Raw genomic sequence first — 1047096 nt, 5'->3', positions numbered from 1 at the left:
CATTTCAAGACGGTACGGATCAGACGGTATTCATCTGGACAACGAGCGTGCGGAATCCGCGGGAGGAGGAGAGTCGTTTCAATCTCATGCAGACCCATCCCTGTCTTGGGCAGTCAGCTGAGTGCAGATGCTTGTCCTCTCCGCAGTGCTCATAACCTGCTTTTCCGCTGCAAAGTTCCGAGATCCGGCCGGCTCCCAGCGCTTCCCTCAAGACCCCTGGAGGCCGTCAAACTTTGCGTCTCAGACAGTTGCCACAAAAATAAGAGGGTTGCGTCACCGATGCCTCAGGTGTCGGTGTGCCTGAAGTCTGAACCGTAGACGATCCGTCATCGGCCCGTTGAAGCGGCATCGCCCTTGACCCGATCCTTGGCCGAAGGAAATCTACAGCAACAGTACGTGCACCATGGCGCGCCTGACCTAGCATTGTCGTCGAACAGTACTTACGATCAGTAGCTTCATGTACGGAGTACAAGTACCGTGCTCCGTAGGCGTACATGTACAAGTACAAATCAGTGTACTCCGTAGGTGTATGTATGTACGTAGAAATAGAATACCCTGACGGGATATAACCCTGACGGCCCTGTTTTCATTTCGAGCTTGCTCTACCCCAACATCCGCGTCGGCACACCAAAGCGCCAAGTACCTACAGTATTGATGCTTAATAGTACAGTTCTTGTTCTTGTACTTGCTTGTGCTTGTACTTGTGCTTGTACTTGTAGTTGGTGATCTCGCGGGCCGTTATCAAAACTACGTGCATAATAAGTAGTTGTAGGTTCACTCAATACAACTACACTTTATACGCTTTAGACACTTGCTATCCATGCAAGTAGCATACATGTACATCGTACTTACACCCAGCTGCACGGCACGGTACGTGTGCATCATTGCCAACGGCGGCAGCAAAGAAAAAAAGCGTTCCTCGCCGTGGATTTTTTTTTTTCCATCCACGAGGTTGGTTTCATGAGCCCCGCCTCGGCCACAGTCAGCTGCCGGCCTGCCCCCGCTTCTCCTCGGCTCAACTCGACCCCTCCCCTTCGTGAGAAGGAGCTTCGTACCTCCTCCCTCCTTTCCTCCATAGCCGACCCTCACCTCTGCTCTGTCAAGACGAGACGACGACGCTCTTGAAAAGAGCCCATCCCTCGCCAAAGCCCAGAGCAACGGCACACCTCCTGCTAGTTACCCCCGGCCCGGCTTGCCGACATGACGTCCGATACCTTTGCCGCCGTCGACGAGCAGCGACGCAACCGCATCATCTCGCACATGAACCAGTCCCACGCCCGTGAGCTCGCCCACTACCTGCGTCACTACGCCGCCGTCCCCCGTCGCCATGCCGTCGCGAGCCCGTCCCTGCAGGACGTGACCCTCCAGGGCATGCGCATCCATGCCGACGGAAACGACTACGTCGTGCCCTTTGAGCCCCCCCTGGTCTCCTGGGCCGACGTGAAGGCGCGAATCATCGACATGGACACGACCGCCCGCGAGCACCTCGGCATCAGCGACATCTTCATCACGCAATTCGCACCGCCCGAGGGCTTCGACTGCGCCATCTTCGCCGCCGTCGTCTTCTACTTTGCTTGCGTCGCCAGCCTGCCCTGGGTCGTCCCCGGCAGCATGCTCTACCGGGCCGTCGCCGCCGTCTTCCCCGGCGGACCCGACTGGTACAAGTGGCTCACGCGCCTTGTTTTCTTCCCCGTCATCGGAATTCACCTCACCGAAACCTACTTTCTCAACCGAAAACTGCAGCGGCACGGCGTCGAGCCCTGGTCCGGCCTATGGTGGCGCTGGGTATCGAGCGGCTTCATCGAGGGCTATCCCGCCTCCATGAGGGTCGATCGCGTCGTTGCTCGGAAGCGAGCAGAAAAGGAAGGCAGGAGCCATTAAGTGGAAGAGTGCCCTTGACTTGTTGATTGTTTTCACCCCTCTCCATGCCCAGCAAGCAGCAGTCTGCCCGTTTGTCGAGTTCAAATTTCCACGACGATTCTTGGTTTTGTCTTGCTTCCACGTAGCATGTAGCGACGTGTCTAATCGATATTCTAGATAGCCGTGGTCGTGGCCTGTCATGGCGAATTTTCCTTCCCTCCGAGTCGCCCTGAAACATGGGCTGCGCCGTTACCCTCATGGTCTGGTGCGTAACCGAGTTGGTATCGCGAGCCCACGATGCCTCCAGCTGTGGGCAACCGGTCGCGAGCATACTCTTACGTTGCCTGGCCTGGCCTGGAGGCAGCTCAGGAGTCGTCGTAACCGTCGTATGTCCCACGCAAGGCTTGCGTGCTCACCCAATCCTCGCTTGCGAGGCCCTGCAGGAATCTCAGCTCCAAGTCTCGGGCATCCTTGTGCCAGTCGCATGCAAAGTCGCACGTCGGCACCGTCGGCTCGCCAAAGTACTTGCAAATCTCGGCGTGTCGGCATGAATCGGTATTCTCGCAATACAACGCAAGCGCCTGAAGGCTGCGCAGTCGAGCCTCAAAGTTGGAACCGTCCTTGCAGTCGGCCCGGATCATGCGCGTCACCCGCTCGAGGTCTTCGCGGCTGTAGTAGAGGAAGCAGTAGCTCGCGTTGCCGTCTCGTCCGGCGCGGCCGGCCTCCTGGTAGTAGCCCTCAAAGGACTTTGGGATACGCCAGTGGACGACGAAGCGGACGTTATCCTTGTCGATGCCCATGCCAAACGCCGTCGTCGCGACGATGATGTCGTATCCCGCCTCGTTCCCTATCCATCGGGCGAGCGTCTCCTCCTTGACATCCTTGGCCAGCTTGGCGTGAAATGGCCGGGCGCCGACGCCTTCCTCCCGGAGCGCGGCCGACAAGGATTCGCATTCGTCACGCGTTATCGTGTATATGATGCCCGGCACGTTCTCCGCCCTCTCGCCTGCCTGCCGTAGCTCGGCCTGTCGCTCGTGGCTGCGCCTCCGGTCATAGACGCCGCGAATCCAGCAAAGAAAATCCGACAGCCGGCCATCGTCCTCGTCCCGAGTGTACCTGACTTCAAGATGAAGATTGCTGCGCTGCGGGCTCATGACGAACATCTTCGTCTTCTCTCCGTCCAGTCGCAACGTGCTCAGGACATGTTGCCGAACCTGCGGGTTCGCCGTCGCCGTGACGCACATGATGGGCACGTCGGGGAATGTGTCTCGGAACCATGAAAGCCGGCCAAAGTCCTTGCGAAAGTCGTGACCCCATTCCGATATGCAGTGGGCTTCGTCGATGGCGATCCTGGCAAGTTCCCTTTGCTTGTGGACCACCTTTAGCCGCTCGCGGAACCGAGGACCCGAGCACAGCTCCGGCGTTACGTAGAGAAGTCTCGTCTTCGGATGTCCCGTCTCGAGATCGCGGTGGATTCGCTCCCTGTCGGCGTAGGGTGTGTTGCTGTTCAGCGAGCTGGCGTTGATGCCGGCCGCCCGCATCGCCTCGACTTGGTTCATCTACGAGGCGAGCGACACCAGTCGAGCGTTAGCCGGAGGAGATTCAGCAGGCGCTCAGGCTTTCTCCACCCACCATGAGGCTCAGCAGAGGAGAGACGACAATGGTGACTTGTCCTGCGTCAGCTGCCGGTTCCGGACGGGTGTCGCTTCCATGCTCGCAGCGACGTACTGCCATGATCAACCACTGCGGGGAGCTGGAAACACAAGCTCTTGCCAAACGAGGTCGCTGCCTGCACGAACACGTCACTTCCGCCGAGGGCGGCCTCTATGATCTCGCGCTGATGAGGCCTAGGACACGGTATCAGCCTCCGAGGGCAGTCGGGCGGTGGGGTGGGCCATGGCATGGGCTGCGAGTTCACCTAAACTCCTCTTTGTGAAACTGCTTCCTGAGGGTGAAGCCAATGTCTGTGCACGAGTGTGCTCGCTGCAGGCTCGGCGACATCGTGCAATGTCTCGCAGTGCGTCTACATTCGCATCTCCCTTTTTTTTTTTCAATGCTTGTTCGGGAACGGGAGGCGGGGGTTGGCTATGGCACTCTATCGAGATGCTTGAACCATCACCGCTCCGGGCTCCATGACAGCGTAGCGTTATATCTCGACAAACGGCATGCAGTCCGGTACTGTGTACGGCCCAAGGAAATGTACAGCTCGTGATGTGGTAGGACGCCTTTTGACGACGAATCTTGAATTGCACTTTCCTGCCGGCTCGGCGGCGTGCCTAGTATTTGGTACCTGTAGGCGCCTCGAGTCCATCGACGACAGTTTGCAAACGCAGAGAGATTCAGTAGCAGGTGCCCGATTCGTCCGAGGGCGATGGTCGAGGCTTGCCGAGCGTCGTGTCGCACGACAGACGGGAGGAGGGGGAATGACGGATGGTTGGTGTCGAAGAGATGCGTGCACGTTATGCGTGTCGTGTGCAGCTGGCAATCCAATCAGTGACACTTGGTGCCGGTGCCAGTGCCAATGCCGTGCCAGATCCGAGGCAGACGGCGATTCTGCCCTCTATCGCTTGTGCTCTTGGTGGAAATGCATCGGTTCCGCTTGCTGCCATCGAACGGCAAGTTGCTGCTGCTGGAAGTTGACGGACGCGTTCACTGCCTCGTGCTGCATCCCAAACTCCTGTGGCAGGGGTTCCTGTTGATTTTTAGCGGCTTCGCCGGCCTCGCCAGGGAAGCGGAAGGTGGGTCCGTTACGTACTCGTACTGCTTGGCATCTCATCTGGTGCTGAGGCGGGCGCCATTTGCATCAGCAGACAACGGGTAGTGGTACCCACGCAAGTTCACACTGTGCCGCCTGTCGCCATCCCACCAGCAATCTCACAGCGACCGCCCCAGGGTGACAGTGCCGCGGCGGCGTTGGGCCTTGGTGGCTTCGTGATACGAACAGGCTTCGCACTGTGCTGCTAGTACCCCCCATTGTTGAAGCAAGGCGCTAACCGACCCCTTTTTTCCCTCCAGCCATGCCGATGCAGCAAGGATTGCAAGGGTTGTGCACGTAGGGGCAGCGAGCAGAGAGATTTCGGAGGAGGCAGGCCCCGCCCTGGGCTTGCGGCGAAGTTGCCTCGATCCAGTTCCACTACCGCTCACGATCCGTCCGACGTCCACGCGGCCGATTGTTTCGACCTCATCTACCGACATCGCCAGCATCAACCAATTCCACAACCGCAATCGAGGTCATCCGCCCCTCGTCCCCATCCCCATCCCCATCCCCGTCCCCGTCCCCGTCCCCGCCGGGCAGCCTCGGCGCTCCAAAACGCTTGGCCCTGACGGCGACGGCCGAAGCCGCGATCGGCGGCAGCTCTGGCTTGCTGCCATCACCACGATGCCCTTGCGTGCGTCGTCGAGCAATCCGTCGCCGCCTTTGTCGACTTGAGAACGTCCGCCAGCTCTTCTTCCTATTTTCCCTCTTCTTCTCCGTCGTGACTTGAGGGCTCGACTCGATCGAAACCAGAGAGGGGGGGCCTCTGAAACATTCCCCGACCCTGCCATCCGTCTCGGCCAAACTCGGAGAGGCCCTCTGTTCCTCTTCTCGAACGTCCTCGTCGTCACGCGTGCGACGAGGTGTCGCCAACCGCCATCGTCGTCGTCGCCATGGACCGCTTCGACCGAATGCCCGGGTCGTCGGTGCAGTCGTCTGCCCTTCGCAGTCTTCCCGAGAACGCGGCCCTCGGACGACGGCCGGTACCCAACTCGGCCGCGACGTCCAACGGGCCTTCTCCCATCCTCAGCCACCGCGATGCTCAGTCGAACGCGTCGCTGTCGGCCTCTTCGGCCTCGCATTCCATAGCCCCTTCGCAGGTCATTGCCCTCGCCCGCGAGGCGATGCAGCATGCCATCGAGAACGAGAAGGGTCAGGCTGCCGAGGTGGGCGCCGTGGGAACGCCTGGCCTTCGCTCAGGTGTCACCATTGACCTGAGTCGCAAAAATATCCAAAGGCTACCGGAGGAGGTGGTGGATATCGTCAAGGAGGAGCTGGAACGGTTCGTCGGTCCCCTCCTCGTCACTCCCGACACTCCCCAACACTCCCTCAGTGTTCGCTGACGCGTCCCTTCCTCTGCAGCCTTGCCCTGTCCCATAATCAACTTTCGACCTTGCCTGCGAGGTTTGCAGAATGCACCTCGCTTCGCTATCTCAACATCAGGGGCAATCAGATCAAAGAGTTTCCCCTGCCGGTACGTCCCTGTCCCCCCACTCACGGCGCCTCGCCGAGGGGGCGCTTGGATCCTTGTCGCTGACGGGTACGTCAGCTGTGCGAGCTGAAATCGCTCGAGATACTCGACCTCGGCCGCAACCAGCTCCGCGTTCTTCCCAACGAGATCTCCAACCTTGTCTCGTTAAAGGTTCTATCCGTCCCCAAGAACCAAATCGGCGAGCTCCCCTTGTGCATCGCCGAGATGGCCTCCCTCCAGGTGTTGAAGTTTGAAGGCAATCCCATCAGCTTTCCACCCAAGGACGTCATTCAACCACAAGCCGGGAGCCCCTCCTTCGACGGCTTCGCCAGAGATACCGAGCTCACCGAGGTGGCCGTGACGGCGCACATCAGAAAATTCCTCAAGCAGTACGCCGCCCTTGGCCGCAGCGACCTGGACGGCACGGGGGACGAGTTGAGCGAGGGCGCCGACACGCCGCGCTTTCCTCTCAAGCGGGTCGCCAGCGGTCGCTTTCCCATCAGGATCAACGGCGCCGACGTGGCCGACATGCGGCCGGCGAACGGCGTGCTGCGACAGCCCGCCATGACGTCGAGGTCGCACAGTCGGGGTCTGTCTCAGCAGAGCTTGGCGTCACGTCGACCCGGCGTCATGCCTTTGACCATCGGTTCCGTCAGCGAGAGGCTTCGTAGCAACTCCGAGTCCTTGCTGCGTGCCGATCGCCATGACGGGCGAAGTCGTCGCATGGGCATGGTGACCAAGAAGACGTCGGACCTCGGTACCTTGGAGGAATCCGACGTCAACGTGCGCTTCAGCCACTACCGCGGCCTCAGCCATGGGTCCGCCATGCAAGGGGCCACGCCGGCGGCCAAGAGCCCGGCGACGCCGACGGATGTGTACCTGCAACGCCCCGTCTACATCCGCCGCCTGTCGGTGCTGCCCGAGCGTCGGCGCGAATCCAAGGTGTTCGACCCCATCGCCGAGGCGGCCAAGGGAATCCTCTATTCCGTCTTCCAGATCCACCCCATGATTCAGGCGCTCATGACCTTGTCCAACGACGAGCCTGCCAAGAGATCGAGTCTGGAGATTGTCTTCTACAACACCAACTCGCACGTGCAGGAGCTCGAGCAGGCGATCCAGAAGCACGACGCCGCCACGGCCTACGGTGCCGACCACGAGGAGCACTCGCCCCGCGACGGCGGAAATGTTCACAGCGCCTGCCAGACGCTCGTCAGCGCCTACAGGCACGTCTGCTCGCTGCTGACGGACAACATCGATACCTTTGTCGACAACGGAGACGCGCGATATATTCGGACGCTCCTGATGTTGCTTTACAACAGTATCATGGAACTTCGCGTCACCCTCGCCGCCGTCACGCGCTACGCGGCCAAGGCCGGTCGGACAGATGCCGACGCCGAGAGCACCAACAACACCATCCGGCCGTACCATCGAGAACCAAGCGCGGCGACGCTGTCGGTGGCTGACGAGAGGTCGGGGCTCGCGCGGCACCGCAACGGCTCCTCGGCCGTTCCGAGCCCCGTGCCGCTTCAGGTGGTCACGGACGGCACCGTCCCCTACACCAACGGCACCGGCCGAACCGCCACGGGCACGGTCAAGCTGGCGACGCCGCGGTCGGGCGATTCGTTCACGTCGGTGCACGCGCACGATATGGTGGCCGACTACTCGGCCGAGGACGACGCGCTCTTCGACCGCATCTATCTTTCCCTGCAACGGTCGGCCGACGTCGTCCTCCGCAGCCTCCCCAGCTTCCAGGTTCAGCTGGCGGGCGGGCTGAGGAACGCGGTGACGACGGGCGCGCACCCGAACGCGATTCAGCACTGGCGGAGCCTCGCGAGCACATGCAGCGCCATGGTGCAGCAGACGGAGGCTCTGAGGAACAGGCTGTCGCTGATCAAGCTGAAGGACCCCGCGGTGCGGCTGCAGGCGAGCTTCTGGAATCAAATTAGCAGCTTCGTCGGGTCGTGGACGAACCTGGGGTCCCAGGTCAAGGCGGCCATCAACTCGCTTCCGCTCCCGCAGGACACGAAATACCGGCTCCGGCCGATCCAGCAGAGCATGAAGGAGACGACGGACGCGATCCTGCAGTCGCCCTGGCACCAGCTCTTCCAACCCCCTCGAGGGCACGGCAGCATCTCATCGGACGGCTTCTCGCCCACGTGCACGTCGCCGACGCAGGGACAGGTTCCCATCACGCCTCTGAGCGCTGCGCTCGGCCCGGCCATGCAGGCGACGGTGTCGGCGGCGCCGACGGCGACGCCGCACAGCACGTCCTTTGCCGCGGCCTTCCACGGGAACGTATTCGACAGGGCCGACGCCCTGATTGCGAACCCGGGCATCTCCATGTCGCGCACCGGGGCCACGACGCGCGGCCATTCGGGTTTCAACTCGCTGTCGTCCATCTCATCCATGTCGTCGGATGGCAACACGACGCCGGGACCGCCGACGGCCTTCAACCCGAACAATGGCCTCGGGTTGTTGCCGCCGCGCATGAACGGGGGACGAGTGGCCATCTAGGCGGCTCTCGCCCGGCCGCTTGGTTGATGAGCGCGAGAGAGAGGTCGCTTCTTGCATCAGCGGTCGGCCCGCCTGGTCGAATGTGCGTCCGCCTGGGCCATCCGATGGGGAGGGCCGTCGCTCTTGTTGATCAGAAAGCTGTTGATGAAGGCTCATTTGTACGCTCAATATCCCCTTGCGAGGCATCGCCGGAGTTTTGGAGTCCATCTTTTTCGTTCTTTTTCGCCACCGGACAATGGAAGGCGCGATACTTTACTGGCATGACTAGCATGAACCGTTTGATGTGGCGGTCGATGTGGTTGTCGACGTGGTAGCGAGTTGGGCAGGCGAGCAAAGGCTTTCACGCAAAACACACGAACTCGCACGCTTGGCGCTCATGGCTGATTTTTTTATGGCAATCTCGACAGTGGGTCTTGGACGAGACTTCGAGGGCACGTATGTACGGCGAGAGGGACGACAGAGGGAGAGTTCGTTGGCATGTCAAAGAGTCGAACTGAATTTGGGGCGAGAATTGTTTCGCGGCCATGTCGTGTGTAGGTCTGCCTCATCAAGCTGCGAAGAATGATCAGCAAGCGATCAAGAGGCAATCTAAGAAGCCGCCAATACGAGAATTATGATTATACGTACCACACAAGCATCCAGGCAAGGTTCGATATCGCAGGGTAAATGGTGTCATGTTCTTCGAAAGGTGCTCGGTATCAATGCACGACAACGACTAGCAGACAGCAATGATGGTGAATGCAAGTGCCGGCCAAATAATCATCATGCCACGTTCGTGTGCGTATAAGCATATCAGTACTTATGCAAAGGTGGTTGCAACCCCGCTGACGGAATCGGGACCGTCACGCGCCCACCTCTTTTCTTGATCAGCTGTCATGTTCCAACATCTTCCATTATGGGCGAGGCGAGAGGGTTCAACGACCGACCTTCCCTCGGCCGCGCTACTTTCGTCTTGACGACTGTTGACAGATGTTGGTAAAGGACAAGCGAAGCGATCCGTGAAAGGAACAGGCGAGATATCTGGTCGACATGTCTGCAGCAGCTTCATCCAGGCCATCGCAGGCACCCCCATCGCCGGAGCAGTCGTCGGCTTTGCCGCATCAAGCATCCGCGGCGACGACGGTGACGACGACGACAGCATCCTCGTCGCCGACCGAAAGCTCGTCTTCCATGCCAGCCATCTCCGAACCGACGACGACGTCGACGGTGTCCTCGTCACGCCCAGCACTCGTACCAACCCTGCCGTCGAGCACAACGCCAGAACATGTAGCAGAAGCACGGGCGGCCGTGATAGCATCCATGAGCAACATCCTAGACGCATCATTACAACCGCGAGCGGCAGGGCTGCATGAAAACGCCGCGGCGCTTGATCGACAGGAGCGAGACGTCGCTCAGGCAACGGATGATTTGCGTCGTGCGAGCGACCTTCTTCAACGTGAGGCAGATCGGGCAGCCTCCAAGGTCAAGGAGATTGGACACGTTCAGAATTGGGCTGAGCTTCTGGAGCGCGAATTCCTCGTTCTGGAGGAGACGGTGCGTCTTGCGAAGGCTACAAACAACGACGACGACGACGACGATGATGATGATGATGATGATGATGATGATGATGATGATGATGACGGTGTTGATGACGGGATCGACGGCGGAACTGGCACTGGTAGCTGTGACGCCAGCTGCTGTGCCGAGTGCGACCGGGACGGAGGGGCCATGGTTCTGGACGAGGTGGCCTCTCCGTCCACCGAGCCATCCATCGAGCCTGTCAGTCGCCAGGTCGATGGGTCGTCGCTAGGCGGGGACAGGAACAGGAGCGCATAAGCAACGCATGTGCAAGCCTAGGGTGGTGAGGTGACCATGACGACACAAAAACGGCGAGGTATTGTTTTCACTCTATGCATGCTTTTCGTACACCCTCGCTGGCTTCCATTCTCGATGTCCCATCGCTCCCTGTGCCCCCTTTTTGCTCGCCAGCACCGGGTGGTACTTGAACTCCTCGAGGCCCTCCAGCCCGAGACATCTCGTCCGCGAGGCAGCATTTTCACAGGTTCGCACATACGCCGTCGCCTTCTCCCTCGTCCTGTGTTTTTCACCTACAAAAGTCCGGGCAACATGACATATCGCTTCTTCTTGTACTTGTCGCCAAACTCCTTGCGATAGGCTGCCTCCTTGCCCTTGGCCCAGACGTACATCTGGGCGGCGCCGATGGCGATGAAGAGGGTTACGGCCCAGTCGCGGCTCACGAGAATGACGCCGACCCAGGAGAGCACCTCGAACATGTAGTTCGGGCACGTGACGAGGCTGAAGCCGTAGCCGGAGGGGATCCGACGCTCGGTGCCGCCAGTCGAGCGCAGCGACGAGAGGTAGAGGTGGACGAGGGCGTTGCCCATCTCGCCGAACAAGTAGATGACGGTGCCGGCGGCGTCGAGGATGCGCAGGTCGGCCCGTGCCGCGAGCGAGCGAGGGCTGTAGATGGAGACGGCGGCGAGGAGGCCGGAGAAGGCCCAGTAGAAGAAGCTGTTCTTGAAGATGTTGAAGGCGGGCATAGTGTTGGCCGAGAACTTGTGGACGAAGAGCGTCTCGAGCTCGCGCTTGACGAAGTGGCCAATGATCATGCCGAAGCTGAGCCACTGGGAAAAGGACATGGGGCCATCGCCGGCGGCGTAGAGGTACGGCCGGGCGGCGACGACGAGGGCGTGCACCAGGATCGGCCCCAGGTACTCGACGAGGAAGACAGTCCTCCAAGCGATCTGGGGACCGAGGTCTTTGACGAGCACGTGCGTCGTCTCGCCGACGCGGGCCTTGCGGTCCTTGATCGTCTTGCTCGTCACCGGGTCGAAGAGGCCAACGCGGTTATGGTCGCCCAAGCGGGCTTCGCGGGCAATCGCCTTCTTGAGGTCCTCGATGGTCGCATCCGATGGCAGCTCGACCGAGGACGGCAGCCGCTTGATGGGCTGCTTGGGGGCTATAGTTTGAAAGCGTTTACGCATTAGCAGAGAAGGCATGGCATGCAGGATCATGGGCGTTGGCTCGCTAGCCTTCCAGCATGCCGGCAGCATCCAGCGACAAAGGGGGACACCTACAGCGGTTGGTGAGCTGGATGGACATTGTCGACGCCATTTTCACCAAGGGGGTGTCGCAGGACGGGCGACGTGCGACGCAAAGCTAGTTGCTGTTGTTGTAAGAGAGAAGTGCAGCACTCCTGTGGCTATGGGACCGTTGAGCTTCGTTGAGCTTCGGATGCATAAAATTTAGTGCAACAGGTATTATTGCTGCACAAACAAAACCTGAGTGCCTGCCGGTACGGAGTACAGGTACAATGATACAAGAGTACTTGAGCACTCCGTACTTACGAGTATATGCCAGTACTCGGCACTGTACACCATGCACTGTATTTACAGTACTTAAGTACACGTAGTTGAGTACTCCATAGGTACAGTACTTACGAGCAAAAGTATTACTTAAAGCAGGAGGTAAATGAATACATCAGAGTACTCCGTACACTTGAGCATTGTCTATTCCGTACATGTGCTTACAAGTTACAACTACATGTGTACGTACTGTGATTAAATACAGCATTTATTACTCCGTACTCCGTGTATTATTACTCCGTGCTCCTACTTGTATTCTCCCATACAGTGGGGGGCAAAAGGTATTTGCCCCCCCCCCCCCCCCTTAGGTACCACATGCCTAGTCCAATCTAATATAATAGAGAATGGTACCTGAAGGAGGGCAAATACTTTTGCCACAAACTCTACTTGTGTCTGTACTGTACTGTACGGGGCACTGCAGTGACCATGCAAGCACGTGTTATATAGGTGTACTTCCAAGTGCTCCGTACACCACAAATATGTGCAGGCCGCACGGAATACTGCCCGCACTGTACGGAGTACTGTACAACTACCTAAGTACAGTATTAATGTGCTGTACTTAGTAGGTACTTCGGCATACAAGGAACGACTTATGGGTGGGTTCGTTGCCACCCATCGGCAGCTAGGCCCAACTAATGCCCGATGAGGGGGCCAGCAAGTATGGACAAGGCAAGACAACAAAGACATCGATCGACATCGACAGTCGGAGAGGTTGCAGCAGATCCAAAAAGGGAAGTGGAAACTTCAGCACATTTGCTTGCATTTACTTCCCGCACCCCGACATGTACGGATAAAACATGCCATTCAAAACAATTCCTTCATGTCAAGGCGTTGATGTGGATGGCCGTCATCATGCGGCGTTCCACCTTCAAATGGAGGACAAAGTCATCGTCACCCCAGGTCGGTCTCACGCTCAGTATCTGACCTCTTCTCGCCTGTAGTCGTGGACATACTCCATGTGTAACTTCACATGCCACACATAATGGCCAAATCGGCTCCCAGATGAGCAGCCCGTATCATGCCAAAGCGCCCAATTGCGTCTTGCGCTCGCCAGTCTGGCTCGAAACCTTGCCGTCCTACGAAAGGCCGAAGCATTCGACAAGGAGATGGGAACAAGTCGCTTCTGAGGACATGTCCGTCTCGTTCAGCAGCTAGTAAAATGCAGCTGGCCATTGTCGTCCCATCTTCTGGCGAGAGGAGACGGCACATAATCGGCCAGAGCCTGCTTCGGCACCTGGTGTTGCCGCCCAGCAACCGCCAACCAGCAACCAGAATATCCTCTCGCGGCCTTCTTTTCTTTCGTCGCCAATATCCCTCGTGCAACTACCCACGTCTCGCACACCTCTCTTCTCCTCAACTTCCTCCTCTTTTCTTCCATTGCTGCTACTTCTCTACGTCTCCTCCTCATCGTCCTCCCCCCCCCCCCCTCCTCCTCCTACTCCTCCTCCTCCTCCTACTCATCTTCCTCAACTTCTTCTCCGCCTCCTCCGCCTACTTTACTTCTTCTTCTCCTTCTCTCCCCTCTCTCACATCCTTCTTTCAACCTTTCTACCCTGTTCTCGCCATATCTGGCTTGCGGCCTTGCCAACCAAGCTCCGCAATCGCCGCAGACTGTCAGCCACCTCTCCCCGGCAGGCTCCCTCTCCCTGTTTTCATTGTTCAATCAGGCTTGGCTTGTTTCCCGCCGCATCCTCATGCCAAGAGAACTTGTTCCCTCCGGCCCTGGTTTATCCCCATCGACTGTGACACGAGGCAAACCGGTTGGTTCGGCCCTTGTGCCGTGCCCTCTTGTGTCCTGCTTCCTCCACGGCAACCAACGAGTCAACCATTTAACCCTCTCATCCAACACTCCATGCCCACTCCATCACTTCTTCGCCTTTCTAGTGGTTGTGGGTTATGAATCCTGAAGCGAGCAACTTTACGCCGTCAGAGAGCCCTGCGCTCGAGGGGCTCCAGCTCGCGAGGACCGATCTTGAGTCGGCGCGAGGGGACAAACATGTTGTCAGGTACCCAAGCCTGTATCATTTCGCATCTCAAATCACCGCTGCAGCTCCGAAAGACGCCGAGTCCCTGCCCGACACGAACTATCATCACTCCATACCCCAGCTAACTTCAAACTGGCCGTGCCGTGACGCTGGGCTGGGCTACGGCGAGGATGCAGTATCCTGGAGGCACAGCCTCGCCTTTACCTCGTATTATACTCCTCATCCACCGGCCACAGACGTGAATGAGTCGCTTTCGATGCCTCTCATGTGTGCTCGCGTACCTCAAGGTGCTCATGAACCCGTCATCCCCGAGGTCTGATCACGAGCGACCTTGTGCTGACAGCACGTAGCAGGACTCATCTCTCCATCCCAACCGGACTTCGAACTTCTCCAGCCTCGTTCCGGATCGAATCACCATGCACTGCCTCGATCGCACATCACCGAGACCGGCAGTCCTGCATCCAAGTTTTCAGTGGTAAACCTGTCTGCCCAACAGGATCACAAGTCGGCTACCGAGGACGAGCCCCAAAGCGCCCAAGCTCCATCTCAGACAGCGCTCAGGCAACGGTTGGCCAGCTTAGGTGTGCCGCAAGCGCAACTCTCTCTTTGTTCGGAGAGAAAGGTTTCTATCGGGGCTGAATGGCCGCCTTTGCCTCCGGCTCCCCGACAGGAAGCCCAGAATCTCTTCGCTTCCCTTGCCGACTTCTCAGCCAAAGGGCCCGCCACGAGAGCTCGGCGACGTCGGGGGGGGCAATCTCACAGAGGCCCACGCTTGCGGGAGGTGAAGAAAAAAGCCATTCGTCAGGCTCTAGGTCCTGCTCCGCCGGATGAACACACCTCGAAAGGTGTTTTTGAGGAGAGAAACACGAACAGAACCCCCAGTCGCATGGTCAACCCGTACGGCGCCTCTGAATACCACGCACTATTGCATCAGCTCCAAGGCGACGTCATGACCGCCTTTCCGTCCTCAACCCAGCCGTCCGTCGGCCCGCGGGGAGCCTCTCCACCATTACATTTATCGTATGCAACCGTCGCGTTGTCTCAAGAGGACATCGACTTCGCACACCAGGCGCAAACCATGATTTCGTTGCCCGTTGTGGCTGAAGTCGCACCAACACCAACTCATCCCATCCCATCGAAACTTCATCCAGGCCCGCCTGAGCGTGAAAGTACGAGTATTTGGCGACATTATCATACTGACCAGACTATGACAGGGGAAGAGGCGAAGGACATAATCACAACAGGCGACAGCCCCAGTGTTGTTGTCACAGGTTTCGAAGCCAATGTTTCAGGAAATGCATCTCAGCAGAATGCCTCAGCGGAGCATGGCCATCGTGCGACACCATTTCGAGCACAATCTAGGCTCAGCCACGAGGCAGGAATCAGTATGCAGCCGATGACCAACGCGCATGAGCTAAGCCGGGTCCCCTTTATTCCTCGCTGCCCGCTCAAGCCTTCGGGGGGCGACGGTTCCAATAACAAGCTCGTCGACAGGTCCGCCTTGTCGCTGTCGTCATCCCGAGACCAGCTCCTCCGCGAGTCTGGATCGTGGTCGCATTCGAAGAGGTGGGTAAGTGAGGGCACCAGGGAGCGTGCAGCCTTCGCGAGGACCATGAGTAACATGCACCACATCGGAGCCGATAAATCACCTTTTATTCCCCATAGCTTGTCCGAGCTGGCAGCATTGAAGATTCAGATTGCCGATGCCAACAGGCATGAGCTGGCACAAAATGTCGGGCGAAAACTAGAAGAGCTGGAGCGAAGAAGGATCCTCGCCGAGCAAGGGGAGAAACATGTCGACATCAAGGTCGAGAAACTGTTTTGGGGGAGACTGCTTGATTCCAAGCTTTCTCCGGTTTTCGCTTCGGATAATTGCTTCAATGCTTGTGAGCCGGGCGCACACCACCGTGTCAACTGGCCATCTTTGGCAGAGCTCAAGGACGAAGGCGAAAGGCGAGGGGTTCGCTTTCGTCGCTATCTTCCCCTACCGCGATTGAACTTGGTCGATCCACGAATTCTGGCGACTGAGCAGGAAGTCTTCAATCCCGACGGCACCTTGCGTTGGCAAGTGAAGACACAAAAGCCTGTCTGGCCATATCTTGTTCCGGTTTCTCCTCCGGAAGACGAGACGCTCGCATTTGCCTTTGGGCCATCCTCCGAACCGCAGCTCCACGAGTTGCCAGCCCGCTTGCAGGACGTGATCCGGCAGTGTCTTGACTGATACAAAAGCAGAAAAAGAAAAAGAAATAATAGACCGTGGGGAAGCGTGTACGAATATGGCACCGGCGGAATCAACTACAACCGCACCATCATGGTCGAGTAAAGCGTCCCCAGGTTAGACGCCAAAGCACCAATTCAGATGCCAGAGCCTGTTATTCGCAAATGCCGATGTGGCATGAAGGGTCTGGTAGATAATCCTGGATGGTTGAACATGAATGGGAACAAAAGGGAGTTCGAACAGAGCAGGCACGAGCAGAAAGACCGTCATATAACTGAGACTTTTTGCACTATTGCATGCGTAAAGACGACTTGAAGTCAGTTTAGGATCCAGGCCATGCCACTACAGTACTGTACTTGCACCACTCCTAATAATCAGTACTACAAGTAATAGGTAATAACCTGTAGGATATTACTTTTACAGTAATACTCCGTACTCCGTACTTGCAAGCAATACATGCAAGTCCGGGTTCTGAAGTACGGAGTACAAGTAAGTACAAGTATCGGATCGGAGTATTGTGCTCCGTACTTCGTGCTCTGTACAGTAATTGCGCATGTAAGTAGAGTACTGTACTTAAGTACATGTAATTTGTGTGTAAGTACTGTACTCCGTACGGAATATTTCTGTACGGAGTAAGTGCGCCGTACTTACTTGCACAAGTACTGTGTACTCAAGTACTTGTACTGTAAGTACTTACTGTAAGTACTTACTGTAAGTACTGTACTGTACTCCTACTCTACTGGCACAATCAAGGACGACGGTCACGTGGCCATCGCCGGATTATTGCAAGTCCGCGAAGCCCTGAGTGCAGGTACGTACCGGACGCTAGCGAAGTCCCGTGCCCACAACCACAATTTTCGCTGCAATTCAGTCCTCCAACGTCAACTCGAGTCGAAAAGTTCACTCCTCCCACATCCGACAATTCGATTGCACTGGTGAGCATCGTATTCATCAGGTAAGAACGACCGGAATTGCGGCAATTCGAGACGAGTGGTGCCGGCATCAATGGCTCCGATATATCCGCCCAGTTTCGATCCTGACGATATATCAAATTCGAGCCAGAATTTGCCGTGCAACCGCTTCGCAGCAAACCGCGTTCCACATTCGCAGTCTTCAGGACATCGATGCTGATCATTTTTCTTCCTCTTTCAGAACTCGCAATCATGGGTATCTCTCGTGACTCCCGCCACAAGCGGTCCGCCTCCGGTGCCAAGCGCGCCTTCTACAGTGCGTAGCACCTCGAAAGCCCGTATGATTCTGAATAGGACATACGTTCTGACCTTCTGTCAACAGGGAAGAAGCGCGCTTTCGAAGCCGGTCGCCAGGGTGCCAACACCCGTATCGGTGCTAAGCGCATCCACACCGTCCGCACCCGCGGCGGCAACCACAAGTACCGTGCCCTGCGTCTCGACTCCGGTAACTTCTCCTGGGCCTCCGAGGGCTGCACCCGCAAGACCCGTGTCATCGTCGTCGCCTACCACCCCTCCAACAACGAACTGGTCCGCACCAACACCCTGACCCGAAGCGCCGTCGTTCAGATTGATGCCGCTCCCTTCCGACAATGGTACGAGGCTCACTACGGCCAGCCCATTGGCCGCAGACGCCAGAAGGCTCAGGCTGCCAAGGAGGGCAAGACCGAGGAGGAGGTGAAGAAGAGCAACGCCGTTGAGAAGAAGCAGGCCGCCCGCTACGCCTCCCAGGGCAAGGTCGAGGCCGCTGTCGAGAAGCAGTTCGAGGCCGGTCGCCTGTACGCCATCATCTCCAGCCGCCCCGGCCAGTCTGGCCGCTGCGACGGTTACATCCTTGAGGGTGAGGAGCTCGCTTTCTACCAGCGCAAGCTGCACCACAAGTAAGCGTTGTTGGGACGTGGAGTGGTTGTGGTGACGGGACTTTGGCCCTTCGGCATGGTGTCATGGGATTTCTAGTGGTCTCATCGTTTCAGGGCATAAAGAGCTTCACAGAAAAGCATCGGGATGGGTCCGTAGGGAATCAAGATTACAAATTTGCAACGAAGACAATGTTAATGAGGCACGGTTCCCCGTCAGCCTCTTCTGTCGCGTGACGCCATTCAAAGGGTGCATCTCGTGCATGCAAGGAAAGCTACTTTTAAGAGTGATTTGTATTCACTCCTCGACCGATCGGGTTCGTCGGAAAATCAACGTCTGCCTGCCAGCTTGACCCAGAGCCACAGCCATCCTTTTGGGGATCCTGCTCCGAATGTCCTCAAAAGACGCCGAACAATGGCCACTGCCGACAAATTCGTACTGTATACAGCCAGCTCGTACCTCCGCTAGGGCAAGGAAACGACGGAAAGGACCAACAGCAAACTGTCGCTGGCGCAAAACGACTATTTTTGTACATGAATGCCGTGATGAAGGGGAAAGAAAGTGGCCAACGAAGTTTTCTCTATGCGAATTGTCGCTTGACGTCGGTCCACCTGCGCGTGAGGTCCTCGTGCTGAGCGTTGATCTGTCAAGGAACCCGGCGTTAGCTAAGAGACGGACAGACGGGATGTTGACGGAGGAGGGGGGGGAGGGCTCACCTCGGCATATCGCATCTTCGTTTGCACTAGTTCCTCCTCCAGTTCAGTCATCTCCTTCTCTAGCCTGAGGTTGTCCTCGTGCACCTTTTCGTTCCGCTTCATCAGGTCTTCTCGCTCGAGCTTCCATTTCTCTTCCAGCTCGGCTGGCATCTGCTCAATGACCACCTTAAGCTCTCTAACCTGCCCCTTGGTGCTCTCGTTTTCATCACGAATCTCCTCGTTCTCGACCTTGGTGTGAACGAGTTCGGTGGCCAGAGATGCTTGTTCGCTGTCACAGACCTGGACTCGCTCCTCGAGCTTTCGGACCTGAACAGCATAATTTTGGTTTGCCGCACGGAGCTCCATCAATTCCGTTTCGCGGCTCTTCTCCAACCTGGCCTGTTCCTCCCATTCGGCGGTGTACATTTTCAGCGTCTCGGGTCTTATCTTGACTTCGCAAGCGTCGGTAACGAGCTGGTCCGCTCTGTACACCTCCTTGTCTAGGTTCGAGCTCGAGCTTCCGAAGAAGCCGTTCTCGAGAATGCTTCCCTGGCTTGGGTCCTTGTCGATGTACACGTCAAAGAGCTTGTCTTTCAGATACGTCGTGAGCTGTTGCATGTCCGATATGCTCAATAGAGTCGTCGCGTTCTTTTGCATGAGGACGAGACCGAATCGAAGAATCGCGGAGAGGCCTTCGGAGAAGATCAGATCGTAAATCCGGAGCACCAGTTGAAGTGGGAATCGATAAGCAAACAGCGTCAAGAACCACTGCGTGGCGTAGAGATGGGGCGAGATGCCTCGTCGATGCAGGTGACAGTACAGCGCAGGTTCGGTGTCTTCTAGCAGACGTTCGAACTGGTACAGGTGCAAGTGCAAGCCTGGCATGTCTTGAACGAAAAGGTCCCGGAGGTGATAGTGGTTCATCAACCGAACGAGCAAGCAAAAGGCCTCCTCTTCCGACATCTATGGTTTGTCAGCTTCGCCAAATCGCTAACCCAACTACCGAGCGTGGCACTCACATTGAACAGCAAGGGCATGATCAGAAAATTCATGCCCTGTGCATACCCGACCCCTTCGTCGTAGAGTGCATAGGCCTTGCACACACCGAACAGGCCCTCCTGCAGCCCGGCGGCGGCAGCGTACTTTGAATAGCTCGTACGGGCACCGAGATCCCGGCGAATTGTCTTCTCAAGCTTCTGCAAGTTCATGGCATCGTCCTTTTTCCGCTTCCTCCGCTCGGCAGTGACGGCGGCCTGAGCCTTTGTTGTCGCTTTCACGCTCTTGTCGCCTTTTGGAGACGAACTGCCATTCCCAGCTGACTGTTCCGAGTGCACGGAGGATGCTGACGATGTCACCGTATCACCGCTCGGTGCGCTCAGATTTTTGTTGCTGGCAATGCTTGTCGTCGTGCTGTTGCTGTGTCGGCTCTTGTCCATCTCGGTGCCCTCTGCCACGAGCACACGGTAGACAGCCTCGAGGTCATCATTCTTGCTCTGCGCTAGGACTTGCCAGATGACGCCACGAATGGCGTGCGGGATCCCCGTGGCTATGGCTATGTTCAGCTCCTCTGCGCTGGTTCGGGCTACCGCCGCCGGACCTTCGTAGACAACAGACTGCCAAAGATCCCAGTCGACCTGAGTATCCGGCATGGTGGACGGCCCGGCGTTCATACCGGACACGGTTCCAGGTGCCAGATCATTGGTTGGTGAAAGGACAGGCGGGGGCTGGCTCTTGTCGCTCGAGGAATCGTCGGTTGCGGGTACCAAGCCAAGCGCATTGCTGGCCTTGTCATTGTCCCCGACCGCCAGTACAATGACGGATTCCTCTCGCATCCTGAGTGCCTTGAACCTGTCCTTGAGGCTCTCACGATTTGACAACTGTACCCAGCTGGATCTCCTTTCGCTATCCTCGTCCAGTCGACTAAGCATCATCTCAGGGTTACTCGTGAGGGTCGCAATGGAGCTGGCCGTGTTCCGCCTCGGCGAGACTTGTGTCGGGGGCACCATGGCGCCGTCCTTGTCTTTGTCCTTGTTGGATGAACTTCGCGACAGCCAAGAAAAGGGACTTGTCAGCTTCCGAGTTGGGTGTGGACTGTTGGTATGTGATGACGGCGGCGACGCGAGCGCCGACAAGGACGGGCCAGGGCTCTTCGAAAGCGGATCCACCGTGGGAGACCAAGGCATGGAAGGAAGGGCGCTGGTGATGCTGTTTAGCGATAATGTCTGATGAGATTTATCTTTGTCTTTGCCGACGGGCTTTTGAAGCTCTAAGCATGCAATGTTAGTCCTGGCGAGAGAAAAGGAGACGCAGCAGGGGTGCAGAATCTACCTTGACTTTTCGAGGGCGTTTCGTCATCGAGCTCAACATTGTCAAGGTTCAAGTCGTTTGATATGCGGTTGGAGATGGGTGATGATTCGCGTCCAGATTGAGGATTGGACGCGGCCTCGTCCGAGGTTGGAGACTCAACCTCGCGGCTTCGAGTCTCGCCCTCCTTGTCTGCTTCTGGTTCGTCCTTGGGCAGCGGAGGCTTGGTGACGGAGACGGACCTCTTCGTCAAGGACCGTACAGATGCGGCATCGACAGCATCTTCGAAAGAATCGTTCTCGGCTCCCTGTGCGAGGTCGTTAGCGTTTTGTGCGCCGCTCGACGACGCCATGGAGGTTACGCGACGGCATCGTCCAGTGCGAGTGCCGGAAGCGAACTGGATGTGAGCCGGTGAGAAGTCCAGGACATACCGTGTCCGGGTCCGAATCAGACAGCGACGAGGGTCTCGTGTCGTCCTGGTCGTGGCTCTGATCCGTGTGCTGCGGAGACGATGCCACATCGTCGCCGTGCTGCGACATGGCTTCACGACGTTTTCCTGAAGTCGCTCTGTGATTTCGGTGATGATGCAGGTGAAGTCTACTTCAGGTCATCCAAAGGCCATCAACGAGAAAGGCTCGATGGGATGGCGCCAAGAGGCCGGCTGGTAGAGGATTTTGTTGGTACGGTGCCAACAGGGTCCCTCTGGTCTTGATGTCGGGTGTGAAAGATGAGGGGGCTGGCAACAGGGGTGGGTGGTGGAATGGATATTGAGAATCGCGACTTTGGATACGTCGATACGGCAGAGAATCGTGGGAAGAGGGCCGGTGGGTGTCGGAGTGTGGGATCTGCCCGCCCTTGAGAAAAGCAGATGCTTTAAGCAGGTGGCCTACAGGCTCATTCCCTGGACCTCTATCCAGCATGAAAGATCCATTTGGGAGTGTTCCGGAGGCCGACAAGTAAACGTGGTTTATTGTTCGCGTGGGACGTGGACTCTGCCGACGCGGCCTCCACTTCTCCTGCTGGTACCTGATACTTGGGTACTACTTGTGCTTGTACCAGTGATGATCTGCCACCAGTCCAAATTTGGGCAGCGGCAGCGTATTTTTCCTGGTACGTAGGAACATCGACGCAGGCACGACATATTCTCGGCAGAATCAGGGCCCTTCCTTTGCCATTCAGTGCATATATGTAGACAAGGTGAGGATATCGGACGGGAATTATCCGAGGCCAGTGCGTATGGGTGCCTATTCGTCGCCAACTTCGTCGCAACGACCTATCTATACCAACCATTAAAACGACATCGAGTCTGGGCATTGGGCTTGGGGGTGAGAAGGTGGTGGGGGTACCTCCGAAGTACAGAGTACAAGATTCTATAGACATGTGCCTCGCCAGGGGCTGGAACTGATATAGTACTAGGTAATACCTGCTACGTGCTAGAAGAGGTAGGCAGGTACTGTAGGTACCTGTGTGGCAGGTAGACGGTTCATCATATAGCATGTACCTAACTAATACTAGCACTCCTTTGTATACTCCGTACACCGAACTAATTAACTAGTACCACGTAATAATGAGCAAGCACAAACTTTACCTAATACTGTACCACCTGGGCGGAACCAGCAGTACAGTAAGATCGGGCGCTCTTCCTGGCAATGGTAATAATATAGGGAACTAATTACAACATGGTACCTACCTACAGGAAAACACGTCCACTGTACTCCGTACTTCCGTACAGTACACCTACGTCAACTGGAACACGTTCGCTGGATGGATCCTCAGTACCTAACGTACTGCGCTCCGTACAGTACTCCGTCAGGACAAATGTGCATAATTCATTTAGCAACAAGGACGTGTTCGTGCGGTTGAACTCGTGTGGCTGGAGGAGGACCCTTCCCGCGGTGTTGGCGCGTATCCCCTAGCCTCGCGATGGAATGCGCAAACGCGGGCGTCGACAAAATGACGCAGTACAGTAGCCGTACAGAGTAATACCAGTACTTCATGTTCCGCTGAAGGCTTCATCCAAGCCATCACGACGCACGGAAAAGTACTGGCAGCAGCAACGCGTTAGATTGATGCTATGCACAGCATCAATTTAACGCGATAATGCATTCCACGGGCGGCACAATGAAACAATGCATCGTCAACGCCCCATGACAAAGCCTCAGCAATACCCCTGTCTTCCTCGTACATGAGGGTTGAGAGATTGAAACCCGATCGTACAATCGCCCGCCGTTTCATCACATTTCATATTGGAGAAATGGATGTGGTTGGGGTATAATTATACGTGACGGTTGTGCGTACCAAGCTCACCCCAGGTAATAAATAATAGTGTGCAGATACTTCGGACTTTGGCTTCCATTTCTGCACAGTAGGTGTAATTGTAATTGATACGTGGGCACCCTGCACTAGGCGGAGGTGGGAGTAATAAATGTGCCGTAACTCCACGCATGTACTGTACTATAGACGTACTACACTACCTTGCATATTCGGCGTTGTACGGAGAAGTCGGTAGCATGCAACATGGACGGGTACCAAATACGCCATGCTATGTCAGCATATGTCTCTTGGGTACTTGACACAGATGGCAGGTCGGAAAAATATAGGGAGTCGCCTTGGCAATGCCAGGCACATACTGGTATTGATCGTCACGAAGAGTTTTATTTTTGGGTGAGAAGACATTGCCAAACATTGATGATGAAAGCAAGGTTGATATATCTGGCATCTCGATGGATTCTACTGTTAGCGTGTGGTAGCCGTCACGTGTATCTCGCTCTCGCCACGACCCGAAAATAATAAGAGCGATAACATCAACCAGAGAGTCGGCCATGACCCATCCACGTATGTATTTAGCATAAGAGGACACAGTCTGGCGCAAGTATACATGCTTGAGGTGGGCGAGGCCGGAAAAGCATCAATTTGAGAGAGTAGCTGTGACGCGGGATAGTCGCATTGTAGGGTAGGTCGCCGTCACCATCAATGGTACGCTGTCGAAGGAAGCCAAATGACGATGTATCTGCCACCACCTTCAGCTGCAATTTCATTTCAAGGCATCTGTACGAGTGCCACTAGGCTGCGGCAATAGTTTTACACACTATATTTTTAGAGATGTACGTCTAAGAGTGTTCGCGGAAGTTCGCAATGCAGGAGCCTCCAAACGCTCAGATTGGCCATCTGTCTTAATGAATACCTTCAGCACGTACTGGCCATCCTGAGAACCGGCTGATTGACAACAACAGTGACGTCACGCTTTTGACGTTGCCATCGGAGCATTACTCACTCGAAGTGGTATGTAGATCCGGTACTACCAATATGTTGGTAGCAGTATCCTGTAGTTGATTCCGTATAGACCAGTCAACGAAGAGATGCGAGCAAATATTTCCAACTCCACCTTTACGTACTCCGTACAGATTCTTGCACTGGTAGCAATGCCTAGTCATGGATTGTGGCACTACAGTGTATGTTATTGGCCGTGGTAGAATTGGGCGATTTGTCGCTGAAGAAAGTGGCTACGAGGCTTCGTATGCTTACGCCTCGGTTATTCCTCGACGAGGTTCTGAACTTCTCCGTGAGGCTGCTCGAGTCGAAGCGGCAAGAGGGGCGCTAGAACGCCGGGACGAGTAAATGTGATACTTCCCGCGCTGCTCGGTATTAGTGTATGAGCAATTACAGATACATGTACGGAGTACTTACGGAGAGTACTGACGGAGACGGAGAGTACTTATTAATTACTTACAGTACCAGTACACCGGCACGGTTACTTGAACGCCTACCCATCAGAACAAGTACATGTGCAGGTACTCCGTACTCCGTACTTACTCCGTACATAACGATATTATGAGCCAACCTGCTTTGGCTCCAGTCAGAGAGGTTACATCGACCGCTGACTAAGGAACCCCACCACCCGCTGTTGAGGTGGTTGTCCTGGCACAAGCTCTGATCGGCTGAGCTTTCCCGTCTTCCGGCTACTACCACTGCTGGCTGACCACTCGCTTTGCCGCTCCACCGCCACGCCCGCCTTGACGCTTCCACGCCTATTACGCAAAGGCCCACTCTGTTGCCTGCACTTTGTCAACCTGACGTTTCGACATTCAGAAACCGCACCTCTTTTCTTCCTTCCGACATACATCTCCTCCTCCACGCCTTCGCACCTTCTGTGTACACAACTTGCGACCCCGAGCCGAACGGTCTGTGTAGGCCGTGTCGACTGCTTCCATCACTTCTGCGTCGCTGCCTGCACCCGATTTGTCGCCTTCGGAAAGCTGTTTTTGACGGCCTGCACCCGTCTCGAACCTCGTTTCCCCATCAAAGCGGCAACTTTTTTTTTGGGCCGCAGAATCGATCGACCTTGTTACCTTTCCTTTCTTCCACTTCAGTTGAACCCCTGCTCTTGAACTTCGTACGACTGGAACGACGGATCTCAGTGTGCCACGGTGCTCCCTCTCGGCTCTGAACCGAGAACCTGGCCGCCCTCGATACTCTGTCGGAACCCCATCAGCCACAGCTGTGAAATCCGAGGCGAGCGGCTGTTCGACCAGGCACCGCGGTTCCGCGAGAAACGCTGTCACCCCGGCGGGCCAGCCTGCTGTAGCGGAGGGGTGAGGTTTCTTTCGTTCCGGCGGCACTGCTGCTCCCGTGTTCACCATGGGCAAAATCACCAAGTCCATGCAGCCCAAGCACAAGGAGACGCTGGTAAGCCAACGCGCCGTTTGCCCATAGCCCGGGTGTTTGGCATCCTCTACTGACTGATGGACGGTGAAATAGTCCCCTTGGCTTCGAAGCTATGTCAATACCACAGCGAGCCTTCCGTTGCCCTCGTTACCAAGTCACCTCGCCACCTTCCCGTCACGGTGGCCGTTCGGACGCGGCGATCTTTACCACTGGATACCCCTTCTCAACAGGTTCGACAGTATACTACATCACTTCTGCAGGACCTATGGTCTCCACGAAGGCCCGCAACCTCGCGAGTTCGCCTCCGACCTGCTCCTCAACCAAGCCAAAGACACGGCGTTCAGCAGCGAGAAACAGTGGGATCCCAAGGAGCTGGAAGACCTAGGCTTTCCGCCAGATGGCGATAGGCTGTTGGTGGAAGCCATCCTTCGATTCACGCGCATGTTGCTTGAGCACTGTGGCAACCGGAGCATCTACGCGAGCAGCGCTCATCTGAACGATCTTCTTAACAGCACGTCATTGTCCGTCATCATTGCCACGTTGGAGGTTGGATCCGAATTAGCGCAGCGATATCAGGCTTCCGTGAAGCGCATCGGGAGCACGTCGAGGCAAATAAGCGCCGCCCTCTTGGCCAATCACTACAACATCGATCTTGATCGCATTCAACAACTGGCCTCGCCCTTCGTCAAGACGCACATCCTCACCTTATCCGATTCCACGCCGACAACAACACCGGCCACCACCAAAGGCAAAGAGAAGGCACACACTGGTAGCGGAAGGAGCTCCGCCTCCATGTACGCCAGTGACCTTGTCTCCGTCGCCACATCGGATGACAAGCGATGGAAAGACTGGACCGATATTCGGGTCTTCTACTACCCTCAAGACCCCGAAACCAATGTCGAGACGGCGGCCGACAATGCCTGTTCGTCAATGCCTTCGACTCCTACGCCCCTGCGCCGGAGCTCTACGATGACGACGCAACAGCTTACTCCGAGGTCGCGGAACGTCGTCGGCGACGATTCGTCGCCGCTTGGACCACGAACTCCTGCCGTCGTTGAGGAGCATGTCGCGCCAGGCCAGAGGTCGTTCGACATACCCAAGTCGGCCGTTGTCTCGACCCCGATTCACGACCTTGTCAGTCGATGCCGCGAAGACATGCCGGCCGCGGCCAAGTACGAGGTCTTTCACAGGCTTCGTGTTGCCAAAGCGCTCACGGGAACCGTCGAGCATCGGCAGCAGATTCTGGCCACTCGACTTTTGGCCATCACCAACCTGGCGTATATTTACAACGAGTCGAGCTTTGTCGATAAAGTGCTTCGCCAAGATATTGACGAGATCAGGCGATATCAGCTGGTGTACCAACTCGCCGAGCTCATCCATCCATCCGCCGACGGCCGAGTCGAGGTTCCCTTGTGGTTGCAATCCATCGCCCTGGCTCTCTTGGAAGCCGTGTCAAACTTCCACGCCAGGTGTCAAGACGTTTTGTCAGCCCTCAACGCCAACGTGAACCACGGCATCCTTCTCTACGTCATTCGAAAGGCAGTAGCCGGCATGGCGAGCGAGAAGAGCGAGGACACCCCCGAACAGGCTACCGATGCCGACGAGTGGCGGAACAACCTTTTTTCCTTGACTTTGCACTTGTCCATGGCCACCCGCGTTGGGGACAAGATGGTTTCTGCTGGCCTGATGGATATCCTTGTCGAAATTCTCAACACTCGATCCGATATTGCTCAGCGCCACCACCCCATGGTATTAGCTTTCCTGGACGGCCTCATATGGACGTACCATAATGCATTCAGCGCCTTCTTCAACGCCAATGGCCTTGATGCGGTGGCCAAGCTGGTCGTCGATTCGGTCAACGATTCTCAAGCTTCCCTTAAGTCATGCCAAGGCATCAAGTCCGACCACCAGTCCAGCGCGGTCGATTACGAGATTCCATTCTACCAGCAACAGACTCTGAAGTGGCTGTTGAAGTTTATTCACCACGTCATGTCCAGCTCCTACACGTACGGCGGGAACACGGATCGGCTGTTACGGAACCTTGCCGAGAAGTCTGATTTGTTGCAGAGCCTTCGGAGCATCATGGAGGATAAAAAGTCGTTTGGTTCTGTGGTCTGGACGCAGTCTGTCACCATTCTGAGCGACTTCATTAACAACGACCCGACAAGCTTCGCAGCCATTTCCGAGTCAGGCATGATCAAGACCTACCTCGAGGCCATCACTGGCCGGCCCTTGCCAGAGTTGCAAACCGTCGACCAGAAACAGAGAGAGCAGGATGGAAACCGGGAAGACGATTCTCCTGACAGCTCCGCCATCGACACGATTGTCGAGCAAGATGGGCGCCCGCACCCTCCTCCAGAGGCAACGCTGCAAGAGGAGCAACGTGGGCCATTGGGCGCCGGCATCCTGGTCTCGGTGGAGGCCATCAATGTCGTCCCTCAGGTGCTGAACTCGATATCCTTGAACAACACCGGAATGAAGCTCATAGTGTCCTCCCGAGCATTCGACAGCTACTTTGAAATCTTCGAGAGTCCTGCGCATATTCGATGTATGGAGACGGACAGGGACCTCGCGCAAAACGTCGGTGCCAGTTTCGACGAGCTTGCTCGCCATCACCCACCCCTTCGGACCGCCATCTCCAACGCCGTCATCGACATGGTTGCCCGAGTCCGCTTCCTTGGTCTTCAAAAGGCTCGCACCGCGGGTTGGGGCGCCAGGCTGTTCGTGACGGGGTCATGCGGCAAGCTTCTGTCTGTTTCCGAGACCGGGGCTCTCGAGGATGCCAGCGAACTATTGGCTGAAGCCAGAGAGCTGGCTATTTCCGGTGATGTCGATGTCGACATGGATGACGCCGTCGCCACAAATGAAGCGGACATCGAGAATCGCGATGACGCACAAGGAAAGGCGCACGAGGAGTCAATCGTGCCATACATTTTGGCACTGGCTAACTTCCTTTCCTCCTATCTCTCCAATGGGCTACTGAAGTCCTTCTTCGTGAAGAAGGGGGGCTTCGAGCTGCTTCTTGACATTTGCCAATCGCCAAGTCTACCAGCTACTTTCGGAGACTCGGCTGCGTCGAGAATGCTGAACTCGGTAGTGTCGCAGCTGGTGGAACAGTCGCCGGTCCGAACCCTTCCCTCACTGTTGCTCCGCGCCACGACGGCGATCGATGTTCTCAAGCCCCTAGGCGCTCAAACGGAAGCGTTCCCGCCATTCTTCGCCCCTTTCCTCGCCGCTGACCTTGAAATTCCGCATGACGTTGAGGGGGTGCCCGAGACAATGTTGATTGGAACAAAACTCGTCAAGGCGCTTTTGAACGCGCAGACGTTCATCAAGATCGTTTCCGATTGTTTCTGTACTATGAGGAACAGTACCTTAACCTTCTACCCTGTCAACGTCCACGACTACTATCTCGCCCTGGTGAAATCCATTGGACCACTGCTGCGAGGCGTTTTGGCGGAGGAAGCTGGGCAATTGTCCATCGTCCCCCAGCACTGGTCGTTGAGACCGCAGCCGTCTGCGGTCGACAGCGACGCTCGAGACGTCGTCACCGACCCCGAGGGTGCATCTTTACCCGATGCCATCGGCGCTGCGGAAAGTTGGACTTCAGCCTTCGTCGCTGGCGCTTCGGCGTCCAGTCTTACGGATCAAGAAAAATCCAGTATCCGCTTTAAGAACTACGATACTCTACGAGTCTTACTGCATCCCATGATTCCGACTTCATTTCCCCTGTTTCAATCCATAGGCAGGTCGCTTCTGCCGCGTCGCAGTGAGCCGAGCCACCCCGAACCGTTCACACGGTGTCGTCACCTCGACCTCGGGAAAGCCCTCGCAGACTCTGTCTTGCAGCATCTAGCCCCTTCCGTGGCGATGCCGGAGAATTCCTCCAAGGACTTTCACTATTGGATCATCATGCTCCATACCATCCACGAAATGCTCATCGACACCAGTTCTTCTCTCAGACAGAGCGATCGTTCGAGTATTCACATCATTATGCCCGTGCTTCTCGCCTTCAAAGAGCAAGGTGGCCTGGAAGTCATCAACTCGATGCTCAAGGCTTTCGCAGCTGCCGTTCGGCAGGGCTCCGAGAAGGCCGCCGAGGACTCTTCGAAAGCCAAGGTGGCTGCCTTCGGCCTCAAGAAGGTTCTGGACCTACTGTACGTGCTTGTTAATGGAAAGAACATTTCGGACGCGGGTAATTTCTTCAACATTCAGCCTCGGCAAGTCGACAGAGCGCACTCTGCTATCGCCTTCCAGCAGATCGTTGTCGAGTTCCGCTCCGCCGTGCTTCCGGGCATCATGGAGCTTTGGGACTCGAACTTCATCGACAACGTCCCGGATGCAACGGTGAAGCGATTGCTGGATATTCTGAAGCTCATTTCCGCTAGCGACCATGAGCTCCAGCAAATTTCCACGACGACTGCCCCATTTGACCTTTTCAAGTATACGGATGCCCGTTTTGACTGGAAACCGCTGCGCGATGTGGTAACCGACAACCTGCACGCTGGATACGCCGAGGATCTGGTGCATGAGGCTGCGTATAGGGCGAATGGCAACGTTGTGTCTACGACGGAATACTGCCGTGCCCACAAAGACGGCCTGGCCGGCCCCCGAAATCCAATTCCGGCCGAAGACGCCGACACATCCGCGCTCACTGTTCCAGAAACGTCGACCAACGAGGGTGATTCAGCGGCCAACGAAGGGGAGCCATCGGCTGGTGCGCCGGGGCTTTCTGACGGGGACCAAATGTCGTTGGATGCTCTCCCTGCCGAACTGTCTGCCGAAGGATTGCTGGATCTAATGGATCGCCCTGAAAATGTGGATGAAGAGCAAGACTCTCAGCATGAGCCACCAGTTCCCCCGCCATCCGAACCTGGCACGGATGCCGATCAACAGAAAGCAATTGCCCAGCTTGTATCCGCCAAGGAAAGCATGGATGCCCTGCGGACAAAGTTGAGAGATAATTTGATCGACCAATGCCTGGACGTTATTCGGGCGCATCCAGACACCGCCATTGACGTGGCGGACCTCATTACGTCCATGGTACTCAGAAGGCAGAACCATGACGTCCAAGAGGAGGTCGGATCGACGCTGTCCTTTGCGCTTTCGTCACTGGCGTTTGATGAAGAGGAAAAGAAGAAGAATGGCAAATGCATCGCCGCGTACTCGCACCTTTTGGCTCTACTTCTCCAGGACGAGAAGTTCTTTGAGCGCAACCTGGAGACCCTCCGAGAGAAAGTTGACGAATATGTGAACTTCGTCAAAGTCCCGTTCTCTTCGTCGACCGATGACCTACCCCCATGGATCCCATACATTCTGCTGATACTGGAGGTACTGTTGTGCCACGACGAGAGGCCCGTCGCAGCGCAGTGGAAGAACCCGAAGTCATTGGAGGACCCCGTGGGCGAGGCAATTCTTCAATTGCCAACTCCTCTGGTCGATGACCAGCAGCGAACGATTGTACTAGAGTCGTTGCTTGAGCTACTACCGCGAATCGGCAAGGAAGAGGTGCTCGCAACTGCGGTTCTGAGGATACTTGTCATTTTGACACGCAGGCGCAGTGCGGCGAAGCTTGTCGGCGAGAAGAAGAACCTCCAGAGGCTGTTTGTTATGGCCAAGCAGCTCTCTGGCTCTGGCTCGGAGCGGCTTAGGCAAACAAGGTTGACCACATACATCATCACAATCCTGCGCCATATCATCGAAGACGAGGAGACGCTCAAGCAAATCATGCGTGCTGAGATTCGGGCCGACTTTCCCAGCATACAGCGAATTCAGCGAGCATCACCTGACGTCGCGACGTACTTGCGAACCATGGCTCCAGTTGCGCTTCGAGCTCCTGACTTGTTCGTTGACATGACGAATGAGCTGCTTGAGTTTTCGAGATGGCATCCTTCATCTGCTGATGGGATGCGCACTCAGCAATTGAGCATGAAGGAAGCACGAAACGACGGCGATGGTGATGCGAAGCCTGCTGTCAATGAAGCGGCTTTTGATCAAGAAGTAAAGCGGTCCACCGAAGCAGCCGATAAGGAGATGACGGACGCCCCGAAAGCGCACCATGATAGCAAACGCCCTGTGGTGGAGAACCCCGATGGTGTTATTCACTTCCTTCTGTGTGAACTTGTCAATTACCGCGAAGTCGACGATAAAGAGCCGCCAACTGTCGGAAAAGATTCTCAATCCGACACGGAAGCGGGGAAAGGTGCCCAAGATGACTCCTCCGACGATAAGCAGACATCGGATGGCAAAGACAAGAAACAGTCGAAACCGCTTTTCAAGTCCGAAGAGCACCCCATTTTCGTTTATCGCTGCTTCCTTTTAAGCTGTCTAGCCGAACTTCTTCAGAGCTATACTAGGACGAAGGTTGAATTCATCAACTTCAAGCGGAGTGCACCTCCGTTGACCATAAACACGCCCATCAAACCCAGGTCTAGCATCCTCAACTACCTGATTTACGACTTGCTCTGTCAGGGAAATCTTAGTGGGACAACTGACAGCATCGCCTCGAAGAAAAAGGCCGCAACATCGTCTTTGACACAGAAAGTGTTGGTGGCACTGGTTGCCAAGACGAACGAGAGACCAGTGGAGCGAGGCCGTGACAAGTTTGCCTATGACGACGAGCATGATCTTCTCTTCGTTCGAAAATTCGTCCTCGACACCATTCTCAAGGCATACGAAAAGACGCCGTTCACGGATGAGCCTTTAGAAACGCGATACTCGCGCATGCAATGCCTTGCGGAACTCATGAATCATATGATTGGTGAAAAAGACAAGGATCAGAGCTCTGGCATTGATTCGACACAGTCTCGATCTCTGGCACAGCTGCGACGATTGATGTACGAAAAAGGCTTTGTGGACAAGCTGACTTCCTCAATTGCCGAGATCAGCCTCAATTTCCCGGGGGTCAAGCGTGCCATTAAGTACATCCTGCGTGTTCTTCGGGTGCTCACTGCCACAGCCAAGGAGCTCAGCCTCTCATCTCTGCCTGGCGTACTACCATCCGATCCATCGGCGGATGACAACAGCGATGAAGAGTTCGCTTCGACGTCATCTCTCTCTGATCTCGATGATGATCGGGAGGAAACACCTGACTTGTATCGCAACTCTACACTGGGGATGCTGGAGGCTCAGGCTGAAGACGACGAATCTGGCGAAGAAAACGAGGATGACGAGGATGACATATATGGCGACGAATACGACGATGATGAGATGGACTACGGAGACGACGATATTTCCGACGGTCAAGACAATATCAGCGATGAGGATGAGGAGCTCAGCGGCATGGGTGAGATCGAAGGTCTTCATGGCAACCCTAGCGTCGTCGAAGTCATTATGGATGACGATGAGGATGACGACGACACCAGTGATGACGAAGACGACGAAGGGATGGACTCTGCCGACATGGAGGATGTAGATCGCGTGGAAATTGTTGATGAAGAAGGAAATCCTCTTGACGACGATGGCGATTCCGGCTGGGAGAGCGAGAGTGACGTCGACGAGGATGACCCGGATGCCGACGATCTCGACTATGAAGCGGAGGTACAAGACGACGACGAAGCACATTTGCATGGCATTGATCCCCACGATCTGCTCGATGATATGGCTAGGGCCATGATGGGACAGGATGACGGATATGAGGCCGAACTCACTTTAGACGACACTTTCATGGATGAAAACCATGATGAGGGTGGTAAGTTTGTCATTGCCATGTTCGCTCGTGCGCATTGCTTTGGCTGATAAGAGTAGAAGATGATGACGGTGAAGACATTGATGAAGAAGATATCGATGATGAAGAGTATATCTACGACGATGACTACCCAGGTACGTACAATGTTGGATTTTTGATCGTTGGTTTCTCGCTTGATAAGTTGCTGAACAATCTACAGACGAGCAACTTCCACCGATGCCAAACCCTGGCTGGAATAGCATGAGCATGAGCCCGGAACAAGAGTCTCTTTTCCGCCAGCGCCAGCTCATTCTGCTCGAGCAGCAAAATAGGCGCCCAGTGCTTACTAGGATGGACAATCGGAGCCCGTTCCCGCCTCGCCTCATTGCCGGGTCACACCGTGACCAGTTGGGTATGATTACCCTTCCAAGCTGTCGCGACTCTGCTGACCGGGACTTAAGACTTCCGCAACTATTTTTCTCGCAGCCATCGCCCTGCGGGTGGCGCTCAAGTAAATCCCGAAGATGGCGTGAACCCCCTTCTCCGGTCGGGCCACTCAACGTCGCAATCTTCTCCGCGAACTGGCCATGTCCGTACGACAGTCGGGGTGAGGCTTCCCGAAGGCGTATTCAGCGCTGGTCGTCATGCAATCGATGGGCCAATGGGACTCCTGAGCGAGCTCATGGAATTTCTTCCGATTATGGGCCGCAATGAGGGCGGGCAAACTTTCCACTTCCACCTAGGAAGTGCTGGGGGGGCCCGCGATGCACGAGATTTTGTGCATGGTAGATGGTCTCGGGGCGATCAACGGCGTGAAGGCTCAGCGCAAGAGCCACACCAGGCAGTTTCATTCGTGCCGGAGCCAACTCTGATTCGATACCAAGAAGAAGCCAGGATGATCTTTGGCGCTGCGCATACTGCGGAAGCTTCAAAGCTCGTTAACATAATTGTTGCCAATCTCACACCCGCCGCGATGGAACGAGAGAAGAAGATAAAGGCCGAAGAAGCTGAAATGCAACTGAGGCGCGAAGAGGACCGCAAGAAGCGCGAGGAGGAGAACCGCAAGGTTCGAGAAGCCAAGGAGGCCGAGGAAAAGGCGGCCAGGGAGAAGAGAGAAATGGAGGAACGCGAAGCTGCCGAGCGATTTGCAGCAGAAACCGCCGCGAGCAACGTTCGCAACAGCCAGCTTGGTGATGTTGAAGCTGACGGTGGCGCAATGGAGGGCATCGAGAGCACTGAACCGGCCACTTCGGGAGGCGCAGAAGCTCAGAACACCTCTGAGACAGACCATCCTCAACGCCGAGTGATGACTACGCTGAGGGGCGAAGAGGTTGACGTTACCGAGCTCGGCATTGACCCCGACTACTTGGCTGCATTGCCGGAGGAGTTTCGAGAGGAGGTCGTCGCCCAGACCATCAGCGAGCGGCGCTCACAAGCTCGCGAGGAAGCTGCATCAGGCGAATCGACAGAAGTGTTCCAGGAGTTCTTGGATGCCCTTCCGGAGGAATTACGCCTGGAAATTGCTCAGCAGGAGCGACAAGACGAGCGTCGAAGGCAGCATCGTCGCCATGCAGCCCATTCCGGAAGCCAAACTGCAGCTGCCACAGAAATGGATCCTGCTAGTATTCTGCTAACATTTCCACCAGAGTTGCGGGAACAAGCGCTGATTGATCAAGGGGAGGATCTTATGGACCAGCTGCCTCCTGATCTGGCAGCCCAAGCTAGGGCGCTGGTTCAACAGCGTGCGCCTGTGCCGCAGCACCAGAGCATACGCACTGTTACCGCCCCTGGGAGAACACCGCCTGCTGGCGATAGAGCGGCTGGCCATGACACAGACATCCAAGGTGAGAGCAGGATTGCGCGCCGAACGGTAGTTCAAATGCTCGACAAGTCTGGCATTGCAACACTACTGCGGCTCATGTTCATCGCACAGCACGGATCCATCCGCAACTACCTGTTCAGCGTCTTCGCTGATGTGTGCGAGAACCGACAAAACCGCCTCGAGGTCGTTAGCAGCATCCTGCAAATTCTTCAAGACGGTAGTACCGACATGGGCGCCGTGGAACGCAGTTTTGGACAGCTTTCCCTGAAAGCCAGGAAACACAGGGAGAAGGAGCCCGAGCAGAAGACTCCCCAGAGCCTGAAGAGAACTCTTACCACCATTATCGACACCAGCACCAATCAGACGAACTCAGAGACGTCGCCATTACTGATCGTTCAGCAATGCTTGGATCTCCTGGTTGATTTATGCACCAAAAGCCATCATATCCCTTGGTTTTTCCTGACTGAACATGAGATTGTTGGGTCAGCATTGAAGAGGGCACTAAGTCGCAAAGGGAAAGCCAAAGATACTAAAGCTCACAAATACGCCATCAACTCGTTGTTAACATTGCTGGATCGTGAGCTCGTCACCGAGAGCTCACTTGTGATGACACATCTCGCAGACTTGCTGAATCGAGTTACTCTGCCTCTTCAGAATCTAGATCGCCGCCGAAAAGAGACAGCTGACGAGGGCAAGTCGGGCGTTGCTGCTGAAGACGAAATTGTTACTACCGGCGAAGCATTGGGACCTGATGGAGCAATGAACACCTTCACGGTTGCAGAACCTAGCCATCCAGACGGAAATGCTACCGATGTGGACAGTGCCTCTAAAGACAAAGAGCACAAAAGCAGCGCGCCCTCAAAGCGGCCTCGACAATTACAACCACCAGTAATCCCTCCGCAGAACTTGATGCTTGTGGTGAGAATCTTCGTTGCCAGAGAGTGCAACTCGAAAACCTTTCAGAACACCATTTCGACAATCAAGAATCTCTCTGCGATACCTGGAGCAAAAGAAGCGTTTGGCCAAGAGCTCGTTCGTCAAGCGCAACTGTTAAGCAAGAATATCGTATCAGATCTGGATGACCTGCTCCCGCACATTGACCAGGCTTCCACTGGAACCGAAATTCAAGGGGTAGCTCTCGCCAAGTTCTCGCCCGGGGCGTCTGAGCAGAACAAGCTGCTCCGAGTGCTCACCGCGTTGGATCATTTGTTTGACAGCAAGAAGAAGACTCGTGGTGGGGAAGACGAACACTCTAAGGACGAAGAGAGACAATATCTTGTCAACTCTCTATACAACAATCCCACATTCTGGAACATGTGGAAGAAGCTGAGCACCTGCCTTGGTGCCATCCGCCAGAGAGAGAACATGCTAAATGTGGCCACGATCCTGCTACCTCTCATCGAGTCTCTCATGGTGGTGTGCAAGAATACAACTGCAAGCAGTGAGCCACTGACAGGCCATGTTAAGGATACGGTCCCGCAGAGTCCACCCCCTGCGTCGCCGATAGCCAACCTGTTCTTTAGCTTCACGGAAGAACATCGACGCATCCTCAACGAACTTGTCCGAAACAACCCGAAGCTCATGTCAGGCACCTTCGCCCTCCTGGTCCAAAACCCGAAGGTCCTCGAGTTTGACAACAAGCGAAACTACTTCAACCGAAGCGTTCATTCGAGGTCACCACAGAGGCGCCCATCGCATCCAGCACTGCAGTTGTCCGTTCGCCGCGACCAAGTTTTCCGCGACTCGTTCAAAGCGCTGTACTTCAAGTCTGGCGACGAGATGAAGTTTGGAAAACTCAACATTCGCTTCCATGGAGAGGAAGGTGTTGATGCCGGAGGTGTCACCCGTGAATGGTTCCAGGTTCTCGCCCGGCAAATGTTCGACCCGAACTACGCTTTGTTCATCCCTGTGTCATCTGACCGCACCACATTCCATCCGAACAAGCTCAGCGGGGTCAACGAAGCTCATTTGATGTTCTTCAAATTCATTGGACGTATCATCGGTAAGGCTCTGTACGAAGGAAGGTTGCTTGACTGTTTCTTCAGCCGCGCTGTGTACAAACGTATTCTGGGCAAGCCTGTGTCGGTCAAGGACATGGAGTCGTTTGACCCAGACTACTACAAGTCCCTCTGCTGGATGCTGGACAACGACATTACCGACATCATCACAGAAACCTTCTCAGTCGAAGATGATGAGTTCGGCGTTACCAATGTTGTGGATCTAGTTCCTCATGGCAGGGAAGTTTCGGTGACGGAGGAAAACAAGCACGAGTATGTACGGCTCGTCGTTGACCATAAGCTGCTATCTTCGGTTAAGGAGCAAATGGAGAACTTCTTGCTGGGTAAGCACACTTCCCTTGCCGCCTCATTCATATCCACGTCAGCTACTAAACAAATTGACAGGCTTCCACGAAATCATTCCGGCCAATTTAATCTCCATCTTCAATGAACAGGAGCTGGAACTGTTGATATCTGGTCTTCCTGATATCGATGTTGATGACTGGAAGAGCAACACGGAATACCAAAATTACACCCCGTCCTCGCAACAGATCCAATGGTTCTGGCGAGCTGTCAGATCATTCGACAAAGAGGAACGAGCCAAGCTTCTGCAGTTTGTCACCGGCACGAGCAAGGTCCCACTAAATGGGTTCAAAGAGCTGGAGGGTATGAATGGCATCAACAGATTCAACATTCATCGTGACTATGGCAACATGGATAGACTACCGTCGTCACATACGTGTTTCAACCGTAAGTGTTTCCCAATCTGGTCAGGGGCGCGAACCGAATCTAATGCACTAGCAGAGCTTGATCTACCAGAGTATGAAAGCTACGATATGTTGCGCTCTCAGGTTCTGAAAGCTATCACGCAAGGAAGCGAGTACTTTGGTTTCGCTTAACCTCATGCATAATAGAACAGGGCGCGGTTAATACGATACCAGCCGTCGCCCCTGAAAACCGAATGAAGCCCAGTGCGGGTGGGCCCAGCAGACTCCTTGACATTTTTTTCTTCATTTTAATTGCCTCAGCGATGGCTCAGTTTGAGTGGTGGTCTCCTATGCAAAGATGGTTGTTACCAGAAGCATCACGCTCGGGAGAAGTGTAGGTCTCCTGGGCTGCGTTGCATTTTTGGGAATAGAATCCATGGCAGGCAGACGCAAAATGGAATTGGTTTTGTTTGTAGAATAGGGCACGGTCGTCTGCATTAGAAAAGGATTACCTGCTTGAGCCCACTAATGGAGAGATGCGACATACCGACTCCTCTGAACGTGACGGACTCCCCAACGTGGGCATATCGTTGATTGCGCATGAATACCTTTCAGCCAGCAAGAGGGAGGGGCCAACCCAAGTATGTTTGGTGTTTTGCATTTTAGCAGTGAACCACAGTGGGCGACATGGGGTCACGTCACATGCGAACCGTTGACAGGTGTAGTACATGGCATCAAGAATGCATTTCTACTGTCAGGAAATGTTTCTAATACATCATGATTGCGGGCTTAACCAAGCCCGAGAGATCCTCATTCCCTATGCATGCAAACCACAGGGCCAAGGTATGATTGATTTCCACTTTTCTTTCATTAAAACGCCGCAAACACTCACTTGCGCATAGAGCTGGCTCGTCGCTTGCGGGCATCAGCCTTGTGAGCCTTGGCCTCAGCGACACGCTTAGCCAGAACCTGGGCGTACTCGTTCTATTGGTGTCCCGAGTTAGCAACGCCTTTAGCGTTACTTCAGCGAATAGTATAGAAAATTGTTACTTACGGCCTCGTCCTTAACCTTCTCGGCCTGGCGCCTCTTGAGAGCGGCGCGGTGGCGCTTGTGCTGCAGACGCTGAGGAGTAACCAGTCTCTGGATCTTGGCGGCCTTGGTATAAGCCTTCTTGCCCTCACCCTTGGGCTGGACCTCTCGTCGAATGACATATTTGCGAACCTATTCTCTCAAGATTAGTTTCGAAGCTCGTTGGATACGATATTTACTCATTGTCCCACTGGCCACGGGGACCAGCGGTCATCTCACACTCTACCCAGACTGCATCAACCCCCTCCGCAGCTCTGGGCAGGCGATGATCGAGTATGGGTACAGGGTGAAACATACATCGTCATCCTTGGTGAGGCCGAAAAACTTGCGGATCTTGGTGGCGCGCTTGGGACCGAGGCGCTTGGGGTGGACGACGTCGGTGAGACCGGGGATATCGTTGTCGCCCTGCTTCACGATGCTCAAGGCCAGAACGGACAGGTCCATGCCGACGATGCAGCCGCGAACGGACTTGCGCTTGCGCTCGCCAGTGCGGCGAGGGCGGTAGCAGGAGTGGCCATCGGAGAGCAGGAGGCGGACACGGCTAGGGTGCAGGACACCCTGCTTCATGGGGAAACCCTGCTTGTCGTTGCCACCGGTGATGCGGAAAATGTAACCCTTGAACTCATCGCCGACGGAGTCACCTGGGACCTCAGCACCCATCTATCGAAACCAACGTTAGTCGCCCGAAGTATTCGTTGCCATGGAATCGCTGCTCGGCAGGTTCGACGTCGCGGGATCGGCCATGGCTCGCTCGAGAGGTGTCAATTCACGTACGCGCTTCTCCATGAAGATAGCGAGCTTGCGCTCATCTTCGATATCGATGAGCTTCTGGCTGCCATTGGCAGGGTAGGAGATGTTCAGCTGCAAATGGAGTTAGCAAAACGATGGATCAACAAGTCAAAACCGCCTCCGTCGTGAGTTGCAGAGCCGGGCAGCGGTGCATCAAGCACGTCGCATGGCTCGGGATTCGCGCTCCGACCGCGTGAGCTGGGCTGTCATACCTTCATCGTGCCAGTCTGTGGTGGTGCAAGTTGACTTGACCTGGCTGATGGTGATCGTTGGGTGTTGAGTGGAGGTAGTAAAATTTGGGCGAATTCGAGAAATTGTGTGCCGCTAGGGTTCCTCTGCAGTACGGGATTGCACTAGCCAATCATCACCCCACATTTTGCTCGTTGACGTACCCGGCTGAAAGATAAACCGAGAATAGTAAATACACCAGCCTCATGTGGCGGATTTCCACCAAAAGGTACCTAGGTACTTCAGAAACCGCCACACCTCATTGAAACTACTGTAAGTACATGTCAAATCTACCAACTGGTTGGTGGTTCAGCCTTGTGATCATCATCCCCACTGCTGGCTGACACATTACGACGACTTTCCTCGGCGTCAGATTGCATTCTCCGGTTTTTCGTTCGGCTTTGATTTCGCTGTTATTTATGAATCGATTTTTTTCTGCATGGCCAACAATATGTCATCCGTCAAGCTCTATCCTCAGTCCAAACCGGAACAAACTGCCTCCAACCCTCTTCCAAAGCTGCTCCAAACTCCAGGGGGTCTGGCACTTCTAGAGATGCAGGGAACCCTCAACCTTCCTACAGACTCGGAAGGCGAGGCACTCAAGGATGTCGAGATAGGTCGGCTTGAATTTCCAGATTACGATTCAGTTGTTGATGGCTCTGCCTGGATGAAGCGCGTGCAGCTGTACATTGGACAGCACCAACGTCTCACCGGAGAGGTCAAGAAACTTCCTAGATCTATTGCTGTGGTTCGTAAGCGAGAGAATAGATGGCTGGAGAATTCGGCTGGACGATATCAAGAACAGGGTGATAACGTTGAAGTGGTTGAAATTGTCAAGTACAAGTTGACGTTTTCGAATCGGCCAGAACCCGTCAACACGGCTGTTTCTGGCTAGATTCCATTAGGATGCGAACACATGTATTGCAGCAATAAGCGACGTCACTCATGAAGGTTGCATCTTTTCTCATACATCTGAACAGTTCAACGGGGTCTTTCACCGTCTCTGTGGATCCGGACTTCCGATGCAAGACTTGGCACTCAGGCTTGTTCCAACGGAGACGCTGTTCCTTGTTCAGCGATACCTTGAAATGTACATGCATTATCGCACCCGCATAGGCCCGGAAGCTCGAAGTCACAACAATCTTTATTGGATGAAGACGGATATTGATGCCTGGGATATCTACGTAACGAAGTATCAAGAGGTAGGCGGGCCGACTACTTACATGAGCAGTAAAGACATAAACCACCCTGGGTTTTCCGCACCCAGGCCTCCCTTCCTTCTGGTATTTCGGAGTGCTCAATAGATGAAGCGGCGGAAGACTTCGTGGCAAGTAGATGGCGGCGCAATGCAACATGAAAGCAGGTGAATTGTGCGAATTGAGCTTTCATGGCGGTCAGACTTCTTTGGCGGAGCATGATATCGATGGGCTAGGGCTAGCTAGCGCCGCCGGATGGTCATTCCAGGCTGCCCCCAACTCGATCAATCCAAGCACCGGGTCGCCGGACAATATTTGAGTGTAATCCAACTCCTGAGTCTTGCAGATATTTGCGCTGCTAGTGTAGCTTTGGCGCGTCTGGAGTAATTAGCTGGTGATATGGGGCGCCTGCAATACAACCCAAGACCCATTCCATCGAACTGCGTTGGTAGATGAGGGATTTGACCTTGTGACCAAGGACCTTGTTGCGATGAAAATGGCATCTTCGGTCTTATAGTGGCTATTTCCGAAAGGAGTAGCTGTCCGCTAATAAAGTCTGCTGACCCTACTCGCGGTTTATTCGTACTGGTGACTTGGCCTCGCTAGGCCAATTCTTGTTGTTGCACGTGTGCTGAAGCGTGGTGAGTATGCCAAACAACCGAATAAACCCATCAAGTTGACAAGCGAACCTCTCCTCGCTGTCGCCATCCGAAAAAGGCGACCCTGCACTTGAGTCATTTCCGACTTTGAATCGGCAGCGGATGGCGGTATGAGTTGAGCACACGGCGTACAGGCGGACCAGTTCCTGATATAGGGGCGAGACGCGACGCAGGCGGTCTCGAAGGTGGCGATGGCTTTCAATTCATTCGGCCGCACCTACGTGGCGCCGACAATAGCAACTGGAGAGGTATCCTCCACGGGCGGTCGTGTCCTCCCTAGCCCTTCCTTTCCGTAATAGTCCATGGGATACACGCCCTCCCCATTGGGATGATCATTCCATGCCTCCTTCACGCCAAGAGCAACGAGGGCCTCGTAAGGGGTCAGCAGCGGGCGGGGGAAGGCATAACCCCAGTCGATGCTGAGGCGCGGACAAGCGACCTGAACCCAGCACTCGACGTCGCTCATCATGGCCAGCTTTCCGGGGAAGATTTCGCTCAGCAGCAGATTAACAAAGGGGATGCCACGTTCGGTCAGACGTCGCTCGATGAGGGCCATCGTATGCGGGTTGCCCTGGCGGCCGAGGGAACCGAGAATGAGGCCCCAACGGCGGGCGGTGCGGGCGGTGCGAATGGCAGCAGAGCGGACGGACTGCATCTCGTCGTGGGCGTACGTCTCGCGCGTGAGCTTTCGGGAGTAAGGGTCGTAGCGGTAGGCTGGGATGGTGGGGTTGTGGATCATAATGCTCTCGAGGTGAAAGCGGCCGTCGCCGAGATAGAGAATGAGATCAACGGCGTCTTCGTCACGAAGGCGGGGGGAGGTGCAGCCGAGGATCTCGCCCTTGCTGAGGGGCGCAATCTGGGGAACGAGGATGCGGAATCCAGCGGCCTCGAGGGCGGCGCGGACGCCGTGGATGGTGGCGTTGAACTGGATGGTGCCGACGAGGGCGATGGTCTTGCCGCTGGCAAAGTTGCGTTCCAGAGAGGCGAGCAGGTGGGCGGTGTCGATGCTGATGTCGACAAAGACGTAGAGCGTCTTGATCTTGGTGACGTCGACGGGGATGAGGCAACTGTGGGCGTAGTGGACGAGCAGATCGCAGCCCATGGCGCGGGCTGTGTAGTCGTCGATGCAGCAGGCGCCGTAGGTGACGTCGCCCATGATGAGCGTCTCGATGCCTGGGCAAAACTGGGTGAGGATGTCGGAGATGGAGGTGGCGAAGAGGAGGAGGCCCTCGGGCATCTGGAGGGCAACCTTTTTGGCGGCAGAAGAACGAATGCGGTGGATGGTCTTGGGGATCTCGAAGCTGTAGTTGGCGGGGAGGAGGGCGATGGCCTCCTTGAGGTTTGGGTCGTCGAGAATTTCCTTGGGAACTCGGTTGAGAAGCCTCGGCGGTCTTCGCGCTTTGGCGGCTGTGATGTATATATCAGTTCCGGGCTCGGTTCGTTGGCCGTCGTGATGGATAGTGAGTCAAGAATGTTCAGAAAAACATACGTTGAACGGCACCACTCTCGCCGCTCGCTGTGTTTGCTTCGCCCGAGGAAGCGTTCTTGGCTGCCGCCTCTGCCGCCGCCCTGCGTCCTACGAAACGTTTCTTAGGCTGCCGGCATGCTGTGTTTTCTTCGCTTGGTGTTTGTGTGGGCTCCGGATCACTATGAGCTGTTGCCAGCTGCGTCTCCTCGATGTCGGCAGCGAGACCCAAGTCGACTTGGGCCCTGTCCTCATCCATGCTGGCTCCAGATGTTCTGTAATATCAATGGCGTGCACGGCTTTTGTTGGTTTTGATCGTGTGAAGGGCTAAGGTTCAATCTCGGTTTGTTCGTCTTTGACTTGGCGAGTTGATGTTGTCCACTCCGTACATGTGGGTTGAAGTTTTCAGGGTCTGGCACCTGTGCTTATGGAGCGGGTACCTGATTCACAGGGCCGACGATTGGTTCCAGTCGGCCGCGAACCAACCACCACTAGTCCAGTACGACCTTACGGAGGGAGTAACACTGTATTAATTACATGTCCAGTCTGTACTTGTACAGCAGGAACAACAGAACAGTACGGAGTTTTACTGGTAATAATATGGCAGTAATTCTCCGCACTTAAGCACAGTACTTGCCACCAGCTCTACCCCGCCATGGGCCAAAACCCTCATGACCACTAGTATCAACAGTACAGTACTCCGTACATGTGCTTACAGTACTCGCAGTATTACAGTAGGTCCTAATCTGCTCTGGAACATCGCAAACCGTTATTCCTGACTGGCTGCTTCAGGAGCGCAACTACCCCGTACTCGAACATCAAGTCCCTCCATTGTCTCCCTACTGTCACCCCTTCATGGGGATTCAATGTGTACGGCATTTTATTTTGTTCCTGATAAACATATTCGCTCCATGCTTCCTAACCGTCTTCGCAGCTTCACCTTCAAACCCATCAGCGCACGCCATGATGGTCCCCGACGCTGTGCTCGGATAGCAAGCTGAACCTGTACCTGGCCTGCAGCACGTACGGCTCGTCGGCTGGGCCGTAGATTTGCTTGCGCATCCACTCTGGGTGGTTGATACCGTCAATGTAGTCCTGGACCTCGAGCACGACACAGCCGTACTTGGGGATCGTTCTTGGGAAGGACCTCGCGTTGCCGACGTCGGCAACACCTTGCGTCTTCTTGAGCGCCATGGTGCCATTCTGACCACTGCACGTATACAGCTGGAAGGCATCCTGGTCGGTGAAGACGTCGAGCCGGATGCCGGACCATGCGGACGACAAGGTTGCGACGGGGCCGTCCTTGCGCCAGTCGTAGTGGCCCAGCCTGTTGACGGTGAAGCAGTTGTCTTCGAATGCGGCGCCGACGGGCCATGTCAGTCTTGTGACGTCACAGGAGACCATCGGTGATGGCGCGAAGCAGGAATGTACAAGAATAGTTAGGGTGGAACGGGTTGAAACAAGAAATGCTCTGCTCACCGTAGCCAGTGCAGTTGAAACCGCAGTTTCCGTCGAGCTCTTTGTCGCCAAAGGAGGCACCGATCTGCTTCGGCTTGCTCCAGAAGTCATTCACCGACCCCTCCGCGTTGGCCAGAATCTCGCCGGTCGGAATGAGGATGTTGTCGACGGCGATGCGCTGGCCGCTATAAGGCAGATGCAAGGTATGATTGAGGGCGGTGCTGGTCTTGTTGTTGGCGAAGCCATCGAGGTTCCAGTACGTGTGGCTGCTCAGCATGATGGGCGTCCTCTTTGTCGTCGCGACGGCCACCATCTTGATGTCCCAGTCGCGACCAGTCAGCGTGTAGGTGATGACGGAGACGACCTCGCCGGGGAAGCCCTCCTTGCCGTCCGGATCGACGAAGGAGAAGGTGACGCTGGACTTGGTGTGGGACACCACGGTGAAGTTTCGCCAGTCCCATCCGTCGGGCCCGCCGTGCAGCGTGTTGAGCCCGTTTGGGTGCTCCTTGGTTGGATTTTCGTTGGCCTTGACCTTGTACCTGCGACCGTCGAAGGAGAATGTGCTGTTTTTGATGCGGTTGGCGTACCGGCCGGGGACCGAACCAAAGTGCGGATGCTGCTTGTCGACGCCGTAGTACGAGGCGTTGTCGAAGCCCCCCACGAGGTCACGCTGGATGCCGAACTGGTCTCTGAACACGAGGTTGGCAATGGACGCGCCGTACGGCACAAAGGCGGCCGAAATGCCATCGCCGTGGATCCAGAATTTGCCGTCCTTGTCTGGCGTCGGTGCCTTGTTGGCGCCGACATCAGCGCAGACGCATACGATGCAGACCATCAACCTCAAGGCCGCAAGTTTCATTGCCCCCTTCATCATGCCGACTTGCTTCTCAACCTCGGGGACGGATGGAAGTGGCAGCAGGATGAGAGGTGCGATGACGGTCCAACGATGCTGCAACGAGAATACAGCAAGCTCAATAGGCGGTCGGGTCGGTTGCACGGCGGGAGCAGAGGAAGGTAGGTATATTTGAACCAGGCACATCGGCCAGCATCAACCCAGTGCAAGAAAGAACCATGTAGGACGTTTTGTGGGATCATTCATTATGTGGAATCTCGAGTGATGCCATGCGCAGTTGCATACGATCGATTCGATCACGCGCCTACAAGGCTTCTCCTGCTCCGCATCCCGCCGCGGGGATGCCTGCGCAGATTGCATGCATGCAATAGAACCTATGACGCGGCACAGGGAATGCAGCCACAGAAAAAAAAATGTTCTGGTGCTGCCGTGATCATCTCGAGCAATTTTGGTGTGGGAGGGAACCGGATCGAGGTGGCTCGTTATATTAATTATTACCTACACTTCCGAAGCAGTGGTCGTTCACTGCCACAGTAACGGAGGTACGGAGTACTTGCAAGTAAAATATGAAGAACCAATATACTTACAGCGTTCAGCACTCCGTACAAGTACCTACTTGTACACCAACATGTCCTCTAACTGCACGCAGTACAAGTAAGTACTTATCTCGATACATTGAGTCCAGGTGCACGTACCACTCAACTCACTGCTGGCCCCATGGGGAAGGAACTAACAGGTGGGGCACAGTCCCATGATGTCACTGCTTCAGCGCGTCCACTGTATCTCGACGTATTGATACCTGCCCGCACTTGCCATACTCTCACCAGGGGCGTATCTTGGAACCAACCTCCCAACATTGGACGCCAAAAAAAAAGCCCATGAGGAACGTTAACCATGAGAAACTCCGCGCACGTAACCTTTACTATTAACTCTGCAATCTCCACTCCAAGTGTCTGATACATCAAGACCATGGCCTGGCCGCAGGCCTGGTGAGCTGGTCGCTGACGGATCACGACGTCACCTTCCGCAACCCAGCCGTCTCCTGCCGGTTGCCGGCTGTCCTCGGCTGTTCTAGACAGCGGCACCCCCAACGGTTCTCATGTGCCGGCTGCTGTACAAGACATTTGCCCCTCGATTTCAGGCTGCAGTTTGCATCGTCGTAGCGTGCAGGTAGTCGCGGCAACTCCATACATCAACCATGCCTTGATGTATCGAGCAACCAACATGCCAGCCTCGCATCAGGCCGAGTTCAAATCTACGAATTCTGCCTTCGGAATAAAGGGGGCGCATGGAGAGGCCGATGAGGGACACATGCCTGGTATCATAGTACCTGCACGGCTTCGGCTGCTCGCCACAATAGGCCCGAAAGCCTTGTCTCGTCTCTGCTGGTGGATTGGTTGTGATCTTCGCGCAGACATGCATGCGCAAGTGTTGTGCTGCCGCCGCCTCCGCCGCCGCCTCCGCCCCCATGTTTTCCCTTTGTTTCGCCGCCACCGACCATCTTCGTCGTCTCAATATCCTCTCTTTCGGATTGTGCGATGCTGAAGCGCAAACGCCGGTTCTGACGGTTCATCGCACGCACCGGTACCGTGCCAGACGTGTGGCAGGCACGTCGAAGCGTCTGGAGCACCCGCCCAACCATCCCATCTCAACAGATCTTATAACGATGCCGTCTGTATTCTTAGAGTACAAAAAAAGGGGTGGGGGAGGGGGGGGACGGCGAGGCCGGCTTGCCGCACATATACACACTTGCACAAAGCCAGTGCTCAACCCTGCACTTGGTAACCCGACCAACCAACCCCCTCCGTCGTACTAATCCTGCCTCGTGCTCGCGCAACTTCTATTACGCCGCTCACCACACGCTCGCACGCCTATGCCCACCCATCCACACCTGTCCGCACCTGTCCGCGCCGCACCACGGTCCTTCTCCTCCTCGCCCTCATGCGTCAATCAGATTTCCCTCGCTCTGCTTCTGGTTGTTTGCAGCAACCTGCGCGCGAGCCTTGCCCTTGGATTTGGCATCCTTCTGCGCCCTCTGATAGAACTCGTTGATGACCTTGGCCGGGATGCGGTTGAGGAGATCCTTGGGGTAGATCCGCAGCAGGCTCCACGCGAGGTCGAGGGACTCGAAGATCGTTCGCCCCTCGTACTGGCCCTGGCTGATAAAGGTCCGCTCAAACTTGTCCAAGAACTCCAGCGACAGCTTGTCCTCGGCCGTCAGAGCCTCCTCGCCGACGACGGCCTTCATGGCCGCCGCGTCGCGGCCGATGGCGTACTTGGCGTAAAGCTGGTTCGACACGTCGCCGTGGTCCCGACGGGTCATGCCCTCGCCGATGGCCGACTTCATCAGACGAGACAGCGACGGCAGCACGTTGATGGGCGGGTAGATGCCGCGGTTGTACAAGGGTCGGTCGATGAAGATCTGCCCCTCCGTAATGTAGCCTGTCAAATCGGGAATCGGGTGCGTGATGTCATCGTTGGGCATCGTCAGGATCGGAATCTGTGTGATGGAGCCGTTGCGGCCCTCAACTCGGCCAGCACGCTCGTAGATGGTGGACAAATCCGTGTACATGTAACCGGGGTAACCGCGTCGGCCGGGCACCTCCTCTCGGGCCGCCGAAACCTCGCGGAGGGCGTCGCAGTACGCCGACAGATCCGTCAGGATAACCAACACGTGCTTCTCGAGCTGGTAAGCGTAGTATTCGGCCGTCGTGAGCGCAAGACGGGGCGTGATGATTCGCTCGATGCTGCGGAAGCCAATCGTCAGCGGGCCATGTTCTTCGCACTCTGCATGCCGTGTGACTCATGTGCGCTGGGGAAGGGCGGGGAACTTACGTCGGGTCGTTGGCGAGGTTGAGGAACAGAGTCGTGCGCTCCAAGCTGCCGTTTTCCTCGAAATCGCGCGTGAAGAAGCGGGCAGTTTCCAAGTTGACACCCATGGCACCGAACACGATGGAGAAGTTCTCCTCATGCCCGTCGTGGGTGCCCTTGTTCGTAATGCCCTCTTTCTGCACAAGACTGGCCTGGCGGCAAATCTGGGCCGCAATTTCGTTGTGCGGCAGACCGGAGGCGGAGAAGATGGGGATCTTTTGCCCTCGAGCGATTGAGTTCATCGTATCGATGGCAGAGATGCCAGTCGATATCATCTCCTCGGGATATTCCTGCTCTGGTCAGCCGACGGACAGCCGACATGGGACCGGTTCGACATACGCGCGAGAAAGGATTGATGGGACTGCCGTTAATATCAAGGTACTCCTCGGGGAGCACTTTGGGACCTTTATCAATGGCGCGTCCGGAACCGTCAAAGATGCGACCCAGCATGTCCTCCGACACACCGAGCTTCAAGCTCTGGCCGGTGAACTCGACCTTGGTCTGATCACCGGGTCAGCGATCCCCCCGCACCGGGTTGTATCAAGTCGTCGTACCTTCTTCACGTCAATGCCGGAAGTGCCTTCGAAAACCTGCTCGGATTGCGTCAGCATTCGTTCGCCGATGTCGTACGCAGTGCATGCCCGGGCAGCGAGGCAGCGAGAGCGCCAGAGCAAGGGAATGGTACCTGCACGACGGCTCTGTCACCTGCTCGGGGATGTACGTCAGCGGGCAAACTTCATGGAGAAGCCGGAACTGTCCAAACCAACCTCGAGCTTCCAGGACTTGTCCAGATCTCTCGGTACCGTCGGGAAGCGTCAACGTCACAATCTCGTTGTATCTGGGGAATTTGACCTGCAGCCAGCACAGTCAGTCACCGAACATCCATGTCCACCGGGCCGATCGGCGAGGGCTGTCGCACATTTTCGAGGATGACCAGCGGGCCGTTGATGCCGCCGACAGTGTTGTACCGGATCCTCGGCACAATCGAGTACGACGATGGGTCGCGAGGGTCTGCCATTGTGATGGACCGGGCGTACGGAGCGTCTTGGGGTGGTTGCAGGCTCGAGCAAGGGGCCGGGAGGAGGAGGAGGAGGAGGGGACAATATCCGATGACAGGACTGGTAGCGCTTCTATGCTAGCAGTTGAAATGGCGGCGGCCGTAAGGAGTAGGACGACGTCGGGAAGTGGGATGGCGAAGGTAGGCTCCAAGCTGTGGTTCGAAACGAGGTTGGAGGAGTTGAGTGAGGTCAAGCTCGCTTCAGCCGGCCGGCACATGTGGAGCACTGGAGCACTCCACCACTGGCTACAGTGGCTACTACAACTAGCTTGCCCCCCATGTCAGGACGGGCCACCTCGACCTCGACCGCGACCGCGCAAGCTAAGCCACCTTGAAGGAAGCGCATCACGTTATTACGAGTACGAGATAGCAAGGATTCACCAGCACACTGGTACCATATCATGGTACTCGAGCATCACTTAGGCCCGAAAGGGAAGTCAGGCAGGAACTTCCATCACATGCATCCACACGTGACGAATAGGTTGCGTTCGAAAATGCTGCAACACCGAAACATCGGCACCAGGGCACGGCGTACTGATATGATTAGACCGCATTGTATGCATATTAATTTCTCCAGTAGACCAAAACTCCGTTGAGGTAATTGACCAACCTGACATATCACTGACCAAACGAGAAGGCAAGAAAACAACACTGAATGACGCTCCAGCCCACATATTCTTCCTAAAGAGGCCTAGATGATACGCAGGCAAAATAGTCTGATACCCATGTTGTACGGAGTACCTACTTATATCCTTAAATACTAGTACACATACAACTACAGTACTTAAGTATTACTTTAGGTATGGATACGTAAAAGGCTTCTACTGTGCTGTAGATTCGGAACCCCCGCTACTGGATGTTACCCCAGAGCCATAGACGCACCAACGGCCGCCGTCTAGGCAGACACCAAAACATGCCCTTGAACACCAGGTCAATGTGAGCCCGACGCTTCCTGCCATGCAGATCCGTCCTTCAACTTGGTATACCGCCACGATTCGTTTCATTGTGCCTCGTGGATTGATGATCGGCTTGAATACGTTTGTTCTCATTCGTTTCAACGGCTCAGCACCCCCAACGCCAGCCAGCGGGACTGAGCGATACGTTCGTCGTTGTGTCCGCGTACTCGACTAAATCCAACATGTGTGCCCACCACGCAGTTGCTTCACCCCGTAACGTCATGAAGGCGGCTGACCGCGATATCCTCCAGTGATTGTTATTCCGTACATGTATCTCACCTCGTGCCACCAACAGAAAAAAAAACCGAAATTCAGCTCCAGTTTTATTTCGTAATTTATGTCTTCTCCAACTCGTCCAGCTCATCGCTTGATTGATTCGGCATTCATCCTCGCCCTGGCGCCTAGAACAGCCTTGCCCACCGTGCTATCGTTCCCCTTGCCTAGCTCCTCTGTGATCCACGCACCAATATCCGAGACGGCGTCCAGGTCGACGCCCGTCTCCATGCCGAGCGTCTCCAGGAAGTAGACCATGTTTTCCGTCGCCACGTTGCCCGTCGCCCCCGGGCTGTAGGGGCACCCACCCAAACCGCCAACACTGCTATCAAACGTCCGGATGCCGTGCTCGAGCGAGACGGCTGTGTTCACCAGTGCCTGCCCGTACGTGTCGTGAAAGTGCATCGCGATATCCTCGTTCCGTATACCCGCCGCCGACATGCACTTGAGCAGCGCGCTCGTCCGCGGAGCCGTGCCCATGCCCGTCGTGTCGCCCAGGGAGATCTCGTCTGCTCCGGACTCGAGAAGGTCCGTCGCTATCTCGGCCACCTTGTGTGGATCGACATCGAAGCCCTCAAAAGGGCAGCCCAGAACGACGGAGATGTAGGCGCGCACGCGCAGCCCCAGCGCTTTGGAGTCTTGTATCACGGCCTTGAAGCGCTCGAGAGACGTCTGGATGTCACAGTTGAGGTTCCTTTGCGAGAAGCTCTCTGTAGCAGCCGCAAAGACGGCAACTTCGACGGCCGGCTTGTCGCCGCTCGCGCTCGGTGCCAGTTGGGTCGAAAAGGTATCCGGGTGCTGCTTGAGGATGTTTGCCGCATTCTGCAGACCTTTCGTGTTGGGGGCGAGAAACGAGTACGTTACTGGGACAGGTGCGGCTATTTTCTGTTGCAGGAGATGCTCCAGAATCTCGCTTGAGTTGGCCATCTAGCGCAGAGATTCGGTCAGCAAGGCCTCGGCGCCTCAACCGTTGCGTATTCTGCCTGCCCGTCGACGCCTACCTGAGGGACCCATTTGGGAGCCACAAATGATCCAGCCTCGATCGTAGAGAGACCCGTCCGCGCGAGCCTTTCGATCAGCTCAATCTTTGTTGCCAGCGGAATCGTTTTCTTTTCATTCTGCAACCCATCGCGAGGGCCGACCTCGACCAGCTTCACGAAGCTGCCCGCTCCGCCGTTCTGACCGCTGGCGGTGGCGAGACCCCGCCGTAGCAATGCTTGGGATCGGCGGCTGCCCCTGCAAATGGCATATCGAAAGGGAGACATTACGGGCGTTCTCGATCGCCTTGGGGCGGGCGCCTTGATGAGGACGAATTGGGTTGGCTGTCGAGAGCAGGACGGTAGGTGCGCGCAAGTGCGAGCGAGCTATCCGCGTAGCATCGGCTTCCATCCCGGCCCGGCAATCAGCCGACCCACTGGTCCTTCCCGCCGCCGTTAGCCATCCCTCCACAGCCGCTAGTGGCCTGCTGGTCGACGACTTCTACGGCGAGTGCTTCACAATTGCTTGAGCTGCTATTGGCATTCTTTTACAGATTGTCTGACTCTGAACATTAAAAGATGGGGGTTTTGGCTGGCGTTCCCGTAAAGAAAAAAGAAAAAAAACTCATTCTACCCCTAGAGTATGAGAACAGGACTGCATAGGTGCTGATTCGATATGCCTGTGCTCGGCGGCAAGGTAGGGACAGGTGGTCTAGTACTCGGCCTCGAGTTCCTCCTCACCCATAGAGTCGGCGGCAACCTCCTCGTAGTCACGCTCGAGGGCAGCCAAGTCCTCACGAGCCTCGGAGAACTCGCCCTCCTCCATTCCCTCGCCGACGTACCAGTGCACAAAGGCACGCTTCGAGTGCATCAGGTCGAACTTCATGGAAAGGGAGCTCCAGGCTTCGGCAATGGCGGTGGTGTTGGAGAGCATGCAGCTACGACCGGTCAGCATGGAAATACCGGCAGCACGCCGAGGGGACTTACACAGCACGGTTGACCTTGGCCAGATCACCGTTCGGCACGTTCTCGGGAGCCTGGTAGCAGATACCAAGCTTGAAGCCAGTCGGGCACCAGTCGACAAACTGGATGGTGCGCTTCGTCTTGAGCGTGGCAACGGCGGCGTGGGCGTCGTTGGGAACGACGTCACCGCGGTACAGAAGGCAGGTCGCCATGTACTTGCCGTGACGCGGGTCGCATTTGACCATCTGGTTGTTGGGCTCGAAGCAGGACATGGTCATCTCCTGAACAGAGTTGGCCTCGTGGGCAGCCTTGGCGGCCGAGATGACAGGCGCGTAGGCGACGAGAGGGAAGTGGATACGAGGGTAGGGCACCAGGTTGGTCTGGAACTCGTTCAGATCGACGTTGAGGGAGCCGTCAAAACGGAGCGAGGCAGTGATAGACGAGACAACTGCGAAACAAATTTGTCAGCAAATGATCCCCCCCCCTCCCCCGAGAAACTATAGAGCAACGAGGGGGTGTTGGTGGTCTCGCATGGCCAGCAGTCTGCTTACCCTGAGCAATCAGACGGTTCAGGTTCTCGTAGTTGGGGCGCTCGAGACCCAAGTTGCGACGGCAAATATCATAAATAGCCTCGTTGTCTACCATGAAGGAGCAGTCGGAGTGCTCAAGGGTGGTGTGGGTGGTAAGGATGGAGTTGTACGGCTCGACCACGGACGTGGCCGTCTGGGGAGCAGGGTAGACGCAGAACTCGAGCTTGCTCTTCTTGCCGTAATCGACCGACAGACGCTCCATGAGCAGGGCGCCAAAACCGGAGCCGGTACCACCACCGAAAGAGTGGAAGACGAGGAAGCCTTGGAGACCAACGCAGTTGTCGGCAACACGGCGGATCTTGTCAAGAACACCCTCGATGAGCTCCTTGCCGACCGTGTAGTGGCCACGAGCGTAGTTGTTGGAAGCATCCTCCTTGCCGGTAATCATCATCTCGGGGTGGAAGAGGTTGCGATAGGGACCGGTGCGAACTTCGTCGACGACGTTGGGTTCGAGATCGCAGTAGATGGCGCGAGGGACATACTTGCCCTGGCCTGCAGGTACGCGTTAGATGAGCAGGGCCGAGGGCATGAGGATGGCTGGGCGACGGTACCGGTCTCGGAGAAGAAGGTGCTGAAGCCTTGGTCAGGCTCCTGAGCCTTGCGTTCCTCCGTAAGGTAACCATCGGGCTACATGGTGGAAGTCGTTAGCCAGGACGGATGGGGGCGCCGGTGCATGTCGACGGAGCAAATAAATACGAACCTGAATGCCGTGCTCGAGGCAGTAAAGCTGTCGAGGGAGTTAGCCAGCTGCATAGAAGAGCGGGAGGGGGGGATGCGTCTTACCTCCCAGCAGGAGTTGGCGATCTGGCAACCAGCCTGGCCGACTGTGGTTGGCGACGTTAGCAGCTGGCAGTCATGGTAGCGGAGGATGAGGCGGGTGCGGTGTTGAGCGGCAAGCCAAGCTGCTGACGACGCGCGGGAGGGGCAACGTGTTGCATCTTACCGTTGATGCTGATGACCTCACGCATATCGACGGCGGGATCTCAAGGTGCGGTTAAAGGATAAATGAAGAAGCAAAGATGGACGGGCCAGAAGTGCAGGGCTTGTCCTGGTTATTTTTTCTCGTCAACGAGTTGGGTACGTGTGAGGATTGATTTGGGGAGGAAGTGCTTGGGTGGTGCGCGGATGGGGTGAGGAAGAAAATAGGTGGGGGGGGAGGAAATGGGTGACAGGGGTAGGAGGGGGCGAGCGATGCGCTGGTCCTGTCGTTGCTGTGGTCCAGGCAGTTGAGTGAGTGATTGGATTTGTTGATTTCCGGCAAAGCGTGACTTGAAGGGGCAAGCGCGTTCTCCCGCTCTGTTCACCGCCCTCGCACCAATTTTGCAGCCAGTCAAGGACGTACCTCGGTGTACAAGTAGCACCTCGTACTTGTAAGTACAGTATACGCTAATAACGGCCTTAGCAGTAGTACCAGGTACCTGCTAGCTCGCAAAGGCGCTCCGGGTAATACGGAGTAATACTATTAGCTGTGCACACGTTGCAGCAGCAGGGAATCAGCAATCCAGCCAGCACACCTGCGAGCAGAACTGAGGTAATACCTCAAGCTCGGTGCCTGATTTGGTGTCTCTGCGCCATTTGGACAGTTACTGCTCTCGCTCAGCCCCCCCCCCCTATTTCAAGGTCCCCATGGTTGCTGCGCGATTCTGTCAGGCATCAGTAGGTAGGTATATGCTTAGTCTCCGCAGCAGTTACCAGGTACTAGTAGACAGACCCGACACAGCTCTGCATTGTGTTGTTCGAATAGGTCGGCACATACAAGTAACTACATGTAAGTAGGTCCGGAGGAAGCTTTGCAGCTTGAAGGGAGTACGGAGTAACTAATACTGGATTACTACCTAGGTTGGAGGTAATACCCACGTCGCGTCATTTGGCTGTCCCCGACACAAGTACCGAAGCAATATCTCGCAGTGCTAGTGTGATGACTACTACAGTCTTAAACGGAAGCATCCAGTTGGACGTATCGGTGCTGCAACGTGCACTTGTACCAGGCACTTTCAAGTTGCCCAATTTATCAAGCCCAGGCAGGCAGTACTTTGCACTGTCTGTCTACTAGTTACTTAAGTACTAGGTATGTATTACTTACTCCGTACATGAACGAGCGTTAGCAACCTCAGCAATACCTGGTGGCCTGTAGCTGCTCGATGAGGGCCCAAGCTCCAGCACATGCGTGCAAAAAGCCCCCCTTGTCGAATCCACCAACGACAGTTGATGGACCTCGTCCACCCCAATCAGGGCAATGTCTCCCATTAGTACCTCCGCACACACAAACATCGGCTTGACCTCCACCTCCTACTGTAGTCCAGTACCCTACAACTACATGCAACTACATGTACTTACCTACCCAAGTACATAACAACTGGCGCACTTGGGTCCTCACACGTTGGGCAAAGCGACGGCACCGGGACGAACCCATTGGTATTTGTCATTGACATGTTGGTATGACGATGCTGCTACTTTCCCTACTTCTGCCGCTCCTGAGCGCGACCCCGGCGTTCGCCAACGTGGAGAAAATCATCTTCACTGCTCCAGCATCCGTCAATATTCCCCTTGCCCCGCCGTCCCTGTCTGACCTGAACCTCCACACGCTCTCACCCGAGAAGCTATCGATCCGCACAAGCTTGGACCGCGTCTTTCCCGTTGACAAAGGCAATTCGTCTCAGGGGGAAGCAGGCTGGGTGCTCCTCGACAACCTAGTAGAGGGTCAGCGATATGAATTTCACGTAAGCTGGGCCGCCAATGTAAGTCAAGTCTTCGTCGAGGCAATCATGCGTTGGCTCATCACCTTATAGGAACCAACTCTGTTCGATTTGGACTACTATGAGCTTGATACAGTCTGGGACACACCGGCGCTCATACAATCCGTGGCGGAGTATGCAAGTTCCCGATGGTCCGGCGCCGACGCTGCGACGCCATCCAAGTTGGAACGTCGCTCGACCGAAGGTGGCGGTGAGCGCACCGCCTCCGTTCTGCTCGTCCGCATCCGAGCTGCGGCAGATTATTTTGTCGACGACGTGGAGCTCATGAAGAATCCTCCGCCCGTGCTGGTCGACCTCGTCCTAGACCCCTTCTTGTACAACGTCATCAACCAGTCTCTGGTGCCGACCGTGGGATACCTCATTATCGTTGGCGTCGTCACTTGGTTCGCAGCTCGATGGCTTGCTTCCCGTCTGCAGGCTGTTGCCGGCACCCCCGGGGACCAACAGCGCAAGCAATGGAAGAAGAACTGAGACTCGAATGGATTCCGCGCCGCTCCTCCTCGGCTTCACTCGTCTCGTCATGCCAGAAATTGCTCCTTATATACGGCACGTGGGAGCTCACGCCACGCCTCGGAAGTCAATTATACATGAAGCTCCGATAACTGCGTCGTCATGGAGCATGTGCACAAATAAGCACGTATGGTATCAGCAGAAGAAACAGCCGCGGCCAACATTGCCATAAGCCAACCGAATCCCACATCAGGTCCAGGACTGACAGCATTTTCCAACTTTGGGTGGCCAACGCTCCTGTTTCCAAACCTTTGCCGTCAGCTCGTTCGTCATGGCGGTTCATAAGTAGACTTGTCTGCCGGACTGAGCAGCCGGCCTACTCAGTACGAGGGGCCATGGTACGGTGCCTGGCCATGGCCGCCATGTTGCTGCTGCCCGCCATGTCCTTCCGAATACGAGCTGTTGTAGCCACCAGGAGGGCCCTGGCCATAACCGCCATGTGACCCTTGGTTATAGCTTCCAGCTGCGCCATGGTTATAACCACCTTGGTGGGACTGCGGCTGGTTGTATGACGGCTGGCCGTGGCCGCCGGGCGACGGACCTCCATAGTTGGGCTGCTGCTGTGAATAGCCCTGGGCGGCGCCATGCTGGCCTTCATGCGGCCCTCCATAGGACGGTCCCTGGTTCTGGGGCGAAATGTGACCCAAAGGAGGTCCGCCAGGCGGTGGAGGGGGGTATGATTGATGGCTCGGGCTCTGGCCGTGGTGCTGGCCCTGATGTTGGCCCTGATGTTGGCCCTGATGTTGGCCTTGGTGTTGTCCCTGGTGCTGGCCCTGGTTCTGGTTCGTCTGCGAGCTTGGCGGCTGTTGTGTCGACGAGGAAGATTGGTTCGACCCGGGGGGGTGGTAGGTGGGTGCTTCGCCGCCGGAGTAGGTGCCGCCAGTGCCGGAACCCGAGTACCCGAAATTTTGACCCTGAATGCCTAATCATCAGCTCCGGTTCCGAGACAGGTGAACAGGTGACGGCAACGTCTGGGTGGGTGATGGGTAGCCTACGCTGCTGCTGGATGACTTTCCGCCGAACATGTTCGCAACACCACCGAAGACGGCGCCGGCGAGGCCGCCCTGAGGCGCGTGGCCCGTGTTTTGGCCGCCGTGATAGTTTTGCGGCTTGTCGGGTTTGTTGGAGGGCGAAAGGAGGCTCGAAGCGAGTTGTCCGACCAGCTTGCCGGCCGAGTTCTTGCCTCCTCCTCCGCCGCCGCTGCTGTGCCCGCCACCGAGGAACGAGCTGGCGAGGCCGCCGAGGCCTCCGCCGCCGCCGCCTCCGCTACTGTGACCGGAGTTTTTGCCGCCGAGAAGGGCGTTCATGGCCATGCTCTGTGGTGTGGGAAATCATCGGATTGTCAGCGGCCGTACCGTATCCTCTCCGCCCGCGCCACGGCGTCGTGGGGGACTGTGCATCAACTTACGCCCAAGCCTCTATCGCCAGCGGGGCCATCGGGCCCTCCGACGCCGCGCGACCCGTCGGCCATGATGGGCTCCAAGGTGCCGTCGGCGTGCTTCACCGTCTGGGTGCCGTCCGGGTGGGTGATGACCTGAGGCGGTGGCGGTTGGCCGTAGGGGTGATCGGAGTGGTCCTGGATGGGGGTGTTGCCCGTCTGGTGGACGGCTTGCGTCGGTACCTCCCACTGGGAGACGCCGGTGGCGAGCTGGACGTAGTAGTACTTCTTGCTGGCACCGTCCCACTGGGCGATCCAGCCGGCGGGCAGGCTTGGGGGCGCGAACGTGGGACCGTCGGCGCTCGGCGAGGTTGGGCCAGTCATGTCAATGATCCTTGCTTTCCTTCGATGGCTGGGGGCGAGGGCAGACGGCGCTCTGGAGCATCGAGGGACGATGGAGCGTTCGGTGCGGTGCCGAGTGGCGTGACGAGGACGAAGACGAAGGAGACCAGGAAGTGAGGTGGGTGTTGATGTTATTATAACCACCGACGTGGTCGGCAGGGGCAGGGCACACTTACTTACGAGCACTAAGACGGCGCGGCAGAGGGGGGGTCCCAGTGGCTGGCTGTGGCAGTGACGGGCGGGGTCAGGTACTACCTGGTGGGCAAGATCCAGCGAGTACTTGTGCAGTAAGATGGCGCAGAGGAGGCCTCACTCCACTGCCCACCTCGATCCAGTAGTCGCGTCTTGGTAGCTTTGGCTGGCCCGAACGGCCAAATGGACTAGGCGATTTTCGGCTCAAGTCAGAGATCGGTCATCACCGCCAGCCAGTCGCGGCCGTTGCTTCAGGGAATCTTGGCCATTTCACTTCGTTCGTGCGAACGATGCTGAAATGAAACCCCTGCCAGTGCTTGTTTCGCTTGGCTTGCAGCAGTCGAGAGCCTGCTGGATTGATTTATCTATTGGCATCATGCTAGTACAGACGTCAAGTACCTACTAATTACATTCTTTTTGGATCACACCCAAGTGGTGGTGCACGTGGTTGCCAGAGATGCCGTTGACAATTCGGCATCTGCTAGTGGTGTGTGTGTGTGCCAGCATGCTAATTACCACTTGCGCTGCACCACTTGTACATATTAGATGGAACATTGAGTTCCGCTGGTAGGGGCGGTGTCTCTACTAGCGTAGCTACCTTCTTCTCGACTCCTACTTGCTCACACAAAAAATACGCCTGCCCCTCTTGGTACGTAAAGTGGTTGAACAACGTATGTACACTTGAGGGTAAATCAGCAAGTACAGGATATATACGTGCTGGGGAGAAAAAGATGCAGGGCACATTCCGACGATATCTTTCTTCGAAGATTTGACCAGGAGGCCGCAAGCACAGGTAATAATAGTACGTCGAAATCTTTTTTCGCTCCGCATCCGATGTTTGGCGGAATCCATCGAATCGTCTGGCAGGGTTCTTTCGTTTTGGACACTTAGATTGTTGTATGGTATGCGTGGAATCGCGAGATGGATGATACCTCCGTGGTAGTTTTGTCGCTTGGCCACGTCCTGCTATGAATCAACCTGGTGAGATGGATCTGTCTGTGCCTTTACGTGCACCCATATGCTAGCTATACGGAGCGAAGAAAAGCTGGCCTTGCCTGGATCGAATGTGCAGTTTTTAGTTGTTCCTTGAGTGGAGTCTCACGGCTCGTGCGTAAAGGCCTAGCTTAGTGAACATTGACGTACTGCAGTCCGATGCCTACGCCGCTGTTCCAAGCCCCTCTATTGACCAGCTTTTCCTTAATTGAGCATCTACCTGATATCCCCAGGAACTGGGCCGCCGCTTCCATGTGCCAAATTTGCCGCTCCCAGAAACACAGAGTCGCTATTCTTGACTTTGATCCTCTCTTTGGAAAACCAAATCGCGAGAGACTGGTGGTGGATCGTGTTTAATTTGCGAACCTCTTGCCTAGACCAAGCGGTTTCTTCCCAGAATTGTCCGACGTCGAAGTTTCTCCCGAGGAGCCTGGTAAGAATCCGACAATTGCTTTCGGTGGACCAAGTTGGGCCATTCGGATTCTTTGGTCTGTCGTCTGGGCACCGGCCCACTGCGCCCAGAATAGAAAGTCTTGGCATTGACGATAGTAAAACGATTGCTCTTCGAGACCCGCTGGAAAGATGTGCGAGACTCGGCCTTGCGGATGAGTTGGGTTGAACAAAGCCAGTGGCAGCATTCCGCCTTCATGTCCCCTGTCGCCGGATCTCAGGTTCTCCTCGGGTCGGATTGGCCTTAGAAAGATCAGGTGCCGCTGTAATTACTTGCTGCAGAAGCTTCTGATACGAATGGAAATGTGTGAAATGGGCAGAAGGCTGTCCAGATGATAGATAGAAACATCTTGCGAGCCTTGGGATGCATCGCGGCGGTTGGGTCGCCCATTCTACAAGTAGACAGTCAACGACTGGTGGGCGAGATACTGACGACATGAACCCCTATCTGGGGGGTTCGTAGGTGCTAATGGATGTTACTCGCATGTGCATGTACTATGCAATACATAGACTGTAGACGGTCAATCACTTACATGATAAACGTCAAGTAGTTCTACTGTACGGATACACATGTAAGTACGGAGTACTCCGTACAAGGAGCTGTACAGTAATTGCAAGTCCGGACCCACCTTCTCCATCGACCAACCGTCGTTGCTGCGTCAACAAACAGCACAAGGATCCGTGCACTTGGAAGAGGCAGGTCGAACGATTATGACGAGCACATCTCGCCTATTGAGACTGTGGCGTGCAGCTGCTCTCTACCAGGCAGTCACGATGCAGGCGTCGCCGAAGCGGTCCGAGAGCGGGCAATCCAGTGAATTTGGTTCAAACCTGCTAGTGAGGCGTCCAGGGAAACTGAAGGCGGGAATGGACCAGCTGCAGATCTGTTCCCTAGCTGAGAAGGGTTATAAATGATGCAAAAGACTTTCCGTCACGCAGTCGACTGCCGCAGAAATCTGACGAGCTTTTCCCTCGTTACCATCGTTTGTCGGCATTTGCCATCGTTTGCCATGATTATGGGTGGCCACGGTTTGCCATTGTTTACTATGCTTTGCCATGCGTTTTCACGCCTCGCCATCCTCTGCCGTCGTTTGCCCAAGCTTGCCTCACTTGGCGCCTCTCCCCGCCAGCGATGCGGCTCTAGCCATCTGCGCGTTACGTGCTAGGTCTCTCGACTGGTCCCACGCTCGTCCAGATCCACCTGCCCGCGCTTCTCGCTCCGCTCGTTTGTCTTCCTTGAGCGTCCGTGCCTTTTCTCGAGGGTCAATCACAACGAGTTCCTCCTCTGCTTTCTTGCGGTTGCTCAGGTCTTTCCCTAGCCGGTCAGCGGCAAAAGAGAGAGCGTGTGACATCCAACCCTTGTCGTCCGTCTCCTCTTCACCCTGCTTGTCCCACGCTGTGCAGCTTTGGCAGTCGGCGATGAAGTGTAGATCGCAGAGCTCTGCTTCCTTATCCGCCGCCGCTTCCGTCTTGTCCGACTCGTCCCAAGCACCCAAGTCTTGTACCGTCTCCTTTTCTGGCGGTGCACTCTCAAGCTTCAACCGAAAAGCCTTGAGCATTGTCAGCGTCGCCGTGTCCTCGTCATTGGCTGCCGCCTGAGTGCCTGGCCGTCTCCTGCGACCGCGGATCGATGTCTCTGGGATCAAGGACTCCAATGCCGTTCTCTCTCTCTTCTTCTCGATTGGACCAGATTGCGTTGTGCGCCGCATGGAGGCTTTCAACGCAGCCAGCTCCTCGTTGGCCTTTTCGAGCGCGCTCTTTTCTGGCCGCTCCGGTGATGGCGACCTCTCGGGGGAAGGCTCCTCGCGTTTTTGTCGCCGTTCCGCCTTTGCCATCTCTTCGGCCTTGGCTGTCGCATCTCGGCCGTCCCTCGCGCCAGCCGCTGCCATCAAGCTCGGTTTCTCCGTAACCTTGTCTTTCTTCTTGGCCGGTTTCGCGTCTTGAGCAACGTCGGCCTCCTCTTCCTCGACGATGATTCGTGTATCGAACTTGGGCTTCTTGAATACCGGCTCCTCAGCCTCACCCTCGTCGTCGCCAAAGCTGAGTAGCTGCTTGCCACCCTTCCTCTTCTTTTTCTTGTCCTTTGGCGCCGCCGCCGCCGGGCGCGTCTGTGTCGCCACCCGCGCTCGCTTTTGCATGTCCTCGAACGGATTCACCAGAATCTCGATTCGCTCAATCTTGACAGCGTACATTGGCCGTTCGGATCCTTCTTCCACCTCTGATTCCCCAATCTTGGCCAAGTTGTATATGGTGTCACCGGCGACTCTGCCAAACAAGGTGTTCTTGTTCGTCAGCTCCTCGGTCTTTCCCAACGTAAAAAAGAATTGGCTCCCGTTGGTATCTGATCGGCTCTCGTTGGCCATGCCCAGGAGACCGCGCCGGTTGAATTTTAACCGCGAGTGGAATTCGTCCTTGAAGTTGACACCCGTGGGCCCCGCGTTCTTGCCGCGGCGTTGATCCATCGGCCACGGGTCGAGGTCGCCGCTGAAGGCGCCTCCATCATATATTGACTCGCCGCCATTGCCAGTACCTGTGGGGTCACCTCCCTGAAGGATGAAGCCGGGAATGAGTCGATGGAAGATGGTGCCGTCGAAGTACCCGTCGAGGCTCAGCTGTAGAAAGTTTCGGCATGTCAAAGGCGTCTGCTTCGCGAAAAGCTCCACAAGAATTTCTCCCAGGGTCGTGTGAATAATGGCCGACGCCGTCGGTTGGGGTTCTAGGTTGTAGATGGAGGACATCGCAACGATGCCTCTCAGCGGCTTCGAAGGCTTCCAGTCGTGGCAGTCAACTCGTTTGGGCTGCGGCGACCAAGCTATGACGCCCGCCAATCGGTGAGAAGTTAGGTCGAATCATGTTCGAGGACGTTGGCAATGGCAACGCCGCCTATCGATAAGGGACAATTACGCTAGCTCCATCGACGGCATTCTATGATATATAAGTGCTCCGCTCTCCGTGCTCGTGCTACTATTATTACCTATTAATACACCTACAGTAAGTAAGTACTTGTAGTTCTCGCCTGCTTCGTACTGTACCTGGCCGTGAATACGTAACTATCGCCCCATGTCACATTTTCACGTAGTGTACGGTACAGTCCGTCCACGAGACTGTCTGCTCCCATCACAGCACCGAATTGATAGACTACTATTACAGCAAGCCCGCGGATTCGCACGTGCTTGCGAAGTGCGGGTATGTGGTCATCCAGCTTTACAAAGAATCGACTGCAACAGTCATGATTTTCCTGCCAACCTTTGACTTCAAACACACAACGAGCCATCAAGAAATTGCCAAACGATAGAACAAGCATCGGCCCTCAACCAAAGAGGGCGCCTCCAAGCCTGATGGCGACACTCTTGTTTTGCGTATAATTATGGAGAGCAGCTTCACCCAATTCTCTCCCGACGCCACTGGCCTTGAATCCACCAAAGGGGAGCTGTGTCGGTGTTAGCAAGGTGAAGGAAGCCACATCGAACCGGGGGGGCGGGTTGAGATACCTGATGCGAAAGGAGGTTGTAGCCTGCAGGTGGCATGTTAGCAACGAAGCCTGTGGGCGGACATTGGCCATTGACGACTTACAGTTGACCCAGACGGTACCGGCCTTGAGCGAGTTGCTGACGCGGATGGCAGTGTTGAGGTCCGTGGTGTGAACTGCGGCAGCGAGACCGTAGTCGGTCTCGTGGCTCAGCTTGAGGACCTCCTCCTCATCCTTGAACTTGGAGATGGCACAGACAGGGCCGAAGATCTCCTCCTGCATAATCTTCATGTCGGAGCGAACATTGGAGAAGATGGTAGGCTGGATGAAGTAACCCTTGTCGCCGTGTCGTTCGCCACCAATCTCGACCTTGGCGCCCTCCTCCTTGCCAGACTTGATGTATCCCATGATGCGGTCGAACTGCAGCTGGCTGACCTGAGGGCCTTGGAAGGTGTCCTTGTGGAAGGGGTCGCCAACCTTGTTCTGCTGCGCTCGCTTCTTGAAGGCGGCGAGGAACTTGTCGTAAATGCCCTCCTGGACATAGATGCGAGTGCCGGCGCAGCAGCACTGGCCGTGGTTGAAGTAGATGCCAAAGTTGACCCACGAGATGGTCTGCTCAATATCGGCATCGTTGAAGACGATGTTGGGCGACTTGCCGCCGAGCTCGAGCGTGATGTTCTTGAGGTTCGAGGCTGCAGCGGCCTTCATGATGGTGCGGCCCACAATGGTGGAGCCGGTGAAGGCCACCTTGTCAATGTCCATGTGGGAGGAGATGGCGGCACCGGCCGTCTTGCCGAAACCGGAGATGAGGTTGAAGACACCAGGAGGGAAGCCGGCTTCCTTGACGTAGTTGGCAAAGACCAAAGCCGAGAGAGGCGTCTGCTCAGCGGACTTGAGAATGATCGTGTTGCCGGTGGCCAGGGCAGGACCAATCTTCCAGGCCATCATGAGCAAGGGAAAGTTCCACGGGATAATCTGACCGCAGACGCCGATCTAGAGCCAAGTTAGCGACCGCCGTTCGCCCTAGATTTGCCACGCCTTCGTCGGAATACGCACGGGCTCCGGGCGAGTGTAGTGGAACATATCAGGAGCGATGTCGATGGTCTTGCCCTCAATCTTGTCGGCCCAGCCACCGTAGTACCGCAAACAGGCAACGACAGCACCGACATCACCCTTGGCCATGGTGATGGACTTGCCATTGTCGAGAGACTCGACGGCAGCGAGGAGGTCCAGGTTCTTCTCGGCAATGTCGGCGAGCTTGAGAATCATGCCGGATCGGTTCTGGGGAGAGACTTGCTTCCAGGTTGTCTCGAAGGCCAGGCGGGCCGCCTTCACGGCCAAGTCGACATCCTTCTCGGTACCCTCGCAGACGGAGGTGATGACCTCCTCGGTGGCAGGATTGATAACTTCAAACTTCTTCTTCTCGACACCCTCAACCCATTCGTTGTTGATGAAGCTGGAACGACCGGTTAGCTTCCGATACCGAGACCAGCAGATAGACCTTTGCACGGTGGCGACTTACAGGCCGATGGGCTGTTTGTAGGTGCCCGTCACGGGGGTCTTGAGATCGACGGTCAAAGGCATGGTGGTCACTTTCGTCATGGTATTTCCGTGCTTTTACCAAGCCGAATCAAGTCCTGGCAGATGTTTTACGCCGTGATTGTAGAAGAGGTGTGTTGGGGAGAGAAGTGGTGGGCATGAGGACGAGCTCGAGCAGTGAGCACTTATTTAAAGGCGGGGAAGGGAACGATGAAACGGGGTCTACCGGCACCAAACTGACGACCACACTGCAAAGCCGTGGCGAGTACCTACTACTCCGTACCTAGGCAGATGGGTACTCAGTAGTAGTTGGCAGCAGGCAGCAGGTACCCAATACGTAGTACCTGCCGTTCATGCTACGGATGAAAAGTCAGTTCGGCGAGTAGGTACGATGGTGGGTGTCGGCGGGTATCGGTGGGTGTAGATGTAGTTCAGTAATGCGGAACCCCGCATGAAAGGAGAGCTGTTCCTGTTACCATCTACGGCGAACTTGAGAAGTGAAGCTAGCAACAGCTCCGCGAATAACGAGGTCCCTGACGTCGATGGGGCGCATGCGGGATACCCTCACTCGCTGCGCTGCTGGCATGCACCACCTAAAGTCGGGTACATCACTTGCGCCATGGCATGGAGTACTCCGTGCAACCAAGCGTATTGGGCGCCTACTTGTAGACATCGACCATGCTCCCATGTTGTTAGGCCCCTACCGCACATGTACACGTACGCCTCGCTGCTAATAACGCACGACGACATATCCTGTCGCCCGGATGAGCTTCCCCGCAGCCCGCTGGCCAATGATGGAGGATGGAGGGGCTATCGTCTTCGTTCTCGATGGTGGCGGCTCACGAGGGAGGGCACCCGCCCAAACTCCGCATCAGCAAACGAGTCGCGACATTCTTCGTCAGAGTGTCCTTTTTGACGCACTGCAACCTGCCGTCGGCCCAGGAGGCTGGGGTCAACGTGCCACGCAAGCACCGATTTTTTTCGGTTGACGGCAAAGCGGCCTTGTTGGGACCGTCAAGAGTGATGAGACAGTTTACGATATCTGTTCCAAGCTCCGTGCTCTTCATTGCACTCTGTTCCCATGTTGTTTCCGTACCTTGTTACTCGTCGGCTGCACCGCAGCCAATGGGATTATTGTTGCGAGACTAGTCGCGCTTCTTGGAGACTCCGATATTCCCCAAGACGTCCTGCGGGGACTTCCGAATTTGCCTCCGAGCTGTCTATCGGCTGATCTTCACAGAGTACAGGTAATGCAACCAGGATAAAGGCGGTATTCGGTTCCGTACCGATGCTCTGGCAACATTTTGGGCGCCCATGCACCTGGTGAGCTGTTTCGCCACCCACACCCTCGGCACAGCGGGTGGCGGGGTTGCAAGGGTTCATCCACACATCCATCAGAAAATCTAAACTCCACCAACCCCGCCTTCCCCTTGCCCATGTTGCCAACGCATTATTAATTGCTCCTGCATGCTGTTGAGGTGGGGAGGCTCGCGCTAGCTTCCCTGTTGGAGCCTAATACCTGTGCACTTACTTACGCCCATCCTCTACCCCGTATGGAGCCATTTCTCAACTTCCGTCCCGCCGGCAGCCGGCGCTCGTCTGCCACACCCTCGTTTGGTCCTCGACGTGCTTGAACGGAGCGGTGTGCCGATACTCTTTCGACCCGCATGCCAGAGTTCCTACACAAACCAGCCCGCTCTGGGGTGACAGTCAGCGTTGAGGGAGCTGTCGTCGAGGTGCCATGGAACGGGGGTGTAAGGAAGCAGGCAGCATTGCCATTTGTGTTGCACAATCCGGCTATGGCGATATCATTGAGATATTCCCGTCGACCGTTTCCAAGAGCCACATGGCAGTATACACAAAGCCAACAACTCGGAGCAATCATGGAGCCGGACAAGATCCTGTTATGCTTTCCATCTACGACTTCGACCCATAAGACCTACAGATCCGAAGCACGCCTTTAACCTCACCCGCTGTAACCATACCGATCCAGCCAGGCAGTAGACATATCGCTGCTACAGGTGGCGATTTCTTCTCTATCCTACTAACGTCCCAAATCCTTTGTGACGCGCATGTCCTTTCTGCATGATGAAGAATAGTCGGCAGAAGGCAAAACTCGGGGCTCCATGATTCGTGGCAAAGGTCTCCATACTGCACCACATTGCACTTGTATTGAGAGCTTATTGCCAGCCATCATGCAATGCCGATAGTATCTCGGCCGGCCATGCAACCATCGCGGGCAATGCTGCAGGCCGATGTTGTAGCAGGTCAAATTATGTGCTTAAAGCCATGGCTGGAATTGAGACTGGTTCATGATTGGTCCCAATCCGCGTTTCGTTTGCTGTCCACCTCGCAGGTCCTTGGTCGCGAACGAAATAAGGCAACCTCGGAGTGAATACCCCCGGGCTGCAGGGTTTGACCAGGATTAGCCGAGTTCTGCATCCAGCACCCCTCCGAATGCGAGTGACCTTTCGCATGGCGCGATCGTGCAGCTGTGTAACGTGACAAGAGTCATTTCAAAATGTGATTCTTCCTCTCCCTTGCCCAGCCATAGTGCTTAATGGCGGACGACGATCTCTGATGACTTGGGGACACGAAGACTCAGAAACTATTTCAAGTAGCTTCATTACTTGCGTCATGTGAAAAATGTGCCACGGAAGTCTAGTTGGCACTGGGAATTGTACTCCAAGGGTTGCCATATCCACGAAGCGATGAGCGTTGAATGGGATCATGAAAAGACCAGTAGACTGGAAAGCAGCTGGCACATCCACCAACGTGACAGGACTACCCCTTGGGACGTACGTCTCGGCCGTGTTTCCAGTGAATTCCAATGAAGCTGTAGTGAATTACCAATGAACAATGAATGCCATTCGAGTGAGTTGAATGGATTCGGAAATCACAGACCTCTCCCAAGGACAAACGTGGGTCGCGACTGCCTGCTCCGTTCAACTCATCAGGCATACGAGGCAACCAAAGTCGAGAAGAAATCGGCAGCATCCGGCCGCCCGCATCCTCCATTACTCCCATTCATGCCTGCATGCTTCGATCTCTTCAGTGTCTTTGACCTTGATCAGCCTTCGAGAATCGGCGTCTCGCACTACGAACACAACTCCACCATCGTCAGTCGTCATGGTTGTCATTCACACAATTCCTGAATTGCAGGTCGACGTGGTCATGGATGGACAAGCCGCGGCCGAATACGCAACGCCAGACGAGAGTGTAAAGAAAGCTGAGGGTGGAGCTACGATCCCAATCGCTCATCGCTACACGGAATCGGTCACCGATCGTCTTCACTTTGAGGCTCACCGTCACCCCAGAGTTTCGGTTTCCTTCGACGGGTTGTGACCACATCGTACTACGAGTTTCAATTGACGGAAAAGTACGTCAAGAGAGTCTATTTGTCCATACTTTACGTCTTGTCGGCGCACCAAAAGGCTATGTCATACAGTCGACAGCAGAATTGTATGGTGCGGCAGGAGAAAGGGCCGTCACGGTTGGCAAACATTTCTATTTGCCCTCGTTTCACACGTACGTTCCTCACACCAAGCCTAAATCCAAGCCGGCTAGAATATGGCATCGTCCTGCTGACGTTTTAATTTGCGTAGTCGAGGAGGCTACCCCTACAAAGGTTGCCGGCGATGCCAAAATGGCCAAGACATTGGGTACAATCTGTGTTTCCATCGCAGTCGGAGCAGGGCTAGCACTCAAGGACTATGCCGAGAAGACGCGATTACCAAGGAGCTCGACATTTGAGCTGGTTGAAAAGTCCATCAAAGGGAAGGAACTGTCGCATGGAGCGGCGTAGTTTACATAACCTTGACTGTTTCCCCTGCAGACTCGAACATGCTGCAGCTGTATGAAAGACGGCCATGCCCTGCCTAAGAGGCTGGGAAACTGCGTCATGAGCGAAAGCTACGCGAATTCGTCTTTAGATATCGCACACAAGGTGAGTGCTCTGGTCCAACATCCTGGAGAGAATCAGGTGCGCTGCGGAAGGAGCTTGGCATCCCTACGACACCGTTTCCAACAGCAACACTACCCCTTGACAGCATGGACGATTGCCTGAGCAAGAGAATTTTCGCTTGGCGAGCGAGATGCTGCGGATGAAAATGGTGCGAGACTCGCAGGCCAACCACAACCACGGCCTCGGTTCCCTCCTAAAGCATGTTGCTGAAGTTTCCTCGGGAGCTCCAGGGTTCTGAGGAAACGTCAGCGTCAAGAGAGAGTCGACGGGCGAGCCTTTGGAAGGGCGGGGGGGGGTTCAAATTGATCATATTGGCCGACGGTACTGACGCGGTTAACCTAACGGGTTGATTGATCATGGCAGGCATCGTGCATTCCCGAATGCTCGTCATCAACGTCCATCATGCTTACCGAGTTTTGATCGGGAAGCACAGTGGCTAGTTCAATGTTTATCGCTCCATCGGACGAAGATGAAGCGAAAGTGACTGCGCTCGCAAATAAAGTCATTTCCAACCGTTCGTTCCCGCTCTGGATGGTGTGCCAGTTGCTATCTTGGGACTTACGAAGTCTGACGTAGCAGAATCTGCCCTGTTATTCTCGGTACCCAAAAATCAAGCACAAGACTCCGACGGTCAAAGAGAGAAATATCTCGGCAGAGTTGGATGTTGTTTCGCCGGAGATGCGAACTGACGAATGATCGTTGACAAGATTCGCGACGTTGCAGGGTTGGTCAAAACGTCTGACTTTGGAATAATTGGACCTAAGTAAGTACTAATCAGACAATAATGCAATAGGCGGCTCTGGATTAACTGGTGCGAAGGATGCTCCATACAGTAGGAGCAGACGGACTGCTAGTAGGTACCTGTGCCGTCCTTAGTTTCGGTGTAAACTTGTCCCATGACCGCTGTGCCGGCTGTCGCTAACATGTAATTAATGGCAGTGTTCACTTACCGTGCATGCAGGTACAAGGTTTAGGCGTCACTTGCGATGGCAGGTTTGCGTGTAAGTACAAGTACTTACTGTGTTGGTTGTCTTATCCGACATGAAATCCGTTCAATGTATTTATTGCCTTGAGCGAGGAGGAGCATTTTCATACACATTACTGTTGTACAGTCACGAGCGATTCTGAATCAAGTCGACGAACTTGCACGTATTATTCGTAGATGCAAGCACACTCGTAGCAGGGAAGAAGTAAATACAGGCCAGTGTACTTCGTACGAGTACTGTACAGTAGTTGTACAGTATTATGCAAGTACATGTTCTGGACGGGCATTCTCGTATCTACTTGTAAGTACTTTACTCCGAAGATGTGACTGGATTCGTGGATCCAACAGAGGCTCCACCAAGCCATTCGGAGCCTAGCAAGGGCGCCGCTCGTGTCATCTGCCCAGCTGTACGCCGAACATTGGTGGTGGCCCATTCAACTCCAAGCTTCATCCCAGACAGTCGCACACGCACCCACCACTCCCTCGGCGCGACCTTCGATTTGTTTGCTCGCAGCCTGCTTACATGCTCTCATCCAGCGGGCCTCGGGATGGAAATGACATGTTTATATTCCACCCAACGCCCGTACGCTCTTCTTCCTCGCTGAGGGGCCCCCTTGCCGCCGCCACGGACGCAGTCGACCATGGCACCAGACCCCACCAGCGGCAGTAACATTCGGGTCTTCGTCCACTGGAACGACGACACCGTCTTTGCCGGCGAGGATGTTGGCTGCACAATCATCTTCAAGAACGTGGCCCCGGAGCCGAACCAGGTGCCGAATGGGCGGCGAACGGCGTACGGTCGAGCAAAGGCCGCAGCCGACCTGTCGTCGACGTCGCCAGGGACGGTGAGAGGGCATCGTCGCTCGGCTCTGTCGCTGAGCATGCCCTCGTCCAACGCCCGTAGCCTATCGGGATCGGTGCAGTGGCCGCATCCGGCGAACAGCGAGGATGACTGGAAGGACGGTCACGCCCGCAGACGATCCGTCTCCATCGTCTCCATCGGTTCCGCCGGCACGAGCACCACCGACGACGACCATTCGCATCCCCAGCGTGGCCACGAAACCAGCACACGACCGCAGCGACAACCGCGGGGCCACAGTAGAGCCGTCAGCTTGCAGGTAGTCTCCAAGATGCATGCCCTCTCGACCTCGGGGAATCATTCATCAGGTATGTCCTTGGCCCGTAGCTCGCGCACACAAGACGCCGGCATGAGCTGACGAAACGTAAGCGACCGCTGCGAGAAACATCACCTCACCCCTGTTTCACACGTCGTATCCTGCCGACCTACAGGGACGCTCCCAAAGTGTGTCGGAAACGTCCAAATCGCCGAATCTGACGGTCGCCCGGAACTTCTCGAGGACCTCTCCAGTCTCCATGCCAGATTTCCGTTTCCCCGCTGCCCCGGCGCCGTCAAATGAGTCGCAGCCGACCGCCAGAAAGTCGACTTCCGTTGGTAGCCTGCTCAGCGCGAGGCCAGCGTCTCAAGATCACAACCACCTTTCCATACGGACAAAAGACCTTGTCCATAGCCCCAAGGACCGACCAGCCGCCCGCATCCTGTCCAGCACGAGCGCTTCGGGAGGGACGCCACGGAGCAGCGGCGAGTTCTACTCCGTGAGCAACAACTCGTCGGAGACGTTGGCGTCCGAGCACGTCTCCCACCCTCTGATACGGAGCCAAGGGCGGGCACCGCAACTACGGCGGAGCTTGGGCGTGCCTCCGCAGCAGCCAAAGATGCCCGAGTCGCTGATGATGGGTTACGCCCAGATTCAGGGCTCCTTCACCCTTGACAGCTCCCTCGTTGGCCTCGGCGCCTTCGAGCAAGTGAAGAAGAAAGCGACGGTCGGCGGCCGTGGCGGCGGCGTCGTTGGCCTTGAGCCGACCCGTAGGGACAGCGGACTCTTCCGCAGCTTCGGCTGGGGGAACATAAGCAACTCGCTCGGCGGCCTCTTGGGTGGCGGAGAGTTGAGCACGATACAGGAGATGCGAGGAGCGGCCAACTCCAAAAACGTGCCACTGCTGAGCACGCCGCAATCCATCCTGTTTGTGGACCTGCAGCTCGCGCCGGGGGAAAGCCGAGTGTTCGAGTACACCTTCAAGCTGCCGAAGGGCCTGCCGCCGTCACACAAGGGCAAGGCAGTCAAGATTTCCTACGGCCTCGTCATCGGCACCCAGCGAGCGGGAGGGGCCAAGGAGCAGCAGCTTCACTCGGTCGAGATCCCGTTCCGCGTTCTCGGAAGCATCAACAGTCGCGGCGAGATCCTCGGCCACGACTTGATGAGCCCTTACATCTTGATGCGGGACGAGGCCAGGGTTGTCTGTCTCGGAAAGAACAAGACAGCGGCTCATGGGCACGAGGACGGCTGCGACACGCCCACGACGGTGAACGAGTTCCTCACGTATGTTGACGAGCTTGCGATGCGGCCGAGGGATGACGGCGGCGCCTTGATGTCGCCAACTGACGGGAGGCGGCCAACGATGCTCAGGGAGGCCATGACCGCCAACGAGGCCATTCATCTCGCCATCATGCGGAGCAACCTGGCGGGCGAGGGCCAGCAGAGCCCAAACCGATTCGAGATCGCGCGCAACGGACGGCGAGTCGGCACCGTCATGCTAACGCGACCGGCCTATCGTCTGGGCGAGGTGGTGACGATGGTGATGGATTTCACCGATGCCGACATACCATGCTACTCCGTGCACGCCACGCTGGAGACGTCGGAGAAGATTGACCCGTCGCTGGCGATACGGACGGATTCAAGCATTCACCGAGTGACGAGAAGAATCTACTCGACCTCGTCCGAGTCTGCCCTCTACTCCCGACGCATTGTCTTCACGCCTACGATTCCCATAGCGGCCACGCCCGAGTTTGTGACGAGCGGCGTGAGCCTGGAGTGGAAGATCCGGGTCGAGTTTGTCGTTCCCTTCCAGGGCGACAGGGCGGGAAGCCCGGGAGGAAGCCGGTTGGCGCACCCTTTGCTGGAGCAGATGTCACAAGACGAGAAGGGCGGCTTGGTGCTCGTGGGGGTGGAAAATCTGGCGTGCGAGAGCTTTGACGTGTCGGTGCCGCTGCGGGTGTACGGCGCGGTCGGCCGTGGTCTGGAGCGTTTGGAGCTCGATGAGGCTTCCGAGGAAGGACTCGCCGTGTGATCACAGAATGCGAGGAGTTGGGGGGGATATGCGCGCGTCTTTCTTTTATTGGATATATGAATGAAACACGTTTGTGTGCCATGGTGCCGCGATCCTGGCTGGACCGAAAAGCTGACCAGAGGCATTTGGTTGGAGGTGGGATATGCTGCCATATGGCAACAAGAAAACTTCTCGTTCTCGACGCCTGCAGGTTGTCCGTAGTTGTAGGAACTGACAGGGATACGTCAGGACCTAATAAAACGCCGGCGTTGTTGACCGGCCTGTTGCCAGGCGTCGTTGACAGCCGCCGACAGCGGTGAGGCTTGCCAGCTTCAGCAGGAACTGCAGCGTGATATTGACATGTTGAAATGTACATGAAGTATTATTACTGCACTGTACGGAGAATGCGAGAACCGATTGGGGCGATGGAGCTGTGCTATTTACTTACGACGTCAAGGTACCAACCAAATAAGGTACCTGGTAATAAGTACTACTAAATGTACGGAGTACGGAGTACTTACATGTAATTACTGTACTCCGTATCCCATCCACGGGGGGTTACGTAGGTACTAGGTAGTAAGTAGGGTACAGAGACCGTACGTGCCTTAAGTAGTGGCGAATCAATTGCAGTACTTACGGAGTACTTATAATACTCCATATCTCCGTACTCCCCAGTACAGTACATGTTAGTACAGAAACAAGCAATTATGACGTGTAGTCCGTCCTCCGTACTGAATAATCACATGTGCACTTCGTACTACAAGCAGAAGTACCTACTCCGTACACCTACAGCCGCCGCAAAGTCCGCCCTGACTGATCGGATAGCCACTGTGGTAGTATGAATACAGGTAATTACAAGTATCACATTAGTTGTGTGATCCAGCAAGCTGAGCGACCGGAGTGCGGCGCCAGCAACCAGGGGATCATCGATGTGCGTCACTAGAGGCTTACTGCCGAGATTTGCTGAAGCTCGGTTTCCATGTTGGGTGCTGCCGCTAGAGGAAATGCCCCTGTTCGAGGAATGATTGCGGCATGTCGGCTTCTGACATCGCGTCCGCGCGTCGCTGCATGACGCTCAAGGAATTTGGGAGCCCCTTTATCTCGTTTGCGGGATCGGCATTGCCATGGCCTAGGTGAGGACGCCAGCACGGTTTGAAAAATTGCCTGTACCTACAGGCGCCGGGGAAACGGCAGCGTGGATTGTCGGCGGACAAGAGGCATCGTCTGTTCCCGGTTTCCTCGGTTGACTATAATTATCTAGGTGCACAGGTGCCGGGGCACACTTGGTGAATGGGGAGAAATGACGACGGCTACAAGTTAGGTACATGTAAGTTAGGCTTGTCATGTCTTATGGACCTCTCTGCTGCAAATGTACGGAGTATTAATTACAAGCACTCGCGATTGGGGCCTATAGTGTTTGTGGAGAATGAGCAAGATGCTTGCCTTGCAATGATACGCAACCCATGCGTGAGCACGGAGTACAGTGTATTTACCTCAGTACTCTGTATTTAGGTAAACGTTTATGTTCCATGGTGTTTGTTTTTGCTTTTTTGTTTTCCGCTTCCTGCGTGTACAAAGTACGAAAGGAGTCCGAATTGTGACCACTCGAAAGTCCAACCATTTTTCCAATGCAATACCACTACTTTAGTACTTACACGTACAACTAGGTTCGCTGTAAATTATTACCCTGTCCAGTGTGCACCTGATATTACGTGCCTACCTTAAAATAGTACCTAGTAGGTACCTAGGTAGGATTGAATCGGATATTATCACTTGACGTCCGTATTCTGTACAAGCACAAGTTGAACTCCCAAGCACACGACTACTGTAGGGTAGGTGTACAGTAACAAATACTTGTACTGTACGGAGTAGGGGGTGTAAGTACTGTACTTAAGTACCTAAGTAATAGTTGTAAGTGTATGGTCAAGTACTTGTAAGTACGGAGTATTTAAGTAACGAATGTACATGTACATGTAGGCACAGTTACTGTTGTATTGCAGGTACAAGTACGTTTGCTCCCTACATTGGTGTGCAAAATAATGCGCGGGATCACCAACCACTCCGTACATGAGTAATATTGCACGGAATATTATGTGCATTTTCTTACGAGCATAAGTTCAAGTATTTGCACAGTTTGGAAGAGGGCTATCCCATGCCGTGAACGACGTCCCAACCGATGTGACCTCTTTGGCGGAGTTCTGAAAATGTGATCCAATTGGAGTGAGATGTGATGGCCCCCCACCCCTGCGTCCCCGCTTCCATCATCACCTACTGGTGGCCCAGCAACAGGGCGGAGCTGCTCTACAGTGGTTCTCTACAGCGGCCCCAGTGCGGCAGGACGCAGCAGCGGTCGGGTCGATGGGTCGTCGGTCACCCGGCCAGCACCCAGCTCCCAGCACCATAACAAGCCTGGAGCAGGCCAACATTTTCTGCTACTGGCGGCAACTTGTGCTGCCAGGTCTCGCTCGCGACCTTTGCCACACCCGCCAACCCCCGCCGCCACTGTAACCGTATTTGTACAAACTCCTGCCCTCGTACCTGAACTTGGCCGCTTACCACTTACAAGCACAATTGCAGGTCTTCGTCGGGGGAAGCTTAGCAGCTAACCGACCCAGCAACAAACAATCGTCCCGAGGAAGAAAGAACCCATGCTGGAGAGTCGAAAAGCTTTCGTCCCTTCGACGCCGACACCCCCCTGCATGCGCATGCGAGCTCGCCATCTGCAAGACGATCTGTTGGGGCTGCACCTAGCTAGCCAAATGGTTCATCCAATTTGATCTTCAACTATTATACTAACCATCCGCTTTGCGTGTGAGTCGTCGATGCCGTATCTGGACGCTTTTCGTACGACTCCCCGCTAACATGGAAGGACGATTCTTGCCATCGCAGAGGGTCTTCGTCAGAAGTGGACAAGTTAACTTGCATCTTGCCGCTCTTCCTCCCTCCGCATTCCATCTCCCCGCTGCCGAGGCCGAAAGTGCTCATCCCGTATGCGCGGGTCGGCCTTCAAACCTCATACCGTCTAGGTGCCACCGTCTGGGTGCATCGATGATACCCCGCCCTCGCCGAACACGAATATCTGTACTGCTGCAATCTCGTCCCGGCTCTTCACTCTCCTCCTCTTCCCTCTCTGCTGCTGTGAGCGTGTCGATGGAGGTACGATGGCTTCGACGCCTACCAACAACAGGCTCAATTTGACGCCCTCCAACTCGCCCTACTTGTCTCGTCCGATCAGGACGCCCACACGTGGCCGGCACACGCAAGAATCACGTCTCGCCCTTAAGAGAGTCGTCGGCACCACCTGCCGCTCACCGACCGCGTTCGATACCGTCCACTCCCTGTTCGCCTACACCGCAGGCGCTGCTGCGGTCGTCGTCGACGTCGGCGGCCAACGGTACTCCCAGCGTTTCTACCGAGCCCGTCCCACCGCCATTCCCGTATACTCGGTCAACTCTCAGCATGCACCTTCGACGCCAACGGCCACGACGCCCAAGGCAAACGACAGCCGGAACCGCGCAGCCCCAAACTATCGGGATTCCCAACACAGCCCTTCCGATTGGGCCGACTCTCCAGCATCAAGGACGTGGACGAGCCGCGAGAGGATAAAAGCGGCAACATGCCTCGCCCTCAGCCGCGACGGCAAGTTCCTCGCTGTCGGCGAGACTGGCTACTCGCCCCGGGTCCTCATCTTCAGCCTCCAGGATGCATCCTCCGACATCCCGCTCGTCGCCATCAACGAGCACGCCTTTGGCGTCAACGCCGTCGCCTGGTCGCCAGACTCGAGATACCTAGCCTCCCTTGGTGCCGCCAACGATGGCTTCCTCTGCGTCTGGAGGATCGACCCCCGAACGGGTTCGGCAAAGCTCTTTCAGCAAAACAGATGCACCTCCCTCATCAAGGACATGGTCTGGCTGGGAAGCAGCCTCATCACCCTAGGGCTGCGGCATGTCAAGATTTGGAAGATTGATGATAGCCCTTCTACGTCGCCGTCTAAGCAGCGTTTCTCGAACGAATCGACGCCCACCTCATCCGCGAATCAGAAAACCTTACCCGGCCGCAACATTCTCCTCGGCGACTTGCTCGACGCCACATTCTGCTGCGCCGCCGTCGACCGCAAGCGGTTCATTGCTTGCACCGACGCCGGTGATGTTTGCATCCTCAACGACGATGGTAAGCAGTTGCGCCTCGTCAAGGTGCAAAACCTTGCATTTTCCATCACCACCATTACCCTCCGAGGGAACGTCGCCTACGTCGGAGGCAAGGACGGCCACTTCGCCACCCTCGACCTCGACGGACTGATGAATGGTTGCGCCGACAATGTCTTGACGACGACGGAAGCATCTTCAGGCATTGCCGCTATCGGATTTCTGACGGACAATCTCGTCACCATCGATTCGAAGCGGTCCATCGACATCTGGAACCCCGACTACGTCCCGGGCCAGCAGGGAGAGGCCGTCGCCCATATTCCGATACCAGGCCATGGAGAGGCCATCGCCGGAATCCATGCTCTGCGCAGACCGAACAAGGCAAATGCTGCCTTTGTCACGTGGTCCGGTACGGGCAACGTCACCTTTTGGGACATGGACGGTCAGGTCAAGGCCTACATCGACGTTCCCATAGACGTGGCCGAGCCGGACAACGAGGCCGAGCTGGTGAATCAGATCACTTGCGCGCGGACAACGAGGAATGGAAAACTACTTGTGACCGCCGATCGCTTTGGCCTTCTTAAGGTCATCGATGTCGACACGAAGGAATGCCTGCTTGATACGAAAGCGCACGCTTCTGACGGCGTGTGTGTGAGCATCTTTGAGGAGGACTCCAAGCTCATCATGGCCTGCTGCGGCAGAGACCGCACAGCCCAGCTCTTCCACCGCCTGTCGAGCGGCAGGATCGACCATTTTCAGACGCTCGAGTTTAACGCCAGGGTCGTGCAGGTCCTCATCCCGTCCCAAGACAAGGTCATCACCTGTGCCCTCGACCGAACGTTGCAGGTTCACGAGCTGGTTTCCAAGGAAGGAGATCCGGACGCCCTCGCCGCTATTCTCTCCAAAGTCATCTCTCTGAAAGCCTCGCCCACGTCCATGGCGATGGGACTGGACGGCCGGGCCATATTTGTCTCCCTCGTCGACCGATCCGTCTGCCAGTTCGACCTCTCAACTGGCAGGCAAATTTGTTACTTCAAGTGTATCGACGAAGGAGGCATCGAGTCCGCCGTTCTGGAATCCATATCCGTTGGTCAGTGGGCGCCCAAGGACCTTGAGTATCTGCTCGGCTCCTCCAACACGGACAAGTCGATACGAATTTATGACGTACATTCCGGTGCATTTTTGGATCGGGAATGGGGACACACCGAGGCCATCAACGGCGTTTCCCTCATCGACGACGGCGACGGCACCAAGCAGATTGTGAGTGTCGGCTCGGACGGGACCATCATGATATGGTCCCTCGATCTGAATGATCCGTCACTCAGGCCGATGAGTAGGGACCCATCGCCAGTGAAGGAGACCACTTCTGGTAGACCGACTCTGAGGAGGATTCTCTCGAAGGCCGAGCTCGCCGAGTTTCAGCGGCCGTCTCATTCCGGGAGTCGTCGATCTCCGCCCCGGACGATGCAGCGGCGAGCGTCGCGACTAAACCTCTTTGCTAGCGCAACGAGTGCGAGGACGCCGACTGGGACGTCACAGACAAGCCCCAGTAACAGCACAATCTTGGAGGACACGCTATCGCGAAGACGCCCGTCGGATGGGACCCCAGCAGAAAGTCCACCGTCAAGCCCAAAATCACGGCCACGAGGCAACTCGACTCAAGGCACCATTGCGCGGAAGAAAGCTTCTTCGTCCAACCTCCGTAGCACCTTTGGCTCTCTGAACCTGGCAACGGAGCAGGCGTGCCGAACGCTGCGAGCCTACAGGAAGAAGCTTTCGTCTTCGGAACCCCTAGCGGCGGATATGCTCACAGAGTTGGATCACGAGCTACGTCTGACGGCGGCGGCGCTCGGTGAGCGAGCGATACGATGCAAAGCAATGAACGAGACGGTGCTGAGCGGTCTTTTGGATCAATATTCCGAGAGGCTCGTGACACTGCTCGATGAGAAGCTGAGGCTGAAGAACCAACCCAAGGAACAAGACAAAGAACACGAGCAGGAACAGGAACAGGATGGAGAAAACTCGAGCGAGGACCGCCGACGCAGCTTGACAACGACCTCGAGCTCGTCGTCGCTGTAATAGACCCTACCGATCTCACGTGTATCATAATCAACACCACGAAGCATCAGCTGTCCAACAGCGCTAAGGAAGGCATGGAGTTTTGGGGTCCTTCATCCCGGACAGCAACGTGAAGCATACTTACAGGGAAGGGGATGCTCGCTGAGCTCTTCATTTGATATGATACCACTGGGCTAGGAGTTATGAACCAACCACGTACACACTTTGGAATATAATGTAATATGCTTCGAAATGAGCCAGTGTCGTGCAACGTACCCGAGTCAGCGTCTTCAAGGTGCGAGTGAGTGTGGTGTGGGTAGCTTCGTAGTCTTTTTGCCTTACGACGCACATGTGACCTGCTGTCCTCGTGTTCGAACATTCACCAGTTCTACAGGGATATCACTGGGGTGCAAGGATGTTTATTTCCTTTTCCTTGCATTGAAACGGCCAAACTACCAAAGCTCATCCCTCATCATCAGCATTGAGGGATCACGTGGTTGTTGACAAGAACATCACGTGATTTCAGGCCAGCCGAGCGCAGCTCTCAAAAACCGGTCAACGAACGAACGGGTCAAGCAAGACGCCTCAATACGCACGACAAATCGATGAATCCGCTCAAAACTGCACACTAGCACTCGAAGCCTTTTATAATCCCGGCGGACGCGTCTTGAGAGCTCGGAATGACGGAGGGAGCGGCCCGACCTGACGCAAGAAGCCACGACGACGACGAGTAGGACGCGATATCTTCACACTGGCGCAACAGCACCTCACTGCGACAACGCGCAAAGGCCCCCTCGGTCATGGGCGAGGCGGCGCGTGGGGAATGAATTACCTGACGGCGTATACGCCCCTCGAGTCGCTGTTCCTATTTCAATCGTTGCTGGCACAAGGGGTCGACACGGGAGCGTTCGTGCACATCTCGGATGTGCTGAAAAACAATGCTCTCGTACAAGGCGGAGAGACCTACGATCCAGCCCGACTGACCCCGGAAGCACTGCAGCGGTTGTTCTTGCTGCTTCTGCGTGACGAGGTCAAGGAGGAGGTCAAGGATGAGGAGGAGAGGCCGGAGGGCACCAGCGGCGGCGGTCGTGGCAGTCTGGATGGGGTCGGTTCACCTGGCTCGCGCAAGAGAAAGCTGACGAGCCCGCCTCTTCCGTCGCTGCAGGATGCGTACGAGCGAATCGAAAATGTGCCAGTGCTGGTCAATCGACTCTACGTCCGATATCGAGAGTACATGGTCAAGCTGATTCAAGAAGACGAGCGAAAATTCGCCAACGTGCAGCGAGACATTCAGCTCCTGGAGAAGTCAGAAAAGGAGCGGCTTGCTAAGGCGGCAGTGAGCCAAACCGGTCCACCAGCACTCGCTCCTCGAGAACCAAAGTCTGGGGTCAGCCTTCCACTTAGTTCAACCAGGACCCCTGACCCGACAGCGAACGTCCAACGCGGGCCGAAGCCGAATGCGTTCGCGTACCCTCCACAGCCTGCAACGGGGGCTGCGCCCCCGACTCGCTCAAATGCTCCGGGAACGCCGCCTGTACAGCTGTCAACTTCGAGCGGATCTGCGAACGGACCTGCCTCGGTTCTACAGCCTCCTGTTGGCGTGTCCCAAGCTCCAACGCGTGTCTTGCAACCTGCTGGGCTGCCACCAAAGGCAGTTATAAAATCGCCATCAGAGACTGTGAACAAGCAGCAAGAAGTGACTGGAATGTCACAGCCCTCGACGACTGCTGCTGGTGGTCTGAAGTGGGAGAAGCCATATCAGCCTCCTCAAGCCGACCAGACTCTGCCGGTTGGGCAGCATCAGCAGATAGTCCAGCCATCTGCGGCAGGTCATCCGAAGCTACCGCAGAATGTATCGCAGAATATGCCGCAGAATATGCCGCAGAATGCACCGCAGAATGCACCGCAGAAGCAGCCTCAGAATGCACCGCAGAAGCCGCCACAGAAGCCACTTCAGAAGTTACCGCCGGGACAGTCGCAACCCCAACAACGGCAACAGCAGCAGCAACAGGTACAGGCGCAGCTACAGAAACAACTATTGCAACAGCAGCAAAGGCAAGCGCCGAAGGATCAAACCACTGCACAGTCAGTAGGTTCTACACCCCAGCCATCTCGAAAGTCCGTGTTGGTCCCTCCGCAGACAGCTGGACAGCTGGCAGCACCACTCCAGCCTGCTCCCCGACCGACACCGGGAGGCGCTGGAACGCCGCTGGCTCGACCATCGACGACGGGTGTGGTTCCTCCCACGGGTCGACAGATCCCAGCGCAGCAAGCGCATACACCACGACCGATCGCTGCCGCATCTCCAACGCCACAGAAAGCTACAACAGTGCCAGCCGTTCCGCCTCAGCGATGGCCGCTGGCTCCTGTGGCTGCTCAGCGCTCGTCTACATCCTCCACACCCGCCCCTCTGGCTCCCCAGAAGGACACTCCGTACAACTCGCCGTACGCAACTCAGCCTCCGCGACCAGCCATTCCCGAGCACATTATTCGGCAAGCCGCTGGGACGCCACTTATTCGGCGACATAGTCCCATCGCGGCGCCCCAGACACCTGGAACGACCACACCCATTGGCATGACGAAGGGATTTGGCACAAAATGGGCGTCTCGGTCGACGCCGTCAACGCCAGGTCACGTCGTGACAGAGCCTGAGAGCCCCGCATATGAAGCCGTCAGCCCGCTTCCACGGGCAACCTCCATCATTTCAGAGACGCCGAAATCTGGCGTTAGGAAGGACATGCCCAGACCGGCGCCCCCCAGCGAAGTTCCAGTATCTCGAGGCCGTGGTCGGCCCCCGCGTAGCGCGCAAGTAAGTGCAACGCCCTCCCGGAAGAGAAGCCAGTCGGCGGTGTCGCAGACGGACGAGTTGTCGATGGACCCTTCCTCCCTTTCGACCAAGATCAAGAAGGAGACGGCGACTCCACGGCCGCTCGAAGAGACGGGAGATACGACAGCGGATGAGAGCGTCCATGGACGGCCGCACATGTCGACTCCCGGCAGCGTATCCTCCCGGCTCACCAAGAGGAAGCGACAGGATCCGTCACCGGAACCATCGGGTCGCGCTAGCAAAGTCTTGTGGACTCGTGGCTTCACGAAGGTGTCGTCGTCGGCTCTCGATCAGATTTCGAGCCACCGCGACGCCAACATGTTTGCGACGGGCGTTCGCGAAAAGGACGCGCCCAACTACCGACAGATTGTGCTGCAGCCGCAGGACATCACCTCGATCCGCGCTGCTATAAAGCAGGGCAACAAGGCGGCGGTGCAGGCTGCCAACAGTCTCCCCGGAGGCGACCCTGGCACAGCGAGCGTCTTGCTCCCCTTCTCCGAGGACTTGGTGCCTCCCAGGGGCATCGTTAACAGCGCACAGCTGGAGCGAGAGCTCGTGCACATGTTCTGCAACGCCATCATGTACAATCCTGACCCGGACCGCGGCCCGGGCCCCGCCTTCATGAGGCGGTCCCAGGAGGAGGAGGAGGAGATAGTGGGCTACCACCTCGACGAGAACGGCGTGGTGAAGAACACGCGATGCATGTTTGTCGAGGTGGAGAAGCTCCTCGGCGAACTGCGAAGTGCCGAAAAGGGGAGGGGCGTACCGTCAACAGCGGCGGCGGCGGCGGCGGCGGCGGCGGCGGCGGCGGCGGGGGCCAAGCGAGCGCGCCGAGCCCGGCCGACGACACGGCCGAGGACGAAGACGAGCTGGCCGGGGATGGCAACACCCCGACGACCATGGTGAAGAGGCGACGTGTCAGCACGAGGGTTTAGAGATGCACTTCTGGCGACGAGCTCTCCTAGTGGAGGCCTACAGACTGCTTCTGGGGCCGGTCGTGCCATGCTGGGTGTGTGGACACAGTGTAGGAGAGCAATACATTATCCGTCACTTGGTCGGTGCTCATGCCTCACGCCCGATCTGGCGTACGGGTATCGGCTTTCATATCGTGCAAGTCGTAGTAGTACACAACCTTGTCCTACAAGGCCACCCATCCCCATAGACCCTCCCCTGCCGTGTGGCCGATGGACGCGTGCCATTGCTAACCAGGCCTGCCTCACCCACCGTCCCGCATTGCGACCAGGTGCGCAGGCTGTTCACGAAAGGAACAGCAACAAGGCCAAGGGCGGTCTGCTACTCGATCTTTGTCGCCCCATGCGAGACACTCGACCGGTCAATCCGGCCCTCCTTTTTGTCGTCGTCCCCCTCCAGCGACTTGCGGGGCCAGTCAGGGCAGAGGTCGATACTCTCACGAGGAAACCACCACTCGAGGAGGAGGAAGAAGAGGTAGTCGATGACGACGCAAAGGCAGAAGAGCTTACCAGCCCATATGCCGCAGCCGTAGTAGCGCTTGAGACGGTCGATGAGGGCAAAGTTGCGGACACGGCTGCCATTGTAGCCGCCCGTATCGAAACCGTAGAAGTCCTGCTCGGGGATGGTACCGGTGATGCCATCGTAAACGCGCTCGGTGCGGAGGGCGACGTTGGCCCACGAGTACATCTTCTTGACCTGGTCATGGAACTTCTCGGTGCGGACCTTGCCGGCACGGACGGCGGTGATGGCCTTGCCGGCGGCGAGCACGAGGTCGTCCTCCTCAGGCTTCGCAAAGGTCGTCATGTGTGAGGGGAGGACCTCGGGTATGCCGCCGACCTGGGTGCAGACGACATAGAGGCCGCAGCTGGCAGCCTCGACGATGACGGTGCCAAAGGCTTCGGTCAGGGAGGGGTGGAGGTAGATGTGGCCGCGGACCATGACGTCGCGGACATCCTCGTGACGGATAGGGCCGAGCATCTCAACGCGGTCCTGGAGGACATTGGTCTCGATCATCTGCTCGAGATCGATGGCTTTGGGACCGGAGCCGGCGATGATGAATCTGGTGTTGGGGTGTTCCTCAAGAATGCGGGGGATGGCGGCGGTGAGCAGGTCGGTGCCCTTGTTGTAGAAAAGGCGGGAGATGACGACGATGGTGATCATGTCGCTGGGACGAAGGCGCGTGGGAGATGGCTCAGGGACGAAGCTGCCAGTGTGGACGGTAGCTGTGTCGTCCCGGGGCCGGAAATTCTCGGCAACGACGGCGTTGGGGATGACGGAGACCATGAGGGGGTCCAGAGAGGCTCGCAGAACGGTGTTTTCCTTGCTAGACATGCGGTCAGACCAGACGTCCGTCAAGTCGCCACCGTCTCGGCTTGGGCTCGCGAGGAATAGGAGGAGGAGGCGTGGCAGGGCCAAGAACGCACCAGGTGTGGCTCACGCATATGCTGTGGTCCACGTCACTGAGGGTAAACTTGAGCAGCTTGTTGGTCAGGATGCTCGCGGCGTCGGCAAATCCGAAGAGCGAGTGATCGGTGAAGACGGTCCTGAGCCCCATGGTTCTCGCATGGAGGATGCCTTCGTGGCAGAGACTGCTGAGGCTGCCATGACCGTGGACGATCTCGATGCGCTCCCGGATGCAGATGTTACGAAGGACGGGGAAGAAAGAGAAGACGGTCGGGAAGGTGGTGTGGCGGTAGATGACGAAGAAGGGTACGTGGTAGACCTTGAGGCCGTTGGTGAGGTAGCGGATGCCCTTGCGATCGTCGTGGGCGTGGGTGATGATAATAACCTTGTGGCCGCGGTCGATGAGCTTGCTGGAGAGCTGGTAGATATGGGACTCGACACCGCCGGGCTGCGGGAAGAAGAAGTCGCTGACCATGGCGATATTGTAGGTACGGCGCGTCATGGTGGCGGTGAAGGAAACGATATCGATGGCGACGTATGCGGAGGCGAAGGCGAAGGCGAAGGCGAGGGTATACAGACGTCTTCTCGAGCACGTGCGATGACGGGACGGCGGTTGCTGCTGCTGCTGCCGCCGCCGCCGCCGCCACAGTTCGAGCTCACCGTCGTCTGCCACTGGCCCTTTTCATCTCTTGCACTTCGACATCTGCGAAGGAGACGAAATCATTGCAAGGAGGTGGGTGATGATGGGGGGAGAGGTAGTAGGTAGCACGGCGGACGAACAGTGTAGCGCAGGTCCAAGATTTAAGTAGGTGTAGTTGTAGTCAAGAAGGAGGTCAAAAGGGAAGGAACAGGATTGCAGGGGTCGGATCTGCCGGTCCATACAGTACAGGTAAGTAAGTACTTACTTACTTAAGTGTGTGTGTGGTGCTGTACTCCGCAAGTACAGAGTACAGTAAAAGTACTAATAGTACTTATTGTCCGCGTACCTGAACAGAGTACAGTAATACTTACTGTACTTACAGTACCTACAGTAGCTGTACTCCGTACTGTAGTAATAATACTTGTGCTAAATTGTGGCAACTAATACTCCGTATGTACTCCGTACTCCCTCAGTATGTTCAGCCTATCCACTTAAAAGTTGGCTGGTTGATACAGATAAGTCAGCGGTGGGGTCTGGTCTTGCCTGACAGGACGCGATAAGCCAAAATTTTGGACGGGTTTGTCCCGATGGCGGATACTCCAATACAGAAGAATTCCCTTTCTCTCCAGCTCCCTTGCAACCTCCGCGTTGCCGAGCAATTGGCCCGAAAACATGTATGCGAGGTACATACCTCCGCCGAAGCCTGCCCAAGGTAGCAAAGTCGAGGCCTCTCATGCACCGCCAGCCTCGTCATCCCGACCAGCAGCACCTGCAGCAGCAGCGGCAGCACCAGCACCCGCCGATGGCTTCAGCTATGCCCGCTACGTACCAGGTGTGAAAGCTGCGACGAAGGCCGAGCCGGTGCCAAAAGTTCATTACTTTGATGACGAGCCGAGTCTGCCTCAGGCCAAGCGTAAGAGGGAGACGGCGCCGGAGGCGAGCGATCATGGTCGACATGGAAGCAAAATGGCCAAGCTGGGCGTGACCCAAGAAGCACTTGAGGATGCAGGTCCAAAAAAGAAGAAGAACAGGAGGAAGCGCAAGCAGAGGACGAGGGCCGATGAGAGTGATTCGACCGAGTCCGACGAAGAGCCGTCCGTTCCCGAGCCTGCGCCTGTCCGAAGCCTACAATCCAAACCGGCAGAATTCCCGGAGCCTTCTGAGACGCGGGGGGAGGAGACAATGCGAGAAAAGGAGCGGCCAAAAGAGAAGTCCAAGCGGAAGCAGTCTCCATCAGAGGAGCCGCATGATAACGATGTGTCTATGGCTGATGCGAAGCCGACGGTGGATGAGACGGTGCTTTCCCCACAACCCGAAACAGTGCCAGTCAAGGACAAGAAACGGATAAAAGAGAAGAAGAAAGCACGGAAAGTGGGAGATATACCGGAGGGCGAACAAGAGGAAGATTTGCGCCACAAATCCGTTCTGGAGCGAAAGACAAAGTCGCTCAAGATAGCCACGGCAATTACGTCGGAGGGCACTGGCGATGAGGTCGAGGAGGAAGCAGAACTACACGGACTTGAACCTCTCCCGCAGCCGGAAGTGGTGGTGGATGAAGAAGGACCGAAGCCGACATATGATACACTGCCGTCCTGGCTGGCAAACCCCATTCGCGTCAGCCAGGACAGCCGGGCACCATTTACAGATATTGGAATCCCGCCCAAGACGTCTCGTGTCCTGGAGCAAAAGGGATTCCCTGAAGCGTTTGTCGTCCAGACGGCGGTAATACCGCTGCTGCTGCCGACAAGCAAGCGGCGACCGGGCGATGTCCTTGTGTCGGCTGCCACCGGCTCCGGCAAGACATTGTCGTACGCGCTACCCATCGTCCGGGACATCAGCCAAGGCGTAGTCACGAGGCTGCGGGCACTGGTTGTTTTGCCGACTCGAGAACTTGTCAGGCAGGCGCAGGAGGTGTTTGAGATGTGCTCCAAAGCCTACGAGGGCGACGGCCGCAAGAAAGTCCGGGTTGGCGTGGCCATCGGCAGCCAGATGATCAAAATGGAACAGGAGACGTTACTGCAGAGCGAGTCCCGGTACGACCCAGTTGCGTACAAGGAGATACAGGAGGACGGAAGACGGCAACAAGTACGGAATGCCGCCTCGGCCGACGTGGACGACATGGGGACAGACAGCATAAACGGCCAGTTAGGTCCTTGGGAAGGCCAGGTGCTGGAGTATTGCTCGACAGTGGATGTCTTGATCTGCACCCCAGGCCGACTGGTCGAGCATATTGAGCAGACGACCGGCTTCAGCCTCGACTACGTGCGCTGGCTCGTTGTCGACGAGGCCGACAAGCTTCTGGCCCAGAGCTTCCAGGGTTGGCTGCCCGTCGTCCTCGACAAGTTCCAGCTCAACCGATTCAGCGCTCGAGACTTTCCCGACATGGCCTATTCCGGCGTGCGCAAGGTCATTCTCAGCGCGACGCTGACGCGGGATCTGAGCCTGCTGAGCCAACTTGCCTTGCGGCGACCGCAGCTGATTGTGCTCGAAAACGAGGGCGCGGCCCAGGTGGCCGAGCACACGCTTCCGACGTCGCTCAGGGAGTTTGCTGTTCGCGTGCACGAGACCAATCTTAAACCTCTATACTTGCTCGAGCTGTTGCGAGGCGGGCATATGACGGTGGCCGACCCTGCGAGTGCCGGCAGGGTCGTCTCTCTCCTGACGAAGGAGGCGGCGCCAGCGCTCGTGCCGGATGCCAACAGCAGCTCGGACGACAGCTCGGACACGTCGTCGGACTCTGCCTCGGACGGCGGCTCGGATCCATCATCCGACTCTACCTCGGATACCAGCTCTGACGAAGATGACAGCTCGGACGCGGACAGCGCTCCGGCTCCGCAGGCCGAGGAAGCGGCGGCGACGCCGGCTTCGGCAGCGCCTCCACCGCCACACTCGCTCATCTTCACGAACTCGAACGAGTCTGCCCTTCGGCTGTCGCGACTGCTCACCCTCCTCGACGGCTCGTTGGCAACGCACATCAGCACCATCACGTCAACAACGGCGACGCACCTTCGCCGAAAGACGCTGCGCGCCTTCACCTCACCCTCGTCTCCCGTGCGGCTCATCATCGCGTCGGACCTCGTCGCCCGGGGCATCGACATTCCCAAGCTCGGCCACGTCATCAACTACGACCTGCCGCCGAGTGTGGCTGGCTATGTGCATCGTGTCGGCCGCACAGCGCGCGCAGGCAGGTCAGGCTGCGCCTGGACACTCGTGGGCGACCAGGAAAGCGGCTGGTTCTGGGGCAAGATCGCCAAGGGACAGGGCATGCGGCGGATGCAAAAGGTGGAGAGGACTAGGATCGAGGAGATGGGCGAGGAGCAGGTCAAGGAGTACGAGGATGCGCTGACTCGGCTCGGCAAAGAGGCGCTCGAGCTGCGTCGAAGGTGACGGACGACGGCTTCGAGCCGAGAGCAGGGCAGCTTGCGAGGCCGTGAGGTGTTCTTTTTGCAGCAGCGCCAAACGTGCGAGCGGAAATGACCAAAGATTGCATTGCATGCTAGAGTTTCCGTACGTGCGTGCCTCGACTCGCGGCAGCATTGTCACAATCTGCTCGCGCTGTTTCGTTCCATCATGTTCGGCGTCGGCAAGGGCTCGCGCACGGCGCCGTACCCTCGGCCCCTCTCCTCGTCTTCGTCTCCCTGGCCTACCAGAGACTGACCGGCTATGGCATCGTAATCGGCCTGGGTCCAGCCCTTGGTCCGCAACTCGGTCCACCACTTGGTGCGCTCGCGCATGATGAGCAAGCCCACAATCTAGTACCATGCCACGGTTAGCACGTCAAGGTACCGGGGCGGCTGGAGGGGGGTGACGGACCTGCATCAGGGCCACGACGACGACGACAGCAAAGTCCACGGTCGAGGTGGCCTGCATGGCGGACCTCCACGGGGCCTCGCATGAGACGGTACGTCCGTAGAGCACGGTGCAAGAGGTGCCCTCGAAGGGGTAGGCACGATCATGGATGGTCCGCAGGCCGCAGCAGCGATAGGTATCCTGAACAAGCCGGAGGCGGTCGGCGTCGCGGGCGTCATACATGGCACGCCACTCACGCTCGAGCACGCGGTCGAGGGCGGGCGACGGCAGCAGGGCCTCGAGAAGCAGCGCGGCGAGGATGGCGGTGGCGACGGCCTGCAGGGCCTGCAAGACGATGGGCGCTAGACGGCCGACCGAGAGGCAGCGAGCCTTGGTTGTGCAGGCGTGCGCATGATGTAGCAAGTTCGGGTATATGTATGCGTTGACGAAGGCGCCGATGGGGAGTACGACGACAGGTATGGTGACGAGCGGCGGGAGCGGTAGCGAGAGGTGCTCTGCGTGGAAGTGGACGACACTGCTATCGCTGTCAGCAGGCCATCCTGCGTCGGATGCCCACGGTCAAGGGTCTACTTGCAGTGCAATGGCGAAGAGCACAAGGCTGGCCTATGGCAAGGCGGGCAGGTCGTTTGTCAGCTTTTCCCCGGAAGAGTTTGACGAAGCTCGCTCATCTCAACTCGAATCAGCTTCAGCTCCAGCCCACTCACCAGCATGTAGACGATGCCCGGGTTGATCATGATGCAACTCTTGCTATGCGGTGCAGCACTCGGGAACAACCGATCCGGGACACTCAATGGAATCAATTAGTTTGAATGTGAAATGGAAAGAAAGAAATCCATGTCGGCGGTCAGGATGGGATGATAAAGGCGGGGGGAGGTTGTGGAAAAGGGGGAAGACCTACCTCGTCACTCGTCACCCCATGTCTCATGTCTCAGTGCAACAGGCGGTGGACGGTGAAGCTGTGGACATTTGTCCCCGGCCCTCAGCCACCGAACCATGTGTGGTATGACCGTAGTACCCCGCCTCGATCGCTGGGGAAACCCTTTGTTGGCCGTCTGTTTACCTCAACCTCCTCCCTTGATATTCCATCTTCGAATCGCCATGCTGCTGTTGGATGAATCCTTCACATACAAGGGCCTGCCTCAGTACCTGAAGTAACCTGCATGTTGACCCAGACCCATTCCTTCCTTGCCTCTACACCGACAGGGGATTCGGCAAGGGAAACCGGCTAGCTTGCTGGCAACTGCACACGCAGCAAGGCAGGTACGGCCTGATGTTGCGCGTTCATGATCGGGATGCTCGGTAACATCCGTACCATACGGATTACAGTGCTCCGTACTGTATCAGTACTAGCAGCCAACGTACAAGTACCTACCCTGCGATGGCAAGAAGGGAGGCGGATAGGGCAGACAGCAAAGAAGTCGGGACTGCAATTGGGAGCGGGAGCATTGTTCTTCCCTACAGGAATGAACCCGGAGACCCGTTGATGCTTCCATGAATCGAAACACTGCCAGCGCTGAATCCCCCGTCGCTTCATTTCCGCTCGGCACGACCGCATATACACATACGTCATATGCATATTACCTTGCGTACTGTATGCGAAGGTGTCAATGTAGGTGATGCAGTAGCATCATATGACAAACCTGCGGAGTAGATACTCCGTATACTCCGTACAGTTATGCAGGTATTGTAGTTAAGTGCATGCATTAATAATTGCTTACTGTAATTGACATGGATGAATCAGCCGCGCCGATGATGTGTCCGCCAAGACAGTGCAAGTGGGGCGACCGGAGGCCGGCCCGAACCGGGTACTCATCTCAGTAGTAGAGCTTGTTCGTGCTGCAAGTATTGACCGCAAAGTAGTTACTGTACATGTACTTACACCTACTGTACGGTGTACTTACTCCATCTACACTTGCTTGTATGTACTTAAGAGTATGTACTCTGTAATACTCCGTACTCCATCGTGATAGACGGTGATCCAATGATCCGACAGTCTCGGCTGCCTTGGCGTCAAGGCATAAACAGACGTGACATGACATGGATCCAGAATGTAATCCTGGTGGTTTCTTCAACTTGGATAATAGGACGTATGCTTACATCTATTAGAGGCCCTTTTCCACCAAAGTCTGATTGGCCTTTCTGGCGTTGACATTGGTGCCACGCACTCTCATTACCTCGCAGACGGCCAAATAGATACGCCGTTTCGCCAACGTGCCATTCGGATCTCTGCGCAAGTCAGGCGAAATGAATACAGGCTGCCGAGTGCATGGAAGCGTACTCTGATTCGTCGGAATTGACGATACGCTTGGGTTTTGCGAGGGAAGCACAGCACCACGTTGTCTCCGAAGTAGGGGCACTAGCACGGATGAAGCGCATATGGAAGCGCATATGACGGAGCGCCATCCGCCCATCCTACCGACAAGTGGCCAAACCCAAAGGACAAGGCCGAGACAAATGAAGGATCGATCCGATACTTGGATATGACACAACAACCGGATGCAGCAGAATGGGCACACCCTTATTCAGAAAGTAAGCTGCGGGTATGGGTATGTATGAAGTGTTGGCCTCGCGAACAACAACCTGTGACTTGTTGCCATGTTATCTAATTCGTAGAACGAGTGAAAAGATGCCTCAAAACTCCGATATTCCTTCGCTGTATGGTATCATGATTGCCAAAAATGACTCAACGGACAGGCCAGATACTTCCAGCTTCATACAGTATGATAGAACAAAACCGCACACCAACATCACCTCTAGCTGCCCCGGTAGCCCCGAAATGCAGTACGCCTATTCCCGGGAGCTGGGTCATTCATAAAGTCGTACGAAACGGTCGAAACAAAAAGCTGGGGTACCCAACATCTAGCACATGGACGGCGGCTTGGAGCTCATGATAAACTCTGCGCCACGGCAGCTTGGAGGCCCTCGAGCAAGGCAGCCTCGGCAGCATTATCGTTGTGCTGCATCTCGTCTTTTGATTTGCACCCTTCCGCCGCTGGAACACCGGAGAGAGGCATTTGAGTCGGCAACGACACGGAGGCGGTATGCTGAGCCTGCGGAGATTGCTGTGCATTGGACGCGGAGGCTTGCGGGTTTTGAGCCTGCGGATGCGCGTGCGCGTGCGAGTGGGCCGCGGCCACTGGTGTTGCCGAGTTGCTCTGTGCGACCTGTTTTTGGTCTGTCGTCTGCAGGCTCCGACCTTGGTTGGTAGGCCCACCCTGCTGCCCTGCATTCTGGCCTTGTTGTGGTTGCGATGGTGCTTGCTGTGACGGAAGGGATGGTCCTTGTTCCTGTCTCTGGCTGGCCTGCGCCTGGTTTTGCGTCTTGGCCTGAGCTGGTTGCGATTGCGACAAAGGTTGGGCCTGAGCTTGACCATGGCCCTGGCTCTGGACAGGGGTTGTCTGGACCTCGATCGGGGCGCGAGCTTGTGTTTGGGCTGGAACGGCAGCTGGGACTTGGCCTACCATGTGCGACTGTGTCTGTGCCTGCGCTGGCGTCTCGATTTGCAACTGCGTTCCATTCTGAGCTTGAATGCGAGACCCTGGAGACGCGTGAGGGACAGAAGGTGACGGACTAGGCTGGGCAACAGGTTGACGTTGCTGCTGCTGCTGCTGCTGCTGCTGCTGCGTCAGGTAGTGATGAGTTGCTTGGTGGTGAAGCGGCTGGTTCCCGTATCCTTGCGGCTGTGGTGGTCTATGGCTCTGGGTGTGTGGTCGCAGAGGAGCCAAGGGCATCGACTGCAGGACCTGCTGCGTCGTCGCCTGAACCCCGAGCCTCGCTGCCTGAGCTGGGGATGCGTTCGGCGCAGCGGTGGCCTGCGCCGGTGCGTGCTGGTTACGTTGCGCAACCGAGGCTGTCTGTTGGCCAGCAGCTGCCTGACCAGGCGTTGGCACGGCGTTGGAGCCTGTGCCGATCGCAGGGCTGCCCGACGACCTGTCCTGCGGTGGATGTTGCAGGCCACCGGCGAGGGCCATGATGCCTTGCAGCTTGGCTTGGTCCTCCTCCGAGGTCAGCCGGGCCCGCTCCTCGGCCTCTTTTCTCGCAGCTTGCGTCGGCGCTCTGGTTTTAAGCTCGCCCGTGACGGCCTGCAGGTAGTAGGGCATCTCCGAATTTGTCTTGAGAAAGAAGAGCTTCAGGTTTCGGGCCTTGTCCTTCAGCTGCACCTGCGTACGGTCCTTGAGTATGTCGGACATGGTGCCGCTCGGTCCGAACAGTGTCAATATCTGGCTCCAATGCGGACCCTTGACCATGTCTAGCCCCGCCATGAGAGCCTTCTCTTCCTCCTGGGTCCATGGTCGACGAGTCGAATGGAGTCCTTCCCTCCTCGTGTGTGCCGATGACTTGGACAGCGCCGCCTGCCGGGCCTTGTCATACAAGATGGCGCTGGGAAACGACTGATGCGGCGGCAAATTTTCTCCGGGCGCGCGCGGTTGAGCCTGCGGTTCGGGTGCCGGCTGCGCGTACGTGGCATAGTAGGGGTTCTGCGCTTGATGCTGCTGCAGCTGGTGCAGGTACGGCAGCTGACTGGCCATAGACTCGGCTATGCAGGCGTCAGCATCGCATCAGGGAACCATCGCGACCGACAACACTCACTTGTGCTCTGAGGAACGGTTGGCTGGTACGGAACAGGCGAAAGACCGTGAAGGGTCGTCTTGACGTAGTTGGACGTGCTCTCGGCGACCAGCGCCTCCAGTTCCTTGTAGTCGGTCATCAGGTCGACCTTGCCATTGGTCTGACCAGAGGAACCCTCCATCTTCGTTTCTCCATTCGTCTGCTCGGCCGAGTGTGGAGCGCCATCGGTCGCCGGTGCTGCTGCGCTGCCCTCCTCCGATGTTGCGAGCCCAGCTAGTGCATCTTGCACGAGGCCGGATGTCGTCTTCTCAAAAAATGACGAAAGGTCGTCCAAATCGACATCGACATCGACGCCAGCAACGTGATCGACATGCTCAACCGACGACGGCTCGGGTTCTTCGATGGTGGGGTCGTCCTCGACTTGCAGCAAAATGCCAAACTTGGTGGCCAGCTCCGATACGGACCGAAGTCTCTTCTTGACATATTGGGCGTATGTTCGCAACAACCCCTCCAAGGGATGTTTTTCCCTCAACGCAGCTAGAATGTGGCTCTGTCAGCATTGCTTCCCTTCTCAGTCGCATACGCCAGGTCGAGAGGTTGACAAACTCGGCTCCGGCTGCTCTTCAGCCTCCCCCTGCAGAGTCTCTTTTCGAGACTGAACCGTCGACACAAATTGCTGATCGGCTGATGTGAGCTCATCACCCCCGTGCTGGCCTCGTAGCTTGTCCTCGAGCCCCGACATCAGAATCTCTCCGAGAACCTCTTCCGACGGTTTTTCCGGCTGCTTCCCGACGAGCGATTCGACGGCTCTTTGAGTCATGATTCCAAGGTAGAGCTCTTCCATGCCGGCCGGTAGGTCCGACACTTGGCAGCCGAACATGGCCAAGAAGTTTTCGTCGGCTTCGTCGAGCGAGGACTGGCAACCTTCGACAAGCCAGGATCCAAGTTGGGCCAGATTGGCAAGCTCGAGCAAGACGGCGGAGTTGGCGTCGTGCATATCGAGCTCGTTGGCCGAAACAACAGGCTTCGGCGAGTAGAGTCTTCTGGTCTGCTCAAAAGACTGCTTGAGTTGACGATAGGAGCGGCCGTGGCAGGATTCGGCATTTCGTATGCTCTTTATTGTCTCGTCGAGCGGCGGCTGCACCATGACGAGCAGGAGAGAGAGGGCCTGCGGTGTCGGGTAAGTGGTCAGCCAGAGACAGAGACGCCAAGATTCCGCGGCGGAGACGTACAAGGTTGCCGAGGGCATGCAAATTCACTTCTTGAATATACCTTTGCGGGTCTGAGGAGAAGAGGGCTCGAGGCTTCACAATGTCCAAGGCGGGCACGTCCGTATTCGTCGGCATGGCTGGGGTCTCTGGCACGTCGGGCATGCGGCTGAACTGGTCGACGAGATCGCCAACGTTGGAGAGCGCATTCTGGACGAGCAGTGCCAAGCCGTCCTCGAGGGAATCTTCGTCGGCATGCACTTCTACCTTGGTTCGTTTCGCTTCCGGGCTTTCGGTTGCGCCCACGCCAACCTCATCGAACGATCGCTTCAAGGCGATATCGGGCGAGAGGCTAAAGTCGAGCCCGTCGGGGAAAGGAGCGTAGTGCTCTTGCTTGATGTCTAGGCAGCAAGATGTCGACGTCAGCATGTTGCCGAGGGACAGGGAGGGTGAAGGGGGATGGCGGTGACCTACCCGATGCCGAGTCGGGAGCGCAAGCCTCCGCGTGCGCCGGCTCGGCCATGATGCCAATTGCCCTTTTTACCGCGGCGGTGAGGACATGTGTGTGTGAGCAGAATGACGAGTCGGTTGCGCGATGAACATGAACTGTTGGCACTTAAACTGATCTTAGGTCCGTAGATAGAGCGGGCCTCCGATGAACTTCCTACCGCGGGCGGTCGGAGAAATTTTGCTGAGTCAGAACCGCCACGGCTGCCCTTATATCTTGCCCCAAAATTCTGCCGTCGTTGATACACAATGCTCACAGCATGAGAAATTGCCTGCTGAAAATAATATTGTCAATGCCGAATTAAAAAATGGCCACACTTTGTCATCGTCGCCGAGGCGTCAGCTGGAAATAGCTCTATCTCGATCTCGACCGATAGCAGGAAAATTGGCAGTCCAAAGTCGCACTTCAAATTGGATTAGATTCGCTCTGCATGCGATTTGCCATAGGACTGATTGAAAAGCCTGCTGTTCCGACAAACGCTCTAATAGCCGTCACAGCATCAGCGGAGGAAAGTTTTCCGCCGTGGCAGAATTAGGACTAGCGGTATTAGTCAGCGTGACATTCTGATGCTATGCCATAGGATCCGTCTGCAACTAATACTTAGTACTTATTAGTAGTTCGTGATGTCTGAAGCCTAGTGTATATGCACGTACAAGTAGTTGGCTGTCTGCTTCCCCCTCAACCTCGGATCTCGAACTGGGGAGCGAGAAAAGAGTTGAAAATAAGGGCCACAGTTAGCCTATCATACTGATACTTCTTTCCACTCACTCGAAATTCCCAAGACGTTGTTCCCAATCTGCCCTGGACTGCTGCTCGCCAGGTCTCAAAGTTTGTCATGTTCATTCCCTAGCGACTTCTCAATGTGCTCATTTTAAGGCGGGCATGCCTTCTGCTGTGCGTCACATGCTCTTGTGCCCTGAAATTGCACTCGTTGCTCCTTGGAAATTCCTTCATTTTTGACCATGTTACGTCTCGAGATCCTTGCCATCCTCACGGTAATTGCGAATGAGGTACATGAGCCTCATCGGCCAGCGTGCAGGAACCACCTAAACCCAGGTCCTACTCATCCAAGAACGCGGAGATTGGCACGCACCTGCCTGCCGCAAAATATTGGAGAAGCATCCAGCGCCATGGATTCCGCATTGCCTTTATCTCGAAGTCTTGCGATAATTAAAGCACTGCTCGTGACCCGTCGCCGGCACCTAAAGACTGCCATCATGCTCCAACATTCAGCCTTCGATTTACTCCTGTTCTGTTCCAGTAATTCATTCATATTCCTGGCGGACAAGTGCTTGACCTCAGCTCGAACTCCGACGATAATAGGCAACGACAAGTCGACGATGTTGAGGGACAAGTCGCAATGTCCAACCCACACACGCATCCCATGGGGCGCTCGAGACCACCAATACAACTATCGGCTGCGATATTTCATCATCGGTCTTCTCCTGATCACTTTCACCTCCGTGATAATAGTTGGCGTCGTCTTCATGTTCATCCAGCGAGACGGCACAAGGGACAAATTCAAGTCAGAGCTTGCCCTTGGGTACGACGAAGCGATCGGGACTACGATGATGATGTGTCCAACCAATGGACCGCGTGGCGTGGAGGACGAGAACACCTGCCATCGACCATTTCTGGGCGGTTATGTCAGGTTTTGAGGGGGAAGCCAAGCGTACTGCTCCAGACAACAGATCTCGACTGATTCGACCCAACCAACTGCATGCACCGGCCTTTCCCAATTTGATTATGCTGTATTCGCATTTTTTTCGTGGGACAGAAATGCCTGAAATATAATTACATGACATGCCTGCCGTCCAAGTCAACGCACATGGTTACGCAACGGGAACCAAGGTAGCATTGAATTAATGGTTCTCAGGCCCGTCCATCCACCCATCCTTGTCCTCATCGCCATTATGCGTACCGTCGCCTCTCTCATTCCGAATGCCAATCTTGAATTTGAACAGAACAAAACAGGTGATACATGAACCCGCATGAGAAGGTGCTGAGAGAAGGATATCAAATGTCAAGGCCATGGTGGACTCTAGGGGAACAAAGCCAACAACAAGGAGCGAGTAATTTGCATCTCTACAGAAAGATGGCAAGGGCAAGCACAGGTGCAACCACGCAGGCGCCAATTGTTGCCAATTTCCTGTCGGCCGCGGCCGCGTTTCGATCCCTCGCCTTGGCCGTCTCCGTTGGGTTTTGGATTTCGGTGAAGGAGCCCGAGGCCAGGCTGGGCTCCGGGTTGCCACTTGGCACAGCCGTAACGGTGGTGCCGGCTCTGAAGCCGCCCATGGTGGGAAGCTTGACGTTTCCATCCACCTCCCACCAACCACCGGACGTGGACGACGGGCAGGGGCGTGTCGAAACTCCCCGGGGGTCGTAGTCGGCGCGGCGAACGCCTTGTGGGTGAATGCCGGCCCATTTGCTCTTCAGATTGTCGAAATCAGGGTTCCTTGGCGTCGGGGTTCCTTTGCGAAAGTAACCATCGGCTACGGCGCCATCGTACTGCGTCACTTCACTCACGGGGGGGCCGCCGTACGTGATGATGCCGTAGTTGTTCTGTTCCTGGATCCACTCATAGACAATGGCACCACTCCAGTCGTCCACCATGGGCTTGCTGAAGATGGCGTCTTGGTCGTTCCACTGGCGTGGTCCGGGTATGATGCATCCCGTCTCGGTGAAGAAGATGGGCACGGGAAACTTTTGTGCGTACTGCTGAAGCTGGTCGTAAGTGGAATCTCGATAGGTGCTGGGATCGCACCACGAGTACGAATTGATGCCGAAGAAGTCCACCGACTCGGATGCGTTGCCACCGCAGGTGAGATAGTCCTGTAGCATGGGACGAAGCTCCTTGATGTCAGCAGCCGAGTAGCCGATGGGAATATTCCGATAGCCCTTTGAGTCTCTGTACGCCTTCATGTCTCGCGCAGCTGCCTTGAGAAAGGGGGCGACAGGGGAGTCTTTCTTCTGGGCGATATTTTCATTGCCCACGAAGAGACCCAAGGTGTTGTCATACTTCTGGAACGCGTCCATGACTTGGGCATATTTATCGAACTGCGTGACGTTCCAGCAAAGCTCCACCTACGATTCCATCGTCGTGTCAGTGTTTGGAAGTTGCGGGCAGACTTGGGGGATACTAACTGGCTCGATGTAAGTGTCGAAGGTGTCCATATCGACAAGAACGTAAATGCCGGCGTCTGCAAAGGCCTTCATGCAGCCATCGTGATTCGCGCTGGCGTTGACATGATAGACTCGAATCGTGTTGGCGCCGAGGTCCTTCATGAGGCCAGCGTCCAAGGTGCACTGATCGGCGTCCATGAGAGGATCCGTTGGCAGGAGTTGGTAGGCAACGCCTAGCTCGATCAGCATCGACATCAAGACGAAGATGTGCCGCGGATAGTAGCAGACCTTTGATGAAGAACTGCGATCCGTCTTTGGTGAAGAGCTTGTTGCCGCAAGCTTCCACGGGATCGAGGGCGGCAGCCGAAGCGATCAAGCCGAGGACGGCCAAGAGCGAGATTCTGGCCATTTCGTTCTTGATTTCTTGACAGACTCGGACCGGTCCTCTCTGCAAAATTTCTTCCGAGAATGGAAGTGAGAAGCCAGGAAGTTGAGAAAGTCTCTCACGAGGTGAAGGGTGAGCAGGCCACGGTGAGCAGGTCGAGCGACTGCGGTTCTGATGTCCAGCTGGGAGGCAGACGAAGCAACATCAATTGTCACGAATTGATCCCAAACAGAGAACGAGCCAAAGCGAATAGGACGATGGTGGAAGAGGTCTGGAAATGAGGACAGAAGAGGGCGGCGAGGTGGTGTCGGCAGTGTTCGGGTGGAATTGGGAACCAGGCAGGTACGAAGCAACATACAGAGCAACACGGGCAGCGACGTTCAGGGCCCCAGCTATAATATGCTTCCCGATTAACTGCTTGGCCACTGTTGTGGCAGGCCAGATCAGATTCAAAAAGGAGCGGGAGGGGGTACCGTTGTGCGGATTCACCGCTTCCCAGCAACCAGGTCAGTTCCACCATCGCAAGAGGCAAGGTCTTCGTACCTCGCAGTTGTCAATTGTCAGTCATCTAGCCACCACGCTCCGGCAGGGAATGGGAAGGTTCCCGGTTGCACCCGTAAGCTGGTTGCAGGAGCTCATCAACCTACCTTGACGCTGTGACATCGTCGAGGGAAACAGCTGCAGCGTTCCACGTTCCATTACCCAGGTAATGTCGAGATCAACCATCAGGCGGCAGGCGATTGGTTCATGAACATGCTGTGCATCAGTCATTCATTCACGACCTGTGCCTGCGGCGCATCCCTCATCAGCATGGCGTGCAGCAGCGGTTTGTTCCATGGCGTACGAGGCATGCAACTTCGTGCGACGAGGATCTCGAGGCTGGGCAGGCCAAATCGGTAGCCACGGTTTGCATGTGATCACCATGGCATCACTCTATGGCATCACTCTTTGCATGGCCTCGAGGGCAATGACGACACCGAGAGTCGCAAGGAGGGAAGGACCTTTCGGGACAATATGCTCCATCTACCGCGTCCATGGACCGGTGTTACAAACCGCCAGTCACTGGAGAGACACATGCAGAAATGGTGAGACTTCGAGAGAGATCAAGAGATGCCGAGAAAGGACGGTGTATGGATGCTGCTGACGTGTCTATCAGTGCCGAGAGTCATGAAGCAACGCTCATCGCAACGCCAGCGTTGCTTCAAAGGTCCTTTCGGTTGGCGCCGCCTTCCCTCCCGCTCCTCCCGACGAACGTGCTCATGCCGCAGTCGATGCCCGAGATGTGCCGTGCGAGACGCTGGATGCCCGCTGGAAGCACGTTGTACCAGTCCACCCAGCGGGCGTAGAATGGCATGGCCGTCGTCGCGCCCGCACCGGTGTCGATGGCAGCTATGATCTCCTTGGCCACCTCGATAGGCTCAACGACAGGGGCGAAGAAGCTGCTGGGCGTTTGGACGCCGTAGAAGAGCGGGGTGCTCAGCTGGCCTGGCGTGACGAGAACGGTGCGTATCTCGGGGTGGGATTCGCGCAGCTCGGCCGACAGCGAGCGGTGCAGGGCCGTGATGCCGGCCTTGGCGGCAGCATAGTCGGTTAGCCGTGCGGCGCCGAGGTGGCCGATGACGGATGAGATGTTGACGACTGTTCCGCCGCGGCCAGAGCGAATCATGGCCGGCAGAAAGGCCTTGAGGCAATAGAAGGGGCCAAGGAGGTTCGTGCCGAGGCTGGCGTCGATGTCGTCGAGGGTGAGGTGGAGGAAGGACTTGCCGACGACGATGGCTGCGTTGTTGACGAGGACGGTCGGCGTGCCGAGCTGAAGTTGTGCCGTTAGCCAGCCGATCCATTTCCAACCCATGCCATGGCCTGTCAAGGATCCTTGGCGGATGACGCTCTCACCTCGCGCTCGATCTTGGCGGCGACGTTTGCGACCTGCTCCCTGTCGCCCACGTCGCAGCGAAAGAAGGTCACGCCCCGCGCCTCGCCATTCTCCATATCATTGACGTCCAGCACCGCCACCGTTGCGCCGCGGATGCCGTACACCTCGGCAACGAGCAGACCGAGCCCACTGGCTCCGCCGGTGACGACGATGACCTCCTCGCTCAGGTCCACCTCACGAGGCCGACCGTGAGCGACACATTCATTCACCGCCTGCCCCAACCAGCAGAGGGAGACGAAGGCGGCCCAGGCAAAGGCGGCGACCATCGGCGGCGCATCCCACTTCACCGTCCGCGCCCGCAGGCAGAGTGGGATCAGGCAGCATACGAATGGGTGCAGCAGCGTGACCTTGAGAACCTTGACGATGAGGTCAATGGACAGCGGCGCGAACCAGGAGTCGCGCTGCGGCGGATGAGGATAGCTGGCCGAGGTGGGTCGTGCGGCCACCATCTTGGGATGACGGGGCGATGCTCTCGTAAGTGACGTGAGCAAGTGATGCTGAGCAAGCCAAGGGGCAAACTACGAAGATGTTCCAAGGCCGAGCTGAGCCCAAGGTTTGATGGTGAGAACGACGGGCCCGGCTTGCAATCCTGGTGTCCGCCTCGGCTTTCAACACCGCGTCAATCCAACTCTCCGAGGTGCCGAGTGTTCAAGGAGTGACGTGTGGGAGAGGTGAGGGAACGGTAGAAGTGGTGAAGCTCGAAAAGAAGGTGTTCATGTTGTTTATGAGGGTTGGTTGGTGGTGCGGAACCCCACCATGCAACGGCGTGACCCTGGCACATACAAGCTGGAGCAAGCTCCTGTTTTGGACCCCTGTTCGATGGCATGGCTACGTCGGTGCAAATCCATGGAATACATGTATCATAAGTACGAGTGCATACTTACGAGTACTATTAATATTCCTTACTGGACTCCGTACGGAGTGCAGTAAGGAAGCACTTGTGTGTACGGAGTATGTTTGTACATTTTAGTACTTTGTACGGACGGACTATCACTAGGTACCAAGTATTATGAGGTGTACGAAGGGAGCTCCGAGAACTTGTAAGTAAGAGGCATGTAAGTAAGTAGGTAATATTCCAAGTAGCACTCTACTTATGTACATGTTGTTTGTGCATGTACATGTACTTACAGTGTGTGTCCCTTGGCGGAACAAACATTGAACCAGGTTTGATTCCTGTCAAACCTCACAGGTTGCAAATGTGACATTGCCGCACCGCGACCGTGCGAGAGGATTCCAACTCCCGAGGAGTGTGTGGTCATGCAAGTACAGACAATGAGCAATGACTAGAATCGTCAAGGAATCCGTGGTAATGAGAATATTGGCCAGCGGGCGAAGACCCGTTTGCACCCAGCTCGACCGCCATCAAGAATACATGCAATCCGTCCGGTTCATGTCCGGCCTTGCTACGTTCCATCATGGACCGCCGGCCCTCCGCGTTCTCGCCCTGTGCTCGCTGTACTTCTTGTTCTCCTTGTCTTCCCACAGACGTTCCCTCTCGGACGCCTTTCTGGTCTTCTCATGGTATTCCGGGTCGCGCACGATGCCCTCCCTCCGCCACTTCCTTGGCGGCTTGATACCCAGGGCGGCCTGGCGCTCCCAGACTTGGATGCCACGCTTGAACCACCTCTCCTGCCGGTCCGTCTCCTCCTCGACTGACGGCTGCCACTTGCTCTTGAGTATTCGGCGGATGGCCTCGGCCGAGACTTGAAACTTGTCGGCGAGAGCCTCTGTTGTGTAGACGTCGGGAAACTGCGCGTTGAGGGCCCGGATGCCTGCGAGCGCGTCTGGGGAGAGCCGCTTGCGCGGCTTCCATCCTTCGGGGAACTTTTCTTTCAGCGCCGCCTTCTGTGTTTGCCATTTCTCTCGCTCCGTCTTGATCGGTTCGCTCTTGCCCATCTCAACAAGGGGAGGCACGTTTGCCTGAGCCTTTCGACGCTGCTTGATATTCGGCTGGCTGTCCGACGCTGCCATTTCCAACGCGGGCCCACCTTCGACCGTTACATCTTTCCTCCTCGGGGCTCGCAATTGTCTCCTGACTTGCGGCTGATGCTGCGACTGTGGTTGCGGCTTCTTTTCACCCATGTCCCGTTGTGAGGAGCTCAGCACGTCGTGCGAGGTTGCCGTCGGAACTTCGTCCCCTGCCACTCTTTGCACCGCGGCCGCTGTATTTTCCAGACCCTGCATATGTCCTTTGACTGTGTGAAATCGACGTCCCTGCGGCGGCGCAGCAATCGACGTAGCTTGCACAGCCGCGTGCTGGCGAAGCGTCGACGCAAAGGGGATGGAACGGGTCAGAGGCGCAGCGTCAACCCTATGCACCTGCGACAGTCCCTGGACAAAGATCCTCCATGGCGTGGCCCGACAGGAGCAGCTCATGGCTAGCACGTTTGTCGGCGTGGGGGCGTGCAGTGGTGATGGTCCAAGATATTGTTTGTTGTCGGGTGAAAAGTCGAGTCAACTCCGTTGCTGCGACGCTTCGAAATGAATTTCGGCCTTGGATTGCCTTGCTCGAGGGTAAGTGAAAGTACATTCGTACAGTATGGAGTATGTACTGTACAGTAGAGCAGGGGTCTTGTGGTGGGGCTCAGACGGCTGTGGCGGAGAAAACCTGACCCGTTTGCCCGACCGAATCGTCCAATCGTCCGTCCTTTGGCAGTAATAACACCTCAGCAGGTGACTCTGGTGAGCATGGCAGTTTCATTTTCCGGTTTCCAAAACGCAAATTACCAAGTCATAGAGAGAAGCCGGCGGGCCTTCATGAACAGGCGCTGGAAGCATTGTACTGCAAACCGTGAGGCAACTAGACGGTGGTGTTGACAACTATGTACTGGTACTCATTTCTCTGCACGGCTGTCATGAACGGCAGCAGACAGGGCGAGGGAGAGCGACGAAGTCTCCCATAATAGACCGTGTACAAGCAGGCACAATCCCAGGCCGGAGCGCACTCTCTACCCCCAAAAAGGGAATCCAAATCAAAGCATCCAATGCCGTCTCCGTCTCCATCGAGTGCGGTCTTGGAAAACAGAAACAGACAATAAAACATCAACATCGCTTCCGAAGAACTCCAGCAAACGCCAACGTATTTACAAGCGCCGGCCAGGGTGTTTCCCTGCGTCTCGATGGCGCCAAGACCGGGCAGTCGATCGAACAAAGGCTGCGTCACGCGCCACGCATCAACTCGATCGGCGGCCGTGCAGTGTGGGCCATGATTGGTCGACAACTATCCATCGGGCTCATCTCACCGCAATCGTCTGTCATGTCCTCGACCATGACGGCCGGCAAATCCGGACTGTTCCCGTTCTCCTCCGGGTGGTAGATGAGCGTCGGGCTGCGACTCCTTCCCTGGCCGCCGGGGGAGATGCCGTCGAGGGAACCCAGCGGCGAGTCGGGCGCACCGTTTTGGTGGCGGAGGTTGGCCAGGGCGTCGGCGAGATCGTTGGCATGCACCATCTTGTTGGGCGCATCCTCGAGACGCATCTCCCAGCCGTGCGGAGGGCTCGGAGGGGGCGAGATGAAAAAGAGCTTGCCGGCGTCGGGAAGGGCGAGATGCTCGTCCTTGGCTTCCAAAGACGTGTTCTGACCAAAGTAGATCTTGAGCCGCTCGCCGAGAACGGCCTCGCCATCCCACAGCTGCCTCACGGCGACGGCGGCATCGATGTGGAAGAAGGAGACGACGATGCGGCGGAAAGATTTGAGCGGGGCAAAGGCGTGGATGGGCGCCGTCAGGGAGATGAGATCTCGGATCGTTTGCAGGTTGTCGGGTCGGAATGTGTCGACGTTGTTGAGATTTGTGAAGAGGAGCGTGTTGGACGGGGCCGTAGGCAGCGTCGGCGGAGGGAGGTTGGTGAGGTCGAGCGTAAGGTTGAATTTCCGCGAAGCGGACGAGGATGATCGCGACGAACGAGGCGTCGGCTCCATTGTGTCGGTGCGGGTCTGACGGTATGATGGGAGAGAAATGGAAGAGATGCTCGAGCTGTTGCGGGAGGAGCAACGAGGACGGTCCGAGGGGATTTCAACCTGGCGTTGGGTTGTTTATCTGCAGGATGGATGTCGTTGGGTTGCGACAGGTCACGACCAGCTTATCGGGTGTGCTATCGTAGCGTGGCGGTGCAGTGCCGTCTCATGCGCCCGACGTCAGAAGGAATATGCTGGGTATCGAGATGCTCGACAAGGATGCTGGCGCGGTGCGAGTGAGTGGGTGTGTGTGTGTGTATGTGTGTCGGTCTGTCTGTGTGAGAGAGGAAGAGAGGGAGGGAGATGGGGATGCGAAAGAAAGCTGTAAGCAGGACCGATGAGGGAGTTTATGAGGAAGAAGCGAAGGTGGCGGCGGCGACGCTGAGGTGGGGGGGGTTGCTGATGGAAAGTTCTGTGTCCGTGCTTCCATGCCGCAATAATACAGTACAGCACTGTGCAGTGCCCTGTGCTCCGTGCTGTGAGTAAGTGTACAAGTACTGTAGTACTTCGGTACCTTGTACCCGGAGGGGCTTGCTTGCGGCCAGATGCTAAGCATTACCATGGCCAAGTACTTGTACACTAGCAAAATCCTGGTGGCCAGGCCCTGAACGAATTCCACAACGCAACCGACCGACTGACTGGTTGACGGACGAGGGACCACAGAAGCGAGGGAGGGAGGGGCAGGCCGCAGGCGGCCTCGGAGTGGAGCGCCTCCCCACAGCCCCAAAGTGGCAGTTGACAATAGACATGCCATAAAGGTAGGTAGACAATGACCACTTGGCCCGTTCGTTGTCCTACCGCAGCAGCAGACTACTCGAGCTGCCCATCGTGGCTGTGTTTTGTTTTCCTATCCACAATTCTGCTGCGTTTGGCGGGCAAGCATCACCTCCAACACCGCTCATCGCTTGCCAAGACGGTCGCGGACGGCTCAAGTCGAAGGAATCGGGCTCAACTCGGTTCGGGCTCGATGAAGCGCCTGAGATGGGGGGTGTCGCCACCGCCGCCTTTGCCGCCGGGGTCGTTCACTGTAGTGCTGCGGCTGAAGCCTGACGCCGCCTTACCAGCATGATTGGGCCGCCTCGTCTGACAGAGAGACGAACAGTTGACCGTCAGACAGACAGGTCGCCTGCGGTGTGCGCTTTCGGGATGCCATGACGTGCTTTGGTGATGAATAAGGAGCAGCTGTCTTGGATAGGAATTGATGCGTGTTCCAGAGAAGTCACTGGCTGCCGCTTTCACCACCGCACCAGCCGCCAACAGCCACTACGCCCGCACTCAGCCAGGTCTCGCCATCTCGCCATTGCACCATGAATGATGCGCAAGTAGTTCCACGAACGGGACTTCGCCCAACAAGTGCCCGTCCGTCCTCCTCACTGTCAATCATGTACTTGCAGGAGAAAAGGACGACGACTCGCGCGGGAATAGTATGAATAAGTGTAACGAGACAAGTGGTTGGATGCCTCATCCTATGTGAGACCCCATCGCCTAACCCTACCTCGGACTAGTTTCTACCAGTAGCGTAGTGGTTGTCGAAGGAGTAATGCTTGTAATTCATACGGAGTATTGTGCTTTATTACAGTGCAAGTGCAAAGTGCACAAGCACATAGTAATTATTGTTACATGTTACACACATAATCCTCCTATCGAGCAGCACGGAGTACCTGCACATGTACAAGTAGGTAATTGCAAGTACGGAGTACAGTTAGGCGTGTCAGTACAGCTAAGTACTAGGTAAGTACAGAGTACGGAGTGGTGAAAAGCATCCGAAATTGTACTTCTGTACGTACCTCCAAGCAAGGCTGTGCCTGTCCCAGTACTTTTCCTAGTGCTTTCTCCGTGCCCGTGCCGCTTTGCAGCGTCCCAAGGTCAGGTACGCATGACCTTTTCCCCTGCAACACAGCCGCCTGCGGCAAATCAGTCTAGGCGGCGTTACAGCACGAGCATCAGTGCCGCCTGCAAGCATCGCAATCATCGTCCCCCAGAAACATCAATCACTCCGGCCCAATGGCAAACCACGCCTCCTCCACTGCCCTCCTGCCTGCCCCCCTTCCAGTCCCGGCCAATGCAATCAATGGTGGCCATGCCCATGCAATCGAATCTAACGATGCACCCATCGGCAGGCCTCTTGGCATATCTGCTCCGCCTCCGCCACCAACATCGCTGACCTGCGTCCGTCACGGCAGACCAAGCGGGGCGAGGAGTAAGAAAATCCGGCACCACGCAGCACCTCTGCCCGCAAACTCGTTCGCGGCGGCTTGGCGAACGGCTCGGCATCTCTCCCACCAGCTCGCGGCATTCACCCGGGCTGGAACCTGTAGCTATCCACCCTTGTCTCAAACCTTATCATGGCATATCGTCAGGACATGGAAACGTTACACATGCCGATCGAGCCTCGATTGTACTTGCATGCATCGATAGAGCCCGTGCGGTGTTCTCTGTTCCTGAGGCATACTATTTCCTCACCAGGCAAGAACAGCTAGTCTTCATTTCTCTACCGAGTAGTACACCCCACGGACCATCTTCGTGGTATCATCTCATCCAGCGGCCAATCGCCGACTTGTCGACGTCGACTCGACTCAGCCACCCACGAACCTTCCTCGTCTGCCACGAGCAACTGAGACGATACGGGCGAGGCGAAAGAATCTGCAAAAGGATGCGAGACGCATCCCAGGATATGTCTCGGAAATGGAATCCCCCAGTGTACGCGGCGGCAGCCATCGTAGTCTACCGTCTGCGACTACCTTCTACGGAGTCGTCGGCATGAACACGCGGCACATGGGCGGAGCATACATGCAATGCATGCTCAGCACGGAACGTGATGCAGCCATAATTGGAATACACGGTGCAAGGTACATGCAACAAGCTTCACCGTAGCTCCACGCCAAGCTCCTTCACCAGCGCCGCCCTCACCCGCTCGTGGAAGCCAATCGCCTCATCATTCGTCAACGTCCGCTCCAGGCTGCGGTACACGATTCTGTACGCCACACTCCTCCGACCCGACTTTGGGTGTGTGAACTCGTCAATCATTGTCACGTCCTCCACCGTGTCGCCCGCCACGTTGCGCACGATTTCCATCACGTCATTCTCGTGAAAGCCACCCGGACCGTTATCCTCCGCTGCCGGCGGCAGCCAAAAGGACACGTCCTTGGGACAAGGCGGATACTTGGAGAAGGGCACGAAGCGCTTCAGGGCACCGAGATTGGAGGACACGCCCGCAAACTGGGACAGGAAGCGCTTGTCGCGGGACCAGAAGAGCCGGATGTCAGGGATCTTGAAGAGGAGCATGGCGATGCGGTCGATGCCGATGCCAAACGCCCATCCGAGTTGCGACGGTACTCCAGCGTTGATATAGAGGTCCTGCTGGACCACGCCGCAGCCCAGCACCTCTAGCCAGTCACCGTCGTAGTATACTTCCAGCTCCCACGAAGGGCTCGTGAAGGGAAAGTATGCCTCGACCCAACGCATCTTCAGGGGCTCGTCCACAACGTTGGGGTTGTCCTTTGACGCCGCCGCCTTGGCTCGGGAGAAGACGTCGACGACCATGCCTTCCAGCGAGCGTTTCAAGTGCTCCGCAATCGCTTCGACCTCGGCCGCGGAGTGGTGATCTTCCTGGAGAGGGTTTCTCTCCCTGTCAAATGAGGGGTTGGGATCCTCCACCTTGACGCCGTGTCTAGGTAGCGCCTCGATTTCCCGGCGGACCGCTGCCACCACATCGCCGGCGGGGACCTTTTCTCGATCCCATGACCTTGCGCCTTCCATCTGATGAAAGATGGGATAGTGACTGCGGTCAATCTCATCTCTCCGGTAAACGTCGGCCGAAATGAGGTATCCATCGCTTTCGTTGGCCCGAAACGTGTCGGCTTGATGCGCACTCGTATGCGTCCGCAAGAGAGTAGTCTTGTTTATGTAATACGTGTCCGTGAGAGCCCTTCCTGGATGGTTGTCTGGGAATCCGAGAGACTCAAAGTTTTGCGTTGTCGACACAACGGGGCTGTGGTCGTTGTAGCGCTTGTACGTCGAGCGGCAGAAGTTGGACTCGATTATCTGACGAGTGATGCACACCGGATGGTCACTCTGGAGGTGAAGTCGCCGTGATGTTGCGTCGAGAACGTTCGGGGGCGTGTTGAACCACTCAGGATCTGTTGCGAGTGTCTCCCCGCAGACCGTGACCGACGACGGTTTTATCCGACCCCGTGGTTTTGTCCGCGATGGAAGTTCTATACTCCGAAAAGTGCTTGTCAGGATACATGCTTTTCAGTGTTGTCGGCAAGGCCCATCTACGAACCTGAGTAGCAGCGGGTGGTGGATGCTCGACTGAAGGTCTCTGAGCTGAAGGAGGTGCGAGCTTTGCAGCCCAGGCTCCAGAGGCCGCGCAAGCTGATAACTCGCAAGGACATGTTGGAGAAGCGGGTGCAAAACAGTCACATGTTTCGAATAGCCGATATGATGCGCTTCGATGCCGATTGACCTACTAATCGATGTTGGCCAACTTTGAAGTTCTGTCTGTCAAAGTTGACCCGGGCGTTGTTCAATCATAAATTATCCGCTCAGGCGCGTGCACATGTAACACAAGTACTTTGGTGTACAGTACTGTACTGTAAGTATACTGTACTAAGTACGGGGAGCATGCACACCTACTAGGTACCTTTGCACTAGTAAGTACCTACGCGAGCAGAGGTGTATTGGGCCCCACTATCAGAAAGTCCTAGCCTACTAAGGGGAGTCGATATGAACTTGTGCCGTACTTACCTAGTACTTAGAAGTACGTGCCTAGAACTTCCTCTCCTTACAAGTACTTACTTGTAAGTACTTGTATTGCTCGCCCACCCCTATATCAGGTATTACTTGCATAGACTACAAGTACTAAGGTATTACTCCGTATTTGTATCATGGTACTGTATGTACCCAGGCCTGTAAGTACTTGCAAGTACGTAAATATCCGTTGATACGGTAGGTGTGCACAGACAGAGCACATACGGGGCAAATGTGCACTATAATCGGCCTGTGAGTGGTACAATTGCACGTAATATTGCACTAATGATCGTAGATGCTAATGCTAGCATTATTACCTTGGTACCACTACTGTACCTAATACAAGTTCTCCGTACAATTACTGTACATGTACGGAGTACGGAGGTCTGTACAGTAGGTATTAGGTACGTACTACCGACTAAGGTGCTTAGATACTGTACTGTAGGCATCTTACGGAGTACAGTAAGTACTAGTTCGTACTGTAAATGCCGTGCTCACAAGTAAAGTCCCTAAATTGCCTCGTCGCTGGCGATCGCCTTCCCGACATTTACTGACGACGCATGGTTTATGGCTTGTCATACTGGGGTTTCGACCGGTTGATGAGTATTCGTGGCGAAAGTGGATTGGATTTTCACTTCTTGAAGTCTGCGCAGACTTGCATTCTGTTTGTATTCATCTCCGACATGAAACGCGAGCCGTCTACCTACGTAGTTGAAACGAATGTTCCATGTATGAACAACTCTGCCAATGTCCATTTTGCGTATACTTGACCTTTAACAATATAGATTGCGGTCGAAATAGGTAACTGTGGCTGATGCCCTGGTAGACAGCGACGTCATAACTTGATTGGTAGGTACAAAGTACCTTCTGAAGGGTACATGGCGGTTTCAGCTGGAGTACAGCAGTCGGCCAGCCCGAACCCTCACCGCCTTCTTCGCCACCTAATGCCATTTTTCTGCCGTTCAAACGACGTCAAGGTCGCCGATTCGGCAAACAAACGATTGACCAAATAGTCTTCGAGGCCTTTCCCTCAACTTGCCAGTTTCCAATCATCATATATAGCATCGTACATCTACCAACCGATATTCCAAAGGCGACAACCTGCGCCTCGTCCCTCCGTTGCTGTACCATGTTGCTATAGTTTCGGCCGGACTAGGCTGCGCTTGAGAGGACTACAGTACAACAATAGAGGAGGCGATACGAGAAGATCTCAACCTCATCGATCATGGAAGCCTCAACTCGAGAATTGGCGCAAATTTCGGCTACCGCCGCAGCAACGGTCGTCCCTTCAAACAAGGCCCGGGAGTGCAGGAAGAAGAACTCGCCCTCGATACGATATCCCTTCTGGTTTGGTGGCAGCGCGAGCAGCATGGCGGCTTGCGTCACGCATCCGCTTGATCTGGGTACGTCCAACGCCAAGGAATCCACACATCTGTACGAGCTTTGCTAACGCGCCAACGCAGTCAAGGTACGGAGTGATCCATTGATCCGTACGAGACACGGTTCCGGATACAGCCGGCTGTTCAAGAAATCACGTATATTGACAACGTTTCTAGGTCAGGCTTCAGATGCGCAAGGGCGATGCCCCCAAGAACATGAGCAGCACGTTCGTCCACATCGTCAGGAACGATGGAGTGCGTGCCCTCTACTGCGGCATCTCAGCGTCGCTGCTGCGCCAAATCACTTACTCGACAGTGCGCTTCGGCATCTACGAGGAGCTCAAGGCGCGTTACACGGCCAGGATCGGCCGCGATCGCAACCCATCCTTCCCGGCCCTGGTCGCCTTGGCCATGGGCTCCGGCTTCATTGGCGGTATCGCTGGCAACTTTGCCGATGTCCTCAATGTCCGCATGCAGCACGACGCCGCCCTCCCCCCGGCTGAGCGAAGGAACTACAAGAACGCGGTCGACGGCCTGGTCCGCATGGTGCGGGAGGAGGGCCCCAAGAGCTGCTTTAGAGGCTGGCTGCCCAACAGCAGTCGCGCGGCCGTCATGACTGCCGGTCAACTCGCTACATACGACATCTTCAAGCGCATCCTCATGGACTACACCCCGATGCGTGACAATCTCACCACCCACTTTACCGCCTCCTTCCTCGCCGGCCTCGCTGCTGCCACGGCCACAAGCCCTATCGACGTGATCAAGACCCGTGTCATGTCGTCGACGCAACAACATGGCATCCTGCGCATCGTAGGCGACATCTACAAGACGGATGGCATCAGGTGGATGTTCAAGGGCTGGGTCCCCAGTTTCCTCCGGCTAGGACCGTACGTTTGGACCTTATTCATCGCCCCAGCCGCTCCGGCATATCACAAGCACTGGTGTCAATATGGGAATACGGCTAACTTTCGTCCAGGCACACTATTTGTACATTTGTCTTTCTTGAAATGCACCGCAAAGCGTATAGACGGGTGAAAGGCACGGATGAAAAAATGTTGTAATTGAGAAACATTGGGCATTTAGAACTGGGCATTGGTGGTGGCGTTATATTTTAGAAGGGCATTGCATATTGAGGCCTACAACCCATTTCGTAAGGATTCAAAGGCGGGTAGGAAGTGGCATGGATGCAAATCATGCAAAACACGTCAAGCTCGGCCCATCCTCACACCCACGGGAATCTGTGACCTGGCGGCAATGCCCACCCGCGATAGCCTCGCCTGCCTCAGCATGACTGACCAAGCAACAGAAGAAAGTAACGGACCGCATGGTACCCCCGGATGAGGATCGCGTACGTGCCCCACGTCAAGGATAATAGTATTGCTCCGTGGGTTAACTGTAGGGCGTCGTACTTCCGTACGAACCTGCGCCTGCCCCGTACGAGTTGCCCCCAGCTCCGTAAGCCGTCGTTCCGCCGCCGCCGTAGGCCGTATTGCCGCCCGACCCGTAAGCCGTATTTCCACCTCCGTAAGCAGTGTTCCCACCTCCGTAAGACGTCATGTTCCCACCGTAGGGGGTGGTGTACCCCTGATCCTGCCAAGGGGTCGTGCCTCCGTCCATGTTCAAGGCTGGACTTTGAGGACCGTCGGCGTCAACCTCTTCGCCGCCGTATTTCCTCGGATCAAGGCCCTTGAGAAGGGCACCGATCTTCTGCTGGAGGGCTCGTATTCCTCCCTGGACAATCTGATCGGGCTCCATAGTTCCTGACGCCTCGACTTCAAAATAGAACCGCTCGGGTTGGGCATCGTAGTCAAACTTCTCGCCCTCTTGAAGTGGCTCTTCCCACTCTGCATACTTGCTCTTCGGCCTTTTCGCATCATTAGAATCGAGTTGTATCGTCATCAAGGGTCAACTTGCCATTCTTTTTCCGGGTCTGTATTGTTCTCGAACCACATGTCGAGGTGGTGCAGCTTGTTGTGAGGATCGTACTCGAACCCCACGGCGGATGTCGGCATCCACTTGGCATGCTCCTTGGCGATCCCCTTTTTGGCAATACATGTGAGCTTCAGTTCTTGATCCTTGCGCAACTTCGCGATCAGACACCCAAGACCCTCAGGATCCAGGATGACAGGGCTTCCCACGGAGCTCGCATGGCGCCCGTCCACTACCAGGTCCCGGGCGTAGACTTTCATTATCTGGTCGCTTGTGCATTTCGCATGCAGCGTTAGCGTGACGCTGCACTGCTCGCAGTACTGGTCGCAATCGCAATCGCGAGAGTAGTTGAGCTCGTTGACGCCTTTGGAGTTCAGGGGGATCAGCCCTAGCCGGTGGGCGATGAACTCGTCGGCGAGCACGGACTTGTTGATCTCGATCTCGACCAGGTCGACGGCAATGGTGGGAACTTCCGCCTGGATGATTCGTCGAATCGAGTTTGCGAATGAGAGGTTCGTTTTGGACAGCTCAAAGTCGACCCGCGTACCATCGGCCTGAAAAAGGCTCTTGTTAGTCGACACTGAAAAGCCACGCCACCTGGATGGTTGATTGCATACGTACTGCAGAAATCTTCACCTGAGGCACCTCGCTCTCCCCGTCCATCACCATCGGGTCGTAGTCCATGCCGTCCATCGTGGTCGTTGAACTGGACGCTGGCCGCAGAGATGCGACCAAGCGAGGGTACAAATCGCAGAGCTCTCGCGGATTTTACGCCGTCTACGTGTCGGTGCGCTTTCTTCCGAGGATATTCGTCAAGCAGGTCCGCAAGAGTGTATCGGTAGAAGGATGAGAAATGGTTTAAAGCTGGATTTGGTTCGAAAGGAACGGTCCTGGTGTTCTTGCGCCAGCAGCAGGTTCAATGCTTAGTCACCCTAACTTCTTATCGACCAGGACTGCGTTGGAGCCTGCTTCAAGCCCAGACCCCATCGGGCGATAAGAGAAAAAAATCCCCGCCATGGCATCAGCAAGCCCAGCGACATCAAATTCGACCTTGATCTGATCGACTTGCTCCTGTCGACAGCGACAACGCCAACATGAAGATCAAAGCACTCAGCCGCTCGGTGTCGTCGCACCAAGCGCCGGGCTCCGACGTTGCCAAAAAGCCGCGGAACCTCGACTCCGCACTGCATCCATTCGAGCGAGCTCGAGAGTATCAGCGTGCAGTCAATGCGGTAAAGCTCGAGCGGATGCACGCTGCGCCCTTCATCGGCCAGCTTGGGAGGGGCCATGTTGATGGCGTATACTCAATCGCCAAGGATCCAAACTCTCTGCAACGGTTCGCCAGTGGGAGTGGCGATGGCGTCGTCAAGGTCTGGGACTTGACGGACCGTGACGAGACTTGGCACACGACGGCGCACCAAAACATCGTCAAGGGGCTCGAGTGGACGAGAGACCAGAAACTTTTGACCTGTGGTGCCGACCGCACAATCAAGCTGTTTGATCCGTATAATACGCCCAGCGAAGCGGCGCCGATATCATCTTGGTTGGGCGCAGGCGCCTTCACCAGCCTCTCACACCACCGATCAAAAAATGCGTTCGCGGCGGCTTCGAGCGTCATATCAATCTATGATCTCGAAAAGCACACAGCGGCTCCCGAGGTACTCCAGTGGCCCACGTCAACCGATACCATCACCAACGTCTCCTTCAACTACGTCGAGACGTCCATCCTTGCTTCCTGCTCCACCGATCGCTCAATTGTCATCTACGACCTTCGGACCTCGACGCCTGTCTGCAAGACGATTCTGAATTTCGCCACGAACCATATAGCCTGGTCACCCATGGAGGCCTTTAACATGGCGACGGCTTCCGAGGACCACAACATCTATCTCTTTGACATGCGCCGCTTCGATCGCGCCCTCAACGTCCTCAAGGACCACGTCGCCGCCGTCATGGACGTCGAGTTCTCCCCCACGGGCGAAGAGCTCGTCTCGGCCTCCTGGGATCGCACCGTTCGCCTCTGGGAGCGCAACCGCGGCCATTCTCGCGATATTTACCACACCAAGCGCATGCAGCGCGTCATGACCGCCAAGTGGACGCCCGATGCCAAGTACATCCTCTCGGGCTCGGACGATGGTAACATTCGACTCTGGCGTGCCAACGCCTCCGAGCGCCAGGGCGTCAAATCCGCCAGACACCGGCAGGCGCTCGAGTACAACGAAGCTCTTGTGAACCGCTTCGCCCACATGCCCGAGGTCCGCCGCATCAAGCGCCACCGCCACGTGCCCAAAGTGCTCAAGAAGGCTGGTGAGATAAAAGCAGAAGAGCTCAAGAGCATCAAGCGCAAGGATGAGAACGAGCGGCGGCACACCAAGAAGCAGTTTGAGAGGCGCAAGAGCGAAAGAGAAAAGATGGTGCTGGCCAAGGAAAAGTAAAAATGTGCAGTGTATCCTCTCATATGGCCATGTCGTATTTTGCATTGCATTGCAAGGTGTTTCGGACAATGGTTCCTTGGAACGGTAGCGGATGGCAACATGTTATTTGGTGGCGATACGCAATGATCAATTGACAACTAAATCAAGCACACTGTTCCAAGGTTTTGACAGATTATTCGACGATAGCTCGTCTACATCTAGTATACGCATGATTCAAGCCTGGCTGAATATGTGCGTGCGAAGAACAAATCCCATGCGAAGAACAAATCTCATGCGAAGAACAAATCCCATGCGAAGAACAAATCCCATGGCTCAATCTCGCGCAGAGCAATGGTGCTCTATACAAATGAGCGGCCTCCCCCTCCTGGGAACTAGGTAATGATACCGATTGAACGCCGATAGCCGCCCGAGAAAATTGAGTAAAAAAAAGAGGGTGGAAAAGGCACGCATCGTATGTTTCAACGATGCAACGCCGCTGGCGGGCAGCGTATCGCCAGTTCTGGGTATTTTTGAAACAGTGTTAACAGAGCCGCCGCCTCGTACCGGTTTCCGCGGCCGTCGTCTAATGCGTAGCGGTCACCGAAGCCAAACGCCATCGTCCCTCCCCTACCATCTCCGAAACCGTGATCAAAATAAAAGTACAACCCTCGATCGGGGGCTCGCTGTTTGCTCATCACGGTGCATGTGTCCAATTCGTCGCCTAGACGGTGCCTCTGGCAGCCTTCTGCGGCTTGTAGTTGGGCATCTCCTCGAACCAGCCACGGGGTTCGTCGTACCTGTAGGCGTGAAAGGCAATACCGTACGGTTTCGGCTCGATCGAGTAGAGCATGCCGAGGGGCACATCCATGTCCGTAATGTCCTCCCGTGTGAGGTCCATGAAGTAGGCCATCAGGACTCGGCAGACGGAGCGATGGCCGATGATGAGGAGATGCTCCGTGATGCGTTCAATCTCTCGGACCATGTCGCGAAGACGGCTGATGATTTGGAGGTAACCCTCACCACCGACGCCGGGATAGATGTAATTGAGCTTGTCGTTGGCACGCTTCTGAAACTCGTCCGGGTACTTTTTCGCAATCTCGTCGTATGTCATGCCCTCGAATTGACCGGTGTTGAGCTCGTTGAGCATTTCCCAGTTCTTCACATCGTAGTCGTCGTCCACGTCAAAGTATTCGGCCGTCTCAACGCTTCGCTGCAGCATCGAGGTCCAGACACAGAAGTTCTTCTCGTCCAGGTCTTGGTTCATGTCTGGGTACGGAGGAGTGTTATCGCCGGGAAGCGGCGGGAAGGACGCTTGGGCCATCTTGCTCTTCTGCTCCATCAGCCACTCCTTTCGCTTTTGGGTGATGAACTTGTGCAGGGCGAGGCCGTAGCAATGGCCGCGTTCGGTGATGGGGGAGTTGCCACCCAGCTTTCCCAGCTCGTTGTCGACGCTCTGACCATGGCGAGTAATCCAAATCTGGCGCGGGGCGAGGTTGAAGCTGGAGAGGTAGTTGCTGATGCCGCCGCTTAGGAAGCCCTTCAGCCGGTGCTGCACAAGCTTTCGGCCGACATCTATCATCTGCCGGGGTGTTAACGCCACCTCGCAGGTGCGGGTGTGGGATGATCAAACCTGGATGTACTGGAGGTCATTCGCCTCCTCGTAGGCGCCGAGGGGAACGTAGGCGCTCGCGTAGGCGGCCACTCGGTTTTTGAAGTCCTCGAGGGACTTGTAGGGGTCCTTGTCGCGGTAGTCTGGACCAGAGAGCTTGAGGCGCATGTTGGCTTCGAGGAGATTCTGGTCCTCACAGATGCTCTCGATGAAGAGGATGCCAAGCTTGGGCTCGCGGTCCTTAATATGGCGGACAACCTGCTGCCTCCGCTTCACCGTGCTGTTTGTCGCATCGAGGATGCCAACGGCGCCGCCCTTGTTGAGCAGGTAGTCGAGCAGCTCATCGAGCGTGTCCATGGCGACCTGATCTCTCATGGCGGCAGCCTTCTCGTTCTTGGGATCGAAGAATTGAGCGGACTGGTCGAGGCCTTCTTGCTCCTCCCCGGCCGCGCCGTCCAAGGTGAGGGCTGTCGGTTCCGGGGGCTCGAGAGTCGCGATGGAGTCGGGGGCCGGCACGCCGTTGAGCAGGATGGTGGCGGCCCGTACAGGAGGGTCGAGACGGTCGTGCTCAGGTGCGAGGGTGGGCTTGGCAGAGACCTTGATGCCCGCCGCCGTTCGTCTCCGGTTTCCGACGTTGAAGATATGGGAGTCGTGCTGCTGCCACGACAGATAACGCTGCAGCTTCTTGGTGATGTAGGACTTGCCACGAGCCGGGAGGCCGACCATGACGATGACGAGCTTGGCAGCGACGTCGCGCTGAGGGATTCGGCCATCGGGAGAGACGCGCGAGCGAGTCATGCCGGGAATGTTGAGAGTTGTCGCATGGGCTCGAACTCGGGGTGTCTGGCTGCCCGAATTCTGGCGACGCGGGGGGCTTGAAGCGGGCAGGACAAAGTCAGCATGACGGGGCAAAGGAGGAGCGGATGGCGGCGAAGGGGGGTTGCGCTCGAGCAGGAGAGCATGCGGAGCTCGAACGGGCCAGAGAGGTATAGTATAGTTCAGCAAGCGACTTACAGGCGCGGAGAATTAGGAGCAGTCGAGTTGACACTCTGCGTGAGCGGCGTCTCGGTCATGTCCATCATTCGTAGGGCCTGTGCCATGGACGAAACATGCACTGGCGCCGTCGGGACGGCGTGTGAAAAGGAGGTCGGAATTCCATTTCGATAAGCCGGCGGGGGAAGATGAAGGTGCTGGTCTGGTTCGGAAATGGTAGGAGAGGCGGACGGCTGTGACGATGAAGGAAGCGAGTTGTTCATGACAAACTTGGCCAAGGCGGATTGAGTGGCTTGCCTGAGGCCCAGATCTACGTCGACGGAGGGGTAAGGATTAGGCAAGAAAAGTAGAATGAAAAAAATGTGCAACAAGGTGGAAGAATGAACATGAGCAAGTCGTGCCGTTCAGGGCAGCAATGGTGAATGGTACGCAATGAGTAGGAGGAGATGACAAGTTGTCAAGACGCACCTTGTCTGGAAACTGCGGCCTTCATCTGGATCCGGCCGTGGTTGTGGAAGAGAGAATGGAATTTCAAGGTTGGACGAGACGACTGGGTTAATTTGGACCCTGCAATTGACTGCGAGCTAGGGTGGCCAAGGCCTGCAAGCGTGGAAGCGTGGAGGGCGCCTCCGGCCAGTTCTCAACAAGTCGAGACCAACCAGAGGGTGGGATCGAGGGGACTGAGGACCCTTGCCAATGACGATGTAGGAACTCCGTACTCCGTAATAGACCGTACTCGTACTCGCAAAGTCTGCTGGGCTATGACTGATGGTAAGTACAAGCAAGTACAAGTACATTAGTCGGTACTGTTCGGGCAGATCTTGCCAGGGTGAAGCGAGACCGGCCCGTGGTAGAATACTTACTATTAGGTACTAGTGGCGGGCGCCTGGCGTTGTGGCGTAACCGTGGCGCATATATGCACGTATGGCACGGAGCACACAAGTACCGTACAGTACAGATGTACTTACGGAGTAATACCGTGCGGCGGTACGACGGGGTGATGTGTGTTGCTACAACAAGTTTGGAGTACTCCGTACCTTGGTAGGCGAAAGGTCCTAGGTGCCTCCCTAAGTGCTTGGTTAGTACTGTACTTACTACCATTGTACTGTACCTAAGCAGGTACTAAGCCAAGAGGCCTGTAATACAGCACAGGGTTGGCCGTCCTTTTTCACTCACCTCCAATTCGTATCCTTTCTCGGCAACCAACACTGACCTCCCGTCCGACCCGGATGTGACCTTGGCTGTACCACTCCGGCTTGACGACCAGCACGGTTCGGTGTAAAGAAACGCGGGTCGGTGAAATAAAAACTTCAAGAGTTTGACCAATCGTCGTTGTCTCGAGGCAGGCGCAGCGGACTGCACAGAAGCGGATGATGATTAATGATTTTGACTGACAGCCGGCGATGAAGCGGATTGACGGGACAAGTACTTGGTCGTGTTTTGCAATTGCAAGTTCGCACCGGCACATGGACTCGTCGAACGAGCACGTATTCTTGGTGGTCGGAATCCCGTAGTATCGTCGTAGTCGGTTCGGATTATCGCCCGCAGTGCAGGATGTGCAAGAAGGGAAGGCAAGTCTTTTAAATTGCTCGAGGGCAGAATGGTACCTGTGCAGCCGGGCCTGCCTGAAGAAAAAGATTTAGTAGCACAGGACACCAAGAGGCCCTGAGAGGAAACGTACGTGGCGGGAAGTTGATGGATGGACGAGAAATGACGGCAAAGTGGAGGAGGAGAGTCGAAGAATATAACTTCCTGCACACGTTCTGGCTTTGCCGGCGTTGGTTCGTGCATATGCAGCAGCCACCTAGTTCCGTCAGCCAGACCGAACTAATGTGCGACCTGGCACTCAGGTGTCATGATGGGTGCTTACATGGTTATTTGCCGGACGCAACGTGCACCAGGCAGGCGAACAATGACAGGTCCTGCCGGGAGCACCCTTCGCCTCATCCACACTCGCTACGTCTCAGATTGCCGGTAAGTGCTTTTACTACATGTACCTACTGCCGCGCAAGGCCTGCCTGCTTCTGCCTGGCTGTAACTTGTAAGCATTCGGGTGAAACCAACCTACGCCGAGGTCGTCAAAAGACGCAACGAAAGAGCGCGTACGATGTAGGACCCATCTTCACCCATCACGCAGTACATGTTCCAGCTCATTACCTTGAACACTTCTGTCAAGGTGACCCCCCCACCAGAAGGAGGACAGCCGCAAGGTCTGTGCCATGTGGAGGATGGCGTTTCCGAGCAGCACCTCGTTGACAAGACGGACCTTGTCATCCTGGTGGGCCTGCCGCTGAATGCGTCATGAATGGGTGTCGAGGCGGCGAGAGGAGCACCCGGGGAGGGGATCCGCGGGGAGAACCAATTGCTCGCATGGCTCGGCGCGCGTTAGGCCCTCGGATATCACGGCCGCCTGCATTGCATCCTTGCGAGAAAAACACACGTATTCGCTGCACCTACGCAAGTACGAGTAAGGATGCGAGTGCATCCCCGTCGAATGGACTGCTCTAACTTGGCCAAGGTGTTTCTTGTCGTAAAACTGGTCACGTACTATTTTCGGTCACGGAGTGGCTCCGCGGGGTGTGCGACTACTGATGGTTTTAAACTTGCTCACCGTAAGTCTTCTTCAATGCGCATCTCGGCATCCCAATCCCTCGCAGCTTCGTTTGCCCGTTCCTCTGGGTTTGCTGGTGCTGTGTAGTTGAACTTTGCTCTGTTTTAGTTATTGCAAGCATACTTGCAGTACAACTAAGTAGATGGATTGGCAGGCATGAAATACTGCTAATGGTACATAAACTTGTACAAGGAGGTACAAGTAAGTAAGTACCCCGGCCTGCACATTTGTGGCACATGTGTGGAGAAAGTACGGAGTACTGGTAAGTAGGTACGGAGTACTTACTTACTTCTACTGTACTTAAGCAGTTGTAGGGAGTACATGTACATGTACGGAGAAGTGCTGCGAACTCGTCGTACCCGCCGCTAGTACTAGCTCTTCCTGGTAAGTATCTTCAAGCCACTAGAACCTCCGATGTCGCCCCAATCGAGTGACTCGACCCACGTGTGAGGATCCTTGTCGCTGATGGGGGACAAAGATTACGGGCTAGTGGATGCAAGTTTTCCGGTACCAGTTCGGGCCATGATACCCTGCACATGTATGAGCACGCATGCATGCATACTTATTAGCATAGAACTAGAACTGCTGTACTCCGTACTGTAAGTACATGTACACCTACTTTCCTACAAGCATGCACTGTACTCATAATTAAAGAATTATAACTACTAGCGTTGTAGTAATACAAGTACTCCGCACGGAGTAGGTGTACATCTAAGTATTGTACAAATACGGAGTACTTATTACAGTACTTACTTACTGTACTAACGCCTACTTGCTGTACGGAGTAAGTATACTGACTTAGTACGCCGTGTAGGTACTTACAAGGTAGTATCACCCCCATGTGCTCCGTACAGTAGCTGTGCTTGTTCGAGTTCCCGTAGAACTTACTTACGCCTACAGTACATGTATTTGCACAAGTACAGTACAATACATGTACAACTAAGTGAGTGTTAGGTGCACGGTTGCGCATTTTCAACCACTCAACCACTGAGTGAGTACTAGTACTTCCCTGAGTTGTTCCCTCCCTCTCGGCAGATCGAGACTGTTACTGCATTGGGATACATGCACATTCAACTGAAGGTGATGCGAACTACTTACCTACTTAGGCGTCCGTGTACTTGCACTGGCATTATTCAGTAGATCCAGCAATTTGATACCTGGAGTCGCTGTATTGGCACTGAGAAACTCCATACATGTATAACTCACAAGTACTTTGACTTGTTCGCTTAAGTAATCTTGCATGTACGGTAGTGCCAAGCAGACGTCTCTTTAAGTCCTGGTATTCCATGTTCATGTGAAGTGTATACAATACTGTATATTGAATTTACAAGTGCAACTACTTGAGTGCTGAGTACCCGGTCTAACTCTGTTAGTACTTTTGTCTATTACCTACTACTCCGTACAAGTACTGTACAGCAAGTATGATGGTGAGCGTGAGCAGTCAGTACCAAGAATAACCAGCCACGGCCATTTTCCGTAAGATTCCGATTAAGAATTCCTCAGAGCAACCAAAATTTGCAGTAGTACCTGCGGATTACATTCATGATAGACCAATCCAACACAAAGCGTCAAAAGAAGAACACAGAAATTCCACATCGAACCGGAAGTGAGTGAAGTATATGCTTTCTATGGCCAGTTTATCTAGAGCTCCTGATTTTTTCGCCATTGTCGAAATGCACGTGCAACGTGTTTTCAGGTGTTCCACCGTTGGCCTGGGAGGAGTAACCGCACAAGCTGAACGGTTGATCGCGGTTTTTTTTCCGGGTCAAGTAAGTTAATACTCAACACCTAAGTGCTAACTTAATCCGTACTGTACTTGCATGCAAATGTACAGTGAGTACTGTACTTAGTGTACTTCGTAAACACCTGCAACATGTACTTACGGAGTACTCCGTAGATATGATATTTCTCCTCGTTGCGGCCGATCTTCGTCAAGAGTACATTACGTCAGCGCAATGTCTGTTGCTCATGGCTTCTCAGTTGGGGAACTTTACGGAGTACTGCGCACAGTGATAATAATACTATTAAGGACTCCGTACGGAGTAGTACATTACATTACGCCTTATGGCTCTGGTACAATAAGTTTGCCCCATTGATACTCACTACTATACAAGTAAGTACACCTGCGTTTGACGCACCAAAGTACGTTTGGGTCATGGAGCCCCTACCCCGTCCTTCCATCGTATCCACCCATGGCATTATCAGTGCCGTTATCGCGAAAATAATCTCGACGCTGGCAAGCCGGCATTGAGTTTCGTTGGTTGAACGACGGGTCATCCTCATCCTCCATTCAGCTGGGAGCCACCTCCGATTTTCCGACCGTGCGACGAGACGAGACCAACATCAGATTGCGAGGCAAAATTCAATCAATCGGACTTTCCGCATTCCTTGCTGGTACCTGCCGATCCCACAACCGCCCGTCCTAGAACTAGCCGGGCAGGACGGTGATGGGATCCAGCTTCCGTCGCATCCAGCTCGAACCCTACCGCTCCCAGGTGCCAGAGCGAGTCGATCGAATCTGACGCTGTCTCTTGTCCCGAGTTGCTTCCCCCATCGCCCCGACTCTCCACCCGTTTCGTCCCGTCCAGCTTCACTTTGGTCCAAACCACGACACGCGTCGTCGTGCTGCCTGTCATCGAAGATTTTTGGAGTCTCACTAGCCATCATCATCATCTGCAGATCCACTGATAGGCATCCTGTGCCCTTGACCGGGCACCGTCCCTATTTCTTGCTGCCGCGGTAGCCGTCTGCCCGCGGCACCTCGCACCTCACACCCCGCACCTCGCATCACGACCGATCGACACGCCGCACGCTCCGACAAGATGGAAGACAACTGCTGCGCGAGTGTTGGCAGGCTGGCCGTCGATTCGACTTCGGGAGAGGCACGGCCCTATCAATTTGTAGGGATCGCACCCAACCCCTTGACCGATGACCTCAAGGAAGTCCACCGCCGACGAGGCGTCTTGATTCCCCTAAAGACCACACAGGAGGTCCGGCAGGATCACACGATATCTGCAGCCTACATCACAAGGGCCCCGACAAAGTCGGCCAACGATGTAATCTCGTACGTCAGACCCCTTCCTTGACTGACCATGGCGCGCGCACCGTCGCTCGATTGCTGATCGGACGACGATGTAGAGTCTTGCGCGCACTGAGACCTGAAGGCAGCGCTAACCCCCTGCCTCATCTTCGTACCTGCGCAAAGCCGTCGGATCTGCCGGCGCACATCAAGACGCAGCTCATGAACGACACCGCTGCCGGACGCCAGATCCATACGGCCAAGTCTGCCTGGATCTACATCATCGTTGGCGAGGTCAAGGGATTCGACAAGGAAGAAATCGTCCAGAGCCTGTCCCGGGTGGAAGGGCTCGAGGATGGTGTCTTCGTTGCCACGATCCCCATCCCTCTGCTGGCGCCGACGTCACAGATACAGGCAGCCATGTGGTCGTCCCAGTTTTGGCCGACCGTGTACCGTAAGAACAACCCGTTGGGCCCTCATCCTAGCATGGTCGGACGCGGCACAGACGAGATCAAGGACGACGGATCCATCTTCATGGCTCTCGCCCATCGCGTGGCCTTGCAGGCGAAGCGGGCCGGCATCGGCGAAGCCATGGGCGCCGTCATCGTCCAGCGAGGCGAAGATGGTGCCGAGGTGATTGGCCTCGCCGGGGATGCCCGCTGGCATCAGGAGTTCGGTCTGGGGATCCCCAACAACACCATGACTCACTGCGTCCTGCGGGCCATCAGCATGGTCGCCCAGAAGCTCGTCCGGCACGAACGTCGGGCCGCCGGTCTCGAGTTTGCGTACCCCAACCTCGAGTACAACGCGTTCCAGGACCGACCCCTGCTGGAACTAGAGACGGAGTGCTTCCACCAAGAGCATCCGAACAAGGAAGGCTACCTCTGCCATGGGCTTGAGCTGTACGTCACGCACGAGCCCTGCGTGGCCTGCTCCATGGGCATACTGCACTCAAGAATGGGCAAGGTCGTGTTTTGCAACCACATGCCCCGTACGGGCGGGTTAAGCTCCGATGACCGCCCCGACGGAGGTGGACGAGGCTTGGGGCTCTTTTGGCGCCGGGAGCTCAACTGGAGCTTGCTGGCGTGGGAGTGGGAGCGTGAGGGCGTAGCCGAATTGCCTCTCGTCGACCCGACCACTCATGTTTAGGATTACCACCTGCGAGGCCCAAGCGAGACTCACCCATTCTTTTTACGCCACCCCAACGGACAGAAGCGGCCGGAAGAGAGCGTCGCCGGCCGCACAACGGTGGGAAGTGATGGTATACGGTAACGAGATACGACGCCGACGAATGACGCATCGCTATGTTCAGATGCTCCAGGACTTGTACAAGTTAGATCTGCTGAATAGTCTACGGTTGGTTGGGGGGTTCGCAGAGGGGGTTTAGATAGTCCTCTGTGCACTCATGGCAGGGCTTGCAGTCGCTTTTCACATGTACGACAAAGACGGCATGGCATGGCAAATGGACAGACAGGCTTGGAGAAGATATGCGGGAGAGCGTTGCATTCTTGCCTCACGACAGGCTTTTACCCGCTGCAATAGATCTGCCAGAGCGCGCTATGATCAGCGCTGGATGATGAAAACAATACACGATTGCCACCATGCATTGTACACCAGTTCTATCACCTTTGCACCTGTCGTCCTCATGGAGCCGCCGACGGCATGCTTGACACTCAACACGGTCAGCATAGTCGGCGTGGGTGATGCGTCAACCTGCAATTGCCTACGCGGGATGGGAGGCTGGGGGGGGGGGGGGGGGGGTGCGATGTCACTAATAAGCATTTCTGCTGGATCAACTGCGAAGAGGGTGGTGGGGAGGAGAGGAGGAGAAAGGGGGAGAGGGGAGGGGGGGGGGGGGGGGGGCGGGGCCAAAAAAACCTTGGACAAAAGAGGCATGTTGCATTACCCTTGTTGCACCTCCGTCGCCAGGTTCAGTGATGGGAATTGTAACTAATTGATTTATATGACTGTTGGTTGCTGGATTTACTCCATAGAACATAGCCGGTTTTGTTGCTTGTATTTTCAGCAGCAGCACTCAATTTGGTCGATGCGTTAGAGTAAGTATGTCTTCTGTATGCTAATATGCGGATCCTCTTTTTCTGTCACCCACTTTGGGCCTGATTGCATGCCCCCCCCCCCCCCTCCTCTAGCCGGTTTGCTGCCATCACGAGGTGGCCTGGGGGAGCTGCATTTCCTTCTATTACCCCCCCCCCCCCCCCCCCCCCCTTCCCCGTTCTCCCCTTTTCCTTAATTCTTTCTCTTTCTCTTTCTCTCCATTCTTTCGCTGCAGTCCTCAGCTCACATCCTTTCCCGACAACTCATTCCCACCCTTCACCGCATAATCGTCTCGTGGTGGTGCAGATCACCCATAGTCTATAATGCCCGGTGTCTGACTCTTGCGTCGCCGTTAACCTCGTGCAACCTCAGCGACCAACGACTGGACTCCAAACAACCACCAGCCAAACAACCATCACGACAGGCCGGTACCCGAGCTGCAGCTTACAGCACAGTGGCAGCAGCAGGATTGCGAGCGCGACTCCCCCTCCGCAGAGCGCCTGGATTGGTGCGAGCGTGTGCACGTGGCTGCGCTTCGTTTGACCTGTCGATCTTCGCTTTCCTCGCCGTCTCCACCACACAAGGAGGAGAAGCTATGATGAACAAAAAGAGGTCTGCGCCGGGGTTGGGGCTCGTCACGGAGTCGGCCGCGTTGAAGAAGCGGAAGACGGATGGGATGCAAAAGTTTTACGCAGTCCAGGCAGGGCACAAACCCGGCGTTTATCTCAACTACGCAGAATGTTCCAGCCAAACAGCTGGGTTCAAGGGCGCCGTCTGTAAGTGTGGCCCAATGCATGCTCCTCCTGCCGCCGATAGGATTCCGATACGGTACCAATGCCTAGCGAGCACTGCTAATCGGCCTTTGTCACATAGTCAAGTCTTTTACGTCGAGAGATGATGCCGAGGCGTTTGTGGCCGGCAAGAAAGTTTCGGCGCCCGCCAACGAGCCGGATCGGTTCTATGCCGTCGCCGTCGGCTCGCCAACAGGCATCTACAAGACCTGGGATGAGGCCGCCATGGCGATCAAGGGAGTGAAAGGCCCCAAGTACAAGCGATTCGGCAAGCGAGGCGAAGCGGTCGCCTACATCAAGCAGTTCGGAAGCAGGGAAGCCATCGAGGCGTTGGGGGAGAGCGTTCCGGAGAAGATTGAGGCACCGGTGGTGGTGCCGGCTGCGAAACAAACGAGGAGGGCAGTAGTGGCGCCGGCACCGCCAGTCGACGATGCCGTGGAGATTTACACGGACGGAAGCAGCCTGGCAAACGGCAAGCTCGGGGCGAGGGCCGGCATCGGCGTCTTCTTCGGCGACGGCGATCCTCGAAACTTGTCGGAGCGTCTCGAGGGCGAGCCGCAGACGAACCAGCGAGCCGAGCTGATGGCTCTGCTGCGAGCGCTCGAGATTGCCCCGACGAACCAGACGGTTCGCATCATCACCGACAGCCAGTACTCCATCAACGCCGTTACGCAGTGGGCCGTGGGATGGAAGCAAAAGGGATGGATGACGGCCAACGGAGGCCAGGTCAAGAACCAGGACATCATCCGCGCCGTTCTGGATAGGATGGATGAGCGGACGGCGGCCGGAGCCAACACGTACTACCGCTGGGTGAAGGGTCACGCGACGAGTAGGGGCAACATGGCGGCGGACAGCCTCGCCGTCCGGGGGGCCAAATCGGCGCTGCGGCCCAGTTGACAGTGACGGCTCGTCATTCTTGCCCGACCGGCGAGAAACAAGGGGGCATTGAGCGGCAAAAAGGCGGCGAGGCTCACGAGCGTGCGGTAAGGGGAGGCGTGCGTGCGCGGGCGCATGTGGCAATGGGACCGTTCATCTCGCCTGCTGAGCTCCTCCATTATTGCCTCTTCATCGTGCGGCGAGAGCAGGAGCTGTCAATGGTCAAATGCATGTTGGGACGACCAAGCATCGCACGAGGCTCTGTAGGAGCCAGCCAGGTTGGACTCGTCTGCCACCTGTCACGGGAGGCGAAGGCCGTCTGTTCATGGCCAGCATGTGAAGCAGACTTCGAACGCCACCGCCCCCTTTCCCCTTGTGCGGTAGATGATTGCGAAAGGAGCGAATTGTTCGGAGACGAATCTGTTCAAACCTACTCGGAAACGACGGATGGACCGATAGATTGATGGATTTTGGTGGATGTCATGAACAGGGTAGTCGGCATGGACACACCATGGCCAGGAGATATGAGAGCCACCTGCCATCAGACGGCGGACACGTTTGCCTGCAATCTCGACGTTGTAGCTTGGGCGTACCGTACCTGTACATGTGCTGTGATAGCGTGTTGGCGGCATATTCATGCATGAGAGTGCAGGTTCTCTAGGTTCCCCGGCGTGGGTTCTCAGCTCACCTTCCACAGCGGTCCAGAACAGTGGATGGGTCCCTGTGGACCTGACCAGGCAGCACCATTTCAGCCATCGCCAGCACTATGCGCCATCACTGTTCACTGTGTGCCTGGCCTAAAACATTGCAATAGGCATGGCCTGTTTTCCTCCCAAGGTTGTTCGTGCACGTGTAGGCAACCCACACCCTCCTTCCAACTGCAACAACAAACTCGTCTTCGCCGTTTCGTTCGTCACCGCTACCGTTGCGAATGATCGGTGCAATTTTCTCTTCCATAAAACCGCTCCAGAAAACCGGAGCCATGATCTTCTCTGAAATCGCAACCGCCGTCGTCGTCCTTGTCGCTGCTGCCGCCTCTCCCCTTCCCGCCTGCTGCTAACATCGTTTGCGGCCGGAATGGCACGGAACCTGTGGGCGGTTCCCCTTCAACTGTCCAACTTCAACATCATCGTGGCCTTCCTGGGCGGCTTCATATCGCTCTTCGGCCTCGTCTCTTTCCTCCTCAAAGAGAATTATTATCTCTCCGAGGCTCGTGAGTGCCACCTTGCCCCCACGCCCACGGCGGCGGCCGGTGACATGGCCGGCCGAGGTTCAGCAAGCCGTCGCACGCTGCGCTGCGAATCTCGAGGCTGACTCGGCAGGGGGGGAATAGTCATATCTCTCCTCGTAGGCGTCGCCTTTGGACCCGATGGAGCCGACTTCATACGACCGAGGGATTACGCCGAGTGCGGCCAGGAAGGTGTTTCCGAACTGGCCTGCGAGGACAAGTTGGGTGCCATGACACTCAACTTCTCGCGCCTCGTCCTGGGCGTCCAGCTCGTCTTGGCTGGCGTCCAGTTGCCCAGCAAGTATCTCAAGACCGAATGGAAGTCGATCCTGCTGCTCGTCGGCCCGGGCATGGCGTGCATGTGGTTGGCGACTAGCCTGCTCGTCTGGGCTCTCGCCGGCACGCCAAGCTTCCTGCACGCCCTCGCCGTGGGAGCGTGCGTCACGCCGACGGATCCCGTCCTCTCGGCGGTCATAGTCAAGGGCAAATTTGCCGACCAAAACATCCCCAAGGACCTCCAGAACCTCATCATCGCCGAGTCGGGCGCCAACGACGGCCTGGGCTACCCCTTTCTCTTCTTCGCCCTCTACCTCATCAAGTATGTCGGCCCGGCCGCCACGCACGGCGGCGCCGCCGATGCCATGGGTCTCTGGTTTGCCTACACGTGGGGGTACACCATCGCCCTCAGCATTCTGTACGGCGCCGTGGTCGGCTGGATCGGCAAGGAGCTTCTTCACTGGGCCGAGGAGCGCAACTACGTCGACCGCGAAAGCTTCCTCGTCTTCGCCCTCGCCCTCGCCCTCTTCGTCCTCGGTACCTGCGGCCTCGTCGGAAGCGACGACGTCCTCGCCTGCTTCATCGCGGGAAACGTCTTCACCTGGGATGACTGGTTCCGACTGCAGACGAAGGATGACTCCTTGCAGCCGACCATCGACATGCTCCTCAACGTGACCATATTCCTGTGGTACGGCGCCGTTCTACCGTGGAGCCTCTTCGGCGACAATGCCGTCATCTCGACGGCCCGACTCGTCATCCTCGGCATCCTCGTCCTCCTTCTGAGGCGGCTACCCTGGGTCTTTGGTATGCACAAGTGGATTCATCAGATCGAGCGAGGCAGGCAGGCCATCTTCGTCGGCTTCTTCGGCCCCATCGGCGTCTCTGCCGTCTTCTATCTGTTCATCAGCTTGGAGTTCATCCAGGAGCACCTGACGAACGAGGATGGCGTCCCGCGGAGTGACGTGATCAATCTCGCGGAAACGATTCGGGTCGTCGTTTGGTTCTTGACCCTCAGCAGCGTGGTGAGTCATGTATGTCTCCTCCTCGTTGGAGCTGCCGCCAATCTGAATCTACACCAGGTCGTTCACGGGCTTAGCATTCCCATTGGGAAAATTGGACATTTGGCACCGAGGGGTGCGAGGACGTTTGGTCGCGTCTTGAGCGAAAGCTTGCGAGATGAGCCGCTTTCTGCCACGGCGGGACGCAGGATCCCCGTCGTCGGCAGATTTCTAGCCAGATTCAAGAACGATGTCGAGACTGGCAGTTCGTCCGTCTCCGTCGCATCAGGCTCTCAGCCGTCATCCTGACGCACACGGGGTGCCTCGATTTGTAGCGAGATCCGGCAAGGGTGCGTCAACGAAAGCAAGGGAATGAACGTTGTCGGGAAGAGAAGCTAGTCTCATCAACGGAGGGGTTTTTACAAGCCAGCCGCAACTGTCGTTGAGTCGTAATCGACCTGGAATGCCGGCATCGGAGACACGAACGTATGCACGCACCTCCCCCCGGCTCTCATCCAGGACGCGTGCATGCGCCGCAACGTTGGCTGGTGGCCATCATTGGATGGATGAACGTCATGCCCAGATACATGTCAAACGAGTCGGGTGCGGGTTGCGCTGAGGCACAAGGGCCGGAGCATTGGTAATGAACACCGTTGAACATGAATGGCAAGGGCCAAATACGATTCAAGCACACTTGTACCCCGTACCGATCATCCGCTTCCAAGGTGGCTGGGGTCAAGTGAATGCATCACCCACACAGGGCATGCGTCAATGTCTTGGCCAGTTCTGCTACCTGTATGGTCAGTGGTCAGTATTCGGGTCTTCCTATCCATACTACGTGCTCCTACCGCGGACTGACGGCGAACGCGAAAGATGGGCCCAGGGATAGGTAAACTGGTTGTAGATTGGAACATGCATTGAGAAAATGCCTCTCATGCATCTCGAAGGAAGGGAGGGCCTGATTGGGCCACGGCGGCGATGGCGGCAAAGCATCGCTGGCGTTTCGTACAATGACATCACGTTTGCGATTCGGGACAAGTCCGAACGCGCACTCCAGCGCCGCTTGAGGAAGGCAATGATCGATTGAGACGGCCCACGGATTGGCCATAACCAAGATGCCCGAATCCTCCTGGTGACAGGTCGGCCCGCGCCGAGTGAGTGGCGCGATCTCGTCGTATCCTGGGCCGGGGTCCATTCTGGAGAAGGATCACAGTGAATCGTTTGTGCAAGTACGTTCATTTGCGAGTACGACACACACGGCAAGTACTTGCAGGTGTACTAGTGTGTGTACAGTACTGTACATGTACGGAGTAGTGGTGCATATCATTTCAGGAGGTTTGCTTGCGCATGTAAGTACATGTTATTATCCAGCCGGTTTGATGGCAAAAACGAGAGAGAATCTACAGGTAAATCGTGCTTCGTACGCGTATGAGGTTGCAAGCAGCACAGACAGTACGCATATTTTGGAGTTTATTGTGTGCAGAAGTAGGGACTTTTTGTACGGCGTACAGTAGATTCGAACGGGTATCAACTGGCGGAATGATGTTCCAGCGTACCATTGGAAGCGGATACGGCGACGGAAGGATCAAAACGGACGAGATCGGCGAATGTTCAGGGTACTCGGTGCATGTACTGTAATGTACAAGTACGGAGAAATACTGTGCATGCACAATGTACGGTAAGTAAGTACTTAATCCGTGTAAAATTATGAAGTACTCCGTTGATTGACATGTCTCGTTCTCCGTGTAACTAGTTGTACTTTGAATACAGCATTCCGAAACACGGAGGACAAAGTAATACAAGTAAGTATTCATGGCAATAGGTGGACAGAAATTCAGCAAGTGCAAGTACGGAGTACTGTGTACTTAACTCTTCGCCTTCCGTACTGTACCTACAGTATTCTGCAGTAATTATATCGAAGTACGAGAACTGCACCTACCTACGGCCAACTGTGCATAAGTATACACTCACTGTACACCGAGACTCGTACGCAAACATGTCCGCTCATGCAGGTGGACTGACGCTACGCAACATCATACATGCGAGAAAGTACTTGCATACTTACACGATGGAATGAGTATACATGTACGCCGCCTGGCTTCAAATACGGAGAACGAGGGAACGGGCTATCGTTGAGTTGCACTCACCCCATACGACTGGCGCCGACACATACTTACTTGTAGGCGGCTCGGTAGGTGTATGAATATCGCGCCTTGGTTACGGGGCGGCAGTCCGTTGACGAAGCAGGTATTAGTTGCACGTACGTACCTGTAATAGGCCTTTAGTGTGTACAAGTACCTTTACGTGCATGGTACTTTGGTGTGTACTTAAGTGTAAGTACAGTACTTATGTGTGTGTGTGGTACTCCGTACACGAATTGCCATTTATTACCATTTATTACTGCAAGTACTAGGTAGGTATGAGCATTGCCCTGACTGCTCGGACAGTGCGTTCGTGACCAAGTGCTCAGCCTCACCCTTGCTTGACGAGGAGTCATACCTCGCAGACTGCACGCTGGACTCTGGACTCTGGGCTGGACTGAACTCTGGAGCGCCAAGAGGGGTTATGGCCCCATGGCATGGACCATGGTCAACCACTGAGCTGCTATTGGACGAGCCGGCATATCCTTGAGCAGGGGTCTATCGTCCAGGGGCATCTACTTTCAGTACGGCACTGAACAAGCAGTAGTACTGTTACGTGTACATAAGTACAGGGATACACCTACTCCGTACGGAGTACAGTACAGTACTCCGTACTAACTGCAGTTGTACTTGTCTGCAAATACCATCTGGTACTAGTGCGCAGTATTGAAGAACAGGTCAGAAGTATGTACCTTGCCTTCGCGGAGAGCGATGCAGCAAATGTGGGTACTACGCACAAAGAACTATCCAAGTACTTGCAAGTACAGGTACAAGTGTGTGCTTAACGAAGCAATCGTGCTTACCTAGGAGGTGTAGGTGGGCTTATGTACAACTACCTACAAGTACTCTCTGTCTAGAATCTTCTCTGCTAGTACGGAGTACTCCGTCCGTACAAGTATATTATTACGTGCACTGTATCCGTACTCCGTCATAGTAAGAGGTACCGACATGTTACATTCAGGGTATCCTACTCCGTACTGACTGCAACGACTACTTACATGTACTTACTGGAAGTACCCGTACGGAGTACTCGTACTTGGACAAGTACTTGTACTTGTGATACGGGCCTACAAGGACGTGCACGTAAGTAGATGTACATGTGCTTACGTGGTTGTACTGTGGGCAAGTGTGGTTCTCATGGCCAAGAAATCAGTCCCATCGAGATGGACCATGTGGCAGGCAAGACCAACCTCATCGCAGGAATCCGTCCACCGGTTGATCAGTCAGCGACTCGGTCAGTTGTTCGATTGCCGGTCGAGCACGGAATTAGAGTAGGTAGTGTGCACTGCTGAACCTGCTCTTCAAGTGCAGTAAGCACATCAGTAGTTAATGCTGGCTCGCCACCACCTGCCTGCCTGCGTGCCTTGCCAGGTGCCTGACCCGCGCTCAAACGCCCAGGGTCACGGGTACATGTGCTCTTTGCAAGTACTTACTTACGTGTACAAGTACTTACAGCGCAAGTGAAAGTTAGTCATCATCGCCACAAACTTTAGTACTTGTGCGGAGTACGGAGTACAGAATACTCCGTACTGAGTACCTACAGTATTACAGGGTGCCGAGTACTGTAAGTAAGTACTTACTTACTCACAGTACATGTACAATGTAAGTATACCCAATATTTACCCCCCAACCAAAGCACTCGCCATCCCTTCCGTCCGCGGTACTTGCTGCACTTGCGTGTGCACATGTGCATACATGTACTCCGTACATGTGTGCCTCTGTCCTTACATATTTGTTGTCCGTGTGCGTGCTCTTACCACTCACTATTGCGTACAAGTACTTACACTCACTTACTCGTGCTAAGCCTCTCTCCCCGTACCTGGTAGGTACTAGTAGTAGTCCGTAATATTGGCAGGTACGCATGTACATGTACTTTACCAGCGTACTCCCTCGTACTCGTTCTCTCGCGTACTTACCGTACTCTACTCTACAAGTACCGTACTCGTTCTCCTACTCCCGCTCCTCGTTGGCTCTCTGCCTGCTCGCCCAGCATTGCGCAGATTCTTTCCCCCTTCTCTCAACGACATACAATCATCGGGCCATCGGCGACAACGAAATCAGTCTCCCGAGGACGCGAGTGCGACGCAACGAACGACTTCGGCCTTCATCGACGACGAATCACAATTACATCATCTGCTGCAGCCGGCCACTACCCATTCTTTTTCGCCCCAACCGAATTGACGCCGCCTCCGCCTCCGCCTCCGCCCACCCGCGCGCAGGCTGGTAGGAAACAGCACCGATTTTCGACGCAAGACACATGCCGGTGACGCCGTGACGACGCGCCATCACTTCTGTCCACGATAATAGCCCCGTGTTGTTCGTGCGGGCTTCAGCCGTATTTCGGAGCCAAGCCGTCTCGCCGGAGCCTCTACTCTTCCCGCTGCCCCCCGTCGTGCTCACCGACATTCTACTCCTCATCAGCATCGGCATACAACCTTTCGTCTGCCCCGTCGTTTCCTATCCGGAACCGCCTGAGGCGGACGCGCACAGCCTCGCCAGCTGGTTATGACATCGGCGTCAGGCTTCGGCGCTGGCAGCCCACTGATCGCCGTAGCGGGTGCGGGAATGTCGAGCGGCGAATTCCACGACCACGACTGTGATGATGACTTCGGCTCTTCCAACTTCTTCGACTTTTCCAACAGCCCAGACACTCTACAGAGTCTGGATACAACCGGCAACGGCGACCTCCAGAAGGGGGGGGTTCTGAACCCGCAGGAGCTGATGGCCGCCGACCTTCTGCCCGACTCCCCCAACGAATGCTACCACGACTCCTCCTCCGACTCGGCCTCCTCCACCAAACGGACCGGCAGCTCCACGTCGGCCAAAACCCCGGCCATGTCCGGCGGCTACTCCATCATGGAAGATGGCAGCAGCATCAAGCTGGAATGGCCCAACGTCGCCGACGGCCAAAACACCTTCGACGATGACGACAACACCTTTGCCTTCGGACGCGAAGCCCATCCTTCGACCGCCATGGACGCCATGGATGCCATCTATGGCTTTGGCGGGACCGACGACAGTTTCATGGACCGCTCTTTCGACTTCGAGGGCGCCTCCAGCAGCCCCGAGGCCCAAGCGGCACATACGCATATGCCTTCCCCGGAGATGCCCACCATCAAGACGCACTTTCCGAGCAAGTCTCTCCAGGCAAACCGGGTCAAGAACTCGAATCACAAGAAGAGGATATCCGTGAGTACCTCCTCCTTCTCCTCGCTTTGATGCTACAGCGCACGAACTAACTTGCCCCCGCGGCGCCAGTCCGTGACCTCTTCCGTCAACGGGGCAAGAGCCGGCTCGAGGGACATATCTCCCATGTCAGCCATGGTGACCAGTCACGACTCCTCCCCGACGGCCACGTTTCTCAACTCTCCGTCACCTGCTCCCGCCCACGACCTTGTTCAATTCATAAAGGGAAGCAATGCCATGTGGCCGAACGGTGCCCGCCTGCCTCCGCACCCGAAACTAAACGGCTCTCCCCTCCCGGCTATCCCAGGAGGTCTGGTGGATCAGCAGTCTTTGCCTGCGATGCCCCTGCATCAGACACCCGTCGGTGCCCCGAGCCCGTTCAACTTCTCCGGCGTTGGCTATGAATTGAGGATCATGCCGACGCCTCTCAAGTCCCGCGTCGAGACACAGATCCCCATCAAGATGACCCTGTCGCCCCTCCCCCCTGGCGTTACGAAACTGCACCTCCCCGCCCACACGATATCCAAGCCCAAGCTTTTGGCGAGGCCGCCGCCGCCGCGGTCGCCTGACACCCTGGAGCTGCATGTGGCTCTGGTTTGCACCAGTGCCATGGAGCCGGCCGGGAGGAGGCAAAAGGCACTCGAAAGGGCTGCCACCCTCCCACAGGGTCATCTGCCCGATCTCGACGACGAGAATTCGCCACAGAATGGTGGCGATGTCCGCATATGCCAAGGCTGCATCACGCGAGAGCGAAAGAGGGCTGCGCGGAAGAAGATCAAGAAGCCGGAGGAGGAGAAGCTCTGGAGCATGGACGAGGAGCGTCGTGTCGTCGTGTTCAACACGCAGGAGGTGAAGGAGTGGCAACCTCTGAGCGGCGTCATGGATCCCAGCGGCCGGCCCGAGATTGTCGTGTCGTCGCGTGCCATGCAGATTGACGCCCCGATGCGCATCGCCTGCTACTGTCGACACCACAACGAGAAGATGGGCTTCAATGTCGTCTTCACCATCAAGGACTTCCAGGACCGCGTCATCGCCCAGGCCATGTCCAACCCGATAATGATAACAGACGACCACAAGACTCATCCCATGGCCCAGCCTGCCCCCGCCTCGCAGCCGGCAATGGCCATGTCGGAAGCCGCGACGACGTCGACGCTGCCCAAGTCTGCCGACGGGTCCATGCTTGCGCAGAACGGGAACGGAAGCAGCAACGGCCACATGTCGCCGTCCAGCGTCGACTTTTCGGCTGCTCCAAGGAACGGACGGCAGGCCTCGTACCCGGCGTCGACGTCGGCGTCTGGAAAGTCCACGCCAACCATGGGCATGTCCACCGTTTCCACCGCTCGAGGCATATCTCGGCCGCCATCCCCGAGCCAGGGCCAGGGGGGGCCTATGACGAAGAAGAGAAAGTCCAGCGGGACCGGGTCTCGAGTGCCCAATGGTTTGACGATGACGAGACTCGAGACGTCGCCTGCGCCGGGATCCCACGCGGCGAGCGCACAAATTCCGGCCGCCACGTCCCCTTTCTCCCCCAACCATGCCGTTGCCTTCCCCCAGATGGAGCAACTGTTCGGGCCGCCCGTCCAGCAACCGTTTTCGAACGGGCCGCCGACGCCCGGCAGCAGCGACCAGGCGCCCTTCTTCGGCAACAACCGATCGGCAAGTATGGATAACCTGGCCCTGTCGCAGCTATGCTCGGCGCCCGCCTCGAGCCATCCAAGCCGTGCGCCAAGCCCCAACGGTCTCCGAAGCGGCGTCGCCATGCCTCAGAACCAATTCTCGCAACCTATCCCCAACGGTCTTTACTCCCTCCCCGTGGCCGTCAACCAGGCGCGGCCGGCGCCCATGATTCATAAGATCATTCCCAACGAGGGTCCCAAAATGGGCGGCATCGAGGTCACGGTCCTCGGACAGGCCTTCTTCCAAGGGTTGGAGGTCTGGTTTGGCGATCAAAAGGCGACGACCACGACGTACTGGGGCGATTCATCCCTCGTCTGCCTTCTGCCCCCCTCTCCCGTCGCTGGAGCAGTTGCCGTGACGTTTAAGCTCCAGGGCGCTCTCGGCGCTCAAAGCTTGGCCATGGGCAAGGAGCCCCCCATCTTCAAGTACATCGACGACAACGAAGACAAGCTGATCCGCACCGCGCTCTCCGTCCTGGGCCACAAGATGTCTGGTCAGATGGTTGACGTCAGTGACCTCGCCCGGCGGATCCTCAGTGATGGGAGCTCGACATGGTCTGGTGGCGGTGGTTCGTCAACCGGACCGACGGCTGCCGGTGGTCTGTCTTTCAATCAGGCATCTCACGAGCATCTCGAATCGCAACTTCTCAAGGTCCTCGACTTGGTTGATCTTGACGACAGTGCGCACAAGACGCGTCTCGACTTGAAACAACCCACGGGTCACACGATGCTCCATCTCGCCTGCTCGCTCGGCTACCACCGCTTCGTCGCTGCCCTTCTTGCTCGAGGGGCGAATCCGGATGCCAGGGACAGGGGTGGTTTCACTCCATTGCACATGGCTGCCATCCATAACCACCCCGAGATTGTGAGGCGGCTGATGCTCGTCGGGGCGGACCCTACCGTACGAAGTTTGTCTAGCCTCACGGCGGCCGATGTCGCTCAGTCGCGGTTCGTGCTGCGCGCCATCCGTCAGTCCGAGCGCCACACTCGATCCTTCAGCGGCGCCTCTCTGCACAGCCGAACGAGCAGTGCGACGTCGCTGAGGTCGCTATGGGGACCATTGACGCGGGTTCGCACCCACGATCATGCGGTTTCGCCCGACCCGGGTGAGGAGAGCCCTGAGTACACCTCGGGCGACTTTGAGGACGAGGATCCCGACGAGACTTGCCATGTCCGTATGCGGCGCCAGAGCCAATTGAGAGCAGTCGACGACATGGACAGCCTATCCGACGATTCCGACGGGGACGCTCGAGCCCCTGGCTCGCCGACGACGCAGTTCGCGACCATCAAGGACCAGCTCCAGCAGCAATTCCAGCAACTCCAGCAGGCCATGGCCTTGCATCTCCAGAGCCTCCCCCAGATACCCGCGCTGCCCGGTATGCCTCTGCTGCCCGACTACCAGGCATACCTGCAGCACGCGCCCTTCATGCGCCGCATGCAGCAGCTCATTCCCGGCTCCGGAGCCCGTCCGGATTCCCAGCCAGTTGACAATCCTAAGATGGATCATCGATGGTGGGACATATCGTCGTACATGCAGAACAGCTCGGCCGAGCCGCCTTCATACGAAGACATCTTTGGACGACAGGCCGAGACGAAACAAGAGTCGGCAATGCGAGCTGCGGCTGACGCCGAAGCCGACTTGAAATGCGCCGCTATTTACGATCAGCCATCCGCATCCGCAGTGATGGCGACTGGGTCAGAAACCAGGCCCAAGTCGCCGAGCGTCCTGAAAATTGGTCGCAAAAATGCCATTACCAAGGAGCAGCGGGAACAGCTCCTGCGGGCACACGAGAGGAAGCTGAAGAACTTGAGCAGCGACAGGAATCTATTTGTCATTTGGGTACGTTTGGTCAGGGCGTTTTGTCCACAATGGTCACTGCTAACAATCTCTTTCCAGATTCCCCTTCTTTTGGCCATGGTGTGCGCCCTCCTCTACAGCTACTTTCCCTCCCTATTTCCCTTCCTCTGGACGTCGACCCGCGCGCTGGTGCAGGTCGGGCAGACCCAAGTATTGCGTCTCATGCCGAACAACGTTCCAGGGCACGTTGCCGAGGTCTAAGACGTGACGATGATGCCTCGTTGATTTTTCTTTCGTTTGATCCGTGCGCTTTGATGCATGGGGGCTGGCCAGCTTCATCAACAGTTTTATTCACAGGGTGCCTTGTTGGTTTTGGATTTTATCAAACCCCTCGTCACTATCGTTTTACATGCAAGGGCTGCTTGGTGGGACACGGAATGATGCTTGTTTGGAGCACTACGAGTAATAGGGGATTTGCAACAGAGCTGGTCGACGGGCGTCCGCGCCTTGAGCACACTTTAGTTTCAGCGTTTTTGTTTTGTTTTGTGAACATGGCTACGAGGCGGATAGCAAGCACACGTGATTGGGAGGAGGAACTGTGCCTAACCCGAGTCGACGGAATGTTGTCGGCCTGAACAGCCTGGAACATGGCAGGGCCAGGCATGTGCGAACATATTCCTGGAATTGTCGATGCACAAGCCGAGGCCGCATACCAAATGTCCATTGAGCGCTATGACTGGTATATTTTCCGACATGTGGCAGCTGTGGTGTCCTCATTGCATGTGTATGTGCTTATTTAGATATATGTATGTGTGTATATATGTCTAGCTTTTGGTCCTACTGTACGACCAACTGAGACGACGTATGAAGATCAGATGCAATCTCCTTCCATGACTGTCTTCGGAAGGTGGCTTGGATGTCCGTCCAGCGACAATGGCCAAGCACTTGTCTGAGATGCACAGCATCGGATGCGCAAGTCGGCCGCTTGGTGAGCAAGCAGGCAACCGCCCCAGCCTCCCTCGCATGTTCGCCGCATGCCAAGTCTCCATTCATCGCTCAAAGTGTCTCTTTTCCTTGTATCGATTTGTGCTTCCACGGGGTAAGACCTGCGTCGCCTCTTGGAGTATTGCGATGTCATATGCTTCGAGGGTAACGAGCATATGATTGTCCGCATGTGACGAGTTATGCTGCAGTCAAGGCAGTCCAGGCCGAGAATGGGGAAGGGCGTTTCATCGGCGCAGCCCCCTCCAAGGCCCGTCGTTCTCCCGGTCATGGCCGTAAGTGAACTTGACCGGTATGGAGGGCACGGTGGGGATGCCACGCTGGGCATCGGGAACGACGCTCAAGGGTTGGTGACGGTCTCGAAGGCGGCGTGCCGCACCACGTCGAAGCGGCGGGGGCGGCGAACGGCAACCTACAAATGGGCCGTCAACCGTTCCCTGAGCGAGGAGGAAGGATGGAGCGGCGGCAGGAAGTCTTGGCGAGGGCCCGTCGAAAGATTCGGGCGGCGAGGGTGCGGCAGTGAGGAAGCCAACATTGGGAAAGGAGCCTCCGGGTATGCGTTTGGTGGCGTTGGCAGGCTCCCGGCCCGAGGCGTCGGCGAGCATGGGGGCGGCCATGGGAATGCTGCGCCGCATGCTGGCGATGGCACGACCGGGGGGGGGCATGGCGCGGAGCCTTGGGAGGGAAATGTCACGGCTGTTGGACCTGCGGAGGCGCTTGGGGAGGAAGCGGTGGGCGAGTGTGGAAGGGTCTTCGTTTGCAGGCAGGATTTTTGAGGCGTCGTCATCGTAGCCACGGTAGTCGTAGTCGTCGTCGTCGTCATCAGCTGCACGCTTGGTGCCACGGGAGGATGCGACGCTGACCGGAGAGCAGATGGGCTCGGGGTACGGAAGTGACATGGACGGCGTCGATGGTGTGGGGGCGAGCGGCCATTGAGGAGGTTCCAGACGACGTTCGCGGCGTAGAGTTTGTTGCCCCGGCTGGGAGTGGTGATTGTCGTCGTGGGAGTGAGAATGATGAGGATGGTGAGGAGATTGCGGACGATGCGGGGTGTGAGATGTCCCAGGTCGAGTGCCGGGGTGGCGCGTCGAGTATATCGTATGGCTGGAGAAGAAGCCGCTCGCGACGAGCTGGTGATAGTTTGCCAGGACCTCCTCCCTCGACATGCGCTCGTCGGCCGCCGGCTTCACCTCCCCGCCCAACTCCTTCGTCTCGTTCTCCCCACCGTCGGCGGCGTTCACGGCAGGGCCTCCTCTCCTCAGCCTCAAACGGCCACGCACGCCCTCCCACATCTGGCCCAGGAGCGCCATTCGTCGACCCGCGGGCGGCGGCGGCGGCATTGGCTGTTCACTCCGCTCCGCGACGCCGTTTTGGCCGGATGCAAACGCATCTGGAGCAGCATCTTGGGCGTCGGCAAACACGGGCCGCTCAAGCGCCGCACGTTCGGTAGGATCGAGAAAGGCAACTGGTGGAGCGGCCGAGGTGCGGTCGTTCATGGAACCCTCTTGAAAGCGACTGCGAGCTTGCTGCGCCGCGATATGCCGTGCCCGGGTTTGCGGAGGGGGCATGGTGATCGCTTGCGTCGTGGCAGCCGTGCTGCTCAAGTAGCCGCGTAGTCGAGGGATGTATCGTGCCGTGTGTTGAGAGAAGAAGCTGTCACAACCGCTGCGTGAGTTGCCGGCTGGGTACACAGATACATAAGTACGGGGAGAGGAAAGAAGTGAGGAGGGAAGAAATGGACAAGGAAGGAGAGAAGGAAGGGGAGATAGGGAAGGAGGGGGGGGGTCCGAGAGGGAAGGAGGGAGGCACGAGGCAGGATTGACGGGAAGGTGAGAAGGTGAAGAAGCAGGAAGGAAGAAATTAAAAATGGCAGGCGTGCGTTTGACGGGAAAGAAGGAGTGATGCCAGTACGTACGGATAGGACAGGCTGAGAACGACGGGAATGTATCGTCATGTCAATTCCCAAGGGACGTCGGATGACCGAGGCAAGACGAGAGACGACAGGCAGTGTAAGTGCGCGCAAGTATTGTACTTGGCGCAGGTGCATGTAGCGAAGTAGTTGCGGTGCGCTCCGAGACCCTGACGCACAATGAGAAGCCGAGCGAGTGGACGATGGTCACAACTGCTGCTGCGCTGGGTATTCACGTCGAACTGGCAGGAATCAGTGAGCTGGCAAACGTTCTGTCGAGCCACCGTTGTTGTTGTTTTGTGGGAGTCGTCCCGGCCTCACAATGCTGCTGCATGGACAGTGGCAGCCGACTAGCACAGTCAACTCGACAGAAACATGTACATGTACTCGGTGCTCTGCGCTCGTACCGTACTTGTACGAGCGCAACTAGCAAGCGTCGTGCTGACTTGAAGTACATGTACATGTTTGTCGCACCGCCCGTAGTACTTGTTCGTTTCCCCGCCGCCATATTGCCATCATCGCCCCCTTGCTTCGCCCATGGCCCACACGTGATCTCACCACAGCAACCGGCCAAAGGCACCAAAGTGGCCTGGCTCCCCAGACCGTCCGTCCACCCTCTCCTTGTGTTGCTGGCCCGATGAAAATGTACAGTACTTATGCTGCAAGTATTATCACATATCATCATGCCTTGAGCCCCGATTTCACAGTTCAAGTCCCACACGTCCCCGGGAAGCCTCCACTGTACCTGTTGTGCATGCAAGTACATGTACTGTATATACAGTACTTGAGCAAGTGCAGTACTCCAGCAGCGTGTACAGCAAGCACACTGCGGACTACTCCGTGGTAATACAGTACTTGCATCACAGTTCGTCGAGGCAGGAGTAGTTGGTGCGTGTGTTTGTGGACAAAGAAAGGACGAAGTGCCCTGCACGTGCACATGTAGGTGTAAATGCACGACACGGCCAACGAACAAGGTCAATAATACGACTGCTCCCCATTGCCGGTACACACTTTGGCGTGTGCGTGGGTAGCTTGACATTATCACCACAGTTGCGGGCTTCCCTACCATGTGCATGCCATCCATCCATGTCCAGGGCGTTTCCATCAAGAAACCTGGCCATGTCTCTCCTGTCGGGACGCGGTCCCAACGTCTGCCGTACTGGCCTTGGACGTACCGCACGCAAGGGAGACAGCGGCATTGCGAATGTTTCAAACTGTATACCAGCTAGCTAGCCTACATGTACTTTTCGCAACGGGCTGGGCCAACACCAACGGACTGCCCCGCGAAACCAAGGCATCGTCGACCGGATCGTCGTCCTATCATCATCGACCTAGGATGGTGTGCCCACCAAGCAAAGAAAAGCAAGTCATTTCGAGCGTGCCCGGCGTCCATACTCTTTCACTCTGTCGCGTCGGCTTCATTTGCAGCCGGGGACGCAAGAAAAACGAAAAGGGCAAGGAAAATAAAACCGTGTCCGAAATTCAGCCCGAGGATTTCTGATCCGTCGTGTACTGGAGTGCAGATAGATGTAGATAGATATGCAAAGAGAACGAGGAGGAACACAGGGCCCAGTCCGCGCCCAACCCCTCCGACATTCCGTGCTGTACTGTACTGGATCCAACAAGTAAACGCTTACGCGCGTACTCTCAATAAACGATGGATGGGTATGAACAACAACAACAACAACAACAACAACAAGACAGTAGAGTAAGAAGGTGATGAAATCAAGTCGAGGATGACGTGGTGGTGTGCGCGAGGAGATGGCCATGAAATAAATATTCGACAGATTCGGTCGTCGGTCGGGTCGGGGTAGGGGTGTAGGAGCACCAGACGGTGCTCATGTTCCTCCTCCGCCAGCCAGCCAGCCACCAGCCGCCCGCGCATCAACCTCTGCTCTCCCTCTCTCCTATGTACAGCAAATAGTCTTGTCGACAAACAAAGCGACGCCCGCCAACCATCGCACGGTAGTCGGACGCTCGCCCCCGTCGCCCCCGTCGCCCCCTTGTCGTTGCGCCGCAGCGCCGAGGACGTGCCCGGCGACGGCCAGAAGTTGAGCCGCAGCACCTGTCCCGATACCCAAGAGGAGAAAAAAAAACAATGCCAGAGAAAAAAAAACCGAGACGCCAGTGGGATGGATGCACCGGCCTCACGCGGGCACGGCATTCGACGGCCGATTCCAATCGCCGCCTTTTCACCGGTCGTGACGTGACCGACATGCTCACTGTTGCCAGTCGCTGAACTGGAGGACGCCGACCTTGCCGTCGGCGCGCGAGTACATGGCCTGGCCAAGGTCGGACATGCCTCGGTAGCCGGCGTAGTGAAAGTCCTGCTGCCTCCGTCCGTCGTGGAGGGGTTCGGCGCACTGCTGGAAGACCAGCTCGTGCTTCCGCTTGCCGCCGGTGGGCACGACGGGCGGCAGCGTGAGGGGCGCCGTCTGCGCCTCGATGCGCGGCAGGGGCGACACGAGCGAGGCAATCTTCAGGGGCGCGAGGGACGGATGATGGTAACCGCGCGGCAGCATGGGCGTCGCCGGGTACGACGGTTGCGAATCCCGGCGGGAATGGCCGTCGACCGAGGAATGGGCCGAAGGAGAGGGGGGGACGCAGGCGGCTCCGGATCGGTCGAGCAGCTCGTTCTTGACCGACGTCGACGGCGACGAGCAGACCGACGTGGCGGCCGTCGAGCTCAGGGCGCGGCTGTGGTGGAGGGAGAAGTGCGACGGCGTGCTCGCGTAGGGCCCGCAGGGCGACGGCGTCGGGGCGGCGAGGCCAGGCTGGTGCGGGCACTGCCGCGAGGCGGCGTAGACGGAAGCCTGCGCCTCCCCGAACGTCAGGTGGCCACGGGCCGGCTGGGAAGGCTGGTCGTAGGCCGACGGCGGCGCGGGGGGAGCGTAGGGGTCGACGCCCGACGTCCGCCTCGACGAGTCACCGGCGTACGAGGGGCGCGGGACGCCGGCGTTGCTGAGAGAGCGGGCGTGGGGGTCGTCGGCGGCGGGCGTCACCGTTCTCCGGGGCGCGTAGTCGTCGTCTCGCCTGTCGTAGCCGCCCGTCTTGCCGTCACGCTTCCGCATGCGCACGTCGCGGCGGATGCGCACCCGGCAGCCCTGGTCGGCGACCGTCTTGCTCAGCTGGGTGCTCTCCATGAGGCCGGGGAACTTTTTGGCGCTGAAGACGTTGAAGGGCTGCGTCTTGATCTCCATCCGCCAGTCGACGCCGGGTGGGAGGTCGCTCTCCGAGGGCTCGAGATCAAAGTCCTTTTCCTCCTTGGTCGTCTCGAAGAGGCTGAAGGAGAGACGGAAGTAGCCTTCGTGGCGGACGGAGAGATCGGGGAAGATGAAGTAGCCAGCCTCGGCCGGCCGGTCGAGGTAGGCCATGCCGGCGGCGGGGACTCCCGTGAGGATGGGCGGGTTGCTGCTGGCCGAGGGAACTTGGATGCGTCCGTGGGCGATGGTGCGGGCCTGCTCGAGGCTGGCGTAGAGGAAGAAGTTGGCGTTGTAGTCGAAGGTGATGTCCTTGCCCTCCTCGACCGAGGGGCCTTCGACGATGCGCATCTCCACGACGGGCGGAGGATCGACCGGTCGTCGATCGCTGTTGGCTGCGGAAACGGGTCAGCCATTGATGCTGCCAAGGGACGGCGGCGGGCTGCACGGCCAACCGAGCGAGTGCACGGGGCAACGCAACGGTCAAGGCAACGCCGCCGCGTTGGTCAACGGAGCGAAAGGGGCCCGTCGGGCGGGCGTGACGGCCGACGGAACAAAGGACGGGGACGCGGGAGGGGGGAGAGGGACGCGGGAGGGGAGGAGGGACGCGGAGCGGAGGGGTGGAGGCTCTCTGGCTCACCTTTCATGCCCGAACCGCAGGCTCGAGCTCGTTCGGGCTGCTGGAGGACGGTCAATTGATACCACAGGCTGCGGTTCTCTCTGGTGATGCGGTGGATGCGTTGCACGCAATCCCGCGCGGGATTCGTGGGGATCAGGGCCGACGTCGCCATTTTTTCGCGTCGGATCCGAGGGACGGCAAGGGTGTTCAGCGGTTCGGTTCGGCCGGCGAGCGGAAGCCGATGAGGCGAGGAAGCGGATTTCGCCCGACTCTGCAGAGATCTCGTACGAGTGAGCGACGGAGCAAGAAGCGACCGACCGACGGTTCGACGACACGGGCAACGGACGGTCCGGCCGCCCGGGGAGCGGGGGAGGAGGCGAGAGGGGGGGAAGGGGAGCGAGCGACGAAGCGAGCGGGCGGGCGAGGACGAGGGGAGGCTCACCTGCGATGCGGGAGGAACGAGTACGTATCGAGGCCCGTTCACACAGCCAGGGCAGGCGGCGAGGGGCTCGTCTGTTCAGCAGGCGTGCGATTCCAGGTCGAGCGTCGGCGACAGGCAGGGCTACCGCGTGCGAGAGGATTGTCCCATCCAGGCTCTCCGGTAGGATGCGTGCGTGCGTACGGATGGACGGTGGACGGAAATCGTTGGATGGTTGGTTGGATTCGGGCGAGGCAAGCAAGGATCGCGAGGCAGGAGGAGGAGTTGAGATGATGCAGAGGTGCGAGAGGGAAGTCGAGGTGGAAAAGAGTACAAGTAAGTACTACTGCGAGCGTGCGAAGAGCGGCGAGAGAGGCGTCGGTCTTGTCGTTTGAAGGAAAACCGCCTGACGGGACCCCAGTCCCAATGCAAGCAAGCTACGGATACTTGCAGTTTAGCACATGTAGGTAGGTACTAGTCGGCAGGGTCGTTGGCTGCTAGGTACCAGGTAGGTAAGTGCAGGTACCTATTCCGTACTTGGAGGGACGTCGCCAAAGGTACCGTACCGTGCAGCAGCACGCCGCAGGCAAGGAGAGGAGGGTTCCACCGGAAGAGAGCCCCAGAACACACGGCTGGGACGTTCGGGTCGCCGCAGAGGGAACTGCTGCAACGGTGCTACGTACCACGCCAGGCGTCAACGGCTGCATCGGTACCAACCGGCATGCGTCGGGAGGAGCAGAGATCGCCTGGCAGGCGCATGGGATGGGTGATGGGACGGACGACTCCACCAGCTGTGCCGCCTCGGTGGGGTTCTTGGCCGCTGGTTGGAGGACCCGAGGGTGTTGGGGGGGGGGGGAGAGGGGAAGGGGGGGGGCTTCTTGCGGGCTCGTGCTAAGTCGTACACGGGTTTTCGAGGTAGAAGTACTTGCAAGCGCGAGCGCCGGCGGAGGGTTTGGCCGTCGAGGGATGGAGGCTTCGAGGGCTTGCGGGCTTGTCCGTACGGAGCATGACGGAGCACACGTACGCATACGGAGCGCTGGCGGTACAGTTGGCTTAGCTCGCGAAGGGCCTATTCCGTGGCTGCTCAGGCAAGTAAGTACGCACGTACGTGGACGGTGTGCGAGTAAGTAAGTACCCCCAAGTACCTCGCCGGTGACTCGTCCCACTTACTTGGTTGCGCAGTACGTATCCCGTAGGGGGGGGGTGGTTAGGGATGGAGGGCGGAGGGGGTGGGAGCGAGCCAGACTAGAACACAGAGCGAGCATGGCCCCGAGAGTCTGGGTAGCGGGTACACCTTGAGGCCGGGCACGCCAATGAAAGTACCTGCGGTAGCGACTGAGGACAGGTACAAGGGGTGTGCGAAGTGGGTGTCGTGGCTCGGCGGTGGCCCCTCTGCTGCTCCGTACCAACCCATCCATTGGGATGGGATGGGGTGGGATCACGGCCGCCAGTGTCGGGGGGACACCAAGGAACCGAGCTAGCTCGTTGGGGCGAGGGTGGGGGGGAGCAGAGGCAGCACAACCAACGCACGGGAGGTACCCACGAGCTACGAGCACCTAGCGCAGGACAGCTGGTTGGGTGCCGTCCAGTACTTGGGTGCACTCGTATCAGCACTCTGTACGACGAACATGTACAGTAGTGTACTTGCAGTAGTGTACTTGCAGTAGTGTACTTGCAGTAGTGTACTTGCAGTAGTGTACTTGCAGTAGTGTACTTGCAGTAGTGTACTTGCAGTAGTGTACTTGCAGTAGTATACTTACCGTAGTGTACTGTAGTCGCGGTACAGTACGGTAGTCGTCGTACAAGCAGGTACAGTACTGTAGTCGTTGTACAAGTACTGTACTTGCTTGCTGTCCCAGACGGTACAAGCACTCGTCATTCACCCACTCGCAGCACGACGGTGAGAGCGCGAGCATCGACATGGTCATGGCCATGATTGTCGAGGCGAGCGCGTGCAAGAGATGACACGACATGTACTTTGCGCGTGGGAAGAACTTGTTGACCGACCAATTCACCACCGACGCCGACGAGGCACAAACGAGGACTCGCGAGAACGGATGCATGCGTACCTGCACTGCACGCGCACGTATACGTGTACAGTTCTGCGGCGGCGTTGCACGAGTGCGAGGGCGCCAGCACAAAGTACTGTACTCCGTCACGTAGGCACGGTAGCAGCAGCACGGCACGTGGAGGACCTTGCACACCTGTTGCGCCGACAGTCGAAGGGACGGACACTTCGGCGACGCCGTGGGTAGGCGGCGTACGTAGCTGGCGCTCCGTTCGGAGAAGGCGCCTCGTGTTACCAGCCGCTCGCACGGCGGCGCAAGGCAACCGTGACGGACTTGGGGCGCGCCAACCCGGGCGCTGGGAGGGAAGGGGGCTGCGTGGCGGCAGGGTGAGACAACGAATGGAGGAATGAATGGAGCGTGGCTGCTTGCCTGTCGCCTGCTGTTTCTCGCGATCGCGGGCACTAAGGGGCGGGGGGGGGATGCCAAGGTACTGGAGGTGCCAGCAAGTAGTGCAGCACTTTGTGTTACGGAGCACTGGCTCGTACCGCGGGCCCTTCTCATACAGTACTAGGTACCTAGTACGTGGGAGCATCGCACATCACGGCCTGGCATGTACCGCGAGCGCGAGGACGGGTACAGGTATGTACGTGTACCTGCGAGGTTGTACCGTACCGTACGGCGCACATGAATGTACAGGCACGCAGTGCAGGACGAGCGCTGCGGGGCGTGCAAGCAAGTACAAGTACTTCTTGTACATGTACTCCGTACACCGGCTTGTGCTTGGGCGTGCAGAGTGCAAGTACTTTGGTTAGGTGTGCCGTACATTGTAGTTGTACATGTACTCCGTACAGTACGCACGCACTCGCCGCACTTGCAAAGTGGCCACTAGCACGGAGTAGCTGCGGAGTACGCCCGCTGACCCGGCTCCTAGCAGTCCCACCTCGGACCACCATTGTACCAACTGCCACGGAGTATTAATACCTATCAAGAGCGCACTTGCGGTCGTAGCGGTGCGGGTGGACGTGTGTGTGCGCCTCTTAGTGCGTTCTGGCATTACGGAGCCGCTGTGGTCTGCAGAGAAGGCTTATCTGGAAGTATTACCTACTAGCACAGCGCTGCGTCGGTGGATAAGCTGATGGTCCCGGAGGAGACATCATCTAACCCGTACGGGTAATTGAAAGTACCGGTACGGAGAAGTCGAGCGGCATCCAACCGCCGCTGCCTTGACGGTGCGTGCGCTTGCTGCAGCAACACCAGGGAGGCAGGCATCCGTCACGCTCCACCGTCCACTGTCCTCCGCCGTCCACTGTCCTCCACCATCTACTGTTCTCCGCCATCCACTGTCCTCCACCGTCCACTGTCCTCCACCGTCCACTGTCCTCCACCGTTCACTGTCCTCCACCGTCCACTGTCCTCTACCGCCCACTGTCCTCCACCGCTCACTGCCCTCCACCCTCCACCGCCCACTGCCCTCCACCGCCCACTGCCCTCCACCGCCCACTGCCCTCCACCGCCCACGGTCCATCGGACCACACAAGTGCATGGACAGTTCCACGCATCCATAGGCACGAGTACGAGTACGAAACTCAGATGCTCCGTCGGCGAGGACCAGGCAGGCGCGGCGTGCGAGAGCGGCGATGCAGTCTTTGCTCGATTTCCGCCTCTGCTCTTGCGTGTGCGCTGCGGTGCTGCACGGCACGAGCGCACAAGCTGGTCAACCCCGCCCCCACCCACAGCAGCGGCGAGGAGGAGCCAATACCGTCGTCGTGCTCGTTCCCGGCCTCGTGGTTCGGCGCACCGCTCCTCCCACCAGCCTGCCGGGCGAGGGCGGTAGGGAGGACGGCACCAGGCCCATGGCAGGCTCACACCCATCCAGACGACGGTCCAGCCGGCTCCCGCGTCGTCGTCCTGCCTCTCGCAATGGACTCGTCGAGCGTTCCTGGGCCAAGCCAAGCTAGCCGGACTCGCCGCGAGGGTGGAGGAGGGAGGAGGAGGAGGAGAAGGGGAGGCAGGCGGGGAGGGGACGAAGCTCGGCGGCTATTAGCTGGCTGCCACGGCACGACAACGTGGAGGGTCCGACGCAGCGGCACCCTGCGTGCTTGGCTCGCTCGCCCAATCGAACTCGAGCCGGCTAGCATGGGGGCCAAGAGCGTGGGCGGCGCCACGGCGACCGCAGCCGTCGGGGAACGCAATCGGCGATACCAGCGGCTGACGGCGACCGGTGAGTGGACGAGGGCCGAGGGCACGCGCGAGAGCTGGGACCGGCTGGCACGAGCTACCGGTTACCAGCTACCAGCTACCAGGGCCCCGCGACGGCGGGTCACGAACGAGGTGGTGCTGGGGGGGGGGGGGGGGGGGGGCACACCGCGACCACGGAGACGGTGACGGCGCGGGCTGGGCGCCTGATATTTGGCCGGCATTTCGCGCGGCGTGGCAGCTCCTGTGCGTTCATCGTCGGCCCCCACCGACGTTTGCCGTGTCTCGTCCTCTGACGGGGCGGACGTCGGAGCGAGAGAGTCGCCGCGATGCCTCGGGGGGAGCAGAGAACGGCGTACTTATGTGCACGGTTTCTCGGACGAGAACGTGGAGTGCATGCAGCGCGATGCTGCGACACTAGCCAGGTGCAGGTACGGGCACGGAGTAATACTCCGTGCCTGCTGCATGGTGCGCTTACCAAGCCGAGCACAAGTCAAAAAGAGCATGAGTATTACTAATCATGGTACCTGTACACTTGAGTGCTTGGGTGCAGCCCGCCTGCAAGCACTCGGTAGCGGGTATTAATTACTGCGTGGCTGTTCAGTGCGTGACGGTGCCAGCCAGCAGCAGGCTGCTCGTACGGTACTAGGTACTCGGCGCCCGGCGCTACCAGGAGCAGCTGGTGCGCAAAGGCCAGGGAAACGTACAGCAAGTACGGGATGATGCTCGTATTTGTACGGAGTACGGAGTACTGTAATTACTTGTACCCCAAACACGTACAGCGAATCGCGGCCAAATACCGCAAACAGGGACGACGCTGTCATCCGACCCAAACACAACGAGCCAGAACGCCGTACGCACGGCAGCGCGCTGGCGACTCGCCGACGACAGGGACAGGCACGCAGCCTCCGGCCCAGCTCAATCAAGGTGCTCATCGGCGACTCGCAGCATCCGGAATCGCTGGGCGGCCACCGAAAGTGGCAGGCCAAGGGGTCTCCATCCTGCGCCGCGGGCGCACCGAATGAACTTGCAGGTGTACGTAGGGTTGGTGTGCTTGCACATGCACGTCGGTGACGGTCGAATCCTGCCGTCGACGCATTGCGGAGTGGTGCTTCGTACCTTTTCGCACGAGCGAGCACGCATACACCTACCAGTACGGGCAAGACATGGGCATCTTGCTCGCACGGAACCAGGTGTGGGTGTAGGTCGGAATGAGCATGTGCCGACGCCGCGTCTGCCTGGCTCGACAAACGCCATGGGTGAGGAGATTGATGGCATACAACGAATCGCATGCCCGGCACCGTGCTCTCCTGAACATGGGCGCGGCACCGCCACCCTGGCACGGTGCGTGTGAGGTCCCGCCACGGGAAACGCATGAGTGCATGCATTCGATGAATGTGCCAGTATTTCTCGCTCCGTACTAGGCACTCGGCACTCTGCACAGGCACATACGTGTACTGTACTGGCAGGCATGTGCGGGAGTAGTTGTGTGGTGCAGTGTACCGTACAACTACTGCGTGCTCCGTAGCAGGAACGCAACGGGCCATGTCGCAACGCACTCCTGCCGTCGGCGCACCAGCCCAATTACAGTACATGTACGGAGCACGGAGCACGGAGCAACATAGGGGCGGACGCAGCGTACCAAGCTCAGTACGGAGTACCAGTACGGAGTGCCAGTACAGAGTACCAGTAAGTACGGAGTGCCAGTACAGAGTACCAGTAAGTACGGAGTGCCAGTACAGAGTACCAGTAAGTACGGAGTGCCGGTACAGAGTACCAGTAAGTACGGAGTGCCGGTACAGAGTACAAGTACGGCACAAGTTCGCAGTAGGTAGGACACGGTGTATTAATTCATATAGCGTGCGAGTCCGATGGGCAAGCAAGTACATGCACACGCCAGCGCTAGTTTGTGACGAGTGCATGTGCAGTCCTGCTGGCACCGTTAGCGCGATGCATGCATGCACGTCGCACGCCGAGCCTGGAAGCCTTCCTGGCATCCCTGGTTCGTGGTTCGGCCCCCTCTACGAACCGTCCGGCTGGGAGCATTGGGGCGGGGAATGGGGTTCCATCGCGTGACAGCTCATTCCAACGGGCACAGACGCAGCGGGAGGCAGAAAATCGAAAGCTTGACACGCACGGGGCCGTGCGAGCCGATAGCCAGTGGCATGACGCCGAGGATTGCGCAAAGCGAGCCATTTCCCACGCACCGGCACGGCGTGCTTTCGCTCCATGGCTGCGCAGTGCCCGCGCTCGTGTGTCGAGTATTACTCGGTGCACGTGGTTCTACAAGTATCGACGTAAGTACGTGCATAATGCAAGGACGTACTTATCCTGCGCTCCTGTGCCCGGTCCGCTCCCCTGCCTGCCGAAAAGTACCAAGATACCTAGGTAGGTGGTTGTAGATGTGCGGCGTAAGTACAGGACCCGAGGTACGGCACGGTGCTGGTCGCCAGACGAGGGTGCGCATGCTCATGCGCATGTACTCTAAGTACTGTACAGAGGTGGTTGTACCTGTGCGGAGTACAACGTACTACAGTACAGTAAACACTTGCATGCACGGAGCAAGAACCTCGAGTCCGGAGCGCAGGTACTTTGGTCGCGGGCAAGTACCGTTGCAGGCAATTACAGCCCGGAGCGCAGGCAGTACGTGTATTATTAGCAGGACGCTCGTGCTAATTCCAATCCGCCCGGCTTGCCGTCGCATCCCTCGCGCCCTCTGCTCGGGTCCCCCTGGATCCGATCAGTCAGCTTCTCCAAAGTGAGACAAGGCGAGCAAAGGAAGGATCGACGAGCTATGTGTTGACGGGGGTGAGCGAGCGTCACGGATGGTTGCCCAAAATACCGGTTCGTGCGGCATGCTTGGCCCGCCTCGTCGGGCTCGAGGACTCCAAGTTGACAGACGTACTCTGTACGCTGGTGCGAATACCAAGACCGGCAACATGCCAGCAGCGTCCAGCACTCCTCCGCATGACCAGCGAAACCCCCCTCAGGACCGGCTCTCAGGCAGTGCTTGTGCACGGCTACGACTGCAAAAATACGCCCGCAGCGCTGACGGCGTGCTGCCCGCCTTGGCCTCTGCGCACGTACTGTATGTACATGTACAGTACTGTAGAGGTATTCCTTGGGCATCGATGGCACCGCTGCATGGCCTGCCTTGGCTAGGTAGTACGTACTTGGCCCAGGCGTGCGGTGCTGGCCATGGTGCCGGTACTAGGAACCTAGTACGGAGTGCTCGGTACGGAGTGTCGGTACAAGTTCAGCACATGTACTGTACATGCGCTCTGTACTTGGGGAGGCTCGTGCATGTACTCCGCACTCCGGTCCATTAGTAAGTACTTGTGCGTGATAAGAACTGTACGTGCTAAGTACTTGTACGAGATAAGTACTTTGTGCGTGGTAAATACTTGTACGCGGTAAGTTGTCAGTCATGGCAAGTACTTGTGGGTGTTAAGTAATACTTGTGCCGCCTTTCCAGGTGCGTGCCCGACACCCACAAGCCTGGAGCAGCTCGCATGGCCAAATCGAAAGGTGTCTAGCACCAAAGTACTAAAGTACTCGGCAATACACCTACAGTGCAGTACTGTGCAGTAGGTACCTAGTAATTAGATGTACCAGTGCTCCTGGCGGGTGGCTGACCCCTCGATGAGCCCAATCCGGTGGATGCGTCATCCCCTGCACGCCCCCAGCAGCGTCGACGCCCTTCTCGAAATTACTAGGCGTACTCCGTGGGAATCATCGCCACCAGAGCATGCTGGTGCAGGTGCAAGTACCAGCGCTCCGTACCTTTTCGTCGTCGCCTCGAGCCTACAGTACTAGGTACCTTGACACCCATGTGCGGCAAGGGGCGACGGCGTCGAGTGCCACCAACATCGTGCTCTTTGCCTCGCAGCAGAGCACCCCGACCAGGTGCGATGCTTGGAGAAAGGCTCCGCAGCAGGTGCCTGCCAGGCTCTGGTGGTTGGTGCATCGTCCATCATCCCGTCCCGCGACCCTTGCACCGCACCACTCGCTGTTCCGCTCGACTCTGCGGCGCGTGCCCAGGTGGGGAGTGCTCGGGACAAAAGTACGGAGCGCAGGTACCGTGGCATTCGCGCGGGTGCTCGGGCTGCTTCCGAGAGCCAGCAGACGGTACGTACGCGTCGTCGTGGCCGTCGGTCGGTGATGGTGACGATGCGGAGCGCCGACTCCCTCGCCCGGCGCTGCTCGCCTTGGCCGCCGCCTGGACGATGCCTGCCCGCCGCCTGGACGATGCCTGCCCGCCGCCTGGACGATGCCTGCCCGCCGCCTGGACGATGCCTGCCTGCCCGCCCGCCGGCGTGGTGCGCCACGACCTCTCCTCGCCGCCTGCTTTCTTCTTCCTCCTCTTCCACGTCTCCTTCTGCTGCTGCCGCTGCCGCTGCCGCTGCCGTCGCGGCGACGGCTCGCCCACATGGCATCCATGCCATGGCCTTGCCCAATCCAGGACGGCGCCGCATGGCGACACAAGGGGACGACAAAACGTACGATTGTGGGCACGGCCCATTCCTCGTCGGCCGGCGCTCGATGCTACGCGATTCTCGACATTCTAGATTCAGGAAGCCGGAACTAGCAAGCGTGCGGGGGGGGGGGCGTGGGCAGGTACCTGCAAGCGGAGAGGTACCAAGCACGCCGTGCTCGCTGCGGTGCGCGCCAGGTATTACAGTAGGTGACCCCCCCCCCCCCTCCCCATACGCCTACACCCAGCCACAGGCACGCCTGCGCCTGCGAGACCGAGGGCGGGCGCCGGGTGCGTGTGCACATGCGCAGCACAACAGAGTTCCCGTTGCGAACGAGGGAGCCGACGAGGCGGCGGCTGCATCGGGGCTGCTCGTCGAAGCCGCCGGCGTCTGTCGTTTCCTCCTTTTTCCTTTTCGGCGCGTTGGTGACGTCGACGGCGACGGGTGCTCGCGGGCAGGAGACGAAATCGGACGGCAGGTGGTCCGCCGAGGCCGCGCCCTGGGCCTTGGCCCTTGCGCCGTGGCCGCCGGGACGTGGCCTGCGAGCCGTCGGCCGTCGCCTCCTCCTCGGCGGGCACGGCCAGCCAGCCATGGTGGCGCGTCGACGGCCTCGCTCATTCCTGCGAATGCGGCCAGCGGGTGCCATGGCTCTCGGCGGCCGGGGCAACGCAGCGTCAGCCAACGCAAACGTTGGCTCGGCGCCGTCGACCTCGAGGCGGGAGCGTCGGCCGCATGGCTGGCTGGCTGGCCGGCCGTGGGTGCCGCATGTCCGTGGCGGTGCCTGGTAGGGGCATATGCCAGAAGTGCGCATCTTGCGTTGCACGCACCCATGTGTCGACTGCTCCGGCGCCGGGTACGGTACCAGTTGCTGCGCGTACCGAGCACTTGCGTGCGGGTGCGGAGCAATACCGTGCTGTAATTCCACCAACCCACCCACTCACTTGCACTGTATTCACTCCTTACCTGTTGGCACGTGTGCGGGCGCCTGTGCGCTGCAACGCAAACCTTTGGCGGGGGAAGGGGGGGGGGGCATAGGTGGAGGCTAGCAGTCGCCCATGGCTCCGACGCCTCTTCTTTCGTTCTCATCGTTATCGTTCCTGGTTCATGGTTTGCCATGCCTGCTTTGACTTTTTCCTGCATACCACCTGGAAGCCTTCCCCTCCTTTCGACCATCTGCGCTAGGAAGCCGAGGAATCTTACAGTGCGCACTCTGGCGCCGCGGGAACTGTGCGGCAAATATCTGGGCCCTCGTCCTACCCATGTGGTCCGGTCAGGGCATCCAAGGTGCTGCAGGCACGCGCCCGGAGTTTGCTCGTTCACGCAGAACCGACGGCGAGTGCCTGGCCTGCCTATGGCTGCCGGTGCGTGCGTTTCCTGCGCAGCACGCAAGTGTGCTTGCCCAGTGTCACGACCTGTCTAGGTGCACGCTGCCCGTGGTCGCGCATCGACTCGGCAGGCACCAAAGGCAGGCAAGCAATGGCCCTGCATCGCCGTGCTCCTCGCATGATGTGGGAAACCCGCCCGCCCAAAGTGCCTCGGTCGACGACGTGAACGACGGGCTTCCCGCCGTCGTAGGATGTGCGAGGATTCGTCATCGGCCTCGTGCGCCACGTCACTCCTCTCCCTCTCCCTCTCTATCGCCCTTCCGGCCTTCCGGGTCCAGTTCGTCAACAAGGTAGTCATCTCCGTACCGCCCCGCGCTCGTGCGCATCCCGGCGCTGCCTACCTGCATCTGCCAGCACGGTGCGGTGCAGTGCGGTGCGGTGCGGTGCGGTGCGGTGCCGATATTGGTGCACGGGGTGATGACCGTCCAAGACGCCGTTGCACGTACTTGCATGCATGCGATGCGCATTGCATGCACGCTTGCCTTTGTGTGCTATTCTTCCCGATTCACGGCCGACGATGACAACAAAGGGCCCTGCAGAGGCAGAAACCAGAACCTCCGCCCTCAGGCAGCAGCGGGCCGCTCGCAGCCTCGGAGCTGCGCTGGAGCGCTGGCGGAGACGATGCTGCACCTGCATGCTAGCGGTTACCACGCCATCGCCTGACCCGTATCGGCTGTGCCTGCTCGCTGGCCGCTCCGTTCGCCAGCACTAGCGGCGCACACTGTACCCTTGAAAGCCTCCTGATGGTACTGGAGGAGCACGCTCTCGTGCGTGCGCGTGCCGTAATAATCACTGGCTCGTCGTTGCAGAGCATCCAGGTACGTACAGGTACAGGTGCCGTAGTCTACATGTAATTAATACCTAGTACTTGCACTCTGATTTCCGCACAGTACGGTCAGCGTGTGCATGTACATGCATATAATATACCGTACTGTACGCCGCTATGCAGGCCAGTGTTCGAGTGCTGTAGGGCACAACACGCGAGCTAGCACTACCTAGTACCTAGATCGGCTCGCTGTCGGTGCCGGCCACTGGCCTCCAGGCTTCCCCTTAGGCTCCCTCCGTCGCGCGACGTCTCAAGGTACCTACGGACAGATTATTCATACGTACAAGGTACCTACTAAGGTAATAGGTACCGCCCTGTCCTGTACAGCATGTGCGCTGCGCTACTTTGCAGTCCAGTGCTCGAGTGCTGTAGGGCGCAGCACGCGAGCTAGCACTGCTACTAAGGTTGGCACGCCGTCGATGCCGGCCACTGGCCTCGAGGCCTCTCCCCTTAGGCTCCCTCTGTCGCGCGCCGGCTCAAGGTACGGACAGACTATTCATACTAGACGTACCCAAGGTAACTAGTAGGGACCGCCGCGTCCCGAGCCGCCAGGGTGAGACAGGCGAAGCAGGAGAAGAGTTCGTGCTGCGCTGCGATGCGCGGCGTGCTTGGCGCGCTTCTTGTTTCCTTCGAATGGCAGCGCGTCTCCCGCTCGGCTTCACTGCCCAAAGATGGGACGGACTTGGAGCACATGCACCGCAGCTGCCTTGGTTTGTTGTCGTCGAGCGCCGGCCATGCGCTTGCGAGCACACCAAACTGTGCGAGGACACGGCTTGGTTTGCAGGTACCTGTAGGTGACAGGTGCTTGGCCCGCATGACGACGAAGCCACCAGGCATGCCGCAAATACTCCGCACTCCTCGCACGTCCAGTGCAGTTAGTTAGTTAGTCATGCACTCTTGCCAAGTGCCCACAGTACGTGCGCGTGAACACCGAATATTACTACGTAGCGCGAGTGCTTGCGGTACATGCGAGCAGGTACTGTCGGGGTGGCGACAGTAACCCCAACCGTAAGCATTTGCGTTTTCCCTCGGCACCAGCGCTGGCTGCAATCGTCGGCTGTCGGACAGCCATGTGCGTCGGTCGAGACGCCATCTACGATGCGATGAGCGAATGGATGCCCGTGGCCCGCCTCGTCCGCGAGGTCGCCTCCCTCGTCCGCCTCTTCCTTTCGACTTCTCCGCCTTCGCCGCCCCCCCTTGACCACCTTCGGGGCCCGTCGTCGGCCGAGAGCGTCCGTTTTGCTTCTTTGACGCGGGCGGCAAGGCACCAACTCAAACGACGGTAGCGTGCTGGTCCCGTTCCGTACCGCGCTCTCGAAGCCGCCTGCGTCCAAGGTTTTCCATCCTTTCCGCGCCTTCATTCCATTCCAGATGCGACAGCCTTGGTGGCCAGCCCGCCGTCGTGTGGGGCCCGCCGCCGGCCGTGCGAAGCTTCCGGCGCCCCCGAGGCGAGCGGCGCGGCGAGCGCGGCGGGCGGGGTACCGTGTACCTGCACTTGCTCCGTACGGCTGGCCGGGCCAAGCTGGGCCAAGCTGGGCCAAGCACGGTCGCCGTGACGAGCAGCGGCACCTAGGCAGGCACGCAGGCAGAAAGGTGCCTGCTGCACACGTGCTCGTGCCTGGTCCGGCGAGGGCCATGGCCGGCCGGGTGGTGGAGCCTGTCCGTCCCCTTTGGCGCTCTGCTTTTGTCCCTCGGAGCGATGACGATTCATCCTGGGCTGCTCCTTTCGCTCGCCGCCAATCCCCACACGCGCCACCGCCAGCCTGCATGCAGGAGACGCAGGACCCTGCCGTGGCTCGCTGCTGCTGCTCATCGTCCGAGCTTGCGTGCGGATTCGTAGCGACGGCGGAGTGCATGCACACCAAAGTGGAAAGTAGGCGTAATTCCCAAGCAACATCATCTACCTAGTACCAACGTGCGTCCCAACCCAACCTACTAACCTGTCTTCAGTACAAAGTTACCAACACCTAGTGCTCCGTAGTGCTCCGCGCGGCACTGCCAACTACCCGTACCCCTACACCAAAGTACACGTACCCCTACATCTACTGTACACCACCTACACCTACTGTACACCACCTACGCCTCCACCTACACCTCCGCCCAAGTACACCTCCGCCTACACCTCCGCCTACACCTCCACCTACACCTCCACCTACACTTGCTGGTGCACCCGCAAAACAACTACCCCTACGCCTCCGTGCAACCTACACCTACCCGCTGCCACGCCTCGCCTACCACCACCAACTCTAGTACCATTTTCGTCTCTACGACGACACCTACGACCTCTGCGAGCACTCCGTCGGCGGGCGTGAACTTGCGCACGTCGCACGCCTGCTCGCACATGGCCAACTCGCCGTACGCGCACGGCGCGAGGGCGGTGGCGAGACGCTTCGAGCAGGCATCCGTCCAATCATCATCATCATCATATATCATCATCATATCATATATCATCATCATCATCACGAGGTCCATCACGGCCGTCTACGCATCCCCAGTATCGGCGTCGCACGGAGAGTGGCGGAACGCCGTGGGTCGAGGAAGACAGAGGACGGGACAATCCGTCACGAGCGTGCGGTGCGTGCATGTACCTACGACGGCGGCGGCAGCATGTTTGGTTGTCAGGCGTGCTGCGCCTTGCGCCTGCCTGTGTTCGATACCGAGCACCGACTTCTTGGTTCTCGCCCATATGCCAGCGCGCCAGTCGTTCCTCCTCCCGCTCGAGCCCCTCGTTTGACGATGCGGATCCGCCACGTGTTGCATCTAACCGAAGCCTCTCTCGCCTCCTTCCTTGATACGAATGGGTACGTGTTACGTAGGCAGGCACAAAGGAAGCGACCGTCAGCGGAGGGAGGAAGGAGGGGGCCGGGACTCGTCGTGGGCCGGCAACGACGACTCTTCTCTCGACGCCAGGCGGGAGGGAGCGTGGATGGATGCAGCCCCCGAGGCCAAGAGAAGAAGAACATGGCCAGCAAAGAGGTAGTCTGCATGCCTGGTGATGCTGGCACGCCCATCAGCAACCCCACGGCGCCTGGGCGGATTCCCGCCCGGGAAGCGTCGGGAGGTTGGACGGCCATGTTGCGCCCGAGAACGAGCGCCGAACGATCAAGCATCGATGCGGAACGCCGAGTGCACAGCCTTCCATCTTGCGTCATGGCGAGGAGGTGTGATGTGCCGGACAGGACGACGGGCCTGCTTGGCCACCGCATGCATGCGGACAATGACAAATGGCCGAGGCTTTGCGTGGCAGAAATGGCGTCGCTCGCAGGAACGAGAGAACAAACCTGACGTGAATCCAGCACGCCACCGTCATCCATCGTCCCGAGGTGCCGCACATGTGCCGGCACGCATTGCACACATTCTCTGGTTGCTTTGGTACTGACCGGGTGCTGTGCCGTCACGGCCATTGCACCAAGCTGGCCCCCGAACGGTTGGTGGGCTCGTCATTCCTAGTACTCCCTACGCGTGTACATGTACAAGTTCATGTCGGTACGAAGTGGGCAGAGTGGTAGGTTGGCAGCGGCAGTTGCCCATTCCCACAGCACGACGATCCCGCCATGTACTTTACTGTAGGTGTACGAGCAGGAGAGAGGGTACCTGGGAGCCACGAGGCACAAGGTACCGCTCTGACCTGCGCCGCAGGTACCTACAAGTGCTGCCGCGTCCTGCTCCGTGCCCGCAGAGGTTGGTGGCGAGATTGGTTGGTTCATCCGTCGGCCGGTCGGCTGGTTGGTCGGCTGGTTGGTCGGCTGGTTGGTCGGCTGGTTGGTCGGCTGATTGGTCGGCTGATTGGTCGGCTGATTGGTCGGCTGGTTGATCGGTTGGCCGGCTCGTTCGTTCTTGCCTCGTCGTTGGCTGACCGGCACGAACCAAGGTTGAACGCTGGTTGCTCGGTCGGCGCCTAGGAGCATGCATCGCGCCTCCGAACGCATTTACGCGAGGGCCGAGAACCGATGACGAAGCACGAGTGCCGGACACAAAGTACCGGTACACGCCCTCCGCCCAAGTACCAGCCAGTACCGAGCCCGGCGCGCAGGCCCGCCCACATCCGCCTACACCCTGGGGGCACGGCAGGTACTCGCAAGTACTCGCGCGCGCCTGGGCTGGTCGGTACGTACCGTGCTGCTAGCAGCGCAGCGCAGCGCATGGTACAAGCAAGTACTTACTTGCTGTACGGAGTACTTACTATACTTACTATGCTTAGTGTACTTACTATACTCACTGCACTTAAGTACTATACTTATTGTACTTGCTATACTGTACTTACTCTGCTTACTATACTTACTTTACATACTATACTTACCAAGTATACTCCGTACTTACTCTACTTACTCTACTTATTATACTTACTCTACTTACTATACTTACTCTACTTACTATACTTACTCTACTTACTATACTTACTCTACATACTATACTTACTCTACATACTATACTTACTCTACATACTATACTTACTCTACATACTATACTTACTATACTCCGTACTTACTCCTACTTACTCTACTTACTCTACTTGCTGCACTTTACCTGGCGCCCCGTCTACTGATTGCATGTATTCCTCCGTACTTGGACTCGGACCCGTTCGTTCCGTACCGGTACCGCATTGCCACCGTCCACCATGACCATGGACCGCCGTCACAAGCATTACTAGTGCTCGTCCTTACTGCTTGTAGATGGCCGGATGGATGGACCCGGATGGATGGACCGCCCGCAGCTGACTGATTGCCGAACGCGCATATCGGCAAACTGTCATGATGGACAATCGCCAGTTTCAGCCGCACCAGCTGCAGTAACGGTCCGATTGGTCCCGGCCGCCCGGTCGCCGTTGAATCAGTCGAAGCCGAGTGACGATCCACAGCCACGGAACGAACAAGGCGCCCCGATGACGGACGAGTCAAGCGTCGTTCAATCTCCCCTCCTCGTCCTAGAACTAGTCGCAGCCTTGTACTTGTACTTCCATTTTCTCCTTTGGGACTGGCGCAGAATCCCTAGCGTCCCACACCTTGTTGCAGCCATGTTGGCTCTATTTCGTCCCTCCGACCACTGGCTGGCTGGTCACGCCCGACACGCTGTGCACCTCCTTCACCATCTCATCCGCCGGTCTCGCCACCCACGCTGGCTTGCCGCCGCCATGCTTTGTGCCCGTCGCCACACCTGCAGCACGAAGGTGTAGGTCGGCACGAGACGGTACGAGAGAGGACCAAGCCTGCCACGCCCGCCGGGCCTCGCTAGCGGCCGCCCTTGGTGGCGAGCGAGAGTCGGTGGGCAGCCCGTCGAGGCCGGCGTGACGTCGACGTCCCCTCCTCCACGCCCCCCCAACAGTCGCCTCGCCGAGCCTCGCCTCGTCTCGCCGAGCCTCGCGACGAGCCGTCAGGAGCTTTCGGGACCCCTCGGCAGCCATCAGCAGAGAATGGGATGATCGAGATCCCTTCTCGACTCGTCGACTCGGACCCAACAGCATGGACTGGGACCGACGGCCCTCCCTTCCTCCCACCTCAGCCCACCCACCCACCCATGCGGACGGGTCCCGGCACGCTGGAACCGTCAGTCTTGATGTATTGCGTGCTGCCCCCGTCGCCGTTCCTTCGTCTCGCCGGCGCATCCTTGCCTGTCGTGGAAATCGGGCTGGCCGCACCGAGTGCCCTGCCCGGCTTGTCCCATGTCGAGTCTGCCGTCGAACGAGCCCCGGCAGATACGGACACTGCGTAGGCGAGCGAGTAATTAGCCATGCCGGAAAGCCGGTAGGCAGGTACTACGCGTACAGCATGCATGAGCCCAACCCTGTCCCTCCCCCCCTCCCTCCCAGACGGGCACTGCGTACGTGCTTTGTTTCGAGAAGCGACCCTGCATGTGATGCCGAGAAAGCATCCGACCGAGAGCCCCCCCCCTCTCCCTCTGTTTCGCGACGCCCCTCCCTCGCACCCCCTGTCCCAAACCATCACCGCGGCACCGAGCACCGAGCCTGCCTCCTGCGGGAGGAGACGGACCTCGTCTCGCCCAGCAGACGGGACCTTGGGCCGCGGACCCGTTGTTTCCTGACGCTGACCCATCCGTCAAGCCCGTCCGTCCCATGCCCCTTTCCTCGACGTGGATTCGAGCACGGAAACCGCAGCCCAGGTGGGAAAAGGAGGTCGGTCGGTTCGGTCGACATCTTGTTGGCAGCATCGTCGTCGTCCGTCGGCGGCGCCTCGTTCGTTCAGACTCGCACGCTTTCGTCCTGCGGATGCCGTGTTGCCCGAGACGGGTGACTGACCGTATTCTTGGCAGTCTGGATGGAAAGGGGGGGAGGGGGGAGGGAGGTTTCGTGAGCGCGAAACAAAGACGACGAGAGAACAGGGTACGTGGCCGTGGCCATGGAGTGTGGACGGTGCGTGCTCGGTACTATCTGTAGGCTGCGTGCTGCTCTTGATCGCCAGAGTCGTCTGCGTCGTCCTGACCTGTCGGCTGTCGGCGCCTGCTCCTCCTGCCCTGCTGCGTCGACGACGGAGAGGGGTCCGTCCGTCCCATCGTCGCGGCCCGCCCTGCCCTGCTCCGTGTGCATGCGGGCTCGGTTCGCGCCGGCCGGCCTGCTCGACCACCTCGCCGTCGCCTCTCGCCGCCCGTGTCTTCCGTCCCCTCAAAGGCACCGCTCGCGTCGCTCGTGTCCGGCTCGCCCAGGTCCATCCCGCCGCCGGCCGCGACGCGACGTGCTAGTACGTCATCTGCTCCATCTGGAACGCCGCCGTCTTGGCCCTCTCCCTGACGTCGAGGTCTCTGTCCTGGTGCGTGAGCGTCTCCATCTTGGAGTGGAAGCCGAGCCTCTTGAGCTCGTGCGCCCGCGCCGTGCACTGCTGGCCCTCGCCGTCGTCGTCGCGCCACGTGAGGTTGATGACGAGGTGGCACAGCGCGATGCGCACCTCCCTGTCCTTGCTGCTCGCCTGCTGCGCCAGCAGCTTCAGGAGATCCGTCTGCGCGATGACGAGCTGGCGGTGCCGCGGGATGCTCGCCGCCATGTGCACGAGGATGTAGAGCACGGCGACGATAATCTTCGCCTGCGGGTGCAGGACGCGCTGGTCCCGGCCCGACGTCGACGTCCGCCGCGAGAAGGGGTGCAGCATCCTCGACCGGAGCTTCGACGCGAGCATCTCGAACAGCCGATCCTGCCCGAGCTCGCGGAAGAGGTGGTCGATCATCTCCGTCGTCTCGCTCGGCGTCTCCGACAGCGTCCCCGTCTCGGGCCGTCCGATGAGGTTGCGGATAAAGTCGAGGCCCTGCTCCTGGATCGCAATGTCGTCGCTCCGCGCCCGCCGCACCGGGTTGAGCTCGGCCTCGCGGATCGCCGAGAGCCTGTCCTCGGCCTGGCGCATGCGCGTCGAGCGCGACGCGTCGAGCTCGCGCATCGAACCGTTGCTCCCAAACTGCCAGCGGAACGTCTCGGCCGACGCCTGCACGCCCATGTCCTCGTCGAGGTCGTCGTCGCCCGTCGTCTCCTTGAACCTCGCGCTGTGCAGCGCCGCATCCTGCGTGTCGTCGCATATCAGCTGCGCGAGCCACCCCGGCTCGAGCTGCTCGAGGCTGGCTTTCTTGAGGTCCGGTCCGACGGCGTCGACAAAGTGCTTGAGCGCCCACAGAGCGTGGAGACGCAGCGCCGGGTTGTCCGAGTGGGCGTGCTCGCAGAGGACCTTCATGACGCCGTGCTCCGTCAAAAGCTGCCACCCCGTCAGCAGACTGTCGCCGTCTCGGCCGCCGTCGCGTCCGCGTCGCTCGCGTGCCTGTCGCGTCCGACGAAAAAGGGGAAAGAAATGGGGGCCGGGCCGGGCCAAACGTACCTCGCGAACCGGACTGACCTCGACGACGAGGTTGATGACCGTCGCCGTCGCCGCGATCCGGACGCTCACGTCGTCGTGCGTCATGAAGCGGAATATCGGCAGCGCGACGCCGTAGTCGACGAGGGCGGTGCGCAGGACGCTGACCGAACGGGCCAGCACCCTGACAACGTGGCAGGCGGCGACGAGGACGGAGACGGGGTTCGTGCCGTACGCGGCCGACGGTCCCTTCCTCGCCGCCTCGCCGCCGCCGCCGCCGCCGCCGCCGCTGCCGGCCTTCTCCTTCGGCCTCTCCTTGGCCGGCCGTGGCTTCCTCGGGAACTCGCAGAGGGACTCGACGACGTAGGGGACGACGTCTTCGGCGACGAGCGCTTTCCGGTAATCCTCCTTGCCCGCCGACAGGGAGCCGATGGCCTTTAGCGAGCCTTCCCGCAGCTTGACGCGGTGGCTGAGCAGGGGATCCTGACCGGACTCGCCCAGTCGATTCGCGCTCGACGCTTCCTCGACGTCCATGCCCGTGTCGCCGTCGGCGGACCAGTGCTTGGGCAGGTTGCTCTCCGGCACCGGCCTGTACGCTCGCTTCAGGAGCCTGCCGAGCACCTTGACGGCGTCGCAATCGTACGCCGCCTTCTGAAGGAATTCGCTGTCGGCCACGAGCCGGGCGAGGATGGCCGGCGCCGTCTCGAGCACGAGGCGCTGGGCGGCGGTGGCGGGGACGTCGGCGTCGTCGCCCTCCTTGTCGCTCTTGGCGATCATGCTGACGAGGATGGGAACGACGAGGAGGCCGATGCTCGTCTCCCTCACCCCTTTCCTTCCCAGGCCGGCCTTGAAGAGGGCGGCGAGGACGGCGGCGGCCATGAGCCGGTCGTGCTCGCTCAGCGTCCGCACCAGATGAATCAGCCAGGGGAGGAGCGGGCACTCGACGTCCTCGGCGGCGGCGGTGGTGGTGGTGGTGGTGGTGGTGGTGGTGGTGGTGGTGGCGTCGCCGTTGCTGGCGTGCGCTTGGGTGCGCGGTGAGTCCCCTGCGGCGGAAAAAGAAGAAAGGTTTCGGCGGGAAGACGTACGACTGGGCGTTCGGGAATCGGACCGATCCGGCTTCGACGAGGATGGGTGCGTCCCCGACGCGTTTCGCGCCGTCGCGACGGGCATGGCCGGCAGGATGCACTCCATGGCCGTCACGGGCGCCTGCCGCGGGCCTCGACCGTCATTCTTCGTCTCCTCCAGCTTGACGGCGGGGAAGCCGGCCAGGATGGCGGGCGAGTTGACCAGCCTGTTGGCGCGGTACCTCGACTCCCCGACGACGGCGGCGACGGCCTCGAGGATGGGGCCCATCTTGGCGCCCGCGCAGGCGGGCTCGGGAAAGACCTCGTACAGGCCGTCCTGGTAGGCCAGCTCCTCGGCGCCGGGCACCACCAGTCCGTCGCGGACGGCGAAGCTGGTCAGCTGGGTGGCCAGGGAGTCGAGGATGCCGGCGGCGGCGAGCGCGTGCTGGTGCCGCTCGTGGCGGCAGAGGCGAGACACGAGGCCCGAGACGAGGGCGACCTGCGACTGCAGCAGGTGCCTCGACGAGGAGATGGACAGTATCAGGTTCAGCGACTCGACGTGCTGGGGGGAGAAGACGTGGTCGGCGAGGCCGTGGATGTGAAGCGGCGACGACTTGGGGGCCAAGGCGGCGGCGTCGGCAATGTCGGTGAGGACCTTCAAGACGGCCGCGACGATCTGCGGAGGGTTCGCGTGCGGCGAGAGGTTGGCGAGGACGGCGGGCACCACGCGGGCGGCGTGGAGAGGAGCGAGGAAGGGGGGTCCTCCTGGAGCGTCGAGGATGGCCTGGTTAGAAAAAGGGGGGCTCCTCGCGGCCGCGGCAGCGCGTGCGTAGGGTGGGAGGCGGGCGAGGGGGGAGGGCGTACCGTTGGCGAAGCTCGCGACGAGCTGCAAGGCCTGCAGCTTGACGCCGTCCTCCTCGGACAGGGGTCGGGAGAGGAGCTGCAGGCAGGCATCCTTGCCGTTGGGCTTGCACGAGGGCCGGCTCGGGCACAAGGCCGAGACGATGGGCTCGAGGACGCCGACGGCAATCCAGGCCTCCTTCTTCTGGATGTGGCCGACAATCTCATTCTTGAGCGCTTGAAGGGCGGCCGTCTGCTCGGCCTGCGTCTTCGCGCTTCGCAGCTGGGCTAGGATCGGGGAGCTCTGGGGGGGCGCCATGAAGACGGGCCCGTCCCAGCGGCGAGCGGACCGGGGGCAGCTCTGGTTTCGTGTCGGGAGGGCGACGTTGAGGGTGCAAAGGGGGGCCTGGGATGAACGTTGGGCGTCGTCATCTGGCGGCCAGGATCATGGAACGGATGGCCAGCTCGCAGGCCGAGGCGTGCTTTCCATGCGCCGCGTATGCGCCGTCGGGGAGGTCGTCGAGCCTTTTGGTTCGGCGACGGCAAATGGGAGAGATGTCGACGGTGACGGAGCTTGGGCTGTTGTTGACGGCTACGTCCACGTCACGTCAAGTGGCAGTGGTGGTGGTGTCGGATGGCAGAAGGTCGGTAGCGTGCACGTGCTTCCCGGAGGATGGATAATGGATTAGCTCCGAGCCTGATTGGGAAAGCGGCCCATGCGATGGACGGCGACGGCGACAGCCACGACGACGGCTACAGCTGGTCATGTCAAAAATGGGCGTAGGTGTCCCGAGGCTCTGATAGGATAGGGTAAGCAACGGTCGACTTGCTTTGCCAGCTGATGATGGACGGTTGGCGGACTCCATGCTGGAAAGGATATGCAAGTTGGGAGTCGGCGACGCTGCGCGGAGGTGGATGGATGTACAGTATTGCAGGCCTAGAGCCAAGTGCTGCCTCATGCAGTATAGTGCCGCACTTGTTATGCCTGCTTGGGTACTAGTGCAAGCAATTTGTGCTACTTGCAGGCACGTCGTCGCGCGAGGAACCACCGACGGGTGTGCCGCGAAGCAATAATACTTTGAGCAGCACCGAGTCAATGAAACGGAGGGATGGCGAGCACAAGCAGACACTTGCTCGTAGACTAATATGTATTTGTTCTCGAACTCAGATCCTGTGGATCGACATGATCGATCATGACCGAGATTTACGTTACCTGGCACCAGGTGGGGGCACTGCTGGATTGTGCATGGACTTGTGAGTATTGGCAATAAATATTACTTGCATCATTGACAAAATAAAATGCTGTCCCGGGGAGGTTCAATGCTTCTCTGGGGCGGTAGAACTTGTACACCTGCGTGTAGTTTATGTCATGGACACTACAGTACGTTCTAGCACGACGACTCTGCACGGGATGTGACTGCTAGGAACTTCTTGTAACTAACCCGAGTACATTCAGCACAGCACGTACCTGACCTCGTTGCAGGGGAGGTGAGTACTAGCTTTGTAGGTACTGTACTTACTTGGGTTAGTACTGAGTACCTACCTTCCTAATGTACAATATGTCGTTGACGGGTTTTGGTTACACCTGCAGAGTGCAGTGCGCGCGACCACAGGCGTGCCAACCGCTGGAAGCGTTATGCCACCGCTGAGAGGCGGCATTCACGCTTGTGGGTTTGTTGATCTATCTGTCGACAGCGCAAAGAACAACATCACAATCCAGAACATCATCCTGTCACCTACTGCCGTGCCTACTCCCCTACTGTACGGATAGGCGCTGGCGCATACGATGCTCACCAGGTCGGTGCCGGAGGGAGCTGCAGGTACGAATCATCTGGCACCTCGACAGCACGTGGTAGCGGGATGCCCCCCCCGCCAGCCCCCAAATGATGGCGCGTACGATGCATGCGCAGTATTAATACTCTGCATGTTTGGGGTGCGGTGTACAGAGTACTCCGTACTACAAGTAAGTACACTTTTGATACCTGGTTCAGAGTCCATCACCCGCATTGGGTACCACAGTACGGAGCAGAGCAAGCAAAGCAAGTACGTGCTCCATCCATATTACAGGCGTTCACTACTCCGTGGTACAACTACTTTTCACCACCAGCACCTTGAATTCATAATCCATGTACACGTAATACATCATCATCATCATCATCATCATCATACGCCATGCTCGACAAAAATGGCTGTTGCGAATCCTGGCACATCTTTCCGAGTGCATCGTGATCGGCCCCGAGCATCCACAAAACCGTACAGTAGGTATTAGGGGCCGCCGGCTGGGGAGCTTTACTGAACATGAGCGAGGTGCTCCGACGACCATCGCATGAGCACCTAGTACTTGGTACCTAGCACACTGACAATCCTCGAACTTGTGTACTCGTACGCCAACACCGCGGTTGCGCTAGGTCCAACAGTGGCCTGAAGCTAGGAGCCAGGCGCCGTCACGAGCCATCACCCCCCGCATTTCTCCTCACCCTCTACCGTGTCCCTGGACCAGCCGGTATGAGAGTGCATACCACCTTGTACGCCTAGAGATGCGATACGATTTTCTGCCTACCTTTCTTGCTGACTCTGGCACCAAGCTTCTCCATTGCGACAGCTGGAACGGCGGTCTGGTTCGGCACTTGCCTCGTCTTTGCAGGCCATGCTGCCAGTACTTGTGTATAGTCCTAGATTTGTGCGTGAGGCGGTACAGCACCGTCAACCTTGTCCTGTGCTGGCTCTGGACTGGACAGTCCATCTAGTACGCCGCCTGTATTAGCAGTCGTACTCGTCAATCATCCGTGAATTGCCATTGTACTCCATGCAAGTACTGTACTGCATGCGTACCACGCGTACCACGAGTTGCAGTGAACGTACCTTCTAGGTACTTACACATGCTGGTAAGTACGTACTGTACTTACTTGCCAAGGTTTAGTGCCGACAGCCCAGTACAAGTACTGTACATGTACTCCGTATGGTACAGAGTGCATGCACTGGTGTATACAGTAATATCTCGTTGCATCAGAGTTACCAGCACTAGGTACATGTACGTACTTACTTAAGTACGTACTTGGGCTTGTACCAGCACTGCAAGTGCTCAGTACTCATGCTATCAAAACCTACTTGGTGGTACCTACACTGTACTTGTGCTCTACATGCCGTACTTGTACTGCTCCGTGTCTTGTCAATGTGTCGTGTCCATGCTCGCACTAATGTCGTCCCGTCCGCTCCACATTGGGCATCGTCGTCTTTCGGTCACCCGTCTGTGTCTGTCTCACAATCGTAAAACGCAGCCTCTCGGCGACTGGTCGTGACCAAAACTACGGTCCGCCCTCCGCCGTCCCGTCTTCCGATCTCGCATCCGCTCATCACCTCCCCTTCCCCTGCCCGTCTCGCTTTCCTCCGTTGCTTGCCATCCCCCGAGTCGTTGGCTCTGCTTTGCTCCCCGCCCTTCCTCCTCCCCGGATGCGTCGGTCCCCGGTGGCAGACATACGTCCAGGGCATTGCTATTCATCCGTTGCCGTGCTGGCACCCTGTCCCCCGTCCGGGTCCTTTGGCAAGACGCCGGCCGAACAAAGTCGCCGAAGCAAGCGAGGCAGAGGCGGCAACCGCAGCGGTCAGCGACGCCGAGAACCCGACCGTCGTTGGCACCGTCTCGTCGCTACATGTCCCGTCGGCCCCTGCGACTCGGCGCCTCGAACCCGTCGAGCAAACTCGCCGATCGAGGCAGCGCTCACCGCCCGTCACATCGTCGTCCGTCCCGCGAGCACGAGGCATCCTCGACGCCAACGCCGGCCCCGGCTGCGAGGAGCGCGCTCAAGGTCAAGCCCAACAACCTCATGCTATAACCTGCTGCGCCCGATCCTCCTCCGCGCGACGACTTCGCTGCCGCTCCCCGCGATCCTGCGACTCCTAACGATGCGCCGCACGTCATGTTGACGACATCTCCCATCCTCGCGGGCTCCGCCAACACCTCGTCCGCCCGCTTCCACCCCGGTCGCACGGAGTCGCCTTCGCCCAAGCCTCGGCGGCCCTCGCCGCTGGCGGTTCCGGCGCCCAACCCCAGCGCCAGCGCCAGCGCTCGGCCCCTATCGCCTTCCCGGCGGCGCACCAAGCCGTCCTCTGCCGTCGTCGGCCCGACGGCTTCCCCCGACGGCCCCGAGGCCCACGAGCCCCCCGGTGCCCCGACGGAGCCGGAGGTGGCGCGGCAAACGGTTCCCGGCCGTCGGGCCACGGGGCCGGCCTCCTCGGGCGACATCCCGGCCGTCGCTGCACCGGCTGGCTCGGCGGATCCTGGCTCGGCGGATCCTGGCCCGGCGGATCCCTCCCTCTCGCCGAGCAAACGAAGGGGCTCCGTCTGCCAGAACGTCGGCGCTTCCGACGAGGCCGCTCCGTCGACGTCGAAGCGGACGAAACCGGATGAGCAGCCGGCCAAGTTGCTCCCCCTGCGGTACGAACTGTGCGCCGTCGAAGACATTGTCGAGCTCATCGCCCACATGCTCGGCGAGCTCATCGCGACGAACGATTCCATTCGGATTTCGAGCGGCGGCCTCACTCGCTTCCATTCACGGTAGGTCGCAGCCGGAGGCGGTTGGGCAGGCAAACGATGGCGTTCATCATCGCTAACCGTCGCGGCAGAACCCCGCCCGGAATATCCGTCCGCGACTACCTCCACCGATTGGCGAAGCATGCCACCTTGGCGCCGCCTCTGCTGCTCGCCATGGTCTACTACATCGATCGGCTGTGCGCCCTCTATCCGGAATTCACCATCAACACGCTGACGGTCCACCGGTTCCTCATCACGGCCGGCACCGTGGCGGCAAAGGGGCTGTCCGACTCCTTCTGGAACAACACGACGTACGCTCGGGTGGGCGGCGTGAGGGTCGCCGAGCTCAAGCTGCTCGAGCTCGAATTTCTCTACCGCGTAGACTGGAAAATCGTCCCCAACCCCGAGGTGCTCGTGGCCTATTATCGAGGCCTCGTCGAGCGGGCTCCAGGGTACGAGCTGGAGCCGGACTCTTCGTCGGAGGATGGCTTGGATGACGATGACGAGTAGTGGTAGTGGACGCTCGCCTCCAACTAGCGGAGGGGCGCCCTCCCTGGAGCGAGGCGCGAGTGCGGGGAGGATGGCATCGCGGGGAGAGAACAGATCAAGGCCAAGTTGGCTTGCTTCTAGGCGGCAATGAGACGGCACCAGGCCCTCTGACGTACGCTGCCGTGGCTCGCCGGGGCTGACGTGGCTCGCCGGGGCTGCCGTGGCTCGCGGGGGGGCGCGGCCCAGGTGCGTTTCCGTCTCGCGCGTGCTTCGTGCGGGCACCGCGGTACAATTTGCAGTCTCGGCTTCCCCATTGTTTGTTCGTGCTCTCCGCGGCACAGGCCACCAAGGCGTTGTGGTTTGGTCATGTTCTGGTCATGAGGGCTGCCGTGAGAGTTGCGAGCTTACGCTGGATCGTAGAGCATCATGGGCGGGGTTTCCATTGGCGAGTTCGACTCTAGCAACAGATTACGTACGCTCACAGGGGATGTGCCTTTCGACTTTCGAGAACCTTCTTCCGCTCGCCCTTGCCCTGGCAAATTGTTCAAAGCAGCGACGTAACTGGTTCCGGGGCACGCCTGGAGTCTCCGATGCAAGCACATTGTTCGTTTCTGTACTGTACTGTCTTGTAAACCGTGAATGGCAGCCGCCGGCACAGGAGTGCTCTACGTCACTAAAGTACGTCACTGAATTCCCCAGACTGTAGCAATTGAACGTACAGTTTGACTTTGAATTTCCGTGCTGTTGTCCTCCGATTTACTTGTACGAGAATAGTGCACAGTGGAGTGGCAAAAATGTCGATTCAATTTGTAGGAGTAGCGCTACCAAAACTGAATCGTCGCTTTTGTCAAGTGACTGTACTGGTGATGCCATAGGCAAGAATGTGTTGAACTGTATTGTTCTTGTGCTCTGCACTTGGCTGTTGGCAATTCCTTGATATACATGTACTTCATGATGTTCGGATGCCTCGTACTGGAGTACTTGCTGTAATTTTAGTACAAGTACGAAGGTAAGAGTACTGTAACTGCAAATGCAAGTACTTACTCCGTACTCCGTAGGTGTAGTTGTAATTAATACAGTAATTAATAATATTTACTTGTACGGAGTACGGAGTAATTACAGAGTAAGCATTGACAATGTGTTTCCCGCTTGGTGGTACCTTGGCCTGTACAAGTACCAAGTACAAGAAAGAGTACGGAGCACATTTGCCCACTCGCAAGCAATACGGCAATACTTGTCATGTCTGTTGGCGGAACCAGGTACACCCGCGCCGACCGACAGCTGCACACCACCGCCTCGGCAGTCCTCCTGCTCCGTCATCAGCGCCGACGGTGAGCTATTCGCTGAGCCATCGCAACATCAGGCCTCCTCCGCCGGCGTAGTTGCCGTGCCCAACCCGTCAGCATGCGCCTCAACCCCCTCGCTTTGGCCCTCGCCGCTGCGGCCTGTGTCCACGCGGGCCCTCGTACGGCCGACGTCTACATCCAACCCATCACTCCGTCCTCGCCACCGCCGCCGCCTAGCCAGCTCGCCGAAATTTCCTACGACCTTGACGCCCTCTCCCTCGCCTCCGTCCTCGCCTACGAAGCCCCCGACATACCCGATTCGGCATCCCTCGTCCGCATCGGCGTCTACGATGCCAACGCCAAGCAATGGACCTCTGGTACGACGGCCGCGTCCGTGGACAACTTCAGCAAGGGCTACTCGCCCAACATCCTGCTATCCGTCGACAGTACCGGCGACGTCCTGAGCGTCTCGTGCAAGGGCGTGCAGATTGACGCCGGCCAGACGAGGGATTTCGGGCCCAAGGCCATCGTCTTGACCCAGGAACGGGGCGCCCAGCCGACGCTGAATAAGCCGGTTGTACTGTCGCCCGAGGGGAAGAAGATGGAGCCGGAGCAGGAGAAGACCTTTCTGCAAAAGTATGATTCGTACCGCCCTCGCCCCCGCCGCCGTACATCGAGCGCTACGTTTTGGGGAGCTGCTGAAGCTAACTCGTGACAGGTACTGGTGGATGATCGCCATCGCCGTCTTCATAGCACTAAGCGGTGGTGGCTCTGAGAAGTAGCGTACCGTTGCCTTGACTTGTCCATAGAAGAAACCTTGCTACGAAGCTGGTAGATCATGTTCCTGTCCCTTTCGTCCGTTTCTGACTTGCCGTAGCCCACCTGGCCCATTGTTTTCTTCGACGTTGGGCTTCCCACGCTGTAACGCAATACTTCTGTTTTGGACGTTTACCTTAACCTGCTTCAACTACTTGATGCCTTGACCTCGGCACAGGAAATGACTCACGTCGACTCTACGGGGCTCTTAGATCAACTTTGTATTCTCGGGAAGCAATTCATCATAGAGGAACCACAACTCCTGCTCTTCATCTACTTACCCTGAAGCTGGAGGAAACATGCCCGTCACGTGACACGAAAGGGTGCCCATATTTTCAACCCACTAGCGCATAACGGGCTAGAATGGTTGCTAGGCGGAGGGAGGGGGTGGGAAGGCGGAAGTGCTTTTGGCCTCTCAATGCTGCTGGCGTCTCTTAAAAGCCCGTTGAATCGCGCAACCTCCGAGATTGTTGGAAAGTCATACACACCTCACCACCATTTCACCCACAATCCTGCCCCTGCTTCTTGTCCGGGCCATCATTCCATCCCAAATTTCAACGTAGAAACAATTTCCAAAAGTCTCGAAGCGACCATGGCCGAGAACGGCACCGCTCTTCCGTCCAGCTCGTCCGCTCGCGAGTCTTCCGCCGAGGGCAAGGCCAAGGGGAAAGCCATCGCCGAGGATGTTCCCCGCCATGACGCCGTAGAGGAGGACGACGAAGACGACGACGAAGACGACGACGACGAAGACGACGAGGCATGTTCATCCCTTCTGTCCGCGCTTGCTGTGCTATGCTAACACCCGTACCAGAACGCCGAGGGTGGTAAAAAAGCCAAGCCCCGCAGGAAGCGCACCTGCTCCGGACTTTTTTATCGATGCTGACGTGCTGCCGCAGGCGAAGAGGAAGAGGATGGCATGGAGGAGATTGATCTCAACAACATCGTCGAGGGTGGTCGCCGCACCCGTGGCGCCAACATCGACTTCGCCAAGGCTGCCGAGCAACTCCCGGCCGAGGACGAGGATGAGGAGGATGATGATGACTTTCAACCCCCTGCCGACGACACCGAGATGTCGGGCTAGGTGCTTCGCCCGCGCGAGCGACGGGCTTCCGGAGAACGGCACGACCGCAGGAGGCGTCATGGCGTGCAAAAACCGGCGATGGAAATGGACCTGCGGCCACCATGCTCCCTAGATTGGATCCATGGATAGCACGGGTAAAGGGACACACACGCCTCCTGTTTGTTGTTACATACTTTCTTTCTCTTCGCCTCCTATCTAGTCATGACGCCGAGGCGAGGAAAAAAAATCAAGGCGCTGGAAGGCACCGCTGTTTTCACGGCAGGCCGCAACGGGAATGAGTCGTCGTGAGTGTCGGTGCTGTCGTGTCCCTGATTCCGCTGGCGTCCGGTTCGTGCAGCTGCCGATGAGCAGGAGGGCGATGCCATGTTCAAGTCCAGAGAGTGCTTGCAAGCACTAGCTAGTGCATGTAGAAGAAGATGACACTCCAGCATGGCCCAGGATGGCCGACGTTTGATGTCTCGGCTATCCTGTTTGGCGCTTCGAGAGACGCAGCGTCGAACTTTGGTGCCGTAAAGGCTCATCATTGGACGCTGCCGGTACGTACTCTGTCAAATCCTGCCCATTCAGGCGGACGAGTTACATGGAATACTAGGATACCGGCGGTAGGCACCTACCAAGCCCATGTACACCTATACGTACCCTCCGGAGAATAGGTACCGGTACATCGCTTCCATTCCATCTCGATCCAGACCAGCCAACGGAAAACTAGTGCTCCATATTAATCACTGCAACTAATAATTCTTACTTACTGAGCATTATTACCCATTACCAACGAAAACCCCCTGACATCCAGCACTCATACGGTACACAGCAACACGACTGTGGCCCTTTTCCTCGGTGTAGGACAAGCACATTCGCCTTTCCCCCCCGACTCCGTCACGCTTTTCCTTGTTTCCTTCCGACGGTCCGGCTCGACTGCTTCGACGACGAAACCATGGCGCAGAGGTGCGTGAGCGCTTGCTTGGCTCGCTCGTCCCGACCGGCTTCGACCGACCGTCGTCATCGGCCGACACGACGGCGAAGCTAACGACGGTGGCAGATTCGGAGCTTCCTCCCTCCACCAGCGTGACTCTCGCAGCGCGCTGTTCGAGGGCTACACGGGCGACCCGACGACGATGCGACGGACGATGACGGCAAGCCCCAGCAGCGGCTACGGCTTCCCCGCAGCCAGATATTCGCCCGCCGTCACCAGCAACGGTGGCGGCCACCTGACCGTCGACAGGCAGTCCGCCTCGTACCGGTCGGCGACGCCCAACCGCAAGGGCCAGTACAGCGATGCGGTCCTGAACGAGCTCGAGAGCCAGAACGACTCCCAGGTCGAAGGTATCCTGGGCAAGGTCAAGACGCTCAAGGATGTACGTGCAACCCCCGTCGCCTCCCGGCTCACCCTCTTTCTTTCCATCTGGACAAGAGTCACCGGCATTCTCCTCTGCTGGCCGCGGATGACGGACCGGACGTGTGCTCATTGGCGTGTGCAGATGACCATGGCCATCGGTCACGAGATCCGCGAGTCGTCGGCGCTCGCCGACAAGATGAACGATTCGTTCGACACGACGCGCCTGCGCCTCCGCGGCACCATGAACCGCATGCTCATCATGGCGGAACGCACAGGCGTCGGCTGGAGAGTGTGGCTCACCTTTTTCGCCGCCGTGGCCATGCTATTCACCTACGTCTGGCTGTTTTAAATCGGCGCCCCCCCCCTCCCCCCCCCCGAGACGACTGTACGCTCCCACGCCGATGCTCTCCGAGCAAAACTTGTAACCTGCAGCCGCGCCGGCTCGCACGACCGTCGCATACCATTCCGTGGCCCTTTGACGACGACGACGCAGTAGGGACGGTCGGTCCGTCACGAGGGGGATGTATATGCACGCGCGAAGCCGGCTGCTCAACCACCAGCGCTGGGCCTGCGGTAGTCGGCGGATGCTGTGCACGGTGTGAGCTTCGAGAGGGTGCTAGAAAATGGCATTTCGGCGGCGTTTTGGGTCAGTTTACGCGAATTATCTCTCAACATTCTTTCTTTGGAAGGGATCAGCATGCTAGGCATGGCATGGGAATTATATGACATGTTGCACAGCAAACCGTCTGCGCGCAGGCACGTGCAAGATGACCCATGTTCGATAGGCATATATTATCAATACAGCAGCAATGTTACCGCCCGAGGATGGCGAAAGCCGCACGCCGCACTCCGTAGTCTGCTCCCTTCGTCCGCTCTCGCCTACCACGGGCGTCAGGTGTGGAGGATGGATAGAAAATCATGATGCTCGTCAATTCTCGCCTACCACGGGTGTCAAGTGTGGATGATGGATAGAAAATCATGATGCTCGTCAATTCGTTGGTGATGGAATCAGCCGTGGCGCGACCGCCCACCCGGCGCAGGACTGCTCTCCATGAAACTGCTCCCGTCCTGGGATAGGATGTTGCTCAGGTCCAGGCTCATGCGCGGCGCCGAGGAGCTCATCCTCCTGTGCCTGCCCTGCAGAGTCGGAGACTGCGGCGGCCCGAGGGGGGCCGTCCTCGGCGCGAAGCCGATGTGGTCGTCGTCCACGGCCTCGTCGTCCCGCTCCTCCTCGTCGCCGACACTCGCGACCTCGGCGCTGCTGCTGCTAAAGTCGGCCTCGGAGTCGGTGTGCTCATAACCTCCGCTCTCGGCCTCGGGGATGTCGTCGTCGAGGTCGGCGTCCATGCCGGGACCCATGGCGGCGAAGTCGTCCTCGTCGAGCATGTGGCCCTGGGATTCCTCCTCGAGCTCCTCCTCGCCGCCGTACATGTCGTCACCGTCAGGGTCGCCGCGGACGAGGGCTTCGCGAAAGGCGTCGTCGGCCATTCGCATCCGCGCAGCCATGAGGTCGTGCCGTCTCTCTTCCCGCAGCGTCTCGTCGTCCATGTCCTCGTGCTGCCCCCCGTCCTCGCTCCCCTCTGCGCCGTCGTCGTCATCATCATCATCATCATCGTCGTCGTCATCGTCATCATCGCTGCCCATGGCAAAGTGATGCTCGTCAGCATCCGGAATCTCGTCGTCCAGGTCCTGGGCGGCATCCAGCTGCACGTCGTCCATCATACTCTCCTCGGGCATTCCGGCGGCTTCGGCATCGGCCAGCTCTTGCGCCAGCTGTTCGCGGCGGAGGGCCTCTTGGTGCTCCTCTTGCTCACGCTTCTCCTCGCGCATCTGGTGCAGGGTCTTGGGTATGCCAGGCGGCTTCAGCCACCCGCTGCCAAAGTTCTGGATGTTCAACCTGCGGCGATGCATGTGCTGCTCATCGGCGGCCAGGCGGGCCAGCGTCGTCCGCTCAAGAACGTTACCGTGACCATGATGATGACCGTGACCGTGTGCACGCGAGGCCGGGCGATTCTGGGCTTGGTGATTGTTCGCGTGGTCGGTGTGGTGCGCATCGTGCAGCCATTGGGTCGGGGCAGGCGTTCTCGAGGATGTGTACCACAGCGCGTGCGACTGCGACGGATGGACGGTCATCCGTCAGCATCGAGGACGGGCAAAGGACGAGGACGGCGGGTAGGAGTGGGAGGGCCAGCTTACATTTCGCGGGGTGAAGTCTGGGAGAGTGGCAAACATGACAACAGCCGCTTTCGATGCAGCACGTCGCCGCTGCGCTGTCGAGGACAGGACGCGCAAGATATCTAGGAGTGCAGGTACGGTCACGGCCGAGATGGAGGTGGTGCGATCGTGAGGGCGTACATGTCGTGCGTGCGAGCACCAACTGCATAAAGGTAGGAGGTTTAGGTGTGGTGTGCTGCCATCTAGTAGTATTACCGGACTATGCAGTAAGTACTCCCTTCTGCAGTTCGGGACAACAATGCACCGGAAAGTACATGTACAGCACGCCGCGCAGTATCTGCAACACCTGCCTGTACAGGGGCTTCAGCACGCCAGGGTGTGCAAGGCACTAGCACCTATCAGCGGCTAGTTGTACTTATCGGCGAGACGACAGCAGGCAAGTAATTGCTTGTTATACTTGTTCAGCGCCTACTTACACCCCGTCCTACAGGGCCATGACGCTTAGCGCGCTTACCAACTGCAACCCAACTGCGCTTCAGACCAAAGGATATGGTAGGACAGAAAAGCATTCAGATTCGGATGCCGATTCAGATACCCCATTACGGTACAACTACTCGGTCCCTATTCAATACATACACATGCATGCAGGAAATGAACCGGAATACTCATTCGCGCTCAAACCTATACGAGGAGCGGACAGTTGCAGGTATACAACTGCAGACCATTCAATTCCTATTTCATGTTAAGCTGTAATACTTGGGTACTTAGTTGTAAGTAAGCAATTGCAACTAATACTTGCAAGTACGTAATACTTGGCAGCTGCACACGCGAATTGGTGCTCCGCTCCGAACCCGGGCGTAAGCACGTTGTAAACGTGCTGTACAGTAATAGTTGTACTGTACTGTAAATTTGTACGAGCATTACTCCGTAGCATTATTATTATTCCGTATTACGGAGTACTTACGCCGTACTCCGTACATGTGCACCTAATTATTTATATGTGTCGGCCCACAATCGCAATCTCGCCCGCAAAGGACAATCGTGTCATCGGAAAATATCGGAACACATGCAGTCAAACAGTACACCGTACTCCGTACAGAGACGCGCAATGATCTTTGACCACAGCAACCGGGTACGCTGACGCGCCATATCATTCGGCATTGGATGAGAACGTTTCCGTCGCATCAACACCCGTCGGGTGGTATGTCTACACGATTGGGTGCCAGCCAAGGACGCAGGATTGGGCGAGCTTCTCTGGCAATTGGCAGCGGTTTTCTGGACCAATCGTCTGCTAGCTCGAGAATGGACGTCCTCGCCGAGCGTTACTTTGCACGAGTAAGTAATAATGCTTCGTATTACGCATACTTGTACGGAGTACTGTACGGAGTACGGAGTACTGTAGACAGGTATCCACGCAGATGGACTCTTGTTGAGGGTGTGCCTCGACCAGCCAAGTACTAGGTAGGTAGCTGGCTGGCTGGCTGGCTGCTGTCCTTGCTCTCCTGGATGGTGTGCAAGACGTGCCATCCATGGTTGGCCTCGGCCCCCACGTATTTCTCGTCGGTCGTTTCTTGCACCACATCTTCCTCCCTCCTTCCGACCGACACTTGGGCCGAACCTAGTATCGTTGACGGTGCTGAGTACCAATTAATATTAGTGTCTACTGTACGGAGCACTTGCACTGATGAAAGAGCGTGTGCGTTCACACCACCACATCACCTAGTAGGTACCAACTGTACTTAGGTACTAGGTACTAGTATCTATCCGAAGCGGAGTACTTGGACGATACTCCGCCGACGGTGCCCTCGTCACCGCCTCCGACACTGCCATAAAGTATGTCGTCCGCAACTGGGTACTTCCGTCACCTACCTGGGCTCTCGCTACCACTGACCCCCCGGCACGTGCTGGCTTGTTCCCAACTCACCCACACATGCATCCTTATGACAGCGTCGTCTAATGGTGCACATGTACATGTCATGCCGTGGCTGCACCGCATGCGCATGTCGCACCAGCGCCTTGCACACGCAGCCAGTACATCCGTGAGGCCGAGGACATGTACACATCTGCCTGGCCTGTGTGCCTGTCCATGGTGGCAAGGGGAAGCAGACATGGCCGCCGACGCCTCCCCGCGCTCCGTGACGAGCCGGCACGCCTGCATGTGCGAATGCAAAAGTAAAGGTAGCTTTCGCTGTGTGGTAGGGGTTGTGGGCGACATCGGCCTCGCTGGTTGGCAGATACGCCCTACTGATTGGTGTAGCGGCCGACACCGTCCCCGTACCACGACCCTAATGACCAATGATTTCCGCCTTTTCTGCGCACTGCGACTCGCAAGTTCGACGCTCGGCATCGACAGTTGGATGCAGGTACATGTGATGATGCGAATGCGTGAGCGGCCAAAGATGAGCCTCGCCAGCTCCGTCCCCTCCCCCATGGGGGGTGTTCATTGTCTTGGCGCTAACGTGTTTGGGCAGGACTGCAAGTGTTGGCATGTTAGTTGCTGGACATATTATTACAACTACTGTACTTACATGGAGGTATTTCTTACTTACAGTACTCCGTACTCCGTACTTAGGTGTAAGTACATTAGGTGTACATGTACCGTAGGCGTGCTGGACTGTATTACAGTATTCCGTAGTGGTAGACGCAAGTTGCAGTCGCTGAACTATGCAGCAAGTGGGTGTGGAGCTCTGGTCCCGGATTCGGCCGTCGTGCCCCAGGTTTCCCTCCAGAGAGGCCTTGCAGCAACCCATTGGCGGCGGCAGGGCGGCGGCGATCATGACCGTATTGGTCAAACGGCATATCGAAGCAAGAAGACGGCTGCTCAACCTGGCACCGGATGGCGCTCATTTGCGTGCGAAAACGTTATGCGACGTGCGCTGTGGCCGACGCATATTTTTGACGCCTGCACGAGAATACTTGTGCACCGGCGTACTTGCACGAGTATACTGTAAGCTCCTAGGTATTATTAGTGAATGCATGCATGTATGCTTGCTCCGTCGGCTACTGGCATCTGCCTGGTCGGTTTCGCTTGGGACCTTGATCAATCTGCGCTCTTGCAGTTGCTGTGCTCTCGTCCGAATGTTGGCCGAGGGACCTTGACGGTGCCATCAGATCTGCTGGCCTCAGGAAAGTTGTTGGAGCCGATGCCGTGGCACGCGCTTCTCTTGCACTCACTTGCTTGCAGGAATCGTAAACGAAGTAAGCCTGCCCGTTCCTGTCGAGTGGTATTATTTAGGCACTAACACTTATCTTGCACCTAGGACGAATAGTGCCTAGTTACGGCGTTCGCCTGGTACAGCTAGGACGAGGCAAGTGTCCGTAAATGTACTCGTACGTAATACGGCTTGCCGCGAACACCGTAAGCAGTGCATGTACAGGTACCGACCAGCCGAGCCACTGGGAGCGACGCTTCCGGATTCTGGCGAGATTGGCCGGAGAACGAGCAGAGGTGGTGCATGGTGCATGGTGCATGGGCGAGGCACCATTTCCAAGGTGCTAGCCCGCAAGTGCCATCGATTCGGAAGCACGCCCGTCCGCCGCTGAAGGACACATCGGTGCATCCGCACAGCCAAGCGCATGCGTTGCATGCAGGGGCACAACTTGGCCATTTCCTAGCACCGACCCCCGATAAGGAATCGTAGAGGCACGCACCCACCTGCTGGTGCAGGTCTGTTGGATCTCTGCACCCCTGAGCAAGGATGGGCAAGAATGGTTCAAGCGTCATGTAGGCGTTCCGGCACGTGGGTCCCGAGCAGCATGCGGAGGGAGGGATCGAGGGTTGCTGCGTCGCCGAAACGAGAAGAGGCGGTTGCGTCGCTGCGGCATCGGCAGGCTGAGACAATTGGCTGCTCGCCGCTCAACCTTACCACCGCCGGCAGGGCAGGCCGTCCAGAATTCGCTCCGCGCGCCGTCGTCGTTCTCGTTCGACCTTTTTTTTTTTTTTTGGTCCGGCATGACGCTGCGATCCCGCATCGAGACGACGCCTGGCCCGTCGCCCAGAGGGGGGGGGGAGGAGAGCGTCGACGCAGACAGGACCGGACGGCCAGAAAGCGCCATCATGGCCGCGAAGGTGTCGTGTCCTCCGCCCAAGCTCTTTACCCCACCTTTGCTCGCCAAGTTGCCCAGCTTAGCACCAAGGTATTAGGCCCCTGCCGGCACCCAGAGCCGCCAGTGGGGGGGAGGGATTACCCTCTTCTGAACCGTTCTTCCTCCTCTGCCGTATGGGTCGTAGCTTGACGGCAAGCTGGCGCCGCAGTCACTTTCGGAGGGGGAGGGCGGGGAGGACGCACATGTGGGCTCGAGCAGCGATACGCTGCTCTGCTTAGCTTGGCTGCCCACCACCCAACCCAATGCCGCTGTTCAGTACGGAGTACCTTGGTATCTGTACAAGTACCTGCCAAATTTCGGGGTGCTAGTGGTAATGGTACTTGGAATCGAGTACGAGTGCAGCTAGGTTGCCTACTAAGTACGGAGCGTTTGCACTCGTACTCGGATACGCTCCATGTACACTGCTCGTACTCGTACTGCTCCTGCTGGGGTCGTCCCATCCCAAACGAAATAAAAAGTCAGTCTGCTCGCCTCCCACCCCCTCTTCCTTGGCTGGCCTTTCTCTCCTTTGGAACTACGACCATTGCTCTCTTGCACCATCATCCTGCAGTGAGCCCCCTTGAGACCCGTTGCTTCTCGAACCGAAATCAGCGGAACATTCTACTGGTACGTTGCCGGAGGCGCCTGAACGTCGCACTTCCTCCCCGTTCGTTGCACCTTTGCCCCGTCATCTTCCCTCTGCCGCGGTGCACTTGCCTCGCACATGCTTCTTCGAGAATGGTCATCCATCGCATACCGTTGCTGCTCCGCGGGCCTCGAGATGGCCGACGCAAGCAAGGGTCGCCCTGCCGCCACGTTCGGCAGTACCTTGCTCTCTCGGCGGCAAAGGCGTCGGCGAGAACGGTCGGATGAATCGGACGGCGCGATTGATGCAGTCCGGCGTCGTCACGAGGCAGGACCATGGAAGGCAGCAAAACAAGACGAAAACGAGAGCAGCAACGTCAGAGGCGAGCGGAAAAAGCATGTGCTCGATGCTCAGCGCCCCCCCGATGTCGCATCTCCGTTGCCGCAGGATTGCCATCCGAAGCCCAGCCATTGGCTGGGCGGCAGATGCAACCTGGCCTGCACCCTGCAACCTCGCATCGGCCGATGTGATAGACGCCGGCGGCGCTCTGTTCGCGAGCCGATCCGGAACATCGACCCCTCGGCCTTCTGGTGATTGATGTCGACGGCACGCATCCGCATCGACTCGGAAGAAAAAGGAGGCGCGACAAACCCAGCTGTGCTGTGGAGGCTGTCCCGAAATGACAGCTACAGTACGAAAGCCTGCGATGGAGGGGCATCGCTGGCGGCTGGCGCCGACAATCCAAATCCCAGCGTCATCAGGATTCCTTGGACGCTCACTGGAGGACAGACTTTCCCTAAACGGCCCCCACCCCCCCACTGCCTTATCTACAGGTGCAAGTGCCCACCTATAGTACCTTGTCGCAGGTACATGTACAGACAGATACTTACACCACCTATACTATACTATACGTACGGCAACCAGACAAGACCAGTGTACTTGCTGGCCAGCAGGCAGCAGCAGCAGCAGTAGCAGCAGCAGCAGCAGCAGCGGCGGAGGCGGCGGCGGCGGCGGCGGCAGCTACCCTGATTGCCAGCAATGCTCACTCCTTCCCTCCATGCTTTCACCACCGCTCTCTTATCTTCTACCTTGCCAACCAAACTTTCCGACGCCGACTGACTCGAAGCTGATATTTTCCCTATTTCTAGACAGACCAGTTACAGAGCAGCCCTTGGCGCTGCTCTCACCCCCGTCTCAATTCACTCACGCTCACGCCGCCGTCAGGCCGCCAACGGGGCCAATCACACCCGTCGTCGCCTCCCTCACCGGTACCGTCCATCGAATCCTCGCCTAGCATGGGCTTTCTCGAGGATTTCGACGACCGGCAAATCTCTTTCGAAGCTGAACAGCAAGAATATAACCCCTACGACTACCAGACCGAGAACAATGATTCTTGGGCAGGTGCCCTCCCGGTGAAGCAGGGTCTATATGACCCGGCCTACGAGAAGGATGCCTGCGGCGTCGGCTTTGCTTGGTACGTGACTGACGTCGCGCGTCGCCCCTGTCCGAAACCGAGACTTGCTCGAGACGGATTCTTCCAACTAACCGAGTCGACTCAGCCACATCAAGGGCAAGGCGAGCCACAAGATCGTGAGCGATGCTCGCAACCTCTTGTGTAACATGACCCATCGGGGAGCCGTCGGCTCCGATGCGAGAGACGGCGACGGTGCCGGCGTCATGACCTCGATCCCCCACCGGTTCTTCATCAAGAACTTTGAAAAGGAAGAGGGCATCAAGTTGCCCCCCCTCGGCCAGTACGCCGTCGGAAACTTGTTCTTCAAGCCCGACGAGGAGACGGTCGCCGAGTCCCAGAGACAGCTGGAAGATGTCGCCGAGTCCCTGGGCTTGCGAGTCTTGGGATGGCGGCGACCTCCCGTAGACTCGACCCTGCTCGGCCCTGCGGCCAAGTCCCGCGAGCCCACCATCGCTCAGCCCTTTGTCGTCCTCGCCTCGGCCTATGGCCACGGCAACGCGCCCGAGGTGACGGACCCTGCCAAGTTCGACGACAGGCTCTTCGAACGCCAGCTGTACGTCCTCCGCAAGCGTGCCACCCACACCATCGGCCTCAAGAACTGGTTCTATCTTTGCTCCCTGTCGAACAAGAACATCGTCTACAAGGGCCAGCTCGCCCCGGTCCAGGTGTACTCCTACTACCATGACCTCGTCAACGCCGACTACGAGGCTCACTTTGCCCTCGTCCACTCTCGCTTCTCCACCAACACATTCCCTTCGTGGGACCGAGCCCAACCACTCCGCTGGGCCGCCCACAACGGTGAGATCAACACGTTGCGCGGCAACAAGAACTGGATGCGCGCTCGCGAGGGCGTCATGCACTCGGACATCTTCAAGGACGAGCTCGAGCTGATGTACCCCGTCGTCGAGGATGGCGGTTCCGACTCGGCCGCCTTCGACAACGTCCTGGAGCTGCTCACCATGAACGGCGTCCTCTCGCTACCCGAGGCCGTCATGCTCATGGTGCCCGAGGCGTGGCAAGGGAACGAGGATATGGACCCCAAAAAGGCCGCCTTCTACGAGTGGGCTGCTTGCCAGATGGAGCCTTGGGATGGTCCCGCCCTCTTCACCTTCGCCGACGGCCGCTTCTGCGGTGCCAACCTGGACCGGAATGGCCTGCGGCCCTGTCGCTTCTACGTCATGGACGACGATCGCATCATCTGCGCCTCCGAGGTCGGCACCATCCCCGTCGAGCCCGAGACCGTCGTCCAGAAGGGTCGACTGCAGCCCGGTCGAATGCTGTTGGTCGACACCCAAGCCGGCCGTATCATCGATGACAAGGAGCTCAAGGAAGCCGTCTCGAGCCGTCACGATTTCCGTTCTTGGCTCGACCGCGAGCTCATCGCCCTGCCAAAAGTTCTCGATACCCTCGAGGCGTCCGCCGACCTCTCGGCGAAGCCTGACGGCACGCTCCTCCAGGAAGATCCTCTGCTGCTCTCCTTCGGCTATACCTACGAGCAGATCAGCTTGCTTCTTGCGCCCATGGCGGCCGACGAGAAGGAAGCCCTGGGCTCCATGGGCAACGATGCGCCTCTGGCGTGTCTGACGCAGTCGCCGCGCCTGCTCTACGATTACTTCCGCCAGCTCTTCGCCCAGGTCACGAACCCGCCGATTGACCCCATCCGAGAGTCCATCGTCATGTCCCTCGAGTGTTACGTCGGCCCCCAGGGCAACCTCCTGGAGATGGATTCCTCCCAGTGCGGCCGCCTCATGCTCCCCAGCCCCATCCTGTCCATCCCCGAGTTCAACGCCGTCAACAGCATGTCCTCCATCCACCCTCAGTGGAAGGTCAAAACCATCGACTTGACCTTCCCCAAGTCCAGGGGAGTCCAAGGATACTTGGACCACCTCGATGAGATTTGCAAGCAAGCCACCGCCGCCATTGAGGCGCGAGACCGCATCATTGTTCTGTCGGACCGCAAGACGTCCGCCGACCGCGTCCCCGTCTCGGCCGCGCTGGCCTCGGGCATGGTGCACCACCACCTCGTGAGCAACAAGTGGCGATCGATGGCCGCCATCGTCGTCGAGACGGCCGAAGCCCGGGAGGTCCACCACATGTGTGTGCTTCTCGGCTATGGTGCCGATGCCGTCAACCCCTACCTCGCCATGGAGTGCGTCCTCAAGCTGAACCGAGAGCGCTTGATCAAGAAGAAGCTCACCGACGACGCCTTGATTGCCAACTACAAGCACTCGTGCGACGGCGGCATCCTCAAAGTCATGAGCAAGATGGGCATCTCGACCCTTGCTTCCTACAAGGGAGCCCAGATTTTCGAGGCCCTTGGCATCGACGAGGCGGTTGTTGAGCGCTGCTTCCGGGGCACGGCCTCGCGCATTCAAGGCCTCACCTTTGACCTGATCGCCGAGGACGCTTTCCGCTTCCACGAGCGCGGCTTTCCCTCGAGATACACGGTCGGCATCAAGGGCCTTCCCGAGTCGGGCGAGTACCACTGGCGGGACGGCGGCGAGCCCCACGTGAACGACCCAACTGCCATCGCCAACATCCAGGATGCCGTCCGCACCAAGAACGACAAGTCGTACGAGGCCTACTCCAAGTCCGAGTACGAACAGATCAAGAATTGCACCCTGCGTGGCCTGTTGGACTTTCAGTTTGAGGACTGCACGCCCGTGCCAATTGATCAGGTGGAGCCTTGGACGGAGATTGTGCGACGCTTCTGCACCGGTGCCATGTCGTACGGATCCATCTCCATGGAGTCTCACTCGACGCTCGCCGTGGCCATGAACCGGCTGGGCGGCAAATCCAACACCGGCGAGGGAGGTGAGGATCCGGAGCGATCCCAGCGCTTGCCCAACGGCGACACCATGCGCTCCGCCATCAAGCAGGTCGCCTCCGGCCGTTTCGGCGTCACCTCGGCCTACCTGGCCGACTCGGATGAGCTGCAAATCAAGATGGCCCAAGGCGCCAAGCCGGGAGAGGGTGGTGAGCTCCCGGGACACAAGGTGTCCAAGTCCATCGCCCGCACGCGTCACTCCACTCCGGGCGTCGGCCTCATCTCACCCCCTCCCCATCATGACATTTACTCCATCGAAGATCTGAAGCAGCTCATCTACGATTTGAAGTGCTCCAGCCCCCGATCACGCGTCTCGGTGAAGCTTGTCTCCGAAGTCGGCGTCGGCATCGTCGCCTCCGGTGTCGCCAAGGCCAAGGCCGACCACATCCTCATATCCGGTCACGACGGTGGCACCGGCGCCTCGCGTTGGACTGGTATCAAGTATGCCGGCCTTCCTTGGGAGCTTGGTCTTGCGGAGACGCACCAGACGCTGGTTTTGAACGACCTTCGTGGCCGTGTCGTCGTCCAGACGGACGGCCAGCTCAGGACTGGCAGGGATGTCGCCATCGCTTGCCTGCTGGGAGCCGAGGAGTGGGGATTTGCCACGGCTCCTCTCATCGCCATGGGCTGCGTCTTCATGCGGAAATGCCACCTGAACACCTGCCCCGTCGGCATTGCGACGCAGGATCCCGCCCTGCGAGCCAAGTTCCAGGGTACCCCCGAGCACGTCATCAACTTCTTCTACTATGTGGCCAACGAGCTCCGTGCCATCATGGCCCAGCTCGGCTTCCGCACCATCAACGAGATGGTTGGCCATGTCGAGGTGCTCCGGGTGAGGGACGACCTGAGGACCAAGAAGACGGCCAACATCGACCTGTCGCTGCTGCTCACGCCCGCCCACAAGCTGCGTCCCGGCGTGGCCACGTTCAACGTGCGGAAGCAGGACCACAAGCTCTATGTCCGTCTCGACAACAAGCTGATTTCCGAGGCCGAATTGACGCTGGACAAGGGCCTCCCGTCAAGAATCGAGTGCGATGTGATCAATACCGATCGAGCCATGGGGACGTCACTCTCGTACCAGATTTCCAAACGATACGGCGAGGCCGGCCTCCCGCTGGACACGGTTCACGTCAACATCAAGGGCTCCGCCGGCCAGTCCTTTGGCGCTTTCTTGGCCCCGGGTGTCACCCTGGAGCTGGAGGGTGATTGCAACGACTACGTCGGCAAAGGCCTGTCCGGTGGCCGCCTCATCGTCTACCCCCCTCGCTCCGCCGTGTTCAAGGCCGAGGAGAACATTCTGGTGGGCAACGTGTGCTTGTACGGCGCCACGACGGGAACTTGCTTCTTCCGTGGCGTGGCCGCCGAGCGATTCGCCGTCCGAAACTCGGGTGCCACGGCCGTCGTCGAGGGCGTCGGCGACCACGGCTGCGAGTACATGACGGGCGGTCGCATCGTCATTCTTGGGAATACTGGCCGCAACTTTGCGGCCGGCATGTCGGGCGGTATCGCCTACGTCCTCGACAAAAATCGCGACTTCCACGGCAAGCTCAACACCGAGATGGTGGAGGCCGGCCCCGTCGAGGACCCGGCGGAGATTGCCTACCTTCGAGGACTCATTGAGGACCACCATCACTACACCGGGTCCGAGCTGGCGGCCCGCATCCTGGTCGACTTCAACCGTGCGCTGCCTCGTTTCGTCAAGGTCCTCCCCGTCGACTACAAGCGCGTTCTGGAGGAGGAGGCCTCCAAGGCCGCGGCCGCCAAGCGCGCCGAGTACAACCTGCCTGCGGTGTCCGGTGTGAAGCACGGCAAGGACGACAAGGCAAAGGCCCCGAAGCTGCAGGATATCGAGGAAGCTGTTGGCGACAATGCCGCGGAGAAGAAGCGCGCCCTCGTCCTTGACAAGACCAAGGGCTTCATGAAGTACTCGCGGCGCTCCGAAAAGTACCGCTCGGCGTCGAGTCGAACCAAGGACTGGGCGGAGCTCAGCTCTCGCCTGGACGAGGATGAGCTCAAGTACCAGTCGGCTCGTTGCATGGACTGCGGCGTTCCTTTCTGTCAGTCGGAGACGGGCTGCCCAATCTCCAACATTATCCCTAAATGGAACGAGTTGGTATTTGCGGGCCAGTGGAAGGACGCGCTCAACCGACTCCTCATGACGAACAACTTTCCTGAGTTCACCGGCCGTGTCTGTCCCGCCCCGTGCGAGGGTGCCTGTGTGCTGGGGATCAACGAGGAGCCCGTTGGCATCAAGTCGATTGAGTGCGCAATCATCGACCGTGGCTTCGAGATGGGCTGGATGATTCCCCGGCCACCCGAGGTCCGCACGGGCAAAAAGGTCGCCATCATCGGCTCCGGGCCTGCCGGTCTGGCCTGCGCCGACCAGCTCAACCGAGCCGGCCACAGCGTGACTCTCTACGAGCGTGCCGATCGTCTTGGCGGCCTGCTGATGTACGGAATCCCCAACATGAAGCTGGACAAGCGGGTCGTCAAGCGTCGTACAGACTTCATGGCGGCGGAAGGCATCCGCTTCCACACCGGGGTGGCGATTGGGGAGGACGGTCAGCCGACGCTGAACGATCTGAGGAGCAGCAACGACGCCGTCGTCATCGCCACCGGCGCCACCGTCGCTCGTGACCTGCCCATCAAGGGCCGCGAGCTGGCTGGCATCCACTTCGCCATGGAGTTCCTGCACAAGAACACCAAGTCCTTGCTCGACTCCGAGTTGGCCGACGAGACGTACATTTCCGCCAAGGGCAAGCACGTCGTCGTCATTGGCGGTGGCGATACCGGCAACGACTGCATCGGCACCTCGGTCCGCCATGGTGCCAAGTCCGTGACCAACTTTGAGCTTCTGCCTCAGCCTCCGCCGGAGCGTGCCAACGACAACCCCTGGCCTCAGTGGCCTCGCATTTACCGGGTCGACTACGGGCATACGGAGGTTCGCCAGCACACGGGCAAGGACCCTCGCGAGTACTGCATCATGTCGGAGGAGTTTGCCGACGACGGCAGCGGCAACGTCAAGGGCATCAACACCATCCGCGTGGAGTGGACGAAGTCGCCCAGCGGAGGTTGGGACATGAAGAAGCTGGACGGCTCGCAGCAGTTCTTCCCCGCCGATCTCGTCCTCCTCGCCATGGGCTTCCTCGGCCCCGAGGCGCGCGTCCTCGGTGACGAGGTTGAAAAGGACGCTCGCAAGAACGTCAAGACGCCGCCGGGAAAGTACTGCACCAACCTGGACGGCGTCTTTGCCGCGGGCGATGCTCGTCGCGGACAGTCTCTGATTGTCTGGTAAGTCTACCTGTCACACACCTTCTCGCCGGGGTCAAAGGCCGCTAACTAACCATCCACCCAGGGGTATCAACGAAGGCCGCATGGCTGCCCGGGAGGTCGATTTGTACCTCGAGAACGGCACCAACCTGCCCGTGACGGGCGGTATCGTCAAACGCACCGGGCAAGAGATTTTGGGCCGCATCGCCGAGTCTCAGTAGGATGGCGTTGCTTGATTTGCTCTTTTTGTTCTTGATGTACTGATGGCATGCGACGGGTGCGAGAGTCGAATTATGATACCAGCAAGGCTTTGGCGGAGCTTTGGGATCGGTCGGTCTGCAAATTTCCATACCACGTTTGCTTGCTGCATGTGCGTTTTTGTTGATGGGGGATTTGACACTTGACGCGATGTTGTTCTAACGAGCATGAATGCTACGCGCAGTTTGATGGCTGATAGTCCAATACATGTGTATACTTTTGTATGATATTTCCCTACTGTACCTACGTAGCAATTCGGATCGGAGCGAGTTTGAAGGAACTCGTTGCCATCCGTTGCCGAATGGGTTGTGATTGCTCAGAGATTGATCTTCTACCTGGATGCACTCGATTGAGCCATGATGGCTACGTAGTAATATTACCAAATACCTAGCCGTTCTTATTACTTGGAAATATTACAGGTGCAGTAATTAATATTATTAGTTTCTGGCTCATGGAGTGACCTGACAATTGGCGCTCTGGGGCGTTTGTCCAGTAACGCGCTGCGCTCACTGTAACGCAGGTGGCTCGCCCCGCCCCAGGCCGCTGTAGATACGGCGGCACGTGTCAGCGTCCGCTTGTTGATAGGGTCACCGTGGACTGCTCAAGGTGGGGGCGATGTCCAGGATCGGATCTGCAGGTACTTACTTTGTACGTTCGTCATGTATCATTGCCTACTAGTTCGGACAAAATGTACTTCGTCCCGGCCGACGAAAGTACAGTGCTGTATCGGCAACTTCACCTCGCATGTTCGACCATCGAAACCGCGCGAGGTCCTGCAGCGGAGGCGGGTTCGGATTTCATCCCTGTCCTTGCATTGCCAGCCATCCCCTCTTCTCCCTCGTCACTGCATCCTGAATCTAGCGCGAGAGGTTGCAGAATCCGTTCCCCTTTCCACGTTCGACATTTCCCCTCCGAAGGCTCCGAGAGGCGGTCACGATAAGGACCTGCGCACACCGACGACGAGATGCGCTTCGGCCGAACGCTCCGGGCGGCCGTCTACGAACCATGGAAAGACAATTACATCGACTACGCCAAGCTCAAGGGCCTGCTGCACGAGGACAATGTCGACGACGAGGGTGTCGTGCCGTGGACGGAGGAGGACGAGAACCGGTTTTGCGACGAAATCTTCAACGTGCAGCTCGAGAAGGTCGCCCAATTCCAGCAGGAGCGTGTTGACGCCCTCAAGGTGCGCGCCGACGCGGCGTTCGAAAAGCTCAGGGAGCTCACGCCAGCCGTCGGCGAGGGCCACGGCGTTGGTCCCGACGCGTCGACGGCAAACGAGATTCAGGCGCCGGGCCTCCGGGAATTGGAACGATCGCTCGACGAAATCACCAACGAGGTGAAGGAGCTGAAGAAGTACAGCAACATCAACTACACGGGGTTCCTCAAGATGGTCAAGAAACACGATCGAAAGAGGGGCGATCGCTACAAGATCAGGCCCATGATGCAGCTGAGCCTAGCGCAGCGACCGTTCAACTCGGAGCAGGGATACTCGCCGCTGCTCAACAAGCTATCCATCATGTACTTTGCCATCAGGCAGCAGCTCGAGGGCGGGGAGCAACCGGCGCTCGACCTCGAGAGCCAGGGAGAGATGCACAACGGCGAGAAGTACACAGCTCACAAGTGTAAGCGCGACCCGTCTGCCGACTGCGTCGGCACCATTCATTCATTCAACTCGCTCACTGACAATGTCCGCCAGACTGGGTGCACCTCGACAACCTGCTCGAAGTCAAGACGCTCATCCTCCGCCGGCTCCCGACGCTCGTGTACAGCGAAAAGACGGCAAAGGAACTGGACGGCAACGACTCACCGGCCATCACGTCCCTCTACTTCGACAACGCCAAGTTCGATCTCTACTCGGAAAAGCTTGACCGGCAGTCCGAGGCCTCGTCGCTGCGACTGCGCTGGTATGGCCAGCTGAGCGGCCGGCCGGAAATATTCGTCGAGCAGAAGACGACGGACGCCAAGGGAAACAGCCAAGAGCACAGGTTCACCATCAAGGACAAGTGGGTTGGGCCGTTCTTGGAAGGCGAGTACGCGATGGAAAAGAGTGTGCAGAAGATGGAGAGGCAGGGCGTGCCGGCTGTGCAGGTCGAGAACTACAAGGCGACGGTGGCCAAGATTAAGACTTTCCTGCGGCAAAGGAAGCTGTCGCCGGTGCTGCGGGCAAACTACCGGCGGACGGCGTTTCAGAAGCCGGCGGATGACCGGGTCCGAATCTCCATCGACACGGACCTCGCGCTCATCCGCGAAGACACCATCGACGACGAGCGGCCGTGCCGCGATCCAGGCGACTGGCACCGGGCCGAGATTGACGGCTCCAACATGACGTATCCTTTCAAGAACATCAACCAGAGCGAGGTGTCCAAGTTTCCGTACGCCGTGCTCGAGATCAAGCTCAAGGAGGAGGTCGACCGCAAGCGCCCGTCGTGGGTGGAGGACCTGATGGCCTCGCACCTCGTGCACCCGACACCTAGGTTCTCCAAGTTCGTGCACGGCGTGGCCTCTCTGTTCGAGGACCACGTGAACAACCTGCCGTTCTGGCTGAGCGATCTCGAGATGGACATTCGCAAGGACCCGCTGAAGGCGTTTGAGGAGGAGGAGCAGCGTCGGGCGCAGCGGGCCGACGACGCCATGGCCGTCGGCAGTCTCATGGGCACGTTGCCGAGCTCGTACAAGATGGCGAAAAGCTCACCCGTCGACATGTCGACGCTGGCGGAGCGGATGGCGGCGGAGCCCAGGTCACCGACGTTGCCGTCTGCCGACAGGAGGGGCACGCTCGCCAACGGCGAGGAGCTGGGCGAGCCGAGCGGGACGCAGGAGCAGGAGCAGGAGCAGGAGCAGGGGTCGCAGCTTAGCAGGGGATACGGCGCGCTGTCGTCCATGCTGCCCGGCTTGTCTCTCTCCAAGTATGCGTCCGCCAGCCGGGCCCGGGCAAAGACCAAGCGGTCGCAGAGCGCTTCGCTCCCGGCCGGTGTCGTGGAGCCGACGCAGTGGATCAAGAACATGGGCGAGCTCAAGGTCGAGCCCAAGGTGTGGCTGGCGAACGAGCGGACGTTTCTCAAGTGGCAGCACATCTGCATCCTCCAGGGGGGGCTGGCCGTCGGCCTGTACTCGGCAGCGGGCGAGAACGGGTTGGCCGAGGTCATGGGGGTCACGTACGTCGCCATCGCCGCCTTCGCCGGCCTGTGGGGATACTGGATGCTCCGGGCCCGGAGAAGCATGATACTGGAGCGCAGCGGCAAGGATTTCGACAACATGTTTGGGCCCATCGTCATCAGCGTCGCTCTGATGGCCGCTCTCGTCGTCAACTTTGTATTCTCGGTGAGCAGGACAGATCCCTTACCACCTCCCCCGCTGATCGATCGCTCACCTTGCTTCCTCACAGTACCGCAAGCACACGGCCGTTGCGGACATGGGTAGCGCGGGCGAGGAGGATGTGGCATCAGCGGAGCTATGAGGCGGCCGGTTGTGTATGATGATGGCGAAGTCGCGGTGCAGTGTCGCGATGAGAGCGTTGCGAGATGGAACAGCAAGCATCATGGAGCGTGGAGTTGGGGCACGGCATTGGCCTCGGGAGGTTTGGATTGGATCGCCGATGGGGTCGCAGGAGGGGGAGATTCTCATCATGGCATGCCGCTGCGAACATGAGCCAATGAACATTATGGCAGATCTTGGGGGGGAGGGGGTCCGTCCTTGTTGGCCGCACTTGTGCGTTTGCTGTTGCCCGTGCGGCTTCTTTTCCATCTTGGTCTTGCGGAACAAAGACTGAAATAGCTGAATAGTGCTGCTGAACTGCCGTCGAGCTGGTATCAACTGCCATCAAGCTGCCACGGAAAGGCTGTCGAGCTGCTATCGAACCGCTGTCGCACAGGCGGCTTGTTGGGGGAGGGGGAGGGGGAGGGGAGGGGGGGCGAGGGCAGTGGAGATCCATTCCAGTTTGAAGCCGAGTGCTCGAGGCGATTCAACAGTTCGGTTGGAGCATTGAACAGGGAAGGAGTGCTGGCACGGCGGTTGATACGACGGTTGTACGACGGTTGAAAGGACGTAGAGGTTGGGTGCTGAAAGCGAACGGATGTTGTGAAACGGATTTGTTCAACAATTGCACAGCATCGGGCGAGCCGGGCGTGTGACGGTAAAGATAAAAACAATGTCTAGACCACCGATGACTGCCAGCACTTGAGCAATCGCCTCGTCGTAGCCGCAGACGGTTTAGATCGGTCACGTCGTCCGTACTGAATACGTATACCGGTGTGGCACCAAGTGACAGACGCCTACTGGTATTACTGAATTAAACTGTCGACAGGTACGAATCGGAGCGTTGCAACCGCGTCAACATTCTACTGTTTTGTTAGGTACTAATCGTGCCACGCCCCACTTTTCTGGCCCTCGGATTCCTCGCACCACCAAAGGTGGTGCTCACCACCGTAGCGCATACATCACCGTAACGCACACTTTTTTATTCAATTATCTTCAATTACGAATATCTTTACAACTACAATAGCTATAAATTCCAAATCTATTGAATCACGTACCCAAGCAGCTATAGATTATATAGCTAAGTTTCCTGATGCTAAAGTTACCTCAGTTGCCCGAGAATTCAATATCTCTCGCTATCGCCTCCAACGACGGATTTCAGGTATTGGTCCTAAGACCAGTAAACAAGGCCACAATACCAAGTTATCTCGGCCAGAAGAAAAGGCATTATGTCGATATATCGATAGGCTTAACTCTACCAACTTTGCAGTACGACCAGAGTTTATTACGGATGCTGCAAATTACATACTTTAAGAGAGGTTATCCTCAACTTCATTAGCCCCTGCCCTAACTGTCGGAAAGAACTGGACTACTCGGTTTATTTAACGGCATGCATATATAAAGCAACGCCAGAAGAAGCTTAATTCGAATCGCTAAGCCTCTAAGGATGTAGAGAGAGTTATAGCCTACTTTCAACAGCTACAAAAGGTAATTAAAGAAGAAGGTATCCCTCCTGCTGATATCTGGAATATAGATAAAACAGGCTTCCGAATTGGGGTTAGCAAAGACCAGTTTATTGTAACGAAAAGAAAGAGGGCTTATTTCTTTAGTATGCCTGAAAATAGGGAGTTAGCAATAGCAATTGAGGCTATCTCTGCTAATGGACGATATATACCTGCCTTCCTTATACTAACTGGCCAGCTTTATATGTTACAGTGGTATAGCGTACGAGAGCTTTATGATAATACAGCTATTGCTTTATCAGCTAGCGGCTATTCAAATGACCAATTAAGCCTCCAGTGGATTCAACACTTCGATCGTTATGCATCTGCAACTAGTAGCAAACGCCTACTAATCTTAGACGGCCACGGATCGCATCATACAATTGAATTTATTTCCTTTTGCGAAGAAAGGAACATTATCCCTTTTGCAATACCACTACATCTTACGCATATTTTGCAACCGCTTAATGTAGCTGTTTTCCAGCCATTAAAGCACTACTACGCAAAGGCTCTTGACTTTGCAGTCCGTGATGGCCTTACTAATATTACAAAGCTGGATTTCCTCTCAATAATCCAAGGGGTTCGAAAACAAGCCTTTAAACGCACTACAATACTATCAGCATTCAAAAGGACTGGTATCTCTCCATTGAACCCTCAATTGGTTATTCAGGCAATCCAATTAAGGGTACCAAAGACTCCTTCCCCTGACCCTGTTATACCTAGTTCCTCGAACTTTTCAACACCAGTAACGCTACGGTAAGTTATTAAGGTTACTGACCGGATTGAGGAGGCAATGAATAATAAAAATAAGGTCCTTGATGATACCTTTAACTATAACCTTGGTCGTTTAATTCGAGGATCCTTGACTATAGCTATAGAGCTAATCCAACTAAAGAGGGACCTCTCACGAACAAAGAAGGCAGAAAGAGCTCAACAATTACGTCGGGCCTTAAAGAATAAGGTCCTTAAGTCTGGCGGTATCCTTATAGTTAAAGATGGTCGTCAAATGGTAGAGTTAAAGGCATCTAACGATCTTGCTCGAGCGCGCAAGCTAATTGAGGTCGCGGAACGAAAAGCACATAATACAGCAAAAAGGGTATTTTTTGAAGCTGCAAAGAAGGTACGAAAATGGCGGAATGAAGGAGTATTAGATTATCTTCAGATCTGCGATAAAAGTGGCGGTCTTTGTAGTGTAAAACGCGGTTGAATTTGAATCTATCATCAAAGTGTGCGTTACGGTGATGTATGCGCTACGGTGGTGAGCACCACCTTTGGTGGTGCGAGGAATCCGAGGGCCAGAAAAGTGGGGCGTGGCACGATTAGTACCTGCTTGGGACCGCGCCAATACCGGCCAATACCAGTGCCAACATCGGTACCGTATTCCTCCGTACGTACCTACCAAGTCGTTGCTACTTACTGTTGGGAGTACGGAGTACCACCCTACATAATTACTACCTAGGTATCGACCTGAATTACCTCGGAATTTACCTACCTTGCCGCTCAGTAGGTACCTAACCTGCCTATTTATCGATTTTCCTTCTTCGCTGCTACTCCGTTCGTGGTAGTACTTTCCATTATACCCAATACGCTTGGGAAGGTGTGCCCCTTGCCTGTCTGCGCTGCCTGCCCCTTGGTTGCTCACACACCGCTACGCTGGGTGGTGGTGGTGGTGGTGGTGGTGGGCGGCGCCTATTCATCCGACGCCGTTGATTGATCATTATTCACACCTTTGTTCGTTGGTTCATTCAACTCATTTTCTTCATTCGGTTCGCTCGCTCGTTCATTCAGTGGTTCAATCAACCGCCCTTCCTGACGGAAGCAACAGTGCCCTGGAGCACGGCAAGGCGTCAAGACACAGAAGCGCCAGTCGCGTTAGGGTTCAGTCGCTGGACGAGCCAGCGGCCTGTTCCCGTGAACTGACGACGGCGGAGGATGGAAACTTGCCCCTTCGAGGTTTGTTAGCTGCCACCGAAACTAGGCATGGATGAGGACGACGGGAAGAGGAAGAAGGTGAGCTTCTTGGGAAGCTTGCTGCGGAGTGGCACTCTGGCGATTCAAGGAACAAAGGTGGGATATATTCCTCCCCTGTGGACGTCAAGGGTGGTGTGGCTTCTTGATTGGTGATGCGGATTTCTTTTCATCATCAAATCTCTAGTAGTCCATTGCTCATGCCATCCGCATTTTCTCCGTGCTGACGCCTCACAGGGTAAACAGATTGGGGGCAAGTCTGATGGCCGCGAGCGCCATGGCAGGCCGACGCGCAGGACGCGTGCCGAGCTTGCGCAGGCCCAGGAGCAACGACGGGCACGGCAGCGGTCGAGGCGCTTGAAGACGGAGAAGGGATCGGAGCTCGTGCCGGACCCGTTCTTGCGAGAGGCAATGAGCCGGAGCCGGAGCCGGAGCCGCAAGGACAAGAGCAGGGACCAGGACGAGGACGGCGACAGGGGTAGGGAAGCGGCAAACGGCCCTCGCGCTGGCGGCAGCGACAGCAGCCGGCGACTTGAGTCTTACCATCCTCACCCCACGCAGTGGCCGCCCAGGGGCTTCGGCAGCGATGATCAGCTTTCGCGAGAGCAGGCCATCATGTTTGTCGGTCAAGGGGCACCGGTTCACCTGGGACACAAGAGGGCGATCCCTCACGCGTCGGATGAGCATTACGCCCTGTACGCGACGACGTCGACCTTGAGCGCCCCTACTAACGGGAGCTCGAACTGGAACGGGAACGGGAACGGGCGTGACGGCGGCAACGACAGCCGTACCATGGCCCCCATGACGCTGCGAATCCTAGGCCACAATGGGGGCGAACTCTTCCCCTGGCAGACGCTCGAACAACCGAGCTGCGCGTTCCTTTATGGCCAACGACCAGGAACCATCACCCTCAACCAGTGGGTGACGATGGCGAGCGCGATGCCCTTGAGCCTTGCTCTGCGGGACTCGGCCGTAGAGCCGCGGCCGATGGAACTCGGCCAGATCTTTGCGAGGCTGCGAGAGCTGCAGGTCAACGGTCTCGAGGACGACGATGTCGACCTCCTCTACCGCAACCTCTACCGACGCATGCTCCGCGACCCCGACCGCCGACTCCGTCCGCACAGGACCCTCGACCGGCAGATCACCGACCTCATCCTCGTGCTTTCGCGGCCCGACTGGATCGACTTTACGCAGCCGAGGAACCAGGTGGCGACCCGCTTCATCCTCGACCGGCGCGAGTCCAACGCTGATCGCTTCCGCCTCTTCTTTCATCAACTACTGCTGAGCATGGAGTTGCAGCTGCGCATCCACTCACCCCAGCACGGAGACGAGGCCAAGGAGAAGCTGCTGCGCCAGTTGCCGCCCACCATTCTCTGGAGCATGGCCCTCGCGAGCCGCTGGAGGGAGAACGTGCGAATTGACGAATACGGCGACGAGCCGGACAAAGGTGAGTAAGGAATGAGCCCGCCCCCTCGACCTCAAGTCCATCGTTTCATTACCCTGCTCCGAGCTGGCTGAATTGTCGACTGACTGATGTTGACCTTTGCGTGCAGTGAAGCTGCGGTACAAAGCCAGGAAGCGTCAGGTCAAGGCTATCAAGCGCTTCGCCAGGGTCATGAAGTGGCCCAATCTGGCCGAGACGCTGGAGAAGGTTGACGAGAAGGACGGAAACGGCTGTTTGGACGCCATCAGCTCGGATACCTTTGCATTTTTCAGCGGGTTTGTGCTGCCGGGCGTACGTGGGAACCCCCCCCCCCGCGCCTCCCTTCCTTTCGTTCTTGCTGCTGCTCTCGCGCTCCGATGACGATGGTTCCATCTCTAGTTGACTTTTGCTAATGTCGCAGCCATCGTTTCCTTTCCTCGTCATGAATGCTCTCATCGACCTGGACCCGGATCCGGCGACGGATAACCTCGCCTTGCTCTCCCACACCAACCCCCACTGCGGCTTTCAGTATCGTAATAGCCATACGTACTGGTCGGCAAGCTGCATCGTCGGCAAGGTGCTCGCGCCGACCTGCCGCAGCGTCGCCGGCTGGATCGGGCCCGGTCGTCCCACGACCGACCTTGGCCGCTCCGAGATGGCCCGTATCCGGAGCCGGCCGGTACGGCAGCAGCCGCGGCTGCGACCAGAAGACGTGGAGAACATGGAGGAGAGGTCCGACCCCCTAGGTCCCGCCGCGGAGTCGCAACTCTACCCCGTTGCCGACTACGAGCTCGTGCGACCGCAGACGGACTCGGGCTTCGTCATTGACACGCTGCGGATCGAGCGCCTCATCTTTGCGCCCGTACTGCCGGCACCGGCACCAATGCCGACCGAGGCCGATGCTCGTCGTGGGCCCGGCTTGTTCGACGCGTCGGTCCAGTTCGCCATCGACGGGCTCTCGTGGCCGCTGCGGCTCATGTACGACGTCTCTTTCATCTCCTCCCGGTCGTGCTCGGGCGGACCCCATCCATTGTTCTTCGACTATGTGTTCGAAACGGTCAGCGTCAACGATGTGGTGCACGTACGCGACTGGGGAAGGCGCCGACACGGCACCTCGTCGCAGACGACCTGCACGACGCCTCGGCCCTGTCCCACCTCGCCGAGTGCCGAGGGACACCGATGCGGTGGGGGCGAAGACGAATATGACGACGACGACGATGAGAAAGTGCTCGTCATCGAAGCCTTTGGCGTGCGTGACAACGAAGTGCTCGCTAGAGCGTGGTGCTCGCATTGGGGGCTAAGTGCCGTGGTGGCCGACATTGGGCAGACATGGTATGTCGTCCCCTCGCTACCATTCCCTTGCCCTGCCTTGCCTGTCCTTACCTTCCCTTGCCTTACCTTCCCTTCCTTTGTTGTTTATGACTTTTGTCGCCGTGTTGAAATTGGAGCTGACGCTGCTGGATAGCATGGCATGCGCCATACGAGAGGCGTACGCTGCGACACTGACAGTAATTATCCTTGTCGACGACAGGCTCGTCGAGAAGGACGAGGCCGACGATTGACGAATATTACCAGTGGGACTGTTATAAACAGGCGTTGGGTGGGTGCTCGGGCATCTATATTTTTTTTGGTGGTTGTTTCTAATGTGTCGATGGGTTACAGGGTAGGGCCCCAGAAGTGAGGGGGCGAGGGTTCGTCGAATTGGATGCAATGCAAATAGTACATTACAAGTCTCTCTCTAATGGTTCTTGTGCCAGCTGGTGCCCTTAACGTGGATGGAATTGGCCGTAATTATTTTCCTCAACGTGTTATTTATGTTGTTTCTTGCTATCAGAGGTGCGGGAGGTCGCTGTCGTTGGGTGACAGTAGATAATCAGCCGGCTGATGTCAGCGCACGCCCACCACAGGCACACGCGACCCGTGGTGTTCGGAGTGCTGGTACGGTCGCTGTCGGTACAGGAGGAATTACGTCGAGTTCGACTCGAAAGATTAATACCAAGTACCAGCCTCATCTCCGGCTCGGCCGGCGAGGGTGTAATAAAGTCTACCTTGCACCGACGGTTACAGACACGCAGCCACAGTGACCGTGTGCTGACCTGGTTAGTACTCGGCAGGAGGAAGCACTTGAAGAGCACCAACCCAATGTACGCACAAGTCATCAGTCTATTAATAATTAACCCTGCGCTGTGATGAATTTAAAACAAGGTATTGCAGTGGACTGATTACATCAGGCTCGAAGGCATATCGAGATCGAGACAATTTGAAGTTTAGCGATTCGCATGTCACCTCACTAAATGGATGGTTGCCAAGCAATGGACGGACAGCACAAGTAGCTTGTACGAGATGATAGCGAAAATTGCCTCAACCAACAAAATGGCGCATGTCCATCATCTGTAGACAGGAGAATCCCAAGATATATATCATGTACTTGTAATGGTAGGGACGGAGTTGATGCCATTTGCAATGTATGTAATTATGGTTGCATGCACATGTAGGGGTACTCTGTAATAGTTAAATGGTACTTTAGGGAGCACGGAGTAATACCTGTGTTAAGGCATGGGAATAGGGTCTCGTCTCGCCCACAAATACCCCCATGATGACAGCACCAGCGGACCGGGCGGTGCCCAATGACCCAATCCGTCCCTCCTCCTATGTTGTGCCGCCGCCACCCCGCTACCGCCCCGGCAGAGGGCCCATAACGCGAACCTAAGTAAGTCTGTTCTAACTGTTGATACAGAGTACCAGAAGTATCTACGGATAGGTACTGTTACCTAGCCATGGAACTATGGAACTAGTAGAACAGCTTGCTTCTAAGTAGGTACTATACTAACTAATTATAGTGAGCTGCGCCAAGGACGGCGCACTTGACCGCCTGGACGTCTTGCGTCATCGAGTCGAGCCAAAAATCACCAAGCCCAACCAGGTCATAGAGCGAATAGAGTTATCCCATCTGCCTCACCTCCTCCCCCGTTCCCTCATTCTACCTCTCTCGTCTCTACCTCTCTCGTCTCTACCTCTCTCGTCTCTACCTCTCTCGTCTCTGCTTCTCTCGTCTCTTCCTCTCTCGTCTCTTCCTCTCGCCACAATACCTGCCGTCTCTCAATTCGTCCCGTTCCGTCCCCTCCCCTCCCCTCCCCTCTCAACCCACACCGCGCTGTCCGTGTCGGCTGGGTGGTGGACGATTTGCGACTTCGCTGCTGCTTCCATCCCGCTGCTGCTCTGCTCCATGGCGAGTCTCCACTCAAGGACCGCCTCCGATGGGCTCCCGCCCGTGAGAGGGCCGACCAATACGTTGGTACGTAACGAAACACAATTCCGTTTCCGCCTGCCGGCCTCCGCCTGTCGGCCTCCGCATGCTCGTGACTCTTTTCGACGAGCGGCAATTGTACGAGTCCAGCTCACGCATGTGCACTTTTGGACGTGCAGGAAGGCAGTGTCGGTCTGTATGCAGTAGTGCTGGCAGCAGACCAACGTTCCGCAACCGTTGCTGCGGCCAAACACAACGCCGGCAGCACACCCACGCCTTCAGCTGATGAACTGCCTGCCTAACGTGTGCCATGCCTGATCGTAGGACTACTACATTGGCGTCGACGTCGGCACAGGCTCTGCCCGAGCCTGCATCATCGACCAGACGGGCGACATCAAGGCGCTGGCGGCCGAGGATATCAAGCTCTGGCAGCCGCAAACTGGCTACTATGTACGTTGTCGAGCAGCACCCGCTCCCCCCCCCCCCACTCCCCCTCCCCAATCTCGCTGAGACATATCTCATCGAGGCCACGTGCAGGAGCAATCGACAACGGACATCTGGCAGCGCATCTGCGAGTGTGTCCGCCGCGTCGTCGGCGAGTCCAACATTGACCCCTCCCGCATCAAGGGCATCGGCTTCGACGCGACCTGCTCCCTGGCCGTCTTTGCCGACGACGCCGACGAACCCGTTTCCGTCACCGGACCCGATTTCGTCAACGATGGCAACGACCGCAACGTCATCCTCTGGCTCGATCACCGTCCCGTTGCCGAGACGGACAAGATCAACAGCACCAACCACAAGCTCCTCCGCTACGTCGGCGGCAAGATGAGCATCGAGATGGAGATTCCCAAGATCCTCTGGCTCAAAAACAACATGCCGCCCGCCCTCTTCAACCGCTGCAAGTTTTACGATCTCGCCGACGCCCTCACCCACCTAGCGACGGGCAACGAAGCGCGGAGCTGCTGCAGCACCATCTGCAAGCAGGGCTACGTCCCCGTCGGCGTCGATGGCAGCCAGAAGGGGTGGCAGCCCGACTTCTTCGACGCCATCGGCCTCGGTGACTTGGCCGACGATGATTTTAAAAAGATGGGCGGCATCCACGGCCTCGTACGTCGCTCCCCTCCCCTTCCTGTCTCCCTCGTGCCGCCTCATCGACCCGACCGACGCGGCAAAGGTCGATCCGCCCGCACGACCGCCCCGCTGACCGAGCGGCAGAACGGTTCGTACTATAGCGCCGGCGAGTGCGTCGGCACCCTCAGCCGACAGGCCGCCTACCAGCTCGGCCTCCCCGTCGGCGTCGCCGTCGGGAGCGGTGTCATCGACGCCTACGCCGGCTGGATCGGCACCGTCGGTGCCAAGGTCGACCTCGGTTCCGACGAGCTCAACGCCAACGTCCCCCACAACGACCTGTCCCAGGCATTCACTCGACTCGCCGCCGTCGCGGGCACGTCGACCTGCCATCTGGCCATGTCCAAGCACCCCGTCTTCGTCCCCGGCGTATGGGGCCCCTACCGCGACGTCCTGCTGCCGGATTACTGGCTCGCCGAGGGCGGACAATCCGCCACCGGCGAGCTGCTTCGCCACGTCCTCGACATCCATCCGGCCTACCATGAGACCTGCGCCCTCGCCAAGGCCGAGGACAAGCACATGTACGACTTCCTCAACGCCCACCTCGCATCCATGGTCGAGAAGCAGAACGCGCCCGCCATTCCCTACCTTGCCCGTCACCTCTTCTTCTACGGCGACCTCTGGGGCAACCGGTCGCCCGTGGCCGACGCGAACATGAAGGGATCCATGGTCGGCATCGACAGCGACAAGAGCACCGACAACATGGCGCTGTGGTACTACGCCACCATGGAGTTTATCGCCATGCAGACGCGTCAGATCGTCGAGTCGATGAACAAGGCCGGCCACGAGATCTCCTCCATTTTCATGTCCGGCTCCCAGTGCCAGAACCCCGTGCTCATGAGCCTCATCGCCACCACCTGCCGCATGCCCGTCCTGATCCCGCGCTATGTCCACGCTGCCGTCGTCCACGGCGCCGCCATGCTGGGCGCCAAGGCCGCCTCGAGCCAGCGTCGAGACGACGGCGCCTTCGACGAGGCCGAGACGCTGTGGAGCATCATGGATCGCATGAGCAAGCGCGGCAGGCTCGTCGAGCCCAATGCCGACGCCGGCGAGAAGGCTCTGCTTGACGCCAAGTACGAAATCTTCCTCGACATGTGCCAGTCACAGCAGAGGTACCGCAGGAGGGTTGATGAGGCCGTCGAGAAGTGGGCGGCCGAGTTTGGCGGTGATAAATAATGAACGAAAGGAAATCAAGCAAAACCATGAATGATTAGAGGAACGAATTCATGCATCCGTTCAACACCATCCTCCCTCCCTGTACACGATGTATATCCTGCTCGGACCAATGGAAACTCTGCATGACGAGGAGAGCACTATTGGTTGATGAGTGAAAGTTGCTCCATGCCACGGCCACGCCTTCGTCTTGCGCATGGAGTGGTACCCTGTGCACCTTTTGAGCAGTTTGAGTGTTGACTACGGCCTTTGCGTGTACACGAGATGAGGTGACATTTTATGGACAGTGTATTGTTGAGATTTCCCGATGGAGGAGAAAGAGCCCACTATAATGCGGCCGATTCTATTTTATGTACGAATTCTATTACCCCTGTGCCTTTCCGGAAACGCATTCATCGTTGGCCAAGTTCGAGGCTCGAGACGGTTCGTGGATGGAGATGGTCCCGAGCTTGCCAGCTAGACCAAGCACACGCTGAACATCCACGCACCTACACTTTTTGTTTCTGCCTCTTTCATCATTCTCCCATCATCCATGCCCCCCCTCCAAAAAAAAAAATCTAGCCAAGGGTTGTGTGCATTCTTGAAAATGCTCCATGTTTTGACATCAAGGACGCTTGATTATGGCCGTGTTGTGATGTGACGTTGGGAGGCTTTGTTTGTCTGCGCAGCCTCGCGGACCGCTCATTGGCCAGAGCTCCAAGCCTGCACCAGCCTTGTCGCTCTAAAATTCTTGGGCAAGACGCGTGATGTCGTTAACTATTCGACCTGCGCTTCCATTTCACCTACCCTTCTCTCCCAATTCCTCGCCTTTGTACCACGCACAACAACCTTGAAGCGCGCGCGAGCATTCGCTCCTTTCCCTCGTTCGCTCGCCAGCCTTGTCCCCACGCCTCGACCGAAGCTTTCTGTCGTGCCATCGACCCTGGGAACTCGGAACGCTCGCCATGTCGCTCTTTGGGTCGACGGCTACCGGCGGCGGCGGTCTGTTTGGACAGTCGCAGAACCAACCGCAGGCCCAGCAGAGCACAGGAGGAGGCTTGTTTGGACAGCCGCAGCAGAGCAGGCCTGCGGCTGGCGGACTGTTTGGTGGATTGTCGACGACAACGCAGCAACCGCAAACTCAACAGCAGACGTCCAGCGGTGGACTGTTTGGCCAGCCACAAATTCAGCAGCAGCAGACGATGACGGCTTCATCTGGCGGAGGTCTGTTTGGGCAGTCGACGGCACAGAATCAGCAGCAGCCAGCCGCCGCTGCCGGAGGCAGCCTCTTTGGCCAGGCGACGACCCAGAACCAACAGCAGCCCTCGCTCTTCGGCGCCTCGACGGCGAAGCCTTCCATTTTTGGCGCGACGACGACGAGCATGAATGCTCAACCGCAGCAGGGTGGCACTGCGTTCGGGGGCAGCATGCTGGGTGGGAGTCTGCTCGCCAACCCAGCCCAAAATGCTCCCCCCCCGCAACAACAGCCGCAGCAACAGCAGACCCAACAACCGGCCGGTGCCTATTTCGACAGCCTTTTCGCCAAGTCGCAAAAGGACACTGGCGGCAAGGCGGCGATGGAAGACCTCCCCAGCCTCGAGCTCGGCCTCGGCGATCTTCGTCACCGGCTGAGAAAGCTTCAGTCGAAACCGAGCGAGAAGCTCATGGATGGCAAGGCCCACTACCTCCTGGCCGCTTCGGGCGTCGATCCCAGTGCGGCCGCCAAGGATCTCGGCTTGCTGGAGGTGCAAGGAGGACGGGCCGAGCGAGCTCACGGATCTGCGCCAACCGAGATCGACGTCGAGACCTATCTTTCGAACCTGCAAACCAAGACGACATTGAGCATGATCGCCGACGGCCTCGAGCGCTCGGTGCGAGACTTTGACAACTTTCTCGACGACAACGTGGCCATGGAATGGGACGCCCAACGGAAGCGCATCTATCAACACTTTGGCATCAAGCCCCGGGAAGACCTCGCGACGACGAGCAAGGAGTCGCACCCGGGCTTCGGCCGATCGCGCCGGAGCAAGGTCCAGGCGGGTGCGGCCTCGCGCGCCGGCCGCAACAGCATCTTGGGCAACTCGATGATGCAGCGCTCCGTCATCGGCAACCCGAGCCGCATCGGCGCCCACCAACCAGGCTTTTCCGACGTCGACCTCTCCTCCGACACCCTTGGCGCCCTCAAGACCCGTGGCGGGACCGAGGATCGTGCCGTCCGCGAGAGGCAGGCGAAGCTGGCGGAGAAGGTTCGCAACCTCAACGCTGCACGCCTCATGAAGCGACCCTATCCCCTCTTCGCCGAGCTCGGAGAGGTCGAGCAAAAATCGAACGAGCCCCACGCGCCCCACGTCCTCGAGGCGTACCGAGCCATGATCGAAATCGTCGGCGAGGACGCCGAGGCCGAGACGTCGCTCAACGAGGCGACGGCCCGGGAGCGTCAGTTCGCGCACATGTACCTGGACGAGAACCCCAACTCGGCTCAGTCGGTCTCGATGAGGAAGCGCATCCTCCAAGGCTCCAACCGCTTCCTCGAAAGGCAGTTCCTGCGCGAGGTCGAGTCCCTCATAGCCAAGCACCCGCACGAAGCCAAGCTCGGCGGCCTGCCCGACATCACGAGCAAGGTCAAGGCCTACATCCGCCTGCGGTCGGCCCGGAAGGACCTCGTGCCCGACAACACGGACCTCCAGCAGATCCAGGGCGAGTACGTCTGGGCCGTCGTCTTTTACCTCCTGCGCTCGGGCCACGTCAACGAGGCGGCCCAGTACGTCAACGACAACAGCAACCAGTTCAGGGGCATCGACCGCACCTTTGCCACCTACCTCAACAACTACGCCGCGAGCGAGGACCGGCGGATCACGAACCGCAAGCTGCTCGATCGCTGCACGAACGAGTACGTCCAGCGATCGCGCAACGCGCCCGACAACTCCATCGACCCCTTCCGCATGGCCTGCTACAAGGTCATCGGACGCATCGAGCTGAGCAACCGCAACCTCGACGGCCTGAACACCGACATCAACGACTGGGTCTGGCTCCAGTTCAACCTCGCCCGGGAGGGGGACAAGACGGTCGAGATGGCCGGCGAGTCGTACGGCCTCGCCGAGCTGCAGTCCAGCATCCGCGAGATCGGACTCAAGCACTTCCCCAAGGCGAGCGCCGAGGACACGACCAACGGCAGCTTCGGCATGTTCTTCTACCTCCAGATCCTCTCGGGCATGTTCGAGGACGCCGTCGCCTACCTGTACCCCTTCTCCTACGTCGACGCCGTCCACTTCGGTCTCGCGCTCGGCTACTACGGCCTCCTGCGGCCGAGCGATCCCGTCTCGGCCTCGAACGACCTCCGCAGCCACAGCGTCAAGAACCTGCCTCAGATCAACTTTGGCCGCATGCTCGGCTACTACACGAGGGACTTCCGGGCCGCCGACGTCGTCTCCGCCGTCGACTACCTCGCGCTCGTGTGCCTGAACCGGGATCTCGGCGGCGAGGCGGGGCAGCGGCACGGCAGCCTCTGCCACGAGGCCCTGCGCGATCTCGTGCTCGAGACGCGCGAGTTCAGCAAGCTCATCGGCGACATCCGGCCGGACGGCCGCCGGATCCGCGGCATTATCGAGGAGCGCGGGCCGCTGATCGGGCTCGACGACGAGGACGACTTTGTCAACACGGTGACGCTGCAGGCGGCGAGCTTCGCCGACGAGAACGGGCGGACGACGGACTCGGTGCTGCTCTACCACCTCGCCGGCGAGTACGACAGCGTGGTGGCCATCGTCAGCCGTGCGCTGAGCGAGGCCATCTCCCTCGAGATCGGCGAGGACCCGATGCGGCTGATGCCGGTGAAGCCGAGGGCGGCGGGCGAGGAGGCGCAGGGGCAGCAGGGCAGCAGCCTCAGCCTCGCGTCGATCGACGACCCCGTCGAGCTGGCCCGGACCATGATGGCCATGTACGAACGGGACGCCATGTTCTACCGGAAGATTCAGGACCAGAACAAGGTCGCCTGCCGGGTGCTGCTGGAGATGAGCATCATCAAGAAGCTCGTCGAGGCGGGCCAATGGGCTCAGGGCTTGGACGTGAGTCACCCACGAACGAAGCGAACCCCCTCCCCCCCCTTCCCAACTCCGACCCCAACTCCCAAAGAAATAAGAGGGACCGAAGGAGAGGGAACGGAAACGCGGCGAAGAGCGTGAGCTGACGAGGGATGCAGAAAATTCGAGGCCTCGAGATCCTGCCTCTGGAAGCGGCGGGCGACGCGAGCACGGTTCGGGCGTACGCGTCCAAGTTCTCGGGCCTGTCGCAGCCGGTATCGATCAACGTGCCGAACCTGCTCATGTGGACCATCATCTGCTGCACGCGGCAGCGGGAGCAGCTCTCCAACGGACAGTTCAGCGGCAACGAGGGGACGAGACTGATGATGGCGGAACAGCTGAAGCAGATGACGCTGGACCTGACGACGTACACGAGCCAGCTTCGGTACCGGTTCCCGCCGCACCTGCACGAGGCTCTGGCAAGGGCGTCGGCCGAGTGAGCCCGCCCTCACGTTCCTGTTGCTTTTTCGGTGCATGGGCGGGCAACGAACGCCACCAGTGTGCAGATAGCGTGCCACCACGGAGTCCGCTGGGCTCCCAAAGTAAACACTGTCCATGGCTATTCCTTTCTTTCACGGCATCGAGACGAAGCGACAATGCATATTCCTTGGTCAGCCGTGCATGACGGCTATGCCGTTCCGAAGGCGGGTGGAGCCGCAGGTAATATCATTTTTACCATTAAGTAAGTACTGTATACCGCCGGCATCATCGTATAGCTGTGCCACGTGGATCGATCGAAGTACTATAATAGCACGGTGATTTATTATCTCGTATCGTAGCGTCGCACACGATACGAACCGGCGGTATTCAAACCAACCTTCAGCACCACGAATTGCATGGACACTTACTGACTACATCACGTCTGCGGACAACAATCCATGCCCGCGTGCATGTACTCTACTCGAGCACACTTGCGGAGAATAAGCATAGTACCAGCACGGACCTGTATCCGTACCGCGTTGCTGGTTGTACCGTCAACAACGTATCACCTCACGTTTGAGTGTTTGGCTCGTGTTTCGAGCTCGGTGTTGATACTCCCATCTTGCCCTCCTGGCGCACAGCACACCTATCATTGCAGGATGGTAAACAAGTGCCACGGCCCTCGTCGCTTGATTCTTCCATATGATGAATAAGCTGTGCATGTGCCGACGGGAACGAGGCAGGATAACGAGCGGGAGGAGAAAATCAACCGATGTTCTCTGCCGAAGGCGAAACGGGACATGAAGGGTATGGGACGGCGGCGTGGCGTATGGCCTATAGCCATCTCATCTCAAGCAAGCGGTCCGACTTGCCACGACCACGGCTCGGCGTGAGGGCTAGTAGGTGTGCATGCGTAGGCGTGGTGCGGACCATGACGAGTCCCTGCACCCCATTTTCCAGCACCAGTGCAGTTCGTGTCCACTCGTAAGGGTACAGGCACGGAGCACGAGGACGCTAGATGTACGATTCTCCTCTTGCTAACCCAAGGTGGACAGTGGCAGATCCTCCTTGCTCCATGGACTGCAGCCGCCTTGCTGCCGCCCATGTCCAAGTGAGGCTTGGCAACACGGGCACCTTGAGCGGTGGGCGACGCTCGTACGAGTACTGTACCACGTAGGATGCAGTGCGACTTTGTACCGTGCCCGTGGCAGTTGTGGATGCGCAAAATTACGTCAAAAATATGAGCGAGCAAGCGCGCACTGCATATCCGTGCTTGCTGTAATAATACTCCCTACTCCGTACTTGTGCGTGAACTCGAAATCAAAACCAGAACCGAGCCTGGACGGCAAACACGTCGGATCCGTCGGAACGGAGTGGCCTGGGCCGAAGGGTTGCCCGTACCAAGGGACTGACGGTACCGTGCACTGACAGTACCGTGCAGAGAACGGCAAGACACTGCCGCAGCACATGTACACTGGTATGTAGGTGTACGGGCTCGAGCAGGCGGACTGTAGGCGTACATGTGCATGCAGTGAGTCGGTGTTCCGCACGTACTCGCGACAACCCCGTAATTACTTGTGCTCAGTACTGTAAACGCATGTGTTGTTGGCGAAAACGTAATAATCGGAGGCTATGTTGGCCACGTAAGTACTCCGTACTGTACTTGTACTCTACAATAAGTACTTACATGTACTTAAGTACTCTATACAACCAAGTACGTTCAGTAAGTACAGTACAGTACGGGGTGCTGTACAGTGACTACTTACGGAGTTCCTGTTCGTGTACTCCGTCCTACTACCTACCTCGTATAGGGGTTGGCGTACAGTGTACAAAACACTGTACGAGCATGTATCGACTGCGAGTAGGCGTACGCCTGCTCCGTGCTCCTGCATCCTCCGCTGCTCCGCAGGGTCCGTGGCAACGAGCAGTGCGGACGCGGTAGCCTCGCGCACTGTGCACTAGTTCCCTCGCATCTTGCGACTGTCATATTGAGCGGTGCAAGTAGCGGCCCGTCCTGGCGAATCAGCAAACGGCGTATGACTCACCGGAATTATCCGCGCCCTCGCTTGTGAGTCAGCCCATCCTTTCGATGGGTCCAACCACCCTGTTCTCGCATGACCATCCCCACTCTCCTCCCTCCCCGTCTGGTCCGTGGACTGTGGACACAGATGCTCTCAGCGGCTATCCGAGTCGAGGAAGCCGAAGCCGACGCCGAAGCCGAAGCGACCAGCTACCGTGGCCGGCACCGCGCACCTCGAATCTCGTCCGGATTCCGGCCCGGGCCTACTGGGGCCACCCCCTGCCCACCGTCCGCGGCACTGCTCGCTCGCCTCTGCCCTTCCCGGCTCGGCCCCTTCTCCTCCCCCCCCCTCCCCCCTCCCCTCCTTTACGCTTTGCCTCCCGAAGCTGCCGCCGGTGTGGGTTGGCCCGGCCAGCCGGCAGGAATGGGTTCGGGCGCCCCCAGGAACGGCCTGGAGGATGGTGACGGCAGCCCTGTCGAGGGTCGGAGCCCCGGCTTGAAGCGTGAAGCCGACAGCCTGTCCAAGGACGGCGAGGGCGACACGTCGGCGGCGCCGGGCGACGAGGACGTGCCCGACTCGAAGAAGCGGAAGAAGACGACGGGCCGCAGCTCGAGCAGCCGAGGCGTCGCCAACCTCACGCCCGAGCAGCTGGCCAAGAAGAGGGCGACCGGTAGGCTCCTCCCTTCCCCTCGGCCCGGTCCCGTCATGGCTCGAGATGACGTCCCCCCTCTCCGGTTCGGCCGGAAGGTCACGGCAACACCCTCGCTTGGCAAGCGCCGACGATGGCCGTGATGCGATGCTTCGTCCGTACGCGTCCGTACCTCGGCCACGTCCATCCGCTGACTCGACCGACGCAGACCGCGAGGCCCAGCGCGCCGTGCGCGAACGCACGAGGAACCAGATTGAAACGCTCGAGAGGCGCATCCAAGAGCTCACCAGCCTCGATCCCTACCAGGAGCTGCAGGCCGTCGTCCGCTCCAAGGAGGCCGTCGAGAAGGAGAACGCGGCGATCAAGCGGCAGCTGGCGTCCGTCGTGGGCATACTGAACCCCATCATCGGTGCCGGCAAGTCATCCATCCCCATCCCCCCTCCCCCGTCGCCCGTGTCGTGACGTGCACCCGCTCACCCGTCCTCTCGCGCAGGAAGCCGAGGCACCGATGCGGCGTCCGTCCCGTCGCCGGCCGTCGCCGCCGCCAACAAGCCGGCCCAGTACCAGAATCATGCCTCGACGCCGCCGAGCCTGCCGTCCCCGGCAGGCACGTCGGACAACCTGCCGCCCTACCAGAGCTGGCACCAGGGCGGTCGGCCCGGCCACCCGGACCCCAACGCCATGCAGCTGCTGCAGCAGAAGCAATCCATCCGGCACGGTCTCGATCTTGGCACCGAGCGTCTCGAGCTGAGCTTCCTGCTGCGCCAAGGCCAATACCCAAACAGGATCCGGGGCGGCATCCACGGTGCGCAGGACACGCCGAACTACCAGCACGTGCCCATGAAGCACGACTGGACGGCCGGGACCATGAACCACGCCTTGAGCCAGCCCGTGGCGCCGCACAAGGGTTCCATGAGCCCACCGGCCGCGCACGCCTCCGACCTGCGCACGCCCGCCCCCGCCGGTGTCGGTGCCGGCGCGAGCGAGCCCGCCGGGGCCAACGCCGACGTCGAGAATCTGCCGCAGTACGCCAGGCCGCTCAAGAACTGCGGCCCGACCTGTCCGCTCGACACCCTGCTCCTCGGCTTCCTCGACGAGCGTCGCCAACGGTCCGCCGAGGGCCTGCAGATGCACGAGGTCATCGGACCTCCCTATCCCTCCGTCTCGTCCCTCCTGAACCCGGCCATCGGCCCGTACAGCCACCCGCTGTCCAAGTTCTTCACCGACATCCTCGCCACCTTTCCCGACATATCGATGCTGCCGGAACGCGTCGCCGTCCTGTACATCATGTTCCTCGTCACCCGTTGGCAGATCTCGCCGACGCGCGAAAACTACAACCGCATGCCCGAGTGGATGCACCCGACGCCTTCGCAGCTGATGCAACCCCACGCCGCCTGGATCGACTACGTCCCCTTCCCCGTCATGCGCGATCGGATCACGCGCAATCGCAACCCGCAAGAGTACCTCTTCGAGAACTTCTTCGTCCCCTTCACCACGACGCTGCGCCTGAGCTGGCCGTACGAGGAGTCGGACACGCTGCTCGTCCTGCCCGACTCGGACGAGGTCGTCATCAACCCCGTCTTCGAGCGCCACCTGCGCAACCTGGACAACTGGAAGCTTGGCAACCGGTTTCTGCGAACATTTCCCACCCTCGTCGACTCGTTCAACCTGGACCCTACCTTTGGCACCGGCGTGGCTTCGTCGTCGACTTCGTCGGTGAGCAGGTGACGGCCGATGGAAACCAGTCTTGGACAGGTGTTGAAAGCAATCAAGGTGGAAGAGCAGGACGTTCTCGGTGCTGTATTATATGCCGTGGCATCGTCGGGTCTGTCATGTCACCAGGCGAATTATCGAATCATGAAAGTCTTAGCTGTCAGTCAATCAATTTACTTGCCTCTCTTTTGCACTCTGCTGTGTCGAGATTCCTGTCGCGTCCATCCGTCCCCGCTCCTCGGACGCGCACCGACAGGATGATTCATTTCAATGTTGCCTGGCCCCATGCGTGCACTTGCAACGTACTAACCTACACTTTGACGGTATGGAGTGCGTGAGAGAACACATGCATGGCAGCGTGAGTTCACTTGCCCACATACAACACCGACCGGTGCATGTCGTAATGGTGAGATGACGATCCGTCTTCATTTTGCATACACTCATTAAACAATCTGTTCATCTACATCATTAATCGTCGTTCATCCCATCAGCAGTTGTATCGCAGAAGCGTGATTGGTTTAGTGGTAAAATTCTCCGTTGCCATCCGAGCAACGTCGGGGAGCCCTGGGTTCGATTCCCAGATCACGCATCGGACAGTTCTTTTGCCACTCGTTTGTTTGAAATCTTTTTGAGCTCGGTTGAGGCACTCCTGATTATTGCATTTAGCTCCGTCGGTCTCCGTCAGCAGACTCCACGACTCGCTACGATGGCCTCGAAAAGGTCACTCACATCTTCCGTAGTATAGTGGTCAGTATGCAAGCTTGTCACGCTTGAGACCCGGGTTCAATTCCCGGCGGGAGAGTCTCGTTTGCTTTTTTTTGCCGCTCGTTTTGTCGCTTGTGGTTAATTTCGTAGTCGACATGCTCCATGAGCAACAGCACATTGATGATGGTCCCTTCAAGCTCAACTGCCTCTGGTCGCCTGACGGTTTCCAGTCAACCATACAGCAGTATCAAGCTTTCGTACTCCCATGCTACCTGTAAGCATACCGTGAGATCCGGCTGATGGGCCGACAGAACTCCAACATCTAACTAAGTACTTGTATTTTTATTGTCGGACCGTCCATCTCTGGGTCATTGGATCGCACAGTATGAAAGTCCAAATAAACGACCATACACATACATATATACACATACATACATACATACATGCATACATACATACATACATAATAAGTACATACGTATATACCCACTCACTATTGCTTTTATTTGTTCTACTCCGTACGGAGTACACTTTGGGTTGCTTCCACTATTTCACTGGCAGTAGTCTTTGTCGGAGCCACAATTGACAAGGACGTTGTGTGGACTGGATGGAGAGGCAAGTTGAATCCCTGATTCCCTGTAGCAGAGAATGAGGTACGCGAGGTACATTGTTGAGATGAGATGCAACAAAGGTGGAATTCAAGGCTCTGCCAATTTTCAATACCAATCACGGTCAAACACCACGGTTATCAATGTGTGCCAATGCTTCAACTCTTGCAATCGTCCCGGTTCTCTCCCGTCCTCAAATTTGTACAAGTGTATATTTGGCTCATGGCAAACATTCTCATGAGACTATTGCGCCAATAGGCGTTGATATCGTTCGAGAGATAACTCTGATATAAGGCGAGTCAACCCCTAGCTTCCGACGCTCCGCCAAAGTACCTTCATCTGACATTGCCATGACGCAACACCAGATCCAGCCATCGTCAGGTGCAACCAAGAGATAGCTCTCTTCTAGCCACCTAGCGTCCTTCCTTTGGCTAAAAGCCGACCCAGTGGTTCCATTCGTTCGTCCCTTCTGGTCACGAGTACTTAATCTCGAACGGAGACGTTTCACGCACATCCCAGTCGGCCCTATTCGAAGCGTTGCCAAAGATGCCCAGTGCGCCGACGACGAACTTATACTTGCACTCCGGCGCGTACAATCCAGAATCGAGCCGTCCGTTCCAGACGTGTGCTGTTTCCCCACTTCCGCGGAGCTTGCCCTTGAACCGGTACGGCTGGCCCAACGACTCGAGGCCCCAACGGTCTGCCGTTAGGTTCATCCCAACACAGCGCCTCAGGGGCACAATGTGTGCTGTTAGGAGGGGCGAGCCGACGGCTAGTTCGGCGATGAGCGCGGGCAGCTTGACTTCTGTACCGTTCTTGATCTCCGGTCTTGGAAGGGTAAAGGTTACGTTTGTCACGTTGGCCGCTATGATATCATAGTTCAACTGGTTCGTAGCGAGCGCCATCTTGACACTGCCGGGCGGTAAAACAGTCGCTTTACGAAGCGACCCGGTCAGACCCTGATACGGTATGGAGTGAGAGCTATCATCAGTTCCGTTGATGACAATCCAGCCAGACCATAGAGCTAGGCGTGTTGCGTTCAGACCGGCCGGTGGCGTCGGCTCTATCTGGATGCTGGCTGAGTGGCCGGCTTCGAGCGTGACGGAATGCTGGCTAAAATTCATCGATGCCGCCGCCCGGGCGATTTCGTTGGGGAATACGAAAGTATTGACGCCTTCCTCGCTCAGGGTGTACATTGTGATGGCCGGTAAGTTGGAGAGTGTATACGTAACCGCCGTTTCGCCGACGTTGCTGATAGTCATGTTCAGCGACTTGACGAAATGATCGGTATCGTTGAACGACAAGGAAGATGGTTCAAGAAGAGTGGTGGTGAAGGCTGCGTCGTATGCCTGGACGAGACCACCTCCCTGCTGGGCCACTGGCGCGTAGTCGTCATAGTACCTTGTCCCGTCGTTGAAGTGCTGTGGTTTGGCCGTGGATGACAGCAGGTTGTTGATGAGTACAGGGTTGAATGTACGGCGAACCTGTCCGATAAGAGCAACAATGCCAGCGACCAACGGGCAGGCCAAGGACGTTCCGGTACCAACACCGTAGCTACCAAGGGCTCTAGGATAGGTGGTGAGAATCTTCCCGCCAGGGGCCGCCACTTGGGGTTTCAGATCCATCTCCCAAGTAGGGCCCCAAGAGCTCATCCTATTCAGAGCACCGGGGGTGGCAAAATTCAATGCCTCAAGCAAGCGGCCTTCCGATTTATCAAGCATCGGTATCTTTACAGCAACCCTTTTGCCGCTTTTGATAGCCTTGATCCACGTTTCGCCTAGGCCTCTCGCCAACGTGCCGACAGAGGCTTTGTCGGAGGAATATGCAATCAGCTCCCCATAATAACTGTTGTAAATAATCACATGCTTCGCCCCTTTGGCCACCGCATTCGTGATCTTGTCCGTGACGATACAATGACCGTATCGGATCAGAACAATTTTGTTGCTTAGGTCCGGCGTGCTATTCGGTAGTGGATCGCAAGCATCGTCTTCAACAGTTATATTCGTACTTGTGGCGTAGACCTCGAGCGTTTCGTTCTTCCACTCGCTCTTTTTCCAATGGGCGATGGCGTGGACGACAATATCCTTGCCACCATCAATAGAATAGATGACCGGAAATCTGATTGTTGGCGTCCAGATATTATCAATCAGGGCAACAGAAGTCACCCCCTTTCCGCTGGCGGCACTGTCAGAATGGAAAGGGCCTGCTTCGCCACTGTTTCCCGCCGGTGAAATGCAGGGGACGCCTTGTTCAACGATGCGCTGGACTACAACGGCCCAAGGTTCTTGGGCCCAACCGGAGGAAGAATCACCGATAGAGGCGGTAATGATATTCGCGCCATCATTGTAGGCTTCATTATAGGCGGCCATTAAAATATCGGATTCGCCAGATCCATGGCAGTCAACAACGCGGTATGCTTTTAGGGTAGCGTCCGGAACAACACCCGAAAAGCGCAACCTGTTCGGCCGAGCAGCGAGAACGCCAGCAACTTGAGTACCATGACCATCGCATTGTTTCATCGGGTCACTATCTGAGGAAGCTGGAGAAGTCTCGTTGTGCTTCTTATAGGCATTGCCGACAAGATCGGCACTGGATGAGACCAGGCAGCCGTCGCCGATGCAGCCGCCGAGGGCCGGGTGCATATAGTCAATCTATCGCCATCGTTAGCCTTCGGGTCGCGCCGGTGGGTGGAAAACTGGACATACACCAGAATCAATGACGGCGATTATAATCCCCTTTCCCGTAAATCCTTGTTCGTGCAGCTTATTTATTTGCGTCATGACGTGAGGGGGGAAGCCACCAACACCCCCGTCCGCCAGTCCACGCTTCCTCACATCATTATTCGAGCCCGGCGATGGGGCCTTTGGAACAAGCGACCTATACCGGCAGACTTGCGAATAGGTCTTGATGGTGGTGAAGAGATTTGCAATATTCTCTGCGATTTTATCCGATTGTTTCGTATCAAATATCTGAACGGAGCAGGCATTCATGATCCCAGATGTGATGTTCAACCGTACTCTCCCGACCTCAAGGACAGCCTTGTGGAAAGCATCGAATCTCTGGGGGAGTTTTCTCAGCACCTGGGCACCCCGGACGGTTTGAAGGCTGAGCGTGACTTACATGGCCGTCTTCGAATTCAAAGATGTAAGAGCCGGGTACGGCCTCGGCACAACTGTTGCTTGCCACAGCCATCGACGCGGCCGCAGCAAGCGACGCGAGGAGTGATGGCCGAACCATGGCTACGGTGCTACTTTGCTATGCTCTCTTGCCGCTGCTAGATGCGGACAGAGGCGACGGGATAAAATGCAAGAACATTGCTGCTCGTCAGGTGATGGCGGAGGAGCGCACAAGGTTCGCCGGGCCAGTACAAGTATATTTGCCAACTTCTGCTTGTTTTATATAACTACATGCATTTTTACGGAGTACTTTTACGGTCGAATAAGTCGCGCCGACTGCGCCGTGTCGACTCGCATGTGATTACAGCTACATCCCTGTCCTTGGTGCCTTTTCTAGTCTGGGTGGGCCTATCGTACCATGGTGAAGCATTGACATCAACTCCATTTTCACAAAATCCAAGAACACCGCTTGTACGGTACGCAGAGAAGTGGAGTTTTTACCTCTTAGGCCACAAATCTACAGTACAAGTGCTTAAGTGGAATGATGTACACGAAGTGTAATGCCGTGCAGTGTACGGAGTACTCCGTATTCCGTTCCAGACTGTACTCCGACTTGCACCCGCTTACAAGTACTACTATCAATGCAAGTACTTACTTGGGTATGCTTGTACTCGTAAATGCACAAGCAACACAGTTTGTGACTGCAGCCGAAGATTCCAAGTACTTGCAGTACATGTACGGAGTACGGAGTACAGGCATTGTTGGTAGACGCACGCGTATCCTATTATACAGACGAGCAACGATATGCGGTGCACTCACGCTTCGGATCTTTCCACCCCCGGTTCGATCGGGCAGGATGCACATGCACTCATACATTCATAGTTCACACCGAACGTGTTGAAAAGTGCTGTGCAAGGATGAGGGCGCTGTATTTACCAAAAAAAAAACACATGTCCTTGAAAACATGTCCATGCAAGGAAGTAGAAGTAGGTGTACGGAGTATATGCACTGCAATTCAGTAAAGTTCTACACCTAAGCACAAGCAAGTACTGTATATTATTGTTATGCCGTACGATGCCCCGTCAACCTAGCCGATCCCCAGCCACTCCGGCAGCCCCTGCCCCCGTACGAGTTTGGAACAATTATTATCACTCGTTTTTATTCTGTACAGAGTACGATTATACAAGCAAGTACAAAGCACGTTCTCAAACAGGCGTGATACTCCGTCAGCTAGCTGTGTAGCAATTATTATCTCCATACCGTACTTTGTGTAGTAGCGGCGCAGCTCGACTGGCCGAACGCCATCTCTGATAATGTCATGTTCAGCGGTCATCTGTTATCTCGCTCCCGCCCCCGTCCATAGCGCTAGCCTTGATCGTTGTAACGGTTGGTGAATTGTGCGAACCTGCCCGATGTCATGCCCGTGCTGTTTATCCCGTTGAAGTCAGCCACTTGCCTTATTTGTACATATTATAAGCCAACATTGCTACTGCAATTCTCTGCCCACCTAAGGACATGCTTACGGATCTCGGCCTGATGTTGCAACCTCCACATCCTGTTTCATATTTCATTAGAAGGAACGCTGCACATGTACTTGGGTGTACTTGAACACGTACTTGGATGCGCGGAAGCACATGTACTCACAAGTGCTTGTACTGTAGGTCTAGGGCTACAGGTGCAGGTACTTGTACTGTAGCTGTACAATATGTTCGGTTGGTGTACGGAGTACAAGAAAGTAAGGCACATACTTATGCACCTACTTGCGTGGCGATGGAGTATTATTATCAAAGATTCACGAACAGTAAACATGGAAGTACGGAGTACGTAAGTAAACATACAAGTATGTGTAAGGATTAATAAGTGTTACTTGCGGAGTTTTGCAAGTACTCCGACTCCGCAAGTACTTGTAACAGTTCGGTCGGTTATTTCCGTGGTGGGTAACGTTGAGCAAGTACTTGTACTTGTTGGCAGTCAGGTCTACAGTACGGAGTACTTACTCCGTACTTGAATATATTACTCAATAATTGGTATGAGCAAGTACAAGTACAACTAGGTGTCCGTCCGTGTAGTTGTAGGAGTGTTACAAGTACTCCGAGATACGCATACAACCAAGTACGGAGTACTCCGTACTCTGTACAAATACAACTACAGAGTAAGTACAGAGTAATACATGTGCTTCTAAGTGTACATACATGTACAGCTTCGTACATGCACACAGCACTGATTGCTGGTATGGCAGCGTCAAGACTCAAACGCGCCAGGCATCCCTTGAAGGGAAATAACAAATAGCGATAGCAGCGAGTCGTAGATTCCAAAGGCGCATCCGAAAGACCGGGTTTGGAGTACATGTGGTTTGAGAGAAAGTTTGAGCTTTCATGCAGTATTATTAATTTTCATCTAAGTAAGTACAATACTGGCGACGATGGCGCTTGTCGAGTAACAATGCGCGGCGGGTACGGAGTACAGTATAAGGTAATATTACATACAGGTACAGTACGGACCAGAGAAATTGGGCATAAAATCGCTGCACATTTAGGCCGATCCTCGGAATGATTCTCGTAATACACAGGGCTGGTCAGAGGGGGGGGGGGGGGGGGGGGGAACGGATTTGCAGGTTTGTTGCGTCATCCTGGTTGCCGTTGAGCTCGCTGGCATGCGCGCAATCCAGTGCGCGCAAATGCGCAGCGAATGGTGTGGACTGACTTTATACTACATACCTGTAGCCCCCCCTGTTTTTGCACAGTCGCGGGACATGATGTGTAGTACATTTCACAGCTATTCGGTGCTGTCACACCTAAATTCGCGTACTAAAATACTGTTATAGGTTGGGTTGTGCTGTAGCTTGCGACATATTGTAGCAATGGAACCGAGAAATAACTCTGCCAGTCTGTACTTTGCAAACTATTGTATCGTAGACTTACCAGCTGGTTGTAAAAAAAACCCGACTGTTAAAGATTAACAACATTTTTTTGGGTTTTTATTAATTTTAACTAAACATTATTTTTACTAATTAAACAGCCTACTATCAATACCAATAGCCATTTTATTACATAACAGTCTTATATACGGTTAATAGTCATTTGTACAACCAATAGCTGTTATTTCTCAATATATTGTCGTACCTAATGATCGCTCTGTAAATAATACCAATTCTCGTTGCACCTCTATCCACCTTAATTACTGCCTCAATCGCTGCCTCAATCGTGCCTCAATCACTGCCTCAATCATTGCCTCAATCGTGCCTCAATCATTGCCTCAATCGCTGCCTTAATCACTGCCTCAATCGCTGCCTCAATCGCTGCCTTGAAGTATGTTAAGCGACAATATATATTAAGTAGCAATGTATGATGAGTAGCAATATATGTTACGTAGCAATATATGTTGAGTAGCAATGTATGTTAAGCGACAATATATGTTAGCGTAATAGTACCTTACTGTCTAGTATGCCTTTTGTACTCTACACATACTATTGTATGTACTAGCTTTTTGTACTTCTACAGGCTCTTATATTAAACACTACACAATACCTTATGTTATGTTTGTATAGCCACTGTGCTTGCATTACATATTACTGACCAGAACGAAGGTGCTTCACATGATCGCTACCCTAACAGTCTGTCGGCACCTTGACATCCGGTTACGAGGCTGTCACGGAATAGGGTACGTACGCGTAGGTACTATGTTGTACAGCAATAATAGCACATCGACCTACTCCGTACTGTAAGTACTTAAGTTCGGCGTGCTTGTACACCTATTGGTGTGCTCCGTACGGAGTATAGTCCAGTGTTTACATGTCACGTACTGTCCTTTTATATAGGTGTACCTGGCGGTATAAGTACATGTGGACTGGGCGAATAATAGTGGGGTGGCAAACGTGTCGATTCGCTTTGTAGTGGTAGTACAACTACAGTACACATAATACTGTACTGTAAGCACGCTCGTTTACAGAACATGCATGTGCGCTAAATCGTTACATTTGTCTTGCGACTATGCTGTAATTACTCCATACTTGTACCTCCAAGTACATCCTCAAGTATACCTAAGTACATGCTCGTTCTACTGTAATACTTATACTTACAATATCGCCCATTCAACACCTTTTAACTTATCTTTAATTCTTTACGACATGTGTTAGTAATTAACTCTCGGAAAGACGAATATTAAATTCTTTAAAAAGTCAATGAACTTTTTTTTTTTTTTTTTTTTTTTTGCAAGAGAGGATTCTATGCAATAATAACGAAACACGGTGAGGAATCACCAGAAATTCTCCAGTGGAAATGCTGCCACTATTTACTCCGTACTCCTTACTATACACGACATGGACGTCGGCCGAAATAAGCCCAAGGTCATGCGTGCACTTGTAGGGAAATAGTGTAGCTAATAGTAGTGTTGTATACGGTGACTGCTAATAGCAGCACGGGATTGTTCCCACTCAATAGTACGATTGACTCCTTGGTCAAAATAGTATGTTGGTGGTTGACGTTGGGTCGATCGTCGACGTTGGGTCGTTGGTCGACAAAGATTGAGTCAACTTGGTACTGCTTGCGCCGGCTGTGCAATAGTAATGTTCTGGCTGGCAGTAGTAGTAGCCGCAGGCCTTAGGGAAGCATAGCTCTGACCCTAAGCGGCGTATAAGTACAGTAGGATAGTATCCTGTTGGGTAGTCTTACTAGTATAAATACTAGTATTTATAATATAAATATATAGAGTAATTAATGCAAAGTTACTCCGTACTCCGTACTTGTACGACTTAAGTATACTGTATGTACAAATGCATGTGCATTCGCAGAGCAATGTTTGAGATGAATGCTGACCAAAACATACGGGGCAGAGAATAGTCCTTCTGTAATGAATCTCTTTGCAAAATCGACATGTAATAATATTTAAATATACTTAATACACTCGTGCTTAGTATTGCTTGTTTTCCGAACAAGTTAATAATATAAACAATATCCGACTTAAACCTACAACAAGCCAATAAAGGCTAGCGCAGCCTCGCCTCCGGCAGATTAGTTAATCCGGTTTAATATACGTTCCGGCCTGAGTTATTGCGGAGAAGTCTTAGCCTTGGATTCTCTCTCCGCCGCGGAAGTGCGCGTGGAAGACAATGTGGTAAGCTTTTCCTGATTGTAACACGCGTCCCTCTATTTCCTATACTGGGCCTCCCCCAAGGCCAAGCTGTGCATTGCGTTGGGCTCGAACTTCTCGGCACAGTCTTGATGAGTTGGACGCTTACAGCGACCGTTCCTAGGGCCGTTGTCGACCTCCAACCCAACGTGGCGCCTCTCCAGCCTCCTTCGCAAACTTTCCAGCCGGCTGGCCAAAACCAACAGACGACCGAACGTCTTGCCGACCACGAGAAGCCGGCGGCGAAGAAGCGACGCGTTGAAGATGGGCCCGTCGATAAGGAGGGCTTGGTAAAGGCCAGCGTCCAGCTGGTCAGTCGCGCCGTCGAGGATCTGGCCACCGATGTGTATCGTGTCGACGAAATCGCCGTCCAGGTACGAGCTCGTCCAGGACATATAGAGTTCTACCTTGCTTGACCTCCCAAGTGTGGTGCTGATGAAACCAGGCCGTGGCGATGCTTGTGAAGAACTCGCCATTCCTGCATTCGGCAAACTTTGCCCAAGGCACACCGGCGCTCCAGTCCCCGAAAGAGGCATCTACTCTCGCATTCGACGTCGTCAACAGACTGGCAACACTGCCCGTAGGCTGAAAGTGCCCTTGGTATGACGAATACACGCTGATTCATCCGTCTGCAGCAATATCAGATCCAGCATCGACAACCGCTGTCCGACCCGACATCCGCAGACGTGTCCCGGCCGTATTCTGCGCGCCTCGCTGAACTTCCCGCCCTTGTTGACCATTCCCCACTTTCCACCTTTCATGACGTTGCTTACGACCTGCCGCCAAAGAACAACCCAGGATTTCTAGCCCGGTATACCCAGCGACTCAGGAGGAAACATTCGCAAGGGACGGCGTCAGCACCACCCAGCAGCTGGCAGCAACTGAAGCGTCGTCCGTACCTTGCGGCGGATGAACGTGCTCTAGTCGCTGCTGGGGTGAAGAAACTGCGTGCCCCAGCCGCAACGGAACTGCCAATCATCTGTCATGTCGATTTCACCATCGACGAAGTACACCAAGTGTTCGACCGCTTACAACGTTTAGCCCCCGTCGATGTGCCAAGGACGGCCGAATCCCTCAAGTTGATTTCGACTTCGTACGATGTCGCATCCATCGTGGGTGATGCAGTCCCTGGCAGAACCGCCGCGGATGTGCGTAATTACTTCAAGGATCTCGTGGCTGGCCATGCCAGTCATCCCGACGAGCTGCAAGCCCTGTCCTTGAACCAAGACACACATGTCGGGCGAAGAGGACGCCATGGCGCTCGCGTTTCGGCCTTGCTGTTTGCCCGAGAGCTCGATGGCAATGTTGGCTTTGGTCGAACCCGACAGTTGGAGAATTTTCAGAACGAGTTCAAAAAGTCGCACGAAGATGGCCTCACCATGATTGCCGAATTCACAAACTGTGCCGGCGACATCTCGGCCATGTCTTGGGTTCCCGACGCCAACGTCCTGTGCGGCACAACGGCTCATTCGGACATCCACAACCAGCAATACAACAAGCCAGGGAACCTGCTCCTCTGCTCCACCTCGGAGGGTACTCTCCGCGCGTTTGATCATCATCGAATCCCGAGGCCGCGAGTGGAAAAGGGGGAGAATGCGAACGAGGCGATGCGGCTGAGTCAAGACCCGTGGCTGTACGCTTCGGTCGTCTCGTCAGACTTCGACGACGTTCACCGCCGCGCCTTCACCTCGAGCTTTGACCGGACCGTCAAGGTCTGGAAGGTCGCCGAGACTGGCGCGGAGATGGAATGCGTAGCGAGCTGGCAGCATGGAGGGAACGTCAATTTTGTCGCCGCCGCCAAGGATGGCTCCGGCCGCGTGGCATCGGCCGCGGATGTTCCGACCGAGGCCGTACGAATATACACCATCAACGCCGACGACGTGGCCCAGAGTCCTTATCAAGCCATCTCCTGCTCACGTACGGATGCCGATGGTTCCGACAAGTGGGCGTACTTTCCGGCAACAATGGAATGGGGACGAGCACCTGGCACGACGCACCTTCTCCTCGTCGGTTACTCTCCGCGAGCTCTCACAAGCGACGACCGTGATATTCCAGAAGACAAGGTCAACTCGGGAGAGATCATGCTGTGGGATTCTGTGTCGTCTTGTCGCGTTGCCGTTCTGACTGCGACCACTGCCAACGTCTTCGAGGTGGCATGGCATCCCGAGCTGCCCCGCTTCATCGCCGCCACGTCGCCCAGCGGCCTCACCGTCGAGCAAGGAGTGCGGACGCAGATTCACCTTTTCCAACTCGACCGAGACCGGGAGGATGTTGCCTACTCCGAATTTCAGAAACTGGATTGCCCAGCCGTCGACATCAACGAGCTCACTTTCGTGCCCAACTCGCTCCTGCACGCGTACGTCACGGCGGGATGTACGGATGGAAACGTTTACGTCTGGGACACGGCTCAGGGAGACCGGCCGATACACCAGCTGAAACACGGCTACCCTTTGGACGACTTCTCCGACGACAGGGAAAGGGAAGATACCGGCGTCAAATTCACGGCCTGGGGCACCTCGCTGGATAGGTTCTATTCGGGATCGAGCGACGGCGTCGTCAAGGTGTGGAACGTCCGCAACCGCAGCGGACCGTTTGTGCGGAATCTGCTCGAGGCGCCGGGTCCCATATCGTGTGGAAAATTTGCGCCGGATCATGCGAAGCTAGCCATTGGCGACGCAAGCGGGCGCGTCTTTTTGTTCTCGGTCGACCAACGCGATGAGCACGAGGCACATTTCATGACGCTTCCCGGCACTACCCGCAGGATCCGCCGGCCGACGCCTTACATACCTCACGCAGAGCCGCCTCCGCCGCCGCTGCGGCAGATTACCGAGCAGGACCCGGTTCCCATGGAGCTCGACACGGCAGAGCTTTCAACGAGCGCGGATGCGCGGCGAACATACTTGTCAACGGGACGGCTCGTCCTAAACCCCAATCCTGTCATTGGCGCTGTCAAAGGCCCCGAGTATGCATCTACAGGCCTTTACCGGCGCAGCGCCTACGTTGATGGAGACATCTCGTGTCCTCTCCTATCAAAATACGCACGCAACCAGCGGGAAAACCTGGCTTCCGTCCTTGGCACGTCCCGCCGTTCAGAGCGCCGGCTGAAATGCCCCTTTGCCAATGAACCACCCGAGGCTAGGGAAACGCGAGAGAAGCAGCATTCGGAGAACAAGGGATTGGATTTGGACGGGTTTCGTTGGGAATCTAGCGAGATGTTCGATCTTCTCGTACGAGATGGGGCCGTCTTATCGGATGCGGAGGAAGATTGGGGCTTCGAGTACGACGATATGTCTGTTGGCCTAGCTGGGGATGATGAAGAAGAAGTGACCTAGTTTTGGTCTTCTTGCCTCCCGGCCTTACTTTTTTTTCGCACTTCAGCAAGCGGGCATTGCTAATTATAATGTTGAATTCACGACGAGGCGTAATAGCGCATCCGTTTCAATATCAAGACTACGAACTTGCAAGAAGACACCTGTGCTACACGGGATATCGTGTCACGAGTAGGAGGAATGCAGTAATATGCAGTATGCATTGGGGGTTGGGGATCGCATAAAAGCTTTCACGGTACGCAGAAATTCAAGTCGCCCTGCGTCCCTAGCCGCGTTGTCCGTCGCCTGGTCCTTGGGTAATACATGGTCAACATTGAATCAGTGAATCGAGGCATCTGATCCGAGTGATCAGTGTATGAGTTGACGTTGCTGTCTATCTTGCACCAGATTGCACAATTATTGATGCATCTAGCGTGCATGACAACCTGTGTAAACACCGGCCGTTTGATCTAATCCAACAGCGACTTGCCAAGTACTTCATCATGGTGGAAGGGGTCAGAATGGCACTTGATCGTACTCCCCGCCGCTTCGACCTTCAAGCAGCAAAGGTAGCAATAGTGTGCTCTGGCAGGAGTCTTGTAAGGCGCCAAAAACAGGCCCACATCATGCACGATAGGAAAATGACGAGGCAAGGGTGCTGGCCCTATTCAACGTATGACGCATGCCATGACGCAAACTAATGCTTCGCCGAAACTTGATCGCCTGTCAACTTTTCCACATACGTCTTCGCCCTTTTGGACCGGTTAGCATAGTAACCAGGCAAGGGGTAGTCAGATGGCTGGCGGCTGGCAGGTGTTCAACTCACATGTCGCCAAAGGCCACCATGCAGATCGTCTGCCAGACACCGAGGCCGATTCGCGGCGCAACTCCGCGGTACAGGCCTCGCATGCCGTTGTTGGAGTAGATGTACTTGAACGTGTTGCCGACGGTCATCTTCTTGGGTCGGTTGGGATCCTCCTTCTTGCTCTGCATCTCGACACGGATGACTTCGATGGGCTGGTTCCAGGCGCTGAGACCACCACCAAGACCGGAGGCTAGGATCTTCTCCCACGGCGAGAGCTTCTCGCCTTCCTTCTTGCCGGTGGCGGTGCGGATCCAGCCTTCGGCAAGACGGCTGAGACCGAAGCGGCTACCCCAGTTGGTCATCTGGCGGATGGCGACGGCGTTGACGCCCTTGTTGATGCCGCGGATGCCCTCCTTGCGGTAGATGTCCATGAAGGTGGCAAAGGTAGACTGCGGCTTGACGCCGGAGGCAGCCATCTTATGCTTGGTGATCTCGACCGTCTTCATGCATGTGCAGAATCCCATGGTGGCATAGGCCTGGGCCACTCCGCCAGTGACGCCGCCGAGGATGCCACCGCCGAACTCCGAGGCGCCGGCCGATCGAGCGTAATACTCCGCCTCGGAAGCGACGAAGAGGAGGACGGCGCCCTTGGTCGAGGCTTCGATCCAAGCCCAGGGGATGAGGCCCTGGTAGACTGCAAGTAGCAGGCGCGGGCACGTCAGCGGACGATTGGCGACAGGAAATGCCGGGCCCTCGGCACGGGGGATGGAGCGAGGACGCGGAAGATGCACGTACAGCCTAGAACACCGCCTCGAGACCAAATACGTCCCAAGGCGGAAGTGAAGCCATCGCTGCGGTGGGCGGCCATGGTGGTCTTGACAACCTCGAGAGGCTGGCCGAGGGTGGTGACCTCGAACATGTTCAAGCCGGCACCGAGAAGAAGGTTGGAAAATTTGATCGGCTTCTTCTCGAGCTTCTGAGGCTCCCCGACGGGAATCGGGACGGTGGCTGTCGTGACCATGGCGGAAGGATTGCGGTGAAAGGGGGCCCTGACCAAGGGAAGAGGGTGCGTCTTGGCGATGAGACAGAGGGTTGATTGAAGAGAATGATGGCCTCATGCATAATCTCGGCCGGTCGGAGAGGATGGGACACATGTTCAGGCTAACCGTTGGGCGCTAGTACCAACGGGGAAGCGGGAATATGTCAGCACGTCAGCACCCCTTGGACTAACAACCCCCCACCGACCAACCGTCAGCAGCTTGCGGTGTTCTTGCTGTGAGGTACGAGCATCTACTCTACGTATCATTACTCCGTGCAGTATTACTTGTACAGTTAATGTTCAAGTAAAAGTAGGTGTGCATGTACCTGCTGTACTGTAAGTATAATTACTTACTCCGTACGGAGTACTTGTTGGTGATATACATGTACTTGTAATTACTTGTGTAAGTAAGTCTGGAGTAGCGCGCAGGGGATACTTACTTACGTAACATGCTTGAACACAATAAGTACTTAAGTACTTAAGTACGGAGTACTTACTTCGTACTTACGGAGTACTGCACTGCAAGTAATGCCGTACTGTACAAGTAATTACGGAGTAATAATACTCCGTACAAAGTACAACCATTAATACTGTCCACATAATTACTCCGTACATGCACTCGTACGTGCAAGTGACAATACATCCCATTGCAGGCAATTGCGCGAACCTACAACTATTTAGGAACACTGCTGTCAGGCGTGAAAGCGTGGTACTAGAACGCGTATTACACTTGGCACATTGGATATGTCGCTTTCTGTACCCCGTTCTAACGGCAAGAAATGCGATTGCCCACGTGTTGCCCTTCGAGTCATTACTCCCAAAGAACATCCTAACTGGACAAGCGCACTCCAACCATTCTTCAATCGAACCATGCTGATTCCAGCAGTGCCTGAGCGTCAAGCCTTTCAGTTGGGTCCAGCCGTACCATGGATCCAATGAAGCGTAAGAACCCGGCCTTTTCCGACTCCGAGAGGCGCTCGTTTTGGGAAATGCCTTGTAGTGAAGTGGATGGAAATGGTGATTGGTGTCGAAGTCTGCCTGCCATATGGGTTAGCAATGAACCGAGAATGAAGGAGGAACGGAGGAATCGGCCTACCATCCGAGTCAAAGTACATGTCTCTGTTCTTGGATGTGTCTCTGTTCTTGGATGGAGATAACAGTGACTTTGGTATGTGCTCAAAGACTGAGATCATCTGCGCCAGATGAGCCTCGGCAGTATATGCGGATTTGGCCGTCCACATGCCATCGAAGAAAAGTTTTCCCTCGGCAAGCTCCCAAATCTATGAGCACACAATATTAATGTCAATAGTCTACATAGGAGTAAGTAGACATGATATGGAGCTCTACTGACGATGAGCCCAAGGTTCCAAATGCCCACCTTGCGGTCCCACTCGGCTCCGAGTATCACCTCGGGTACTCGCAATGTCTGTGGCTGGATCCAGTCCGTCAAATAGTTGTGAACCCAGCTCGCTGTTATATTTTGATCAGCAAGTTTAGTAGTTGAAACGTTTCAAAACTCATATATGTTCCAAAGTCTGTCAATTTGAACTAATATCGGCAGCCTTGGCTATGTCTTCTTCAGCAGACGAGACTTGGGTTGACTCAATGTAAAATCCATTGGGAACGTTTCCTCGTCCATCACGGGGTTAAAACGCTCTTGAAGGTGCCTTTTGGAACATCTGGTTAATTCCGGACGTTTCAATCAGGATATTTTGGGGCTTTATATCTTGAGTGATGCATCAGACGTCGATGTTCTGGACTACGATTGGGAAGTAACGTAATGCTGTACCGACCGCTGTGGATGACTCGACAAGTTTGGTGGAGAAATGACAGAGCGAGCAGCAGCTGTCGTGTCATCTCTTTGACATCAGGAAGCGGAAGTCTGAGATTGGGGAAAAGTCTTCTATACTTTGAAACATCCGGGTCCATGGCTTTGAGGGACAAGGCATAGATGATTGCCGTGAGGGCCGTGGTGTTGGACTTTATCGAGCAACTCAAGGACGTGGCCTGTGCCGGGATGATGAATGCTGATTTATTTAATATGTTCTAGAATCTCCAACTCAAATGTATCATGTTCGGTGCCGTAGAAGTCCGCAGTGAGCACTTTGAGGGCGACATGTCGCTTCAACCTTCATGTGAACAGCCAGCCGTTACTGATGAGAGGAAGTTCACGATAGGTAGCACTGAATGAAATTCTCACTTTGGTTCAAAAGCAAGCCAGACGGTGGAGTAGACACCATAGCCAAGCTTGTTAACGATTTTTTACCTGCCGTTGTGGAAGACATCTCCAATCTGGACTGGGTGGTAGCCGCCTGGGCAATAGCGTTGAAGGCTTTCTTCCGTCACTGGCTTGGACGAGCGATTAGAAATTGACCTTGCGAGGTACGACCAAAGTCTCGACCGCATCATTTCTTTCTCATGATCATGAATGTGCACCCCATATATGAAGGGGGAAGGAGAAAGGGGGAAGGGAGACATTGAAACCCTTGCTTGACCAATTGGGGGTAAAGTGTCAAAACCATGAGTGCATCACGTGATGCAGGGAGTAACTTGCATCGATGCTGGAAGATATATGGTTCATGAACTGGCCATATCATCTACAGCATCGTGCAGGATTATACTAGATGATCATTGTGAGGTTTAGAGTGTATTTGTTGCGTGCAACATGCGACAAAATATCACTGAAGGAGCTGTGTCATGATGCAATGTGACTATGGCCACCATACAAATACGCTGCAAAATAATATATGCCAGAGTATACACTGTTCGCGCCAATACCGAAATTGAACTTTGTGTTTTATACAACAGATAATTTTAATTCTTTTCTACTCCTTAGCCGATGACCCAAAGTCAGTGTAGTGCTTTCGACCAGAACAATGCGTCTCTCCTCGCAGCAAAGGACACTGCTATTTGGAGGATATTCCTTCTAGTGAGGCCGTTATATCTGCAATCATACTCATCGCTGCTTCGGTAGACATGATTTCCCCTGCTCCAAAGACACCAACTGTCAGGGAATGGGCTTGCTCTGACACCTCGACATCCAGGAATGGCTAGCCACCTGTGATTAGCACATCATTTGATCGATCGATGACCGAGTAGGAAAGGGAAGAACCATCGCCGAGAACATACCGGATAGGCATTTCTAATCGCATTATTCTGCAGCCATCGCTCTTCAAGAAGTGTGGCAGAATCGAACGAGGCAGGTCGCAAGCCGGCTTCTTTCATCATCGTCATCGTTATCTTTTGGCCAGCCGCACTTGGCTCGTCGGGAAGGCTGAGGAAGTTGACGAATGAGTCCACCTTCACGCCAGTCCATTGAAAGATCTCCCATAGCCCGACATCGGCTCTTCCATGACTACTGATCGCGTTAATGTGCCTCTGAATCTCACGAGCAATTGTCAACAAGCTCTCTTGTTCCCTCAGCTGAATTTTTATTGGAACCAAGTTGAGAGTCGGGAGGGTGGGGGGCAAAGGAAACTCTAGGCGAGTTCGATTAGCAAGATATAAGCCAAATACCGCAGATGATGGCCGATCCCTGGCCTTCGACTTCGCATATGCCGCGAGGAACAGTGACTGCAAGCTCGTGCCGTGGCGTGCCGCAATCGTGCGCACCCGAGTAATGTCGCCAATTGCAGATTCTACGAGACAGGAAGTCGTCTCTGTTGAGTTTGATATACAACTTTCCGACGAGTCTGAAGGAGTCCGTTTCAAGTAATCGATCCAGAACTTTCGCCTCTTATCCTGCTCAACGCTAATCGTTGGCCTGATGCAACTGTCAATCCATGCTGGCAAGTTAATGTTGACAACACATTGATCGTTAAGCAGGCCGACGAAACACGACATCATCGCCGGGAGGCTGACACCATCGTACAAGGCGTGATGTATTCTCACCCTCAGAACTGGATTTTTGTCATACAAAACATGGAGTTTTATCAGTGGCTGCGAGACGCGACCTGAGCTGAAGGAGTCTGCGTTGAAAATGCACTGCAGCCAGGGCAGCTCTTGATTTCCTGTCGAGATGAAACGAGTTCGCAGAATGGGCATCAGGACCAATAGTTTATTCCATGCGTTGTAGATGACCTTGTCATCCAACACACCGTCTATACGGTAGCGGAATTCGGGGAAAAACACCGATCCGTGTGTATTTTGCCAGTGCGTTAGCATGAATGCTTGCATAGGCATGGCAGGCAATATCTCTTCGACATCGTCCATAGGCAGGCCGCAAGCACTCATCAAGGTGTCAAGATTCGTCTCCTGTGGTGGTTTCCACGGAACCGCTTTTATGGGACCTGCATCTGCAGAATCCGCTGTCAATCCGGCAATACGTGCAAGCTCAGAGATGCTTGAAGTATTCACAAGCTCCCTTGGCTTGATATCAATGCCCCTTGAACGCAGCAGCATCGAGACTTTTATGGCGCTGATAGAGTCAAGTCCAAGGTGGTACAGTGAGAATGACGGCTTGATGTCCTGTACCGGGGTGACTGAAACTTGGCCGAGGACTTCAATGATGACCTTGGCAGTTTCACTCAATTCCTGCTCTTGTCCGTCTTGCAAAAAGTCCTCCTCTGTGGCATTCGGTTTCTGCGCGGCTGTATCCTTGATTGCAATCGGAGGCATGCCGCAAATCGACAAATTGTCTTCATGAAACGACAAAATATCTTCAGATCCAGCCTGGAGAATATAGCTCAATATCCCATTGACGTTCCTTATCAACTGGAGTGTGTCTTCGTCAGAAAAGAAGTGCGACTGGCAAGCGATCCGCCATCGCAGTCGATCGGCTACTGGCTCTGCTTCGATGCAAACTGGATAGTTCACGGCAGACGTCCCGTTGACAGACTTCAGTAGCTTACTCGATGGGTGTTCAACTTTTACCGACTTCTGTACAAGGAAAAGTGAGTTGAATATGTCTGACATCGCGACCTTGGTCACCGCCTGAGCTTTCCGCAGAGGAAACGCCTGAAAATTCCGTATATCCGCCATTGAATCTTCCAGATACCGCAAGAATTCTCTCACAGATCCATGCAGTATGCATCGCATCGTGATGGTGTTTATTGTTGGAAACATCAACTCTCCTGCTCCTTCAAAGTCTCGTCCAGATAAGACGACTCCGAACACTACGTCCAGCGAGTGTGTCCATTCGGCAACCGCCACTGCCCAGCAGGCCAAACAAAGAACCTGTAAGCTGACAGAGATATTTTTGCAGTGATTCATCATGCTCGAAAGAGTTTCGTTTGAGTCCATCTCTTTTCTGAACACTTGGTCGGCATCATGCACCGGAGGCGATTTTTGCCCCTGCAAAAGTGTTGGCGAGAGACCGTCGAGATAGCTAGCCCAGAAACATTGTGCCTCATCCGTCCTTGAAGCAAGCATTTGAGAAATAAAAATCTCTGCGGATACCCTCGCACATGATTCTCCGTCGTACGCCGCTTGGAGGTCTTGGTACATGAGTTCCAACGACCATCCATCATACAAGGCATGGGCGACTGAAAGCACAACAAAGTGGCGACTTTGTATTGTGGCAAATGTAACTTGAAAAAGATTCTTCATACCCTTGCCATATATAGCAAGTTTTATGGCGCTCTCTGTTATCGTTTGTATCTCGGATTGATTTGATAGTTTGACAGAAGCCATGTGCGTATGGTTTCGAAAGACCACTTGACAGTACGTCATGTCCAACCCAGGGTCACCTACCTCGACGAAACCGGTCCGCAAAATGGGAGATTTCTCAACAACCTGCGCCCAAGCATTGTATAGTTTTTGTATGTCAACCCCTTCGGCGACCTCGAGGATGTCGTGATTGAAATATCGGCCGAAATTTGACTGCAACATGTCCGCAACCATGGCCTCTTGTAGTGGCGTAGGTGGCAGCACTGCTTCAACAGTGCGCATATCCAGGCCGGTGCTATCAACATACGAATGAAGCTTCTGCTTGATCTGTTGGAGAAAAGTGTCGTTGAGGGTACTCGCTGTATCTGGGGCATTCAAATTTTGTTCCTGCATAAAACGCGGTATTTTCTGAAATCGCATGATCTTAGACGCTGGGATGTCAATACCCCTTTTTTTCAGATTCATTGAAAGTTTCATAATATCGATGCTGTCGAGTCCAAGCTCGAGCAATGTGGTGTTTTCTGTGATATTTTGGACCGGGATTTCTGCAAGAAACGCGATTTCGTCTCTCACAAGACTCATTGATCCGCTCCAATCCAATGGGATATTTATAGCTGTGAAATTATCTCCAGAAACATTGCTGCATAATGTCGTGGATACCAAGTCAACGTAATCAACTGCGGATGGATCGACCATATCATTCGGGTGAGCCGTATCGATAGCCATCTCCAGCTTGTTGAGTAGTTCTTCAAGCATCTTTGAATCAGTGAAATTATTTTGTGAGACCAGATTTAGCTTGAGCAACCCTGTACGAGTCTTGATAACTTCCAGTGACAGAGGGTAATCGAGCTGCCCGTGGCTATCCAAAATCGTCCAAGGGAGGTCATCAGATGCTTGGGGTAGCTCCACCTGGAATGTGAATAGGTTGTCAAACAATGGTCGACCTATCGAGCACCATTTCTGAATGCTCTGAAGCGGAACATGCTGGAATGGCAGGATGGAAGTGCTGAATTTGTGTACCGCTCTGATCAGGGACCCCCAAGTGTGTCCAGCCAAGGTTTTGATAAAATATGGAATCGTGTTGAACATTGGCCCAATCGTATTCTCAACATCCGGGAGATTAATGGAACGACCAGAAACGAGGATACCTATAGTCAAGCTGCTGCCAAGATGCTTTCGGAGAATAGAAGCCCAGACTGCCAAGACGACGGATTGCAAGGTGACGGTTTGCTGTCTTCGCATGTCTTCAAACCTTTCTAGTGAGATAAATCTTGTCGCAGATACAGTCCTAAGTTCGAATGGAACATCTAAACTGGTCAGTACTGGAGAGAAAACCCAGCCTTTCAGGTATTGAGTCCAGAAATCTCGGCAATGATCGTAATTCCATAATGGTCCGTATGCCAATGCCTCGACGAATCGCGGGCCGAGCTTTTCCTCATTGTTGCGGTACACTAACATTGCATATTGATTCATGAGTTCAAGGCTGTTTCCATCATACAAGGAATGAAACATGTGCACCACGATTCTCCGAAATCCTGGCCCCTGGACTTGAATGAGCTGAAGTGGAGTTCGGATATGATGCGAATTGTCTGCTATCCAACCATGCCTTCTTGATTTCAGAATCTCATCAGCTTCTCCCTCAGAACTTACCCAGTGATCACTCCAAACAGAAGGAGGGTGCTTAAGCGCCACTTGAATATAGCCATCTGAAGTGTTGACGAATGCTGACCTCAGGATCGCATGAGACTCAACGAGGCGGGTCCAAGCCTGGTACACCATCTCAATTGATATGTCGTCTCCTTTCAACTTCAGTAAAAATGAATTGAAATACATGCCTCTACGTTCACAGGTCATGGCCTTGGAGATAATGCCATGCTGCAACGGCGAGCAGGGTGCGATGTATTCAATCTCGCTTGAAGTGACTCCCAGCTCTCTGCACACCAGGGGCCGGTATCTGTGGCTGCAGGCTTTTATGTACTGCTGCGCTTCCAGAACCAGGTCAAGCTGTCCCTCTGAGTTGGACTTCTCCGACAAAACTCTAACCAAATCAGCGACAATGTGATGTCGCAACAGGACGACAGGGGAGGCAGCATCGAAACCTTGTGATTTAAACATTGCCGAAAGCTGAAGAACGGCGACAGAATCAACCCCGATGTCAAAAATGCTGGATGATGACGAAATGCTGTCGTGTTTCAAAGATCCAAAGTCAGTCAGGATGTTTATGACTTTCTGAAATGTCTGTTGATCAAACTGGGACATATCCAACGGTGTGGCTGCTGATACCAGTTTGCTAAGCTGGTCATGAGAAAGTGATTCAAAGAGATCCTTTAGCTCCTTGAAATTGACCTTTTCATTTGATGACAATGGAATATATGGTAGTCGAAGAAAGTAACTGGGAACCATGTATGCAGGAAGCTGCTTGAGACAGGCTAGTCGAGCCTTTGCACCAAGCCCATCCGTGTCAAACAAGGTGCACAGTTTCTGTGATCGATCAAGCTGTCCGACCAAGAATGATACCAAGATATCCCTGCCGCTAGAAATTGGTCTCACGACAATAGTCGCCGCATCTTGCACTTCTTGTGCACCGTGACGAATGACATGATTAATCTCCCCGATTTCGAGCCGCTGTCCGCGCAACTTCACTTGATCATCGTTGCGACCCAAGAAATCGAAGCACCCGTCGTGAAGAATACGAACTAGATCGCCAGTACGATATATCCGCTCACCAAATTCGACAACTGTTGGAAACCTTTGTTCTGTGAGCTCTGGCCGGTTTAAATATCCTTTGCCAACCAGTTTTCCAGATATGCATAACTCTCCAACTCCGCCACGAAGAACAGGAATGTCGGTACCAGGCCGAAATACGTAGGAACCGACGTTGGGAAACTGCTTGCCAATATTGCTAGGTCGACCATTGATGGGTACACGTGGATACATTGTGACACCGATGGTTGCCTCGGTCGGGCCATATGCATTATATATGACAGCTTTAGAGCCCCAAGTATCGAGAATTTCCTGGTTTAATGACTCCCCACCTGTTATGAATACACCTTTGCAAAGTGTTGGGGTGTCATCGGGGTGCGTCAATCGTGCCAGGCTCGGGGTCAGGTCAATGTGTGTGATCTCCAGCATAGAGATGGAGCCTGACAAATCATCTAGGATCAGATCCTTTGGAGCGGCCACAACTGTGATACCAACAGACCAGCTCCAATATTGCTCAAGAACCGAAACGTCAAAGTGCAGGGCTGCGAATTGCAACCAACGTGCCTCGTCGTCCCAGTGCCCCTTGAAGAGTTCCTGGAAAGCCATCATGGCTTGTACCGCATTCTCATGGGTAATCTCGCAGCCTTTTGGCTCCCCAGTCGTTCCTGATGTGTAAAGGCAGTAGCAGGTGTTGTTGGTGGAAAATTCTGCACCAAGATCAAGGCACCGATCAGGGTACTGTTCCAGTGATATCGTATCAAACTTCAACAACGCCCCCGCAATAGGAATGTTAAAATCGATGGTGCTATACGTATTTGTCATTAGACAAACCGCATTCGAGTCTCTTAGAATGAAATCTTTACGCGCTTTCGGTGCGTTCGGATCCAATGCCACAAAGGAACAGCCGGCTTTGAGGATGCCAAGGATGGCAAAGTACGCCTCCGGACATTTTTCGAAGTGGATGGCTACAATTGATCCAGGAGCTGCCCTATAATTCACGAGATGGGCAGCTTGGTTTCCAATGCGGTCAATCTCCCTGTATGTCCATGTTTGCTTAATTGCGCGCCCTGCCTTGAATGCACTTGCAAACTCGAGAGCAATACGCGTAGGGTGGGCTAACGATCCTTGTTCAACAAACTCGTGAAGAAATCGAACTGGGGAAGGCAAAGCTAAGATCCTTGGAGGCGTTATTGAGAATTCAAGGATATTGGCTCTGTAGAGATCTTGCTCTTTTCCGTCTGGTTCCCGACATAAATATTCCAACAAGATATCGAATTGGCGGGTAAGGAGACGAGCCTGCGCTTCTGGCAGGACGTCCGGAGCATAGTTGAGGAAAAGGCGAATTGTATTTTCGTTTGCAGGCTCAACCTCCAGTGATACCGCATATTCGGCTTGAAAATCAACATAGGAAAGAGACCACGGTTGCTGTTCCGTTCCCCCTGCCCCTCTCTTTTGATAGACAACGAGCGTATCGAAGACCGGGTGCCCAGGGTGCCCCAGCCATTTTTGAATAACACTCAATGGAGCAAATTGATGTTTGCGGAGCTCCGAATTGTAATCCATCATGGCCCTGATAATTTCTCTGTTAGATTCGACGTTTTGAGCTATGACAGGCACTGTTGTGATGCACGGGAATGGGGCAACGCGAGTAGCTTCAGATGTCCGGCCAGACAGGGTCACCCCGAACACCACAGAACTCTCTCCGAGATAGGACGATAGAACACGAGCCCAAGCAGCTTGGATAATCGCCTGCACCGAACTGCCAAGATATTTGGCACTCTCTTCAAGGAGCTTAAGCGAAATTGCAGAGTCAGTTTCATGTGTCTGAAGGACCGATTTCTGTTCCCTCAGCGGCGTCATAACAGGAAACGTGTTAACAACAGTGTTCTCGGACTTTGCCTCCCAAAAATTGCGCGTATTAATTTGTTGCTGGTTCAAGCTTTGGGATAGCATCTCAGCCAGGGCTGGCTCAACCTCTGCAAAGCGGCGAACCTGTCCATGTATTGCGTCGGCTACTCCGCCAAGTATTCCGTCCAAAGAGTTTGCATCGTAGAGAGCATGGTGCATGAGTACATACATGTTGACTCCATTGCCGCTCTCAACCAAAGCAACTCTCCAAGGTGGCAAGTGCAGTTTCTGCATGATGATTCTTCTCATTTTCTCTTTCCAACTTGTCGGTTCAAAAGTCGATGACTTGATGGCATGAAAGCATTCAACTGCTTCCTCGGTCTGCCCAATCGAGTTTCTTACCATGGCAAATGTACAGGCCTGGTGCCTGACTGGAACAAAGCCGGTTCGTAGCATTTGGTGGTTTCGCTGAACAAGTTTCCAAGCATGCAACAAGGCTAACGTATTGATGCCACTTTGGACTTTGTAACAGAGCATACTGCAATAATTCTGTCCACCAGACTGCATAAACGATGCCAACATAGCACACTGAACAGATGTGCATGGAAGGACAGCCTCAACGCCACCTTGATTCATCAGGCCGTTGATCTCAACAGACACATCGGTATAGAACTGTTCGAAAGAAAACTCCAAAGCTGGTAAATTGCCGGCCCTTCCACAGGAGAGTGCTATTCTTTTGGCTAGTTTTGCTGGGCTGGGACACTCGATGACATCTGTAGCAGATATGTTGAACCCCTGTCGCCGAAGCATTGAGGAAATTTGAACGGCATTGATGCTGTCAAGGCCAAGGTGAAAGATACTGGTGTTGGGAAAGATTCTTGCCTCCGGAACTTGGGAAAGTTCTGATAGTGCCCCACGAATCTTCTCCTCAACACCAGTCCACTTGTCATGTTCCGACTCCTTTTGGTCCGAGAGTTCGAAATTTCTTCCATTCCTAATAAGGCCTTCTAAACCTGATGTGATTCGGGTTGGTGCTGAATTCTGGTCAATAGGAGAAGAGTATGGTGACGCAAACAAATGAAGGAATGAGTGTTTAAATAAGTCAGCCAAGTTTGCTGCATGATCCCCCGTCACCACACCAAGATCATGGTGAATATTGACAACAACAGAGTTCAGATTGGGGCAAGGGACTATCTCGCAGACCAAGGCCATGTCCATGTTTCCAGAATCTTCCTCTAATGTCCAGACTCTCTCGTCCATGTCTTTCAGCGGTTGTTGAAGCAAAAGTAGCGTGTCGAAAAGGCTCCGACCATGACAGTTGGCGAGAAATTGAATTCGTCGTAAAGATGAAAATTGATACCGAAGCATCTTTTCATTCAGATGGTGAAATGATCTCAAAAGATCGATATTCTGAGAGCTTCGAGATATGTCCATTCGAATTGGGATGGTATTAAAGCAAGGCGCGACCAGTCGATCCAGGCCACCCATGTCAAGGGTGCGGCCGCTGACGACATTGCCAAAGGCGATGTCGGCATGGTTGCACAAAACAGACAAAACAGTTGCCCATGAAGCCTGACAGGCAGCTAGAAGAGATGTTCCGAGCAAAGTCAATCGTGCTTGAACCTCATGCAGTGACATGGAGAGTGAGGTCCTGTGGGTGGACTGATTGATTTCTCCACTAGCTGAGCGAGGAAAGAGTATTGAATGGCGGAAGCTGCGAAATTGTTCAGTCCAGAATGAATCCGTATCATCTGGAAAAATGAGTGACTGTTGCAAAAACGGCTTGTATGGAACAGGTGGTAAAAGTGTGCGGCCATTTGCCAGAGCTTCCACCTCCCTCCACAAGCATTCCATTGCCACTCCATCATAGAGCGCATGATGACATATAAAGGACAGAAATTCTGAATCGTTATAGCGAAAGAAAGCCAATGATAGGGGCGGATGTCCCGAGTCCAGAGGCTCGGGAATAGTTGCGAGATGTTCATGAATAGCACCAGCCAATGACGGCGCTTGAACCTCGTGTGTCTGAATGGTAATTTCGAATCTTTGCAAAACCACCTGGACAATCGGATGTGTAACGTTTTTTGTCGTGACAAAGCAAGTTCGCAGTATTACATGTCTGCGCAACATTTCGTCCCAGTAACGTGCCATGTCAGCGGCTGGTATCCGCACGCGAAGTAGTATCTTGGTGCAATAGCTTCCCTGTCCACGAGACAGCATAGCTTCTTGAAGAGGTGTACAGGGAAGTATGTCTTCAATATTGTTCCTGTCATAGCTAAATGAGTTGCGGACTTGGTCGGATAACTCAGTCGCCAAGTCGTAAGCCGGCGCCAGCTGCTCCTGCCAAGTTGAAACAAGGCCTGGCTTGTTGTCTTCCACCGCCTTCCCTAGCTGCGCAATACTAGGGTTAAGTAGAATGGTTGATATCGATATTTGAACTTGTAATTGTGAGCTCAATTCCTTAGCAGTATCAATGGCTGAAATAGAATCAATGCCAACGGCGGCGAACGGTGTCCACCGTCCAAGATCTGACCGACATATCCCTTTGGTGCGTGATATGACGTCTGCAATGGATATTTCGATATCACTCCACTCGGAATCGTTATCAACGACCTGTGTGGTAAAGGAACCGGTCTCCAGATAGTGGCTGGGTAGCTTCTTGAACCCTTCTTGAATGACGGCTGTGTCAATCTTTCCGCTGGGTGTATGCGGAATATAAGATACGGGAAGCAAGTATGAAGGAACCATGTACGAAGGTACCCGTGATTGAATATTGGAGAACAAGAGCCGGTTGGTTTCCTGATCAACTTGCATAAATTCGAACAATGTGCTTGAATTCGGTGATACGTACAAGCTGGCAAGCTGATCTGGCGTTCCCGTTTCTCTCCTCACTAGCATTGTTATGGCAGCTCTCGTCACTGAATTGCTCGTTATGATGCCATTTATCTCGTTCAGTTCTATTCGCTGTCCACGTAGTTTGATCTGGTCATCGAGTCTGCCAAGGATGCTCAAGGAGCCATCTGGCAGCATTCGCCCAATGTCTCCAGAGCGGTATATCCGGCCAAACTGAGGGTGGAGAAGAAAAGATTTGGACGATAAGCTGAAATTTTTATGATAGCCCTGAGCGACCTGATCGCCTCCGAAGCAAAACTCTCCAACCCAACCTATAGGAATAGCATCTAGGGTGTCGGGTGCGAGGACGACCACAGATGTGTTTGGGAGCACCCAGCCGAGATGCTCAATATTTTCGCCTTTCATCATCCTCTTGACGCTGCAGATGTTTGTTGTCTCTGAAGGTCCATAGCCTTGCCATAACCTGTCTCCCCATTGTTTTGATACTGCTAGGGTCATTGGTTCGCCAGCTGTGACGAGGAACTCAACTTTTGGGACATTTACCGGGTCTATCAAGCACGCAACCGTGGGTGTCAGGCTCAGGTGGGTGATTCCCATCCGGCGAATGGACTCTTCAATGTCTTCAAACAGAACGTCGTTAGTAGTGGCACAAAGACACATTCCGGCAAACCAAGCATAAAATATCTCAAACACCGATACATCAAACGCGTGTGAACAAGCTTGAAGAAGCCGTGGCCAACTTGCAGAGACTGAGTAGATCTTCTGTAGGTGAGAAATGTTGCTGAGGATATTCATCTGTGTGATGGCGATACCCTTGGGATCACCAGTCGTCCCAGATGTGTATATGATGTATGCAAGTCGTGACGGATCGGCGTATACTCCCATGTTATCTTTCGAGCAATGTTGTGTATCAATAGCATCAATGTTGAGAAACTCGACACCCTCAATGAAATGAAAAACTTTCAGGGATGAGCTGTCAACCACGCAACGTTTGATGCCAGCTTGACCAAAAATATTTCGAACTCGCGCGAGGGGCGTGGTTGGCAAAATCGGAAGATAGGCGCTTCCAGTCTTGACAATTGCAAGTATTGAGGTATATAGAAGATTAGATTTGTTCATTATGATGGCAACAACTTCTCCAATAGAAGACTGGGTGTTGATGGAGTGTGCAATTTGATTCGCAGTCTCATTCAGGTCTCGATACGACATCGGTATCGCTTTGGACAAGTCGTCGTCCAAGGAAGCAAAAAATTGAAGGGCAGGACGCTCAGGCATTCTCATGGCAATTTCTTCGAATGTAAATGCAAGGTCAGGCGTTCCACGAAACATCTGGGGGTGAGTGTTGTATTCTGAGTTTCTTGACTTCAGGGATCTCATTGAATATTGGATAGAGTCTTTGGGGTTCGTCAGAAGATTTCTGAGCACACTCTGGATCTGACTCGCAAACTCGTCGACGAAGTCCGCCGAAACAGAGGATTGGTGGGTGATTTGTAGATCGTACTCCAGTTCTTGCGGCTCAATCTCCAGCAAGAGCGTCGTCTCCAGGCGATCCCAATGCGCTATCTCCAGCAGCCCATGTCCTCCCTTTGCCGTTTCCGGAGACTCTTGATACACAAATAGGAGATCGTACAAATTCTCAGCTGGTTGGAGTCCTGCAATCTGCTTTATTTCGGATAGAGGCAGTCCACAATGCTCCATGGCAGCTCTGTTGGACGCCTGGATGTTCCTCAAGAGGTCCAGGCTGGTACACATTGTGCTGATATCAACTCTCAGAGGCAAAGAGGCCATACAAGGACCCATTATTCTTTCTATACCCTTCACGGGTATCGTTCTTCCCGAAGAAACCGAGCCGATGACGATATCTTGTTCGTTCATGATTCGACTCCAGACCAAGACTAGAGCTGCTTGGAAGAACACTTGAGCTGTGACGTTGTGAATTTTGGCAGTTTCTCGTACGAAGTCTGGCGTTAAGTCGACTTTGTACCATATCTTATTGCTTGTCCGTGATGCCGCTGGTCTCGCTGCCAGCTTCGGAAAAGGAGTTCTGTTCCAACGTAAGAGACGTTCGCTCCAAAATGCCCTGGCTGCATCGTGAAATCCGTCCTTGTCTGAGTTTCTGGCGTGGTATTCAACGAGTTTTTGATGCTGCGGTCGTGACGGAACTTCGATGCGTCTTAAGAGCGCAGAAACATCGGCACGCAGCATGTCCATCGACCATCCGTCGTACAGGGCATGATGGATCTGCAGAAGCAATCTGGGGCCAGAATCGACTGCTGGTCGCTGAATCTGGATTCCGAACGGTGACAAAAGATCTTTCGGGCTCGAGATGGCAAATTTCCGCCGAAACTTATCAACGAGGCAGATTTTCTCGAGAGCAAAGTTCTTGAATATAATGGAAAGATGTTGGCCTCTATGCATTACAAACCCTGTGCGATAAATCATGTTGGCATTGGCTACCTGCATCAGCGCAGCAACTAGAGCATCCAACGACACTCCCCTACATGTTTGCATCTCAACCTCGTTACTATAGGTTTCTGGATTTTTAGCCGTCTCGGCCAGCATAGCCGACTGCAGAGGAGTGCACGGCAGAATATCCTCGACAGGCGTCTCCATGGTTTGCAGGTCTGGATTTTCCGCCAGAATTTGGTCCAATTCTGGCAAGAGACTCACATCCAGCGTCTCGGCGCCTTCAGGGGTCGTCGGGGACTGACCCTCCAGCGTCGAGCAGAGATCAGACAGCATTCTCATCTTGAGCAATTCGGGAGCACTTGTTTCGAATCCCGCTGCTCGCAACGAGGATGCCAGCTTTATTGCCATCAGAGAATCCACACCGGCCGAGGCCAGTGTCGTTTCCTTGTTCATCTGCATACCAATCGTTTCGGACACCAGCTGCAAAACGAATTGATCATGAACAGAGACCACGTGTCCCGTATCTGTGTCGTTCAAACTAAGATTTCGAACGTTGAAATCAGATTTGAGCTTCGGGATATCAACCTTTCCGCTGGGTAGTCGAGGAAACTCTCTCTGGATCATCAGTTGACTAGGCACCATGTATCGAGGGAGCCACTTGGTGCAAATTTCGAGAGCAATGTCCTCGGTGACACCTTCGTCAGCTGCGCAGAAAACGACAAGGGTGGAGTTGATGACGACTGCCACCGCACCATAGCAACCAGGGGTCTTGAGAACTACTTGCTCAATCTCGCCGAGTTCGATGCGCTGGCCTCGGAGCTTAACCTGCCCGGCCTCTAGGCGGCCGAGACACTCGAGCATGCCGGAAGCAGTCACGCGAGCCCTATCACCGGTACGGTACACTCGGCCGTACGGGGTTGGTATGAATGCTGAGGCTGTCTGGTCAGGCCTGTTGAGATATCCCCTAGCAAGCTGGTGGCCGCCGAGCGCGAGCTCACCAGCTTCGCCTCGCGGCAAAATTATGAACTTGGCACGCTCCTCTGCCGTGTGAGCGGGTTGAATGATGAAACAGGAAACTGTATCTAGCGGCATGCCGATGCTTGCCGTCGAGGACTCGGAATGCAGATAGCCTTGCAAAGTGCTGTTCACGTTAGAAGCTTCCCATTACCGTAGGGGATCAGGCATCATACCAGTGGATGGTGGCCTCGGTGGGCCCGTACATGGCCCAGAGAACACTTTCCTTGCCCGGGCACCCTCCAAACTCGTTCACGACGAGGGAATTCAGCATCTCGCCAATCGTTAGCAAAAGTTTCAGCTTGGGGGCATGCTCTCTTTTCCTGAGCAAACTTCCAGCAACGGTGGGCGTCAGTTCACAGGCGTCAATATGCATATTTCGCAGAACCATGGGCAGATCATCCAGCATTTCCTCTCTCGGCACAGAAATGAGCGTGCTGCCTCGGAATAGTGGAAAGAATATTTCGAAAACGGAGACGTCAAAGGTCGGAGCAGCGAACTGGAGAAATCGAGAGAAGGATGGGATGTGGCGATGGTGGGCTAGCAATGCTTGCGTCGCAGCAGAGTGGGAGATGCCGACGCCTTTAGGTGTTCCTGTTGAGCCGGAGGTGTACATAACGTAGGCGAGGTCCTCTGGCGTGGGTTTCCGGTGGTCAGGAGCTCCCGCGCAGGCATATGCGTCCATCCGATCAACTCGGATGAGTTCGACATCGACATCTGATGGTATCCGCGGCACGAGATCATCTGACACGAGGACCATTTCCGCCGAGACGTCATTGAGAATGAACCTAATTCGTTCCGGGGGAGCATCGATATACAGTGGACAAAAGGCACCACCAGCTTTGAGGATTGCAAGTAGGGAGACGTATAGCAATGGAGACTGATGGATGAGTACTGGAACCACCAGGTCCGGCCGAGGGCGGCCAGTGAACGCACAATGGTTGGATATGCGATTCGCGATGGCATCGGCAGCATCGTGAAGTTGACGGTACGAATACAACGTCGTCTGGCCGCGGGATAGGTGATCAATGGCTGGCAGCTCGCATGAAGGGGTGATGAGGTGATGCAACAGGTTTGGTCCCGGAATTCTGGTTGGATTTGCGTTGAGGACCGACAGCTCGGTGTCCATGATGTCGTAGGTGGTCGCCGACGAATGTAAACAGCCGCCTGGTTAAGGTGCAAAAAATATCAAAAAATCTTCTGTTTCGGGCTTGCCCAGAGATATGACTCCGCACCGACATCCACAGGCGGCGACAAGCTTGCAGCAGTCAGGAGATGCTCAGTTCGTCTTCAGTTCGTCGCAGACAGTGTCCTCACGAGGGCCCGCCTGGAGGGTTGAGAATGGCAGCCGGGAAGCGGCTGGTTCCCGGCGGGAAGAGATGGCAAGATGGATCGAAGCCGAAGGAAAACAGCCGGGGCCACCAATAGGCAGTTTGGATACACCAGGAGGGAGGGGCTGCGGAGACGCTCAGAGTTGGCCTGCGGAGGCATATATGGAAGGGAACGGGCCTCTCATGAGCAACGGATTGATCAGCCAGCCAGACGCACAGCAGTGGTGCAAGTCGATGCCGCAAGTGCGTGGTGAAAGGGGCAACCAGATCGATGGACCGATGGTCGACGTTGCAGCGGTTCAGCCGCTGCCACCCGACAGACAGACAGCCCTTGATGAAGAGGGTGAAACTGCAGTGGGGGTGATGCGATGTGACGGTGCGGAGAAGAGTCAAAGACGGCAGAAAGGCTCGATTACAAGATATTGCGACTAGCAACGTGATGGGCTCGGGAGAGGACGTGAAGGATGCGACGAAGGCTCGAGTGAATATTGTGGCGATGGTGGACAGCGTGGGAGATGAGGGAGCCAGGCCTTGTGGAGTCGTGGGATGCAGCTTCCACAACAATGCGAGACGAAGGGCTTTTGGGGCGCTGAACCTCGTGCTCGTGGACACATGGCAAGCGCGGCGTAGGCAGGAAGCACAAGCACGAGCAGGGACAAGCAAGAACAAGCACAAGCACAAGCACAGGGAAAAGGACCCTCACAGGGACGAGCCCAAGGACGAGCACAAGGACGAGCACGAGCACGAGCAGCAGCATGAGCAATGGAAGCAAACAATTTCCAAGTACTCCGTATGGTCTGGCCTACTTCCTTACCCGGTAAGTATGTTGGTGCTCCATACAGCAAGTCATATCCGTGGGCTGGGAGTTTTTTTTTGTGCGTCATTGTGTGGGCGCGATGGGCAGGTAAGTTTATCGCGACGAACGCAGTATTGGTATTACCGACTATTACTGTACTTGCAGTGTCAGGTATTATGTACTGCACAAGTACCTAGTGTTAGTCAGTACGACGGCAGAAGTACTTCCCGCGTGCACCATTCCACCACGCACAAGCTGGTGCACATGTATTCCGTATTACATGTACATGTGCTCCGTACACTACGGAGTTCTCCGTGCATGGACAAGTAACTTGTATATTTTACGTGTCGATGTCATGTCTGCGCCAACGGCGGCTTTGATGGACGATGGATCCTTCCGTCCTGTCCTGTCTGTGCTTGCACTAATAACTAGTCTCATGCAGCCGACGAGCACAGTCCCTTCCACGCCTTCCCAAAGCAAGTCAAAGTACTAGCGCCGAAGTCGGGTTCTTGACCCAGCTTCTCCGTACAAAAGCGCAGCACTCGTCGGAGCCGAGGACGTTGCGGCGGCCAACCCCCGCCCAGATATTGCCCTGTGCCGTTGAACATGTCGACAAAGTACTCCGTCCTCGGATTGGCCGTCTCGATGCCGCAGCATACTCCATGTACTCGCAGCTTCCATGTACGAGGGAAGCGAACATGTAGGTGTACTGTAATACGCCTCGAAAATTCTCATTCCCTGCACGGAGTACGGAGTAGATGAGCTCGTGATTGCCTGCGTCTCCGCACAATGCAGCTCGTTCCCACAATCCTTTAACCGAGGTGGGTAACGCCGCATGCTACAACGAAGTCAACTCAAAAAGGCCTCTGCTCCGGTGGCACATGTCGAAAGGTGCCTTCTGATTGATGGGCATACTCTACGGTGCGGTACTTGCATGCACGGGTACATAGGTTCGCCGTACGGTACAGCATTGCACAGCAGCGATGGTGGCATGGACGTGTTCGAGCCCAACTGTTCTGCTCGTATGCCGAGCGTCGACAAGCAGAGCCGTGCGACATCAAGCGAGCCACTCGGACGATTTGACTTCATTCCTGGACGCTTCGGCAATATATACCAGTATTGGCAGCTCTTGTCATCGGATTGCGCCACCCCTCGACTAAGCGGCACGAGCAGGGCTAGGCAGGCTCCATGTCCGCGGCTAAGCGACAGCTGCCCCGATCAAGCCCGAGCCCCCACCCCCTCTCAAATTGTCGAGTTCTCATCATAATTGACGTGCGTCTGCCATACATGCTTGCAGTCCGGCACTCCGTACTGTGCTGGTATGCCGTTTTGGCGCGAGCGGATGCATGGCCACATTTGCTTGTCCAGCCTGGTAATTACATGGAAACAGGTCGATTCGGACCGGCCGCACAAGCCGCGCACGTTCGTCCATGTGCAAAAGGCAAAGGGACTATTCATCCTTGTACCGGTGCCCGTGAACCGATCAACCGTCGTGTCACGGTGCTGCCGGCCTATGGATGGAAGCCCCGCTGGGGGCTGACAGCGGCAATCGACGCACGCAATGAAGAACGATGCTTGGGCCGCAGGTGACATGTTTGCTGCCGAGGCCTGCTGAACGTCCCGATTCCGAAGCTTCGCTTACCGTCGCGCGAGGGTGAGTGGAAAAGCATGCCTGCCAGAAGTGCGAGCGAGGGCTTCAGGATGAGCGCGAGTACACAAGCTCGTCTGCTGCACGCGTCCACGTCCGGACGACGGATGATCGTGCCTTGGTCGCGTCCTCGGTCACTGCTGGAAAGGCGAGTTCCCTAGGCGTTTGTCTCCACAGAAATTGACGTGGGCAATCGCATGCAACAGTGCGATGGCGCTTGCGAACGTCCGCGGCTGAACGAGGTCGGCGATTCCTTCGGTCGCCGAGTTCCAGACCTCGAAGATGTGCTCCAAACAAGAATTTTGGCGGCGCAACGGGGTCAGAAACAAGCAATGGAAATCTCGTCGTCCTCGTCACCAGTCTCGATGCAGATCCAGAAAAGGCATGGCATGGCATGCATGCCTGGACACGGCTGGTCGGGTGAAGTCGGTCAGCGTGGCTCGAAATTCTTATCAGATCAGATCAGGTTTTTATCTGATCATCGGATTATCCCTCAGCTCCACTGCAGGGGCAGCGCAGGGGAGGCTAGGGCGCCAACGTGCTTGTGCGACGGCCGATGGTCCAATGGTATGCCCTTTCTCATCCTCGCCGGTTCCAAACAAAATTGACACCTGGGCGTGTGCAGGTAATATTACGGGCGTACATGTACTCCGTACTGCTCGTATACATGTAAGTACTTACGGTACAATTTGAACCATGATCCTGGAACGAGTGAAATGCAGGGCACACATAACCGAGGGTCCGTCATCGGCCGATGATACTTTCTTGGCAGGACCGAGGTGAGCGTCAAGGTTTGCTCAAAAGTGCACAATCGAACCGGCGACGCGGATGGAGCTCCAATTCAACGACGCAGGCGGTAGCGTACATGCAAGTAAGTACTGTACACGCAAGAGCCCGAGACGGCGTCTCATCTACCTAATACTCGTACCATTTGCGGAGTGGAATAATTCACCCTGCCAGCCTCTTCGATGTGTACTCCGTACTTAGGGAGGACATGTGCAGGAAAGTGTACAGGCTAAGTATGTACTTGCTGCAGGGGTAGGAGCAGGAACACGTACAGGCATTACAGAATTGTAGGTAACCACTCGCATCTGCGCATTGTGCTTTTTGCACGCAGGGATTCGGGGACACATGGGCGAAAGGCGGAGCGCCCCGTCTCAGTCTGTATCAATATCGGGGACTTGTAATTGCTTGTACAGGTAAATAGGCGGTATCAAATGCCCATGTACTTACCTGTACTGTACGGAGTACGGAGTACTTAAACGGCGGAGTACACGGTGCTTTGATCTCGTATACTGTACATATGTACATACATGTACGGAGTACGGAGCACTTGCAGTAATATCCATTCGTGCGTGCTGGACTCCTCCGGTGCACGCACAACTAGGTACCTAGTAGGCAGGCCAGACCGATTCGTCGACTTATCAGATCAAGATGATCCCTCCCGGAACCCGGCGCGTCACACCAACAGTGCGCACAGTAATACGGGGTGGAGCGTTTGGCGTTGGGCCCACAAAGCTCGTCAAATCCGGATCAGCGACTACCAGCACATTGCAGTACATGCAAGCGCACATGTGCACGGAGTATGGATTCATGCCGGGCCACTCGATGCTCGAATACGAGCACTGCAGGCTTACGAAGGCTCGTGCCCTGTGAGACGATGCGATTCCGTCGTCGGCTATGTCGTCTTGAGCATCATCATGAGAGCGCTGTGGGTTGCAAATTTGCGAGTGTCGGTCAACCGATGCGTTCAATGCAAGTGGGAGCGCAGCAATTGTTGTACACCGTTCGCAAAGACGGTGACCCATGGGTGGACTTGACATGGTGGTGGTCCTATACCGTAATTGCTCGGGGTACACTGTTGGTGCGCCGGTAGGTGTTGGTGCTTGCCGGCATGGGGGTCGGCGGGTGGGTGGATTCCCTCTGAAAATTGACAGGCTGACCTCGGGTCGGATGCAACCAACATTTTGCGATGCTTGGATTGCAGAGATGATGCATGTGCTGTCAGCCCATAGATGTGTTCGGGGCGTTGCCATCGTTGGTAAAGCAGATGCAAGAAAGCAAGTGCATATCGCCAGTGCACTTAGTTGTATGTTTACGCACGCATAGAGTACAGATCATGGACATGTAGATTAGTGCGGAGTATATGCTGTAAAAATGTGCATGTACTGTACTTTGTAGCACGGAGACGAGTCGTGCATGTGCCGACGGTATACCGAGCACTCCATACTCCGTACCTAGTAGTCAATACGGCATTAAGTAGACATGCTGTAAAAGTGCTTGCACTTGTCCGTGTACAAATGGGCCAGTAATATACTTGGGTGCCAACACTGTCCGTGTATTAAAAAAAAGTACTTACTTGCTGGTGCCGAATGCCTCAGAGTGCTGGGTAGGTTAGGTACTGGGTATTAATTCACTCAGCGTCGTGGCGGATCCTTCCCATTCCACTACAACTACACCTACGGAGTACTTACTTGGGTACCGGAAACCAGGACTACCTGTAGATGTGGGCAATTGGCACCCGAGTACATCCATGCACATGTACGGAGTACTCTACGTACCTTTGCAAGTAGGTTGGGATACGAGTACGGGTACTTGTACGGGAGCTCGTGCAAGTCCGAGTACAATTCCGAGTACATATTTGCGACGCCGCGTCCTTCCCGCCACACATGTCGTCCTTTCCTTACCGGCCTCACAAGTGCCAACTCTAGCCAACACTACAGAACACTGCGGGCACTGAGTTCAAGCCATTGGCCCTTCAGATCCAGCTCGAGGTCCAGAGCGTCGCCTTCACGAACTAAGACGCTGCTGCTGTGCTCTCCAGGTATCGAGCGACGACGGGCGAAAGACTAGCCGGCTACTTGATGGGACAGGAGAGCGGCAGCCATCCACAGCGGTACGCGGCCATAGTATTTACAACCCTGACGTGGCAAGGCCGGAACCTCGAGCTCGACGTCAACGAGCCTACGACGCCGTTTTTGTTTTCATCGATACCGCCTACGGCACGCCGCCTGGACGTCGTGTGTGCCATCTCTGGCCTGTCGTCTGAGCGTGTCTGAGTTGAAGCGCTCGTTTCATTCGACTTACAACTTCCCCACTGCACCCTCACCCGCAATGTCTCCCCACAGCGAAGTTGTCTTTCGTGACGGCGACGCCACCGTCGACGCCACGAACGGCACCTCCTCGTCGACAGTCTCGCCTGCCAATTTGTCTGCACCTTCCACGTTGGCCAATGGCCACGATGGCCACAACGGCTTGCATAATGATGGGCAGAACGGCCAGCAGAACGGCCAGCAGAACGGTCTACACAACGGTCTACACAACGGTCTGCAGAACGGCCTGCAGGACGGCCAGCACCCTTCCACCACGCCGGGCTCTCAGTATCTGCGGCCGGCGGCCCCCGGCTCCGAGTACGACCTCGTCTGCGTCGGCTTCGGCCCCGCCAGTCTCGCCATCGCCATCGCCATGCACGACGCCCTCGCTGCCGGCAAGAAGCTTCACCCCGATGGCTCCATGCCCAAGGTGCTCTTCGTCGAGAAGCAGGCTCAGTTTGGTTGGCACGCCGGCATGCTGCTGCCCGGATCCAAGATGCAAATCTCCTTCATCAAGGACCTCGCCACCTTGAGGGACCCAAGGTCCGAATTTACCTTTCTCAACTACCTGCATCGTCAGCATCGCCTCGTCGACTTCACCAACCTCGGCACCTTTCTGCCGGCCCGGGTCGAGTACGAGGACTACCTGCGCTGGTGCTCGTCGCACTTCGACAAGCTTGTCCAGTTCGGCCAGGAGGTCGTCTCCGTCACGCCCGACGCCGAGCTCGAGGCCCTCAACGCCGTGCGAACCTTTACCGTCAAGTCCGTCGACGTATCCTCCGGCAAGCCGCACGAGTACAGGGCCCGCAACGTGCTCGTCGCCACGGGGGGGCAGCCGTCGCTCCCCAAGAACTTTCCGCTCAGGAACGCGCGCGTCATTCACTCGTCCCAGTACGCCCATCGAATCCGCCAGATCCTGCCCGAGGCGAGTAACCCGTACCGCATCGCCGTCGTCGGTGCCGGCCAGAGCGCCGCCGAGATCTTCAACAACCTGCAGTGGATGTACCCCAATTCCAAGACGTACCTCGTCATGCGGCCCGAGTTCCTGCGGCCCAGCGACGACTCGCCATTGTAGGTCTTCTTCCCCCGCCGCCCTCTCGGCTTCGGCCACGGCTGCGAGTCGCTTCGTGTGCTCACCCGGCCGATAGCGTCAATTCCGTCTTCAACCCCGAGTACATTGACAACTTGTTCCCGCGATCGGCCAAGTCCCGCAGCAACCTGTTGACGGAGGCCCGTGCCACCAACTACGGCGTCGTCCGCCTCGAGCTCATCGAGGCCATGTACGAGCTCATGTACGAGCAGAAGCGAGCCCTCGGCCCCGATGAGACGAAGTGGCCGCACCGCATCATGGGCGGTCGGCAGATCACGAGCATCGAATCCATGGCCGGTCCCGACGAGGCCATGGAGCTCACCTTGCGCCACGTGCAGGACGCGGGCGACGCGGACGGCTTCGTCGACGTGGCCGGCGAGGAAACGCTCGGCGTCGACCTCGTCATAGCCGCCACCGGCTACCAACGCAACGGACACGTCGAGATGCTCAGGGGCACGTGGGATATGCTACCGAAGAGCAAGGGCCACGGCCTCGAATTCGGCAAGGGCATCTCTGGCTGGAACGTCGAGACGGAGCAGGGCGAACGCAAGATGGCCGTCGGCCGTGACTACAAGGTCAAGTTTTCGCCCGGCACCGTCGCCGACCGGTCCGGCATCTGGCTGCAGGGTTGCTGCGAGGGGACGCACGGGGTACGTCATGGTCCGACTCACGAGTGCATGTTAAACAAGGCTGACCCGCTGCTGTAGCTGAGCGATACTCTGCTATCCGTGCTGGCCACGCGATCGGGCGAAATTGTCGAGTCCATGTTTTATCGCGCCGGCACCGGCACGGTGAAGCAGCAGACGTAGCGGTGACGAGATGGGAGGCTGATTCGAGGAACCATCACTCAGCATGTGCGGCGTTTCGTTGCTTGACCTTGCCTGCATGCGTGCGAGCTTTGCTTATAGAATTTGGGTTACGATACAAAACGACGATTGGCGTAGAGAAAAGGAGGAAAAATGAACGACGCAGATTCAACTCGATAACGGCCGCATGACAGCGCCAAGTCTGTTTCGGCCCGGTGTACGCGCGAGCATGCAGGTTTGAACCTACTGGGCACCGCATCCTGTCCTTGCCCTCACTCCTCACTCTCGCTCCCTCCGTCCCTCGCCCCTCGGCGGGAGGGTTGGACGAAACTCGGAACTTCCACGAAGCCGACTACGTGTACACGATGCCGATTACGTGCATGGCTTTGTATATGCTGCCGCCTGGTCTGTGTTTCCCGTCAGTGACGAAACGTATCTATGAAATTCATCATTGGCTTCCTTGCTCGCAGTGCCGATTCCATGGCCAGGTACGAGATGGTGACGGCGATAGGTCCTGCAAGCTCTAGGAGAATCACTACTCAAACTGACCTCACCGGCTCTCTCAACATTTCCCATCTTCCACAATACATTCGCATGAGGCATTTAATCCCCGTCGTTCTTCGCAAGGAATGGGTCTTTGACCGCATGCCTTGGGGCATGTGCTCGTCATCACACCTCCTTCTCAGCCACCCCCGCAAATCTAGACCCAGCAGCCGTTGGAGGGAGACCGTCCTGACTCGCCATCATTTCGCAATGCTATTATGGCTACGGTACAGAAGCCTGTCCATTGGACTGGTCCATGCTATTGAAACAGCGATATCACTCTGGCATATATATCCCTTTCGATTATTCTTCATCCGTTGTTCGAAAGTCCACAACGGATTCAGATACTGGTTGGCAGGTTGTTACCCTGCAGGTACTAGCACCAGCAACGATTCCTTTCCATCCAACTACGTATGACAAATAATTAATACTGGTTGGGAGGGGTGTCGCGCGGGATCATGGTCAGCGGGTATTACCTGAAAGCGAGTTCCCCTCACTTGTCACCTCTCTGTATTTCTACCGTTGCAGGGGCTACTCCCTTATCCCCAGCTTGAAACGGATTCCAACAGTATCAACAGTTCCACAGAGCAACGCGCTACAGAAGTACCATCATTCGAACTGATTCCTTCCATTTTCAAGAAAATGAAGATGACAGCGCAGGATTATCAGACCTATGACCTAGGCGACATCAAACTCGAATCAGGCGAGACACTTGAAAAGGCGTCCATTGCGTACAAGACGTTTGGCGATGCTTCCAACCCAGCCATCATCTACCCGACATGGTTCAGCGGCCGCATTTCAGACAATGAGTGGCTCATCGGCGACGACAAGGCGCTGAGTCCGAAGCGTTACTATATCATTGTCCCTGCTCTGTTTGGCAACGGCCAGTCAACTAGTCCCTCCAACAGGAGCCGCCCGTCAGGGTGCCCGTTCCCCAAGATCACCCTCCGAGATAACGTCACGGCCCAACACCGGCTCGTAACCGAGCAGTTGAAGATTCAACATGCTCGCTGCATCCTCGGGTGGAGCGTCGGAGCTTCTCAGACGTACCAGTGGCTGACCCAGTTCCCCGACTTCACCGACATCGCCGTGCCCTTTTGCGGCAGTGCCCGTACATCGCTGCACAACCAAGTCTTTCTCGAGGGTGTGAAGAGTGCCTTGCTGGCGGCAAAGGGAGCAACATCGGCGGGGAGCGCTTCTGGTGAGGATCACCGTTCGCAGAAATATCGGACCTGGACCAAGGACGAGAGCGTAGCAGGACTCAAAGCACTAGGCCGTGTGTACGCCGGGTGGGGTTTCAGCCAGGCCTTTTACCGAGAGCGTCTGTACGAGACGGCACTTGGATATAAAAACCTCGAAGACTTCATGGTCAACTATTGGGAGTCATGGGCCCTGTCCAAAGGTTCGTACTGAGACGATCTTCCACCGGCTGCTGCGAAGCGTGCAAGAGGCCTGCTGATGATGGCATTTCATAACGTCAAAGATCCCGAAAATATGCTCACGATGCTGCACACCTGGCAAGCCGCCGACTGCTCCAACCAGGCGCCGTACGATGGCAATTTCAAGCTGGCAATGCAGAGCATCAAGGCCAAGACCTTTGTCCTTCCTGGCAAGACAGACTTGTACTTTCCGCCAGAAGATTCCGAGGACGAAGTCAAGTTCATGTCGAACGGAATTGGCAAATGCATTCCATTCCCATCCATTTGGGGTCATTGGTGGGCATTCATTCCCCTGTCTCCTTTTGAGCGCATGAAAAATCCCAAGAGGAGGAACGACTGACAGTCATTCTAGGGCCGGAGGCCCCGGGCTGAGCAAAACGGACTTGGAATGGTTGGACAGCAAGCTCAAGTCGTTTCTGGACGATGAATCAGCCATCAACTTGCCTCTAAGAGGACACTAGGCGTGATCCAGGCTGTCTCCAAGAACAAAAGGATATCGTTGATAATGGTGGAAATGCATTTTGGCATCATTATTGCGATTTCTGGGAGGCATGTCATGCGCACTCTCGCTGGCCGATCGTGCGCTATAACAAGTCTTCTTAGCATCAAATACTTGCATTGATGATATCTCTGGTGAAAATGCCATCACAGACAGCACTTGCAGTCGATACGATGAGAATTCATTCCGCGGTCATATATCAATTCGGTGACAACACGTGGATCACCGTAGTCGTTCGGATCGTCGTTCATTGCCACGTGTTGATGAGCTGCTTCCGTTCGGTGCCGTTTCGATTCGAGTATTGCCCGCTTTCTGCACATGCCACACGGCATGGTGGAGTTATATACTCACTCTGGGAACAGGATAGAATTGGCAAGCCCGGCGACTTCGTCCTTTACATCGTCCGTGTTCCACCTTGCCAACCCCATGGCCCTCAGCCCATCGATCCCTCCAACGAACTCCATCTCACTTTCTCCCGGCCTCGTTGAGGGATCCTCGGCGACGAAGCCCGTACCGGCCGAGTCAAAATCGGGTCCCGGGTATCCTCGCTGAAAGGCCTTGCGTTGACGGGCGAGGTACAGCGCATTTGTCTGTGTCAGCGGCGCGGCGGGAATGTAGACGAGCATGCTGATCTCGTCGGCGCCAGCTGCGTTGCCGCTTGGTGTTTGCATTCCATGGCCGGCGCCGTTGGAGATGTGGTAGGGCAAATCAGGGTGCCAAAAGATGTAATCGCCAGGCTGGAGGGTAGGGAGCGTGACGAGGCTGCTCCTGAGGCAGAGATGCGGGTGCCAGTGTTCCGTCACCCGTTGAGCATGACCAGGGACGGCGCCGTGAATGATGGTGTCCGGTTCCCGTTGCAGCCTCCAATTGCTCGCCGCGAGGTAAGCGTCCCATTCTGGGCCGGTGCGCGAGGCTGGGGCAGGTGTGCGAGGAGTGAAGAAGGGCCGCAGGAGATAATAGGCCGTGACGAGCTTTGGCGAGGGAAACAAACGCAGCATGCCGGGTTCTATCGTAGAGAGCGCAAGAAGTCCTTGGAACATGCGAAAAATAGTGCAGGCACCGTACCCGTTGTACAAGTCCATGGTCGAGTTCACTCGACTGGAACATTCCCAGGGATCGTAGTCCTCCCAGCGGCCATGGAAGATGCGGTCGTATGTGCCGCTCCGGCCGTATCCGTCGGGCTCCCACCTCTCAAGCGAACCGTTGTCGACCTGGGCGATGATGCCAGCCGAGGACTGCAGCGCATTGATCCAGTCGTCGGCGGACTGGTTGGCAAAGAATGATTGCGGATTCTGCTGCGGCGGCGAGAATGCCATGTTGGCAGGCGGAGGTGAAGCATTGGAAGCGGCCGCGTTGGTGTCGTTGGCGTTGAATCCACCGGTAGATTCTGGTCCAAACCCTCCGCCATGAATCCGTATCCTGTCCACGTAGGCGATGGGGAGATGCGTGGCAAAGCGCTTGTCGGCGACGGGTCCCCAGAGGCTCATCATGAACCGCTGGGCGTATAGGACATTCGGATGGGCCCGGGCACGAACTTGAGCCGGGGTCCAGAAGCAGTCTAGGCATGTCGGGTCCTGTCTTGGGGCGCGAAAATGAGAATGCGAATGAGACCGAGCATGAGGTCGAGCGTTCGCCTGACGAGGCGCTGCGACGCCTGCTTCCGAGGGTCCGGTCGCAACGCCTCCGCCTCGTGGCCGCCGGCTGTCGAGGTACCGAATCGTGTCAAGGGCAGAAGCTTCTGCGTCACGGCGGGGGAAAACCTTGCGAACGACGCCGACGCCATAGCGACGTAGGTCGCGGCCGAAGCGGGATGTCTGGGCCGGATCGGCGAGGTCGGCGAATTCGATGGAGGGGACGAGGTGGGCGCCGAGAAGCTCGACATGCTCGACCTCGACCCTCAGGGCGTCGATGAGTCTAGCCCAGCAAGTCTCCAGCTCGGTCTCGTGGCCGGCGATAAGGCTGCGCTTGATGGCCGCGAATCGCTGCTGCAGGGGGACGGGATCCGGACCCCAGAAGGTCGCGGGCGGCGGCGACTGCACGCTGTCAAAGGTTGCCATGGCTGATGACGGCGCAGGGCCAACCGGAAGGTTCGGAAGAACACCAGGAACCAGATTTTCGTAGGTGACGGCGGCCCTCGAAGGACTTGTCTACCGCCTCGGCCGGCCAGGGAAGTCTACCGATCCTGCCGTGCGAGCCTTGGGGGAGGAGCCTTGCGTCTTGACGCTACGGCAATGCCTGCGGTGGCGATGGAGACAAGGCTGAGGGTGCCCACGGCGGTGAGCCCGAGGATCTGCCAGTCGTGATCCTGCATTTTCAGATGTGGGTGCATGCAGGCTGGGGTTTGCTGACATTCAACCGAGCCGCGCTGGGCCTACCGACAAAACCTGTTGCCTCTTTCATCGATGGTGCTGCCTGATCACTAGCGAGCTAATTGTACGGTTGCAGTCTGTAGAACTCGGCAGGCAGCTGCGCTCTCCACCGTGTGCGCTGTGGATGCAAGGCAAGCCGGATTTCTGGCGATACGGACCACGGACGGCAGCCCGTTGCTTGAGAAGCTATATGTCGTCATCGTGTCATCGTGTCATATCACCACCGTACCTACTTTGGGGGGTGCTGATGTTTCGCCGTAGACAGCAGCCCTCGCAAGCCGAGGGCTGCTGGAGCCACTGCTGGTGGTCCAGGGGGAATTCGCCGCAGGCAATGGCAACGACGGAATGCGATGAATCCCCTTCGTGGTGCTCTCGCGTTCTGGGATCTTGCACATTATTCATCCTTGGACGTGATACGTGTCCAGAATTGCCGAGGAGCCGAGGAAAGCATGGCTGATGACGCACCTTCCTCGTCGGCCACGAAGTGAGCGCGAGGGAAGGTTCAACACGGCGGAACCTCTTGCCATTCACGATACGCGGTACGGACTAGTTCTAAACACCGGAGAAAAGAGCATCGCTGGCTCGTACGGATTCCCAGGTGGCCGAGATATCCTATAGCCACCGCTGGCAACCGGCCGACAAGATGATTGATCGCTCACTGCCGACGCTACCTTGCTCCGAATGCGTGTTTCATCATGATGTTATCGATTTTCGCTCAAGCTTGGTGCCTGCATTCTCGGCGGCGCCGGCCAAGACCGAGTTTGCAAGTGGGCTCGAGGGCACGCATTTCAGTTCAGGCAGCATCTTCATCTCGTCATGATCATCCAATAGTGTTCAATACGTCCTATCCATAAACGCCACTCCAGCAAGCCCTCCTGAGCAGCAGCATCACAGCACACGCTGACGATGGTCCAACCTACGGCCAACAGGCGATATCCAAAATGGTGCATCTGACAAGGCGCTGCAGCATCACAACCTCGCCACCTTGGAGTCGAGCTTCCATCCGTCGTCCATGGCGATCAGCTCCGCCGCCCGCTCACCGATGGCCAAGACGGTGAGCATGGGATTGATGGAAGGCATCTCGGGGAAGACACCGGCGTCGGCGATGCGCAGGTACTTGATGCCGCGCACCTTGAGCTCGGGGTCGACGACGGCGTACATGTCCCTCGTGACGTCGCCCATCTTGGTGGTGCCGGCCGGGTGATAGACGGTGTGCGCCACGCGACGGGCGTACTCGCTAATCTCCTCGTCGGTCTGGACCTTTGGTCCCGGCGCGACCTCCCGCTTCAGCCAGTCCTTGAAGGGGCGCTTCTCGGCGACCTTGCGGGCGAGCTTGATGCCGGCGACGAGGGTGGCGGCGTCGTAGCCCTCGGGATCGGTAAAGTAGCGAAAGTCGAGGGCCGGCTTGACGGCCGGGTCCTTGGAGGTCAGGTAGATGCGGCCGCGAGAACGGGCGCGCGGGATGTTGGGCGTCATGCAAAAGGCATAGCCGTCCCGGACGACGGGGTAGCCGAGGCGCTCGGTGTTGAGGCAGAAGGGGATCTGGTAGCAGTGCATCATGACATCGGCGGCATCGCCGTCGTTGCCAGCCGCGTTGGTGGGCTCGTGGCGGTAGAAGATGCCGGCGTCCGAGTCCATGGTCGTCTGGTTGGCCGGCACCGGCTTCTCGAGCTCCCACATGATGATGGTCTCGGGGTGGTCGATGAGATTCTCGCCGACGCCGGGGATGTCCTTGACCACGTCGATGCCGAGCGTCTCGAGCTGGGCACGGGGTCCGAGGCCGGAGTGGAGCATCAGGCGGGGCGTGTCGACGGCGCCGGCGCACAGGATCGTCTCCCGGCGGGCGTGGAGGACGAGCTCGTCGCCTCCGGCGAGGCGCAGGCTGATGCCGGTGGCCACATCGTTCTCGACGTGGATCCTCGACACGTGCGCCTCGGTGAGCACCGTCAGGTTCGGCCGCCTCTCCTCGCCGCGGAGGATGGGGTGGATGTAGGCGACCGAGGCGCTGCTCCGGCGGCCGTCGTCGGGGTTGTACGAGATGGAGAAGAAGCCGGCGCCGGCCGTCAGCTGGCCCTTTTCGCGGATCTCGGCGTTGAAGTCCTTGATGACGGGGATGTCGAGGGCCGTCGAGCAGGACTCGACCCAATCCTTGCACAGCTGATTGCGGTGGCGGGCGTGGACGGGCTGGAAGGTGTTGCGCAGGTTGTCGACGAGGCGGACGACGGTGTCAAAGTCCCAGCCCTTGCAGCCCTGCTGGACCCAGCGATCCATGTCGTGGCGGAAGGGACGGAAGGAGATGAGGGTGTTGTGGGAGGAGCAGCCGCCGAGGACCTTGGCGCGCGAGTGGCGGATGTGGGAGTTGCCCATGGGCTGCTCGGTGGTGCCGTAGTCGTAGTCGAGCTCGCCGCCGAGCAGGGTGAGCCACTGGCGAAGGTCGAGGACGTTGTCGAGCTTGAAGTCGGACGGGCCGGCCTCGATGAGGAGGATCTTGCGCTCGGGCAGGTAGGTGGCGAGGCGGGCGGCGAGGACGCAGCCGGCCGTGCCACCGCCTACGATGACGTAGTCGTAGGCGTGGCCGGCATTGGGCGGGAGCGAGCGAGTCGTCATGTCGAAGAGAAGCCGCGGTCCGATCGTACGTGCTTTGGGTCGTGCTGCGCTGCGTCGCACCGTAAGCGTACCGTACCACTGCGAGCGGCGGCGGTGAGGGACGGCCGACGAGACGAAGGCCGGAGCAGGGCCAGGAGCACCATCGGCCGCCGCGGCATTGCACCTACATGAGGGAATACCTAACAAGTATCCAAGGCTACCGAAGCAAGACCAACGGAATGTAAGAAGTCGTCGCTTGGTCGGGAGCTAGCAGCAAATGGGCGAGAGATGGCAATGAACCCTTCCTGGAGATGGGGGAAGTGGGCGGGCGAGGGGAGACGTCGAATAAGTAAGTCACGATTACATCATACGCAGCCAACGGAAGCAACGACAATTTTGCCCGTAGCATGATGCTTGCAGAGCATAATGCCAGCCTGATTCGATCCAACGGCCAGTCGGTCAGCCGGCACGCCCACACGGACGAGGCGTTTTGTGCTGCAAGTACGTATGAGTATGTAGGTACGTACGTACTGCTGTGCTCCGTACGTGCACTGACCTGGCGAGGTACTTGGCGCCGTACTATACATGCAGGGTACCTGCATGAAACATTGTGGATGGACGGGGCAACGGCTGGGATACTAACGACGTAGGTGCAGATACAAGTTCCTCTGGTGGCTGGCTGGCTACTTGTACTCCGTACCTTGTGCCGGTACGACATTGGGAGCGGCCGCTGCACCGCAAGACGGCCGCTGGAGCGAGGGAAAGGCTCGACGTAGGGGACCGATGCAGGCGCCGGATTACGGAGCGCATCCTCCTGCTCGATCGCTGCGCATTGCACGCGGGCACTCGAACGAGGCGGATGAAACTCCTGCGCGCTTCATGGGCGGTGCAACGACGTGGAAGAACCACCATGGTGTTGGGATGTCCCCAGGAGCAGTGCGCGTGCGGTACAAGTACGAGGTAGGTAGTGCCTCAGTGCTGAGCTGATACGGAGTACAAGTACCGCGCAAGTACTGTACAAGTAGGGAGTACATGATGTACTACAAGCTGGTGGTATGTGGTATGAACGAAGCCCACTCGAAATGTCATTCGAGACACCTCACCCGCACTCGGTTACCTACCGAGTCGTCCCTGCACAACCACCTTTGGCCGACAGGCGCACACATACTGTACTGTACAGGCTGCTGCACAAATAAATGCACGTTCAACTACTACCCTGCTGGCCCTTCGAGAACCTGCGACTCGGCGTACGATGGTTTTTTGGAAGCGCACGGATGCGACACATCATGCGCATGTAACATGGCATGCATCGAAATGGAGCCAAGGCGGTTTGGTGGCGATGCCGTCTGAACGAATAGGCATCCGGTCGACTGCTGCTAGCCTCTTTCCGGGCATCCCAGAGCCAGAAGGATCCCAGAGGGGCCGAGGCCATCGTCGACCTCGGTGCCCTCATCGAGGATTGGCCAAACGACGGTTGGAGCCGTCGGTAGACCTCGTGCTAGAGGTCGGCGTACCACAAGCAAGTAATATTACTGCAAGTACGGAGTACTGCAAGTAAGTAAGTGAGCCCAACTACTACTAGGTACCTAGTACTTACTACTTAGATACTGCAGGCGTAAGTGTACTCTGTAAGTACCTGTACTGTAATACGGAGCAATATCGTACCGGTAGGTGTACTTACTTGGCCACCCCGTACAGTACGCCCTTCAGCGGCTGTGGGTCGTTTGCGGGGCTCCGGTAGGGGACGGCGATGCTCTCAGGATCAGGATAAAAGTCGCATGGGGGGCCAGCAAGGATCGGAAGCAGGATTCGCCATCGTCCCTTTGTCGTATGTTTTCAAAGCTCGTGCCTGTGCGCATAATAAAAAGGTCGAACGATGGCGAAGGGAAAGATGGCCAATTCGCGCGCTGTCCACAACTGTCACTTGTGCCAGATGGCGGGAGAGAAGCACGGCACGGAACGGAGGACGGATTCCATTCAATCGACTCGGATGATGGACTTGCGATCGTGCACACTCGAGCGTACGGAGTACACATGCGGTAGGTTCTCCGTTCAGGGGCACGATCCACCTGCACCATCGTCCGTACTCCGTAATTACCTACTTACAGTACTCCGTACCGTAGGTGCATAAGTGTGCTTGTATTAATTATGGTGCCAAGGTATGGCAGCGACTGTACCGTGGCTGTGCTCCGTACCACGAGGTACCAAGGGATGTAACGTATTACTTGCCGTATTACTTGCCTTAAGTACTAGGTATGGATTGACTTGCTCCAAGCAAGAGTACTACTATTATCACCTTTTTACTTGCAGTGAGGAGAACGTGCAGGTAATTACTTATATCTATCCACACTTATCCTACTAATAAGAATTCTACTATAATAATACTATTGCACCAGTACTCGGTGGCTAAGTAATGTACAGTGCAAGTACTCGTTCATATAGCGTCTGCAATGCGTCGTATATATAAGAATATGTGTATGTTCAAGGCTTTGGAGTGGGATGGTTTGCTCGCTTCTTCCATTTACCCTCGAGCCACCCACAACGCTGTGAAGGTACTCCAAGTAATCATGTCAATCCTGGCGACAAGGAGCTTGCGTAGCTTCCAGATCATGTCAGAAGAAGAAACCCCCAGGAAAATTGTGCACATACAAGCACTTATTCTTTGAGTGTCCAGACATGCAGACATGTACAGGTAATACAAGTAATAAGTGGTAATAATTCCGGAGTACTTACGGAGCACAGTATGCAGTTTGCCAAGCTCAGCAGCGCCGAACACCGGATCCTGTCCGGGCATGCTCCGTACCTGCGCAGCACAAGAGTACTGTACATGTACATGTATAGTACTTAAGTATACAGTACAGTACTTACTTACTTACTTGCTGTACTTGGCTCATAACATCAGCCAAGTACAGTACGCCATACCTCGGTTGTTGTACTGTACTACAGTGAACTCCGTACTCACTCGTCGTGCACGCACTTCAAGTATTACTTACCTCTTACTCCTGCATACTCCGTACCGTACATGTACTTACACAAGTCTTCTCCGTACCGTGTGCTCGTTACGTCATCCCCATGGCAGCACGATTGATGTCCATGCTTGCTGTAGGCACTGTACTTATTGCAGGTGTACATGTAGCCAGTACATGAGTGCGTGCATTGTAATAGCGCGTTCCCTGCAGCAACTCCATGTACATGTACTCCGTGGCCAACAGCAAGCCTGCTGAACGAACCCATCGTCGGCTCTCGACTCCCTCCCACTCCTCCTCATTTCGTCACGCCTCATCGCAGCATCCGCCTCACACTCAGGATGACGTTTCCGTCCCAGATACACACCTTCCACTCGGGCAGGCCGCAGCCTCAGTCGTCGGGCGCCTCGTCCTTTGCTTCCATCGACCCGACGACGGCCAAGCCTCTCGCCACCATCTACTCGACGACGCCGGCACAGCTCGAGGAGGCCATCTCGTCCGCGCAGGCCGCCTTCCCGGCATGGTCGCGGACTCCGGCCCCCCAGCGGGCCAAGATCCTGCTCAAGGCTGCGGCCCTTCTGCGGGAGCGCAACGATGAGCTCGCCCTGACGGAGACGCTCGACACGGGCAAGGCCTGGTCGGAGACGTCGACGGTCGACATCGCCACGGGCGCCGACGTGCTCGAGTACTACGCTCACTTGGTCGCCGGCGGCCTGCCCGGCCAGAACACGCGCCTGCGGGCCGACGCCTTCGTGCTCACGAGCCAGGAGCCGCTGGGGGTCTGCGCCGGCATCGGCGCCTGGAACTATCCCATCCAGATCGCCCTCTGGAAGTCGGCACCCTGCCTCGCCGCCGGCAACTGCATGGTCTACAAGCCGAGCGAGGTGACGCCGCTGCACGCCAACGCGCTCGCCGCCATCTACGTCGAGGCCGGCGTGCCGCCGGGCGTCTTCAACGTCGTCTACGGCGACGGCCCGAGCGTCGGCGCGCCGCTGGTGGCCCACCCGTCCGTCGCCAAGGTCAGCTTCACGGGCCAGGTCAGCACCGGCAGCCTCGTCGCCGGCGTCGCGTCGAGGGGCATGAAGAGCGTCACCATGGAGCTCGGCGGCAAGAGCCCCGTCGTCGTCCTGCCCGACGCCGACGTCGACGAGGCCGCCGACGTCGCCATGGCCGCCAACTTCTTCTCGACGGGCCAGGTCTGCACCAACGGCACGCGCGTCTTCGTGCCCGACACGCTGCTGGCGCGCGTCGAGGACGCTCTCGTCCGCCGCTGCCGCGAGGGCATCCGCATGGGCCTGCCGAGGGACGACAAGACCAACTTCGGGCCCGTCGTCAGCGCCGCCCAGCGCGACAAGGTCAACATGTACATCCGGCACGGCCGCGACGTCGACGGCGCCAGGGTCCTCTACGACGGCTCCAAGGACGCGCAGAGGACGAAGCCGACGGCCGACGGCTTCTGGGTGGCTCCCGTCATCTTCAGCAGCTGCATCGACGACATGCGCGTGGCCCGCGAGGAGATTTTCGGGCCCGTGATGTGCATCCTGCCGTACGAGACGCGCGGTCGGACCCAGGCCGAGTGGATGCCGGAGCTGATCCGGAGGGCCAACGACACGGCCATGGGTCTCGCCGCCGGCGTCGTCTCGTCCGACGTCGGTCTCGCCCAGGAGGTGATCCGCGAGCTCGACGCCGGCATCACGTGGATCAACACCTGGGGCGAGTCCCCGGCCGAGATGCCCGTGGGCGGCTGGAAGCTGAGCGGCATCGGCTTGGAAAACGGACACGAGGGCATCCGGCCCTACACGCGAACGAAGAGCACGCTGGTGCAGCTGGGCAAGGGGGCCTGCAAGGGCCTGTTTGCGAAGCTGTAGGGGGGGGGCGGCGGCGGCGGCATGGGAACGCGTGCTGGCTGTCGGGACCAGGCATGAAAGGACTCGGTAGGATGAAGGGATTGCGTGGCATCGACGAGCTGGGCGACAGGGAAGGACGGGCGAGGGAAGGGCTCGAACTGGTGCGAGATTTATCACGTGTCAAGCGGAGCGACTGTCATCGACAGTGTACAGTACAGTTACTTGGTTATTACTCGCAGGTGCTGATGCGGACCGAGGCAGGGACAACGAGGCGTGTTGGCTCACAGGCCCCGTATTTGGTTGGCGGTGACGCTTTCGTGAAGGTTGCTTTCCGGCCGTCGGGGCGGCTGTTCCATCACTGCCCCCCCGCTCGCTCGGCATGGATGCCACGAGCAACGATGGCCAGACGCTCCACGCCCATGGAGGACGCGGCACATTTGCCTTGCTCGAAGCGTACGGCTGCTCACTTTCTCTGCTCGAAAACGGTAGGCAGCAGCACGTGAGCGGCTGGCAGTGGTGCCATAAATATTGGAATATGATGACCGTGGTGGTACTGATTGGTCGAGCAGATGAGATATTTGTGCCACGGGGTGTCGATGGGGCAAATCGTGATGTCACAGCACAGCACGACAGCACAGCACTACAGCACACTGCAGCGCAGTAGCACCGCATGACAGCACCGCACGACAGACGGAATGCACCGAACGACAGTGCTGCGCGACAGCACTGCACGACAGCACTGCACGAGAGCACCGCGCGCCCCCAGCACGCCCGCCGCCGCCGCCGTGGGAGGGCATCGAGCGGAACGACGGATCCTCGACGCCGAGAATATCCGCATGGGCCGAATGATGGGATCTATCAAACGGTGACATGCCAAAAGGAAGCAACAGTCCCTTTGCGGAAGGAAAAAAAGGCGACCGATAGCAGGAACCTAGTCGCCTTTTGGCGTTGCAGGAAGATGAGACATAGCGAGTCTTTCATGTGAACCGAAACGCCGGGAAGTACCTGGTAGGAATGAAGACATGCTACCTGCTAATAGCATCAGGTACGCACGGCCATGTACTGCGGGCTGACGCTTCGTACCGGCACCCTGGGTTTGTCACGGCCACTGCAGCACACAGCCAGCGCCCGGGGTGCCGAGAGGGGCTCAGCCAAGAAGTCTATCCGACCCGACTCTGCGCGAGAACCTGTCGGCAGGCGTCCTCCAAGCCGGCGAGGAAACGGAGGCGCCAGCATGGTCCGAAGGGGAGCTGCTGCATGGCCGGTTCGAGTCCAACCAGCACGGAAGCTTATTTTCCCTGCCCTCTGCGCCGCTGCACCAGCAGACAGGCGTGCAGGGAAGAGGAGTATTACTGCATATCGGTGCCGGCGCCGCAAGTACCGCGACGAGCCAGTGCGCCGTGATTGACAAGTCAGCGTGCTGCCCGAGGCGCAAAACGTGGCTGCCCAGGGCCATGGTCGGCGGCGGTCCGGAAGGGTGGTGTCGGTGCTGCCTGGAGCGCCAGCAGAGCCCTGCCCGCGGTGCTCGGTAGCGAGGGTGAAACCCCCTTGGCCCCCACGGACAAGGGACGCTTCAGCGGGTGCCCCTGAGGGGGGGGCGGCCGCGTCCCACAATTGGTAGGCATTTCCGGGCAAACGGAGCCGTCCAGCTCCACCGAGGGAGCCCTGGTTCGTCCCGTCGAGCTGGTGCAGCGACCGACGGGGAGATCCACCTGTAGTGATACCAGTGGCTCGGAGAGCGGATGGCACGGAGTGGGAGGTGGTGGAGGTGATGGTGGAGGAGGAGGCGGCGGCGGCGGTGGTGGTGGTAGTGGTGGTGGTGGTTGAAGTGGTGGTGTACTTGGTGGTGGTGGAAGTGGTACTGGTGGTGGAAGTGGTAATGGTGGTGGAAGTGGTCATGTTATGGTGGTGGAAGTACTCCGTAGTAATGGTGGTGGAAGCGGTAGTCGTGCTGACGGCGGTACCTGCCAGCAGCGCGCGCCTGCCAAACGACCTAGTCAGCACCCGTGCCCAGGCACTAGCAGGAACCCTCCCACTCGCTCCTGCTCCGTATCGCTCGTACTCGTAATCGTCATCGTACTTAGATCGTTGCATGCCGCCGCAGCCAAAGTCTAGCCAAGGTCAAGCTTCATCGTCATGCTAGCGACGACCAAAGGGACGGAGGGCGCCTCTCGTGCCCTCTCTCCTTCAACCTCGTCAGCCAATCGACGCTAGCTCAACCGGCCGGAACCATCGACCTCGCCAGCTGTGGCGTCCCCACGTCCACCATCGGACGACGACAAGTATAACACGCACCTATGCACCGACGGCGCTCGCTCGGCTCCGTTGACTCATCAGCGTCGGTTCCGTCGGTCCCAGATCTCAGTTCCCAGCTTCCCACTCCCGGCGGCTTGGTGGGGATGCGTCCGAGAGACAGGATAATCCATTTCATACCGGGCTCGCGCCTCCTCCCGAGTGCCCCCTCCGCGCGCTTCCCGCTCACCGTGACTTGCCCTACGTCCCCCTCGTCGTTCCGGTCACGGAGCATCACGACTCGACATCCCGCCGTCCGCTCCCACGACACGACGCCGATCCCGATCCCGATCCCAATTCCGGTCCCGGTCCCTGTCCCGGTCCGTAGCCGCACCTCCGATCGACGCGCACCTACCTCGGGCGACCTGCCGAGACGACGATGCCCTCCTCCATCGCGCTGAGCCCGGCCCAGCCGTCCAGCGGGCCGGTCGCGGCCCCCCTGGCGAAAAAGGACCGACCGCCGCCGTGCTGGGAGTGCCTGCGCCGCCGATGGGTCTGTGACAGCTCTCGACCGGTCTGCCACCGCTGCCGCGACGCCGGCATCGTCTGCCCCGGCTACGGCGACCAGAAGCCCCTGACCTGGCTCGCTCCCGGCAAGGTGTCCGCGCGGCCCAGACGACCGCGGACCGACAACAAGGCGCCGCCGCCCAAGTCGGCACCTGCCATCCGCCTCAAATCGGAGTCGAAGAGCCCGACGCCGATGAGAGCGTCCTTCCCGAGTGCCGGTCATCGAGGGAACGGCCGGATCGTGCCGATCATGGCGCCGGCCGATGCCGACGTCGACGAGGTCGAGTGCAACACGCTCGCCGTAGTCGTCCGGCGGGAACACCACGACAACGTCGCTCGCCGCCGATGCCAGGCCGGCGGCGGCGTTCCTCGATTCCTGCGAGACGACCTCTCCGACATCGCCGAAGCCGCCGTGTACTGTAGGTCCCCGACGACGCCGGGCGCCCGTCCGTCGTGTCAAAGGGTAGTGCTGAAGATGCATCAGACAACGCCCAGGTGTACCCCTCCCTGCTTGCCAACCAACTCGCGCCGAGCCCCTTCATCGGCCCCATCTGCGGCATCGACCTCGCGCCGCCTTCGATGCGCCACGCCCTCATCTCCATGGCCCTCGGCCACCGCATACTCCAGCTCCCGCCCGAGCACCGCATCGACGGACGGCCCGCCGGCATGCTCCCGGCCACCGGTGCCATCTCCGACCCCCTGCCGGGCCCCATCACGGGGCCCGCCGGCAAGCTCTGGTGGCGGCTCCATAACCATCTCGGCACCGCCATACAGATGCTCAACGACGAGCTCGCCCGCGAGGGCTCGCAGACGACGGCCCTCACCATCGTCAGCGTCTTCGTCCTTCTCGCCGCCGACGTAGGTGCTTGGCCGTGAACCCTGTCCGACCCGTGTGCTTCGCCGACGCCGACGCCGACGCTGACGCATGCCAGCTTTTTCAATCCTCCTCGCCGCAGTGGCGTTCGCACAGCATCGGCTTCTCCACCCTCGTGAGACTCCGTGGCGGCATGGACAGGCTCATCAACGATCCCGAGGAAGGCGACATGCTGCGACCGAGCATGCTCACCTTTGTCATGTAGGCCGCGCCCCCTCCTGCCCCCCCTGAATGAATCAGGGGCCATCCCCGCGTTCCCTCCCCGGCTGACGGCCGCAGCATGAGCGTCATGGCCAACACGACGAGCCCTTCGTACGACCAACCGACGGCGTCGAGCCACATGGAAACGATGGACTCGATCGCGAACCTCTACTACACCGCCATGTATCCGCACCTCCCGTGCCCGTCGGAACTCTTTCTCGAAATCATTCGCGTCAACGGCCTGAGGCAGGAACTGTCGGTGAGCCTGCTCGATCCGACGACCGGCGGCGCGACCTCTGCCATTCGCGAACGGCTGCGAAGCATCCTCAGCTTCTCGCCCGATTGCTGGGCCGACTTTCAAAGCGAAACGGCGCCCCTGTCGACCTGGCTGCTCATCGCCCGCGCCTTCCACTCGGCCACCATCCTCTTCGCCGACAGCGCCTTGAACAACCCGCTGCCGCTCTCGGCCTGCGTCGAGGACGACGCGACGCCGTCGCCGCCCGGCAGCCCGGCCAAGGCGGGCGATTCCATCCGATCCCATCACCGCGCTCGCCTCTTCGACCTCGTCGAGAAGGGTTTCGCCGCCGACAACACCAAGTACTGCGTCGTCTGGCCGGCCATCGTCGCCGGCTTCGAAGCCGCCAAGGGCACCGAGGCCGAGCGGGACATGGTGCGCGCCGGCCTCACCGACCTGTGCCGCGAGGCCGGCGCGACGACCATGCTCGCGAGGGAAGTGCTCTCTCGCTTTTGGAAGTCGGGCCGAAGCACGTGGGATGAGTGCTTCGACAAGGGGTACGCCTTTATCATCTAGAACCCCCCGGTGAAGGGGAGGGAGCGAACGACGTACGAAGGGAGGGGGTGGGCCATGCACGCTGCGGAACATGTGCGACATGCGTCCCGGGAAGAGGAGAAAAGCTCGACGCTTGCTGTTACAATGATACCCATGCTGCGAATCGAAATTTTGTTGCTTGTTCATTCTTGTCCCTTTCCCTCGCCTTTTCATGCTTTCCTTCATCGTCTGTACATGTAACTTCCGTGCCATGGACGGCCCACGGCTCGAGAGACATTCCCTCCCCTTTTGCTGGTCTAATATGCCAACGAATTACGGAAGGACAAGGTCGGTTCGAATGGAACGGAACAGATGGTCCGCTTGAATGCCTCGCCACACGCAACCACCGCTTTGGCGGACCAACGTCTGGCCGAACCCGGCCATGGCTGGCGCTGGTCTGGCTCGCCCTGGTCTGGCTCGCCAGCACGTGCCCGTGCTAGACCGACAGCGTCTAGCTGGTAAATAAACAACAGGGCATTACAACAGGGCATTCAGGTGATGCCCAGCGGGCTCCAGCAGTGGCTCTCGCGCCATCCAAGCACCGCTGCACTGCGTCAAACACCTGGTGATTTTCACTTTACATGTGCTGACGTCACACCGACACCCTTCCTCCCTGCACCACCTTGCACCACCTTGCATCACCTTGCACCACTTTGCACCACCACAAACCCACCACCTTCGCCCTCTTCCACCTCATTCGTGCCGACGTGCGTACCCGTTGCATCGGTCGTTGCATCATTCTTGCCGTTGCCCCCGATGGCTGCCAAACTCATCCTCCCGCTCCTCAGCGCTTTCGTCTTCTATGCCATCTACTACCAGGCCGCCGTCAATGGCCTCCAGGACCTCGCCGACGAGTCCATCGCATCCGGCACCCTCCCAGGCACCCGCGATCCCCTTCGCACCGTCTACACCACCGTTGCCCCCGTCGACCAGCTTCTCACGCTCCTGACCACCTTTTTCTGGCCCGTCACCGACGGGAGCCGACCGGGGCTGCTGCTTCATTGCCTTGCTTTCTCCGGCACCTACTGCTCCGCCTGGATCCTCGTCACCTTGGAGTCATGGAGACGTGGCAACGCAGCCTCTCTTGCTGCCTTGTGAGCGAATCCCCTTCTTCCTCCCATCCTTGCCCGAACCCTCGGACGAGTGCCTGTTCCATTCCATCTGTAGTCATCGGTGACGCGATTTTGGGTTAACGTCATGGCATCGCAGCGCCTCCATCTTCGGCATCGCCGCCCAACTCTTCACCTTTGCCTTTGCGACGCCGCTGTACTGCGTGATCCAGCTCTACGTGTCCGTCACTGCCCGCAAGCCCACGGCCGAGAACCTCGCCATTCCGCACTCTGTCCTGCGGGCAATGCCTCTTGCCTTTGCCGCCGGTATGCTCCTCCCTTCCGGTCTGATGCTTGCCCCCGAATCGGAAATCTTCACGTCGGACCTGAAGCAAATCTTCATCGCCCTCTGGCAGCCATGGCCCGTCTACGTCGCCAGCATTCTCTTCGTCGTCCACGTCGCTTCTCCTTCGGCACCCGTCAACGATCAGTCTCCCGCCGACGCACGCGCCAGCCGTAGCTCTCTCCGGTTCGTCTACGCCTTTGCCTTTGCCATCGCCGCCGTTCCCCACCTCGTCAGCATCGTCATATCCGCCGCGACGGTGGTGGCGCCCACCATGTTTGACCTGCAATTCCTCGAACCCCTCCACCCTCTCAACGTCTTTGCCGCCGCCCCCTGGCCCTGGTCCAACCCCGTCGTCCAGGTCGAGACAGTGGGAGAGGGTGTGCAAGCCTTCCTGGCTTGGGATTATTTGATTGGATCCACCGCCGTCTTGGTTTGGACCGTCAGTCTCTTCAAGTCGGCCCATCGTGCCGTGTACGGACCCGCCGAGAAAACCTGCCTCGCCCTGAAAGTCATGTCGCTCGTACTTTTGGCCGGTCCCGTAGGAGCTGCCGTCGAGCTGATGTGGGAGAGGGAGGAGCTTGTGCTGCAGGCCGATGACGCCAAAACCGCGCCGCGAAAGGCGTAAGAACGGACCGTGCCAGGTTCGAGACAGTCAGGAAACTCTTTTGGACACAGGTAGGGGAGCACAATGAGTGCGGCACTGAGAGGTGTCTCTATAGTTGGAACGGTCGTAGCTATTGATCGAACACAGCCTTGTTTACTTATTCTGCTAGAACAACATGCTAGGCCAACAACCAACATGGCAGGCACAAGTGTGGCAGAGAGACATGGACCGGCAGTCATGCGGATGCTGTATTCTTATTGTATTATATTTGTCTTTCCTACCAGCAGAAGTGAAATTATAAACATGGGCTTCAGGTTTATGAGTCCGTCCGTCCCTCCGCCTTATTCTCCGCGGCGTCAGCCTGCTCTTCGGCGGCGACAGCCTTCTTCGCCTTCTTCTTCTTGGACCAAGGCATGGTGAGCCAAGAGAAACGCGACTTCTTCGGCTGCCGAACCCTGAAAAAGTAATAAAGGAAAACGGCGGCGCAAACGTCAAAGACGATGTACACCCAAAAGATTCCAAAGTTTCTGAATCTTTCCGACCAGTAGATGCCCGACGGCGCCAGAAGCTCGTCGGCCGTCGTGACGGGGCAGAAGGCGCACGCCTCGGTCGCGTTGGGGTTTTGAAGCACGCCCGGCCCCGTTCCCGCCAACGGCGCGAGGTACTCTGCGCAGCTCATGCCCGGCGGAGGGTTGAAAACCGACGTTTCCGTGGAGGAGCAGGTGATGGGTCGCCCGTGCAGTTCCGTCGCGACGATGCCGCCGATCCAGTAGGTGAAGGGGCTGACGCGATACATGAATATCCAGAATCCTGGCAGCGCCTCGGCCGTCTGGAGAACGCCGCTGAAGATGATGGACATGAGCGTCAGCACGGTCACAACGCTGGCCGCCGTACGTGCGTCCGGCATGACGACGATAGTGAAATGGGCAAACACGGAGCTGTAGAGGAGCAGTTGGATGACGAAGGCGAGGACGAGCCCCTGCCGATCCGAAGACTGGACCCCGACGACGGGGTAGTAAAAACAGGCGAAGATGAGAACGGCGGTGACGATCTGGAACGGGATCTCGACGATGATGTTGGCGCAGAGGAATGCCTTCCAGGAATATGCCTTGCTGGGCTTCTCGCGAACCTCGTACAGTGACCGCTGCGTGATGAACTGGGGTTGAATCTGTCCATCCATCCATCCGTCAGCTGCATTCTCGCAACGGGGCGTGGGGGTAGGCAGGGTCTCTTTCGCTCCCACAACCATCTTCGAATGCTTACCTGCTGTACGAGGGTGGAGAAAATGGTGGTGAGCATGAAGACGGAGAAGACGACGTTCTGCGTGCCGGCTTCGGTATCATCGGCGTCGAAAAAGGTGAAACCGACGAAAAGACCGGCAAAGGTGCCGAGAAAGAACTTGGCGAATATGTAGCTGGGCATTCGCCAGTATTGCTGAAACACTCGCTGGGTGACGATACCCAGCTGAGTCCACAGAGGCATGGCAAACTCGGACTGCTCTCGAGCGTCCTTGGTCTGGCCACTGTCGTCGATGGCTTGCTGCTTTTCGCCGTGAATCCTGTCCAGCTCGGTTTGTACGGACTGCGCCTCCGCAGTGCCGTCCCAGACCTTGTTCCACGCCACGCCGTGGCTGTTCGTTCCGTTGTTGACAACTTCGAGCATGTACTCGGCGGGGTTCTCCTCGTCACCGCAACGGCGGGCGCCGTTGGAGGCAAAGTAGTCCAGCAGCGTCCGCGAGTTCTCGCCAATTTCGCCAAAGTACACCGTCTTGCCGCCCCTGGCGAGGAAGAGCAAGCGGTCGAACTCCTGAAAGAGGATGGCGCTGGGCTGATGCACTGTGCAGAGTATGGCCTGGCCGGCGTCGGCCAGCTTGCGCAGGAACGCGCAGATGGCCCAGGAGCTCTGGGAATCGAGTCCGCTCGTCGGCTCGTCGAGGAAGAGAAGGAGCTTCGGCTTCGCGGCGAGCTCCACACCGATGGTCAGAAGTTTGCGCTGCTCGACATTGAGACCCTCGCCCGGGACGCCGACGACGGCGTTGGCGAAGTCCTCCATGTTGAGCATCTTGATGACTTCCTCGACGAATGCGTACTTTTCCTTCTTGGTCACCGACTTGGGTTGGCGGAGCATAGCGCTGAATCGTAGGCTCTCTCGGACGGTGGCCGTCTGCAGGTGAAGATCTGCCCGTCGGTCAGCGATGCCCTCGTCGCCAGTGCGGCGGCATGGACAAGGGCGCGGGCGCAATACATACCTTGCTGCTGAACGTAGCCCGTCTTTCGCTGGAACGATGCGTCGCGAGGCTTGCCGTTGACGAGCATGTCGCCGGTGATGACCCCCATCGTCGTCCTCTGCGCGAGTACGTCGAGAAGAGTCGTCTTGCCAGCACCGCTGACACCCATGAGGGCAGTGAGCGTCCCGGGCTTGACCCAGCCGGAGACGTGGTCGAGGAGCCTGCGAGGCTCGCCCTTGATCTCGATGTCGTACACGACATTGCGCCATGTGAAGATATCCTTCTGAGGCTCGAGGGCCTTGACGTCGGCGCCGCCGCCGTCGGGCTTCGTGGCCGCATCCGCCTTCGCGGCGACTCCGGCTTCCTGGCCGGCGTTGCCGTTCCCCTTGAGGAGATACTGCGGGACGGAGCCACGCTGGAAGACGAGGGCCTCGGCCGTGCTCGTGGTCGAGGAGTTGAGTTCGGCGACGAGAAAGTACAAGGCCATGAAGCCGATGAGGAATGCCCAGAGGATGCCAAGGTTTCGCCAGACGTTGGACCAGTAATACTCGTAGTTTTCGGCGATGAAGGCGTCCCCGCTGACCGTGTACTCACCGGCAACGGCGCCGATGGCGTTGCAGATCCAATAGTCGCCCTGCGGCGGCGAGTACGGCGGGATGATGGCGGAACAGGTGAAGTTGCGGTTGTGGAACTCGTTGGCGACGAGGATCTCGAAGGCGTAGAAGATGGGGTTTACCCATCGGATCCACGAGAACCAAGGGTGCATTTCGGGCACGCGGATGGCGAAGCCCGTGTATATGACGAGAGCGAGGACGAGGACGCCGGCCAGGGCCATGGCTTGGGAGATGGTCCGGGTGGCGGCCGCGAGGGTTCGGAAGATGGCGCTCATGACGAAGATTGACATGTACGTTATGAGGAAGTAGAGGAAGAAGGCGCCGGCTTCCTCGCGCAGGCCGGCCATGAAGTAGAGGACAATGTTGAAGACGGTGGCGGTGACGAACTTGATGGGTATGTCGGCGAGGATGCCGGCGGCCGCCTCCCAGGCCGGGTGGTAGAAGGCGTACGAGGCGTGCTTCTCGACGATGGGTCGCTGTTCGTAGAGGCCGCTGATCTCGGCGATGGCGGTGAGGGCGTTGAGGAGAATGGCCATGAAGAGGGTGGAGCCCTTGGCGTAGAAGCCGACGGTGGCATCGGGCGTGCCGTAAAAGATGGAACCGATGATAAGAGCCATGACGAGCTGGGAGACGGCCTGGGTCATGGAAGCCGAGATGTTGTTCCAGATGCGCTGGTAGGCACGCTTCGTGAGCAGCTTCAGCTGCATCCAGGTGTTGATGATGTAGGGCGACTTGGGCCGCACACGCTTGGACTGGCGGAAGTTCTTCTGCTCCCTGAACTTGACGATGCTCTCGTGCTGCTGCTCGGCCGAGAACTCCTGCTCGTAGGCGGCGATGTCGTTCCGCAGGGCGAGGCACTCGGGAGAGGCGCGCCAGCATCGCTCAAAGTCCTCGGGCGTGCGCGGGACCTGGCTTTCCATGCCCTCGCGGGCTTGCCGCTCCTGAGGGTTCGTGACCGAGGTGAGGAAGTCGCCGGTGGTCTGCCGAGGAGGGCAGAGCCATCCCTGCCTCTCGAAGTAGCCTCGCGCCTGGTCGGCGGGGCCAAAGTAGATCTGACGGCCCTCGTAGAGGACGATGGCCTTGTCGAAGAGGTCGTAGATGGACTGGCTGGCCTGGTAGATGGCGACGATGTTGGTGTGGGAGCCAAGGTCGCTCGACATGCGCAGGGCCCGGACAAACTTGAAGGCCGTGGCGGAGTCGAGGCCACGCGTCGAGTTGTCCCAGCAGGAGAAGGGGCTACCGGCGAGCACCATCTCGGCAATGCTGACCCGCTTCCTCTCACCGCCAGAGACGCCGCGGATGAAGTCGTTTCCGACCTTGGTGTTGTAGGTGTGACTGAGGCCAAAGACGGCCATGACGACCTTGGCGACGTACCGGCAGAACTCGGCACGCGACATGCCCTGGATTCGATGCGAGGGCGTGCGGACGGAAGCGGCAAACTCGAGCGTCTGGCCGGTCGTCAGGTGCGGGAAGTGCTTCTCGACCTAGAGAGGGCGAATTTCGACTCCGGTTAGCCTCCGCTGCCGACCAGCCGTGGAGGACGATGAATCGGTGGATGAATGGGAGCATGGCAAGCAAGGGGAGGGGAGAATCAAGGTTCGTTCGCGCTCCCACGTACCTCCTGGTTGTAGACCATCTCTCCCTTGAACTCCTTCTGCATCTTCTTCTGCGGGACACCGCTGTAGTTGACGTACGACTTCTCGCCGAGGTTGAGGCCGTGCGTCTCGCCGCAGAGGGTCTTGAGGAGGGTGCTGCAGCCGGAGCCGGGTCGGCCGAGAACGACGAGGAGCTCGCCGCTCAAGACGAGGCCCTCGAAGGCGTGCAAGATCTGCTTCGGCTCCTTCTTGCCGAAGCTGAAGAACTCGCCGAGCCGCACGGGGGCCATGAGGACGGAGCTGACGGTCTGCTGCAGCTGGAGGGCCGAGCCGGAGCCGAAGACGTCGAGGTCCTTGAAGGTGACGCCGGTGCGTCTCGCGACGAACCCCTCCTCCTGCAGCTGCTCGACGAAGTTGCGCAACCACTTGGAGAGGTCGAACTCGGTGCTCTCAGGGTTGAGGGCCGGGTCCTCCGCGATGCCTGGCAGAGGGCTCGGACCGACCTGCGGGACGGCCACGCTGGATCGTCTTCTGGAGAGGGCCGTGGCGATGCGCACAATCTCGGACCTTTCGTTCTGCTCAATCATGGCCGAGGTGTCGTGGCGGCGCAGAAGCCCTCCGGCCTCGCCGTCTTCGTCGTCGTCCGAGGTCGAGCCATCGTCGGAGCTCCTGCTCGACCGGGCCGGCTCCTGCTCGACCTGGTCGGCTCCCGCGTCCACCTTGTTCTTCTCCTTCGCCGGCTTCTGCTCGTCTGGGGACCCGAGCGCCCCACGGGCTTCCGCTTCGGCCGGAGGCTGGTTCGCAGAGCTCGCCATGGTCGCGGATCAAATCAGCAAGGAGAGAATGGATGGCGAACAAGGTAATGTGATGGAAACAATCACCAGTCGGTCATTGACCCATGTCACCGCTCCGTTCATTCATTCAATCCGGTTGGACATTGGACTGGGAGGGCTAGCCGTCGGTGTTTCTCGGGGCACCAGGCGTTTAATAGCTGCTCCCTCGATGCTCCTCGCGCTGGACGGTGGGCAGGCCATTCCTGGCCGCCATGCTGCTGCTGGCCGTTTTCAACAACGCGACCAGCCGGCCGGGCCTGTCCAATGTCAAGCCGTACGAGGGCGCCTACTTACTACTCTACTTTAGTACGAGCAGTCATTTTTACCCAAGTACGCCTTCGCGGTGCCGACGTGGTGGAGCCCGTGGACCGGCGCAACGCCAGCCGGGTGGGTTCCGGAAGCGTCCATTCACGACCCAAGCACAGCAAATCACACAATCACACCATGCAGCTCGACTCCGTCCCGTCTGCGTGCCACCGTCCCGGGATGTCTACGTCTTGTTTCCGCGCAAGGCGATGATGAATGGATAGGATGAATGATGGATGATGGATTATGGTTGATGGTTGATGGATGATGGATGGCGTACGGGATCCTAGCGTAGCCTTGCAAATAATTGCAATTCCCTACTGCAGTCTTTTGGCTTGTGACGTCAACTACTCACTCATCCGCGTCCTTGTACGAAAGGACCAAGTACCGACTCCGTACTGTGCCGTTTCTACGGCACATTACCTACACACCTCCAACCAGCTGCTCGTAATGCAAGCACTGCAGCGGAACATGTGCAGGTACAGGAGGCGTACGGAGTACCGGGTGTGCTGGAGTAGTACTTACATGAACATGGCTCGTGATGCAGAGCAAAATTCCCGAGGTGGGGTTCGCGCAGGGGGTTCCTGGCGGCACATTCCAGCGTCCCCAGCTCGCCGTGAGAGGCCGAACTAGCGATCTCGTTTTCGGTAGGGTCCATGGTGGCGCCCGTGGCGTGGCGTGGTCTGACCTGTGCCAATACGTGCATGCAGTAATATTTTCTTGTGCTCACCACCTTCGCAGAACCGTGAACGGAGAGTGTCGCATTCCCCACGTTACACGTCGTACAAACAAAGCATGGCTCGAACTACTTACTCCGTAATACCACACATTCATTTGCGTACCAACTTGGATGAACTCGTTCATGCACGTGTGCATGTGCATACCTACTGAATATATAGGCCTCTGCAAATGCTCGGCCAAAATCTCCAGGTTCGAGGCCCGCGGTCCGATGTTGACGGATACAGAAGCAGGTGACAGCTCATCGTCCTTCCCGGAGGATTTGCAGAGAGCGAGCCCCCGGATCCAACAACGGCGTACGGCACGGCACCTAGGACGGAACTGGATTTTTTCTCTTTTTTTTTTTTCAAATAACGTTGACTGCAGAATGGAGCACACCCAACGGAAGCCCGGTTTCCCTTCTGCCAGACACACGCCCTCCAGTGAGCAGGGGTTTATGGCACTGGAGACTGGAGTGTATCGCTCGTGTCGGTCAGCAAGGGTGGTGGGCGAGAGCTCCGGCCTAGTTCCCGGGCCGTCCGGGTCTTTTCCGGGCAGCCAACGTGCTGCTGGCCGATCCCCTGGGAGGCCTTGCCGTATGCTGCAACTCCAGGTAGGCTCGAGGTACGATGCACTCGTATGACGCGTGCAGTTTCCTTGGGTAGCACATATGTATGTGTGGACTTGTACGATAAGTGCAAGTATCTCTTTATCGTCGGTCAAGTATTACCCGCGCGTGAGCCCAAAAGAAATTTACTTTTTGGCTGGATAGCTGTTACTATTTTGCCCCCAAATGTACTTGCTTACATGAGGCATCACTCCCACCTCGCTCGATGATCTACCCCTGGACAGAACAGATGAATGCCTTGATCCATCGGCACTCGGATGTGACTATGGATTTGCAAATGTCCGACGAGGTATCGCTGTATGCTTGACCTCTGGTTTCAACACTGCCAATGCAGCTCTACTTCAGGCGCTCCGTATGAGGCAGTCCATTCGACGCCTGTCGCACGATTCCGCGGCTCCACTTTGTCTCCGTCGTCGAGAAACAGGCTGGCAAATACCTGAGTACTTATAAGTACGGAGTACTCGGTCAGGGTATACGCTGTATAGCACTAACATGTTCAGTACGTTATGATACTTGTTATTGTATTTGTAAGTAGGTACTGCTCCATGCTTGCATTTATGTAGAGGGTTGGCAAAAGTGTCGATTCGCTTTGTAGTGGTAGCGCGACCAAAATTGAATCGTCACTTTTGCTCAGAGACTGCAGCGCACACAACGTACATACCTCCGCTCCGGAGCACTTACTTAAGTAAGTACAGTAAGTAATAAGTACCTATTACAGTACGGAGTACTCCGTAGAGCTGTAAATAGTTACATGTGTTACACCTACAGTACTGTAGTAGTACTTGTACATGTACTGTAATCAAGTATTCCGTACTTGCACTACATATAAGTACGCAGTTACATTATATGCATTATCACATGTACATTTACTCCGTACTGCTAGACTCTACGGAGTACACGGTACTCCGTACTCCGTACATACTGTACAACTACATGATATCGATAACAGAATATGAGAACAACAGCTCGACACTGTTCCTCCTTCACGACTACGCCATCGCCCACACATCAACCACGCCGCAGCCCACAGGACGGCGAAAGAGTGTGAGCCCGACATGGTGCCGAGGCTGAGGCTGCTGTCCAGTTCGTGCCGCACCCACTACAAGCATACATCTTCGTCCATATACCCATCGACTGGACCTCGTCGACCTTCCCGCCATTGCTCCTTCTCCACCACCATGGCCGCGCTCAAGAAGAGGGAGGTGGCGGGCAGCTTCATCTTCAAGTTCCCCGACGGTGACGCCAGCCGCCGGCCAAAGGTGGCCTTGTTCAAGCGCAGCGGTGCCGTCAGCACCTACCAGTACGTCCTCTCGTCCCGCTTCGCTCGTCAACGCTGCGTCCACACTCCGTCCCGAGCGGCAGCGGATAGATGCCAACCTCGCGCCCGCGTCTCCTTTCTGTAGACACAAATACGCTCCCATCGCCGGCGGCGTCGAGGCCAGTGATGCGTCCCCCCTCGCCACCGCCTGGCGTGAGATTGGCGAGGAAACCGGCTTGACGCCCTCGTCCTTGCGCCTCTTCCGCCAGGGAAAGCCCTACTCCTTCGGCGACCCCTCGGTCGAGCGCGAGTGGACCATCAACCCCTTCGCCTTCATCCTCGATGCCGAGCCCGCCGCCGAGGCACGCATTACCCTCGACTGGGAGCATGAGGGCTTTGCCTGGTTCGATCCAGCGGACGTCGAGGACGACACCTTCCCGGGCGTGCCCCGTCTGCGCGAGAGTCTGCGCCGCGTGTGGTTTGAGCTCGACCTCGGTCACGACGCCGGTACCCTTCTCGGCCGCGGCCTAAGGGCCCTGCAGCAAGATCACGAGAGCGGTGCGAGGCTGCTGGCCGACAAGGCGCTCGGTCTCTTCGTCGACGTCCTGCCCCGCCTGGAGGCGACGCCTACCAAGGACGCCTGGTGGCGCACCGTCCGCACCGTCGCCTGGCATATCTGGAAGAATGGCCGCGAGAGCATGGGCGCCCCGATCTTGAACGCCCTCCTCGCCGCTCTCGCCGTCATAGAGCGGAAACTACCTGCCGGTCAGGTGCTCCCCGGCGGCTTCGTCGACACCCTTCTCCCCTCCGTCAAGGACCTCGTCCAACAAGGGCGAGAAGCCAGCACCTGCATCGCCACCTCTTTCGCCACCTTTCTCCGGACGCAGGTGTCGGCAGGCGCCGATCGGCCGATCCGGATGCTCACCCTCTCATCCAGCGGAACCGTCACGGCCTCCCTCGGTCACGCTCTCGCCTCGGCCGAGTCGCCTCTGCACATCCGCATCCTCGAGTCACGCCCACTCTTTGAAGGCACCCAGACAGCCCGCCATCTCGCCCCCGCCCTCTCGCCTTCGTCGAGCAAGATATCGCTCTACGCCGATGCCGCTGCCGGAGTGGCCGCTAGGAACGCGCATGTAGTCCTCCTCGGCGCCGACTTGATTGACGGCGCCGGCAACGTCAGCAACAAGGTCGGCTCGCTGCCCGCCGTCCTCGCCGCTCGCCATGTATCCCCCGCCGTCAAAGTTGCCGTCCTCGCCGAGAAGGCCAAGATACTTCCGGTGGAGAGGCCGGTCCACGAGGAGGAGAATGACGCGGCCGAACTGACAAGGAGCTGGGATGGAACCGTCGCGGCAGACGTTCATGGGGAAGCCGTCGACGTCAGGAATGTGTACTTTGAGTGGGTGCCTGCCGCATTGATAGACTGCTACATCACCGAAGATGGCATCATGACAAGGCAACACATGGAGGCGGCGGCGGCAGACGCCAAGCGGAGAGCGGACCGGTTCTTTGCCGACCTTTGATGGCTTGCAATGCATACATCCAAAGAGACAAATGGGACGGCCTACAATGCATCGTGGCATGGCATCATGAGACCCTCAGCCATCGCCCAATTGGCTCTGCAGCCCCCGCTTGCCGACGCGCATGGCCTCTTCAATCTCGCGCTCCCCCTCGCGTAGGCGTGCCTTGCTCGCCGCCACCTCCCTCTCCCTTCGCCTTTTCTGCTCTTCGACGGCACGGTTGCGCTCCTCCAGCGCCTGCTCGCGCCGGTGGCGCGCCTCGCGGTCCTTGCGCCTCTCCTCGTCCTCCTCGGCCGCCGCGGCATCCTCGGGTGGCGGTGGGAGGGCCTGCACGTAGGCCTCGACCAACGGGTCGCGCACCGACGGCTCGAGCGAGATGTACCGGATGTCGGAAAGCATCTGGGTCGGCAGCCCCGTCGACATCGACTTGCTGTGCAGCAGGTGCGCCGGTTGAGACTTGAGCAGGGCCGCGAGGTCCGACTTGCGTGCCGGCTGCGACATCTTGAGCCGGCTGATGTGCTCGCGGTACAACTTTTCGCGCTCCTTGTCCGACAGCTTGGCCTCCTTCATCGGCTCCTCCTTCTTGTACTTGCGCTTGAACTCGGGCCAGTACAGCTTCGGGCTTGCCTTGTCTTGCAGGAAGGCGAGGTAGGCAACCTTGGGATCCTTCCTCTCCTCCTTCGCCCGCCGCTCCTTCATCTCGATGATCTTCTCGCGCGACCATTCATCCCAACATTCGCGACGGGCTTTGGTCGTCGTCAGGGCCGTGTAGCGCGCGTCGTCGACGATCTTGCCGTCGTCGAGGAGCTGGTCCCACGGGCTGTAGGGGTTGATGCCGAAGTCGTTGAGGAGGTCCTTGAACAGGAACCTGGCGTCGTCTTCCGAAAACTCGACGCCCTCTGTGCCTTCGGGCCAATCCTCCATGTTTCCGTCGTCGTAGTCGCCCGGCTCGAGGCCGTACTCGGCACCCATCATCTGCAACTGGGCAGCGATGTCGGCCTCGGTAAACTCCACCGGCCCCTGGTCGGCCTCGTCTTCGTCGGTTCCATCCGTCCGTTGCCTCTTCGATGGGTGTCGGCCGCCAAGCTCGTCCTCGTCGTCGGCCCCCTGTCCCTCGTCGTCCGTGACCTCGACCTCGACCTCTTCATACTCGGAGCCGTCTCCGTCGGCTTCGGCGGCTGTCTCGCGTATTCTTTCCGGCCTCGGCGCCGGTTGCGGTCCTGCGAGAGGCTTTTCCCCCCCCTCATCCTCGGTTGCCGCCTTGCTGCTGATTCGTGCCTTGTCGAGCTCGAGAATGGCGGGCATCAGCTTCTCGGGAAAGCGCCAGTAGCTCGCCTTCTTGACCGGGTTGTAGACGAATCGCCGCGAGTACTTGGTGTAAACAAGGAGCCACGGCTCGTGCCCCGGGATCGCCTCCTTTCTCCGCGGCTTGTCCACTGGCTGCGGCCGCGGACGACCGTCGTGGCCGCCTCGTCCGCGGCGCCCGTCGTGTCCGTCGCGTGCGCCCGACGGCGGCTGTGCGTTGCCCAACTGAGCAAGGTAGGCATTGGCAACTCGGGGGTCCGAGAGATTCGGGATGCCGGAGTATGGGTTGGGAGTGAACACTGGCTCAGCCTGGGGTTGTGACGCACCAGGGCGCTTGTAGGTCGACTCTTTCGTGTCGGCGTTGTAGTAGTAGCTGTGTCCCGACGGCGCCTTGTGCTCCGTCCAGCCGGGAGGCAGCACGGCAGCAGAGGGTACGTACGTTGACTTGAGCTTGGACATGTTGCCGGACCAGTGCCGTGGCGGGCGATGGTGAAGCCGAACCTGTCAATGTGCTGTTTGTTTGCGAAGCCGGACGTAATCTATAGTGCAATAATCGACCATGTTAATTATTGTACTCCGTACTCCGTTGTACCTAAGTACAAGTTATGCCTCGAAGGCTTCAGCCAATGGTGCTGGGTGGCGGGGCACCACTAACTACCTAGTATTACTCGGTGTTCCCTACTTGGTAGGTACCTGTACTACTACTTACAGTACACCTGTATTAGTACTAAGGTAAGTACAGTACAAGTACGGAGAACTTACAGGTAGGTACCTGCACTTGTTGCAGTTTGCATGCTGGACAGGACAAGTACCTACAGCACCTAGTGCCGCCTAGTATACAGTACCGTATGTGCACATGGAGTACAGTACGTACTACTGTATGTACTGTAAGTACTGCAGGTGTTCAACGTACGGTGCATGCACGGGTACAATTGATACCGTACTGCTTGGCTGGTTCCAGCCTAGCACTTCCAGCCAAAACGGGGTACAGTAGGAATTACTGAGTGACCTGTCTTGCGGTACGAACTTGCACTGTGCTGTAATAATACTGCACTCCTCCTTACCGCCGTTGCCACCCTGTAGGGCGAACCGTCAGCTTCTGTGATTATCATGTATTTCGTACAAGCTGACTGTGAGGTGTACGAGAAACCCTCATGGGAAAATTTATATGTAGATCCATCCTCCAATTTTCTGCCATCAGTTTCTCCCTCTCGGGACCTGGTTTGTCTACGTGAACGAGGCTCGTTTCGGTTACGAGTGGGACTGGCACCGGCTCGTGCATGCTCAAACTCTTTTTGCCCTGGCAGCTGCCCCCGACAGCCAACAGAGTTGTGGCTTACACATGGGGGAACCGCCTTGCCACTTATAGTCTCAGAGCATCGATCCAGCATTCTTCAACGACCTTGCTATTGTTAAATCGTACTTGGTCCTCTTTCCCACTGCTCGCGACAGCTCGTCGTCTTGCCCTCAACCCTCACCACCACGATCCGGCCGTCCATTGTGCACATGGCCGGGAGGTGACGGTAGCCACACACGATCACGATGGCCTCAGCGGGAGCCAACAGCTCGTCGTCGATGGGGCCCCCGAGGTCGGCCTTGGGCAGGCTATGGAAGGTCGGTGAACTCGATACCCCCCCTCCCCCCCTTCTCCTCGCCCCCCTCCCCTACACCCTCTCACCGTTCCGTTTCCGTGGCCTCTTGTGTGACGACCAAGTGTGACAAACGACTAACATGGACAGACCACGCACGCTCCGGACTACTTTGGCTTCCTCGTCCTCCTCTTTGGCTATTTCCTGGTGCGCCGAGAGCCATGTCTACCCCGTCGATACCGGGAGCATGAGAATGGTGACTCACTGTTCTGTCGCCTTTGTAGATTGTCCAATTTGTCACGCCCTTTCACCGCATGTTCTTCATCAACGACCTCAACATTGCCTACCCCTACGCCGTGAATGAGCGCGTCACCGTTCGTAAGTCCTCGTCACCTGCCCAGCGTCCATGGCTCGCCAGAGACGGAAGCTCACGGCCGACGGGCACGAAGCGTTGAACATCATCTACGCCATCCTCCTCCCCCTCGGCGTCCTCGTCGCCTACAACGTCGTCACCAGATCGGCGGCCGCCAAGCACGAGGTGACGTATCTCGCCTTCGCCATCGCCGTCGTCCTCACCTCCTTCCTCACCGACATCATCAAAAACGCCGTCGGCCGTCCACGACCCGACCTCCTCGACCGCTGTCACCCGTCGGCCGATACGAAGCCGAATGTCCTGGTGACGATAACCGTCTGCACCAGCACCGACGACCGCAAGCTTCACGATGGCTGGCGCTCCTTCCCCTCGGGGCACTCGTCCTTTTCCTTTGCCGGCCTCGGCTTCCTCAGCCTCTTCCTCGCCGGCCAGCTGCACGTCTTTCACTATGCCGTCGGCGGACGAGACCTGAGCCGTGCGCTGCTCTGCCTGATGCCGCTGATCGGCGCCGCCTTGATTTCCATCTCCCGCTGCGAGGACTACCGCCACGACGTGTACGATGTCTGTGTCGGTGCCGCCCTCGGCATGAGCGTCGCCTACTGGAGCTACAGGAGGCATTGGCCCAAGCTGTCCAGCCCCAGGTGCCACGAGCCTCATCCGCCGCCGAGCGCGAAGGCGGACCCCCTGGGGTGGCACCGCGTCAGGGACGAAGAGGAGGGTGCGGCCGGTGTATGCTATGAGCGTTCTTCCATGGGCAAAGTACGTGAGCTGAGCTGATGTGGAACAGGCACCGCGGTCGCATGGCAGGATGACTTCACCGACGTGATGAATTTTGGATAGCCCGGCACGTGAATTGGAAGGTGCACGTCGGCCATGCCGCCCACCACCGTCGCGAGGGGCGTCACGAGAGGGCCCTGGCCGGTGGCGAAAGGGAGTTGATGACGTTCAGGTTGCGTATTGTTACAGGACCGTTGTTGGCAGCTCATTTCTACACCTTCCAATGGAAAATTTCCACTGCGCTACTTGTCCTCGGCATCATCCGTCTTGGCCAGGTCGTGCTCCTTCAGCAAGGCCGTAATCTCGTCGGCGCTCCATAGTCGGTGGTAGATCTTGCCGTCGTCGGTTTGGCCGACCGTGGCGAATTCGACTGGAGCGAGTTACGTCAGTAAAGATGGGGCGGGGAGGAGGCTTGGAGGCAGCCGAGGAGGCGGACGACGACGCACTTTTCTCGCTGCTCAGCTTGGTCGAGTCCATCGTCTTGCTCAGCACCTTGACGGCCATGACGCAGGCCTCGTCCAGGGTGCAATCCTCCTTGTAGTCTTGCTTGAGCAAGCTCTGGGCGCTTGCGTTGTTGGCACCGGCGCTCGTCGCCTTCCATCCGCCGTAGTTGCCCGATGGGTTGCTGAGGTAGAGTTGGAACTGCCTCCGCGGGTCCCAGCCGGCGTAGATGAAGGAGACTCCAAAGGGTCGCAAGCCGCCGTGTTGCGTGTATCCTTGTTTCAGGTCGCAGAGCCGACGTACGAGCTGCTCGCAGGGGATATCTTCGTTGTAGGTGAGTAGGTAGCGCTGGGCGGCTTGGCGGGCGAAGTTGATGAGGATGTTCGCGTCGGCCGTCATGCCGGCGACGGCGCAGATCATGTTGCTGCTCGCGTCAGCCCGGGTCCCTGCCGGCGGCGGCGGCGGCGGATGACATACTCGTTCAGAACGTAGAGCTTCTCCGCCGAAGTGTCTTGTTCCAGCAGCTTGGAGGTGACCTTGCGTTCGGCGGCGAGGACGATGCCATCCTTGGCGAGGATGCCGATGGCGGTGCCGGCGTGGGAGATGGCCTCGAGAGCGTACTCGACTTGATACAGCCGACCTTCCGGTGAGAAGATGGTTGTCTGCCTGGTCAGCTAGATGGGCCACGGAAGCTTCATCAATCGACGTACTCTAGAATCGTAGCGGCGAGACATGGTGACGGAGAGAAGCTGGTTGTAGTCGTCCGATCGTGTACCGGACAGGCAGGCTTTGATGGATCGGCCAGAAGGGTATCAAAGGCAAGCACGGCGAGAGGAATTTGCTGGCCAAGCACGGTGGAACGATGCCGTTGTTGGTGCTTGGAGATGGAGATTGGTTGGCGTCACTAGTAGAAGCTCCTCCAGGCACAGCTGCCGCGTAGGCTGTACACCTGAGCGGTAGCTCGGCCTCGTCTGCCAATCGTTTGCTTGGGTCCAGGCTGGTGCTGGACTTGACACCTCAGGCTGTCAGATGAGCCGAAGATACTCCGACAGGTTTCACCAACTTGGATTGGATGGTGACAACGTACAGTACAGTACAGGTGTATGTACATGTACATGTACGTACTTGCAAGTACTGTAGTTAGTACTTATTAAGTAGTTGGTTATATTTGGCCTTGGTCGTAGCACGCACGTGAGTACGACCAGGCATGTACAGGTACTACTGGCCCGTGGTAAGTGTCTGCGCCATCAAACAGTAAGTACTGTACGGAGTACGGAGTACTTATGTTCTGGTACGGAGTACTACTCCGTATCCCGTACTCGGTACATACTTCTTAAGTACAGTAATAATTACTAATGGTAGTCCTTCCCTCCCTCCCATACCTTCCACCAGAGTCTAGAGCCTGGATGCAAGGCAGAAAGGCCTGCCCGCGGGGACAGCAACCTATTACGAGGTGAGCAGAAGTGGAGGCCAATCAGTGGTTGAGGCACGTTATCAATTACCTACCCACCACACCAGACCACGACTGCCATTCGCCACTGCCAGCATATTTTGTCTCGAGCACCTGGCGGAAATCTCGACCTGACATGCATCTTGCCAACATCTTACCACTTCATCTCCCATCTTCCTTCGCAACGCACCACAAGCCGGGGCTCGCCGCACGACCTTGACGCTCCTGACCGCGTTCGCCAACATCCCCGCGTTGGACACGGTATTCCCTCGCGTCGAATCCTCGGCTCGCACCAGCCGAGCGGAGCTGGACCTGGACATCGCGACGTGCCATTACGTGGTGAGGCGACGCAAGAAAGGGCTCACCAGACTTGCAACCTCAGCGGTGTGAAGATTTTGCTGGAGGGCAGTTGAGGGGGCCGGTCGCTATAGTCGTGATCCTAGTGCTGTCCGTTCCGTAAACTTCCATGCCTGGTTGCCGCCATTTGCATTTTCCACAACAGTAGAGCAAACAACTGCACGCTACACACGTCCGTTCCGCCCAAGGCATAGACATCGCCATGTCTGGTAAGCGTTCCATTTCCGAGGCGAGAGTCGACGCCCCCCCCCCCCCCCCCCCCCGACGACATGCCACGAAGCCGTCCGAGCGCGGCGGAGGCGAACGGTGGCTTTTCGAGACGAACAATGAACTGACGACGGCTGGGTCGACAGGTGAAGCGGAGCCTCGACGCTCTGTCCGGGCCACCAAAGGCCAGCACACAAAGTCGTTCGAGGACCTCGAGCTGGCGGCCCCGAAGCGCCGACAGACGAAGAAGTCGAAAAAGGCACAGGAGCAAGAGCTCGAGCAGTCCCAGGAGCAGGAGCTCGAGCAGTCCCAGGAGCCGGAGGAGGTGATTCGCTGCGTCTGCGGCGCGACGGAGCAAGATGAAGACTCTGGCGAGGCTTGGATCTCGTGCGAGACGTGCTTCGCTTGGCAGCACAACGTCTGCGTCGGCGTGAGCTCGTTCGAGGACGAGATTCCCGACAACTACTGGTGCGAGCGATGCCGACCGCAAGATCACGTCGAGCTTCTCGAGGCCATATCCAAGGGAGAGAGGCCGTGGGAGGGGCGGCGAAAGGCGCACGCGGAGGAGTCGGAACGCAAGAAGAGGAAGGGCGGGCGAAGGGCCAAGGGCAAGCGCATGAGCGATTCCAAGGAGGAGCTGGACGGCGAGACGACGACGGGGGGAAGCAAGGTCAAGGCGTCGCCAACGCCCGAAGCGGCACCGGCTTCGACGCCCAAGGACAAGAAGGAGCCGGCCCCGAAGCAGGTGAAGCGAAAATCGCGCGACGACTCTCAGGATGTCGATGGCAAGGTAAGGAACACCCCTACGGAGCAGCTCGGGAGAACCCGCTGACTGACTTGGAGCATAGTCGACGAAGCTGCGGCGCGTATCCGAACACGATGCCGTACCCGTTCCCGTTCCCGTTCCCGCTCCCGCTCCCGCTCCGACTCCCGTCCCTGCTCCAGTCAAGGCGCCGGTGCAAGTGCCGGCCGCCGCCCGATTCCCTGCGAAGCACATCCCCCCCGCGGACCTCGCGGCGACGATCGCGGAGCTGCCCGGAGCGCGGGTCGGACCGGCCAAGGCGTTGAAAAAGTCGCTCTTGTTTGTCATCGGAACGATGGTCAAGAAGCAGGAGTTTGACATTCCCGAGGACGCATCCGAGGACAGCACGGCAGAATCGTACGCGTTGCAGGTCGAACGCGCCGTCTTCGACACGCACCCGGTCGGCAGGGGTCTCAAGGAGTATACGCAGCAGATAAAGTCGCTCGCCTTCAACCTCAAGAACAACGCCGAGCTGTGCCACGGGCTGCTGGGGGGCATCCACACGCCGGCGACGCTGGCCGTCATGACGTCGGAGCAGATGGCCTCGGCCGAGCTGCAGCGCCAGACGGCCGAGATGAGGGCTCGAGCGGAGAAGCAGTCGATCCTCTACACGCAAGATTCGGGACCTAGGGTCCGTCGGACGCACAAGGGAGAGGAAGTCGTCGAGGACGAGAGCGCCGTCAACGACACGCCGATGCCGACGGCGGCGGGACCTCGACGAAAGCCGTCCGACGGCGGCGCGAGCGAAGGACTCAACGCCGCGAAGCGTGCGTCGTTCGCCGTCGGTACGCCGGACCATCCCCAGTCGCCAGGAGACCATCGGCAATCCCCGACCCAGTCCAACTTTGATATCAACAAAGTCTTCTCGACGGTGAAGACGCCGACGACGGCCCAGATCCGGCGACCTTCTGGGCCGGCGCTGAAGACGAGCGGCCCCGGCATTGACGCCGACGTCGACAGGATGCTCGAGGACGAGAACGAATCGCCGCCCTACTCGCCGACGGAGGAGGCGCACGACCCGGATGTCGTCTGGCGGGGGTCCCTGGCCATGAGCTCCGTCGCCGACTTCCAGGCGACGGCCAAGCACGTGGGTGGCGCCAACTTCGCCTCGGTCGGTCCCTGGACGAAGCTGATCCCCAAGAGGATGACGGTCGCCGGCCGGATCCAGCAGCAGAGCGCCATCGAGTACCTCTGCAGTCTGCGGTACAGCAACCTCACCGACATCGTCGTCGTGAGCATCACGCCCTCGTCGTCGGATTCCCAGCCCGAGTTCGAGCGTCTCGTCGACTACTTCTCGAGCAAGAGCCGCTACGGCGTCGTCGGCGACAAGGTGGCCGGCAACGTCCGAGACACGTACCTCGTCCCCGTGCCGGCCGGCGAGGATGGTCACCCCGAGTTCATGTACAACCTCGTGGACAACTACATCCCGAAGTCGCGGACGGAGCCGATGCTGCTCGCCGTCTTCGTCTACCGCAACGACCCGGAGCAGCTCAAGCGACAGCAAGCGTCGGCGACGGCGCAGGCGTTGCATGGCGCCGGCTCCTCGCCGGCGGGACAGGCGTCCGGACCGGCAGCGGCCCAGCGGACCAGCTCCATGTCGGGTCCGGCCTTCTCGCCGGCGACGCCGCAGACGCCGGTGCCCATCCCGCAGCCGCCTCACGCACGGCCGCAGCCGACACCGACAAGCCAACCGCCGGCTGCGGCGCCACCGATGACGGAAGTTCAGAACTACCAGGCGCAGCAGGCAGGCCAGTCGGTTGCGCGCGAGGTGCTCGGTGCCTTCATCAGCGCGCCTACAGTGCAATTCCTCCTGCCGCAAGCATTCCAGATGTCTCGCACCGAGTGGGAGGTGATCCGACGCATCTACGAGAAAGATCACCGGGCGCGCGAAGACTTGACCTACCTCGGTACTTTGCTGGAGAAGGAGGGCGCCGAGGGGATGACGGACAGCAAGGCTGCTGCCGCCGGTGCTCCCAACGCATGAGCGTCATGGTGAGGGAGGCGAGGTGAACCGAAGCATCCGCGACATCTGCGTTATCGATTGGTGCATCGGGCCCCGAACACGCGATGACCATTTCCGTTTATTCTTCTCTGTTCTTCTCTGTCCTCTCCTGTCCTCTTTTTTTAATATCCCGGTTCGATGTTTGCCGCCTTTTCAGCGAGGGGTGTGCGGCCTCCCCTTTTCTCGGCGAGAAGCAACGCTTCTGTGTTGTTGGCTGGCGGGTGAATATGGATTTGTCGATGATGCACGGCCGCCGATGTTTGATTACAAAAGGCAATTCGTTGGCACCCGACCAAGGCGATGATCCAAAGGTGATACATCGATCCCTGAGCAGGATCCTGCATAGAGCGGTGTAGCGACTGGAGATGACTTGTCCGGTGACGCGGCTTTCCGAGATGATACCTAGGTAGTTTGTTTCATATAATTCCATGTTTACCTACCTAGCAGGTACTCTGTACGTCGCCCTACTCTGTCAGCCAGAGTCTTGTGAATTGGATATCCCTGCGACCAGTCCATCACGGAACCTGTGAACCGTGGAGGTCGAGCAAACCGGGGTGCGCAACCTTGATAATTTTGGGTACCGACACCCGTAGACCGAAACCATAGTTCTGATGGCAGTTCAAGGGCGGCAAGTCTGAGTGCTTACCTGCTACTTTGTCTATACTGCCATGCCATTCGAGTATCAACACATCAGATGATGCACCTAATAACGCCTTTCTGCGCTGGCACTTGCGAGCAAAGAGGTGTGCATATCCATGTGGACGATACAGCGCATGCGCATGTATAAGTACACGTGTGAATGAGTACTCCGTATGGTATTGCGCCGTAGCATTAGCTGACCCCACATCATGACGGGCGGTGCCTGTACAGCCACGCTGTGACGTCTCCTCACGTACGGAGTATTGATACGAGATACGGATATACGAAGTAGACGAGGACGGAGTACAATGTACTTATACAGGACTGCTCCCTCCTCTTTTGCAAGGCGTTCCTTCCCATAACCACACAAGTACGTCATCCTCCGAGCTTCCATCTATCCGAATGGCAGGCACGCACTGAGCAGCTACCTTCGCAGACCAGCAGCCCAACACCTTCCGCAAGACCCCTCCTAGCTGCTGGACGTGCACATTCGCACAGCCATAGCCATATCGAATTGCCATACTGGTACTCGTCCTCATTCATACCCACGAGGCACCCGAAAAGATGGCAGCCACCACCACCGGCCAGCTCGTACATCGCAATGGACCAGGGGGCGCCGCCTCGTCCATCGCCGAGAGCATCGTCAAGCCGGGTGGCGAGGTCGGAAAGACACGCTGCATCGACTGTGGCGATTTCGAGTGTTGCTGTCTGCCGATTCCGTGCACGATCCTCTGAAGTCGGGACACAACGAGATGAGAGCCTCGAGGTACGAACGGCAAGCCACGACGGCCGACCGGGTCCTGCGATCGGGTACGGGTACTGAGACTGTCGGACTGGAAAGAATCCGACGAAGAGCAGAAAGAGGCGACAGAGAGCTTGGTCAGGGTCCCTTGCCAAAGACGTTACGTGCGACAAACAGGGCCGTTTGCCGCTCGTCGTCATTCTTTGAGACAGTTTTGTGTGCCTAAATGAAACGAAATACTGCGGCAGCCAGCGCCATGCTCGGACGCATGCTCGTCCGTGGCGAGAGCCCACCCTCCAAAGTAGCCGTTCAGTGGCCATGAAACCCCCTCGGCGTTCGTATTCATGTCATATCATATAATGTCAGGTCTTCGTCATTCATGAGGCACAGGCCGCGTCCGTGGCAGCCCAAAGGTCCGCGTCCCTCTGCCTCGCCAGCCCATCCCAGTCGACGGGCTCTTCGCCAGCAAACGCAACCGGCTTCTCGTCGGCCGTGTCCAAGCTCCCGAGACCTTCGAGCACGCTCCGGGCCTTGTCCACCTGCGTGCGGATGGCGGCCGTCTCGGCGCGGGTGCGGTCGAGGTGATCCTGCATCATCTCGATGGCCGACTCGCGGGCCTGGTGCGGCCGGTACTCGTTGAGGATGTGATGCAGGTTGATGAAGAGCGTCCGCAAGTCTTTCACCTTGGCCTCGCCGTCGGCTGGGTTGTGCGACATGACGCCGACGAGCTCGAGGAAGTTGAGGAGCAGAGACTTGGACAGCTTCTTGAGCTCGAGTGCGCGGTCGTAATGCTTGCCGTCCTTGTCCTGCAGCTGCTGTTGCTGAGACTCATTCGCCGCCGCGTGGAGGTTGGTGATGCCCTGGTCCTCGAGTGTCGGGAGCTTGTCGTCGAGCTACGTCACCGCCGTCAGTCAAGGGACGTCCCGCGAGCTTGGGATCCGTTGCGGCCTACCATGTACTGGTCACCAAACACCCTCCACCGTCCATCCGCAGGCTCTGGAGGTGCCTGCAAGTTCGTCAGATCGTCCGGTAGGTTCGGCACCCGCAACGGTGTCGCCTCCTCGGCTGCTTCCTCGTCGACAAGCTCGCTCCGTAGTTTCTCGATCCGGCCAAGCTTGTCAGGCGTGAAGTCGTGCCAGAACGGCGGCGGGTTCGGAAACGTCGACGCAAGCGAGTGCGGTTCCTGGTCAGCCATCGTGACCCGCGCACCCTGGTTATATCATGGACTGGACCAGGCACAATTGAGCAAGTGAGTCGGTCGTGCTGATAATGGCTCGTTCGTGATGCAATGCCAAGTTGCGGGCATGTTAGGGACTAGCTGCCACTTTGGCGGGGTTGTTGCGGTTACCATGACAGCCGCGGCTAATCACCGGCCTAGGCGTGCCCGCCGCCGACAACTTTCAGCATTCACACTGCAGTAAGTTGAAGCCTGCCATCGGAAGGTACTACTGGCACTGCAGCCTGGCAACCGAAGGTTTTTGCTGCGCCGCACAAAGGTGCATGTCGAAAACTTCACTCTCCCGGCCCAGCTGGTGATAGAGGCTACAACCTGGCCTGGTCAATTCTCTTCGTCAATCGTTCTCACGAGCCGACTTCTCCATGGCGCAGTGACGCCCAACCCGAATTCTAAACGACGACAGTCCACACACGGCTTCCACCTCGACAGCCTCGACGACCTCGAACTTCGACCTCCAGATCAGTCCCCCTCATCATGGCTGATGTACGCTCTCTCCTCCGCCAGCAGCGCGCCGCCAGACGCATAGAGCATCCGCACGCAGCCTACACGGATGCCGGCAAGCTGCTCTGCACATTATGCCGCGAGCTCGTCAAGGCCGAGAGTCTCTGGGACGGTCACCTTCAGGGCGATAGTCATCAGCGTCGCGCCGCTTCTGCTGCCACCTTGAAAAGCCAGAATGTCACACGGGACGGCGAGGAGGGGAGGAGCGTCACCGTTGGAAGCAACCAGACCTTGCCGAAACAGCAGAAGCGCAAGCTGGACGCTGACGAGGCAGACGAAGACTCCGATACAGTCGACGGTACGCGAGGCAAGCGCAGCAGGCCAGACACAGTGACGGATTCCAGCGGCAACGCCGACCGGGACCCGAATTCACTGCTAACGCCGCCGCCGCCGGCCTCTCTCCCCCGTAAAATGTCGGCAATGCTCTCTCAAGGAGTCGAAGTCAAGATTCCGTCGAGACCTGCCACACCCGCTGCTCCGCGGGACGTCACCCCGTCCTCCTCGATATCGGGCACCGCGCCTTCGGCCATGTCCCCACAGCGGCAGCAACAAGCGGCAGGACTGACGGGGTCTCGGCCTCGGAAGGCGAGCACGCTCAGCACCTCTGCCGTGGACGAATCCGAATGGGCCGCGTTCGAAGCCGACGTTGCGGCCGATGCGGCGCCCTATGCCGAGGATGCCGTCATCTCGGCGCCGGCCATGACTGCGGAGGAATCTGCGGCGGCCGCCGCCGCCGCTTCCACCGTGGATGAAAATGGCGAAAGCCGCAAGGCCAAAGCGGATAAAGACATCGAGGATGAACGGGAGGAGGCGGCGCGGGCGCTGGAGGAGGAGTTTGAGGAGATGCGGGAGCTCGAGGAACGGGTGAAGCGGCTCAAGGAGAAGCGCGAGGCGTTGCGGAAGCGAGCCGAGAGCCGCGGCGAGGAGTCGGGTCCCGAAAGGCCGCTTGTGGCATCGACGGGAAACGGGAAGGATGGGGACTCAGCTGCAGTCTCCGTCAATGCTGGGACCGAGTTGGCCGATGAAGGCGGTCAAGCCGAGGCGGATGGCGAGGACGATGACGACACCGAGGATGACGAGGATGCCGACTGGAACGGCTTTCTCTTCCGACCCTCGTAGCGAGAATACTTGGCTGTAGATAGAGCTGCATGTATATACATATACTATTGTACATTAACTGACGTTGGAGAGCAAGCAGACATATCAGGGTTAGGCTTTGTTGGTGTCTGTCCTGTTACCAGGCTTTATGGCATGCAGCCGTGTTTGGTTGCGAATGGACAAGGAGATGGTATATATCGACTCTGCATCAAGACCACCAGGGCCAGTCCAGCTTATTGCCATCTCATCTTCTCCATCGTGCAGTGGACAAGGGTGGACGACGGAGACGGAGACAAAGTCATGCTGTCTGCCTGTGGAGGCATATCAACTCTACACCAAGACCGCCAGGGTCCGTACAGCTTGTTGCCATCGCATCTTGTCCGTCGTACAGAGTCTCCGTCGTACGGAGGAAATGGTGGACGACGGGGATGGCGACAAAGTCATGCGTCTGCCTTGGAGGCATCAATCTACTGTACAACAAGACCGCCAGGGTCAAGAAAACTTGTTGCCATGACAGCTTCTCCGTCGTGCAGAGGAAACTGTGGACGACGGAGATGGTGACCAAGTCATGCCGTCTGTGCTTGAGCGAGAGCGACACCCTTGCTCACACGCTCCCAAAACCTCCTCAGGCGCCATACGCGGCCGACGCCCCGGCTCTCCTCCAGTCGCCTCACGCCCTCCTCCCGCTCGTGAACCTCGCGCGTCCACGTGGCGGCGACCCAACGGCGAAGGCCGTCCTTGACGCGCTCCATCTCGACCGCCTTGCGCTTGGCGAGCAAGGCAGGCGATACGTGAACGGCGGTCAGGCCGGGTACACACTCCTTGGGCAGGAGGGAGCGGTCGACGAGGGCGGCTGGATCGGGCCTTGCGGCGAGGCGGCGTCCCAGACGTATGGAGACGAGCGAGCGAGAGAGGCGACGTGAGACGACGGAGGTGTGGGTCAGAAAGATGTGTTGGGCCATGAGATCCGCGACCGAGGGGCGCGAGGGTGACGACAGCAGCGGGGGGAGCAGGTGGCGGGTGCGGCGGAGGCGGTACTGGTGGAGGATGGGCGCGAGGGAGAGGGAGCGGAATAGATGGCTGGTCTGCGGAATCCATCATGTCAGCCGGCGCATGTCCATGGCGACAACGTGTGAGGGGGCGAGCAACAGGCGGTCGGGCGGGCGGGGAGTAGTATGAGAGGAGTGTGAGATGGTAGGAGTGTGAAATGGGAGGAGTGTGAAATGGTAGGAGTGTGAAATGGTAGGAGTGTGAGATGGTAGGAGTGTGAGATGGTAGGAGTGTGAGATGGTAGGAGTGTGAAATGGTAGGAGTGTGAGATGGTAGGAGTGTGAGATGGTAGGAGTGTGAGATGGTAGGAGTGTGAGATGGTAGGAGTGTGAGATGGTACGAGAGTGAGATGGGTATGTACCCTGGACGTCGACAGCAGATCGTTGACATCGAGAAAGCCGAGGATCTGGAGAAGCACTTCGTTGGGAAGTTTGTCGAGACGAGGACAGGATGGCAGACGAGAGCGAAGAACGAGACGGCTACCGGCGGCGCGTTGCTGATGCGGTCGACGGTCGCTGACTGTTCGACGACAAGGTTGGGCGTCACCGGACGAGCATGCATTCGGCGGCTCCACCAAACGGCGGCCCTGAAGGAGGCCCTCACTTGGGACGAGACGGCTGGAGGTCGAGGAGGTCGGGGAGATGGAGGAGGCGGCGAGTGGAAGGCGGCGGGTGATGGTGGGTGGATCCTGGGCCATGTTGAACGACATAGCAAGCTGCGGAGGACAGCAATGGGACAACGGAGGAGCGCAGTAGAGGCTTGCAGCGTGCACCCGCAGCTTCGATCGCGTCGACGTGGTCGGACCTGGTGGAGGACAGGTACGGGTGAGCGTCTGCGAGTTGGTTGATGGGCCAGCCGGCCAGCGAGTCGAGTCTCCCTCTCGCTTCCGAAGTACCAGGGGCGTGCGCGTGCGTGCGTGCGTGCCCGTGTCAATATTGGCCTTTGGGCGGGTCAGAAAAGCGTCCGGGACAAACGATCGGGACAGTTCAGAGGGACAGACGATCAGGACAGACAGACCGGTGTGGAGTGCGATGCGGCCGAGCTCAGGCCGTCACGTCATGGCCACGACGGACACGACCCAGGACACATCCGACGCGCGCGGTTGCTCTTCGTGCCGGACGAGAAGACGAGCTAGAGGGCCTGCACCGCAGAGAAGAGGCAACGAGGCGAGATGGAGCCAGATGACCGGCTCGTGACGGGCCTCCGTTTCTGGTCGTCCTTGGGGGGCGTGCTTCGAGCCCTGGGCGGGCTGGCGGCTGGCTGCTGGCCGTCCGGGGGGTCACGGGTCCCGCGCGAACGATGATATGTCTCAGGCAGAACGGTGCGACGGGTCGTCGCGCTGTGCTGCTGTCGGTGAATGGGCAAATGGGGGGATGAGGGATGGAGGGACGGCTGAAGAGGCATCGAGGTGAGGGTGAGGCGGAGGAAGGAAGTGACATGACGTTGGCGGAAGCGACGACCCGGCGTGTGCTCCTGCCATGTCACTGGCCATGTCACTGTGACAAACTGGTCCGGAAGGGGCAACCCAGCGCTGCTTGATGCATGTCACTTCCCTCGGTGTGGGGCGGCGGCGCGGAGGCGGACGGCGGTCAGTTGGGCCTTTCAGCCGCTTCCCGGCTCCTGCCACAGCCATCGTTTTCAGGGGTGGCGTTCAAACAGTGTCCATGGCCCTGTGGCGGACGCAAAACAACGACGTAAGTACCTGTACTTGGGTGTACTGAGCTGCACCGTGCTGCAATGCACTGTACTGTACTCTTTGGCACTGCACACGTGCGCGTACTAGTAGTGCTGCGTATCGTACAAGTGCCTGTGCTTCGAATGGTATACTTGCAAACGATGAGATGCATGTACCGACGACGACCAGTGCGGTACCTGTACTCCGTACGGGCAGGTCAATACGACGCTGTAGTACCGAGTAGCTACAGCACCTCTACCAGTGCTTCTTTCTTGTACTCGGTACTAACCGCTCCACTCGACCGCCCCCAGCGCTTATTCCAGTCCTCAACGACATGTCCGACTCCATGCCCTGTACCTGCACCCATACCACTAATCATGCCATACATCTTGTGCATAAAATCATTATGGAGCATGTACTACCCTGTACTCATCCCAGTATATCTCGGCTCGCCCTTGATCGTGGAAGTGTGCGAGGACTGTTGCTGTACATGGCACGCCGGCTGCTGTGTAGACGTCCCTTGCATCCTCCTTCGGCTCGAACAGCGATGACGGACGGGACTTTGTACGTCCCATGCTCTTTGCTCGTCAGCCGACGTGCTTGACCTCACGCTGCTGGCTGTCCCGACATAGTGTTCGCCTTAAGTGCATTGCTCGTGGCCGCCATGCCATGCGGTAGCGTCTAGCCATGGCCTCCAATACGGGGTATGAAGACCGTCTACGCCATTTCGTGTGGGATTCACCGTACCACGCCTTACTTCTCTGTCTCTCGGGGATGTTCGCACTACTTACCTTGTCTTACCGCCGTAGCGCACATATTGCCGTATCGCATGCATTCTTATTCAATGATCTTGAATTCCAAACACTTATACGACTATAGAGATGCATGCCCAAGACGCTGAAGGGTGTCATACTACGTTTCCCAACGACAAAGTCGCCAAAGTTGCTTGAAAAAGCTCAACATCTCTCACTACTACTTACAACGAAAATTATCGGGCATCTGTTTAAATAGCCGTAAAAAAAGTCACAATACCAAGCTAGCCAGCCAAAAGAGAAGGCATTCCATCGACACATTAACGCTACGAGCTAGGCGTTACAACCAGGGTATATTCCGTAGGCTGCATATAATATACTTCAAAGGCAGTTGTCTCCAACTTCGTTAGCCCTAGCAGTTACCGTTAGAAAGAACCGGACCCTACGGTTCATTCAACGATATGTCTAGAAATCAACGGCAGAAGAAGCTTGATTCGAACCGCTGGGCCTCCGAGGATGTGGATAGAGTTATATCCTACTCTGTACGGCTGCTGAAGGAGTAAGCATCCCTCCTGCCAGTATCTGAAATATGGATGAAAGAGCCTTCCACGGGTTGGTAAAGTCCAATTTACCGCAACGCAGAGAAAGCGGGCACATCTCTTCGTACGCCTCGCCTGAGTATCCAGAGGTAAAGCGTGGCACGATTACTCCCTCATCATCGTACGCTCTCGACATCGAACACCCTCGGCATCTTACGCCCTCATAACCGTGCTCCCTCATCACACTACTCCCTCGTCACCCTACTCCCTCGTCAACTTGCCGCCTTCCTCCTGCAGTATCGTGCGTCACCAACACAGCCATGCGCCGTCCAAAGTTCAACACACAGTCTCTTCGTCGCATCCTGCCAATCACATCTCGTGCGTATTGCTGTCGAGCCGACGGCCAAAACGCCCTGTCCCGTCACTTCTCGTGCTGCTTTCTTCTGCTTTGTACTCGTCCCCGGCGAAGCTCAGGGCACGAGTGCCTCCGTGTAGCCATGGATGCATTTCGAGTGCGGATCATGTACGTAGCAGCAACACTGGTTGGTGTGTGTACGCCTTGCATCTGTCGGTGCACACACGCCTTGTTCTGATTCACTCCTGGCTCGCGGCCTGCCATGGGGTCGCATCAAGCTTCGAGTCCCGACTGCAGGATGGCTGCCACAAGTGCTCAGCTCGACCCGATTGTTGCACACAAACACCCAGCCACCCCCCCATTCTGCGAGACGAAGCAGTCGTAGGTGCTGGAACGGTCAACGGCGAACAACCGCGCTTCACGGGGATAGTACGGAGCCGCAAAATCCCCATGAGCCCCTCCGGCGATGCTGGCAATGACCAGCTCTCACCTCGAAAGCGGTCATTTCCCATCGTCTGCCGTGCGTGTCGGTCGAAAGGAGCTCGGTGCAAAGACGACCTGAGGGACGAATGTTCCGCATCGTGATTCATGACGGCCCGGGAAACTGGTTCGACCACTTGCTGTGCCTTTCGGGCCAGCCCAGGGCTCCGACGAGCACATGGATTCTTCAGCTCATACATGCACACGTACGCCTGTCTGTCTCACCCAAGACCGGAAGCAGGAGGAGGCTGTCCGTCAGCCACGACTCGATGTGGCGGTCCCGCGACCGTCAACGAGGGTATCATCACCGCCCTCCCCCCCCAACCCCCTTTCCCCGATGAGAGCACAAGCGTACGTGCACCGTGCAACCTCCACGTGCATGCACGCAGTCGTAGTCATGCTCCGTTCTAACAATGCACAAGGGCAAGGAGCGTAGTAATAACTGCCAAGCACTATGCTGGGTACTGGTATCCGCCGCTGCGGCCCCCAATGCGACGTCGGTTGACCCTTCAGTGACCCTGCTCCAGCTCAACTTCCGGCTCCAGGGGTATTTCGACGACCCCACGCTCACTCCGTAAACAATGCCTCCATAAACACGTTGGAAGCACGCCATCCGCTATCGACGCGAAGCGCATAATTCGGCCCCTATTGCTCACGCGTCCCGACCGATGTCCGACGAACGGTGCGTAACGAAACCGGCGGCAAATAAACGGAGGCAATCATCTGCATACAGACTATACATGCACGCGGCACAAATGCGTTGCACGCCTATCTGTACTCGGCATCCTTGCCAAGACCCATCGTCCAGTACGAAGGGCTGCGAGCCTATGCCCTGCAGTCCATCGTCGATTGGTCTCGGGAGTCCTCGCCTGATCTCATTTCCGGCTTCGGGCACACAAACGTCACTATACGTACACCTTTGCACAGATACGTACGTCTACGCGTAGCGTGTCAGCAATGTACACATCATGATTCAGGACGGCCCTCGCCGCCGCCACCCACCCTGATCCTGGCCTTGACCCTGACCCTGACCACGGGGACCCTGACCTGGTCGTTGATCTGACTACCTCGTCACCGTCATCCAACCCAACCCAACCCCGCCTCTGGTTCATTGGTGATCGACTGACGTACCGAGCGTAGCATATGGACATGTACGATTTACATGATGTGCATTCACATTTGCGTACACGTATAGATTTCCAGACAAGCACCCCAATGAAACCGGCGTACTTCATCCCCCGAGTCCAAGGACAAAGACTAGGTAGATGCACTTGCAGATGAGGCTTCGAAGCAGCATCCACATGCATCCGTGCATGCGCCTATATTACTCCAAATACCACGGCCAAATCATCGGCCGGCGTCTTCGTTCGTTGCTCCCCCTTACGCACGTGTTTCTTTCGTCGCCATTCGCCCCCCTCGTCTGTAGGCCCTCTACCGCACGCCCCAGAGGCGAGAAAGGGAGGCGAGCCCGGCCATGCCAGTGTGTGTCAATGCCAGTGAAGAGGTGCGTCGGAGCCTACTCGCACATCACTGTCTGCTTTTGCCTGTAAGTTTGCACATGCACACACGTGCCCGCCGTGTTGATGTGCCATCAGCCACTGGCCATGACTTACCGGCCTCCTGGCACGTTCCATCTCCACACAGAGCCTCGCTTCGTTGCCACGGACCATGCCCTTTCCCCTGTCACTGCTGTCCCTGTTCAGCCGACCGGCTTTGGAGCTTGGGAAGGGTCAAGCATGGACGTCAGAATGTTGTCATCGACATCCGCCGCAGTGTTGCAGACCCCGAGCAGCCGGAACTGCATCGCAAATTGGTCATGCCAACTCTCAACTCGACGAACTGCCGAGGGAGGGGCGAAGGGGTAAGGGGGGGGAGGGGAATGGGGGGAGGGGGGCGAGAGGACTCTAAAGCGCCAGCATGTGCGCGCACGCATGTGGGTGTGTGTGTAGTTCAGATGTAAGCATATCCCAACCAGCTACAGGCCGGTTCATGGCAGCATCGTCCACCTCGGCTGCATGTGCAGGCCGCAGACTGTTGATGCATGCTGCTTCCGGCCCCGGTTTCCAAGTGCCCTACACTGGCCGCCTCAACCGGCGTCCGTGGCGCCGTTCGAGATGCCCCCCCCCCCTTCCACCCCCTTTGCGTGTCATAGTCCGTCAGTGACTGCACAGTGGACATTAACAGAACGAGATCAACGAGTTCAAGGAAAGAGCACGAGACAGAGGCGTAGTCGAGAGCGGCCAGATAAAGCAGTTGGCGAAAGCGCATAACGTCAAACGGATCCAGGCCAGGACAAGGCCAACCCCTCAACTTTGGGTTGCCTTTCGGTCGACAGACAGACAATACAGCCCATAGCTCGGTCGTAACACAGCCAAAAAGAGGTCACATCCTGGGGCCCAGAAAGCCTGCCACGTTGTGAGCCAACCCCAGCTGGCCCCCTCCCCACTTCATGCTGTCCTACACGAGAATAAAAGAAATCTGCTGACGGTGGAGGAGAACGGACAGCCGGCGGCTTGAACGTGTGACAAGCCGCCCCCTTTCATTGGAATAATTAGTAGGCAGCATCATTCATGTGAGCTGAGCGGCATGTACGGGGAAGTAATATGCATCCACTCCATCGAGGCACGGAGCCATTCCGCCGCTCTTATTTTTTTGCCGGCGATGCAGCAACACCTGAGAGAGGGTGTACTCGTGTGCAGCCTGCATGATCCTTTCATTCGCGCCTTTCACAGACTGCTGTTGCTGCTGCTGCTGCTTCTGCGCTCCTTTTTGTAAATATTGTGTACGCACGGAACGAGTATGGGGGTGGCACAACATTCGAGCCAAAAAGAAGACGGGAGGTCTGCAGCGATGGCATATGTCGTGACCACTGCCAGCTGCGGATCAAGCGGAGGCGTTGCAGTGCTTGCTCATCGAAAACATCTGCCATCCGGATGCCTTCCTGGATGATGGGTTGGCGACTTGGCGTCTGCTTCTAACCGCTCATGCGTTCGGGGTCGGCCCAGAGACATCGATCCTGATGGCTGTGAAACGGTTGCTGTGTAGAACACGGCCAGGGGCCGGCCGCCAAGTGTGATGATGTTGTAGAGCTCAAACTCGTCGTAAGAAAAATAGATGGCAACGGCGGTCAGGAAAAGGAGAAGAGAATGGCGTCAAGCGTCTGCAGAAGACCAACTATTCCACCCATCGGCGGCGCTCCACAAGAGCAAGGCCCAGCTCTGCTCAGAAGGGACCCGTTTACTGGTCGCAAACCAAACCCCTGCATTACACCGAAATCAACGGCCAAGCGCAAGCGACGGCTCTGCTGTCAGGATTCGCTCGAATCTCGACAATCATGCGTCGACAGCTGGTTCCGTTCACCATGGGGACGAACCATGACGCCCCACACGGCCGCAGATCCGACCACCACTAGTTGTCTTGAGAGAGCGAGCGGGTTGGAAGGCAAACCGGTCCAGGGAACGGAGGCCCGCAGCTGGAGACTCGCAAGGAGCCCTGGTGATGAGATGGCCGTCTGTGGGCCAGACCATCGTCCATGCCTCCCCTGCACCGTTGCCGGCTTCGTTCCCAAGGCAGCAACGCAAGCGGCACGGCACATGCCGAATCACGAAGTCGTCTTCTACAGAATGTTGCCCGGCGGCCGTCTGGCAGCTGGGTCCCTCCGAGGACCCGGGTCTCCGTTGGCCGTTTATGCCTGCATCTGCCCTGGATTCCGCTCGACGGAGAACCCCCCTGACGAATATGCATCACCTCCCCCCTCCTCCGGAAGTCCGTGGACACGTTCTTGCCGTTGGCCACTGGAGGCTCCGAAGTCTTTCATTCGTCGTCCTGTTGGCGACTCTCGAGGGACGCAGCACCCGTCGAGGCGCGGCCAACGTGGCAAACATCCAGCGGCCCCCATCAGGCAAGGCCGGCCCACCTCGTTCGTATGGGACAAGGAATGGAACCGGGGACCCAAGTTGGACCAAGGCAGGTCCAGGCAGGTAGCAGGATGCCCCTCGGCCAGCGCCTGGAGGTGGTGCAACATGGACTAACCCGGGCAGGAGAGGAAGGGTTGCCATCATGATCAGCGGGACCCCTCCCCCCCCCTCGGCGCCCTTGACGTCGACGTACACCGACTCGTCTGACCACGGACCAGGAACGGTCCACACCGGGGGGTATCGCCGGTCCTTGGGGAGGCGTGCATATACATGCACATGTGCAATCGTGCGGGCCGCATGGCGAGAGAGGATGGGAAAGTATGGGGCAGAGGAGGTGCCGGATACACAACCGACCTATCGAGGCCGCTTTATCCCGCAGGGAACAACCCGTCAACGACGACCTTGTTGGCTCGTTGGAGGCGAAGTCGAGGTGATCGTCGGTCCCGGGCTACGGCCCCGTTGCGCATGGCCCGTACTTGCATGCGTCCGTGTTGCGTCTGGGTGTCGATGTCCCCGTCTGCACCGTGCCGGTGCCTACATGCAGGAAGGTCTAGGTAGAGCGAGGCATGTCGAGGAAGGAGAGGGTGAGGTTCGAGAGCAGGAATGGGCCGTCGTCTGACGAGTATAAGTTAGCTTGTGTATCCCCAACCGAAGGCCATGAACGAGTGCAGGGAGGGAAACCTGCAGACTCGGCTCACCTCCTTGGCGACCGGCGGAGCACGACCGACTCGGCAGACGGAATCTTGTCGTGCGAAGATCAGACCGGGAAAGCTGCCGCTGCGCGAACCACCCCACCGCCGGTCCGAGCTGGCGTTTTGGGCATCCTGATTCAGTTGGTGGTGAGTCGGCGTCCCCAGTTGCTAAGTGCAATTTGGCCGCGGCCCCTGGCAGGACGCTCTAGAGTCCAAGTGCCCCAGCCGGAGGGGTCTGTTGGCAACGGTTCAGTGGATTGGGCTGACCGAAAGCGACACTCTTGGTCGCCGTGCAGCAAGCATCTCCCCTCTTCCTCACTCCCTCACTCGCTCCGCCATTTCCTCGGCCCGCGCTGAGAGGTCGTCGAAGATGTGCTACTTCAACATGGACCGATGGAGTTGTGGATACTGGCGCTGGAGTCATTTCCGCCAGCAGTGCAACAAAGAGTACCGCATGGGCGAGACGTGCGGCCTCAAGCTCATCTATAAAACCAAGTCCATTCCGGATGTCTGTAAGCTCTGCGGCGACATGGCCAAGAAGCAACGTCGGTACGATAAGATGTACTGGAACGTGAAGCGCTGGGAGGGCGAGGGCAACCGGCGTGCAACCATCGAGCGAACGAATGGTGAGATGTTGGAGTTGCAGAGGCAAATCAAGGGCATGAGCGACGAACACGCTTACAAGCTACGAAACCTTGGCCAGGTACGAAGAACCCCAACTCATAGGAAGCGGCAGCGGCAGCGGCAGAAAAGTGGAAGCTGGGAGGAGAGGGAGCGAGGGAGCGTGAGGGAGAAAGGGGGAGAGAACGAGTGCGAGAATGAGGGAAAGGGGGGGGGGGGGGGGCTGGGGCAAAATAGAGTCGTTGCTAACCGTCCTTTGCATTTTAGGGATGAGGTGGCCGACGACACAACGACGAAAAGATCATGACGGGAAAACGGGACGGCGTTGCATTGTCCCGGCTGCGTATTCATCGAGAGAAAAAAAGATTGTTGCGGGTGGGCTCATTGCGAAACCGAGGCCATTCCCCTCCATCGCCGGGTCGTCATTTTCCACCATTGAGTGGCTTTATCTTCAGAATGGCAAAAAGTGCAAAGGGCGAGGGAAAGGAGGAAGCGAAGGGGGGGGGGGTGTGCGTCGGCCCCCCAAGGCCTCAGGCGTCAGTTTGTCTTTTCGTTTTGTTGCTTTAAGCTTCCGTCGTGGGATTCGAGAGTCCCACGTTTACACCTTGACACTCCTTGCTATTTGATCATTTTCTTGGCCGACAAGGGCTTCTCCGGCACCTGCTCCGTACTTTGCTTCGTGACGACCACGTGGAAAGCCAGCTGGAAAGACGACTAGGTGTAGTTACCTCCGACCTTCCCCAGCTCGTCGTGACAGGCTCGAAAGCGCATGATTACCTGTAATAGCACTGTGTAGTACGTGTGCATATGAGTACAGTGCAGCAGGCGTACTGTGTGCCATTGTGGGTCGACTTGTGAGCAAACCAAGGGTTTTCCTCGAACTGGACGGACCGGGGGATGCTCTACTGATGTCCAAGCAAGTGCAGCAGGGTGTGTCGCCGGCGGGTGCTCTGGAACTGGACATGCTGTAGCCGAACCAGCAGGACAAGGGCCTGTGAGAGGCGGGTACATATGCTGCCCCGACCCATCCCCAACAGCTCGTCAAGGTACTTGGACGCTTTGCTGTGCAGTGTGATGTGCGGTGCACGCTGTGCCATGTTGTACTACGCTGTGTCGTGCCATGCCATGCTCTGCCGTGCACTGCCGTGCTCTGCTGTGCTCTGCTGTGCTCTGCTGTACCGTTCCATTCCGTTCTCCGTTCCCTGCGGCGCCGTGCTGTACGGCGCCGGTAGATGGACCATGGCGCTGGCTTCGTAGGAGTGGGAAAGATATGAAGCCGGGCTGGTTGGCTGGTTGACGGCATGCCTCCATTGCGAGGCAAAGTCTGCTCGTCGAGGGATAGTAAATTGCTTCCCCGAAGAAAGCAATCCAGGTGTCATGAAGATCGACGATCGACGAATGACGGGCACCAAACGACCGACGGCGGACGCGAGGCAGCGGGACCTTCTGCGGGAGGCCGGCCAGCTGCGAGAGGGTGGGGACAAAGGGCTGTTGACGGAGGCGACATGGAATCCCAAGTGATGGCCCAGAATAATTCGAAAATGGCGTGGGCAGAGGCAAAAAGTCACGACGCACCGAGGGCAAGCATCGTGTTGGCAGTGCGTCTTCGGAGCACGGCCTCACACCTTCGCAGCATGGCTTCTCTCGCGCTCTCTTTCTTCCTCTTTGTTTAACTTTTTTTTTTTTTTTTTTAAAAAAAAAAGGCCGGGAAAACTCCTGCTCGCGATATCTCAACATCGGCCTGGATCTACTCGTGCTTCCTCGTATTGATATTTGTACTGTACTGTAAGTAAGCGAGCCAACGAGAAAGGATCATGCAGTCCCGACGAGTTGGTGAGAGTGCGGCAACACCCTGGTCAGGCCGCCCCTCACTGGGGCAGGGAGCTAGGCCAGCGGAGCGAGCCGAAGCCGGACAAGCTGGAGGCTGCTCCCGAACGAAGCGAGTCCGACGCTGAGCTCGAGGCGAGGCTGGGCAGCCAACGGCTCCACAGGCAAAATCTGTGCACGGCCTTGACGGTCCATCACCATTCATTGTGCAGTATGCGCCGTGGCTGGAAAACCAAGAGAGGGAGAAAAAGGCTTTTTTGGTCTCCGCTTCGCGTTTACTCGTAGTCCACATCGGTTGATGGGGCCTGCCGGGACCACGACTCAGGCGATACCTTTTTGATTTTTTTTTTGTACAGGTTCCTGGCCATGCGCACATTCTCCGACGAAACCCTTCGCTGAAAATTCGACCGAGAAAAGGTGGGGGGCAGAAGGAGGTGAAGAGGAAGAAAACGGTGAACGGTCTCGGCCGTTATGGTTCGTGCTATTTCCCACGATTGCAGGCAAGCTTTCTTTGGCGCGTCAGGTTATTGGTTTTTTTCCTGGATAGAGATGCTTTTTCCGGCCTTCTCGTGCGTATGGAGAAGGAGGACGGCGATGTGAGTGCCCGCCTATTCCGTCGCATGCTGACGAAGTCGGAGTGCTCCGTCCCGTTGCCTCGGCAAACCGCGTTGGGCGACTCCATATTTCGGTCACCATGGGCCTCCATTGCCATCAGAGTTCATTGCATGGCAGCGGCTGCGTCTGCAAATGTACCGACGAAGGGACCGCCTTCCCTATCGTCCTCGAGCGTTTTGATGCTCAAAGGCCGACCACTTTGGGACTCGACCATGTCGTCCTCTGCCAGCCAGTCCACCTTGACCGCCGATGGATCGCTGAACTCATCGGTGCTTAATTTCGACACGAGATGTTGATATCGAGCCACCCTTGCCCCTTGGCCAGCATAGGCAAAGTTGCCGCCGTAGCCGGATACATCGTTGTGGGCGATCTCGAAAACGTCCACCATGTTGCTGCGGCCGTTAGCAATCAATGTGAGATTTGCGCAGAGCCGAGGGTCTACCGACTTGGATGTCATGGCAACCACCCTCTGGAGAGCCTCGTTCTCTCGCTGGGCTTCGACCGAATCGTCACCGTTGAGGGCCGGGTCGCCAAAGCTGCCATACTGCATCCCGTTGCCGTCCTCGTACAAGAGCCGCGTATCCTCATTCTGCATCACCATTAGCCTCCTGCCCATTCGCCACTGTCTCTTGACGCATGACAACGCACCTCGTCGTAGATGTCCCTGTCGCGTCGTCCCAGACACGATTGACAGACCCCCATGGTGGAGAATGTGATGGAAGAGGGAGGAGCTTCACCCACGGTGCGAGATTGGCGCCTCTAGGACATGCTCGAGAAGAAGGACAGGCTCAAGTTGGACTTGCTCTAACGGCGGCGGTAGTCGAGGCGAGTCGCTGGACGACTCTGTCGCTTGACCTTCTGGATACTATTCCGTGCTGTTGGGTGTCGGTGGGTCTAGTCCGCACCAGTTGCTATGGTTTGATACCGGATAAACTCCGGACCTCACTTGTTGTTTTCTTCCCGAAGCGGGCGCGAAGCCTTTATCAGCACATTAATAATAATACCTGTACGAATAAATACTCTGTAAGTACTTCGTACGACGTACCGTGATTAGAAGCCGCTATCCAGACATACAAGGTAGTCTTGGACTTGTTCCTCGCTGTCAAAGACGACGAGTGATTTCTTACAAAATAAAACCCCCAAAAAAGCCCTGCCGGGTCCTAATCGCCTGATTCTTCACATGCATCATGTCGTTTCAATACATAGGTGTATGGCATTCGGATTCTAATTCTCCTCATGCAATTTCTGATACCGCATTCCGACGAGGCCGTACCCTTTGAACGAGGGTGAGGGAATCCGCCCTCCAATTGTCCCCCTTTGAGAATCCGTCCTCCCTACTTGTCAATTCTTCAGCAGGGACTTGCATGGGCCAACGACTCCCTGCCCGTGTGCATCATGTGGCGTTCCGCGTTTTTTATAGCTTTCATGATGAAACCTGTACGGAGTACGCGGGACGATGATGTCTCCTCTCCGCAAGTGCATGCGTCACTTAAGGGACTCTAAGACCTCATTGCCAGGTATTGTCGTTGCATTCTTGGGCCGCCCTCCTAGACGAGGCCGTGATGAGTTGTTCTTGCATTCGAGATTGTTGGATATAAGGTCGTAGTTCTCCTGCTCGGAGCTTGTGTTCTGATTGCTCTTGCTACTCGCTTCAGTGATTCCCCGTCTCATCTCATTTTAACCTGTACTTGCATCTTACCGAAATCCCTACATCATCCCATCATATAAGGTTCTACCCCCTCTCATGATGAACCCAATCCTTTCTCTTGCCATGCTGGCCATGGTCCAGTCAACGGAGGCCCGAATTGGTCGACTCTCCATCCCCACAAGCGGCCAGGAGTGCTGTCCTTGCCCCGTATCCGCCCCCTCTGGTGCAGCAGTGACGACTGTGACGGTGACGCAGCTGGGAACTGCCACCGAGACGGTGACTGTCACTGTTGCGGTCGCGGCCGCGCAAATGGCCGCGGCTAACAACCTGGGCCTGCAAGTGGAAAACACGTCCTTGAGTGGAACGGACATGTTCACTATTCAGCTGGAGGAAATAACACAAACGGTGACTGTCACCAAAGGCATGACGGGGGAAACGCCTCGTTATTCCGACCCGGGCGTTGCCATCAACACTGCCGATCTCGAGAGTGAGGGCCCGACGACGGTGACGGTCCAAGCCAGGCCGCTTCACAAAATCGTCACCATCACAGTACGGGGGTCACCTTCCGACTATCCGGTCCCAGCATCTCCCACCGCCTTTTACACCGCACCGGAAATAGCCAAAGCGTACATCCCCTTCAATCAGTCTCAGACGGATGATGGCGAGATGGTGGTTACCAGAACCATCACCACCGACACCGCTGACATGTCGGACGAAGCCTACCTTCAGGATGCCACGGCAGCCCCTGAGGCACAAGATTACGTCCAAAACGCTGGTGGCTACCGGACAGTTTCAACGACGACTGGCGGCAGTGACGGCTCGGCGCCCATGTACGTGCCGCCTTTGTACACTGCGCCCTGCCCCTACAGGATGAACTCGACGAGCATCGCGACCGTCTACAATACCGTCAGGGTCACGCTTGATCGCGGGAGGACTGGAAATGCCACATCGGCCACACTGGCCTCATCGGCCTCATCGGCCACATCGGCCACATCGGGCACGGCGGGCTCGGCGGTCATGACCATCACGTCGGACGCGTCGACCACGTCGGCCACCACAGACCCCACGGGCATTGGGAGTTCCGGAATGAGGAAGCGAACGCCAAGGGCACCCCTGGCACTGAGGAGAAGTTGGTGACCGTGATCGGCGCCAGATCGACTTGAAAACATGGGAGGGCGCACTTGTTTATTTTTCTCCCACAAGCAGCACGCTGTATTGTATTGTATCGAACGTAGCCACCAACGACCACTTTCACATTGTCCCACAATCCACTGGTCAGTCGCCAGGCACAAGGCATGAGAGTTGAGCATGCTGATGATTATTTCATGGCTTTCCAAACCAGCTGACCGCACAGCATACGACTTGTGTCTCTGTACCTACTCGGTCGTCCAGTTCTTCCGAATAACTTCAGAAATCACGCCGTGATCCTCGTTCTGCTTCAGCCCGCTCACGACGACGACGGCGACGACGCCTTCGACGCCGGCGACGCGGATCGGCACGCCGCCGCCGTGGATGGCGTACTCGGATGCCTGGTCGGGCGAAAGGCCGTACTTGGCCGCAAAGGCGCCCTCGTCACCGCCAAATTTCCGGCCGACGAGCCAGCTGCTCACGCCGAATCGCAGGACCGTCTTCCGCTTCCGCGCCACCCACACGCCGTTGTCAGGCGTGAGGCCCGAACCTGTCGCGCTCTGGAAAAGGACGAGACCGCTGGCGAGGCTGATGGAGATGAGGGCCGGGCGTGAAGACCCCCACGACGACAGCCGGGCGTGCAGTAGGTGACCCAGCTCCCAGGCATCCGAGGCCGTCCAGGAGGCAAGGGTAAAGCCGTTGCCACCGACGTCCGCGTCGAGCAGATCGGACACCTGAATTTATTTTTCATTTTCTCGTCAGAATGCGTGAGCCCAGAGCAACAGCATGCGAATGCACCTGTCTACGCCCACGAGCCTCGGCTCCGGCAGCACCGGCTCCGGCCTCGGCCGCTACCACTCCCCTCCTCCGGGGCATCCGCGCTTACCTCGCTGGGCGGGCTCTCAATCGGCTCTGGCTGTCCCGAGGATCGCGTCGCGGCAAGGGCCTTCTCGAGGCCGTAGCCCGATGGAAATTTGCGCTTCCAGACAGATTGGGGCATGCTATTGATTTGAGCCTTGACTTCGTAAGTCTGTGTCGGAGGAGAGTTGGAGGTGGCGCCTCGTGGCGATGTCTCGACACTAAACACAGCCTCGTGCTGACCTGTAGGCTGTACTTTCGAGAATGTACCTACTTATAAGCATACATACCAGGTTCGCGGCCGCTAATGCGAAAGGATCAGTTCGGCACAAGGGTCGGCTCGAAAGGCTTCTCTCCGAACCAGTCAACCGCAAAGCGTTCAATCTAACTGTCGTCTCGTAAAGACATTTAAAATGCTGGAATTTGCAACGCTCCCATACGCCACGATTCATACTTTCCCAAGACACACGTCTCACAGCGTAACCGTGCTGCCCAGCGACTCGTCGTTCAATTTCCTTGGCCCGACGGCATCCATTGTCCTCAAGCGGCCTTGATGGCCGATGTTTCACTCTCGTCACCCATGGCCGTCGCTCGAGCATCCTTTGTGACACGCTCAAAATCGATGCGCGGCACGGCGTCGTCGCCGTCAAAGATGCACGCAATTTCCTCCAGCGTCGGCCCCTTGGTCTCCACGTAAAGGAAATAGACCAGGAGAAGCTCGCCAAAATCCCAGAGGGTGTAGAAGAGCATGAAGTTCCAGTGTTTCGGTAGGCCATCCCATGCGAGCTTGTTGGTTTGACTACGTGCTCAGCGTCAGCAACATCGTCACGGGGCGAGGGCAGGCACGAGGCTACACACTTCCCGACGGCCAGTACGGCCTGTACCGTAATGTTCAGTATGACCATGCCTGCTCCCGTCAGAATTCTATCCACCCTTGGCGAGACGACAAGGCGTTGGGGATTGCTCGCTACCTTTGGCTCGCAGGTGAAAAGGAAGGATCTCAAGGGCGTAGGCAACAAGCAGGCCCGAGAAACCAATGTCGTAGAAGATGCCGAAAAGCCATACAAAGGCAATCTGGGCGTGGCCTGCGCCGGTGTTTCTGTACTGCGTCGCGCCAGATGGGCTGGTGAAGGCCGAACTTTCATACACGGCCCCCGTGACGGTCCAAGAGACAAAGGACAGGACCATGCCCGAAATGGCCGTCAGGAACAACGGTCGACGACCGATCTTGTCGACACTCAAGGCAGCTCCGACCGATATCAAGAGATCGACGATGGTCTTGCCGGCGCTCAGCTAGAGGAACATCAGCCGATGGTCCCAGCGACGGCACGTGCATCTCTTCGTCATACAGCTAGCTTCCTGTTTTGCTCCTTGATGCCGGCTCCTTCGTAGATGATGTCAATGTAGTTGGAGAAGAGTGCGTTTCCGGAATATTGCGAGATGACGGCGAGCGAAAGTATGATGGCCAGTCTCCAGCGATTGCCCCGCGTCTTGAGTAAGTCGAGATAGCTCGTCGCTTTCTTCGACTTGCGATCGGCCTCTATCGTCTCCTTGATCTCGCGATACTCGAACAAGACGGTCGCGTTGTTGACGTCGCCGCCGCCGTGGTGCTTGGCGAGGATGGCGAGGGCCTCGTCGCCTCGATCCCTGTTGACCAAGAATCGAGGCGACTCGGGCACCCACCAGATGCCGACGAGCTGGAGAATCGAAGGCACCGCTTGGATCAACGTGATGGACCGCCACGACCAGTTGTTCGGGATCGAGCCGGTGCCCCAGCCGATGACGGAGACGACTGCGCAAAGGTCAGCGCGAGAGGCGACGGGGGCATGCGAGGGCCGGAACGGTGGCGGGGCCATTACGTAGCGAGCCAAGGTTCCAGAGACAGTTGTAGACCGTCGTCAGCGGCCCGCGGTGCTGAGGGTGGCAGATTTCCGTGAGGAGCATCGGCGAGCATATATGGGACAGTGCGTTGCCGAAGCCGATGACGAAGCGGCCGCCCAGGTACACTGCTCTCCGTTAGCGGTGCCGTGGCCTCCCCCGGCGCATGAACTTGTCGATGCAGACGTACTCGCGTAGCCGTTGCTGAAGGTGGTGATGCAGGCACCGACCAGCATGACGATGCATCCCGTCATGATGGTCGGCTTGCGTCCCAGCACGTCAGCCATGTAGGGCGAGAGGAAGAAGGAGACGATGGATCCAATGTTGTACATGTTGATGAGGATACCGAGCTTGTTGGCGTCGGCGTACTCGGGGAAGAAAGATTTCCAGCCGTCCATCTGCTGGGACGTGTTCTGCAACATGCCATCGAAGCCGGTCGTCGCCGAACCAATGAGGAGGAAGCTCGTCAGAAAGTAGAGCTTGCGCAGATGAGGCTCCTTGTACCAAACGACGTTCTCGAACGACCGTGTCTCGGCCTTTGTGTCGACAGGTTCCTCGACATTGCAACGGACAACGCCATGGTTGGCAAGTGACAAGGCGGGTACGATCATGGCGATGGTGACGATGGTGACGATGGATTTTCGTATGCCCCAAGCGCAGAAAACGTTTTGTACTTCACCGTCCGTTTCGCGTCAAACGGGGAGCAAAGAGATGGAGGAAGCGAGACAGAATGGTTGGTTGATCTATGGCAACAGTGCCGAGATGCCGGCTCGAAATGCCTCCGGCTCCTGGTGCTGTAAGTTCTTGCGAGACGCAGCGACGAGCTGACCCATTCGCCAGAGCTTGCGGCTGCCTCGCATGAGAGTGAGAGGGATTGTGGACGGGGCAGTTCGACAAACGAACTGCCGACTCGATGAAGGCGGATAATAGGCCCTCGCTGCGATGATGATAAAGAATGCGACGAGAGCAAATGGCGGGAAGAGGGCAGGGTCCTACGGGTGATGGATCGAAGCGGGCCTGACCTCCCCAAGAGGGTCTTGGGCACGGCGGCCAGGAGACGGGACGGCCGATTCCATCGCCTCTCGAGGCCGCAACAACTGCCGTGTTGAAAAACTCTTTGCCCGTCAGCAGCCGGATGTCGGTGGAAGCTTGGGCGAGGCGGGCCTGTCAGGCCTGTCTGGCCTGTTCTGAATAGAGTGTTACTGCGCGACCCTGTCGTAGCCTTGCCGCTCAGCGTCAGCGCGGGCCTAGAATGGAACAGGAACGAATGTCGAGACCGCTCCAGCCACAATTGCCGACGTATTGACCTACCCTTTTCGCCAGCCGAAACGTCTAGAGGGGAATTCCGGGGTGGTGACGTTCGGAGGGGCCGAAGGGGCCTTCGGGTGAGGTGCGAGATGTTGGCAAAAAAGGCATCCTGCCACGGAAAGCGAACATTTGTAGGCATTTACCTCGTGATCGTAATTACAGTACAGTAAGTATACTGGCGGTGAGCACTATGGACGAGAAAGCTGAAGCGGAGTACCTATAGTAGACTAGTACCCAAGGATTCGGTGTGCAGTTAGAATACTTAGTTGTACTGTACGGAGTACGGTATTCGTATCTGTAGGTACTTAATCCGTATTCCTCATACATGCCTTAGGTACTGTAGTAGCAAGTACGGGGCATCAACGGTTCTACGGAGTTTTTGTCAAGTACTTGGTGCTAATAGGGTCTGCACATGCATGAAGTGTACTTGCACCAGCATCATATGCGTCCAGGTACAATACACATGCACATTCAGAGTATTAACTGTACGCCGTAGAAGCCGTATCCATCAAGTACTCCGTACTTGCGATATACTTATATCCACATAGGAGCCGCCTGGTGAGTACCAATCATGTACCAGACACTTCACCTACTAACCCAGTACTTTCTTTGAAGATGCTGATGTCCTGTCAAGTATAAGTTGAGTACCTCGGTGCATTGGGTTCCTGCCGGCGTCAATTGGGTACCGGAGAGGCAAACGGGGCCGTGGATGGCAAACCTGCCCATCGACCGACGACGCCGACGACGCACACAACATGTACGTATTTGGATAAAAGCGCCTGTTCAACTACAAGGTGCGTTGAGTCCTCCGAATGGCTCACTAGTTCGAGCCCGACATTTTCATGCCAATCCAGCGTCCAGAGTACACTACGGAGCACTCGACAAATGAAACCCAATGCGCGGAGTACTACTCCGTAGATTCAGCGAATCTGGGAGAACTCCGTACTAATGCTGTGAATGCAGGTGTAAGTAAGTACGTACGGAGTATTACTAGGTAGTAATACGGAGCAGCTCCGAAATAGCGCCCCCCCCCCCCCCCCTTCCCCCCTTCTTCTAGGCCGAGAACGCCACGCGCTTGTCCCTGCCGAACAGCTTTTCTGGAATCTGGATCGGCAGCAAGCGTGCTAGACTGCGAAGGGAATTTGTTTGCCGCTTCAAATTCTAGACCGAGCCTTCGGCGGCTCCGGGCCGTCTCGCTGCCTAGTACGGAGTAGTGAACGCTAAGAATTGCCATTAATTTGTCTGCTCCTCTCCCCTCAGCATTTCCTCGCCATCATCTCGCCACTTCTCTACCCCGCCCGATGAACTGTCGTCCTCGTGAATGCAGACGAGGCCCAACAGCGCGCGCCTCTCCCTCACTTGTCCACAGGCCGTCCGAAGGGTTTGTTGCCTCGGCCATCGCGGGCCATGGCATACCATCACGAGACCTCTTAAGCAACGGATGAATGCCACGCATCTACAGAGCACACAGCTTCCATGTCGACTCTGGCTTTCGCACGCAACCATGGCAATGGGCCTTTGCAATCCGAGATGCCAACTATCGAAATGCAATAATTAGGCAACGGTACAGATCCGGCCCCAGTCTCCTCGCCGCTTCGTTCTACAAATCTCAACGTCGCCTGGACGTTGCCAACTTCTCCCTCGTCGACTCGACGATGCCACAGCATAGATACCGTACGATACCACAGCGTTGCCATACGACGCCAGGTCGATGGCCGGTCACGCTACCGACAGCAGACGCCGGTGATGGGCGGCGCACGTCAAGTCTCGCCCAAGTCGTCATCCTGGTGGTCAGCGTCCATGATCCGTGACAGAGGCTGCGTGCTCTCGTCCAGCATCTCCACATCACCCGACCCTGCTCCCGTCTCGAGCAGCTCGATGCTTGCCAGCGCCTTGGTGAACTTGTTCCTCTCACGCTTCAGCATCTCACGCTTCTTGGCCGTCTTCTCGTCCTCGGCCATAAGCCTCTCGTAAACGGCTTGCGTGTCGGGGCCGCGCAGGCCAAGGCTCTCCTCGAGATAGTCCGGCAGCTTCATCCGGATCGCGGGTATCATCCGGCACAGTATTCGTTGCGACACGGCATCCGCGAAGCGCAGCGCGGCGAGGCGGTAATATGCCCTAACATACGAGATCACCTCTATTTCGCGCGCGAACTGATCCGGTCCAATCTTCGACACCTCCGCTTCGCGTCGCTTCACGTCCTGTGATCTCTTCTCGTCGGTAAAGTCGGACCACTCGCCCAACGGTCGGCTGGGGAGTCCCGCCGACTCCAGTCGCATCTTGTGCCGAAACCGAGTGAGGATTACCTGTTCGGAATCGCAGTATTCCTTGAACGCCTCATCGTTGAAGGTGAGCAGCCGCTCGCGTTCGTCCTCGTACAGCTGCATGAGCGCCGCCTCCGTCTCCTTGCAGTGTTCCTCGAGGCACTTGCGAACGTACTTTTTCGCCTCCTGGTAGATCGACCGCTTCTTGAGACCGGCGAGCGCCGTGCCGAGCGTCGTCTCTAGCAGCGACTGCAACTCGCGCATTGCTTGCGTCATCAGCGCCATCGTTGGCCGGTCCCACGGCGTGATGGCTTCCTTGACCATGTCGAAGTAGACCTCATCCGACACGCGATCAGGCATGCCAGCCTTCGTCTTGGCCTGCATTTCCTGGCGCACCTGCCGCAGGGTACGGAAGCCGTGCCCGATTTTGCGGAACTCGGTAAAAGGCTCCTGGAGGATCGATCCTCTGGCCGATGAAGGCGGAGGAAGACTGGCCGAGGCTCGCGCGCCGTTGGCGCCCTCCGTGTTGATTCCGTTGGAATGGGGTGCGCCGCCGCCTGTCGAGCCCCCCGTAGACATTCCCGTCGATGTCTCCATTCTCATCCGTTTGGAAGGGGTCGCGCCAAAGGTTGCGTGGCGCTTCGCCGTCGGAGTGGTGTTGTTGGTCATGACCGACACGGCGTCCGACTCGTCGTCGGAAATTTCGAGCACCGGGATATCAGTCCGATCCCTCAACGTAAACTTGGGTTTGATCTCCAACAGGCAATTGCGAAAGCTGCGCGGTAACTTGTTGAAATGTCGAATAAACTTGTCCAATTGGAAACGCGCACTGTCAGCAAAGCTCATGAGCCCCGTCCTCACTTTGAGCTCGACGTTGTCGGGCAGCTCCGGCAGGATCGAGAGCTCCTTGTTGATCTTTTCCAAATGGTTTTCAAGCTTCTGTTTGATCTTAGGAAGACTGTTGTCCCATGTTAGCGAATGGAAAAAGGCCGGATCAAGAAGACCCTTCGGTTGGCCTACCTCTTTGCAAATTCCTCCCCAAGACGGACCGACAGGAAATCCTTGAGCCTCTCAACACCGCACCGTTCCGTGAACTGGTGGAACGATGACGGCCAGTGCTGCGTCGTTCTGGCCTCAAAAATGCACTCCTCCCACGCCTTCAACGCGTCCAAGTCCAAGCCCTGTGGACGTGAAGTTATAAAGTAGCCGAGGCCCGCCGTGTGAGCCTCACCTTTCATGATCGCCAGCCACTGGTCGTGGTTGCCACCCTCTGGCAGAAGGTCCGCTTTGGTAAGGACGCCAATGGTCCGGCTCGAGGCTTTGAGCCGTCGGGTGAGCCGGAATGTACTGGAGTTTTCCGCGTCGCTGTTCATGGGCATTGAACAGATGACGATGGCGGACGGGTGGGACATGTAGTCGCTTGATAAGTTTCGGACAACATGGACGAGGTAGTCATCTCTATCGTCGGCCGGATTTTGGAAGATTCCCGGCATGTCATAAAAGGACAAATCGGGAAGATCAGGGCCCTTGATCTCAAGGGCCACCACGTTAGGTGAGAATTTTGCAAGGGTTTCTTCCGCCGCCGTCGCAATTGGCGTGTTCAACGCAATTGGGCCGGATCCTGGGACGAAGAGAGTGTGGTTCTTGTTGTCGTTCAAGATGGCGATCTGCGCCCAGCGCAAGACATCCTCAATTTCGCTCTTGTCCTGCATCGACTTGAACTCGACCACGGTCGAGGCTGGCAGCTGTCGCCACGGAAAGAATGGGTCTTGCGGTGTCACATCCTTTTCGCAGATTGGTCTGTCAGGAGGAGGCTGATATACGTATGCCTTTCTCAGCCATACGCGGCACGACCATGTGTTGTTCCTTGACACCCTGATGTGCAACGGGCAGCGCGTGCAGGTGCCTTCGCTGCGCGGGAGGTCCAGATTGGCCAGTCCCGACATCAGGCTGGACTTGCCAGCGGACTGGTCGCCGACGAGGACGAGCTCGGGGAGCAGCTGAACATCGTGAGACACGCCCAATTGCTGAAGCTCGCCGAGAGTGTCGTTGAAATCCTTCAGCTTTTTTCCAATGTCCTGGAAGGACGTGTGGAAAAAGTTCCCTTCCGAGTTCGATGCGCCCGTGGCCACAAGGCTGGGATGAACTCTAACTTCCCTAAGCAAGGGTTCCGTCCCTGTCGTATGCTCACTGAGAGCTGCTGGGAAGAGTTAGGTACTCTGGTACTCTGGAAATGAGAGGTGGAAGCGAAGAACGTACGGGCATCCGATCGTGCATTTCGGTGGGTTTGGTTGGATGATGAGGTGTCAGAGTCGTCGGACAGAGGGCCGTCCGGGTCATCGTTCCTATCTGATTCGTCCTTGATTGGCTGCCTCATGTGAGGAATAGCGACACGGCCAGGCATTGCGAGCGATGGTGAGAATGGCCACCTTATGGTGGCTCTCGAACGACAAATGTGATATCAAAATGGTGACAGTATTTAACTGGCTCACGACGCTGCTCGTTGGGAGATGGCACAGGTACGGGTTCTGCAAGCCACAGGTGACAGAGACTTGTAGTGAACCAATGAAGTTGGACAAGGTTGACGAGGAGGGAGATGGGGAAGCCTGGCTTGGGTGCGCGGATATGAGGTGTTGTTGAAAGGAGATGAAAGCGGGCAAGTGAAAGAGTGATGGTGTGTGGGTGAAGAGAGAGGTGAAAAGACAGAGGCTGCAGCGGCACACGAGTCCGTCTCGAGAGCAACACAGCAGACAGATAAATGCTGGTAGAGAGTGGACAGCTGACGGGCTAGTGGCGCAAGAAACCGGCTTCTAAAACGCGCAAAAAAAAGGAAAACAGCAAAAACGACAACTGCAGAGTGGTTTGGAAGCGTTTGCGGCTCGTTTCTGGTCGTGTCCGTCCAGGCAGAAGCTTTCAAGAAGGCTCTGTCTTAACGAAAATTAATGGTGCCTGGAGATGGTTGAGTGCTTCTCGGTCGCTGAGGGCGAAAAATGCGGTGGCTGGTAAGAGCGCAAGCATGCTGAGTACCTCCACACGAACGCAAGCAATACTCAGTATCACGCACATAAGTAAGTGTACATAAACAATGTACTCCGTACAGTGTACAGTACAATGGTACAATTACTCCGTATTTATCCAAGTTATAGCAGACAGGTTATATATGGTTGTGAGCTGTTGAATTCTTTCAGCGAGGATCACAGCTAAGCACCTGCAGTAGGTGTACGCCAAAAATACACGACTCCGTTCCTGTTCTACAAACGACACGATACTTGATATTGCCTGTGGTATGCGATACTGGCAGTCCTCATCACAAAGTGCTTTTGCATTGTACATTGCTGTGCGGCGCATTCGTCTCAGTTCTGTCGTATAATATTTTACGACACAGGAGCACATCACGAACGCCTTTCGCTAGCGCGCGGCTATGCCCGCATCCCCTTAATCGCATAATTTCTCCTTGCGCATTTCTCTGTGCATACTCGATACGGAGAGTATAGTGTGTTTCTGTGCCGTGTACTTAGTTATAAGTACTTACTCCGTACAAGTAGTTGTAGGCGTACGGAGTACTGTAATACTTAATTCATCCGGCTAGGTGCACTGTAACTCGTGGTACTTAGCAAGTAACCAGGTGCTACTGTACACCTACTAGGCACTTACTTATGTACCTAGTACTTACTTGTATGCCTGTACTTGTATACTTGTGGGGAGCGCTAAGCCAAAATGTGTACGTGTACTTGTACATGTGGGGAGTACGGACTACTCATACAATATTGTGTACCCCTACCTCACTGTACTGAGTACAACTAGGTGCACGGTGGGGGCAACATGTCCATGGGTACGGAGTAACTTGATCCTCCCTGCCGTTGCCTTGCGACCACAGGGTCCGAACTCAACAACAGACAGCTTGGCCCCACGACTGTCTTCCGAATTCCAACCTCTACTGTAGATTCCCATCACTGCAGCGCGAGTCGCCAATACTTGGCATTGAATCTTGCTTACAGAAGAGCTTCCCATTGTGTCACCAATTGATTCCTGGAGTCGAGCTATTGAAGTCAACCCGATCGGTCCCTCTCACCACCATTCTTCCTTCTACCCCTCGTTCGTCGTCACCACCATGTCGCACCACGTCTCCGCAGCGAGCCGGGCCAAGGGCCAGGGAACAACCAAAGCCGTCATCCTGGTGAGTTTCAGACGATTCTGTTCTAATCTGTCCAGTGCTTTTCAGTCCTGCCTTTCCTCTGATGCCCTTGGTTTATCCTTGCCACGACCGAGCCGCAAGCATGCACCGACCGTTCCCAAATTTGCCACCATTCCCTCGATCATCCAGCATCCGGCTCGGCGTCCATTACATGAGATATGATCTGCTAACCGTTTACAAAAATAGGTTGGCGGTCCTTCTCGCGGCACTCGCTTTCGCCCCCTCTCCCTCGACGTCCCCAAGCCCCTCTTCGAGGTGGCTGGCCATCCCATCATCTGGCACTGCCTCTCGGCCATCGCGCGGGTCCCGATCAACATCAAGGACGTCTACATCATAGGCTACTACGATGAGTCTGTCTTTAGCGATTTCATCAAGGACTCGGCCAAGGAGTTCCCTTCCATCACCATCCGCTACCTGCGCGAGTATCAGGCCCTCGGCACTGCCGGCGGCCTCTACCACTTCCGCGACGCCATCCTCAAGGGCCGCCCCGAACGCCTCTTTGTCCTCAACGCCGACGTCTGCTGCTCTTTCCCCCTCGCCGAGATGCTGAAGCTCTTTGTCGATCGAGACGCCGAAGCCGTCATCCTCGGCACCCGCGTGAGTGACGACGCTGCCACCAACTTCGGATGCATCGTCTCCGACGCCCACACCCGCCGAGTCCTGCACTACGTCGAGAAACCAGAGTCGCACATCAGCAATCTAATCAACTGCGGTGTCTACCTCTTCTCCACCGACAGCATTTTCCCCTCCATCAAGTCGGCCATCAAGCGCCGGCTCGATCGCCCAAGCCGCCTGGTGTCGTACCCGTCCTCGGAGAACCTTGAGAGCTACGACATGCCCTCGTCAAGTCCCGAAGTCGAAGAGGATGACGAGAGCAGTCAGAACGAGGTCATTCGTCTGGAACAGGACATTCTTGGCGACATGGCCGACTGCAAGCAGTTTTACGTCTACGAGACCAAGGACTTCTGGCGCCAGATCAAGACGGCCGGCTCGGCCGTGCCCGCCAACGCCCTGTACCTGCAAAAGGCCTGGCAGTCCGAAAACCCTGAGCTCGCTCAGCCGAGCGCCAACATCGTCGTCCCGGTCTTCATCCACCCGACAGCTCAGGTGCACCCGACGGCCAAACTCGGTCCGAACGTGAGCATTGGTCCCCGCGTCGTCGTCGGCGCCGGCGCCCGTATCAAGGACAGCATCGTGCTCGAGGACTCGGAGATCAAGCACGACGCATGCGTGCTCTACTCCATCATCGGCTGGGGCAGTCGCGTCGGCGCCTGGGCCCGCGTCGAGGGCACCCCCACACCCGTTTCCAGCCACTCCACGAGCATCGTAAAGAATGGCGTCAAGGTCCAAAGCGTCACCATTCTCGGCAAGGACTGCGGCGTCGGCGACGAGGTGCGCGTGCAAAACTGCGTCTGTCTCCCGTTCAAGGAGCTAAAGAGGGTACGTCGTCATCGCTCAGAAACTTTTCAGCCCCCTTAAACACCCCCCCCTCCCCCTTTGCATCCCTCCCCTGTCCCCTATTTGGCCGTACAGTCTGTTTTCATTGCGGCAGATATTGATTCTAGATTCAGGATGTTTCGAATGAGGTCATCATGTGAAGATGACCGAAAGCGTATGTTATCAAGTGGAGTGAACTGTACCCTTGACGGTTGTATGTGGGAAGTCTTTGAGATGTTAGTTCGCGATTCAAAGTAGCGAAGGCAGTATTTGTCTTCGGCACCTTAGTCCCCAACCACACAATGCTATCAAACCATGAATTGTACTTCCGCAGTGGATGTGAGTGAAGAATGAAGAAAGATTCGGGTGATTTAAAATACACGAGAAGGATGTGGTGCCGATCCCTCATCCCCCCTAGTTTGATTTATACATCTAATACGACCAATTCTTGGTCTTGAAGCAACGCGTGCCGAAGCTATCTCTACCAGTAACAAATGCGAATCATCGCTTCAGAGCTATTTCATCTGATCCCATGCGTCACATCGGCTCGTACACGGATGGCATCAATGAAGCCATGCCCGTGGTTCCCCAGGAAGTGCGTCAGGTATCCCCATCCAATCTTGTGCCCAAATAATCGTCTTATGCCTGCTATCTGCTCATCCCATCCCGTTACACTATCATATCACTCTCGCTCATGTGGCTGCCCACAGCGCTGCGTGCGGCTCACCTGGCTCGTAGTTTCGGACTGCTTGGCCGGCTGGTCGAAAGGGCGACGGCCTTGGAATCGAAAGGGTCTGATTGGAGGAGTTCTGGATTATTGGTCCGAGCCATGATCCCGGGTGTCAGGCTCCGTTCGATAGCGGGCTTCTCGAAGTTGGCGATGAGCAGCGGCGGCGCATGGAGGCTATGTTCGGGCACGCTGTAGAGGTATGTGGCGAAAAGGACGAGCGAGGTGCCAATGAGAAACTGCGGCAGCGAGGGTCAGTGATTTTCTCTCTCGCGCAACCCCTACTTCTGCGGGATAAAAACAACTTGGGGGTGGGGTTTATACCGGCAGGGTCACTTTCAGTTCAAAGACCAACACGCTGACGACAAAGCTAAGGACAATGCTAATACTCGTGGCAAAATTTTTAGCGATGCTGTCCGCGTCGCGGATCACTAGGCTGGAGATCAAGCCGCCAGCAGCCTGCGATAGGACGGCTGCCCAGACGATCCAATTATAGCCCTCGAAGAAGCCGTGCTGACGAATCCCACTCCCGTCCTGCCAAATGACGCCGCCAAAGAGGGCAGCAATGAGAGAGTAGAAGCTCAGTTGGATGTTGCGAATCCAGAGACTCGCTTGGGTCGGGCTGTCCTTGAGGATCCTCTCGAAGTAAACGGCAGCAAGGCCGGAGACGACGGCGGAGACGACGGCAGCCGTCACACCAACGGAGTAGTTCATCAGGGGTTCAGGGGACGGCAGGTCGTTGGCGATTCCCTCGTACGTGGCCGATCGTTTGGTCAAATGGACATCGGGTGATCCTGCATCGACAGCCTGGCCGAGTTCGTGTTTGGATCGGGGGAAATAGTGATTGGGAATGCCGTGCAAAAGTAAGTCGTCCAGGGCTGAGTTTCGCGACGGAAAGGAGACGACCGAGACGCCGAAGGTGAGGATAATGAGAGACAGCCAGCTCTTGCACCCAAGATGTCGGCGGAGAAGACAGACGCTAAAGATGGCCGTAGTCAGGATCTGCCGAGCGCCCGTAGTTAGCACCGATGCATGCATCCATGATTCATGTACTTGGCATCAGCTGGGATAGGCGAGAGTCTACCTTGATCTGGTAAAGCACTTGAAAATGTACAGGGTCCAGGTTGCCAACCGCCGCGTACTGCAGCAAGTTCTGGACAGTGTACAATGCTGCTGGGAAGGTGAGCTTCCAACCGTCGCCGGAGAAGACGGCGTTGTAGATCTGCTCAAACATGGTCGTCACGGGCGTGTTCGGGGCGAGTGTTTTGGATGCTTCGAGTATGGCGAGGGTCAGGGAGATGACGAGCTTGACGAGCTCGTTGAGGAAGACGGCGGTCGAGGTAAAATAACGATGGTCGCCGGAAGGAGGCATTACGCGCGAGTAGTGCATGACCTGTGAACGTCGTCAGACACGGCGAGCGCTTAGTTTGATGGGACATGGAGACAGGCGCACGAGTATCAGCGCCGAGTTTTGAAAGGTCAGCTACGCGAGCCGTATAGTTAGCATCCTGTCGCATCAGAAGAAACGTCAGGGCATACCATGACCAAGGACAGGTTTTTCTTGGCGCCATGTCGTCCGACGGAACGGCTACCACTGCTCTTGCGGCCGGTTTGGAGGATCGACATGATGGTCGATTCGCGCGCTGGATGCGAAATCTTCTGCGATAGACTCGATGCGGCACTGTGTGACTCCAGATTTCGGACGACGCCGTCGGTAAGGTATGGCGAGTGCGCCCCGGGGGTGGGGTTTGAACGGAACGATTCAACGTCGTGCGAGCGGGAAGCAAAGCCCGCGACGTATCCCCTTGGGGAGGCGTGACGGTGCCTTTGCAATATCTCTCAGCAATTGGAAACGGAGACGGAGACGTCTTGATGGCAGAATCGAAACGGCAGATGTCCTTGGACGACGTAGGAAGAAGCAAGGAACAAGGAATGGTGTCGCAATGGGCGCAGATAGCCGGCCGCAATTCCGCTCGAACTTGGGCCCATTACAGCACAAAGGAGAGACGGGGAAAATGCAAAACGGGAGCGCAAGAGAAAATATCCAAAGGCCCAACTCCCATCGAGATGCCTACATACCAAGTCCAAGCAGGCACTTTTGGTAGGTGGCTCTGGGATGACGTTGGGATGCAGTGCGACCTGTCCCTTTGAGTAAAAGGCACTAAGCAAGTACCTAGGTACTTAACCTGCTACTGTTGAGTTAAGGCGAGAGTACTCCGTACTCCCGTTCTTACCAATACATGTAGGTACTTGCACCTGCACTACAGTACAGTACTTACTCCGTAATAGTATCCAGTACCAAGTAATTACCGCTGGCGCACCTACAGTACATGCTGGTGCGTCCACATGTAAGTACAGTAAGTAAGTACTATACTTATAGTCCATGTTCTCCGTACTCCGCGAACTCCGCCATGCGTCCATGCACATACAATACTAGTAGGTATTAGGTAATTACTATTAGCACGCACCTCTGTCTGTTTGTCCAAGTGCAAGTACTTAAGCACTTACAACTACTCCGTACTCCGTAAGTACATGTACGGAGTACCTATGTACTTATTAATTAACCCTGTTGAAGGGCACCTGTCAGGAAGCGAAGCAAGGGGCTAGTGGAGCGTGGGTCCATGCAGACAAGGTCACTACCCGCGTCATCCGGCTGGTCTTCCAGGCTCCGTACTGTACATGTACTTCTCCTAACTTGTACTTAAGATACACTTATGCATGTACGGAGTACTACTACCGTACTTACTTACTATTACTAGTACTTACACATACGGAGTACAGTAATACTTGGTTGAAAGGACTACTTAGGTACGGAGTACCCCGTCCTATATTAGCCTGTACTCCGTAACTAAGTATTATACTCCGTACGGAGTAGTACTATCGGATTCCACTGTCTCTCCACCACTAAAGAGGTCACCCCTCTATTAATACATACGTCCACTTGTAAAACATCCCGTGTGGTAAGTAATTGCAACGTCACCGCCAGCCCCGGCTTCCTTCGCCGGCTCCCTTCTCATGAGCCATGAATATGCCGAATGTGGTATTAGTACTCAGTGAGTATATGGGCTCAGGTCAATGGGTCAGAGCTACGATGATAATTTGGCTCCCAGTCACGTCCATGAAGTGACGGATGGACGCGACAGCAGCATCGCCTTCATAATACTGCTGCCGCCTATTTCCTTGGATCAGGACAACATGTATTCCGCATTCCTCATCGACCCTGAAGCTCGCATCATTGCCAGGCTTCGAACCCCAAAGCCTACATCTCTGTTGCGATGCACATCAAATCCCCCGTATGGCATTACCCAGTTTCCTCGGTTTTGTCGTGTTGCCATCGGCTCTGGTTGGCCGAGCGAGGTGGCTCCATCTCCATGGTTGCCGACGATGTTGCTCACTCACAACCCATGTCACGCGAACCGCACAAGCGCGGTATCGACGCAGCTGAGCAATTTCATGCAAAACTTACTCTATTTACTGATCCTATTTATCCCCGTGTACCGGGTTGCACCGTAAATCTAGGTCGGCAACCCCGAGATTTCGGATCTGTTTAGTCATGTACCATCCTGTCCAGTATCCACCACGCCGTAGCAGCATTGTCTCCGTCTGCCACCTTGTAAGCTTAATGTCACTCACTTCCACATCCCACATATAAAATTCCGTTCGTCAATCACCGTGCTTCCTGACAGCAGGCTTGGGGAACCAAGTCGTCGTTGAAAGTCCTCTGCCACAAGGTTCCAGTGCGCAAACGCCTTCGCCATGGCATCGGAGTCGCCGGAAGGCTGGTGTCCTACATCGGTCGTGGACTTGGCCATCCCGCTTGCATCAGGTGCCTCGGCTTGTGGTATGAATTCGAACGCTTGCTGGGCCAAGTTCCAGTTGTCGCCGTGATTGTCTTCGTATATGCAGGTGGCGCTGGTGACGTTCGACGTTAAGCGGCGAAATCTGTCGCTGGGGGGTTCGGTGCAAAAGAATTCCCGGTCATATCTGTACCTGTCGTTGAAGGTATCCTCGAGCTGCCGGGCCGACGATAGGATGGGGAGTGCCTCGTGTTCATGCACGAACATCACAAACACGGCACGGGGCTTCTGATCAGCAGCAGTCGTCGAGTCTCTAACGCTTCTGGCATAAGATAGCAGCAGATGCAGCCAAAGCCAAAGGTTGGCCCAAGTAATGGGCCAAAGTTTGAACGGTGAAGCTCGACAGCTTTGGTGTGTCATGCTGGGCCAGCTGCGCGGAAGGGTAGGTTTGCAGCCTTGGTTGGCGACGAAGGCGATGAGGGCCACGTAGATATGTAGGGACCAAGGTCAACGGGGGATGAGAAAGAGGGGGCGAAATTCACAAGAAATTCGACGGAATAAACAAGGATGGGGAAGGAGAGAAGGAGTGGGCGGTGGGTTTGTCAAGGAAGGAAAGCAATGCTCTCTGAATACCGCCGCTGAAGGGTAATGAAGGGTCGAGCAAAAGGTTAGGAAGTGCAGATTACGGGACGGGGTGAACGCGTGTTGCCTGAGCAGCAAGGCAAGAACGTCCTGCAAGAGCACTCCGTGCGCACATGAATTCGCAGTAACTTAACTGCTGCATAATTCCCCTGACCCTAAAAGACTCTCTCCCACGCTGCCACCACGGATGAAATCAGCGTCCTCGTCTCAGGGTGACCTCCAGGTTGCCTTCAGGTTCCCGTTGTAGATCTGACGGTATCCAGCTCATGCAGACAATCCTGTGCGATGTTGAAGGATCCCATGCAACGCAACCTCCATGCAGTCGTCGACAGAGTTTTCCCATGACGACTCTTCGTTGCGAGGATCAAGACCAATATCGCAGGCTGTCGCCGGGGAAATGGAACCCCGCGATTGGCATAGCGTACACACCTGGTCCTGATCCGTTGGGTCAAGGACGCCTTCACTTGTATTCTGGCTTGGCCGAGCAGCCAAGAAAGTATTTAATTTTTCGTGGTTGGGCGTGAGGGCGTGTGATCCAAAATAGCATCGCTTACACCTCATAAAGCAGTTCCCGGCCCTGTTGCCCACGTTGCCATGCTCAGGATGTTCCGAACGCCAGACCACCGCATCTACTCTCTCCCATGAAATCTTGATATCGCGGTAAAAACGTGAAGCCGCGGCATACCGTTTGTTATGAACGTGGCCGAGTCGACATAAGCGGAAAGTTCAGGTATCATGTTTCGTCCATTGATTCAACATCGAGAGATCCATCCTCCAGATTCATATCGAGCACTCTGGCATACTGCGAGGTCAGTCGATGCAGTTCGCGGTATTTTCCTAACCGTCGGCCACATTAGTCGGTTGTCCAGCACACAGGCAGGGGAGGGGGAGGGGGGCAAACCAAGGATCAACACGACACCCATGAGCAGCTCCTTGCGATCCCACCCGCAAATATCATCTCCTTTTCCGAACCAGCCTCGGCCCTCCGTAGAGTCGCTCTCTTTGCCCTGCAGAATTCCTCCTACCAGACTGCTCAGCAACTCCTCCACCTTGGGCTGGGCACCCTCGGCGCCGAGACGCTTCGTGTACATGAAGAGGTACAAGCGGAACTCTTCTCTGGCCCCAAGCTGCAGGGCGCCCGCAATTCGGTTCTCCAGATGAGCGATGCTGATGGTGCTCTCGAGATCCTCCGCCTCCTTTCGCTGCATCACCGTTTTGATAATGCGCTGCAGGGCATAGGCACGACCCTTGAGCAGAAATTCGTTCGTCGTGTGCCGCTCGAGGAATGGTATGATACCAGACGAGACGGTCACGCCCGACGTCTTGCCCTTGGCTTCTGCAGGGCCGACTGCCGTGGATTGTAGGGCCGAGATGGAGGAGTCGTTGGAGTTCCAGTATTGCGAGCCAACGGCCCACCACGCTTCGCTCAGCCGTTGCCAGGTGTACATGTCACGAGCGTAGTAGAAGCCGTCGCCGTTGGAGAGAGTCACGACGACGTGCCCGTTTGAGTTGAGATGCGCGGACGTGACGCTGGGTCCTTGCGTCGCCGTATGCTGGTTCAACGAGGTCATGGCAATGTCCAGGATCGGTGCCAGAGAGACGGGTGGATGGGGCGCGGATTGGGTTCTTAAATCCCAGACGTGAACCAATCCGACGGCGGTGATGCAGAGCAGCCAATGATTGCGACATTCGAGGATGACCGGCTGCGACTCAAGGATGAGAGGGTTCAGAAGACGCCTGCCGGCGGGAGTCCAGACGTGTATCGATCCATCCTCGCAGGCCACTGCCCAAAAGTTCCTGTTCGCTGTCAACAATATTATCGCTCGCGGAAGCCATTCCTGCCACACGAGGGCGCCTCGCTTCGTCACCAAGACGTGCGATGGATCGCGCGGGTTGGCATCATTCTTCGCCTCCATAATGATGTTCTCGGGCGTCCTGGACGCGTCGTCCGGTACCCCTTCTGGCAGCAGGATGCCACGTTCCAGCGGTCGAAGGATATATGACCTGATCTTCGGGACGGCAAGCCTGACTTCAGAGAAGGATATGGCCGGATTGAGAACGGCCGGGCGAAGGAACTCCGGGGTGGGAATGACTCCATTTTGGGTAGGTGTGAGCGAGGCCGGCTCAACGCCATCGGAAGAATTCGTCACGAGGGGTGTTGGTCCGGTCGCTCCGCGTTTGGAAACTAGGTCCTCATCATCGCCGTCGTCGCTCACGGCAGCCTTTCGCTTGCTTCCCAGCAGCATGGAGGCGATGCCTCCTTTCGGCAGCCCATCAAAAGGCTTGGTGAGGTCGAGAACGGTTGATGGGCCGTCGTTGTGCGCCGCCTTAGTCGCGGTCGAGCCTACGAGCTGTGTCTGTGGTAGTGATGATTGGCCTGTGCCCGAAGAGGATACGAGCAAAGGCGCCACTCGTTTCTTGCCATCTTTGCCGATCGTCACTCTGGACTTGAGCTCCGTTATCCGTTCGGCAGCCTTGTCTGGATGTTCCTCGACAGTCTTCTCCGGCTCGCCATCGCCGTTGGTCGTCGCCCCCGGTTTCGTCAAGGGTGTGCTTGGCTTGGTGCCACTTGACGCCGCCGTCGTCTCCTTCGTGTCTGACTGAAAATCGCCCATCAAGGCGCCCATCCTCGACTCGACCGCCCGCGACTCGCCAGCTTTGCTGTGGGTCTCCAACATGAGTCCGTCAACATCTTCGGCGATGCCCATTCCCTTCCTTGATGCGCCGTATTTCTGGAGCGCCTTGACGTTTTCCTCCGGTTGGGCGACCCAGCCCAGCTCGCCCTCCTCAAACGTAGCCATGACGATGCCGCCGTCGAGACTGCATGCGAAAAGCGTCTGGCCGTCGGGTGTCCACGCGAGATCGGATATCGACTTCCCGGTGAGATCTTGCAGGATGATGACTGGGCGAGAGGTGTTGGTGTTCCAGATACTCAACGTTTTGTCCTGACCAGCCGAAGCAATCACGGTGACCAACTGGCCGCCGGCGCCGTTGGCGTGCCCTGCACCATCCGGCTTGACGGTGTGGAACAGGCGTGGAGAAAACATGCAAACCTCGGTCGGAGCCTCGTGGCCGATGAGGTTGATCTCGCTGTCCCAGCGAGTGCGCTCAATGATGGCAACAGAGCTGACGGGCCCATTGACGGCGTTGGCGGCGGCGATGTGGTTGCCGTCCGGCGACCACGAACAGCGTCTGAAGTAGGTGGTGAGGGGGGAGCTTTTGAAGGGTGAGCTGATGGTGGCCTCGAGAACGAAATTGTTGACCATGTCGTGCTGGGTGGAATTGGGTGCCGGTGGCGTGAATCGGAAAATCTTGATGGTGCGGTCGTCGCTAGCGGTGGCGAAGAACTTGTTGGCCGGGTCAAAGGTGATGCCCTTGACGTGGCTCTGATGGGCCGGGAGGGACTTGAGTTTCTCAAAGGTATAGCCGGACCAGACGACGACCTTGGAGTCGAGACCAACGGAGACGAGGAGGGACGAGTCGGCGGACCAGGCGAGGTCTTGAACATCGTTGTCGTGGCCAATGAGCCGCTTGTACGTCTTCCAGTTCTCGGCCGGGGGCGGCTCATCCGTGGCAAAGGTGGCCGTGGGAGGTGAAGACTTGTCGAGGTGATAGACGCAGATGATCTTGTCGTCAGCGCCGCTGGCGAGGTATCGCCCGTTGGGCGAGAAGCGGACGGAGTGGATCGTGCCGAGATGATGGCTCATGTGGCAGAGCTGCCGAGGTTTGCTGTAGGAGGCATCATCTGACTTGTAGATGGACTCGGTCGACCAAATTCGCACATGGCCATCGCCGCCAGCGGTGGCGAGACGCTTCCCGTCGGGCGAGACGTGGCAGCTGTAAACCTCAAAGTCCTTCTGCTCGACGCTGTGGCTCAGCCACGAGGGCTTGATGATGTGCATTTCGACGGCGAGGCTGGCAACTGATTCATGGGCAGTGTATGAAGACGGCGCTCCGTTCGCGTGCGTGCTGGTGGATCAAGTTGGCGAGAGCGTCATGGGCGGGCATAGAAAATTAAGAATGTCGCCAGTTAGTGTTGACGTTCGACGTTCGTCGGAGAACACAGCTACGACGCGATGGCGCGCCAGGATCTGCCAGCCAGCAGAGCAATGGGCCAGCGTTGACGTACTAGGTACATAAGTAGTAATAATAATATACTGCAAGTACAGTTACTGTATCCTGTACTTACAGCACAGTACTTACATACTTACCTAGTAGTACTACGGAGTACTCCGTACCTACAGTACTGCGTGATAATGCGGAGTCTCAGATAGGTATGCTTTACGTAGCACTCGTTCGCTGGAAATACTTAAGTACAGTACAGTACAGTCGGGTGAGCACTCCGTACGGAGTAATACTTGTACTCCCTATTGCAAAGAATTATTACTTCCCAACTGAGGCAAGCTCCCAGGCCAAAATTATAAGAATCACATAATGTTAATGTTACCTAGAAATACTTGTACTGTACGGAGTACATGCCTGGTACCTAGTTTGCAGTATTTTGAGGCCTGGCTGCGGTAATTAGCGGCTACCGCCCTGATTGGTCATGGTTCAGTTGGCTCTAACATCGCTACGTACTAATACTAATACTCCGTACTCCGTACAGTTGGCACATTCATGACTCCGTATTCCTGAATAGGAGACCTTCTTCTTTCAAATGTCGAGTCGAGGATGCTTCATCATCGTCATATTGTTTAATGCAATTTCGAGCTCTCAGAGGCAGCTTGTTTTCCGATCATCTACTTGTTTGGCTGTCTTGGGTCATTTCTGGCCGACTCCCCATTTACGATAGAAAATGCCATCACGTATGCCGAAATTCGTAGTTTGGAAGAGAATTACTGTCATAGTGGACAGTGGTGAATAACTGCAGTATTGACTGCACACCTTCTGTTACGAATCGTTGAACCATTGTGGTGGTGTTCAAGTACGAGCCACGTCAAATCTTTTGATCTGCGTACTCGTAGCCGAGTCACCAATGTAGGAGATGTCGATATTCCTCGGTCGTGGAACTGAATCTGTCAAAATATACTGTCGATTCAGCGAGCATCGGAATCCTTCATCGGCTGCTCTCTGAAGCCGGCCGTTTCGATACCCTTGCTTGCAGTGACGTTCAGTCAGAGATCCCGCCTGTTCAGCCTTTTCACGCATCGTTCGAACGTTCGCCTTGGCCATCATGTTTTCGTCCATCCATTGTTCAGTTACACGGTTTCCACGCCGATGAATCTTCACATACATCTCTGTCCGCAACATTTCACAGAGGCAATCATGTTCGGTCAAGACATATAAGTCATCGTCCTGCGCCCTGTTGCAGGTAAGTTCCCCATCTCCTCATCTTGGCCAGCCCACTTCAGCAGTCGCGCTTATACTTCATTCTACTCCCCAACAACCGTCCTCCCTTGCAACATTTTCTCATCATGGATGGTTGTCGGTTCGGGATCGAGTTGGAGTTTATGGTCCCTGTTGTGGACAAGGCAGGCTCGTCCAAACATGCGAAGCCTCGGGATGATCGGTGGCCGGACGGTGCGAATGGATACGAAACCGACAACGATGTATTTGGCAACAAAGCCAGCCAGAAATCAGTTTGTGCCGCTCTGTCTGACTGCAACCTTCCTTCGGCCCGTATGGTAGTTACGGATGCCCTTAGAAATGACCCGGACTACGAGGAGAGTTCTGGCAAGGAAATACCAATCGATCAGGATGTATCATTACGCGTGTGGAACACGCCGACGGTCAAAATCAGCAGCACCGAGCGATTCAAGTACTGGTATGTGACGGACGAGGCCAGCATTGTGCTGGGTATGGAGAAGAAGAAGATCAAGATTCCTTCCGGCTGTTATCGCTGGTACGGCGTGGAGCTGAATAGTCCAATACTTTCCAGCGTGGAAGAATTAGATCACGGTCTTCCAGCTCTCAGAAAGGGACTCGCCTCCATTCGGAACAATATCAAGGTCTGGCTCAACTCGGAGTGCGGGCTCCACATTCACGTCAGCCCCGCGGACCGAGATGTGGATGAGATTGTGGCGAAGAGACTGGCAGCATTGGTATTTCTGCTTGAACGGCCGCTTCTAGTGAAGCTTTGCCATCCAATCAGACAAAACTCAACGTATTCTCGCCCTTTCTTCACCCAGCCCTGGATCGCCGAGTCTTTTACCACATGCGCGAGTTTCCCAATCGAAGTCAACGAAATTCTTGCCTATCGCGAACGGACCATGGGCAAGCGCCACGAGGAGCATTCAATGTTCAGATCGCTCTGCGCTATTCTCTCGCAGGATAATATCAACGAGCTGATTAAACTGCTACAGATACACACTGGCAAGTGTGCACTCGTTATTTCCGACTTTGGTACAGTCGAGTTTCGGTATCCTGAAGCATCCTTTGACCCAGATTTTATCTCTGCTTGGATCCACCTCGTCCGACGGTTACTCGCGCTCGCTTCATCCTCGGACGAAGCGTTTGCAAGCACTCTCTGTAGGTTTTACGAGTTGGCGACAACGGATACAAGTGTGTCTTGGGCACAATGGCTGCATGAACTGCAGCTCCCTGCCGTACGCGACTTTTTCGAGAATCGTGTCAAACGGTATCAAACCGATTTGAAGAACTTGGATCAACCAGTCATCCTATCACGGAGCGTCGCTTAGGGTTGAAAAGCAGAGACCAAGCTTGTTCTTCCCCTGAGCGCCTAGGTTAGGGGTTGGAGGTGCGTGCCCGCACCTATCGCGATGCATGTGCCCAAACTGCAAGTAGTGCTAGACTAGACCCTGAAAAATTACAATATCGCAGCATTTGCAACATATTTCGCTTCTTGAATGGTTGGTTGAGGTATCTATTTGCTTCCATCGTTTCTAGGTCATTTGGTGGAAGTTTGCCGCGTACAATACATAGTCATCAAACGAATGTGCAATGCAATTCACGATTCTATCTCGGGGGTCAGGTAATGGGCAAGTGCTATCGACGAGATTGCATTTTCGATTTAGTCGTCCGAGTAATGGAAACTATATCCAAAGCCCTTCGGTTAGCTCTCCTTGTTCCAGTCCGTACAACAAGGCCTAATGCTCTTCCATATCGTGTGAAATAACTCGACCTTGAGCTTCCTAGCTGCGATATAGGGTAGTTGTTTTGGGCGGTATTCGTAAAGCGTGGTCGAACTTGAGTAACACTGTAAGTAAGTATTACATAAGTACAGTACTCCGTACAAGTACATGAATGCCCGGAGAACGGGAGTAATTACCTACCGCAAGTTCAAGTACTGTACTCAGTACGAAGTACTCCGTCCATAGTTGTACAAGTAACAATTACTTACTCTTACTCCATACGGAGTATTACTACGTAGTTGTACTTGCTGTACATTTATTCCGTCCGTGCTCCGTACGGAGTAGTGCGAAAAACGATTACGTAACATATCACCCTCAGCACTTGGCACTGACTGCACTTTACGCCATCGATATTGTGGAGCTCCTGCCAACGCGCTAATCCTACACCAATCAAAGCCTTGAAAGGCCATTCATAATCATCATTCAACCTCATCGTGAAAAGGCAGCAAAACCGACCATCAAACCACATGCAACTTCTTCTGCCCTAGCCTTCCCTTGCGTCGTGATTTCCCCGGAGCCGTCCCTGAGAACGCAGGCCGTAACTTGGCATCCGGATTGCGAGTTTATGCTGCCATATCCATGACAGCACACTAGCTGCTGCAAGGCACATGGAGTTCCAGTTCCGCTGCATCAGCAGCTGTGAACGCACGCATATCCCCGCCCACAAGACACATCCTTGACTCCAACGAGACGATGGAAATATCGGCCCAGTCGGTGCCTGATTTCTAACAGAGTCCTTCGAAACGTTTCTTGTTTTTGATGTGATACCATGGACACTGAACGAGAGCAGAATGGAAGCGTCCCCGTGGACGATCAGTTTTCCCTGGTAGAGAGAACGGTCCCGGTCGCTCACGAGGCTTCTGAAGGCGCTCCAGCCACCGAGAAACAAGATACTACAGGAATGAGCGAGGAAGACGCTTTGAGAAATCTGACCGGCACCGTCCGGGACCAAGATGAACTGGAACGAGACATCACACTGCAAGCCAACGCAGCTCTGATGGAAGCAGAGGACAAAAAGGACCAAAATAGAATCGAAAAGCTCGATGGCACGAAAAGGCGACTGCAGATGCAGCTTGATAAGGAGAAGAATAAGCTCCAGAAGGTTCTTGGCAACCCGTACCAGTCTCGCAATGTGCAGAAAGAAATTGCGAGGATAGACGAAGAGATTCGCCAGGTGACGAACGACATTGCTGACTTCCAGTCTCGCATCGACAAGCGCCATCAGATAGATCAATTGGAAGCCTCCAGCATTCCCAAATCCGGCAAGTTGCCCGGGGAGAGCCATCGCGAGTATCTGATCCGAACTGGAAAAATCACACCCTTTGCCAAAATTGGCGGTCCGAGACCGCAGGGCCTAGAAGGGCAGCTAGCAAATGCGATCTTGGACGCCGAGGAAGAGGCTGCTGCCGAGCAGTTCAACAAGGATGTCGACGGCCCGACGTCGCATCAGTTGTTGCGACGCCCAGGCTTTGTCGAGGACACAGCGGTTGCTGGACAGCAGCAGGTCTCGCCCCTTGCAGCCGGAAACGAGTCTTCTCCTCCTAGACCTCGGAAGAAGCAGCGTGTCGAGACGGTGCGCAGTCCTTCGTCGGATTTTGAGCCGGAAAGCTCGTCCGGATCGGAGTCCCCTGACGTCGCCATCTGGCAGCAGGGCACGGAGGATGACCTGGCTCGAGACGCGCGTCGGAAGGAGAAGGCCAAGGAAAAGGGCCAGCAGCAGGAGGTTATTGATCTTAGCAAAATCGATGACGGCAGCGAGGTCCACTACAGGAGGCGATTGGAGGACTGGGTCACTCGGCGAAGTCGTGCCAGACGTGCTCGTCGACAACAAGAGGCATCCGGTGATGCTGTTGCGGATAGCGATGGAGAAGATGAATGGCTCCAACCCGCACCCGACAATGCGGACCATCACTTCGATGACGATTTGAAACTTCCGGGCGACATACACCCCTCTTTGTTTGGATACCAAAAGACTGGCGTCCAATGGCTCGCTGAGCTATACAAGCAGGGCGTTGGCGGAATCATTGGCGACGAGATGGGGCTGGGGAAGACTGTGCAGTTGATCGCCTTCATCGCCGCCCTTCATTATAGCAAGAAGCTGAACCGACCCGTCATTGTTGTCGCTCCCGCCACCTTGCTGCGCCAATGGGTGAGCGAGTTTCATCGTTGGTGGCCTCCGCTTCGCGTCTCGATCTTGCACTCGTCGGGAAGCGGCATGATGAACCCCAGGCTGGAAGATGACTACGATGTGGAGCACTATCGTCCCATTGCGAACAAGTCACAGAGTGCTGCGAGGCGGATTGTCAAAAAGGTGGTCGAAAAAGGCCATGTCCTTGTGACGACCTACACAGGCTTGCAGACCTATGCGAATGAGCTGCTCCCGGTGGAATGGGAGTACGCCGTGCTTGACGAGGGGCACAAGATTCGGAATCCCAACGCTGAGATCACTGTGACCTGCAAGGAGCTCAACACGCCCAACCGCGTCATTCTGTCCGGGACCCCTGTGCAGAACAATCTGACGGAGCTTTGGTCGCTCTTCGACTTCATCTACCCGATGCGTCTCGGGACGTTGGTGAATTTCCGAACCCAGTTCGAGATCCCAATCCGTCAAGGTGGCTACGCCAACGCATCCAACCTCCAAGTCATGACGGCCGAGAAATGCGCCGAAGCGTTGAAGGAAACCATCGGCGAGTACCTGCTTCAGCGTTTAAAGGTCGATGTTGCTGCGGATCTTCCCGAGAAGACGGAGCAGGTGCTGTTTTGCAAGTTGACCGATGGCCAACGCGAGGCATACGAGGCTTTTCTCCACTCGGACGAAGTTTCTGCCATCTTGAACCGCAAACGCCAATCCCTGTACGGCATTGATGTTCTGCGTAAGATTTGCAACCACCCAGATCTTCTGGACAAGAACCTGAAGAACAAACCTGGCTACGACTATGGTCGCCCGAAGCTCTCTGCCAAGATGCAGCTGACCAAGGACCTGCTGCGAAAAGTCATGATCCCGAATGGTCATAAGACACTTCTATTTTCCCAGGGCAAGCTTATGCTTAACATTATCGAGAAATGCATGAGGGAATGCGGCATCTCGTATGTGCGAATGGACGGAGAAACTCCGGTGGACCAGCGTCAGCCCATGATTGACAGGTTTAACACCGACCCCCAGATCCATGTATTTCTCATGACGACGCGAACGGGTGGATTGGGTACCAATCTCACCGGTGCCGATCGTATAATCATATTTGACCCGGATTGGAACCCATCTACCGACCTGCAGGCCCGAGAACGCGCCTGGAGATTAGGGCAGAACAAACCTGTCAAGATCTACCGTCTCATGACGGAAGGGACCATTGAGGAGAAGATTTATCATCGGCAGATTTTCAAGCAGTTCATGACGAATAAAGTCTTGAAGGACCCAAAACAGCGGAGCTCATATGACCTGTCGGATCTATATGACCTGTTCAGTTACAACCCAGGGGATGACCCAGCTCTACAGCGAAGTGAAGTGTTCAAGGGCGCCGAGGTTGACTTGGCCAGCACAAGAAATATGAAGAAAGCCGCGGTGGCTGCTAGAAAAAGACGTCATGATGACGTTGAACAAGGCGAGCTGCAGGGCATGAATATGCTTGCTGGTATGGAAGAGTTCACGGAGGAAAAGTCGGTTCATGACGAGAAGCGCATGCTGGAGGGAATATTCGCGCGTTCAGTCAACAGCGCATACGACCACGAGCAGATTGTGAATGGTCCACAAAAGGCGAAGGCGGATATTGGCGTTCTGCGCCAGGAGGCAAACCAAGTGGCTCGCCAAGCAGCTGCTCATCTTCGCCTTGCAGCTCAGGAGGCTCGTCGTGTTCCCATCGGAACCGTGACATGGACTGGGGAAGTCGGCACTGGAGGCCGCCCGGGTGCCAACCGTCGCCGGGCTGGACCAAGCTCTGCCGGCATCATGAGAAACCTGGCTGATAGACAGGGCCTCAACGGTGATGCCAGCGAGAGCAGCTCGCGATCTAGGACTCCAGGCACGGACAGGAACCTCAAGGCCAAGGACTTCATGATCATGATCAAAACGTTCATCAACCGACATAACGGACGCGTTCCCAGTAAGATGCTCGTCGACCATTTCAATACGTACTGTCCAGGGAAGAAGCAGAGCGACGAGTTCAAGCTGGCACTAGACAGAGTTGCCATCTTGAACAAGGCTGGTGGTGCGGGCAGGGGTATGTGGAGATTAAAGTAATGACTTAGACAAAGATGACAACACGATAACACTCATCATTGAGCGCGGAGTTGGGTACATACTGGTAACATACAGGTAGTTGACAATTGAAACCTTCACTTTCACATCGAACACCTCGTGACACCACCTCACACCGGGTACCGTTTGCTGAACAAGGAGTACTGTTTATAGGCCTTCTTTGGGCGAATTTAACATCTATCTAGTGCAACGTGGACCTAGGTCAGGCCCAACAGAGCATCGTAGAATGGAGACCAGGCGTAAATGCCGTTCCCCTCGTATTTCTCAACGCCACAGAGCAACCAAGTAACCGAAACTCCTCGTCCAAATGCATGCCAGCAACCGATGCCACTTCGATTGCCAACAATTTAGAGACGGCGACCACGGCGACCACCCTTTCTGCGGGTAGAGTCGGAGGGAGTGGGGGTGACGTCCTCGATGCGGCCAATCTTCATGCCAGCACGAGCCAGAGCGCGGAGGGCGGACTGAGCACCGGGGCCGGGGGTCTTGGTGCCGTTGCCTGCAGGTTCATGTGAGTATGAGAATATCATTCGTTGGCAGGGCGGGCGAACGTACCACCAGTGGCACGGATCTTGATGTGGAGGGCGTTGATGCCCAGCTCCTTGCATCGAACGGCAACGTCCTGGGCAGCCAACATGGCGGCGTAAGGGGAGGACTCGTCACGATCGGCCTTGACCTTCATGCCACCAGTGACACGGGTGATGGTCTCACGTCCGCTGTGGACCGTTAGCAGCTGGTCCAGTCTCCTTTTAAAAGCGAAAGCCGGAGAGGACGAACCTGAGATCGGTGATGTGAACGAAGGTGTCGTTGAACGAAGCGAAGATACGGGCAACGCCGAAAACGAGCTCTCCTGCAACGAGAGTTAGTCCGCAATTTGCCATAAACTGAAATTTTGAGAAACTGTACCATCACGGACAGAGGGGCCCAAGGAGATGTTCTCCTTGGGGGCGGCGACCTTCTTGACAGGGGGCATGTTGGCGTTTTGGCGACGTCTGGTTTCTTGACTGTTGGCGTTGGAAAGGCCTATCTCTCACGAGAAATTACTATCGTGGTGTTTAGTGCGGACGAACGGCTAACAAAGGCGGTGGGTCGTGGCAGAAAAATCAGAGAATTACATAGTGTGGGCAAGTTTTCCAGCCCTACCCTACCAGTAACGGCCAGTGACCCCACTTTTTGAGAGAGCGAAAAAAAGGTTCTCGCCAGTTGAGCGTTTCCCACAGCTTCCTTCTTCTCCAGTACTAACCGACATCAACGAGCCGACGTCGACAAAATGGGTGCCCTGTATGTCTTCCCTTCCTGAGAATGCGCCACCATAGGCATTGAGCCCGACCTCGAGTTCATTGCAGATTGTTCGCGGTCCTCTCGCTGGGCAAGCGACTCGGAATAGTCGCACTGCCAGCTCGATCCTCTCCCGAACGCCTCCCTCCGTCGACCAGACTACACATGCCGTTTGGCGACGGGGTGACGGTGTTCGGGGTGTTGGGGATGAAGACTTACATCTTCTCCCTCAAATTGATTGTTGAGAACGGAAGTCGCAGCTGCTGAAATACGCACCGACCATCGTCTTACCACCATGCTTCTTGAACCTTTGTTCGGGATTGTTGTCGGATGAACGAATGAGAGACGTGTCGCAAGAAATTGTGATGCCGAACACTCTGTTCACCGATCAAATTCATTTCGAGTCAGCCAAAGCAGAGAATGCTGCGCTTCAGCTGCAATTCTCGCGCCGGCGCTCTCTTCCATACCATGCGCGGTATGCTGGACCCGTACTAATCTTGATTGCAATGTAGTACTGTCCCTACCCACGACCAGATCCTGGTCCCTGAGACTCTTCTCAAGAAGCGCAAGAGCCAGGAGAAGGCTCGCGCTGAGCGACTTGCCACCGTCCAGAAGAAGAAGGCTGTAAGTGTACCTTTTCGTTCTTTTCTGGCATGATGATGCACAACATATTTTGTCAACTAGACATTAAAGTCGATGTTGTTGAACAATTAACCTTCTTTCGGGTCTGATATGCCGATACATCCAAAATTTTCTGTTCAACTCTTGGGGATCAAGTGTTAACGAATTATTCAACAGGCCAACAAGGAGAAGCGTGGTGTCATCTTCAAGCGTGCCGAGAAGTACGTCAAGGAGTACCGCGATGGCGAGCGCGAGAAGATTCGCCTGGCCCGCGTCGCCAAGGAGAACGACTCCGCCTATATCGCCGCCGAGTCCAAGCTGATCTTCGTCGTCCGCATCAAGGGGTAGGTCATTCACCGCTGATTTGGCCTCGGCAGTGCTGACTTCCCTACCAGTATCAACAAGATGCCTCCTAAGCCTCGCAAGATCCTCCAGCTGCTCCGTCTTCTTCAGATCAACAACGGCGTCTTCATCCGTGTCACCAAGGCCACCACTGAGATGTTGAAGATTGTTGAGCCCTGGATCGCCTACGGCTACCCCAACCTTAAGTCCATCAAGGAGCTCGTGTACAAGCGCGGCTACGGAAAGGTTGACAAGCAGCGCATTGCCCTTACCGACAACTCCATCATCGAGGAGAACCTCGGAAAGTACGGCATCGTCTGCATGGAGGATCTCATCCACGAGATCTACACGGTTGGCCCCAACTTCAAGCAGGCCGCCAACTTCCTGTGGCCCTTCAAGCTGAGCAACCCCACGGGCGGATTCCGCCCTCGCAAGTTCAAGCACTTCATTGAGGGTGGTGATCTTGGCAACCGTGAGGAGCACATCAACGCTCTCATCCGCCAGATGAACTAGATTTGATTGTGGCTTGGCTGGAAAAGTGCATGGTTGCTTGGCGTTGGTATCATGAAAGGGTTTTATGGTAAATTGATTCCTTTAATGACACTAGAGCTTCCAACCGTGAGATCGTTGCTATGAAGTTCATTCCTCCAGTTGATGATGAATCTGCCTATGACCATGCTGTATGAACAAATTTATAGACTGCCAGACACCATCGTCACAAGCGAAGCTATGGATTTAACTTCTTAAGCAATCTCCGTTGAATGGAGATGTGTAAGGGCTACATCTTGATGTCGAAGCTCGTACCGCATCCGCAGCTGCTGGTGGCGTGAGGATTGTCGGTGATCTTGAATTGTGACCCAATCAACTCCATGGTAAAGTCTACTTTGCTTCCCTTGAGGAGGTCCAGAGACGGCTCATCCAGTATTATCCTCGCACAAGCATGAGATGGTAAATTTGGATCAACGTCGTCATGCGAGTATTGGAAGATAGTGTCATCCTCGTTGACGACAGTCGACCACTCAGCCGAGTCCTTGGGGGGGATAGTGATGAGGCTCATGAGGTATTGGAATCCGTGGCAGCCGCCGCTCTCGACTTGAATGCGGAGAGCCAGGTTCGGGTTCTTGTCTTTGCTCATAATTTCTGACAGTCGCTGTGATGCGATTATGTACTTAACATATGTAAAAATGCATGCACAAGCGGAGTCAACATACCTTTGCAGCACGGGGGGTAATGTCGAGCATCATCTCCTTGCCATCCTCATCCTGTTGCGGGTTCAGGACGCAAGAGGTCGTTTTTCTACAAGACGAGACTGAAAAGGGCCTGCTGAGTAAACGGTGATTCGAGAGACGGGAAAAACGTGTATTCGAGGGCCGTATCGAATGGTGAGACCGTCGATATGAGCTCTCACCTACTCGCGAACATGAAGCTGCAACACGCGGCATCAGAAAATCTAGAGGAGCAGCTGACGGCGCAGCTATTGCCAAGTAGCGGCGAATCGCAACTTGAACAAATAATCGGGCAGCAGAGGCGTTGCATACGCAGCGAAGAGACTTCATCATGTAGTCACTGGGAGCGCCATGCGTTGTGATTCAGTGTCGGCTGATGATGGGGAAAAAAGTTGGCGCCGAGGAAGCAGCTCCATCTGGGACTAACCAGCAATAGCGGCATTCCAGTGGCCAGAATACCTGCTGACATAAGCAAGACGGTTTAAGGTAACGTGCAACGAAAAATGAGAACTTGAGAAGTGAAGTACCAGTACCTTTCGCTAAGCCCCAAATCGCACGCCCCACCTCCCACCAAAAATCATCAATTTTTGACCCTCCCTACTCTGACCCCGCGCATTCTCGCGAACGAATTCCCTTCGAGAATTAGGACCAGAGGAACACACGACGCCCATCATGTCTCGATTCTTTCGCGGTGGCGACGACAGCTCGAGCGACTCCTCCAGCGATGAGGAGGAGCTCTACTCCGAAGAGGAGGAGGAGAAGGTCATCGACCAGAACGATTCAGATGAGGACTCGGACGAAGACGCCTCTGAGGAGGACAGCGACGACTCCAGCGATGAAGAAGGCGGTGGCGGCAAAGGTGCCAGCAAATTCTTGAGGGATGCCGACTCCGAGAGCGAAGACAGCGATGACGAAGTACGCGCCAAGGTCAGGAGTGCCAAGGACAAACGTCTGGACGAGCTCGAGGCGTCGATTAAGCAGATCGAGAACGGCCAGAAGAATGGCGACTGGACGCTCATCTCTGCCGGTACGTTCTACGATGAGTTTTATACTCTGATGATTTAAACGTTGTTCACCATCAATGCCGTTGGATTCTAATGATGGGCCACAGAGTTCGACAAGCTGAGCCGACAAGTCACAAAGCTCCAGGATGGCGGCAAGACGCCCAAGCCGTACGTCCGCGTCATCGCCGAACTGGAAGATTTTATGAACGAGGCTCTCGCCAAGCAAAAAGTCACGCCCAAGAAGATGAACGCCATCCAGGCCAGAGCCTTGAACGCTGTGAAACAGAAAATTAAGAAGTCCAGCAAGGAGCACCAGGCCCAGGTCGATGCCTATCGGGAAGACAAGGAAGGCTTCATGGAGTCTGACGACGAAGAGGAGATCACCGTCGTCGTCTCCAAGCCCAAGAAACTGCCCAAGCTCGAGGCCGAACCTACTGTCGAGGACTTGGGCGATGAGGGTTTTGCCACGGTCGGCAAGGGTGGACGGACTCTGCAATACACGCCCGAGAGCATCTTCAAGCACCTGCGAACAATTTTCGAGTCCCGTGGCAAGAAGAACACGGACCGGTTGGAGCAGATCAAGGTTATGGAGAAGCTGAACGAGATTGCCAACACGCCATACCAGCAGATTCGAGTTCTCCTCACCATCATTTCCGCTCGATTTGACCTGGGATCCGGCACGGCCAACGTGATGCCGCTGGAGCACTGGAAGGCTGCCGAGAAGGAGCTGTCCACCCTCCTGTCGATTCTCGAGAAGAACCACGACTACGTGGTGGTCGAGAACACGGAGGAGTGGGAAGATGACGAGAAGCCACCCACGCTGCAGCCTGGCGAGAAGTACATCAAGGTCGCCGGCAGCATCGTGTCGTACGTCGAGAGGCTCGACGACGAGCTCGTCCGCTCGCTTCAGAGCATCGACCCCCACACATCCGAGTACATCGAGCGACTTCAGGACGAGGGCGCGTTGTACAACATCATCTTCCGCGGGCTGCTGTACTACGAGTACCTGCGCAAGGACGAGGCCCTCGACATTCCCCAGGACAGCGTCAATCGCATTGTCATGCGACGACTGGAACACGTTTATTTCAAGGTAACGCCGCCCCCGTGCGCGGTGAAAACGTTTGCTGACCGAACGGTAGCCTTCCCAAGTCGTGAAGACGTTCGAGGAGAACTGCTGGAAGGAGGTCGGCGACAAGGTTCAGTCCGTCATCACACCCCGCACCGAGGCACAGGACGCGGGCAACCTCGTCAACGTTCTCTGCAACTATCTGTTCAGCAACAGCGACGGCATCATTCGCGCGCGCGCCATGATGTGCCAAGTGTACTTCCTCGCCCTCCACGGCGAGTACTACAAGTCTCGTGACATGATGCTCATGTCCCATCTGCAAGAGTCGATTCCCAACTTTGACGTCCAGAGCCAGATTCTGTACAACCGTACGCTGGTGCAGGTCGGCTTGTGCGCCTTCCGCAAGGGCCTCGTCTACGAGGCGCAGAACACGCTGCAGGAGATCTGCGGCAGCGGTCGGCAGAAGGAGCTGCTCGCCCAGGGCGTCATGATGCAGCGATACAACCAGGTGTCGCCCGAGCAGGAGCGGCTGGAGAAGCAGCGACAGCTGCCCTTCCACATGCACATCAACCTGGAGCTGCTCGAGTGCGTGTACCTGACGTGCAGCATGCTGCTGGAAATTCCTCTGCTGGCCCAGACCGGATCGTCTCCGGATGTCAAGAAGCGTGTGATCAGCAAGACGTACAGGCGCATGCTCGAGTATCATGAGAGGCAGATCTTCACGGGCCCCCCGGAGAACACGCGTGACCACGTGATGCAGGCGTCCAAGGCGCTCGCCGCCGGCGAGTGGAAGAAGTCGACGACGTTCATCCACAGCATCAAGATCTGGGAGCTGATGCCGAACTCGGAGGAGATCAAGGAGATGCTCTCGAAGCAGATTCAGGAGGAGGGCCTGCGGACCTACCTATTCACCTACGCTCCCTTCTACGACACGCTCGCGCTCGAGACGCTCGGCGGCATGTTCGAGCTGGACGCCACCAAGGTGGCGGCCGTCGTCAGCAAGATGATCAGCCACGAGGAACTCGCGGCTTCCCTGGACCAGGTGACGTCGACGGTCATCTTCCGCAAGGGTGTCGAGCTCAGCCGGCTGCAGTCCCTCGCCCTCACACTCTCGGACAAGGCGAGCGCGCTCATCGAGACCAACGAGCGGACGCTGGAGCAGCGGACGCAGGGAACGTCGAACGCATTCGAGCGACAGGGAGGCCGAGGACGCGGCGGCCGCGGCGGACGGGGCGGCGGCCGAGGCGGCCCTCGCATTGGCGGCAACACGCAGAGACAGGCCGGCGGCACGCAGTTCACCGGCGGCGCTCTCGGCGCGGCCGTGCGGGGTTGAAGGGTGCAATCGGCGGTGGCAGGCGTCCTCATCAGCCTTTTGGACGAGGGGACGGACGGAAATTTTCTAACGTTTGTGACTTGCATGGATGGGAAAGGGCTTGCGTTTCTCGTATGCAAAATTCGGGGCGAGCGTACATGGGTAGTAGGAATAAAGCACGAGATATGGATCCCGTCGTCGCCTCTCCTGCGATGTCGTTGCGTGTTACACGTTTCGGCTTGTAGATAGCATCGTACGAGGATCCGAAGTAGGACAGGCCCGATATGCTGGCAGTTCCGAACCGGTGATGGTGATGGGTTGATGCTACATGATTGGTCGGTTTGGCCACACCATGATGAGCCTGACGTCCGCGACACCCCCTTTTACTGTAGCGATCATGAAAGGTTGCCGACAAGACACAGGTTGGTTGAACTGTCGGGGCGCTGCCGCAGTGGTACGCAGGCGCGTCGGCCATCTGGCATTCATTCACGTTCACAGCTTCGGGCAACGCTTGGTCGCAGTGGCATGCGAGCATGTATAGGTGCGTCACGGTCTGATGATGGGCCGATGGTAGGCAAGCATTCGTATCTTCTCCACGCAACCGATGCGTCGTCGGTGCTTCGTAGCAGAAGCACGCATCATCAGCCAAATATATACACCTATGACACCTTTTCTCATCTCGTGGATGGATGTATTCGTTGGGTATCCGGTTGTTAAGCGTCGGCCCGAGCATGCAGGGTACAGCGGGGGGTGCAGCAAGGAACTCTCATGATGGTGGCAGGATACGTTCGACGGTCGGTTTCCTCATGAAGAACTGTGCCAATGCTGTCACAACCATTACACGAACATCATATGACCATCAGTTGCGGTCAGCGGACAGTATTTGGTTGTTGGTAGCACTGCGGTGTTGACGAACGAGCAACGGATGACGTATTCATGTTGTCGACATGGAGTGGCACTTGACGGACGGATCCCAAGACGGCAGGCAGGCCTGTAGAGTATGGTACAAGGGCCAAACAAGTTTCGTCCCCCCTCCTCGTCTCAGACATAACCACGCCGCTTGCTTAATGCTCGGGCCAAGCAAGATGATGCACGTGCTCGGCTCAACGCAGGCACGTGCTCATCGGTGTGGAACAATTTCGGCAATGTACATGGGATAGGTACGGATGCAGACATGCAGAGGCAGAGGTCGCCAGTCGTCATGGAGCGGAGCAGGCTGGCAGGCCATGGGTTCGAATCGAATCGATTCTCTATACTTCATCACAAACACGCCGGTTCTTGGGCGAAATTGGTCGAGGGCAGGACCATGCATGAGCTGAACGGTGCATGGTGCATGGTGCATGGACGTGCACGTCGAAAGCTAGGAGAACAACTATGAGAGCTGAGCGTTGCACCTCCAACGGTCAGCGAGTCGATGCTGTTGGCCACCGCTCAAAGCACGGTCGTCGACGGGGACGGACGGGGGACGGACGGGGGACGGACGGGGATGAAGTTGGGGGACGGACGGGGATGAAGTTGGGGGACGGACGGGGATGAAGTTGGGGGACGGATGGGGATGAAGTTGGGTGACAGACGGGGATGAAGTTTGGGGACCGATGATGGCCGATGAAGATCGATCGACCGCCACCGCCACATTCGGGGCCGTGTGGCTGCTAAACCTGTTCTAGCGCCAGTTACGAGTCGAGTGAGGGGGCGGGAACGCGGTATGGAAGAAACAAGAGGGGCGGACTTAGTGTTTGGTTAGTACCTACTTGCTTGTAATACTGGTAGGTGTACTCCGTACTCTGTAATACTCCGTACTCCGTAGGTGCATCAGGTATTGGCTCGTATCAGCAGTCGCCTGCTGACGAGCCATCATCACCCGTCTTTCTCTACATGTAAATATACAAGTAAGGAGAGGAAGGTACTCGGCTGGTGCATCGCTGTTGGTGGACAAGGATAAACCTACGCCAGGTGCCTAAGGCACCTTGTACTAGCAGGCAGCTACAGTAGCCGTTGAACCCAACTGCCTACTATTACTACTGTATTATAGTTGTCATGTCCAGTGGTCGTGTACCTATGCACATGGTAAGTGCTTGAACGGTGATAATGTTAGCACCGGACTGCACAAGACCTACAGCGACCTCCGACTACTGCTTTACTAACAGGGACTAGGTAATACAAGGGCACCAAAGTCTGACATGTCCAAAGTCGGTGAACTTACAAGTATATTACTTGTAGTACCAATCTACTCCGTAGTCTCCGTACTGTTGTTGGTGTACGGAGCAGTTCCTGCTGCACAAGTAATGTTAAACAGGTGAACCGTACGTAAGCAAGGGCCTCTTGGCCTGCGCAGTGAAACAAAGCGCTATCGTCCCTCACTACCCCTCAACTCCACCTCCACCACGACCATCCCCCTACCACCAACCACCACCAATTCCCACCCTCCACCACCAGACCGGCTACAGCGACCGTCTCATATGAGGATGTACCCGCCCCTCCCCCCCTCCCCCCGGCCGAAGTGTTTATCTGCTTACTTGACGCAAAGGAGGTGGGTGCGACCAACGACTTGACTTCAGTTGGCCCTTTCGTTCCTTTTGGCACCCCTTTAGGACCCGAGGAAGCTTGGCCGGATGGTTGCGTCCTCCGCTCTGGTTGGTGCCAAATTCCACGGACGTCAACGATGCGCGTGGCGACCGTTTCATATCACGTACCTCGGGAGCCGTTTCCTGTTTACCGTAGACGAAACACAAGAAACGTAACCGGTTCGCGAGCTGGCGATCCAAGTACCGCTCGACAGCAGCGACGATGGCAAAACGAGATTCTAGATGTCGGTACTTGCTACTCCGCATACTTGATAAATATGCCATGCCAACCCCGCTCCTCAGTCCTCATGACCCTCCACCAACGCTACTCTGTACTGGTACTGGGTAGCATCGCAGCGGGTACTCTTGCCAGCGATTCTTCTGCATCGCAGCCCGTCGAAATCCCTTTGTGAATTCCGGAAGCACTCTGTTTGGTGCCCTGTCTTTCCTTCCTTTTGCTTGCCATCCATCACGAGCATACGCATTTCGCATCGCATTCGCACAAGTACGCATACGCATACACATACACATACACATACACATACGCATACGCATACGCATACACGTTCACCTACCTGTTCGCATACTCATTCGCATACATTTGCATCCGTTCGCATACACATTCGCATTCACATTCACATTCGCATTCGCATTCGCATTCGCATACGCATTTACATTTACATTCGTATACGCATTTACATTCCATTTACTTACACAATCATCCGCATACCATCTTGCCTTTATGAAGCATCAAATCATATCATAGCGCATCCCGTTCCATCTCTGTTTTCTGTCTGCTCGCCGTCATTCATTCGGCATTCACCTCGAAGACCAAGGCGAACATTAACCGACGACAAGAACAAAAGTCCAGCCATCGGCAGACACATCGATTATGGACGGATCCCACACGGGCCATGTTGGGAGCCTCTCCCCCTTCCAGGAACAGAAGCTGAAGCAGCTCTGGAAAGTCCTCTTCCACCTCGGTGGTGTTCTCGTTGACGAGAACTGCCCCGAGACCATGGCCTTTGCCATGGCGACACCCCCGCCGGCCGAGGAAGCCGCGCCGCCACGACGGACGGGATTCTTCCGGAGGAGCGCGCCCTCGACGGCGGCCTCGTCCGACCCCTTCGGCGCCAACGGCGGCGACGACAAGTTCGGCCTCGCCAAGAAGTTCCACGAGACGCTCGCCAAGGTCGGCTCCGAGGCCCTCCGGGACTCGATATGGGCCATGGTGAGGTCCGAAAACCCCGACGCCGTGCTCCTCCGCTTCCTCCGCGCCCGCAAGTGGGATGTGCAAAAGGCGCTCATCATGCTCGTCTCGGCCGTCGGCTGGAGGCTGCACGACATGAACGTCGACGACATCATGCGCAACGGCGAGGCTGCCGCCCTCGCCGACGAGAAGGCGGGCCACGGCGACGTCCAGAAGATGGGCCATGACTTCATGGAGCAGCTGCGTATGGGCAAGAGCCTGCTGCACGGCCGGGACAGGCAGGGCCGTCCCATCTCCGTCATCCGCGTCCACCTGCACCATTGGGGTGGCCAGTCGCCGGAAAGCATCGAGAGGTACACGGTCCACCTCATCGAGACGACCCGCCTCGTCCTTGAGTCACCCGTCGAAACCGGCGTACGTGCAACTCCCTTCCCCTCTTCCTCCCAACTCCCTCGTCGAGACGAAAGCTGACCGAGATGCTCTCCCGCAGACCATCGTCTTCGACATGACCCACTTCGGCCTCGCCAACATGGACTACGGCCCGGTCAAGTTCATCATCCGCTGCTTCGAGGCCAACTACCCCGAGTCTCTCGGGAACATCCTCATCCACAACGCACCCTGGATCTTCAATCGTAAGTCCCACCCCCCTCTCGAGCTTCGCACTCGCCCAGGACTGACGGATCCCCGCCTCGTGTAGCCATCTGGAAGGTCATCCGTGCCTGGCTCGACCCCGTCGTCGCCGCCAAGGTCCACCTCACGCACGGCAGGAAAGGCATCGAGGAGTTCATCGCGCCCGAGCAGCTAATCAAGGAGCTCGGCGGCGACGAGGACTTTGAATACAAGTACCTCGAGCCGGTCGAGGGCGAGAACGATCGGATGAAGGACACCGAGACTCGGGACTGCATCCTCAAGACGCGCGGGGAGCTGCAGCGTCGGTTCGAGGAGGCCACCATCCAGTGGATTCGCGACGACCAGGGCGCCGCCGACACCCGGCTGGCCGTCGCCGCCGAGCTGCGGACCAACTACTGGACCCTGGACCCCTACGTCCGGGCGAGGTCGCACTGGGACCGCGCGGGCATCATTGACGGAAAAGGCAACACTCGGTGGTACGCCTCGGAGAGGGAGAAGGCCGACGGCGAAGCCGATAAGGCCGTTGCCGACAGGCTCGACACGGACAAGGTCGACGACCTCGTCGTCAGCTTTGCCGAGGTCAATGTCAAGGTGTAATGAGCAGACATGATAATTAGCCAACGAAGTAAAAGAATTGCGTTGCCGAGCATTTGTCCTGCGTCTGCGTCTGCGTCTGCGTCTGTGTAACTGCAGGTCGCGACGGACAGAGTGCTTCAGTACAAAGCACAGTACAGAGTACAGTAACGGCGGATGGATGATATAATTCGCTGAGCATTCGTACCCGGTACCTAACAATACCTTGATGCTATTATTGCTGAGACTCTGCTAGTCGTGAGGAAAATGGTGTACATGTACTTACATGTAGGTGTGCGAGGCACTGACGTAGTGCTGTGCTGTGCCACCTACAGTGGACATGTCCAGTGTAGGTATGTGGCATCCAAGTTTCCGGCTTCCGTCTTCCCAGCACACCACAACTTGGCCCGGCGACGAGGCCAAATGGCCACCATTGCGCTGTCGACTGGCTTCCCTCCAGTTAGGTTGTCAATTTTTGGTAGTTTTTCGCGTCGACGTTTCGACTCTCGAGTCCTCACTGGAATGGAGCAGTGCTTTCATGGAGAACCGATGCATTTATTGCTCTCCTGTCATTCCGCATCGGTTGCTTCGTATCCACACTAGAGATCTGAGTGGAGCGATCCCTGTGCTTGTATGCCGAGGCATCGGCAATATTACAGGCGCAATACGACGACAACATGGACCTGCTAATTACTGTACATGTACATGCGCCGGCCACCAACTCCTCGGTTGGTCGTTGTCTAGGTCGCCTGCTGTCAGCCGTAATTCCCTGATCCCGTCGGTCCTCAAGCAGCGAGAGCCTTTTTTTACTCCTTCACCAATCTTCTCGGGCAGCAGGGAAGCACGCGACGGCCAGCGCGGTCATTGCTTGATTTCAATACAAGCCACAACCCTTTTCCTCGGCCTTGTATCAACCATCTTCGATTCATCTCCGCCTTTTCCCGCATTTGATCTCGCCAGCGTCGCGCCAATATTTGACCTTGATCACTCGGATCTCCTCTTCGTCCTCCGAGCTCCGAGCTCCGACCTTCGACCTTGGACTCTCGACCACCTCTTCCACTTCCTCGTCGTCTTTCTCGTCCATTTCCATCAACCACCGCCACCGAACCTGACCTAGGCAGCCGCACCATGGCTCGTCAAGGCGAAGGCGAAGGCGAACCCGATCCCGAGCCCGAAGCCGAATACAAGCCGCTCACGACGCTGCCCTCGGGTGACGCCATCGACTCGTCCGCACCGCCCCCGTCGCATCCGCCGACGAAGAAGCAGGCGCCCTTGGGCGTCGTGCTCGCCAGCGTCCCCTCCAAGGCCGATGCCTTCCTCGCACACCTCTCTCGCTGTCTGCAGACGCGAGCGGGCACTGACGTCGTCCTCATGTTCCTCTGCTACGCCTGCCGCACCGGCGGTTCAGTCCTCGAAACCTTCAGCCGGCCAGTGCTGCAGCGGTCGGCCCGGAGGCTCGTCGCCGCCGCCTTCAAGCTACCGCCGGCGACGACCATCGTGCTCTCGTCGGCGACGGTGCCGTCCCCGCTTGCGGCCCTCGCCCTTCGGGTCGGTGGCCACCTGAAGGCCGCCTCGGCCCTCATCTCCGAGACGCGCACCTTTGGCAGGCTGTGGGGGCTGCTGGGCTTGTACTTTGCCGCCAAGAAGCTGCTGCTCAAGTCGTCGGCCAGCAAAGCGTCCAAGGAAAGCACCAAGGATTCGGCGATGACGCAATGCGCGAGCCACGAACGCTTCGATACCATCGTCGCCTACGCCGAGATCCTCTCTCTCATCTCCTACCAAGCGTTCGAGAACCTCGCCTTTCTCGGCAGCAAGAATGTTCTCCCCATTTCTCCCAAGACTGCCGATAGATGGTCCCTCATCAGCGTGCGCTCGTGGGCTGCCTACGTCGGCCTCGAGCTGGGACGCCTGCTCGTCGAGCGCTCGCGCAGGACGAGCTTCGGCCTCGCCGCCGAGGATGCTTCCTGGGTCGCGGGGTGGGTCGTCGACTTCACACGGAACCTGGCCTGGGCCCCGCTGACGGTGCACTGGAGCGTGCCCGATGGCCTGCTCCCCGATCTCGCCGTCTCGCTGCTCGCACTGTACCCCTCGACAGGCGCCATGCTAGATCTTTGGCGCGAGACGAAGGCCTAGCATGGCCGCCTAACCTCGCCGGCTGGGAAATAGACACAGCGGCTCAGGCCGGCATCGGATGAATGACGGAGATGGTCAGAGGCGTCTGATACCCGTTGCTATTCCCCTTGTGCATCCCCTCGCATCTTTCGACACACTTTCTCGCACTGGACTCCACCGCCGTCCTGACAGCATCTTCCACTTGGTGGGCCACGTACCAAGTCGAATTCCTGCTACTAGTTTTGCCGTTCAGGTGTCCGTCTCCTACGCACCCAGCGCGCTGCACAGGACAGTTTTACAACAAGCTTCCACTTCTTCTGGCGGTCCTTGAAATGCCAACGCATCTTGTGCTGTGGACTTCGTCGAGTGGAGGCAGTATTTCTATTTGTATCCTTGTCTCTCCTCCAGAGACCTGGCTATGGATGGAGGTCATAGCACAGCACAAACATTTGTCACGCTGGACAGGTTCAAATGTATGCGAAATACCTTTATCATACGGCTACGTCGTATTAATAGCAGATGCCTGGCCACCGTACGGACATTGTCCGATGAGTCCCCAACAGCTTGCAGTGGATGGCAGGCTTCCGACAACATGTGGAATGTCCACAACCTTGGATACTTGGCGCTCAGTCAGGAGCAGGAACGCTCAAACTGTTTCCCGACCAATCTGGCGATGGTCGAAGGCGCGTGTGTGACCCATCTAGAGGATCCCTTGCCGCCTGTTGCATCATAGTACTGAACCTACTGCGCCCGTTGGTTTTACAGCCGCCTCACTCAGCTGACTGTCAAGCACTGGCGGAGGGAGGCTGCACCATCTTCCAGATAGTAAGCCATAGCAAGCCATATATCTGTATTCTTCAGTGGGCTGCAACTCGCCAACGGGCGCAAAAGTGTCGCATGCAGTCAAGGTGTCTATCCGTTGGTCGTGAGCCTGGCCTTCTGAATAGGAGCCGATCCAGCCAGGGGAAGGTGCTGTTGGAGCATGGATTTCTGGCAGATGAGACCTGACTGGACAACATCCGCGCTTGCGCAAGTGCGCTCAACGTCGGCCAGGCATCACCGAGCTGTTATTCAGGGAGTCGGCTCATAAGATTCTAGCCCTGGTTTCATGTTTTCTAGCTAGTAGCAGGTACCGGACTTCAAACTCGCGAAGAGGATTTTCTCATGTGAAGATTATAATCAAGGTAATGGTCATACCGTCCTATATGAACAAAGTACAGTTATTAATTAACTTGTCCGTATGCATCATGCACCAAACCCGGCTTCCAAAGCCGCGTGATCGAAGTAGCCCATAACGTCGGCAGCGATTGCACGTATCGAAAGCACAATGGCCACGGCCACGGCCACAGCTACAGGTCCATTTTCTAGCGAGTGCAAGTGCTGGGGCATTCACGCGTCGTCGGCTCGTCATGAACGTCTATACCATGTTTTCGGCTGTGACCTTCCGTATTCGAATAGGTAATGCGGTGAGCCCCAGACTAACCAGCGGATATGTCGAAATCAGGCAGGCAGTTTCATCGCGCCATCCTTCCTTCCCATATCCCCGTGTACACAATACCAGACACAAAACTAATACCTACTTGGACGAACAGCATGTAGCAACAAGTCATCCTCATCTGCCATCGTCGCCTTCCCTTGCTTGTGTCCGCCAAACGGCCTTTCGGGATGGACGACATGAGGAACTCGACCGACAACGACGCCCTTGGCTGTGACGCCTCCTTCGGACCCAGTGCGAGTGCTTGCCATCCACCTCGCTTCGACTTCACTCTCTTCTTTGAGCAGTCGATACTGACCATCGTGCCATGCGTCCTGCTCTTGCTGGCCCTCATTCCGAGAGTCGTCCATTTGTCACGCAGCAGACGCAAGGTTCTCCGCCACCGCACTGATGCCTTCAAGCCGGTAGTTACTCCGGCGGCAGCCAATTCGAATCCTTTCAATCGACCCGACGACGGCTAACAATCGTCCAGGTGGCATATACCTGTCTGATAGCACTGCAGCTTACCCTGTTGGTCCTTTGGCCTAGCCATGGAGGACGCACCACGAGCACCTCCATCATTGCCGCCTCGCTTGTCCTCGTCGATGGTCTGGCCCTGGCCGTCCTAAGCTACCTGGAACATCGCCGCTCCATCCGCCCCTCGAGCATCATCCTTGCCTACCTCGTACTTTCCATCGCTTTCGATGCCACGCAATGTCGTACCCTCTGGCTTCTCGCCGAATCGAGCGTCGCTCCCGTCTTCACCTCCGCCTTGGCCTGCAAACTTCTCCTCTTCTTCCTCGAGCTTGCCGAGAAGCGCTACATTTTGCTCCCCCCCTGGAAGGCGCTCAGCCCCGAGACGACGAGTAGCATCATCAGCAAGGGGTTCTTTTGGTGGCTGAACAGCCTGCTTTTACGCGGCTTCCGCGCAACGCTGTCTACGGACTCCATCTACGATATTGACGATGCTCTCAAGTCAAAGGGGCTCCTCGACAAATTGCTCGGTGCTCGCCAGAGGTGGGAAATGTCGCGCAGGTTCCATCGATATCGCCTCCTACTCGCCACATGCGATTCGATCAGAAGGCCTTTGGCGACGACTGCTCTGCCTCGACTCTGCTTGATCGGCTTTAAATTTGCTCAGCCATTTCTCATCAAAAGTGTCGTCAGCCATGTTGATGGTGTACACGTCCACGACCGCTTCAGAAAGGAAGCTGCCTACGCTCTTGTTGCTGCAACTGCCTTCGTTTTTCTTGGCAAGGCAGTACGTGCTCATCTGCTACCTCCTCGCCCTCTAAGCTGTGAACGCAGATCACTAATGGCCTACGCCCCGAGCACAGATCTCGCATGGCTTTTACCAGCATCAATTATTTCGTACCCTTACCATGATCCGAGGCGCATTAGTTTCGCTCATCTTTCTTCAAACCCTTAACCTCAGCGTCGTATCGTCCGACACCCAAAACGTGGCAGCCCTAACGCACGTCGGTCCAGATGTCATGTCCATTTCGAAGGCTTTCGAGAGCGTTCATGAGATATGGGCGAATCCGATTGAAATTGGGCTGGCTATATGGCTCTTGAGTCGAGAACTTGGCCCGGGATGCGTCGGACCTGCAGTGGCAGTAATCAGTAAGTATACTCGTCCCAATCCGTTCGCAGAAGCGCTGCATCGATGCTGAATTGTCGAAAAAGCATGCACCGCCGCCATGACCAAACTCTCCAAGTACATGGGCCCTGCTATGAAGGTCTGGAACGAGGCCATCCAACGACGGATTTCCGCGACCTCGAACGTCATGGGCTTCATGAGGGAGGTCAAAATGTTAGGCATGGTTCCTTTTTGGACCACCACAATACAATCTTTGCGTGTCGCAGAGCTTCAGTGCTCTAAACGGTTTCGAATCTTCATAGCCTACCTGAATGTTCTTGGTACGCAATTCACCCGCTCGTCTGCGCAGCAATGCTGTTGTCTGTCGCTTATCCTGTTCCAGGGAACGCGCCATCCGCACTCGCGCCACTCATCTCGTTCGGCGTCGCCATTGCGTTGGCTGGCAAGAGCTCACAGCAGTCGCTTTCGATTTCCGCTGCATTCACCTCTCTATCCATCATTTCTCTCATCGCAGAACCTCTGGCGCACCTTCTTGCCTCTGTTCCCTCCTTCGTAAGCTCGTTCGGCTCGTTCGACAGGATTGAGGCCTTTCTCCAACAGGGACAGACCGCCTTATCAACTTCGCTGGCTTGCCAACATGATCAGCATGAATCGTCCAACGATAAAGATCCGATACTTGCTGCCAACCTTGAACTTGTGCCAATCCTGAATCAACAGTGCGATACCTTCAAAGTTGAGAAGGCCTCGTTTCTTCTGCGCCAAGGGTGTATGCCCATCCTAAAGGATTTGACCTTTACCATCAGGCCGTCAACCTTGACCATTGTAACTGGAAAAGTAGGGTCAGGGAAGACCATGCTACTTCTTGCGCTGTTGGGCGAACTACAGGCAACCGGCAAGGTACAGCTTCCGAAAGCTGGAGTTGCCTTCTGCTCGCAATCTACGTGGTTGGTCCATGGCACCATCAAGAACAATATTCTCGGACCAATGGACGAAGCACTGGATGAAGAGTGGTACAGAACTATTATTCGGGCATGCGCATTGGAAAAGGATTTCGAACACCTCCATGATGGTGATGAGTTTTTAGTCGGAAGCAATGGACTGACATTAAGTGGCGGCCAACGACAGCGCTTGGTAATGTGCTTCCGCTCCTGCTCGGGACAACTGTTTGCTAACATCTATTAGTCGCTTGCACGAGCACTATACTCAAGAAAGCGAGTAGTGATAGCTGATGATATTTTCTCCGGACTGGACCCAGAGACTAGACAACATGTTTGGACACATGTTTTTGGACCCTCGGGGTTGCTCCGTCGTCATGGAATTACCGTCGTTCTTGCGACCCATACACGTACGTGAAAATGCAACGATACCCCCCAGGTGTCTCTGGAGACTTGATCCATGCTGAAAATCGTTATTGGTATATACTACAGTGGATTTCCTGAAGGACGCCGATCATATCATTATCCTTGACCATGGCAAAATCGCCCATCAAGGATCCTTTGACAAGCTTTGTGCCTCTGTGCCAATACTTCAACAACAGCAAGGCGGTGGTGATCTCTCTTCGTCTGTGCCTATCGAAGAAGGATCTGAAAAGAAAACACGATCCGGCCGCAACCTGGACGAAGCCGTCGACGATGCCGATGATTTATCTCGACGTACAGGAGACTCGTCCCTATACATGTATTACTTCCAATCGATTGGCTGGAAGCTTGGTTTGACCGCGTTGTTTTGGGCATCAACACAAGCGTTTCTCGCGCAGTTCTCCAGTGAGCATAATTCTATATTTGCTCAGTACCTTGTGTCTTCTTAATTCTCAACCCTTCCGAGGTATCCCGCTAACCTATGATAAGGCATCTGGGTCAAGTGGTGGACAGAAGCAAACAAAAGTCAATCCGATGTCAACACGGCCATGTACTATGGAGTCTACGCCACGATTCTTTGCGTTTGGATTGGAGTTATTGGCATCGACTGTTGGTGTGTACAGAATTTCTTCCTCCCCTTGCTTGCTGAAGCTCACCGAACATCTCTTTCGCAGGTATATGTTCGTCGTTCTTATTCCACGGTCCGCCGAATGGCTGCATTGGAAGTTACTCAAAACCACCATGGGGTAGGCCGATATGACAAGGAAATGTCTTCGTCCGTGCTGACTTCTTGTTAGCGCGCCCATGGCATTCTTCCACTCGACTGATGTGGGTAATTTGGTCAATAGGTGTGCTAGGCTTTTCGGTCAAGTCGAAAGTCCCATGTCAATTGCTAAAGTTTGAGTTCGTAGATTCAGCCAAGACATGTCACTGGTTGATCGAGAATTGCCCACGGCAGCATATACCAGTCTCGCAGGTTTGAGGAACCCGCTCAAAGGCAGAATGAGATACCTGGCTTACCCCATAATAGATCTTCTATCTTGCATCGGAGAGGCGCTACTTATTATTCTCGGAGCCAAGTACATTGCAGCAACGTTGCCACTGGCAATTGTGCTGCTGTACGTTTCGGTGGCAATCGGCTATCGCCCAGTCCTCTCTGGAGTTACTGGATCGCTCTCAGAAGCCCCATTACCTTCTATTGTCCATTCAGCGTTGGTTGACTTTGGTCCTCGACCTGCTGGTGACCGTCGCGGCAGTACTTCTCGTCGTCTTTTCTGTTCTATCAGGAGACTCCGCTGCCGGCAACGTAGCTGTTGCAATGTACAGCGTACTCGGGTTGAGTCAGTCTCTCGCTAATCTACTTTCATCTTGGACGTCCTTGGAAACCTCTCTTGGCGCCATCTCCCGCCTAAAGGAATTTGTCAAGTGCACTCGACAAGAAATTGAGCCGTCGGCTGCGGGACAGGTAGAGCCAACAAAGTCCTGGCCGGCCACTGGGAAGCTGGAGTGGCAGAATGTCGAGGCATTCTATTCGAGAACACAAGGCGATGATCCCGTGCTTCGTGATATATCTCTCAAGGTACAGTCTGGTCAAAAGGTCGCCATCTGCGGACGGACGGGAAGTGGAAAGTCGTCCCTGCTCTCCACTTTGTTCGGCCTGCTGGATTACTCGGGCACCATTATGATTGATGAAATTGACATTTCATCAATCTCAAATCAGACATTGCGGTCAAGTTTAATCGTCGTTCCCCAGCAACCTGTCCTTTTTCAAGGCTCTCTGCGCTCGAACTTGGTCTCACAGCCATGCTCGACTCAAGAAGCACAGCTGCTTTCAGATGCAGAGCTGATTGCCTTGCTGAAAAGGCTGGAGGTCTGGGATGCCGGTTTCCAAAACAAGTTTCTCGATACAGACACGGCCGACCTTTCTCTCTCCTTTGGCCAGAAGCAGTTGCTCTGTCTCGCACGAGCCATTCTCCGCAAAGAGCAGAGTAAAATCGTCATTCTGGATGAGGCCATGAGCGGGGTCGATCAACATACAGAGGAGCTCATGGTCAGGGCCCTGGAAAGAGAATTTGCAGGACACACGATCGTGTCCATAGTTCATCGACTGCACACCATTCGCAGCTTTGACAGGCTCGTGGTCCTCGATAAGGGCAGGATTGTCGACATGGGGACTCCGAGCGAGCTGCTCACAGCCAACGCTCAGCTCAAACGGGCTACCGTCACTTCCACTTGATAGTGTACCAAAGTCGGCAAGATGACGGATGTATCGCCTTTATATGAGCCAATGATTCTATAGGCCCGAAGATTATTGTATGCTGACTTGGAGATTCTTTGGCGTTCACTGCGGTTGGCTGGACCCTTATTGAATCCTCGTCCTTCAATGCTGTGTCCCAACTGTTCCCAGCGCCATGCATCGCTCATTTCCCGGCAAATTCCCTTGACACACAAAAGCACACGACCTGCAGGTCCGTTGAACTTCTTTTTCCATCATCACGTTACATATTTCCGGTTGCATTAATGCCCGGCAAGCAAACCGCTGCCGTTGCACGGCTTGCAAAGGTGAACAGTGCACCGAGGCAAGTTCAAGCATATTCACAGAAAACCCTCATGGGTTTCATGCCTCATACAATGATTATTATGGAATTATGCCACCATCGCGCTCATAATAAAAAAGGATTTGCTCAAGGCTTTGTGGTTGATGGATTGGAAGGATACGTTGCGAGCAGCGGTCAGTCAGCCAGCCGTGGCTGGAGTAAAGTCGTCTCCTCCACACTCGGCGTAGCAGAGTCTTCTACGGGTTCTAAGTCAAGGTCAACGTCCATGGCGAGCAACATCTCCCTCACGCCAACCTCGCCCTCCTTCTCCACAAGGGCGCGTACGCGGCGGTCGAGCTCGACAATCTCGGCGACCAGGGTGCCTAGCGAGGTCCAGCCGACTACGTTTTTCGCGGCCGAGTTCCAAGCGCCAGCGGTGGCGCAGACGCAGTTCATCTCAAGTTCGAGCACCTTGCGGTACAGGCGGACGAGGATGGCGCGCGTGGACTCTTGATAGTCTGGCGGGGCGGGAACGAGCAGCAGCTGGGCTAGGCACATGTACCAAGGGATGCGGCCGGCGATGTGGAGGATACCGAGTCGCATGTCAGGGCTCTGAAAGATGGGGTCGGCGAGAAGCTAGCAAACAGTGTCAGCAGCCGCATCAGGCGTGGGGAGTGGGAGCAGGAGGTTCGTGCGGAGCGCAGGTTGCATGGAAAGTAGGGGAGGCATGGGGTGCACGGGGAGGCAGGCGTGGGACTCGTAAAGGGTGGAAATGAAAATGAAGTCGGCGATTCATCACGTACAGGCGTCAAGGTGCAGAGGCCGGCCCAGGCGACGGCGGCAGAGGGGTACCGCGGCAGGATTCCCTCGACGGTCCCCCTCGTAGCCTCGAGCATCCTCCGGGCCTCGTCGTCCTGGCCGGGTTGCTGTGGGCTGGGCCGCGAACCCCTCCTTCGGTGCAGGCCGGCGGCGGCGATCCTCGCAAGCAGGTCAAGGCGCTCTTCGGGCGACTTGGCGCCAAAGGGTGAGCCGAGACCGCCGAGGCTGAGGCTGTCGGGGAGCTCCTGGGAGATGATGGCCTCGTAGGTGAGGACGAGGCCGGTGCAGGAGGGATCATCACGAAGGCCGCGGTAGGCCGCGTCCCAGAGCGAGAGGGAGATGGGCGCATCCCTGGCAGGCACGACGGCTCCGGCCTTGCTCCTGCGGCGGCCACTGCCGGAGTGGAAAGGCGGAAGGGGCGAGGCCGAGTTCCTGCGTGTCGAGGGTGCCGGAGGTGAGGGGGACGCGGACGAGCTCGGTGTTGGGAGCTGGGAGTGGTCGGTGGGCTTGGTGCTGTTGCTGCGCAGGCGACCGACGAGCTTGCGGAAGGTACTGGAAGTGGAGGCGGAGGCGGAAGTGGATGCGTTGCGGCGGTGTTGATGGTGGTTATGGTGACGGTGTCGATGGTGGTCCTGGCCACAGGAGGCGGCGTCGACAAGGTTCATCGCCGATGCTGCCGCTGAAGCTTCGGCGGCGGCTGCCGTGGATGTCGTCGTCGTCATCATAGTCGTCATCTCTGACCGCCGGTTTCGAAGGCAGCCGTGCCCGTACTTGTATAGTGCCGGCTATGTGTCGGTGCCTCTGCTGGGGGGTCTCGATGTACGTGGAGAGCCAGATCAAGTGTCGACATGTGTTTGCATGGAGGTTTGGTGAGATTCGGTTTCGAAGCACGATGCGATGTGACGGTGACGGCGAAAGAAGAAAGGAACGTGCATATATGGATATGGATCAAGTCGACAAAGCGACCGGCGGCAGGCACAAAGATTCCTAGCCGGTCCAGTCGTTCGATGGCCGCGATGCCCTTTCCTGTCTTGTGCTGCGCTGCACCGTACCGTGATTGTTCTGCCCTATGCTGTGCTTTTGTCTGTGCCTGCCTGCCGTGCCGACGACGAAAGGAAAATAAGGGGTTCGTTATCCATCGAGGTGGGTGAGTGAGGAGGAGGGCGGATAGGATGGGGGTCCACGATGGGCAGCTACGGATGTGTACGTATACTTATGCAGCAGGAATAGGCCGTACTTGTTCATACAAGGTACGGCCGTGGGGAAGTGCATGTACTGTACTCCGTACTGCAAGCGTACTGTACCTGCTGCCACGAATAGGAGTACTTGAGATGTCGGTGTGGTGGCAGGTTGCATCTAGATACTCGCATGTATTCTCGAACGTGCTCGCCAGCAAGTACAGCCGGGGCTTGCCATTGTAATGAGGCTCCACGACGTAGCACATGTACTTACATGTAGACCCTGGGTTGGCAGGCGTCCGAGTACCGGGGGGCGGATACAACCGGGTTGGGGGTTGGGCTGCTGGGTGGCGACGGTCGGTAAGCGATGGAGGAAGGAAGGGTCCATCCATCGTGGTCCATTGGCATCCATCCATTCATCATCGGCAGCAGCAGAGGGTGGGTCGCCCCTGTCGCTCGAACGGGCCATGACAAGCCAAGGCAGGAGGAGGGACTTTGTTTGCTCGCAGGAAGGCAAGTACCGGTAGGGTAGGCAGGCGTGTATTGGCTAGCAAACGCGTGACCAGGAAATCGGATGGATCACGGCCAACAAGCAAGGCACCAGGCAGGCAGCCTAGACCGCCAGCCGGCCTGTTGGTTATCTGCAGGCAGTACGGAGTACATGCACTCGGCAAAGTACAACTAGGTGTACGAGTAATAACTACATGAGTGCACGAAAATGGCTGCCTGCTGGGTTGTACTGTACTCGGTGGAAGTACACGCAGTTGCCAATTGTAACGCGGAGAGTTACATATCAATACTTGGCTACTGATACGAGCAATGCTTGGTGTCCGCCGTGCCAGAGAATATACCACGCGCGAAGTATTGTAGCGTCTGCCATCGCTACTACCAGTAAGTAGGTACTTTCTCGGTGCATTCACCACGCACACCTTGGCGTACAAGTACCTACCAACGTACCAGTGATGACAGGGCATGCAAGTAAGTACTAGGTAGGTGTAGTAAGTACAGGTGCGGAGTACGGGGTACATGTGAACACACTGACATGACATAATTACTTATACGAGGATAGTAGTTGCACACGCAAGGGAACTCCGTAGTACGGAGTACTTTGCCAGTTGCTCTCCCGCGCCAAAAGCCACCCATCCCACGTCCCCATCGCGCATGCTCGGTCTCGGTAATTAAATACGGGGTCGATGTGCCAAGTATGATTGCACGAGTCCACGTACTTGTACTCCGGCATGTACTGTACTGTAAATGTAAACACATGTACGGCGTGCTTGTACCCGTGATGCAGTCGCAGTCGCGTTGGGTCATCGGTGGTTCTGCCCACCATGCCGTATCGTACTCGTACGATCGTCCACGATTCTCGATACCCTGCTTCTGTCCAAGGTCGCATCGGGTGCATCAGGAGCAAGATCGGCGGCTGGTGCTCCATCGTCCTCGTCCTCGTCCTCGTCCTCGGCCGCATCGTCGTCCTCACCCACATCATTTTCATCACCCGCCGTCTGCTGCATCGCGTCTCACCGCATGCTTACCACTGGAGCGGTCGTCGAGCTCGGACTCTGATTCAGACTCGGAATCGGAATGACAGGGCCATGCAGAGGTGCATGTACCACTGCTCGCTCCGGAGGGACTGTTCACGTACTGCAGTTGTACATGTGGGTACCCTTCAGATAAAGTGCTTGCGCGTGTGTGCAAAGTATACTTTGTTGTACAGATACTGTACAGTAATGGCACTCAGGTAATATTAGTAGGTACGCATGTATTAGTAGTTGTAAGTACTCGCATGTAAGTATTACGACAAGAGCATTACCCAGAACCCTATTGCAGATGCAAGTACTGTACATGTAAGTGCTCCGCAGTCGTACCCCGTAAGTACATGTTTGCCACTTCCCTTACGGTATTACTTGCAGTGTTCCGTCCCTGTAGTCGCAAATAGTTCATCTGCAGTACGGCACCAGGTTATTCACCGTCCTACAAGTGATGATCGAGAACCCAGGGAAAGGTCCAATGTAAGGTTACCCCATGCCCACCGCAGGTGTTCCTGCAAACTCCCCTGGACTACTAGGTACCAACAGAGCACTCCGTACCACTACGGCATTACGGCATTGCTGCCTTCCTCCGTCCGCCGTGTGGAGACCCGCCATCGAAAGCACAGACGGGCCCCCTAGCGACCAGCTAATACCGGAGCTGTAAGGTACCTACAGTACAGTACATGTACAACTAAGGTACTGAGGTAGCAAGTAAGTAAGTAAGCACCTCACGCTAACAAGCCACGATAAGTGCAAATAAGTAAGTACACGTATGACATGAATATGGCGGAGTCGTATCCGAATACAATGTACTTGTATTACGGAGTACGGAGTACTTACTTCCAAGCATACTTGGACGTGTACAGTAGCCTGATGCACAGTAAGTGGTGCATGTGCATCCATGTGCGTGCCAACTACAAACTGCATACACCAACATTCACATGTCCTGGCAGCTTGGCCACCTCGTGCGTGCACGGATGCACACTTTCACCTGTTTGTACAGTAGGGCGGGAGAGTGGCACGCCTGAACACAGATGCCGCCATGTCGCAGCAAAGTCAGCGCGGCTGACCAGCGACAAGGTTCAGGAGGCCAAGGTGGCATTGAACCCAACTTCCCGCCAGAAGCGGTCGGCAACCAAAGAGGGGGGTGATGAAGCACGATCAATGCGATGTCGTCGTCGGTCGAGTCGTTGAGGCGCCGGCTGTGGCGGCAAGGTTCCGTCACGATACCATGGGTAATAACACTAGGAGGAGAGTACGGAGTACGGAGCACAGAGTACAAGTGGCTACAGTAAGTTGGTCTGCTGTATTATTACTCCGTACTCGTGCAGATGCTAGCCTGAAAATGTAGGAACACCGCAGTGTGGCACATGTGCTTTTGCTTCGTACAAGTACTCGCCATCAGGAAAGGGATAAAGGTAATAAAAATACGGACGGATGCTAATTACCAAGTAATAAGTCGTCGGTAATTTCGGCACCGTCAGGAACATTACTTGTACTCCGTACGGAGTACTCCGTACATGATTGCCCATTCATCGTTCCAGACGCATTCTATTGTCCTCCCGCGAACAGAGTGGCGTCCTTCATTTCTCTCCTTCCCCCGTCCCCTCGTGCGAGAAAAAGAAAGGGGGAGAAAATTTCCATCTCCTCGTCTCCAGGGTGGCTGCGGCGGACGAACTGCAGTTCCCGTTGCTTGTCCCGTCACCAAGGCCGCACGAGCGATCATTCGAGATGGTTCCCTACCTCGGACGGGACGTGGGTTCCGCGGTTCAACAACGGGGGTGCTTCATTTGCACTGGGCTACCACATCATGCCCGCCATGGCCTCTCGCATGCATCACGTAGTTGTATAATGGCAATACTCCGTACAAGTACTTGTACTTACAAGTAAGTGCTAAATTACTGTACCCCGTACTGTACGTGCACTTCGTACTGGTGCAGGAATTCATAGTAATAATTACGACGAATTACTAAAGGGGAGGACCCATGTGGACAACCAGGGTGCTTCCTAGGTATTACATGGCTGGGTAGCACCTACTTACCTAGTAGTAATAAGCACGGAGGATGGAGCGCCTGTGCGGAGTGTGCAGTACTTGGGTGCTGCCATGACACCCAAATACAGTGCTTGTATGGAAGTGCAAGTAGGTAATAAGACGTCAGCGCCTGGATTCACTTGCCATCGCGGCAAGGGCTCCCTCTCCCGGCGCGGCACAGGCAGGCGCTGGCCCTGTACGGTAGGTGTACGTGTTCAGTCAGCGCACTTCGCAGTCGCAGCCGGGCAGCCGTCTGACATGGTGCAGGAACGAAGAACTGGGCAGGAGGAAGGAACAAGAGGGGGTGCGACGGATGGACACATGGGACCGCTTCAGCAGCCGAGAATCGTGCCCTTCATCAAACCACTCGCTTGCCTCTGCGATCCCGTCTCGTTCGCCGACCTCCCGCGCAGGATTCTCTTCCCTCACTACTCCGCATCATTCTTTCCCGCCACTACTCCGTAATATACCGCCTGTGCTTTGCTCTCGCCGCCTTCCCTCCCCTCCCCCCCTGCATCGCCAGTTCCCCGACGAGTCGGAAAACGAAATCGGAAAAAAAAAAAAAAAAATTTACCAAAAGAAAAAAAAAGAAATCCAAGGTTGAAAGGCCGGTTCGCGCTCGCTCCCCCGGCTGCCTTCCACGATGCATTTCCTCGTCGTCGTACTCGTGCACCTTGCCATGGCCGTCACGGCATCCCCCGGCCACCCCCCGTTGGCCAACTCGACGGGCGTGGTGTGGATCCCCTCGACGACGGACCAGAGCACCTGCGATCCGGCGACGTTTGTGCCTCCGGCGCCCGACGAGCGGCCGAGGCTCGAGCCGGCCGACTGGCGCGAGTGTGCCGCCCTTCACTCTCAATGGGTGGCCGCCAACGGTACCCTTCGCGTCGTGGTGCCCCATCCGGTTTCCTGTCATGCCAACGCCTTCGTGCCGCTGGTCCAGGCTCGCGACTGCGTGCTCGCCGTCAAGCCCCTCGACGCGGCCAAGGCACCCTTCACGGTGGGCGATGCCGATGTGGCCACCCTGCTCTACACGAGTCTGCTTCAATTTTCCTCGGGCACCCTCCTGGCTGTCGGCGGCGTCGTCAACTGTGAGGACGCGAGCGGCGAGAGGGCCGCCTTGAGCTGGCGCATTGCCAAGACGGCGAGGTGATGGATGTCGGCCAAGGGAACGGAACGAAGGAAGCTTGATCTGCACGCCGTGTACGGCGGATGGCTCGACGGTGTAGACACAATCGTTACGACATGGCTCTTCTTTTTCCTTTTTTTTTTCCATTCTTCAAGAACGATGGCATCGTTTCCGACTCGAACATGGCCCTTCACCCAAGTCTAGACAGCCTATAATTCCCGCATTGGCGACATGTTTCGCATGTAAATAGAATTGAGCATTTTCCTTGTCATTATGGCAAACCGTTGCCATGTCCGTCTTTCTTCACGGCATAGCGAATTCATGGGTAAGCATGAAGGAATGGCGACTCGTTTGCAGAGACGATTCGCCACCCGGAGAAGGCGCGTTGCGATGTACATTGGGTCGCGATTCCATCTCCACCGCCGTTCGGGGGGACGAGGGCAGCAGTCAGCAACGGTTGTGCAGAAGGTTGAAATCTTCACTCCACCCGGCGTCTCGGTATTTCGTCATCTCGGCATCGAGATTCTCGCATCTACCCTTGCTTCCCTCCCAGGACAGTATTGGCTCGTGACTGCCCTGTGCTCGATGGGAAACGGGCAGTGAAGTGGAGATGCTGGATTGTGCGGCGTCGGGCCGGGAAGGGGAATAAACACATCATCTTGACTCGCACATACGACCCAAGGCCGCGCATTCGGCAGCGTCAGTATTGGGGACACGTCCACGCTCGCATCGACAGGCGACGGTGTCAACGTTGCATGCGGCGCGGCAGTCATCAGGTCGGACGAGGTGAGCGGCAGATGACGGCAGCGCTGCGGTCCGGGGTATCGGACTTGTCATCAACATGTATCGCTACGATGAAAGTACTGTACTCGGTACACGTGCTATGCTTGCGGTATTCGCAGGACAGCATGCAGGTGCCAGAACCCGTCCATCCTGGCTTCCATATTGCCGACGAGCTTGTCGCAAGGGAGTCCGATGGCAATAATGTCCACTTGGTGCTGCTGCACAGAGTGCGACGGTACAAAGTTGGGACCGTACCAACTGCAGCTTGTATGTGCCCTATAACTTCGTACTAATTACTACTAGGTAGGTTGTAATAGCTTAGTAGTAATTACTTAGTACCTTGTACTAGGTGCCTAGGTAGTAATGACAGCTACTAGAACCAATTCTACAGGAGGTAGGTACCAGGTTAGTTAACCTTTTCAGCCTGCTACCTATTACTATTAATACCTAGTAGTATTCAGCTTAGTACTATTACGTACCTGACTGATATGCGGCACTTCTTACAGTAAGTACTAGAGGACGGTGACGAAAATAGCAGCCTACCAAAATAGGTAGTAGGTAAGCACTCCGTCCTCGGTACAAGTACTTGTGCGAGTGCTGTAGATCGCCAGTCACCTATTTGGTGCACGTACAGTAAGTAGTGCTCGCACGCAAGTAAGTACTTGCAGCGGCTGCCCAAGCAGAAAGGCCACCGCTCTGGTCGCCACGGAGGAACTTACTCGAGGCCCCGTGCTCCAATGCACGCACAAAGTTCCACGCGATTGGGCTGCACAGATACAGGTATGGCTGGCTTGTTGATTGGCTTGGGCGCTGCCGAGGCCTGCACGAGGAGCCATTATTGGCCACGAAGATGGCCGGTTACGTTTCATACCGCTTATGCGAGAGTAAGTACATAGTACATGCGCATGTACATGTGCTGCAGACGTGGTCATCGTCGCCGTGCCATGCAAAGGCCGACGTTGCAGTCGCTCCTCCGTCGACTGCATCTCGTGACGAGGTCAGTTGGAGACGAATCCGATGCATGCAGCGTCCCGGCTCGTCGCGACTCATCACGACATCTGATGTCTCATCATCTCGTTGTCCATCACGGGTCACCGACGAGAGGTTGGTACTGGCGTGACGGAAGCGTGATAGGCCAGAAGCAGAAACTGCCTTCAACCGTGCACGTGCTGCATGTGACTGGAGACGAAACATGACCTCGAGCGAGACCGGTCAACGGTTCGAAGCCGCATCGAGGGCGCGTACGATGCTCGTAGGAGGCGCTCCATGCTCGTTTTCTCATCCGAACAGAGGGCCGGCCGAGAGGAGAGGCGGCATGCGAAGATGGTGATGATAAAACTAGCGCGGGAAGGCCGGGCCGAAGTGTGACGTGGTGGCACACGATCCGACAAATGCTACTCCGTCATTGCATCATGGTTGCCATGGCCTCCCCTACCTCCCAGCCTGCCTCGGCTTCTCCAGAGACTGGACTCTCGGGTGTCGGAGCCGGACTGGCGGAAGCTCTCGTGTTTCCTCTATTAGCACCTTCGCCTAGTGCTCAGCAGTACCCCTTAGTGGCCAACTGTGGTCAGTAAGCATCGAGCGATGGCGTCGCCGCCTTGCTTAATCTGTCCCCCCCCATCTGGTTACCTGCACGGGGCATGCGTAATTGTAGGGAGATACAGAGTACAACTACTTGGATTAATACTCCGTACGGGTGGGTGCAAGTACTTACACCTAGGCCTAGGTACTCGGTATGCCCGCCGAGGTCGTTTGTTCGTTCCTTGGCTTGCTTGCTCGGCGCTTGTCATCCCGACAGCCGCAGGCTAGACGAAATGAGCCCAAAAGGGAACAAACGAGCAAGCGAGCAAGCAAGCCAGCCAGCAAACACGAAAGCAAACACAAAAGCCAGCAAACAAGGACGCAAAGCGACTCCCATTCCATCCCGACCGTAGCCGTATTTTGGCAGGAGTCGTACGGCATGTTCCGTCCTGGACAGTCCAGCAAAGGCGGCAAACCGGTGGGCTCGTTGGTTGCCTTGCCATGCGTCAGCCAGTGGCGCGGCTCGGTGACGGCCACAGCAAGCTCCAAGGCTGATGCATCGTCCACCACCATCGGTGATGCATCTCGGGCCCATCGCCTCTTGCCCCCAGGCAACGGGCCGCAAGCAGATTGACGGCCATGGCGCAACCGGTCATCAACGGACCGATAAGGGCGCGACACGACTACGTACTGGTTCCGTCTGGGCAGGTACTATCCAGCATGCCCTTTGTGCTGTGCTGTGCTGTGCCGTGCTGTGCCGTGCTGTGATGTGTTGGTATGAGCCATGTATGCTCGTACAGATTCTCGTATGCATATATAAATAGTACCGGGCGGCCGCTCATCAGTGCGCAGCTTTCGGTGCTCAACGCTCCGTGCTCACCGCCCAACCAGCAGGCAGCGCCGCGCCGTCATCGCAGCCTCTGTCGTTGGCAGGTTGCATCTCGTGAGTCGTGAACAATAGGCGCCACCAACACCGACTTGTCTCGAAATCTGAAACGCAAAGACAGTGTGCAGGGCCGCGGTGAAAGAGCGAGTTTTCGCTCTGACTGGCCCGCCTCGCCTGTCCAGATACCGCCTGGTCGGGAGCGCGGGTGGCCTGTTCGGCGGCGCTGGTGAGTGAAAAACGAGGATGCGGCCACTGGATGCGGCAGACAACGAAACAAGCAGCGTCCGGTCGGTGGCCCCCCTCACGGCCAAAGGAGCAAGCATCCGAGGGCATCGGGGTCGGAGCAGCTTCGTGCCGCCGCTTTGCAGGCGGACAAGCCTCGAGAGTGCCTTGTCGGTCCGTCATCGCTGCGTGTCAGGCTGTCAGCAGTGGCCGTTTGTCCGACACGCGCTCGCGTTACCGTCGACCGAACGCTCCACGTTCCCATGCGCCCCATCGGTCGATGGCGTATGGCGTCCGGTACCGAGGCATGGGGGGATCGGGGCATCGCAGGATCAGAGGGAGCCAACGGATGGGGCCCTGGAGGATGGATGGCGAGAGGGAGGGAGGGAGGGGTGGCGAGAGGGGGGTGAATTCGGGACGAGGGGGACGCGATTTCCCTTCGAACCTACTGTACCTGTGGTTACAGAGTACTACTCCAGGTGCGCTGTAGCTAACTGTAGAGCCCAAACAACCGTCCGGTGGGCAGTGGACAGTGGGCAGTGGGCAGGGCTGGGAGCCACCACAGTACCAATCGCACTACACAACGTACTAGGCAGCTGCTTGCTGGCTTGCTTGCTCGCCTGCTGCGAACCCAAAGCAGGCACTAGGCTTCATACGTTCTACCGTACGGATTCCCCGTCCGTACCTGTACCTGGCCAGATGTCGGAGGCGGGCGCGGGTGCAAGTACAGGTACCCTGCCCGAGTACCAGCAAGCACTGGGCATCACTAGCACGGAGTAACCAACCAACAGCCAACCCAAGCCCAACGAGAACAAAGCACCACCGTCTTGTTTGGCGCCCACGATTCCCCGCAACCCCCTCCCCCCACCCCCCGGCCCCCGCCAGTTGCACCCTCCCCCCCCTCCTTGTGACGCCCGACAATCGGATTCATGGCAGGCAACCGAATTCCGGACGGCACAATAGGACGCCATCAGGTTACATACGGGTGTCGGTGAGCAAGTCCGCGGATCACGTACAGTACGTGAGCACATGCACATGCCTCCATGCCCTCCCTCCTTCTGATGGGCGCTCGCTACCCATCGGATTCCGATATAACTTCCACACGCCGGCCACCCTCCGGATTCAACCTCGCACGTAAACGTATGCATACCTATTTCTTACTCACCACATTCATCATATACCGGCACGCTTTATGCTTTCATCCCTTTCTCCTCCTCGGTCACCCACATCAGTGCGAGTCACTACTTTGTTCACGTCCAACCACCCCTGAACAGCCATCGACGCCAACGCCAACAACCTCGCTGGGCAACTTGACATCTTCATTGCGAGCGGGCAAAAAACAACGAAAGGTAGAAGAAAGGGTCGCGAAAGCAGCCAAACTCGGACCTCGTCGCCTCGCATCGACCACAACCGGCCCTTCTGCAAAGCCTTCACCTCTCCGTCCACGCTAGACCGCGCCGCCAACCACTAAGAGCATCGCCATTGACACCAGCGTCCCGGAGACTCTGGATGCAAGCTGGGAGGCAAATCAGCCATCGGCACCATCTTCTCCCACCCCGCCACCCGTCGACACGTTTTGTTCTTGAGCAGCCGTGACTCGGAGTCGAAGGCGGCTGCCACAACGCGGTGCCGAACTGTGGCGAAGCGGATGTTTGCATCGCCCTCGGATAAAGCACCGCTACCGCATCATCACCCCGTCCAAGAGCCTCTCCCCCTCTCCCACCCCCGCTCCATCTTCAACTCGGAACCATGACCGTCACCTCATTCTGCGTTCCGGACCGCGCTCACGCGCCCGTCCCCGCTCCCTGCCGGCATACCGCCTCCTCGGCCTCTTTCTTCCAGCTCCCGACGACGCGAAAGCGTAGACAGTCGCGGCTCGAGGAGCAGCGCCGCAGCGAGGAGGCCGCCCGCCAGGAGGAAGCCGCTCTGCGTGCCCAGGCCTGGATCTACCTGCACTCCTTCCTGAAGACATCCTCGGACTGGTGCGATCTGTTCGACCACATCACCATCGTCCGCGACGCCGTCCCCACCATGCCCGAGCTCAACTCGTACGGCGAACTCGACGAAAAGGATGGGACCCTCGCCTGCCGCCGCCTCTTCAGGGCCGTCGTCGTCTGGGACGAGCTCGGCCGCAGTCTGTGGAGGACGCTCAGGGACGCGTCCGAGCAGCGGCTGGCCGCCCAGAGGCAGTTCATCGATGGCTGCTGCCCCTCGCCCTTTGCCATCTCCTTCATCGATGGGTACTGCCAACAGTCCGACGACAGCAGCTCGGCAACCTCGCCATCGCATCGGACCTCCCGACGCACCTCGGAGGACTCGTCCCTCTCCCTTGACGACGACCTACCGTCGCAGCACTCCACCACGGCGGCCCCCGTCGACAAGAATTTCGCCCGCACGCTCACCCAGAAGCTGAGCCAGCGCTCGAGGCGGCCGTCGGCCTCGACCGAGCAGTCGACTCCCGAGCGCTGCTCCTGCTGCAGCGAGTCGGGCCACTCCCAAAGCCGAAGCCGAAGCCGAAGCCAGAGCCAGAGCCAGAGCCAGGGCCGAGGCCGGTGCCAGAGCCTTGTCACGGCCGAGCCCGTTGCCCAGCAGCGGTCGGCAGCCATGCCAAGACGCATCTCGCAGAACTGCGCGTCCGCCGTGCGCAGAACCCTCGGCGTTCTAAGCGAAGGTCGCACCAGCCCGAGTCCGAGGCGGCAGTCCGAATGAGACGAGTAGATGTTGGCTGGTACCATCTCTATTCATCCGCGTCACCACGACACGCGGGGGGGTCATTGGTTTGTTTGCATGCGTCGTGGCATTGGTGGCGGTGGACGAGTGGCATCCACCCTTGGCCATTGTATCGACGGCATCGTGTGTGAGGAGCAGTCACTAAGCACATGGGAAACGGCTACGGGCACGAGATCGGAATCACGAGGCGGCATGCAAAAGTTGTCATGACATGATGAACAGCTTCCTGGCCCGGCTATCTGCCTTTGGCAAAGCGCACATGTACACGCATTTACACAATCTGTTGCTGAGCGGTGAGAATTAAACTGTACCATACGAGGCAGACGACGGAATGAACAAAACAAACACAGGCGGTTCCATGCATTGGCCAGTGAAGTACGTGTTTGCTACGTTGCGCTCACATTTACCTTTTCCTATTGTTCACCCACTGAATAGGGGCGCTAGGCCGTCCGTTAACAACTGGCGCTTGACGTCGAGTGGCCGAGGCAAGTCGTGCACCCAGCCATATTTAGAGTTTGCCCCTTTGCAAGGTTGCCTCGGTCGGCCATCAATGACGCGAGGCGGCGCCCCCTTGAACCCCATATGTGCCTAGGCATACATACCATGATTGACAATCTAAATGAACCGTACGAGCGCCGTCATGTCTTTTTATAGCGACGACTCGACGTGAGGTGTATTTTGGGACGGTATAGGGTAGGCTGAATTTGCAGCCGCCCGAAGGCGCTTGGTTCAACTTCGGTCCATTATTTTCGCTGCCGCCCCATGGTCCGTGCACCCTTCACCTACTTGCAGCCTAGCACCACTTCGACCCACATTCGAGCTCCAAACTCCCTCCCATTCAGCAATTCTCTCCATGCTCCTCCGTTCAGGCACGGCATCAACAAACCAAGTCGGTCCTTTCCGCCAGCCCATCGTCTGCAGCACGCGAGACACACGCCATTCGCTCGACGCGTTCCCTCCCTCGACTCACCACCTGCTTACCTGCCGCCTGTGCATGGTTGATTCCTTGCCCCCCGTCGAGGGATGACGAGACGACCTGCCAGCTGCACCTAGACCGGTCGTCATCATGGCGGCGGCAGACGTCGACATCGGCTACATCGCGGCCCATCTTGGCGTCGATGAGCCTGCGGTCGCGGCCCTGACTACCGAACCGACCGTCGACCTCGTCTCCGTCCTGCTGCAGGCCGTGGCCTCCAAGGCACACGAATTCGACACCTTGTTCGCCGACAAGCTGCAGACCGACATCGAGCTCGAGAACGCCGTACGCAGCGCCGAGACGCGGTCGCAGACGTCCAAGGTGACGGCCGAAAAGGCTCTCAAGGAGGTGGAGGAGGCGAGGCAGCGGTTGAAAGAAGAGGGTAGGCACCGACCCCCATCGTCAACCGTGTACTGTACCGTACCCCGTTGAGCTACGCTGACAAACACTTGTGCTGCCGTCAGAAACCAAACGCCAGTCGCTCGAAAACGAACTGCAGATCCTCAAGTCGAAAAGCTCGGACCATGCGGCAGACGTCAAGGCGCTCAACGACAAAATCGAGACCCTCCAGTCTTCGAACCGCACCAACCTAAGCATCATCGAGGCCAACAACAAACGCGACCAGACCGTCACCGATGAGTTGACCAAGCAACACCAACGCAATGTAGACCTCTCCCGCGAGATGACCGTCCTTCAGCAGTCCGAGCAGAACGCCAAGGGCCAGCTCAACAGCGCCAAGTACCGAGAGGATTCCCTGAAGCAGCAGCTCGAGCTCGCCCGCCGCAATGGCGAGTGGCTCGAGACCGAACTCAAGACCAAGAGCGAGGAGGCTCTCAAGTACCGGAAGGAAAAGGGCGCTCGCATCGCCGAGCTGCAGCGCGAAAGCGAGGACGCGAGGACCAGCCTCGACGCCCTCAAGCGATCCGAGCAGCAGCTGCGCGAGCGGCTCGATGCGATGCAGGCCAAGGCGGACGAAGCCTTCGTCAAGCTGCAGAAGCAGGAGGGATCCTTCGCCTCCACTGTCGAGAGCTACAAGCAGGAGCTCGAGGATCAGCGTAGGTTGGTCGACATGTCGGACCAGCTGAGCAAGAAGCACCAGGAGCGTGTCCGGGATCTCGAGGCCGAAAAGGAGCGGCTCAAGGACAACTACGAAAACGAGCTTCGACGGGTCCGTCTCGAGCTCGAGCAGGAGCGGCAGACGACGACTCAGATGGAGGAAAAGGTTCACCAGCTCGAGAGCGAACTCGACGAGTTGCAGGCTCGTCTGGAGCAAGGCCCCCCACCCGGATCCGCGCCCCAGACGCCGCGTGCGAACGGATCTCTCCTCCGTCCCGCCTCACCCTTCGCGACGCCGGCATCCGCTCGGTCCAAGTCGGCCGTCACCGCCACCCAAGCCATCGAGCAGCTCTACCAAGTCAAGGGCCAGCTGGCCAGCGAGCGACGTCGCAACCAGCAGCTCACCGAGGAACTCGACAACATGATCTCCGCCTTGGAGGCAAAGGCGCCCGAGATGCAGGAGCTGCAGGCGGAAACCGAAACGCTCCGCGAAGGACTCGCCCGCATGTCCGAGTCGTCGCAGCAGAGCTTCGAGGACCGCGACGCCGCCAGGAGAGCGGCGCGCAAGGCCGAGAGCTTGCTCGCCAACGCCCAGTCTGAGACCAAGATTCTCAAGACGCAGCTCCGCGACCTTGGCACCCAGATCCAACTGCTCGTCTTCAACATCTACGCTCTCGAAAAGGGCATGGACCAGCTGACGGAAGACGAAAAGTTCCGACTCCAGCAGCTGGAAAAGGGCGAGATCACCGAGGAGGCCCTCTCCGACATGTCCGACACCCACCAGTTCATCACCCAGAAGCTCGTCGTCTTCAAGGACATCAAGGCGCTGCAGACCAAGAACGAGGACCTCATGCGCATCACCCGCGAGCTCGCCGAGCAGATCGAGAGCGAGGAAGCCCTGGCGGCCAAGCACCAGGCCAAGGTGGACCACGACAACGTCGAGAAGCTCCAGCGGGAGCTCGAGCACATGACTGAGGAGAGCAAGTCCATCAAGAACACCATGGAGAGCTACAAGATGGAGCGGGACATGTTCCGCCGCATTCTCCAGCAGCGCGGCGTTGGCGGCGACGAGGCCTCCATGATGCGCAGCTCCCTCGACGGCAGCCAGCGTCCTCCCCTCGCCAGCATCGAGGGAGACCAGACCGAGGCCCTCAACGACGCCTTGCGCAAGCTCCAGGCCGACTACGACAGCTACCGGGATGCCCAGGACGACGTTCGCAAGGACCTCCGCGATAAGATTGACCACCTGTCGTCGGAGAAGGGCTCTCTCCAGACGGAGCGGGTGAAGCTTCAGGGTGACTTGAGGCTCGAGTCCGAGCGCAGGGAGATGCTGCAGAGCAACTACGTCGCCCTGCGAGCCGAGAACGCCGAGCTCCAGAAGCGGAGCCAGAGCCTCTCCGAGATGGCCGCCAAGCAGGACATTCGGACCCAGCAAGTTGCCGAGGAGCTCATCGAGGCCAAGGGGCTCCTCGACAGCATGAGGAATGAGACGGCCAACCTCAAGGCCGAGAAGAAGCTGTGGAGAGACATCCAAGATCGGATGAGCAAGGACAACGAAAGTTTGATCGAAGAAAAGAACCGGCTGAACAATCTACTGGCCACCCAGCAGTCGCTAGAGAACGAACGCAACCTGTCCGACTCCGAGGCGCGACGAAAGGCCCAGGCCAAGATCGAGACTCTGGAGCGCGAGCTCGGTGAGGCGCAGCGCAAGCTGTCGAACGAGGCAGAGGAAACCAAGAAGCTGCAGCTGAGGAAGGAGTACGAGGCGAAGGAGTCCCAGAACCGCATCGACGAGCTCATGACGAGCCTGAGCCGGATTCGAGAGGAGCATGTCAGCGTCAAGACGTCGAGGGATCATCTCCAGGCCCGCGTTGACGAGTTGACGGTTGAGCTCCGCAACGCCGAGGAGCGCGTCGGCCGTCTGCAGCCACGACCGACCCCCCGACCCGGCACGTTGACGGCCGGCGACCAGCGCCAGCAGGAGCTCGAGTCCGAACTGCACGATCTCAACAGTGAAATTTCCGATCTCAAGCGGGATCTGGACCTCGCCAACACCCAGCTCGAGTATGCCAAGGCGCAAGCCGAGCAGTATAGGGAGCTGAGCCAGGGCAACGAGGAGGCCCTGGAGGATCTCCGCGCATCCCGAGAGTCTCACCAACAGGAAATGGAGGCCATCATCGGCGAGAAGGATGCCAAGATCAAAGAACTGAGCCAGAGAATCGAGGACGTCTCCTCGGAGCTGTCGCAAACCAACAGCGAGCTGTCGACCCTGCGGGACTCCCAAGGAGAGGTTGCGCGCAAGTACGAGGACGAAAAGGCGATACTCGACGAGGAGCTCAACCGGCTCAAGGAGGACAGCGCCAGACACGTCGAGGCCGCGCGCTATCATCAGCAAGACCTCCGTGCCCAGGCCGAGATTGCGACCAAGGCCCAGCAAGACTATGAGCAGGAGCTCGTCAAGCATGCCGACGCTGCCAGGCTCGTCCAGCAGCTCCGGGCTGAGCACAACGAGTTGAAGAGCCAGACGGCGACGCTCAGAGCCGAGGCCGAATCTGCCAGGGTAACGCTTTCTCAGAGTGAGAGCTCTTGGGAGGACCGGCGGCTGCATCTCGAGCAGGAAATGGCCGAGCTGACGACTCGCCGCGAGGACGCGAACGCGCAGAACAAGCTTCTCCACCAGCAGCTGGAGGCCCTGACCGCTCAGGTGTCTGCACTGCAGCAGAATCGCGGCGGTGACGAGGACGACGGCGCGGCCGCGGCGCCGGTTCAGGTTGGCGACGCCTTGGAAGGCTTGCGCGAGCTCAACAGCTACCTCCGGCGCGAGAAGGAAATTCTCGAGGTCCAGTACGACCTCAAGTCCCAGGAGTCGAAGAGGCTGCAGCAGCAGGTGGAGTACGTGCAGTCGCAGCTCGACGACGCCCGCCTGAAGCTCGACCAGGAGCGCACGCAAGCGGCTGAGGGCAACCGCAACTCCATGACGCACCAGGACCTCATGGAAAAGCTCAACGAGCTCAACCTTTACCGTGAGAGCAGCGCGACGCTGCGAAATGAAAACTCGACGCTCAAGGACCAGATTGCGGAGAAGAGCGTCAGGATCCAAGAGATGGAGGCCAAGGTGCAGCCGCTTGAGGCCGAAATCGACAGCCTCGCGACGCAAAAATCGTACCTAGAGGAGGAGATTAAGCAGATACAAGAGGACCGGGACCGGTGGCAGAAGCGGACGGAAGGCATCCTGACCAAGTACGGACGCGTCGATCCGGCCGAAATGGAGACGCTCAAGCAGACGATCCAAGGCCTCACGGAGGAGCGTGACGCCCTCAAGGAAGCCGAGGTGCCCTTGCGGATGAAGATGACCGAGCTGGAGTCGACGCTCGAGAGCGAGCGCGAGGCATGGCAGACGACCCGCTCCAGACTTACCGACCAGTTCAAGGAACGGTCGAGGAAGCTCACGACGGACAAGAACGAGCTGACGGTGAAGGCCAACGAGCTGCAGGTGCAGCTGGACCAAACCAACGGCCAGCTCCAAGCGCTCCAAGCGGCGCAGCAGGGTACCGAGGACCTTCTCAGGGACAGGGCGGACCTGCAACAGCAGGTCGAAGCGTTCAAGAACTTGGTGGACGAGCTCCGGCAGCAGAACAGCCAAGAGCAGGCCGTCGAAGGGTCGTCGGCGGCGACGGAGATTGTCGGCCAGCTGGAGCAGCAGCTCGCCGACAGCCGCAAGGAGCTGGAGTCGGTGAACGCGCAAAGGCTCGGGGCGCAGCAGCAGTTGGAGAACGTCCGTGCTTCGATGCAGATCGCCATCTCGGAGCGCGACGATGCCAGGCAACGGCTGCAAGCCGCGGCGACGACGGCGACGGGTACCGCCGAAACGGAGGAGCCTTCAACGGCTGAGCCGACGACGGGCGAGGAGCAGCCTGGCCCGTCCGTCCTGTCTGACGAGGATCGGAAGGCGCTCGAGGACAAGATTGCGGCGGCCGAGGCCAAGGCGGCCGAGTTCGAGATCAAGGCAAACGAGACGGAGGCGAAGATTGCGCAGACGGTCAAGGAGCGGTGCGACAAGATGCGGGACGCGCTGAACAAGAAATTGAGAGAGAGCCGGACGAAGATGGACGAGGAGTTCCAGCAGAAGGATGCGGACTTCAAGCTGAGGCTCGAGCAGGAGAAGCTCATCTGGAAGGCCGAGAACCCGATCGGGGCGCCGGCGAATGCAGGGGAGGCACCGTCGACGCCAGCCAAGGCCGAATTTGCGCAAGCGCCGCCCGCGACGCCGACGACGGTTGTTAGTGCCGCCGAACTTTCCCAGCTGGACGACGCGGGCATCAGACAGTTCCTGTCGACAAACGCGACGGTCAAGAGCATAATCGCCGCCAACATCAAGAAGAGGCTCGAGGCCGAGACGGCCAAGATAAAGGGCGACGTGGACGCCAAGATCCAGGCAGCGCGCGACCAGGCTCAGCTAATGGAGTCCAAGAAGTCCATTTTGCGTGTCAACCGCGCAGAAAACCGGCTCAAGACGGCCGATGCCAAGCTCGGCATCATCGAGACGGCTGCGACGGAGACGCCCCAGAAGCCGGTGGTGGAGGTTTGGGAAGAAGTGAAGAAGACGACGAGCGGCCCTGTCATGGTCGCCGGGCCCGGTACGCCGGCCAAATCGGCGACGCCGGCCCCGGCAGGCGGCACGCCGCAGCCCGACGCCGCCAAGGCTGAACAGCCGGCGGAAGCGAAGGCTCCGATTGCGTCTGCTCTGGCGCCGCCTGCTCCACTGGTGCTACCTGCTCAGGGGTCGCCTGCTCTGGCCCAGCCTTCTCCGCAGCCGGCTTCCGGTTTCCCGCCCTCCATCCCCGCCAACCCGTTTGCGACTTCCATCCTGGGCGCCAAGCCAGCTTCGATCCCGGCCAACCCGTTCGCGACGGCCGTCCCCGGCAACAAGCCGGATGGAAACGTGGCACCGAAGGCCGAGCCAACCGCCCCGGCGGCCAACACCCAGGGCCAGGCGCCTAGATCGGGCATTCCCATGCCCCGCGGGGGTGGTCGCGGGCGAGGAGGTGGATCCTACGCTGCTCCCGGACAGCGAGCGGCCAGCCTCAGCCAGGAGGGAGGCCAGGGAGGCCAGGGCGGCCGAGGCCGAGGACGCGGCGGATTCAATCAAGGCGGCGCGGACGCGTCGGCGGGAGGCAATAAGCGTCCCAGGGGGGAGTCGGAGGCCACTCGGGGAGCGAAAAGGGCGCGTGGAAACCACTAGGTGTGGAAAAAAGGGCGTCACCTTTGCTGATCTCTGCCAACGGGGAGAAATTGTTGCGGGCTTGCATGTGTGCTGAATGACTGGACCGACGATGCAGGAGCCTCTTGCTTGGTACTACTGCTTCCAAGCATGGCTTTGTCGGGGATGAATAGGCACTGGCTCAGGCTAGGCTGTGTGCTTTTTCTTGTAGCATGAGATGTTGAATGCGCTTTAGTTTGGTGGTTGACATGACTCGAGAAGCAGAGCAAAATTGCCAGAAACCAAATGGGCAACACGAACAGAAGGACGTGACATTTGCTTCTCAAATGGCGTGCGACAAATCAAGTTTCTCCTCAGTAGGCACGAGGAGGTATGCTCCCCTAGAGCCTTTCCATTTTCCTTGATGAATTGTGCAACTTGCTCGCTTGTCCGAAAATTGTTGGATAGTATACTGGTATGAGCACTTATTTGCAGCTACTAGGTGTTACCACGGTGTGGGCACCTCCAAAATCCTGCACCCGCGTCCTTGTATTAAGTGAGGTTTGGTGAGGATTTGAAGTACGGAGGATTACAGTAAATACTTGGTTGTACTTACACAACTCGGTGTACTTACTGTACTGTACGGAGTACGGCACGGAGGGCAACTAAGTACTTATGGAGCACTCCGCACTGTGATAGTAGTAAGTATACGGAGTACGCAGGTAGTGGTACTAGACTAAGAATATAGTGGTCCATATACTCCGTACTGCCTGTTTCAGAGTAGGTATTGTTCGGTTTGGTCCATTAGGCGTCTAATTAGGTGTTAGGTGAGTAATAACTCGAGATCCTCCCCGTAATGCCGTCATGTCGGCGGGTCGGCCTGGACGGACCCGGTGACCCACTAAAAAAATTCGAGGTCGAGTGTGGGCAGAATGATCGCATCTCCATTCTCATCCTGCACCTTCGAACCCAACGCATGCCTCTGAGGCCGAAACACTCCCGACGGGCTATCCCGAAGTGAGGCAGATGATTTCAACCCCAATGGCCCCTCCCTCAAAGAAGCGTAAGCTCCCAGCGACCTCGGGGCCTGCACCGAAACGCAACAAGAACTCGTCGTCCAATCTCGTCACGGCGAAAGGCAGCAGCAAGAAGCCCAGCGGCAAGCAGGCTGCGGTCCGTGTCGTCGATGCGGCTTCACTAGCATGGGAGTCTGTCGGCGAAGACTTTGGCGGCCTCGAGGTCATCAAGGGTGTCGACGTCGTCAAGCACGGGAGCAATGTCCAATTTGTTGTGACGAAGTCGGCCAACGAAGCGGAAGCGAGCGATGAGCAAGCGAAAAGCGAAGCCAACCAGTCCGAGGATGGCGAGGAGTCTTTCGAAGGGTTTAGTGACGGCGCTGCGGTGAACCAAGAGGCCCGTCCTCGCAATGGTGCCAATGCTCACGGTGGCGAAGCAGGCGAGCAGCCCGCCGAAAACGTTGGCGATACCGCGAAGCAGCCCAAGACCAAGCAAGACAAGCAGCAGAAGAAGCAACAACGAAACCAGCGAAAAGAAGAGGCTCCAGAGGCGAATACGAATGCAGACGAGAAGATACCATCCAAGTCCGAAACGCGAGGCCACGGCCAAAAGGCAAACAAGAACGAGAACGCATTTGGTGCGCTTGATGAGGAAGAGGTTGGCGATGGCGATGTCGACGTCGACGTGAAAGCATGGATGACGCTGAAAGTTTCTTCCCCCATGCTCGATGCGATTGCGAAGCTCGGCTTTGCGACGCCCACAGCAATCCAGGAGCGTGCTGTGCCGGAGATCATCGGCGGCGAGGACGTCATTGGCAAGGCGCAGACCGGTTCGGGCAAGACGCTGGCCTTTGGCATCCCAATTGTGGAGAAATGGCTCGAGTGGAAGGATGGCAAGGACGATGTCGTTGACGAAGTTGAAGGAGCCAAGAAACATCCCCTAGCCGTGGTCCTCAGCCCGACGAGAGAACTGGCGAAGCAGCTGGGGGACCACCTCAAGGCGCTCTGCGAAGGACTGCCCGAAGCGCCTTTCGTCTGCGTCGTCACTGGCGGCCTCAGCATCCACAAGCAGCAGAGGCAGTTGGAAAAGGCAGACATCGTCATCGCCACTCCCGGCCGGCTCTGGGAGGTCATGGACGGCGATTTGGCCCTGCAAGACTCCTTCACCAACATCAAGTTCCTCGTTGTCGATGAGGCTGATCGTCTCTTTAAAGTCGGTCAATTCAAGGAAGCCGAAAACATCATCGGCGCCCTCGATCGACGCGATCCCGAGGCCGACCAAGAAGACCCGGACGAGGAGCTGCCCCCGCGACAGACTCTCGTCTTTTCTGCCACCTTCGACAAGGACCTGCAGACCAAGCTGGCGGGCAGGAACAAGTCGTCTGCTGCCGGAAGCGGAAGCGGCACCGACCTGGACAAGATGGCATACCTCATGAAGTGCCTCAAGTTTCGGCGTGAGCCCAAGTTCATCGACGTCAACCCCGTGAGCCAGATGGCGACCGGTCTGCGCGAAGGACTCATTGAGTGCGGCGCAATGGAAAAGGTACAGGCACGAAACCTTGTCTACGGCGAGAAATGAATAACTGACTTGCTTGTTTCTGCAGGACCTCTTCCTCTACACCGTCCTCGTCCTGAACCCCAACCGTCGTACCCTCGTCTTCACAAACTCCATCTCGGCCGTCCGTCGGCTCACGCCTCTGTTGCAAAACCTTCAGCTCGCCGTCCACCCCCTGCATTCGCAGATGGCGCAAAAGGCCCGGCTGCGCTCCCTGGAGCGTTTTGCCGCGGTGCGCAGTTCCATCCTCGTCGCCACCGACGTCGCCGCCCGTGGGCTCGACATTAAAGAAGTCGACCAGGTCATTCACTACCATGTGCCTCGGTCTGCCGACACATACATCCACCGTTCGGGACGAACCGCACGTGGAGACCGAAACGGCGTCAGCGTTATGCTCTGCTCACCCGAAGAAGTTATCCCCACCCGTCGTCTCGTCTCCAAGGTACACGAGAAGCGCAGCCAGCGCGGCCAGAGTCGTCAAGACGGCAGGAAACACGTCATACAAATGCTGCCGCTCGACCGCAGGATCGCTTCACGCCTGAAGCCCCGCGTCGATTTGTCCAAACGCATCGCCGATGTGATCCTCGCCAAGGAAAAGGGACACAGCGATGAAAAGTGGCTGCGCAATGCGGCCGAGGAGCTCGGCGTCGAGATGGACGACGACGAACTGGACGAGGTTGCCTCGGGCAACGGAACCTACGGTGGCCGCGGCGGTGGCCGTAAACGCAAGGAGAAGGAGGCTAGAAGCCTTACCAAAGCGGAGATGGGCGCTCTTAAGGCTCAGCTTCGGGAAGAGCTCGGGAGGAGGGTCAACTTGGGCGTTAGCGAGCGGTACATCACTGGTGGGAGGGTCGACGTCGGCGCGCTCTTGAAGGAGAGAGAGAACTTGACCGCGGGAGGCATCTTTCTGGGAGGCGAGAACCTTGGCTTGGGCTTGTAAGACTTACTCATGCCCAGTAGATTTTACGAGGTAGCAAAGAGGATGCAGGACGCAGAAATGTGTGCATCACCTTGAACTCAGCACAAGTACATGATTGCTGAGAACCAGTCTTAATTTTCTAGCTTCCCTTTGGTTCTGCGTGAACCTTTACTTCAGACTTGTGATGGTCATAGTGGAAATGGTCCACTGACGTAGCGTCATCCCTGGGACGAACCTGGCCAAGTCAAAGTCCAACCCAGGATAACGATGTTGCCCTTGACGCCTGCGGCAAATCTCCAGCCATGATGAACTCAGTCAAGGCCGTTCCAGGCACCAAATAGATGCACGGTGCACTACAGTTCAGTTTCTGCTACATTATGGTGACCGTCCGTAGAGAGCAGTGCGATAGGTTTCCAATCGTCATTGTCATCAACATTATCCAGTGTCAGGAGGTATGCATCCCGACGAGTCAAATAATGCCGCGTGGATATTTCCGAAGCCCAGGACGATTGTGTTTGCTGTGAATCATCTGGAGTGGTCTCTTCGAGACCCTCTCCTTCCGCCAGGTTGATGCGTTTGCGTTTCAGGGGCGGAGAAACGGGTTCGTGTTCATTTGACGTGCTCCCGGGAAGCTGAGCAGGTAGCTGAACTAACTGGACAGAATGTGTGTCCGCCATAATCAGTCCCGGTGCAAGTAATGACTCCAGTTCGGAGGCAGAGTCCACATGCTGAGATTCTGGATGTTGAGGGTCCACTGCTGGAATGGTGCAGGCTGTCGAGAGTGCACCCAGTTCCACGTCGTGCTGAAAGATTTGTCCGGCGCAATGCTGTCCAAAGAGGGTCTTGATTGAGATCCCTTCAGCCGCCCATCGCTTTGCATCAACTGTACACGGCCAAATGTCCATAGGTCTTAAGACCTGGATCAGGTGACAAAGCTCTGGGTAGGACGAATGACGAGAATACGGAAACTGGATGACCCTGGGAAGATCGTGTGCTGCCTCGCATTCAGATTTAATACACTGAGAATTCTCAGGTATCAGATCAGACAGCGCTTGAAGGACGGTTGGGAGGCCCGATGAGTAGTGGTCCTCAAGTTTTGAGATGTCGAGGTTGAGAGACAAAGTCCGACCACTTGACAATGCAACTTTCAGAACATTGAAGACTTCTTTTCTATATGCCTCAGGAACATCATTAGATGCAGTAATTCTATTAAAGTTAGAGCTAGTTTCTTCAACAAAGGGAATGGTTGCGTACAGTTCTAGCAATGCGAGAAGTTCTTGGCTAACCAGCTCTGCCTCTCGTTCGAGGTCTTCGCCGCCTCCCCCAACTCCAGCTTCGACAAGGTTTGTGCCATTTGGCAGATGAGCAACGATCGGCTGTATTCTGACCACGGCTGGATGTTTTGCTGCAGAGCACATATTTCCCTTCTCGCAGCTGTGCAACCGAACGTCGACATCTGAGGTCAGACAGCCCGGAAGAGGCGTGTTTCCGCACATGTGCCCTGTCAGTGCGGCTGCGCCAGTACAGAGGTGGAGCTCGGTCAACGGTTGTCCCGCCATCCGTGTTCTCAGGGCACCGTACACTCTCAATTTATATTCATCAACGTGTATCTGAAGTAGTTAGTTTGCCCCTGTCGGAGATATGGCACGGGAGGCGTGACGAACGGGAGATTTCAGTGCGCGGGAGAGGGCGAGCCAGACATCCTCGTAACCGTATGTCCAAGCCTGCATGTAGAATATGGTGTCATCGGGGTACCGTAAAATTTTGCGTAGCAACTCTGCAATTCCCTCTGATTTAGTTTGGAAGGAAACATCATCGGTGAACGAGGTGTCCAGGTAAATTTTGTCCAGGGTCTTGAGCCGGCTGGTGTACTCGATCAAAATTGGATTCCGTGCAAGAGCATTCACGAACCAGGGCTCAGATCGAACATCTCCCGTGTATAGAATTGCCTTGCCGTCACCTTCAATTACTGAAAGACGTTAGAAGAATAAATTGGATTCCGCCCGCGGTGCTTACAGAACATGACGGCTCCTGGGCAATGGTTGGCATCGAATAGGGTGGCCTGGATGCTATGGCCGGGCCGCAACTCAATGACGGTAGGTGTTTCCAGGGGCAATGGTTTCTAGAAATGAATAAGCGTGGCAAAGTTGTCGACATAATTATGAGACAGACGCACCATGACCTTAGCAAGATGCTTGTACGTCTGTTGCCTGGTTTCGAGGATGCCTTGCGCATAGTTAATCCGACAGGGGTACCTCTCGAGTCGCAACAGAATTTCTCGTGTTGCAGCAGAACAGTAGACGCTGGCATATTTAGTATGGGTACTCAACTGGTATGGGTACTCGACTGTAGGCAGCCATCAACATACAAGGGGGACCGGAGGCTCTCCAGGCCAGAGAGATGATCGCTGTGAACGTGGCTTAGGAAACATGCCAATGGAGGGGGTACGTCGGGATGATGACGGAAGAAGTCAACTGACAGGTTAGTGGGATAATAGTTCAAGGTAGAGTTGCATGACTGACTTCGAATATCGGGAAATTCGGCCACAAGGCCGCTGAATGTCGACATGGCGGGAGTCGGGTTGTGTGCGTCATTAATGCATGTTGCGTGGCATTGCCGGTTCAGCGGTGGGTGGGCGACTGGGGCATCGCTTCAGTAGTCAGACGATCGTATGTGAGGAGTAGTACTACTGCGACGTGACATGAGAGGGAATAATGGATAGTACGGCCATTGTGTTGGCGGAGGGGAATTGAACTGTAATTGTATGTTGAATGCGTTGACATGGTTTGAGGATAATTAGTTGGACGGATTTTTAGGCAGCTAACGGCTTGGTGGCCCTGTGACTTAAGCAAGTCTGGCTTGCACCTTCTTCAAACCTTGCCTTTGCGCTCCTGCCAGATGAAAATACATGCACCGCACCTTCCGTCCGTACTCCAAGTGCCAACGTGGCGAATTCGATGAAAAAAAAAAGTGTGATCATTCTTGTCGCTCAATGCTATGAACCTCAAAACATAATGCCTCAATGACGGCGAGGATTCCACTACCGACAAAACCAGAGCCAGCTCGTCTGTCGTCTGTCCCACCACCTGCGTGCGTACAAAGCCTCACACTTGGATGGACCATGGGCTGTAGCTAATCAAAGTGGATTCGCCACAGCTCGCGGTCACTGCCAGAATTGAAGTCGCTGCGGGTGTGCATCATCAGAATATTGTCGCTGACGGCGAGATCGCCCTTCTCCCAGACATGGTAGTATGCGACGCGGCGGTCGTGCAGCGCAGAGTCAATGGCCTCGCAGATGGCAGCGCTCTCCATATCGTCGCAGCCGTCGATCCTGACATGGGTCGCATCAAACTGCGTCTTGCTCTGCGGCCATGGCTCGTGATAACGCAGACACGGTTTGCCTGTCGTCGGATGCGCCTCGATTAATGGGATGTCCTTGAGCACTGTCGAGTCGAAGGACGACGTCTCAACCGACCAAGTCATCCTACCCAGGCTTTCGACCGAGTACTCGGCCGCCAGATGCTTGAAGATTTGCGTCGACGACGAGAAGAGCGTAAACCCTGTGTCTCGGGGAGATGCCGTTGCGCCGCAGAAAAATTGGAATCTGCGACCAGCCAGTCAGCATGTGTGACGAGCGCAGCGTCAAACGTTCTTCACGTACCGCGGAGGGGTGGAGACGAGAACATCGTCGCCTCTCTCGTTCGTCTTCTTCTCCGTCTTGAACAGTCCGTCGAAGTGGAAGGGCATCCACTCTCGCGAAAGCACGTTGTTCAACCCCTGCGTGTCGCCTCCATGGTCTTTGACCTTGAGCAGCAGCCCAAACTTCCACGGCAGAGGCTCGCCAAACTCGCTCGACTTTTTCGTAAATGCGGCTTCGTTCGGCTTGTTGAAGAAGCCTCTCAAGATGATTGGAGATGCGATCTCCGACAGCGCCCGAACCTTCGTCGCATCAATGTCGTCAATCTTCATCGTGTTGGCGCCTTTGGCCGGTTTCAAAATCCACCCGTTCGGGTAGATGGGCTCGCAGCTGATGCCACCCTTGTCCTCTCCCCACGACCAGAGTGGCGACTTTTCGCGGAAGAAGCTCGGCCTACCATTCTCGTGCACGAGCTCCATGCTCTCGTCGTTGTCGAAATCGGCTCGCATGCCGGAGATGACGTTGCCGTCGAGCTTGTAGCCGATGGTGCAGTGCCACGGTGTCGTGTACATGGTCTCGGTCGGAAGGGGACTGATGGATAGCTTCTGGGCGCCAGTCGAAGGGTGGATCGAGAGACGGACGTGATCCTTGTACTTTTGGCGGACCGCACTGGCGAAAGCGTCGCCTCGCGCCATCATCTCCTTGGCGATGTACTCGATGCCACGCTTATACCTCGACTTGGTGCGCTCGTCATTGATCGGGTACACGTCTTGGAGATCGGTCTCGAGGAACTTGATGTAACCGCGGTACGTCAGGCAGACATCCTCCACTTGGCTCATCACCTTCCACTCCCAATCGGGCCGGCTGAAGGTGTTGAGAAGGGCGCGGCGGAAGTTGGATGCGTTGGCGACGTATGTCATTTCATCGAGCTGCTCCGGGAGCGGAATGGACACGAGATCCCTGAGCCGGGAGAACTCGATGCAGGCGAAGCCCCTCTCGGCCGCCAACGCTCGAAGAGTCTCGCCATAGTTCCAGACATCCTTGTCGGGAACGCCGAGAAGATCTACACGGTTCAGTTTAGCAGCAGCTCCTCTCACTCGACCACTGGCCAAAGGGGAATGTACCGTTATATACCAGACCATCGGAGATGATGGTGAGTTTTGCGCCGGGCGCGTACACGTCGGAAATGGCCAGGCAAAGGCCGTTGAGATGGGCCAGGGCCAATTCCTCCGCTCTGTCCGGCAGCTTTCCGAGAACCTTGGTCGACGAGTTGGGCGATTTGAAAGGGAACGCCGGCAGGCACATGGGGACGGCCCGTCCGGCTCGCACATGGCCGTAAATGACGGCGAGGAACCGGAGCGCTCCCTCGTCGGCCTTGACCGGCGCACCAGCCGTCTTTTTCATGCGATACCGGTCGATTATGTGAAGTATCTTGGATGCCGTGTCGAGCGCTTTGGTGTCCACGAGGGCGGGAAGTCCGCTGGAGAGTGCAAAGAGATCGAGGTCATCGCCATCCGTCTTGTAGGCGGGCGGGCCCAATAGTGTTGCGGGGTCACGCATGACCTCAACCGCTACGGGCGCCATGCTGGTGATGTCTGCACGGCTCACCGATGAGGGAGAGGGGAAGAATACAGAAACAAAAATGAGGCCGATGTGAGGGGAGCAAGGAAGAGAACAGCGGCGACGCAGAAGGCCGACGAGGAGCGTGAATCTTGGCCGTCTTTCAGAGGAGAGAAAAGCAAGAAGTAGGTGACGTATAAGTGCTGGTGCTTTAGTGCCGATCAGGAAGTCGGGGTTCAAGGTGGTATGCACGATTTGGGACGGCCCTTATTATGTTGATTTCGGCTGACGGTGTCATTACGTCGAGGCCAGGCTATCGAGCATACCAGAGTCCCATCTGCCGCGCGGGATTCACAGCACAGTCCACAGCCGAGCTTGGCGCATCGCAGAGTCCCTGCCTGGCCTCGCCGGGTATTGGCCTGACGGGTGGTGGATGGTCGGTGATGAGGGAGGGGCATCGCCATCGCTATCCCACTTTCATCTCAATCCATCCACCTCTTATCAGCTTGCATGCACCATGACCGGCCGGTGACGGCGCCGCGGTGGGATGAGTCCACCGCTAGTGGTGGGAACGATTGCTTGGCCCAACCTTCGAGGCAAGGAGAGGACGACCTTTCCGGTCAACTGCTTACGTACGGCTTTGTGACGACTGACGAAGTGGCAGGGGATGGTTCAGTCGGAGGGATTCACCACCCTGCCTCTTGTTTGCGATCAAGTCATGTCCTGCGCTGCTTGTCGCCAGCGCACGCGACGGAGATCGACAACAGCGAGGAGCCCTGTTGGGTGCAAAAAGCACTAAGCAGGATATCTTCGCGATGAGACTGAAGGGAGAGCCTCGTCCGAGTCGGATCGTTGTTCAACATGAAACGCGACCATGGAGCTGAATTCCCAGCAAACGGGGTCCTGCCGGCTACCGCGTACAAAGTGAAAACATTCGGGGAGAAGCATCCAGCGGCAGGTTTGATGACAGAGCTCACTCACGCACAACATGGATGTATTTATGATAGGGTTTCAAGTCTGACCTGACTTGGTTGCGACAGCTCCTCTTTACTGGCTCTTGCTGAGTCAAGGGACGAGACGGTTGCTCGCTTTCACGTCTTCAAATTCTCGCACCTTGAGGCTTGCGATGGCGGCATTGGCCACTCGCTGATGACTTGCCTGAACGGGGATCGAGGCCGAATGGCAAACCTGCCGGTGTGCATGATGCACGTGTCAGCGAAAGCGTGGAACCGAGAATACATGGCAGCAATTCCGCCAGGATAGGACGGTGTGGAATTCTGTCACCGTGAATGGAAGCTGTCTCCAGAGAGGGCCAAGGGTCGACACGCCGCGCCTACAACAAGCCAGAGGGCATCCGCGATCGCTTAGTCTCGGACCTGAAGACCCAGAGAGGCGGGAGGGGAGATCGGACGGTTTGAACTTGGCTGTCCCAGAGTCGCATCCAAAATGACGTGAGCCGAGGCACGAGACCACATCCATCTGGATGAAGTCGCCAACACCATCCACCGTCATATCCTTTGTTTCCCTTGCCATTACTCATCGTAGGTGAGGCAGGACTGGCCACTGCGGCATCTTTCGCAGACGAATGGGCCGATTACGGTCCCCTGAATGACGCGAGGAACACGCGATGAAAGGCCAACGCGAGCGCAGGCCTGCTGCTGAATCATCGCAGAAAGCTACTTGACTCTTGAAACGCAGTCCTGTAACGAAAGATCATGAGATGCCGAGAGTTCAATGCCATCGCCAAGGACGAACGCTGGGGCTGGCCCACCCAGAGGCTGCATTGTCACGTCAGGTCCCTGGAATCCCCAAGCTTCCGCAGGCCGTGGGATCACCGGTTTTAGCAAACCCAGATTGGTAAGATGGCATTTGAACGGCAGAGAAGACCCCTGCAAGCGTCGTACTTGGCTGCGGCAACACTGGCCGTGATGTGTTGCGAGTTTCCGACCCGGGGTTCGTGTGTTTCATACCCCTTGAAAGGGCGACTCCAACCCCCAGCGTCCCCTCCATTTCCCGACGGCAAATACTATACATCTGCTGCCAATACTACTTTCTTTTTCAACCTTTGAATCCCCCCAAAGCCATTGATTGAGACAAGCACACCAACCTTTCTTTCTCTCCTTCGCCGCCCAACATCTGACCAAGATAGGCAGATCCGTTGAGCAAAGATGGCCGTTGGAAGAGCTGGCGACTTACAAGAAGTCGATGTGACCATAGTCGGCGGTACGCTACCTCCTCGGCGCCGAGATGATACTTCTGTGATGTGAGCTGATGGGTTTGCGCTTCCCTCGTCATTAGGTGGGCCAACTGGATTGTTTACTGGACTTTTGCTGCATAGGTTGGGCGTTTCGGTTTGCGTCATCGACGGCAAGCCTCGGAGCCTCGAATTTGGACGCGCAGATGCCCTCAACGCCCGCACGCAACAGTACTTTGAAGCTGCCAAGCTCCTGGACGACCTGCTACCTCAGGGCCTCAAGTGCAATAGTATGTGGATAAGCAGAAGGGGTGCAGACATCATCCGCTGACGGCACCAGCGAGTTCGACCTTTGGTGATGGCGTTTTCAAGTCGCGACAAAACGACTGGTGGGTTGGCCTCGACCACTGCCTGCATAAGAACTTCCTCATGATCGGTCAACCAGTCGTTGAGAAAATGATGAGCGAGAGACTGGGAGACGCGGTGCACTACGGCGAGCAGGTCGTGTCCATTTCCGAGTGCCACAGTTTTGTCGAGGTCTCGACCAACACCGGCCGTACGGTTCGCAGCAAGTATGCCGTCGGCGCCGATGGAGCTCGGTCGTTTGTTCGTAAGGCTACAGGCGCAACCTTTACGGGCACGAAGCCGGAAATGCTTTGGGCGGTGCTAGACACCTTCATCGACACCGACTTTCCGATTTGCCCCGAGATCATCACCTTTCAGCTCAACGGCCAGTCGCGCGTGTCGTGGATTCCCCGCGAGCGTGGCCTGTGCCGGTTCTACGTCCTCCTCGACGGCGAGGTCACGCAGGCTCGGGCGGAGGAGTCGATCAAGCAGCACATGGCGCCGCACCAGGTAAATTTCAAGAAGACGGAGTGGTACAGCACGTTTGATGGTGTGTAGCCCACGACAGCGCAATGATCCCACTGCCATGCTCACTCGGCATCACAGTCAAGGAGCGAATTGCCTCATCGTTCGTGTCCAAGAATGGGGCTGGTCGCATCCTCCTTGGTGGCGACGCAGCTCATGTCCACTCCGTCAACGGCGGACAGGGGCTGAACACGGGCATCGCCGACGCGTTCCATCTCGCCTGGCGCCTGGCATTGGTGGTTAAGAAGTCGAGCCTCACACCAGCGGCAGCGGACAGGTTGCTGGGCAGCTATGACCTGGAACGACGGAGGACGGCCCAAGGAGTGATCGACGTTGCGGCCGCGCTGGTCCGTGACACGGTTCACACCGCCAAACAGTATGTCGGCACGATTGAGAAGAATGCGGGGTACATTACAGGTATGTGCAGGCATGCCGAGACGCCGAATCCGGACGTCCATTGCACGGTCCCCTGGCCGCCTTTCGGAAGGATTCCGATGGTCCCGCCGCAGTGTTGCCACTTCGGGATATTGATAAGCTGACGGTGTGGATCGACCTGGTACCTAGGCATGGGTGTCGCGTATGACGAGTTTGACTCTCCCCTGGTGCACAAGTCTGAGCACGGAATCTGGAAGGCGGGCCGCCGGTGCCCGGATCTTTTGCTCAGGGCCGAGGGCAGAGACGGCACGACCTGGCTGTACCAAGAGACGACGTATGGCAAGTTTCTGGTGCTACTTATTGGCAAGCACGAAAAGGTACACCTCGGCCACGGGGATGTCGCCGTGCCGTATCGGATCCGACCCGAGAATGCAGCAGTTTCGGAATCGGTCGTGCAAGACTTGGAATTCAAGACGTTCACGGCCGAGTGGGCCCGAGAGGGTGATTCCTTTGCCGTCGTTGTGCGTCCAGACATGTACATTGGACATGTGGGCGAGGATGTGGAGAGTTGCCGGGCTTACCTGGACGACCTCTTCGAGAACTAGGCACGCAACGCAAGCATCGCAGGTTGTATTTATAGCAGGCGTACAGGTTTCTGCGCACAAGTACGATATCAAGACCAGCAAGGCTACGAGGTGCACCCATTTCTGTTACATGCCGCGCTGCACTTGTTGAATGCCACGAGCGCAACCCCCCATCCTCCCTCTACCGACAGCGGCCCCGGCCATGACGGAATGCGTTGTCGGCTTGTCTCTCGAAGGAAGCCAGAATCTTCTTCTTCTTCTTCTTCAGACTTCGGCCGTGGCTTCGTCTGGTGTGGCCGCTTCATAGAGGAGCTACTGCTTTCGGAACAACAAAATGTTGTACGCCTTCCCTGGCGCTCGCAAAAATGCAGCACAGCGCTTGTATGACCACCGGAAATCTAGAATCGATTCCGAAACAAAAACGCGCAGGTTCACCGCTAAGTGAAGGGCAAGCCTAATTTGTAAACAATCCCAACTGCTAATATTAGGTCTCCAGCCGGACCGCTCGGCGAGGAAGCCGGTACGGCCCCGCTACTAAAAATACGACCCCGACAATATTACCTGATCGGGCACTAGAGCTCACCGTACCAGGTGGTGCCCACACTTCCTCCCCCTGTCGGCCCCAGAAACTCTGGATAATTACGAAGTTTGATTGTTCATGAACTACAGTAAGCTTTCCTGCTTTGATTTTCATGCTTGTATACATGCGTATATATAGTATGCGAGCAATCAAAGGTTGCTTTGCGGGGCCAGCGATGACGGCTGTTACCCACCACAATTGCTTATTCTTGTGTCAGAATCGGCGGAAGATTTGTGCAATGAAATACACGCACATGTACAAGCGAAGCTCAGCGATCGGAGAGGGATTATCGCTCGAGGACGGGTATTATTAATAACTCGGCCGTCTTGTCATCCTACCTCGCGTGGAAGACGCACGCTGCCGCAGCAACACTTCGAAACCCCCATTTCGGTGTTTGGCCTTGGGATAGTCTTGCCCAGCATGCGAAATTATGGAAGAATACAGAGTGTCATAATGGTGGTATACATGATCCAGCGGCAATGTGGTAGTGTCGCAAGTGTTGAACTGCAATGCCAGCCGCCAGGGGTAATTTATGATTCTTGGCTCACAGGTATGGGGCATGGAGACTGATCTTCTAGCAGCAGCGTCCTTTTTGTTCTCGCGGTGGGACTTTGAAACTGGCCTGATGCAGCGGGTTGCAACCCCTGCGCCCCCAGTTTTGGCCCGACGACTCGATATGAGTAACTACTGGAGAGAACATCAAAGGTCGTCGTCACGGCCTCCGCCATGAGGGGCAACGCCTCGTCGTTGCAGCATTTGCTTTGTTGGTGACATTGATCGTCTATTAGTCTCTTGAGAAAGTTTGATGTCAGGTGCATGTGCCTGAGCACCATGAAATTGTCCATTGTCGATATTGCAAGTGATACCTTTCCTGAAAACTGCATGAACTGAAAGAGACGCTGTAGAGAGTCTCGCACAGACTAGACCCATCATGTCTGCAACGAAAATTGCCATAGAAATGTACCATTCATAATCAAGTTTAGTAATCATTGAGACCAAAAGCATTCGCAAAGCTAATGGCAGGATATTTCAGGTATGGTTATGATAGTGCCGACGGAATGGCGCCATGGTTGGGAATAGTGGATGCGACATTCGTATGATTGAACAACAGTTCACCTAATCTCATCCTCGCCCAAACCCCCGTGAACACTTCCACACGTTGCTGCGCTACACCACCTGTGTCCCTTGTCAAGCGGCGCTGTAACAGAAGTCCCTAGTTTGGAGGTATCAAGGGCAATTTCCCGGTCAGTTTTGATGATCGTGAAATGAATGCACACCGGAAGCTTTGAACACTCGGGACTCAACCTTCGCTGGATTACTCCGAGAATCTCGACGCACAGTAAAAGAGTCTCAAACACCGGAGCGACGATGCCCGAGAGCGGTACAGTGACTGATGCTTATCATGTTATGCTTTCAATATTTGCTTCATGATTATTCCCCAATGTACTTTGTCTTTCCGTCATAAGGGCCATGTGGATGCTAGCATTGACTTGCTCGGGGCTGGAGATCCATCATGGGCCTAAATAGATCCATTAGCACCGCTTCAACCGTCAATGGATGCTGGTGTTTGTACCATGAGATACGCCAACTCGGTTTGCCACCCAGGCTCCTGCACATGGCACGACTAGCAACGTTATCGGCGCCCACGTCTGCCGCCGCCCAACCATCCGGTGCCAGGTCTCGTGCATTGTCTCGCAACAGCTTCGCCGAGACCTTCTTGGCCAAGCCCGTTCTACGATGGCTGTCCTAACCCCGAGTTAGTTACCGATGATTCCCACTTCTCGGGGAACCAGGGCCTGCTCACTTCACAATGGACACTGACCAAGGATCCATCCGTACCTGCGAAGCACGGTCAATGAGTCCAGCGACACGTAGGTAGGTGGTAGATGATACCTATGAATGCCCATGCTATGGGAGTCTGATCTTCTAGTTTTATGACAAGACTAGGCAGTCGACCAAGGGCTTCGCTGTGGGGCACCGAGTTAGCTTTCCCGCATGGTTTCGAAGGGTGTCGTCTCGTACGCAGTCCGCGGAATGTTTGAGCGAGAAACGGCGAGCTTGCAGTCCGCGGCAGTGGCAGAACCCCAATGCATGCCCCTGGGCAGCTGAAGGTCGGTTGGGGGAATGTCTTGCACCCGAAAGAGCCATTTCTCGTACAAGTGTTGAGGCAAGACCCTTCCGAGCTTGATGAGAATGGCCCCGACGTCCTCATGGACGCTCCCGAGAAGCACGCTGGTGGGATAGTTGCCCTCTGGATCGAACTGGCTTCGCAGCCGGATGAGCGCATTCACAACTTCGGACACCTGAGCTTCGTGCTCCTCCCGGTCGCCAGCTATCATCTCTCGGCTCTTGTCCTCGAGTGTTGAGTACATGAACAGGCTGATCGGCGCTCTTGGAGAGAGATCGGCGTGCACAGCTGTGAAGATTCTTGGCTTCAATGTTCCATCACCAAGATTGCCCGTGTCGGAGGCGACGATGATGCGAGTGTTGGCTGTTGCGCCATTTTCACGGACGGCAAACTGCAGTCTGCGGAGAAGCGTGATGGATGTCGGCAGCCGGTCGCTGACCAGTTCGATGAGCTGATCCGGGATCGACGTGAATATCTGCGTTTGTCCGGGCATTTTTATTCCTGGCTTGACATGAAATTGGTGGAATCTGCAAAATTGGAAAGAAAATATCATTGAATGGTACGTCACTGTCAAGCGAGGAAGAACTCATGTTGCATGTGCCGGTATTTCCCGTAAGAATGTATGACCCCCCTTGTCACGCAGCCTAAGCACTTTCTGTCTCAGCTCAAGAGGCAAGCAACCGAATCTGACTTGCCTTGATGTGGTATGCAGAAACGTCATATCTGGTTAAGAAATCGATACGCGGGACGAAAAACCTTGATATAATGCGTGGCACCGGGGTCATGACAGACGACTCGTACCAGCATTGTTAGCAGCAGCATCGTACCTTGGCGTCCCATGAGATCAATACCGAATATTGGATGCATTTAACGAGGGGTTATGGATATTGACTCATTCAAAACAACGGTCATCGTCGTTTGATACGGATTACTCACCATGCTAAAATACGACTGTCAAAAATATCTAAACATCGGTCTGGCGCTTGAGCGTTTTCACCAAAGAAATTCCCGAGATGATTGCTGTATTTCTGATAGCATGATACGATATTCTGCCAATTCTGGTATCTCGAGTTTGACTTGGCACGTCTTCGTAATCGCCCAAGCCCACCGTGTCGTTGCTTTCGGAGTCGATGGAATGAAGATGTCATGGCCTTGCATGTTGTCATTGCGGCCTCTGCCTTGCGGCGAACTTAATCCCCTTCACTGCCTTGCGAGATGCCTCATCAGCAAGTTTCCAACCAGGCCTTCACAAACTCAACCTCCTTGGCTTGCACGTCTACAATTTGCGGTGGTATCTCGACCTTCCCTTTGTCTTCCTCCTTGAGTCCATTCTCGTCCCAATGATGGGTCGCGCCTTCGATGAGAATAAACGGCTCCTCTGTAGTAGACGGACGACCAGGCAGACCAATGGCGTGCGGTGACTCGACGCGCCAGGGATCGTGGGCACCGTTAATGATGGCGACGCGGGGAAAGCTGAAGTTATAACCGCCAAACTTATTGAAGCCTTCAAGGTTAGGGCGAGTCGTGATGTTGAACCAAGTGAGGCAAAGCATGCTCTCGTATTCATATGTATAGGCGCGTGAGACGACGGGAAGTCGGTCTTTGGGAGTGCTTGCTCCGTTATAGAAGTCGCCCAATCTACGGGGCAGTTTAGTGGAGGTGTTAAGTGGATAGCATGGGATGCAACGCCAGTGCGTTGATACGACTTACTCGCTGCATCTATGATAATTCCAAGCGATGCGTTTATCTTTCTGCATATCCGTACCGGGCTTGCGAGAGCGATTTGAGAACCACGTCCGCAAAGATTCCGTTCTATTCAAACTTGGGTAATTATCGACGTCGGATCTGATGTAGCCCACCCAGTTGAGCATCCGGGTCGTCAGCGTCTCAGCCAGCAATCCCTCGTAGCCTGCATGGGCAATAGCGCGGGCCACCTCTGGACGCAGAGCCGCATTCTTGTACACAAGAGTATCGGAGGTGATGAGCGTGCAGTATTCGTCGAAATCGCGAGAAGTTACAGCTGGGTCCCAGTTATTCAGTTGGAGATTGCCGATCGGGTACATTAAAAACCTCGCAAACTCGTCGTTCATGAAGTCGCCAAGACCAAAGAGCTGCTTGATTCCAAGTTCATTTTGGCTATCGTTGCTGAAGAGCATCTTGTCGATGACATCTACCATCTTCTGCTGGGTCGGCGAGCAGTCACCTGGGGCAAAGAGGCGCGGGGCTTCAAAAAACTGCCACAAGTCGTCGATGCTCACGGTCGGGGACGATGACGCGATGGCGCCGCAGAATACATCTGGATACACCTTCCGAGAAAAGGCTGCAATGGCGCCGCCGTAAGAACCGCCGTAGATGATCCAAGGGGTATTGGGTGCTGTGAGGTTGCGATGCTCGAGGCCGGGGAAAACGACATTTTGGGCAAAGTAGGCGGCGTCGGCCATGATTTGCTCCGTCGATAGAAAGCGGAGGTTTTCAACAGTGAATTTCGTGAACGGCATGCTCGTTCCTTCATACCGTTGCTCCAAGATGAGGCCGATACCGCCAGTGGCTTTGGTCAGCATGGAGGCGATGCCATGCTGGAGATATGGCAACCGCTCTTCAGAAGCCTTCCCGCCAGAGTGGAGGACGATGACGGGGCCGCCATCCCTGTAGTTGGAGGTGTCGAGCCAGTATCGCAGATTGAAGGAGTCGTGCGAATGCGGCTCGTAGCGGGAGTCGTTGTGGTAGTGATCGATGGGAACGGAGAGATTGAAGGCCTCGATGTTCCCTATTCGGCTGACGTTGGAAGAACGTTTCTCGAATGTCGAGAATCTCGCCTCCCAATGGGCGGAACTGTATCCGGCCGCGACTGTGGCTGAGAGGGCCAGGGCCGCCACAAGGCCCGCGGGACCCGTCGCGAGCATGGCGGTGAAGAGCTCGGTTCGTCTGGCTGTGCTGAATCAACGGAGGCTGTACAGAGTACGGAGGGAGTACTGTAAGCATACTTGCTTGTAGTACTTACATACGTACTTGCAGTGCGCTGAAGTACAGGAAGAACTTCTCGACGGATTGGTTCACCGTCCGGCGTATCTTGCTGCGATGGAGGGAATCCTGCAGTAAGTAGGGTTGCAATTGCAGCACAAAAAGTCCTCACACGAAAAGGGGAAATGAGGAAGGTTCCATCCTTTATAGTCCGTCTACCATGTGCAATTGTTGAGTCCTTGATATGTTACGTACATGTAAAGATTCTCTACAACTTGCTATATGAATGATGTGCTGTGCTATGCTGTAAATTAATTAGTTTTATATGTATTATGAATAGTGTAGTTGTGCAATAAACGCCTACGGAGCACAGCGGTGCACTTAAGTACAGCAAGTACATTATACTGTACACTTGAAGTACAACGTGCAAGTGGTTAGGAAAGTAAGTACTTAAGCTAATTACTGCAACTATTCTGTAAGTACTCCGTACGGAGTACATACGGAGTACTGTACAAGTAATACAGTGGGGGGCAAAAAGTATTTGCTCCTGTTTAAGTACCATATTCCAAGTCCAGTCAAACCTAATCTAGTTTGTTAGTAATATAACAATAAATATTTCGTCTACCACCCCTCTACTGCAGCAATAATAGCCTCAACGCAATGGGGCATTGTATCAATCATCTTCTAAATTTCGAAGATAACGAATCTATCGACTCGTCCTTCGAGAGGTAGCTTGCAAATCCGTAATCGCAATTGCTGCGATAATTCCTTGCCTCGAGGCATCGTTACGGCTGCTTTGAGGCATTGTTGTTGCTACGTTTGATGCGCATGTAGCTATTGAATTGTTACAATACTAACGACAATGATTAGATTTGATTAGACTTGGAAGGTGGTACCTAAGGGTGAGCAAATACTTTTTGCCACATACTGTACATGTACAGCACGTACAAGTACAGATGTACTTGTGCTACCTGTGCTCTGCACATACTCCGCACAGGCAACAAAGTAATACCAAGTATCGGTAAGTACAGTACAAGTACTGTGCGGAGTACACGTGGGTGCAGTTGTACATGTTCTGTACTTAAGAATGTACACGTATAAGCACTCCGCACGTTAAGTTAGTAATAGGAATTTTTACAAATGCCAACATCTAAGAATACTAAGTACTTACGACTGCAAATTAGACAATTCCCACACCAAGTGGGAGAGATCATTTTTTTGCAGATGGCTGTGGATATCCGCATGGTTCGTGGTAATTACAACTACAACTGCAGTAATAATATGTGATATGGAGTCCGTTCCGTAAGTAATTTCAAGTACTTACAGTACAGTACGCCTACTACGCTGGTATACCGATCCTCCGAAGTCCGTTGGTACCTGCCCGTACGGACTGATGTACAGTAGCCCGTAGTATTGGGCCATCAGCACAGGTGCTTAGGGACACCTATCACGGGTTGTTTCTTCAAATACTCCATACATCTACGGAGTAACACAAATAGACTAAAAGCTGAACGTGTGGTGTTTTACTCCGTATTCGTGCGCGAGATGAGGTTTTTGTTGTTAGAGACGGAGTAAGTACATGTGCACATGTACATATTTGTACCTGCAAGTAATAATAGAAAGTGCGGAGTACAATTCCGTAAAATAAGTACAGCAAGGGTGAGGGTAATACAAAAGTACAGTGTGCTTACGGTACGTGTACAAGCATTATAGTTGTGCGCTGCTTTCCGAAGTTGTACGTTGTAAGTATATGTACTCCGTAACCCGTCGAAATCGATGGAAGTTAAGTACTAACACAAGGACGGAGAGTACGGCGGAGTACTGTACAGTAAGTAAGTACGTTGGGCTTACTCCGTACTTTGTACATGTATATTACATGTACTTCGTCCATGCATGTTGTATTACCCCACTTGTAGGCATGGCTGTGCTGTACATAGTAAGTACTCCGTATATTACAAGTACTGCAGTTACACAAATACAGTAATACTGTGGGATGGCAGGAGCGTCGATTCACTCCGTACAGTATACCCCGTACAGTAAGTGCATGTATGTATCTTAGAGCAAGTACAATGTACTGTATGTACTTGGGGGCATTGTAATGAGTACTTACTCTTATATACAGATTACTATACGAATACATGTATTCGTAATTGATGCGCTCCGTCAAATAAGTATCTACGTTGTACTTAAAAGTACATACTTGTAGAAGTACTCCGTACAATACTGTAAGTATAAGGATTAAAGGCGAAGAGTATTGTACGGTAAGTACATGTACTGTACGGAGTACGGCGTACGTAATGATACAGCACACCAATGCCTGGGTAATGAGGTATGAGTCCTCCTAGGAACAGTTACGTGTAATTACTACTTACTCCGTACGGAGTACAGCACACGTAAGTACTTAAGTAAATGTAAGTACTTGCAGGTGTACAGTACGTACTGTACATTTTCGGAGTGCGCTCTCTACGGAGCAACAGGGCATGTGCAAGTATCATAGTACCAGTTCGAAGTACTTGTGATTACTGCATATTACGGAGCAATACTCCGTACGACATACTGAAGTACATGTCTCCGCGGCGGAATATGGCCCAAGTCATCTGCAACGAGTAATAATAAAATTCACGTACTTAGTTGGGTCCCTGTAAGCAAGGACACTTCCACCCACACGGTGAGGATATGTACAAGAATTATTGTTCTTATCTCATACTTGTGCAAATGCCGCCCAGCATGAGGTGAGAAAGGGGCAAAGACTGGCTGGCTGGCTGATGGAAAGGTACTTATCTGCCAACTCGTCGCACAGCACATGCACAGGTATGCACGTACCAACAGAGTAGCACCTGTGGTGGCTACAAGAGATGTTGGTGCGCACGACACAGCTGCCGCTCTGTCCGATACTCGGCTTGTGCTTTGTACAAGTCGCGGTATTAGCACTCGCGGTAGTTTAAGGAAAGCACATTGCTGGCATCAGTGTGCATCTTGGCGTACTCATACCACATCCCTATTCCGCAGTTCCTTTCCGCAAACGTCACCTTCCGCCACCGCTTGTCCCGTGGCCTGCTACACCGTTGCTGGGTCTATATCCTTTGATGATCGGTCGGCAGGCAAAATGGACGATTCGTTTCTTGTCATGTTGCGTCAATCAATATCCAACATTGAAGGGCCACCGCAATGTGTTTACCGAGGTGGAAGGGGCGGGGAAAGGGGGGGGGGGGGAGAGGAGGAGCAGGAGGCATTCGTCGCTTTTTCGTTCCCAACTGCTACCCCCCCATATTGTGGTGCATGCGCCATGCAGCCGGCGTATGTTTCATTCCCATTTCGACTCGGAGCCAAGAGACAGAAGCAAGCAACGGCGAGCGTTAATACCTCATCCATCAACCAAAGAGAGCACATCTGCCACATAGAATCGACAATCGACCGCATGCGCAACACGCGAGGGCTGCGCCGCTGGCCGTGGCGATGATGACAACAACCAACCGCAAAGGGGCCATGTTCCAGGTCGCCTGCCCGCGGTAGCAGCGTACCGTTTGTGGGAGAGAGCGTAAACGTTTTGTGCGAGGTTGCGGGTGAGTTTCTTCGTAAAGCAACGAGCCCCTGTGCTTGTGATTCTCCAGACCTGGAAACGGGGCACGAGCCTTGCAAGGCCACCCATCCCGTCGGAGCGAGTGTCTCATTTCAAAGGCTGCCAATGGTTGCCTTGGCCGTTTCTTCGCAAGCAACCCTTCGTTTCGGCACACTGCATCCATTGTTCGGGCTGATCGGAGAATATTCTGCCCGTGTGCTTCCCGCGCTATCCGACGAGTCCGGGATGGCCTGGCAGATAGATACACAGGGTCATGGTACCATTCCACATCCTTGCCGTCCGTCCCCCAAGCCTCTTTTGAGCAAGAGTCGTCTGATCGGGCTTGGACGCATGAGGTAGTCGTCGCCTCGCCTGTCATGGGCGAGGTGGATCCCGGCGTACAACTCCCGCCGCGGAAGGCCGGAGCTCAGATCCGGAGTCTAGACCCCACGTGGTGAAGCTGTGGTTGCCACCCAAGATGCCTCGAGGGTCAGCTGCTAGCCGTGTGATAATAGTAATATGCTGCGGGTCATAGGGCCCTTGTCACAACCGCCCGTTGAGTCAGGCCAATGTCGGCCGGTAGTCATGATGGGAGAGAAAAAATCGCCACGAGGCGTTGCCCCTGTGTTCCATTCCATCCATGCCGAACAGAAGGTGTCCTGATTCCGAAGGACCCTGCTCGCTCAACGTCCGTCGGCGGCGGCCCGAGTCATGATCCCGCCGTTTTGCCCGTGACCATAGGTACCCTCCCTCTCCCTCCCTTGGGCTCTTTCCGCAGTGACGACGATTCGGCCTCGTTCGTCCCCGCAGTCGTGTCGACAGCCAAACAAATGTCCCTTTCTCGACGGGGCCGAGAACTCCTGCTCGGTGCCACAAAGGTGGCTAACGTGCCGCATGGAATGCAAACGCATTTATCAATGCAAATGCATTTATGAGACAAGGGCTGCCTTCTCAGCCTTGCCGTCAAAGGGCAACTCGTAATCGCTCTTCGTACATATCAGGTCATCCTCTGTGCTTCTGTTACGTCGTATTGATTCGTCACGTCGCTGTTTCCGGCCTTTGCCAAAAGTTCTTTTCGTTGGCGACACGGAGTCGATATTTGACACAGTCGGCGCAAACATTCTTCTCTCCACACATGCGTCCGTCGCCCAGGTTCCGGCGAAGATGAGCGCCGTCCTGGACTTCGTACACCATCCGGCAAAGAAATTTCATCCGGCTACCAGGAACGACATGTGGGGGGACCTTGGAGAGAATGACGATTCTGAGACAGCCCCGAGAGCTTGATTGGCTATAGAATTTTGTAGAAGGTGACGATGACGAAACCTATGTTGGTGTGTGCAGACGGCGCGTCTTGGGATGTTGAAGATGTCCTGACGTGCTGCCGGATACGTGTGCGGCGTGAGATGAGGTATGATTGGCTTGATGTTGGCTCCTGCTCTCCTTTCCGTCGTCCCTGTCGCCTTTTTTTCTCACTGGAATTCGAGCTTGTCTCCGGGAGCCGTTCGCTGTCCCTCTTGCGGCTGCTGCTCCTGCCTCTTTCTCATCCTGCATTCCGACCTGCCCACGCGCAATCCTGCAGGGGGGGGGGGGGGGGGGAGGGGGTAACCGGTCCGGAGCCGTGTGAAGCTTTCGTGAAATGGCTCCCAACACGAGGAAGCACGGAAAGCCAGTCGTATGTATAGTCATCTCCGGGTAGTTCACGTCTTGCACCGAACAAGTAATGCTTCTTGCCGTTTGACCATATCGTTCCTGCCGGTTGACCATATCGCTCCTGCCGTTAGGCCGTTGTGTTGGTCGCTCCTTCCCGTGGGACAAGTGCTCGCCCCTACCCGTAAACCGTTAGACCCGCCTAGCTCCTCAGAGTGAAAACCCCCGACCACCCTCGGCGGATGACGACTTTGCCTCACGACTTGGCGGCTCCCCAACGCCGCTCGTCCATCTGTATCGCCATCTCAAGCGCGCTTCAGTCTCGAATTATCAGCACACATCAATAAGTCTCAGCCATCGGGCATGAAAGGTTGACAAGGCCGAGGCTAGACGTCACCGCCGCCTTCTCGTGAACCCCATCCTCCCCCCCCCCTGGCTTCCCCCCCTCTGCTTGTCCAATGCAGGTTCAACGTCAGAAGCCGGAGAAGCGCGGTGTCTCAGATGGCATTCTATCATCACGCGTTACCGCACGACCGTGCCGTCGGCCGTCTCCACTCGATATCCTGTGATGCCCGATTGTGAGCAGTTGGCACCCACGTTCTGGGCCTATTTCTGTGCGGCAACTGCGCCAAGAATCATGGTGTCTCGTCCATCCGCATGCTGGGTGACTCGACCAACTGCGACATTCAAGACTCAGGCCCGGGCTTGGCGGTTACCGACATGCGTCAGGTGGGGGACTGCCATCGTCTGATTCGGCACCGACAGGATGCCCATGCAGGTTGACCCAGAACATCGGGCCCCGGATCGTCAGAACTCTGCCTGCCTGCAGCTCGCCACATCGGTATCGAACCACTCGCCGCTCGTTGCCTCTCGACTCTTCCTTGCCACCCATCTTGGTGTGTTGCAATCGACCAGCCACCCATCTCAGCTCCTTCCATTGGCCGCGGTGATTTTGTTGAAAACCAACCTGTCGAAGCCTCCGGCATCGCCGGGTAGAGCTGGATGTTGAATTATGCAGCTAAGGACACCACCTGGCGTGGAAATGGTTGCCAAAACGTCGAAGCTCGACACCCTCGCACCATGCTCCATTCCCCAGCATGGTTGCAATGGGCACGCAACTCGTTCCAAAGCCGGCATTCTTTCGGCCCTCTGCCTGTCTCGTCCGTCCGTCCATCCATCCATCCAACAGCAAGCCCGTCGCATGATGCGTCAGGCGGAGCCGACGAGATTTTAGCCCACCTCGGTACCTTTCTCTCGTGGAGTCGCCACGGAGTTAGTTTTACGGGGTGGTGGCAAGGCACGGCCTCGGTCTCAACCCCCGAGGACCCCCAGGTATACATTCAGGGGATGCCCCGGCTCCCCGGCCCAGATGGAGCGAAACGAAACGCACAACACCAAGCCCGAGCCCTCCTCGATCAACGTAGCCAGTGACAATGGCTTCGCTCACTCTCATCAACATTGACCAAAAGTCGAAATGGCTGAAGCAAGAACCTTCGTCAAGCCTGACGCCGTTGCTCGTCTTGGCATCTGGCGCCATGCTGCTCCTGTCAAGCATCGCCCAGGTGTGGAATCGCATCGTCGACTTTCTTAGGGACTTTGGGAGGCCTGTAATTCAGAACGTGCCGCAAGTCCCAGGCTATCCAATTCTTGGCGTGCTCCCCCAAATGTGCAACGAAGGGCTCTACTCGGCCACGATGCGCGAGATGTTCGACGCCGCCAAGGACAGCGGCATCTCCTGCTCCTCTGTGGGAACGGTCCCAATTGTCCTCCTCCGCGACCCTGGCGTGATACGCCAAGTGCTCGTTCAGAACTCGGACAGCATCACTCGATTCGCGCCCGACGGCACCGGCCCCTTCGGCATCATGCAAAGGATCACGGGAGACATTGCCGCCTCGGCCAACGGACAAGACTGGCACCGCTGGCGGAAGGGGTTCCTCAAGGACTTTTCCAACTCTACGGCCCTCCGCAAATCGTACGGCGACATACTCCGCATTGCCAAACACCACGTCGAGAAGATGAAGACGGAAAAGTCCGGTACCGATCTTCTCGACGCCATGCAGGCGTACGCCCTCGACAGCGTATGGTCCGTGACTCTGGGGGCCGACAACATCTCCCAGTCGGCCGACGAAATCCTGTCGGTCATGTCCCGGTACGGAGATATCGTCGGCAGCCCCTCGCATCTTTGGCGCCACCACATTCGAAACTTTGTCTCAGGAAAGGCCTATCGGGAACCAGACTACATCGAGAAAAGCGTCGGAGACCAGATCAACGGTGTCTTGGACAAGCTGCTCGGCAGTCACATCGAAAACGTCAACCCCGAGGAGCACCCCGGAGAGGACCTCAAGCACAATTTTCTGCGCAGAACATCGAAGGAATCCGGCGGCTCGCTCCAATCCCCCATCACCGAGGATGTGCTGTCCCAGGCTCGACAGGTCTTCTCCCTGGGTCACGAGGCTCCCACCCTGGTTCTGTCATGGGCCATCTACGAGCTTGGTCGCCACCCAGAGGTCATTGAAAAGCTGAGGCGCGAGATTCAGGACAGCAAGGGCGATGATGGCGACCTTGACTTCGAGACTCTCCGGGGGCTGCCATATCTCGATTCCGTGTGCCTGGAGCTTCTTCGCCTCCACTCGCCCATTTCGGCCACGTCTCGCATGGTAACGAAGCCGATCGTGCTGGAAACCAAAGATAAGAACACGGTTGTCCTGCCCCCGGGCACCCACCTATTTGCTTCCGTTCACCTGCTGCACCACGACAAGCTGGTATGGGGCGAGAACGCGGACGAGTTCGTGCCAGAGAGGTGGACCGGCCTGAAGCCGAGCATCCTCGAGAGCCGTTGCGAATATCTTCCCTTCCTGGCCGGCCCGAGAGGCTGCCCGAGTGCGAGCTTTGTCTCGGTCCAGATGAAGACGATGCTTTCCGTCCTTCTTTCCCAGGTTGACGTCGAGCTCACGGATTCTACCGGGGTGGAAAAGTGTATCGGCGGTGTCGTTCGACCCTCCAAGCCTCTCCCGTACCAGATTCACGAAATTTGTGTCTAACGCAAGCATTGCCTTCTTTTCTACCCTGCAAGCCTCTCCGGTACGAGATTCACGAAGTTTATGTTCAACGCAAGCATTGCCCGCAAGCATTGCCTTATTTTTTGTTTGCTTCCTATCATTATATGCTTGACGTTTCGGGGCGACCGTGATGCAATTCGGCAGCAACACCTTGGGTCATTCAAGCGAGTTCGCGCCCTTTCTGTGCCATTCACCGTCCCCCACCCCTCAATCTTTTGATGTTTTGAAAAGCGCCTGGCTATAGCGATGAAACTACAGCAAACCTAGCAGTCAGTACATGGAAAACTTGATGATGATGTAGCACGAGTCATGTTGTTCATTTCGGGTGGCTAAGTTTATACAAGAAATTTGTTCCCAAAGAAAACATATCATTATCTAAAAAAAAATTTAAAAGAAAGAAAACGAAAAAATATTGTTTGAAACTTGGCACCGTATCGTGTAGTGCCCCTGACGACTCTCCAGTTTCAGATGAATTAGATCAAGAATTACCTCAAGTCATGGGCTGAACAGGCTCGGGAACGGTGGGTGCTCGGTCAAGGTGCCGAAAAGCCTTTGTCTCCGCGTGCTGTCGCTGCCAGGGCATCCAATTCCGTGCAGGTGCTCATGTGAGCCTGTGATTTGATGAAAGACATACGGTCGTCGGCCATGTAGGGATACCTCGCATCCGGGTTCTTCCGGAAGACGGTGATGACGGTGACGATGATGATGATGAGGAGCAGGATGAGCGAAAAGACGGCGTTGAGGATGAAGAAGACGATGCTGATGACGCCGATGACGAGCCCCGGCGCTCCGATGACGTTGCAGAAAACGAGGAGGAAAATACTGTTGAGGAAGCTGACGGCGCAGATGGAGATGTTGAACGTGTTGGTCGTCTTGTCCATCCAGGGTCTGAGAACAGAGGCGGCGATCAGGGCGGCGGCGTCGAGGATGATGAAGCCGACGGCTTGGACGACGCCATTGTGCTGCGACAGGGCGACGAACATGGCCTTGACCAAAGTGTAGGCCAGCAGAGGGGCGATGAAGTAGTGGGCTGATGCCCGGAATTGAATGTACAGGAAGCCCAGATGGTTGAGGAGACGGGGATTCGAGTAGAGGATGTAGGCCGGGGAGCCGTGCATCTTCTTGGAGCGACGGGCGACTCGGATGATCTTGACGGCGCCAATGGCCAGGCTGAGGGTGACGCCAAGGAGGAAGAAGACGGCCAAGACGACCTCGGCGGGGGAATCCTTCTGGGTAAACTCCCAGAGACACATGATGGAGACGAGGGGGAAACCGATGAGGCAGACTCGGTAGAGGATGCCCTTTAGAATGATGGACCAGTCGCCCCGGAAGGCGAGGAACCGGTCGTTCTTGAGCAAGTTCTTCTTGGCCGCAAGCTCGCAGGCGGCCTTGAAGCCGGCAACGGCGATGATGACGAGGAGGCTGAAGATGACGAAAAACATGAGGCTCGTCATGAAGAGGTTGGTCGTCTCGATGCGGGCGCGAAAGGCGACGCGCTGGATGCCCATGACGACGTAGCTTCCGGAGCCCGTCTTCATGTTGGCGCGCTTGAAGAGCGGGCTCAGCGATCGCGACAAGATCTCGCTTCTCTTCTGCACCTGGACGGAGACGGTGGTCAGGGAGTTGAGGAGCGAGGCCGGCTCGCCGCCGGTGGCGCGCAGGTACCAGGTGAGGATGTCCTGCATGAAGGCGACGCGGATGATGCCCATGGACCACTGGAAGTTTTGGGTCCAGGACTGGATGACGGGAGGGAGGTGGACGCTCGTGAGGCCGACGATTGCCTGCGACTGGAAGTAGCCGAAGAGGGAGAGGGAGTTGGCGGCCAGGTGGGAGGCGGTGTTGGGATGGCCGAGGGCGTTGAAGACGGCCGAGGACATGAGCGCGAGGGCGGCGAGAATGGCCGTAGCCCACTTGACGCCGTTCATGTCGACCGTCTTGCCGTTGGAGATGTTGGCCTCGAGGCAGGCCACCGTCTCGCCCGTGCTCGTGAGGTTGACGAAGACCTTGACCTTGGCATCGAGGTCGGGGATGCCGTAGGCGACGGCGGGGAGCCTCGAGGCCGTATCCCCGCCGAGGGGGATGTTGAAGGGATAGTTGAACTTGCCGGGAACCATGGGGCAGAGGTTTGTGTTCGCCATGGTGCACGGGTCGATGGGCTTGCGCAGGATCTCATAGCCGTAGGCGGTGACGGTGGCGTCGAAGGTGACCTTGCCCTGGATGGTGGAGGATGCGACAATGTTGATCTCGATGGAGCCGTTTCCGGGCGTGAAGACGACGTTGAACAGACTGGCTCGGAAGCTGGACTCTTCGTAGCCGGGGCAGGTGTTGAGGGAGGACGACTTGAGCATCCTGCCGTCGGCGGCTGCGGGCGAAACGAGGGCCGCCATCAGGCCGACGAGGGTGGTGATGCCGACGGGCATCGAGGCGGGAAGCCACATGCTGCTCGGGCGGGCTCGCGGACTCTTCGGGGGGCACTACTCGATCGTAGGCGAGGCACTCGGACTCGACGCTATGTCGTCGCCGCGACAGGCCTCGTGATGGAGGTTGGAGTGGGCGTCGAGGAGAAAGCTTTTCGTCGGACCAGGCGTCGAGGAGAAAGCTTTTCGTCGGACAAGGTGTCGAGGAGAAAGCTTTTCGTCGAACCAGGCGTCGAACCAGGCGTCGAGGAGAAAGCTTTTCGTCGGACCAGCCGAGCGAGGGTGGTGAAGGAAGCGGCGCGGCAGTCGAGGCCTGCGAGGCACTAGTGCTGGCCTCGGGTGGGAAAAGAAAGGCCTGGAAGGCTAGTCGAGCGGGTGGTTTGAAAAGAGTGACGACGGACGAAGGAGGTGGCGATGCAGAAGGATACGGGGAGGTGGCAGGGGAGCTGGCGGGGAGGCGGAGGAGCAGCAGTGTTGTACAAGTACTGCAAGTGTAAGTAAGTAAGCAGAATGGTGGTGTTGGTGGCGGTACAAAGAATACGAGCACGGTAGGCAGGTAATTACGGAGTAGCGATATTATTATTTCCGACCTATATTCGTGCCCAGGTACGACATGTGCCAAGGCTGCGTGCGTGCCATGCTAGGCCTCAGGCGTGGGAGGCCCTTGGATGCGCCGAGTCCGGGGCGTGCGTGCAAGTCGTTAGTTGCAGACAAAACCGTTGCACCCAACGACGGATGCTCCAGATGGACAGGTACCTGCACTCGGACTGCAAGCAAGTACATGGACACCTGCTGTGCGTGGACAGGTACGAGCATCACGAGAAGATGAGAGTAGACCACTACCATCCGGACCAACAAGCCTTGGCTGCACCAACATGTGGTACCAGCAAATAGCAACACCGCGCAGCCAAATGAATGGCAATTCCGAACGACCGAAGGTCATGAGAAGAGGACGAGCTAAAAGAGCATGGAGCATGAAAGAAATTCTCGATTTGCTAGAGCGAGGGCGACTAGAATGAAAGCGCGTGCTTCATTCGAGTCAGTCATGCGTTGTGTGTGTACCGGCGACCGGCGACCGTTGCTAAAATCTGCAAGCAATGAAGTCAAGTACCTCTTTGCTGTACTACTTATGCGAGTGCAGTAATACTCCGTAGGTACTTTTACATGTACTTTAGTACACCTACATGTACTGTACTGTGCTTAAGTGCTTGAGGTATTTACAAGTACTTTGTATTAGTACAGTACGTACTCCGTACAGTACATGTGCTAATACTCCGTAGTGCTGGTGGTACCTGGCCGACCTGACTTGGACCCACTCATGCATGTACGGTTGTCCCAGGTACCTAGGTACCTGTACTTTGTTGCCGCGAGCTTATGCTCAGGATGAGGATGTACCAGTACATGTGCATATTCAGGCATGGGGACATGTCGAGTAAGTACTTACGCCTTGTTGTACGGAGTACAGTTGCTCAACACATGTAAGTACTGTACTTAAGTACTGAACGAGTATTATTTGTAGTACAAGGAATACTTATTGTGTGGCCAAGGAGATGGACTGGAGGGAGTACATGTACGGAGTACGGAGCTTTAACAATACATGTACTTACTCCGTACTTGTCGGTGCACACTAACTCCAAACTGTACGACAGCCAACTGCTACAGACAACTTGGACAGCACTGTTCTGTACAACTAGTTACCTGTACTTTGACACACAGAGTCCTTCCAGCAGACTTGGAATTACATGTGCTGTACGGAGTACGGAGGACGGAGCACTTGTTTATCTCGTGCCTGAATGGTGGGGCCACCAACGGTAGCCAACCAACGCGAATGGTCTCACCCTTCGTAGGTTAGCGCCGTGGATAGCCGCACGCGAAACGGAGCATACGTCGAATTTACGTGCGCGCCAAACAAATAAACTCTGGCCGCGGCGCCATGACCAAAACACTGGCGCAAGAGCTTCGGGCGACAGCAGCATTCCGTTGGCTCGGCAGTCGTCATGGGGCTGGCGTGCTGGCGGGAGTGGCCGATGCGTGCTCTCGTTGCGGCCCCGACACGCTCCGCGCGCGATGGCACTTGCAGAGGTGGTGCCAGAGCGAAGACTCTTGCTGGGCTGTGAGTCAGGACGTACGGGCGAGCGCGAAGACGAGTACTCAGAGTATTGGTGACAAAACCATGGATGGCGTTCATGAACGTGTCAAACTGCGGCCGCGAGTCACCTGCTGTTCATCCCTCTGACAGGCGTGAGGATGTCTGACCATGATGGCAATGCAATGTGTGCCGTCTAACGAGAATAACGCTTGCGTGACTGTAGGTGCCATTGGCGAAGCTACAAGTATCCATACCCCGCAAGTACGGTAATACTTGCTTAGAATAGTAACCATGGGAGTGAGACTCTTTTGTTTCATGACGCCATAGTTAGGCCAAAGAGGCGCTGCTACAGTACTGCTTTCTACAGTACTCCGTATAGTAAGTACAGGCAGTACATGCAGTATCTACGGAGTACTAGGTACCCTGTAAGTACTCCCTGCAGTCCATCTTCTTGGCCATACGATAAGTACCCAGGTACTTGTACTACAAATAATACTCGTACAGTACGGAGTACACCCCATATCTACTGCGTCCAGTATAGGATGAAGCAGTTCCCATCATCCACTGTTGCAAGTACAGTACATGCACAGCGGTGATTACTTGCAGTGCCGACTTGGCACCGTGCAAAGCGGCCCTCCCCTTGTCGCCCACGCCTTGGAAAGGAGTCATTGTAAGAAGAGAAGAGACCAAGCCGGACAGGGAACGATCGATACAATGACCGAGGGAATGAAAGGAACGAGCAGCTGGTCATTCGCATACAGGTACGGAGTACTTGTACTGTAGTTGTAAGTACTTACTAGTGTGAGAGGCCAATGGAAAATCGGGTGGGGTGTCTCCAGCTCGCTGCCATTACAATGGCGAAGGGCAGAGGGGCAGTACGGGGTACGGAGTACAGTAGTATTACTACCTGGTACGTACAGTTGTATACGCTAGTACAAGTTCAGGTACAGTACGTCTCGCGCACTTGCAAGCCTCGAATTATTCACTCAAGTACGGAGGGAGTACTGTACTGTACTCCGTACTTACTAGGTACATACAACGTACAACTACAGTACAGTACAGTACTTACCGTATGCATGTTCTACCGTTTTTGAAAGGCCCTGCACTCCGTTCAATCAGTCCAAAGGTAACAAAAAATCACATTGAGAGGGGGAAAAAAAAGGAAAAAATGAGGCGTCTTGTTCGCACATGGCAAACAAGGCTTGTAACGTATGGATGCACCCGGGATCGAACCGGGGACCTTTCGCAGGTGGGTGAGCCGAAGGACGGTATCATGCAAAGCGAAAATCATACCACTAGACCATACACCCGATTGTTGATAAGGACATCTTCTGATAACATTTATCAAAGGTATTTTCAATTCTTGTCGTGATGATTTAAAGATGAATGATTCTTGACGCCATATGTGAATCATTGATTAGCTTCTCGTCAAATCTTGGCCTAGGATTGGGATTAACGCTGTTCCCTGCCGAATCACAATGACTCAACCGATGGAGTCGTCATCATATCACGCAGCCTACCGCACCTGATACCCAGTTCGTGGGTGTCTACTCCGTAGACAAACACGCATCGCGCCCCCACCCCATGCCCCCTTGTGGCCGGTGTCGAGCAGTCCTTCCTTACAGGTGCCATAGCGCTGCCCAAGTACCTACCTACCTACAAGTACGGCGCAGACCTGAACCCATTGTCGAGGCCCGAGCTCGAGGTGCCCCTCGTCGTCGTCAACTCCAACAACCTGCGGCTCGCATACTTGCTGCTCCTGCACGGCAGCGGCGCGAACAAGTCGACGGCGGAGGGCAACACACGCTGCTCGTCGGCTGCATCCATACGAAACCCCCCAGGAAGCTCGTGGACCCGACGCTCGACGGCAGCGCCGATGCGAACGAAAAGTACCGCAAGGGCAGGACGGCAATTTTCGAGGCATGCACAGCAGCCCGCCTCGAGATGATCAACAGTCTCCTCTACGACGACGCAAACCCAAGCAGGCCGGGTCCCAAGCTCACGCTCCCGCTGTCGACGTACTCGCCAGCCATGCCCTAGTCGCTGCTCGATCACGGCACCCACTTCAAGAAGGCGACAGGCGTCATGGATCTTGCGAGGAGTGTCGAAACTATTGAGTCGATCTGCATCCTCTTCAAGGCCGGCGTCGACCCAAACGCAAACAAGGATAGCGTCTCTGCGCCGCCCTGCTTGTCGATCCGCGACAATGGCAGCGACATCGTCCAGCAGCTACGGTGCTGAGCAACGACGCTGACCCCAAGTGCCTGACGCATTATGGATACTACTTATTATTGCCAGGTTCCCTTCCTGCTGCGGAGTACTTATTAAGTACATGCAAGTACAGTACGTGTACCTGTGCAGTACCGCTGGTACGGCGTACGGAAACTTGGTACGAGTGGTTGCAAGTACTGTAAGCAAGCAAGTACTTGCAAGTACTCGGGCAGGCGGGCGCCAAGCTTACGATGTTACCTAAGGGCATCCACGAGACGGCTGCAACGTCCAATGACGCTGAGCCGCTGCGCTGGCTGATCGACCGCTGCCTCCTCGACCCGGACGACCAGCACGGCACAGGCTGCACCCTCCCTGCTGACGGCCGCTATCCGCAATAACCGGGTCGAGTTCGTCGAGCTGCTGCTCACGGCCGCGGGGGCGAACCCTAACGTCGGCGGCCAGCACTGGCCTGTTGCGTGGCGGTGCGCAATCCCGACGGCGCCAGACCCCCCCTTCGCGTCCAAGCTTCCAAGCTTGCAGCCGCTGCACAGCAGGTGACGCTCACGATTTGGCCGTCCTCGAGATCTACAGTACCTCTGTTCCTCGTGCCGTACGCTACTGGGCCCTTTGCCTATTTTTCGACTACGAAGATGTTGAATCGACCTTGGAACCACTCCCATTCCCCGTCTTGGAGTGAGCAACCCGCGCCTCTCCCTTGCCGCTGCTCCTCCAGCTGCTCCTCCTCCAGCTGCTGCTCCTCTTGCTGCTGCTCCGCTCTCACGGCGACGGCCTTCATCGAGACGCAGGGAATCGACAGCCGGACCCTCGCTCACTGTCAGCATCGCCATCGCAGATGAGCAACCGGCGTCCGAGTCGTCCATCATCATGACCGTCTCCCTCTCCGAGACTGCTCGCGAACGGGAGACTTTCCGCTACGGCTCTTGCCTCATTCAGGACACCATTCCCAACCCGACCGATGGTCCTCTACCGGCCTCGGCCCTGCGCTCGTCGTCCGATTCCGCTCTCACCGCCTTCGCCCAGCTCGCTGTCCTTCGACTGCGTGCATCGCGCGCCCTCGTCTCTCTTTTCGACAGCAATCTCCAGTATGTCGTCGCCGAAGCGACGCCCGGCCTGTCCCTCGAACCCGCCGTCTGTGCCGGGCAGTGCCCTCTTTGGCTGTCGGGCACCGCCATCCCGAGGACGTTTGGAACGTGCGAGCATGTCCTGACGGCGACGCCGCAACGCGGACAGGACGGCCGCGACGGCCTATTGCCGCTGTCGGTCGTTTGCGACCTCGCTGCCGACCGACGCTTTGCCGACCGCCCCTTCATCAAGCACGACTGGCCTCGCTGTCGCTTTTACGCCGGCGTGCCCATTCGAACCCGCCACGGCGTCAACATTGGCGTGCTCTCCGTCTTTGACCAGGAGCCACGCGCCGCTTTCTCTCCCGACGACGGCCGCTTCATGCGCGAGCTCTCCAGCACCATCATGCAACATCTCGAAGGCAGGCGGGTTGGGAAGTCGCACAGCCGCACGGAGCGCATGGTTCGCGGCATCGGCGACTTCGTCGACGGGTCCACGACCCTGACAAGGAACAGGCTCGACCACGCCCATGCGAGGGAGAATGCGCAGCCGGCCGCGCCTTCGCCGCCCGAGTCCGTGAACGCGCCAGCCTCGCGAGCGACCAAGCCATCCGTTCGACCGCCAACCCCTGATTCCTCGGATGACTCTTCCGACGCGCGCCCGGACGACCACGTGGCGACGGAAATGAGAGGCATCTTCACCAAGGCAGCAAACGCCATGCGCGACTCCGTCCAGGTCGATGGCGTCATCTTCCTCGACGCAACCATCACCACTTTTGGTGGCAAGACGACCGACGCGAGCAACGCGAGCAGCTCGTCCTCCGCCAGCAGCGACGACACCGCCGCGCAAATCCCTTCTGCCGGCAACCATGACGGAACCCCCGAGCCCTACGCCCCCGTCCTCGGCTTCTCCGGCCCATCCCTTCCCACCGTTCAAGGCGATCCGGCGTCCAACGCGCCGCCGAAGCTGCCGGAAAGCTTCCTACGGAAGCTGCTCCGCCGCTATCCCAAGGGCAACATCTTCAACTTCAACGACAGTGGCGCCGTCCAGTCCAGCGACTTGTCGAGCGAAGAAGCTTCGGCCGATCATGCCGCCTCGGCACACCACCGCACCGATCCCCTTCGCGCAAAGCTCGTCGGGAGACAGACGCGCATGAAGCAGGGCGAGCAGGCCATGCTCATGCAGCTGCTGCCGGAAGCTCGCTGCATCGCCTTTGCGCCCGTCTGGGACCCCCAGGCGATGCGCTGGTCCGCCGCTGCCTTTGCGTACACGAAAGCCAACACGCGCGTCTTCAGCAGCAAGGGCGAGCTGAGCTACCTCGTCGCCTTCGGTGCCGTCGTCATGTCCGAGGTCTCCCGGCTCAAGTCCATGCTTGCCGACAAGTCCAAGATGGATATGCTCAGCTCTCTCTCGCACGAGTTGCGCTCACCCCTGCACGGCGTCGTCCTCGGCGTCGAGATGCTGCACGACTCGGCCCTCGACGGCTTCCAACGAGACGTCCTGAACACGGTCGAGACGTGTGGCCGCACCCTGCTGGACACGGTCGACCATCTCCTTCACTGGACCAAGATCAACAACTTCATGGTCAAACCCGAGCCGAGACATGGCCGCAGCCCCCTCCACGACGGCGAGCGCGGCCTTCGAGCGGAACGGATGGCCTCCAAGACGATCGAGGCAGGCATGATGAGCATCGCCTCCGTCGTCGCCGTCGACGCCCTGGCCGAGGAGGTCGTCGAGAGCGTCTTCGCCGGACACACCTATCAGAGGCTCATCGTCGCCCACGTCGCCAATGCGCTGCCCGGCCAGGGCGACCGAGCTTCCCTGCGCCGCCTCGACCGCATACACGTGGCCATGGATAGCCCCGAGGCGGACCTGCAACCGTTGCGAAGTGCATCTGCATCCGGCGATGTTGTCGTTAGCCTAGACGTCGAACCCGACTCGGACTGGCGATTCTACACCCAGGCGGGCGCCTTGCGTCGCATCATCATGAATCTCCTGGGAAATTCGCTCAAATATACGACCAAAGGCTTCATCGGCGTGAGCCTTCGCCAGCGCCCGAGTCCATCGAATTCTGGCCGCACGCGGGCCCGTCGCGACCGCAAGGTCATCGTCATCACCGTTTCCGACTCGGGCATCGGCATCGGCGAGGACTACCTCAGGAACCATCTCTTCGCCCCTTTTTCGCAGGAGAACAGGCTTAGCCCCGGTGTCGGCCTTGGCTTGAGCCTCGTCAAAAAGATCGTCTCGACACTGGGTGGACGAATCAAGGTGCAGAGCAGCGTGAATGTCGGCACCACCATCACCGTCGACCTACCCCTGGAAGTGCCATCTGCAAGCCCGCGAGCCGCTTCGCTCCCAGTGGACCGAGGCGAAGCGTTCCCAGACAGTTTTGAGAAGCATGTCAGGCTCCTCCGGGGCCTTCGCATCCGCCTCGTCGGCTTCTCCCAGGACAGGCCGGTGGTGAGACAGGGAGCCGGAACCGCTAGCTTCGGCAACCACATCAGCAGCGAAAAGGCGGCATTGTCGGCCATCTGTCAAGGCTGGCTCCACATGAAGGTATTGGACGACGTCGAGGACGCAGCGGTGACACCGGATCTGGTGATTTGCAGCGATACCCATCTACAACTCGTCTCGCGGAAGGGGACGGATACGCCGGCGCCAGGGCCCATTGTCGTCATATGTCACAACGTAGCCGTTGCGCGGGGCATGGAATCGAAACACAGGGATTCGAACGGACTGCATCCCTCGACTTCTGTCGAGTTCAGCGCCCAGCCGTATGACAGACCTCCTCCTAACACTTGCTCTCGAAGAAAGCTCGAAGAAAACTAACGCCGTTCGCAGAATTGGCCCCCGAAAGCTCGCCAGGGTGTTGACATTCAGCCTCGAGAGACGGAGAGGAATGGCCAACCCGAGCGTACCTGCGGACCTCACACCGCCGGAGGGGTTGAACGTTGACTTGCTGTCGTCCACGCAACTGCAGAGTAGCGACGACGGTCCGGGGGCCGCCCAACGACCAGCAGGCTTGACATCCGCCAACAGCATAGCCTATCCTATCAATCGCGGCGCCCTTGATGGTTCTCTGCCGGATTGGTTCCTTCTCGTTGACGACAATCCGATCAACCTCCGGATCTTGTCATCGTGCATGAAGAAGTTGGGGCAATCGCACGACGTGGCCAGCGATGGCAAGGAAGCAGTCGACGCCTTTCGAAAGAAAACTGGTGCTTATAAGTGCATCTTCATGGACATTTCGATGCCCGTCATGAACGGCTTCGAGGCGACTTGCCTCATTCGACAGCACGAGAAGGAGACGCAGCTCCCGGCGTGCGCCATCTTTGCCCTTACAGGATTGGCTTCGGCAAGCGCGCAGAAGGAAGCATTCGCTTGCGGCATAGACTTATTCCTGACCAAGCCAGTGAAGCTCAAGGAGCTGAGTCAGATTTTGAGCAGCAAAGGCTTGATCTAGATGAAGCATGACATCAAATCCTTTCGGCGTATGCATGCATGATGATAGGTGGTGGGTCATGAACCGTGGATGAGAACGGTACACGATGAGGCCTGCAGTTCGAGGTACAGTCCATGCAGCGTCGGGTTCCTCGGCAGAACGGACAGCTTTGACTCAGTTGACTCGTATCCGGGGACAAGGTCTATTTAGAGTTTTCACAGCTACAGTAGATTTTGCCGTCCGTGTTGTTGGCCCTCTTGAATGCAAGCCAGCTAGCAATTTACATACCTGCTATTGGCAAACCTAGCTAGAAACTCGCCGAGCTCACCACGCAAGCGGCCCCGGTGAGGCTTCGCGGCCTGAAACGGCACGCACCCCGTCACGGGCGAGAAAACCCGCCGAGCCAAACACTGCGAAACTGGTCATCTCATCGAAAAAGATGATATGATCCCTCCATCTTGTGCAGAACTTGGTCTTGGTTTGTGTGGATACTTATCAGTGCACCCGAGGATACAATTCATATCACTATCCCATTCCAAGATTTAGGTTCTTGACATGTAGATGATATCCTGAATACCAGACTTCTCATTGCCACCCCTTTTGTATCATTCCTATTTCTTGTCCTCCTCATCATACTTTTCCGTAGCTTTCCTCTCCTCTTGCCAACACATTTACAACTCTACAAGTTCGTACGTCTTCGACATTTTGGCCGCCTATGCCAGATGCACCAGCCATGAAGTCTCACGTCACCAACTTCCTCTTCTTCGGAGATCAAACCGTTGAAAAGCTACCAGCGATTAGGCAGCTGGTGAGGCTCGCACCGTCCTCGCGTTTGGTTCAAAGGTTTCTCCGGCAGGCGTGTGATGCAGTCCAGGTCGAGGTCGGCCAATTACCTACACACGCAGACCAACGGAGCAACATTGGCAACTTTGATAGCATCCTTCGACTTGCCGAGGACAATGACCAGCGTGGGGCGCCCAGCGAGATTGTTGCCACCGTATTGATGAATATTGCGCGGATAGGAGAACTCATCTTGTAACATGATCCCATCAAGCCCATCACGACCCCGAGACGACTAACTGGAAACTCAACTAGATATGCAGAAGATGATCCCAGCATTCTCTCCCGCAAAGGCAACCGCAGCTGCATTCTCGGCTTCTGCACGGGAGAGCTGCCCGCTGCCATCGCCGCCGTCGCACAGGATACCACAGAGCTCGTCGATTTGGGAGTTGAGGCAACACGCATCATCTTCCGCATGGCGAGGGAACTCAACCACCGATCCTTGATGGTTGACCGAACGAACGGCCCCTGGGCAAGAACATTGCTCAACATTTCGGCCGACCGTGTCGGAGCCATCCTAAAAGAGTTTCACGAGAGTCAGGTCAGTCGATGATTGAGGAGGGCACGGCGATGCATCAATATGTCAAAAGTTGTTTACTAACCTTGATTCTTCTCACAGGCCATTCCTAGAGCACGCCAAGTTTGCATCGGCTTCGTCTCAGAAGGCTGGTTGACGCTCTTCGGCCCTCCAACAACTCTTGAACGACTTTTTGACTGGTCCGTTGAGTTGGAGGACGCCCCTCACATCGATACTGACGCTCGTGGAGGCGTGCACATGGAGACGCTGCCCGAGGTTGACGTTGGTCGCATCCTTGGTTCGTCGTCATGGCTGGAGCGCTCTCTTGATCCTGCCACGACTATTATATCCCCCTATACGTGCCAACCGCGGCAGCATCGAAAGTTGCGCGCTCTTCTCGAGGAGATCATTCTCGATGTTGGACAGCGAACGTTATACCTTGCGGCTGCAATGAACGCAGCTTTGGAATTGACGAAAACCGAAAAATTGCGCGTCGTGATGCCCGGGTACACAAGTCACGACGTCTACTTGAAGAAGCTGCTTCAGAAACGGGGCGTTGAGTACACTGTTGCGTCACACAGCGACCGGCCAGCCTTGACTACTGGACGAGAAGGATCAGGTCTTGTCGCTGTCGTCGGTATGTCTGGTCGCTTCCCCGGTAGTGGGAACATCAATGAATTCTGGGAGGGTCTTTTGCAGGGCAAGAGATATGTTCAAGAGGTCAGACGGTGCTCGCGCCATATCGCTACCATTCATCTCTGCGGAGACCCAAGGCTGACTCGTCACTGGCAGATCCCTCCATCTCGGTTCAACCTCGATGAATGGTATGACACGACGGGAAAGGAAAAGAATTCCACCATGGCACGTACAGGTGCCTTCCTCGATCAACCTGGCCTCTTCGACAACCGGCTCTTCAACATGTCGCCTCGGGAAGCGATGCAGACAGACGTCCAACATCGGCTGCTCCTAACGACGAGCTACGAAGCCCTCGAAATGGCGGGCTACTATCCTGACGGCACGCCTTCGACCAACAGAGAGCGGATAGCCTCTTTCTTTGGCCAGACGTCGGATGACTGGAGAGAAGTGGTGGTGCACCAAGGGGTGGACATCTACTTCGCCACCGGGAGCTGCCGCGCCTTTGGACCAGGTCGGCTGCACCATCACTTTAAATGGGGAGGGCCATCGTACAGCGTCGACTCGGCCTGTGCGTCGAGTGTCGCGGCCGTCGGTCTGGCGTGCTCTGCACTCCTCGGTCGGGAATGCGACATGGCTCTCGCGGGCGGAGGATCGCTATTGCTTTCACCATCGCCCTTCTCTGGTCTCAGTCGCGGTGGCTTTCTGTCCACGCACGGGGGTTGCCAAACGTTCCAGGACGATGCTGATGGATACGTCCGTGGCGAAGGCATTGGCGTCGTCGTACTCAAGAGACTGGAAGATGCTCTCGAGGATCAGGACAACATCCTCGGCATTGTCCGCGGCTCGGGACGAAATTACAGCAGCGATGCGTCCTCCATGATGCATCCGTCAGCAGCTTCTCAGCAGAAATTGTATCGCAGCGTTTTGGAGCAGAGCGGCGTCGAGGCCAACAGCATCTCGTACGTGGAGATGCATGGCACGGGCACGCAGGCTGGAGACTTTATGGAGATGTCATCTGTTCTTTCCATCTTTGCCGAGAAGCGAGCTTCGGATAACCCGCTGATTGTTGGAGCTCTCAAAGCGAGCATTGGCCACGGAGAAGCTGTAAGTATGACTGGCACGTCATCAGTTGTATCCGTGATCTGTCCGTGCTGACACTGGATCTATTCAGGCGGCTGGTGTTTGCGGTCTCATCAAAACCCTAATGATGCTTCAGTCTCGACAGGTTCCTCCCCAGCCCTCCCTTCCTGGGCCCATCAACCATCGATTTCCAGATTTGGCAAGCAAAAATGTATATATTGCCAGCCGAGATATGTCCCTGAAGGCTAGCCCGTCAGCGAAGGGAACTATTCGCGTGTTTCTCAACAGCTTTGATGCTTCGGTACGCTTCCACCCTCGTCCGAGTAGCACCGTGAAATACTTCCGAATGATCATGTACGATGCTTACCCGAGGTTTTTAAACGATAACAGGGTGGAAATTCGTGCTTGCTATTGGAAGAAGCACCTCCACGAGTGGAAAAGCCGGCAGATCCCAGGAGTCATCATGTCGTCACCCTCTCGGGCCGGTCCCAGAAGTCTCTCCTCGGTGCCATGGAGAGATATTTGGCCCATCTGCGCGAGAACCCGGGGATTCAGCTTGCCGATCTGGCCTTTTCCACGAGCGCTCGACGGATACACGGACTGCTTCGATATGCCATCACCGCATCGTCGGTTGAGCAGGTCATACATTGTCTCGAGGCCGATCTTGCTGAAAAAAAGACACCACGCCAGCCGCCGGTGACATCAACAGTTATCTTTGTATTCACGGGACAAGGGTCGCATTATCCAAGTATGGGCTCGCACTTGTGGGAGACGTCTGCCACCTTTCGCGCCAAGCTGCATGACTTCCAGGCGGTGGCTACTGCGCAAGGCCTCCCTTATTTCCTGGATCTCATCTCACGCAGCACGACGGCGGAACCGCGATCAGATCCCGATACGGTGCAGATCCAGTTGGCGATTTTGAGCCTAGAACTGGCATTGGCTGCGCTCTGGCGCTCATGGGGCATAGAACCCTCCCTCGTGCTTGGTCACAGCCTGGGCGAGTATGCCGCTTTGTGTGTAGCAGGAGTGCTCACCGTTGGCGATGCGCTATATCTGGTCGGCACAAGAGCGCGCATCATGGCCGGAACTCTGACGGTCGATGAATACGGCATGCTCGCGGTGAACATGGGTTGCGACGACGTAAGGAGCCTCCTCGCCACTGGTCAACACACCTCCTGCGCTGTGGCGTGCATCAATGCTTCCAAGATGACGGTGGTGAGTGGACCACAGTCGAAGCTGGAGAAGTTGCAAATGCAGCTCAAATCGGATGGCATTCGATGCACCCCTCTTTCGGTTCCCTACGGCTTTCACTCGCCACAGCTGGATCCCATTCTGGCCCAGTTTGAAGAGGCCTGCCATGGGGTCGTTTTTTCCACTCCTCAAGTGCCGATCGTTTCCACGCTTCTGGCAACAGTGATTCGCAAAGAAGGCACATTCTCGGCGGAATACCTGGCCCGACAAGCGCGCGAGCCCGTCGACTTCGTTGGCGCGCTCGCTGTTGTCGACGAGCAGAAATATGCGTTCAAGGTTTTTCTTGAGATTGGGCCTGATCCAATCTGTCTCGGACTCGTGAAGGCAACTCTGGGCATCAAAGAGGCGAAGCTGAGCCTCCTTGCCTCAATGCATCGTGATAAGGATAACTGGTCTTCGATATCCTGCTCCTTGAGAGACCTCTACATGGCGGGTGCTTCGGTGGATTGGCCGGCTTTCCATCGCGATTTCAAGTCATCCGTCTCGCTGATCGACCTCCCGACATACTCATTCGACGAGAAGGTATTTTGGTCATCTTTCCCAGGTCGTGAGCCGCAACCGGCCAAAGATTTAGAGGCCAGAAGAAGGTCGGATTCGGGCATCGCTCCCTCCGTGCAGGGGTTCGGCACAACAACTCTGCAGAGGGTCTTGAAGGAAACTGTCCTGGCCGACGGTTGCTCCGTGACCTTTGAATCGGATCTCGCAGACTCACACCTACGGGCGGCCGTTCAGGGCCATTCCGTCGCCGACGTACAGATATGCTCCAGCAGCCTGCTACTCGACATGGCACTTTCGGCGGCACAGTATGCCTATCGCAAGCACATGGCTGGCCGAGCAATGCCATCCGAGCTAGTCGTACGCAACTGCTATTTCCACCGGGCTCTCGTCCTCGGCGAGAAGGACCAAAGACTTCAAGTTACGGCAACTCTCTCGTCCTCGGAAACTCTGGTTGAGATCGAATACCACTGCCTCACTGCCGACGAGAATTTCGAACTCGGGGCCTGCCAGGTGATTTTGGAGCCGGCCGCCAGACCACCTCAGGCTGCATTCCTCGTCCGCTCCCGCATCGCGGCCCTAAAGGCGTCAGCGGGCCACCAGCTCGGTCGTCTGGCAGTCTATCGCCTGTTCGACAGTGTCGTGCGCTACTCGGAAGAGTACAAGGGGCTCGAGAAGGTCTACCTAGCAGAGGAAATGCAAGACGCCGTCGGGCAGATCAGCATGGCCGACGTACCGGCGGCGGGTGGTCACTACCTCCATCACCCGTTCCTGCTAGATTCGGTCGTCCACCTTGCGGGGTTCCTGGTGAACAACGGGATGCGGTATTCCAGCGATTGGGCGTGCTTGTCGACGGGCTTCGACGAATGGCACCAGTTCAAGGCGCTGGATCCCAGCGTCGTGTATACCAGCTACACGTTCATGGAGGACTCGGCATCGACGAATAACGTGGTGGCGGGCGATGTATACGTCTTCGATGGAGACGAGCTCGTCTCGGTCCTGACAGGGTTGCAGTTCCAGAAGATGAAGAGGACGGCTCTCCATCACCTCCTCTCTCCCTCCTCGGCACCCTCGACGGGTCGCAGCATCGCCAGCAGGGCAGCACCTGTTGCCTCGGGAGCGACTCCGGCTGCATCCAACTCTGCGCTCCCGACACGTACTGTGGCCGATTATGAGGCGCCCACTCCTCCAACGACGGTCGACGACAGCGAAGCTGAGGGTGCGAAGGTCGACCTCGTCAACGCCTTGTTTTCCATTGTTGCCCGCGAGGTCGGGGTTGAGATGAGCGATCTACATGGCGACGTCAACTTGGCTAATCTGGGCATCGACTCGTTGATGGCCATCACCATCATTTCCGTCATGCAGCAGGAAACGGGCGTCGAGTTGGCTGGCACCTTTTTCCTCGATAACTCCACCACGACTGAGGTGATTGCTGCCCTGCGAGGAGCGTGAGATTTGGAGGTATGATGCGAGCCAGCCCGAGAGACCGAGAATGTTTACCGTAGTGTGACACCACGGGCTGGCAGCGACGCATATAGTACAGTCGGATGCTCTCTCGTAACAGTGTACAAGTAGACTTGCGATAAACAAAGACTTTTGCCGTATGACCAAAGCCAACCAAAGCCCTGAAGGCATCCCTCCTGTCGCGGTACGACTTTTGGGGCAAGAGGAATTCCAGCATGTCTTCGGCCGTCAACGGAGGAGAGAGTAGTGATATGTCTCTGCAGAGAAGTGCACTGAATGTACGTGTATTTCCGTTTGCAAATTTGTATTGCAATGGAGGGACGAGCATCTGGCGAAACGGCCAACAGCACGATAGATGGCTCTAGGGTGGGCACCCAGCACTCCCTCGCTCCTTCATGGCCCTCTCCTTCTTCAATCGACCGACACCTGCCCTTTACGATTCTCTACACTTTACGAAGTACTTGTACTTTCAAACTCAAGACGAGATCCCTTGCCAATTCCCCTCAGTCATTCCACGGCAAAGCGGTGAGAAGGGTTCTGTGGCAACGTCAAGATGTTAAAGGGTGCAATAAAAAAGGTGCAACTAATATTGGAGGAAGTTCCTACAATTCTACGTTGTACTCGTACTCCAGAACAGCAACATCCGCGGATTGACTCTGCACAGAGTACTCCGTACATTAGAACATTAATACTTATTTGACGGATTCTTTTCCACCGATCTCATAGATGGTGCTGCAGCAAGTAAGTACGAGTAATTGCTTAATTATGTGCACTAACATATTCGTCAGGCCAGTCCAGGATGGCCGGGAGAGCGAGCGCGGTCACGTGAGATTGTTGCCTCATTGAAAATTTCGTTGCTACGTTGGAGCCGATACATTGCATACTAGTAATACTCCGAATACGGAGTACGAAATCCCATTCAACCGGTTTCTGGTCCTGCCAAGACTACGCCTACCCGTACAGGTCCTCATCCCTTTGGCTCAGTCTTTTCATCATCACCCTAAGCGATCGTCGGCTCGGTTTTGGAACCCCAGCTGTTACTCCTCGAACTCTTGGGGGCGTTCAATATCCTGTTTCGGCGTTGAACACTAGCAGCACATAATACTCCGCATACCCCGCTATTATATTTCCCCCTCGTATCGTACCGAGCAAACCCCTCCAAGGAGAAAAATGGCGGCGCAACTTCCAGCGTATAAGCAGAGCTTTCTCAAAGCTGCCATCGACGGAGGTGTCCTCAAGTTTGGAAGCTTTGAGCTCAAGTCGAAGAGGATATCGCCCTATTTCTTCAACGCCGGCGAGTTCCATTCCGCGCGTCTCGCCGGAGCCATCTCCTCCGCCTTTGCGCAGACCATCATCGACGCGCAGAGGAGCACAGGCTTGGACTTCGATGTCGTCTTCGGGCCCGCGTACAAGGGTATCCCCCTCTGCTCCGCAATCACCATTAAGCTCGGCGAACAGGCGCCAGAGTGCCTCGACAAAATCTCCTACTCCTTCGATCGCAAGGAGGCCAAGGACCATGGCGAGGGCGGCAACATTGTCGGCGCTTCGTTGAAGAACCAGAAGGTTCTCATCGTCGACGATGTCATCACCGCCGGTACGGCAAAGAGAGAAGCGATCGAAAAGATTCGAAAAGAGGGCGGCATCGTCGCAGGCATCGTCGTCGCCCTGGACCGGATGGAAAAGCTACCGGCAGCCGACGGGGACGACTCGAAGCCCGGCCCGAGTGCCATCGGCGAGCTGAGAAAGGAATATGGCATTCCCATTTTTGCCATCTTGACCTTGGACGACATTATCGCCGGAATGAAGGGCTTCGCTTCCGACGATGACGTTCAGCGCACCGAGGCGTACCGAAAGATGTACAAATCGACAGACTAAGAAGCCGACGCAAAATACTGAAATAGAATAGACGAAATCGTTCCATGATGTCAAATATCCGTTCCGCTCATATCATTTCTCGCCATCCTGTACGAGCATAGGCTCATGAAATGTGCGACGCGCACCCTCTTCGTGACCTTTTACAGAATGTTCACAAGTAGTGATTGAAGGCGAGATATGCGAGTATGCTGTTACCCATAAGCGAATGCTCCGTTCGGAGTACGGCGTGATTGAGCACTGAGTATTATATATATACTTACGCCTACTACTTAGGTGCACTCATCCGTGCGTACATACTTGCTGTCATCGCAACAATAAGCAAGCACGTACTCCGTAATTACATCATCAATCATCTGAAACATGCATGCAATACAATGCCCGGTGGGGCCCTACGGAGTACTACCTGCTTAATTACTAATACTGTATGTATAAGTATGTACGGAGTACTCCGTACGGAGTACGCAAATCCCATTTCGGCGTCTACAATTACAACGCTGAAGCTCCGTACCCATGTTACACCGAGAAAACATCATCGTTACGGACAGAGTAACTGTACCCGCAAAGTGGACCAAAACAATCATGCAAAGCGGCAAAAAAAGTGAGGGACGCAGGATTCGAACCTACAACCTTCAGAAGGTTCCATTTCTGGAAGCTGACGCGCTACCCTTGCGCCAGTCCCCCTAGGCGGGTTATGAAACTTATTTCACTAATGATGCTTATATAGTTTCCGTACGAACTGAGGTTCAAAAACCTCAATACGACTGCCAGGGCGAGCTTCTACAGAGTCAATTGTAAAATTCAAACCACTCTAGAATCTCGGTCTCGGTGAAGGCAGGTTTGAACATTTCCAAATGGATGGTGTTCGAGTGGCCAGAAAGCATGTTGAAATGGAACCAGATCGTTTTATACAAGCAAACATGGCACCAATGACTGTTCCATATCAAAACATGGAGATAACGAAAGATGGGGTGTAAACGGTACAAGCAAACGATTGAATGAATATTCCCTACCCCTGACAGCTTTTTGTTTCATCGACACCTTACGAACTGAGCGAAGGTTGGTAGTGATGTTAGACGAACAACAGGGTAGGCACGTGGTATTATGCACGTACTGTATGTACTACAGTAATTAAACCAATTCATGTCTAATTTCTACTCTGCACACAGTTGTCAGTCACCAGTACCGTGTTTGTTCACAATTCGGATTGCCTTGGGCGAGCGAATTCAGGGCCATTCTTTGGCCTTCCACTATCCCAGCTTGACCAAAGCTGATGCGGAGGCAATTTTCTCGCACAGGACCGAGATGGACACGTTGGACAAGATGTCAAACACCGTCATCTTCGCATCGAGCGTCTTGAACATCCACTTGACCGTTTCTACCGCAACCAAAGAATCAACACCATACGAGTGCAGTGGTCTGGACGCATCAATTTCCGATGCATTACTCTGCAACGTTCTCGCCACCCGCTCGACGAGCACAGCCTGAACTGCGGCGGCCGCTTCGGCGATCGTCTGAGCTTGAGCCAGCTGCACTCGAACCGAAAGCTTGGAGTCCGTGTCTCCAGCCGCAGAGGCACCGGCTGACGAAGCACGAGTCTGTGCAAGGATAGAGAAGCGGGAATCCTCGAAATAAAAGGGCATGGCGATACCCGCTGCCTGCGCAGATCGGGCCGTCGCGAGCCCTGTGGGGATCTGGGACGACGTGCCCTCCTTCAGGGGCTGCGTTGTTGCCAGGATCGCCGACTTGATGAGTGCGTGGAACTCGGGCTCACGGATGCCAAACGGAGCCTCCCACTCGCGCAGGTAGTCGGTGATGCCCGTCTCGGCCAGCACGCCGACGTCCCGCATGATGCCGAGATCGAGCGTGATGGCCCGCTGCCCTCCAGCATCGCGGTGGTGCGCCAGTGCATCCTCGTACGCTCCCGCCGCCGCGTAGTTGGCTTGTCCGCGACTCCCAAAAACGCCGGCAAAGGAGCTTAGAGTGATGAAGAAGTCGGCCTTGGGTATCTGCGCGTGCAAGTTCCACGTTCCTTGCACCTTTGGCCGTGTGCTCTCCGTCCACTGCGCGTGCGTCATGCTCGCGAAGAGGCCATCACGGAGGACCATGGCGCACTGGAATACGCCGCGAATGGGCCCCAGCTTCGTATTGCACTGTTCCACCGTGCGGGACACGACGGCAGCGTCGGACACGTCTCCCTCGCTGACGAGCACCTGGACTCGATGCTGCGATGCGAGCTCCTCGACGAGCGCCTGTGCTTCGCTGCTCTTTGCGCCAGATCGAGACAGGAAGCAAAGGCGACGGGCACCAAGCCGTACCAGGAGCCGGGCGAGACTGCGGCCCAAGCCACCGAGGCCTCCGACCAGGAGATATGTGCCCGAGTCGCTCAAGCTTAGGTCGGGTCGAACGACGGGCACGGTATCGCCAGCTTGGAACGTCAGCACGAGCTTCCCCAAGTGCTGCCCTGCTTGGATCTTGCGAAACGCCTTTTCAACATCGGAAGCCGGGTAGGCCGTCAGGGGCACTGCTGGCTTGAGCGCTCCGGACCGCACGAGGGCCATCGTCTCTGTGAGCGCTTCCTGCAAGAGCTCTGGCCGCTCCTTTTGGACACGATTTAGGTTGAAAAATACAAATGTCGCGTCCTGAAGAAACGGTCTCATGTCGAGGCGTGCATTGTCAAGGATATCCTTCATCCCGAGCTCGACAAACGTACCGAAAGGAGCCAGGCAATGCCATGTCTTTCGGAGGGCCTCGCCCGCCAGCGAATTGACGACAATGTCAACACCACGGTCTCGGGTCATCCGTTTCACGCCCAAGGCAAAGCTGACATCCCGCGAGTTGAAGATATGGTCGTGGGGAACCCCGTACGCTTCGTGCACGAGCTTCCTCTTCTCTTCGGAACTCACCGTTGCAAATACCTCGAGGCTTAGATGTCGGGCCAGCATGAGAACGGCCTGGCCAACGCCGCCGGCCGCCGCGTGAATGAGGACAGACTGTCCAGGTGTTGCGCGCGCCGTCTTTACCAGCGCGTACCAGGCCGTCGTGTGCACAAGAAGGATCGCGGCGCCTTCTTCATATGACATGGTGTCTGGAAGAGGCATGGCGAAGCCTGAGCGCACGCGGTGCACGGTACGGTGAGCGCCGTGGGCGAGAAACGCGACTCTGTCTCCTGGCCGGAGTCGTTTCTCCGATTCATGCACTCGACGGACGACGCCGGCCCCTTCGAACCCGAATGCACGATCTGGAATTTGTCCCAAAGCGACCATGACATCTCGGAAGCTGCAGCGTGTTAGTGGTGAAACTAATCCAACTTTGCTTGTTGAGTTTTCGGAACAAGCGGATGACTCACTTGATACCAGACGCCTTCACGTCAATCTCCACCTCCTCTGCCCCCAGAGGCTCCCGAGAGAGCGGATCTGGTTCAAAGCAGATCGAATCCAGCATACCGATCTGTCTTACGCACAACTTCAGTGCTTCCGGCTTCTCCTGCAGTGTAGTTGCAACAGCCGCCTTCTCGCCCTGGCCCAGCAGCTGCGCGAGCTCCATGTTTCTCTCCTCATCCTCGACGAGCCTGCTGATTTGCAATGTTCCCTGTCTTGCCTGGAACTCATCATCGGAACCACGATAGTGAAAGATGCGAGACACCGCATCGGCGTACTCCTCAGCTTCAGATAGGGGCACGTCGGTCATTTCGACGGTGCGCAGCTGGACGCCGACGGCCTCGTTGCGCACGCTACGAACCAATCCTGTTATGAGAGCAGCATCGGGACCCAGAGGACCGCTCACCCAGAGAGTACTCTCAGCGAGTGAGAGGAGTGTTTGTAGGTTGGTGAGATCCTCAGACGCGAGATCTTTGAGAAGTGCAGACTCCAAGTCGGTGAGTATTATGCAGGTCTGACCTTTAAGCTTCGAAGCGTCAGGTCCCCAGCGGACAATGTGTACGGTACATGATTCTTCGAGCCGCGTTGCGATGGCTGACGCAACCCTTTGGGCTCGGGAGGATGCCGCGGCAGACACGACAATAGAGACGTGTTCTAATTTAGCCTGACCGTCGGACGACAGACCCGATGGGCTGACATTTGCAGTGAGACGCAAAGTAGACCGTCCGTAGCCAGAAGCCGTGCTGTCGATGAGGTCAAGTGAAGGTGTAAGTCCCAAGCGTGAGAAGGACGACGCCCAAATGCTCTTTGTGGAATCGATGTTCCTAACGGAAGCTTTTAGAACCAGGCCACTATTACATGTGCAAGCGGATATAATAGAATGAGACTCACCTTGTCCATTGAAGCGCCCTTAATGCTGTGGTAAGGTTAGCCTCTGGCTTGTTGATTTCGGCAATAACCAGGGTTCCGCCCGGGTTTAGCAGCTTCCGCGCGTTGCGCAAAACAACATCTTGCTTTGCATAAACGAAACCGGGGTCGAATACGATGATGACATCGTGCATCTCTGAGCTCTTGTCGAGCTTAGTGGAATAATCTGCGACTACGACGTCGATTGCTGAAGCCTTGGACCCAAACCAGCCCTTGATCCGATCAACAGCACTTTCCTGGCATACTGAAATTGCGAATTGCGCTGTCTGGAGAATTCTGTCGCGGCTGGGGAGGTTTGCGAAAAGAGAGAATGGCACGGAGTCCAGGCTCAATTCAAGCACAGACAGATTCGGGTTCGTGTGATGCCGAAGTGCGAGGTACTTGGATTCCTGTTAGTTTTCGGAAGCCGTCTATTGACTGAAGTGATATACTCACAGTGTCGAGAGCCTGTGCGAGTTCGAATAGCACGCCGCAATCTTCCATCTCTTTCAACCATTGGTCCTGCTGGTCTGGAGTTGGGAGGTTCTCTGTCTGACCCAACTCCTCAGAAATGTGGCGAGCTTCATTCTTCAGCTCACCGGCGCGAGCGAGTTTCGAGTCCGTTCGCTTTTCGGCAACATCGCCGATGAATTGTTTCAGCTTTTCGTCAGGCAGCAATTCGACCGCAGGCTTCCACTCAAGACGAAATCCGATCGGTCGAGTCTCTACTGCCTCCAACGAGGTCATGTTCCCGCCCGAAACGTCAGCGCAGCGAAAACCTTTGATCCGAACGACCATTCTGCTCATTTCGTCATCCAACATGCTTATATCGGACACGAGCTCACGGAAGCCGTGAGGCGAGGATTGCGAGACTCCACGAAGCAATGTGCCGGGCCGGTTTGGCACGTTTGCTGCAACTACCACCTCGTCTATGTTGGTTGGAACCATGGGCCCTGGAAGCAGAGCGTCCTCAAGAGCGGCAAAAGCGAGATGAAAGACAGCATCCAGCGTTGTCGGATGAATGACATGAGGGTGACTGCTATATGCCGGAGGCACGGCGCTATCTACCTCGGGGACGCGCAATGAACCGACGCATTTTCCTTCACCAGATCTCCGAATCGCAGTGACATTGGCAAATGTTGGTCCATAAGAGAGACCCAGAGAATCGAGCCGAGAATAGAACTTGTCTACGTCGACTGTCTTTCGGCACGAGAGTTGCGTCTCCTTATAGAAATCCACGACTGCCGCCGATTCAAGGGCGGATTCGCGACCCATGTCCGAGTCAGCATCGACTTCATACTCGACCATGATGAGACCGGAGCAGTTTTGGCGTAGGGGACCCCTATCCGTGGACGAGTTCACAGTAAACTCCATCCAGGACGATTGGCTACTACCCGGTGCAAGCAGATGTGGCCGCAGTTGAAGGATCGCCTCCACAATACTGTCCTCGGTCACCACCAGCGCGGCGTCGAGATGGACATCTCGTAATGTAAACGAAGCGACCGTGCGCAAGTTGTCTGCCTGCTGCAATGCGGCTTCGATCGCCATGATGAGGAACCCTGCCCCAGGATACAGGATGGACCCTTGAATCTCGTGGTCCCTAATCCAAGGCTCCTCATCCAACCGCACCATGCCGCGCCAATATCGCTCGCGCGCACCCATGGTGGGACAAGGGCAACCAAGGAGTGGAAGACGGGCGTGCTTGCGCAATCGGTATTCTTCCGAAAGCCGCGACTCGGCCCAGAACCTGGTAGATCGATTCCAGGGGTATGGTGGCAGGTCGACGACAGGACGAGGATTTCCAATGCCACCGTTTACACGAGCCACGTCAACAGGGACGTTGGATAGAACGCACTCTCCCACACACGCGAGCGCAGTTTTCACCGCTCCATGCCCACGAGTCAGGACGCTCGCATACTTGACAGCCAGCGCCGATGGGCCATGGGGTTGCAGGATCTGTTGGACAGGCCCTTTGAGAGCAGGGTGCGGTCCAATCTCGACCAAGAAATCCAGGGCCAGATCCTCTCCATCGTAAAGCATGTCGGAGATGGCGTCAGAGAAGCGAACGGGAGAGACAAGATTGCTCACCCAGTTGGATGCTCCAAGACTCGTAGCATCGATCGCTCGGCCCAGGACGCTAGAGTGCATGGACCGACCCTCGCGCGCCGGCAGTGGCTTGACGTTCTTGAGCAAGTCGGCGTACGCTGATGCGACCGTTTGCATGTGGTGAGAATGGTAAGCTACATCAACCTGCAGCTTACGTCCGAATACGCCGGCACCCTCCACGATCGTGGTCAGTTCGTCGATGGCAGCTGCGTCACCCGATGCTGTGACACTTTTTGGAGAGTTGATGCAAGCGACAACGACGCGCCCCTTTGTGAGCTGCTTGAGCCACTCCTCGACCCTCTCGGGGCCAGAGCCGATGGCCATCATGGCCCCCTTTTGATCTTTATGCGTCTGTCGCATCTCGGAAGACAGGACACCTCGGTAGTAGGCTACTCGCAGGCTGTCGTGCTTGCTCAACGCACCGAGGCAGTACGCAGCCGCAATTTCGCCGCTCGAGTGTCCGGCAACACGCGTGGGTGCGACATTCCAATCCTCGAACAAATCTACAATGGCAATCTGAAGGACCGTACAGAGTGTTTGGCTGTAGGCTGCCTCGGACAACCGCGACGTGTCCTGCGACTTGGCTAGCTCTTCGGCAGCAGACCAAGGACAGTGGAGAGTCTGGCGCAGGAAGAGATCCGACTCTTCGACGCTCTTGCGAAAGATGGCATATTCCATGAGTTCAACGCCCATGCGCGCCCATTGCGCCCCCTGACCAGTGAATATGAAGCCAATTCGAGGAGGTTCTGTGGTGCATCTTGCAACGGGCGCCGTCCACGAGTTGTCGTCCTTCTTGAGAAGGTCCACCAATTCCTCTGCCGTACTCGCAGCAGCAAATGTTTGCCACTTCAGAAGAGATCGCCGGTTTGCAAGTGTGAATGCCAGATCTTGCAGATAATCGCCACCGTCTTGAGGGACTGACGCGAGACGATTGCGAAGATGTTGTTCCAGCGAGGAGCGGACTCGTCTGAGCCCTTCGCGGTCGTTTGACCGGAACAAGAATAACATCTGACGTTTTTTGTTTTGGGGACTATCATCCAGAAGTCGCTGCGCATGTGGAATCTCCGTGCTCGTGTAGTGATGACCCCTAAGGTTACGCTCCTCGAGGTAGTGGGCTGCGTCGTCAAGAATGAGATGCGCGTTTGTGCCCCCGTACCCGAAACCCTGGGTGCTGAGCCGTCTTAAGCCAGTCTTCGGCCAAGGGGTTCTTGTTGACGGAACCTTGAGATGCCATTCTGCCCATGGGATCTTGGTGTTGAGGAGACGGACACTGGGCGTCGGTGGAATGACCCCTGTTTCGAGGATATAGACGCATTTTATGAGCGAGGCTAATCCCGCGCACGCCTCCAGATGTCCGATATTGGATTTGACAGATCCGACAACGAGTTCGTCGGATTCCGCCCGATGCTTGCTGAAGGTTTGCGCAATACCCTCCATCTCACGGGTGTCACCGGCCTGGGTGCCTGTGCCATGGGCTTCCACGTAGCGCGTCTCGGCCAACGAAAGACCGGCGTTACGGTAGGTTTCTGCTATGAGAGATGCTTGAGCCTCGACGCTGGGGATTGTGAAGCCCTTTGTATGTCCATCTTGGTTGCTGCCGCTGCCCCGGATAACTGCCCGAATTGGATCGCCGTCACGAATTGCGTCTGCGACACGCTTGAGAATTACAACGCCGATGCCGTCACCTCGGCCGTATCCATCGCCGGCGTTGTCGAAGCTCTTGCACTGGCCGTCAGGGGCGAGAAACTGCTGGTTGGAAAGGTAAAGGAACATGTCCGGATTCAGAAGCAGGCTGGTGCCGCCGACGATGGCCGTTTCCGTCTCGCCGCTCCAGAGGCTTTGGCAGGCCAGGTGACAGGCGACCAGGCTGGAGGAGCAGGCCGTGTTTACGGTGAAGCTGGGCCCACGGAGGTCGAAGAACCAGGATACACGGTTGGAAGTAGATGTGTTGCTGGTCCCAGTGGCCGTATACAGGGGTGCAGTCTCGGCGTCGCGGAACATCAACTCACGATAGTCGCTGGTGAAGCTGGCCATGAAGACGCCCGTGCGTGAACCCGCGAGGTTCTCGATACGCAGACCGGCACTCTCCATGGACTCGTATGTCACTTCCATGATCATCCGTTGCTGAGGGTCCATCGACTCTGCCTCCGTCTTGGAAAGGCTGAAGAAGTTGGCATCAAAAGCGGCGACATCTTGTTTAATGAAGTGGCCGCCGCGCGTCAGACTTGTGTTGATCTTCTTCTCGCCGTGATGGAAAGCATTAGCCGCCCAGCGACTGGGATTCTCGGCATAGGCATCTGCGGTGAGTTAGAGATTACCCAATTTCGGGGTCAGAGTAACGAGGCAGCCGTGAAGGACGTACTGCGGCCCTGGCAAATGAAATCCCAGAATCGATCCGCCGTGTCTGCATCACTGGGAAAGCGGCAGGACATGCCAATGATGGCAACGTCATCTCGTGTCGGTACCAGGGACCCCATTGCTAACCCTGACTAGGAGAATATGCAGTATTCCAGAAACTAATGCAACATAAAGCAGAGCCGAGTCATGAGCTCAATGAGGAATTGGGATGCAGGACGAGGCTTAGCAGGCAGAGAGGCTGAAGCTGAAATTTGTACGTCACAAGAATTCGAAGGTCCATTTACTTCAACGCGGAGAGGGGTGCGGCGTGATAAATATGAATATTAACTATTCTCGACCAATGCAATGTACGTTTTCTAAACCGGCGGTACCGTTAAAAGGTGGCGTTGTCGAGGATGAGAAATACTGAATCATCCATACCTAGCGTACGAATCAGAGTAAGAGATGCTGTCACCCACGAGCACGGCCGCTGCAGGCGAGGCGGGATCATTGAGCAGCGTCCGAGTTACTAAACCTTGAACTTATTACTGCCGAGGTTAGCTATGGCGCCGGAAAAGCTTGTCAGAAATATGCGCCGGTGGCCGTCCCCGGTTCCCCCCCCCTCGGACCGGTTTCCGCGCCCCTGGCATATCACGCCCTCCCGGTTTCAGGTACTCATCGGCTGCCATCCTTATGTATCAAATTGCAATTTCGAAGATAGGGAACGGGTCGAATCGCTTGATGAAGAAGAGTGAAGATGGCTCTTGTATAAGTCGATGGGATGGCAATATCTAGAGAGGCCCAGCCGGTCTCTGGCAGTGCAGTCTTCCATACATTTCATCATTCATTCATTCATTCACTTCGAGTAATTTCATCGCTTTTCTTTTCTAATTTTACGTGCTCACCGGTATCTCCGCCGAGGCCTTCATCATGGCCGTCACAATGTGGCAGGGTGCTCTCAAGATTATTGCTCAAGAAAGTGGTCTGGAGCCAGGAGAAATCATCGAGACGGAGGACACTGAGTTCACGGCGCTCGGCATCAATCGTATTCTCGCCACAGCTATTCTCTCGCACCTGAGAGGTCCACGGGGAGAAGCTCTCCCACATGATATATTTGATCAGAAGCCCACGGTTGGCGCTTTCCGCCGCTTCTACGAATCGCCAATCGTACTCAATGTTACCCCTGGTCATGGTGTCGGTCACACGCCATCAACTCGGGCCAAACAGAGTCGAGCGGCATCCTCCATTCCACTTTCCATTGTTTTGCAAAATACTATTGCATCGAGCTGTCACACCGTATTCCTCCTCCCGGACGGAAGTGGTTCGGCCATGGCATACGCCAACTTACCGCCGGTCCACCCATCTGTCTGCGTGGTCGGCATGAACAGTCCCTACCTTCGCAACACCGGCGCATACCGCTGTTCCCTTGAAGAGCTGGCCTCGCAATGGGTCAGCGAAATTTACCGTCGTCAGCCGCACGGCCCTTATATCCTCGGCGGCTGGTCTGCCGGGGGTTACTACTCGTACGAAGTTGCCAAACGTCTCCTTCGAGACGGAAATGTGGTTGAAAAGTTGATACTCATCGACTCTCCATGTCGGACCGTCTTTGAGTCTCTGTCAATGGAAGTGGTCCAGTACCTCTCTTCCAGAAACCTGATGGGGAATTGGGGAACCCAGAGCCCACCGGACTGGTTGATCGAGCATTTTCGCTCAACCTTGACTGCTGTCGGCAACTACCGACCGCTACCCCTTGGCTCGGCTGGTGGGATGGAAACGTATATCATTTGGAGTCGGGATGGTGTGCTGGATGATAAGACGCTCGCAAACTCCGGCATGGATACCACAGTCAAAGTATCCCGCTTCTTGCTGCAGGGGAAGGACGATCTTGGACCAAACGGGTGGGAACATTTGCTACCGACGAAGAACATGGCCATTGCCACCCAGTCGGGAACACACTTTACCATGGTCAATGATCCCCATGTTCGTATTTGTCTCACCAAGTCTCCACGAACCAGGCTAACCAACGATACAGGTGGCACAGATGAGCGAGTTGCTGCGTGATGCAGTCGTTGGGGTATCCCATGAGCGACGCTCGCGGTGGCAGTACGTAGACAGAAATTGAGGCGGATCATAGGGGTCTTCTGGCAAAGAATACAATAGTAAAAGGCCTTCCTTCAACAGGAATGCAGAAGCATCTGGCAGAGATGAGGGGGCCCATGTATGCTGGCAGTTCGAATTTCTATCCAGGAATGTATATAATCAGGACGGGTTTGCAATTTACGTAACCGTGTTTAAGAATCCCGAGGTGGATGACAGAAGCAGTGGGCGATGGACGAGTTTAAATACACATGCTGCTAGGATTAGGAGTGAAATATATAGCAACTTTGTTTCAGCAGGAAATCGAGTTCAGGGTCCTTCGAAAAACAAAAGTTGCATTCATTCATCTTGGGCCGAGTCACATTCATCCTAATTGCGCCGCCAACAACGCTCCTCACGATCAGCTCATGGACTTCATACAGAACGGAAAATTTTCACGAAATACCCAACCAGTTCAAAAACATATATCGCAGTCAAAAATGCTTTTTATATATGCATAATATGCAACTAGGCCTAAGAAATTCCATCACCCGCAATCTTTGTTTGAAGACTCTTGGCAGATTCCATCAGACTTTGCAACGACTGTCCAAAAAGGCTTTCAGGCCCCTCTGGTGTGTCTAAAATTGACAGAAGATCACTAGATCCAGTACTCAACAATGATGAGGGCGATGCTTGAGGCGTGCATAGTCCAAAGGCGGGTGCTGGAGAATGGCCAGCAAGTTTGGTCTGCGAGGGGCGCTCCTTGATCGTTTGAATGATATCAATAATAAATCCCATGTTGAGCAAGAGGAGAGTACGTAGGACGGCGCGGGACTCATCGTCTGCGAGCTCATATGTCATGGGTGCATGGCATAAGTCGCCAAGGGGGGCCACTCGTAGGATGAAAGCGAGGTTACGACCGAGTTCGAGTTTACTGTTTATCGATTCGATGATAGGGAGAATCATGCGGATTTCAATGACAGAAAGAAGCAGAGAGTCGCCATCGGCTGAGTCGATGCAAGTGGTGCACTGAAGATGGCGTCTCCAGGCTAAGACGCCCTGGCGCACATGGGCGATGGCAACGGAAGCATCGAGGACTTGGCCACCTTGGCGCGTATATTCTTTGAGCTGAACAAAAAGTGCAGCAAGGTGCTGCAGACAATCGCATGATGATCGATTTGAGTCGCGAAGAGCATGGCTGGTGATGCTGCCAAATACGTCCAGAGGAGGAGGTGGCAACTGTTCAAGGGCCGACATAGGGTATATCTGGGGAGGCGCAAGAGAACACTGCGATGTGTCTGGTGTGTCGTAGAGGAGTAATTCTGCGTTGGAAGAATCCTCTACCTCTGCTGAGATCGGATCCAAGGAACCCATCTAATGGCGAAAGTTAGCAAGGCTGTCTGTCGATTATCATATTGATGCGAATAATGGCAACCACCTACGAGAATGGCGTCCAGCTGATTGACATGAAAACCTGCATAGTCTACCCAGTCGGACGCTTTTAGTTCTGGTAGAAGATAGCATGATACAGGCGACTCCTGACAAGAAGACGAGGATGACGAGTGGGTTCCTGCAGAGACGGTAAGAGTGGACGACATGACGTCCGAATCAGCTCCTACTTCCTCGAGCTTCCTTGGCCTCTTCCGCGTAGATTTGTTTTTGGCGCCTCTCGGCCTTCCAGTTCGATTCGACGAACTGTAGTGGCAGCGCGATCCTAACTTGTGACAGCCGCTACATGGATTTCCGCCGCTGCACTTAACTTTGCTCTGGTGACACAGATCGCACGCAGATCGCACTCGAGGCGGGCTTGGTGATTCCTGCATAGCTCTCACGGCGAGAGGGATGCAAGAGCTGGAAATGTTGCATCCAAGCTTCTAGATTTGGATTCCAAGCGTAGTAGATGGCACCATGGACCTGAAAAAGTTGGGGCATTCTGGCGGATGCACGGAATCGGTTCGACGACGGAGCGGGTGGAATGTAACAAGGGCCAGGGGTCGAGTATGGTCCGCTCGCGAATCTGGCTACTGCTGCTGCTAACAAGGGAGAAAGTCATCCGACTTCCGAGGTAGTCTGTGTAAGTTCCTACAGAATGCATTAGTCTGGATCGTGGACATGATTGATGAGATTTCGTTGAAATGTGTCAAATCGAACTCTCGGAGAGGTCGGCCTGGCACGCTTGGACTGTCTTGAACTACATTCACACATTAGGTTTCGTTGGCCCTGCTGAGCCGGAGCAGAGACATTTTCTACTTGTTCAAATTTGCTCATAAAATCCTCTGGGAACCCAAAAGGAAGCAGTAACCGGCCCTCCGTATTGTGTTAAGCCGACGTGCCCGTCCCGATCTATCTGTCTTGATGTTATTTTCGTTTCATCACCCATCGTTGAAATGTCACAACATGGTGTAGCTTCAGTGACAAAATGGAATGCCGGAAATGGAGAGAAAATGTTTTCATGTGATATCGGCCCTCTCCTCCCCGCTGGCATTACTGTTTCTGTCCGTGCTTGGGCCGTGCCTCACTGTGCAACGCTCACAAAGTGTGAATACGCAAGGTCCCTTCACAGTAGACATTACCCATGGGTTCTCTAGCGGGACAGAAGGTCCATGCGTGATTCACCCACCCCGGGTCGGAATCGGCATGATCATATTACCTGACGAGTCGCGACTCGATTGCGGGTGTGACATCCCGGTTCCCTATTGAGTTGGTTGCTAAGATGGATAGGTAGAATGTGGGGCAAAGTCGGGTAGATGAAACTCATCACACCTGCCATTGCCTACTTATATGGTATCAATATACCGAGGGTTGGTGTTTCAGGAACAGGATTCACAATTTGGACGTTGGAGCGTCTGATACACGGCGCAACGGCGCAACAGATGCCCACGGCGGCAGCTGGTGAATAAGGATCCGTTTAATATAGATGGCGAAAGTATGCAGAGTCTCCCAGCTCAGTAAAAAACCGAAAACTTTTCGATGTCGTGGCAGATGAATGCCAGACACAGCGCAGTCGACTGTCCGATACCGAGCTCGAGGAAGTGAGCCGCCAGGCGGGACAGCACTCCAGCCTCCAGGAACCAAAAATTCCAACCAAAACTCCTGGGAAAATGGAATCCCAAATACCTTCCAACACATCGGCCGCCGCTGGGGGGCAAATACCTGGGCCTCCCAAGGAGATGAAGAGGTTTCTGGGGGGTTTCCCAACGGCAACGCTCGATGTTCCCATCACCTCTGTCTTCTTCCTCTGCTTCGCCCTGCTAGGCTACCTGCACATCACAACCTACAAAGCCAACGCAAAGCGTGGCCACAAGTTTCTTCTCTCGAGTCTCATGTTCGACTTTTGCATGGTCCGGGTGACGACTTGCATCTTTCGTATTCTCTGGGCCTTTATTGGACTTCAGGCCCCTGGCATCATCCTCGTCGCCAACGTCTTTCAAAATGGAGGGTGAGTTCACTCGACCCTGCGTGGAAAGTATTTCCACGGTTCTACGTACACATTGGCTAACAAGGCATGAACCAGAGCCGTCGTCATCTTCGCCGTCAATCTCTTCTTCGCTCAACGTCTCGTGCGTGCGATGCATCCATCCATCGGCTGGCACCCAGCCTTTAGTCGCTACTCCTTTTTTCTTATATGGACCTGCCCCATCGTGACGGTAATCAACATAATCGCTGTTTCCGTCAGCTTTATGGTCCCATCGCAGGAGATGACAGCGGAAGCTGTGCTCAAGGTGGGCGCGTGCTGGAACATGATGCTCGTCGGCACACCACTTCTCTGGCTCTTCCTCGCTTGCGCCAAACCTGGACCGCCACCAGAGAACTTTGGAACGGGCGACTTTCGTTTCAAGACGACATTGCTCGTCTTCAGTGCCTCGGTCATGACGGTAGGAGCCGCTGTGAGGCTGACGATATCGACAAATCGTATGGCGCCGGACGAGTTATTCAGCAAGGCCACTCTCTACACGACACAGTTCATCCTCGAGCTGTTGACAGTTGCCGCCTATGCCTTCTTCCGCATCGACCAGATTTATCACATCCCCAATGGCTCCAGCGGACCGGGCGATTACTCTGCTAACAAACGACCGACCCCTCGGCTACGGACACGATACGAAATCGAGACGGAGATTCGCAAGCTCGGCATCCGGTACGAGATTCTTGCATCAAAGAAAGGGGGAAAACTTGGGCCACTTTTGGCAATGCTTTATCCTGCATCAGAGGAGTTTCCGACTCCTTGGAGTGAAAAGACACTGCCAGACGTGCCTCAGGAATCAGAATATGCTGCTCTGCCTCCGAGACCCCGAAGGGTGAGCCGGATGGATATTTTTTCCGCCAGCCTCTCGCCTAGACGGCCTCCACGGTCGACGAGGACCACGATGTATATGACTAAAGAGATTGAAGGGGAGCCGAGCCCGAGAATCTCGTCCTCATATCATCACTTTCAGGAGGAGAGGAGCAGTGTGTTAAAACCGGCATGAACGCATTGCTTTGTAATGCAAAAGATTTTTCCGGATTTATTATCGCGCACAGAACAGAAGTAAAGAAATCCTATAGACGAGCACTCGTCTGCTAAAGAGTTCTAGTCGGGCATGGTGAGAAATGTGGACGAAAGCGAACTTAAGTGCTTGCTTACGCGCATCTGTCTGCTTATGATTCAGTCCGATTTCTCTTCCATTCGTTGCTAGTTGCACCAAATATGGATCGTTATATAATATGGATCGCTATTTTCCGCATCTGTCGTGTTCTCAAGTAACGTTAGACTTGCCCGTACCAAGTCTATCAACGGAAGTTCGGAGCATTTTGATCATGGCACGATGCTTGCATGGGAAGAGCAAATACGCGTGCGGAGAGGCGATGTTGGCAGACTAGATTATGTATCGTGTCGTTTTCATCAAATGAAGTGAGTGTACGATAGTCGATTCAGTTTCCCGAATCTGTACATGGAGGAAGTTGAACCGCACTGACAGCCGAGCAAAGCTTACCCCCGTTCAACTCCGCAAGGGGTATTTATTTCAAGCTTTTATAAAACCCGCCGATTAGAACGCCGAATTGCGACGAAACTGATGCCAAGGGCCGTTAAAACCTTTCCGGCAAACCTATTCCGTACCGCAATCGCACTCACGGAATGGGCCGAAAGACAATAAATACGCAGAGTAATGTAGAGCAAGGATAACTTCACCTTGTTACTAACGAACCAGGACGGCTCGCGTTTCCATCAAAAACAATTCACCAAACATTAAGATGCCTCTGGACGTGGCCATCATCGGAGCCGGTATTGCCGGACTAACAGCCGCCGTCTCCCTTCGTCGCAGCGGGCATCGGGTGCAGGTCTGGCAGTGATTCGAACTCCGTCAGGGGCATATAGTAATGCAGTGGCTGACGATAATCTGGCACTTGCAGGTGTACGAGAGCTCGGAATTCTCAGGCGAAATCGGTGCCGCTCTGAACCTGACGCCAAACGGTGTTCGCGTCCTTCAGCATCTGGGATTTGACTTTGAACGGGCTCGGGCCGTGCAAATGCTGAACTGGGATACCGTCAATGGCATCGATCTCGGCAAAATCGTTAGCCAGGACCTAAGCGCTGCCACCGATATTTTTGGCGCACCTTTCTACTCCGTGCACCGAGTAGATTTGCATAACGAGCTCATGCGGTTGGCTGATGCTTCGGAGCCTGAAGACTCAGGGGCAGGGACGGAGGTGGACGAGGCACCTGGTGGCATCGAGCTACACCTCGGCTCCCGCGTCGCCCGCGTCGATGCCCAAGAAGGCAAGATGGAATTTGTGGACGGAAAGGTGAAGCATGCCGACCTGATAGTCGGTGCCGATGGCCTGCGCTCCGTCGTGCGCGAAGCCGTCCTCCAGGACGCCGACGACCCCCCCGTGCTCCAGGCAACGGGCCAGAGCGCCTTTAGATTTCTCATCCCGACCGAGGACCTAAAACAAACCCCAGCAGGGCAGGATCTCCTGGCATGGAAGTCGTCTGGCGCCTGCTTGCTGGCGGACACCAAGCTCATCGACAAGGAGCGGCATATCATGTGGTACCCTTGCCGAGCGTACGTACACACCCGCGCACACAGGACCAACAAACGCACATGTGCATAAATCAATACTTGTACACATATGCAGGTGCGCTTTGGGCCTCCGCCAAGTTTGTGCTAATGAATCTGCAGGGGTATGATTCAGAACTTTGTCGGGATCCATCCAACAGAGGATACGGTGCCGTCGTCAGACGCAGACCAAGAGGTGCGGGAGCAGATGTTGAAGCAGTTTGGGCACTTTGATGCCAAAATTGTTCGGATTCTCGAGTAAGTATCCACGCTGAATTACGGCCGCGATTCTTTCCAGCCTGCTTACCATGAGGTCACGTACTGGACATTCTCTAGGTTCGCAAGGGATGCAAAATGCTGGCCACTCTTCTCCATGAAGCCTCTTTCTTCCTGGACGTGCGGGAAAGCGGTGCTCATCGGTGATGCCGCTCACCCGGTATGTAACAGCCAGCAGAAGCTGGTAGTGGCGAGGACGCAGCACGAGAAGGTATTCCCCCCTCTAACATCGAACTTTGATGCAGATGCTTCCCTTCGGCGGACAGGGCGCCAACCAAGCGATCGAAGACGGCGGTGTCTTGGGCCGGGTCCTCAAGGGCGTCGATGACCTCACCATCCTCTCCGAACGACTCGCACACTTCAGCAAACTCCGGCTACGACGAGCATCACGGGTCCAAATTCTATCGAGCGTACGGGCGAATCAGGAAGGCCTCGTGAGAGACAAGCTCAGTCCGTACATGGAGACAGGGGTAACAGGCAAGTCGACCCGATGGGCCGGACAGCTCGGACACCGACAGTGATTTTGACCTTTCGTCCCGCCAATAGTGCCGACTTCCCTCTCCGAACGGCTTCTACATGACGGCCGGCAAGTACATTGATTGTTTTCGCTTCATCCCTACCGGTGTTAACTTGCTTCTTCGGTAGATTTGACGCTCTAACGCATTGCGACGATACTCTTGGGAAGATTCAAGCGGGCATGTCATAACAAGGGACTCACACTCGGCATTTCGTATGCACGCTCAGAAGCCGAAGTCGCAAAGGCAGGTCAATGCAGCAAGTCAGAAGGGACATGTGCAGTGGTCAAGTGAATGAATAGTGGGCACATGTGGTGTGGTGAGAAATGTCCAATGTATCTTGGGTACTAATATTACTATGAGATGGTAATCCATTCCATTGCAGCCTTCCAGCGCAGCAAAAATAAGCACGACTCGGATAGGAACCAGCATCCAGAGAGGTGCAAAGTAACAGCAAGCAAGAGCGAGAGTTCAAAAGACAACCTGGCAAGAGACGCCAAGCTTGGATGGGAGTAGACTAAGACATGAAGGAAGGAAATGAAACCTTTCTCTCTATCGTTGTTGGTAAGGGCAGCCGCCAAAGCTGGAACCGGACTGGCCGCCACCGCCGCCGTAAGCAGAGGCTCCCTTATTGGCAAAGGGGCAGGCACCGCCAGCGACGGCATTGTTGTAGGGGCAGTTCAAGTTGGCGCCGCCGCCGCCGCTCGCAATGGGGCTTGATTGGATCAAGTTGCCAGCCGCCTTAAGGCCGCTCATCAACGTTTTTCCGAAGGAGATGATGGTGTTCAAGGTGTCGTCGGGTGCCTTGCTGGTCTCAGTCTCAGTGATGGTGTTGGTGTTGATGCTTGTGTCGGCATTGACCTTGGTGTTGGAGTTGATCTTGGTGTTGGAGTTGATTTCGGGGGAGGTGCCGTAGGCGTCGAGGTCGTTGCCGTCACCGCTGCTGGGGGGGGGGTTGCTGATGGGTTTGCTGGGAGGGGTGCTGGGAGTGTCAACGCCGGGATTGCCGTAGTTCCTCTTGTTGAGGGACTTTTCGGACGAGTTCGCGTTCTTGCAGTCGACAAAGTCTTGCTCGCACTGCTGAATGATCTTCTCCAGCTTGGTGACCATGTTGACGGCGACTTCACGGTATTCGTCGGGGATCCTGGCGATGATGACGCTGACGAGGCTCCTGGTGTTGTGGTGAATGTTACCGAGACTATCATGGACGGCCCCGCAGCCGTTGGCCTTCTGAATGCTGAACTTCTTGCTGTTGAGATCCCTCTGGAGCTTCTGGCCCGTCTGGTAGAGGAGGGAGACGGGAACTTGCAGCGAGGCGGCCTCCAATCCCGTCAGCGTGCCGCTTTGGGCAACTTTGCGGGTGCCTTCTTTGAGTTCATGAAGCAACATGCCGGTGGCTTGCTTGACGCCTTCGGGGCGCTCGTTGATCTTGACGACGGCTTGGTCGAGGACCATCATGGAATGACCGATGCTGGAAACGACGTTGTTGAGGGTCAAGTTCGTCGCCATGTCACGCTGGTACAAGCCACCGACGGGGGGCGGCGGGGAGCTGGCGAGGGCCACGGAGGCGAGGGCCAGGGCGTTGGCGAGGTACTGCATTTTGGCGTTGAGGGATGAAGGAACACACTATAGCTGTTCTATCGGCTGCGCTATTAGGATGGGCAGGTGGGCCGAGATGGCGGAGAGAGTCTCGAAACCGGTCGAGAACGAGGATGGATGAATGAGGGTGGGTGAATGAATGAGGGTGACGGCGAAGCAAAGATGGGATGGGATGGGATAGGATGGAGGGAACGGCGGGAGGATGTCGACATCTTTATACCTGCTTTGCGTGTCTCTCGCCACCGCCGCTCCAAGGGGCGGGGCTGTCTTGCAGCACTCGTCGTCGTGGTAGGGGCGGGCTCGTCAACTCCAGACAGTGGGGAGCCGGCGCCCTCGCCTGCTTGGTTACTCGCATCGCTGCCTGTTAACTTGGGAACGTGGATGTGTGCCGTTTCTGCCGTGATGCGGTCGGTGTCCGTGCCGTGCCGTTTCTGAGTGAGTGAGGGAGTGAGGAGGAAGGTGTCTAAGGTTGACGTAGGCTCTGGACTTGAAACATGGCGGGCGTCAAATAGGTAGGTAGGTGTCGTAAGTACATGTTCGTGCAAGTACTAGATACTGCAGCATGTACTCCGTACTCCGTACGGTACAGTGCTGATAGCGAGCCAGACACGGACCAGCACATCATTCCCTTCTCACGTGCGGGGTTCTCGCCGCTGACTTCGTTCATCGCTGGCGGTGAGGACAAGAATGACAGGTGGGAAATCGGACCAATCGGATGAGACGACGATGGCGGCGGTCGACGAACCAAGGCATGCCTGCACTGTACCGACACTGTATGGCAACACGTACCTATATGTACTGTGCACATTGCATACTAACACGAGCACAACAGTCCTCCGTACCGTAGAACTTGGTACATGCTTTTAACACGAGGATCTAAGTACAGTACTCTGTACGTGATACAAGTATTATTTACGTGGTCCGCACAATTGCACCGTTTACCTGTACCGAACCACTACATAGATACCGATGGCGTATACTTGTGCGTACGGAGCATTGCTGTGGCGTGCATGTAGGTGTACTCTACGGAGTGATTACTCCGTAGATGCCGATCTGCAGGCAACCCATTCAGGTACCAAGGCAAAAAGTATTTGCGTGCTCCGCGCAGTAGGTGTGCGCTACCGCTGCATGCTCCTGAGTATGTGTGCGACGCTCCACACAAGGTTCATCTAGTGTTTTGGTTACGTTGATAACCCATCCACATTTCCATCGTCCACCACGACGCCAAACGGGGGTCGAGCAACGTTGAGCGATGAATGGCCGGCAGGCACTGATCTAGCATCTTGAGTTCATGCTGATGGCACTCCACTGTTCCATGGCGAAAGCACTGCCGCCTCTTCCCCGCAATCACTATGCAAAACGTCGGTCCAGCATCTTCTGTTCCTCCTCCGGCGTCGTCTGTTTTTCTTGTTTTCGTGCCCCTTTTCTGGTTTATCCCCCCCCCTTCGACCGTCGAGACGGGACACGGCTGTTTATCGCCCCTCCGCTCTCCGTTTCTGGGAAGGGAATGCGACGAGTCATGGTCCTGAAACGACGACGTCGTCCCTCGCCTCCAGGATGGATGAATGCGTCCGCCGGCCGATGTCGTGGACCTTTAACCCTGCGTTCGTAGCCGAGTCAGACCCGTGCAGAGCCCGGGAACGGTACCGTCTGCTCTTGCATGCGTACCAGTACGTCGACCGTCTGTCCGTCGGCCCCGACGATCGCTTCCTCCTCGTTGTCCCTTCGAGTCCGGCTCACCTTGTCCCCTTGCCAACAATGACGAAGGCGGAGGGCTCAAGGCAGTCCCACACCCCTTGATGAAACTCCATTGATGATTTTTTTTTTCGCCCGCCGTGGTCGTTCACGCCGGTACACTGGTGCGCGGTGACTGATGGGCAGCTATTGCTCGGCACGAAGTCGCAGGCCGCACTGCCTACTGGGACGAATGCCACGATAGCGTTGCTCACGGCAGCACAGTAATAGCAGTAATAGCAGTACTAGCAGGCACGAGCAGCAGCGTCAGCACGAGCAGTAGCGTCGGCACAAGCTGCCATGGGCATGAGAACCGGCTAAAGGTGTGCTTGTTCGTCGAGAGCAAGTGAGGTGCGTCTCCGCAGAGCAAAGCACAGTGCACCTGCATGGAAGGGTACGGACAGAGTACAGGTACTGCGTTAGTCCGTGACAACAGCTTTTGTGGTATTAATGGCGCGTGGACGCTGGAAAGGGGGCAACGTACCGAGTGTTCGTGCTAGTGCTCCTAGTGCCTACCTAGTACCCCGTAAGTATAGTGTCAAACCACTGCCGTTAGGGCCCTTGCCTCGAGGCGCTGGCTAGCGGCGTCGCAGCCCAAGAGCTTTCTCCATCTTCGCCACCGCTTGACCGTTGTTTTCTCACAACCTTCGTTCTGTTCTTTGCCAACAACATTACTCGTCTGTCTGTCAGAGACCTACTTGTCCGGACACTCTGGCACACACGTCCTGTCAATAACCACTCCTCGTTTCCCACTCATCGTACCATCTAGGAGCCAAGCGCCACGACAGTCCTGTCATAACGAGGCACCATCGGTTCCATGTCGCCAAACACACAGTCTCGTGCGTATTGAAAGGTGGCGGAGACGTCGATTCGAGACGACGAGAACATGTGACCCCCACCCCCCAACGATAGTCGTTTGTCCGTTGCCTGTGTACATGTTGTGCGTAGTACCCTATCACGTCAGCATGTTCCTGATGCCGATGCATCGGATGCGCCAACCTATTCCTACCATGATGTGCCCACATGAAGGGGGTGCGTGGCAGGTGGTGGATGGTGGATGGTGGATGACCGCTGGCAGAGGACGACTCGGCCATCGTCCATCATGAGATGCGGGTCCATCATCATCCTGCAGTGCGGTAGCGAACCATGAATTGGTGTGCGCGCGGCGCTGCGGCGACGAACGACATCGTAGCACGACATGCGTTCATCATACATTTCATCCGCAAGCGAGTTCGCCAAACGATGGCCTTTCCATCGCTTCGTCTGTCGGCCTCGTCATTTCGCCAGGCTTGCCCATGGCCGATGGCAAGCGCAACAATCAACGAATGAGAAATCCGGGGGCGACCCGTGCGCCGAGGACGCAAGCCGGAACAGGTGCGACGGAAATATTCTACCAGAGCCTCACGGTTGAATCGGTTCAGCGTGTCAGCCCCTGCATATGAATGATGGTGAGTGTACTCCGTACGGAGTATCTGGAACCAACTTGAACCGAACGGGACGGAGCACATGCTCCGGAGTTCCTGGTTCATACCACTAGCACCGTCTGAACCCCTGGCGTTCCGTTCCACTTCGACACGCACCCGTACCAAGTACTTAAGTACTTACTTACGTACGAGTCCTTGTAGGTAAGTGTACCTCCGGAGTACCTAAGTACAGGTATTATGGAGTATTAATAGTGCGAGAAATATCCATCGATGGCCCGACCCGTCCAAATGGGCCAAGTGCGGGGCGTGGTGGAAATTCCGCACATCAAAGTATTACTCATCAAGAACTCCGGATTATTACAGCACATGGAGGGCAGCATCTTCTGTACTTGTACTCCGTACGGTTTGCACCCGTTTGTTCAGGGACACGGAAGACCAAGAAGCATAATGGTCTTGCCGTCACCATAGGTAGTAATGATGACACTATCCCCTCACTGCACCCCTCCATAATCCAAGCATGCAGTCCAGAGGCAAGCACTTCACACCCAACTCATTGACAATACTGTGAAGTGAGGAGACAAGAAGCATCATCGGGCAATTTCATTACACATGTACCAAATCACGAAACTGTAAAAATGGGCCGTCACTTGCGCTCCGGCTACATCGAGAGCAATGCATGGTTTTGGTCACGATATGAACTCGACCGTTTGCGGACAAAAAGGGAGAGCCTCCGTGCACGTGACCGGGCGACAGAATCCCGTCAAGAACGCCCACCACGACGCGTACTTGTGCGGTTTCGCCCACCAAGACCCCTCTTGAGCTCGCTTGTCCGTCATCTTGCCCGCACCCTAACCCGACCTGTCGACGGCACAGTCAACCAACCAATTCAGTGGCGACGAGAAAATCTGAATAGACTCTTGCCATTCCCATTACTTTTCGTCCCGTGTCAAGGACGCCCACCGAACCGATCCTGGTCGCAGGAAGGATGAACTCGCCCGACGGCAACCCTCAGACGTATGGTTACGGGACCGAAATTGTGGCCAGCATGATGCACGAAGCCCTATGCAGCCGCCTAGAGACGCTGGCCAAGACCCATGAGCAAGCGACGCCCGAGTTTGAGTTGCCAGACAGCGAAGAGTGCTATCAATGGGCATGTGAAGACTTGCGACTTCACTTCAAGCCACAGGAAGCCGAGAAGCTACGGATGCGCACCTACCAGCGAGAGTATTGGGAGTTTGAATGTCTACAATACGAAGATGCCCTGAAATCGCTCATGTGGCAGAAGGCATGTGCTTCGGATGAGGAGAATAATTGTGCTGGTCATGCGGCGCCTACCGCCCATTGCTGGCGCACCCGTGCATTCCTCTACCGCGATCTCCTCAAGCACAGTGGTCTGTCCTTGGCCCAAATCAGGGACGCCCGCCTCTCCATCTCGAATCAGAAATACTGGGAATACGAGGCAGACCTTCTTGAGCAACGCGTCGCCCTCCGGGAGCACGAGATGCGGGAGGCATTATGGAAGAAGCAGGAAAGGCAGCGCCTGCGGGAGTCTCCAACCACCCGGCCTGCGAAAAGGTCGCAGCCAGCCGACAAAGTTGACATGTCGGATCATGTCAATGCAGATGGTGGTGTCTCGAGCAGGACAAGGTCGAGGACACGTCTGTCCGCGAGAGGCGCCGGCATTTCAAAATCTGTACCTCTTTGCGCTAAAACGGCAATGTTACCATCCAATCGAACCTGGTGGTCCCCCCTCCTCCTCGAGCCGGCGCAGCCTGGATTTTTAACTCTCTTGCTTTCAAGTTTCGGTGCGGATTGGTAGCACATGGCCCATCATTCATCACAATACTTTGCCGCCAGCCGAGTGCGTTGGCCGCTTACTTGCTTGCATCCTCTTCAACCCCCCCCTCCCCCCCTCCTCCTTCCATTCTCCTTCATTCCTCTTCGTCGATAATCTTCATCTTGAACTCTCCTTCACTGCTGACTCTTCATCATGGTGCCTACCAAGTCGGTCTACCTCTCCAAGGTCGTCCTGATACTCGGCTCTTTCGTCGGCGTGGACGATATTCTGACGCTGTCTGAAAACTCGAGATTTGAATTACCTACCATCACTGGCGATGTCTCCCGGAAAGGAGCTCAATTCGATGAAGAGGATCTTACGCCCCCTTTTATTTGCCTAACGCTGGGACAGCACTTGTTCGACCCCCTCGGCTGGGTCTTCGGCTCCGACGGTGACTCCGATCAATGCGATATACAGCTCGCTGAGGATAACCAGGCAGGAGTTAGTAGGCGAGCCTTCAGAGTCGACGTTTGCCCAACAAGCCACAAGCCGAGGCTTTTGGTTCTGTCTGACAGAATCATTGCCATAATGGATGGCGGGCGGACCCGTGTCTGCAGGCCAAATGCGCCCGTATCCATTGCCGATCCTGTCACTATCAAGCTCGGGCTAGTCAGCTTCCGGGCGTGGCCCCCGAAGCGAACGGTTGCCGAAGAGAGAGAATTCAACAAAATGGCCAGGATATTCAGCACCGACATCCTCAATGCCGTGCCGCGGTACCTACCATCTCCTAGAAGTCAACCGGAGACGTCGACGAACAATATCCGCTATGGAAAGGACGGGGCTACGTACGTCTGCGATTTGGAAATCGCAAGTAAGGGGGCACATGCCTCCGTCATGAAAGTGAAGGATAACAAAAGTGGACGGACTTTTGGCGCCAAAGAACCGCACTACAAAATCAGCGATGACCATGACGCTGCGAGGAGGCTATTTGAAGATATGAAGAGAGAGTACGAGTACATCATCCAACTCGACCATGTGAGGAAGCCTCTCTAAATTTCCCAACTCTCTACCGGCAGATAGCTAATCAACGAACACGTAGCCGCATATCGTCAAGGCATATGAGCTCGTTCTGGCCGAGGACGTAAGACTACCTCCGTGGTTGATTGTTGAATACATACCTCGCAACCTCCTCGAGACCATAGACGATCTTGTTGAAGGTGACAAGCCAGTCGTCTTGACCCACCTCTCCAGTGCGCTGCATCATATGCACTCCTGCGGCATCACTCATCGAGACGTTAAGCCAGACAACGCCCTCGTCCAGACACGAGGCCGCGAGCTGATCATCAAGCTCGCTGACTTTGGAACCTCGAAACACAACGCTACGGGAAATATGGATTCCTTTACCGGAACGGAGATCTACATGGCGCCTGAGTTGTTCGAGATACCCCGCCGTTACTCAAACAAAGTCGACATGTGGTCCCTTGGTATCATTGCCCTGCAGTTATTCACTACTTGGGACCCTACCTCGGACGGGAAGTGGGACCCTGGGAACTTTGGACCTTGGATACGCAAAGTGGTCTCCCCTCACGTGATGGAGGCACCGATATTGCTCCGTCCCTTGCTGAGGGGGATATTCCGTAAGAGTCCCGCCCGGAGATGGAGTGCCTGGAAATGTTTGAAATGGTTGTGGAAGCTTGCCCAGGCTAGTCATGCCGCAGTTCCCGTCGAAGAAACCACCAGCACCAACGGTGTCGGCATTGCGAAGTCTAAAAGGGTCTGCCATGCACACAAGTCGACGACTGTTTGAAGGGAACCGATGAGGAGAGGCGCAGGAGAAGCCTGAATCCTTCACCCTCGACCGCCCGCGTAAGGGACGTAGTACCCGCTGAGCACTATGTCGAAGAGGGAAGCATTCTCCCGGATACACTACCTCCTGAAGCATGGATATCCGAGACTATGTCGGCGGCGCCGACCCCTCGATTTGTTGAGGAAGGGCACTTCGATTGTGATGATGACCGGACGGACGCAGATTATTCGGATGATGACGAGTTGGACGATGAATGGGAGGACGACGGGTAAGCTAGGGCATGCTGTTGACTACGATGGCAACGGCCTGGGAACTGGACCAGGGTTAGTCAACATGCCGCTATTGATCGCAAGTGCCCTCGAATGCAGCTAGTTCAGGTACTACGCAATTTCCCATCTACACTTTGGAATTGACTCATTGTGATATCTCTCAACGAAGAGCTGCCGTGACAGGGCAAAATAAAACGCAGTGGAGGGCATGCCATGTAGCTCTGCTCTGTCGCATTTGCTTTGCCAAATCCTACGAATGCAGACGTGACCGATCAAGGTCGTCACTGAACTCGTCAGTTGGATACGGACGGTTATATTCAAAGCTACTTTCATTGAGTTCGGACGCATTGCAAAAATCTGTGACCTTTGAAATGCTTCAGACCTGCTTGCCACAGGTCTAGCCATGCATCATGTCAATGCTCAAAGGATATTCTGGAGAAGCATTGAGTTTTTGGCGCAACCCCTCTTTCAGTTTAGGTATTTCAACAGCACCGTATGTCTGGTCCAACAATTGCAGGACGTCTAGTGCCGAAATCTCGGGATCCCAAGCGTCCGAAGCAACAACGGCGTGCGGATGGGCGGCTCCAACCTCGACGAACAGTCTCACAATCTCCATCCAGCGCGCCGTTCCTAGAGGGTCAATGTCGTAATAGGCTATCCATTGCCTGCGACGCGCATCACACAGATGACGCAGAAGTGTCAGCCATGGCGTTGTGGGGGCTCGCGTCGTAAAGTCAACGTATTCGTGGTTCGCTCCCGAGTTCATATGCGACGGGTGCTCCAACAACACCTTGAAAAGCGTAGGGTTTGAGAGTGGGTAAATGGTCCTGTTGCGAGAGCACAGAAACTCGACTGCGTACGCGAGGAGGGGAGTCGGACCATTGTGCGCCGCCGAGTTGTTGCCGCACGACTCCTTGCTCTGGTGTTCCTTCGCGCAAGTGTCGATGACTTCTTCAGAAACGTACTTGATCAATCCGAACTTGGAAGCGAGGCACAGAAACGGCTGACAGATGGGCGGTGCCTTCACACGCACCTCGTACGCGCCAAAGGCGCTTCTAGCCCAGTGGTCGTACCTGTCCTGAGGCTTGCACATCCACAACCAGCTCAGAGTCTTGTCGAGCTCACTTAAAAGCGGCAGTTGAAGGCTCTTGACGTCAATGACGATGTGTCGTGCGTGGGTCACGGCGAGAGTGATGTCGGGCCACCACTCGTCCAAGCGACGATGATGCTCGACCTCCTCGAGGGGCCGCTTTAGACGCAAGATGTAGGACCTCAGTAGGCGTAGATGGGGGTCAAATCCTAAGGGAAGCGCCGAAGAAAGACGGTCGCCGACGCCGTCGGGTAGCATAAGCCAGTCGCGGACTGTTCAATGGAGATACGTGACACGTTTTGCAGCTGCAGACGGCACAAGGCGAGCTGCGATTAAGTTGTCGGCAAACCGTGGCACGCGCATGTTTCCCTGCCGCGTCGGGCTGTGCAGATCCAAGAGTCCTGCGAATCGCTGTTGGATTGTGTCGATGGCGTTGCCGCACCGACTGCGTACGTAGTCGTCGCTGACTTTTTCAACGACCAGACTCAGCGCCAGATCATCGTCATCCTCCTCAAGACAAAAGGCAAGCTCCCAGACAGTTGGAGAATTGGCAGAATAATTACCGAGAAAGTCCGCGACGACCTCTCGGGCCCTGATCAATCGGAAGATGGTTGCCGTTACCGAAAGTTGCTCAGCCGTCAGGCCCTCGAACAAAAGGTGGGCAAAGAGGCCATCAAGATGGGAGGGCAGCCGTTCCAGGTTGGCGAACAGATTAGATATCCCCAAGAGAGAGTTAAAATCGTCCATCATGGTGTCCACTGCAAGCCTTAGCCACAGAAATACGCCATCTGACCGTTCGACGGCGACTTTGATGAGCATGTCACCCGCCTCAGGCTTTCGCTCAAGCAGACGTCCGATGTCTGAGTTTGCCCGCAGCCTGTGCCGCACATAGCCATGCATGTCGCTGTATGTGAGATCCTGCAGCCCCAGTTGCGGCACCACATCCGTAAAGGCGTCGGCAAAGACGGCCCATTGACGAGATGAAGGACATATTTTTACACCTTTTCCATGCTCGCCGAGGCCAATGTTCTTGAAGAAGTGGGTGAGGGCAAGGTGATCGCCGTCAAATTCTTCAAGGCCATCAACGAAGAGACAAATGCTCATTTGCGGTAGGCTGATTATCGCCGAGCAGCTGGTGGAGGAGCGAACGCAAAAGGCCCGTCTGCGATCGCTGCTCTCTCGACCCGCTTGTCCAGAAGAAGAAGCCGGCGGTTGCGAAGGGCCTGCCAGCGGACCAGGTAGTCAGGTGCTTCGAAGTGAGGGCGTGACGGAACAGAAAGCGCATCAAGGTCGACTTTCCCGAGCCAGGTTTGCCGGTGATCCAGAATATCGGGCCAAGGCTATCGGATGCAAGCCATTCCGTGAATCGGTCCATGCGATTCGGCCTCGTCCCTGCCGACGATATCGTTGGAGAAGATCCATTCAAAGGTGGCGTGATGAGCTTGGACGACCTCATCCTCTCTGTCGTGCATGGATTTATACGCCAGGTTCTCCAGTATGAAGTCGCAGAGGAGTCCGGCTGGTGCAAGCCGGCATTCCCACGCCGCGCAGCGCTTTATGCACTGTGCCATTGCTCGAGACGCTTGCTCCGATTTTGTCTGCCTTCAATCTGTTTCCATCCTCACGCCCAGGGCCGGGCTCGGAGCCGGCACGATGGCCTTCCAGAACTCTGGGAAGGTGTAAGAGAGCAGAAGGGGACGAGCTGGCAACGGCAATACTCACTTGATGCACGTGGTCAGATCTGCATTGTCCGCATGGCGAACGGCAAGGTCGTGCAGCCGGATGGCCAACGCATCTATGTCCTGGCTCGACCAGAGACTGCGAGTCGAGGAATCACCTCCATGAACATGAAGAGCATCGTGGAAACGATGCAACTTCAAGGAGAGGTCCAAGCCAACTTTGCGGCACGCATCGGCCAGCACAAACCCGCCGTCGGGCGTGTCTGCAGCCGGAACAAGAAGAGCATTCGTCGCGTTGACGAGTCGCGGTAAGAGGTTTTCCATCATCGTCCCCGAAGGGCCTGGATGCTGTCGGACGTGCATCATGACTTTGTACACCTCCGTGGCTGCCTGGAGGAACTCGACGATGGTGGCCGAGGCCTCTTGATCGGCCGCTGCCGCCATGATAGGGGCAGGCAGTTTATGGATGCAGCGGGTGTCTTTCTTGGGACTTTTCTATCTAGCTATTTACTTCTACTTGTGCCTCTGCATTTCGCACGGTGCAGCGCAGACTCCCATGGAGAAGGATGAGCTGATGAAGGGAAAGAGAAATGGAGGCTGCACCTGCCATCTCTGTCGCATATACGGAGTAGCACCTACCAAGTCCACATTGACTGTGGCGCCCATTTTTTGTGGCTGGTTTGGTGCAACAGTTAAGTATGAGCCCGGTACGCGTCCTCGCGCAAATTGTCATCCGGAAAGAAGCAACAGACGAAGATCAGAAAGATCACAGCGACCAACGGTCATACGAAGCCCTGCTTCTTCATGAGAAGCGTTCAACAAGATGATCTCAACGATCCAGCACAAAAAACCGCAACGCTCACACAAAGCCTTGGCCAACAAGATGATCTCAACGAACCAGCTCAAAAAGCCGCAACGTTCACACAAAGCCTTGGTCAACAAGATGATCTCAACGAACCAGCTCAAAAAGCCGCAACGCTCACACGAAGCCCTGCTTCTTCTTCCCCCATCCACTCCGATGCGTTAGTGCCGATCAACATGACTATACCGCTCTTTCATAAGACTTACCAAAAAGGAAGATAACCTCGGCCTCCTTCAGCACTCTGTTTTTCACTTCCCAAGGCCTCCAATCCACTCTTCAATTAACGAACACACCCATCCAACGATCGCCACGATGTCAACTTCATCAGCCAACTCCAAGGCAAATGTAGTGCTCCAAACGTCTGAGGATTGGGATCGATGGTTTGGATCATATCAGCGCATTGCTAAGCAGAATGAAATCTGGCATTACGTTAACCCAGACGGAGCAGTAATACTATCACCACCAAAGGAAACTACCTATAAGGATGAAGTTGCAAAGATCAATGAAGCAACCCTTATCAAACTCAAAGAGGAAGGCAAGGAGGACCAGTTCGTTCCAATCGAATACCTTAGTTCTCGAGCCAAAGAGAGATACCAACTCGAACGATCCGAATACAACAGTGCTATACGACGGTACTGTACGTACAGGGAGGCGTGTATGGAACTCGGAAAGTGGATAGAAGAGACCGTTAATCCGGATCTGTTGAATAACCTCAACGATATTGTAGAGGTATTTGAGATCGTCAGCAAGGTTCGGGAACGACTAGGCATTATACCACACATACAGGAGAACCAGATTAGGACCAACAATACTATGCGCCTAGGTATACCCGAATGTTATCAGAAAAGGGAGGCGGCATATATTGATGCCGTTGCCTTCGACACACCTGATATCCAAGGCACCTTCGGCATCACTCAACCGGATACAGAATATACGGTACTCGATGGCCTGCCGGAAATCCAGTCAGCATTCACCATGATGCCAAAAGCACATCCATTGACACACTCAACCCTCTTCGGTAACTGCGCAACTACTCACGTTGTCAACTCTAAGGACCTCCTTGAGGAACAAGTCCCTAGTGAAGACTCTGATGAAATCTTGGTAGGCAATACAGTCGTTCAAGTAATGTGCAGGGGGAAGAGGATAATGAAAGGATTGTTGAATGGCCCGGATGGCCCAAAAACAAGGGATCTGATCCTAAAGGACGTTGCATTCGTCCCGGGATTCTACACGAACTTGATAAGCGGAAATAAGTTACAATCCCGTGGTGTGTGGTACTGTGGTATTGATGATACCCTTAGATTTGGCACTCTGCAGCAGAACCAGGTTGTACTCACCCTCTCACGCCACTACGGCCTCGTCGTAGCCGAATTCAAGACTCTTGACTCGTGCTTTAAGTTGCCCTATGCTCCATTATATTGTTCTCGGCCGTAGGCAATGCGGCGAGGCGCTATTGTCGGCGAAATCGATCAATGATGCCTCGATAGGAACGTTGTGACGAAGTCAAGTGCTGGTTTGGTGCAACATACTCCGTACCTGGAGTATTTATTTACTTGCACGGAGCACTTTGTTCCAGTATAAGACATTTACTGTAGAGGCACTCAAATGTACTTACGGCACGGAGTAATAAGTACATGGACATCCTCCATAGGGACTTGTCTACTGTACATCTAGCGTAAGCGTACGGAGTATTACATGTACTGCATTATCTGCCTATAAGTAAGTGTACCAACCTAGTAAGGTGCCGACCTAACAGTTCTGGCAGTGTCACTACTGATACCGCGATGTACTGTACCGGAATTGCGTGACCACCGATACGCTGTCCACCCAGACCATCGTGCGCCTCACTCAGATCTTCCTCTACACGCCTGCACCCACCATCTCACAAATCCATCAGCGGCACGGCGAGTCTTCCGCCCGCCTCCCGCGGAGAGATGTGGGAAACGGCTGCCGTTCTCCTGTCCTTCTTGCCCCTCGCCGTGGACGCGACCGTGACGCAGGCCTCACCGGGCCTCCCCATGGTCATCAACACCTGGGGCGGCGTCTTCACGGCAGCCACCGACACCGCCTTCCTCTCCCTCCGCGACGGCAACGGCAGTGCCCTCGATGCTGTCCAAGCCGGCTGCGCAGCCTGTGAGCGAAACCAGTGCGACGGCACCGTCGGCTTCGGCGGCTCCCCGGACGAAGGCTGCGAGACGACGCTCGACGCCATGATCATGGACGGCACCACCTTCAACGTTGGCGCCGTTGCCGCCATCCGCCGCGTCAAGGATGCCATCGCCGTTGCCCGTGCCGTCCTCGAGCACACCTCCCACTCGATGCTCGCCGGCGACCAGGCCACCACCTTCGCCCTCGAGCACGGCTTCCGGGAGGAGAGCCTGTCGACGGATGCTTCCGTTGCGGCCTGCGAGGCGTGGAAGAAGAAGGAATGCGAGCCCAACTTTCGGCTCGATGGACCGCGCTGTCGGGCCTACACCCGACCGCATCCCGCCTCGGAGCACCGGCAGGTTCCCCTGCTCGTCCAGCGGGACTCGGACACAAGACCGCGCCCCTCCCACGATACCATCTCCCTCGTCGCCCTGCACGCCGAGGGGCACCTCGCCGCCGGCACCAGCACCAACGGCGCCGCGCACAAGATCCCCGGCCGCGTCGGCGACGGTCCCATCGCCGGCAGCGGCGCGTACGTCGACTCGGATGCCGGAGGCTGCGGCGCCACGGGCGATGGTGACATCCTCATGCGCTTTCTGCCCTGCTACCAGGCCGTCGAGAGCCTGCGCCGTGGCATGAGCCCCGCCGACGCCGCCGCCGACGCCGTCCGCCGCATCGTCGGCAAGTACCCGGACGTCCATGTCGGCCTCGTCGTCGTCGATGGCCAAGGGCGCCACGCGGGTGCCGCGAGCGGCTGGGTCTTTACCTACGCATACCGCGGGGGCAGCATGGCCGAGACGAGCGTTGTCACCGTCCAGCCGCTGGGGAAGATGGGGCTATGAAGGAGCCTGCCGCGGATGAGACTTATCCCGTAACCAGCGCCCCGCGCGGACACTCTCTGTCACGCCGCCTTCGGCTGCATCATGATTGTCCGTGGTGGCCGTGGACCGATGTGACGGTTTGCTGCGCACTTACAACCATCCTACTCCGTAGCTCCAGATGAACGACGGTAGACAGGAGGCCATGGCGTAGCTGGCAATCCATGCGTAAGATTCCTTGGGCCACCAGGTGGCTCCATAGCGACCGTATTTCGTCCGGTTCGGTCAATGCCCAGCATGCCGATTCCAACATCCTCTCGAGGGACACACATCTCCTGCGCCTTCATCGATGTCCTTTTTGGCATCACCACAGTCGACTCAAGTTGTGGCATCCAAGAACGGAACGAAGCCGAGCACTGGCCGACAGCAGGCGCTCCTGGAAATGTCTCCGAGGGTCGCCAAAGGCTCGTGTGTGCGATGGTTCGCGTGAGCGGGCCATGAATTTACTCGATAAATTTATTCAGCATGACACTGCCCATAATCAAACGACGTCCCAGTCTCAATGTGCCGTTGACGCCAGTGACATCCATTTACACGCATGGTAAACACCACGTCCCATTCAATGCAGTCGTATCTCGTGAGTTGGCAAGGCTGACGCACTGGTTGCCGTGTCGATCCACCCGCACATGGCAGTGGAGCCGAAACCATCAGGCAAGCACAAGCTCACCCCGGTTCACACGCTCCTTTTCCTTCTTGCGAAAGATAGCCTTGAGCATGTTGTCCTGCCGCAGCTTGGGAAGAAAGATGACGTCCATTCTGGGATCGCCTCGCCTGCTGGCGCCGTCCTCGATGGCTCGCACCGTCGGCCGCGACTTGCTCTTGCTGCCGGTGCTTGTGCTGCTCGACTTTCTGCTGCGCTCGCTGTGACCCGAGACGCTCTCGGCCGTGGCGGGCACGGCCACTCTTTTGCTCTTGGTCTTGCCATTGCTTTTATCCTTGTCCCTTTCCCTTTCCCTTTCTCGCTGCCTCGCTCCCTCTTTGTCCTTTCCCTTGTCCTTTGCCTTGGCCCTTTCCTTGGCCCTTTCCTTGTCCTTTTCCTTGCCGGCCGACGGCCTCTCGGTCCGGCTCGTCCTCATCGTCCGCCCGCTCCGGCGGGACTTGAGATCAAACTCGACGTCGTCCCTCGCATGCTTGGCCCGGTACGCGCGCTCGACCTCGGGCGTCATGAGCTCGAGCTCGGCGCTCTCGTCGTCGGCGCCCGAGGGCATGATGCCGCGCCGCCAAGACTCTATGGTGCTCAGCTCGTCGTCGACGACGAGAGCCTCGTCGATGCCGGCGCTGTACTCGCTCCGGGCGCGCCCCAAGGGCCGTCGTCTGTCGGTGGCGGCGGGTGCGCCTTCGAGGGCGGTGGCCTCGGGCGGCGCCGCCGCCTGCTGAGCCTCCCTGACCTTCTTGACAATCTTCCAGCCGCCAAACATGACGACGGTGACGCCGACGGCGATGCCCGTGCCGATGAGGAACTGGGGCGAGGCGAGCAGGGCAAAGACGGCGGGTGAGCCGCCCTTGATGAAGCCGAGGAAGGCGGGCGACATCTTGGCGACGGTGGTGGAGAGCTCGGCCAGCGTCAGGGCCACGGCCGCCGCCGCGTCGGGCTTCTCCTGCAGGTGCTTGATGATGGCCGTGGCCGAGTGCTGCAGGCAGTGGGCCTCGTCGAGAAGGCCCTCGACCTGCCGGACGAGCTGGCGGGCCCTGAACTCGTCTCCGAGCTCGGGATCGAGGTCGACCCTGTCGGCGAGGTCGGGCGGGATGTTGCCGTAGGCGAGGTGCATGTCAATCTCCTTTCCACCGCCGCTCCTGTCCGTGGCCGTTCGAGGCTCCGACATGCGGCGCGATTCGTCGGCGGCGGCGCGATGCTCGGCGGCGTTCAAGTCCAGCTTCGACAGGGCCTTGCCCCGCGGGAGAGTCTCGGCGTAGGGGCTGCGATGGGCCGTGGCCGGCTGTCGGGGTCCGCTCGGCGTCGTGCTCGACACCTCGCTCAGCGTCTTGAGGTTCCTCTCCGTCAAGGCCGGCCGGGTCCTGGTCCCCGCACGACCGTCCTCCCCGTGCCTCGATCGCGTCGATCGCACGCTCGTCCTCACGCTGGCCTCGCTGTAGAAGTCGCAGGAGCGGCGGCGTCCGTGGCCGTCGGCGGCGAGGCCATCGTATTCGGCGCGGTAGCGGCAGCCATGGCGGTACTCGAACGCGTCGCCGTTCTGTGCCTCACAGTTCTGCCCGTCGTACTTGCACTCGTCGTGCCGGCCGACGCCACGAGTGTGGTCGAATGTCTGGGATCGCCGGAGGCCAGCACGCTCCCTGAGTTCCGACTTTTTATCGTGGTAGGCACCCTTGGCCTCCTTGAAGATGGACAACAGCTGTTTTCCCTGCCTCCACAGGTCAGTCGGTCATGCGGCGGTCAAGGGGAGAAGGGGGGGGCTTGCGGTGCTGATGATTTTTCCCGAATTGTTGACGACGGTGATGGTCTGTTCCAGGGGCATGGTGGAGGAAGGCCTGGAACGGCGGAGCGATGGCCGACTACTTGACGAAGACGACGAGGCGTTGAATCATATGGGGGGTATGGAGTAGGAGCAGAACGACGAACAATACATCAGGTCATTGGAACAAACAGAACGGGCAGACAACGCAACAAATCATGGGTTGTTGAATCGCCGGCAGGGCCGTGTACGACCAGGCGAACGGTTCGATCAAGGAGCGGTGATGGGGTAGAGGAATGATGAATCCCTGCGAGGCTGAGGCTGGCGGGCGAAGCGAACCCCACCACCAACGCTGGCGTGTGTCGGTGAAGCGCTGAAACAGACGGGGGGCCAGAGGCTATGACGATCTTGCCGCTGGACGATGGAGGCCGCCGCCGACAAGGGAACGGTGCAAGAACAAAAATGGGGGAGAAAAAAGGAACGGGCTTTGACGCCGGAGAAAGGTTGCGCAGCAGGCAAAAAACAGGCACCTCTGCTGTCGGCTAGCGAGTTGGCGGTGGGAGGTTGATGGATGGAGGGGTGGTGCATAGGGGAGGTTGAGGTGGAGGTGGAGGAACGGGGTGGAGGGATGGAGGTTGGTTGGTGGTTGGTGGTGGACGCTGGTGGCAGCACGATTTAGCGGCCGTTAGTGCCGTGTGGGCGGCTGAAGGACGCTCCCGCACGAGCAACGGGCACTACGGCTCGGTACCGTACTCCACTAAGAAGCACACCATTCTTGTCGCTCACTGGCTCTCGTACGCCAGAAAGCCGGTCTGATGCACCAGCACGACGGCTTTAGCTGAGCAACATTCCCCCTCTCCCTCTCTACTTTACCCCTGTGTCGTAGTCTTCCCCGGTCGCCGCCGTCATCTGGTTCCTGACTCGACTCGACTCGTCTGGTTCTCCCGACTCGTCTGGATCTCTCGACTCGTCTGGTTCTCTCGACTCGTCTGGTTCTCTCGACTCGTCTGGCTCTCGACTCGTCTCGCGTCCTTCCGTCACGGCTCGCCTCGTTTCGTTTGCCGCTGGCCCAGCTGGACTTGGGTCGTCGGACTGGTGGTCGGGCTGGCCTTCGATTGGCTCCGCTCGCTGTGATGGGCGTCCACCTGCGCCTGCCAGCTGGCCTCCCCCTGGCATCCGCTGGTAGGAGGACGACGTTGATTTGATTGAACGACTTCGGCATCGCCGTTGCCGGATGTGCTGGTCGGCTTTTGGGTATCAAAACATCAATCGGACTCACTCTCCGTGTCGATTGGCGGGCCTCCGCCTTCGCCTCTGTAGGGCCAGCCTTGAAAGCGTGGCTATGCATCGCGCCCTGCTCTATCGGTTGGCTGTCTGTAATTTCAGCAATTTGATCGGCAACTCGGTCCGGGGTATGACCTCGTCAGGCGAGAATCCCCGAGTGATGGGTGTGGGGCGACGAGGCTCCAGCGGTCTAGACGTGCGCACCACTTGACTCGCAACCAGTCGGAGGGAGACAACCTGCTTACTGCGTGCACTTGCAAGTATGTACTACCCAAGTACCACCAGCATCACGTCCACGAAGCCGCTGCCATCGACCACAAGCACTTGTCATCACGCGACGGCAATCCGCCTTCGCTTCGAAGCGAGATAGGCTGGCAGAAAAGGGCACCCGAGGTGGGCAAAGCTATCGTACGCAATGTCTCGGAGCAGCGGCCAGCGGCGTGGTTGCCTCAAAATGCGCATCCGTTCTGTCCCACGATCACGGTAGGACGTGGTTTGAACTGAACGTCTTTGCCATTGCCGACTGACTCGCCACAAAGGTAAACGAAAGCCGTCCCAGGCATAGGTCACAGACCCTTTGGCCGAGTCGGGCAGAAAACAGTGGTCGAGGCACCGGACGTTATCCCCTCACCCCATCTACGTCGGCGGCGTCGGTCCGGTCGGGCAGGCAACCAGCAGAAATCATGAATAAACAGCCTTGTACACTATGTATGCACCTAAGTAATGCCAGCTTGTCTTTCGCCATCCCATCATAAATAGACGCCCAGGCCCGGGCCGGTGGGAGATGCGAGTGATGGTAGCAACGTCAAAGGTATAGATATATATGCTCCCACCGCCGACCGACTCCCCAAACTCCAAAAGCCCGGCCTGTGCCGGGAAGTCGCTAACGCGGGTTGCTGATGCGGGCCCGGAGCCTCATGCGAAGTCGTTTTTCCGTTTCCTCCTCCCCATCGGTCGTCGAACCAACCGGTCCATATGCATGCACCCTTTCGCTTCGCCTCGCGTCATGCTGTCGCCCGCCTCCTTACTTCTTTTCTTTCCCTCCCGTTCGGTCGCGCCCCCTCTCACGCGGCGCCTTCGTCGGTGATGTCTCGCACCTCGTGCTCGTTGAGGAGGACGCGTTTGCCCAAGTTTTGCGCCGGTTGGCCGTCTCGTACGGCGCCAAAGTCGAGAATCTGCATCAACAGTCAGCAAGTCCATCTCTCGCGTCGCCCGCGTCGGTGGCGGCATATCTACCTCGACGTAGGTCAGCTGGTCGCGCTGGACGGCGGCGACGCAGCGGCGGCCGTCAAACTTGACCTGCCAGACGCCGCTAAGGTCCGTCAGGAGGTCCTGGACGCACTCGCCGTTGCGCACGTCCCACATCTTGACCGTCTTCTCGCTGCCGCTCACCACCTTCTGGCCGTCGTGCTGGAAGCAGGTGATGGCGCCCGTGTGCGCCATCAGCGTGTTCCGGCACCGGCCCGTCTCGGGATCCCAGATGCGCAGCGTCGAGTCGGCGGCGGCCGAGACGAGCCTCTCGTCCCGCAGGTCGAGGAGGCCGACGAGGAGGGTGTGCCCCTCGAGGGTGTGGAGGCAGGCGCCCGTGGCGAGATCCCAGATCTTGACGAGCGAGTCCATGGAGCCCGAGATGCACCGGTTCCGCGCGTGGTCGAGCACGACCGAGTACACCTTCTGGGAGTGTCCGCGGAGGACGTGGAGCGGGTCGCCCGTGTTGATGCGCCAGACGCGGACGGTGCCGTCGTACGAGCCGCTGACGAGGGTGTCGCCGTGCGCCGAGATGGCGCGGACCGAGTGCGTGTGCCCCGTGAGGACGCGGATGAAGTAGGGGCAGTCCGACTCGTGCGCGGGCGGGTGCGTCTGGATGTACCGCCGGGATCCGACCTCGGGCAGGCGCCAGACGCGCAGCTGGCTGTCGCGGGAGCCCGTGATGATGAGCGGCTTCTCGGGCTGCATGACGCGGCGGCCCGTGGCGTCGCGGCCCGTCTCCGTCGGCATGAGGATCTGCAGGCAACGGACAGTGCTAGTGTGACCGTAGAAGACCTGCTGGCAGAGGCCTCGGCTGATGTCCCAGACGCGCACGGAGCGGTCCGTCGAGCCCGAGACGAGGATGTCGCCCTCGTACTGCAGCGCCCAGACGCCGCCCTCGTGGCCCTCGAGCTTCGTCCGCAGCTTGCCCGTCTTGGTGTCGTAGATGTGGATGAGGGTGTCGTCGCTGCCCGTGATGATCTTGTCGTCGTCGAACTGCAGGCAGGTGATGACGTGCCGCGGGTGGGCGGCGAAGGCGACGTGGGCGGGCTTGACGTCGCCGCTGGTCCAGCTGCGGCGGATCATGTAGTGTCGGCGGTAGAGGGACTTGTAGAGGTGCATCTGCCGAAGGCTCGGCAGGCCGAGCTGGGGGTCGGGCACGGCGCTCGCGGCGGCGCTCGCGGCCGAGAGCGGACCCTCCGACTTGTGCTGCCTCACCTCGGCCTCGGCGGCGACGAGCCTCGACGGCGTCGCGTCCTGGGCGGCGAGCCGTCGCTTCGATCGTTCCGAGGCCGAGTAGCTGTTGAGGGCGCGCTTGCGCTTCGTCGCCCTCGACTTGGGCACGCCGCTGCGGAGGATGCGCGTGAGCTCAAAGTCGGACGACTTCAGCCGGTCGTTCATGCTCAGGTCTCGCTCGTAGCCGGCGGCCCCCTCGGGGTCCTGCCAGCCCCAGCCCTGGACGATGGCCTTGCCGAGCTCGCCGGGGGGGAGGACGAAGCCGTCGCGGTCGAAGAGCTCCTTCCACCCCGTCTCGTTGCCGTCGATGATGTGCCGCCATTGCTTGGACACCTGGGCGGCGCGGCAGAGGTCTTGGCAGCCGAGGTAGGACAGCATGTGGAAGCCGAGCTCGACGGGGAGGCGGCGGAGGAAGTCGCACTTGAGCGCGGGGTTGACCGTGTCGGCGATGACGCGGAGGGTGGATCGGTTGCAGCGGCGAAGGAACTGGTACATGATGAACGTCTTCATCTCGTTCTTCATCGAGTCGAAGGACTCGAGCAGCGTCTGCGTGTCGAGGATGACGGGGGCGTCGGACCGGCCGGGGTGCCTCATCAGCCGCCTCGCGTCAAACTCGTGGCGGGACGTCATCGGCATCGAGTCCAACTCTCGCTTGAGCCTCGCCGGGTCCATCCAGGAGCGGTGCTCGACCGACGTCGGCAGCTCGTCGGCGGCATCCTCGTCGGGCGCCGCCAGGGCCGGCTGCGAGGCGGCGAGGGTTGGTGACAGCCTCGGACTAGGAAGGCTGCCGTCCTGGGCCGCGGCGACGTCGATGGCCGGCGGCTGCTGGGCCGGCGGCGGCGGCGGTAGCGTTTCGTCGGCGTCGGCGAAGGGCTCGACGTCGGCGTCGGTGATGGGCGGCGTCGCGACGTTGCCGACGGGACTCTGGGCGTCGCAGGCTTCGGGGAGGGACATGCTCGGCGCCGACTCGGGCGGCGAGTTCTGGAACGGATCCGGCTCGAGCTGGTGCGGGAGGTGCGGAGGCGGCCGGTCGAGGAAGGAGGCCATCAGCTCCGAGGCGTCGGGCGTGGCCGGGAAGCCAGAGGCTCCCCTGGTCGGGTCGTCATGGGCACCGGCTCCGGCTTGGTCGTTCGAGGCGATGCCTTCGCCGGTGCCATTGCTGGTGCCACCGCCGGTGCGGTCCCCCTTGCTCGAGGGGCCGGCCTGGGTGAGGGAGCGGCGAAGCTTGTCGGACACGGCCTGCAGGTGGGAGGATCGAGCGATGCGGTGCGAGGGTCGGAAGAAGGGAGGGAGTGTCGGTGGGGGCGCGGGAGCGGCCTTTGTCGCCGTCGTCGGGGATGCGGCAAGGCTGGCGCGCGTCTGCCGCGTGCGTCGGGCGTACAGATCGGACGGCGAGGAGACGGGCTGACGGCACGGTCTGGTCGAGGCCGACGGAGGCGTCTCCCGGGCGAGGTCTTCCTTCTTCACCGGCGTCAGCGTCGCGCCATCGGTGCATGCCTGCTTCATCTGCGGGGGACGAGGCGTCAGCGGGAGGCTGCCACATCGAGGCGGGGACGAGGCCCTGCTCACGAGGCTCGTCGTCGGCCGACGCTTTAGGGCGGCGGCGTCGGCGACGTCGGCGTGGTCGTCCAGGTCGTGGCCGGCAACGCTGTACTGAAACTGCAGCAGCTCGGGGGGGGTCGGTTTCGTCGCGAGCGGATACTCCTTGCTGTCGAGGCTCGCGAGCGGCGTGGGGTTGCGGACGAAGACGTGGGGAAACTTTCTCGTCAGCCGTGTCGTGGTGGTGACGGTCTTGGTCTCGACGCATTCGCTGACGCCGAGCTGGAAGCGGCGGCCGGCGTTGGCCGGCGTGTCGACGATGTTGACGGCCACCGTCTGGGCGCTCCCGGGAGGCCGAGGCTCGCCCGCCTGACTGGCAGGCTCGGGCGAGACTGTCATGGGGATGGGGAGGCAGAGGCGTCCCCTGCGGCGTCCAGCGGAAGGGTCGTCGGCGGACGAGGCGGAACGAGCAGACGTCTTCGTCGGCGAGGATGCGGTTTGTGGACCGTGTCGATGCGGCCTCGCGTGCGAGGACGACGGTCTGCTCCGATGCAGGCCAGGAGGATGGCGGCGGCGGCGGCGGTGGTGGTGGTGGTGGTGGATGAGGTCGAGGAGGAGGAGGAAGGATGCGCGTGAGGCTCGCGGCCGTGAGGGAGGAGCACGCACGCAGACGCACACAGCCTGCCTTCCTGCCTGGCGGTGTCGGCGGCGGCGGAAAAAATGCACTCCACCTCGCCTCGCCTCGCCAGCCCTCCAGGTGGCCAGCGTCCTGGGGCGGACGAGACGGTAACGCCTCTCAGGTACAGGGTACACGATATTTGCGGGCATCCTCGCGGCGCTTCACGTACCGGGTACCTGCCGTTCCTGGACAATACTTTCCGCTCCTAGTTGGTGCTAACCTAATAGCAGGTACTCCCTCCGTACTCCGTAGGTACTTACACCTACCAGTAAGTACTCCGTCCCCTCGTCGGTGTACTTTCTTACTAGGTACTTACTTACAGTGCTTACTTTATGGCACAGCACAGGCACAGTCCCTGCTCCGTGCTCCTTCGGCCGCGCATGCAGCGAAAGGGTGCCCGTCCTTGGCCGTGACGAATTTTTCCCCAATACGAAGTACGCACTTACTTACGTACGTGCGAATAGACACTGCGAACATGCTCCACCTAGTACCAGGCGCGATAGGGTGCCGAGAGCGAGCACAGCGGTCATGTCGAATTCGACGTCGAGTCAAAGGTTGATGTCATTCGGGGTCCGGCACTTTGGCTCGCCGACGTCGTCAACATACGACGCGCTGCTTCGGGACCCGTTTCTCATATAGATGTTCACTAGTCATTGCTCCCTCATGAGATGGCTGGCTCACTGACGGCCCAAGTTCGCTACCATCCACTCATTCAAGGCGATGAGCGCCACGACCCTCCGCGGCCGCCGCGGAATGGCAGGGAGGTGCGGCAAGGTTCCAGCGAGACGCACACGGCGGCGGGGGACTTGCAAGGCTCGCATCCAAGTACCTGGTTGCTAACAGCCCCCAAACTTCGACGGTTGGGGTACATGTGCGCTGATGGGTGCTGCAAGTACCCTTTCCGTCAGTGTGTAGCAGAGTTACCACTGCGAGCGCATCAAGCGGTACGGTGCTCACCGAGGGACCCATACTGTACTGCAGGTGCGCTGTTAGCGGGCAGGTACAGTATTTCCCTCGTCGTCCGCTGTGGGCGGGTGCGGGCTAGTACTGTGCGAGTACTCCGTACGTATCGCACATTTCGTGCACTAGGGATTAATCGGTTTAGCGCACGATCTAGCCTTTCCAAGCATCGTGGCAGACCTGCTTGAAATCTGCAGGGCCTGCTTGCCTGTCTTTGCGCCTGCTATGCACTGTACTTGCAAGTACTGTACTAGCAGGAGGGGCCTGCTAAGCATGGCTCAGGCCTACGATTTTTCCTCGTGTTCAGCGATATGAGTATCTGGTGAAGACGATTCATGTGCTATGTACTTACTCCGTTCTTGTTGTCCGTACCCCGTGCATGTTACATGCAGGTGTACTGTACGGAGTGCTTAAAGTAGGTATGCTACATGTACGGAGTACACGTACGGAGAACTGCACAGTACTTGGGTCTACTTTTGGTGTAGTTACTCGCCTGTCCTACTTGTGCTCACTCGGCCAGCCTACTGCACTCTCTGGAGAACGTACGTAATTACTGCCAAGGTACTTGCACTGTTGTGGCACGTATCGGGTACACTCTGGATAGTCCTCGGTACGGAGGAAAGACATCACACGGCCAACCAAGGCCTTTGCTCTATTTGTATGCGCATCCTGTGGTGGCAGTTCCCATGCGACACTCGGTTCCATCCAGACAAGTCGAGGAAATTCCGTCACCGAGCCTCGCGGTAGAAGAAGAATCGATGACGAGCTCGTGCCTCTACTTTGATGCCTGCTGCATCTGCATCATGTGCATGGTGATACGTATGGGGGACAGGTAACTAATACAGGCATTTCTCGGTACGTTTGCCCGCAAGAGTGCCGGATTGCTGGCCTGCATGCCGCTTGTCGGGACAGGCGAAAGTGCGCATGCACAAGTAGGTGTACTCCGTAGAATGCTACAACAAACAGTAGCAATGCACTAACAAGTACAGATATGCGCGTACTTGCTTGCACGCAAGTACAGGCACAGCGCACCTTTGTACCTAACAGTAGCATACGTAGCACTCCGTAGTACCCATTTCTCCGTCCCACAAGCACTTAATTACATGTTAGTACTGTACGGTAGGCACTAGGGTACTCTGGTACCTAGTATTTCATCACTTAGTAGTCGTAGTGAGCCACGAGCAATAATTTGGCAACTATAGTAAGGAGTGCAAGTACTCCGTTGCAAGTACCTAGTATACTCTGTACTCGGCGCTTGTGGCCGTGTACTTGCTTGAATTTACAAGCACTCCGTACAAGTACTTGTATCGCCGTTTGTCGGACAGCATGAAGGGCTTTCCCTGTGGCCTCGGTCACATGCGGTGCAGACTGGCTGTATGACAGGGGACTTGTGGGCTGTTTGCTTGGTACTGCATGCCGAGTACGGAGTACATTACAAGTAGTAGTACTGGCACCCCTACCAAGTACCTACTAGGTAGTAATGATCAATACTCACTACTGTAGTGACAAGTGGTTGTACGGAGTACAAGTAATACGGAACACAACCGTCTAAAACTTACCATACATTAATAGTGCTCTGTGCTTATTCACTTGTACCCCGAACGTTGCCCCAGCATTGTTCATGGTTCCTGCTCCGCACAGTACCAGGCGCCGCATGGTACCAGAGTTGCATCGAATTTCTAGCCAGTTCGATATTTCGAATCTCGCTGCAACCTCATGGCCGCATAGGCAGGGCACGAGTAAGAGTACCAGCAGCGAGGCAAACTGCACAGGCGCGTCTGCGCTCACACCTGTCCACGTACGCCTTTTGGTGAAATTCGGGCCAATTGCGGAGGGGTATTCCGTACTGGGCAAGAAATGCGGTAACCTTTCGTCGTGTGCGGGCGTCCGCGTGTCCCTGTCCGTGTCCATGTCCGCGTCCGCGTCCGTGTCCGCGTCCGTGGCCTTGGCCGTGGCCGTGTCCGTGTCCATGTAACAACTCCTCGACCCACCGTAGTGTTGGCGAAAATCACCGGCTAGGCCGATGCTCCACGTCTTGGCTCCCCGTTCAAACGGCTAATAATGTGCATGATCGTGCCCCGTGCTCCGTACTTGGCGCGGATATTCAGTGCATGATCGTTACTTGTATCCGCACATGTACTCCGTGCAGGTACCAACGTCTGCCGTTGGCGTCGCATGAGCAATAGTGAACATGAATATCCTACTCCGCCGACGTACTCCGCCTAGGAGAGTGTTCCTCCCACGACTACCCTTGTTGACCGGCGTTGCGTAGCAAAGGGTGTGGGTGTACTGTAGTTGCATGTCGTTGTTGGCCTGCTGGCTATGCAACATCAGATGAAAATCCATCATCGCGTATCCAGACCTCCACCCAACTCTCCGAAAGATGCACCGACAAACGTTCAAACGATGCAGCACAATCAGGGCCGACCGAGGACCAATCACGGCGAAGCGAGCCCGCAGGTGCAGTCGAGTCTCCGCCTCCGGCTTCGTGCGTCTCCGGCCCCGACCGACGGAGCCAAGCCAATGGCCGGCCCACTTACTCGCCCGATCGGGCCGCCAAATCCTCCGTTATTGCTTACTCGTACACTCGCCGCTCGCTACACGTACAGTTGCGCCCAGGGAACCAAGCAACTGTCCGGCCAACCAGTCCGGATAAGCAGCATGTCTGGCGTGGATGTAGATGCGTTTGGGACGACGGACGGCACCAGAACTTGTTCGTCAGTCATCGTCGCCGTGCAGCACAACTACGTGCCGACCTGTCCGACGACTGGGACCCGGACGTTTGCTCTGTTTGTCGTCGCCATCGGCGGTTGACCTCGGTCATAGTACACGCAACACCGGGCGACCTGCTCAGTCCAGCCTCTCGTGCAGTTTGCAGCCTCTCACCCGCATCATCCCTTTGCAATATCAGGCATTGTGAAGCCCTTGCCCCTGCCATGGCATAAAATGTCAGTGGGAGGCGCGAGCCATATCTTCGGGGCGCAAGTCTTTATGTCATGGAGAGTCTGATGTTTCAACAGAGCGTTCCTAGCTTGGTACTCGAGTCATCGGTGTCATCGGCAGCATCGACGAGCAAACTCTTCAACGACACGAGCTGACTCCCGAGGACTGCTCGACGTCGGGTCATCTGCTTGCTGGCAGCTCTGCGACGAGAGAGCAGGGGCAGGAATCAATCAGGCAATATACACGGGCATCCGGCTGCCCATGAGCTCGCTCTTGCTAACCTGAACGTCCTGGAGGTTAAAGTCGTGCAGCATCAACCAGCAAATCATCCTAAACACCAGCGTGCACCAGACATCGTCGTGCGAGACGTTCTGATCCGCCAACGGCACCTGCGTCACCTGCGTCGTCTTCAAGCCAACGTCATCCTCCAGCCGAGGCCGGCTCTCCTTCTCCGACTCTCGCACCGCCGAGTGCTGTCTGGGCAGTTCCTCGTGGCCCGGCCGGCTCGTGGCCCCCTCCTCTGGCTCGTCCACGTCCACGTCCAGCAGGTGATGAGCGGTTTGCGTCGTGCTTCCGGAATCCCCACGTCTGTGAGCGGCCGCACTCGCCCGGGTGCCGCCGCTGCCATGCTTGCCGAGCCTCAACCCGGGGGGCCCGTCGGCGACATTGCTGCTGCAACGCCGATGGACCCCGCACTTCCCCGTAAAGCTTGCTCTGCGGATCGTCGATTCCGTCGCTCGCGGGACCACGTTTCTCCGCACGACTTGAAAGTAGACCTCCATGTACTTGTGTTGTCGGTACTCGGGTCCCTCCTCGTAGATCTCGGCGAAGCGCGGCGGCGCAGATTCGGCGACGCTCGGGAGCCGCGAACGCCCTGATGACGGGGACGCGGGAGCCTTTTGGGGAACGACGAGGGAATGCGAGTCGGAACCCTGGTCGTCGCGTTCGTTCATCAGACGCAGCACCTCCTGAATGTGTGACCGCAGCACGTCTTGGACCATTTCCCTTCGCTGCCTCTGCTTCTCCATCGGCGCCGCCGCCGCCTTGTCGGAAAGGCCGCTCGACGTGCCGTGGGTCGTCGTCGGCTTCGCCGTCAAGATTTCGTCCGTGTCGTCGAGAGCGGCGTGCAGAGCTCGGAGAAGAAAGCCTGCGGCCTTGTCGCCGTCGCCGTGATGACGGATGATGGCTCGCGCGTGCTGGGCAAGTCCAAGCTGTAACGTCTCGTTGCGAGGCACGCCGGCGAGGGGTACCTCGGAAAGCTCCTCGTAAGCTTCCATCATTTTGATGAGCGACAGCGAGCGTTCATCCCAACGGTCCGGCGTGGGGTTTGGAATATATGTGTAGTAGGTGTTTTCGATGTGAAAAGTTCGACTCAGCATGCCGAGGATTTCAAACGAGACTAGGCACGCACAGCGCATCAGCACAGTAGACATCCGTTCGTGACGGGAGCGGACGCACGGGGGAAGAGATGGGCCGTCTTGCCATGGCCATCCAGGAAATACTGCACCGTGTTCTTGTTGCAGCCGATGACGACAAGCGTCTCGGCAATCTCGCTCCTGCTCGCCATCTGCAGCGACCCAAGATCACGGAGCTCGTCGCTGGGGGCCCTTAGCCTGCGCCGGTCCAGCGTCTCGCGGTAAATGGTGGGTACGTAGCCGAAACAGAGCTCCTTGACGTAGTCGACCGGCATGACGCGGTTGCCCTCGAAGCGACACTCGCCGTAGACCTGAAAGGAGAATACGAGGCCGAGCTCGCGCAGCCTCTCGCCGAGCACGACGAAGCCGTTGCCCTCGGCGCGGTAGCGGTCGTGCTTGCGATCAAACTGCTTCCAGTAGACGCCCAGGGCCGCCATCATCTCGACGAGATGGCACATGGTCGTCGTCGCGTACGGCTTCGACATGGACGGCGGCATCGTGTCCCAGCTCTTGCGTTTCCGCTGCAGAGCCACCACCAACGTATGGCTCTCCGCGAGGGACGGCGGCGGCGGCAGGACGCGACCTTCCTCGGCCACGTCCCCGAGAGGTCTCGGCGGCTCGTGGCGCCTCTGCTGCTCGTGCCGCCACTGCTGCCAGTCGCGAGATTTGGCTTCCATCCGTTGGACGGCGCAGAGGAGGACTAGCCAGGAGGCTCGTTCGTTGTCGGCCGTGTGGATCCGCTCCTTGACCGTCTTGGCCTCGTACTCCTTGCGCGGATCCATCTCCGCCATGTCGCACGTCTCGTCGAGACTTTTCTGCGTGCCGTCGAGGAAGGCTATCGGTGCACCCAGGATCGGACCGTTCCGGTTGCTCGGCGGGGAGACGAAGATGACGGGAGCGTCGAATTGAACCTCGAACCGCAGCTCCTCCCAGATGAAATTTCGAGACTTTGTCCTGGCCCAGGCGCCCATGACCTGCTCGTTGCATTGCGTGTAGCCGGAGGCCGAGGCGTAGTACTGCTGAAGTACCTGCATAAACGTGGCCGAGAGCGCGACGAAGGAGACGACGAGAGCGACGACGGCGACGACGAGTTCCGAACTGCTGTCGCCCATGCCGCCTGCTTCTGCCCGGGGCGCGTTCGACTTGGACCAATTACGCACTGCTCGTCCTCATCTGGTCCGCCAGGACTGGCCGTTCGACCCTCGTTTCCTGCTATTTCGCGTCGCCTTGTCGCTGCCAGCGTGGAGGATGAGGGGATAGCCGATCGTCGTCCGGTCGAGGAGAGGAAGTGACAGATTGTCTGGGTTCGGCGATGGATCGAGTCTGCTTCGTCAATGGTCGGTGTGTCCTGAGGACGGTGCTAGCAGTGGCCCGCGAGAGTACGGAGGGCGAGAGGTACGGAGGGCGAGAGTCGGTATGTGACGACACGCATGGAGTACGTGTACGCGCACACTTGCATGTAACGTGTTACTGTAGGTGCGATGCATGTATGAGTATGAGTGTGGTGTACAGGACAGTATGCGGCCCAGAGGACGAGGGCCTGTCCCGTCGACAGGGGTGCTTGAAGGATCGATCCATGGTAACGCGATCAATACCGGCTGCCATTCATCCAATGCCCGCTCCATGCACCGGTGTTGCGATTTCGACAGTTGGTCCCGGAGGATAAGCGGAGGGGAGATGATGGAGATTCGAAATTTGGATTCCAACGGAACAAGCCGTGTGCATGGCCGAGGGGCCGATTCGTTTCGTCTCTGCTGCGTGGAGTGATTGCACCAAGTTTGAGCCTGGGCGGCCTGCCAAGGCAGAAGTTTTGCCTGACATTAATAGCGTGCACCCCAGCCAGCCTCGGCGCTTGCCGAGACCCTCGGGCCGAAACCAGTGCGAGGGCGAGTATTGGTACTTGGGTACGGAGTACTGATAAGTACAGTACTTCTACCTCGAGAAGTGTTGCTCTGGTATTATTATTATATCATTCAGTCCTATTGTTGTGACGCACCGTATCCTACACCGACCTAGCATTTGTTGTAGTAAGTGCTGTAGATCCCATTCAACAGGGACTAGTTTTGTGTTGTCACCTACGATCGGAAGAAGTGAACTCCATGTACTCCGTACTCCGTACTGTAAAAATGCTCCGTACAGACTACTCAAGTACTGAATACACTTGTGCTAATTACTCGTCGGCACATTCAAGTACAACTACACATGCGATACAACTTGCGTACAGTGTACAGTAGTTGTACAACGGCAAATGAGGGCCATTCGTGAACCCTCAGCCTGGTCCTGTGGTGTGGGTGTTCGAGCAGATGGGGTTCTTCCCTCGCCCTCTCCGTACTTGACCATTGCATCATCATGAATATTCATTGCAACGTAGCATGTACAATTTGGAGTTGCGCTGAGGCCGTAGATACAGTACGTCAAGGGGTCAAGGGGTCAAGAAAGACTCCCTCCCAGAATCGGAACTCCAGGAGGAGCGGTAGGCGTCAACGAGTAGCATGCGGAAGTGGTTATGTCGTATTCGCGAGCATGCAGAGCGCACATGAAGGGTAGAAATCCGCCACCTACAAGTGCCTTTTCTCCGTAACTTGGTGCGTATATAGCGTATATAGCGTACCTTGCATATGAATCGATCATGACACCTACACTCCGTCAGCTACCATGACGACAGGGCCTATGCTTCCATGAATAACCACCCCAACGATCCTCCAGCAAGCCAAATTCGGCACTGTATGTGTTACGGCTAATGATGGCTATGCATTATTAATGAAAAATGAAAAAGAAAATGATACTTTCGTTGCAATAGCCTTCCTGGACGCGATGCGCTACCCAACCTCCTCTGGCCGGCGCGTCCAGCGACAGCTGGCGGCTGAATTGCTTCACAAGGCAAGTGCGATGATGTGGCGGTGACGTACGTGCTCGTAATTGGCAACGGAGAAGACTGCTTCGCACCTGCGTTTCCATCTGGCAAGCGTGCTGCGCCAGGCTGTCAAGCAACAATCAATTTAATCTCCCTGTTCGCCTGATATCAGTCAGTGCAATTCGTGCGCATGCTCGAAAACCATCGGAAGCTCATCTTCTCTCTCCCAGCGACACGCTACCATCTCCTTCCGTCTGCTCCTGGCTTTCATCTCCTCCCCCGTTGGCACCTCTGCATCGTCGTTTGCGATGAGCAAAGGAGGATTTTGAATCGTGAATCGACAGACCAGGGTTCCTATATTGGATCCGAGTGAGCAGTTCCTCCGCAAGCGCAGCCACCGCCTGTACCAGGCGACAGGTCGCCCTCATGCTTCCGAGCAGCTGAAAGAGGAATCCAACTGCCATGGAATCGATCCATGCACGGAGTACCTATGCAAACATTCGCCCGAGCCTCGGCGCCTTGGTGGGTCAGATCGCGGTTCCCTCCAGACGGCTAGCCATCGGCGGCGAGCTCGCAACTCGCCCCGTGCGCATGTGTCCACAAAGCACAATGCCATTCATGCCTATTGTACTGTAGGTTGGGTGCCGTTTGTGAATGGAGGAGGCTGCATCTACCGGCTCACCAACAGGTGGGGGGCGAAGCCACTTGACTACTCTTCTCCACACGCTGTTTACGACTGCTCGCATTCCCCGTTCGAGCATCGGTACACCGCACCGTGGTCTATGCTGGACCGTCACGGCCCAAGAAGGGGCGGCAGCAGTAGGCCGTCTGGATGTGTTAGATGGCGAGCGTCTATGGCTTCAGCCGCTTGGCCGTAGCTCTTGGCTGTATCGCCTGTGCCGCGCCCTCGGGCTCCGAAGATGCACGGTGCGATGGCTTCCAGCTCAAAATCGACAGGATGGCACAGACCCTCCCCTCGCTTCCATAACCGGCGGCTGCTTCAAATTCTTTCCGTCGCGAGTTGATCATCGCTGGTCACGGAGCCAACCGGCTGCCGGTTGTTGGTTCTAACCAGCCCGGTCGCCACGATTTCTATTCGGTTCCTCCCCCCAACACTCTCATTGGCTGCCTGCTCGGCCGGCTGCTATTGTCTGCCTGCCTGAAAAGGAGGTGTGCCATCAGAGTCGTCGCGATGTCTGCCGTCTACTACCGTCTTCCACGCATGCTCCGTGCTCCCCGTCGCTTGGTTCAATGCCAATTGATTGCTTTCCAGCCACCCCGTGATCTAGTTGGGCCTCTTCTTTACCCTTGGATTCTTGCGCTTGGCTTAGGATACCAGACAGCAGGCAAGTCAAGCGCTGCCGGGTTGTATGTACGCACCCCGTCAAGTCCGGCCCAGGACTGGGTCGATGCACGAACGGCGGCAGGAAAACGATTCAGTCCGCTGCCGGCCCACGTCTTCGGATGAGACGACTGTGTAACAAGCATGACCGATGCACACTCACTGACAACCTTCTCCTGGATCGCTGGCTGCCAGCGCCTCACTGGGCACCTGAATCACCTGGTCCCGTGTCACCGTCCACCCGTCATGGAACAAACACACCTCGGGCTAGGAGCCTTGCCAGCAACAAACTAATTCGACACCATCCCTCTCATGTGCCAACACTGACAGGCCCGTCAGCTGTGGGGTGCGCCTAAGTCTGTTGGTTGTTGATGGTGAATGGCAAGCATTAATGGCATGGCTGAATTAGACTATTGCCCGTTTGTTCGCTGTGCATTTTCACCGTACACGGTCCCGAGTATATAGGCTCGGCTCCCTCACGCCATGGCAGACACTCTGTTTCACCTCGGCCGATATGTACTTTGTCGAAATCGCACGCCGACGAGAGAAAATGGGCAATGCGCAAGCAACAGTGGCTTCCGAGCCATCTGTCGGTAGGCTGACGACGCTTTCAAGAGCCATCGAGGAGAAGACCAAGATCCTCGCGGACAGCCTAGAGGCCAAAGGCTTGGGAGCGCCATCATTCCATCCCGATGGCCTGGCCGACTTTCCCTCGGCACAGCTCGGACCTGAAGCCGTCCAGGCAAGGGCCGACATCATCTCGATGACGCAGGAACTTCACGATCTGGCATTGGGGCCTCGCGAGAGCCTCAAGGCTCTGTCGTGGGATGTAAGTAGCTGCTCACGCCGTACATATTCTACCCGAGTCTTCATCTCCTGGTTCCTGATCGCGCAATAGAACGTCAGCTTCGTCTCGCTCCAAGCCATATGCGAATTCAAGCTGGCAGACGCTGTGCCCCGCGAGGGTTCAATATCCTACGTCGAATTGGCCACCAAGGTTCGGAAGCAGTCGTCCGTTGACGTCCCCTACTATGACCTTCGGCGCATTCTCCGCCTTGCGATGCTGAACAACCTCTTCACGGAACCGAAGCCCGACCACGTTGCCCATAACAGGTCGTCGCTCTTGCTCCTCGAAGACGAGAATCTCGCCAACTGGCTAGGATTGTACACGATTGATTTCTTCTCTCCCATGGCGAACACCGTGTCGGCCATGAAGAAATGGCCCGCCTCTCAAGACGACTGCGAGACTGTACGGGGATTCACTCCCCAGCGTGCGCATTTGCTGATCGATGACAGGGCCTGAATCTTGCCCACGGCTACGCCGACAACCTTTTCGCCCAGCTCTCAAAGGACAAGGTCCGCGCCAAGAGGTTCGACAGCGCCATGAAGTGCATCGGTGCGAAGGAGGGCTTCGAGGTATCGCACACGGTTGAGTGCTACCCTTGGGGGGATCTGGGGAAGGCTACTGTTGTTGACGTAGGTTGAGAGTGATGTGTGGACGGCCAAGGCTAGCCAAGACTGACGAATGAATGGCTAGATGGGCGGCAATGAGGGCTTCGCATCGGCAGCCATCGCAGAGGCCTTCCCACTACTCTCCTTTGAGGTTCAAGATCTGCCGGGTATTGCTCTCAATGCCAAGATCCCGACGCATCTCGCCGACCGGGTGAGACACCGGGCTCACAACTTCTTTGACGAGCAGCCGGTCATTGCCGACGCCTACCTATTCAGACACGTCTTCCACGCCTTCTCGGACAAATCGGCGCTGGCGATACTGCGCGCCCTCGTCCCGGCCCTGCGTCCCGGAGCGCGCATCATCATCAACGACGTGACACTACGGCCGCCAGGGGAGATGGCGAGAATAGAGGAGAAGAGCGTGCGGCTGCTGGACATGCTGATGAAGACGGTGCGCAACGCTCGCAACCGCGACGCCGATGAGTGGAAGAGCCTGTTTGAGCAAGCCGACGCGCGCTTCAAGTGGAAGGGCACGTGGAAGACGAGCGGGAGGATGTGGTTCATGGAAGCCGTATGGGAGGGTGAAGGCAGGAACGCAGCAAAGGACATGTAGCAGATACGGGCTCTGTCGCCTGTCTATTGTATCGTTAGGTAGTTGCCGTTCCATCACACCTTTGGCTTGAGCCCCGGCGCCGACCTCCTCCCTGCGTAGTTTCTCTCGGCACCGACAATCATGGCGACATGGTAGCTAGTGGCCACCAGGCGGTCGTCGCCATCAAATATGAGCACCTCGGCGTCGAAGCGACCATTCTGGATTGTCTTGGATGTGATGCGAAGCCGCAGCCACTCGACACCTTTGGTGGGCAGCTTCCTCTTTACGTCGAGGTTCATGGTGATGGTAGGGTACCAGAAGGCCTTGTTACACTCCAACATACCGTTCGGTACGGGACGCGTGCTCATCGGCTGGCGGTAGGTCTCGGGAAGCAGCGCAACGGCAATGTCGGCAACGTACCCGAGGGATATCGCCGTGAAGGCCTCTCCGACAGCGAGACGGATCCAAAGATCCAGCATTCCTGACTGATCGTGGCGGACACGTCGTCTGTAGAACTCGACGTTGTGCAGCGAAGGCAGACGACCCATCAACCAGACGTACATGCGTTCCCAGTCGGCATCCCGCTGCTGTCGTCGCAGCACGTCGTAGTCCATGACGGGCGGCGGTCGGTGAGGTTCTACCCAGCCGGTCGGGAGAGAGATAGAAATGGAGGAGGCGGCGACATCATCAGCCATGCTGCGGTTCGTCAGATAGGCAGCGACGACGATGACGCCATCACCATCGCCATCGCCATCAGATGCCTTGAGTGTTGGGGACGACTTTGAGGCTTCGTCGGGCTGGTGCAGTGTGACATGCAATACCGACATGGCACGACCCATCTTGGCTTCGCTGACTTTGAGAACGGCGCTGCCATTGCGGGCACGGGAGAGGAACTGCCAGTGCGCAGCGATGGTGTCAGGGTGGCCACGGGGCCCGAGGTACGCTTCGGCAACGGCGAGGAATATGGAGGCGATGTAGCCACCATTGGGCACTGCAAGGGGGGGGTCGCTCAGCAAGATGAACCACAGCTATTCTTCGTTCGAGGGGGCGAGCATGCTGTCTCGATCCAACCGGGACAGATGCAGGTGTGGATGGAAAGAGTAGGTTTCTGGAGGAAGCACCCTTGGCAACCAAACCTCGCACAAACGTACCTGCTCCGATGGAAAATGCTGGATCCAAAGTAACAGAAAATGTTGCATCATCGCGCCGGGATATGGCCGTGGCCGCTTTCAATGAGGCAGGAATCCCCAGCTCCGACAAATGGCGCCCCATGTCTACTATTCACCACTCAGGGGCAGCTTCTCTCAACCTGGTTTGCTGGTCAATGGCCGGTCTATAGTCGTCCGCTGATCAATATGTGATACTGCTGGTTCGGAGACGAGGTAACTAGAGAAACTCGAGGCAATTGTCAAGAGGGTGTCGGTCAAAGGACAAACGGAGGGCTTGTTGTTGGTCAGACACTGTTGATCTGTATTGGGAGCCCGACTCGACAGCCAAGGTCACGACTTATCCGAGCGCGAATGGCGGCAGATATCTCCATGGAATACCGTCTGGAGAAGTATGTGATGTGTATGTGCAAAGCGGAGGTGATGACGACGAGCGCCATTCTTGACTAGTGGCTGAGACTTTTCAGAGCGCCATATCGACGGCCAGTTATCAACATGCCTCAGCCGCTTCACCAAGCCGTGTTCAAGGCAAGCCAGCTTCTGCACCCCTTGCATCGCATGACTCGAGAAGGGGGCAACAAAGCAAGATGAGACGCACAAGGATTTTATCAACAATGCTCTCGGCTGCATCGTAATCCGGTCCAGTATTTCCTCTGACCCACGGAGTCCGGCATCGACGATATCGAGATCGCCAGCAGCATAAATCAACTCCCTCGGCGAACAGACAATCAGCTGAGAAATAAAGGCCTAAATCCCAATGAACTTTCTCGTTTTAGCAGAACATAGATGACAACTTGATGGCACCCGTCGCGTACGAGCTGAAGCCGAGGATGACCCACCGCTGGGTGCCACCATAGTTGATTCAAGGGCGCACGCAGCCAGGCGCTCAAATCAATGGCTCTTGAACCACAGAATGCTAACAGGATCACCAACTCGAGCATTGTCTGGTGAGCTATACACGGGTTCGTCGCCTACCAACGGACCAAGCGATACCAGTCTGTCGGATCCGTTGCCAACCGGGTCCAAAATGTCCCACATGGAACCAACCCCGGTTTCGCTGTTGGCACGCCGATGGATCCGTGCAGCCACATCAAAACTGGTTCATGGGCGGTCAACTGCAATATGCAGGACTACGTTGTAGTCCATGTAAGAGATAGATACAATGGACAGCCCGACGGGCGCCGACTACGGCCGTGCAAGATATCCTCCGCACCACTGCACCACCTCACAGTCGCGCAAAAATCTTGCCAAAAATCTCCCTAGCCTTGAGAAGATTCAAGACGCTCATGCGCTCGTTGTCAAGATGGGCAGAGTCGCTCGCCCGGCCGCACGGTAGATGAGCTGCTGGCGCACCAAACTCCTTCTCGAGGAAGCGGATGGCCGGTATCGAGCCTCCCTCGCGGATGTACAACGGGCCCTTGGGCTTCGACGACTTCGCCGCCGCGAGCGAGCCCGACACGGCAGCCTGCCCTTCCGTCGACCGGTCGAAGCGGTCCGGCCACGCCTCGACGATGGCCTGTCCGATGGTCCGGAAGATGGCGTTGGTCGGGTCGCCAAGCCACGGCTCGGCCCTGTTGTCGACCTCGATCGTCAGCCTGTTCTGCGACTCGAGGAGCGAAAACTCGCGGTTCAGGAACCGGCCGAGCGCGCCGGCGACTTCATCGACCTCCTGACCCGGCACCAGCCGCAGGCTAATGTTGGCGCTCGCGTGGCTGCTGACGAGGCTGCCGTCGGGGCCGGATACCCTGTACCGGTGGATGGTGAGGTTCGGCTCCCGCCAGCGGGCCATCAGCGACTGCTTCAGCTCCGCCTCGGAAACGACCTCGCCCCTGTTGTGCGTCATGATGGAGGCGATGTCGTCGTATCGAGCCTCCTCCTCCGGCGTCGTGGGCGGGATGCCGTCGTAGAAGCCAGGGATCTGGACCCGGTTGCCTGCTCCCTTGAGCGTCGACAAGATTCTCGTGAGGTCGGAGAGGGGTTCGTCCATGAGGTGGGAGCCGTCGACGCCTGAGTGCGCGTCCGGGCGAGGGGCGTCGACGCAGACGGTCGCGTGGAGCACGCCGCGCAGGCCGTACGTGAGGCACGGCACCTCATCGTCCAGCCAGTAGCTGTTGGCCAGCAGGACGTAGTCGACGTCGCCGATGAGGGCCTTGTTCCTCTTGACGGCCGCCTCGAAGCCGCGTGAGCCGAACTCCTCTTCGCCCTCGATGAGGAACACGACGTCGTTCTCGAGCTTCTGGGCCTGCACGAGGTCCGTGACGGCGTAGAGCGCCGCGAGGATGGGCCCTTTGTTATCGCTGACGCCGCGGCCGTAGAGGAAGCCGTTCGCGCCCTTGAGCGTGAAGGGATCGGTGGCCCACTTGCCCTTCTTGTGCTCGGCGGCGACGACGTCGTAGTGGCCGTAGAAGAGGATGCGCTTCCGGCTCGAGGCCGCTTCCTTCTTGGCCGAGAAACGGGCGTAGACGACGGGGTTGTGGGCCGTGTCGGTGCTCAGCATCTCGACGTGGCCGCCGAGGCGCTTGAAGAGGGCGCCGAGAAAGGTGGCACCCTTGCGGCAGTCCTCGGCGAACTCGGGACGTGACGACACGGTCTTGTAGGAGACGAAGTCGGCGAGCGTCGAGACGAGCACGTTCTCGCTCGCCGACGCCGCCGTCGTCTCGGAGCAGGCCTGGTCGTCGACGGACCAGATGGAAATGTCGTCGTCGTTGGCGCCGGTGATGAAGAACTTGTTGCACTTGTACGTCGTCGCCGCCGAGGCGAGGATCCTCCCCTCGTGTGCCTTCCACTTGCTCAGGCACTGGTACTTCTGGCTCACGCCTCCGGACGCGTGCCGGTACGCACCGTAGTGGGCGGTGCTGTATTTCTAGGTCGCGTCAGCACGGGCGGCCGCCACGGTGAGCTCGCTTCTCGGTCGGTCGGCCACTTACGCTCGCCCAGCCGTCGGTCGAGACCGTCCACAGGTAGCCCCAGCTCATCTGCAGGGATACGACGTTGCCTTCGTGGGCCTTGATGACGCGCAACCGCTGGGTCGTGTCGAGGTCCCAGAGCTCGACGATGCCGTCGAGCTTGCCGGCGTAGAGGAAGGAGCCGTCGAGGGCGAGCGACAGGACGGAGTCTGCGTCGTCGGTTCCGAGCGTCATCAGCTCGCCGATGCCGCCCGCGTGCTCGGCGCCTATCTCGTCGGCCCCGCCGCTCCTCGACGACGCGCCGCCGAGGCTCCAGAGCTTGATGGTGCCGTCGCCGCCGCCGGAGATCAAGACGTCGTCCTCGGCGTCGACCTCGACGGTGGGCCCCCTGGCCATGAGCATGCAGTAGACGTAGCCGTTGTGGGCAAACGGCCGGATCGAGCCGCCGTCAATCTCGAGGACGGCCTGGGCCTTGGGGATCAGGCTCCAGCGGTCGTCGCTCCGTCGCGGCGTGCTCGTGCCCCCGACAGCCTTGGAGTCGAAGAAGCGGTGGTTCCTGCGATCGGGGTGGCTCTGAGACCCGGGCGCGACCCGGGCGCCGGCGCTGCTCAGGCCGACCCACTGGATCGTCGTATTCTGGGCGCCGATGTAGAGCGTGTCGTGCTGGGGGCTGTAGGCGGTGCAGAAGATGTCGCCGACATCGTGAACGCCGTAGATCTCGAAGAGGCGACGCAGAGTCTTGGGGCACCAAACGCTGACGACGGGGTCACCGGCGCTCGAGAAGAGAAGCGAGGCGTCGGGCGATAGGAACAAGGAGAGGACGCTGCGCTTGTGGGCCTGCACATGGTGCACCTGGTGGAAGGTGGCGAGGGACCAGACCACGATCTCGCCGTCCTGAGTGCCGGCAAAGATGGAGTCGTGCCGAGGACTGACGGCGAGGGCAAGGACGGCGCTTCCGTGCTGCAGGCTGTGGACGAGTTCGGGGGGGGGCTGCTGCCCGTCGGAGGCGTCGAGATGCCCGGCGACGGACGAGCTGAGGTCTGGCTGCTGGCCCGAGGCGGCCGCCATCGTGGCTGCTCACGGCTCGTCAGCGGAGATGGAACAGAGGAAGGCGTCTGCACCGGTGCATTGCAAGCGATGGTCGGGCGAGGGGGGCGGGCGTCGGTCGGTTGCAGCGCAGGGGAAGAAATGCGTTGTGGGTGAAGGAAGGTTGAGATGAAGCCAGGAGTCCGTTTTCCGCCGCGATGGCGTCAGCACTGCCTCCAGCGGTGCTTCGATGACGACTTCAGCGCTGGTGGGCCGCTAACGCCCAAGAATGGCAGCTCCCGCGGAGGGGCACCGAGCAGGCCCACACTCGCTGGGGAACGCCCGTTTGTACCTTTATAGCTGCTTCGGATTGGATGCACAATAAACTCCCAAGGGCGGCTTGTGTGTTTCGGTATAATTTCACCTGAAATTGATCTCCGTGCCTGTGAGTGTAGGTTTCGGTACATCGGCTCGTGTCCGAGATCTGGCAGCGGTCAATTGGATGCTTACCCTACACGGGAAGGCCGGGCCCATGATGGCATCTGACCGCACGTCGAAGACACCACCCACGACTCTCGGAACCGACGACGCTGACTCGGTGCTGTCGCTCGCCCTCGACGGGTCGTCCAGGGTGGTTCGAGGCATTGACAAATCTTTGGCTCGACCGCCCCTCGCTCGCTCGCTCATGCACTGCACCAGTTTTCAACTTGGGAGAAACTCACGGCGGTCATACATCAGCCTGCACGTTCCGGGTCTGTCGTCAAAAGACGACCGTCCGGCCATGGAGACGTCAATCTTCGCGCATCGGCGGCACCGAGATGCCGAGGCTGCAAACTGCGATTCATCGAGGCCTGAACGTTCACCGTTTGGCCCCATCGTCACCATCATGGCCGTTGAGGTGGCTATTCGGACTGGCGACAAATATGAAGCAAAGAGGCAAAATCCGTGTCCCGATGCAGAAACGTCAAAGCAGATATGCTGGTAGGTATGCAGGTGTGTGAATACTCGTCCGACCTACTGGCACACCCATGTAGGTTGCCGATCGCGAGGAACCCAGTTGAATGGCTCAGGCTCGTGGTACCTGCGCCGCCCAGCAGAGCGGTCTCGGAGGACCCCTGCATGCCCCGCGCCATGAATGCAGCAAACAACGGTCAGATACGGACGGCTTTGCTTGACCGCTTGTTCTTGGTGGTTACGCGGCAACTCCTCGCAGCATCCGTCGAGCGTCTCCAGCCCGGTGGGCTCGAAGACCAAATTAGTCCAGAAGCAGCTCAAAGTCAAACTCTTGGTTCGCCCGGAGCTGGTACTCTGGCAGCGTCCACGGCCCGCACGAACCCGTCCCCAGTCCATGGTGTGCCCAGTCCAGCTTCAGGACCGTGTCATTTCGGGCCCTCTCGTGCAGCTCGTGCGGATGGCTGGACTCGTCGACGTCAGGCGTCGCGTACCGCATCGCCGAGAAGCTCGCCCCGTCGAGGTCCCCGAACCGCGCTCGGAGCACCCGCCGGCCGCCGGCGTCGACAAACTCCACCCGACGCACGTCGGTCCGGTTGCCATTGTCCTGGGGGAAATCGTAGTCGACCCAGAGCTCGTCGACGGGCGCGGTCCAGTTGCCAAAGAGCTGTGAAAATTTCCTGTCGCGGTACGACTCGCCGGGGCCCCGGCCCCACCACGAGGCCCGGTCGGCGCTAGCGAGGCCGAACGTGAGCCCGATGCGGGCAAAAGTCTCCGGCAGGAGCGGGCCACCAGGCTTGCCCTGGACACGAATGTGCAGGGCGTCACCCACGAACCTGTACGTCCAGCGGCAGTCGACGCCCCAGGCCAGAACCAGCGGCGCGATCCGTTCCGTGACTTGGACGACGGCGCCGTCGTCGGCCACGTGCCAGCGGATGTCGCGCACCTGGCTGGTCGTCTGATGGAGGCGGCGCTCCCGCCACTGCCTGCCGTGTCCGCCGCGGTCATTGTCATTCAGGGCGCGGTAAAAGTCGAGCCGGACGGCCTCCGAAAGCATGTCGACATGGGCACGATCGGCCCTCCGCCAGCTCTCCAGCATGCCCGTAACAGTGCTGATGCGCCAGGTCGACTGCCCCGAGGGAGAAACTATGCGACACTGGCCCGCCAGCTGCTCGATCGACGGACCGGTCGCTGGCCGATCGACCGCGAGGAGTCGGGTGATGGAAGGCTGCTGGGAGACGGGCAGCTCGCCGGTGGCAACGAGGTGGCCCGCGTCTGCCCACAGTTCCGGACACTTGAGCCTGAATTCCAGTTGAAGGTGGGATTCCACTTGGACGCCTCGGAACATGTCGTCACGAAATCCCACCAGCGTGACGTTTGCCGCCGTGTGAGGCTTGATGCCTGCGCCAAGTTAGTGCCAAGAAAGCTCATCATCGACGGAGGCAGGGACTCGCCCGCGGGAATGACGATGACGCCGTGGGCCAGCGGTTCCTTGGAATCCGCAACCACCTCCCACGAGCCGATCAAATGGTCCAAATGGAGGAAGTCGTAGCGGTTCATGATGGTGACGCAGTCTTGGTCCCGACACAGCGTTTCCACGGGCTCCACGGCCTTGGCGTATCCGGCCAGGGACGAGGTCTGGTTGTGCTCGGACGAGAGCAAGCCGTCCAAGATGAAGTTGTAGTCGTTCGGTTCGTCCCCAAAATCACCTCCGTAAGCCATGTACTCGACCCCATGCTTGTTCCTGGTCCTCAAGCCCTGCCTTTGTCAGTCGAGCCATTTTCGTCCCATGACATGACCTACATGGTTTGCCCACTCCCATACGAAACCACCCATGAGGCGCGGGTACTTGTAGAGTACCTCGAGGTACTCCTTGGCGTTGCCGACCGAGTTGCCCATGGAGTGCAGAAACTCGCAGAGCACCAGCGGCTTCTCCCAAGAGCGCTCTCGGGCAAACTTCTCTATGCTGTCGATTTCGGGGTACATTCGACTGAAGATGTCGACCGTCTTGGCCTGCCAGTCGCCTTCGTAGTGGACGAGGCGGGTGTCGTCCATCTCCTTGATGCAGTCGTACATGGCTTGATGGTTGCGGCCGTAGAAGGACTCGTTGCCGAGGGACCAGATGATGACGCAGGCGTGGTTCTTGTCGCGGGCGACCATCTGGCGCGCTCGGTCGACGTACTGCTCTCGCCACAGCGGGTTGTCGGAAGTGAAGGACGCGGCGTCGGCGCCGATGCCGGCAAAGCCATGGCATTCCAGGTCGGCCTCGTCCAGGATCCAGAGGCCGAGTTCGTCGGCGACATCGTACAGTCGCGGGTCGTTTATCTGGTGGCATGTGCGGATGGCGTTGATGTTGCACTGCTTCATGATGACGAGGTCGCGCCTCATGAACTCGTACGGCACCGCCCTGCCATGGTCGGGGTTGTGCTCGTGCCTGTTTACGCCTCGAAGCTTGACCGGGTTGCCGTTGACGCAGAAGACACCATCGTTGAGCTCTATCGTTCGGAAACCGACTCGCTGCAGCAAGGTGCAGCCGTCGGGGCCGGGGAGGTTGAGCAGAAGCATGTACAGGTTGGGCGTCTCGGCCGTCCATTTCGACACTCCGTTGACGCGCAACTCGAACTTGCCGGAGCGATTCACGTCCTTGGTCGCCTTGACCACCTCCCTACGGCCGGCATCGAGAAGCTTGACCTCGACGGACGCAGGTGCGTTTAGCTCGACGCTCACTCTCAGGACGGCATCTCGATAGTCTTGGTCAAAAGCTGTGATGACGTGAAGGTCCTTGATGTGAACTTTGGGAAAGGCATGGAGATGGACGTCGCGAAAGATGCCGCTGAACCACCACTGGTCCTGATCCTCGAGGTAGCTTCCGTCGCATCGCTGGTAGACCTCGACGGCAAGGACATTGGTGCCGCCGACCAGGGCGAGATGGGTGACGTCGAACTCGCTCGGGTTCCGCGATCCTTGCGAGTAGCCGACGGGTTTGCCGTTGAGCCAGACGGTGAAGGAGGAGTCGACGCCTTCGAAGCGCAAGCGGAGCTGGTGGCCCTCGAAGGACGGGTCGAGAGCAAACGACGTCAGGTAACGGCCACACTCGTTATCCTGGTAGGAGACGTTGGGCGGGTCCACGGGCCAGGGGTACATGATGTTGGTGTATTGAGGCCCTTTGCCGTATCCCTGGAGCTGCCACATGCCCGGGACAGCGATGTCGCGGAAGCCGTCTGGCTCGAAAGCGGGTTGAAAGAAATCGGCAGGGCCCTCGAGCGGCGACTTTGAAATGTGAAACTTCCACGTTCCCGAGAGGCATTGTGCCTTTGCCTTGGTCACGTCGTGCGAGAGGGCATCTTCTTCGCTACCGTAGAGGAAGAAATAGCTGCGGGGTTCGAGGGTGTTGCGGTGGATGACGTCGACGTTGCTCCAGTCGGGACGTGTGTCCAGACGAGGTGGCGCCGCGGACGTCGTTTGGCAGAGGGAGGATGCAGCCATTGCCCATTACTATACGATCCAGGTGGACGATCTGCTCGGCGGTTGAGAGATTTGGGCAAATTGAAGGGCGGTGAAGAGTCGAGAAGGAGGACTCGGGCTTGCCGCCATGCAAGTAATTACGTCGGCGACAGAGGGGGAAAAGCACTAGCTGCCTAGGAGTAACGGAGGCCTCCATTCACTCACAGCTGCACGCTACTACTAATATATCAACAGCAGGGACCTGGAGATTTGGACATGAGCTTTCTTATCTGGTCTTTGCCTCCACATGGCCATTTTTATTCACACAAATTGTGCTCTGCCTCGCTCGCTTCCCATTCAATCGCGGCCATTTCTCAAGAATACCTAGCAACCCAAACGCCATGCTGCAACGACTCGACTCGATCCGCCAACGCCGCACACCGGACGCTGTGCAGAGCCCCGATGCAGAGAGTCGACTGCCACACCCAGTTCACATGCCACCCCTCCTCCGCCTCATCCATCCCCCAGGGCTCTCGGTATGGACCGGGCAGAGGTTCCGACGGCGTGTCAGACGAGAAGACCATAGCCCTTTTGCTGCCTCTCGTGCTGGACTGCCCAGTGTCCCAGGGAAAGGGCGGCGACGACGAGAAAGCCCAAGGCCAGGAGGGCGAAATAGATGGTCTGGAACGGATGACTGCCGACCCACTCCAAGGCTGTATGATGAGGGTGGCCCCAGGTGCTGTTTCCGGGTATGAATAGCTCCGAGTGGGCATCGTCGACGACGATACGGTGCAGCGAGGGCTTCGGCGGTTGCGTTTTCGACGCTCGGGCGTGGTACAGCTCCCATATTTTCGTCTCGTACCAGGCTCCGGTCGAGTAGTTGGCTCCGTACGGCAGCAGGGGTTTCCCGGCCCAGGCGGTGACGGAGTCGGTGACGGTGATCCAAAACGGGTGCTCGGGCTCGGAGGCCATGATGGCGTTGCTCAAGGCGCCTCGGCCGGTGTCGACGACCCAGGTGGGATAGTAGAGCAGGGGCTCGAGGTTGGCGTGGCAGGCCTGGCACGGTATCAGTGATAGAAGAGGAGAGAGAGACGTCCCACGCGGGTGCTCGGGAGTCGGGAGGGAGCTGTCCGTCGTACATGATCGAGGTGGAGGTAGATGCCGCCAAAGTGTCGGAGCAAAAAGTATCGCAAGACCTCGGACCGTTTCGACGGGCTCGGCAAGTCGTCGTAGGCCTGCAGAAACCAAGGATACTCGTAGCGGATAAATTGGCGCGACACAGCTTCGTCCCACAGCTTGGAATGCCGCTCGATCAGCAAGACGGTCCGGTGCGACGGTCACGGCCAGCTGGCGGGAACGGGCGTAGTTACCTTGTGCTCCCAGGTCGGGTGCAAGGCGACGCAGTTCCGACGAGCCTTTACCCACGCAAGCGGCATCGGCACCGTCTCGTTGGCGGGGGAGATCCAATCGTGAGCGATTTGGTGAATGATTCGGGGCACCGGCCTCGGGCGAGCGACGGGCAGGCTCAACGTCGCCTGATGGTCGTCGACGACTTGCTTCTGGGTCATGGCAACGCCAGCGTGCGGGCCGAAGATGAGGGACAAGGCCATCAACCTGGGAACGGCGGCGACGAAGAAGAGGATGAGGCCGCTGGCCATCAAGCCACCGACGAGGCGTCTGCCTCGGGGGCTCATGAGCTGGAGCACCATGGAGGCAGGACGGCGATCAAGCGGGAGGGGGGGAGGGGGAGTAGGTTGTGGGCGCGTTTGCCGACGACGCAACTTTGCGGTGCGTGCCCAGCGAACAGCTGGACCTACCGAGGCAGCGGTGCGAGAAGGATGAAGTGGTTCTCCATCATTTCCCGAATACTTTTGCACCGTAATTACCGTACTGGCTGCGGAGGTAGCATCTCGAGGTGGAACGTGCGCTCAGCCCCGGCGCGGATGACACCGGACGACGCAGCCTATTGCTCCATGCACGACCCCTGCCGACCCCTGTTCAGGCTGCTAGGCTCGGGACTGGCTTTGTTCCAGTACCATGGCATGGTTACGACAGGCCTCGTCCCTTGGCTCGTGCCCATCCTACGATGCATGTACATACACCCCGTAGGCGTACGGGTATTGGTTCCTGACTTGGGCGCAAGTCTGGATTGAAGATTCAGAAGGCAGACGCGGGGAGAGGGAGGTATACTCTGGTGTTGGTCAATACACTCGTGCCCACCATTGCGATAGAGTGCTGCTGTACATGTACTATAATACTGGCCTGCACCCCCGCTGGCGAAAAGTACTAGTAAGTACTCGAACTTGCAGGTGTACAGTACAGTTCAAGCACACCTGAGGTACCCAATTCATTACGAACATCTGTACTCCGTAGTCGGTACTACTAATGTACTAGGTAGGTACTGCCAGCTCGTGTACAGTAGGAGCACTGTTGATGAATATTCCTGGCACTTTCTTACTGCGGGTGCCTCCGTTCGGAGACATCCTATTTCTGGACAGCGGGACGTTTCCGTCCCCCGCAACCAACTCCAGGGGCAGACGATCCTCACTTGTACTGCCAGGGTATGTCCTCGATCTTCTCGGTGCTCATGCGACGCGGGCACATGCTGCGAATAGCCTGATACATGGGTACAAATATGAATGGTAAAACGACAATACCTCCAACTCCGACACAACAAAGTCGAAAGATCCCTTGCAGCCTTGCACTGTACTTGCTCCTACCAAGTACTGTATGCCCTAGCACATGTACTTGTATCTGCACAAGCATCTGACTTCAACATGGCTCAGAGATGAAAGCACAGGCTCCGTCTCTCCCTGAAGAAGCTGGATTCAGATTCTGTATTTCTTTTCGTTGCAGGTGGACGGGGTCGTATCAGCTCTACGCGCTGTTTGAAGTCGGATACCGAGGGATGCGCCAGCATGACAGTACATAAGTACAGCACTTTGTACACGTCCTGCACGCCTTGCGAACACCTAGTACCTTAGTATTGAACGGGACCATGAACGTACTAGGTGCTAGATACTAGTAGGTACTTATAGGTCACTCAAAGCGCTGCTGCTGCTGCTGCTGCGGTTCTGGTAATGTAATCTTCATACAGAACACTCTGGTCTAGTAAGCACAGTACGAAGTAAGGAGCATTGCTGTATGCAGGCACTGTATCTAGTACCTAGAAACTAGAGGTACTATTAACTTGTACATATCCATCGACAACAGTGCGGAGTACAGTACAAGTACTACAGGCACATAGCGGCCCCTGAAGTGCCCGACTTCGTACCGTAGCAAGTCAATAGCTCGCATCTTCCGTACCGTAAAGTACGGGGTACGGTACAAGTACATGAAGTACATAGCATTAGGTTCCTGGGGGCGTTCACCTGCTCACGATTCCCTAATTCTTTAGTTCAATCCTCACCTGTAAAAACTTTTTGAAAACCTAATATTGTATATTGATGCTCAACAAATGGCTATATTGTAATATTCTATACCCCAAGCGAGGTAATAAAGAACAATCAAGAGCCATCCCATCAATCTCCCCAACGTTTTATCACACCACACCACACCAAGAACCTGAAGGATGTTGCCTTTTAATGCAGCAAAGTAAACTCCTTACGCATCAAGGTTTTGCTCAAACCGGGCTGAGGGGTTCATTTATAGATGCTCAAGAAGATTTCTGAAAGTATGCAAGATGATAATCAATAGTGCTTGAGGAATCGCAGCGGCTTTTCAGCCCATGACTATGAGTAACTTGAGTATAATATCGCCTGCTTCGTACTTGTACGAAGTATAGGTAAGGTAATTGCAGTACTCGGTATGGAGTAGCAAAGGTAGTATTAAGTACTGCAAGATTACCCCACACCACACGACCGGTACCCCACCTCAACCGTCGTCTACCTTATCGTGCTCGGTACCGAATCCATCCCCATCCCTTCACTCAGCCTTGCCGGCCTCTTTAGCCTCCACATAACGATTCCTCACTCTGTCCCTTGTTGGATACCGCCATACTTGACCTGTGTCACCATACTTATTTTCCCTACTTTCCATCCCACGAGTGCAGAAAAGGCAGAGTGGTGGGAGCAGCACCAGCACCAACAGTAGTGATGGACGACCAGTTTGGTGGACGAACCGACGACGATCTGTTCTACGATGACTTTGAACCTGTCGACAGCGCGCCCATCGTGGTAGCTGACACGCCCAGCACGGTACAGTCGATGCTGACGACGCCGCCGACGATGACAGCGCCCTCTGTCCAACCTGACCGGCCTCCAGTCGCGCCGCGCTCGAAGCCAAATGGCCTTGCCTCCTCACGCTTCGCCAACCAACCCGACACACCGCCGGCGGCGGCAAAGACAAAGAATAGCGGCGGCGGCAGAAATCGTGCCAAGGCCTCGATCCCAGATTCATCATCCCCCGCGCCCGCATCGGCGTCCATGCCCTCGTCCGCGCCGCAAAGCGAAACCGACACACCCGCCGCAACCTCCTCGCCACCCAGCACGACGAAGCCTGCCCGGCCAGCCGGCCAGCCGGCACCGGCACCGGCACCGGCACCGGCCACTGGGGCGGCTCCCCCCTCGTCGCGGCTGCGATCCGGCGCCAATCCGCGCCAGAAGCCGACCGACACCGAGCTCGCGGCCAAGATGGCCAGGATGAAGCTCCTCGCCGCCGAGCAGACACGCAAGTTCGAGATGGCGGAGAAGGATCAGAAGCAGCACGAGCAGGCCTACGCCCGCGGCATGGAGGATGCCCGCAAGCGCCGCGCCGAGGAAGCCGAACGTCGTCGCCGCGGCGAGGAGGACAGGCGTCGGCTCGACGACGAGCGCGCCAAGAACAGGGAGCGCAAGCTCAAGGCCATGAGCATGAAGGAGGGCGGCTGGGACGAGGGCAAGGATGCCCAGGCCGCCGAGGAGGGGAGCAGGCGAGCCTTTCGGGGCGCCAACGGCTCCATCCGCGGCACGAGGAGCCCCGCCGGCCTGGCCGGGTCTCGGTACCACGCCGTGGATGGTGGAGAGCAGCAGCAGCAGCAGCACGACGTCGATCGTTTCCTCGAAGAACGTCCTCGCGGACGAGGTCGCGGTCGTGGAGGTCGTGGCGGCGCCGGGAGAGGGCGCGGCGGTGGCGGAACACCACCATCGACGTCGACCAAAGCCCAGGAGGCGGCCCCTTCGCTCACGAAAGATGAGTTTCCCTCCTTGCCGTTGGGTACGCAGAAGCCTGCGGTGGACGAAAAGGGGCCCGCCATCGCCGCCATGCCAGAGCTGCCCAAGCTTCCTGCCATCGGAAAGTGGGACGATGAGGTGGAGGCGATGGAGGAGCTCAAGAACAAGCAGCTGTGAGATTTGGCACCAAGTAGGATACCATGTTTGGAAGAATGTTGCCACGCACGGCACCAAAGGCGAAAGATGGGAGGTATGACGGATGTATAATGGAGGATGCGCGCGAGCGCACGGCAGGTCGCAATAGCAAATACTGTACCAACCAGCGGTTTCCTCTCGCGCGCCGTCGCCGACGAGGGCACGGGACGCTGGTTTTTGCAATGCATGTACATGTGGTTTTTTTTTCTCATGCAGACTATCAACAGCAGACTATCAACATGGCATCGAGCGCCCGTCTGCCCGCCTGCTTACCGTCGATCCCGCGCCAAAAAAAAAGGCGATTCAAAAGCACCATGCCAATGTTCATGTCCTGTCCTGTTCCTGTGGGTATTTCTTTCCCTCGACGTAAACAAGCTCCTGTCCGTAACGCCGCACACCGATGCCACCACCTTCGTCGCCGGTCTGATCCGATGCGTAGTGTACAAAGTAAGCATCTCCAGTTCCGCTTCTTCCATTCTCCGCGTCCCCTCCTGCCGCTGAAACGCCTCGGGTGCACTCGACTGGTGCGCGCTAGTCCGGTTGTCCGGCACCGGACCCTGCGAGTGTCGGAAGGGACAGGCGCACGCCGGCGTCACCGGCGCTCACCTGGAAGCGTCGGAGAGGGTCGAGGTGCTGCAGGAGTTCTGGGCCGATTCCCCGCTGCTGTCGGCACCAGGCTGCTAGCCACGGTGGCCGCGACGACCGCCGCCGTAGCCGTATCCGCGGGGCCCCTTAGGTCCGCGGCCATCGTCCTCCGTCGGCGGCTGCTGGCGCGCACGGCTCCTCATCTCGCGCGGGAACGCGTCGTACGCCTTGCGCATCTGCGCGTACCCGAGATGCATCTTTCCATAAAAGTGGTCGGCCAAGCGACGGTCGTTGTCGAGCCGGCTGAGGTACGCACCGCAGACATCGCAGACCTGCAGCTTCTGGTGGCCCGACGGTCCGGACGTGTCCGAGAGCGCCTTAAGCTCCCGTTCCTTCTCCGCCTTGGCCTGGGCCATGACCTTGAGGTGGTAGAACTCCTCCATCGCCATGCCGACGAGGTTGATGCCGTTGAGGAGCTCGCACTCCTTGAGACCGAGCTGGATGTTCTCGTCGATCTCGGCAATCTCGGCAAGCTGCAGCACACGGTCCGTCAGCACGCAGTCCGACGAGTATACGGCTCTGCTTTCGACCCGTCGACTTACCAAATCGTTCGTCTGCCGAATCTCCTCCGGCGTCTTCTCGAGACGCTTCTGGGCCGAGTCGATCCGTCGGTTGCACTCTTCGACGTGCTTGCCGAGGTCGCGGATGTAGTCGTACTCGAAGCCGAGACGCTGCTTCTCGCGTTCCTGCAGCGCCTCGTACTCTACCTTGAGGCCCTCGGAGTGCACCTTGGCACACATGCCGAGGTCCTGCTTGGTGTTGGTGAAGAGGTCGTGCGGGCAGGTGCCGACGATGAAGGAGCGGCAGACTTTGGCGTCGTCGAGGGTGATCTGGGTATCGCGCGACGACGAGGTGGCGCCCATGAGCTGCTCGAGCAGCTTTCTCTGCTCCGCAGCCATCGTCGTCGTGTCCTCGAAGGTGCGATGGAAACTTTTGGGGGGGGGGGGGGGGGGGGGAGGCGAGGCGAGACGAGGCGAGGCTGAGAAGGAGCCAAAGTGAGCGCGCCCTGCGTGGTGGAGGGAACTTTTAGGTGCCTCGACGATTGGCCAACGGCGAGCCGTCTGGGGCGGGCCACTCGGGTTGTGTCAGCGGACCCACCTTTTTCAATTTCAGTGCCGTCCCTCTGCACGGAGTACGGAGTAAACCTGGAACTAGGGAGTTTCTCCGAATTTCAGCGTACCAGGTGCCTGTGTCACAGGCGGTAGGCCCTTGGCTGCCTGCCTCGCCGCCCACGGCTACAGGCGTTCGTTGACAGCTAGGTCCCCCCCATCACCACCCATCGCGGCCCGCCCCACTCGCCACCGGATAGGAGACTGGCATCTGGCCTGAACTTGAAAGGAAGCTTCTGGCTCTCTGCACACACAACCATCGCCAGCGGCAACTAGACCAGACACGACCTGGATCGACCCCAGTTCATGACGCGGGACGGACGATGCGACAAGGAGAGATGCAAGCCTTGTCGAACCTCCCAGCTCGCTCGACCGTCGCAACACTATCGTTTCCTTCCTCGTAGCCTCGTCTGGTCCCGTTCAGCTCTGCTCCGGTCCGCTCTGCTCTGTTCCGCTCTGCTCTGATCGGACCCCATCCGACCTGCATCGTTCCGACCATGCGGCAACTACTGACCCTTTTCATCCTCGCCCTCATCCCCGGCTTTCTAAGGGCGGCCGAGTACCACGAGCAGCTCAACCTCCGTCCGCTCCCTCTCAACGCTCTCCTCGCGAGCTTCAACTTCCGCTCCAACACGTCCCTCGCCGACTTCAAGGCTCACAACTTCCGTCTCTTCCCGCGCTCCCTCGGCCAGATCCTGCAGTACGCCGGCACCCGCGAGCTGCACCTCCGCTTCACCCTCGGCCGCTGGGACGCCGAGAGATGGGGGGCCCGCCCCTGGGATGGCGCGAGGGAAGGCGGCACCGGCGTCGAGCTCTGGGCCTGGCTCGACGCCAAGACGGACGAGGAGGCGGATGAGAACTGGTTGACGCTGACGAATGCGCTCTCGGGCCTGTTCTGCGCCTCGCTCAACTTCATCGACGGCACCAGGACCATCCGGCCCGTCGTCTCCTTCCAGCCGGAGGGTCACCATTCCGACGACGCGCTCGCCAGCACGAGGTTGCTCCACGGCGTGCTGCCGCACGAGGTCGTCTGCACCGAGAACCTGACGCCCTTCCTCAAGCTGCTGCCGTGCAAGGGCAAGGCGGGCATCGCAAGCCTGCTCGACGGTCACCGGCTGTTCGACGCCTCCTTCCAGAGCATGGCCATCGACGTGCGCCCCGTCTGCGCGCCGGACGGCGAGTGCGTCCTGCAGATGGAGCAGACCATCGACATGGTCCTCGACGTCAATCGGTCGAGGCGACCCAGAGGTAAGCGACGCGGCTCCCCGACGTCGACGGCGGCGGTGGTGAAGCGAGCGAGCGACGTGCTGACGGCCAGGACAGACAACCCGATCCCGCGGCCGCCTCCGGTCGAGGAGCTGGTGTGCGACACGTCGAAGCTGTACCACGACGAGTCGACCTGCTATCCCGTCGACCACCTCGTCGGGCAGCACTGGGACTTTATCGACCTCTTCGGCCGCTACATGCGAGGCACCTGTCCCCTCGCCGACGCCGAGGTGCCGCCCGTGTGCCTGCACGTGCCCGACGCGCTCGACGTCTACTCCAGCATGGACGTGCAGGAAATCAGACGCTCGGACGGCATGTCGCGCTGCTTCGTCATGACGGCCGACAACGAGTTCTCCCTCATCCTGGCCAAGCCGGCCATGGAGGCGGCCAAGATGCGGGAGGTGGTGCCGCCCGAGAGGCCGTTGCTTTTTGCCGAGCGCAGCTTCACGGGCCACGGGCAGGAGCACGGCGGCGTGCAGACGATCCTCACGAACCCGGGCGACGGCGAGGTCGAGTTCGTCTACATGGAGTCGCTCCCCTGGTTCATGCGCATCTACCTCCACACGCTGTCGACGCGCATCTCGTCGACGGGCGTGGGCCAGGCGGCCGACAACTCGTCGGCCATCATCAAGGAGATTTACTACCGGCCCGCGCTCGACCGCACGCGTGGGACCCAGCTCGAGCTGGTGATGCGCATCCCACCCTCGTGCACCGTCTTCCTCACGTACGACTTTGAGAAGGCGATCCTGCGCTACACGGAGTACCCGCCTGACGCGAACCGCGGCTTCGACGTGGCGGCGGCCGTCATCACCACCCGGGCGCCCCGCCGCGGCCTCTCCCTCCGCACCACGAGTCTGCTGCTGTACCTGCCGACGCCGGACTTTAGCATGCCCTACAACGTCATCATCTTCACGTCGACGACGATTGCCTTGACCTTTGGCGGCCTGTACAACATCCTGGTCCGGAGGCTCGTGGGCGCCGACGAAGCGCCGGCGCCATTGCTCAAGGCCAAGTTGACCAAGCTGCTCGCGATGCTGAAGCGAGCCAAGAATTAGGCGGCAAGTCGCCGTACGATTCTGCAGGGTCGGAGGGAAAGGAAAGAAGGGAGGAAGGAAGGAAGCAATGAAAAGCATGTTTGATTCATCAGCACGTGCCAATCGATGTGAAGGGCATGCCTGTAGCGGAAGCGCTGCATGCCGTTTTGCGGCTGGATCCTGTCGAAGGACTCGGGGCACGAAACTCTCGTCTGATGAGCATCAATGAACCGAATGACGGTGCGCACAGGTGGTATCATGAGCGGTACGGCAGAGCGGCGTCGTCCCTCGGGTGCGTCGCTGCTGATCAGTTGCCCCCGCAGGCTTCGCCAACCAACCGAACGCACCATCCTGAGACGTCACAAACGATGAGAAACCACGACATTCGGTGGGGTTGGGAGGAAATTAAACGGCAGATGGAATCAGGCAACAGATGAAACATACACAGCGGCGGGAGATGTATGAACCGAGCTATTGTCACGGATGGACCACGACATATTTCGTCGATTCCACGCTCTGCCGCTAGTTCATGTGTCGTGTGAGAGACGCAGGCATATTGAAAGCCCCAACGGTGGATTCAAGGGCTAGGTATGCCTGTGCACCCTTTGTTCCATGTTGTAAAAGAAAAATTAAAACTTGTATACTCGGTGCCACAGTCCCTGTGAACTTGACGGTATTCATGAAGGAAACGTGCCCTAGGTGTACCGAGTGTGAGTCGATCTGTACGTGATGCCTCCTATGACCTCAGCTACCCTGCAGTAATTAATACCGTAGGGAGAGATTTCGATCGGAGAGTGCTTAGTCAGCAGCATAGCAACGGCAGTACGGCAGTAATTACAGATTTCTTGTATGGAAGACGGCGTATATATTGACAAGCCGAGTAGATTAAAATTAGCACTTGAGTGTATTCGGATTTTTGGTAATACCGTCACATCTACGGAGTCGTGGTAGGATGTACAAGTACTCTGTAAGTTATCCGTATTTGTACTGTACTTAGGTGCAAATATGGATCATGTAACATTCATTAGGTGAATGCAAGGTGCTTGCACCTGTGGTGGTGATGAATGGTGAGTTTCTAGGTCTTTACAGCCGTTGACCGCTTCAATCCGATCTAAGAATAGCTGCGTCTCATTAGTAGAGAAGGCTTCAACACCGTATGTGTATATTTGAGCAACAGAGACACCCTCACGATGCGTACTCTCAAGGAAAGCGTCTCGAGGAAAGCGAGTAGGGCGACCTGATGCAGTAGAGTTCGACTCCTACCGTCGGGCATGTGGAGCATCGGGTGTAATTAGTAATGGCGTACGGAGTACAGCAGCATGTTGTTGTAGGTGCTAGGTAATTAGGCATTGCAGAATTTGGTAAGCTCCGGCGGCTGCATCCAGGGGAAGGTCACTTTTGAGGCTGAAACGAGTCGGTTTGCAAACTTTGATGGCAACGATCACGTTGGGACGGATGGTGTTGGCGATTGCGTGGCACCGTACCTTTGACGAATCGAGCAAGGCTGGGAGCACTAGCCACCGATAAATACTTGCACTGTGCGCGTGCTGGGACTTGGACGGATGGTAGTCACCAGCAGAACTTGCTGGCGGTATGAATCGAGTGCTGGGCGCACAGTGAGAGCGCTCCGTACTTGGTTCTGCATTGTTCCCTGCCATTTGCCGAGGCTGAGACAACTCGGCTTGGTGGAGCTGGGCATGGCCGATTGTTTCGAATGACGACGATCCTATGGCTGGTCGTTGGCAATGAGACGGAGGGGTGATGCACATGGATGGGGCAGCAGAGAAGGGACCGAAACAGGCAGAAGTTGGTGTTGAACGGCCTAGCGGGGAACTTTGGACGAAACTCGCAAAGTACAGTACATGCGAGTACTCGGTAATACCATAATACCTTGGGAACGTACATGCACTGTAAGTACTGTAGTTTTGCCCTAGGTGTTATGTTCCCAAGCACAAAGTGCAGTAGGCGGGGCGGGGGGGATCGATTGTATCGAGAGCCATCCACTACCTGGGTACTAATAGTATACTACTAACCTAGTAGGTAAGGTTAGTGCTGGACTGGTAGGTTAGTAGTAACTTTACCTATCAACACCAATGACAGTAGCATTGGGTACATATGCACTCGTCGACGACGAGAATATGAGAGGACGACGACGCAGATCCGAAGGATCCGTCCAGTGGTCGGGCTAGTCCGATGCTTCGGCGGCCCGCCGACATGGGAGTTACGAGTCGAGTACGGACGGGTGGCACGCCACCTCTGCTCCTGTTCACGATTCGGTGCAAGCACTCAGTCCTTGGTGTGCTCTGAACAGTCACCCACCACCCATGGTGCTGGGAGCCTGTTGTTGCGCGCCAGCGGTCTCGGCCAGGCTGAAGAGAAGAATGCGTCCGGACATTTTCAGAATAGATTCAGCATGTTCAGGACCTTCCAGTCATCGGGGTCTTTTTTCTTTTCTTCTCATATTGTCTAGACGGCGTTTCGAATGAAGGACTTTGATTGATGTCGTCGGAAGCATGTCTGTTTCGTCTTGCCCAAGCTGCACATGGAATGAAGGACTGACTGATTGCTACATGTCGTCGGAATCTGCGCTTCTTTTTTTTTTTTTTTTGGCTCCTCGGCCAGGCTGCACATTGACTGAATAACATGGATTGATGGGAGGCTGATGCAAGGCTCTCTGTCGCGGGCTCTCAAGCTCATGATCAGATGGTTACCTTGCCGGCTCACGGGCACCTACAGTGGTCGGCTGACGTTTGGAGACTTCCTGAAACGCTGAAATGGAATGAGGGGGATTGATTGACCACTGACTCGTAGGTCGTATTACCCTGAGGACCTATCAGTACAGTGCCATCACGCCGTAGCACTAAGCACCAACCATTCTAGTGGCATGCTGGAATGGCGGCCAATGGGGCTAGCGGGCGAGGCATTCCTAGGTTAGCAGGCTCGTTTTACGGCACACTCCCTGCTATGCAGCAGTGACGGTCAGCGAGCGCATTGGCTGCAAACTACGCCCAAGTACGATGGAGTGAAGCGACAGGGCCGCCACGGAACCGATGGGCCCTGCAAGTGTGCTCGACGCACGTGCCAAGGCCGCAAACCGTCACGGGCGGACCCGCGCCTATCTACACCTACTTACCTAGTACTTTCTTATATGCTGCAGCGCTACTCGACACCTGCTAGCCTCATCAGCCGCCAACTGCCCGCTGGTTCCCCATCGTCACCGCATTTCACCCCTTCACCCCCTCCCGTGAAAACTCGCGACAAAGGGAGAAAGGGCCAAGGGCAACGCACGCCAGGCGCTCCCTTGACCCCCCTCCCCCGCGGAGCGGAGAGAGCCAGACGCGGCACGCAGGGTCCTCGAGGGCTGGCATACGGCTGGCTGACAGTGGTGTGAGTGTTTAGCGTCCGTCTTCGCCGTCGATGCACACCAGTCGCCTGGCCCGCCCTCTTGAGCCACGTGCGGTGAGCCGCCGTCATGGACGGACCATGCAGCCGTCATTTTTTGGATCAGATCCAATTGAGGTCCGGAACGTCTCCCGCATCATCGATCGGCCATGGACGAGCTAGAGACGAAGCGAAGATGGGGCGAGCGTGAGCGATGGAAGGGAAGAAAGGAACCGCAGCAGAGCCGATGGACGCCTTGCTGTCTGCACCGTGGACGTTGGCTTGCTTCACGACGGCGGAGATTTGCCCTCGAGGCGGGCCGTCGTCCGCAGCCAGATATGTCGTCGACGGACTGACGCACGGCGCCAGGCCCCCACGTGGCTGCCCCTCGACAATGCAGTATCGTCTATCGACCCCGATCAATGCCAATCCATGCCACAGGCCGACGCCGACGAGGCTGGGGAAGAGGCTGCCGAGAGCTACCGATATTATTCTTCGGGTTGCCAAGCGCCTTTTCCGTCCTGGCTCGCGACGCACCCATCGTTGATGGCCTGGGCAAGGGAGGTGTGCCGAATGAGCCAAGCGAGGGCGCTGAGCTTGCCGCACAGTACGATCCGTACGCCGCCGCCTACGATGTCGAGGGCCGCATCGTCTCGTGCCTGAAGGACGATGCGGATGAAGATCAGTGCGTCGAGGACCAATGCCGATCGGAGGACATGCGTGAGCGGTGACGATTCTTTTCAGACATGGCGCCGGGCGACGGCGCGACAACTTTGTCGGGCAGCCGCCATGTCGGTGCGCATTCACGTGGGCGCCGTGCACAGTGGGTGTCGTGGACGTGCAGTGGAGGGGTGTGTGGCAGCATGGCGGGTGTCGTGGAAGGGTAGCGGAAGCTTAGTGGACGCAAGGTGGAAGTGTGGGGGATGGGTAGTGGAAGGGCACTGGAACTGTGGTGGAAGTGCAGCGGACGGTGCAGTGGAAGTGCAGTGGAAGTGCCGTAGAAGTGCATGGAAGCATGGTGAAAGTGGACGGCATTAGTGGACGAATGGCGCGGAACCGCCGTGGAAATGCGCCGAAAGTGCGGTGCAAGTGTGATGGAAGCGTGGTGCGGTGAAGCGTGCTGCCGTCTCATCCGAACCGTCGACGCCTGGCCGTTCCCGCCCATGGTGCCAAGCTGTGGACGCATGGATTGACAGTGCCACGCACCGTGAGGCCATCGCCGAGCGCGAGCACGGGAGGGCAGTGAGGGAGGGGAGGGAGGGTTGGAGAGGAGGATGCATGAAGCGAGGCTGCGACGAGGAACGCGCGTGGGTTAGCCGCTGGCGCCTTGCTTCGGCCGGACGAACCCACTCAACCCCTTCGCCGGCGCCTTGACGCCGGATGGGGGCCGCGCTCCTCGTCCGGACTCCGCACCCTCGACCGGCCGGACTAGACTAGCGGTGGGGCGGGCCAGCCCAGCGGTCGCAGGTACAGGAGGTGTACGTGTACTGAGGCCTATCCTGTCGGGAGGACATCTGGTCTTCCTCGTCCCTCGTCAACCTGAGCTGCCTCGGTGGTGGTCTTGGTACCCCGGTGGCCGGCATCGGCTGACCGATGCGGAACCAAGGATTGCAACATGTATACTGGCCCTCTAGTTCCTGTATGGCCTTGAGCGGTACGGAGCAGCAGCCACGAGGGCCCCTGCGAGCCAGGCACCTCCTGCTCGTCCGCGATTGCTTGGCCGGACCGAGCAGCATGGGAAGCGTCCAGCCTCCACTCCGTCCGGGACCGTCGAGCGTGCCGCCATGAGATATAGACCGTCATCTTCCCACTGCCCCCAAGCCTTGTTGACCTCATCTCACCACGCCTCCCTCGTCCCAAACCCGTCTCGACATTCGCTCTCGCTCTCGCCCGGACCTGTGATTTGCCTCACGCCGTTGCGCCAGAAGCATCGCTCGCTACCTCCACAACCCTCCTGGCACCGACCCCCCCGATCGACCGTTCTCTCGACCGACGATTGCGGCGGGAAGGATTCCATCGCTCCGACGCCCATCGCGTGCCGTGCATTGAATCTGTCGCGTTGCCCTCGGAACGGCACGGAAGCAGGTAGGCACCATGAATCCTCCATCCTGGTCGCGCCCGTCGACCCTCGAACCATGTCGTACCCCCCCTCGCGACTCGGCCCCCGCCTTGTCCTTTATCCTTGGGTCTCGAGACGAGCTGCCGTGCGCGCCTTGTGATGCTGTGATGCGATTATGCGATGCGATGCAATGTCGTGGCGAAAAGGATGGTCAAGGCAAAGCATGGAGAGAGTGACGTTGCTGACAGTGTCCGACTCTCGCAGCCACCGCCAGCACCGCCAGCACATCACCCTTCACCGCCGCCTTCACCACCGCCTTCACCACCGCCGTCATGAAGTGGACGCCCCTGGCCTTTGTCGGCCTCGCCGCCAACTCCTTCGCCGCCGCCGCCGTGGCCAACACGGCCAAGCCCGACGGTGCCGCCCCCGCGGGCTGCGGTCCGTCGCACGACGGCAAGTTCGAGGTCACCATCTACTCTGTCACGCCGGCCGTGGCCAAGCGCAACGTCGTCGTCAAGGTAAAGCCCTCCACGCCTGACAGCTCCGCTCCGCTCCGCCTCGTCCCACCGTCTGACCTGCTCTCTCCTCTTCCGCCATTCTAGAAGCGCGCGACGACCTGCAACAGCGACAAGACGCTGGTCCTGACCCTCGCCGACAGCGTCCTCACCGACTCCAAGGACCGAACCGGCTACATCTCGTCGAGCTTCCAGCTCCAGTTCGACGGCCCGCCCCAGTCAGGTGCCATCTTCACCGCCGGCTTCTCCTACTGCACAAACGGCTCCCTCGCCCTCGGCCCGACCACCGTCTTCTACCGCTGCCAGTCCGGCAACTTCTACAACCTCTACGACCGCCATTGGGCCCCTCAGTGCGAGCCCGTCGAGATCGTCGCCATGCCCTGCGAGGACGGCGGTGACGAGGACGGCGGTGACGAGGACAGCCACCCCCCTCCTCTCGACGCAGAAGATGCAGACGGTTCCGACGACGCAAACGACGCGAACAACTCGAACCTGGGCCAAACCGAGATACTACCGACAAACGTCGTCAAGGGCCTGTCCAACGGTCAACACAAGAATTGCTCGACGAGCGTCGCCTACCCCATATGCCAGATTGCCGACGGCCAAATTCAGATCCACTCGACGCCGTGCGCCCAAGCTCCGATCCACGTTGCCACGGCGCCGGCCGGTCAGAACGCGCAAGAGCAGCCCCGATACCCGACCGGCACCGTCTCCAACGCCGCCGCCGCCGGCACCGGCACCGGCACCGTCGGCAGCGCCTCGTCCACGGCGCCGTCTGCGAGCCAGCCCAGCGATGGATTGGGGCCCAAGGGCACCACCCGCTTGGTCACCACCGCCGCGGCGTCCAAGGAGCGACCCACTTTCCTCATGGCCGCTCTCGGCGTCGTTCTCGTCGCCCTCCTCTTTTCGTACGCTTGAATCTCGCAAGGGAAGAAGATACCCCCGGGCCGCTTGGTTGGTCCGCCGTCCGCCGATAAACCGGATCGGATCGTTCCGGTAATGCACCGTCATGGATGGAACATCCTTCGACATCGACGTGGACATTTGTCGCCGTTGCGCCATGCTCGCGGCACAATGTCGACGGGGCTGCCGAGTAGGATCGATGGACGCTGGACGCTGGACGCTGGACGCTGGACGCTGGACGCTGGACGCTGGACGCTGGACGCTGGACGCTGGACGCTGGACGCTGGACGCTGGACGCTGGACGCTGGACGCTGGACGCTGGACGCTGGACGCTGGACGCTGGACGCTGGACGCTGGACGCTGGACGCTGGACGCTGGACGCTGGACGCTGGACGCTGGACGCTGGACGCTAGACGCTAGACGCTGGACGACGATCGCTGGGCGATGGTCGCTGGACGATGGGGTCGATATGCAGCGAGCACCGGAAGGAGAATGATGTAGTGTTACCCCAATAGTTGTAATTTTTTTGTGTATATTTAATCAAACGACAACTAAAGTACAAGCCATATTCTCCCGTGAGTGCAAGTCTTTTCTCATGAAAGAACGCAAGCGACGGACGCGGCACTGTTCGTACGCTCTTGGTGGTGGCATGACTGTACATCGACGTACCTTGGGGTTGACGGATAATTATTATTATTATTAGTGATGACTCCGTAATTACAGTGCTCCGTACTCCGTCGATGCCAACCAGGATGACGTAAGGGTTTTTTTTTTCGCCCGACCTACACCTATTGACTGGTACTCTGTGCTTCGTCCCCTCTCGCGTAAATCATTCAACAGGACTCCGGGTTCGTACGACATTCATCCATCTTCCCAGCCATCGTCCCTTGGCTTCCCCCACTGGTTCCTTCTAGACGCCCGACGCGGCACAACGCCGACGAAGCGAGCGAGCATGTCGGAATACTGGAAGTCCACACCGAAATACTGGTGCAAGCACTGCTCCTGCTACGTGCGCGACACGAAGCTCGAGCGACAGAATCATGAAGCGACCGGTCGGCACCAGGGGGCGGTGAAGCGCGCGCTGCGGGACATACACCGCAACCACGAGCGAGAAGAGCGGGACAAGGAGCGAGCGAAGCAGGAGATTGCACGACTCAACGGCGTCGTCTCGGGTGACAAGTCATCCGCACCATCACGAGCCTACAGCAGTTACGGCACGACCAGCAGCACGAATGCGAACACGACACCGCTCGATGCCGAGCGCCAGCGCCAAAGGGAGCAGCTCGCCGTCATGGGCGTCGCCATGCCTTCGGAGCTGCGGCCAGAGATGGCCATGGCGGGCGAGTGGACGGTGACGCAGACGCGAGTCCTCGGCGACAAGGAAGCCGAATCCGCTCGCGCGGCCACGGGGGTTCGCAAGCGGAGCGCCAATGCCGACGGCGACGAGGACGAGGACGAGGCAAAGGCGCTGCGGCGCGAGGAGGAGGATGCCGTCCGATCGCTCTTCAAGAAGCCGCGCCGATGGGGTCGGGACTCGAAGGCGATGCCCGAGGAGGAGGACGCCGAGCTGGATGCGCTGCTCTCGGCCGCCACCATCCCGCTCAAGGGCGAGGCCAAGAAGAAAGAGGATGAGGAGGTCGGGGTGAAGAAGGAGGACGGCGAGACGGCACTCGACGAGAAGACGGCGCAGGACGGGGCGGTGAAGGATGAGCCGCAGGACCGGACGGTCAAGGATGAGCCGCACGATGGGGACGAGGCCCACGAGGGACAGACGGGGGAGGCCAAGCAGCAAGTTCGCGTCAAGGAGGAGCCCGAGACGGGGCCAGAGCCGTTCCCCGACAACCAGGACGAGGCCAAAGAGGCACCAACCGTCGTGGCACCAGTCATGTTCAAGAAGCGGAAGCCAAAGAGCTTACGGACAAGATAAAGCAAAGCAGAAATAAATCATCGAAGCCAGATGATGCTCGACCCCGTCCTCGTCCCGTGTTCGGGTGCGACGACAACGAAGCAAGACGTGCCACTCGCTGATGCCTTTCGCCGTCCACAAATGGCAACCGACTTGGCACGGAGCACCTATTCGTAAGCTCACTGTGTCGATGTCGGTGACGCATGCGTATTACCAAGTGGTGGTGCTCCGTGGGTGTATTTGTACCTGTATTTGGATCCCCGGCTCGTGTCGGTGCCGATGCGACGTCGAGGTGGAGGTAGGAGATGGTCCATGATCCTCCTGGTATGGCATGAATGTATGTGCTGTAGGCGTGGTCATGCAGGTGTACATGCACATTCGACGACACCTGCACGTAATACCGCACTTGTACGGAGTACAAGCTGCCACGCCCACTCGAACGAGCTACTCCGTCCTCCGTGAAGGATTTCTCATAAATAGTCATCACAGCGTCAGCAAGCAACCTCACCTCGTCTCTATCCACCCGACACATCTTGCGCAGGCGGAGGAGCAACAGGCACGCCCCGTTAAAAGAAAGCGTCACGTAGGAAGCTGAAACGCCAACATATTGCGCCCCGCCGCCCTGGACGCCGGCCATCGCAGGAAGCCTCTCCAACACACCGACCGAGAGGGTCCAAATGGCGTCCCACCCTCCCGCCGAATGCTGCGCCGTCGGCACCCTCTTTGCGTACGTCTTCCCCGCCATCGTGTGTTGCGGCTACACGGCCATGGTCCCATCCAGAGCTCACAACGGCATCACCTAGCGGCACGCCTTCCGGAGAGTCCATCAAGATCGACGACGGCAGAGTCGAGGCCTACGTAGCCAAGGCGACCGGCAGCAGGGCGCGCAAAGGCTGCGGGATCCTCTACCTGCCGGACGTCATCGGCATCTGGCAGAACAGCAAGCTCATCGCCGACGGCTTCGCTGCCAGCGGATACACGACGCTCGTCGTCGACCTGTTCGACGGTGACGCCGTGCCGCCCAACCCGCCCAAAGGCTTCCAGTTCTTCGACTGGCTCGAGCGCGGCACCGACGGCAGGAGGCCACACACGGCCGAGCATGTCGATCCCATTGTCGTCAAGGGCGTCAAGGCGCTACGGGAGCTCGGCGTCGACAAGATTGCCGCCGTCGGATACTGCTTTGGCGCCAAGGTGAATAACGACGCAAAAAAGACCCCAGGTCAAACCCCTCGAGTGGCTCGACGAGGCTAACCTTGTCATGTTCGAACCGACAGTACGTCGTTCGGCACTTGAAGGACGCCATCGACGTTGGCTTCGTCGCCCACCCCTCCTTCGTCGAGGAGGACGAGCTCGCGGCCATCGGCGGCCCGCTCTCCATCGCCGCCGCCGAGACGGACCAGATCTTCCCGCCGGAGAAGCGTCGCAGGAGCGAGGAGATCTTGGCCAAGACCGGCCAACCCTACCAGATGACCCTCTACAGCGGCGTCTCCCACGGCTTCGCCGTACGGGGCAAGCAGGAGGTGCGTGTCCAGAGGTTCGCCAAGAGGGAAGCCTTTCGCCAGGCCGTCACCTGGTTCGACGAATTTCTCGACGCCGACGGCGGGGACCGTCGCAGCCGACGGCATTCTCTTTTGTGAGAGGGAAGGGCCGAACCAAATAGCTCCCTCCCTCGACAACAACATAAGCGCCCTGCTTGTTTGGACCGTCAAGTCTCGCAACGCAGCCGAGCAGGAAACGTAGTCGGCCAACTTGAATTGCACCAATAATTCCCATACGCATGTGTCTCGTGCAACTGAATATATATACAGGCCTTCGGGGAGGAAATGAACGATGCCAATCTCCATCGCCATTGTCGTCGAGCGCTTTTCCCGTCCTCGTGCGGGGTGAACGAGCCTCATGGTGGTGAGGATGAGACTGTTGCACGAGGCGCACGAGGCCCGTCTCCGCCTCATGATTTGCGTCGAGCACTTTCCCCATCACCGTGACCTGCGAACCTCATGGTGACGACGATGGCACTTCTGCACGCTGCCGATATGGAGGAGAGCGCGATGGGTGACTCGATAGTTTGCTCGATAGCTGACCGAGGCGTCGACAACGACGGCTGGACCCGCTCCGAGACACGATGAGGTGTTATTTAGTGCCTTCCCCACCTGCCTGCCCTCGATCCGGCCTACCATCATCATCCGCTGGCAGCACAAGGCCTGGCAGGCGGTGCGGCAGTCTGTTTCAGGCCTGGCGCGCCAATGCATTTGGGGGAAAGGCCTGCGCTGCTGCCAGTAATTACAAGGCCTCGTCGCTGCCGCCAAGTACAGGCATGCCGGCCCGTCACTATACTTGCCTGCCACAATGCCTGTCTGCCACTCACTATAATAGTCCAAGTACGCTTGTAATAGGTGTCCGCCGCCAACGTCGACCAAAGACGGCTGCCTGCTGCTGCCAACCACACGCACGCACCCGACTCACGCACCCAACCCACGCACCCAACCCACGCACCAAACGCACGCACCAAACGCACCCTCAACCTTGCACCATCCTTTGCTAGTGCCCCCCCCCATTTTCTGCATCCTTTCGCTTTACCCGTCACGAGCAAGACGCCGAGCTCGACAACGCCCGCGAGCACGAGCACAAAGGCACGGGTGGAGATGGTGCAGCAGACGCAGTGATGGCGGCCGCGGCGAATCCCATCATTTCGAACCAGCAGCCCCCATCGCTGACTTCGACGATGGATCCTTCGTCGACGCCGGCACCCTACCCTCACGGCGACGCTGCCGAGTCGAGCCATCTGGATATGCGTCATGGTCATTCGAGGCATCGAAGCCAAAGCCGGGGCCGCTCCACGTCGCCCGCAGCCTCGGGACCCAACAATGGCCAGATGCCCGACAATGGCCAGATTTCCAACCATCGCTCTCAACAACTGCAGCACCAGCAGCACCAGCCGCCGCCGCCGCCGCCGCCAAGGCTCAGCGGGAGCAGATGCATCAAAAAGACGCAGAGCCAGGACAGCGTCCACAAGCTGTCCGCTGCCGAGATGCAGGAGCTGATGAACTCGCCCGAGTCTCTACCCATCGCCCCGGCGCCTCCCCACCGCGCCTCGGTCGACCAGGACCTCGCCTGGCGCTCCTCTCTCCCACGCGACGCCTTCCGACACTATTCTCCCCTGCCGCTGGCCGACTCTGCCTTCAACGGATTCCTTCACGCCAGCAGTCCTCATCCAGAATCGCGAGGAAGAGGCCGTTGGGAGTCCATGGACACTCGACATCGATCGCTGCACTCGCCATCCCCGCGGACCCTGTCGACGCCCCCGACGTCCCGCATCCAGTCCGTCGACGCCTCGCCCTACTCTGCATTGTCCGACGTCTATTCCTTCCTTTCCCACCCACCCGGCAGGCCGCCGCCTTTGAACCTGAACAGTGACGGAACCGGCACCTACAACATTTTCGACCACCCGTCGTACTCGCCCGCCAGCAAGACGGGCCCCGCCGCCGTCCATGGCGCCATGGCTCCTCCGACGGCGAAGCCGGCTTCCTCTCCGCGACCGCCCTCCCCGATGCCGTCCATGATACCGCTCCCTCCCATGTCTCTGCCGACCCACCTGCAGCTCGAGCTGGCCGCTCAACGACCCAGCCCGCTATATGTCCACCAGTCTTACTTCAGCGACATGCCGTACGAGTCCAACGCCATCAAATTCGAGCGACTCAAGAACGTCCTTCTCATGCCCCCCTATCTCGAAAGGACGCTGTACTTTGGTGCCTTGGCCTGTCTCGACGCTTGGCTCTACACCTTCACCATTTTACCCATCAGGTTTGTCATAGCCCTGGCCGTGCTGGTCAAGTGGTGGGCCGATGCCGCGGGCAAGAAATTGATCCGCCTCCTCGCTTTCTTCTGGAATGGCGGGCGACGACTGTGGCGACGAGGGCGGCGCGACAGAGGCCTCCTGCTGACCGACGTCTCTGCCGCCGTCGGCTCGGAGCCCGAGAGACCGAGATCGAGGGGCCGAAGCGTCGCGAGCGAACCCGTCGTGGAGAATGGGACACCTTCGGCCGCCCGCGAGCGCCTGCAGAATCCGAGGTCGGACCTGCGCATCGACGCCAAGGCCGAGCAGCCGAGGATGGCCCTTGGCTCCCGCGACCCCGGACCGAAGACCGGTACCTTTCGGCAGCGGAGGGCCAGATCGACGCCTTCTACCCTCTCGGCCTTTCACAAGGCGGACCTACTGCAGGGTGCCGTCATCGCCTGCAGCTCCCTCGCTCTCATGACCCTCGATGCGAGCCGCATGTACCACTTCATCCGCGCCCAGTCCGCCATCAAGCTGTACGTCATCTACAACATCCTCGAGGTCGGCGACCGACTCCTCTCCGCCCTCGGCCAGGACATTCTCGAGTGCCTCTTCAGCACCGAGACGCTGTCGCGAAACGCCATGGGCCGCTCCAAGGTCCTCTTGCCGCTCGGCATGTTCATGCTCGCCTTGTCATACAACTGCCTCCACTCCATCTCCCTCTACTACCAGGTCATCACCCTGAACGTGGCCGTCAACTCGTACTCCAACGCGCTCCTCACCCTCCTGCTGTCCAACCAGTTTGTCGAGATCAAAAGCACTGTCTTCAAGCGCTTCGAGAAGGACAACCTGTTCCAGCTCACCTGCGCCGACATTGTGGAGCGCTTCCATCTCTGGATCATGCTGCTCATCATTGGCATGCGAAACATCGTCGAGGTGGGCGGCCTCTCCGTTCCAGGAGCGGGCTCCGACTCGGTACTCGAGGACATCTCCGGATCGACGCCAAACCGCTCATCGTCCGTCCTGCCGCCTAGCTTTACCTTCTTGCCGTCGTGGATAATGTCTGGGGAGGTCCTGTCGCCCTTCTTGATCGTTATCGGCAGCGAGATGCTTGTCGACACCATCAAGCACGCGTACGTGACCAAGTTCAACAACATCAAGCCCGCCTTTTACAGTCGGACCCTCGACATCCTCTGCAAGGATTACTACACGAATGTAAGTCGAGCCCGCCCCGCGGCGTCGACGCGAACTGACAGGACAGGCCTTTGTCGCACCATCTCTCACCCGACGACTCGGACTCGCCGTCATCCCGCTGTCGTGCCTCTTCATTCGTGCGTCGATCCAGACCTACCACATGTTCCTGTCGACCCACATCCCGATGCCGGCGCCGCCCTCGACGCAGACGTCCCTTAGTGAGGAGTCTGCGACGCCGACGTCTCCCGCCATGATGGCGGCCCTCAACCGGTTCGATACGCTGCTTCGGACGTCGCTCGGACGCGCCACCTTTGGCTACCCCTACGGTTCGCCCCTGAATTCGCGTCGGTGGTACTCTTGGACGTCTGACGATGTAATCGCCGCCCTCACCATGGTCGTCGTCTTCTTCATCGCCTTCCTTGTTCTCCTCATGCTCAAACTGCTCCTCGGCATGGTGCTGCTCAAGTACGCGCGTAACCGATACTCTGCCATGAAGCAGAAGGAGGCCCTGATTGCGCGAGGCCTCGCCGAACCCGAGTCCTACGACGCGCAGGGCAGTCGGGTGGGTGGTCGGGCCGACGTCGAGGTCGGCGAAGACAAGCGACGCTGGATCAACGTGGACAAGACGGAAGGTCTCACGAGAAACAAAGACGCTGGCGGCAAGGGCGAGTACCAAGGAGTGTGGCGTTACGAGATGGTGGCGAAGCGCATTTGGTAGCATTGATGATCATGGAGGAAGCCACCGACTACTTCGGCTCTCATGGCAGGCGTTAGCATTTTTGTTTCTGATTATGCCCCCATTCATGCTGAAGCAGGTCACATAGGCAGTCTAGGTAGCAATAAGCAGTCAAAGTACTTAGTTGTAGATAGATGTGTTGTTCAATGGAAACTCGGAACGGTTTCCCGTGCGACTCATCATGTACCCGTATTCTAGGCTTGAATGTACGGGAGAAGATGATGGATCTCATGAGGCGGCATTGACACGACACGACGTATCAAGGACCGTTCCATTGACAAGTTGGCAGGGAAATGGAACAGGATATGTATTAAACTCGTTCAAGGTATAAATCTCCACCGTCTGTTTTGCTCATCAAGGTTCATGTCTCGTGTCCTCATTCACTTACTGCGCGCCAGCCAGCTGCAGCAAATTGGCAGACACCAAGTCTGGCTTCGCCTTGTACAGCATCTGCACCGTCCTCCGCAGCATCTCCCGGGTATCATTCTCCAGCTGATCCTCCGGCGCGGCCATGACCTTTTCGAAAATGCCAACCAGCTGGGGCGTCAGCTGCTGGACCGTTTCGTTGCCTTGCTCATAGAGCTTGTAGATGTTCTGGAAGATCGGCTCGTTCTCCTCGTAGTCCTCGGTCAGGGGAAGGACGTTGACAATGGCGGGCAGCGCCTGAGCGACAAAACCGCCGTCGGGATGCTTCATCATCATTCGGGACAGGCAACCGGATACGTTATCCGTCATGCGCATCTCCTGCAGGGATAGGAGCGGCTCAAGCTTCTCCCACAGCTGAGGGTACAGGGGGATCGTCTTGTTCGTGTCGTTGGAGTTCAGGATCAGCAGACCCATGGCATAGGCCGCGTTAGACTTGGCCAGAGGGTCAGGATCCGACAGGCGGCGCGCCAGGGCCTGGCAGACCGATTCGGTGAAGGGTGTGATGCCGGCACCGACGTACTTGGTCATCTCGGCAATGGTGCCGACGGCGGTGGAGCGGTGCAGATCCTCGGTGGAGCTGGCCAGCTTGAGCACAGGCTTCTCGAAGATCTTCCACAACTCGCCAAAGTCGGAGCCGAGGGCGGCGGCGAGGCCGACGACAACGTCAAGGGCCGTGTCGATGACGAGCCAGTCAAACTCGGACTGGCCCTCGTCCGTCTCGAGGTCCTCCAGCTCATCACCCAGATCCTGCTGGCAGGGGTGCGAGCGAGTGATGATGAGGCTGACAATGGACACCATCTCCTGCAGGAAGCCCCCATCGGCAAGCAAGACGGCGGGGCCGCACGCCTTGAGGGTGGCGGCGACATTGCGGTTGATGTCGGTGACGACAGTCCTATGCCAAGTCAGCGTCGTCGTCTCGGCCAGCAGAAATTCGATGCGGCAACGAGAGAATGGGCAACAAGAATCAGGAGTAGATTAGACGCTTTCTCAGCAACCGCATAAAATGCGTCTGAGTGAGCTGGGTATAACGCAAGGTATTCATCATTTTGAAGCAGAGCAGGACGAAGGGGGAGTAGAGAAGGGACGTACCGCTCGCCATCCTCGGTCCATATGCTCATGGTCGCCTTGTGCAAGGCCTCGGCCATCTTGGCAATCGACGGCGGCGGAGTCGGGTTGGGCGGCAGGCCGGCCTGCCACTTCACGCCGGCGCTCTCCTCCCAGACCTGGAAGACGCGGGCGTAGATGCGCCACAGGGTCGAGATGGCCGTCTTGCGGCAGCCCTCGTAGGTGTGCTCGGCAAAGGGCACGACAGTCTGCATGGCCTTCATGGCGTAGGCCTCGAGGTTGCTGCTGTTGCACGAGTTGGAGATGACGTCGCCGAGAACGTCGAGGGCAATCTCTTGCTCGAGGGCGACGGCGGTGACGGCGCCGAGGTCGTCAAAGTCTTCCATCTCGTCCCAGTCGTCGTCACCGCCGGTGGCGATGATCAGGTCGTCCTGGTTGTCGGGAACCTTGACCTTGACACGCTTACCACCGATGACGACGGCGCCGTCGGAGAGCTGGCTGGCGTCGATGCCGGGCACGTCAATCTCCTCCTCCTCGAGCTGGAGGGAGGCGAAGATGCCCTTGAAGACGCCGTCGAGGAAGTGGTCGAACTGCTCGTGGTAGACCTTGGACAGGTTGGACCACAGGATGAAGCTCGTCTCCTTCAGGCGGGGGTTGTCGAGACCGAGGGCCTCCTCGCTCGCCGTCATGAGGTCGAGGACGTAGGGCTGGAAGGCTTCGGCGCCGACGGCGGTGGCGATGCGTCCCAGGCTGTCGCAGGTGGAGCTCCTCAGATCCATGGCCTCCTCACTGTCCTTGATCATGACGAACTTGCCGAGGGCCTTCATGACGCCCTCGAAGTAGGGCTCAAAGGTCTTCTCCATCGACGAGGCGATGGCGCCGATGGCGGAGGCGGCGGCAGCCTTGACGCCGTAGTCCTCGTGATCGAGGAGCTTGACCATGGGACCAATCAGGTTCGGGCCGTACTGGGCCATGATCTTGGTGTCGATGCCGTCGCCAAAGGTATCCAAGGCGCCGCAGGCGCAGCGGATGATGGCCACGTTCTTCTTGTTGTCCGAGGGACCCTGCGAGGCAGCCTCGAGGTTCTTCAGGACGGCGGCGATGATCTGCTCGTGATGGGAAGCCATCTCGTCGGCCATCTCCTCGGCGAGGTGGATGAGGCCGACGAGGGCGGCGTGCCTAACGCGGTCGTCGGCGTCGCAGATGAGGTTGATGATGGACGGCAGCAGGGGTTGCAGCTGCGTCGAGATGAAGTCAGGCGCTCCCTCTGCGGCGTTTCCGAGCGCCAGCATGGCGGCCATGCGGAAGCCGGGGTCCTGGTGGGTGGCGAAGGAGGGAAACTGGTCCAGCAGGGGGACGATGACCTGGCGCGGGGGCAGCTCGTTGGACAGGGCGTCGACGAGGCTGATGGCGGTGCGGGCAGGGGTCATGTCCTCGTCATCGTCGTCGGTGTCGAGGGCGGTGATGATGTGCATGGCCTTGACCATGAGCTCGGCGCCCATGCCCTTCATGCCTTGGATCTTCATGCGGCGGTAGCGGACGCACTGGATGAGGAAGCCGAGGGCCTGGGTGCGGGCATCGTCCTCGGCGTTGGCGTTGCCGGCGAGGTCGATCATGAACTGCAAGAGGTCACGCAGGTGGAGGGCGAGCATGGCGGAGTCGAAGGCGAGGAAGGAGTGGAAGACCTCGAAGACGGTCTTGTAGCTCTCCTCGTCGGCCGCCTCGACGGTGGCCTTGAGGATGTTGACGATGCTCGGGATGAAGGCCTGGATGGCCTCGACGGCCTTGGGGTCCTCATCGGGCTCGATGATCATGAGGATGGCACCGATGGCCTGGACCACGTTGAGGCGGACCTCCTTGCTCTCGGGGTCCTCGATGCGGGCCTGGAAGAGCTGAAGAAGCTGGTGGGTGTGGTCGCTGAAGTGCGTCGGGTCATCCTCGAGCATGGCGAAGAGGATGTAGGATCCAACCTCGCGAGCGACGACGTTGTTGCTGTTGTTGAGGGGCAGAAGCTGCTTCAGGAAGTCGTCGCCGTCGCCCTGCTCCATGTCGACGCCGACGATGCCGGCGACGAGACGGGCCAGGCAGTGGCGGATGTTGGAGGAGGACTCCTTGAGGGCGCCCTCGAGCAGATGGGAGCGAGCGAGGGGCTTCTTGTCCTGCGGGGTGGCCTCCCAGTGCCTCGGGACAAGACGGAGGGCCTGGACAGCAGCGAGCTGTCGGATGCCACCCTCATCGTGGGTGAGGGCGACCTCGATCAGGAGGATGAGCGACTCGGTCTTGGAGTAGTAATTCTTCTGGAGGTCGGCGGTCACGGCCTTGACCGTCTCCGTGTTGGCTGCGGAGGGGGGCATGGCGGTCAGCGGACGGACAAGCAGTTGTCGGGTCGACGGTGGCGCGGAGGAGGCGAGACTTACGAACTTGGCTGGCCTGCAGCAGTTGGGCAAGCTTGTCCTTGTCCATCTTGTCGCGTTTCTGCCCGAGCTGATGCTGGTAACCAGAAGGCGGATGGAGGTGGATGGAGGGCTGTGAAGGAGAGGAAAAAAGTTTGGCAGCCAGAAATTTCCGTCGTTTTATACGCCCCGCGCGTTGGCTGGGCAGAAAAGTCTTTCCTGCCCTGGAATAAGTGAAACGAATTTTTGGACGACGCGCGCTGTGCCCCACTGCGGGTTGGGCGCCCCCCACCAGATGGAACACGACGGTCGTGCCAATGGAACTGAACCGAAGCGGCTGTTGTCATTGTACCGAACCATACAAGGTAGGTATATAAAATGGAGCATCACGCCCCGTGATGCGGAACAAGGACAGGACAACAACCAAAAAAACAGGTTTAATCTTGGGCTGCCATCGTCGCCATCATGCAGGAAGGGCAAGGCGAGGTGGCGGAGCGGAAGGGTATACTCTCGGCCACGTGGCCGGCCTGCCTCGGGCCCTGAGGATATGGGCATGTGAGATTTGTGGAGGCGACGGTCTGCCTTTGCCCTTTCGACGCAACGTCCTTACGGACCCTGGTCCGGCTTGAGCGGAAGACAAATTCGGGAGCCGACGTTGAGGGAGGCACAGACGAGGCCAAAGTTCCGTTGGAGTATCTCGTCGACGCTGACGCCCCTGTCCTTGGCAATGGCCCAGCAAGTGTCGCCGATCTTGATGGTGTAGACGTCGCTGTCGACGCCGCACTTGACTTGGGCGGCTTTGTCACCCCTCTGGGCGGACCAGCGGAGGTACCAGAAGAGTAGCAGCAAGGACAGGCCGACGAGGAGGCCAAAGTTGAGCAAGGGCATGAGCTCGTGCCGCCACGACATCTGGCGTTCCTGCGCTTCGCATGGTCCGTCGGAAACGAGGAAGGGTTCCGAGTCGGCGGCATCATCGGAAGGGCCGTCGCCGACGCGGGTGAGATGGCCGTACTGGCAGCCAGGTGCGCTCTCCCAATAGCTTCCGTCGGCGTCCTGAAATGTGTAGACCTGGGTGTCGGCGTCGTAGCCGACCCGAGTCATGCCGTCGGGGAGTCGCTCGTCGTCGGTGTCGTAGCGCGAGAATCGAGACATGATGGAAGATGGCGAATGGCGATTGATGGCTGCTTGGTGTCTAGGAGCAGGCAAGATGCTTGTGTTTTGTTGACGGCACGGAGTTCATGATGGCTGGGACTCTTGGCCACTTCAGGAAACAGTAGCCTCAGGAAGTAGGTACCTGCTACGGAGTACGGAGTACTGACAAGTAAGTATAACGAGGGTTGCCTGAAACACGCTGGTAGCGAAAGTTGGTCCCACTCGCCGACAACCATGGCTGAGAATACCAGTGGGCAGTGCAAAGACGAGCCAAATATGCAGCCTGATGTTTGCCTTTTCGGTGCCTTTCCATCTACATGATGTATTATTACACGTAATCCGTAAGTGTGTATGTGCATTACTGCATTCACCCTCGATCGATGCGTTTGCAGAAAAGGCGCCATTAAAACAGCGTCGAAAGGGTTAATCGGCCACTGGCCGAGACTTGATGCTGTACCCGTAGGTACATGTACTTACAGTACTTGGCCAGTTGGTAAATCTTCGGGCTAACTGGCTCCCTTGTACCTTCGAAGCTCCGTTCTCGCAGACATTACATTCTGGGATCTGCTCTGTCGCCAGGTGGCAGCTGGAGGGAAGAGTCAACGAGTGCCCGTTCCAATGGTAGCAATCCAACCCTCGACTTGGTTATTGACAGAGTCCCCGAGGGTGCTCCACGTCAGCTGTTTTGGGCGGACATCCTTCGGCCCAGAGACGAGGGGTTCGTGCAGGACCAACAGTGCATTGTTACAGACCACTGCACTGGCTGCATCCACTGTACCAGGGTCCCGCGCAGGTAATAGTTCGTGCTGTACTTACTTAATTGAGACGCCAGGGTGACAGCACGTACCTAGTACTTACTTAAGTACTTGCATGCACAACCAGTACCTAAGCAAAGCCCGTCCATGGTGGTACTGCGGGTCATCCAGTGGTGTGAAACGCCCCTTTGGCGCGAACAATGTCGTATGAAATTTGGCGAGCGAATAGTATTAGGTGACCTCCAATGGCTTGATGGCTTGATCAATGCACAATCCGTCGACTGCAGAAACTGGTCGGATTACATCTTGGATGATGAATCGCCGCTCGATCCCCTTGCAAGTATGGCGAGGACTATACTTGCGGATGGTCGACATGGGAATTTTTTAGAGCAAGGTGAAGCGACTTCATCCTCAGCATGAAACCGTACTGGCTAAGAGGAAGATATGTGCAGAGCAGCCCGTCCCGTCGGCCTCCATCCTTGTCGGGCCTTGCACTTTTCTCCAACACCGGGCCAATTTCTACATACAAATCCGCAAGAGTGACGAGACAGATGTTGATAGCAAGGCAGACCACCCGATCGTCCCGAGTTCTGCAAGCGACAGGCCATGGCGATACTTGAGCGAAGCAAGCCTTACGGGTCGACCTGCATCAGGCTGTGTCATGCGCTGCGTGCGGGAGGGGGGTGGATGGCAATTTGATATTCAACAGCGAGACATTCCTTTTTTCCAGCGTCAACATGTGATGGAGTAGGTACAGAAACATTGGACGATGGAGGAGATGATGCAATGATGCAGGATGCCTACCTTATGTGGGCGACTTTTCAATCGCTGATGGCAGGCGAGTGTCAACAGCAGCGAGGACGGTCTTGGGTCGTCTGACATTGGTCACGGCATGGGAACCAACGCCTGCTGGTAATACTATGGGCATAAGTCATGCAAATACCTGTCGATACTTGCAAATACATGTCGATACATGTACCGACATGTAGGTACATCCGAAGCCGCTCGTATTACTACCTACTAGGTAGGTAGGCAACCACATTTCAGCCGGCACACCCGACTGCATCGGCGGGACGTCTCCCATCATGACCGTCGTCCCTTCCAGACCACCTCCCGCGGCAGGTGATGCAGCCTTTGACGCGGGCCGTAACTTGACCGACAGTGGCAGCAACCGGGTAAGGACAATTGCAAGATAATCAATCGTCGTGGGTACCATGAGCGCGACCGCCATCGACACCCTGCTTCGGCGGGCTTACGATGAGGGGATCAACCTCGTCGGCGTCAAACCCGCGGTCCTCCCTGGCCGTGGCATCGGTCTCGTGGCTACCCGTGTCCTCGATGTACGTGGCGTGCGGAGAAGACAATTTTCTCCCCCGTGTCCGCCCACATCTTTTGTCTGACGAGTGGCTCGCTAGAAGGGGGACGAAATCATGACCATTCCTCTCCGCTCTGTCCGCAGTCTGGATACAACCCCAGAGGAAATATCCCGCAGCCTTTCTCAAGATATGACCATCCACGGCCGCCTCGCCTCCGAGCTTGCTCTCCACCCCCAGAGTGTGGCAGAATGGTTGAGTGTGGTGCCGCGGTGGAAGGATTTCGAAGAGTGTATGCCCATCCTGTGGCCGGAATCTCTTCAGAAGTTACTGCCACCAGAGGCCATGTCCGTTTTGGCCAAGCAGAAGAAGAACTTTGACATCGATTGGAACATGTTCAGGGCGGTATTTACCAAAGTACAACGACGAGATTACCTGTACGCCTGGCTTCTTGTCAACACAAGGACCTTTTATTTCGAAACCGCCTCGATGCTCGCCTTTCCATGGCACGACCGATTGGCACTGCTTCCCGTCGCCGACTTATTCAACCACGCAGATGCCGGCTGCTCCGTGTCCTTCTCGCCCGAAGGCTACACCATCACGGCAGATGGTCCGTATCGTGCAGGAGAGGAGATTTGCATTTCGTACGGGCAGCATTCGAACGACTACCTGCTGGCCGAGTACGGCTTTCTGTTGCAGGAGAACCGGTGGGATGCGATATGCCTCGACCAAGTCCTTCTCCCGAGGCTCAGCGGAGAAGAGCGGTCGGAACTGGAGAGAAACGGGCATCTGGGAGGTTTCATGCTTCATGCCAAGTCGAAAAAAGTCGATAGTGTTTGGATCGCGCTGCGGCTGCACTGCTGCGTCGACGCCCAGTGGCAGAACTACAGAGACGGGGAGGAGGACGCCGAAGGCACTCTCGCGAAGGCGGCTGCGTTGCTGGCCGACCTGCTCGAGGAATACTTGGGCCGCGTTAAAGAGGTTCTAGCGGTCGTTCGTACTTTGCAGCATGGCAAGGCATGCCAAAAAGACCTACTTGTACGTCGGTGGGAGCAGGTAGAGGTCCTTGTGGGCCAGGCGGCTGTGACGTAGTCATTGACAGATCCAGATCCGACCAGGTTAGAGAGTTCATCGGGGTGAGCCCCATTCCATCGTCATCATTCCGAATGCCACGAACTAACCCATTTCTCGCGCAGTCCGGTTGCGTTCCTGTTCGTTCCGCGTCTGCCGTAAGGATATCGGATCGACGACACGATGCGGCCATCTTGAAACAAGAATGGCATCGAGTGGATACTACCCGTTCCCTGTTCGCTCCCGATCTACAGGGAACAGAAAGCAGCCTTTTATCACGAGGCGACGACGTTGTCAGCCAGCTCAAAACATCAGCTTTCACGCCAGGGAAGGGTAGCATAGCATGCCTGTCTCGCTCTCATCATACATGATTGCACGGGCTTCCTCGTCTTCACAAAAACTGCCCCAGCGGTGGGAATTTTGAGGTCAGCCACAGTAGCGTCATGCAGAAATGTAGAAATCGCCAACTTGCAGTTTGGTCTTTTGATTGATGATGAGAGTAGTAACGATAGTGGCTTATGCCAGATATGAAATGCTGGGAGAGGGTTGAAAAATATATGCCGTACATTGATCATGAATGAAATCAAAAAAAAAATGATGCTCAAGATGACGGCTTTTCAACATGAAATCTTGCGCGTTCGAGGATTCGTCATAGGAAGAGAAATCGAGATGGGAACGGGAGGAATGGGACAAGGTGGAGGAATGACATGTAGTAGTGTAAAGTTTATTGATGTCCGTGCAGGAATCAAATGGGTATACATGAGGTACAGTGACTTCCGCCACCGCTCATACACCGTGCTCTCTAGTCAAGGGAGTCTTGTCCATAGGAGCTTGAGCGCGGCCGGAGAAATCTGTTGGCGAAGCAGTCGACGTATATCGAGGCCGGCCACCGCTTGAACGTCTGAAAGCTCGTTCGGGAGGTGATGGCAAAAAGGGGGAAGAAAACAGGAAATAGAGCATTGGTAGTGGGAGGCCTAAATTGCCGACGATGAATCCAGTCCGTGAGATGGATCATGGCATTGGAGTTGACTTGGCATCATTCCCTTCTCGTGTCTAAACAGATAATTATTAGGTTTCGAATAGACCATTGTTTCGAGTCGCTCCTCGAATAGGCGTTCAGTCCCATGATATGGCCAGAGAGTCAGGAGGCTTCGCTGTCGAAATAATGGAAATGAGGGTCAGCACAACACAGCAAGAACGAAAAAAATAATAATCCGTAGGTTGGCCGACTCCAAGATCCCACAAGGCTGGCAGCCATGTCTAGGCGGCTCAATATCGAGGCAGATACGTCGACCCAGATGCTTTGGTTGGATGGCCATGCTCCTGAGGTCCTCTTTTGGGCGTGCAAGTAGCTTCAGACGGCAGAAGTTCTTGGATTCAGGAAGGCCTGCCATTCTTGACCAATGGCGGCGTAAGACAATCATGGCCATCTTGTTGCCTCCAGATTTCCTCCGTCATCATATGAAGCATCTCCGCAGGCAGCCAAGTCCAGGTATCGCGAAGCCGGGGTTTGGCTCGAGTAGCGCTGCGGAAGGGCTCGCATCTCGGAGGCATCATGATGACCATGTTCTGTCTGTCCTCGTTGATCTTGTCGTTGAGTCGCACCGTGACGAAGGAATCGTCCCGCCGAGCCATCATGATGACCATCTTGAGCATCTTCTTGTTATTCTCATCGTTGATATGTGGCGCTGCGCGGCGTTCGTCCTGCGGAATCAACACGTGATTTCGCCGTATGGAGCAACCGTGTAATGTTACACGGATAATCGCGGCTGCATTCGGGAGGAAGCGGCACGAAGAGAGTTGCGAGCGTGCATTCCATGACGAACCCTATCCTTTTTATCTGTGGCGAGATCTCAAGAACAGTTGTATTTCACGCTTGTACTCCATGACGAACTCTGCCCCTTTCATCCGTTGCGGAATCCAGAAAAGGTCGTATTTCATGCTTGTCTTTCATGACGAACTCTTTAATACTTGTCATCCCTGGCGATGGCAAGAAAAACCGCCTCGTCAAGGCGTCGCTACGCATGCGTCCATCCTGCGTCACCCAGCTCCGTACAGCGGGGGCAATTCGCTGTCTACAGACTACGTGCATGTTTGAATGCAGCGTTGATGCATCTTCCGTCTTGATGCTCGTCTGTTGCCTCGTATTGCATCTACGCTACACACCTACAAGTATTTCGCCCTCGCAACAAGTTCTGCCGGGAGGCCGAAGCAACTATTGGACGACGGGCAACGTCAACCGGTTGAAACAATGCTTCGAGAAACAAATATGGAAACATGTTGTTTGGTTGGCGTGCAAGGCGCGATGCCGGGCGAAACATTGTTTTGGCCGTTTCATACGTCCCGAGTTCTTCTACCCTGGGAGGGGGCGGCTGGTCTCATGTAGAGACAAGCAGAGATGGTCCATGGGCACGTGCCGGAGCGCACGGGGATCTGGCGTTTCAATACGAACAGCCCTACGAACAAAGTCAGCTTCCAACGTGCACGCTCTCGGTCCCCCGTCGCTGAAGTTGATACCATACCGCCGGCAGGTTGTGGGCATTCTGTTTGGACTGAAACAGCGATGGGAGCGGTGCCGTCTGGTTTATGCTTAGTTTCCTCTGCACTTGGAGTGCGAAGGGTGCCCCGTACCTGTGGCGGGATGGCCGTGCGGGCTGTGTGCTCGTCGATCTGACGGGAGAGGGCTGATCACGGAGCGGAGCTGGGCAGCCCCATTGGTCCGTCACTGACAGCTCCTGTGGTGGCCGTGCTCGCCATGGTCAGGAACGGCTGTCAGGAAGATGTTGAAAGCTGCTTGCTCGGTGCCGCCGCTGGAGACCTGTTTCAGTTCTACTTCTGGCTCCGTTTAGTTGCGTAACGCCACTCGATCGGGCTCTACGGTGCAGAAAGAGGGACTAGCGATGAGGTAGATGGGCTGGCGTTCGTACCGATGAAGGCTGCGTGTGCGGGTGCGTGTGCGTGCTGCGGCATCGTGGTAAGCCTCTGTGGTGCAGTTGGTGGAGGTTGGCGTGGACGGTGGTGTGAGGAGGAGGACACGCAAGACTACATCCGGAGCATCCGTTGAAGCTAGTTTGCCGCAAGAGCCAATCATGGCACGGGCGATCATTTTAACTAGTGAGATGCGCCTGGCGTCTCCCCTCGGCCGGCGTGCGCGCATCTCACATCAAGACTTATTCGCTAGATCATCCCTGGATGCATTACCATGGCACGCCTCCATCTCCATAGATACGTTGTGGCACAACTTTCACCTCGCCCAAGAGCGGGAACCTCGTCGCCGGCTGGGCCGCTTGGGGGGACCTGAATCTGTTGGGGCATACGGAGTATTTCGCCGTACAGTACATGTGAGGACAAGCACTGTACACCTAGGTGAGTACGGAGCACGCTTACGACGCTTACAGTACTTGCGCAATTGTGTGCTTGTCCCACAAAACCCTCGTATGTCGAGTAGTGTTGGTAGCATGCAAGCGGTGATTCATTCTAGTCGTGCTCCTGGGATTTCCGACGCCGACGCTATGCAAACTTGTTTAGTGTTCGCCTGCAAACATGGTAGTAATATTAGTAGTATTAGTTTACGGACTGCACAGGGCATGTGCGCCTGCACCTGCACCCCCGCGGTAGATTCATGACGCACAGTGCACACATTAGTACTTGTGCGAGCACTGTATGGCGTTGGACCTGCCCTCGCAAGCGCCTCACGCGTGTCGGAAAATGACGAGGAAATTGAAATCGACCCTGCGTAGCACTCAAAATTGACATCGACAGCGGCAGGGACAAAATTGGCCGTGTTTGTGCTGGCCACTGCTGTACCCGAAGCTTCGACGAAAAGCCCAAAACTTGTTTGGCGGTCTCGCCAGCCAGCTGAGGGTTTGTTGCAGAGACCCCACTTGTTCATCCCCCACTTCGTCTCCTTCCACAGCCTCCACCCATTCCCCCCTTCCTTCCCCAGAGGCTCCTCCCCCCCCCCCCCCGCTCCCAAAACAGCTCTCGTACCCACTCGGGAAGGGGGAACGCGCGCTCGTGATTGGTTCGGCAGTCGAATCGGGGGCCAGGGGATCTTGCTATCCCAAACATCCAACGAACGACTCTCCTCCTCCTACACACTGTACCCCGTCCTCCTCGCCGTTTCTCTCGACGGGGCAGACATCGGTTGTTGCGCAGCACCACAGCACCATCGTAGGGCGAAACCAAGGCGGGCGCCATCGCAGGGCCGCCATGTTCCCCCCCCAAATCCATCGACTATATAGGGCGGTGGGATTCCCCGTCCCATGGCTTGTTCTCTTCCCCATCATCACTCCCACGTTCATTTACAGTTCCAGCTTCTCGGTCAATCCTTTCGTTTGCTGCATCGCTTTCCTTTCATCCCACCTTAGACATTCGTTTTCAACGACTTCACTTCAGATCATTCTTTCTTGAACCCTTACAATCTTTCGACAATGAAGTTCCTCGCTGTCGCTTGCGTCGCCGGCAGTGCCGTCGCCAGCAACACCTACCGCCTCCACCAGCGTGATCTCGCCGCCGTCAACGGTGTTCTCAAGACCGTCAGCGACGGCATCGATGGCCTCGACACGGCCGTCACCGGCTTCGCCGCCGACATGAAGCCCGTCAACGCCAAGGGTGCCGCCCTCCTAGTTGCCCTCCGCGATGGCAAGTCCGCCATCGAGAAGTCCTCGGCTCTCGCCCTGGCCGATGCCATCACCCTCCAGGCGTCGGTCGGTGGCCTCCAGACCAAGGGAAAGTCCCTCCTTGACCACCTCAAGGCCAAGAAGACCGAGATCCAGAAGGGCAGCTTCTGCGCCAGCACGCGCCAGCAGATCATTGAGATCAACACGAGCTCCCAGGCCCTTATCGACGCCATCGTCGGCAAGGTCCCCGCCGATGCCCAGGCCGTCGCCAAGAAGCTCGCCGGCGGTCTTACCGAGGTCCTCACTCAGGCCTCGAGCGAGTTCAACGAGGCCAACTGCAAGGACGCTGGTCCTGCTGCCGGCTCGAGCTCCTCGTCGGTCCCTGCCGCCCCGGTTTCGTCGGCCTCGGTTTCGTCGGCTCCGGTTTCGTCGGCCGTCCCCTCCGTCTCCACCCCGGTGTACTACGGCAACTCCACCATGACCAGCAAGTCTACCACTTGCACCGACCCCAAGTCTACCGTCACCCAGACGACCTCCTTGATGGTTCCGGGCGAGTCCCAGGGGCCGCAGGTCCCCGCCTCCCCCGACTCTCCCGAGGTCGCCCCCGTCGGTTCCCTTCCTACCGGTACCATCACCGTCAGGATCACGAGCACCGTTTGCCCCCTGCCCGGCTACACCCTCGGCACCAACACTGGTGGCAACCAGCCGGAGCCGACGTCTGTCGACACCGGCAGCGATGGTACCAACACCAACACCGACGGCACCGACAGCAACACGGTCAACGACGGTACCGACAGCAACACTGTCAACGACGGCACCGACAGCAACACTGTTGCCAACGACGGCACCAACACCAACACCGTCGCCGACGACGGCACCAACACCAACACCGTCGCCGACGATGGCAGCAATGCCAACACCCTGGGCAACGCTGGCTCCGGCGATTCCGGTTCTACTCCCATCTACACCCCGCCTGCCCCTGCCTACGTTTCCAACGGCACACAGGATGGCGTCGTCATCACCGGTGGCGCTGCCCTCATCGGCCCTGCCAGCGTTCTTGGTTTCGCCATGGCCGTCGCTGCTCTTGTCCTGTAGCGGTAAAAAAGTTGCCTTAATACTATCAGGGAACGACCGGTTTGATTTTCGCGCGATGGATAATGTGAGCCTTCATTTTTTTTTCCTTTTTTTATTTATATAATTTGCATTTTGGACCATTTGCCGATTGGCGCTATGGCTGGTACTAGTTCAGATGAATACCTTTTATTATGATTTACATCCTTCACATGCTTCGACCAATCGTCCTCGCGCATCCGTCCGATTGAGCATGTGCCGTGCTTCGTTCCTTGCCCGCTGCTCCCGTGCGCGCGCGACGACAGCATCCTTGAGCTGCCGCTGCCCGTGCCCGTGCCCGTGCCAATGCCGAATGCCGAATGCCGAATGCTTCCAAGCATGGAAGGCATTCTTGCTCGACTGCCTCTGTCCCACCATTGTCGCCTGAACTGCTACGCAATGCCGGGCGATTCGCAACCTCGACCATGTCGCTGAATTTGCCCTTTATGAGTGTCGGCTCGTCGACGAACTGCATGCACGCTCGGTTCGAGGGACTGTCAGTCCTTCTTGGCCCTCGCCGCATCTCGCAGGCGCCTACCCATGCGTGCCATGTTGAAAAAGATGGCCGCAAGGCGCTCGCTGAGCCAGGCAGGCATCAAGGTCGACGTCCACACCACGAGGGCCATGCCGCCGGCCCAGAACCAGTCGGGCGTGCCTCCGACGCGGCCGCCGAGCCAACCATCGCCGCGGAGAGAGGCGGTTACCAGCTTGCGGGCGTAGACGTCCGTCGCCATCGTAGCGTTGTTCTGGCTAAAGGTGAGCCGCTTCTGGAAGAGGTCATCAACGGGGCGGTAGAGGGAGGTTGGAGGCAGCACGCGATCGAAGTGGCTCGCAATGTTGCTCTTGACGGTGCCCGTCATGGCGACCATGACGCGCACGCCAAACGGCCGGAGCTCCATGCGGAGGGCGCGCGAGTAGACGTTGATGGCGCCCTTGGTGGAGGAGTAGATGGCGCCGAAGAGGTAGGGCACGACACTCGAGATGGACGAGATGTTGATGATGAGGCCGCGGGCGGCGATGAGCAGGCGGGCAAAGGCCTGGCACATGAGCATCGGGCCGAAGACGTTGGCCTCGTACGTGGCGCGGACGTCGTCGAGGTCCATGTCGAGGGCGGGGATGGTGTGCGTGCGGCCGCTGGGTGAGGCAAAGACTCGATCAGCATCCACCCGCGAGGGCCGGAGGCGACATGGCTTGGGCGGATGGGAGGGTCGGCAGCGTACGCATTATTGACGAGTATGTCAAGTTTACCGTCGGTGATGCCGGCCACTTCGGCCTCGCAAGCGGCGATGCTCGCTGGATCGGTGACGTCAAGCTGGAGAGGGCTCATGCCGAGCTCGCTCATGCTTGCGAGGACAGCTTTGTTGCGAGCGGTGACGATGACGTGGCAGCCTGGTCTTTGCTAGCACGACACGGCACATGCGCACGGCAGCAGCATCGGCTCCGAAAAGCTCCGCGTACCTCGCTTGTGATATTCCAGGGCCAGCGCGTGGCCGATGCCACCAGGTGAGCAGCTGGCGATTCGTCAACGTCAGAATCCGACGACCATCTGCCACAGTTGCATCGATAAGTACAATGGTCGAGCAGATGTATTCCCTTACCCTGTGATGAGAACATGCGTCTTCCGTCCTGCAGGCATGATGACGATTTGTGCGAAAGGGTGGAAGGATGCAGACGAGAAAGCAGGTGGAGGTCCTTGATGTCGAATTATATTATATGTGCAGTACGAGCACGGAGTACTCCGTACTGGGGCGGGAATACTCTGTACAGTGCGGATTACTTGTGCAGTGCAAATATAGACGGTTGCAAAAGTACTCCGTACATGATGTACAGTATACTGCTACTTGAACACAAACGTACAATGACAGGTACAGTAAAGCGCACCGAACAAGGCACAGACACAGAAAGGTACACGTACTTTCTGCAGGGAAACAACAAACGTAGCTGCACAGTACAAGTTCATGTACATGCACAGTGTTCATACTGCTGCGGGCTTTCACCTCGGCCTGGTGGATGCTGCTGATCGCCGTACTGGAAGGGAATATTGTGCGTGCTCCATCATCACCATTTTCTGCTCCACCACCAGTGCGACTTGATCAGGTCACGGCCGCATCATCAATCTCGGGATCGATCTCCGATTCGAACCGCAACAAGCTTTTGCAGCAAGTACTTGTCACATTTGGTACCGATCACTCAAGTGTTCCGTACACCAACAGAATATCACCTACAGACACGACATGCCAACGTCTCACATTACGGTACAGCTCGTTCGGCGGGATACAATCCATATTTCCAAATGAATATAATGGCATCAAGTCTCGACGCGAATGGGGTCCATCAAGTCTTTGTCTAATCATATCTCTACGCCAGAAAATTTCAACTGATACCATTATGAATTATGTCTCGAATCCCTCTCCCCCCCTCCCCTTTCGGCACGAGCCATGGCGAAGCGATCAATCGAACGGACATCACCTCCCTGGGAATTGTGGCTCGGTGGTAGGCATCTCCGCCGCAGTGACCGGCTGCCTACCTGTCCCGTCCATCTCGAAGGTGGCAAAGGATTGCTGAGAATACATCACACCCTGCGGCGGCAACTCGGCGACTGCCTCTGCCGGAGGTGATACGTACGGTCCCGTGTGCTGCACAGGACTCTTGTACACGGGCGAGCAGTCCGGCGACGAGGTCGACCAGGCGGCGGCCGTCTTGGCTTCGGCGCCGCCGTAGGCGACGAACCCAGGCGACGGCTCCGTTGGTGGGTATGTCGTTGGTGGCGACGGATGGTGGTAGTCCTGCTGCGATAGCATCGGGTGTGCCTCCTCCTGCGCCTTTTTCTTGCGCCGGTGCAGCAAGCAGAGGATGAGGCCGCTGAGGGCGGCTACGCCGGCGACGGAGGCACCGACGGCGATGCCAATCGTTGCACCGCTCGACAGGCCGCCTTTCTTGTCGTCGCCGCCGACAACCGTCTGCGTAGGTGTCACCGTTACCGTCACACCTCCGCTAGTCACCACCACCGGCGTCGCGCTCGTCTTGGTCGCACCCTTCATCGACGTCGACGTCGTCCTCGCCGCCGTCGTCGTGTCTTCGCCGTTGGCAGCCTTGAAAAACTCGCTCTGGCTTACCGTCATGGGCGTGCCCGAGTCGGAGCAGGCTTGCGACATGATGTTATAAACGCTCGAGACGTCGGCCTTGTTTTTTTGGCCGACGCATTTCGCCGAGTTGATGATGAAATCGCCGCCGTTGCCGCAGAGGCACACGTTAATCTCCCTGGCGGAATCTCCTTTGCAGTAGGCTGCCTTGGCCGCCTCGTCGAGGCAGGACTGCGATTTCGGCGGGTAAAAGGAGAAGTTGCTCTCGAAAGCCAGGGACGAGCACGTGAAGAGTGCGGAAAGGAGCGCAACGGGCCGCCGACGGATCCTCGTCATTGTGAATTGACTTTGCGTCCCTCCGTCAATGGCTAATGTCTGCTATTCTACTCGGCCTATGCGGAGCGAGACGATGCTGTCACCACTTTGGGACGACGTTGGCGTCCGAGATGGCCCGCCCCAACCTCTCTCTCGTCGGACGGTGACACAGACTGTTGTTCAATCAGCTTCCGCGCATAGCAAATCCAGTTGCACATGATTGCCAAGGGCGTCCGGGTGAATGAAGGTACCTACTCGTCTCGGTGCAACCAAAGGCCCTTTTGGGGGGGCGAGGAAGAAGAGGATTTAGAGACGCGCAGAGCGCGAAGAGGCAACGCCAGAGAAACGAGGCACGACAAGCTCGCGCATCAACTGCAGCCTCCAACTACTTTACATGAGCTGCCCACGTACCTTTCAGCGCCAATCATGGTCTCGCGGCCGAGACAGGCCGGTACTTCAATCTCAGCCTTCAAAAAGCCTCAATAGGGGGCGCAGGTTGCCGCTGCTGAGGTGACGGAAAGCCGTTCTTCTGTCTGAGCCCGGTGCCATTTTTAGCATCACCCTGCAACCCCCCTGCTCACTACCGCAAGTAGCAAGACATGTACGGAGCACGGCGTACGGAATACATGTAGCAATAATATCCAACACATGCACGGAGGACGTATTGAATACTTCCTGTACATGTATTCCGTATGAGTACCCCGTACGGTATTTGCGTGTTGTCGCAATACTTACAAGCATGCATACCTCGAACGTGGCTAGGCGGCCGATTAGTACATCTGCACCGTAATTAACGAATATGACAATGAATAGAAATACAGGCACTATGCTCGGAGGACGAGATCTCCGTATCTGTACGCATGTCGAACGAGGCCAAACAATCATGGAGAGAGAATTGAAAAGATTCCATCTCCGTCAAGGAATGGCATTAACCGCGATCCTTCTGGACGCAGCTCCTTTTGCAGGGCGCGTCGTCGACGGATACGCGACGTGTCTTGGGCCTGGTCCATCCTTTGCTGGGAACTCACATCCCCAAGACATCGACGTATGGGAGTGGCGAGTACTCTGTATGTACTCCGTATAGATGGCAATGATGGTGGAGATGGTGGCAAGCAAGGTGGTGAGGTGGAAGTCGGTCCCATCTCCAGAGAGCAAGGGTAGCGACATGTCGGCGGCGGCGCTGTGATGACATACCTTGTGCGCATCTGCTACGATGCGCCCGTGACACCCCATCGAGCCAAAGCTGACTGCGAGACAGCAGGGCCTTGACGGTTAATTCCGACCATTCAGCCACGGGCGTGCGGGTGACGAGGGGAGGGAGGCTGCTGTCAACAGTAGACTATGTACATGTCCGGCAGACCGCTACTGAAAATAAAAACAATACAGACAGTGCGCATACAGACGGTGCGCATACTGACAGTGCGCCAACAGACAGTGCGAATGCAGACAGCGTGCATGTACGGCACACTGCTGCGGAAAATAATGCAATACCCACAGCGTGCACATACGGCATGCTGCTGCTGTAGCTACTCACCAACTCAAGAAGGATCCCATTAGGTGCAATGGCAATGACGGCTTGCTCTCGACCGATTCATTCACCCACGCTCGAAATCCCAGGCGCCGCTGGCGGGCCGCAACAGTGATGCCGAGGTTGCAGGAACAGGCAAAGGCGCTCGTGGCAAAACTGGGCAGCGAAATCTCACGAGGCAGGTTGGGAGACGAACAAGTGGTTAAAGGATGGCACCCGAAATTGCCCATCGTCCATCCATCCATCTATTCCATTCCGCACACAGTCGCGTCCGAGATCAACTAACCGCCGCCGTCGTAGCGGTAGTAGTACGTCTTCTGGTTGTTCGCCGCGATGCCCAGCCGCATATCTCTCCTCTTCGCATGCTTCTTCTCCATGTCGCGGCCACGCTCCTGTTCCTTGCGCACCTGTCGCCTGCCGCGGTCCGACACGCCAGCCATACCCTGCGCATCGCGCGACACCACGTCCCTCACCCGATGCTGCCGGCGAGCAAGCTGTCGCTCCTGCTCCTCCTCGTCGTCCGAACCGACTCCCTCGATCGCGAGCCTCTCCTCCTGCTCCGCCCGCTCCTCGGCGGTCGGGTAGCTGTGGAGGTTTTGGCGGAAGTACTTGTTCAGGGAACGGTGTCCCACCGACTTGCCCGACGGCAGGTGGAGTTCGTGCTCGTCGTAAAAGACGGCGTGAGTGTGCTTGTGGGCCCGAGAATGCCAGCCGTCGACCTGGTGCCGGCTGCTCGTGTCGTTGCGCGAATGGTGCGGGTGCTTGCTGAGCCGCTCAAACTGGTGGATGTGGCCCTCGGCCGGCACGGCCGTAAGGTCGGCAGAGTCGAGCGAGGAGACCGAGCTGTCCGTCTCCCAGCCCTCTCCGTCGTCGGCCGCGCCGGCGCCGTTGGCGCTCGTCGTCGCCGTCTTCTCCGCTCGCCTCGTGCCAAGCTTGGCGCCGCCGTCGGCCGCTTCCTCGTCCGACTCGTCGTCGTCCTCGCCGTCCGAGTAGGTGCTTCTGAAGTCGTAAAAGTCGCCAATGCGCAGCTGTTCCGTCTCCGACGTGAAGGGGATTTTGCAGTGACCCTTGTCGCGCATGTGCGTCTGGACGCCGAAGACGGTCGACTTCATCTTGCCGCAGTCGAGGCACTCGTGGTACTCGCGAACCTGCCTCTGGAGGTGCTTGATGAGGCCTTCGAGATCGACGAGGTACGTCTTCTCCGGGATGAACATGCCGTGGAAACGCTCCATGTGGCTCGCGTTGAGCGGTGCCGTCGGCGAGTCGTAGTTGCAAAACAGGCACGAGTTGACCGTCCACGTCGGCTCCGGGACCCCCGTCGTCGTCGACCCGCTGTCCTCGGCCGCCGCGCCGTCCTGCCCCGCCTCGTCCACCGGCCGCGGGTTGGTCGGACGCTTGACGGGAGAAGGGCGTTGCTGCGCGAGGTTGGCGCTCTGCAGGCTCTCAATCACCTGGTTGAACTCATCCTCGGCTTCCGAGTCGACGGCGTCCTTGGCGACAGCCGTCGGCTCGCCCAACGAAAAGGTCGAGCTGACGACCGACGTCGTCTCGTCATCGGCACGCTGCTGGCTGGCGGCGGAAACGTTCTGCTTGTGCTTCTGGCTCGACAGGTGGTTCTGGAATGCGTTCTCGCTCGAGTACGTCTTGCTGCAGACGTTGCACGATCGCTCGAACAAAGCCTTTTCTGCCTCGGCCGTCGACGTCGCCCGCGCCTGCAGCACTTTCTCCGTGAAGACTTCCGACGAGATCGGCGGCAGGGAGGCGACTCGACGCTTGAGGTTATACCGGCTGAAGGAGAGGGGAGGGGGGGGGCGGCCGGTCAGCGGGACGGCAAAAGACGTAGGACACGGCCAACTCACTGCCAGTCGCTCTTCATGTGGGCCTTTTGCAGCTCGATGTTGCGATACGCAACCTGGCACGTGTTACACGTGTACGGGTGCGAGGCCGCCGTGCCGGATACACCGGCCCCAGCGTTTGCGCTCGACATCGTACGTGGTAGTCTTGCCGACCAGGGAATCCGGCTTCGACGAAGGCAGAATCAGAGAGACAATGTCCAGTCGATCCGGTCCCGAAATGGAAGGAAATCGGAGGGAGATATGGCAAAGGTCGGTCGAGAAAGGAGCTCGACGTCACCGCAACACCAGGGAGAGGACGTCGGAGATGGATATTTTCGTGGCAAAGATTTCGGTGGCGGGGTTGCATGATGCACTTTTTCGCCCTGAAACTTCACTGCCAGCGGGGCAACCCCAGCGACGGTGGAGAGGAAGTACAGAGCCTGAACTGTCAAAAGTCGTAGTCGTCATAGGTACCTATTCGTACTAGCAGTCCTGGACGTGCCCCCTAACCACGAAGTTAGAGGTACTGAGGTACCTAACGCCTCCACCGAAATTACAAATACATCACAAGTCCTTAGTACGGAGTAAGTACGGAGTACTTTGTTGCGCAGTAATATGCAAATGTGCACGCTCGAGCCCGAGTGTCTAGTGGTGTACGGGGTACATGTACTCCGTAATAAGTACTAGGTAAGTACATGAGTTATACTTGCACATGTACTCCGTACGGAGAACGGAGTAAGTACAGTAGAGAGGTATGAGTCAACCATTGGCCTGTAAATCGGTGAGGCCCGAGCGCCTCATCTGCACCTGATGATGCAAGTACTTACTTACTGTACTTGCTTGTACTTAAGTACAGTAAGTAAGTACTCCGTACATTGCACAGTTACAGTATACTCGTTCGAGTGCATGTACATGTACATCTAGGTTCGGCAGTGCTCATAGTCAACTGCAGGCTGCCCAGTGGTGTGGCAGTGGAGCAGCAGGCTGGCAAGGGCGCAGCGCAGCGGCCAATCTACTGGCAAGTACTCGCTACACGCTCAACGGCGGCCGTTACGCCAGGCCAGCAAGGCCTTGCACCTACGCCGAGGTAGTCTCCACGTGATACCAGGTGCCGAGTACATGTACCTGCGATGTGATGGTGCCAGAACCAATCTCTCACTCTCTTTGTACCAGAACCAATCTCTCACTCTCTTTGTACATGTACATATTACAAACCATACCTGATCAAACTACTGTACTAGTCGCCACCACGAAGACGCAACCTTCGCGACGCAACCGCTGGCGCCATCCCCGTTCCGCCAACATCGTCAACTCTCCTCTGCGTTGCCTTGACCACGCCATCCTCGACGAGTGCTCATCGCTATTCGTTCTCGGTCGGAAATAATCACTTCCATCAATCGGCAGCGCCATGCGCGGCACTCGCACCTATGCGTAGCATTCAACCGTCCTTCCGCAGCGACAGCAGGCAGCCATGAGTCCCTCGAATCTGCATTCGATGGCCGGCGCGGATCTCGTCGAACCGGCACACGGCCGTCGTGGCGATAGGAAAAGCCGTCGCGGTCCTCTGGATCAGGAAGACTTGATCGCTGGCCTCTGGCGGGAGGCCCCATTCGCCCGCCTTCCCCATGACGCTCCCCAAGGCCTCCGAGACCTCGTCCAAGACGTTGACAATCCCCACCGCGTCTACACCATCCATCGAGCGAGTCGGCGGCACGGATTTCAGCTGCTGGTTGCAAGGTGAGCAAGATCGGAGACAGATCCTTCCCGCCCCATCGACTCGTCCTGACCGTCATGGCAGATACGTCCTTCAGCTTCGCGAAGGCTGCGGCAACAAGCAATGTTCGACCTCGACCTGCTTCACTTTACGAAAGCGACTAGTCGGCAAGTCGCCCATCCGACGATACAGCCCCAACAGCGCGAGGACGTTGGCGGTGTACCTGGCGAGCCAGGATAACCCCGACAGAGGCCTCTGCCCATACCTCCGCCGCTCCAACGACCCTCCCGTCGCGGTGAATACTCTCGTCTTCTCCGCCCTATTTCCTTTGCCTGCATCCACGACCGACCAGTTTCCAAAGACCCAACACTCTCCTAAAAAGGACTTACACCCCGATTCCTCATCCTCGATGAGTGAGCAGGCCGCGATGCCGAGCGTACAAGGCGACGCCAATCGGGAAGAGTCCCCTGCTACTGCGGAACCGGCGCCGAAGCTGAGCATCCACGAACGTGCCACGTGTAAGGACCATCGTTCATTTGCGGCAGCTGCATTCGGCACCGTGGCCTTCAAGATGCTCGAGTGGCTCACGCCGCAAGGAATCGAGCACATCTCCAAGGAGCTCGCCGAAATCGGCCAGGTGGAACCGTCTCCCAACGCCGAGGGGCATGATACCACCACTGTTCGAGAAGCACACAGATCCCCGGACAGCCGCCAATCGCTGGACGGAATACCCCGGCAAGACGGCAAGCCCAGGTCCACGAAGCATATCCGCGAGAAGGCCGTGCCAATTTCGCAGCAGGAGGAACTTGCACCACCGACTAGGACCCCTGCCAAGCCCAAACATGGTTCAAGAGGCTCGGTGCGAGCTCCGTCAACGTCCAACCGGAGGGCGTCGGTCGAGCCCCTTCCTACGCCTGCGCCAAGGGAGGAAAGCAAATCGACGCCCAAGAGCCAACCCCTCAACAGCTTTCATCCTCATACGGCGAGGATGGCACCCAACGCCATGTCCCGACCGCTACCCGAATTTCCCCTGAAGCCGGCCTTCTTCGAGAATGTGCCCTGTCTCTCGCCCCAACCCGTCGACGACGTCGTCGTGGACCCGGGCTCGTCCGACAAGGAAGACTCGGACGACCTCACCGACACCGTCACGAGCCCTCTCGGCAGTCCGCTGAGGTCGCCGGCAAAAGTCGGTGTCGACGTCGACGACCTGGTCATGGACGCTTCGGAACGGAGGAATTGCCTCTTGCCTCAGTCCCTGCCCCGTCTCGACGTTGAAGTTGTCGATTTCATATGCGACGTCTTCCAAGAAGATTACACGTTTGAGAAGCGCTTCGTCGGCCCCCTTTCCCCCGCCGAGTCGTTTCCGGCTCCCCAGAATAGGCAGCGCAAGCTTGCTCCGCGGCGGCGGCGGTCCGACAGCACAGTGCCCCGACGGCAGTGGAAGGCTTTCAACGAGCAGACGCTCTTCGACGTGCTGAGCAACCCTCGATCGCTTGTCGGGTCGTTCACCAAGGATGGGAAGCTGTACGATTCGCTTACCATGTGGTACTGCATGCTCCGGATGACCAGGGTGGCACCGAGCCTTGTGCTGCACAGCTTGTGGCTGGCGGCGAGGTGCCTCTTTGTGCCACCCGAGGCGCTCAAGAGCCTTCGTTCGCAGGCGTCGAATCTCTTTTCCGGGGATGCCGCTCCCTTGACCAACTTTGAGGCTTCCTGCGTCATGTCGGTCTGCCTGCACGCCCTGGTTGCGTCGGCTCCTTACGTCACCGACACGAAGACCCTCTTCGACATGTCGCGCATTCGTTCCCACGGAGTCGTCGGTGGTCGTGGCACGGCGATTAGGCAGCCTCCGTCCATGTGTCTCGAATACGAGGACGCATTCTCCAACGATCTCGCCTTGCGCCTTGCGCGCCGGCTGTTCTGTGCCATCACGGCGCGCAGGTACTTTGTCGACGTCGCCGAGTGCGACTCGACGGTCGATACCGAATGCGGCGATCTCGATATCCTACGTCCGATGCTGCGCCAGCTCGATTCGCTCGGCAGCGATGCTGCTCACATCCTCGAGTTTGCTCCACAAGACCGTCTGTTGCACGAGGCCCGGATGCCGACCCTGCTTCTGGACTGGGCAAGGACGATCCTGCTCCAGGACTGGGATGGCGAACCCGAATTTTCCAGCGATGGCCCCTTCTACGGGGCAATGTCCTTGATGGAGACCATGTGTATGTACTCGGGGCGCGCCGGTGCAGTTGACAGCATTGCTAACTCGACGAATTCGAAGATGAGAAAAGGGACACCCTTCTCGTGCCAGATGTCCAGTTTCGCGTAGACTACTTCTCCGACAGACTGGACACGTTGGAAATGCCCGTCGCGTGGACAGGCTTCACGTCGACGAGGCAACGGCACCACCTGCTGGACTATCCCTATCTCTTCTCGCCCGAAACTGCCGTCACCTTCTTCCGTTCCATCAACTTCTCGAAGATGAGCAGGACGTTTGAGGAGTCGAGCTCCCTCAAGACGAGAATGAATGCCATCGTCGATCCGGGCAGCCTGGTGACAAACCCGCACCACAAGGTCGTGCTGCAGGATCTGCTCAGAACGGCTTCCTCCAAGTACCTGGTGCTGGACATTGGCCGACAGACCGTCATCCGGGATGCGTTCGACCAACTCTGGCGACGACAGGAACGAGAGCTGCTACGGCCCCTTAAGATCCACCTGGGGGAAGATGGCGGCGAGGAGGGTTTCGACTCGGGCGGAGTGCAACAAGAGTTCTTCAGGATGGCCATCGCCGAGTGCCTCGATCCGACGTACGGAGCGTTCACCATCGACGAGCGGACCCGGATGGCATGGTTCGTGCCGGATTCTGTTGTCGAGGACTGGAAGTTTGAGATGATGGGCCTCCTCGTGTCGCTCGCCGTGTACAATGGGTTGACGCTGCCGCTGACGTTCCCCAATGCCCTGTACCGGAAGCTTCTGGGCCAGTCGGTGAATGAGCTTTATCATGTCGCCGATGGTTGGCCGGAGCTCGCCGCGGGGCTCACAACGCTGCTGGAGTGGGACGAGAACGAGGGCCTCATCGAGGACGTCTTTGCCCGGACGTACGAGTTTTCCGTATCGTCTTTTGGCACCCACATCACCCGCGAGATGGCCAAGGAGCATGCGTCATGGCCTCGCGGTCTATTCGGCGAGCCCTCGGTCCGGTCGATGGTGGACGAGGCACCGCTGGTGACAAACGACAACCGAAACGACTACGTCAGCGACTATATTCGTTACTTGACGGATGTCTCGGTGAGGCCGCAGTACCTCGCCTTCGAGCGCGGTTTCCGGGCTTGCCTCGACGGTAAATCCCTGTCGCTGCTGTCGCCGGCGACTCTGCAATCTCTGGTGGAGGGTGTGCAGGAGATCAACATTTCGGAACTCCGTCGACACGCCCGCTATGTCGGATGGGACTCGTCGCACCGTACGATCAAGGACTTTTGGTCGATCGTTAAACGGTATGACGACCGGCTGAAGCGCAAGCTTCTTGAGTTTGTCACGGCATCCGATCGCGTACCCGTCGGCGGCATGCGGAACCTGCAGTTTGTGGTGCAGAGAAACGGAGAAGAGACCGGCAAGGGCGGTCACCTGCCGACGGCGTACACGTGCTACGGAACTCTTCTCCTGCCGGAGTACAAGGACAAGGATCTGTTGCGAGAGCGACTCGGCATGGCGCTTGAGAACGCCCAAGGTTTTGGCTTTGCGTAGCCGAACGGATCAGGGGCGTCGGGAGCGTCGCCCTCGCCCTCGCCTTCGACGCTCGACGATATACAGCGCAGCGTGTTGGTACACAAGTAGAGCGTGCAGCATCACGGATGGCAGCTACCGATTACACCTACACCATTTCATCATCCCCTTTTTTTCCTAGCGAAAGCATTTCTGTAATTAACTATCGCAAAGCTGGGAGTGAGGCGTTACAAAATCCATGGTCTGCAACGGCACCTTGCCTGCCGCTTGACTGCATTAGTATAGAAAAATATGGTCATGGTTGGCCACATTGGTGACATTGTGAACCCTCTCTAGGGTGTCTGGAACCATTTCAACATTATATGTAGTGGTGCAAAGGGCCCCTACATCAACATCCACGGATGTTTGGGGCCTTCCATGGTCGTAACGAAGCCCGCTACAGCCACCACTCGGAGACACCCGGATGTGAAGCGCGGATGATGGTTTCCACAAGCCTTGATGAGAAGGTAGCTTTGCGCACTCACGGAAGGGCCGGCGCTGGTCAGTCTCTCATCTGCCTCACGTTCAGGTTAATTCGCTTATTCCGCATCCACCCATCCCATTCGGCAAAATGTCCATCTGCAGCCGGCCAGCTCTCGAGATAGTCCGGGCACGTCTCCTTCAGAACCTTGGGCACGCCGTGCCAGGCATATCGCGACTCTTTCGTCATGTAGATCGCGTCGCCGGACCGCAGCCGTAGCAGCAGGTACTCTTTGCCCTCTGCCTCCCTCGCCACCCAGTCTCTCTCCTTTGCCTCCTCTCCCCTCTCTCCCTCCACCTGGGGGTGCTGGATATCGTCGGGGGACAGGGCCGGCCCACTCGGCGCAATCATGAAGAGGCCATCGCAGCCCAGGCTCAAGCTGACGAGGCCGCGGTCCGTCTCCTCGCTGACATCACGGTGCATCATCATGGTGTCCCCAGGGCTGTAGAAGTTGACAATAGCCGCCTGGGCTTGCGTCTCCGGGAAAAGGGTCTCGAGAAAGCCAGCAAGGTCGTGGGGGAAGCAAGGCGGCTTCCCGTCGGGGTAGACGCGGTTGGTCCAGTCGTACTGGCCGCCCAAGGTGACCCAGTGCAGGCGCCGATGGAGGACTTGGCGCGCTGAGAGGGGCTTGTGCACGGTCGGATCCTTTGGCGTGAAGAGGGCAGGCGTATCTGGCGCGAGTGAGAAGAGGGACTGCGAGGGGGCGGCTGGTGGCGAGGCGAGAGTGTAGTGCAGGTCCATATTGGTCTGGTGTTGGGGGTTGCTGAGATCGCGGTGCAGCATCCTGTCGAGCAGGCCGGTCTGGACCGAGGGCGGCACAACAGCGGGAACGACAAGGAGGCCTGCATTTGCGTCGGTCTTCACCCTTTCAGGCGCTGCGGCAAAAGGGGGGGGGGGGTGGGCATACCCGGGAGCAAGGGGTGGAATAGAATCGCAGCGTCTTCCTGGGCATGACTTGCATACTCCGGATCCAACCTTGAGAAGGCGTCGGCAAGTTGCTCTTTGGTGATCACCCCTGCGGTTTGGAAGCCGTTCTGCTCCAGTGGCAAGCGGGGATCGTCGATGCGACTGTCTCGAACCAAGGCCTCAGGTTCCATACGCGAGAATTGTTTCCACTCGCTTCGCATTTTATCTGAAGGCTGCTCGTGGGCGTCCAGCTCGGCGAGGTTGACCGTCATCGTGGGGTTGGCTATTGAACTTGGATGCAATTGAGAGGAGATTGTTTGAGAGAAATGAAGCCCAGCATACCAGATCCCTGGGAGCGTATTACCATATCATGAGAGATTGAGTGGGACCCGCCGCATCTATTGTTTGACTGTCTATCCTACATCAAAGTTGAATATGAAATCGGCGCCAAATGAGTTGGAAATGATGTAAAGGAAATAAGATGCGATATCAGAACTAGCAAGGTTGGGTGAGGAGGGCACAAGTATGACGATATGTGGACGGAGCAAGGTGGATGCCAGAGTCTTGAGGGTCGCACGAGTTTATTATGTAAGCAGCGTGCCACAAACTTCTCGAACTCTGATGTCTCACCATGCGGTGCTTGGGCAGAAACCTGGTGGAACAGGCGTTATTTCTATCTATCCACAGCAGACTCAATCCTCCAGCTTCGGGACAACGCACGGTTTCTGCGGCCATGGAACACCCACGTCCCACCCGCTCATGAGATACAATGCTGCCATCATGGAGGCGGCCCATCTCAGATGTATTGCGGTGCCCAGTCTGGAACATCATTCGCCACGGCCAACGAGTTCACTTTTGCCTTTCGGCCGCCTGTGCCATCAGGCAACGTCCAGGCACTGTGCGAAGGACCCGGAGACACTCTGGTTTACAAGATGATGGAGTGGCGGCTACGCTTGATCGTATGGCAGACGACATACCTAAGCCCAAAGCTAAGCAACCGGGGCACGCTGTGATGAAGCTGCAGCCGTTCGCTGAAAACATGGCTGTTGAAAAGGCTGCTGAAGAGGCTGCTGAAAAAATGCAAGACAGGAGCGCAGCCGTGCAACAGGCCATCAAGGACATCGCCACAGATTCACGTTCCCTTGCCTCGTACAAGCTTATCCGGCATGGCTCCATCCACCCCATCACGACGACGCCGACGCGCGATGAGACGCACCAGCTCGCCGCCGCCGAGCGCTTCTTCCTGCATCGCTGCCAGTTCCTCTACTCGGCCGAAGCCCTGCACCACCACGCCCTCAACGTGCACGTGCCCGAGGTTGTCGTTCTTGGCGCCTCCAACGTCGGCAAGTCATCTTTCCTCAACGCCCTCGTCGGCCGGCCCAGTGCCGCCAGAGTGAGCCAGAGACCCGGGCATACGACGCTCATGAACGCCTTCGCCGTGGGTCCACCGCCCAAGACGCCGAGGGAGCTCGTCCGCAAGGGTAGTGCGCCTCCGCGCCACAGCCTCGTCCTTGTTGACACGCCCGGATATGGTTTCAGGAGCCAGGCCAGCTGGGGCGATTCTATCCTCAAGTACCTTGAGGCGCGCCGCATGCTCCGCGGCGCCGTCGTTCTTCTCTCGTCCGAGAAGAAGAAGCTGATGCCTCAGGACAGGTGGCTACTCCAAGTTCTCGCCGAGGCCAACATGCGTACCCTCGTCGTGCTCACCAAGGCCGACAAGGCGCGCCGCGGTTGGCCTACGGCCTGCGGTACCATGGCCGAAGCCCTGCTCGACGAACTGGGTGCGCTGAACGAGTCCGTCGGGGGCGCTTGGAGGGCCGACTCCGGTGCTACGTCGGATGTTTTCATCACCGCTGCTGGTATGGATAGCCCGGGCAGGATCGGCAACGGCGGCGGCATCGGTGCTGTCCGCGCCGGAATTCTCGAAATCGCCGGCTTTACCATCGACGACAAGGTGACGGAGAAAGCCGAGGCTGTGAACTACAGCGGCCCCATCGTCTCCTTTGAAGACCTTCAGTGGAAGTGAGCCCGACGCCGGCATTCTCTGCCTTGTTCGCTAGACGCTCGGGCGGAGGGATGGGCGCTGAGGGTGGCACAGTGGCCGTGAGATCGTGCCGGGTCGCCATCATCGCGTCGGGTGTCACCTTCAAGGTTCCCGCACCACGAAGACAAGGCAGTTAACCAAGACGTCGCTTCTGAACACGTCGTGACCAAGATATATTACTCTTAGCTGTCGAAACAATTACTGCCAACACCTGACGGGCTTCCCTCCAAGCAATCCTTGGCAAGAACAGAATCAGTTGTGGCATCAGGATCGGGGGCCATCGGCCGAGTTGCTTGAATTCCCCGTTCCGGGTCTCTTGAGGGGATGCCGTAGCTTCCTGACCCCCTTGGAATCAAAGAGACTCTTGACCTTTCGCAGCCTCGCCCATCGCTCCTTGTCCTTGGCATCGCGCGCCCTTTCATCCTCCTCGACAATATGGTAGCCTGTATCTTGTGCCGTCGCGCCCGGACTGGTTGGGTTGCCTCGGCCGGCCGGGGTCTCGGGCGCCGATGCCGTCGCAACGCCGGCGCTTGGACTGGACGGGCCTTTATCATCGGCCACAAATCGCCCAAGTCGTTTGCTTTGACCCCCGTACACATTTCGCAACCCCTGCTCATTCTTTATCATTTGAAGAAGGGTGCTCCAGCCTGCCAAGTTGGGACCGGCCACGGAGCTCGCGGCGTCCCTCGTCTGAGCCTGGGCGCTCTTCCAAGGACAAAAATATCGGTGTTCCTTGAGGGGGTCAAGATGATCCATGGGTGCCGGGACGAGCACCGTACCGTTGTCATCAATCTCCTTGCTCTTAAACATCCAAAGCCCCAACCGTCGAAGGCAGGTGTGGCATGATGCCGAGTTCGGGACGGAACCGATGCGAGCATTGGACAAGCCTTGCCAACCCATGAGGGCAAGCGCAAGGGCAGCCCTGTTGACGGGCCGAGCGGCAGACGCAGGGGAGGTCTCCGATTCGAACGGGGCAGCTTCGTTGAAAAAGGTGGGTGGCAGCTGGGACAGTATTCCATCCAGATTGAGGTTGTCTGGGAGCCGCAAGTTGAACTCGTAGGGGAGGAAAGCAGATCTCGAGCATAGTTCGTCATATCGTTGCCGCAACGCAGTGAGCACAGCTCTAGCGCTTGAAAAGGATAGACGTAGTAAGGAATCTGAACGAGTTAGGCAAGGTTCCGACACTGGACTCGAACAAGGGCGCCTGCTTACCGTCACATCCCCGTTTCCGCCAGAGGCACTCTTGCTGGTGCGAATCGACAATGAGGCCAACGTACTTGTCTGCCAAGGTGCCCTCTGCAACATGTCCGTCAGCTTCGCGTGCCCACAATGTCATGGCGCGGCAGGATAGGAAACGGCGTATTACCTATTTCAGACGATACCAGCACGGGCACTTCTTTCCCGTCCACCTCCTTGCGATTTAGCTTGACAACAAGCTCCTTGTGACACAACACACACCGAACCGTCTCCTTCCCATGACACACCCAGCCACGTTTCGCCCACTCAATTTCACCGACTTGGTCCGGCTTGGGCGTCCAGTGGGTGAGCTCTTGGAATGTGGCGAGCCTTTTCAACAGCTCGTCCCGATCGCTGGGGCAGTACTTTGCCAGCGTACCGCTGCTCTTGTTGGCAGCAGCCTGAGTCGTGGATCGTCTCAGGACGACATTGGACAAGGTGGACGTATGGGACGGGTTGTAGGCGGCTGGCGCTGTCGAATCGGGGAATCCCAGACGACGCCGTTTTTGGAGGAGCTCGTCGTGGGATAGGTTGACGGCATTGCCGCGTCGCGTGTCGGCATGGATGGCGTCGGGAGAAAACATTTCCGATGAGGACCTTGGGCTGCTGAGGCCCTGGAGCAAGGCGTTGAACTTGCGCTTCGTTGCGTGCATTGTTCAGGTCAGGACGCAACCGACGTGAGCAACGCAAGGACACGACGGCCGTGCTTGACGATTAGCGCGCCCTCGCTCGTATCACGTACGGCTCGAGCAAACGGATGGGTGCAAGCGAAATGTTGACGAGTTCGGACGGTACGGACGCAGAAAACATAGGCGGATGACAGTTTGAAACGCTTCTACGAACGGCGGAAAGGAGGTATGGATGATGGTCGTACGTACAACTAGGTCTGGTGGAGCGAGTTGGCAGTCGGGAAACAAGAAGTAATACTGTACGAAGTACTGCAAGTACTGTACCTACGGAGTACAAGTACTGAACTTGAGTACTGTACTTAGTACTTACGTACAGTTCTTGTGCAATAATAATAGATACAGAGTACATGTGTACTGTACATGTACGGAGCACGGAGTAATTACTCCGTACATTTGATAACAATACTCCTGTACTCCATACTTGTTACTTATTTACCTACAGTACTTACACGTGCAGCAGAGTACTCCGTACAGGTACTCCGTACAAGGACTGAGTACAACAAAGTAAGCAAGTACCTTGCGAGTATGGACGGAGCCCAGTATTAGTATTTGCTGTACGGAGTACAGAGTACAGCACTTACAGTACGTAAGTAGTCCTCCTGTTATGATGTTGCGGGTCGTGTCAGTAGCATCGGAGTTCGGCGCAAGTTTTGTCCTTGATTAGCGATAAGATCCCCCAGTTCGATCATCGCCCCCACCAAGGACTCAAGGACCCCTGGCGGCTACACTTTATTAGCTGGCACCGAGTCTGGCTCGAGGCGGTGTCCACAGAATTTTTTCTGCCAGGCAGCCCACCTTCGTTGCTCCCTCTCCAGGTCTGGTGCCTGCTTCAAGCAAAGTGCTCGTGAAAGCAATCGTATCCTCCTCCTCTTCTGGTCCCAAGACGTTCGCCTGACCTGAGGACATTGCGACTCCGATTTCGTGTTTAGCGAGCGACATCAGCCAGCTCATCGCCGCCGCCAACGCACATGTCGTCGCCGCCCTCCTGGCTTTTTTCTAACAACAGCGACAACAAGAGGCTCGTTGCGGCAACGGCACAAGACGGCGACTCGACGAAGCGATCCAAGTGCTCGGCCGGAAAGATGGCCAAGAAGGACAGCAAGGTGGCGGCTTCCGCTAAGAAGGAAGGCTCCAAGCGCACCGTCTCGGTCCCTCCCGCACAGCTGCTGGACTTGGTGGAGAAGTTCCTCGCCGACAACTCCTTCAGCAAGGCCCACGCGGCCTTTCAAAAGCAGCGCGAGCAGAGTGGGCTGAAGGCCGGCCATGGTGGTAGCAACCAGACGCTTGCCCAAGTCTATCAGTCCTGGAAAGCCTCGAAAGGGAAGGCCAAAGCCGATGGCGCGGACAGCTCAAGCGAATCAAGCTCCGGCTCCGGCTCCGGCTCCAGTTCCAGTTCCAGTTCCGACTCTAGCGAAAGCGAGAGCGAGAGTGAGAGCGACAGCGAAGACGACACGGCGAAAAAACCTGCTGCGAGCCTGAAGCGCAAGGCACCTGCCAGCTCCAGTTCGTCGGATTCAGGCTCGTCGGACTCTGACTCCGACTCGAGCTCAGATTCGGTTTCCGAAAACCAGCCCAAGGCCAAGAAGCAAAAGACTGCCGCCGCGACGACGCCAACCTCGGATGGTGGCAAGATGGACGTGGATGGTGACTCATCGGACAGCTCAAGCTCCAGTTCCGACTCCGACTCTGAATCCGACTCCGGCACGGACTCGGACTCGGACTCGGGCTCGGACTCTGGCTCTGACTCTTCCGACTCTGACTCCGATTCCGACTCTGACTCTGATTCCGACTCTGACTCTGATTCCGACTCCGACTCCGATTCTGGCAAGCCCGTCAAGGCCAAGGTCGCGGCCAAGGTCGCGTTGCCGGAGTCGGACAGCTCGGACTCGGACTCGGACTCGGACTCGGACTCGGATTCGGACTCTGAGAAGGACCAGCCAAAGGTCAAGAGGAATGCCAACAAAGATTCGTCCGACACGTCGGTGACACTCGAGGGCTCTCCGCAGCCCAAGATTACGACAACCAATCCCCCCCTGCCCCCTGATCCGGCGATCAAAGGGGCCAAAGGTGGCAAGAAGGCGCAAGGCGAGCGCTTCTCCCGGATCCCCAAAGATATTAAGGTGGATGCGAGGTTTTCTTCTAACGACTACGTGTCGATGGACTACTCGCAGCGAGCGTACGATGACCTCATCGTGACCAAGGGCAAGGGCTTCACGAAGGAAAAGAATAAGAAGAAGAGGGGCAGCTTCAAGGGCGGCATGATTGACATTCACGAGAAGAAGGGCATTTACTTTGATGACTAAAGCTGGGTAGCATGTTGCTAGCGATGCTTGCGCCAATGATGGGGGCGTTGCATTCATGGCTGTGGGTACAATCCATTCGCATTTGTAGAGTTTCGCTGGCCAATCGAATAATCAAATAATGCCTAGCCTCGGCGAATACAGTGCTGCAGGTGAAAAGTTGTAGTGCTTGCATATACTGTAGTTTAATGGAGTACGGTAAGTAAGTACTGTAAGTAAGTACGTACGGAGTACTCCGTACTTGTGCATGCAGTTGTAATTACAAGACATTGTTTCTTGCTTGGCAGGTAGCAATGCTGAAATTTAGTCCACCTTTTCCGGCTCTTTTTCGGGGATTGCACTCCATATTGGGCCTACATGTAATACACCACGGTACCTGCAGTACGCCTAGTTTACTTATTTACAAGTACGGAGTACAGTACTCGTGCTTTTGCATTTACGTTGTACAACTAAGTATTACTGATGTTGTTGAAGCTTCAGGACATCAAGGATACTGTACAGTAATAATACGTGAATGGCGCACAGTCGCAAAAACGACCCGGAGCAGCCAGCCCAATAAATAAGGCGAGTACTTGTAGGTACCTAGAATATTCCGTACTTTGTACACTAATTACTTGTTTACTCTCGCATACAGTACTTACTGTAATTACAGTGTGTACTTAACAGTACATCTTGTACATGCATGTATACCAAGTACCTAAGTATGTGCTTGCATGTCGTAGTAGGTTTACAACTACTTTCATGAGTTGTCGAGTAATTACCAGCATTCATACCTCGTGCTCCTAGGCGCACTCCATTGCACGTAGATGCACGGTCCTTTGTACACGTACGTAATTACGTACTTGGGATCGCGAACGATTTTGTACAAGCATCCGGACTTGTACGCGTACGAGTTGATGCCCAAGTACTGTACAAGTACTGTACTGTAAGTAAGTACTTGGATACAAGTACTCCGTAGTTGTACAAGTATTATCAATACTGCTAGGACGCCCAGAATGGATAGCAGGGATTGCTTTCGCATTTCCAAGACGGCTATGACACGGTTGTGGCTTGTCCTCAATCCATTCTCGCGATGATGAAATATATGACCATATAAGTACGGATACGGAGTACGGATATGGAGTAATTAATACTTGTACTTGGGCAAGTTATGGTGGTTAATTTGGGGTTGACAGCAAGGATAACATGCGCCATGGCCCCATCCAAATCCTTCCACATGCTTAAGCATGTTCTCGGCCCCTGGCCTGTCCAGTCACCACCCATTACTTCCAGGACTAAGTAATACCTGCTGTGAGTGTACCCTACATGCAAGCACATTTATTACGACCATCATTGATCACACGTTGCCACTGTGCAGGCAAATTGCACCTCCGCCCCTGTCCGTCATCATTTCAGAGGCTCCATCGTGACCGGACATACGACGCTGCTCGTCTTTGGCAGTAATGGTAGGAGGAATATTCTGCAAGGTGCACCGAATTGTCATTCCGGGTTCGGGGATCCCATGGTGTGTCGGCGTTTGAGCGATAAAATGGGCACGCATCCTCCCATCTCTCCGACCGACCGTCACGACGACCAGTCACTCAAGGTCGACCTACAATCACGGGGGGCGAGTTCGGTTTCATCGGCATCATGCGGTCCCTCTTCATCGCCAGTCTCATGGCCGTCGCCGCTCGTGCCTCGAACCAAGGCGAGAGCGGGCTAGCAGTGGGCACGGGCATTGAGATGTACCACTTCGCAGTCGCCGTCGCGCTTTGCTGCCCACAAGGCGTCAGGTGTGGAACGGTACGGTAGAGTCCGTGGCGTGGGAAAGGAGGAGAGGACGAGTGGCTAGGATACGGGTGCTGACGAGCGACTACACAGGAAGCGGATGTCGTGTCGGCCATCGAGGCACTGAACGCAGAGTTCGAGCCCTTGCGCGTCGACTTCGAGCTGGCAAGGCTGCACAAATTTTCCGATGTCGACTGCCTGCACACAAAGGTGAATGAACAACAGGCGGCCGAAATACTGGCCAGGGTACACGTCGGTGGCTCATCCACCCTCAACGTCCTCTATCTGCCGACCGCATTGGAAATATATCTTTCGGGGGGCTATGCCATTAACCCCCCGGAAGACCCCCAGCTTCGCATTGACCAAAACTTAGAAAAGATGGATGGAGTTCGAATCTCGATGAACAACCTTTACGATTGGAAGCACAAGGAGCACGGCAAGATCGACCCGAACCCACATCTCCTCCCTCACGAGGTTGGCCATTGGTTAGGCTTGGGACACGATAAATTTACTATTGCCAACTTGATGCACCCTTCCGTCGGGTATGTGATCCTTCTTTCCTTTCCTTTCCTTCCCTCGGCCCCCCTCTTTCACCGCAATGGAGCCCTACGATGGGGCGTGTGAGGGGCTAATAATAATTCCGTCACAGCCCGACCTATATGGTCGATTACTGCTTTCGAAGTGACCAGGCAAGCCAGTTGCGCACCATGGCGAGAAGGAGACTGGCCGAGGAAGGTCGGATTCCTACCGAATATAGCGGTCAGGACCCAGATCCAGCGTCATCACTTATCGCTGGGTGGGAGAGAAGGAAACTTTGCCACGATCCCGACTTGCACGTCGACTTCCCCGTGGCTACTGAATCTATGAAGTATCCGCCCCCGAAGACTTCACTCTCCTGGTGGCAGTGGTTGCTATCATGGTTCAGGGGGTGATGGAGAAGGGCGACGAGAAGGCGGAGGATGAGGAGTCGCAATTGGTGACGGCCGAGGAACCAAGCCTGGCGTTTCCGCACTCGGCCGATCCGCCGCGCCGATTATGAACAAACAAGGCACGTCCGGCCACGAACAATCAACGCACGCTTCACACAGGCACGGGCAGGCGAGCCGAGCAGGACAATCCGCCACGGGCGCCATCATGGCTGCTGGAGTGTGCCATCGCCATGGACCGTTTAGTCGTCGCAGGCTGGGTGCGAGGTCGAGTAATGGATGCAATCCCTCCTCCGCAGCATCCAAATTGCGCTTCGCTTGCGAATCTCAATACACTTTTGTTCTACTCAAGTTTGCAGCCTCGCGTCTGCGTCGTTTAAGCCAAGCGGCGAGCGCTGTACGATACTGGCGTTGGAACTTTGTCACAGCTCTCGTGGATCTGCTCGCCAGCTCGTCACGCAATTCGGGCAATTGAGCGGCCGGCACCGATAGAAAGCATTGACCCGAAGGGATACGACGGAATAGTGGGCGAAGAGCCGTCGCCACCTACCCTTATGGGCGGGAAATGGCCATCATCTCTAAGTACAAGCGGAGTCCAATCGGCGTCTCGACGCCTACACACACACACGTATTGTCATGCACTGTGCTAGGAGATGCGCGGTACATGAGTATGCATACCGCCCTGGGCATGATTCAATCGTCAACGGCAGCTCGAAAAAGGCTCCGCCTGCGGCTAGCCGTCTGCCGACTGGAATGCCATTTCATCTCGTTCCTCGGCCGGCAATGCGTCCATCTAGCCATACCTCCCGAGTTGTCTGTGTACTCGTACTAGCACCTAGGTATGCAATACTTATACTCTGTAGAGTGCTTGTATAAAAGTAAGCAGTTACCTGTACTTAAATGCGCGTGCGTGCGAGACTAGCGCCAAGCCATTCATCGGGCCGGCCCGAGGCAAGCCGCCCGCGTGGCGCACGCCACAATAATAGTGCGAAGCCAAGTTGGGCTCGTCTTGGCACTTGTTGCTTGAGCGTTGTAAGATCAACACGAACCTTGCGCGCAGTGTTCCTCCTTTATGTAGAAACGGAACGAATACGCCAAGAGCAACCTTTATGCCGGCCGATACCTCCTCGGCATTAGTCTCTAGTCGTATCTCTAGTCGTTATTAGTAGCTGGCCGATACTGTCGGTCGGACACGACGAAATGGAGGCATATGCTTGACCACATCGTTGCGAACTCTTGGAGAGGACAATAGTCGCTTGGCAGAAGAGTGCGAAGGCAGCATGGTGCAAGTAGGAGGGAGCAACATGTATGGTTGTATACTTGATAAACTCTTCGGGCTATGCGATGCTAGGAAGGACGACTATGTACAAGGCCACCAAGCGGTCGAGTTTCGCGTTTTGGATGAGCCGGCAGGCTCATCTCGCTCCGCCCCGCCCCGCTCTCTCGGCGCAAGCTTAGGTGCATTTGCATTCCCTGTAGAAGAAAGGTTGAAAGGTTAGCGGCTCGACCGGACGATTGAGTCGTGGGCCAGCGTGGGCGAGCACTCACAAGACGATCAAACTATCCGGCGATCTAACGCACTTTCCGCTCGATTCACCGCACTTGATGCACTATTATCCATGGTTAAGGCGCGGGCTGAACGACGGGCAGCAGATGCGGAGCTCACCTCGGCGTTGCACCTGCTGTGGTTGGGCCAGGTGAGAGTGCAGCTGGACGCTACCTGGAGAAAGTTGCACTGCTTCAACCTCTCCAAAGTGGCAAAATTCGCCTGCTCCAGGCTCTCGGGCGACTGCGACGGCAAGGCGGCGATAGCAGGGACGAGAAGGCTGATGAGAGCGGCGAACTGCATCGTGTCGGCTTTCGTGAGACGGTGCGAGGTGGCGGACGGGGCGGGCGGGCAGGCTGGGGGAGCAGCAGGTCTGGAAAAGCAGCAGGTCTGGAGAGGCAGCAGGTCTGGAGGAGCAGCAGGTCTGGCGATTCGGGACGTCTGTCGCTTGGTCGGGCAGGTGGGAGTACTTATACTTTGGATGAGCGCATCGGACCTGCATGATCATCTGCGCTTGTAGGTGCATCGGCACCTGCGCCCAAGCATATGAGCCGGTATTGCAAGCATATCCGCGCTTTCGGTCCGTATATCGGACAGATATCTCGCCCAATCCGGTCGTTCCACTCTCCTGCCCCGAGGGATTCTGCTCCGGCGGATGCGCGCCAGCCGACGACCAGGATGACTTTGACGCGGGAAGACGGCGTAGGGTGCACATGTACTCGGCGATGGGATAATAACTGACGGTTCCTATTACGAGAATGAATGGCCTGCTCCGAAGATGACAGACTAGCTCGCCTCGGCGGCTGATGGTGCACCGATGCGAGTGGGCCTCGCAGTAACGTACCTGCAAGCACTCCACACAGTACAATGATTTGCCACTCCACGAGTGCGTGCACTGTGCTTGTAAGTACTACTAGGCACAAGCACTGTTCGTACTTGCTTGGATAGTACTTGTATTTGCGCGAGTGATCCAAAGTACAAGTACATGAGCACGTGCTGATCGTTGGGTTGTCGCCTGCACGCACAAGCGCTCGGCGGTAGCTATGACACTCCTGCGGTGTACTGTGCACGTCGGTAGTACTTGTACGGAGCGCACTGTACAGAGTACAGGTACACCGCCAAGTATGTACATGCCACGTACTTACAGTGCCTTGCTTGTATACTTAAGTAATACTCCGTGACATGTTGCGGAGCACGAAGTAGTTGTACAGTATTATCGGGTGCGTTGTAATATGTACTTACATGTACGGAGCAAGTAATACTGTACAGTACTTAAATACACGTACGTTCCGGGGTATTCAATCTTGAGCGCCGTGCGGAGCAAATGTTCCATGTGCCGGCATACATCTACAGTACACTTGATCGGCACGACAAGTGCTGTACCAACACACGTGGGTATGCTGATGCTGTCTGGCAGGTATCCTGTGCGGGGAAAATGCACCTCCATGTACCGAGCATTCGAGCAAATATACTTACCCCTTCATCCGGAGCCTCCCCAGCTTGCACTATCAAGGTCGATTCCTTCCTTCATCATCTGCCACTCCATCACGCGTAGCAATGGCAGGATGCGAGTGTCTGTGCTATTATTATGAGTACGTGCATGTACAAGTACTGCACATGGGCAATCCCAGGTGGTTACATTCGGGTCCTCGTACTGTATACCGCACCACACACAAACACAGTGTCAGTACCGTACTTCGTACTTGCTGCTACATAAGAGCACATAGCACGCACAGTAAGTACAAGTACTTGCACTTCCGTGTGGAGTACCTACTTCACATGTATTTACCGTACCTGCGCTTGTGTATGTGTACCGCATATAAGCAAGCAGGCTGCACAGAAGGATTGGAAAGATACGGGACGCGTACCGGTGCAGGCATGCCGTGCATGGATGTGCATCAGGATGCTTCGTGATTCCCCTGCCATCTTGGAACGCTGCCTCCGAATCGTCCCTGCCTGCGCTGGGCTGCAGGTGATGTGGATTGTCGTCATGGATGGTTGCCGCCAAGAGGTGCGGGCCTGGGGAGGATGCAGCTATAATACGGACTTGCAGCACGTATTATTATGTTTGGAGGAGTGCCTTTACCTACATGAATTTTCACCCCAAACACCATCATGTACCTGTACTTGCTCGGACGCAATATACATGTACATGTACGTGTAAGTGCACGTGTAAATGCTAGGACTACTTACGAGTATAGTACATGTACATGTGCCGATGCTCCGCTCTGGTACGCATACGTAATGACCCATGGCCGCCTTCGTCTCCTTCGTTTACCCGCGGTATTACTTGCAGTGCACTGATGAGTACATGTACTCCGTGCTGCAGTATTGTTAAGTCTTATCAGTTTGGAATTTCCTTGGCAACCATGATTACTATTTATCTGCTCAGATTTTGAACGGAAGGATCGTGGCCCCGCCTCGGAAGCTCCGGGAGAAGCAGCAAGGCCGTCGGAAGCAATTACAAATAGTTGCAAGTACAATGTATTCCGTACTTGCGCTGTATTCGACCAAGTACCTGTACTACCTTGTCCGCCATGCCGGAGGTCCAGATACTCGGGCATGGGGTGTGCATGTAAGGACATGTAAGTGAAGATGTAGTAATACGACTTACGTGTACTCCGTACAGGTTGGCATGGTCTCAGTGCTCGTACCATTATTACTGTACAGTACACGCACGTCTACTCCGTGCAAGTACTTACAGTACACTCACTCTATTGCGTGTGCTCTGTGCTGCATACATGCAAGTGCAGAATAATGCAAGAAAGTACCCCTATACGGATGCTGACTTAATCCGTGCGTACTTAAGGACTTGGACCGGTTGCCGTCGTGTGCACTGGGCTGTGCATGCACTGTGCAAGCACTGCAATAAAACGGCGCCCAAGTCATCGACGCTTCGCAGTGCCCGGCGCAGGGAATCACACCCCAGAAAGCCCCCATGGCGGAAAAGAAAAGGGGCATAGTATCATCATTATTCCGCATTTTCCTGCCACTGCCGAGTTCCGCATATCGCGCTCATTGGACGATGCTTGCACTGTACTGTACAAAGTATTACGTGTCCTGGATGGTACCTAGGTGAACAACTATTGACATATATGTGCACGGACATGTCGACCCTGCACCCTGAGGAGTGCATATACTTACGGTGCAAGTGAGTAAGTACTGTAATACTTGCTGTACTTTACTGAAGTACAGTACTTACGTACTCACACCTACTGTACTCCGTATGCAGAACAGTAGTTGCAAGTAAGTACAGTACTTACGGAGTCGGAGCGCCCGCCGTCACGTGGCCGTCGGAACGTCGTGACCTACATACAGTACGGATTACATGTACTACTGTGCGGAGTACTCCCTACTTGTACTGTAGGCAAAACTCTCCTCGTATTCCTCCTCCTCTCAACAACACACATACTGTACTTATTGTAGGAGTGCCCTCACATACAGTATCCATAGGTGAGTACGGAGTAGTTATATGCAAAATAGCATACGGCGGTTTTTCTCGTCTCATCGTACGACAAGACTCGTATTCATCCTAGGCCTATGTGTATGTATGTACAGTGCCGCCCACGCCCTCTGTACAGTACCGTCCACGCCCATGCGGCATGCAAGATAGGGAGGGGCCTGTACCGTCGCAGTGCGTATCCTCCAGCTTGGGCATGCACAAGTACGTACTTACTCGTAGCTATGGCGGAGCCTAGTAACCGACGGTATCGCCGTACTCGCCCATCATCCACCCAAGGAACGCCTCCTACCGTTCCTACCAGTCGGCCAATACGACCGCCTTTTCCGGCATCGCCGAGACAGGTATAATCCATACTCTACAGCGCAAGCTACTTCTATCTAAATAGGTCTATATTAGCGCTGCTAACTATAACCTAGTAAAAGTCGTGCGACAGCGTTGACCTGCATGTCGATCGATGCCCGTTAGCCGATGCAATGTGAAACAAGACGTGCGATATGGTGGAAACGAAGGAAATAAAAGGGGATACGAAAGAGGCAAGAACAGGGCGCATCAGGCGGCAAGGGGGGCCGATCCTACCGGAACAGGGTGCCGTTATCCGAGTCGACAGTGCAGTGCACGTTGTTAGCGAGCTGCGCGTATATACTGGAGCAACCGTACAAGGAGATGCGCGGTGCATGGGTATGCATACCGCCCTGGGTATGATTCCATCGTTAACGGCAGCTCGAAAAAGGCTGCGCCTGTGGCTAGCCGTCGACCGACTGGAATGCCATTTTATCTCGTTTCTCGGCCGGCAATACGTCCATCCGGCTATGCCTCCCGAGTTGTCTTTGTACTCGTACTCGCACCTAAGTGTGCAATACTTGTACTCCGTACTCCGTAGAGTGCTTGTATACTTGAGTAAGGAAGTAGTAACCTGTAGATGCGCGTGCGTACGAGACTAGCGCTAAGCCCATCTATCGGGCCGGCCCGAGGCAAGCAGCCCGCATAGCGCACGCTATAGTAGTGCGAAGCCACGTTGGGCTCGTCTTGGCACTTATTGCTTGAGCGTTGCAAGATCAGCACGAACCTTACGCGTTGTTCCTCCATTATATACTTGGAAACAAAACGAATACGCCAAGAGCAACCTTTACGCCGACCGGTACCTCCTCGGCATCCGTCTCCATTCATATCTCTAGTCGTATTAGTAGCTGGCCGATACTATTGGTCGATAACGACAAGATAGAGGCAAGTACGTGTTTGGCCATATTGTTGCGAACTCTTAGTAACGACAATAATCGCCTGGCAGAGCAGTGCAAAGGCGGCATGGTGTAAGCAGGGAGCAACAATTGATAAACTCGTCAAGCTATGCATAACTAGGAAGGACGACTATGGACAAGGCCACCAAGCGGCCAGGTCGGGCGTATTGGATAAGCCGCCATGCTCATCTCCCTCCGTTCCAGCCAGCTCTCTCGGGGCAAGCTTAGGTGCATCTACAATCCCTGTACACTTCTTGCACTATTCTCTATGGTTAAGACGCGGGCTGGACGACGGGCAGGAGATGCAGGGCTTACCTCGGCATTGCACTCGTCCTGATTGGGCTGTGGGGAATTACAGGTAGATATTATCCTAAGAATATTGCACTCCTTTAATACCTCTAAAGCGGCCATGTTTACCTGCGCTAGGCTGTCGGTGTCGGGTAGCTGCGACGGTAAGGCAGCCACGGCAGGGACGAGAAGGCTGATGAGAGCGGCGAACTGCATTGTGTCGGCTCTCGTAAGACGGTGCGAGGTGGCGGGCGGGGCGGGAGGGCAGGCTGGAGGAACAGCAGGTCTGTCGAGTCCTGACGTCTGTCGCTTGGTCGGGCAGGCGGGAGTTTATACTTGAGATGAGCGCGTCGGACCTGCATGATCATCTGCATTTGTAGGCGCGTCGGCACCTACACCTATCAAGGTCGATTCTTTCCTTCATCATCTGCCACTCCATCACGCGTGCAACATGGCAGGATCGAGTTTCTGTCGGTGCTATTATTATGAGTAAGTACATGTACAAGTACTGCACCTGGGCAATTCCAGGCGGTTCCATTCGGGTCCTCGTATACTTACGGCACCACACACAAACACAGTGTCAGTCTCGTCTTTATCAGTTTGGAACTTCCTTGGCAATCATGAGTACTATTTATCTGCTCAACTTTTGAACGGAAGGATCGTGGCCCCGCCTCGGAAGGTCTGGGGAGAAGCAGGAAATCCGTTGGAAGCAAGTACAAATAGGTGTGCAGTAAGCACATGCACTCGGTACTTGCACTGTGTTTAACCAAGTGCCTATACTACCTTGTCCGTCATGCCGGAGGTCCAGATACTCGGGTATGGGGTGTGCATGTACTTATATGTACATAAGTGAAGATGTAGTACAACGTTACGTGTACGCAATGGCATGGTCTCGGTGCTCATACTTTTATTACTGCACGCATGCAAGTACAGAATATTACAAGAAAGGGCACCTATGCGGATGCTGACTTAATCCGTCTGTGAGAACTTGGACCGGTAGCCGTCGTGCGTACTGGACTGTACATGCACTGTGCAAGTGAGTAATGCTTACTTTACTGCAAGCACTCACACCTACTGTATTACTCCGTATACAGAAAGGTAGTTGCAAGTCCGGAGTACATGTACTACTTACTGTACCGAGAACTTGTCGGCAAAACTCTCCTCGTATTAAACTCTCCTCGTATAAACTCTCCTCGTATACGGAGTAAACTCTCCTCGTATTCCTCCTCTCAACAGCACACATACGGAGTACTTACTGTACTTATTGTAGGAGTACCCTCACATATTGTACAGTATCCGTAAGTGAGTACGGGGTAATTACATGCACAATACGGAGTAGAATACGACGGTTTTTCTTGTCTCATCGTACGACATGACTCGTATTCATCCTACGCCTACTTACATGCATGTACAGTACGCCCAGCATCCAAGACGGGGAGGGGCCTGTGCCGTTGCAGTGCGTATCCTCCAGCTTGGGTATACCAAAGTACGTGTTCGTAGCTATAGCGGAGCCTGGTAACCGACAGCATCGCCGTACTCGCCCATCATCCACCTCAAGAACGCCTCCCACCGTTCCTGCCAGTCGGCCAACACGGCCGTCTTCTCCGCATCGCCGAGACAGGCGTGGTCCATGCTCCACAGCGCGAGCTGCTTCCATCCAAATAGGTCCATATCGGCGCTGCCAACCATAATCTGGTAAAAGTCGTGCGACAGCGTTGACCTGTAGTTCGATCGATGCCCGTCAGCCGATGCAACGTGAAAAATGAGGTACGACAAGGTGGAAACGAGGGAAATGAAAAGGAACACGACAGAGGGGGGAAGAGGGGGGAAGAAGGGGGAAGAGGGGGGAAGAGGGGGGAAGAAGTGGGGAAGAAGAGGGGAAGAGGGGGGAAGAGGGGGGAAGAGGGCGCCGAGAGACAAGCATGTCGGGCGGCAAGGGGGGCCGACCCTACCGGAACAGGGTGCCGTTGTCCGAGTTGACGGTGCAGTGCACGTTGTTGGCGAGCAGCGCGTACATGGCATGGCCGCCGACGCGCGCCGTCAGGCCCAGCACCTCGTTCGAGATCGGGCACAGCTCGAGGCAGATGCCCCAGGCCTTGATCCGCTGCATCAGCAAGGGATGGCGGCCGAGGGCGAAGCCGTGACCGATGCGCTTGGAGCCCAGCAGCAGCGCGTCCACAAGGTTCTCGTCTGTGTCGGTGCCCACCTCGAGCGTCTCGCCGCAGTGGAAGAGGAAGGGTATGTCCACCCCAGAGGTGGCGCACCGTTTCTTGAACGCCAGGAGCTCCTTGGCAAAGGCCTTCAACGGTTTCCCCTTGGATTCCTGACCCACCATGTCGAAGCCTGAACGGTCAGCGCCGGGACGGGCGGGCGGGCGGGCGGACAAGACGGCGCGGCCGCCAACTTGCCTGCGATCCACTCGGGCCATAGCTTCTTGAACTCGAGGCATTCGTCGAGAGCGTCGGCAATCTGCTCGGGAGAAAACACGCGTGGGGTGCAGTAGATGACCTTGATGCCGCCGAAGAAGCGGCCGGCCAGGCTCGAGCGGCGTCGGAAGTCGCTGGCTTCGTCGACGACGAGCTGCATCATGGCCCGGTTGTCCATGGGCCCCGAGCCGTCGTCGCGGTAGAGCTGGTTGCTCGCCATGAAATTGGGCCGAATCTCGGCGTACGAAATCCCGTCCCGCGCCAGGTCCTCGAGGAAGCGTCGCGTGTACGTCCGAAAGGCCGTCTCGTAGTTGAAGAGGCCCTTCATCATCCTCGTTCGGCCGTCAAACTTGACCCACGCCCTAGTGAGACGGGAAAGAAAGAGGTCAGCTTGCAAGGCCGTCGGTTCGCGTCCCGACGGAAGCGGAGACGGACCCTTCGGCGGTCTGGAGGGCGTTGTACGTCTCGTCCTCGTGGAAGACGAGCTTCGCCGCCAGCCATTGATCCGCCGTCGCTCGTCGATAGTGGTCCGGGAACAATCGCAGGAAGTCGGCCAAGGCCATGGTCCGCCGCGGCTCGTACTCGGCCGAGAAGACGTTGCCGGGACGCTCCTTGTCGGGGCTCAGTAGGGAAAACTGAATCTCGCACTTGTCAAAGTTCGCGTAGCCGTCGCTCGAGACAAGAGGCAGGTCGCTCGTGACGAACATGCGATCCATCGTCTTGGCCAAGTCGAGCAGCACCGCGGCCGGCAAGCATGCGTTGTAGTGGATGTGGAGGTGTGCGCCCTTGGGCAGGTGACGGGCCACCCTGAAGAGGGCCGTCTCTTGGATGAGGTCGAGGTTGGATAGGAAGCGGTCGCCGGCGAAGCGTCGATGCGTCTGCCCGTCATGGCCCAGTCGGTACTCCGCCGCGCCGTAGATATCAACCTCGTCCCGTTTTCTAAGCGCTCGCAGAATACTATTCGCCTTCGCCTCCAAGGCCGTTGCCCTGGTGCGACAGCGGGAATCAAACGCGAGCCCTTTTTCCACCGCCAGCATCGTGGCCCGAGCTTCGTCGTACGCGTCCCCGTCGACGGCCTCGGGTTCCATGCTAAGCTGGCCGCGTGTGCAAGATGGGGGCAACTCGACATTGGCATCTCTGAGGCGGTGCGTGTGAGCGTGCGAAACTCGCTGGGCCTCTGCCATGTCCAGGAGGCCATCGCTAAGGAGCTGAAGGCGCAATGGTTCGCCAGGCGATAAGCCGTCGTCGTGGCTCACGTCCATCTCCCTCTCGTACGCAAGCCAAGAGCAATGAGCACTGAAAAGGTTGCCGCTTGCTTGCCAGAAAAAAACGAACAAGCAAGCAGGGAGGCAGGGAGGCAGGGAGGCAGGGAGGCAGCCTACTTGATTCACGCCGTCACTGGTGCCCTTTCCATGTGCGGCTGGCTGTTCTTTTAGCGGTGTGATGACAGGTTCGTCATCATCGTGGGGTGGGCCCTTTGGGTGGAAAGGTCAACTGACGCAATTTTCATTTCATGTCAATTCAATGTCTCTCGCGAGGCCTGAAAAGTACGAGTAGGGTTTGATAAGAAGCGGAGAAGAGAGGGGAGCAGAGGAGAGGAGAGGCGTTGAGGCTGAGGTTGTCACCCGACAGGAGTGAAGGAGCTGTTCATAACGCAAGTACGGTAATAGGTTCTGTCCACGATGCAGGTCTTGGTTGCCTGAATATACTACTAATAATGGTTTAGTGAATAACTACTAGTCCGCCTTGTACACCTATGTGGACTAATAATATTCTGTCGCGCCGACGCGTCAACAGGCCTGTAACGGGGTTAAAGTCCGGGTAGTTAGTTACGTAGCGGTGTCCACATCTGCGCCTATTTAAGCAGGCCCAGAGGACACCTTGTGGTTGGCAACAACATCATCAAGAAGAACACCAATAGATTGATTCTGACCCATCTCACGATCCTTGATTCGTTGTAGCCCTAGTCAGGGCGGCCCCCTTTTTCCCTCTGTTGTATCATATTCTTATTGCTCCCTGTAGGTACAAAGTACTGTAGATGTACTCCGTACTTACTGTACATGTACGCCATAGTTTCAGAGGGGAGGCACTAAACAGCGGCACCACAATCGGTCGTCCCCGCTATTAAAGCGCTAATGAATGCACTGCTATTCGCTACTAGTATTTCGTTGCACCAGGAGGGCCAATGGCTCAGTTCCATACGGTGAGCCAATCGTATGCCAACTTCACATCATATTCGCAGCACACGCAAATTTAACTCAGTGTACAATACACGCAGGTTCATTCTTGCCAGTTTGCAAGCTCAAAGCATCGATCGCATCCTCGTACCTCGGCTAAAGCATTGTGTGCAAAACAGGCCAAAGGACAGCAACGTACATGTAAAGCACCAACTTCACCCTCGGCTAGAAGGGTCCGAGATGGAAGAGGCCGGATGAAGACAGCCTTTGCATTCCGTACGGAGGCACCTCGCCAAAAGCTCATATATGAACATCTGCGAATATTCCGGAGCAATACTTTACGATGCGTTTCGTCCACATTATCACGTGCCGAAATTGCTGACGTGTTTGGTTCCAAGATCTGTTGGTCGCAACCAACAACCTCCACCAACGTTATAATTACGGTGTACCCGAACAACTTCATCATTGCTAGCCATCTGTGGAATAAGGATTGCCTCCTTGCCCTGTCCGGATAAAGCAGCGCTCTCCCTGCTCCCTCAGCGTCGATCGCGAGTCCCCATCCTCGACCTCGATTTCAAGCCAGGATCTCGAGCAACAATGACAAACTACGACGAGATTGCCCAGGCTGACGCCGATGACGAATGCAGGACTTGGGTCCGTAGGCTCATCGATGCGAGAGATGAAGTCGTAGCGTTCGTCGATGCTCGTTTGGACGGCAAGGGGGCCGGCGAATATTTGGGTTTTCTCAAGGGGTCCTTCAACATCAGCTTCCATGTCGGATTTGGACGGCAGCAGCCAAGCGCCCTCATTCGCTTTGCCAAGCCAGGCCATACTTTCTCGCCCTGGAGGAGCGAAAAAGTGATGAACGAAGTCAACGCCATTGCCTACCTCCGACAGCATACCACGATCCCTTTGCCTAACATCCGTTGCTGGGGCTTGGCGGAGGAGAGCCCGCAGCAGTTGGGCCCCTTCATCATCATGGACTTCATCGAGGGGACCCGGCTGTCGACCTTCCTTAGGGAACCGACCGAGGACGATGATGCAGACATGATTCTCAACCCCGCCATTGATGAAGCCGTGCTTGACGTCATCTACGATCAGCTGGCAGATTACCTCCTGCAAATCTCTCGACTTGACTTTCCTCTCATCGGCGCCATCTCCAAGGACTCTTCAGGTGCCTGGGCCATCACCAAGAGACCTCTGACGTTCGACATGAACGAGCTGGTGACGGGAACAGGGTACCCGGTGGACAAACTTTCCGACGCACCGTTCAAGTCTTCGGCCGACTTCTTCCACTCCATTGCCCGCCAGCGCCTGCTCCACCTTGCCACGCAGCGAAACCTCGCAGACGATGAGGCCGATGTTCGCAGGCGATTTGTCGCCCGAAGCCGCTTTGAACGTCTCATCCCAAAATACTGCATGGAAGACGACGACGGTCGGTGTCAAGGAGACAAGGTGTTCAAAGTGTTTTGCGACGATATGCAGCCTGCGAATATGCTCATTGACCCGAAGTCGCTTCGAATTACTGCCGTACTCGATTTCGAGTTCACCAACAGCATGCCCGCCCAGTTTGTCTATGACCCGCCCTGGTGGCTACTTTTGAGGGGACCGGATCTATGGCTTGATCACGACAAAATAGATGAGTTCCTGGCAAGTTATGTCCCAAAGATGGACAAGTTTCTACGCGCCCTAGAGCGAGTGGAACTAAAATCAGCCGCGGCCGGGGACGGAAGCATGGAGGGGCAGGCACGTCTCTCTGCTCGGATGCGACAGTCGTGGAATAGCGGCCGCTTCTGGTTTAACTATGCTGCAAGGACATGCCTCGACATGGACGATATATATTGGCATGCCCTTGATCACCAGTTAGATGGCGATCGCCTTACTATACTGGACGAAGCGGAGAGGGCAGAGCTCGAAGGGTTGGTCAAGAAGAAGATGGAACAGCGGAACTCGTATTCGGAGGACTGGGCTGCTCGGTTCGCGGATGAGGAGTCTGAATGAGTGGGATTGATTTTCTGTTTCATTTCACTACTGTTGACGCAAATCTATACCGATTTGGAGAGAAATCACCCGTCCCGCACGAATCGACTGGCAGCATAGTCGCTGTGTAGGCACGCACAAGCTGCAAGTGGTACATCCGGAGGTGGGAATGTAATCATTGCGGAATTTATGAAATCAGGTCAAGGACTTGAGTACATGAGTAAACAGAACGACCATCCCCCCCCCCCCCCCTCCCCCTCACCCATGATCCACTCTGTTTGCCTCAGCTAGAGCGTATGATATAATGCATGCGCCCAATGACGCGATGATATCAGCGTTGCCTGTCCGTCTGTCAGCACAACTGCTATTCAGGGTCGGTTAAGCATATCCGCACTTTGGCCCAAGGTACTATCTCACTTGGCGCTGCTACTGCCAGCCTTCTTCGCCCGCTTCTTGAGGGATTCCTCGGCTGCTTTCTTCATCAGTTCCTCCGACTCCCTCTTCTTTCTTGCCTCCGCTCGACGCTTCTTGGAATCATGGCCAGCGCCTGTCATCAAGGCTTCCTCGTCTGACTTTGGAATTTTGATGAAGCCTCCGCTGCTTGTCATGTTGGTCTAGAGAGTTGTAGCTTTCGTGCTCAGTTTGATTGTTTTAGAGAGGGTGCCAAGAGTTGAAGGTCGAGACTCAAGTATTCAATGAATTGTATCGATTTTCCGAGGGATGTGTCAAAAGGATTAGTTGGGAGGAATGTTGAAGTATTTATATCCGTTGATGGGTTGGGAAATTGCATGCGAGTGCTCCATGATGTTTGGAAAGACTGTAGGCCTGGCAAGGGCCATGAAACAAGAATGATCATTGGAGCAACCTACGCGCTCGTTGCCAATGGTATCCGCCAACAGAGCGTTTCGCCTGGTGTGTTGTAAGTCAAGGACTCAACATGGTGGGCCGTGATGAAGACGGTGTTGCAGGCTGCTGCTGCTACCCAAGCTTCTGATACAATTATTGGCTGACAGCTGCGTACAGAGATATTGGGACAAGCGTCAGCTAATGCGTGAAGGGTGTTGGTTGTTGGATTGCGTCGAGTGAGGCCAACACGCGCGGCGTCATTCGTCCCTATAGGCTACACGATGGAGCCTCAAGGACCTCCCAACAGTCCGAAAATTGGCGCGCGCAACCATCGCTCACGTGGGGATCTTCTCGGCTCAGAAACAGGAAAGAAACAAAGTTCTCACGTTTCTAATGTTCAGTGATACCGTGGTTGTCCACTCGGCTGCCACTGCATTCTTCTCCCTTCGAGGTGGACATCATCGGGTGTCTATCAGCAGCACTGTGCTGTCCTCTGAGTGCTGATCAAAACATATACAGGGCCATGTTTAAGTGAGACTGAGGCACATTCGTAGTCAAGGTTGATGCAGTAGACTGGATGATGGCCCATCTCGTTTCTTGAGATGATAGGCTTGCTTTGGAGTTGAGAATCAAAGTCAATCAACATCGAAATCGAATCACAGCAACGAAGAAGGTAAAGGAGCAAAAGAGGACTGCAAGGCGGCCACTGACCACTCCGTCCTGCGTCAAATGAGAATATCGAATGTGGAGGCTGCTACTGATTATCGACCCGACATGCGACGGCTACTCGATGCAATGCAGTCCGAGTCCAGAAATCAACGCGCACGCTGGCTATAACTTGCTCCTCGACAATAAACTCGCCCCTATCTTCACCCCTATCCTCGCCCCTATCCTCGCCCCTATCCTCGCCCCTATCCTCACCCCTATCCTCACCCCTATCCTCATCCCTATCCTCACTCCTATCCTCACCACTCTCATCGCCTCCTCTACCCCTTGTTCACTCCCAACGATGCTACCGTAGGCATACCATGCAGTGGATCAGGCCTCCCCGTCCATCCACCCACTTTCACTACATGTCGGCATTCACCTCATCCGGTCCGAGATATAATGCAAATGCCAAAGTCGCCGCATCCACTCAGTTAACTACTTCCGCTACCAAGCATTCATCACCAGCTGGTACCGTACGCCGTCATACCTGTCTCGGCTTGTCACGACTCAAGACTCATCACACCCGTCTTCCGCTGTGCCATGTCGTCTATGTATATATATCTAGAAGTCTACCGCTCATACGAGATGCACGGCTCCAACCGGAAGCCCACTCATGCCGCCGCGCTGCTTTGCCTGTCCATTCAATGCGAACACTCCGTCTACCCAGCACAGCCCACACGTCCCCCGTGACTCGTGCCACATATCCCGTCTCTCCCGTCTCCCAGTCTCGCCGTCCCCCATGCTCTCTTTCCACTCTCTTCACCCATCAGCCTCGTCGTGCTTCACACGGCAACCAACAATCCAGCGATGGCTTGTGTGCTCGTCTAGGTCCATTACGCAAAGTAGCTCTTCCACAGCACGCCTTCTAGGTCCTCGATCTGCTCCTGCGTAAAGTACTGTTGCCCAACGTTAGCCATCTCCGTACCATCTTCGTGCCATCTTCGTCCGCCCGGAGGCGACACGCATACATACCTTTTGATCCACGATCCAGCTGTCTTGCCGCGTCTTCTTGAACTCGCTCAGGATGCTCTTCGTCGCCTTGCCCACGACGCCGGGATCGCCGGCCGTCTTTCGAGCCAGCGTTGCGAGCACTTCCGGCATCCAATCCGGCGGGGGGGTCGCGTACGGGAATGCCTCGACGAGCGCGCCGAGCCCGAGCACCGCCGCGTGCCGCCGCGTGATCTGCTTCTGCACGTCCACCGGCGTCTCCGTCCCCCCCACGTTGCGCTGACGTCGCGGCATCGGGCTCTGCTGCAGTTGTTCCTCGAATCGCTTCTTCAGCCGCGCAATCATCGGGTCGCGCACCTGGTGTGGCGAGCACCGGATCATGCCCGCGAGCGTCGTCGACGCGCACGACCGCACCTCGAGCTGCGCGTCGCCGAGCATGTCCGACACGGCGCCGAAGACCAGATCTCGTTGCGGCGCCTTGGTGAGGAAGATGCGCCGGAAGTAGATGACCTGCAGGTTGACGAGCGCCCGCAGCCGCTGGTGCCAGCTCGCCGCCGTCCGCCCAATCTTTACGAGACCCTCGATGAACGCGACGTCCTCGCCGTCCCGGAGGGGGATGTTAGGCAGGTGTCGGTACACGTGGTAGGCGAGCTGCATGAGCTCGGCGTCTTCCTTGACGTCCATCATGTGCAGCAGCTGCTCCATGAACGGGCTGGCGAAGAAGGGCGCCAGCTCGGTGCACTCGTGCGACGAGAGCGTGCAGTCGAGCCACATCAGCACCGTCTTAGCTCCCGACGTGTACGAGGACTGCGTCTGCTGCCCCGGTGTCCGCTCGTGCCGCCACTTCTCGAGCCGTTCGAAGACGCCCTTGATCGTCGCCGAGAGCTCCTCCGACGGCCGGTACGGCCGGATGCCGATCGACGACGCCTGCTTGTTCTCCTCGAGGAGCTTCGCCACGCTCTCAAACGATTCGTGGTACCGCGTCTTCTCCACGGCCGAGAGCAGCCGGCCGATGGCCTCGCGCACCGCCTTGTACGGGTGGTCAATGTGCGCCACGAAATGCTCGAGGATGGGCTTCGTGTCGCGGAAGTGCCAGCCGCCGTCGGCGACGATGAACTCCATAAGCTGCACCATTGACGATTCCTTGAACGCCGCGTTCGACGACACGTCGAGCCTGAACGTCTTGAGACGGTCGACAATCTCGTGCGAGCGCCGAGGATCCTTGCCGTCGAGGATCACGTGCAGGCATGTGAGCCAGTATTGCAAGTTCTCGGGCGTCAGGCCGTCGGAGATGATGTCGAGCATCATGGGCGCCGCAAAGGCCCAGACGGGATCGCGCAGCTCGGGCGGGTCGTCGCTGCTTCCCGCCATCATGGCCGCCAGAATCTCCGACGTCGCTCGGTGCTGGTGCTTGTCGCTTCCGTCGCCGAAAAGCTCTGTTGTTAGCTCCTTGACGTCGTCCAACGTCGCCGACGTCTTCCCGTAGTACATCAGATCGAAGACGTGCATCAAAATGTGGAAGTTGCTCATCCGGAATCTATCCGTCGACTGGTCCCGCGGCTCCTGCTTGAAGTATTCGAAGCACTGCGAAATCCAGTCCCTCGTGACGATTTTGCCAATCTGCTCCCGAACGGCCGTCTCGACCTCGTCGTAGTCCTCGAACCGCTGCGGTCGCGCCCGGAACGCCGTGAACTTCTTGCCCCAGACGAGCCATCCGGGATAGTCAAAGTCGACCAGGTACTCGGCGTTTTCGTGGTCGTGGAAGGAGTCGAGGAACTTGTTCGTGAACTCGCCATCGCCCTTCTCCACGGGAATCTCCAACTTGTTTCTGTCGCACGTCTCCTTCTCCAGGAGATAGTTGGTGTAGTCATGCCCGTACATAGCGCGCATGTCGATGGCGGAGAACACCAACGAGAACGAGTTCAAGTAGTAGCCTCGGAGTCCGGGGTGGGGGTCGATGGCGCCGTGGGCGACGAGGTCGATAAACTCCTTGGGCGCGATGGTGTCGAACCGGAGGCACAGGTTCATGGAAAACAGCGCGCACCGCGTCGCGATCTTCCAATGAGCGCCCTGCGCGAGCTTGGTGAGCTCCAGACCCAAGGCCGCCTTGGCCGCCTCGACTCGCTTGCGCCGCCGCAGGACAAGCTGGTGTTTCTTTTGGATCATGTCCGACACATCGTCGGCCGGCTTGATGCCATCGATCAACGCGTCGAAGCGGAGGATGGCCCGGTCGAGGGGCTTGCCAAACTCGAGCATCGTGTAGAGCGCCGTCGTGCCGAGCGCCTGAATCGATGGCTTGTCGATGCCGGCCGTCTCCACGTACAGGCGCATAGCCTGGGGTGCGAATCTCCAGTCCTTCAGCGCCGTCCTAAGCAGCGAGGTGAACAGCAGCGTGTACATGCCGCCCTTGATCCTGTCATGGTCGTTGGCCTGGATGGCAGTTTGAAGGCCGTCGAGGACGACGGGCATGACGATGGGCTTGCAGCCGATGAGCGCCTTCAGAGAGGAGTCCTGCGCGCTCTGCGCGACCCTGCGGACGTCCGCGTACAGGGACAGGCACGAGTGCGCCAAGTCCAGCATGAGCCGCTTGTCCAGCTCGCTCTTGTGTCTCGCCGCGGCGTTGTGCTTCAGACGAAGAATGTGATAGGCCTCGGCCCGCTTGATCAGCAACGGCCGCGGATAGACTTTTCGAAGACCCCTGATCTTAAAGGCAGCTATGTCGGCCTTGTACAGTCTCAGGTGCCTCTCGAGCGGGTGGACAGACCGTTCGATGCCCACATCCGTGATCCAGGTCCGGTACGCCGAGCACAAGGCGGTGAAGCAGCTGACATCGTCTTCTTGCTTTTCGTTGAGGAAGGAGTGCGTTTTCGTCAGCAGGTAGCCGAGCTCGTCGCGTAGCTCGTGGATGCGAACGTAGATTGGATCTTCGGCATCGAGGAAATAGCCCGCCTTGTAGCGGAATTGAGGTCGAAATTCCTCATCGTCGTCGTCGCCGGCCATGTCGTCGTCGTCGTCGTCGTCGTCGTCGGCCGCGGCCGCGGCCTCGGCGTCGACGGCATCATCATCTCCCTCGTCGGTCTTGCCGTTGCCGGAGGCGCGTCGAGGGTCAAACATGGTGGCCATGCCTGCGATGACAAGTCGAATCTGCTGCATAAGCCTGGCGACCTCGTCCGACCAGGCCTTGTTCTTCCCCACCCTGCTCACGGGGGGGTCGTCACTCAGGAGAAGCTGCAGCTGCTGGGCGGCAGACGTCACCTGCGAGGCAAACAGCTCGACGGCAAACTCGACTTCAGGCGGCGACGGTTGGTGCCATCTGATGGTGAGATCGGCCGGCGAAGTTGTCTTGCCCCACTCGCCGACATCGATGCCCTTCTTGATGACGGCCGGTTCGTAGAGGGCATGATCGATCGGATAGGTGTTGGTCAGGTTGAGGAGGAGGTGGTGAACGTAGTTGGAGACGAGAATCGTCGGCAGACCACGGCACTTCTCCTGCATGTACTCGGCGATGCCGAGCAGCTCGGCCTTGTACTTGAGCACCTCCTTTCCGACGTAGACGACGGCCATGGCGAGCATGCTCACGTGCCAGACCAAGGCCCTGTCGCGCGGCAGGTATTCGGTGCCGGAGGTGCGGTCCGAGGCTGCGTGATTGTAGTCGATCTCGTTTCGGATGTTGACGACCAGCATGGGGATGAACACCTTGAGCGTCTTTTCCGGATTGACCTTGCACAGAGCGTTGAGGATCCAGGCCATGGCATCGCGAGCCTGATGGACAACATGACTCGAGACAAAGGTCGCAATCTTGTCCAGGGCCATGTCGAACAGCTCGGGCGACAGGGAGGCGAACAGAGGGGAGAGGGTCGTCGGCAAGGCATTGATGACGTTATCTTCCGGCGTCCCTCCGCGAGCCTGGTTCGCATCCGGCAGATTTTCCAGCAGCGTGAAGATCTTTCCCAGCAGCGTCAGGACGAACTCTCCGAGCCCGGCGGTGGAGGAGCGTAGGATCTGCGCCTCGTCCTCGTCGGTGAGCGAGCTGGCGTAGTCGATTTCGACGTTCTGGCCGTCGCGCTCCATCCGGTCCATCTCGGCCTGCACCCACTGCATGGCAAGGGACGTGTCGTGGATGTGGCTGTCCTCGGTCGTCAGGGGCACGAAGGGAATGCTGTAGGCGACGCTCTGGATGAAGTTGAGCGTGTACTGCGTCTTGTGGAGGTCGTTGGCGTCGATGCCGGGGAGGGCGAGGGCCAGGAGGGCGGTGATGTGGCACCGGTAGCCCTTGAGCTTGCACAGGATGTTGGCAATCATCCGCAGGCTGTGCAGGCTCGCCGTCGTCCGATGCACCTCGACGAGGCCCTGAAGGCTGGGGTAGAAGCGCTGAAGGGCTCCCGGGAGCATCAGGTCGGGCTCGAGGTAGGACAGCCCCTGCAGGGCGGTGTAGAAGTAGTGGGAGACGCGCGTGCTCTTGGAGAACAGGCCCATGAAGGTGACGTCCCTCAGGGAGAGGACGAAGCGTTTCCTCAGCGCCGCGTTGATCCTTCGGGCCGGTGGAGTCTCGAGCTCTCCGCTCTGCTCGCGGTTCCAGCGAGAGACGAAGCAGTCGGTGAGGCAGAGGACGAACTGGCCCAGCATGTTGGTCCAACCCCCCTGGTTGGACGGGTGGAAGAAGGTCTCGACGGACTGCATCAAGCCCTCGAGGCTCGCCATGATGGACTCGTCGCCCTCGAGGCAGCTCGGAGAAAGGCAGCTCGTGACGAGGCGGGCCATCATGTAGGCGACGGGGTACTTTTTCTTGTCCTTTTCCAGGTAGGCGCCGGTGCCCGACAAGTAATCGACGGGTGTGTAGGGCGAGTTGGCCTGACCGACAGGAATTTGCGTGAGGCGTAGCATGGCGGTGAAGATGAGGTCCGACTGCTCCTTGGTGAAGATGCCGTACTGGGAAAAGGGAACGTGCTCGGCTTGGAGGTGATCCCTCGTCAGGCGAGAGAACAGGTCCATGTACATGATGTCGACCACCTTAGATCGATTCATGATGGCCCAAAGATGGAACAGCGTGGGGAAGAAATGCTGCGGCTGGGCCAACGGCTCGCTCGCGGGCGCCGGCCGGCTCGGCAGCAGGGCGGTGAGGGCGCCGATGACGACGAAGGCGTTGGGCAGTTCGTTGACGCCGAAGAAGGGCAAGAACTCGTCGAGGATGGCGGGACGGTCCTTGGGGTCAAAGTACGTGTGGGCGTGGGTGCACAGCTTGAGGAGCTGCTTCGCCGATCGCCGGCGGGTGCTCTGGTACGACGGGCCTTCGGAGGGAAGCACCCACGCCTTGACCTCCTTCCACAGGGGTCTCCAGTCGAGCGTCAGATCCTCGCCGGGCTTCAGGTAGTGCGTCTTCCTGCAAAGGTTCACGCACGTCAGCATTCGTCGACGCGGCAGGGGCGTCGGGGTACCGAACCGACCTCGTGAAGATCAAGACCATGCGCAGGAAGCGGTCGGCCACCATGCCGTCGAGGCCGGGGGAGAGGCAGAGCGCGTAGTACAGCCTCGTGAGGCTCGCCCTCTGCTCGCGCGTCATCTCAAACTTGAGGTTCAGCCACGCCTGAAGCTCTCGGGTCCAGTACATGGCGCCGGGGAGGAAGTCTTCGGCCCGGAGGGAGACGTAGAGCTGCTTGAGGATGCCCTGCAGGGCGGCATCTCGCTGGGCCTCCTCCTCGACCTCGAAGGGTAGCTGGGCGAAGTAGGCGAACGTTCTCGGGCGATATCGCTTCTTGTCGTCCTCGTCCAGCTTGGGAAACGAGAGGCCGGGCGAGGTCGCTCGCGAGATGGGTTCGTAGACGGCAAACCCCGTCATGAGGTGGGAGGTGGCGGACGGAGGAAGAGAGGCATGGACGCCCTCGTGGGGCAGTCCGATATTCTCGTCCATGGCTGGGCAAGCGAGGCGATGATGCGGCCGGCGGCCGGTCTGACCTTGGGTCACGTTGGACGAGTTGCTCTTCAGAGGGAGGCGGGGGAGGGGGGTGACGGCGTCGTCGACGTCACGCCGAGGTTGCGTCTCTATCGCGCAGGGTGGAGGTGGGAGGGGCGGCGACACGGCTTTTCCTGGTCGCGCCGTGCGGGAAGCGACAGTGACAGCTTGTCGCAGGGTAGATCCTGTCGGCGGCCAAGCTGAACGGGATGAAGAGGAGGAGGAAGGGAACCGAACTCGTCGACACCCATGGGGGTGTTGGAGAACGTGTCTTGAAGAATTGGCAGCTCCCTCGCCGAGCGACGGTGCAGGAATGATGAGAAGGAGGGGGGTGTTGATGCTCGGGCATAAACGACGACTAAGCGAAGGGTCGGGGTTGATGATGAAAAGCTGCGGTGGCCTGGTGAAAGCGAAAGCTGAATGCCGACAAGCTGTGCAACTTGTTTCGTTGGCACCAGGCAGGTGGTCAGTGACGAACCCGTACGGTAGCAAGCAAGAAGCATGTGGGTGGGTGGATGGGTGGATGGGCGAACGGGTGGTGGATTGGTGGATGGACGGATTGGTGGATACGGGTGGGGCATCGGAGCCGCCAAATGCTTCTGGGACGCCAACGCCCGCATCAGCTGGTGGCAGCCTGATGACGGCGGAGGTGAGAGCTTGACGTCGATGCGTACTGTACTTGCTGTGCAGTACATGTACAGGCACATGCAGCCACACACGAGCAACGCACGTATCTGCGTACCGGTACAAGCTGCGTCGCGGCCTTGAGCGAGGACAACACGGAGTAATTTACTGTACACCTCACCTACGCAGTACTTGTGCTGTACATGTACGTAACGGTGCAGTAGGTGGGATGCGGAGTACCTCTCCCGTACCGTACTCCGCACTCTGAGCATGCACACCCAACGCAGCCCGTTGGCAGCTACGGGGTCCGATGAGCGGCGATGGGCACCGACCTTTCTCGGCTAGGGGCCTGGGATATGCTCTCCGTCTGCACCAATCACCGATGACAAGGGAGGCGATTCGTACTTGTACTCTCCCCTGATCCTTGTCTCTCCCCTGATATTACTTGCCTCTGCTGCTTTCGACGAGGCAGCTCCGTCGCGATGTTGCTTGGCTTAGTCAGCAATCCCAGAGAAGTGGTGGAGGGGTAATAATGTGCGACGGTAGGACAAAGCACTGGTACCTAATGCGTATGAATTCATTTATCAATATTCCTAGTATTAAAAATATTAATTAGTGCCCGACTCGTTCTGGCAGCCACGTGTTGTGCCGTGCCGAGCCATGGTGCGACATGAAAAATGGCCGAACAGCGAGCTCCTACGTTTGTGGGCTGCCAAATCAAGCAACAAGATCAACGCCCTCGGTGTGACAGACGGTGCGCACGACACATGCAGTCGCGATACACAACCGTTAGGTGCCGACGGGCGGGGAGCAGCCGAAGCCACCTCGGCCGGCACCGAAGTCGAGGGATGCACATGGTGTCACCCCGTCGAGCTCGAGGCTCCTCGTCAACGACCACTCCAAGCACGAGTGCCTCGCAGGCAGACCACGCGTCGTGCATAATGGCCGACTACGCACACGCAAGCAATGACACGAGCACGCATGCTACGCCGAGCAGCCATGTACATGCATTCATTGCGAGGTCGGTGACTGAGCGCTCGTCTCAGGTGCACGGAGTGGTGGGTTATATATACACGAGCACGTACAGCGGGCATCCCATCCATCCTCGGGGTATCAATTCTACAGCGACTGCTTGGCCATCTCCTCGGCCGGCTCCCCGTCCTTGTCGGCACCCCGTCTTAGGTGAAAGAGCCTCTGCAGCCAGGTCCGAATCTTCGGTCGGCACGCGTGCGTCTTCTCGTCGGGTTCCTGCTCCTGCTCCTGCCTCGACAGCATCCTCGGCGACAGGGAGGACAGGCGCTTCTGGCCGGCGGCATGCTCGGCCCGTCCGAGGCGCTGCTTCATAAAGGCCCTCCCCGTGGACATGGTCCTCGCGGGCACGGCGGAGCGTTGGTGAGGCTGACCATGGTGCGCGGCCGGCTGCTCGACGAGGCCGTCGGCCGACGGCGGCGAGGGGCTGCCCCGGGGAGAGCCATCGGGCGGAAAGGTCTGGCGGCGGGTCGCGGCCGAGCCGACGCTGACGGCGCGGCAGTGAGGCACGGCGCGGGAAAACTTGGGGTTCGCCGACGCCGGCCATCCCTGCCTCTGCAGGCCAATCCAGGTGGCGGTGGCGAGCATGAGCCTCTTGTGGGCGGCCGTCACGGCCACGGTGGTGCGCTCGTCCCGCGGGCCGGCCGACGGCGAGCCGGGTTCCCGCTGGGCGGCGTCGGTGCCAAAGGGGCGCGAGGGCGGGTAGCGGCCGCTGGCGGTGGACAGCGTCGTGTAGGTGTCGTATATCTCGGCCATGTCCGGCGTGAGGCAGCCGAGGATGGGGTGCCTCCTCGTCGAGGGATCGATGATGCTAAAGGTCCACCTGCGCTCGTCGGCCAGCGGAGGGGGCGGCGTGCCGGGGAGCATGGGCCCCAGGGACGAGGAGCTGTTCCGCGTGGCGGCAGACGATCGACGGACCCAGCGGGCCGTCGTCGTGCTCCCGTCGTCCTCGACGTGGGTGAATTCGTAGGAGCCGCCGGCTACGAGGTCGGCCGTCCAGGTCGAGCCGTCCTCGAGCACGATCTCGGCGCAGGCGTCGGCCTGGGGCGTCGGGCTGATGACGGCCAAGACGTCGCGGCCGTCGGCGTCGCGGTTCGGGCTCGGCGACGCGAAGGAGGAACCGGCGCTCGGGGGGCCGTAGTCGTCGCTGCGGACGACGAGGACGTCGTCGGTGCCGAGCTCGGCTTTGCTTCGGAACATGCGGGGGAACCGCTTGGCGAGCATGGGGATGATGAGCGTGCCGGCCACGAGGCTCGAGGGGACCACGTCGAAGGCGGGTATGGCACGCCGGTCGCCCACCTCCTGGAGCTGCAGCAGCAGGCGCGGCCGCAGCTGGATAAGCATCCGCTGCTTCGTGCGCAGCTGGGGCGCCGGGTGGGCAAAGGCGAAGCGCGTCGACCGTCGGGGGGCACGCTTTCGCCTCGCGCGCTGGAGCGAGCCGTCGGTGCCGTCGCTCAGCTGGGAGCCGGCGAGGGAATCCTCGTCCTCGCTGGCGACGGGGGTCCGCACGTGATCCATGTGCGGCTCGCGGAACCGGACGGCGAGATCCTTTCTCGTCCACGTGCCGGAGACGGTGTTGTTGCGGGAGAGGGACGAGGGACGCGGGCCGTCGTCGAGGGATCGCCTCCTTTGTTGTCGGCTCGAGTCCTCGGTCGAGTCCTCGGTCGAGGAATCCGTGCGGGCCTCGGCGTCGGCATGGGCGTCGGAGGCGGCGAGAGGACGCAGGGCCGTCCGCAGGAGAGGGTATCTCTTGGGCGGGTGCGGGCGGAAAGAGTCTGTTCGTTGGGAGGGGTCTGGTCGTTGGGAGGAGTAGCGGTGGCCGTGAAGGCCGGCGCCGGCGTGCAGGAACATGTCGACCATGTCGGTCAGTTACGAGGGCAGTCTACCGGCGGGTGGGGGATGAGCAGTCGCATCGGCGGAAGGTGCAGAGCGAAGCATCCCATCCGGGCCGTGACGGTGCAAGGTCGAGTCGAGCGCAGCGTCGGCAGGATCGGGTCAAGCGAGGCGACGCTGGCGGCGAGCAAGCAAGCCTGAGGCAATGGGGATGGTCGGGCAGATGCGTCGACGGATGTGCGAGTCCGAGCAGGCAAAACGCACGCCGACTGCCGCTGCGTGTTGGTCGGGTCGGGATGGAGCCGGTGGATGGCTCGTTGATGAGATGACGGATGCTGCAACGGCGGGCGAGGGGAGGAAGCGAGCTCGACGCGAACAGATGCGAAGGCGATCCGAGAGGCAATCCGAGAGGCAATCCGAGAGGCAATCCGAGAGGCAAGGGGAAAGACGACACTCGCTGGCTCGGCCTTGGCTGACGTCCGACGAGCAGGGGTGTGACGGCAATTGCTGCCTCGCTGCCAGTGCTGCGGTACAGGCGGCGGACGGTAATTACAGCACAGGTAGCGACTCCGTGCGTGCTGTATTGCTGCGTCTTCGCGTCCGCGCAGCGGGGTGTGCCTGCTGCGAAGAAGGACGACGACGGGCGGATCGGATGGCCGGGAACCTCAGGCGCCGCAAAGCTCCCCAGGTGCGCTCCTTCGACAAGGTCCGGTCGGTAGGGATCGGGTCTGGCACGGTTTTTTTATGATTGTGTAATCAGTCGATCAGCCGACGGAATTGTCAAGGTCCGCGGTGTCAACACCCTCTCGATGGCTGCCGAAGTTACCGGGCGGGCACGCGAAGAGGGAATGGCGTCGCTATTGAACGCCACGGACGTTTCGTCACCGGTCGGCCGTTGTCGACGGTATCCGCTATAAGCCGTGCCGCTGATGGAGTACGTTTCAATCAAAGGTATGTTGCCAAGTCGGCCACGGGGACGACCAACGGCCCAAGGTGGAGGGGCGCGACGACGGGCAGGCCGGGCAGGCGTTGTGCAGCGTTGTGCAGCGATGTGCAGCGATGTGCCGTGCTGTTTTGTCGCGCACTCGCAGCGTCGTGTAGGGTGTCGAACGAGAATGCTCTCCGGTGAGGGTGACGGATTGCTTTAGTAGTAGGCCCAGATGATCCACAGGCGCGAGGCGAAGCAAGCGGGGGGGGGGGGACTGAGACTTTTTACAACACTGTGCTAACGTAGGGACTTGAAAACGCTTGCAAATGACGGTGAGTTCCCTCCCCGAGTACTTGTACAGCATCAAGTACAGGTACGAACGAGTTCGTGCGGCGACCGGCACGTCCTGGGCAGAATCGGTGCCAGCCTCTCTGCGGACTACGGAGAGCAGCTGTCCGCCGACGGCGCCTAGCAGCCACTTTGGTACGAGAAGGTGGTGTTCCATTTCCAAACTACTAACCTAGTAGTTTACACATCACCTCCACCGTACCTCGATCGAGGAGCCCACAAAGTACGGAGAGTGGCCACGGCGTGCCGGGGTGTCGCCTGTAGCTCTCGGCATCTGCTTAAGTCCCCTGGGCGGGGCCTGCGAGGTGGGTGGAAGCGCTAAAGCGTCCGGCCCAGCCAGCCTCCGGGAGAGCCGCGATCGATGGGTGGGTTGGAAGGAATATAGCTGCCTCGGCGAGTAATGCAGTCTGTGCTCCGTACATACAGTACAAGTACAGTACACCTTCTTGCACTCCGTACATGAAGCAGACCTACTCACTGTACGGCGCAAGTACATGAACAGGTGTTACTGCACTCGCGCACATGGGTAAGTGGACTAGCTACTAACCGCTACTAACCTTGTACCTAAGCAGGTACACATAAGGGAGTGCAGTGAGCGTTCGAGCACGGAGTCAAGTACCGGTACCTCCGCAGACGCACGCAGCACTTGATACACCAAGTACCGTTACTTGCTTATACGTTGTGCTCACTCACAGGTACCGTACCCAAGATTTCGTACTGGAACGGAGTAATACCCGCACACTATTACTAGTACTTTCAAGCACCACATCGGCCCTCCCCAGTCGTGTGTTTTTTCGTCATGCGAACGCGGTATCGCCGTGCAAGCACCTACTTACAGTAATTAAATACTGTACATACACGCACTTGCAGTTCAAGTACAACTACGGTGCCGTGCAAGTATAGCACAAGTACTTGCAGACGGCGGTCGCGATGCGCTACAACATGAACATCGGCATCCCCATGAGCTTGAGCCCGTTTGCGGCGAAATCTCATGGCAGTGCTGGGACCGTGTCATCCGTTCGTTCCGACTACGATTTCGCGTGCACACGTACCGGGACGAGATGGAGCGCGAATGGGGAGCGAGTACGAGGGCTCGAGCTCGTGCGCCGCTGATGTGATGCATGAATGCTTCATCCGCGCTTGCTCGCCGTTGGATGGGGGGCCACTCCCGGCCCATCATGCATCGCCGCACGCTTGACAATGGAAAAAATTCACGTCAATTTCACGTCAATTTCCCGCTCTGGCCTGCCTGAACCCGACCTTTGGGTCTGGCTACAGCGGTGTGGCAAGACCAAGTGCCGTGGCGTTCTCCCATGTTTGCCGTTGATGCATGTGATGGAGACGTTCTCAATCTCGGGCGTTGCCTTCCACACCTTGCACACCTGGTGCGATGCAACCTCGTCATTCCACACCAGCCATGACGTCGGCTCGTCGACCGTCCCTCGCTGCCCCTGCCAGCACTGTATTCCACAGCCATGGATAGCAACATTCTTGACTGACGTACTTGCGTTCGCTGTGCGGAGTACAGTGAACCGATTTCATCATGTCTGCAACTATTTTCCATCTCCCATGACGTCCGCTCTCGCTCTCCCCTTCTATCAAATAAATCATGCTCATCATGGTGCCTCCACTTTGGTCGCGACTCGGGCCTACTCGGCTCTTTGTTTTATTTTTTATTTTTTTCCCGGATCGGTAAAGGGATGAGAACTCGCTTTTGTGCAGCAACTTGGTGCAGCAACCTGTTCGCAACGCGTAAAATCGCCGCCACGCGAGGTGGACGGCGCATGCTAGGCAGTATAGAAGTACCCACAAAGCACCCCGGACCAACAATGCCTATTGGACCGTCCCCACCATCTTGGCTGCCGGTTCTGCTGCAAACGATGCAAAGCAAATCCCTGCTGTATGCGTGCGTACATATACATGTTGGCGAGCACGGCGATGATGAATTTTCCAGCACAGAGTCCGAATTGCGCCCGCGACCAGGCGACCCAGTGGGAACAGGTGCTGGCTCCATTGCACGAGAACATGGAGTCAAAGCTACTTGTGCTACGGAGTACGCTTCAAGTAGTATTCTCTATATCCGTGTGGAGGTATACTACCTATACTATACAGTACTCCATACATATACATCCGAGTACATTCTTGCAGGTATTACATAGGTATATATATAACCTACGGAGTACGGAGTAGTACCTAGGTAATTAGTACGGAGCACAGTATAATACTTGTGCAGTGGAACTCAGGCACAATGTACTCCGTACATGTAACAACGTAAATTGTTGTACGCAGTAAGTACTTACTCCGTACCGAGTATAATTAATACCGGTACTCCGTAGTACTAGGTGCCGAATGAGTATTAACACGTCCTGCACAAGAAAGGTAGTGCACTTGTAAGTCCCGGAATTCTGCGTCTACACGAGTGCGTGAGAGATGAGGTGCACCATCCAGTTTTGGTACATGTGCGCAAGTGCTTGTAGCCGCGATCCATCAATTGTCTGCAAGCAGGACGTACTGTGCACGTACGAGTAAGTCGAAAGTGACGCGAGTAAGGTGCGGATGAACGACCCTAGTTCAAGTACGGCGTAGAGTGCTGTCCCATCCTTTCCGCGTCGGGCATTGCCAAAACTCCGCTCCGATCATCAAGCTTCGTGCCCGAGTTCTCCGCAGCTTACAGGCATCAGATTTTTTTCTTTCCGCGCAACACAAGTCCGTCGAGCCCGGTCCGCCATGGACCCAACCCCATCGCCGACTTCGAAACAGCTCCCGCGGAGTTCGGCTGCCACGGACGCTAGGATGCCGAGTGCTACCTGCTGACCGTCCGTCTCGCACCTGCTGAAAATGCCGATGCCGATGACTCAGCTGGCACATGAACCCACTTGGGCTTGCACACGAGGAAGCGCGTGTAATTCGATGCCCGCCGTAGGCTTCAACCCTTCGCCATATGCCCGTGCTGTTTGGTAATACGAAGCAGCTAATGCTCTGGGAACTGTTTGTCGCGCGTTCTGCCCTTTCGCGCACGAGGCCCTCGTCCCAAACTGCGCACGGCTGACAAAGGCAGCTGCGATGAATGTGCCAAGTACGGAGTACGGTTGCGCCAACAGCCCCCGAGTATGCTCGCGGCACGCCCTGCCGCCGCCCGAGAGAAGTGGCAGAGCCATTTTCCTGGTATTTACAAGGTGCATGTGCATCAACTTGTACTCCGTACTTGCAATAGCTATCCCGTCATTCTGTTTCCGTCCTCTCCAAACAGCACCTGGAGGCACGTCATTGCGTCATTACTTGCATGTTACTGTTACATTCGGGTGCTGTCGGAATAGCGGCAGGCTGATATACCCCACTGACTGCAAGTACGGAGTACATGGACTCGAGAGAGTACGGAGTACAACTACCATGTAAGTACGGAGTACAACTACTGCAAGTACTGCACTTACTTGGAATACCCGGTACTGCACGTCAATCTATCCCATGGGTACTCCGTAATTACGTACTCCGTACTTGGATTTGCATCTTCGACGAGGCGGCGAAAGGACCAGAGCGTGCAGGTGATCCGAGCGGATGAGAATCGCTTCGTTCATTCGCATACTTGCGCACATAGGGCCTACCGTGTACGTGTGATTGCCCGGGCAACATCCTATACTCCGCATGGCAGTGTTGGCTAGCATACGGAGTATACGGCATGCCATCGCCCTCATACATTTCATACCATTCTGGTATCTCAAAGGTACAATACTGTACTTTTAGGGAGCGAGAACGGGAGACACCACGAATGCAGCACCGCGACGAAGCGATAGGTACTGCATTCAATCTTCGGATATCCGTACTCTTCTTGCGCGATATCAACCAAGATTGCAGTTGGTCACTATTCTCACGATTGTATGCGTGCTCCTTCCACTGGTCAATTATAGTCGGTATTTACAAGTACACGTCCCTACAGTACTTGCTCGGTAATACCTTGCGACGTCGCCTGAGGCACTGGCCCAGATGTCTTCAGCCTTCTCCACAAAATTTTATCCACCTCCCACTCGCTCCATGGCACCTCCTCGTGAGCTTCAACGACGTCCCTGGAACCACCGTCCTCAAGCTTCGGTTGTTGCTTCCCCTCGCGCCCGCCGCCGTCGCTTAGAATCTACCAACACGCAGAGCCGGTCATTCACTGTCATGGCACGATAGGGGCCACTCCCTCGTCCTTCCGCCCACAACCATGCGTCGTCTCCCCTTCAATCCCGCCCGCAATATCCGACATCGTCACGCCGCCCTCGCCCTCTACCGTGCCCTCGTCCGCTCCGGCAATAAGATCCCGCTGCCGCGAGATGTCCTCACGCAGTCACCTCGGCCCATCGCCGACCTTCTGCGGAAACGCTTCCGCGGAAACGGTGCCTACACGAGCCTGCGGCTTGTCTACGCCTCCATGGCGGCCGGGTACAACGCGCTCACGCTCCTGGCCAAGGCCCGGGTCGTGGGCTCCGCCGAGAACGTGCAGATCACGAACCACCTGAGGGCCGGCATCGAACGGTCAGCCGCCGACCGTGCCGCGCGCCCACCGAGCCGGCCGCGCCCCGTCCCCTCGCACCACGAGCCGCTGCTGGTGAACACGGCGCTGGCGGGCGCGCCGCCCAAGTATGCCTCCTCGTACCTACCGCGCCCGGCCTCCGCCCTCGGTGGCCGCCCCCGGAAGGTGCCCAATCTGTGCACTACCTCCTTTGGCCAGCCCTTTGTTCGCATACGCAAACCCCAACCCCGCATGCTGTCCAAGGCCGTCGGCCTCAAGAACCTGCAGTGGCAATACAAGGTCGGCAAGATCGGCCAGATCGACGAAGAGCTGACTCCCGACGCCTTGCTGGAGGATGAGTGGGACAGGATTATCGCCGAGCAGATGAAGCGCGAGAAGGGCTCCGTCGAGGAAGCGTCGAGGGTCGACCTTGGACCGACGGCCACCTTTTGCTGGGGCGTGCAGCTCTCGAGACTGTGGTGGGAGTGCAAGACGGAGGAGATGTGGCAAGACTGGGTGGCTAGGGGCGAGGCTCTCCACGACCTCGTTGAGCAAGAGAGGCTCCTCGCGCAGGAGGAGAGCGGCGTCGCCGGCCCGCCTGGTGCTCCCGCCGACGCGGGGGAGAATGTTCGGCCGACGCCGAGCGGATCAAGGCATGCACCGCGACCCAACGTCGAGGAGCAGGCGCGTTCTGCCTTGCCCCTTGCCAACGTTCTCCTCCGCAGCCAGAAGCAAAATAACGGAGAGCATGCGGTGGAGAAATCCGACGACCCCTTTATTCTGCCATCGTGGGCTGCCCTGGTGGCTGACCAGCGTGGTCGGATGATGAGCTGGGTCAGAAAATCCACGTTCACTGGCCCGAGGCCAAGCACATGAAATCGTTCACACCTCTCTCGAGTGGCGGATGCAAACCCGAGCACGACGGGTCCCCTTCGACCTCGGACCGGTACGCTGGGTGAATTTTATTTGATGCGTGATGATGGCTGGTGGCTGAAGGCTGGTGTTTTTTCATCTTGCCTCAGCCCTGCATCCCGATTCTTGGTACTACTACGGAGTATGGACGACGCAAATCGATGTGAGACAGCCAGGGCGGTACTTGCGCGGCGAGCTTCGAGGCAGCGCGTTCCATCCGCCCTTGTTCGTCCAAGACACCCACCCTGCAACCTGCGACCGCGCTTCCGGTCCGGCAAGAGAGACGAGACAGGGGCATTCCACCGCGGCGGTCCAGACTTTCCTCTAGGACTGGGAGCCCGTCAGGTCGTCGTTCAGATGACTGAAGCTCGATGATCGGACATTCTGAGCGACAACAGCGGCACGGGCATCGAAACGAACCCCTCATAGCCGCTAGGTCCGGCCCGCATTCGTCATCTCACCCCAGCATCACGGGTCCGCGACCCTCACGGCTCCGCCAGCATTCTTGCGTCCGGCACTCCTCGATGCCGATCGGTCCCCATTCGTCTTCCATCGCGAACGACTACCGAACTATACTGTCATCGTGGCGTCGGAATCACTTCAGCTGACTAGCGGAGCCTTTCACCGCAAACTATGAGCACCAACCACCCAGTTGCTACGTCGTGCTGTCCAATACGCGCAGCATCAGCTTGACCAACACGCATTGCATATCATCAAGACTCACGATACAGCAACGCAAATTTGCATGTCCTGGACTCCTTTGCGGCCAGATTTTTCAAACGTTCGTCAAGAACAAAGGCCGATGCCGAACGTTCCTGTTCCATTTCGCCGCCAGGCCACAAACGTCGTGATGTGCAAGGCGGATGCCTATCATTGCCGATCGAGTTGGCCTCGGTTCGAGTCAAAGCGCTGCGACTAATGAACCATACCCTTTGCTCGTGGCGCCGACCGCGTCAGCAAAATAGCTGAGACTTTCTCTATCTACTGCGATGCGACGGCCTGGCTTGTTGCTAAGGCATGCTGCACCGCACTACAGTCCTAGCTAGCAGCATCCATCACGTGTCGTCGTGATGCGATTCATGACTGTTCACCCGTCCTACTTATCCACCGAGCCATGTATGTGCTCTGCACGTACGGTATTTAAACTCCATCCTGCCCCCCTGGACGCCGCGCCGACCGCCACCATCAACCTCACAGTGAGATCAAGTCGTAATATCCCAAACGTCAATCTTCCAGTTCACCACCGACACAACCACCATCATGCAGTTCAAGTTTCTCGCCGTTGCATCCATCGCACTCTCGACCGCCGGACCGGTGGCCGCTTTACCCGCCGGCGTAACCGTCAATGCCAACGCCATCGTGAAGACGGCCGTTGACCTCTCCAGCCTCACCACCAAGACTGTCGACCTGCTCAAGACGGCCAATACAGGCAACATCCTCTCCGTCCTGCCGGTACGATCCAGCTTCCCCTGGTTCCTATTTCTTCTTCTTCCCCTATCTTGCTTTCCTTCTCCCACCGCCCCCTGCTCCTCCGTATGAATCGTGCCATGAAGGCTGATCATCATCTCGCCGCGTCACAGAAAGTCACGGCCAACATCAAGTCCATCACAAAGACTGCCCAGGACAGCGTCAAGGCCATCCAGAGCTCCGCGGACCCCAAGTTTGCGGCAAACGTGCAGTATGACATCTGCAAGACATACAACTCTGTACGTCCGAGTCCCACCAACCCTCGCATCGGGGCTGAGGGAAACCAATGCATGCGTTACTAACTCGCGATTAGTTGATCAAAGTGGAGAAGAGCCTCGCGCAGAGCCTCATTGACCAGAAATCCCTCGTGACCCCGATCCTGGCTTTGCCCCTGAATCTCGCTCTCGCTCCCATCAAGGGCGCCCTCTCCGATCTCACCAAGACCGTCGGCGGGCTCGTGCCTGTGTGCAACGTTGACCTGAAGACCAACCAGAAGACGCTCGACGACCTTTTGGCCAAGGTTAACTCGCTGTACAATATCCTGAAGCTTATCGGCTTCTAAATCCTGACGGCGTCGGACAGCCACCGCGGCATCAGTCGAGTGAAAGTGAGGTGTTGGACGAATTTCATTTCCTGTCCTTGTGGTGAGGCTTGCCGTGGGCTGGCCCAAGTGCTTGATCAGCCGGAACTGGACCTGAACAGTCTTGACATGCTGGGGCGAATAGTTTAGCAATCACGGCCGTGCTACTATTAGGCTCCCAAGACGAATAAAAAAACATACTCGTATATACCTCGTCAGGTATCAGTTGGATGTTATATTCCTGTCAACGACGCAACACGTTGTAAATTGTGGTGACGATCCCCGCCGAGGCGTCACTGTGCCGATACAAACGGTGCCTCGGCCAAACATCAGTATCGCACATGATCACTCATCATGTCCGTCGGGTTGCGGCCAAGGAGTGCTTCCTGTTCTCCGTTGCATAGTCTCGAGAGTGATGCACCGCGCCAAACTTCAGGAGCGTTGTGCCGCCCGGCGGGGCTTGTCCACCTTGACCACATCCGCCCAGCTCTTCATTGGCTGCAGCGACGGCGGACCAGGCCTCGCCGTTGAGTTGGCATCGACAGCGTCCAATATGATATCGGAATCAAGCATCCGCGGCGAGTGCACGAACGTATCCGCCAGAGTTTGGCCGGGGCTTCTCACCGGAGATGGGCTCGCCACCCGTTCTTGCGATGCCACAAGCGGCCGTCTGTTTTGCGGCGACGTTGGTCTGGCGGGGAGTCTGCTCCACCGCTGATCGGCTTCCGATTCAGCAGACTTGGGCGTGCGTCGCAGTTGTGGGCTGTCGATGGCCGGAGTCGGCGCCGTCTCGGTGCTGCGACGAGAGAAGACGGAGGATGACATGCTGCTGTCCGTCATGCTCAGGTCGTCGCGAAGCTTGGGCGTTTCGCTTCGAATAGGCGTGACGGGCAGGGGCAGCTTCGACCTCGAGCCACGGTGGCAAAGCTGGCTGATGCTGACGACGCTCGACGTTCGACGAGCAGGGTAATTTCCCGCTTGCGGACCGGCCGGGCTTCTTTGGGGAGTTTCTATGGAAATGATGCGAGTCGCAGCGACCGGCAGCTTGCCTGTCGGCATCTGTGGCGTTGATTTAGAACTCGAACCTGGCGGCACTTCCGGTCGCTCGGGGCCAGGCTTCATCGGCGTAGTGTGAGCGGGGACGAGACCAAGACCGGCGGACGGCGTGGCGGCTGCGGCACCGTTTCGCTTCGCGCCCGGCAAGACGGCTCGCGGGGCGTGTTGACGGCCGTTCTCGTGGCTGGCGTTCTTCCTGCGAGTCGCTTTCTCCGTCTCCAATCTCTGACACCTCTCCTCGGCTTCCTTCAACAGGGCTTGCAACCTGTCCATGTCCTGCTCGTGGGCCCTGCGGGCGTTCTCGACGCGAGCCTCGTACGTCTCGTCCTTTCCCTCCAGCTCCTTGATCCTCTTCCGCAGCATTTCGTTCTCGGCCCGCAACAGGGACTGGGCCGCCAGCTTCCTGTCCCACCTGTGTTCGACCCAGGAGACGGGTCGTTTGCAGCACGGGCCGTGGTATATCTGGTGGATGCCGCCGAGCATGGACAACTTTTCGCCCACCTTGACGGCCGGGAGTCGGCTTCTGGGGTTCGTGGCGACGAGGTGCGAGATGAGGTTGACGACGGGTCGAGGCCGCACTGTCTCCTGCCCTTCGTGGGTGAACATGAAAGGCGGCGTGGCGGTGGCGAGCGTCGCGAGCTTCTCCAGGTGCCCCCTGATCTTGTCCTCTCGCGCCCCGAGTTGTTCCTCTCGAGACTTTCTGGACGTGTAGGCGAGGACGTCGTCAAAGTCGGCTAGCCTCGCATTGTAGAGAACGGTGGCGATGTTGAGGTAGACGAGCCCCAGAGAGTACATGTCCGAGAGCTGCATGCTCGATCCATGGTCGCCGTACAGCTCGGGCGCACGCCATCTCTCGGTTCCGGGGAGTCCATCGGTCGTGGTCTGGTCCTGGCCGCTGACGTCCCTCGAGATGCCAAAGTCGGCGAGGTAGACGCGGCCTGGTTTGAGGAGGATGTTGGAGGGCTTGATGTCGAGGTGGCGCACATCGTTGGCGTGGCAGTGGGCCATGGCGCAGGCAGCGCACCCCATGACGGTTCGCAGGAAGTCAAAGGGACATGTCTCGTCGGATTGGAAGTGCTGGCTCGTCGACGGCGGTTCGATGGCGCTCAGGTCGCTCAGGTCCAAGGCCTTGAGGCGACCGACGATGTCGTCCCGGTCGCCTTCGCCGAGCCTCAGGTACTCGATGTCCTCGAGCAAGGTGGTCAAGTTGCAAACGGCGGCGGGCCAGATGAGCAGGCAGAGCTCGTACGGCTGGGGCGCGTAGGTGGCGACCACCTTGACGACGTGGCGGTGGTTCAGCTTGCGCATGGTCAGGCCCTCCTGGCGCAGGTCCTCGATGGTGAATCCGCGCCTCCTCTTGATCCGTTTGCGGGCGAGAAATATCTTGTCGTGGAAGACCTTTTCGACGCGGCCGAAGGCGCCGTAGCCGAGGTCCTCGATCTTGGCGAGCCGGGCATCGAACCGTTTCGCGTCTGGGCCACTAAAAAGCGGCTTATCGCTGCCATGGCAATCAGCAGAGTCGACGAGCTCATCGGACGCACGTTACACCCACATCCCGGGCCAATGCTCATCGCCATCCCAGGATTCGATTGCTCGGCGTTCCATCTGCTCCAGCTGGCACTCCCAGGACCGGCCAGGGTCGGTGCCAGGAAGGCCGTAACCGACCGTCGTCCAGCCACGATTTCGATCGGCCATTCTGGAAGTTCTAGGAGTCAATCTTCGTTGGAGATGCTATCGCCAAAATCAAAAGGGGCGACATGGATGAGAATCAGGCGATGCTCCTTGAAGCAGGAACGAGGCAGAATGTAGAAATATTACGAGGCGCAGCGGTGAGGCTTGGTAGTCCCCCTTTTAGGAAAGGCGTTCCTTCCCCGCGATATGCCATCAACGGGCCGAGAGCTTGCTAGATTGCCCTACACAAACTACTGCCTAAATAGGAAACGCTCGACGATCATTTAATGTGGTGCTTAATGGGGTGCTTAATGAGAATTGCACGAGATAGATCGATGCAGCACAAAGCATCGAACGCACCTTGCAATCGAAAGCATATTCGCAGGTGATGTGTGACGCCAATATTCGTACGACGCACGACACAAGAGGCAAGAAGCAAGAGGAAAATCGAAGGTTCAGCGGCGCTGGACTGCTGCTGTCTGTTGTCGGTTTGGTGGTTGAATGCCACCGCTAAAGTCTCGGACAAGGAGCAAGGCTGCGATGCTCGTTTTGTGGGAGACGAGTGGTTGACCTTGCCGTTGAGTCTTCTCGCAATTCCCAGTATCAGAGCCGACCCATACAGCTGATTTTCACATAGTTGGTGAAGCCAAGCGGATGTATTGAGCTGCGTTGAACGCATTCAGCTCGGTATCGAACGCTCCGCTGCACTGCATGTAGCGGGTGCGGCAACGCAACGGACACAACAACGAGACGCCACGCTGCTTTCCCTCCTTGATTCTTCCTCCCTACGCGACAACCTCCGGTCGGGTCGTATGGCTCTATTCTTCGTCGTGAGCCACATAAGACGAGCGCATGCATGCACGGATGTCTGTCGAGTGCCCGACTCGTTTGTTGAAGCCTGGTGCCCAGGAGGAAGGAGTCGAATAAGTCTAGACATTCGAGGAATCAGATGGTGGGCTGAGACTTTTTCATATCTTCTCTTTCCCAAAACGCAAAGGAGCACCTCCTCGCAAAAGGCCGCATGGAGTCGACAAATATATGTGCGCGGTACTGCATAAGCAACGACGTATATGCCAGCAAGATTCCAAACGTCTAGTCCACAAATCATGACTCCATGACTTTCCTGCACCAGCCGTTGCTTCTATACGGCTGCCACGACAGGCTAGCACCCGGGATCCATCACATCGACGAGTCTGTCCCTTTCAGCAATTTCCAGGCAGTCTGGTCGACCAGGTTCCACGGATGGAATTATGGACTCTCGGTACATTGTGGCCAGTTGGCGTTCAAGCTTTTACACTGTGAGAATCGGGGGCTCCAAGGGATTCTCCCTCCGGGTTCCACTTCTACCGGAGTAACATTTCACGAATGTATCCCGTATGAACGGCGAAGTCTGGGCTATTTTCTAGCTTTCAGTGAAGATGCCCTAGCGGTTGAATAGGATAGTTGACGGAAGGAAAGGTGCGTTGCGTATGCATGTATCCATGTGCACTTATCCCAGTCACTTGCACCAAAAAAACATGTACTCGCTGTGGGAGTATCTGCATTCATCCACCTACTTGTTCACTCATTCACTACGCCATCGGTGACGTCCGCATAACTTGGCAACAACATAACTGTCTTCCCTATTCACAGACTGGCTGGTGGTACGAGGTCATGACGGCCATATTTACACCCCCGACCCGCGCCTCACGAGGACAACCATCTCGTCGACACGGAGACAGTGAGAACCATCTGGATGCCGGGCACATCACCCCTTACCCCCTAGGCCATCGAACTGACCAAGAGCCGCCCCTGCTACCGGTTGACGGGGACAAAATCAAGTATTCTCTGCAAGCTGACGAAAACGCATCATTTCTAATTACAGCATCCAGAAATACTATTCAGATGGGGAAGGGTTCTGAAAATACCAGGCCAGCTCCATTTATTCATGTCATGTTCCCCAAATCAGTTGGCCGGCCTGATGTAGCAGAAGACGATGAGGCCAATGAGGCTGACCTGGGACAAAAGCGTGGAAGGGGTCGACCGCGGCTACACGGCCCGGACGAGGCAGTTGCTGACGTGAGTCTGCCAGCTAATTATGCTCCATTATTTGAAATGCGTCATTCCCTGACTGCTGCAGCGCCGACGGACACAAATTCGTCTCGCCCAGCGAGCGTACCGTCAACGTCAGGAGACAGCCATGACGACTCTTGAAAACGAAGCCAAGAAACTGGAGAAATCAATGGCAAGCATGAGTCAAGAATTTCAAGCCATCCATCAACTTATGCTGAACGACCATGTGCTTGATGCCGCACCCCATATAGCATATCGTCTGGACTCCCTTGCTGCCAAGTTCCTGTTAGCTACGGCAGGCAATGACAGCGACCATGGCAACAATGCAGTCCAACCATCCGATGCCGAGGAGCAGCCTTTTGACTTGGAAATGAAAGCCATGTACAGCAACTCTGGAGAAAAGTGCCGATCTCACAAAGACACCAAACAGGCTTTTCAGGGAAGCAGCATCGGCGTGCCATGGTCATTATCACCATCCATGGTACCGCCGTTCCCCTACGAAGCTGCCACCCAGCCGACTGTTGACAACGCCAGCTTTCCTTGCTACTACTCCATGCAGCAAAGTTCGCAGGTGATCGATCATTATACCGCTCTTCCCATTCCCTATTCGCATGCAGCACAGGAAAGCACGTTCATCCAGGGTTATAAACGCGCTACGTACGAAGATGGCTTGCGGCTGATGTTGATGTCGAACCCTCCAACATATCGATATGCCACGGCATTCGGCTTCTCTCTTTTTTTCGAGTCGCGAGAGGCCATCATACAGCGGCTCAGACTCGGACCCCGGCAAGAAAGTGTCTGCGACCAGACGCTCCAACACCGGCTTCGGACGATTTTTCCTAGTTTCGGGGCCGACGTTTGTGATGCCGACGACATCGAGATCTACTTGGGCCGCATCGGTATCATCATTCCGTTTGGGGCCAGCTTCGTCAACGGCGAAATCTGCGTTGGCGAGCTTGATGGTTCCGTACCATTTATCGATGATGCGGCCGTCAGAGCCCCGCATGGTCCAAGTTCGCCGGGTAATACAGAATACCTGTCGGCCGACCAAGGATACAGGAACATCAACAATCAAGCCGCAGGTGTAGGGGAGGTCTGGTCCACTGGCCCGGGCTTGCCGGGTCATGTCCTATCGACAACAGGCAGCGTATGCTCGGTTTCGGGCACGCTACATTCTAACGGATCCGTCGCCGGTTTCACAGTCCCCCCTGTCCTTCATGGCCCGTGGACAAGCTGGAACAGTGTTAAGGTGTCGATCGATGTGAGCGTCCTGTTGTATGGTACGCAATCTCGGACGAATTGTGATGATCTGTGACAGGCGGCTGATACGATGCAGAATTAGTACAGCGGACTGCATGGTTGGGTCATATTCCTGTGGTTCGGCGTAAAGATGAATTCATGACCGACTTGTTAGGTTGGATGGGAAGGCGATATAGGCACAAACGAAAAGGCACGTTTCTACTGTAGACTCGAGAGGAGGCCATGGTTCAAGTCGTACCAGGGCCGAGGCCACCACCATTATTAATAGTCACGGCCCCGCTTTCGGCCACCAGCTTCGGGCCTCGCCACTCAAAGAACGTCTCCCCGAACGACTCCACAACGGCGCCGAGGCTCATCTCTCCATATCATGTATTGCATTCTCCTACATCTTGAAGCAAGGCTTGCATCGATCGTCGTCTATTTTCAATCCCTGCCAAGTAATACACCATGTCCCGCGTGCTGCTAAATCAACTGTGCTCCCCTCACATACACGCCCTGCCCATCGGCTCTTGGCCAGGGCTGTCAGGTCTTCATCACCATCCATCACCCTTTCCCAACCCCCCAACCCCCCAACCCCCCCTGTTCTATTGTAGTGTACAGAAAACGCCGGTACTATGCGAGATTATTCACCCCTGTCGGTGAGAAATCCGTGAGGCGTCCGTTTCAAACGCACTCCTCTCTCCCGCCCTGGTCCAGTGTTGATTGAAGTTCATATGTGAGTCTCCGACGCCGGCTTGGACGCTCGAGGTCTGGATTCTGGCCGCACAATGGCGAGCAATTTTTCAACACGGCAACGTGCCCGCACATGAGTGGAGAATAAAGTGTCAAGATCTTGTGAAGGGTGGCAGGCGATCCCGTCGGCGTCGCCAGGGGATACGCGGAAATCCCTTCTCTAGGCTGCGTCGTGGCCGCCCGTCCGTTTCTTCGATTCGAGTGATGTGCGGTGGGTATCTGGTGAAGCCTGGTCTACAGCACGGCCTGCTCGGCAGACTGTGGCATCTGGGGGACCTCGAGCTTGGTGCTGCCGGCGAGCATCTTGGAGAAGCCGATGCCGACGCCCTCGATGACGGCGAGCAGGACGGCGCAGCCGATGGCGCCGTTGCGGGCCGACTTGTAGCCGCCACGGATGGCGAGGGAGCCACCGGTGAAGAAGCCGGCGATGATGGCGTTGTACGGGTCTTCCTTCTGCCTTATGCCCTTTACGCTGCAGTCGAAGGCGCTAAAAAGACCGCCCCAGACACCAAAGTTGCCGCCGAGGACGGGGGCGCGCATCTTGATGGCCGTGATGGCACCGATGCGGCGCTCGCCATAGGGCGAGTTGCGGAAGCCCTTGATGCCGTGCCAGATGGTGCCACCGATGGCCTGGTGCTCATGTTAACGCAACGATGCAGAGGGCCGGGGGAGGGTTGGTGGGCAACGTACACCCATGCAAAAGGCACCACCAAAGTCGTTGAGGACGACCCAAGGGCAGGGGTCGCGTCCGTGATCCATCGCTGCTCCACGGGTCGTCGTCGACGGGGAAGGGGGAGGGGGAGGAGAAGGACGAGATGGTCCCTTGGAAGGCTGGCTGGCGAAGCGAACGGAGAGGCTGCGGTGGGGAGTCGCGGTCGGGTCGGCCTGTCTGTCGGATCGATTCGTAGGCCGGTGGCTTGATCGGTCGGTTGGTCGATCGGCGTCTCTCCCGGCGTTGTGTGGATTAGATGGATCGGTGGCCAAGCAGATATGTGCGGACGAACATGCAGTTCGAGCCAGTCGCTCAGCTTCAGCTTTTTTCCCTTGTCGCGATGGTGGAAACTTTCGCCGGGCTCCGCTCCATGTCTCTGCCAATCAGACAAGGCGGTGAAAGCAATGCCAAAGTCGCCGCACTGTCCCGCTTAGTCATGCTGGTATTTAGCCTTGTTTGCCAGGCACGGCTATTCCCCCATACAGCGTAATACTTGTAGGTACGTCTGTGATACTTACAGTACAAGTATACTACTTGTATCCGTACATACTACTTGTACTCCGTACTAATTACAGTACACTTACTTCTGGAGCACATACTTAAGTTTGTGCAATTGCAGTGCTTGTACAGTACTTTAAGTACTTACATATCTCCATACAGTAACAGTGCTCAGCGTACTCCGTACTCCATAATGCCACGATATTCCAGGGCACCTATGTATTATAAAGTATTACTGGCATTAATACCTGCAGGTGTACTTATGTATACTTAGTCTTCTGCTTCACTACAAGTACTCACTCTGTACAAATACAGATAGATATCTTTTCAACACCATCATTAGTTCGTGATGCTCATGCTCGCACCTTTAACATGACTCTCCGTCTCCTGTTGGACGAGACCTGTTAGACGAGAACTGTTCAAATTAATCTCCCACTTCTCCTGCCGTGTACCGCGAGAATCCACGTTCCAAGTTCGAATCACCACTGCACGCCCAGGGTCCCCCGGCTTCGCCGAACAACCTGCCAAAATCGGCTCGCCGAAGCTGGCGCAAGCACACATACATGTACACATGCACGGCATGTCTCTACCGTACAGCCGAATTCTCATGCACACATGCATGTATTCGAGTCAATAGCGTACGCTGTGTTGCCTACAAGCATATGATGCAGCCATAAGCATCATCGCCGTAATCGTAATCATAGTCATGAGTACGACTACAAGGAACTTGGGTCAAAAGGCGGCACAATATCCTAGCTGAGCAAGCTCAGCTGCCCATGACACCAACTGCAACACCGATGCACCCATCTTGAACACGGTTCATTTCACTATTCATACGTTCCTTGTTCCTTCGTACATGGAGTCGCCTTCCATCTTGATCCCGTACTCCCATTGATAGTTTGATACAATTTCATCGTTCGTCGTCCATCATCCCAGCATGCCTCTTCATGTCTTGCCCGCGCTCCTTGCCGACGCCCCCCGCGCCGTGGCCATGGAGAGTCGGGCCTACGGTCCAAGCCGGGTCAGCGCTGCCCTCTTCCCGGGCCCGCGCCCGCCATCCGGCGACGACGTCCGCGTGGCCAACCTACGCAACAGCCTCCGTGACGACGACGCATGCCGCTGGGCCAAGGTCATCGACACCGACCTCCACGTCGATGCCGACGCCGACGCCGACACGAGCATCATCGCCTTCTCCAAGTGGTACTTCTGGACCGCCGGTCGAGACGAGCTGCCGGCGCCATCGCCATGGGGTCCCGGCGCGAACGCCGACGCCTGTGAGCTCTACTTTGGCTCCATGCGTGGCGAGTGGACCAAGAGGATGGCCGGGAAGCCGCATGCCTGTTCGTTTAGCATCTCCCTCTCCCCTTTCACCCCTTTTCTGTTTCCCATCGTTTAACTGACGCCAAAATTTTGTCTCCAATGCCGCAGACTTGAAGCTTCTGCATACCGACCCAGAGCACCAGAGGCGAGGGGCTGCCTCCATGCTGCTCAGGTGGGGAGCTGCCGAGGCCGATCGCTTGGGCCTCCCGACCTATCTCGAGGCGTCCGAGGAGGGAGCGCCGCTGTATGAGAAACACGGCTTTCGTCCAGTCCACACCATCGTCACCGACTTGTCCCGGTGGAACGGTCCGTCGAATGCCAAAGTAGTCATTATGCTGCGACCTTTCTCCGACTCGGCGTCGTGAACGAAGATTCGAAGAGGGAACCGGCGAGCTTGTTGGGAAACCTTCCCAGGTCAGTTGTCCGGATGGCCAACCAACAGTGTCGCGTTGAAGGAGGCAGACAGCGATTGGTCCCCGCTCCAGCCGATTATAAAATAATTAAGAAAAGGATGAACATGAAAAGAAAAACAAGAACTCTGGGTCTCGGTGCTCATCTCTATTTTTCTACTGTCTCAATTCGTTGCTTCGCGATTTGGTGTGCGGCTCGTGCGCCGATCCATCCGCGTGCCCACCCACTATGGGTTTGAGTTCAGTAGAAGTGCGGCCCGGCAAAGTAGTAACCGCTCGTCGAAAGCTGCAGGTCCATCCCGGCCGTCCTCGATGTCGGAAGGGGGTCTGCTGCGGTCGTAAAGCTGATGTTTGGAGGTTGCGAGCCGACGATGCCGTGGCTGCTGCCCAACGGGTTCATGTGATCCATGTCGGAGACAGTGTAGTTGCCGAGGGGCATCTCACGCGGAATCTCGCCGTCGTACGATCCTCGTTTCGGACGCCGTTCGAGATAGTTGTCGGCCGCGTCCGACGTGTTCCTGCTTCGCTTCCTCGCCGCCATGCCGCTCGAGTCTTTGCGGAGCCGTACCTTGACGCCTTGGTCGCTGAAGGTACGCGTCAGGGGGGTCGAATCCGTCATGCCGGGGAACAGCTTCGTCGGATATACGGTGAAGACGTTGGTGATGAGCTCCGAAACGTAGAGGAAGCTCGGCGACGAGCTGCTCTGGTCTCGTTCGTACAGAGTGAAGCGTATCCGAAAGCGGCCCTCTCGTTTGACCGACAGGTCGCCGAAGACGAAGAAGCCGCCCTCGAGGTTGTCGGTATCCCGGAGCCGGTGCACCGACGAAGCGAGGGATCCGACGAGGTAGTTTGAAGGGACCTCCTGCTCCCTCGGCGATTCCCCATAGTTCTCCGGCACCAAGGACGAGGTCATGAACAGGTAGGGGCCTGGAGATGTGAGCAAGACGCCGGCTCACGCACGGATGCACGCGCGCGCGCGCGCAAACACGGGGTCAACCTACTATCGTAGAGACCGCTCCTGCCATCGTGTCTTGTATCCAGCAACTGCACGATAGGAGGTGGGTCGATCGGCTTCCGGTCTGGTTCCATCGTCAGTCATCGGATCGGGTACGGGCACGACGACGGGAAAAGGAGAGCGTTGCCGCCAGGGTTCGACCGTACCTTTCTCCTTTCCTATGGCCACTCGCGCGTGCATCGGCGCCTGCCGTAGCGTCAGCTGCCGTTGGGGGTCGCCGTACGTTCTAAACTGCTGCTGCGGCAGCGGCGTCGGCGGAGGAGGAGGAAGCGGTGACGGTGCGGGCGTGTCGTCGGCCGTCGAAGGCAGTTCGCCGCCGCCAAGGTACTGGAAGGTCGACATGTGGTGGCCCGGATGTAGGAATGGCATCTCGAGGAAGCTCCCGATATTCCCCGCCATGATGAAATTGGTCAAGTGTAGCAATCGTCTGGACGCAGGCCCGCGCCGGGAAATGGTCTCGTTCGTCGGCGACGGAGAACCGAGCCCATAGAGCGAATCTGACTAGTGAACGAGGAACCTTGGCTCGGCGTGCTGAATCTTGGTTCTCCGGGCAGATGGCCGACGATCGAATCAAGTGCACCTAGCTTCCCACAATGGCTCCGGCAAACGAAGCTCCAGGGAACCAAGGTTTTTCTACCGTCAGCTGGCCAGAGTCGAACGGCAAGCGAGATGGACGGCAAGGCTACGCAACCATGATGCGGGCCGGCGGCAAGATGGGTGCCCTGATGCTACCAAGCCGAGGACGACTCGAGTCGGCGATTGCTCCCCAGTGCCAGCGGGACAGCTCGATTGGCCAGGCCGCGGAGCGGTAGGCACCCTCTCCGTCTGACGTGGTGCCTGTCGCTCCCTTGGGAAGAGGGGAGGGGGCGGCCGGCCGAGACGGGTTGCCGGCGGGTGGTGCAGCGGGCTCGGTGCAGAGCTTGGTCGAGAGGCTCTCTGAAGCGACGGGGGCAAAGGATCCCGGGAAGCAAGGGGCTCGACTGCAGCCGGCGGATGTTTGATGTCACCCAAGAGTATGTATGGAAAGGCAGCTGGGAGGTTGGGAGGTGAGGCACGGACTGGATGCCAGGAGGTGCCAGCCGGATCGATTCCGCCGCCGCGGACGACGAATTGTGCAAGGTAGGAGTGAGTCTGGAAAGGAACTCTGCGCGCCGCGTCGGTGAGCTCGGGCACGTTGGACTGATGGATGCTCGTAGCTTCGTAGTATCGGCGGGCAAGGAAGGCAGAAAGGGGGATCAGATGTTCATCGTGATGGTTGACAAGAGCGGATTTCCCTCGGTGAAGCAGAGCCAGGCTGGCGACAGAAGAAGCGATGGCCAAGACGGGACAGCAGCTTGTTATCTGGGTAACAGGTTCTTCGTGGGCTCGACGAGCAAGCGTCTACGAGGACTCCGTACGTGCACTGCTTGGTGCAGAGCGATTCAGCAGGGCTCATAATTTCGGTCCCTCGGTATCTACCCGGTGGCGACATGGCATGGCAGGTCGGGTACGGGTAGGCATGTACTGTACTTGTACGTGTATGGATGGGTAGCACGTACGGAGTACTCGCACCCTTGTATCCTAAGTGTATGATGCATAAGTAAGTAATAAGTGGTGGTGGTGGTGGTGGTGGTGGTGGTGGTGGAATCGGGATCAGGACGGACGGGGCCAAGAGGCAGCCAGGGGGCCCACGCACTTGACCCGTGGGCCACGTTCCACTCGGACGAGCAGACAACGGCGGCCACGATGGTCTTGACAGGCCGCTATTACTGATTTTCGTCCACGCTCGATCTGAAGGAAAGAAAATTGAGTGCCGTGCGAGGACAAGTGAAGCAAGCCCGTTGACTCGTCCCCGGGCCCGGCATGGAGTCGTCGTCTGAAGGTCAAAACCGAAGCAAGTGAGCGGGGGCGAGTGTTGAAACTGATTTTCGCAGGCCTCCGAGCGAGATAAAGTCCATGTACCGGTACATGTACGCTAATTATGACACTCGTGCGGTACACACGTACATGTCCTTGCAAATATGGAGTCGTGCATCGGCGTACGAGGAGGATAGAGTACCGTAAGTACATAACATGTACGTGCAAGGAGGTGGTGGACTTGCCGCGTCCCCATCAAACTTGCTATTAGCCGCGACCCGGTCAATATGTACAAGCAAGGTCACAGGCTGGTGGAGCAGGGAGGTCCCGACAATATCGGGCGGTCTACGAATAGGTAGGTATTTCGGAATGCGTGCGAGGCATGAACGGCGTGGTCGGAAGGGTGACGGCCCCCTCTATTGTCGTCATCCTCGTCGTCGTCGTCGTCGTCGTCGTCCCGCAGACGTCGTGCCACAGACGTCGCCGCGACGGTCGAGGGATAACGAAACGAGCAGACGAGAGCGGTCCTTTGACGGGTGTGGCGGTGGTGGTTGCGAGCAGGAGATCAAGGTCGAAAAAGATGCATCAGGCACGGGCATGTCTGCGAGTAGCGTAGCGTCCGTTGAGAGAGCTGGGGGCTGGGGTACAGCAAGCTCTAGCTCCGGGTAGTTCAGCACTCCAGGGCGCGAGTACAAGCATACCCGCAATGCTCCATCTTGACGGGCACATCCGTGAGGTAGGTAGGCAGCTCACATCCGCGGCCAAGCCGTGAGAAAGGCGTGGACTCGTGAGCAGGGGTAAGCACGGGGGTGTACAAGACCTCTTCGGCGGCGGCATATGCGAGCAGCGGTAATTACAGGGCGAGAAAGTAAGTGTCATTGTAGCGCACTTGCAGGTACACGTCGTGGGCGTGACGCTCCGTCGAAGCGACGAGGCGCGAAGAGGCAATGCTGACGATGAATTTCGAGGTGCCCGGCCTATATCAAGGCGCGATATGGACCAGGGTGAGGCTGGGAGAGGTCGGCCGATGGACAAGGGATGGCGGCGGTTCGCCAATCAGACGTGGGCATGGCGTGTCCGGATGGAAGTGCACACCTGCGGCGCCGAACAACTGCGAGTTGATGGTCGTTGCGGTTGTATCTGTAGGTGTGCACGCACCGTAGGCGGCGGCGGGAGCAGGCGTACTTACGCGTCCTCATCCACACATGCATGTGCTCGTACCGCCGTCGTCCTTGCCTGCGGTTGCCGGGCCTGCGGGCACGCTCATCCACTTGGTAGAGCTGCACGTCCGACTGCGAGTCCTCGAGGCCTCGCGGTCCTGCAGCATGGCGGTCGGTCGCCGGCCAGCTGAAGGGCGGAGTCGGCAAGGCTGGCCCAAACACCTGAGCACTGCGCAGCGCATCGCGCACCTAAGTAAGTGCACCGCACCCTGGCCCGGACAGAGACGGACAAAGCACTAGCTTGAGCACTTGGTGTTGGCACCGCAGGTAGCAGATGGCCGTCGGCGTGCTCGTCGGCGTACTGCGCGGTGCTGCACGCCGCCGGATGGGGAGGGTGCGGAGGACTCGCGGGTGGATTCCGGGCTCGGGCGTGCCACAAGCACATATTCTTTCATTTCAGCCGGCTCGCTTCCCTCTCGCCCTGAGCGTACTTGTCCTTGGCAACGTGCCGTCGGTCGTCCGTCCGGTGCTCTCGAGGAGAGGGGTCATCCCTACTCGGGCTGGAGGTTCGTGCTGAAACTCGACTCGTCGTCGAATTCGTTTCGCCCTGGGCTCCGTCCCGGCGTTCAGGCCATCGCTCGCTCGCAGGATTCGGCGAGGCAAGTCGGGTCAAGGTGCGTGCGAGACAAGCAAGGTCACGGACAGCTGTCCACAGTTGAAAAACGGCGAGTCAACACACGTCGGGGAAGCCTCGCTCCCTGGTCGGAAGGGCGCATCGCCATTGGTCGGCTGCATGTCGCGCGAGGTACCCGTGCTATGTATGGCACCAGTAGGGAGTAAGTACATGCGCCTTGTACCCTTGCACGACGAGCCGAACGAGTAAGTAATTGTGCAGTAAGTACATGTAATTCCTTACTTGAAAGTGTGCGGGTACGGAGTAGTCAGTACTAGGTACGTAGGTAATTACACCTGTTAGTTGCACTGCACGACCACTGACAGCACGACTGGGGGAAGGGGTTGGGGGGGAGGGGGATGGAGAGCCGATCACGTCACTTTGGGGAGTCAGTCAGGCGGGCGCCGGTACGTACTGTGCTTGGGTGTGCACTGGCCGCACCGGCACCTGCTGCTGGAGAGTACTTACGCACTGCGCCTGGTCTCGAACGAGGAACGGAGCGCGGAGATCGGAGCAGAGCGTACCTGACATGATGCCCAGGCGGTCGTGATACCCTGATAGGTAGGTACGGCGACTAAGATGTTCATCTTCACATGTACGAGTAGCGTGCGCTAGGAGCCCTGGTGCGTACATGATGCCTACTGTAAATGCACTCGCGGGACTGTTGGTACTGGTTCGAAGGTGGCAGACTTTGTCGGTTGGCAAGTGCTGATACGAAACTACGGTACCTGCACATCACCGCAACGACATGCCGAGGCGAGATCGAGGTACTTGTAAGTACATTGACGTTGGGCGGCGGCAGCCGGCAGCAGGACCTGCGCTATTACCCACTATTCTTCGCGACGGTTTCAGGCCGGTCCATGCCACAACAGGTAATTGCTTCAGGGCCCTGTTGCCCGGGTCCGCCCACTACCTAGGTATGATCCACGAGCTACGACGCACAGGCAGGGCGGCCAGCTATTCTCGTCTACAGTACTCCGTACGGAGTACATGTACCTATTTTTCGAACTGGCAGAAGTACTTACTGTACTTGCTCCGTACTCCGTATTGCGCATGTAATACTTGTACAGTACAGTACTGCATTTGGGTGTACACATGTCCGGAGTGCAGAGTACTGCGCTTGTACTTGCAGCAGGGAGTAAGTACTTGCATGTACATGTTGTACATGTAGGTGTACTCTGTACTCTGTACTTGAGACTACCTTTGCACGCCGATGGAGTCGTTGCTTGGTGGCAAGGACACCCCGAATTGTCAAGCTGTCAAGTCGGCACGGCCCCCCTCCCTGCCAACGCTGCTAAAAGCTAAATGAAAATTAAGCTTGGCTTGGCTTCCGGGAGGGACGACGACTGGCAGGACCCGCGGGCGCTCACGCCAGGGACCTAGTCCTCTCCCGCGCTGCATGTGCTTGCAAGTATTGTTGCAAGTACAGCACACTGTGCTTGCTGCGCTACGTACTCTGCACATGTACTCCGTACTTGACTACCAAGCTACTAGTACTCCGTACTTAGTGCTCACATGTCGGTGTAATTACTGTACACCTACGGAGTACTTTAAGACTTGCATTATTACTGGTGCTTAAGTGTACGGTGTACATGTAAGTAGGTACACCTACCTACTGTACCTACTAACCTACTTGTAGGTACCAGTAGGCGGTCCTTGCTTGCGGATGGCACTGGCGCAGCATTGAGTCTGAGCATGTAAGTACTAGGTAATTACTCCGTACTTGTAGGTGTACTGTGCTTGCGTGTGCAGCCTACAACGAAAGTTGCACATACTACGGCGTACATTACATGTACTTACTTGTAACTTGCAGAGTACCTAGTACTCATACCACGAACATACATGCCTCGAGCATGTATACCGCGAGCATGTAATACACCACGAGCGGGTACGGACATGTGCCGACAACCAAAATGCCTCTATTCATCCCCGCTGCCCGTGTTGCGTTCGGTGGTTACCTCCTGAGCGAGGATCGTCGTCGTCTCCGATCGGCCAGATGCAACGATCCAGCAGCTCCGTTCTGCGGAGCGCAACGACGACTTTTGCGGTACTTGCACCTATACTTGCATGCATGAAAACAAGCGCAAGAAATAGTGTGCGGATGCAGATGCGCATATGCTCAGACGCATACGTATAACGTGTGCAAGCATGTGTCGACTCCAACGCACAAGCACACGGCATACAGTACATGTGTGTGTGTGCCCAGGCAGGTGAGAGCATATATCTGCACGCAGACTGTCGCCGTACAACATACGGAGTGGCCGCCATCTGCGCATGCACACCTACGGGCACAAGAATACAGTATACGTGTATGGGCAGTGATGTGGTGTGAGTACAAGAATACACGTGCTCTGCCAGTACTCCGTACGGTGTGCAGTATTAATGGCAAGTATGTGTACTCCGTACTGTACTGCATGATGCATAATACCTACCTACTAATAGTAGTATGCGGTCAAGATAGGCAGTACTTACTCCGGGCATTGTATAGCAACTGGTGTGTGCTATACTTCAGCGATAGGGGTGCATGTACATGTACATGCGGATTCACGGTATTCCGACGGAGGATGTGGTAGAGGTACTTATCTGGCGTAGGATCGCACGTATGGATTGTCCTGCGTGGGACGGACAATCCTTCGCCAGCCGCATATCTCGGTAATCGGTAGGTTGTCTGGCGAAACGCCACGTGGCTTGCGGCTCTGAGACGACCACACAACAACAACCGACTTACCAACTTCAACATACACTGTAAGTGTTCGTTCCAAAAGACATACACGAGCATTCGTGCTATTAATCCGTTTCCTCCCCGTTCCGGAACGGATGAGCTGCATCGTCATGCGCCGTGGTTGTGGTCGCATCCATGATTGCCCAACAACAATCACTTTAGGGTAGGCAGCTGGGTTCTGTAGGCCACCGTCCAATTCTCGTTCGCCGTACTCCGCGCCGTACGTGCACGGCACCTATTGATCGTCGCATCGGACGAGGGACTGTGCACGGTGAAAGCCCTCAAGGAGTACGGGGAACGGAGACGATGCCTTCACCACGTGTGATGCATACGTGGATGGTACTCGTCGTCCGTGACGTTCCATCCATGTGCAAGCAATCCGTCCGAATCGTCGCTCCAGCCTTAGTAGTGCATAACTAGACGTGCAAAAGTCCATGGCTACCCGTGCACGCACGATGCCACTCGTAGAACTCCTCTCCTTGCACGAGAATGCGTCCATATATTATTAGTAGCACGGGTGCTATGCTAAGGACTACTACACTGTGCAAGGTGCCGTGCAAGTATTACTCTGCTGGGTCGGGTCTTGACATGTAGGCTAGGTAAACACAGCACTGACGGAGTACAGTCCTTTGTACCTCGCAGATGCTTGCACCGCAAGTACGTACAGGCACACGCAGCGTATTACTGTACCAAGTAGGTACTTACCTAAGGTACCTAGTACCTTAGTAGTATACAGAGTGCATTTACAGTAAATACAGTACGTCTACGGAGCAGGTGTGCTTGTACTGTAAATACTTGTACTGTAGGTGCAATACTTGTACTTAGGTGCATTTGCAGCGCCCCAGTGGGCCTTGCTGTCCGTCTCCGCTCTTGTTCCCGCATTTGATGCATGCATTCCCTTGTTTCGTCTCGTTCATACGTCTACACCTGCAAGTACACCTGCAAGTACAACTACATCGGATGGTCTACTTGATGAATACAAGCAAGTACTTGCTGTACTCGCAAGTGCTGCACTAGTGTGCTTGCATGTACTTGTACATGTACGTGTACTTTCTGTACAGGCAGGCAACTAATAATTACTGCGTGCTGCCCGGCGCCCGCCGGTCGACGGTTTCATTGGACCGGCGTCAGGACGCCCTCGCAAACCATGCCCGAGAAATTAGCGAAAAGGGCGGCGGGCAACTTGGCAAGCTCCAAGTACTTTGGGGTATCGTCGCAGTCGATGATGCTTCTCGAAGGAGGCGGGCGATGCCCGGCGCAGCTGACGCACGATCTGGCTCCAGGGAATAGGCAGGGGCCACAGTGATAGCAACGCAGAGCATCTATAGTGCCCATCGTGGCCCATAGTGACATGCAAGCGCTGCTAATACCAGCAAAGCCTTTTAGCATCGTACGTGGAGAGGAGTCCTAATAGTATACTACCGCTACTACTGCGCATGCATGTAGGCGCAAGTGCTCGCACATGTCCAGCACATGTATAAGTGCGCAGGTACCAAGGTAAGTGGACATGGCGGGGCTTTCGACGAGTGCTCATGTACTGGCGGGTGCATGTTCACATACAACCAAGGCGGTTAACCGTGCTGGCACTTGCAGTGGTTGATGTGCACTTGCACAGCGCAGGCGTGGGCATACTTTCTTCCGCAATCTACTTGCCTGCGCGTCCTGAATCGGCAAATGCAAGTGTAAATTTCCACGTGCGAGTAATCACATGCAGCATGCAAATAGGTGTACATGAGCATGCGATGCATACAACGTTGTACCGATGGAGGTGTCTCTGTGCTCGTAAGTAGTGCGCGCCTAAGTACAGCACTCGTGGGGGTGTGAGGGTGCACTACCTCACTCCCTCCAGGTACTTGAGATTGCCTCGTTGCTAGTAGCAGTGATGCCTAGCCAGTGCTATCTACCCCTCCCTTAGTACGGCATCTACCTTAGTACCTAAGGTAGGTAGTATTACCTAGTACTGTACAGTAAGTGTACTGTCATTGTGCAGTACTACGTACTCTAGCGCAAGTACTTGCAAATACAACAAGTACTGTAAGCGCTTGAATCTCTTAGGTGTACATGTACTCTGTGCTTCTAAGTACTCCGTATACTTGCATGCACTTGTATATTGCTGTTGGTGTACTGGCAGTTACTGACCACCGTGGGCCGCACGCTGACAGGAGACTCGACTCGGTGCAAAGGCACGGGTATCGAACTGTATCAAACAATATTTGTAATGAGACAAGTACTTACACGCACTGGTAGATGACAGTACCAGTACAAGTAGATGACAGTACATGTACGAGTAGATGACAGCACATGTACGAGAAGATGACAGCACATGTACGGGTAGTTGCGGCAGAGTAAAAGTACATCAGCAGCACAGAGTATTGCCCTACTGTACTTGGACGCTGCTGCAAGTGCTCCGTACTGTAGGAACGAATACCGTCGGCAGCTGCACAGGTCACGACGGGCGCAAAATCTGCTCGTTCCCGCAATTACTCTGCGGTTCACCGGCTCGATAGCGAAAGAAGTCGTGGCCGGAAGGCGCGCTGCCTGTTGTTTTGTTCCCCGTATTTCGTTCGTCATCAGCCGCCAATAGGCTGATGAGCAGCAGCGGAGCCACTTGGCATGCTCATTCACCCTCACCTTGTTTCAACCTCCACCCCCAAAGCTGACTCTGACTGCGGAGTAAGTACTTGTACTTGCATCTAGATGTAGTTGTACTGTAATACGGAGTACAGTTACGGAGTACAGTACCCTACTTACTTATGTACATGTGCAGAGTTGTACTGTACTTGCAGTCCTTGCCAGTCCTTGCATGTACTGTACACCTACGGCAAGTACATGTACAATCACCTCCGGTACTCCGTACTGCACTCCGTACTTAACTGTACAGTATTATACGCTTGATGATTTCAGTGCCCGTGTCTGTGGAAACAAACTCCCGCCGCCCGACCAAGCACGCACGGCCCGTGCCAACGGCCAACCGTCTTCGGGCTGTAGGCAATCCAGCCAGGTGAGCTGAAATCACCGACAAACTTGGCGCGGGTGGCCCTGGGCATGCTCCGTGGTCGAATCGACATTCTTCGTCGCCTGTCGGTGCCGGCAGGCGAATGCTTCATTTTCGTGCCTGGCTCGTACATTTGCATGCGATACATGCTCGCTGTGCTCCGTACGCGTGCGCCGTACGGCTTGCTCGTATCCATACCGCGCACACGCTTTGGCCACAGCACCGCCCGTACAGTAAGGTCGGCGGCGCGCTCCCCATACCATGATGACGGAATGGAGACGGCGATGCTGATGCTGATGCTGATGCTGATGCTGATGCTGATGACGTGCACTCGTTGCAATCCATGCACCCGCTTGCGCCTGTACACCCATGTACATGAAGTAAGCAATGGCATATCGGTGCCGATATTCCCCCGCAGAGCTCGCAGCCTCCCTCCCCGGCCCTCGATGACGGCCGCTGTCACGTTGCGAAGGAAAGCCAGGCGGCGCTGTCGCGAGCGGCCGGCGAAGCCCCATGCGGATACGACGGTCTACGTCGTATCGGCAGCAGCCATCGGCATCGGCTCGGCGGGACCTTCGCGGCCGCTTCCCTGCGTTGTTGTGCATGTGCGCCAAGACAGGCGCAGCAACGGCATCGGATCAACCGCCGCAAGTGCATGCACGCGCACACACTGTGCTCGCGTGCATCTTTACTGTACGAGCGCCCGTCCATCCATGTGCCTGCACCCTCTGCTCGTATGCTCGTATGCTCGCAAGTATGCTCGTATGCTCCCATCCGTCGTCCATCTCATTCCGTCCCGGCAGCACGACAGGGCGCACGTCTTGCCGACGGCCTCGCGGCAGGGAACGAGGGGCGTATAATACGACGAGCACCCGCAGCATGCTCCATGCCAGCATCGTCAGGCGTACGCGTACGCCTTGGACGCCGTACCTGCATGCGCAGTACAAATGGACGGTGCCCGGACGGATGCGAACAAGAGCGCGGGTGCCGTACTCGGGCGTGCTGCGGGAACGGGTGCGGGCCACGGCCAGGCGGCACGCGGCGGAATGGCATGCGGCCATTTCGCGCTTTGCAATCTGTCCATCCCCTCATCCATCCGTCACCGCACCTCCCAAAGGCTCATGACGAATCTTGACTCTGACCGGATCCTCGCTCCGTCCGACGGTGCCGTCTAGGCCGTCTAGGCCGTCTCGCTCCTTTCCGGCGTCGTCGAACCCTGCTTGGCCTCGCCGGCCGCCGACGTCGTTCTCGCATCGGCATCGGCATCGGCATCGGCATCCCCCTCGGTCTTGTCTTCCGCATCCGCCTCCATGCCCCATTCGATCCTTTCCCTCGTCATCTCCCTCTTGCACCACCGGATGGAGATGGCACCCCAGAGGCCGCTCCACACAAAGGGCACGGCCCAGCACACGCCGTAGGCAACCGTCGCCGGCACCGGCGGGATGACGGCGATGACGGTCAGCGGTATCGCCAGCAGCAGCGCCGGTATCGACCAGAACAGCGACTGCACGTATAGCATCCGCCGGAAGCGGACGCTCGCCTTGTACCGCGCCGCCAGCGCCTCTCGGTAGGGCCGTCCGGCGCCCGCGTTGACGGCGACGACGTCTTCGATGAAGTAGTAGGCGCCCGGAAGGACCTGTTATTGCGCACGCGTCAGCCATCCGTCGCTCCGATGCGAGGGTACGCCCCTCGGCTCCTCGCCTCGCCTCGACCACGTCGCGCGGGCGGGCTGTCGGCGCGGCGGTCGCTTCTTACCTGCGCACCCTTGGCCGTCGAGCTGATTCGAAAGGGTGCCGGCCAGGCCATGGCGTGAAAGAGCGTCGAGACGGCGAGCACGCCTCCGAGGCAGTACAGGATCGCCGGCGCCGGCATGCAGAGCACCCGGAGCCAGACGTTGTGCGGCGCGCTGCCGATGATGAAGAGGGCCGTGACGACGGTGATGGTCAGGACCGAGGCCCACGTCAGCATGTCGAAGCACCACCTGCTCTCCGTGCCGAGCGGCCGGTAGAACCTCTCCTTCTTGACGAGACGGAAGGTGCGGATGGCGAACTCGATATACGTCGGCCCGCCCCAGATGGTCGTGACGACGGCGAAGATGATCCACCCCTCGACGTGGCCGCCGTAGCGCAGGCCGTAGTACAAGGCTATCGGTATCAGGCTGGCGTCGACGAAGACGAGAAAGGCGAAGAAGAAGAGACGCCACCGGCGGCGGCCGTGATGCCAGGTGAAGGGCAGCTGCGGGAGGAGCTGAGGGTTGTCGTCGTAGTATTCCTGCAACGTCATCGCCCGACGCTTCCATTCGGACCGCGTCGCCGCCCGCGAGTCGTAGTAGACGTCGGCCCGGGGCCGCAGCGCGTACGAGACGCTCCGTCGGGGTTCCGTGCTGGGTCGGTGTTGGGACGAGCCGCCGGCCGACCTGTTCGAGGGCACGTCGTCGACGGAGAGGTGTTGAAGGGTCATGCTCGGCAGCCTCGGTGCCAACGTGCTGCTCGACACGTCCGGGCCGCCCTGCACGCCGCTCGTCGGCTCCGTCGTCGACTCTTTCGTCGACTCTTTCGTCGACTCGCCATCAACGGCAACCTCGCCTCCATCGGCACCGACCGTGACGCTCTCTGCCACCTCGCCACAACCCGTCGTCCTGCTCGTCAGCGCCGACGCCGACGGCACCTGCAGGCTTCCACGTCCGACCTCGGCCATGGTCGTGCTGTCGAGCTGGCCCATTCGATCCGCTTGATCCGCTCGTCGAGCCGCAGAGACACGACGGCCGTGGGATACGAACGAGGCCGGGTGGTACGAGAAGCGAACGTCCCACGCCTAGACGGGCAATGGTGCTGCTGTCCACCGGTCGCCGTGTCGAGCGTCGATTCTCTTATACGCACATGCCTTGTCCTCGCGCGCGATACGATTTGTGTTTCGATCAAGATGCAAAGGTTGTACGCGTCACGAGAGAAAAAAAAGGCCTTGGCGGCAACAAAGGCAGAGAGCAGCCGTTCCGGCGGTGAAGGATGGAATTGCAGGGAGGAAGGCACGATGCGGCGCGCATCCCTTGAGCACCGGAGAAATAATGACGGAGTCCAATGACGTTCGACCAGAAGCGGAAATCCTACACACCGCCAACGGCCTGCGGGGCGACGTCATGAGTGCCACTGTCGGCAGTGCCGGTCGCTAGTTTTACGGAGTAGGTAATACTTGTGGGTGCTGCTGAGTGCTCCGTGTTAGCTGCAGGTACCAAGTAAGTACCGCACTGTGGGCACCGGGCTCTGTGCAAGCGCACCTGCATGGTATTATTACAGCACGATGAGCCTGTCACGCGTACTCCCTAGTGCTGAAAGTACCATGATGACCAATAACAAGTACACCGACGGTACATGCCATCAATGGTACAATTGGCCATGGCATTCTCGCAACAGGCCTCGACCAATCTCTCGATTTCTTCTTCGTTTTGCATCGTGCGCCTCCTCGGACTACGGAGGAACAATGCGGACAATCATGATCATCGTCGGCGCCGCGGTGGTGGCAAAGACCCCGACCACGAGCACAGGTCCACGTGCGTGACAGGAAGTATCAATCGTTGGCGCCGCTTGACTCGGCAGCGCCGGAAGTCATGGTCATGTACGGAGTAGCCGTACTGTACGGAGTGATACTGCAGTGTACTTACTGCACTTGCGGAGTGCATTTTGTGTTTAATACGAGCACTCATATGGAGTGCGTGCTCCGTACGCTACTTACACGCCTAGCCCGCAACCAGCGAGCGCCATTGCGCTGCTGACAAATTTTCCGCGCTTATTGGCCACCTCGGGCCTAAACCCCTGAACAAACGCCGGCATTCGGCATGGCATTCGGAGCGTGGATACGACACCCATCCCGGAACCTCCCCCCTCTCCCCAAAATCAATGCATCTGCTACCTTCCAGGGCGTGTCCATGCAAAGGCCCAGACGAACGAGGTCGCGGCATGTCGACTGTTTTGGGTCATCCACGTACGCGTGTGGTGTACAATGGCGTGCATGGACGTACAAGCACTCCGTACGTGCTGCCTACACACCGTACTGGCAAGAGCATAACGTCTGATATCGCTGGCGGCATGTACAGAACTCACAACGACACAAGAACGCAGCACGTACCGTATCCGTATCGTCCTCGACGGCGAGTGCCGTCACACTCATCGTAGCTGTACTCGTGCATCCATCATCGCAGCCGACGCAGGCACAGTGGAGAGCGCAAGAGGGGTATCACAGTTTCACATCCATGCGACCGAGGCACACCTACTTGACCAAATACCAATACGTAATTACACACGTACGCGCATCAGGCAGCATTCATCGGAACTCATGCGGCGCCAGACGGCGAATGAAAAAAAGGTACAATAAAACACAAAGGAAATGGAACGAAATGCTAACCTCCCACGTAATGCTGCGTTCCGTCGACGTTGCCCCTCCCATCCTGCTCAAACGTCATGGTGCTGCTGCTCAACGCTGACGGCCCGGGCATTCATCGCGCACGCACACTGCCGTGGCCAAAGGGGTATTGAATCAATGCGTCAACAAGTTGGACAAAGGAAACATCCAGCCGGCCCGCCCGTCCAAGGTTTCAAGAGGATTCCGTCGCGTCCGGGTTCGTGATCGAGTTCAGCAGCCTGTGCGACGCGTCAGCCCACCGTCCGCCCGCGCCCCCCGTTCGCCCCCGGGCATGCTCACTGCAGGTTACGATCCCTCATCTCGCGATCGAGCGCGTCAATCTGCTTGGCCGTGAGGCGCGCCTGGGTGAGCTGCGTCTACTGTCAGCACCGCTTCGCAACCTGGCCCAACGGCACGGCACTCAAGCAAGGGGCTCTCGCACCGAAGCCAATGCCTCCGAGGTGTAGTCGGCATCGTCATCCTCACCTTCCGTCGCGCCGTTCTTCGCCGCCGTCGCGCCGGCAGCGTCGGCATCGGCGAACCTGCTGCTCGCGAGCCCCGGAGACTTGAGGGGAGTCGCCCTGGCCTGAGCGCGTCAAGGTCAGCGCAAGTCCGAACGCAGACGGGCTGCTCGTCGCGTCGTCGCCTCATCGGTCGCCTCATACCTTTGCCTCGGCCAGCTCGGCGTCCTTGACCTTGAGCTGGGCCTCGAGCTCGTCCAGCCTCTTCGCCGCGTCGGCCGCCTTCGCCTGCGTCGTCTTCAGCTTCGCCTCGAGCTCCTTGACCTTGCCGTCGGCCTCCTCGACCAGCACCGTCATGCTGTCGTTGAGGTCCTCGTAGTCGGCCTGCGCCGTATTCCTCTGCGCTTCGGCCTCGGCCTTGTGCGCCTCGAGCTTCGTCTGCGCCAGCTCGAGATCCTTCTTCATGCTGTCTATCGTCTCCTGCGCCGCCGACAGCCCGTCCGCCTTCGTCTCCTGCGCCTTCTTGAGGGACGCGAGCTCGGCCCGCAGGGCATCCGCCTCCGAGCTGTCCGGCTTGGTGCTCTTCGCCGCGTCAAAGTCGGCGAGGGCCGTCATGCGCTCCATCTTCTCGTGCGCGAGCCGCTGGCCCATCTCGTCGACCTCGGCCTCGGCCTTGGCGAGGGCCAGCTGGGCGTCGGAGAGGGCCTTGTCGAGGGCCGCGTTGGCCTCGGCCTGCTGCGCGAGCTTGTCCTGGAGGCTCGAGCTGTTGTGCTTGTACTCGTTGATGGCGTCGTCGAGGGACTTGGAGTGCGCCGCCGTCAGCTCCTCGAGCTCCTTTCGGGCCTGGATGCCGTCCACCTTCATCTTCTCCATGACCTCCGTGTTCATCGCCACGAGCTTCTCGACCTCGCCGATGTGCTTCTCCTCGAGCTCCTGCGTGACGGCCTCGACCGCCCTCCGGCTCTCCTCCCGCGCGCTCGCCAACTCATGCCGGGCGGCGTCAAGGTCGGCCTTGACCGTCGCCATCTCGGTGGCGTGCGTGCTCTCGCCGGCGTCCTGGACGGAAGCCAGCTTCGACCGGTGGGCCGCGAGAAGCGCCTCCTTCTCGTCGGCGTGTTCCTTTGTCAAGCCGTCGAGCGCGTCGGCATGCTCCTTCCTCAAGCCGTCGAGCACGTCGGCGTGGGAAGCCATGAGCGAATCGAGCTGTTCGCCGAGAGTCGTCTCGCTCTTCTTCTTGAGTCTTTCGAGCTCCTCGGCGTGGGCCGACTTCAGGCCTTCGAGTTGGCTGGCGTGAGCGTCCTTGTCGAGGGAGGCGCCCGACCTGGCCGACGTGAGCTCCTCGGCGTGGCTCGCCCGCAGCGCGTCCATCGACCGTCCGTGCTCCGCCTCCTTGTGCTCCAGCGCGGCCAGCGCGGCCGCGTGCTCGTCCTTGGCGGCGGCAAGGGCCTTGGCGTGGTTCTCGGCCCCGAGCTCCGAGGCGGCTCGCAGCTCGTCGTGCTGCGCCTCGAGCACCTCGAACTTGCGTTTGAAGAAGGCGTCGCCGCGCAGGCTCTCGATCTCGTTTTCGTAGTCCTGCGAGAGGTTCTTCATGCGCTCGTCGTGCATCGCCTTCAGTTTCGAGATCTCCTTGTCCTTTTCCGCCGCTGCCTTCTCGGCCTCGCTCGATCCGGCCTTGACGGAAGCGAGCTCCTCCCGTGCGGCGACGAGGGAAGACTCCTTGGCGTCCAGCTGGCTCTGCATCTCGGCCAGCTTGCCGTCGAGGGACTGCATCTTTTCGGCCGCCTCGCGGGACAGGTCGAGTGCGGCCTTGAGCTCGGCAATGTCGCTCTCGAGCCCGGCGACCTTGGCGCTGTGCGCCTCGTGCTCGGAGCGGGACTTTTCGATGCTGGTCGACTCCAAGGCCTCGTGCTCGGAGGACATCTGTTCCATCTTCTTTCTCAGGTCAGACATTTCCAACTCGTGGCCGGCCTGGAGCTCGGCGAGAGCCGATTTGTGGGAGGAGACGTCGGCCGAGCCTTTCTCGAGCTCCGACTTGTGTCTTGCCTCGACTTCCTCCATGGCGGCCCTGTGCTGACCGGCAAGGGACGTCTGCAGCTCCTCCATCTGGAGGGCGTGCTCGTCGACAGCCTTCCGCAGCGCGCTGTCGCTTGCCTTGCCCTTCTCCTCGCCCTCCGCCTCGATGGCTTCCAGAGACTTTCTGAGGCCCGCAAGTTCCCCTTCGAGAGCGGACTTGGAGTGCTGAGCGTCGGCGAGCGCGGCCTTGAGGGCGACGACCTCGGTCTCGCCGGCGTTCAACTTGGCGTTGACGTCGTCGAGACGGGCCTCCAGGCTTGCGACGGCGGACTCGTGCTCCGCCTTGAGGTTGGCCATGGCCGCTTCATCTTGGGCGGCGGACTCTTGAGCCGGAGGATCGGTGACCTGTTCGCGCAGTCGAGCGACCGTCTCCTCCGACGTCTTGATCTGGGCCTTGAGAGACTCGATTTCGGCGTTGCCCTCGGCAAGCTTGGACTTGAGCCCGTCGAGTTCCTTCGAGGCGGCCGAGTCGGGGCGGGCTGCCGGGCGGGTGGCGGCACGGGTGGAAGTCGTGGCGGGGGTTGCCGAGGCGACGGAGAGGCGTTTGCGAGCGTCGGCGGTGCCGGCGGTGCCGGCGGTGACGGTCGAGCGCGAAGCCGTGCTGGGCCTCGTCGCCGACGACCCCGCGGCCGCGGTGCTGGTCCTGGAGGCGAGCGTAGACGTCCTCGAGCTCGCGGCGGGGGTGCTGGAGGAGGCGAGCGCGGATGTCCTCGAGCTCGCGGCCGGTGCGCTGGAGGGTGCCGCCGGTCGTCGAGCGGCTGCGGCGGCCGGCGTCGTCGTCGTCTTCTTCTCGGCAACCTTGGCGGGACTGCTCACGATGGAGCTCGTCCTCCGTGCCACGGACGAGGTCAACGACGGCTTCTTCTCGTCCCCGCTGGCACCGACGCTCGGCCGACTGCGGTGGGTCGACGAAGAGGCGGGTGCGGCCGTCGACCGACGGGTCGTCGCCGTCACGGGCGGCCGCGTCGGAGGTTTGTTCAGCGTGCTGGCCGTGCGAGCGGCGGTGCCGGTGGAGGCCCCAACGGAGGCAGTGCCCGTCTTGGAACCGGTGGACGAGGCGGTGCCGGGGCGACGGCTCGTCGAAGCTGCCGTCGTGCTGACGCGCTTCGCTGCGGCGGGCGTCTTGGTCTCACCATTGGCCTTGGAAGGAGAATCGGTGGCGGCCGGGCTGGATCCCGTGGCCGTCGAGGGCTCGGCCGTGGGAGGGGCAGCCTCCTTCTGCGAGGCCATGCGGACGACGTTTTCCTTGTCCGACATGGTTCGAATCCGGGTATCTACTGCTAAGGACCAGAGTCGACGTTAGCAATCCTGCGGCCAAGACTTGCTCGAGAGACCCCCAACGACCGCCAGCCGTCCCAGCGACGGCTCGAGGCCGACGATGGCAGGCCAGGGTAGAACGACGGAAAGGTGTCGCGCCGCAGACGAGAGCGTCCCAAGTCAACGTACCTGCAATGGTGGAACGAAGCGGCACACGAAATTCGGGCGCGTCCACGAAGGAGAACGCGGGCGATGGCGGCCGGGGAACAAGACGAAACAGGCGATGATGCGTGCCCAGCAACGGAAGCTCGATGGCGACGGGCACAGTTCAGGCCAGCGCAGGGAAGGGAGGACGGGGGCGGGCGTGAATTCGGTAGAGGTTTAGGAGGCAGAGATTGTTCCCAGGGGCCAAGTCACTTCATCGGCGAGGCAGTCTTGGATATTTGCGTTGGAGGTACTCGGTACGTACTCCGTACTCGTAGTATTAATACCCGTTCCCACCACGCCGTAGTACACGTATACTTACTGGATGCTTGTACTAGTGGCCGGAGTGGCTCTGGGCAGCTCCAGCAGGCTGGCAGCAGGCTGGCAGCAGGCTGGCCGCATGGGGGGGTGGGGGCTCAGTCAAGGAGGGGCCGCACTGCGTTCATGCAGCCAGTCTGTATCACTTCTTCTCTTCCCCCGCCCCGTCGACGACATTAGATGGCATCAGCGACGCGACCTACGAGCGCTACTAGAGTGCAGTAATTCCAAAAATCGATTTAGGAGTGCACCTCGCCCATTTCCTAGCGACCCGGCGACGTCTTTTGTCGCATTCCGAATCCAATTGCACTCGCAGTTGACCAACTTGTACTGTGCTCTACCACCTTGGTACTGGGTGAGTGAGAGCCGGCTGCTGCTCACTACTAGTGCCCAACCATTCGTTCTAGCGCCTTGGGTACCGACAAGCCAGCTGTCCCCAGCTCTTGCTGGTACTACCTAAGCTTTGGGATGGACCCACGAACCGACAACTAGCCACCCACAGCACAGCACACCGCACAAGTAAGAGGTACTTACTTACAGTACAGTACAGTGTACTGTGCCTGTGCTCCCACATGCGACCACGTGCTCTTGCTTGGACCTATCAACTACGGATTTACTTGTATAGGTAGGTCGTTCGTTACAGGGCAGAGAGAACAAGGAACACGTACAAGTATTCATGTATGCAAGTAAGAATATGTGCACAAGGAGCACTCGGTACTAATATATGTGCCGGTACTGGCGATGAGGGCTTACCCTCGCCGAAAATGTGAATCCGTGCTATTGCTGCGGAGTACTGGACAAATAGTGACGGCAGCAAGCACGTACTTGTACCAGTACCTAGCACTAACCTACATGTAAGTACTAGCAGTAACAAGGGAATACAGCATCTGGTTGAATGAAATGATAGTACTTGCAGGTGAATCAGTTGCAGTACGGAGTACGGAGTACTGCACAATAATACCACAGGGAGCACTCCGTACGCCGAACAGTACTCCGTACCTGCACATGCAATATCCATAGTCCTCCGTACTCCATGCATGTGCTTGTGTCACTTACTTACAAAGCAATACAAGTACTGGGTACTGACTGCCAGAAAAACCTTATCCTTCAGACATTCGAACTTACACGCATCCGAGGTAGCCACCAATGAATCACTATCAATTTATCCCATCCAGGTACGAATGGATTCCATATCTTTTGTGCTCCGTGCCTTCTCCTTGCCAGTCACCTTACCGATGTATACACCGCGCATGCGTGATACTAATGCATCTATTGCTGCAAGTTCCGAGTTCTGACATCAGCTCGGCAAGCGAGCGGATGAGTTCGCTAGCATCAAGGAAATCCAAACCAGACGCGTAGCTCCGCTAGCCCCACGCGCCGCCTTCTTTGACGATTGCCGCTGCTGGCGTCCGTCTTCAGGCGGCGACGTGGCGTGGCGGTGCCGCAGGTGGGCCGTTGGGCCACAACCAGGTGGGGCAGACGTCGGCTGGTGGTCGGGAGGTGGTCGGGCCCAGGAAACTGGCTCCAAATGCTCCGTACGGAGTATTACAGTACAAGCACTCACTGTACTGTACAGTACTTGTCTTAGTACCTAGTATGTACGGAGTACTGTAATTACCTGCCACTAATAATACCACGTCGGCAATTGTAGCGGCAATTGTAGGTGTAATCAGGCGGGATGCTCGACGGTACAGAGTAGCTGCGCAAGAATCTACGACACTGGCAAACAACCCTTCCCAGGCCACGGACGGGTGCCTCACCATTCGCGAGAATCATAGTTGCACATTTCTTTGCCATTTTTTGGTGCCAAAATGTACATGTACACGTATGTGTGCGTGTGCGCGTGTGCGCGCGTGTGTGCGCGCGCGTGTGTGTGCGTGTGTGTGCATCACATATACGAGTACCCCAAAAATAAATCCGAAATATAAACCTTGCTGCAATCCTGCAACTCTCGGCGGATGACAGCAACGAGTGCCATCCGACTTGGGGGGTATCTGTCTGTCTATGATTCAATCAACCAATCAATGGTCAAGGCCGGCCAAGTAAAAAGGCATCCGTCAATCCTGATCCGACCCGTGAGAGCACCACCATGGCGGCTCCTGCTTCTGCACTTCGTAAAGGAGCCGCATCTTGTTCCTCAGGTACGACACGCGCTTGGCAATCTCCTCGAGAGACCGCTGCGGCATCACCGCTTCGAGATCTTGATGCGATAGCGCGTGAATCGGAGGTGACTTGCTGTCCTTCAGCTTGTCAAGTAACCTCTCGTCTTCCCACAGGTGCCATCCGTGCTTCGCCAGATACCTCTCCTCCTGGCTTTGGCGCTCCCAAGGCCCATTCTTCATTCGGCCGTCGAGTATTCTCCGCGCTGACGCCATAAACCGTTGCAACTGCGCCTCTCGTTTCTCGTGAGCCTTGCGCGCCCTCTCCTTCTCCGCCTTCAGCACCATCCGCTCTGTCCTGATCAGCTCTTCCCGCTCCATCTGCAACCTCGTCCTCGTCTTTCCGAGTTCGTCCTGCGCACTCCTCGCTTGCGCTTCCTGCCTGTGGCGGATGCCCGCCACCTCTTCGTCCGCTTGTCTTGAGGCACCGGTCCGACCCCCCAGTCTCGTTCTTGCCTCTTCCAACGTCTCGTGGAACGTGTCTCGTCTCCTCCGCAGCAGCTTGCGGTTGTCATCCTCCTTCGCCAACGACCTCTGTTCCTTCTCGTCGGCCGTCGTCGTCGGCGACGACGGCTTCTGCGCGAGCGAGCGGGTCATCGCCTCGTAGAGGATGCCGATCCAGCCTGACAGGAGCAGCAGGGGTTGTAGCGTGAACATCGTAAAGGCCCCCGTAACCGGCAACGGCCCGTCGTCGTCCGATGCGGATGTCGTTCCCGCCAAAAACACTTCCCTCATGCACAAGACTAGGATGGGAATGATTCTTCGATAAAGGCTCCTCGTCATCGTTTGGCTCCAATCCGAAGCCATGCTGCCGCTGGAATCTCCATCATAGGCTGCCAAATATTTCACCAACTTGCAGCCGTCGAGGACGGCGTCCTGAATATCATCATGGCCGAGCCGGATATGCTCGGCCTGCGCTTCGAATTCCGGCGCCCTTGGCACACGCTGATAGAAACTGGCAATATGCTGGACTCTGCGGTACAGCGTCTCGCACATCCGATTCTCTAGGAACTCTTCATTGCGCATCCACCACTCGTCGTTGCTCTCCAAAGGACGGCGAAGTAGCTTGTCGGCATATCCCTTCGACTCTGCCGTCCAACCACGCAGGCCCATGAGCAGGAGCATCGAGGGAAGCGGCTCGGATTGGATGTGAACGAAATGGAGGGGTTCATTTCGTCCATCTTCACCGGGTATTATTTTTCCGCCCTTTTCGACATCCGAATCGAGTATCATGATGTGCAAGTCGTCCCAAATTCGGTCCTCGGCTTGATCTGCATCGCGCAGCCCAACGTCAACATGGCCATCATCCTCTGAATCGGGTATCGCATCATCGGCGTTGTTGCTGTATATCATTCCTTCGTCTGCATATCCTTCACGGCAGAGCCCATCGTTGCTGTGCCGTGCGTGCGGGCCGTCGTCATGCCCCGAATCGATATCAACATTATCGTCATCTGCCGCCCCCCGAAGCGCTGTACCCTTCTCCATCGCTGCATTTGCCGTCTTCGTCTCTGGATTCACCCTTGCGGCCCGTCCACGACGCAACTTGCGTGCTGGTCCATCGACAGTGCCATCGCCCGGCGACCTCGCCTCGACCCGAACGTGTTTTGGGGGGGACGTCAAAGCTGACTCGGATTCCAGCCGCTCCTGCCTGTCGTCGGGCTCGTACTCGTACGAATCCAAGGCAAAGATTTCGAGCTGCTGCTCGGTCGCCTGCTCATCAATACCCTGCGACTTCTCTGAGAACGACTCCTCTCTGTGAAATCCGGCCTTTGCGTTGACGGCATCCAAAAGAGTCGGGTCGAAATACAGCCCGTCGCCGTCATCCTCCTCGTCTGATACCCCGTTCTCAGCCGTGGTGTCTTGCTGCTCTCGACCTTGGCTGCGAAGACCAAGTCGTTTGGGCGGGGGGTTCTGCGATTCCTCACTTATTCCGGCCCGCTTCTTCCCCGAATACTGCATTTCTGCCTCCCTTTTGAGAAGAGTAGCCGCCCGAGTTTGCATACGGCGTGCACCATGCCGCGACTGTGGCATTCTCTTCGTTCGTCCAGGACCATCCCTGTTGCTTCTCCCGTTGCTTCTCCCGTTGCTTCTCCCGTTGCTTCTCCCATTGCTTCTCCCATTGCTTCTCCCATTGCTTCCCCCATTGCTTCTCCCGTCGAAATCTTGGCGTTCTGGGGTCGGATTGCGTTTGTACGCCGGATTTCGATTGGTTGTCTGTGGCTCACTCGCTGCCGCCGATCGCAGGCCAGCGCGAGGCATGCCGGCGAATGTACAGGAACTCCTCGTTATGGATGGATACTCGAATCAAGTGAGCAATGGTTGTGATGAAAAGAAGGCCGCTTCAGGATAGGCTATCGAGGTTAATGTCGATTCGGCCGATATCGAACGTCGTGGGCTGTTGATCTTGCCATTTTTCACCAACCGCGAGTCCCCAATTTCGTGAGTATCAGCAACGATGATATCGCAGCACCGGTGCGGGGACAACGACCTTGAGGGCAAGTGCTGGTTGTTTTACCTACTTGTACGGAGTAATATTACTCTGTCTACACTTCTACTCCGTACATTACCTAAGCAATACTGTAAGTACTTACTCCGTACTTTGATGCTAACATGTACATACTGTATACATGTACATTACATGTGCCTGTGTGAAGTGCGAAGTACTCCGAGGTATTACTTCGTAATAAGATATGGACTTGCTCTCCGCTGTCCTCTTCTGGGAAGCGGTGTGGAACTCGTGCGGGGCCTTTCTAGGCCGTGGAACCTCGCCCGCCGCCAGATTCTACCAGCCACATAGCAATTTGGTAGTAATAACTCGGTATCTGGATTGCACACGACGTTGACAAAAGTCGGACAAGAGACTTGGCCGAACAAATAAACCATTGCCACCTATGAAACCACTATACCTTTGGTATGTGATTATTGGTTTAAATAACCAACTTAATCGGCATGCCACTTTTTTCAAATATCTCGCTTTTGCTGACTAATGTTTGGCTTTGTACTTGCAGTATAGGAAGTATCAATGAACTATATCAAACAACACCATCGCAGCACTGCTATACACGCCTCACTTCACCGTCACAGTTGATGTCGAGACGAAACAAGCAGATTTCCAATTTGGGCTTTTGACTTGCCCCTTAACCGCAGGGTAAAATGACGTCTGCCATTGCGACAGCCACCTCTTCTGCCAGTGCCTCGCCATCCGATTCCGTCGTCCTGCCTACCCTGAAGGTCATCGACCAGAATACACCTCTCACCTTTACGAAGCCCTCGAAGCGCATCAACGAGGGCCACGACGTCGCCCGATTCCTCACAAGCCTCGCCTACCGCGATATTGGCATTTTTGTCTTGCAGCTCAACCGCGCCCTATGTCCGCGCCAGCAGCCCGGTGCGTCGTCGGCGCCCGCTCGTGTCTTCCCTCTCACCCCCGGCTCTCCTTCCTCCTCATCGCCCATCCTCGCCCTTCAGGCTCTACTCTCCGAGATCAGCGAGCTCGTCGAGCTGGCACCCCCAGACCCCGGTCCTCGAAGATTCGGCAACGTGAGCTTTCGCACGTGGCATGCTCTTGTCGAAGACAGGATCGATGGCCTCCTGAGCGGCGGGTTGCTGGGCAAGACGCTGGACCTGGCCGCCGGTGCGGCCAGGGAAGAGGTCGGCAGCTATCTCATCGATGCCTTCGGTAGTGCCCAACGACTCGACTACGGGACGGGCCACGAGCTCAGCTTCCTCGCCTTCCTCGGTTGTCTGTGGAAGCTGGCCTTTTTCCAGGGCGAGAATGACGACGAGGATATGGCGCGTGAAATCGTCCTCAACGTCATCCAGCCGTGAGCCGAAACCGCAGATGGTGCAAGTCGGATGCTAACGGCATCAGGTACCTTGAAGTTGTCCGTAAACTGATCCTCACGTACACCCTCGAGCCCGCCGGCTCCCACGGCGTCTGGGGTCTCGACGACCACTCCTTCATCCCCTACATATTCGGCTCTGCCCAACTAACGCGCCCGATCGGCTCCTCGGGCACCGAGCCGATGCCTCTCGAGGGCTCCGTCGCCGGCGCCCCGAAGCCTAGCGACGTGACGAAGGGGGATGTCGTCGAGGTCCAGCGCGCCACCAACATGTACTTCTCCGCCATCGGCTTCATCAACGACGTCAAGAAGGGCCCCTTTTGGGAGCACTCCCCCATTCTCTTCGACATCTCCGGCATCCGCGACGGATGGGGCAAGATCAACAAGGGCATGATCAAGATGTTCAACGCCGAGGTCCTGTCTAAATTCCCCGTCGTCCAGCACTTTCGCTTCGGCGAGCTCTTCTCCTGGGAGGAGGATCCCGACGCAGCGAAACCGACGCAGAGCGTGCACATGGCCAATCAGCCTGCGCAGGTGCAAGCAGCCACGGCAAAACGGCCGATGCATCCCTTGTCCGGGACATCTGCGCCGTGGGCGCAAGCAACCAAGATGCCGCCGCCTCCCGGTCCCGGGATCCCGTACTCCAGGGCTCCGCCAGGTCCGGCTGCTGGCTCGGTGACCTCGAGGCCGAGACCGCTCCGGGATGAGACCTCGGGAACGGGATTGACGGCAGCACAAACCTCGGTGACGAGAGCGCCATGGGCCAAGGATACTTGATCGGCTCGATCGGCCATGACATGACACATTGTCCGTCGAGCGTCGTTGAAACGAAGGACCTGCCGGTGTTCACGTCTCGGGCCATTCTAGACAATCACATGAGCTTGACCGTCGAGGCCACGTAGAGAGGGCACTGCCTTGGTCAGACGAGAAGCGACTTCGCATTAAGACAAGGCGTAGGCTATCAAAGCTTTCCTAGCAGAAACAAGCATCGGACGCACGAGGCAGCGAAGCGCGGGGTATACGCCCAAAGCACATCGCACCGCTCCTATTCCGGGGTATCCAGCAAACTAGCGTAACAATGACAATCAAACTTGATGGGAAAAAAGATCGCATCTCCGCCAAGATCGTAGCCGCATCTTCGGCACTCAGCCGCCCAAGCGCCACTCGCCAGCACCTCGGGGAACTCCCGAGGGAGGGACCTGGTGGTGGTGGTAGTGTTGATAGACTCCACGTCCTGGTGACAGCGCAGGGCATGGCGAGTATTTTAGGCCGTAGGTGCGGGACCAGCTGCTGCTGCGGGAGCGGCGGCGGCGGCAGCAGCGACGGCGGCGGGAGCGGCAGCAGAAGTGACAGCAGGAGTGGCGGCGGCAGCCTCCTCCTTGACTTGGTTGGTCGCAGGCGCTGTCGCGGCCTCCGCCTTAGCGGGCACGGTGGAAGCTTGAACAAAGGTTAGCATAAACATGATGACGGTCTGTGTCCCGGCGAGCAGCAGGGTAGAAGATCTCACCAGGGGCAGCCTCTGCGGTCTTGGCTCCGTCCGTCACCGGAGTCGGGTCGGGCTTCGTCTCGGCCTTGGCCTCGTCCTTGGCTGCGTCGTCGACGGGCTCAGGCACAGCTGGAGAGCAGGTTAGCGCAATCAAAGGCGTGCACGCTGACGGGCGCTCCACGTACCGGCAGGAACAGGCTCGCTGGGCTTGGTCTCGGTCGGGGCAGTGGCAGAGGTAGCGGTTGCCGCAGGCTCGGTTTCGGTGGCCGCGCCATCTGCGGGTTTGGCTTTGGATCCCATCAGATCCTTCGTCTTCTTCTTGAAGGCGGCCTTGAGCTTCGTCTTCAAGTTGTCGAGAGCTCCGATCGCTGCAAGCGGACGATTAGGAATGGGACTGGAGAAAGCCGAGCTCGGATGGGGGCCACGAATCCAGCTCGCGGGACGTACGAATGCCAGGCATGTTGAAAAGGGGACTTCTCGGTCGAGAGTTGGATAAATGGTTTGCTCCGTGAAGCTCTAACGAACTGATCAGCTAGGGGATTCGGAGCCAGATGTGTGTAGATGGCGACGACAAGTCGTGCGGTGTCGTCACTTACGGCTCTATGATACAGCAGTAGCGTACCGGGATCAGATGCTGTTGATGAGGGCGACGGGTTGAACTTGGCGAACGGAGAGGAGGAGAGCAGAAGTATAAGGTTGGAGAGCAGCCGGCGAGGGAGGAGAGGCAGGTACTAGGGTAATATAGGAAAGGTTAAGGAGGCAAGGCAAGGCAGGGACAGGAAAGGAAAGGAAAGTTGACTCTGCTCAGCAAGCCGGGGAGGAAGAGGGGAATGCGTGACCTGCCCGGGGTAGGTACCACCGTACCGCCCGCCATGGTGGCCATAACGGACCAACTCTGAGACGTGACCGACGTTGGGACGTGCCTCGCGCTTGCACAGCCTGGCCACTCGTATTCTGCGACAGGCTACCAAGGTATACCTCGGTGCCTGCTTGCCCATCCAGGCAGGGTCTGAGAGTGAGTGTGTGTCATGGGAGGCGTCTGACGTCGGTCGAGGCACCATCCAGGACGCGTTCGGCACAGCCAGGCTTGGGCGAGTTGACTACTAGGTACCTTACCGACCTAGTACTACTAGGTACTAATGATTACCACTGCCGGGGCCGCTTTGCAGTGGTACTTCTGGTAACACTGAGAAGCACTGAAAGAGCGGTACGGTGTACGGTATTACTGCGCAGCGCAATACCTGCCATGGTAGAAGTACGGAGTACGGAGTACCAGCTCAAGTACGGAGTTTACTGCAAGTACTCCGTACTCCGTACAACTAATAGTACAGTACTTACTTCCAGTACAGTGCAGCACTACTTACAGTAGGTGTACTCTGTCCGGAGTACTTGCAGTACATGTAAGTACAAGTATTACAGTATATTACTTTTCATCTCTGGGGAACCTGGATGCGGAGTAGCTAGTACAGTTCACTCACCCATGGAGAGGTGCGCTTATGTGTAGAACCCCACTGAACGGATAAGTCACAGTACTCGTTCCACAGGTACCCACCGACTAGTAATAGCGAAGAGGGTTCCCGTGAACGGCATTAAGGGGGCCGTGGTTGGGGCACTGCCGCACCAACACCGTCCGCTTGTCCGTCCACCTGCCACCCTGCAGGGACAACTGCAACCTCACAGAGGAGCTCCAGTCCGAGCTGCATCGCCATTGTCATACACCACCAGTGCAGAGTAGCATGCATGCTTGAGCCGATGGAGCACGATACAGGCAACAACCACTCACGCCGGCTGTGAGGTCGCGCGTTGCGCGGAATGCTGTCCAATTCCCGTCGTTGCATCCGCATATAATAAGCCATCTCGCCGAGTTACCACTACGGATGCAAAGGTTCCAGATGGAGGCATCTATGCTTGTCGAGTGTCAACCCAACTCGTGCCAACGCAACATGGCGGCCATGACGCGTCCTCCGCGTACACATCCATGCGAACTGGGGGCACCTATCCCTTGTAGCCTGCTTTGAACTTGCACCATGATGGAGGACACTTGCTCCGAGACTATAAATCTATAAATAGGTGCTTGCACGTGCATGATACATCCCGTCGAACGGAAAACGATGAAGACATAACCGCGTGCATGTTCAACGGAGAAAATTCGCGCCATGACTTCGACTCGGTTGCATCAAGCCTGCCACATGCCAACTCAACTGCAGCCGGCACCCAGCCGGCCTCTCCACTCGAGGATATCACTATGAACGAGCCAGGTATCTGCCAAACCAGCGACCCAGCTTGTCAGAGTTGTCGTGAGCTTTGGGCATGCATACAAGGCAGTAGTACATTGCATAACCCTTTGGACCAAAATATATGCCGCCCTCCTTCGTCTTTCTCTGCTGTCAATCACCCAGAAGTCCCCTCCCAACCAACGCCTGGTCTTGGAACGAGCGTAGCGGCAGGAAAAAAGAAAGAAAACGACAAAAAAAAGGAGGGCCAAACCGTGGATTGAACACGGGACCTCTTGCAGTTGAGCGGGTCAACCTATCCCAAAGCAAGAATCATACCACTAGACCATTTGGCCGCTGAATTACCGGGGTTGTAATAAATCTTATCAATGACCAGAATTAGGTATTGGACCCATTTAATTCCTGGTGCGTACTTAAGTTCAGTACGTGTATTCCCACCGCCAGGCTGCGCAGCTAGGTAATTGCTGTCAGGAGATGACCACGAGCCGTCTCCCGTCCAGCCGCTGTAACGTGAGAATGGAATGCTGCCATCAAGTTGGACAAATGTCATTGAGATGTAGAAATAAAACATTGGATTGCTTCCGGAGCTGGCCATCACGAAAGCCTATGTTGTAGCCAGGCAGTGGCAACGTCCCTCCCATCGACGCCGAGGTTGGTGCTTGCCGTTTCGGATCCTACATCAACTACCTGCACCCTACGCCGGGCTTCGTCCTCTTTGAAATGCATATCTTCATCCCATTTGCGGCGCTGTTTCAACTCGACGACTTCGATACTGCGCCTCATCAGCTCGGCGAGCTCTTCGGCTTGCGCCCCAAACGTGTTTCCCTTTGCCCTCGCACGCTTTGCCGCCCGGCCGCTCTTGGTCTTGAGCGGGACGAGTGCAAGGGGATCTGAATCGTGCAGGAGAAGCGTTTCGGGAATCTTGAGCGTTGAGCTGCGAGGAGGGAAGATCATGTGTGATTTTCTCGGTGCTTTCATCATCAGACTGGAATCGGCAATCTCTTCGCCCGCAGCCAAGGCGTCGATTCTCGCAGTGTCTTCCGTCGACATGGAAAATGATCGAGGCACATGCAAGCCCGGGCTGTGAAAGAATAGGCTCGGGCTTGCGAACGAATCAAACAGTTGGGAGGGGTCTTCGAACAGCCTAGGCATTTCTTGCTGCAAATTGTGGAGGTGGGAGCCCTCGGCGGGTTGCGGAGGCGGAATTATCGCCTGGCCTTTTTTCTGCCGTTTGTTGACCCGATGATCCGGCAGAAACATTGTCCAGTTGTAGATGCCGTTGTAGGTGACGAGGCCCCTGATGCCGAACCTGGCGTGAGTGTGTGCCTCCGTCAGGGATAGTGAGGTAGCCAACGATGCGCCAAGGTGAGATCCGTAGACGTAAATGTTCCGTCTAGAGTTCCCCGGTGGCGCCAGTTTCTCGACGAGCCAGGCGTAGGCGATGGCTACGTCATGGATCGGTGTCGGCCAAAGAAACGGTCGAGGGATCATGCCCTCTTCATGGCCGGCGACCAGTGACGTTGGTCCCCACCGATAGTTGATGCTGGCAACGGGCAAGTGCTGGAGGAACTCGGGCAGGCTGGCGGCAGCTCCATCGCTGCATGGGAAGGGCGGGATGTGAAGCAGGAGTGCGCTTTCGGGAGAGCCTTCGGGCCGATTGAAGAGGCTGCCATGGTTAGGGGAACGACTGTCTCGATGGCACACAAAAGGAAGACGTGAACGCACTCGACTGTTACGTGACCGGCCGAGCCACACCGGACACTGAATCGTTCAGGACTGCTGCGACAGCTGAAACATCTGCCGCGTCGTGGCCACAACGCGCGAAGGCGCCGCGGCCATCGTTGCATCGTCGGTCTCTCGGCCAGAAGGGTATCGGATGGTCATGCTAGGAAATGGTGGGAAGATGTATTTTTGTCGGCCAACATCCCATCGCCTCATCTAAGAATCTGCAGCGCGACGAGGAAGTTGCGTGTCGTGAGATGACAAACTTTGGAAATGCGCACGTCCGCGACCGATATCTTCTCGTACAGTTCTCAAAGTCGAGTGTGGAATGAGCGAATGCAATCTCAATACTATGATGTTTCGACAAACGTGACGTGAAGCAAATGTTCCCTATTGATATCAATTGATATCATTCCCGCCACGCATTGTCAAACTGACCAATGGGCGTGAGGAGGAGTGAGGAGGACGTCGCCAGGGCCGCGTGATCTTGCGCATATGCGTATCAGTATGGTGGGAGTTGAGTTGTAGCCTTGTACGAGTCGAGCCATACAGAAGGTCTGGAGACACGGCTAGGGGTGACAGAGCTGCAGGGGTCCCTCAAGAGCCCAGCCGTCTCCCTACCTCAGGAGAAACAGCACTGTGAAAGTGCCAGTTGCGCTGGACAACACGCCTGGAAACGTGCCTGCCCGCAGGCCAATGCTCGCTACAAATTTCGCACTATCGGGCCCACAGGTTGGCCCTGCAGGTTTTGTCCTGGCGCTATTACTAGTACTTACTTACTTGCAGTAGGTACCTAGTGTGCCTACCGCACAGCACTGAAAATGTACACCTGCTTACCTAGTAGGGACTAGTAGGTGAAAGGTCCCTGCCAAGAATGGCCTGTGAGTTGTCGTGGCGGTGGAATCTTCGACGTCATTGGCGGTTGGACATCCACGCTCTGTACATGTGCTAACAGAAATAGCGGCCATTGCTAGCGAATCCGGCACACGAACGAGTATTGTTAGCAGGCGCAGGTTCACTCACAATCGTCATTCTATTCCCAAGCCGGCTCCTCTCCGCAGCCAGAATGGCACCCTTGGCCCCCTCCTTCTCGGAGAGTCATAGCCGAGCCGTTCGCCGTCCAAATCTCGACCCATTTCGTCGTCTGCATTGTCTCGAGACGTTTGAAGCCACCGCAGGTTTCCTCGTGACCGCAGCTGCATCCGGTCGTGTGCCATATTCGACGACGCCATATCGTCAAATCTTGTCTTGGCAGCATTCGTCCTCGACTCCTTGGTGATGCATCTACGGATGGACGGCCGTCATCGATAGCCGACCTCCGTCGCCTCAACACCCGCCAGTGCGAATGGCCTCCAGTTCGCGAGACCCGACGTCCCCAGGTCTCCGATAGTGCCCATGTCTGCCCATGCTGGCCATCTCGCGCCAAGCCTAGAGCTCGCTCGAGCCCGACCTCGCAATGGACGATGGCAACTTGAAAGACAGCATCGATCGGCATGCTCAGGCGGCTGATGACGAGATTCGCCTTGCCGCCAGGCATCGTGAGGCGGCCGACCAGCATGCGGAGAATGCAGAGAGCGAGCTTCAACAGGAGCTGCGGGCCGACAGCCGCTTCCACAACGATGATAGCCATCTGGAGCCTAGGTCAGTGAGCATTCTTGATACTGATTTGTTTTGCCTATCGTATCGTTGCACCATGTCAAAAGCCTCGAGCTCACGACTCTTACCAGCCGTTGGTGGTTCGCTTCAGCTGCCTTCCCCATGATCGCCGCTACACTTGGCCCCGTGGCATCGGCCTTCAGCATCTGCGCCCTGGGACAGCACTGGCGCCAGTACTACCCTCCCGGCACCAATCTCGACGACGCTCCCTTTCTCCCAGATCCCGCCTGGTAAGTCTTGCCAGACGAATGGGAAACATTGCGTTCTTGGCTGACTCTCGATGCCAGGTTAACCATCATCAACGGTATTCAGTTGGTGGTCGCTCTGCTGGCAAACGCATCACTTCTCCTGAACATGACCAAACGACTCCGATTCACCATTGCACAACCCATCACCATCATTGGTTGGTATGACAGAAAAAACTGTGTTGCTGTACCGGGCATGGAAGCTGATGGATCACTTCAGGTATATATCCGCAATACTTCTCATCGCCCTTGATGCCACGGCCTCGGGCCCCTTGATGAATGGTCTGGGCCAGTACGCGAGCGATTGCATCTGGTCACAGGCCTTCTACTATGGGATCTGGGCCGCTATCCTATACTTCGTCACCGCTTCTCTAATGGTCGTCACCTTTTACGGCGCCTTATCGGGCCACTACAGCAAGGACTTTGACCTCACCCCTAGCCAACGGACCCTTATGCTCCAGACTGTCCTGGTCCTCATGTATATTCTGCTTGGGGCCCTCGTCTTTTCTCACATCGAGGGCTGGAGCTACCTTGATGCCGTCTACTGGGCCAACGTGACCCTCTTTACTGTCGGCTTTGGCGACTTCTGTCCCGTCACCGAGCTCGGCCGTGCCCTGCTCATCCCCTACGCCCTCATTGGCGTCCTTAGCCTCGGTCTTGTCATCAGCTCCATTCGCAGCATGATCCTCGAGCGTGGACGTCGACGCTTCGACGCCCGGATGGAGGAGAGGAAGCGCCGCCGTGTCATTCGCACCATGGCCAAGAAGGGCAAAGACGAAATACTGACGCCCCTCGAGCGTGAGCCCACCGTTCACGACATTCCCGAAGGCGAGCTCGAGCGGCGGCGAATTGAGTTTGAGCTGATGCGAAAGATCCAAAACAAAGCCTCGACCAGACGAAAATGGATGGCATTGATCATCTCTGCAGCCACTTGGTTTTGCTTGTGGTTCCTTGGCGCCCTCGTCTTTCGTGCCGTCGAGGAACCATACCAGGGTTGGACATACTTCAATGCCGTCTACTTCTGCTTCGTATCTCTCATGACCATCGGCTACGGCGATCTCGTTCCGGTGTCAAACTGCGGAAAGTCCTTTTTCGTCTTTTGGTCCCTCATGGCCCTACCCACCATGACGGTTCTCATCTCTAACGCTGGAGACACGGTTGTTAAGCTTGTTCGAGACATCACCATTACCATTGGAAACATCACGATACTGCCCAGTGAAGAAGGTTTCACCAAGAATTTCCAATGCATCGTCTACCGTGTTACCTTTGGCTGGCTCTTCAAGAACGCCATGTCCATGGCCCACGACGCCTCCCACCTCGATCGTCCTGACCTCCAGTCTCGGTCCAGCACCTTCAACAGCAAGAAGGAGCGGAAGATGGGTGATAAGAGAACGTCTCACAGCAACTCCACCACCTCTGCTAGGCCAAGCCGACCTAGATCCACCCCAAGCACTAACCTCCTCACCCCCATGACCACTCAGGCCCGACGGTCTCTTACCATTATCCGCTCCAGGCTGGATGACCTGCCCACGGGCAATGACTTCAACCTCATCTTGATATCAGAGATACAGGCTGTCACCAAGCACATCGGCGAGGCTGTGCCTCGCCGGTACACTTTCGAGGAATGGGCTTGGTATCTTGGCCTGATGGGCGAGGACGAGCGGGACCCCGAAACCCATCGCAAGGCGAAATCAAAGACGAATAGTCAGCGGCCGCAGCGCAGCAATGGCTCCTCGTATCGCATGCCGCGTCTCCGCAATCAGGAAAGCAGCCATCAGTCGCAGGGGGGGGATCCCACTGTAACGGAAAACCGCCTGGACGACCAGACCACAGACGATGAGGAGAATCTCAAGTGGTCATGGGTCGGCCACAGAAATCCCCTCATTGGGGGGCAGGAAGAGAGCGAGTGGATACTGGAGCGGCTCATGGCTAGACTCAAGGAGTCGCTATGGGAGACGAAGAAGGAGGCCGAGGGTTCCGTTGCGGATTCAATGTGAAGCATTCCGCTATTAATGCTATATTTGTCGAAACAACGCTTACACAGGGCAAGATCCTCCGAGATGCTCGGAGTAAATAAACAGCACTAGCCTAGCTCCCTCCAAGCACCAACCGCCTGTTGCGCTTGATAACCGCGTTGAGACCTCTCTCCAGCTTCTCGGTTTCCCTGCGGGCAGCGAAGAGAGCTGACTCAGCATCCTCGACGCTCATCAGGGGCATGCTTGAGACACCATTTGTCCCGGGAATCTTGCCTGGTTCCTCGGATTGGCTCCCCCCCGAGGCAGCAAAGTCTCGCATTGCTCGGGCCCCATCTGGTGCGCTGTAGATACCAACGCCAGCTGCCGCATCTGGGCCGTAAAAGTATGGGGCCAGCGAGTTGAGGCTCGCTGCGGCCGAGTCGCGGGCGGGGGACGCCGCATTGGGGAACCCCATGTTGCTCGCACCCAGGTTGAGCCGGGGCAGGACGTATTGGTTGATGTAGCTCAGCGCTTCCTCGCGCTGCATCTTCCCAACGGGGTCCGGAGACGAGGGGTGACATGTAAGAGGGAAAATGTTGGGCCGACCATTGGGCACGGCTCGTCCTTTGATAAGAGAAAATGCACCACTGCCAGGGTGATGCCGAGGGGCGACAAATGCGCCTGGGTGCTCTGCAGAGAGGGCAATGGCGGTCTGGAGCTGTAGGAACGCATCTTCTTCGTTGGGAGACAACCCGCGGATGCTGTCTCCATTGGGCGTGATCAACATCCTGCCGCCGTCCATGTGGAATTGCTTCCGAACCGGTTTCCCCGCACGCAGAGCAGCAAGGTCCTCTTCTCTGATCTCTGCACACTTACATGCACAGTCCTTGCAGTAGGCTCCATTCTTGGCACCGCTGTTGTGCTCTTGCCGTTGGTTGCCACTCGGGACGGGCTTAAACAGAGCAAGATCCTCGCCTTTGAATAGGTTAGCAAGGCCCGCGAACACACCAGCTGGACTGAATCGTGATCGCTCTGCTTCATCGGCCTGAGCTGTGGAGTTTGGCTCAGCATCGGCGGCTGGAGGCGTGGGCTGCGGCTGGGCCACCTCGCGTGTCTCTCTTTCCTTCCCCTTCTCCTTTCCTTTGCCTTTGCCTTTGCCCTTTCTAGACGAGGCGCCCTTCCTCGACGGGAGTAGCTTGTCCTTCAAGTCCGCACCATCCGACTCCTTGCTGCTGGCGCCTTCTTTTGACGTACTTTCAGTTACGGGCCCGTCCTGGATCGCGGCATCCGCAAGTGGTTCGTCCTGCGATGGAGGTGCCGAAGCCCTTGTAGGCTTCTCCTTTTTCTCTTTCTTCTTTCGCACGACAATGGCATCATGAGGCTTCGGTTCCTCCTTGGGTCTCTCGGAAATTACTTTCGTCTCCTCTTGAAAAGCCTTCTTACGCTCTTTGCGCTGCGAACTCTTGGTGCTGGTTCGGACGGCGGCGGAACCGATTCGGTTTGGTGGTGGCGAACCTGCTCTGGATGCAGAAACGGAGGCGGAAACAAGTGAGGCGGTGTCACTAGCCATATCGCTGGCTGCGGTGTCGGGCCCTTGAGAAGCAGAAACAACCCTCGAGGCAAGCGATTGGACCAACGAAGGTAAAGTGGACGTGTCCGTCTTGACTGGCGACACCAGTCTGAGGGACTTGGGGGCAACACGAGGAGCAGGTGATGCCGCCCCACTGCCAGAGGGAGTTGGAAGGGGAGGGAACACAACTTCATCGGTTGACCCCTGTGGCCGTGTCGAGTCTTCAGACCGGGGTGTTGGTGCGTTCAAACCTTCATCACCAGCGCTGCCTGGCTTTCGGCTCGAGTGGCTGGCAACAGCCTGGTTGCTGCTCATATCTTCAGGCATGTTTTGAAAGCTCAGCTCAGAAGTCTTCATCGTTGCCTTGCTCCTGTCAGCAGGCTGCTTCTGTTGAGGCTGCTTTCCATCGGTTGATGCACGAGCGCCTTCAAGCGCCCTCTCCTTGTCCAACTTTTGTTGTCCTCGGGATTTCTCTAAATTTAACTGAGAAACCTTTTCAGGCACCTTTCCCTTGTCGGAAGACCTCTTCGGCGCCGGCGTGCCCTTAGGAGTGGGTACGGTTGGGATCGCAGGTGAGCTGCTCTGCTGCTTTCTCGCCTGAGTTGCAAGCGGCGGAAAGTTTTCGTCGTCTTGGACGGCCAGAGGCTGCGTTTGGCTGGACAGTGACGGAGCACCCTTCGGTGCCCCCGAGTCGGTGGTCAGAGACTTGCCACCCCTCCTTGCAGTCGAACCCAGCCGGCCTTTTCGCGGCGTTTGCTCCGGTGTCATGGTGCCATGATTGATACCTGCTGCCGCAACCTTGGGAACGGGAGTGAGAAGCCATGGCAGCGTTGGTGCAGACGACGGCTGCGTTGGATCAGGGTGCCCATGGGGACCCGCAAAGCCAGGAGGAACAGAAGGCATGGCGCTGCTCAAGGCAATCCCCAGCTGGCCAAGGTCGTCTTGCGGATCGTGCAGCAGGTCATCAACCGCCTCGCTTGCCTTGTCGAACGAGAGTAGCTCGTCATCTGCTTGAAGGAAAGAGTTAGCAACTGACTGCCTGATGGATTAGAGGCAAATACAACGGAAGACAAGACAAGGGCAAGATGGCCATCAATTTCAGATTACAACACAACCGCACCATAGTACAGGAACTGGTAAGTCAGGCTACGGCTTCCATCATCGTCTTCCACGTGGGACAATGACGAAAGGCATTCTTGGGGAGAATTGAGGGTATAGTGTGTTTATTCCGACCACAGCAAGAACCCCTTACCTGGGGCGCGCATTGGCGCGATTTGTTAACGTACATGCGGTGATTGTGGAAGACGATGATGGCTTGCCTGACTGACTTTGACTCTTCGACCACTCCGAGCCGCGGCGTCGCAGACGTGGATGGGAAGAACGACAAGAGATATGAAAAGAGAAGAAAAGGGAAGTGACAATGTGCGAAAATGCTGTCGCCTGAAGCAGATCCATTCCCTGGAAGATCGAGCAGACGGCTGGCGTAAAAAAAAAAAGGGTTGCGTTCTTCAGAAAGGCCACGAAAATGGCCTTGCCAATGCCTGCTGGATCAAATGCAAATATCGGACTCCGTAGAGCACATGGTGGCCCATGTCAACGGCGTGTTCCGAGAGGCTCTTGAATGCCTTCCTCCACACCAAAAATACATCAAACAGAGAGTGGCGAGCCAACATGATAGCGTCTTCAACGAAAAATCGCTCCACCCAAACTACCACCGTGTATAGTTGCCATTGTACATCATGTTGGGGTTGTACCCACCTTGGCTCTGACCACCGTACAGTCCCTGGCTGGCTCCGGCAGTGCTCTGGGGCTGCTGGTGCTGCATCCGCGCCTGCAGGATGCTCGGGTCCGCAAGATCAACTAAGCCACTCCCCCCCGAGGAGGAAGTGTTAGCATGCCTGTGCTTCTTCCCCTTTTTTTTCTGCTTCGATCCAAAGTCTTGGAATGCTCCAGGTTGATTACCGTACAGCGAGGCCAGGAGGTTTGACGCAGGAACTGGGGTGGAGGTAGAGGATGGTGGGTACTGGTTTGAGAAAGAAGAAATCATGTACTCACGCTTTCCGGCATCATGAGGCTGGCTGACACCCGCACGATTCCGTCCGATGAGACTCTGAAGTAGCTCGTTTGACGAATCCTTGGGAGCTGCGCCGAATCCTGCGCCAAATGACTGACCGTACATGTTGGGGGGTGTGCCCGTCGACTTGAGGCCTGGTGGGGGGCCAGAAATAGTCGTCGGGTAATATTGGTTGGCCCCTTGGGACTGGAATGAGTTCGGCATCATGGATGTCTGTTGAGCCATATTCCGTGGGTTTGCAGCAAGCTTGACAGTCGATGACGAGTTTGTATTGTCGCTTGCAAAGTTAAATCGAGAAGGCTGTCGACTGTGGCCCTGGCCTTGGCCCTGGAATGCAGTGCTTTGGCTTGATATAGCAGGAGACCCCTGGTCGCCAAAGCCAGCCGCAGATCGTATTGAAGTCAATTGTTGGGGTGTCATGGAGCGGCTGGAGCCTTGGCCAAAGCTGGAACCCCCCGGACCGGTGCCTAAGATGCCGTCGGTGCTTCCTCTTTGGATCGGCGGCTGGGTGCTGACTTGACGCTGATCGAAGCTGTGGCCGTCGCCAGCCAATTCTCGTTCCTCCGGCTCCCCACCAAGAGCGAGGCTGCCACCTCCCGTCTCGGGCTCTTCGGAAGAAACCAACGCCTCCAGCTGATCGTCTGGATTGGCGATTCGAGAGTCTTCCTCTTCACGCATGACCCTCCGTTTCTCGCCACCTCGCAAGTCGAACATGGGAGGATACTTTTCAAAGTCTGGAACACGGATCTTGGGGAGTTGGAAGGATAGTAGTGCGGCAATCTCTTCATCGAAAACCGCATCGCGGGGGGCCAAGTTCCTCAAGTATGCTGGAATAGTGGTAGATGACTCGGCATCAGGCACGACGTTCTCAGTCGCTGTCTCCGCTGTAACTGGTAAGGACGTTGAAACGGCAGGGCTGGAGGCAGCACCGCTCGTGGCATGACTTCCTCTGCGGCTTCGTTGTGGATTCCGAGCCCAGTTCGCGGAAGAAGGCAGAGCTGAGGTATCAACAGGATTGTCCACCACGCCATCCTTGCTCAACGAGGGTCGCATGGGCTGCGACGTGGGAGGCGGGGTTGGCTGAGGTCCCTGCTGTCGAGAAACGGCGCGAGCCGACGTGCTGCCGCTGTTGAGGGGTCGGTCGGTCTGGGTGAGGAAATTTAGAGATGACAAGTCCTGACGAGTGTAGCTGTTCTCATCATCGGCCTTTTCATGTAGGAACATGCAACCAGGGTTGTTGCATTTCTCAAACTTGAGCCAGGCCGAGCAATATTTCGTCGTGCCATACTGTGCCTTGAGAACGCGGTCGCCGTTCACGGATCCGTCCACAGCCAAGATACAGCGATATGCGTCATCGGGCTTCTCAAAAGTGACGTAGATACCAAGAGAGTGGTGTTGGCCATCCGGGGATTTCCGATTGCTAATAGAGATCTTCTGGATGTTGCCGTATTGACCAAAGAATTCTGGTTTTCGTAGCATCTTGAGGAGCTCATCTTCCCGGCCGCCGGCTGCGAGACCTGTCACATAAACGAGATTCTTCTGGACGACCCGGACGCCGATAAGATTTTTGCGCGTCTCCCTTTCGGCTTCGCGCTTTTGAGCCTCTTTCTGTTTCTGCTCTTGCACTCGCTTCTTTTGGTTCTTCTGGATATTTCGCGAAAACTCAGCAATCCTAGGCATGCGTGGTCAGCTTCAGTCATGCTTCAGAAACTAGGAGGAGAGAGGGAGGCAAGGGGGTGGCGTACTCTTCTGGCGTGACAATCTTGTACTGGATCGTCTTCTCGTCGTACGGTCGTCGGCATGCCGGACACAGGCCGTTGATGTTATTCCTGATGTTGTTGAAACAGAACTGGCAGACCTGAAGGTGCACAAGTCAGTCTCACAACGTGTCAGGGACATCGACCAAGCCGGGGATCTCATAGTACCTTGTATCCGCAGGGGCATGGCCGGAAGTTGCGGTCGGTAAGATCCAGCTCTTCGATGCAGAGGGGGCTATGGAATCTGTCAGAATACCAACTCGTCGTCGCCTGAGGGCATCGCTAGCGGCTTGGGGGGGCAGGGGGGATGGATGGAAAACAGTGGCGTGCTCCCAGGAGACACCACGTACCAGGTCTCGTCCTCATCCTCTATGAACGAGTCTTGGGGTGCCATCTTGTCTATTACGGTTCTCCGGAGGGGGTGCTATGAATAATATAGTTCGATGAGAGTCGCTAGGAAGTGGAAAATGTGCACGAACAAAGGGAGACTCGTTGATGAATTGATAATGCAGATGCTACAGAGCCGAACCAAAAGTGCAGGAGAGAAAGTTACACATGGTTGGGATTAGACTTCATTGGGCCTAGCTGCTAGTGGGCGATTCACGTGATTTATGCCCACATCGACCACTCACATTGGGCCGCTAGTGATTTACGTGCAAAAGCTGAAGGGTCCGGGCATGAATGAAAGTAATTCCCTATTGCGGCAGATCCTCGGAGATTTCGCCCTGTCGTTCCAAGCATCCTCGAGAGCTATTGTTTGGAACCACCAACATCACCCATCACAGCACCGTCTTGCCCTGTTAATTGGCCACCATCAGTCGCGGATTCGGCCATGGCGACCAAATTCTCGAGAAGCCGGACCCTTGCCTCGGCTCTACGGCCCGCGAGGCCCTTGGTGCCTGGCCGCAGCGAACATGCCATCCGTGCCTTCTCAATCTCGGCTCCTCAGTTTGTCGCCATGCCCAAGGAATCCGAGAACATGCGGAAGGCTCCGCGGGAGCAGATTGGAAAGCTGCAAGCGCCCATTGTGAACCCCGCCGACAAGTACCAGGGCAAGGCTGAGGACCTTCATCGCTACGGGGCGTGGGTGATGGGCTGCATGCCCAAGTTCGTTCAGCAGTTCTCCGTTTGGAAGGACGAGCTCACGATCTACATTTCGCCATCCGGGGTCATTCCCGTCTTCTCATTCCTGAAATGTATGAATCTTTTGATGATCCCTACAGTACTCAAGCTGATACATGCGTCTGCAGACAACACAGCCGCCGAGTTTACCCAGGTCAGTGCCATCACAGCCGTCGACTTCCCCACGAGGGAGAACCGTTTCGAGGTCGTCTACCACCTGCTTTCCGTCCGCCACAACGCCCGCATCCGAGTCAAGACCTATGCCGACGAGGCATCCCCCGTACCGAGCATCACAAGTCTCTTCGATGGCGCCAACTGGTACGAGCGCGAGGTATATGACATGTTCGGCGTTTTCTTCACTGGGCACCCCGATCTGCGACGCATCATGACCGATTACGGTTTTGAGGGACATCCACTGCGGAAGGATTTCCCCTTGACAGGATACACGGAGGTTCGCTACGACGAGGAGAAGAAGCGCATCGTCACGGAACCTTTGGAGCTCACGCAGGCGTTTCGTAATTTCGAGGGTGGATCGAGTGTTTGGGAACAGATTGGGTCGGGTGAAGATCGCAAGCCGGAATCCTTCAAGCTGCCGACGGCCAAACCTGAGGAGAAGAAGGAGGAGCCAAAGAAATAGGTGGGAAGACTGTACTATATATGATTTAGGTTGTCCAAACTAGCTCTACGCTGGCACGCTTGCTACCTGCCTTGCTAATGTGTACCACCTTCAGCCAGTGACTGTATCATTGTTATCCTTGCTGACAACGACAGGCTCGACAGTAGAGCACTCACATAGAGCACTCACATATTGTCGATCTCAAGAGTGAAGTCATGCATGGGGCTATTGCTTTGATAGAATTGCAATTCTTGGTAAGCTGTTGTCAATCACCTGAAGACCATGGCCTTCCACAACAATTTGTTCGAGGCTAGACTGGGCTTTACAGTAACAATTGGTCATTTATCGTCTAACATTCGATGTCACACCAGCAAGAGCTTGAGACGACACACTGGGGAGTGAGTGTATCTGGACGACCAAATGGCAATCGCGAATATGATGCTGGCCGATCGGCCCCAGTCAACCCTCCAATTGCGCATTTTTCAGTGGCACCAGCAGTGAATGTGAACGGCGGGACTGGCAATGTACCCATCTTTCCACTTCAGCCGCTCCATTCCCGTGTAGAATTGACTAGAACGTTTCTTGTAGCCCGAGGATATCATGCCCGTGTTTCACGCAAAGCGTCTAAACTCTGCTAGATGCTGGAGTCCTTTGATATCGTATATACAGCTGTGATTCCCTACACCTTGTCATATAATCATGAATGTGACTATATAAATGATTAGAAAGGTTTGTGACAAAACGTTACTGCTGCTTGCTCCGTGCTTCACCACATGTCACTTTCACCGTCGTGGCGCTGGTTGTCGTCTCCAATGTCGTTGAAATGATAGTAGTCCTTCACGTCGTGGCCGTAGCCCCCGTACCCGTACTCCTCGCGATTGCTGTTTCCATGTTCATCCTCGTAGATCTGAGCATCGTCGACGTACTCCACCTGGTCATCTGGACCGGCGTCGGCGTACTGAACGGCAGCCTGAGCGATTAGCTATGGGTCAAGGCCGGTCGAATGGGTCGGCACTTACTCTATGGTAGTTATAGTTGTACTGGTCAAGGCTGTGCTCGGACTGCTCGTCCTCGCGCTGCTGCGACGCGTAGGCCTGCTCCTGCCGCTTGCGCCGAGCCTCTTCCTCCAGCCGCTTCTGTTGGGGCGAAGTAGGCACGTTCATCTGCGGGTGCATTGCCTGAACAATGGCCAGGTAGCTGTACATGAAGTTGCTCAGCAGAACCTGGCTGAGAAGTGGCCGGCGTGGGTTGGCCAGCTTGATGTGGGCCATCCGATAAATCGCCCTCTCCTCCATGAGCGGGAACCGAGTCCAGCTGTAGTCCACATCCGGCCGCAAAGGTTTGTATGCGGGCTCATCGGGGACTTGCAGATGCTGAGACTTCTTGTTGGCCTTATCCTTCTCTTCCTTCTTCTTGCTTCCAAAGATGGACGAGAAGATGCTACCATCCTTGTCCTTCTTGCTGTCGCTCTTGCGGCTGCCTTCCTTCTTCCGCTCGTCGGCTGGTCTTCCTTCAATGCTATCCCGGTCCAAGACGAGGCTTTCGCGACCCTTGCCGTTCGTTTTGTCAATCGACGTCTGAATGACATCCAGCCTGGCGTTGTCTTGCGATTTTTCCGCGAGCGCCTTTGACTTGGACTTTCTGCTCTCCTCCTTCTTCTTGTCTCTGTCATCGGCAACGCCTTTTAGCCACTTCCAGGCGCTCCCTGACCTGCTGAGTGTACCGGGCGAATCATCGTCGCGATCTTTCTTGGACTTCTTCTCAGGCTTCTTCTCAGCTTGGGCCAGCGTGGGGATGAAGGTGAGGCTGTCGGTGCGAGAGGCATCTCCTCCAGCCAGGGACGAAGGTGATGCGAGTGCGTCGTGAAGTGACTGCGTGGGCACAGAAGGGGACGACTTGGAAGTGTATTGGGTTTTGCTGTTGGCCAGGGCCGGGCGCGCCGTTGACCTGGAAGGAGCCTCGTCGATGACTATCTCAGGTTGGTGGTCCTGTTGCTGCCCGGAACTTTGCGACGATGATCTCTGGGGGAATGACCTATTATAATGGTTATCCAGTCGTGCAATGCGCTCTTGGGGCATTGCAGGCTCCATGCTGGCCGCGTTGGAGGATGTCGAGGAAGCTCGAGCATACGGCTGATCCTGTTGCGCCTGCGGCGATGATGCCGCCTGCGACTCGGCACCATGCTCCGGAGGGTCGTCAGAACTGGACAATGTTTCAGGCGATTCGGTCGTGAAGGAATTCTGTCTCCAAACAGGTCGCGACGGACGGGAGTAGTTTGCCCTCAAAGGCGAATCGCTGGATGCTTCCGGCGCCCGTTCACTGGTGCCATCGGGCGATTCGCTTTCCTGGTGCCGCTGCGCGAGTCGCTTGGAGAGTGAACCTCTGTCGCCAGAGCGCAAGCTGCCACCCTTGCGGTATGTGGTTCGGGTGGATCGCCGGAGGCCGACGCCAGGGGCCATCGGGAGGATAGGCATGTCGTCGTCGCCGCCCTCCATGCCGGCGGGAGCGTCCTGCGATTCTTGCGCGAGCCTCTGGACGGCACCTGTTGGATCTCGGACCAGCTCTTCGAGACTCAATTCTGAACCATGACGACCCGCACCACAGCGTTGCCTCTCTAGCCGCTCGGCACCGTCAACATAGCCAACACCGCCTCGTCCGCCAGAATTGTCGATCTGGCGTGACAGCATGGATTTTTGCCGCGTCAAACCGGAGCCAGTGCTGGCATGGCTGAAGTCGCTTTCGGCAGAAAGCCACGAGTCCCCTGATCTCCGCTTGATGGATTGCACACGCTTCTCCAGGAACGATTTGAACTCGGTTGGAGCCAGTTCCGGGTGGACCCGAGCCGGAACCCAAAGCAGTCTCGAAGGATCATTCTCGTCGTCATCTCCGCTTGGGGCAATCGCAGGTATCGCCGAGAGGCTCATGGGAGGCATGTCCGGATCAATGCTGTTTCCGACGTCCATCGACAGCCGCCTCAGGGCTTGCAAGTTGCTCAGCTCCTGGGCAATATCTTGGGGATTGTCGATGTTAGTCAAGGGGAACTGCGAGCCTGTGGAATCGGCTTGGACGTCACGCAGCGATAGCGTTGGGGATGGAGGCAGTTTCGAGCCATTGTCATACGAGGAAGGCGGAACGGGTAGTGATTGCATTTTTCTGAGGCTGCCATGCTCGCCATGTGCCGGGGATGAACTGGGCGGTTGATCCGCGACGGGTAGGGCGGGATGTCGTTGCGTCTCGTCAGCATGCTGGTAGCGATTTTGTTCGTTTGGGTCTGCTTGTGGCGTTCTGTGTATCTGCTCGTGGTATGAGGAGCCGTCCATGAAGCTCAAGGGCCGCCCCCCTTCGGAGCCCGAATCATCTTCGTCGCCGTACAGGGTCCCGATCGCTTCGGTGACATGGTGGCTCGGGTCGGAGATGGATAGTTGGCTGGCGTGACCACGTCGACTACTAAAACTGCCAGTAACTTCGTCGCGGGGCCGAGATGAGGTCTTGCACGTTCCGTCCTTGTTAGCAGCTTTTCGGGTATCCGTTGCAGAGTGGCGGAAGTGGGAACGAAAAACGGCGGCAAACATAGATCCACGTGTGCAAGGGTCGGGAAGCATTTCTGACCGAAGACATCCCAGGCCCGATCGCATGCCAACAGAAAAGGCAATGGGGATGAGGACGGGGATGGATTTTGGGCAAGGGGCGGAACTCACCATCATGGCGGGCGATGCCCAGGCGTCACGAGGCAGACACGCCGACAGCCCCTTGTGTTTTCTCTTGATGGGCAGCCAACCCCGATCTTAGCACTCTCGCTGGCCTACCATGGAGGGGTGACGCAGCGACGGCTAGGACGCGAAGATCAATCGTCAACGGCGTGAGAGGCAGAGGAAACACCTCCTGGAGGGTCGGAGTCGTCGAGACTATCGTCGCATGAGGGAGGCAAATGTACGAGTCGAGGGCCGCTCTCGGCAAGGTCTGTTGGCTGGGTGTACAAGATCGGTTCCTGACGAGGTTCTCGTGGCTTCGCCGTGTTCCGCGTAAGATGGTGTGTCGTCGATCGTTGCTGATGTTCGGACTGAATGCCGGGACCGAGTGGTACGAAGGCTCCGTACCCGACTCACTTCTGCAGCCTGCTCCCAGCCTGTGTACAGTACAAGTACTGCACAACGGACAAGCACAGATATTATTACTGTACGGAGTACGAGTACAGCACTAACCTACTGTAGTCGCAGCCCCACGCCGCGGATGGAACCTCGTGCTGGACGAGTTCAGTACATGTACTTTTCCAGGTGTACAGTATTACCTACAGAACTTGGAGGTGCACGAGTGCTGGAACATGTACATGTACATATGCAGTACAGCAAGTGTGCAGTAGGCGTGCTCCGAACAGGCCGGCTAGTGGTCAAATTACAAGAAAGGTACTCAGTCTCTACTCCGTACGTACGGAGTACGGTGTACGGAGTTGGAGTAATGAAATCGATGATTGGTTAGTCACGTGGCCCCACTACGAGGCCATTCGCGAGGTCGGTGCAGAGAGCTGCGTCACGGGCACACGGCCCTTGCGTAGCGATTCGCGCCCTGGTTACCACAAGCCCCGCTACGACAATGCGATGCGTGCAGTGTTTTAGCGTCTCTACGTGCACTGTGCAAGCTTTGCCGAGGAGGTACGGAGTAACTACTAATAGGGATTTAAGTACAAGTACACCAGAGAACTGCACTGTACATGTACATTTAGTACTGGTGTACGGTAATAAAAGTAAGTACAATTACGTGTGAGATGTGCAGTACATGTGCTCCGTAAACATCCAGGTATGTAATGACACATGGCACTGTTTCAATCAACAGTGCGTGTGTCAGTATTACTGGATAGTGACATCCGGTTGGTCTACACATGTGCGCACACTTTAATGTCCAACACGTTTTCTTCGATACGTCTCCTCAGGGACATCAGTTTCTTGAGTATTCCAGACCAGCCGATATGCAAGGGCGATTTTGGGTGGGGTGGGGGGGGCATCATACATAAATACGCGCGGGTGAGTATCATCGCCCAACTGGAGTTTGTCCCGGCACAGCACGAGCACATGAACACATGTATATCATTCTTACCAGTACGTCGTACTGTACAGCCTGTATAAGTATAGCTGTGATTGCATGTGAGCGTAGGGCATCAATACAGCAAGCACCAGCTGCAAGAATAGGATCATGTTGAGTATGCCTAGGAGGATACGATAGGCCCAACGCGTGACTGACTGGGTGATCAAAACACCAAGATAGGAGCTTCCCGCCCCACAGTTGAAGATGGTTGATGATGACTTTCGTCTTTCATGGCAATCAATGTTTGGCATGGAGTGAGGGCATGTACTCTTGCAGCAACCTCAATTTTTCCCTTTGCCTTTCGACTACTGCAGAAATACTATTGCACGCTCGTGCATTTACTCTACAGCAAGTACCATCAGATGCAAGTTCCAACCAAGACACTGCTAGGCAGACAACACTGTACAAGTAGCTACATAACGAGCTAGTCCAAAACAGGCATAACACTGAACGACTCGAATTTGAGATGGTAGTGGCAGACTTGCTTTGCAGCTTCAAGTACCTACACAGGGGCGCTACAACAGAGTACATGTGCTGTACTAATAACGCTATGAGCAGGTGTGCAGCATTATTGATAGTGTGCTTAGCAAATGTACTTCACTAATACCAAGAACAGTACTTCTATTACCTACTCGTACGGAGTACGGAGTACTCCCTGCTTATTTCCTCTCATGTACATGTGTACATAAACTGCTGGGTTCACCTGTGCTGTACCGTTGATACCTGGTACCTCATACAAGGTGCCCATTGTCCAGTGCATGTACTACCACTAATGCTGGGCACTTTGCAAAGGTACTTACTTACCTGTACCTACTGTTAGTGCCAGCAGCAGAACAGCAGCGAGGAGTTCAAGGTTGCTAGCAAGCAAAACCCCCCGTTCTCACCAAGCCCGCCAACGAACCGCCAACGAGGAGCCCGCGTCCAGAAAATTATCTCCAGCCTTGCGACCTAGCTGCGAAATCTACCTCCATCATTATCTCGCCCTCACCCATCCGCCTCCGCCTCTCACCGTAATCCGCTTGATACCCGACCCTACTTCGCCTGGGCTTCTTTCTTACCTTCCTCGTTGCTGCCCGCGAACGCTGCTCCCTCCTCCATCATCGACGACTCCTTCCTCGCACACGCCGAGCGCGTTTGATCGATCCCTCGGTAGAATCATGGCTGCTGTGAGTTGCCCAACTTCTGCATCCCCTCGCTCCTGCCTAGTGTCACCTGGATAGTTGTTGAGATCCGGCGGCGAGTCGTTTTCTGGTGCCCGTGCAACTGCGGTGCAGAAGATGGAATCGAATTTTCTCCCTCCATTCTCGCGCTCGTCCGAGCCAGTGTCACATCACCTCACCCTATTCCTCCCACCACCCATCCCGCTCGCACCTGTTTTTGGGGTAGCAGAAGATCAGTCATGTTTGCCAGCGAGTCCACTCCCATGATGGCCTCGCGTTTTGCGACGGGGCAGTTTCTGGCTCCGTGGTGGAGGATCGGCGGCCGAGCACGCAACGTAACTAATGGTTCTCAGTCGCGCCCATACAACAACCCGGGCTATCTGCAAAACGGTGGCTCTGGCCTTCAGCCGGGTACCGCCCCTCTCTTGCCTAATCAGGGCCGAGTTATCCAGTCCGGTCCCATCAGGATTCTCTGCATCGCCGATGTTCGAGGTTGGTGCCGGCGGCCGTTCCGTTCCGTCGTAGGACTGCCTGGTCGCTGACGCTGTCCGCAGGAAACCTGAGCTCTCTCAACGATCTTGCGAAGCAGGCACGAGCCGACCACATCATCCACACGGGCGACTTTGGCTTTTACGATGACTCCTCGCTCGAGCGAATCGTGGAGAAGACCCTCAAGCACGTGGCCCAATACTCGCCACTCATCTCCGAATCGGTGAAGAAGGCCGTTCAGCAAGTAGGAAATGGCTCCGTCAAGAGTCGATTCTCGCCCAGCGAGCTTCCGCTGTCGGAGCTGCCTCTGCTGCTCAGCGGCGCCCTGAAGTTGGACGTCCCCGTCTACACCGTCTGGGGTGCGTGCGAGGACGTCCGCGTGCTGGAGAAGTTCAGATCCTCCGAGTACAAGGTGCCCAACCTCCACATCATCGACGAAGCTCGCTCCATGCTCCTCGAGATCGGCGGCGTCAAGCTCCGACTGCTCGGACTCGGAGGTGCCGTCGTCATGCACAAGCTGTTCGATAATGGCGAGGGGCGTACCACGATCGCTGGCGGGCAGGGCACCATGTGGACGACGTTGCTGCAGATGGGAGAGCTCATCGACACGGCTCATCGAGTCTACGACCCCACCGAAACCCGCATCTTCATCACGCACGCATCCCCGGCCCGAGAGGGCATCTTGAACCAGCTTTCCGTGACGCTAAAAGCCGACTTCTCCATCTCGGCCGGTCTCCACTTCCGATACGGAAGCTCCTACAACGAGTTCAGCGTGAACCCGACGCTAGATCACTACCGCGGAAAGCTTGCCGCTTCCAAGGCGTCCTTCAACGACGTTTGGGAAACGGTCAAGGGCGAAGTCCAGCCCGCCATTCAGCAGAACGAGGCGCAGCAAAACCTCCTCAAGAATGCTCTTCAGCTCGTCGAGAAGATGCCCACGACGGCGGCTGGCGGGAACCCCTTTGGCGGACCCGCTGCCGGCAACCAGGCTTCACTGGGACAGGTGGACGAGAGCGCCTTCAAGAACATGTGGAACTTCAACCTCGCCGACGCCGCGTTCGGCTACCTCGTTCTCGAGATTCAAGACGGTCGAATCGGCACCGAGATGCGCGCCCAAGGATTCAACTTTTCGCACCGCGGAGCGCAGCAGCAGAAGCAACAGTCGGGCGCCGCCACCAGCGCGCCGCCCGCGTCGGCCGGTAGCCTGTCCGCACCGGCACCGTCGACGCAGACGGCGGCACCCCTGCCCACAAGCCGACAGCCCTCGACGGGCCAGCCACCGAAGGCGACCGTTTCCACGCCGGGAACGCAAACGCCGGCCTCTCCCCAGCCCGGCCAGGGCTCCGCCGGCATGGCGGGACGAGACTCGGACAAGTCGACGGCGGCCGCCAACGGATCCGCCAACGGCCCGGAGCCTGGTGCGGGCAAGGCGCAAGCACCCGACTTGATCGGCCTGTTCGTCATGAACATCGGCAGCGAGGAGCAATGCCGGGACCTTTTCGACGACGAGAGCAAAGGCAAGATTACGAGGGTAGACAAGCATGGCGCGCAGAACAAGGTTGTCCATTTCAAAAGCACCGACGACCGAGATGCCGTCTTCGCAAGGCTACCTGCCGAGCTCAAGGCCAAAAACCCGGATGACCGATCCAAGCCGCTCATCCGCGTCTACCAGCAGCAAGGCAAGCCGTTCAACAACCGCGGAGGCGCCGGCACCTGGGGAGGCAACCCGCGAGGAGGCTCCTCGGCGAGTGGCTACCGAAGCGCTGGGGGCGCCAGCGACTCCGAGAGCACGCGACGCGGCGGCCGTGGCGGCCGAGGCGGCAGGGGTGGCGAGAGGAGCCGGGGCGGTCGAGGCCGAAGCGGCTTGAAGGCCGAGGCTGGCGCGTCCTCGCCCGCACCATCCACGCCGGCTGCGGAATGATTTCAGCCCGGCGCCGATTTGTTGCGTCTCCTGATGCGAAGGGGGATTTCCACCTGAACGGCAAATTCGATGCTGGACCCTCGCCATGTTCTCGGCCTCTCTCTCTCGGCCCATGTGATTCTAGCTCTGGAGCAAGGTTGAGCAAATCACGAAGGGCCGTTTGGGTCCACGATGCGTTTCTGTGTACGTGTACCGAAGGAGAATTCCGGCCACCGATGGGTTGATATGGCGGGGACGACCGTTTTTCTTGCGATTCGTTTTGGAGCTCGGGCGTGTGTATAGCAACGGGACGGTTGAGAACGCGAGCCGCCAATTGTCCGAAGCAATGCGTGATTGTGCTAAAGGGCCAGGCCAAGTCCTGCGATACACGGAGTTTGAAAATATGTATTTGCATGCTACTCGTACACCATGTTCACATTGCGGGCAGGAGAGGGGGGGCAAGACCCCATGTACCTATAGCGGCTTAATGCCTCTGTGAATGGCTGCAATGCCTCCGGTCAGATCCTCGTAACCCTCTCCAGCGACGGCAAAGCCGGCGTCGACAATCATGTCCCGGAACTCCTCCTGGCTCGGGAATCGTTCGATGCTCTCGACGAGGTACTGGTAGCTATCGCGGTCGGCCGCTACGAGCTGGCCGATGAGGGGGATGGCACTGAAAGACCACTGCTTGTAGACGGCGTTGAGGAGCGGGAACTTGTCCACCTTGGAGAACTCGAGGCAGGCAAAGACGCCGCCGGGCTTCAGGACTCGGTGGGCCTCGCGCAGGGCGGCAGGGATGTTGGAAAAGTTGCGGATGCCGAAGGCGACGGTGTAGAGGTCAAGGGAGTTGTCCTTGATCGACGGCGGTAGCACCTCGGCGTTGGCTTCGAGGAAGGAAAGAGACGACTGGTGGGAGGCGGGGAGGGCGAGGGAGCGTTGGCGGCCGACGGCGAGCATGGAGGGGTTGATGTCGGAAATGGTGACGTGCACGTTGGGGTTGCCGTTGAGGTTGTGGGCACGCTGGAGCATGCGGAAGGCGATGTCGCCCGTGCCGCCGGCGACGTCGAGGATCTGCTGCGGTCTTCCGATCGGGTTCGTCGCGCCGGGGTTGAGAGATGAGACAAAGTAGTCCCTACGGGCGCCGGAGAGAGCCCATGTCAGTGTCTATTATGCATCTCACTACAAGGTGAGGCGGGAGTGGTGGGGGGTGGTGGTTTTGGCGATGGAGGATGGATGGAGACTCACTTCCACAGCCGATGGACCCCGAGGGACATGAGGTCGTTCATCTTGTCATACGACTCGGCGACGCTGGAGAAGACGCCGGCGACGCGCTGCTGCTTCTCGCTCTCGGTGACGGTCTCGTAGCCAAAGTGCGTTTCACGATTCGACGTTGGCGTAGGGCCGGAGGGGCCCAGGCGGCGACCATGGCTGGCGGAAAAGGAACGGCAGGGATTGGCGACAAAACTCAAACAAGGCCTCGGGGCACTGCGGGTACAGCTCCAAAGAGCTCGACGGGCGACCATGATGAAGGAACGGCTCGCGAGTCGGCTCCGAGCTGGTGACAGTCGTTGGTCTGGAGCCTTGTCAGTTTTGGACGAGGCTGCGACGGGAAACTTCATCAGCCAGCAGGAGCAGTGAATGGCCGGCCAATAGGGAGGTGGAGGAACTCTTGGGCCAGCCACTGTGGCTCGCCAGCTTTTCCTCGCCACCCTCTCCACACTATTCCCTGCACGGCGATCTAAATGTTACCCACCCATTCCTTCACTACCTGGATGCTGCCCCGAAGCCGTCACTACCGCAGAGTGTACAGCGTAGCATATGGTGGTACAAGCCCGTCCATACAAGTAGTCAATCGCATGTAGTTATTACTCTGTACAGTACGGAGTTTATGCCCCTGCATGCGTGGTCGTCGTCGGATGGAGTAATTCTTCGTCTCGCAAAGAGTCCCGACGCAAAGGAAGGGTACAGCAGGCTGGAGAGAGAGCGATAGAGGGGGTTGAACTGACAGATTCGGGCTATTTGCTGCTCGTGGCAGCCGCAGTGTCAACTGCAGACTCGGCAGCAGACTCGGCAGCAGACTCGGCCCCAGACTCGGCCACCTCCGAATCCGGTGGCGGCTGAGGCTGATGAATCTGATCGGGAGGATCCTGATTCCAGTTGCGAAGGTGGTTGACAAAGATACGGATCTTCCTCTTGGCGAACCAGAAGAGCGCCCCGAGGCCAATGACAAGACCGATAATGAGAAGGGCAATCTGCACGTTGGGCAACACCATAATGATGTGCTGCAGTCGCTACGACACTTGCTCTCGTCCCTCGCGTTGTGGCTGGAGATTTTTGTTCTTTGCGATGGATTGAGGAGGGCCGATCAGGATATGGATCTGTGAGTGCGAGTGCGTTCGAGAGTGGTGCAAGGAACAGCAGGAAGAAGGGAAGCCGGGTGAATCTGATGATTCTGCAGAGCAGTTCAAACAAGGATCCCCGTTCTTTTTCTAAGCCTTTGAACAGCTCAAATACTCCCGGCATATCATTGCTTCCCGTTCTGTTCCGTTGCTATGGGATCAATTCAGAGGCCAGCGTTGTTGCGTTGCATGATTGCCATGTTCAGTCCACCATTGCCCGCGCGCCGCATTCACGTAGGGACTCTTGAGGAGACACACGGCGTCCCGAAGATACAAAGTAGAGCCAAAAAAATTCAAATTGCCTCTGGCCCTCCCATGAGTGAATGAGCAAGAATGAATGCTAATCCTTGCCGTACATTGAGGTGATCGCCGATGGTGGGCATGACAACTAAGTAGTAGTAGGATCTGCGAGCGCCATTGGAATTACTAGGACTTGCTGCTAAGTACTATATTGGCATACCTTGAAGTAATACCCTGTACGACCAGTGCCATCGGTTAGGTGGTGGGTAAATTACGGAGTACATACTCTGTTGTTGTACTCCGTAGAGCATAATTACCTACTACTAATACTATTAGTTGTACAACTGCTACTGCTGGGTTTAACCAGTAATACCGTACGACCAGCAAGTACCATGTACGAACCATGTTTGCGGTAAGTATACCGAGAGTGATGACAAGAGACGGACAACCCTATTTTTTTTTTATAAAAAAAGCGACACATGGAAGAAATCTGGCACGAGACGATTTTCATACTACTCTGAGTCGGGGCGGACGGTTCGGAATTGGAGAGATCATGCTTCCTTGTACAGTATTATCGTCCAAGTGTTGCTTGTTACGGGCGAGGCCCTCGGCTGAGTGGGTGCGCGGGTTCCCTCGGCTCAACCCTTGGCCTACGGCGGCAGGCTGGCTGGCTAATATGGCAGCTCCCCCCTCGAAGCTCGAAGCGCGCCAACTCCAAGACAGTGAGTGGGAGTGGACTTTCCCACCTCTTCTCCAACGCAGACGCCCGTATTCTCATCCGACCCGTCCCGTTTCGCTCCCTCGATGAAGCCCCGCGTCCTTGGACGGATTGCCGCCCGGAGGGCGGCCTCGGTGTCGATGGCCAGGCCGTACGGGCAACCCTTCTTCAGCTTCGTCCGCGCCGCCAGCAGCGTGTCCCAACCGCCGCACTCCGACTACGTCTCCTTCCCGGGCGCCCTCAAGAGCGCCTTCACCAACACGCTCCAGTACGAGGTGCCCGAGTCGTACAAGGCGCTGCCGACGTACCGGGTCGTTGACCAGCATGGCGTCGTCGTCGATGGGTCCTTCCGGCCCGACATATCGGACGAGCAGATCGTGAAGCTGTACAAGGACATGCTCTACATCTCCATCATGGACTTGATCATGTTTGACGCCCAGCGCCAGGGCCGCCTGAGCTTCTACATGGTCAGCGCCGGCGAGGAGGCCGTCAGCGTCGGAAGCTCGAGCGTGCTGGACCCCGACGATCCCGTCTTCTGCCAGTACCGAGAGCAGGGTTTCTTCAAGGAGAGGGGCTTCACGACCAAGGAATTCATGTCCCAGCTGTTCGCGAACAAGGACGATTCCGGCAAGGGCCGGAACATGCCCATTCACTACGGCAGTGGCCGGCTGAACATTGTACCTCCCCCCCTCGGGTCTTCCCTTCCATCGTCCCTCTGACTGACCGACGGCGCTTCGCAGCACACCATATCCTCGCCGCTGGCGACGCAGATGCCCCAAGCGTCCGGAGCCGGCTACGCGCTGAAGCTGCAGAAGCTGCAGGACCCGAGCTCCAAGGCCAGGGTCGCCGTCTGCTTCTTCGGCGAGGGCGCCGCCAGCGAAGGCGACTTCCACGCGGCCATGAACATTGCCGCCACGCGATCGTGCCCCGTCGTCTTCATCTGCCGAAACAACGGCTACGCCATTTCGACGCCGACGCTGGAGCAGTACCGCGGCGACGGCATCGCCAGCCGGGGCATCGGCTACGGCATCGACACAATCCGCATCGACGGCAACGACATTTGGGCCGTCCGAGAGGCGACCAAGAGGGCGCGCGAGATGGCCCTCGAGGACGGCGGCAAGCCCGTCCTCATCGAATGCATGACCTACCGCGTCTCCCACCACAGCACCTCGGACGACTCGTTTGCCTACCGCGCCCGCGTCGAGGTCGAGGACTGGAAGAGGAGGGACAACCCGCTGACGCGGATGCGCAAGTGGATGGAGGCCAAGGGCTGCTGGGATGAGGCCAAGGAGAAGGAGGCTCGGGACGGCCTGAGGAAGGAGATCCTGAAGGGCTTCTCCGATGCCGAGAAGGAGAAGAAGCCGGCGCTGCGAACCATGTTCGAGGACATATACGAGGACTTGACGGACGATCTGAAGGCCCAGATGCTTGAGCTCAAGGACATGCTCGACAAGTACCCCGACGAGTACGAAGTCGGCGAGTACGACGGGGGCAAGGACACGTTGAATCCCTGAGAAAGAAAGCCGCCACGAGGGCAGGCTAGGTCAGGATTGGGCCTCGAGCGCGCTGGCCGTGTCCTGCATCACTCGGTGTCATGCTCTTGCCTTGCCTTTGGGTCAAGTAAGTAGCTGGTCGCCAAGGAGCGTGTACGCAGCAAATGACCACGACGAACCCACGCGCCGGCCCTATTCGCTGTCCATGAACTACCATGTTATCGTCCGCAAACCGGACGTCTGCGTTGTGCGGTGGACATGGTGCCCTAGAAAAGCGGCATGTAGCGGCGGGAACGACACACGCCGTCGGTGCGCTTTTATGGGGGGGGGTTGTTCAGGGACCACACGGATGGCCTGTTTGTGATGACGTCACCATGAAGCAAGTTTTTGTGTAAGAATCGACATGATGATTCCTAGTAATTACATCCATCGGTTCATAATTGGGCATGATGATGAGCAGTCCGCACTGCAACCTGCGTGCATTTGCAGAGCAACTTACGTCGGCGATGGGATGAAGTGAACGATAAGCGGCTTTGCCAAAGTCCCGAGCGATTAGCACGTTTGTTACCGGATAAACTTTGCATGCAAGTGCAAGTACTCCGTACGGCCAGTCAGTATTACTGAGTAATACCCTACACGCCACGCGTGAAATTGCCCGGTCAATGGCCTGCACCATAAAGGTCCGTCACATGACAGGCCTGAGCCCATGATGGACAGCGACGAGATGGCGACAAATCAGCGCGGCAAGTACGCTATTTTGTATTCCGTCACATTATTTGCTTCACTGTAGTTATGATGCCAGCGTTCCAAAAGCAGCACGATGCCCGCTCTCCCATCAACGTCCGCGCCATCCATTCTTTCATCTTCATGCTGCACGCACATCTCGATATCCAAGGGAAAATAAGACGAATGCTGACATAGTCGGGCCCGGTAAAGGTGCCAAGGACAACCGCCGCGTATGAAAGGCGAAGGGAAAGTTGGAGACTACTGAGCGGCCGCCACCATGCTCATGTAAACCCCCCAGACAACGCCAGCCAGTGAACCGACCAGGTTCCTCCCAGCGACCGTCTTGACGACGGTAAAGTTCAGCAGACTGACAAAGGGCCAAAACCTGAGGCCAGCAAAGGCGATGGACCAGAATTCAGCCTGCGCCGCTTCCCACACGGCGCTTCCGTCGACGCGAGAAAAGTCGATGGCCGACGGGGCGGTCCAGTAATTAACAGCCTTTAAGAGATTGGTCATGCGTGGGACTGGGTGCATGGCTTCGTGGAGGGCGCGCATGAAGGTGCTGAAGAGGAGCGTGTTGACAGCGGCGCCGATGGTCTGGTCAAGGGCGAACTTGATGACTGTGTTGCGGACGGACAAGGGGATTTCTTCCCGCACAACCTGCTCTGGCTTCCGGTCCGACTGCCCCTTACGCCCTTGCTGCTTGCCCTTGGCCCGACCATTTCCAGAGGAAGACAGAGGTTGGGGGCGTGCGGGAAAGGTGGACTCGAGAAATTCCTGCCTGCGCGAGGGTGAGTCACGAGACGACTGGGCAGAGGAGGGGAGTCGGGGATGGCGGTGCGCGATGACGAACCAGAGGAAGTTGGGAGGCGTGTTGACGGTACTGAACAGCAGAAACTGGAGGACAGGAATCCAGTCTATCGAGAACTCGGTCTGTTCGCCGGTCTCGGTCAGCATCCCGCTCGGCTCAACTCGTCAACGCCCGGCCTCACCTTTGTCCTGCTCGCCGTGATGAACTGGGCAAGGACATTGGAAATGGCACCCAACATGGCGGCCTGCAGCGTCGCCGCAACGATGGGTCGTGGAGCCATTTTTGAAAATATCTACTGCAATTAGACACGGAGCGCACGACCGATTATTGCACGATGCACGATGGATCGGCGGGTTCGCCCGAGGATCCGGGGATTCGGAGAGGAGGAGGGGGGGGGGGGGGATTTGGATGCGTCACGTGTTGGTCAACCGGTGCGCATCACATTTCCGTCGTGCCTTGCGGAGTTTGGTGACGTACGCACCCGTCGTGGATGACACTATTTGGGGCCTAAAGGGACACTTCTTGGATGGAAAAAGGGATCATTTGATTTCGGGTCGTCACATGGATTTTCATCTGCACGTGGTGAAATAGCACACCTGCAGCGTAGAGCATGGAGCTAGTTGGCGCTGCGCTGTCTAAATAGACTCACCGTCGTCGACGCCCGTTCGCTCCCGGGCCACGAATCCACTGGCGGCTTCCCCTTCTTCATGTGTCATTCAAACGATGCATTATCATGATTAAGCCTGCCCCTCGTCCCTCCGTCCCTCTATGCTTTTGAGTCCTCATCTCGACATTCCTTCCTTCCGCCCCGGCCCGTCAGGGGGGACAGTACATAGGCAGAATCGCTCGCTCAAGATCGGGTCAGAAGCCACATGAAGAAGAGCTGAACGACGTAAGAGTAAAAGAAGAGGAACTGGGTGCGTTGGTTGCGCTTGGCGCGCGAATCGGTCTGCATCGGGCCCGACGTATTGCCAGAGTTCTCGGGGAGAAGAACGTATTTCAACGATCGCATCTGGCAATCGGCATTCATCAGTCGACACGTCTTTTTGGCATCCGAGATCGGGTGAGCGGGCGATCAACGTACCAGGAAGAGGGAGTTGGCGAGGAAGGTATAGAAGAACACAAGCCAGCCGATCCAGCCGCCGGAGCCCTTGGCTCCACTGAAGAGCTCGGAGACGGCGATGGTGACGATGATGCCGACAAATTTGTATCCGGAGTACGCAATGAGATCAAACAGCTGGGATTGGCTGGAGATGCTGAGGAGGTAGCAGCCGAGCTTCAGGGCGACAATCTCGACGATGACAGCGACCATGCCGATGGTGGCGGTGTAGCCGAGCAGCTCCGGCTGGAACTGGCCCCTCAGCCCGGCGATGAGGGTCGAGAGGAGGATGTAGGTGACCAAGGCCATGACTGTAGACAAGCAAGCATCAGCCACCTCCCGCACGTGCGCGAGCATCCATGCACCCGGTCAGAGACCGATGAGGGACCGAGCAACCGACCTGGAATGTACATGTCGGGGCTGTTGATATCCTCCCTCGGTGGTAGATACCAGCCCTCTTGGCCGTTGGCGCCGACCGTCTGCTTCCGGGACCATGGCTTGTGCCGCCAGGGGAAGAGGACGAGGAACAGCTTGTTGACGACGTAGAAGTTGGAGACGTTGAAGTAGTGTTTCAGGGCCGAGACGTTGACGAAGCGGCCAAACTACAGAGTACGGAAAGGACAACGAGGTCAGCGCAAAATCTCTTTCGACGGCAGCTTCGGGGGGGGGGGGGGGGGGCACAACGGAGGGACTTTTAGGCTACCTACATTTTGCTCGACGTATTCCTGGCCATGCTTGAAAGCTGTCTGGCCGAACTGGGCGGCAACCTGAGCGGTCGGGTCGTTCATGAACTGGCCGTATGCACCGAAGACGTTGCCGACGGAGCCGCCTTGCTGCTGATAGGGAGTCCCTCCGTAGCCCTGCTGCTGCGACGACGAGGCAGAGCCCGGCGGTGGCGGAGGCGATCGCAGCTGGGGGACTGTGGAAACATGTTGCGGCACGGGGTGGTGCAACGGGGGCGACGGCCCATGCGACGCTCGGTGCATGGCAGGACCGGTCGGCGTTTGTTTGGCTGACGAAAAGAAAGAAAAGGGTGGCAACGATGGCCGGTGGCGAGGTTGGGGTTGAGGGCAAAAAGTTGAGATGGGTGGTAGGGATTGAGGCAGACGACGAGAGGGTTTGTCTCGTCGCGCAGCCTTTGCTGGTATTAGCTTGTAGGTAGATTTGCCCGGTGTCGGGTGTGTAGTCACAGACTCGGTGCTGCTGCGCGTCATCAAAGGACAGCACACCAGTACCTAGCAATATTAGCTACTAGGTACGAATTTTGACTAGTACAGATATCGTAGTAGGTACTTGTGCTAAGTACTTATTGTAGCTACTAGGTACTGTATAAGTACTTAAGTATGTACAGTACAGAGCACAGTGGAACTAGTTCCGAACAGGGGACCTTTGCCAATCACCACGTGATCGGAATGAGCCTCGCAAGTACTTATGGCTCCAGCCCTCGACATGACTCCACATAGTATTACTTGTACAGCACATGTACAGTACATACTGGGACGGCGTATTGCAGCATGTACAGTAATTACTCCGTAAATACTTACAAGAAACACAGGATACGGAGTACTCCGTACACCATATGTTAACACAGTAAGTACACATTACACTCAGATGCACATTGACCAAGAGCATGCAAACCATTGCTGTGCATGAGTACTCTGCTTGTGATATGTGCATATATACGGAGTACAAAGAACAGAATAATAGTACTTGCAGTATTAATACTCCGTACACATGCAAGTAAAATTCCGCAGTGAAAATAAGCACTTTGTACTGTACGGCGTAAGTGAGCGGAGTACTTACGGGAGGGAAAGGGAGTGCCTTATCGTTATCTTCCCATCCCCTCCACCCCGGCAGCAACAGCGACGAGCACAGGGACTCCTTCCAGCTGGACTGCTGCTGCGAACTTGCGACCTGCGGCCTCAGTCAAGCCGTCCCAACAACACCCCCTTCTTATATCGGTCGCTTCCTCCTACCTATTTCTCGCATCTCGCAAAGCTTTGCTTTGGTGCGGTGCGTGCTCAAGCGCCGCCCCGACCAGCCAAGCCATGTTGGACTCGTTCGAAATCATCACCGCGTCGGGCGTCGTCCTCTGGTCCAGGACATATGCCCCCGTCAACCCATCCGTCATCAACAGCTTCATCTCCGACATCTTTATCGAAGAGAAACATGGCGTCTCAGCCATCGGCGACGATGCCCGGTCGGCAGCCAAGAATCCTCCGTACAAAAGCGACCAGCACATTCTGAAATGGACCCTTGTCAAGGAGCTCGGCGTCTTCTTCGTCGTAAGTTCGTCCTACCCGTCCGCCGTCCTCCGAGGGGTCGAAATAGCAGACAAGTCGGCTTAATATTCTTAAAGGCTGTCTATCGATCGCTCTTTCATCTTAGTTGGGTTGACAAGCTCGTCGACAACATCCGCACCATATTCGTCTCGCTCTACGGCGAGCAGCTCAAGAAACCACACACAACCATGGTCGAGTGTACCAAATTTGACGACTACTTTGACCAGCAACTCCAAGAACTGGACTCGTCAAAAGCCGCCAACCCTACATCACACCCGCAGCAAGACCCTTCGTCGCCCGGCTTGTCACCCGATGCTATGCCTCCAACACCCGGGCTCACCTACCGAGGCCGATCACTCAAAAGCAGCGCACAGGACGAGATATCGAATGTAGATGGCTCTACTCCTATAGCCGCTCTGGCCACATCGCGCGCCTCAACGCCGGGAAGCTTAGTCGTTGCCAAGCCTGGCCCTGTTGCCAAGATGTCGCGCCGGGCTCGTAAAGCCAAGAACGCGGCCTCTGCGCCCGTCTCTTCAAGCGATGAATCGTCAAGCAAGCCGAAGAAGGGGTCCAAGACGGCCAAGAAGGGGCGCAAATGGGACGCTGATGGCTTTGCCCACGAGGCCAGCGACGACGACGACGTCCAGCTTGACTACTCTGGCCAGCCCAACGCGACGAGTGACTCCGAGATGGAGGCAGTCGGCCGGTCGACCGCCGTTGACCCCGTCGACGCTACCACCTGGGGTTCCTTGCGCAAGGGCAAGTTTGTGCTCAGGGACCTGGGCGATGAAGTCCACAGTATGCTGGCATCTGCCGAGGCCGAGAAGGCTGCGGCTGCGCGTTCGGGCCGCGGAGGAAGCTTCATCGAGTCGGGCGTCAACGCCATCAGCGGTCTCTTCCGAAACGTCGTCGGGGGCAAGACCTTGACAAAGGACGACCTGGACAAAGCCATGAAGGGCATGGAAGAGCATTTGTTGAAGAAGAATGTGGCCCGCGAGGCCGCCGTCCGATTATGCGAGGGCGTTGGAAAGGAGCTGATCGGCGTCAGGACGGGCAACTTCGAAGGCATCAACTCCAAGATCCAGACGGCCATGGAGTCGTCCCTCACCAAAATGCTGACGCCCACGTCCTCCCTCGACCTCCTCCGCGAAATCGACTCCATCGCGGCCCCGCTTGCCACCTCTCTCCGCGCAGCCCGGCCATATGTCATCTCTATTGTCGGTGTCAATGGCGTCGGCAAGTCGACCAACCTCTCCAAAATTTGCTTTTTCCTCCTCCAGAACAAGTACAAGGTCCTCGTTGCTGCTGGCGACACCTTCCGCTCCGGCGCCGTCGAGCAGCTCGCCGTCCACGTTCGCAACCTCAAGGAGCTAACCATCCGCGAGGGCGGCCAGGTCGAGCTCTATCAGAAGGGCTACGGCAAGGACGCTGCCGCCGTGGCCAAGGATGCCGTCTCCTATGCCGCCCAGGAAGGCTACGACGTCGTTCTCATCGACACGGCCGGTCGTCGCCACAACGACCAACGGCTCATGTCCTCACTCGAGAAGTTTGCCAAGTTTGCCCAACCTGACAAGATCCTCATGGTCGGCGAAGTACGCGACACCTCGTTCCCCTTGTGGCCCCATATCCTTCGTTTTGTGACCTTGCGAACGTGCTAACGGACCTCCGTCTTCAGGCCCTCGTCGGCACCGACTCTGTCGCCCAGGCACGCAACTTCAACGCTGCCTTTGGCGCCCACCGCTCCCTCGACGGTTTTATCATCTCCAAATGCGATACCGTCGGTGACATGGTCGGCACGCTTGTCAGCCTCGTCCACGCCACCAACGTTCCCGTCCTGTTCGTCGGTGTCGGCCAGCACTATTCCGACCTGCGCAACTTTTCCGTCAAGTGGGCCGTGGAGAAGCTGCTGAGCAGCACCTGAAGTCGACAACGTTGCCTGTCGCAATTGATCTTTCTTGGTCGAACTCAGGTCGAGTTATCCTACGTTATGTCGGCGAAGACCACGTGCTCTAGTCGAATTATCCTACGTTATGTCGGCAAAGACCATGTGCTCTGGTCGAGTTATCCTACGTTATGTCGGCAAAGACCATGTGTAGTTGTACAAATTTATGCACACCCCGCTTGGAAGTGGTCATGACACAATCAAAGCTGGGCACTTCGCAAATCGACGCAGCCAGCCATGCTTCGTACACATGCCGCATCACATCCGCATGCCGCACTGGGGTGTTTCAAAATTGGGTAATTACTATATATGTGCATCCATTCTTCGGAGACGTGTCTCAATCTGCAGTCAGTCGGCCAGACGAGCAGTCTAATCCACCCACCGGTCTCCCCGCTATGCATCCGTCTCACAGGCAAAAGGAATAGAAGGGGTTGGAGAAAGCCGAAGAAAAAGATGGAAATCATGCCCGTTCGATGTTAAGTGCAAGTGTTCAATCTGAGGCACAACTGGTGTGTATAAGCTATATGTTGGGGCCGTAACGCCGCGGTCTAGAATCGAAGGCGATGAAAGAAGTGCAACCAATCCAAGGGGGTATCTTTGTAGGTAGAGTCGGCGAAAAGGAATTTCGCGGCTTGGTGGGATGAAGAAACAAGATGACGGGACAGTAAAGCGAAGCGAAGCTGCAGATACTAGTCGTACCGGCAAGCTTTTGTGTTGTTCTCTCAGAAACAAAGCATAGACAAATGAAAGGGCTCTTGAGACGAGTCGGCATCCATGATGATGGAGAGCCTGTCGATTAGCGCAAGGCCGTCATAGACCGGCCTCAATCGTCTTCGAAGAAGTCGTGATCATCAAAGTCGCCCGGTTGAGCGTCGGAGTCGTAGCCACTTTTGCGTGCCATAGGCGGCGTCTGGGGCTGCTCCCGTCGTTCTTGGAAAGACATTTCCTGGGCAGCAGGCATCTGGTCTGAGCGGAAAGAGGCCATCGACCCACCCCGGACATGGCGTGGGACACCGCCCTGGGACGTGTAACGGCGGCCGGTGCTAGAAAACGCTGTCGGCTGAGGCCTGCCGCCCTCCATGAGGGATGCCTGACGCGGGCCGGAGGCTGGTGGTGTGAGGAGCCCCCCAAGAAGACTCTGAGAGCTCGGTCCGCCCCTGCTCTTAGACGGCGTTCTGTTAGTCCCAGTAGGCGAGTTTAAGGCAGCCGAGAGGCTACGGAACGCTGGCTGGTTCGACTTGCGCCAATTACCCCATGCAGCTGCGATAGGGCCAACAGCTTGGGCAACCCGAGGCGTCGCAGCCTGGATGCTCTGGGCAAGGTTGGGCAGAGAGATGGAGGAGCCGCCGTTCGCGGCCCTCTCGCGCTCCTGCTGTTCCATTTGGAGATTTGCCTTAAGCCGGATTGCTGCATCTCTGACTGCCTCGCGCTCGACACCGTCGTTGTCGCCGGAAAGAGCGGTTATGATATCCTGAAGGTCAGCATGTCTCACGGCAAGCAGCTCGCGAAGCCAATTGATCTCATCATCGCGCTTAGATATTTTCGACACCGCGTCGGGGTCAGACTCGGCAACAGTTTGCTCAAGCGATTCGATTCGTTGCTCGCGAGCTTGAAGTTGCTCCTGAAGGACCATAATGGACTCTCGGAGAGCCTGCGGCGAGATCTTCTCGGGCAAAGCGGGCTCATTCATGGCCGGCTGAGTGGTCTGCACAGCCTCGCGGGCTTGGCCCGGCTCAACACTGGCAGACTTGGCTGCTTGCGCCGCCGCCGAAGCTGCCTCCCTGGCGATCTCAAGCTTGTCTTCTAGGTGAACGACGCGATCCTGAAGATGTTCAATCTTGGAAGAGGACAGGCTTAGGCGCTCCAGGAGCTGTTGCTCAGTCCGCTGTGCATCTTCGGCAGCATTGCTGACTTGGCGCTCGAAGCGAGCCTGTGCATCTTCCATCTTGTTGTCGTACTTGCGTTTCAGCTCATCGATTGCGGTCGTCTTGGTTGTCTGAGCTTCTTCGAGAAGCATTTCGTTCTGTGCCTTGGCAGTGTCTGCATCTAGTTTGACGTTATCCAGCTCGGCTCGCAGCTTGGCGTTTTGCTCCTCGAGCTCCTCCCGAATGACATTGACCTGATTGTTGGCGGTGTCAATCTCCATCTGCAGAGCCACGCTGGTCCGCCTAACTTCGCTGGCGCCAGACTCTCTAGCTTCTTCAAACTCGAGCCGGTAACGAGAGGCCGCCTGCTGCAGCTTGTGGTTCTCGGTGTTCAGTTCGACCAACAGGCCCTCCAGGCGCTTGCACTCCTTGACGGCTCGCATGCCTGATATTTCGTTATTTTGGAGACGATCCATCTCCAATTCCAGGCGCTCGCGGGTCTTCGCTTCAGCCTGCAACCTGGCGTCGAGGACCTCTTGTCTAGCAAACATGGTCTGGTCTTTCTTCACGCGACGAGCGTTCTCCTCCGCAACCTGATGAGCAGCCTTGCCCATGTCTTCCTGGAGAGACATGAATTTAGAGCGCCATGACTCGCGCAAGCGCTCGTTCTCTTCGAGTTGCGTAGTCAGCGCGATGAGCGACTTCTGCAGACGCGTATTCTCCTCCGATACTTGAGCCAGCTCACCGGCAGTGCGACGGGCGGCTTCGTCTGCTTTCTCGGCCTCGGATCGCCAGTGGTTGTTGTCTTGGCGGACGTTGAGCAGGTCGACTTCCAGAGAACTGAGCTTTTTGGTCATTTCCGACTGTGATTGAGTTGAGTTGGTCTGAGTAGCCTCGAGAAGGGCCATGCGCATGGCAGATTTGCCGCTTGACTGCTCGAGAGACCGAATTCTCTCATCCCTCTCATCAACAACTCCCTTTAGGCGATCTTCTTCCTCGGACGAAATCTTCAGCAGACGCTGAACCTCGGCGAGCCTATCTTCCGCATCACGTTTATTCTTGATTTCCTCCTCGCATATCGCTTCCTGTCGTCTCAAACGCTCCTCCAAATCTAACACACGCTGATCGAAAACGCTTCGGTTGATAATTTCCGCCTCAACGCGAGATTCGGCAGCTTGGAGTTTGCGATGAAGCTCGGCCGCGGCATCTTCAGCTGCTCTGCGCTCGGTCGCTTCCTTCTCGATTTTGAGCTGTTCCTGGTGCAACCGTTGCTCGAAACTACCAACCGTCGTTGGCAGCTCATCTACCTTGCTCTGGAGTTGCTCATCGGCCACCGAGGCGGGCATGTCCCGGCTTGTAACCCCTGAACTGGACACTTTAGCTTGCCCTTCAGCAATTGTGCCAAGGGAAGCGGTCAAATGCTCCTTGATGTCCTCCAGCGCTCTCAGGACGGAATCTTCATTGTGCAGCGATTCCCTGCCAGTGGCAGAGGCAGCCATGCCCTGCGATGCAAGGGCGTCCATGACGGCAAGGCGAATATGATCCATTCGGCGATCCTTACGCGGGCTGACAGAGCGGCGAGTCATCGGCTCTTCGTCCTCGTCATCGGCGTCGCTCTCCTGTATCTCACCTGAGATGCTGCGCACGTCGCGGAGTGAGGGAGTGCGACGAGACTTGGAGGCCATGGTCACTTGAATGGAAGCCAATTTCTTCTCCATTGGATCCAGTTTGGAGGCGAGCAAGCTGCTCAAGGCCTCGTAAATGCGACTGTCAAAGGAATGAGAGTTGCTCTCAAGCTTCACATGCTCGCCATGGGGGTAAGGAGCTTCCCAATTGTTAGACGCGATGTCAATATCTGCTCCGGTGAGTTCGTTGGCCGGGTGGGGTGAGCAAGGGCTGATGGATGGGATGATGAACGAACCCCCTAATTCGGTATCGACAACCGGTGCAGCATTAGACGGAGATGCGAGTTGACGAGGCGTGTGATTATTTCCATCCCTGACGAGCTGGTCTACAGGGGATTGCTGGCCGTGGCTGGGGGAATCGCCGTCGACAGTAGACCGGAGTTGCCAAGGGGAATTCGTTGCTTTAGACTTATTCACTCCCATCGAAGGGTCATTCTCGAGATGTTGCATGACTGCATCGATCTCCTCAAAAGTTGGTTCACGAGCATTAGAAATGTCAATAGGTTGTCCAACAGGAGCCTGCATGGCCTGCCAGCCGGGGGCTTCCTCAACGGTCCTTATAATTTCTGTTTCTTCCGAGGACGCTGGCGATGGGTCCCTAGCGAAGCGGGAACCCGCCAACCCCCCGAGTTTTGGCGATGGCGAAGTAATGTGTGACGCTTCCAGGCCGTTTCGAGTAATTTTATCTTCGCTGCCTTCAGAATCGGCTGTCGCTGAAGCCCCAGTGATGACAGGCTCGACAACTTCATACTGAACTTGATCATCCTCATATTTGGCGCTGGTGGGCTGAAACGACGCAGCCGTAGCAGACAGAGCTGAGCTCTGGCGCAACCTGAAGGTATCATCGCCAAAAATCCGAGACTCGCTGAAATTCTGGGCCTCGCGCTTGCTGTCAAATTCAAAGGGCGACCATGTGTTGGCATTCTCGGCTGGTGACGATTCAGATGGAGTGAAAGGTGTGGCCTGTGAGCTCATCTGATCCAAGGCCACCATAGACGAAATCGAAGTATCAACTCGGGGAGACCTTTCTGCGTCGCGACGATCGTCATTCGCGTCCTCGGCAGGCTCATCTTCAGAGACGTCAGTACCAGGTCGATCGGCAAAGAGGGGCACATCATCGCCGTTAAGAGCCTCGCTTTTGGTCCGCTTGACTCGAGAATCGTTAACTGGACGGCCGTCTGGACCCTCGGAGAAGCCATCGATTGGGGTGGAAAACAGAACTGATTTCGCAGACGATTTACTGGATGGTCTAACAATCGGAATAGCCTTGGACGATTTGGCAGGCTTAGCAACGTCGTTGGACTGGAAGTTGATACTCCCAAAGATGGAGTTTCGCTTGTCGATGCCATCATCTCCCGTCCCAGCCGAACTGGCGGCAGATCCAAAGCGAGATTGGAAGGGCGTGAAGGAAGGGGCATCCGGTCGAAACTTTGGACCAGACATGGAGAAGTTGAAGTCGCTCTGGCTTGGGGCAAAGGACGGGGCCGTCGCATGAAATTTGGATGAGCTGCTGGCTTGTGATGCAAGAGATTGGACTGAGGGCGAGCCCGCCACGTGCCCTGCCTGAAAGGCGGCAGGTTGAAAGTTGCCCGAGAAGTTGAACTGGCCAGGAGTGAAAGAGGTTGCGGGATTGAACTTGAACTCGGGCGCTTGGACATTCAGCTTCGATAAGGATGGCTTGCTGGCATGGCTTGTTCGCCGAGAGCTTGTCGGCGGCTCTGCCTCTTGCCAAGGGTTGTCCGTGGACGAGAAGGCCCGCTGGTGCTCCGGGGCGGCGGTAAAGCCAAATGTCGTGATCGGGGTTCCAAAATTGCTCAGGTTTGTTTCCATTTCTTGGGACTGGTCAATCTCAAAGCTCTCAGAAATGCTTATCAAATCACCAGGCCGAACAACGTCACTCCGAGCTGGTTCGGCTTGCGTTTCACCGTGATCTCGGAAGAAGTTCTGCGACAGCGAGTGGCCTCGGCTATGGGGTCGTGGATGGTGCAAAACGAGGGGCTCATCAACAGGCTCGTGGGCAGACGACTTGGTCACATCCAGGTCAGCAGATGCACCGCGAGAATGCGGTGAAGCCGGAGCGTCGGCGCCAGCAGCCGGGTCCTCGGTCGTGTGGGGGCTGTAGTCCTCGTGTTCAAGTTGATGGCGGAGCTGCTCTTCCAAGTGATACTCGGCATCATCAATCTCCGCCTGGAGACTATCCGAGTTAGGCTGGGCGAGCACTGGCCTCTCAGGCGAGCTCTTCTCAAACATCTCGATATCCTCATGCACTTCAGGCAGGCGTGGCGAGGCCATGGCACCCACCGGATGTTGTCCCAGCAGCTCCGGCGAGTATTGCAACGACTGACGCCTTTGGGGGAAGTTGAAGGCAGGGCTCCCAGCTTGTAGCAGGCCATCGAGTCCATAGGGCGACTGGGGCGAGAGGATGCCATCGAGATTGCTCAGGGAAGTTGGCTCATGCCGGCTTAAACCATGCAGTATACCGGCTTGAGTAGGCCACCCCGGAGGCGACTGCGCTGGTCGGTGGAAGGCAGAGCCGGCCGGTGGCAGTGAGACGGACTGGCGAGAGTTGAACTGGCCAGGTCCAGTAGCAAATGGCACCGGGGAGGCGCCAGAGGAAAGGCCAGGGCTCGGAGAAATCGGAACAAGCTGCCCGGGGAATGGATACCCGGAGATGGCGGGGTTGCTGGAGGCGGACGAGGCCGGGACTGGGGGCGAGAATGGTAGGGGAGGATATTGGGCCGATGGCTGCCGCGATGGGTTCGTCAAAAGGGGAGAAATTGATGGCTCTTCTGGCTCTTCTTCGGCGGAAAAGACACCCAAGGCACGCAGCTTGGTCTCTTGGAGCTCATCAACATAGTTTTTCCATGCTATCAAATTGCGTCTGTCAGTGTGTGGGTGCCGTAGATACGAAGCACCAAACTCACCATTCAGGTCCGGTAGCATGACCGGGTACTTGCCGGTGGCCCGCTCTTGGATGACATCTTCGTGTGCGGGCCATCCTGAACGACTTTGAGAATCGTCGGTGTCTGGGGGCTGGAAGCCGTCGACTGCGAGATCAAAGCCGTCGACACCGTAGCCCAGCTCCTTCCACGATTCAAACATTTTCCTTATCTCGTCGGATCGCAGAGGCATAGGGCTCTTCCCTGGCTGTCCACGTTGGTCGTCCCGGGGGAGCATGATGACGATGTGTTTGCCCTTCCACGGCAGCTTTTTCCTCGTTCGAGCAGGTGCGGCGGGCTCCTCGGGCAATGGCCTCTGCACGGCCTTGACTGGCGTTGCGGGTCCTTTGTTCATGACCTCTGTCGTGGGCTGGGTCGACGACTCGGGTTCTGGGATGGAATCTTGCTTTCCAATTCCCTGAGACGAGTCGGAGGGGAAATCCCACGCAGGCACCGGCGTGGACTCTTCCATGGTGACCAGGTCGATCATCTCGCCCGGTTTCAAGCTGAAGGAGTCCCCAGGCTTCAACGTCTCGACGCTGGATGGCGCACGCGGGTAGCGCGGCGGTCTTGCGGGCTGCGAGTTGGCCTTGCGAGCTGCCTTGGGGGTGCGGGCGTCGCTATCGTTCAGCCAAGCAGGCTCGGAGCCACTCAACGAAGAGTGTTCGGAGTCGCTTCCCTCGCTGAACCAGTGCTTTGGTTCCGCGTTGGCAATTCCGGTTGTGTGGGTACGAATCCAGTCCTCGGTCAAGCGACTATTTTGTCGCCGAACTCGGTTGGCGAGCACGGCGGCAGCAGCACTGATCGAGGTCTGCGGCTCGGTGTCGGACGGGTCAGAGGCGACTTGCTGTCGCAGGAAGGGAGTATCGATTGTCAGGTGATGGATTGGTGAGTCGTCGGAAGGTTCGCTGCTGAGGCTCAGACGGCGGAGATTGTGATCGGTCCGCGGGTACGGGGAGCCCCAGCTGGCCGTGCCGAACTCGCCTGCGTCGACAGGGGGGGTCCTCAGTATTTCGGCAACTCGGCCAGGCAACCGCGGTGCGGGCAGCGGCGGAAGGGAGGGGGATGACTCGATGTCGTCGTCAAGGTCGGCCGTGGATGCCGTCGACAAGGCGGGCGACGTTTGTGACGGCTCTCGTTCCAGTGAGGAACTACCGCCGTCCTGTGCGTACGCACGAGGACCAGGGGCCGCCAACGAACTTTGCGGCGACGTTTTTGCGAGAGTCTGCAGTGCAGGGACGCGTACGGGTCAGTCATTGTCAACTCGGTTCACGTTCGTTCGCGAACGGGCCGCTCTCCCTCCCGCCTCGGACGGACAGGTGCAGACTGAGATGGATAGATGAACTTACCAAGCGAGATCAGCGCAGACGATGGTCCTGTCGCCTGCCGCTGAGTCTCTGCCGTCGCGAATCGAGTCGAGCCGGGTCCAACTCGATGCGTGGTCGAGTCCAAGACCTGTAACTCAGGCCGTTGGATGTAGGTACGTGACGCGTTTCCCAGCGTTTCCTTGTACATGTACAAGGACAAGCGATACTGGCGAGTAGGTGACGCAAGGGATAGGGTCGGCCAGGGCCTGTCGGCGAAATTCCAGCAGCACTCGCGCCGGTCGAGGGACGGTGCTTTTGGTATTCCCTCCACGGAGGGGGGAGGGGGGGGGGGCAAATCTAGAAGGAGACCGGCGACGGCATCAGAAAAGAAGAAACAGCACAGGATGAGGAGAAGGATGAGTCAAAGCGGTCGCACTCATCGGACCGCGATATGGTGACGGCTGGCGAGTGAGATGCGGAAGGGGAAGGCAGCGAGACGAGGGTGGTGGAATGAATGGTCGACGCGGGTCAGAGTCAGGACTCAGGAGGCTAGGACGAATGTCGTGTGGGTGCTAGACTAATGAACTTTTGGGGCAACATTTAGTTGGGTGAGGAGGAAGCAAGTACCTACAGTACATGACAGTACGGAGTAGGTGTAGCTGTAATGCTGGACATGGACAGTACAGTAGTTGTGCGGCAAGTACATGTACAGCGTACACTGCGCCTACGTAGTGGCAAGTACATGTACACCTACACATGCACGGGCAAGTTAAACACGTGTACCGGTGCTTGTGCTTGCTGTAAATTAGTTGTACAAGTGCATGCTTCCCTGCCCAATCCAAGCCTGTCCAGGTCGATAGGGTTTCCAGCAGGAACGGCAACGAACGTTTACGTGCACTAACGCTTGTCCCGCCAATGGTTTCATTGGACTATGGGAGCAGGTTTTTCTTTCGATATGGGGAAGCGCTATTACAAGGGACGCCGGCTCACACAAGTGCATGCATGCAAGTTAATTTACACTTGCTGTACGGAGTACATAGGCAGAACTTGTAATCTCGCGTCAGGGTGTTTGATGCAGTCGGTGGTAGGTGGAGGGAGGGTACCTGTATTACTGCACCTGTACAGTAAAAGTACATCCGACGTTCCCCCGCGCTCGACGCGCCGCGAACGTGGTTCTACTTGGGTGCATTGTACTGTACTGTAAGTACTCCGTACTAGCAAGTACATGTACAAGTATTCCGTACGGCCCATTACATATTACAGTACGGAGTACGGAGTACTGTAAGTAAGAACATTTCGGAGCGTAGTTGTACAAGTACTTGTACGCACACATTCAACCAAGTATCTAAGTATGTACTCCCTACTCCGTACAGTACGGAGTAATACAGCACCTCTCCATCCGAACGACGCCGTCATGCCATCCGAGGGGGCGCACGTGCAAATACGAAGTACGGAGTACGGAATAATTACAGTATGTTAGGCACCTAGTAGTCAGCACGACCAAGGAACGAAGTATCAGTACAACCATGATGCACGATTCATTGGACATGTACACGTGGTACTCCGTACCTGGAACTAAGTACTAGGAACTAGGTATCTCCGGAAGGCTGCATCGCAACCTCAGCGGTCACTGTCCTGTATTGTACTTGGGTACGAGGTGTGCAATCTCTCCGCGTAGCTCGGGAGGTTTCCCTGTCCTCCATTCAGTAGGATGGCATTGTCTTTCTGCATGCGGCCATCCCCAGCCATCATGTTCGTGGTTGGCTGGCTTCACCATGGTATGACTCCTTTGCAAGTAATTCTGTACATGTACAACTACAGCTGTTCTGTACTAGGTAGGTACTTACATACAGTACAGGTAAGAATCAAATCAGTTAGCACGGGGTATTACCTAGTACGCACCTAGTAGCAGGTAAGTAAACGTTGGGGACTATTAAACCGTGTACGGAGTACGGAGTACGGGGGACTGTACGGTACTAGTCCTAGGATGAACTTGCCAAGATGGTTAGCACGTAATTACAGTACCTCCCTCCATACTGTACAGTACTTGCATGTTTTGTACCTGCCAGCATTGTCATGGAGCTGTACGGCGCAATACTCGTAACACTTATTACTCAGTTCTCCGTAATGATAATTATTATTACTCTGTTCTCCGTACGGAGTACATGACGAGGAACATGTACAGTAAAGTACTCCGTAAGTACGTGCAAGTACAACTACTCCGTACGGAGAACAAAGTACTTCAACAAGTCCATACAAGCTATTACATAATACAACGTAATTACTGCTAGTACACTGCATTGAGCGCTGCGGAATGCCTGCCTGGCATCACACCACCATTAGTACTTGCAACAGCAGGCACTTGACATCTACATGAGCAAGTCGCTGGCACAAGGGTATGGTTGTGAGCATCTTCGCCAATCTTGACCCAGAAGTGCGAGCCGAAAATGCTGAGGAAGCACTTCGTGCACCCTCCCAGGCCCCGACAAATCATTTCGCATCGTGGGGATGGAGGTGCGCGAGGCGTCAGCCGCATTTGAACATGACAGGCGCCTGCAAAGCCCAAGCCAGTTTCTCGGGACGAAGCAGAAACAATTGAGTTTGAGGAGGCGTCAGCTCGAAAACACAATGCCACGTCCTGCTACCTGCAAGCATGACAACAGCATACATCGAGAAGCATGCTTGTCCGGAGTAGGTGTCGCAGATGATAGCCTGTGGTTGAGGAGAAAGCAACGAAGCCCTGCCCGCGAATGTTTCTATGCTGGACCGGCCAGTGGCAAAAGCACGACTTCCCCAGCCACACAAACGGCTGATGCATTCCAGCAGAAGAGGCGCGTCGGCATTGTCTCATTCTGCCACGGTCCGCCCCATTCAAGGGAATCGACGCATGCTATTCCGTACTGTTGAGTCGTTATCGGCGCAAGGATTGCTCGAGACTACTCATATCGTGCGTGAGGTAACGAATTAAATATATTCAAGATATAAATCATTACCTCACGCACGAAGGCATGCATGGCCGCGGGGTTGCGAAAACCTAGGATGACATCACGACTGACCAGAGAAGATGTGAATAAAGATTGAAGTATTACGTACTCCGTAGTGTACCTATGCATGTTCTATTCTAAATGCAGTAGTGTGCAACAATGGCTCGCTATGAATGCTGCAAGGGAATGTCCGCGCCCCTTCAGGCTGCCTTCTCCACCGGGGGACCGTGTCGACCGTTGGACACGCCGCCGCCCTTTTTTATTTCAGTCTCGGACAGAGCAATCAGCGCAATGCCGCTGGCAATGAAAATGCAACAAACAAAAGTCAAAAGAGCAATCAGACAACAAATGTATCGTGGGCATCGTGGACAGGTGGAGGTGGTCGGATCCGTTTTGTCACATGGCGTGGGGGGCACGGGACACGTGGGCATCGTCGCTCTCTTTCCATCGTTCCACATTCCCACGCTTCGTCTCAAAAGTTGGAAGATGCATTGACCTGCGTCGTCGGCTGGTGGTAGTTTTCCAACGTGGACTGGAAGGGAGTCTGGTGAGGTCCGGCAGAGCTTGCACGGCCCGGCTTCTCCATGCTCACGATGTTGAAGTCCATCAGGCCGTCGTTCTCGTCCAACTGCTTCTTGCGCCCCCAGATTCTCCAGGCGACAAGGGCCAGAACACCGAGGACGACGGCGCCGCCGACGCCGACGACGACGCCGATGACGGTGTTGCGCGTCTTGGTCGACATGCCCGACGACTCGGCCGAGTCGCTCGCGTTGAGCCCGGGCGTCGACGTCGTCAGCTTTTGGGTCGTCTCCACCGTCTGGGAGCCATCATTGTTGGTCTTGGTGACGACAAAGGTCGAGGTCGAGACAACGGGCGTCGGCGTCGGGCTCGCCGCGTTTTCATCGTCGGCCTTGGTCGAGGTGGCGGCAGGACTGGCATCGGACGAGGTCTTCTGGCTCCGGTTCGCGGCGTCGGGGCTTGTGGTCGGCGAAGCAGTGGGCGTGGGCAGCGACGTGTTTTCGGCGGGGGCATCGGAGCTGGTTGCGTCGGCTCGCCGCCTGCTGGATGTCGGTGCGGCCGCGGCCGCGGACGAGGACGGCTTGTTGACGGGACTCGACAAGGTAGAGGTCAACGTCTTGATGGAAGGGGTCACGTTGACGACCGGAGACGAGCCGGTGGACTGGTCCGTGTCGGACGAATCGGAAACACCGGCTCGCTGTCGCCGAACGAGAGACCTCGGACGGAGATGGGCCAGGTCTTCGAGCCATGCCGCTTGGGCGACGACGAGAAGCGACAGGGCCAAGATGGAAAGTTGCAGGAGCCGTGATGAATACATGGTTGGTTGCAATCGTCTTGCGGTAGTTGGGGAAAGCAAAACGTCGAGAGAGTGGCGAGCAAGTCGACAGCAGGAGAATCGGCCCGTGAGGGATAGCGACCGTCGTCACGAGCACGGACGAGTTCCGGTCCGCACAAGCTATCGAGAGGTTGGTTTGCGTCTTGCGGTCCGGATGGAGACGGTGGTGGGTGGCCAAGAGGTTGTCCCGACACCAACACCCGTCGAGGCACGAGGACGAACGAAGCGTAAGCGACTGGCGTGATTTTTTCCCGCCTTTTCGCACAAGGCCGCGATGGGTGGGTGACGAGTAAGAAAATGCAGACAGGTCCGAGGTGCCGGAAAGTATGAAGCAATGTTCCAGGGAAGTCTGGAAGAACTGGATTGAATTTAGCGAGGGGTGGAAGAGGAGAAGCGAGAGTGTTGTTCGAGGGAAGAAGAGGAAAGGAAAGGAAAGGAGAGAAGAGAAACGGAGAGGAGCCGGGCGGCAGAAGCAGGCATGGGCAGGCAAATGAATGGATGAATTATTTGGAAGGGCAAGGGGAGGGCAGGCGAGTGGAGGACGAGGAGGGAGTCGGAGCAGCGCAGCGGTCCAACGACGACTCTCGATACGAGAACAAAGCGAGACGTTTTGTGGGGAACGGTAGGCAGGGGTCGGTGAGAGGTGGGTGCCCCGTGGACCACCCGCCAAAGCTCCGACGTCTCCCCTATCAGCGCTTAGCTGGACGAAACAAGTACAGCAGTTACATGTGTACATGTAGTTGCAGGGAGAAGTACTGCAAGTACAGTACTCCTCACACCTGCGTAACTGTACATGTAGGGTACAAGTAAGCAATACATGAGCATACTTACATTAGTGCATGCACAATGTACGGAGTATACAAGAATGTCTCGTATTACAAACTCGCCGCCTGCAGGTACTCCGTGCTTGTGCTGTAATAATTGCAACTGCATGGTACATGACAGCACTCCGTTCAAGTACAGGTATTTAGACTTGCACCTCGCGGTGATGCTGACTCTTCCGTCCTACCTTGGCAAGTACAGTGTACCAATTACCGCGACATGTCAGCAGTTGCCGTGGCATCGCGGACGTGATGTTAAGTACTCCGTACTTGCAAGTACTTACTCGCTCGTCGCCAAGGACGGTCTGATGAGCCGGAACCGCAACAGCAAAAGCGACGGCGAAAGGGTCTGGCTGGCCCAAGGCAGCGAAGGAGGAGCGGTACCTAGGTAAGACCGGGCACTCGTTTGCTGACACAGGGCAACACGTCACGTCACGTTGAACAAGCAGGGCGGTTGGCCAATCAAGCCCCACGCGATGAAACGACGGTGAGGGCAGCGAAGGCACGCATCTCGGCCAAGCATGAAACACTTGCCTTCGAGTTGGTGCCAGTGATGGCGGCAAGCAGCGACGGATCCTTTGGCGAAACGAAAGCGGTGAATCCCGCGCCTGCGCAGAGCGAGCAGACGGCAGTTGATTGGATGGATGTAGTGTGTGATGATGCGTGATGGTTGCGATGAGACGATGAGAAAGGGGCGATGTGACGGACGGCAATTTTTGCCAGCACTTGATGACATGTACGGAGTAAGTACTTGCCTTATTGCTGTACAACTAATTGCTCCTCTGCCTAAGTAAGTACCTCTGTTCAGGTGACCTCGTGCACGCATGTGCAGGTTAGAAGGTATTAATTAATACAAGCATTAGTAGAGTGCAGGCCATGGCACCCAATGATACCATGTACTGTAGATGTACGGAGTACAACTACTCGCATTCACCATTAGTGGGTGGGGGATGTGGGCTCAGCTACTATTTTTGTTTGGGGCGCAGCACCGTTTGGCACAGCACCCAGGCAACATTGTTCCATGTGCCAGGGCTAGCAGCATGCTAGTGATGGTATCCGTAACTCCGGCCGGCTTTCTGTAAAACAGAAACGGACATGCTGCAGGCAGTGCGGACGACGAACACGTGCACACATCTGCGGTGCGTGCATGTGCAGTCTCTGTGCTTGCTTCGTGCCGACCCCATTGCTATTAGATAATGCTGTCTGAACTTTACAAGCATAAGACTTGGTGGGGTGAACGAGTAGCACGAGGTCAAGTCCGAGTTGGACGGTGAGAGATGCCGCCAAAACACCTTGCTGGCAGCTTAGTACGGTACACCTTCAGGGCGTAGTGGTAGCTACTAGGTACTACTAACAACTAGTAAGCGGTGCGGTGAATCCCCCATCAGCCACAGTGCCATTGTCCGCGGTGCCCAGGGCATATTATTACTGTACAGTACAACTACGTTCTCCGTACTGGGTGCTTTTCATGTACTGCGCTACCTTGATACCTACGACTATTCGAAGCAAGCACTCCGCGGCTGCACGGGTGCAGGACGTACATGTACTTGTGCACGCACTGGCAGGGCGTTGATGGGCGTCCTGCACGATTGCTCATCCGCACGTCCATGTACCTGGTGTACAGTACATGTACAGGAACGTGCCATACGTGCTTCGAGGCGCGCTGGCTGTAGCTTTACGTGTACACGTACGGAGTAGGTACAAGCACACACGATTACCAGTGTTGCTGCACTTACTGGTAGCACCAGTAGGTTGTACCTTTGGTTGTGGGTGTACTGAAGGGGGGCGGTCTGCAGGGCCAACGAATAATAGAAGGGGGCGGAGTACTTTCTGTAGAGTGTTGTAGATCTGGGCGTGCATGCACGTAGGTGCTCCGACAGTCAGTCACTCACGTTTTGCGCCAGCGAAACCTGACGTCATCGAGAAGCAGGTTCCTCTCAGTGGCGAAGCGCATTCCCCCACACTGGCTCACAAGCTATTATGCACCTGCATCTTCCAGCACCGGCCCTCGAGAATCGTATTGTCCTCGTGTGCTTGTGCAGCTTACGACATGCGTATCGCCACCGCGTCCCAAAGCAATCCAACGTACGAGTGCGTACCAAGTAAGGATGCAGTGGCATTACAGTATGCGCGCTGCATTTGCATGCGCATCGAAGCATCTCTTGCCGTGTACAGCGGACCAACAGTGGCGCCCACCAACACACGTGCTCCGAACGGCGTCCCCGTGGCCGATTCCGCCCAGTACCAATGCCAGCGGCGGCCGCCTGTACGCGGACATGTATTTGCAGTATGCACCTAGCGTATCAGGCGCCTGGTGCCTGTATGTGCGCACAGTTTCGACGTCCTCGTCGCACCTTGCAAGCACTGTGCTTGCACCCGCTTACATGTACACATACAAGTGCGTGCCTTTACCCGCTTGGTCTAGACTCTGACGCACTTGGCAATTAGGAAGCCTTCGTTTTCTTGTATTCTTATACTCCAACCTTCCTGTCAACTAGGGGTCTAAGTAACTATCTGTAACTATTTACACCTCCATGGAGGCTTTGTAACACCTGCCGTACTCTACCATCCTTTGTACTTTTGGTACCCGGTAGTGTGAACAGGATGCTCATCATTGGAACTTGCGCTCCGTCCACGTGTATTCGGCCTTGGACGTAAGTATGGGTACTGGCCTCGAAACTGAAAGTAAGCAAGTACATGCAGGACATGTCCCCGTATCGGGTTGGAGTACCATGTCCACAATATCCCCGCAAAAGGCAAGAAATGCTCTCTCGATCAAGCAGAGATGCTACGACTAGGAACGTATCGAATGAATGTGGAAGTAAGTACAATACGAACTTGTAAATGGCATGCTAGCGTATGCAAGTACAGCCCGTGCCCAGAATAATTATGTAGTTGCACTGTAAACTGCAAGCAATCCAGTCTGCTTCTCGATGACGTCAGGGTTCACTCGTGCAAGCGTGCACAACTAAGTAGTGCACTGAAAACAAATTGTGCCTAGCAAGTGTACTCGGAAATTGTCCATGCACTCACCGGAGTCGTCAATGATCTTACTGTCTACTCCGATCGACTCCAAGTATACGTAAAGTTGGATTACAACTCCGACGACAAAGCTACAGTAGACAGCCATCCTATATTAAGTACTTATGCACCCACCCACAGAGCGGAGGAGCCTTGCCTTGTACTGAATCCTCACATCGTGCCACTTGTCTGCTCCGTGCATGTAAAAGTACAAATGCAAGTATTGCTGTCCAGTGCAAATACGAGTGATTGCACCTATTTGCACTGATAGGAAGGTGACGTCAACTCGTCTGTGCAAGAACAGTTCTCCACTGTACATGTACATGTACGCCTACATCTACAATAAACGTACCAGCATACCTAAGTACCTTATAATATCCGTACTAGCTACCTATGCTTAGGCTTGAGTACGAGTACTTGTAGGTGTGCTTGTTACTCGCCGGAATACTTACTGTACTAGGTACCTAGGTAAGTAATTAGGTGTAAAGCAAGTATTACTTACAGTCCAGTTTACGTATGTGAAGGAGTACTCCGTACATGTACTCCGTACCTGGTCCTGTACTGTGCTGTACTGTATACAAGTACTCAGTACGGAGTCAACTAACAGCACATGTATGGATGTAGTATAGGTTACAACTGCGGAGTACGGTACAGAAAAAAATTGTCCACTGTAAGAAAGTGCACCTACTTGAACACACCCAATCGATGTCTTCCAATGCAACCATAATATGTTCCAGAACGGAAGGGAGTGCTAGCAAGTGTAGCATACGAACGGATGCATGCGAGTTTATCTACCATACTTGGACTTGTACAGGTAATTACATTACAAGAACAAGTACTTGGCTTTTCTTAAGTACTTACTTACACCTACAACTACAAGTGGGTGTACTCCGCAGATGTACCGTAATACTTGTACTATGGTAAGTGGACCTGCACAGTTACGTACAACGACTAAGTACTTGTAAGCGCACGAGTAAGTGATGATACTTACATGTACTCCGTACAGTACAAGCATACGGAGTACAGGCAGTAAGTACATAAGTATTTATACCACGACGAGGTTGGCTACTCGTGCTTGTTTCGCGCACAGAGTACCACGTCCACCATTTGTTGGGGGAACTTACTTGTACTTGTTGCCTGCACTTGTAGTAGGTGTACGGCACATGTACGGAGTACAGTACAGTAGAATCTAGTGCCATGCTTTATCGCGCTTCCCGTCATTCCCCCCCGGTGATCATGGGGATTCTATGACTAATTACTTACTTGCATGTACTGTACTTACAGCAGGTGTACTAACTTGTACTGTACTTACTTGAGTGTGCATGTTCTTGAACGAAGGACTCCGTCCTCCGTCCCCCGTACATACTGTACAGTATTTACATGTATTATCAATACCATATTACCTAACTCGGTCAGGGGTGCTCTGGGGCATTATTTTGTTCTACAGTACTCCGTACAACTACTGTACTTAGCTGTAAGTGTACATGTACATGTACTTACAGAGTACAGTCCATAAAAGATTGCAATACTGTACTTGCAAGCAAGTATTACAAAGGTCGCTTAGCATGGTCTTTTTGGGATAGAACCTTGCTGGCCACCGGCGTACTTGGCAAGTACAAGTACGGAGCACTTAATATGACTTGCGTGGGTACTCTGCATCAAGTACATGCAAGTACTGTATTTGGACAGTGTTACGGAGTACAGTATCTTGTAATATGTATGTAACATTTACATCTATTCTTGGAACTTCAGTACAGCAACACATGTACAGAATACTCTGTACGGACTACTTACGACGACTTGCTGGTGTCATTGGATTCACTTACATTCTCATGTACGTGTAAGAACTGTACATATGCATGCATGTACATGTATACTTACTTACAGTACGTTGCTCGCCAAGATGCTGGTGCGGCTCCACGTGCCTCTCGACAAGATAAGAACTCAAGTACAGTGTGGCTCCAGGTTTGGTCAATTTTGCGTTTGTAATATAATATAATATAATACATGTACATGTATCCCGTGCTGTACGGAGGGAGTGCTTGTACTTACACGCAATACTTCGTGCTCCGCAAGAATGCTGTAGATACAAGTACGGTAATTGTTAATACAACTACAGTACATCCACGGTATACAAGTATTTACTTATTCATGCAAGTGCAGAAAAGGTTTTGCACTCAGTACTTTGAGTACATGTACAGTAAGTACTTGCAAAGTACAGCATGTGCATGCACTGGACATGTCCTCGTGAGGAGTATTGTATGTGTTTTTGATATCTGCGACAGGGAGTTGCTTGTTTGCAATAACTCGCAGAGTACGGAGTACCCTTACCCGCAAAGTACGTAAGTATGTTTACCAACGGATGGTTCGCAAGTATTCATGTACACATATAGGTAGGCGACCCCATATATATGTGAGTACTGTGCATATATTTGGAGTCAAGAATGTGTCAACGTTATGTGAGATGGTGCAAGTACTTAGGTGTATATAACCGTGGCAATGTCGCCTCGTTCAGCGAGTCCCGTGTTGTGTGTATTCGTCATAAGCCCCGACGTCCCGTCGCTCTGCATCTGGTCATAATCATCATGAGGTTCTTCGGAAGTCTCCTGTTCCTCGCCTCCTTCGCTTGTGCGAGCCCTGCCGAGGTCCATGGGGATCAGCATGAGCTAAGCGTCAACCTTGAAAAGGTGGTGGGCACCAACACAGAGTTCAAGGCGACCGTGACCAACAATGGAAAGACGGACGTCCAAATCCTCAAATCCGGCTCCATTTTCGACTCCAGGCTAATCAGAAAGGCCTGGGTCTCTCGCCCAGATGGTGCGTCTCTTTCCCTCTTCACTCCTCTCATCTCCTCTCGGTCATGCGTAGGTAGACATGCTATGCAGTCTCTGCGACGCACATGCAGCCCACATGCCGAGCAACACCGCGGCAGTCACAATCCGCACAGTAGCTAACACACCGATTCATTCGTGTCAGGCACGAGCGTTGAGTTCAAAGGCATGACTCTCTCGGTTAACTCGGACGTCCCCCTCGACGAAAACTCTTTCCAGCACATTGCTTCGGGCGGCAGGTTTGACGTCATTTTTGACTTGGCCAAGGTGTATAACCTCTCCGGCGGGGGGAAATTCGTTGTTGACGCCCATGGCGTTTTCTTTTTCTTCGAAGGCCAGTCGACGATCTCTCGCCAGGTTTCCTACAATTCACCCAGCATCGAAGTCGAAATCGACGGGGAGCTAGCAGCGAAAGCCGCCAACGCCAACGAACCGAGAAACGAAGCCCGCTCCGTCAGCAGCTTCGCCCATTGCACACCTAAACAGAATGCTATGCTCGCTCGTGCCATCAATGACTGCGTGACTCTGGCGAACGCTGGGAGTGCAGGGGCCCAAAGCTCCGACAGTGACCGCCTTGAGATGTACTTCAAAAATTCGTCCCCATTTGTACGGAACCATATTTCGACTGTTTTTGAAGAGGCTCAGCAGCTATGCGACGTCACCACCTCGGAGAAGGGATATCGCGCCATCTGCCGGACCGATTATTGCGGGAATGACTTTGGATACATTATCGGAAAAGAAATCGCATACTGCCCCTCGTTCTTCGAGCCAAGGGGGTACATATATGGGGGATTAACCGACACTGCAAAGATCTGCTTCAAACCAAGTCGGGCTCACTTTGTCTTGAAAAATGCAGTTTCCTTGACAGGCAGGGCCAAAGGCAAGGTGGTTGAGCACCATGAAATTATCAAGTTGCCAATGGAGCATGCTAGGGATAATCCGGCAAACTACGCCTCGTTTGCGACCAGTGCGAAACTCCAATGCGTCAAAGAGCTTTCGTGGAAATGGGCGTGGCAGACGGCGTCGGAGGCCTTTTATTAAATGGGGTTCGCTGCCGCTTCAAGGAAATGCGACTTATAAATCGGTCCTGGAACAGGTAGATTGCGCGTGCGCTGCCATGAGCGAATGAACTAAAACCATTCTCGGCCACTCAAATGCAAGTCGCATATAAAGTGCAAGGAACATATTCTCTGCTCAACTAGCTGTAATTACCCGGCAGCCATGGTGGCTGCTATTTTAGAGCCTTGTTCCCCATTTCCTCATGTCGAGTATCAAGCGTTTCTGGCACTTCCCAGTGAACCAGTTTCTACTTGCGGCCGATATAGCCACGTGTATTCTTTCTTGATTTCGCCGACCAGAGCTCATTGCGAGTTATGCATGGCATCATCCGATCCGACGGTGACGGATCCAGAGATATGCATCTGTATTATATCAACTGGCGTTGCTTATATCAACTGGCGTTGCTCATGCCAGCCGCCGAGGTTCATATTGTCCTCCACCCGGTAAGAAAGAAGAAACATTGTACAAATGGAAGAGGATTGTGCAGAAATGTAAACTAGCCCAACGCAAAAGGAACCAAGAGTGATTGATGCGCTGCCATCAGCGGTGGTTATGCACAAGTTATAGAAGTTAATCGGTGGAAATAGTGGTATCAAGAGAAAGTGGAAGGAGCAGTAGAACATGATAAAGGAAACTCGCGGCGGCGATGAACCGCCCAGCCAGGTCAACCAGTGCGCGATGGAGACGTGACTCAACCCCAGACCGGGACATTCCTATATGCGGGAGAGTTGTAGCTGTGGAGAACCCGATACTGTCGACTCTCGCTGTCACCGCAGCGGCTCGAAGCCTTTCCACTTTGATCTCGAGATTGGAAATCGGTGTCATCCACACGAGACTGCCTGGTAGGTTCAACGCAGCTATATCGCATGAGGGACCGCTTGCTAGCCGAGGTCAGGCAGTAGCCCAGGCCATTGCAACCAGCTCGCGCATCCCGCGACGGGTTGCCGAGGCTGTTGAGGCTGCCGCTTTGCGACAGCGAACGCAATTCTTGCTTGGAAACCAACGGCTGCGACTGCCGAGGTTCTATCTAAGGGGAGCCCATCACATCGCGAGGGTGAATGCGTAATGGTGGAAGGGGTTTGTTGAGAAGCAGAGCTTGTGAGAGAGGCGTGCGCGACGGCGGCGAGGCTCTCGGGGCAGCCAGATCTGGGGCTGACCCCCAAGTCATAACCCGTATGGTGTCATCTTGCAACGTTGCTCGTGTGTGTCGCGCTGTCAACGCCGGACGACCTTGCTCGGCTCCGGCGACATCCAGCCATTGTTTCGAATGACGGGAGGTGGTCGTCTTCGATGCGGAGTGGCATCCCTTTTCTTGCACATTTGTTCGCGACTCCGAGCCGACCGAGCCGTGCCTGGTTGGCCGAGTCCTCGACTGGGTCTCAAGCTGCCAGCCCTGGGCACATGCTGCAATATGCGGCACTCCTGCTTCAACGGATCGGTGCTTGCTGGCCACCAGATGGTCCATGTTTTGCACGCTCATCCGCCGCCTCGACGTCTCCGGGATCGAATCTGCTCGGGAAGCGATGCACTTGGATGCTGTCGGAAGCATACTGTTGCGTCTAGAAATTCTTGCTTCCGCATCAGACGGGTTGATTGCGAGAGCCTGAACTTCTCGCCAAGATGGAGATGTGCGAGTCACCGGAATGCTTTGCCTCGCGGAGTTGCCCAGCCGATTACGTTCTCTGTTCAGGGCGCCGTTGGAGGTAGCCGAGTTTGTGCGCTCCACCTCATCTTCGTTTCTAGCAGCTTGAATATGCGCAGTTCGGGAGCTTGGATGATTTAACTTCGAGCTTGATGGAGGTGCGTGCTCGTGGCCCTTGCCCGCCCGGGTGGACAGGCGGCAACGGATGGAATGCCATGGCGTATGCATCAGAGAACGTCGGGATGTAGCGTCCGACACACCGTCTCCGACGTGGCGTGCATTGTTCGGCGACTGGCGCGATAATCCAATGCCCACCTGCTGCTCCGTACCCCGTCGTTTCCATTTCTCGTTGGGTGCGGCGCGAATGGATCGAAGCGAAAAGTTCGAGCCGTAACCACTGTCTGCTGATGCAGCGGTGCTGGAGCTAGTAGAAGACGACGTAGAGGTTGAGACGAAGCCTCTGTTGCTTCTCTTCACGGAAGGGGTTCGTTTGTCATGTCTCGATGTTGCTGTGACGGGTTTGGCGTTCGGGTCCTCTCGGACGACCAAGATCTCCGGTGAGAGATAATCCGGCTCGGCGGTCACGACTCTCGTGTTGGATCCGCCATCATCTGCGGCGCAGAAGGCGGACGCATCACCGCATGTCGGACGACTTGCCGGCGCCATCACTTGGTGCTCATCAATGGGGCTAGGTAGCCACGACTGTTCAACGGCAGCCTCGATATCCCGAATCAAGGAGTAGTCTGACGTGATATGCACAGCACGGCTCGAGCCGTCGACCTGCGGCTCGGGTGGAGTGCTTGCGGCGGCATCATCCATGGCCGCACCGTCCATGGACCCGACGTCGGCTAACCCTCGCGACGGGGGCGACTCTTCTCCGGTACAGCTCGAGGTGAGGGGTTCGGTAGAAGGGGGCATTCGTGACTCCTTCTCCGGTGGCATGTCCGTCGCTCCGATTGGGGTGGGCGGACCATTTGTGATTCTGAGCGTTCCGAATCTCATCCCCCCAAGCTGCCGGTAGTCGCTCTCGCAGGGTGTACTGGCGCGCTCTTGAAGATCAGGATTGGGACCTTGCGGAGGCAGCGATAGCCGCGGGTTGGCCACGGTCACGAGGATAGCGTGGTTGACGTGCGGGGGGTGCATCGAGTGACGGCGTTCGTTCCCTGGCTTGTTCAATGATCGGTTGTCTTGCCGAGCAGTGCGCGTGGCGACACCTGGCGTTTGAATGACAGAGCGCCGACGCTGCGGTATGCACAGCGACACGTCCGAGTTGTTTCGCGTCATTCGACAAGCCGAGTGCTCTTCTAGCTCGAGCGAGCGGCACACATCGACATTTCCCCTGCACGTTTCCACATTGGCCAGCGAAATGCGAGATTGAGTTCGCTGCACGCGGTCCGAGCCTTCCACCATCCATCGCCTGCTGTCCGACGTGTTGTCTCGGGGCCGAAGCTGGTGCCCTGGCCGCAAGTGACGGGTTGCCGTGTCCCCGCCAGTCACGCTATCAAGCCATGTTAGCCCGCGTGGTCAGTCTGAGCCGCTTGTCGGGGGAAACAGACCTCTGAGCGCGAGCGAGCGGTTGAAGGGTGTCCCTTTGTCTGAGATAGACCATCGAGCTTGCCCTGCCAAGCTGGCTGTCCCTGGTTTCGCCTCCTGCCATGCCGGTGTGCTGCCAGCTCGCCCTGCTTGGTGAGCGGCCCAGCTGCGTCGAGCCAGCAGGCATGGAAAGCTGGCGTGGCTGGGTTGGCCATGTACCTGCTGGACAGCCAGTACCGTCGACGGACGCCATGTCGTGTGCCTGGGAGTAACATGCATCGGCCGTCGGCGGGGCTCGAGAGGCGGCTAGGTAACTGCTGCAGTATCGAGAGCTGTTGGAGGTAGAGAAGTCGGCGGGACTGTCGAAATCGGCAAGCGAATCATCTTGCAGAGGGTTGGGCTTGGAGAGCTTGTGAGACTTGCGCGCCGGCGCCCGCGAGGACGACGTGTTGCCCATTTGCAGTTGGTTTCCGCAATCCCAGGCCCACCGGAGCTTCTTGCTCCACGGCTGGGTTGGTCAACTTATTCTGTCAAGCTCAGCATCCTGAAGCGTATCGGTAGGGCGTGCGCGCCGTTCAAGGTTAGCACGAGCCGAGGGTAATTTTCAGCAGGAGAACGAGAAGGACACTATCGCCGGCCCAAGAAAGAGCTGGAGGAAGAGTTATGATGAAAAGCTACCAGGTAGATGCGAAGCGGGAGGACGAAGCAACAAGATAAATATGGAAAGCCAAACCAGGAGGCGGTGGGGGGAGGAGGAGAGGGGGAGAAGGCGGCAGGAAAGGCGGCAGGGAAAGGCGGCAGGGGGGGAGGATAATGACGACGGACGGCACCGACTCCGTCAAGGTGATGTTCAAGGTGATGTTCAAGGTGGTGTCAAGGTGGTGTCAAGGGACTCCAGCGTCCAAACGCTCGCTGGACGGCCAGCAACAGTTGGGGGCTGGAGACGGGAGGTAGGATGAGCCGGGGCCGGGATTGGACCATGCAGGCAGGAGCGGCCGGCTGAGAGGTTGCATGCGGAGCTCCTTCCCCCGTCATTAAATTTATCATACGTCCTCTGCCGCCCTCGCCCAGGTTCGAACAACTCCTAATACTCCGTACACCAAGTAATATTCCTTACCACGCCTACTATTATTGCTGCAAGCACACCTACGCTGCTACTTACACTGCTCCGTAAGTGCGAATACTAATATCCAAGCTGCCTTGCCGTCCCTGCCCCATGCTTCATCCCATCCATGATCCACCAGCCCCCTCGTCTAAAACTGTTGGATCATGGAAGCAACGAACTATTAATTAATCGGCACCCTGGTAGGGACAGGAACTAGTGACGGGGCCCCTCCCCCCCCCCAGACAGCGGCTTGCCACGAAGCAAATCGCCACTGCCGAACGGTCAAGGGCCCCCCGAAAGCAACGAGTACTCCGCCAGGCTGGCTGTGCCGTCCTGACCGCAAGTTCATCATACATCAATCAACCTGCTCCTTCCTGGAGCGGCGGGTTGACTCTGCTCATCTCGTCTGTCAGCCTGCCTTCGGGGTATGGCGTTGGCGTTGACGACGGGCGAATGAACGATGGCAGCTTGAGGAGCCGCCGTCCGGAAAAAATCGAAATGACGATCCATCGCTTCAACTTTACGAAACGAGTATGGCGAAATTACTCCGTCCTCGGACGTGTGTGGAGAGCTTGACACAACGACGCGGAGCGCAACATTCTCCAGGCGGGTGGTGTTTGATTGGTCATGACGAGCGCCTCTTCCGTGCCCCGCGCCCTGAGGTTGAGACATGCCAGCCAGCGGCCTTCGCTCCAAGATGAAAACGGACAAGGGGCTGGGGTCCTCTGGACGAGCCTGATAATTTGCCAATGACATGACGCTTCGGCAATCCTTGTGACGATGATGGATACCGCCTCGGCTCTCTCTCGCCGCCATTTTTTCGGCCGGCAACGACAAAGGATGCTGTCTTCCAGATCCGTCGTTTCGGCACCATTGGTTTCGAAGCGGAATGCCGAGACAACTCTATCAAGTATGTGAAACTCTCTTGTCGCTCGTCGACATCGCCGGCGACTCGTGTTCGAGCACTCGGGCTCGCGACTGCCAATAATTGCAGCTAGCGGGCAGCTCAGGTTGGCTTGGGACCCCCATTTGCACCAACGGACGGCGATAACACCCCTCTAGCTGCTGTTGCAGGTGCTGTCCACGTCGATGAAGGAACAAAAGGCACGGCAAAGATTCTCCATCCTACTCTCTTCACACGTGTCTGCCCAGCCACCATGACAAGGTATAAACTGGAAGGTCCCGTTTGTCCGCACCGAAACAATCACGGAGCCTGGAGTAGCGCGCCACACAAACCTTTCGTCATAAACCACCTTTGCCAGCCGCCCGGCTTGATTTCGCGCAACCACGCTCTAGTGTCGCGTCACGGGCGACGCTCGGCGGCCACAAAGCGGTCCGGGCCATAACACCATCGAACCGGCAACGTCGATGTGAGCATTGGCGTCAAACGGACAGGACCGAGCTATCTTCTCACATTGGGAGGCGCGTTTCAGATCTGCACCACTCCATCCGAACATGACAAGATCCCGTTCCGCCTTGTTGAAACCCGACAGTTGCTTTCGGTATTTCTGATTATCACACCCTACACCTGGAGTCGGGGATACCGTGCTCCGAATCCCAGGGATACACGTCACCCCGTGCCCAACGTCGATGGAGCCAGTGCCGTTGGCGCACCGACCAGTCGTTTGTCGGAGCGGATTCTGATCTGATCGATCCCCCTTGACGGGAATATCGTCTCGATTTCAGCGCTGCTGCCCCTGGGACGGACAGTGAAAGCTAGGGGCACCCCAACCCAAGTCGAACAGCCCGCCATTGTTCGATGTGCCATCACGGCTCTGGGGAGCTCTAGGCACCAGGGGTTCATGACTGCATTTCTTCGACTGTGCCAAGCTCATACTTTTGGAGAAGGCGGCCAAGTTCTGACCGACCTGCTTCTGATGTCGAGTGGTGGCGAGCTCGCGGTAGCGCAGGCGCAACTGAGAGTCTCTGATGTCGGCCCTCCAGGAACCTGGTAACCGCCCGGTTACTTCGACTTCTGAATGTGACAAGAGCCTGTACGATGTCATCCTTTGGACTGTTGGGTTGGCATCCCTGACCCAGTGGGAATCGAGATCCAGAACAGGCTCCTGAAGCCGTCAGGATCGCAACAGGATCTAAAACAGCGAAGCAGTCGAAAACCCAACCAATTGTTTCAAAGACCAGTCGCATGCTGCGGTCACCATGTGCTACTGATCCACAATGCGATTCAGCACACGATTTCCGTTCGTCACTGGCATCCTGCCATATGATGTTTGTAGAACCTCTCTCCCGGAGTGGTATGATCCGATAATGCAGCATGTTGACCTTGGCCCCTGACCTTGAACAGGGTTGAAGGTTTATTGCGAGTGTTTCCAGGAGACATGATGTATCGCCATCATCGGGATAGACCGGGTGACCAGCATGGCCAGACTTTCCGCAATCCTTTCCTTGACAGTGTCAGCATCGGGCTCGTTCCCCGTTTCACGTCAACATCATGGGGCCCTATGAACGGTCACGTCATGACGAGCATAGAATCCTTCCTACTGCCGGTTAATTTACAGAAAACGGCTTTGGTAATGCCAGAACCGGCCCAACACAACTGCTTCTCACACCCCGAGACTCGGGTGACCTTCATCCCCTGAGCCAATGGACCTGCCGGACGGACCAAAAGCGGTCCCCGTCAGCGAATTTTCGATCCATGCGGCATCATGCAGGTCCAGCGGAGAAATAAGACAAAAAAATTCCTTTCCTTTGTACGCGGGATCGCGATCTCCGATTACATAGTCGGCGAGAGAACCAACGACGCAGTGACCCATGTGCTGCATAGATGAAGTGTCACCGGGTAGGGCACATCCGTTGGAGCTTGAAGGTGTCAAGGAGCGGTCATGGTCAGAGGGCTTAGGAAAGCTCACTATTCTGGCGTTGAAGATTAACCATATACGAACTACACCCTCACGGCACGTCGTGGAGCCGTCCGCTTTGTTCAACAGCAACACCGGGGCAATGCAACAAGCGGCTCATAATCACCACAGGTGCATGAGCAGCGGCCGATATGACGGCTGGTGCCTACATATATTGCTCTTTGAATGAGAGTTCAAGTATGAAGTGAGTACATACGAGCACCGTGATATGATCGAGGGAGAGTATGAAATGATGGTAAACCAGAGCGATAATGGTGCTCATCCGACATCCAGGTCAGGCGGACACCAGGTGAGCCTCCTCTTGCACTTTGTTTGCTTAAGGAGATGCCACATTCCTCAAATCTTGAGCCGTTCCTCTGAATAATTCAGCTCACTGCACGCTCGCTGGCATGGATAAGTCGTCACAACTCTCGGTGTCAACCCCGAAATAATGTTCGAGGCTGCACGTCGGGAACATTCAGCGTGGCTCCACTTTCGGTGTGACCCACACGTGCCGTGCCGTCGCGTCGCCGGCACCCGCGGAAGGGTGGGCAGGCTTAGCGTGCCGCTGCGGCCTGCCCCGTTGCGCAATGGGACGTTGAATGCCGTCCATTTCATTCATGCATACTGTGTTGGTGCTGCCATTGGGACGGAGGGCTAGGTTCCGACGACGGCCGCGATGCTGCTGCGCTTCAATCGACGCCATCGATATCTTCCGGCCGATGCTTTCGACGCGTCCCTTCCAGACCTCGGATTGGGAAATCGCCGTTGACGGAGCGCATGGCCATAAATCGAATGAAGTTGACGCTGCCACCGGGGTAGTTGCGCGCATTCATGCTTCCCACCCGGCTCACCGAACCAGACCAGCACAACTCCGTACCCTCGTCCGATACCAACTGGCTCCGAGCTGCAGCCTGCCATGTTTTCAATCATGCAAATGGCTACCGTCGGTGAGCCGCAGCACAGGGCAGCGGCGGGCAGTGCAGGCGAAGCAGGTCTGCGGCTGTCCGCTAGTGCCACCGCCTCAGACATGAGTGTGGTTGATCATTCGTCGAGGGGTGCTTGTGAACCTCCTTGGCTTGATCGTTGAGGTAAGCAGAGCATCCCTAGGGTTGTAAGTACAACTGCAAGTATTCATGAGCACGGATTACTGACGGAGCAACTGTACGTTGTTGTACATGTGCGCTACCAATACCAGAGAGCACGGCACAGAACGGAGTACCGAAATTGAAATGCTGACCGAGCTTCTCGCCCCGCTTGCCGCTCGTGAGAGAGCACACGAAACGCATGCAATGCAAGCATGCACAAGTGTAGGTGTACATATACTTGATATGCATACATGGCCGTTGCTGGCCTTTGGTGCTGACAGCAGCTCAAAAATTGCCGTCCATCCGCCGTTCCTCACTCGCGTCATCATCCCATCGTCACTCTCCCTCCCTCGTCGTTCTTCTGTCCGCACCACCGCCCTCTATTTGGCGCCACCTCTTGTGCTCATTCCCACTTTCGTCTCGCCGTCTCCACGCTCATCCTCTAAGGTGTCGACGTTCTCGTCGCCGGCGCGCCCGCCTCGTCCAACCACAGATGTCCTCGACGGCGCATTGAAGCGTGCTGCTCCCCGGCGTCGTCGCCACCCTGCGACGACGTAGAGCAGCTGTAGCCGAGTCACGATGACGCTTTGGTGTGGATTGTTCGTACGGCGTCTCCCGAAAACCTCGAAGCCGAGATTCAATATTCAAGGCTGACGAATCCCGGTATAGCGTTCGAGCCGCTCCCGCCGCGACAGGTCCAAAAGGCCAGCCATGCCCCGACGGGAACGCACGCTCTCCCTCTTTGGCAATTCGAATCCGCGCTCGATGCTTTTGCTGCGGCGTATGGTCGGGGCCACAGCCTTTGCAAAGCCCTCCGACGCGGCTTCATCATCGAGTGATGATTCAACCCACCGTTCGGGCAGTGGCCGTGACGTCAACGGCAAAGGCAACGACGGCAATTATAGCAGTAACGGCACCGGCACCGGCCACGGCAAAAACGACGGCCGAGAAAGGCCTGTAGACGTCATAGACGTCCACATGAGCACCGACATGCGCGAGACGCTGGAGCACATCTACAACGACCTTCGCCAACCAGATGCCCTCCTATCCAAACACGCATTTCGCGCCTTCCTTGAGCAGGTCCAAGGCGAGGCCGTCGCAGACCTTGACAGGGATGCTTACACCTGCGGCGAGTTTCTCTACGTGTGGATGAAGCATTATGGCACCGATGCCGTCGCGCCGCCGCAGCCAAAGGACCTCTCCAAGCCGCTCACAAACTACTTCATCAACAGCAGCCACAACACCTACCTCGACGGCCATCAGTGGACTTCCAAGAGCACGCCAGAAGCGTACAAGAGTGTTCGTGTTCATTTCAACCGCTCCTTAGTGGAGCGAATCTGGCTCGTAAGCTAACACGACCGCACTTCCCCAAGGTGCTCTCCCGAGGATGCCGCTGCATCGAAATCGACGTCTGGAACGGCGACGCCATTTCGGCACGAGGCCGGTCGAAATCGCCACTCGCCGACCACGGTCGCCCCTCTTCGGGCAGCTCGATACCGAACGCGGCACTGAACATGGTCGATACGGCAGAGGGAAGGCATGAAGCTTCGAGATCGCTCCTCGGCGACAAGCCTGGGGTCCAAGCTCGAAGCCCCAGCTCCCACAGCCGGGCTGTCGCCGACAACCATTCCCCTCGATCCAGCGTCCTCCTCTCGCAAGACACCCGCGAGTCCAACGACAGGCTCGACGTCACCCGCGGCGGAGCCCGCGCCCGGGCCAGGCAGCTGATGCCGCCCGGCGAACCCATCGTCACCCACGGCTGGACCCTGACGCTGCCCTGCGGCTTCCGAGAGGTCTGCGAGGCCATCAAGGAGTCGGCCTTTGTCGACAATCATCTCCCCATCATCATCAGTCTCGAGGTCCACGCCGACCTCGAGCAGCAGGAGGTCATGGTGAATATTATGAAGGAGGTTTGGCAGCACCTGCTCGTGAGCGAGCCCCACGAGGGATGCGATCCGCGATTCCGAGTTCCCACCCTCGATGCGCTGAAGAACAAGATCCTCATCAAGGTCAAGAGGGCTCCGGCGACGATGACGGCCGCCCGCACCATCGGTCATCAGGGTCCGGCGCCGAGCAATGACGACGATGACGGCTCCCCCTCGGATGACGAGGTCGCTTCGGTTGTTCCATCTCGCTCTCCGCGACTCGGAAAGTCATCATCAGCGCCGCCGACGCCAGTGCCGGGATCGCAGGAGAAGGGCGCCAAGGTCAAGGGCCGCCGCATCTGCGAGAGTCTAGAAATGTTGGCCGTATACACGCGCAGCGAGAGGTTCGAGAGCTTGCAGACGCCAGCGGCGAAGAAACCGACGCACATATTTTCCATCAGCGAGAACAAGATGGTGGAGCTGTGGCAGAAAAATGAGGACGAGGTGCTGATGCACAACAAGAGCTACTTCATGAGGGCCTTCCCGAACGTGCGCCGCATCGACAGCTCGAACCCAGACCCGAGCCAGTTCTGGCGCAAGGGCGTCCAGATGGTGGCCCTCAACTGGCAGAACCTCGACGAGGGCATGATGCTGAACGAGGGCATGTTCGCCGACGAGCGAGGTTGGGTCCTGAAGCCGGCGGGATACCGAAGCGCCGACAAGCAGGAGTCGGCCTCGACGAGAACGCTGGACCTTGCCATCACCATCTTTGCCGCCCACAACCTACCGACGGCGAGCGACGACGACGCGGAACGCGGCCGCAGCGGAAGCACGATTCGGCCCGTCGTCAAGGTTGAGCTGCACGTCGACAGGGCCGGAGCGGCCGACAAGGAGGGTGACGGTCCGTACAAGCAACGGACTGAAGCGAGAAAGTCCAACCATCCGTACTTTGGGCCGTCGGGGAAGACGCTGCTGTTCCGCAGCATTTCCAAGGTTGTCGGTGAGCTGGCATTTGTGAGGTGAGTCATCGTGGGCTTGTATCCCGCTGCCCTATCATCGTGATCCATCAAGCTTTCTACCGTGAATGACATCAGCTATCCACTCGACTCCGGCGCCCACGTCGCACTTTTCCGTTGGCTAACCTGGTTTCTTCTGCTCTGCCCTTTCGCAGGTTCAAGGTGGAAGACGAATCGCGGACAAGCATCGTCAGCTCGCCACTGCTCGCTTGGGCCTGCATTCGACTCGACCGCCTCCGTCCAGGCTACCGTTTCGTCCGCCTGCTGGATGCCAAGGGCATTGCTGTGCCGGGCGGGAAACTGCTCGTCAACATTTCCAAGACATTGCGATGAGGGGCCGTCGGGCATGCAGCTCGACATGCAGCAGCCGCAGCGAGAGCAACACCCCCTATTCTGCCCGCATGCTCCAAACCGTGCTGGAAGTTAAACAATGCAAGTTGAGACAGACACACGCTACGGTGCTGGACTTGGGGCTTCGGGAGCTGGGAATTGGGAATGGAGAAATTGGGAGTTGGGAATTGGGGTACATGGGGCATGCATGATACCAACATTGCCAGACGTGGGAAGCAGGCTTCCCGGTCCAAGCCCCCAATAAAGGGCGTCCAGATACTAGCATGGCGTTGGGGGCATTCTTTTCTCGAGGCGAGACCGAAAGAAATCGGGTGTAGTCATCTGTGCAACCGGAAGCAAGTTTTTGCTTCCAACGAATGAAGGCGAATTATCTCGCTCTCGCCGTACATTTTTGTTTCCGTCGGTGCAAGCGAGCCGCCTGGGCGGCACGGCGATCGGTGCAACCTTGGCCGCCGTCACCCATGAACACGGCTGACTGGCTGGGGTGAGCAAGTCTTGCGTCGTCTGTCGGATAGCATCGCTCCTTTTCCAGTTCCAGTTCCAGTTCGCGGTACAAGTCAACCCCGGGGTCGGCGCCCGCGCGGCTGACACATGGCTTCCCGGTCAAGTCAGTGCCCAGGCCCCTCCCCCGGTCGCGGTTACACCCTGGCCGTTCCGTTCCGTCCTTGACGTGGTGTTTCCCGTAAAGTGTGCGCCTCGTCGCTAGTGAGTTCGTAGTTAGACACGATTCCAAAATGGCACAGAGCCGGGGCCCAGAGCCAAATCTAAGACGCGGTGCGAAGACTATCAAAGTTGTTCATTCGCTAGCTCATGAAGGGATCAGGTCGCCGACTCGGCATCCTCCCGGGGTGCCCCAACAAACGCACAGCACATAGCCATATCGTTATTTCGATATTTCGGCGGCGCTTGGTACTTTTGACAAGGACGGGAATAGCGGGCAGGGCCCCCCTCCAACAGACGACGGGGGCCGTGAACCATCAAAACGCATCACTCACGCTGTCCCGCATGGGCACGATCCACCACGGCCGGGTCGGGTCGTCCATTGTCCGGGCCGTCTGCCGTCGTAGCCTCACCTGCAGCCATTCAGGCTATGCAACGCCGCTCGTCATCGGTGCCATCGATTCGCAAATGGCGGCGGCGATGACATGGACTAGACCGCATTACCAACGGGAGCTGTGAGTCGGCCATTTCCGAGTTTCCCAAATAGACCATGACCTCTCTTATTCGCTCGAGTGTCCGCTCGCACGTTGGAATCTGACGGCGTCGGGCGACGTGGACGGCCGTGTGAGACGATTCGTTCCCGGCTATTCGGATTGCCCGTGGGGAATGCCGGTCAGTCGACTGGCAGACGAGCCGTCGTTCGCAGTGTCCGTCCGTCCACGCAAGTGCATGTACATCGCCGCAGGGAACCGGCTAGGTAGAGTCATCATGCACCATACCCGTACCGTACACTCGGACCGCCTGTGTTTCTGCGCGTGCTGGCTGCAGAACGGTCGGGAAGTTTGAGACATCAGGTTTGTTGATCTGATACATTCTCCCGGACCAAACCCGTTTCGAGCCGCCTCACCATGATCCCTGTAGTTGCGAGGAAGCCTGTCGATGGCGGTAGTAATAGTGTAAGCACAGTACCGTACCGGAGTCCAGGTTGAATTGCTCGCTGTACAGAGTTGGTGAAGCAACGGGACAAGTCAGTTGAAAGTTGTTTGAGTAACACAGATGGCCATCGAATAGTGCAACCATTGGCCGCAGGGCGATGTGGGCCGGGGCGGGTTGAATTCTGACACATCAGCTTGCATGGACCTGTCAGCGCACAAGTGCGAGCCCAGTAGTTGTACAGCAAGTATACACACCAACAGGATAATGCGTCCTCGACTTCCGGCATCCATATATGTGGTACTCCGTGCTGTAATTCCAATTCCAGTCGAACTTTGAGCATGCTTCGATGAACTTGCCACCTGATCGGCGTACTCTGGTGTCAACAGATGCGTGCACGTATAAGCGGCACGCGAAGGATCTCGCGACGCGCTCCGTTCCGGGACAGGCCAGGCAGGTGGCATAGCAACGTTTGAGAACTCCCCGCCGCTGCCGACAGCATACCCTCGGCCTCGAACCTTGCAACGGCTCTCGACCGCGTCCGATCATCGGCCAGTCAGTGGAGGGTGGGATCTCTGCTACACAGAGAGCGTGGATGCATAAGTACGTAAGCTCGGGTACTTTGTTCTGATCCTGGCGTGCGTTGGCCCTGCAGATAGATCTTGATCCGGGATTGACCACTGAGGCTTGGCAATGAGACATTGCTTGTGTTGAGTAATCCCAACGTCTCACAGCATGCCCATCACATATCTGTGTGTACCAGCACGTGCACTCGTACGTTCCAAGTACCAGAGCATTCAGCTCGATGCGGAATCACAACAATGAGAGCAGCGGCCAGGGGTAGGCATTGAAATAGCAACATGGGCTTGCGTCGCGGGGAACGGCCAGACGAGTTTCGGTCTTGCTTGCTCTTGGAGACGCGTCTCGGGTCAGTATGGTCAGAGAATTCTGAGACCTGTCAAAGCCGTGCAGCGTGCGAGCACGAGTAGCCGTACCTCGTACTTGTTCCGTTCACTGTACTTGCACTCAGGTAGCTAGCTGTACGTGTAGTTGCAACTGTACAGCAACATACGCGAAGGTGTGCATGTATAAGTGGTATGTCGGAAGGGGTCCTCGCAGTCCGCGACTGGTGCCGATGAATGCCAAGCCAGGTACCCAGGATGCGTATGGCCACGTGGATGGTTCTTCAATTTGGAGGCCTTGGCAGCGACAAGGGGCCGCCCTCATTAGGCAATCAAGTATTCCGAATGGAGCAGTAGTTGGCGTGCACTTTCGAGCATCTAGCCGTTTGTGAGCATGCGGTGCGAACCATGGAGAGCACTTGAACCTGTAACACTCCGTACTCGTGATTGTAGAGGGGTGCGGATACTTGGCACGCCCATGTAAGTACTGTTCTTAGTATTCAAGTACTGTACTTCATGGCAGAGTCGGTGCTACAGTAAGTGATGATACATGGATGTGTGCGTTCTTGTAATACTTTGGTCTACAAGTGCGAGTAGGTGTACCTGTGTTCATTGCGGTCTTTGTTGTTGGCCCGGAAAAGCAGTAAGCGTGACCATCCATTTCCTGGTGCTCGCTACCCGTGGGTGTGGAAAGAATGGCGCCGAATCCAATGGGCAGATGGCCTGCGGCCGAGGGCCGAGGGCAACGACTGTTCGCCCTGCTGGAAGTTGGCCCTGGACGAGACAGGCTGTCATCGTTGCCGTGCGGTAAGGAGTTCGGCACATAGGGCGGGCAGGTCACTCGCATTCGCATGGTCTCGATGACGTTTTGCATCTCCCTTCGATCTCCGGCCGCCTTGGACGTGGTAATACAGCGCGGGTTGGCTTGTTTTGTTTGCACGTCAGCATCGTCAGTCGGGAGTAGACATTCTCGGTCAAGACATGGACCAGCAGCGCTCGTGAACGATGGATGCGTGATGCTTCCAGAACATCGCTCCACTGCCGAATATGGAGGGTGAAAGGTAGCCAGAAGGCAAGGTGTCGGCTGGCCCGGGCTGGGACATGTCATCAATGTTTCAAACCGCTGTACCGATAGTTTTGAAGGAAAGGCAACCCATCACGGCCCAAATTGGAGTGGCGTTCCCAGACCAGGCTCGTCAAGGTCAGGGTGACGCATGGTCGATGGTGGATCCTAGACCGGCATGGGTTTCCGGAGCAAGGTGCAATGCTGCCAATGTGCGACCTTGCACAGTACAAGTAAGTACGAGCCCGTACGGATAGGGAGTGAAAACAAGTCATCTCCATGCACACCTGCCGTCGGCGCTTGTACTCTGTAAGTGTACTTTGACACTGGTAGAGATTCCGTCTCGCAGAATGTGTACGTCGAGTCCGTGAGAAACCAGGGCCCAGGCCAGCGGAGCAAAGTTACCGATGGATGAGGTCGAAAGTTGATTTCTGTCGGGAGGGAGGTGGCGTTGTTTGAAATTGTACGAATCGTTGATGCTTTTTGCTCCGAGGAGAAGGCGCTTTGTCGACGGCATCATCGACAGGCTCGAGCCCATGCACGTTGGCGTACGAGTAAGTGCTCAGTGCAGAGGTGTCCAAGTGGCCAGCCGATCGAGAATTTGCTTCGAGAAATTGGTGAATAGCAAAAGGTGGCGGCAAAAGCAAGCATCCACAGAAGAGGCGAGAGGGGAAGGGGCGTCGATGCGTGATGGCAGGATAAGTGGGAAGCACTTGCATGTACTTGCTTGTGCTGTACAGTAAGCAAGTACCAGCATACTACTTGCAGCACTTGTACTTGCAAGTACTGTACACGCTGCATGCGCTTGTAATTACATGTACTGTAATTACTGTAATTACTGTACTTGCGCGTATGTACAGAACTTGCGCACGCACATGACGTGTACATGTACTTTGTAATGCACACCTGGTGGCACGATTTTCAGGCCGCGTACCTGAGCTCGGCAACGGGAAGAGTGCAGCGCGGCCTTTAGTCCGTACTTGCATGCTCAGTTTGGTACGGAGTACGGAGTAGATGACGCTGCGATGTCTCCGATCGGCGAGTGATACAAAAGTTGTCTGAATCGAAGGATGCGGTTCAGGAGTGGGCTGAGCTGTCTCATAACTCCGTACTTGCAAGTACTTGTACAAGTAAGCAGTACTGTACAGTCTGTACAGTACTGTTGTGGGGTGTGCTGTACTGCACCTACTTACCTGAGTACACCACAGGCGACGAATGATGCTACTAGGTACCTAGTAGTAATACTTACATTAATCACTACTCCGTACCACTCCGTACTCCGTAGTAAGATTCCATAGGTTCAAGCGCGTACTTGCAGCATTACATCCACAACTCCAAGTGCTTCGTGCGTTCAAGCACTTCGTACTCCATACTAGCCTTACTTGCACCATTGCACGTGCGCACGTGCATTATGAACTGGTATCTGCACGAGCAAGCATACTGTAGTAGTCATTGTGTATGCGAGTAATGGGTGCGCCCGCGGTACATTAAGGTCCGGTCAAGTAAGTACCATGAGTACTCCGTATCCGTAAGTACAAGGACTAAGTCCCTAGTACGTTGTTGTAGGTGTGCGGAGCAATACATGTAAGAACATTTGTGAGTACAGTAGGCGTATACCTGTACTGTGCTCCGTACTTGCAGGTAGGTCCAGCAAGATGCCGATGTTGCATCAAACTCCTGCGACAATGGAACTTGCCCATCTCGGCCAGGGGATGCTTTCTCCAGCTCCGGCCTGCCTCCACCGATATCCTGTTGGGGTCGGGACAGACTGACCGTCGTCTGCTCGCTCATCACACGTCTACGGAGTAAGCAAGTACAGTATTGCTCATCGCTTGTAGGCTTGCTCGTGGTCGTTGCGCAGCGTTGATGCGCCGCGTTCCTTGGGAGGTATTGCACGTACACATGCTCTAGATATTATGCCAACTGCGAGAAGCAGGCAGCGACATTCATGACCGCCCTTGTCCTTGCGGGGATTGCTCATCTCGGCCTCGTGTCCGTTGCTCCTGTTGCGTTGACGGGCGACAAGCAAGTGTCTGATGGCAGCGACAAGCGGCGCTCACGATAGCCGGATGGACCAGTACTATTGTCAAGGGTACAGCTGTAAGGTGTCGAGGAATGGCGAGGTACTTGATGCAAGTACCTGTGTACCGACCAAGTACTGGACAATGCATCCGGAGGAGGCTCAGAGCCCACCGTGACAAGCACTTGCATGCGCTCCGTAGATGGCAGTCCAATGGGAGTCTGGAGATGACCTGCGCTGTCTGTACTCCGTACTTGATGATTGCGTGTATCCGGAACGAGAAACTGGCGGCTTCAGCAGGTCGCCCGCGGCTCAGACCACCCGCGGCTCAGGTCAGATCAGCACGACGGCAAAGTGAAGCACGACGGCAAAGTGAAGCTCGACGAGCACCGGCATGCGCGGCAGAATCCACGGCAGGAAGCAGGCGAGCAGCCAGCCAGCCAGCCAGTGCATTTATTGGACGCCAAGCCAAGTACATGTATGGAGCACACTTGCCGTTGTTGTGCAATTAGTACTTGGGAGGCAATCGCCTTCTCGCACGCACAGTGGACCTGCACTACATCTCATCTTGATAGATGGGTCGCCGCGTGCGCCTTGGTAGCAATCTCGCGACCCATGAGCGAGACTGCAGGATCATCGTTTCGATGGGAATTTCCACCCAGTTGCCAGGCCCTTCCATGAGGCGCTTGTGGTGATAGTACAGCAGGACATGTACACGACAAAAGAGCTTGTCCTTGCCGGGACACCCACGTACTGTACATGTACTTGTAGGTGGACATGCTTGTACTTGCATCAACTAGCATTACAGTACTGCACCAAGTATGAGTACGGCACCGTACTGTTCTTGCACATGTAAGTAAGTGATGTTCCGTACGGTACAGTCCCGTGTCTGGTGTGAAACGCAAGTACGTAAGTGAGTACTTGGACGGAGTACGTACTTGCACTGTACATGCACAGTATGTGGTACGAGTGCTCCGAACATGTACAGAGTACTCCGTACAACCGTAATAATACTTGTACCATCGGCGAGTGCGCGACAATGAGCAAGAATGAACGACTTGGACGGAAGCGACGACCATTCACGGGCCAACCACATGGCTCCGACCAGCCCGGCCCCGCCCACAACCAGGGTTCCTCGGAAAGAGGGTGCTATTCATCCATCTAACATAACAAGTACTGACAGTACTTTGCGCCCGACGAGACCATTCTCTCGGTTGATGGTGGGGGGGGACGAGATGCCAAAGCTCGGCAGGCCGATGGTAGCGAGCGGAGTACTCCGTACCTAGTAGTCAATATGAACTTCATCTGTTCGAGCGGATCCCTTGCGGCGGACGCGGCCTTGCCCCGACGCGAGCTCATACCAGAAAGTGCGACGGAGGGGTCGGGCGTCAGGCGTCGCAGGCACGACCGGTTCATTGCCGCGCACCCACAGGATAGATGCTGATACGTGTGCCACAAAATGTGTACTTCCAAGTACATGTACAGTAGGTGTACGGAGTACTTGCTTGACCACGCAGGAGCATGCAGGTGTGCGGTACATGCCCCGAAGTACAGTACGCAATAATACATGTACAGTGCCGCTACGTAATTCCGTTCGGTACGACAAGCAATGATAGAGAGCACTTGCGCCTAAGTACTTACTGTACATGTACAGTACCTCCACGCATGCGTGCAGGTGCGGTACAGTGCAGCACTTACATGTACGTGCAATAAGTAATTGTACATACTTGGACGCACTCCGTCCACGCTGTCGCAATAATTACTCGCAAGTACAGTAGTAATTAGAAGGCGCGGGTGCGGAATAGTTGCCAATAAAACGGGCCTCGATACGAGCAAATTAATGCCCGTCAGTGCTCGTAGCCACAATTCCAGATACCTGGTGCGGCCCTGGCCCTTGCTTCCCTCGGCGATCATGGCGTTTGTCCCGACTTCCCAATCCGGATCTCAGTCACAGAGGCTGTCTGGACGATTCGACCCTCTGTGTGCGAAGCGGTACGTACAGTAATCCTCGTAAATGTACGGAGCACAGGTACTCGAGCAATACAGCACAGCACAGCACAGCACAGCACAGCACAGCACAGCACAGCCCATACTTGGAGTGTAGCAACGAGCACAGAAGTCGGCCCCTGCAACAGTCACGGCACGGAAGCCCTGGAGCAGTGCGCACCTGCATGTGCCGTACATGTGATGCGTGGACAACGACGAGCGAGCCTCTGTCGCTTCGTGAGAGGAAGTGCAAAAGTCTCGGTTGTCGCATGGCATGACCCTTTCACATTGGGTCAGGCACGGGCGAACGAACGGATGATGGAGGCATCGATCGACTACTTGCAACTATAAGCCTACTATACAGTACTAGCACTGGCATTGCACTACTATGTACCATACTCCTTAGTCGCATACTAAGCGAGCGGCCTTCCTTGCACCAAAGTAAATAGCGTGGGGCAATTGATGACCAAAGGACGACTGCTATGGAGTCTTACGATTTGCCATGTGTAGTTGTACTTGCGGCAATTGACCGCTGCAATACTGGGTACATCAGATACTGCACATACAGTCATTAGATGTGTGTTTGTTCTACTACTTCCGTCGACTACAGTACTTGTACACTTAATACAACTACGTGTGCTTAGGTACCTGGTACTCAAACACATGTAGGTACTCCGTACTTATTACTGTGCACATACATACAAAGCACACTCATACGGTGTACTGTTAATTCTGCGCAAGGGGTCAGGCCGGCCAAGGAATTTCACAACCCCCCCTCCCCCATCTTGTTTACTACTAGGTACTCAAGTACCCACCACCTACGGAGTGGTACCTACCACCCTTGGTATCTTCCCCTCAACTCCATGTCCTCCGCAATGTCAAGAAATTAGGCCTAGAATATTCAGTACAAGTAAATGTATGCCAGCGCAGCAGGTACCTCGTGCAAGGCCGTGCGAGGACATGCCCGGTACATGTACTCCGTACTTGCAAGTAACTACTTACTGTCCGTACTGCAAGTACTCGCTCCGTACTCCGTATTACTCCGTACTCCGTATTACTCCGTACTCCGTATTCCGTACTCTGTACACCTGGAAAGGTTGTTACTACCGCCAAGTAGGTGTACGGACATAGGTGTACGGACAGGGATGCCGACATCCGGGCCAGATGCGTCGATATTTCGACGAAGCCCGAGGGACTTGCATCCCTGTACCGCGTTGAGAAGAAGCGGGAACTGGAAAAAAGCAAGTGGCCCGACGGCGACGACAACGCCGTGCTTGCAACGATGCTGGCAGCCCATGGTAGGTAGCTGTGGTCGCCCACCCCAGCGCTGGCCTGACCGCCAACGACGTGCCCGGCATTTTCCGTCCACCCCTGGATAGCGCTGCATCCCTCGTCACCCAATGAGCTGAAGCAGATAACCCGGAACTTGCAGAGCTCCACAGACCTAATCGATGTCATGTCTAGCGATGGCCTAGGCCCGGGCCCCGGCCGGCTGTGGGCTTGAAGGACGAAGAGCCGAAGAATCCTGTCTCGATCAAAAATCAAGACAGCTTCAGCACGGGGCAGCCAAGTCTATAGTACATGTACGGAACGGCACGTACTGTACCGCACTGTGCTTGTGCAGCAGGTTCCGTGCAGTTGACCGATGTGTACTTGCTTGTCGGAAGAACTGTACTGTACATGTACGCCTACGGGGTCCATGTACTTACATCTGCAGCGCACATAGGTGTGCACGTACTCCAGTATTACTGCACGCAGATACTTGGGTACTAGACTCACACGACATCACAGGCGGGCGGTCTGCTGCAGACACACGTACGGTAACTACTAGGTACTGTAATTCGGCCGGCTCTGTGCACAACTTGACCTGCGAATGGGAAACCGTCCCCAACGCGCGCGCGCGTTGCATACTTACGCCGACCAGCGGGTTCAAGGGAGAATACGCCGTACTGCCGTATTTCGCTGCATTGCTCGTACTTGCCTTCATTTCTTATCCGTAAAGCCTGCAACCACAATTAATACATGCAAGTGTACAGTACAAGTACACCCTACTGAGCAGCAGGTACTCCGTACTTGCTTGTACATGGCAAGTATGCAAAAGTACTCCGAGCAGGACTGCACTTGGTACTTGCAAGTACGTACTTACATTACACAAACGGGAGTGGGTGGGCCATCAGTCCAGCTCCTCGTCGCGGCTCGTAGACGCCGTCGCAGCGGCAACTGCGACAGCAAGCAGCAGCAAGAAAATTTCGCCCGTCCTTGAAAATACCCTTTCCGGACATCGAGTTGGATAGTAGCTGTACTTACATGCAAGTACGTACTTACTTACTTGGTAAGTACAAGCAAGTACTCCCATCCCATCCTCCGCCCCTGCCCCAGGGACTCCCCAGGTTCACGCCTCGCCTCGCCTCGACCTCCAGCCGATGAGGCCTCCCTCCCTCCTCGACCCCCCCCCTCTCCCCTCCTCTCCTCCCACTCCCACTCCCACTCCTACTTTCTCCCTCTCCCACTCCCACTCCCACTCCCACTTGTGTCTCTCGCTCGCAAGGGCGGACGCCACCAGCCTGCTGAACGGGCACCTGCCACGAGTATACGGCAGTAATACTAGTAGGATTAGTACTAGGTAAGTATCTAGTAGTATCCAGTAGTACGGAGTACCCGTACCGCACCCGACATCGCGTAGTCGTACAGTGCTCTGGTGTACTGTAAGTAGTTGTAAGTAGTTGTAAGTAAGTACTTGGTACCCTCGCATTTGCGTGTGCCGGTACGTGTACATGTGGTGCAGCGCGGGCTCTACAGCACTGTGCTGTGCTGTGCTTATGGAGTAATTAATACTTGCCGTATTGTACCACCTACTTAGGTGTACTTGCATGTACTTCGCACTGCTGCTCCTGTACGGTGCCTAGCAGTACTGTGCGAGCACACTGTCCTTGTCGGACACCCACTGTTGGCACTGTACTCCTAGCAATCATGTACTTGCACCTGCACTTCCGTGCTTCCTTCCGCCGCCCCGTCCCACCCCCCTTCCGTCTCCGTCTTGCCAATGGCTGGATGAATCGGCAGGCAGCCACCCCGTCAGGTACCGTCCGTACATTGCTGTACTCCGTACTCTATGCGTTTTCCACAGTCTCAACGCCGATATGACATGTCTAGTCATGCCCTACTCACTCTTCCGAGACGCCGTCGGCCGCCAACCCACCGATCACGTCCAGATGCCACCGCCTGTTCGTTTCCGCCATTAGTTCCTCCTCCTCCCTGTCCTGTGCTTGGTCCAGGTACCAGAGTCTTGGTATCGCCCATTCCCGCACCTGCACTCCGATCTCTGTCGGCCGATGACTTTTGGTCGACTCGTCCATAATGCCAAACACCCCCTTGTCTCGTCCTCGATCCTCTCTTTGACTTTTCGACCAACCGGTCCCAAAACCATAAATATCAACCGTCCCCACACGCATCCTGGCATCAGCTCTCGTCCGATCCATTGTCATTTTTAACTTGCTCTTGGCTTCCGTACCTCTGTCTACTAGGCATACTCGTGCATGCGCCTTCAGCTCGCTGTGCAAGTACAAGTCCAGTGTACGTACCGGCCGCCTTGGTATTGCCTGCTTGCTTGCTGCTTGCTGGCCTGCTTGCTTTGCTTGCTTGTTCGTCACACCCGAGCAGAGCACTTTCCTCGTACTCTCGCCGGTGCTTCCGTCGGTACGCTCCCCCCCCCCCCCCCCAAACGACACCCGATACGACTGGAGCTCGTCTCGCATATTCACTGCTCGACAATCCAGATGCGCCATCATTCACGGCCCTTCGATTCGTGAAAGTCGTTGACGCTGCTTCGCTACCGTGCGTCATCACCACCACCAACCCCGGCTATATATCGTCTCAACATTGTCCTTCTCCGTGTCGTTTCTTCTTCCTCGCATCTCTCACAAATCAAGCAACCACTGCGAAGCTCCGCCAAGTCGTTTCCTGACGACCTCTCCAGAGATTCTACGCAACTCTCTCGCTCGTGTCCATGATTTCGACCAACTGGGAGCCGGCAATGGCCTTTGTCTCTTCGAAGACGGAAGCCATGGTGCGGAGGGTAGCAAAGGTTTGCGCGGCCACCCGACCACCGGAAATGCCCAAGCGCACGCAGACTAACAAGAGCAAATGCAGATTCCCGGCATCAGGTGCCCCAAGTGCTTCGCCAAGGGCATCGAGGTCTGGGTCATTCCCGGCAAGAGTTGCCGCGAGTGCGGCACGCCGTGCGGCTAGGCAAACTGCCCTCGACGGGCGCCTGCGCTGTTCCGGGCCGACTCGGGAGGAACGGCCCTCGCAACTGTTCGACGAGACACTTTGACAACATGGTTGACTCGCCGCTTGGTCCAGAGCCCAGCGGCAGCATCCTCCCCTCCTTACCCTCCACTGCTTCCTGCGTGCGCCCCGCGGATGGTTTTTTACCGGGCTCGAAGCCAGCTCCGGCTCGATGTATTTTGGCATGAAGCGACTTAGACTGAATTATCATGAAACGCAGGTTTACCTGTGAACCTCTCGATCAGGCCAGCATCCCCCTTGACTTGACTTGACTTTTTGAGCCCGTACCTTGCCGGCGGTGGCGGGCTCGGCCTCGAGTTGGACCGGCTGCCGTTGTCGAGGCCGGCCAGACGACGGCGTCGCCAGTCTTGTCGAGCATGCTTGCCAGTGCCACCATCAGTGTATGCCGTAGCCGTGGGTCGAGCGAAATGTCCATGACGATGCGAGGCGCCGCCGGCGTTCGGCTCACGCATTCGCCACGACTTGCTGCATGGCATGACGATGCGATAATGCCTCGGCAGACGCGTTTCCATCAGCCTGCAGCACATCCACGAACCCTGCCCTTGGCGGCAGTTCTCCATAAGCAGTCCCGGATGCCGTTCTACTGGCATTGCTGCTCCTGCTGCATGCCTACATGCGGCACGGGACATCGCGCATTCATTCGCCGACCGACGGTGCCAGAAACAAGTCGAGGCGAAGACGGTCTAGGCCGAGGTGTAAATGTGAATGCTTGCTCGACGAAGCCTTGGAGGTGCACGGAGTACTACTCCGTACCGCTGGACAATGGTAGGTATTCAAGGGAAGCCAGCCATGCCGGGTGGGGTCTCGAACCAGCCACGGGTAGCCAAGAGATGGGCATGCTATACCGGTGGTAATAACTTCAAAGTCTAGCCGCTGAGGAGAAGCTGTTCTAGACGCCTTAGAATCCTACTGAGAGACATTAGATCTCGCAAGACGGGCTTGCCACAGCTTTCCGCAAAGGGCCACAATCTAGATTCGGTTTGTGGCGGCAGGAAGTTGCCGTCATTGGCTGGCCTTGCCTGGCATTGGCCGAGTTGACGCAGCCGACGTGTGTAGGCTTCTCCGGTTGGAGCTGAGACCGCAACCGCCAGGTATTGGACAGCTGAAGTCGAGGCTTGGTCGACAACGAACTAGTTGACTGAGAAAGCCAACCCTCTCTGGCCCTTACCGTCCCTCAACCGTCATGACCGAAGGCGAGTAGGGACCTCGAAGCGCCTTTGTCGACCGTGCGAACGAATTGATCCAGCCGCGACTGGGGTGTCTCGTCAGTCAATCCTCGTCGTCTCGTCTAAATACGAGAAGCCGGCATCATGCTCACGAGACGGCTCCGGTCCCAAACGGGAAGTACGGCGGCCTTCATCACCGGCTCGTGCTTCAAAACGAAAGCTGTCGCCGCCCTGGGGTGCACGCCAACAAGTTGCGTTGCCAGTGCATGGGCAAGGATGGGGATCCCATGATGGGTTGAACTTCGGCCTGTACATCACTGTTCCGGCCGAAGAGGGCCTCGTATTTTGTGTCCGTCCATGGGAGCATCGATTTCGCATCTGAGATGAGCGTTAATTACGAAAAGGTCGCATCGAGGGTGATCGAGCTGAGCAAGGATTCTCGCTGCTGTGTTTTGCACGCACTGAGGAGCGTGACTTGGCGCCTGCAGGTAGGTACAGGTACTTGCTCGTACACGGCATGCAGCCAACAGGACGAGCACGGCCAACCAGAAGGTAATTATGCAGCTGCCCGCTCCAGAGTCTGATGGCCCTTGCCCAGCAGACCCTAGTCACGGATGGCGAAGTAATAAGCCACAAAGTTTTTTGAGTTGTTGGAAATCCGATTCTACATCTGATGTCGAATTTCGGACATGGGGGATCTGATGTGTCATGTCTCTCGCCAACAAATGCCAAAAAGAAAGGAAAAAAGAAACAGGAGTCTGTATGCAGTCAACAGGTCGTGGTGCGTGGCGTGTTGGATTCCTTCAGACGATGCGCACATGTGCCGTATAGAATCGGTGAGTTGGCAGGTTGGCCAACTAGAAGTTTTGTGCCGCTGCCGTCGACGATTAACCGATGGGAGCCGATGGTGCTTCGTTTGGGTGGGGAGGATTGCTGACTGGGACCGAGTACTTCGTACTGTAAGTACGAGGTCATTGGTGCGAGTGTATAACGCCGTGCAGACGTGTCAGCAGTTCGAGTGCCGTTTCTCGTTCTCGTAGGTCATATACTGTACATGCGCGGGCCGCGTGGCGGCGAGAGCAGCATGTTGCCGACAGACAAAGCGCTGCGTGCACGTGGTGTGGTTCGAGGTGGTCTGCTTGCAGTATCTAGATCCCTCTGTCAGTGGGATATTCGAAACGATGTGATGTGTGGCATATGAGCACTCGTACGTAGCAAGTACAGTACTTTGTTGTTATGCACTTGTACGAGAAGTACGAGAAAGTTACCGTACTTGCATGCACAAGCATGGTAGGATCTGTCGTTTGTGCGACTGCCGAGTTGCGTCGGTCTTAGGCTGCTGGGGCGGTCCTTGCTGGTGCTTGGCGGGTCGACCCGCTGTTTCCATCGTCCATCTGACGACTTGCCGTCAACCTATTCCCTAAGTACTTCTGGGAGGGGGTATTCGTGACCAGGGAGGCATCGATTCCACGATGACCTGTCCCTGAGAGCATAGGCCTAGCGCCTCTCGGTGCCCACCCACTCCATTCGTGCTTTGAAGAATCGTGGGGCTGCAACGATGCCGGAGGGACCTATGCCCGATATGCGCAAGTACAAGTATTACGGAACTTGTACCAACGCCGTGCTACTAGTGCAGGCATTGATTCATTCTTGTGCACGTCGATGGATCGATGGGATGAACCTGCGAACCGGTGGCGAAGAAATTTGTCTCATCGTCGATTCGGTCTTTCGACGGACGGGCTTGGTGTTCCATGACGCCTGTGTGCGATGGGCGTGTTGTGCTCAAGGCACACTTCGTGACGTGAAGGACGCTGATACGAAGTGGTCGTCTTGGGCCGATACGCCGGGGCAGGGTTAACGGGCTCGTGGCGAAGCAGGCATCTCGCGATAGTTGAAGTCTGGAGTCAGTCTGTCCGAAAAGCCGAGTCCATGAGGCTCGGCTGGTGTTGGCACTTTTTCGCCTGCCTGACGCGTCATCTCGATTCCCAGGTCGGTTCCTGCCTCATGCGTAGCCGCTCACGTGCTTTTCTGAAGAGACAGGCGACACGTAGATAGGTACCTGTCGTGTTGATTTTCAGGTGTGCCTCTGCCTCTTGACGACGTTTCTAGCCAGTACACGCCGTTGCCGCCCGCTGCACATTGAACAGTCAGGCAATAGCCAGCGAAGAATAGATGTCATATCCCAGCATTTACCCGCACTCTGTAGGCGTCAATGGAAATGCAGATGCCCAAGCTTACGAGAATGTACGGTGGCTCGGCTAGAGATGGCGAATCAGTTTCGGTCATGGACGGCAGCCAATTCTTGACTGTCCCGTACGACTGGGCGAACTAGACAGCTTGGTCGAGCCGTTTGAGTCTGCAAAAGAGCAATTGAGTACAGTACAGGTATGCCGTGCTCCCAAGCTCTACATTTAAACCGTGGAAATGTATGGAGTGACGTCATGTAGTGTCTGTTCTTGTCCCATCTGACATGCTTGGGCCGTGCTGACTGACGGCTGCCGCCTTCCATCCCTCCCTCACTCTCGGGCGGCTCCCTGGCTCCTCTCTCTCGATTCTTGGATGCCATCGACGAAAATCGCCACCACGTCCAACCGTTTCATCACGGACCAACACCATGGCCTGGAAAGACAAGCTCAGGCGCATCAAGGATGAGCTGGGGGGCATTGTCGGCGACAAGGAACAGTCCCCCAGCCAAGCCCCGCCTCCGGTTCCTCCGCACCCTCCCAACCAACCTGCCGTCGCCTCTGTCTACTGGCAACCTCGTTTCCAACCGGACGTGGCCATCCATATCGATTGGGATCCAAAGCTCGGCAATGGCCCCGACGGCTGGGGAAACCAAGAGTTGCAGCACTACACGGCCGCTCCAGAAAATGTCTTCCAGCAAGTTCGCCCCTTCACCGCTCCTCCGTCGCGAGGGTGCTTCGATCATGGCTGGCGAGGCGACTAAGATGTTCTTTGCCTGCGACAGCACCGCCGAGGGAAGTCTCGTCATCCGTGCCGTCGCAAACAAGGATGCCCCCTCCGCCGATCGGCGCTACACGTCGGCCCGTCTCGTTAGCAGGCAGACGCTCGCCCGCGACCGTGGCGTCCTCTCGGCCGTCATCCTCTCCCCCTGCGCCGACGGCATCTGGCCCGCCTTCTGGCTCCTCCCGCAGGAGCCGTTCGCCTGGCCGACCGACGGTGAGATCGACATAGCAGAGACGTGGAACGGCGACTGCGAGAACCACTCTTGCCTGCACTGGGGCCAGCACCACGAGCCCCAGAAGCACCGCGTGCGTGGCACCCGCATTCGCGACATGCACGCCCGTCCCGTGCGCTACGACTTTGCATGGGACCAGCCTGGGGGGCAACCAGGCCAGGGCAGGCTGCTGTGGTACATCGACGGCCGGCCCGTCATGAAGGCGGCGGTTCCCGAAGGCACCCGTCCGCTGCGGGAGATGACCATCCTGCTCAACGTGGCCATGGGCGGCAACGTGTGCGCCGGCAAGAAGCCGAAGAATGGGTGCTACGACATGGTCGTCTACTCCCTCGGCCTGTTCGATGAGTTGGACGCCGGCGGCTGGAGCCGGTTCGAGCGCGACTGGGAGTGCGGGAGCACGCCTCACGGGAGCACGTATTAGCAGAGTCAGAGCCGGGACGGTGCGGTGAAAGAACGAGCAAAGGAGAGGGATACTGGCAACATGAAACTAGGGCGCTAGATAGGCACTTTGTCCGGCAACTACGATCGCCGCCTGGGTAACGGTCGGCTTCCTGCTTGGCTAAACCATCCTCTGCCTGCCGAACTCGCGGCCGACCACTTTCCGTGCACAAACTCAGCCGCGCATGGAAAGTTTCAAGACTAGCACAGCTCTTACTCGAACCCTCGCTTCTCAGGCCTCAAACACCACACACTTCTCCCCAGGCACATTCATCGCTTGCAAGGACGGCAGCATCGGCACGATCCGCTTATTTGATCCAAGGTCTCTACCCAACATGACGAACGATTATAATCCGGACAGTTGGTGCCCCTGTCGATTCTACTCTTCCCCGGCCTGTTGGCTGACGAGGCTGTGGTGGAAGCTGGCAGTATGCCCGTGGGGGCGCCGGACATGCTCGACGGAGACCTCGTCTTCCAGCGCGCGACGGCGTTGCAGATCACCAAGCACTTGGAGAACAGCAGCCAAATGTGGGCAGCCCCTCTCCCCAAGGGCATCTACATAGGCCTACAGCGGCAGTTGGCGGAGGCGGAAGCCAGCAAGGCCAACGCGGCGTACTGGGTCCTGTTCCACAAGGACGATGCCGAGACGGTCATCGCGAGCTGCACTACATACATGCGTCAGGCGCTCATCAACGAGGGGCACGGCATGATGGCGGTTCAAGCCGCCGTCGTGACCGACATCGTGACGCTTCCCGAGTATCGGATGCTGGGCATGGCGACGCAGCTGCTCAAGAAGGTTCAGCAGAGGCTCGACGAGTGCCCGACGCGGGTCGAATTCAGCATCGTCTGGAGCGACCTGCGGCCCGAGTTCTTCGACAGGCTTGGCTGGAAGCAGCAGGCGGCGACACAGCTTCGCATCGTCCTCGGCAAGGCAGCCGTCGTCGAGGTGCCGGCGGAGACGAAGGAGTTGTCGTACTCGAACGTCGACGACTTCGCCTTGTGTTCCCGTGAGAGCCTCAACGCGGCCAAACTCCGGCTGTCGGCGATGCGGGCGAAGGGCAAGACGTGGGCGCAGCTGCTGCCGACGCAGAATCTCATGCGCTGGCACGCCATGCGCGGCCTTTTAACCCAATCGGCGCTGTCCAAGGGGGCCGATGAAGGGCGGAAACGTCACGGCGCTTCGTTTGCGAACGCAGAGATCAGGGACAACGTGTGCTGGGCGTGGTGGGTGCCCGACTTTCGAGCCCGAAAGCTATTCGTCGGCCGCATCTTCACGACGCGCCTCCACAACATGCAGAGGGAGATCAAAAGCTTGCTTCACGTCGCCGCCGGTGAGGCACTCTCAATGGCTCTTCGTGAGGTCGTTGTTTGGGAGCCGACCGAGCAGGTCATCGGTGCTGCCATGCAGCTTGCTGATGAGATCGGCAAGCACGTCCGGAGCGTCGTCGAAGAGCGCTCCGACATGATTCCTTGCCTTCGCTGGCACGGCGGCGAAGAAAGGCAAGGCGGCCTCGTGGACGGCCAGTTTTACGGCTGGTCGTAGCTCGGGCCACGTTTCTCAAGCGCTCACGACGGGCGAGGACAACGTGGTGCTCCACCGAGGAGCGAGAAATCAGTTGCAAATACGCCCAAGCATGTCCTGAACGGACGGTCGGTCGGGTGAGAGCAGCTATAGGCCCTCTTTATGCTCGACTGACACTGGAGGATGGAGAAACCGCCGCAGATGGCCTGGGATTCATTAGCTGGCAGCCATTTTATCACCGACAACTGATGACGATGCAGAGGCAGACGGGGATTCACATGCGTACGGCATTCTGTGCTTGTGGATGGGACGTAGGATCATACTGGCTTGACAGGGGAGAGATGCTACAAGTATGTGGTATTTGATGCTAAAATAATGAATTACCTAGCCTGGTGTTCAGGTCGCCGGTGATTCGCGAAGGATGGCCGTCAAGATGGCCCGTCAGTAAGGTACCCGTGACATCATAAGCGGACCACAACCCCGCCCCCACCCACCGCATCGAACCGTATCCAAGAACTCATGCTCTGGAAGCTTCCCGTACTACCACAACCTCGCACTCTTCTCTCTCACCACCACTCCACCTCGTCGCCTACGAGCCACATTAGGACTCGCCATCGTCTCAACCTCCATTTTCCTTCTGCTCAACACCCGGCGCCCGCCATGTCGACGATGCCCGCCTCCCACGGCCACAACGAGGCCTGCTGCAACATCCCGCCCGTCGTGCACAAGGGCTACAAGCCCAAAGGTGCCTATGAAGAGCTCGGCGGCTACAAGACGTGTATGTACCGAAGGCTTCCCCGTGCCCATCAACTCCCATACCTCGGTGCGACGTGTTGACGGCCGACGGCGGATGTCTCCAGACGTCACGGGCCCTGCCGACGCCACCAAGGCGATTGTAATCATCTTCGACATCTTCGGCTACTTTGACCAGACGCTCCAGGGGGCAGACATCCTTGCCCTTGGCGACAACGACCGCAAGTACAAGGTCTTCATTCCCGACTGGTTCAAGGGAAAGCCGTGTCCCATTGAGTGGTATGATATGATCTCCCCTTCGATCGACCATGACGGACGGTGGAAGCTTGAGTTCTCGCTAATGGCCGACCAAGGTACCCGCCCAACTCGGAGGAGAAGAAGAAGAACCTCGGCAAGTTCTTCGAGACGTTTCCCCCGTCGACGATCGCCGGCTACGTTCCCGATTATGTGCAGGCGATGAAGGCCGAGAATCCATCCGTCAAGGCCTGCGGCATCGTTGGTGTGCGTCGTTCCCCCTAGCCTGCCGGCAATGGCCCCGACGGTGTGCTGACGGATCGAGGTAGATGTGCTGGGGCGGCAAGGTTGTCGCCCTCTCCGTCAAGGCGCCCTCCAACCCTTTCTCCGCCGCCGCCATGGTTCACCCGGCCATGGTCGACGCCGCCGACGCGGACGGCATTAGCACTCCCCTCGCGCTGCTTGCGTCCAAAGAGGAGCCCGTGGACGAGGTCCAGAAGTTCAAGGATGCTCTCGCCGGGCCCAAGCACGTTGAGATATTCAAGGACCAAATCCACGGCTGGATGGCGGCCCGGTCCGACCTGAGCGATGCGCATGTCCGCGACGAGTACATGCGCGGCTACAAGACGCTACTGGCATTTTTCGCCAAACACCTGTAAGCCGAGCAAACGCATGGTGACACCCTCCAACAGTGGCGAAAAGCATCAACATGTATGATGGGATGAAAACAACGGCGAGTGGCCATTTGGCATTCATTCACCAGGCCCCCGACACGTTCGTCGGCGTAGTCATGCGAATGGTAGACAGAATGACCGTGTTGTCGTCGAATGAGAGTAATCAGGTACATATGGCGCTTGCTCATGCTGGAATCCAATCGTCGTCAACTCGGGCCATCGTGCAGCACTCGTCGACAAGCCGCATGTGCACCATGCCAGAAAAGCGCAACACCTACGGAGGAGTACTGCGTGCCTGTCTCCCCACGGGCGTCTACAGTCCGCCTACAGTCCGCCGGCAGCCTCTGCTTCGGTCAGCAGCTCATCAATGCGCAGCTCGGTAAATGGCACCGTCGTGTCCGGCTTGCCGTCACCGTCATGGTTGCGTCCCCATCGCATCGCCGTGCAGACCATGTAACCGTCTAGGAGAGGGTGGAGCTGGACCTCGACGTCGTCGACACGTGCGCCGCGGAACCAAATCTCGAGCGAGCGGCCTTCAGGCGCCGTCTGACCCGGCGGCGCGCAGTAGCGCAGCTCCAGCTCGCGCAGCCAAGAGGCCAGCAGGGCCTCGCCCGTCATCTTGACGTAGGCCTCCCGCAGGCACCAGAGGGCGTAGAAATAGGCCAGGCGGGTGTCGGCATCGGGCATCGGCAGGTCCTTGAGCCGGCTGGACTCGGCCGGGGAGAATACTTCGGAATGCATGTCGACGTAGTGGGACCAGCCGTCGGCAGCGATCATGGCGTGGTCTCGATCGCGACGCTCGGAGGGGCAGACGATGTCGATGCCGATGGAGGTGTCGGGGGATGGCCTGTGGCGGTCGGCGAAGACGAGGGCGACGAGAACGACGAGGCCGGCCTGGTGGGAGACGTTGAAGAGAAGGGGCTCGGTACCGTCAGGGTGGCGGAAGACTGGCTTCGTGCGTTCATCGCGGGACCAGCTGGCTGCAGGCCAGGGCACGGAGGCGTAGCGGGCGATGGCGAGCCGCTTGAGAAGCGAGGAGCCGAGGGCGAGCTTGGCATCGGCGACGTGGTAGAAGCGAAGCACGTTGGCCTGCTCCTCCGTGGGAAGGAGGGCGAAGGCGCGGCTGGCCTGTGTGGCCGGGGAGGGGGGCCGTCGTTAGAAGGAGAGGTTGGGCGGGGGAAGCTGAAGGGGATGAGAGCTTGCCGTCGTGGGCAGATGCTTCGTCTGCGTCGCCTCGGGCCACAGACGGCGCGTGTCAAGCACCCATTTGACAATTGTCGGCGCCGTATCAGTCTGGCTGCCCATGGCGACCGATTGATTTGCCTTTGAAAGGTTTTGTTCACCCTTTCTTTCCACTGAGAGGATGCTTGTCTTTATCGTGAATATTTAGTTTTATATTTACAGAAAAAAAGTGAGGAAAATTATGGCGGAGCGGGAGGGGACCGACGACTGCTCTCGTGCCGTTGCACCCGAGCCAGTGCGACGGCTGCGAAGAAGTCGTCGTCAGGAACGCGGCGATACAGAGGATAGTTGCAATGGCTCCGTCATGATAGAGTGAATCTGGTAGGACCTCTGACGGATATCACCTACATTTACTCCGTACAGTAATTACGGAGTACTCCATACGGGGAACTCCATACTGTACTGTACTGTACACGTACAGTTCAAGTAGTTGCACAGTAATTACTGTACTTCAGTAGATAGGTGTACAGTACATACTCGGTAAGTAATTACAGTAATAATTTATCAGCAATCCTGTACTTAATTGAAGTACTAGTACTTAGTTGGGGGTAAGCTGTTCTTGGGGGTCTCGTCGCTGACGCTGACGGAAGCCAAAAATCGCGTTACGTAAGTATGTATGACATGATGCAGTAATACTCTAAATACTTCATCCGTGTACTCACGAGTACTGTAATATCACGATCATCGATGGTCACTTGCTGGTGTCACTACCTTGACGTACGGCCAAGGCTGATCTTCACCATTGCTTACAGCCTTGAGAGTGTCTGTCTATCTGTCTAGTCTAGTATGGCACTTTTATTTATATCACCAATTGTATTATCGTTGATGGAGGGTTTTCGCGTTGCATTACATTACAATGGCTGCCATGTCATGACGGATCTTTCGGGACGTCGTTAAGAACGTCATCTATCAAAAGACCGTTCAGCACATTGCGAATCTATATCATGCCCTATCGTTGCCCTATCTTTCGCGAACCCCATGGGAAAGACAAAACTTACACGCACACCTACACAAGACACCTACAACTTCCACCATGCGGCCGAAGCGTCTCGAAGCACATTGGTTGCGCAGTGAATGTCTCCTTTGTCCACAAACAGCGACCAGTCGTCAACAAAGTCAACCTCAAAGCCTGCCTTCTTGTAGCAGTCTCGAGCCGCCTTTTCGAAAATATCGGTGCCGTTCACCACGGGGCCCCAAGGCTTGGGTGCGATATACCGGGACCTGCTCAGAACGATGCCGTTGACGGCAGGAGGGACGATGGTTCTCACTACGCCTTTACCAGCCCGCCGACTGAAACAATAATCGGGCGATACCGCCACCTCGGCTCGTCGAACTGTTGAGCGCCGTGATAGTCGTTTTTCCTGCGGCGTCCGAGTGCATTTGTAAGTCGACCAGTAATATGGTGCCGGAACGCGAAAGATTTCTTCGTCGGTGATGCCCGTTTCCTTCTTGAGAAGGTCAATGGTTGCCTGGATACGATCGGCAGCCATGGTATTGGCCGTCGCATTGCCCATCTCGGCAGCCGCCCATTCGGCAGCCGCCACAATGGTCTCGACTGTGGATGAGGCTCCGCTTGGACGGGAGTAGAAGAGACTCGGCCCAAGGCCTGCCTCGTAGGCCTCCCAAAGGAGCCGCGTACCGGCATGAGGATCGTTTACCATGATGCTCCAGCCACGGGACGTGTTGGCGGGAAGGAATTGAAGGAACTCATCGACATGACCGACGGGAAGCCACATGGAGTCGATGAGTAAAGGATCCTGTACCTCTTGAGCCCGAAATAGATCTGTCGCCACAGGCTTCAGTCCCTCCTCTTCGCCGCCGAGAATGATGCGGCCCGTGGGATATCGCTTCCCGTTCAGCTCATAGGGCGGAATAGTCTCAAGATTCCCAAAATGGTCCAGGTCCGGTACAAACTTGTCTGTGGGGTAATACATGGCTCCGATGCCGGTATCGCGAAGCGTCTGGAATGCGACACGATGATCGTCCCGCCATAGGTTCGAAGTCGACACCATGATGCGCATAACGACAGGCCCGCTCGGCCCTGGTATGCTCATGTAGGTCGCTTCAAACTGATCTTGCACCCATTCGGTGGGCAGTATAGTTGTCCGTGGATCCTGCGCCACCTCAAGGGGCATGGTATTTATGTGTTGAATCGGAACTTGAAAGCCTTCTCGTTGCATAATTATGTCGATGTCGTCAAATGTCGCTCTCGTCATCGTCGACCAGGGGTCTGGTTCCGAAACGTTGGGAGCAATCACCTTCTCGACCTTTTGGAGGTGATGATGGGCAAGAAGGGGGGCGACGCGCAGCGCTACCTTGTCCGTTGACGTTTGGTTACCATCCGTGACGGAAAACCGAACCGTTGCCTTGCCGTCCCAGGTAGGCTTTCGCCCATCCCTCGCATCAATCCCGAGCTCCAGCCCCTTGGCGAGCTCCTCGACCGTCAAGATGGTGTCATTGTGCACGATCTGCCAACCATCGCCAGAGCGGCGAAAGATGCGTACAAGTTTCCGGGACTGCTCTTCGGAAATGGAGATGGAGCCGAAGGCACGGGGGCTTAGGTTCGACAGGGGCACGGTTCGCATGGGGGCCAGGTACTGAGGACTGCGCTGGATGTCATCTGCGGCATCGTGGCATCCCATGAGCTTTTCGTCCGATACTGTCTCCGGACCGCCCTGCATGTCTTTTCTGTCGCTGCATCGACGGTTTGTATCACCAATGTTGGCGAGAAAGAGAGCGCCGGCCGAGTTGGTCCAAGTATCCTTGCCGTGGACATCGGTCGAGCCTTTGATGTCGACGCGGCCATCGCGATTGGTGTCTGCGCGAATGTCCGGCTTTAGGATAGAAGTCGCGTGCGATATCGCTACGTCGTGCAATGGTTAGACGGTTCGATCCGATTCCACGTAGTGCCCGGAGCCTGCAAGGCTGCAAGGCTACCACCATGGTTGCAAGCAACGTACCTAGCACGGCACCGAAGGCAAAGGCTCTCATCGTGATCCGGAAATGCCACCGTTGTCGAGATGGCGGTACAGAGCCTATCGAAACAGTGAAAAATAATGCACTCGCACAGCTATGTTCCGTTCAACCGAACGGGCAAGAAGACTCCGGTACAAGCACACAGCTGTCTACGGATGGGTTGGAATTACAGGACAGCACTCGCCTATATGTGGACATGATAAAGCATGCACTGGTAATGACATGTGCTTGCAAGGTAGCTCGGCCTGTTGTTTTCTCGTTCTTGCATGATATTTGTCCTGGGCAGAACGAGAATCACCCCGCCCGAATTTTTTCCAGTTTCATGCACCCAGCAAGTCTGATGTTGTCGGAGCACATCGATGGGGTGGCACAATACTGATGTAAATACTCCGTAGAGAAACAGCTAGGGTGCTGACCAGAAGCGGAACTGCGGGTCATGGTTGATATTTCGCGCGATGCACCTGATTGAACTCCCGCAACCCTACGGTAGGGAACATGGGGCATGGTGGGAAGGGGTTGTTGGTGTAACATGTAGGTGCGAGTAATCGTGAGAAAGTTGCGAGGGAAGAGTCTCGCAAGAATAGATTTGTCGCCTGGGAAGAGGATGCTCGACCGGTCACGTGACCCGCGCGTGAGTCGCCAGCGGGATAGTAATTCTGCACCCTACATAGGAACTTGTGCCTTTGTGAATTGCGTATAATACTTACTTTGTTAAGTAGAGATGCACTTGCTCTGCCAATAAAGTACGGATTACAAGTATTTCATGCAATGCAAGTACATTTGCTATAGTACGGAGCAATTGCAAGTTGCTGGTAATAGTCAATACTTGCACACACTTAGGGAGTACTTGTGGACGCAATCGCAGAAGACATGGTGACATAAATAACGAGTGCCATGTACAGTACAAAGTAACGGCACGTACTGTATAGAGCACAGGTAGTGGATACATGTAGATTTTGAGTATTATTAACATCATAATGCGGAGTACTTACATGTGTGCTTGTGCATGGTACTCCGTAAGTATTGAACACAACCTTAGTGCCCACTAGTAGTTATCGGTGCACACACAGTGTGCATGTATTATTACTCCGTACTTGCAGTGACAGTTCGAGGAAGTACATCATGTAATGCTTAAATAGGTGCTCCGTAAGGCTCTTGCACTATCATGCCATAGGTGTGCATGCAATTAGGTATGCAGTATTGATAGTAATAGTATCTGCAAGGTCCTGCTAGTAAGTACTTAAGAAGTAAGTATTATGTCGCGCCGACGAGTCAACAGGCCTGTAACGGGGTTAAAGTCACGGGTAGTTAGTTACGTAGCGGTGTCCACATCTGCGCCTATTTAAGCAACAACATCATCAAGAAGAACACCAATAGATTGATTCTGACCCATCTCACGATCCTTGATTCGTTGTAGCCCTAGTCAGGGCCGACCCCCTTTTTGCCTCTGTTGCATCATATTATCATGCTTGCTCACTTCATGCGGAGCACCCACAAGTAAGTAAACTTACTTACTTGTAGTACAGTAATACACGTACTGATAGTCTGACGCAGAGTGCGTACTACTGTAGGTACTTCCTGTACAGTATGGAAAACCGACAGGCGCACGGCGAGGCAACCAGGTAGGCCGCCAGGCTACAGAAATCGGGGCCTACATGCTCAGCCTAAACATTAAGGCTCGATGGAATATCGGTTTGCATGTTGGAATATTCTGCCTCTCGATTGAGACGCACCCTTGTCTCTGGGCTATGCGCGCATGATCATTTGAAGCCACGCTAGTTGCAAAGCTGCAGGCGAGACTTCGACGTAGATCCCAGGGTATAAAGGAGTTTTGGCAGCTTCCCGCCGCAGGCGCACAACATCAAGGGCACAAGAGGAAGAATGCACCAATGGGGGGGGAAACCGATCAAGTTGCGCATAAGCAGGTACACCTAGACAGATAAGCAGGCAGGCAAGCAGGCAGGTGGACAGACAGAGACGAGGAGCCACGGACAGCAGTCCACCCAGGCGCCCCCTGAAGCATGTCGCCGTGGATGGAAAGCAAAGACGGCTTTGCGTTCGTTCTGCATTATCTGTGGGTGCTACTTTCAAGTCGGGTCAGTATTTGCATGGTATTTCGTGACATTTCACCCATGATGTTTCAAGGACGCATGTGGTCGTAACAGCCATCATTTTCACCGGCCATGCCCGTTGGCTACCGCAGATACAGCTGCATCCCGGGTTCCAACTGGCAGTCAACTTGGTCGGTCTTGGCGGCCAATTGCCGCCATTGAGCGACGACTTAGACTTAACTAATACCCGCTGGCCGCGCCGGGGCTGGTGAGCAGAATATGCCGTTGCAAACCCGACGAATTTGCGTAGTGGACTGACAACCTCGAGACGATAAACGCCAAGATGAAAGAGCAAATTAAGCCGTGATAATATGATGTCGCCATACAGTTAATGTCATTGCTTTTTATCATCGCCTTCGTATCCATCATGCTCCTCCTCGTCGATCACCATCATCACCACCCTCATCACAACTACCCCTGTCCGCCCGATATCACCTTCGCGCCTCATGAGCAAGGACCAATGCCGACATCATCATCCCCACACTCGGTTCATCATCATCATGGTCGTCGTTGACGGCCTCAACGCCATGGCCGGCATTGCCAGCATTGCCAGCATTGCCAGCATTGCCAGCATCGCCACCATCGCCACCATCACCGTCACCGTCACCGTCACCGTCATCGGCGTCATCCTCATCCTCCTCCTCCTCCTCCTCCTCCTCCTCCTGCTGCTGGATGTAGCAACATAAGGCGCAACCACATTCATCATCGGCGTCAAAATGGAGATCGTAATGACGGGCGTCAATGACGACATGTGAAAAAAAATCATCGTCGGTGTCACTCTCGTAAAAGTAGTCATCGAAATCGCCAATGATGTCGCCAAACTCGTCGCGAACGATGTCGCCAAACTCGTCGCCATTTCCAGTAACATACTCCCTCTCCACGGCGCCTAGGTCCTGAAAGTCGAGCCCATCGTCGGAGCCATTTTGGAGAGGCTCCCCGGCCTCTCCGAAATAGGCGAACACAGGTGCCTGGCCGTTGGAATGGCCGACACGTCCAGAGCCGGTTTCGGGAGGAGAAGTATCCGGCAGAGACAAAGGCACCGGAGAAGAAATGCAGTCCCACATTGCGCAGTGGTTGAAGGTCGGCTCGAGATTATTCTGAAGAACGGAATGAATGAAAATTGAAGGTCACGGGGATGTTATGGCCAGTATGAAGTATCCAGAAATACCGATGTCGTGTATTCCGTGCGTGACAAACAACTCTTGCATGCTGAGCCGAATGATGACGAAATGGACTAGGGGGCGAGCTTTGGGCGGACGAACCCCGAGGATAGAGCTCCTTCTTATACGTTTCCCGTCGTGACCCTAGCTACTGGTCTGAATCTCGACATTCCATCAAGTATGCCTTGGCCGTCCTCGGTAGGCTCAACCTTCTGCCGCAGATTGCAGTTTGCAATGCATGGCACGCTTCGAGCAAGGCCCACCAAGATGAGGCACGGGCAAAGCCTAAGAAATGTCCTTGAGAAGTCGATAGGCTGACTTGATTCTCGCAAATGCTTCGAACGCTACCGCCGGCAACGGTCGAATTTCACAGAAAGAAGTCAGCAATTGCCGTTGACGAACAAGAAAATGCACCGTCGGATTTCTCTCCAACGCCACCGTGCCTCACGGCCAGGCCGGTGCACGGGACCTTGGGCCGAAGCCAAACTACTCCTTTTCTTCGGCGGTTTATCGCGTCGCATCCCTCTCTGCTCGGGTAGGTAGGGGGGGGTGGCCGACCGTTCTCCTCGCGACCAGACAGGCAACAACATTGAAGAGCACAGCGGAAAGAAACGCTGCAGGCGGGGAATAGGCAAGTCGTCATGTCGTCTCCATGTGGTGATGCCCCGCCTCGTGCCGAGATGCTTCCATTGCGCAGACGCATATGCCTACTCATACTCGTCGTCATCGGAGGGTGCCTCGAGAGAAAGCAAGAAGACTGCATGGTTCTTCTTCCCTTTAGCGCCCTTCCTCGTCGCATCCCGCCCCGCTTTGTCGGCCTCGGCTTTGACGGCCTCGGTCTTGTCGGCCTCGGTCTTGTCGGCCTCGTCGTCTTCCTTCGCCCCGTCCTTGCCCTTGGTCGTGTCGACGACGCCATTCTCCAGCTTGCCAATCGTCCTGATGGCCCTGCCCTCGGCGTCGACGTCGACGACCACGTCCACCGTGTCGAGGCTGCCGTCTTCGGTGTAGGTCCACATGTCCTTCATCTCACCGCGCACGAGCGCCGTCACCACGAGCGAGCCGAGCACGCCGGGCACCAGGTAGAGCAGTGCGGGCTGCCCCTGATTGAAGACGACAAGCATGGCCAGCGTGCACAGCATGCCAGCCAGGTACCCTGCCATCGAGGCGTAAAAGTACGTTTTGGGGAAGACCGTTGCCGCCAGGTCGAGGGGGACGCTCGCGGGCCGTGAGAGGAACAGGCGACCACGCGTCCAGAACTTCTCTCCCCACTTGGCTTTGGCATTGACGTACGGCGCCTTCACTTCCCTGTGCTTCATCTCGCTCCGCGTCGTCAGCCGACCCGACGAGACGTCCTTTTCGAGAATCTTGAGGTCCGTAGGCTCGTACTTGACCCTCCGGAGGTAGTGGATCCAGAGGTCCAACCGCAGCGCCCAGCCGATGACCATGCCGGGGATGACGATGTCTCCCAAGCCAAGGATGCTCTTCCGCGCGCCTGCTTCGAACGCGAGCTTGATGGGTACGTCGAGGGTGGTGGCGACGGTGACCATGTACGGGCTGTCATCGGCCGGCGGCTTCGTCAGCCTACGTCAGAGCTTGGGTGGGGGCATGGGAGGAACCTACGTGAAGAAGACCATGTAAATGTCGTAGAAGAAAAGGCCGACGAGGACGAGGGAGCCGATCAAAAAGTCCGTCGGCGACAGGATCAGAAAAGAGCCGTAGCACATGCCGTAGCCGAGCATGTTGGACAGCAGCGGCGACGAGGTGGAAAAGTAGACGAGCGCGGTCGCCGTCGCGAGCAGGAAGGCCATCATGTGAGCAAACTTGACCCTCGCCTTGTGCTCACCGACGAGGCCGTGGATGAAGAGCTTGAAAACCCAACGCCTCGTCAGGAGGGCACGAAGGTCCCACGCGGCCGACTTGACCCGGCCCTCCAAGGCTCGAACGACGGGCAGTCGAGGAAACAGGCCCGACTCTGGGGGCGCGCCCTCGACCACGTTTCCGACCTCGTCGCAGCGGGCGACGAGCCTCGCCTTCTGGTCGACCTTGCGCAGTGCGCCGTCGGGTCCGCGCCAGTAGCGCGGGAAGACGAACGAGGTGGCGACCTCCATGCCGTGGGCGTAGAGGGACAGCAGGCTCGCGATGGACACCGTGGACATGTACCAGCGGAGGATCTTGTTGAGGATGGCGGGGTCCTTGAGCCACTGGATGAGATAGTACAGGCCGGCGAGGATGGCGCCGGCCATGAGGGGGAACATGATGGCGTCGGTGAGCTCCAAGCCTTGCGAGAAGCGGTCGTCCTCGTCCTCGTCATCTTCGCCTTCCTCCTTGGGTTTGCTGGGCGACGCGGACGGCGGACGGCGCAGCGCACCGTGAGCACCGAGGTAGATGATGCCCATGGCGCCGACCAAGAGCTTGAGCTCGAGCATGACGAAGTCGGCGTTCTGGAGGAGGCCGAGGGCCGTGAGCGGAGGCGAGGCAACATCATCCGTGCCATTGCCGTGGACGGTAGCGTTGACGCCGTCAAGGCCCCCACCAGCAGGGCCCGACACCGACACGTTGGCCGACATTGTGATGGGCGTGGGAGCTGTCGATCCGTTCGTTGTTGACGGCAGTGGGCCGGGGGATGGCGAGTGGATGTTGGTCTCGAGACGGAAAGTGAGGAGCAAGTGGGGACCCCTTTTGGTGTTTACACCGTCATCGTGACCTTTGGAGTACCGTGGAGGGAAGCAAGAGTGCACAAATGATCAAAAATGAACCGATGAGGTGGAAACGACAGCACGCAAACAGCCCGCTTTCGAGAAGACGAGAAGTCATGCAAACCACTCACGATATTGCAACAATTGGCAGGAGGTGGAAACATGCAGGTGTCCGGAGTACTTTGTAAATAAGTACCAGTAAGTACTTGGGCGTTTCCATATAAGTACACCAAGTCACCAACTTGTACCTGTACAAGCGCCTAACCAATCCGAATTTCGCCATGGCGCATCAGTACCCGTCTCCAGGCAGCCAGGCCTACAGCCATTGCGATGCGAGAAATAGGCAGTTAGTTACAAGTACTGAATCTACATATCTCTACACATACTTGGAGGTAGGTGCTCTCGTCCGTTCAAGTGCCATATATTTATCATGTACAATACAAAGTAAACCCATTCAATACGGAGCACGGAACACACGCTTCTTCGACGTTTCAGTGGTTGTATGTACCTTAGTACGGAGTACGGCATTATTACTAACTGGAACCTAGCGGAGTAATACTTTGTAAGTGTTATTACGGGGTACAACTTACAAGTAACTTAGTACGGAGCACTTACAACTTACAAGTACTTACTTACTTTGTACTTGAACGGAGAACTTAATACGAACACTTGTACTTCGTACTGTACTCAGTATTACTGTACGTGTACTTGTTTGTACTTCATTCGCTACTGAACAATGCTGTGTTGCGTTCCAAGTATTGCTTCGTAATAGTACGGAGTACTGTACTAATAAGTACTACTCAAGTACGTATTAATAATTTTCAAGTACTTATTTGCTGTGCTGGTAACACCCTGGCCTGCACACGAAGCCTTGCTGGTTCCTGATTGCCGCACCTAGCCAGCCAATGACGTCGTCCGCGGCTCGCTGTGTTTGCACACTGCAAGCGCACTTCTTCAGCCTCGTCCCTCCATTCCTACATCCCACTTGCTCTCGAGCTTCACCACCCGTCCGTCGGGACCAGAAACGCCCACGATGACGACCGAAATCGTCCTAGACACCACAATGGTAACCGCCATCCTCTTCCCGATCCATCACCGCACAGAAACCCCTCCCGGCCCGTGAACACGCAAGCATGGTCATCTAACATCCGCCGTCCAACGTGCTCCAGGGGCCCATCACCGTTGAGCTCTACACCTCGCACGCGCCCAAGACGTGCAGCAACTTTTCCACCCTCGTCCGCCGCGGTTACTACACCTCCACAATCTTCCACCGCATCATCCCCGACTTCATGATCCAAGGGGGCGATCCCACGGGCACCGGTCGCGGCGGCGCCTCCATCTACGGCGACAAGTTTGACGACGAGATCGACCCGGCCCTCAAGCACACCGGCGCTGGCGTCCTCAGCATGGCGAATGCGGGGCCCAACACCAATGGCTCCCAATTCTTCATCACACTCGCTCCGACCCCCTGGCTCGATGGCAAGCACACGATATTCGGCAGAGTCAAGCAGGGGATGAGCACCGTCAAGCGGATGGGGCTGGTCCCAACCGGGGCTGAAGATAGGCCTGTGGAGGAGGTTAAGATAGTGGGCGCTCGCGTGCAAGAGGGTGGACACGATTTGTAATGGAGACCATGGACCAACTGTTCTGTCGCATCAAACTCGCATCATTGGATGCAGCCGTAACCGAGCGGAACGGGAGAGGGAGCGGGAGAGGCGGTGGTTGCCCTTTTCCTCCCGTGTCGCTGGTCAGCAGCGGCAACGGAACGGACGAGGGGTAACATCAAGAACTATTCGGCATGTCATTGTCGTACACGCTCGGCGTCGTCTAAATCAAAGAAAGTTATGGCACTCCGGACGCCGTGGACCTGTTGCCGCCATCCGCGGATGCCATGGTCCCCTCCCCCTTCCCGTCCCCCCTCCCTACCCCCTCCTACCCCCCCTCTATTCTCCCACTCTATCCACCGCTGCATTTGCATTTGCATTTGCATCTGCATCTGCATCTGCATCCGCTCTCCTCCGCTCCACTCCCCTCCCTCTCTCCTATGTAGCCAAAGCCGGCCGCTCGTCCAATGCTGTGGATGCTGAAATAATACACACAGAGATTTTGTGAGAGAACTGAACAGGGACAGAGTCGACGGCCGGCGCCCTGCAGGGGTGGCCATCGATCCCGCCTCTCGCATCCAATCCCGACTGGGCCAGGGTCGGTCATGGATGAAGGTTGTGCTTCCGGTGTCGGTGCCACGCATGCGCTTGGCGGCGTGCACAACACATGCCGAGCCGTGACTGAATGGGAAGCCAAGGCTCCGAGGCCCACGTCGTTATTTGGCGGACGGCGACGAGGGGGCGCCCGACGAGTCCGATCTGCGATCGGCCTCCCGGCCGTTCTTGGACGTCGGCGAGCTCGTGGCAGCCTTGGCCGCCTTGACCTTCTTCAGCGGGCTTCCGTCCTTGGGCGTCATCTTGGGCGTCCCCTTGGCCGACGCGAGGCTCGGCACGTCCGGGTAGGCGACCTTCTGCTCCCGGCTCAGGAGCGAGGCCCCCTTCTTCTCCTTCTTCAGATTCGGCTTGGCCTTGATGATGACCTTTTTCGTCACGCTGCTGACGCCCTTGAGCTTCTTCTTCCTGTGGCTGTTGTCCGAGTCGCCGTCGTCGTCGCTAGCGTCGCGTTTCCTCGGACTCGAGGCCCGCGAAGCCGGAACGGGCGTCGCTTTCTGAGACGATGGCGGCGTCGAGTCGTGCTGCGAGCCGCCGCCGTTGGTGATCTTCTGCGCCGCCGCGCGGCTCGCATTCCGTCCGCTGTTGCCGATGCACCATCCCATGTGGTTGTTCAGTCGCGTCACGAGAATGCAGCGCTTGCACTTGCTGCACGTGGCCGAGGGGAAGGCCAGCACGTTGGGCGGGCGCTGCTCCGGCATGGGCGAGTCGGTCCCGTCCTTCTTCTCCACGTCCTTCTTCTTCTTCCCCCGTCCCGGTCCCGGGGCGACCCAGCTCTGGCCGTAGATGTCGCATCCGGGCTTGTCTATGTAGGGGTGCTTCTTGCAGTAGATGACGGCCGGGTCCGGTTTCCGAGAGCCCTTGCCTTCGGTGGGGTAGAGCAGCCGTGGCAGGTGGCACTTGGGACAGAGGACTTCCTTGGTCGTCACCAGAGGGTTGCCTTGGAGGAGAACCTTGCCATCCTCGTAGATGGCCGCGTCCGTGACGATTCGGATGTCGTCTTTCGAGTCGGGCGTCGAGCTGTCGGAGGCATCCGAGGCCAGTTTCTCGACTCGTATCGCCGCCGTGTTCGCCCTCGACGTCTTTTCTTCGCGGTGCGACTTCAGCATCAGGTCGGAGAGGACGTTGTAGAGGACGTCGTCGAGAACGGCGTGCGTCTGCGGCGGGAACGAGGGTTAGCAGTGGCCAATTGTCCGTCGCCCAAAGAGAACGGCGGCCCTCCCATGGGCCTCCCATGCTCCGGCTCGCTCGTCGAGCATCGAGGATGGAGCGTCGAGCGTTCAAGGGGCCGCCGAGGCAGAGACGTACCAGCTTGTCCAAGCTCGAGGCGTCGTCGTGGGCGCGGATGATGCCGGCCCGCCCCGTGGTGGAATTCATGGCCATCTTCGCGGCCGTCCGAAAGGCTGCCTCCCGGGACCGAAAAAAGATGCCCGGGATGGCGAGAGGCTGATGCTACCGACGACCCTGTGTGTGACGGGAGTCGTGTGGTGCTGCTGGTGCCGACCAGACCCGAGTGACAGGGTGGAATTATCGGACGGTATCAGCCGGGGAAATCTGGCAAGCCACGGCCTGCGACTGGCCAGCTTGTGGATACAGCGAGTTAAGGGTGTGGGTTTTTGCGGCCAGCAGTGGGTGTGGTGTGGGTGTGGTGTGTGGAGGAGAAATGTGGAGGGGAATAGGCCGGCCGGCAGCAAATGGGCGAAGTCGACGATGACACCACTCGTACGAGGTCCTTTCATTCGGCTCGGAAAGGGAAAAAAAGAAAGAAGAAAAAGGAGCAGAAAAAGAGCAGAGATAGAGAGAGCGAAAGAGAGAAAGAGAGAAAGAGAGAGAAAGAGAGAAAGAGAGAGAAAAATAGAGCGAAAAAGAGACACAGAGAGAGAGAGAGAGAGACAGTGTGTGTGTGTGTGTGTGCGTGTGTGCGTGTGTGTGCGTGTGCGTGCGTGTGTGTGTGCGTGTGTGTGTGCGTGTGTGAGGGAGTAGCGGCAGTCGAGGGGTTGACAAAGTGACGCGGGGGGAGGGGAATGGCCGTGATGTGTGATGTGGTCGTCAAGTGCACGCTGCTGCAGCTCAGCCGTAAGGTGCAACACGACAAGCTTTGTATCAGCGTTGTGACGGGACGGCCGACGATGCAATGTGTGAAAAACGAACGCGATGGGTGCAACGGTTGGGCAGCAGATGGATGAGCAATGGAACCTTGCTGTTCGGCTTGCAGGCAACGAGGGATATAGACGTCGGCCACCGATCAGCAAGGTCAGGGCAGAAAGTGCGATGGACGAGGACGCAGGGGGCCAAGGCGAGCCTGCGTTTGTCCGAACGGTGGGTGAGCGACCGTTTCGATGCGAGGGTCAGAAGCAATTGCTCGCTCGGACATGGAAATGGAAGGGCTCCCGGTGTCGTCTCCAAAGGGCGCGAGCCCCTACTGATGCGAGGTACATGTGCTGTATGTGCTTGCTGCGCCTGCACCGGTTGGGCTTGCAGCGGTGGGAACGACAGGCGTATTCGTCTTGCGGCCAATGTAGCCGCCGGACGTCCGATCCAAGCGGCCTTTGGCAGTCAAGATGGCGTATCGGTGCCTGATTCTTGCGTCCAAAGGAGCATTTGTTGGAGACTTCAACAACCAGCGGGCATGTATGGTAAGTGTTAACAGCAGTATGGAGTACTTTCGCTGGTGGTCCCTGGGAGACTCAGAATGTTGGTGGCACACCTCGCAGTGCCCCCTAGTCCCTACAGTGCCCATGCTGTAATTAGCTGCCCTGACAGGTATTACTACGCCCTTTGTGTGCCTGCTAGGCATCTACTGTAGGTTGCATACCTACCTGTACCACCATGGTATGCTGCGAGTACAGCAGTACGAAAAGACATGTAGGCTTAGGCCTTGCTACCATCTCTACTACCAAGGTACTAGGACTCACTAGTTCTGAGCTACGCATGTCCCTGGAGGTAGTCCTAGTAGATGTTGCGGTATTTGAGCGTCAAGTCCACCAGCTGCACGGCGGCCACAAACCTACGGTTTGCGTACGTGATGTTCGAGAGCTCCTCACTTACCAATGACGTCTTCATTTTTATCCCCATCAGAATACGTATAATAATACTTACGTTCAAATATACAGGTTCCCCGTACGGACAGATACGCTCTTAATCGGCCAATAAGTGTCCACCAAACCCACAAACCCAAAGTGGCCAGGGATACATTGAAGTTAGTTCTTGGAGTAATACTGTAAGTACATGCACATACTCCGTACATACCTAGTACCTACGGAGAACTAATTACTAGGTTAGGTTAGTAGCTCTAGTACGTACAGTAAATTGTACTTGGTACGGAGTACGGAGTACTCAGTTATGATCTGTGTACTAGGTACACTAGGGAGGTACCAGTACAGAGGAGCAGGGAGATGGTACCACAAGCAGGTAACAGTTCGCACCAAGGCAGGTACACAAGCCCTTCCATTCCCATGTACTACCATGTATCCGGTAGCCTTCTTGTCTAGTGCAGACACCGATCTGTACATTCGCTGTTGTACCAGGTACGGATGACCTACTCCGTATTGCAAGTACAGTACTTGGGTTACTTACAGTACTTACAGTACTTACAGTACCGTACCAGGTAGGTGTACAGTATTAATACTCCGCACACGCACTAAGTCAATGCCAGATCCCGGGCCATCAGTACCTTGCAGGATTGCCGCATCCGTCTCTGCCACATCAACGGCGTTGCCTGTGATTACAAGGTCGGCCCCCCTTCGTCCCCTGGTTCCCTATTCCTCGCCGGCCCTCTCCACGACTTCCATCTCTTACCTTCATCCTCCTATTCCTCTTCCTATCCTTCGTTTCCTGTCGCCATGTCTCTACCCACCACCAAGGCGCCACCGCCAGCGGCCCAATCATCGATCCGGTCCTTCTTCCAGACCCAAGGGCCAAAGTACGTTTCTCCGCCGTCGACCTTGCCGCGACCACAGGAGCAGGAGAAGGACGCAACGTCATCCAAGGACGCGTCTTCGTCGAATTCCCCGGCCCGGACGCCGCTTCCCTCAGTCGACGAACCGATCCCGCCGCCGCCCGAAAACATGCCTCGCGAAGCTTCGATCCGCACCATGACGAGCGCAGACGTCAACGCCCTGCGCCGCATCAACGCCCTTCTCCTGCCCATCGCCTACCCCGACTCCTTCTATCTCCGAGCCGTCAACCCCGCCGAGTCCGGCCGGTTCTCCCGCGTCATCACCTGGGCGCACGATGGCGAGGAGCCCAAGGTTGTCGGCGGCGTCGTTTGCCGCGTCGAGCCCGCCCTGCTGAACCGGCAACGCCCAGGCCCTGTCGGCGACTCTCAGCAGGTCCCTCACAACCTGTACATCCAGTCGCTGTGTCTCCTCTCCCCCTTCCGGAAGATGGGCCTCATCAACGCGGCACTCGAAAACGTCGTGGCGACGGCCGTGACGGACCCGAAGCTCAACGTCCGCACCGTCACGGCCCACGTCTGGACCGAGAACGAAGAGGCCCTTCTCTGGTACGAAGGCCGAGGATTTCGCCGTCAGGAGCCGCCGGTGCAGGCGTACTATCCCAAGCTGCGGCCAAGCACCGCCTGGCTCGTCCACCGCGACGCCGGCGCCTCGGTTCTGAGCTCACTTCCTCAGCCATCTCCGCCGCTCTCGGCGCGGTCGGTGATGCCGAGCACGACGGTGGATGTCGTAAACCTTCCGTCACCGCCGGCCAGCGCCCCCCCTTTGCAAAGCAACTTTCTCGCGCCCGCGCCGCCCCGGGGCCCGACCCGCGGCAAGTCGTACCAGAATCAGCGAGCGGCGACGGAGTGGAACGATCTCCCGTCCGACATGACGCCGAGATCGCGTTCCCTAGTCCGGAAGATGGGCAGCGAGCCGTTGTTGGACGTCACATCCAAAGTGAGCGCGGCGCCAAGGAAAAAGAGAGACCGGTCCTACCCTGCAGCAGCGTTCCACACCTAACCACCTTGGCCAGAGCGCGTGCAGAGTGTCGGAGGATGGAATGGGAAAGCGATTGGGAGTAGAGCATAGAGCGGCTAGCCACCCATGTGTATCATGTACCAGAGTTATGACATCATTGGAAGAAAACGCAAAGAGACCTAGACCTCGACAAGATCAACGGCTACTCCATGTGCTAGAAACACAAGTCCCGTTCCATTTTACAGTACGCCATTGGCAGATCGATGCCTACCACATACCAGGTAGCTTTGACGATACTACATGTACACCGTTACCAAGTACAGACGCTGCGAAGTCAATGGGGATGCCCACACACCCGCTCGAGCCGTCACCGTTGCCTGTTGTACCAGATGGCGGCGATGGCGGCAACACCGATGAGGCCGCCGACGACGAGCGCAGTCGTCGACATGGATGGTTCGTCAACTTTGCGCGGCGAGCAACGTCAGCGTCATGTCATGCGTTTCATTCTTCGCGTCGGGTGGAACCTACTGGCGTTGTTGGCTTGCATCGCGTCCAGGCTGCGCTTGATGTCGCCGCGCAGATCGGCCAGGAAATCGCCGGGCTTCTCCATGCGTTGCGCGACGAGGGCGATGAGGGCGGCGCCGACGCCGCTGCCGTCCTTGGCGATGCCGATGCGAATCTTCTTGGCGCCTTCGGGGCCGATGCCGTCGACGGCGACCAGCGCCTCGTAGATCATGTCGCGGAAGAAGGGGTAGTGCTCGACGAGGCTGCCGTCGACGCCGATGTCCAGGACCTCTTCCTCCGGGTCGTCAAGCTTGCCGGATTGCAGGGCGACGGCGCCGATGGCCACGGCCGACAGCCTCGCGGCACGTCGCACGACGGCGTTGGCCACGGCCTTGAAGGACTGCGCATCCTCCAAGGACGGGTTGTACACGTGAAGGTTGTTCTCCAGCTCCTGACGCAGCGTCGACAGCTCGGGGCTGTTGTCGGAGGCGGCCACCGACAGGATGGCGCTGTCGAGGCCCCAGGCCCGGAGGACGCCCGACTCGGAGCTGATGTTGGTCGTCGTCCTCCAGTCGTTGAAGCTCGAGTCGATGTCCTTGAAGAGGGACACCTCGTCGTTCTTCATCATGTCCAGGACGGCCAGGCGGACAATCTCGCCGAGGAACATGCCCGACACGCGCTTCTCGAACATCTGGATGCCCGGGTTGACGCTCGAGCCGTCAAGCGCGCGGTCCCAGGGGGTCGAGGGAAGGACGTTGAGCTGGTTGTCGAAGGAGCCCCACTCCGTGTTGACGACCATCTCGCCCGTCGTGGTGTCGTACTGGCCCTCGATCGGCTTCGTGATGTTTTTCGTCTTCTCGATGTAGGCTCCGTTGGTGCCGGTGCCGAAGATGCCGCCGAGGATGGAGCGGTGCTTTCCCGTCGACGTGTAGGAGCGCGCCATGAGCGTTCCGACCGTGTCGTTGACGAGAGCGGCGACCTTGACGGGCAGGCGCAGCCTGTCGATCTCGGCCTGGAGCAGGGCGCAGACGTCCTTGCCGATGGCGTCGGGGATGTCGAAGCCCTTTGTCCACCGGATGAGCTTGCCCTTGTTGATGCCGAGCTGCTTGACGGGGAAGCTGAAGGTGAAGCCGAGGCGGAAGATGTGCTCATCCCGGTAGCCCTGCGGGGTGCTGGCCGTGTGCCGGCGGCGGGTGCTGCTCTCGAAGTGGTCGGCGTGGTGCTCCCGCAGGAAGAGCTCGATCTGCTTGGCGAGGAAGGCGAACAGCTCCCGGGACGTCTTGGCGACCATGAGATCCTTGGGGATGGCGACTTTGTTGTAGGTGAGGTTGAAGGTCGTGTCTCCGTTGAGCATGACGGAACAGACGCGAAAGTTGGTTCCGCCGAGATCGACGGCCAGGTAGAGGCCCTGCCGAGGGGAACGGCCGTCAGCGAGCGGTCGAGGGTGCGAGCCGGGACGGAGCGGCGGGTGCCATTACCTTTTCGGTGCCATCGGGGACGCCGGTGACGTAGGTCGGGATCTGGCTGATGCTCGTGCCGTCCCTCTTCAGCCCTTCGCCTGCGAGCACGTGAGCGTGAGCGATCGATGGGCCAAACTACGCGGGCGTAGGGGAGCAGGGGAGCAAGAGAGAAAGACGGCAGGGTGGAGGCGGAAAGGTCGGGCGGGTGACGAACTCATCTGGCGCAAAAATTCTTGGACGTGAGCGTTGACGTCAGCGTCGGAAAAGTCGAAGAGCGAGACCACGCGGGTCGTCTCGGCCGCGAGAGCCATGGTGAGGGGGTGGGAGGCGGCGAGCGGAATGTTCGAGATGGGAAACGGAAAGGGAGTTGGCTTCAAGCAAATATCAGATGCAGGCTCGAGGCGCGCAGCCGGGACATACGGTGGCCTGGAGAAGTAAGGATGATGGGAACGGGAACGGGAACGGTCGTGAGAGAACGAGTGGGAGAAGAAGTCGACGGGCGCCGGGAGCGGGAGCTGCAGCACAAACTGTCGGGGTACATGTTAGCGGGGTGGGCTGCCGATGGAACGACAAAGGGAAGTGATGGCAGCGGCGCCGGGTTGCCAATGAGGAGCAAGCATCATGGGGGCGGCTGGGGCTTTGGCGGGGTCTTGGAGTATGGAGAATGGCCGAGTTGGTGTCCTTGGCGCCCCCAGTTTTCGGTGGCTTGTTGGAGCTTTTTGCCAGACGGACGTCTGCTGATGCAGGATTTGAGTTTCGTCAAGGTCCCAGGCCCAAGGTCCAAGGATGGAAGAACAGAAGCGGCGGGGAGGAGGGGTGCAGGGTTGGCAGGGTGCAACGTACGAGAGCGAGAGCGAGGACCGTTGCTGCAGCGGCCACGACGGCGAACGGCAGGATGCGAGGTCGACGGAGTGGCCACCTCGTGCGGCATCTGGCTTTGGCTTTGGCCATGTCCTTTCACTCCCCATTTCGCCGCAGGCGGCGGGCCCCCGAAACGCCAAAGCAGCGCAGGCGACGTCGGGTCGGTGCCTTGCTGGGTCGTCGAGCGTTCCGTTCCAGCGACTGACTGTTCTAGGGGGGCCGTGGAGAGTCAAGCTCCAAGAGCAATCCGATGGAGGCAGGCCCTAATTCCACGCACACCAGCAGTAGTAAGTAGGTGTACTGTACTTAAGAAGTAGGTGTACGGAGCACAGGTAGGCGTGGTTGTGCAGTATGAGGTACGGGGTACGGGGTACGGGTACGACGGAGGACGTACCTACCACCCCTCGTGCTGTTCGGCTAGGTGAAGGTGCGTCCTGGAATCAACTCACCTGCCCCGACGACACGTCTCGATGGCCAATGTCGGGGTGATGATGTCGAGAGACGTTGTCGATCGCGCCGGCCAAGGTGCCGAGTCCTTCACGTCGTCCCACGCTTCGTCATCAGTCTTCCGCTATCCGTCGCCAGGCTTCAGTCGTCGGCGCTCACTGGCCGCACGCGGGGGTCCCGTCTGAAGGCAGGCTCGAAGAGAGCGTCGGCGATTGTCGCCCGACCAGGCACGCTCCCGGCGGTACGGGACGATGCCGCTGCTCGGAGATGGACGAATGGATCGATGGAGGTAGCAGGGAGGCGCCCTTCCTGAGGTGGTGTGGGTGTCCCTCGCGTCACTGCCCGGATGCCGTTGATCGGCACAGCACTTGCATCTCGGCCGCGCAAAGGACGGGTGGAAAATGTAGCTTTTGGCCAGCCTGGCTTATTCTTTCCTGGTACGGTTACGAGGTGTGATGTACAGTACAGTGTATTGGTCGTAAATTGGGTAGGAACCAACCAAGCTGGGGCCATCAACTGCGAGTACGGTACGGAGTAGCACCACTGCGCATGCACAGATAAGCACATCCTGCCAGTGCCAGGTGATATCGACAGGTACCCTGAGGTACCGAGTACATAAGTACCTACATAATTGCATGTAAGAAAGTAAGTACTTGAGTACACCTGGATTGCTGTGGAGCACAAGTACTTAAGTACTGGTAGGAACCTACCCGCAGGCCACGGCAGGGCATACACGAGGCCAATTGTCGACGGAGCGTTTCCCCTCTGCGCGTCGTCAGTCGAAGCCATTCTCAACCGACAGTGCCCATGACGCTTGTTCAGATCTGTCCCAGATTTGTCGTGTCATTGTGCATGAAAAAGCATGGCGTGCCGACGAACCCCTGCACGCTGGCCCATGGGGAACCAGGCAGAGTGGCCACAATAGGTCCGACTGCGGCAACTCGCTCGCCAAATGGAAATGCGCGGTTGGCATTTCTGATGTGCACCACTTGCTTGGGTAATAATACTCCGGACTTGAATTTAACATTCATAAAAAGCATCAAGCTCTTGCCCGAGTGTACTTGCACTGTGCATGCTCAGGACGCAAGTAATATACATGTAAGCAAGGTCAGTTCTGGGTACGTACTAATTCATGGATGGAAGCGACGTTATGCGATTGCCTACTAATAATACTGAGTACTAATAGTAATTACTCTGTACAGGTACTCGGTGCATGCAGAAATGTACAGGTACTCGGTACATACAGAAATTGTACCGAAAAGCGGTAAGCAAGAAAGCGCATACTGTATTAATACTCAGTACGGAGTATGTCTATGGAGTATTACTCCTCAACTTGGTAGGTACGGCATGCCGTCGGAATACCTATTGCGCATGCATTCATAAGCACATAAATGCATGGAGCATTGTAAATGGGCTTCATCGGGCCCTAGGTATTATTATTCCAGCAGCCGTTCAACCGTACCAGCTGCGCTGGTTTCTCTGCATGACAAGCATGAACAGTGTCGGTGCGCGTCGCACCCCGCAGATTCATACCTAGTACTTAATGTTCCGACGACGGCCACAGGTTGGCGTATCGTGCGGTGCTGCTGATGAGTACTAATATACTTATGCCTCGATGCTCGTATTCCGTACTTGTAGGCGGAGCCCACGGAGTATTGCGCATGTACCGCGCCCCGGGTAAGGGCATGGTGATGGGTCGGTGTCACTGGTCTTCAATGGCCCCCAAAGTGCTCGCTCCATATGACTGGCCCTTCAAGCAGCCCCGGCTCTGCGTTGCATTCGCCTTCGCGTGTATTGCATGCAATACACCTTCAAGTACGGAGTATACGGTGCACATGCGTTAGTGTGGCAATTGTGTGTGCACCTGTCAGAACAAGCTTGCCTCGACAGCCCCGGAGGACCTGCAAACTGCAGGGCTCACCCAGCCTTGGTCGAAAGTGCCGCTTTGCCTTATAGTGGGGCACGCACACCACCAGAACCTCCCCACAGCGTTCAAGAGGCGCCTGTAATCGTCAATCGATGTTCCAAGTTGCCAGTTGGCATTCACTCTCACGCGACAAGAATTCGACCTCATGCCCGCATATGTACATGTATGCGGAGTAATCGCGATTTGTATCTTCGGATGGCGTGGTATTTGTGACTTGCCTGCGACGCCATGCACTGATCGATAGAACGCAGCCCGCCAGCAGGCGATGCGGATCATCTAGATGTCTGGCCAACGATGCAGAGACGCAACAGCAAAATACCAGAATGTATGATGAGGTACCTTTGTAGATACTCTACAGGGGCGCCGTGCTGCCGTCTTGGAGTCCCCAAGAATCGCAGAAAAGTGCTGCATTACTGCCATCGACCATGACCCATCCAACAGCGACAAGGAGGGACTGCTGCACTCTCTTGCTGCTGAACAATAAATAGTACGTCTTCGATGGGGTTGCCCCTGGAGCGAAGCAAACCTCGGAAGCAAGCTGGCTGCAGCGACATCCCCGCCACGTCAACCCCGCCTCAGCCTTGATGTCGCCTTTGGGAAGGAAGTCGGCCGAAATGCCCGACTCTGCATTGCCATATCAACTATCCATTGCGACAGGCCGTTCAGGTGGCGATTTGATGCCGTCCATCTACGTGCCTCTGCTCCGTCGCAACACGGGCATCGCTATTCTTTACGCCCCCGATAATACCGATGCGAACGAAGACGTACAGGCATCTTTCGCCGTTTTGCCGCGTTTCAGGTTCGAGACCGTGCATTCTAGCCGCCCGCCACGTCACGGCTTCCTCTTTGCTCTGCATGTGGATGGATGGATGCATGTAGGTGCAAGCACTCGAATGGCATTGTTGCATATGCAGCAGTCACCTTCATCCCGGTATTATCAATTGACATATTCGTACTCCGCAAATCCGTCGGTCTATCGGTCGTTGTGCCTGCCTCTGCCACCGCCGCCGCTGGCATTGACCACGACGTCGAACCGCAGCAGCCCTCGTCTGTGACAAACGAGAATGCGAGGGATGCCCTCGAGAGGCCCTCGGTGCTAATTAAATATTTATACCGACGGTAGCTGAGGACACGACGGCAGCGGCAAACATGTCAATGACGAGGCTGGAAGCCAATCGGTCTGCCTTGTTCCCGAGAGCAAATCCAATAACCAAGGTACTGCCCAATGTAGTAGGTACTTACTAGCCCGCCCACCTGAGGCTGCCTCTACTGTACAGTACTCCGACGACCACCGAGGTAATACCTACCTCGCATGTACCTGCTAGGAGCCAGGTACACGCAACTAACGAGCTGGGAGGCCTGCCGTTTAACATTTCCCACCTACGTGCTACCCGGAAGGCTGTTAGTGCGTGTGAGTGGTGGCAACGCACAACGGCAACGCGACTGACTAGCCGGTACTTACTAGGTAGGTAGTAGGAGGCAGGTTGCCTTATGCTGCCCCGCCATTCAACTCCTTTCCGACTACTAACTTCTGCTAGTCAGCCGCACATTCACAAGCCGCCATCCATCGTCGACCAAAAACAATAATTGCGCCTCCGCCATTCACTCGTTCTCTTCCGCTCTCGTTTTTGGCGGCGCACCGCACAAACCAGACCTCGAGCCCCCCCCTCCGCTCCCGCCCGCGCAGACGTATATTTCCTTATCCTCCTACCTACCGGACCGTGCTGCTTCTTCACCCGTCAGCCGTGGTGGCCAACATCAGCTCTCAGCCACAATCCCAAATCAGAGCCCGCCCCCCCCCCCCTCACGACTTTGCCTCTAGTCGCTTAGCCCAGGCCAGCAGCGAGCCCAAGCCTACCTGTTGGAAGTCGCTAGGAAGTTTCGTCTCTCCGGTCCAGTCCGCTCGCTGCCCTCTGCCCTCTGCCCTCGGCGGACCAGGCCAGGCCAGGCCAAGCCCGCTCTCCTCTTCCGACGCTCTCCCACGCTTGGGTCCCAGTCCCTAGTCCCTAGTCCCCAGTCCCAACCTAGCCCAGGCCGATTTTTTGTCTCGACCTGTGCTCCTTTTTTTCGCATCCTCCTCGCTTCCACATGAGCTCTATGAACTCTCGCCTCAAAGGCTTCGGGTTCGGGAAACGCAAATCAGCCGCCAGCATTCAGACCGTCGACGGGGTACCCTCCTCCAGCACCCCTCCTCCGCCCGGCTCAGCACCGCAACACCAAATCCCCCGTCCCGGCGCTTCGTCGTCGTCAACCAGTCTCCCCATGAACCACCCCAACGCCGGCGGCAACCGCCCGCCCAGCTACTCGGCCAACTACCCGCCGCCTCTGGATCGCGCCAGCCCTCACCAAGGTGTCCCCAATCGCACTCCCCCGAGCCAGATGGCCGGAGGACCACCCCCGATCAACACGAGCACTCCCATGGGCTACCCACCCTCGATGGCTCCCATGGGCCAAGGACCGCCTCAGCAGATGGGCGGTCCTCCGCCCCAAGGCGCACCCCCGGGCTTCGGCGGACAGGCCGGATATCCCTCAGGCGGTCCGCCGCAGGGTGGCCCCATTGCCCAGCAGTTCCAGCGAAACAGCGTCGCCGCCGCCGAGGTCGAGGGTGCTAGCAAGAGCAAGGCCCAGCTGATTGTCGGCATCGATTTTGTCAGGGAACCCCCTCCGAAGAGACGGCGGATCGAAACCTCTCGGCTGACATATCGCAGGGCACCACCTTTTCCGGAGTCGCCTTCGCCTTTGCGACCAACAACGAGGCCAAGGAAGATATCATCTCCGAGTGGCCGGGTGCCGGTTCCTACACCAAGCAAAAGGTTGGCCACGTTCTCCACGCCTCCTCCCCCCCCCCCCCCCCCCAAAACCCCAACCCCAACCCCTACCCCTACCCCTCCCTTCACTACGATCCAGAAGGACGGCCACAGCTGACTTGGAGTCTCGTAGATCCCCACCGTTCTCTACTACGATCAGTATCAAAAGGTGGTCGGTTGGGGACCCGACATCGCCGACGCCCTGGCGCCCACGGGCTACCCGAAGCCAGGCGTGCAAAAGGTGGAGTGGTTCAAGCTGCAGCTGATGCTCAGCGGCAACACCTACATCGACCCCATCAACCTGCCCCCGCTGCCCCCGGGCAAGTCCGAAATTGACGTCGCGGCCGACTACCTCTTCAAGCTCCGCCAGGCCATGCGATCGGCGCTGCAGAAGACGCTGGGCGAGGTCTTTAACCGAGAGGAGCGCAACATCCGGTATTACTTGACGGTGCCCGCCATCTGGAACGACGCCGGCAAGGCCGCCACCCGAGCCGCGGCCATCCAGGCTGGCTTCCTCCGCGACGAAAACGACAACCGGCTCACCCTCGTCTCCGAACCCGAAGCCGCCGCCCTGTTCTGCTCCAAGACGGGCCTGCTCAACCTCAAGGTGCACGACGCTGTGCTGATTGTCGACTGCGGCGGCGGTACCGTGGACTTGATCGCGTACGAAGTCGAGGAGGAGAACCCGTTCACCGTGGCCGAGTGCACGGCAGGGTCCGGAGACTCCTGCGGCTCCACGGCGCTGAACCGAAACTTTAGCAACATCCTGCGGACCAAAATCCGCAAGATGAAGCTGCCCGACGGCTCCAAGACGGCCGGACGTGTCTACGCAAAGTGCATCATGGACTTTGAGAACAGGATCAAGGCCGACTTCCGCAACAACGGACAGAAGTGGGCCGTCGACGTCGGCATCGAGGCCGAGTTCCCCGAGGCCGGCATCGAGGAGGGCTACATGACCTTTACGAACGAGGAGATCCTGCAGTGTTTCGAGCCCGTCGTGAACCGAATCCTCGAGCTCGTGCGTAATCAGATCATCGCCATCCAGGCGCAGAACAGGACGCTGCAGAACATCCTCGTCGTCGGCGGCTTCGGTGCGTCCGAGTACCTGTTCCAGCAGATCAAGCTCCACGTCCCCCCCCAGTTTCAGTCCAAGGTTGTCCGGCCCATGGACTCGGTCGCCGCCATCGTCAAGGGTGCCGTCACGGCCGGCATCACGGAGAGGATCATCACCCACCGCGTCGCCCGTCGACACTACCTCATGGCTACGCTGCAGCCGTTCAAGGAGGGATACCATCCGGAGGCGTACCGTGTGCCTTCCCTCGACGGCAAGGACCGATGCAAGTTTACGCGACAAATTTTCGTGCAAAAGGGCCAGAAGGTCAAGAATGGCGAGCCCGTCAAGGTCTCCTTCTTCCGACAGGTGGCCCCTGGTGCGACGCTCATGTACGAGGACGTCCTGTATGCGTGCGACGACGATGTGTGCCCCGAGTACACCAAAGATCCTCGTAAGTCGTGCCGTGCCCGAACATGGCGCCGGTGCGGTTGCTAACGTGCACAAAGGAATCAAGGAGGTCGTCACCCTCACATCCGACTTGTCTCGCAAGAACCTCGAAAAGGACTTTGAACGGATGGACACGCCACAGGGCACCTTCTACCGCGTGTACTTTGACATCTACCTGACGCTCGACGGCTCCGAGTTCAGCGCCGAGCTGGTCTGTCAAGGCGAGGTCATGGGTCGCTGCCGCGCGCGCTTCAGGTGATGGCATCGACGGAGCGGATGGCGTATTGATTTCTGGCTTTCACTCGGGCCAACCATGATACCTACAAAAAACATTGGATGCGATGCTGGTCTGCTAAGGTACGATGATGGATGCAGGTCATGGAGGAACGATTACTTGGGCAGCGTTGAATGTCGGCGACGGCGTGCGATTCTCGTGGGTACGCTTCAAACACGACGAGCCGTGACGTCTTTTTATTTCAGTTTCAGATGATTTATGTTCGAGAATATCATGATTGGGGATGTCGATAGAAAGATAATGAGACCTCCGTTTACATTGCGCTTCCCGGTTTCTTCTTGGGCGCAGGTTTGTCGATATGGGAGCACTTGGTGCCAAGTATGCTTGACGACTCTGCAGAGGCCGTCTCTGCTCGCGTATAGGATCCAAGGTAAGGGGGCGGAGATGGCGGGAGCCTTGTTCACAGTCGCACTGGTAACTTGAAACTTCAGCGAGAGCAGGTAATGACGGAAGTTAATCGCTCCTGCACCATGCGCGACTTGGATGAACGTGGTCACAAGTGGACGTGACGAGCGAACTTGGCCTTTTCTCCCTATCACGATGTGCCATTTTCCTGCTGGCAGGGCCACCACGACATCCTTGACGAAGCATCTTTTTGATCCTGACCTGTTGGCCAACTGCAAACCATACGTGTATGGGCTTCTGCGTCTGCACCATCCATGTTCCCGCGAGGCGACGTCCTCGGCTGAGTCGGCTTTGGTCAACACGACCTGTTTGCACCCTTACTACGACGTCTCATGACATCTCGCCGATCACCTCATCATAATCCGGACGCTACGATCCGATAGTCTGCGTTGGGACGGGAACTCGAGCAACGGCTTGCTGGCCTTTGTCACTGACGATTTTCTCAACGCCTCGCCCGGATCAAGAGACATTTCATGTCTCGCTGCGGTTCACGAATCCTCGCACATGTTCACCTACGATCCTTCTCTCACTCTCCATATCTCGTCCCGGGCCATGAAAGAAGGGCATTGAAATACTGGCAGCTCGACATCGTCATCCGACTCACACCTGCTAGACCCCTTCTAGGAGCCACGAAAGCGAAGCTCGTCCGCTGGCGCTGGACAAGACAATGTTCCTATCGCTCTGGCCTCGAGACCAGACGCCACTATTACGCTGTTCCGTCGGTCGACTCCTCATCGCCGTCGTCGCATTCGGATCGCTGACTTCCAACCCGGCTGTCGACGCTGTGGGCGACGCTGCTGACGACGCCGCCGTCACTCGCCGCTGGCAAGCCAATTTCGTCAAACATCCCAGACACCCCCTGCCGGCCAAACGTGGCCCGCCGGGGGACGGGGAGAGCAAGGTTCCGCTCATGGTATCAAACAAGTGCGATACCACCATCTGGCCTGGGGTGGCTACGCAGTCTGGCGTCGGCCCCGGCACCGGAGGCTTCGAACTTGCCGCCGGCACGAACAGAACCTTGTGGGTGAGCTCAGACTGGCAAGGTCGGGTATGGGGGAGGACGAATTGCACGGTCAACGGCAACTCTTGCGCCTGCAAAACGGGGGACTGTTTCTCCAAGCTGGACTGCGAGTTCAGCGTAAGTCTATGCCAACAAGCGAGGAAACGGCGGGAGATTTCGAATCTCGACCGACTGACGGTGGGATAGGGAGCACCACCGGCGACTCTGGCCGAGTTCAATCTTGCTGGTGGAGTGATCGGCATGCAAACCTTTTACGACATTTCGCTCGTTGACGGCTACAACATCCCGATGGGCATCAACTACATACCTTCGAAGAACACGTCGTACATTCCGCCCAACCTGACAAACTGCGCCTGCATCGCAACGACCGGGTGGCTGTACCCTAAAGCTCTCACGGGCACCTTTTACACCAATTCGTCGTTTCCAGTGCCCCTGGAACCGAATGAGACGAATAAGAGCGTCAGCAGCTGGTGCCCGTGGCCGAATCTTGCCTTTCCCCCGACGGCGCCCTTGGACGGTGTATATCCGTATCCTGATGACAACGTTCAACGGCCGGCTTTTGCGCCCTGCAAGAGCGCTTGCGCGGCAACAAATTCGGACGAGGACTGCTGCGTGGGCAAGTACCACGATCCCAAAATTTGCAAGCCGTCGCTCTACAGCAAGTCGGTCAAGTCGGTGTGCCCCGACGCCTACAGCTTCGCGTTCGACGACCAGAAATCGACATTCATCATCCCCAAAGGAGGTGGGTGGGAGGTCGTTTTATGCCCAGCCGGGCGCTCGACTGATATTCTGCGCAAGCTGGGCAAGGAGCTGCTGGAGATTGCCAGCGGCGGGAGGCCGTCGGAGCTGTCGATGAAGCGGCTGCAGAATACGACCTACATGGAAGCCAGCAGCGGCGCGGCGAGAAGGGAGGAAACGCCAGACGCCGTGATGGCGATGCTCATGACCGCCACGGCCATAATCTCGTGGCTACTTGCACCATGAGGGCACGGCAGCAGGAGGAGAAGTAGATGCGTGTCGGCGCCTCCTCTCCCGCTGCGCGGACGTGAGTAGCCGTTCGCCCTGTCGATGGCCGAGCCGTGGAAGGGGTAGTAGGCAGATGATCTTCACGGTTCGACGGCGGGTGTAGCATGGATGCATGGGTAGACGCGGCGACGCCTACGACAAACTGCGCCAACAGTACCTAGAATTGACACGGCATATTCTCCGAAGCTCCCCTGCGAACATCAAGATGGTGTGCTGCTTACCTAGCACTCTTTATTTTGGCTCGCACGTCGTGCGCAACTCTAATACGCTTCTTGTGGCCGCACATTGCGTACGGTGGATGCTCCGGAACGACTGGCCCGAGTCACTGCTCAGGGGGTACATGCATGCATTTGTCGGCACGGCCATGGCCGCGCACGATGCCGGCACAGGTCGTGTGACCTATGCCCTGCCCTTCTTGCCCCTTCTCCTGCGCTCCCACTCTGCGCGCTCCTCCTCGTCACTGCCGCTGAATTCGGCATCGTCGTCGGGGGCGTCACGGCCGCCAACGTCGAAGAGGTTCGTCGCAGCCTTCTTGGGAGCGTCATGAGGCTCGATGAAGTCGCCAGCGTTTTGGCTCGCGTACTCGTGTTTCTCGATGAGGTCTCGGAGGGGTTTGTTGGCGGGGTCGACGAGCTGGAGGGGTGTGAGGCGAGCCTTGTTGCGGACCCGTGTGTTGGAGCCGGCCTCGAGCATCATCTGGATCAGGGCTATACCAAACGGCTGCTGGGCGGGGGGCTCGGCGTTGAGCCATCGGATGACGGTATGGAGGGGAGTGTCGCGCTCGATGCGGGTGATTGGGTCGCACTCGAAGTCGGGCTGGTCGAGGAGGAAGTCAATGACCTCGTCTAGACATGGTCGCGCGCCGACGTTAGCGTTGCAGCTTTCCCGGCAAAGGTGTTTTTTTTTCTTACTCGCCACGAGCACATGGTGAGACGAGAGAAAGGGGGGGGGGGAGGTCGTACAGTGACCATGAGAGGCAGCCTCGTGGTAGAGGTGAGTGCCGAGCACGGTAGTGGTAGCGTTCAGAAGGCGAGTAATCTCGGCGTCTGGTCTGTCGGCGAGGATTTCGCGGAGGAGATCGACGTTGTTTCGGCGGCAGGCCTCGACGAGCTGCTCCTGGACGGAAGCGCCCTGGTTCGGGCGTCAGAGCACCATACGAGCGTGGTCTGCCAAGGGGCACTGGCTCACCTCATGCTCTTCCTCGGCGGCCATTGGGATTGCCGGCGGCAGGACGCTGGTGCCTCGTTTGCGGTGGGCGACGGGACCGGAGAATGGGTTCGAGGCCGCGTTGACGAGAGCTGGGATCGGTCCGCGTCGTGTCTAGTACGATGTGATGGAACGGTATGGACTGCTTGGTGACGGGATGGGATGGGATTGATATGATGCTGGGGCAGTACTGTATGGTTAGGGGCCGTGGAGGTCAGAGCCCACCCCCCCTCTAACTGGCCGTCATTGGCCGTCGTCCGTCCTAGAGAACTACAAGTAAGTAATACTATTACTATGTACGGAGTACAGACAGGATGGTGGGGGAGGGGCTGGCGGCATCGGCAGACCAAATGCGGTGTACGGATACAGTATGGAGGAGAATAGAGGCAAGCACTATAGCGTACATGTATAGCGTCATGGTCACAGTCTTCGCCTCAACAGTTTCGGTAGAAAATCGGCAGTGAAATACAGTTGAAGCCCCAACCTCCATGGCAGGTGCAAATGCGAGCACGAAAACTTGACGCATATTCTCCTGGAGTTGCTGGAACAGGGGAATATTTGGTTTCTTGATGAGTGTTTCATCCATCATCGACCAGTCCGGACAAGAAATGGGCTAAGGCACAGCAATTCTTTCTTCCTATCCAAGTACCTACTTACAGTACATGTAGAAGTACTTGTAGTACTAGGTGATTCCTTCACCCAAGTACAGAGCATACTTGTACGAGTAATTAAAACATTAATACTACGGTGAGGAGCACATTATTGCAGGTATATCACTCTATGTACTTGAGTATGGAGCACTGTGTTGAGTACTTGCACAAGCACTTATATTGTACGCACACTGATAGTATTACAAGTACTCTGCGCATGTACAGTAATTACTCTGTGCTACTGTGCTCCGTACTCTGTAGAAATGCAAGTGCTGTACTCCGTACTCTGTACTGTAGTTGTACTCCGTAGTTGTGCGTACAGTAAGTACCTAAGTGAGGTAGGCGGGTAACGTCAGCGCCGGAATGTCTCCCCTCCCCACCAATACCAAGGTAGGTACTAAGTTGTTGTACCTAAAACTACTGCAAGTACAGTACATACAGCACAGTCCAGTACACGTAGAGGCGCTAGACAAAATTGACGATTCAATTTTGGTAGCGCTACCACTACAAAGTGAATCGACACTTTTGCCACCCCACTATACAGTACAATTCCATTGTGCCTATCAGAATCATCCACCTCTAGTAATACAACTACTCCAAACTAGCACTGGTGATGATTTTTTGTCTATCCGCCTCGACTCTAGCAACACCAAAGGCCTAGGCAGGCAAGCAAGTGTATCATCCACCACCACTACTTCCTCCTCCTCTTCCTTTTCCTCTTCCTCCTCCTCTTCCTTTTCCTCTTCCTCCTTCTCTTCCTTTTCCTCTTCCTCCTCCTCTTCCTTTTCCTCTTCCTCCTCCTCTTTCTTCTCCTCTTCCTCCTCCTCCTCTTCCTTCTTTTTTCTTTCTTCCTTCTCTTCCTTTTCCTCTTCCTCCTCCTCCTTCTCCTCCTCCTTCTCCTCCTCCTTCTCCTCCTCCTTCTCCTCCTCCTTCTCCTCCTCCTTCTCCTCCTCCTCCTCCTCCTCCTCCTCCTCCTTCTCCTCCTCCTTCTCCCACGACCCGCTACGATGCTGCTCTGTACGTCGTCACCCCAGACCGGCGCCTGGCGAAACGCCGCTCGCAACTAACAGGCCTGCCTCCTACGCAGTCTGCCCTCACTGCGCCAACATCCTCACCGTCTCCCTGACAAACATGCGGACCAATCGTCTCGAGTGCCGCACTTGCCCGTTCGAGCATACCATCACCGATCCCGTCTTCTCGCGCCGCGTCTACGAGCGAAAGGAAAAGGAGGACGTCTTCGGCGGGCCCGGCGCCTGGGACAACGCGCAAAAGGGTCGGGTCCAATGCCCAGCCGATGGCTGCGACGGTGACGAGGCCGCCTTCTTCCAAGTCCAGATCCGCAGTGCCGACGAGCCCATGACGAGCTTCTACAAGTGCATGACCTGCGGCCACCGGTGGCGCGAAAACTGAGCGGCACCCGGCCGGCGTTGGCAATTTCGGGGGTGCATGGATGGCAGGCATAGCAGCATCTCACGGCACGGATTGGGGGGGCTGAGGCGCGTGGCGTTGGGCGGACTCTTTTTTCCTTCGGGCAGTTTATTCCTGCGTAGCTGGTCTTTGCAGCCTGTTTCTCATGATATACTCTTTGAACGTCATATCGAATGCATCGTTGCATCGTCCAACCCCATCGCTGGCGGTACCAGCCTGTCCAGCGTTCCCGGGGAGAAGAGAGCGGGAGAGTGATTGAGGAAGCAGCAATCGACTGCTGCCTGTCTGCCCGAGATGCCCGTCGTCATCGACGACGCATGACTCCATCGTTCATGGATCGCGATGCCACTGCACCGACGCCTTCATCTCTTCCTGAACCAGCCGCTGGACAAGATCCGGACTCATGACCTCTTGCCGGAAGCGCTCCTGCTGCAGCAGCTCGAGATGGCGCAGCGTAGGTCCCGGGTACGTCAGGTACTTCAGGTAGGGCGGCCGCGTCCAATACTGCAGGTAGTCGAGATAGGCGACGAAGGCGGGTTGGCCGAGGAGCTTCTGCGACGCGAGATGGTTGAGGTAGTACGGGTTGGCAAGGGATTGAACAAACTACACGAAGCACAGGTCCCGCGTCAGCATCGAACTCGAAAAGAGTCAGCCTTGGCCGTGGCAGACGAGAGGTTCCCGAGGCGAGAGGGCGCCGCTCATCTGTCGATCCTTGGCCAGGAGAGGGAGGACGAGAGGCGGAGGCGTACCTCGAGCTCCAACTCGAAGCGAGTGTAGCCGCCGTACATGGGCTCCTGGTCGCTGTCGGTGCCGGCTGCTGGCGGCGGGGGGCCACTCAACGCCGCGGAAGTGTCCTGCGGCGGCGGCGGCGGCGGCTGCGCCATCATGTCGGCGGCGGCGGACGTCTGGAGGCGAGCAAGCGAGTGGCGAGTCGGTGATGGAACGAGGTAGGTGGTGGGCGGATGGATGGATCGAAGTTTGGCAGCGGCCGGCGAGGAAACAAACGTTGGCTGGTATTAGCATGCAGGCAAGGGGTCGATCCGAAGCGGCAACGGCAGGCGACGCTCGTCCCCAGCGGTCCGTCTACCTCCGTACCCACCCGCCCGCCTCCACCAGAGCGAGCGCACCAAGGACAGGGACGATGATGGGACGGATGCCATTGCCAGCATCTCGACCAACACGAGCCATTCGACGTCATTGTCATTGCTCGGATTAGGATGTGTCTTCGAGGCCAGCGTCATCCGTCCTTTCATAGATACTTGCACCACTCATTCGCTTGCTTGCTGGGCCCACATACGCCGCTCGCACACATGCTTCCTTGATGGTTGGACTCCTGTCGCAAGGCTGGCTTCCAATGCCTCCTCCTCCTCCGTCATCACCTCACAGGCCTGTTCCGGATGGAGGATGGACGCGGAGGCCGAACAGGAACAGGAACAATACCTCCTCGCACCTATGGCACTTGCCTTTTGCCCAACATCAGCGGCCTGTCTCATTCAGGCTGAGAGACGACTGTTGGTCTTCCAGCGACCAAGGGTGGGTGGCCCTGGGCTACTTTTGCTCGTCTTTGGGTGGGCCGAATGACGCGGGGGATGGAATCACTTCACAATGAACGCATGCGCATTGTCGTAGACGTTAGAGATTACAGGCTGGACTCGGGTTCGATGTTGATGATTAGTGTCATTCATTAATTAAAGCGGCGGCCCCCCTTTACCCGGGATCCACTAAGATATTACTCCTTCTCCATGACGTATGATCATCTTGTCTCCATTCTCACCGGACAACCCCAAGCCCACCACGTCCCCCATTATGGACTTGCCACGTACATAGGCCGCGGCAGGGCAGGATTACAAAGCAACGGCAGCGGCGAGTACGGCAGCGAGGGCGCCAACGACGGGACCGGCGCCGGCGGCACCAGTGGCGGTGGCGATGTTGCTGCTGGTGGTGCTGGTGCCGGTGCCGGTGCTCGTGCTGGTGCGCGACGTCGATGTCGAGCTCTTGGTCGTACCCGTCGTCGCGCCCGTCGTCGCGCCCGTCGTCGCGCCCGTCGTCGCGCCCGTCGTCGCGCCCGTCGTCGTTGGGCTTGTCGTGGCCGATGCGTTCGTCGTCGTCGGCGTCGTCGTGGCGCTGCTGGTCGTCGTTTGCGATGTCGACGTCGACGTCGATGTCGTCGTCGATCCAGAGCTGCCTCCCGTCACGTTGGCGCAGGCGGCGGCGGCGGCAGCCTGGGCCTTGGTCGCCTCATCGGCCGTGCAGGCGCCGAGAACGCACGAGGCGACGGCGGCCTGGATCTCAGCCTGCTTCTGGCAAGCGCATTTGATGTCGGTGAGTTCACAGCCAGCCTTGGGGATGCCGTCTTGGAGACATTTGAGCTGGTGACGACACGACAAGTCAGCCAAAAGAGGTGCGGGTGTTGGGCGGGCGGGAGGCAGGGCATTGCGGGAGGCTTACGGCGCATGCGGGCTGGCCATCGAAGTTCTGGGCGGCAACGAGACCGGCGAGAGCAAGAACGGCAAAGGTGGCCTTCATCGTGACGGACTTGGACTGCAGGTGAAAAGCGACGGGGGAAGTGGATGGATGGATGGATCGGTTGCGAGTCGGCGGATGAGGTACGATGATCTGTGTAGGAGCACGGATGCAGGACGCGGATGGGACGAGGAAGAAGATGGGGATGAAGGGGAGAAGGAAAGCCCGAGGAGCGAGAGGGAGGGTAAGGGTTCTTATGAATGGCGGCGGCAAGGGGCATCTTCTGGAAGTCGAGCTGAACGAATTATTGCTCCATGTACGGAGTACGTACGTGCGGCGGCGGTACGTAGAGGATTCAAGTGCAGAACGTGAAGCGAGGTACCCCGGTACGAGCAGCGAGGCGGGCAGGTGCCGGCTCGACGAGGTACTGGTACTCGGTCGCCCGAGCACTCGGCGGTACGGCTGCCGTACTCGTGCTGGCCGAAGCTGGCTGGGCTTTTGCCGTTGGCCCGTTGCCGTGCCTCTGCCGTTGTTGTCCGAGGTCAAAAAAAATGCCAAAATGACAAAAGGAACGAGGCCCCGGTTTTGCGCCTCCGTCGTCGCGGGGGCGACGATCCGAGGTGGACTTTGCCCAAGTGACATCACCTGGCGGCGCCCGACCAACCGACGCCTCCGACGAGACTCCATTCGACCCTCGCAACAGGTACACCTTGGTGTGCACGGGTGTGTGCCGGTACATGTGCCTGTGCATCTAGCTCCGCGGTACGGAGCAAGCACACGCACTTGGCACACGCACTTGCACACGTCCTAGCCACCAACTAAGGCAGGGGTACGGAGTAGAACATGTATTACCTGTAATGTGTCGCGGCCGGTGGCGCGAGAAGCAGTAGGTGTGCACCTAACGCTGCACACGTACGCACGCTACACACCGCCTGCACGCACATACTTACGTACCTCCCTCCCTCGCCAGCCAAGCGGGCGCCCCCTTTCTCCCCTCGCGCGCGCACAAGCACCACTCTCCTCCCTTTCCCCTCCTACGGCCGTGTCTCGCCTGTCCAGCTGGCTTGCCACTGGCCGGCCAACGGTCCGACTTGGCTCAGCAGGTGGTGCGGGCCGCAACGGTCGCAACGCTTCATGCCATGCCGGTTCCGCCATCACATATCTGCTCCCTCATCTCATGCGTGCCCGCATCGGAGAGGGGCATAGGCACGATGGCCTGGATTACCTTCCGGCCACGTTCTCCACGGCAAATGGGATTACCGTGTGCCCGGGTAACGACTCGAAGAAATTTTTGGTGCCAATCAATACTCGCACATGTATTCGGTCCCCACTGCCCTGTTTTATTTGCGAACAGACGGCGCCTGTCTTGGAAGGGCGGAATTGCATGGCTTGCACCTGCGTCGGGGGTGGTGGCCCGGCAAGGAGGGGGAGCCACGGCTGGAAGCTGGAAGCCACGGCTGCTCAGCCGGTGCGGTGTCCATCGACCTGGCTCGTTTTGTTTGTCGTCGTGCAACTTTATTTCTCGATGGCTGCGGAGGCGGCCTGCGTCGACCCAAAGCCGTGCCCTCTCCAGGACGCGAATCAATTTCACAACCTGGGGGGGGGGGAGCGGCCAAATCATCCCGACGTGTACGGAGCACCACATGGAGCCGCAAGCACGGCACTGCAATGCCCAAGTGGATGCAGTATCGTGACGCCAGTGCGGAGCGCACGTACCGACGAACTTGGTATTTGCGGCAAGGCAGCATTCTGTACGGAGTACGGTTGCCATGATGACTTCATGGCGTGCGCAATGCAACCCACTGACGTCCACATTATATCATCGTTGCCCCTTTTGCGCATGTACGTGTAACTTGCCGCCCGAGGCCTCGGGGATGCGAGGAACAGACGGGTCGAGTGGGTGGTGTAGGCGTACAAGTCTACGTGCTGCATTTGTCCGTCTGCACCTGCTCACGGGTGCCACGGTTGGCACTCCACACGCATCTAGGTGTACGTATAGCACCGCACGGTGCACATGTGTCCAGGCCGAGCCATTGCCGGTGAGAATCCTGAAAATTCTTCGACGTCTCAATTCCATCCTTCTCGTGATGACGTCCAGGTGGAAAGCAGGCGGGCACAATCCCCCCAATAGAACGTCGCCCGGCCACATTTGGTCCGGGCATGGGTGGGCCGAGCCCGTCATTGGCAACTCTTGCGCGCTTCGTACCTGCCCGGTTCAAGGAGCACCGTCCGCGCGGCAGCCACGAGTGCGGACAAAATAACGGAGCGCTCGCATCATGATTCGTCCATGAACACTGCAGTGAGTGGCAAGTGTGCGTGAGCACTTCACCGGTTGCGGCGTAATTACTGTCCGTGCATGAAGATCGGAGGAAGGTACAAGGCACTTGGGGAGTGCCTTGGTTTTACCTTGGCAGTGGCAGTCGTGCGAACTGCCGTATTTGCTGCGACGCAAGGACTCGTGCCACTTGCCGTTGGCAGTCACCACCGAAACCTCCGTATCAGGCCTGCACCTACCGACCGACAGATGGCACGAAAGTATCCAAACCGTGAGGAACACGTGTAAGTAGGTGTTCATATCACCTACCTGCACGCTCAACATGGCAAGTAATTACTTGCAAGTTCATTCGATTTACAGCGTAATTACTGCAAGTAAGTACATACTTAAGTACTGTACATGTGCTTTCTCCCCCACTTCATCGGTGAGCGGTGCATCGCCAAGCATCATCTCCATCTCCTAGCATCATATCCATCTCCATCCATCCCCACCCTACATCCAGCATCCACGACAGATCCGACTCCACCAGTTCCCGAGCCCACCGAGCTTGCACCATGCATGTCACGGCCTTGGAGTTGGTCAGTCACCCTGCGGCGATGAGAATGGAGCCCGCCAACACCTGCAGTGCAGCACGTCTAATTATAGACGGGTATTTCTCCTCCACCTAGGTGCATGCCAGGGCAAAGACGAACCTAGGTGCGTGCCAGGGCAAAGACGAACCGTGCTAGCAATACTCCGTACAGCATATGAAATCTCGCTTGCGCGCTGCCGCAAATCATTCCATCTCATGCAATGGAGAAGCAAGCAGTGACGCATCCAAATGGTACACCACCTTCAACCCAGCAAACGGCTCCAATTGGGTTGAATGGCTCCTGTGATGCATCTGCGCCTCGCTCGATTTCGGTTCAGTGCATCCTCTGTCACTACCTTGGTAGCACACGCCAGGACTGCTGGTATCTCATGACAGGTGTAGTCTTCGGCAGTCTTTACGCGAGGAACCGGAGAGCAATTCTCTGCACCGGCACATTGGCTTCAGCGAGAAGGCATTCGATACGTCCTCCAATGCCACGTACTCGGTACTGGGTGGGTGCAGGGTAATTATTGAGCGAAGGAGTAAAGCCTTCCCGGCAGGCACCTGCTTTGGTTGGGACTCCGTATTAGGTAATTATTATGGTGAGCTACGTGTGCCATTTGCACTCCGTTCCGCAGTGTGCTCTAGAATACTTCCACCTTGCACCAACCTCGACTGTCCAGCGCCACGCCCCACGAGGCAGCATCACCCAATGCCGCCTCTCCTCGTCCGCCTGGCTGGCTGTCGACAGTTGCCCGGCGACTGCATGCAGGGAGCTCAGCCAAGTGCCTTGGCATCCGCGATGCCGCTGGAATGCTGACCCATGGCCATCGAGTCATGTCTCTGTACGGTTGATGGGATTCCCCGCCTCATGAGCCGAATTTCTTGGCAGATCGACCATCTCTTGGCTCGACGGCATGTCGGACAAGTCCCACCACCACTCCAGCCCAACAGCGGTCACGTCCGTCAGGAATGGCAGCCGCTTGGTTGATGGGTGAACGACTGAGCCCGCCGTGCTCGGGGCCGCGACGCATGACCCAACACCCAGCCCTGTACTCAGGCGCCGAATCACGGGCATCGGCAGGCAGACATGCCGGCCTGGGACGTCGGATCCAGGAGACAAACAAAAGGCCAAGTGGTGCATGCGACTCGCGCGCGAGAGAAACGAAATTCGTCGCGCAGCACTGCATGCAGGTCTAGTTGCTGCTATTTCCCCCGTGGCATCTTGCTCCGCAGACGGGGGCACGCCAACGTCACGTCAGGTAACCTCAAGGCATCAGCACGTATAGGGTAGCCCATTGGTATGGCGGTGTCATCATCGTCGTCATCATCGTCATCGTCATCGTCGTCATCGTCCTCATCGATCGTCCTCATCGATCGTCCCATCGCGTCCTGCTCATGATGATTGGCCTTGCCGGATCCCAGGGCCCTCGTATCTCGTTCTTGTACTTTTGCAGCCCAATCAGCCACCAGCTGCAGCCGCCCGTCGTGAGCGCGGCGGCGACGACGCCGACCATCATGCCGACCATGCCGCTCTTCCACGGCCACCTCCCGGCCTTGGCGTCGCCGAGGACGATGCCGACGCCCAGGCCGGCCCCCAGGACGAGGACGACGGTGAGGAGAACGTGGTATCGCCAGCTGCGGTAGCGAATGTGGCGTCGGAAGACGGGGAAGAGACCAAAGACCTCGATGCTGAAGAGCGTGAGGCTGAAGACCTGCTTCGTCGACGGCAGCCGGCTCGCGAGCACCGTCGACGCCATGAGCGCCGCGTTGGTCGACAGCGAGGCGGGGAAGCGCGCGCCGACGGCGCCCGAGTAGTCGAAGAAGAAGATGTTGATGGCGAGGAGCCAAAAGGACATGGCCCAGATGCTATCGCTCGACGTCGACCTCGTCAGCGACTTGAGGATGGGGCTCAGCCCGAGGAGGGTGCAGTAGATGAGGAGCGCCGACTTGATGGTGCCGAGTCGCTGGTGCGCCCGGCTCTCCTCCGCCTCGGCCGGGGGCGCCGGCCCGCGCTCCGGAAGCGCCTCCTGACTCCTCGCGGGGCCCTGGGCGCCGAGCTCCAGGGCCGACGTCGACCGGGGCGGCCTGAGGGCGCGGTCGAGGTTCGTGCTGGAGCTCGCCGCCGAGTTGCCGGCCGAGGGCGCCGCCGAGGCCGCGACCGAGGTCGTCAGCGACGGCGCCGTCGACAGCGACGTCCGCAGCGGGTGCGGCGGCAGAGGCCGACGTATGCTCGCCGCCCGTCCCCGCCGTCGCCCGCTGCCGCTCCGCCCGACGACGGTGACGATGCCGGTGTTGAGGTGGTGGAGCTCGTCGTCCTCGTCCTCCTCGGCGACCCATCGCTCCCAGAGAAGCCAGCCGAGCAGGGTGCCGACGCTGCTCCAGCTCACGACGGAGACGGGCGAGACGCGCTCCTGGGAGATGCCGACGAAGCAGATGACGAATATGATGACGGAGCAGACGTGCTGCAGGATGACGGTCGAGTCCGCCACGAGGGGCCAGAAATCGTACGGCTTGAGCCGCGGGTTACGCTGCAAGTTTTCGAGGAAGGTGGCCTGATCCGTGTAGTTGTCGGGGTCTGCGAGGCGCCCGACTCATCAGCACGCCAGCCTCGGGCTCGCCGGCCGGAGCCGGGGATTGAGGGGAGAGGGGGAGAAGGGGAGAGGGGGAGAGGGGGAGAAGGGGAGAGGGGGAGAGAGGTCGGAGGAGGCACGCACACGACTGCTTGACCCACATGAGCCTCTTCCACATGTTCTTGCGACGCCGGCTCCTGCTGCGCTCGCCGTCCATGCGCCTCACGGCCGTTCCGTCGACAAAGTCGCGGGTGGCAGATCGTCGATGCTGATGCTGTGGCGCGGCATCGTACGGGGAGAGATGGGAACGGCCAAAGGCGGCAAAGGCGGCCGCGTGATTCAGCGTCGGCAGAGGGGTCTCGTCATCATCCGTCCGAGATGGCATCGTCGTGATTCGGCGGGCGGCTGGTCGTCGCAGATGGCCTAGCGGGCTCGCCGTCTCGGTCAGCTGGCTGCCGACCAAGCCAGGGGTCCGTTGCGGCGGCGTCTGCTGAGGTGCGTGGCAGCCGGTTGGTCGGTTCCGTCGTTGCGGTTGGTGCTCAGTCTGTAGCCGAGTACGAGTTGGAGTGCGAAATGCCTCGTCTCGGCGTAGGTGCCGTTCGTTAGGTCGTGCAACGCGTACGAATGCAGCGACTGCGAGGCGGAAGTGCTGAGCGAGCTTGGTCGTGCCGAAAAAGGTTCGCAGGCGCCATGTTGATGGGAGCATGGGAGCATGGGTGTATGGGAGCATGGGAGCAGCAGCCTCGATGCACGTGGGGCACGGAAATTGCCGCCGCTCGTCCGTCGAAGCGGGCGAGTTGACTGGGACTGTACTGTATTAATCTGGTACTGCAAACTGTACGTAATACATGTACGGGGTGCTGTACAGAGTACTCCGCACAAGCATACTTACTGTAAGTACTCCGTACTGCCTACTACTCCGTACTGACTTGTTTGATACAACGTACAGTACGGAGTACAAACAAGTACGTTGTACTCTGTACTCCGAGTACATACTGTACATGTGTTATTAGCGGTGTGCACCTACGGCATGTACGGGGTTCATGTACTGTACATTTACTTGTTTACCTACTAGGTACCTAGTAGTAGGCACAGTGTAATTACTGTAATTACACGTAAGTACTAGGTACTTAGGTACACTCTACTGCCCTCCGGGGTAATGCAGCACGGCAATAGTACTTGCTTGGTAGGTACTAATTAACGTGCGTAGCACAAGCACGCGCACTCGTTGTAAGGGTACACGTAAGGTACAGTAAGTGTACGGAGTAGTCGCAACAGCATATGGGTTGCCAACGAATAAGAATGTATCTTGCACTTCGTTTCCAAAGACGCTAATTGGTGTGCACAGAATACTGGCTCGGAGTATAGAGCCCGCGCCCTGTCCGTCGCTGTTCGTCCGCTCTCGTACAGGTACGGTTGCAACGTGCCCAACCCAATCCGACACGAGCACGAGTGCCGACAACTGCTAACCTGGTGCGAACACACACACAAGTCCCCCGCGCACGTGTCAAGGGGCAAAACATTCGTACCTACGGAGTACCTACCTTTCCATTAGTATGCTGCAGTAGAAGAAAGACAAGTGGTACTGAGTACCGTTATGGTTGTTGGTGCCACTCCGTTCTCCGCAATAACTGACCGTACTTGATTCCAAGTGCTCGATTCCGTACGCCTAGTTCCTCGGATTGGACCCGGCACAGAGGAGGAACCCAACTCTGTGCGTCGGGGGAGTCCTTGTCCTAGTGCATACGAGTACGGTGTCCTCAGTGGGTAGGAGCCTATTCACTTGACAACTACGGTAATGGGTACTAGGTGCCCACGGTATCCATGTAGTAGGTGGTGCTAATTCGAGATGCCAAGGTGGCACCTCCAATTGGGTTGTGCTGGGGAATTGTTACTGCTAGAAATTGTGGTACGCAAGCGACGAAGCCCGCCGTGCGTCGGGCAAGTCACCTGCCAGCTAAGCGGTTCCCAGCGCCGATCCACCCGCTAGAAATCACCCCGGCCCCCAGCTGGTGGTCTGGACGGTCGGCGTTGTGCCACCAAAAAGCTTGGCCTCGCCTGGTCGCTGGCCAAGCTTGATGCCAACCATTGCCGAGCTCCGAGCTCCGGGAGAAACGATCCAATTAATACGGTCGGTACATTGCTGCGTACTCCGTACCCCTAACAGTACTGGTGCTTTCATGGCAGGCAGGCAGAACGGAGCACGAACGGCGCGAGCAGCCAACGACGACGTGCTAGCGTCTGCATCCAGGCACGTCTAGCGCACGCTGCGTCGGTTCGTGTGGTACGCCTGCCGTCCGCTCTACCGATCATCTCGCACCGTCGATCCCTTGGCTGCTTTCATATTCCCCATCGATCGGCACATTCGCTCGTCGCTCCGTATCGAAAAGGCAAAAATCTTGGACGCATACGGCCCAACGGATGCGGCGGGCATGTGGCCGTACGGTGCGGTGCGTCGTACAGAACACTGCGCTCATACTCCGCAAGTACATCGTCGACCCATTCCGCGTGCCATGGACGGAGGAGGGAATCGATCGATCCAATCAACGAGTCGGTGAGCCTGTGGCCGAATGGGTGGCTCACACCCCTCGTCCGTCCTTTCGGCGCCGGACTGCGACATTGACGATGAAGCGAGGCGATGCTGCTTCCTGCAGGATTGCTGCCTGCATGGCGAATAATCGAGTCATGGGCCACGCGTCGTCTCGTTTCGCTTCCGCAGGGGGGGGGCTCAGTTGCGTCGTCGCTCTGCCGGCCGCCCTGACCGGACATTGGCTCGACCAGCTTTGTGCCTGTAGGCTCTGTTCCTGTTGGCCGTCGACGACGGCGAGGCACTAATGCCACACCTACCAACTGCTAGGAACTAGGTACTGGGTACTGGGCGCTGGGTTATACCGGTGCGCAGAGGTGGACGAAGGTGAGAAAAGGTGAGCGACGGGTGTTATGCTGGGGAGACCGGTCGGCAACGCCCCCAGGATTGCTTCTTTTCCCCTCCGGGAGGGGGGGGGGGGCTTGGGTGAGACAGGTGATGGGCCTCGGGGGATCTTACTGGCGCGATGGAGATCCTAGTCGTGGCGGAGGATTGTCCCGATCCTAAGCAGAGACAAGTGGCATTCCAAGAGAGGCGATGGCTTCTCCGGAAAGCAGCAACACCGCAGGGCCCTGCCGGCACGGGTCTCCTCGATCTGGCGGGCAGAGGCGACTCTGCTCGAGGCGAGGACTCGGCCGTGGCAGGTGCCGCAAAGGGCCGAAGAGGCAGCTTCTCGCCGCCGCAGAGCTCGGTGGTGAGGAAGGGTGACGAATTCCTCGCCCGTCAGGTCTCGGGAGACCGAGGCTGGCGGAGGAACGCGGCGTGACGAAGCGTGCGGAGGTGCCAGCGAACTGCCTCCCGTCAGCATTCTCGCCGCCCCATCCTACGCTCGACGCCCCCTTCGCGGCCGGCTAGTCAGGGCAGGGCACGGTTCGCATCGCGCAGCCGCGGGAGATGAAGATGGGCAACGGCAGAAGCAGACGTACCCGACGATGAGCACCACGACGAGCCGTCCTCGGCTGCGGGCGGCGGGGGTGGGACGGTGACGGTGCCGGTCCGCAGGCGCTCGCGCGACGAGGCGAGTGATCTGTTCGCAGGGAGGGAAATGAAGGTCAGCGCACGCCGACAGGATGCGGGACGGGTCGTCAGAGGTGACGCGGGCGCCGGGCGGTAGGCGATGCGAACGACCGGCAAGATGGAGCAGAGTCAAGCGTGCAAGGTCTCGGGGGAGGGGGGGCGTGCATCAGGCGGGCGGCCGAGGGTTGGACGGCGAGCGAGCGGGAAGCATTTCTTTTGGGGACTGGGATCACGAATTCCCTGCGTCCGGCGGCGGCGGCTCGAAGCCGGCCGTGGCGAGACGAGGGAAGGGCGTGGGCGCATGCACGACGTGATATCGGTAGCCAATGGGGCGTCGGCGGGAGGAGCGAGGACGAAAGACGGGAAGCGGCCGTCGTCGTGTCTGCCCAAAGGAGACGGACATGACTGTGATGTCCTGCGAATGGCAGCACGAAGCCGGGTACGGTACTCCCTCGGAGGCAGCACGTCGGCGTAGACGACACGCGCGCGCGGGGACGATGACGAGGAGGGGGAGGGGAGGGAGGGGGGGAGCGCGAGGCGAGATGGGATGGGCAACGGCCGAGCGAACTTTGCTTTTGGACAGCTCCCCAAGCCGGCAGAGACCAGGACCCTGGAAAGATTGGGACCCCGCTGGAAGATGCCGCGACGGCCCTTTCGAAGCAGCACGAGCGAGAGCACAAGCACGAAGACGCACGCGTAGGCAGGGAGCGGCGTCGGATGGCCATCGGGGCGGCCGCGGGGTTCGAGGCCAGGCCTACAGGTGGCAGCAGAGGAGCAAGGATGATGCATCTCGCCGGCAGGGCTCCCTCCCATCATGGGCGATGCGAGATTCGTTCAGAAGAGTCGGTGTCTTGGAGGCACGCTGCAAGGGTCGTGGAGGGTGACGGGCAACGACCTGCTCGACCCAGGCGACGAGTTGGAGGGGCGTGGGCGAAGCGATGACGTGCGGCAGCGTCTGCTGCGTCCCTGGGCGCGACGGGGAGGCAGCGGAGCGCAGAGGACGACACTCCCCCGGCACAAGCGCTCGCTCGTACCCGTATCCAGCGGTGTCCTGCGTGTCGGACGGAAGTAGCGGAGAGGCGGCGGAGGGTGCTGCACTGCAATGCGTGCCCTCGTGCGCCAGCGCAACGACTTGTAGGGGCCATCCCATCATGGCCATCTCAGACACGGACGGAAGGGGGTGAGCTTGGACGAACGGCACGCTAGCGACGCCCACCGTGGATAGTTTGAGCGCTCGTCGTACGAGGAGCACCGTACACCACCATGCTCGTGCTCGGGGGGGGGGGGGGGATCAAGGGGAGCCTCGCTCCGGCGCCATGGTTGTTGCGGTGCAAACAAGCAACGGGGCCATGCCGGGTCCGATATTGTACGTGCGGCGGAGCCGAAAATGCGCGGCGCGAAGCAGCTCCGACCGAAGCAAGGCTCGGGACGAGATGAATGCAGGCATGAGGATGGCGGCCGTTGGGGGGGTCCGTCGTTGTACAGATACACCTGCGGCGTGCTTGCACCGTGGCACGGCATGTAGGAGGACGGGACTTGCACGCACGTCCAGTCGATGGGTATGGATGATGGGGATGAAAATGCGTCGGAGTACCAGGACCTACCCCGGGTGTGAATCTACCACAGATCAGTTAGCGCTCGGCTGATTGGCAGCGTCTGACGACCCCAGGCGCGGCTTGACGGTAAGGGAGGTGAGGTGTTGCACTTGAGGCCGGGGTAAAAGGGGGGGGGGGGCATGGGTGTCGATGGAGGCACAGGTGTCGACAGAGGCATACTGTAGGTGTCGACGGAGGCATGGGCGTGCATATAGGGGACGTCGGGGTGGAGCAGCTTGCGGCACCGTGACCGTTGCACAGTTCATTGGCCTTGGCCAGCCCAGCCAGAGCGCCCAGAGGCAGGCCGGCTTACGGCGGCGGGGCCACCAAGCCGGTAGTGAGTGGACCGTGCTGCCGCAGCGCGGGCAGGGCAGTGGATGTGCCATCATGAGCTTGCCCGTCGTCCCACGGACACGAGCACCGTCAGGCACTCGGCAATGGCCAGCGCTAGCGTCGAGGGATCGACGGCACCAGCAGCAGCTTCGGGCTCCACTGCCATCGCCAGGCGATGCCGTTCAGCGCTCAAGGCCGTGGGCCCGTGGTGCTGGCGGAGCATGGGCGGGCCGCCAAGGTGCGCCCGAGCTCCAGCATGTCTGGCCGTCCGTCGGGCTGGCTGCCAATTGCCAGCCACTCGGCCAGCACCTCGCGTCCTGTCCCGTCTGCGGCGCCTGTCCCCCGCGGTGCCTGCGGTGCCTGCGGTGCCAGCCGTCGGCCCTCCGTCGGCCCCGCGAAACCCAATGCCGATGCTGGATTGTGGTCCCCGTGGAGGCGGATGCGGTGGAGTGCGGTGGAGTGCTGCGGAGTGCGGTGGAGCGTGGTGGAGGACGACGATGCTCTGTGGAGAGAAGGGTGGTAATTGAACGGACGTTGGAGGGCCGTTCCAACATGACGTTCGGAGTGAAGCATGCCGTGCACGAGGACTCGCCGCCGTGCCTTGCACCGTGCGCTCGATGGCAACCCCCCGTCACCGTCCGTCTCTGCTCTTTCCAGCCGCGCGGCACCGAAAGGCTCGCCTCGTCGAGCGACGTTGAGCTTGCCGCACGAAGCGCCCAACTGCCGATGACGGAATTTCCAATGCGACGCGATGGACGAGCACTACTCGCAAGCACGTACCGTGCCGGCAGTCAGCCGTCGCCGTCGATCTGATTGCATCAGCAGGCCTTGCCCGTTCCGTCAACAATCTGATGCGCGTTCCAGTCAGACGGCGTCGCCCCCCCGTGGCGCCAGCAGGCATGCGAGCACGGCGTCCTGTCCACCGGAGGGTGCGCAGCACCCATCGCAGCACCGCGTCGGCGCAGACCCCGCCGTCTGTCGAGGCAGATGTCTCTACCGTCGCAGGAGCGCCATCGTGGGGTATGACTCGGAACAGTGGTCGCTCGCCCTCGTGCTCACGCTCGTACCGGGAGCGAGGGGATGATGCTGCTCGTGGGGAAGCAGGGCAGGCCAACGGCGGTCTCCTTGACGCTCCAACCAGAGGCTCGAAAGGCAACGCGGCCCAATTTCCGCGCCCTCGCTCTCGTGCTCGGTGCGTACGCGGTGCCATTGGGCGCCGTCCGAGAGCATGGGGGGTGCCGTGTCGCCAAGTCGCCAATGTCGCCAGAACTGCCAGCACTAACGGCATGTCGAGGACCGGTCCAGCGTTCCGACTCCAGCCACGCCACCAGAACCGCCCGCTCGCCAACAAAAGCCGATGGTGGCGGCGAATCCGAGGTGAAAACAACAACAAACACGGGGCAGCATCCAGCGTGCATCGTACCGTTGGTCGAGCGCGCCGGCGAGCGCGCGTCAAACTTGTAGCCGTCTCTCGCTCGCTACCTTTCTCTCCTCACGCGAGGTTTCCGCCACCGTGGCGAAACGATCGTGGTCGATCGATGCTGCTGGCTTCGGCCCAACAACAAGCTATCAGCACCTCTGGCAAGTGCAGGTAGGTGGGCTCCGTAGACGCAAGCCATCGCTAGTGTCTCACCTTTCTTTTGCGGGAAATGGCTTGCTTCGTCGGCGGCCGGCTTTCTTTTGGTCCCGCTGTTGATGTCGGCTGCCCTGACTACTCGCGCTTCATGTACGCCGGCTGGTGCGGTAGGTTCAATCGCCGTCGCCGACCGGCTCCTCCAGAGTGTGGGCCGGGGTCGCGCTTAGCCTTGCGGTCTGAATCAGGACGGGCCGCTCTGACACAAGAAAAGAAAGCGTGGATACTAATTCGTCGACCTGCCCACATGCGGCGTGGTGACGGACGAGCAGTGTACGTACGTAGGCCAGGTTCGGTACGCGTGCGGTACGCAGTGCTCGGTCGTCGCTGTGCTCCGCGATTGCTGGGCGCAGGGGGCGGGTAAGACTTGGCTTGGCGTCTTGTGCTTGCCACGCACCGGATGCGAGAGTGTGCTGTCGGAACGTCGATGCCACGCCTGGACAATGCAGAGGAGCAGACGGTACGGTGCCTTGCGCGAACGTGCACCAACCCATCGGCGGGGGCGTCGGGTCGTCTTATACCAGAGTCGGCACGACGGCTCTCGCGTCGCCTTCGCCGAGCAGTCTCCCTCTTGTCCGGCGGCCGTAGCGAGCGGGCCGGCTTGGCAGGCACGTCGACGGCGTCGGTAGCGAGCTGCGAGCGAATCCCGGCAGCCATGGCGAGGCGACAGGACTGCCCTTCGCGTACGCCGGCCACGACACGCCGTCGTCGTTGGCGGCACGGCACATGATGCACCGGCGCAGAAGGGTCCCTGGGGGCGCCGCTCTCGAGTGTCGGAACCTCGCTCCAACGGGCGCAGGTGGGCAAGTGCACATCGGGCCTAATCAAAATCCCAGAGGGCCCGCTGCCTGTGTCGCACAGGCAGGAGAGGACCGACGGCGAAGGCGGGACGCCATGGGGGTGCGGACGCGAACGCTCGTGCGCGAGGGTGGCCGGTCCTGGTGCGCTCTCATCTCAGCTCGACCGGCCGGGGCATGGACGCGTACGGAAACCTACGGGTCGTCGGCAAGGGTCTGCCTCTCCGTCATGGCCTCCCAGCGACCAGCAGACGTCGCACGGCGCCACGAAGCTGTCGTGCCCCGAAGGAGGCCTGGGACTCCCCGTCGGCCCCCTTGCTGACCGGCTCGTCTCCTCCCAAGCGGGCACCGCCGACGCAGTTCATCCACCCTCACCCGCTTCCTCCTCAGGCCGAGCAGGATACGCCGCGTCGACGGTTGCTCGTCATGCTCGGCCGAGGTGGGGGTCGGTGTCAGTCAGTCCCTGCCTGCCGGGTCCGGCGAGCCAGCCAGGCGGCGGCGGGTGCGAGGACGGCGTCTGCCTCCCCGCCAGAAGGCTCGGGTGAGCAGAGCGAGCGAGCAGGGGGGGGGCCGACGCTGCCGGGATGCACCTCCGCCCGCCGACGCCATGCTCGGCCGCCCAGGCCCCATGCATGCAGGCCGGCACTTGTGCCACCGCAGCCTGGGGACGGACGGGGCTCTTCTCTCGGGTGACGGACGGGGGATCTCGGCCGATCCCATCGTCCAGCATCGCGACGAGGCAGGAGGCGGCGTCGTGGCAGGCCCGATGTGCCATCATTTCGTTGGCCGAGAGAATCGTCTTCCGCCATCGGTCCATGTCGTGCCACCTACCGGACCCTGGTGACGGTGGAGGACGTGTCACTCGATAACCCGGGGCGCAGGGAGGGAATGGCTGGCTTAGCTCTCGCTCCCTGCAAGGTGCAGAGATGAATGAATGACGGAGCCACGGTGAGGCTTTGGCCTCGGTAATCAGGACGCAAGGGGGATGCCGACGCTTGACGGTGTCGTGTTGGGGGTTGCATTGCCCGCTGGCTCGTAGGGGAGACGAGGCGACGGCACCCTTGCTGCGTTTGGAAGATTATTGACTGCCGTTGGACGACGGGTTGGAGCCTGGGTATGGTATGGAGTGGTATAGAGGAGTGTGGACGCCGAAGACGGGAGCACCACACCACGGTACGCTTGCCCGTTGCTGTCTGTCCATGCAGTAATACTCCGTACTCCGTACTCGGCAAGTTCTTGTACAATCGTGCAGAACAGTTACTCGTACTCGAGTAGGTATCGATACAGAGGAATGGGGTACCGATACCTGCAGGCGACCAACCGCTCGCCGCGATGGCTGTCGATACGGAGGATGCACGTCGCCCTGTATGTAGATGCAGGTACACAGTACTGCATGTGCGTGTATGGGTGTGGTACTCCGTCGGTAGGTACGGAGTACATGTACGAGGGAATGCTTACACCGACAAGTACTCGTGAGGGTACACGTAGTACATGTGCTCCGTTTGTGAATGTGGAAAGCAAAGTTGCCCTTTCTGGACGTGGCCAGGTCCACGTGTGCGCTCCTATTGGAGCGAGGTCAAGTGTGGCGTGCGCTCAGGCACAGACTCGCACCTGCTCCTTGTCGAGGCACAGACTCGCACTTGCTCCTTGTGCTCGCACTCGGTACGCCATTCGGCCAAGGAAGGTATGGCTCGTTTGTCGACGGTTAAACTGCCGTTGGGGCGAGAGAGGTATCACGAGACGAGGGAATCACTTTGCGGAGTATGTACTCCGTCTTCCACGCTCGTACATTGCCCGCTGTGCTCCGTAGTGTAGGAAAGACTCTCACGATTGATGGGTGCCGATAGCCGAAACTGGTCATGGCCGGTGATGGCTCCGTGCGCCTCTCCTTGCCGCCGATGTTGCCCTCGCACATGTGTCATCGAATCTGGGCGCTCCTGGCTCATGGGCCTTCGACGCTCGCCGTGTCGCCATGTGCGTTCTCCGTCGCCGTCGCACGTTGCGCCTGCGGGCTGTGCTTTGCTTGCCGTGTGACGCTTCGGCACCGCAGGACGGCGGCTAGCTGCTCGGAGCGGGCTGGGGCGCATCGTGGCACAGATGGCGCGCTCTCGTGGGTGTGTTGTCTGACGATCGAGCAGCTACCCGAACCCTGAGAAGCGCCGGCCTCCCAGATCGCCGGGTCCGTGGCATGGTCATGCACCGGCTTGTGATGCGCTCGCACGAGCCGTGGCTCCTCGGCTACGTGCTCCGACCAGTCTTGTCGCCTTGCTCGTTCGTTGCATTCTTCTCGGCGGCCAGTATTTCGGTGGCGGTCACGGAGTTATACTCCTCCACGCGTCATTCGACCCGGCTTGTGCGAGCCGCGCTCGTCCGGTTGGCGGATCGGACGCCTCGAAACGGTCGGGCAAGCCAGCAAGATTTTCACGTTCCACGGCCGAGCTTTCCTGTTCCGCGCGCTCCAGAGCGTCAGGGAACGAAGTCGTTACCATGGCAATGTCCCAGTGGCTCCGTTGACCCTGTTGTTGCGGGCCAAGGTTGGTGTGCTCCGCGACCGACGGCTCTCGATGGATACCGATTCGTCGAGGCCGACGGAGAGCAGGTCGCAACCACGACCGAAGGAAAAGCTCCCATGCGGCTCTCCGCACCTGGTTGCACACCGTGTTCGGCATCGTACGCGACCGACGCTCCAGTCGGATGGCTGTTTTGAGACAAACGCCATAGTTCGGTCTCGCGACAGGGATGCGGCTCCGAATGAAACACGCCTGCTCGGCTCAAGCCGAGGTGCGTTGCTCCTCTCGTCAAGGGCTCGCACCGTGCACGACGGCAGGCGGATGGGGTTTCGGACGACATGGTGGGAGCGTGGAGGATGCCGGCTGCCTGCTGCGGCGTCATCGGCTTCGTGGTGCTGGCGGTCAGCGGCAGGCCGCCCCAGGCACGAGCAAAGTCGTGACGCGCTCGATGCGGGATCGGCATGGCCACGTTCTAGAAACGAGCGATTGGATTCCTCAGGGTGTACTCGGCATGAAACGAGACGAACCGAAGGCACATCGCAAGCGAGGTGCGGCTGTCGAATTCCTTGCCATGTCGATCAAGGTACAACTGGATGCCCGTTTCGGACCCGATGTTCTGCCAAGGACAAGCTACGACTCGTCCAGCCAGCTGTGAGATGAAATGACGGCCCAGCACGGAGTGTATGGGTCGAGTGCCCGTCTCGGCACGCAACACCTACTTTGGTGGCCACGCCAAAGGCGGCCAAGCTGGAGCTCGGATCCTTGTGCCGTCGACTGGACGTGAACGAGGAGCAGTGAGGCGGTTTGTACGTAATTGGGGGCCGTACTGCGAGTGCCGGGCATGGGAAAGGTGTCGAGGGTGTCGGATCGACAACGACAATGGTCGACAAGGCGAGGAGACGGCCTCCATCCGCTGACTGCGGCACATTGGCTCGGAACAGCAGCCAGAGAGCTCTGCCGCTCCAGCGGACCATGCGTGACTTTGGCCAGGGGAAAGATTCTTCTTCGCTTCCCCAATGGGTGTCGAGGGCGAGCGAGGAAGAAGCGAGCACGGTGAGAGCCCGCCGTGCACAGCCTCGACCGTTTCGGCAGAACCAAGCAGAAGAGTACAGCTGGCGGGGTACCGGCTCAGCCTCAGGCATGCATGATGGCACTCCTGGGCATCGCCCGTTTTGGGTCACAGATGGTAACATTACGGAGTACTCCGTACTCCATACATGTGGAATAATTTAATCTGATGACGACATCCGAGATGATGACTTGACAAGGGACATGCCCTCGTCCGCCCTGCCCGTACCGCCAGAAGTGCCGGCATTGCCCGTCCTCCCGTCGTTTACGGGCTGGCCTACACAGCACCGGCAGAAGGTTCACAGCGGTCCGAACAGAAGTTTCACGGCAGGCAGGACAAGGAGGACAAGAAGGGCACAGGTGCCCGCAAAGGTAGATCTCCTTCATCTCCTCTCCAGCTTTGTGTTTGTTCTTTCGTCAATGCACGACCCTGCAGTGCCTCGAACCTGTCATTGAAACTGCACCGCGACAGTTGCTGGCTGGTCTGTGCCGAAGTCGTGGTAGGAGCGATAATATTGGCTGCAAAACCATTCCGAATCCATGCTGGTAACTAGCCAGCCAGCAGCCAGTGGCAAGTAGAGAGCCAACCTGTCCATTTATACCGCCGCTACCGGCGTGCAAGAAAAGAGAGGTATCGGCCGTCCTCCATGTCGCGTTGATTGATCATCGATGCCGTCTTACCGCACCCGCGGAAACGCTTCGCTCGCGGTATACGTTGCGTTGGTTGATGTGAAATCTTGCATCCCTGCGGCCCCTTGGGTGAGGAAATGCTTCTCTCGCGAGGTACAATCACTTGGGTGGAGAGAGGCTTCGTTCACGATTCCTATCGTACGGATTAGACATGGTTGAACAACGCTCCCATCTCGGCGGAGTGAGGCTGATCATGATGAGGAGTGGATGAATGGTCCTTTGATAAACTCACCTCGTTCGGAGAGGGGAGCGAGGGCGAATCAAGGGGCGATGAAAAGTAGCAGTAGGTGGATGGTGGCGTGCCTTGACAGTATCATGTACTCGCATGCGCTACGTGAGGGAAACAACGCCAGCTAAGACCTAAGGATATATTAGCAGTGCAGTCGGGCATAGGCTTGGTGACTTCCTATTGCTGCAAGTACCTTGTATTATCAGGCCCAACGGGCTTGCGTCCTGATTCCCAAGGCCAACCCCTCACCCTGGCTCGTTTATTCATTTCTGTGCCTCGCAGGGAGCGAGAGCGAAGCCAGCCATTCCCTCCCTGCGCCTCGGGATATCAAGTGGCACGTCCAGTGATTTGACGAGTGCTCTCGATTCTCGGGGGGGGGGGGGGGGGGGGTGCAGCAAACGGACGATGCTCCAGCGTGCTGGGTTCCGCGCACGACAGGCCTGTTGAATGCCGAATTTGGCATGTCGAGCGACGGCTGTGGACTTTTCAAGGATGCATACTGTACTCCGTACTCTTTTGTCCCATCAGCCTGTTGGGCGCTGCATCTGGTGAACTCCCGATCCTGCAGCAACGCGTTCCCAGACCAAGAGCTCGCACCGGCACCACCGTGGGGGTGGAAACAGAGAGGGGCGTGCATGGATTTCGTGCGGCACAGTCGACCTCTTTCGACGGCACGAGCCACGCACGACCGACGGCACCTGCAGACATCCAAGAAGGATTACCGAGCCTGTACGCGAGCGGCGCGCACCGGCTTCGGCGGCTGTGCGACCAAGAAATGGGCAGCCAGAGGCACGAGGCAGGGCAGAGAAGAGCAGGCCAGGGCAGAGCAAGGCAGAGAAGACCTTGGCAGTGCAGAGCAGAGCAGATTTGGGTAGAGCAGAGCAGAGCTGGCCTGGGCGTAGTTGAGCAGGATAGAGCCGGCCTGGGCAGAGCAAAGCAGGCCTAGGCAGAGCAGAGCAGGCCTGGGGGGGGGCAGGGCAGAGCAGGCCAGTGCATAGCAGGGCAGAGCAGGCGGTGGAGCAGAGCAGAGCACAGCAGGCATGGGCAGAGGAGGCCTGGGCAGGCCAGGACAGGACCAGTCCGGAGCCAGTTGGGCAGGCTGGCCGCGAGAAGACGGTGTACAAGATTACTCCTAGCTCGCTGATGCGACGGGAGTCGTTGGTTGCTGGATTTTTTTGCCTTTCCCGTTGATGCTTACCGCATAACGGACGAAATATGAAGAAGCAATATGGAGGTGTGTAAAGGCACCAGGTAGGTGCTTAGGTGCACTCCGTACGCGCAAGCATGTGCTGTAGTTGGGGGAAATACAGTGTACTTCGATCCAGTTTGTCCTCGTATACTCCGTACTTGTACAAAGGTATGACAGCTTTACGGTGCTTGCATGTAGTTGTACAGAGTACTCCGTACAGAGTGCTACTGTAGGTACGGAATACATGCACTGGTCTTTGTACGGTACTTGGTGGCATGTCAGGCCCTGTATTACCTGCACCGACTCCCGATTTCTTACTCATACAACCATCACTGGTACTCGGTACGTGGTATTCCGTACGCACTTCATGTACGGGCATGGGCTTGCACCTGGTACCATTCCTCCTCTCTCCCGATACTGTGCATCACAAATACAGTGCCTGCATGTGCTGGTAGACAATTTTACAGACAGCCTCACTATTGAACGCAATCACGGCACTTCCGCCAACCAATTTTGCATGTCCCGGCCCGGCAGGCAGGGTGCAAGCTGGAACGTGAAGGCCGCCACCATCGTTTTTTTCCTTCTTCGTCCCAGGGGTACGAGACTCTCAGGAGCCGGGGCAGCGCTCCAAGCGCAACGTGTTCCGGGAGTGCGCCCCTGGTCACCCAGGCTCACCGTTCCCCTCGCTGCGAGAGTGCGAGGGGACAGTGTCGACGTGGACAGTGTCGACGTGGACAAGCCAAGGTGGACAAGCCAAGGTGGACGGCCTAGGTCGTCGTCGGCGGCGCGCTGATCGTCACTCGTCGTCGCTCCTCCGTCACAAGCAAGTCGTGGTAATGGTACCTAGAATGCACCTGAGCTGCCACGGTAGCAGGTACCGACGTCGTCGCGCCCGCCAGAGCAGTCCTCATGCTCCATGCCGAGGGTACTTGCTGATACCTGTGCCCATGCATCCGTGCCAGGATTTGCCGTACATGCATGTACATGCGTGCGTGCGTGGATGACGGGAGGAGCAGGGGCACACGGCCAGCGTCGCACGAAATGCAGCAGCACCGCAGCATCAGCAGCCGCCTTCCGCAGCCGTCATCCCAGCCGTGGCCCGTTTGGGACAAAGTCTTGCCGTTTCTGTACGAGAGCGAGGACCAGGACGCTCAGCCTCGTACCGACAGCCATCGAGTGTCGACCGTCTCGGCGATGCTCATCTCGGCGGCCATCGCTCGCGGCCGTGATGCCGTCACTTGGAGGCGCAAGGATGAGGAGCGTGAGGGAGGGCGAGGGGCGAGCATGAGTGGACCAAAGGAAACCGGAGACGAGGGGCACGAGGGGAGGAAACGGGGAGGGGGGAGGAGAGGGGGGGGGGGTGAACCCAGTTCGGCGAGGAGACGCGAGTTCGGCGACCGGCTCGACGGTGACCGTCATCGCCTGCGCCTTGTGTTCCGCCTCGACGTCTGCGCTTCTCGTCGCTCGTCTCGCAGACTTCTTCGTCCTCCCGTCTCCCGAACAGCGGTTGAAACGGAGCTCGTGCTCGTGCTCGTCTCGTGCTCGTGCTCGTGCTCGTGCTCGTCGCTCCTAGGTGTGCCTGCACAGTGGCGTAGGGTGCCGATATGGGCCGTCGCAGCACAGGCTGGCCGCCATCTGGCCGTCTCGATGGTCGCTCATGGACCGATCGCGGGAGGCTAGCCATCCGGGCCACGTGGGCTCGCTCACGAGCGCAGGAGGCATCGCGGCAGGCGTCGTCGGCGCACCCCCAACCTGCGCAGTATGTAGGCACTCCGTGCCGCTCACTGCATGATGGGCACAAAGGGCTTGCGGCTGGCATGTCGCCGCGGAGCATGTACTTGATGCAGCGAACGGAACCTCTGCGGCACCGTCATGGTTGAGTGCTTCGAGCCAGTCGCCACTCTCGTCTTTGACGGGGGTGAGGGGAGCGTACGACGAGGCTGCCTGCGCATCCCTGCATCCGCCTCCTGCCTCGTCTGCCATCTCTCGTTCCGGTCGATGCAGCATAGGGATTGGCTGGGCCTATGTCCTTGCTCTGCGTGCTCCGTACGTGCTGCCATGTTCATGGTATGCCGCAGCAGGGGAGCATCACGACGGATCACGCATCAGGACAAGCCCGGCCTCGATCCCCGCCGACGGTGAATCGAACAGAAAGGTGCGCGTATCATCGAGCTTGCGTCGACGGTGTGAATGACTCGGTCGTGTACATTGATCCTTTTCGTGCTCTGCATGCGCGTGTACGTGGACGAGCGGTAGAGCAACGGAGCGGTGAATGCTGGCGACCGGGCCGCTCCCTCCGCGTCCCAACCCATACATGTCCCGTGTTCACTCGTCGAGCCATGCCCTGAACGGGAGATCGAGATCCCCTTCTCGCTGATCACGGAGATGGCAACATCCGTACGATTATGATTAATACATGTTTGCTCCCATGAGGGAAAAAAGAAAGAATAATTACAGCAGCCTCGCCGGTTTCGTCATGGCTCACGCGCAATATACAACTATTACATGTATACGTACATGTAGGGAACCCGTACGGAGTTTGGTGTACAAGTACAACGACACGTACTACTCGTATGGTGCCCTGTCGAGTACAAGTACAAATCGTTACGCACGAGCCTCGCCGAGGCGCCGCAAGAAATGGAGAGCGGCGTTGAGCAATGGCTGATCAGCGGCAGCCCTTTCCCTTTCAGCGTGGCCATGCTTCGCCCAGCCTGCCTGCCTGCCTGTCTGCCTGCCTGCCTATCTCGTCTACACCCTGGCCGCTTCACTCGTCGTTCCTGCCCTCTGTTGGCTTTCGGAGTGGCGGACTGCCCTTTCCCTGCCGCCGTGACTTGTCCTCCTCTCCTTCCCTCTCCTGGCCTATCCATCCTTCCCCTGCCGCCACCTTGCCTCCCTGCCTTCACTGCCCACCTGACGGCTTGACGGTTGGGGGCCTGAGGACGCTCGCCAACCCTCACGACGACGAGCCGTCGACCAGGCCGCACCGCCTCGCCGCTTCGATCCTCCATTCGCCCTCCGCTTCGTCAGCTCCAGCTCAGCCGGTGATCCGTCGGCGGCCAGCTGCGCCGCCACTTTTGCCTAGGCCATCGCTGTCTGTCGGCTTCGTCACGCTTCGGCCAGACTTTTCCTCGCTCCCTGCCGCCTGGAGGCTCCCGACTCGGCCCTCGACACGAACCCCCTTGGGCCTTGGAGTCGAGCCTTCACCGCCTCAATGTGCTGCTGCTACCTATTCTGTCCTTCCTGACGATATGGAGCCTGCCGTTGCCTTGGACATAAACAATTCGTCCTCAAAACGCGCCATCCCCCCTTGCCCATGTCGTTGCCTTCTTTCCTCTCCTCTTGCCTCTGTCTGCTCTGCTAATCCATGTTTTGAGGGCAGACTTGGATGACGCTATGAACATGCATCCGTGCCAACGCACGACTCACCGGAGTAAACGCCGACCCGGGATTCGATCCTGGTTCTGCTGACATCACCCGGCTCCGTGCTGCTGTGCTGCTGGCTTGATGACGAGGGCCGATTTTTCAAAGTTGGCCTTCCCCTCCGTCTTTCGCGGGCTTGTGTCCATGTTGTACCCGGTTTTCAATCACTGCCGTACGAGGCCGGCTTCATTCGTCGAGCGTGCACGTGTGCATTAGCTCCGTTCATGTTCGCACGCCCTGACGTCCATCGACTGCCATCTTCCATCCTGGTGATCTGACTCTCAAGTAGACGGTCTCCTCGAGATGTCAAAAGCAAGAAAATGCGCTTACAGCTTCGAGCCAAGGGCTGGGGCGTGTTTGTAAACCAAACACACTACTTGTCTGGCCGTGTCTTGCCTGCTTGGACCCATGGAGGTTGAATGAAGAATCACTCAACGCTCGTAAGAAGTCCTCAAGGGACAACGGAGCAACCTGTCCTTGAAGGGAGCCGTGAGTTGGCCTCGAATGTTGTCCCTGAAAACATGCAGACGACTTTGCTCATGGCCTTGATAGCGTACAATAATTTGTTTGTCCCGCCAACAGAGCGTCTCGCACTCGTCGCAACATTCAAGTCCAAATCACGTCAGCATGTGCCTATCCAAAGTAGCGTATGGAATACTTCGCGAACAATCGCACAGTCAAGCAGGCTTTATCGACACGTGCTCTCCCATAGCGTGACTCGTTTCAACGCTTTCCTTGTCAAGGAAGAAATCGCCACGGAGTTGGTTGCACATCCGCGTCATGATCTGGGGTGCACGGTCCGAGAAGCACAAGGCCACATGTCCAAGTACGAAAGGATTGGATCCGCGACGTTCCCTACGCGTCCTTTCATAACCAACCTTGCATGCTGGGGGGTTCATCGAAACGACCGTCTAGAAACGAGACGAGGATATCCACGGAATGAAGACCAGTTTGAGATGCCAGGGTCATTGCCTATGCACGGATTCGGGGGCGAGCCGCAAGCAAACTGGACCCTTCTCGACGTGACGTGATGGCCATCGGCAACGTGACGGTGAGCGGTAGCCATGGCAAGCTGTCTTGCTCCCCCGTCCAGACACGAGAAACCAAGGCTTGAAATCACTGGGAATCTGACTCGGCCAAGGAGTATGGCACACGCTCCGGTATTCTTCACTCTTGGCATCACTCGCTACAAAAATTGGAACAAGTTCTCGGCAGAGCTCCCTATGCGGTGCAAGAAGCCCAAGGAATAGCTCATGCGGAACGCCAAGCGCCCTGGCAACCAACTTTGCAGGAACTGACGATATAGGACTTGCCGCCCTCGAAGAAGCTGCAGCAGCAGGCCAGAAGAGTCCACCCAGCCACCGCATTATAGTCTGGTAGGGGTCAAGTGATGCTTCTGCATGCCAGGCCGTGCAAAATCTTCGTTGGGGGCGTTGCGGACCTTGGTCAGTCATCCTATCCATGCTGTATATGCCTCGGATGCAGTGTAACATTATGGACAGGAGACGTAGGGTGGCGAGTTGAGAAAAGGAGGCTCCCGAATACGCCGACCATGGTTCATCGTGGCCTATTGTCTCACGATGGACAGATGGAGCTCTGAATGCCGGAAATGGCTTGCATGTTTCTCCTCAGAGCATTCCGCCACAGGTGTGTGTGTAAACGGTTTGTGTGCATATGACATGTGTGTGTGTGTGTGTGCCACTTCAAACGAGCTCTGATGGGAAGCAAGAGTTGCCACGGCGTGTGATGTATACGAGCTTCTCCTCTTCTCGGTCAGCAGAGCCGACGTGCTCGTGTTGTGGACGCAACCCTGACGGACCCCATGACCGCTCTCTCCTCTCGTAGCGTGGCATCTCCAAGTGACGAATCACTCGCATGGAAGCATCCGACTCCGAAAATATTCGCCCTCGACCTTTCCGGCTGTGTGATGGCGAAGCCGGTGGCGGCCGACGGTAACCTGACAGCCGCCTCGGAGAGGGAGGGGGTGGATGGATGGACGAGAAGATGGTGGGCAGAGGACCCATGACGGCGGCTGGGGGCGGTCGTCGACGCCGCAGATCGATCAGTCCATGGTACGCAATGGAGAAGAAAGGCCTTATCGCCGATGGGAGTCGTGTCTCTCGGCAACTGGGCCGGGATCGAAGGTTAGGCCCTCCAACGTCGTGCTTTCTCACCAATCCACGCAGGGCCGGCGATACGCTCGACGAGGGACCGAGCAGACGAGTGGTGAGACCAGGCAGCGACGTACGGTGAGGCGTCCTCCAAGAGGCACCGCAGCCGTGACATGTCGACGGCCTTGACGGGATCCCGTGGGGGAGGCGAGACAGAGGCGGGCATCCATGCACCGTCGAACCCCTGAGCATGGAGAATCCGTGACTTCCATCTAAGACAAGAAAGAATCCTGCTAGCCTTTCTGATACGTAGCCTCGGAGCAGCTACGAGGACACCAACTTGCTCGCCTCTACGCTTTTCAGCCAGAGAGGACCGTCTACCAATGGGAACGGATCGCAGCAAGAGAGCAGCGGCACTCTGTCGCCAAGGAGGCGCGAATTCGCGCTTTCAGGGGTACGATACCCTGCTGCCTGACTGCCGTCGGTCCAGCTATCTGGCGGTGGCTGGCTGGCAACTCCCACCTTGCATACCGGACCCCAACGACTTGATCAGAGCAGGAAGGAAAGCTGCTGGTTTGCGGTCAAGGCTTTGCCCATTTTCATGGCGAATGTCCTCCTCGCCGGTGGGTGAGACATGAAGCCCCGTTTTGCCTGTCTGTCAACCGGCACTCCCCCTTGCGCCACGAACCCCGTCCACGTTGGGTGCTGGAATGTCATGTCTCAGACACCCAGTCGCAACCATGTAACGAGAGACGAGCGAGCGAACTTCCCCAGACAGGATGGGCCAACGACGTCCCCAGCGGTTCGGCTCGACAGCACTCGACATCTTGTGCTGCAGACGCGAGGGAGAAACGGGGGTCTCTAGGATGGAGAGTGTCTTTTGCGCGGGGAACCTCTGCCGATGCGTGAATTCGCACTTCGTTTGGCATGACCGGCAAACTTCTTCGGCCATGGCAAAATCTAGGCGGATGCACCGTACAGAGTCGAGGTGCTCGCGGCTCTAGGCGGAGCGTGGACCGCGCACGGCACGTCTGTCGTGTTACTGCAACGGTCTTGCAGAAAAAGCAACCTATTGTGGTCGATTGTACTCTGACCGCTAAGCATAGGAACGAAAATGGCGAAATAAAGGAGAAATACTTGTACATTGGCTCAACGACGGCGAAATGTCGTGCTGAATTTGAAGTGAAGGATGGCGTGATCCTGTGGCTATTACGGTATATCCTGTAAACCGAAGGGGTTATTTCCGCCATAAAAAAATCAACATTGTCAACCGAACGAGGCCGGCTTTCTCGTTGAAGGAGCCTCATGTTGTTGAGGTAGCGCGCCCTAGCTCTAACTCGCCACCGTTGTCGATGTTACCAGGTAGTACGTGGTGTTCATTCACAATTTCATGGACTTGGTTTTATGGAGGAGAGACAAACGAGATAAATGGACAGCTCGGCAAATAGTCAGAATACGACGTTAATCCCAGTCGGCGGTAAATGAGGTACCTATAGCACGATCAAAAAATACGATCTGCAATCGACACATCCCAAGTTATGGTGTAGCCGGAGCGACGTATCCCTTTAATGGTTCATGCCCCCATCACTCGCTGGTGTCCAACACCAGGTGAATGAACTCTATTGGAATCTCAATGGATTCGGTGCGATAGATGGGCGAAGAATATTGTCCCTCGCAGGGGATTGTCCAGTTGACTCTTGTTCGGGAAATTCTAGCGCAGGAGGATTCACATTTCAGATCATGTCATGCCACGCCATCAAGTATTAACCCTAACCTCCCATTGACATAGTTGCAGCCTACAACACCTCGTTATGCGTTCAAGTCATAAAGGCACGTAGTATAGTAACTGTAAGGTTGTATCTATTGGATAATGAGATGTAAATCCCCCATGGACTTGCACAACAGGCCGGAGGCAGCCCTTGACCGAACAACTTGCAGCTCGAATGGTGCCTTGGATGGATTACGCATTCGGTCGCGGGCCTTGATTATCGACTGCGCAATTTTGGTATTTTTGGTACGAGAATAGGACGGAGTATTACGTGCTTGCTTTCTCATCTTGTGGACGATTCGCAGTACGTTGCTCTGAACGCAGTACGTTGCTCTGAAGTACGAATTAGCATACGGTCGGTTGTCACCAGAGCGATTCCCACGCTCCTCGCTTCCGACAATGTCATCCAGCTCCCACGTCAAGTCACATTTACATTATTGGCCGACTTGGATGTTACGGCTGGCTAGACATGAATTCTACATGGGTATATATCAATGCATGTGGGATATCTAGTTAAAAACGAAGTCATGGCCATATGTGATGGATGGCTAAACATGAATACCCAATGTGCCAAGGCGTCCAACGTTGACCCCGAACTGTTGAAAAAGTACGAAATTCGATTAGACATTCTGCATTGCGCATAATACAGGACAATGGCAACAGTTGCGGAGGGAGTGAGGTGCAAGGTTCATTTCGCCATCGAATTCCTTTTGTTCTTGAGCCAGGGGTGAAAATAAGCTTGCAGGCAGGTCAGTCGATCGCTGGGAAGCCATGCGATGAAGCACTCCAGAAAGCTGGTCAAGTTTTCCTTGTCCACTCCTACCATGTCGCTGACGAGCGATTCAATATCTCTCTTGGGCGGCAGAGGGACAGGGCCCTTCCATTCACCTGCAAGAATTAAGCTGTGTTAGCGACGGTGAAAAGGACGGCGCGAGTATAGATAGACCGATGTGGAGAGAATCTGGCCATGGACAGGCACCCACCATCTTCTTGCCAGTATTTGCCTGCCTCTTCACTGCTTTGCAGCAGTTCCTGGGGCGGTGGACCGATGAGTGCTGTGATGGCTGCAAGGTGGTGTGCATCGTTCAGCTCCTGGGACTCATGGTCGTACACCTTGAATAGGCTCTCGCCGCGGAGAAGATCCCAGACCTAGACCCAGTGAAAGGCGGTCCATTAGAGAATGCAACCGGGGTGGGAGGCATGGTGGGCGGGCCATACCAGCAGACCGGCACCCCAGGCATCTACGCTGTATCTCCAGGGCATGTTGAGGATGACCTCGGGTGCCCGGTAAGGGAGCGGCATTGCGTTCCCGCGCTGCTCGCTGCCCACTCGAGCCTGGCCCAAATCACAGAGGATGAGGGGACCTTTGCCGGACATCTGTATTGAGAGACCTAAATGACGGTATCACCCACCACTTTGCGGGGCGACGGCTTCTGGATTTCGAGTTCTTCCATTTTGGAATATATTGACTCGTCGACGATGCCAATGAGCAAATTGTCGGGGTGAACATCTACCAGCGCACCCATCAGCGGCGCTCGCTCGGATAGACATGACGGCTCTATGCGCACCTGTATGGGTGATGCCCGCTTCGTGGAGAAAATCCAAGGCAAGGACGACTTGGGCCAGAGCACCGATGACGAGCAGCTCTTGGAAGACGCCGTTTCTCTGAAGCTCCTGCAAGCTTTTGAGACTCATACCCAGAGGTGCCATGACGAAAACTTCGTGATTGCCATTTGGTCCCTTGATCTGGAAGGACTCGTGAAATTCTCGAACATGTTTCCTGCCAGGGTGATCCTCGGTGTGCTTGGCTAGATGATCATAGACGACGGATTCGTGACTGTACTGCAGCGTGTTGATGTGAACCTTCATAACCCAGTATTTCTGATCACTGATGGCGAGAGAATACGAGTCAGAAACATGGCTCGTCGGAGTCAACGGGGAGCATGCCAAAGTCACCTGAGATTACGCGAGAGCCAGACGGTCGAGGTAGTGCCGTAACCGAGCTTCGCCACGATCTGGTAGTGGCCGCCGATGACATCGCCAATCTTCACGGGATAGTATTCATCGCTCTTGAAGAAAGGAAGCCGTTCTTCCTCAATCTTCGCCGATGCATCGATCTACTCGAATCCGGTCGTTGGAAAATCCCGTGGCGGAGTTGAACGCGAGCCGGTAGAGAATGGCCGCGGGAATGTTGAGACGGACCGCGTCACCGCATTAGAGAAACGAAAGGCCAATCGTGACGGCAACGTTGGAATCGAATGTATCAGCCGTCTTGCTCCCATCTCTGTGGCGATGAACTGTTGACAAGGCGAAAGGGGTGCCATCTATTTTGCTTGTTCAGGGTAGCGGTCAGATGGACGGAAGTTGATAATCCGGAGCCGTGCAACGTGGCATGGCCTTTGGATGCCTTCAGCAGCCAGCATGCCTTTTTCATCTTTCGCCAACATCCAACAACTCCCGAACTTTGGCACCTGCTGTACTAATGCATCATGTGTCGGCAGCTGTGGAAGCGAAGGGAGCTTGCGTCTTGCCCCCATCCTGCTACGGGCAAATGCTTGCATTTTCGAGAATAAACGCCAACGAATTTCCGACTCGATTATTCAGGGATGCTCATTCCAGAGACCAACACGTCATTGGTACCATCCCGAGACACTGCATACGTATTCGTATTATTACGTTCGTACAAGATGCAAGCTGCTCCGTATTCTGTTGACATATGGCCTGTTCGGTTGGTACGGATTGTTGCTGTACGCAAGTTGTCATGATCGCTTCCGTGTCGCGATGTTCGCCGTCGGCCCGTAACGCACAATGCACTCTCGCTTGCCGTCGCATGGCAATTATCACATGCTTCGTGAACAGTGGAATCACGCAAGGGAAAACACAAAGGAATACATCTCGAAACATGCGAGACGGCACCAAGAAGCAACGCGACGACGCCGCAGCTGTCATCCATCGGGCGGCTCTTCATGCTAGTTGTCTTGTATATAGAACATCCAGGCCAGCGGTAAGCCAAGAGAGAAAAGGAACATCGCAAACTCCGTATTTCCATGCATCTTGCCATTCTTCAGCCTGTACTCCGTGGTCCGCAATCCCTTCACGCCGACCCATCGGCGTGGTACGTCGGCAGGTGCGTCAAAACATCAAAGCTGCCCGTGCCAAGCTTGCCGAGCCGGCCCATGACGAGACGGCCGCTCGGCGTCGCGAGGTCGTCCCAGCCACCGTCGAGGACGGCGTCCTTGAGGAAGGCGAGCGTCGTCTCGAAGCTCATCTTGGTAAAGGGGCTGGCGTTGCCCTGCAGGCCCATGCGGTTAAAGGCCGTGAAGCCGCCGTTCCTCGTCATGTAGTCGGCGATGAGGTTCAGGTGTCGGTTGTCGACCTTGATGCCGTGCGACCCGAAAACGTCGCCGAGCTCTCGGACGATGTTGCTTCGGCACGCCTCGACGCCGTACATGGACAGGACGGCGGCCACGTCGTTCGTCTGGATGCGGTCCGGGTCGATGTGGTCGTTGAACCGCTGGACCGCCTGGATGTTGGCACCGGTCGCGTGGATCACGAGCTCCTTCTTCCCCGTCCGCTCCTGCACGACGCGGCAGGCGCCGATGCCGCGAATCTCCCGGACCATCGTCTTCTTGACGGCCGCCTGGACGACGTTGAGCATGAGCAGCTTCGGCACCGCCTGGTCGTACTCGAGCGTCAGCTGGCACCCGTCGCCGCTGCTTTCGCTGCACTCAAACGCCGTGACTTCGTCAAAGGCATCCATGACGCGCCGAGCACGGGCATTGGCCGACGACGCCTTCTCCCCTTCCGAGGCCTCGTCGTCCGTGTCGACGTCCATCGCCTCGTTCTTCTCCGCCGCATCGTCGGCGCCCTCCGCCTCCGTCTCGTCGGCCACGTCGGCGTCGTCCATCTCGCGCTGGATCTCGTTGTCCGCCTCGTCGTTCGGTCCGTACGACACGGCCTCGTGCCGGTTGGCTCGTTGCTTGGCGCTCGTGTGGTCTTCGTCGCCCGAGTCGTCGTCCTCGGCACCCGCCTCGGCCGTCGCCGCCGCGGGAGCAACCATCTCGACGACGCCAACCTTGGCCCCAATGTCCGGGGAGGCGGCCGTCGCCTGCAGCGCTCGCTTCTTGAGCTCGGCCTTGGACAGCGTGACGATGTGCCGCACCAACTTCCTCTCCACGGCATCCAGCACCTCGCCGACGCTGGCGTGGTACATTTCCAGGTATTCCTTGGCAGGGAAAAACTTGAGCTTGATGACGTAGATCTTGGCCATGCCGAAGATCTTGCCGCGGCCGACCTTTTCCTCGACGACGACGCTTTCCAGGATGAACGACATTGGCAGCGCGCTGATCGACTTGGCAAACGTCTCCACCTCCTCGGCCGCGAGGCTGGCGTGCGGGTAGAGGGACATGGCCGGCGTCGCAATGTCCTTCGAGGCCGTCATGAGAATCTCTCGCAGCCGAGGGATACCCGCCGTCACGTTCTTGGCCGCGTGCCCCGCCAAGTGGAACGTGTTGAGCGTCATCTGCGTCGACGGCTCGCCCACGGACTGGCCGGCGACGACGCCGACGGCCTCGCCGGGCTCTATCAGCGATTGCAGATACTTCATGGCGAAGAGAAGCTCGGCGTTCTTTCGGTTCAGCGCTTGGTGCGCGCCGGCCGGCTCCTTGTCACCCTTCTCCCGAATCATGCCGTCCGAGTTCTCCTTCAGGTAGGTCGACATGGCCGTGAAGAAGGATTCGGACAGGACGAAGGCGTTCGTCGTCGGGTTGAAGGCGCTCGTCAGCGGATCCCTCGCCTTCGGATCGCCGGGCTGGGCGTGCTTCACGGCGCTCTTCATGTACTTGGTAAACGCCGCTCGGTTGCTCGTCGCGCCCAGACGCTGAACCACCTCGGAGTCGTATCGGAGCTGGGCCGCCTCGGACACGAGGTTTCGCAGGATGAAGCCAAAGTCCTTGAGGTACGATTGCTTAGTGACGTCCAAGCCGTCTTCGCCATACAAAAACTGGATGATGGAGCCGTCGGCATCGCGAACGGTGGTGTCGTAAGCCACCGAGACGCCCTCGAGGCCTTTGATGACGCATCGCTGAAGGTAGCCGGACCGCGACGTCTTCACGGCCGTGTCGATGAGACCTTCTCGTCCGGCCATGTGGTGGAAGTAGTACTCCTGCGGACGTATGCCCGTCAGGAATCGGCTGCCGATGTATCCGTTGGCCGTGATGTTGGTCTCGAACGGCTGAAAGCAGGGGAGCGTCTTGCCGCTGACCATGATGGGCACTCGCCTGCTCTCGAGCACCTGCTGACCCAGGTTGCAGGAGATGAGGGACGCGTTGACCTTGGAACCCTTGGCACCCGACGTCGTCATGGCCTGCATCTGGTTTCGCGGGAACGGCTTCTCGAGGCCGTTGGGGATGCAGGCCCGTTGGATGGCGTCGGTGATGTCCTTGGTCCCCTGGTTCATGAGAAGGTCCAGGCCTTCCTGCTTCTTGTCGTCGCGGAGAACCTCCTCCAGACGTTCGAGGAGGACGGGATCTCGAGCGTCGGGCACGTCCTTGAGGGAGACGTAGCTCGAGGCGATCTCGCGGCCGACGGTCCTGACAACCTGCAGCTCTCGCTGCCGGGACGTCTCGCCCTCGGCGGTGAGACGCAAGTCGTCCATGCCGCAGGAGAAGGCGCGCATGCCGAGATAGCGGGTCAGAAGCCGGCCCATGGCGGTGAGCAGCTTGCCGGCGGCCGACGGCCCGTGGACTTCGTGGATGGCATGGATCAAGCCGCCGGCGCTCTGGCCGATCTGGGACTTGTCGAGGATGCCGGTGACGAACTCGCCGTCCTGGATCAGCACCGTTCCCTCTTCGGATTTCTTGGAGCCCCACTGCTCGGCCTTGATCTGAGATTCTCCGTGCAGCGTCAGCGGGCCGCAGTTGGGCGGTTGCGTGTTTTTGAGTATCGTCGTGACGACCTGTTTTCCTGTCCACCTCGGCACCGGCTTGAGAATGGCGGGCGGGACGAGCTGGATCCTGTCGCCGTACACGTGGCCGCTTTCCGGTCGGATGGCGCTGTAGACGAGGGCGTGATAGTCGCCGCGGCTGAAGAAGCAATCCCGACTGCACAGGGCGATGGAGACGGAGATGTGATCCTGGATCAGACCTCGTAGCGGCTTGCCCTGCGTGCCCGACAAGTACTGATGGTCCGTGTCCGCAATCTGGAGGGCTTCCGCGCGGGCAACCTCGTTTTGGGGAAAGTGCATGTTCATCTCGTCTCCGTCAAAGTCGGCATTGTAGGTGTTGCAGTTGGCGTAGTGCATGCGGATCGTCTTCTCGCCCGGCAGGACGCGAACTCGATGTCCCATCATGGACGGCTTGTGCAGTGTCGGCTGACGGTTCATCAACACGACGTCGCCGTTGGTCATGTGCCGATATACTTTCTTGTTCCGTATCTTGGGCGCGTTGGCGTCCGTCGGGGCGAGCAGCTGATTCGCGAGGGAGATGCGCTCGTCGACCGACTTGTTCCTCAGCATCTGCACCTGGCCGTTCTCGTTCTCGATGGCGACGGCGCCCGGCCACTTGTAGGCACCGTTGATGACGGCGTGCTGCATGTCTCGGAAGTTGTGACTGGTGACGGGTTCGGGGAACGTGAGCTTCTGGGCGAAGACGGGGGGGACGCCAATCTCGTTCGTCTCGATGTTCGGATCGGGCGAGATGACGCTTCTGGCGGCGTAGTTGACACGCTTGCCCATCAAGTTCTTTCGGAACAGGCCCTCCTTCTTCTCCAGCTTCTGCTTGATGCCCTCTTCGTTGCGCTTAGCAGCCGCACCCTGGACGGGATTCTTATTCGCATCAATCAGCGCATTGACGCTCTCTTGAAGCTCGGTCCAAGCCTGATGCAGCTGGGTAATGTCGGCACGCTCGTTGCTTCTCAGGACGGTATGCACGTGGGCAATCTTGGTGCAGCCTCGCAGGATCATCTTGTAGAGCGAATTCTGCTCCGCCTCGGTCACCTGCGCATCTCCGAGGCGGGCTTCCGGTCGGTAGCGGCTGGGCGGGACGAGAATGGTGGTGATGAAGAACATGTCCGGCGTGACGTCCGGAGAGCCTCTGGTACGCGGTTTCGAGTCGTACAGGAGGGCGACAACATCCTGCTCCTTCTTAAACAGCTCGATCAATCGAGCGCGCACCTCCATCGGGCTGATGTATCTCTGGGCCGCGGCAACGTCGACGGGCCGTTCTTCCTCTTCGTCCGTCGTCGGCTGGACGACTGCTTCGGATTCGGAGGATTCGGTGTCGAGTTTTGACTTTGATTTCTCGTCAAACTGGCGCGTCATGGCATCCTTCCGCACCAGATGCCTCTGGGCCATGGCCGTCAGCTCCTTGGCCGAGAGCGACTTTTCGAAAATCTTGACGTAGCGATCTTTTCGGTACGCCGGCGAGATTCCCGAGCAGGTCGCGCAGTGCCTTCTCTTGGTGATTTCGGCGAGAAAGGCCTTGATGATGTCTCGCCGCGCTTGGGCCATGCCCTCGTGCTTCCGCCTCCCGGCCTCACTCCGTCGGATTTTGACGGTCCGAAGGCAGTGCAGGACGTACTTGTCCCTTTTTCTGATGGCGCTGTCGATCGAGCTGTTTTCTTCGTCCGCCTCGCTCTCGTCGGAGCCGAGGTTCTCCCCCAAACCATCGCAGTCCTTGTCGCCAACGGCATCGACGATGTACGCTTCGCGGATGAGGCCGTGCTGGAGCAGACGGAGCTGGCACATGAACTTGTGGAGGTCCTTGGCGGGTAGTCGAAAACCCCTGCAGTAGACGCAGGTCGCTCGGAGCAAGTGGTACGCCTGGTCCATGAAGATGGGGTGGTAGACTGGTGCGGGGAGTTGGATGTGACCTGGGTGTCCCGGGCAGCTCGCTTGGTTCAGGTTGCAGGTGGCGCACCTGGGGAGCATGGTCAGCAGAGGCCTCGGGAAAGCACGAGGTTCCAGGCACATGGATCTCACGGTTGGTCGCCCCATGATCCGAGGGCAGGGTCGTAGAGACCGCCGTGGACGGGGTTGAGAAGGCTGTCGAAGGTGTTGTCATTCTCGATGCGCTTGACGGAGATGGCTTGTATCTCGTCCGGGGACAGGAATGTGAACTCGACGGCATCGACCTCGGAGGATATGGGCTGGGCGATATTCATCTTGGTCGGCAATCGGCCAAAGGTCTGACCGTAGACGCCCCAGGTGTAGCAAGAGTTGGCGGTTGAATTCCAGTCAGAGGTGAAATCGCTTCTCTGCACTCCATCACCACTTTTTTTTTGGGCGGTGTCTAGCGGCAGAATTCAGCTATGAATCGACTCCGCAGCACTCCACTTCAGGCGAATGGTGTAATTGAGGAAGCAATTCCCCGCACAGTGCGAGCCGAAGGGCTTCCTTGGCCATTGCAGCTGATGAATTTTGGAAATATTACGATATTCTGAGAAGTCAAACATACCCCTAAAATACATGCAAGTAGACAATTTGCTCATTAAGCTGGTTGGTCTCCTCATTTTTATGATATATACTACCCATTCGATTTCCGTTGCTCTTTTATGAGAACATGGGATTCGTACGTTACAGTGCGATTTTCCAGTTCCTTGCTGTCCAATTCACCCATCTTCACACCAAGATTGGGGATGCAACGACACTGTGCATCCTGGACAGGCCGTCATCCGGATACTCCAGCTTTCCCACCATCAATTTACAGTCAGAGTCCTACCTGGAGGTCAGGATGTCTACAGACGACTCTGGCGCAGCAGGAGAAACCGCCGACGTGACGTAACCATTCGAGCATCGTCGGCACTTGCCTGGTGTGTCCATACTCGAGGCTTCTCCTATCCACCTCCCACTACCCACGACGCAATTAGGATGGATTCAGTTTCGATTCTGCTTCATGCTTGCATTATAGCACCATTTTTTTCGAACATGCTCCATGCTGTATAATTTCCGGGACCCGATGTCATCTCGAGAAGTGATGTCTCGGAAATGTCGGCCATGACAATCTCCTGGGTGAAGTACAGGGTATGGTGGGAGGTGTCAGTAGTGGACATCCTATTGGTATTCGACACCAGACGAAGCGGCCAAGAAGAGTCCTTGACAGCTTTCAATCTTTCTCGGTACGGAGAGCGAATGATGCAATGTCAAGCTGAACTTTGGTTCCATGGGAAGAACGCAGCCTTCTGTCATGTTCTCTCCACATGATGGTCCACTGCTGCCAACATGCCCCCATCTGTCGGAGCGGTTGAACAATTGAATGCAGCAGCAACATCACCAACAGGAGGACCCAGGGCAATCAACCAAGCACGGTAGCAAAACAAGAAGTACACGTACTTGCCTCGGATTCTTTTACCTTTACTTCGAACGTCTGCTGACTACTCGACGAACGTAGCGAGTATAGGTCGCAAAGGACTCTCCATACCGATAACGCTCATCCTTTCCTCACGCCAGCTGTATATTGACAACAAGTTTCTTTCAACGAGAAAGAGGAATGTCAGGGAAACAATATAAATTTTCGAGCCCGTTGCTGAACCCAGAACCGGGCACGAACTCGTCTTCACTGTTTGTCGTGGACCTCAAGGGTGCATCGGGCCTGGCTGGCCAAGAATCAAACGGGCTTGACGGCGACTGTTGCGTTGATCATGGACATGGGAAGACTGGACAACGAGGACACAGACCACTTGTGCGAGGAGTGCTCCAGCCAGACCGGCTCTGACCATAGAATATTGTTTTCGGCACTGGTCGTCTCCAGTTCTGCCGAGGAGGGCCAACAACTCTGGATAGGACGATATGTAGGAGAGGCCGTGGCTCGTCTTCACTGCCTCGTCTGACGTTATTAAGCAGCTGGCAAGAAGGAAGCAAGAAGACGAGAAAGAATCAGAAGGCCAAGGGCCAAGCGTGACGGGAGCGGCCAGTGACGGATAAAGCCGGGACCCAACTGGCAGAGCCTTGGTCTCGCCCGGACCGATGGCTCCGATGGCTCCGATGTCGCGGCGCCAACCTGATGATTTCGCCCAATGACGATGTGCATATAAGTTTGTTATTTTCTATTGGACGTACGTGTGACGTATGTGTGAGCGACTTTTTGCACCGCCCCCGCATTCGTTCTTCGTGCCGTTTATAAGCCAGCCTTGTCTGCCTCACCTCTCCCTCTGCCGGTTCACCATCCAAGCATCCACACCGTCCACCATCAACGTCGCCCCAGCGTCCCATAACGTCACCCAGCGTCAAACTTTTCTACGGCAGCCATCCGTTGTTCGTACAACTCGAGTCTGTGCAGATCCCCAGGAAGGCAACGGCGGCAAAGGACAGGCGGCGCTGACGATGCATAGCATTCCAACAACAGGCTCTCGGTAGGCCAACGTGGGGAATCATGGCGTCGTTTCGTGGTAGTCTATCCATCATGATCATCCATCTTCATCTTCAGGTACTGTCTGATGCATGAGCCGGTGCCCACCTTCCGTCTCCGCGTCGTCTCGGTCCGCCCGTGGGTGGTGCCGACGACGCAGGTGCGGAAGGTGCGGCTGAGAATACACGGCCGAAACTTGATCTGGATAATACCAGCGAAAGGATCATGCTTCCCCTTCCCCTCGTCACGGCCGAATTGCGAGAATCCTAACATGCCTAGATACATCCACGATGAGCCCACCCGCCGCCGTCTCCCCTCGCAAGGTCGCCGAGATGGTGCCCCCGCCGGCCAAGTTGGCCGTCCCTACGGGCGACAGCAAGACGCGCCCGCACACGGCAACCATCGACGAGATGCTCGGCCAGTGGGATGACTTCCGGTTCGCGCCCATCCGCGAGAGCGAGGTGTCGCGGGCCATGACGCGTCGCTACTTTGAGGATCTCGACAACTACGCCGAGTCGGACATGGTCATCATCGGGGCCGGATCCTGCGGGCTCAGCGCCGCGTACGTGCTCGGCAAGACGAGGCCCGACCTGCGCATCGCCATCATCGAGGCCTCGGTCTCGCCCGGTGGCGGCGCCTGGCTCGGCGGCCAGCTGTTCTCGGCCATGGTGATGCGGAAGCCGGCCGACGCCTTCCTGCGCGAGGTCGGCGTCCCGTACGAGGACGAGGGCAACTTTGTCGTGGTCAAGCACGCGGCCCTGTTCACGTCGACGCTGCTGGCCAAGGTGCTCGCCATGCCCAACATGAAGCTCTTCAACGCCACGTGCGTCGAGGACCTCATCACGCGCCCCGCCGACGGCGGCGTCCGCATCGCCGGTGTCGTCACCAACTGGACGCTCGTCTCGATGCACCACGACGACCAGTCCTGCATGGACCCCAACACCATCAACGCGCCCCTCGTCATCTCCACGACGGGCCACGACGGGCCGATGGGTGCCTTTTCGGTCAAGCGCCTCGCGAGCATGAAGCGCATCGAGTCCCTCGGCGGCATGCGCGGCCTCGACATGAGCACGGCCGAGGACGCCATCGTCAAGGGCACGCGTGAGATTGTGCCCGGACTCATCGTCGGTGGCATGGAGCTGTCCGAGGTGGACGGTGCCAACCGCATGGGTCCGTCTTTTCTCTCTCCCGAGCGGCACGGAATGGACGCTGGCTGACGAGCAGCAGGACCAACTTTTGGTGCCATGGCACTCAGCGGTCTCAAGGCAGCCGAAGAGGCGCTCAAGGTCTACGACGTGCGGCGCAAGCAGAACGACGCTTGAGAAGAAATGGTGCGCATGCGCAAGAAAGTTGGCACTGGACGGAAGAGAACGGAAGCAGTCATTCTTTTTAGGGGGTTCTCGAAGCCAGCGTAGCTGCCACGAATTGAACTCGCCTGCCGCTACGAATCGCATGTCAGGAACCGCATCCCACCCCTTGGCACGACCGTCGTCGACGAAACGAGGCATTTCTCCCATGCCAAGATTGCCCATGCGTCGAAGGTGACTGGGTTCTTTCCAAGGTTATATTTCCTCTGTCATATCCCAGCTCGTTTGGAAAAAAGAAGAGCCGGTACGGGTTACTGCTTGCATGTCCGTCATTGCAAAGTACGACTCTGCTCCGTATTCGTAAGGCGACCAACACACTGCTCACTGGATGCATGTGAGCAGTGGCCGCCTGAAGTCGAAAAAAAATTGCCGTTGACAATGATGTGGTAGCCGGTAATTACCGGTTTGTCTGGGAGTGTCTTTTAAAGCGCATCATTCCTCAACACTGGTGGTATTCATGTATCCGCGTGTATAGTCCAAGTACGGAGTACAGGCGTAGGCGTTTCCACGTCCACGAACGAGTACGAGCCTGCGCATGCGCCTCGCGGGCAAGACATGCATTCTTGCCCTTGGGTATGGTCGTACGAGCATATCCTTGTCGTCGGCTGATGGGTGCTTGATTTATTTCCTGATTCATTTCGTCAGGCCCGTCACATGAACTTGATCTTTTCCGAGAGCCTTTTGACGCACACACCTACCTTCACCTTCTTACATACACATACATGTACAAGTACACCTGCAGTACGATATATGCTTGTACACCTACCCACATGCACCTACGAGGACATACACCAACAGTGCATACGCCTGCTCCGTACTCCGTACCCTGTACACGCATATGCTCTTTACGTCCTCTGTAAGTACATCCATCTATATCCAGCTATACGCGCCTACATACAGTATACCTGCATGCGCCTACTTACATACAGCATACCTGCATACACCTACATAGAGTATACCTGCATACACCTATAAACACCTGCAAACACCTACATACAGCATACCTGCATACACCTACATACAGCATACCTGCATACACCTACATACAGCATACCTGCATACACCTACATACAGCATACCTGCATACACCTACATACAGCATACCTGCATACACCTACATATAGCATACCTGCATACACCTACATACAGCATACCTGCATACACCTACGGAGTACATATAGCATACCTGCATACACCTACATACAGCATACCTGCATAAGGTACTTACACCTACAAACAGCATACCTGCATACACCTGCATACAAGTACTTACACCTGGGACATTCATTACATACATGCCCACAGTCACCTACACTGACGTTAAGTACATACACCTACACAAGCATACCTGTATAACCAACTGCAGATGCACACTCTGTACATACACTTCTATATACCTACATACACTTATATGCACCTACATACACCTACATACACCTACATACACCTACATACACCTACATACACCTACATACACCTACATACACCTACATACACCTACATGCACGTCCTAGTACCCGCGAGTACCTGGGTGCAACGATTCCGTCTTTGCTTCATCGGTGGGCCATCGTTACTGGGTCATTCATTCTACGGTACAGGGATGAACGTGGCGGATGGATCGGTCGTCGCAGGGGGCCCAGACCCCGTCGCCGTCCGGACAAGCAGCTACAGGTACCCATGCACTGCGCAGCCGTCATGCTGCCAACCGGGAGGTCAACCAATGTCTGCTGCTTCATTTCCATTTTCTGACCTGTCGCCCTCGCTCGTCCATCGATGGGTAGGCGAGCAACGCCGCCGACGATGGTGTCCTCCTTGCTGACGTGGCCCGCCACACCAAGCACGACGAGAGTGCGCCCGCAAAAGTTCCGGACCCGCCATTCAGCGGACAGGTAGGTCGCGATGCATCGGATCATGAAGCTGTGATGGCTGCCTGCCAGCCTGAACGTTTCGTGTGTCTCGGGGCCAAACGGCGACGCACAACCGACCCCTCCCCCTCAGCCTGAGCGTCAGCCGGAGCGTCATGCTCCGTCCCCGCGCGTCCATCATTGGAGCAGTGGCATGTCTTGTCGCAGGCAACAGTACCCTGCTCCGTGACGGCCGAGTGAAGTGCCCGCCGGATGCGTGGCTTGCGCTGTGCAACGACCGTTGACATATCGCATGGCAGGGGTCGACGAGACGCGTTCTGTGGCGACGGATGCTCTCTAGGCGCCTGTATGCGTGTCGATCGACTCGGAATTCGACCGCATGGCTCGCATCATGTAGCAGCCCTCACTCGTTCCGTCGTACGATTGTCCTGGCCGAGATGTGCCGAGTATTCTCCCCGAGAGTTGTGCCGCAAAATATCTTGCTTCGACGGTGGCCAGTGTTCATCGGGCACGCCTGCCACTTGCGAGCAACAGCTGCCTAGAGGATTGTGCTTGCTCTGTGCAGCCATCGCGGCGTAGCATCGAGGAGAGCACGCCGAACTTGCACACCATGTGTTCGCCCAACACCGACAAGGAGATGCCCGGTACCGGCGGAGAGTTTTGTGCAGCCGATGGAGATGGTCCCTCTCGGCCGTCGATTCGTCGTCCGTGGGACGATAGACTTTGACATTCCTGGCCGATCCACCTCGTCTGCCATGTCAGTCCTTGGAAGCATGGTGAACCGGTGGGGCCTGCCAGCGGATTGTCGGCATATTTTCATGCTTCGGACGCATCGTCAGGGTCATGCCTGGCCCGCTCGACGAGGGTGCGTGGCGGATCCTCGGTCGATGAGCGACGTCCCAAGGCAACGGGTCATTCTGCCAAAGGTAGGGAGGGCATCATGCATGGCGTGAGAGACCGGCACGGCGGACAGGAAGAATGCGAAGCGGCAGAAAGGCAGCGGAGAGGCGGTGTTGGTGTTGCACGCACGAGCAGCTCGCACGCACCTTGCGCAAGGCTGATGCAATCAGAGCATTCACTGCCTTCACCGTATCCACTGCCTTCACTGCATTCGCTGCATTCACTGCTAGCCAGTACGAGGTATCCGTGCGAGGCTGCATGGATACAGGTAGGTAGGTACGCTGTACCCGGCCATGCTACAGGGACCGAAGCCTCGTACCAGGTACGTTCGAAAGTACAGTGATGGCGTCGGCACGACCATGATGCTCGGGGGGTTGCCTCTACCAGTACGGAGTACTCCGTAGTTCTACATGTACTCGGTACTTGTGCGAGCAATGGTGCGTCTCGACGCTCAGACATCGTGCCTACCCTCTTCGGCAGTGGGCGGTAGGTGGGTGGCGGTGATACTGTGGTATGGAAGGAAGGAAGTGGTTCGGCGGACCTGCCTCCCGGGGCCTGCCTGCACCGCACCGCGTGCGTCCCCGGAGATGCACGGACACCTTGCATGCAAGTACATGTACCACCTGTACACGCACCTCTCGAACGTGCCGCTGCGTACAAGTACTTGCACGGTACGGAGCGCAGCTGCTTGCATCTCTGCACACCTACTTACAACGTACTTGTACTTGTATACCTGTACTTGCGTATCCGCACAGCACCCTGTCCTACCTCGCATCAAGCTGGTGCGGCTCGATGCCCATGCAGGTACCGGTTCCTCGCCTCCTCCGGCCCGGCCGAGTCTTGATGCTTGCACACGGCTGGATTGCTTTTTCCACGAGCGCCGCCCGAGACCGCGGCACCGGATGCGCGGCATGTACCCTGCGGAACCGCGAATCGACAATGTGCCGTTTCTGCGAGCCGGCTCTGCCTGCCTCGTACGAACGCACCGACTGTCGTGCAAGAACGAGCCGGGCAGCTGCCGTTGACATGGATCGATGCTCGATACTTGATACGTACCTTGCAGGTACCGCCTGGCAGGCATTCAAGTACAGTACATGTAATGTACGTAGGCGTACACGGCAAGTACTCGCACACCCAAGGACGGCGACGGAGACGGAGCTGCCGTTGGCGTGCGCAAGTGTGTACTGTACTGTACGGTATTACCATCAGTGCTCCGAACTTGTGCTGTACAGTATTACTAGGTACCTACATTCTGGTTCTTACCCTCTGTGCCCGGTAAGCACTGCTACGTTGCGCTGCTGATGGGCACGCCGATAAGCACATGTACATGGCCCGAGTTGTACCCGTACAAGCACTGTACTTATCGGTACATTCGAGACCCCGTGCAGGTACCTGTCATATGTCCTCGTGCTACGACACCTTGCAAGCACGGTACGGCATCACGGCCGTACCTGCACCGCACGAGGGCACCTACCATGGATGGTGGCGGATACGCCGACACTGCTCCGAACAGTGTACTGCACTTGGTTGTGCATGTACAGTACTTACTTACAGTACAACAACAGTACAACAGTACAAGTAAGTACTCCGTACTCGCACCTGCGATGCATGCAAGTACGTGCACTGTACTTGCGAGTGCGCTTACGCGTGGGCGGCGGTGCAAGTGCATGGGCCGCACCGTCCCTGCCTGCCTGCCTGCCTGCCTGCCTCCTATACCAGCTGCCGGTGGTAATAATGGCAGGCGTCGCCGTCGAGAGCGGAGGATCGGCTAGTGCGATGGGGTCCGGTCTCTCATTCCCTCGGTAGAGCTCGGCAAGTACAGTGGGAGAGGTACTTGCATGTACCTGCGCCAACGCAAACGTGGGAAGCCGTGATCCTGATCCTGCCCACCCCCCCACGTCGTGCCCCGTCCTGTCCATTTCTGTCCGTCCTTGTCCTGCTCCAGGCGCCGGCCCTCATCTTTCTCCGTCGATCCCCCGACTTTGTCGATGCCCATGCCCATGCCCATGCCCATGCCGCTCTGCTCAGCCGGCATGCGGCCATGAAGTCGGAGGCGAATTCCGAGTCCGCCAGCGCCTGCAATTGCTCCCGCTCCCTCCCGACGCCGCTGCCACGACCCAGGTGCCCCTCCCGGGCAGGAGCGAGGAACCTTCAGGCCGTCGGTCAACTTCTCCCCACCACCTGCCAAATCCAAGACGGCGACGGCTTGACCGATCCGACCGTTCATCATTGTTCGCCGACACGCCCGGCATCCAGCGCTGTCGCGCCCGGCAGCCGCTCGTCCGACGCCGCCTTCCCCCGTCTCCCGTCCCCGTCCTCCGTCCCCCGGCATGATGGCCGGTGGCGTCGGCGCCGGCGGCCCTAAGGAGTCGCGCCAGGCTGCCGGCGGCCCCAGCTCGGCCGGCAACGGTGCCCGCCAGCACCGCAAGTTCTTCATCCAGAGCACCTTTGGCAACCCGCGCGAGCGCAGGAGCCGCAAGAACCGGCCGTGCGATGCCTGTCGCCGCCGCAAGACGGCCTGCGTCATCACGTCGGAGCCGCCCTGTACGTGCCGCGCCGTGTCATGCCTGCTCGCACCCGCAGCCGAACCCTCCCCCTCCCGAAGGCGAACGCCAGGCCGTCGCCGTGTTCTTGACCGTGTGCTGACCGCCTCTGGCCAGGCATGTTTTGCGAAAGTAGAGGCATCGTCTGTCGCTCGACGCCCTCCTCGGCCCCCGCTGCCCCCGACTGTGACGGTGATGCCGCCGTTTCCTCGACGCCGGACCAGTCCTTTCACTTTCACCTACAACCACAGCAGCACCACCAGCACCAGCAACCGCAGCAGCAACCGCAGCAACGACGGCAAGAACAGCAGCAGCCGCCGCCGCCGCCGCCGCCGCGGCACCAACGGCATCATCTCCCACGGCTCGCCGAACCGCCGCCGCTGCATCCGCCGCCCCTCCCCGTTCCTCACCACGTCCGAGGAGAGACGGCTGACCTGCTTACCCTGGCCTCGGCGGGGAGCCATGAGTATGACCAAAGGCGTCATGCTGGCCGGGACGGTGACCCCAAGCTCGACGGCGACCTCGACCTCGACCTCGACCTCGACCACGGCGGCCGCGCCGGCGACGGTGACGGCGACCTCGACGTCAAGCACGAAGCCGACCAAGATCGCGAGCTCGACCTGGACGTCGGCAGTCCCACGACCAAATCCTCGTCCTCGTTCGGCATCGGCGCCATGGCCCTCGACCCCCGGCACGCCGCCTCCTCGCGCGCCGAGCCGACGTACAACGGCCAGGCGGCTGCCCTTCACCACAATCTCGTCTACCACTCGAGCCCCTCGACGGTCGATCTGGAGCCGCCGCCGCCGCCGTCGTCGGACGTCTCGTCGTCCCTCTCCGTCGCCTCCCCCAAGCCCGTCGCCTCGACGCAGTCGCTCGAGGACGTGCCCGGCCGCTGTGCCTACTTCATGGGCCCGACGGCCGAGCAGGACGGCTTCCTCCTCGACGCCTTCCGCTACGGCATCCTGAGCGAAAAGTTCAACCTCGACGCCAACATCGCCCAGGTGCACTCGGGCAGCGCCATGGCCGACGACAACCCGATACACTTCCTCTTCCTCGAGATCGGCCACCCCGAGCACGTGAACCGCGACCGCCAGAGCGCCGCCGACCACATCGAGTCCAAGGTCTGGCCCTACGGCCCGAACCTCGTCCGTCTCTACTTTCGACACGTGCACCCCGTCTTCCCCATCGCCTCCAAGGTACGCTTCCTGCGCAAGTACCACGACGACAAGAACGCCATCCCGGCCTGCATGAGGGCCGCCGTCTACGCCCTCGCCTCCGTCTTCTGGCAGGACGACCCGACCCTCAGGGGCAGTCCCCGGCCCTTCCCCCAGCACGAGATGGTCGACTACGCCCACCGCGCGCTGCGGCGCGAGATCGAAAACCCCAACCTCTTCGTCCTGCAGGCCTGCCTGCTCCTCATCCACATCACGCCGCCGGCCATCGACAGCATGGAGGCGCCGACGACGTGGACCATGGCCGCCCAGGCGACGGCCTGCGCCCAGGTCATAGGCCTCCACCAGGACCCTGGCCGCTGGAACATCAACCCGACGGAGCAGCATCTGCGGAGGAAGCTTTGGTGGGCCACCTTCTACACCGACTGCTGGTCGTCGATATGCCACGGGAACCCGCCGCACATCTCGGCGACGTCGTACAACACGTCGCCGCTGGCCATGGCCGACGTGCGCTGCGACGAGGAGGTGCCCGCCGACCTGCAGCACCTCGTCGAGCCGGGCGATGCCGACTTTGAGATCTCGACGGGCGCCCGCTTCCTCGAGATGATCCACATCGCGCGCTCCTTGCGATCCGTCCTCTACTGCAGCTTGTACGTTGTCCCTGCCGCGTCGGTCGCCGCCGCCCGACCGCTAACCCGCTCGCACAGTCAGGTCAGCACCGCCGGACGGACGATGAGCGATAGCCTCCAGGCCCAGCTCGAACTTGCCAACGTGCAGGCCCGGCTCCGGGACTGGCCGAGCCTGATACCGTCGTGCCTCATTCTTCAAAAGGAGGAGAGGAAGCGGTCTCCCGTCACTTCGTTCAACTGTGAGCAACGCCCAAACAACCCCAACATTGCCCTCACCCTCACCCTCACCCTCACCCTCACCCTTATTCTCACCCTCCTCTCGCTGCTGTTGCACGGTCTGCATGCATTTCTAACGCGGAATCCAAGGCCCTCTCCACTTGTCATTTTACGCCGCCCAGGTGATCCTCTACCGAGCCCTCATGCACCCCCCGACGCGTGCGGCGAGGTCGACGCCCGGATCCAACCTGCGTAAATGGTTCCCCGAAGCGCTAGCCACCTTCGAGGCATTTGCCGAGTTCTTTTCCTGCGTGAACAAGCACGACCTCTTCGGGTTCTGGGGACGACGTACGTTGGCACTCATGGCGCCATCTATGCGCTCCCCCCCCCCCCCCCCCTCCCCCCGCCCACCCCCTAGACTAACAGCTTCGGCCGCAGACGCCCGCTCTCACCTCATCCTGTGCGGCAACTTTCTCGTCTTCCTCTTCCTGCTCGCCTGGGACAGCTCTGATATCGAGCGGGCATATCGCATGCTCGAGTCGTTCCACTCCACCGTGCATGCCCTGTGGGACGAGGAATTCGTCGAAGTCAAGGCCCTGCTGCGGGTGGCCATTATACGAATCGACTCGTTCTTCTCGCAGGCGGCGCAAATCATGCGAAACGGAGGTGAGGCGAGCTTTCCGTCCCTCCCGCCCGTCGAGCCGAAGCCGTGAGCGTACTTTGTCGTATTCCCATTCACAGACACCCATGCTGCCGTCCACGAACAATCACTTGATATATAATCTGACGAATTTCTGACATGTACTTGCCATGTGGAGCGCGGCGGTGTTGGTGTACAGGAGTTGGTTGGTCGGGCATGGCACGAGAGTGCGGACACCAAGGCTCAACGAACCTTTCCTGTGCTGGGTTGGAGGGCCGATACTTTGGCTCAAGGGGGATGGGTAAATCAAAAGGCAAACGGAAGCATCAGCCATCACGTCGGCGCCGAAGCAATGGTTGTATATCCAACGCCATGATGTTGGGTGACGCACGGCGTGTCAACAGGTGGCAAGACTTGGAATGGGTTGATACTCGTCCTTCACTGCCAGTCTTGGGTGAAGCATTAATTACCATCATCCAATGGGTGGTTTGTCACCTTGTCGTGTCTTACGCTGCTATCTGTCTTGATGCACTGCCGACCCCTTCCATCGCATGGCCACCTCTTCACAGGTGACGCCAACCCAGCCAGCAGCAAGAAATGGATTCCACCATCGGATTTGCCCTTCCCATGCGCCATGCACGCAGGCACCCATCACTTCGAAGGACCCCCGATGCTCGAGCTGGGGCCTTCGACGCCTTTCTTCGGCGCCGGCGTGGGGGGAAACTTCAAGCCGCGGTTGGCGTCACGGGGCTCGGCGCTGGGACCCCAACCGCCAAAACCGGCTCCGGCGGCGACGCCGGCGAGCCCCGATGCGCCGCCCATGGCAAGCGTGCCGGCGCGCTGGTGGCCCCCTACGCCGGGTGCCGTCGCTTTCCATGCGTCGAATTCGCTTCGCGACTTGCCCGTGTATCGCTCTAGGTCCTCGTCGCTAATGGCCGGGCCGCGCTTCTTGGCCTGCGCGCGCTGGTATAGCGATTTGCTGCCCGAAGGAGCCGCGGAAGACTGCGAGGCACCCATGGTGATGATCGCTGCGATGGTCGCTGCGATGGTCGACGTGATGGTTGTCGCGGTTTCTTCGACTTCGTTTCTTCTTCGCTCGTCGCACACTGGTGCTTCAGTAGAAAGGCCTATCGGAAGAATGTAAAGATGGATGACATTTGATCATGCCTCCAAAGGCAAATCGAATGCCTCGATGGATATATGTATAAATGATGGGTGCGTCCGACTTGAACGGTGACACAACGCCTACGTTTTCCACTCTGGCTTCATTCATCGCCCAGCTAGAGAGGAGTGTGGCAGAAGGTCGTTCCCCCACGGGGTCATCGGTGGTCACGCTGCATATGGCGTCACCCATAAAGTGCCTGTGTCGACCAGTAGCATCTCTCTCATCCCTTCAGACACGCCCGTAAGCAATCTGGGCTGAGCTTGCCACGATTGATGTTGCTGAATCGCCCGAGTGTCAGCCGCACACGGGCCGATTATACCTCCCCCCCCAAGCATCCCCTGTTGAACTCGGTACTTGACCCGCGCGGCTGCTGCCTTGTCTGGGCTCCATATGTATGTATATGTACTGATAACTGCTTGTAGTCGTGTTTCTCTCCCTAACGTCTAGAGTTATGCATGCGGTGCCATTCCCAGCGTGTTGTTGCCGCCGTTGAACACGACAAACTGCGACTTGAAAAAGATGTCGCCGTATATGCCCATGGTACCAAGCGGCGACGCCTGGAGGCCGCCAAAGCAAGCTGCCTCTTCATGTCAGCATGGGAATGACCGTAGACGGTGCAATCTTGGCCGGGGCTTCGTCGACTCACAGCCATTCCCGACCGGCGCAAAGTTGATGTTGGCGCCGGAAACGCGGGCCATGTAGAGGCCGCCGATGTCGAGGTCGAGGTCTGGCAGCTTGGCATTGCACGGAACCGTCACCCCGCCTGCCTTGTCGCTGTTTCTCGCCCCCGGGACCCTCGAATAGTACCCCTGCACGATGTTTGGGTCGGCGAGGATCAGCGTCGTGCCCGTGTCGGCGATGGCCTGCCCCCCTGAACTGGCATTCTGCGACGGCTCGCCGCCGACGGCAAACCTCTCGCTGGAAAACTGCCAGAATCCTCTCGTCGTGTTGACGGGGATCCACGTCAGGCTGCCGTTGAACTTGCTTGCGTCGATGACGCCGAACGTGTAGGCTCCGGTGGAGTTGTTGCGAAGATCGGCGGTGAAAAGGGGCTCGCTGAGAGTGGCCCTGACGTTTTCGAAGAATGTCTTTTGCCGTTGGGGCTTCACCGTGTTCAGGTTGGAAAAGGCCAAGCCCATGAGGCCGTCGTTGTTCTGATCTTCGACAAAGGTTCGCGTGACGGCCGTGGCAAGTTCTATGGGCTGCGCCTGGAACTCGGCGCCGCCTACGTTGACGACATCGGTCCCGACAACCCCCGTGGCGGCAGAGCCGTCGCCGTATCGGATGGAAAAGTTCTGGCCTTGTATCATCGAGAAGCTTGGGCTCTTTGCAGGGTCGTAGACTCTGTGGCCGGTAGTGGCCGCAGGATTTAGTTGCTTGCTAAAGACCCAGAGATCCGAGGAACCGGTGTCGAAGGCAAGGTTCACGGCTTGGCCGCCGATGGAAATGGGAGAGAGGAACTCGATATCGTTCTGTTCCGGAACAGCCTCGACGCTGCCTACTTGCCTGGTTTTGTTGGCCTGTTGGCGAGCCATCGAGCTTTGCGCCGTTCCCGCCCAACATTTCTTTCCAGCAACGCTTCCCTGGGGGCAGTTGTTGGATGCTCCCGAGAATGCTCGCCGGCTGCGCTGGCCACTCCACCTATATTCGAATCCTCTCCTTTCGACCAATGGGGCGGTGTCGAGCGTTCTCTTTCGCGTGTTCTGAGCAGCCAGGGCACCGGCTAGGCCTTTGGGAAGAGGCGCACCGAACTTTCGATACGATTTTGCCAGAGATCTCGGTCCATTGTGGCCAGAAAAGTTGGGGTTTCCCACTCGATGGACCGTAAACGACCGTTTCTCGATGCCTGACGCGGCGGTGAAGACGGCTAGGAAAGCAACGACAAAGATGGGGACAAGAATGTGAGACTGCATTGCGAAACTCGACTGCAAAATTATCACAGAGAATTAGACCACTCCAGGTAGAGATGCCAAACGAAAGGAAGGAAAATTAGGGTCATGAAGTCATGAAAAAAGTAGAAGGTAAACCTCTCACCGAGAGTTGATGTTGTTGCGGCAAATGAGAAGAAGACGAGGCCAGCGTCAACTTTGCTCATGAAAGGAGGAGCAACGAAGTCGAGGGCGACTGGGAAGCTCAAATAGCTCACCGTCGCCACCCTTTTCAAGCCGGCACCGCTCCTCCGATGACGTTGTCGACATGTTTGGTCCCAGGAATCGCCTACGCGGTACGAGAAGCCCCAGGAAGTTTGATGTGTAGCTGCCAGCTGCCAAGGGCACCTCGTAGACAGGCGGAACAGCCAAAACATGTGGTTTGAGCCCCCAAACATCCCCTGTGGCACCGATGGTGGAGCTGTACTTGGTGGTTGTACAGTAGGGATGACCGGGAAGGCGAGTGACAGCCATGACGCGTCTTGGCAGGGCGAGTTTCCATCCCCAGATGCCGCGTAAAGTGCCATGTCCTAGTGCCGTCGAGAAATGTGCTGCAAGTTCCGGATGTGCAACAACAGTGTGTGTACCCCTTCCTGGCGGCTGAGATGCGGCTTTCCCGTTTGGCCGACAACGACGGGACAGTTACGGCGGCCTTTCCCGGTGGATGGTGGAGGGGAGACGTGCTGGAAAGTTGGCATGGTCGACGACAGCGGCAGTGTTTGTGCGTCGTCGTTCACCAAGCTCGGGACATCTATTTCGGGGGGGGCAACAGGTGCCATCGCTGATGATGATTAGCACATCATTCGCCCGTGGCTACGTCTGTCATTCGAGTCGTCAAGCATGGCGAGTGGTGAAAAAGGATCTTCGTTGCCGCTGCAGCACAGCCTCAGAGCAGTCTCAGAGCAGTCCCAGAGCAGCGCCAGAGCACCACGTTGGTTGAATTTGCCGAGGAGAAGTGGTATGAAACATTGCTTGGGGGGGGGGGGGGGGGGGGGGGGAGGTGGTCGAAAACGAAACATGCGAGCCGGCCCCTGGGCGAGGAAAGTTTCTTTTTCGATTGCATCCCTGGCGGCCTACTCGGTAGTGGTTGCAGGTTTGGAAACCGATGTTGGAGACTTGCCTGTGTCTAAGGGGGACGGAACAACAAGCGACCGACGGAAACCGCATAGTGCCACGTACAGCAACCGCCAACAACGCATCATCCATCAAGTCTCACGCATCGGTCAGTCGGACAACGTCTCGTTCAGCTCCTCTAATGGCGCGAAACACGGCTCTACTGTTTCGGAACGCGACCAAAGCTCGTCGGAAACGGTTCGATGTCTTCGAGCCTCCGCGGCATCATCCTCGCTGCACCATACTTGACAGGCAAAAGAAGTGGTGGATGGGTTATGAAAACATGAGGATGCGGCAATTCTAGGCCTTTCGATACTCCCGCTTGCCTACCCTCGCCGAAAGGTCCTTCAACACGGTACCGGCAAGCTCGTAATCCTTCATGTCCAAGTACACCTGAGCGCTGATTCGAATCCAGTATCGGTTTCCGAGCACAAAGAGCGACATGAAGGTTTTGTAATCGTCCACCATTGTCCTCGACATCCACTGAAATGCCGTTTCTTGGTCGTCGACGGGGACAACCACGTCGCCGTCCTTGGCGCCTTGCCCTTTTTCGCCGATCCAGATGGGCAGCGCAACGTTGCCCATGGCGCAGTTCGTCATGGTTCCTTTGCTGTTGTCCAGAACCTCGGTGCCCAGAACGCCGGCGACGTGCTGGATGCCTTTCTTGTTCAGATCCCAGAGGTAGGACAGGATCTTTTCCTCGCCGCCGAGGGCGTTTTGCCTCCAGGCGATGGCTTCCTTGACGCACAGATACGGGCCATTGTCCTTGGTGCCGACAAACTCAAAGTTGGCCACGAAGGCGCCCTTGCCGTTCGGCGGCAGCGGGGAGCCGCGGGTGGCGAGCCTGGGCATGTAGCCGTGGCTCGTCGCCAGCGTCGACGGCAAAAGGTGCTGGTTGCGCAGGGGCACGTAGAAGACGGCGCAGCCGCGCGGCACGTGCAGCCACTTGTGGCAGTTGGAGACGAAGAAGTCGGGATCGGCCCTTTCGAGATCCAAGGGGACCATGCCGACGCCCTGGGCGCCGTCGACCATGCTGATGACGCCAAGCTCCTTGCACGCCTTGATCATGTCGAGGTAGGGGAAGGCGACGCCGGGGCGGGAGGAGACGACGTCGAAGATGCAGACGCGCGCGCGCTTCCCCGCCGCCTCGACCTCCTTGACGGCCGTTCGGAAGGCGTCGACGATGGCCTCGTCCTCGAGCGGGTAGCGGATGGCAATCTCCCGGTGCTCCGTCTTGCCGTCGTAGAAGTCGACGAGATAGTCGGCCACCTTGGCGCAGGCCTCGTAGACGGTCGAGAAGGTGAAGATGACGTCCTTGCCGTCGTCGTTCCAGACGAGGTTCTTCAGCACCGTGTTGACGCCCTCGGTCGCGTTCGATACCATGACGACGGTCTCGACGGGCGCCCGCACGAGCTCGGCGATGGCCGCTCGGGATTCGTCGAGCAGCTTGGGGAAGTCGTACCGGATGAATTTGTCTGGCCGCGCCTCGGCCTCGTCCTGGAAGTGGCGGAGCTTGTCACGGACGACGTTTGGGATGGAACCGAAGGAACCTGTAGCCGAGCGCCGGCGTTGTGAGCTCAACTTGTCTGACCGACCGACCGACTCGTCTCGGCTCGTTCCGCATTACTTGGAAGGAATGGCCGCGAGAGGGCACGCACCGTGATTGAGATTGAGCCATTCTGCGTCAAAGGGAAACTCTTTCTTCCAATGTCCTCCAAATTGGAACTCGCCGCTTTGGCCGTTGGCAGAGAGATGGTGTCCCATTGTCGATGGGCAATCGAGTTGAGGGGCAATCGTGTTGATGTATTGATGGGACGATGGATGGCTTGGCGAGAAGGCGAATGGTTCCGGACAAGGCCGACGTCGGAATGGAGAGGGCGTATTTATCGTCGTGAGACCTCGTCGCCCTCCTAGATGGCCTTCATCTGACGAACACCGCAAGTGCGGGCGGTTGCCATCATGACACGCACCGAGGCCATGCGGCCGTTGTGGGTTCTCGTTCCGCGGGTAGTGTAGGCATTACTTTAGCGCTCACTCCTTAGTAATAGCGCCTGGAGGCGGGTAATACTTGTTGGTGCCGCACAAGCAAGAATACGGAGAATAGCGCTCCGGGCTCCGCAAGTATCGTCGTACTGTATTGCTCAGTGACTCCGTTGTCGGCCCAAGACACCCACACTTCCTCCAATTTTGCCTTGCATCGCCTCTGGCCAGCGAACCAATCAGTCATTGGTCCCGCAACAGAAATGTCATGGTGTCATCCGCGCCCTTGCCGCAGAACCTCGTCGTGCTTGGAAAGCAACCGCTTCTGTATGAGGCTTGGGCCGCTCGCTTGTGACCCATCTTGTTCCGGGAAGCAGAGAGATGGCAACGGATGCCGTGTTGGACGACACGCCGCCGCGGTGTCGCATCGCGAGACCAACAACAGTTGATCCAGAACAGGCTTCCGCTCCGCCGACTGCCCCAGATCATCGCCAAGGACGGCATGGGGTGTCCCGTACTGGCATCGCCCGTGCTTTCACCAACACCGGACCGACACGGAATTCTGGTGTGGCCTGGATGACGACACGTCGAGAATTTGACGTCGCCTCCCATGCTGCCCATCAAGGCCCGGGGTTCCAACTCTGCCCCCAAATTTGCAAGCTCTGCTCCAAGCTTCTCGATGGCTGCGGCTGTATCGGCGCACTTTGGCCCAGAGCCGGCCTGTCCCTGACGCCAGCCAGTGCCGAGGTGGGGCTCTCGTCGACTCTCGGCACCCCGAACTGCAACGGGTAGCGGTCCTCGGACCCGTTCCACGTCTGCGTCCACGTCGGTCTCGCGTCGAGCGCCCTCATCGCGTCGTAGTGCCGTGCCGCCGGGAGGAAGCTCTGCGGGTAGTCGCGCGTCGTCGTCTGAAAGACGTCTGCGAGACGCCGGTTGGGCGATAGGTAGGCGAGAGGCCCGGACGGTGGGCTCCGTGGTTCGAGCAGCCGCGGTCTGCCGTAAATGGACGTCGATTCTTCCATGGGCGGCGAGCGGATGGGTGGGAGCTTCAAGTGGGCCGTCGGCTTGTAGTTTTCGTTCGTCTCCCGCTTCCTGCCCAGGGCGGGAGAGGGGACCTCGACGCCGTCCATCGTCTTTCTCTTCCGTACCCTCGCGTTCTCCTTGACCGAGTTCAGTATCGAGCTGACGGTGGCCCCGTCGCCGGCCGTCGACGAGCTCGCGGCCGAGGGCGCATGCGTTGTCGCCGGCTTCTTGGACCTGCCGTGGTTCGGGTTCAACGTCGACGACGGTCGCTTCGCCTTCTCGAGCGCGCCCGGTGCCGACTTTCTCGGTCGCTTCGCCTTGCCTTTCGGCTTCTCGACTGACGGGGCCGTCACCTGGGCCGAGGCGGCGGCGGTCGGCATCGCCGAGAGGGAAGCCCTCCGAGCGGGTGCCGCCGTTGCCGTGATCCTGTGCAGCTCCTGGAGTATCTTGGGCGTCCAGTACGCGCCCGTCACCTTGGTGTCTCGCAGCGCCACGGGATAGGCTGCCGGCCGCCGTTTCTTCTTTGCCTTGTCCTTGTTCTTGTCCTTGTCCTTGTCCTTGTCCTTGTCCTCGTTCTCCCCGTCCCTGTCGTCCGAGAACGGGTTCGATTCCGCCGTCTTGCGCCTCGGCGGCGCGGGATCCTGCCAGAGCTTGGGTATCCTGTCCCGCAGATCCGCCACCCAGGCGTCGCAGTCCCATTGTATCCAGTAGTCAATCACCTCGCCCCACGAACTCTCGGGCGGTTTCGTAAAGTTGACGAAGACGACCTTGCCGTTCTTGCTGTGCACGGCCTTGGCAAACTCCCTCACCATGACCTTGAGGCCATGCACGCGCAAGCTCGTGCCGAGGATGAGCAGCATGTCGGGGCACAGAGCCAGGTCGTGGGTGACGATGGGGCTGATGAGGTGCGAGTTGGGATGCTCCTCTCCGTAGAGCACAATGTCCGGCCGGAGCTTGCCGACACCCAGCGCACGTTTGCCCCTTTCCTCTCGAGCGGCCGTCGCGCCGACGCAGTGGGGGCACTCGGGCTGCTGGCCGGCCAGCGTCTCCGTCTCCCGCTCGTCGTCTTCCCACGAGCAGACCCTCCCGCAAAGGAAGCATCGGAGAAACTCGAGGGATCCATGCAGGAAGACGCATTCGACGCCCGAGCGAGGCCGTTCCTGCTTCGCGCGGGACTGGCATTTCACCACGCCGCCCTGCTGCGTCCCCATTTCCGACGAGGCCACGCCGCTCTCGTCCGTCTGTGCTTCTTGGGACTGTTGACTTGATGCTTCACTTGCCTGGCTCTGGCTCTGGTCCGGGTCCGAGTCCACTTTGGGGCCGGTCGAGCCCTGGGAGCTGCTCGGGTTCGCATCGCCGATGGCCGAGGCCTCGTCGACCATCTTGCTGAGCTGGTTCGTGTTGGCCGTGGAGCGTCGGGAGAAGCGCGCTCGACTGCCAGGACCGGCCTTGAGGCTTGTCGAAAGGCCGACCTTTTCTTCGATCTGGTCAATGTTCTGGGTGTAGCAGCGCACGAGCTTCCCGCGATCCCGGAGGTGGCTGATGAATCGATGCGAGCTGGTCGGCTCCGCCTCCTTGATCTTCTGGCGCAGCGACGTGGCAAAGGTGTAAAAGACGGATGTCTTGGTCGGGTCCGACCAGATGTTGGCGTCGAACAAATCTCTGCCCTTCATGAAGGGGAGCGCACTCTTGGCCGAGCTCGACGTCTGCGACGAGCTCAGGGGGTTCGAAGCCGGCGTACCGTCGTCCACCTCGGACGGCGATGTGCTGCTCCGGCGGTCGGAGCGACAATCCGAGGGCGACGTGGGAACGAAGGGGTCGAAGAGTACCGGTGGCGGCGAGGAGAGAGGTGACGAGCTCAGCGGCATCAAAGGGTCGGCCAGACGCCTGTGGGCACGCGGTGCGAAGACGGATGGCGGAACGGATAGGTCTTCGGCAGGCGGAGAGGAGAGCGGGGACGTTGTGAGCTGCGTGGCCAACATGCGAACGCCAGCAGGTTTGGGTGGCGGTGTGCTGAACCCCAGAGGTGCCGACCTGGCGCCCATTCCGGCCGGTCTCTTGTCGCCGCAGGACTCGTCGTCCATGAGCCGAGGAAGTTCTGGCTGGACGGCGAGGGCATCGACGGGCTCCAAGTTCGTCTTTTTCACCTCGTCCACTTGGCCATTTTCCACCTCGTCCGCTTGGCTATTGTTCTCCTCCACCTTGGCCCCTTTGATTTTGTCATCATCCACATTTTCCTCCTTTACGGCATCATCTTTGCCCTCGGCCGCATATTCTAGCTGCCTCTCGACCGACACCTTGCGTCGTTTGCAGGGCCGTGGGTCGGGCGCTTCGCCGTCGGCCGCCTCTGCCTGGCGTTCCAAGCGTGCGGCGGCATCAAACTGAGCCTGGATCAAGGAATAGAGGCCATTTTCCGATCGAAAGTCCTGTCTGCGTGTCAGCCCGGGGACATGCCACAGTTCGTGCGAGGCGGTGCAGGTCGTACGGGAATGCCCGAGTTGGTGCTGATGCCAGCACCGGTGATGACGACGACCTTGCGTGCCTTGAGCACGGCCTTGGCAATGATATCGAGGTCAACGCCCGAGAGAGGCTCGACGTGTTGGGTCGGCATGCTGGTTAGCTGTCGGGCAAGACGAATACACGGTGTCGACGGCGGGACTCGGTGTTGGTAGGGACGAGACGTGGGCTGGAGGAGCCACCCAAAGCTCTCGCTCGACGTGTCGTGACGCGATGGGATTTGGGCAACTCAGAGGCTTGTGAATCTGGAGAATCTTGACATTTGTGTTGAAGGCTGGGGAGGAGCGGTGAGCATTATTGACGATGCAGTGAATGACGGACAACTTGGCGTCTCAACGGGCCGCTTTTCGCTATGCAGGTGCACGGAAGCAGGAAACGACACAGGGCGGGCGAAAGTGAAGGAGTTTCTGCCGACGGCGGACAGATGAGAGAGATTGGCAGAATGCAAAGTGCAAGCGTAAGCGAATCAACGTCGGTCGACGGCTTGACGGCGTTGGCGAGTTGTGCTGGCAAACTACCACCTTGGCAGTGTGTGTGTTGACGGTTGAATGCTCGCCGGCACGGAAGGGTACGATCCGGCCAAGGACACGGCGGTCCCGTGGCTAGGGAATCGGACGGGAGACGTCGATGGGATGGATGGGTCGGCGAGGCGGTCGGCGCTGGCGATGCTGCTCGTCGAAGGATGAGCGACAATGCCGAGGGCCAGAAATGGGTGGTGGGAGTGGGAAGCACAAGGCGGTCGACGCGCTCGCCGGCTGTTGATATCGCGATCTCCCAGGTCAAACAAATGCCCACCCAGCGTGTCATCCACTGTTGGTACAGGGCACAGTACAAGTACTTACTGATCGCTCCACTACTAGTCTGCAGGTACCTTACTTGGTGGGCATTCTCGGCATCTTAGCGCGGCGCGCCAGTCTCCGCAGGCTAGCCCGGTCAGTGCCCTGTAGGGGGGACGGAGCGCTGTAGAAGGTGCCTGTATGTAGCTAGTGCAGTACGATGTAGGTAAGTACCTAGCAGGTGGCAATGCCTAGGTACCAAGGTAGGCAGGTAGCAAGTGAGTACTATTATGCTTGTGCAATGTGTGTTTCCTTGCTAGCAAAAACCTTAGTACCTACCCATGCTGCAAGTACGGAGTAATACTGTAATTGCTCCGTACAAGAAAGTCCTTGCAATTGTAGGTAGTACTTGTACGTGCTTGTAAGTACGTGCTTTTACGAGCTTGTACGTGCTTTTACGAGCTTGTACGTGCTTTTACGAGCTTGTACCTGCTTGTACTTACTAACGTAGTGTACAAGCACAAATGTACTGCCACCGTGGGGTGGCAAAAATGTAGATTCAATTCGTAGGAGTAGCGCTACCAAAACTGAACCGTCACTTTTGTCAAGTGACTGTACAGTACTAGCAGTGTTTGTACTTGGCTTAGGCTGTTCCCACCGGCCCAGCGCCCAGCGCCCAGTGCCCACAATGCCCAAGGCTTTGCTGGTGCCCGCCGCCACGGCACCGCTAATTAACTGCCAACCGCCCACGGCCAGCAGCCACCCGTCTGCGGGCGGGCGAGCATCCACCCATCCATCACTACCCCACGCATAAGTACTCCGTACTTACAGTGTACATGCCCGCCAGCGCTGAGCCACCCACGCCTCCCTCCCAGGAACGGACCGGAGAATTTGCAGCAAAAATTACTTTGGCACTAACGAATATTACGTAACAGCCGACGCCCGTCCACCATCAATCGACGGCACAGCAACAGGCGACCGACTTCGCACGACACCAACCCCGTCGTACGGCACCAGCCACGACGGTCAAGGCGTTGGCGGCTCGCTGCCTACGAGCGATGCGACGAGCATGTCGAAATGATGCCACGCGTGCGCATCGCGCCGTGGCGGAAAAGGATGGCGTGACGAGCCGTGGACGAAGGCGATCCGGTCACAGGTCGACCAAGACACGCAAGAGGTCGTCAAACTTGCCCGGCGTCCCCAGTCCCGTGATGGCGTCCCAACCCTTCTTGGCCGGCCACCCGCCTGGCATTTTCCCGCCGGAAAAGGTGCAAGACTTGCTCAGGCCGGTCGTCGCGTCGTGCAGGACGTCGCGGACGGCGGGCGAGTACAGCTTCTTGTTGAGCCAGCCGAGCGACGGCTTGCCCTTGCGCAGCCTCGCGTCGTTGACGAGGGCGATCATGGCGGCGAAGACGGGCGTGCTGGCGCTCGTGCCGTCCATGGCGAGCGTCTGGCCGCCGACGATGACCTTGAACGAGGTGCCGACGACGGAGATGTCGGGGATGGCGCGCATGCCGGCGTCGTAGTGGCCGGCGAGATGGCCGTGCAGCTCCTCGACGTAGCCGGTGACGGCGTCATCCTGCCACGCCGGCCGCTTAAAGTACTGGGAAAAGCCGCCGGTGCTGAAGTGGGCGCCGCGGGGCGGGTCGTGGCCGTGGGTCACGGCGCCGACGGCCGTCACCCACGGGCAGGTGGCGGGAAAGGTGGCCATGGCCACGTCCCTGGCGCTTCCGTCGTTGGTCCGGCAGGTCGAGTTGCGGCCCCCCTTGGCGCCGCCGTCGCCGGAGCCGACGACGATGGACATGCCACGGGCGGCCAGCAGGCCGGCGAGGTCGCAGACGCGGCCGGCGTACGGCTTGGGCACCGAGAGCTCGTCGTCGGCGTACGAGACGGAGAGGACGCTCGGGAGCTCGTCGTCGGGCTTGGCGAGGAGGTACTCGAACAGGCCGAGGTACGGCTCGTTGTCGTCGCGCTCCTTGGGCAGGGCGTTGCCCTCGTCATCGAGCTTCACGCCGCGTCCGTGGGTCGAGTAGTAGGTGACGGCGGCGGGATAGCCGACGGCCATGGCGTACTGCACGTCCAGGTTCGCCTCGGCGCCGGCCTCGGCGGCGTCCTGGGGGTTCCGACCGCCGTTGACGAGCTCGACGGAGAAGTTGCGGCCCGCCAGCTCCGGCTTGGTCTCAAGTAAGAAGCTTTGCGTGTCGGCAAAGTTGGCGTACTGCTCCAGGAATCCGGCAACGCCGAGGCGGACCGACGACTTTCCGTCGGGCGTCGTGTAGTTGAGGCCGTACCGCCGCGCGATGCAGGCGGGCGTCGTCGTCAGGCCGCAAATCTCGACGGCCCCAGTCAAGCTCCGCCTCGTCACCGGCCTCGAGGCGGCGACTTTGTGCGCCGGCGTCATGAAGTTGGAGATGGGGTGGACAAAGGTGATGGCCTCGGCCAGGTGATCGGGCACGGAGTAGTCCGTCGTTCGCAGGACGGGCGCGTTCCCTCGGAACGAATAGCTCCGCAGCCGCATGCCCAAGAGCGCCTCGGCACGAGCCGCGGTGGTGCGGACGTGAACCCATCCCTCGTCGGCCTTGCTGTCGGTGATGCCCTCGTCGGCGAGCCAGCGGAGCACGGCGTCGCGGTCCTCGCCGTCAGCCGCCCTCATCGACGTCACCTCGTCGAGCGAGAGGTGCTTCGACGACGACGAGGCGAGCGTCGAGGCGAGCCCGTCGACGCGCGGCAGGCGCAGGGCGATGGACATTTGCAGCGGCCGCGTGCCGTCGGGCGCCTCGCTCAACCGCCTCCAGCCCTCCGGGGGGACCTGCGTCTTCTCGACGCAGGTGGCGGCGGCGGCGAGCCTCGCCAGGACGGCACCGACGAGGAGCAGAGTCGACGGCATGGCCACGTAACGGCTCGGGTCGGCCACGACAATGGGAACGAGGGGAAGCACCGACGGGCACGACGTGGGCCTATGTGCGGAGGAATGGACCAGGAAAGAGAAAGGAGGAGGGCAGTTGAGGACCGAGGAGGACAGTCGAGGGCCGAGGGCAGAGGAGGGTCGAGGAGGGCAGACGATGCCATTTTAATCCTTGCATAATTGTACAGTATAGTTGCATGACCGTTTCCTGTACTACGGAGTACTCTATGGGTAGGGAGTAAGTATTCACAAGCCATCGCTACGAAGCAAGTACATGTACGTACAGTCACTAGACAAAGGTGACGATTCAATCTTGGTAGAGCTTACCACTACAAATTGTATCGACACAATTGCCTCGCGACGGTACATGCACTTTGGCCGATTATTGGCAGGGTAGTGATTTCGTTGCCCCAGTATTCTTATTACCTCCATTTCGTCTCTGGCAACCCCGTGCCTGCAATATATTAATAATTACTTGCCGTATTCGGAGTACCGCTTCAAGTACAAAAAGCCAGCTAATTAATGCAGTAAATTGAATCAGTTGTTGACAGTAAGTACAGCGAAATAATTACTGCGTAATCATTATTACTGCCAAATTAATACTGACAAATAAATACTGCCAAATAAATACTGCCAAATAAATACTGCCAAATAAATTATTACTGCGAAGGAATTGCCGCCAAATAAATACTGCCAAATAAATACTGCCAAAAAATACTGCGTAATAATAACTGCGTAATAATAACTGCGTAACAATAACTGCGTAACAATAACTGCGTAATATTCTGCAGACACGCCATACTTGTACAGGTTCGCGCCGCGCACGTCATAAATTGGTTCCTTGCACAACTCTTCCGATGTGCTTATACCAACAGTAGACGTCATTGAATACCTCGACTTGTCCGGCAGAACCATGGCTTCAGTTACGCCTTGGCTAGGGATAGTCTTTATAAGGGAGCCAGAGTTGTGCTATGAATTCAGAAGGGCCTTTCCTATCGTGAAATTACGAGGAGGAGGAAGGGGGGAGTTTGCCCAGGCGCAATATCTGGTATCCCCCTTGGATTCGGCGACCAAGCGGTAGTATTACCCAAGCCGTCCAGGAACGCCTAGGACGGCTTGCCAATATTCATACGTACAACTACTTCGTATTACTTCGTACCGTACTTACTGTACATGCACTTACTGTACTGTACAACTACTGTACAGTAATACTTGCGGAGAAAAGCATACTGGCCAATGGAAATGTGCTCTTCGCTCGCGTCTTGTTGGTGGTGAGCACCGAACAGGCGGCAGCTCTTCCCTCCCACGGCTGCCTCGCCTTCCTGCGGCGGAATCATGCACAGGAATAATACTTGCTTGCACATGCAGGCAATGGAATGTTCTCGTAGTCACCGTGCGTGCTCCGTACGGAGTGCTACTGTGCTCCTGCAGCGGCGGCAACGAGCACAAACACAGTGCGTGCTCCGTGCGGGGTGTTGATCTCCCCCTGCGGCCGCAGCAACGAGCACGAGCGCCGTGAGCGGCCGCCATCGTCCACGGCGCCATGCAGGCGGCCTGTACAGTAGAGTCCGAGACAAGGATTGCCGGTGGCGAGACATGCTCCTCATTGTCGACTCTTTCCCCGACACGAGGGCTCCCGTGTTGGCTTCGCACGCGTGTGTGTGTCGTTTGTTCAGTCGCCCCGTGTGCGGAGCTCATGGACTTCGTCCTCCTCCCGCGCCGTCGATGGGAGCGAGGTGGATGGGCAGATGTTCCATGCTGTGCGTCCCTGAATCGAGGCATCGGCGATGCGGATGGTCGGCTCACGCTCGACGGCAGGGAGAGCGTGCACACAGGTGTGAGGTGCCGTGCGTGGTGGTGCCTGCGGCGAGCACCGCGGTCGTAACGCACCGCCGAGCACCGTAGCCGTGCGGGTAAGCAGCACCACCTCGTGTTCCCGACACTCGTTTATCAGACAGTCGATCCTTTCCACGCGGCCCGTCACATCCGATCGACAGGCCGAAATTGCCAACTGCGCCGAGAGCCCGTGCGTTTGGAGACACGGCTGCGAACTCTCCAATACGTGCGCGGCTGGTTGCAGAGAGTATGCGATGCCTCTTCGCTACTACGGGTACCGAGTGCTCTGTTCCGCATTCATTTACTCGTACCAAGGTGCCTGTGGTACGGAGCACTGTGGAAGATGCCCTCGTACGGAGCACTGTGGAAGATGCCCTCGTACGGAGCACTGTGGAAGATGCCCTCGTACGGAGCACTGTGGAAGATGCCCTCGTACGGAGCACTGTAAGAAGACGCCCTTCTGTACAATGTGGTGCTTGTACCCAAGACTATTAGTGGTAGGTTAGTAGGTGCCTAGTACCGACCTACCCAGCATGCATTCCGCCTGTGCTTGACTTGCACAAAGGATCATCCATTGCCCCTTGGCCCGGTTGAGTCACTGTCCGAGGGCGCCTCCAAGCAGGTCAAGTATTGGAGGTGGACGAAGCGTGTATTACTCCGTACCATAAGTACACGTACAACGTTTGTGTGCGGTGTAATTGATCCCGTACAGTACAGCACATTGAGCATGCGAGTGGTGCCACTGCATTTGCATACAAGTCGACGCTGCACTCGTACAAGTGCATGTATTACTCTGCACATAATGTCTACTAGTACTTGACAGTGCCGTGCTTGTGCATGATTGTATTGATCGTACATCAGTACAGAGCAATCCGTACACTATTACTACTGCTGTAAATAATACAACGACCTACTTGCTGCACTTACACCTAGGGAAGTACACGTGCAGCAAGGGGCGCCCGCTACAATTTGCAGAGTGAGGGTAATACCAAGTAAGCACATGCTTGCACCTTGGTACTCCGTAAGTGATACTGATATTATCACCAGGTTTTTCTTTTACTTGACAATCCCTACCCCGTGCTTACAGTATAGTTGTACTTTCTGCAATAGTAGTGTCGGTCTACCATTGCTTCATACCTCCAGTACAGTAGGTACAGTACGGAGGAACGCCCAAGTATTGGGTACTATTATTACATGTACGCATAACTACAAGGTACAAAGACATGACAAAAGTGACGATTCAGTTTTGGTAGCGCTACTCCTACAAATTGAATCGACATTTTTGTCATCCCACTATACCTACTGTACCTACAATGATTCCAGCGCATGTGCTGAATTACATGTAATTACCGGTACTCCGTGTGCAGAAGCTGGCCGTGTCCTCAACGCGCCTGCCTGAACCCCAAATCCCTTGACAGTGCACCGTTCCTGCGTGCCCAGACAGATCGACCGCTAGCACGAATATAGTGCTCGTGCCGACTCATCTGCCAGATTTTCTTCCTCCTTCATGGCGCCATCTTGTCCTCGGTCCTCCCTATTCTGCGTCCCCTCCGACCCGCCGTCGAGGATGCGGTTGATTGCCGCCCTCGGGAGCCATGATCGGCACGCTCCGAGTCTGCTCTGCACATGCACCCCAGCAGCCAGCCGGGAACGAGCCAGCTTGGTGTCGGGGCAGTAGAGGGCGTTGACGAGGCATGACGAGAGATGCTGACGTGTGAAGCGTTGACGGCAGAGGACGATGACGCGATTTCGCCATGACTCGTGCGAGCCCAGAGCCACCATCAACGAGCGGCGACGGACCGAAGACGGCATGCTGTCCTGTTGGTTCGAGGCGACGTTTCCGCATGTCTTCTGGCACGTCGGCGGCGGGCTCGTACCCACGGCCAACGAGGCCAGCCGTGGAGCAGGACGTTGTCTTTCCGTCTCACCGTTCCGCCGCCTCGAGGTGGCAGTACCCTGTACACGTTGCACTTGCTCCCGACCGCAGCATCCCCCATCGGATCCGACGCCCGTCTGATGCCCCACCTGGCTCAAATGATGCTTCAAGGCTCGTTGACGCTCCTCGATCCGGAAGGACGGATGCGAGCATCCGGAATCGCAACGTCATCTCGCAGCCCCAAGGTGGGAGCCGATCATCGTTACCGCCGCCTTGGGGGGGATCCCTTTTTCTCGTTCGCCCTGTCTGCGGCGTATACGGAGCAGCTCTGGCCATGCCGAGGCGGCCTGATCCCTGCCGGCTATGTCGTGGCAGAGCCCGTACCTCACCGGCCCTTGCCGCGTGCTAAGCACTTGCGTGTGCACGTACATGCAGAGAACGGGGAGAACCGAGGAGTGACCGCCATTTCCGGGCTCGGCCGCATCGAGGACGAATCTGCTGATGTTCCGCGCCCCGACGAGGTCCGGTCCCGTACAAAGCACGCAAGAGTGCGTCGAGTCCTGGCCCGAGGAGATGAGCCCTGGACTCGGCATGCATCCATGGCCTTGAAATGGACAGTCGTTTCGGGCAAACATCAAACATCCGTGGCCTTGGAAGGACAGTCGTTTCGGGCAAAGCCATCGGACGAGCATGCCGGACAGCCCTGTTCTCGATTCGTCTCTGCCAACTCCCCATGGCAGGCCTTTGCCACGCGGCAGGGTACCGTTGGACCTCCTCATCAGCCTTGAACCGTCGCCGTCTCGTGCGAAGCGTCGGTTGCGCGAACCTACGCTTGTACTTTGTATCATTGCATGCTACCGTGTGCCAAGCTCGTTGCCACGTCTTTTGCGCTTGCTGCTGCGGAGGGTCATGACCCGGCCGTGACCGAGGCTCCTGTCGCGTGCCCCCCCCCCCCCCCCCCCCCCCCAAAAAAAAAAAAACCAAGAAATAAAAGCTGAGCTCCGCCAAATGCTGCCTAAAGTGCAGGCGTACCCCGTGTAATGATGAGACAGGGAAAAGGAAAGACTTCAACCATTCGCAGGCACGCGTCAATAGAATCATGGTGGAAGCGACACAGAGTCAGTGGCCGTGCGAAAAGGCAGCGGCGGGCGTCTCGTCCGATGACCCAGGCGAGGATAGACCTTTGCTTCGTCGAGCAGCGGCATGGGAAGCTCATCTCGGCAAGGGCATCGGCGGAGACTTGCGACACTTCATCGAGCGAGTACCTTCCATCGAGAGGCGAGGCGGCGGCGTCCTACGCCCGCACGACACCCGGCACGCCTCGTCTCGGCGGCAGTCGAATCTCGTCGTCGTCGGAGCTGTCGCCCGCCTCGGCCCCCGCGCGGTCCAGCATCCGTTCAATGTCCTCGTCCTGCAGCAGCTTCCTCGCCGTGCCGTCGCCGAGGCCGAGGCCGCTGGGGAGCGAGAGCGCACCGCGCACGTGGTTGCCCGTGCCGTTCGGCCGTCTCCTCGACGGACCCCTGTCCGGCGACGCCGATGGCCGCCGCGCCGGCCCGTCCAGATCCATCGGCGAGCCCAGGGGCGGCGCCAGGGGCGGGCGCCTGTCCAAGCTCGCCTTCTTCGGAGGCGGAAAGGCCGGTCGCTGGGATGGGAGCGCCTTCCGGGGCGCGCTCGGCAGCGCCTGTCGGCCGGCGCGAGGAGGCGAGAGCGAGGGTGAGAAGGAGTGCTTCAGGCCGGCCGAGTTTCCGGGGCTGCTCATGAACAACAGGCTCTCAGCCGCGTCCTGGTCGAGGCGCGATATCGGGTTGCTGCCGTCGAGCCGCGGCGCCTGACCGGGCGTGCTGGGAGAAGGCGAGAAGGCGTGGGCGAGCAGCGTAGGCGTGAGACGCGAGTGGGAGTGGCGCCGGGGGTTCGGACGAGCCTCGGACGCCAACATGGCCGTCGCCGGCTGGATCGACGCCGGCGGAGCGAGAGCCGGCGGCGGCGCATGCGGAGAGTTGGACTTGGACTTGGACCTCGACTTGACCGGGCCTGCCGCGGCCACGGTCACGGGCCTGTGCTCGGCGGCAAAGTGAACCTGAGCCGTCGGCGGCGCCGTCGGTCGCGGGCTCGCCGAGGACTCGTGCCGGCGCTGCGCCGTCGAGGCGCTGCTCGATATCGGGGAAGTCACTTGGGAGGCGAGAGATTCGACCTCGTCGAGGGAGCGTGACTGCCAGCCGCGGCTGACCTTGACCATGGCATACGACAGACGGGTCCGAAGCTCGGCCGACAGCTGGACGGAGGGACGAGGCAGGTCAGCGGCACGAGACGACGGACGAACGCTCGCGCGAGCAAAGGGGACGGGATGGGCGTCGTCGCCTACTTCACCGATGTTGCCGTCGACGGTCGAGGCGACGCTGACGGCGCTGACGGTCCGCGAATGTCCCTTGGCGGGACTCACGCTGCCGTCGCTCGACTTGACCTCGCCGTCGGCCGTGCGTTTCCGCGAGCCCGCCGCCGCCGCCTCGTCCGGCCCCATCCTGTGCTGGGCGGCGGCGAGGGCCGACAGGCGGTCCAGCTGGTCGTTCTGTCCGCCCTGGCCCGCGCCTCCCTCGTGGCCGTCGATGCCGACGACGAGGGCGCCGCCGCTGGTGTCGCTCGCTGGTGGCGTCACGACCTGGTCGTCCGACGCCGTGCCGACGGCCGACTCCTGAGAGCGGGAGACGGAGCGGCACAAGCTCTGCGACGAGCTGCTACCGTCGAGCGTCTGGTACGGCGACGAGCGGGCCGTCGTCCGGTCTCGCATCGTCTCCTCGTCGCGTGTCTCGACGGAGCGTGGGAAAGGAAGAGGCAGAGGGTGCGACACGGACGACGCGACCCCGCCGCGCCATTCGGCCGTCATGACGACCGTCGACGTGCCTTGCTCCGTCGATGTCAATGTCTAGGTCGATGGCGAGAGCTATGTCGAGATCGACGTCGACGTCGAGGCGAATGCCGATGCTGAAACCGATGTCGAGTCGGGGTCTCGCGCGGCGCGACACGTGTGGCAAGGGGGGGCAAGCGTGGGTGCGAGGGTGGGGAGATGTGATCGCCGTTGTCTGGCGATGCTCAACATGGGTATGGAGGCGAGGGAACGAAGGGAAAAGGAGAGGAAGGCAACGGAAGGGCCGTCGAGCCCGAGAAACGGCCTCGCGTGTCGTGGAGTAGGCAGCAGTGAGGCAGCAGGTCGACACTGGGAAGCGGTCCGTTGAAGGCACGAACATGCGTCCGTGTCTGTCGTACCGAGGACGGTCAAGCAAGTACAGGTACAAGGCATCGTAGGTGTGCACGTACCGCCATAGCGCCGCACCGGTCAGCGCAGGTACAGGAACTTGATGCGTCCCCACGCGAGCACCACCCTTCCTGTACCGGTACTTGCTGGCGCCATTATTTTGGAATTACGCGGTTTCCCGTCGCGACAGGTGACAGATTAGTCCTCCGAACCAGTACGGAGTACGTACATACTTGTACTACCAGGGGCCGCCTATTACCATTTGGGTGCTAGCTCCACCGCCACACTTGTACCTACCGAAATAATACTGGTTGTGCGGAGTAATTACGGAGTATATCGGAGTATATTCGTTAATAATATTCATTATTATTCATTACCACTTCAAATAAACCTACGGAGTCATGTGAAGACTTGAACCACATTCCAAATGACTTCATCCTCGGCACTCCGTTCTCGCAGTATTTTTTTACACCTACTAATTACTTATACATGGACGGATAGGGCAACCCTTGATCTAGTTCGCAAGACAAAATCCGCTTTCTAAGCATCCGATGTCAGCTCCCTCTTGCTCTCTCTCGTGATATCCCCGCCCATCTCGACGGGAAATGTGTGCGGCTTGGATGAAATATTCGCGAGAAATAATCTCGCAGTTCTAGTCTTCGTGCCGGTATCTAGAGCACTGCCGACCGACTCGAAATGATCCAGGCAAGGTTTTGCACTGCCTCGATCGCAACAGCGGGACAGAATCTTAAATGCATGCCCCAGACTGATGCCTACCAGGCAGGTTATGCCGTCAGGGGGGGCCGCTGATGCCGGCTCGAGGAAATGCGTGCCTCGTTGGATGGTTCGTACTCTGCACCTGATGGGGACGCGGCATCGGAAGCGACTGCACCGTATCCTTGATATTATCGACGTCTTTGCTGCCTCGCCTGATCCCACTTCGGCGACTGCCATTCCAACGCATCACGTTCTCGTCCACTTCCTTGGATACTTTGTGACAACATGGCACGGGTCCATGATATTGGACAGCTCTCCTGTTTCTAGACGTCGTCCCTGTTTCCGAACATCTCGTAACGGTCCACGGAGCGCGTTCATTGTTGGCGTCTCATTCTTCGACATCGGAACTCGTGTGGTTGAAGACAGCGATGCCACTGCCTCTGCCGGGAACCGACGAGGACAGCATTTGAGGGTGTGAAAAGTAACAGCCCAGATGCTGGGAGCCTCACTCCTCGACAGGGACGATGCTTGTGCCTCTGCCTAGGGACGACGAGGACGGCAAGCGTGAGTGTGCAGAGCAAAAGAACGGAAGCTGGGGAGCCTGACTCCTCGACAGGGTCGATGCGTCTGCGAGGCCGAGCGACGACGAGGACGGTAGGCGTGCGTGTGCAAAATAAACAATCAAAATAAATAAATGCACAGAAGCTCGGAGCATCACCCTTCGACATCAGAAATCGTGCATTTAACAGGCACGGTGGCTTTGGAGAGGCCGCGAGACGACGAGGCCAGCCAACAGGAGCGTACAGCACGAGTGCAGCATCTGTGCCCTCTTGACCCGTTTGCACCCAAGGAAAAGAAATGGAGGGAATCGGCCGTGATTGTTCGATAAATGGGCGAACAATGTAGAGTGTACGTGGAAATGAAAAAGAAAAACATGACATGAAATGGCCAAGCCAGAGGCGACCGGTCTTCAACATCGCCTCACCCGCCCACAACTCCCATCCAAAAGCAAAAGAAGAAAAAAAAGGGTTGGGACTCTTCAGTGCCGTGCTTGGCCGTACCCTAGGCAGCTCGGGGGCTCCGTACGGGTGCCTTTCCATGTCGGGCAAGCGTCGGCTCCCCAGGCAGCATGGCATGTTCGTCGACGCGGCGTGGGGGTTGAGCGACGCGAGAGTTGCGGCCGCGTACGGTGGATTCGTGCCTCGGCGACCTGTCGAGCAGCGCCAGGCTGTCGGTCGATGTCGGTCTGCACTCGTCGGACGGGGACGAGGGCGAGGCGGCTACATCTCGAGCTCGCCGGCGACGTCTTCGCTCATCATTCTGTCGTGGCCCTGATCCAATGGCAGGTCGCCGCCGTCCTCGAGCTCCCCGTCGTCCTCGAGCTCCTCAAAGTAGTCGTCATCGGAAAAGGGCACAAGGTCGCCGTCCTCGCCGCGGTTCCAGAAGAGGCCGTCATCCTGAGGGTCCTCGTCGTCCTCGAAGGGAGGCACCAGCTCGGCCTGACGATCGCCGAGCCAGTACCTCGCCCGCTTGGCGGCGTCGTCGGCGGCAAAGTCGGTCTGGCGCTTGTGCTGGCCGACCTTGATGGGCGTCAGGGTCGGGCTCGTCGACGAGACGACGGGGACGACGCGGACGTAGAGGTAGGCGACGCGCTTCAGCGCTCGGTTGAAGAAGAAGTAGTGGACGGCCCAGATGGCGCTCTCGTCCTCCTCGAACGGATCGGGATCCGGGTGGTAGCTGAAGAGGGTGCACTCGTTGAGGCGCATCTCCTTGTCGATGAGGGACCAGCACTGAGGTCCCCAGATGGAGTCGAGGTCGCTGCCGAGGGAGGAGTCGAAGGAGGCGGCCTCGAAGCCGGGGCGGACGTTTTGCAGGATGGAATCGAGGTTGACCATGACGCGGCGCAGGTTGCGTTCGCGCTTGAAGTCACCCGGCCGCAGCACGTGGGAGAAGTCGTAGTGCGGGTGGCTCGCGTTGAGCGTGGCGATGAGGTAGGCAAAGGTGCGGCGGCTCGAGAGGTCCGACAGGGGGCCGAAGGCGCTCGAGGTGGAAAACAGCTGCATGTTGGGCGAGGTGGCGAGCATCTGGGCCCGATCCGGCGGCGACAGGCTCGCGCCGAGCTTGACGAGGGCATCGTGCTGGGAGCTGAGGTCCTTGTCAATGTTTCGGTAGAGCTTCTTGTCGGAGCCCGTGGACTTTGTCGTGTACAGGTCGCAGCCGCCGGTGACGTTGCAATCGGGCGTGTTGAAGTTGAGCGCCCTCGTGACGGGTTCGAAATCCTGGACCGGGAGGTACTGGGCCGGCGTCAGCACACGTCGGCGCGGGGCGACCCTCTCGGCAGACGCGAGGCTAGGGGACGGTAGGGAACGGTAGGGGAGGAAAGCTGGGTACCTTCATGTTGAACGTGCTGCCAGCGCGTTGGACGCGGGTTCGCAGTCGGAAGTAGAGCCGATGACGACGCGCGAGCGGGCACGGCAGAACGACAAAGGTGCCGAGGCTGCGGGGGGTGGGATCCGGCAAGCAGCTCCAGCCGTCCGCGTGGCGATGAGGGCGGTGGTGGATGTGGAGGGCGCCGGATGAGAATGGCCGATGTCGGCTCGATGGCGAGGAGAGGTCTCACAGGATGGGAGAAGGGCAGCTCGACCAGTTGGCCGCCGGGCCCGGTCTGCGGTCGTCGCAACGACGGGCGGCAAAGAGGACGGACGGCTGAGGGGACGGACGGCCGATGCGATGGGTAGAGCGACGATCTGGGTGCCGTCGCAGGGACGTGTCGGTGAGCGACGCGAAGCAAAGCGTAAGCGAAGCGTCTTGTCGACGGTCGGGGCGGTCAGGGTAGCGAGAGGCGACGCGGAGGCCCCGGGGTGCGATCGGACGGCCGGATGAAAGGCGGTCGAGTGGTGAGACGATGCCAGACGGGAGGGCCTAGCGGCAGGGGTCGGCGTGCATCGCCGGCACGGCGGAAAGGGAGTGGTATCGGTGACGACGTTTGCTCGTGTTTGGGCCGACGGTTCGGGCTGTCGGTTGGGATGGTGGTTCGATGCCGAGGAATCGTAGCCGACGGAGATGGACGACGGAGATGGAAGACGGAGATGGATGACGGCGATGGATGACGGCGATGGATGGCGGCGATGGATGGCGGCGATGGATGACGGCGATGGATGACGGAGGAGGGGGATCCGTATTGGTGAGCGGTTATGGTGCGGTTTGGGTGCGTGTTTGGAGTGCGTGTCGCTGCCCTTTGGTCTGAGCACTAGGCGTGACCGAGGGCCGATCCAGATGCTTGGTTGTTGTGGAACCGGCGGCCTAGTGACACTTTGCGGCTGAGGCACCGACAGTCTGACACGCATGGCGATGGCGAACGAGGTCAGGTGGACGGCTTGCGTGTCAGCGGCTCGTCGCGCCGTGTCGGCCTGGCTCCCCTTTGCTCCCAGCTGTTAGCCTGTGCGTTTCAGTGTCCTCGGCGCGCCGCACCGCACCACCCACCCCCAAAGAACCCACCGACAGCACTCTACAGTGCCCGGCCACAGCGCCCCACCCCTGTACCGTCCCCCACCCCCACTGACAGTCGTCATGCCATCGGACAATAAGCCTCGACGACGGTCCAACAAGCTCGTCGGGTGCAGAAGCAGATTGCACGGCAGCGCGGCAGGGTAGAGACGGCGCATCATATAATCCATGGGGCGGAGAGTTTGGACATGTCCGTCGTCGCATGTCCCTCTGGCCCACTCTCACGTTTGTCTCTCGCGCGTCCGTTCCTCGCATCGTCCGAACAGGCACTGGCCGTCCCGACCGATGCGTTCATCTCTCCGCCGCTCTCCCGTCTGTCTTGTCGGTTCTGCCCGGTCCGGCGGCGACGACGATGCACGCAGGCAGGCCAGTCACGTCGAGCCCATCCCCGTCTGCCCGCCGACCGGCTTGTCGGTCTTCATGTCGGCAAGGCACCGCTCGGGGATGTTCCGAGGCACGCGCGGCGGGAGACGGGCGCTCATGGGCCTCATTGGTCGAGGCGAGCCGGTTGGAACAAGTCAGACTCTCTTGATATGATTAAGGATGGTGTTCCATCCTCCAAGATCTATAAACACACCAGAAGCAACTGGCTTTGCCTCGTCCCGCATGTCGCGAGCCGCTCGCCGGCGGGTTCACGTTCCGATCCTCGGGCGTCGCTCCATCATCGGCCATCGGACTCTCGACGCTCAAATGACACCCTCGCCCTCGAGGTTTCGCTCCACGTCGCGGGGACCCTGTCGAACGATCATGTCAATACCAAGCTCGAATGGGCTCGTACCGCCACCCGACTCCCTTCGTGTCGCTCTCCTCCCTCGGTACGGACGATGGCTGCGTGAACGGCGTGGCGGTGCGTCGCGTCGACGGAATCGTGTCGGTGCGGCAACCGTCGTCGTCGTCATCGTCGTCGTCCACGTCTCGTCCAACCAGCAGCTGGCCGACAAGCATCGTGCATCTTACATGAGCTTGGTGACCTCGTCCTCAACCTTGGAGCCATGACCCGCGTCAGCCGTGGCGTCGTCTTGATTTGCCGTCGCGCGGGGTTCTGCCTCTTCCCGCCGGCCGCGCTGGTGCCGGCTTCCCAAGGAACAAGGGAGGGGGGCGAGCTCGGACAGAAGAAAAGGGTACAGAAGAACAGGGGACAGTTCCGAGGGGCCGACACGTCAGTCACTCACCTCCATGTCTTCCAACGAGTCCTGCTGCCCGATGCATCGCAGCACGTTCTTCTTGCTGCTTTCCTGCAGCTCGCCGGCGAGGAGGAGCTCGTCGAGGATGTAGTAGGCCTTGGTGAAGGAAAAGATGATGTCCAGCTCGCACACGTTTCCGTAGTACTTGTCCATCTGCTCGACGTAACGGTGGATGATTTCGAGCGAGATGAGCTCGTTGTCGCCCGACGAGCAGCCGGCGATGAAGAAGAGCGAAGCGTAGCGGCGGTAGACAATCTTGGTATCTAGGCGGCACGAGGTCGCACCCTCTCTCGTCAGCACCCCGACGCCCTAGGCAGGCGGCAGCGGCCGAGGGGCCACGGCGGGGCGACGAACCTTTGTACTCGAGAAAGTTGCACATTCGCGTTCGGCGTGCGAGGACCAGCTGCGACACGTCCTTGACGATCTTGGCCTTGTCCTTGGGGGACAGCGTGGTGAACCACTTTGCGAGGCGCTGGAGCCCGTCGTCAGCCAGCGGGTTGCCTCCTCACCGGGCTCGCGCGGGGGGTCAACGAACCACCTTGCCCTGACGGGACAACAGGATCAGATATCTAGGCACCCGTTCAGCACCGAGGGCAGGACGCCGGGGAGCGGAGGAGGGGGAGGAGGGGGGGGGGGTAAGGCGTGGAAGGCGGGCGTACTGGATCGCCATGGTGCGGATGGCATCACGTCGCCGAGCCGGGAAGCTTGGGACGGGAATGCGTGATGCGGCCGAGGGAGAAGCTGCTCGTCCGCCGCTGTCCGGTGGCGAGGGGTGCGAGAGCAGGGGAGGGGGATCGATTCGAGGGCAAAGCGGGATGAAGCAGCAGGCGACGGTGAACGGTTGTCAGGGTTGGCGACGAGCTGCCTCAGGTCCACCTCGAAGCTCAGCCGTGGCCCCGTAGCCAAGAGCAGCCATCAGGAGGTGCACGTGCCAGCGATGGCCAAGTGTCTGTACGACGGACGCCGCCGAAGAATTGATGCACAAGTACACTGTATTAGCTGCACATGTACTTGTACCTGCAATGGAAGTACCCAATTACCATTGTACCGCCAGATCAACGTCGAGCTACAAGTACCTCCGGTGTACTCCGTGCCGTACTCCGTACCGTACTCCGTACTTGTACTGGCATGCCAATGTGCAGAACCCCGCCAGGCCATTCCGTTGTCGCAGGTGGCTTGACCATTCAGCACAAGTACACCGACCAGCGAGAGTACTCGCGATGCATGTACTTGTACATTTGCAAGTAAGTACGGAGACGTGCAAGTACTTGCGGAGAACCAATTGATTGCATCCCAATAATCCCAAGTAACATTATTACTCCGGACAACCATTGTAATCGTGCCACGCCCCACCTAAAGGTGGTGCTCACCACCACAGCGCGCACACCACCGCAGCGCGCACTTTGGTAATAGCTTCTAATTCAACAGCGTTTTTTAGTACAAAGACCGCCCTTGTTATCGCAGACCTGTAGATGTTCCAATACTCCAGTTCTCCGCCATTTTCGTGCCTTTTTCGCAGCATCAATAAATACCCGTTTCGCTATAGTATAGACCTTTTTGTCTGCAGCCTCTACCTTCCTACGAGCCTGAGCAATATCGTTATTTGCCTTCAACTCTACCATTCGACGGCCCTGTTCAACTGTAAGGATTCCACCAGTCTTTAGGACCTTATTCTTTGATGCCCGACGAAGTTGATAAGCTCTTTCTGCCTTTTTCGTTCGCTGGAGGTCCCTCTTTACCTATATTAGCTCTGCAGCAGTAGTTAAGGATCCTCGAATTAAACGGTCAAGGTCATAGTTAAAGGTATCGTTAAGAACCTCATTCTTATCGTTTATTGCATCCTCTAGCCGCTTAGTAACCTTCCTAACTTGCCGTAATGTTATTGGTGTTGAGAAGTTGGAAGAACTAGGTATATTAGGGGCATCAGGAGAAGGGGTCTTTGGCGCTCGTATTTGCATTGATTGAATGACCAATTGAGGATTCAAAGGATAGATACTAGTCTTTTTGAATGCTGATAGTATTATAGTACGTTTAAAGGCTTGTTTTCGAACCTCTTGGATTATTGAAAGGAAGTCAAGCTTAGTTACATTAACTAGGCCATCTCGGACTGCAAAGTTAAGAGCTTTTGCATAATAATGCTTTAGCGGCTGAAAAATAGCTATATTAAGTGGTTGGAGAAGATGCGTAAGATGTAGTGGAAGGGCAAAAGGAATAATATTCTTTTCTTTGCAGAAGGAAATAAACTTAATTGTATGATGCGATCCATGGCCGTCTAGGATTAGTAGGCGTTTGCTACTAGTTGTAGACGCATAACGATTGAAGTGTTGAATCCACTGGAGGCTTAATTGGTTATTTAAATAGCTACTATTCGATAGAGCAATAACTGTATTGTCGTGAAGCTCTCGAATACAATACTACTGTGACATATGAAGCTGGCCAGTTAGTATAAGGAAAGCAGGTATATACCGTCTATCGGCAGAGATAGCCTTAATAGCTGTTGCTGACTCCCTATTCTCAGGCATACTAAAGAGATGAGCCCTCTTTCTTTTCGTTACAATAAACTGGTCTTTGCCAACCCCAATTCGGAAGCCTGTTTCGTCTATATTCCAGATATCGGCAGGGGGGATACCTTTGCTTTTAATTACCTGTTGTAGCTGTTGAAAGTAGGATATAACTCTATCTATATCCTCAGAGGCCTGACGGTTTGAATTAAGCTTCTTCTGGCGTTGCCTTATGTATTGATGCCGTTAAATAAACCGTATAGTCCAGTTCTTTCCAACAGTTGGGGCTAGGGTTGAGGAATCTGGTAATACCCTCTCTGATAGGATATAATTTGCAGCATCCGTAATAAACTCTGGGCAAACTGCAAAGTTGGCAGCATTAAGCCTATCGATATATCGATATAATGCCTTCTCTTCTGGCCGACTTAATTTAGTATTATGGCCTTGAATACTGGTCTTTGGACCAATACCGGACAATCGTCGTTGTAGGCGCCTCCGAGGGATTTTAAATAGTCGGGTAACCTTTGCGATTTTTTCGTCAGGAAACTCATCAAGATAATCTATAGCCTCCTGGGTACGTATTTCAACTGTTGGATCATCTATAGCTGTTATGGTTGTAAAGATATTGGAAATTGAAGATAAATGAGGGAAAAAGTGCGCGGTGCGGTGGTGTGCGCGCTGTAGTGGTGAGCACCACCTTTAGGTGGGGCGTGGCACGATTACTGTAAATGTACTTACTACTTACAGTACAAACACCACTACTTAAGTATACCCAAGTGTACAGAAAACCTACAGTACTGTACAGTGTGGTAGTCATTAGTCGTCTGTGCCATGGACCCAATCCATAATAGATGTGCGCATTCGTTCATTCGCGATGAAACTCCGCAATGGAGCGGAGATGCATGTTGCTGTACGGAGTACCTGCATGTAATTAGTTGTACGGAGAAAGTACCAGCTATGACTTTGGCGAGCTCCTTGATGTAGCAGGCCCCCGGACGCAAGTACTTGCAGGGAGAGATGCGAAAAGTTGAACTGCGCTGTAATGCAAGTAAGTAAGTGCTAGGTACCATTTAGTAGTTGGAGACTGTAGGAGTACAGTGGGAGAGATGCGACAAGTTGAACTGCACTGTAATACAAGCAGGTACCATTTACTAGGTACCTAGTAGTTGGAGACTGTAGGAGTACAGTGGGAGAGATGCGACAAGTTGAACTGCACTGTAATGCAAGCAAGTACCATTTACCTAGTAGTTGGAGACTGTGGGAGTACAGTGGAAGAATGGCAGCTTGAGGAGTGTCAAGGGTTCACATACTGTAGATACCTCTGTTGACGTGCACAGTGCAGTATACTTGCAGCAATAATGCTTGAGCACAAGTACTAACTAACTCGTACTGTAGCTGCAAGGTACTAGGTGCCCAGTATTGCATTGCACTCTGTAATACACCTGCAGTACGCTTGATTAGGCCCAGGTGCAGTCAGTCTACAGTGCTCCCAGGTACCCATCCATGGTCAGCTGGGGGAGAGGGCTGTAGAGGGCATACACCGCTACGACCCAGCTCGGTCCGTCGCTCCGGAAGAGCCGTAGCATATACTGTAATACTACGACGTAGCCATGGCATGTACGGCACGCTGCACAGGCCGCGGAGGAGCGGACTTTGGATTGTAGCCCGCTCCTGGCTGCGGCGGGAATAAGCAAGTCGTGCTCGTGCACGAAACATGAAGAGGCCACAAGCCCCGAGGGTGATGCCAACTCTGCTGCAGCTGTGCTGCTAGATGCACAAGTACACTATACCTGCATACCGCGGAGCAAGGAGCACAGGAACCGCGTACACGGTACAAAGACAAGTTACACTCACGGGGCCCCGCGACTCTCGTGGGACCCCGCAGTCGCTCGCATTACTAATCCGGCAATGCCGTCCCGCTGCCGCTGCAACCGAAAGCTGCAGAGGGCACCCGCTAAAACCGCCGGCTACGAGCAAACGCCAACACCCGATCATCGGCATCCGGACGAAGCTAGCACCAAGATTTGCGCCGACGCTTACGGAGCCCTCGCTCGCTGACGACGCACGACGGCAAGGCATCCGCTGGCACTCGCACGACCCTACAGCCGACAAAAGCTGGCCCTCGTATCGACTCCCATCGACCCTCGAATCATCATCGCCCCTCCTCGTCTACCTCGTCTGCCCACGCCGCCCCTCTGCTCGCCGCCTCTGTCCCCTTGCCTGCCCCCTCCCGGCCGAGCGAGGTTCGTCGAGGCAGGCCATCGCCCGCCATGACGAAGCTAATCCTATCCACCGGGTTCGTTCCCTTTCTCGTCGACGAGACCATCGACGGCACGTCCGTCCATGGTGGCTGATGGTGGCGAAAATCGTCGATAGCAATGTCATGTCGGCCGGCCCCTCCATCATCCGCAAGTCGGGCAGCACGACGAGATCCAACCTCGAGCTCGTCAACTCCCTTCGGGACAACTTCCGAGCGACGCAGCAAGACTACGCCAACGCGGCGACGCCCGTGTCCGACCAGTCCCCGCCGCCCAAGTCGTCGTCGTCGTCGGATGACCGTGGTCAGCCGCCGGCCGTCGACGTCTGGACCGAGCGGGACGGCGACAGGCTGTACGTTCCGCGCATCGGCTGGGAGACGGCCGGCCTGCGCGAGGAGGCGAGCCAGTACGAGATCACGGTCAAGCTGTTCCTGCTGCCGGGCACGCCCGTGGCCGAGCGCGAACGGTTCGTCGGCGAGGCGCTGGCGCTCGTGGGCAGGGAGCTCGGCGTCGACACCATCGACCTCCTCGTCGTCTCCTTCCCCGGCATGTCCTTTGAGGGCAACTGCGAGTGGGAGGCGGACAAGATCAACGCGCAGCAGGGCAACCTCGACGAGGAGCTCGCGACCTGGAAGGTCTTTGAGAGGCTGCACGAGCGCGGCGTGGCCCGGCGGCTCGGCGTGTCCGAGTTTGGCAGCGCCAAGCTCGAGGCCTTTCTCGAGCGCGCGGCGGTGCGGCCCGTCGTCGACCAGATCAACCTCCGCGACTGCTGCAACGTGCCGCCGCCGCTGAAGAAGCTCGCCGACGCGGCCGGCGTCGAGCTCAACGTGCACGTCGACTGCACCGACATCCTGCCCCGCGGGACGCTGCGGGACCTGCTGAGCTACGGCGACGGCGGCGCCGGCATCCTGCTGACGCCCGGCGTCGCCGCCCCGGGCCTGCCGGGCGAGGTGGTGCCGCAGTGGGTCGTCCGATACATGGCCTTTGTCCGCGATCGGGGCGTCATCGAGAACAAGGGATACTTTGCCGGCGCGGCGCTGGTGTAGCCGGCCGGTCAGGCGGGCGGGGGGCCGTCGTCACGTCACATCGGACGCTTTCTTTTCCGCACGCATTCCATACCCCCTTTGACTAGCTTTGTCTCCGCTTCAACGCCAGCGAGCATCGGGACGTGACCGCTCGAGGCGGCCGACGTTCGGAGACGAGCGGCGAGGCACTGCCCGTCCGCGCTCTCGTCGGCTCGCGTCGTCCTTGGTCACGGCACCCGTCGTGGTCGGTCACGGCTCGCGTCGTCCTCGGTCACGGCACCCGTCGTCCTCGGTCACGGCTCCCGTCGTCCTCAGCCACGGCTCCCGTCGTCCCTCGTCACCTTAGCCAATCATAGTCCGTTTTCTCCCGCGCATCCTGACATCCTCGAGCCTCTTGAGCACCGCCGCCGACTGCTTAAAGGTCGCCCCGTACGCCTCCAGCAGGTGGTGGAAGAGGCACTGCGCGCGCGGGTGCGTGCTCCCAAAGGCGCGCTCGAGGACGTAGAGGTCGACGGCACGCTCCTCGTCCTGGATGCTGCCGCTGGCGAGGCCGAGGTCGATGATGACAACCTCGCCGTGCAGGACGTGGTCGACGGGCTGGTCGTCGGCGGCGAGGGCACGGCCCGTCGACGGTCGCAGCATGAGGTTGCTCGTCGTCAGGTCGCCGTGGACGACGCCGACGCGGTGCAGGTTCCCCACGGCGGCCCCTATGCGGCGCATGAGGCTCTGGAGGGGCTCGTCGCCCTCGATGCCCTCGGTCCGGTCCCCCAGCCACCGGTTGATGTTGACGCGCACCGGCGTGCCGGGAATCCATTCGAGCATGAGCCAGCCGCCGGCCTCGTCGATGGCGTAGACGGCGGGCACGCGCACGCCGTCCCGACGGCACTTGGCGAGGATGCGGGCCTCGGACAGGATTCGATGCTTCGTCAGACGCCGGTCGAGCATCGGGTGCCTCCACGGCTTCGGGGGGCGGTACTTGAGCGCGCAGGGGACGTGGGCCTCGAGATGCGTCGTCTCGTAGAGCCGGCCCTCGGCGCCCTGGGTGACGAGCCGCGGCGGCCTCGAGGCGGGGTAGGCGAGGATCTGCGGCAGCGGAAACGGCGACGTCGCCGACGACATTTCCGCCATGGCCGATGGTCGTCGGGGGCGAGCGGGCCGGTCGAGGGAAGGGAGTCGGCCGGTTCCGGATCGGGCGAGGAACGAGTCGGCTCTTTGATTTGGCTCTTTCAATTTGTCGTCGTGGTTGGGAGCCTTGGTTGGGAGCCTTGGTTGGGAGTCGTGCTTGGGAGTCGTGCTTGGGAAATGTCGAGAATTCTGGCCCCCAAAAGTCAGCACCAATGACGAGGCGCCACTGTCCGAGTAGCAAGGACGGGGACGCTGGCCTTGGGCGAGGCGGCAGTGGGGGCCTAGAAGAGGCCTGGAGGGGGCCTGGAGGAGCCTGGAGGGGCCTGGAGGGAGCCCCCTGCTGCTGGCGGACAAATGCTCACAGCGGGTGCCGAAGCCGGCAGCGAAGCGCCCAGGGGAAAAAGGAAATCGGGGCGGCGGGGAGAGGGGGGGCGGCCAGGGCGGACCACCATTGTTAGCGTCCAGCACTAGGCAGCGGGCCAGCCCTTAACCGCCACATCTTCGGGAAGCGACCCATTCCTTCAACGACGTCCCGGCCCTGGTCCCGGCCCTCCCCAGCTCGCATCTTGACCGCCGATTCGGGATCCAGTGCCGCCGTGACGTATTCCTTTTGGCCCTTTTTGTTTCATTGCGCTCCGGGAATCGAGTCACTCCCTGTCGATGTTTGCCGCGCACGTACCTACTAGGTACTCGGTAGGTATTACTAGGTACTAGGTAGGTAGTAACAGTGCTTACTTAGGTACTGCTACCTTAGGTACCTGGTACAAACCTACTAGGTATCACTACAAGGGTGCGGAGTACTGTACATCAGGTCTGCCATGCAGAGCAACACTCTGTACGCGTCCAGAGTACCGGTACTTGTATGGCAATCGACACTTAGTAGTCGTGGTAGGAATTCCACTTCATGCGCGTACAAGTACCTTGCGCTTTCGTCTTCGCGGTACGGCAGCAGCGGTAGACAGGGCACTCCGTACGGGCCTGCATCTCGGCACTCCGTACCTGTACTTGTCATCGTAACAACGTACCTACGCTTCCATCTACCTGCAGGTACAAGTACACGCTGTGCTCTGTACCTCCCAACCTTGCCACCGACAGACGCCAAGTGAGGACGGTAGCTCCGTTCCTGCAGGGCGTCTGCTGCGCTTGTACTGCATGCCACGTCGGTACCTGCTCAGCATGGGACTTTACAGTCGAGGCCATCGGCGGTGCCCGGCGATGCTGCGTACCTATACTTGCCCTCGGCGTACCCGAGCAGGCTGTGGTACGGAGAAGCCCTCGCGTACTTGTCCGTCGGCTGACTTACTTGCTTGGTTGTAGCAGTACGGAATACTGTACTGTACGAAGCACTGTACAGAGTACCTGCACGTTGGGTGTGCCGGTATGCTCCGGCATGTATTGCTGCACAGTCCGTGCTTGCTGTCAGCGGCGGCTCACGCACCGTGGCACGATACTTGTGCTCCCATGTGACGTGGCTCCGTCTGCCTCGTCACTCTTGGGCTCCCTTGGCCTCGTCGACTCTGCCTCCCGCTCCGCCTCTCACTACTGCTCCTCCACCTCCTCCGCCGCCGCTCGCCGCTCGCCGCCTGCCAGCCCGTCCGCGCCGTCCATCGCCTCGGATCATGACACGGCACCCTCCCTGTCGCCGCCGCCGCCAAGGTACCGCCCGCGCCGCTCCGCCGACCCCCGTCTCGCCATGGGCGCCTCGGGCTGCTTCCAGTGGGCCGTCGTCCTCGCCCTGACGGCCGTCGTCCTCTCGCTCGTCGTCATCGCCCAGGTGCTGGCGACGTACTCGGCCGCCTACGCGGCGGCGCCTCGAGAAATGGTGACCTTTGTCGACGCCGTCAACTTCTCGGTCCAGGAGAACGAGAGCTACGACCGCGACGTGGCCGGGGTCCGGCGGCTCGAGGACAAGATCCGGCTCGGTCGGCTGCTGCGGGAGATCCAACGAGCCGGCGACGACCTTCGCGAGAGGCTCGACGACCTCCTCGTCGACGGCAGCGCCACCACGCTGAGGACCGGGCCGAGGCTGCTCTGGGCCTCGAGGCGTCGGGAGCTCGAGGACGGCGTCCGGAGGCTCGACATGCTGCGGATGCGATTTCTCGTCGTGCACATGGCCATTGTCGGTTCCGCCGCCGCCGCCGCCGCAGCCGGGCCACGGTCGCCGCCGTCGTCATCATCGCCGCCGCCGCCGCCGCCGCCGCCCCTTCCGCCGACGGATGCGGAGAAGACGGCGGCGATGGAGTGGCCTCGGCGATGCAGCGTCCCGAGGTCCCTCGCGAGCGACGCGGCCAAGCGGCCCCTGGTGCGCCGCCTGACGACGCAGGCCGTCGGCCACAGCGAGACGGTCACGTCGCCCCACAGAAAGGGCTGGGCCGGCGTCGTCGAGGAGCTGCAGCTGTCGCCGCGGATGCAGCAGCGGCACGCGTCGATAGAGCAGGCCATGAGGGGGCAGCCTCGATGATTGCGGGCACCGGCCACGAGACGACGGCACGGCCAGGCGCCCAGGATGGGTCATGAAAGACGATGGAGTCATCCATGGACAAAACAATATTCACTTGTTCCCCGACGAGCAGAGGACAGGACGGGCCCGCATCCGTGGACAATACAATATTCACTTGTTCCTCGACGAGCAGTGGACAGGACGGGCCCGCATCCATGGACAATGTTCACTTTTTCCCCGACAAACAGAGGACGAATGGACGACGACGACGACGACGACGACGACGACGACGATGCAAACGCCAGCGACGGGCACGACGCCGACGCGGCCTCGTTGGCGAATGGCATGCTGCCTTTTTTTCTCAAAGCCTCGGGTGGCCGTCTGGTCATTGCTCGAGACGACATGACATCGGTCAAGAAGACATTTCATCGCTCAAGACGAAATGGAGTGCGGACGGCAAAGAAATGCCCATAGGGAATGGCGTTCTCAAACTTGGCGAGGACGGGAATCGTGTCGTGCGACGGCACTCGTCACCACGCGCCAGGCACACCAACGGCCCTTTCGATACTGGTCACGGATGCGACATGGCCTTGGGTGAGAAACAAGTGCTGCTTAGCCGAGTGTAGAGCTACTGTGCAGGAGTTTTGCACCTCCTCTCGTCGGGCAGCCACTCGCAGGCGCTCAAATACGCCGGCTTCCCGTAGCAGCTCTCGGGGAGAAAGATCGACTTGATGTCCTCCAAGATGCGGGTAATTTCAGAAATCTCCTTGACCAACGACTCGCCAATGTGGACGTTGGGTACGGGCACGATGGCGACTATTTCGCGGTGGAGATGATCAAACTCGCCGCCCACGTGACCGAGCTCCTGGTACATGCCTTCGCAATAGTGACCCTGGACAATGGCCGACCTTTCACCCTTTATTGTTTCAAAAAACGCCTTCAATTCCGCTTTAATGGTTCGAAATTGCTTCAAAAACTCGGCGTCGGCCGGCGGGTGTTTGTGAATCTTGAGAATTTGCTGGGTGACGTGGAGCGTGTCGATGAGCACGGCGGAGGCGAGGTAGAAACGATTGTTGTTGAAGTGTTTGGTGTCGACGCCGAGCTTGACGATGCGGACCTCGACTTCCTTCAGGGAGTCGTCCAAGTTGGGCGACTTGTGCTGGACGGCGGCCGCCAATGCGCAGCCGGCGAATGCGAGGGCATTGGTGAGCTTCATTGTCGAGAAGGATGGGGGGGGGATGGCTGTCGAGGAGCGATGGAGGGATGCGTGGGAGGATGCCGGATTCGTTTTATTTTCACCACAGGTACGGAGCATTACTCGATACTCGCTTACAAGTACAGGTACGTGTCCGTACATGTAATTACACCTACCGCACTTGCTTGCGCGGAGTGCTCCGTACCTCGTTGTTTACTTGTACGTGCGGGTGCCTTTCATGGGTCGCAATGCTTGGGTCCGAGTACTTAGGGTGTGTCGTGGGTGTAATTATGTGAAGGTATCTATGGATATGATGTATAGGGGGGTGACAAAAGTGTTGATTCACTTTGTAGTATTAACGCAGGCAAAATTGAATCGTCACTTTTGTCTAGTAATGCACCATGTACGTACACCTACAACCACAGCACAGTAATACTATACTTGTAGTTGCAAGTACACCGAGGTAAGTACCTTGGTAGTACCTATGATACTAAGTACGTACTGTATGTACAGAGTACTAAACTACCTATGTAGTACTCCGTACTCCGTACTGTGCAGTAATTAATTACTACCTAGTAGTAGGTACCTAGGTAAATGTGGCACCTTGATGTATTCTTGACAGGTGCTTTGTGGCACAGCACTGACATGACAGGTACACGCAAGTACTGCACTACAAACATGTACTGTACAATGGGGTGGCAACAGTGTCGATTCACCCTGCAAGTACGGAGCACTCCGTAATTAGTGGTAATACTCCGTACCGCTACCAGCATTGAATCGTCAATTTTGTCTGGTGACTATTATACTGTGGGTGAGGTGTACTACTCCGTACAGAATAAAAAAACGTACTCACACCTACATGCACAAGTACGCCTACAAATGTAGCACACCAAGGTGTAGGCAAGGAAACATGTTGCAACATATTGTATGGAGTACTGTGCAAGTGCTCGTACATGTGCTGTAGCCGAGCGCGGACTTTACAGGTTATACACCCAAACACGGAGTAATTACGGAGCAAATAATGCAACCAAGTAAACTCGCACGTACTTGTTCACGTACTCGGTACATGGGCAGGTGTACAATTCATATACAACTACTTACTTGCACTTGCAAGTGCTTGCACCGTCTCCCTCGTCAAGTACGGTACTGCAATTAAACTTGCTGTACGGAGTACACCTACTTGAAAGATGATGGAGCTTGTTTTGAGCGTTGCTCCGTAAATACTTGGGTGTATAAGTACTCGGAATACCACTACAACTACAGTACAGTAACAACTTCATGCAGGTACGAGTACAATTAATACAGCACTCGACACCGCCTGGCCTTGCTGTCCGATCTACCAGCTTCACCTGGGCGCTCCTCATGCCCCCCATCTCCTTCGTACTGTATTATCTCTCACCTACGGGCCGGTGCTTCTTTGCCATCTCCATAGGCCATGCCCTCTTTCCGTAACAGTCTCGCCTCTACAGGAAATATATGGTCCCCTTTTTCCAAGGCCCATTACGATGTTCGAGCTGACGTATGGGCACCTGCAAAGTAGTAGGCTCGCAGCGTATCGAACGGCTCGAGTCATCGGCCTCGCCTTGCTTCCTCTGCTGCCTAATCTTCGTCCTACTGCTGCTACATCTAAGCTTTGCCGTCCCGGTTGCTTCAAAGGACTTGTCGAACCAATTGCTCTTGTCGGGGCAGTTCCAGCGGTGGGTAATGTGAAGCTCGCCCGACGCAGCGTTGATGCTAAAGCTTGCCATGCTTCCGCCGCCAGCGGGAATGCTGCACGAGTGGATCGTTCTGCCTCGAGTAAAGTCGTCGAATGTGTTGCGCGAGTACGAGGGGAGATTCTCGCTGATATTTTCCGTACAGTAGGCCTTTTGCGGAACCGAGGGATGGGTAAGGGTAAAGTTGACGAAGCCTGCCGTGCGGGATGACTTGAAGCGGGCGGAGGCGTCTGGTGCATTATAGGAATCAACGGATGCGGAAAACTCGAAGTGATCAATCGTCCACCATTTCTGCGCCTTTGAATCGTCCATGCACTTTTTCACATTCTCGTCGATGTAGGACAACGAGTAGCCCATGTGTGCAACGGCAGAGCCGACAAGGAGTAGGGCAATAAGGATGGGCGCCATGATGGATGGAATGGCAACGGTGGTGGTGGTGGTGGTGGTGGTGGTGACGAGGGGGGATGGAGCGTGCAAAGAACTCGCGAGGAGGGGGGTACTGGTAGGTGTACCGCAGGTGCGGTTGCGGTGCAAGTATTACAGCACTGGTCGCTGCAAGTACAGCAAGTATTACTAGGTGTTGGGGAGTCATTGATATTACGGAGCACTCCGTACTTGTACGTAAGTTGACCCGATTACGCCGCTCGATGGGAGAGCCACCCGAATTCCAGGGCCACCCTAATCCCAGGGCCTCCCGAATCCCAGGGCCACCCGAGTCCCAGGGCCATCATAATCCCAGGGCCACCCTAATCCCAGGGCCACCCTAATCCCAGGGCCACCCGAATCCCAGGGCCATCCTATCCCCAGGGCGGCCACCCTATTAATCCCACCGTGTCTCGGGGATTGTCCCACGGGTCTGGCCCAATTCGGGAATCTGCTTAGGTTAGTACTAGTTTTTCATCTAGCCAAGCTAGTTAACTACACAGAGGACTCCGTACTGTACATTAAAAAAGCCTGGTCCATCGGGCGGGTGTATTCCAGCTCCCCACTGCTGCATGTACGTACCACGACAACTAATAGTCAATAGGTACGTAGGTGCATTTCCGTGCACGCTCGCTCAGTGCGTGTAATCTCTTGCCGAACCCGTCTTGGCCGTCGCTTCCGCCGCCGGCGCGACGCACTTCTCTTCCGACAAGCCCGACGTGATGTCGTCCAAGACCTGTTGGAGCCGGGACATGTTTGCTTCCATGGACTCCTTCACGCGAGGGTCCGGGGCGGGTACGTAGACGACGATTTCGCGGCCAAGTTTTGTGCATTCGGAACAAATCGTTTCGAGCACCCCGCGCATGTCCTGGCAGGCACGAGCCTCGACGATGGCCCCCCTTTCGTGCTGCAGCTGAAGTCCGAGGAATCGAAATGCCCCCTCGACATGGTCAAGCCGCAGGAGAAAGGACGCGTTGGCCGGCGGGTGTCGGTGATGTTCCACTATTTTCCTTCCCGTCGTGAGAGCCTTGAGGAGCAGGTCGGAGTATTCGTAGAAACGGTCGGCATTGAAGTCGATGGCCTGGAACCCCAACTCCTTCGCGCCCTCCTGGATTGCTCCCAAGCCGTCGTTCAACGTCGGTATTCCACGCTCGGCGGCGGCGGCGAAGGCGTTGGTGGCGAGTAGGAGGGCGTTGGTGAACTTCATTGCGAAGGAGGACGGTATGACCAAGGCGTCCAAAAGCGTGGGAAGAGCAGCGGCGGAGCGACGACGACGAAGCGGCCGTCGTTGGATGCCTTGGACGACTTTGCAGGGATTATATACTTTTCCGACGATGCACCGAGAGTGCCTGCGAGCGCGGCGGCGACGGTAGATGAGCACAGCTGCACTTACGTACTAGGAGATGAAGGTAATTAATTACTCGTACCTCTCCATGTCGGTGCCAGCATACATGCAATTGCCTCATGTACAGTGGGGTGGCAAAAATGTCGATTCAATTTGTGCGAGCAGCACCAGCAAAGCTGAATCGTCACTTTTGTCGAGTCACTGTAGTAATACTCGAGTACGTCCAAGTAGATGCGGGGTGCACCTACGGCGTACAGGTGCGTGCAGTACTTGCAGTGCATCTACAGTGCACGGGTGCTGGGAGGCATACGTACTAGGTAAGTGCTGTTTACCTGCCCTTGCCCATGAGCCGTGCTCCGTACGGTACATCCACGGCACAGGCACACGTACTGTATTGTCGATACGATTCCGTACCTGTACGTAAGTTGACCCATGTGATGGTGCTCATGTGCTGGTGCCCATGCGGAACGGGGGTTGCCATTGCTCGGCCGACATGACTTGGGTGTGCCTATCAGTACCTGTCCCAGAATTTGACGCGGAGCTAGCTCTGTAGTGCTCTGCACTCGTGCCACTGTGCTCCGTACTCGTACTTTTATAGTACTTGCGCCGTCCTCCGTACTCGTACTTTTACAATACACCGTCCACCGTACTCGTACTTTTACAGTACACCGTCCTCCGTACTCGTACTTGTTACAGTGCACCGTCCTCCGTATTCGTACTTTACAGTACTTGCGCCGTCCTCCGTACTCGTACTTTTACAATACACCGTCCACCGTACTCGTACTTTTACAGTACACCGTCCTCCGTACTCGTACTTGTTACAGTGCACCGTCCTCCGTATTCGTACTTTACAGTACTTGCGCCGTCCTCCGTACTCGTACTTTTACAATACACCGTCCTCCGTACTCGTACTTGTTACAGTGCACCGTCCTCCGTATTCGTACTTGTTACAGTGCACCGTCCTCCGTACTCATCCTCTGTGCTGTACACTGTTCTCCGTCCCATGCTCTGTACTTGAAGTACACTGTCCGAAGTCTCAGCCTAGTACTTGGCACTCGTACTCGTGCCTAGTAATTTTACAGTATGATTCTACCATTCACCACAAAATGCAGTGCTTGCGGCAAACTCGTACCGCACTGAACGCCGTACTCGTCAAACTGCATCGCACAACACCAAACGCCGCAATAAGCACTGCTCATCGTACACACCAAGCGCCGTGCCATGCCATCGTGATGCACATGTATTCATGCAAGCTGCGCTTCCAAGCATCAAGTGGGAAAATCCCCGCCCATCCCCTAGCTCTGCGTTGCGGCCGAGCCGTCGTCGTTTGCCTCCGCGTGGCAGTTGTCCTCGGAGAAGTCCGACCGCACATCGCCCAAGACCTGCATCATCGCTCCCGTCTCCACCTCGACCTCCCCGCCCAGGCCATGGTCCGGCACGGTCGCGACGATTTCCCTCGTCAGATGGAGGAATACCTCGCCGAGGTATGCGAGCACCCCGTGCACGCCTTCGCAAGCACGAGCCTGCACAACGTCCGACTTGACGCCGTCCAATCGGTCGTGAAGGTAGTTTAATGATCCGAGGATTCTGGCGAGTCGGTCTACAAAGTCTCGATCGGCCGGGGCATGTGAGTGAAGCTCAAGATTTGTGATGCCATCGATGACAGCCTCGGCGAGGGCCCGGGATTCCGAGTCGAACCGGCTCGAATTAAAGGGCGGCTCGGTCTTGAAGGCGAGCCGCTTTGTCTGGCGCCAGATGTCGTCGAGGCTGGCGTCGAACGGATTGGCGGTGCCGGCAGCGAGGGCGCAGGTGGCGAGCACGATGGCGCCGGCGACCTTCATCGTCGTCGAGGAGGACAGGTTGGAGGCGTCGTGACGAAGCGACCATGACGAGCATGTCGGTTTATTTAAATCGTTTCGCGAGGCATACTTGTCTATAGTACGTACGGTACTTTTGTACATTTGCCCGCAAGTTCTTTCTCGTACGAGCATGGGCGCCGCACCTTGTCTAGTATCAGTGGCCGACTTGGTAAGTACTTGTCCCGGTACAGCCAGCGTATGTACGTGTGCGCTGCAGTTGTGGTTGTCGGTCCCTAAGCGTGCGCTGCCGAGTACTACTTGGGTGGCATCACGGATGCTTGTACCCACGCCGGTTGAGAACCATGACAATACTCTCCAAAAACATGCAGACATGACTCTGCGCATGTGCACGGCACTGGGTTGACCATGCTGCGTGCACCGATCATACTTGGTTGTGCCTGTGGCGTATAGGTGCAAGTAAGTACTTTGGTATGCAGACTCGCAACGGCACCTGTTATTACCATGATTCACTGTGGATTGTCCAACGCCGATGGAGCAGCCGAGATCTATTCCTCCGCACATGCTGTACTTAAGTATACCAAGTACAAGTATCCGTACACGTATTAATAATACATGCAAGTGCAAGTACAAGTGCGGGCTGGCCACTATTAATAAGTATATTATGAGCAAGTTACCTACCCAAGTACACATACACATACTTAGATGTGCATGTACGGAAGACGGCACAGCAAGTACTCGGCGCTCCGTAAATGTCCGGAATGCTTGCATATATAGTCTTACCTGTACTTACTCGGAGCGGCAACGTGTTGGGGCCTCACACCATGCGTCAGGCCATGGGTGGGCGGAGGATGGCAGCCGTGCATGTGCCAGCACTCGGTACATTAAGTACTTACTCCAGCATGTACTTAGTTGTAGGTGTCGGTAGGCACAAATAACGTGCTGGTGGTTGAGCAAGAACAGGTACGCACAATAGATGTGCATGGTGCAGTTTGTGTACACTAATTACAATTCCGACTACAGTACTCCGTACGGTAGCTGCACATACTTACTGTACTGTAGGCGTACATGTACTTTGCATTACTTGTACCCGAGATGACTTGACATGTATTATATTCCATGTCCTTGCAAGTACTCGGAGCTGTGCTTACGTACTCCGCACTGTACTTAGGCCGTTTATCGCAGGTAAGTACTAAGTAGGTGTAAGTACTCCGTACATGCAGGTAATATCACGGACTTGGGTAAATTGAAGTATTACTGTAATTACATGCAAGTACAGGCACGTATACAACTACGTACGGGTGGCAAAAATGTCGATTCAATTTGTAGGAGTAGCCCAACCAAAACTGAATCGTCACCTTTGTCGAGTGACTATTATACTCCGTACACATCCACAGTTCTTGTACATGTACTTACTTACGGAGCACAGCACAATTGTTCCCTACTAGGTATTATTAAGTAGACTCCCATGGGCTCCGTACTTGCACCTAAGTGAGTAAGTAATTGTCCTCACCGGCTAAAATAATGACCATGTACTCCGTACTTATGCTCCACATCTGCCTTGCAAGTACTATACTTGTACGTAATGGCCAATGATGCATTGCAAATGCTTGTAATACTGTGCTGGCACAACATGCACAAGCTACTCCGTACAGTCCTCGAATTTTGGGCGAAATGACTCGCAGCATTGTGTCAATCTAGCCAAGCAAGTTCGGAGCAATACGTACGGAGTAGTCATGCTGTTTTTCTACCCGTGTCAATCTCCTCAAAGCCCAAATTTCGCCATCAGTGTCCAGTGTCTACGCAGTTCCAGACCACGGAGTGGATGCCCCAGTGGCCAGAGGACACCCAAGTATGCCGACAAGCATGGTGCAGAATGTCTGGTTTCGGGAGTGCTCGGGTATGAATGCACCTTGTCGTATCGGCCATGATACTTGTCCGCTCTGAAGCGGCAGTGCAAAACGGCGTACGAGTAATTGCATGTAGGGCCTCAACCTGAATACCAAGGTACTATATTATATTGGTGGGTGTACAAGTATTAGGGTTGCCGTACCAAGTTCAGTGTACTGGCACGGAGTACAAGGAGATGTATTTACTTGCAATACATGTGCAGTATAGCCGCCGACGAGGCAAGAAAGCAGGCGTACAGTACTAAACCATTCGTAACAATGATAATCCCCGGTCCTCACTGTACCATTCGTACAATATTAATCCCCAGTTGTCACTGTATCATTCGTACAACATTAATCCCAGTTGTCACTGTACCATTCGTACAATATTAATCCCCAGTTGTCACTGTACGGAGTACCATTCGTAACAATATTAATCCCCAGTTGTCACTGCTTGTACTGCAAGTACTTACAGTACTCACAGCTACCTAGAACTTGGTGCTTGCACGTATACTCCGTACAGTACGGAGTACTCCGTGCCTACTAGGTACAGTACTTATTAAACTTGCATCTACAGCACACGTACTTGTACCTGTATGCAGCACTGTACTTAAATACTGTACATGTACTGTACATGCGCCGTGATTCCCCCTACACCTCGCCGAGGTATGCCATGTTGAAAATTGCTAGCTCCTCAAGCCCCGACTCTATTCCGTCGCTGCCCATCAAACGCATGCCTGTGCACGTCGTCGGTCGTGTCGGCTGGACGAGCTATTCGTCCTCGAAGACATGGACGAGTTGGCCGGCCGCGCGACGTTGAATCGACCCTCGCCGGTGCTTGCCATGCATGGCCACTTCTCGATGCAGAGTCGGCTTCGCTGCGTCGCGCTCGAAAACGATGCAGCCCAACGGCCATCATGGTCGACTCGGCGGTGAGGACATGTCTGTACGGTACGGAGCGAGCATCTTCTCGGTGGTCTCGCCCATAGGTCCATGCCGTATGCCCGTATTCGAGTGCTAGGTAGGCCACCAGGTGCTGGGTAGGCCACCAAGCGCAAACCGGCTGCCCATGGCCACGCCTGGTGTCATGACGCCTGCCGAGCACAATCATGCACGTCCTCGCCACCGTGTCGACGTAGTCCTACCGGCAGCTCTGTTGCCTGACGAGCCGTTGCTGGTCCGGGTGCTCTGCGAGTGTCTGCCTTTCGTCCATGCCCATGTCACGACGCCGCCGCCGCTCGGCACGCTTGCCTCCGGTTTCGCTCGGGGATTCGATGCATCTTGATCTTGGCACGGAGCCGTGCCGTCTTGTACCTGTTACGCCAGAGGCCCATGTTCTGCGACGTCGTCGTCCCGTGCCGTCGTCGTCCCGTGCCCGTCGCCCCGTCATGTCGCCAAGCTCACCAATGCTGCGGCGGCGAAAGCGCGCGTTCGCGTCACGTGATGGTTCTCCGGAGCTCTCTGCCCATTTACGCGACGACTTTCTCGCGCGTCGTGGCCGAGCCCTCCATCCTCCCAACCACGCCTCCGACGTCGACGGACATCCCTCCCCCCTCTCGCCTCAACCCATCGTCGGCGAGCGCGCTCATCCACTGACGATGGCCGAGATCAAGATCGACGGCAAGCTCTTCCAGGAACGCATCGCCCACTTCGTGTCCGCCTGGAAGAATGACCTGCGCGGCAAGGATGGCCTCTTCGGCGGCGCCGGCTCCATCGTCATCATGATGGGCAAGGTCGAGGAGATTCCCGAGTTCCACAAGAACAACGCGATTCACGTGAGTGCTCTGCTGCCGCCTCGTCCGCGAGGCCCAGTCGGCCCGAGGGACCGAAGATACTGACGACGGTCGACGCCGCCGCCAGTTTTGGCTGCTCGGATACGAGTTCCCGACGACGCTCATGCTCCTCACCGTCGACACCCTCTACATCCTGACGACGCAGAAAAAGGGTACGCCTCCGCTGCTCCCCCGACCCTGCGGGCTCCGAGCTGACGGTGCGTGCGTGCGTTAGCGAAGCATCTCGACCAGCTCAAGGGCGGTCGCTTCCCCATCGAGGTCCTCGTCCGAGGCAAGGATGCCGCCGAGAACGAGGAGCTCTTCGTCGGCATCGCCGACAAGATCAAGGCCGCCGGCGTCAGTTCCGTCACGCCGCATCCCCTCCCCTCCGCCCGTCGCTGACGCCGCCGCCGCCTGCAGGACAAGGTCGGCACCATCGCCCGTGACACCTCCAAGGGCCCCTTTGTCGACGAGTGGAAGCGCGTCTTTGCCGACCGGTGCAAGGACGTCTCCGAGGTCGACGTCTCCACGGCCCTCTCGACCCACGCCTTCGCCGTCAAGGACGAGAGCGAGCTGCGCGCCATGCGTGCCGCCTCCAAGGCCTGCGTCGCCCTCATGACGCCCTACTTCCTCGACGAGATGAGCAGCATCCTCGACGCCGAGAAAAAGGTCACCCACTCGGCCCTCGCCGAGCGCGTCGACAAGAAGCTCGACGACGACAAGTTCTGGCGGACCGTCGAGCTGCCCGGCAAGGCCAAGCTTCCCTCCGACCTGGACCCGGCCCAGCTCGATTGGATCCTCGGCCCGTCCATCCAGAGCGGCGGCAAGTACGATCTCCGCTTCGCCGTCGAGCCCAACGACGACAACCTGCACGCCGGCATCATCATCGCCGCCCTCGGCCTGCGCTACAAGTCCTACTGCTCCACCATCGCCCGCACCTACCTCGTCGACCCCAACAAGTCGCAGGAGAGCAACTACAAGCTGCTCTACATGATCCACAGCACCATCCTCAAGGAGATCCGCGACGGCATGGCCGCCAAGGACGTCTACGCCAAGGCCGTGACCATCATCAGGAGCCGCAAGCCCGAGATGGAGAAGCACTTTCTCAAGAACGTCGGCTGGGGCGTCGGCCTCGAGAACCGGGACCCGACCCTCGTCCTCAACGCCAAGAACGCGCGCACGCTCAAGGACGGCATGACGCTCATCATCCACACGGGCTTCCAAGCCATCGACAACCCGCAACCGCAGGACAAGAGCAGCAAGCAGTACTCGCTCGTCCTCACCGACACCGTGCGCGTCACCACGGCCGAGCCCGTCGTCTTCACCGCCGAGGCCCCCACCAGCGCCGACGCCAACTCCTTCTTCTTCAAGGACGACGAAGAGGCCGAGCCGGCGCCGAGGAAGGAGAGGAAGGACTCGCGCGTGGGCGCCGTCGCGACCAAGAACATCACCAACACGAGGCTCCGGTCCGAGCGCATCACCCAAGTCGTCGACGACTCGGACCAGAAGCGACGCGAGCATCAGAAGGAGCTGGCCACGAAGAAGCAAAAGGAGGGCCTCGCCCGCTTCTCCGTCTCCACCACTGGCAAGAACGGCGCCGAGGTCAAAAAGTTCAAGCGCTTCGAATCCTACAAGCGCGACGATCAGTTCCCCCCGAAGATCAAGAACCTTGAGATCGTCGTCGACGCCAAGAACAGCACCGTCGTCCTCCCCATCCTCGGCCGGCCAGTGCCCTTCCACATCAACACCATCAAGAACGCGAGCAAGAGCGACGAGGGCGACTTCGCCTTTCTGCGCATCAACTTCCTCTCCCCAGGCCAGGGCGTCGGCAGGAAGGACGACCACCAGCCCTTCGAGGACGTCTCCGCCCACTTCGTTCGGAGCCTGACCTTCCGGTCGGCCAACGGTGACCGGTACAACGAGATCGCCACCCAGATCGCCAACATCAAGCGCGACGCGAACAAGAAGGAGCAGGAGAAGAAGGACATGGAGGACGTTGTGGAGCAGGACAAGCTGATGGAGATTCGAAGTGAGCTACAATCCCACCGCCCCGTCCGTCATGGCCGCGGGCCCATGGCCGCCAGCTGACCTGACCGTCCGACAGATCGAAGGCCCGCCGTTCTCGACAACGTCTTCATCCGACCGGCCATGGAGGGCAAGCGCGTTCCCGGCAAGGTCGAGATCCACCAGAACGGTATTCGCTATCAGTCGCCGCTGAACGCGCAGCATCGCGTCGACGTGCTCTTCTCCAACGTCAAGCACCTTTTCTTCCAACCCTGCCAGCACGAGCTCATCGTCATCATCCACATCCACCTCAAGGACCCCATCATGGTGGGCAACAAGAAGAAGACCAAGGACGTGCAGTTCTACCGCGAGGCGACGGACATTCAGTTCGACGAGACGGGGAACCGCAAGCGGAAATATCGGTACGGCGACGAGGACGAGTTCGAGGCCGAGCAGGAGGAGCGCCGACGCCGGACCGAGCTGGACCGCCTCTTCCAGGGCTTCTCCCAGAAGATTGCCGAGGCGGGCCGCAACGAAGGCATCGAGGTCGACATGCCGATCCGAGATCTGGGCTTCTTTGGAGTGCCCTTCCGCAGCAACGTCTTCGTTCAGCCGACGACCGACTGCCTCATCCAGGTCGTCGAGCCTCCCTTCATGGTCGTCACCATCGAGGACATCGAGGTGGCCCACCTCGAGCGCGTGCAGTTTGGCCTGAAGAATTTCGACATGGTCTTCATCTTCAAGGACTTTACCCGAGCGCCGTACCACGTCAACACCATACCGGTCGAGTACCTCGACCAGGTTAAGGACTTCCTCGACTCGTCCGACATCGCCTTCACCGAAGGCCCCCTCAACCTCAACTGGCCCACCATCATGAAGACGGTGACGTCGGACACGCACCAGTTCTTCGTCGACGGCGGCTGGTCGTTCCTGCAGGCCGACTCGGACGACGAAGGCGGCTCGGAGGAGTCGGAGCAGGAGTCGGCATTTGAGATTGATGACGAGGAGCTCGACGAGGCCAGCGAGTCGAGCGAGGAAGGCTCCGACTTTGGAAGCAACGCGAGCGACGACGACGACGACGACGCCGAGCTCGACAGCGACGAGGAAGGCGAGGACTGGGACGAGTTGGAAAAGAAGGCCAAGAAGCGAGATCGCGAGAGCGCCTTGGAAGACGAAGACCGGGGCGGCAAGAAGAAGCGCCGACACTGAGCCGTCGCCATGGTGGGCATGGTGGATGGACAGGCAGGTAGCGGGACAGAGTTCTAGGAAGCGCCGACACTGAGCCATCGACATGGTGAGCATGGTGGATGGACAGACAGGTAACGGGACAGAGTTTTTCGACCGGTCAAATACAAGCTAGGTGTAAATTGTACAACATCCGAGACAGGGTTGCCAGTGTCATTTGTCGCACATTGCAGGCCACGCCTCGCATCTTCTCACCGAGATCCCTCGGCTCATCGTGATAACTAGACGTACTCATAGAACAGAGGGGTTCTGTTCTTTTGCTTGGAAACTTGATCAATAAACCATCCAGACCCCAAAACGCCAGGTTCCTGAAAATATTTGGCAAGAAACGCACGCCTCATCCGCCGTTTGGTGCAGGGAACCCCAACCACATCTGCCTTCCCTTCCCTTCCTCGCCCGTGTCGTTCTTTCACCGGGACACCAACATGCCCACGGCGGACCAAAGCCCCCTCTCTGACTCGCGGTCACACGACAAATGGCTCGAGCTCGTGTAAATTAGGAACGAATCCCAGCACCGAGGGCACAAGGCATGCCTACTCATGGGCCGCCAACATCGGCGATGGCATCGCCACCCTGGTTCGACCGCCTGAGTCGACCCTCGACGCGTCGAAATACGTGGGCGGCCGGAGGGGAAAGCGAAGATGCGAGGCAGGGAGCTGCGGTGTCGACTCCGCCGCCACTGCCGATGCTGACCAGGGGAATGGCCTGAGCAGGCTCGGGAGCCATCTAGGCGTCGCCGGGACGAACTTCACGACCGGTCGCTCTGGCGGTGCTCGGGCCTGCTTTCGACGCCGGAACATTATTCCACGAGAGGTAGGTGTGATCGCCCAGTTTTCTGCGCGAAACAGTTGGTGAGTGGGACGCTGGAAGGGGGGGGGGGGTCAAGGAAACGTGGAGAGCTGACCTCGGTTTGATGAGATGCGTGGCGGTGAACAGGGCGCCGAGAAGAATGCACACGCCGCCGACGGCAATGTAAGCAATGCCGAGGAAATTATTGCGGCCGCCCATGACGGTGCGGGTGGTGATGAGGATCGACTTTGTTCCCTTGTACTCGAGCGTGGGAAAGTCTGCGAGAGCAAAAAGGTCAGCGAGAGCAAAATGGTCAGCACCGGTCATCGACGGCGCCGAGGTCAGGTGGCCACGTACGGTCATCGATGACGATTTCGTAGCGACCATTTGTCATGGCGGCCGTGTCGTTTCGCTGGTACAGCTTGCTAAAGGCCGGCAGGCCGGCCGTTCTCATCCAGACCTGGAAAGCCTCCCACTCCTGCAGGTTCGGCGGCGGGTTGTCGGTGGTGTAGTTTTCGGGATAGCGCTTCGCCCAGTTGGGCGGGGGCAGGATCCGCGAGAGGTTGTACTTGGTCGGACCGTACAGCTCCTTGTCGCTAGCCCAGGCAATTCCGTCCGTCGTCATGTTGTAGGGCCGCGTCTCGTTGCCCTTGGCACCGGGCGGGTTCAGGAGCACGGGGCTCGAATAGGTGTCGTTGAACATGGAGTTGGCGATGAGACCGCACGGGTAGTACGGCAGCTGCTCGCCATCTTTCCACTCGCCGTAGAGCGGGGTGCACTTGGAGCTGTGGATGTCGTCGTAGGTTCGGACGTCCCCCTTGAGCTGCTGCTGGTCAAACGAGTCGACGTACCGACGATGGTTTTGGTAAAAGTTGGTGAGGTGGTAGTAGAAGAGCACGGGCGGGCCCATGTTCTCGGGGATGTTGAATCGCAAGATGCAGCGGTCGGTGGTGACGTTGACGCCCGAGGGCAGCGTGACGTTGAGGCCTTTCATGACGCCCCACTGGGCATCGATGCTCTTGTTGGGGCCCTTGAACTGCGTATTGACGTTGCCGCTCGGCATGCTCGCGAACTGCTCGGTCGCCAGGTTGGGCGCCGTCGTCACGCAGCTAGTGTAGTCGAGGGAGATTTCTTGCACCTGGAGGAAGCGCGTCAGGGAGGGGCCGCAGCCCCCGGCACGCGGCCACCTGTGCTTCGGGTCGACGTACCTGGGCGCTCGCGTACAGCAGCAAGCCGCCGATGGGAGCGAAGATGACGCCGATGGTGAAGAACAAGGGCAGCACGGTCTTGGGCGTCAGGATGGGCTGCCATGCCTTGAGCCGCTGCTGGCGAAAGGCGGTATCTAGCATCCATCAGTCAGATTGTCTCCTCCGCCGAGGCCGGTCGGGAAGCGACGGCGGCGACGCATGCGGACGCGAGGGGCCAGGGGTGGCGAGGACAGACGTACTCGCCGGCCGACGACTCTTCTTCTTCTCCGGCTGCTTCGGGGCCGAGTCGTGGGAGTCTATCGAGTCGGTATGACCGACACCGCGAGGAGAGTCGGACATGACGGGCCAAATGGACAAGGCGGGCGACGTCGCGGGATGTCCAGGCTGGCGACGTGGTTGCGAGGTGGAGAGGTGGAGAGCGGAGGAAGCAGGAAGTTGGAGGCGGGACTTGCTTATGTCGACAACCCAAGGGGTTCAGTCATTGTTCGATGGGGTTGGTTGTTCCTTGGCGGGCGACGTGCGCGGTGGCTAGTGATGGCAACGGTGGAGGAGCGTGGCTGGCTGTGGCTGTGCAGACTGTCGTTGAAGATGTACGGGTTAGTAAGCATTCTCCCAGTGTTGCGGCGTAATTGGGAGTACATGGTAATAAGAGTTGAATACTTGTGAACATGACGCATGTACGGAGTACGGAGTACAAGGAATCGTAATTATATTCTGCTGTATGTACTTGAACTGTACTTGACTCCTCTGTACCCGGCACACTCTGTACATTTACAACATCAATATTATTCCTCTGTACGGAGTACTCCTCTGTACTTGTACTGCAATTACTCCGTACTCGCCATGCTCAGTACATTTACAGGTAATATTAGTAATATCATCCCCTATGTTCGTCTGTACTTGTACCGTGTAATTACTCCGTACCCGTCCTACTCCCTACGTTTACAGGTAATCTTAATATTATTCCTCTGTACTCCTGGGTATTCCTCGGTACTGTACCGTAATTACCCCTTACTTGAAATACCCCGTTTGCTATGAATGTACATACGGTAATACCTGATTAGGTGTGCTTGGAGTGTTGAGTTAGTATTCAGATCATGAACTTGTGCGCAAGTATTAATACTCTATACTCCGCACTCGGCACACATGGACAGCGGAGTTGCATGTGCAGAGTACGGCACACAAGCGTGGGGAGGGTACGGCGCGGTACATTGGCATGCACGCAACGAGAAACTTGATCAAGAAGCTCTCCAGAAGGGCTCCAACGCAATTACATGCTTCTCGAACCGTCGTCGCACCCTCCATTCCGATCATTCGGCACCCGTCCTAGTCGGCATCAATCTCATCCTACGGCGTCGTCCATCCTGTCCGAGCACGTCGCCTTGGCCGTGCTCTGGTCGACTGTCGACCGACCCGAGCCCTGCTTCTTGTTCAGCTGCCGCATCAGATGCTCAACTTTGCTGCCATATTTCTGCCGAACCGACCCGAGCTCTGCTTCTTGTTCGGCTGCCGGATAAGAAGCTCAACTTTGCTGTCATCTTTCTGCCGAACCGACCCGACGTCGGGCGCCCACAAACGATGTTCCGCACGACGTAGCCAACTGGCTCGCGGAACTGTCCCAACGTTCGATCACGCTCGACGAAAGCACGGAGTGCAGAGTAATACAAGTACGCGTCATCCTGCAGAACATGCACGTCCCGAACTGGCGGCGTAGGACATTTTACGGGGCACACCCACCTGTGCGCAGTGCACGGCGTTGGCAGAGATCCATTCCTCCGTACGCCTTCCGCACAGAGGGCGTGCAACTAGGTGCGGGTGAGTGCTGGATTTGGGAGTGCGTCCGCGTGCTGCCTCGAACCGAACCACTCGGCAGGCTCATCACGTATCAAGTACAGCTTGGATACACCTGGCAGCCTGCAAGTGGACAACATTCGTGCCGCAGGGTGGCACCCGATGACCAGGTTTTGCCGTGTTCCATTTCGTACATGAATGGCCCAATACGGAGAGGAGTGGGCGTGCGTGCACCCAAGTAGGCACCTAAGCACTATACATGAAGGTAATTGCACTGTGCATGTATATAATTGCACTGTGCATGTTGGTAATTGCACTGGACATGTACTGTAGTTAATTGCATAGTTAATTGCACTGGACATGTAGGTAATTGCACTGTACAAGTGGCTGTAGTTGCAATTACAGTACGTTGAGCAGACGCGTTGGTAGGCGGCGCGGCTGGCGACGGTCAGGCTGAGCTTTCGTGTTGTCGGATTTTCGGCGCCTGTATTACTCCGTACGGAGCACTGCACTGTGCGCACGGTGCTGCGCTGTAAGTAGGTGTGAGCACGGCGGTGCACGCGTCGGAACGTGCCCTTTGCTGGCTGGCCAGTTGCTCGTTGCACCACGGCGGAACCGCGACGGTCCTTTGCTTCTTTCTCGTCACCGCCCTCGGCCGGCCCGCAGCCAGTCATGCTGGCTCGCAGACTTCGCGCGCGCGTCCACTGCACGGCACCATGCTCCCCATCGGCGATGGTGGGCGGCAGTGGCTGCAGGCCGAAGAACGGACCAACCCCGTGGTAATGCACGACTGACCAGGGTCTCCTGCCGAACGCTCGCACGCCTGGCAAGGCCGCTCGCCCCCAGCTCTCCTCCCACCCATCGACGATGGAGTGGAGGGGGGGGCGGTGGGGAGCCGGGGTGCTCAGGAGCCGGGGGGAGGGCACGACGATGCCGACATGGGCCGTCATCCTTTGCCTTTGCCAGCAACCGCCTAGCGCAGGACACCAGGCGAGACATGCTACGTATGCTGCCGCCGCACCGCACCACCGCACGAGGCGAGGCGAATCTGTTGGGGCAGTTGGTCGGTTGGGTCCCACGACGGCGGTGCTCTCGATGACGGTCGCGTCGCCGGGCCCTTCTGTTCGGCCGAGCAAACAATGTCGACGAAAGAGGGAGAATAAGGCATCACTTGTGGTCGCCTGCCTGCTGTCGTCGCCCCCTGGTGCCGAGAAGCAGCGGACGCTGCTGCGAAAGAACGAGTTCTCCGTACGTACCGCCCGGCGACCCCCTTCCCTTGCATCGATGGTGCTTTTGTTCAACCTTTGCGAGGTGCAGCCAGGTGTCGAGACAAAAGAAGTACTGTAGACACAAAAGGTCCCCGACTCCACCGAGTACGAGTTCTGACACGCTCGGGCACATTACGGCTACGAAGACGACTACTTGTTCTTTACGGAAACGAGTCCTGGTCCGTTCTGCGGCCCGTGCTGGTCCCCGACAAAAACGCTGGCGTCGACGCGACGGCCCTCGCTCTGTCTGACCGAAAAGTGAAGAAAAAGGTCCATGGGTTTGGCGTCCTCTCCACCCTGGCGCCAGACACTGCAGCGAGACCTCAGTCGGAACCCTCTTCGGAGCCTGTCGATTCGCACCCCATACTGGACTCGTGCTGGCCCATGACGAGGACCTCAAAGGACCCGGTCCAGCCAAGGTGAGCAAGAAACGCCAAGAACTTTCCTTGATCGAAAATGGCCGACGGGCAAACGTGGGAGACGTTCTCGTCTCCTGCTGCACTCTGTTCACCTGCTCCGTCTTCCTTGAACGGAATAACCGTGGCCACCATTGCTACGGACGGAGTACCGTGGCCACTATTGCCAGGGATCGGTGCCCTGTGCTGCCATTTCCCCAGGCACCCAGATACGTTCAACCACTCCTACAGCACACCCAAACCTACAGCACACCCACACCTACAGCACACCAACACCTACAGTACACCTACACCTACAGTACACCACACCTACAGTACACCTACAGCACACCTACTCGTACTAGGTACGGCGTACGGGGTATGGGATTAATTACTGCATCAATGTTTCGTCAGCGACGAGCATCTCACCCCGAGTCCACGACAACCAACGAGGCGCAGCTCTGACGCCAGGGTCGGTCACCCAGCCGGTCCGAACAGGGCCGCACGGGACAGCGCAAAGTCGAGCGGCAAATGGACTCCCTGATCTGCGCCATTTTCCCCCATCAAGCGGCGCTGCACGGAGCGCCTGCGGCACTGCAGAGAAGCGACACGCACGCACGCCTCCCCCGTCGAGTCACCCCCAACACCATCGGTGTCGCCTAGTGGTCGCCTGCCTGCCCTTCTCGGCCCAGTGGCTGCTTCTGCCCGAGTCCTTCTCCATCGGTCCATCGGTCGCTACTGGCGATGATGCGAACGGACGGACGAAATCCGAGCCGTCACGACGTCGTCGTGGCCAACAGTTGACCACCTTGGACCTTTTGGCCGCGAGCTTCGGCTCACGGCTCACGGCTGTCCAGGTGTGTCTGTCTGGACATGTCCTTGCATGCCATGCGTACCGCCGACCCCATGTCACCGTCACTGCACGCTTCGTATTTTTGGCCTCTCCCGACTACCACTACCTTGACCACCTGGACCGAGTACTTGTGCTCTTTCTTGTGTACTCTTTCCTTGCTACATGTACTCTTCGTCTCCTCACCGTTTTCGTCACCGTCCTCTGTCGTCGCTTCGCTCCTCTGACCGCTGCTCCGTCTCCTTCCCTCCTGCTCCCCTCGTCGTTGTCGCCGTGACTTTGTCGACGACGACGACGTCGCTCATCTCGCTTGCTTCGTCTCCGCCGCTGCCGGCAATCTCCACACCTTTCATCGGCCGGCCCTTGTCTCCTGCCAGGGCGCCAGCGCCATTGTCCGCTTCCCTTTTTGAGACGCTTCATCTCGCTTGATTCATCGACCGTCCACGTCTGCCCTTTCCTCCCCCCCGCCGCCGCTTTCATTCATGGCCTTTGTTCCCGTCATCGGCTCGTCATCCTTTCTCCCGCTTCCCTGCCGCCGCCGTCGTCCATCGACCTCGAACTTCGTTCGATTCGTGACGGTCAAGGCCGAGCTGACCTGCGGCGCAAGGCATCGAACCGTCTCCCATCCGCACCATCGCCTCGCATCTACACCGCTCTACCATGTCAACCACGATGTCAACCACGATGTCAACCACGACGTCAACCACGACGGCAGCCACGACGTCAGCCACGGCGTCAACCATGTCGCCCGCGCACAGGGTGGAAGCCGATCACGGAGTGGCCAACCGCAACGGTGCCGACGACGACGCCGGCGTGTCGGTCCAGCGTTCATCGACGAACCCCATTCCGCAGATCCAGGTCATGCCGCCTCCAAAGAAGTCTAGACAACGCCGCGAGCCGCGGGACACTGGCTTCCCCGAACCCTTTGGCGAAGGCATGTCCGGCTTCGGTCCATCTCGGCCTTGCCCCTCCCGCCCGAGGCCCGCTCGCTGACGATGGGCTTCCAGGCCGCCACACGACGCTGCCTCACCCCGACGCCGACCTGTCCCCCAACGCAACCATCTCGCACGACGACATCGCCGTCGACCGGGTGCTCAAGCGCCATCGGCTGGCCTTTCTGAACAAGAACAGGAAGACGCTCAACCACGGCATGATCAGCCCGCAGATGGAGGCTCTGCAGAGCGTCCTGTCCCTGACCTTTATGGACAAGGATGGCGCCGCGACGCAGCTGCCGAAGCTCGTCTGTCCCTCGACTTCGAGCCTGCGACTTTCGCGGGACGGCGGGGATAGCACGAGGTCCAAGAGGTTCGACGACGACGAGACGCCACCCACGTCGCCCGACGTGTCGGAGCACCGCCGAAGGAAGGGTCTACTTGGCAGGCTGCGCAGGAGGAGCTAGGCCCGCGGCCCAACTACGACACGACGTCACGACTTGTTTGCTTTCTCAGCGGTGGAGTTTTGGGTAACATGTTGGTGCTTTGGTGCCTCGGGGGACAGATGCCGTCAAGAATGGAACACTGCATTGCACCGCACCGCACCGCACCGCACTGTCGCTTCCTTGTCATTTACTATCGTGCCCCAGCGGGGAAAGCCAGCGGACCGGCAGACGGACGGAAATGGCGCCGCTCTTCTCGCTCTTTTCGCTCCTCTCGCTCTTCTCCTCTCAACACAGACGCTTCGGACATGATGTCGTCGGTTCCCGCCCGAGAATTCGTCGTCGCTCTCGTCGACGTGCACGCCATCCGAGGCCGCTCAGCTGCCCCGGTAGGTGGTGTAGCTGTAGGGGCTCAGCAGCAGCGGCACGTGGTACTGCTGACCCTCGTCGACGCGGAAGACGACGGTGGCCTCGGGGAAGAAGGTGTTGGCCTCGCCAAAGTAGCCCTCGGTGTCGAAGCGTAGGGTCCATCGCGAGGGGCCCTTGATGGCGCCGAGGACGTCGTCGAGGGTGTAGACGGGCACCTCGCCCGACGACGTGGCGGTGCTGTAGGGCAGCCAGGTCTTGACCCGCCCGTCCTCGTCCGTGAGGGACTCGAAGGAAGCCGGCGGATGGGGAGACGACGACGACGGGTTCGGAGACGACGACGACGACGACGACGAGACGGTCGAGCTGGTCTCGAGCCGCACGCGGATGCCCTTGGCGGGCTTGCCGGCCGTCGTGTCGAGGACGTGGCAGGTGATGCGATCCTTGGCGGGGGACGACATGCTGGATGACTCGACGAGGGTGAAGGTGGTTGGGACGAGGGTGAAGGTGGTGAGATGGTGCTCGCCGACGCTTACTGCGTAAACTTGTTTTCACCTTTCGGCGCTTGGCGAGAAACGAGCCGAGGTGCCGAACTGTGGATTGCGTGTGGACGGACAGGCGGGAGCGCTATATTTACCAGATGCCACCCATGGCTTCGAAGCTAAGCCGCGCGATACATACTTATAAGCACTAGGTACAGAGTACAACCACGAGTATTAGCTGTCGGTGCGCTGTAATTATAAGTGTTTGTAGTGCTGAGAGCTTACAAGTACAGTGCACTCCTAGTTAATTGTACTTGCAAGTGCTCACAGTGCAGGTACACTAAAGTACAGTACATGTGGTGTACAGTGCACATGCATGTGCTCCGTGCTCCGTACAGTACAGTGCATCATCTATACATCTATCAGGTGCATTGAAAGCTGTACAGGAATCGAGGATGCATTATTCACACTGTTCTTACGCGCACTGTCCTGTACTTGTAGTGTACGATGGTATACATGTACAGGGGACAACGACAAGCAAGTACTTGTACGGCCATTACAGTTAGCGGTGCCAGGGTTCTACGGCGCGCCCCGCCCCCCGAGGTGGACACTGCCGCTAGGAATAGGCACCGGCGCCGCTGCGAAAAACCTGATAGGCCCTGATAGGCCCTGATTGGTCGTCGTGGCAAGGCCGTCATATTCCCCTTGATGCCCAAGGCTCGGAAGGATTGAACTTATTACTTAAGCACTCCGTCTATGAAGATGTATATACACCTGAAAGCATCTGCAACGTCGCTTTGCAAACTCCTGCTGGCTGCAACAATACTTGTACAATATTCCTAGCAGAGCATCATCAGTATCATCATGCTCGCATTAAATGCAAGTACTTGTACACGTGGTGCATGGCGCCGAGGCCCTCTCGAATCACGACCCTCGACAGAACAAACGACAAAATGGAAGGGACTCTATTTCTACGAAGGATAGGGCGTATGCCGGCAGACGCACTTTGTTTGTACTTGCAAGACGGATTTGCACTTGTGACGGATGAAAGCATGTATCCCGAAGCGACCTCGGCACCTGCCATCAAGGCCAAACGGAACGGGTCCACCACGGCCATTCGAGTCCAAGGCTCCGCGCGGCTGCCCGTCGGTTCACGTCTCCGTCATCGTTTGCGAGACTTGGCCGAGAGCTTCTGCTTCCGCTCCGCCTCGTCGGTGGCGTGCGACTCTCCCCAATCGGCGTCCTCGAGACACTCCATGACGACGGGGTTCACGAAAACGTGCCGCTGGAGGCCGGCTCGGAAGAAGGTCTTGAGCATGTTCACCCTCGAAAAGAGCGACCATGTGTCGATGGTGGCGACGACGTTGCCGAGTCGGAGCTTGCACCGGTAGCCGTACTCGGCCCTGCCGTCGTCGGTCCGGAGCGAGGGCGGCACGAACGTGTCCTTTTCCGGAATGTAGAGCGCCGTCGAGTAGTACGGGCCGACGGCGCGTTCGAGCGACGTCACGACGCTCGTGAGGCTCTCGCGGAGGTCGCGTCGGGACTTTTTCGACACCGACTTTGCGCTCAGCTTGGCGAGCTCGCCGATCCTGCCCGAGAGCCTTCGCGGGTCGTAGGCGAGCTGGAACGGCTTCCCCGTCTCGTGCTCGTGATTCCTCGACGACTCGTAGATGAGGGCGATGCACTGGGCCGCGTTGGACTGCACGTCGACGTCGGAGCTGTCGAGCTGGTCGACAAAGGCATCCATGGCCGCGTCGGCGTAGTCCGAGTAGTCCTCGACGTGGCTGGCGACAAAGGCCCAGCCCTGGAGCGCGGCCGACACGACCGTCGCGTTGTCGTGGGCCTCGATGCTGTCCCCGTCCGTCTGGACAATCTCGACGAGGTACTCCATGAGGTCGATGGCGGCCTCCTCGCCGCCTCCGCCGTACAGCACGGTCATGCAGAGCGCGTACACGGCGAAGACGCGGCACTCTTCGTCGTCCTCGTCCGTCAGGATCTGCTTCAGGATCCGGCTGCCGGCCTCGACGACGTCCACGTCCTCGACGGTGCCGACGGTCAGGCAGTAGGACTGCAGGCTCAGCAGCCGTTCGGTGGCCGTGGCCCCGCGGTTCGAGTTCTTGAGGAATATCTCGGCCAGCGTGGCGACCGAGGGGTCCAGCCACTGGTGGGTTTCGGGCGCGTACCGCGTGCGCATGACCTTGATGTACGTCTGGAGGTACTGCTCGCGAACGTCGGCGTTGTTGTGCTTCTTGTCCTCGAGACCCTCGATGAGGGCCTTGACGTCGAACGAGCCGGCCACGTCGGCGGCGGCGTCGGTGCCGGAGCCGGCCGAGTGGATGCTCGACGTCATGTCGTCGAGCTCGAAATCGCCATCATCCTCGTCGTCGCTCGCATCCGACGCAACACGGCTGGGCACGGCCGAGCGAGCCGGCGACGTCAGGAGGGAGGGCATCGGCGAGGCCCCCTGCGGCGTCAGGGCACCCGAGGCGCGACCCGACTTTTGCGCCTTTCTCGACACCGTCTTTCCCGCGCCCTTGAGGGCCTTGACGCGTGCGTGGTTCATGACGCCGTCGACGTCTCGGAGGCCAAACTCGAAGGCTGGCCGCGGGCCCCAAGTACGCAGCGGTGCCGGAACGGACCGGCTTCGGCAGAATGCCGCCCGGGCGGAGAGGATCCGAGTGCGACGTGGATACGAGCGAGGCCGACGTCGCCGTCGAGCACGAGATGATTTCTTCCGCCGCGGATGCGGGCGGTCTCACGGCGGGGTCACGGCGGGGGTCTCGATCTCGGTCGTTTACGTCGAGGGCCACTATTGATGCTGCGTGCGTCGATGACCGTCTGGAGGGAGGCGTGTGGATGGAGCACCGACGCAATGTCCATGAGAGCTGGGGAACGAGACGTGGGATCGAGGACCGCGAGCGTTCGGTAACCACGGAAATTTATGATGAAGGAGACGGCGACGTCAGTCTGGCGGTGGAAGGGGGGGGGGGGGGATGAATCTGCGGGAGGAGGCGAATACCAGTGAGAGCTGCATGTGTGCCAGTGAGTGCGCAGGTACTTGGCAGTACCTCGGAACACACGATGAAGAGGCGCATACTGCCGGTAGCAAAAGGTACCGGCTGGCAATGCAAGCGGTAATGCAAGCGGTAATAGCACACCAAGCTAGTCATATTGGCCATCGGACGGGTCGGCTGGTGGCGTCGACGAGGTGGGCTCGGCGGGCCGGCAAACCCACTGCCGATGGCAAGAGAAGCTATGGCAATGAATAAATGCGTCACGAAAGCGTACTTGGCCGTACGACAATGCACAAGCGCAAGCTGCGATGGATGGCGATGCGTGTGCCGTGCATCGACAGCTCGTGGTCTAGCTCCGAGCTCAAGCAAAAGAGGACAAAAAGACTAGCGACGCACTAAGGCCGAAGTTGAGAGGAGATGGCGAGTGCACGTACAGTACGCCGTACATGGTCTACTGTACGGCACGCACAGTACGTACATGTACTTGCAAGTATGTGTTCGGCGTATGGGTACATTTATGAAGTTGTACCGCACCTAGCAAGGCTAGCATACAGCAAGTACAACTACAAGCACATAATTGCACGTACTTGTGCTGCACACCTCAGTTCGTACCATGCTGCCCGCCTGTGGTGTCCATGCAAGACCAAACACTGAACCCTTTGGTGTCGATCGACGACAAAGTACTCCGTACTCTGCACATTGATTCATATTCCTTGCATGTGTACTTGTAGGACATGAGCACAAGCACAGTAGAGTGCCTAGTTGTACATGAGAACAAGTGCAGCAGAGTACCTTTTAGTAAATGAGTACAAGTACAGTAACTGAGTGCCTAGTACTAAGTACATGTACATGTGCGAAACAACCTGCTACCTGCAGTAGGTACTGACCGTACTGCACACGGGTGCGAGCGGGTACGTGTTTGCACAGTACGAATATTCAAACATGGCAAAAACAACCAGAAGCGAACTAGAAATCGAAGCAATTCTTCGGCACCCATATCTGTCTCAGGCCCTTTAAGAAGCCACGACCAAACGTCGTAGCTTGGCACAGAGAATGGTTGCATTGACGGGATCCGTCACTCCCCAAGGATCCAGGTATAAGACACTTACGTATACGGACTAGTGCAAGCGGCTTGCAGTGCTCTGCTGTGCTGAAGTGTCCAGTGCCTACAGTAATATTACCTAAAGTACTGTAGTACTGTACTGGTACAGTGCGGCTTAAGTACGGCTGAATGTACAGAGTACGGAGCACAAGTAAACGTGTCCAGCGCTGGCATGCACGTCCAGTGGGGTGGCAAAAATGTCGATTCAATTTGTAGGAGTAGCGCTACCAAGACTGAATCGTCACTTTTGTCAAGCGACTGTACAGTACGGAGTACCAGGCTGCAGCTATTACCTTAGTACCTAGTACCTTGGTATTGTAGGTTGCCACAAACACAGCAGCACACGCACGACCAAGCGCTACAGTACTTACGTCACGGCTCGCTGGCGTCCCAGGCAGCCACTTTACGCGCCCAACGCGGCATCCTTCTTGCGTTGTTCGCCACTGACTGGTTCCTCTCCGACCCTCGACGCCGTCACTTTCCTTCGGATTCGGACCGGAGTAAATCAACGTGCTGGCTGATTCGTGCCCCTTCCGGTGAATCAAGTCTGCGGTGCATGCCTGCGGTCCCCCGTGCAAGGGATCGTCAACACCAGTGCCATCCTTCATCACAAAGTGGGGGGGAAGGTGTGACGGTGGCGAGCGGCCGCCCGGGTCATGCGGTGACGGGTGATGTGCTGAGCTGCCGAGTTGGTGAGCTGGTCTGTTGGCCGTGTGTGTGATCGATCAGCCATGTCACTGGCTGGCTGGCTTGGCATGCTGTCTACCCGCCGGTGCTAGTAGCAGTAGTTCGTCAGCGGGTCAGCCGACCAGCATGGCACTCCGTCGAGGGCTTTCATGCGCCGGTCCGGTCGTCGTCGTGCCGTTCTCCCTGGGCAAGAAAATGCGCCCGTTCGAGCTGACAGGTAGCTTTGCCGTGCTTGCATCTCCGCATGGGGCAGCACTGGTTCGTGGCCGGGTACGAAATCAGCACAAGACGAGTACACCGCCGTGGCCGGACCGGGGAGGCCAGTGGGCGGCTGCCGTGTTTGCTTCCATGGCGGCGGGCATCCCTCGGCTTTCCCGTCGTCGACAAAGGCTCGTTGCGAGGAAACGAGAATCCCCGAATGGCAGAGGCCAGACGTCGAGGCCTGTCCTTGTTTCGACGCATGCTGCACGCCGTCCGAGTAATCCGTCCTTGCCGGCAACGCCTAACCGTGTTGAACGATCCGAGGTCGCCGCCCGCCAAGGACGGCAAGCATTCTTTGGTGATCCCTCTACTCGAACCTCGACGACGGACACCTAGGTATGTCGACCATCAGTACTCCGTACTCCGTACTGCCCGGCAGCAACGGCTAGTCTGCTGCCCGGTGCCTTGAAAAGGGCATGGTGGTGGCCTTGTCCATGTCGAGTGACATGGCCCTCCCTCGGGGGTGTGGGTATCCGTCATCGGCCGTGGCGACTGGAGCTTCGATACGCACCCCTGTCTTGCAAATGACGTGCGCGCCTTGGACGGGTCGTCGAGTCGAGGGCCGTTGAGGTCAAACGCCCATGGGCATTCCATGGACGGTGCGTGGACGGCCTGCTCACGCCGCACGAGCTTCAGGAATGATCCGTGTGCTTCGTACGGAGAATCGTCGTGTGAACGGCCTGTGGGAGAGATCGAGGCACGGCGGTCGGCGGCGGGTGCTTTCGTCGTGACAGGTTTGTCGGCGGAGGAATTAGTCACCACCCGAGCCTCGTCTCGAGCACTGCCGTGCTGTGCTCGCACCTACTAGCAGTAGGTTCTGTGCGTAGCTCATGGTCGTTTGCCTGATGCGGTGGCACACGTCCACCTCGCCCCACCACCTCGCCATCCAAGCGCAGGTGCTGCACCTTCCCCTCTCCTCTCCTTCGCTGCCCCTTTCACTTGACACCTTCAACATCTCCCTTTGCTCTGCACTCTCGTCTTCTCGTAGCTTCTCCTCTCCTCCGCCACGCTGTTGCCTGCCCCAGAGGCATTCACCTCGCCCGTCAGCGGCCTCGCAAGATCGACCTCGCCTCCCCTGTCATCCCCCGAGCCAAGCGATACGCCGATAGCCCGTCCAGTCTCGCCTCGGACGCTCTGCTGCCAGCTTCACCCACGCCGGGAGTCCGCAACGGCGAGAATCTACCTTTCACGACGACTGCTTCCGAAACTGCCTGTCATTCCAGGCCGATTTTCGGCCCGTAGGGAAGATGGCCGCTCCCAAGTACTCCGACGAGGGTATCATCGTCCCATCCCCCCCGGCTCGCCGTCGGCCTCTTGCCCTGCCGCCTTCTGACTGACCCTGTGCAGTCCAAGTCGTTTTGAGGTTGTCCGACGTGGCTGGCAATGTCGGCTTCAAAACGAGATGTCTTCTTCTTTCCAAGGACAGCCCGACGGCCCAAATCGGACGGACGAGCAAGAGGAACTCGATGCTGGACGAGGCCGAGGATAACGCTTGGATAGACTCGGCCGTCATGTCTCGCAATCATGCAGAGCTGGCGTTTGATGCCGACGTCAAGGCACGTTTCTTGCCCGTCTCTCCTAGCAAATACTCGACCTACTCCTCCACCATCCATCATGGCCCCCACTTGCTGACGACAGTCACAGGGCGTCTTCATCACCGACATCGGATCCCTACATGGCACTTTTCGCAACGGCAAACCGCTCGTGCCGAAGCAACGACAGAGACTGGATCACGGCGACCTGCTGCAGTTTGGCGTCACCGTCGACAGAAGCGCACAGAGGTTTCCACCCTGCATCATCAAGGTGGCTCTACGACACGGAACCGAAGTGTAACCAACCCCCGCCCTCTACGTACCATGCCCCTCGCTGATGGTGCTAACTTGGCCCAGGAGACCTGAGGGGAAGCCTGCTGTCTTCCGCGTTCCCGACGATAGTGACGCCGACGACGATTATGCGAGCGATGAGGATCGGAGCATCGAGAGCAGCACTGGCATTCTCCTCGAGAACGAGCTGCATCCTTTGCAGCCGCTTGGCGCCACCAAAGTCACCACGATTGACTTGACGTCGGAGAAGGAGCATGCCGGCGAGCACGCCACGGCCCCGAAGACTCCGGGACCTGAACCTGTTCGTGTCGCCGAATCGGTGCCGCCGCCGTCCCCAGCCGTGATGCAGAAAAAGTCCGACCAACATGACACCGCGGCGGCCCCGGACGAAACTAGCATGGCGGACGATCAGCGAACCGAGGACATTTTGGACGACGAATCCGTTCAGAGCGACGTTGGGTCCGATGATGGCCACGCCGTGCAGAGTGACGACGGCCACTCTGTCAAGTCGTCGGCTGCCGAAGACGCGACGTCGGATCTCGACGCGAGTGCGGCCGTCGTCGAGGACGTGTCCGAAATGGAGTTGCTCTCCGACTTTGATGACGACTACGACGACTATTTTGACGATGAGGATGACGACTCCGAGTCTGACGACGCATTCACCTTCCGCACAGGTACGTCTGCCGTGGAGTGTCATTGGCCTTTTGCCATGTCCTCACATCGGATGCCAGGCGAGCCCGACCCAGCGGTCACCTGCACCTGCAGCAGCCCGGTTTGCTGGTGCGAAGGTCTGACGGGTGCATCGGCCACGGTCACCGCCGACCCTACGTCGGCGCCGTCTGCCACACCCCACGAGAAGGCTGCGGCCGAGGAAGAGGACGGCGTGGTTTCGTCGACGGGCTTCGCCCAGTTCATGTGGCAGGCTCCCTTCCAGCCCACCGAAACCACCAGTTCCACCATGGCTCCCGTCTGCCCCGTCGCATGCCGCTCGAAGAAGCTTCCTTTGATTGCATGCGAGTCCCCTGCCGAAGCACACGCGCTGCAGCTGCCACCCATAGCGGTGGGGGTGCCTGAGTATGCAACGCAGCTGGCAGCCTCCTCGTCGACGGCCGAAATGACGAACGCGGAAACAAGCAAGGCTGCTCGTGAGCCAGCCTACGAGTACCCACCGCAGGCATTCCCACCATCCCCTCCGCCGCCGGTGGATGTCGGCAAAGGACGTGGATGCGCCCCTCTGCGCAGCATTTTCGCTTCCGAAGCCGGCATGCATATTTTGTCGAGTCACGGCCCAAAGTTGCCGCTGGACCGAACCGGTCGCGACGATGGCATCGTCGACAGCACGTCGGCGTACGAGCCCACGCCGAGCAAGGGGCGGGGCGACGAAGGGCAAGACGACCATTCGGTTTCCAAACGGACTCGTATGGCCATATGCGAGCTGCTCGATACGTGCCCCCCAATCCAGGCAGAATCGGATGAGCAGGCGACGAACAAGCGGAAGGCGGCCAAGATATCGACGGCTTTGCCCGACGAGGAGCCTAGAGGTGCCGACTTGGGCACCGAGCCTGTTGCTACCCGCTCGGAGGACACCGAGGCACTCAAGTTTGAGCCTCGTCGACGGGCGAATTTCCACCATCACGACTCCTCGCCGTCGGAGTTTGACCGCCCCATGAAGCGTATCCGGAAAGCTGCCGAGGTAATCGGGTACGTGGCCCTGGGGGGCGTGGCGGTCATGTCGGCGCTGATTGCCACGGCGCCGGCGCTATGAACCAATGGCCGTTGCTCGTTCACCTCAATCTCGTAATGAAGCTTGCTTGCATGGTACTGCGTCGATCGGAATGCCTCCCTGGCCATGACCAACACGCCGACTCCTCTGTTTGTCCCGACGTTCCGCATCATACCAAGGGTTGGCAAAGGCTTTGGCGTAGAAGGATATATCCTATGGAAGCGGAAGACCGGATGGAGTTTTAGGGGTTTGCATTGGCGGTACGGGCGTGGCGGGAGCAGGGCAGCTGCGTAGCTTGGGGTCTGTAGGTACTGGGAGCCTCCAAGACCGTCGTGGCCTGCGCTGCTGTTTCGGACGCTCTCGTTGGTTCGAAACGCGCTCCCGGCCAAGTTGAAGAATAATAATGGAGCTGTTGTGCTTTCCTTGCGAGATCTGCTGAGAGTCGTTCATGGTATGATTGGCGAATACATTCCTGCCCAAGCCTGTTCTCGAGACTCGAGAGCGTCGCGGAAATGCCAAGGGCACCACCCATTTCGCCGTGGCTCCCGGGATGCGCTGTCTAGAGCGCATCAACCTGTGAGTTTCTCGTCGGCCGAATGGCGTTTGAACGCGACTGGATTGATACATGGCACCGAGTCCGATTGACTATTCCCCTTGACTAGCGTGGCCTCAGCCTGTTGAGGTAGGGACAGGGGTATCGCCATGGCATGAAAAGCAGTAGACAAGGCCACAACACCGAGCTAACGCTGCCAGAAGAGAAGGAATCATGTCGACAAATCGATAGGCTTGACTCTGCCAACGTTGCGGTGCGATCGGAGCATATTACGGATGCTGCCAATCCATTCGCATACTTCAAGGGCGGTTATTGGATCCTTCATCAGGCCCAGCTGTTACTGTCGGAAAGAACTGGACCGCACGATTCATTCAACGACATCAGTATACGAAGCCGCCCCAGAAGCAGCCTGATTCGAGCCGCCAGGCCTCGAAGAATAAGGTCCTTGAGTCCGGCGGTATCCTTACGGTGGAAGATGGCCTTCCAATGGTAGAGTTCGAGGCGGCCGACGAGCTTACTCGAGCGCGCAGGCTCGTGGAAGCGGCGGAAAGAAAAGCATTCAATACAGCGAAAGGGGCCTTTTCCGAAGCGGCAAAAAAGCACGAAAATGGCGGAGCGAGGGAGTAATGGAACATCTTCAGGTCTGCGATGAAAGCGGCGATCTTTGTACCGTAAAACGCGGTTGAACTCGAAGCCACTTGTATCTCTTTGCTTGTACTTTCAAGTATATGCGTTACGATGATGCGAGGATCCTGGGGTGTATTCACTGCGTAATAATAGCACGGATAGCGGGGGGTATGTCAAGGCAAACAGCATACAGGCGCAGGCGATAAGATGATAAGGGGTGCGTGGGACGTTCTCAACTTTGCACTGTGCACTTTCTTCTGTTACGATACTCTTGGGTGAGTCATCCGGTGGGCTTTCTATTGACAAGGAAAGAAAAAGGAAGCTCGAAAGATTCAGTCAAGTTGGATGGATAATGCAACAATAACGAGCGCGTTTGCAACTTCTCAAAGCCAGTAGATTCCATGCTTATCATTCAATCGTTTTCCAGGTCCCAGTGCCAGGCCTTGCCGCTCAGCAACCAACCTCTCGGCCATCCTCGACCAGCAAGCGACTTTTCTCACTCTCTTGGATGCATCCATAAGCTCCTGTTTGGCCTTGAAACCCGAAACAAGACCGTTCTCGTGCGGAGGAAGCGAGGCCCGTCCAAGGGGAATCACGAAGCGGATATGCCATCGATGAGCATCAAGGATTATGCTCGTAATTACTCCGTTAACCCCGTTCAAGTCCGGTACAGTGCACATGACACAGTACGCCACTACGATACAGCATTGATTGATACTACAGGCAATCTACAAGGAATTCAAGGATGCTGCCATGGTGATTATGCTACTGCCTGCAAATAAAGAACATTTCCATCAACGCGCACGTATACATGTAGAAAAGTATGCTTGCGCCTACTGGATATTCTGCGGGCAATATTCTCCGGTGCTCGTCACTGAATCGGGCACAGAGCACAGTGCGTGCGGTGAGCCTGTGGGCGGTGACGCTGCGGGACGCTCAGAGTGGACACGCTCCGCCATTGTCGGTGCTTTCCGCGAGCCAGCTCGTCCATTTGGCGGGACAGTCCGTCACTGAGGGCCAGGGCATGACTTGATCTCGGCAGAGATCCCACCAATACACCGTCGTGATACTGCACCGAGCACCGAGCGGAAGCGTCAACATTCAGCGAGTCGTCGGCGGACCCTCTGCCCGCACGACCCCATCGTCCCCATGGCCGGCCTCACGCCCGAACAGGTGACCAAGTTTCGCCAGGACGGTTACCTCGTCATCTCCTCGGCCCTCGACTCGACGACCGTCTCGTCCCTGCTCGACGAAACAAGCCGCTTGCTCTCGACCTTTTCCCTCGACGACCATCCCCTCACCCGCTTCTCCACCGGCGGCAACGGCCAAGGCGAGCACGTCGGTGACGACTATTTCCTCACCTCGGGAGACAAGATCCGCTTCTTCTTCGAGGAGGACGCCTTTGACACCGAGGGAAAGCTCACGAAAGCAAAGGAGCAGGCAGTCAACAAAATCGGCCATGGCCTGCACGCCCTCAGCACGCCCTTCCAGGCCCTTCTCCGAGACGGCGGCGGCGGCGGCGGCGGCGGCGGCGGCGGCCGGGGACGTGTGAGTCCGGCGGCGGTCGCCCGGAGCTTGGGCTACCTCGATCCACGCTGCCTGCAGAGCATGGTCATCTGCAAGCAGCCCGAGATCGGAGGAGCCGTGCCCCCGCATCAGGATTCGACCTTTTTGTACACGACGCCGCCTTCGGCCGTCGGCTTCTGGTACGCGCTCGAGGACGCGACGCTCGAGAACGGCTGCCTGAGCTTCCTGCCCGGCTCGCACGCCTGGGCGCCCGTGCAGACGCGCCTCGTGCGCAAGCCTGGCGGCGCAGGCACCGAGATGGTCCCCAACGACGGGCCTCAATTTCCTCTCGGCGCCGACGGCGCGGCCGGCGTGAGACCCGACGGACTCGACGACGGCGATGCCGCCTACGTGCCTGCCGAGGTCAAGGCGGGGGATCTGGTCCTCATTCACGGCAACCTGCTGCACAAGAGCGAGAGGAACACGAGCCAGCGGGGGAGGATCATCTACACCTTCCACATCATCGAGTGGCAGGGCACCGAGTACGACGAGAGGAACTGGCTGCAGCCGCCGGAGCAAGGGTTCACGAAGCTGTACTCGTAGGCCACCGTCGAGTCGAGAAGGAACGGGAAACTCGCAAGCTGCATTGGCATCCCAGCCTGACAGACACGGCACGACCTGCCCTCTGCGGCTCTCCTCTCCACGTACGCGTTGCCTGCGCGAGCACACCAAGCAGACACCATTGCCCCGCGAGGGTGCACAACTACTGTATACATCGTCCAGGGGTATCTCCGATCCGAACCGTAGCGCAGCCGTGAAGTGGTACATTGCACAATCGCCCTCCGGCTCCGTCCATCGCTCCGCATCAACGGCTAGCCGATTCGTCGTCGCTGTCATCTGAGCCGTCCGAGTCCGACTCGTCTTCCTCCTCGGACGAGGACGACGACTCGCTGCTCGACGACTCGTCAGCCCCGACGGACGTCGGATCCGCTTCTTCTCCGTCGTCGGACGCGTCGTCGGACTCGGACTCGGACTCGGACTCGGACGAGTCGGAGGCGGAATCGTCCGACGAGCCGGCGCTGCTGGTGTCCGAGTCGCTATCCGATTCCGATTCGGAGCTGCTGCTGTCGTCCAGGTTGACGCGGAGCTTCCGGCGCCGCTTGCCGGAGCCGTCGTTGAGCCTCAGTCGCTTGTCCGGCCCGTCGGCCGTCGTCGTGTTGGTGTCGCTGTTGGTCATGGTCCGGGACGATTGCGTCATCTCGCTGCCGTCCGTCTGCTCGGCGTCGGACAGCTCGTCGATGATCATCTCGGCGCGCATGCGCTTGACCAAGCGTCGGATGAGCACGTCGGCATCCTTCGAAGCGGCAATGTACTCGGCCTCGTTGAAGCCCTTTCTCTTTTGCCCCGGCTGTTGGGTCAGCAGCAGGTCGCCGAGGAGCTTCTCGTAACCCATCTGCTTGGCCTCGAGATCCGTCGTGCCGGCGGGAAAGGCAGAACCCTGGCGGGTGGTGTCGGCGGTCCGCACGTCCATGGCCGTCTCCTGCAGCCTCGTTCGGACGAAGCCCTTCAGGTCCCGGATGTACTCATAAAACGTGGCCACGTCGGCGGCGGGGATGCCGTCGGCGTCGAAGACGTGGTTGATCAGCGTCGACTGGTGGTTCTTGTTGAATTTCCAGCTGCTCCGCGACGACTTCCACTGCCTCAAGTACTCGAGCGCCGGTCCAAAGTCGGCGGGCGCCGCCGGCTTCTGCTTTTTCGCCGGTCCTTTGTTCTTCTTGGCCTGCTTCTTTTGTTTCGGGCCTTCGCCGGCGGAGGCCTTTGTCGGAGTGTCGCCAAAGGTGACGGACTTGACCTTTTTCTGGAGCTGCTGCGCCTTTGTCCCGTTGGTCGTATGGGACTCCCGTCGAGCCTTTTTATTGCTCGCCGCCGATTCGGCCGCGGCCGGCGGGGCCTCGAGTTTCCTTTTGCTCGAATGGCTGTCGTGCTGGGTGCTGCCTCGATGCCCAACCGCCGGGGTGCGGCCAGTTCCCGTCTCGGGTCCGTCCGCAGCCGGCTTGAGCTGAAGGCCCAATCGTTTCCAGGCGGGCACACGCTGTGCCCCGGTGGACGACATCATGTTGGGCTCGCTCGACCGGCTCGCTCGCGAATCCGACGAGCTGTGCTGTAGGGCACGTTGGCTGCGCCGTTTGCCTGGGGTCGTGCGTGCAGGATGGAGCAGGGACACCTCGAGCGAGCCAGGATCCGGTGTTTGTCCAAGCCTGTTGCACTCTTGCCGTTGGATGGACGTCTCAAGCTCGCAGTTTGGTGGAGCGACGTGCCGTTTGACTTTGTTGGAATCAAGTTTTCCGCAGACCGCCATTCGAGGCAGCATTTTTCCCCTCGACGAACTGGGTCTCCCGCCCCCCTAGCAGGTGTTGGGGCCTACTGTAGAGGCTAGGATGCACATGGCAAGCAAGTATTACTGTACAAGCATGTACTTGCAGGTACTTTGACCACAAGGATGGTACTTGTACTTGTACTTGTACTTGCTGTACAGTATGCTCACTGTACTGTACAATTACTCACCGTACTGTACAATATACTTATTGTGTACTTTAATACTGTATGTACAGTAGTACTTGTGACTACAGTACAGTATTACCACACTGGCAATCAACCTTGCGTCCTCTCCAGTCACAGGGACAAACATGCTCACGAATACTACAAGTACGGATAGCAAGGACAAGTCGCAACAAATCCGATGGCACTTCAAGAAACGATAAATAACGAGGTGCGTAGGAGGCCTTGGACGACTGTTGAGCGTGCCGTGTCGTGCCGCTGTCAACCGATGATGATGAGATTGGGCATCAATCCTCCTGCAGAAGTGGGTAAGATCAATGATGTAAAGACGGCGTACGGAGTAAGGATTATTGTCAACGGGAAAATTGGTCCATCATACAGTCAAGTATCCCTCTATAGGGTAGCCAGGTTCCTGAATATCTTACCAGTACACATGTGCGTTGTACGCCAACGTCACGATGCAACACAATAACAGACTGGTCCTAGATGGCCCAGGCCATTATTGCCCTGTTGGCATTCTCGGGATCCTCCAATGTCGTCGTTCTCTGGAAGCACATTAAGAAGATGCTAATGTTTTTTTGCTGCCGTCCAGACGCCCCAGCCCCCGATTTCAAACTGCATCTGCAGGTTCACGAATCTGCCAGTGAAGGCAATTGTGGGCAAGCATGTAATCAGATACAAGTACACTATGTACGGAGTTTTTTTCGAGCAGGAATGCCGCAGTCCGTCCTGACAGCGTCTCGGCGAGCGTTCCCCAGGGCATCCGTCGACGGCGCCTGCTGCCAACGCCTCCGAAGAAGCCACCAAACCCAGCAACCATTGCAAGGTGCGAACGCTGCTACTGGGGCCACGTCCACCGACGCCCAGTAATTTTCATGCCTTTCTGGAGTGGCATCTAGGAATAGAGACACCTGTAACAATCCTTTCAGACCTGAGGTCGGCCGTCGACGAACTCACGGCGCTTACTCGGGAAAAGATGAATTTAGATGAACAGCGCCATGACCAGATATGCAAGGTTCTGCTGTCCATAGCGCGAAATGGGTCTGGAGGCGGGATAAGTAGAGAGAGTAGCTATCTTGGCGGACATGACACTGTAGGCGACAAATGTACCTACTACTGTGGCACAATGAAGCTTTCGACGGCTCATCACTTGATAGGAGCATGTATCATGAAACTGAGCAGTGTCATAGACAGATATGATCAAGTAACAGGCAGCCAAGACGTCGACGCCGTCTCAATGGATGTGAAGAAGTGGGCATCATTAGCCAGAACGCTATTGAATTGTGATGCTAAGGTCACAGATACACGAGGCATTGTACAGCCACCCAAGCCCTCGTCTCCAGACTTCTCTACGGCAGCATGCTATGTATCAAGCACAGTGCCTGGACGAGTGATCACGTGTGACGTTAGCCACATCTATGAGCTCTGTAGAAGCAGTCCATCAATGGCCGGTTGCGTAAAGGCGTTCTTGGACAGACTAATTCTTTGCCCTGGTTTGGTGTCAATCGAACGACAGCTGAAGCTGTCCCGACTTAAATTCCCATACGCAGTAGATGAAACTACACTCCATACTCGTGAGCCTTGTCATAAACCATCATACGCCGTGGTACAAGGAGTCCATAAACTAAAGCATGACGTGCGCAAGCTATACGTGGATGGAGTTTTAAGAAACAACTACAAGCCAGCGTATGCTCTACTCAAGGCCACGTCTGATTAGACTAGCATGGCATTTAAAACTTTGACAAGTTCCGAATCTGTGTCCACGTCAACGTCCGCCATTCCTAGAGCATAGGCTACGCATTCTGGGTCATTAACCACCATTTCCTTGACTACAGCGCCCACAGCCATGACACTAGCACCGACCGGCTTACCGGCAGCCGCGTTCGCGAGCTCTACCGCGCAGCGAGCTGAGTCCGGGGTATTAAGCTCGTGCATAAACGCTGACGCTAGACGCATGTACGCGTAGATAGATGGGTCGATGGTCGATGTAGGCGGAGTCATTGGACCGTCTTCGTTATCATCGTCATCTGCAAACCCACTGGAGACTGTTGCAGTCGTCCTCGGCGTGTCAGAAAGCTGGATACCATGCATAGACGCAGATAACATCTATGCCACATGTTTGCAACCACGAGGGTTAAGGAAGATGCACACGGACGCGGCTAGCAGCGCCTCCGCAGAATTCCACGACGCGAAACACCATTGTAGAGGGTGATGTTTAGGGTCGGTCTGGGAGGTTCAATGCATCTGGAGTTGAGCTTGGTTCCCGATATATTCGTCTTGTGTGATTCATGTTGCGCCGTCGTGGTGGTAGTGCTTGTTGTGATGGTTGTTGTATTGGTCGTCGTCGTCAAAGTATCGGTTGTGGTGGTCGTCGTAGCGGTAGAGGTAGTGGTTTTAGTAGTGGTGGTCGTAGTGGTCGCCGTCGTCAAAGTATCGGTGGTTGTCGTGGTCGTAGCGGTAGAGGTAGTGGTTGTAGTAGTGGTCGTCGTAGTGGTCGTGGTCGTGGTCGTCGTAGTGGTCGTGGTCGTGGTCGTCGTAGTAGTCGTGGTCGTGGTCGTCATAGTGGAGGTTGTAGTGGTTGTGGTCTTGAGGGGAAAGGAATAGAAAAAGAGATAGAGGGCGGGGATGCTTTATATAGCTGGACTGTCAAGATGCGTGGGATAGTCCGCTACAAACTTGGAAACAACCATGGCAAGCACAAGCAGATGGATGGGACAATCCATGCGAATAGCTTTGGTGGCCCTCCCCAGTTGTCAAAACGATAACCGACGCGGTTGGCCTGATGGCGAGGCTGGAAGGATCCAACTCATTGGAACCCTGAAACCAAGTTTGCTGGACTAGGCATTAGCGGGCAGGACTTCTCGAACTGCAACCATGTTCATACCACTCTGCCGCAGCATCTTATTGCAGGTGCTGTAAGGCATGGATGGCCAAAGGCCACAAAGTTGGAGAATTGTACTCGAGAAAGTAGCCGTGAGCAAGAATTGTGAAATGAAGGAGAAGAAGTTGGGGGAGAGGGGGGGGGGGCGGCTGTACTTTATATAGGTGGGTTGTCAAGACTGGGTAGGAAAGCGCGACTCCGATAACGAGGGGGAAAGGATTAAGGCAAGTACAAACTACCCCTTGCGGTAGGTAGACACGCCCATGATGGACGGGCTCCTTTGTTCCCTACAAAAGTGCCGAATACCGAGTAATAATACTTGTACGTGTTCGTCTCGTGTGGTCCATTTTGCATCGTCATGTTGGGCAAGCGCCCAAGTCAGGAACCTTGCGCATGGATATATTCTCGAGCGCCCTCGGTATCGGCCGCATCCTTTGCATCGGCGATTTTGTTTTGGGCGAAGCAGCCCTTGATCGATATGTCGACCCTATCGAATTGGTAGATTGTGCTTGCCATGATTCTTTCCAAAGTTGTAGCGGCCTTTCCTGCCCATCTTGACAACCTGGCTATCCCCATGCCCCTTCTCTTTCCTCCGTGTCCTTTTCAAGCAAAGCATAAGTCGACCTATCGAATCGGTAGCTTGTGCTTGCCATGATTCTTTCCAAAGTTGTAGCGGACTTTCCTACCCATCTTGACGACCCAGCTATATAAAGCATCCCCTTCACCCATCTTTTTTCTCTTTCTCTTTTTCCTTCTACATGATGAAAACGATGATTGCAAGTTTGACCATGGAACACCACGACGAGGACGAGGACGATTGCTGCGAAGAAACGACCAAGACCGCGACACCACCACCACCACTATACAGTACAATGGCCATTACCGATTGGTCATAGCTCGCCCAATCGGTAGTTGGTCTTTTGATATTTTTAGGCTCGACCAACCTTCCAGTTCTCCGGTATCGATGTATGATCATCTGGAGATTTATTGTGCTCCGCCAAGTCGCACCGGCTCCAGATATCGAATTGCAAACCCGCGAGCCTGCTGTCGACATTCGACAGCCGGCGCCCGATATCCCAATCATCACCGTCACACCTCCCCACACCTGCACCGAATGCACAGCGCTTCGGAAGGAGTTGGCGGAGGAGCTGAGGCGATTGGAATGTGAGAAAGCAGAGCTGGTAGCTACTGCTTCAGGATATCGGGACCGACTCGCGAGGGTCGAAACTAAACTCGAGATGATCTTGAACGCCCCGGATCGGCCATCAACTGTCACGATTTACAGCGGCGCCACGCGTCATCGACTCCGGCGGAGGCGTGCTTAGCCGCCTTGGTGTAAGTACATGGACGTTTCCTTGAACCGCCGTGTTTGCTGACATGGGCTTAAAGTAGTCCCATCCATTAAGGCATAAAAATTACTGGGGGTGGGTGGATGAGGGTCCCAGCAGCGCTCGTACCTCGTCGTGGTTGCCGGGTCCAGTAGCTTCTTCGGAGGTGAAGCCAACACGAGCATTCGAATCCTTTTTGCATTGGACATTTTTGCGTTGGACCATAGCTTTACTTTCAACCTTTTTGCATTCGAACCTTCCTGCTCGCTCGTACCTTATCGTGCTTTGCTTGGCCCAGTACCTTCTTTGGAGGTGAACCTAAAGCGAGTAATCGATGCCCTGCAATCGATCGCGTTGGATGAGGATTGAATGGTTTTTGGGATGGACTGGAGCGAATTATCGTCGATTCCTTTACTCGAGTACGTCTACATGGGATCAACATCAAGCCTCAACCAGCCGTCGCAGCAAACCCGCCATCACAGAGTAGTTCCTACAGGGGCAAACTCCACGTCGGTCTCTTTAGCGATGAGCCACTGACACGAAGGGCTCAGCTGGCTGGCAGTCTTGGCAACGAATTGCTCAGGGATGTGGGCTGGGATGAGTCACGAAAGACCATCCAAGCGGCATCCCTGAGCAATTCGTGATTGTCCTATCCATCTACCCATCGACGCCAACGCCTGCCCTGACCCAATGACATATTTCGCAAGGATTGTGCCATTTTCCTTGCAACGAAACCGCAAGACAAGCATCACAAGCATGCTAGGCTGTCGAGAAAGCTCGAGATCGAGAACACCAATCTTTCTGTGCTCCGGACTGGAAGCATGTAAATATGGAGGGATTGCTTCCACGGCGAGACGCCCAGGCCCACGACCCTGTTGTCAACATCCAAGCCGACAGCGCCTAAAATAAGCAAGCTCCAACCACCACGTCCCATCCGGACTCCTGTCTCAAATGCATCGCACCTCGGTGGAGCGTATGGGAGGGGAGATCTATTTCCCTCGCACCACGGCCAGATGATCATCGGCCATTCTTTCACTCGACGTACGCCGCGATGGGTCTGCCTTGGTAATAACCCTTTCGTTGATAGTGTGGGCCGATGGAAGCTGGTAGCTGTCGCTCGCCATGGGAAGAAACGGTGTTGCAACCGGGCTGGAAACTAGGACAGACAGAGTGTAATGGTTGTTGTCGTTCATTCAGAGACAAGTAGGCCGTGGATAATCACCGAGACACGGTGGGATGGATTACGGTGGACCTAGATTGACTCCTCGCCGTGTCGTTTTATACGCCTACTGTACTTGTCCTATGATGCAACAGATAGTAGGGGGTCCTCCCTGGCTAGGGCTACAACGAATCAAGCATCGCGAGATGGGCCAGAATCAATCTACTGGTGTTCTTCTTGATGCAGTTGTTGCCTACTATTGCTAGGTGCACTAGGTGCCCTTACTCCGTGGTGCCTGCTTAAGTAAATAGGCGGAAAGTGGACACCGCTACGTAACTACTGTACTTAACTACCCAGACTTTAACCCCCATTACAGGCCCGTTGGCGCGACATACTTTTGGTGGTGCTTACCACATTTCCGCACACTTTTACAGTATTCTTGACTGTACATATCTTTCCAACTAGAATAGCTATAGATTCCAATCAAGCTAATATTCTTGCTATTTGTAAGAAATGCAGTTGGAAGTGTGTCGCACGGACCAGGGAATCAATCAAGCTGCTAGTAACAGCAGAAGGGGCACCACTTAGGAACTGGGCAAGAAGTACGGAGTATTACTCCGTGCTCCGTACAAATTGGCAGGAAGTCAAAATGTCACGTGCGCATGCAATGAATGTATGGTATATATGCAGTTGCAATACATAATGAGCCATTACAATATAAGTATGGGATACAGTTGTAACAACGCTGTGCGATTGTCCTATCTAAGAGAAGTGCCGAATGGGCAGAACTATTTATCTTCCATGAGGCAGTGCCTCAAATTGGTAGAGACTGTTGAGATTTGTCGGCGATCCCGAGCAATCAATTGATCTGCTGGTTGCTCTGTGCAATCAATTGGTGGTGCAGTTAACTGACAGCATGATAGATAGGTCGATTCAATTGTCTCTGCAATTGACTAATAAGTAGTGGCTGGGGCGTTTGAATCTTTTACTTACTGCAAGTACTCCGTAATACTTGTACTCATTCCTCTCGTATAGTTCATTTTGCATCGTCATGCTGTGCATGTGCCCAAGTCAGGAACCTTGCGCATGGACATTCCCGAGCACCGTTGGTATCGGCCGCATCCTTTGCATCGGCGATTTTGTCCCGGACGTCTTCATCATGACCTATAACTCCCTCAGCCTTGCCCAGCTGGAGCTTCTCGAACGCCGGGTCGAGGTGGAAAGGGGCCCGAGACGGATTGCGCTCGATTCCGTTCGAAACCGGACCGATGCTGGACAACCGTCATCCCTAGCGAGTGCGAGATATGTTGAATCTTCGAGCAACTGGAGCCACTTTTTTGTTGGGAAACTTGGCAAGATACTCCACAGCATCTTGGGTACGACTCTCGGTAGATTTGCTATTTTTGGGGGGTTGTAAAGGTGTTCCCAAGGATGGACGGTTGATGTCAAGGCAGTGTTTGTTACGATGTCATGTGCGCTACGGTAGTGCGAGGATCCCCGAGGCCAGAAAAGTGGAGCGTGGTGGCACGGTTACAGCTCCCCCAACCTCGACCTCACCTCCTGTGATGGATAATAGCGGATGACATGGAATAATTGCAGATTACAACCCCACGACGACACGCCGGTGCATCATGTCTCTCGCTCAGCTGTCACAACTACTGCCCCTGCCGGAAGAAAATCTCCAGCAAGTCCTCGACTACGCGGCGACGCTCTCCAGCGCCGAGGCTGCCACGCATTTCGACAACCTGCTGGGCGATTCGCCCCTCGCCCTCGAGTTCATCTCATCCTTCAACGGCCGTAGAAAGGAGGCGCCGCAACGGACTACGGGCCACGGTTCCGCTTCGGCTTCTGAGTCGGCCTCATCCTTGGAGCCGGTGCCCAAGGCCAAGCGAGCGACGAAAAAGGACAAGGCGGCGATCGGCACGCCGGAAGCTCGAAGCGGCCACGAGTACGCCGGTGCTCCCGGTGCCGCCTACTACAAGAAGTCTTCGGATGTCGAGTACATCCCGCAGCGAGCGAGCGCACCGGGCAGCCGCAATGCTTCCCGACCGGCGACGCCCACGGCGGTGCAGCGTGCGGCCAAGCAGCACGCCTCGGCCACGGGCTTCCTCATCTCGGAGCTGCCGGCGACGACCAAGTCCAAGGCCAAACCCAAAGCCCAGTCCAGCCCTTCCTCCCGCAGCTCGACACCGAAACCGGCACCGGCTGGCAGCAAGAGCAAGGTATCCATCACGGGCGGGACGCCCATGGCAGGGCAGTCGACGGCGCTCGCCGACCTCGACGCCGCCATTCGGGCACTCGAAATCACGACGAACCCGTCCTTGGACGGCCGCAAGAGGCGAAAGTGCCACTGCGTCGCCGCCAGACACGCACTTCAGAGCGCCGCGCCCAACTGCTTGTCCTGCGGCAAGGTCATCTGCATGAAGGAGGGTTTGGGCCCCTGCAGCTTCTGCGGATCCGCCCTCCTGAGCCCCGACGAGGTCCAGGCCATGATACGGGAGCTCAAGGACGAGCGCGGCCGGGAGAAGATGGCGGCCAACGCGTCGTCCAACAGGAGAGCCGAAGTGTCCAGGAAGCCGGCACCATTCACCCAGCCGCGCGGAGCCGACACCGACGACGGCCGCTCCTTGGCCGAGGCGGCCGTCAAGGCTCGAGAGCATCGCGACAAGCTCCTCAGCTTCCAGGCCCAAAACGCCAAACGAACGACGGTCCGTGACGAGGCGGCCGACTTTGACGTCAGCGGAGCCATGACGGGACGCGGCAACATGTGGGCGAGCCCCGAGGAGCGAGCCAAGGAGCTCAAGCGGCAGCAAGCGATGCTGCGGGAGATGGAGTGGAACGCAAAGCCCGACTACGAGAAGCGACGACAGGTCATCAGCATCGACCTCGTCGGCGGCAAGGTCGTGCGGAAGATGGCCGCCATCGAGCGGCCGGTGACGCCCGCGTCGGACGACGAGGACGAGCCTGGTCCCCAACCGGCGACGAGGCGAGTTGGAGGAGGAGGAGCGTTTAGCGGCAACCCCTTGCTCGGCGCCTTGCTGCGGCCCGTGCTGGACAGCAAGGGAAAGGCCGACGGCCGGTTGGCGGGACGGACGAATGGCAAGAAGAGCTGGAGACGGGTGCAGGATGATCGGGACGACAACGAAGATGTCATTCTGGATGGCGGCCTGTACGGCCACGGCGAGCTTGAAGCAGGGGGCCGGGACGAGAGGGCTCGTGGCTAGGTGATACACCCACATCCACGTCGGCTCTGTTGCCCGCCAGGACAGAGCACATACGAACTTTGACGAAAGGCTTGCCAGGGGCATGAGGAGCAGTCAACCATCAGTTATTTTCTTCCGCCGCCAGATACGACTTGGTCATCCACACCGCAAAACAGGGCCCTGTTGTCTGTACTATCATTCATTGGTGACGGCGCGCATGCGACTCCCTTGACTGCCGTCTGCTGCCTGCGGAGATGGAGGCAACATCGTGGGATGTCACCGTGCGAGCCGTTCATTTCCATTTCTCTGAACACTGTACGGAATACTCCGTTCATGATTCTGGTTGTCACGCGTCGTCACGTGACCTCGTGTTGTTCTCGCCAACGCGGACCCCATTGACTTGGCAGGCCAGAAGCTGGCATGACGCGAACGGCACCTCTGGACGAGCATGAACTCGAATGAATACTCGGCATTGGACAGCAGGCCATTTTGCTTTCATAAGATCTCTGTTTTTGGACATGTGCATTGGAGCCCCCGGAATGATGACCACACCTAACGCAAGATGAAACTTCCAGCTGCTCAGGCGCAGGCCGCCAGGTGCCCGCGGCCGTCCGACTGTTCCACTGCCTTCAAGCCTGCCTTGGCTCCGTGCTAGAAGAAAACACTTTGATTCGCTCCAAGGGACCTTGTTGAACCTAAACTCCGACTCTTCATTATTTCGACCTTGTCTATATGCAAGCAGCCAGTCCGGCACAGCAGGTATGGTCTGAATACGTCACCGTCGTTCACCCCTAAGCGCACACGCTTCCATGACGAACCTTTCCCCTCACGCAGGTGAAGGCTGCCTATTTTACGGAGTGGTTTTGGTCCACGTGCGCCATCTGCGTGGCATGCCGCATTAACGAGCAAATCTTCTTGCCCATCGATTGCGTCGTGTGTCTACCTATCGTCAATCGCAGTACGAAGGCCCATAGAACTGACCACGACGGCACTAGAATCAATATTACTATACAGTAGTACCACCGGTGCCCCCTGCGCTGCTGCATTTTCTTATCGCCCATCTGTCTCAAGTGGCACAATAGTGAACTGCTCCTCTTAGCCATTCCTTCTCATTATTGAGATCATCGTCCTGGTCGCCGGCCTTATCATCATCATCATGGAAACATGGCAAATGTTCGATTGGTTCCTGATACAACAGGCGCTAGACGGTTCGAATAGGCCGGTTCAACAAACAGAGGAACAGATGCAACAGGCGCAACGCGAGAGACAGAAGTTGCGGCAGCAAAGGAAGCAACAGAAGGCGCGGGAGGAACAGGAAAAGCAGAAGCAGAAGCAGAAACGGAAGCAGCAGAAGCAGCAGAAGCAGCATGAAAAACAGAAGCAGAAGCAGCAGCAGAAAGAGAAGAAGCAGCAGCAGAAAGAGAAGAAGCAGCAGCAGAAAGAGCAGAAGCAGATAAAGAAGCAGCAACGGAAGGACTAGAAGCGACAGGAGAGCCAGAAAAGTCCGAAGCAAGAACAGCAACAACAGGGGCGACAAGACCTGAGCCAGCCTTTTTTTGAGAAACCTCCTCCGCCATATGTCGAACACGCTCATGGTACTCTCCACGCCCTCCCGGCCCTTCCCGTACATCTCATTCTCCGAATTGTGGAGTGCCTGCCCCGACCAAACCGGATGGTCCTCGCTGAAACATGTCGTTCGCTACGCCTCGCCGTCCTCGGGCGCACCGGAATTTGTCTTTCCCGCAGGGAGTATCTTGAATACCTCGCATGCCTCGCATGGGACTTGACCGACAGTTGGGTGTGCGACAAATGTGTCAAACTTCACCAAGTCATCCACCGTGATGTTCACTTGTGGTCTCATGGCACACCGCGGAGGCTTTGTTTATGGTCGTTGCCGAAGATGATGTTCAGCACGGAGCCCAACAGGTACCATATATATCATCACCACGTACAGCTCTGTCTCAAGTACACTCGCATGGGGAAAGGCCTTGACAGCAGGTACCTGGACCATCTCAAGAAACTGACGGAACCCATCGAGGACGTTCGTTGTCGAGATAGGCGCCGAATCCCGCTACGATTCTCGGCTTATACCCGCCTTATCGGTGGTCACTTTCTGCTGCAAACGACGTGGCGATACGATAGAGCGTCCGACCCAAGCGTGCCGACAACCTACTTCGGCTCCCTCGACATTTGCCCCCACCAGCATCTCCATTGGGGCTTGATGACGGAACCGGCGTATAGGCTTGGTTGGATTCCAGCGAAAGATGAAACTATCGATGGCGCCGTGCTGAGCGCCCTCTTCGACGCACCGGCTGGTGCTGCACAACAAGGGTCCTGTCCGTACTGTCCCTTGGACTTTGCCCTCCAAGTCTGGCCTGATCGCGTCACCTTGCGTGCCTGGTGGGATCTAGGAACGGAAGGGCCGCCCACGGATAAGGCGTGGCAGTCCCTGACGGCCAAACTCGTCAGGGTCAATCATAAGCCCGGTAGCGTGAGGGAGTTGTTTGCATCGGGTGACGGGGACGCCAACGACGACATGGCTGGCCCGAAAGTTGTCAGCCGAGGCAAAGCTGCTTGAGTTGTTTGTTCCTTGACCTGCCACGTTCGTATAAATTAATAGAGTATACGTATTCGCACGTTTATGATGCTTCGCATTGCCCTCCATTAGCAGCTCATTTACCTCCACAACATCATGATGGCAAAGCTGCTTGTTGACTTTGTTCGCAACGTCCTCGGTCGCCGCCTTTTGACACTCTTGTCGTCTACTTGTTTCGATACCGTGACAGACAGCACATCGGACGAATGGCAGCCAAGCCCAAGCAGTTGTAGTAGGACTCGCCGAATTTTACATATAAGTAGGCGTACTGTACTCCTTGGTAGTCACGAAGTGATGGGACGGATGAGTTGTCTCGCATGGGGGTTCACCCACTGGGGCATCCCAACTGACAACTGACAACAGCAAACGTAGCGTGCTTCTTCCACCAGTAACTTGCGCTCTACGGAATAATAATGTACTCCGCAAGTGCTTAGGCGTACGCGTAGAGTGAGTGACGTGCACAGTACTCGTACTCTGTAATAATAATAGTTAATAATAGTTAATAATATTGCATTCTTTCTCGTACTCGGCCGACAAAATGTTGCCTCAGGCCCACACATGTCCATGCGAAGCGGCTGTTCAGCCTTGCTCACCTACTCCACCTCCCCCCATTCCTCCAATGAGCATCCACCTCAACGTCGGCTCCAGGCAAGCTCCGGCCAACGTAACGCGACCATCCTCACAAGCACAGGAGCTTCGTCACTCCACCGCCGCCCATTCCGACCCTTCCACAACAACCACGGCCTCAACGCTCATCGTTTGCTGCTGCTTTGAGCCTTCACTGAAGCTCAGGGGATACTTTGTGCCCTCCTCTGCCCTCAGAAGGGCCATCATTTCGCCGCCATGTCTGGTCGGTCACCCTGCCTCTCGATGCCTCTCGTGGCACCCACAGCTCGACTCTGACGCTGCGAGCCTCGGCTAACGTCTGATGCTTCGACAGCCAGCGCGTACGATCGACACATTACCATCTTTGCCGACAATGGTAGACTGTACCAAGTCGGTACGTTCACCCCGACTCCATGCAAGCGATAGATAGCACGACGACGACGACGTCTGCGGCGGAGCAACTTCCGTGGTCATGCGCTGACATTGAACAGAGTATGCCTTCAAGGCAATCACAGCTGCAAACATCATGTCTGTAGGCGTTCGGGGAAAGGACTGTGCCGTCGTCCTCTCCCAGAAGAAGGTGCCTGTGAGTTTGTCGCTCGGCACGGGGGTAGCTTCACGGCCGCTGACGGAGACGAGCAGGACAAACTCATCGATCCGGCCTCGGTCTCCCACATCTTTCAGATCTCTCCTTCGGTCGGCTGCGTCATCACCGGGTCCATCGCCGACGCCAGGGCGTTTGCGCAACGAGCCCAGGGCGAGGCTGCCGAGTTCAGGTACAAGTTTGGCTACGAGATGCCGGCCGACGTGCTCGCCAAGCGGCTGGCCAACATCAGCCAAGTGTACACGCAGCGGGTGAGTGCCACGGGCCATGGGTGACTGCAGCGGAGGGGCGGCTGACGAATTTTGTAAAGGCCTACATGCGCCCGTACGGCGTCGCCACGACCATCATCGCCCTCGACTCCGAGTTCGGTCCCCAGCTCTTCAAGTGCGACCCGGCCGGGTACTACATCGGCTACAAAGGCACGGCGGCCGGACCGAAGCAGCAGGAGGCCCTCAACCACCTCGAGAAGAAGCTGCGCAACAAGGACCACGCCGAGGGAACGTGGGAGGAGGTTGTCGAGCTCGCCATCACGACGCTGAGCACCGTGCTCAGCATGGACTTCAAGAAAGGGGAGCTCGAAATCGGCATCGTCGGCGGCCCGCGCAAGGACGGTAGGGAGGGTACGGATGCTGCATTCCGCATGCTCACCGAGGATGAGATTGACGAAAGATTACAAGCCATCGCGGAGAAGGATTAAAGGGACGCGTCGACACGGCCATCCACGAGGGCGCTCACGAAAATGCTTCGATCCGTCGTCGGCTGCTCTTCGACTCTGTCGAGAGGGGGGCCGACGGGGATTTCGACTGGTCTCGAGCCGTGCTCCTCTAGCAGTGCCATATTGTCATCGCAGCCGAATATACTCGCCGCACGCCTTTGCAATGCTGGAAGCCAACATGTCACGATGGCAGCCCGCCCTCTGTACATGCAGCTTCTGTCATCTCTTGGACTATTTTTATTGCCGAGAGCTAACCCTATTGGAGACGCACAATGGGGTTCAGATTGGCCTTGTATAAAACGTGACAGGTCACAAATGGTCATGATGACATCAAGTAACCATGGCAGTTGATGCAACGTGCGAGAGGGAACCGTCGCCACCAGATATTCATCATCTTTCACATGCGGTTGTGCGATTGTTTCCTATTCTTCAAAGTGGCCCACTGTCGGCTGCGTAGTTGTAAGTTGCACGCTTTTGTCACGGTGACGCAATTGACGCTATGAGACAATTTTCAGTTCGATGGCGTTGGAAGAGGTCAGTTAGATGCTTCGCACGTAACGGGTAGCCAGTAGAAATTTCGCAGATTACAATAGTAGATGATGGCAATGAAGACGCCAATAATGTGCAAGGATCCTCTTCCTATAGCGAGGGGAAGAGATATCCGGGGGCATGTACGGAGTAGGGTCCCCCAGGTTGCATGACCCCGTGCCATGCAGAAATCCATCACTCCCACCTCACGATCCCTCCCATCCCGATACCAAGAGCACGATACAGCAAGCTTCCTCGGGTGTCAAGGAAAGAAGGCCATTAGAAACGAGTTTTATAAAATAGCATGATGAGAGCCGTTTTCATGTCTGGGTAAGGATTGTCCTTGCTTGATGAGGATGAGATTGCGTCGCTTGTTGAGGATGAGATTGCGTCGCTTGTTGAAGTTGAGATTGCGTTACTTGCTGTTGACTCTGACTGGCGCGTACGAATAACACCGGCGGAGGCCACAGTAGCGAAGAGAAGGACGTTGACGAACTTCATTGTCGAGTTTGTGACAATGACGAAGGTGATGATTTTGTCGGTTGATTTTGGACTTGGGATTGGATTCACTTGACTTTTGGCTTTGATTTTGTATTGGGAGTTTGTGCCTGGACTTTTTGTTTGGGAGTGGTTTTTGGATGTTGTCTTGGATGGTATCCCTCACAAGATATCAGACGCCCCGAAGACTTTATACTGTACTGTAGCTTCGTGCAAAGAGATGCAGGATGCTACTTGAACTATTACAGGGGTCCATGCTACGAGCACTCCGCAAGTGGCAGAGCAATCCCTAGATAAATGCGGAGTGCGGAATAAATGTACCTTTACGTTGGCTTCTGCCCACAATGACGTGCGAGCCAGGGTCCACGTTGTTACACCATAATTATTTGTACTTACTTACTGGCAGTAAGTATGTGAAGCTACAAGTACAGTACTCTCCATGTCGGCACCAGACTTCATTTTTGCACCAGATTTACCGACTTGTAGACTGATCCGCATACGACTGGAAGGTCATGACCTCTGCCAGTTGATCGGTTTGAAAACCACGATCCAAGGTAAGCGAGTCCTACGGTTGAGCCGATTTCCCAAACATCTTGACCGTTGCCCGCATCCATCCACGTATCATCTGAACATGACATTGCCAGTCCTGATGGAAGCGGTGGATGACCACAACTATGGCTGTGGATGACTACAACTATACAACGGATGGTATGAGCACATTGGTATAGATGCTGGCAAAGCACGGTGTACAATACGGCGTAGGATGCCGTGTAGGATGTAATACGGAGTGCTGTAGGAGTATTTCGTTCGGAGCAATGCCAAGATGAGGACGGACGGCGGGGCGCTGCCAACCACCAAGTAGCCACCGCGTCCTATTCGACAGTCTGTTAGCAAAGACTTTTACCTACTGTACTTGCCAGTACTGAGTACGGTACGGTTATTGATGCTGCACAGAGTCATTGATCCGTATTTCTCGTAGGTGTGCTGGACGAACAGTAGAGAAGCGGAGTGGAGTAAATTTGTCAGAGTCTGCAACCCACCTGTACACTTACGTACCTCAAGTACGTGTAGTTGTACATGTAAGTAGTTGTACTGTATGTTCCACGGTGGTGGCGGACATGGGCAGTTCGATCTTTGTAGGAAATGATAAGATTTTAAAGGGGACATGCATCGAAATTGCGCTTTCTCGTGCCGGGTACAATTTCAAGTTACGTTGAGAGTAGCCACTGTTGGATGCAGATTTTGGTGGTTTTCATTCAACAAGATGGCTCATCACAGTGGATTCTACTTGTACAGTACAGCCTTTGACTTATGAAGTACATTTACTGCTATAAAGTACACAAATGCAAACAACTCGAGAAACAGTTCGAGGCCCACCACTCCGTGCTCGGGTTTTCTCTCTTTGAATACGCGCTGAGCCCGAGGCTCGGCTGGAAAAGGAGACGACAGCCAGGCCAGAGCTGCTGCCCGGAGCCGGCCAAGGCTATCATGACAACGAATCAGATCTAGATGGCAATACTGTACTCGGCACTGTCCTCCGTAGGCCATTGCACTATTAGCGGGTGGGTTATCAAGCCAAGCCAAATCCTTTCGTTGGCCAGCAAATTACGTGTGCGGTACGGAGCATGTCGGCCGAAGTTCGGCTTGGCGCGGGGCCGGGGCCGATGATTTCCGGTCCCGTGGGCAAGGCCAGTGCCAGGCAAGACGAGCATTACTTGCAGTACTTACACAGCATTGCAGTGCATGTACTTGAGCGGCGATGGAGAAAGAGGCAGTTAGTTGTAGGCACAAGTGCTGGACAACTACTCACATGTACTTTGACTCGGCATGCTCCCGTTCACTCCGGGCGGGTGATGATGCAACTGCTCACCGTTACTCCAAGTACAGAGGGCATGTGGACTCGGCACACCACATGTGCAGCGTTTGCGGTGCCCCCATACGTGCCACCCACCGCGGATGGTGGAGTGGGAGCCGGGAAGTGGCTCCGTCGATGAGCACAATCGAGTGAATGGGTTGGCAATCGGTGGTGAGCGAGTTGGAGACTCGGGGACCTCGCGTCTGTTGCCAAGCCACGATGGAAGGGGCATGCTGTTGCGGCACACCATGATGCTTGCCTAAGCAGGTGTACGCTGCACATGCATACTCCTACACGTGCAGTAGGCACCGAGTGCTCATGCATAGTCCATGTGCGGAGTGCGGAGTCCATGTAGGAGCAATCTCTCTGCTTGTTGGCGAGCCTTGGTCGACGGGCGGCGAGCGGCAGAGGCAGACGAGCGAGCGAGTGCGGGTGTGTGCGTGGACGTCGTGTACCGATAGTGCTCGACAGCAGTACTCGGGACGGCAGCACTTTTGCTTGAATGCATGTGCAAGCGCCGTGGGAATGCTGGTCGTTGACGAACCCATTGGCAGAAATCAGATGTTTGATGGTAGGAACAAGGTTGGAAAAGTCACGATGGAGTCTTTGCGGTAGGACACGGGAGGGAGTACAGTGCTGTAAGTTAGTACCTACCTACTACGCACCTAAGTACTTAGGTACTAGTAAGTGGTACTAGGTACCTAGTACCTAGTAGTAATTACTTGGGGGATTACAGTACAGCACAAGTTGAATTCGTCATAGGACAAGCATGTACTTGTACTTGTCCGCCGTACTCCGCAATAGGTGTGCATCCTGGGCAGCACTTGGTAATTACTGCACAAGTGCCAAGTGCTGCACAGTATTACAGTACCTACCTAGTACCTAGCACTTGGGTTTTACACCTACCTAGTACCCAGTAATACTGGTCCTTGTGCTGTATCAAACGTTCTCCGTACAATACAGTTACTAACATACACAGTCACTTGACAAAAGTGACGATTCAATTTTGGTAGCGCTACTCCTACAAATTGAATCGACATTTTTGCCACCCCACTGTACATGTCCAGGAGCTGTACTGTACTTGAATACTAATAGAGGGTTATCTTGTCTGCCTGTACTTACGGAGTACAGAGTAACAAGTACAAGTACAACTACATGTCAAGGTACTCCATATACTCCGTAACAAGCGCAACTGTGGAGAGTACAGCTACTCTGCTACCCCCAATCCCCTTGGTGCTCGATGGAGAAGGAGTCGAAATCATGACAAGCCAATGAAGAAGCAAGACACGACGAAGATTTGACGAGAAAGGAAAAAGCACATGTTGTGGGAGGTGGATGGAGCGCAGCATCAGTGCTGGGCATGTAGTACTCAAGTGGTACAAGCAACTATTCCTGCAGAGTACGCTGTAACGTTCGCTGCAAGGATGAGCAAGTACTCATTACTGGAAGCACAAGTATGCATGTGCCTGTACTTTCGTTTCTCGTGTTGATAATACTTGTAAGTACTTGCAGTAGTGTAGGCTTTTGCAAGTACACTTCATCATACTCCATACAGCACTTTCGTGCTGTTCTTGCACTACATTCGTGCTGTCTACATTCGTGCTGTTCTTGCATTACAGCAAAGTTCTCCGTACAGTATAGTGCACTTCCATGTAATACTCCATAGGTTCCTTCTAGTACCTACTAACCTCCTAAGGTAGTAGGTACGGAGTACTTTCACTGCAATTACAGAGTACCTGCACAGTACAGCACAGTAATTACACTTCCATGTACCCCATACTTCCACTGTAATTACAGAGTACCTGCGCAGCAAGTACTTACAGTATTACAGGACAGTACACTTCCAGCTCGCCAGCTCGTCGCCAACCACACTGTGGGACCGACTCCGTTCGCTTTGCTTGCCACCTCCCGCTGGCCCAACTGCGTGCCGTTTCCCTCGACTCACCCACCACCACCTGACCCTCGTTGTCGTCATCTCTCCTCCACGCGAGAGCACTCCGCCCAAACAGAGCCAAGACAAAACGTCCCCCGCGGGCAGCAGCCGCCCGTCTCTCCAGGACACGAGTGGAATCGGAGCGGAATCGAGGCGGAGCCAGGAGGCGGCCGTCGCCATCGCTGTCGCCATGTCGGTGATTCTCTGTACCGGTAATGCCTCGTCTCCCTCCCACATGTCTCGCAGCCGCAGCCGCAGCGTACCGTTGACGGCCGTCGTCGTCGTCGTCGTCGTCATCTTCATCTTCATCTTCGTCTTGCTGACCCTCGATGCTTGATGCCACCAGCTGGCTACGACCACACCATCAGGTAGGCTCTCGTCGTCGGCTGGCCCCGAGGCATCCCGTCACTGCGCCGGCTCCGTCGTTGGTGAGCACGCTGACAGGCAGGCCGGCTGCAGGTTCTGGGAGGCCCTCTCGGGCATCTGCTCGCGCACCATCCAGCACCCCGACTCGCAGGTCAACCGTCTCTGCATCTCGCCCGACAAACGATTCCTCGCCGCCGCCGGCCACCACACGGTCAAGCTCTACGACATCAAGTCGACGAACCCGAACCCGCTGCTGACCTTTGAGGGTCACGCTGGCAACATCACGGGCGTCGCCTTTCACTGCGAGGGAAAGTGGATGGTGACGAGCTCCGAGGACGGCACCGTCAAGATCTGGGAGACGCGCACGGGCACGGTGCAGCGCAGCTACAGCCACGGCAGCGCCGCCAACGACGTCGTCATCCACCCGAACCAGGGCGAGATCATCAGCTGCGACCGGTCGGGCAGCGTGCGCATCTGGGACCTCGCCGAGAACACGTGCGCCCACGAGCTCATCCCCGAGGAGGACGTTCCCGTGTCGAGCGTGACGGTGGCAAGCGACGGCACCCTGCTCTGCGCCGCCAACACGCTCGTGCGTCGCCCCGAGCCCCGTCCGTCGCCATCGTTGACTAACGCGCGCCAAGGGCAACGTCTTCGTCTGGACCCTGCGCCAGCTGTACGACCGAACCGAGATCCTGCCCGTGACGCACTTCAGCGCTCACAAGGAGTACATCACCCGCCTCCTCCTGTCGCCCGACGTCAAGAAGCTCGCCACCTGCAGCGCCGACCACACGGCCAAGATCTGGGAGGTGCAGGACGTCAGGCCGCGCTCCGAGGCCGAGGCCGAGCCGAGGCCCTTTCCCCTCGAGGCGACGCTCACGGGCCACCAGAGGTGGGTGTGGGACTGCGCCTTCAGCGCCGACTCGGCCTACCTCGTGACGGCGTGCTCGGATCACTACGCGCGGCTGTGGGAGGTGCAGAGCCAGCAGATCATCCGCCAGTACAACGGTCACCACCGGGGAGCCGTGTGCGTCGCCCTCAACGACTACTCGGAGACTCGTTGAGCGAGCACCCGGCCGAGCACACGGCAGGGTTTGCGGCCAAGGGACACGACACGACGACGGCCGACCATGGCCGTTTTTCGACCCGCACGTGCCGTCGGATCGGGCGTGGAATTCGACCCGACGCGGCATGCCCTCGGCTGTCCTTGGCGGGGGGAAATGGCGAGCATCGGTGGCACCTGTCGGCCGTGCTACGCGAAAGAGGCAACCATAGGCGCAAAGGCGAGGCCGCTCGATGAGTCGTCGGTCAGGCCGACGGCCACACGCGAACGACGTCGGAAGGCGCAGGAATCGGATTGTGACGTGACCTACCGTCCTTCGAGCAGGTTGCCCCCGCGCGAGACCGGCTGGTTCATGGCTCCGTGGCGTGGCACAGCAGGAGCGCGAAGACGGTGGGAGGCGCGGGGAGTCTTGCCAAGCTGTCAAGAGGAAGAAGCGGAACCGGAGATCGAAAGGGACCGTTGCGCGCTTGCGGGTTGGCCAGGGCCTGAGCAGCAGCCGGCGGCGGCAACCGCCAGCGGGACGGGAGTGATCTTGAGACGAATCGTGCGGTCCCGACGGTGGCAGCCTGACAGCGGCCCTGCGGGTGTCGCATCCTGGACCGTGACCGGATCCTGGGCGCACGCATGTACATATTGGCTCCGCGCCGTGACCCGTGCGCGAGCAATCCAATGGGATGCGTTCCATGCCGTCGAGCCTCCCGTCCAGATCTGGGGGCCGCGAGACCGGAGGACGGCCGGGACCCTTGACGAGCGTGGCCTCGGCCCTGTCGAGGCAAGCGACAGGGGCATCGCCGTGGCATGGTATCGAATGGAATCGAGCGCCATCCGTCTCGTGCCCCTTTCCACCTCGACCCGGTGTTCTGGAAGCCCCAGCTGGGTAAGTATGAGGTAGGTCCTGACCAAAACCTCCGGAACGAAGCCGCCGATGCCGAGGACGCGGCCGATACCAAGAGTGCTCGGGGAACTCCGTGCACGACCATACAGCACGCTCACCTGCCACGCTGTCAGGTACCAAAGGAATCGTCAATCACTGTCCAGTCCTGCTGCGGCCGGGCTGGACCGCAACATCGACTGGGGGGGGGGCTCACCGACTACAAGGTGTGCCTGTATGAGGACCTGGCAATGTTTGCAGGGGAGGGCGAGAGATGCCTTGTACCGGCATAACAATTTCCCCGTGAACACGGGCAAGGGGGGTCAACCGCATGGGGAATCAGCGACGAGGGACATTGAGCGCACCGTCCACGCACGAGCACAGTTCCCAGCAGGTGCAAGATTGACTTTCGACAACAACCCCGTCCGTTGCCGGCTGCTTGGATGCGTCGACATTCAGGGGTAACGTTTGTGTGATGCGTGGTAGTTATTAGCCGTCGGTGGATCCACAGCTTTGTCAGCTCCCGTCACCATCCGTGCCGAAGGAAGGGGCGACACTCGCACGCACCTGCCCCGCGGAAGCAAGCCACCCGCCGACGTCAAGGAAGGAGCCACGATCCACTCTGGACCGACTTCATACCACCGTGCTCCGTACACCTGCACCTGCACCTGCATCTACACCTACACCAGCACCAGCACCTACAATTGCATACCCCTACACCTACATACCCCTACACCCTCAGTCTGCATTTGACTTTCTGCAGCTACGAGGGGGAGAACAGACAAACGACCAGCGAGGAACGGCGGCCTCTCCCCGTCACAGACCACGGTAGCACGCACTGCACCACCGACGCCCTCCCCGCCACCGTATCCGAATCCCGTGCCTGAACCGTCAGACACCTCATCGACGCCATCAACCATGGACGACGGCCCCCCGAACCAGGATCCAACGATGGTCTCAACCCCGCCTCTCTTCAACTACCTTCTCTCCTTCGTTCTCGTTGGCCTCGCCTGGGGCCTCACAACCCCCTTCATCCGCCGCGCCGCCCGCACCCACAAGCCGCCCGTCCACTCTTTCCGCTCCTCCTGGATTCCCGCCAAGGTCGTCGCCGCCTTCTTCGCCGCCCTCGACCTCCTACGCAACCCCCGCTACGCCGTCCCGCTTCTTCTCAACCTCACCGGCAGCGTCTGGTTCTTTCTCCTCATTGGGCAGGCCGGTGATTACCCCCCGTCTGTTCTCTTCCCCCTTGTTCCGTCTGCTGATTGCGAGCGTGACCTGCACGTGCCCCTGCCGCCTAGAGTTGAGCCTGACTGTCCCCATTGTCAATACCCTGGCTTTTCTCTTCACTGTTCTCGGTGAATGGTACGTCGAGGGCAAAGTAATTAGCAAGCGTATGGTGCTCCTACCATCCTCTGCCTTGACTTCCATGCGCTAACAGCACGTGACCCAGAAACGGCTGCCGGCATGGGCCTTTCGCTCGTCGGAATCGCCTTGTGTGTCAGTAGCAAGTCTTGATGTGTAGGAACGCGAATCCACTCAGCCTTGCCTTGCTCTCAATCGATGCCCAAGATGGAAGCTCGAGCCTCCTCGAACCTGACCTTGCCATCGTCTCATGCCGAGCTCCTGCACCCCAACAGGACCCAGGCAGTTGTCCATCATCCAGTGTACAAAGGGAACGTGTTGGCCATATAGCAGCCGCTGCTCCAGGCAGCGCGTGTATTGCATTCAAAGTCTAATGCCGAGCAAAGTCTCATGTCGAGCACGAGTTTGGCTTGTTCTGGCCGTGTCCCATTTCACAACCTCCGACCAAGAGTCCGGAACAGTCGAGTGTGCCTCCCACTTCTGTCCGGGTGCGCCGGCGAGATTGCTCCACCTCTTGTCCTTGTCATTTGCGTCATCATTACCACCAAGTGCCGCCATCCTTTTCTCCATGCACCCGCCGCCGTGTGGCTCATCGTCGTCGGCTCCCGAGCCATCGCAGAACGCCCCGGAGACTCGGGTCCTCCACCATCCAGCGGCGGAGAATCTGGTCCGAGGCTGCCAGCTGCGCGTACACGTATTCGTCGCTTATCGAAGCAAGTTCCTATTGAATCAACGGGCCACATGTCAGTGGATTGCTCTGCATCAGTCGGCAACGCCCATGACGTGCCCGCTTGCGCTGCCGCTTTTTCTCCCGAGATGTTGGCCGATGCTACGTACCGACTGGAGCTGATGGTCGCACGCCTGGAGCAGACTTCGCGAAGTGAGATCCGGCTGTCGGCCACAGAGGATCAGTTCCCTTGTCTGTACCCATCTCTCGGCGGCGGATTGTCGCATGCAAATCTTTTGTGCTTGGTGCCGTCTCGAAAAGGCGTCGAGAAGAACCCTGCAGACGGAGGAAGCGGTACCATTAGCCCGGAGGACCTTTTACGAATCGCATGTCGAGCATTCGAAAACACGACGTCGTGCTGGGAGGGAAGAGTTGACGCACTTCTGCAGCTCTGCCTTGGCCTGTTCCTCCTCGCCGCCAAAAGTCACCGGCACTCTCGTGTCTGCTGCGCATTCGAGGATGCGGTGACCATCAATGGCGCACTGCTGAAGTATCAGCCATCCTTCCGTGTAGCTGTCTTGCACGTTTCCGGGCTCATCGGGTGTCGAGGCGATGTAGTGCTGCAGCGTCCTGAAGTCGGCGAGAAGCTCTGCGACACGTGCCGTGCGGTACCCGTTGACTGCGAAAGGCTGCCCATTAGCCTGCTTCCGATAAACATGCCCCGTCCTCCTCGCACAGACAGTCGGCGTCTGAAGTGCAAAGCCCGGCTGCCTAGCAAGAAGGTCTGCCAACGTACGTACATCCATCCATGATTGCGCAAAGAGAATGAGACAAACGTTAAACCCAGAACCGGCCGAGATGGAGGCGCTCGTTGATGAGTCGGGAGATGGTTCGCGGCGGCGATGATGTTCAAGCTGATCATCGGATATGGATGGCGTCGGGAGATGGAGGCGCCGGGGCGATAATTATATAGCCCCCTTTCAACGACATCAAGCGCCATTACGCAGTCGTGGCGTCTATGATGAGGAGAAGAGTCAGCATCATCTGGGACTTCAGTCTTGGAGTCGGCCAGACAAAGAAAGGGATTCAAACATTGGCACAGGACGGTTTTACGACGAGGCCGAAGACCGAGATGGGCGAGCTTGCGAATCCGAAAAGTGGACGGCGCAGCTCGAGTTCCTTGCGACCGTGTGGCTCAGTCGAGGGTTCCGTCCCACATGTTCGCAACGATGAACTGGCCGCGCATGTTGAAGATCCCGGATGAAGGGGCCGGAGCGACTTTGAACCGCATCCAATGGCTCGGCGCCGGACGGCTTGACGAGTTAAGGCTGGCCCTCCACGAGCAAGCGCGAAAGCAACAATGGAAGCACGGGGTTGTTTCTGAACGGGGTCGCCGGGTGACCATGACATCTCCGAGAGGACAGAAAGGCTGCGTCTTCAGCTAGCACAAGGCCCGAGCAAGCACCAACGAGAGGCCAATTCTCTTCTCTCGACCGGCGAGATATCGGCAGGCTGCCTGTCGTTGCGAGCTCAAAGCTGGAGGTGAACGCCCAGGCCGACCTGGGCTCGAGTCAAGCAGCACCTCGTTCGTCCAACCCGAGGCTCAGGTCAGCCTTGCACGCTGCAGGTACATAATCATATGCACGTCGTTCCCGGGTCCCCAGTTACCGTCCCCAGCTGTCATCGGCAGCCATCCTTTCCAGCTACCATGCCCTGGCATCCTTTGAGCCGCTGCCAAGAGCACGGCGACGCTGGTGCGGGACGATGAATTCGAGCGGCGCGGCCTGACAATCCTGCCGGCTCGGGGACGGTGGGTGACGGGGGGAGAGAGCGAGTGGCATGCATGTGCACAGTGCATGTACGGCTGGTAAATCGGCCGGCCAGGGTGGTGACGGCAACGGAGCCATGACGGCGAATTTTGCATGGGTGACGGTTCCGGGCCTCGTCGAGGCGATTGGAAATATCCTGTGCGCCACATGGTCGTGGGCCAGGGCAAAGCCAAGGATGGCAGCCGATGATGACTGTATTCCACGCACCCCTGAGCATGAATTCTCCATCATCGTGGCAAGGGCAGCGTGTATCAAGCCTGAAGGCAGGCCAACCTCGGTCCTCGCACCGCCACGCGCTTTGATTATTGGCCGACTGTCGTGTCGCACCCTGCGTCCGCGCTCGGCAGGCAAGACATGCAGGTGAGTGTACGTTTGTGTAACCGGACGTGGGCAGTCTGCAGATATTCATCAAGGCACCGACCCAATAGGGGTGTTGCTGAAGTTGCATCCGATCTGGTCTGGGTAAGAGCTCGTAATAAGCCGAGGCTCGAGCGAAGATCGCAGGAGGACAAAATTGCCACGGCGTTTCATCTCGCATGCTCGTACTCCGTACCTCGCCTACTCCCTGCCCGGCACGGCGGCGCTGCGAGGCGTGGCCTGGTCGGTTTCGCACCCGTCGTCTGCGAGAGCTTGGACATGACTGTCCTGACGACTGCCGAGCATTCGTATCCGTACCCGCGACGGCGCCTGCAAACGACACGTGTGGCGAATAGGGATGCCTCGAGGCCCCAAAGTCTTTTTATCCTGCACGGGTCGGTTCCCCCGTTGTCGTCTGGGTGGAGAGAGGCTTCGGTCATGGATCGTGTCGTGTTGTCCGAGATGCCACCTCTCGGCTGCCGCTGCATCGGAAGAAACCTTGGCCACGATTTACCTCGTCGTGGTGAGATTCCGCGTTGCAGGCTGGATAGTCGGAATCTTCCGTCACGAATCCTGTCGTGCTGCCCGAGATCCCATCTCCCCACTGTCACGGCATCTGGAGAACCCTCGGCCACGATTCATCTCGCCCTGGTCGGATTCCGCCTTGCCGACTGCGTGGAGGGAGGCTTTGGTCGCGAATCATGTCGTAAACCTCCGATATCTCGTCTCGCTGCCGCCACCACCAGAGGAGAGAAAGATGACCCACAGCGTATTCCATAGTTTAGAACCCTCACCTCGCGTCCAGGCTCGATCTCCGTGGCCTAGGCGTACTCCCAGTGATAGCAGCAAGCTCGACAGGTCATCTGGTTAACATAACCCACCTTGGTCGGCGGAAGAAAATACCATAACATCATGGAACGATCAGTGACGGACTGGCGGTAATACGGCGGGTGCCGTGGACTTGACACTTCGAGGGAGCTAAAGAGAAGCTGCGGATGCGTCGGTCGGAGACGAGCCGTCGAGGCGCTGGACCGTAGAAGCAAATATTCAGTACGTTTTTGATTCTGACAAACAAAAGTCATATTGAAGCACAAGCAAACTGCTGCATGACAGGCGTAAGTAGGCAGAGGCACATTTGGATGATGGGGATTGCTTGAATCCAGCCTCCAGGGAGCCGCGCGTTCTGCGCAAGCTGTGAACGGCTGCCGAGAGGCTCCTTCCTCCAACGCTCCAACACCAGTGCAATGGCCTGGTTTATCAGGGTTTTTGGCGAAGCAGCCCTTGATCGACGAGTCGACCTACCGAATTGGTAGCTTGTGCTTGCCATGATTCTTCGGACGACATTATTGCAGGCAGTGTTTTTGGAACGACATTATTCCAGGTAGTGTTTTGGGGACGACTTGATTGCAGGCATTGTTTTTGGGTCAACATAATCGCAGGCAGTGTTCTTGGGTCGACTTGATTGCAGGCATTGTGTTTGGGTCGACTTGATTGCAGGTATTGTTCTTGGGACGATAGTATTGCAGGTAGTGTTCTTAGGACGATAGTATCGCAGGCAGCGTTTTTGGGTCGACTTGATTGCAGGCATTGTCTTTGGGTCGACTCGATTGCAGGCAGTATTCTTGGGTCGACTTTATTGCAGGCAGTATTCTTGGGTCGACTTTATCACAGGCAGTGTTTTTGGGTCGAATTTATTGCAGGCAGTATTCTTGGGATGACATTATTGCAGGTAGTGTTTTTGGGTCGACATTATCGCAGGCAGTATTCTGGGGACGACATTATTGCAGGCAGTGTTCTTGGGACGACATTAATATTGCAGGCAGTGTTTTTGGGTCGACTTGACTGCGGGTCGTGTTTCTGGGTCAACTTCAGCGTATTGGAAGGAAAGTGCAGGTCTACAGTAGAGCAAGACCCTTCGATATGCAGTTTCTCTCCCCGATTCCGCCCATGAAGGTACACGGCAGGGCATCCCGACTCTCCTCCCGAATCGGTAGCTTGTGCTTGCCATACTTCTTTCCAAGATTGTAGCAGACTTTCCCATCCATCTTGACAACATGGCTATATAAAGCATCCCCATCCCCCTTTTTTTTTCCTTTCTCTTTTCCCTTTCTCTTTTCCCTTACAAGACCACTTTCTGACGACTACAGCGACGACTACCACGACATCACAATGGCGATAACAGACCGGTCATGGCTTGCCCAGGCAGTCCTTGCCCTCGTCTTATTCTTGGGTTCTCCCAAAAATTATCGTTTTCTGGGAGCGAATCAAGACCCTCTGCTCTTTTCCCAATAAAGACCACTTTCTGACTACGACGACGACTACGACGACGACGACGACGAATACAACGACGACAATAACGACGACAACAATACCGACGACGACAATACCGACGACGACAATACCGACGACGACGACATCAAAATGGCAATTACTGACTGGTCCTGGCTTGCCCAGGCAGTCGTTGCCCTCGTCTTATTCTTGGGTTCGCCTAAATTTTATCGTTTTCTGGGAGCGAATCGTCCTACTTCTCTTTTCCCTATAAAGACTACTTTCTGACAACAACGACGACGACAACGACGACGAATACAACGACGAAGACCACAACAACGACATCAAAATGGACATTACTGACTGGTCCTGGCTTGCCCAGGCAGTCGTTGCCCTCGTGTTGTTCTTGGGTTCGCCTGAAATTTATCGTTTTCTGGGAGCGAATCGTCCCACTTCTCTTTTCCCTATAAAGACCACTTTCTAACAACAACGACAACAACAACGACGATAAATACAACGACGAAGACCACAACAACGACATCAAAATGGTCATTACTGACTAGTCCTGGCTTGCCCAGGCAGTCGTTGCCCTCGTCTTACTCTTAGGTTCGCCTAAAATTTATCGTTTTCTGGGAGCGAATCGTCCCACTTCTCTTTTCCCTCCAAAGACTTCTGTCTGACAAAGACTACTATTACGACGACAACGACGTGACGATAACGGCGACTACGAAGACAATGAAATGGCAATAACACTCTTATATTATCGTTTCTGAGAGCGAATTAAGATCATCTCGAGGTTTTGTTTCCTTCGTCGATTCGCTCCGGCTCCTGATATCGACCTACATGCCAACGAGCTGTTGTCGAAAATTCAGGAGCCAGAACATGAGAATGCAGCTATCGCCGCCACGCCTCGTTCCTCCTCCATGCTGGGAGCGTATCGAGAACCTCTCAAAGTTTTTCTGCTGCGGTCCGGACGCTGGGACCTGGATAGAGAACTACAGGTCCACGAACCTGCTGTCGATATCCAGGGCCCAGCACCGGATACCAACGTTCCGACTACTTCCGTTGCCCCAAGCCCTTGTATCGAGTGCATTGCACTTCGATATGTCGCATATAGCACCTACTAAGTCCACATTGACTGTGGCGCCCATTTTTTGTGGCTGGTTTGGTGCAACACGATAAAAGCTGGAGACATAGTTGGAGGGTGGACGTGGCCCCAGCAGTACTCGTACCTCGTCGTGGCCGCGGGGTCTAGTAGCTTCTTCGGAGTGAAGACAATACGAGGAATCGAGTCTTTTTGCATTCGGCCATCTCTTTCCATATACATTTTCTATGTTTCTGGTTGGATTTCAACGCAGGCAGCGTGTCTCGATGGGCTTCATTGCAGGCAACGTTTTTGGGTGGACGATTTCAGTGTTCCAGTTAGCCTTTAGTGTTTCAGATGGGAAGCGCATGAGGCCCTTTCAGCGGAATCTTTATTCCTGACATATTCGTCTTGTGCGGTTGATTTTGCGTGGTGATGTACAGGGCAAACCTACAGTAGAGCAAGGTACCCTAATCGTCGTTCCCGATATATTCGTCTTGTGTGCTTGACATTACGTGATGTACAGGGCAAATCTACAGTAGAGCAGGTAACCTTTAATATGCACTTTCTCTTCCCGATTCTGCAGGTGCCGTTGCACGGCAGTGCGTTCCGACTCTCCTCATCCATCTTGGTCGGGAATACAATCCATGCTGTGGGGAGTGCAGTGAAACTGGTTCCTGTCTTGCCGCTGCCATATCGGCAAAGAAACCCTTGCTCACGGTCCATTTCGACCAACCCAGAGCTGAGATCCTTCTCGTCGCTACCATATTGATGAAGAAGCCTTTTCCCCTGAGCCCTGGCGATGGAAAGCACTTCACCTCTCGCCACCCCATGGGCTGAAGAATCAGTCGCTCACTAGCTTGCGACAATGAGCGATGCAGAAGAAAAATCTGCAGAAAAGTTAACAGAGAGACCGAGAGTAAGGCCGACACAAGACATGATGCAGGGGAAGAAGCTACAGGAACAGTGAACAGCGATGGACAAACAGGTGGGCAGACAGGGGGGACGGATGGTGGACAGACACACCTTGCACCCCAAGAAAAGTGTGAGGCCTGACCAAACCGCCTAGCGATCACCAGTCTGCGAGGTTGATGCAAAAGTTGAAGCGCATCCACGACTGGCAAGGGCGCCGCTAATTTCACCGGCACAGGCCTGACGTCCGAGACGACCGAGGTTTGCCCATGCGTTGGTGGACGCCGTTGGTCGTACTGCCGCGGTGGAAATTATGCCACTCCAGACTTTTTCCTGCGTCCAAAGATTCTCGAAATGCTACTGCCGCTCTCCTCGGGCCGCAGTGATGGTTTAGCCGCGGGTCCGCCGGCGCCGGCGCCGGTCTCGGGCGGCGCAGAGTCGCGTAGGAAGGCAGCCAAGTCCGACGTCTCCATCCTGCTCGTCGCCGCTTCACGGGGTTCAAACTTCTTTCGGGGAACCCTCGACCCGGCGGAAGGGGGCGCCATGATGCGGGAGCTGCTCACGGGGGGGTCCGTGGACCCGTACTTGTCGTATCCCGTCGGCATGTTCACCTGGATGGGGATGTGTCCATTCCTCCCGCCAACACGGCCGTTCGGAGATAGCGCCTCTTCGCTGGGGATGAGGGGGTCCCTGCCTTCTCTTGAGCCGACGCGGCCGAACTTGCCGATGAGACTCGGCGAGCTCGTTTTCTTCTTGGGCACCCGTGCCGCGGCGGAGAGCGGTTCAGGCGGCGGATCGTAATTGCGCAGGAATTCGGCCAGACTCTCCTCCTTCTTGATGGGGGGATACCTAGGGGACCCTGCCATGCCTGCGTCGTCGTCGTCATCGTCGTCGTCGTCGTAATCGTCGTCATCCTCCTCGTCGCTGTACTCGATGGCGTACGGATCGCGGACTCGCGTCTGCTTGCGCCGGGGTATCAGCCCGCCCTCATCAAACAACTTGGGCGTCGCAGCGGGGCTCTTGCTCTTCAGCAGGGCCGAGCTCGAGTTGACGGAAGATTGCATCGACGGCATCGAGGTATCCGTCAGGTTCGTGGATGCCTGGCTGTGCCGGATGTCAGGAATCATGGCGTCGATGGCCTTGCCGCCGATGGCGTTGGACATTTGATCGGAATCCATCGTCGTGCGGAACGGCGCGACGTTTCGAGGAATCCGATGGCCGTTCGAAGCGCTGGGCGGACCTTGGCGGATGAAATCGATCAAGTCCGAATTGTCCGCCCTGCAATCGATCGCCGCCTCACGAGGCTGGAAGCGGCCAAAGTTACCGCCCGAGGAGGCGCGCCGAGGTGGTGCGCTGCCCTTTGCCGACACGGCTTTCCGAGAAGGGCCCGCGTCGGCAGGGGGTCCGGTCGACTTGAGGAACGTGGCAAAGTCTGTCATGGAATCTCTGGGAGCCCGCTCTTCTCGCGTGAGGGTGGCACCGGGTTGGGTGGCCGACGCTGCCCGTCCCACGGGGACGCGGGGGATGAGTTCTGTCGGCTTGCCAACCTTGCTCTCCGACGCTTTGGACCTCGGCGGGCTCCTCAGCGGTTGCGTTGGGGGTGGCATCGAGGCGTCCGCCACCGTCGGCGAAGATCGAGGAGACGGGTATTGGCCGCGAAGATCGTCCGGCTTCTTCGAAACCTTGGTGATGATGGGGCCATCGAGAGAACGGTTGGACTGAATTCGACACAATCAGCACGACAGACCACGATGCGGTCGCGGGCGAGGAGAGAAGTTGACACTTACGTCGATGCCTCGCATGTTCTCGGGCGTGAGCGTGTAGCTGATGGTTTGGTTGCTCTGGATCAGCTCCTCAAAGTTGCGCGCGACGCTCTCGGAGCGGCTGGAGTTGTCGTCGGAATCCCTAACCGGCTTCAACCGCGAGGTGACGGAGGAGATGGAGGAGGCGGGCGTGTGGGCATGGCGAGGAGGGAGATTGGTCTGCAGCCTCGGGAGCGAGATATCCTCGTCGGTATCCTTGGCTCCCAAACGCTCGTCCGGGGGCACGCCACGACTGTCGGCCGTCGGGCTGTGAAGGTTGAGGTTCTCGGCGTCCCTCGGAGGGGTTGCCGGCGCGCCGTCGACGATGGTGAGGCTGGCCGGGTGATGAGCCTTGGGCGTGACATGGTTGACGTCGGCCTGCGCAACGTCACGACTCGCCGCGGACGACGCCGGCGTTACCTCGACCACCGTTGCCGCGTCCTGATCGCTCGCGTGACGAGAAGCAGGGAGGGCCGCGGTGCTCGCTCCGGAGCGAACGGTGCTGGGCGACTCTGGTGCCCAGACGGGGCGTCGAAGGGCATCGTCCGACTCCGAAGTGTACACCGACGACTGCCTCGAGAATGATTTTTTCTTGTCCATCGAGGTCCGAGACCCATGGTCACGAGTGTTTGAGAAACGATTGGGAGGGTGCGCGTCTGCCCGCGCGAGACCGGACAAGCTGACGGGACGTTGGCGGTCAGGAATCTCGATCGAAGGCGGACGCGAACGGGCTGGGCTCCTAGGGCCGGCAACGTCGATTATGCGGGCCGAGCGGACGCTCGATGATCGCTTCATCGACGACCGTTTGCTGACGTCGGAGATGGACGAAGCCGAGCTGCCGGCGATGGAGATCCTAGACGACGTCACGACCTCGGCCGTCTCCAAGATGGGGACCTCGTGCGCATCGTCCGACGAGTCCGACTCCTTGCGTTGGGTGTCGAGCGGAGGCAGCGTTGAAGGTCGCTTGCGGACGGCGGCCACTTCGGTGTCGGCATCGACGATGGCATCCAACTGCGCGGCGTCAACGTCGACGGCGGTTGGCTCGTCGGGGGCGCCGATTCGGGTCCTCGTCCGGGGCGACTGGAGGTCGGATCGTTTGACGGCATGGAATGACGTCAGGGGAGGCGAGGGAACCGACGACGACCTCCGGCGGGGGGGATGGAGGACAATCTGCGGATGCGCCGTGGACGAAGCGGCCGGCAGGCCATTGACAAGCACAAAGGGCTCCATGAAGAGGCTCTTGGGGCGAGGGGGCGCGGGATTGGGCTCGGCGACGTCGTCGTCCTCGTCCTCGTCCTCGTCGTCGCTGTATTGGACGAGGCCCGGGACCTCTATCTCGTCAACGTCCCTGTCACCCAAAGGCAAGGGAATGTCCGTGGGCAGGACGTGCTCGGCAAGGGTGTCCTGCGACGTCCTCGCCCAGCCGGATCCGGCGTCGCTCCCGTCGGGCAAGTCTTGCCTCGAGGGTCTGCTGGAGAGGTTGGAGAGGGAGCCTCGGGAATAGGGACGGCCGGCCATGTCGGTGACGGGGGATCGCATACGCTTCTTCCATCCGCGCCACAGGCGACCGAGGGTGCGGTCGAGGGCGACGCGTTCCACGTCCATGTCGTCGACGACGACGCGGTCGGCACTCTCGGCCACGTCGCGGGTTCCGTCGCGGAGGTCGCTCTCCATCTTGGCGCGGACGCGTTGGTAGGCGGCGCGGCCGGCGACGGTCAGGGTGAGCTCTCCGACGTACTCGAGGACCGAGGTGAGGAATATGGCGACAGCGGGAGAGATGGCGTCGGCGCGGTTCTCGTGGGCGCCGACGTCGAGGTTGTCCCGCTCCACGTACAAGTCTTCGTCGTCGTCCTCGAAGTCGCCGAGGGAGGAGTAGACCATGCATCGCAGGCGCGTCCGCTTCCAGGCCAGCTCGACGTCCCAGGCGCGGGACTCGGGCGACGGGGCATGCTCGTCGTCGTGGGCGCCGCCGAGATACTCGCGCAGCTCTTGGTCGGCGTTCCTGATGATGTCGTCGGCGAGCCTCGGCTTGAGGATCTCGGAGACGGCGGGGCGAAGGGCGGCGAGGTGGGTCGACTTGGCGACCTGGAGGAAGTGGAAGAGAAGCTGGTCGAGGAAGCCGTTGACGAGGTGGAGGGCGGCGGGCGAGGTCGTCGTCGTCTCCGAGGCGGGCTCGATGCCGTTCTGGTCACACCAGGCATCGGCGTGGCCGTCGTGACGACCGGCGACGATCTGGGAGGCCGCGGGGCCGGCGATGAAGGCCGGCTCGGGCGAGACGGCGAGGGGAGGCATCGTCAGGCCGAGGCCGAGGCCGATGGTCGACGGCTTGTCGCTCGAGACGCTCTCCGACCTCGACCGCGCGTGGCGGGGCGAGACGAGGTGGGAGGCGAGGCTCGAGGCCGACCTCGCGGCGGTCGCGTCGGCGAGCGGGCTCGCCATGGCCACGATGCGACGAGAGGAGAGGGAGCGTCGAGAGAGGTGCTTGGGGCGGCGGACCGACGGTTGGGGGCGAGCAAGGACCGAGGGTGCGCGCGGCGCGGCGGCGGCGGCGGGTGGTTATGATTCCTACGACACCGCGGTCAGCCGACGTGCCCGTGCCAGGCATCGGCGAGCAAACGGAACAATAGGAGGCGGCGGCAGGGCTCGGGCGGCACGACGAGGCGGGGCGGCAGGGCAGGCCAAGACATCCGCCGTGCGCGACTGACTGACGTTGTTCGTGGCGGGGGGGAGGCTCGGGCTCGCAAACGGAGCGACGTTGGCTCGGCGAAGGATGATGTTTCGTTGGTGGTGCACCGAACACGGCTGCCTTGGCGAGGCGAGAGGCGAGTGGCGAGAGCGACGAGGGGCGAGAGCGGTTCGAGGCCAAGGGGAGCTCGTCAGGTCCCGCGGGCGTCGACCGATGTCCGTCTGCTCCGTGGACGGGCGGCAATGCCCCTGCAAAACGTGGTACGAGGTGGGAGAGGGCGCCAGCGAAGCGGGAAAAAAGCAAGCTCACAAGGGGGGCAAGGATGGATGGGTCGACGGATCATCGACACCGTGCGGGAGCACAGCCGTACTCACCTGGTTGGACTCAGAGCGGCATGGCCAACTGCCGGATCCTCGGGGTGCATCCAAGACGAAGGAGGAAAGCAGGGCGGACGGAGGGCGAGATGAGAGAAGGCGGGCGTGAGGACGAGGAGAGGACGAGGAGAGGACGGGGTCGAGGTCAAATATCGGCCAGGACTTGGAGGTGCGGTGAGCAAGTAGGTGTACATGTAGTTGTGCAGCAGTTGTGCGTGCAGCGGCACATGTAGTTTGTACATGTGAGTAAGTACTTGGTTGTACAGTTCGCGGACGAGTCGACGTTCTCGCCCCGCCTTTGATTTTCGTCTGTTTGATGAATGGCGCCCTGGATCGGAGCAGGGGACTCCACCGGCTTGGAGCCGCACGGCAGGTACAGGGACCAAAGAGGTACCTGCATTCGTGGTACATGTACTTGGCAAGGCGAGGCTGCAGGTACGGCCGCCAGCGCAAGCCGCAGCGGCTGTTGCGTCGGTGCAGAGAGTGTACGGAGTACGGAGTGCTTACTTGCAGGTCGGAGCATTAATTAGCAGGTCAGCACTCTGTCCTACCGCGGGCACATGCATGCCGTGCAAGTACACGCACACCTAGCCCCATGTACCTGTACAAGCCGCAACGGTGCACGCACAAATACGGTATTTACCAGCATCCGTATGCCACTGCGTATACCACTGCGTATACCACTGCGTATACCACTGCGTATACCACTGCGTAGGTATACCACTACAAGTACAGTACATGTACTTACAGAACGGCACGAGGTTTACGTACTTGGGTACGACGGTAGCAGGCACTGCACGCACTTGTAGTACTTACTGTGCACCTGCAACGTATTGTACATGTACCTACGTGGCAGACCTGTAATACTTGTACGGGCTACAAGTAGTTGTGCACGCGAGCGCACATGTGATTGAGCGTACTTGCTTGCACACCTACGTCCACTACACGAGTAACCTCCATGTAGTGCCGATTCAGTCGTGCAGAATTAGGAGCTTTTTCCACTTCCATACGGGTACGGAATCAGTCGGTGCCGCGTGCGAGTGGCCAAGTTGCATCCATCCGGCGGGCATCCCGGCTCCGAGCGCCTCAGCGCTTCCAGCGGGGCACCTTCTAGCGCAGCCCATGGCGCAGTCCACCCTGCAACCAAGTGCAGGCACAGGTACTGTACAGTGGGGTGGCAAAAATGTCGATTCAACTTGTAGGAGTGGCGCTACCAAAACTGAACCGTCACTTTTGTCAAGCGACTGTACTGTACTTGAACCTAGAGCAAGGGCTTGCTTATGCATGTGCGGAGCACTCCGTGCCTGGGTTCCTTTCAGGGGCACGAATTCCCTACGCACCTCTGAATACTAGTGGCGCATGGACAAGTAATACGGAGTACTTGCCACCAGATAACTGGTAGAAACTTGGGTACCTGGAGCACTTGCATGTAGGTACCTACACCTAGTACTTAGTAGGTGTGCATTGTGGGGTGGCAAAAGTGTCGATTCAATTTGTAGTGGTTGCGCGACCAAAATTGAATCGTCACTTTTGTCTACCAACTTACAGTACCAGGGTAGTACCTAATAGTTGCAGTACCTGCAGTAGTAGTGACTGTACCAGCATTACGTACTGTACTACCTAGTACCTAGTACTCCGTAGTAATCCGTACACCTACATGTACAAGCAAGAAAGCAAGCATCAATACAGAGTAGAGCACTGCACAGTACTTACAGAGTACACCACCCGGCGTGCTATTTTCCACCACCAGCACTACGTTCAGTGCACGTCCAGTACAAAGCACCACCCCCATGCGCGCCATCCCTGAACCTAGACTGGCAGCGCAAAATTGCTTCGCCCAAGCGTCGCTTCGTCCCTTCTTTCCAGTAGTTCCTCGCGGCATCGACGCCGGCTTGCCCTCCCGGCATGAGCATGCCTACCCTCCCCGGTCCCTTGTGGCCGCCTACCGCATTGTCGTGCCGTCGGCCATCGCCATGGAAGCAACGGCATGGGCGGAGGGGCCATTGTTCGAGCCGTTCGCCGTCCAAAGCGGTTCGGCCTGGCGCCAGAAGAATGGGGGACGGCGAGTCAGGCACGGGGAACCTAGGGGGAACGGCGTGTGGTTGCGCTCCGTCGGCGACGGGTGGACATGTTTCAGCCAGGATCACGACAAGGTTCCGTTTGGTACCGTTAGCAAATGCCCGGCTGCACCTACTTACAACTACATGTACTTGTTGTAGTTGCACGTCGAGGAACACGGCAAGAGCACGCCGTGATGCCACAAACACATGTGCCCTAGGCGCGCGCATTCGGTGTACAAGGAGGTGTGCTTCAGTCAGTAGGTGCAGTAGGGTCCCTCGTCACGTGCTGGGCGACAACACCACGTGTAGTGATGAGCCCTGCTATGGACGGACGGACGGACGAGACGAAAGTAAGGTCAAAAAGTAAGGCTCCGAATGATGTTGCACTATACGATGCCCCGTCATCATGTGCAACTAGTTGTACATGTATATACTGCGAAAACTTTCTCTCACGAATGCAGCAACGCAAAGGATCCATGCAAGTATATACGGAGTACTTGGCATGATTGGTCCCTGCAGCCAGAACGAGTCAACGAGTTTGCCGAGGGCCACAACCAAGTACGAGCACGCCTAGTCCTGCGCCAAAGCAGTAATTATTTGCCTAGCTTTCGTTTGTCAAGCGTTCATGGCCACCTTGCCCGTTTGACTGCATTGGCTGCACATGGTGCACGCAGTACAAGTACCGCACCTGCAGCATGCCTCGCTTGTGCTGCACTTGATCAAGTGCGGCGCACCCGTGTGCGGAGCAGCTGCCTGCTGTACCATGTCCCACACTGCGGTACGGAGCAATTATTAATACTAGTAATGTTACAGTAAGTACTTTTTTGCTAGGCGTACACGTAAGTGCATGTACACCTACAACGTACCTAGTACTGTAGGTAGCACAACTACTCCCTCCGCGCAGTCACTAATATTACCTACTAGGTAGACAATAATGGTGACGATTCAATTTTGGTAGCGCTACTCCGTACTGCTCTGTACAAAGTAATTACTGCGAATTGAATCGACACTTTGGCCACCCCACCGTCCTAGGTGCCGAGTGCTCGTAATACTTACTCGTCAGTGCTTGCAGGCACAGAAAGTAATACAGAGCACGCGATACTGGAGCCACCAACATACATGCAAGTACTGACTGTACTCGTACTTGGCGCAAGTACTGTAGGTGGGCACGTTCTGTAGGGGCAACATGTACGGAGCAGTGATGGGTGCACACGGTAGGGAGTACACACGAGCGCCAATACGGACAACACTGCACGGAGTACCTGTACTTGCAAGCACTCGTGGACTTGCACGTACGCCTCCCCTGGACCTCGTGATGCCGCCGACGACGACGAGCAATCGTACGCCAACACCTGCCCGATGCAGTCTATTCTTCTCAAGCGCGCACGCTCGACGCCCGACGAGATCCGAGAGCCACCTCGCGGACGAAAAGATGGACCGAGCGCGCGTCGAGTCAGACGTTGGCAGCCGACTGTGGATTGGATGGAGCTGGCCAGGACTGCCGCACGTGCAGCTGATGAATACGAGATGCGCTCCGTAAGCCTCCGTGGTGTGGTACGGCACCAGCATCGACGGCTGTCCGAATGTAATGTCCGCCCTCGCACAGCGCCGGTCAAGGGGTCGCGAGCATCGACGACGAAACACGCTGGGGGCGGCCTCGGGGCTGCTGTTCGAGAACATGCCACTTGGTGTAATTAATGCTCGGTAAATGTGCAGTATTAGGTACCGCGAGTACTTGCCGTACATGTACTGGTACCCGTCGTGCCCGTGTGCAATAGGCGTGTCCACCGACACTGCGGCCGGGCTGCTACTGTAGTTGCAAGCACTGAATACACCTGCTGTGCTTGCTTGTAGGTGTAGTAGTACTCTGTCCAATGCGAGCCACCTACAAGTGACCTAAGTACAGTACGTTGCGAGCCACCTTACCTTAGTACATACTTACAATAACCTACCTACCTCATTGCGAGCCACCTACGCGTAACCCACATGGCGAGCCTCATACAAGTGACCTACTACGTACATTGCGAGCCACCTACTCACACCTACATCTACACTGCGAGCCACCTACAAATGACCTATATAGCGAGCCACCTACAAGTAACCCAATATCGAGCCACCTATCCGTACAGGTAACCTACCAACCTAGTATAGTATATTGCGAGCCACCTGCAAGTGCACCTCGTACAGCACACCCACCCGCTTCTACTTATAGCACTTGCACTCCTGCCACTACGCACAGCGCCGACTTCAACCTACCCTGCACCTCAGCTGCCCCGTCATCTTCTCCTGAATGGTCCCACGTCGGCTCGGGCCTCGGCGTCAAGGGGCTCGATGCTGACGCTGCCGCTCGCAAGGACATGCTCAATAAAGGTACAGTAAGTACAGTAATGCTACGCATTCGTCCCCGTCTGCATCATTCAGGGGCACATGTGCCAACGCATGTCGAGAGGGAATACGCACATCGAGGAAGGCCTGCTTACCGCGTAGTCGAACCAGATGCGGTTAGACGGGGGACGGCACGGAAGCTGGAGGCTCTCCGGCTTCGAATGCATGCATCAGTTGTGCTTGCATGTACGGAGTAAGTACAATATGGAGTATTATTATTAGTTGTGCTTGCATGCACAGTATGGAGTATTATTATTAGTTGTGCTTGCATATTACAGTATGGAGTATTAGTTGTTCTCCGTGCACGTGAGTACAGCACACGCTCCAGTGCGGAGCACACCTAATACCACTACAGAGCACCCCGTCCAGAGCATCACATGGTTCTCTTTTGTTTCTTCGCCTCTCCTGAGCACACCTAATAATACCACTACAGAGCACCCGGTCCAGAGCATCACATGGTCCCCTTTTGTTTCTTCGCCTCTCCTGAGAACACAAAACACAACTACAATTCACCCGGTCCAGAGCATCACATGGTCCTCTTTTGCTTCTTCGCCTCCCCTTCGTCCAATGTCCTCCTTCTCGCCTTCTAGCGCCGACGGGAACGGCTCCGCCGTGGCATCGTCAACGTCTTCACGCCGCCACTGTGCTTTCCCACCCACCCCCGGCTCGAGCCCTCGACCGTCGCCAAGGGGCTGCAGCTGAGCTGGGCCGTAGCTGAAGCGTGCCGCCATGGCATTCGCATCCATGTGCTCGAACCCATGGTAGCTTCTGCGTCCATCCGCGAGGCGGATAGGGACCATCGGCCCTCGAGCACGCCGACAAGTCGAGCACCCGTGTAATGCTTGCTCCGTACTCCGTAAGTGTGCCATCTGCCCCCCCGTCGTCCATGCAGTGATTACAACTACTGCACGGAGTACGGAGCAATACTCCCTACCCAAACTGCTACGCCTGACACTTACATGGCCGACGAATCCATGGCGTGCTGCGTTTCGCCTCACCAAAACCCCCCCTGTCGCTTGTAGCTTTCCCCGACCCTTCCACACCCCCGCCCGTCGTGTTTCCTGGCAGCCTTGCGCACGAACCGTCGGCAGCGAGTGCCAGAGCAGAGTGACCGACGAGAATTGCTTCGTTTCAAAATAGGCCACCTCGTACCTCATGGGGGGGTCATCAATACTCGGTGCGTCCTAGGGCATCAGCTCCAGCTCCAGCCCCAGGTCTTCACCTCCAGGTCTTCACCTCCAGGTCTTCACCTCCACCTCCATCCATCATTCACCACGCCATGCTCCAGCGGCAACCAAATCACCTCCCTCACGTGCGCCAGAGCAGAGTAACCGACGAGAATTGCTTCGTTTCACAAAAAAAAAGCTACCTCGTACCTCATGGGGGGGTTATCAATGCTCAGTGCGTCCTAGGGTATCAGCTCCAGCTCCAGCTCCAGGTCTTCACCTCCATCCATCATTCACCACGCCATGCTCCAGCGGCAAAACAAATCACCTCCCTCACATGGCAGCGTCGGCCTCGGCCTCGGCCTCGCCCTTCTTACCCACCTCAGCCTCCACCCCTCGCTGCTGAGCCTTGCCGTTGGCACGCATCTGCTCGCAGCGCTCCTTGTCAACCTCGTCGCCCCTGAGGACGACGGCCCCCACCGTGCCTTCGACGCGCTGTGCCGTAGCCGAACCGACATCGCCGAGCTGACCATTGGCCTCTTGCTTCTGTCCTTCGGCCTTATGCTCGTCGCCAGCCTGCTTCAACGACTGAGCCCCACTTGTCAGCAAACCTCAAAACCAACCCCCGGCACCAACGAGACCAGAGCGGCCGGGGAGGGGGGAACCATCCACGCCATGGGCCGGAGCCGTACACACCTCGCTACCGACGAGGTCGCCCGTCGATTCCTTGACGGAACCCTGCGCCTGGTTCCGGGAGCCCTCGGTTCGCCTCATGTCGTCCTTGCTGACGCCGCCATCCGTCGAGATGGTCGCGCCGGGGGGGCTGATCGACGCCTTGTAGGCATCGTGCTCCGCCTTGGAGACGTCGTGCTCCGCCTTGGCCTGGTCCTTGAGCGCCTCGCCCTGCAGCTTGCCGTTCGGGCTACCGGCGAGGCTGCCAATGGCGCTCTGGAAGGTACTCTTGGCAGAGTCGGCGCACGACTGGACAGTGGATGGGGCGACGTTCGCCTTGTCCGACGTGCTTTCGGCCATCGTGCACGTGTGTGTGTGAGTAAATGACTGAGTGAGTGTGTTGTCGTGGGTAGGAGAGTGACAAAAAAAAAGTTGCCGTCGGGAACAAGAGGTGGAAATGTTGCAAAGTGAAGCGTCAGGAAAGTGAGGAGGAATGGATGCTCCAAGTGGTTGGTGAGGAAGATGATGAAGAATCGCCATGGAAGCCCGCAAAGGACGCGAGATTTATAGGCAGCCAGAATGCGGTCCTGCCGAAGCAGAAAGACCGGACCGAGCGCACATGCTCGACAAGTGCAGGGCAGGCACGCATCGTGAACGGGTGAAGGCGGTGGAAGTTTCTGGAAGTGCCATCCATGCCAACTTGTTGCCCCTTTTGGTGTCGTTGCTGCACCGCTGGTGATGTCAATTTCGCCCTCTCTCGCCTACTCTCTCTCGCCTACGGCAAGTACGCCCCGTGCCAAGTACGCAGCATGCAGCACTTGCCTGCCGCACCTCTCACCGACGCCGCCGGGTGGGGGGCTCCTGTGGGGCGGTTGGCTTGCTGCATCTTGACGTCACCTCTCGCTTCGTCGCCGTCTCTCGGACGTGGCAAGTTCACAAACTGGCAAGTCCGGAGCACGCGCCCTTTGCCTCTAGCACGGCTCAAGTTCTTCCAAGGAGGAAAGAGGCCTTCTGTGGAAACGGCGAATCGGAAGTAGCCATCCGCCGCTCCGATGCGCGCTCCATATCCCGCCCTGCCTCACGTGACGCAGAGAGGTGGCAATCGTGATCGTGGCGAGGCTCCGAAGGCGACGGTGAATCGACCGACTCTCTCGCGCCTCCGCCACCAAGCCGGTACGTTGCGTGCGTGGGGGAATGGCGTCCGGGTGCGGGTGAAACGGTGGCCCATGCCGTCCATGTGCAGGCTCGCAGAAAAAAAGGTATCATGCCATAATGTACAGTCCCATTGCGCAGACGCCCGCGCCGGCGCCAGGAGCGACGGCTCCTGTTCTGCCGTGTCGGCCAACTCCCATCGCGCCCTGTCGGTTCCCGGTGCGCAAGCTCGAATTCACATCTCCCTCGCCTCGGCGCCGCTCAGTGCTGGCTCCACTGGATCGTGCTCAGGTCGATGCCCTCCTGCACCAGCTCCCACAGCGGGCTCAGCTCCCGCAAAAAGTTGACGCGCTCCCGAACCGCCTTGAGGACGTAGTCGATCTCGGCCTCGGTGGTGAAGCGGCCGATGCCGAAGCGGATGCTGCTGTGCGCGCTCTCGTCGCTGTTGCCGAGCGCGCGGAGGACGTAGCTCGGCTCGAGCGAGGCCGACGTGCAGGCGCTGCCGGACGAGAGCGCAATGTCCTTGAGGGCCATGAGGAGAGATTCGCCCTCGACGTAGGCAAAGGAAACGTTGACGCAGCCAGGGTAAAAGGCGTCGGCGTCGCCGTTCTGCGACGTGTGCTCTAGCGACAGGAGGCCCTTGAGGAGTCGGTCGGAAAGGTGCTTGATCCGCTTCGAGTCGTACTGCCGCAACCGTCAGCCAACCGCTTCCAGCCGACGAGCATCAAGGGGATGCCGTGCAGGGCCAAGTCATGCCGTGCAGGGCAAAGCTTCGCCTCGCGTCGGGCAGGCCAAGGGAATCGACGGCCGTGCGCCTGTACGTACCTCCATCTCCTGCGCGGCGATGCGGCAGGCTTCGCCAAAGCCGGCGACGAGGGGCGGTGCCAGCGTGCCGCTCCGGAGTCCTCGCTCCTGACCGCCGCCCGTGATGAGGGGGTCCAGCCGGACCCTCGGTCGTCTCCGGACGTAGCAGGCGCCGATGCCTTTGGGTCCGTAGATCTTGTGAGAGGAGATGGACATGAGGTCAATGTTCATGCCGTTCACGTCGAGGGGGATCTTGCCGACCGCCTGAGCGGCGTCCGTGTGGAAGAAGACCTTGCGCTCGCGGCACAGCTTGCCAATCTCGGCGATGGGCTGGATGACGCCAATCTCGTTGTTGACCGTCATGATGCTGACGAGGGCCGTCTCGGGCCGGACGGCGGCCTCGAGCTCCTGCATGCTGACCAAACCGTTGTGCTGGACCGGCAGGTAGGTGACGTCGAATCCCTCGTCCTGCAGGTGCCGGCAGCTGTCGAGGACGCACTTGTGCTCCGTCTGCGTCGTGATGATGTGCTTCTTCTTGCCCGACCGGCCGAAGAATCGAGCGACGCCCTTGATGCTCATGTTGTTGCTCTCCGTCGCGCCGCTCGTGAAGATGATTTCCTTGGCGTCGGCGCCGATGAGCTTGGCCACGTGCTCGCGTGCCTCCTCGACCGCCTTCTCGCTCTCCCAGCCGTAGGCGTGCGTCCGGGAATGAGGGTTGCCGTAGACGCCGACGTAGTAGGGCATCATGGCGTCGAGGACGCGGGGGTCCACCGGCGTCGTGGACTGCATGTCGAGGTAGATGGGCCTCTGACCTTCCTCCATCACCGCCGCTTGCCGGAGAACCTCTGGATGATGCATGTCAGCGTCCGGCTGGCGCCATCGAGGACGGGGGACGTACCGGCGATGGGGCTGACGGAGCCGTCGGTCGGCGCCCCCATCGGAGGGGGAGGGACGTCGGCAAAGTCCTTCTTGTCGAGCTTGATGGCCGTCTCGACCTTGGCGTGGTCCGTTTTCGATTCGGACACATAGCCTCGTCGCGAGCTCGGGCTCGGCCGCCCTCTCCCCATCGCCACCAGGGCGGCCAGGGGAGGGGCGGCGACACCCCGTCGCAGAGGCGCCACCGCGGCGCTCGAAGCGCTCACGGAGCGAGCCGACCTCAGCGCGCACGATGCAAGTCTGGTCATGGCTGCCTCTGTGCTCGAGACGACGGTGAAAAGGGTTGCATACGAGTGCGAGTGCGGTTTGCGGTATGTAGGCGAAGAGTCGACAGAGGGGAGGAGATTGGCGTCCCCAGGATCATCCAGGTTTTCCGTTGATTGGCATTCGGCAAAAAGCCCCGGAAATTTGTCATGGATATTATTCTGCTTTCTTGCTCTCGTGCTTCTGGGGGGGGGGGGCGAGAGTGGGTCGTTTCGGCTCGGCCATTCGGCGATGGCGCTGATTGGCTAGATGGATGGGAAGCTATGAACGGGTACTAACTGTACAGTACGGAGTATTTGCTTCTAATACTGTGCCAAGTCTGGAGTGCAGCGCACAGTACGGAGTACGGGGTTCAGTATGTAATGCTTGTACAAGTATTGCAAGTACTTGAGTGCAAGTAAGTCCTTGGGTGCTCTACTTGTACATGTATGTCGTTGCGAGTGGGTATTAATTGCATACTGTACAGCAAGTACGGAGTACAGCAAGTACGGAGTACTCCGTACTGTACTCCGTACAAATACTCCACATCTAGTACAGTACAACTAGCTGGCTGTACGGAGTATTAGTTGAACTTGCAGATGCCGACTTGCATATTGTACATGTACAGTACCTTATGGAGTACGGAGTAATAGTAATACTGGTGTACTTAGCGTACAGTGCTCCGTACAGTATCACTACCAATCTGCACGTACAGCACAGTATTTACATACTTGGTTGCACTTGTACTGAGTACGGAGTACGGAGTACGGAGAACAAATACATGTACTTACTCCGTACTGGTAGGTTGTATCGATGCAACATGCTTGGCACCACAGTGAGTACCTGAAATCCTTACAGTACAACAGCACAGAACAGCACACCGAGCACTGCAAATGTGCACTGGGAGCTACGCTTACTGTACTCCGTACGTGCACCATAGCCGCGAGAAGTAATAATGCCGTAGTTGCAAATGCAGCACTCCGTACATGCACTGAATGTACAACTACTGTCGTTGCCAAAGGTGGTTTCTTTCTAATTGCCCTCCCTCGTCCCTGAGGACATATACGCAGGTATTCTTGGAGGCAAATACCATGTACTTAATACCTGCCTATCCTTTCTTCGCAGCATGCAAACAGTGCGCCTTCACTGTGCGGGAATCAACGAATTGGCTCTAGGCCGGATTGGCAACCTAGTGACGCACTTGCCGGTTCAGCACTTGCGCCACATGCTGAACACAGCCACATCCCAAGTCGTCACCAAGCTCTCCCAGCCTGCCAGCGAACATTCTCGCCATCCCCAGGCCGGTCGACAACCCATGTCCGTTAAATCATCATAACCTCCCTCGGCGCGCCGAGGTCTCGCAGCTCTACGCCCTCTCCCCTTGCCCGACCGTCGTCGCACGCCCCCCCGTGCGCACCCGCTCCCTCCCATCATGAGCTTCAAGGGCTTTCAGAAGAGCCTCACGCGGGTACGTGCTGGAGACTGCCCCTCACTCGTTTCGCCGCACTTGACCACGCTTCACGTCCACCTCGACTGCACCTCACGGGCACCCCGGCATCCGTACCTCCCTCGGACCATGTTGGCCTGCCGAGTGGATGATGAATCCAGAGAAGCGCGGGGCTAATTGGTACCAAAGGCACCCCAGCAGTTCAGGGCCAAGTTCAACATTGGCGAGAACACGAAAGACGCCGTCTACATCGACGCCGAGCGTCGCTTCCAGGAGCTCGAAAAGGAGACGAAGAAGCTGCACGATGAGTCGACAAAGTACTTCGAGGCCATCAACGGCATGCTCAACCACCAGATCGAGTTCAGCAAGGCCACGTCGGAGATATACAAGCCCATCTCCGGCCGCATGTCCGACCCCGACTCCATCCGACCCGAGGGCAACCCCGAGGGCATCGCCGCCTGCGAAGAGTACGAAGCCATCGTCAAGGAGCTGCAGGAGACGCTGGCGCCGGAGCTCGAGATGATCGAGAGCAGGATCATCCGACCGGCGAACGAGCTCATGGACGTCATCAAGGTCATCCGGAAGACGGCCGTGAAGCGCGAGCACAAGCGCCTCGACTACGACCGCCACCGCACCACGCTCAAGAAGTTTCAGGACAAGAAGGAGCGCAGCGCCAAGGATGAAAAGGCCATGTGGAAGGCCGAAGGCGACGCCGAGCAGGCGACCCAAGACTTTGACTACTTCAACGACCTCCTCAAGGACGAGCTGCCCAAGCTCTTCACCCTCGAGCGCGAGTTCATCCAACCCCTGTTCCAATCCTTCTACTACATGCAGCTCAACATCTTTTACACCCTACACGAGCGCATGCAGCGCTGCGACATTGGCTACTTTGACCTGACGCGCGAGATCGAGGAGGCCTTCGAGGAGAAGCGGGGTGACATTCAAGAACAAGCCGAGGCCCTCTCCATCTGTCGCTGGAAGACGACGGGTCGGCCACGCCCGCCGAAATACGGCAACCGACCAGCCGCCATCGAGTCTGGCAAGCAACCGGGGCTCCTGTCCCCCGGGCCCAACGCGACGGCCAGCGGCCGCACGAGCGGCTCTTCGCGGACGTCGATGGATTCCGCCGACCGCAACCCTCCTCCGCCGTACTCGCCCGGCAGAAAGCCCAGCAGCCCGGGTCTGTCGATGATTGCGGCGGCAAAGTCCAAGCCTCCTCCGCCCAAGCCCAAGCCCAAGGCGCTCGTGGCCGCACCCGCGACCGAGACGGTCACGGCCCTGTACGACTACGCGGCACAGGCAGAGGGCGACCTGAGCTTCCGCACGGGCGACGTCATCGAAATCATACACAAGACGCAAAACGAGAACGAGTGGTGGACGGGTCGGCTGCACGGCAAGCAGGGTCAATTCCCAGGTAGGCCTGCCTACGCTCCCCTCTCCGGTTTGTCGAGCGAGCCGAGCATGCTGACGTTGAACGGCCAGGCAACTACGTTCAGGGAAATTAATAGATGAGCAGCATCTCTCACGGCCACCTATTGCCATCCTCGGGAACCCAACTCCGCTTCTTCCTCTGCGCGGCCGCGTGCGTGCAAAGTACGGAATGGAAGGGGGGGGCCTCATTCAGGAATCTTCGTCTACAGTTCCATAGCCAACCAATGATCTAGCGAAAGGACATTGTGCAAGAAAAGGGGCGGCATGATTTCTGGGGAAAAGTGCAATGTATAGATGGGGCCATAGATGCAAGGAGAAATGCCATAATTTCATGCAAAAGCCCCCGACGGCTGGAGAAACCCATGTTTGTACGCCCGCGTCATGGACGCATCCAGGCCGGCTTCGTCGTATCGTTCTCACGGAACGCTTCCCGCCATCAGCGACTGCAGTTCCAGGGGACTAAGGGTGCTGCGCCTCCGCGAGGATGCCTTGCTCGCCGTTCGGTCTCTCTTTCGCTTATCCGGCCTCGGCAGCAGCGGGGCATTCCTCGTAGCAGCCGGGCTGCCCTTGACGGGCTCGCCATGGACGACGCGGCTGACGGCAGACTCTGGCTCTCCTGCGACTGCAGATCGGACATGCCCCGGGGCGGGAGGAGGGACGGCAGCGGCAGAGGCAGCAGGTGCCGCAACGGTCGGGCGCTTCACGCCCCCTCGAACGGCGTGCGTGGCCTTGGACTTGGCACGATCGAGCGCCGCGTTGGCCTCTTTTTCGGATGCCGCGAGCTTGGCGGCAATGGCGGACATGGTTAGAGGGTTATGCCGAGGGAGCGACGGCCGATCCGTGATTCGTGTCTTGGAAATGTCCCTCCGGGGCAGCCCAGGCTCGGGCTCGGGCTCAGGCTCAGGCTCAGGCTCTGTCGCATGAAGGTCCGGCTCGTCCGGCTCATCGTCATCAAGAGGGGCGTATGCCCTCTCGACCGGCGCCGACAGCAATGCGTCGTCCAGCGAGGACTTTCTGGGAAGGCCGGTTTGCGTTGGCACCTTGATCTTCGGCCGAACCGGGAGCGAGCGCATCGACCTCTCCTCGCTACCAACTTGCTCCTTGTGCGCATTTCCGGCAGTCGGGCCGCACTCCCCTGACCTTTGCGTTCGGCCGCTGTGCAAGGAACGCCGGTTCCCAGCCGAGGTGCAATTTTTGAGCGGGCTTATCTGTGGCAGTTCAGGAAGAGGGGAAGATTCTGGCGAATGCGGACGCTGCAACGGCGGGGCCTCGATGCCTTGTCCGTCGTCGTCGTCGCCGAGAGCCTCGTTGCCGTCTATCCCGACAGGCTCACTCTCCCTCTCGTTCTCCAGGTCCATGGCAAGGTGGCCACCGCAGCTTGGTTCGGGGACGAGTTCTAGGGAATCCTGACTCGGCGGGCGCGGTGATCGTCGAGACAGGCGGTCGGAGCCTTGGTCGTCTTCCTCGTCCACTTCAGCCGTCGTCTTCAAGTCGGGCATGGTGAGCGATTGTCTCGTCTCGTCCACGTCCTTGACACGCACGGGGCTCAGGCGCAGGCCCATCTTCAGCTCCTCGTCGCAGACGGACCTTCCGCTCGCAGCCATTCGCTTCCTCCAACCGTCAATGAGGTGCACGGCTTCCCTCCAACGGCCTTCCATCTTGACCCAGCCGGTCTTGAGGCGGTTGATTTCTTCCTCGCGGATCATGACCTCCTCGATGGGTACAAACGATGGGCTGGTCAAGATGCTGCGCATGTGCTCCATGACGGCGTCCAGTTCGACGGAGAGCTCTTGGTAGCCTAGCCGTCGGGCAACCTGCGCGTCCTCGGCTGCGTCCGGCTGGTACCCGCTCATTTCTCGCAGCTGCAGCATGGTTCGCTGCATGACGGTGAGGACGGCATCGTTCTCGTCGCCCAGCTCCCGGGCCAGCTTCGCCAAGAAGGCATTCGTCTCGTTTCGTAGCAAATCGCCGCCGTCGGTGGCCGGGCCGTTGGACACGGCGAGCGCATCCTTGGCCGGGCCGACGTCGCCGGTGACGGTGATGGTCACCACCGCCGGGTTCGGTCTCGCGCCTCGTGATCTCCCTGCTTCGGCGAGCTGCTTCTTGAGCGTGTCGATCTGCCGGTCCCGCCGCCGTACCTCTGTGGCGCAGGTCGTGCGCGTCTGGGCTACGAGGGCCTTGAGCCGAACAATCTCCTCCTTCTGGGCGCGCGCGGCGGCCTCGGCCGACTTGAGCTGTGCCCTGAGCGTCGTCTCGGCGGCGGCTGCGAGGTCTGCCCGGCGCTTCTCCTCGGCATTCCTCTCGACCAGGCGCGCCACGTCGATCGTGTTTTTCTGGTTGTCGGCGCGGAGGTTTCGCATCGCCGCCGAAAGCGACTCGCGGTGTTCGGCATCGCGCTGCGGGGGGGAGAAGTGGTCAGCCTTTCATCCTCGAGGGGAGTTGGCCGACGGCGGCAGGCAGTCTTACGTCGCGCCGGAGTATCAGGTCGTTGACGAGGCCGATGATTCGTCCGGCGGCGGGCGGCGAAGCTTCCGACGACACGTGGCCTGCGTTGGTGAAGTCGATTGTTTGGCCATCCCGAAGCAGTCCTCTCGAGAGGAGCTGGTTGTTGATGTACAGCGATGCCGTCCGAAGGTTTTCGGTGTCGACCATGGCGAGGGCTGAATCGACGTCAAGGCCGATGGAGAATCAAGGCGTCGGCGTCGTCGGGGCAGCTGCGAAGTCGGGTATCTAACTCGGGCACTCGATGATGGGTATCTCGATGATGGGTACCTCGATGGTGGGTATCTCGATGGTGGGTATCTCGATGATGGGTATCTCGATGGTGAGTATCTCGATGATGGGTATCTCGATGATGGGTACCTCGATGATGGGTATCTCGATGATGGGTATCTCGATGATGGAAGACTCGATGATGGGTATCTCGATGATGGAAAACTCGATGACGACGCCGTCGAGTGGTCACGCGTTGACGGTCTGTGGTCGGTTCGACGGTCCGGCGAAGCTGCACATGTACAATAGGCTAGGAAGACACTCCGGGCGAGCATGGAGTAGTAAATGTCCGTTGGCCTTGGTCGTCAGTACGTGCTCCGATCCGTTGTTCTTCCAGCACATGTGTACGAAACTCGACACAATACATTGTGCTGCATGGCAGTTCCGTATGGAGTAGTTGTAAACAAATCTCCGTAAACGTACCTAGTCGGACCCTGGTACTAGGTACAAGCTAATGTACAAGTGAGTAAGTACTCCGTAAGTGTAGAACTATCAAGTACACTTACTTGTACCTGCAGTGTACCGAGCACAAATACACCTTCTCCGTAATTGACATGATACATGTAGATGTACAGTTAAGTACAATGTACGAGGTATCTTTGCACTACGGCAACTATGGAGTACATTGACATGTCCAGATTTCACATGTACCTATACCGTACGGATACATGTACTACAAATATAACGCACAGGACGGAGTACTCCGAAGTAGTTCTGAATAGTAATTATTATGGGAGGGGCGTGGATGACTTTGCGACCACACTCCATTATTAATGCCGAAATGATCCCAAGTCCTCCGTATGTTGCAGTAATACAGTAATACAGATATAGTAATATACAGTATTACGAGCACAGAGTGCAACCACCATCAATGGCATTTCCCGTGCATGATGGCGGCAGAAATATCACGTAGCCCTGCTCTACTCGTGCATGTACAAGTAAGCATATGTTTCAGAGAAAATTAGCAAACGACAGCGTTGCAATGTGCATGCATGCAAGAGCCTCATATACCTGCGTTCCGTTATCGCCGAGGCACCCGCCGCACGGGTCGCGAATGCAAGGTAATACGATGAAAGCTTGGGCCTCGCCGCCATGGATAATCGACATGTACTGTACGTGACGTTCGAACAAGCAAATGCGGTGGGAAAGGGGGACTTGGTGTGGATTTGGTCGAGTGGATTATGGGCCAAACTGCATCCGCCCACCCTTCCTCCGGGTGCCTCGACTCTTGATTGCGCAGCTCCCACTGTTTCGTCATGGATGCCGCTGCTTTCGGACGTCGCGCGAGAGAGGCCACATCGGCAGCCAGAGCTCCGTCGGATGTCCATGTGTGCGTGTGTGTGGTTTGGTCCATGGAGGTGCAGATCGCTAGGAATGGAATGCCAGCCATCACTCGCGACGAGCCAGTCTATCGTGCGGCGAGGGGATGGACAGGCAAGTCTGCGCAGAATGCGGCCTTTTTTTCGTCAGCATCATGGCCACAGAATCGGCGGGCCAAGGGGTCGGGAGGGAATGAGCATCTCAGACAAGGTTGAGAAGAGTTGGTAACGCGGTTGTTTTCATCTTCCACCGGCGACAGACATTGGCCGGGCCAAGCCATCTCCGGTGCTCGGATGGCCCCGCGGCGTCATCATGATGCCGACGTGGTAAGGAGGGAAAGGAGGAGGGGGGGGGGCACGTACGGGGAACAGAGGTCCGCATCGGACGCTCACGTCTCGGGCCTGAACTTGTTTCTCTTTTCCCGCAAGGCGTCGACCTTTCGCCTGTCCTCGTCGAAGCGCTGCAGGAGGGCGACCTGCTCCTGCTTCCGCCTTTCCCTGTGCTGGAATCGATAAAAGTCCTTGGTTTCGAGCTTCTTCTTGGCCTCCTTGCCCACCATCTTCTCCCGCGCTTCCTCGGCCTCGCTTCGGCTCGCGGGGGCCGCCCGACCGCCGCGCGTGACGGTGACGAAGCCATCTTCGTCCGGCTCGTTGCGCAATCTCTTGGCCATCTCGACGGCCTCCTTCTCGCGCCGGTTGAAGGCGTCGAAGAAGGCGTGGACGGCATTTTGCGTCGCCGCCTTGTCGACACGGCAGAGCTGCAGGTGGGCCGAGAGCCATGGCGCGCCCAGCGGGGGGACCTCGTCGGCCACGTTCTCACCCCACGTCGGGAATTTCTTCGTCTTCGGAAGCTTCGCCACAGCCTTCATGACGAGCTGCACGCTCTTCTCGTCCGCCAGCAACACCACGGCAGTGCCGCCGCTCTTGTGCAGCGTCCGCGTCCACAGCGTGGGTAGCCGTGCGGCCTCGTCTTCGCGCGCTCGCTCCTGCGCCTCGAGATGCATCATTTTTCGTTTCCGCGCCATGCCATCCATCTTGGTCGCGTGGGCGGGGTCGACGACGAGTCCGGCCTGAGCCTCGTCGTGAAAGAGTATGGTCTCGAAGCGGCCGGCACCGACCAGGTGGGCAAAGACGGCTCTAAAATGTGACTCGGTGCTATCGGTCGGTATGTTTTTCAAGTAAAGACTCCTCGAGTCGTTGGGTGTCGGGATTTTCGGCTCGTTCCGCCGTATCCGTATCTCATGCATCGTCGCGTGAGGAAAGGAGGGCACGGCGGGCATGCGGATCGGTAGGATGGCAAACGCATTGCTTTTTGCCTCGTCAGTGGCCATGATGCCGGTCCGGGCTGCTGCGTGCGGCAGCGAGCGAGGTAAGAGTGGTGTTGGAAGAAGGGTGCAGCACGACGCCCGTAGTGACGGCTCTGAACAGAAACGTGATAGGGATTTTCTGCATCCCAACGGCCGATGGCTTATCGATTGAGTACAGTGTAAATAGATCAGCATCGTGAAATCTTGCACTGTGTAGTACTGCTTTGTTCACCACGGCACTGTGCACGTCTGCACTGTACGATCCACCAAATAAGTACTCAGTATGGGGTGGTTATTAGTACAGTACGGAATAAGTACTTAGTAGCTCTTTGGTGGCACAAGTACTTATTACTACTGCGACTATTTATGTCAATCCCAGATTAGGTGTCATCAGTTCCGTCATTCAAGTCTATACCGCAAGACAAATAGGATGGATGATGAGAAAAAAAAAATAATAAAGCCTACAGAAAACCCACTCGTCAAGCCGCATTCAGCCCCCCTTGAACTCGAGGGCAGAAATTGCCTGAATGATTCGAGCGTGACGAGATGAGGTCGTCGGCTGGGAACCTACCCGGTAGTGATGAGAATGCCGAGATCATCCATAAGCGCCTGGTCTACTCCCACGCGGGCAGCCTCTCAATTTCGTAGGAGGCTTGATTGGGGGACGACAAGGATAGAGACTACCGATAGGCATACTCTTGTCTCAAGCGATTTTGTCCTTATCCCATCGCTCAGCCGAACATGAACTCGGAGCTTCCAGTACTGTACAGTACGTACAACTAGACGTACACTGTACTTTTTATGCGCATGCGGTCATCAGTACGAGGTACAGTGTGCTTGAAATATTCGGACAGTGCACAGAGTGTAGAGTACAAGCATAAGTACTCCGTACTTCAGTAGAGTACAAGCACAAAGAGTACAAGTACTGAGTACTTGCTGTCACCTACTCAAAGTGCCTGACGACAAGTACCGAGTACGTACAGCAGTTCTGGGTGCCTGGTCACAGCGCCACTGCCGCACAGTGGCAGTAGCTTTTCTTGACGTCAGCAACCAGCAAGCACGTGCCGGCCAGACTCGCACACGTCAGCTCCGGGAGGACGATTCGCAGCACCGTCACCCGTCACGCTCCCGCTCGCTCAAAGTCGGCCCGTTCTCCTCGCCATGAAAGCGATCATCGCCATTCCGGCGACGCTCGCGCTCGTCATTCGTGCCTCGAAGAAGAATTCCCTCACACCCGCCGGCCTCGTCGCGGCGACGCTGACGGCCGCCGCCCACGCCTACCATCCTTGGAACCTGCCCTTTGTCCTGCTCTGCGTCTTCTTCCTCGCCGGCACACGCGTGACTCACGTACGTCACCCCTCATGGAGCTCCAGACACGAGCGTTCACGACGACTAAGCCATCGCAGATCAAGGAAAATGTAAAGGCCACGATGACGGTGCAATCCCGCGGCACGCCCGGTGGCGAGGGACCTCGAACACATGTCCAAGGTACGCACGTGCCCGGCCGAGGGCCATACATCGGGCGACAGCAGCGTGAGGCACGTGTAGGCTGACTCTCGATCTACCCGCACGCAGTCTTTGCAAACTCGTTGATGGCCTCGATCCTCACCGTCCTCCACGCGCTTCAGCTGCGCTCTCGAGCCGCCGCCCTCGCCGACCCGACGACGCCCAAGCCGGCGGGCACGCTCTGCTACTCGTGGGGCGGTGACCTCTTGGTGGTCGGAATCATTGCCAACTACGCCGCCGTCGCGGCCGACACCTTCAGCTCTGAGCTCGGCATCCTATCCAGCAGTCAGCCCCGGCTGATCTCATCCTGGACGCTGCGCAAGGTCCCCCGCGGAACCAACGGCGGCGTGACGATGCTCGGGCTCGGCGCCGCCTTGCTCGGCTCCATGGTCATCGTGACGGCGGCGATGCTGTTCCTGCCGAGCTGCACGCCGGACGCGGCCGAGGCGTGGGGAGGCGGTGTTCCGTGGACGATGGAGCGTCGCCGCACCTTTATGGGCTTCCTCGTGCTCTGGGGGGCGCTGGGAAGCTTGCTCGACAGCCTTCTCGGCGGCATCTTTCAACGATCCGTCCGGGATGTGCGGACGGGCAAGATTGTCGAGGGCGAGGGCGGCAGCCGCGTGCTGGTGTCGGCCGCCGCAGATTTGGCCGCCGCCACCGGCGTCTCAGGCGCGCGCGCGGAAGCGAAAGCCACGAGACTCGGGGGCGAGAGCGAGGAGATCTCGGTCGTCGACGAGGGCTCGGACGAGGGCACGAGCAAGATGGGCAAGTACGACATGAGGAACAAACATCGCCGGCCCAGCTTTGGAGATCAGCGTCCGTCGCGTGTGGTGGAGAGCGGCTGGGACCTGCTGGACAACAACGACGTCAACTTCCTCATGGCATCGCTTATGAGCGTCGGCGCCATGGCCGTCGCGAGTTGGTTCTGGGGTGTGCCGATTGAGTCTGTCATGCAGATATGAGGTCGTTGTCCCCGGACCTGCCAGCCCGGTGCGTCACGTGTCTGCGCTTTTGCTTGTCGATGGCGCGGCGCCTATGGGTTTGGCAAGCGGCGGACGAGAAGCGAATCAATTCGTTCCCTCACCGTTTGACGACTTGAGCACAACATGATTCATTCCCTTTGCGACGGCTTTGTTCGCGACGACGAGGGCTGCAGTAGCCTGTTGAGTGAGCCTCGAGTTTGATCCGAGAGTTACTCTCCTCCATGGACGATTGATTTTCATGACGGTCTCATCGGAAATTCAAACGATTCAATCCATGGGGAAGCATGGTAAGAAGGAGAAGAATGATGGAAGAGTGAGGCGGAAAGCATCTTGATGGCCGCTCCCGCACGGCGGGAGAGTCGACTTGGCCTGTTCACCGTCAGCCGACTACAGTACTGTACGCTCCGGCACCACCGTCTCCTTCCACCCTTGTCGGCGCACACGTGCGCGGCAACACTACCGCCGTGAAGGATCGAGCGCACATGGCTCAGAGCTCCGGCAGTCCGTCCCAGTCCTCTCTTGGGCGGGGAAACGTGGGATACGAAAATCCTCCGTTGGCACTTTGGGGCACGAGCGGGCTGTTCGGCACTCTGTCCAACCCACGTGGTCACAAGCACGCTGTGCAGGCAAGTAGATGTGCAAGAAATGCATGGAAAATTCAACAATCTCCCAACGATGCAAACTCTCGAGCAAGAATGACTCATCTCATGCATGACGATGAAAGGTTTTTGTTTGCACACGGAGGGCTCTATCATGTCATCGATGGTGGCATGTGCTCGACTCCAGTACGGACGGAGTACTCCGCAAGTACCTACCGTCGTCCTCCGTACTTGTACAAGTACTTGAAAGTAATCAAGTACATTGTGTGCAGGCAGTAGGCTTACGGTAAACAAGTACTTGTACTCCGTACTCCGTATTTAGTACATGTCATTGCGCTCCTGGTGTAAACCTGTACATGCATCCCACCTCCACCTACAGCACATCTATAGCACAAAACAGCACACCTACTGTACATATAATAATACAACACATGCACCAACTTTATACGAATACCGTAACCGTATTAACAGTAATTAACACTCCGTAAACACTGTATTAATTACTCCGTACAAGTACAAGTACAAGTACCAAGCAAGTACGGAGTATTAGTTGCAAGTGCATATGCACAAGTACAAGATACTGAAATGAAGCAACTACGTGCTCGGAGTACAGAGAACATGTCCAAGTATCACCTCTCTCACTGCTCCTCTCTGCCAAGATCAGAATATCAAGTCCCGGAATGGAACATTTGCCCATGTACGGAGCACGGAGAATTGCCTCATTTCAAAGTCACGGCCCACCATCCCCACCAAACGTGTTTGTTGACTAACATGGTCTTGGCTCCTCCCCAGCGTCGTTCTCACCAAAGTTGGCTAAAAGGCGAGCAGGGAACGAGTAACGGCATGGCACAAAAATAGAAGCCATGAATTCAGGCATTGATCCGTAAGGGGACGCCGGCTGGTGTACAGTACGGCACTCTTGTCGTCTTCGTACAAGCACTCGTGCTTGCGGCGGCTTCCGAATCACCGGGCTGCTCGGATTCGTACCGAAACCGACGCCGACCGTCATCCGTCTCTCCGCGCTTCGTCGGTCCCGGATTTGCGTGGCGACCCCACCACTTGCGAGCCAACGAGGGTGCGTGCCTCCGGTGACGTGATGGGCGACGCGAGACGCCATGACAGATGCCGAGGCACCATCAGGGTGGTGATGCAACTCTGGACGAGATCAAATGAACTGCCCACGGTGACTGCTGCCTCCACCAGCCAACGTGCGGAGGGGCGGAATGGACAAATAGAATCGGTACATGCAAGTGGAATGGGTCAGTAGCATGGGTGCAGGTGAGGAGAATGGGTAAGTAGATTGGGTAAAATGGGTAGAATACTTGCTTAGGTAGAATAGGTAGAATGGGTTAACCGTAGAATGGGTAGAATGATGCAAGAATGGGGGAGAGTGCAATGGCTCCGTACAGTACCTCGAGAGAGGCATCCACGTCTTGGGGTGCTGCGAGAACCGGTCGTTTGGAGCGTCGTTGCTCAGCACATTTATTACATGCAACTATCGTCGAGGGTCCTGGCCGTTCTCCGCACTCGGTATTACTCCGTATCGTGGGAGAATTCGTGTCCCAGGAGAGGGGCTTCCTCATCCCCGTACAAAGTCGTATCATCCGGATCCAGCGCCGGCTGGGGTGCTCGCGTGTCCGTCGGCCGGGTCGAGGCTGCATCGACCAAACCCCTCCGAGCCGAGAGCTCTCAGGCGAGTGGCGTTTGGCACCGAGATTGCGGTGAACCTGTTCGTTTCTCTTGCCGTCGACGATTCCGAAACGGCGCGCATCGAGGCGCACACCTGCACGGACGCGTCGTGCTCGTCGACGAGAGCACCTTGCTTCGTATTCCCGTCACGGCCTAGGACGCTTCGCCGAGTGCCCGGCGCTTCATGGCGGCGCGCAATGAACATCGTACGATAGCACGATGCCCATCCGGGCGGGACAGTTCAATCGCGTGCTCGAGCGCATACTTTTAGAGGCACTAGAATTTCGCGTACCGAGAAAGGCGGCCTGGCCCTGCGCCGCGTGTGCCTGCGCGACGAGGCCGTGCCGTCGCGTGGGGCTGCCGTGCCGTGGCATTCAGACAAGGCCCCGGCACGCACGCATGAGCAGGTATTTCTCTCCGCGCCGACACACCGTCGAGGAGACTGCTCTTCCGCACGGGGCATGGTTGAGGATGGGTAGGGTAGGTCAAGGTTAGCCGACGGCGGTGACCCCGTATCTGGCGACGCACCTGGGGCCCCTGCCCATCCGACCGGCTCAACAGATGGCCGCCGTCGTTGCAGGGGACGCCGAGCCCCGGGGAGTCGCGGGGGTCCCTGTGCCGCACCACGACGATGCATCGCTCGCTTCCAGTGCCGGTTCACCAGAGCGTCGGCCGCCGCATGGACCCTTTCCCCAACATTCTCTCGTATTGTCGCGGGGGACATGGGGCGGAACGAGGGGACATGTTCATTCTGGTCTTGGGTCCTGCCTGGTCTTGGCCATCCTCGGGGCGTGGTCACCACGAACGTCGGCAGTGCCACCACGGTGAACGGGGAGTGCAGCTTGACTTTGTGTAGGTACCGCACGACCACTGCGAGGTTGGGCGAAAGCGGGCTTCGACGAGCATCGTCGTGCAGACGCCGTGCCCCGCCGCCGTACGTAGTCGCCGTCGTGCTCGCCTGTCCTCGTTTGCTCCTTGGGCAGCGGACGTGTGCGGCAACGTGTGTGCAGCCGGAAGCACATGTTCATCATGTTTTTGCACGTGGAATCTTCAGCCAACGACCAGCCAACGGCTAGGCGGCACGACGACGAGCGGAGCAAGTCTGCGTGAGCGAGCCAATGTCCTGCCGAGGCAGCGAGGTCCAACCGTGACGGCGGCAACGGCGGCAACGGCGACGAGTCGACGGCGGCGGGCGATGATGATGCAGTCCGGTTGCTTGCTCGCCGCCCTTTTGCCTCCCTCCCCCTCTCTTCCTTTCCCCGAACCCATCAGGCGGTGCGTGGACCCAGCTAAACAAGTCGGGCAAGTCGGCCACGGGAACGCCTGCCATCCGTCACCTTGCCCCCTGCCGCCTGCCATGTGCCACCTGCCACCTGCATCTGCCACCTGCCACCTGCACCTGCCACCTGCACCTGCCATCGGGGGAGCATCCGGCTGCGGTTTCCCGCCCCCGCAGCCGCGAGGGTTGCACCTTCCTAAAAGGGTAGAGAGGTGATGAGCGTATGGGGTTGGGCCGTCGGTGTACATGTACGGTGTGTACGGAGTACGGTGAGCAAGCACGGAGCATCGCTCCTGGCATGAGCACACATGCCGTAGCGGTACGGGACGGAGTACGGAGTACAGTAAGCACCTTGGGTGGGAGAGGGCGTCGGTGCAGGTACATGTACCGGTACATGCCATCGTCGCCGTGCTGCGTGCCGGGGCATGTACAGGTACATGGCTCGTCGAGTGATGGGCCATCGCCATGACGGTTAGGGTGGAGATCTTGATCTGCACATGGTCCTGAATTTGACGTCTGCCATGTGCCTTGCATCGGACACCCATGCAATGGCACGGCGTGGTGCCTAGGTTGGTAGGTCATGGCCGGCTGCGAGCACATAATTACCAAGTGCAGCACCTGCTCTGCATTGACACCCGAGGATGCGGGCATGCCATCATCCCGCACTCGTATGACGCACGCCGTCACCGATTACCGGCCGACCGACCAACCACCACTCCGACCCCGGCAGCCGGCCGACGAGCGGCAGAAGGGGCCAAAGGGCCAACGCGCGGGGAGGGGGTGGTTTGACGGACGACTCCATCAGCCCCTCGCGGGTGCAGTGATTATACGTTGTGCTCGCTCGTTCAAACTACTCCGTACATGATGCTCGGTTGAGCGCAAGCACCAAGCTCCGTACTGAGGGTACCATGGCTGACAGCAGCACACCCCGTGCGTGAGCAAGTACTCGGGCGCGACGGCAGTGCTCTGCAGCGACTACTGTACGGTCCGTGCAGGTGCACCAGCGCTTGTAGTGCATCGCGGAGGTGCCTGTAGGACTTGTCCGCATGCGTTCTCTGCGTCGACGGCCGATGGAAGCCGGCGCCAGGTAGGGCGGCAGCTGAAATTCCAGCTCGTCGTGGTCGCAAGTGCGTACGGAGTACCGAGCACAACATCAACACCACATGCCGTGCAGAGTGCAGCACACGCAGCCGTCGTCGGCTCGGTACCGATTTGTCACGATATTCGCGAGGTCGTCATGCGGGCCACAAGGACGGATGGGGAAGGACGTGTACATGTAACAGTACGGAGGTGTGCAAGTAAGCACAGGTGCACACGTAAGCAAGTGCTGCGAATAGACGACTGTCGACAGATTGGGACGCCATTTCAGCAGCACCGACATGTACTTACTGTACAGGTACCTACAATTGAGCAAGCAAGTACTCCGTAGGTGCAAACACGAGGAAACGAGAGTACCGGTACTTACATGCAAGCGCAGGTGGGTGAAGATGCATGTGCACTCCGTAATTACCTGTACGGAGTACAAGAAAGCGAAACGGCTGGCGGGGATGCGCGACCTTTGCCCCGAAGCGACGAGCCTGCCGGTTCAACAGCCGTTGGTTGCGTCCTGAAAGCAGCGAGCGGGGCCAATCGGTTTCGCTGATAAGCCGAGAGAGGAAGCTTGGCGGATAGAGCTTGGTAGCGTTTGTGGGGTGCGTCCGCACCTGGTGGAAGCCATCTAATATTAATGACAATTCAGGAACCAGGGGTACGGCGAGGGTCCGGCCAGGGGTCCGAACCAGGGGTCCGCTTCAGGAACAGGGACAAGTAACAGTTACCGTGTTTGTACTCCGTACGGAGTATTACTGGACTAAGTAATTAGGTGTACGGAGTACTTACGGAGTGCATGTGAGCAATAATAGTGACAAGTGCACTTGTACTCCGTACTCTGTAATTACATGTACTTGCAGTACTTGCTGTACTTGCTGTACTTGCTGTACTTGCTGTACTTGCTGTACTTGCTGTACTTGCTGTACTTGCTGTACTTGCTGTACTTGCTGTACTTGCTGTACTTGCTGTACTTGCTGTACTTGCTGTACTTGCTGTACTTGCTGTACTTGCTGTACTTGCTGTACTTACTGTACCTAGTACTTATTGTACTTACTGTACTTAATGTACTTGGTTGTATTCCGTACTTGCATTGTACCGTACACCTGCACTTGCAAGTATTCGTTGTCATGTCCATAAAGTCAGGGTGTGAATACTTGTTGCTGTACTCCGTACTCCGTACTCTGCTCCCTATTTACTACCTACTTAGTAAGTACCAAAGGAAGTACTTACAGTGCTGTAAGTACGTACATGCAAGTGTCAATGGTCGATGCAAGCACGGAGCATGGAGTACTGTGCTTGTACTCGGGTGTGCCAGCAAGCCCTGTAATTACAGTGTCCATGCAGGCACGGGTACGCTGTACATGTGCAGCGACCATGAATGAAAGTGCACCCCGGTGTAGCGCAGGTGCTTGCTCGTAGAATCATGGCAATCGAAAGCAAAGTGATGTGCGGTACGTTACGCAATAGAAGCATGGCCCCAAAATGCATGCCCATTTCTATCCAGGGAGATTGATACGTTGGCAGAGGGCACGCCTGTCGCTCTCCATGTTTGTGAACAGTACTCGCGCACTGCTGGTTTGTGTGTCATAATAGTCCCTAATAACTCGTGCACGTGCACCAGGAGTAGGCGTGAGTACGAGCACTTGTACTCCGTACTCCGTACTCCGTACTTGCGCCGTACTTATCAACGCTAACTCACTAAGCGCGCGAGCAGCACACGGAGTACTCCGACCGAGTACCTCTGAGCACCTCCAAGTATACCTCGTATGTATCAAGTGCCTAGATACTAGGTAATAATTTGCAACTAATACTGTGCAGTGCTCCGTAAGTACTTACTCTGGTAGAGGTCTTGCTACTACTGTACAAGCCTCGAGGTTAATAATAGAGGCGCACGCAGCAATAATGGCATTTTGAGCTATTTCCATAGCATAGATCTGTTGATTGTTGGATTTCAGAGTAGAATGTTGCCATCGGGGTACATGTGCATGCAAGTACGGAGTAATACAGTACAGTACTGCACAGTATATGTGCTTAGGCCATGCCACTTAGGAGCCATCGTGTGACCCCTGTAAGGTGACCCCTGCAGGACGGGACTTATGTAGGTACCTAGTAAGTAAGGCGCCTCCGTACTCCGTACTTACTGCACATGTACTTGGGCACATAAGTATTATTACCTAAAATTATAGTGCACACCTTGGTCGTCGGCGTCCCGTATGCCACCGTACAAGTACTAACCAAGTACCTGCCGCACTACTCCGTACTACGGTGCCATAGTACCACAGCGCTAGCGAGCGCAGGTACCAAATCACTGGACATTTCGCTCCGTATATGTAGTATTAGTCCAGTTTGGCCGTAATTTTATTACACATCTCCCTTAATCTGACTGTACAGGTCGCTATAGGCTTCGGTACTCGTACCCACCCTGATTGGCTCCGACTCTACGACTGCCTATTTCGTACCGTACGAGGATCGCTATTATTCATAAAGGATTACCTGTGCGTGCACAGTGCACCCGCATGTACACCTCGCACCCTATTCACCCGTCAGTCGGATTCGCTCAACCACCACTCCGCACGCCACTAAATGTTTGGCAGGAATCAAAAATAATCCGCATTATTATTCCACACGACCTATATGCGCACGCAATGCCGGCGAATGCTGGCTGCATCGTCAGTCGGCGCTCAGCATGAATGCTCCGTTCATTCCCATGCCCTCGAGCGCCTCTCGTCCGTCGTCGCCAGCCGTGGCACCCACCTCGCCCTGCTCGTAGGCGGCGAACCTCACCTCCCGCCTCGTCTCCCGCCTCGTCTCCCGACTCGCCTGCTGCAGGCAAGTGTATGATATTACTGACAACCGCACTCCGACTGTTATTACACATTAGTACTTACTCTGCTAGCCACTAACCTGCTCGGGCCCACATCAACTGCTCCCTCGACCCTTGGCCAGCTTCTGCTTGGGGCCAAGCTCTGTCCACTCCGCTCGCCTGCAGACAGGGTCCGCCCCGCCGATCTCTGCCGGGGTGCGTCGCCCTCACAATTCGCCCTCTCCTGGGGAAACGTAAACGAAATGAGACAATGGCCCGCTCCTCGTCCCCGTTTGGGCTTGCGTGCCCGAATTTCCCACCTTGCACCCGGCCGCAGCGCCATCAGGGTGCTGTCGTTGCCGGCTCCTGAGCCCACGAACCGTGGACCGAAGCCCTGCGAGCCGCCATTCTGACATCAACAATCCATCCTGACAAACCTTTACCGGCGAGCCATCAGCCTGTCGTCCGGGTCCGAGCCGTCGCCCTCGTATCTGTCGACAAACGTCGCCGCCTAAGTACGTCCTGGCAATAAGAATGTGTGGCTGCCGTCCCGCCGCCCGAGACGGGCGTGAGCCCCTCGCATCTCGTCATCCAACCTGGCCGATGGGAAGATTGTAACCCCACGTCTTGTGATCTGATATCCTCTGCCGCCCTGCGCTCTCCTGTCCTTTCCTTTCCTCTAGGCCTACGCCTCTCCCGACCTCTGCATCTACACCTCGTCGTGCTCGTTCGCGCCTCTTGCCGGAATCGTTCTTCTCCGCCGTCGTCTTACGTCTACCCCTACGGATGCCCTCACGCCATCGACCAGAGTAAGTGCATGCCGCCTCGCCCACCGGTCCACCGACCGCACTGTCGTCCTTCCGCTTCTCGGCAGTCTGCCGGAGGCGTGCGCTCGCGACCCGATACGACACTCCGCATCCGCGTCCGCATCGATCTGACTGACAGCCCGACAGCTTTCTCTAGGCAATACTAAAGAGCCTCACCCCCGCCGCTCCTTTCCACCCACCCTTCATTTTGCTCATAGACATCACCATCTGACAATCAAGGCGACGAATCTTTCTCGCTTCCCTCTCCTCCACCCGACCCTGGTCTTGCCACTCCTCCTCCTCCTCCCCCTCCTCCTCCTCCTCCCCCTCCTCCCCCTCCTCCTCGACACCTACCCACGCGCTGCCCTCGTCCGGATACCCTTGGCCTGAACGCCATGGCTCGCAGGGCCTTCGCCGCCGTGCTCTGGGCAGCCGGCGTCGTTCAGGCGCTTCCGGCTCCCGGCGCGCCGCCGGTGTACAGCAACGGCTCTGAACATCCGACCCAGACGCCTGCCGCACAAACCATCCACCTCCCCATCGCCGCAGAAGCAGTACTTGCCCCGTCCAATGCCAGCGAGTCCGTCGATGGGCTCGCGGCGCCGACGCACAGCAACAGCGCTGGACAATGGAATCGGACGTCCGAACAGAACACCCATCTCCCTCTCGCGGCGGAAGCAGGATTGGTCAAGTCCAACGGCAGCAAGACCGTCGATGGGCCGGCGACGCACTGGAATAGCTCTGGATATTGGAATCAGACTTTGGCGCAGAACCTCCACCTTCCACTCCCGGCAGGAAAAGGACATGCCAAGTACAATGGCAGCAACCCTGACGATGGACCCACACGGCCCCCGCAGCCCACGCCAACACCACCGGCACAAGCCAAGGCCAACTTCACTCGCAATGGGCCCATGAAGATCCTGGCGCCCAGCGTCCACTGGTCCGTCGACAGGTCCAATTCGGCCCACCTGAAGCCGAGTCCTCCCGGCGAAGGCTTGGAGATGTTCTACGGTAACAATGGTGAGAGTGTGCAGATCCCGTCAGCGTGGTGAACCAAGGAGCTAAATGAAATGCCAGATCCACTCGTGGCTGGGCATTTTGCCTTCGTCAATTTCATGTTCAAGAGTGCCGCCGTATTCCTGGACAACAGCGCCTTCCTCGAGGCCGTCTTTGACAAATGGGGTGCTCTTGTCATAAATTTTCTCTCCCGGAAGGCCTTCGACCTCGCCCAAGGCTCGTGGACCATCCCCGACGGAGAACACCTCATCCTCGTTGGCTTCATCCAAGGGTGCGGTGACTTCCACCTCCAAGAGCGATGCTACTTCAAGGCGTCCAATATCGTCTTCGACGCCGCTCGCCGTGTCGTTCGCGCCGTCGGAAATCCCAGCCACCCCGACGAGATCGTGTCCGAAGGCAAGACGAGATGGGGTCTGTGGATTCCGGATGCATCCCCCCCGCACCAGGCTCACCGTCGGTCCCAGCCCGAGTCCACGTCGGTCGGCGGCTTTCCCTTCCAGGTGGGAGCTGCTTCCTCCAAGGCCGGCGGTCTCTCCGCGAGGGCTACGGAGGCCGGCGAAACCGGCTCCTCCTTCAACGCCAGCGCTTGCGTGCCGCCCGTCGATTCGACGTACAATCTCCCGACGGCATGCCTGGGCGAGTATTTCGACGAGGCGCTCGACAGACAGCTCGGCGCAGAGGACATGACCGCCATGGTTGACGAATTCTTCGCCGACTTGAACCCTCAACCAGGCGCTCCGGACAGCCCGGCGTCTCCTCGCCAAGGCATCCAGCGACGCGACCTCTTCTGGCTGAAAACCAAGGTCGTCGAGACCATCAAAGCCGTCTACAAGGCGGCCAAGGCGGCCATCTCCATCGGCGGCAGCATCAATCGGCAATTCTCGTGGATCCTGCCGGAGGCCAAGAGCCGCAAGTGGATCGCCGATCAGCTCAAGGACATCATGCCGATCCGTCTCAACGCGCCCTCGCCCTGGCCGGATTCCATCCTGCTCAAGGGGTTCGGCAACCAGAGGTTCAACGCCTCCTCGGCACTCAACCAGTACATGAACGTCTACTGCGTCGGCTGCGGCGTTTCCGGAACCGCAAGGGTTGCCGGCCACGCCCGGTGGACGCCCCTCGGCGGCTTCGTCGAAGGCCACGTCGAGCTCAACACGGATATCCAGTTCAACCTCAAGGTCGGCATCGACGCCCAGCTCATCTACAGCGACCAGTTCAAGCTCGAACTCTTCAGCGTCGGCCTGCCGGGCTTGACGTACGGCATCGTCACCATTGCGCCGCACATCACGGTCGATTCTCGCGTCGAACTCGCCGCCGCCGCCAAGGGCAAGCTCCTCGTCGGCGCCGAGATGGGACTGCAGAGCGCCCGCCTCGTCTGGGACATTATCGATCCGAGCCAGAACAAGAAGAGCGGATGGGAGCCCTACTTCCGGCCCATCTTCGAGGCCGAGGGCGAGATCATGCTGTCGGCCAGGCTCGCTCTGCCCGTCAAGATGCAATGCGGCCTCAAGATCGGTGGCTGGGACAAGTCGGTCGGCTTCATCGACGAGCCTTCGGTCAAGGGCGTCGCCCAGTTTGCCGGTTCCATCGGAAAGGGTTCGAGCCGAGGGAAGTCGCCTCGGCCCAATTCCCTCGCCGTCAGCGGTCCCAAATCCCTCGCCGTTAGCGGCCCCAATTCCCTCGCCGTCAGCCGCCCTGACGGCTGCTCGGGCATCAGCACCCAGCTCAGCTGGCGCAACAGGTTGTGGATCAACGTCATCGACATCACATCGATTCCCATGGAAGACACGCAAGACGTCGTGCTCTCCCGCGGTTGCATCAAGTAAGTCTCCCGGCTCTCCGAGGTCGGCCATGTCAAGACTAATCATGGTCGTCGTGATAGCATGCCCAGCTTCAAGAAGCCGAGCATGAATGACAAGGTTGTCACCAAGACGAATCATTTGCCCTCGGCGGAACCGAAGAAGAAGAAGAAGGCCAGGCCGAAGGCGCTGCTCGCGAACTCGACGGACCCCGAGACGGACCCCCCCGCAGGTCTCATGCGGGCCTTGAAGGGAACGCCACGAAAGGTGGAGAGAAGGAACGAGGTGACGTTCGAGAGCGACATGATCATGGATGGCAGACCTGAGACGAGCCAAGACGGCGGTACCGTTAAGCAGTCGTCAGGCAGCTACAGCGACAACAGGGGACACGAGGTCACGATGGTGCTCGACCCCAACAACACGACGGCCTTGATTGCCTGCAGCAACGGCAACATCTTCGCCGTTCTCGCCGACGGCGAGCAGAACCCGTCGTGCTCGGGCCAGTGGATCAGCAACGCGGAAAAGACGGTGCTGCACGATGCCACCAATCGAGTCATGCACTACTACGAGAACACCCTGTCCGTCGTCGGCGTCTCGCGTTTCCGCGTCGGCGTCAAGAGCGCCCTGCCCAGGACCAGCAAGCCTGTTGCCCTCGTCACCTACCCGGACGACTCGGGCGGCTATTTCTACATCGCCGTGGGTCCCGGAAAGGTGATCCTGTATCCCATCGTTTGCGATTTCTCCGACGGAACCGGTTCCAAGGTCTTCCTGGCGAAGAGCCTGGACGAGGGCGTCGCCATGCTCGAGAGGCAGGAGCTTACATTCTCGATAACGGGTGGTTATGTGCGCAAGTGCTCGCCCATGGCGTTGAACCGTGGGCCGCTGCTAAAGAACCAAGGGAGATTCGCTTGAGCATTTTCACGACGTAGCCTTGTATATTGATTTTCAGCAGGAGGGAGGGATTGGGTTTTATTACCTCCCGAGGAACGAGGTATCAGCATGCGAGCGTTTGACACTTTTGTTTTATTTTATATATGAACACTATACACCATGATGCGAACAAGGCAGCTATCGATGACGTGAATGAATCCAACTGACTGTAGTGTGGCGGCCGTCGGTCGGTCGTGATTGATGCGCCGCGAGCCATGAGATGAGAGCGAGCTTCCGTCACGTGGAGGAGAAGGGGCGGCGGATGGGTGAAAGGGAATGGAGATGAGCAGCTCGTGTCGAGCGACGAAGGCATCGGGACTCGCAGCAACCAACACTGCGTGCTGCGTGCTACGTAGTGTGAATAATAATGCCAAACGAAGAGTCCATGGTGCCCGCTGAGTAGGTGGTACATGTACTTGCCGTCTGCAGCAGATGGGGAGGTAGGGCAAGTACAACTACTTTTGCGACTGCAGCACTGCCAGTATGATGAGTACACTTGTAGGAGAAACAGTAGCGGCACGTGAGCCAGTCAGTACTGTATATACCCGTACGCACGCAGAATTGTTGGCTTGACACGTCGCAGGCAGTTCAGCGGGAGTCAACTCCTTCACAAAAGTTATCGTTGCCGTTACAGGCAGTCTCGTCACGCAAACCACCTTTGGACCAACTGCTGGTACGAGCACCATTCATTCCACCAACACCAGGATGTACTGTGAACTGCATTACGACTGCTGTCATTACAGCCACGGGTTGGGTTTAGGACTGTCCCGACCTTCGGTCCAACTCATGGCGCCGGCACGATTCAACACCCACCTGCATGTACGGTGAACTGCTATACGCAAATCATATTCCTGTCACGGGCAGGTTCGGTTCATCGACGACATTCGGACCAACTGCTGGTACTAGCACGATTCCGCCGTCGACCTGGATGCAGGGCGAACTGCTTTGGGCAAATCGTTATTACCGTCACGGGCAGGGATGGCACTTGGACAACATTCGGACCAACTCTCGGCACCAGCACCGTACCACCACCGCCAGGATGTACAGTGAACTACTTGACACAAATACTAGTTGCTGTTACGGGTGGATTCAGTCCATCGACAACATCCGGACCAACCGCTGGTACTAGCACGATTCCGCCGTCGCCTGGATGCAGGGATCGTTATTACTGGGTACGGCCAGGGATAGTACGTCGACGCACGCGCCGGATCCCGAGGACGAGTCTATGTACGGGACGATGGTGCGTGGAATAGTCGTACGAAACGAAAATAAATAGAACGTAGTAATTATATATTCGTGACATACCCTCCCCCCGTGTCAGAAGTTTTGTAATAATAGTATAATGCAGTTAGTGTGAACAGCACTACTACTTCTGGTACTGTCATACGGATTGGAGATAAAATAGGTAGAATGTATAGATTGAAATCTTGGTTGATTGCCTCTTCCTTGTTCCTCCTAACTTCAGGTCGGGGCAAGGTAGTTAACTCATATACTCTTACAATTTGCAAGAGGTGCAGTTGAAAGTACCTCAATTGGCCGTGCAGTTGGTTGGTAATATGATGGCTCGATTTAATTGTCTCAACAATTGACCATGTAGTGGCTGGTAGCAATACTGCAATACGGCGGCTACTGCAATACGGCGCCTGGTAAGTCGCGTGTCGACTTCGAACAACTGGTCGACTTTGTCGTCGACTTCGTACTCTTGGAATACTGGTCGTACCTTGGCTAGCAGTAGTACTGCCGCCTGCTGCTGCAAGAAGAAGCATATTATAGAATAGAATAGTATCCTATTTGGGTAGTCTTACCAGTATAAATACTAGTTATTTTTAACACTTACAGTATAATACGTGTATAAGGATTCAAGAAGGAGCGAAGCTTACCCTAGAGACGCGCGAGATCACCAAAGGTGAATCTTGATGCTGGGTCAAAGACTGTTGTTGCTGGCGGCGTTGAGGGGTAAGTAACCATTGGATGGGATGCCGGCAGGTTAACAGCCGCCCCGCCGGGACAAGCCAATGGCACCATGACATTCCCGCCCTCACTATCACCTCGAATGCATACCGCTTATCAAGCAATCTTATCAAGCAATCTTATCAAGCAATCTTCTCGAAGCATCCTTCTCGAAGCATCTTTCTCGAAGCATCTTTCTAGAAGCAATCTTTTCGAAGCAACCCGACTCGAAACAAAGCCGTGTCGAAGCAACCGTGTCGAAGCAGCCGTGTCGAAGCAGCCGTGTCGAAGCATCCTTCTCGGAGCATCCTTCTCGGAGCATCCTTCTCGAAGCAACCGTGTCGAAGCAACCGTGTCGAAGCAGCCGTGTCCAAGAAGCCGTCTCGCGGCGCGCAGCTACGGAATTCCAAGCCCAGGTGTGCCCTCCGCCTTGAAAGGAACACGGTCACGAGCGTTCCCGTCCCCACGCTCCCTCTCTCCTCCATTGGCGACGCAAACAATACGGCAACATAGCGCCACGTCCACTCTGAATCCCTCGACCCTGCTCTGCTCCCTGCCGGTACCCTCGGACCTCATGTCTCCCAACGAGCGTGACAACGTCGAGCGTCCCGATGAGGACCTCGAAGACATGCTCGCCGCCGACGAGGCCGACGAGATTATAGACAGCAAAGCCGACGACGTGGCCATGGACTCGGATGACGACGACGCCCGCGAGGAGCTCATCCTGCACAACGACTCCATCGCCTACTTCGACGAGCCCCAAGACTCCCTCTTCGCCATCGCCCAGCACCCCGTGCACCCGTCCCTCGTCGCTGTGGGAGGCTCCGCCGGCCGGGAAGACGACGCCCCCGGCGCCGGATGGCTGTTCGACACCTCGGCTGCCAAGTCCCGCCCCGTCCTCCCTCCCAGCTACGCAACCGACCCCGCCGCCGCCGCCGAAGCGCCCCAGACGACGCCGTTGGCCAGCCTCTTCGAGCTCGACGGCCACACCGACTCCATCAACGCCCTGTGCTGGACGCTGCCCCGCGGCGACGCCCTCGTCAGCGCCGGCTTGGACGGACGCCTGCGCGCCTGGAAGGCCGACGTCAAGCCCCCGGCCCCTCTCGCCATGAGCCTGCTCGGCGAGATGCAGGAGGTCGAGGAGATCAACTGGCTCGCGCCCTGCCCGTCGCCGTCGAACCAAAACGCCGTCGCCCTCGGCGCCTCGGACGGCTCCGTCTGGGTCTACACCGTCGACCCCTCGGACCCTTCCAATCCCCTGCAGATTGTGCAGTCCTACTTCCTCCACACCGGCTCCTGCACCGCCGGCGCCTGGACGCCCGACGGCCAGCTGCTGGCCACCGTCGCCGAGGACAGCAGCCTGTACGTCTGGGACGTATGGGGCGCTGCCGCCGCCAAGGGTCTCGTCGGGGACAACGGCATGACCGTCGTCTCGCTCACGGCCGACGACCAGCGCTTCATCGTCGACGGTGGCTTGTACTCCATGGCCGTCGATCCCAAGGGAGCCTTTGTCGCCGTCGGTGGCGCCGGCGGCACCGTCAAGATCGTCTCCCTCCCACGCGTCGCGGGCGCCGCCCAGTCCGCCGACCCGGCTGCCGGTGGCCAGATCCTCGCCTCGCTGCAGACGCAGGGCGACAGCGTCGAGTCGCTGGCCATCTCTCTCGCCTCGACGGCGCCACCCACCACCCTGCTGGCGGCCGGCTCCGTCGATGGCAGCATCGTCGTCTACGACGCCACCCGTCGCTTTGTCGTCCGCCGTCACATCGCCGCCGCCCACGAGGACCACTCGGTCGTCAAGATCGAGTTTGTCCCCAACTCGTGGCTGCTGACGAGCTGCGGCATGGACGGCGTCGTCCGTCGCTGGGACCTGAGGGGCGGCACCTCGGGCGCCGCCACCGCTGTCGAGGCCGGCCTGCAGAAGGAATGGAAGGGCCACCGGGGCGAGGGCGAGGGCGGCGGAGTCCTCGGCTTCGCCCAAGGCGTTACGGGGGAGAGGATCGTCACGGCCGGGGATGACGGCGTCGCCTTGGTGTTTGAGCTGTAGCTCGGCCGAGTGGCTTGGACCGGCGGCGGTGAAGCATCCGCCAGTAATGAATGACAGTCGCCATGATACACGCCATTCGAGCAGAAAAACCACGGAAGCATTTTTTTGCATCTACCTACGTGCACACCGGCTTGCTTTGTACTCTTCGCTCGACTCGCCATGGCCGTGTCTATTCCCCATGTTGAAAATGAGACGTTTCGTTTTCTCCTTCGAGCCTTGCACGTCCACTCTTCTTTGTCCATTCCGCGAGACGCCCTGTATGTTGAATTGCAATCGGTATATCTTGCCGCCAGCCATGTTCAATAGACGGGAACAAAAAAAAAAAACAAAGACGCACACCCACGTGCCAGTAAAAGACCAGTCGTGAACATCCAAAACAAAAATGTCCGCCATAAATCAGGTCCAAGCATGACGGAAGCGCTACCCCGGTGGGTTATTGCTGCGTCGTGTCCTCGACGGGGGGGCAGGTGCAGAACAGGTTCGTGTCTCCGTACGCTGCGAAAAGATCAGCCAGATTTCGTCGGGTCCGGGGGTGTCAGGCAAACTCACTGTCATCGACGCGCGTCACCGTCGGCCAGAACTTCTTCTCCAGCAGGTACGGCAGCGGGTAGGCGGCCTTCTGGCGCGAGTAAGGCCTGTCCCAGCTGCCACCGTCGCCCAGGATGATGTCCGCCTGCGTGTGCGGCGAGTTGCGCAGCACGTTGCCCTCCCTCGGTTGCTTGCCGTCCTCGACCTCGCGAATCTCCTCGCGGATGCTGATCATGGCCTCGACGAAGCGGTCGAGCTCCTCCTTGCTCTCGCTCTCCGTCGGCTCAATCATAAGCGTGCCGGGCACCGGCCAGCTCATGGTCGGCGCGTGGAAGCCGTAGTCCTGGAGACGCTTGGCGATGTCGACGACCTCGATGCCCGCCGAGGCCTTGAACGGCCTCGCGTCGATGATGAACTCGTGCGCGCAGCGCCCCTTGTCGTTGGTGTAGAGGATCGGGTAGTGCGCCTTGAGGCGGGCGAGAAGGTAGTTGGCGTTGAGAAGGGCCGTCTTGGTCGCCTTGCGCAGACCCTCGTCACCTGTACGACGGACGGAACGGTCAGCGGTCACAGGGGGATTCGCACGGCGGCAGAGGTCGGCCAGGCTTACTTACCCATGGTGGAGATGTAGGCCCAGCTGATGGGCACGATGCTCGCGCTGCCAAAGGGCGCGCTCGAGATGGGCGTCTGGTCGTGCTTGCTCGGCAGGAACGGTTCGAGGAAGTCCTTGACGCAGATGGGGCCGATGCCGGGGCCGCCGCCGCCGTGGGGAATGCAGAAGGTCTTGTGCAGGTTGAGGTGGCAAACGTCGGCGCCGAGGGCGCCGGGCGAGGTCAGGCCGATCTGGGCGTTCATGTTGGCGCCGTCCATGTAGACCAAGCCGCCGTGGGCATGGACGAGGTCGCAGACCTTGCGGATGTCGGGCTCGAAGACGCCAAAGGTGCTCGGGTAGGTGACCATGATGGCGCCCAGCTCGGCCTCGTGCTTCTTGCACTTGGCCTCGAGGTCGACGAGGTCGAGGTTGCCCGTCTCGGCGTCGCACTTGATGGGGACGACGCGCATGCCGGCCATGGTGGCCGACGCGGGGTTCGTGCCGTGGGCGGACACGGGAATCAGGCAGATGTCGCGCTTGCTCCCGGGCTGCTGCTCGTGAAACTTGCGGATGACGCGGAGGCCGGCGAACTCGCCCTGGGCGCCCGAGTTGGGCTGCAGCGAGGTGGCGGCCATGCCGGTCAGGGCCGAGAGCTGGGCCGACGTGGCGTTGAAGAGCTTGCGGTACCCCAGCGTCGAGTCGGCGGGCGCGTACGGGTGCACGTTGGAGACGCCCTCGCCGCCGATGAGCTCCATTTGCGTGGTGCCGTTGAGCTTCATGGTGCAGGAGCCGAGGGGGATCATGGAGTGGACGAGGGACAGGTCCTTGGACTGAAGGTGGTGCATGTATCGCAGCATCTCCGTCTCGCTGTGGTGCGTGTTGAAGACGGGATGCGTCAGGAAGTTCGACTCTCGGCGTACGGCGTCGGGGATTCCCTTGACGAGGTCCGCCGACGACTGCGCGAGCTGGGCCGTCCACTGGTGCGAGGCGACGTCGAGGGCGTCGTCGGCTGCGTTGCGGCCGGCAACGGCCTGCATGGCCATGACGACGCGCACGAACTGGTCCTGGGAGAAGGTGGCGGGGACGGCGAGACGGATCTCGTCGGTCGTGGGCGACTTGCCGCCGCTGATGGACTGCTTCATGAGCTCGTCGTAGAAGGCGTAGCAGGCGGCGGGCGTCGCGAAGCGAAGCGTCACCGTGTCGGACAGGACGCGGCCGTCGGGGTCGAGCGTCTTGGTCGAGACGTCGAGGCCGTAGTGGCCGGCGGCGGCCTGCAGCATGCGGGCGTAGCGGAGGTTGTTGACGGCCATCTCCTTGAGCTGGGCCGGCCCGTGATAGATGGCGTACATGGCGGCCATGTTGGCGAGCAGGGCCTGGGCGGTGCACACATTGCTCGTCGCCTTCTCGCGGCGAATGTGCTGCTCCCGCGTCTGCAGGGCCAGCCGGAGGGCTCGGTTGCCGGTGCGGTCCTTGGAGAGGCCGATGATGCGGCCGGGAAGGCGTCGCTTGCTCGACTCCTTGACGGCCATGAAGGCGGCGTGGGGGCCGCCGCAGCCCAAGGGGACGCCGAAGCGCTGCGAGTTGCCAAAGGCGACGTCGGCGCCGAACTCGCCGGGGGGCGTGAGGATGGTCAGGGCCGAGAGGTCCGTCGCCACGCTGAAGAGGGTGCCGTGGCGATGGGCGAGGTCGCCGAGGGCCCGAAGGTCGCCGACGCCGCCGTTGGTGTCGGGGTACTGGGCCATGATGCCGACGAGATCCTCGCCGAGCGCCTCGACCTGCTCGAGGGCGGCGGCGTCGGCGAGGTCCACCTGGCGAAGATGGACGCCGAAGCCCTCGGCGCGGCCGTGCATGACGCGGAAGGTGTTGTGGTGGACGAGGCTCGAGACGACGTACGTCTTGCCCGGTCGCTTCGCCCGCGACGTGGACAGGTTGTTGAGCGACATGGTCATGGCCTCGGCGGCGGCGGTGCCCTCGTCGAGCAGGCTCGCGTTGGCGACGGGGAGACCGGTGAGGTCCGAGACCATGGTTTGGAAGTTGAGCAGCGACTGCAGGCGACCCTGGCTGATCTCGGCCTGGTAGGGCGTGTAGCTCGTGTACCACGCCGGGTTCTCGAGTATGTTTCGCTTGATGACGGCGGGCGTCTCCACGGGGTAGTAGCCACCGCCGTTCATCCAGACGCGGACCTTGTTGCTTCGCTCCATGGCCTTGAAGACGCGACGAACCTCGGTCTCGGACAGCGCCTTGGGCTGCACCTTTTTCTGCGGCGGCAGCATGATGTCGGCGGGGATGACCTGGGACACGAACGAGTCGAGCGTTTCGGCGCCGGGACCGAGGGCCTTGAGCATGTCGACGATGTCGTCCTCACGGGGACCGATATGCCGAGCGGTGAAGTCCTTCCAGGGCTCCTTGCACTGGGCACGAAGCCGCTTCATCTCGCCGTACTGCGGCTTCCTCGAGTACGGACGCTCGCTCTCCGCCTTGGCCTTGGCCGCGTCGACCTTGCCGGGAAGGCTCGACGTCTGGTAGAAGCACCGGGAGCGGGCCACGAAGCCGAGAGGGGAGGCCGAGGGACGCAGGGGCATGCCCCCGGCACGAGCCAGTCGGGAGGCCATGGGGACTCGGGCGGGAGGCGCGGGCCTTGCCGTGCGGGAATTGTTCGCCCGAGGGCAAGGGGAGACGACGGGCGACGGACGGCCTGATCCTCGGTGGTGACGAGCAGACGCCGCGGGGGGACACGATCGAGGGCTGGCAGTAGAGGCCCTGTCTACGGCAACTGCAGTGGCGGTCAGCGAGCGAGCGTTGGGAGGCGGCGATGGCGGCAGGGCCTCTCGCTCCGCGTGCCACGGGAATGAATACCTTGACAATGGCTCGAGATGTGCTCGAGGAGACGACGGCGGCGGAGGAGGCGGTGGCAGACGAGGAGGAGGAGGAGGAGGAGGAGGAGGAGGAGGAGGAGGATGAGGATGAGGGGAAAGGAGGGAGGGAGGAGGAGGATGAGGGAGGAGCCATCTGGCTGCTGATGGAGGTCCGTCTGTCGGCGTGCCGTCGGTGGGCTGCGCGGCCGCGGCTATCACAGGGATTTACCGCACCATGTACAGACGCATACAAAGTAGGAGGGGGAGTACTTTGTGCCTGATAGACGGGGCTCACCGTCGGTTGGCCGACAGGGGACCACAGCGCGCTCCGGCGGCCCGCATTCGCTGTAAGGTCAGGACGACATCGGCCACTCTCGGCCCGAAGCTGGACTCTGGCAAGATTTCCCGTAGCGGCTAGCCTCGCCCGTCAGGCTCCTGAATTTTCCACTCGAGCGTCACCATTGACTATCCTGTCCTCGCCAGACGTGTCCATTTACCCATCTCGACGACCGCTATCCATCTCGACGACGGCCATAAACCGTCGGCGTCCGCATCAAGATGTTTGGAGGATGTACGTCGATGCCGCCGTCCCGTGACGACGGCTTCCGGAGCAGCCAGCGCTGACGTGCTCCTCGCAGTTGCCCCCCCGCAGCAGTCTCCCGAGGAGATTCGGGCCATGGAGGCCGAGGCGACCTTTACCGTCCAGCAGGTTGTCGCCACTGCCTTTATGTTATATCTCTGTGCGTAGCTTTCCGCCCCCTCCGACCGGCGGCCGTTCCTCTTGGGCCGAGCGAGGTGCTGACGAGACGGTCCGATCCGGTGGTGCAGCTCCCTTTGCCATCGACATGGTCCACCGCATCCTCTAAGAGATGAAGAGCGAGCTGAAGAGCGAGATGAAGACGAGATGAAGAGCGAGATGGAGACGAGATTAAGACGAGATGAAGCAATCTGCCGGGCGATTCGCTCCGATGCATGTTTGCCATGAGGTTCGCGGAGCGGAATTGCTCGTTGGACGTGGCGGCGGCGAGATGGAAGCCCTCGTCGGCCTCGCGAGACGGATTGCGAGCAAGTGCATCTACCAAGAATAGCGGCCAAAGAGCCCGGTGCATCGTGCATCATGCATCATCCCATCCTCCTGGACAGTGAGAGGCAGGCTCGTGCCGCCGTCGACCTCGAGACCCGCGGCGGCCGGGCAATCGCACGACTCCACGGCGAAGGCGGCTCACGCACGCGTCTGGACGGCCACCCTGGGCGATGAAATGTTGCAAACTATGCCAATCCGCATCGGATTCCTACCCAACGGCGGCGCATGGTAACGAAAATCCCCACGTACGGGCCGATCCGTGGCCATGCATCTTCACCTGCGCTGCAAACGTCCCAATTCCATCATCACCTGCGCGGCAAACGTCCCAATTCCGTGGCCATGCATCGTCACCTGCGCGGCAAGCGTCCCGATTTCGTGGCCATGCATCATCACCTGCGCGGCAAACGTCTCCCCGACGGTGCGGCGGTCCCGTCACGGCAAGAGTTGCACGCGGACGGCAACCATGAACGGGCGCGTGGCTCATTGTACCTGGCTCGGTCACCTCGCGTTGGCGTGCACGCTCCGGCTCCTCTCCCACTCATCAAAGTCGACGCCGAGGGCCTCGAGCTCCTTTTTCAAGTGCTGCAGCTGCTTCTCGTAGTCCTCCAACACCTGCCTCGACCGTTAGCCACCGTTGCCGAGCGTCGGCGGCGGAGCGGGCCGGGAACCTACCCTCTTGGCCTTTGCTTCCGTCTCGGCGTCCAAGCCCTCGCCGTCGGAGCCGGCCGGTTTGTCGAGCTCCTTGTTTAGGCGATCCGAGTATCCGCGGAGGACGATGAGCCGGCTCCACAGCTCCTCCTCCCTCGCGCCGAGGGACGGGTCCTGGACCTCCTTCTCGAGGCTCTGCAGCCGGTTTTTGAGGTCGTCCTCGTCGCCGCTCAGGGCGTACCCTCGGTTCCTGAGGATCTGCACGCGCGCGGCGAGCGCCAGGCACCGCTCGCTGACGGCCGTCTGCCGTCTCCGCGCCGCGAGGGCGCGCACCTCGGTCTCGAGCTCGTGCCGCTGCAGGATGGCGTCGAGGCTGCCGTTGATCTGGTGCAGCCGCGTGTTGAACTCGGATATGGCCCGCTTCTGCGTCTTGAGCCGGTCGGCGACGCCCGTGTAGCCGGAGCAGAGGACGGGCATGAAGCCGGGCGCGGGCTTCTTCTGGAGGGCCTCCTCCCACTCGCGCGGGTCCTCGTGGGGCTGGGGCTTGTAGAAGGGAATGTGGGCTTCGTCCACCTTGTTGTAGAAGTGGTGCTTGAAGACGCAGTTGGCGCTCGACGGGTCCCATTTGTCGGTGACGAGCTTGATCTGGTCGAGGATGGGCTTTTGATCTATCCGAGAATCAGCACGAGACGGCCGCGGACGGAGAGCTGGGAGCCTACGCGGAGCCTCCCTTCCGGGCTGCCAGAGCGAGCTCGACAGCTGCGCCGCCGACTGTGCGAGAGCAGGCATCTGCTGCGGCTGCTGCGAGGGTTGCATCACGGCGGCACCCATGGTTTGGCCGAGGACGCCGCCGGCTTGCTGCGCCGGCTGCGGCTGCTGCGCCGGCTGCGACTGCGAGAAGAGGCCGGCCGAGGCGAAGCCCTTGGACTGGCCGAAGAGCGACATGGCGACGGCCTCGGGGATGGGTTCGACGGAGGCGAGGATTCGAGGAACGCTCACACGCGGCCACGACGGGCGCGTGGCGACGGACGAGCGACGGACGTCAGCCGCCGTGGGCGACGAGCAAAAACCGGCAAGAAAAACCCAAGGGTCAGGGGTCGTGCGAGGTAGGCGAAGCCCGTTTGACTGGATGATGACGGCGACCCGTGTTGCGTTGCTGTTTCTGTTTGCCTCGCCATTCTTGTTGTTGCGCCAAAAATTGTACCCAGCTGGGAGGAGCTACAAGTACCGGTACCCGCACCCCCGGCAAGTAGCTGTGATGATGCATGTACTGGTACTTGTGCATGCTCTCCGCCCAGACACGGGCCAGAGGAACAGGTCAAGGTGGAGCTTCGGCGCCTCGTCTGCTCAAAAAGCCAGCCTCGCGCGCTGGCCAATCACGACGGCCAATCAAACCTTGCCCATTCGAACCTCACCTCGTCCTCCCACTCGTCGTCACCGTCGTCCCTCCACACCCCTCGGCTCGGCTCGACATCAAGGCCTCGACACCCAGGTCAGCAGTCCATCACAAGCGTCATGGCGACTCGACGATCTCAGTACGTATCATCCCGCGCATCCGACGGCCAGCCCCCACCGGCCCGGCCGCTTACCCCGTGACGGGGGACTTGGGACTTGGGACTTGGGACGGGGGACGGAATGGCCTCGCTCACCACGGCCGTCGTGGGCGTCGTGTGCTCGACGGAGACTGACTCGCGACAGCTTCCACCAGCAGGTGCTCGTCGACACGACACCTCTGCCGGACGACGTGCCGGCCGTCAAGGAGGTGGGCGCGAGCTCGGCGCCGCTCCTGTCGGCTTCCTTTTTCATCGGGGCGCGGTGCCGCGACTACAACGACGACTACATGCAGTGCAAGACGGAAAAGGCCGGGCGCGGCGAGTTTGATTGCATGAAGGAGGGGCGACGGGTGACGCGCTGCGCCCAGAGCGTGTAGGTTCCCTCGTGGAGGCGCGCAGACGACGGACGAAGCGTGCGGCCGCTGACGGACGGCAACGAAACAGCATCAAGGACATCAACACGCATTGCCTCGCCGAGTTCCGCAGGCACTGGGAGTGCCTCGACGACCGAAACCAGCAGCTCTGGCAATGCCGTCCGGCCGAGTGGAAGCTCAACAAGTGTGTCTACGAGAATCTGGTAGGCAAGGTCCCGGCAGGCCGTGGCGCCGCGGTCCGGCACCGCCGCTGACGATTTGGCAGAAACTGGAAAAGAAGATTCCCGACCAGCCGGCCAACGTGACGCCGGTCGAGCTGCGGCCGAAGCAGATCTTTGCCGACGTACGCATCGGACCCGGCGACGGCAAGCCGTTTGCCCCGTCGCAGTCGAACGCGGCGAAGCAATGAGGACGCGGTGCGCAGGCGCGCAAGGATGAGGCAAGATGCGGCTTGTCCATGTATCATCAAGTATGCTCATGCGAATGAAATGTTTCGTCCACTTGTGCACAAACGGCCATGATTCATCTTCGGCCTCGTCGGGCCCGCTCGAGACGGTTCGTCGCCTCTGCGCGGCGCCCGCCGTGGATGTCGACCTCGGCAACGACGCGCGCGCGGGAGATTGCGTGGGAGATGTGCGGCGGACGATGCGTCGGCGGCCACCGAGACGAGGCGGGCGTAGGGCGCTGCGGGTACGGCCACGACGTGGGCGACGGATGCGGCCCAGGTCGGGCCTCGCGTTGCGCAGGCGACGCAGGCGTGCAGGGTCGTCGTCCCGTCAGCACGATGAAACGCTCCCATCAGCCACCGCGGCGCGTATCGTTTCGCCGCGGCGCGTGCGATGGGCCGCATCTCCCCTTTGTCCAAAGTAGGCACGAGAGTTGGGACGAGGACCCTTGGCGACGGCGGCGAGATTTGCACGGTACCCGTCCGACATGTCCGACATGCCCCTGATGGGCGTGCACGCACGGCAATCAATGCAAGCATGGGGCATGGCCGCAAGATGCCTGCTCGGTGGCCGTCGTCGGGCGTCCAGGAGCTGAGGGGGAGCGGATAGCCAATGCTCTGCTCCGCACCAGCGGCCGTGCCTGCGTCGACTCCGTCTCCGATAGACCCCCCCGACTGGGCCCGAGAGGGGGCGGACACGCAAGCCTGCGAGCTCGAGAATAAGCTTACGCATGGTGACACGAGGCAACGGCCGCCGGGGCGTCGTTGCACGGAGCCTGTTGGGTACCGACGGCGGTTGGGTACGACGCTGCCGACTCGCTGCCGACTCGGACTCGGACTCGACCAAACGGCTTCGCCCGCGACGACAACGGCGTCGAGGGGGAGACTGACGACGACGAACGGCTCCCCACACTGTCACAAGGGCGTCGTGCATGAGGGAGGCCTGGACCGGGTGCGTAACCATGGGACGGTGGCTGCCATGGGACCCTCGGCTCGGCTCGGCGGCCGAAGCAGGTACGGGAGCTGGCCGTCGTGATGATGGATTTTTGTGTCGAGTCGTGCCACGTCGTGCCATGTCGTGTCGTGTCGTGTCGTATCTTGGCGCCACCCCGCTGCCTTGTTTCCCATGGCTGTCGCGGCATGGTGATGAAACGTGGACCATGCACGGCGTACGCGGCAGCCCCCGCCGACGAAAGGGCTGCTCCGGCGTTCGGACGAAAGCGATTCGACGCAACGATTGTCACACGAGCTCGGGGAGCGCCCGACCAACGGACCAACTGGTCGAGAGCATGCCGTCCATGGATGGGGGGTGGACGGGAGGCTGGACGTTGACGGTGGCGTGGCGAGTTCGGACCAGCATCGGCGACGGGGCTGACGTGGGACGGTGGGGGCGCGACGTTGGTCGTCTCCAACGACCGGGGCCACGACGGACCATCGACTGCTCGCCGCCGGAGCATTGAGGGATTGTGTTTTGTGCAGCGTCGACGTACGAGGGCTTGCCGCTCCTCGCACGGTAGTTGCATGCCTCTGGTGCGGCTGGTAGGAGACGGGAGGAAGGCGTTGCAGAACGGAAACAACGGGCCGAGCATGGCCATTCCTTGCACCACGTCTGCCTCAGGACCCGACATTCGACTAGGAGGTACCGATGCTGCTCTGTTCATGGCTGCGAATACCTGCTAATACCGCCTGCGACTACCTACTAAGTAGGTATCTGTCATTACGTGCTACATCACTACTTGGTACCCAGTAGACAAAGGTGACGATTCAATTTTGGTAGTGCCATTGCTATAGAGTAAGTGCCAATGCTGTAAGGAGAGTGAGTGCCACTGCTATAGAGTGAATCGATGCTGTTGCCACCCCACTACTATATACCCGTCATTACCTGCTATAACTTACAGTACAGTGCATACGGAGTACTGGGTTGGTGCCAATGTAAGGACCTCGTAATATAGTAATTACCTGGTCGATCTTGAAACGGCAGCGTGACAGATCCGCGCAATCAAGCACGCCCTGCAACAACAAGATCAACGCAGCATCCAACGGACACTTTCCACGGGCCGATCCATACGCCTCGTCTGCACGACCGCCGGTGCGTGATGCACGCCCGTGATGAGCGCAGGTGCAGGGTTCTGCGTCATGCTCATCCGATGGATGGGTGAGAGGAGAGAGGCGGCGGAACATGGCCAAGGCCGTGCAAGCAGGGACAGGCAACCAAAAGGCCAGCCGCGCAGGGTGCAGGAGGAGGCCAAGGCACAGCCGAGCGAGCTTCCACGGCCCTCGATGGCTTTGTCGGCGTGGTGTGCAGTGTAGGGAGCGAGTGCTGCCAGCAAGTACACGCATAGTGGGGTGGCAAAATTGTCGATGCACTTTGTAGTGGCAGCGCTGACAAAACTGAATCGTCACTTTTGTCTACTGTCGCCACTGTATCAGCGAGCGGCAGCACACACCATCGCTAGCACGTACTTGCTCCGTACACCTATTAGGCTAGTACTTGGTTGTAATACTTGCACTTCCTGGTCGCAGGGCTCGGGTGGCGCTCAGCTCCCGCACAGGACTGACAGCGACACGGCCAGGCAAGGTACCTACTAGGCGCCTAGTCGTATTACGGAGCAATGAAATGTAGGAGTGCATGTAATATTACTCCGTAGGTGCGGTGCAAGTCATTAAATTAATAATTCGTACCTTGGTTAGTACCTAGTAGTTGTACGAGCACGCAGTGGCCACCAGGGGGGGACTGGGCGTGTGCACAAGGAACCTCGTAGAAGTGCTCTGTTCGCCCAGTGGCGTGCACAGAGGCGAGAACGGCGGCCATGGCGGCCAGCTACTTGGTACTAATAGGTACCTACGCGTGCGTGCCCTGTTTCGTGACAGCCTCGTAACCGGATGTCAAGGTGCCGACAGACTGTTAGGGTGACGTTCATGTGAAGCACCTTCGTTCTGGTTAGTAATTTATAATACAAACACAGTAGCTATTCAAACATAACATAAGGCATTGTGTTGTGTTTAATATAAGAGCCTGTTAAAGTACAAAAAGCTAGTACATACAACAGTATGTATAGAGTCAAAAAGCTAGTGCATACAACAGTATAGAGTACAAAAGGCATACTAAACAGTAAGGTACTATTACGCTAATATATATTGTCGCTTAACATATTGTACTACTTAATATATATTGCTACTTAACATATCTTGCTACTTCAATATATATTGCTACGTAACATACATTGCTACTTAATATATATTGTCGCTTAAGGCAGCGATTGAGGCAGCGATTGAGGCACAATTGAGGCAGCGATTGAGGCAGTAATTGAGGCACGATTGAGGCAGCGATTGAGGCAGTGATTGAGGCACGATTGAAGCAGCGATTGAGGCAGTGATTGAGGTACGATTGAAGCAGCGATTGAGGCACGATTGAAGCAGCAATTGAGGCAGTAATTGAGGCACGATTGAGGCAGCGATTGAGGCAGTAATTGAGGCACGATTGAGGTAGCGATTGAGGTAGTAATTGAGGCACGATTGAGGCAGCGATTGAGGCAGTGATTGAGGCACGATTGAGGCAGCGATTGAGGCAGTGATTGAGGCACGATTGAAGCAGCGATTGAGGCAGTGATTGAGGCACAATTGAAGCAGCGATTGAGGCAGTGATTGAGGCACGATTAAGGCAGCGATTGAGGCAGTGATTGAGGCAGATAGAAGTGTAACGAGAGTTAGTATTATTTACAGAGCGATCATTAGGTACGACAGTACAGTATATTGAGAAGTAGCAGCTGTTGGTTGTTTAAATAACTGTTAACTGTATATAAGACTGTTAGTAATAAAATGGCTATTAGTATTGATAATAGGCTGTTTATTCGAAATTGCTAAAAAGCCAAAAAGTACTGTTATTTTTTGACAGCCGGATTTTTGTAAAACTGGCTGGTACATCTACGATATAATAATTTTTACAATACAGACTGTTAGAATTGCTACTCCGTTTAATTGCTATAATATGTTGCAAGCTATACTACAAACCAGCCTTTGACAGTACGTTGATGCGCGAATTTAGGTGTAACAGCACCGAATAGCTGTGAAATATACTAAACATTATGTCCCGTAACTGTCCAAAAACAGGGGGGCTACAGGTATGTACTTGGTGCCCTGTAATTGCAGGTACTCGCGGCGAGCCGGCGGATGGCGCGTCGCGGGGATGGCGCCTCCGTTTCAATCGAGTTTCGACGGCTGTTCGATGCCGCCGTCGACGGCCCATATCATCTCCCCTCGGCAAGCACGTCATCGACCTTGCAGCCGATTCTTGGGTAATTTTGGCCCTTTTTTCTTTTCGCTTGTCGTCCATGTCGGGGTGCAGTACGGAGTACTCTGAAGGTGCACGGAGTACAGTAGCAAGTCCGTCCGTACATGCACCAAGTATTAATTACATGCACCGAGTAAGTATAGGTATTAATAGTTGTTCAACTAATACAGCACACGCACCGAGCACATGCACCAAGTGCAGAGCAGAAGCACCGAGTACATGCGCCGAGTACAAGGTAGTAGTAAGCAAGTACACGCACCGAGTACACGCACCGAGTACATGTACACGCACCGAGTACCCATCGTGAGCATGCTGAGAATGCCGTGCTTCGACCGACGTCGAGGCGAGCTGACCAGCAGGTTGCATGACGGAGCGGCTCGCGGATGCGATTAATAACGCATGCGGCTGTCCTTTTCGCGGTAATACGACGGCGCATGTCGTGCGGCCGACCACGACCCAATCCTCGGATTGCCGGGGACCAGACATGTTGTATTATTTCGTTGCGCTGTAGGGAGTATTACGGAATACGTGTATTGTACGTGTACTATACGGCCACTTGCACACCCACTTGCAGTGCATGCAAGTGACGCTCGACGTACGGGGTAGATGAGCATTGGTATTGCCTTGTGCCTAGCCAGGAAATAACACCCAGCCGAAATGACTCTGTAGGAGTACGCCGCCCGTGCTGCGGTAGGTGTAGGGAGTATATTATTACACCATCACTTCCACACGCTGCATCCTAGGCACCCAGGGTCGTGCTACATGCCTGGGCGTGTGCGCCGCATACCTACCTAGGTATACTTGCAACTACACCTACAAGTACGCATAGCTACTAGGTGTACGGAGTATGTCATGTTAGTACCTTGTAACCATGGTACTGTGGTGCAAGTGGTTGTAGGTACTAACCCAAGGACTGGTAGTGGCAGCTGTGCTGTGCGGAGAACATGTAGCAAGTAATACCGAGCAGGACCAAATACAGCGCACGACAGGTGCAGAGCACGACAGGTGCAGAGCACGACAAGTGCAGAGCACGACAAGTGCAGAGCACGACGAGCAACAAGCACAGAGCACGACAAGCACAGAGCACGACAAGCACAGAGCACGCTAAGTACTAACAGAGCACGACAAGTATAGAGCACGGCAACATGAGGCAATTACTGGTATTAATTACAAGTGAACCGTACGCAGACTCCGCCCTCATGAAGATGTGAGATAATTACTAGTATTAATTGCAAGTGAACCGTACGCAGACTCCGGCCTCATAAAGATGTGAGATATTGATTATTACTAGTATTGATTACAAGTGATCCAACCGTACGCAGACTCCGCCCATGCCGGCCCCGCCCCTGCGACCGCCGCCAAGTACAGGTGCCTGCACGGGGGCCTGCCTGCGCACCGGCGTGTCGTGGCATGGCTGAATGGAAGCCGCACAATGGATTGTTCGCGATGCGTGCCAGACGGTGGCTTCGTTCCCGCACGGGCGACGGAGGGTCGAGAACCCGGTGCAGGGCGGGCTGGAATGCCCGTGGCGGCCTCGACGGGGGTCGCAGCCTTCGAGGGTGAGACCGGGACCCCAGTGGATTCTTCATTGCTTCCCAGCCGTCACGGGTCGCGCGCCTGCGAGGGCGAATCCTCACCATGCCCTGCCCTCCCCGACATGCACTCGTCCAACCACCCCCCGGGCCCCTGCTCACGGAGAGCCGGAGGAGGGAAGGGGTTGCGAAGAGCAAGGGAAGGGCAAGGATTGGACCGGCGACGATGGCCGAGGGGAGGGGGTCGAGCGAACGGCCACGGCGGCAGGGAAGCGAAGTTTTTGCTCGCAGCCAGTGAATGTACGTGCTTGGCCGCAAGTACGCGATGCCGCACCAAGGACGGACATTTTCACGTCCATGCACCTGACTCTCGGACGACGCTGCAGGGAGGGGGCGAATCGGGGCCGACGACGACGATCCAAGACAGTGGTGGAGGCGAATGAACTACCATGGAGACTCTGCAAGTAAGTACAGAGTACGGATACGGAGCACAGAGTACGGATACGGAGGACGGAGTACGGATACGGAGTTTTAGATTACTCCCTGTATGCCTTTGATTGTTCATTCCTTCGTTCATTCATTTACTCCGTACTCATCCATCCATTCACTCGGTCTTTGACGCCGGCCGGTATTCCAGTCGATACTACGGCCAGCATGGTCACGTATCGGGTGACGGTGCATCTCGGCGCACTGGTACACACAAAAGCGCTCGTGCCCGACAAAGGCCGGCGGCACGAACATGGCGGGCATGTACATGTACGGGTCTCTGCCTGCAGCCCATGGCATCTTGACATGTACAATGTACATTGGGACCATGACCATCCGCCCCCTAGTAATTACGGAGTTTGGTGCTCCGAAAGTAGTAGGTGTGCTGTAGGTGTGTGTGTTCTAGGTGTGTGTGCGGTAAGTGTGTGTGCCGTAGGTGTGTGTGCCGTAGGTGTGCTGTAGGTGTGCTGCGGGCGTGTGTGCTGTAGGTGTGTGTGCTGTAGGTGTATGTGCTGTAGGTGTGTGTGCTGTAGGTGTGCTGTCGGTGTGCTGAAGGTGTAGTTGTACTCTGTAGGTGTGCTTGTGCTTACTTGTGCCATCTGCATGCAGTGTAGGTGCTGGTACCTCGACGTAGTGCGGTGCGGGCGTGGAGTGGATGTACAGGCACTCCGTACTCCGTACTGCACAGCACTTACTGTACAACAAGTGCATGCTCCATCAAACACCGTGGCGGACGCACCCTCGCCTGCGAGATGATCAAGGGCGAAAGCGGGCCTCCCGTTAATGAGGGCGGTTTCGGAAGCCATGCAGGTCCCGCCCCGCGCCTGATCTGCCGTGCCATTGGCCTTGTTTGACGGGGCCCCGGCCAGCCGGCCTCGCTGGTTGGCCAGAGCCGGGTCGGATCTGCGCGGCCAAGGCAGAGCGCGCCATCGGTGCAACCCCCGATCGGCGCCATCATTGGCAAGCGTCGTCGGGGGTCTTGGTCCCCATTGTTAGTGGAGGGGGGGGGGGGTGGGGGAGGGCATTGACCGACGCAACTTTGGACGGGCCCCTGCGACGACGGTGCCGTGATGCGAATCGCCGTCGACGCCGCCGGCCCTCGACCAAACGGCACTCGGCACGAGGAGAGGCAAGGCGGATGGAAAGGACATTGCCGTGGATGCCGTGGATGGACATGTCTCCAGACAGCAGCAGAAGCGGCACCGTAGGTCCCTCCACCCATGCTGCGCGGAGGACGGGGTGCCGCCCTGCGTACAACTACATGTACAGTACTTGCTTGTACGCTGCTCAGCGCAACGACCCTGCCGCACTTGCACACGGATAAAGGCGCAAGCATTTGTCCGTGAAAAATCACTTGTATGCACGGAGCAGCTGTGCTCGCCCTTTCCCGGGCACCTGGCTACGCTTGGAGGGCGGCCGATGGCAGCATGTCTTGCTAGTTCCATGTACTCGGGTGCACAGTTGAACTAATACAATTACATGTATCCGTACTCTGTACTCTGTACTTGCAGCTACAATGTGCTCTGTACAAATGTAATTACTCCGTATTACTCTGTACACCACATGTACTCCGTACTCCCTACAACGACATGTAATTACTCCGTACTCCCTACAATTGCATGTACTCCGTACTACGTACTCCATGCAACGACTCCTAGCATTGGGCCTGTGGAGCGGGCGATGAACGGCATTAAGACTCTAGCCGCTACAAAATGTCCGACGGACAAACGACAGGCATGGCATGGCAATCCCAGGGACAAAAGACTCTTGCGCCATCTCATGCGGCAGCCCCGTCGGCCGGCACTGTACGCGTACGTCCTGCTCTGCGAGAAAATGCTTGCTCGCGAAAAAGGACGGGACGGCACAGTCATGAGCAAGGTCCCCACGGGGCTCAAACAAAGTCCGTCGGCCCATGTGCTGCCCAGTCGCGCGTGCATCTCGTCGGACACGCACGCCGACGTGGAATACACCTGCATACGCACATCTGCATCCTCCTGCACGCACCATCGGCCCGGCGAATCCGAATGCTCGACGGCACCCGTCCCGACCCAAGTAGGGAGGTGTCTGAGATGGAAACGCGCAACGCAGGCGGCATGGCGAGGGCGAATGCGAGGGGACGACGGGGGGCGACGGTGAGTCGTGGGGACGGCGGGCCCCATGGATGGATGGGGAGGTCGACGCACGCATGCACTCACTATATGCGCCGGCACCTAAAGGCTCGCGTACCGTGTACGAGCGTCGTACGAGGCGTCGCATGACTTGACGCCCGTGGAGCCACGTACCTGCAGGTACCCGATACCTCCTCGCGGCCGCCGCCTGCACCTGCATGCGCCCTGTAACTTGGGGCGGAAACGACATGGTGCCCTTTCATGCCGTCAATGCCGTGCTTGCGCCGGGTGCCCTCCGACGGCTTCCACGCCCGCCAGCATGGAAAGAAAGAAAATTTCTTCTCTCGCCGGCCGCCAGAGCGTGGCCATGGGAGCGCGTGCCCGTCCTGCCAGCATGACGCTCGCCTCGTGTGATGTGGAGGAAATGCATGGTACGTGCATGTACGGAGTATTAAGTGTTTCCATTGATTGACACCTACATGGACACGCGTGTAATACGTTGTGCTGTCCATGGGGGTATGCCAAACTGGTACATGTACTTGCTGTGCGGCACAGCACAGGCGCACCAGGCATGCCGTCATAGCACAAACGTCAGCGGACGTGCTTGGTCGCGAGCTTCGTAGCTGGTACGCGTAGGTCCACTCCGCCGCTCGTCATCGCCAAGTATAGGTACTGGCAGGTGCAGGTGCCGGTAGGTGTCGTGGCCGGCGTTCCTGCTGGCCGGCACGTACCTGTACATGCGCTCCCTGCGGGACCGGCACCTCGACATGTACTTTGTACGCCGCAGGTACAGTGATGCCCGCCGCGAGCATGCACGCGGGCGAACGTGCACGTACCGGCAGGTACGAGTGATTGTTGTAATTACACCTACAGCAAGTACATCTACTCCGTGCATGTACGTCGTTGTACAGGTACTCCCTTGCACGTACAAGTAAGTATGCTGTTGGTGCACTTGCATCGATATTGGTTGGCCTGCCATCTACGAGCCAGTGTGCGCGTCGCCATGGTCCGTGGCTCGTCGCCATCGCCATGCGCTTCCTCCGTACTGCCCGGGCAGCTCGCCTCCGATGCCAGACGCCGCCGAGCAAATACAGCTCCGCACGAGGCTGCTGCCGGCGACAAGCAGCCTACCAGCAAGGTGCCATGGCATCGCCGTGCTGCCATGGTCACTGGAACGATACGTACAGTAATACGCATTGTGCTCTTCCATCCGAGCTAGTACATGTACTTGCGTGCCTGTAATGGATTGTTCCTCGCGACACCGAGGCAGGAGGTGCGCTGCGCTTCGGCGTTGCTGCCGTCCGGTTGGACCACGAGGCCCCCAGGAGGCGTCGGCAGTATCCACCGAGTACGGAGGGAGTACGAGTACGACTGGATTCAGCTTGGCCCTCCTCCGTGCTAGTTCCCTTCTAGTGTCGGTGTACCTCCATCTACGAGCGCGCCCGTACCCCTACGCCGACGAACCGGTTGGCGGACGCCCGTACACATGTACCGCGCCGTACCAGCCACCCTGCGCGAGCCCTGACCGACGCCGGTGCCTCTGTCCCATCCTCGACGGCCAGGTACCTGTACACGGTTCTGCCCACGGCACCGCGCGCTCCCGGAGTACCTGGTACGCGGTATCATCCTTGGCTGAGTGCATGTCGGTGTGCGTCGTCGAGGCGAGCGGCAGGCGCACTTGCTACACTTGGTGACAAGTACGGGGCACCTGTGCATGCATGGCAAGTACTTGGTACTCACTGTACGGTAGTCGTCCTTCCTATAGGCCCATCGTGACGACACGCTGGTTGGTGGGGCAGTGCATCTCTCATTCTTGATCCCCCCCCCCCCTCCTCTCCCCTCCCCCCAGCAAGGCCAGGGGGGCGTGCGGCCATCAGCTAGCGCCCTGCGTTCCCTCTCGTCCATGCGAGCCTCGCCTCTCTCCCGTCTTCTCGTCCCTTCAACCTCACCTCTCCTCCTTCGTCCCTCGCCCTCTCGAGATGCCCCTTCGAGATGCAGGGTCCACACAGCCCTCGCCGTCTGCCCGCCGTCCAAGCTGGCCCCCCCCGTCGAGGGCTAGGCGTCGGCCGTCGTCTCTGAGATGATCCCCTTCACCTCTTGCCCCCCCCCCTCCACCCCCCCCCCCCTGCGCCAAGCAGGTTATCGACCGCCTCGCCGACGTTGCGACACTTGGTTCCTTTTCACTCCTTCAAAAAACCCTCTTTCCCTGCCCTCTCGCTTCCTCTTTTACTCCTTACGTGTCCTTGACGGCGCCTTACCCTCCTTTTTTTGTCCCGCTACCCGTTTACTTTATATTCGGCTCCTCTCTTTTCAGTCGAGAACAAAAGGTCTTTGGTAGCCTCCTGCATCGCCTGGTCGCCGCTTTCCACTCTCCTCCCTACGATATCCCATCTCCTTCTTACCCTTCGTCCTCTCTGTCCTCTTCTTCTTTTTTCATTCTCCAAGCTTGCCATCTCTCTTTCGGCAAACAGGGTCGTCGACTCGCATTCCTTTGCACTTTGATTCTTCATATCCGGTCGTCCGCAGTTCTGCCCCCAGCTGGTGCTGAAGCAAACCAAGGCGCGCATCTATCTATACCAGTCCGTCCCACCGCGCGACGACTGCCACTCTTTTCTCGGCTGCAAGCAGCTACCAAAGGTGAGTTTCTCCGGGCCCTCGTCTCCTCCTTTTCTCTTCTCGTCTCGCCCTTCTACCGCTCCCCTCGCCTTGCGGCAGTGCAAGTCAGTCCGCCTCGGATGGCGTGGTTGGACGGCGAGCATTGCCGTGGAGTCAGTCGGACGAGCAAGTGGCGAGACTTGACATTCATGCATGCATCCTCCATGGTTGCGCCTCGCGTCCCTCTTCCGTCCACGCCACGATGCTCTCTTGCCAGGCGGGCTGGCTAACATGGCTCGGCAGCTCGTTCTACATCGCAACTTGACGGGTCCAATCTCACCGCACTTGGCCCGATACAACCATGAAGGCCTCTCTCTTGTTGCCCGTCTCCGGCGCCCTGCTCGCCTCGGCTGCTCGACTTCACCCCCGTCATATCGCTTACGTGACGGAGGTGGAAACCAAGACGGTGACGGAATGGTATGGCGTCACATCCACGCCCAAGCCCGAGGCCGAGCCCAAGCAGCTGGCCAACAACAACGTCATCGAAAACACTCCGGCACAGGTCCCGGCACAGGCCCCGGCACAGGCTCCAGCCCAGCAGGCCGCACCGTCCGACAATGACTTGCAAGACGTGACCCAGGATCCTCCCCAGGCGAAGGTGTACCAGCCTGAACCGCAGGTTTCGAGTCCCCAGCAGCCTCAACCGTCGACGTCCAATGCTGGACAGAATTCTGGGTCCATATCCGACTCCCGGTTGCAGGACTTTACCAACTACCAGAATTCCATTCTCGATCATCACAACATTCACCGCCTCAACCACTCGGCACCCCTGCTGTCGTGGGATGACACGTTGGCGCAGTACGCGTCGCAGACGGCCCACACGTGCGTCTGGAAGCATGACCAGTACGCCTTCCCGCGTTGAATGCCAAGCTGCCGCTTTTGAGCCGCATTTGCTAACTCCTCGCAGGACGCTCGGCGGCGGTGGCTACGGTCAGAACCTTGCCTCGTGGGGCAGCACCGAGAACATCGACAACGACGCGACGAAAATCAGGACGGCAGCTTCTGCCGTGACGAATCAGTGGTACAACAAGGAGCTGCCCCTGTACCACTATTACCAAGCCGAAGACCCTACGAACGAACCCGACTTTTTCCAATGGGGTCACTTCACCCAGATGGTCTGGAAGAAGACGACAAAGGTTGGATGCGCCAGCGTCCTATGCCGTGCCGGAACGGTGCTGAGCTACCCTGCGTGGTACACGGTTTGCAACTACGACCCTCAAGGTAAGGAGCTAGTTCGGCCTTTCCTCCCGTCTTTCTGCTCTAACGGATGGCGACAGGCAACATGGCGGGCGAATTCGTCCAAAACGTCAGCCCGGCTCTCGGGAAATCCGCCGTCAGCATATGAGTGGATGCTCGCGTCCACGGCGCGTGAGGCGCCTGGCGTCTTCATCATCACCGGCATACCCCTCTGCCTCGGCAACGCTCGAGGGTCTCGAGGCAGGGAATGTTGGCAGGTGTCGATGCCACCACGCCGCCGGCCCGGAGGTATCGCGTCCATCCAACCCCTTGGGGGGCTTGGAAGCGGCCCAATGTGGATGGGGTTCCGCATCGAGGCAATGAATTTTCACTTCTATCTCATCTTGTAACGTTATGCTACATGGTACTTTACGATCTTTTTTTCCCTCTCACATCATGGGCGCACATGCTGGAGCACCCAACACACACATGCGCGCACCGTCCAAAGTCTGTCGTTTCGTCCCGTCCTCGTCGTCACCTCGTACCCCTGACCGCGTGACCGTCGTGCCGATTGTCAGCTGGCCGCGGCGCCGTTTGCCCTTGTTCCCGCTTGCCTGTCCGCAGCGCCACGGCCGAGACGCTGCGAGCATAGGCGCACCGGCACATGCACGGCGCCCACGCGCCCGTTGTCGGACCAACACGACGCTGCCGCCGCCAAGGGACGCCAAAGGGTGGGGTTCGACGGGCACGTGTAGCGGTCGACGAGGATGCCTTGGCACGAAGCGAGCGAGCGAGGAGCGTTGGCGCCAAGGCGGCGAATGGGAGCGTAGGAATGCTGCGATGGTTGCTGCGCCAGTTTCCTCTGGCCAGCTGCCACTTGGCTCTGGTTAGTACACGTTTCACAATTTTGGGTGTTCTGATGACGTTCCCCCGCCGGCGGCACAGGTCGCAACGATGGTCCGGAACGCTACCGCCACGGCCCCACTGCCTTATTTCCCGGCTTTAATTTTGGCTCGCCCGCCGGCACGTGACGGCGACGTAGGCCGGCCAGTGAAGCAGCCACAAAGTGCCGAGTACAGGTACATGCGGTCGCTCGATGGTGTGGCATCCGTTCCCTCGAGCGCCCGAGGCTGCGTACATGTACATGCCAGTCGGCGTGACCGTGGGTGTGGTGCGAGTGGCGGTACGTAGGCGGCACGTAAGCCAGTCGGACGAGGTGCCGTCTAGCGCGCCCCCAAGTACATGTACCTTGCACTCGTACTTGCTAGCATGCCGATGGCGTGGGGCCCCCGGCCGGCTAATAATAATACAGCTTCGGCCCTCTTTCGGACTCGTGCGGCCGCAAACGGCGATGCCGTGCCTTCGGCGCCGCCGGCTCCACCCCGCCGGCTCCACCCCGCACCGGCGCCGGCCGCACAGAGGAGGCGGATGGGTGGTTGGCGGGGACAAGGCCAACGAACGCATGCGAAACGGCAGGATGACGGCATGGAGCGACAGAGGACAGCGTGGAGCGACAGAGGACAGCATGCGGCGACAGAGGCGGATGGGTGGGTGGCAAAGACAAGGCCAACAAACGTATACGAAACGACAAGATGACGGCATGGGGAGACAAAGGACAGCATGGGAGTTGATGAATCAAGTAATGTATGTATTAGGGGGCGCGTCTTATTATCCAAGGATGCGCCTATTAGTCTAGTGGTATTCGACGTCACATGCCGCCCACGCCGCCATGCAACCAATGCTCCGAAGCGCACCGCTCCTACAAAAAGAGAGCGGCACCGGCGAGGGCCAAGAGGCCAACGGCGGGCGCGGCGTGGCGACCGGCACCGGCGACGATGGGAGGCAGGCCGCCGTTGCTCGCGGGGCACTTGGCCTTGCAGTCCTCGAAGTCGCCGGGGCAGGACGACTTGTTCGTGGCGAGGCACTTGGCCTTGGCGTCCTCGCAGGCCGGCAGGCACCGGTTGGCGGGGGCGCCGGTGCCGACGGGGGTCGGAGGAACGGGGTGGCCGTTGTGGACCGACGACTTGGTCGGGGCCGACGACTTGGTCGGGGCCGACGACTTGGTCGGGGCCGCCGTCGGGGCCGGCGCGCATCCGGCGCACTTGGTGGCGGTGCTGATGCTGGTGGCGGTGTTGATGCTGGTGGCGGTGCTCGTGGCGGGGCTGCCGCTGCTGGACTTGCCGGCGCACGCCTCCCCCTTGCACTCGCCGTCGTGCTCGTGGGCGTGCATCTTCTTGACGGCCTCCTCGGTGCAGGCGACGGGCTCGGCGGAGGCCTTGTCGTAGATGTTGTGGCCGAGGCAGGCGACGAAGGTGTTGGCGCACGTCGACAGGTTCGGGCTGAAGAGCTCGAGGCATTTGGCCTTGTCCGCCGTGCACTTCTCGGCGCACCGGTACTGCTCGGGGGTGGCCTTGGCCGTCGCCGTCGGGACGGCGGTCGAGCTCGGCGTCTTGGAGGCGCAGGCGGTCGGATCGACGACGGGGTCCTGGCTGTACGGGTTGTAGCCGATGCAACCGACAAAGTCGGAGATGCAGGTCGACTTGTTGGACCCGTCCTTGCTCAGGCACTTGTACTTGGCCTCGAGGCAATCCGAGGCGCACTTGTCCCGCCGGACGGTCGGGGTCGCGCCGACAGCAGGCGAGGCTTCGTCGTCGTTGTCGAGCTGAATCACGGGCGCCGCGCGTCTCCCGACGACCGAAGGGCACCCGTTGACTTTCCTGCAGTTCTCGTGCATGAGGCTGCAACGCTTCGTCGTGGAGAAGGGTGTCTCGAGGCAATTCTTCCTTTCCATCTCGCAATGTTTGGCGCAGTCTTCCTGGGCCACGGCGGCGAGGGCCGGCGTGGCGAGGGCGATGGCGGCGGCGGCGAATGCGTACCTCATCTTGAGCGATGATGTTCTCGACGGGCAGAAGCGAGGAGAGGCAAGGAGAAGGACGGATGGGCAAGGGCACGTCGTGTCGGGGCGGGCGGTCGGCGAGTGGTTGGTTCTCCAGGAATCGGCCGTCGAGGGCGGGCAGCTTTATAGATGGGCGGACAGGCGAGCAACTGCCGTACGGGGCACGGCAGGAGCAAGCACGAGTACTGTAGGTAGAGACGTCACATTACGTACAGAAATATATATATATATAGAGCACAAGCGGGTGCGCGGTCCCGGCATGCCGAGTGCATTACTCGTATCGACGAAGAGGTCGGTGTCAAGGAACTCGAGCGGGTTTGTCGTCGGCGGCCCTGCAGGGGGCGACCAGTTACCTTGGTCGAGTAGCCCGATGGAGGGCGAGGTGGCCAAAGAGCCAGCCGATGGGTCGAGCGTGCGAGCGAAGTAAGTAGGGGCGTCATTGTGGACTCGAGCGGAGGCGCAAAGTCATGTCCCAGCCCGTCGGCCGGGGGGCGGCTCCGCTCGGGGGCGGCTCGTACCAAGAATCCTACACATCGACGGCGACGGTCCACGCACACAAGTACTTACTCGTCGCAGCTGCACCTGGACGCACGCGCCCGAGGGCGAGGCCCGAGATGGCCGATGATTGAGAGGAGGGCGAGGTTGATTTCGTCGTCGGAGGGCCGGCCGGCAGGCGACGTCGGGGACGGGTGCTGCCGAGCGGGTGGCTTGCGGCGCCACGTGACGTGGTGGCGTAGGTGTGCGGTGGTTGAGGCGTAGATGTGCGGTGCTGTAGGCAGTACAGTAAGTACTTGCAGTACTTTGTTGCACATGTACTTGTCGGCGTGCGGAGTGGTGTACTTGCAGTGCTTGCATGTGCACTTGTGCACCGAGTGCAGGTACATGCACATGCACAGTTGCTCCGTAGCGGTACTCCGTTCAGGTACATGCGCATTTGCAGTACTGGGTAAGTACTACGTAGTGGGTAAGTACTACGTAGCGGGTAAGTACGGAGTACTACGTACTGAGTAAGTACTACGTAGTGGGCAAGTACTGCGTACTGGGCAAGTACAGTACTTGAGTACTCCTTTCCTGCACTGCATCATACTGTAGACATTTGCTTTGTACTTACAGCACTTGCAAGTACCTGGGCCCAGCCGGCAATCGTGAATGCATGTACGGAGGATTATCGCACTGTACTGTACATGCAGTGGTACTGGCATGTACTTGCCGCACTGTACGGAGTACAGAGTACAACTGTACTCACTTGCTTGCACCGTACGGTACTTGCTTGTACATGTGCCGTGTGTCATGACAGCTCCAAGTACAGGTGCAAGGTCTTGTCATGGTCTGCTTGCACCGTGCCATCGCCACCTGTCGGGGAAGCGAACCAGGCTGGAGAAGCGCAATGGGCGGCTCGGAATGGAAACAAGGGCGACGGGCGTTTCCCTGAACGCATAGCACCCGCAGCTGCAGGTGCCGCACTCGAGTCAGCGCCGATGGGCAGCGTCCGAGGACAGCATTCGACGGACAGCATCTGTCGCGGCACTTGGAAGTAATTACATGCAAAGTAGGTAGTCGGACCTGCACTGCACAGTGCGGTACGATGGGTCCAACTCGAGCTTGTACCTGTATTGCTTGCACGTAACAATAGCTGTACCCGACGATGCACCTGTGGAGGTGCGGCCAATGCCAGTCATGCTCCCCGCCCAGGTACAGATACATGTACTGTACCCGAGGACACGAGCGCACGTAAGTACTACTATTACTGCATCGGCAAGTACAGTAGTTGCACTGTAGAGCACAGTATCCGCACACGGACTCGGAAATTCCCAGGAATAATTCCCGACTCACGGGTACTTGCACCCCAGGCAAGATTTAATACAGCACACCTGCATGGGCATGTACAACTACTTGCATCGCGTGTCCAACCTCGGTACGGTACGCCTGGTTGCATTGGTGGTACGCCTAGTTGCAATGCTCGGCTGGAATACGTCGCCATGATTTCACGCAGCTCGACATGATCCGTCGACGGGCCGAGATGGGCGCTTTTTGGCTTGGCTTTCGCGGTGGATGGGCGCAAATAATATCTTGTATTTCGGTTCATTGCCGCATCCATTTACAGCAGCCGACCGTAGACTTGTGCGAACGAAGCGCTACTGTATCTTGGCGAGGTACTTGCAAGCAAACTAACATGTACATGCGAGTAGGCGCACAACACGTACTTGCACAGCGGGTGCACCGCCGCAAGTACCCTTCCTTGTGCGCATGCGTTTCGCGCTCACTCCAGCAGGCACCTGCACACCCAAGTACTCGATGCATTGCTTGCTTGCGTCGGCACTGTGCATGCGAGAACAAGCAAGAAGCACAAGTCCTCGGCACGGCACGGAGCTATTTTTCGGGGCTGCGAGGAGACAAATCGGCCATTTTCCACGCCCACGCCATTGGCTCGAGATTGCGGCCACCGGCATTCGTCGCCGTGCGGGCAAGCATGCTTGGTGGTGGAGTGCTCCGTACGGCTGCGAGCATGCACTTGTGCTTGTTCATGAGTGTTTTTGCGCCGGCGAGTAAGTGTACTTGGTGGCGAGTAACGATAAGCCGGTGCAAGTACAGGTACATGATGCACTAAACTCCGTCCACCCACAAGGACCCAATCCTTCATGTATCCGTGCCCCACCGACAACGTCGGGTGCTCCGCATGTACTTGTCATTGCATGTACAAGCAGCCGCAAGTACTCCGTAGTTGCACGGCAAAGTGCAATAATTAGTGCAAGTACTGTACAGAGTTCGAGTACAACCAAGTACCTGTGCGTACAGCCAAGTATGGAGAACCGGAGATGTGCCTGCCAGTGCTCCGTAGAGGTTCTCGCGCTGCAGCGACGCAGGCATTCCCGTGCACCATCCGCTGGGCGTGCTCCGTACACGCGCATGCGTAGATTCGTATATAAATAGTCGGGACCCATACGTGACAACGAAAAATGACTGGCAAGGGGCCATTCGCGGAGCAACAATGGCAAAGCAGAGAATGCTCCGTGCAGCTCTCTTGGCCATGCCGAGAGGGAGAGGGGGATGCTCGCCAAGAGCGACTTGCCTCTACTTACAGTACTTGTACTGCACATCTACGAGTACTTGCCGCCGCACTTGCATGTACTTGCATGCGAGAACGAGTGCAAGGACGGAGTACTTGGAGTATGAATGCCGTATTACTTACTGCACGTACCAAAGTCTCCGACTTGTAGGTATGCGTGTATGCTTATACCCGTACTTGGGTAGGCTGACGATTTAATTTTGGTAGCGCCACGGAGTACTTGGAGCATGAATGCCGTACCAAAGTCTCCGATTTGTAGGTATGCGTGTATGCTTATACCCGTACTCTGGTAGGCACTTGCAGTCACTACAGTATAAGTGACGATTTAATTTTGGTTGCGCTACGGAGTACTGCAGAGTAAGTACAGGCACTTTTGTCACCCCCGCCATTCTTGGTGCAAGTTACGGTATTACTGTTACGGGGCGGCGCTGTTGTGACAGGGGCCCCACGTATCTGTGATATTCAACGATCCATGTCTCCTCCACTACGGAGTAATGTACAAATGTCAACCGTGTTCTTATACCCTTGTGCGACCCGGCGCACGTGACTTGGCGGCATCGCACGTGATGGTGCGCCCTTGCTCCCATAGGGGGCCGCCTACATCGCCGCGAGCCGTTGCTTGGGCAGCGCCCAAGTGAATATACGGGGTGTAACCCCTAACACTTACAACTAGTTGTACCTGTACAGAACTGCAGGTGTACTCCGTACAGTAGGTGTGTACTTGCACCAGCACCTGCACGGAGTACTTGGATGTACAGTAAGTATTGCATGCAAGTACTTACAGTAAGTGCATACGACGGGACCGCATCATCATCCACATGGTGCGTCCTTCACATGATGTGGAAAAAACGGGCCGACATCCTGACGAGTACGTGCGGAGCCCCGGCACTCTGTACCGCATCTACGACACATGTACTCCTCGAGGGCGTCATCCGGTACGGGTACAGTGCACCCAAGCACGTGCGCTGTACGGAGAGCATTACGGCCTATGAGCACGGAGGGCATACTGTACTTGGGTGCGTTGTGCATGTACGGAGCGCAAGTAGTGGTGTGCTGTATATGTGCAGAGTACAAGTACAGAGTGCACATACGTATTGACAATAATACTTGGTGGGTGCACATGTACGAAATACAAGTAGTGGAATATGATATTGTACGGAATACAAGTAGAGAATCAATACTGTACGGAATTCAAGTAGAGTGTCAATACTGTACGGAATACAAGCAGCGTGTCAATGCTGTGCGGAATACAAATAGAGTGTCAATACTGTACGGAATACAAGTAGTGTGTCAATACGGAATACAAGTAGCGTCAATACTGCGCGGAATACAGTGCCAATACTGTACGGAATACAAGCAGAGTGTCAATACTGTACGGAATACAAGTTGAGTGCCAATACTGGACGGAATACAAGTAGAGTGCCAATACTGGACGGAATACAAGTAGAGTGCCAATACTGGACGGAATACAAGTAGAGTGCCAATACTGGACGGAATACAAGTAGAGTGCCATACTGGACGGAATACAAGTAGAGTGTCGATACTGGACGGAATACAAGCAGAGCACCAATACTGGTGGGATACAAGTAATTAGAATGCCAATACTGTACTGGGTACGGAATACAAGTAAAGTGTCAATACTGTAGGGAATTCAAGTAGCCTATCAACACTGTAGGGAATTCAAGTAGCCTATCAACACTGTAGGGAATTCAAGTAGCCTATCAACACTGTACGAAATTCAAGTAGAGTATCAATACTGCACTTGTGAATACAAGCAGAGCATCAATACACCGTACTGTACTCCGTACCTGCCGAACGTACTCCGTACCTGCCAAACAAATGCACTGATACCCCCTACAACCTGCCAGTTTCATCGCGCCCTCCCTGCCCCCGCCCGACCTCGAAGCAAGTGCACTCCTGCGCCGGTGGCCATGCAGGCAGGTGCGCCGCAGCCGCAGCCAACGAGGGGCAGGCGCAGGCGCAGGCGCAGGCCCGTGGCGGCGGCGGTCGAGGTCGCGGCAGGAGCGTGGCAGCAGCGTGGCAGCAGCGGTGGCTGTAGTGGCAGGAGCGTGGCAGCAGCGGTGGCTGTAGCGTGGCAGGAGCGTGGCAGCATTGGCAGCAGCGCTTGGTCGCCGCCAACCCACCCTCCGTACCGTGACGGCACTGTATCGGCACTGTAGCCCCTACCACGTCGCGGCCTGCGCGTGGTGAGCATCGGCTAGCACGCGCGACGCCTTCGCTCTGGACCTCCTGTGCGCACTGTACGTCGACGCCGCCGGTCCCCTTTGTTTCGACGGGCCTCTGACGACCAATCACCTCGCCAGACGAGACCCTCGAGGCTCCGAGCATGCTGGCGTCGCTGGCCAAAGGCGTCGACCGGAACGACGAGGTACGTTTCGAGAAGCTCTGCGAAGCCAACCTTGCTGGCGGCCCCGGCCTCGACCATCTGGAGGGGCAACGCTGGTCGAAACAGGCATGAGACGTCGTGCGTCGATCCGCCTGTTTTGCCTTTACGGCTCCTCCGTGCGTCGCATGGCGGCGCCCGTCATGGCTATATCAAGTCGCCTCGGCCATCATCATGGACACGTCCTCGTACGAGCTCCATCGCCCTTTGCGTCCGTTCTCTCGTCGTTGCGGCGAAGCCATTCATTACCGGTACCGGCCATTGCGCAATAATCACACCGCGGCAGCATCATACATAATAGTCTTGTCTTACAGCACCATTGTCATCGCACGGCATCATCATTGTACAGCATCGCAGCATCACAGCATCACAGCATCACAGCATCACAGCATCACAGCATCACAGCATCACAGCATCACAGCATCACAGCATCACAGCATCACGGCATCGCGGCATCACTTTACAGCATCGCCATCCCTCTCCTTCGCCATCACCACCACCATGGTTCGCACTCTCCTGCTGCTCGCCACCGCCTTGGCCGCCGAGGCGACGACGACCATCATGACGGCCTCGGTATTCTTCCCCGAAAAGAGGACGCATCCGGACCCGTGCCTCGGCTCCATCGTCGGCGTCGCGTCGGACGTGACGTCAATCGACATCCGGTGCTATCTCGCGGGCACGAGCGTCACCGAGTTCGGCGTCGAGACGTGGAGCATCGCCCAAGGCCCCTCGACGTGGGCCATGAGCGGCAACGTTGCCACGAGGTTTGCGCGCCCCTGCCCCGCCCCTGCCCGTCGTCGGCTAACGGCTCGTCAGCTCTCCGGACGAGATGAACTGCCGGCTCGACGCCGCCAAGGACGTGGCCCACTGCCAAATGTTCGACCGGCACTCGCGCTTCCTGGAATCCGGAACGGTGACGACGACCGACGTTGACGGCTACAAGACGTCCATGTGGCCCGTCGCCATCACGGGCGGCCTCGAAAAGCTCGGTGCGCCAACGGCGAGCGCGACGAGCGACGGGGCGAGCGCGACGACGAGCAGCAGCGCCAGCCCGACGGCGACGAGCACGACGGCGAGCACGACGGCGAGCACGACGTCGGCGAGCACCATGACGGCGAGCACCATGACGACGAGCACGACGTCGGTGAGCACCGTAAAGACGAGCACGACGTCGGCAAACACGACGGCGACGAGCCCGACGGCCAAGGTGGCCAACGCGGCCGGGTCGCTGGTGACGCCCTTTATGCTGCACGCGGGCCTCGCCGTCATTGTCGGCGGCGCCCTGGTGATCTGAGGCACTGGCGGCAAGCACGCACGGGCACTCGGTCGTGGTGCGGCGCATGCCGCGCAAAGAAGAGGATAAAAAAGGGCAGCACGGAAAAGGCGACGAAAGAAAAACGGATCGGGCACGGGAAGCCGGGTCGAAGCAGGAACCCCATGGCCACGGGCGCCCACGGGCGTCGAGCACCCGGGCATGTCCGCGGCAGCATGTCCACGGGCTGTACGAATAATGCATCAAAATGCCATGTAGTTAAAATAGATGGTCGGCATGGCGCGAATAGATGGTCGGCATGGCGCCGCATTCCACATTCAATCCAAGACAATGGCGACCGGCTCCAACGACGACATGTTCCCGTGTCGCCTCTGCTCCCTCGGCTGCTCGCCCACACCTGCTCGTCAGACCCGGCTTCCGGCGTCCGACGGCCACGGCTGCACAGGCCAGCTCGGCGATGCATGGTCCCTGGGTTGCTTGCTTTTCATTTCGACCTAGAACGGGCAAACGAGGCGGCCACATGCCAACGCACAGCAACGGCGGCCCGGCCATGGGCATGCGGGACGAGCACCCGTACGGTCCGTGGCCGCATCGTCGTCATGGAATACTCGTCGCCGTCGGTGGCGGTCCGGCAAGCGCTGGGGGGACGGGGAAGCCGCCGCCGGCCGACGGACCAACGTACGTTTGCCCCTCGCCACGAAGCACGACGAGCGGCTTGCCGTCGGGACAGACCGGTCCGCGGCCTGCTCGCGGGCGGAAAGGAGGCGACGAGGCGAGGCGGCGAACCGCCAACAGGCGAGCGAGCACCGAAACAGGCCGACGTCGAATGACGGTGGGCTGACCCAAGACGTCCCGCAACAATGGAGGGAGGGAGGGAAAGGGAGGAGTGGGAGGAGAGTGACAGGCACGGACGGGGAGGGATGGGGAGGATGGAGAGGGATGGGGAGGACCGGGAGGGAGGCGGTCGGCCAAGAAGGAAGCAGAATGAGTCGAGTCGACAGGCACGCTCTTGTCCGTCGTAGGTACCGGGAACCTGCCCTGCCCCTACGGCCGCCGTGCCTGGGCAGGTATCGGGTACATGCGTCCGACGGACGGCCTGATTCTCGTGTCCGGTGGCGCCATGTCACGCCTCGAGGGACGAGCTGCGGCTTTGCTTACTCATCACCGCCTGCGATGGCTGCGGATCATGTACATGTACAGCTGGTGTACTCTGTACTTATTGTACGGTGCACTGTACTTGTACCTGTAGGTGTGGCCATCATCCGAGGTGTAGTACCTAGGCGGAGAGGACAGGCATGTACGGCGTACCTACCTGACGGAGCAGACAGGCATGTACCTAAGCAAGGACTCTGTAATTATTACCACCGTGCCCATCGTCGAGAATGCGAGCCTGTAATACTGCATGCTACACCGCACCAGACGTACGGTACATGTACAGTTGGTGTACTCTGTAAGGTGCACCGTACTTGCACCTGTAGGTGTGGTCATCGTCCGAGGCACGTACCTAGACGGAGCAGACAGGCGTGTACCGTACCTAGTATAGGTACTGTAAGCAAGGACTCTGTTATTACCACCGTGCTCATCGTCGAGACTCGCGAGCCTGTAATACTGCATGCTACGGCGCACTAGACGTACTTGTACAGCTGGTGTACTCTGTACCGTGCACTGTACTTGTACCTGTAAGTAGGTGTGCTCTGAGCTGCAAGTCTCGCACGCGTGCCCCGTACTCGACGAGGTCATTTTCCGACGTACGCACTGGGTTAGTACCTAGATGGAGCAGACAGCCAGGTAAGCAAGGACTCGGTAATAAATTATTACCCCGTGCTCATCGTCGAGACTCGTGAGCCTGTAATGCTGTATGCCAAGTGCACCGCACTATACGTACATGTACAGTTGGTGTACCCTGTATCGGGCACTGTACTTTTACCTAGGTGTGCTCTGAGCTGCAAGTCTTGCACGCGTGCGCCGTACGGAGTACTCGTCGAGGCCATCGTCCGAGGTACGTACTTACTAGGTAATTACTAACTAGATGGAGCCGACAGTCAGGTAAGCAAGGACTCTGTAATTACCCCCGTGCTCGTCGTCGAGACTCGCGAGCCTGTAATGCTGTATGCTACACCGCACCAGAAGTACATGTGCAGTTGGTGTACTCTGTATCGGGCACTGTCCTTGTACCTGTAGGTGTGCTCTGAGCTGCAAGTCTTGCACGCGTGCCCCGTACTCGTCGAGGTCAGCTACGCACCTGAACGGAGCAGACAGTCAGGTAAGCAAGGACTCTATAAGTACTAGGTAGGTACCAGATGTTCATCGTCGAGACTCGCGAGCCCGTAATACTGTACTAGGTATGCTACACCGCACTAGACGTACTCTGTACAGAGCGATGACGGGACAAGTACGGAGCGCAGCGCAGCACAGACGGTCAACAGCGCAGCACAGACAGTGTGACAGAGCGGTACAGACAGCACAACAGGCAGGCAATACAACGGTGCGGTGCAGGCAGTACAACGGTGCAGTACAGAGAGTATAACGGTGCAGTACAGACACAACAACGGTGCAGTACAACGATACGGTACAGACAGTACAACGGTGCGGTACAGACGGTACAACCGTGCTGCGGGTACTCCGTAGATAGTACAACGATACGGTATAGACAGTACAACGGTGCGGTAGAGACAGTACATCGGCGCGGTGCAGACAGTGCAACAGGCAGGCAGTGCAACGGTGCAGTACAGACAGTATAACAGTGCAGTACAGACAGAACAACGGTGCAGTACAGACAGAACAACGGTGCAGTACAGACAGAACAACAGTGCAGTACAGACAGAACAACGGTGCAGTACAACGATACGGTCCAGACAGTACAACGGTGCGGTACAGACTGTACAACGGTGCTGCGGGCAGACAGTACAACGGTGCGGTACAGACAATACAATGGTGCGTACAGACTGTACGACAGTGCAATGTACCCAAGACGGCACAACAGTCCAGTGCATGTACAGGCAGCACTGCGCGGGATTACCCGGCATCTGTCCCAATGCCACCAGTACCCTGTACCTGCGCAGAACCTCGACGCCCGCGCGGGCTCCGAACAATCCCGTCGGGCCCCGCGCGGGCGACGGTTGGTCAGCCAGCGAGCCTGCTCGCCGCGCTACTGCTCGTCATTTCGCCGCTGGCCGAATGGCGACGCCGATTAGAAATCAGCCGCCTCTCCCGCGCCGCCTCTGTCGACGAGCGGACTTTCCCCCCACCTCCCGATCCCGCCCATGCCATGCCCGCAGCCCATCTCCGGCCGTGCTCGTTTCCTCGTCTGCACCTTGGCCCTACCTCGCTCTCTCGCGATACCTTGTCTCGCCGAAGCGTCGTCGGAACTGCCTCATTCTTAAGAAGAAACGCAAAACCCGTGACGAGCGGCGCTGCGTCGTCGGCGGTGCGGGTGTGAGTACGACGTGCACCGAGTACGTGTGCCGAGTGCGTGCACGTACCGAGTACCTGGCGAGTACTTGTGCTCGTGCTGGTGGGTGAGCCCCAGCGGCTCGTGGTGGTGCGAGCGCCTGCGCTTCTTCCGACGGCAGGTACCGTGACTTGCTCGCCGCCCATCGTCGCCGCGGGGCGCGGGTAGCTGTACTTGGCCGGCGGAATTTCCTCCCCCGCTAGCGCCGTCGCCTCCTCCGACAAGCCCCGTACGAGATCTCTCGGCCTTGGCCGGCTTTTGCCATCCACCCGGTGCCGAGCCCGAAGCTGAAGTGCGTCGATTGGCAAAGTCCGTCCCTGCCTAATGACTTGTTTGACCGACGAGCGGCCTGCATTACTTACTCGTGCTACCCTACCTGCGCCAGCTAGCCGCTGCTTCGCCGACCGACCTGCGCCCGACGTGACCAACGAGGCCGAATTACGAAGCTACCTGCTCTCGTACCTTTGACGGCTCCAGCCAACCAGACAGCCGCCGGCCAACCTGCCTTGCCGCCCGCCCGCCTGCTTGCCAACCTGCTTACCTACCCACGACGCGGCTTGGCAACGACCCTCGGCGAGCCGTGGAGAGAACGGCACCGATAAAGGCGAGCCTCCTCCATCCATCCCTCTCGTCGGCGAACCCATCCATTTCATCGAGCGATCCGCATCCATCGACGCATCCATCGACGCATCCATCGACGCATCCATCGACGCATCCATCAACGCATCCATCGACGCATCCATCGACGCATCCATCGACACATCCATCGACACATCCATCGACATATCCATCGACACATCCATCGACACATCCATCGACATATCCATCGAGACATCCATCAACACATCCATCGACGCATCCATCGACGCATCCATCACATCCGTCACATCCATTGACATATCCATCGACGCATCCATCACATCCGTCACATCCGTCACATCCATCGCATCCATCGCCTGCCCCCCCCCCCAGCCCGCACGACGGGAGCGAGCGTTTTCCTTGTCCCTCGCCTCCCGCAGCATGGCCGCCGACGAGACGGAGACGCTGCTGTGCCCCGCCGTGACGTCCCCGACCAACCTCTCGGCCCTCACGACGGCGACGACGACAACGACGACGACGACGACGGCGGCGACGACGGCCGCGGCATCCTACGCCGACCGCAAACGCAGCCTCGACGCCGCCTCGGCCGACTGGGACACCGACCTGACCTCGGCCTTTCCCTTCTCCGGCCCGAGGTCCAAGGCTCGCTGCTCCGCCGGCGGCGCCTGTGCCTCGTCGGCCTCGCACGCCTCGCCGCCTCCGCCGCCGCACGCTCGCCGAGATGACGTCTCCGACGCCGCGAGGAATCCGCCGCCGCCCGAGCCCGACGCCCGACGACACCCGTCAGCCGACCCGTCCTCGCCCGCCTGCGTAGGCGTCGAAGAGGCCTGCAAGCGCGCCCTGCTCCACTTCCCGACGCCCTCCATCTCCTTTCCCGTGCCGACCCTCGAGTTCGACTTTCGCATCGCCGTCGCCCTCAACCCGGAGCCCGTGCGCGTCGAGAACCGAGTGAAAAAGGAAATCTCCACAATCTCCACCGGCTCCTGGTCCGGATCCTTTGGCAACGGCCGCGTCATTGTACGTGCGAATCCGCCCTTCCCTCTCGTCCCCCCGCTGCGCGACTGACACGGCGCCGACGCCTCCAGGCCGGCGGATACGACCTGGGCCAGGCCCGCGGCTTCCGACCCATCCGCATCGTCGAGGGCGCCTTTGTCCTGCAGACGACCGACGAGCCGCCCGCCATGTGCGTGCTGCCCGCTTGCCCCGCCTCGCCGACGTGTGATGCTGACGGAACAGACTTGAGATGCGCACCCGCGGCTCCCTCTCCGGCCCTTGCGACCTCCTCGACTCGCTGCTCGGCCTGCGCCAGCCGCAGGACGTCGACCCGCGCCGGTACGCCTTCCGAATGTTCGCCACCGTCAAGACGCCCGACAAGCGCTACGGCGACATTGTCAACTGCGGCCTCTGGGTCGCCAGCGGCGTCTGGCGCGCCGAGCAATTGATCATCGAGTGAGTCGTCGTCGTCGTCGTCGTCTCGCCCTTGCCGAGGGGACCCCAGCTGACCGTGGCCGATGAATGCAGTGCCTTTCGCGTTACTTGATGACGTAATACCCAAACGACGATGCCAGCCTTCTCCGTCGTTGCCTCGCCATGTGCCCGGGGCCAAACAAATTTCTCCCCTTTTCTTCATGTGCGACGGCCGGGCTTGCTTTGCTGCTGTATCGACATGTTTGGTGTTTGGACGTCTGGGCCATGATTTAGCAAAGTGCTGCTCTGGGGGACCTGTTGCCAAAAAGTGGCCGCGCGAGCTTTCTTGCTCCCTCGCTCGTCCATACCCTTCCCAAAAATGAATACCACCCGTGAGCCTGCTCTCGGCCTCGGGCCGCCCCGTGCCGCCACCCATCGTCTCGTCGGGCCGGCTCTGCGCAAGGCTCGCCGAGCAATCGTCGTCCTGCATCTGCCGTCCCTCACCCATCTTGGTGCGAGGAAGAGGGGACAATGTTTGGTGTGCTTTCCCGTGTCTCACTTGAGACGCAACACGACCTCGAGACAGCTCAACATCCGTAGACGGCTCTCGTCCTCGCCCTCGACCGTCACCACATCATCCACGGTGCCCACGGTTCGCGTCGTCATCTTCACCACGCAATCGCCCCTCTGCTGGAACCAGCTCGCAATGGCCAGAGTCTTCTCCACCGCGCGACCCGTGCCCAACAGCGTGACTTGCGTGCCGTCCAAGGGAATTCCGGCATCGCAGTCGCGCTTGAGAGATTCGACGCGAGCCTGCAGGGAAGCGTACCTCGGCGCCGCCCGGGTGGCGTTGCGGTGGAACTTGAGGAGCTGCTTCTGCACCCGCTTCACCGCCGACATAAAGGGCATCGAGGACGATACGTAGATGACGGCTGTCTTGACCGAGGCCGTCACCTGCCGCCGCGTGAGTGGACGTTTTTGCATCGTCGCACCTGGGAACGAGTTCAGCACGAGACGGGACGGCCAACGAGCAGCACCTTTCGGGACGTACCCTTGGGTAGGGGAGAGAGCTTTTTGATCTCGCCCTTTGCCGGCGCCGTCGATGAAGCCGGCGCCGTGCCATCCTCTGGCGAAGCCATCATGATTGCGTGCCCCCAATGTTCTAATCGGCCCAGCTCTCTCCGGTTGCCGCGGAGCCTTCGACGATGATGCTGGCCAGAACGCCCAGCCGCGGTGGGCGTGACTTCTGGGTGGAATGTAGAACCGTCCTGTAGGAAGCTGTATAAAGAAATGCCTATGCAGCTTCCGTTGTCCAAAGTCGATGGGTATGCTTGCGCACAAGTCGTGGTGAGTGCGCGTGCGTGGGATGGGATGAGTGCAAGTTTGCATCGGCCGTGAATTCTTCACCATTTCGTTGCCTCGCGCGGCGGCAGGCACCATCAGCGCGCCCCGTAGGCGCCCCATAGCCGCCCCACCACACCCCTAGCCGCCTCGAAACGACACGAGCGGCTACTCGAGCCGACGTCACAACTTGGCCATCTTTTTCCAACACCCTTCACTTGTGCTGCATGGAAGCTCTTCTCGTCGTCCCTCCCATGCTGCCCGTTGCCGTCCGATTGGAACCCCGCCTCCCTCCGACATGTCCGTCGACATCTGGCCGCCCATCTCTGCCGAAGAACTCAAGGTCAAGGAGGCCGAATCGTTGGTTCGTCCCCCCCCATTCTCGTGCCTCGGATGGCGGCAGTTGACCGAGGGCGAATGCTCACCAGAAACGGGAGCTCGCCTGGATCACGGCCGAGACCATCGACGTCTGCCATGAACTCAAGCACGGCCTCGAAGACTGCTACGCCCTCCTCGCGCCCATAGACCCCGGCAGCACCCTCGTGATGAGCACTCACCGCAACGAGAGAGTCAAGGGCACCCTCACCCGCGTCGGCACCCGCATCGTCAAAGGCGTCCGTTGCCCCGTTCCTCTCCTCCGCGCCGTCCACGGCACATGCTGACGGGCCATGCTCCCCTCCGGCAGACGCTCAACCTCCAATTCCGCACCCTTCCCTCCCAAGTCATCAGCATCGCCCCCGAGGCGCCCATCCACATCCACGCCCTCGACGAGCTGCACACCCACCTCACCCAGTCTCTGGACCTCCTCGCCCTCACCATCGCCCGGCCGGCCTCCTTCGACAACGACGCCCTCGCCCTCGCCTCGACGCTCGCCCTTCTCGCCGACTCGCTCGCCGAGGCGGCCGCGCTGCTCAAGGGACCGCCGCTCGCCTACCCCGACAACTCGTGGCTCGCGAGCTCCTGTCCGGCCCATCACTTCGTGCCGCCCCTGCCGTCGAGCGTCAGCTTTCACGTCACCCTGCAGGAGAGCAACGTCGTGCTGTACCTGCGCGCCCTCGAGCCCACCGACGCGCCCCAGCATTTCGGCACCAAGCTCGGCCTCGCCATCGGCACCGTCCGACGGCTCGAGCATGACGAGATGGACCTCATCTTCCCCTACAGGCCCCGCGGCGATGGCAGCGCCGAGTCGAGGATGGGCAGTGCGAGACACTCGCCCCAGCCTCCAGCCTTGGGTGACGTCGAGCAAGTCTTTGTGCGCGAAAAGATACGCATCGAGAGCGCCGACCCGAGCCTCATATCGGTCTACTCGAAGCTCGGATTCTTGAGCCACATGCTGGACCAGGCACGGAGGAACCTTGCTGCCGTCATGGGCGTCGAGCTGGAAGACTAGCAAAATGCCGCAGACGGCATGTGATAGATACCCCGAGGACGGAGACGACGCGACGAGGCCAGGCGCCAAAGTGCCGGCAAGTAAGGAGCGCGTGCCATGTACAGTAAGAAGCGTATCGGAAGCCTGCTTTTTTTTGTCTTCGTTTTTTTCTTTCCTTTTTTGACAACAGGAAGAGGGATACTATGTAGACCATGACTTTTGTGCATGCAACTTCGACCTCGGTCAAGTCTCTGTCGTGCGAGCTAGGCATGTCGCGCTTCGCCTCCGGGCTCGAGGGGAGAAACGCAACGAGCATCCGTCGTCCACCTCTCGACTTTGGCGGCGGGTCCGACGGAAACGAAGCGCGAGGCTTAGGCCACGGGCGACCAGGGCATGGGGATCAGGATTCTCGACTTCATGCTCTGGATAAGAGGCACCGTCTTGTGAACCGTGTCGCTCCAGCCCTCGACCGACCAGCTCTTCTCGCGGCGCTCTCGCCTCTCCTCGAGGTTGGCAAACTGCCAGAGGTGGTGGACCGTGTTCAGGTCTCCTATCTGCACGAACCAGGCGCCGACACCCTCCATGACCTCCCGGCGGGCCTTGAGACCCCTACGCCAGTGCGTCTCCCACTCCAGGAGGTTGCCCGGGTGCAGCGTGTATGATCGCAGCTCGAAGACGCCGCCGAGCTGGCGCGGCGGCGTCGTGGGCCAGAAGGAGAACTCCTGCATGAGGGAGATGTTCTTGGACTTGATCATCGTCTTCAGCTTGGCGTCCATCTCGGCGTAGCCGGGTTGGTGCGTGATGGAGTACCGAGACTCGTGGTAGCCGGCGTATTTTTGATATTCCCAGATGTGAACTGGCGCTCGTCAGCATGAGGCGTGCCCGGGGCAACAGGGGAGGGGGGACGGCCGATGCCTACCAAACGTGTCGCAGTCGCCAATCTCGGTGCGCCAGCTGCCGACCAGATGCACCTTGTTCTCCGTCGCGTTGGCCACCCGAGGGTACCACTTGCCGACGAGCTCGACGTACTCGTCCACCTTGTCGGGCTTGACCTCGTGGAAGACGATCGAGTGCACGTACTTTCCTCGGGCCAGGACCTGGCTGAAGCTCGCCTGGATCTGCGCGTCCATCTCGCGACCCTCCTTGGTACCGTAGATGAGGTTGGTGAGGGCGCCCTGCTTTCGCTCCGTCTCGTTCTGCTTCGCCTCGGCCGTCGCTCCTGCATCGATCTTGGGTGAGCCTCGACCCGACTTCTCGGACGAAGTAGCGGAGGATCGTTGGGCGGCCAACGCACGTGCTCCTCTCTCCCTCTGCGCCTCCGCCTGCTGCTCTCGAAAGGCCTTTTGCTTGCCGGCAAAGGACTGGACCGCCGACGGCGAAGGGTTGATGTCCCCCATCGAGGGGGTTTTGGACTGTCGAAGTGCCGTCGCGCTCAGAGCTCGAGCACCGACAGCGGCACCGGCACCGACGCCGGCACGCGACACGACGGCCGCGGCGCGGCGGGGGAGCGTTCGGCACAGCATGGCGAGGGCGTCGTCGTCGTCGTCGTCGTCGTCGTCGTCGTGGCGAGGTTGCCCTTGAAGAAGCAGGACTGACCACGGGTGCTCGTGAAATGCGCAGACGAGAATAGGTATCGAGGCAGGTACCGAGGCAGGCAGCGAGGCAGGCAGAGAGGCAGGCAGAGAGGCAGGCAGCGACGCGGCAGACGCGGAGAGGCAGCTGGTTGGTTAGGTGCCTTGGGAGGGCACGGCAGACGAATGCAGGTAGGGACGATGCAACCCAATCTCTCACCCCGCACGCTTCGGCGAGGGGTCACGGTCAGCAGGATATGCAATGCTGAGGTCAGAGAGTGACGTGGTGGGAGGGAGGATGCGTGCTTGTCACAGGTCGACGGCGATTCTGGGCTGTGTTGCTCGATGGATGAGGGTGCGTTGCTGGTGTGAGGAGAAGAGAGAGGAGCGTCGTGGAAGCTGAGGAGCTAGGAAGGTAGCTTGACAGCACTGCTAAGCTATTGCTACCGTTCAGGCAGGCACACGGCACTGTACCTGGTCACTAATAGATCCAGCAGTAGGTGTACCTGCGCAGGTACCCACGCAAGGTACAATCGCATGTACTGCCTGGTACGCTACTAACATGCGGAGTGTACTTTACAGTATACCGAGGTACAGCACGGATACAGGGACCCGACAAAAGTAACGATTCAGTTATGGTGGCGCCACTCGACCGAATTGAATCGATGTTTTTGTCGCCCCACTGTCCGGCTCACCAATTGGGTCGTAGCCCAGCCTCGCGAAGTGACTCTTTTTCATTGGAGAGCCACGGATAATAATTATTTATAATCGGCTGTCCTGTCGGAGCCGCCTGCTCATATGCCGCATCACCAATAGCTTGGCTTGCATTACATACATGTACTTGTACACACCTACTTACATGTACACCAGCAATGCACTCGCGTATGTGTATGTGTGTATGTGTGTATATGTATGTGTGTATGTGTACGTGTGTATGTGTTAATGTGTGTATGTGGTATGTGTGCAATAATTATGGCGAAGGCGGCCACAGTTCCATGCTACCGCACTCACATTTCTATACGTCACATGCATTCCCACCAAGCGGCAGGTCGCAACATGACACATCTTGGCAACCATCTTGTCGTGACCATGCTGCGATGACAGATGAGCACCAGCGAAAAGGACAGTGCCAAGTACATGTGCACATGTCCCCCAAATGAAAAGATAAAGAAAAAGGATAGAAATGCAGCACGGGAGCATGCATCGCGTGGCACTGTAGCAAGCTCCGCCGGATGGCATGCAAACTGTAGTGTGCCGCACCATGTGTTGGGAAAACTCAACACATCTCGATCCCGACCACATGCACAAGCACCTCTAACATCGGTTGCCATCATTGGCCTCGGGGTACGCGGGGCCAGCTTCTCGCTCTGCCTCCTTGCGCTGAACAAACGCGCCGTTGGCCGTGGTTCCTCCCCATGTAGGCAAGAGTGCTCAAGCGACACCCTGCCATCGGGGCGGTGTTGTGTCACGGCAATTGCCATGGCGTGGCGAGCGATCCGAAAGGCACAGCAGCGAGTGGCTTGGTTGGAATCTGTTGGCGAAGCCGCGAGGAGATGCAGATGGTGGGAAAAAGGCGGTTCGGAAACAGTGAGGAGCAGCATTGCCATGCAACAACGTCGGGGCGGCGGGCATGATCATGCTGGGCCGCCTAGGTTGTGCAGGAGTTTCAACCGGTTCCTGCACGAATGCAACGAGCCCCGCCGCTCTGGGCACCCATGGTAGAATGCAGCAGGACGGCACCAATGGCCCGAGTGAATTCTCTGCGGATGCTCCGAGCTCGAGCCGCATCATCACACACCATATGGGAGGATGGCTGCCATTGTTGGCGTTTCAAAAAATGCAGTCTGCTTTGTCGCCATGCCTCGACGAAGCCGGCGTTGCCTGTTGCAGGATACCCGCTGGGGATGAGGACTAGGCTCGAACACCAGCGGCGAACAGGCCGTTCCAAGGGTTCCTCGCAACGTCTGTGTGGGTGTCATCGAATGACAACATCGGAACGGCTCCGTCCGTGGCCGCGTCTCGGCGTCTCGTGCGTCGGCATCCGTGTCGGAGAGGATTCCATCGTCGGGGACTGGGTTCCTAGGCCGGACACGTCGTGGCTGGCGTCAGGGAAGCCCAGAGCAGCCTGTGGGGGTTTTGCCGCTGTTTGACACGGCCGGCAGACCCTTCGGAAGCTCGGTTCGGACCCGTAACAGCTGTTGAGACGTGCCGGCGGCGGAAGGGGAGGAGTCGAGTCTCGTGGCAACGTTTGGTGGGGGTGACGATGGATGGAGGGGATGCATGTTCGCCTGTTCGCCTGCGGGCAAGCGTCTGCTCCGAATGGTGGGTGCATCTGCCATGGCGAGTGTCTGTGGCGCTAAACGTTCCAAGACCCTGCCATGGATCGTGGGTGTGGCCCGCCAGATGGTGGGCGGCGGGCCAAGAATCCGCCATGAAACGTGCAGCCTTTGCAGACGTCGCAGGGGTCATTGCTGATGCCGATACTACCTAGGAGGCTCCGTGCGTGTGCTCTGCACCTATTAGTTGTATACTGTACTGTATGTACGGAGTACAACTGCTGCAAAAGAGTCTGTCCAGTGTACTCCGTACTCTGTACTCTGTACTTGAACTTGGCATTCCTTTAACCCAATATCATCCACGTATTCCTCGCACACAGTGTGCACCAACGAATACCAGGTTCGTCAATATACCGTGATGCCTTCCGATTCGCCAAACCAGAGGGGACATGGAACATGACCACGGCAGTGCACCGCAAGGACACAGCTGGACAGCATCTTCGGCTCGTCGGCGGCGCCTCGTGCCTTGGCAGAAATGCCTGTGTCTGCTTCGGCACGGCAGGGCAGGGCATGCGTGATCATCGCCTGCCTACACATAACGCAGGCCGACATGTAGCCATGGCGAGAAAGAGAGGGCACCTCGCATCAACCAGAATGACGATTGCAGAGGTCCCTCGTCGACGAGGAGCTAGTTGGCACTGTACTTGCAAGTACGTGCCGGTGGCGGGGGGGGGGGGGAGGGGGAATACGTCGGATCGCCGGCTGCCAAGGGGTGGATGGGAAAGAGGTGGAAGCTTGTTTGCCTACCATCAACACCTCCGCCGTCGATGGTGTGGTCGGGTGCTGCGATCGGCGGCGGCTAGTCTACTAGGTAGTGAACGTGATGCCTCCTCGTACCTTTGACACTACGAGGTACGTAACTGTCATTGGTACGCAACTGTCATTGGTACGCAGCTGCCATTGCTGCGTCGAGTGGCGAGGCAAAGGTACAAAGTACAGCTAGTTGCGAGGTGGTGTGAGGGTCGGGGCATGTAGAGGTGACGGCATTCCTCGGCGAGGCAAGAGCAAGTGCGATGAACTGACGGGTCACTGATGAGTTGATGACAGGCCAGCACGGAGCAAGAGTGGGTGTACAGTGGGTACGGTGGTCCTCCGCAAGTTCTCCGTACTTACGTGTACCGGCACTCCGTGCAAGTACCTGTACACCCATAGGTAGGTGTGCAACTGGTTGCAAGTTCTGTAGTGGTACTTGAAGAACGTAAGTACTGTACCGCAGGTCATGGTACACACCACGATCGGCAGGTTCCTCCCTCGACGGCCTCCGTACGGCACGGCCTTGCGCAGGCACGGTAAATATCAGGACTATTGTATCGGCCGCCCTCCATTCCTGCCAAGCATCACCTCGCAACGCTCGTGGCGCCCTCTTTAGAGTTTCCTCCCCAGCCCTCGGGAACAATGGTCGCTGGGCAGGCAGACGCTCATCGCCGGCCTCCAACCCGCTCGAGGCTCGTCCTCGCCTTGCTGCTCGCCAATGCTTCCTGCCGTCCTCGGCGTCCAGCCGCGTCATGCAACGGAACCTCATCGCACGTGGGCAGGGGCCACCGGGCACAGCCATGACGAAATCGATCGGAATAATGCCGCAAGGACCGTCGGGGCAAGTACGTCTGTCCGTCTACCCATGGTCGCTGCACAGTACCGTCGCATGTACTCTGTACCTCCCGAACGTATCTGGCCATTGCCGTCTGAATCGAGATCTGCAAGGCGAGTGTGCCACTCGTGAATACAGTACAAGCAAGGGTACCTTGGTGTACCGTACATGTGCAGTAGTTACTGCAAGTACTTACTCACCAACTTACTGTACTTGTACTCCGTACTTGCATGTACAAGTCTCCGCACTCCCTACGGAATTCCTAGCAAAGGATTGGCCACGAATCGGCGCCCCTTCGCTACCAAACCATGACCGCCTGCCCACACCTGCCACAAGGAACGAGGCGAGCCCAGGCTGCGGCCACAATCGCCCTGCAGCCACGCCGCGCCACGCCAAACACAGACGCCAGCGCCACCGGCCACGGCCACGCCAACCCAAACAGCGCCTGCCTGCTGAGGCGCACTAAAGAATTGAGTGGGAGGTGCCGCCGACCCGGCGGTTTCACCCCCAACGCGCCAGGCCCCTACCCCCTCTGCGTCTCTCCCTCTCTGGATGGGCCACCCTCCAGGCCACCTTGCCACCCTGATAGGTACGGAGCCTCGCGGGCGAGCAGATCCGGCCCCGCCCTGCCTAGGTGCCCATGCGGGTGCGCTGCAAGTAAGTTTGCCCACTGTACTCCGTACGTACGGAGCACATCTGGTAATAGTGCCATGCTTCGGTGCCCAACGGCGCCATCCACCAAGGGCACCGACCGTACCGTACGCCTACGAGGATCCGTCCTTGTAGTCATGGCTGGTGAGAATGCTCGCACTGCGGGTACGGTACGTACTTGTGCACGCATTGTTCGCCTAAGTACATACTTTCGGAGACGTGGGGTGGTGCTCCGTAATGTGCGAGCAGTACGGAGTACGGAGTACTTCTACCAGGAATAATAGTGCTGTACTTGGATCCTTGGTACTGTGTACCCGCAGTGGTCATGTACTTGCACCTACAGCACACCTACATGTACTTGCAGTGCGTGCGTGTACTACAGTACATGCAAGTATACTGTACAACTAGGCGTAGTTAGGTGTCCTGTAGTGGTACTGTACTAGGTGCACTGTAGTTGTACTGTACCAGGTGCACTGTAGTTGTAATGCTGTGTGTGCACATACTTGTGCATGTTTCCATGCCGCGCCATGTGCTCCGTTGAGCCAAGGCTGTACATGTACTTGCCGACGGGGTGGCCGGTACCTGCTAGCACCTGCAGGAGAAACGGCTCGAGCACGTAGTCCCGGACACGGCTGCATGTACATGTACTTGCACCTGCGTGCTTGTACACCTACTGCCGTATTCGTTAGCATCTACGTGTACAGAGTACGACGACGAATGTACGTATGCAAGTACAACTATGTAGGCAATCCCGTGTCGCGGATGACCCGAGAATCCACTCTCTCTCCCCCCTCCCCTTTAACGCAACTCGAACAACTTGACCCTCCTTCCCCGGATCGAATCCAAAACGCTCGAGTTCATTTTCTTCCACCTCGCGCCCTTCACTCGCTCGAAACGAAACACCGTCGTCCATCTCGTTTCTGTATCCTGCCTGCATCACCAGCGGCCTTGCCGAAATCCTGTCGCAGCCCATCACTCTTTAGCCACCCATCCCCGACGTCCCCCGTCGTCGGTCCACCTGCCCGGGGCTCCATCACTCACCCCGTCTGGATCCTAGACGCCGTCCTGCGCGACCCGACGAACCGTCCTCGATCCTGTCCTGTCGCTGTCCTGTCCCAGCCGCTCGGAGCCGGCTTGGAAAACGCACTCCCGCCTACGAACAAACGACCTCGTTCGCCTCGACGCTCGCCGCAACCTGCTCGCCGACCTTCGATCCGCCGACGCCGCTCCGGCAACAAGCTCCGGTGCTGATCGGCCGCTCCACGCCTCCCTGACAGATTGATCATAGAGCCTCGGGTCGACTACCACACAGACTTCCTTATGCCCTCCTACGGCTCCTTTCAATCCTCGTCGCCGAAAAAAATGGAGCATTCGCAGTCGTACGGCCGCAAGGGCGTCCAGATGAGCAACATCCTCGGCGATCCCTTTGCCCTCGCCACGACGTCCATCGGCATGGTACGTGGTCCCGCGTCGCCTTGCCCTCCTCGTCCTTTCCACCCCGGCTGACCGTTCGCAAGCTCGCCTGGAGCATCACCTTCATCGCCTGCATCGTCGGCCAGCTGCAAGCGACCAACGACAACCAGTTTCCCACCTTTGCCTGGTGGGCCGTCGTCTACAGCCTCTTCCTGATAGTCGGCGTCTTCGTCGTCGTCGCCAGCGATTCCGTCCACACCTATCACGTCGCCATCACGGGCTACCTCGCCGGCGGCATGGTCCTCGTCACCTCGTCGGTCAACTCGCTCGTCTACTCCAAGGACGGAGCGCGCGGTGCCGCCGCCGCCGGCTTCATCCTCCTCTCCATGGTGGTGGTGCGTTCGAGCCCGACGGACCTCCCTCGCCGAGCGCCCCCTTGCTGACGGCACCGCCAGATTGTTTGGATCTTCTACTTTGGCTCCACGCCCTCCTCGACCCCCCGCGCATTCCTCGACTCCTTCTCCCTGACCAAAGACGCGGGCAACCCGCACTCGCAAGCCTTGAACGGCTACGGCGGCGCCGGCCGCCCCGAGACGTCGACGTCGGTCCAGCCGCCGCAGATGTACACGTCGGCCCAGCTCAGCGCCTTCGAGAACCCGTCGCCTATGATCTCCTCGTCGCATGGCGGCACCGGCGTGCGCGCCTCGAACCTCCCGACGCTCGTCAACAGCCCCATACCCCAGTCGCAACCCGGCAAGACCAACGACGCCGAGGTCGTGCCGCCGACCGAGTACCCCTACCGGGCCAAGGCCATCTACAGCTACGAGGCCAACCCCGAAGACGCCAACGAAATTTCCTTTGCCAAGCACGAGATCCTCGAAGTGTCCGACGTCAGCGGCAGATGGTGGCAGGCACGGAAAGAGACGGGCGAGACGGGTATCGCGCCCAGCAACTACCTCATCCTGCTATGAGACACGTCATGAAATGTACATCTTCGGAACCGAAAGAATGCGTCACGCCTTTGCCGTGCGTCGGGACGGCCCCCGCCGGCCGCCACCCTCGACGCGGCATCGTTATATTGTTCGCCTTTAATGTCTTAGAGTCACGACTCCGGGAATATACTGTCTTGGGCATCAGGGTCATGTATGGGTTGGAGTACCATGGAATGAATCCCACCACCGGCCAACGAAGTCGGATGCGTCTCGTTTTGTTTTCCCGCCACCTTCCGCGGGCCTTTTGTTGACATCATCTACCATGCCTGACTTTTTCGTCTTGCGTCTTTCCTTTTTTTTTTAAATGTCCGCTTTCATTTGTGCGGCAGTGTTGAATTTTGGGACGACGGCTAGCGCACGAAATGTTGGGAGAGACCCGTCGCGGACCTCGTGCACCGTGCAGGGCGGTAGGGTTGTTTGATAGTAGCGGGAGACGGGCCCTTGGTGCCCTGGTAACGCAACGCGTCTCTCCGTGCGAAATACATAGCATCGAAGATGGACATGCTGAAGATGACATGTTTGCTACGCGGCGCGCGAAGCTGTCGTGAGGTTGTGCCAGTATCTGGGCTAGGGTGCCACTAGAAAGGGGAATCCCATGGGATGCGTGCGGGTGAGGGCGAGAAAACGACAGGGCCCGAACCCGAACCCGAACCCGCATGTACTTTGCACGGCACCTGCGCAATACTCGCCGAGTCGTCGAATCATCTGGGCCATGGTGGGTGAGAATGGCCCAGCTCGTAATGTTTGGCTCCCTCGCAAGCACGAGACCGCTAGCACGAGCGAGATTCGACAAGACTCGAGTCATGCGGGATGGCGTCCATGGGTGCAATCATCTATGCCGTTTCCATCTTCCCGATTCGCCATGGGCACCCAAACGGAGGTGCTTGGTTTGGTGTTCATCCGGCCGATCCCATGCTGGTCGTGGAATCGGCTTCTTCGAGGGCCGTGCCGCGAGGATTCTTGAGCCTGATTTGGAGGCCATCATCGCCATTGCGCACGCGAATTGGCAAAGGCAGGGCCCAAGAATTGGCACCCATGCTGCCGGTTTTTAGATTTCAAGCCGCTTTCTCAATTCTCTTTCCTTCTGAAGAACCTCCAACTCCAGCCTCTCCACGCCATACCGCAGGGCATCTCTCCGTTGCCGCACAGCTTTGGCGCGGAGCTTGTCCTCTCCGTGAAGCTTCCGAGCCTTGAGCTTCTGCGCGGCGCTCCTCGCAGCCTCCTGACCGGCGGGTCGCGCCAGCCGGCCTTGCTGCAGCCCAGCTCGAGCCTTGAGCGTCTCGATGCGGCGCTCCTGCCGCTCCGTTTGCGCATCGGCCCGCGAGAGCAGCAAGGAGATGTAAGGGCTAATCTCATCCCGAAGAGATGCTTCCGCAGCGGCGAGGGTGGTGTGGGATACAAGTTCGTAGTGCTGCGCGGCAATCGAGTGTCAGCGTTCCGAGGCAGCTCTCTCACGCCGCCACGAGATGGGAACCTACGCGGACCGTCTTCAGCACCTTGACGAGGCGGGGGAAGTCGGAGACTCCATTGTCGAGTGTCTGGACGGAGGACTCGAGAAATTGCAGCGAGGAGCGAAGAGAGGTGACGCAGTCTGCGTAGGAGGCGCTGGAGGACATTGTTGCCGTCGTCACCGTGGCCTGCTCGGCGAGAGGGGTCACGGGTCTCAGTCCAGGAGCGGAGGCGAGGCGGTGCTCGTGCTTCGTAGGCAGTTGATGGGCTCGCACCTCGCAAGAATTCTGCCCTTTGCTGTCTCGTCACGGAAGAGACGGGAGGAGGTGAAGAGGAAAGGGGAAAACGTCACGATAGTTGGAGCTTGTTGTTGTCAAAGGTGGGGTCCTGGGGTGTGAATTGGCGCGCGTCAGGCACCCAGGCACTAGGCGAGATCCAGTCATCCGCCGCCGAACCAAGCACGTAATGAGAATGATCGGGCAGCCCTCCCTTGCTGGCTGAGACCTTGGCCTCCACCCTCGCTCGCTCTCAACCCCCCTCAGGCACATCGTTACCCCAACATTTTTATCCACATAATACCCAATGTCCCATCCCCTTTGTCTTACCGTTGGACTTGCCCTCTGGCAGGGCCCTGTTCATGATTGACCGCTCCTTTCGGCTCTCGTCTGGTCAGCGGCTGCACTCTTCGCCGGTCTCCCGTACGCTCGAGGGAAATTCCTCGCGGCGGAAGACCACATCCCGGCATGGCGGCGTACGGCCCAGCGACGGATGGAACGGCTTCCGAGATTGGCGGCTACAGATTGCGCTTCCTCAACGACGAGTGGAACGACAGCATCTCAAACGGCGAACCATTCACCTTGCGATGGAACTCGTCCCTCACCAAGGATGAGTCCACGCTGGAGCTTTTCAAGGTTACATATCCGAAAGAGGGCATCGTCTTGTACGAGTTGGTGTCAGACCTGACCGGTGCGTGCCTTGTCTGCTCCGTGACGTCCACCGACTTGCCGGCTGACGGTGACGTAGACTCGATGAGCAGCGCGTCGTGCGTTTGGACACCCGACGGCCTGGAACCGGAGTTGTACACCGTGTGGCTTTCCCACGGTCAAGATGCGCACGCAAACTGGACAATGTCCCCTCCTTGGATGCCAACAAACTCGTCGGGTATAGAAGATGTTTGTCTCCGTTCTCTCCGTTTGCTTTCCGTTGCACATGTCCCAACGACTGCACTGCCTGTTCATCTCTAACCAGGGCAAACGCAAGACAAGCCGACATAGATTACACTGGGCGGCACCCATCATCATACCGGTAGTATGCCTGCTTGTTCTTTACGCCATCTGCCTGACAACCTGCTTCGTGTACCGCCGCCGGAAAAAGGCAACACGGGAACGGGATGAGGCGACAGCTCACCGAGAGGCGGGCCGCAACAATTCGGTTGACTCGGCCACCACCGTCCTCACATTCACCGAGTCGAACGCTGAAGAGGACAAAACAAAGTCCGGCAGCGAGAGCTGGATATTCCACAATTCATCCGCTTATGAGTCGAAAGTCACGGTGGGGGGTGTCCCGGAAACGGACATCACCGAGGTCAAGGTCGGAGAGCGTATGCGTCATAATGATGGCGCCATCGGCATTGGCTTGTAGCCGTGGCATAGGACTTGCATAGCCTGTTTGGAAAGGTTGTGAGAAGGTGTATTATGTCATTTGGTGAGTAGAGTGCCCTGGAAAACGTGGGCGACCACTTTGCGTGGCATTGGTCCGATGCCAGCGTCGAGGTGTAGGAATGACGACATGCGAGGGAGCAGGCGGGAAGCTCGTTGATTGTGCAGACATGGGTCGCTGCATGGCGAGTCTCATCGCAGCATTGTTGATCATGAAGGCTACGCTTCCGTTTCAGATCATTCCTACCTTCATGGTGCCATCCAGCAGCTATCCATTTCCATCACCACCAAGTACTTTACTTGCTTGGTTGGATTGACGGGACGTTGCGATACGATGCAAAAGCCATGGACGAAACAAAAATTGACAGAACGGGGATTCGAACCCCGGCCACTTTCGTGAACGGAAAACCACTTTTCGCAGTCAACGAGACTTTTGCTCTTGAGACCGTCGCCATAGACCACTCGGCCATTCTGCCTTGGTTTGTCGAACCGTGCTGTTCGCTATTTCGAGGTACGGAATGAAGTTGGTGATGAGGCAGGCTAGAAGTAGACGGCTGCCACGTCGTGATTGGTCGGGCCACCGGACCCGGCCATACAATCTTCCAGCTCCTTCCGAAGCCTCCCGGAGACAAGCGGCAGGTACGAGCGGGGGTCTAGCACGCAGGCAGGAGCACCATCGTCAGCTCGCGACCTGCAGTAACTCCGGCAGTGAAGCTCCCACCTCATGCAACACCACGACGCAATATCGCCACAACTCGAAGCGACACTTGCCGTTCCCCCACCCTCGCCAGCAGTCGAATCGCATCTGACGGCACCCGCCCCGACATAACGCTTCATTCTCCATCCGAGTTCTCGTCAGGTCCGCCGCCATGTCGGAAGGAGCGCTGAAGCCGGAGAAGGACTTCTCCAAGGAGGTCGACAAGCAGCTCCCGGAAGCCGAGGCATTGGCCAAGGTGCGATCACGCCTCTTCGGGATTCGTTGCAAGACTTTCTGACGCCTCGATGAAGAATGACCTCCAGGGAGCGATGGAGAAGCTCGTGGCGCTCGAGAAGCAGACCCGCCAGGTAGGTCGGCACCGGCCACGGGCTCGCATCCCCGTCTGACCGTCACGTAGGCGTCCGATCTCGCATCCACGTCACGCGTGCTCGTCGCCATCGTGACGCTATGCAAGGTCGCCGGGGATTGGAGCTTGATGAACGAGCAGACCATGGTCCTGTCCAAGAAGCACAGCCAGCTGAAGCAGGCCATCACCAAAATGGTGCAGACCGTCGTGGGCTTCCTCGACGAAACGCCCGACCTCAAGACGAAGCTATCCGTCATCGAGACGCTCCGAACCGTCACCGAGGGCAAGATCTTTGTCGAGGTCGAGCGGGCCCGGGTAACCAAGGTCCTGTCCGACATCAAGAAGGAGCAGGGCGACATCAAGGCGGCCACCGAGGTCCTGTGCGAGCTGCAGGTCGAGACGTTTGGATCGATGGATCGAAGGGAGAAGACGGAGTTCATCCTCGCCCAGGTGGCGCTCTGCATCGAGAGCGGGGACTGGACACAGGCCGGCATTCTCGCCCGCAAGATCAGCACCAGATACCTGTCACGGAAGGCCAAGAAGACGGCGGAACAGATCGAGAAGGAGGCCAAGGAGCGCGAGAAGCGAAAGGCTCGAGGCGAGGAGGTACCCGAGGAGGTGGTGGACGACACGACGGACCTGAAGCTGCGATTCTACGAGCAGCAGATCACGCTCGCCAAGCACGACGACAAGTATCTCGACGCCTGCAAGCACTACAGGCAGGTCCTGGACACGGAGGCGGTCGAGGAGGACGCCGACAAGCTGCACCCGGTACGTCGAAGCTCGGCGGGCCACCGCGACCGGTGGTGACTCGTTGGTGACTGCTAATCGGGCGACGGCAGGTCCTTCAACGCATCATCTACTTTGCCATCCTCGCCCCCTACGACAACGAGCAGCACGACCTCCTGCAACGCATACACCGCGACGGCCGCAACGCCCAGGTGCCCCTGGACGCCGAGCTCCTGCGCCTCTTCACCGTGCACGAGCTCATGCGATGGCCCGAGGTGGCCAAGAAGTTTGGCCCGCACCTGTGCGGCACCGACGTCTTCGACGGCCAGGCCGGCCAGTCGTCGGATGACAAGGCTCACGGGCGGTGGGAGGACCTCCGAAAGCGCGTCATCGAGCACAACGTCCGCGTCGTGGCCAAGTACTACACGCGCATCCAGATGGGGCGCCTGACGGAACTGCTGGACCTGACGGAGGACGAGACGGAAAGGAACATAAGCGAGCTCGTCACATCCAAGACGGTCTACGCCAAGATTGACCGGCCCGCGCGCATCGTCAGCTTCGCCAAGACCAGGGACGCCGACGACGTGCTGAACGAGTGGAGCGCCAACATGAAGAGCCTGCTGGGGCTGCTGGAGCGCATCGACCACCTGATTACGAAGGAGGAGATGATGGCACGCATCCAGCCTACGAGTTCAAAATAGGGGGACCTCTTGTTGCATGGAATTGGCCGACGGCCAACGGCCTGGCATTCGTACCGCGCAGCGGGCACACAAGCTTGTAGGGTAGGGCATCGAGGAGTCGCATCATACATGCACGTCGCCTGCGTTTGCCTTGAGAGATTCTGTCCACTCGTCCACTCCCCGCACGCGTAGGAGCTTCGCAGGCTCGCGGGCACTCAGGCTCACAGACCCGGCTCCGGGTGCCCTGGCAGCGCTCGTTGTCGGATGAATCCGGCGAGAGCCATGGTCCACTGCTTGGCCACGGGGACGTGGTGGCCCCCAGGGTGGACTACCACGACGGGCTCCTCGCACCTGTCGATGAGGCCCCGACTCCGACTCTCGTCGACGACGGTGTCGAGGCTGCCGAGGTAATGCATCATCGACGTCTTGATCTTCGGGTCGTAACACCACCGCAAGCCATCGACGGGACCGAAGAAGCCAGAGTAGGAGACGGCAAAGCGCAGCGACCGTCCGGCGTTGGCCTCCCTCAACCGTCTCGCCCAGTCGCCCGCGGCCCCCTCCGGCGCCGGCCTGTCGCTCTCCATGGCGGCCGCGACGAGGCCCGCGACGGCGCCACCCTGGCTGAAGCCGCAGACGCCGTCGACACCGCCGGCGTGGCGAATGGCATCGGCGATGACGGCCATGCCCTCGTCGAAAAAGCGATAGGTGACCGTGGCCTCGTCCTTGCGAAACCAGGCCCAGCAGTCGGTCTGGGAGTCGTCATCCTCGTCCCCGTCCCCGGCCAGCTCGTAACCGGGGATGTCCCGAGGCCGCAGACGGTTGGGGCCGGTGGGGTAGAGGAGGACGGGGAGGAGAGAGGAGGAGGCGAGCGTCTTCGTGAGCGATTTCTCGAGCGCGCGAGTCTTGGCGTGGAAGAGAGGCCCGGACTGCGTGTAGCCTGCGATGACGGGTGAGTACGCGTCTCGTTCGCATCACGGTCACGGAGTGTCGAGTTGATCAGAGGGTAGGGAAGGACGGGATCCACGGCATGCCAGGAGAAGGCGGGAAAATGCTTACCATGCAGCATCAATATCTTGACCTCTGTCTTCCCGCCATCGCCGTTGACCGTTTGCGTAGCGTCCATTGTTGGCCCGGTCACCGTCACGGCTTGATGGCAATGTCGAGAGGTCGTGAGCAGAGTTTGCCGACGGACAAGCGGTCCTGTCTGGAATACACGCCGGGCAAGATTGCGCATCAAGGAATGGAGCGGCCCGGTTTTGGATCGTCAGAGGAAGCAGGGTTATGATGGAAGCTTGTGATGTGTCCCTTGGAGGTCGGCCGGCCGGCTTACTGGGAATTCTCGACCTAGTGTCGGAGATGGCGACGCGTGGTCAAGCCCAGGAGTTGGCCGGAGCCAATTCTCCACAGGCGGCAGAATATTGGCGACATATCACGATTGGAACGAGAATGCAAGAAGTGAAGTGAGGCCATCGCACGTTCCCCATGAACTGTTCTTTCTTCTTCTCCTGTTGGAAGGATTTTTTTTTTTCACTCCTCGCGCAGCATTGGCTTGGGTTCGCCACGACATGTCCGTCGCCGTGATGGATGCTCGACGCTGGACAGACGACACAAATGCCGCCGCATTTGACAAAGCAATATCCAGGATTGACAATTCGGCGGCCATCCGTCCGTCACTTTTTTTCGCCCCATGGAATGCACGGCGGTGACTCCCACCACGGGGCACATGGAACGGAATCGTCTGTTGCACAAGGTATATTACGCCCCGGATGCGAGTCTAAGATACAACCCATGCCAGACAGTCCCTCTTCGAAAAGCTAGTCGCCAAACGACGGGAGATGGGCGACCCAACGACCGACGGCCAGCCATGCTCGTCGTCCAAGGAAATGCAGTCCTTCGTGGCCTCCCGGGCGACTTAGTGTCCTTTGCCGGCCGTCTTGGCCTTGGGGTTGCGCGGGTCATTCTTCCACTCGTCGGCTGTTTCCTGTCGTCAGTCTCGATGATCTAGAATCTGCTTGCCATCGAACGGGGTGTCCTACAGGCCATCATGGCATTCTGCGCCGAGTTGGCGCCCCAGGCAATGATCAGACCTGCAACCTGTCAGCCCCTCCTCCTCTCGACCCAAGAGCGTGCGGGTACGACGGCGGCAAGGCGAATGGAGCGTCGCAAGGTCCGTCGGGGTCATCGTCGGTCACGTACCGGCAGCGAAGAAGGGCGCCATCGGCTTCACTATCGTCCCGTCAGTCAGCCTCGATCCGTCCCCGGTCGGCCTCGTCGTGCCGGAGGGATGGACGCACGGAAAGGAGCCGGGAACTTTTTGAAGGGAGCGACGCCGAACCAAGACATGGTGGGCGGATTGTGCGTAGGGCGAGGGTCGAAGCTGGTACAAGGCGGGCACGTCGCGGGGGGATGATCGTCAGACGAGTCCTTTTCCACAAGCAGAGCTCTCGCGATGGATGGAACCAATCGCCGAGTCAGGCTTCAGCCTGAGGCATCCACTCGCCAACACGGCTTCCTCGGCATGGGCAAGAACTATTATCCGGACGGTTGACCACGGAGCGTGGCCCCACCATGACGGACCCGACGATGCAAAGCAGCAGCGTCAATCGAAAGTCACATGACGCGGCCATGGTGACATCCCCGGTGACATCATGCTGTAGCTGTACTTTGCGCAGAGCATCGCATGCAATGCTCGGTGCATGCACGGGAATTACTCCGTACTGACATGCACATCATCTACGAGCGCGCTTTCGCCCAGGGAAGGACGCGGAAAAGGATTACGCCGTCGTTTGCAAATCTGTTGCACGTAGTTGTACTCCTTGTTCAAGTACGGATACAGGGAGCCATCCTGCCCAGGAACCAGCACAACACCACACTGTCCTTGTACCTGTACGCGTGACCAAATGTGACTGAAGGCCAATGGATTCGTCCAGCAGAGCTTATGGCGCCCTTGTGCCCCGTACTTGTATTGATTGTAGTAGCACTGGTCGGGGTTATCGTTGTATATCTTGAAAGTGCTGCAGGCGTACGGAATACGGAGTACTTGTGAGCATAAAGGTTAATAGTACATGTAAGTGGTTCATAAGTACGCAAGCACTGAAGTTAATCAGTATACGGAGTATGCAAACATTTGTACTCTGTACTTTTCCGAGGACGGGGACGGAAAATGGGACGTGCAATGCTGTACTCGGGGCGCACTGGGGGGCGCCCGGGGTGCCACGAACTTGAAGTACCGAGTACATGTATATGCTGTCGTCGGTACATGCACGGAGTACTCCGTGCAGTGCATGCAATTACTGGACAGGTGCGGCACCTGCAGCGCTCCGTACTTGTGTACTCCGTACAGTACTTGTGTATACTTATGTGCACAGTGAGTATTAAGAGGTATTACTTGTACTTGATGCACTCCGTACTCTGTACTGTCAGGAATTACGTCCCCCTGCAGAGTACTTGTTCTTCTTACCTCGAGCCTGATTCGCGTGGGAAGTGCTGTAAGTACATGTAGTTGTATGAATGAATAATACCAATACCCCGATTTGACTTCATATTGATACAGGACCACCCTCTGTACACCGCGCAAGTCCTTTCTCGTCGCAAGTGCTCGATTTTCCTACATTAGTTACCAGCACACTCACAAGTACTTTCAAGTGTACACAGTACTTGTACAAGTACTTGCGTTGGTTCTCCGCAAGTACTAGCATTTGTTAGTCGCACAAGTACCTATTATTGTTACTGATTTAGGTACATGTTCAGACAAAGTACTCTGTATTGTGCAGCCATTCCCTGCGTCTACTTTATTTCTCCTATGGCCTCTCTCGCCCGATCAGGCAAATCGCATAGTCTCTGCTGATTCGTCGAGTAGTTAAAGGTACCATTTGTCGCATCGAATACCCCTACTGAACAAGCACTTGCTTGCACCAAGACACCGACATGGGCAGAATCCATGTGCTGGTGAACAAGATCTTGCCCGACACCTGCTCGTGATGACACTCCATGCTCGCACGATTCATTACGGCCCCGCTCCTTCACCTCAAACATACTTGAGTAGGTATTCATCCTCCCCTAGCGAATAGCTTGGCTGCTTCGCCGAAATGCGCCCCCCTAAAGTAATACGGAGTAATTACCAAGTAAGCACTTGTATTAATAGCCCGCGACGCTACAAGTACTGTACGTACTGGGACTGCTGGGAGTAGGTGAATGCGAGTAAGTCATTTAAGTATACTCCGTATATAGTACGCAGTTGGTAATTACGGAGTACTTCATAAATGTCTGGCGAGATACATGCAAGTACTTGTATCTGGAGTACATGTATACTTATGTACTCCGTACTTGCAGTACTTACAGTACTACAAGTAAAATACTTAATTGCTTATGTGGACCGAGTACAGGACATGTACTCCGTACAAGTACTCCGTATTTACGTAAGAAATTGCCCAAGTACTCCGTAGGTACTCCGTACATGTACAGTACAGTACTTACTCGAGTACCAAGTAATTACAGCACATCTCTGACTGCGCCCACATGCGCTTCGCATGGGGCCCCTAGCGCGCGGCATACTTACTTAGACGCCACTACCGTCTTTCACCCCATGTCTTGATAGAAAAGTCCTCCATAATGTCCTTGGCAGGTCCAAGTAATTACTGTATATGTATATCTGCCTGCGTACCTCGCACTCTGGATTACTCGCACAATGGCCCAATTTTTCACCGCCATCATCATCACGGCTCCGTCATACTTGTACACACGTGCACCTACGCGCATGCGCATGCACCTGCGTATGCTGTCCAGGTTGCTCCCATGACCTGTTGAGCATGCTTCTTCCCTCCAATCGACTCCATCAGGTGACGGCGATATTGATACTCGTCTTGGTCTTCGGCTTCGTCTTGTTTCAAACTCGCCATTCGCTCGATCCCGTCCTCGCTCCCGTCGATACCGTCCTCGCTTCCGTCGAACCTCTCCGCCCCTCGCCTTCCAAGCCAGTCTCTGGCCGGCTGCCGACCGATTATCACCCCCTCGCCGCCGCCTCCGAGACAGGCTGGTGCCAGGCCCGATTTGGTACCCGGTACCTTGAAGATGCTCGTCGCTTCTCCGTCTCCTACTGCGGCGATGGGTCTGCTTCCCGCGTGACGTGTTTCATGTCCAGCACCGCGCCTCCGCGCGTCGACGCCATGTGCCATGGACGAAATGCCGTCTTTGACGAGTCGCAGTCTCAGTTTCGCCTCGCTTGCCATCCGAGGCCGCTCTCGCGGGCCGAGCAAGCACGAGGTGTGCCGTCCTCGCCTCGCGACTTGCCGAGTTACTGGTACGCCACGGGCCCGGGAGCCATCGTGGAACAGGCGCTTCGGCTCGAGGACGGCCATGCGCTGCCGGCGGAACGCTCGCAGAGGACGACGATTCTTTTGAAGCGCGAAGGCATATCCAATCCGTGGCATTCGCTCATGGAAATCATGAGCCTTTCCTGGAGTTTGGACGTGCTTCAGATGAGCGAGGACGCCCAAACCGGGGAGCCCTTCGTCGGGCCCAAGGCCGGCGCGGATATGCAAGTTGTCGTCGTCGACGGCTACGACGACGGTCCCTACATGGACATGTGGAAGCTCTTTGCCAAGATGCCCATCCGTCGCATCCAGGACCTCGACGCATCCGAGCCGGTATCCGATGTCATCATACCATTCGCCGGCGGCAGCAATCCTCTGTGGCAAGGAGACTGGGACGACTTGCTCTGCCGGGACTCGTCGCTCGTCAAGACGTTCGCGTCCCGCGTCTTTGCGCATTACAATGCGACGACGCCGGTCAAGGAGAACAACAAGGTTGTCGTCACCTATATTCGACGGACGACGACGCGGAAGTTGATGGACGAGGACGCGCACATGCAAGCGTTGAGGGACAAGATCCCGCACATGGAGCTCGTCGTCCTGGACTTTGCCGCCATGCCCTTCGCCGAGCAGGTCAAGGCGGTCCGAGAAACGGACTTGCTGATAGGCGTCCACGGCGCCGGCCTCACCCACCTCATGTTCCTCCAACCCGGGTCGGCCGTCATCGAGATCCTGCCGGAAAGGTTCCAGCACAAGGGGTTCCGCAACCTCGCGCAGATGCTGGGCATTGGATACTTTCGTGCCCATACGCAGATGCACGGGGATGCGCGAGGTCCCAACCAATGGCAATCCGACAACGTAGAAATTGAACGGAAACGGTTCGTAGACTTGGTCAGGTTCGGCGTGGCAAGTCTGTATAATACTGGCACGAAAAGTTATGACGTCGTATGATCAATAGACTCTCTCACGCTTCGTCGGCATGTAAGTATGCTGCAAATCACGCCGAGTAGTGCCAGAGGATGGCTGGCGGAGACCGTTTCTCCCTCGATGAAATCATCACGTTGCCACGGAATCGCCAGTGAGGCAGGACGAACAAATCCAAGAGCTGGACTTGTTCCTAGCCAGATGCGCCGAAGGGATGAGACGGCAGCACTACTCGTCCACTTTCCGTCGGTGTCATGTTGAGTCCATGATGGCGATGGTTGCATGACGGTCCCCAGCATCTTCCACGGTGGGCTTGTTCGTCCTGCCTCCATATGGGACGATTTTGAAGTCTCTCCCCCTCCTTGACCGTATCATCAGCCATGTCGTTGCAGATGACGTAAAACGAGTGAGTGTAGGGCCGACAAGACCCCAGACGTTCTGCTTCTGCTTCTCCCAAAGATACTGCGTAGGCACTTGCTATGAGCAAAAATCCACGCCTTGGAAGATAATTGAGCACCTATGCGTTCAAGTAGTCAGGCTCGCTCCTTTGATGGTAGCAAGACCCCGGTCATTCTGCTTGTCTCTTCCGTGTATTAGCTGGTTCAATATTGTGCACGCCGTCGTATGACTTTCGACAGCATCGAATGGTGCGCTCATGATAAGCGGAGCGATCCCTGCTTTGGGTAGTACTCAACTACCGGCTTGGGAATACAGTCTTGGATCGCCGCCTTCATGGAGACATCCATACAACGTGACTGGCGAGTTGCTGAAGCGTGGATTGAGACACGACGCTTCCCAGCCGCTCTCCAGCTGCCAACGCTCCGAATCATGGGTGGCGGTGGAAAGCGAGTCGGCCATGAAAACTATTTATCGTCGCCCGCAAGACTGCAGAAGCCGACAGCTGAAATGTAACGTTGCAGGGTATTACTCAGACGGGCGGTGGGTGCTTGGCTTATCGTCGCACGTATTAGTGGGAATCGGGGGTAAGCCGAGGACGGAGAGCGACATGCTCCGTGCAAGGCAAGAATATATGAAGATGCTGGAGAATCACTTTGTCAGGCCCCGCTGCCGAGGGCGACTGCATTCGTCGCGGCCATCCTCTCTTCGCAGCAATTCAACATTCGCCGGTATCCGTCATGGTTCTCTCCGTCCATGGCAAGCACGCGCTCATCACCGGAGGTGGTTCGGGTACGAGGCGTGCCGTCTCGGTTTGCTCCAAGCCATGGCTAATTGCGTGTTGACGCAGGAATAAACCTCGCCTTTTCCCGCCTCCTTCTCGAGAAAGGCTGTTCTGTCATCATCGGTGATCTCAAGCTCACGGCGGAAGCCGAGACGTTGCTGTCGAAATTCCCGCACCCGCCTCGCGACGGACAGTCGGCCTCGGTCGTCTTTCAACAAACGGACGTCACGTCATGGCCACAGCTGAGCGGGCTGTTTGCCGCCGGACTCGCCGCCTTCCCCACGCTCGACATCGTCGTGCCCGGCGCCGGGCTCTTCGACCCGCCCTGGTCCACCTTCTGGCAGGCGCCTCGGACGGCAACGAACCCAGACTCGCCGTCGCGGGACGAGGCTGACGCGCAGGTCGGGCACTACGCCGTGCTCGACGTGAATCTCGTGGCACCGATACGCATGAGCCAGTTGGCCATCGGTCACTGGACGCAGAAGAAGGAGAAGGGGTGTCTCGTGCACGTCGGCAGCGTGGCCGGGTACCTCGCCGAGGCGGCGACTCCCTTGTACTTTGCGAGCAAGCACGGGCTGCACGGCTTCGTGCAGTCGTTGGAGAATCTGAGGGACGAGCTGGGGATCCGAGTGAGCTGCGTCGCGCCCGGCCCGGCTCAGGTGAGTGTTTCGCCCAGGTCCGAGGCGCGCATCGAGCGGGAGGAAGGGCTGACGGCGGCCATAGACGCAGATTTGGTCCAAGGACCAGGATAGGGCGGAAGAGATCCTGCAGGATTGCCACTGGGTCACGGTCGAGGAGATTGTGCAGGCCATGTACGAGCTCGTCGTGGCCGATGAGTACGGCGACGGCACAATCCTCGAGGTGACGCGCGGAGCGACGAGGGTCGTGCCCAAACACAACGCGCCGCCGCCGATGCCGGGCTCCGTGTCGATGCCCGGCATGGCAGGCTTCCACAAGAAGCTGTTTGACAGTCTGCGGACCAAGGGTTTGATGGTGTGAGGCACTACAGCTCAGGACGCCGTGGTTCCGTCCGTCCAGCGTTGGGCGTGGCACCCAAGAGCAAAGGCCATTCCTCGACACTCTGCTGGGTCGGCGTCGACGAGCGGATTCTTTGCCGGTCGCGCTTTTCAACCCGACAGGGCGAGGGCATCAACGGCCGAGCTTGCGTCGGGATTGGGGTCCAACGTTCGAGCACTTGTCATACTTTAGATTTGCTTCTCCTCTTCCCGTGCCCGCTCCTTTCTTCTCGCTTGCCGTTCCACCCTCTCCATACGGCCTTGGACCTCGGCGACGGATCGGGAGCTGCTCAGAAGGGTTCCCTCGTACCACGACCGGACGACGGCCTCACTTCGGCGGCGTAGCATGGCCACGTCGGCCGTCTGGGCAAGCTGGGTCGCCTCGATGGCCTTTATCCGTTTTTCGAGGGATACGAGAGTGGTGCTAGCAGATGCATCGGGGATGGGGCAATCCTTGATGGCCGTGAGGGATGACAATGTGGCGGTGAAGGACGAGGCTGAGGCAAGGACGATGGATCGTACGGCGTCGGTGGGGAGTTGCGAAGGCGGCTCGCCGGCGGGAGGGGTGTGGAAGAAGCTCGGGTGTGCTCTGTCTGGGGCAGGTTAGAAACCGGCGGCCGTTTGGTTCGAGGGTCGAGCAGACGTACAAATCTTGAGGAGCTCGCCGTAGACGCGAACATTCGACACCATCACGGACAAGCGCCTCTCGGCATCGGCCATCCTCCGCACGGCCGATTCATGGTGTGCCGGAGGAGGGTAGGACGCTGCTGGTCCGTACAGGATGTGCTCGATGCGGAGGAGCCGTGACTCGAGGAGAGAGATTGTGGACAGCGTGCCCTGGTCCGTCGGGTCGTCTTCGACGGGTGCCATGGCCACGATTATGACGTCTGGGCCGCCAGCAAAGTGCAAATTGAGGATGAACAACCGAATGAGCAATAGAGTCAAGTACCGAATGTGATACCGGGATGCTGTCGACAGTCCTGTCGGTTGTGCTGCCAGGTGTTCTGCTGCGTGTGTGTGCTGCCTGGTGTGCTGCTGGGTGTGCTGCTGAGTTTGCTGCTGGGTGTTTTGCCAGATGTGCTGCTGGGTGTGCTTCTGGGTGTGCTTCTGGGTGTTCTGCTGAGTGTTTTGCTGGGTGTGCTGCTGGGTGTGCTGCCGAGGGTGCTGCTAGGTGTGTTGCTGGGTTTGATGATGGGTGTTTGCCAGGTGTTTTGCCAGGTGTTTTGCCAGGTGTTTTGCCAGGTGTTTTGCCAGGTGTTTTGCCAGTGTTTTGCCAGGTGTTTTGCCAGGTGTGCTGCTGGGTGTGCTGCTGGGTGCTTTGCCGGGTGTGCTGCTGGGTGCTTTGCCGGGTGTGCTGCCGAGGGTGCTGCCGAGGGTGCTGCCGAGTGTGCTGCCGAGTGTGCTTCCGGATGAGCTATCGAATGAATGGCCGTTTGAATGGCGCGGGCCGCGGGATGGGAGATGCAGGATGGGAGGATGGAACGGAATGAAGGCGACGATATCGCGCCGCGTAACGCGTGTTGAGGAGGCATGTGCTGTCCTTCGGGGGGGGGGGGGTCGTTGGTCTAGCTAGTCTTAGCTGCCAGGTATTAGGTTAGTACGACGGTAGGTAGGACTCTACAGTAGGGTTGGTGGGTTCCCGGATGGGGTTGGAGAGGGACGGACGGCGGCGCTTGATTGGCCAGCCTCCCTCTCCAGGAGGCCACCCCCCGCCATCATGCCGAGCGGGCCACTGACGGACCCTCCTGGCGAGCCCCTGCTGGGACCTGGCTTGGCCGGTTCGCGGCCTGGTCGGACACATCTCATCTCTTGGATGGTCTGGACAACCTCAGGTCTCGCAGCGTCCCCTCCCTTCGAAGTTCGAGATTCAATCCATCCTGTCGCTTCCACCACGCTCGATACTTTGCTCCTCCTCTCCTGGCCATGCACGCACGTGAGCAGCGTCAGCACGCAAGCAATCAGGCCAAACTTCCGCCACGAGCACGACGTTGAGCGCCGACGACCATCGTCCCCATCGTCGTCGTCTTGGCCGACGACGAAGCGGCATCACTTCCGCTACCGGCTCCTGGAGGCGTCCCCGGAGACGAGCCAGACGCTCTCCTCGGTCCCTGGCCAGCTCATCGGCTCCGATTGCGAGACGACAGCGCACAGAGGCCTCTTGGCCACATGACCTACCTGCTCACGGCTGGCCGGGACACGGTGAGCGCACATCCCGACGACGCAACCTCGCGCAGCGCCGTCTGGCTGCCCACTCACGATGGCGACCTACGCGACCACCGTCCCTGATGGTGCCAGCGTCCGTAACATATCGAGGTAACTGCCCAGCTGCTCCCCTCCCCTCCCCTCTCACCACTCACCTCCCCTCTCCTCCTCCTCTCTCCTCTCTCCTCGCCCCTCTCCTCCCCTCACCTCCACCCTCTCTCCCCTTTCCTCTCTTCGCTCTCCCCTCTCCTCTCTCTGCTCTTCCCTCTCCTCTCTTCGCTCTCCCCTCTCCTCTCTTCGCTCTCCCCTCTCCTTCTCTTCGCTCTCCCCTCTCCTCTCTTCGCTCACCCCTCTCCTCTCTTCGCTCTCCCCTCTCCCCTCTCCCCTCTCCCTTCCCCCAATCCTCAGTCTCCTCGCCTCGCCTCGCCCATGTTCCATTCTCACCGTTCCTTGCGCTGTGCCGTCTAACCATGGCCATCCGGCAGGACGCGAAAACGCGGAACCAAGGAAGGCAGCCATGGCCAAGCCTCGACCATCAGCAGCATCGTCAATCTCCTAAACACGAGTTCGTACCATCGCCGTCGCCGCCGCCCTCCGCTCGCTCGCGTACTGACAGGTGGCCGCGGCAGTCGTCGGTGCCGGCACTCTCGCCATGCCCTCGGTCATGTCTCACATGGGAATCATGCTGGGCGTCGTGCTCATCCTGTGGTCCGGCGTCACCGCCTCCTTCGGCCTCTTCCTTCAGTCCAAATGCGCCCGCTACCTCGATCGGGGCACGTCCTCCTTCTTCGCCCTCTCGCAGATCACCTACCCCAACGCCGCCGTCATCTTTGACCTCGCCATCGCCGTCAAGTGCTTCGGCGTCGCCGTCTCCTACATGATCATCATCGGCGACCTCATGCCCGGCGTCATGCTGGGCTTCAACAGCCGCGCGTCCGAGATCGCCTACCTCGTCGACCGGCACTTTTGGATCACGGCCTTTATGCTCCTCGTCATTCCCCTGAGCTTCCTCCGCCGCCTGGACTCGCTCAAGTACACGAGCATCATCGCTCTCGTCTCCATCGGCTACCTCGTCATCCTGGTCATCTACCACTTCGCCTCGGACGGCCACGCGGACCCGGACGACATCCTCGTCGTGCATTGGGCCGGCATCGTCCCGACGCTGAGCGCGCTGCCCGTCGTCGTCTTCGCCTACACCTGCCACCAGAACGTGCGTCTCGTCCACCCCCGGAGCCTCGCCCGTGGTTTGCTTGCTTGTCGCTGATGCATGGCCGCAGATGTTTTCCATCATGAACGAGATCAAGGACAACTCTCCGCCGAGCATCGTCGGCGTCATCGGCTCGAGCATCGGTTCCGCCGCATGCATGTACGTCGTCGTCGCCATCACCGGCTATCTCACCTTTGGCAACGCCATCGTCGGCAACATCGTCTCCATGTGTAAGACTCCCCTCCCCGTGCCGCCCGCCAGAGCCGACGCCCGATCTGACCGTCGCCAGACCCGACCGGCGTCGCCTCCACCATCGGCAAGGCCGCCATCGTCGTCCTCGTCCTCTTCTCCATCCCGCTGCAGGTGCACCCTTGCCGCGCCTCGCTCGACGCCGTCCTCAAGTGGAGGCCGAATCGATTCGCCGCCGGATCCGGTCTCCCCGGCTCGCCCCCGAACCTGCTGTCGACGCCGCGTGGCGACCACGGAAGCGCCCCCACCCTATCCGACGCCCGCTTCGCCCTTCTCACCACGCTCATCCTCACCTTGGCGTACGTCACCTCGCTGTCGGTGAGCAGCCTGGATCGCGTCCTCGCCTTCGTCGGCAGCACGGGCTCGACGTCCATCAGCTTCATCCTGCCCGGCCTGTTCTACTACAAGATCAGCGACCCGGAGAGCGCTCATCACCAGCGACTGATGAAGTCGGACGATGACATGGACGACGACAGCGAGTCGGACGAGGACGGGGGCAGCGCGCTCGCCCGGAGCAGCGACAGCCTGCGAAGCGACAGCAGCGGCGCCTCCCCCTGGACGCGCTGGCGCTGGCGACGAAAGTGGCGGTGGGACCTGGAGCAGCTCGATCAGACCATGATCCGAAAGCTTTCTCTCTGCCTCGCCATATACGGCATCGTCGTCATGACGGTGTGCTTGATCATGAACATTTTCTTCGCCGTCGCCCGGTAACTTTGCCTTGCCGGCTCGACCGACAGGTTTTGCCGCAGGAATGAATGAGCTTGCTACAGGCTCGTGGACCGCTGGTTGGGCCGTGGCATCAATGGAGTTTGTGGAATCATTTGTCTTTTGCCGGCTTTTCCCCCGCCGTTTTGGTTATTGCGTCCACGCAACCGTGGGCGTCGATTCGGCATGTTCTGTGACTTGGGTACGCATGATTGGGGGGAACGAACAACCTCGTACCAAGCGATGGGAGGGTGGCACCTGTGGAACGAGATGCCGGAGCCGGGGCCGGAGCTGGAGCGTTCTCATTTGCCATGTAATCTTTTTTTTTCGAGGACAGCTAGACCGAGTGGTGGCAAAGAATCTACTTCATAATGGCCTGTCGCGTGGCTTTGCTTCCACCGCATCTGCACATGGATACTCCGTACAAGAAAAAGGCGACGGCATGGCGTCGTACATATCGAATCCCCAAATAAACGCCATGAAATGCTCAAAAGACGACATCGTACAACGACGGGGCGGCGGCCATCAGCGAATCCTCACCTCGCCTGCCTTGACCTCGCCCTTTTTCGCATTATCCTTGGGCCCAAAGTCCTTCTTCGGCAGGATGCCGACCATGGACAGCAGCCGCCAAGCGGTATCGGTGGGCTGGGCGCCGACGCCGACCCAGTAGCGCGCGCGCTGCGTGTCGAGCTTGATGTCCTTGTGCAGGGCGCCCGACGTGTCGTAAGGGTCGGGCTTGGGCACGGGGTCGTACGTGCCGAGGACTTCGAGGGGTCGGGCGTTGCGTGCCATTCTGTCATGAAGTCTTTTGTTAGGGCCTCGTGTCCTCTGGCTTCGCCCAACCAAGACGCCGTGAGGGGACGAACCGAGCGTGGGCGACGACGATGTTGTAAAATGGTGAGTTTCGACGCCCGAAGCGGGCGAGTCGAATCTTGACAACCATGGTCGCTGCTGTCGGTTGTCTTGTCTTGTCGTGCAAACAGGCCGTGTTCCGACCATGTCTGTGATGCGTCTGCGCAGCTTCGAGATGTGGGACCTGGGCCGGAGCTGGGTTTCCCCGCGCCGAGCTTTTGTCAGCCTGCCCACCTTGCTGCTGGCCGTAGCAAGTCGCTGCTGCGGGCCGCACTCATTAGGTCAGCACTAGGCGGTGTGTGTCCCGACTACTTAGGGGAAGGCTTGATGGGTCAGTGACATCGACGTTCGTTTCAGTGCCGGCAACAACCTCATCCCATCTTCCCTCTTGTTTCTTGCCATCTACCAATGACTCCTTGGTAAGAACGGGCATTTTTCGCTGCCGTGCGAATCAAGATAACCTCTGGTTGATATTTCGAGCCTTCTCTCGACCCACGTCGGCTATAATGGCCCTCAAGGTGAGATAGCCATTGTCCTCGGTGCCTCGACTGATATCCCCTCCCACGAAACATCCTCCCACGAAACATCCTCCTACTATCCATACTCCCACTATCCATCCTCCCAGTATCCATCCTCCCACGAAAATGCTGCTACAGGAACAATCAAGGCTACGTCTCTGCGTCCTCACTGACTTCTCGCCCCCTCGGGTGCAGACGTTGGGAGCCAAGGCAGCCGCTGCGCTGGATCAGGAGCTCATGAGCACCTGTGCCTTTTCCATCGATCAGCTCATGGAGCTCGCAGGCCTCTCGGTCTCGCAGGCAGGTTCGCGGGTCCTCGTCACTCGGCCGAGTATTCCCTCCTCTGACAACCATCAGTTTTTCGTGTGCACCCCTTGAGTGAGGGGCGCCGGATCCTCGTCGCGGTTGGACCTGGTAACAATGGCAAGTTGTCGATGTCATATTCCGTTGAAACCGGCGGCCCCCATGCTCCGCGACGACTAACCCCATCGTCCTGTAGGGGGCGATGGCCTTGTGGCCGCACGCCATCTATACTACTACGGCTACAAGCCGTCCATATTCTACCCGAAAAGGTCCAAGAATGAATTGTTTCAAGTAGGTACTTCACGCACGGGTCATCTATTCGTCTTTGGCTTTTGAATTTGGATTCGAGCCGTCCATGTCGGTCTGTCCATTTTGTTGCGAGTATTGAGAAGCGGAAATCTGCGTACGGAGCCATCGTTGCCTGCTTGCCGCCTGAGAACCATTTTCTCTTCCTCCATGCTGCCCCTTGCTGCCATGTCGTCGCAAGTCACTCCAAACTCCAAAGTAGATGCTCATTTCATTATTCAGCGTCTCGTCAAGCAACTTGAGGACCTCGAGGTTCCCTTTGTCGATGATTTCAAAACAGCCATGACATCGACGGACCATGTCGTCGACGCCATCTTCGGTTCGTGAGGCCGTCGCGCTGACGTCTCCTCACCACCCCAATGACGCTGACGCAAGACCAGGATTCAGTTTCTCTGGCGAGATTCGAGAGCCGTTTCCAGCCGTCATCAAGGCCCTCGAGGAGACAAAATTGCCCGTCACCTCAGTGGACGCGCCGTCGTCATGGGACATCGAAGACGGTCCAGCTAGGTCCGGCCTGGGAAGCTCCTTCATGCCTACCGCGCTCGTCAGCCTGACTGCGCCGAAGCCACTGTCGAGGTACTTCAGGGGCCGCCATTTCGTCGGCGGACGGTACGTACGCTTGCTTCCGAGTTTGACTGGCAATAATCATGACCGAGTTCGTTCTCAGATTCGTCTCGCCCTCCATGGCGGAGAAATATGCCGTTGACATTCCCGAGTACGAAGGCATGGACCAAGTTGTCGAAGTTTCATCGGCGGTTGAAAAACTTTGAATATCTGGATACGCCACTCGAGGAACATTCATCTGCGATGATCTGCCGTCTCTTCGTCGTCGTTTCCTTTTGATTTTCCCCTGGCGGCAGCAGTCTCCCCTCCGTCTCGTCACATGAGCCGGCAACCACCTCGTAAGCTGTTCGGACAGACTGGGCTCGGACACTGTCGGTCACGCATTTCCTCGCAAGCAACGACGGTCCCGTTGGGACAGGCGACTAGGGGCGGGCGGAAGTCGTGGCAGAAGGCAACATAGACGAGATACTCCTTCCGGCAGACTTGGCATTCAGCCGTATGCTCCGTGCACATTTATCGCGAATGACGCTTCCCTTCACTTTAGGGGAGAGGGAAGGGCCATGGAAGGGAGGAAGGGCGACGACGCCTCTGCTGCGGCAGCATGAGACGGCAAAAACCAGCTTCTCGTCCGTTGGGTTGAGAGAATACTTTCGGCGAGGACGAGAGAGAGTATGGGAAAGGGGGTGGATGAGAGCGAGAAAGTTGGAGGGAGACGAGAGATAGGAGGAGCGAGAGAGAAAGAGAGGGGGAGGCGAGAAAGCGAGAGAGGGAAAGAAAGCGAGAGAAAGCGACAGAATATAAGAGTAAGAGCGAGAGAGAGAGAGAGAGAGAGAGAGAGAGAGAGAGAGAGAGAGAGAGAGAGAGAGAGAGAGAGAGAGAGAGAGAGAGAGAAAGAGGAAAGAGACAGAGAGAGGGGGGGGAAGGAGTGGGAGGGACAGAGGACGGAGGAGGCAGGAGTTGGTTGGCAGTCTTGGAGAACAGCACTGGACTGCGCTGCTCGGTGTCTGCTACAGGATGAATACGGTGGACTCGACAGCAGGTCGACCGCTGAGACGCCGGTAGAGACAGGCTTGCGCTGGGGCAGGGAGCACGAAGGGCGGCCAGTAAGGGCAAATGTCGGCCGGCAGGCAGGCAGGCAGGCAGGCAGGCAGGCCGGCAGGCAGGCAGGCAGGCCGGCAGGCAGGGAGACAGGGGAGACATCCTGCCTACTTGGGTGCAGATGCACGCGCATTTGAAGCAGACTTGCGACCGAGCAATGAGCCATGTGTAAAGGCCGGAGCAAAAGCTCCCCTGAGGATGTGATAGGCCCAGCGGGCGCTGCGAAGGTACCATGGCGAGTCAAGGTCCGCTTTTCCAGAACGCAGCAAGAGTCAACCCAACCACGCGAGCCTGTACTTGACACCGCTCATGCCAAAATGAAATGGGAGCTTTTTTATTGTTGGCAAAATCAGGGGCAACGGCCGAAGGGCGATGCTATGCCGTGCCATTCTCGCAGATGCCCTCTCTCGTCTGAGCACTGCCGTGCGGGTACGGGTTGGGGCCGCACCGCACTTGGGCTTCGTCGGCGCCACACTCACCACCGTCATGTTTTGAATTTTGCTAGCGATCAAACTCTACGATGATGGCGTCGGTTCCGGTACCGCGGACGCCACGGCTGTACGTGCAAACGACCGGACCGGCCTTGGGACCAGCTGTAAGGTACCATACATGGCCTTGTCCGTACTTATACCGTCGAGGCGCCCTCCGTTCGTCTTGGTGGGACATGACCGACATTCCAGCTTGGAGCTTTCGTCTCTCGCCGTCTCCCCCGCAACCTTCCTCTTCCTCGCAAGCGTCAGGTCGTCGGCAGGAAGAAATGGAAAGGAAAAAAATCATGTTTCGGTGCTAGACCCCGGAAGAGCGTCGGCGTCGGGCAGGGCTGTCCCTGGGCCAGGGACGGCTGAAGCGGCGGGAGTGGCGAGGTCCCCCCCTTTTGGCATCGGCGTGCGTACTAGCGCAAGTGGTACCTGGTGCTGGTGGCCGAGACAAGCATCGATGCCCTACCCTGCGCTCCTTCGCCCCTGGCCACGCCGGCTTGGCTCCGCCGTTGACCCGGTGGGTCGGCTTATCATGGCGATCGTAGACGACGACGTTCGAATCCTTTGCGAGGCGTCGTACGGGGTATCAGATGAGGAGATGCGAGCAAGAGGGGCCACGTGGACGGATTGCGCGACGGCAAGCTGCCACCGACGAGACAGCGTGCGCTCCTCTGTCGCTCGTCCGTGGCCAGGACAGCTTCCACCGTGAGCACTTGATGGCAAGCATAGCATCCGTGTCAGCACGTACATGTCATGCACAGTAAGCTTGCGAGTGTCTATTTCCGTGTGCTAGCTGCACGGTTGCGGCGCATGTAGACGTCCACGTGCACGGCGTTGGTGAGCTCGCAAGGTTGTTGGGGGGGGGGCAGCAGGTAAGGAGGAGAGCACTGTACCATGGAGGCGGAGAGTACTGTGGCATGGAGGCGGAGAGTATTGTAGCATGGAGGCGGAGAGTACTGTAGCATGGATGCGGAGAGCACTGTGGCATGGAGGCGGGGAGCGGGGAGCACTGTAGCATGGAGGCGGGGAGCACTGTAGCATGGAGGAGGAGCGTACGAGTTACCAGTGCAGCTGCAAGTAAGTACATGCATGTACTGTACGGCTTGAGGCTTGTGACAGCCAATTCCCCATGGCCTTGCGGAGCATAAATACTTACGTAATGGCGACTGAGCCTTCCGTGTAATTTAGCCGTCATTGGGTCTATTTCTGTCACACTAAACGGAGTAATCAGTACAGAGTAATACAGGGCAGGGTGCTTTCATCATGGTTCTTACAACTAAAGTGCTCACATCCTTGACCTGCATCGTCGTACTTGCTGTATTAAAGTGCTCACGATCACATTCGTCCCAAGTTCAGCGCTGCCATGGTAATAATAATCATCACATCGGCATTCGCATAGGCAAGTACGGAGTACAGTAGGATTCACTCCGCACTTGAGCGCTCATATTCTACTTCCCTTGGTCATACCAGGCGCACGCAATTTCGGTAGTCGAGCACATCGGCATACTGCAGTTACTGCGAGGACCTACAAGTACTCGCTGCACTTGCACGTACCTACCTACTAGGTACTTGCTAGTATTACTTGCTTGCTTGTACTACAGTACTCGCTCCAGCGCAGCCCTCTGTTCCGCCACGGATTCTCCGTCACGTGCTGCATGCAACTGAACGGAGCACTGTACTTAGTTGTACAAGTAATTTCAGCTATACTATGAATGAATACGTACTGTACGAGTAGTTGTACGAGTAATACTGCACGCACGCACAACTACAAGTAATACAACTGCTATAAGTGCTGCGTGTACTGACAAGTACATCTACTTGCAAGTAGGGACGGAGGACGGAGCGCTGTACTTATGGATACTTGCTGGTACGTATGACAAGCAGGTTATCCGTCCATTGGGTCCCGGCTGGGCTGGTTGCGATGGGAGCCGTGGCACCACGAATGTGCCCTCGGCCAAATCGTTCCTGTCAACGATGAACCACTGGGCCTGGCAGATTTGTCGGTGCCGGTACGGAGGAATTGAGGCCTCGAGGTCCCCCGCAAGTGGATTCTCCTGCGGGGGCGGAATGCACCGACGTGCAAATTCCATCCCGGCAGTACATACTCCGTAAGTACAAGTACAGTAGTTTGTAAGTACAGCTTCGCAACGGCGAGCACACCTATAGTCGTACTGTTATGTGTTTGCTCAACCAGGTACCACCGAGTACCAGCCTAAGCTGCATGTACAGTACTTGATTAAGCACATGCAAGTACTTGCATGTTTGCGTCCAAGGAACGAGCGGTGCAAGCAAGTACACCTACGGCCACTTACAACTTAGTACCTAGTACTTGTTGGGACTTGCTGCAGGTCTTGTGCATGTACGGAGTAATAGTTGTCCTGTACTTGAGTACTTGCGCATGCTGTACTTGCAGCACATGTACATGTACATGACTCCATGCAATAAGTGGATGTCTCTCTCCATTTTGCTCCATGTCCCTTGTACAGTATTAATCTCCGTACTTTGAAGTACATGTGCAAGTAGTACTTGCAGCCACTTACTTACCTAACGTATGCAGCGATGCTACTGCGGAGGCTCGCACAGATCTGGCCTTTGACACGATTCTCCGGATCGTGTCCTCTGGTCCACCATGTTTCTTGCAAGTACTGTACAGCTGCAGCAAGTATCTGCTCGTTCACCAACGGCAAGCATCGCAGGCATCGTGTCTACACCTACTTGCATCCGCATCTTTTGTACCACCGTGCCTACTGCTGATGCTTGCCTGTTGGCGAACTCTGCATGTACATTCATGTACTGAATAATAATACATGTGCGTCCGCTTGTGTGTGCTTGCACGTGCCAGCGAGTACAACTACGGTACGTGCAATATTAGTAGTGTCTTGGTATTGCAAGTATTAATATTGTACTTATTAGCCCTGTATTAATATGGCTCCATAATAATACGGAGTACTGCTTGCACGATTGAGTACTACTTCACGCGAACCTCTTCCACCTCCTACGACTACAGTACGTGCAACTACAGTACAAGGCTCCATTCTGTACGAGCACAAGCACGTACGACCCGGCCGTCCACGAGCACATGTACCGGCACCTGTTCGTCCTTGTGGGAAGCGGCCATTCTCTGGACCCCCGTGTTCCTGGGACGGTGCGTGGGCTCATAGTAATACATTATGCAATAAGAGCTGGTAGTCGTGCATATGCAGAGCAATGTACTGCACACAGCACGAGCATGTATCCGAATCGGCATCAGTAGAGCCGGGCCTGTGGATTCTGCCCTCCGTACTCGGCCCCCATACTCGGCCCTCCGTGGACCTTTGCCATATTCAGGGCATGCTATGACAGGATGGCCTGGCATCGGACCGACGGGTCGGCCAAAGGCGCTCATCGGGGGCCTTGACAACTGGCCACCACGAGGACCGGTTGACGTATGGGCGTCGATGGCTCGAAACCGGCCGAGGCCGCCTCCCATGCGCGCCGCTGGGTCCCAAGAAGGTCGGGCTCGAGGAAATGCCGTGCGAGATGGAGAGATCTTGAACCCGATCGTCGGCTTGTCGCGGAAGCGTGAAATCCATCTTGGGAAGCTGCGCCGGCAGCCCGTCCATCCTCTTCTTCCCTCCCGACCCATCCACAGGAGGAGGTGGTTCCGGCGGCAGTTGCGCCTTGGATCGCGCGCCAGTCATCTCCTTCCTCTCAGCAAACGCCGGGGTCACCCTGTGGCGTGACCCGTCCCCTTGGCCAAAGGAAGGAAGGCCCTCTGCCGCAAGTACATGTACCGTGCATATACTTGCACTGTGCTCGCGTGCACGCTGCTCTCCGCAAGTACAAGTACGGTACTCCGTACTTACATGAACCTACCTACCTGCTCGTGCCTAGCTTCTCGTACCAACCTTCTCGCGCCTACCTTGTCGCGCCTGTCTGTCGTGCCTACCTGTTCGTATCTTGCACCTCGGACTAAGTACTCGCACTGCTCGCACTGCTCGCACTGTAGTGGCACGCCATGCTCGTCCTCGTGCTCTCCCTCGTCCCTCTACGTTTCCTCGCACTCTCCCTCGTTCCTTGACGTTTCCTCGCACTCGTGCGGTACGCGTCTTCGCCCTCCTTCGTGCCTCGCATGGCAAGATCCGAATCCGACCGTCACAAGGCACCGAGTCCTTGCACGGAATGCCATGCCAAGTCGCCTCCCCCCTCCTCCGAACCGTCCACTTTGGCGTTGCACGTCGACGTGATATCCTAGCCGAACTCCGCCTTGGTGCCAAATGGTGTGACTGGGCCTGGGTTGCCTGCCGCTCCAACCCCCCCTCTCCGGATTGGACCTGCGCCCAGGGAGCCCCTTAGCCGCTAACGTCCGACGTCGAGGTCGCATAGACGCCGCTGCTAATCCTTCCGTGAAACCGTGTGAACCGTCTCTCGTGGAAGTTTTCCTCTTCGTTGCTCAAACGGCTCGTCGCACTCATACCGTCCGCTCGACGACTGTGAGCGCCGAGGATGCGGCCGTGGCCATGTTGGATGATGCAGCTCCTCCGCTGGCCCATGCGACTCTGTCAACGCTGCCACCGCTGCGCACGGTAAGATTGCCCAGACGATGCTCCAACAGGCCACGATAGCGGCGAGGTGGGAACCCCCCCCCCCCCCCCCTTCCCCTTGACCGAATCTAACTGAACTTTTGAAATCGGACGAGGCGTCTGATGGCAGCCGTGGCTTCTTGGCCCCGAGACGGCCCGCGTTCGCCATGCTCGTGTCCACCCTGTCGTTCGATCATCGGTCTCAACGGTGACCGCTCTGGGATAGGGGGGCACCGCTCCTCAGATGTACCCTTTGTCCATGCGTGCCCTGCCCTCATGGCCTGCCGTGATCCGGCCGCTCGCTCCATCTGCCTCGTGGCGGGATACTGATTCGACTCTGGCTCCGTCGAGGAAGAACCGGGTGGATGATGATGATCCGCCACCACGACTACGTAGGAGAAGGTTGACGGATAATTCACCATCTGAGGCTGCCGTCTCTGAGGCGGCCGTCGAGCAGAGCTTCCTTGAAGCCCTGCCGGTGATCGTCCTCGGTCTTTTCTAGCACCATTCCTTCTCCTCGGCCTCGGAATCCATCCCCTTCCTCGGCCTGACGGTGACACCGACTTTTCTGAAATTCGGTGGCCGAGTGTGGCCCACCCGGCCGGTCGCGTGTCAGCGTACGCTATGGACACAAGCTCCACGTCGACTTGCTTCTGCGGCTGTCGTCCAGCCATGGCGAAACGATTCCTCGACCCCTCGCAGCTCGCAAACTTGGTCTCTGGGCTCGGCACAGGTCGTGTCAAAACGCCTCGGTCGGGAACTCGAGTGTTCCGCCCTTGAGTGTGCTGCTTTCTGCCCCCGCACTCGAGTGCTTGGACTTTTGTCCTGTGGATGTAGATGTGCCTCTTCAGGTTGGACATGCCTGATCTGGCTACCTGAGTGGCCCGACTCTTCAGCCCCAGGTAGATACCTGCATCGCTAGCGCTGCTGACTTGGGCAACGAGGCAGTGGAAACACTTCTCGCCCGGTATGGGGACTCGTCGGTGATCGGCACAGAGCGTCGCCCTTTGGCTTGCCTCATCGCAGCAGACGGCCACCTGCCAAGAGGACCTGCCACACTTGGCACATTGGAGCCATCCGAGGGCGCATTTGCACTTGCACATGCTATGCCCTCGGGGCTTTGTTCGATTCCCATCCATCTTCGTTTGGCGCATGGAAAAGTGGATGTGCGAAGCCGGGAGCAAGTTTACTATTGCATCTAGGTCGTTTCTCGTACATGGTGGCATCGATGAAGTGCTCTACCGCCCATGAGAGGTCAGTCTCTGGTTCTGTGGCCTTTTGCGTGGCCAGAAGTGACCAAAATGCGAACAGGGCGCGGTTTTATACGGCAAAGCTGTCGTAGGGTGAGTGAAAGAATTTCCTCTTCTGGTCGTGCACTTCTTGGCTCACGCTCATCGGCAGTGTGACTCGTGTCGGCAGTTTCATACAACAAACCTGCCCTGCAGCGGGTGGAAGAATTTTATTCTCTTGGTCAAGCACATCTTGGCTCATGCTCTTCGGCCGTGTGGCCAGCTTGTAGGGATCGTGCGAGGGGCAGTGATTGATATTTCATGGATACTGAGCCTTGCATGTGCCCGCTGATGTCATTTTTTGCCGTCTATATCGACACAGTTGGGGATGGCGGCATCGAAGTCTGGTTGATGAGTGACGGACGATTTGGAAGGGCGCGAGGACGATAATTCACACGAAGATTCATCGGCATGGTTCTGCGTGGGCACAAGAATCTCTGCGGATGAACGAGCTGTTCATTGTGGACTTGACCGGCAAGAACTAGCGACCGCAGGGCAGGCTGGTGTGCATCAATGCACCGATGGCGAAGCTGAGCAGGACAAGTGATTGAAGGAAAGAAATATTCAGCAAACGGGGCTTGGTTGTGAGTCACCAATCGTCTCGTCTCCTTCCAGTGAGCAGTTGAGGTTCTCACCAGCCGTGAGCCTTTGCTTCAACCAGCCGTGTTGAGCAATCTATCGGCAGCATCGGGGACTGTCAACGAAATGGCATTGGAAAGAGAGGGGGCTATACGCCAGCCACGACAAGAAGTGTTCCAGAGGGTTGCCACGAAGTCTGATATTCCTCTCATGCTGCGAGGCCTGTCGAAAGAAACGTCAACGTCGGAATCCGCTACTCGGAGTGGAATGAAAGCAGTGCCTGTCTGTCATCTGCATTGTCTCTGAGTTTGTCACTCCGATGAGTATATGCACCAACCACGAGGTGCAAACAGCCATTCGGCGGCCTTGCCATCTCCATGATACGACAACGACTGTGCTTGCTTCACTCTCTCCTTCGATGCCGCGAGCATTCTCTGCCACCGCTCGTCTGTCATTTTGCTTGTATATTGCGCTTCACACTCGTGCAGCATTTCGAAGTCCTGGATGCAATAGACCAGCAAAGGCTCGAACAACGGTCGTTCGTTGAAGGACCCCCTTGGCTGGTGCAAAGAGTCAAAGACCGTCATCCCTCGCACGCCGCCACCTGGACCGTTCAGGTTCAGAAAGGGGCATGCCTCGCTCTATGCACATCCGCAGCCCGAACGCGCGCAGCCGGCTGAGGCTCCTGGTTGCCAGCTCCATAAGTTGCAGTCCCTGGATGCCCTCTGGGGCAACTCTGAAATGGGCGAGAAGTGCGTCATAGGCGTCTCGTGCGTCGAAAAATACCTTTGGGATTCTTCCGATTCCATCAGGCTCCGGAGGGTCCGACCACGGCGAGTCCCGGCCGTGACAGTGGTCGTTTCACCGAGAGCCAGGACGTCGATGAAGTAGCGTTGCTTCCATCGCAGAACCTGCACTCGCAGAACCTGCACCTGAGTGATGGAGTTGAGACCGTTTCGGCAAACGTTGGCTCCTTCAGCGTCGACGTATATCGATGGCAGTGCAGTGGGGGGGGGGGGGCTTACCTTCGTCAACGAGGGCTCAGATGGCCGCGACGGTGTCGAGAATTGTTACCTCTGGCACGTCGTCGAGGTAAACTTTCTTGGCAACTTTTCCATCTGCGGGAGCGTATTCCGTTCTTCGTTGCTCTCGCTCTCTAATCTCGTATAGCTCAGGCCTATCGCGCCATCAATGTCGTCGATGTCGGCCGAAGGTGCCATGGTCGAGGATACGGTGCGACAAACGTTCCTGTCCGTGGGAAAGAGGGAGAAACTTGGACGGCCAAGGTCGCTGCGATAGTTCATTCCCGACATATTGTTCTTGGAAGGCACAGTCATTATGCGCAATTTCGAATGAAAGTCCATGATGGTCAGTGAAAATCTCTGGCCATGAATAAGACAAGCATGGCTTGATCTTGTAACAAACTCGCACATGGTGCGAACCGTCTGCATTGTTTACAGTATACTGTGCTCGATTCCCACAGCTGTTGTGCATGGTTTAATTGTTGTAAAGGTTGGCTCAACATAGACGGCCGTCGCAGGATCAGGCCTCGGGATATTCTCAATCAAGGTAATCCAATCACCAAATACCAAAAGTTTTCCTATAAAAGAAGTGGTGACACGTCTGAATCCAAGCATGTTCTGCCATGTTGTGCATGTAATAACTGTTTTGATCGCCAACATATGTATCACAAGCTCACTCGCTGCCGGCCCCGCGCCTGCGGTCACCTTGGTGCCGTTCAAAGAGCAGTCGAGTACGATCCAATTCTACTCAGTCGCACACTCTATGTTATTCACCATTCACAGCTACCCATTATATCGATCTACGCCGTATACTTGTATTGGCTTTGGTTGTACCGTTCCACTGCGAGTGGTAACGCAGAGTTCAAGGTAGTATGGCCTACCCTATACCTTCAGCATCTGTCTCTGATTGTTACGAAACAAGTGGTTCATGAACTTAAGTCCGTATTGAGAGTATTTCTTCTCTTTCAGTTCCCTATTCCTCACTGAGGGTTTTATGCCCGTAAATGGCTGAGGGCTTTGTTGACACGGAAAAATCGAGCGTTGTTCTGCTCATGGCGACCAGATCTCCATCCAAGGCCCCCCAAACACAGTATTTTGTGCAGCGAAATGAAGACCCATGTATATCCCATGAATTGAAAGATTAAACGGCGGATTTATTATCGCAAGTCTTTCTTCTAGCCGTTCCTTGACATTAGGATCGCTTGTCGGTTCAATCGTCAGACAAGACCAGACACGAATCAAGGCCGGTTGGTGTCTCGGTATCGGCATGGCATGATGCTGACAAGGCTGGAGCTTTCCGAGATAACATAGACTATAGACCGTTCCTTGAGGCAGGCTGGTGTTCTTCTTTTTTGCATCCTTTGCAGTCATTCACTATGTTTCGGGAGGTGGCGGCGAGCGAGGGTGGCGGTACGACAAAACCGACGAAACCATGTGTCGTGTCATCAAAGTGAGAATCAAAATCATACAAAAAAAGATGACGATATCCCAGACGCCTGTTGGTAGTATCTCTCCAAACGCCTGCCGGTGCAATCAACCTCATCACTTTGCGGCCAAGTCTGCCAGTGTCTTGACGGCAGACTTCGGTATCGTCACTCGGTTCGAGTTTCCAGCCGAAGGTTTCTTGCTGGTGGACACGACCTTGTTGACGTTAAAGTACGAGTCCTCCGCCGCCTTCCGGCCATCCGTCTATGAGGTACCGGGGTCAGCACGAATTGTTCGTCCAGGGTAACGGAGTCACGTGGGGGTGGCGACGCACGGAGAAGAGAGACACGAGATACAGGCCGACGAAATTGATGAGCATGTTGAGGAGGCTCGTGAAGCTCATCCACTCGAAGCCGGCGCCGGCCTTGGCCTTCCTCGCCGAAGGGGCCTTGCCGTCGCCGAGGGTCCGGCCGGCCGACTTGAAGCCTTCGGCCGACCCGCCCCCGGCGGCACCGGCGAGCTTCACGGCCTTGGAGACGGCCTCGCTCAGGGCCGAGGGGTTTGCGCCCTTGATGGTGTCGACGCAGTTGCCCTTGTGGAAGATCTTGAAGGTGGGCATGGCCGAGACGGCGTTGGTCTGGGCGACGGCCGACTGGGTATCGACGTTGACCTTGGCAAAAGCCACCTTCTTGGGAGACGAGTGGTCCTTGGCGAGCTTTTCGAAGTGAGGGGCGATCATCTTGCAGGGGCCGCACCAGTCGGCGTAGACTGCGGTTGGACGTGACGTTAGCGGGACAGCTGCGAGCTGGCATCCACAGCCACGGCATGGCGGGGGGGGGGCCTACAATCCGCGACGACGACGCTGTTTCCAGCGAGCAGCGACTGCCACTCGCCCGTGGAGCCGATGTTGACGGGCCCGCTCATGGTGCTCGATGGACGCAGATGGTGGGTAGGTCTTGGTGATGGCGACGTTGGCGGTTGGCGGTCGGTGGTGATGAGGGAGATGGAAGTTGACAGCTTGACGACATTATTCAGCCAGCAAGGTTCCGTGCCGTAGGCGTACAGTATTCGTACGTGGAAATACGGTACGCCTTTATCAGGGATCAAGTACCTTTCCCACGTTGGCCATGGGGAAAGTGACTTGGGCTGGGATATAAACTTTTGCCCCTCACTGTACAGAGTCACAGGCTAAGTACAGAGTAGTTGTTGTACTTCAGTCGTCTTGGGAAGCTGACCAACCATGCGGCGAGCGTGAGCCGGAATAGGCAGGCGGTGGTGGATCGACGAGTGGCCGTTGTGCTAACAGAGAAGACATCAGCCGTAACGGTAGCTGGCCGTGTCCCCTCAGCGGGGCTGTTGACCAATGGTACGGCGCGTTACCCGGTCATGTACATATGGTAGGCCGTATCGGAGTGTGCGGCCCAACTTTTCTGCGATAAGCGCTCTCAGCGAACTCTAAAACACCACCATCAACATCACCACCACCAAGTCAGGCAGTCAACGGAATTCAATTGCATTCGCCGGAAAGATGGCGTACCCCGAGCGCCACAACAAGGTCTGCCATTTCCACTGCTGCCACCACCCTCCCCCACACCCGATGGACAACAACCGTGGTGGGATGCGTCGCTGACCCGCGGCCTGCAGAAACGCAAACTGGGCCATGGCGGCCAGCAAGAGCAGGCCAGGACGTTCAAGCCGTCGGCCATGTTCACGCCCGTCAACGGCGGCCGCGACTGGACGGTATCCGTTGCCATCCCCAGCAGCATCATCACCAAGTAAGCCAGACTCGGCGGCACGCTCGCGCCGGGAAAGCCCTCCGCTCTCGCCGCCGCTCTCGCTAACGACGCCAGCCTCGCGACGGCCGACCAGCGCATGACGGCCCCCGGTCGCATCGCCCGTGCCCTCGCCGTCTTCTCCGTCGACGAAGTCGTCGTCTTCGACGACTCGCCCGCCTCGTCGCGACCGCGCCAGACCGACCCGGCCTCGTACACGGGCGACACGGACCCGTGTCACTTCATGGCGCACATCCTCTCCTTCCTCGAGGCGCCGCCCTTCATGCGCAAGGCCCTCTTCCCCCTCCATCCCAACCTCCGGCTCACGGCGCTGCTGCCGAGCCTCGACATGCCGCATCACCCGAACCCCAAGGAGTGGATCCCCTACCGCGAGGGCGTCACCGTCGCCGGCAAGACGAGCTCCGGCAAGGGCACGCTCGTCGAGGTCGGCATGGAGGAGCCGGCCGAGATCGAGGAGAGCATCCCGGCCAAGACGCGGCTCACGCTCCTCTTCCACGAGGACCAGTCCAAGTACCCCGAGTGCGTCGACCCGGCGGCGCCCCGCGAGCGAGGCGGCTACTACTGGGGGTACTCGGTCCGCAAGGCCGGCTCCCTCTCCTCCGTCTTCACCGAATCCCCCTACGAGGGCGGCTACGACATGAGCATCGGCACCTCGGAGCGCGGCCTGCCCGTGTCCAAGGCCTTTCCGGCGTCGGCACCGAAGCCGCTCGGCTTCAAGCACCTGCTGATAGTCTTTGGCGGGCCTCGCGGCCTCGAGTTCGCCGCCATGAACGACGCCGAGCTCGGCGGCATGGAGGTGCAGGGACCGAGGACGAAGGAGCTGTTTGATCATTGGGTCAACGTGCTGCCGCACCAGGGCAGCCGGACGATCCGGACGGAGGAGGCGCTGTTCATCGGCCTGACCGCGCTGCGAGGGCTATGGGACACGAGTTGAGTGAGTCGCGGGTTAGCATAGCATGAACGATACCCCCCTTGACGCTCGACCCTCCCAACCCGGCCCGCGATGGGACTGGGCTCGTCTTCTGCGCTCCCACACGTCTACACGCCGCCTTTTCTGCCTCTTCCGGTACATGTGCATTCGAAGAAAACGGCCCGACGCCGTGCCCCCCTGCCTCCGAATCTCATGATTGCGCAGGCGCTCACAACGACGCGGAGCTATGGTTGCATGGCCTGCTGCCAAGCGGTTGAACCCCCAACGCCATCCCATGCGACCCGATCGAACGATCAAACAAAAAAGTGTAGGCGAGCCGAGGACCCGATGGCGTCGCTTTTTCATATCGTCGATGGAGCATCGGAGCCCAAGGCAGCTGCTGGGCCGAGACTCTCGCGGCCTGCCGTCGTGTCCTTTCCGCCGGCTCTCTTCCGCAGCACGTTCTCGATGAAGGCCTCGCCGGCCTTGTACGATGACCGGACGAGAGGGCCGCTGGCGCAGTAGAGGAAGCCCATGTCGAGGGCGCGCGTCCGCCAGGCGTCGAACTCGTCGGGCGTGACGTACTTTTCGACCTTGAGGTGGCGCTTGGTCGGGCGCATGTACTGGCCAAAGGTGACGACGTCGACGTTGGCCCGTCGCAGCTCTGCACGGTTCTCGTTAGATCGGAGACGGCCACGGTGACGGCGGGGCGGGATACGTACCCCTCAGGGCATCCATGACCTCGTGCTCCTGCTCGCCGAGGCCCAGCATGATGCTCGTCTTGGTGATGATGCCCTCCTTGCCCCTCACGTCCTTGACGTGGCGCAGGACATCGAGGCTCTGGCGGAAGGTGGCCCGGCGATCGCGCACGTACGGCGTCAGGGCCTCGACCGTCTCGACGTTGTGGGCGTACACGTCGAGGCCGCTCTCAGCGACGACCTTGACCATGTCCAGGTCGCCCCGGAAGTCGCCGGTGAGGGCCTCGACGAGCAACGACGGCTTCTTGTGCTTGATCTTGCGGATCGTCTCGGCAAAGTGGCGGGCGCCGCCGTCGACGAGGTCGTCGCGGTCGACGCTCGTCAGGACAACGTAGCCGAGACCCCATCGCGCCAAGGCCTCGGCCGTGTGCTCGGGCTCGTGCGGGTCGAGGGGGGCGGGCGCCCGGTTCGTCTTGACGCTGCAGAAGCGGCACCCTCTGGTGCAGGTGTCGCCCATGAGCATGATGGTGGCCGTCGCCGCGCTCTTGTCGGAGCCGCCCCAGCACTCGGATATGTTGGGGCATCGGGCCTCCTCGCAGACGGTGTGCAGGCCGAGGCCGCGCAGGTCGTGCTTGATCTTCTTGTAGTTGTCGTTGCCCGCGGGAATCGACGTCTTGAGCCACTCGGGCAGCCGCGTGATGGTCCTCTTCCTACCCGCCGGGCCGACCTCGGCGGTGCGTAGGGTGTAGGCGTCGACGGGCGAGAGGGGTTGATCGGGGGACGAGGTGGCGACGAAGTCGGAAAAGGAGGCGACCGTCTTGTCCTTGAAATAGGTCCTGCGCTCCGGCTTCGAGGCCGGGGGGGCTGCACCGTCGGCGTTGGGCACCGTGGCGAAGCATCGCAGGGCCCTCGAAGCGGTGCCGCCGAGGGCCCGACGGACGGGCTGCAGCGAGGAAGCCATGGATGCCACGACCGAGGAGATGATCAATCGGCCACGGCGAGCTCGGCCTGATGATGGGCGGGAGGGGAGAGAGGCGACTCGGCGAGCGTGTTTGCCCTCTTTGCGTGGGCGACGTTGTGCGGTGGTGCAAAAGTCATTGATTGAGGCGGCAAAATCACGAGGACGACGAGCGCTAGCAGCCGCCCACCCAGCGTGCTACGGGTGCGTAATTACAATGACCCGAACGCGACCGGCTTAACGCGGAAGCAGGTACAGTCGCAAGACAAAAATGACGATTCAATTTTGGTTGCGCCACCACTACGAAGGGAATCGACACTTTTGTCACCCCACTACACAAGTACGGAGCCGGGCCACCCGCCGAACTTGGCCGAGCCGCTGGCCGGAGGCCCCCAGTGGAGTTGTATCATTGATTACCCTGTATTTGGAGTATTACTGCGGCAGCGGCAGCACAAGTGCTTGTAGAGTAGAGTACGGAGTACATTGGTGTACTGTGCACGAGTGCAACTACGGAGGTAAGTAGTACGGAGTAGAGTACGGTATTGCGGCACAAGTATAGTACCACGGCACAGTACAGCACTGCAGCACAAGGACAGCACTCTAGCAGAAGTACAGCGCTCTACAGTAGCACAAGTACAGCACTCTACAGTAGGACAAGGACAGTACTCCATCTAGCACAAGGACAGTACTCTAGCACAAGTACTGTACAGTACTCCCCCTAGTAATTAGTACCTAGCGGACAAGGACAGTACTCTGGCACAAGGACAGTACTCTGGCACAGGGACAGTACTCTGGCACAAGGACAGTGCTCTGGCACATGTACCGCGCTGGAGCAAAAGTACCTAGTACAGTACTGTAGCAAAGTACAGCACTGTGGCAAAAGTACCTTGCAAGGACGGTACGCAGAGTAATACTTACTCCGTACGGGTGCAGTGCTTAATGAATGTCTTTATCGCCGGTCAAGTAACTTGCCCATGGAAACTGGAAGAAAAGTGACTTTCGCCGGGTTAAATCCTTTCTGCCCTCCCACTGTACATGCCATGTCAACCTCCTGTCCAATGAGCATCGCCGCAATGGGAGACGGTCCTCGACACCACTGTCCGCCATACCATCGACCACACGTGCAAGCGAATACTTACTTTCTTCTACTGTGCGCTACGCAGCTGTTCATGTTGTACTCTATCTGGTCATATGGGATGCCGATGAGTGACCTCGAGCACCTTGCCATCGGTGTCTGTCGATTCTCTCCAGTTGCGGTGGCAGGGGCCAGGACGATGCAAACCTCGAGATTGAAACCAAAGGCAGATCCGGCATCGAATACGCTGTACGTGCACCATCTGCTTGCACCCACCGAGGGAGCGCTCGATATACGCACCATCGTTCAAGCGGCTCCCGTTCGTATCTCGCAAGTGGAAAATTCAGCATCGATATCGACGAGTGTGCCGCATCCAACCTTGCTCCTCTGCATCGTCAGCTTGGCTTGCTGGCAGGGTGTGGCGCACCACCCTCTTGTTCCTCAAAACGGCATAGCGGCAAGTGCCTGTGGTGAAAGGAGACGCCATCTCTACCTCTCTACGGCTAGAGCACAAGTACAGTAAGTAATGCTTGGGTGCACGCCTCCTTGCAAGTATGGAGCGGAGTAATACGGAGTGATTGTTCCGAAATTAGGAATTATTACTATTATTACTGTACGACTGCGCCTCTTGGGGCTTGCGCCGTAAGTTGACTTTGGGCCACTGGCGGGAGTCGTTTCAAAACAACGAAACAGCGCTGGTCACTTTCAAACACCATCCCCCCGCGTGATAGGTCAAGGATTCTACGGCAATCGTCATGTCGTGTATGGCCCCAAGTCTCGCCCTCGCAGGCGGAAGCATTCCTCGGCCGACGCCGCCGATGCGCACTGGTCGCGTCAGGGTGGCCCGCCGTGGTTGCTTCTCCCACTTCGCACCGCTCCCATGGCGAGTCTTAGCACGCGGTTGTTCGTCAGGATGAGCAAGAGGCACCAGCTGTGGAACGAATTGCGTTGAATTGCGATCAGAATACGATGGCTTCGGCCGTGGCCCCTATCCGGCTCGGCCCAAGTTGACGTGCATCGTTCGACTGATCTAAGCGAGGCATTCTCCCTTGACCGCGGGACCGTCGTCGACCACTCATCGAATGGACTCCGGCTCCGGTCAAGGGAAAATTGACCCCATATTCCGCTTCCCTCGCCGACAAAAAAACCGTCCGAGGCGTGGCGCGGCGTCCAGGACTCGCTCGCTCCTTCACAGGAGCGGGTGACCCGAATGGCCGAGCAACCCCGGACCTTCCCCCGTACATGGTCCGAAAGGGTATCACCGCCAGAATAGAATTATTACAAAAAAATCGTTCCTGATATGTCGAAAGAAAATAGACAAGGTTCCATCCTTGCTTCGTGCTCGAGCATCTCCGCCGTCGACGCCTAGACTCGCCCCAGCACGCAGGGGGTGCCCCGGGCGAAGACGTGCAAAAGTTGCGTCGAGAAGAAAGAAGAAAGGGCGAAGAGTGATGAATGTCCCAGCCGGCGAGCACGTACACTGCGCGCCGCCCAGACAGCTCCCGGAGGCTTGACATCGAGTGCGTCTCGACAGAGCCGGCGATGCGTGCCGCCTTGGACGTGTGGCCCGTGCCGTAGGTGTGAGCATCGGTGGCCGGATGCAACCACGTCCAAGAGCGGGCACGCATGGCTGGTCGTGAAGCGTCCGGACGGCGCGTCCAAGTGAGAAGAATCATGTGCAAGAGAAAAGAGGAGCGAGGTCCCGGCTCCCGGTGCAGCGCAGTCGACGCGCGCGAGGTGCCGTGCCCGCCGGTGGAAGGACCGAAGAGGCTCGCGTCCGCATGGCCGCGGCGATGGCGGCCCAAGGTGGGCTCGAGTTCGGCCGTCAAAGGTGACTTGTGGAGATGTAGATGGTCGATACGCTCATCCGCCGAGGCGAGCGTCGCTTTCGGCGGCGTCCAGGGCCGAAGCTGTCGCAACGGTAGATGAGCGTGGGCAAGTGAAAGGCTCGGTCTAGAGGAGTCGTCGAAGTTTCGTCATGATCGTCGATGTCTTGCCAGAAGAATAAGGGCGCGAGGCCGGAAGGAAGTAAAGTGGACAAAGGAAAGGGGGTGCCGCGCGGTGCGGCGTGGTGCAGTGTCGTGGTTGTGGTGCGAGCGTGCTCGCGTCGTCGTCGCGAGGGTGCCCGAGGCATCCTCTCTCTTCGCGCCCAGGTCTCGTCCCCTCCTGGCGCCGTGGCCCGGCGGCAAGGCCCTACATGACGGCGGCGACGGCGACGATGCCGGCGACGGCGGCGAGGGCCATCTTGCTCGCGTCGAGGGCGACGGCGGCGCTCGTGGGGCCCTTGGAGGGGACGGTGGACGGCGCGAGGATCGGGGACTCGGTCTTGAAGGAGTGGTACGCCGTCGAGCCGATGGTGCCTGTGGCGAAGCCGGCGGTCGTCGAGTTCAGCGAGGCCGTCACCGTATGGGCCCTGACGAGGGTGACGGTCTTGGTCATGATCATGGTCGAGGTTTGCATCGAGTACAAGGTGCTCGACGAGCTAGACGACGGGTCCTGGCCGAGGGCGAGAGCCGGCAGGGCGGCGAGGAAAAGGGCGGATAGATGCATTCTGCTGCTGTCTGCGTGCTTCAGGCTTGGGCTGGATGTGGTTGGATGCGGTTGGATGCGGTTGGATCGATGGCTAGCTAGCTGTTGGCTGGTGCGTAGGCGAGTTGACGTCGTGATTCGAGTTCAAGTGTCGTCGTGATCGAGGCAGGGAGAGGTAGATGAAAAGAGCGGCGATGGGTTCGGCTGTGATGAATGGAGATGTTGCTTGGCAAGAACCAGTCTTTTGTTTCGAGAGGGATCGTCCGAGGTTTTGTTCCTTCGGCAGCGGCGACGTCGACGGCGCAAGCTCGCTAGCGGGTGTGAAGGAGCGGCAGACGGAACGAGAGCGAGGGTCTCGTGGGAATAATTTGAAACGTCAGACGCACGAGCGGACTCTGCCAACGAAGTCCTGTTTGGTGCCAGAATAAGGAGAGGGGAGAGTTGTGTTACAGAGAAGAAGGAGGAGGAGGAGGTGCGAGACAAGAAGGAGGGCTGGCTGGGCAAGAAGGGCCGACGACGGCAAGCGCCCAGCCCAGGCTGCGGAATAATAGTGGCAGACAATAATACTTGGGCCGACGGGTGACAGGTACCACCAAGTACCCGTAAGCCCTCGTTGACTAGAAACAGGCGGACTGGGCAGGAGCTTGGTCGGTGCCCACCCCTAGTTCGCACTAGCCACTTTACATGTGCCCGGTACCTGCATGTGTACCGTGTACAAGTAAGCAGGCATGTACCTGTACTTTCAGTCACCCGCACGAGCAGGTGGGCGGGCAAGTCGCTGTACACGAGTGATACGTACCCTGCCGTCTCCCGAACAATGACTGCAGCGGCCAGGGGCTAGTCAATAACATCAGCGCACGCTAGGCAGCTTTGGGCTGAAGGTGGCACGCCCTTTTTTCTTACCCGTCCACTTTGTTCTCGAATCTACCAGGGTGTACAAGCATGGCGTGCTTCCGTACTCGGTACATGCAAGTACAGTAATTACATGTAATTAACATGCAGAGTACATGTACAGTACTTACTCCGTACTCCATACTCCGCACTCCGTACAGTATTGCTACCACTCCGTACGCAATGGCCAAACGAAATACGGTGAAAAGGTACGAAGGTAACGATACATCGTGACCAAATACTCCGTACACAAGTAATACAGTTAGTACTCCGTTCGTACTGGAAAGTAGTGTAAGTACCATGCCATCAGCTTCTCCAGGTACCCGTGCACCTGTGCGGAGTGCGAGGCGCGCTTCGGCTCAAGTACCTAGTAAGTACACGTATTCGTCCAGCGTGGTAGTATGGAGCACTACTTACACGTACTGTACAATGTGCTACAGGTGGACGGAGTACCAGTAAGTAGTACAGAGTGCAAATACGGAGTACAGCTTACAATACAGAAATTACTCGTACAACTACATGTACTGTACATGTACAGGTACTGATATCAGATGGACATAGTTACGTCGTACATGTAATAATATTATTAACACTTGCTTCCGTACTTGGGTATTACTGCATCCACAAGGGTGCAAAGTACAGGTACAAATACTTGCGCGACAGATTACCTGTACTGTACTGTACAAATACAACCAAGTACGGAGCAAGTACGGAGTACACCTCCACCTACAGTTGTATAAGCACTGCTTGTCCGCTGTATTACTCGTACTGTACATGCACGTGCAGCTACGCACATGCACTTGTACGTGAACGTGCAAGTAACCGTGGATATGAATTTGCGGCAAGCACACCGACGTGCAAGTATTCCCCGTACAGGGTGCACTGGACATTCGCCTCATTGTCGCAAAGGCGCTGGCTCGCCCTGACGCGATGGATTGTGCCGTGCCATCCCTGGTCGCTTGACCATTGTCTGCTGTTTCACTCGGCGGCTATTGTGACTTGGGCTGCAAGTAAGTACAGTCAAGTACTTGCACAGGATCTTGCACCGCTAAACCATGTACGGAGTACGGAGCAGTTCAAGTGCCGTGGACAGGAAGTTACAGAGTACGGAGCAGTTGAAGTATTGCAAGACAGGAAATCAGTACAGAGTACGGAGCAGTTGAATTGCTGCAAGACAAGAAATAAGTACAGAGTACGGAGCACTTGAAGTGCACTCGAACGGAGTACATGCACTCCCTACATGTAAGCACACCTACACTTGCAACTAGTTGTACATTACGGAGCAAGTACTTGCAAGCATTCTACAAGTACTCCGTACACCGAGGCACCGTGACTCCCCTCGAATAGCCTCCTTGCTTGGACAAGGGCAGGAGCGATTCGTGGCACTGACGGCGATTGCTTCCTGCGCGCCACACGGTCGGCCTATTCCAGAATAGGCACTATATTACATGGCATGCATGTACATGGTCACGTTGAGGCTTCCGCACTAGGCACCTAATGGGTAGTACGGCCGCTGCACCTGCTGGTCGGCGCCTGCCCCGCAGGTTACCGTTTGAGATTAAATGAATTCAATGTGAGCAATTTCCCGATCGCCCTTGATTGGACACGGGGGCTGGGAGCCCCGCACGCCGCACACCTCTCGGCCGTTCTCACTTACTGTAACTGTACTCCGAACAGAACACTTACTGTAAGTACATACATACTGTACACCTACATGTACATGTACATGTACTTGTGCTTGTACTGTACTTGCAAGTACTCCGTCCACGTCGTTCTGTTACTCGTACGCAAGCGCTTGGGTACTTTCTCCGTCCCCGCAAGTGCAACCTAATCACAAGTACAGTACTCCGTATTCGGCACTCCATACTTCCGTACTTACTCCGTACCTACTCCGTACATGTACATGCCCTTGTACAAGCAAGTACTTGCAACTACAGTGATTACTTACTGTACTTCTGCTTCCACCCGCCCCGCCAGCCAAGAGTCTGTTCCTGGCACTTTCCCGCATTCGACTGCCGCCTCTCGTCCCGGATCAACAACTCGAAATCCCTTCCATGGCCACGGTCATGGCACGGCACTCATCATGGCATATTCGCCATGTCGAACGAAGAATAAGGAGGCCGTTGGCGACCTCTCCTCGCACGCCCTTTTCCCTTCCCTCCGAGGAAGGGCATCGACGTCCCCGTGACCTGGTCCGACGGGCGGCGGCAAGGGGCGCTTGCAGGGGCAAAACCTGTTGTTCTGAAACGGCGATGAAGCAGTTGGGCCAAGAAGCCCGTCCTTCTCCTCTGACACGGCAGGCTTCTCGTCCTCGCACGACTAGGAGCGCCTGCATGCACTCCGACGAGTGCGCATGCTCGCCCATCGGTGCCTGTACATGGACGTGGCACGCACGCCACACATCGACCAAGCGGAAAAGTAAGCTTATGGGATGGCCCGTCTCCTTCGGATGCGACATGTCGCCCCATGCTAGAGACTCGTACCGCTCCCCGGGGGCGAGGGCGTCGAGTGTTGGGAAGACGCCTTCGGTGCGCGTCGTCGAAACACGCCACGAGTTGGCCCTGTTTATGTCGCCAGGAGAAACAGACGGTCGGCGAGACGGGTTACGCGCCTGTTGTTCTACCGTCGGCCGACTGCGTTTATTCATGTTCCGACGTGCCACCAGGCGCCTCGGCGTGTCGCACCTACGAGTGCGCTTGCGCCGAGGCCTCCCTCCGTAGGCGGTGGCACCTGGGCAAGACCGACCTCCTCCGCTTCGGGTGGAGGAGCCGTCGGGCTGGAATGTGGACCGACGAATGTCGCATCGTACGTGACCGACGAGGCCGCCGACCCGCCGCCGATCTGCCGCCGATCGTCGGCCGATCCCCGTGCGCGCCCGTCGCCGACGCGCTCCCTTTTGCGTCCATCAGTCACGTCGGCCGGAGGAGAGGAGGGTGCGATGGCGAGAGTCATGACGTCACGCACGGGCATGCCGTCGAGGTGGTGGCGTCGTCGAGTTGCTCGGGTAAAATGGCATAAAAAAAAGCTTCTATGCTGGGTATCAACCACGCGTCGGGCCAGGCCCACGCGCACATCGTCCTCGGCCGAGCCGTGCCGCGCGCTCCCGTGGGCGCTCGCTCCGGACGCTCCGGCACGCCGTCCCCGCGGCCGCCGCCGCTCAGGCGACCCAGTACCACATCTTCTGCATCCAGTTCCTCGGCACGCGTTCCTTGTCCGTCGCCTCGAGCTCGTCCATCTCCTTCTTGCCGGAGATGGCGTCGATCTGGTCGACGGGAATGCAGAGCGGCGTGCGGAACCACAGCTTGTGGCCGAGGTAGAGGCCGAGGAAGATGGGCAGGGTGACGTACGAGGCGACAAAGTCCTTGACGGCAAACGAGGGCATAAAGGTGTGGAAGCCGTTGGTGAGGGTGAGCAGGAGCACGACGACGACGGCCGCGTACGTCGCGTACGGCTGCAGCGCCGTCCTGTAGGGCAGGGCGTCGAGCAGTCGGTTGAACTCCATGGCGCGGCGGAAGCGCAGGTAGGTGACCATGACGGCGATCCAGGCGATGAAGCCCGACGTCGTCGAGATGCTGACGAACCAGTTGAAGACGACGGCGCCCGTGTTGGACACGTTGAGGTAGGCCAGCAGGCCGATGGACCAGGTGAAGAGGACGGCGAGGTAGGGCACGCCGTTGCGGTTCGTCGCGGCGAAGCAGGCGGGCGCCTGGCCCGTGAGGGACATGGAGTACAGGACGCGGCTGCCCGAGTAGAGGAACGAGTTGCCGGCCGACCAGGCCGACGTGAGGATGGCGGCGTTGATGATGTGGTTGAGGGCGGGGATGCCGACGCGCGTGATGCCGATGACAAAGGGCGAGGCGCTCGCGTTGGCCTTGCCGAGCAGCGTCGGCTCGTCCGAGGGCACGAGGATGCCGATGATGAGCGACGAGAGGCCGTAGAAGACGGCGAGGCGCCAGACGAAGCGGCGAGCCGCCTTGGGGATGTTGCGGCGCGGCGCCACCGCCTCGCCGGCGGCGATGGCGATGAGCTCGGGCGACGTGATGAAGGCGAAGCCGGCCTTGACAAAGGCGTGCCAGTAGCCGAGGAAGCGGCCGGCGCCGCCGGGCACGTCCTTGAACTGGACGAAGGCGCCGGGCGCGTTCCAGTAGTGGAAGCCGAGGACGCCGTCCTGGCGGGGCGCGCCGCCGAAGAAGATGACGATGCCGAGGATGATGAGGCCGCAGATGGTGATGAGCTTGATGCTGGCGAACCAAAACTCGGCCTCGCCAAAGTAGCCGACGGCGACGATGTTGAGCAGCAGCATGACGGCGAGCACGACGGTGATCCAGACGGCGATGTTGACGGGCAGTTGCCAGTACTCGATGACGATGCCGGCGGCCGAGGCCTCGGCGCCGACGAGGATGGCGTAGGCGTACCAGTAGTTCCAGCCGCAGGCAAAGGACAGACTCGGGTCGACGAAGCGGCCGACAAAGTAGGGCACCGTGATGCCGCGCAGGGGCAGGTAGACGACCATCTCGGCGAGGTTGTTCATGACGACCCAGACGATGAGCATCATGGACAGGTAGGCCATGAAGAGGGGCGCCGGGCCCGTGCTGCTGAGGATGCCGCCCGAGCCGACGAAGAGGCCCGTGCCGATGGCGCCGCCGAGGGCGAGGAACTGGATGTGCCGGCTCTTGAGGCCGCGGGCGAGCTCGTCGTGCTGGCCGGCGAGGCTGAACTCGGTGCCCGTCGGCGGCTGGGTCGCCTCGACGTCGTCGCCATGGCTCGCCGAGCACTCGAGCCCGCCTTTCTCGTGCTTCTCCATCCTCGCCACCTGCTGCCCGTCTCGGCTCGGATGGCTCGCTGGCCGCGTCGAAGGGCTAGATGACCAAGCCGTCGGCCGGCTAGGCGTGCGAGTGGAGGGGACCGCGGCGAAGGCCCGGCCCGGAGTACGATTCGTGTCCGGCACCGGCACGAGAAGCGGCGGCGGCGATGGAAAGAGCAGGAGCAGGAGGGCGATGGAGGACGAACGACGGGATGCCCAAGCAAGTTGTCGGCACGGAGAGTGAAGAAGAGAGAGCGAGAGAGCGAGAGAGCGAAAGAGTGAGTGAGTGAGTGAGTGAGAGAGGAGAAGAGGAGGAGAGGGGGGGGGGGGGCAGAGACAAAAAGGGAAGGAGGATCCGATAAGGTACTGCCATGGCAGCGAGCGAGAAAATGCACCGCGTAGGTGTACTTACATGTACCTGCCGAACGATGCATGTACCTGCCGGACGATGCATGTATCTGCACATATAGTACTTGTATACGAATGCGCAGCACGCAAAGTACACCTACAACATGAACATGAGCATTGGTGGTGGCCGATGCTGTCGTGGCCAAGGAGCAGATGCCTGTCGAGATGGACAACCATGCCTGGCCGTGCCCGCCGGTCAGCTGCGGGGCAAGCTTCTCAACCCCGCTGCCGCTTGCTCGTACTCGTATTCATTTGCCGTAGGTGTAGACGTACTGTAGGTGTATGCAAGTACCGTCACAAAGTGTGGGTAGTGCTATAGGTGTACACCCAGGTACGTGCACTGGCAAGTACTCGCTATCAGCATGTACTTGTACCTGCACCTCGGTACTCGGGCACGGGTCATGGCGGATGTACGTACTTGAGTAAAGCGCACTCCGTACTCCGTACTTACTGTACAGTACTGCATTACAACGTACGTGCAATGCAGGTGTACAGTACGGAGTACTTAAGAAAGGTACATGGAATTCCATGAATTATACTTTTACTGCATGTACTTTACGGAGCATCGAGTAGTACCACTCACCCACGCAGTACTCGATGGGAGCCGCACCAAGCACTGACGTGGACGTTGCCGCGAAGCGGAACGTTTCGTCTCAACCGCCTGCATGCAGGGAGTGCCAATTGCTCTGCATCTGCTGGAGATGTCATGGGTGCAAAGGAATCAAGATGCACGATGCACGATGCAATGTACAGGTGTGCATGCAGCACGACTGTACCTAGTAGGTGTACTCCGTACAGCCTAACTACTTGTACCTGCTGCACAGCTCTGGCGCAGTAAAGTGTGGACTCGCAAGCACTATTACAGGTAGGTATGTACTGTAGTTGTAGGTGTTTATTACCAAGGTAGGTGTGCTGTATTGCGTGTAAGAGGTAGTTAGTTGTACATGTACTCCGTACAGCGCTTGGCAGTTAGTGTACTAGGTACAAGTACACTGTAATTGAACTTATCTGTAAGTAAGTACTTTGTACTCCGCACACTGTATCGTGCTTCCAAGTATTTTACAGCAAGTGCTTCTCCGCCACAAGCAAGCACTTACTTGGGTGTACTTGAGAAAACAAGTACGTACTCCGTACTGTGCATGCACATTGTAAGTACAAACAATTACGGATACGGAATACATGTACATGAGGTGTTTGTGAATGGCAGGAAAAGTTTCCCCTCTTATCGCGGAGGCTGTGGAGGCCGTATGATGGTATCTTGGGATGGCTGCTGGCACAGGACCTATCCTTACGTAAGAAGTACTCTGCCTATGCAAGTGCACTTGCTGGTATTGCTTGTTGTACAGTACTGTACTCCGTAATTACTCCATACTCCGAATTTGCTTGTTGTACTCCGTACTGTACTTACAGTACCGAGTACTTAATTACAGTACAGCAAGTAATTACAGTACAGCAAGTAATTACAGTACAGCAAGTAATTACTTTCTTGAAAATAATTGTACAGAGTGCACGCACAAGTCCTCCTCCTCGTGCCGCCGTGCTCAAGTCGTTGAAAACTACAGAGTGTCGTGGACGCATGTCAGATAAAGGGCTTGCATCCCATGTACTTGCAATATGTACTCGGTCATCCTATTCGTCTCATCATGCGGCTCGGCTCCAACACTCCCAACTCCCCCGCCATGGGCAAACATCATATCTTGTCTTCGTTCCCTTGCTCCCACCACCAGCATGCCTTCCGCAGCAGGCGTCCTGGGCCGGATTCACTCTTGCGCTTCAGGCGCCTCTATCCATTCCCCGCGGTCTCCCATGTGCTGGCTCCATTCGGCGCAACGGATGTCGTACAGGAAATCTTGGAAAAAGTCCCTGCCGTAACTGCATTTCCTCTCGTGCCTGCACCACGCTTTCGATTGCCAAGTCGGGTACAGCGACTGATCGCGATGGGCCGGATGCGGGTTATGGTCGCAGTCGGTTTGAGGTCTAGGTGCGATTGCACCTGCGTTGACCCGCAGGGCGAGCGGGATGATGCACAGCAGCGTCGTTGCCTTCATCGTCGTTGCATGGGCTATGGCTTGGCGCTCGTGTTGGTTCGTCGACGAGATGCACTGCAAGTACTCCGTAGGTACTCCGTACAGTGATAATTGCAAGTACATGCACACGTACTCGGCGCCGCAAGTAGTCGCGGCTTTTTTCCACCGCTGGGAAGCCAACCCCTTTAGTATTCACATTCGCCTAGACGAGGAGCCCAACGTGCAAATGGAGGATTTCGCTTTACATGCACCCGTGCCTATATTTAACACACGAGACGCCATGCAGAACAGCGAATTTCGCGGTACGACTACTGTACTGTACACGAGCCCTCTGGCTTGGGGTACGCCGGCGCAGCAAGTACTATTAATACCATGTGGAAGTATGTAAGTACTTACAGTACTTGCTGTACGGAGTAGTGGGCACCATTATTTGGAAGTACATGCACTCTGTACTCTGCGTGATACAAGCAGGAAAAGCACTTGTCCATGTAAGTACTTACTGTAATTATACTAGGTAATAAGTACTTATGTATATCCATACATGTCAGTACAAGCAAGTGCAAAGCAAGCACACTGGCAAACAAGTATAGGCAGTTGTTACGTAACATGATGCTGCTGCTGCTCCTGCGGATACTTAGTGCATGCACAGTGGGTGTGCAGTACTTAGTGCCCTGTAAGAATATTAATTACTCTATGCTAGGTACTAACCTAGTTACCAGGTACGTTGCACCAATTGAATGCTGCATGTACATGTACTTGTGGAGTACTGTATTTGCCGTATTAATCATTTAATAATACCACTTACGGCACTTACTGAACAAGTACCAGTACACCTACACCCACCTACAGCTGTGGTACGTGATACATCTACGCGTACGGAGTACATGCGAGCACGAGCAAGGCACGAGTACGGAGTATTACCGAGTCCCTACAAGCATCTGTAGCTGCTGTATCAGCAGCCACGTCTTCAAAGTACTTGTCAACACTGCAAACCAACATGCTTGTACCGTAGTATTCGTTGCATGCAACGTCGGGTCGCTTGACGGGACACGATGGAGCAAGCGGCGAGTTCCCTACATGTACAGCCTGCCAGTATGGTAGGGGCACGGCATGCGCCGGACTCGTAGGTGTACTTGGGCGCACAAGCAGGTGTACCTGTCCTTGAGGTGCATGCAGTATTTCTTGTACTTACGTACGAGTAAGCGGGTGGGTGAAGTTGTACTTGCATACGTAAGTAGTTGTAGGCGTATGTGCATGTACTTGCATGCGTAAATAGCTGTAGGCGTATGTACATGTACTTGCATACGTAAGTAGCTGTAGGCGTATGTACGAGTACCAAGCAACATGGTGTGTGTGCACACCTGCAAAGGTGTACTTACAAGGACCACCAAGCAGAGTGCAGCTACTTGTACTTAATTGAACTGCATACAGTACGTGCACAAATGAACCTGTACCAGATTGTCCTCGTCGTTGCCGTGATACTGCACTGTCCACTTCCACCGTCGCTCGAGGCGTTCGAGTCAGTGCCGGGGGCCAATGCGTCGGAGCTGGGGTAGATCCTTGCCAGCGTCGGTGGGTCGCCCTCCGGCGAGCGAGGCGAGCCCACGCACCGTGAGCCGGCGTGACCCGCGTGTCCCGCCGCAGCCGGCCGCCGAGTCCCGAGTTCCGAGTATAGGTGTACATGCACATGTAAGTACTTGCAGCGCTGCATGACTAAGTGCTTACTGGGTATTACCGAGCAAGTACCGGAGCACTACCTGCTGACTTGCACCTGCTTCGAGCTGGCAACACTCGCAAGCAAGTACTGTATACTTGCAAGTGCACTGTACGCAAGTACTTGTCGCAGGTACGTGTACTTGCAAGTGCAGCAGGCGCATAGGGAGCCATGGGGGCCGTCCGGGGTGCTGACTGTTCCGGCCGTACGAGGGGCTTCTCCGACACGGTGCAATGCCCCCAGCTCATGCCTCGCGGGAGCCTGGAGCCGGAGCCTCGAGGGGACGAAGCGCGACGAGTCGAGGAGAGGGAGAAATCCCAATGTGCCCATGTGCCACTCGTGGTGTGCGGCATGTGCACGTGTGCCTGACCGTAGTTGCGTCCATGTGCTCGCAGGTAAAATGCGACTCCAAACATGCAAGGACCTTGCACTGACCTTGCACTTACTGTAGGTGTACAGTAACCCAAGGACAATGGTACGAAGTTTATGGAACTCCAACAAAGTGTATGCCCTTTACAAGTACATACAAGTACTTATAAGCAACTGCATGTTACCTGTACGTACTGGAATATGGAGCACTTGTGCTGAAGTTGAATACTGTACTTGTTCTCCGTACGGCACATGTATCCGTATTACTGGTGCATGTACTGTAGGTGCGCCATGTGCCTCGGCGCACTGTACAAGTCCGTGCATGCACATGCGCACCTGCAATTATAGCGCACGTGCGCAAGTACTGTACTTGCTGTACGCCTACAGAGTACCTGCAGCGCGCAAATGGCAGTATGCATGTGCAACTACGGGGTGCACGTCCGCTTATCTGCACATGTACCGAGTAAGAAGTACGCGTACAGTACAAATAAGTCCCGTAGGGGTACTCCGTACGGATTGAATATTTAATACTGAAGTACCTAGTGCTTACTGTAGTTGCAAGTTCCGTCCCAACAAGCACATGCACTCCGCAACCGATACGGCGGCACCCCCGGCTTCTCCACAGAATCCAGCATGTCGAATGTCGGTCGGCGCAATCGAAGGATTCCAGAAACCGTCTTGCCACAGTACAAGTACGTACTTGCTGTCATGTGCCGAGTGCAGTACCATCATACCTGTGCTTGCAAGTGTATTTGTGCGGTACAGCACCGAGTACCTGCATGTGCTTTGCTGCACACCTACAGCAGGTAAACGTAAGTACAACTACAGTACATGTTCCGTGCAGAACCCCCTACTCCGTACCCGAGTACATGCACACGCAGTGCAGTATTGCAGGTAGCTACAGCAGTTGTAGGTCCCGTCGCAGCAACGCCAACCGTTCCTACAGGCACTTCATCCTGCAAGTAATATACCATAAGTAGCTAAAGATGATACAGCTAGCATAAATAATAGTACAACACCTACCCTTGCTTACTACTACCTAGCAGGTAGCTCGTACTTGCTGCGAGTACACACACTCAAGTACACACACTCAAGTATCAACCTACCCGCCCGTGTCATGTGACAAACACCTCCGTCTTCCTCTCTCGGCAGAGAGTCGTTGGAAGTGACACGCATCCCGCCGGGACAACCAACGCCGCCAGTTGGGCCGCGCATTCGGGCCGAATCACTCACCTTCTCGTCGTTGGACCATATCTTGCAAAAAGTGCCATGCATCATTCATGAAACTGGAAAAAGTCTATTACGGCATCGAGTGCTCCGTGCAAGGACTTGACAGCAAAGGGACAGCCTGCGTCGTTGGAGCGACATCGGCGCCCCTCACCCCCCCTTCCCCGCCAGTGCCTACTTGAGCTTGGTCACGTGCAGCTCCAACTACCCTCCAACTACACCTGCAGTACTAGTACAACTACCGACCACGTAGGCTTACTTGCACATGGGCCAAATGCCCCATCATCATTCATGAACCTCGAGAGATGATTACGGCGTTGAGTGCTCTGTACAAGGATTTGAGAGCGTATTATTAATGCTTACTGTATATGTACAAGTACAACTAGGAACAGGCTGGGTCGTGGCAGCGACATCGGCCCCCCTGCTTGTACCTGCAGAGGCCAAATGGCCAATCATCTTGGTTGGCCGCATCTATGGTGGGGCGAAGCAAATCTTCCCAAAGTCCCCCGCATTGTCACGTGGCTCCGCTCATGTGACGACGGGCAACCCCTCCCCCCCCCCAACTCCCAACTGCCATGTCACGAGAGGGGCAGAGCGAGCGAGTATGCCTCACCAGGATCCCTTTGACCCTTTTCGCCTCGTGCGAATGGTTCTCGTCATGATTGCACCGCCGTGGCTCTTATCCGCCAACCTGCCGCATCGGCTCTTGCGTCCGAAGCCATGACGTAAGGGCAAGCAATCTTGACCCTGCGCCTGGTCGAGCCTCGCATCAACCCGCCGATCGGCGTCGTCTGACGCAACATGATGCCAAGCTGAGCGAGCAGAGCTGGGCCTAGGAGGAGCTTCGGACGAGTATAAACTTGACGGGTCCTTCCCATTTACCTTGGATCGGTCATCTACCTCGGATCGAACACACTTGCCTACTTGCCAGATACGACATACACGCCCAAGGGGACATTTCTCGTCGAGCAACCACACCGTGCCCACTGGACGCTTCCATTCACCAACCCCCCTGCGAATTCCATGTCTGCATTTGCTGGTGCCCAAGGCTACGAGAACCTGAGCTCGGCTCAGCAGCGAGAACGAAACCCCTTCGGCCATGGACTCGCTCCTCGCCCGTCGGCGGCACCCGACCACCTGTCGCGCGTCTTGCACATCCCTTCTCGCGCCGCGTCGGAGCCTCGTCTGCACGTCCACGACGTGAGCGCCGAGTACAGGCATTCGATTCGCCATTCCCCCCTCGGCGGCGGCGAGCTCATCGGCGATGCCCTCATGGGGAGCCAGTTGTTCTTCACGAGATTGAGCACCATGCCCGAGCCGACGGGTGATGCCGACGACCCCAAGACGCTGTACAGCATCGACCTGGGCGGCGACGAGACCAACCCGACACTAGACTTGCGACGAATCCAAGCCGAACAGAACAGTGCTCGCGTTACAATGTAAGAGCCGTGCGCTCGTACCCACGTGGCCTTGATCTAACATGAACATGCAGCTCGCTCCCCCACGCGACCGATCATGTCAAGCTGAGCCTCGACAAGGAACTGGACATGACCGCCTCGTTTCCGCTCGCCGATGCGGCCTCCGGCGCAGGATCCGTCCCACATTCCTTCTTCACCCTTGCCTCCCCCGATGGTACGAAGAAATGGCAATGGCAGGTGAACCCTCCCGTGAGCGGCCCGTTGCGGTACACTCTCGTCGAGGCCGACGACGGCGACGATGAATTCTCGTCAAGGCCCGACAAGGTCAAGGCCATCTATCACCACATCGGAAAAGGCGCCCCGTTGTCCATGCGCACCGGCCATGGTCTTTTGCTCTTGCCGGCGAGCGATGCCGACGCTCGCTCGACCACCGAGGAGCTGGTTGTTCTGGCCAGCCTTCTGGGCCTGCTGTGGAGGGTGCGCGAAATGCAAGTCAGCAAGGTCGTCGATGGTGTGCCCTGCAAGGAGAACAAGTCCTTTCTATCACGGTTGCTTTCAAAGTAACGATGCATGCGTTTTGTAGCGACCGATCCATATCATTGTTGCCGTCTGCGCAATCATCATTGCATTCTACCTCTCATCTTCTCCGTTCCGCCCACGTACTTGTAATCCATCGTCGGACGCGTCGTTTGGCCGTATCCACCTTTCGCATCCATAAGCATCCCGGGTGCCGTCGATGCGACGCATGCACGTATTGTCCGACGCCTCTCACGACGCATTCGTAGTTGACGTTGCAAGCCTTGTAATGTCGAAGGAAAACACGGCATGTAATGTCGAACGAAAACAAGGCTGCCCCTGCCGACGAGGCGACGGCCGATGGGAGTACAATGAGACGGCCATGGTATGACGACAATGGTACGGCACGGTGTGGTGCCGAATGGGCGGCGGCGAGGAGATTCGGGTCGTACACCGATGGCACGGTATGGTACCAAACGTACGGCCATGAAGCGATGCGAGTCGTACGCCAACTGTCTGCATGTCTACCACTCGAGCCGATGGCAGCAGCGAAGCCAACGGCGGCCATGTGCCTTGGCCATGGTCGACGCCGTCGAAAAAGCATATGGGGCACTTGCGCTCGGAGGGCTCCGTCGTAAAGGAGCCGGCCATTCGACGTCTCGGCTCACGGCGCAAGCTTCGACGGGCGGGGCGACCGAAACTCCGGTGTGCCTGATGTTGCATGTATCATGGAGCGGAGAAATCTGCCAAGAGACATCGTCCGTTGGCCGCCACGGCCAGGTCTCGTAGCGCGTGGCATGGCAAATCATCGGCCGTGAGCATGCCGCTTCCATCGCCATCGTGTCCCCTTGGCCGTGAATGACGCTTGGGGTAGAACATGGGGGTACGGAGGGGCTTGTCTTGGCCGGCAATTTGACGGTGAATAAAAGCCAGTCTCGGCTTGTGCAGCTCGTCGCGCCCGCCCGGACGACGGGACGAGCAATGACTGCGCACAATCATCGCCGCAGCCAGTTGCCCTTCTGCCAGAGGACCTCGGCGGCGCTCGTTTGCCGCCGTGGTGCAGGCAAGTCGCGCGCACGCATAGGCATCACGACCGGGGCGTTGCATCGGCAGCAGCCTCAAGGCATGATGATACCATGGCTGTACGATCCGTCATCAAACATGCGCGGGGCCGTGTGGTGATGCTCCGACCGAGCAGTTGGGCGCGCCGGCGGCCTCTGCCTTTGTTTCCGATGCTTGGTCATATTCCGTCAGGCTGGCCATCCAGCCGCCCTCGGACATGTCTGGTGCTGGATCCTGGACCCAGTACGCATGAGGCGCGCTCTGCTCGGCACCAAGGACATGGTCCCCGACGTCCGGCATCCACATAAACGGGGCGTGCTGCGGATCCGGCGAAGAAGCAAGGGCGGACAGGTCAAACACCGAGGACGAGGGCACGTCTACTCCGTCGGAGATGAAGGTGCCTTGATCGTGGCAGGCCCCGTCCATCATGGTCTGCGCGACAAGGCCGATCGGTGGACTCGGTACGCTGGTGGGAAGCAGAAATGGCTCCTGCGGCCACGGCTGCAAGGGCACGTCGGCGACGAGAGCCCAAATGTTTCCATCCAGCTGGCCTGACGGCTCCAAGAGAGCGCCGGGGGAGAGGGCACCGCGAGAGAGAGTGCCGGGAGAGTGAGTGCCGGGGGACGGAGCGCCGGGGGAGAGGGCGCCGGGAGAGAGTATGGCCGGGGAGAGGGCGCCGGGGAAGAGTGGCAAAGGGCGGTCCAGGGCAGAGGCTGCATGGGGGCTGGCATGCGTCGGCGTCTTCGTCGACCTGCTCGAGTCGGGTCGTGGAACGTCCCGCTTGAAGGCGCACTTGCAATGTCCGTCTTGCCAACATCGGCACGGCTCTGGCCAGGACCGTCAGCACCGGCACAGGTACGCATGGAGTCGGATGGCCACTGCAGGGAACGCACCCTTGCCTCCAGAGTCGTCGGCCCCCTCCCGCGCCCTCTTGGCACACACGCACTTGACGTGAGCGGAGCGACAGTGGCGCATGGACCGACAGTGGTCGCACTGAGAGACGGGTCTGCCCTTTTTCTTGATCAGCTGCAGAGGGCGATCTGCGTGGCCGGCACGGATCAGCAAGCCGAAGGGACACGTCGTGTCATGGGATGCGTCGACGCCTTACCCGAGTGCTGGCAGGAGCCCGTGCGGTGGCCGCGCACGCAGGCACCACACGCAAACGTCTCACCATCCACGATCATGATACGACTGGGCTGGATTCTGTCGGTGACGTTGTCGTATCTGTCGGGGAGGGAGGGGGGGGGAGGGGGGTGCACTGCACTGTGCAGGTAGAGAGAAGAAGTGGGTGAGCTTTGGCGGTTTGATGAGACGGTCATAGAACCTTGGGTGCTCCATAAAGTTGGGTAGTACTATCCGTATATACGGAGTACGGAGTACTTACTCCGCACTAAGTAGGTATATAAGTACTTGTAGAACTTGTATTCATACTTGGCATTACTTACTTCGTACAGTACGGAGTACTTACGGAGGACTGTACTCCGTACTTGCACTTGCACTTGCCCACTTACCTAGGTAGGTACTCTGTACTTACAAGTATTGCTATCAGTAGTATTTTTACCGAGTAGCTAGTACCCAACATGCGCCCCGTACTGGTGCTCCTGCAGTTTTGTGCCTACTACTTAAGTAGGTATGATTCCATGTACTTGACCTTAGGTGCCAGGTACCTGCTATTAATCTATACTTTGTGTAAGTACTGCACTCCGTACCTACAGTACATGTCATGTAAGTACTCCGTACTTACTGGGCACTTATTGGTTGGTGCTCACAGTGCAAATGTTCCACGGTACAAGTAAGTACATGTAATTCCAGCGTCCGACGACACGGCACTTGTGTCTCTACACGTATTACTGGTACATGGCATGTAAGTACTTGGTAGGAGACGAGGCTGTAATCAGGCACCCAGGCACACATACAGTACTCGTATGTCTACAAGTAATCGGCATGCCGATGACTGATCGTAGCAGGCATTTGGGGGCAAGGACTTGCAAGTATACAGTAAGCACTACACCTGCAATAAGAACGGAATATTTGCATGTGGTGTGCAGTAATTAATTTCGTCCCTGAGTACAGAGTACGTACTGCAGTAATACATGTACTTACATGCACTGCAAGTACGTGCGCAAGTACGGAGTAAGAACGGAGTAATTACTCCGTACATGTACTGTACAGTACTGGAGTACTTAAACACTTAACTACTGCAGTATTAATACGTGCCAAGTAATTACATAGAGGTGCACATGTGCGGGAGCGGCTCAGTCTCGTTGGGGTGCTGCTTGGGAAAACGACGATGCATTACTGACGATGAATGAAATCACATGAAGCACTCTGCTAGACCTGCCAGCAACCGTCTTTCTCGCAACGCCTCGGCCCTTTCTTTCCTCCTTCTCGCTGCCGCCGACAGCTGCCTGCTGGCTTCCAGCAGCCTCGCCTTTTCGAAACGGTGCCTGCATGGTGCAGGGAATCGCCAGGGACGGAACCTACTTATCCATCACATGCCTCGTGCGACGCGGAACCCGTTGCCATGCGGGCGGGTCGGGTGACGGGGCCGCCGTGGGCTTCCGAGGCCTCCGTGGGCTTCCGAGGCCTCCGTGGGCTTCCGAGGCCTCTCTGGCGTCCTGCCTAAGCGATGGGGGCGTAAAAACTAAAGCGCCGCTTCGGGTCGTATCGATCCTTGAGCCGACGCAGCTCTTTTTGGCGCCAATCCTCGTTCCCGTACCACTGCTGCGTCGTCTCGCTTCCGTGCGCGTAGTTGATGTAGGCACGCAGATCCTTCCGGCCGCTGCCCTCGCGGAGCATCTCGCGAAGCTCCTCGCCCAGCCGGCGGGCCTTGGCGTCGAGGTCCGCTCCGGCGGGCGGGTAGCTGATGAGCGGGGCGACGAGGAGGTTGTCGCTTCGGTAGGGAAACGCCGTCGACTTCTCATCGATGGCCTTGACGCCTTGGGTCGAGTAGCCCTCGAACATGAAGATCGAATGGGCAAACTCCTTCGTGTCATGCAGCGCCGCGGCGTACTTGTCGTAAATCTTCCTCTGCACCTCGACGTTGTACGAGTCGAGGTAGATGGGGAAGCGAGGGTTGGCGGAGCCACCCGCCTTGCAGGGGGGGGATTCGAGCGAGATGCCGGTCCAGCCGGCGAGGTCTCGGTAGTCACCCGCCTTGGCCTCGACGCTGAAAGGCCCGATGTCGTGAAAGGGCTTGGTGTAGGCGGCATCGACCGACGTGACTCCCTCCTGGATCACGTAAAATATGATGACGGGCTAACGCTTGGTGAGACGGCGTCGCGGTGCGGCGTACCATGGGGCTGGGCGGTGCTCACCTTGCCGGCGTCGATGCCGGGGATGCTGAGCCAGTAGGACCAGTTGATGAGGTCCACCGGCTGCGTGCCGTTCTTGAGGAGGTGGTCGTTGGCCGCTCGGTAGACGGCCTCGACCTTGTCGCCGGTGAAGATGAAGGTCTCGATGGCCCAGTCGGGACGCTCGACGTCGTAGATCTTGGTGGTGACCGAGGTGACGACGCCAAAGTTGTGGCCGGCGCCCTGCATGGCCCACCAGAGCTCGTCGTCGCGGTCGATGGTACGCCTCGTGCCGTTGGCCAGGACGACGTTCATGGAGAGAAACTGGTCGGCGACGAGGCCGTGGCGTCCCTGGAGCCAGCCGTGGCCGCCGCCGAGGGCGGGTCCCATGACGCTCACGCACTCGCACGTGCCCGTCACTGTCTCCGCTTAGCCTTGCTTCTCGTAGGGGGGGCGGGAGGACGATGGCGGCGACGCACCCGTCTGCTTTCCCTTGGCCCAGAGCTCGTCGGTGACCGTCTTGGAGAGCGTTCCGCCGGCAATGGTGGCCGTCTTGCCGTCCTCGCTGATCTCGACGCCGCTCATTCGCCTCATCCAGATCTCGATGCCGTGTCGCATCTTTCCGAGCGTCGTGATGGAGCCGTGGGCTCCGTTGTAGACGAGAAACGGCACGTTCACCTTGTTGGCTGATTTCACCTAGACGGCGGCCACCATCAGCGAGGCGGCAACGAAAGGGGTCGGCGCCGAGAACGTACAATCTCGACCACGTCGTTCTCCGTGGCCGGCACGATGACGACGTTCACGTGAGGCGACTCCAGGGCCGACCACCGCCGCGTCGCCAGGGGGAACCCGGCGGAGCCGGGGAGCGGGAGGTACAAGAAGGCCTTGGGCGACAGCTTCGGCATGAGCAACTTGAGCTCGTCCATCACCTTGAAGTTGGGCAAGTTCGCAAACGCCTTGTTGCAAGCCGCACCCGCCGCCCACACGGCGAGGAGCGTCAAGGATGGCAGCCTCATTGTCGAGCGAGGTCGGCGTCGGGGGACGCGGCAGGGTATGCTGTGGACGGGGAAGGGCGTGCCGGTTTCGACGAGAGATGTCACCACCGTCGAGGGCGACGGGCCGAGGAAGCGCTGGTACTTATCATCCGCTCGTATCGACGGCCGCCTGCCACGGATCCCGTCCCCGCTCCAAGGCGTTTGGTGGATGCCGTTGCCGTGATGCCCGCGAATGCAAGAGAACATCGAAGGTGAGCGGGTGCAGCGCAACAGGCGTACCGCACACGTACCGACCGGGACCCGTCGGCTGGGTCGAGTCGCCGTCGCGATACCCATGCCCCTGACCCTGACCTTGACCTTGGTCGCCATGCCATTTGTGCATGATGATGCTGGCCCGACGGAGAGGCAGATCCATCGAGGAAAATGTCACCCCCATCTGATGCTCGACGCTCGTCCGGGGTGGGACCAGCTCGGCAAGGGGTGCCATTGGCGTTTACGTACGTGCCATCCCGGCATGGCCGTCGCCTGGTTTGTTTGCACAGTTTATGCGTATGCGTGACAATGCAAACTCCAGACGTGCTGATGATGTGACGAGCCCCTGCGGAGGTGTGGAGGGTGGCGAGGGAATAAACACGAGGTCAAGAAACGATGCCTGGCCCGACGATCGGCCAAGTGGACACCCCAACCAACTGAACGTTGACCGCCCCCTCTCCAGGTACAGTACAGTGTACGGCCAAGTAAGTAATACTGTAAATAAGTACACGCAATTACGGCCAACCTTGCACGCCATCGTCGGTGTACTTGCCGTCCATGTACCCGCGCCGGCACAACCTAGCAGGCGACCATTATGCCGCTACCGCTTGCGCATACACAAGATGGTCACGCACGCTAACAGTCCTTGTCCTGCTCCGTGCTCGGTACGTGGTCAGCGGGTACCTGACCGCCATACGAATGTACAAGTAGCATCTGCTAGTACATTTTCAGCGTAGTTTCGTCGGTTCGGAGACGGAATGCTCCGGACCTGATACTGCACTCTTCCGCACGGAGACGGAGACGTGTAATAATGCACCGTAATTACGCGGACAAGTAGCTGGTGTACGGAGTACAAGTAGGTGCACGGGGTGATTGTACAAGCAAGCGCATGCTGCCTGTAAGTACTGTACTGTACAGTAGGTGTACAGTATGTCGTACGGACCACCCCGAACAGCGTGATTGCGGCGATACATGATGCATGTACCTCGTACAGTGTCCTTAAGTACGGAGGAGGCAGTACTAACTTATTTGTACGGAGCACCTGTACCTGTCACTTGTACCTGTCTCTTGTACTCGTCCCTTGTAAGTACCTGTCACTTGTGATATTATCCGTACCTGTTCGTCGTGATGACATAAGCATGTACAGGGCAATGAACAAGGGCCACATCCTTTCGTCTTGGAAAAAGGATCGGCAGCCGAGCAACCGGGTTCTTTTCCTCCTCTTCAACATCATGCCATGCACTTTTACGAACAAGGCGGCGGCCAACTTTTCGGGGGGTAGAATCCAGAATTCATGGAACGCGCGAAGCGCGTGTTTGATTCTGCAGCCCCTCGCTGCCATGATTTTTAGCCTAGCATGGCATCCACAGCAAGTACCTGCCTGTGCTGTACTCAAGTACAGCTACACCCAAGTGTGCGGAGTACTAGGTACCGAGTACCAGTAGTCTAAGTAAGTTTGCATGGCGCGCTCGTGTACTCCGTACTTACTCGCCGCATGCACATGAATGCAGACCCTTGACAGAGGATTCCCTCTCATCGTTGAAAAAAAATCTCTGCTTAGCACGAATGACCCAAGCACATTGTGCGATGGAAACATTTTGGGCATGGGGATGCGCCAACGTCTTGCCGTGGAGTACGTTGATAGCCATACGCAAGTGATGGGCAGGTGAGGACAATATGCGCACATGTACGTACGGTGTGCCTGTCTGGGGTTGAGCTGCGGAGTACGGAGTGTACACCCAAGGAATACTGTAGTGTACAGTACACAGTACTCCGCAACACATGTAAGAAAGTACTTACAACTTCTCTGTAAGTTCTCATTGTACTGTAGTTGTGCTCTGTACGCTTCGCTCGATGGTAGTTGTACTGCAAGTACTTGAGTAATTACATGTCTTCGTACGGAGTACTCAAGTACGGATCCCAACAACATGTGGTGTACTTACAGAGTACTCCGTACGAAGCACAGTATTAATACCCCGTGCCCCGTACTCAGTAATTGCTGTAGACCACAGATAATGAACCCCTGCGTATATTTGATCTATCCTTATCTGCCAACGCACTGCACCCTAAACATAGCACACGTACGGAGTGCATGCAAGTACAGTAATTACGGCACAACGTACTTACTCCGTACATGTAATATAACGACAAGTACCCGTGCATGTACATGGTCGTATTTGGTACCTACTTGTAAGTACAGTAATACTTGCATTATTACTCTTGCATTTTTACTCATCCCAACAGAGTCAGCGGTCGGCGTCATTACGATACATGTACTCCGTACCCCCTACAGATCAACCAATAACTGGCCAGCCATTACTCCCCCATCACGTGATATCGCGATGAACGCAAAAGTCGCCCGGCGTGACTGCCGCCTGGCCGTGACGACGCCGTACTCGCGAGGCCTGACCAATTCCCCGTCCGTACGCCATGCTTGAAGGATGCTTTCGCTCCATGGCACCCGAAATGGCTTAATAAGGCATGGCCATCGTTTCTCTTCCTCGTCGAGGCGATATGCGAGCTACTACCCGGTCGGCCAGCGGCGTGCAAGCCAACCCGTCCTGCTCGCCTTGCGCGCCCGAAGCAGGCGCCTGTTCTCTACCTCGACGGCTTTTCGACAGCATGACTCGGTAGCCGACGGCGGAAGATCCGTCGAGGACATGGAGCGGGTGGTGCGTGATGCGAAGCAACGCTTCCGTGACACGCTGCCGAAAAACTACCTCGACGAGCAAGAGTACGCACTGTACGAGCGACTCTACGGCCCGCCCTTGCGTGAGACGGCACCCGAAGATGTCGGCATACCCATGCATGCGGAGCCCGGCTCGGCCATCAAAGGCACCGTCTTGCGGCCCCTCGACCATGGCGAGCTGGACCATGTCGCCTCCACGGCGGCCCACGAAGCAGCGATTGTCGGACCTGCTCCTGGATACGTTGACATGGTGGCCCGAAGCCAACGGGAGCATGACGCGCTGCAGAGACTCGCAAATGACTTTGAGGCGGCACAACGGAACCGTCAGCCGACCGAAGACGAGGTTGCACACGCCGGCGAGGCAGACGGCACGGAGGAGACGACGGTGCCCGACTGGCTGGAGCCGGAACCGGACGAGGGACGCAGGCTATCCGGAGAGGCTCGTCGCTTTCACGAGTACACGCTCAAAGGCAGATTCCACGGCAGCCCGGTGGAGTTGACCCTTCCTCGCGCCGAGCTGACGGACCCGATCCGCGAGCTGCTCGATCGGTCACACCTCAAGCACGTCAAGGAAGCGGCCGAGGCCGCCTTTGGCGGAAGAGGACTCCCAACGTCCCCGGCGACGCCCGAAAGCGTACGGAACGGCCGGATGGGTGGCGTCGGTCTCGCACCGGACCAGCGGCACATGACGGAGATTGAGGCCGACGCCTTCATCGCGAGCTACCTGCCGCCGGCCTACGCAACCGTCATGTCGGTGCTGCGCGAGGTGAGGAGACGTGCCGGCCGCCGTTGGATTCAACCTCGGCTCAAGCAGGGCGGCCTGAGCGTGCTCGACGCAGGCGCCGGCGGCGCCGGCTTGATCGCCTGGGAGCAAATCGTCCGAGCTGAGTGGGACGTGCTCAAGGAAGCGGGCGAGGTGAGCGGGCAGCCTCCGCAGGGCAAGAAGACGGTCATCGCCGCCTCCGACCGACTCCGCCATCGCATCAAGACCTTTCTCGACGACACCACCTTTCTGCCGAGGCTGCCCGACTACGAACACTCGGGCGACATGCGTGGACAGCACATCGATGCCGGGGACCAACGCCAATCTCGTAAAACCTTTGACGTCATCATCGCCTCCCACTTGTTCCTGAAGGAAAAACAAGATCACTACCGACAAGCTGTTCTCAACAACCTGTGGAGTCTGCTGAGCAAGGATGGAGGCGTCCTCGTCGTCGTCGAAAAGGCCCACCCGCGCGGCTTCGAGGCCGTCGCCCACGTCCGGGACACTGTCCTCAATCACTTTCTCCTACCTCCGTCTGGCCAGTCGAGGGTCGGCATCGACGACTTCAACCCGGCCTTTCACCGGGAGCTCGAAGCCGGACAGATCCTGGCCCCTTGCACGAGCCACGGCAGCTGCCCGATGTACGTGGAGGAAGGGAAGAGCAAGGGGCGCAAGGACTACTGCCACTTCCACCAGCGATTCGCGCGACCGAAATTCTACAGCGCCATGCTCGGCGCGAGCGCGGGAACGCAGGGCGACGTCGAGTTCAGCTACGTCACATTCCAGCGGGGCGTGGCCAAGGCCGGCTCCCTGAGCGGCGCCGAGGCGACGGCAAAGGCGCTCGAGGGGTACGAGATGTCGAGCGAGGGCCCCGACATGAAGTCGCTGCCCAGGGTTGTTCTGCCGCCGCTGAAGCGCAAGGGCCACGTCACGCTCGACGTATGCACACCCGAAGGCAAGATGGAGCGATGGACGGTGCCCAAGAGCTTCAGCAAGCTCGCGTACCACGATGCGCGGAAATCGCAATGGGGTGACCTGTGGGCCCTCGGAGCCAAGACGCGGGTCCCGCGCAACGTTCGGCTCGGAAGCGGTGCCGAGGAAGGCAAGAAGCGAGCGGCTGACGACAAGAAGCCCCGGCGAGTCGAGATCGCCATGGACGGAGGCCGCATCCCAGCCAAGGACAGGAAGCCAAAGAGCAAGGAAGCCAAGAAGAGGGACCTCATGAGAGACTTGTTCGCCGCCGAGGCGGTGGAGGAGAGGCTGATCGAGAGGGAGATGGACGAAGAAGACGTGTCCGAGGCTGCCGTGGAGGGGGGACGGGACGTGGCGGGACGGTAGCACGGGCGAGGTGCTTGGACCGCGGACGGGCGGCAGACGATGCACTCGCGACGGAGCCGAAGCAGGTTCCAGACGCCTCGTGCGTGTTGTTGCCAGCATGCGACGACCTACCATTGAGCCGGTGAAGCTTGACATGCAGGAACACGAACACGCGAGACGAATGCTCGATTTTGCTCGCCAGTCCGACACTGCCGCGCCTATGGATCCTGGCTCATCTTGCCGTGCACAGCTCAATATTCAATATGCCTACAGTATCGGCTTACCATGTGGAGCGAGACCGGTGAATTCGCTTGATCAAAGAATCGTGGAAATTCCCACCTGCACTGTCATCATCGTGAATATTACTCATACCGTGAATATTCCGTAAACTTAGTTCACCGTCTTTCTTTATTTTTGGAGGGAGGGGTTTGGTGGCTGGTGACGACCAACCAGCCATTACGGAGTACAAGTTGCACATGTCAATACGGAGCCGTTAGCAGTTGCCTACGCTCATCATGGGTACCAAGCTGGTAGGTATCTCGGCCCGCCACAGGTATTCATGGCGGTGCAAGACGTGATTGGTCCATGAGACCCCACGGGGCAGGATGGCGTCAACGAGGGCGCGGATTTGTACATGTACATGGTCGGTGAGATGGTGGGCAAGAGCGACCCTCCGATGCAGGCGTTGGTGTTGACAGGAGCGAAGCACATGTTGAGAGCTGTTGGCCCGACCGAAAGCAACTGATTCCTCTTTCTTCCCCTCATACACTTTTACTTTTGATTCTTCCCTTCCGTCGAGACTCAGTCGACCTCTGGACCTGACGCGGTGACGACAGGGACAAGTTGCGCAGTTCATTACGTCATTTGTTGGCCTGCTCGCCTTCCGCTTACACGATAATGGCTGCAGGCACGTCCGAACCGGCTCTCCTCTCCTCTCGGAACCAAAGTTCCAGCTCAACCAGGAGCGCTTCGGGAAACTCGATGCTCGTAGGCCTCACCTGCAGGAATCACGTCCATGTAGTCGTCGGCACCAACCCCCTTGCCGCTGCCCGATGCGCCCAGTCCCTTGCCGCCGGCGCTCGCCCGATCCTCATCGCCCCGGATACGGCTGATCTTCACTACGGCCTGCAGAGCAAGATAGACGACGGCTCGGTGAAGTGGATGAAAAAAGAGTTTGAGGATGATGACTTGTTCAGGCTAGGCAGAGAAGACGTCGGTAGCGTCGTCGACTCCGTCTTCGTCACGAGCGGGCCCAAGGAACCCCGAAGCGCCCACATCTCCCAGCTCTGCAAGCGGCACCGGATTCCAGTCAACGTCGTCGACGCGCCTCACCTTTGCACCTTTAACCTCCTGTCCGTCCACACAGATGGGCCTTTGCAAGTTGGCGTCACGACAAACGGCCGCGGCTGCAAGCTCGCGTCTCGAATACGTCGCGAAATTGCCTCATCATTGCCTCGGGGCTTGGGACCGGCATGCTCCCGCCTCGGGGAGGTCCGGAGGCGTATCCAGGAGGATGACCACCTTGCCCTAGGTGCCCTCGACGATTCCCTCGACCAAAGCGCTCAGTTCAACAAGCTCGTTGCGGAAGAGGACGCTCGGAACAGGCGCATTCGCTGGCTCGGCCAGGTCTGCGAGTACTGGCCGCTCAAGAAGCTGGCGACCATCGGCGACGATGATGTCGATCGCCTGCTCGACACATACCCTGGCTTGGGTGCCGATATCAATGACAGGAACCACAATTGGGAGCCTTCCAAGTCCGAGCTTGGCAAGCTCGTCCTCGCCGGTAGCGGCCCGGGGCATCCTTCTCTTCTCACCCGCTCGACTCTTCACGCCATCCGCCGCGCCGATGTCATCCTGGCCGACAAGCTCGTTCCCGCACCCGTATTGGACCTCATACCTCGCCGCACGCCGGTGCACATTGCCCGCAAGTTTCCCGGCAACGCCGATCGTGCGCAGGAGGAGTTTCTCGAGGCTGCCCTGCAAGGCGTGCGCCAAGGCAAGACGGTCTTGAGGCTCAAGCAGGGGGATCCATTTCTCTACGGCCGCGGCGGGGAGGAGGTGAGCTGGTTCATGAGACGGGGGCTGGGTGACCGCGTCCAGGTGCTTCCCGGTATGACGAGCGCGCTCAGCGCGCCGCTGTTTGCAGGAATTCCCGTGACCCAACGAGACGTGGCCGACCAAGTCTTGATTTGCACCGGCACCGGCAAGAAGGGCAAGGCCCCTTTGCCGCCCGAGTACGTTTCCTCCCGGACCGTCGTCTTCCTCATGGCCCTGCACCGCATCGCAGGCCTCGTCGCCGAGCTCACCACCCACCTCTCACCCACCGACGACGCCGAATCGCCACCCCCTACTCACGAGGCCATTGAGATGGAGGAGAAACGGCGGTTGTGGCCCCTGGCCACGCCCTGCGCCGTCGTCGAGCGCGCCAGCTGTCCCGACCAGCGCATCATTCGCACGACGCTTGCCCACGTCGTCGAAGCCATCGAATCGGTGGGTAGCCGCCCGCCCGGCTTGCTCGTTGTCGGCGGGTCATGCGAAGTCTTGCATCCACGCCAAAGGGGGCAGGCGTGGATTGTCGAGGAGGGCTTTCGCGGCCTCGACGATGAGGAGGAGCAGGCATGGGCGGCTGGCCTCGAAGGTGCACTGCGGGCGGGCGAAGTGTAACAAAGACGATAGGTGCAACGCGTAGAGATTTAGGTATTATTGCGGAGTACTAGGCATATGGCGTATATTGCGCAGCTGCACAGCAATGGCCGGGGATGGGGGGGATTTTGGCAAGCATGGGTTGGTTTCGCATTACAACCTAGGAACCAAGTGACGAGAGCGACGGCCATGTAACACTGCAATTTTGATGATTTACGCAACCGTCGAGCGGACTCGGACAGAGCAAGCATCTGCATGTACTATTGCCCCGAGGGGCACATCCCATTATATACTATGCAGGCCCAAAGCTGCGAGTTGCACGACTATGCAACGGCTACATACAACGCTAAATGCCCCGACGCGCAGGGGGTAGAGAAAGAAAAGAAGAAAAAGGCACGCTTAGCGGCTCAAGCACACGCACAAAGGTCAAGGGGACGGACGAGCGACGCAGCGGCCGGCGCCTACCACGTAAAGCTCTCCTCAACAAAGTCGATGACGTTGTCGCCTTGCATCATCCTCACGGCGCCGCGCACGTCGTCGGCGAGACCACCGGGCCCGCACACGCTCACCGCCATGGCGCCGATCTGGTCCTGCACCTCCTTGAAGAGGATGAGTGGAATGTTGGGCCGGCCGTAGAGCACGTTGACCGTTTGGCTGTTGTTGCCAAAGTTGCGACGGCTGTCGGGGCGCGTCACGAACACCTGGATGCGGAGTATGTCCTTGCGGTTCGGCAGGCGCAGGACCGAGTCCATAAAGGGCCGCACCCACTCTAGCGACTCGTACGAGCGCACGATCCAGACGAGCGTGACGCGGCGCGTGGCGACGCTGCCGTCGTTGTAGCCCTTGATGAGGCCGCGGAGGTACGAGAACTGGTGCGTGATGCCCGTCGAGCCGGCGAAGAGCACGGCGTGGCCGTACGAGTCGAGGCTGTGGTGGCCGGCGTAGGGGCCCTCCATGGCGGCGCCAATGCGGATGCCGCCCGTCGAGAGGCTCGCGCGCTCAAAGAGGCGCCGCGTCATGCCCGTCTGGGCACCGATGATGAAGGAGACGGCCGTCGAGGCGCGCTTGCGATCCATCGTATTGAGGGGCTCCTTCTCGGCGAGCAGCAGCTCGTCCTTCATCTGGTGCTCGACCCAGGCGATGGAGAAGGGGTGGCTCTGCCAGGCCATGACGCCGCGGAAGCGAAGGTAGGCGTGGGTGCCGGGCTTGATGTCCATGTAGCGCGGCAGGTGCAGCGTAACGCGCGTCACGTCGCCGGGTAGCGCCTCGCAAAAGGCGTCAGTGAAGCCGCGGCTCGACCAGTTGACAAGGGCGAGGCGGAGGGTGCGGGCGACGCGGTCGGCGAGCCAGAGGGCGACGATGGCCATGATCCACGATAGCTGCGGGAGCTCGAGGGCACCCGAGGTGCAATGGATCCAGGTGCAGCCGAAGATGACGATGGCGAGCACCATGTGGATGTTGAGGAACGTCTCGTAGAAGGCGTGGCGGACGGGCGAGAGGGACTGCAGTAGTAGGAGGACGAGCGAGGCGGTGCCGACAAAGCCCGAGCCGAGGAACCAGCTCCTAAGGGCGGGCGAGAAGGCGCCGGCCCAGCCCTGGTCGGCAACGGCGGGGATGGCCCAGGCGACAGTGTGGATGACGGCCTCGACGACGACGATACGGCCGATCCAACGGTGTAGGAGGTTGTATGTGTCAAAGCTGATGCGCAGCAGCGCAATAAGCGGGTTGTTGCGGCCGGCGAAGATAACAAGCGGCACCATATTAACGACAGCAAGGGTGCCCGAGCGGCCGCGCAGCTCGGCGCAGAGGGCGAACTTGTTCTCGACGCCGTAGTTAAGGGCGAAGATGTAGGCCGCATTGCTACAGAGGTAGAGGGCAAGGAGTACGAACTGCAGGCGCGAGGGCAGGGTGCCGATATTAATGGCCGAGGACAGGCGAATCTCGCGGTTGTGACGCTTGTTCCAGAGGGGCGCGTACGTGACGTGCTTCTTGAGGGCCGGCATCCAGCTCCACTGCGACGTCTTCCAGTACGTCTGCTTCTCGCGCGGCTGCGTCATGGCCGAGAACTGGCGCAGCTTGGCCCAGACGAGCTCGAGGATGCGGATAGCGAGGATGAGCAAGCCCGCGATGCCGAGGGTCCACCACAGAACGTCCTTGAAGGTCATGTTGAGGGGTTGGTTGACGCCGTTGAGCGCCGTGTGGAAGGGGGCGATGGTCGAGCTCGGCTCGGCGGACTCGTCGAGCGTGTCCGTCGCCTCTCTCGGCACAAGGTTGATGGTCGCCATCGCGACGGTCGGGGCGGGCCTCCCGTCGAGGGCCGGCGGCGGGCGATGTCGGGCGTCGGAGGCAGCAGCAAAGAGGTGGCCGTGTCGCGGGGGGCACGACGACGACGACGGATGGGGGTGAAGGGTGAGGAGGAAGGGTCGAGGCGCGCCGGAGTCGAAGTGCAATCTCTCGACGATAGGACGTCGACGACGAGCGAGAGAGCAGGCGAGGTTTCAAGTTGAGTGAGGCGGTAGCACCGACGAGCCTGCTGCCGCCGTGCAAGGAGGGCGGGGTAATCTAGTTGCCCGCGGCCGTCGGCTGAGTGAATCGAAGCGAGGCGGAGGCCATCAGCCGACCACGCACGGCGCCGTTGCTTCCTGTTCCGTTCAGGAGGGCGGGCGGCCGAATGACAATAGAGTCGGCGGTGTCGAACAAGGGCGGTTCGACGGACGAGGTTTCAAAGGCCGAGGAGAAAGGAGCGAACACGGATGCTCGGTCGTGGGCACGAAGTCGGGGGGAAGAAAGCCGTTTGTGAACAGGAGAACAAGCGGAGAGAAGAGCGAACGGGACGGGGCAGGGGCGTCGAAGGCAGCTCGTCGGAGGGCTAGATGCGAGTCCAAGGATGGCACCGGGGCCAAGGACGACCAAGAACGGCTCCCTCACTAGCGGCGGCGGGGACGAAGATGCTGAAGACGAAGGCTGCAGACGAAGGCGGCAGACGAACGTGGCAGACGAAGGCGGCAGACGAACGTGGCAGACGAAGGCGGCAGACGAACGTGGCAAACAAAGGTGGAGGACGGGGGGACGGCGTCGAAGCATGGAGCCAGGTCGGTCGCGAGCCAAGGCAAAACTACACGTCGTGCAGCAAACGGTCGTGACGGGTCATGATGGAGAAGGGGGGGGGGGAGATCGGCCGACGGGGAGGGCCCACGGATGGACGACAAATGGGTCGACGAGCACCGGCTGGGGGAGGTTGGTTGGATGATGGACGAGGACGGGCAAGGGAGAAGCCGGCGGAGGGTCGTCGCTGGAGGCTGCTGCTCCCTGCCCTTGGCGACACCCCCGCCGCGCTTGCCTGCGGTTGACCTGCGTCAGATCGCACCTTGCCTGCAGCGGGCTGCGCTTGCCGGCATTACCTCTCCCTGCGCCGCCCCTGCTGCAGAAGCGGGGCCGAGAGGGGGGGGGGGGGGCTGGCCTGGGGGAACCAGACTGCGGCGCTAGGCACTATTAAGGGCAGCACTAAGAACGCCCCGGCGAGCCAAGCGGCCTCCTAAGCAGGCTGCTCTGCGACTTGCTCCGTGACCTCGACCGCGACTTCCTAGGTGGCCTCGTCCGTGACTTTCGCCGTGACTTTCTCCGCGACTTTTCTTCGTGACTTTCTGCGGCTTTCTCTGTGTCTCTCTGTGACTCTATGTGATTTTCTGTGATTTTCTCCGTGACTTTCCGTGACTGTTCCGTGACTGTTCCGTGACTTTCTGGGACTTTCTGTGACTTTCTACGTGACTGTTTCCTTGACCTGTCAGTGACTTCCTCAGCGACTTCCTTGGTGACTTCCTTGGCGATTTCCTTGGCGACTTCCTAAGTGACTTATCACTGACTCTCACCGACTTCTCAGTGACTTCCTCAATGACTTCCTCTGTGACTTCCTCAGTGACCTCCTTGGCGACCTTCTACGTGACCTCCTCAGTGACTTAGTGATCCTCAGTGACCTCCTCAGTGATACTAAGCGACCTCCTCAGTGATCCTAAGTGACCACCTCAGGGACTTTCTTAGTTGACCTCCTCAGTGACGTCCTTGTGGCCTCCTACGTGGCCTCCTCGGCAACCTCCTTGGCGACCTTTTACGTGACCTCCTCAATCACTTACTCAGTGATCCTAAGTGACCTCCTCAATGATTTACTCAGTGATCCTAAGTGACCTCCCTAGTGATCCTAAGTGACCTCCTCAGTGACGTCCTTTGTGGCCTCCTACGTGACCTTCTAAGCGACCCCCTGCGTGGCCTCCTGCGTGACATCCCCATTGACCTCCGAGAGCCGCCCAAGGACCTGGTGTCTGCGGCGGCGGCATCGGTAGGCGCACCCTGGCACGGTGGGTTCCTTGGCAGGTTCATCGGCTTCGACACGGCCGCGGCAAACAACGGCGAGTGCAGATGTGCGCATGCAAGGTGTTGACGGGGTGTGCGGCCTTGGTGGTGGAGGTGTGGCTCGAATCACACGGCGCTGCGCAGAGGGGCGAGCACAGGTACCTGCAGGGCCTGCAGGGGCATCGGCACGTACACGGCAACGCACCGTGGCAGGACGGGATCCTCGACGGGTTCGTCGCACTCGACGGGCACGCCGCGGCAAGTACATGCGCAGCACGCGTGTCCGTACACGGCGCGCGCAGCACCATCCGTACACGGCGTGAACAGCAATACCTCGGTGCTCCCATCCGTTCACGGCGTGCACGGCAATACCTTGGCGCTCCCGTTCCAACGGCGTGCACGTTGATACCTTGGTGCTCCTGTTCCAACGGCGTGCCACAGCCGTGCATGGACACGTGATTGACCGACGGGCACGCCGCAGCAAGTACATGCACAGCACGCGTATCCGTACACGGCGTGCACAGTATGTATGTAATGGTACTTTGGTGCTCCTGTTCCAACGGCGTGCCACGGCCGTACATGGACACGTGATTCACCCCGGTTGTCCCCCCGGCCATTGTCCAAGCACCTTGCAATGATACTCGGTCGGTTCCCTCAGCACGGAGCACGGCCTCGGCGATGATTCTGCGTCCACGGTGCCTCCCCAGCATCCTCGATGGCCGGCGCCGTACGAGGACCCGAGTCCCCTCGACACCACCCACCGCCCACGGCCATGGTGGGCTCGGGTCCAGCGCACCGGCCAACAACGTGATGCCCTCCGTCTCGAGGCCAGAGGCCTCATCAGCCTCGTACGGCGCGCCGGCCGCCGGTCTCGTGGCGTCTCTCCGAAGCAGCCGGTCGGGCGGTTCCACGTGTCGTGAGTGGCCGCCACGTCATGGTGAAACGTCGAGGGCCAGCGTGCGGCGACGGGAGCTCCAGCTCAGGGGGGAATGGCCCCACCATCGGTCGACGGTCAGCGGCTTTGCGCCCCGCCGATGCCACGAGTACGGGGGGGGGGGAGACAACGGCCTACAAGGGTAGGGAGTAATAATGTAATTACGGAGTGGTGCAAGTAGTAATAATGCATGTTCCGTACGGAGTGCAGAGCGCAGATCATCCATACCCCCTGCCGCAGTGCAGGGGCCCCCTACTTGCTTACTTGTAAGTAGTTTGGATGCCTTGGTCGGGCATAAGTACGTGGAGGCGTGCTTGTGCTGTAGGGGTAATAGGTGTACAGTAAGTACAGGCAAGCAGGAGCACGGTGCATGGGCCGGTGCCCGTACGGAGCACACCTTGTTGGAATGCATGGCATGTACCGTGCCGCAGGTGGCGGTGCACAGTGCATGCACACGCACGGCGCAGACACGGCGTGCGAAGCAAGAGCACTACAAATCGGCTGCGCCAAAGCACTTGCTCGTACCGTACGAGGAGAATTGGACGCACACTGTACTTGTATTGGTGCAGGTAATGTTAATAATGCCTAGCACTTTTCATCCGCGACCTTGCACGAGGGCCCTCATTCACGCTCGGCACGTATTACCTGGCACCGCATAATGCAAGCGTCCTCTGCACGTTGATACCTGCACCTACGTCAGCACCGAGCGGCACCAAGGGGCCGTCATTGCCGGGAGAGGGCCGCCTGCTGCAGGGGGAGGTGGGTGTCCTGGTCGCCGGCCGCGGCCGTTGGCTCCCAGGCCGACGCCAGCTCTTCTGCGGCGACCACTGGTGCCAAAGGCCGAGCGTGCTGTCGCCCAGCACGCATTCGTCCACGTCCACGCTCGACATGGTGTGCGTGCGAAGCTCGCCCGCGCCTGCACGAGCGCCGATGTGGTTGCGGGTGAATGACGCGCAGCCGCAGGGGCCGACAGCACGCCGTCAGGCTGCCGACCCCTGATGGCGTTGACGTGATGGCGGGTTTGCGCGAATCACGGGCCGCATCGCGGACGTGCATGGGGTGAAGAGTCTTGCAAATCAACCGAGCGGCCGCCCTCGGCCTCGGCCTCGGCCGTGGGTTGGTTGCCTGTGCCGCAGGTGTGGCGCAGGCGACGCACCTGCAGGGCACCATGGATGCAGCATCAACACCAATAGCGGCGCAACCTGCCGGCCAACGGCGCCGCAACAGGTGGACGACCCCTACAGGTGCGTGCAAGTACTCCGTAACCACGACGCAGGTACACGCACACGCATGGCGCCTCGGCCAACAGGACGGCGAGAGCGAGATGACTCGCATCCGTACCTTGGATGAATACGCAGCCAACGCGCCAATCAGAGTGCGAGTGCTCGCCTGCACGACGCAGGTGGCACCTCGTCCCATGGGTGCGAAATACAGAGGGTAGGGGGGGGGGGCGACTCGCATCCGTGCAGGGCCTTGGTGCGAATGCAGTCATCGCAAGGTGTGCTCCGTACTAGTAAGGAGTAGGGAGTGCGTGTGCTGTAGTTGACGGGTGGTGTAATTGATGGTGCTGTACTTGACAGGGTGGTGTAATTGATGGTGCTGTACTTGACGGGTGGTGTAATTGATGGTGCTGCATTTGACGGTGCTGTATTTGACGGGCTGTATGTGACGGTGCTGTACTTGTATGGGTGCATCCGTGCCCAAGTATTACCGCCTAGGTACGCATACTTACCTTGGTACTGTACATGTGCGTACTTGCATGATGCAGGCAGCACCTCGTCCCGTTACCGCGTACGGATGGACGCCAGCATGGCAGAGTACTTGACCTGCAGAGGTGGATGGACGAGCGTCCGGCCCAAGTAACGGGCAATTGCTTTAGTACCTAGTACACGACGCAGGTAGCACCTCGTCCTAGTAATACCACATACTAGACGGATAGATGCCAGCATGACAGAGTACTTGGTACTTGCACATATAGAGGGAGGTTACAAGTACCAGGCAATTGCTTGCACGACGCAGGTAGCACCTCGTCCTGGTACTGCGTACTGATGGATGCCAGCATGGCAGAGTACTTACTTGTACATGCACTGTAGAGGGAGACTACAAGTACCAGGCAATTGCCTGCACGACGCAGGTGCACTGTCCTGATGCTCCGTCAGGACTAGGTGCACCGTCATGATGCTCCGTCCAGAGTACTAGGTACGCTGTCGTGATGCACTGTCAGCACTAGGTGCACTGTCATGATGCTCTGTCCAGAGTGCTGGGTACATTGTCGTGATGCACTGTCAGTACTAGGTGCATTCAGG

General features: G+C 57.5%; 297 protein-coding genes, 6 non-coding genes and 1 pseudogene across 303 annotated transcripts; 138 read left to right on the top strand and 166 right to left on the bottom strand.

The window, feature by feature from the left end:
* Positions 1 to 1200: 1200 nt before the first annotated feature.
* DCS_02357 (uncharacterized protein) lies at positions 1201 to 1881 on the top strand (the record flags this gene model as incomplete). Its single annotated transcript, XM_040799685.1, has 1 exon — positions 1201 to 1881. The coding sequence occupies one exon, from the start codon at positions 1201 to 1203 to the stop codon at positions 1879 to 1881; it is 681 nt and encodes a 226-aa protein (XP_040660568.1).
* Positions 1882 to 2225: 344 nt separating this feature from the next.
* Positions 2226 to 3861, bottom strand: DCS_02356 (ATP-dependent DNA helicase recQ; the record flags this gene model as incomplete). The annotated part of the gene is made up of 4 exons (XM_040799684.1): positions 2226 to 3419; positions 3493 to 3527; positions 3589 to 3707; positions 3779 to 3861. The coding sequence occupies 4 exons, from the start codon at positions 3859 to 3861 to the stop codon at positions 2226 to 2228; spliced, it is 1431 nt and encodes a 476-aa protein (XP_040660567.1).
* Positions 3862 to 5508: 1647 nt separating this feature from the next.
* On the top strand, positions 5509 to 8600 carry DCS_02355 (RAM signaling pathway, SOG2; the record flags this gene model as incomplete). Its single annotated transcript, XM_040799683.1, has 3 exons — positions 5509 to 5897; positions 5978 to 6089; positions 6165 to 8600. The coding sequence occupies 3 exons, from the start codon at positions 5509 to 5511 to the stop codon at positions 8598 to 8600; spliced, it is 2937 nt and encodes a 978-aa protein (XP_040660566.1).
* An 895-nt stretch (positions 8601 to 9495) lies between these two features.
* Positions 9496 to 10415, top strand: DCS_02354 (uncharacterized protein; the record flags this gene model as incomplete). Its single annotated transcript, XM_040799682.1, has 3 exons — positions 9496 to 9575; positions 9640 to 9866; positions 9916 to 10415. The coding sequence occupies 3 exons, from the start codon at positions 9496 to 9498 to the stop codon at positions 10413 to 10415; spliced, it is 807 nt and encodes a 268-aa protein (XP_040660565.1).
* A 272-nt stretch (positions 10416 to 10687) lies between these two features.
* Positions 10688 to 11599, bottom strand: DCS_02353 (steroid alpha reductase family protein; the record flags this gene model as incomplete). The annotated part of the gene is made up of 1 exon (XM_040799681.1): positions 10688 to 11599. One exon carries the CDS (start codon positions 11597 to 11599, stop codon positions 10688 to 10690), a length of 912 nt encoding a protein of 303 aa, XP_040660564.1.
* Positions 11600 to 13861: 2262 nt separating this feature from the next.
* On the top strand, positions 13862 to 16171 carry DCS_02352 (uncharacterized protein; the record flags this gene model as incomplete). Its single annotated transcript, XM_040799680.1, has 3 exons — positions 13862 to 14263; positions 14447 to 15119; positions 15165 to 16171. The coding sequence occupies 3 exons, from the start codon at positions 13862 to 13864 to the stop codon at positions 16169 to 16171; spliced, it is 2082 nt and encodes a 693-aa protein (XP_040660563.1).
* Positions 16172 to 17331: 1160 nt separating this feature from the next.
* Positions 17332 to 18021, top strand: DCS_02351 (40S ribosomal protein S8; the record flags this gene model as incomplete). Its single annotated transcript, XM_040799679.1, has 2 exons — positions 17332 to 17395; positions 17462 to 18021. 2 exons carry the CDS (start codon positions 17332 to 17334, stop codon positions 18019 to 18021), a joined length of 624 nt encoding a protein of 207 aa, XP_040660562.1.
* Positions 18022 to 18574: 553 nt separating this feature from the next.
* DCS_02350 (uncharacterized protein) lies at positions 18575 to 21532 on the bottom strand (the record flags this gene model as incomplete). The annotated part of the gene is made up of 5 exons (XM_040799678.1): positions 18575 to 18637; positions 18711 to 19652; positions 19709 to 20955; positions 21018 to 21300; positions 21425 to 21532. The coding sequence occupies 5 exons, from the start codon at positions 21530 to 21532 to the stop codon at positions 18575 to 18577; spliced, it is 2643 nt and encodes an 880-aa protein (XP_040660561.1).
* A 4099-nt stretch (positions 21533 to 25631) lies between these two features.
* DCS_02349 (TOM1 protein) lies at positions 25632 to 38042 on the top strand (the record flags this gene model as incomplete). The annotated part of the gene is made up of 8 exons (XM_040799677.1): positions 25632 to 25679; positions 25752 to 27062; positions 28140 to 33348; positions 33405 to 33479; positions 33545 to 33736; positions 33786 to 37487; positions 37549 to 37893; positions 37945 to 38042. The coding sequence occupies 8 exons, from the start codon at positions 25632 to 25634 to the stop codon at positions 38040 to 38042; spliced, it is 10980 nt and encodes a 3659-aa protein (XP_040660560.1).
* A 696-nt stretch (positions 38043 to 38738) lies between these two features.
* On the bottom strand, positions 38739 to 39947 carry DCS_02348 (40S ribosomal protein S6; the record flags this gene model as incomplete). Its single annotated transcript, XM_040799676.1, has 5 exons — positions 38739 to 38834; positions 38905 to 39072; positions 39238 to 39600; positions 39715 to 39801; positions 39942 to 39947. 5 exons carry the CDS (start codon positions 39945 to 39947, stop codon positions 38739 to 38741), a joined length of 720 nt encoding a protein of 239 aa, XP_040660559.1.
* Positions 39948 to 40408: 461 nt separating this feature from the next.
* Positions 40409 to 40852, top strand: DCS_02347 (Chromosome transmission fidelity protein 8; the record flags this gene model as incomplete). Its single annotated transcript, XM_040799675.1, has 1 exon — positions 40409 to 40852. One exon carries the CDS (start codon positions 40409 to 40411, stop codon positions 40850 to 40852), a length of 444 nt encoding a protein of 147 aa, XP_040660558.1.
* A 1177-nt stretch (positions 40853 to 42029) lies between these two features.
* Positions 42030 to 43536, bottom strand: DCS_02346 (diphthamide biosynthesis protein 1; the record flags this gene model as incomplete). Its single annotated transcript, XM_040799674.1, has 2 exons — positions 42030 to 43219; positions 43302 to 43536. The coding sequence occupies 2 exons, from the start codon at positions 43534 to 43536 to the stop codon at positions 42030 to 42032; spliced, it is 1425 nt and encodes a 474-aa protein (XP_040660557.1).
* A 692-nt stretch (positions 43537 to 44228) lies between these two features.
* On the bottom strand, positions 44229 to 45606 carry DCS_02345 (aldose 1-epimerase; the record flags this gene model as incomplete). The annotated part of the gene is made up of 2 exons (XM_040799673.1): positions 44229 to 44626; positions 44757 to 45606. The coding sequence occupies 2 exons, from the start codon at positions 45604 to 45606 to the stop codon at positions 44229 to 44231; spliced, it is 1248 nt and encodes a 415-aa protein (XP_040660556.1).
* A 1921-nt stretch (positions 45607 to 47527) lies between these two features.
* DCS_02344 (Vacuolar ATP synthase subunit B) lies at positions 47528 to 49477 on the bottom strand (the record flags this gene model as incomplete). Its single annotated transcript, XM_040799672.1, has 6 exons — positions 47528 to 48335; positions 48424 to 48749; positions 48799 to 48960; positions 49014 to 49144; positions 49227 to 49311; positions 49379 to 49477. The coding sequence occupies 6 exons, from the start codon at positions 49475 to 49477 to the stop codon at positions 47528 to 47530; spliced, it is 1611 nt and encodes a 536-aa protein (XP_040660555.1).
* A 1355-nt stretch (positions 49478 to 50832) lies between these two features.
* Positions 50833 to 52010, bottom strand: DCS_02343 (hydroxymethylglutaryl-CoA lyase; the record flags this gene model as incomplete). Its single annotated transcript, XM_040799671.1, has 2 exons — positions 50833 to 51672; positions 51747 to 52010. 2 exons carry the CDS (start codon positions 52008 to 52010, stop codon positions 50833 to 50835), a joined length of 1104 nt encoding a protein of 367 aa, XP_040660554.1.
* Positions 52011 to 52434: 424 nt separating this feature from the next.
* DCS_02342 (Tubulin alpha chain) lies at positions 52435 to 54243 on the bottom strand (the record flags this gene model as incomplete). The annotated part of the gene is made up of 7 exons (XM_040799670.1): positions 52435 to 52660; positions 52710 to 53133; positions 53237 to 53767; positions 53827 to 53902; positions 53976 to 54002; positions 54059 to 54099; positions 54219 to 54243. The coding sequence occupies 7 exons, from the start codon at positions 54241 to 54243 to the stop codon at positions 52435 to 52437; spliced, it is 1350 nt and encodes a 449-aa protein (XP_040660553.1).
* A 1476-nt stretch (positions 54244 to 55719) lies between these two features.
* DCS_02341 (uncharacterized protein) lies at positions 55720 to 56502 on the top strand (the record flags this gene model as incomplete). Its single annotated transcript, XM_040799669.1, has 2 exons — positions 55720 to 56013; positions 56065 to 56502. The coding sequence occupies 2 exons, from the start codon at positions 55720 to 55722 to the stop codon at positions 56500 to 56502; spliced, it is 732 nt and encodes a 243-aa protein (XP_040660552.1).
* Positions 56503 to 56861: 359 nt separating this feature from the next.
* DCS_02340 (signaling related protein) lies at positions 56862 to 58303 on the bottom strand (the record flags this gene model as incomplete). The annotated part of the gene is made up of 3 exons (XM_040799668.1): positions 56862 to 57455; positions 57537 to 57857; positions 57950 to 58303. 3 exons carry the CDS (start codon positions 58301 to 58303, stop codon positions 56862 to 56864), a joined length of 1269 nt encoding a protein of 422 aa, XP_040660551.1.
* Positions 58304 to 61062: 2759 nt separating this feature from the next.
* Positions 61063 to 62694, bottom strand: DCS_02339 (Peptidyl-prolyl isomerase CWC27; the record flags this gene model as incomplete). The annotated part of the gene is made up of 1 exon (XM_040799667.1): positions 61063 to 62694. The coding sequence occupies one exon, from the start codon at positions 62692 to 62694 to the stop codon at positions 61063 to 61065; it is 1632 nt and encodes a 543-aa protein (XP_040660550.1).
* Positions 62695 to 63266: 572 nt separating this feature from the next.
* DCS_02338 (aldehyde dehydrogenase) lies at positions 63267 to 65009 on the bottom strand (the record flags this gene model as incomplete). The annotated part of the gene is made up of 5 exons (XM_040799666.1): positions 63267 to 63386; positions 63448 to 63470; positions 63530 to 64418; positions 64482 to 64881; positions 64948 to 65009. The coding sequence occupies 5 exons, from the start codon at positions 65007 to 65009 to the stop codon at positions 63267 to 63269; spliced, it is 1494 nt and encodes a 497-aa protein (XP_040660549.1).
* Positions 65010 to 68093: 3084 nt separating this feature from the next.
* Positions 68094 to 68769, top strand: DCS_02337 (uncharacterized protein; the record flags this gene model as incomplete). The annotated part of the gene is made up of 3 exons (XM_040799665.1): positions 68094 to 68305; positions 68413 to 68492; positions 68570 to 68769. 3 exons carry the CDS (start codon positions 68094 to 68096, stop codon positions 68767 to 68769), a joined length of 492 nt encoding a protein of 163 aa, XP_040660548.1.
* A 1785-nt stretch (positions 68770 to 70554) lies between these two features.
* DCS_02336 (intracellular protein transport protein) lies at positions 70555 to 73060 on the top strand (the record flags this gene model as incomplete). The annotated part of the gene is made up of 2 exons (XM_040799664.1): positions 70555 to 71080; positions 71142 to 73060. The coding sequence occupies 2 exons, from the start codon at positions 70555 to 70557 to the stop codon at positions 73058 to 73060; spliced, it is 2445 nt and encodes an 814-aa protein (XP_040660547.1).
* A 2841-nt stretch (positions 73061 to 75901) lies between these two features.
* Positions 75902 to 79263, top strand: DCS_02335 (uncharacterized protein; the record flags this gene model as incomplete). Its single annotated transcript, XM_040799663.1, has 2 exons — positions 75902 to 76027; positions 76066 to 79263. The coding sequence occupies 2 exons, from the start codon at positions 75902 to 75904 to the stop codon at positions 79261 to 79263; spliced, it is 3324 nt and encodes a 1107-aa protein (XP_040660546.1).
* An 802-nt stretch (positions 79264 to 80065) lies between these two features.
* On the top strand, positions 80066 to 83004 carry DCS_02334 (uncharacterized protein; the record flags this gene model as incomplete). Its single annotated transcript, XM_040799662.1, has 2 exons — positions 80066 to 82773; positions 82845 to 83004. 2 exons carry the CDS (start codon positions 80066 to 80068, stop codon positions 83002 to 83004), a joined length of 2868 nt encoding a protein of 955 aa, XP_040660545.1.
* A 358-nt stretch (positions 83005 to 83362) lies between these two features.
* On the bottom strand, positions 83363 to 84947 carry DCS_02333 (phosphatidylinositol:UDP-GlcNAc transferase subunit PIG-A; the record flags this gene model as incomplete). The annotated part of the gene is made up of 2 exons (XM_040799661.1): positions 83363 to 84365; positions 84466 to 84947. 2 exons carry the CDS (start codon positions 84945 to 84947, stop codon positions 83363 to 83365), a joined length of 1485 nt encoding a protein of 494 aa, XP_040660544.1.
* Positions 84948 to 85757: 810 nt separating this feature from the next.
* On the top strand, positions 85758 to 88472 carry DCS_02332 (DEAD box ATP-dependent RNA helicase; the record flags this gene model as incomplete). The annotated part of the gene is made up of 1 exon (XM_040799660.1): positions 85758 to 88472. The coding sequence occupies one exon, from the start codon at positions 85758 to 85760 to the stop codon at positions 88470 to 88472; it is 2715 nt and encodes a 904-aa protein (XP_040660543.1).
* Positions 88473 to 88624: 152 nt separating this feature from the next.
* Positions 88625 to 89629, bottom strand: DCS_02331 (uncharacterized protein; the record flags this gene model as incomplete). The annotated part of the gene is made up of 3 exons (XM_040799659.1): positions 88625 to 88837; positions 88899 to 89434; positions 89551 to 89629. 3 exons carry the CDS (start codon positions 89627 to 89629, stop codon positions 88625 to 88627), a joined length of 828 nt encoding a protein of 275 aa, XP_040660542.1.
* Positions 89630 to 91780: 2151 nt separating this feature from the next.
* DCS_02330 (MYB DNA binding protein) lies at positions 91781 to 95195 on the bottom strand (the record flags this gene model as incomplete). Its single annotated transcript, XM_040799658.1, has 5 exons — positions 91781 to 93432; positions 93486 to 94001; positions 94071 to 94632; positions 94697 to 95073; positions 95147 to 95195. The coding sequence occupies 5 exons, from the start codon at positions 95193 to 95195 to the stop codon at positions 91781 to 91783; spliced, it is 3156 nt and encodes a 1051-aa protein (XP_040660541.1).
* A 2070-nt stretch (positions 95196 to 97265) lies between these two features.
* Positions 97266 to 98712, bottom strand: DCS_02329 (putative beta glucanosyltransferase; the record flags this gene model as incomplete). Its single annotated transcript, XM_040799657.1, has 3 exons — positions 97266 to 98264; positions 98325 to 98536; positions 98592 to 98712. The coding sequence occupies 3 exons, from the start codon at positions 98710 to 98712 to the stop codon at positions 97266 to 97268; spliced, it is 1332 nt and encodes a 443-aa protein (XP_040660540.1).
* A 1177-nt stretch (positions 98713 to 99889) lies between these two features.
* Positions 99890 to 101070, bottom strand: DCS_02328 (uncharacterized protein; the record flags this gene model as incomplete). The annotated part of the gene is made up of 2 exons (XM_040799656.1): positions 99890 to 100498; positions 100582 to 101070. 2 exons carry the CDS (start codon positions 101068 to 101070, stop codon positions 99890 to 99892), a joined length of 1098 nt encoding a protein of 365 aa, XP_040660539.1.
* Positions 101071 to 102034: 964 nt separating this feature from the next.
* DCS_02327 (uncharacterized protein) lies at positions 102035 to 102997 on the bottom strand (the record flags this gene model as incomplete). Its single annotated transcript, XM_040799655.1, has 1 exon — positions 102035 to 102997. One exon carries the CDS (start codon positions 102995 to 102997, stop codon positions 102035 to 102037), a length of 963 nt encoding a protein of 320 aa, XP_040660538.1.
* A 783-nt stretch (positions 102998 to 103780) lies between these two features.
* On the bottom strand, positions 103781 to 104539 carry DCS_02326 (calcipressin; the record flags this gene model as incomplete). Its single annotated transcript, XM_040799654.1, has 1 exon — positions 103781 to 104539. One exon carries the CDS (start codon positions 104537 to 104539, stop codon positions 103781 to 103783), a length of 759 nt encoding a protein of 252 aa, XP_040660537.1.
* A 2901-nt stretch (positions 104540 to 107440) lies between these two features.
* On the bottom strand, positions 107441 to 108972 carry DCS_02325 (uncharacterized protein; the record flags this gene model as incomplete). Its single annotated transcript, XM_040799653.1, has 2 exons — positions 107441 to 108792; positions 108861 to 108972. 2 exons carry the CDS (start codon positions 108970 to 108972, stop codon positions 107441 to 107443), a joined length of 1464 nt encoding a protein of 487 aa, XP_040660536.1.
* Positions 108973 to 110552: 1580 nt separating this feature from the next.
* Positions 110553 to 111767, top strand: DCS_02324 (uncharacterized protein; the record flags this gene model as incomplete). Its single annotated transcript, XM_040799652.1, has 3 exons — positions 110553 to 110761; positions 110889 to 111593; positions 111683 to 111767. The coding sequence occupies 3 exons, from the start codon at positions 110553 to 110555 to the stop codon at positions 111765 to 111767; spliced, it is 999 nt and encodes a 332-aa protein (XP_040660535.1).
* A 328-nt stretch (positions 111768 to 112095) lies between these two features.
* Positions 112096 to 113328, bottom strand: DCS_02323 (uncharacterized protein; the record flags this gene model as incomplete). Its single annotated transcript, XM_040799651.1, has 3 exons — positions 112096 to 112570; positions 112654 to 113189; positions 113257 to 113328. 3 exons carry the CDS (start codon positions 113326 to 113328, stop codon positions 112096 to 112098), a joined length of 1083 nt encoding a protein of 360 aa, XP_040660534.1.
* Positions 113329 to 113729: 401 nt separating this feature from the next.
* DCS_02322 (U3 small nucleolar RNA associated protein) lies at positions 113730 to 115067 on the top strand (the record flags this gene model as incomplete). Its single annotated transcript, XM_040799650.1, has 1 exon — positions 113730 to 115067. The coding sequence occupies one exon, from the start codon at positions 113730 to 113732 to the stop codon at positions 115065 to 115067; it is 1338 nt and encodes a 445-aa protein (XP_040660533.1).
* Positions 115068 to 115767: 700 nt separating this feature from the next.
* Positions 115768 to 117911, bottom strand: DCS_02321 (putative 6-phosphofructo-2-kinase; the record flags this gene model as incomplete). The annotated part of the gene is made up of 3 exons (XM_040799649.1): positions 115768 to 116625; positions 116677 to 117529; positions 117670 to 117911. The coding sequence occupies 3 exons, from the start codon at positions 117909 to 117911 to the stop codon at positions 115768 to 115770; spliced, it is 1953 nt and encodes a 650-aa protein (XP_040660532.1).
* Positions 117912 to 123081: 5170 nt separating this feature from the next.
* Positions 123082 to 124427, top strand: DCS_02320 (Cytidine deaminase-like protein; the record flags this gene model as incomplete). Its single annotated transcript, XM_040799648.1, has 2 exons — positions 123082 to 123323; positions 123398 to 124427. 2 exons carry the CDS (start codon positions 123082 to 123084, stop codon positions 124425 to 124427), a joined length of 1272 nt encoding a protein of 423 aa, XP_040660531.1.
* A 1504-nt stretch (positions 124428 to 125931) lies between these two features.
* On the top strand, positions 125932 to 127021 carry DCS_02319 (RNase H domain protein; the record flags this gene model as incomplete). Its single annotated transcript, XM_040799647.1, has 2 exons — positions 125932 to 126109; positions 126207 to 127021. 2 exons carry the CDS (start codon positions 125932 to 125934, stop codon positions 127019 to 127021), a joined length of 993 nt encoding a protein of 330 aa, XP_040660530.1.
* Positions 127022 to 128077: 1056 nt separating this feature from the next.
* DCS_02318 (uncharacterized protein) lies at positions 128078 to 129811 on the top strand (the record flags this gene model as incomplete). The annotated part of the gene is made up of 3 exons (XM_040799646.1): positions 128078 to 128213; positions 128334 to 129526; positions 129584 to 129811. 3 exons carry the CDS (start codon positions 128078 to 128080, stop codon positions 129809 to 129811), a joined length of 1557 nt encoding a protein of 518 aa, XP_040660529.1.
* Positions 129812 to 134148: 4337 nt separating this feature from the next.
* On the top strand, positions 134149 to 138564 carry DCS_02317 (ankyrin repeat protein; the record flags this gene model as incomplete). The annotated part of the gene is made up of 3 exons (XM_040799645.1): positions 134149 to 134832; positions 134902 to 138345; positions 138403 to 138564. The coding sequence occupies 3 exons, from the start codon at positions 134149 to 134151 to the stop codon at positions 138562 to 138564; spliced, it is 4290 nt and encodes a 1429-aa protein (XP_040660528.1).
* Positions 138565 to 139532: 968 nt separating this feature from the next.
* DCS_02316 (uncharacterized protein) lies at positions 139533 to 140873 on the bottom strand (the record flags this gene model as incomplete). Its single annotated transcript, XM_040799644.1, has 1 exon — positions 139533 to 140873. One exon carries the CDS (start codon positions 140871 to 140873, stop codon positions 139533 to 139535), a length of 1341 nt encoding a protein of 446 aa, XP_040660527.1.
* Positions 140874 to 143433: 2560 nt separating this feature from the next.
* DCS_02315 (uncharacterized protein) lies at positions 143434 to 145205 on the bottom strand (the record flags this gene model as incomplete). Its single annotated transcript, XM_040799643.1, has 2 exons — positions 143434 to 144809; positions 145055 to 145205. 2 exons carry the CDS (start codon positions 145203 to 145205, stop codon positions 143434 to 143436), a joined length of 1527 nt encoding a protein of 508 aa, XP_040660526.1.
* Positions 145206 to 153629: 8424 nt separating this feature from the next.
* On the bottom strand, positions 153630 to 154178 carry DCS_02314 (uncharacterized protein; the record flags this gene model as incomplete). The annotated part of the gene is made up of 1 exon (XM_040799642.1): positions 153630 to 154178. The coding sequence occupies one exon, from the start codon at positions 154176 to 154178 to the stop codon at positions 153630 to 153632; it is 549 nt and encodes a 182-aa protein (XP_040660525.1).
* A 3521-nt stretch (positions 154179 to 157699) lies between these two features.
* Positions 157700 to 158155, bottom strand: DCS_02313 (uncharacterized protein; the record flags this gene model as incomplete). Its single annotated transcript, XM_040799641.1, has 1 exon — positions 157700 to 158155. The coding sequence occupies one exon, from the start codon at positions 158153 to 158155 to the stop codon at positions 157700 to 157702; it is 456 nt and encodes a 151-aa protein (XP_040660524.1).
* Positions 158156 to 161365: 3210 nt separating this feature from the next.
* On the bottom strand, positions 161366 to 162071 carry DCS_02312 (uncharacterized protein; the record flags this gene model as incomplete). The annotated part of the gene is made up of 2 exons (XM_040799640.1): positions 161366 to 161786; positions 161851 to 162071. The coding sequence occupies 2 exons, from the start codon at positions 162069 to 162071 to the stop codon at positions 161366 to 161368; spliced, it is 642 nt and encodes a 213-aa protein (XP_040660523.1).
* Positions 162072 to 163031: 960 nt separating this feature from the next.
* Positions 163032 to 166349, bottom strand: DCS_02311 (armadillo repeat protein; the record flags this gene model as incomplete). Its single annotated transcript, XM_040799639.1, has 1 exon — positions 163032 to 166349. One exon carries the CDS (start codon positions 166347 to 166349, stop codon positions 163032 to 163034), a length of 3318 nt encoding a protein of 1105 aa, XP_040660522.1.
* Positions 166350 to 169947: 3598 nt separating this feature from the next.
* Positions 169948 to 171071, top strand: DCS_02310 (Nuc-1 negative regulatory protein preg; the record flags this gene model as incomplete). Its single annotated transcript, XM_040799638.1, has 2 exons — positions 169948 to 170585; positions 170654 to 171071. The coding sequence occupies 2 exons, from the start codon at positions 169948 to 169950 to the stop codon at positions 171069 to 171071; spliced, it is 1056 nt and encodes a 351-aa protein (XP_040660521.1).
* Positions 171072 to 172454: 1383 nt separating this feature from the next.
* Positions 172455 to 173118, top strand: DCS_02309 (uncharacterized protein; the record flags this gene model as incomplete). The annotated part of the gene is made up of 2 exons (XM_040799637.1): positions 172455 to 172972; positions 173055 to 173118. 2 exons carry the CDS (start codon positions 172455 to 172457, stop codon positions 173116 to 173118), a joined length of 582 nt encoding a protein of 193 aa, XP_040660520.1.
* Positions 173119 to 173744: 626 nt separating this feature from the next.
* DCS_02308 (uncharacterized protein) lies at positions 173745 to 174233 on the top strand (the record flags this gene model as incomplete). The annotated part of the gene is made up of 2 exons (XM_040799636.1): positions 173745 to 173913; positions 174049 to 174233. The coding sequence occupies 2 exons, from the start codon at positions 173745 to 173747 to the stop codon at positions 174231 to 174233; spliced, it is 354 nt and encodes a 117-aa protein (XP_040660519.1).
* A 934-nt stretch (positions 174234 to 175167) lies between these two features.
* DCS_02307 (uncharacterized protein) lies at positions 175168 to 175918 on the top strand (the record flags this gene model as incomplete). Its single annotated transcript, XM_040799635.1, has 3 exons — positions 175168 to 175178; positions 175273 to 175588; positions 175712 to 175918. 3 exons carry the CDS (start codon positions 175168 to 175170, stop codon positions 175916 to 175918), a joined length of 534 nt encoding a protein of 177 aa, XP_040660518.1.
* Positions 175919 to 176577: 659 nt separating this feature from the next.
* Positions 176578 to 177801, bottom strand: DCS_02306 (uncharacterized protein; the record flags this gene model as incomplete). The annotated part of the gene is made up of 2 exons (XM_040799634.1): positions 176578 to 177681; positions 177766 to 177801. 2 exons carry the CDS (start codon positions 177799 to 177801, stop codon positions 176578 to 176580), a joined length of 1140 nt encoding a protein of 379 aa, XP_040660517.1.
* A 5910-nt stretch (positions 177802 to 183711) lies between these two features.
* On the top strand, positions 183712 to 190208 carry DCS_02305 (glutamate synthase; the record flags this gene model as incomplete). Its single annotated transcript, XM_040799633.1, has 3 exons — positions 183712 to 183890; positions 183976 to 190008; positions 190073 to 190208. 3 exons carry the CDS (start codon positions 183712 to 183714, stop codon positions 190206 to 190208), a joined length of 6348 nt encoding a protein of 2115 aa, XP_040660516.1.
* A 1001-nt stretch (positions 190209 to 191209) lies between these two features.
* On the top strand, positions 191210 to 193705 carry DCS_02304 (SPX domain-containing protein; the record flags this gene model as incomplete). The annotated part of the gene is made up of 3 exons (XM_040799632.1): positions 191210 to 191870; positions 191945 to 193569; positions 193634 to 193705. The coding sequence occupies 3 exons, from the start codon at positions 191210 to 191212 to the stop codon at positions 193703 to 193705; spliced, it is 2358 nt and encodes a 785-aa protein (XP_040660515.1).
* A 3499-nt stretch (positions 193706 to 197204) lies between these two features.
* Positions 197205 to 200177, top strand: DCS_02303 (uncharacterized protein; the record flags this gene model as incomplete). Its single annotated transcript, XM_040799631.1, has 5 exons — positions 197205 to 197234; positions 197430 to 198639; positions 198746 to 198927; positions 199037 to 199947; positions 200081 to 200177. 5 exons carry the CDS (start codon positions 197205 to 197207, stop codon positions 200175 to 200177), a joined length of 2430 nt encoding a protein of 809 aa, XP_040660514.1.
* Positions 200178 to 201211: 1034 nt separating this feature from the next.
* Positions 201212 to 204166, top strand: DCS_02302 (ribitol kinase; the record flags this gene model as incomplete). Its single annotated transcript, XM_040799630.1, has 5 exons — positions 201212 to 201254; positions 201353 to 201376; positions 201456 to 201910; positions 202187 to 202312; positions 202400 to 204166. 5 exons carry the CDS (start codon positions 201212 to 201214, stop codon positions 204164 to 204166), a joined length of 2415 nt encoding a protein of 804 aa, XP_040660513.1.
* Positions 204167 to 205107: 941 nt separating this feature from the next.
* On the top strand, positions 205108 to 208658 carry DCS_02301 (nucleoporin-interacting protein NIC96; the record flags this gene model as incomplete). The annotated part of the gene is made up of 2 exons (XM_040799629.1): positions 205108 to 208203; positions 208338 to 208658. The coding sequence occupies 2 exons, from the start codon at positions 205108 to 205110 to the stop codon at positions 208656 to 208658; spliced, it is 3417 nt and encodes a 1138-aa protein (XP_040660512.1).
* A 2094-nt stretch (positions 208659 to 210752) lies between these two features.
* On the top strand, positions 210753 to 211770 carry DCS_02300 (uncharacterized protein; the record flags this gene model as incomplete). Its single annotated transcript, XM_040799628.1, has 2 exons — positions 210753 to 211393; positions 211434 to 211770. 2 exons carry the CDS (start codon positions 210753 to 210755, stop codon positions 211768 to 211770), a joined length of 978 nt encoding a protein of 325 aa, XP_040660511.1.
* A 219-nt stretch (positions 211771 to 211989) lies between these two features.
* Positions 211990 to 213036, top strand: DCS_02299 (uncharacterized protein; the record flags this gene model as incomplete). Its single annotated transcript, XM_040799627.1, has 1 exon — positions 211990 to 213036. The coding sequence occupies one exon, from the start codon at positions 211990 to 211992 to the stop codon at positions 213034 to 213036; it is 1047 nt and encodes a 348-aa protein (XP_040660510.1).
* A 492-nt stretch (positions 213037 to 213528) lies between these two features.
* On the top strand, positions 213529 to 213610 carry DCS_t26. Its single transcript has one exon. It is a non-coding gene; the product is annotated as a tRNA-Gly (tRNA).
* Positions 213611 to 213751: 141 nt separating this feature from the next.
* DCS_t27 lies at positions 213752 to 213823 on the top strand. The gene has a single exon. It is a non-coding gene; the product is annotated as a tRNA-Asp (tRNA).
* A 984-nt stretch (positions 213824 to 214807) lies between these two features.
* On the bottom strand, positions 214808 to 217571 carry DCS_02298 (uncharacterized protein; the record flags this gene model as incomplete). The annotated part of the gene is made up of 3 exons (XM_040799626.1): positions 214808 to 216985; positions 217040 to 217393; positions 217455 to 217571. The coding sequence occupies 3 exons, from the start codon at positions 217569 to 217571 to the stop codon at positions 214808 to 214810; spliced, it is 2649 nt and encodes an 882-aa protein (XP_040660509.1).
* Positions 217572 to 222669: 5098 nt separating this feature from the next.
* On the top strand, positions 222670 to 225909 carry DCS_02297 (WD domain, G-beta repeat containing protein; the record flags this gene model as incomplete). Its single annotated transcript, XM_040799625.1, has 3 exons — positions 222670 to 222951; positions 223023 to 223157; positions 223213 to 225909. The coding sequence occupies 3 exons, from the start codon at positions 222670 to 222672 to the stop codon at positions 225907 to 225909; spliced, it is 3114 nt and encodes a 1037-aa protein (XP_040660508.1).
* Positions 225910 to 226582: 673 nt separating this feature from the next.
* On the bottom strand, positions 226583 to 227711 carry DCS_02296 (mitochondrial FOW-1 like protein; the record flags this gene model as incomplete). The annotated part of the gene is made up of 3 exons (XM_040799624.1): positions 226583 to 226637; positions 226712 to 227384; positions 227486 to 227711. 3 exons carry the CDS (start codon positions 227709 to 227711, stop codon positions 226583 to 226585), a joined length of 954 nt encoding a protein of 317 aa, XP_040660507.1.
* A 3090-nt stretch (positions 227712 to 230801) lies between these two features.
* Positions 230802 to 244241, bottom strand: DCS_02295 (Amino acid adenylation; the record flags this gene model as incomplete). Its single annotated transcript, XM_040799623.1, has 1 exon — positions 230802 to 244241. The coding sequence occupies one exon, from the start codon at positions 244239 to 244241 to the stop codon at positions 230802 to 230804; it is 13440 nt and encodes a 4479-aa protein (XP_040660506.1).
* Positions 244242 to 244326: 85 nt separating this feature from the next.
* Positions 244327 to 245292, bottom strand: DCS_02294 (uncharacterized protein; the record flags this gene model as incomplete). The annotated part of the gene is made up of 1 exon (XM_040799622.1): positions 244327 to 245292. The coding sequence occupies one exon, from the start codon at positions 245290 to 245292 to the stop codon at positions 244327 to 244329; it is 966 nt and encodes a 321-aa protein (XP_040660505.1).
* A 641-nt stretch (positions 245293 to 245933) lies between these two features.
* Positions 245934 to 246783, top strand: DCS_02293 (uncharacterized protein; the record flags this gene model as incomplete). Its single annotated transcript, XM_040799621.1, has 2 exons — positions 245934 to 246311; positions 246733 to 246783. 2 exons carry the CDS (start codon positions 245934 to 245936, stop codon positions 246781 to 246783), a joined length of 429 nt encoding a protein of 142 aa, XP_040660504.1.
* Positions 246784 to 251052: 4269 nt separating this feature from the next.
* DCS_02292 (L-ornithine 5-monooxygenase) lies at positions 251053 to 252929 on the top strand (the record flags this gene model as incomplete). Its single annotated transcript, XM_040799620.1, has 3 exons — positions 251053 to 252101; positions 252179 to 252770; positions 252828 to 252929. The coding sequence occupies 3 exons, from the start codon at positions 251053 to 251055 to the stop codon at positions 252927 to 252929; spliced, it is 1743 nt and encodes a 580-aa protein (XP_040660503.1).
* Positions 252930 to 254111: 1182 nt separating this feature from the next.
* DCS_02291 (homoserine acetyltransferase family protein) lies at positions 254112 to 255369 on the top strand (the record flags this gene model as incomplete). Its single annotated transcript, XM_040799619.1, has 3 exons — positions 254112 to 254871; positions 254953 to 255184; positions 255261 to 255369. The coding sequence occupies 3 exons, from the start codon at positions 254112 to 254114 to the stop codon at positions 255367 to 255369; spliced, it is 1101 nt and encodes a 366-aa protein (XP_040660502.1).
* A 385-nt stretch (positions 255370 to 255754) lies between these two features.
* Positions 255755 to 257718, bottom strand: DCS_02290 (DUF1479 domain-containing protein; the record flags this gene model as incomplete). Its single annotated transcript, XM_040799618.1, has 2 exons — positions 255755 to 257554; positions 257635 to 257718. The coding sequence occupies 2 exons, from the start codon at positions 257716 to 257718 to the stop codon at positions 255755 to 255757; spliced, it is 1884 nt and encodes a 627-aa protein (XP_040660501.1).
* A 1027-nt stretch (positions 257719 to 258745) lies between these two features.
* DCS_02289 (choline oxidase) lies at positions 258746 to 260383 on the bottom strand (the record flags this gene model as incomplete). The annotated part of the gene is made up of 1 exon (XM_040799617.1): positions 258746 to 260383. One exon carries the CDS (start codon positions 260381 to 260383, stop codon positions 258746 to 258748), a length of 1638 nt encoding a protein of 545 aa, XP_040660500.1.
* A 3286-nt stretch (positions 260384 to 263669) lies between these two features.
* On the top strand, positions 263670 to 265196 carry DCS_02288 (uncharacterized protein; the record flags this gene model as incomplete). The annotated part of the gene is made up of 1 exon (XM_040799616.1): positions 263670 to 265196. The coding sequence occupies one exon, from the start codon at positions 263670 to 263672 to the stop codon at positions 265194 to 265196; it is 1527 nt and encodes a 508-aa protein (XP_040660499.1).
* Positions 265197 to 267846: 2650 nt separating this feature from the next.
* On the top strand, positions 267847 to 269860 carry DCS_02287 (uncharacterized protein; the record flags this gene model as incomplete). The annotated part of the gene is made up of 4 exons (XM_040799615.1): positions 267847 to 268393; positions 268459 to 268832; positions 268907 to 269049; positions 269128 to 269860. 4 exons carry the CDS (start codon positions 267847 to 267849, stop codon positions 269858 to 269860), a joined length of 1797 nt encoding a protein of 598 aa, XP_040660498.1.
* Positions 269861 to 270634: 774 nt separating this feature from the next.
* DCS_02286 (uncharacterized protein) lies at positions 270635 to 271898 on the top strand (the record flags this gene model as incomplete). Its single annotated transcript, XM_040799614.1, has 2 exons — positions 270635 to 270972; positions 271088 to 271898. The coding sequence occupies 2 exons, from the start codon at positions 270635 to 270637 to the stop codon at positions 271896 to 271898; spliced, it is 1149 nt and encodes a 382-aa protein (XP_040660497.1).
* A 295-nt stretch (positions 271899 to 272193) lies between these two features.
* DCS_02285 (ATP-binding cassette transporter ABC1) lies at positions 272194 to 277128 on the bottom strand (the record flags this gene model as incomplete). The annotated part of the gene is made up of 4 exons (XM_040799613.1): positions 272194 to 273045; positions 273141 to 274054; positions 274126 to 276202; positions 276337 to 277128. 4 exons carry the CDS (start codon positions 277126 to 277128, stop codon positions 272194 to 272196), a joined length of 4635 nt encoding a protein of 1544 aa, XP_040660496.1.
* Positions 277129 to 279975: 2847 nt separating this feature from the next.
* On the top strand, positions 279976 to 281575 carry DCS_02284 (uncharacterized protein; the record flags this gene model as incomplete). The annotated part of the gene is made up of 2 exons (XM_040799612.1): positions 279976 to 280097; positions 280201 to 281575. The coding sequence occupies 2 exons, from the start codon at positions 279976 to 279978 to the stop codon at positions 281573 to 281575; spliced, it is 1497 nt and encodes a 498-aa protein (XP_040660495.1).
* Positions 281576 to 281650: 75 nt separating this feature from the next.
* DCS_02283 (FF domain protein) lies at positions 281651 to 283336 on the bottom strand (the record flags this gene model as incomplete). Its single annotated transcript, XM_040799611.1, has 1 exon — positions 281651 to 283336. The coding sequence occupies one exon, from the start codon at positions 283334 to 283336 to the stop codon at positions 281651 to 281653; it is 1686 nt and encodes a 561-aa protein (XP_040660494.1).
* Positions 283337 to 284419: 1083 nt separating this feature from the next.
* Positions 284420 to 285679, top strand: DCS_02282 (uncharacterized protein; the record flags this gene model as incomplete). Its single annotated transcript, XM_040799610.1, has 5 exons — positions 284420 to 284491; positions 284617 to 284673; positions 284751 to 284844; positions 284916 to 285557; positions 285627 to 285679. 5 exons carry the CDS (start codon positions 284420 to 284422, stop codon positions 285677 to 285679), a joined length of 918 nt encoding a protein of 305 aa, XP_040660493.1.
* Positions 285680 to 285858: 179 nt separating this feature from the next.
* DCS_02281 (proteasome component Y13) lies at positions 285859 to 286791 on the bottom strand (the record flags this gene model as incomplete). Its single annotated transcript, XM_040799609.1, has 4 exons — positions 285859 to 285986; positions 286063 to 286481; positions 286535 to 286719; positions 286768 to 286791. The coding sequence occupies 4 exons, from the start codon at positions 286789 to 286791 to the stop codon at positions 285859 to 285861; spliced, it is 756 nt and encodes a 251-aa protein (XP_040660492.1).
* A 1275-nt stretch (positions 286792 to 288066) lies between these two features.
* On the top strand, positions 288067 to 290857 carry DCS_02280 (uncharacterized protein; the record flags this gene model as incomplete). Its single annotated transcript, XM_040799608.1, has 2 exons — positions 288067 to 288861; positions 288920 to 290857. The coding sequence occupies 2 exons, from the start codon at positions 288067 to 288069 to the stop codon at positions 290855 to 290857; spliced, it is 2733 nt and encodes a 910-aa protein (XP_040660491.1).
* A 1776-nt stretch (positions 290858 to 292633) lies between these two features.
* On the bottom strand, positions 292634 to 293451 carry DCS_02279 (uncharacterized protein; the record flags this gene model as incomplete). Its single annotated transcript, XM_040799607.1, has 2 exons — positions 292634 to 293149; positions 293209 to 293451. 2 exons carry the CDS (start codon positions 293449 to 293451, stop codon positions 292634 to 292636), a joined length of 759 nt encoding a protein of 252 aa, XP_040660490.1.
* A 516-nt stretch (positions 293452 to 293967) lies between these two features.
* DCS_02278 (coiled-coil domain-containing protein 16) lies at positions 293968 to 295113 on the top strand (the record flags this gene model as incomplete). Its single annotated transcript, XM_040799606.1, has 1 exon — positions 293968 to 295113. The coding sequence occupies one exon, from the start codon at positions 293968 to 293970 to the stop codon at positions 295111 to 295113; it is 1146 nt and encodes a 381-aa protein (XP_040660489.1).
* Positions 295114 to 295658: 545 nt separating this feature from the next.
* Positions 295659 to 296839, bottom strand: DCS_02277 (F-box domain-containing protein; the record flags this gene model as incomplete). Its single annotated transcript, XM_040799605.1, has 2 exons — positions 295659 to 296177; positions 296504 to 296839. 2 exons carry the CDS (start codon positions 296837 to 296839, stop codon positions 295659 to 295661), a joined length of 855 nt encoding a protein of 284 aa, XP_040660488.1.
* Positions 296840 to 304426: 7587 nt separating this feature from the next.
* Positions 304427 to 305446, top strand: DCS_02276 (uncharacterized protein; the record flags this gene model as incomplete). The annotated part of the gene is made up of 3 exons (XM_040799604.1): positions 304427 to 304699; positions 304752 to 305255; positions 305441 to 305446. The coding sequence occupies 3 exons, from the start codon at positions 304427 to 304429 to the stop codon at positions 305444 to 305446; spliced, it is 783 nt and encodes a 260-aa protein (XP_040660487.1).
* Positions 305447 to 307718: 2272 nt separating this feature from the next.
* DCS_02275 (uncharacterized protein) lies at positions 307719 to 308317 on the bottom strand (the record flags this gene model as incomplete). Its single annotated transcript, XM_040799603.1, has 2 exons — positions 307719 to 308204; positions 308264 to 308317. 2 exons carry the CDS (start codon positions 308315 to 308317, stop codon positions 307719 to 307721), a joined length of 540 nt encoding a protein of 179 aa, XP_040660486.1.
* Positions 308318 to 309362: 1045 nt separating this feature from the next.
* DCS_02274 (uncharacterized protein) lies at positions 309363 to 310400 on the top strand (the record flags this gene model as incomplete). Its single annotated transcript, XM_040799602.1, has 1 exon — positions 309363 to 310400. One exon carries the CDS (start codon positions 309363 to 309365, stop codon positions 310398 to 310400), a length of 1038 nt encoding a protein of 345 aa, XP_040660485.1.
* Positions 310401 to 310639: 239 nt separating this feature from the next.
* Positions 310640 to 311391, bottom strand: DCS_02273 (DUF967 domain protein; the record flags this gene model as incomplete). Its single annotated transcript, XM_040799601.1, has 2 exons — positions 310640 to 311125; positions 311278 to 311391. 2 exons carry the CDS (start codon positions 311389 to 311391, stop codon positions 310640 to 310642), a joined length of 600 nt encoding a protein of 199 aa, XP_040660484.1.
* A 398-nt stretch (positions 311392 to 311789) lies between these two features.
* On the bottom strand, positions 311790 to 313738 carry DCS_02272 (uncharacterized protein; the record flags this gene model as incomplete). The annotated part of the gene is made up of 6 exons (XM_040799600.1): positions 311790 to 312048; positions 312108 to 312156; positions 312221 to 312542; positions 312599 to 313041; positions 313109 to 313255; positions 313318 to 313738. 6 exons carry the CDS (start codon positions 313736 to 313738, stop codon positions 311790 to 311792), a joined length of 1641 nt encoding a protein of 546 aa, XP_040660483.1.
* Positions 313739 to 316195: 2457 nt separating this feature from the next.
* DCS_02271 (Dynamin, GTPase domain protein) lies at positions 316196 to 319103 on the bottom strand (the record flags this gene model as incomplete). The annotated part of the gene is made up of 3 exons (XM_040799599.1): positions 316196 to 317657; positions 317720 to 318899; positions 318959 to 319103. 3 exons carry the CDS (start codon positions 319101 to 319103, stop codon positions 316196 to 316198), a joined length of 2787 nt encoding a protein of 928 aa, XP_040660482.1.
* Positions 319104 to 320810: 1707 nt separating this feature from the next.
* DCS_02270 (GDP-mannose pyrophosphorylase) lies at positions 320811 to 322492 on the top strand (the record flags this gene model as incomplete). The annotated part of the gene is made up of 3 exons (XM_040799598.1): positions 320811 to 320876; positions 321081 to 322334; positions 322460 to 322492. 3 exons carry the CDS (start codon positions 320811 to 320813, stop codon positions 322490 to 322492), a joined length of 1353 nt encoding a protein of 450 aa, XP_040660481.1.
* Positions 322493 to 323054: 562 nt separating this feature from the next.
* On the bottom strand, positions 323055 to 324684 carry DCS_02269 (putative UDP-galactose transporter; the record flags this gene model as incomplete). The annotated part of the gene is made up of 5 exons (XM_040799597.1): positions 323055 to 323297; positions 323383 to 324060; positions 324143 to 324451; positions 324512 to 324541; positions 324598 to 324684. The coding sequence occupies 5 exons, from the start codon at positions 324682 to 324684 to the stop codon at positions 323055 to 323057; spliced, it is 1347 nt and encodes a 448-aa protein (XP_040660480.1).
* A 2003-nt stretch (positions 324685 to 326687) lies between these two features.
* DCS_02268 (uncharacterized protein) lies at positions 326688 to 327275 on the bottom strand (the record flags this gene model as incomplete). Its single annotated transcript, XM_040799596.1, has 1 exon — positions 326688 to 327275. One exon carries the CDS (start codon positions 327273 to 327275, stop codon positions 326688 to 326690), a length of 588 nt encoding a protein of 195 aa, XP_040660479.1.
* A 974-nt stretch (positions 327276 to 328249) lies between these two features.
* Positions 328250 to 331399, bottom strand: DCS_02267 (uncharacterized protein; the record flags this gene model as incomplete). Its single annotated transcript, XM_040799595.1, has 1 exon — positions 328250 to 331399. The coding sequence occupies one exon, from the start codon at positions 331397 to 331399 to the stop codon at positions 328250 to 328252; it is 3150 nt and encodes a 1049-aa protein (XP_040660478.1).
* Positions 331400 to 332911: 1512 nt separating this feature from the next.
* On the top strand, positions 332912 to 334135 carry DCS_02266 (uncharacterized protein; the record flags this gene model as incomplete). The annotated part of the gene is made up of 1 exon (XM_040799594.1): positions 332912 to 334135. One exon carries the CDS (start codon positions 332912 to 332914, stop codon positions 334133 to 334135), a length of 1224 nt encoding a protein of 407 aa, XP_040660477.1.
* A 1222-nt stretch (positions 334136 to 335357) lies between these two features.
* Positions 335358 to 339025, top strand: DCS_02265 (uncharacterized protein; the record flags this gene model as incomplete). Its single annotated transcript, XM_040799593.1, has 4 exons — positions 335358 to 337037; positions 337098 to 337675; positions 337733 to 338802; positions 338994 to 339025. 4 exons carry the CDS (start codon positions 335358 to 335360, stop codon positions 339023 to 339025), a joined length of 3360 nt encoding a protein of 1119 aa, XP_040660476.1.
* A 162-nt stretch (positions 339026 to 339187) lies between these two features.
* DCS_02264 (40S ribosomal protein S14) lies at positions 339188 to 339813 on the bottom strand (the record flags this gene model as incomplete). Its single annotated transcript, XM_040799592.1, has 4 exons — positions 339188 to 339339; positions 339396 to 339556; positions 339618 to 339690; positions 339747 to 339813. 4 exons carry the CDS (start codon positions 339811 to 339813, stop codon positions 339188 to 339190), a joined length of 453 nt encoding a protein of 150 aa, XP_040660475.1.
* Positions 339814 to 340110: 297 nt separating this feature from the next.
* On the top strand, positions 340111 to 341594 carry DCS_02263 (60S ribosomal protein L7; the record flags this gene model as incomplete). Its single annotated transcript, XM_040799591.1, has 4 exons — positions 340111 to 340121; positions 340631 to 340742; positions 340917 to 341083; positions 341135 to 341594. 4 exons carry the CDS (start codon positions 340111 to 340113, stop codon positions 341592 to 341594), a joined length of 750 nt encoding a protein of 249 aa, XP_040660474.1.
* A 265-nt stretch (positions 341595 to 341859) lies between these two features.
* Positions 341860 to 342637, bottom strand: DCS_02262 (iron-sulfur cluster assembly accessory protein Isa2; the record flags this gene model as incomplete). The annotated part of the gene is made up of 3 exons (XM_040799590.1): positions 341860 to 342231; positions 342293 to 342343; positions 342494 to 342637. 3 exons carry the CDS (start codon positions 342635 to 342637, stop codon positions 341860 to 341862), a joined length of 567 nt encoding a protein of 188 aa, XP_040660473.1.
* A 342-nt stretch (positions 342638 to 342979) lies between these two features.
* DCS_02261 (eukaryotic translation initiation factor 3) lies at positions 342980 to 345710 on the top strand (the record flags this gene model as incomplete). Its single annotated transcript, XM_040799589.1, has 3 exons — positions 342980 to 343334; positions 343419 to 344401; positions 344451 to 345710. The coding sequence occupies 3 exons, from the start codon at positions 342980 to 342982 to the stop codon at positions 345708 to 345710; spliced, it is 2598 nt and encodes an 865-aa protein (XP_040660472.1).
* A 3435-nt stretch (positions 345711 to 349145) lies between these two features.
* Positions 349146 to 350690, top strand: DCS_02260 (putative phosphatidylinositol transfer protein csr1 protein; the record flags this gene model as incomplete). Its single annotated transcript, XM_040799588.1, has 3 exons — positions 349146 to 349877; positions 349954 to 350095; positions 350161 to 350690. 3 exons carry the CDS (start codon positions 349146 to 349148, stop codon positions 350688 to 350690), a joined length of 1404 nt encoding a protein of 467 aa, XP_040660471.1.
* A 1104-nt stretch (positions 350691 to 351794) lies between these two features.
* Positions 351795 to 352799, top strand: DCS_02259 (uncharacterized protein; the record flags this gene model as incomplete). Its single annotated transcript, XM_040799587.1, has 1 exon — positions 351795 to 352799. One exon carries the CDS (start codon positions 351795 to 351797, stop codon positions 352797 to 352799), a length of 1005 nt encoding a protein of 334 aa, XP_040660470.1.
* Positions 352800 to 354443: 1644 nt separating this feature from the next.
* On the top strand, positions 354444 to 359446 carry DCS_02258 (ABC multidrug transporter; the record flags this gene model as incomplete). The annotated part of the gene is made up of 11 exons (XM_040799586.1): positions 354444 to 354677; positions 354746 to 355513; positions 355590 to 355875; positions 355939 to 356172; positions 356235 to 356983; positions 357035 to 357197; positions 357280 to 357615; positions 357700 to 357823; positions 357885 to 357956; positions 358008 to 358038; positions 358361 to 359446. The coding sequence occupies 11 exons, from the start codon at positions 354444 to 354446 to the stop codon at positions 359444 to 359446; spliced, it is 4083 nt and encodes a 1360-aa protein (XP_040660469.1).
* A 496-nt stretch (positions 359447 to 359942) lies between these two features.
* Positions 359943 to 361300, bottom strand: DCS_02257 (uncharacterized protein; the record flags this gene model as incomplete). The annotated part of the gene is made up of 2 exons (XM_040799585.1): positions 359943 to 360383; positions 360551 to 361300. The coding sequence occupies 2 exons, from the start codon at positions 361298 to 361300 to the stop codon at positions 359943 to 359945; spliced, it is 1191 nt and encodes a 396-aa protein (XP_040660468.1).
* A 1754-nt stretch (positions 361301 to 363054) lies between these two features.
* Positions 363055 to 363258, bottom strand: DCS_02256 (uncharacterized protein; the record flags this gene model as incomplete). The annotated part of the gene is made up of 1 exon (XM_040799584.1): positions 363055 to 363258. One exon carries the CDS (start codon positions 363256 to 363258, stop codon positions 363055 to 363057), a length of 204 nt encoding a protein of 67 aa, XP_040660467.1.
* Positions 363259 to 365951: 2693 nt separating this feature from the next.
* On the top strand, positions 365952 to 366461 carry DCS_02255 (uncharacterized protein; the record flags this gene model as incomplete). The annotated part of the gene is made up of 1 exon (XM_040799583.1): positions 365952 to 366461. One exon carries the CDS (start codon positions 365952 to 365954, stop codon positions 366459 to 366461), a length of 510 nt encoding a protein of 169 aa, XP_040660466.1.
* A 5137-nt stretch (positions 366462 to 371598) lies between these two features.
* On the top strand, positions 371599 to 372558 carry DCS_02254 (uncharacterized protein; the record flags this gene model as incomplete). The annotated part of the gene is made up of 1 exon (XM_040799582.1): positions 371599 to 372558. The coding sequence occupies one exon, from the start codon at positions 371599 to 371601 to the stop codon at positions 372556 to 372558; it is 960 nt and encodes a 319-aa protein (XP_040660465.1).
* A 1087-nt stretch (positions 372559 to 373645) lies between these two features.
* On the top strand, positions 373646 to 379853 carry DCS_02253 (filament-forming protein; the record flags this gene model as incomplete). Its single annotated transcript, XM_040799581.1, has 2 exons — positions 373646 to 373937; positions 374020 to 379853. 2 exons carry the CDS (start codon positions 373646 to 373648, stop codon positions 379851 to 379853), a joined length of 6126 nt encoding a protein of 2041 aa, XP_040660464.1.
* Positions 379854 to 380852: 999 nt separating this feature from the next.
* On the top strand, positions 380853 to 383322 carry DCS_02252 (uncharacterized protein; the record flags this gene model as incomplete). Its single annotated transcript, XM_040799580.1, has 2 exons — positions 380853 to 382370; positions 382432 to 383322. The coding sequence occupies 2 exons, from the start codon at positions 380853 to 380855 to the stop codon at positions 383320 to 383322; spliced, it is 2409 nt and encodes an 802-aa protein (XP_040660463.1).
* Positions 383323 to 383654: 332 nt separating this feature from the next.
* On the bottom strand, positions 383655 to 385869 carry DCS_02251 (artemis protein; the record flags this gene model as incomplete). Its single annotated transcript, XM_040799579.1, has 6 exons — positions 383655 to 384911; positions 384966 to 385270; positions 385318 to 385423; positions 385478 to 385604; positions 385670 to 385775; positions 385824 to 385869. 6 exons carry the CDS (start codon positions 385867 to 385869, stop codon positions 383655 to 383657), a joined length of 1947 nt encoding a protein of 648 aa, XP_040660462.1.
* Positions 385870 to 386433: 564 nt separating this feature from the next.
* Positions 386434 to 388522, bottom strand: DCS_02250 (pyoverdine/dityrosine biosynthesis protein; the record flags this gene model as incomplete). Its single annotated transcript, XM_040799578.1, has 3 exons — positions 386434 to 386905; positions 386963 to 388001; positions 388063 to 388522. The coding sequence occupies 3 exons, from the start codon at positions 388520 to 388522 to the stop codon at positions 386434 to 386436; spliced, it is 1971 nt and encodes a 656-aa protein (XP_040660461.1).
* A 2144-nt stretch (positions 388523 to 390666) lies between these two features.
* On the top strand, positions 390667 to 392542 carry DCS_02249 (FAD binding domain containing protein; the record flags this gene model as incomplete). The annotated part of the gene is made up of 5 exons (XM_040799577.1): positions 390667 to 390761; positions 390837 to 390982; positions 391033 to 391587; positions 391644 to 391979; positions 392127 to 392542. The coding sequence occupies 5 exons, from the start codon at positions 390667 to 390669 to the stop codon at positions 392540 to 392542; spliced, it is 1548 nt and encodes a 515-aa protein (XP_040660460.1).
* A 2541-nt stretch (positions 392543 to 395083) lies between these two features.
* On the bottom strand, positions 395084 to 395722 carry DCS_02248 (uncharacterized protein; the record flags this gene model as incomplete). The annotated part of the gene is made up of 1 exon (XM_040799576.1): positions 395084 to 395722. The coding sequence occupies one exon, from the start codon at positions 395720 to 395722 to the stop codon at positions 395084 to 395086; it is 639 nt and encodes a 212-aa protein (XP_040660459.1).
* Positions 395723 to 396452: 730 nt separating this feature from the next.
* DCS_02247 (extracelular serine carboxypeptidase) lies at positions 396453 to 398132 on the bottom strand (the record flags this gene model as incomplete). Its single annotated transcript, XM_040799575.1, has 2 exons — positions 396453 to 396867; positions 396940 to 398132. 2 exons carry the CDS (start codon positions 398130 to 398132, stop codon positions 396453 to 396455), a joined length of 1608 nt encoding a protein of 535 aa, XP_040660458.1.
* Positions 398133 to 404829: 6697 nt separating this feature from the next.
* DCS_02246 (Cytochrome P450) lies at positions 404830 to 406437 on the top strand (the record flags this gene model as incomplete). The annotated part of the gene is made up of 1 exon (XM_040799574.1): positions 404830 to 406437. One exon carries the CDS (start codon positions 404830 to 404832, stop codon positions 406435 to 406437), a length of 1608 nt encoding a protein of 535 aa, XP_040660457.1.
* Positions 406438 to 406988: 551 nt separating this feature from the next.
* Positions 406989 to 408893, bottom strand: DCS_02245 (calcium- spray protein; the record flags this gene model as incomplete). Its single annotated transcript, XM_040799573.1, has 1 exon — positions 406989 to 408893. The coding sequence occupies one exon, from the start codon at positions 408891 to 408893 to the stop codon at positions 406989 to 406991; it is 1905 nt and encodes a 634-aa protein (XP_040660456.1).
* A 3280-nt stretch (positions 408894 to 412173) lies between these two features.
* Positions 412174 to 412271, bottom strand: DCS_t16. The gene has a single exon. It is a non-coding gene; the product is annotated as a tRNA-Ala (tRNA).
* Positions 412272 to 413046: 775 nt separating this feature from the next.
* Positions 413047 to 417718, top strand: DCS_02244 (uncharacterized protein; the record flags this gene model as incomplete). The annotated part of the gene is made up of 4 exons (XM_040799572.1): positions 413047 to 413195; positions 413523 to 413654; positions 413979 to 417029; positions 417097 to 417718. The coding sequence occupies 4 exons, from the start codon at positions 413047 to 413049 to the stop codon at positions 417716 to 417718; spliced, it is 3954 nt and encodes a 1317-aa protein (XP_040660455.1).
* Positions 417719 to 418430: 712 nt separating this feature from the next.
* Positions 418431 to 423968, top strand: DCS_02243 (polyketide synthase; the record flags this gene model as incomplete). The annotated part of the gene is made up of 5 exons (XM_040799571.1): positions 418431 to 418732; positions 418793 to 419078; positions 419157 to 420794; positions 420862 to 421071; positions 421161 to 423968. 5 exons carry the CDS (start codon positions 418431 to 418433, stop codon positions 423966 to 423968), a joined length of 5244 nt encoding a protein of 1747 aa, XP_040660454.1.
* Positions 423969 to 425150: 1182 nt separating this feature from the next.
* Positions 425151 to 425855, top strand: DCS_02242 (Orotate phosphoribosyltransferase; the record flags this gene model as incomplete). The annotated part of the gene is made up of 1 exon (XM_040799570.1): positions 425151 to 425855. One exon carries the CDS (start codon positions 425151 to 425153, stop codon positions 425853 to 425855), a length of 705 nt encoding a protein of 234 aa, XP_040660453.1.
* A 599-nt stretch (positions 425856 to 426454) lies between these two features.
* DCS_t15 lies at positions 426455 to 426536 on the bottom strand. Its single transcript has one exon. It is a non-coding gene; the product is annotated as a tRNA-Trp (tRNA).
* A 566-nt stretch (positions 426537 to 427102) lies between these two features.
* DCS_02241 (polyketide synthase) lies at positions 427103 to 434721 on the bottom strand (the record flags this gene model as incomplete). Its single annotated transcript, XM_040799569.1, has 5 exons — positions 427103 to 429131; positions 429202 to 430056; positions 430124 to 430548; positions 430595 to 434541; positions 434607 to 434721. 5 exons carry the CDS (start codon positions 434719 to 434721, stop codon positions 427103 to 427105), a joined length of 7371 nt encoding a protein of 2456 aa, XP_040660452.1.
* Positions 434722 to 435511: 790 nt separating this feature from the next.
* On the top strand, positions 435512 to 436703 carry DCS_02240 (polyketide synthase; the record flags this gene model as incomplete). The annotated part of the gene is made up of 2 exons (XM_040799568.1): positions 435512 to 436561; positions 436614 to 436703. 2 exons carry the CDS (start codon positions 435512 to 435514, stop codon positions 436701 to 436703), a joined length of 1140 nt encoding a protein of 379 aa, XP_040660451.1.
* Positions 436704 to 437191: 488 nt separating this feature from the next.
* DCS_02239 (uncharacterized protein) lies at positions 437192 to 438255 on the bottom strand (the record flags this gene model as incomplete). The annotated part of the gene is made up of 2 exons (XM_040799567.1): positions 437192 to 438031; positions 438100 to 438255. The coding sequence occupies 2 exons, from the start codon at positions 438253 to 438255 to the stop codon at positions 437192 to 437194; spliced, it is 996 nt and encodes a 331-aa protein (XP_040660450.1).
* Positions 438256 to 439758: 1503 nt separating this feature from the next.
* Positions 439759 to 443489, top strand: DCS_02238 (uncharacterized protein; the record flags this gene model as incomplete). Its single annotated transcript, XM_040799566.1, has 6 exons — positions 439759 to 440096; positions 440172 to 440952; positions 442046 to 442698; positions 442816 to 442950; positions 443029 to 443128; positions 443214 to 443489. The coding sequence occupies 6 exons, from the start codon at positions 439759 to 439761 to the stop codon at positions 443487 to 443489; spliced, it is 2283 nt and encodes a 760-aa protein (XP_040660449.1).
* A 546-nt stretch (positions 443490 to 444035) lies between these two features.
* DCS_02237 (uncharacterized protein) lies at positions 444036 to 445082 on the bottom strand (the record flags this gene model as incomplete). Its single annotated transcript, XM_040799565.1, has 1 exon — positions 444036 to 445082. The coding sequence occupies one exon, from the start codon at positions 445080 to 445082 to the stop codon at positions 444036 to 444038; it is 1047 nt and encodes a 348-aa protein (XP_040660448.1).
* A 4143-nt stretch (positions 445083 to 449225) lies between these two features.
* On the top strand, positions 449226 to 450059 carry DCS_02236 (uncharacterized protein; the record flags this gene model as incomplete). The annotated part of the gene is made up of 1 exon (XM_040799564.1): positions 449226 to 450059. The coding sequence occupies one exon, from the start codon at positions 449226 to 449228 to the stop codon at positions 450057 to 450059; it is 834 nt and encodes a 277-aa protein (XP_040660447.1).
* Positions 450060 to 450230: 171 nt separating this feature from the next.
* DCS_02235 (uncharacterized protein) lies at positions 450231 to 452096 on the top strand (the record flags this gene model as incomplete). The annotated part of the gene is made up of 3 exons (XM_040799563.1): positions 450231 to 451052; positions 451117 to 451654; positions 451810 to 452096. The coding sequence occupies 3 exons, from the start codon at positions 450231 to 450233 to the stop codon at positions 452094 to 452096; spliced, it is 1647 nt and encodes a 548-aa protein (XP_040660446.1).
* Positions 452097 to 452490: 394 nt separating this feature from the next.
* On the bottom strand, positions 452491 to 455306 carry DCS_02234 (uncharacterized protein; the record flags this gene model as incomplete). Its single annotated transcript, XM_040799562.1, has 3 exons — positions 452491 to 453342; positions 453637 to 454297; positions 454906 to 455306. 3 exons carry the CDS (start codon positions 455304 to 455306, stop codon positions 452491 to 452493), a joined length of 1914 nt encoding a protein of 637 aa, XP_040660445.1.
* Positions 455307 to 456036: 730 nt separating this feature from the next.
* On the top strand, positions 456037 to 457158 carry DCS_02233 (uncharacterized protein; the record flags this gene model as incomplete). The annotated part of the gene is made up of 1 exon (XM_040799561.1): positions 456037 to 457158. The coding sequence occupies one exon, from the start codon at positions 456037 to 456039 to the stop codon at positions 457156 to 457158; it is 1122 nt and encodes a 373-aa protein (XP_040660444.1).
* A 500-nt stretch (positions 457159 to 457658) lies between these two features.
* Positions 457659 to 458714, top strand: DCS_02232 (uncharacterized protein; the record flags this gene model as incomplete). Its single annotated transcript, XM_040799560.1, has 1 exon — positions 457659 to 458714. One exon carries the CDS (start codon positions 457659 to 457661, stop codon positions 458712 to 458714), a length of 1056 nt encoding a protein of 351 aa, XP_040660443.1.
* A 683-nt stretch (positions 458715 to 459397) lies between these two features.
* DCS_02231 (uncharacterized protein) lies at positions 459398 to 461224 on the bottom strand (the record flags this gene model as incomplete). Its single annotated transcript, XM_040799559.1, has 2 exons — positions 459398 to 461110; positions 461198 to 461224. The coding sequence occupies 2 exons, from the start codon at positions 461222 to 461224 to the stop codon at positions 459398 to 459400; spliced, it is 1740 nt and encodes a 579-aa protein (XP_040660442.1).
* Positions 461225 to 462025: 801 nt separating this feature from the next.
* On the bottom strand, positions 462026 to 462337 carry DCS_02230 (uncharacterized protein; the record flags this gene model as incomplete). Its single annotated transcript, XM_040799558.1, has 1 exon — positions 462026 to 462337. The coding sequence occupies one exon, from the start codon at positions 462335 to 462337 to the stop codon at positions 462026 to 462028; it is 312 nt and encodes a 103-aa protein (XP_040660441.1).
* Positions 462338 to 463509: 1172 nt separating this feature from the next.
* Positions 463510 to 467296, bottom strand: DCS_02229 (uncharacterized protein; the record flags this gene model as incomplete). The annotated part of the gene is made up of 2 exons (XM_040799557.1): positions 463510 to 463620; positions 463682 to 467296. 2 exons carry the CDS (start codon positions 467294 to 467296, stop codon positions 463510 to 463512), a joined length of 3726 nt encoding a protein of 1241 aa, XP_040660440.1.
* Positions 467297 to 471280: 3984 nt separating this feature from the next.
* On the bottom strand, positions 471281 to 473577 carry DCS_02228 (putative Modin; the record flags this gene model as incomplete). Its single annotated transcript, XM_040799556.1, has 2 exons — positions 471281 to 472449; positions 472509 to 473577. 2 exons carry the CDS (start codon positions 473575 to 473577, stop codon positions 471281 to 471283), a joined length of 2238 nt encoding a protein of 745 aa, XP_040660439.1.
* A 3598-nt stretch (positions 473578 to 477175) lies between these two features.
* Positions 477176 to 478726, top strand: DCS_02227 (O-methyltransferase; the record flags this gene model as incomplete). Its single annotated transcript, XM_040799555.1, has 4 exons — positions 477176 to 477490; positions 477560 to 477910; positions 477958 to 478137; positions 478199 to 478726. 4 exons carry the CDS (start codon positions 477176 to 477178, stop codon positions 478724 to 478726), a joined length of 1374 nt encoding a protein of 457 aa, XP_040660438.1.
* Positions 478727 to 478779: 53 nt separating this feature from the next.
* DCS_02226 (uncharacterized protein) lies at positions 478780 to 479977 on the bottom strand (the record flags this gene model as incomplete). Its single annotated transcript, XM_040799554.1, has 2 exons — positions 478780 to 479696; positions 479857 to 479977. 2 exons carry the CDS (start codon positions 479975 to 479977, stop codon positions 478780 to 478782), a joined length of 1038 nt encoding a protein of 345 aa, XP_040660437.1.
* A 1119-nt stretch (positions 479978 to 481096) lies between these two features.
* Positions 481097 to 483845, bottom strand: DCS_02225 (beta-Ala-His dipeptidase; the record flags this gene model as incomplete). Its single annotated transcript, XM_040799553.1, has 2 exons — positions 481097 to 482734; positions 482799 to 483845. 2 exons carry the CDS (start codon positions 483843 to 483845, stop codon positions 481097 to 481099), a joined length of 2685 nt encoding a protein of 894 aa, XP_040660436.1.
* A 1213-nt stretch (positions 483846 to 485058) lies between these two features.
* On the bottom strand, positions 485059 to 488240 carry DCS_02224 (beta-galactosidase; the record flags this gene model as incomplete). Its single annotated transcript, XM_040799552.1, has 3 exons — positions 485059 to 486147; positions 486222 to 486512; positions 486558 to 488240. 3 exons carry the CDS (start codon positions 488238 to 488240, stop codon positions 485059 to 485061), a joined length of 3063 nt encoding a protein of 1020 aa, XP_040660435.1.
* A 525-nt stretch (positions 488241 to 488765) lies between these two features.
* DCS_02223 (uncharacterized protein) lies at positions 488766 to 489907 on the bottom strand (the record flags this gene model as incomplete). The annotated part of the gene is made up of 3 exons (XM_040799551.1): positions 488766 to 489254; positions 489338 to 489493; positions 489569 to 489907. 3 exons carry the CDS (start codon positions 489905 to 489907, stop codon positions 488766 to 488768), a joined length of 984 nt encoding a protein of 327 aa, XP_040660434.1.
* A 2385-nt stretch (positions 489908 to 492292) lies between these two features.
* On the top strand, positions 492293 to 493525 carry DCS_02222 (uncharacterized protein; the record flags this gene model as incomplete). The annotated part of the gene is made up of 1 exon (XM_040799550.1): positions 492293 to 493525. The coding sequence occupies one exon, from the start codon at positions 492293 to 492295 to the stop codon at positions 493523 to 493525; it is 1233 nt and encodes a 410-aa protein (XP_040660433.1).
* A 698-nt stretch (positions 493526 to 494223) lies between these two features.
* On the bottom strand, positions 494224 to 495087 carry DCS_02221 (LUC7 protein; the record flags this gene model as incomplete). The annotated part of the gene is made up of 1 exon (XM_040799549.1): positions 494224 to 495087. The coding sequence occupies one exon, from the start codon at positions 495085 to 495087 to the stop codon at positions 494224 to 494226; it is 864 nt and encodes a 287-aa protein (XP_040660432.1).
* A 707-nt stretch (positions 495088 to 495794) lies between these two features.
* Positions 495795 to 497618, top strand: DCS_02220 (GPI transamidase component GPI16; the record flags this gene model as incomplete). The annotated part of the gene is made up of 1 exon (XM_040799548.1): positions 495795 to 497618. One exon carries the CDS (start codon positions 495795 to 495797, stop codon positions 497616 to 497618), a length of 1824 nt encoding a protein of 607 aa, XP_040660431.1.
* A 3782-nt stretch (positions 497619 to 501400) lies between these two features.
* On the top strand, positions 501401 to 501709 carry DCS_02219 (uncharacterized protein; the record flags this gene model as incomplete). The annotated part of the gene is made up of 1 exon (XM_040799547.1): positions 501401 to 501709. The coding sequence occupies one exon, from the start codon at positions 501401 to 501403 to the stop codon at positions 501707 to 501709; it is 309 nt and encodes a 102-aa protein (XP_040660430.1).
* Positions 501710 to 503222: 1513 nt separating this feature from the next.
* DCS_02218 (uncharacterized protein) lies at positions 503223 to 506382 on the top strand (the record flags this gene model as incomplete). Its single annotated transcript, XM_040799546.1, has 5 exons — positions 503223 to 503247; positions 503302 to 503555; positions 503640 to 504460; positions 505179 to 505212; positions 505333 to 506382. 5 exons carry the CDS (start codon positions 503223 to 503225, stop codon positions 506380 to 506382), a joined length of 2184 nt encoding a protein of 727 aa, XP_040660429.1.
* Positions 506383 to 507038: 656 nt separating this feature from the next.
* On the top strand, positions 507039 to 507998 carry DCS_02217 (dienelactone hydrolase; the record flags this gene model as incomplete). Its single annotated transcript, XM_040799545.1, has 3 exons — positions 507039 to 507088; positions 507165 to 507552; positions 507636 to 507998. The coding sequence occupies 3 exons, from the start codon at positions 507039 to 507041 to the stop codon at positions 507996 to 507998; spliced, it is 801 nt and encodes a 266-aa protein (XP_040660428.1).
* Positions 507999 to 508394: 396 nt separating this feature from the next.
* Positions 508395 to 512048, top strand: DCS_02216 (Membrane protein,Tapt1/CMV receptor; the record flags this gene model as incomplete). The annotated part of the gene is made up of 3 exons (XM_040799544.1): positions 508395 to 508413; positions 508953 to 511351; positions 511398 to 512048. 3 exons carry the CDS (start codon positions 508395 to 508397, stop codon positions 512046 to 512048), a joined length of 3069 nt encoding a protein of 1022 aa, XP_040660427.1.
* Positions 512049 to 512450: 402 nt separating this feature from the next.
* Positions 512451 to 516020, bottom strand: DCS_02215 (karyopherin Kap123; the record flags this gene model as incomplete). The annotated part of the gene is made up of 3 exons (XM_040799543.1): positions 512451 to 513384; positions 513582 to 515895; positions 515975 to 516020. 3 exons carry the CDS (start codon positions 516018 to 516020, stop codon positions 512451 to 512453), a joined length of 3294 nt encoding a protein of 1097 aa, XP_040660426.1.
* A 536-nt stretch (positions 516021 to 516556) lies between these two features.
* Positions 516557 to 517102, bottom strand: DCS_02214 (uncharacterized protein; the record flags this gene model as incomplete). The annotated part of the gene is made up of 1 exon (XM_040799542.1): positions 516557 to 517102. One exon carries the CDS (start codon positions 517100 to 517102, stop codon positions 516557 to 516559), a length of 546 nt encoding a protein of 181 aa, XP_040660425.1.
* A 1969-nt stretch (positions 517103 to 519071) lies between these two features.
* DCS_02213 (uncharacterized protein) lies at positions 519072 to 520262 on the top strand (the record flags this gene model as incomplete). The annotated part of the gene is made up of 2 exons (XM_040799541.1): positions 519072 to 519197; positions 519273 to 520262. 2 exons carry the CDS (start codon positions 519072 to 519074, stop codon positions 520260 to 520262), a joined length of 1116 nt encoding a protein of 371 aa, XP_040660424.1.
* Positions 520263 to 521618: 1356 nt separating this feature from the next.
* Positions 521619 to 523347, bottom strand: DCS_02212 (uncharacterized protein; the record flags this gene model as incomplete). Its single annotated transcript, XM_040799540.1, has 5 exons — positions 521619 to 521945; positions 522582 to 522697; positions 522764 to 522925; positions 522972 to 523051; positions 523169 to 523347. The coding sequence occupies 5 exons, from the start codon at positions 523345 to 523347 to the stop codon at positions 521619 to 521621; spliced, it is 864 nt and encodes a 287-aa protein (XP_040660423.1).
* A 1327-nt stretch (positions 523348 to 524674) lies between these two features.
* On the top strand, positions 524675 to 525958 carry DCS_02211 (uncharacterized protein; the record flags this gene model as incomplete). The annotated part of the gene is made up of 1 exon (XM_040799539.1): positions 524675 to 525958. The coding sequence occupies one exon, from the start codon at positions 524675 to 524677 to the stop codon at positions 525956 to 525958; it is 1284 nt and encodes a 427-aa protein (XP_040660422.1).
* Positions 525959 to 526470: 512 nt separating this feature from the next.
* On the bottom strand, positions 526471 to 527609 carry DCS_02210 (uncharacterized protein; the record flags this gene model as incomplete). Its single annotated transcript, XM_040799538.1, has 4 exons — positions 526471 to 527107; positions 527194 to 527372; positions 527432 to 527519; positions 527572 to 527609. 4 exons carry the CDS (start codon positions 527607 to 527609, stop codon positions 526471 to 526473), a joined length of 942 nt encoding a protein of 313 aa, XP_040660421.1.
* Positions 527610 to 528438: 829 nt separating this feature from the next.
* On the bottom strand, positions 528439 to 529392 carry DCS_02209 (uncharacterized protein; the record flags this gene model as incomplete). Its single annotated transcript, XM_040799537.1, has 1 exon — positions 528439 to 529392. The coding sequence occupies one exon, from the start codon at positions 529390 to 529392 to the stop codon at positions 528439 to 528441; it is 954 nt and encodes a 317-aa protein (XP_040660420.1).
* Positions 529393 to 531180: 1788 nt separating this feature from the next.
* On the bottom strand, positions 531181 to 532886 carry DCS_02208 (C2H2 type zinc finger containing protein; the record flags this gene model as incomplete). The annotated part of the gene is made up of 2 exons (XM_040799536.1): positions 531181 to 532687; positions 532759 to 532886. 2 exons carry the CDS (start codon positions 532884 to 532886, stop codon positions 531181 to 531183), a joined length of 1635 nt encoding a protein of 544 aa, XP_040660419.1.
* A 1319-nt stretch (positions 532887 to 534205) lies between these two features.
* DCS_02207 (HECT domain-containing protein) lies at positions 534206 to 538189 on the top strand (the record flags this gene model as incomplete). The annotated part of the gene is made up of 3 exons (XM_040799535.1): positions 534206 to 534471; positions 534533 to 536667; positions 536727 to 538189. The coding sequence occupies 3 exons, from the start codon at positions 534206 to 534208 to the stop codon at positions 538187 to 538189; spliced, it is 3864 nt and encodes a 1287-aa protein (XP_040660418.1).
* Positions 538190 to 538709: 520 nt separating this feature from the next.
* On the bottom strand, positions 538710 to 539866 carry DCS_02206 (oxidoreductase; the record flags this gene model as incomplete). Its single annotated transcript, XM_040799534.1, has 2 exons — positions 538710 to 539530; positions 539596 to 539866. 2 exons carry the CDS (start codon positions 539864 to 539866, stop codon positions 538710 to 538712), a joined length of 1092 nt encoding a protein of 363 aa, XP_040660417.1.
* A 497-nt stretch (positions 539867 to 540363) lies between these two features.
* Positions 540364 to 541620, top strand: DCS_02205 (GTP binding protein; the record flags this gene model as incomplete). The annotated part of the gene is made up of 1 exon (XM_040799533.1): positions 540364 to 541620. The coding sequence occupies one exon, from the start codon at positions 540364 to 540366 to the stop codon at positions 541618 to 541620; it is 1257 nt and encodes a 418-aa protein (XP_040660416.1).
* Positions 541621 to 541902: 282 nt separating this feature from the next.
* DCS_02204 (zinc finger domain-containing protein) lies at positions 541903 to 543527 on the bottom strand (the record flags this gene model as incomplete). The annotated part of the gene is made up of 3 exons (XM_040799532.1): positions 541903 to 542795; positions 542851 to 542934; positions 543005 to 543527. 3 exons carry the CDS (start codon positions 543525 to 543527, stop codon positions 541903 to 541905), a joined length of 1500 nt encoding a protein of 499 aa, XP_040660415.1.
* A 1004-nt stretch (positions 543528 to 544531) lies between these two features.
* DCS_02203 (uncharacterized protein) lies at positions 544532 to 545866 on the top strand (the record flags this gene model as incomplete). The annotated part of the gene is made up of 1 exon (XM_040799531.1): positions 544532 to 545866. The coding sequence occupies one exon, from the start codon at positions 544532 to 544534 to the stop codon at positions 545864 to 545866; it is 1335 nt and encodes a 444-aa protein (XP_040660414.1).
* A 1626-nt stretch (positions 545867 to 547492) lies between these two features.
* DCS_02202 (uncharacterized protein) lies at positions 547493 to 548669 on the top strand (the record flags this gene model as incomplete). The annotated part of the gene is made up of 4 exons (XM_040799530.1): positions 547493 to 547645; positions 547724 to 548172; positions 548280 to 548365; positions 548536 to 548669. The coding sequence occupies 4 exons, from the start codon at positions 547493 to 547495 to the stop codon at positions 548667 to 548669; spliced, it is 822 nt and encodes a 273-aa protein (XP_040660413.1).
* Positions 548670 to 550179: 1510 nt separating this feature from the next.
* DCS_02201 lies at positions 550180 to 550543 on the bottom strand (annotated as a pseudogene).
* Positions 550544 to 556588: 6045 nt separating this feature from the next.
* Positions 556589 to 558776, bottom strand: DCS_02200 (uncharacterized protein; the record flags this gene model as incomplete). The annotated part of the gene is made up of 4 exons (XM_040799529.1): positions 556589 to 556808; positions 557041 to 557431; positions 557473 to 557876; positions 557950 to 558776. 4 exons carry the CDS (start codon positions 558774 to 558776, stop codon positions 556589 to 556591), a joined length of 1842 nt encoding a protein of 613 aa, XP_040660412.1.
* Positions 558777 to 560288: 1512 nt separating this feature from the next.
* Positions 560289 to 561692, top strand: DCS_02199 (Protein kinase-like domain protein; the record flags this gene model as incomplete). Its single annotated transcript, XM_040799528.1, has 1 exon — positions 560289 to 561692. The coding sequence occupies one exon, from the start codon at positions 560289 to 560291 to the stop codon at positions 561690 to 561692; it is 1404 nt and encodes a 467-aa protein (XP_040660411.1).
* A 392-nt stretch (positions 561693 to 562084) lies between these two features.
* Positions 562085 to 562279, bottom strand: DCS_02198 (uncharacterized protein; the record flags this gene model as incomplete). Its single annotated transcript, XM_040799527.1, has 1 exon — positions 562085 to 562279. One exon carries the CDS (start codon positions 562277 to 562279, stop codon positions 562085 to 562087), a length of 195 nt encoding a protein of 64 aa, XP_040660410.1.
* Positions 562280 to 564058: 1779 nt separating this feature from the next.
* On the bottom strand, positions 564059 to 570374 carry DCS_02197 (proteasome activator subunit 4; the record flags this gene model as incomplete). The annotated part of the gene is made up of 4 exons (XM_040799526.1): positions 564059 to 564121; positions 564198 to 569553; positions 569618 to 570257; positions 570356 to 570374. 4 exons carry the CDS (start codon positions 570372 to 570374, stop codon positions 564059 to 564061), a joined length of 6078 nt encoding a protein of 2025 aa, XP_040660409.1.
* Positions 570375 to 571866: 1492 nt separating this feature from the next.
* On the bottom strand, positions 571867 to 573636 carry DCS_02196 (uncharacterized protein; the record flags this gene model as incomplete). Its single annotated transcript, XM_040799525.1, has 1 exon — positions 571867 to 573636. The coding sequence occupies one exon, from the start codon at positions 573634 to 573636 to the stop codon at positions 571867 to 571869; it is 1770 nt and encodes a 589-aa protein (XP_040660408.1).
* A 5450-nt stretch (positions 573637 to 579086) lies between these two features.
* On the top strand, positions 579087 to 580250 carry DCS_02195 (uncharacterized protein; the record flags this gene model as incomplete). Its single annotated transcript, XM_040799524.1, has 1 exon — positions 579087 to 580250. One exon carries the CDS (start codon positions 579087 to 579089, stop codon positions 580248 to 580250), a length of 1164 nt encoding a protein of 387 aa, XP_040660407.1.
* Positions 580251 to 581546: 1296 nt separating this feature from the next.
* Positions 581547 to 582315, top strand: DCS_02194 (uncharacterized protein; the record flags this gene model as incomplete). The annotated part of the gene is made up of 3 exons (XM_040799523.1): positions 581547 to 581738; positions 581867 to 581992; positions 582067 to 582315. The coding sequence occupies 3 exons, from the start codon at positions 581547 to 581549 to the stop codon at positions 582313 to 582315; spliced, it is 567 nt and encodes a 188-aa protein (XP_040660406.1).
* Positions 582316 to 582765: 450 nt separating this feature from the next.
* Positions 582766 to 585084, bottom strand: DCS_02193 (putative protein kinase; the record flags this gene model as incomplete). The annotated part of the gene is made up of 2 exons (XM_040799522.1): positions 582766 to 584887; positions 584942 to 585084. The coding sequence occupies 2 exons, from the start codon at positions 585082 to 585084 to the stop codon at positions 582766 to 582768; spliced, it is 2265 nt and encodes a 754-aa protein (XP_040660405.1).
* A 1908-nt stretch (positions 585085 to 586992) lies between these two features.
* Positions 586993 to 588427, top strand: DCS_02192 (uncharacterized protein; the record flags this gene model as incomplete). Its single annotated transcript, XM_040799521.1, has 2 exons — positions 586993 to 587118; positions 587180 to 588427. The coding sequence occupies 2 exons, from the start codon at positions 586993 to 586995 to the stop codon at positions 588425 to 588427; spliced, it is 1374 nt and encodes a 457-aa protein (XP_040660404.1).
* A 911-nt stretch (positions 588428 to 589338) lies between these two features.
* Positions 589339 to 590413, bottom strand: DCS_02191 (uncharacterized protein; the record flags this gene model as incomplete). The annotated part of the gene is made up of 3 exons (XM_040799520.1): positions 589339 to 589734; positions 589795 to 590192; positions 590401 to 590413. 3 exons carry the CDS (start codon positions 590411 to 590413, stop codon positions 589339 to 589341), a joined length of 807 nt encoding a protein of 268 aa, XP_040660403.1.
* Positions 590414 to 591251: 838 nt separating this feature from the next.
* Positions 591252 to 591999, top strand: DCS_02190 (GNAT family acetyltransferase; the record flags this gene model as incomplete). Its single annotated transcript, XM_040799519.1, has 2 exons — positions 591252 to 591654; positions 591743 to 591999. The coding sequence occupies 2 exons, from the start codon at positions 591252 to 591254 to the stop codon at positions 591997 to 591999; spliced, it is 660 nt and encodes a 219-aa protein (XP_040660402.1).
* Positions 592000 to 592285: 286 nt separating this feature from the next.
* DCS_02189 (VosA) lies at positions 592286 to 593458 on the bottom strand (the record flags this gene model as incomplete). Its single annotated transcript, XM_040799518.1, has 3 exons — positions 592286 to 592971; positions 593046 to 593123; positions 593206 to 593458. 3 exons carry the CDS (start codon positions 593456 to 593458, stop codon positions 592286 to 592288), a joined length of 1017 nt encoding a protein of 338 aa, XP_040660401.1.
* A 240-nt stretch (positions 593459 to 593698) lies between these two features.
* DCS_02188 (uncharacterized protein) lies at positions 593699 to 594530 on the bottom strand (the record flags this gene model as incomplete). The annotated part of the gene is made up of 2 exons (XM_040799517.1): positions 593699 to 594392; positions 594457 to 594530. 2 exons carry the CDS (start codon positions 594528 to 594530, stop codon positions 593699 to 593701), a joined length of 768 nt encoding a protein of 255 aa, XP_040660400.1.
* A 9095-nt stretch (positions 594531 to 603625) lies between these two features.
* Positions 603626 to 605783, bottom strand: DCS_02187 (uncharacterized protein; the record flags this gene model as incomplete). Its single annotated transcript, XM_040799516.1, has 6 exons — positions 603626 to 604081; positions 604201 to 605259; positions 605325 to 605490; positions 605553 to 605610; positions 605675 to 605719; positions 605762 to 605783. 6 exons carry the CDS (start codon positions 605781 to 605783, stop codon positions 603626 to 603628), a joined length of 1806 nt encoding a protein of 601 aa, XP_040660399.1.
* A 1250-nt stretch (positions 605784 to 607033) lies between these two features.
* Positions 607034 to 610631, bottom strand: DCS_02186 (putative restin; the record flags this gene model as incomplete). Its single annotated transcript, XM_040799515.1, has 4 exons — positions 607034 to 607079; positions 607141 to 607211; positions 607283 to 607426; positions 607506 to 610631. 4 exons carry the CDS (start codon positions 610629 to 610631, stop codon positions 607034 to 607036), a joined length of 3387 nt encoding a protein of 1128 aa, XP_040660398.1.
* A 2579-nt stretch (positions 610632 to 613210) lies between these two features.
* DCS_02185 (uncharacterized protein) lies at positions 613211 to 615571 on the bottom strand (the record flags this gene model as incomplete). The annotated part of the gene is made up of 1 exon (XM_040799514.1): positions 613211 to 615571. The coding sequence occupies one exon, from the start codon at positions 615569 to 615571 to the stop codon at positions 613211 to 613213; it is 2361 nt and encodes a 786-aa protein (XP_040660397.1).
* Positions 615572 to 616465: 894 nt separating this feature from the next.
* On the top strand, positions 616466 to 617931 carry DCS_02184 (uncharacterized protein; the record flags this gene model as incomplete). The annotated part of the gene is made up of 2 exons (XM_040799513.1): positions 616466 to 617136; positions 617184 to 617931. 2 exons carry the CDS (start codon positions 616466 to 616468, stop codon positions 617929 to 617931), a joined length of 1419 nt encoding a protein of 472 aa, XP_040660396.1.
* A 487-nt stretch (positions 617932 to 618418) lies between these two features.
* On the bottom strand, positions 618419 to 619100 carry DCS_02183 (uncharacterized protein; the record flags this gene model as incomplete). The annotated part of the gene is made up of 4 exons (XM_040799512.1): positions 618419 to 618591; positions 618662 to 618769; positions 618826 to 619008; positions 619088 to 619100. 4 exons carry the CDS (start codon positions 619098 to 619100, stop codon positions 618419 to 618421), a joined length of 477 nt encoding a protein of 158 aa, XP_040660395.1.
* A 2018-nt stretch (positions 619101 to 621118) lies between these two features.
* DCS_t14 lies at positions 621119 to 621209 on the bottom strand. Its single transcript has one exon. It is a non-coding gene; the product is annotated as a tRNA-Pro (tRNA).
* Positions 621210 to 621468: 259 nt separating this feature from the next.
* Positions 621469 to 622721, bottom strand: DCS_02182 (uncharacterized protein; the record flags this gene model as incomplete). The annotated part of the gene is made up of 2 exons (XM_040799511.1): positions 621469 to 622540; positions 622600 to 622721. 2 exons carry the CDS (start codon positions 622719 to 622721, stop codon positions 621469 to 621471), a joined length of 1194 nt encoding a protein of 397 aa, XP_040660394.1.
* A 1331-nt stretch (positions 622722 to 624052) lies between these two features.
* On the top strand, positions 624053 to 626494 carry DCS_02181 (potassium channel; the record flags this gene model as incomplete). Its single annotated transcript, XM_040799510.1, has 4 exons — positions 624053 to 624237; positions 624300 to 624482; positions 624540 to 624659; positions 624718 to 626494. The coding sequence occupies 4 exons, from the start codon at positions 624053 to 624055 to the stop codon at positions 626492 to 626494; spliced, it is 2265 nt and encodes a 754-aa protein (XP_040660393.1).
* A 91-nt stretch (positions 626495 to 626585) lies between these two features.
* DCS_02180 (putative MOT2-transcriptional repressor) lies at positions 626586 to 632247 on the bottom strand (the record flags this gene model as incomplete). The annotated part of the gene is made up of 5 exons (XM_040799509.1): positions 626586 to 629032; positions 629781 to 631768; positions 631842 to 631954; positions 632022 to 632088; positions 632204 to 632247. 5 exons carry the CDS (start codon positions 632245 to 632247, stop codon positions 626586 to 626588), a joined length of 4659 nt encoding a protein of 1552 aa, XP_040660392.1.
* Positions 632248 to 632685: 438 nt separating this feature from the next.
* DCS_02179 (uncharacterized protein) lies at positions 632686 to 633612 on the top strand (the record flags this gene model as incomplete). The annotated part of the gene is made up of 2 exons (XM_040799508.1): positions 632686 to 633049; positions 633104 to 633612. The coding sequence occupies 2 exons, from the start codon at positions 632686 to 632688 to the stop codon at positions 633610 to 633612; spliced, it is 873 nt and encodes a 290-aa protein (XP_040660391.1).
* A 745-nt stretch (positions 633613 to 634357) lies between these two features.
* On the bottom strand, positions 634358 to 637295 carry DCS_02178 (Sporulation protein Zds1; the record flags this gene model as incomplete). Its single annotated transcript, XM_040799507.1, has 2 exons — positions 634358 to 634561; positions 634611 to 637295. 2 exons carry the CDS (start codon positions 637293 to 637295, stop codon positions 634358 to 634360), a joined length of 2889 nt encoding a protein of 962 aa, XP_040660390.1.
* A 2774-nt stretch (positions 637296 to 640069) lies between these two features.
* Positions 640070 to 642240, top strand: DCS_02177 (ser/Thr protein phosphatase; the record flags this gene model as incomplete). Its single annotated transcript, XM_040799506.1, has 2 exons — positions 640070 to 640322; positions 640385 to 642240. 2 exons carry the CDS (start codon positions 640070 to 640072, stop codon positions 642238 to 642240), a joined length of 2109 nt encoding a protein of 702 aa, XP_040660389.1.
* A 453-nt stretch (positions 642241 to 642693) lies between these two features.
* Positions 642694 to 643742, bottom strand: DCS_02176 (putative COQ5-ubiquinone biosynthesis,methyltransferase; the record flags this gene model as incomplete). The annotated part of the gene is made up of 2 exons (XM_040799505.1): positions 642694 to 643351; positions 643465 to 643742. The coding sequence occupies 2 exons, from the start codon at positions 643740 to 643742 to the stop codon at positions 642694 to 642696; spliced, it is 936 nt and encodes a 311-aa protein (XP_040660388.1).
* Positions 643743 to 644234: 492 nt separating this feature from the next.
* Positions 644235 to 644492, bottom strand: DCS_02175 (uncharacterized protein; the record flags this gene model as incomplete). Its single annotated transcript, XM_040799504.1, has 1 exon — positions 644235 to 644492. The coding sequence occupies one exon, from the start codon at positions 644490 to 644492 to the stop codon at positions 644235 to 644237; it is 258 nt and encodes an 85-aa protein (XP_040660387.1).
* Positions 644493 to 645662: 1170 nt separating this feature from the next.
* On the top strand, positions 645663 to 647090 carry DCS_02174 (2-oxoisovalerate dehydrogenase alpha subunit; the record flags this gene model as incomplete). The annotated part of the gene is made up of 2 exons (XM_040799503.1): positions 645663 to 646253; positions 646317 to 647090. The coding sequence occupies 2 exons, from the start codon at positions 645663 to 645665 to the stop codon at positions 647088 to 647090; spliced, it is 1365 nt and encodes a 454-aa protein (XP_040660386.1).
* A 963-nt stretch (positions 647091 to 648053) lies between these two features.
* DCS_02173 (uncharacterized protein) lies at positions 648054 to 648886 on the bottom strand (the record flags this gene model as incomplete). Its single annotated transcript, XM_040799502.1, has 2 exons — positions 648054 to 648728; positions 648788 to 648886. The coding sequence occupies 2 exons, from the start codon at positions 648884 to 648886 to the stop codon at positions 648054 to 648056; spliced, it is 774 nt and encodes a 257-aa protein (XP_040660385.1).
* Positions 648887 to 649456: 570 nt separating this feature from the next.
* On the bottom strand, positions 649457 to 650691 carry DCS_02172 (uncharacterized protein; the record flags this gene model as incomplete). Its single annotated transcript, XM_040799501.1, has 4 exons — positions 649457 to 649618; positions 649691 to 650016; positions 650106 to 650307; positions 650413 to 650691. The coding sequence occupies 4 exons, from the start codon at positions 650689 to 650691 to the stop codon at positions 649457 to 649459; spliced, it is 969 nt and encodes a 322-aa protein (XP_040660384.1).
* A 1062-nt stretch (positions 650692 to 651753) lies between these two features.
* On the top strand, positions 651754 to 653908 carry DCS_02171 (signal sequence receptor alpha subunit; the record flags this gene model as incomplete). The annotated part of the gene is made up of 3 exons (XM_040799500.1): positions 651754 to 651990; positions 652065 to 653579; positions 653663 to 653908. The coding sequence occupies 3 exons, from the start codon at positions 651754 to 651756 to the stop codon at positions 653906 to 653908; spliced, it is 1998 nt and encodes a 665-aa protein (XP_040660383.1).
* An 844-nt stretch (positions 653909 to 654752) lies between these two features.
* Positions 654753 to 661933, bottom strand: DCS_02170 (myosin class II heavy chain; the record flags this gene model as incomplete). The annotated part of the gene is made up of 2 exons (XM_040799499.1): positions 654753 to 661643; positions 661736 to 661933. 2 exons carry the CDS (start codon positions 661931 to 661933, stop codon positions 654753 to 654755), a joined length of 7089 nt encoding a protein of 2362 aa, XP_040660382.1.
* A 3248-nt stretch (positions 661934 to 665181) lies between these two features.
* On the bottom strand, positions 665182 to 666045 carry DCS_02169 (uncharacterized protein; the record flags this gene model as incomplete). Its single annotated transcript, XM_040799498.1, has 1 exon — positions 665182 to 666045. One exon carries the CDS (start codon positions 666043 to 666045, stop codon positions 665182 to 665184), a length of 864 nt encoding a protein of 287 aa, XP_040660381.1.
* Positions 666046 to 672490: 6445 nt separating this feature from the next.
* On the top strand, positions 672491 to 673777 carry DCS_02168 (uncharacterized protein; the record flags this gene model as incomplete). Its single annotated transcript, XM_040799497.1, has 2 exons — positions 672491 to 672722; positions 672882 to 673777. The coding sequence occupies 2 exons, from the start codon at positions 672491 to 672493 to the stop codon at positions 673775 to 673777; spliced, it is 1128 nt and encodes a 375-aa protein (XP_040660380.1).
* A 1045-nt stretch (positions 673778 to 674822) lies between these two features.
* Positions 674823 to 677427, bottom strand: DCS_02167 (uncharacterized protein; the record flags this gene model as incomplete). The annotated part of the gene is made up of 2 exons (XM_040799496.1): positions 674823 to 676935; positions 676994 to 677427. The coding sequence occupies 2 exons, from the start codon at positions 677425 to 677427 to the stop codon at positions 674823 to 674825; spliced, it is 2547 nt and encodes an 848-aa protein (XP_040660379.1).
* A 5305-nt stretch (positions 677428 to 682732) lies between these two features.
* DCS_02166 (uncharacterized protein) lies at positions 682733 to 685235 on the top strand (the record flags this gene model as incomplete). The annotated part of the gene is made up of 3 exons (XM_040799495.1): positions 682733 to 683320; positions 683395 to 684905; positions 685058 to 685235. The coding sequence occupies 3 exons, from the start codon at positions 682733 to 682735 to the stop codon at positions 685233 to 685235; spliced, it is 2277 nt and encodes a 758-aa protein (XP_040660378.1).
* Positions 685236 to 696798: 11563 nt separating this feature from the next.
* Positions 696799 to 697601, bottom strand: DCS_02165 (uncharacterized protein; the record flags this gene model as incomplete). Its single annotated transcript, XM_040799494.1, has 2 exons — positions 696799 to 696947; positions 697331 to 697601. 2 exons carry the CDS (start codon positions 697599 to 697601, stop codon positions 696799 to 696801), a joined length of 420 nt encoding a protein of 139 aa, XP_040660377.1.
* Positions 697602 to 700905: 3304 nt separating this feature from the next.
* On the top strand, positions 700906 to 701911 carry DCS_02164 (uncharacterized protein; the record flags this gene model as incomplete). The annotated part of the gene is made up of 2 exons (XM_040799493.1): positions 700906 to 701175; positions 701231 to 701911. The coding sequence occupies 2 exons, from the start codon at positions 700906 to 700908 to the stop codon at positions 701909 to 701911; spliced, it is 951 nt and encodes a 316-aa protein (XP_040660376.1).
* A 468-nt stretch (positions 701912 to 702379) lies between these two features.
* On the top strand, positions 702380 to 703471 carry DCS_02163 (uncharacterized protein; the record flags this gene model as incomplete). Its single annotated transcript, XM_040799492.1, has 1 exon — positions 702380 to 703471. One exon carries the CDS (start codon positions 702380 to 702382, stop codon positions 703469 to 703471), a length of 1092 nt encoding a protein of 363 aa, XP_040660375.1.
* Positions 703472 to 704110: 639 nt separating this feature from the next.
* Positions 704111 to 705096, top strand: DCS_02162 (c30d10.14-like protein; the record flags this gene model as incomplete). Its single annotated transcript, XM_040799491.1, has 4 exons — positions 704111 to 704228; positions 704311 to 704482; positions 704557 to 704704; positions 704767 to 705096. 4 exons carry the CDS (start codon positions 704111 to 704113, stop codon positions 705094 to 705096), a joined length of 768 nt encoding a protein of 255 aa, XP_040660374.1.
* A 339-nt stretch (positions 705097 to 705435) lies between these two features.
* DCS_02161 (uncharacterized protein) lies at positions 705436 to 709344 on the bottom strand (the record flags this gene model as incomplete). Its single annotated transcript, XM_040799490.1, has 3 exons — positions 705436 to 706234; positions 707377 to 709216; positions 709314 to 709344. 3 exons carry the CDS (start codon positions 709342 to 709344, stop codon positions 705436 to 705438), a joined length of 2670 nt encoding a protein of 889 aa, XP_040660373.1.
* Positions 709345 to 711871: 2527 nt separating this feature from the next.
* Positions 711872 to 712504, bottom strand: DCS_02160 (uncharacterized protein; the record flags this gene model as incomplete). Its single annotated transcript, XM_040799489.1, has 1 exon — positions 711872 to 712504. One exon carries the CDS (start codon positions 712502 to 712504, stop codon positions 711872 to 711874), a length of 633 nt encoding a protein of 210 aa, XP_040660372.1.
* Positions 712505 to 713307: 803 nt separating this feature from the next.
* On the bottom strand, positions 713308 to 715167 carry DCS_02159 (intramembrane protease; the record flags this gene model as incomplete). The annotated part of the gene is made up of 2 exons (XM_040799488.1): positions 713308 to 714154; positions 714221 to 715167. The coding sequence occupies 2 exons, from the start codon at positions 715165 to 715167 to the stop codon at positions 713308 to 713310; spliced, it is 1794 nt and encodes a 597-aa protein (XP_040660371.1).
* A 1162-nt stretch (positions 715168 to 716329) lies between these two features.
* Positions 716330 to 716921, top strand: DCS_02158 (putative cyclophilin E; the record flags this gene model as incomplete). Its single annotated transcript, XM_040799487.1, has 2 exons — positions 716330 to 716362; positions 716466 to 716921. The coding sequence occupies 2 exons, from the start codon at positions 716330 to 716332 to the stop codon at positions 716919 to 716921; spliced, it is 489 nt and encodes a 162-aa protein (XP_040660370.1).
* Positions 716922 to 717616: 695 nt separating this feature from the next.
* On the bottom strand, positions 717617 to 718895 carry DCS_02157 (uncharacterized protein; the record flags this gene model as incomplete). The annotated part of the gene is made up of 2 exons (XM_040799486.1): positions 717617 to 718669; positions 718821 to 718895. The coding sequence occupies 2 exons, from the start codon at positions 718893 to 718895 to the stop codon at positions 717617 to 717619; spliced, it is 1128 nt and encodes a 375-aa protein (XP_040660369.1).
* A 2459-nt stretch (positions 718896 to 721354) lies between these two features.
* DCS_02156 (Pre-mRNA-splicing factor cwc24) lies at positions 721355 to 722470 on the top strand (the record flags this gene model as incomplete). The annotated part of the gene is made up of 1 exon (XM_040799485.1): positions 721355 to 722470. One exon carries the CDS (start codon positions 721355 to 721357, stop codon positions 722468 to 722470), a length of 1116 nt encoding a protein of 371 aa, XP_040660368.1.
* A 325-nt stretch (positions 722471 to 722795) lies between these two features.
* On the bottom strand, positions 722796 to 725343 carry DCS_02155 (Hexokinase; the record flags this gene model as incomplete). Its single annotated transcript, XM_040799484.1, has 5 exons — positions 722796 to 722890; positions 722957 to 724340; positions 724411 to 724490; positions 724607 to 724919; positions 725236 to 725343. 5 exons carry the CDS (start codon positions 725341 to 725343, stop codon positions 722796 to 722798), a joined length of 1980 nt encoding a protein of 659 aa, XP_040660367.1.
* Positions 725344 to 727950: 2607 nt separating this feature from the next.
* Positions 727951 to 729630, top strand: DCS_02154 (uncharacterized protein; the record flags this gene model as incomplete). The annotated part of the gene is made up of 3 exons (XM_040799483.1): positions 727951 to 727962; positions 728116 to 728502; positions 729166 to 729630. 3 exons carry the CDS (start codon positions 727951 to 727953, stop codon positions 729628 to 729630), a joined length of 864 nt encoding a protein of 287 aa, XP_040660366.1.
* Positions 729631 to 729715: 85 nt separating this feature from the next.
* Positions 729716 to 732194, top strand: DCS_02153 (Heat shock protein Hsp70; the record flags this gene model as incomplete). The annotated part of the gene is made up of 4 exons (XM_040799482.1): positions 729716 to 730276; positions 730336 to 730440; positions 730568 to 731939; positions 731995 to 732194. The coding sequence occupies 4 exons, from the start codon at positions 729716 to 729718 to the stop codon at positions 732192 to 732194; spliced, it is 2238 nt and encodes a 745-aa protein (XP_040660365.1).
* Positions 732195 to 732770: 576 nt separating this feature from the next.
* Positions 732771 to 734666, top strand: DCS_02152 (thaumatin family protein; the record flags this gene model as incomplete). The annotated part of the gene is made up of 4 exons (XM_040799481.1): positions 732771 to 732862; positions 733260 to 733773; positions 733843 to 734398; positions 734455 to 734666. The coding sequence occupies 4 exons, from the start codon at positions 732771 to 732773 to the stop codon at positions 734664 to 734666; spliced, it is 1374 nt and encodes a 457-aa protein (XP_040660364.1).
* Positions 734667 to 735081: 415 nt separating this feature from the next.
* On the bottom strand, positions 735082 to 737999 carry DCS_02151 (uncharacterized protein; the record flags this gene model as incomplete). Its single annotated transcript, XM_040799480.1, has 5 exons — positions 735082 to 735813; positions 735871 to 735980; positions 736189 to 736429; positions 737225 to 737553; positions 737717 to 737999. 5 exons carry the CDS (start codon positions 737997 to 737999, stop codon positions 735082 to 735084), a joined length of 1695 nt encoding a protein of 564 aa, XP_040660363.1.
* A 297-nt stretch (positions 738000 to 738296) lies between these two features.
* On the bottom strand, positions 738297 to 738853 carry DCS_02150 (Mediator of RNA polymerase II transcription subunit 31; the record flags this gene model as incomplete). Its single annotated transcript, XM_040799479.1, has 2 exons — positions 738297 to 738569; positions 738716 to 738853. 2 exons carry the CDS (start codon positions 738851 to 738853, stop codon positions 738297 to 738299), a joined length of 411 nt encoding a protein of 136 aa, XP_040660362.1.
* A 957-nt stretch (positions 738854 to 739810) lies between these two features.
* Positions 739811 to 740492, bottom strand: DCS_02149 (uncharacterized protein; the record flags this gene model as incomplete). Its single annotated transcript, XM_040799478.1, has 2 exons — positions 739811 to 740335; positions 740415 to 740492. 2 exons carry the CDS (start codon positions 740490 to 740492, stop codon positions 739811 to 739813), a joined length of 603 nt encoding a protein of 200 aa, XP_040660361.1.
* A 4153-nt stretch (positions 740493 to 744645) lies between these two features.
* Positions 744646 to 746554, bottom strand: DCS_02148 (uncharacterized protein; the record flags this gene model as incomplete). Its single annotated transcript, XM_040799477.1, has 3 exons — positions 744646 to 745853; positions 745993 to 746392; positions 746471 to 746554. 3 exons carry the CDS (start codon positions 746552 to 746554, stop codon positions 744646 to 744648), a joined length of 1692 nt encoding a protein of 563 aa, XP_040660360.1.
* Positions 746555 to 749581: 3027 nt separating this feature from the next.
* DCS_02147 (uncharacterized protein) lies at positions 749582 to 750265 on the bottom strand (the record flags this gene model as incomplete). The annotated part of the gene is made up of 1 exon (XM_040799476.1): positions 749582 to 750265. The coding sequence occupies one exon, from the start codon at positions 750263 to 750265 to the stop codon at positions 749582 to 749584; it is 684 nt and encodes a 227-aa protein (XP_040660359.1).
* A 2826-nt stretch (positions 750266 to 753091) lies between these two features.
* Positions 753092 to 753670, bottom strand: DCS_02146 (uncharacterized protein; the record flags this gene model as incomplete). The annotated part of the gene is made up of 1 exon (XM_040799475.1): positions 753092 to 753670. The coding sequence occupies one exon, from the start codon at positions 753668 to 753670 to the stop codon at positions 753092 to 753094; it is 579 nt and encodes a 192-aa protein (XP_040660358.1).
* A 2082-nt stretch (positions 753671 to 755752) lies between these two features.
* Positions 755753 to 757513, bottom strand: DCS_02145 (uncharacterized protein; the record flags this gene model as incomplete). The annotated part of the gene is made up of 4 exons (XM_040799474.1): positions 755753 to 755886; positions 755959 to 756074; positions 756383 to 756792; positions 757040 to 757513. The coding sequence occupies 4 exons, from the start codon at positions 757511 to 757513 to the stop codon at positions 755753 to 755755; spliced, it is 1134 nt and encodes a 377-aa protein (XP_040660357.1).
* A 3066-nt stretch (positions 757514 to 760579) lies between these two features.
* Positions 760580 to 761503, bottom strand: DCS_02144 (uncharacterized protein; the record flags this gene model as incomplete). Its single annotated transcript, XM_040799473.1, has 2 exons — positions 760580 to 761065; positions 761204 to 761503. 2 exons carry the CDS (start codon positions 761501 to 761503, stop codon positions 760580 to 760582), a joined length of 786 nt encoding a protein of 261 aa, XP_040660356.1.
* Positions 761504 to 767483: 5980 nt separating this feature from the next.
* Positions 767484 to 774955, bottom strand: DCS_02143 (DNA-directed RNA polymerase I subunit RPA1; the record flags this gene model as incomplete). The annotated part of the gene is made up of 9 exons (XM_040799472.1): positions 767484 to 767683; positions 767779 to 767944; positions 768014 to 768130; positions 768208 to 768305; positions 768364 to 768683; positions 768752 to 768912; positions 769480 to 769540; positions 769900 to 774711; positions 774774 to 774955. The coding sequence occupies 9 exons, from the start codon at positions 774953 to 774955 to the stop codon at positions 767484 to 767486; spliced, it is 6117 nt and encodes a 2038-aa protein (XP_040660355.1).
* Positions 774956 to 777428: 2473 nt separating this feature from the next.
* DCS_02142 (uncharacterized protein) lies at positions 777429 to 778460 on the top strand (the record flags this gene model as incomplete). Its single annotated transcript, XM_040799471.1, has 2 exons — positions 777429 to 778308; positions 778366 to 778460. The coding sequence occupies 2 exons, from the start codon at positions 777429 to 777431 to the stop codon at positions 778458 to 778460; spliced, it is 975 nt and encodes a 324-aa protein (XP_040660354.1).
* Positions 778461 to 783603: 5143 nt separating this feature from the next.
* Positions 783604 to 786543, top strand: DCS_02141 (fungal specific transcription factor domain-containing protein; the record flags this gene model as incomplete). The annotated part of the gene is made up of 4 exons (XM_040799470.1): positions 783604 to 783814; positions 783931 to 785853; positions 785981 to 786178; positions 786269 to 786543. The coding sequence occupies 4 exons, from the start codon at positions 783604 to 783606 to the stop codon at positions 786541 to 786543; spliced, it is 2607 nt and encodes an 868-aa protein (XP_040660353.1).
* A 578-nt stretch (positions 786544 to 787121) lies between these two features.
* Positions 787122 to 787487, bottom strand: DCS_02140 (uncharacterized protein; the record flags this gene model as incomplete). The annotated part of the gene is made up of 1 exon (XM_040799469.1): positions 787122 to 787487. The coding sequence occupies one exon, from the start codon at positions 787485 to 787487 to the stop codon at positions 787122 to 787124; it is 366 nt and encodes a 121-aa protein (XP_040660352.1).
* A 597-nt stretch (positions 787488 to 788084) lies between these two features.
* Positions 788085 to 789548, bottom strand: DCS_02139 (eukaryotic aspartyl protease; the record flags this gene model as incomplete). Its single annotated transcript, XM_040799468.1, has 2 exons — positions 788085 to 788212; positions 788282 to 789548. The coding sequence occupies 2 exons, from the start codon at positions 789546 to 789548 to the stop codon at positions 788085 to 788087; spliced, it is 1395 nt and encodes a 464-aa protein (XP_040660351.1).
* A 1428-nt stretch (positions 789549 to 790976) lies between these two features.
* Positions 790977 to 792440, bottom strand: DCS_02138 (aminotransferase family protein; the record flags this gene model as incomplete). The annotated part of the gene is made up of 2 exons (XM_040799467.1): positions 790977 to 792226; positions 792335 to 792440. 2 exons carry the CDS (start codon positions 792438 to 792440, stop codon positions 790977 to 790979), a joined length of 1356 nt encoding a protein of 451 aa, XP_040660350.1.
* Positions 792441 to 793276: 836 nt separating this feature from the next.
* Positions 793277 to 796290, bottom strand: DCS_02137 (SIR2 superfamily; the record flags this gene model as incomplete). Its single annotated transcript, XM_040799466.1, has 2 exons — positions 793277 to 796105; positions 796165 to 796290. 2 exons carry the CDS (start codon positions 796288 to 796290, stop codon positions 793277 to 793279), a joined length of 2955 nt encoding a protein of 984 aa, XP_040660349.1.
* Positions 796291 to 798122: 1832 nt separating this feature from the next.
* On the bottom strand, positions 798123 to 800041 carry DCS_02136 (tripeptidyl peptidase precursor; the record flags this gene model as incomplete). The annotated part of the gene is made up of 2 exons (XM_040799465.1): positions 798123 to 799929; positions 799983 to 800041. The coding sequence occupies 2 exons, from the start codon at positions 800039 to 800041 to the stop codon at positions 798123 to 798125; spliced, it is 1866 nt and encodes a 621-aa protein (XP_040660348.1).
* Positions 800042 to 803165: 3124 nt separating this feature from the next.
* On the bottom strand, positions 803166 to 803525 carry DCS_02135 (uncharacterized protein; the record flags this gene model as incomplete). Its single annotated transcript, XM_040799464.1, has 1 exon — positions 803166 to 803525. The coding sequence occupies one exon, from the start codon at positions 803523 to 803525 to the stop codon at positions 803166 to 803168; it is 360 nt and encodes a 119-aa protein (XP_040660347.1).
* A 225-nt stretch (positions 803526 to 803750) lies between these two features.
* Positions 803751 to 804377, top strand: DCS_02134 (uncharacterized protein; the record flags this gene model as incomplete). Its single annotated transcript, XM_040799463.1, has 1 exon — positions 803751 to 804377. The coding sequence occupies one exon, from the start codon at positions 803751 to 803753 to the stop codon at positions 804375 to 804377; it is 627 nt and encodes a 208-aa protein (XP_040660346.1).
* Positions 804378 to 804883: 506 nt separating this feature from the next.
* DCS_02133 (uncharacterized protein) lies at positions 804884 to 806470 on the bottom strand (the record flags this gene model as incomplete). Its single annotated transcript, XM_040799462.1, has 1 exon — positions 804884 to 806470. One exon carries the CDS (start codon positions 806468 to 806470, stop codon positions 804884 to 804886), a length of 1587 nt encoding a protein of 528 aa, XP_040660345.1.
* A 2366-nt stretch (positions 806471 to 808836) lies between these two features.
* DCS_02132 (mitogen-activated protein kinase MAF1) lies at positions 808837 to 812917 on the bottom strand (the record flags this gene model as incomplete). Its single annotated transcript, XM_040799461.1, has 6 exons — positions 808837 to 809850; positions 810013 to 810975; positions 812236 to 812510; positions 812602 to 812719; positions 812783 to 812816; positions 812907 to 812917. The coding sequence occupies 6 exons, from the start codon at positions 812915 to 812917 to the stop codon at positions 808837 to 808839; spliced, it is 2415 nt and encodes an 804-aa protein (XP_040660344.1).
* A 3602-nt stretch (positions 812918 to 816519) lies between these two features.
* On the top strand, positions 816520 to 818052 carry DCS_02131 (uncharacterized protein; the record flags this gene model as incomplete). Its single annotated transcript, XM_040799460.1, has 1 exon — positions 816520 to 818052. The coding sequence occupies one exon, from the start codon at positions 816520 to 816522 to the stop codon at positions 818050 to 818052; it is 1533 nt and encodes a 510-aa protein (XP_040660343.1).
* Positions 818053 to 818373: 321 nt separating this feature from the next.
* On the bottom strand, positions 818374 to 819608 carry DCS_02130 (putative MNORI-2 protein; the record flags this gene model as incomplete). The annotated part of the gene is made up of 2 exons (XM_040799459.1): positions 818374 to 819345; positions 819519 to 819608. 2 exons carry the CDS (start codon positions 819606 to 819608, stop codon positions 818374 to 818376), a joined length of 1062 nt encoding a protein of 353 aa, XP_040660342.1.
* Positions 819609 to 820849: 1241 nt separating this feature from the next.
* Positions 820850 to 821617, top strand: DCS_02129 (uncharacterized protein; the record flags this gene model as incomplete). Its single annotated transcript, XM_040799458.1, has 1 exon — positions 820850 to 821617. One exon carries the CDS (start codon positions 820850 to 820852, stop codon positions 821615 to 821617), a length of 768 nt encoding a protein of 255 aa, XP_040660341.1.
* A 607-nt stretch (positions 821618 to 822224) lies between these two features.
* On the bottom strand, positions 822225 to 822911 carry DCS_02128 (uncharacterized protein; the record flags this gene model as incomplete). Its single annotated transcript, XM_040799457.1, has 1 exon — positions 822225 to 822911. One exon carries the CDS (start codon positions 822909 to 822911, stop codon positions 822225 to 822227), a length of 687 nt encoding a protein of 228 aa, XP_040660340.1.
* A 1343-nt stretch (positions 822912 to 824254) lies between these two features.
* DCS_02127 (uncharacterized protein) lies at positions 824255 to 824914 on the bottom strand (the record flags this gene model as incomplete). Its single annotated transcript, XM_040799456.1, has 1 exon — positions 824255 to 824914. One exon carries the CDS (start codon positions 824912 to 824914, stop codon positions 824255 to 824257), a length of 660 nt encoding a protein of 219 aa, XP_040660339.1.
* Positions 824915 to 825563: 649 nt separating this feature from the next.
* On the bottom strand, positions 825564 to 826136 carry DCS_02126 (uncharacterized protein; the record flags this gene model as incomplete). The annotated part of the gene is made up of 1 exon (XM_040799455.1): positions 825564 to 826136. One exon carries the CDS (start codon positions 826134 to 826136, stop codon positions 825564 to 825566), a length of 573 nt encoding a protein of 190 aa, XP_040660338.1.
* Positions 826137 to 827569: 1433 nt separating this feature from the next.
* Positions 827570 to 828115, bottom strand: DCS_02125 (uncharacterized protein; the record flags this gene model as incomplete). The annotated part of the gene is made up of 1 exon (XM_040799454.1): positions 827570 to 828115. The coding sequence occupies one exon, from the start codon at positions 828113 to 828115 to the stop codon at positions 827570 to 827572; it is 546 nt and encodes a 181-aa protein (XP_040660337.1).
* A 3253-nt stretch (positions 828116 to 831368) lies between these two features.
* DCS_02124 (FACT complex protein) lies at positions 831369 to 834965 on the top strand (the record flags this gene model as incomplete). The annotated part of the gene is made up of 5 exons (XM_040799453.1): positions 831369 to 831755; positions 831841 to 831925; positions 831988 to 832109; positions 832173 to 833781; positions 833857 to 834965. The coding sequence occupies 5 exons, from the start codon at positions 831369 to 831371 to the stop codon at positions 834963 to 834965; spliced, it is 3312 nt and encodes a 1103-aa protein (XP_040660336.1).
* A 762-nt stretch (positions 834966 to 835727) lies between these two features.
* On the bottom strand, positions 835728 to 837337 carry DCS_02123 (uncharacterized protein; the record flags this gene model as incomplete). Its single annotated transcript, XM_040799452.1, has 4 exons — positions 835728 to 836068; positions 836148 to 836928; positions 836999 to 837132; positions 837238 to 837337. 4 exons carry the CDS (start codon positions 837335 to 837337, stop codon positions 835728 to 835730), a joined length of 1356 nt encoding a protein of 451 aa, XP_040660335.1.
* A 1698-nt stretch (positions 837338 to 839035) lies between these two features.
* Positions 839036 to 840608, bottom strand: DCS_02122 (uncharacterized protein; the record flags this gene model as incomplete). Its single annotated transcript, XM_040799451.1, has 4 exons — positions 839036 to 839105; positions 839198 to 840016; positions 840212 to 840367; positions 840418 to 840608. 4 exons carry the CDS (start codon positions 840606 to 840608, stop codon positions 839036 to 839038), a joined length of 1236 nt encoding a protein of 411 aa, XP_040660334.1.
* A 1366-nt stretch (positions 840609 to 841974) lies between these two features.
* Positions 841975 to 842701, top strand: DCS_02121 (uncharacterized protein; the record flags this gene model as incomplete). The annotated part of the gene is made up of 2 exons (XM_040799450.1): positions 841975 to 842251; positions 842310 to 842701. The coding sequence occupies 2 exons, from the start codon at positions 841975 to 841977 to the stop codon at positions 842699 to 842701; spliced, it is 669 nt and encodes a 222-aa protein (XP_040660333.1).
* A 353-nt stretch (positions 842702 to 843054) lies between these two features.
* Positions 843055 to 843504, bottom strand: DCS_02120 (transthyretin domain protein; the record flags this gene model as incomplete). The annotated part of the gene is made up of 1 exon (XM_040799449.1): positions 843055 to 843504. One exon carries the CDS (start codon positions 843502 to 843504, stop codon positions 843055 to 843057), a length of 450 nt encoding a protein of 149 aa, XP_040660332.1.
* Positions 843505 to 844687: 1183 nt separating this feature from the next.
* DCS_02119 (IFRD domain-containing protein) lies at positions 844688 to 846088 on the bottom strand (the record flags this gene model as incomplete). The annotated part of the gene is made up of 1 exon (XM_040799448.1): positions 844688 to 846088. One exon carries the CDS (start codon positions 846086 to 846088, stop codon positions 844688 to 844690), a length of 1401 nt encoding a protein of 466 aa, XP_040660331.1.
* A 3748-nt stretch (positions 846089 to 849836) lies between these two features.
* On the top strand, positions 849837 to 852177 carry DCS_02118 (uncharacterized protein; the record flags this gene model as incomplete). The annotated part of the gene is made up of 5 exons (XM_040799447.1): positions 849837 to 849864; positions 849937 to 850160; positions 850234 to 850418; positions 850479 to 851086; positions 851144 to 852177. The coding sequence occupies 5 exons, from the start codon at positions 849837 to 849839 to the stop codon at positions 852175 to 852177; spliced, it is 2079 nt and encodes a 692-aa protein (XP_040660330.1).
* Positions 852178 to 854464: 2287 nt separating this feature from the next.
* On the top strand, positions 854465 to 855424 carry DCS_02117 (uncharacterized protein; the record flags this gene model as incomplete). The annotated part of the gene is made up of 1 exon (XM_040799446.1): positions 854465 to 855424. The coding sequence occupies one exon, from the start codon at positions 854465 to 854467 to the stop codon at positions 855422 to 855424; it is 960 nt and encodes a 319-aa protein (XP_040660329.1).
* Positions 855425 to 855686: 262 nt separating this feature from the next.
* On the bottom strand, positions 855687 to 857192 carry DCS_02116 (uncharacterized protein; the record flags this gene model as incomplete). The annotated part of the gene is made up of 1 exon (XM_040799445.1): positions 855687 to 857192. One exon carries the CDS (start codon positions 857190 to 857192, stop codon positions 855687 to 855689), a length of 1506 nt encoding a protein of 501 aa, XP_040660328.1.
* A 1901-nt stretch (positions 857193 to 859093) lies between these two features.
* On the bottom strand, positions 859094 to 859580 carry DCS_02115 (uncharacterized protein; the record flags this gene model as incomplete). The annotated part of the gene is made up of 2 exons (XM_040799444.1): positions 859094 to 859486; positions 859536 to 859580. 2 exons carry the CDS (start codon positions 859578 to 859580, stop codon positions 859094 to 859096), a joined length of 438 nt encoding a protein of 145 aa, XP_040660327.1.
* Positions 859581 to 859774: 194 nt separating this feature from the next.
* Positions 859775 to 860280, bottom strand: DCS_02114 (uncharacterized protein; the record flags this gene model as incomplete). The annotated part of the gene is made up of 2 exons (XM_040799443.1): positions 859775 to 859965; positions 860265 to 860280. The coding sequence occupies 2 exons, from the start codon at positions 860278 to 860280 to the stop codon at positions 859775 to 859777; spliced, it is 207 nt and encodes a 68-aa protein (XP_040660326.1).
* Positions 860281 to 864379: 4099 nt separating this feature from the next.
* DCS_02113 (uncharacterized protein) lies at positions 864380 to 865878 on the top strand (the record flags this gene model as incomplete). Its single annotated transcript, XM_040799442.1, has 3 exons — positions 864380 to 865065; positions 865219 to 865681; positions 865762 to 865878. The coding sequence occupies 3 exons, from the start codon at positions 864380 to 864382 to the stop codon at positions 865876 to 865878; spliced, it is 1266 nt and encodes a 421-aa protein (XP_040660325.1).
* Positions 865879 to 867017: 1139 nt separating this feature from the next.
* DCS_02112 (uncharacterized protein) lies at positions 867018 to 867528 on the bottom strand (the record flags this gene model as incomplete). The annotated part of the gene is made up of 2 exons (XM_040799441.1): positions 867018 to 867137; positions 867202 to 867528. The coding sequence occupies 2 exons, from the start codon at positions 867526 to 867528 to the stop codon at positions 867018 to 867020; spliced, it is 447 nt and encodes a 148-aa protein (XP_040660324.1).
* A 398-nt stretch (positions 867529 to 867926) lies between these two features.
* Positions 867927 to 868529, top strand: DCS_02111 (uncharacterized protein; the record flags this gene model as incomplete). Its single annotated transcript, XM_040799440.1, has 1 exon — positions 867927 to 868529. The coding sequence occupies one exon, from the start codon at positions 867927 to 867929 to the stop codon at positions 868527 to 868529; it is 603 nt and encodes a 200-aa protein (XP_040660323.1).
* Positions 868530 to 869166: 637 nt separating this feature from the next.
* Positions 869167 to 870454, top strand: DCS_02110 (proteasome subunit alpha type 6; the record flags this gene model as incomplete). The annotated part of the gene is made up of 5 exons (XM_040799439.1): positions 869167 to 869397; positions 869460 to 869547; positions 869645 to 869739; positions 869796 to 870008; positions 870068 to 870454. 5 exons carry the CDS (start codon positions 869167 to 869169, stop codon positions 870452 to 870454), a joined length of 1014 nt encoding a protein of 337 aa, XP_040660322.1.
* A 4666-nt stretch (positions 870455 to 875120) lies between these two features.
* DCS_02109 (WD-repeat protein pop3) lies at positions 875121 to 876713 on the top strand (the record flags this gene model as incomplete). The annotated part of the gene is made up of 4 exons (XM_040799438.1): positions 875121 to 875140; positions 875185 to 875578; positions 875633 to 876241; positions 876294 to 876713. The coding sequence occupies 4 exons, from the start codon at positions 875121 to 875123 to the stop codon at positions 876711 to 876713; spliced, it is 1443 nt and encodes a 480-aa protein (XP_040660321.1).
* Positions 876714 to 876779: 66 nt separating this feature from the next.
* On the top strand, positions 876780 to 880845 carry DCS_02108 (uncharacterized protein; the record flags this gene model as incomplete). Its single annotated transcript, XM_040799437.1, has 6 exons — positions 876780 to 877589; positions 878406 to 878853; positions 879034 to 879076; positions 879332 to 880404; positions 880460 to 880501; positions 880607 to 880845. 6 exons carry the CDS (start codon positions 876780 to 876782, stop codon positions 880843 to 880845), a joined length of 2655 nt encoding a protein of 884 aa, XP_040660320.1.
* Positions 880846 to 886373: 5528 nt separating this feature from the next.
* DCS_02107 (uncharacterized protein) lies at positions 886374 to 890303 on the bottom strand (the record flags this gene model as incomplete). The annotated part of the gene is made up of 2 exons (XM_040799436.1): positions 886374 to 887780; positions 887850 to 890303. 2 exons carry the CDS (start codon positions 890301 to 890303, stop codon positions 886374 to 886376), a joined length of 3861 nt encoding a protein of 1286 aa, XP_040660319.1.
* Positions 890304 to 896868: 6565 nt separating this feature from the next.
* Positions 896869 to 897567, bottom strand: DCS_02106 (mismatched base pair and cruciform DNA recognition protein; the record flags this gene model as incomplete). The annotated part of the gene is made up of 2 exons (XM_040799435.1): positions 896869 to 897123; positions 897232 to 897567. 2 exons carry the CDS (start codon positions 897565 to 897567, stop codon positions 896869 to 896871), a joined length of 591 nt encoding a protein of 196 aa, XP_040660318.1.
* A 1053-nt stretch (positions 897568 to 898620) lies between these two features.
* On the bottom strand, positions 898621 to 900347 carry DCS_02105 (putative Cysteine desulfurase, mitochondrial precursor; the record flags this gene model as incomplete). Its single annotated transcript, XM_040799434.1, has 3 exons — positions 898621 to 899043; positions 899185 to 900008; positions 900062 to 900347. 3 exons carry the CDS (start codon positions 900345 to 900347, stop codon positions 898621 to 898623), a joined length of 1533 nt encoding a protein of 510 aa, XP_040660317.1.
* A 1427-nt stretch (positions 900348 to 901774) lies between these two features.
* On the top strand, positions 901775 to 903294 carry DCS_02104 (putative BAR adaptor protein; the record flags this gene model as incomplete). The annotated part of the gene is made up of 3 exons (XM_040799433.1): positions 901775 to 901810; positions 901979 to 903203; positions 903272 to 903294. 3 exons carry the CDS (start codon positions 901775 to 901777, stop codon positions 903292 to 903294), a joined length of 1284 nt encoding a protein of 427 aa, XP_040660316.1.
* A 342-nt stretch (positions 903295 to 903636) lies between these two features.
* DCS_02103 (uncharacterized protein) lies at positions 903637 to 905872 on the bottom strand (the record flags this gene model as incomplete). The annotated part of the gene is made up of 2 exons (XM_040799432.1): positions 903637 to 905616; positions 905687 to 905872. The coding sequence occupies 2 exons, from the start codon at positions 905870 to 905872 to the stop codon at positions 903637 to 903639; spliced, it is 2166 nt and encodes a 721-aa protein (XP_040660315.1).
* Positions 905873 to 907700: 1828 nt separating this feature from the next.
* Positions 907701 to 908642, bottom strand: DCS_02102 (uncharacterized protein; the record flags this gene model as incomplete). The annotated part of the gene is made up of 1 exon (XM_040799431.1): positions 907701 to 908642. The coding sequence occupies one exon, from the start codon at positions 908640 to 908642 to the stop codon at positions 907701 to 907703; it is 942 nt and encodes a 313-aa protein (XP_040660314.1).
* A 1137-nt stretch (positions 908643 to 909779) lies between these two features.
* On the top strand, positions 909780 to 911086 carry DCS_02101 (DUF92 domain protein; the record flags this gene model as incomplete). The annotated part of the gene is made up of 3 exons (XM_040799430.1): positions 909780 to 909965; positions 910025 to 910106; positions 910194 to 911086. The coding sequence occupies 3 exons, from the start codon at positions 909780 to 909782 to the stop codon at positions 911084 to 911086; spliced, it is 1161 nt and encodes a 386-aa protein (XP_040660313.1).
* A 2220-nt stretch (positions 911087 to 913306) lies between these two features.
* DCS_02100 (uncharacterized protein) lies at positions 913307 to 913600 on the bottom strand (the record flags this gene model as incomplete). The annotated part of the gene is made up of 1 exon (XM_040799429.1): positions 913307 to 913600. The coding sequence occupies one exon, from the start codon at positions 913598 to 913600 to the stop codon at positions 913307 to 913309; it is 294 nt and encodes a 97-aa protein (XP_040660312.1).
* Positions 913601 to 919767: 6167 nt separating this feature from the next.
* On the top strand, positions 919768 to 923094 carry DCS_02099 (uncharacterized protein; the record flags this gene model as incomplete). The annotated part of the gene is made up of 3 exons (XM_040799428.1): positions 919768 to 920389; positions 920447 to 922205; positions 922266 to 923094. The coding sequence occupies 3 exons, from the start codon at positions 919768 to 919770 to the stop codon at positions 923092 to 923094; spliced, it is 3210 nt and encodes a 1069-aa protein (XP_040660311.1).
* Positions 923095 to 925636: 2542 nt separating this feature from the next.
* DCS_02098 (uncharacterized protein) lies at positions 925637 to 927106 on the top strand (the record flags this gene model as incomplete). The annotated part of the gene is made up of 1 exon (XM_040799427.1): positions 925637 to 927106. The coding sequence occupies one exon, from the start codon at positions 925637 to 925639 to the stop codon at positions 927104 to 927106; it is 1470 nt and encodes a 489-aa protein (XP_040660310.1).
* Positions 927107 to 927539: 433 nt separating this feature from the next.
* Positions 927540 to 930835, bottom strand: DCS_02097 (putative glycine decarboxylase P subunit; the record flags this gene model as incomplete). The annotated part of the gene is made up of 3 exons (XM_040799426.1): positions 927540 to 927601; positions 927656 to 928171; positions 928246 to 930835. 3 exons carry the CDS (start codon positions 930833 to 930835, stop codon positions 927540 to 927542), a joined length of 3168 nt encoding a protein of 1055 aa, XP_040660309.1.
* Positions 930836 to 931086: 251 nt separating this feature from the next.
* DCS_02096 (uncharacterized protein) lies at positions 931087 to 931944 on the top strand (the record flags this gene model as incomplete). The annotated part of the gene is made up of 3 exons (XM_040799425.1): positions 931087 to 931315; positions 931717 to 931818; positions 931874 to 931944. The coding sequence occupies 3 exons, from the start codon at positions 931087 to 931089 to the stop codon at positions 931942 to 931944; spliced, it is 402 nt and encodes a 133-aa protein (XP_040660308.1).
* Positions 931945 to 932660: 716 nt separating this feature from the next.
* On the bottom strand, positions 932661 to 933755 carry DCS_02095 (uncharacterized protein; the record flags this gene model as incomplete). The annotated part of the gene is made up of 2 exons (XM_040799424.1): positions 932661 to 932774; positions 932835 to 933755. 2 exons carry the CDS (start codon positions 933753 to 933755, stop codon positions 932661 to 932663), a joined length of 1035 nt encoding a protein of 344 aa, XP_040660307.1.
* Positions 933756 to 934325: 570 nt separating this feature from the next.
* DCS_02094 (NADH:ubiquinone oxidoreductase 20.8kD subunit) lies at positions 934326 to 935146 on the top strand (the record flags this gene model as incomplete). Its single annotated transcript, XM_040799423.1, has 4 exons — positions 934326 to 934345; positions 934509 to 934736; positions 934808 to 934940; positions 935003 to 935146. The coding sequence occupies 4 exons, from the start codon at positions 934326 to 934328 to the stop codon at positions 935144 to 935146; spliced, it is 525 nt and encodes a 174-aa protein (XP_040660306.1).
* An 11409-nt stretch (positions 935147 to 946555) lies between these two features.
* Positions 946556 to 947599, top strand: DCS_02093 (uncharacterized protein; the record flags this gene model as incomplete). Its single annotated transcript, XM_040799422.1, has 3 exons — positions 946556 to 947097; positions 947162 to 947475; positions 947532 to 947599. The coding sequence occupies 3 exons, from the start codon at positions 946556 to 946558 to the stop codon at positions 947597 to 947599; spliced, it is 924 nt and encodes a 307-aa protein (XP_040660305.1).
* A 1590-nt stretch (positions 947600 to 949189) lies between these two features.
* DCS_02092 (uncharacterized protein) lies at positions 949190 to 950311 on the bottom strand (the record flags this gene model as incomplete). Its single annotated transcript, XM_040799421.1, has 1 exon — positions 949190 to 950311. One exon carries the CDS (start codon positions 950309 to 950311, stop codon positions 949190 to 949192), a length of 1122 nt encoding a protein of 373 aa, XP_040660304.1.
* A 5987-nt stretch (positions 950312 to 956298) lies between these two features.
* On the top strand, positions 956299 to 957091 carry DCS_02091 (uncharacterized protein; the record flags this gene model as incomplete). Its single annotated transcript, XM_040799420.1, has 2 exons — positions 956299 to 956561; positions 956614 to 957091. 2 exons carry the CDS (start codon positions 956299 to 956301, stop codon positions 957089 to 957091), a joined length of 741 nt encoding a protein of 246 aa, XP_040660303.1.
* Positions 957092 to 957400: 309 nt separating this feature from the next.
* On the top strand, positions 957401 to 957900 carry DCS_02090 (uncharacterized protein; the record flags this gene model as incomplete). The annotated part of the gene is made up of 3 exons (XM_040799419.1): positions 957401 to 957534; positions 957605 to 957748; positions 957801 to 957900. 3 exons carry the CDS (start codon positions 957401 to 957403, stop codon positions 957898 to 957900), a joined length of 378 nt encoding a protein of 125 aa, XP_040660302.1.
* A 2101-nt stretch (positions 957901 to 960001) lies between these two features.
* Positions 960002 to 962574, top strand: DCS_02089 (Outer membrane protein, beta-barrel; the record flags this gene model as incomplete). Its single annotated transcript, XM_040799418.1, has 5 exons — positions 960002 to 960004; positions 960059 to 960505; positions 960999 to 962138; positions 962207 to 962304; positions 962358 to 962574. The coding sequence occupies 5 exons, from the start codon at positions 960002 to 960004 to the stop codon at positions 962572 to 962574; spliced, it is 1905 nt and encodes a 634-aa protein (XP_040660301.1).
* Positions 962575 to 963083: 509 nt separating this feature from the next.
* Positions 963084 to 963670, bottom strand: DCS_02088 (Ribonuclease P/MRP, subunit POP7; the record flags this gene model as incomplete). Its single annotated transcript, XM_040799417.1, has 2 exons — positions 963084 to 963520; positions 963580 to 963670. 2 exons carry the CDS (start codon positions 963668 to 963670, stop codon positions 963084 to 963086), a joined length of 528 nt encoding a protein of 175 aa, XP_040660300.1.
* Positions 963671 to 964167: 497 nt separating this feature from the next.
* Positions 964168 to 965259, top strand: DCS_02087 (37S ribosomal protein rsm22; the record flags this gene model as incomplete). The annotated part of the gene is made up of 3 exons (XM_040799416.1): positions 964168 to 964233; positions 964298 to 964483; positions 964555 to 965259. 3 exons carry the CDS (start codon positions 964168 to 964170, stop codon positions 965257 to 965259), a joined length of 957 nt encoding a protein of 318 aa, XP_040660299.1.
* A 350-nt stretch (positions 965260 to 965609) lies between these two features.
* DCS_02086 (NIPSNAP family protein) lies at positions 965610 to 966761 on the bottom strand (the record flags this gene model as incomplete). The annotated part of the gene is made up of 2 exons (XM_040799415.1): positions 965610 to 966094; positions 966158 to 966761. 2 exons carry the CDS (start codon positions 966759 to 966761, stop codon positions 965610 to 965612), a joined length of 1089 nt encoding a protein of 362 aa, XP_040660298.1.
* Positions 966762 to 972704: 5943 nt separating this feature from the next.
* On the top strand, positions 972705 to 973768 carry DCS_02085 (osmosensor protein; the record flags this gene model as incomplete). Its single annotated transcript, XM_040799414.1, has 3 exons — positions 972705 to 972839; positions 972902 to 973192; positions 973253 to 973768. 3 exons carry the CDS (start codon positions 972705 to 972707, stop codon positions 973766 to 973768), a joined length of 942 nt encoding a protein of 313 aa, XP_040660297.1.
* A 1069-nt stretch (positions 973769 to 974837) lies between these two features.
* On the bottom strand, positions 974838 to 975405 carry DCS_02084 (mitotic spindle biogenesis protein Spc19; the record flags this gene model as incomplete). Its single annotated transcript, XM_040799413.1, has 2 exons — positions 974838 to 975200; positions 975268 to 975405. 2 exons carry the CDS (start codon positions 975403 to 975405, stop codon positions 974838 to 974840), a joined length of 501 nt encoding a protein of 166 aa, XP_040660296.1.
* A 576-nt stretch (positions 975406 to 975981) lies between these two features.
* DCS_02083 (uncharacterized protein) lies at positions 975982 to 976879 on the top strand (the record flags this gene model as incomplete). The annotated part of the gene is made up of 2 exons (XM_040799412.1): positions 975982 to 976410; positions 976487 to 976879. 2 exons carry the CDS (start codon positions 975982 to 975984, stop codon positions 976877 to 976879), a joined length of 822 nt encoding a protein of 273 aa, XP_040660295.1.
* A 379-nt stretch (positions 976880 to 977258) lies between these two features.
* Positions 977259 to 977372, bottom strand: DCS_t13. Its single transcript has one exon. It is a non-coding gene; the product is annotated as a tRNA-Leu (tRNA).
* A 393-nt stretch (positions 977373 to 977765) lies between these two features.
* DCS_02082 (26S proteasome non-ATPase regulatory subunit 12) lies at positions 977766 to 979390 on the top strand (the record flags this gene model as incomplete). Its single annotated transcript, XM_040799411.1, has 4 exons — positions 977766 to 977849; positions 977905 to 977961; positions 978012 to 978731; positions 978803 to 979390. 4 exons carry the CDS (start codon positions 977766 to 977768, stop codon positions 979388 to 979390), a joined length of 1449 nt encoding a protein of 482 aa, XP_040660294.1.
* Positions 979391 to 979590: 200 nt separating this feature from the next.
* DCS_02081 (dihydrofolate reductase) lies at positions 979591 to 980492 on the bottom strand (the record flags this gene model as incomplete). The annotated part of the gene is made up of 2 exons (XM_040799410.1): positions 979591 to 980306; positions 980426 to 980492. The coding sequence occupies 2 exons, from the start codon at positions 980490 to 980492 to the stop codon at positions 979591 to 979593; spliced, it is 783 nt and encodes a 260-aa protein (XP_040660293.1).
* A 789-nt stretch (positions 980493 to 981281) lies between these two features.
* Positions 981282 to 981712, bottom strand: DCS_02080 (mitochondrial F1F0 ATP synthase subunit Atp18; the record flags this gene model as incomplete). Its single annotated transcript, XM_040799409.1, has 4 exons — positions 981282 to 981343; positions 981406 to 981456; positions 981566 to 981595; positions 981664 to 981712. 4 exons carry the CDS (start codon positions 981710 to 981712, stop codon positions 981282 to 981284), a joined length of 192 nt encoding a protein of 63 aa, XP_040660292.1.
* Positions 981713 to 984177: 2465 nt separating this feature from the next.
* DCS_02079 (glycosyltransferase family 61 protein) lies at positions 984178 to 985629 on the top strand (the record flags this gene model as incomplete). Its single annotated transcript, XM_040799408.1, has 1 exon — positions 984178 to 985629. The coding sequence occupies one exon, from the start codon at positions 984178 to 984180 to the stop codon at positions 985627 to 985629; it is 1452 nt and encodes a 483-aa protein (XP_040660291.1).
* Positions 985630 to 986738: 1109 nt separating this feature from the next.
* On the top strand, positions 986739 to 987781 carry DCS_02078 (uncharacterized protein; the record flags this gene model as incomplete). Its single annotated transcript, XM_040799407.1, has 3 exons — positions 986739 to 986790; positions 986849 to 987441; positions 987506 to 987781. The coding sequence occupies 3 exons, from the start codon at positions 986739 to 986741 to the stop codon at positions 987779 to 987781; spliced, it is 921 nt and encodes a 306-aa protein (XP_040660290.1).
* Positions 987782 to 987987: 206 nt separating this feature from the next.
* Positions 987988 to 989330, bottom strand: DCS_02077 (putative RO-10 protein, required for nuclear distribution; the record flags this gene model as incomplete). The annotated part of the gene is made up of 3 exons (XM_040799406.1): positions 987988 to 988391; positions 988446 to 988685; positions 988748 to 989330. The coding sequence occupies 3 exons, from the start codon at positions 989328 to 989330 to the stop codon at positions 987988 to 987990; spliced, it is 1227 nt and encodes a 408-aa protein (XP_040660289.1).
* Positions 989331 to 990055: 725 nt separating this feature from the next.
* Positions 990056 to 992167, top strand: DCS_02076 (Amino acid transporter, transmembrane; the record flags this gene model as incomplete). The annotated part of the gene is made up of 5 exons (XM_040799405.1): positions 990056 to 990111; positions 990486 to 990565; positions 990630 to 991210; positions 991278 to 991437; positions 991497 to 992167. 5 exons carry the CDS (start codon positions 990056 to 990058, stop codon positions 992165 to 992167), a joined length of 1548 nt encoding a protein of 515 aa, XP_040660288.1.
* A 519-nt stretch (positions 992168 to 992686) lies between these two features.
* On the bottom strand, positions 992687 to 993446 carry DCS_02075 (mitochondrial 37S ribosomal protein MRPS16; the record flags this gene model as incomplete). Its single annotated transcript, XM_040799404.1, has 3 exons — positions 992687 to 992954; positions 993028 to 993274; positions 993326 to 993446. 3 exons carry the CDS (start codon positions 993444 to 993446, stop codon positions 992687 to 992689), a joined length of 636 nt encoding a protein of 211 aa, XP_040660287.1.
* A 211-nt stretch (positions 993447 to 993657) lies between these two features.
* DCS_02074 (meiotically up-regulated protein 182) lies at positions 993658 to 994910 on the top strand (the record flags this gene model as incomplete). The annotated part of the gene is made up of 5 exons (XM_040799403.1): positions 993658 to 993835; positions 994031 to 994125; positions 994363 to 994459; positions 994521 to 994749; positions 994808 to 994910. 5 exons carry the CDS (start codon positions 993658 to 993660, stop codon positions 994908 to 994910), a joined length of 702 nt encoding a protein of 233 aa, XP_040660286.1.
* Positions 994911 to 999604: 4694 nt separating this feature from the next.
* Positions 999605 to 999961, bottom strand: DCS_02073 (uncharacterized protein; the record flags this gene model as incomplete). Its single annotated transcript, XM_040799402.1, has 1 exon — positions 999605 to 999961. The coding sequence occupies one exon, from the start codon at positions 999959 to 999961 to the stop codon at positions 999605 to 999607; it is 357 nt and encodes a 118-aa protein (XP_040660285.1).
* Positions 999962 to 1000932: 971 nt separating this feature from the next.
* Positions 1000933 to 1001946, bottom strand: DCS_02072 (uncharacterized protein; the record flags this gene model as incomplete). The annotated part of the gene is made up of 1 exon (XM_040799401.1): positions 1000933 to 1001946. One exon carries the CDS (start codon positions 1001944 to 1001946, stop codon positions 1000933 to 1000935), a length of 1014 nt encoding a protein of 337 aa, XP_040660284.1.
* A 3329-nt stretch (positions 1001947 to 1005275) lies between these two features.
* Positions 1005276 to 1006082, bottom strand: DCS_02071 (thioredoxin; the record flags this gene model as incomplete). Its single annotated transcript, XM_040799400.1, has 3 exons — positions 1005276 to 1005422; positions 1005493 to 1005926; positions 1006004 to 1006082. The coding sequence occupies 3 exons, from the start codon at positions 1006080 to 1006082 to the stop codon at positions 1005276 to 1005278; spliced, it is 660 nt and encodes a 219-aa protein (XP_040660283.1).
* Positions 1006083 to 1006862: 780 nt separating this feature from the next.
* DCS_02070 (uncharacterized protein) lies at positions 1006863 to 1007885 on the top strand (the record flags this gene model as incomplete). Its single annotated transcript, XM_040799399.1, has 2 exons — positions 1006863 to 1006933; positions 1007009 to 1007885. 2 exons carry the CDS (start codon positions 1006863 to 1006865, stop codon positions 1007883 to 1007885), a joined length of 948 nt encoding a protein of 315 aa, XP_040660282.1.
* A 338-nt stretch (positions 1007886 to 1008223) lies between these two features.
* DCS_02069 (lipoic acid synthetase) lies at positions 1008224 to 1010001 on the bottom strand (the record flags this gene model as incomplete). The annotated part of the gene is made up of 3 exons (XM_040799398.1): positions 1008224 to 1008525; positions 1008584 to 1009715; positions 1009954 to 1010001. 3 exons carry the CDS (start codon positions 1009999 to 1010001, stop codon positions 1008224 to 1008226), a joined length of 1482 nt encoding a protein of 493 aa, XP_040660281.1.
* Positions 1010002 to 1011426: 1425 nt separating this feature from the next.
* DCS_02068 (uncharacterized protein) lies at positions 1011427 to 1013142 on the bottom strand (the record flags this gene model as incomplete). The annotated part of the gene is made up of 3 exons (XM_040799397.1): positions 1011427 to 1011523; positions 1012072 to 1012545; positions 1012790 to 1013142. 3 exons carry the CDS (start codon positions 1013140 to 1013142, stop codon positions 1011427 to 1011429), a joined length of 924 nt encoding a protein of 307 aa, XP_040660280.1.
* Positions 1013143 to 1016655: 3513 nt separating this feature from the next.
* DCS_02067 (uncharacterized protein) lies at positions 1016656 to 1016982 on the bottom strand (the record flags this gene model as incomplete). Its single annotated transcript, XM_040799396.1, has 1 exon — positions 1016656 to 1016982. The coding sequence occupies one exon, from the start codon at positions 1016980 to 1016982 to the stop codon at positions 1016656 to 1016658; it is 327 nt and encodes a 108-aa protein (XP_040660279.1).
* Positions 1016983 to 1017169: 187 nt separating this feature from the next.
* Positions 1017170 to 1018816, bottom strand: DCS_02066 (amino-acid permease inda1; the record flags this gene model as incomplete). The annotated part of the gene is made up of 1 exon (XM_040799395.1): positions 1017170 to 1018816. One exon carries the CDS (start codon positions 1018814 to 1018816, stop codon positions 1017170 to 1017172), a length of 1647 nt encoding a protein of 548 aa, XP_040660278.1.
* A 6768-nt stretch (positions 1018817 to 1025584) lies between these two features.
* Positions 1025585 to 1026543, top strand: DCS_02065 (uncharacterized protein; the record flags this gene model as incomplete). Its single annotated transcript, XM_040799394.1, has 2 exons — positions 1025585 to 1026000; positions 1026054 to 1026543. 2 exons carry the CDS (start codon positions 1025585 to 1025587, stop codon positions 1026541 to 1026543), a joined length of 906 nt encoding a protein of 301 aa, XP_040660277.1.
* Positions 1026544 to 1027221: 678 nt separating this feature from the next.
* Positions 1027222 to 1028876, bottom strand: DCS_02064 (uncharacterized protein; the record flags this gene model as incomplete). Its single annotated transcript, XM_040799393.1, has 4 exons — positions 1027222 to 1027635; positions 1027687 to 1028384; positions 1028451 to 1028597; positions 1028666 to 1028876. 4 exons carry the CDS (start codon positions 1028874 to 1028876, stop codon positions 1027222 to 1027224), a joined length of 1470 nt encoding a protein of 489 aa, XP_040660276.1.
* A 1303-nt stretch (positions 1028877 to 1030179) lies between these two features.
* DCS_02063 (FAD binding domain protein) lies at positions 1030180 to 1032332 on the bottom strand (the record flags this gene model as incomplete). The annotated part of the gene is made up of 5 exons (XM_040799392.1): positions 1030180 to 1030815; positions 1030875 to 1031269; positions 1031330 to 1031546; positions 1031606 to 1032014; positions 1032136 to 1032332. 5 exons carry the CDS (start codon positions 1032330 to 1032332, stop codon positions 1030180 to 1030182), a joined length of 1854 nt encoding a protein of 617 aa, XP_040660275.1.
* Positions 1032333 to 1034439: 2107 nt separating this feature from the next.
* DCS_02062 (37S ribosomal protein Rsm22) lies at positions 1034440 to 1036887 on the top strand (the record flags this gene model as incomplete). Its single annotated transcript, XM_040799391.1, has 2 exons — positions 1034440 to 1034520; positions 1034638 to 1036887. 2 exons carry the CDS (start codon positions 1034440 to 1034442, stop codon positions 1036885 to 1036887), a joined length of 2331 nt encoding a protein of 776 aa, XP_040660274.1.
* Positions 1036888 to 1037763: 876 nt separating this feature from the next.
* DCS_02061 (uncharacterized protein) lies at positions 1037764 to 1039530 on the top strand (the record flags this gene model as incomplete). Its single annotated transcript, XM_040799390.1, has 1 exon — positions 1037764 to 1039530. One exon carries the CDS (start codon positions 1037764 to 1037766, stop codon positions 1039528 to 1039530), a length of 1767 nt encoding a protein of 588 aa, XP_040660273.1.
* A 440-nt stretch (positions 1039531 to 1039970) lies between these two features.
* Positions 1039971 to 1041794, bottom strand: DCS_02060 (ferric reductase; the record flags this gene model as incomplete). Its single annotated transcript, XM_040799389.1, has 1 exon — positions 1039971 to 1041794. One exon carries the CDS (start codon positions 1041792 to 1041794, stop codon positions 1039971 to 1039973), a length of 1824 nt encoding a protein of 607 aa, XP_040660272.1.
* Between the last annotated feature and the right edge of the window lie 5302 nt (positions 1041795 to 1047096).

The sequence above is a fragment of the Drechmeria coniospora genome, chromosome 01, assembly GCF_001625195.1.
Source record: "Drechmeria coniospora strain ARSEF 6962 chromosome 01, whole genome shotgun sequence".
Taxonomy (NCBI): Eukaryota; Fungi; Ascomycota; class Sordariomycetes; order Hypocreales; family Ophiocordycipitaceae; genus Drechmeria; species Drechmeria coniospora.
Note: the sequence above shows the minus strand (reverse complement) of the source record. Positions and strands in the feature narration are given on the sequence as shown.